Below are 964,615 nucleotides of genomic sequence, written 5' to 3' on the forward strand. Positions count from 1 at the left end.
ATGCGTTCTACTTCACCAGAGCCTAGAGCAGTTCCAGTCCAAGGTTTACAAAAAAGTTGCAAGTCACACAGCATCCAGTGATACCTAAAAAAAAGAAGTCCTACCATGCACCTAAAGAAAGAAAGCTTGCCTGCCGCCTTTTCCCTTCTATCCTCTTCCCCCTCTTTTTAGCATTATTATGTGAGCTTTTTAACGCCATCAGCTTCTAATGAGGTTAACTGCTACAGGAAATGTGGCAGACACACTTTTTGAAAAGTAAATTGTCTCCATCTCCATCCATTAAAAAAAATGTATAAGTAAAAAATAACAAACCAATCTAATTGCTTTACAAACAAGATCATGAAAAGGGCAATAAAGAATCAAACGGGAAGCTGGGTTCTCTGAGCTTGGCTACTGTGTTGAGTGTAGCTTTTAAGGAAACAGTTCTGAGCATGCTCAGAACATTGGCTCCTGGATTTATCAGAAAAGTAACCTGCTAATGTGGCTGGATTGCCATCCAGGAGGGAGGGGAGAACTGCACAACTAGGGCTAAGAGCTAGTAGCTCCATTAACGTACAGATATCTGAAGAAGTGTGCATGCACACAAAAGCTTATACCCAGAACAAACTTAGTTGGTCTCTAAGGTGCTACTGGACAATTTTTTAAAAAATTATTATTATTATTATTATTATTATTATTATTATTATTATTATTCAGATTTACTATCATGTTTTATTCCTGCTTGGTGATAAATGGATGGAGCCTCCTGGTCATAGCAATGCTTTTTTTGCTTTGAGAATCTGGGTGATGCAGTGAACATCAAAACAGCAGAAATAAGAGATGATTGGACCCCTTTCTGAGCTCGAAGCATGGGTACCCCCAACAAAAATTTAAAATTCGGTTTTGTAATTTGGAACTAATGTGATTTGATTGGATTGTTAATAAAAAAATATTTTTAAAAAAGAGAGAGAATCTGGGTGATGCAGAAAACTGATTGACCAGAGAACTGGAGATTCACAGAAGAGTGGCTTTGAGATTTTGATGGAAAGTCTCTTAAAAATTGTGATAATTTACATGGTAGGGCTAAGCCCTTGTTGCCCTAATAGACCTGCCTCCACTGACTTTAATCGAGGTAGGAGAAATGAAGAGTGGAAACCATATAAAATACTAGATTTTAGCAATGACAATTCATTATTTTTTAGTCATGTTTACAAGGTGTTCTCTCAGTTTACAACATACACTAAGCACTGGAGGGGGCAGCTTTATTGGGCCCAAATTCTGTACATGCTGTGAATACCTATAAATTGCCAGTGAGGTGGATAAGAAGGATGAAGTGCGAAAAGTGGCGAAGAATTTCAGAGCTGGAATCACGTGGAGGAACAATCACTAGAAGTTAGTCTTGCTTCACACCCACAGGCGAATTCTACAGAGCTGCACCTTGCTTACTACATATTTCATTTTTGTTCCACGTGTTTCATTTTTATCCAAGGAGCCTAGTGTCCTGTTATGTGGTTCCCTCTACGTAGATCCCAAAATAACCATTTGTGATTGGTTCCTTGAGAGCGTGTGAGATAGAACAAGCTTCATATCAGAGTAGGTATCTCAATCTGGATCTTCCTGCTCAGCCAGGCACTCTGATCATGGCATGAGATTGCCTTCCTGTTTACTCAAGGACCTGAATTTTGTGGGTCCATAATTCATCTCTTTATTCACTCTTCATGCTTAGTTGTGTGTCTTATTGGTTTGGTATGAAGAAAACATTGTGAAGGTGACCAGAGACAAACTAAAAATAAACGCCACAGTCTGAAGAACCTAAATACTATTGAACCTAAATGCCTGGGCTGTGTGTTTGTGTAACTGGTGATATTAGCCAATAACCCAGGCAGCAAGAATGGAAGTAAATGAGCCCCAGGAGCATATCGTCCTCAGCTGTAAAAAATTAACTTTGTTTGCAAGAGCAAATATCTCAAATGTGCTCCTGGAGTCACAATGCTGGATTGAAATATTAAATTACTTACTGGTTTTACTGCTTTCCGAACCAGTTTCTTTGTGTTCTAGCTAATACGTTTTGACTGGGTTGGTGGTAATCATAGAAGAGGCAAAATGAAATCTTGGCTATTGCTGATGTGGCAGTGATAAGGGAGTAGCTCTGTCCGAGGCAGTTGCACTATGGTGTCAAAATGTGTTGGTTTCCCCAGAGATTTCTGTGACCCTACTGACCTGTCAGCTTTTGCCACGTTTGCTTAAAAATGGCTTTCTGTGGAAGAACAGCAGGTGTGGGCTAACCCTTATCCCTCCCCCTCTTTTAAGCAGTGCTGATCCTTGCGTTACAGGGCACCTCCCATCTCCTGTGTGACTTCCAGCATGGCTGGTTTGAACGTCTCCATAGCCTTTTTCTTCTCCATTGTCGCCCTTTGTGAAGTGACCAGGAGGCTCTCCAAGAGAATTTTTCCACCTAAGCTGTACTCGTACTTTGCTAGCGAACTGGCCAGCTCATTCCAGCTGTGTGCTTGCTGCCTGGAGCTAAAGATGCTTGTGGAGATTGGTCCATGGGTTGGTGGCTTTGGCCCAGATGTGAGCTTCACACTCCTCTTCCTTCTCTTCTTGGTTCATGGCGCTTCTTTTGATGGAGCTTCTGCCAACCCTGCCGTCTCCCTCCAGGAATTTTTAGCTTTGGATTCTCCTTTTGTGGCCACAGTTTCCAAGCTGTTGGCCCAGTTTATGGGGATGATAGCAGCTGGTGCCTTGACCAAGCTATATTGGTCCAGGGAACTGACAGACTTCCACATGATTCAAAACATAATGGCCCAAGACTGCAGCTCATCGCTCAGAACATCTGTCTCCCATGGCATCTTTGTGGAAGCCACATGCTCATTTTTTTTCAACGTAGTGATTCTCAGGTTCCAATCCATTTCTCCCATGTACAGAGCCCCTGTCATTGCACTCACTGTTACTGCCTTGGCCTACACAGGTAAGGATTCAAATCTAGTCTCCTCCTCTTCCCAATGTTATATGTTTAGAAACTTAACCAAACAATTTAATCTGTGCTGTACTTTTGTATATAAATGGAATTGGCCATGCAGTAAATAAGGGTCATTTGCTTGTGTGACTTTTTAAAAAATGTATAATTTTATTTATAATTTTCATTTATATACATTTCAACAAAAGTTCAACAATAATTCTATCATTTCAAATCTCAACTTCCTCCTCTTTCTGCGGTTCCTTAAATTTATTTTCATCATTTCCTACATATTCCAAATTATCTTAACTTATTCTTTTATTAATCTGTTTTCATATATGCTTTTGAAACTGCAAGTTATTACAGTAATCCTGCCAATGTCTTAATCTGTTTACAATTTGTTAGTAAATTTTCAATAAACCATTTCCATTCCCTTATAAAAAGTTTGTTGTCTTGATTTCTTATTCTTCCCAAGTTTCTGTAGCCATTCTTCTTTCATCAGGACATCATTCCATTTTTGGGCAAATAACATTCTTGCAGTTGTCACTGCATACATAAATAAATTTCTATACTGTTTAGGTAGTTCTGCTCTTATAATATCCAAGAGAAAAGCTTCTGGTTTTTTAATTTTTTAAAAAAATCTTAACCACCTTTTTCAATTCGTTATATATCATTTCCCAGTAAGCCCCAACTACATATGAAAAAATGTGCCTTTGTCTTTACATTTCCAACACTTATTCAATTTTTATTTATACATTTTTGTCAATCTACTAGGTGTTAGATATAACATTTTCATGTAATTTTCTCTTAAACCATAGCTTGCTGTAAATTTTATATCCATAGTCCATAATCATTTCCATGCTTGCATTTCTATATTATGACCAATATTTATTGCCTAATGTCTCACTGAAGATTTCACTTGCTTGTCTTTTGTCTTCCATTCCAATGATATTACACATTTTAGACATCACTTTAACATTACAGTCTAATGGGTCTCTCTCCAATTGTAATAATTGTTGCCCAAACCCCTGTTTCATATCTTTATTAAATACTTCATTCAAATGATGGTATTGTATCCATGTTGTTAACATTTCTGATAGATCCTTAAACTCTTTTAATTTAAATCCTCCCTCCTCTCTTAATAAATTTCTGTAAGTTGCCCAACCTTCTATCATATTCTTCTTCACCGCTATGGCTTCCAATGGTGAAAGCCAGAGTGGTATTTTGGTCTCCAATAGATTTTGGTATTTATCTCATACCCTATAGAGATTTTTCCTAATTATATGGTTTGTAAGTCCTATAGGTACTTTCACTTTTTCATACCACAAATATGCGTGCCAACTAAAAATATTATCATGACTTTCCAAATCTAAAATGTGAGGATTCTTTAATATCAACCATTCCTACAACCAGTGCAGACAAGATCCTTCATAATATAATCTCATATCCAGCAGGGGAAAACCTCTCTTTCGCATCTCTCAATATTTCATTCTCTGTTTTTCCCATTGCCCGATATATTTAGAAATGTCTTTTACCATATGTTGAAACAATCTGTCTTGCCAGTCACCGGTATTGATTGAAACAAAAATAGCATTCTTGGTAACACATTCATTTTTATAGTTGACACTCTACCCAGCAATGCAAGTTTCATTCTATTTTTTTTAAAATAAAATATTTATTAAAGATTTTAAACAATACATCACCCAACACATAAAACACCATCACCAACATAGAAAAAAAAGTAAACACAAAACAAATAACATACAGCATAATTAATTTTCACTAAACCAAACTTCCATAACCTTCCTTTCGGACTTCCTCACATCTCCCTTTCCTGCGTTCCCATTTATAAAGTTATATTCAGCAGTGCTTCATCTTCTTTCAAATCTTATTTTGTAATTTTCAAATATTATGTCTCCAATTTTGAACTTTATTATCAAATATTTAGATATTTAAATTTGACATACTATTAATCGAAATTTCAACCTTGTTCTTATGGTTCGCTTATTTTCATACATCTTTCCACTAATTTACTAATGCCAGATTGTTTTCTATCCTGCATCATCTTAACATTCATACAATTTACAATGCTTTTGCAAGTAGTCCTTGAACTTTTTCCAGTCCTCTTCCACTGTCTCTTCTCCCAGGTCCCGGATTCTGCCAGTCATTTCTGCCAGTTCCATATAGTCTATCAGTTGCATCTGCCATTCTTCCAGCGTGGGCAAATCTTGTGTCTTCCAGTACTTTGCGATCAGTATTCTTGCTGCAGTTGTTGCATACATAAAGAAAGTTCTGTCCTTTTTTAACACCATTTGGCCGACAATGCCCAAAAGGAAAGCCTCTGGTTTCTTAAGGAAGGTATACTTAAATACCTTTTTTAATTCATTATATATCATTTCCCAGAAAGCCTTGACCTTTGGGCACGTCCACCAGAGGTGAAAGAATGTTCCTTCAGTTTCTTTACATTTCCAACACTTATTGTCTGGCAAGTGGTATATTTTTGCAAGCTTGACTGGGGTCATGTACCACCTATATATCATTTTCATAATATTTTCTTTCAAGGCATTACATGCCGTAAATTTAACACCAGTGGTCCACAATCATTCCCAGTCAGCAAACATAATGTTATAGCCAATGTCCTGCGCCCATTTTATCATAGCTGATTTAACCGTTTCGTCCTGTGTGTTCCATTTTAACAGCAAGTTATACATTTTTGAAAGTACCCTAGTTTTAGGTTCTAACAGTTCTGTTTCTAATTTCGATTTTTCCACCTGGAAGCCTGTTTTTTTATCCAAATTGAAAGCCTCCCTGATCTGAGCATAGTGTAGCCAATCTCGCACTTTGTCTTTTAGTTTCTCAAAGCTCTGCAGTCTCCAAGTATCTCCATCTTTTTCTAGTATTTCCCAATATTTCAGCCATTTGGCCTCCATATTGAGTCTTTTCTGAGCCTTAGCTTCCATTGGTGACAACCACCTTGGGGTCTTATTTTCTAGTAAATCTTTGTATTTTATCCAGACATTAAACACTGCCTTCCTGACAATATGGTTTCATTCTACCCCATATTTGTAGGTTTCTTTTAATATCCTCCCATATTTTCAAATAATTATTATGCCTAAGGGCAATATAAAGGGTTAGATCCTGGGAATAAGAAGCTAAGGTGGTGCTTGAAATTGACAGTGATAGAGGCCGCTAGAAATCACAGTTATAGGGGATCTGAAAAATGGGACCAGGAGGATTTGCTCTTTGATTCATTGATTCTCAAACGGCTCCTAACCGAAGAATGGGAGGCTGTAGCATCTCTTGCTGCTGAGGATAGATGTGTCACAGTGCCCATTCTACTCAAGGCTTCCTGAAGATACAACATGCCTGGTTTTACTGCTCTCTGCTTGTTCATCAAAGGTCTAGGTCCTTCTAGAACTAGAATTTCCTTTCCCTCCACCTTTCACTGGGTCTCTGTGAATGAATTCTGTGCTCAGAAGTAGAGGGCTTTCTATCTCTATTACTCAACCTTCTTCAGCGCCTGGTGGGAGGAGAGGCTGCCGCCGCCCAGCCCTACATAATGCACTGACTCTGAGGGGCAGACAGAGGGCAAGGACACCCTGGGTGGGAAGAAAGGGGGAGCAGAGCGCAAGGAGTCTTGATTTTTTTTTTTTTTTACGCTTTGTGTGTCCATGTCCAGTCTTGCCCCTTTCTATAATCTATTTATCAGTGTGCTTTTTAAAAATAAATCTACCAAAGAATAAAATAAAACCAGGATTAAGGGGTTTTCTCAGGACAGTGGAGGGTGTGTGTGCTGCCCTGTTGGTGGCACTTACCATTCTCCTGATAAGAAATGCTCTTGGGCAGGGGTGATACACAAAATGTGGGGTAGAAGAGGACAGGGAGTGAGAAATGTCCCTATGTTCATCTGAAGAATGTTAGAGGGTATGACTGTTGTCAGCTTCTGTACATGGAATTGGTGATGGGGTGCGGCAGGGGGGAACCATCTTATCCTTAAAGTAGTTTAAGGGTGCTGGGAATTGTAGCTCTGTGGGGGACGGACGGACTACAATTCCCAGGATTCTTTGGGGGATGTCATGTGCTTTCAGGTTGGGTTGAATGTGCCTTAAATGTCTGGTATGGATCTCCCCAGAGAGAGACAGCACTGACCCAGGGCATATTGCTTTCCTGAGTCGCTACCTAGCAGAGTTGCAACTCAGTACTTCAGATTAAATTCCCAGATTCTTCTGTTCTTGTTTCAAACTAAACACCTTTCATCAGGTCAGTTTAATAGATCTTATCATGCACATGTTGGTGTCTAAGCCAATTTGATTAGGTGGATTGAACTGTTTGCATTTCTCTTCCTGCAGCTGCACCTTTCACAGGAGCCTTTTTTAACCCTGCCCTGGCATTTGCTGTGACTTTTTCCTGTTCTGAGAACAGCTTACCAGAGTATATGCAAGTGTATTGGTTGGGGCCCACTGCAGGTAAGTCAGATTTCAAGACAGTGCAAGATACAACTATGGTTGCAGCTGTGACAAAATTTTGTAGTATGGATGAATAATGCCTAAAATAATGCCTTTGTGGCTTAGGGTCCTCATATCTACGGGACCGCTTCTCCTGGTATGCCCCACAGAGGACCTTAAGGTCCATGAATAACCATAGTTTAGAGGTCCCAGGCCCTAAGGAAGACAGACTATCCTCCACCAGGGCCAGGGCCTTTTTAGTGACGGCTCCGACCTGGTGGAATGCTCTGTCCCATGAGACTAGGGCCCTTCAGGATTTAACCTCCTTCCGTCGGGCCTGTAAGACAGAGCTATTCCGTCTGACCTTTAATTTGAATTCAGCCTGATCTTTTATTTCTCTTCTCTTCCCTCCCCCTCCCTTTTTATGAAGATCACCCGCTCTGAGACTCCACAGCTAATTCTCCTTTGGCCGCCTTGCTGGCCCAAGTAGGACCAATTTAGTTAGCCTGGGGATTATCTAATTGATTTTTGAATTTTATTGTTATTCATGCTTTTATACTGTATTTTATGCTGCTTTTATAATTAAGTGTTTTAAAGTGTTTAAAGGTCGGGGTATATAAAAAAAGTATTATTATTATTATTATTTATTAAAAGGTAAAGGGACCCCTGACCATTAGGTCCAGTCACGGACAACTCAGGTTGCAGCGCTCATCTCGCTTTACTGGCCGAGGGAGCCAGCGTTCAGCTTCCGGGTCATGTGGCCAGCATGACTAAGCCACTTCTGGCGAACTAGCTTTATTTTGATTTATTTGGTGTTATTCTAAGGCCCAGGTAGTTTATATCTGACTGTAATTTATCTCACTGAAACAAGTGGGTCCCAACCAGACTAGTGGGGGATCACTATAATTTTTTAAAAAAAGTTTTTGTAAATGGCTGCAGACATTTTGGGAGGTGGTCAAAGTAACAGGAGTAGAAAATTGAAAGAAGTTGGGAGATGCATCTCAAGCAGTCAGATCGGATGAGTTTGAACATTTCCAGGAAGCTAGCAATGCATCTGTTGAACTACACCCCCCTAATTCCTGGGAAAGAGAAGACAAACTCCATTAGTAGAAGGAATGAATGGATCTGAAGCCATTTGTGAATTTCTGACCCTGAACATGGGAATTTTTCAGCTGCTTTGGAAACATTAAATTAAGATGTTGTGTGTGTGTATATATATATATACAGGCTTGCACTTAACAAAAACTAGCAAGCAGTAAATGAAACAAAGTTGGTTTTGTTGCCATAAAAAAGTATTATGTTTATTTATTTAAGGAGGTGGAATGATAAAAAAATAATATTTGGTTTTTTAAAAAAGTTGGGGAGGAGTGGGGTGTGTTTGTGCCAGAGATGGGACACAGCTTTGAAAAGTTTGAAGACTACTGCTTTAAAACAAGTTAAAACATAGAAGCTACAATTAAAATCCTGCCTACCAGCTAAATTCTGACTTCCAAATGCCGAGAATGAAATTCTATATGTTATGAGGCAGCCACAGTCATGAACATGTAACAGAGCATGACCCAGAAATCTTCATCATTCTTCCCCAGCCTGCAGCCTCTGCTCTCTTCCCCTTATTTAGGGCTGACTAAACATAAACACTGATCACCATGATCACTGCAGATGGTGACAGCAGTCACGAAATTAAAAGATGCCTGCTTCTTGGGAGAAAAGCAATGACAAACCTAGACAGCATCTTAAAAAGCAGAGACATCACCTTGCCTACAAAGGTCCATATAGTTAAAGCTATGATATCCCCAGTAGTGATGTATGGAAGTGAGAACTGGACCATCAAGAAGGCTGATCGCCAAAGTATTGATGCTTTTGAATTATGGTGCTGGAGGAGACTCTTGAGAGTCCCATGGACTGCAAGAAGATCAAACCTATCTATTCTTAAGGAAATCAGCCCTGAGTGTTCACTGGAAGGACAGATCATGAAGCTGAGGCTCCAATACTTTGGCCATCTCATAAGAAGAGAAGGCTCCCTGGAAAAGACCCTGATGTTGGGAAAGATTGAGGGCACAAGGAGAAGGGGAGAGAAGGGGACAACAGAGAACGAGATGGTTGGACAGTGTTCTCGAAGCTACGACCATGAGTTTGACCAAGCTGCAGGAGGCAGTGGAAGACAGGAGTGCCTGGTGTGCTCTGGTCCGAAGAGTTGGACACGACTAAACTACTAAACAACAACAGCAACAAAACATAAACAGCATTGTTCTATTCTGCCTTGAAAGTCTTTGCAAGTTTATAGTTCTTATCTTAATTGCCAGCAATGTTGTCTTAGAAAGTCTTTGACAAAATCAACATACTGTTTTCTAAAACAAAAGCAAACTAATATAATGAAATAAAAAATGAATGGGGACAAAATGGCAGTTCAGAAAGATTTATTTCTCTTCTCTAATTCAAGATAAGATGTGTTTGATGCCCCATTAGGTTCTTCCAATCTGGAGCAAGCTTGCCTATAGTGAAGGTGCCCTTGTATGAAGGCCTCGGAGTCTTTTCACAAATAGTTGCAATCCCTGCAGGTTTTATAAGGTCATTCTAGCAATAAGCTGATCAGACTTTTTGTGCAGACTGATTAAGTCTTCCTTGTTCTTGACTCTCTTCCAGGAATGCTGGTAGCTCTGTTCGTGTATCGGGGGAACATCCCACGACTCTTTCAGACAAACCTGCTGTACAGTCAAAAGAACAAATACAGGATCCCCAAGGGAAAAGCAATTTCAGTGTCTGGTGCTGAACAAAGACAGCCAAAAACACAGAAGGCGACCAGCTGCTCAGGACCATCTGACAGAACAGAGTGAAAGAGATTGGCATTGGTGGGTGGCACTGGGGGTCCTTTCAGTCTTTGATTGTTATTATTTGGCATGAGGAAGAAGACCTTGAGCATCTCTCTGTGTTCCTGAGGTCGCTTGTAGTGCATTCTGGCTGGAAAGAGGGACAAAAAGTCATCTCTCATGTGCTGCCATATCACCAGTGTATTGCGTTGAGCTAGGCCCTTGCAAAGGTCTGTAGAAGTTAAGACCCTTAACATTCCATACATTCAGGTTGTCTTCTTAGTGCCCTGTTCGGGATATTTTTCATTCTGTAGCATTCTTATGAATGGGTGGGATAATGTAGTACCTTGTGGCCCCCTCCCACAGAAAGTTAGCTACAGTGGTGCCCCGCAAGACGAATGCCTCGCAAGGCGGAAAACACGCTAGACGAAAGAGTTTTCCGTTTTGGAGGTGCTTTGCAAAACGAATTTCCTATGGGCTTGCTTCGCAAGACGACAATGTCTTGCGAGTTCCTGCTGGTTCCCCCCTTTTTCTAAGCCGCTTATCAGCTGATCCGATCAGCAGATAAGCCGCTAAAAGCCGCTAATAGCGCTAATCCGCTAATCCGTCAATGGGCTTGCTTCGCAAGACAAAAAAACCGCTAGACGAAGAGAATCACAGAACGGATTCTTTTCGTCTTGCGAGGCACTACTGTATCTTCAGTGCTTTTTTCCTATGGGTACGCAGGGGTCCGCATACCCCAAAACATTTTATGAATCTTTGTACTTTTGTCCATTTACTGTATTTATTTCCCCCGATTTGAACTATTTCCTTGAGTCAAAATGAAAGTACCCCTAAGAAAAAAAGCACTGGCTATCTTTATGTTCTGTGATATGGGATTAAATAAGGGAGGAGCCTGTGGCCCTCTGTATGTTGTTGGACCCAAGCTCCCATCAGCCCCACCCAGTGTGGCAAAGTGGGAAAGGATGATGGGAGCTGTAGTCCAAGTTCCCCAGCCCCATTATATAATATGGTGGGATCTTTGGCATTCTTGAATGTACAGGCAACTCGCAACTCACATGCATTCAAGTCGCGAGGGACCGTACACATGTGTGACGTTTTTGGCGCTGAAAGCTGGTGGGGGCAGAATAGGGTCAGAATTGGGTAGTGTGGGGGCAAAATAGACCGGATCAGACCAGAAGGGACTTACATGCATCCCACTGACTCATATCGCGGCCTGGAACAGAACTCCTGCGTAAGTGAAGATTCCTCCTTATGTGTTAATAAGGGTTTGACACTTAAATCATATATTTGATTTCATATGAATCATATGATTTCATATGAGAGCTGCTGGAACTGAGTTCTGGTGAGTTCTGGCTGAAAAAAGCCCTGGGTATTTTTTGCACTTGTGTAATGCACTGGAAGTGTGCAACAGCTTTTTTGTGTGTGCAATTGCTTATTCATTAGATTTTTCACCTCCCCTTTACCATGAGCTCTCGGGGTATGTTACAGCAATTTAAAAACACAATCTTTAAATCAGTTTAAACAAACCACAGTCAAGAGAACTGAGTGCTCCCACCCCAAAATGTGCTAATAAGCTTCCAGCGGTGACAGCAGATGTACAGCAGCTGACTTACTGGCTAAAAAAAAGTATTTTTATTAAATTTCCAAAAAGAATCCACATAAAATACCAGTGCATATTACAAACTTTTTTCTTTCTTTTGTATTCCCAACTAATATTGACTTACTGACTTTTTATGGCAAAGGGAAATCCATATTCAATCTGGGCAGGGGGAAGAGGACAGGCATGGCGACATCACATAGACAACGCTGAAAGTTTGTGTCAATGAAGAGCCCCGATTCACAATCAACACTCCATCTGGAATTTGCTCCTTGCACCTGTGTTGCACCTTGAACTTACCCTGTATCCTTTTGCACCCTCACTTTCTCTACCCTTGAGTACATAAGGGATAATAAATACACAGTCATTCAATATATTCCTTGCATACCTCATAACAATGTGTTCTTATCAGCTGATCTGAATTAAGTCATTTGCAATGGGGAAAGCACATCTCTCTCTGTAAACAATGAGTAAGGTAAACAATTCGTTCAATTGCTTAAATGCCAACCGATTGCCCTCGTTACAAATTAGAAGTATGATCCAGCTAAATTAAGCACTAAGGCTGCAATCCTAACTCCACATACTCGTCTAGAAGCCCCACTGAATTCAATAGGGCTCATTTCTGCTTCTGATGAAGCATGGTTAAGATTGTTCTGTAAGACTACAATCCTACTTTGCATATTTTTGGGGGGGAGTAAGCCCTGACCGTCTATGGAAATCCATTCTTAACTCTGTCCTTGAAATCAGTTTGCCTTTGAAAAGTGTCCGTTTCCATGTTGTGTCTGCTTTATCTCTCCTCCCCCCCAAGAGACGTGATTGTGATAGTTTAAAAGGACTTTGTGGTAATATTGAAAGTATCAAATAGAACCAATACTCTAAAAGCAGATGGGGAAGTAGTCATCAGAGTAGAGTTGGCCACACATGATGAGAAATCCTTTAATGTACTGACCCACACAAAACTTAATTTCAAGTTGGTTGTCAGGATTTGGGGCTGGGGAGATATTATTTATATCTCTTAGAAATTCCTTCCCTATTGGCAGTTCTTGATGTTTGGTGATAAGCCAATTGCTAATAAAATAGATTTTTGTTCAGTTCAACTTAATGTGAATTAATTATTGCTTGGTTACTTCTAGCATTTTTATTTTGTATTTTTTTACATTTATATAGTGGTTTCCCAGAGTCAGCTTGCTGATTGATTGATTGATTGATTGATTGATTGCCCAGTTTTTTCTCAAAAGAGCTCAAGGTGGCTGACATGGTTCTCCCCCCCCATTTAACCCCCCAAACAACCCTTTGAGGTAGGTTACAGCGAGAAACAGTGATTGGCTCAAGACCACCTAATTGGGATTTGAACCCTTGTCTCCCAGGCCCTAGTCTAGTACTCTAACCACAACACCACACTGGCTCTTTAGAAGAGGGGAAGTTGTAGGGACTCTGGTATTACAGATGAAGGGTGGGAGGCAGCACAGGAATAGGTGGATTTTGATTCCCATGTGGATCAAAATACCGTTTTTAAAGGCCCTGGTAGTAGGTGACTTGTGCTAGACGTTATATTTTGCAGCTGACCATGCTTTAGTCCTGATGTCGACTATGATCAGAACCTTGTTCCTACGTGTCTCACAGATTTGTTCTCAAACTGCCCTGCGGTTGTATAGATTTGGCAAGTGAGCTGGGTTTCTGGGTGTCAAAGTTTTCTGGGGAAACTGTTTCCTATACAGGAGGCTACTATACTGAAGCTCAGGTGTCACTAGATGTTGGCACATCTGCCTTGTTGCCTTATCCAGCCCAGGCTTTATGTTATAGCCTAGTATTTTTGCTTTGCCATACTGCAGCGGGGCCAATGCTGGGTCTGCGATCTTCATAGGGGCGACGCTGCCACCTTCTTGAAGGCAAATCTTGGCCAGCTGTTCCCGCTTCTGCTGCAGCGCCCTCACTTCCTGCTGCATGCGCTCCCTGCCCATGTGCCTGTCTATCTTCTCCCAAAAGGTCCTGTTGAAATGCACATAGAGTTCCCAGTCCAACTTGTTCCAGCTTTTTATCTTCTCTACGGTGTCTTTGGAAAGGTGGGACTTTGTGCTCTTGTCTCTGCTGTTGAGAGGGAAGGAGACCACATCACCCAGGTCCCAGCACAAGGCCTCCTTCAGCAGCACCATGGATTCGTCAAAGTACTCTGAGATGAGGAGAAGGTCAAATTCGGCCTCAATGGCTCTCAGCATGAGCTGGACATTCTTTGCGGAGAAGTTCCCGTTGTGGTTATAGCCAAAATCGAACGTCATTAGGTTTTTGGCATACTGGCTATCACTGCTTGAGGCACTGTAAAACCTGGAGGTGTCATTGAGAAACTCCTCTAAGTTCTTGGCTTTGGCAAAGGCAGAGGACCCTTTGTAGTAGGCGAAGGATGATTCCATGAGATGAATGGGATTCCGGAGGATAGAAAAGTAAAAGCTTGTGTTTGGCATGACTCGAGCAACCTGGGATTGCAAACAGAGGAAACATTTTTAAAAAGATTAAAAATAATCCAAATCACGTTTTTCATTGAACTTTTGTCACAGCTCCTTGGTCCCTATATGCCAGGCTGCTTTAATGGTGGTGTATTGTGCAACTTATTATTAATCCTGACACAATAATAGCACATCAGTGGTGAATTTATTCTGCTTTACCTTGTTCTGTGAAGCTTCCCCAATGCTGCCACATGATTGCTGTTTGGAAGGGCTACGGTGCAAGAAAAGCAGTGCAAAAAAGTAAACCAGAATAGTTGTGGTATAAAAATGTGTTGGATTTCAGCAGGAGGTTGCAGGATAAGCACACTGGAAATGAAGCAGTGCGACCACTCTGACACTTTTGCAGGAACAAACAACAGAAGCCCCAGCCAGCATAGCAAATGGTCAGGGATTATGGGAGTTTTAGTCTTGTGGCATCTGGAGGGCACTACATTGTCTACTCCCATATCCCTCAAACCAGTGTCATTTTTCTAGAAAAAGAGGTGTTGGAACTCACCATGAATGCCTTCCTTGTTTTCTTATAAAGGCAATGGTGCCCACCTAAGAGGTGCCAGAACTGAGTTCCGGCGAGTTCCGGCTGGGGGTGGGGGAGCCTTGCCCTCAACTGTTCTGATAAAATGGGGACATCCTGTTTTTTCATGTGAGAGCATGGCAGCCATTTTGGGTGCCACAATCTCATGCAATCTTGCCCCCCCAATAGATGGGAGTGGGGCCCGTGGAGGGTATGTACTCCTGGTATTCAGCATATACAGTGGCACCTCAGGTTACATACGCTTCAGGTTACATACGCTTCAGGTTACAGACTCCCAGAAATATTACCTCGGGTTAAGAACTTTGCTTCAGAATGAGAACAGAAATCATGCTCCGGTGGCGCGGCAGCAGCAGGAGGCCCCATTAGCTAAAGTGGTGCTTCAGGTTAAGAACAGTTTCAGGTTAAGAACGGACCTCCGTAACGAATTAAATACTTAACCCGAAGTACCACTGTAATGGCAATACCCATACCCAGCTGACCTACTGATCCCTACAAGGGAAACAAAGACTACATTTGCCTGATTTAGCCATAACAAAAAACTGACTCCCCGCTACAATGTGAATAAGCTGCACTGAACATCAGGCTTGCATACTTCCCTTTCCCCTCTCTTTTGTACACCAGAAGAGGAAACCAAGGTTGTCTGTTCCCAGTTTTACACTAACCACATTTCCCCTTATGATACCCGAACTCAGAAACTGTCGTTTGATTCCCACAAATTAATTAAACAAACTGTTTTCTCAGATGCTGACTTGTGCTGACTAGCTAGTTAATAAACAAACAAACAAACAAACAAACAAACAAACAAACAAACAAACCACTCTCCAGGCTCAGACATTATAGGAACTTGACCTCATTTGTCATGTTTTATTTTGAAATCTTTAAGACAGTATTTTAGTTTCCTGTTAATGATGTTGCTTTGAATGTATACTTAATATTTGACTTTTTCCTGTAATATGTTTTTCTGGATTGTTTTATTTAATGTAGGCTGTAAACCACTTTGAGATTTTCCCGCTTAAAAATATAAAGTGGTATAGAAATGAAATGAACAATGAAAATAAAATAATAAACAGTACTGAAAACAGGATTGCATGTGACTGTTTCAATAGCATCATGAACACAAATAATCAAGAATGTGCAATAAAAGGCATGTCCAGAGTTCTTCTTGCTAGCAGTTTAAATGATAACAACTCCTTGCAAGATTGTTTGTGTTTCCAATTAAAAGTTGAAGTTTGCATTTGAGTGAGCTCAATGTGTTTTACAAGTTGAACCTAATGGTTGGCATCCATCTGTCTCGAGAGACAATGGAGTGTGCCTTTGGGGGTGAAGTCAAAGCGCTGTGTTAGCAACACCAAAGTGCTGGGGCGCAAGCTTGGGAAGTGTGATGGAGGTCCTGGGCTGCCCAGACAACAAGACCCTCACTCTTGGCCTCCCTGATGTGGTCCAAAAGAAATCAGAACAATTTGTTTGGCACCAGCTTGGCTGCAGGAGTTTCTGGAAGGAGGAATACATGGCGCCATTCTTCTTAGAGATGCCATTCCAGATTTGTATAGGGTTACTCCTTAGCCTTTTATTCTCCTGAAGATATCTCGCAAGACAGTGGAGATTTAGGACCAGAGTTTTCCTTCTCTTAGATGGGCTTGACAGGATGACAAGCCCCTTCAGCATGTGCGGAAACTGCCTTCCTGACCCTTTGAACCAACTATTGGTCTTGTCCGCTCAACCCACCAGAGCCTGCCTTCACATGCAGTCCCTAACTCACCAAGGGTTTGAGGCCCATCAACTATCTTTGACTGGTTTAGCTTGCCAGTCAAGGCCATTCCCAGGGTGTTGACAGCTTCTAGGAGCCACAGGTGAGAGCTGAGTGCAAGGTGGGGGACTAAAAGTTGACAAACTACCCGAAAAGGAACACAAAATTTCCCTTACCAGAGGTACTTCCCCTTCACCTAATACCCCATAAACTCCAGGTTGAACCTTTGCAGTCAGAACTACGATGTGTGGGTGTGATTTATGCATTTCAAACTCTCCTTGCAGCTGTGAATATCAGGGCTGTCATGATGAGCTTCTGCACTTCAAAATATGCCACTAGATCAGAGGTGTGTGTCATTTTGTTGTTGCTGTTGTGGAACAATTAGGATTTGGGAATCCTTGTCAACCTACTGCAAAGCACCCAGAGATTTTCCATTGCATCTTGATCTAGTTTCTGCTCACCCCTGCTTTAAGGAATTTGCCTCCTATCCTACAGATGCTTGCGTATTTCACCTTGTTGTTCCCTCCTGTAATCAGCATGGGACTCATCTTGTTACCTTATCACCAGTCTTTTCTAACAGAGACTGATGACCTTTATCACTTTACATTGCAATGATGGCATCCTGTTCAGTGTAGATTAAGGCTGGTCAAAGTTTCATAAATTGAAAGATGCATATTCTGCACCTAAGTGGCTCCACTCCTAGTCCTTCTTCTCACCCACTCATGACTTCCAGCATCTCTCCCTTGCCCCACTGAGCTTCCCTTCCCACTCCTTACCAAATCTGTTCTTGTCCACCTCTAGAAAGAACCAGTTTCCTACCCATAATTTTAGAGAGAAAAAGCTGCTCAGCTCTTACCTCTGGTTGAAAGAACCTCATATGATGACACATAATGTGGAACTGGGGGTCTTTTTGGGGAGAAAACCCCTGCACAGCTGCTGCCGTGAAATAATGAGGATAGAACAATTGAGTGGCACCATTGCTTGGCAAGGCAAAGGAAAGGTTGCGAGTATCGCCAAAGCGGAACAAGATGTTCATGACGGTGCTGCTGGCACTCTTGTGCACTTTGAGGAAAACAACGTGGGTCTTGGGCATGCATGTTGAATCTTGAGAGGGGCTGGAAGTGCTCCCTCCCTCCTTTGCTGTTCCAACTTTGGGAAGAATATTGTTTTCTGGTGGAGGTAGTTTCATGGTTGGTGGTTTTGCTGACGCCATCCCAACTGTTCTTCTGTCTCCTACAGCACTGAAGGCCTCTGATTGAGTCATTGTTGTGTGCTTCGGAAAGGGGTGTCTTTCTGGGTCTTTGACATGTGCTGTTTGATCCCCTGCAGAAATCCTTGTTGTGGGTTCTGCCACCTTGATCAGGGAACTTCCATCCTTTGTTGCAACAGCAGATGTCTGATCATCAGCAAAGTTCACCACTACTTGGTCGTCTCCGGGATTTTTTGGGGTGCTGTGTTTCCACCAGTCTCTCAGCCTGTTTGCTGTATGCTGAGCCTGCGCCCTCTCATCACCCTCCACAAATGGGTTTTGCCAGAACTCTTCTTCGCTGCCGAAGCTGGCAGCCAGCAGTTTGGTTTTGTTGAAGGCTGTGTTCAGTTTTGTGGCTAGCCTCTTTTTCTCTGCAGGGTTGGGCCTGGGCTCCCTCTTTGGTGCGGTGCTTTTCTGCATAAGTTGAGCATAAGTTGGGCTCCTTTGAACCTGGGTGGAATTCTCACTGGCTCTATTTTCTTCAAGGGAAAGCTGATTCTGTTTGAAATCGCATCTACAATTGCTATGGAAAAAACATCAGATCCTTCAGACGGGGTTGAAAATGACATCTCCTGCGCTCTGTGTCCACTTTCCAAAAACCACTTCCTATTGCTTGCTTTCCCTGGATCCCTTCCACTCCACCCAATTCACATGCATTTCCTTTCTGTATGGACCCTAATGTAACTACTGCAGGTAAGTGTTTCATTCTTTAAATCTAAAAATAAAATAGCATGGTTGTTACTGTATGTACACACAGTAACATTATAATTCTCCCCATATAGACAAAACCCTTTGGTCCCATCATCTGCCATACTTCTCTTGCATCACCCACCCCTATTATAAACAAATCTAGACAGCTTCTCCAGCATTCCTTGACATACAAATGTTTATGTCCACTGGCTATGAGCCAAGATACACAGGATGCTGCCCTCCCAATGCAAATAGCAGCCTGGGCGGGGGGGGGGGGGCATTAAGTCAGCACTATGGCAGCTGGATGGTGAGGTGGGAGAATAATAATAATATAATAATTTATTATTTATACCCCGCCCATCTGGCTGGGCCTCCCCAGCCACTCTGGGCGGCTTCCATAGAAACAAAAAATACAGTAAAATATCACACAATAAAAACTTCCCTGAACAGGGCTGCCTTAAGATGTCTTCTGAATGTCAGGTAGTTGTTTATCGCTTTGACATCTGCTGGAAGGGCGTTCCACAGGGCGGGCGCCACTACCGAGAAGGCCCTCTACCTGGTTCCCTGTAGCTTTGCTTCTCGCAATGAGGGAACTGCCAGAAGGCCCTCGGCGCTGGACCTCAGCGTCCGGGCAGAATGATGGGGGTAGAGGCGCTCCTTCAGGTATACTGGACCGAGGCCATTTAGGGCTTTAAAGGTCAGCACCAACACTTTGAATTGTGCTCGGAAACGTACTGGGAGCCAATGTAGGTCTTTCAAGACCGGTGTTATATGGTCTCGGCGGCCGCCCCCAGTCACCAGTCTAGCTGCCGCGTTCTGGATTAGTTGTAGTTTCCGAGTCACCTTCAAAGGTAGCCCCACATAGAGTGCATTGCAGTAGTCCAAGCGGGAGAGAACTAGAGCATCCACCACTCTGGCGAGACTGTCCGCGGGCAGATAGGGTCTCAGCCTGCGTACCAGATGGAGCTGGTAAACAGCTGCCCTGGACACAGATTTGACCTGTGCCTCCATGGACAGCTGCGAGTCCAAAATGACTCCCAGGCTGCGCACCTGGTCCTTCAGGGGCACAGTTACCCCATTCAGGACCAGGGAATCCTCCACACCTGCCCGCCTCCTGTCCCCCAAAAACAGTACTTCTGTCTTGTCAGGATTCAACCTCAAACTATCTTTTCCCATGGTCCTATCTATACCTGATGTCTCCCCCACCTCCACCATTCATGGCTGCTATTTTGTAAATGATCTGTGAAACTTGGTTATTTTCTTTTAAAGGAAGCACCCTATGTGCTTTGGGCTTGTGAGTTGCTGGGTGTGAAGGGGCTCAGTGTACAGGCAAAACAAGATTATGAGCAGCAACAAGGGTCTAAAGGACACCCAGCATTGCCACTGCAAGGGAGTCTTGGGACACTGGACTATGCTGCTGATGGCTGCCTTCCCTTCCCATTTGCTACCCACATCTGGGCATGATTTTGAATAATTGCTGGCATTTTCTGCTGAAATATTATTATTATTATTATTATTATTATTATTATTATTATTATTTATATGCCACCCTAAACCCAAAGGTCTCAGGGCGGTTCACAAAAAGGATCACAATATATAAAATAAAAATAAAAACAATAAGCCAATAATACTGCCCCCCAAAGAGCCACATTTTAAAAGGGTATAGGATGTTGATCAGGTCAACCAAAGGGAGGGTTTAAAAGGAATGTTTTTCACTGGTGCTTAAAGGTGTATAATGAAGGCGCTAGGCCAGGGGTCTGCAACCTTTAAGACAAAAAGAGCCACTTGGACCCGTTTCCGAAGAAAAAAAATATCTGGGAGCCGCAAAACTCGTCATTATAAAAATAACTTTTTTGTCACTTTTATTAATTATTTCTTTGTTTGACCCCTCAGAATTACTCCTCCTCATAGAAATGAACGTTAAATTAACAAGTTACCTTTTTGTGTGTGTGTGTTCTTCACTCCCCTTCAAAACAGTGACCAGCGTACATGCCCCTTACAATGTAGCGGGCGGGCAGGAAGGTGACATCGGGACGGTGCGTGACTAACGCACGCACCGCCCCCATGCGACGCCACAGCCAGTACAGTGCCCGCCACAGTGGGGAGTGTCGGGGCGCACAATGCACCTCCTCCCCTCGCTAGTATCCGCCCCGGAGCCGCAGCAAAGGTGTAAAAGAGCCACATGCGGCTCCGGAGCCGCGGGTTGCAGACCCCTGCGCTAGGCGAACTTCCCTGGGGAGAGCATTCCACAGACAGGGAGCCTCAGCAGAGAAGGCCTGTTTTTGTGTTGCCACCCTCCGGACCTCTCGAGGAGGAGGCACACGAAGAAGGGGCTCAGAAGATGATCTCAGGGTCCAGGTAGGTTCATATGGAAAGAGGCGGCCCTGAGCCGTTTCATAGAATCATAGAATCATAGAATCATAGAGTTGGAAGAGACCACAAGGGCCATCGAGTCCAACCCCCTGCCAAGCAGGAAACAAGGCTTTATAGTTTAAGGCTTTATAGGTCAGAACTTTGAACTGGGCCCATAAACTAATTGGTAGCCAGTGCAGCTGGACCAGGATTGGTGTAATATGCTCAAACTGTCTTGCTCTGGTGAGCAACCTGGCTGCTGAATTCTGCACCAGCTGAAGTTTCCGAGTCTGTTTGTCTTCAGAGGTAGCCCTATGTATAACCCATTGCAGTAATTCTGTGCAAACTCTTACGTTCAGTAGGGACTTTCCCCACCATACAACTGCAAAATCCATGGGCCCTCTAAATTAAGGCAATGCAATTTATTTACAACAATTCTTTTTACAGATGTCACCAATGCAATTTTCCCTGAACATTTAAATTTCTTCCTGGATATCAATTTTTGACAAAGGCGTCCTCCCTCTCTCATACACTACACTAATTTTGTATAATGACAGGTATTTTAATGTCTACATTTATTCTGATAAAAGTTCTTGCGGCAAGTGAAAGACTAACCAATTTATTATGGCATAACCTTTTAAATTTACAACAGGGTTGGGGGAGATTAAACCATTTACTCCTCTGCTGTGTTCCTGACAAAAAAGACACCTTTAGACTGAAGTTGCTCTCTTCACTGGAAGGGAGTTACCCAACCGGCACTGAAGGTGTCACCAATGAAACTGAGCTGGTAGCCGATCGAAGCAAGCAAGCATCAGTATCTGGGCAGCTCCATATCTGTGTTCCTGGAAAAATATATATACAGCCTTTGCTATCCTGCGCAGGGCCCACGGAGCCTACCTGATACACTGGAACCTCTCTGCGACTTGGAATAGGAGACAGAGGAGGAAGAGGAGCAAAAGGGCCACCCAGAGTCTTCCCAGCTGGCTGTTACATGAAAGTTTCCATTTCCTGCAGGGAAGGAAAAACATCAGCCAAATAATCTGGGCTTTTGATTTTTTTAAAAATTGCATTTTATGCAATGGGTACAAGTTTAAGTTAAGATGACAGGACTTAGAGCAAATGTCAAGCAGGCTTGGGTTGGGTTTCTTCTCATGCACTTTCTGTAAGCATAAGGTCACGCCCAGAGAAGGGAACCCCTGTTTACACACAGTCAAGGATGATGGATTTTTGTCCTCTGATAACAGCCCCAATTTGCATTAGCAAGAAAGTCCCAGGCCTTTCTAGTCCCCACCCGTATGTGTTTTGGGTTTTTCTACAGGCAGCAAGTTCCACCCACCAGAAAATTCTGTATTGGATGAAGTGGACTTTAGTCTACAAATGCTTATGTCATGATACATACGCCAGTCTTTAAGGTTGCCTTTCAGATGTTTCAAACTACAACTCCCATCAGCCCCTGCAGCCTTTAATAAGTTGCATAATTTTTCAGTTGTCTCCAATGCGAGTCCTACTCAGTGGACCCACTGAAGTTAATTTCAATGTGTCTACTCTGAGTAGCAGTTAGCTGAATAAAAAACTTTATTTTTAAGATTATAAATAGATAGATACAGATAGATATATACACGGGGTACAGTACAGCATAGTCCTGAATATTGTGTTGTTCTGTAGTGAAGATAAGACGTTTGTTGGAGGATGAAGATTTGTAGTTATACAAAACTGTGTCTCGTGCTTGGGGTGAACTGTTCAGCTGAACACACTTTTTGTGCTTGAATTGCATTTAAGTCGTTTCTTAAATGAAGCTCGTCCTGTACAACAAGGATTGTGTGCATTGGCTCTGAATCATCTGTAACTGAAATATTAGCACCCTGATCTCATATTTCAATAAGCAGTTTTGTTTGCCTGTTTAAATAAAGGTTAAGTGTGCATATTTCGATTTGCTTTTTGAAACAGAGTTGGGAAAGCATCTGAGAGAATGATAATAGCCTCAAGTTAGGTTTTCTGCCTGGGAAAGAATTGCTCCCAGGGTTGGCCCAAGACATGCTGCCTGGGGTAGCAAAACCATCAAACGAAAACAAAGAAGACAGCATGAGAGGTTGCGCTTCTGTGTCTTCCCAGGGCTCCTTTGCAGATTGCATGACTGTGGCAGAGCACATGATTAAACTAGGAATGGGCAAATATGTAAATTTGTCTCTCATTTTTCCAGGCTTAAATTCAATTCTCCACCTTTATACATCCATTGGCTTATTTTAAGTTGTCGTGAAAATGCATAATCATTCAGTGTAAATCTATCCTAATATACACATTTTTGTGTGCATTTTTGTCTCATATTTATATTTTGCAAAGCATTTTTTTGCGCAAGATCATGCATTTTTGTATGTTATTTTAACAGCTATATGCATAGCTATTATACACATATTGCCTGGCTGTAAAATTTGGAGAAGTGCAAATTTTGAATCACAGCTGTGGTTTGGACTGGAAACTGCAAATAATATAGTTTCACCTTTAAACCTGAACTGAATCAAATTTCTCCCTCAGCTCTAATTCCTACTGTATTTTCTATGCTCTGTGCTTTCATTGGAGGAAGGGCAAGATATAAGCATGGTAAGTAAATAAAAAAAATAAATATTGCCTCTCTTTCTCTTTTTCCATTTGAAGTTACTGTTGCCAGCAGGATCCAGCAAAAGCATGCTATGCCTTGTTGAAGCCCCATTGACATTTCCCCAAGACTGGACTCATCCTATCCTTTCCTAGATCCCATTGCCCTTTCCCATTGAGCTAATAGATGGGTCATGGTTTTTCCTGCTGTGGCCTTCTTCCCACTGGTGTTTCTACTCTCCTTCAGGCATATCCTGAGGGAAAGGCAGTAATGGAAACACTGTGTACCTCATGTTGTGGACTAGGTTTGTATGGAAGCATTTTTCTCACCTTGAGACTCAACCTTTCCCTTTGGAAACCTCTGGGCTTTTCATGCAGGCCATCCATCTTCTCTACATAGGACTTTGTGCATGAGGAGAATCTATGGACTCTTTCTGTTTGGCTGGATGTGCATTGTGTGTAAGCACTAGGTTGGGTCATTTTGCAGTCACCATAAGTGCCTGGTGTGCTTGAGAAATGTGTGTGTCTTGTTGGCTCACAGTGCCATGATTGGGGGTGGGTGGGTGGTAGTGAAGTTGCCAGGGATCTGGTGGGAAGATCTTGCCAGTACAGTGGTACCTTGGTTGTCAAATGGCTTGGCTCCCGAACGCTGCAAACACAGAAGTGAGTGTTCTGGTTTGCGAACATTTTTCGGAAGCCGGATGTCCGACGCAGCTTCCACGGCTTCCGATTGAGTGCAGGAACCTCCTGCAGCCAGTCGGAAGCCGCACCTTGGTTTTCGAACAGTTCCGGGAGTCGAACGGAATCCTGGAATGGATAAAGTTTGACAACCAAAGTACCACTGCATGGTTAACATAACTTTTGCTTCTACACCTATTGCTATGCTGTTGACTGTCCTGCGGCTGGGACGTAGCATTCAAGATATGCTATGTCAACTTTAGTTTCCCAGTGTACCAGGACTATATGACCTCATAGTGAACCATCTTTCTCTGCTGCTGTAGCAGCCTTCAGATTTCCAGATGTCCCCTTTAGTGAGCACTCATAATGATTTGGGGTCATTATGTTGCTGGGGCAATTATATGCAATCATGCCATTTGCATCTGCACAAGTTGTTGTGGCAGTCATACTGCTTGGTGTACAATATTTTTCTGTAAAAAAATAAATAAATCCTATAATCTTTCATATCACCAGTGTTCTGGGGTCTCCCCACTCCTGCTTTTGTTGTGCCATAGTGCCCCTCCTGACAGCAATGATGCCACAGCATTGAAGAAGCATCACAAAACAACTTAAAAAGTGCAATGATGTGCACACTGTCCACTGTAAATCCACTACTAATGCAGTACTCATATCTTGATAAAAAGTGTTGTGGGTGCCAGCACAAAATGGCTCCCATGGACAGCAAAGAGAGGGGGGGGGAGAGAGAGGGAGAGAGAGGTGATGGTATTCCTTATCAATGAGTACTGACTCTCTCACACAAAATTACTGGACATGTATACAGTGGTACCTCAAGTTACAGACGCTTCAGGTTACAGACTCCGCTAACCCAGAAATAGTACCTCAGTTTAAGAACTTTGCTTCAGGATGAGAACAGAAATCGTGCGGTGGTGGCGCGGCAGCAGTGGGAGGCCTCATTAGCTTAAGAGAGCCAGTGTGGTGTAGTGGTTAAGAGCGGTAGTCACGTAATCTGGGAAACCGGGTTTGTGTCTCCGCTCCTCCACATGCAGCTGCTGGGTGACCTTGGGCCAGTCGCACTTCTTTGAGGTCTCTCAGCCCCACTCACCTCACAGAGTGTTTGTTGTGGGGGGGGGGGAGGAAGGGAAAGGAGAATGTTAGCCGCTTTGAGACTCCTGAAGGGGAGTGAAAGGCGGGATATCAAATCCAAACTCTTCTTCTTCTTCTAAGTGGTACCTCAGGTTAAGAACAGTTTCAGGTTAAGAACAGACCTCCAGAACGAATTAAGTTCTTAACCCGAGGTACCATTGTATAGGATTGTGCTATAAATCACTAACCATTTTGTTAGAGAAGAGGAGAAATAGCTTGCTGAGCAACCACTATCTAGCTCAGGCATAGGCAGACTTGGCGCTCCAGATGTTTTGGGATTGCAACTCCCACCATCCCTGACCACTGGTCCTGTTAGCTAGGGATGATGGGAGTTGTAGTCCCAAAACATCTGGAGGGCTGAGTTTGCCTATGCCTGATCAAGCTCCTAGCTGTGGCCCCTCCCTCTCATAGAAGCCATCAGATGATCTTCTTAAAGAGCAGATGAAGCTTCTTCAACAACAGTTCGATGCTTATTGTTTCAATAATTTTATGTAAACCTGTGAGGTCTGTCTGAAAATCCGTGTACAAATACCTTAAACAGAACAGAATAAAAATAATAACTGACAGACAGGCTGAGGGAAGGATAAGTTGCAGAAATCAGGTGGAAACAGCAATAAGATCTCCTACTGTGCCCTTTAAAACTCTTTTTAATGAGAGAACCACTTCTTTTGTAGAAAACACCCTGCACCAGAGCTTTACAAACTGTGTGTCACAACATGTTAGTGTGTCGACTGCCGTGTGTATGTGTGTCAAATGAATGCTCTCTGCGCTCCTCCCAGGGTTGGAAAGGGGTTAGCTTAACCTCCGGTTTGCTAGTAAAACTGAATCACTGTGTCACCAACATGAAAAGTTTGGAAGGCTCTGCCCTACACCCCATTCTGGTTGTATGTTCTACTTGGTTGGTTGTGTGTTCTACTTTTCCTACCACTAGAATCTCAATGGCATGTTTTTAATTTTCAAATCATATGTGTGCATACACAGTATATTTTCATAGTTAACACACACTGATTCGTGTGAATGCATTTTGCTTAAAATGTGAAAGAAATGCTTTGTGGCATCCAGTCAGATCCAGCTCTTTTCTTCTTTGTAAGAATTCCATCAACTAGCTGGAACTTGGTAGTCCACCAGAAACCATAATCTATTTTTTCTGCCCACCTTGCATATTATTAATTAATTATTTAAAAAAACTTCTAAAGGAAAACCTAGAGCGTCTATGGGTCTGGTGATAAAAATGAGGTTTTCATCAATGAAACAGAGGGCATAAACCAAAAGGAAGATTCGCTGTGCTTGTAAAAAAATGTATCCAGAGAAATAGCTCTATCATCAACAGCCTATTGGGCCTTATTTGTTCACAGTCTTCCTAGACCTTGTCCCTTGTAGTGAGAAATCACTCTAAAATGTTTCCAGTTCAAATCACCCCCCCCCCATCTTTCTTATAGCTTGGGGCAGAGTTTCTCTCTACCACCAGTATGCGACACAACAGCACTTTGTGTCAGAGCCATATGGCTCAAGTTTACTCCTTCCCCATAGCTAGATTGTTTTTTTCAGCAATAAAATATTAAGATAAAGGCACTTACTTGATCCAGGTTCTTCTAAGTTTGCACATGGTTTAGTTTATGGAGCACAGAAACAGTACCTTCTTCACCAAAATCAACCCAGGTTGCTCTGAGATGGGCAAAAGTATAAAGCAAATATACTTTTCTTCTTAGAGACGTGTATATGGATAGTTCCGCCTACTTTGTCTGCAGGTAATATATGCAAAATTGGGTTGTTGTTTTTTTATTACGAGAAGGGCTTGCCTTCTGTTGGCACTAACCAGGAGCTGCCTGGAATTTGCCACATTATTAATAAAGCACTACTAATGGGGAATAATGCCTTTGCTAGTTCCCCTGGGGCACTATTATAGTTAGGAACCAGCAAACATCACATGATGAAATGAATGCGTACTCGCCCAGGTTTCTGCCAAGTTCTCCAACCAGCTCTGCATGTGATAACACAGCGTCATTCTTCATGCATATTTTTATAAGATCATTAAATTGAAATAGAATGTTCACGTCCTCCTAAGAAGTCCACGGATGTGATTTCAATATGCACAATATGCTTATGACCCCCAGTTTTAACTATCTGTGCCAAGTGAACCTACGCAGATCCTGATGTTTAGAAGCAATTGTGGATTAAGTGGGGATCAATAAGTTGAAATTGAACCCTGACAAGATAGCAGTCCTGTGGTTGGGTAGTTCTCAGGTCTGGGCATCAGGCAGATTGCCAGTTCTGAATGAGATTGCCATGGCATTGCCATTGTCTGGGGTTCCTCTAGACCAGGCATGCCCAAACTCAGCCCTCCAGATGTTTGGGACTACAATTCCCATCATCCCTGACCACTGGTCCTGTTAAGTAGGGATGATGGGAGTTGTAGTCCCAAAACATCTGGGGGGCCGAAATTTGGGGAAGCCTGCTCAAGACAGTTGTCTAGTTGAGTGTATGTATGGTTAAATTATATTTTACTTGTGAGCTTGTCTCTTGCAACAAAGAACAGGCTAAAAGTGTTTCAGATAAATAAGTAAAAAAGCACAGACCCTTATTATCCCACCTGGAGACTCTGTTCCCTAAAGCATCCATCCCCGACCTGGTTACCTCTACATGTTTTGAAGCATAGCTCCTAGAAGCCACAGCCAACCCAGTTGGGCTGACGAGGGTTGATGGGAGTTGTAGTTCAAATCATACACCAAAGTCACATGGTAGAAAGAGGAATGCCCGACATGTTCTATCAGTGTCAGCCCAATATTGGGTCATGTTCCATTTCTCTCTTTTTTTAGCCCTTGTTGTGTCTCATAGTGGCTTTGACTGTGACACTCGAGTGGAGGAAGCCAATGTGTGCATGAATCACACACCTGCTTTCATCCCTTTGGTTGTAATACTTGAAGCAGAAGCCCATGTCTGAGCATAAACACATCCCAAGTGATGTAGAAATTCCAGATGTGAGAACAGTTGACGCATTTTACAATGGCAGAAGGGCATGAGACATTCTATGAAAAGCATAGAAAATTGAGCAGACAATTTCCTTGTGCATCTACCACTTTAATACCTGAATTATGCTACTTTAACTATTTTGTGACTGCAGCACAAAAATATCAAGATCAGTAGAGGAACAAGCACAATGAAGTCCAACAAGTACAGTGTACATATTTGCAGGGAGGTAAACCATTTCCCACTTTTAACGGAAGACCAAATATAGCAAACTCTGCCTTTTATGACTGTGGTTATTTCAGAGGCAGCTGGCAAGCACAGCAGAGTAAAATGTTGGCTTACCCAAGGCAGCTGCTCAAATCCTATAGCTTTGGGTGCCAACCCAAAGCTTATTTATCATGATTCTCAGAGAAACAAAGGTGTGTATGAGAAAATTATACAGTCTGCATCATAAAGCTGGCTTGAGAAAAGCAAATACTCTGGAGCTCTAGGAAATAAACTATTCTGAAGAAACCAAGAGAGATTCCATGCTACCCATTAGCAGGTAATTGCCAGACTTTGTTCAGTCACTCTATATGGGACATCCACATGACAGTGGACACTGCTGGGCTGTTGCTATTTGCAGGTGGGATTCAATCACATAATGGCGGATTCAAGTTGCACAATTCAAGTTGATTTGGAGCTCTTGTACAACAAGTCTCTGCATCAGATATTTTTTTGCAGTAAGGAAAGTGACTGGAAAATGCCCTGGAAAGTGTGGGATAAAATTAGCTTGATGCAGCACCATCTAATCCCCCTGCAATCAAACCAGATTGAATGTTCAATAAATAGGTGACATAGTCTAACCTGCTTTCAAAACATTGTGCAAACAAATCAGGATGAATGGCCAAGAAACAGGTCATCTGGAAAGTGACCACCATAGTCTAAAATCTCATCATGTGGTTCTTCTGTCTTTTCTCTGACTGTAGAAAATCTGACTTTTTCAGAAGAATGAGTAGCACCATCTTCACAGGTGTAGATGCCTTTACCACTAGTCAGTGGCAGACCAACATTTTTTTGGAGCCCTGCAGCTTGAAATGTTATGGAGGCCCATCACAACCAGCTATGAGGTCTGAGTAGCCATTGCTATTTTCATCAGTTGGGTTGTCTACAACCTTTACAACATCTGTGCTGCTGACTCTCAATCAGTTTGAGTTGTGAGATGCAAATTGAGTCTACTAGACCAAAATATTTTAAGAAATGTGGGCAAAAGTCACTTCTGGTGCCCCTGCGGAATTAGGGGCCCTGAAGATAAGCTTCATTGGTTTCATAGTAGATCTGCCCCTGCCACTCGTCTTTCCTCCTTTTTAAAGGGTGGGGTTTCAATACGGACAGTGACCTAGCTAGACACTGAAGTGATTCCAAGCCCTACCTGGAGATGCTGGGACTAAACCAGAGACCTTCTGTATGCAAAGCAGATGCTCTACCACTGAGCTATGGCCCTCCCGGAATACTTGCTCAGATATTTACTGAGACCTTTTGTGGTCACCATAGGAGGTATTGGTGTGTGCATGAGTTAGTGACCTAACATGTCTGGCTGCAGGAGACTCTATAGCTGAGCATGCTGACTTGCCTTCTCTGTCTCCATGAACAGCCACCTGGAGATTCTTGCAATTCTTCAACCATTGTGTTTGTCAGCAGGTGCCATTAGTTTTCTCTCCTATGTTTCACTGAACCGCAACATAACAACCCTGCTGACATTTAATTTGAAGTTACAGTGAGCTAGATGTTTGGCACACTGAGCTGGAAGCCATCCTAAATCTTTTGACCTGCTGGGCATTCTTAACCTCCTGCAGACTTTATTAAAAGCGGCACACTTTGAGGAATGGAAGCGACTTAGGCCAGTGATGTTGTGATGAGCATGCCTTTAAGGAAAAGCTACATCCCAGGAAAAGGCCCTAGGCAGGCATGGCAAAACATGCTTTTCTGTTAACTCTAAAGTAAACCATACCAAGTTTGAGACCTGTATTTGCAAAGGATTACAGCTGACCTTGAAAGGCATCGTAATACTGTTAGGAGGTAAAGTATTTTGATGACTCAGGGAGTCGGCCTATTTTGAGATAGACAGTGCCACAGGGGAATATATAGATATAGAAATATTCCCATGCAGCCATTTTAAACCATTTTTGCATGTGCGTAAGCGGATGGCGCTGTGGGTAAAAGCCTCAGCGCCTAGGGCTTGCTGATCAAAAGGTCGGCAGTTCGAATCCCCGCGGCGGGGTGCGCTCCCGCTGCTCGGTCCCAGCGCCTGCCAACCTAGCAGTTCGAAAGCACCCCGGGTGTGGACTTCCGGGTTAGCGCCATCAGCAATGGCGGAGTTCCTCTGACTAAGAGGAACCCGCTCCGCGAAAATCGGGTCTTGCCGCGGTGGCGAAGGCGGAGACCCCTCAAAAATCCCAGGCGGAGGAAGCCTGGGAACGTTGGGTTTGGCTGACACCAAGAGTGCCTCCCCTACTCGCAGGGAATCCCTTTTTCGGGGATCCGAAGCGAAGTGGGGTGAGTGGCGCGGTGTTTTGAATCGACCACTACTTTTACGGAGTGAAGCCGCATAGCCATTGCCGGAGGGTGCTGACTTTTTCCTGTGGACATTTGGACTCTAAACAAGTACCCGTGAGTAGAACGGCAAATTGGACTACGAAACATTTTAATTTGGCACCAAAGCGGGAAGGTTCTAAACAGTAAGTCCACCTTCCGCTTTTGTAAATAGATTGAAGCAAAAATTTTGCAAGCTAAAGTCTGGAAAGTCATATATAAAGGACTAAATTTCTTTCAGTTAAAACCACCAAAACCCCTCTTGGAAGCAGGAGAAGAGGGGGGGAATCTTAGATTGTTTAAGCCTGCAGGAGAGAGAGTAAAGAAAGATAAATTTCCACCGTCTCAAACCTGGGAACGGGGTGTCAGAGACAGAAATTTTTGGGGAAGTTCATTGACTGTGAATGGAACGTCTTTTGACAGATGGTTAAAAAAGGGAAACATATTGATTCCAATGTTGCCTTTTGCATTCAAAAGAAACAAAATATTTGAAAAATGAAAGTAATTTTCTTTTCTTGGACCTGCTTTCAAAAGATGGATACAAATTGAAATTGTCTCCTCTAGAGGGAGCTTGTTAAACTGTTGCTGGAGTCGATCTGGAGAATTTCACAGCTGTGGAGATTAAGGATCGTGAGACCAGACTCTGACCTTGGATAAGAATGTGTTTAGAAGAAGTTTTGGTGCTTGCTTTTTGCAAGACAAGCGCTTTGTTGGAGCAGCTGCATGAGAAGATGGATTTGATGATTGTTGCAGTCAATAATTTTGGACAAACAGTGAATACTAATATAGAAACCATTCAGGAACCAACCCAGGAATCTGTTTTGACAGGGCAAGTGCAGAAGATAATGGAGGAGGTTGTTGTTGAACCTCAAGTAACACAAATGGAGAGACCCGATGCCCTGCAGGAGCATAAGCTGCTGTTTTTGAAGACTGAACCTAGAGAAAGTCAGATTTGGAGAGAGGGAGTATTGTTCGGTTTGGAGATGGGAAGTTGGTTGGATCCCCCTAGGCAGGGACGTTTTGGCTTTTGGGATTTGGTTTTGGGCCAGGGGGGGTCTGGAGTTGTGGGGGCTCTTAACTTTGGAGGGACTTTGAAATATGCTTTTAAATACTTTCTGGATTACAGTGCTGACTGTGGGGAATGGGCTGACCTGTCGAGGGGGGACGGAGACATTGTTGGGTTGGAGTCTCCCCGAGACCTACTCCTCAATGAGAAAGGAAAGAAATTAAGAAAAAGATCAACAAAAGACAAAGTAAAGTGCAGGTATAAACAAGAAGAAGATCTGCAGAAGGGACATGGAAAAGACTTAAGAGCCTCGGACACAAGATCACCAGGTTGATGGACTAATGGAATGGATAGAAAGGACTGACATAACCCGAGACCAGGAAGAAGAGACGTTGGATGAAGATTGGAAGAAAGTTTTTAAAAATTTATTTTGAGAATTAGTGTAAAATTAATGAGTGTTAGGAAAAATGTTGGAATGAAACTATTTGGCTTTAGTAGAAATGATATAAGGAGTTATGTATAAATAAGTATTAAGTTTTAAGTTTTAAGGCTTTTTATGGTAAGATAAGGTTAAAATAAATTAAGGTAAATTTAATGACAGAATATAGTGAAAGATGGAAAGGATTTGCTGAGTTAATTAATAGGTTAGACTGTTAAGATAAATTATACAACAAAAATTGAGAAAGATGGAAAGAATTTGCTGAAACAATTAATTAAACTAGAATACAAAAAGGGAAGTGTGAGGAGGTCGATGAAACAAGTAAATGAAAGATAAAGATATGGAATATTGGATGTGTGTTTTAATGTTATTGTTCTTTTTTGCTGTATTGTTGTATTGTTTTTTATGTTTTTCTTTTTATTTATTGTAATGTATGTCCTGTTAATTTTTTTGTTGTTTTCTTTTCTTCTTTTTTCTGTAATTTTTAAACTTCTAATAAATATCATTTAAAAAAATAAAAATGAAAGCACCCCCGGGTGCAAGTAGATAAATAGGGACCGCTTACTGGCGGGAAGGTAAACGGCATTTCCGTGTGCTGCACTGGCTCGCCAGATGCAGCTTTGTCACGCTGGCCACGTGACCCAGAAGTGTCTCCAGACAGCGCTGGCCCCCGGCCTCTTGAGTGAGATGGGCACACAACCCCAGAGTCTGTCAAGACTGGCCCGTACGGGCAGGGGTACCTTTACCTTTACCTTTAAGGGAACAGGACCAATTACTTGTGATAAATTCAAAATTCTACACACATGCACTCAAAATTATGCCAGTATTTGCCATTTTTCTGACAATAGCTTGTAATCAGAGGCAGATGAAATGAGGTCTCAACTGGGCACTTTCCCCCCAATTGCCAGTGCAGGGGGCCTAATCCAGATTGGGATCCTAGCATGAAGGGTAGGGAAGAGTTAACCCTTTGCCCCCTACTGTGGCTCTGCTGCCAGAGAAGTTGGAGACAATCTTGGACCAGAGGGACAGATGGTCTGGCTCATTATAAGGCAGATTTATGGGTTCCACTCAATAAAACATTAATCATACAAAAAAGGGAGGGAATGTACAGGTCTGTGGATTAGGAAGCTTTGACCTTCTCTCTGGGATGTCAGTTACTGCCACATATTTATTTAATGTCTTTGGATATCTTATCAGACCATTAAGAACAGCTAAATAAACAAAGCCATCAAGGTGAACCTTTGTCCTTGCTATATACTTTTCCAAAGAAACACAACAGGTTCCGAAGATTAAGTCTGGGGTTCTTTTAAGATAACAAGATAATCTTAGGCTTATTCCAAAGACAAAACTGTGATTCTACCTCACTGAAACTGAACACAGAGTGGGAGATGTTGGACACTTACCTTCCATGGTCTCTACCTTTTTTACGTGCTTGAAATACAATATTTTGTAGCTGGGGGAGGTGCTATATTCTGTGCATGTTTATTGGAAATAAGTCCCACTGTGTTCAATGGGGCCTACTCCCTAGGAAGAGGGTACAGAATTGCAGCTTTCATTGCTCTTGCAATTGTGATGTGGCTGTGTTGTATCATGGTCACACACCTATTGTCTAACAGTGGTGGAGTTGAATAACTGACAACCCCCTGCCCCATTTCATTTTTTTAAAAAGTGTTTTTATTTTCAATGTGTGTGCTTCAAATTCTGAACACTATTCCACACTGTTTCTCGAAAGCCGGAGAGCTCTCCTAACAATAAATTCAGCAAATGCCAGCAAATGTACTACCTTTGCTGCAGCAACAAACTGCCGTTTTGTGAACATTTATGTATTTTTCAACTGCTCATCTACCTTGATTTTTAAGAAAAGTGACAAATCATAATATTTCTGCTCCTTGCAGATATGCATTGGAAATCAGTGCAGTTGAAGCAATCGTACACTAACAGTTTAACAATCTGAAGAAGACCCAAGAGAAACCTACCAAGGCCTTTTCCAGATGGCCTGTTTATTGAGCATTCACCCTGATTTTGTTCACACAAAAGTTTCATGGAAGGTTATACAGCCAGCATCTACTGGGGGTATTAGAATTGTTTAGGGCAGTTTGATGTGAAAAAACCTATTCCCTCCCCCCTGTGCCCAGTGAATATTTACTTTTAAACAAAAATACATAATTAAAACTGATGTGAAAGAGATATGTGTATCATCTATTATATTACAGTATTAATCACATTGTTTTAATGCATGTATCATAATGCATGCATACAATCTCAACATAAAATAAATTCACCAAGAGCAACTTGGAATGAAATTTTGGCCTTCGATGTGGGAAGGTAGAACTGTGCAGAGGAGACAGACAGGGCCTTGTCCAACCCCCACAAAGCAAGCTTTTGCGTGTTCAGACCCAGAGATCTCCCCCCTAAATAAATTCACACTTGACGCAAATTTTAGTTTGGTTTTTGGCAGAATTTAGGCCACAACTTTATTGATTACAGAAAGTGAGTGGTTGCATAGGCTCTGGTTCGACTAGCTCCCTGCACTTGCAGGTAGCGCTAACCCAGAGTTCCAGCATAGGTCAGCTCTATGCTGTTAGGTTAGATCTTGGTGACGTAACCAACTACCTATCTCTGGAAACAGAGAGAGACCAAGATGGTAATATTTTAGTAGACCAGTCACAGAAAATGGCTGATGTGCTAACCAAACTGAACCTGATGGATGCTAACCCTGTAGACACACCAATGACAACAGATTATCATGCAGATGATACTGAAGAAGCATTTTCTGACACTACACTGTACAGAAGTGTGCTAGGCAAACTAAACTTCATTGCCAGATGTTCAAGACCTGACATTGCAGTTAGCACCAATTTGCTAAGCAGACACGTCAACAATCCTACTGTTAAGGATTGGAAAGCTCTGAAATGCATAGCACACTATTTGAAAGGCACTATGCACTACAGACTGAGATTTAACAATCAGAAGTCTGGCAGTCTTGAGATATTTGCTGATGTGAGTTTTGGAAGTGAGTTTTGGAGTTTTGTGGATCGTGAATGGTTGTTACAATTGTGTAAAGACATGAGAATTCCTGTAAAGTGTCCAATTCAAGTTTATCAGGATAAAAAAGCATGTTTGGCTTTGCTGACTTCTGAAGGTTGTAAGCAAAGCATGAAGCACTTGCAATTGAAGCTGCAACATGCTAAAGAATGTGTTCAGAAAGGACTCGTAACAGTGTCCTACATGCCAGGTAATGAAATTCCTGCTGATTTATTGTCCAAGGTTGTTCCAAGGGATCAACACTGTACCTATGTACAGAAACTGGGTTTGTACTGAGATTGTACTGACACACTGCCCAGTGGTGTTCACAGAAAGGGGGAGGATGTAAGGTTTCTGTTATGCCACTGTGCAGTTTTTGGAGTCACAAGACTCTATTGACATTCCAGACTGTTGGAAGTCTCACGGGAGACGGGAGAAGGATGTTGATGTTACTGGTTTCCTGTTTCTTTGTTCCTGTTGTTTTCTCTCTCACACAGAGAGCAGACGCATATTCTATTCTTTCCTGCATAGTTAGAAATAAACGTAGCAATGTAGCACATATTTCTGTCTCCTTCTGCTGTCCGGGTACTCTGCATAATGGGGAGTGTGCCTGAAGCCTCATTCAAAGGCTTAGGTCGTTAATCACTGTCGGAGGAGACTCTGAAGACATGACCGGAGGAAGAGCCATTTCAGCTCGGTCGTACGGCAGAGGCTTCGACAGGGTGAACACCTGGATGGGCGAAAAGTTGGGAACAGACTATGTCCGTCACCCAGATGTCCCCCTGGACTCAGGCACGGGCACAACCCCCTCTCAGGGTTTGACCAAACCATTTGAGTCCCTGGATTCCTTTAATGGAATACCCTTCACATAGGGATGGCGAGAGCGTTCCCCCATCCCTATCACCTAAACCAAAGCCTATCCACAACCTTACAAGTTGTGATGATTTGCTACATGGCAGGCGAAACCCAAGTGGCAACAGCCAATCAGCCGAGTGGGGAAAATTCCTGCCGTGCCCCTGCCCCAATGACAGACGACACACGACGGCATAGCAAGGTCAAGCGCACAAGCCCTAAAAGTAGGGAGAGGTGGGCGGGTGTTCCGAATGAACACACCGAAAGAGGAAGCTCTGGGTCACGTGCATAGGTCCCTCAATCCATTTGGAATGTGCCCCATTGGCCAGATTGAACCCAACATTGAGGGACCTACCAATCTTACCCACCCACAACACAGGGAATCGGTCTCCAGGTCTCACTGCAACACCTCCTCTTTTAGGGAGGACACGATATAGCAACAGTCCTGTGGGAATGAACACCCAAAGCTGGTTCTTGCTCTGGTGGGGCTAGTTGTTTTGTTCTTTGAGCATGTGGTTCTTGGTCTATCTGTTGTGCTTTATAAATGTTATTAGCCACTTCGGGGACCCTAGCTGAAATAGCAGAATATACGTTGATCTACTAAATATATAAAACACAGCCTTGTTGCTTGTGGTGCATTCATTCTGATTTGTTTACATGGATATGACATCACTTGATTTGGCTATGACCTCACACTTGCCAGTGCTTTTCCCCATCACTTTTCTTATCCCCAAAATGGGTCTTTCTTTCTTTCTTTCTTTCTTTCTTTCTTTCTTTCTTTCTTTCTTTCTTTCTTTCTTTCTTTCCTGTCAGAGTGCCAAATGCACTTCAACTGCACAGCCTAACTTTGTCTGTATATGATTGAATCATAACTGCAAAATAGTGACAGTGCAGAAGTAGCTGGGGACACATAAATAAAGTTGTTTAACAGTGCCATCTACTGAACCAAACTGCAGAACAGCCCTGCTAACCTTTCTCTTTTGGATGTCTATAGGAATAGTTTGATCCTGTTTACAGAGTCGCAGCCGTATTAGGTTTGTTCCAACAAAAACAACCAAGATCCTTAATGACACCTTTGAATCTAGCCCATTGATTATGGCATAAACTTTCATGGGCTCAAGTCCGTTTTATCAGAAGCATGTAGTGTAATTCTCAGTAGGAGATACACAATGTTTTTCTGATGCACAAGAGCTATAAACATTGAGGTAAGAGGGTAGGGATGGAGAAGAAATTTGATTCAGTTCACATTTTGTGAAACCAAATAAGTACCAAAATACAGGCATCCTTCAAAATCCAAAGATCTCTGAATTTCGCAGTGCAGTTGTCCAGCCAAGTAACCCAAGTAATGTGTACAGAAATGCATATATTTAGGTAAAGTGTGCATAAAACAAATATATCAGTGAAAACAACATACAAAATTAATTGTATTCTGGAAAATTGCACTGCAAAAAATGTGTATATTAGGCAAAATTGCATACAAACCTGGGTACATTAGTTGAAACGTGCATGAATACGCTGATGAATTTTCATGAGGTCGTGTTGTTTTTTTAATTGCAAACTGATGTGGAAATGTGGAGACCTGAACTTAAGATTGGAAAAAAAGAAACTAAGAGATACCAAAATCGACACCCATCCCTATAAGAGAGCAATAAAATGCAGAAAGTATAGATAGTGGGTGCTTTCAGAAAGTAATTATTTGGGGGTTAGATTCATATACTGGCAAATTCAGGTTGTACAATCAAAGTTGATTAGGTGCTCTTGTGCAACACAAACATGTTGCACATGTACACACCAAATCAGAATTTTTGTTGTAAGGAAAGTGATGGGAAACTGCACTGGAAAGTGTGGAATAACACTTGTTGATGCAACATTATATATGCTCCCTGCAAACAAATCTGGATAAATGCTCAATAAACAGGAGTTCCTGGAAGTGGCCAGTGATAGTTACATTATTAGCAGAAGTGATGTTCAAGATGGTTGATGGTTGTAACACAGGCATCCTGGCAAGGATGAGCTAATTAGCTGATATAGTGTGATTTCCCCTTTTGACTTTCCTTTTTAAAAAACAGATTGTTTTAAAAAATGAAAGTGGGACAGACACATAAAGAAAAAGACTTACGAAGTGGGACACTACACTTGGTATAGAATGATAAGTACTTCTTTCCTGGAAAGTAATCTGGATTCCTGGTAGGGGTGGAAAATAGGAAAGGAGCACTCATCAACAGACACCATTCTCTTTGGCCCATTTTGTGAGTGAGACTACTACTTCTCTTGCTTAACTATCAGTGATCCTCAGTCTTTTCACTTAAAAACCATTCGATATTGTGAAATATCAGGGCAGTGTAAAATGTTAAAACATAAAACATATTTTTTAAAAAACATAAATGGCATGATGGGGTGTGTATATGTGGGAGATGACAGGTAAATAATATTTTTTGCCAGCATGGCACATTATTCTTTTAGGATGCTTCAGCTTAAGTGGAACTAAATGTTCCACAGCTAACATGGGATCCCCAACTTCATATTTGCTTCCAAAATACAAAACAGGGACAAGTAAATAAATGGAAAGGGAGAGGAAGAATGTTTAACCCTTCTCATCTACTACATTTCTACTGCTATCCCTCCACCCAGCTGCTTTTCCCTGAGTGACTGTCAATCGCGTCTCATGCCCCTCTGAAGACTTTCCACTGGCAGGCAGAACCATTTTTATTTAGGCAGGTCTTTGGTTCTTAATCTGTCAGGGGTTGATTAGCTGCTTGTGCTTAAAATTGTGCCCCCTCAGAGTTTGTGCGGCCCCACAAACCTCTGTGTGTGACAGAGCTCCTCAGACATGTCTGCTCTAGTCACTAGTAGAGTCTGACAGTGGCTGCTTGCGGAAGCGCTTCCAGCAAAGAAGCTCCTTAACGGAAACGCGTCTCCTGGACTCACGACGTGACAGTTTCCGGCGAAGTATGGGTCTCCCTGCAGTTGCTTCTGACACCTCCCCGCTATTTTCGCTGGACGTGTCTCTCACCCCTTTCTCTCCCCTGCTGTTTCCTGCCTGGGCTGCTGCGTCTCTCTCAGCATTACTGAGATCCTCCTCCAGAGACCCCTCGCTCCCCCTACTGGTCCCTGCTTTGGCTGCTGACTCTCTCCCAGTCTCTGGGAGCCCTACCAACTCCCTTTCCCCTGATGTCAGTTCCCTGACATCCACCTCCCCTCCAGGGCCCCCTTCCCCCCCGCCCCTACTCTCTCCTCTGGGCGGTGAGGAGCTGAAACCCCGAAAAGAATCCTCTTCATCTTCAGACGTCTCAAACATTTCCCTCCATCGGTCTTCGTTCCGGCTCGCTGAATCCTCCTCCGCCTCAGAATCAGAGAACCCCTCCAACTCTTCTTCTTCGTCGGTGGTGGCGAAGTATTCCCTCCGGAACCTCGCCACTGGCTGAGGTTTACGAGGGAATCTCTGATGAAAAGTTTCTATCAAAACCTCGTCATCTACATCCTCTGCCCTGACCCAGGTGTTTTCCGACTCCGGCTCCCCTTCCCACATTACCAAATACTCTACTTGATCTCCCTTCCACCTGGAATCGAGAATCTCCGCTACATGGTAGCTGTGTTCTTTTTCCTCCATAGCTGGTCCCCTATTGACCCTCCCTTCTCTGTCCCCTTTATACGGTGACAGCAACGACCTGTGGAACACTGGGTGCAGCTTCATGTGGTTCGGTAACCGGAGTCTGAAAGCCACTGGGTTGACCTGCTGCGTGACTTCAAATGGGCCCAGCCTCTTGGGTCTTAACTTCTTACAACCTCCTTTGAATGGTAACCCTTGGGTGGACAGCCACACCTGGTCCCCCACCCTAATGCTTTCCCCTTCCCTTCTGGTTTTGTCTGCCTGCCTCTTATATTCCTCCTTCGCCCTGTTTAAATTAAGTTGGAGCTGGCGATGGATCGCTTCCATTTCTTCAACGAACTGTTCTGCGGCTGGAACGCTCCAGTTCTCCCCTTCCCCCCCTGGGAAGGCTCGGGGATGACACCCGTGATTAGCCAAAAAGGGGCTCATCCCCGTGGACACGTTCTCTGCATTGTTGTAGGCAAATTCTGCCAACGCCAGCTTCTCCACCCAATCATTCTCTCTGTCATTCACATAACACCTCAAATATTGCTGGAGGACACCATTAGCTCTTTCCGCCTGCCCGTTGGTTTCTGGATGACGGGCAGTTGAGAAATTCACCTCTACATGCAATAAGCTCATGAGCTTCCTCCAGAACCTGGAAGTAAATTGTTTCCCTCGGTCAGAAACCACCCTCAAGGGGGCGCCATGCAGCCTAAACACATTTTCCACAAACAATTTAGCGGTTTCTTCCGCTGTGACCGCATGTGAGCAGGCTATAAAGTGGGCCATCTTGGTTAACAGGTCTACCACAACCATGATGGCTGTTTTCCCTCTGGACCTGGGCAGATCAGTCATGAAATCTATTGCCACTGCCTCCCATGGCCTTTCCGGCGTGGGTAGTGGTTCTAATAAACCTGCCGGTGCCCGCCTCTCCCCCTTGGCTCGTTGGCATTGGTCACACCCTCTCACATACTCCCGCACATCTTCCCTGACCTTGGGCCACCAGAATTCCCTGGTAACCAGCCACATGGTTTTGTGTTGCCCAAAATGCCCTGCTGTGGGGCTATCGTGCAGTTGCTTGAGTACCTTTTCCCTCAATTCCCCTTCAGGTATATATAACGCTCCCTTGTAGTACAACGCCCCGTTTCTCTCCTCAAAACCCCCGGGTTTGTCTCCCTCCCTCCTGAGACCCCTGAGTTTGTCCTGGGCGTATTCATCCTGCACCGTTCCCTCTACCAGTTCCCTTTGCCCCACCAATGCCGCCCCACACACCCAGCGGTCCTCGGGAATGACATGGGTCTCTTCGGGTGCACCCTCCCCCTCCAAATATTCAGGTTTGCGTGAGAGAGCGTCCGCCCTAACGTTCTCTGGGCCTGGCACGTAACAAATCTCAAAGTTAAATTTGGAGAACTCCTGGGCCCATCTCAACTGCCGTTGGTTGAGCACTCGCGCAGTTCTCCAATACTCTAGATTCTTATGGTCCGTGCACACTTGAACCTTATGTTGTGCACCAATTAGCAGGTGCCTCCATCTCCGGAAGGCCTCATGAATCGCAAGAAGTTCCCGGTCGTACACCGTGTAGTTCCTCTCGGATTTGTTCAGCTTTCGCGAAAAGAAGGCACACGGTCGCCACTCTGACTCCTCCTTCCCCGGCTGCAGAAGAAGCACCGCCCCTATGGCTCTGTCAGAAGTGTCTGTTTCGACCCTCAGCTTTTTTTGTAAATCCACATGTAGAAGTTGTTCATCAGAGGCGAAGGCCCTTTTCAGTTCCTCAAACGCTCGCTCCGCCTCCCCCGTCCAAACAAACTTCTTTTTACTGCTGAGACAGTCCGTGATGGGCGCCGTCAGGTGGGCGAAGTTTCGGATGAACTTACGATAAAAGTTTCCAAACCCTAGGAACCTCTGCACATCCTTCTTGGTTTTGGGTGTTTTCCATTCCAGCACCGCTTGAACCTTGCCGGGGTCCATGGCCAACCCCTTGTCTGACAAGCGGTACCCCAGGAATTCCACCTCCTTGGTATGAAACTGACACTTCTCCAGTTTCACCCACAGCCTGTTGGCTTGCAGCCTGCTCAACACTTCTCTAACGTCTTTCACATGTTGCTCCTCATTCTCCGAATACACCAACACGTCATCTAAGAAGGCCACGCAATTCTTGTAGAGCAAAGGCCCCAGTACGTGGTTCATGAAGGCTTGAAAACACGCGGAGCCTGTTTGTAATCCAAAAGGCATAACGAGGTATTCAAATGCCCCCAAAGGGGTAAACATGGTGGTCTTCCATTCATCCCCTTTCCTTATACGTATCAGGTTGTACGCCCCCCTTAGGTCCAGCTTTGTAAAAATCTTTCCTTTCCGCACCCTGGTCAAAATATCATCAATCCTGGGCATAGGAAAGGCCGCCGGCTCTGTCACTGCATTTAACCGCCTGAAATCACATACAAGTCTCGGCTTGTCCGTGTTTTTTTTATCCACAAAAAACACTGGGCTACCCCCCGCTGCCTTGGACTCTCTGATGAAGCCTCTCTTCAGGTTCTTGTCAATGAACGCTCGCAACTCCTGCATTTCCCTGTCTGACATGGCATACAACTTGCCTACAGGAAGCTGTGCTCCAGGGAGTAAATTGATCTGGCAATCAAAGGGCCTATGCGGGGGTAGTTGGTCAGCTTCCTTCTCGCTGAACACGTCGCTGAGATCAGCATACTGTGGTGGCACCTTCCCCTTCCCCATTACTTCAGTCCCTGCCAGGGTGGCTTGGGCCCCTGCTGACCCCTTTTCCCCCCTGCAGTGTTCTAAGCAATGTGCTGAACCGAAGGAAACCACTCTTTGATGCCAGCCCACCAGCGGATCATGTAGGGCTAGCCAGCTCATTCCCAAAATAATGGGAGCGCCTCCCAAGGTGGCCACATTAAACGCTATCAGTTCTGTGTGCCTTGCCACCCTCATTATCATTGGGACGGTCTGCAAGCTGACTCCTCCTCCCAACAGTTCCCTGCCATCGATCGTGGTCACCTGCAGGGGGTTGCTTAAAGGGATAGTCTGTATCTGGTGTTCAGCAGCAAACTCCTTGCTCATAAAATTGCAGGAGCTGCCTGAGTCCAACAGCGCCTTTATTTTTAGGGGGTGTCCATTTTGCAGCTCTAGCGACACTTCAATCACTAGAGCAGGTCGAGGAGCTTCTGGCACGGGCACTTTTACTGCTCTTTGGCCTGGCTGCAGTGCCCTGACGGTGGCAACCAGGCGTTGGCTTTTACCTGCTCCGTTTCTCCCTGCTCTCCCCCCTCAACCGCTCCCACCATCCCTTGCCATTCCTTCCTCTGGGGGCAGACTCTGGCAAAGTGGCCTGGCTGTTGGCAAAGATAGCATTTCCGGGCTCCTTTTCCCTCCTTCTTCGCCCCCTCACTGGGCTTTGAAACTGCGCGCGCGCGGGCTGTTCCGATTTCCATCGGCTCTGCCGGCGGGAAAGCTGGCTCAGGAATGTCTGGAATGCGTAACTCCTTCCAACGTTCCCCTCTCCCTTCCCGCCTCTCCAAGGCTCTTGCCTCCTGGCGCGCTCCAATGGTCAGCGCAGATTTGGTCAGCTGATCCATAGACACCGCCCTGGGGCTCCGGGACAGCTCGTCTTTCACAGCCGAAGAAAGACCTTCTTCAAATAGCATCTGAATGGGGGCTGCCGATAAATCCCACCCCAATCTGTGAATCAGCATGGTAAATTCAGTCCAGTACTCACGGACAGCTCTGCTTCCCTGCTTGCAAGCCATTAGCTGTCTGCGCACCACCCCTTCCTCAATATCGCTGGAAAACATGATATCCATTGCACGAAAGAACTTCATAGTGTCCTTTAGGATATCATTGTGCGTTGCCATCAGGGGTCGAACCCAGTCCCGCGCCCCCTTCTCAAGATGCCCAATTACGAAAGCAACTCGCGATTCCTCATCAGGGAACTCATCAAACTGCACATTCAGGGCATATTGCATCTCTGTCCTAAAGGCATGGTAATCCTTGGGGTCCCCCCCAAACTTCTGCACCAATCCTGGTACCTTTCTGGGGAACTGAGTGGTTCTCCCCTTTTTGTCTGCATCCTGAGCCCTTCTCTCCTCGAGCCTCGCCGTCTGCAGCGCAAGTTGGACCTCCAGAGCTTGATACCTTTCTTCCAAGCTTGGACCAGCTCCAACCCCTGCCTCTCCGGTTCCGGCTGGGTCGCTCATGATGGCTTTCTCCTGCACAGGCAGCGTACAAAGACTGTCAGACTGCTGTCAGGGGTTGATTAGCTGCTTGTGCTTAAAATTGTGCCCCCTCAGAGTTTGTGCGGCCCCACAAACCTCTGTGTGTGACAGAGCTCCTCAGACATGTCTGCTCTAGTCACTAGTAGAGTCTGACAGTGGCTGCTTGCGGAAGCGCTTCCAGCAAAGAAGCTCCTTAACGGAAACGCGTCTCCTGGACTCACGACGTGACAGTTTCCGGCGAAGTATGGGTCTCCCTGCAGTTGCTTCTGACACCTCCCCGCTATTTTCGCTGGACGTGTCTCTCACCCCTTTCTCTCCCCTGCTGTTTCCTGCCTGGGCTGCTGCGTCTCTCTCAGCATTACTGAGATCCTCCTCCAGAGACCCCTCGCTCCCCCTACTGGTCCCTGCTTTGGCTGCTGACTCTCTCCCAGTCTCTGGGAGCCCTACCAACTCCCTTTCCCCTGATGTCAGTTCCCTGACATAATCTAATGTGCAAGTGTGTTGAAACTGGTTTTCGTTGTTGTTACTGCTTTTATTGATATTCTTCTGTGTTTTAATTCTGCCTTGTTCTTCTGTGTTTTAATTTTGTTTCATTGTATTTGTCTTAGCCACCTGAAGCACTATTTGGTGGAGAGGTGGGATAGAAACCTCAGAGAGAAGCAAATATGGTTGGGCATGTACAATGTTACACAGCATTCCTGCAGTGACAGGCAGAGGACTATAGCATCCAAACCAGATACAGTGGTACCTCGGGTTACAGACGCTTCAGGTTACAGACGCTTCAGGTTACAGACTCTGCTAACCCATAAATAGTACCTTGGGTTAAGAACTTTGCTTCAAGATGAGAACAGAAATCTCACGGCGGCTACGCAGCGGCAGTGGGAGGCCCCATTAGCTAAAGTGGTACTTCAGGTTAAGAACAGTTTCAGGTTAAGTACAGACCTCCAGAACGAATTAAGTTCTTAACTTGAGGTACCACTGTAATGTACATTTCTACTTGAATTTGTTTGCCTGTTTGATACATTTGCCAGGTCCCACCTAGGACAAAAAATGCCATGAAGCTCCAGGGATTGGCAGTGGGCCCCAACTAGAGCATGGGACTTGGCAGCAATGATGCCAGCCCTGGCCCCGGAACCACCTATGGTGAGAACACATGGGAGACTGAACTGGCTCTCATCTGATGTTTGCAAAGATGCTGTGGCTGTCTTTAAAGCATATTATTTCCTTCCAATAATTCTAGGCAATGTTGTTTCTTAAGGGTTGCTGTGAATTATAACTCTGAGAGGTGTAAACTACAGGGCTCAGAATTCCTTAAGATCAGGAATGTGCTTTGAGTCTGTTTTAAAGGTATGGTGTTGTGCATAGCCTGTGTCAGTCTAGCCTGTACTTCCTGATAAGTGAATCATGGGGTTGAGAGCTACTTCCCCATGCAACCCTAAAAGGTTATGTTATGCAATGTAAAATATTCTTCAAATTGTAGTGTTGGTGTGCCATATTACTAAATTTCCCAAATGTCCCCTCAAAGCTGTCCTGCTTCCTTCTATCATTAGCTCTCCAGAGTGTTGTTATTCACTTCTCTTGGTCCTAACAAAAAAGAAGTAATTCAGAGAGAAGTGTGTGCCATGCAAAAGTAACAGGAGGGACCAGAGAACAGCCAGTGCTGGCCATGACATGGAGGCCTGTAGGACAAGGGTTTTATTATTCAGCATGGTAACCCCAATTATTACAGCTAGTAACTAACAGGGAAACATTCTTGCCCAACCATCACCAGCCTATTTGGCCCACTGGTTCTCGTGAACAGTTGGAGCCCAAATGTATTGTTAGAAGTGCTGGGTGCCACCCCCACTCGTTGTCGAGCTGTAGCAAGGTTCCAGGGGGTTCCAGGGGGTTCCAGGCACTCACCCAGGATCTGTGTTCCTTCTTAGAATTGAAACACAGCAGAGACTGTCACAGATTTAAGAAACATAGTTTATTCATCTATTTACACCTTCAGTCTGCATGAGGGAGTCCAAATCTTACAGCAGGTAAAAGGTAAATCTTACAGCATGGCCATCTCAAGCAAGGCTTGTTTCCCATTGCACTGCAGCACTGGAGTCAAAGGCATCTCTCCCAAACCAGCCTTCAGCCAGCCTGCCCAAGGTGGATCCCAGTCCTTCCCCCCCTTCCTCTTCCCAGCACACCTTGCTCCAAAGACCCTCTTTTCCTGACACCTGACACCCAGTTACCAGGGCAACCTTCCAAATCCCCAGTCTCTGTTCACACATCAGGGCGGGGGGGGGGGAGGACAGTTTCCCTTGTATTTCCAATGGCCCTCAATGACCCTGTATTGTTTCTTAATGGCCCTAGCTAGCCCAGGAATTCCTCTGCAGCTTGTATTTGTGTGGACAGGCGGAGTCCCCAGATCCCGAGAGGTCCCCCCCGTCATGTGGAATAACGACTCAAGACAACGTGCTATGGGATTAAATTGGCCACAACTTTATTAAATTTCATATGTGGGTAGACCTTGGCTCAGGCATTGGGCGTTCTCCCTCCCCAGTCCCCAGCCGGGGACCTAGGGAGCATCAGGGTTATCCAATGTGTGTGTGTGGGGGGATGGGCCGGCTCTGGAGAACATATGTTCAAGCAGAGATAGCCGCCCCTGTTACGCCGCCGCCGCAGGGGAGAGCAATGACGACCTTTCAGCGTACAGTCAAAGCCTCCCTTCAGAAACCCCTTTAACGGGGAACCCTGGTATCGCCGCCGCAAAGAGGAAGATGGACTAAAGGATTCCGCCCAAGGCCTGATACCGCCAAAGTTGTGACGTTTTGCTACGGGAAAGGCAAAACCTGCCAATGCAGGGAAATTCCTTTCCGGCCCTTTAACAGCGACCTTAACATAGCAGCGCCCGCATACCTGTGAAGAAAAGTTAACCTGCAAAATAAGCCATTAACTGAGGGTGGGTGGGGTGGGAGAAGCTCTGGAGCCAAGTGAGGATTCCCAGGTAAGATCATCCCTCTATTGTGTGGGCAGGTAGTCCCTCCCCTACCTGGCCTGGTCTCCTTGGCAACGCTTCCCCCAGGTGGGATTGGACAACTGACTGAGGTAGGCGGAGACCTCCAGGTATCCCACCTGAGGGAAGGCAAAGCCAAGCCTATGCTGTTGGAGCCGCTCCAGATCTAGGGGCTGCGCGCGTCCACGCAAAGGGCGCCCCCCGTTTTAATCGGGGAGCGGTCATTCTCCCTTCACATTCCAAACAATCAAAATCATACCATTTATTAATTTATAGGGTTGGGGTGGGATCCCCCCAAATCTGTAACAGTAAGCTGTTCTCATTGGTGCCAACAACAGACACAGAAACGTAGAATGCTCAGGTAGTTTCCTTAATAGCTGCTTCAATCTCATTAGTGGTGTTTTCCCTCTGCTATAGAAATGCCACAATTCCTGAGCAGCTTTTTTTCATGAGTTCTTTTGACTCTGAATGGATGAAGCAAATGACTGGCCCTTTCTCAACAGTACTGAATGGGTTTTTCCACCTAGTGGTGGCTCTAGTCCACATCCGGCTCAAATCACAAACTGTGCTGGCAATATCAAAAGTCCTAAGGTCACTGGTGCCTGGATAGATTATCTCTCAGTTTTCTCTTGAGCATACAATTGTGCTGAATGGCTGGATTGCCAATCACCTGTCTTTACTGACCCTCCAGTGATTGCTTTCTCATGTTGATGATTCACTAAGGGATAAAAGCTAACAAAGGACTTCTCTGTGTAGGGAAGAGAAGAAGCAGAGAGATCTGGTTGCAAATTTGGAAAGAAAACAATGCCCACCATTACTACAGAATGTGTCTGTGAACAATAACTACAGAAACTTAAAATATTTCATATCAATATGATGCAATATTACCATCATTTTCATAAAACAATAACAATGGTCAGTGCAAGCAAAATAAGCTACTTTTTTTTTTTTTGGCTGCCTGTTGCTGCATACAGAGACATGCTTTTGGTGTTTGATCAAGGACTACACAAATAGCTGGGCCAAGGCTGGACCTTTAACTTCCTCTAAACAGCAGGTCAGCACTTCAGATGCAAACAGGATTAGGGTTCAAGGTGCATGCAATAGGAAAAAAGTCACAGAGCCTATCCAAGGAAGAGTCTAGTGAATTAGGGAATAGGGGCTGGAACTGAGAGAGAGAGAAAGGCCATTCTGTGGTTCGCCTCAGATGCCAATACAGTGGTACCTCGGGTTAAGTACTTAATTCGTTCCGGAGGTCCGTTCTTAACCTGAAACTGTTCTTAACCTGAAGCACCACTTTAGCTAATGGGGCCGCCTGCCGCCGCCGTGCCGCCATAGCCCAATTTCTGTTCTTATCCTGAAGCAAATTTCTTAACCTCAAGCACTATTCCTGGGTTAGCAGAGTGTGTAACCTGAAGCATATGTAACCTGAAGCATATGTGACCCGAGGTACCACTGTATGTTTTGGGCCAACCCTGTGCCAACTACACATCTGAGGGGAGGGCATTCCAAAGACTTGCTGTAGAACTATGGTAACTGCAGGCCAGGAACACCAGTCTAGTCAACACCTGTGACACAACAATTTGTGTCAACACTTGCAAGGCTACTCCTCTCTTGCTGTAAAGCCCTGCCACTCTGTGAAAAAATTATTTAGTGTTTGATTGATTTTTGGACATTGCGAATTCCCATCATTGCTGCACTAGTTCACCCACCTATATTGAATTCATTATTAAGACAGGGAAACAGCAACACAGCTGCCCTCCTGCAACAGCATTATCCCCGCCATCTGTAAAGTGGGAAGGGGACAGAATGCTGTGATCACTGGAAAGGGATTTATAACTGTATTGTACAAAGACCTAATGCTGCTAGGGCGTGGTTTCTCTAACTGACCAGAAGTGCCTTCAGATCCCAATTCTGAATTAGAAACGCAAACACATAAACTTAAAAAAAAATATTTATGCTACCTCTACACGTGCAGCAGTACTTTTCGTTATGTAATTTGTTGCAGGAAACTCCCCCCCCATCATTCAGTTTGTACAAACATGACACACACAAACACACACACGACATACGTGACGTTTCTGTGATAAATTCATAGTAAATCAACCGTACATCGGATTTACACTGGTCCACTTTTATTTTGCTCCATGAAGGAAGGACTATCAAAGGGGGATGGTTTGATACAGGATGGCCATAATCCCTTAAGCGTACCAACACGTACTCAGGAGCCCTACCCAGTTGGCATGACAACCTTGATGGTCCCAGACAGAAGACCATCAAAGTCACAAAGGACTTGCATATGGAAGTGGATTCAACACGGACTGGAACAAAGGACAATGATCAGATCTTCCCTCTGGGGGCAGGAAACTGCCAACTCCCCTTTGTCCTCTGGAAATGACTCATGGGGAGGGGGAAAGGAGGAACCAGCCAGGTGACAAGATACTCATGTTACCGCCACAACTCCTCCCTCAACCTCTCCTTTTTGTTGTGTGTCAATGATGTAGTCATGATGTAGTTGTGATGTAATTCTAGGGGTGTAGCTTGGGAGATTTGTAACTAATAAAAGTTGGGGTCTTCTTTTGTTCTGGGCTTCCATTTTGTTTCACCTGGTGGCAGGTGGGAGCCCTGTCGCAACAGTCTTCAATAAAGACCAAGCTTACTGGCTGCTGTTTTGCTCTGGTATTCCTGGCTGGTGTCCTTGTTTTTTGTCCAAGGGAGCCCTCGGATTTCTCCGTTAACAAATTGAAGAATGGGGCATCTGTGGCCCTCCAGATGTTGTTGGACTACATCTCCAGAATCTCTGGCTATTGGCAATGCTGGCTGAAGTTAGTGGGAGTTGAACAACACCTGGGGGGCCATAACTTCCCCGCCCCTGATACCATGTAAGAAGGGCTGCAACCCTGTCTATAATGACCTGGGGAAAACTGCCACTGAACTCAGCAAAACTCAGGGGTGCCAACTTGAATAAAATATTGTGGGGGCCCAGGTAAGCCCCGCCTCGCACACATACCATTTGAATGGGAATGCCTCTCAACTTTGTGGGGACCTGGCCCCCACTAATATTTTATTTTGTTGGGGTCGAAGCCCTCACAGCCCCTAGGAGTTGGCTCCGACGGTGGAACTTAATTCTGACTGAGACGTGTTGGATTGCAGTCTTACAGTAAGACTGCAATCCAATGCATGATTACCGAGGAGAAACATTGGGATGCAAGTCTGCATAGACATGCGTAGGGCTGCATTGTAAGTTACGGCCATCGGTCACAGCTGCTTAAACAATCCCTTCACTGAACCCTTTTGAAACACTCTGTCCAAGGTTGTGTGAAGATCGGCTGTTTGCTTAGTAAAGAGCCAGGTGTTTACATGTAAGGCAGTAGATTAGCTTTGTACTTTTGCTCCCCAGATGTGACATTGCAATTGGGCTTCAGCAATCTGGAGCCTGAATCAGCTAATTCACATAATTCTTTGCCTCCTCTGTTCATTATAGTAATCGGCGTTATTTAATTCCCAACTTCTACTTCTCTAGAGATGATCAGTTTCACCAGCATCTAATTCCTGCCAAGAACAAAATATTTTAGGCATTTAAAAAATCTGTCCATGCTCTCACAACTTTTTGTGTAACGTCTGAGACATGCATACGATGTCTTGCCCTTGTAAGTCTCCCTAGAAAGATTCATTGGGTGTGCATATGTGACTTTTTACTGGACTGGACAGATATATATTGAAAATTGCGGGTCCACAGTGAGTACAAGCTTTTGAGTTTTCCAGAGATGGCAAACAGAACGATGTGGGGAGGGTGAGGTTTCAGCTGATGTTTAAATTGTAGTGTGTGCATAAGGGCACAGTCTTAAGATGGAATGTGGTGCCGGGAGCAAGCAGAACAGGGGGAGGAGCTAGTATTCAAACAAGACCCTTTTGGGAGCTGGTTGGCCTAAGAAAGATTTTGCCCCAACATGGATTTTGTAATTATACATTTGCAGTCTCTGGTGTGTTGGGCGTCAAAAATGTCGAAATGAGTGGTCTGTTTGCAACATGGCAACAGATTCAATCAAAAGTATTGCAGCATTTGGGTAGCTGCAACTGCTGGAAGTTGCTAGAACAAGGTAAAGTCTTCCTGACCACTTCTTCCTCAGGGTTTGTGTGTTTTGAGTAAGACTGATGCTCACATTCCTCAGCAAGGATAAATACGGGAGCCATGTGACATTTGTGTACGACTGGCATGTAGGAAGGTGCTGTTCTTTAACAAGGAAATCTCATTTTGACCCCTTCTACACACCTTTGAGTTATTCACCCTGTCACTAGAATTAGAGTTAAGTGCAGGTTTTTCTGTCTTTGTATTTCCTAACAAACTTAAATACCACAAAAACCTGACGGCATTGTGGTGTTTGTTTGTTTTTTTAAAAAACCAACCGAGGGGAAATTGCAACAAAAATAAAATTGTAATCCTCTTCAGATGTTCTGTACTAGAGTTAATTAAACATGAAATGGTGGCACAATGATGTATCAGTTTTGATTCTCTCAGGTTCCCCCTTTTTACAATCTTAAATTCAGCTCTCCACATCTGCAGCAATTTTGTGTGTGTGTGTGTGTGTGTGTGTTCATGAAAATTCATCAGCATTTTGGTGTGACTTCTCCTAGGAAAAACATTTTTATATTCAGTTTTGACTAATGTACACATTTTTGCCTGCAATTATCCTTAATAATAATGCCTTTTGTGTGTTATTTTCACTAATGTCTTCATTTCCACGCACACTTTCCCTGAATATAAACATTTTTCGGTTGGAGAATTGCATTGCAAAATTCAGATAATTGCAATTTCGAAAGGTGGCTGTGTTTCAGCTTTCATTTTGTTTTGGAAAGTGCAGACTTGATAGATTTGGGTTTAAATGTGTACTAAATTAAATTATTTCTCCACCCCGTCACTTGCTCACCCCCCTTTGCCATTCCCCTTTGTGTGCACAGGAAGTTCCATGAGTACTGGCGACTTGAATAGTGTCAGGAACAGCAGAGCTATTGCATTTGCTCCCCCTGCCCACCTTGTGTGCTTATTTAACCCTAATATGGAGCATCTGAAGAGGGCTTCTGCATCGCTGAGGGGAAGGTGTACCTTCACTGCTCACTGCTTCTCTGCTCCAAATCGCACCCCCAAACTGTTTTTACACCTGTGAAAGTAAACATATATGTGGGGTGGGGAGTGGCTGCCCCCTTGCTTCTCTGTTCTAAATTGCCCACTAAGTCACCTTTTCTTATGTGGGGGTAAATAAGTTTGAAACCCCAAGGTAAGGAAAGTACCTAGGGATAGGGGAAGGAGGTAATTTGGGGCAGAAAACTGACAGGCATAGAAAGTGTTAAATACCCCCTCTCCTCTGCTACTTTTCATTGTTGGAAGTGACCTCCAAACAGCTTTCCTGTGTCTCCTTATTTTTTATTTTTTTAAGACTTTGGGTTTTCTTACATACAGTGTTTACTCAGACCTGTCATAATACCTGGAAGCTTTAAAAGTCTTTCTTTCTTTCTTTCTTTCTTTCTTTCTTTCTTTCTTTCTTTCTTTCTTTCTTTCTTTCTTTGACTTTTCAGGCCATATGACAAAGTTTGAGATCACTTGGCACAGTGAAAATCCAAAGCTGGAGAATGTTGGCAAGCTATCAAAGGCTTTACAAGAAGTCAGGCAATGTGGTGCCACAAGGCATCGTTATTTATTTATTTTTATAAAGCTACCCTAGGAAGAAGAGAACTGAAGGAATGGAGAACAATCTGCTGAATCATTGCAGCAGGAAGCTGGGGGGGGGGGCAGGGGAGCTGAAACATTATTAGTTTATGCTGAGAGATCTCGGTTTTGCTGTCCTCAAAATACCTGTTTAGGCATTCTCCATATAGATTATGATCTAGATGAAGTCCAAGTACTACTAACACATAGATCAACCTTCCCCAACCTGTTTGGGACTACAACTCCCATCAGCCTCAGCCAGTATAGCCAATGGTCAGAAATGTTGTAGCCCAACAGCTTGCGGAAGGCTAACATATAGCGATTACAGTGGTACCTCGGGTTACAGACACTTCAGGTTACAGACTCCGCTAACCCAGAAATAGTACCTCGGGTTAAGAACTTTGCTTCAGGATGAGAACAGAAATTGTGCGGCAGCAGTGGGATACCCCATTAGCTAAAGTGGTACCTCAGGTTAAGAACAGTTTCAGGTTAAGAATGGACCTCTGGAACGAATTAAGTTCTTAACCAGAGGTACCACTGTACCAGCCACAGATCCATTTTTATGGACAATTGTCAAGACCCAGCACATGAAATTTGCTTCCTAATTGGGTCTGGCCCAAGAAATTGTGTTCCCTGAGGCAGAGAAGCAGATGGTGCCCCCTCCCCAAGTCAAGGTGCAAAGATGAAGTAATTTTGCATTTGAGGCAGAAAATCCCACAAGCAACTATTCCCCTCTTTCACAGTAAAAATAGGGGGAGGGGGGGCGAGAGCTGACAATTTAGTGTCCTTTCATGACTTCCAAAATCAGCTCTCTGGTAGCCACATCATCCTACCTAACAGCAGGGCCAGCCTTGCCATAAGGGAAGCCTGCATGCCAAGCCATAATGCCACATCACAGGAGCTTTGAAAATAAGCTGGGTGTTTTAGCTTTTTGTTGTTGTTGTTTAGTCATGTCCGACTCTTCGTGACCCCATGGACCAGAGCACTCCAGGCACTCCGGTCTTCCACTGCCTCCCACAGTTTGGTCAAACTCATGTTTGTAGCTTCGAGAACACTGTCCAACCATCTCGTTCTCTGTCGTCCTCTTCTCCTTGTGCCCTCCATCTTTTCCAACATCAGGGTCTTTTCCAGGGAGTCTTCTCTTCTCATGAGGTGGCCAAAGTATTGGAGCCTCAGCTTCACGATCTGTCCTTCCAGTGAGCACTCAAGGCTGATTTCCTTAAGAATGGATAGGTTTGATCTTCTTGCAGTCCATGGGACTCTCAAGAGTCTCCTCCAGCACCATAATTCAAAAGCATCAATTCTTCGGCGATCAGCTTTCTTTATGGTCCAGCTCTCACTTCCATACATCACTACTGGGAAAACCATAGCTTTAACTACCCGGTATACAGACCTTTGTTGGCAAGGTGATGTCTCTGCTTTTTAAGATGCTGTCTAGGTTTGTCATTGCTTTTCTCCCAAGAGTTTTAGCTTTACACACATGAAAAGGGAACAGATGAGGTGGCTGTACTGAAAGGTAATAAAATAATAGAGTTAAACAATTGTTTAAAAGTAAGGTACTATAAGAAGAGAGAGCAGCAGGGGCTTTGAGCACTAACATGACCAGGTTAGCAGACCAGAGAGATGCACAGCTTATCTGGTCAAAGTCTTCCTCATTATGGCAAGATTTACTGTATTTCTATTTAACGTATACTAATTATAATTTAGCCGCTGCCTTGAGTGACATCTTTGGGAGAAGAAAAAGCTATGGAGTAACCCCTGTACAAATCTAGAATGGAGTCCTTAAGGTTGTTGGATGGCATTTTGTACGCCTCCTGCAGCCAAACTGGTGACGTATTGCTCTGCTTTCCTTTGGACCACATCAGCAAGGCCCGGAAGGGATTTTTGTCATCTGGGCAGCCCTGGACCTCCATGCATACTGCTCAGGCTTGTGCCCCCAAGAGGTCACTTTGGTGCTGCTAATACAGCAGTTTGATTTCACTCCCAAAGGTGCACTCTATAGTCTCTCAAGGCAGACAGATGCCAACAACAACAACTGGCCACCCTAGGGTCAAACCTCATATATGTGGGACTGTTCTCTTCACATGCTTTAGCAATCCTTCGGTTGGGGGCGGGCAGCAGCAGAAAGGAATCTACCTATCGTCTATCATCTATCTATCTATATCTATCTATCATCTATCTATCATCTATCTATCTATCTATCTATCTATCTATCTATCTATCTATCTATCATCTAACATCTATCTCTATCATCTATCTATCTATCTATCTATCTATCTATCTATCTATCTATCTAACTATCTATCTATCATCTATCTATCATCTATCTATCTATCATCTATCTATCATCTATATCATCTATCTATCTATCATCTATCTATGTCCTCTCTCTCTCTCTCTCTCTCTCTCTCTCTCTCTCTCTCTCGGTATAATATAGGGATACCAGTAGAATGCAGGAGAACAGAAGAGGATGCAGATTTGCTTAACATCTGCAAATATTAGAAATGCATTTAAAAATGATTGCTGTAATTTAAATAGAATTACATCTCTTCACGTGAGGAAGTTTGTAGTGTGATGACCTATGTGCCTGCTCTCTTTGCAGCCCATCTGTTAACTTCAAGACTCCTGCTTTGCCTTCTTACATTTATTTTTCTTTAAACCACACTTGGGTAGAACTGTCTGCACGAAGGCTTAGAGGTCTACCTGGGATTTCAAACAATGTCAATCGTTTGTGGGACATTTACCTCTGACACAGTTTAAAAGTCAACTGAACTCCACAAATCTCCAAAGCAGCAGGTCAGAATAAACCCGACCTCCTTAGTTCTCACTGTGTTGTATAACTTAGGATAGAAATGTGAAGATTTAAGATGTCATAGGTGTGGTGAATCTAGAACAAGGTGAGAAAAAGAGCAGGCAGATGGGAATAATATTCTGAGAACTCAGATTGTAATGTATGCAATGCCTTGTGCAGTTTAATTAAATCTGTTCAGACTAGTATTGCAGGCAGTGCTATTTTTCTAGAAAAGGAGGTGCCAGAACTCACCAGGAACACCTTCTTCATTCTCTTAGAATGGCAATGGTGCCCAACTGAGATTCCGACTCAACATCAGGAAGAACTCCCTGACAGTAATAGCTGTTCGACAGTGGAATGGACTCCCTTGGGAGGTGGTGGACTCTCCTTCCTTGGAGGTCTTTAAGCAGAGGTTGGGTGGCCACCTGCCATGTATGATCTAGTTGGGAGTCCTGCATTGCATGGGACTAGATGACCCTCGAGGTCCCTTCCAACTCTACAAGTCTATGATTCTATGACTCTAACCACCACAACTGGCTGTCTTTACCCTACTACTTTGGAAACACCTCCCATAGGTGGTGAGCCCACAGTGGTGAGCTGTGGGGTGCTGTCTTCTTTCCTCAATTCTCCTAACATCCACTGTGAACACTGGATTCCTTTAAGGCTATCCTGAGAGCTCCTCAGATCCATAGAATATTGAGTAAGCTTACGGCAGACTGCGGACTCTTGGTTCCAAATTCAGCAGAAACGCACAAGGCGCAGCAGTGTATTCTGGATCACATGCCAAGAGCCTCATTTTCTTTGCAATTAACAGATCAGTGGTGTAGAGAACCTTTCATCCTGCCAAGCATCCAGTGTTCTTTGTACAATACCATCCAATCATAGCAACTTATTTCAAAACAGAAAACAATCCCCTTTGGCATGTATAATATTTGGTGAGGTGTTCGAAGCAAGAATCCCTTCTTGTTATTTCCTTATTCTTACAACACAGCTTGTTTTCAACAGCAGGTCAAACCTTGCTGAGAATATAAAGGATTTCAACCCTTGGTGCTCTTCTTGCTTAAAGAAAAGATTATTATTTATTCAATCACCGGTGGCAATACAATGGCATTTTAGAGTAACGAATGTAAGTAAACATGTATGAGAGCTTGCTGCACCCGGAGGTGTTTTCGAGAGCATTTTTTCCTGCGGTCTTGCTAACCAGAACTGCTGTGGCTACTTTGGAAACAACATTTCTCAGTTTTGCACCAGTTCCTGTGGAGCAACATTTGATGCAAGGATCTTATGTCATGTCTGTAGTCATCAACTCCTAGAAGCCCCATGAAGGAAGAAGGGTAACAATGCAATCCATAACTAGATTTCTTCCAGAAACAGCATGGTGCCAAGCAATCTGGAACATGAATTATTTCTGACAGGGCTGGCCCTACCATTAGGCAACATGAGGCAACTGCCTCAGGCCCCCTGATTTTGGAAAGTGGGCAGCAGTAATGAGGTGTTGAAGAACTGAGCTGTGTGTGCAGCTCTCAGCTTTCCTATTGCCCTCAGGTGGAAGATACTGCCTATGTTGAAGTAAACTTCAAATGCCAGTCCAATTGGTTTGTGTGTCATCTTGCCCTTCATCTTGGGCAGCAAAATATCTTGGGCAGGCCTGATTTCTGACAACATAATATAGTGCACTATCATGAATGGTAGCATTGCAAAGCTTGAGCAGAACATTCAGAACATTGTGTAACCCACTAACAACCTTATAAGTGCGGGAGTGTTCAAGTTCAGTCTGTACTCTGACAGTGTGAGTTTCACCCATGGTTTCACTAGGCCAACCCTGAAAAATTAAAAGGGAAATAAAAATATATCAATCAAAGTTTAACATTTTAAGTAAGTTCAGTAGTTTTATATATAAATCACCAAAGCATGTAAATAATGGTGACAACTCTCAGGACCATTTAGGACTGATTACTAAGCCCATTCTCTGTATCAGAGATGACAAATGTCTTCAGCACCCTTAGGATGCCCAGAATAACAAAGAAACAGTCCTAACTGAAATGGCTCATAATCCTTGGGACTTGACATTGCCCTTTAAAGATAGCAGAGTTTTATTGATGCTCAAGCCCTGCAAATAGTCAAAAGCAGTCCAACAAAGGGTACTTATTCTAATTAATGCATGAAGGGGTTAATGCTATAGAGTAAGCTGTCCTGCCAGGCTTAGCTATGTCACTTCCCCTCACCTTGGGAGGAAATAGGTAAATCTATTGTATCTTGTCTACTTGAGAAACTCAGCATGTGAAAAGATTTGAGCTGGTTGCTCCAGCCACTCTTGAGTTCCTATATCAATAATCTAAGAACTTTTACTACTTTGCAACTAAGCTAAGTTATAATGTCATTACAACTTTTCTGACTGATGTATGGGAAAACACATGAACTAGAACTTTGAAGAGTTTGTAAGTAAACCAATTTTTAACTTACCAAACATGTGATCTTTTCCCTATGCACCAAAAAACCCTTACAATTTTACTTTGTGTTATGAGGTTCTTGATTTTTCTCATTCTTTCTAGAATTTGTTTCATGAATACTGTGTTTGCTTTGAAGGATGATGGATGTTATCCTTTATATCAGGTGTGTGGCATATTTGTCCCGCTGTATGTTGCTGAACTATAAGCCCCATCAGCCCCAGCAAACATGACCAATGGCCAGGGAGGATGGGAGATGTAGTTCAGCAACAAGTGGAGAGCCAAAGTTTCTCCATGCCTGCTTTATATAGTGCTCCTGCAATTATAGCTCCAGTCCTTATATTCATGTATTATTATTATTCTTTTGTTAGGCTTGGAAATATTTATGTTTTGTTATAATTAAGGAACATATGTATAATCATATTTAAAACAAACAAACAGATTCTCATTGACTTTTCTGGAGGAAGTTAAGATCTGTTGGCAGAGTTTCCTACTGGCATATTTCCCTTCGCAAAGCAGAACATTCTCTCTTGTTTCTGTTTATCCAGGCTTGTTATTCAAAGCATCAAGTGAAATAGCAGTGAAGGCACATACAACAAAAGCCTTCCTGCATTAATCTGACATGTAATTATTGTTTTTGGGTAGTTTTTTTGTTAATACCACCCTGGGGACATTAATGTTCTATAAACACCTGAAGCTTTTCTTTTCAATATTGAAAAATAACCAGTACTGGATGGTAAAAAGAAGTTCCACAGAGAGTTCCTGGTGCTATGCTAAATGCAGGTGTGGTGAAATTTAAAAACAATACACAAAATTGTTTCCCGTAAGTCAGGTTACACACCACCTCTCTGAGCCATGCAAGATTTCAGGGGTTCCAGGCGCTTACCCAGAGTTTGCGTTTCCTTTGGAAATGAGGCACACTGAAGACTGTGGCGTCTTTATGATATATGGTTTATTTACACATATGTGCAACCCGAGCCTACAATTGAGAGGTTCACATCATTAACACTCCAAAAGGTTTCTGCTTCTCAGTCTTGGATGCCAGCAGAAATCAGCCATGTCTCCCTGTCCCCCTGCTTTAGCCTTCTGCATTTTACAGACAGAAAAACCTTTGCCCCAGAACATGCCACAGTAACTGAAATCCTTAAGTATCTGAAGAAGTGTGCATGCACACGAAAGCTCATACCAAGAACTAACTTAGTTGGTCTTTAAGGTGCTACTGGAAGGATTTTTTTTTATTTTGAAATCCTTAAAAAACCCCTCTCCTTACAACCCTAGGCTTTATCCTGCTAGCTAACCCTGAGCTGAAGAAGGGGCCTCTCTCTCTCAGGTGAGATTCCTAATGGCCTATTACTTTCCTTTTGTTCTCCTTATTAGCTCACCCCAGGCAATCTCCTGAACACGGGAAGCCAGCCTGTATTGATTTTAACATGCTAGATCCGGTGTCTGGCACTTAGGAATTAGAAGGGGGTCCAGGAATTAGAAATGGGGTCCAGGCATCCCACAAACTCATAACAGTATTCACAGATTCAATTAGCTGGTAGATTTTGAAATCACCATAATAAAAATAGAATTAAATAATAAATGTAACAAAGGAAACAACTAGAACTAAATTACTGTGCTGGCGGGGGTTCAGCTTCTGCTAAGTCAAGTAACTTCAACCTTTACAGGTATTGTCAACCTTTTAACCCAAATATGCACGTGGGCCCCATTTCCTAAGCTTTTACAATATATTTGCATGATGGTCATGCTCCTATTGCCAGCCATGTTGGGTCAGGCTATGGTCCACTAGGGAGTTCTGACCCACCTGTTGAAGACCAGAGTGCTGAGTATATACCTATATTGCATGGATTCTGTCTTCAAGCAGGGACGCTCTTCAAATATGGATTTGGGCAAGTGTCCAATCTAAGCTCAGCTGTGTGAATAGAACTTTTAATCAACTCAGCAATGATTCCAGGCAAAGGGACTGCCCTCAGAGTCCCCCTTCAACATTCCTTACCCTTGAGCTTCCTCATTATAAGCATCCCCTGTGGTCTGACTATTCATCTATAAACGGTCTGGCTTCCTCGTTCCAAATTCTCACTAGCTTCATGAAGTTTAGCTCTCAAGGACCCTGGCATCGTGATGAAAGAAACTTTTGTAGATCTGAAGTGTGCTCAGTTGGTAAAACAGCTTATCCCTTTATAGATGCGAAACCACCTCCAACTCACAATAAAAAATGCAACAGATCTCTGAAGTGGAACTAACAAGCTCTCATTCTTCGCCAGGGCAAGTCTCCTTTCAAGCTTTCCCCCCTCAGTAACCCCTTTTCTTCCACACAATACCTACTATGAGTAAATGGCTTGGGGTTAACAACCTTTTCCTCCTTGGTGGAGTACTCTGTGCCTTTTAAAAGCTATTGCATAGGCAGAAATTCTAATCAGGTGTAACCTCCCCACCCCCAGCATCCCTGTGTTGAGAAAAAATAATATGTGCTGGATTTCTGCCTGTTGGGAAGTTACAGACATATGGTTTCTGTCAGGAGAAATGGTGTGAATCCCAGAGACATCACCTTGCCAACAAAGGTCCGTATAGTTACAGCTATGGTTTTCCCAGTAGTGATGTATGGAAGTGAGAGCTGGACCATAAAGAAGGCTGATCACCAAAGAATTGATGCTTTTGAATTATGGTGCTGGAGGAGACTCTTGAGAGTCCCATGGACTGCAAGAAGATCAAACCTATCCATTCTTAAGGAAATCAGCCCTGAGTGCTCACTGGAAGGACAGATTGTGAAGCTGAGGCTCCAATACTTTGGCCACCTCATGAGAAGAGAAGACTCCCTGGAAAAGACCCTGATGTTGGGAAAGATGGGGGGCACAAGGAGAAGGGGACGACAGAGGACGAGATGGTTGTACAGTGTTCTTGAAGCTACGAACATGAGTTTGACCAAGCTGTGGGAGGCAGTAGAAGACAGGAGTGCCTGGCGTGCTCTGGTCCATGGGGTCACGAAGAGTCGGACACGACTAAACGACTAAACAAAACTCTGGGACTGCCAATGTAGTACCTGTGGGTATAATGGTGACCCTGAGAACATCTGGATCTGTGCGGTGTTGGTGTCTGGGGCGGGGAAGCAAGGGGCATTTTGCTCACAGCATCAAAATGTCCTGGGCCACACCTGGGTTTTGCCATTTACTCATGTCTCATCGTGTCCCTCAGGCTCTACCCAGCAGATTAAATATGACCAGGCTCTTCTCCCACAAAGCACCATCAGGTCCTTCTCTTGTTCTAGGCTCTCCCCATGAGCTGGCAGGCACTGCCATTTAGCTCTTAGGCTCCAAACTCTGTCGCTCAGAATCGGAGCTTCTGTAGTCCTAGTGATCCTAACCCTGGGTAGCTGCAAGACGCATTGGCTCCCACCCACACCCAATATGGTATGGGGACAACCCTTCAAGGTCAGCCCCACTCCTATTACATCCAGTTGGGCATCTGTTCGTTCCATAGCCTCCAACATTTCTCTGATGAAACTAGGGATGTCCCATTCCATAATGATAATTTTACTGGGCAGCTTCCAACATATATAAATACATAATAAAACATTATTATTATTTTTAAAACTTCCCTATACAGGCTGGCCTTCAGATGTCTCGGGGATCAGCTAACTCCACATCCTCCAACCTTTCTCCAATGAAAATAGGGACATCCTAAGGCAGGCTTCCTCAACTTCGGCCCTCCAGATGTTTTTAGCCTACAACTCCCATGATCCCTAGGAGCAGGACCAGTCAGGGATGCTGGAAATTGTAGTCTCAAAACATCTGGAGGGTCGAGGTTGAGGAAGCTTGTCCTAAGGAAAAGTGGGACATTCCAGGATCAAATCAGAAACCGAGATGGCTTCTCTAAATAAAGGACGCCATTGGAAAATAGGGATACTAGTCTGTCACTCTAAGAACAGAACATTATCTCTGGCTCTGCTTTTTGACTCTGTCATTCATGAATGGTTTGTATAAAACATATTTTGTTGCATTGTGCAAAATATGAGCAAGCCAGGGCTGAACTGATACTAACCTTGCTGGTACCTTTCCTGGGAAAATCAGAGACTCACTATGCCAGGTTCCTATTGGAAGACCGGACAAATGCTAGAACATTAGCAGTGGCAAAGTTTTTATTGGTGGTTGCAAGAACAAATGAGCCCTATATTCTGAACAAAATGCTTGTTTAACCTGGAGGTAGACTGTATCAATTGTGTATTGCTTTTTACAGATCAAACTGATTTCTGAACATAGGAAGCTGCCTTATAGCAGTACTGTCACAATGACTGGCAGCAGCTCTTCAGGTTTTTAGACAGGGCTTTCTTCAAGCCCTACCTGAAAATGTCAGCGATTAGACTTCCGGGGTGGCGCCATCGGTAATGGCGGATTCCCTCTGACTCAGAGGGAACCGGCTCTATGGAAATCGGGTCTGTATCGCTACGGCGCAGCGGGGACCCTTCAAAAATCACAGGCAGGTGAAGCCTGTGACCGTGGGACTCGGCGGGCACCGTTTGCACCCCCCAATTGGCAAAGGAGCCCGGCAACGGGCTCCGGAGCGGAGCGGGGAAGTGGCGCGGTGCTGTGAGTCATCTGCTTCTTCCATGGAGCGAAGCCGCATAGCTGTTGCCGGAGAGCGCTGCCTTTTTCCTGGGACAATTTGGCATCTAAAACAATCACCCGTGAGTACTTAAACATTGAACAATTGGACTTCAAATAAGAACTGGTGATTAGAAAGGAATTGGACTTAAAAATGCACCTTAATTTGGTACTGAAACGGGAAGGTCTAAACAGGAAGTCAGCCTTCTGTTTCCTTGTAGTCAGAAGAAAGCAAAGATAACGTACACCAGAGCTTAGAAAATTACTTTTAAGGGATCGGTTTTCACCATTTAAAATCATTGAACCCCCCCTTTGGTAGCAGGGGAAGAAGGGGGATCTTTTTTTTTTTTTTTTTGGACTGTTTAAACCTGCAGAAGTGAGTTTAAAGTAAAGTAACTTTCCACCGTCCTGACCCTGGAGCGGGGTGTCAGAATTGACGTTTTGAAGCTCATTAACCAGAGACAAATGTTTTTGACAGATTGTTAAAAGAAGAGTAACATTGTGATTCCACCGTTTCCTTTCGCATTTTTAAGGAATAAATATTGACAAAATATCTTAAAGAAAGAAACTGTGTTGCTATTGTCCTTAAAAGAAAGAATAACCAGAAGTTCTCCCCCTAGAGGGGACCGTGAAACAGTAACCAATTCTAGGGAGCTTGCAGCTGTCAAGATTACAATCGTGGGAAAGGACTTGTGACCTTGCAGGACAATGTTTTCAGAAGCACTGTTGGGTGCTCTCTGTAAAATAAATGCCATATTGGATTAGTTAAGTCAGAAGACGGATTTGATGACTAATGTGGCCAGAACATTTGAACAGGTAGTGGGAAACTATATGGAACCCACCCAGGAACTTAAACAGGAGTGTGTCCTGATAGAGCAGATGAGAGAAGAGGATGTCACAGAATCTTGGACGCCAGAGATGGAGGGACTTTTGGCCCAGCAGGAAAATGAGCCTTTGGATGTGACAAATGAACTTGGAAAAAACCAGATTAGGAAAGACAAGTTTGGATTGATTTGGAAATGGGGGGTTGGACTGACCCCCCTATGCAGGGATGTTTGGACTTTCTGAGTCTGGCAATGGGCCGTCAGAGGTTTGGAGCTGTTGGGGCTTCCAATTTTGGAGGGAATTTGAAAAAATACCATATGGAGTCTAGTCTGGACTATGGGAAAGGGGCTGATTTGCTGAAAAGGGTCAAAAACACTACCAAGCTGGAGTTCCCACGAGTGAAAGGAAAATATGAAGAAGAGCTGCGGAAGGGACATGGAAGAGACTTGAAGGCCTCGGATATAAGATCACCAGGTTAATGTGCCAGACTAATGGGATAAAAAGGACTGACAATCCTGGGACCGGGGGGAGGGGACGCTGGAAGAAGATTGGATTGTTTTTATTTCTTTTTTTATCATTAGGAATGTTGTATAAAATTGATGAACATTGGGAAAATGCTGAAATGAAATTACTTGGCTCTTGTAAAAAATGTTTTAAATAATTAGGTAAAAAGGTAATGGTTATGAGAAATTGGTAAAAATAAGATTTAAGTTTTAAGTTTTAAGGTTTTTTTATAAAATAAGATGAAAATAGAGCAAGGTAATGCAATGACAGAATATTATGAATTATGGAAAGGATTTGCTGTGATAATTATTAATTAAGATACAAGAGATGGGAGGAGGAGGAGGTCATGGAAAGAAGGTAATGAAAGTGGAGAATTTGAAAATGTTGGTGTTATTTTTACTTTTACTTTTTCTGTTTTTGTCTGTTTTTGTCTTTTTGTCTTTTTTCTTTGTAATTTTTTTAAAAAATTCTTTTTTCAATAAATATCATTAAAAAAAATAAAAATGAAAATGTCAGCGATTAAACCTGGGACCTTCTGCGTGCAAGCCAGGTGTTCTACCTCTGAGCCATTGCCCTTCTGTTTGTGGTTTGTGAGTTTTATTAGCCACCATCTTCTTATTTTGAAATCCTGGATATTTTCTGCAGCTAGTTTACCCTTTAAAGGCAATGCCTTTGAGATATGCATTTAGATATGTGAGCCACATCTAGCCATCTTTTCTTTTGCTCTTTTTCTGGGAACATTTTTTTACAGGATACTTAAAATGCCTCCAAGCCTCTGTAACGCCAATTCTGCATATGTATAGATATGGTCTAGTCAGGGGTACAGGGCAGCAAAAAGCCATTTTATATAAATAACAATAACAATAACAACAACAACAACAATAATAATAATAATAATAATAATAATAATAATAATAATAATAATAAATTTATTATTTATACCCCGCCCATCTGGCTGGGTTTCCCCAGCCACCCTGGGCGGCTTCCAAAAGAATATTAAAATACTGTGATACATCAAACATTAAAAGCTTCCCTAAACAGGGCTGCCTTCAGATGTCTTCTAAAAGTCTGGTAGTTGTTCTTCTCTTTGACATCTGGTGGGAGGGCGTTCCACAGGGCGGGTGCCACTACCGAGAAGGCCCTCTGCCTGGTTCCCTGTAACTTGGCTTCTCTCAGCGAGGGAACCGCCAGAAGGCCCTCGGTGCTGAACCTCAGTGTCCGGGTAGAACGATGGGGGTGGAGACGCTCCTTCACGTATACTGGGCAGAGGCTGTTTAGGGCTTTAAAGGTCAGCACCAACACTTTGAATTGTGCTCGGAAACGTACTGGGAGCCAATGTAGGTCTTTCAAGACCGGTGTTATATGGTCTCGGCGGCCGCTCCCAGTCACCAGTCTGGCTGCTGCGTTCTGGATTAGTTGTAGTTTCCGGGTCACCTTCAAAGGTAGCCCCACGTAGAGTGCATTGCAGTAGTCCAAGCGGGAGATAACCAGAGCATGCACCACTCTGGCGAGACAGTCCGCAGGCAGATAGGGCCTCAGCCTGTGTACCAGATGGAGCTGGTACACAGCTGCCCTGGGCACGGATTTAACCTGTGCCTCCATGGACAGCTGTGAGTCCAAAATGACTCCCAGGCTGCGCACCTGGTCCTTCAGGGGCACAGTTACCCCATTCAGGACCAGGGAATCCTCCACACCTGCCCGCCCCCTGTCCCCCAGAAACAGTACTTCTGTCTTGTCAGGATTCAGTCTCAATCTGTTAGCCACCATCCATCCTCCAACCGCCTCCAGACACTCACACAGGACCGTCACCGCCTTCACTGGTTCTGATTTGAAAGAGAGGTAGAGCTGGGTATCATCCGCATACTGATGAACACCCAGCCCAGACCCCCTGATGATCCCTCCCAGCGGCTGCATGTAGATGTTGAAAAGCATGGGGGAGAGGACAGAACCCTGAGGCACCCCACAAGTGAGAGCCCAGGGGTCTGAACACTCATCCCCTACCACCACTTTCTGAACACGGCCCAGGAGAAAGGAGCGGAACCACTGTATGACAGTGCCCCCAGCTCCCAGCCCCTCAAGACGGTCCAGAAGGATGTTATGGTCGATGGTATCAAACGCCACTGAGAGATCCAGCAGAACTAGGAAACAGCTCTCACCTTTGTCCCTAGCCTGCCAGAGATCATCAACCAGTGCGACCAAGGCAGTTTCAGTCCTATGATGAGGCCTGAATCCCGACTGGAAGGGATCCAAATGGTCCGCTTCTTCCAGGTGTGCCTGGAGTTGTTCAGCAACCACTCGCTCAATCACCTTGCCCAAGAATGGAAGATTTGAGACTGGGCGATAGTTGGCCATCGTGGCCGCATCTAAAGATTTTAAAAACTGAATATACATCAATGTAGGTTTTCAGTTTACATTACAGACAAGGAAATTCAAAGGAAAGAAAGAGAAAGTTTTGTTTTGTTTTGTTTTTTAAAGGACAGTAGGTCAATGCATCAATCTTAAACCACAAAGACAAAGGGGGAAAGAGAGGTTTTAATGTCTGCCAGGAGGGCAAAGATTGAATTTTGATAACTACCTAATTCCCTACTGCTGTTGGCTATGCATCTTCTGCTGGGGGAGGAGGGAATCATCCAAAATTGTACTAGGATCCTAAGATAAACCATGAATGGAATATTTCCTATTCCCTCCTCTTAAATCAGCCCTCTCTGACCCATCCCATATTGTTCCTTCAATAGAGAGGCTTTTTGGGGAGTGTAGGTGGCTGCTTAAGGGATGGGGGGATGGGGACATTTCCTTTCTGGAAATCCGCCCCCTTCTTAAACCAATGTTATTCTAAAAACAAAAAACTAGTTATAACCTGTAATTATAGGTGAAATGGGATCAAGATCCGAATGGGCAGTTATCAGGATAAATGCCTTTGGACTTACATAACCTCTCTACTCACCCGCACTTCCTACAGGACCTTTTTGCTGCCACCAGTTGAAATTGTCTATTTAGCCCTTGCTGCCTTTCACCAAACAGCCTAAAATTTCACTGCGTCTCGTTTTCTCACTGTGAAAAAAACAAACTTTCAGGGCAGTGTAGAATTTGGTGCTTAGACATTGGTGGTGAATCAAAGGAGACGACAAGGTTTTATGAATTAATATTAAAAGTTTACTAAAAAAGATAAAATATGGCTCTTAGGAAAAAGGTTCAACATAGGAACAGTTACAAACATGCACAGCTTTCCTCCCACTTGGAGTAAAATAAAAAATAAACTATCCATCCTTGATCTGCCTCCCATGCCAGTTTATTCGGGGAAAGTATGTGCTGAGAGTGCAGCAAAACTTTCAAAGATGGGTTGAGAAAGAGAGAGCAAAAGGTGTTCACAGTTAAATTGCAGCGCTAGAAAATTCCACTACCAACTGAGATCACAGCAGTGCACTCCTGACATTCAAAAATCTTACTGTGGTCTTAATAATGTGGCAATGCTCGTTATGATCATCGCCACCCCGGGCAGGTGGGGAACAGGACTCCTGTATCTTTTTACAGGATGAACACAGATTTCTCAGCAGCAGTAGGGAAAACTTCATCAGTTGGATTTCTGCAAAACATGTGACTATTACTAACACAGGAGGTCTGCCAGATGAAGAGGTTGGCAGCCTACAACTCTCAGCAGGTTAAGCAACGTGGGCCTATAGCTGCCGGGAAGAGAAAGGAGTAGATATCTCAAGCAGACTGAGTGCCCTTTTTGCTTTCGTGGTTTGTAAATTGGGAAATATTTACATGCAAATATTGATTCAGTGGGCACCAGAGCTCCCCCCTGCTCTGGTTGCTTCAGCTCATCCTAATCACACAAGGGAACAAATGGAATTTTATTAACTTTACAGTGGGTGCCTAATATCACAAATGGGTCATTTAAATATTGCAACAGTGTTTGCCATGCGACTAGTGATTTGGCTTGGTGCTGCTTGTGTCAAAACCAGGAGTGGCTAGCGGGAAGGACTGGCCCTGCAGACCAGACCTTCCAGCACCAGCAACACTGCCATGTACCAGGACTGGGTGGGGTGGAGCAGGGTGGCAGTGAGGTCAGGATGGTGCAGCCACACCAGCAGAACCAAGCTGGTATTTGTGTTGGTGCATCCACACTGCCATGCCCCCATCCCAATAAGTATCAGAGAAGTCGATGCTGAGAAGCTAGGTTTGTAGCTTTGGCCCTCCCTGCTGCCTGCTCCTGATGAAAACTAATTTGACACCTGATACAAGTTCATTCTGAATGCTCTAGAACTGGGTGTAGGGTAGGAGACCTTGGGGAAAAAATCACATCTGGCAACCAATGCACCCCTTTGGTTTCAGATAGTACATGGGTAGATGAGTCTAAAGATCCCAAGACACAAATTTTCACAGCCCTTTAGCAGCTTATGGTGGTTTCCATGCACTCTGGTTTCCGTCACAGTGTTCCATTGCACCAGAAGCGGTTCAGTCTGTGGACAAACGCCAGCTCCATTGGCTTGAAATCGAGATGAGCACCGCAACCCCATAGTCGCCTTTGACTGGACTTAACCGTCCAGGGGTCCTTTGCCTTTTTTTTATTTACCAGAAGTAATGTTTGTAGTGTTAACTCTGGAAGTGTATACTAAATTCTGACCACACAAAGCCTCCTGGTGTACATATGTTATTAAGATATGAAGGCAACAGGTGTTTCACACTGTGGCTAACCAGGTGCCCATGGCTAGCCTACTAGCAGGACTTTAGGGCAATAGCTTGCTTACAGACTTTCTGAACCCTTGTTGGAATGATGCTGCTAGACTAGACTTTGGTCAGAGCCAACAGGGTTCTTCTTACGTTCTGTTTTACAACTGTTGGCTTCACTGATCATTGTGGATCTCTTCAGTGTTGTTCATATCAGCAATGAAAACTCTTAAGTTGCTTAGTCGTTTTTTTGTTGTTGTTGTTTTGTTATTATCCATGCTTGCACATGGACTTACATAAACTGTGGTCTATATTGGTAAACTATTAAACTTCGAGGTGAAGAAATATGCTGTTGGCCTTCTAACTTCTCCTTCTCTTATTTTGACATGGGGGTGTTCCTCTTTGGTTGTTGGTAAGAAAAGAAGTGAATTTCCAACTCTTCACAATTTCTGTTGCAGAATAAACACATGGTATGTATGCAGTCATAGTTCATCATATTAATGCAGACTGTGATTCATATCTTTAAAATCTGTAAGATTTCAAGTTATATCTGGTTTTTATATATCACTATACAGTGGTACCTCGGGTTAAGTACTTAATTTGTTCCGGAGGTCTGTACTTAACCTGAAACTGTTCTTAACCTGAAGCACCACTTTAGCTAATGGGGCCTCCTGCTGCTGCCGCGCCACCGGAGCACAATTTCTGTTCTCATCCTGAAGCAAAGTTCTTAACCTGAAGCACTATTTCTGGGTTAGCGGAGTCTGTAACCTGAAGCGTATGTAACCCGAGGTACCACTGTATAAAAAACCAGATTTATGCGTATGCACCCTTTTAGCATGGTGAAATCATAGAATCATAGAGTTGAAAGGGACCATGATGGTCATAGGTCAACCCCTTGCAATGCAGGAAGCTTTTGCCCAAAATGGGGCTCCAAGCCATAACCCTAATATTAAGAGTCTCCAGCTCTACTGACATTTGCTATGTCAGTTTGGCACATGGTGAAGCAGTTGTAGAAGTGCTCAATCCACATCCAGTCATTGTAAGTGAGGCTTCTTTATTCTTTAAGACAGGGGTTGTGGTGAAACCTGTCCATCCAGATGCTGCTATACTACAAACCCCATCACCCCTGAGTATTGGCTCTGCCAGCTGGGGCTGATGAAAGTGGGAGTTCAACAATATCTGGAGGACCACAGCCATTCCTGCTTTAGGAACTGCTTCCTCTCTCTCTCTCTCTCTCTCTCTCTCTCTCTCTCTCTCTGTGTGTGTGTGTGAGAGAGAGAGAGAGAGAGAGAGGGAGGGAGGGGGGGAGAGAGAGAGAAACTTTCCCAGTAAATCAAGTGGCAATGCTGAGTTTCTGGGCAAAAGTGACTTTTCTTTTACACGATAACATAATCATTGCTGTTGTGAGCACAGGGCGTGCAGTTGCCCATTGACTAGTTCTCATGCCTTCATTAGTCACCTTATTTCTATACTTCTTCTATTTTGTGTTTGGGGTAGAGCAATCCAATGAGAGTTGAGAGGGTGAAAAGTGGTACCAAAATGAAATAATAATAATAATACCATCTTACATATGTTGCTGATGGTGGAATGGATGCATGGTATGAAGGGAAAGGGGAAGGTTGATTGGCAGTTGTGGGTATAAATCTTAATACTAATACTAATAATAATAGCAGCTGGTGGCTAGGCCACATTAACTTTCTGTTAATGATCTGTGTCCCTGAGGCACTTGCTAATCAAGGCAGAAAGCAGACACAAACACAGATGAATTTTAAGCCATTCAGCTAGCTTCTCCTGCAGCATCTTGTAGCAGAAAGTCAGTTTTAAGCAACTAATGAGTGGGCCACAATGCAACAAAGCTTAAGAATCTCTGGGGAAGGGCCCTAGCACAGTGGGAGAACATCAGGTTTGCATGCAGAAGGTTCCAGGTTCAGTTCCCAGCACTTCCAGGTTGGGATGGGAGAAGCTCCTGACTGACAGCCTGGAGATGTGCTGTGAGTCAGTGTACACAGTAATGAGGTAGATGGACCAATGAGCTTCCTATGTTCCTAATTACTGACAACTAATTTTAGGGGATCAGTTGAGCATGCCTAGAATTACCACCCAAGGATCTGGTACTTGGGACCATCACACCAAAGGAAGTGCCCTTGAAATCTGTATTTCAAATAAATATATTCAGGAGTGAAGTGCAAAATTCACATAATCACCTGCTCTTTGTCCTTTTTACTGTGAGTGATGGTTCTGTCACTTGTTTGGGTGGATCAGGGTCCTTCCCTTTTTTTTTGACCAAACCAAGCCTTCCATTGTTGCTGAAGAGGAATGTCTCTCCACAACTACCTTATTCATCCAGTGTGTGATAAATATCTTGAATGCAAGGGTTATGGCATGGAATGCAACTCTTCAACATATTTCCCCCTTTTATTTGATCCACTCCTCCATCTTCAACTTTTTTTAAAAAAAATAACTTCATGAATCATGGGAATCACTCGGCTGACAAAAATAAAAGGAATTGCCAAAGCTATGCACATACCAAAACACCCTTATCTCCACTGAGAAAATAGTCCCCCTCCTCCTGGTAAAACTGGTACAGCTAACATGTTGCATGACGCATCTCACATTTGTACCTGATGATACGATCATATAAATAGTTTCTAAGCAGCTGTCATATTACACATAGCAGCTTCCTGTACCCATGGTGCATTATGGGTTCATTCTGGGAAGTCCCGGAGAGAGCCACATACCTTCCCTGTCGCGTGTTCCCCATCAACATCCTCCTTGGCCAATAGTCTGGTGGCAGCATTCTGAACCAGTTGAACTTCCTGAGCTGCCTCCAAAAACGGCCCAGGGTAGATCATGGCACAATGGCTCAAGTGATGGGCAACTAAGGTATGTGTAACTGTGGTCATACTCAATGTTTTAAAAAATGGGCACAGTTGGCATGCCAGCATGAACTGTGCAAAGGCTCTCCTGACCTGAGCACCACCAAAACCCGGGGCATTCACATTAATGAAGTGAATATACATGGTTTTATACTATTTCATATGTGGTTTTATATTATTTTACTTTGCCTTGAGCTTTAAATTTTTGTAATTGGTGTGGGTGTTTTACACACACACACACACACACACACACACACACACTGGTCATTGACCGTAATAAAACAATGGCGACTACTACATTCAGGACTCAATCCAGGAGTACACCCAAACTGTGAAACTGAATTATCAAAGGGAGTGTACCCTTATTCAAGGCAGGTTGAACTCTTATTCCCTAATCTGCCCATCTACTGACTAGGAACACTACTGGCTTGTCTGCGTTAAGTATTTTATTTATTTATTACATATATATATTCTAAGGAGCTCAAGGTGGTGTCCATGGTTCTCCTCCTCTGTGTTTCCTCCTCACAACAACCTGTGAGGTAGGTTAGGCTAAGAGATGGTGACGAGCCCAAGTGAGTTTCAGTTTGCTTGCCCCTTGCTAGCATCAGACCTGATTCAGTACTTGAGCATATTCCTTGGATTGAGATGGAAAGGAGAAAACAGAGTTGGGTGTCATTAGTATATTGAAGTCACTGAACCTCAAAACCCCAGGTGGCCTCACACAATGATTTCATGTGGGTGTTAAATAGCACGGGGGACATGCTGGAACTCAGAAGGGACAAAACTGATTTGGAATCATCAACATAGCACTCTTGGATGCAACAGTGCCTTTGAGGAGGACTTCCCTGACTCTCACAGTCTCTGAGCCACACTCATTGCCCCCTTTGTCATGAGATGGTGAGAGTAGTAACTCACCCACCGAAAGGTACATAGAGCTGAAGGAGGAAGTTGCACAAGTGATGCTCTTTCACACTTCCCCCTTCATCTCTTGGAACTGGACCACCTGAACTGAAAGAGGGTGAAAAGGTAGCAAGGGGGAAAGGGTGATCAGAACCACAGAACCTATAAAGCATTAAATGGCTCAGGACCCCAATACCTCAAGGACTGCCTCTTTTCGTATGAACTGACTCGGACCCTGCAATCGTCCGGAGGGTAGCAAAAAGAGAACAGGCCTTTTCTGTGGTGACTCCCCATTTGTGGAATGCTCTCCCCAGGCAGGATCACCTCTTGGTTTTAATTTATCTCTGTGTCTTTTGGGTTGCCTTGGGCAAGATAAAACAATTAACAAATGTAATTAATAATAATAATAATACTAAAGTAGCAAATTACCTAACCTGAACTAGGTGATGAGAAGTATCCAGGCTTCAGTAGTTTGTTCACATTTCATCTCCTCCATTTTATTATGTATCTCACCTTATTTAGTAAAGTGAGAGAAACTGTAAAACAGAACATGAATGAATGGAAATAAAAACAAGCTTGACTAAATAGGGAGTTTCTTTCTCAGATGCTTTCCAAAATTAAATCCTGGAACTACTTTTCATTCTCTATTGGTTATTAAGCAGTTCCTTAAAAGTCCTTAGTTTCAAACGGCTTTTTAAATCAGTAGCGGGTATATGATTTAGGTAACAATTTTATTCTGAAAGAAATCAATGGCAAAACACACATTAATGTCAAAGGAGTAGGGTTGTTACACAAATAGCCTAAATTCAGAGCCGCCTCAAACAGGCTGTTCTGTGGTTTGCCTTTGCGACAATGGTGGTGAAGGAACAGGCAAGGTGTTCCTGCCAGTTTGACTGTACTTCAGGTCCAGGAAGAATTAAAATGACATGGGGATTTCCCATGTGAAGTCTCAAGCCCTCTTGCTGTCCATATTAATCCCGTGCCAAAGTGACATTCTTCCTGCAAATGGAGGGAGGAGGGAGGAGCAGGAGCTATTGGGAAACAAGGACAGACAAACACAGTTGGGTCACTGCTTCTGCTAACACTGCAGAGTCCACTCTCTCTATAAAAAGGCAAGGCTGCTGAGTCAAAAGCCTCACAGACGCCGTGGGAGCAGTCTGTGATAGACACCTCTGCAACACCTCTCTCAAAGCCTCCAGGAAGAACACAACATGAAGCTTGCTCTCCAAGCTGCGCTGTTCACTGGGCTTCTGGGTAAGTGAATGCAGGCTTGCAGAAAGGGACAAGTCAAAGGCACTTCAAGGCTGCAAGGTGGAATTAGAGTCTGTGCTCAGACAATGGCAATCCTTTAAAAATCATGCCGCTTTAATTTCTGCCATTCCTTGCCTTTTAAGAAATAGGGTTGCAAGCCTTTCAAATATTTTCCTTATGGAAAACAGCAAAGTCCTAGTTTGGGATGGCAGAAAGTCTCACTGGTTTGCAGCAGTTCCTGCCTTTTGTTGAGGTCTCAGTCCAAGAGCCCTGCTGAGCTGAATGCTTCTGCTATCTTCTGTCATGCCCTCACCATATATTGAAAGCGCATGGCTTCCCCCAAAGAGTCCTGGGAACTGGAGTTTATTAAGGGTGCTGGGGGTTATAGCTGTGTGAAAGGCAGGGCTTTTTTCAGCTGGAACTCGTCAGAACTCAGTTCTGGCACCTCTCAGGTAGGCACCACTATCATTATAAGGAAACAAGGTGAGTTCATGGTGAGTTATGGCACCTCTTTTTCTATGAAAAATAGCACCGATTAAAGGTAAACTACATTCCCCACGATCTTGGGGGAGGGGGAAGCCATGTAATTTCAATGTCTAGTGTGGGTCTGAACTTTAAGTGATGAAGCTTCCATTTATGCACACACTGAACCGTCAACCAGAATATCTTTTTTAGAGATTGAAACAGGGCTTAACTATAAATATATAGTTATGTAATCTTAGGTACAGTGAACAGCAAGATAGGGTTTAAGGAGTAGTATTTGAGGTATGCAACTCTACCTTCTGGAAAGGGCACCAGTACCATTATTAATCCCACAATGGTGATGTGCTTTGACCAGGATAGGGGGGCAGAATTGCATAGTCGTCTGTGAAACGGTTCAGAAACCCACATCTGCAAAGTGTATGTAGGATAAAGGGCATTTGTTGGGGAGGTTTGGGGAGGACGGTATGGTGGTTAAATCTTCTTGTGCTTCCCCCTTTCCCCACTGTATTTCTTCCCAGCTGTTTTCCAGCTGCAGAAAGATAGATGTAGAAACAGCTTGAGGGAGATGTGGTCAGGGAAAGGGTTTAACACCCTCCTCCTGGCAGCTGATTCCCTCCTGCAAATCTCCCCAAACTGGGAGCCCCATGTTTGCATGCAATCTATGGTTTTGTAACCGCACCATTACATCTAAAGCACATCCAACACACATCTTCACCACAAAGAATCCTGGGAGCTGTGGTTTCTTTTTCACAAAGCTGCAATACCCAGCACCCTTAACAGACCACTGCTCCCAGAATTCTTGCCCAGGATTCTTGGGGATTGAACATGGGGTGCCTTGTGTGCAGAGCAAGTGCCCTACTGCTGAGCTATTGCCCTTCTTCTGGTTCCAGTTACAGATAGGTAGCCGTGTTGGTCTGCCATAGTAAAAAAAAAAAAATTCCTTCCAGTAGCACCTTAAAGACCAACTAAGTTAGTTCTTGGTATGAGCTTTCGTGTGCATGCACACTTCTTCAGATACACTGGAGGTATCTGAAGAAGTGTGCATGCACACGAAAGCTCATACCAAGAACTAACTTAGTTGGTCTTTAAGGTGCTACTGAAAGGAATTTTTTTATTTTGCCCTTCTTCTAATTAGGGCTAGACTCAAATCAACTGGAATTAAGCTACAATGAATAGGGCTGTGTTAATTGCATGAGTGCAATTAATGCGTCTGGTGTTGGGAGGAAGCAACAGTTAGGATTGGTATTGTGGGGATTAGGGATGGATGGGTGTGTTCTTTACCCATTCACCTCCCATTATGTGCTCCCAATGAACCTCTCTCCCCAGCACATTACTTTCAGTACATAAGGGAATCTTCCCCTGGTGTTTAATGTGTGTCCAGGTTTTGGTGGTAGCAGGATTTTATTCCTGAAGCACGAACATGTCTTGGGATGACTGCGTGCGAAAACACCCTACTAGAAAAGTTAACAAACAAACTTAAATTAGCACAGGGTCAAGCAAAGGAGGATGCCTTCACCCCGTGTGGTTCCCTTTTATCACATACGCAGCTTATAGCTTCTTGAGCATGTGTGGCTGAGAGTGTGAAAGCAATCTCTCCAGACTCTTTCGATCTAGAATGTGATAGCTCTGGCTTGACTTGTGACAGCACAGCTGGCATTCATCACAGACTGAATAAAAATCTCAGCTACCATGGACTGAAATAATTCATTGCCCTTAAGTACTGCAACATCAGACTAAACGAAGAGTGTTGCATTCCTCTAAACAGCTGAGTCTTTGTCTTGGGGCCAGTATGCGACTGCTCAGTGTAATGCAGTGCAAGACCTGGATTGAGACTCTTGTGTGTAGGTTAGGCCAACAGAGTTCTGATGGACAGAATCTGTAGAGATACACTGAAAAACATGCAGCTTTGAGAAAATCTCATTTACATGGACAATAAGGAAACACCAATTCAAGGATGTGTACCTTATATGTAGGCATCTTGGAGCAGTTCCAGATCTTCAAGATTCTGCCTTGATAGTCAAGGTTAGTTTAATACAGCCTTCCACAATGTGGTACCTAACAGATGATATCGGCTACAGCTCCCATTATCCCCGACCAGTGGCCATGTTGACTGGTCCTGATGAATATTGCAGTGCAAAATATCTGGTTGGGGAAGGTTGGTGAGCAAATCTTCCTACCCTGATCCTAATATTAGACAATGGCACAGATGGGAAGAAAATCCCATACATCTGGGGAGGTGGACTTCAGACAAGGCAGCATTATCATCGTTCATGGCCCATGATATCACAACACTCCCCCTCCTTCATTTTCTTCACAGCATCGTGTTTTGCAACGTCCGGGGTAAGATGGTGTACAACATCAGCGGCTGAGCAGAACAAGTGTCAAAGACTGCAGGAATGCTTAAGTACCTCCCAGCAACCTGCATCTTTCCCACAATTCAGCTGTGTGAAGAAGAGCAGTCCCCATGACTGCATCAGTGCCATTGCGGTAAGTGATTAGTGGAAGCTGGACCCAAACACTGGGGGACTTCCCTGAATTCGGTGTGCAAGACGAACCAAACTTTTGCTGGTGGGTCTGTCAACTCCGCAGAAAATGGTTTGTTTCAAAGATCCTAGTGCCCTGGTTAGGGTCAGAAGCAGGAGCTAGGAGCGGCCCATGAGACAGAACTGGGTGGACTAGGGACAGACCTTGGAAAGTTCTGTCTGATCACAGAAGTGGCTGGCAGAATCCCTGGGGTCATGGAACCTGGGAGGAATCAATGGTAAAACAGTCTTTGCCTGTATACTGCCTTTTCAGACTCCAGTATGGGTTATTTGCCAGAAAATGGTTTTAGTGGTTAAAACAGTAATCACCCAATCACTTTATTATGGGGCCATAGATCCAAACAGGTTAAAACAAAGTATTGTCCTGGCAGCAACCTAAAGCAAAATCCCAGGCAACTAGAACACTAAAGGAAGTCCTTTCTTGATCCCCTGGGCTAAATTATCAGTTTAAGATTGCTCTATACCTCCTTTCTGACTCTGGCACTGTGAAAAAAGAGAAGAGAGCTCAGTTAATTTTGGGATCCATCCGTCACTGAGTGGTACAATAGTCTTTCTAGCTCCTTTCATTCCTGTCACTTCTCCTTCCCATTTGTCTACTCTTATGTGTTTTCAGGCCTCCGAGGCAGATGCTGTCAGCCTGGATGGTGGTCTCATTTATGATGCAGGCTTGGCCCCGTATAACTTGAAGCCGGTTGTATCTGAAGTTTATGGCACAAGTACAGGAGGTAAATTTCAACAGGGCTGATTTTGAGAATTCTGTTGTGCTCTGTGTTGTGGTAAGGCCCAAGCTGAGATAAGGGTTCAGGTGTTGCTGCAATATGCTGCTTTGCTTAAAGCCCAGCCTGCTTAAAGCCCACTCCCAGAGGAGTAGTTAAGCCCCAGATCTTCCTGGGCCTACTGCAATGGAGTCCTCTGAGTTAGAGGTTAGAGACCCATCAGGTCCATCTGAGAGTGCTTCTGGAGTAGGCCTTACATGCCCATGGAGTATAGACCTGGAGCCAGTGGCTTCAAGTTACAAGAAAGGAGAATCTGACTAAACACCCGGAAGAACTTTCTGACAGTAAGAGCTGTTCAACAGTGGAACGGACTCCCTTGGTTTGTGGTGGATTCTCCCAGATCTTATTCCATCGCTCTAACCACTACACCACACTGACTCTCTAGTGCTAGGAGTGGAAGAACATGTCACTTTGGGTTTCTCCCAGTTTCTCATTTTTCCATTATTAAATTCAGCTCTCCACATTTCTGCATCAGATTAGATTTTTTTTTTTAAGTCCTCATGAAAGTTCATCAAGCTTCTTGACTGCATTTCTCCTAACAGACAGATTTTTGTACACAGTTTTGCTGAATTTGCAAGCCATATCCTGTAATAATACACTCTAGTGAGCTGTTCTTAAACTTAGTAGACAAGAGTCATTAGAGAAGGTCTCCATACTAGGAAAGAAGTAGGAAAGCTCTTCAGGAAGAACTTTCTGACAGTAAGAGCTGTTCAACAGTGGAACGGACTCCCTCGGATTGTGGTGGACTCTCCTTCCTTGAAGGTTTGTCAGCAGAGGTTGGATGGTCATCTGTCATGGATGCTTCAGTTGCGATTCCTGCATTGCAGGGGGTTGAACCCTTCCAACTCTACAATTCTATTATTCTTCATTGCCGCACAGGTCACAATATGCCCTCTCTCTTTCTCCCTGCCAGGAGAATCTGTTACCAGTTACTACGCTGTGGCCGTTGTGAAGAAAAATACCGTTCAGTCACTTTCTGAGCTCCGAGGGAAGAAATCTTGCCACACTGGCTTGGGCAGATCTGCAGGCTGGGTTATGCCAGTGGGGCGGCTGTTGAATCTTGGTCTTATAGAATGGGCTGGAGCAGAAACAGAACCTATAGAAAAAGGTAAGAAGCAGAGTGATGAAAGCCGCAAGATTGATGTGGATGGAGCGAGAACGGGCAGGAAGGTTCACCTGACCTTTGTTGAATAGATTACTTCCCAGCCACACAGAAGTCAGAGATTTCTTTCCACCCTCCATTCAGAGAAACAAGAGGTGTTATCATAGTTCAGAGGCACATTCTAGCCAAGGAAAAACACTCACAGGGTGCAGAGCAGGGCTGGTCAGGGTGGTGGTGGCCTGAAGAGTGTCCTGATAGAGAGGTTCCCCATTCCTGGTGCACACCCTCTGGGAATTTTGGCATTCTGCCCTTTACTAAAGTGGAATGGTGACCCAGCACATGTTTTACATATAGCCACTCTTCATAGGTACCAGGTATAAAATCCAGGGTCAATGCAACACATTTTATTTACCCAAGTGGCTGCAGAGCATGATCTGAGAAGTGTGTCCTGGTATCCTGTGTATGTGTGTGCTTGTGTGAATTTGTGTGTGTGTGTGTGCGCGTGCATAAGAGAGGATGGAGGAGGCTAACTCCTGTTTTGTTTAGGCCACACCCACCTTTTGTTTTGGCACATGGCCCCCAGAAGGCAAGCTGAGACAGAATGTGGTCCTTGACTGAAAGAAGTTTTCCCCGCCCTACCTTGCCGATATAACATTGCGGAAGCTTCTGGGATGTCTATCACAAGTTGTATGCCTCTGCAGTTGCTGAAACAGCATATGGTCTGAGATTTGTTTTCTGGGACATCACAGAACAGGGTTGGAGAACCTTTAGCCCTCCAGACGTGGCTGAACTACAACTTCCCTCAGCCCAAGCAAGCATGGCCTATGGTCAGGGATGATGGGAGTTTAGCAGCATCTGGAAGGCCCAAGGTTTATCACCCCTGTCACAGAAACTCCTTGGACTTTGTGTTCCACCTGCTTTCTGCCAAGAGGCGAGTGCTGTCCTTGACAATAATTGGCGTTCTAAGGCCATGACTGAGACGTTTGTGTGGCTGACCTATCCCTGATGCAAACTAATAGGTGAATGCTATTTAGAAGAAAGGACCTGCCAATGCCTTGCCTGTGTGGTCTTCTTTTACAGCTGTAGCCAAGTTTTTCTCAGGCTCCTGTGTCCCAGGTTGCAAAAATGAACCAAATCTGTGCCGCCTTTGTGCTGGAAAAGGTGATGAAAAATGCAGCCGGAACGACCCCTACGCTGGATATTCAGGGGCTTTCCAGTAAGTAACACACATTTTCCATTTGGTTTCTTTTTTTGGGGGGGGGGGGTATCATAGCCCTAGGAAATTCAGGTGCTTCATAACCAAAATAGGAAAAGGAGGAGTTTGTTCTGAAAGGCAGAACACAATTTTTGAACACTGGAAACATGCAACCTGAGAGCCTTTCTGGACAATCAAAGGACTGATGGTACACTCCCCATTTCCTTGAACAGCAAGAGATCCTAAGAGCATCGATACCTTCTTTTGGCAGAGATGGGGTGTTTTTGTAATATTTGGTTTATTTAGAATGATACAAGTAGAGCTAGACATGTTTCTATTGTACAGTGGATTCTCTACCCTGCATCAGATGAGAGGCTGTGTATACACAGGTGATGCCTTCAGCTTCCTGGAAACTCTGTTTTAAATGGTAGTTAGCAATTATGCCAGGGCTTCTTGTTCTTGTTGTTGTTACATGCTAGGCCCATGGAGGAGGGAGTGTTCTTCAGGACTATAGTACATGGGGATTTGAATTTTAACACTTTCTTCCCTAGCCATGATTTTGACAAAAATCAAAACCTCTGCAACATGTCTTTTAGGGTTAAAAACAAAACTTTAGCCAGATGTACACTCCAGTGCAGGAGAGGTGGAACTCTACAAAGGAATAAAAACAATCCACTCTCCTAACAGTGAAAAACAAACCAGAATGTTTCTGAAACAGCTAGACATTGCTGCGGGTGGGCTAGCTTAGCTGCCATTTTTTAATAATGAAGGAAAACAAAGTTTCACATAATGGTGCAAGCATGGACAGGAAATTATATCCAACAGATGTCAGGAACATTTTCAGAACATGTGACATTTATACTGTACTGCCATCACAATAGCAACATTGCTCTTCTGTGTGTTGATGCATCTGCAAATCATTGCAGAAGTGCAGAAAGAGATGAAGATTATTTATTTTTGCACAATAAATGCACAAACGACTGAGTGTGTGGAAGTCTCCCAGTAGTTTCTGTGGCACACAACTGTGTGGCAAGCATTAAAATGTCCTCAAAGTCTTGTATATTCTGGTTACCATGGGTAGCAAGAAACTGGTCTATATGGCAATGTAAAGTTCTACCATCAGGTTGTGGAAAAATGAATTTTTATTGTCAATTTCCAGTGAGATAGCCATTTCAATCTGTTCCAGAAAACATGATAAAAAAAACTTGTGGCACCCTAAGAACTGCAGACTCATTGTGACATAAGCTTTAGATGAGTACAATTCCAGATCATAAAGCCCACAAAAGCTTAAATCACAATACATTTGTTAGCCTTTAAAGTACTACCTGACTCTTTGTTGTTTATATTATGAGTTTTTGCTATGATTTCTGTTTTGGAACACTCAACTTGCAATGTCTGATTTCCTCTCTATTCCCTCACGATAAGTCTTTCCTTTCCGGAAGAAAGTTTTTCTGGAACTATCAAAGTCTCACCTTACCTATTCTTCCACACTCTTACTACTCATTTGCGCTTCAAGACCCCCAATCCACCCCTAGGAGAATAAAGACAAGGACACAGAATTTAGGTTAATGGGCAAAATTTAGGCCACAACTTTATTGGTTACAGAATGTGAGCGGTATTGGCTTAGGCATTGGCATCAACAGACTATATCTGACTCCTGCCCGCCTTGCAGGAAGTCTGGAAGGGTAAACCACCAGTAGGGGGAGTCCTGCCAATGAGGATTGACTCAAGCCCCCCCCCCCCGGGTTCCTGCTGGGGTCGTGGCATGGCCCCAGCCCCTCCACTGTCTTTGGGCAAGATCCACACCACCAGATTCCTTTAATAGAATACCCTTATGCATGGAGGGGCAGGTGATGACTGCACCTCTCCTCCTCCCCACATTGCTATTCCAATGCCTAACCACCAAACCTTACAAAGTTGTGATGATTGCTACGAGGTAGGCGAAAACCAAGTGGCTGGTGCCAATCTCCCAAGTGGAAAAAGTCCTACCAGGCCCCTCAACGGCGACCAACCGAAGTCCATAGCAAGGACAGCGACCCTACCTAAAAGAGGGTGGGAGGGCAAGAGATCCATGGTGCGAGGCTGAAAGAGGAGCTTCCAGAGTTTAAATTAGCACCGGCCACACCCCCACAGCGCCCTGATTGGCTGCCTGGCAAATGGCATGGCCGGGTCACCCTCAGTATGACACAGAACCCGCGCTACGCTGAGGCGGGTGGTGGCCCAAGCGCAACCCGGTCCCACTCAGAAGCGGAACCGATTTCCTGTGCTTGGTCATTCCTGAGACCACCCATGTTTTATCTGTGTATTATGATTTTTAAGTTATTTAGTTATGGACTGTATGACTTCTGTGTTCTGCTGGCGCTGAAGAAAATAAAGAATAGTAGTTTGTATGCTCAGGATCTGTAATTCCTTTCTGCTTCTTTGAACACGCAGAAGGTTGGTGTAAGGACCCAAAAATTCAGTTGTTCTAATATTTCTTCCTCTGCTTGTTCTTCTAGATGTCTGAAAGATGGAGCTGGAGATGTGGCCTTTGTGAAAGACGCAACTGTACTAGGTAAGGACAGAGGGCAAGTTTAGCCCTTCACATGTTGTTAGACTCCAGCTCCCATCAGGCCCCTGCCATCACTGCCTGAAGGTCAGGGATGCTGGGGACTGTGGTCCACAAAACCTGGAAGGCACCACACTACTGCCCCAAAGTTCCTAGTAGAGCTCAACCCTCTGTGCAGACGGAATTCACATCTTTGAGTCAGTTTGTGTTGAGTTCTATGGACTGAGTTGGTTTTATGAAGGCTGACGATATCTGCAGAAACGTGTATGGTTCAGCTTTTTCCACACTGTAGCAAGTGCCAAAAAATACACAACTTCATTTGTGAAAAGGTCATGCAATTAGGCTGTTCCAGCACCTGGTTGACTTCATTTATTATATCCTAAGATCAAACACCCTATATAGTACAGTAACCACTTGAGCATTCCTTGGAAGGAACATTGAAAGATCTGCCTTATGCTTAGCCAAACTACTGTTTCAGTGTTGTCTATACTGACTGCCGGTAGCTGTCCAGAGTTTCAGGAAGGATTCTGCCCCAGCCTTACTCAGAAATACTGGAGATTGAACCTGAAACCTTTTGCCTGCAAAACATGTACTCCGCCGTTGAACTACAATGCTTTCCTGCAGGAAATTGTAACCACTGTAAACCTGGATGGACTCTCAGTATATACAGGTGGAATCAGTATCATGTAATTGTGGAGTTTCACCTTCATTGTTTTTCATTATTAGACATCACAAAACTCTTAATCTCAGATTTGTGGGTTCAAGCCTCACGTTGAGCAAAAGATTCCTGCATTGCAGGGGGTTGGACTTGATGGCCCTTGTGGTCCCTTCCATCTCTACCATTCTATGAGTCTATGGGCTTCTCATTTCTCAGCTTTGGTATTCTAGCATTTCAGGGTGGAACCTATCACACATACCTGGCTTTAAATCTTGCTATCATTTTTCATAGCCCTCAGTGCAGAAGAAAGGAACCAGTATGAGCTGCTCTGTGATGATGGCAGTAGGAAGCCTATTGAAAAGTATAAGGAGTGTTCTCTGGCTAGAGTCCCTGCTCATGCTGTGGTAGCACGGAGTACTGACAGTCGAGCAGATGAGATCTGGACGGTCCTCTCCAAAGCAATGGTATGTATGTATGTATGTATGTATGTGTATGTATTTCATAAATTGTTTTCAATGACGTATCCCAAAGCAATTTACAATATAGTGGCCGCTTAAAAACAGCAACACACAGTTAAAACAACTGCACATAAGATTTGTAAGACCTATGGGGGACTTCCAAGCATGCAAGTTTGTAAATTAAGTAACACACACACACAGAGTGATATTGAATGCTACTCCTACTCTCTATAGACCCACTGAAATGAATGGACAGGACTAACTTTAGTTCATTAATTGCAGTGGGTTGGACTTAGTTGACTACAACCCATAATAATGGAAACATACACAAACAAGCCTGCTTTAGGACTTATGAAATGTTGAGGTCCTAGAAATCCAAAGTATATAGAGCAACTTGTCCCTGGCCCAGCTGCTTCAGGTCATGGTGGATGTGCTCCTGGAGACACCTAGTTTGGTTGTCCTAGGGGACTTTAACATCCATGCCGACACAACCTTACAAGGGGCCGCTCGGGACTTTGTGGAAAGCATGGCCTCCATGGGGCTGTCCCTGAATAGGTTTGGCCCAACTCATAGTCATGGACATGCCTTAGAGCTGATGTTTACCTCTATGGATGTGGGTGATCTGACAATAAAAGCGAAACAAAAGAAGTGCCATGGTCGGATCACTTCCTGGTGCAACTGGACTTTTCTGCGACCCATTCCCTCTGCAGGCAGGTAGGATCTATTCGGATGGTCTGCCCCCACCACTTAATGTATCCAAATGGTTTTCAGAGAGTGGTAGGGAATATTTTATCCCATGTTGATGGCCTTTCAGCTGATCCCCTGGTGGCCCGCTGGAATGCAGAGTTAACCAGGGCTATCGACTGTCTGGCTCTGAAGCGCCCTCTCTGATTGCATGGAGCCTGGACAGCCCTGTAGTTTCCCCTGGACCTGAGGGTGATAAAACAATCACTGAGAAGCTAGAGTGCAGGTGGCGGAAAACACATTCTGAATCAGACCAGACATAGGTTGGAGCTCAATGTCGAGCCTACCAAGTGGCAATAGCAACAGCGAAGAGGACTTTCTTTACTGCCTCTGTTGCATCTGCAGAAAACAGTAGTATGAGACTCTTTCAGGTGGTTCACAATTTAACAGAACCACCTGCACCATCGGGGCCTGGTAAGGACGCCAAAATGAAGTTTTTTGCAGATAAAGTCGCTCAGATTCAGAAAGAGGTAGACTCTAATGTGGGAGCAGGGCTGGAGCGGAAAAGTGCTAGAGTCCTGTCTAGTCAAGTTTCATGGGATCAATTCCAATCTGTTACCTCCGAGGATGTGGACAGGCTGCTTGGATGAGTGAAACCCACCACCTGTCTCCTTGATCCTTGCCCATCCTGGCTAATAAAAGCGAGCCGGGAAGGGCTGGGTAATGGGCTCTGTGGGGTGGTGAATGCTTCCCTCTGTGAGGGAGCTTTCCCAGACCCGCTGAAGGAGGCGGTTATTAAACCGCTTCTTAAAAGAACATCTTTGGACCTGGCCAATATGGCCAACTATCACCCAGTCTCAGATTTTCAATTCTTGGGCAAGGTGATTGAGCAGGTGGTTGCTGAACAACTCTAGACACGTCTGGAAGATGCGGACCATTTGAATCCCTTCCAGTCGGGATTCAGGCCTCACCATGGAACTGAAACTGCCTTGGTCGCACTGGTTGATGATTTCCAACGGGCTAGGGACAAAGATGAAACCTGTTTCCTAGTACTGCTGGATCTCTCAGCGGCCTTTGATACCATCAACTATGACATCCTTCTGGACTGTCTAAGAGGAGCTGGTAGCTGGGGGCACTGTTATACAGTGGTTCTGCTGCTTCCTCCTGGGTCATGTCCAGAAAGTGGTGTTGGGGGATGCGTGTTCAGACCGTCACTTGTGGGGTGCCTCAGGATTCCGTCCTTTCCTCCATGCTTTTTAACATCTATATGAAGCCGCTGGGAGAGATCATCAGGCGGTTTGGGCTGGGTGTTCATCAGTATTCGGATACCCAGCTCTACCTCTCTATCAAATCAGAACCAGTGAAGGAGGTGAAGGTCTTGTGTGAGTGTCTGGAGGCGGTTGGAGGATGGATGGCGGCTAACAGATTGAGGTTGAATCCTGACAAGACAGAAGTACTGTTTCTGGGGGACAGGGGGCAACCAGGTGTGGAGGACACCCTGCTTCTGAACGGGGTAACTGTGCTCCTGAAAGACCAGGTGCGCAGCCTGGGAGTCATTTTGGACTCACAGCTGTCCATGGAGGTGCAGGTCAATTCTGTGTCCAAGGCAGCTGTTTACCAGCTCCATCTGGTATGCAGGCTGAGATCCTACCTGCCCACAGACTGTCTTGCCAGAGTGGTGCATGCTCTAGTTATCTCCCGCTCGGATTACTGCAATGCACTCTGCATGGGGCTACCTTTGAAGATGGCCCGGAAACTACAACTAATCCAGAATGCGGCAGCTAGACTGGTGACTGGGAGTGGCTGCCAAGACCATATAACACCAGTCCTTATAGACCTACGTTGGCACCCAGTATGTTTCCGAGCACAATTCAAAGAATTGGTGCTGACCTTTAAAGCCCTAAATGGCCTTGGCCCAGTATACCTGAAGGAGCTTCTCCATCCCCATCGTTCAGCCCGGACACCGAGATCCAGCGCTGAGGGCCTTCTGGCAGTTCCCTCACTGCGAGAAGTGAGGTTACAAGGAACCAGGCAGAGGGTCTTCTCGGTAGTGGCGCCCACCCTGTGGAACGCCCTCCCATCAGATGTAAAGGAAATAAACAACTATCTGACTTTTAGAAGACATCTGAAGGCAGCCCTTTTTAGGGAAGTTTTTAATGTTTGAAGTTTTGTTCTGCTTTTAGGCCTCTGTTGGGAGCCACCCAGAGTGGCTGGGGTAAAAATATGGGGTGGGGTAGAAATAAAACAACAACAACAACAACAACAACACCTGTACTACACCTGGCTTGAGAGCAGTACATGTGAAAAGGATCTAGGAGTCTTGGTTGACCACAAACTTGACATGAGCCAACAGTGTGACGCGGCAGCTAAAAAAGCCAATGCAATTTTAGGCTGCATCAATAGGAGTATAGCATCTAGATCAAGGGAAGTAATAGTGCCACTGTATTCTGCTCTGGTCAGACGTCTTGGTTGACCACAAACTTGACATGAGCCAACAGTGTGACGCGGCAGCTAAAAAAGCCAATGCAATTCTGGGCTGCATCAATAGGAGTATAGCATCTAGATCAAGGGAAGTAATAGTGCCACTGTATTCTGCTCTGGTCAGACCACACCTGGAGTACTGTGTCCAGTTCTGGGCACCACAATTCAAGAAGGACACTGACAAACTGGAACGTGTCCAGAGGAGGGCAACCAAAATGGTCAAAGGCCTGGAAACGATGCCTTATGAGGAACGGCTAAGGGAGCTGGGCATGTTTAGCCTGGAGAAGAGGAGGTTAAGGGGTGATATGATAGCCATGTTCAAATATATAAAAGGATGTCACATAGAGGAGGGAGAAAGGTTGTTTTCTGCTGCTCCGGAGAAGCGGACACGGAGCAATGGATCCAAACTACAAGAAAGAAGATTCCACCTAAACATTAGGAAGAACTTCCTGACAGTAAGAGCTGTTCGACAGTGGAATTTGCTGCCAAGGAGTGTGGTGGAGTCTCCTACTTTGGAGGTCTTTAAGCAGAGGCTTGACAACCATATGTCAGGAGTGCTCTGATGGTGTTTCCTGCTTGGCAGGGGGTTGGACTCGATGGCCCTTGTGGTCTCTTCCAACTCTATGATTCTATGATTCTATGATTCTATGATTCTATGAACAACAACAACAACAACAACAACATTACAGTTCTGCATTTCTTCGTTGTTTCTTCATTAGACCCCCAAAAAGGAAGTGGAAGTCAGGTAGACTATGCAAGTCTAGCAGTTAAGTTGAGGGCAGGTGAACCAATGGAATGTTGAAGGTGTCCACTGGAAAATAAAAGGGATGGAGAGAGATGGAATTGACCTGCTTTTGGCGAGGTTGGCAGTGGTGAAGCATATACCATGAGTTTTCAAAACTCTTCTATGCGCTCCATCTGACTTCATGTTTTCTTCTTACCTTTTCTCACTCTTCAATGAATATTTATTCTGCTATCTTAGGAGCTGGCTTCCCAGAACCCACAGTCTGGATGCAAACTTTTTGGTTCTCCTGAAGGTCCTACCAAAGACCTTCTATTCAAGGATTCTGCTGTCAATCTTCTTCGTGTACCTGAGTTAATGGATTCTCAACTCTACCTGGGCTCCCAGTACTGTGGTGCTATTCGGGCCATCAGAAAAGGTATGCAGGAGATCAGCTGCCATGGACCATCAGTACACTGGTGGTACCCAACTCTATTTCTCTGTATCATCTGGAACCGGGAATGGCTGAGATGGCTCTAGACTGGTGTCTGGATGCAGTGGCAGGCTAGATTAGCTTAATAAACTGAGTCTGAATCCTGACAAGACAAAGGCTCTGTGGGTGAGTGGTTCTCAGATCTGTTGAGACATTGCCTTACCTGGATGGGATCAAATGCATTTTGGGGGGGTGGGGTGTTCCTGGATCCAGCTCTGTCACTGGAGGTTCAGGTCCCCACAGTAGGTAGAAGTGGTAAGAGGTATCTCTGCTGGTATTCTCTGCACTCCGGCACATGTAACAGCACTGGTGCCAGTTAGGGTTGGACTTTGGGGCAGCTGTCCAGAGCCCCTTGATGAAGTCACCAGCACTTCCCTCTACCAGCACTTAATTTGCAGCATGACGAGGCATCAGAACTCCTGGTTAATTGAGTTTCTCCTTTCTGATCCTTTAGACAGACCTTCCCCTGATACCGAAGGGAGGATCAGGTGGTGCGCAGTGGGCAAGGCTGAACAAACAAAGTGCGACTCATGGAGTGGAGTGAGCGGAGGCTCCATAGAGTGTGCTGTGGCAGAAACTCCTGATGACTGCATCATCAAGATCTTAGTAAGTGCTTCAAGCGGCACACCCCTTTCCCTTGTACCTTGCCACTGTCAGTCCTCACTTGGGTTTCATTGCTTCCCTCCAGTGTGGTTTTGCTTCTGAGGCTGTGTACACATCATGCATTTAAAGCATGTTTCCCCACATGCCCCAAGAATATTGGGAACTGTAGTTTTCTAAAAATTATTTATTAAATTTGTTAGTTGCTTTACAATAATTTGTTAGTTGCTTTACAAGCGACTTACAGCCAAATGAACGGACATACAATAAACCCCACATAGAGACATTAAAGCCAAGAGGAAAGAGAAATGCGTTAAAAACATCCCGCCCATGTCTAAAAGGCCACAGGTAGTTAAATATAAATGAGATAGATAAGAAAAATCTCTCATAAATTAAAATATCTTCATATGAAGCGGGAAGTCCCACCCATTTGTTCTATAGCAGGGGTTGGCAAGGTTTACCTCCAGTTCACTCCAGCGTGTGGGTTGGATTGTGTGCATGCGTGAGTGTGCACCCCCACCATTTCCGGCATCTGTGCAGACGCAATTTCCGGCACCACAGAAGTGAGTCCCCACACTGTGCCAGTTTAGTGCAGTGCACGGGGACTCACTGAGTGGGCGGCTCGGTTCGGGGGCAGCTCGGGGGCTGGTTAAAGACCCCTGTGGGCCGCTTGTGGCCCTTGGGCCTTAGGTTGCCGACCCCTGCTCTATAGCCCAGGGAAACCTCTTTGGTTATGCTGATCATTGTACTTAATTCACCAGCCAATGTCATTACCTTAATAAAGGAACCAGTTTGGCAAGATTGCTCTTACACATTCTACCTCCACAGATGAATCGGAAGGGACTCAGGGAATTATGCAGAATGACTCCTGCCCACTCAGAACACTATCTTATCTTTGACCTATGAATCTCAGGGATAGCCAATATAGTAAGCTCTGGGTGTTGTTGGACTACAACTCCCATGATCTCTTCCCATTTGCCATCCTGTCTGGGACTGATGGAGGTTGTAGTCTAGCATCTGGAGGGCATCTTATTGGGTACTGCACTATTCTATTTCCCCACCTCTGCTCCCAAGGAGCTGAAGTGTCATTTACTTCCTTCCCCTTCCTAAAGGGCTGTGAGAGTACTTTAAATGTTGGTGTGGACGATACCAACCGTGTGCATTCTGTGCTCAGACACATTGAAACGTTTGGAGGAAACTAGCTTCTGAGTCTTCCCCATTCTTTCTAGTCAGAGCTCACTAACCTGTGAGCAAGGCTGCAGCCAAAGAAGTTTTATATAGTGTTAATTTCACAATGTGTATTTATGTTCCAGCTTCCAGGCTCAGTGCCTGGAAGGCTGAGAGATTAATGTCAAGCTGCAAAATTTGAATTCGAATTACAAGATTTTAAACATGCTTCCTATTATGCAACATGGAGGTTGAAGTTTAGAAAGGTCAGCCAATCTGGTGATCTCTAGATGTTTTAGACTATAGCTACCAGTATCTCCAGCCAGCATAGCTGGTAGTCCAAAATATATGGAAAGTATCAGGTTGAGGAAGGCTTTCATGGCACATGCATAACTACATGCAGGGCTACTGTTTCGTGGCTTAAGCCTTTTACAGGCTTAACAATTTGACTGGGAAAGTGCAAGCATAACAAAAAGAAGAGGATTTTCTCTAATACTGGTTATGTCCAGATTGTTACATTTGTATATGGATCTCTTACACATTTGAGTAGATACCTGTACAGTCATACCTTGGTTTTCAAACGCTTTGGGAGTTGAATGTTTTGGCTCCCGAACAATTGAAAACCAGCAGAGATCGTTCCAGATTTCGAACGTTCTTTGGAACCTGAATGTCGGATGTGAATTCTGCAGCTTCTGATTGGCTGCAGGAACTAACTGCAGCCAATCAGAAGCTGCGCCTTAGTTTCCGAATGTTTTGAAAGTTGAACGGACTTCCGGAATGGATTCTGTTCGACTTCTGAGGTACCACTGTAAGTGCTCTTTGCGCAATAAAAGCACACCTTCATAATCCCTCTCCAAAGAAAGCAGGTACATTGCAATAAATAGCAATGACTGAATAATGCCCCTGAGGAACAAATTTGCTTCAAACCCAATGCATGTTTTCCGATGCCCCCTTTCATGCATTGATGATGTTGTCTTGGCTATATAAAATATTTCACATGTGGAGAATGTGTTTGCTATTAGCATATCTGATGTTCTTTGCAGAAAGATGAGGCTGACGCCATAAGCTTGGACGGAGGGTTTGTCTACACTGCCGGGATGTGCGGTTTGGTGCCAGTGATGGCTGAAGTTTACTGTAAGTATGGAAAATGGCAGTTTGACTCAATACAGCCCACACTATCACAAGCACACATATGGAAATAACTTCTGATACACCTTCATTGCAGTTCTGCAAGGGGCCCAATGGGGATTTTGACCCACAGGCTCAAGAAGCAGCTCAGTCATGCTAGCCACATGACCTAGAAGCTGTATGCCAGCTCCCTCGGCCAATAAAGCGAGATGAGCGCTGCAACCCCAGAGTTGGTCACGACTGGACCTAATGGCCAGGGGTCCCTTTACCTTTATGGGCAAGCATATTGCCACTTCAGATGAGAGCACATCACTGTGAAGGTGTGCCAAGCAATGCTCTGCCTGTGATTCACTTTTATTATAAGTTCTCAGGAAGCATCTGGTGTTTGTCCCTCAGGTCTGTGACCACAAATGGCTTTACTCCCATTGCTGTTATGGCATTGCAAAAACTGGGTGGGTTTGGGGCGGTATTAAATTAGCGTGTCCCATCAGGATTTCTGTTTGCACAACAGAGGTCCCCCTCATTTTCTTCCCCCCACTCACCACCACACATGAACCCTGCATCCTCCCCAGATTTGCCCCAAAGGTTTAAAGGGGGGAGGACAGGGGGAAGCAGAAATCCTTGCGCTGGCAGAATGACTTCATTAGTGCTACTTTGGATACAACTCTTTGTCTTGGAATATTGTGTCCAGAACCTCTTTCTCATTCTCTTTGTAGCTGACCCTGCCGCATGTGCCCATCCAGAAACAGAGACAACAGGTGGGTAACTCTGGGACATACAGCCATGGAGAGTAAACCTAGGATTTAAAGCTTTTGTTCATTTGTTAAATCTATATCTTACCCTTCCTCTCAAAAGAACCCAGGGCAGAAAACATGTGATTCAAAAAAACAACAACCCAACACCTAAAAACATGGATAAAACTTTCTGTGCAATGTTTGTTTGAGAGAGAGACAGAGGGAGAGGGTCTAATATTATACTTCCATTTCAAGCTGTATTTATATAAATATGATTGTATATTCATTCATATTTGTTAAAAAGTGGGTAGACATAGCAGACAACGCAGCAATTTCTCCAAAGCAGCTCTTTATTTGTAAGCTGGAACAGAACTGAACATTTAAAGCTGTATGGTGAATAGGGTCAATTAATATGCTTATGTGCCTTACTGAAACCAATAAGGGTATTGCTGTATATAATGGAACCCCTATGATTGTAACTAATGCCTTATCTCGGTGGGGAGGGGTGTTATGTATTGAAGTTCTCACCCTGGCCACCAAGAGTATTTATATAAATGTATTTGCCAGCTTTAAAACTCTTTCAAATCCATGAAGGGTGTAGGTAGAGACAGTGCCGATCGGAAGGTCGGCGGTTTGAATCTGTGCAATGGAGTGAGCTCCTGTTGCTGTGTCTCAACTTCTGCAAACCTAGCAGTTTGCAAGCATACCAGTGCAAGTAGATAAATAGGTACTGCTGTGGCCAGAAGGTTAATGGTGTTTCTGTGCACTCTGGCACTCATCACAGTGTTGTGCCAGAAGCGGTTTAGTCATGCTGGTCACATGACCCGGAAAGCTCTCTTGGCTTGAAGTGAGATGAGCGCCGTACCCCATAGTTACCATTGACTGGACCAGGTCCAGGGGTCCTTTACCTTTTTTTTACCTTATGTAGAGACAGCTCAAGCAGTGTCAAGGATGAGGGTCCTGCCCCCTGATGGTCAGATAGCTCAGAAGGGGAGGGGGAGCCAACAGAGGCAGGTGCCATCTCACCTCCTGAGAAGCCAGCCAAACCAGACCCACCCCTACCCCTGTCTCTTGGGAAAGAGTTTCCCCTGGTGGCTGAGCGGACCTGGCCAGGCTGGTGGTAGAGGGACAGTCAGAAGGTTGGACCACGTTGTTGCTGAAGACACATTGCTATCAATGCAGGCATGAGCAGAGCAGAGCCATTCTCTGCTCAGTCTTCTCACTTGGGACAGGAACCTCATTAGTGATGGAGCACACTCTGCTCCTTCATAAGTAGAGCAGGAGGGGTGCGTCAGTTGTGTTGGGACAATGTTTTAGCTCCTTTTTTTATTACATTTATAACCCACCTCTCTCCCAAGGAGTTCAAAACTCAGGACATAACAGTGAGCTTACACAATTCTCCTTCTTGTCATTTAATCACGTCTGGTCATGCATCCCGGACTCTGCCAGTGTACCCATTGAGCCTTGTAACCTGAACCCTGAGTGAAGCAGACATGCAGCTGATTTATTTAATAAAACTTTCAGGATTTCCTGAGCCGAGAGTCTGGGTTTTTCATCTGAAAGTGGAAGCCAGGACAGAGAACCCAGTTTTCAAACTGATCTATGAGCAAAGCATCCTTTTGACTTATGCCTATTTTCCAAATAAGGACACAACAATAGAGAGGTAGTCAAGACCCTACCCACTCATTCATTCAGCATGTGAGAGAATTGCAAGCTTTCATGGGCCAACTTGGCTCCCTCCCTCCATTAATTAGGGTCTCATTTGATTTGAGGTCTTATTTGAGATTTTTCTCCCCCTTTTCCTTTCCTGTCTCCAGTAAAGGGCTACACTGCTGTTGCTGTTGTCAAGAAAACTGATACTGGAATCAACTGGAAGACAATGAGAGGAAAGAAATCCTGCCATACTGGTGTTGATAGGACTGCTGGCTATAACATCCCCATGGGCTTGCTTTACCAGGAGAACATTGGAAACTTCAATATTAGTGAGTGACCTCATGTTCACTTATTTAACTACATTGCACATGACTCCCCTTCGGAGCCAAATGTGGTTAAGTGGGTATACAGCCTGTTTAAATATGTAAACAAGCCATCTCACCCTATACATTATATGTCAGAAACCTGTTGCTTCCTTTCCAAAGCCTGGGAAGCTTCTGCCCGGCTTAAGGAGGGAGGTGCGATGCTCACATGTGTGACATCACCCCCACCCCATAACCTTTGCAAGCTCACACTTCTGGCCCTAACTGTTCCCCTACGAAAAAATTCACTGCATGCCACTGTTTGGCGCTGCGGTTGTCCTTGTAAAAGGGCAGGGCTTTACATGGCAGAACACCCCAACCAGCAAGGTTGGAGGAGCTGGGAAGGACTAGGAGATAGACACTTCCACTCGCTCCAACCTCACTATTTCCTGCAGCACAGTTAGCCAGTGCTTTGCATTGTTCTGCCCAGCCCAGCACTTTCCTGCCTATTTTAAGTTGCAGTAAAATATAGCACTGTACGCGCAACACTGCTATAATACTATTTAATGAAAAAAGTTTCCCAACACTTACCACACTGCTGAAATGTGCGGGTGTGCACCTTGTGATATCTGGGCAGGATGGAGTGCTGAGAATCTGTCATTCCAGTCGCCTGCTTAAGAATGGCTGAGTACAAATGTATGGCACTGCCTTTTGGAGAATACCCTTGGATTGGCTGGCAATGTTTCGTTAGTCTATGGTGGTAATCCAGATGGCTGATAAACCATCACATGGGGGGGGGGGAAATATGTTGGATCATGACACAGTCATTTCTAGAGCTGACTCATTGAAATCGTGGTTGACTTAGGTCCTACCTTGATTTCAGTCAATCTACTCTAAATGACTACATTTGGATGCAACCAAAATATTTTTGGGATGGGTGGGATACTTTTAAAATAAGATAGCTAGCCTGCTAGCCAACAAGACTGAAATTTTAAGAAGATGGGGGGGGGATCCGCTTTCCTCTATTCTATTGGGCATTCCAAATAGCAATCCTTTTTTGTGTGCAAATATTTCACTGCAAATATGATATGTGGCCATCTTACAAGAACAGATACAGAAGAATTCCAAGTGACTATTCCATGTTCTCCTGTCAGGTACATTCTTCAGTGAAGGCTGTGCTCCAGGATCACCACCTAGCAGTCCACTCTGCAAGCTGTGCAAGGGCACTGGTACTGGAGGGGCACTTGCTGACAAACACAAGTGCAAAGCTAACAGCAACGAGATATACTTCGGCTACAGTGGTGCTTTCCGGTAGGTAACTTGGATATTAAAAACAAACTCTTATTCAGGAGATGATAGAGGAATGTACCCATGAGATTTTCAAAGAGAAATCTTAAACAACTGCAGCAACGGGCCATTCAGTATTTTGTCTCTATTAGTCCACCAGATGCCTCCTCAGGCCCAGTTTCCTCCTCCTGTTACTTATTATTATTATTATCATCAGTGCTTCCCCCCCTAAAAAAATGTTTAGGGGGACTCTCATTTAGACTCAAGAAAATCACCATTTTGTAGTTCAAATCAGGAAAAATAAATACAGTAAATGGACAAAAGTACAAAGATTCACAAAATGTTTAGGGGTGTGCGCCCCCCTGCGTCCACCCAGAAAAAAAGCACTGCTTATTATTGCTGTTGTTGTTTTTAAAGAACATTCTCATGAATTCCCAGGATTCAAAATCCTATGCAGGATATAAGCCTTGTTAATATTAATTTTAAAATTGGCAGGGCAAAGTTCTGCTTAGGGTCCCCCCTTTATCTCAGGTATGTGGAGCCTAGAAGCAATCACTTTGTGGGTACTGAATTGCAAACAACAAGATCACATATTCCATGTCAAAACCTGGATATTGAAAGCAAGTTTCAAACTAAGATATTTTGACTTCTGTCTCAAATGAAATCACTGCTCCACCTAGTGGGTGGAACAAATCAGCACAAATAACATTTCTCCCACTTCAAGTAAAACATATTAATCTGTACTTTTAACATGGCTATTAAATATACATCCAGGTAAATAGCAAAAAAAATCTGGTTGCCAACATATTGCCGTGATTTCAACATTACACTGAATTGGCCACAACTCTTTTCAGTTCACAGCATCTCATCAAATTACCGGTATCATCTGTGATTAATTGCGTCTTTCACTTCTCACTGCAAATTCTGAATCTATTTGAACATAACTGGAAATATTCAAATTCATTTCAGCTGTCTGGTTTGAAGGAATTGACAAATGCCACACCAACATTTTTCTTTTAATTGTATTTTCTAGGTGTTTGATTGAGGCAGGAGATGTAGCCTTTGTTAAACACACCACAGTCCAGGAGAACACAGAAGGTATGTGGAAGGTTCATGCCAGGCCTAAGCAGGATGCACAAGGAGCCCTACTCCTGTGGATTAACCTAACACAAATTTCACAAAGTGGCCACAGGTTTTATAGAGAAATGGTTGTCTATTTCCCCCATCACTACATGCCCATAAACGTCCCCTGCTCACAAGAGGGGTCCAAGCAGAATAGCATCTAAACAGCAAGTCAATTAGCAAGTCCATTGAAAAGAAGGGTAAATTCTGCATGAGTTACACTGAGGATGGCTAACTGCTGGCTCATGGAAATGTGAAATCTGAAGCAATTTAATTTGGCCCCTGATGGCTAAACTGTATTCAAATTGAAAGGAACAAAGTCCTCATTTGGATGTTAAATTTATATGTAATATTATGCTGAGCCAAAGTTCACTATGATTGTGAATCCTTACTGCTAGATGGAAACATCTTTTTTTTATCAGATTGCCAACCACTTCCAGAGTGGTAATGCCAGTGGTGGGTAATGCCAGACCTAACAGAAGGCAAAGCCAAAGTGTACAGTAGGTTATGTTCTAGCCAGGCAAAAGCACTTGATGGTGCAGAGAAGGGTAGGGCCTGTAAAGAGTCCCAAGGGCTAGACAGAGGTTGTTGGGAGAGGCGCACTTGTCTTTGGACTGGAAGTTCCATACCCTATTCAGTCATTGTCCTCCACCCAAGCACTCCACAAAAGAGAGAGTGTGGCTGTTCTTGTTGGCTCAGCCCCTGACAACTCATGGTCTGCCACCTTTGCATGATTGACAGCTGTGAATTTACATGATTGCCTGCAGAGGGAAGCTTTGCACATACTGTTGTATTATGTGGTGGCTTGCATGAGACTGGGGACCCTGCATGATCCGAGCTCCCAGTTACAAGGAAGCCTGCATATTGCAACAGCCAAGGGCAATGACAGCTGTTGGATGCTCTCCTCCTCCTCCTCCTTTTTACAAAATTCCTTTGCATACAATAAACTAAACTCTGCTTTTACAAGCTGTAAAGAAAAGGGGGGAAAGGAGCAGGTAAACTCAGTTGCTTTCACTTGTCACAATTCTCATGGAAGTTACATAAAAATATATCCCCTTAGGCTGTGCCACTGCTGAGCCATTCCTCTTAAAGAAGTAAGTTCCAATACTACATGAAGATACCAAAATATATAAAGGCTTCTTCCCCTGTGCAGCCATTTGCATCCACCTGTAGGTGTTGGTGGGGCATGTAACATCAGGGACAGGGTCACCTGGTGAGTGCTCACTTGACAGATCCCTGAATAGAACAATAAAAGCTTTATGATCTTTAACATGCTTTTTTCCTCCCAGGAGAAAACAAACCTGCTTGGGTAAGGAACAAAATGGCTACCGATTTTGAACTTCTGAAACCTAATGGCGATCGCTGTCCAGTTCAAGACTATGAAAGATGTGGCCTGGCCACAGTTCCTACTCATGGAGTAGTTGCAGCACCTGGGAAAGCAGAGACTGTCCGTCGTGTGTTACTTGACCAACAGGTGAGTTTTTTGTGTTTTTTTGTGTTTTTTTAAGGGGACTTCCCAGATCACAACTCACAATAAATCTGTTGGCTTGTGATAGCTTTTAAAAATAGTATGTAAATGAATCACACCACTTCTGCAGAGGTAGCCACAGTTGGACAAAATCTTTGTACAAATGACACCCAAAAGCAATCAAGGGAAGTGTAGAAACAGTTTAATCATTAAGGATTGCTCAGTAGGAAGAGAACAACTGTGAAACGTTTGACGCACCATTTGGATGGCATGTGATCACCACAACCTTTTACCAAAAAGTGGGTGATCAAAACTTTAACACGACAGCTAACTGAATCCTGCTTTTCTTCCTTAATTACAGGCTTCTTTTGGAAACAGTGGATCAAGAAAAGGGGATTTCCAAATGTTCCAATCTGAAACCAAAGATAGCTTGTTCAAAGATGGCACTCAGTGCTTAGTTAGCACAAAAGAAAAGACCGTCGCTGCTTATCTTGGCGAGCAATATCTGACTGCTATTGGTGGATTCAAGAAATTCGCACCTTCAGGTATCAATTATACACTGGGATGAATGACACCAGTCAGCTTCAGGCAAAAACTGGATTTCAGTTGCAGTCTAGACAGTACTCTCTTATAGTCGAAGAGGAAGCATTATATTTTTCCTCATCAAGGCTTTCCAGATGTTGTTGGAATACAAATCCCATCAGTCCCACCAACATGATCAATGGTCAGGGTTGCTGGGAGCTATGATCCAGCAACATCTGAGGGACCACAGGTTTCACGCCTCTGTTCTGCATCTTTTTTTTTAAAGCAGCCTTCCCTGATTTGGTGCCCTCCAGAAGGTTTGGACTATAGCTCCTATCATTTCTGACCATCAGTCATGCCGGCTGGGACACTTGAGAGCTGCAGTCCAAAACATCTGGATGGTACCAGGTTGGGGGAGTCTAGTTTAAAGGGCATTTTAAGCGAGTGGCAAAAAGTAAATATCAGTAAGGACCAATGCTACATGACCTTTTTAAAAGGCAGTTTCATAAACTATAAGTTGTCCCCCCCCCCACTTTTGGCTTGTGAATTTTTGTTGTGAATTTTTAAACGTGTGCTCCACTATATTCTATAACAATTTTGCAAAGCAGATCTACTATAAGAGGTGATGAGTTGCAATGTTTGGATCATTCTCAAAACTATTTAGATAGCTCCACCCTTTTTTTTTTTAAAAAAAAAAAAGGTTAGGTGACTAAGATCTAAAAACAAAGCAGTCTGGATTTTCCTGATAGGATCATCCATGAAGTATATCATATATAGAAAGTGAAGTGAATGGTTAGCAAAGTTGTGGCAAAGGAGGAATTGAGTATTGGCTAAAATGGAGAAAGTATGTAAAGGTACGTATGTGTGTGCGCACACATATGTGCTGAGAAGGCCTTTCAGAGCATGACATACATCTGGGGGACCATGGGTTTCTAGTCCCTGCTACAGAGAAACACCATTAAGAGCTCTGAACATGCTGTTTTCCTCACTGAGCCAATGCAACTCACCTTTTTCAAGTTCAGAGATGATTAGTGCATTCTTTCATCCTGTTGAGTTCTCAAAAGAATAAGAAAGCTATTTGAGGTAGGGATTTGTAGGAATGGAATTTGTTGCTGCTAATGTGCTACACAGAAACCGCAGGCCTAAGCTACATTGACGTCTGTCAAGCCACAAAATGGTAATGTCGGTTTTTCAGTCCTATAGAATCCTATAGAATCCTCCTATTCCCAATATTCTGGATAGGAAAACTGAATAAAATATGTTATTAGCTAGCTACACTGTTCATGCTCCCTTTCCTTCATTAGTCTGCACAAAACAGACCTTTGAGAGAGTCCATACCCATATTCAAAGCTCCTAAGTCTTAGACAAATTTCCATGAGAGTAAAATGGTTTCTAGGGCATTACGAAACATTGCCAGAGTTTGCCTGTTTTGGTGTGCTGATCTTAAACTTTCCTTTTTATTTCTCTTCTCTTCTTTCTGTTTTTATGTTACAGAACTCCTTAAGGTCTGCAACTTCCACCATCATGATGTCTAATGTGATGAAAAGCAGCTCCTTGCAATGAATGAGTAGCATTGGAAGCACCATTCTTTCTTGCCTTAACTTGGGGATCTGTCCAACTGTTTCTTTTCTCCTTAACATCACAACAAAGTGTGTTCAAGCTTCTCTTTGTATGGCTTTTTAACTCCTTGGTGTCAAGTGCAAATAAATAAATAAAAGTAACTCTCACAAGCTAATTCATCCTGTTGGCTATGATTACTGATTCCTTTAGGGCAGGGGTAGGGAACTTACAGCCTGCCAGTCACAACGTCCATTATTCAGATCTACCAGCTACGGTGGCTGCGGCTGAAGCATATTGGAGGGCCACACATTCTCCACCCCTAAGAACATAAGAAGACCCGCTGTAATAAATATAATTTTCCTCTTATATTCCATCAGGGAATTACTGTTGTTGATTCACTTTTAATTGGTTTGGGAGTTACTCCAGTTTGGTTTTGACTCAGGCCAATAAAGATTCAGCACTACACAGTGGCGTAGCGTGGGTTGTCAGCACCCGGGGCAAGGCAAGTAATTTGCGCCCCCTAACCCGTGGATTTGCGCCCCCTAACCCTAACCCCCAGATGTTGCGCCCGGTGCGGCTGGCCCTCCCTGCACCCCCCACGCTACGCCACTGGCACTACACCAGCATACAGGAATAGGTTCGTTTCTAGTTCGCATGGAACAGTTTATAGATGGTTTATATTACAACGCTGATTTGCAAAGTTGGAAGAAGCAAAGCAAAGAGTTCCTATTTGTCTTGTCTCTCAGAGTTACCTACCTCAACCCTGGGCCTGTTAATTCCTGCAAGAAAACAGTTCATGTACTCGAGCAATGCTTTGGGAGATGGGCTCCACAAAGCCAAGAGGATGCTGCTTGTGTGTGGAGTTTGTGCATCCAAAATAGAGCCCATACAGTACAGCTACCCCACTTGTTTACAAATCACCTGCTACCAAGCAATACACCTATACGGGTTACCAAGCCAAGGCAGATCATCCTTACACAAGCTCCAACTGTGTCACAAGGACTAAGCAAGATCTTAGTGTTTGGGGGAGGGGGAGGCTTGTAGGAATATAGGAAGCTGCCTTATCCCAGTACGACCATTTAATCTGGCTCAGTATTGTCTGGCCTGACTGGAAGTGGCTCTCCAGGGTTTCAGCCCTCACCTCTTAGGGCTCATCCATACTTCTGCCTGTGCCATGCCTAGAAAGCTGTTCTCTGCCTGACCCACACTTTCTGGGTATGGTTCCGAGCAGTTTTCTCCTTGCCCTGCTCCTTTCCGAGGGAAAACCTGCACTTTAGCAACAGACCAGAACAAATGTCAACTGGGAAATTTCTGTATTGCTGTTTGCTCTAATTGAGCGCTAAAGAACAGTTTCCCCCAGGGGAAAGAAGCAGGAGAAGAGGAAGTGTGCCTGGATAATATGCCTAACGTTTCTGTTGCTCTAAGGATCCTCCTGACACTTCCAGTGGCAAGTGGTGAACATATTTTCTCTAAGTTCAAACTTACAAACTTATATATGCTCAACAATGTCGCAAAAAGGGACGAGTTGGCTTCGCAACTATATCAACTGAACATGCCCAAGCATTAGCAGTTGACCTGAAGGAACTGGTGATAAAATTTGCAAAGGAAAAGGCATGCAAAGTGAGATTTTGATGTGCCTGAAATTGAAACTTTAAAGTCTTAAATTGCAACATCACTATTCACAAGATTATTCAAACTGATCTGTGTGCTAAAACATTTGAGAAAGATATACGTATTACTTATTATTGCAATTTAAGAAAAAATCAGCAGTTTTGAGTTCTGCGCTTTTCATTTTTTTCCTACAAGATATCTGTTTTTGAAAACAGAAGTTGGTGTTGGTGGGGATTTGCAAGTAGTTGGCCTTGCCTGAGGCACAAAATAGCCTGGAACCAGCACTGCCCTGAGGAAATATGTCCTGCACTTACTGAGATATTGAAGTCCAGCAGTTTCACACTGGAAATTTCACGCTCTTTTGGTTTTCAGTTGAATAACATTCACTTTCGGGTCAACAGCAAGGCGGCCTCCCCAAATACTTACCCTCTCTCGCCAGTTTCATTCCCTTTTTGCCATGGGTGTAGGAAGGACTTTTTTGGGTGGTGGCAGGCTTTCGGTTGGGGGGTGGGGTCAGAACCTCATATTTGTAGGTTTGGGGTGGGGGGGAGGCAACTGCAACCCCTTCACCCCCACTTGGCTATGTCCATGCTTTTTGCTGGCTTTACATCTGCCCACTGGGGATAAGTGGGTCCTGTTGTCTAGCCCCCCATAGCTCATGCTTACAATAACGCCGATGGCACTTAACCAGGACCGGATTTAGGTTTGATGAGGCCCTAAGCTACTGAAGGTAATGGGGCCCTTTCTATGTCCAGCTGTCCTTTTGAGGCATCTGATGAAGACCTGCATTTTTAAAATGAGCTTATAAATATATTTGTAAATGTTTGTATCTCTCATTCTCTCATACCAGGCATAAAGCAGCTGCCTGAATACTCTGGCAGCTGTTTATCTTCCTGTTTAAGGGCCCCTGTTTAAGCAAGTGCCTCAGGGTTGTAAAAGGAAATTACAGGCTAGGAGCAAAAGGTCACACTGACCATACAAATTACAGAATATAATCAAGCTGCAAAGACACAATTAAGAAGTTTTATTGTTTAACAGAAGACTCGAGCCACATCTTCATAAGGTTAAAAAGGGCAAAAGCTAATAGAAACAGCTGGCTAGGAAAAAGAGTTGTAAACTAAAAGGGCTGCTTTCAAAGATGTTTTACTGAGTCCTTCTCTTTGAAAAGGCCTTTCCTCCTAAAAATCTATCTATGTTATGTATGAAATATATTGGCTTAAATGTAATTATGTAAAGGATTTAGAAAGTAAGAAATGTTAGATTCTTATGTTAGATTCTTATTTCATAGATGGTGTGTGAGAAGGTGAACCCAAGATCTCTGTTTAAGATAAAATTAGAACAATTAGCCATCTGTTTTGCAATGAATAGGGCAATAGGGCAATAGGGCAAAGATAATCTGATAATTAAGGTGCCTGGTCGAGGTAAATGTAAGATATATGGCTACTTGTTTGCCATTTATAGATAGAAGGAAATATAGCTCTTTGTCTCCCATAAAAGGTAATAGGAAATGGGTGTATCTTTTATGATTGGTTCTAGCAAACAGCCAATAGGAATTTCAACCAGGCTGATTGGACAGAGACAGCCAAAGGAGGAGCAAGAGGGCTGGGCTGAGGGAATATAAGTGCTGGCCATCAGGGCTGGAAGGGCAGAGCATTGGTAACCATATACCACTGTATCTCTCGTTTATTTGTCTGATGAATAAATTATTATTTTAATTTCTCTATTGCTGCGTTGAATATTTCATTCCAGCTAAGCGTTAACCACAAGCAGGGTGCTACACTTTGTCAACAACCAATTGTCTCTGTATTTTGTGTTGAATATATGTGATGTGGTAATTTATGGACCTAATAGGTATCTAAAGTCATTTGCACGTGTTGCCATGCAACCGGTCCAGGCAGAGTGTAGGCACCCTGTATACAGAAATTAGCAAACCAGTGATATTTTAGGGAGCAGACTAGCAGGTGGGGCCCATTACATCACAGGAGCCTTCACAACACAAAACATTGTTGCTGTATGTAGGTCTTATTATATTTTTTATCTTATATTTTGGAAATGTACAGCCAGTCCCCCCCCTTTTAATTTTTTTGGGGGCCCCTAAGAGAGTGGGGCCCTAAGCTATAGATTGTTTAGCTTATACGTATATCCGGCACTGCGGCTTAACGTGCAACGATATCCTTTTGTGGGTCTAACGACCCGCCGCCTCCAACGCTCCCCTCTTCCCTTCGCCTGTAGGACGAGCCGTGTTAGTGTGCTCGCGCTGGGCGGGGGGGGGCGGCAACAAACTACAACTCCCATGAAGCACCTGGGCCACGGAAGCGCGCGTCCCAGCAGTCGCTGCGCGCGGTGGCCGGAAGGAGACGAGTCCCGGGAAGGACACGTCGCCGCCGCCGCAGCCGCGTCGCGCGTAGCTCCGTGGGAGGCGAAAGCAGTTCGAGATGGACGCGGTGGAGGTGACAGCCGCGCGCGAAGGGTCGCCTTCTCCTCAGGATGCTCCGCTGCCGCCCCAGGACTTGGCGAGGGCCCAGCTGCTCGTCTCGGTGGCCGTGGCCCTGCTCGTGCTCCTCGCCTCGTGTCTCCGTGAGTGCCGGCCTCCTTTCGGTGGCAGGGGAGGCGAGGGGGGAAGAGCTGCCTGCTCGCAGAGCCAGCCTCCCAGTCAGGCTCTGTGCCTTTAAGAGCCGCGTGGCAGGCAGGAGTTAGTCAGGTGTAGCTTTCCGCATCGCTGCAGCTCCACGCTGGGAAAAGGCGCCTGCTGAGGAGCTGCCTGTCCTGCAGTTCTTATTAAAGACACCGAGCCTCTTAGGGATCCGAGATCGTCTTCTTTCGTAGGAATTGCGCCTGCTCCGTAAGAAGACAGAATGCATTGGTTCTTCTTTCCAAGAACTGCAGTTCATTTGCATGTTATAGAACCAAATTTAAAAGTGTGGACTGGAGTTGTAACATTTAGTGTCACAGTTATTATTAGTTGGCATTTCTGCCGTGTATTAGTGTGTTCTAAAGGCTCTACGGGCATTGCGTTCCTGTAGGCCTTACAACAATCCCGTCAAGGAGGTTCATATTATTATTATTACCCTCATGTTGCTAAAGTGGGGCTGAAGATGTGTGAGACAGGTGGGCTGTGACTTGCATAAGCCCCCAGGGAGGGTTCATAGCAGAGGCAAGTTTCAAACTGGGGGTTGTTAGTGTGCCCTTTCTTGCCATGCCAGATAGAGGAGGAGGAGGTTGGGCAGGGGTGTGTGCGTGGCTTTTATAAAATTTTGTAAGTTCCCTCAGTGCTTATACTGGTTGGAAGTTTAATACAAATGTTTACAATAAGTAAGTTAGTTAAGCAGGGCAATTCAAACCCCAGCTGGGCACCAGCCTGGAGCTGGGACGGCAGTCAGGCCTGATGTCAATGAGTGACAGCTGTGGGGCCAGTAGGGGATCCAGTAGATCTCAAGCTACCTTATGGTAGGATGACTGAATTCTGTGGCAGCAGAGTGGCCCTGGTTTCACCCTCCACATAGAGGCCAGTAAGGCTGGGTAGAGAAATACCTCTGCAAAATCCAAGGCGCCTCAAGCCTGGTGCAATTGGGGGGGGGGGAATTGTAGTTGTAGTCCCTCTCCCCTTCAGCTCCCCTTCAGCTGGTCCCAACCAGGACACATGTGCTGTGATCATCTTTAATGTGCTATGCCTGAAATCACATCCTTTATAAATCAGACGATAATGAATTTGCCCATGTTTTCTGTCATGACAAATCAGGTGCACCTTTGCTATATTGTATACTACTAAGATTGTAGTGTAAACACAGTTACCAGACATTAGGACCCATTGAACATAGTGGGGCTTACTTTTGAGTAAAACTATACAAGTTGGGCAGCTACAAAGAAAGATGGTAGAAATAGATAAAAGCAAACTTTACTGTGAAGTGTAATGTTATTTGTGTGGATGTATAAATGTGTTTGGCTGTTCTGAGAAATGAATTTCCTGTATCGGATATAGTAGAAATGTATACATCATTATGACCCCGAAATGTTTGCATCCTTTTTGTACAAAACTTAAAGCAGCATTAAGACTTAATTGGAGGAGGCATGTATTAAATAGCTTGTTTTAATGGTAGAAAATTAAGTTGCCTTGGGTATAAGCCTAAATACACTCCTCTAAGTTTTATCCTTCTTTCTAGTGATTTGGATATTTGTGCGGACCAGAAAGAGCAGTCGGAGAGCAGTGCTTCTGGTGGGTCTGTGTGACTCAGGGAAAACTCTTCTGTTTGTTAGGGTATGTGAATTCCTGTTTCAGTTTCTTTTGGACAGTTTCTCAGACCTGTACATTGTTGTCATGTTCCCGTTCTTTTTAATAAAGGAGAACTCCTTAGGTTGTTCCCTCTTGTTTTCAAAGCTGTCTGAGATGTAAGGTATGAAAAAATTAAATGTTTTCTGATTAAGTTTTTTGGCACTTCATTTTGTAAGGTAAAGTAGAAGCATGGAGTACTAACTTACACTGTTAAATTAGTTGTTAATGTAGCTCAGTAAGGTAAAGGGACCCCTGACCATTAGGTCCAGTCGTGGACGACTCTGGGGTTGTGGCGCTCATCTCGCTTTACTGGGCGAGGGAGCCGGCGTTTGTCCGCAGACAGCTTCTGGGTCATGTGGCCAGCATGACTAAGCCGCTTCTGGCAAACCAGAGCAGTGCACCGAAATGCTGTTTGCCTTCCCGCCACAGCGGTACCTATTTATCTACTTGCACTTTGACGTGCTTTCAAACTGCTAGGTTGGCAGGAGCAGGGACCAAGCAACGGGAGCTCACCCCATCACGGGGATTCAAACTGCCAACCTTCTAATCGGTAAGCCCTAGGCTCAGTGGTTTAGACCACAGCGCCACTCGCGTCCCATAGCTCAGTAGTAGGCAGCATATATGAGATGCAGATATATTTGTAAAAAAATGTTTTGTCAAAGGTATCAGGGTATTTGTCAGGGTATCTACTGATATATTCTGTTTCAGATTAGTTTTGTTGGATTAAATGGTTAGATTAAGATTCAAGGGACTATTTTTAAAAAAATAAAAATGGCTCTTTCCAACTTTCTGCTGTGGTTTAAACTATAGTCAAATCATTTTAATTAGTCTGTGAATATTTCACTTTCTCTTTCTTTTATTTTTCTTAGCTATTAACAGGCAATTTCCGAAATACACAGACTTCTATAACTGATAGCTCTGCCTTGTACAGAGTAAATAATGACAAGGTAAGAAGATGTAATGTTTTGTGTTCTGTCATGTTCCTAGAAATTGCATATAAAGTAATCAGGGCACAATCTTAAGAGGATATAATGCAGCAACCTTTCTAAAGCTGAGTGGGTCTGTGCCTTGGTGGAAACGCTATGTATGCTGCCTTTAATTCAGTGATAGAAGGGAAGCAGATGTAAAACTAATTTCCGTCTTTCAATACTGGCAATTTGTGTCTAAAGCAGAAGAAGCCAGTATGGTGCCATCCATATGTTGTTAGACTGCAACTCTGGCCATACTTGCTGGGGTTAGTGTGAGTCGTAATCCAACAACATCTTGAATACAAAATTAAATAAATCGGTTTATAACATTTATGTGAAAGACTATAAATATTTATATGAAAATGGTGCATTAAATATTTGGAACAAATAGAGATTGATAATGATTTAAACACAAGTAAGAGCATATGGATCCAAGCAGAATACAGTAGACTGATTGTTACCCTCAGGCTAAAAGAATCATGTCTCCCTCATTAAATGTTCATCAAAATATTTACTGCTTCTCCTACAGAGAACAAATGTGACATTGATTGACCTTCCAGGCCACGAGAGCTTGCGTCTTCAGTTCTTGGATAGGTTCAAGGCTGCAGCTAGGTAAGTATTGGAGAAATGGATATTTGTGCATTCAGGTTGTAGCCAAAAAGAGCTTTGATAGTGGTGTGCTGTATGCATTTGCTGTAATTAAACCTGGGCACCTATGGGTTGGGGAAGAATACTTGAGTCGCTACGTCTCCACTGTTCTTCCACAATCTGTATTTAGATGCATAGTAGCTTTGGGGTCTGTTTTTCAAGTCTAGCTAGTCACACAGTCTGCAAGTGCTGGAGACTACTTGGGTGAACTGCTGAGAGTGTAACATCTGTGTGGTACCTCAGGTTAAGTACTTAATTCGTTCCGGAGGTCCGTTCTTAACCTGAAACTGTTCTTAACCTGAAGCACCACTTTAGCTAATGGGGCCACCTGCTGCCACCGCGCCGCCAGAGCACGATTTCTGTTCTCATTCTGAAGCAAAGTTCTTAACCCAAGGTACTTTTTCTGGGTTAGCGGAGTCTGTAACCTGAAGCGTATGTAACCTGAGGTACTACTGTATTCTCTTTCTGCTAAAGTTGGTGAGAATGTGTAGAAATAGAATTGGGTAGGTGACAAACAGCAAAAATAGAAACAAAATTTAGAAAGAAAATAGACGAACTGTGATGGGGCAAAGAGGGTAAAATAAAGAGGCAGCAAAGATGTGGGGCTACAGACGTGCGGTGAGTGAAGATTTATTGTGAAATGACTTTGATATCTTCTGTGGAAAACTATTCAGAGAGGCCTGCAATAGGGTAGAGAAATTGGTGCTTTCAGGAAATGGTGAAAGAATACACTGAATGAAAATTGTGCCTCAATTGTTTTCCCATGGATAATGTGCTAGTGTGGCCCTTGTGAGTTAGCAATAATGTAAAAGCAGCCCTTGAAGTAATTTTGAATCTTTCATCCCAGTACAGACAGTATCAAAGCTTGTGCTCAGAACAGAATTCCAGGGTTGCTTGCATGCAGTTAAACGTTCCATGGAGGCCATCTATTCACTGATGCTGCTAGCTGTAGAACTATGCCATACGAGACCATGCATAGCGTACTCTTTTTATTCCGCAGGGCAATTGTATTTGTTGTAGATAGTGTAGCATTCCAGCGGGAGATGAAAGATGTGGCTGAATTCCTGTACCAGCTCCTGATTGACAACGTAGTGCTGAAAAATGCACCTCCCCTGCTAATAGCCTGCAACAAGCAAGGTAGTGCATGTCTGTTTGGAATCAAAATCATGACTGTTGGTAGATTTTTACAGCGATTGGCATTTTCCCATGTCCTTTTTCTTGCCTAAGACATGGCGTATCTGTACATGTTTCTTTTATATGTCATCCAAATGAACCCATTGTACATTTCATTGGATAAATAACCAGGCTGCGCTATAAAAAAACCTCTACAGCCTGTAATCATCCAGCAGAGGGATCCTTTTACTTGCTGTTCCCAATCCCTGTTGTAATAGAATATAGCATTTATATTTGTTCAATTGATTGTGACTGTGATAGGAGGTGACCATTTCATAGTCTGTTTATGAAGCAGTCCTATAATTTTATTATTGGCCAGCCTGGCTGTGCCAGGACTTACAGCTTTCCATCTGGCAATAACCAGGAAGAGAGCCTTTGTGTTGGTGCCGATATTCTGGTATTGTCTCTTCCCCAAAATAAGCCATGGTACCAATGCTATCACGGTTTCAGCATAATCTGAAACCTTTTGATTTGCTTTGGCTTTCGCTGGTTCTTGCCTACTAAAATAACTGAACCATGGCATCAACTTGTAATTTTATGAATATGGGGTGTGACGGCTCTCAAATTAAGGAAAAAATATGGATTGTGAGAATGCATGATAGTTTTTACTGCCATGTGTTTTCTTGCTTAACCTCGCTTTCAGTGACTTTTTGCTGACAAGGACTTTAAAAAGGTAGTTCCATTCTTTTCCTTGGAGCCTTCAGTTGTCTCTCACTCTGTCAGTTTCCCTTTATATAACTGCCAATGAGGCCTTTGTACAATGCACTTAGGAATTCCCAGTAGCAAAAAACCAACAACAACAAAAAACCCTGTAGCAAAATTGCAGGCTCCTTTTGTGTGTGAAATATTCAGTGCCAAATAACCCAAGGTTTTCCTTCCTTCCTTAGATGTTACAATGGCAAAATCTTCCAAACTCATACAGCAGCAGCTGGAGAGAGAACTGTAAGTTGAAAGGGTTGGTTTGTCAAATCTCATTCATGTGTATGTTGTATTGTCCAGAATTCTTGACTGCATCTGACATGACATCTCATACTTGTTATCCCCATATGTTCCACAGTTAATTGTAAAAGGATGACAGGAAGGAACACAGAGCCAATAATTTGCCATGTGAAATGAAATGTATACTAAGGACAGTTCTGACCATAGTTTCCAAACTGTTCAGATGCCTGAAGTGGCGGGGAGGGGATTGCTAAATGTAGAAATAAGTTTAATCAAATCAATTCATGTGTATCACATATTTTTGAAATATTGCCATGATTCAGACATTTCACTAATAATTTTTAATCAGGTAACAGATTAATTGCTGCCAGTTCCTCTCCTGTGTCCAGCAGGTGGCAGTAATATAACTTGGGTTGGTCAGTTTTAAATGTGATCCTGAAAATACATTTTCATCTTTAATTGACTAGGATTCTGCCTCTTAAAAGGGTGTAGGGCATTACACTGAGGGGGGCGGGAAGAGTTCTCCCAGTCTCACAGGCCAGTTTCCCCCAATCCTGTTGTATCTCTCTACCTCTTTACCAATTCACTGCATATGGTTTGCATTTTAGAAACTGAATGGTATAAAAAATACAAACTATATTATCACATTATTCAGTGTGGTAAAATAGAGCACCCCCAGAAAGAAGAATGTTGTTGTTGCCAGTTTAAAGTGGATATCTCTAAATAAGTGGTTTGCACACAATTTTAGCCTTGGCTTTTGCAGTCTTTTTTGTTTTTCTAAAGTTATTCTCTTCTCCAACAGCAATACTTTACGAGTGACCCTCTCAGCTGCCCCAAGCACATTGGAAAGCACAGGCTCTGGATCTGCCCCCCAGCTTGGGAAGAAGGGCAAGGAGTTTGACTTCTCCCAACTGCCCATGAAAGTGGAATTTGTTGAATGCAGTGCCAGAGGAGGCAAGGGAGAGGAGGGTAGTGCTGATATTGAAGACCTGGAAAAATGGCTAGGAAAAATTGCCTGAACCTGGGAAGGTAGCAAAGGCAACCGCTGGGAAAATGGTATGAATTGGAATGAAGTCTAATGCGTTGCCAGGAACAGCCGGGATGGGGTGAAAGTAGCACATGGAACTGCAATAAGGGCAAATTCATTCTGTGTTCTGCTCTGTTGTGGGCCATCTCTGCTTACCCTGTAGCAACCCATTCATTGTTACAGAATGCTCTGCTGGGATAACAGGGATCCTTCAGCAAAGTGCAGCCCCCTTTGCACTTTCCGTTCTCACTCCCTGCTTCAGTTTTCCCTGCTTCATCTTAATCAGAGAGTCTTTAAACGAGGATTCTATCTTTGGATGAAAGTTGCAAGATACTGTGGAGTTATTTTGAACTATCATTCCAGGACTGTAATTTCTCCACTTCTGGGTTGCCTTCATATTCTCACCTGAAATACTTGTGAATACCCACCTGCCCATTCACACTTTTTTTTGCTTGTCCCCTTCATTACCTGGGAAACATTACAATATTCAGGAGTGAATGGAACCTGCTCTTATAGCATTGTTTGTGAAGCTATAGGTTGCTAGTTAGATGCATCAGCAGGGAGGACACTGTTTGCAATGCCTAGAATTGCTGTTCTCCTCCTAGGTTTGGGCATTGTGTTGTTTCTGCGAATAATTGTTACTGAATAATTGTTGCACAAAGCCAGAAAACTCAAGTAGCCGGGGAAAATATTTTGGGTTCTACTTCCAAATAGTTTTTTCTCAGTCAGGGAGGACTGAAATGTGATGTGCTACATTTTGCTTGATTGGTATTACAGTGTTCGAAATGTGTTTCTGATGAACTACTCCCTATTCTTTGGCTGATCTGGCTGAGTCTTTCCCTTCTTAGATCTGGCAATCACTAAAGTAACCTTCTGCATAAACTTCACACCAAGGGAGTGTTGAGTGTGTAGCTTTTCAGTTCTGGATATGTTATCCATGGGTGGACTGAAGCCTTCCCACAGTGCCCTAAGACCTGTCAGTATCTCAAGTATTGGGAAATATGTCTGACAAAAGAATTTTAACTATCCTGTGATATGTTGGGACAATTGTCAGAACTGCATAGCTGTGCTTGACTACTAAGCCAGGGATAGCGGTTCTAAATAATGTCCATGTGTAATAATGTGATTTGCTTTTTAACACATATTTTTTAAATAAAAGAAAGATGCTCAGGGTACCACGCCACAAACAGGGATGGGATGCCTGCATAAAATCTGAAAAGATTTTTACAGCTTATGAATTTTATATCCCAGCAGTGAACACTGTTGTTTCAATGGATATGTGTGTCTATAACTGTCTAAATCCCACCCAACTACTGCTTCTGGATGCTTGTTTACTATATTCCCGTAGACATATGCCTATTCCTGCAGTGAATTTGCTGTAAAAACACTTCCATACTGTTTGGAACAGCCCTAATGCTTTAAGTGCATCTTGTATGTTCATTGTTAGTGGCTCAGCCGTCATCATTGTGGATGGTATTGGAAATTGGTTTCATACTTGCGTGCAACTGAGTTTGGGACATTTGGACATGAAACAGCAGGATCCTGTCTGAAATCTAAGCTCTAGAATGGTGTTGGTATTGGGTTCTCTTGCTTTGACCCTTACAACCCTCTGCCAAGTCGATCCAGTAGTAAGAAATTCAGACCATGTACTGTGCTTGTCATGCCCATGGCTAAAGTTGCTGTCATGTATGTATTGGATTCAAGAGCTGCAAAGATGCAGGAATCCATCTCTTTTAAATTATTCTCTGCTGATACCTGTAAATAAAGATGTTTGACTAACTTTTGACTGGAATTTCTCTACTGCAGCTCTGGTATCCCTTGTCATTGTCATGAATATTTTCTTCAAAATAAGACAGTGAAGCAATGCATTTACACTGTTCTGGTTCACTGAAGTGAGTTCATTTTCAAACACAGGATTTTGTGTTTGTGACTCTTGTACAAAATGTTTATATGCTTAGAAGAAATCCTAATTCGTGTCTCAGTAACAATTTTTTTTACACGGACTATAACAGTAGCTGTGTTGACTTATAACAAAAATTCTGAAATTGATGTTAGGGCATTATCTGTCACAAAATAACTTCAGGCTAGAAGGTAAATAAAGCTGGCTGAGTCTGTGGGATGGGACTCATCCATTGTTTATATGGTGGTGTGGGGAGCATGATTGGATACAATCCAAAATAAGCTTATTGACTCATGGAGAGCTTTGTCCAAGGGTGAGAGAGACTATTAATTTCTTTTCCACATGCCACCAAAATACCACTACACAAAAGCCCATCCTCTCCTCTTTCTCCACAACACCAGCTAATCCCGCATCACCACTGAGGAACATTGCCATAACATGTTAATTCCTAGCTCTCTTTGGAAGAAGTCTAGCAGTGGAGAGGAATGCAAGAGTGTGGAGAAATAGCTCACGCACTGCCACCGCCCCAGGAATCAAAGGAAATTGTTATTGACTTGGAATACACCCATGGTTTGTTGAAAGTCCATATTGTTCAGCAGGTAAGTTGAAGGATTATAACAAGAAGAAAAAGAGGAATCTTAAGTTCTATGCAGAGTTCTATGCAGTTCTCCTTAGCTGTTTGCTGTATTTGGGAGCTTGTGACCAAGACTTATAAACAGACGTTTGTGAAGGAAGAGACTGCAGAGAGTGAGCTTGTGTTTTGAATTAAGGCTAGTTGCTTGTCTGAGCTGAGGCTTGCTTATGGGTTTGTATTTCTGTGGGTGTGCACATGGTCTAAGATGGAGCAGCTACTTCTGAGAGGAATCCAGGCTAAAGGAGGAAGTGAGTTGGGAGAAGGGGTTGGCAGCCACCAGCAGTTCTGCTTAGCTGTTTGCAATCTCTGGGAGCTTGTGACCTTGCGTTCGCAAGGGAGGTTAGCGGGAGAGTTTGAGGGGGAGGCCTGGAGTGCTCTCTCACAGTATATAGTGGTACCTCTGGTTACGAACTTAATTCGTACCGGAGGTCCATTCTTAACCTGAAACCGTTCTTAACCTGAGGTACCACTTTAGCTAATGGGGCCTCCCACTACCGCCATGCTGCTGCTGCGTGATTTCTGTTCTCCTCCTGGGGCAAAGTTCTTAACCCGAGGTACTACTTCTGGGTTAGCGGCGTCTGTAACCCGAGGTGTTTGTAACCCGAGGTACCACTGTATGTAGACTCAAGAGACATGGATGGCAAAGGAGCTGCGGTGGTTCTGCAACACCTGCGCCACATTTGTCTTCCTGCCTGAGAATATGTGGAACTACACCTGCAGCAAGTGCAAGCTGGTTGTCTTGCTGGAAGAGAAGGTACAGTAACTTGAGGCCTGCCTATCCACTACTATCTGCTGTTTGCCACACAGCTCCACGCAAGTTGATTATAAGGTGTGCAACATTAATGTCCCCATTCTGGCCTCACATGGGAAATGCATTTATTGAAACTGTTGAAGCAGATGCAGAAGAGAAGACAATTCTTAACCCAAACAGCCACTCCACCCCCACCCCCCCAATGGCTGGCCCCGTATATTTTGCTGTGTGAGGGGCCCGTCTCCTATGTTTAGAATCCAGTTGGACTAGTGGCTGAATATTAAACACTGGTGATAGAATAGCTTCTTTCACTGCACCTAAGGCAGCAGACATCTTGGCTGCAGTTTCCACCGACTTTAAAACTCGAGTTTTGTTGGTGAATTTCTACAAGTTTTTGTGCACAGGAAGCTGTTGTCGTGAGTTTCCAGTTCATCTTTATTGTAGCAGTTTATAATGCTTTGTAGCCTCTGGAGAAAACTCCAAGGATGGAACTGAAGAGATAAAAAACTCTGTTATTCACTGTGACATTCCTACACTTCATGCAATTTATTGTGCATGCTAAAATTCAGTGGTAAAGTCATAACTCTGCTCCCTGGGTTTTTTTTTTGGTTTGTGTGTGTGTGTTATAATACAGTATTTCTGCAGAATAATTTTTCATTTAAAATGGAAACAACAGATGTACGTACTTGTTGTACGTACACCCTCTTGTAATCAATGTGAAAAGTTAGTTCTGACTCCAGTGGGACTAGGGTGCAACCCCAAATAGCTAATATGTACCCATGTGACAGGATAAAGCCATATTCATAAACAGCTATAGAAGTAATTTGCTCAAGCGTGTGGAACAACTTTGTAAGATACAAAGGTGGTCATGCAGTTCTGATGAGGTCATTCAAAGTCCATCTGACATTGCAGATGGCTATTATCAACCTGTCAAGGTCTATAGTAAAATGTGTGGAGATCTTGCTGACATAATAGGAAGCCTGCTGTCTGATCTTCCATTGCCCATCATTGCTTAATAGTACAGCTTGCTGTTTGTGGCTGTTGGGCTAGGGCTCATTATATCATCTCCCCTTTTATGGAAAAAAGAACTTGATGCAATAGATTTTGACGAGATTCCTCAGGGGCCTCCCCTGCCACCAGCCCCATTTTGGCAACACTTGAATAATTCTTAGTGGCACTTTTTAAGATATCACACTCGCATTGTGTAAATGTTGTCTGTAAGCACTTTGGATCAGGGCCTGCTTGCTTATGGAACTCAGTAAATCATTATTATTATTTATTGAATTTATATACTGCCCTATACCCAGAGGTCACAGGGCGGTTCTACATATAATATAGATGGCACTGTACAAATGAGCACTTAACTTTTAAAATGTTATAGTGGCAAGATTATATGTTAACAACAACAGGAGAAGCCCAGTGCTATATAAAAATGTGTTATTGAAATTATCTCTCTTTTTTAAGCTGGATATGTTCATCCACTCATTTTGAAGATTTCTCTTTTTCTCCATAGCTGACCATGGTTTCTTTTGTACAACAACAAAATGACACGGTTTTGGAGATAACCTGTTTAACGGATGTGAAGCTTTTGGTGATGGCTTTGAGAAAAATGACCTGTTTGAACAGTAAGAAAATTTGTGCTGCTGAAAAACATTTTTTTTTTAAAAAAAATGGCACTAGTGCATGTAAGGGGAATGATCTAATGATTACTGTGACTTATGGTTGAGTTCAATTACAGCCCGGATTCCATTGGCAACTATTCCCTTGGGGCTGTGCCCCCTCCCTTTAGTCTTGGCTGTCTACAGCTAGTGCTTGTTCTCTGGATTGCCAATTAGTTCAGCGGAGGACCCTCCCCTGTGTGATCTTTGCAGATTGCTCACGAGACTGCTATAGTAGCTGTTCCTTGACAGCCCTTCATCCCAGCCAGCCTTTATTAGTTCTGCCTTCTGGTTTAATCTCTTCAATTAACTTGAGTGGGTGAGGGTGGAGAGGAGAGGAGGGAACGGAAGCTCCACTACACTTTTGAGAACTTCCCAGTGCTTCATCCATATGTGTAAATCACTCGGTGTAAACGCAACAATTTTCACACATGTTGGATTCTCACATGGAACTTATGTGGTTCCTACATAGCCCATAATGTGTGCTGCTCTCTGCAAGAAGCCAAAGTATCTGGGTGTACCCTCACACTGCAACTGATGATAAACTCTACTGGTTCATAAATTCTGCTTTATATCCTGTATGTATTTATCTTTTCCTAGCAGCGTGTGCCATTAGTTTGGCCTGCCTTCTGTTTAAAATGTAGTTTAGCAAGAATAACTAAATGCAAGAGATGAGGAATCTGTGTCCTTCTGGATGTTGTTGGATTACAGCTCCCGTCATCCCTGACCATTGGTTGTAAAGACTGGGGCAGATGCGAGTGATACATCAGCAATATCTGTAGGGCTGAAGGTCTGCCATCTGTGTTTTCTGATATTAGCACAACTGAAGCAGTTTGGGCAAACAGTACATAAAACACTGTGCTAATGGGGTTGCTTTGCACCCATACTCTGAGATAGTCTTTGGACCAAACATCTTGGGATGCTGTTCACGTAATTAGCTATTGCATATGGGAGATTTTTAAAGTAATTAACAGCTGTGTGTGGAGGGGGCAGTCAGGAATGACACCATGATATGAATTGGGGGAAAGAGAGAGTAGTATTTTCGTCATGTGTCCCACCAGGGCAAGGATTTCTGTTTGCACAGAGGGACTTTCCCTCCTCCTCCTTCCTTATGTACCCTCCTCAAATCTATTCTAGGGGGTTGGGGAAACTCCAGAACAGATTTAGGGACTATGCAGGGGTGGGGAGGAAGAGGGGGGAACAAAAAGCCAGGCAGGGAGGGGGAATAAAAACTAGATAAAGTTTGAAACTTTATCTGCAACTAGATAAAGGTGGTGTCAGGTGTGCCTCCCTAGGGAGATTGTTCCACAATGGGGATGCATAACTGAAAAGGTCCATTTTCTTGTTGCCACCCTCTGAACCTCTTGTTCAGGGGTCAGCAACCTTTTTCAGCGTCCCTCAGACCATGTGGTGGGCCGGACTATATTTTGAAAAAAAATATGAATGGATTCCTATGTCCCACAAATAACCCAGAGATGCATTTTAAATAAAAGGACACATTCTACTCATGTAAAAACACGCTGTTTCCCAGACTGTCCGTGGGCCGGATTGAGAAGGCGATTGGGCTGCATCCGGCCCCCGGGCCTTAGGTTGCCTACCCCTGCTCTTGTTTGCCAAGAAAGAATTCATTTCATGCAGTTCTCATGTTTTCTTGCTCGTCTTTTGGATATCTGCCAATTCCTCTTGCCAGTTTGATAGTGGTTCTTGCCTCATAGCCTTCTTTTGCATGATGGCAAGAACCCCAATATTCACCTGGAAAAATGCTTCTTGGATGTATGTTTAGCTTTCCCTTACACTGAACTTCCTGGGCATATGATACAATGCTAGACTTCTTAGCTGGCCAGATGTTCAAATGTATGATCAGGTACACAGAGTGTTCTCACTTCTTTTGTGCTGTGTTGTGTCCATGATAGTATTATTATTCATTTTATGGGTTGCCTAATAAAAATGCTCTTAGGCAACGGATACATTCTATCTCCTTCTCTTCCTGAATCCTATCCAAAAATAAACCTTTTAAAATTAGACATACAGGGTTCTGATGGATAGGATAAGCTCTGGATCTCTGCTCCTTGTGTTCACTTTTGAAAAGGAGAGCCTGAGTAAGCCCCTCTATCCAGCACAGAGTCTGTTGCTTTGAGAGAAAACAGTGGCGGGCATATTTGTAAATCTGACTAGCTGGAGCTTGCCCAAGACATTTTGGCACCTGGGGTGGACCCCAAAATGGCTTCTCCCTCCATGTCAGGGAAAGAAGGGGTAAGAGAAGATATACATCAGGAACAAGGGGGAAGAAAGATTGACATCGGGATCTGCTGCCCCAGTGGCTCATGCCGCCTAAAGCGGATTACCTCACCTGCCCCATGGGTGTGCCGGCTCTGTGGCTACCACTGAAACAGAAATAGGTTCTTGAGTTATACACTGTCTCAGTTCATCACGGAACAGCTCTTAGAGTCCCTGTTTTGGAGCAGAGAGTGCTGCTTATGGTCTCCCCATGGACATTGATTGGCTGCTGTGGGAACAGAATGTTGGTCTAGATGGGCCTTTCGTTTGATCCAGCAGTGCTATTCTTCCTTTCTTATGCATGAGGATCTATACAGAGCAGCCTTCCCAAACCTGGTGCTTGCCAGATACTTTAGACTAGAACCCTAGCCAGAGACTACGCTGGCTGTATTTTCTGAATCCCCACCCCGCCCCTAAGAATTGGTGATTGATTGGATTTCTGATTGTGCATACTGCTCCAAAAAGCCCGGAGAAGTATAATTGTTTGCATTAAGTGGAAGAAACTGTCAGTAAAAGACATATATGCTGGATTTCTGAAGGTCTTTTGCAAGAATAATGGAATTCTAAGCAGGAAATGATAATGAAGAGGAGCCAGCCATTAGTTATGTCATGAGAAATGTACGTGTGCCTGGGTAGGCCAGTGTAACTGCAGCGTGCAGGTGCTCCTTTAATGTTTCTTCCGAAACTTAGGAGAGATATAGGGAATGCTTACAGCAACTGGAGTTGCGATGACGTGCTTAGGTGGAATTTCCCCATGAAATACAGCCACTGAAAAATTCTAGCCACGAGACCATGTTTGAGAATAAGACAGTTTATTGTTAATTGGACTAACATGCTAAGTTCTGGTTTATTTTTGTTTCGTTTTTATACAGTTTTATGGAAAGTTGACGTGGCAGCCAATATCCTCCACCAAGCTACCGAGAAACTGAAAGACTCTGCCCTAAACTGCCTGCAGCCGCTCAAGAATGGGTATGATGTTTCAGTACAGAAAATGGAAGAAAGATGGAGAAAATGAAAAGGGACTTTTCAGGTGATAACCCACAAGTTTGGGCTTAAGAATGCTATGGAGGCTAAGCTGTTTGATCATTATCCAAGTTTGTCTCTGGGTAGAGTGTGTGCCTGTTCCTCCAGTGCCAGGTTTCATTTTAATTAGGTAGGGTAAGAAAATGGTACTCATATTCTAGAACATGACATTTATTTTCTTAATATACAGTGAGGGGCAATGGGTGAGGTCCTCATTGGTAGCCCATGTGGCACAAAAGAACAGAATGGCAATTCATGTGGGATCAGCATGTTGGGAGATGGGTGCCTTGTCTATCAGTGCCTGGAGGAGGGCAGAAGGCTTTAAAGGGTCTTTGGATATGCTTCAATATGGGAGCATATGTGTTAGAAGTTTAAACCTTCAGTTATGATAATGCATATAGTACTGCATTTTATTCTCTTTATACACAGTCCTCTCCTTCGTTTCCTACTTTTGAATGGCACCCTCTCTGGCTCTGAACAAAGCAAAACTGTTAGACTGGGGTCTTGTGTGGGGATTTTAGTTGGGGGCACTGCTGCTATTATTTGTGCATCTTTATTTTAGATCTTATTGTGATTTGTGTGGAAATTGTTCAGTTTGGTTGTGTACTTTTTGATGTTTTTATTTATTCTTGAGGATTACTTTTGTAATTTTTTTCATAGGCTGCCTTGAGCATGGTTTTTACTGTGGAAAGGAAGAGTACAAATAAATGTGTGTAAAATGGATTTTTTCAATTTTTCCCCATGTGTCCAGTTTAAAGTTCCCTCTTTGCATAGTGGGGAGCGCTGCTCAGACTGAAGGAATCATTTCCAAAAATGCATGTTAACTCTCAGTTATGCTGGTGCTGGAACCTGCTGCTTGCTCACCTGGAGCTAGTCTATTCAGCCAGTTGATCTGGCCTGGTGACGGTTAGGGAGTCAAAATGAAGCTAGTTACATCCTTGCAAGCCAAAACACAGAAAGCTCAATGTCTGCTTGATGAATTTGCCTGTCAAAAAAATGGAAATTTGTGATGAACAAACTTTAAACTTGGGTGTGGCGGTCTGTCTAGTTGTAGCCTTGCATGTGCTTGAAAGAGATTAAAATTGTACTAAAGTAGCTTGCTTGTTTGCATCCAATTTGTATTCTCTTCTGGTCAGCTGAGCTCTTGGAAATAAACCATACCAATTATCTCCAACAGAACTCAGTCTGTGGTATTGTATTGGCATTTGTTGAGGTTTGGGTTTCCCACCATTCACTGTTACTTAGAAGCTGTCTTTATGTTGCCTACAATGGTTTTTGCAAACCTTTGTAGGGCAGTATTTCCACAGTCCAGTTGTTTCCTTTTATTTTCTTTCCTCTTCATGTGAAACAGTCTGTCTACTCAGTTTCTTTTCACATGGTGTTAACAGTAAAAATCTCTATGCCTCCTGCCCCATCCCATCCTCTTCAATTTCAGCTTTAGTTTCCAGTGTAAGCTACTGGCATGCATGCAGAGCACATATCCTCAGACTACAGCAATCACCTACATGAGAAGTTAAAGCCATTGGATAAGGACGTTCAGATCCCTTCAGTTTGTGACTTCAGCCCAGGGTGCTCACAAATGTCTTTTGTGAGCCCTTTTGGTCCAAGGTATTTAGACTTCTGATCCTTTGTGAAATCATCAGCTTTCTCATCCGTGTGTTATTGTCACAAATGTTATGGCATACTACAGATAATCAAAACTTAGATTAAAAAAAAATGTTGGGTGGAGGCTTTTGGGGTATATGTATTTCAGACTTTGCCAATGCCAATAATATTTAAGATATATTGGATATGATTATCCTTTCTGAAGCTTAAGTTCATTGGAAACCAATAGTCTCAGTGAAGTCTCTGATTTTTCACTGATAATAGTAAGAGCTGCCTATGGTGGTTAGGAAGAGGGAAACTTGTGTTTCTATTTGCTTGCCTTTGACAAATGGATGCTGTCGTTTATTGTTCTGCTCACTGTTTTGTGCAAATGCTCATCCATTTGCAAGCCCCACTTTAAACACTGGATTTGTTTGCTTGGTAGAAGCAGTCGGCTATATTCCATTCAATTAAATCTAACACTTTCACATTTCTGGATCAGTATCTTGCTTTGGACCTGCTCGTGACCTTTTTCTAAGTGTAAGCCAGGCTTTGCCTCCTTTTGGTTACCAAATTCAAGATAATCATCTCACTTACCTTATATGCCTGACTTACTTAGCATTGATTTCCCCCCCAACACACTTTCAGTTCATCTAGTTTCACCCTTTGCAAAGTGCTCTCTTATGTTCTCATGAAGTACCCCTGCAGAAGGAACATCTGATGGAAGGCAATCTTTCAAATCAAATCTGCCCCTGAGGATTCCCACCCTCTTCCTCAAAATGTCACTTCAGGATCATTTCACATGATTTAACTGTGAAACGCACAAAGTCTCAACACTTTTCAAGCTCTTTGAGTGAGGCAGTGATGCGTTGAGGATGGCATTAGATGCAAATAGGTAGAATAATGCTTCTATGATGATTGAGGCAAAAAACAAAACCGAGAAGGCAGAAAGGATGATGGGAAAGGTAAGAAGGGAGAATTGAGGAGAAAACAGCAGGGAAGATAATATGTTAAAGGAGAATGGAGTTGGGAAAGAAGGAAAACTTGATCACTTGTTCTGGCTGCAGGCTACAGTTAGACAAACTAGAAGGGCACATGGGTGCTAGTGCTTCTCTATGGCTACTCATGAGCAAAAGAGACCTCCGAAGTGTGTGCTGGTAAGCATGTGAGGGGGTAGTGGTGGTGGTGGTTGTTTTGCAGCACAGGAATGGCACAAAAGTAGCACTATTCCACAGAGGAAAAGATAACACCATATTAATTCAGTTATCACATAGTGGTGATCACCGTGACATTTCCTGTAATGTAGGCTAAAATTTGAACTAGAAAACATCTTGGAACCTTTCACTGACTGAAATGACCATGAGTTAACATGAGACCTCATGACAGCCACTTTCTCTGAATATGACTACATGCGCTATCACACATTGATTGACAACATCTGGAGATACATCTCCGTGCATTTTTTTTCTAGCTTCACATGTATCTTGAGTTTAATTTATTGAAGACATGACAAATCACACTTTTCCCCGACAATAACAAAAACCTTCTAGACCCACACACTGCACCAACTGTAATTTTCCACAACTGTTGTTGGTTGCAAAGTTATAACAGTGGGAGAAACCAAGCATCTATATTGTGCATGGGTGTGTAGACATACACCTTCACACAGCTGTGTGTGCGTCAATGTATGTTTTATATCAATATAAAACATGCATACACATGTTACAAAAATTAAATACATTATCTATCGTATCTTTGTTGCCAAGGCAATCTTCTTTTCTACAGAGACAGGCTCTTTTGCTCTTTGTTCACTCATGCAGAAGTTATCACTCATAATAATGATCAACCACCATGAATAGTACAGTTGGCTAAAAGTGAGGTGACCCCCAAGGAATTACCTTTTGAAGTTACAGTAATTGACAGTTTCTGATTCAATCTTGGCCATCATTTTGAGTTGCTTCCTTAAAGAAATCTACTTGTAACAATAAGCTTAGAGGGAGCCTTTGGATAACTTTATTTTATTCTGCCATATTTCCCCCCTCCCCTCCCTTTTTGGCAAAACCATCTGAGTGTTTTCTTCTTCAATCCAATGTTAGCTACAAATCAGCAGCTATCATTGGCTGAGGTGGCCTTTTCAGGAAGTAAAGGCTACCGCTGGGCCCAACCATCCATATACACAGCAATGCCATTGGTTTCACATACACGCCATAGCATATGTGTGTGGTGGCTTATGCTAGCTAGTGTGATGTTTAAAAAGTTGACATACATAGGCTATGCGACACAAGTGAAGGTCTTAAAAACAAGTATCCCACCCACAGAAGTGCTAAAAAAGGAATGTCTCTCATGGTATAGTAAAATATAACATGTTGCATGATCGTAAGCTGTGCATGCGCAATAGATCCTTATGCATCTGGGAACTATGGAGGTGCACTGCCACTGTCATGAATAACATTTCTCTAGTTGTAGCTCTCTCTCCCACCTTTTCATGGCCATCTCGTCAGATGTTACATTGCACACCGGTGGTTGCATGCTTTGCTGGCCTCTCATTGGAGTGTGAATGGCACAGTTAGTGTTCAGTCAACTAATTGGGGGCTAGTTTACTTCAAGGATATGTCTACCATTTATGTCAAACACTGAAACTAGCCAGCCTGTATAATCTTGGGGTTTTCTCTGTAAGTTTACAAATATACAATTTAAAAAAAAGTACCCAAAAAAGGATATTAAGTCCCCATGGCTGAGAGTTGTATACACACAATTAAAGTGTCTTGTTTAAAATTCTGAATTGTTTTGGCATTTTTAATAAAGTACAATATATTACAACTAAACCAAAAAAAGAAAGAAAAGAAAATGGAACCAGTGGTTGAATCACATAGTCTGATCCTTGCCACCCACCCCTCCCTTTCCTAGAGAGACACAGAGAGAAAAGAAATCCTCCCCATTGAATAACTCAATTCATATTATTAGGAAGCTAACCAATAGGAAGCAACACAACAAGCGTGTGGTGTCAAATGGAGCTGACGAATCCTGCGCTTTGCATTAACAAGAGCACCCGCCTTCACTGGGTGGTGGTTCCTGTGGTTTGTCCAATTTAATGTCAATCACTGCAGAAAACGGTTAAGGAAGACAACAGGTTTATGCTACTGAGGAAAGTGCATCATTCCCAGAGTGTCAACAAGGTAACGCAACTTACCAAGGTGTCTTTACCAACAGCAGCAAGCAAGTCAGCTGGCAACATAAATGCCCGTCAAAGCTAGTTAAATTCCATATCATAACAAGATCTAAGTGCATGATATAGATAAAGGTAAAGGGACCCCTGACCATTAGGTCCAGTCGTGACCGACTCTGAGGTTGCGGTGCTCATCTTGCTTTATTGGCCAAGGGAGCTGGCGTACAGCTTCCGGGTCATGTGGCCAGCATGACTAGGCCGCTTGTACACAAATACCTGTAGAGAACCCAAGAGGATGGTACACAAATACCGTTTTCACATGTCATGTCCTCCTTGGCACCATCTAACACAGTAATTAAAATGGTCACCTGGAGTCACTTGGTTCCCACTCCAACATCTCTCCCCCCCCCACCAATGCCCTCAAAATCAGTTTGTGGGGGGTGCTTGTTGGTGGACCAACCAGAGCTGATCTTGAGGGTACATGGGGAGGAGAGGAAACAGAAACCCGGTTGCTCCAGCAGCAGAATGCCCTCCTAATGGAGTGTGGAATACAACCCCATTATTTCTTCCGACAAAGCTCTCACTTCAGGCAATTTTAAAAAATCACAGTAAGGAGGCGCTCCTGCAAGTGACCAAGTAATTTAGCAGGCAAATACCCAAGCCAAAAAATGTACTGCAATGTTTGTGCGACTGTGCGTTGTATAAACCTTCATGCTGTCTTGTCTGTCGCTTGACAAGCAACTTAAAGAATCGGGATGAATTCCCGCCTCTTGGAGCAGAGGCTTTAGTCCTGAGGACTCAGAGAGATGACATCACACCTCTGTCTTCCTTAACCAGCCACAGACTGGCTTCTCCCTCTGCACGCAGCAAGGGCCGAGCCCAGGCTGTGCTCCCTGCATGTGGCGCTGACATATGTAATCTATATCAAACTCAGCGCAGGCCCCCAGGGGAGATGACCTTTCCCAAGCACAAAAGGCAGCAATTAGGGGAGAAGAGCTGCTGTCAGTCACATCCAGACACTCTCTCTCTTCCGCCACAGTGGTTCGCAGGCGCCATGTCATTTCCCCTTTCCAGACAGGCACTCGCTGCTCCCGCTGCCGCATGTGCCCTCTGGGGCAATCAGGAGAGAAGGAAAGGCAAGGCTCAGCAGCTGGAAGAGGATCAGTTTCTACAACCAGCAAAATAAAGTAGCGCCAGCTTTTTCTTGGCCGAGATACTTCAGGTTGCAGGAGGTTGTATCTTTGAAGTATTTTTAAAAATATCTCTCTCCTGAATATATGAATGGCATGCAAATATGGATCAGGCCATTGGCCCCCCTACTCCAGCATCCTGTTTATGCAGTGGCCAACCAGATGCCTGTGGGATCTAAGTGCAACTGTTATTCAGAGGCATTCCTGCCTCCGCCTATGGAGGGACAGCACAGCTTCCATCATGGCTAGGAGCTTTGGCTATCCTTCTCCTCCATGCTCTAGGCATAAAATCTAGGCTGAACTCTTCCTCCCTGTTGTGGTTTATGGGAATGGAGGTTTTTTGTTATAAGTGTTCAGATATGAGAGTTTCTCCATTCCCTCCTCACCAAGAGTGAGACTGTTCGGTCCCTAACTGCAGCTTGTCTAAATTGGCCTGGAGAGAGGGAAAGGGCCATAGCTCAGTGGTAAGACCCCGGGTTCAATTCCTGCCATCTCCAGGTAGGAGTCTCTCCTGTTTGAAACACTGGAAAGACCCTACCAGGAAGCTGGGGAGACCAATGGTCTCAGTATAAAGCAGCTTCCCATGTTGATAAGACTACGGATATTCTCTAGTATTTGGCTGCATACGTCTTTCTGCTGTGATGTCTTGTGTTCTGCCGCTACCTGAATTTAGGGATACCTAAAGGAATACCTAAAGGGGGGGCGCGGTGGCGCTGTGGTCTAAACTACTGAGCCTAGGGCTTGCCGATCAGAAGGTCGGCGGTTCGAATCCCTGCGACGGGGTGAGCTCCCGTTGTTTGGTCCCTGCTCCTGCCCAGTTCGAAAGCACATCAAAGTGCAAGTACATAAATAGGTACCACTCTGGTGGGAAGGTAAACGGCTTTTCCGTGCGCTGCTCTGGTTCGCCAGAAGCGGCTTAGTCATGCTGGCCACATGACCCGGAAGCTGTCTGCGGAAAAATGCCGGCTCCCTCGGCCTATAGAGTGAGATGAGCGTGCAACCCCAGAGTCGTCCGTGACTGGACCTAATGGTCAGGGGTACCTTTACTTTTAAAGGGGGTATATAGGCAGTTTTGTGTTTAAATTATCTGTCATGTAAGCTGCATAGAGAACATTATGTTATGTGGGGCATACAAAAGAAGTAGATGAATAAATAATATTCAAGACTGTAGGCTGGGAGTGGGGGGATGCAAGGCACACGAGTTAGCTAAGGGGACAAGGAGGTACAGAAAACTTCCCACCTGTGAAATCTCGTTCACACAGGTTGCTCAAAAGTGTGTGGGGGAGGTAACTCATCATCCCATATCCTGAGGAAAAGAGCCTAGTGCAGAATGTGAAAGTAGCTCCTACATTTTTTTTGAAATCTACTTACCAGGTTTGTGTTATCACTGGAAATAAATAAAAAAATTGTAGAAAATGGTCAAGATTATGAAATTTACAAATTAGCGAGAACAATAAGCACACAAACATTGGTCTTGATTTGGGGCCCTTCAAAATGATTGATGGCCATTAACAAGGGGACCAGTGTGAGAACCAAGGAAGCGCAATTCACATCTACCAGCAAGTGGCAACAGATTAAATGAGAACCCAGGAGCAAGCACAGAGCAGTCTACTGGATGCAAAATAAGGCACTTTTTTTAAAAGCTCTTTTAAAATGAAGTTGATGTCATCACTCAGCCTCTGTTTCTGGGCCCTCATTGGGACTCTCATCAAGATCATTTCTAAATCACACTGTTAGCAGTGAAAAATGGCTATTCAGGGCAGAAGGGATAATTCTGCGGGCCTCCTGCATAACCTATGCAAGGGAACATCTGGGGACATGGCATGAGCTGTCATTGTTTGGCAAACATTCCCTGTGTAACCATTATTCTTTATTTCCTGCCAGCTTCAGAGGCAGAGGAAGCCATTACTGCTGTGTTTAATTTAGAAACCATGAACTTCTCTGTAATAAATAACACTTAATTGGACCACATTCATTAGTACTGCTCTATGCTGATGCTTTCCTTTTGTGTGCTCATTCCATAATTGGAGAATGGGGATTCTGGGTTTAGTTTAACAAGGCCATTTGTGTCTTGAAGAACTATCGCAACAGGAAGGAAATAGCTGGTGGGTTCTTGCATTTGACCTCGGACATTCTTCTAGGGCAAGGCTGAGAAGTCATTTAGACACAATGTGAAGTAGTGATGGGACATGGCTTGCATAATCCCAGCTTTTCCCAATAGGAAAAAAAAAACAAGCAAGGCAATCTGAACTATTTCCACCACTGATGAAGATTTTCTGAAAACATGCAACTGTCATTAGAGTGGACATTAAAGGGACAAGGAGCTAAGCATGCAGTTTTGATTCATGTACACATTTTTCTAAGTGACTTCTAATCTAATGCATGTCAGTATATTATTTTTATTAGTATATTCATTTTTGTGCACCTTTCCCCCTAATATATGCATTTTTTTGTAAAAATTTTTGGTTGGGGAAGTGCATTGGAAAATTCAGATAAGGGCAAAATTCGAAGGATGGCTGTGTTTTCTGGTTCTGACATTGTTTCGGAATTTGATAGATTTGGCTTCAAATGGGAACTGAACTAAACCTTCCCCCGAATCCCCTACCTGTAAGATTTTGAATGGGAATGGTTGCTTGAGGAACAACGATTGTTAATCAAGAAAGGATACTCCCTTCTTTGCTCTTCTCTTGGACACTCTCCATCCCTGGCAGAGCAGAGGCGACGCGTCGGAAGAGCTAAAGCAGCGTGCAGAGTGTACAGCAACAAAGGCAGGCAGAAGGATGGGCGAGGGAGCAAGAGAATAAATCATTAGTACTTTCTAGTTTACATCCAATATGCAACTGAAAAAAATAGTTACGGTATGTGTAACACGAGTTAAGTAAGCCCTAAGCTCTCATCCATTTATACATCTGCCCAGGAGAACCAGACCTGAAGCTACTCAGACTGGTTACTGTCAGTAGAAAGGGGAAGCTGTTCCCTTGTGCCTCTGAAAATAATGGTTGCTATGATGTATAATTCCAACTTCCAGCCATGTGAAACAGGTTGACTTGAAGACCAATTGCAGCCAAACCTTGGTTGTCGAACGTAATCCGTTCCGGAAGCCCGTTCAGCTTCCGAAATTTTAGAAAACTGAGGCGTGGCTTCCAATTGGTTGCAATAGCTTCCTGTACTCAAGCGGAACCCGCGTTGGATGTTTGGCTTCCGAAAAAGGTTCGAAAACCAGATCATACTACCAGGTTTTCAGTGTTTGGGAGCCAAAACGTTCCAAAACGGAGCCGTTCGAGAAACGAGGTTTAACAGTACCAATATGGGGGAAGGACCAGCCAGATTGGGGCTCGGTGTGAAGGGAGCCTTTTAACCCTTTGCTTCTGCCATGGTCCTGATTGGACTTGCCCCAACACTTGCTAGTCACATTGGGAAGGAAGCTCCTATTGTGCAGGAGGCAATTCTGATCATGACCACGGCAGAGGCAATAGGTTAAAGGCCTCCCTTCCTCCCCCATGCCACAGCCTCAGTTGGCTGGTCCCTCTCCCATATTCGTTATTCATTTATTTTTCCAGTCTGCTATGCAGGTCACATCTCGTTTGACCTTGAGGTGCAACTGGTTTGCAGCCGAAGTTCCTGGAGAGAAATCAAAGGAAAATGAACTCTGCACAGACTAACGGGCTGTAAATGCTCACCACAGTATTGTACAAGTATATTCTGCTGCCACCTAGGGCTTCTTGATACATGACATTTCTCCCTAAATCAGGGTAATCTAGCTTGCTAGCAACAATGATAAAACAGACACTTGTACCCCATTTGTGTGTGAAAAATGCATGTTTCATCCAATCTGCATGTGTCATGCAGGAGTCTGTAGCACACAAACTGAATCACGCTCTCCTCCTCACCCAGGAACAAAGGCACCTTACCTGTTTTACATTGTATCCTGTCTTCGCACTTGTCTCAATAAACATGACATTCAGTTCTTTAGCTCTCTGTTCCCCTTCTTCAATTGTTATCTGCCTAGGGTCAGACACACAGAAGAGGGGGAAATGGTAACTGTCTCAATGCAGCTGCAAAAGAGTAGGGAAATGGGTTGTGGCTCGAAAAGTGAAGTTGTAATAATGGCACCAAGCTGTGCCCTCATTCTTAACGATGCACAAGGGATTCAGAAAGGGTCAATAAAACAGGAGTTGTCACTCTAGGAGATCTGTTCCTATGGCAACAGTAGACAATGGAGCATCTCTACAGTATGTGGCTTATTGCCCTTTTGCAGGTTTCTTGTGTGTCTAAGAAGTTTAACCTTCTCTACCGGAAATTAATAGTCCTCCCCCTCTTCCTCATTATATGCATTTACCTCTTGTCAGCAAGGTCTGTTTTGTTGCCCACTAACATGATGATGACATCACTTCCTCTTTCTGTTCTGACATCATCAATCCATTTGGATGTCTGCTGGAAGGAGTTGAGATCTACAAGGGAGAACAAAAACAAGGAAGGTGGGTATAAGACAAAGACCAGTCCTCCAAAACGGGCGACAGATTCTGATACTTTTAAAATAAGCAAGACTTCTGACATGAAGGGATGCTGGAGAATTCCAGTGAAAACAGAAAAGGAAGCAGAAATTATTGCAGCTCACTTTTGTCTGTAGTCAGGAATGGGAATCATTCAAGCAAATACAATGACAATTTTTTGCATAATTGGGGGTTTTGTGTGTGGAAGTTTGCAAATGATATGTAATTAATTGGAGGTTCTTTTTAATGATGTTTTGACATTTCCTTTATGTTGAAATGTATGTAATTAACACCATTACACAACCTTTTCTCTTTCTCTTTAGGTTTATCCTTTCCTTATCTTTTCTTCCTTCTGACTTTGTTCTCTTATAGACTAAATCGCTGGTTTTCCCCAGCATATTATTAAAAAAATTAATTTGTAATGGGTATGTATTTTTGTATATCTTTGAATAAGTATCAATCAATCAATCAATAGTTACATAACTTATATTACATGTTAAATAGTGGACAGCAAGACAAATAATGTAGTATTTGGCAGAAACCAAACTGCAGCAGAATGGAACCAGCACTGTCAGGGCATCTACTGAAGAGAATCCTACCCAAAGATGGATCTGCATCCAAGCTTTTCCTGCCTGTTAATACCAGCTCCTGGCATCTCTGGCTACTGTAACTGTTAATGAAATTTTACTGTTGTTCTATTGCAGGAGTGGGGAACCTGTGGCCACCCAGATATTGCTGGGATCATCCCTCATAACTGGCCATGCTGGGAGGAGGTGACGTTCAACTGCATCTGCCGAGCCACAGCTTCCCCATCCCTGTTTTACTTATTGTTCTATTTCATTTTATGCTGTCGGCAGCTTTATTGTTCTGCAAATTGCTTTGGTGTTCCTGTGAAGTGAAAAGCAGCATACAAATAATAATTTAGATAAATAAAGAAGCCATGCCTCCTATCCACAGATGGCTCTCTGACTGTGCATCTCATTGGCAGCACTTTCAACTGATTCCCGCCCCCCCCCAGGCTCACAAACTGTGACGGGAGGCATCCACACACTGCTTTTTGCCTGCCCCTTCCTTGCATTTTGCCAGGAGAATCTGCTGCCAATTAGAGGCAGAGTTTAGTGTAGCTATAGCAACCGGAGCATAGGCAATCCATTAAACAGGAACATTTTAAATGAGCCACTCGGCTCCGACTCAGCCGCCTGCGTAGGTCTGACCCCTCTGCGACGGCTTCGGCTGCCTGAGCCAGCAGGGGCCACCAGAGGGAAGCAGATCCACTTTTCTGTCACTTTTCATTTCCTCTTACATTAATTGCAATAAGGAACATGGTAAGTCACAGCAAACAGCGAGAGGTGGCTGCAGAAAAGGTCAGAGTGTTCTTGTCAGAGTCGGGCTTCAGAAAGGCTTGAAATATTTTGCTCGGTGGCTCCTTTACCGAGGAGGCATTAGGTTCCTCAGAAGTGAGGATCTGAGTGCTGCGTGAGACCCAGTGTGGTCCAAGGGCCGGAGCACCAGCTAATGGCCATGTCTGATGGGAGTTGTGTTCCAAAACCTCTGGAAGGCACCTGGTTGGCTAAGGCTGGGTCAGTGCCTGATTACTGCTGCAAAGTCCTAGATTCAAATCCTCAGTCATGTAGTTTCCTGGTTGATCTCAGGACCATCACTTCCTCCCCACCTTGCCTAACTTACCCACCCCCCAGACAGCCCAATGAGGGCCAAGGGTGCGATCCAAGCCCCCCAATCCACTGTGCTAGGTTTGTGTGTGGATGCAGTAGGGCTAACCCTCCATTTGGAACAGTCCTGCCAGCACAAAGCTCCCTGTTCCACCTGCTGAAAAGTGTAGGGAGGTAGATGTGGTGCTGGAGGCCTGTCAGAATCCTATGGAAAGCCCCAAAAGAGCCATTTTGGGGGTACGGAGGAGCTGAGGCAACTCAGGATTGAGTGGGTTCTGAGCCAATCCTGCTGCTGTCACTTGACAGCCTCAGGGGTGATCTCGACCTGATTACCAGGCCAGCTCCAGGCTGGTTGCCCCCAAGCTACTGCATGCCCTCCACTTTTTATCCCAGCCAGGTAAGCAACAGGTTTGTGGATGTGGTGTGGTCTCGTCACTCTGCTATACCCCACTCAAGGCTCGGATTGCTCTGTCGGTGCTTAGAGGTCTTGGAATGCCGACAGGCTGTTGGGAAGGGGAAACAAAAAATCAGCAGGGAAGGGGGAATGGGATGAAGTCCATTTGGCATCCTGAACTATGGGCATACCACACTGCAACACTCTGCTGCGGGTCCCACTCATTTCAGCCTATTCATAAAATAACTGGTTTGGCAACCTGAGTTATTGTATACATAATAGGAGGTAGTATCTCTCCTTAAAAAACAACAACAACATCCTCATTTATTGGTAGGAACCAACATATAGAAAGTTAAGGTCTCATGCTTGGCATGGAAGCTCCCAGGAGCATTAGTCTGGCCACTGTTGGGCACAATCTGGTGGACTGAATGGTCTTTGTTCAAATCACTCTTTAAAAGGATGCTCCTAGAGGTCTTTGGATGGTCTTCAAACAAAGCCTAGCCCTTGCATCCTCCTACAGGTGTACATCTATCTATCTATCTATCTATCTGTCTGTCTGTCTGTCTGTCTGTCTGTCTGTCTGTCTGTCTGTCTGTCTATCTATCTATCTATCTATCTATCTATCTATCTATCTATCTATCTATTTATCTAGGTAAAAAGGTAAAGGACTCCTGGATGGTTAAGTCCAGTCAAAGGCGACTATGGGGTTGTGGTGCTCATTTCCCTTTCAGGCCGAGGGAGCCGGTGTTTATCTACAGACAGCTTTCCAGGTCATGTGGCTAGCATGACTAAACCGCTTCTGGTGCAACGGAACACCGTGACAGAAACCAGAGCGCATGGGAACACTGTTTACTTTCCTGCCACAGCAGTACCTATTTATTTACTTACACTGGCGGGCTTTCAAACTGCTAGGTTGGCGGGAGCTGGGACAGAGCAATGGGAGCTCACTCCATTGCGGGGATTCAAACTGCCAACCTTCTAATCGGCAAGCCCAAGAGGCTCAGTGTTTAGACCACAGCGCCACCTGCGTCCCTCTATCTATCTTGTTATCTAAAATAACTAACATTTAAGCAATCATAAGTTAACTAGGTTGCTTAGTATAACATGCATTTCATTTGGCGATTGTTTACAAGACAGAAGAACAGGTTTCTTCAGAATGGAAGGTTCTACCATGGTGCAGAGAGACAGTGTGTGTGTGTGTGTGTGTGTGTGTGTGTGTGTGAGAGAGAGAGAGAGAGAGAGAGAGTACAGTACAGGGTAGCAGTGGTCTATCCATTTGTTACATTTTACACTGAGCCTGTACACAAGCAGATGGTCCTTAGTGGATGATAGTGGACGATATTGAGCAGCAATGGGCAGATACAAGGTCTTCCCATGCTTGCCCCACAGTCCAGCGCCTCCAAACCTGTAACTCACTTGTGATGTCATAGACCACCACGGCTACTGTTGAGTCTCGAATGTAGCTGGGGATCAGGCTTCGGAATCTCTCCTGGCCGGCTGTGTCCCAGAGCTGCAACCGCACCTGCCGAGAGGGGATCGGGAAGAGCGGCAGAGAGACATACAGTTAGGAGAAGAAACAGCCATTAAACACAGGAAGTCGGAAGACTGAACGATGAACAGAGGGAGCATCCATTATCTGTTATGTCCCCTGAGAGTTGTCATTTTTAATAAACAGCAACAATTGATTGCTCTTCATTCTTTATTCTAGCTTTCTGGTTATACGAGGTGTGGAGAAATGACCGTGTATATGATGTACAGGCTAGCCCGTCCCAGGTGAGCATAAACCATGGTTGGTGAACTGGATCAAGCTGGTGGGCTGGATCCTGGCTTCCTCTCACTCCCAAACCCATGTCACTATGATATCAGAGGCAGCCTATAAACTAGTGGTGGCCTGCAAGCCTACTTAGTCCTGTAAGAGGTCCTAACCTGGCCCACAAGGCTTTTCCAACCCAAGCCACACCTGCATGTCCTCCACCTAGCATAACATATGACAACAGATTGGGGGGCAAGTAAAGGTAACACCTGGAAAAAAACAAACCTGGCAGGCCCTGCTTTGAACCTCTATGCACATTTGATGGACTGGGTGGGTACAGTCCCACAGACAGCACAGCTGTATTTGCACTGATATCCCTGCCATGTGCACTCAGTATACCTACGTACTTTGAGCACCTGAAAAAGGCTCTTTTGTAAAACATATCTGGGAGTCTCGTGAACAAAAGGAAGAGTGCAGTAAAAGGAGGCAAAAGGCCACTGAGATGTAGATCAAAGGGAAAATGGGAAAGAGTAACAACTATGGGGTGGTTTCATCAAATCTTTGGAGTAGGCCACACTAGTCTCACTAAGGGACACAACCCTGCTTCACTAATAAGGAAAAAACGACCAATGGCAGGTTGCATCCACTGCAAAAAAATGTGTATCTGAAGAAGTGTGCATGCACACGAAAGCTCATACCAAGAACTAACTTAGTTGGTCTTTAAGGTGCTACTGGAAGGAATTTTTTTATTTTGCAAAAAAATAGACCATGATCTCACTGACAGTAGAGCTAACAAGGGTTGCTGACTCCCAATTGTTTAAGAATGGTAATAACAAAAAAGATTTCTTCCTCTTTCAAAATTAAGCTGTTAGAATTCCTAATCTGAAGCCACTAAGCTGTAGACCCCCATCATGCATACGCGGGTCGTTCTAGTGTATGGCTCCTGGTGGGACACAGTGTGTGATTGGCTGCACCCCTTTGACCATTTTGCACTTGGCTCCAGTTGGCAGACCTCGAAAGTGGGTCCTGCCTACACTGCACGATTCCAGCCCATGGGCTACTCTGGAGTTTTGAAAAGTGTAGTCTAAATTTCATTCTACAATATCAGGTCTAAAGCTCAGCCACATGGGACACAGCTGAGTCCTATGCTTTCACCCTTTGTGGCCTTTCTGTTGAGGCTCCAACAAAGGATTGTAAGCTTGTGCTTCCATGGTATCATGGAAGGCTTCTGGAATCTGGAATGCTTTTGGAATCTTTCCGATGTGGAAAGGCCTTCAGCCACATGGGCTGGATTTTTGTGGGGCATCGGAGGCCACAAAATTTGCATTAACACCCATCAAATTCTCATTGACCTGAGAGGCTTTTGCAACGTTGTATACGCTCCTGTGCATTGAGAGCGAGATTGGATGGCCGATACTCAGGGAGCAAGCATACCATGTGACTAAAGCATCCTCGACTAAGAAAAACAGGTGTGCAAGAGACTAAGGTGCCTTTTGGACAAAGTTGGTTTGGTTGCTTGTAATCTACTCTGCAGTTCATTTGGCTTCAGTATTTTGCCTCAGTTCCAAATCACCACACAACTGATTTGGAATATCTTTTGGGGAAGAGATGATGTAAATGAAGAGATCCATTTCTATTTCTGCTGCTGGGTCAGAAACAAACCCATGGAAGGCCTAGGGAAATCTACCAGTGCGGCTTCATCTCCCCACCCCCCACGTCCCTAAATCACTCAGCCTGTGGCTTTCATTAGAGCAATTGGAAAGGCTTGGAAACAACCCATTAGGCCTGAGATGGATGTTGGAGAGTACATTAACACTGCAAGAGATAGTTAGCTGCTACTTATTAATGCAGCAGCTGCCGCTTCCCCCCCTCTCATTAGAGCCAACTCCCATCTGCACTGACATTGGGTTATCCTTGCACAAAGTCCCCCCCAAATCTATAAATCAAGACCTTTTTTGTTTTACAGTGGGCTCCCCCCCTTCCAATGCCATTTCCGAGAAAATAAGAGAAATGGCAAAATGCAGGCACTTAGGAAGGTCTTCCTAGCAGAGAGGATGATTGTCTGTCCTTGAAGAGACTGCTAGTCACAAGCTTCCTGGCTCAAAGGAGAGAAAGCAGGCCCACTGTGGCTGTATGTTCCTGGCTTATAAGGGAAACAGCACAAAATCACACCCTCTCTGCCTGGTGAGCTATGGCGGTCAGAGTAGACAATACAGGGATAGCTGGATAAATGCAGAAATCCCTGTTAAGTGGTGCAACCCTTTTCCTGTCTGGCCCATCTGAGGTAATAAGGTCTTCAATAAAGAGTGCGCCTGAAATTAGATCACCAGGCTCTGCCAAAGTGATGGAAGAAAACAAGTGTGAAAAAGTGTTCTCTGGAAATAGTAAGGTTGAAAACCTCCAGGACAGAGGCATGAGTGCAAATGAGGGGTGGGGCATCTTAGTTTCGCTGCTCAGAACTAGGATGGAGCTAATGTACAGGAACTCTTGCCTGCATGCTACTCTATGTCCCAGTGTGCTCAGTGCACACAATGTTAGCTACAATCCTGCATGTATGGTGCAATATTCTGTATGTATCCTGTCATTTCTCTGAAAATACTGCGTTTTGATTCATTTTCCCATTCCAAATTGAGAAAAAGCTGCATTTGAAGCTGGCAACACGTACAAAGCCGCAGTCATCAGTATGACAGCTTATCAGTGTAGCTTCAAGCCTCTGAACTCTGATTTAGCTGGGCTGGTGGCCGGGAATAAATTACCGTATTTTTCGCTCTATAAGATATACTTTTCCCCTCCTAAAAAGTAAGGGGAAATGTGTGTGCGTCTTATGGAGCGAATGCAGGTGGGAGGCTCTGCTCAGCGCTCCCTTTAAAGCCCCCAAGAGCCGCACACACGCTCCACATGCTCTTTAAAGGGAACGCGGCTCTTGGGGAAGCCTTCATCTGCTGTCCTGGCTTCTGGCTTAGCCACGCGCAGCTTCTCCTGGGCAGTGGGATGAAGGCTCCCGCTGCCCGGGAGAGGCTGTGCGTGGCTATCCCATAAGCCAGGACGGCAAGTGGGATCGCTGCGCAGCCTTCGTCCCGCTGCCCTGAAGAGGCTTTGCCCGGCTATCCCAGAAGTCAAAACAGCAAGAGGCTATCCCAGAAGCCAGATCCTTCTTACTGTTCTGGCTTCTGGGATTCAGAATTTTTTTTTCTTGTTTTCCTCCTCAAAAAACTAGGTGTGTCTTATGGTCTGGTGCGTCTTATAGAGCGAAAAATACGGTAAGGTATCGTGGCCAAAAATCCACGAGTCTTGTGGCCAGCTAATATATATAATATAAAACTGTTTTATATTAGTTCCAGCTCCTCTTCACACAATTGAGAGCATGTTATCTATAGAATATTATGACGGACAAGGACAAGCCCATGCAGAAATGTCTGATTCCAACTGTCCTTAAAACACTCGTGACATGATGCTCTGGGAAAGGTAAGGCAGCATGCAGATATGAAAGAGCAGAGGCAGATTACTCCCTTATCAGTTTGGGCAAATCAGAACATGGGTTTGGTTCAAAAAGTCCCCTCTGCGTTCGCCCATTACTTCTGTCTGAATACGTAGCTTGGGAATGTCAGCTCCTCAGCAACTCCTGGCACTTACTGTCCGGTCTTCTAAGTACATGGTTTTAGATAAGAAGTCAATTCCAATTGTAGCCTATATAAAAAAAGAGGAACGGCATAAGAATTAGTAGACAGTCTGGAAGAAAATATTTTTTTAAATTACACACCCTGACTGGGATCCACAGAACCACTTCAAGAGCTCTCAATGACTTGAGAGGAATTTGTCTACCTTTAAATGGTAGACCCCATCTTCATGCCATGGAACAGACTGCTTCAGAATGTCCCTTCAGTTTCAATTGCATTGCTGTGTTGCATGGGAAGTTGCCATTCCAAGAAATAGGGCCCCAAAGCTTGCATGGTGTTGGTAGTGCTAGCTGCACCATCTTTCAGATCCCATCTCACATGTGCTCAGTGACGTTCCCCTTGAAGTTGTTCTAGTGGACTGAGGGCTTATCCATGCTTCCTCTTCTCCAGCTGCTTTCCCCAATGGTAAACCACTTTTTTAGCACTCAATTGGAGCAAACAGCAATTCAGGTTTTCCTCCAGATTGCCATTTCTTCTGATCTTTTGCTAGAGAGCGGGTTTTCCTTCGGGAAGGAGTGGGACAAGGGGGAAACTGCTCTGAACCACGCTTTCTAGAGGCACTGCACAAGGAAAATGTGGGTGAGCCCTGATGGTGGCCTTCTCAGCTCCGTTGCACTGACCTTAAATACCACAACAGTCAGAGTGCACAACGTGTTTCTGTACAGCCTTACCACCATTTCTCTGCCATACAGAGTGCCATTCACAAACTTCCCCGTTTCCTAGGCTTCCGTCTTACTCAAATGTAATAAGCAATGGCACCAATATTTGAACATCCTTTTAAAATTTTTATTTTGCCACACTGACTGTTCACAGTTCTCCAAGAGTTGACAGAGAGCCAAATAGGCTTTCCCACCATAGATGTTTTTCGGTATTTTCTCTGTGTTTCCGTAGAACTGGAACTCTAGAACACTGGGATGTCATCCAGGAATGAATGCATAGGCTGAAACAGTGGTGGGGAAATCTGAGACCATCTGGATGTTCTTAGACACCAACTCCCATCCGCTCCAGCTAGGTCAGGGACTATGCCGGCTTGGAACCAGTTTACTTGAAGAATTGTCCTCCTCTAGATATACTCCCACTCAACCACTCCAGTGTACAGAACTGGTACTTTTACAAATGTCACATGACATTGGTTCTGCCCTTGTAAGGAATCAATCTTTTAGCACAGCAGCACTTACAGTCTGGAATTCCCTGCCTATTGGCATTAGTCAGACACCCTTGATGTCCTGTTTGTGGCACAGGCTCAAAACTTTTTTGGTTTTGTTTAGACAAGTCTTTCTAGATTAAGTTGGCATGTATTTTAATGTGTGAATTAATTTCACAGTGTAAATTTTCGGTGTATATAATTTTTATTAAATTTTCTGTTTTACAATTTAAAGTTGTTTTTTTTGGTAAAATATGCAGGGATTTATTATATGTAAAATGAACCATAGAAAGAGAAGAATGGAAGTCACTGATATCTTAAGGTTGTAAAAATGAGTACTTTAAATCAGTGTATATTTTCATACTACTGGTATTATTTATATTTTGACTTTTTAAGCTGACTTTTTAAAACCCTGACTTTAATAATTCTAAAGAATTCTAATGAATAATTCTAATTCTAACAAATGAATAAATAAAATAAAATAATAAAATAAAATAAAATAAAAATAACTCCCCTTACCTCTGAACTACAATATCATTAGTGGTGAAAGCAGTGCTGTTTTATTGAGAGATATGAGGGACCTCTGAACAGCCATGGCGATTAATGAATAGTGTTGCTGACACACTAAGGGATACTTTGCTCTAAAATGTACCCAGCATGGCAAATTGGGTGAAAAATCTCATTGTAGATTTGCATGGTATATAAATGGTAGCCCCTTTTTACTACCCAGGTTTACATTGGTTTCCAACCAAGGGCGGAAATTCCAGCAGGGCATATTACAGATGAGCTCTTGCGCCCCATGGCTGCAGAGCTGACCATTGTAATTAAAAGGAGCTGTCTCCAGAGCTCAGCCATTGAAACACTCACAGCTCTGGGAGTTTGGATTTCAAGTCACATCTGCTGCTGGCTTTAGTTGATTAATCAAACAGTATGTGCTGCAGTCTGCTAGGGGGCATCCTCTCCGGAGGGAACTGGCCAATATTTAAAAAGCAATGCAGCAGTGGCTCTATAGAGTCTATATAGTTAGCCCTGCGCACTGAGCCGAGCTCGGCTAAGTGCTTGGGAATGCGAAAATAAGAGAATCTATCCATCTTCTACTGTCAAAACCACACTCGGTTATGTGCTGCTGAGCGGTCCAATTCAGACATCTGGGAGCGCCTTCTCAATTACAAGTGTCACAGCAAAAAAAGCAAACAGATGGAATCCAAATTTCTGCACATCTACATATGTGCAGCAGCCACAGCATCCCACCTCGTTCCATCCCTGTCTTTTGTTGCTGTTGAAAAGCTACATTTTGGCACAGCAAATTAGAGAGGGAAAACAAAGGTGAAACCGCCAATTTCTACACAACTGAGAGTGGGGTGAAGGGAACAGCATAAGAGGTCAAGGCCAAAAGGGTTACATTCCTGCTTCTTAGACCTTCTGCCCACTGCTGCAAATCTATCCCAGGCAAATGGAGTTGCATTTCAAGGTGCTCAGTGCTTGCCTAGCTCGACTTCGACAAGCTTCCATGGCAACAGTTAGTCTGGTCAGCATGAATACTGGGTAGCTGCACATTCTCCCACCTAAATATTAATGCTTGTCTTATTTACATTCTAATAGAGGACAAAAACTTGACTTTGGTGCCTGATAATACGAGCGATGAGCAATGTGGCAGTTAGACCTTGATATATAAGAGGAGGGTCTAGATCGGTGTCTAGAGCGTCCATATTACCAGGGCTTGATAATATGGGTGCATTAGACACCAATCTAGATCTTCCCCTTATATAAACTGCCATGCTGTTCACCCAACTGCCCATTGAGAGATTGCCTCCTCAAGGGACTATCTCTGACAAGATGGCAACAGAAGGTTTGGGATATGGCTCTTTCTGAGCATCTACAACACAGAAGGCCAAGCAAAAAACCCCAATCATTTTGAGAAAGTACGGTCCCCATATATCAGCTGTGTAAACAGAAGTGATGTGAATGTAAGACTCTGGGCTTATTCACAAGAGGCTATCATGGATAGCTGAAGCCTTGGCGATGTAGTCACTGATTCAGTTATTCCACCCTGCCCTCACTCAATTTGTTTTCTTATATGTGACTGATATAAGCATAGTAACACTTTACAGGGTTTTGCTGGAATTTATCACTGCTATTTTACTATAAAATCAATAAAATATATCTCAAACCTTTAGTGAAAACCAAACAGAAAGAAGAGAGAAGGACAATGTGACAAGTGTATAAACAGCAGAAGGAAGATATCCTCCTTGAAACATAAGGAAGTCCCTAACGCAGCCTTCCTTAGGCTGATGCTTTACAAATATTTTACACTACAGTCCCCATCACCCAACTATTGCCCATGCTGGCTAGGGCTGAAAGGAGTTGTGATCCAAAACATCTGGAGGATGCTATACTGGGGAAGCTGCTCTAATCCCCCATTCTGAAGCCAGATCCTAACAGAGCCTTGGGAGATGCAGGAGAGTTGAAATCTAAAAATCTGTGGGGTGGACTGTACTGAATTTGGATTCTTGGGGATCCCAGCTTTACTTTTAATCAACCCATTTTCCCTGGGAATGCTCTGAGAGTGCTCAGATGATGGAGAAAATGCTCTCTGGTAGGAGCACAGAGGGCCTGTGATTCCGAAGAGCAAGGAAAGGGCTTCAGGGGTCCTTGTATTGATTTGTTTCACCGCTGTCTGAAGGGGGATTGAGTGGGATTTAAGAAAGAAAGATGTGTGGAAGCCAGGAAGCCAATTAAGCCCAGTATCCTGCACCATGCAACTCCCATCAGAAAAGCAAATAACCTTTTGAATTTCAAGACCCCTGAAGCTCAGTGGTAGCAGACACTTGAAAAAAGGCAAAGAGAAACACAACAAAAGGGCTGTGGAAGGCCAATGGGAGATTGATAGGAATGAAACTACCGTATTTTTTGCACCATAACACTCACTTTTTTCCTCCTAAAAAGTAAGGGGAAATGTCTGTGTGTGTTATGGAGGGAATGCCTACGGGTGGCATGCCTACGGATTTTCCTCCTCTAAAAACTACGTGCGTGTTATGGTCAGGTGCGTGTTATAGAGTGAAAAATACGGTAAATCATTCCTCTGCACTGCTGAAGTGGAAAGAGGATGGGAGGAAGAGAGGCTAGACAACGTTCACTCGCCATTACTTCAGTACAGTAGGTTAAAGGCAGCTGTGGGGAACAGGATTTGACTAGCAGATCATAACCTTCTCTACCACTTTAGGCCACTTTGACAGGTGGGCAGGGCTGCCTACTTGCCTGACGTCATTTTGACACCTGGTGGTAATTTCAAAGGGGTTTGCTATCAGTGCCAATCAGCTGATTGGTGCTGACAGCAAGCCTGGCTTTGTCTCTTTTCCTCTGCACACTGGTCTGCAGAGGAAAAGTGTCAGTTTGAAGGTGTATTTTAAATCCAAAACCATGCCTGCAAATGGATGACTTTAAAAGTGGTGAGCTATCAGTGCCAATCAGCTGACTGGCACTGACAACAAGTCCTGCTTGCCAAGGCACAATTGAGAGTGTATGTTGAGCTCCTGACTGCTCCTCTGAAATAGTGTCTTACCTGCCCCACACCTGACGTCACATATGTCATCAGATGTGGGGCAGGTGAGTGCAGGCCATAGGAGGGGTGTTCCCAGCTACCCCAACCTTTGCCCTTGGAAACCTTATGAGGAGAGGGACTGGGAGGGGTGTTTCTAGGACTAAGATGAAACTGTAAAGCTTCCTTATTATTTTTGCTATTGGATGCCGCATGTTGTTTAAGTAATCTTGTTATATTTGTAGTATTGAAATGTGGGTTTTTAATATATCATATTTTTGTTTTGCTGTGTTTTTATGAAATTGTTTTTGTAGTGCTTGTTTGAAATGCATCCCTGTTCCTTTGTTGTAAGCTGCTTTGAGCATTTTGTGGGTGGGGGGAGGAGAATGGCATACAAATAAAGTGAATGAATGAATTGGTTGGGTGAAATTTGGCCCGTGGGCTGGAGGTTCCCCACCTGACGGAAATACACGTCAGAAGAGCAAACATAGGGCTCTTTATATGAAAATATTCAAAATCTGAAACCAGAACGTCCAGGTTCTAATTAGTGTTGAAATTAGGCAATTCAGTATACATTTTTTTCATTTAGCATAAGTAATTCGCTTCTGCTAATCGGGGAGATGGGACATGGTTCAGCCACTGAGGGTCCACCCCATCTTGGCCTCTTTTGTCTTCAGGAGACTTCACCAGGCATCACCTGCACATGTTAAGATTATTTTTGCAATCTTAAAGGCTTAGCCTCCCCACCCCCTTTTAAAATGAAACTTTGGATTTCCCAGTTGCTGACTTGTAGTCCAAATACCAGCTCCGAGTCAGCTAGCAGGGAAGGAGCCGGCCAACGCACAGACATCTAGAGCTAATCTCAGCATCTCTCTGCAAAACTCAGAATTCAAAGGCACCAAATGAAGCATCTTGTCCAACTCCCTATCCCAGAACAAGGCATCCTGTCTCAAAAGCTTCCTCACTGTTGAAAAACATCCTGGAATTGGGGAAAGATTATGAGTCTTACTAACTTACAGTGCAGCCCTAACCAGGTCTATTCAGATGTGAGTCCTACTGAATTTAATGGGACCGATTCTCAGGTTAGTGGCGTTTAGACTGCAGCCTTAAGGAGCTAACACACAGTGAGATCCACTGTAACACAGTGGTTAAGGGCAAAGGCTATGAGCCAAAAAGCTTTTAGTGTCCATCTAGTGCATTTACTCATTTATATGCTCATATGCCAGGGCTCACATGTATGCCAGATGCTGGAGATGAACAGCAGGGAATGGCTATTGTCAACTGGCTCTGCATATGAGCATCCTAGAGGCATTTGTCTGGCCGCCATTGCTGGTACACACATGCTGCATTAGTCAGACTAGCACGACAATTCGTGTGTGAAATCCCTGCCAGATGAGATCAGCGTCAAAATGAGCCTAAGCTGGAACCGTTTGAAGACCCCGTTCAAGAGTTCTTTTTGCATTAACCTTCCTTAAGCAACAAGAACAGGCATTTTCAAACACAAGTCATCAAGCGACTCCTGCTTTGATTAGTTTGCGATGCAAAAATGTCAGGCCGATATTGGACAGGAAACTCACTCAACATTGCAAATGGCCCATCGCTGCTTTCCCTTCTATGTTTAAACGAGAATTAATATAATAATGCCTTGCCCTTCAAGGCCAAACCTTATCAAGATGTCTTACAAAATAGACATCCAATTGCAATGCTCAGATTTAAAACATGGGCAAAATATGGTCCACTGCAGGCATTCTGAATTAAATAGTAAATATGTGAGGGATGGTGGTGTGGAGATTCATGCACGAGTTTTTCTGCACTTCAGATATAAACTGCAATAGTCATTCCTTCTTCCCAATCAACACTGGGAACTGTAGTTTGTTGGGGTGGGCTAGGCCTCTCTAATGTAGAAAGCACTGGGTCTCCTGATTACCAGCATTGCTGGGAGGGATATGGGGAGTGTTATGTACTGGAGTTCTCACCCTAGGTCAGCAGGGGGATACTGTAGATAGTTATGCAAATAAGGGATCGAAAGTGACGTTAAGTGATTGGATAGTTTTAGAAAATTGTTACAGTTACGTTGTACTGGAGTTCTATATAAGCAGGCTGACTGAACCCTTCAGTTCAGTTCTGTACTGGCCTATGAATAAACAAGAGCTGTTTGAAGAATCGCTGTGTCGTCTGATATGTTCACCCACAGCTTAACAGGGAGGTTCCCAAATTTCAGTTTCCTAGTGAAAATAGCAACTAAAGGCAAGGCGGCAATGCAAAGAACCTGGGCAGGGACCTAAGGTCTGGGCACAGAGCAGACCCTCTCCGTTGAGCTGAGTGTGCAAATGAGAACCCAAGGTAGGTTGCTGCTTCTCTCTTTCCCTGGCCAGGAGATGGAAGGAGCAATAAATGAAAAGGTGGAGAAAGTTCTGAGGGGTTTTTTTAAAGTGAGGGGGAGGAAAGGCTTGCCTTTAGGAATTCGGGACTCTAAGTGACAAAGTGAGAAGCCGTGATGGATTAACGGTTTTGTGATGATGGTGGCATTTTCGGGGCACTTGGAGACTACATTATCAATATCTGAACTGGCCTGAGGCAGCCAAAAAAGAAATAACACATTTAATGGGGAGATTAGATATTTCAGGTTGTGTCTACTTTATTAGGCTTTAGGCATACCCCTTCCTTGGATCCTACATGCTTCCTCCTTTATGCCAACCACTTGCTAGCTTGACAGACGCCAAGCACACATAGCATGAAATAAAAACTCTTCCTCTCCAAATACACTGGGCATGGGAAATATACTTTTGCAAAGTTATTTGCTGGTCACCAGTAGCAACCAGGCAAGAAGGAGCTTTTGGAAAGGTGGAAGAGAATTCTTGAGTGCAGAGATATTTCTCTCCCCCCCCCCTTATTTTTTTGTAGGGCCCAAGGAGGCTATCGTGGAAATTGCAGCAGTCTTTAACGAGAGAATCCATCTCGTGTGCTCATGCAGTGCTGCTCCTGTGATGCATTTTAAATTGCTTGTCAAGAGGTGAATGGGGTGTTTGTTTACCTCACTAAATTGCAACACTGACTGAGTCAGGTGGCTCTTTAAGCCCAATGAAGGAGAGGAAATAATTGCTGAAGGCCAATCACCTTTTAGCCTGAATGAAACGTGTTCCTTTTCAAATCGTAAACCGTAAGAGCACTGCTGCAGGAATGGCATCCTTCTGGGAGGTGATGAATGTGCTCCCCAACCCAGAGATGAAGAAAAACAACACTCAGGGGGGAAATGGAAGTGAAGTGGGCAATTAAAGCAGCTTTCCCAGCTTCTCTGAGTGACTGTCCTCCCTTCTAAGTCAGTGACAGTGCCAGAAAAAAGAGAGAATTCTCTGTTAGAGATTCCTATTCTCTCATGTTAGAAATGTTAGAATATGGGACAGAAGCTGTAATATTATAACCAGGAAACCTAATGCAACAATCCCCTTGTCTGAATGCACCCTTAGTTTCCCATAATGCTCCTGGCTTAGTGCCACACTGGGATGTTGTAAGAAACTGAAAGGGTGGCAAGACCTAGTTGCCCAAATCTGCTTGGAGTGCAGCTGCTGCTGCTGCCGCCGCAACCAGGTAAGCCCACCATGAGCTACTGACAGAACAGGAGGCCCACTGCCCAGAGTCACCTCAGACCTGGAACCAGCACTGCCAGGAGCACAAGCAAGGATCAAAGAGGTCTTTCAGAACCCAAAAACTGCCCTTTGGTGCTACATAAGAAGTCTGAAGAAAACCTCACTTTCCACTGCAGCAAGAAAATTGCAAGAGCCCAATAGGTTAAAAAAAAAAAGCACTAACTTGGAAGCACAACAACATCTCCTGGCATGTAAAGCATTTACAGATCTGCAAGGATTGTAAATTCCTTGGTTCACACCCATGAAAAGGCCCTAAAATAAGGGTTGAAATAATGTGAGGCATAAAAATATAATAAACTGGTCATTCCAGGAACCTGTAGGAGCTGGCAGGATGAGGCACTCTACCAGGTAATTCTTAGTACCTCACCACACTGTAATTCCTAGAATTATTTGGCTGAGTGTATTGTATTGAAATTGGTACAAAGACTAATCTCAAATCTGCACTGTAAATAGGGCTGTCCCGAGGGATTGTGGTGAAGAGGTGGGCCTCAGCACCCTCACACTGCATGGGGTTCTGGTCACACCCCACATGTTGTGGTTTGTTTCATTAGCAGCCTTCAAAATATTGCCAGAAATTATTGCTGCAGTTCTTTATGCTAGCCTTGGTAGCAACATAGTCAACCAACTGCTTCACAATGTGTCCAAGGTCCCATTTTTTCCAATATGGGCTAACATTTTACTGCTCCACGGTTCAATAATGATTGGCACAATAGAATGTCAACCCACAATAAGTAAATTAGGATTCAGGTGCATAGTGGAAGCACCTGGTGAATCATTTAAGTTTTTTACACATGAAATTAATCTGCATTTCTTTCCGGGAGTCATACCCAGCAGAGTGCAAAAAGAAAGCATATTAACAGTTGCAAAACTGATACAGTAATGGATAACTGTTGAACAATGCATGAGCAGATCAAACATTCAGATTGATGGAAGAATTATTTGCCGGCAGCCAAGAAACATAATTTTGAATCACCCTGAGGAAAAGCAAAGCTTATTGCAGGCAGACCGAGGAGCTCAGATTCTCATCTATAGAGAGCAACGTGGGCACCTTTGCAGTTCCACACCCTAGAAGATGGCCGAGCAAGAAACCAGCCTTTTGTGTAACGTACAATAGCTTCGTGGGTTGCATCATCCATGGGGAGAGCTCACTTGTTCGGTGTGTATTTTCCTGTTCCAGTGAACAGATGCAGCCTGCAAGACAGATGTCGCTGTCCTTGCCATGGATAATCATCCCATTTGGGGACTCATCCTAGGAGAATGGCCTCTCCTTTGCAACAGGGAGCGTGATCTTTTTTTAAGAGTACGGTATTGTTTCCATTTGAACAAATACTGCCTTGGTCAGCAAACAGACCAATTCAAATGTTTTGCAAGTGTGTGGACTCAGTGGATGCATGAGTGACTGGGATCACTACTGCAGGTCACATCCCCAAGCAAATACATTTCTCAGAGGCTACCAGGGCTTTCTATCCTATGTCATATTGCTTTACAGTGTGTCAAGCACCAGAAAGGAGGTGCGGGGGGGGGGGGGAGCAGAAACAACCACCCTTCTCTCTCCATACAGTTTCTTGCTTCTGCTGTTATGCCGACACTGCCCATGCCAGCAACATAAGCAGGTTTTTAAAGAAAGGCAGGAGCTGAGGTCAGATTCAGATTAGCTCAGAAATGACTGAGTCCATTTCCTGACTTTTGGGAGAAATGGCTTGGCTTATTTCAGAGCTGAACCAACTGAAGCCATGGGGGGGGGGGCTATGTGCCTTTCTGGGGTTGTGGCAAGGTTAAACCAGAAGAGGAAAGCATAGGGAAGTTGAGGCTACATCTACGCTGATAGGTGCAGGTGATCAAAAGCTGAACAATGCTCAGATTTGAATTCTGCTACTCCTCTTCTGCTCATTTGTCAAAAAGAAAAAGAGGGGAGCATTATTATTATTTTGCAGCCTTGGTCATGTGACATGGCTATCCAAAACACTGGGAAACTTTTGTTTTTTACGATTACCATGCATCATGCAGTTGAGCGCCTCATAGGCGATGAAACTCACCTGGTATGTGTTGTCAAAGCTGTCATACATAAACCTTGTGATCAACGACGTCTTCCCAACTGGAGAGGGGCAGGGGAGGAAACACACAAAAGCCACAGAGATGCAATTAAAATAATGGACGCTGTGACCACCAATAATACAAGAGTCCTCATCCAAACACAGGATGGACATTCTTTGGGGCACTCAAGGCCCAGGTGGATGTGACAACAAAGAAGCAGAGATACAAAAAACTTCTACAAATAGCAATCTGATGGTGGCAGGGGACATAGGCAATTTGAACTGGCAACTGTGCTGCAGTTCACCCTTTGCCTTTTAGGTTTGCTTTTTCGTATTTTTTAAAACTTTTTGTTAAGTAGCCACGTGAATCTGTTGAAGGGTAGAGTACAAATTCCTTAAACTGACACAAAATTATTGATTCTTGTATTGCTTGGGTTTGGACTGGATGACCTTCGAGGTACCTTCTAACTTCACTCCATGTGCTGTTCATTCCGCCCTTCTAAAACCATATAAATGCATCCATGTGCTTCCTATCAAAGCAAAAAGCAGCAGGTTGGGGGGGTGTCATCAGGGAACGAGGTTCAGGGGGGAAGTGTTAGCTCCTTTCTCACATGGTCTATGATTCTATGAATCTGTCTTGAATTGTCCAATGTTCAGTTTCATCGAATGTCTACAAGTTATTGGCCACCTATACCAGGGTTGGGCAGAAGGTAGACTGCAATCTGCTACTAGATCTCTGGGTGTTTCGAAGCAGATCAGAAGGGACTTCTGATTTCCAGTTGAATAACTAGGGCAACAGAAACAACAACTCCCCCCCCCCTTTTAAATCAAACTGCAGAAATGAAGAAAGCTGGGAGTTAAGGCAGCAGTGAATTTGTGTGTAGAAAGACTATAAGCTCCATTCAAAACAAGCTCCTGGGCTCAGAATTATTTAATTCTGAATGTTTGTCTTTTCCACCTTTGGGTTGATTTAAAAACAAAGTAGATCTCACAAGCTGGAAATCTGCCCAGTGCTGACCCCCCTGGGAAGTGTGCATGCAAACCTGTTCTACGAAAGGCCACTGGGACATTACATGCAGAGCTTCAGGGGCCAGGCGTGGAAGTTATACATTTCTTACACAACATATGGTATTTTTGTATTTTTCAGGAGATGATGGATTGAAGCCAGGCAATTCAAGTAAGAAACCCAAACTATGAGAACTCTCTAGAACAGATGCCTCGAAGAGACTCACAGGACCTCCTCTTCTCTTGCCACACTTACATACCTAGGTATCTCCACAGAAAACACTTCTCAGTATACCCATCCAAAAACAAAAAACAAACAAAACCCCAGCTGATTTCCTGATTACAAAATGCACATTAAAAAGAGAAACATTTAAAGCAAACCTGGTTTAAGACCCATCCCCCTGCCCCGAGGGCACATTTGTTAATTAAGAAACTTTACAATGCCATTCATCGGGAGTCTTAATTAAGTATGCTAATTCCCTCCATGGTGTGCCTTCTGAAGAGATGGGATCCGTCTTTAGGTTTAATGAGCACCCTGGTGTTCAGCTCACACCAGAAGGAGTGTGAGGGTCTTTAGTATAATTTTCTCTCACCCCCACCCCTATCAGAATCCCAGCTGAAGGAAAGGGGTGGAGAGAGACCATATTTCCCCTCAGAGCTGCTCTCTGTGGCTCAAAGCCAACCAGCTTAACACCTTAGCATTCCTCCTACATCCACTGTAGGAGGTAATTTGCCTCTGAATACCAGTTGCTGGGAATTACAAGTGGGGAGAACGATTTTGCATTCAGGTCCTCCTTGTGGATTTGTGAGGCATCTGGTTGGCCAATGTGAGAATTGGATGCTGAACTAGACAGGCATTTGGCATAAGCCAACAGTAGAACATAACCATTGCGGGCTAGTAACTCATGCATTTCACCATGGAAAAGCTACCCCAACTTTGGAAGATACAGAAGACGTGCAAAAATAGGAAGCCAAAGTCTCTTTCCCTTCCTCACAATGCTGGAAGATACAATATCTACAGATACTCTCAGTACGCAGCATCACTTGTTGCTGGCATTCATCTGCCTTGGGAGACAATGGAGGGGTGAAGTCAAACTGCTGGAAGGTTGCAGCACCTGCTGTGGTTGTAGAGACCAATATGGGAGAGACATATTTTGTTGCAGTTGGGGCAGATGGAGGCATCTGGTTGTGCATCAACACACATTTAAAAAGGCACTAGTTATATAATTCATTTCTGATATTCAGGAAGAGAGTGTCCACACCGATGTAGCCAAAATGGCAGCACCAACACATGGGAAGGAGGTAGTGTTTCTTAGGCCTCTTCCACACCATACATTTAAAGCAGTATCATACCACTTTAAACAGTTGTGACTTCCCCCAAAGCATGTGTAGTGCAGATGGGGCCTTATAAATAACTACGAAAAGAACCTCCCCCTCCCAAAAAAATAGCCCATTGAGAACCGAGTGTGGTCACTGGACACAGAATGCTGACTGGCTGTTGTAGGGGGGCAAAAAACCAGGTTGGAGGGGGGCATGATGCTGTGGCTAGAGAAGGAGGAAGAGGCACAGATATGAAAAGGATTGAAAGAACCATCTCATTGGTTCTTGATAAGCCATTTCTCACTTCATGCTGAGAAGCTATTTTAAAATGTCACCAGGTATGGGAGCTGCCACAAAAACAGAGAAGTCCATGATTCTAATGTGTCTGGGTTGGGCACCAGTTTGTCCATCCTGCTCTCTAAAACCTCTAAAGGAAGAAGAAGAAGAAGAAGAAGAAGAAGAAGAAGAGGAGGAGGAGGAGGAGGAGGAGGAGGAGGAGGAGGAAGAATCCCTGCTTTGCAAGAAAAATTGCATTTGCCAACCTCTGGAAATAGCAAAATGCTGCCTGGGTATGTCTGGGGATGTCTGGAAACTCATAAACCCAAGCCCAAGAGCAATTTCTCTATACCAACCTTCCTGCTGCTCTCGTGGTACTCAGGAGACCAGCAGGAAAGATGGATTGAAGGATTGCAGATGTGAGTGAGCAGCATGCTTTCAATGGAGAAAAGGCAGGTCTCTTGAGGCTGGGGAGTGGAGAGAGAGGAACTGACAATCTCTTGCATTTTCATACAATGCACTAATAATGAGAGAGGGGGGAGACTCTGCATTAATCGACTACACCCCCAGTTAAAAACCCATTTGATCTGGAATGTTCCCCCCTCCCTCATTGTGCTAGATCAGCCTCCCCAAACCTGGTGGCCTCCAGATGCTTTTGACTACGACTCCCATCATCCCCAGCCAGTACAGGGGCTGATGGGAGCTGTAGTCTTTGGACTACATGTTTTGACATGTTGAGGGTGCTAGGTTGGAGAAGGCTGTGTTAGATCTTTAGTGCTCATAGTTGAAGGCAATCCAAAGTCATCTTAACCGAAAACATTCCCACTCTCTTTTAAACCCTCCTGTTGCCTTCTGGATGGCTTTGTAATCTGTAGGAAAACATGACTGTGAAGGGACCGTAACTTTGGAAGCCACTAAGCCCTTGCTCCTCATGCATTCTCATTTGAGACTGCTTATTGTGAAAGGAAGAAAAAAGATGAACCAAAGAGCCAATCCAAACCAAACTATGGATATTTATAGAGCAGCTCTAGCCAGTTCAGTAGAGGATAAGGGGCTGATGCAGGATCCTAATTGGCTGCTGAATTCTACAAGGCATTGCCTGATGCTTGCTCCCCAGAGATGCTCCAGAAATCCAGAGCTTCATGAAGCTGACAAACAACATCCTCTCTCTCTCTTTCTCTGTTGCTGACAGATTGCTGGGACAAATAATGCAGAAATTGAGGAGGGAGGGAGGAAACTGTATATTGAATGTGTTTCCCATTATTCAACAGCATGCCCATCCCAATGCATTTTTGCCTCACCTGTTCCATGTAACAGACTGGTAGTTTCATCTTATGTCCACATTGGTGACAAAATAATGTCCTTCACTAGCTAAAGGTAAAGGGACCCCTGACCATTAGGTCCAGTCGTGACCGACTCTGGGTTGCAGTGCTCATCTCGCTTTATTGGCCGAGGGAGCCAGAGTACAGCTTCCAGGTCATGTGGCCAGCATGACTAAGCTGCTTCTGGTGAACCAGAGCAGCACACGGAAACGCCGTTTACCTTCCCGCTAGAGTGGTACCTATTTATCTACTTGCACTTTGACGTGCTTTCGAACTGCTAGGTTGGCAGGAGCAGGGACTGAGCAACGGGAGCTCACCCCGTCACGGGGATTCGAACCGCCGACCTTCTGATCGGCAAGCCCTAGGCTCTATGGTTTAACCCACAGCACCACCCGTGTCCCATATGTCCTTCACTACTGCAGCCAAAAACAGCAGGCTAGCTGAGGAGCACAGAGCAGGCTGCATAGTACACTCGGCTGTTCTTACTCCTGACCCTCAGCACCTGCTGCCTGAGGCAGCCACTTCACTCAGCTAGTGGTAGGGTCAGCCCATTTTAACCACAATAACATACAACTACTGGTGTCAACAGTCAAACTCAAATTTCATGCTGGATCTATTTCAGCATCTAGACTCATGGAGGATTGATTATTTTGAACTTCTATACATCATGTATTCAGTACTTGCATGATTTCCACTTCTGGTTACTTCCACACTAGTATTTATTCTGGAATAGCCATGATTTGTTCATCCTCTTTTTTCTGAGCCATTATGATGACATAATAATCCAGTTGTTGTTTTCCTGCATTTCCCCTGTAGTTCTTCCATTTTCCCCAAGACTGCATACATACAGTTTTTGTCAGCAGCCATTGCACATGCAAGAACATAAATCATAACGAATGCAAATTAGTTTCTTTTGTAATTTGGTTTGCAAACTCAGTTCAGATCCCACAATAGCAATCCATATCAGCTAACTAACTGTGCATGCACTCCTTTTAGGGTAACTGCAGTTTGCCATGATGACCAAATTGAGCAGACTATGGTTAGTATTAACCAAGAATTGCCTTGAAATCACCATCTGAAACCATGCTTCAAAGTATGTCTGCAAGCCATGTTTCAGAGGCAATTCCATGTTAATGATCACCATGGTTTGCTTGATTCATGTAGACATCATAGTACATTTGACCCCAAATCATGGAAGAGAAAACTGGGATACAAAGGGAGGATGCAAGAAGCAGCAAGCATATGAGCCTAGTGTGTATTACAAATCCTCCAAACAAATTAGTGAATTGAACCAATATCTGGTTTACTTTAAATGTACACAAATGTGTCCTGTAATAAAACCGACAATAGTCTCAGCATCAAAACATAAGTATCTGATTATCTGGGTTCTTAGATAGTTGTGTTTTGCACTGTACATTCCTTTTTTCCAATTCTGTGTTTATATTTCCATTCTGCTGTGAAGGAGTTAGACCTTGAATGACTATTGTTAGTGCATTTGGGTTAATGGAAAGGTTCTGACAATGGAATATGTACAGAGCCGGCCCGCAGTAAACTAAGAGAAAGGCTATTAGGGTGGCTTGCTTCCCAGGATCAATATCATTGGAGTTTTGAGGCAGGTTTGGGCACATAGTATAGCTATAATGCATCCCCCCCCTCTATTCTGTGAGTATCCTGCTTGGTAGCTGATAGAGGTTTCCCTCTAAAAGGATGCTCTCAGCCACCTGTGAATTCCACCAAGCAGAACACACAAGCATGCTCCCCTGAAATTGTCCTCTGAAACAGAAACTACAGTAAAAGCAGCTACATGTTTTGGAAGACTTAATTCCTTTATTAATATTTGCTTTTATAAACTGCAGTAAAAAACACAGTAGTGGGATAGGAAAACTAAGCCTCCTAGGGCAAAATATACACCAGGAGGCTTAGTTTGGTCAGAATCGAGTATACACTTCCAGAGTTAAAGTACGGTACATTACTTGTGGTTACAAATGAGCCTCCACAGCCACTAGAGGGCTGTGAAAATTTGTGTCCTGGGGTTTTTAGACTCATCTACCCATGAACCATCTGAACCCAAAGGGGCATATTGTTTGCCAGTTGTGAAATATATTGGCATTATTTTCAGCTCTCCTACCCCCCAAGTTTTTAGAGAATCACCCATATTTTCTGAGACAAAAAGCCACAAAGAAGTTGCAAGCTGCTGGTGGTCAGACAGGGACAACTTGCAAACCTGAGGTTTTCCAACATACATTTTACATTCCTTCCTTCCTTCCTTCCTTCCTTCCTTCCTTCCTTCCTTCCTTCCTTCCTTCCTTCCATTTATTTATTTATTTATTTGTTCCCTTCTTTTCCTTCCAAAAGGAAGTCTAGAGAGGCTAAGATTATCATCCAAACATGACAATTTTAAAAAACCCCACACCATACAGGGGGAAACATCTGGCCATAAAGATGCTATAAATAAAGCTACAAACTTTTTATTCAGTCCTTAAGAAAACACCAGGTTAATATGTACAAAATTCTGTAAAAATGAACAATGGAATACTAAAATACAATCCATATTTCAGCTAAACACACACACACTCAAGCTGTCAATATAGACCATGCAAACATAATATTGAAGGAGACAAAGTCACCCAGCCTAGAGTCATCAGAAAGCAAGAGAAGAACTAAGAAGAATCAATGATACATTGATAGCATAGGATACAAAGAGTTTCCATACCCCAGAACCGTCTCATGCCTGCAGGTTAATATGCAGGCAGAAGAAAGGGAGGCAGCCTACATTACTCTCATGCAAAACTGAAAACTGGCATCCAGCAGGGGTTATTACTTCTATAGCCAGATTGGAGCATGCTGACAAGACTGCACATTTCCTCCAGGCTGGTGGGAAGGCACAACAGTCTCAGCCATGCAAGCAGGCTTCATGTTTCAAGCAGATCTATTTAAGAGTCAATAGCAGAATTTCATATATATATATATCACAATTACTGAGGGTCTTGGTGGACCACTTAATGATTCAACCCCAAATCCATTTTTAGAGGTTAGTTACTATCCTCAAAATATACACACACATATATATTACATATAAATAAGCTTAGAACTTCCACTCTCAGAGAAACTGAAATTAAATTTGCTTCTTCTTAATTTGAATGCAAAAACTCTGCTCCTCTGCAACTGCTAAGTTGGCGCACTGGACTCACGAGGAGGGAGATGTGTGTATGGCTGGCTGAAGTTTCACCTAGAGTTCTTTCATGCCCTGATTCTCAAGGGAACATCTGCTTCAGAATAAACCCACAGAAGGAATACCAGATTCATGTGTGTGTGCATCTGTCCATCCCATTCTGCACATATTGGCGAAACAACCTCTCCCAAACTATATAAAGTCCTGTGAGATGAGAGTTTTGCACAGGGTACCCATCTAGGGGCAATGGGCTTGTATGCAGGGTTTTTTTTTCCTACACTCCCATTTGCATATACAGGCTGGGATCAGCCTTCAGAGCAGGATCTGTGCATTGGACCCAGGAAAGAGATGACTATCCAGCCATGCTTAACACTCACATCCACATGCAGCTTTTCAAAGCACTGATGGGGGGGGGGGTGAGAACGCCACTCTGCTCACACATCGCCTGAGCAACTGAGCAGTTACTCAGCAAACATGAAGCAAGCAGGCTATTTGTATTCTGATCCCATGCGCCACCAGCATCCTGCTCAATGTTTCTGAAGGGAAATGCACTCCTTAGAAGATCTCTTCGAAAAACGCCTTGGGGGGGAATACGTTGAGCTTTAAGATGCAATTTCTGGAGCTCACGCAGAGATCTAACAAAGCAAAATGTGGAACGGGACATAGGAATGTCTTAAAAATAAATTAAGATGGATTTGCACTTAATGGTGCTTCCTCCACAGATCAGTGCAGTGGAAAGCAACACACTTGGTATGCCCTCCCGCCAACTGCTTCTGGTACCCCAGATCAATCTTAGACCCAGTGCTCCACACATCAGCCTGGGCAAGCGTCCACCTGCTCTCTCCCCTACAGGTCATGCTCTGACCCCAGTTACACAGAGATGCAAACAAGCCCCTCTTTACTAGATTGGCCCTTATTTCCCGAGGAACCAAACACTAACTGAACCATTTGGAATGCAGAGGGGGAGAGAGAGCAAAGAATTTTGTCTCAGAGTGTGGACGGAACATCCCAAAGTCAGTCAGAGTGCCTCAGGATGAGGAAAAATTATATGACTATAGAAAATTTAACTCAGAAGTGAGGAACCAGTGGTCTTACAGATGGCATTGGACTAAAACTCACACCAGCCCAACCCCACAGCCGCCACATCCTTTATTTAAGATATGTTGAGAAACATAGTGAAACAAAGCATTAGAAATACCGTACAATACAGAAAAGGTAAAAATCAGTTAAATTTATTAAATCCCTGCCGGGATTTAAAAAAAAATAATATTCAGTGGGTGCTGGAAGTTCAACAAAGGCTCTGCCCAACTAGAAGGGAGTTCCACAAAATAGGGGGCAACAATTTTATTTTATTTGTTTAAAATTTATGCATCACTTGATTTTGTTAAAAACCTCAAAGTAGTTTACAAAAGATAAAACAGTAAAATCAAGGGGGGGGGGAATACAACCCTACTTTAAAACATATAGAAGTTCACTCTGTGGTCCAAGGGCAGATTATAGCATTAAAACCAATAGTAAAACAACTTACAACCATAAAAATAAGGTGGGTTCTAAAAACATTTACCTCAAGTGTCAAAAACCAGGGTAAAGAGCCGCATCTTCAGCATTCTCCAAAAGCTTAGAATAATAGAATTGGAAGGGACCCTAAGTATCATCCAGCCCAAGCCCTAGTAATGCAGGAATATCCAGCTGTCCCATATGGGGATCAAACCAACGACCTTGATGCTATCAGCACCATGCTCTAACCAACTGAGCTATCCAGTGTATAATAAAGGCGCCAGACACACAATGCTGAATGCACAGCTCCTGCTGGATACAAGCCAGGCATCAGAGCCATGAGGGGACCACTAGCAGTGACTCCCCATGGAAGACCTCCGTGATCTGGCAGGGATATAAGGAACTAGATGGTCCTTGGGGCATCTGGCCCCCATGTTAATAAGGGCACTGTAAATTAATACAAGAACTTCAAAACTTGCCCAGTAGTGTCTGAGCACCCAGGGCAAGCTCTTGACCAGGCTCTTAGCTCCATCCATCAGTATCTAGCAACATGGATCCTTTATTGGCAACTTACAAGTTTTTCCAGGGAAATGCCCTTGTCAGGCCTATCCCAAACTGGCTCTTTCTACACAGGTAACCACCCGCTGGGGATCGTTGGCAGGTCACAGGCTTAGGCAGCGGCTCAGTGCTATAAGGCCAGTCATGTATTCAAGAGGGTGAGAAAGATTTAGTCTCAAAACAAGACTGTGGCCTCCTTCAGTCCTATTCTAGACCTGCTGTGTGGAGCACTCATTGAGGCCTGCACTTTTCTCACCAATGCTACAATGGCAGCTATTCATGGTCTGTCAGATCATGGAGAACCATCTTTCTATCTGCTTTGCTGGATTGTGCTCTCCAGGAGTCTTTGACCTGCTCCCACTACCACTGGTAGATACCACCACTACCCACATCCCCCTGCCATGCTCACAGAGGCCTTCATGCAACAGCTGCGGGATCCCAAGCAACTGCAACAAGGTACCAACATTCAGGATGCCAAGGACACAGTCATGTTGGGTGGAATTAACCATATCTTAATCTTCGTTATGAGGAGGCTGCCCTGTCCTGCTTTGGACTTTGTGCCCATTTATTTCAAAGAACTATTTTAGTAGCTCCTCAACCACCCCTCCCTTCCAGTGGAACAATCGTTGTGTTAGAAGTGTGGCCTCAGCATTTGTCAAGAGGTCTCCAGAGGGAAGCCAATGCTCTAGAAGAAACCCAGGGAGAATTACGGCCCTGCTGCTCTTGTTGGGAAGCCTATGAAGATGCTGAGCAGAGAGGGAAAACCATTTTTATCCATTAGGCAGGCAGTCCAGCCAGATCAATACTAGATCAAAGGTGTCTAGCAGAAGACGGTCCCTGCAATCTATCATGGTGCTCTCAGGCCCCTTCTACATTATCCAGGCAGCAGGAACCGACGGAGTGGGGGCCGACTAGAGGGAAAAGAGGTACTGTAGCTGCTTTGTAGTCTCTCTATAGACAACGATCTGCTTGCAAAAGGCTCCACATTATGAACAGAGAGCATCTCTTTGTGTTTCTGAACAGTACATAAACACGGCTGGCAGTAACATTCTGGTGGTGGCACTTTTAATTTAGTGGCACCTACAGAAAACAAACCCACATAGCACTCACACGATGGGCACGACCCAAGATGACGTTAGGCTAACTGCGGAGTGGATTCGCTTGAAAGGTTTTTCCAAATAGCTCCTCAGTTGTTTCGCATCCCATTTGCGGGCAATTGTATAACTTGAGCATGAGGCTTGCCCTGCTGGAATCTCGGATTCTGGGCCTCGCTAGTGCCGCTCAATGCCCTTGGCCAGTAAACTATTTTGCAAAGGAAGATAGCAGCATCTCACCTTCAGACACTGTGCTATTATTCCCCATAGCACTACCCATTTCATGCAACCTGGGGCCTTAGGTGCGTTTTAAAAAGATTAAGGCAATTACAGATAATGGATAGCTAAGCTTTCCTGGCAGGAGGAGCAAAGGAAGGATATATATCGAGCTCAGGAGAGGTCCCAGATTCAATTCCTGGTATCTCCAGGCAGGGCTGGGAAAGATGCCCAAACAAAACCCTAGAGAGCCCCATGGGCCCTCCAGTGGTTGCTGGTCCTCAGCTCCCATCATCTTGGACTACTGGTCATGTTGAGGCAAGATGGCATCCAACATTAATGTTATTTTGCAGTACTGCTGCTTCTTGCTAGCATGTGGGTGCAAGATATATTCCCCGACATGTAGTAATAATGCTACTTACTGAGCTTTTATTCTGGGGTTTTACAGACTTGTCTATGTTGGTGTTTTTGTTCTGTTTCTTAATTCATTGCATTGCACTTGCACTGTTGATTCCCATGGTGAGAATGGCTTAACATCCTTTCCCACACCTCGTATTTAGTTTTAACCTTGAGCAGGGCAGAAAGAATCCGTAGAACAAAATCTTATCCTTCATTATACTCTCAATGGTTGGACCATTTTTTTAACGTTACTAAACCTGCACCTGCATAGAGTACTTAATTTGAAAACCCAAATCTTCCCCTAAACCTTCACAGTTCACCAAATAAATTAGTATTCAAAACCACCTAGAGATGTTTGAATGATTAGCAGTATATAAATATTAGTAAATAACATACCTGTGATGGAATTCCATCTGTTGAACTAACTTAGGTTTTATTTTATTTTATTTTAGGGGGTGTGCTAAGTTCTGTTTTACTGAGGCCTCACCCCCTTTTAATGAATTTATGTTTTACTTTGTGTTTCTTTCCTTTATTTTGAGGTTTTAAGCCACCTAGAGAAATGTATGCTGTGGAATGCCATACAAAGGTCACTCCTCCTTAATAAGCCCTGAACTGCACAATTCTCAGCAGCTAGAGGTCACAAATGGAAAATGCTGCCAGTGCTGCAGAGGATGGTTAGTGTTCATTACTGTGAAGCAGTTTTTGACCATGCACTAAGCAGCCAACTGGGGTGCATCCTTTTCCCGGCAGCAAAAACAGAGTAAAGGAACGCTAAGTACACCACAGTTCTCCAGTACAACCCGACCCAAATCACATCCTTATTTGCAAGCACAGGGCAGAGATTTTTCAGTTAAGAATTTTGACGTTTAATATTTAAATAGTTGCGTGGAGGTGCACCTGCATCAACCTTTTAATAAAGGGGGGGGGGACAACACTAAGCGCACACAACTCTCTGGGCTGGTGCACATGCCAGGGTTTCTAAAAAGTGAAATTTCAGAGACAGTCTACTTCCTGCACTTTACAAGATGGACCCGCACCAAAGAGCTGCATGACCCAGAAAGAGGATGCAGTACATGTGGCTCCAGAACCTCCCCTTTTTAATTGCACCTCCAACTGGCATGTAAGAAAAGGCATGGCATTACCAATGAACGAGAAATAGTGGCGTATTCCATACACTGGGGCCCCTGAGCTGCAATTTCATTTATGGAAAATACTCCTCACCACCCAAAGGGTGCTGTATTAGGGTGGATGAAGTGAATATTGTTTTTATATAGCAGACAGATGAAGAATCTAAAGTTCTTTAGTTTCTTTACTTTATTTCTCTCTCTTTTTAAATACCTTTTCTATTTCTTTTTTCTTTTTCATCTCCCTCTTCCCCCTTCTCTCTCTGTTTTTGTCTTATTTAGATTAATATTTTAGCTTGGATAAAAATGGTATTTGATATTAAGCTTTGTGTTTCTCTCTATAAACCCTAATAAAAATTATTATTAAAAAATAAAATAAGATATGCCCCCCCCAGGGACTTCAGTGTGGATTGTAGATGGCAGCAGGTTACCTGTGCCTGTGTAAGTCTCACCTGAGCTGGGTGGCCAATGGTCTGGCTCCCTAAGGTCGATGTGAAAGAGAATCTGTTTCTTTGAACAACTAGAAATACAGAGACACAAGAACAAAGAGAGAAGAAATCCAAAGATGATACCCAGCAATTCCAGACTCCATATTTAAAGCTGAACTATGCCAAGAGAAGGAAGGGTTAAGTAATGTTATACAGTATGTATGACTGAATAGTGCTTTGAATGTGTCGCCTGCTGTGTCCTGTCGAAATGCCAACTGGCATTATAATCAGAGGTGTACCAGCATTCTAGAATAGGTCATTTAAGTCAGCTTCTCCAAATTAAAAGTTGATGCCACCAGCAGCTGCTGCTAGGAAAGATTGCCTACAAAAGAAGAAGCTTCTTCAACATTTAAATGCCACCCAGACACACTTCATTCTTCAGTGCGGGGAAAAATGAATGCCAACTGCATCCATCTCTGTCCCTACATTACCTATGGTGAATGAATGAGGGAAAGAAGACAAGAGACACTGAATGATTTAATAAGCCTGAAAAGGGTAAAACACTATAGGTGGGCCCTGTTTTGATATGCAATCAAGTAATCTGCCATCTGTTGTCTTAACTTTGCTTTAAAATCATCCTGATTCTGTGCTAAAAGAATCAACCCATCATTTCACTATATTATTATAAATAGAATGACATTCCCACTCTGCATTAATAATTGCCAAATCTAAAGCCAGCACATTTATGCCATAATCCCTATGGTCAAATTCTCTTTCACCTCTTCTGATTCCTTCAGGTATGGACACCTTCTGGACCAGTTCTATCTTGATGGCTCTTTCCAGAAGATGCAAGGTGACACTGAAAGACCTGCAAGATTCTATTTTGTTTCATCTACATGAAACTTCTGACATCATCTTGGAGACCAATAAGCTGATGAAACCAAACTTTCACCTTTTCATCAGATTCAGGTGAGGCTAGTAAGTTGCTCGATTGAGGTGTGTAGTCAATAATGAACTGATCAGCCAATAAAGCAGAAGCTCATGATGAAACCATTTTGGTGGATGCTTCATCTGACTTGAGAAAGTAAAATTCAGCTTCTTCTGTATAGAGTTGCATTCACCGAAAAGAATCAGGTTCACAGCTTAGGGGTGCTCTGAGAGTCAGCCTTACCCTTGGAGGCCCAAGTAATTTCTGTGGCAGAAAGCACCTTCCACCAGTTCAAGCTGGTGTGCCAACTGCAATCACACCTGGCCATGGTTACCCACACTCCAGTAACATCTCATTTAGACTGTTGTTACACAGTGTACATGGGGTTGCATTGAAACACTTGGAAACTTCTGTTTCGTTCCATACACAACAGAAAGGTCTAGCCGAATGGAACATACCCTGTTCCTGGCTTTGAAACAGGTCTGGCTCCAAGTTTGCTTCAAAGCACAAGATGGTGCTCATTTTAACCTTTAAATCAGTATGGGGGGCCTGTGGTCCACATAATTTTGCTGGACCACAACTCCAATTACCCCTGACCATTGGCCAAGGGGTCTGAATCTAATGGAAGCTGCAGGCCTATCATCAATCCAGAAGGCCATAGGTTCCCATCTCTGCCCTAAATTCTCTGCAAGCATTTCTACTGTGGTTACTGCATAGGATGTAGCTGTGCAAGTGTGATGGGCTCTTATTCGGAGTCACTCGCAGTGGAAATATGCATGAGACAGCAACTCATACCAGCTCAAGCCTCCTCTACTTTGTGATGGAGCTGTATTTTATTTCTTTATTATTTACTTATCGCTTACATTTATATCCCACCTTTTCCTCTAAATGTTTTAGAGGCAGAACCCTGCCACTCAATAGCAGGAACATTTATCCAGCGGTGGTGGTAGTGGTTGTTGTTGTTTTATTAAAAAGGTGGTGGGAGTTCAAACTAGCAAGGCCACTCTCTCCCCTTTGTCAGCAGTTCTGCCCTTAAAACTGCCCTTAGAACTAATCACAAAAAATATAGAGGAAATAGAGAGGTTGAAATAGAGGAAAGACAGGCTCAGCCGAGGCGAAAGGGACGGGAGGCAGCACCTAGAAATATTTGTGTAGGATGGGCGAGGCAAAGGGTTGAATCATAACCAGATGACTGAGAAAATGGCAGATGACATGAGATAACAAGGGGAGGGATGGGGGAACAAAGAGAAGACAGAGTGCACCAGAGACAGGCAAAAGGGGAAAGTAGTGCTGTCAAGCATCCTGATGTATAATTAAAAGCCATCCTGATCTCCCACTGAGTGGAAACTGCTTTTCCCCCTCCCATTAGCCATGCTTGGGCAGCTGGAGCCTACGTCATACTTAACGGGGGTCCCTGGGGAGGGGGGGGAGCATAGCGATAGTGACTACTGACAGCAGGACAGCCACCCAGACAAGGATTGGCAAGGGAGTGGCAGCCAGATGGTGCCACCGCCAAAGTCACACAGAATCAGTGATGTGGGGGGAGCTGGCATCCATACCTGAGGGGGGGTGAACCACAGAGTGCCATCAGTGGCTGCTCTCTTTGTGGCGGGTTGCAGCTAATAATTCTGAAGCCCATACACCACGCACAACGAACTGGGCACTTTTCCACATCGAGCCAGCTGGTGTGCAGCCTCTTCAGCGGCGCTTCCGCTCCAGCACAGTGGGAGAGACCATCCAATTCGCTTTGTGTTTGCCGTTGGCCTTTTTTCATTATTAAAAAAAAAGGAAAGGAGAAAAGAATGTGGTCCTGACAGCAGGTACGCAAATACAGAGTGCTGCTCTTCACAGTTGCCAGGCAACAGACGGCAAAGTGAGCACGGCAGCCTAAGGGGTCAGGCGGAGCGAGCAGAACTCTAGGTGATGAGCTTCAGGACACATCGTTGCTGCATGGACATAAACACCCAATTAATGTGGAAGCCAAGCCAATGCCTGCCCACTAAGGAGGACACCCTTCTGACCTCTGACTGTAGTTGTTCCTATATGCAAGAGCACCCCGGACTGGGGCTGTAAGCACACTTAACAGAGTGTAAAGGTAAAGAGACCCCTGACCATTGGGTCCAGTCATGGACAACTCTGGGGTTGCGGTGCTCATCTGGCTTTATTGACCGAGGGAGCTGGCGTACAGCTTCCGGGTCATGTGGCCAGCATGACTAAGCCGCTTCTGGCGAACCAGAGCAGCGCACAGAAACGCCGTTTACCTTCCTGCTGGAGTGGTACCCATTTATCTACTTGCACTTTGACGTGCTTTCAAACTGCTAGGTTGGCAGGAGCAGGGACCGAGCAATGGGAGCTCACCCCGTTGCGGGGATTCGAACCGCTGACCTTCTGATCAGCAAGCCCTAGGCTCTGTGGTTTAACCCACAGTGCCACCCGCATCCCTTTAACAGGGTGTTAGCCCCGTTAAAAACAATGGAACTGACTTCCAAGCAAACATGCACAGCATTAGGCTGCATGCACCCTGTGCATTTAAAGCACATGGCATCTCCCAAAGAATCCTGGGAACTGTGATTTACCCCTCACAGAGCTACAACGCGCAGCACACATGTCAAGTTACATTTCCCAGGATTCCTTGGGGGAGGGGAGTCATGTGCTTTAAATATCTGGTATGTGCACAGCCTGAGTCTGTCTCCCTCCCTGCCTCTTTCCTGAAACAGCTAAATACGGCTGTGACCCAAAGTACAAAAAGGTCACACTGAAGAGTTGCGAAATTATAACAATTCTTCAGAAATTCTGTTGGACGGTTTGCAAGTCATATGGATATAGCAGAAAGTGACAGGAGCAAGTATTTCATAATCCAGCATGAAACAAAGCTGAAGAACCCCCGATTTCTGTGGACTTGGATTGAATTCATGGATGTCCACGTTCTGTCATGAATTTAATTCTGTGTTCAGCTGTAGCCACTGCACTTAAATACATGACTTAAGCCATGTGATTAAACACAACTGGTTCACTTGCTGATTTAGGAGACAGATCCTTTCTACACCTACTGGCGTTTCATCGCATGAAATGGCAGGTGCCATTCTTCAGTACAATTCGTCAGTGAACGCAATGGGATCAAGGGGGTCAGGATGTAAACCATCATTGAGGGATATGGGTTAGATGCAATTCACTAAATGAGGTAAAGGTAAATGAACATAGAAGTCTTAAGACCAGACCAATAGCTTCTCTGGCCCAGTATTCTGCCTCCTGCAGGGAAAATGTGCATGAGATCGAAGCAGTGAAGGAGCAGAAACAGAAGGATTGACTTGCTGAATCAGTCCAATGGTCCATCTCACCCACCAACTGCAATCAAGTGGATGTCTCCAAGAAGATACAAGCAGTCTTTGAAGAAAACAAACCTCCCTGTCCCCAGCACCTCATATTCAGAGATAGGTGCCCAAATGGTGGAGAGTCCATTCAGACTACCATGGCTTATAACAAGGGTTGGAAACCTCAGGCCTGAGGGTCAAGTGCAGCCCTCTAGGCCTCTGTATCTGACCTCTGGGACTTTCCTAGGACACCCCCCCTCACTGGTGGTCCTCCACATCTTTTGCACTGTAATCATGTCTCTTCCTTGCCTGAAGAGGTACATGTGGATAGTGTTTGGTGGGGCTGGAACTGTACCCTACCGTGCAAAGAGAAGAGTCACATTCATTGCTCCACTAGCCATTGACATGCGGCCCTCGGAAGGTTCCCCAGTAAGGAATGTGGACCTTGGGCTGAAAAAGGTTGCCCACTCCTGGTTTATACCAATCAAAGAGGGTCCCCATGGATTTGCTTGATCCCTTTTCAAAGCTATCTAAGCCAGCAGCCGCCGCCACCACCTTGCAGCAAATAATTCCTGGTTCATCAAATGCTGCATGAAGAAATATACCCGATTAGTGATTCTGAACCTGTTTCCATTCAATGAAAGTGGATCACTCCAAGTTCTACTGTTTTGGGGGAAAACAAAACAAAAACCAAGTTCTCTCTGTTCGTTCTTTCTGCACCATTTGTTACATTTCCTCTCAAGTTTCATTCTGAAAAAGGAGAGGCAACAGGAAAGAGCCCTGTCCTTTTAAGCTCTTCTTTGTAGAGATCATCATTTTACTTGCAGTTTTTAAAACCTTCTCCAGCTCCGTTTCTCCTTTTTGAAATGGAGTCACAAGAACAGAACACAGCACTATAGATTTACAGGGAGACATAATATAGGTTTACAAGGGTATATAATAGCTACTGTTTTATTTTCAATTCCCCTTTCCCCCATGGATTTAGCATTGTAAATATACAATACAAATTGTAAAAAAAAATACAAACTAATCTGAAAGTATTCGCAAAAATAATGCTCTTTTCCTATAAAGGGAACCTGTTGTGTAAGTTAACAGTGAGAGAGAAAGAGAGAGAGACAGACAGACATATCATGGGGCAGGGGAATAAAAATACTCCAAATTGCTCCAATTCCAGCTCCTATTGATTATAGTAAAGCTGCTATGTATTTTATGAATGTTGTGTTTTGTGTTGCTTAATGTAAAGTGGGATGATGAAACAATTCTACATGCCCTTCTGCCATGATCTCATGCTCTTTAAGGAACATGGATAAGGCTGCATTCCAACCTCACTTACCTGAGGGTAAGCCCCATTGAAGCAAACAACTTACTTTCGAGTAGGCATGGGCTGCATTCACATGGTAGCTTACTCAATTTTCCCTGTTCATGTCCACATTATAGTTGAGCTTTCACACAATGTAAAAGCCACTTCTGGAACTATAGTGGAATGCAGCGCATCTTTAACACTGAGGATTTTGATCTGAGGCTGCAGAGTTTACACTCAAATCAAAGTGAAACTATTTCTGGGCATTACACACGCAACACACAATCCCCCAATATGAGCATTAAGCAGAGAAGGATCTAAAACATTTGTTTTGCCCCTTGGCAAAAAACTATAAATTACTGATTGACCTAAGTAAAAGAGAGATTGTTGTCAGATAAAAGTGGAGAAGAAAACTGGGATTTACTATCCCAGAGTCAATATGGTTTAAGATTTGGTGTTTTGTGAAAGATTCTTCATTAAGTTTATCAATAAGGGAAGTTCAGTGGAAACTGTTACCGCACTGGTATTTAACACCATGCCAGATTGAATAGAAAGTGTATGGAAACATGTTGTGCTGCTAAATGCACACACATTACACATGTTATGGGAATGTCAGCATACTTACAGATTTTGGGAGGGAACTGTGTGTCAAATATCAATGAGAGGGTGAACTCTGAGACTTTCCTCAGGGTTGATCTGGTTTAACTGGATTGAGGAAGATATTTGTGGAGAACAAAAGTCTTTAGTTAAGATCCCACTGATAACGGCTACAATAATTTGGGCTCGCAGATGGAAAAACCCAGAAGCTCCATCCATATGGGAATGGATACTTGAAGTGCTTAGAGTTGGCAGAAGGGACACTTTGACAGATTGATCCATTATGAGAAACGGAAGTACCAATAATGTAAAGTTTGCTGGAAGGTGGTTGTGTTTTGTAAACTATTCAAACATGAATTATGGAAATAGCAGACTGAAAGGGACTTTATTTCTGTAAATTGTGAATAAAAATGTTTTGAAAATAAAACCACTGTTGTTTGTTTACAAGATCTGGAAATAAATCAGTTTGTTTTACTTGTCCTAGCAATTCATTGGGAATTATATTTTCATATTTTGAGAGGGTTTTTAAACCTGCCCTTCAGTGCATACCGCATAAAAAATCCACCCATAAACTAAACATTGTGTTATATAAAAACACCATGTGAAAACCACATTATAACCTCTAAGGGGAACAGTAATAATCAAAGCACAGACATTAATCAACTGCAGACCGAAGTTAAAATGTCTGAAGAGCTCCACCCAAAAAACAACAAAAATGGTACCATTTCCTCATGTGTGGTGCCATAATAAAAAAGGCCCTGCCCCTGCTATCTGTGAATTTCTCGAATCTTACCAAGAGGCCAAAAAGCAAGGCCTCAATGGATGTATCCTGATCACCACATCAATAATTGATTCACAAGGTCAATATATCTTAAGGTGTTCGGATTCTCCCCTTACTATCTTGAAAGCCAGTGTGTTTAGAGTGTCAGACTAGGGCCCAGAAGACTGGGATTTAATACCCACTCAGCCATGAAGCTTACTGGGTGACCGTGAGCCAGTCTTCGCCTGGGTTGTTGCAAGGAGAAAACAGAGAAAAGGAAAAGCATGCACACCACCCTGAACTCCTTGGTAGAAAGGTGGGCTAAAAATGTAATAAAGCATCCATCTTGAGTTACTTTCAAATCATAGGTGCTGTTCCATACTGTGAAGGCATCTCACAGTTTACTCCAAGGAAATTAGAGAGGTATTGATTACTCTGATCATCATGGAGCAAATCAGAGGTGAGGGGCAAATTCACAATAATGGGAGTGGGTGGGTGTCTTTTCTTCACTTGGACTTATAAGATTATATCAACAAATTGAGTTTAAAGTAAGCTAACAGGACATTTTCTCTCCGCACTGGTAATCGCTAAAGAAAAAAAGTGAATGGCATTAGTGCCACAAGATGGTTTTGACAGCTTACAATTCCCAACTCCCCCCACACCCTGAGCACCTTCCCTGAAAATCATCATGGCATGCAATAAATATCCCAGGACACATTTGGATATTATTTTCCATACTGCAGTTCTAGTTCTAGTCACCTGAGTCACATTTGCTGAATTTGCAGTACAAGCTGTTCACCTCTAGCAGCTATGCTATGCCACATCACTGAACAATATTCCCATAGAAACGTGCTACAAGCAGACACTAGCAAGGCTATGCTTGCAATTGTCAGACATAGGTCTTTACCAGGTGCTCGAATGCAAATCTGTTTGTCAGTCTTGCTTCCTCCCCCAAATGCTTTCTGCCTTGTATAGCTAACTTAAAACACAATCCATACCTTTATGCAATTAAAGAGTACCATTTGTTGCCTCACCCCACAAGTTCCAGAACTGTTATGTCCAATGAGAAACTAAGCAAGTTTGTGGATCCGTGACGTCACAGGCATCAGCCAGTCAGCACCCAGTGCACACCCAGTTTCTCTGGGAAATTCAAAAGAACTGTTTCCCCCAGAACTCAACCCTAGAGAAAACCATACCACAGCATGTGAGTAATCCCCACAACTTAAGCAATATTTTGTTTGTATGCAGCCAGTGTTATAGGTAGCCAACTTCATAAAGAATAAAGGCCTTAAAGTCTTAATATGAATAAAATCTAAGAGCAGCCCTTCAGAATCAGCACTATACACACAAATTATCAAGCTGCAGGATATAATAATCAGCTGTGTAAAAGTTCAGCATAGAAATATATCTGGTGAGTCTACAATTTGGTGATTAAACTAAAGGTTTGAATTTTGACCTCACAGCAAGTAAGTACCACAAATTACCTTGATTTCCAATACTTCAGGGGCCAGTTTTCACCCTCTGGCATCCAGGGCTGCAGTAGCGATGCTTGCCCTGGATCTCCCACACCTGTACAAGCCACCTTTCAACTGTGTGTGGAAGGCTATTGTTATTGTTCATTATTATGGTATGCATTTTTGTGTTTTCATATTGTAAACCACCCTGTGATCTTCAGGTGAAGGGTGGTATAGAAACTGAAGTAATAAATTCCTGGAGCAGCACTACATTGGGCACCAAGACAAAGGCCAACTCCCAGGCTACTGTGGTGGCCAAATATGCCTGAGGCAGCGCATCTTTGTAAGAGGTGATACATGAGAGGCCACTTTACCTCAGACCGAAAGCTGCCTCAGCATGTTGAGTATAAAGCTAAAGTATATCTGCTGCACATACCTCTGAGAGAGGCAGGCTAGGAGTATTTTTGTCTGTGGGGTCAGACTTCCACCACCATCACTCCACAGGAGAGTCATCATCCCCAACAGCCATACAGTGCAAAAAAAAGCTTTTGGAATATATACAGCACAAGCATGTCCTATTGCCAGCCATTTCTGAAGGTTGGAACCCTTTCCCCTTTCATACTTCTTCCTTCCAGAAAAGACACAAACTTGCTAATAATCCATCTTCCTGCTTTGTTGCCTTTGTTATCAAGCCCTGCCAAGCATCCTGCTCTGGCACAACACACCAACACACACTAAAAATCACGTGTTTTTTTATAAGAAATGGTCCAAAACCTGAGATGTCACAACCATCACAACCCTAATAAATAGCTCTGTGCTGTGCATGCAAAGACTCAATTTTCAGAATCATTCCAAAAACCTGAGCCCCACTTCCCTTGCTAGGGCATATACATGGTTATATAAAAGTTTAGCATCTTACCCACCATTTTTATATTAATTCCTCTCTGAACAGTACATAGAACCAAGGAGTCACCTGCATGGAGGCGACTATAAATAAGATTGGGTGGGAGGAACTAAGAGTGTGAAATGAGGCTTGTTAGTGCTTTAATCAACCCTCACTTAATATTCCAATCAATAACAGTTCATTGCGAAGGTTCCCGATACTGGGAGGCACAGTCAACTCAAATAGCCTAGTTGCTTTGGTCAGTATTATCTAACGAGCTACAAACATTGTGCTACTTTCTACACATTGCTATACAGAGCAATCCTATACATGTCTATTCAAAAGTGGGCCTCACTGAGTTCAATGTGGGCAAGTGGGTGTAGGGCTACAGTCATAGCCATCTGGCAGTTAGCCAGTGGCCTGGATCAAACAGCAACAATTCCTTCTAGGTGAATAAGATGGTTTGTCAAATAACCACTAAAGAGCACTTGGTGATACTTGAACATGCAAGCATGCAGGCTGGTAATAAAAGAGATCACAGGCTATACATCTTGCTGTATAACTAAATGCAGCTTTGCAATGCTAAAGGTCTAGGGCAGGCATCCCCAAACTCGGCCCTCCAGCTGTTTTGGGACTACAATTCCCATCATCCCTGACCACTGGTCCTGTTAGCTAGGGGTGATGGGAGTTGTAGTCCCGAAACAGCTGGCGGGTTGAGTTTGGGGGTGCCTAGTCTAAGGCAATCTTCCCCAACTTGATACTCTCCAGGTGACTGGGCTATAATTCCCATTATCCCTGACAATTGTCCATGCTGGCCAGGACTGATAGAGGGCACCAGCTTGGGGAAAGCTGGTTGAAAACAAAACACAAACATGATTGCAAAAAATCAGCTCTGCAGGCTCATTCAGATCAGGGGAACAAGGAATCCACTTCGCTGTATGTGACTTAAACAAAAGGATGCTCAAAGTGAGCATTTCTAAGGGTATGTGCACACGCTTTGCACCACATCTATAGGGAAAGTGTGGAGTCTTTGTTCCTAGGTAGTGATGCATTTCACGCTATCTACTGGAGCAGGGGATAATGCCATACATCAGTAAAGAAGAACTTGTGGTCCTCCAGATATTACTGGACTACAACACTCATCACTGGCCATGCTGGCAGGGGCTGATGGGAACTGGAGTCCAACAACACAGGTCACCAGTTCTCCACCCCATCATACATTAACCTGCCTCGGAGACCTGGCCAGGAGAGACCCATCTCTTTGTGCCTGATTCTTGCATCAGTTAAGAAAGCCTCAGGATGTCCTGCCAATATGTGGGTCAGCAAGCACTTCCCCTTCTAGATGGCTGGCAGTGGGGGTGGTTCACAGATAACTGTGCAATTCAAACTGCATTCTGAATGCATTGCGTAAAAACCACGTTGCAGAGAAGAGAAGCCAAATGACCTTGGCACCAAACAGGCAGCAGCGTTTCAGACAATTGTGCTGGTTTTATATTATTGATCAAAAAAGAACTTTCAGCTGATCAATTTTTTCCATCTGTGATTATTTCCCTGCCTCCCACTCCCAGTTTCACAGCACCATTACCCGTCCTCAGGGCAAAAAAAGGCTAGAGCAATTGGCTTTGGCTTTCTCCTCCCTTATCTGTCTTCTCTGACTGTTGCATCTGCCTGTTGCATTGTGCTTTGAGCTTCATGTCTGCTGCATGTTTATGGGCTTCCAAAGATTAAGCTTGAGATGGAGGCCCCTGAATATATCTGTTACCTTGCTATGAAGACCTTCAATGCCATCCATAGGCATATGCTCCTGAGTGAAAGGAGGAACCACATAGATTGGAAGGATCAAGGGACTAACTATTTGGTTCCTCTAGAAAAGGAATGAGGGAAACACCAGGATTCCAACCCCTATCAGCCCAGCAGAGCCAATGGTCAGGACTGAAGAGAACTAAACTCCAGCAGCATCTGGGGGGACCACAGATTAGCCATCCCTGACCTAGAAAAATAGTCCATTTTTAAAAGAGAGTCTTTCCACCTTTATTGTTTTTTAAAAAAGAAATTTTGAACTAGCCGTTCTTCAGCACATTGCCTTCAAGAGGACATGGCAAGCAACTCAATGGGGTGGTTTTTACTGAGCTTGCTTCTGTGCTTTTTATCAGCAGCAGGAATCTAGCAGGCAAAGCTTATACTGACATAGAGATCAAGCTGCAGAGAAGGTTTCTTCACCTTCATACCAGCTGCTATTAATGGCACAAGGAGCAAGCCCAGAAAAAGGTATGGCAGCCTTACAAGGAATGTATTTGAAAGAAAGCCATCCTGCAATTGTCTGAATAGCTTAAATAGCTTCTTGAAGGAAAGGAATACTGTACTGTCCCATTCATATCTTCTTTGAAAGATGGGAGAGACAAGAGAAAACCAAACTAGGAATGGCTTAGTGATTTTTTTTTCTTCCATGAAGATAAACCAAGATGTTAAAATATGCATCTATTTAAATAAATCAGCATGAGTCAGCCTCTGCAAGTCTGGGGTCCTCCAGATTTTGTGACTACAGCTCCCATCAGCCTCAGCCAGCAAAGTGCTGGGAAATAAAATCCAAAACACTTGGAAGGACATAATATTGGCAGAAGGCCAGCACATGTGTAGAAGGAGTGATCCTTCTTAATTCTCAAGAGATGCCAGGGACATTAGCTTGATTTGGAAGAGTAGGAAGTAGTGTGGCCATTTCTGCACTACAAATATAAGCCAGTTTCAAGTCTACTTAAGTGCCTCATGACATAGTCATAGATTTGGGGGCTGCAAGGGGATTACAGCATTGTTTCAATGAGTTTAGGTAGGCATTTATTCCAAGGAAAAATGTTACAACAGCATATTCATTAGAGATATGCACTAATGGAAAGAGCTCCTGATGTGGACACCTAACAAAGACACACAAATAGGAAGCAATGGTTTAAAAGCATTTGATCAAGAAGATGACCATTAGTGTACTAAATTTCAAAAGGGAAAGGTTCAATGGGATGGAGCTAAGAATGAATCGGCCTACCACACCACTTGCCTGATTAAGCCTCTGACCATTGTGTTTACAGAGATGAGTGCCCTTCCTTTCTTGTAGTAGACACTACTTAGTTTCTTGAAAGAGTTGCAAGCTGTGGAACTCAAACTTCCTTGAAACCATGCCCTCGCAGGTAGAAAGTTAGCAGGTGCTGAAGAGGGTCCAGTGCTGAAGACTGCAAAACTGATAAAAATTTAATGGGGGAGGTGAAGAACTAAGTATTTTGAGGGCAGCTGCCTCAGATAGCAATTCAGGGGGGCCAAAGAACCACAGGTCAACACGAAAATGCCAAAGACATCTGAAGGGAGCTAAAGCTAGAAGTCTCACAGCCAAGATGGTGAACTGGGAATGCTTGGTTTTAGAGGATGGAATCAACATAGCAAGCATAACGGAAACATAGTGAAATGAAAAGAACCAGTAGGACATGGTTATCTCCAGATATAGAGTCTATAGATGGTGGAGCTCTGTATGCCAAAAGGGGCATATTCCTACACAGAGTCATTGTGGGTGGTGATACAGGACCCTGAAAGTAATTTAGTACTGGTATGTGCTTTCTTCCCCCTGATCAAAATGCTCAGGGAGATATTGAAATGGTATCAAGGAAGTATCCAAAAGAGGGAATGTTGTAGTTAAGGGTGACTTCAACTACCCTCACATAGATAGTTTACATATGTGTTCCAGTCATGAGAAAGAGATAACATTTCTAGAAACCCTAAATGATTGTGTCCTAGAACCACAGAACCAACCAGAGGGGAAATGACCCTGGACCAAATCTTGAGTGGCACCCAGGGCCTGATGTGAGATAATAAGAGTTATTGAGCCAGTTGGGAGCAGTGTCCATAGTGCTATTAAACTAAACATACATTCCAAGGAAATCCAACATGGTCACATTTGACTTCAGAACATGAAACATCCCCCAATGAGGGGACAGGTAAGGAAGCTGAAAGGCAAAGGCAAATTACTTCAAAATGTTTGGGAGTTGTTTAACACAGTTTTGGAAGCTCAGTTAGAGTGTATGCTGCAGATCAGGAAATATACCCTGTGTTAGGAACTGCGCGGCAAATAGTAGTGATTAGAGGGGAAGTCTAGGCCTAAGATAAAATAGAAACTGACAAGTCGCCAAGTCCGGATGGCACCTGAGAGTTCCCAAAGAGCTCAAAACTTCTAACAAAAAAAAGGAGGTGTCCTTCAATCAGTCTTCATACCCCCAAACTGGAAAGTACCCAATGTAACACCACTTTTCAAAAAGAGATCTGGGAGCCTCCTGGAAATTACAGGCCTATTAGCTTAATGTCTGTCCCAGGTAAAATGGAGAAAGTATAGAAGAACAAGCCTTGCTGAAGTACAGCAAGCATGGCTTCTGCAAGCGTAAGTCCTATCACAAGAACCTCTTAAAGTTCTTTTAGAGTGTCAACCAGCATATTGATAGAGGTGATCTAGTTGACATAGTTTACTTGGACTTTCTAAAAGCTTTTGACAAGATACGTCTCCAAATACTTCTGAGTGAGACTTCTATGAGGAAAAGGTTGCAATGTTTGGGACTTTTTGGTTTAGAGAAAAGGCAAGTATAAAAGGAGATGCGATAGAAGTTCTCTCTGCGCGCTGTATGGTGAAAGTGGATAGAAAAATGTTTTTCTCCTCTCATAATACTAGAACCCTTGGACATCCAATGAAGCTGAATGCTGGAAAATTCAAGACAGAGAAGAGAAAGCATTCCTTCACTCAGAGCATTGTTAAACTATGGAACTCACACCCACAGGAGGCACTGATAGCTACCAATCTGTATGGCTTTAGAAAAGGATTACACAAATTATTGGAAGAAGAGGCTATCAACAGCTACTCGCCACAATGGCTATGTTGTACCTCCACTGTGTGAGGCAGTATGCCTCTGAAAACCAGTTGCTAGGTATACCAGTTGCTACCACAGGTGAATGAGTGCTATGGTGCCCATGCACTGCTTGGGGGCTTCCCGCAGCCATCTGGGTGACTGGCCTAGTTCAGCAAGCTCATCATACATCTTAAAGCTTGCTCCCCAAACATAGGGTCATGTATGTGGCTACCCAGCAGCGGGAGAGGAGTTGGGGAGGCACATCAGGTTCATAGGCAATATGTCATTTGCCAGGAGGGCAAATAGTGGGAGGGGCCTTCTGATGCTCTTCCCAGAAGCACCTGACACTAGTCTACCCTATGGGAAGTGAGATGCCTGAACAGGTGGATCTTTGATGTGATGAAGAGCAGGGCTGTATACATTCAGAGGCACTCTAAGATTTCACACATTCCAGAGGTGAAATTCAGATTCTGAATTGGGCAAAGGGAGAGAGGAGGAGGAAAATGTTCATTGAGAACTGCTATATCCTTTTTTATTGTAAGCTATAATATTATTGTAAGAGACTTAAAGTCGAGTCCATGAAATGCCTAGGAAAGTAAAGCAAAACAGATCCCGGAGGCTGAGGTTTCAGCCCTGGGGCAGCTGCCCCTCTGATCCCCCTTGGGGTTGCAAATTGGACCAGGCAGATGGATACACATGCAGAAGGGGTTCTGGCCACTCACCTCCCATCTCAGCTAGCTGGGGACCTCTGGGCCAGTGAAGGGATGGGGGCCAGAAATGGAAAGCTGGGAGAGAGCATCTCCAGGTGGTGCTGGCTATTGGCTCTGCCTTCAGAGCCTGGGCAGGTATCTATCTAGCCACTGGGTTTTAATAGGGAGGGGGGAGGGGGGAGGGGAAGACTCAGTCTTGGCCAGCAGCAGGGTGTGTCCCGGGCCTCGCTTCTTTATTTGCGCAAATCCTTGGGGGGGGGGGGACAGAAAAAATACGCCTCGTTAGGAATTTGCCTGTTTGCACGGTGGGCAGGGAGAGAGAAGAGAGATGACATCTTCAGATAGCCCTGGGCTGTCTACTTCGACACCTCTCCCCCCCCATTCCCCATCTATTTTCTAAAGGTGGTGGTCCCCCCCCAGTAGAAAAAAGGGCACATTATCGTCTCCTTGTATCCCCAACAAGGGCGGGGGAGGAGACTCAGTTCTCCAAAAAGGCATCCACACCATGCGATCTAAAGCTGCTCCGCGTTATCATCCCAGCGCCACTTTGATCTTCCCGTTTTCTCCTCCTATACCGCAGGCAGCAATTCCTGGGCTAGAAGGCTCTCCTCGCCCACCCCACCTCTCCGTGGCCATCCTCTCCCTCCGCACCACCCAAGAGCGGCGTTCTCACCCACCCGGCCCCACAGATCAGACGGCAAAGCCGGAAAAGGATGGGGGGGGGAGGCGGGCGGGCGCCCAGCGACAGAAGCGCTCCCGCCGGCAGAAGTTGCCGCAATGCAAGAGGCCAGCGCGGGCACCTCGAGTCCATTGCGGAGCGCGGGGCGTCGCTCCGGAGGCTCCGCCGCCGCTTCCCCCTCGCGGCCGGGGGCTTCGCGAGAAGCACCTGCCGCAGCACCCGGCGCCGCCGCCCACACCCTTTGGCCAGGAAGGGCGCCGCGCCCGACGGCTCCCACTCACCGCTTTGCTCCCCGAGGAAGACCAGCTTGAATTTCCTCAGCGGGTTGCCGAAGTCTCCTCCCGCGGACATGGTGCCTGGCTCCGGGGAGAGGGCAGGGCGGAGGCGGGGGGCAAGCGGGCGCGGCTGCAGGCGGCTCCGTCGGCTCGGGGAGACCGGTCGCCTTGGCCCGTCTGGCAGGCTGCGATCTGGGCGCTCTGCAGAGAGGGAGCCGCCCGAGCGGGGCGCAGCCTGCGTCGGTGGCCGGGCAAGGGCGCGCGTCCACGGCGGAGAAGCAGCGCTGCTGCTGCTGCTGCTGCTGCTACTGGAGATGCCGGAGCCGGCTCTGCCCCTGTCGGCTCTCGCCCTGCCTCGCCTCTCCCGTCCGCGGCGGCGCCTGCGCTCTGCCCCTTTCCCGGCTACTCTGATGTCATGCTGGAGCAGCCAGCAAGCCAATGCGGTGCTGCAGGAGAGAGAGAGGGAGCGAGCGAGAGGCGCGGGTGGGGACGTACCAAGACGAGCTTGCTGGAGGGGCGGGCCCGTCTGGAGGGGGCGGGCCCGCGCCGTTGTGGGGGGGGGGGGAACCTGCTGCACCTCGCCCGTCGGGGCCCAGCACGCGACTACGTCCCCGCCGCTGCCTCACTCACAGCAGGTGTTTCGCCTCCCCGCCCCCTCCCACGCACTCCCCACCGGCACCTGCTGGGGCTGAGCAGGTGGGAAGGAAGCCACAAGTGTGTCTCTGCGGGGTGTGTGTGTGTGTGTGCAAGCATTTGGGCTGAGACGGATGATGAGATCATCCCCTTGCAATCCACGTCCATTAATCCGGAATTGCAACCTCCCGCTAGATTTGCTGCGCTTTGATTCCTACAAATCCTTCGCAGGGATTCCCACCGCTCTTAAGGGGGCTTTAGACGGCTGCCTTTCTTCAAAGGAAGGACCTTCGCTCAGGGGCGACTGAGCACCCGTTTTGCATGCAGATGATCCCTGCTTCAATCCCTGGCGTCTGCAGGCAGAGGTTGGGAATCCTGGAGAGCTGCTGCCAGTCAGAGCCACGCAAGGGTGCCCAACAGGGGGTCCTCCAGATGTTGCCCAAAATCCTATCAGCCAGTGGTGAGGAATGATGGGGCCAGTAGTTTGGCAAGGTCTGGAGGGCAGCTGGTGCAGATCAGGTACCGTCAAACTTTTCAGACCCAGCACCCACTTTCAACCCAAACATGCATTTCTTAATATTTTACTGTATATTAGCATGGTATATTGGCTCCTGCCAACCTAGCAGTTCGAAAGCATGTCAAAGTGCAAGTAGATAAATGGCGTTTCCGTGCACTGCTCTGGTTCACCAGAAGCAGTTTAGTCATGCTGGCCACATGACCCGGAAGCTGTACGCCGGCTCCCTCAGCCAATAAAGCGAGATGAGCACTGCAAGCCCAAAAGAAGAAGTGAAGAAGAGTTTGGATTTGATATCCGGCTTTATCACTACCCAAAGGAGTCTCAAAACGGCTCACATTCTCCTTTCCCTTCCTCCCCCACAACAAACACTCTATGAGGTGAGTGGGGCTGAGAGACTTCAGAGAAGTGTGACTAGGCCAAGGTCACCCAGCAACTGCATGTGGAGGAGCGGAGACGCGAACCCGGTTCCCCAGATTACGAGTCTACCGCTCTTAACCACTACACCACACTGGCTCTCCGCGACTGGACCTAATGGTCAGGGGTCCATTTACCTTTTCCTTTAGCATGGTAGGAGTGCTCCTGTTGTGACCCACCAGGGACCAGACCCACTACCCCATAGTCACCTTTCACTGGGCACCCTTTACCTTACCTTTACCTGACCCACCAGTTGAAGACCAAAAGATAATACTGATCTAGATAGACCAATGGTCTGGTTATTTATAAGGCCACTAAGTAATGTTTCTAACCATCTTCTGTGTTGACAGGGCAGGGTGGACAAAGAACTACTGTACATACTGCATTTTACCCCTTTGGTGTCTTCATTTCTGGGATGCCATCAGGGCCCAAGATCTACATCCTCATGGAAGGGGCAGAGAGATAGTGGGAGGACCTTGAATGAAAGACAGGAAAGTGGAGATCTCTCAGGGTGAGAGGCTGGAACTGCCCTAAGACCTCCAGGTATAGGGTGGTATATAAATTCAATAAAAAATAAAAAATAGGAAAGGGAAGCTGGGAGCTGGGAGGGAAGGAACTGTCATTTTTGGTGGGGGTGGAGTTATTGGACTCTCAATTCCAGCCAGCCAATGGTAGTCCAGCAACATCTGGAGAGCCACAGGTTCCCTGTCCCTGCCTAAAACTATCCTGGCAAACAAAAGGGCAAATGAGGTTCATATATAAGCAAAATGATGCTCATTGTGGTAAAACACTCCCAGCATATATTGGCAATATTTTGGGTTGTGTATAACTCGGTGAAGATGTCACATGTTGCAATGGTGACAAAGTCCATTTCTGTGTGAGGGATTATTAGGAAAGTGATTGAAAATAGGGTGGCCAGTATTGCAATGGGGACCCTGTGGTTCCACAGAGAAAACACTCTCAGTGCATAGTTGTCAGAGCTGCTTCCAGATCCCAGCTCACATAAGACCACGCTAGCCAGCGTTCTTTTTATACAAAGTCTTTATTGAATCACAGACTCCATTTCTGAACTGCAGCGTGCAGCTCTACGTCTTCTCAGCTAGACCGGCGAAGTCCCGTCTGAATCCCCGCCTCCTGAGCACCAGCTTAATACTCTAGCCTTGCTCCACCTCTTGCGCCTTTCCTTCCGTCTCTGGGTCCCTCTGCTCCTCCTGGTCTCCTCCCTCCTAGACTCATCTGAAGCTGAAGACCCCCCACTTCCTTCTGCCTCCTTGCGGCGGGCTTTGGGACCTGGCTCCCTCTCCGGGCTGCTTACTGCGCCAGCTTCCGCTGCATTTGAACTTGGCGCGCGCGCCCAACTCTCTACCTTCCTCTTGACCGTTGCCTCACTCCCTGAGGAGGGCGTGACTACTCCTGACTCATGCCCTCCCTGCTGCTGACCGCCTCCGGAACCCGATGCCTGGTTTCCTTCCTCCCCGCTGCGTTCAGCTAGGAGCGTGGGTCCCGACTTCCAGCTGCTGCTCTCTGAATCCCCTCTGCTCCCTTCCTCCTGGGGTGTCCCCCTGACTCCCCCCCGACTCTGCCCACTGGGGCCCCCTTTTGGGAGTCTTCCGACTCACTGGAAAGACTCGGAGATCTCGGGTCGTCGTCATCACTCATCTTTCCTTCGTATCCCTCCTCCTCGCTCTCTGTCTCCTCCCTTTCCTGCGTCTCTGCTCCTGAACCCCTGACAATAGTGAACTCGTGGAATACACTGCCACAAGATATGATGTTGGTCCCTGGCTTAGATGGCTTTAGAGGGGGACATATATATTTACACAAATGTACAACTGATGCGAAAAGAGGCTTCTAAGCAGTTTACAGAATATAAAAACCAGTTACACAACATTATTAAAATACTTAATTGAAAATGCGCCACAATTAAAATGCGCAATAAAATTGTACCATATAAACATCCACAATTAAAATACGTGGTTAAAAACAATCCCATTAAATCACAGCAAATAAAACAAGAGACTCTGTTCAAGAGATCAAGTGAATGCTTGCATGTGTTGAGCATCCTCCAGCCAAGGAAGGGTCTGATAGCAATTCTTTATTGTCAAATGCGCTTACTTACAGCAGCTCCTAAGGTATCGCAGACACATATGCTTCTAGCATCCAGGTCTAGGCAGCTGTTTCCAGGTCTGTGTCCTGTGAAGCAGTTGCAGCAACAGTGGGACCATGCTTCCCCCCCCCATCTTATGAACCCTCATCTGATGGGGTTTGCGCATGTAACCTGAGGCTCTTACACAGAAGCCATCGCTGCTCTTCCATCTTCAAGCGCCACCTGGTTCTAGGAGACAGGGCAATGGATGGTGGGGATTCACACCTCACCTGAACAGCCTCTTCTTCTGCGTCTGACACATTCTGCACCTCCACCTCTGGCTGCTCTGACCCGTCCTCTTTTCCTCTTTCTGGCTCCTGCTTCATGAGCAGCACCAAACCCCATACATTGCTCGTCTCCTCCCTGGCCCCTTGCTTCTGCCACACATTCACCACAAGGACAGCAGATCCCGGATTTAGATCTTTATTTTCCCCTTGTTCCTGGTGTCATTTCGTCACTCGCTCCTTCTTCCCTGGCAGGGAGTGGGGACACCATTTTGTGGTTCGCCTCAGGTGCCAAAATGTATTGGGCATCACTTTTTATACCCCCTGATCAGTTGGTTCTAATGTTTGTCGAAGAAGCACTCAGGAATGACCCTGCGAAGGAAGCAATGGCGTCGAGCTCTTGGAGAGTGCATTTTCATCAGTAAAAAGGGAAAGTGCTTTAATTCACTTTATTAGTGCTCTTAGCAGTCCCTGTCAAGGACAGAGGGCAGTATTATTATTCAGATGAGAATGTGAGGTTGCAGTATCGTGACTTTGCTTTTCGAAAGCCATCTACTATAGCAAAACTGGGACCTGGATGTTAATTCAGACCAGAACCTTCCTTCCAACCCTGAATGATCGACTTCTAATTTTAAAGGCTGATCTTTCCATCCTCCCACTTTGAAATATGATCTTCCGATTTTGGCTTTGTTCTTCATTGAAGTTTCCTAGATAGGAATAAATCTGGGAGGGGGCTGGAGGGGGTCATGCCTTACTGAACGAGAATATGCTTTGCATATAGATATTACCAGGTTTAGTTCCTGGCATCTCCATTTAAAAAGGGCCAGGTGTCAGGTGATGGGAATAAGACAGGCTGAAGACCCCAGATAACCGCTACATTGCCAGTACTGGGCTAGACAGTCTGATCTGCGCTAAGGAAGCCTCCAGTATTCCTTACTATCTCAACCATGCTGCCCATGAGCAAAGCTTGTAAAATCACAAAGCAGCATTTTATTGGGAAGCCAGTTCCTCTACAAACTAAATTACAGTATACTTTGCAGAACCCAGACTGCTAGATTCTGAGCTCCACACAAGACCTAAGTGCCTTTAATTTATTTATTTCGTAAAATGCATACACTGCTTGATTGCTGTTGTTGTTTTTTTAAAAGACCCCTCAAAGCAGGTCCCACTTGCAGTTTTAAAACTCACTAAAACCAGCACTCCAAAAGGACTATATCACCATAATTTAAAGTTAAAACAGCTTGTGAAGTCCTAAACAGTGCTCCCCCCCCCCCTAGAAAAATAGGTGATGGTTCTCACCATGCAATTGTTACGGTAAATGCCACACTTTTTAACAAAACAAACAAACAAAAAAAAAAGAATGAGGGGGTAGTACTGCATACCCTTGAGTAACCCCTGGAAAAAAGCACTAAATGATTTTTAGCTCACCAAATTGCCATGTCCCAAGTAACCAGGCCTGCCTCAAAGTAAAAGTACTTTTTAAAACCTCAAGTAGTTACCAAATAAGATCTAGGCCTATCTGACTGATGAATGAGCTGGTGTCTGCTTGCTAGATTTGTAATATTTAGCAGTACATGTTTAGCAAGCATATTAAGGTCTTGCCTGATCTGCCTGAAAACCCTGCATCTAAGAGATGCAGCAGCCCAGAATTGGCAAAAATTGATCTCCAGTCTTCAGCATCAGCCACTCTCACGTACCACTGCCATACCGGTCTGTTGTTATTGATCCTATGTGTTGTGGCACCCAGTCAGGCGAATGAAGTGCGGAAAATGCCTACCTGCTTTCCAGGAGAGCCCTATCCCTTAGTTGTAGCTATTGCAAAATAGGCCATTGTTTGGGGAGCTGATGGGAACACTGGTGTGGTCGGCTAAGGCTATTATCTTACCAAAAAAATCTTGTCTGACTAGCTTAGCAGCCTCTTCTTCTAGATTCTAACCTTCACTTGATACGGGATCACATTCCTGGAAGGGATCTAAGTGTATCATCCAGACAGACCCTCCTAAGCACATAACAAAATTTTGAATAGCTGTGGCTTTTCCTTTTCACTATAGCAATGATGGAAGAAGTTACAGTTGAGGGGCTTTTCCTTTCTATGCGAAGCCTCAAGGTAGCAGACTCTCCTCTCCACACCTAGACCTTGTATTTTCAGGGCATATCTGGGCTAGAAACTTTTATAGGCTATGTACAGTGCAACTGTCATGATTCCCCCAAATAAAGGATGGGGAACCTGTGGGCCTCTTGGTCAGGGGTAGCCAACCCAGTGGTCTTTAGGTGTTATTGGACTCCATCTCCCATCAGCCCCCAGCCAGCAGGGTCCATGGTCAATGTCATAGACTGGCTGGATGCAGAGGAGTGTTGGGAGGCACCAGCTGAGGAACTCCCAGGGGAAGAAGACTCATAGAGTCAGGGGATTGGTGGTGGGACAATGATGAGTGGTCAGAGGGAGAAGACGGGGAGGAAGAGGCATCGGAAGCTGGAGAGGTAACAGGGTGTAGTGAGCAGTGAGCGGCCATGACAAAGAGCAGTCCCAGAATCAGAGGCAGAAGTGGAGGCTCTTCTTCACTAGTCAGGCTGGTGAAGAAACCGGGGTGTCTCCCCTTCCTGCTGCGACTAGTTCCCCCCTCCCCTGGTCTCCCAAAACCAGAAGAGGTATGAAGAGGTAGGCGCAGAGACAGGCATGGCAATGGCATCTCAGATTTCTTGGGAAGGATCTGGGGGAAGAGAGCTAAGGGAAGGTGTGAATTTCAGTCCCCACAACTGCCTCATAGGAGCAAGATCTACCAGGACACGTTGCTGTGTTCACTGGGCCCAGCCTCCTGAGTCAACCTGGTTTCCTTGAATAGAGAGTTAATTTCACTGATGCCGTGTGATTGACTGCTGACCTCACACCCACTGCTGACAGTCAAGGATGATGGGAGCTGTAGTCTAGCATCATCTGGAGAGCCACAGGCTCCTCAGTCCTCCCTTAAGTTACAGCCTACATAATTTGGATTCATCACGGATCCTCCCAATAACAGGTTTGTGAAATTTGCTTTCCTAAAAGGCTTAGAAACCCAACCAGCCAGCCAGCCAAATGCACCTGGAAACAAATCACAGTTGGAAATGAGCTACTGGCTGATGCTCAGTTTCCTCTGCAATTTTATTCCTATTGCTCTGCTGCAAAAAAGCCCCCAAAACAACCCAAGCCATAATAATAGCGGGTGCTCATGGGGGAAAGAAACAGCTGGCAAAAATCATAAGGAGACGAGTAAATGCAAAGAAGGTTAAGTGAGTTGCTATGATTGACTGGTTATAAATATATGCCTAAAAAGCTCTTGTGACTTTGAGTAAGCAAAACTTTGCCTTTGGGATGTGAAGAAGGGCAGTGGCATCTGCTGGAGCTTGAAAGGAGAGGCCAATCAGTCATGGCCATGCATATAGGGCTGGAAGTTGCTCAAAGGTCATTCAATTCCAGGCTCTCCCATTCTAAGGATACAGAAAAGATTATCTGAGATGTTAACTGTGGTGTGAATTTCTATAGGCAGCTTGAAAATGGGTGGGATGGGTGGCTCTTGAACCCAGACCTCCAGCAGCCAGTCTTTGGCACCTTGTCTTCTAGGCTCTCATCAAATCAGCCAGAGGAGGCTCTGAGGATAAAGGGGGCCACTGACTGCATAGCCTAAACACTGTCACAAGAGCACAAGAAGAGCCCTATGGGATCAGGCCAAACCCCCAACTTGTCCAGTATCTTGTTCTCATCTGGAAAACAGATCCTATATGAGAAACCACAGGCAGGACCTGAGTCATTTCCCAGCAACTGGTATTCAGAGGCAGATTGCCTCCAGCAGGGGGACATAGCCATATCATGGCTAGTGCTCTTGACAGCATTGTCCTCTAGGAATTGGTTTATTCTTTCAAAGTTGTCCCAAGTTGGTGACCATTCACTACACCTTGTGGGAGCGAATTCCATGGATGAACTAGGTGCTTGTGTAAAGAAGTACCGGTACTTCCTTTTGTCTGTCCTCATTCCTTCAACCTCCAGTTTCATTGGATGTCACCAGATTCTAGAGTTATGAGGAAGGGAAAAGAAACCTCTCTCTGTCCACACCAACTGTCCCCTACACACACTAACTGTCTGGTCAATAGGAACATGCCAGCTTATAAAACTTTCTCATACAAGGGCACAAACAGGACAAAAAGTAAAGTTTATGAGTGAGGAGTCTGAACAACATTGGGACTGCAGGAGGTGGGCAGGGAGAGTTTAACTCTCTCTCGCCACCTCAGTCATGGTACCAATGGAGGCTTCCCTCATGCTGCAAATAGCAGCTTGGGGGGGGGATTTCATCAGAACCCCAGCCAGGGGTTGATGGGCCCTGAGCAATATGTCCACCACCCCTGACCTACCCACCAATGATGTGAAAATGGTGGCAGCCTGTCCCCAGCTTTGCTTGCTATGAAATGCGCCCTTAAGAAACAACAGGATAGATATTAATTGTGAACAGACAGATGGGTCGTTTTGCCAAAATGACTCTCAAACTACCCAGTAAAAGTATCCCCAGTAAACTACCAAGTAAAACTTTTTTGTGATGATTGTTAGAGAAATTGCAGAGAAGTGGCCGACTAAGGAGATACCTTCCCGGGCCATTAAGATGTTCTCCAGCAGTCACCTGTTGATTCTGTTCACCCTGTCCCGTTCACTCTCCAATCAATATTTGGATCGGATTTGAAGGAGGGGTTGAAGTCATGACTTGGAGCAAGTATTAGTGGGCAGTATTAGTCTAGAATGGACCAATGGGCTGACTCTGTACAAGGCAACTTCACATGCTCCCAACACCAATCCACAGCAATATATGCAAACTAGCCACTAGAGGGAGACAACTGCACTCTGCTGACCTGAATTATACAACTTCAGGCAAGGTCTTCTCACAGGTCCGTTTATTGCCCTGGGCGTCAGTCAAACCTTCATCAAAACAGAACCCAGGGTGGCTTAAGTATCAAGGCAGGGATACGTGATCTTGTTAAACTGAGTAGACTGAACTGCAGGCTTGCGGGAGAGAACAACAGGATGGTGGAAGCACAACTATCCCTCCTTTGAGGAAAACACGGTTTTCATACTAATTTGCCAGAGGAATTCAATGTACAAGAATGGAGAGAATACGCTGCTCTCTTTTTCCCCACCCTTTTGTTGTTAGGGATTGCAGCTGAGCTCATGTAAGAGCCATGCTGGCAGGGGCTGATGGGAATTGTAGTCTAAAACATCTGGAGGGGGCCAAATTGGCAAAGGCTGCTCTAAGTCAAAGTTCCCAGCCCACAAACACTGGTCTTTTCACCCAAACATTTTCTGTTTTACAAAAGGCATTAACAGTGCAGTATTACACAAGATAGAGGGACGCAGGTGGCGCTGTGGGTTAAACCACAGAGCCTAGGACTTGCCGATCAGAAGGTCGGCGGTTCGAATCCCCGCCACGGGGTGAGCTCCTGTTGCTCAGTCCCAGCTCCGGCCAACCTAGCAGTTCGAAAGCACATCAAAGTGCAAGTAGATAAATAGGTACCACTCTGGCGGGAAGGTAAACGGCGTTTCCGTGCGCTGCTCTGGTTCGCCAGAAGCGGCTTATGCTGGCCACATGACCCGGAAGCTGTATGCCGGCTCCCTTGGCCAAGAAAACAAGATGAGCGGCACAACCCCAGAGTCGGTCACGACTGGACCTAATGGTCAGGGGTCCCTTTACCTTTTACACAAGTTTACTCAGAAGTGTGTTCAGTGGGGCTGACTCCCATGTAAGCAGGGCTGGCCTGAGAACTTTTGGTGCCTGAGGAAAGGTATGTCACTGATACCTCCTCCCTCAGATCTGGGCCTGTGTCCTGGCAGGGAGGGAGGAGACCAGTGGCAACACAGCTCCCCGCCTTCCACTGCAATGCCTTGCATCTTCCAGTGCCTCTTGAACATTATCTCACAGGGTAGACCTGTGAGCTAAAAAGGTTATAGTGCCACCCAGTGGTACTTTGGTTTATAATGGCTAAATTTCAATATACCTAATCTACCATAAATCAGAGATGTTAAAGATGTTGGTTTGTTTGAGCCTTAAAAATGTAAACAAATTCTCCCCCCTTCCCCCTTTTTGGAGGGCAAAGTAATGAAACACAAGGTATTTTCATTTAAAAAATAAAGAAACTAAGGTACTTTCATCATCAGATATGATGCAATTTCCTGTATTTGAAACAAGCCAATCTGCTTTAGAGAGGATTCGCTGAATGGAAATTTTGATAAGCTCCATTCCATGTATCCCAAGATCAGACGTGGCATCACTATGGCAACGGAAAGGCCTGGAGGCAAGGAGAACGCTAGGAGTCTACTCCTTCAAACACATACACAAATAAATAGAGATCAATAAAAAGCGTGAGGAAATCAGGGGAAGTTGATTTTATTTAAAAATTCAATATATATATCACAACAACTAACTTTATACATTGAGTGGAATTTACGTCCACTCTACCTGTGTAACGGAGGAGAGGGGAGAAGAGAGAAGGCACAAAAGTGAGCTGGCCCAAGCAGAGTTATAATCCCCGCCCCTCCTCCTTGTTCCATACCTTGGCCAATCCTGGCATAACGTAACATGCTTGTTGGAGTCGTTCCATACAGGGAGCCGCTGGCAAACAAAAATGGTCGCTCCTCACCAACTTCAAATGCTATTTACACGGTTCTCTTAACTTCATCAGTTTTTGTGTGCCATTCCCATCCAAAGGACCTGCTTGCTTTTCCTCCAACCCATCTGACCTATCTCCTCAGAGGAATCCTCCACACGTGGAGCCTGTCACGGGGGCTGCAGAGTGCGTACTCTCAATCCCAAAGATGGCTTCCCTCGCTGTAATTTGCTGGCTGCCCCTTTTTCTTTCCGAGGCCTGGGGAGATTTTCAAGGCCGCTGCCTCTTGAAAAGGTTAGCCGGCTGCACTGGCTCTTTTTAACACTGATTAGGCGCTTGGTCACGAGAGTCCTGTTTGTTCTTCATTTGACAACATGTCCCTTTAAGCTGAGCTACCCACGGCAGATGCTGATAATGCAGAGTTCTAAAAGTCCAGCTGCTAATATGAAATGGTTCCCTTACAGTTTTATTTTTATTTTTTAAAAACATAAGGCACAAAGGCCGAGTATTGTTAGTAAATACAGGCACGGAACTAAATGGCCATTGAGATGGGTCTGGTTGCGGCGCTATACTAGGCCGGCGGCTTTGTCTTGCACGTTGTATTCCTTGTTCTTCGTCACCCTCCAGCCGATGACGGTTAAGAGAAGGATGCCAATGATTTTGTAACCCACTTGGAGGCCTAGGTATCTGTGCCAAAGAGAAAAGAGAAGCAGGACTTGAATGGAACAGACCTTGAGATGAAAGCAACCTTCTGTTTTAGAAAGGCACCCAGAAACAGACTGAGTCCTCAGGGACGCATGTGGAATGGTAATCGGGCCTTAGTAGTTAAGTACCCAGACTGCTAAGTTGGATTCTAGAAAACTTCAGACAAATTCACACATGCATGCAGTTGCATGAAAAGGAAGTTTCTGGCACTGGGTGTGTTCTCCTTTGTGGAGGGCAGGAGCGAGGTGGGGAGTTGCACACCTTTGCCCTTTAAGCACCAACAGCAGAGAATAGCTGACTGGGGCTGTCTAATGAAGCGCATTCAATCTTTGCTTTCTCTATGCTGAAGTCAAGTTCCCCATTTTGTGTGGGGGGGTGCCTTTTTAAAAATTACTTTTGCTTGGGCAGGTTTGCAGATGCCAGAGCCCTGCGGGAGCATGGCACCCATGATGAAAGCAGGAAGTCTGGGGATTGTGGAGAGAAATCCCTTCTCCTCCAGTTTAAATCTTGGAGCCAGACTTCCTAGCCTCAGAATAAAATAAAATTAAAGGGGGGGGGGAAGGTCACAACAGGAAGAGCTTCATTATTATTATTATAAATATTATTATTTTCAGCAAAGGCAGCTCTCCGATGCCACTGGATGTCAGTGGCGCGTATGTGCAAATCCTATTTTGTTGTTGGCAAACACCCATCTATCCAAGAGAAAGGCCTTTGCAACATTCCTCTGGGTGAAGGGGTCCTCTCTTAGGCACTGATATGGAGATTTCTCTTCTAAGGAAAGGGAATGACTGCAGGGTTCCTAGGGCGTAGGCTCAGGGGGAATTCCTGGTGCGCTAGTCTGGTCCGTAGACCTGAGTCATGTATGTCTTTCCAAAAGGATTTAATTTTTTTAAAGAAAAAACCAAGAACCACGTAGAGGATGCCAAGCTGTGTTCACGTATCGATGGCCTCAGGAGCTCAGATAATTGGGTCTCCCATGAAAACCATGCATTCCGTAATTCTCAGGTTCAGCAGGGAGTTTTTCTTTCTAAATCACAGCCTCAAGGCAGCATGATGCAGCTGCACACGCAGGTTAAGAGAGCAAGAATCGGAGCGCAGGGTGGAGAGGACGTGAAGATTCAGGCAGCAACCAAGCAAGCCTGACAAACAGCTGTCAGCAGGGATAACTGCAGCCATGGGCTCCAACATAAACAAAGCCACATTACAAGCAGGGAGCTGCCTTGCTGACCCTTCAGCCCTATTGATTCCTAAGGGTTAAAATAGACAGTGCTTCAGCTCGAGATCTATGCCCTAAGTGCAGGTGGCTTTCTGAACATGAGCTGTCAAGCATGGCAGGGGGTGGTGGAAGGATTTGGAAGAGGAGTCTAGCTTTGAGGGTGGAGGACTTGAACACCCTCGTGCCAGCAATTTGCATTAGGAAAAAAACTCCTAGCCAAAGCATATCTGTCTGCACTGGCAATTTGTGTAGGGTTGGGGACTGAACTTAATGGGCATAGATGCGGAGCTAACGTAACATGTAACTTGGCCCCAGTTTTGCATCTGCTCTGCTGGGAGTTGATTTTCCGCACATCAGGTTTTTTACACCTCCCGGGAGATAAACTATACAGGTGGGTTACCTGCTGCGGAGGAAGTTATTGTCGTAGTACGTGCAAGATCCGCTCTTGTTGCACTGTTTCCTCCACCAGATGCACGAGGAGTCGATGAGGAAGCCAAAGAGGGCAGGAGCTGGCAGCCAGGCTTCAAAAGAAAGAAAAAGGGTCCAATTGCAGGCAAAGCATCTCCCCACTGCATCTCTCACAGTTAGTAATTTTTATTATTATTATTATTATTATTATTATTATTATTATTATTATTTCTATACCACCCTTCATCTGAGGACCACCGTAGCGCGCGCGCACACACACACACACAGAGAGAGTTTATTATTTTTAAACACATTTTTATCAATTCTAAATAATAACAAACATCATATAAACTTAAACATTGAAAAGAAAATTTTAAATGCAACTGTAACCTTTTCCATACTTTTTATACAATCAATACAACATCGAAATGTGGGATTTCCAACTCCCTTTTCTTCCCTACCCTCTCCATGGTTCCATTATTTTCATGATTAATTCATGCATGTACAAATTAAATTTTCCATCTATTCGTATCTAATTCTATCTTTCGTTAAAATATTGCAAATGTTATTTAGAATCCTGCTGATGTATCAGCTTGTATACAATGCTTTGATATATATGCAGTAAATATTTCCCATTCATTCCCCCCCCCCCCAGTTTAAAAGGTCATAGATTGCCCCATTGAACACAGCAGGATTTACTTCTGACTGTACATATTTATTAGTCTTGCAGGTCCTGGCAGACACTCACCTAGCAATCTCATCAACAGGAACTGGACTCCAATGGCAAATGACTTTTCATCAGGATTCACCACCCTGAGTAGGATAAAGACACAGTATGTGAGATACTTTTGGCTCAAAAGTTAGTTGGTATTGCTCTGGGAGAAAGTTAAGAAGCCTGATGATGTTTTGTGGGTTCATGACACAATGCAGCAAGATTCAAAGCGGCCAGATCTTTCATACAGCAAAGCTGAAAATGTCCTGTCCACTTGCCATAAATTAGATCCTTGTCGTGTGGTGGCAGGTAAAACATTCTGAGGCCAGCTGAAGGCTAACCTTCCTTATTAAAACATATTCAAACAGCAATGTGGGACTGCAGATTTTATTCCACTTTAGTGATGTTACGGGCAATTGACTATTTTGTGCTTCCGGGACATTTATTCCTTAAAAAAAAATTTTTTTTATACATCACCCTATACCTGGAGGTCTCTGGGTGGTTCACAAACAAGACCACAACATATAATATCTTCTTTTTTTGTGTCTGTGAGTCACCATTTTATGATGAGAAAGTTGGGGAATATATGAGAACAAATAAATATAAAAGCCTGTGGATCCCCTAAATTACAGGCAAGTCTTGCAGAGGTTATCTTCTTGTGTAGTGAAATGTGCTCTGGTCCTATGTTAGAAATGGACGACTCTGTTAATTTCAGTTTTTAATTTTTCCAGTCTTGAATTTAATTCATCCAGTTTCCATGTGTCTGTGATATTATTTTTTTAATCACATGAAAATTCACCTACATTTCTCCTGATATTTGCATTTGCACACAATTTTGCCTAGCACAAGCATTTATTTATTTTTTGCAGCAAAAGAATGGACATTTGTGCATTATTTTCACAGTTACCTGCATTTTCATATGCATTCTTTAGGTGGCAAACTGCACTGCAAAATTCAAAGGTGTGGATTCTGAAGGAGAGCTGTCTTTTGGTTTGCATATTGATTCATTCACGATATGTGAATTGGAAGAGTTAATGTGAATTTCTCTCCGCATCCTCTGCCCTAATGTGCCTACTTACCTTAGCACCATCATGTAGAGAGGGTTGTGACACAGGCAGGCAACCAATGCAGCAAAGGAGATGAGGAAAATAACAGGCAGCAGCAAAGAAGCACAACGGATTGGGCAGGAACCAGTCTTTGCTGAGGACTGGCCATTGCTGGTTTTGATACAGGAGCAGTTTGTGTAGATCTGGTTGGAATAGCAGAGGAGAAAGTCAACTTCATTTCTGGGAATCCATTTTGTTCAGGGAGGGACCACAAGGTCCGGTGCTGGAGCAGAGGGTATTTGCAAGCAGAAGGCCACAGGTTTCAATTCCTGATGTCTCCAATTAAAAGGCTTGGGTAGCAGACAATGTGAAAACCATCTGCCTGGAAAACTGCTGTCAATCAGAGCAGCAATTTGGTCGTCAGGGGAGCGTGGGAATACACTTGTGGAAGGAAGGCAGTACTGCACTAATGTGACTGAGAATTCATACAGTGCTTTTAAAAATCAAATGTGCGATTTGAAAACTTGTGATCCAATCCCTTGAGAGCTTATGGCAGTTCTCAATACTTTGAATATGGGCACACAGGTAAATGAACAGATGAAAAAAAGTACACGTGCTAACATTTGATCCAAATTGGTTCAGCCTAGGTCGCAAGAACAGCAACAACCACAAACATCACGTAGAAAAGGTTGTGACACAGGCAGGTAAGCAATGCAGCAAATGAGACAAGGAACATAAGAGGCTTCCAATAGATGCTCATATTTTGGCTGTGTATGAGACATGCCAGTGATATACTGGTGATATTATTAAGAGGGCCCTTTAGGGTGATCTTAAGTATTGGGGTGGTACATCAGGCTTCCTCTCGAAGATGTAGGGCATGAGCCACTATAAGTCAAAACCTGGATTGTGTTTGGAAGACCATGTAATACCACAGCATCTTACTAGTGGAGCAATCAAATGAACCAGTGGTCCATTTACCCATTCTGTTATCAACTTTGAATGGCAGAAGCGCTTCAAATTCTCAGACACAGCTTTTCCCAAGATGCTGCTGTATTGGGGATGTCTGGAATTGAACCTGAGGAGCATGTGTTCTCCAACAGAGCTATGGATTCCCTGCTAAGTCACTATTTTCAACAGGTAGGCCAACTGGAGCCAATACTGAGTATAACTCAATGGCTCAGGAGCCCAAAGCTCTAGCATATGTTGAGCACTACAGTGGTACCTTGGTTTGCAACCGCTTTGGATTACAACCATTTTGGATTACAACCACATCAAACCTGGAAGTGTGTGTCCCTATTTTTTTTTTTTTTTTTGGATTACAACCCATTTTTGGGGGGATTACAACCAATTTCGGGGGGAGGCCCCACTGGCGAAAGCACGCCTTGGGTTACATACAACCTGTTTTGGTTTACAACTGGACCTTTGGAACGGATTATGGTTGTAAACCAAGGTAGTACTGTATTTAGATTTGAGGCCATTAAGATGAGTGGACATTCAGTACTCCAGATCCTCTTACCAGCCCCTGGAGTTTTCCATCGGTACTATTACATACCTTAACACGGGATGTGGAAGAATTACTGAATAAACCAGTACAACCAGCGTGGCAGGGAGAAAGGTACTCCACGCCATCATCTCCACAGACTGGGTGGAAGAGATAGTCTGAGCAGGAGCACATCCTGTTGCATTGAGCCTGTCCTGGGGAACTTGATGTCCTGCCAGAAAAAGAGAGGCAAAATAAAATGAAATTAAAGAAGATGGGTGAAAGATACTTTTTTAATGCATTGGGTGATTAACCTTTGTTTTCCAGTCTGTTATTGTTGAGTTCTTGCCACTTGGAAGTCTGGCCTCCTGCCTAGGACTTACCCACCCAAGATACGTCTAAGGTTTTTCAGTGAACTCGGTCGTAATTATTACTCACACGCACATGCAGACAAAACACTCACGTACCTGGGTGGGAAAACATTTGATGCCTGGAGGAATCAACCTGAGCTGAGTCTTACCAGTAAAAAGAAGGGGGGGGAACCCCACCATTGAACACCCAAAGCAGAACAAAGACGAAAAAAGCCAGTCAAAAGAAAACGAGAATGAAAACTGGAAACATTCTAGGTGCAAAGTACGATCCAAGGTCAGTATCACATGGGATGTGTGCAATATTGAGAGCTGCCATTTAGACAAACCTTGTCCACTTTGACCCCCATCAGCTCTCTGAGACCTCAATTAGAGAAATTCCATAGCCTTGGAAGCCCTGAGAGTCTTTTATATGGAAGGTGACCTGGAGTCAGTCTCTTTTAATGTGCCAATAACATTTTCTACCACTCAGCTTCCCCGCTCTCTGAAATACCATGGGGAATAGAAAGAACAGCAAGGAGGAAGAAATGATTCAGTGGCAATTGTTGGGGTTTATCAAAGGAAAGTGTGAAGGGGGAAATCTGAGCACCCATAATTTTAGAGTGGATGACTCAAAGTCAGGGATGGTGAATCTGTGTCCCTCCAGATGTTCCTGGACTCCAACTCCCATTGTCCCTAATCACTGGTCATGCTAGTTGGGGCTGATGGGAGTTGTGGTCCAACCATCTTTGGAGGGCCGCAGGTCCCCCACCCCTGCACTAAATTCTAATTCCCCACCCCCACCCCACGGTGCTTAATGGAAAGCAGAACGTGTTACCTGTCTGGATAAATTTCTGCTATCTTCTCTGTAGAGCAACCCATGAAGAACAGAGGGAGGCAGCAAAGTGTGGAGACGAGGAGCACACTGATGGCAAACCGTGGGATAGCTTTGAGGGAGAAAGCAAAACGCTTCATGACAAGGCCTCCAAACAGCATTCCTAGGGCAGCTGCAGGAAGGTTCACAGATCCTGCAAAAAAAGGGGAGGTGGAGAGGAAGCAACGGGAGACAGTGGTTCGTAACTGAAAGCAACTTAATTTTTTTAGCCAAAGCATGAAGTCAATCTTAAAGCTGGAATAGAACTGTACTCTATTTTGCATGGCGAGGCCAACACAGAGTCACTCTTACTGAGTCCTGGCCACTACCCTAGGGGCTGCTCTACATGCAATGGGATTCCTCCAAGGGAAGCACCCTCCTTGTGAGGGTCTGCATGAATCTTGCATGTAACACCTAGTTGCAATGACTTCGTGTTTGTAATTCAGAAAAAGTGTACTTGTTCTGGGTAACTCATCATCATCAAACCTTTTAGTGGCATCACATACAAACATCCATAGTAAACAGGGGCGCCGACTTATAAAAAATATTGGGGGGGTCCATACCGGGGTCCTGGGGGAGGGAGAACACGAGAAGCAGCGCGAACCTCTGAGAGAACGCGAGACCCCGCGCAGCTGCTGCTCCTGCCTGAGCTTTGGCGGCGGCGGCTGCTGCTGCTGCTGTTCGGTCAGCGGCTCCTTTGTTTTGCTTGCTGCCGCCCAGGCCCTGGGAGCCACAGAGCCAGCGCCGCCTGCGGAGGAATATCCAGCCCATTCAGAGACGCTGCTGCTTCTCTCTCTCTCTCTCTCTCTCTCTCTCTCTCTCTCTCGTTGTTCCGTTCGGATTCCCCCTCCCACCCGGCGGCTCCTCTGGCGCGTCCTGGCAGCAGCGGCGGCGGCGGCGGCAGCAGCTCCTCCTGCAAAACACTTTTCCCTCTCCCTCGGTGTGTTTGTATTTGCGTGTGCGTGCGCGCGGCGAGTGAGTGCACTTCCTGCCTCTCTCTCCCCGCCGTGCCATCTCCTCGGGACTCTCCAGTCCTTTTGATGTCGCTGCGGCCGCAGCGCTGGCCCGCCAGACTTTACACGAAGGTTTGCGCACTAATAATTTTCTTAAATTATGGGGGGGGCAGAGCCCCCCAAACAAATTTTTGAGGGGGCTCGGGCCCCCTCAGGCCCCATGGGGTCGGCGCCTATGATAGTAAATCAATACAGAATTACCACCTCCCCAATGTTGCAGAACATTTGTCAAATGAAAAGAGGCAAAACAGTCTAACATGACATATCTAGGTCTCCAGGGAGATCAGACACCTGCAATGTGTTTCTACGACAAAAAAACCAAATAAAGATATTTAGCCATAAACTTGGTGAGCTCCTGATCATTCCCCAGTAATAGAAAATGTATGACCTCCAACTCTGGTTTCCATTTGGGGATGCAGAGTTGATCTAGAAACTGCTGGCGGAGATCAGCATATAGTTTACATTTAAGAACCATATGAGTAAGAGTTTCCAGCAGGTGGTCTTCACATGGGCAAATTCTTTCTCCTTCCACCATTCCCAAGAACCTTCCCCAAAGGAGGTTTGATGGATTTGAATTAAACCTGGCCAGTAAAAATGCCCTTCTTTCTTGCGGGATATGCAGAAATCCAAGATAATTGTGATTAGTTTCATATGCCCAAGAAAGTTGAAAGTAAAGAGGGGAACATGTTTTCTCTGCTGCTACTGTTAGTTCCTGGTGTTCAATGTCCCACAACCTAGTTTTTATTATAGCCTTGGCAGATGGTGGGGGCACCGATCGCAAAAGTTCTGGGTAAATAAGGTCAGCCTCCACTCTAAGGAGATGGAGGACACCTCCTGCTTCCAGCACAGCTTTGTCCCATGTTACAGGCAAGATAGAAGGAGTATTTCCTTCTAGTTTCAGAATGCTTTTGTTGCGTTTTTGAATTATGTAACTGTTTGCCCATACTGCAGGGCCCTCAGCTTGTTTAGAAGGGTCCTAGTTTATCCTGCCTATCTCAAAGGGTCTATCCAAGCAGAGTTTGGCTTCATCACTTAACTGAGGAAGCTGTAAGTGTGTAGTATACAGATACAGAGAGAGAGAGAGAGAAGAAAAGGGAAGCACAGTGAGCTGATTCACAACCAGGATAGATGGAAATGCTTGACCGTCGCCCACACAAACACTGTCCAACTGCAGAAGGCCCCACAGCAACTTCCTTAATTAAATTATTTTTGACTCCATGACTCCAACACCCACAAACATTTAGAGCTCTGCCAAACCAAAGTCTGCCCTGACTCCTGAGTAATGTTCATTGCCTGGTGTGGTTAAAGGGCACCCATTCTTTCCATGAGTGGCCCAAGGACTAGAGAGGTAGCCAATGATTGCCTAGATGCCTTTGACTGCCTTACCCTGTCCTCCTCCAATCAGATTGGACTGCCAGCTGGTATGATACCAAGAAGGACTGGCCCCAAAGCCTTGAGGAACGTAACCTGGCTATAACTTTATTCTGAGAAGGTTTGGGCTGTAATAACTAAAAATCATGATTAGTTGAGAGGCATTGCCATTCCCTCACCAATGAGGAAGTTTGCATAAGAAGAGGTGGTGCCAAACTGTTTCTCTAGGAACTTGTTGAGGAAGGTGGAGAGGCCAGCAATGACTGAGGAGAAGCTGCACTGAGCCAAAACCAGGAACATGAAGAGTGGATTGAGGAGCAGCCTCAGGAAGCCTTGGGGAAACTCTGAAGGCAAAAACAGGGGAACATGTCAGTCATACAGAGGGCCTCACCAGTTGCATGAGCAACAGAGAGCATGCTTTAAAACAACAGCACTCTTACGATCTCATTTATTTAACACCTTTTTATCATGCTCTTCATTCCATTTAAAATGGTCGTGCTGGTTCAAAATTGGTTAGATGCAGCACAAAACACAACAATAAGCCTATAAGGGGAAAATAAAGAGATTCTTAAAACATACACATTTTAAAAATACATGGGTGTACAAAAGAGTTTCTGCCTACCACCAAAAGCACTGTGGTGTCGGGTGCCAGGTGAGTCTCTATAGCAGGGATAGAGAACCTGTGGCCTTCCAAATGTTGTTGGACCACACTAGCTGGGGCTGATGGGAGTTGTGGTCCACCAGCCACAGGCTCCCCATCCCTGCTTTGCAGGGAACAGCATTCAATAGACAGGATGTCAGTACCTAGGAGGCCCTTTCCTTTGTTGTCACATATCTTACCCTATCATAAATGTTAGTTACACCAAAAAGTCCCGTGGAATTCTATTCCCATTGGGCCAGACTATTAAGGCATGTCAAACCTGGCTTCTGTTTCTAAAGTCAGTGATGCCTTGGCTGTACTGATTTAGGTTCTTAACTGGCCTTCTGCTTAAGGGAAAGGTTACATATCAAAAACAGACTGCGGTGGGTTTACATTAACAAGATCTTTTGTAAAAAGAGAGTGCTATCAATGGCTACAAATCATTATGTCTATGGGCTGCATGCCTCTGAAATGCCAGTTGCTGGAAAACAACCTCATGTCCTGTTTAGGGGCTTCTCAGAGGCAGCTGGCTGGCCACTGCCAAACGGGAGGCTGGACTATATAGGGCCTGGGTTTGCTCCAGAAAGGTTCTTTGATTCTTCCTTCTTGTAATATGCAGCATGGTCATATGTAGCTAAACTGATGAGCTTTGCACAAAAGCAGCAGAGGCTGCAGCCAAGAAGCCTTTCAGGAGAACATCAAAATAACAAAATCATACACAGCTGCTAGCTAAGATAAGGAGACAGGTGTGGGTGCTAAGGAATCTTGCATTTCTAAACAGTTCCTTTTTTGCAGTGTAGCCTGAAAGCTGAAAGTTGGTAAGAAAAGCCTTTACTTTTGGTAAATTCTACCAGTGATCCTTCCTCTGCCTTGGCCTTCTCAATCTTCTTCAGGACGTCCACCTCATATTCCGCCTGCTGGGACAGAAGCAAAGAGAAGGGGTTTTTTGTGTGAACAGGAGGGTGATGGTTCGTTTTGTCCTCTGGAAACAAGGCCCTGAACATGCAGAGCAAGCATGAAACAGGATGCAGATCCTGGGAGCAGGCCCAGCAAAAGCAAAAGAGAAATTATTGTGGGGTGTGTGCATGTTCTTCTCCGAGCATAACAGCGACAGCAAAAAAGACTGAGGCAAGAAACAAACAAACAAACAAACAAAAAAAAGGCTGGCTCATCTGGAAAAAAACTGACCTTGCCCACAATACAAATGACATTCCACCTGCTTCCATACAGCTTTCTTTGATTTGGCTATTGGCAAGGCTGGAACCTTTACCCCCATTTTGAACACTGACTTGATGAATACGAAGTGAAGCTATGGCAGAACTTTTGCCTCTTGGTTTACAAAGTGATTGGAACACTTTAGGGCTCTTGAGCTACTTTTTGTACCATCACCCTCTGCTTGGGGTGCCTGCTATGTCCACCTTCAGAGAGGGACACTGAAAAAGCTCATCTGGTAGAGAGCATGAGACTCTTAATCTCAAGGTCAGGGGTTTGAGCCCCAGATTAACTGCTCTCCTGCTGCCATGAAGGGTAATAACAGAAAGGGGAAAGCACACACACACTATAAAAGCCTTCATATGAGATTAAGATGAGGATGTGTATTTCTCCCCTCTTACTGTATTTCAAAGTAAGGAAAGGAGTCAGAGCTATACTGAATATGCAAGACAAAGACTAACACTGGGATGCTTGATAGTATTTCCAACATCTTTGTTAATGGCTTTAAATATATATATGTATATATATACAAGGGGAGTATTTACATGCTGCCTTCCTTGCTATGGAATGGCACCCTTAAACAGAGTTTTTCCATTTCAACTTGTTGCTCATTCTTTAGACACAAGGCAGGCTAGAATAAGGTAATAAATAAGGCATATCCCCTGTGTTGGCAAGGCAGGCATTTAAGGTGTTATGCTTCTATCAACAGCAAGAGGCTCTGCCCAGTGGAATAATCCTACCCAGTGTGCAGATCCTACACTGGAAGTCATGCAGGCCAAACCCAGGACAGGCTTTTCTTCATAGTGATTATTGTAGCACCTAAAGAGCCCAAATTAATAAATCAGAAAACTGATGTACAGCAATAGGGGACGAGACAAGAGTTCTTGCTCAAGCAAGCTGCTACCTAAGAGGCAGGCAAATAGGAAAATGGTTTAAAATAGAAAAATACAGGCCCAATCCAGGACAGGCCTGCCTTCTTCATCTTCCCAGTGGGCCAAAGAGACTTCCCCTCTACAACAACAGAGGTTCCTCAGAGGAATGTTTCCCTTGCAAGGGTTCACCAATCACTTTGGAAAAGCCCTGCTGCCTCTTGGCTGTGCCCTCAACAGCTGTAGTTGGAAAGGGTTGCCCTTCTCTTCACCATCAGCAGAGACACTTACCCTCCCTTTGAGCATATACCGGGGGAAGAAGAAATAGGGAATGGACGTGAGCACCAAGCAGCCCGAGGCAATGAGGAGTCCCAGCCACCAGGCTCCAATCCAGCGCTGGTCTCCTGGGACCAACTGCACATCCTCTGAAAAGAGATGGAGAAATTAAAAAAGAGCTTTGTGAGTCCACTTCCTGGTACAGTGGTACGTTGGGTTAAGAACTTAATTCGTTCTGGAGGTCCGTTCTTAACCTGAAACTGTTCTTAACCTGAGGTACCAATTTAGCTAATGGGGCCTCCCACCGCTGCATGATTTCTGTTCTCATCCTGAAGCAAAGTTCTTAACCCAAGGTACTATTTCTGGGTTAGCGGAGTCTGTAACCCGAAGCGTCTGTAACCCGAGGTACCACTGTATTTAGGTGGTCTGCACTGCACTGTGTTCCCATGGAGTATGAAAGATAGCTCATTGACCCTTGCAGGAAGGGGAACCTGTGGCCCTCCAGATGCTGATGGACCCCAACTTCCAGCAGCCCCAGCCAGCATGGCCAATGGTCAGGGATGATGAGAGTTGTAGTCCAACAACATCCAAAGGGCCACAGGTTCTCCTCCCCTGACCTAGTGCCTCAATTAATAAAATAAAAATAAAAATAAAACAATAACAATAAAATAAAATAAAAAATAAAAAATAAATATAATAATATAATAATATAATAATATAATAATAATTTATACCCTGTCCATCTGGCCGGGCTTCCGCAGCCACTCCGGGAGGCTTCCAACAAAATATTAAAATACAGTAATGAATCAAACATTAAAAGCTTCCCTAAACAGGGCTGCCTTCAGATGTCTTCTAAAAGTCTGGTAGGTAATTAATATCATTCATGTTCTTTTAGATATCACTAATCCCCAAATATCTCCAGGACTGGGGGATCCATCTTCCCATGTGACCAATCACCTTCAAGGGCACATCCAATATTGCTCAGGATTCCTACAAAAAGCGGCAATGCAGCCTCACCAGAGCTGGGCTCCCTTGTTGTTGCTGTATTGAGTCTCTCAATACAGTACTGGAGCTTTTTATTTTTGGCTAGAGACATTTTTTTGTAGCTACTTAGATCTCAGTGCCTGACGCAACACTGATAATTCTGCCATTTCACTAAACTAGGATAAATGAGAGGTTTACCACCTAAGGAAGCTCTGCTCTAAAAACCAGTAGCTGTAAGTTCAGGAGTAGGGAACCCGTGGCCTTCCAGACGTTGCAGAACTACAACTCCTTTCATCCTTCCCCACATTTGCTGGGGCTGGTGGGAATTGTGGTTCAGCAACATCTGGGGGGGCCACACCTGCTACAGTTCGTGAAAACATGTCTCTTTAGCGAAGGCAGGGTATATTCTCCCTGATGATACAGTGGTACCTCAGGTTAAGTACTTAATTCGTTCCGGAGGTCCGTTCTTAACCTGAAACTGTTCTTAACCTGAAGCACCACTTTAGCTAATGGGGCCTTCTGCTGCCGCCGCGCCGCCTGGAGCACAATTTCTGTTCTCATCCTGAAGCAAAGTTCTTAACCAGAAGCACTATTTCTGGGTTGGCGGAGTCTGTAACCTGAAGCATATGTAACCTGAAGCATATGTAACCTGAAGTACCACTGTACTTCATTGGGAAAGTTGCTGCCACTTCAGATCACAATCCCTCTGAAGTTTGAGAAAGCACAAGCATTTGGTGAGGAACGCACAGTGGAAACCAAAGAGCATCCGTACTGCAGAAGGTGTTTCTTGGGAGGGAAGGCTTTAAGCAGGTGACAGCCAAGATATGGGGTTAGAGGAAGGAGCTGGCACATGCAATTCATTTGTGCGATTACAAAGTTAATTAGAGAAACCAACCCTCTTTCCTTTTAGACGCCTAATGCCTGCTGAAACTGTTTCCCCAGCAGTCTGTGCAGACAGGGGAGCTGGAAATGTTAGCTGCCCTCTTCCTGGAAACACTATCCTGTCCCATTGTTCCTAGGCTGGGCAGCGTTCTGCTGGCAGAGAGTCAGGCACTAGCACAGCCACTGACCCCCGTGGAGCAGCCATCTGAATGAGCCTGGCTTTTGGAGTCTACGCTCTCCAGGGACTCTGGAGAAGAGACGCCGAGTCATTTCACTCTGAGAGCGGACATCCTCCAGGCAGGAGGCCTTGCTCAAAGGAGCCCACGCTTCACTGGGGTTGGCATGGAAAGTGTCTCTCCACATTGTTAACGAGTGGGAAGGAATAAACAGCCATCTCCAGCCTTTTGCTCCTCAGCCCAGGCTTCCTGCCCTTCAGGATTAAAGCATGTGCAGGCAAAAAAAACGAGCCCACGCCCGGCAAAAACAATGGGTCAGCTTCCCTGGACGTGACCGGCCCACTCAAGACTGGGCGACATCATCAAGCGGTGGCCACAAAGGGGTAATTAAAGCTGCCTGTCTACATGCAAAAGAAACCCGCTGTCATTTCCGTCCTCTCTTCTCACTTATTTTCTTTATCTTCCACAAGGTATCATTCTGTTATCTCCAATTGCTTGGAAGCAATGCAGGATAATTCTTTAGCACAGAGACACGGATATAGGAAGAAAGCCTCTGTGACACGGTGGGTGGGTGCTGGAGAGAACAGGTAGAAATAGTGATCAACCCTAAGGCAGCAATCTTCTGAGTCCAGTGCTCTTTCAGACGTACAAAGCAAATTTGTGATGCAACAGCCCTAGACTGTCATCACCCTGCCCCACCCCCACCCCAATGACAGGCAATATATGTGAAGCAAGAAATAGCGCCATGGTGTAGATCGGGGGGGGGGGGGCATCAAAGATGGAGAGAATGGCCTGCCTGAAGCTATCTAGCCAGATTACCTGCATTCCAGATTACCTGCATACTCTGCCACAGAACAACAATAGTGCATGAAGCTCATTGCATGCAAGGAGATAAACCCATCCAGTTTCTATAGACAGTTCCACCTTCATGCATTATGGCATCACATATTCAGGATACTTCCCTGCCAACATGGTTATGTGATCTGTGCAAAGTGGATCTGAATCACTGCTGTGCATTGCACAGGTACTATCACCAACAAATGTCCCTGATTCAACAGCAGACACCGAATGTGATGTCTCCCTCGGGTGAGGAGCAAAGGAAGCTATTCTAGTGGATCTCCACACTGCAAATGATCGGCCATCAGATCTGGACATCCCTGCCCCATGACTGGGGTCCTCATACCAGCTGCCTGAGTTCCTGGCTGGCACTCACAGTCACACACACACAATTTTCCCCAGAGTCACAGGTGTACAGGAGATAGCAAGCCAGACAGGAACATCAGGGCCACTATATGGACAGCAGTATGTGAAGCTGCTCAGGAGGAAGGGGCAGCACATGGAAATACGCTGCTCAGATCAGCTCTACTGCTGAAGCAACAGCTCCCACCACAGCTCTAAGCGTTGGCTTTCCTGACCAGGTAAAGTGACAGCATTGCACACTGCATGCTCAGGTCACTTAATGGGGCAACGACTTTGGCAATTGAACCACTACTTTGTGGTGCTGGTTCTAACATTCTTCCAATAATACCTGAAAACCTTTTGCTGCTTTAGGACTTTTAATCTGCAGATAAGAATATGTGGTGATGTTGGTCTTTGGGTACGTAGGGGATATCAGAAAAATCTCTAACTGTATGTAGTCAGGTCATGTCTTTGCCTGTCACCTAGCAACACACCAAGAATCTGCCCTCAAACAAAACCGGGAACCAGTAGCGTGCTTTGTGTGGCCATGACTCAATTTCCATAATCAAGTGGCTCAGACGATGGACCTGTGAATGTGTACGAGTCCAATACCCCCCTCAGCAAGAACAGATACTCACTCAGGTCAACCCTCCCATAGTCCACAAATATCCGCAGTGCTGCAGAACCAAGCAAGTAACCGAAAGCCGGGCCAAACACTGCAATGGCAAATAGGATTGCTGAAAGAGAGAGAGAAGAGGATAAGCAAGTGTGCATGAGTGACATTGCATCCATGTTTCTGATGATGTTTTATTTCTTCCTAAAGCATGTTTTAAGCCACACAGTGTTTGTAGTAAATGAACAAGAAGATGAATGGTGTTGAAAACCAACCAGACAGTTAATACTATTTCTGCATTCCACACATCTTATTGAATGAAAAGCAGCTACTACTGTTCAGACAGGATCCTAGCAACGCTTGTGAAATAAAGACTATGGTAGCACATCCTTTTCAACAGCTTTCCCAACCTGCTTTGGCCCCAGCCAGCTGATGGGAGTTGTAGTTCAAAACATCTGGAAGGCAGCAGGTTGGGGGAGGCTGCATTGAAAATCATGTGGTGAAGAAACACAGAGACAAGCAAAGAAATGTTCTGAAATTTGCATAAAAACAGAAAGTATGCACTTAACCAATTTTTAAAAAATAATTTGCACAATGTTACTTTACTTTTGTGCAGAAATGCACAGAGACTAATTGTTTGATCCCATGTTAAGAACTCTAATTAATAACAATGATAACAATAATAAATTTTGTATTTATACGCCGCCCATCTGGCTGCGTTGCCCCAGCCACTCTGGGGCATATATACCTTTTTCAAACAGTGCAATCCTATATATAGCTACAGAAATGACCCCCTCCCTTGAGTTCAATGAGACTTACTCCCAGGCAAGTGTATTTAGCAGTCCTCCCTAACTTGGTGCTCTTCAGATGTTGCTGGACTACAGCTCCCATCAGCCTTGACCATTGGCTGTGGCTGATGGGAGTTGCAGTGCAAAACATTTGGATGGCGCTAGGTTGGGGAAGGCTGGTGCACAGGATTGCCATCAAAAACCTTGAGGGCAACCCACCAGAGAGATGAGTCACCCAAAGGGAATGTTCTGGAGCTATACTTTAGTGAGAAAGTACCGACAATGGGAAGGTTCAAAGCTTCCTGTTCCAACCACCAAAGTTTTAAAAGCATTTAGCAGAAGATACCAATGTTTTTATTATAGTTTCCTCCCAGTGTTCATTTGCAAAAATGAAAGCTTAGATTTTTCATTATTTTGCAGATGCTGCCATATTCTGCTGGTATGTGTTTTCTCTGGAAGTTGTATTCAAGCATGGTTGTTGTTGTTTTTTCCAAGATTCTGAGCACTATAGCCCAATAAAGACCAGAGGACAATATCTGTGGAAAGTTAGGCTACTTAGAATCATAGAACTGTAGTTGGAAGGGATCCAAATGGTCATTTAGTCCAACCTGCTTCATGCAAGAATCACAGCTAAAGAACCCATGACAGATGGCCATCCAATCTATGTTTAAAAACCTCCAATGAAGGAAGTCTCACGGAAGTCAATTACAGCCTAATCAGAATTGCTGCTAAAGTCCAAAAGGACAGTTCAAATACAATATTGATGTGCTGTGATAGCAGACCTTGTAGGGAAGGGTTGCCCTTGGATATAGGTCAACAAAACAGTGCAGTACTGATTATGTACCTTGGAGCAACAATGAGCTATTTTTTACTTTATTAACACAAAGCTCCATTAAAGCCAATTGAAGTCACCTGCCAGACAGCTAAAAATGTTATGCACTTGGGGTTGAGGAAAAACTGCCTCCAGAAAGGCTATCATTCTTTGAGGCGTGGGTAGTGAAGGAATATTTGACTCTGTCATTTCCAGAACTAATAAAGCTTTATCACCCCCTGTCTCCTGACTACAGGAGACAGGAGCTGCTGTTGTAGGAGGCACCGCAAATTAGTGGGATGGAGGATGCCTCTCGTAAGAATGCCCAAAGTTCAATCCTTGCAATATCCAGTTCAGAGATGACCAGGGGAGCTGGGCTAGATGGACCAATAGCCTGACACAATATACAGTAACTTCTTATGCTCACAGGACTGTTATTTATCAGCTGGTCATTCTGGAAGGAAAGGGCCACAGATAATCTGGGTGTTCCAGCTCTCAAACAATTTCCAGGAAGCACATTCATGTTACCAGTTGTCTGATAACATCAGGGACAGGGAGCCTGGAAGACAACTTCCAACATCCATGGTCATTAGCTATGCTAGCTGGGGCTGACAGGGCCTGGAGTCCAACAACATCTGGAGAGCCACAAATTCCCCATCTCTGGATTACACGCCAATTCACAAGGCAAATTTGTCCAAACAACAGCTAGCCCAGTGGCCCAAATTGTCGAGTGCTGATAGTGGTGATTTATTGCCTACCAATATGACTGAGGTCCATGGTTTCATTTCAACCATCTTTTATGGCTTGCTAATCATCACGCTTATTATGTCCCCCCCCCTTCTGCACCAGAAAGGAACATTATCTGCTAATTAGATTCTCTTTTCATATCTACAAAGACAGATGGGAAACTCGTTATCAGAAAACGCCCCTGGTATCTACAGTACTTGGTGCCTGCAAACCTCTATGACCCTTTCCCCTTTCCTGTAATAAGTACTCTTGCAATACCTTTGGACGGCCAACACCAACAAAGCCAATAAAAAAATAAAAATAAAATCATTTGCATTCTGGAACTGAGGGAAGCACTTTTTCCTTCACCTTGCATTTCAGACTTCTTCTTGGCCTAGTTTTACATAATAGCAGGAGGTGACTAGAAACATTTGAAATCCTGGTAGAGCCAGGTCTTGGGCTTCTCTCCACACCGGAGGATTAGATAAATTCAGGGAGGAGACAGCTATCAGTGGCTAGTTGGAGACAGCAATACTTCCGAATACCAGTTGCTGGAAACCACAAGAAGGGAGAGTGCTCTTCTCCTCAGGCCCATCTTCTGGGTTTCCCACAGGCATCTGGTTGGCCACTGTGAGAACAGGATAGTGGACGAGATGGGCCATTGGGCTGATCCTGCAAGCTATTATTTTGTTCTTATGGAGATATTCAGAATTCTATTGTGGGATGGGAGAGTTTCCTTTCAAAAAGCAACCATGAACACATTTTTACCTCAAAGAGTAGAATTCCGCTGCAAAATCTGAATGTTTTTTGGATTATTATTATTCATAATAATTGCATTGAGTGGATATTTAAACCCTGGTCTCCCAGGTCCTCTAACCACTCTACCACACTGGCTTCTCTGAGTTGCAGGCCCATCCTCTGCGGCAGTGGCAACAGGATACGGCATCAAACGTTAGAGTTGCAAGCACCAGTGGAGGGCTTTGTCCCCCTGCCTCTGGTGCTGGAAGCTGGCCCCACTCTTGGCAGAGGAGCAGGAACAGCCCAAACTGACTGCGCCAGCCTAGGACCTCTTCAGGACTGGGAAGCTGCTAGCGTCTTGGACAGCCCCCAACACTTGTTAGAGGGGCCTCTGACTCTGGGGGTGGGAGGGAAACGATAATGCTAGAAAGAAGCTGGAGGAACAAAGTGGAACAGAAACTAAAAAGGGGTAGAAAGCTGTGTTTGTCCCCCTGCAAATACACATAACATCCTACCATTTAAATCAGTGGTTTAAGATCTATGATAGGAAGGTGGTTGGGTGGTGGTGGTGGGAATTTCTCACTCCACGCCAAAAAAAAAAAAAAGTTACCAATTGAATCCAGCTCTGCCCTCTTTTGAAACTCACCAAAACATATCTGTCAACTTTTCCCTTTTCTTGCGAGGAATCCTATTCGGAATAAGGGAATTTCCCTTTAAAAAAAAGGGAAATGTTGACAGCTATGCACCAAAACCGCCTCACAGCACTGGCAGTATGACTCTGTGATCTCCTGCTACAGTTTCTGCCTATGCAGGTGAAGCTCCAGATTTCGAGGGAGTCTGAGCAGGTAGCACTCTTGACCCCCAGTGTTGACCGGCCTACCCCACTCCACTGCAGAGGTATCTACAGCCACGTGCCCCCCATAGTGTTGCTGCTGCAGCCACCAGCCTTGCCTTCCCCCTCGTGTGGGGTGACCGGGCGCTGCTGCTGGCTAAGCCCAACCAGGAGTGTGACAGAGAGGTCCTATTCTGTGGCAGTGCTGTAATGGGCTTGGAGCAAAAGCAGCCACTCTGCTCCCAAGCCCATTATAGTGCTGCTGCTGCAGTTGCTAAATAAGTCCACTCGCAAGCAGAGCTAGAGGAGGAGGTTTGGTGGCTGCTAGAATACAGTGGTGCCCCTTAAGACGAAAAACTTGCTAGACGAAAGGGTTTTTCGGTTTTGCGTTGCTTCACTAGACGAATTTCCCTATGGGCTTGCTTGGCAAGATGAAAACGTCTTGCGCTTTTTTCTTAAAGCCGCTTGAAGAGGCGCAGTTGCGACGGACCGTGCTTCGCAAGACGAAAAACATCGCAAGACGAAAAGACTCGCGGAACGAATTATTTTCGTCTTGCCAGGCACCACTGTACTGCTGTTAGAGGTGCACTAGGGTCAAGTGGGATCCAGGCAAGGTATTAGCCCCGGTGGGCAGGATCAGGGCGCATGAGCCCCAGCAAATGCCTGGCCATGTTGACTCTTAGTGCACTACTTCAGCTCACCTAGAAGAAGAAATCATTTTCGAAAACACTACAGTTTTCATGCACAGAAGGGCACCCCTAAATCACTCCAACACCATCACATTGAGAGGAGAAAGAAAAACTGGCACTCTCAACATAGCCATGTCAGTCACACAACTAAGGATGGCTTGTCAAGACCTTCCAACATAGTGATTTTCATTGCAGGACCGATGAGCTGCATCAGAAGCTGCTCTTCAGTGCGAGCAATGGAAAGACATTTCCTAAACAGCAGATTCCCCACTCCGCCTGCTGCAAAGACATGGATAGCAAGGCAATGTAAGCTGGATGGCAAGGTGCAACCCTGCTACAGTAGTACACCTTCCCAGGGAAAGGACTTACCTATATACAAGGGAGAGTTGTTTGGCTCAGCAAAGTCATCCACATAGGAGATCCCAAAAGGCTGGATGGGGACTGTCCCAATTCCTGCCAATAGCTGTGCAACTACCATTATTGCCCACATGGTGCTGTCCTCGGCCTGGACACTCACATTGGTGCTTGGACACACAAATTCGTTGTTGTTGCAGAGCTCAGTTCTGGCACTTCCGCTCTTGTTACCTGCATCTTGGAACAAAATGATGGGGGTGAGGAATTAATAGGAAAAACAAACAAACAAACAAACAAACAAACAAACAAACAAACAGTGTGGGAACTCCCAGGCCACTGTACCCAAGTCTGATCTTAAGTCTGGTGCTGGAAACATAATTTGTCATTGCAAAAGAAAAAGAAGCAGCAAAGCATCTCAGTTTGAGAATCACTTTGCAGGGATGTTGCCTGTGCAAGTTCACATGTTGCCTGCAGGTCTAGCTTAGGTCACACTCATGATTCACTGCAGGTGCCCTGGTACACAGCAAACAAATGGGTAGAAGGACAGATGGGGACAATCAAGATACCCCACCAGTTTCTAAGCACCTTTAGGGCCCAGATGACTAAAAGTGAACATGAACACAGGAAAAACCCTCCTGGATCAGACCAAAAGTCCATCATAGCCCAGCATCCTGTTGGCCAACAAACAGGACTGAGTGCAACAGCACCGTCCCTTCTTGTGATTCCCTGCAACTCATATTCAGTATATAGCCTAGGGGACATTAGATCCATGGCTGGCCTATAGACAGGTCCATGAACATGAATGCAAAGCACTTCCACATGCAGTTGGAGAGGGAGCTGATTTTCCTTTCTCGAACCCACCTTGGGGGGGGGGGACCTTTTGGGACAGCCGCTGGAAGGGGAAGGCTGAAAGACCTGTAGAACATCTGCTTTGATTGCCGAAGGTCTCAGCTTCAATCCCTGGCATCTTCAGGTAAGGCTGGGAGAGACAGCCTGCCTGAAACCCTGGAGAGCATCTGTCAGTCAGTATGTAGGTCAGGCATAGGCAAACTCGGCCCTCCAGATGTTTTGAAACTACAGTTCCCATCATCCCTGACCACTGGTCCTGCTAGCTAGGGATCATGGGAGTTGTAGTCCCAAAACATCTGGAGGGCTGAGTTTGCCTATGCCTGGTGTAGGTAATACTGTGGTAGATAGACCAAGGGTCTGATGTGCTATAAGGCAGCTTCCTATGTTCCTATGCAAAAGCTCATGCAGAGGCCCATGTGTGGTCCTTTGTACCTGGCCCACGTCTTTTGTATACAGTACCTTACAGTTTGTGGCAATAGCATTGGAACTCTTTTAAGTGAAATGCATCCTTAGGCTTCCTTAACAACCCCTCATTCCTGGATTCGGAAGACCTGCCAGAACTGTAAAACTTCCTCAATTTAATTAGCAGCTGTCATCACCTTTTTTTCTTTCAAGGTATTACCACAACACTGCTTACAGGGATAAGTTCAGAAAGAGCTTTGAACAAACCTATATCAGTGTGTTTTGTGGGGGGGGGGTTGGGGAGGAGAAAACATCAGAGGCCAACCGGAGAATTACTGAAGGAGGAATAAGGGTGGTTTGTCCAGGACTCCTATTTGCTTTCAAATTACAAATTAGCTTTCATGCTGAACAAGCTGTTCATAGGGGAGCAGGAAACCAATTCCAATCTATTAATCAGAGTACTTGAAGTGCCTTTTAGAGTGAAGAAAACAATGCTTAAATATCTGGAGGCATCTAGGAACCCACATCCAATGCAAAATTAAAACAAATGTTGTGTCCTTGCCACACATGTCAGTTCTCATACATCTTGTGCCTCGTTATTTGTTCGTTTTTACAACTGTTCCACTATTCCCGTCAAGCCAGAGCACTTAATGAGTGGCCCAGAAGACTTGTGGTACTTTGATCATATAAAAGAGCTGAAACAAAAATGTTGACCAGGTAATTTTGGGCTTTCAGCTAATGCAACATCACTTTCCACATACTGCTACACGCTACCACAAACATTCCTGTACACGTTCATCACAAAACCCTTATTACACAAGGCTGGAATGTATTTTCAGAACTCAGGGACCTTCTTAACTATCTTAGATTTACTTCCATAAATTCAATCGCCATGGGGGGCCTGTTAAACGTATCGCCTGCCAAAATAGAATTTTTCTAAGTGAAACTGGTTTAGGGTAAATGAGAAGAGAAATGCCAACTATACCAAGGTTTTGAGGTTTATTTGTTTACATAAATGCTCCCATCTTTGGTTCCTGCCACTTAATAAAGAAATGGTAAGCAAATCTAGGAGGACATAATGGAAAACAGAGAGCTTCATTATTTCCTGCCCTGGTACACACAACTGGCCTAAGTTATGCCTTTGGCTAAGTGTGTGGAGAGTAATATATTTCTGCGCATGGGGATATTAAAATGGTAAATGAGGGCTTCGGGTTCAGAACAAGAAACAAACCTTCTTACAAGAGGATGCCAGGGGCCTAGCCATAAAAATGAAGCCACCCCATTAGTTGTTGCAATACAAATTAATATACTGCTGTGAGTGTTTAAGATCTTGCATTTAATGACATTTAAGCACTTTACATTTAAATAAATGTGAACTATATTACTATGTGAATTCATGTTACTATTCCTCAGCAGTAGTGTAAGTAAGACTGTATTAGAGGTTAATGTGTTGAGAAGCAATAATGCCAATGGGTGGCATATTACAAATGTTCTGTCTTTAATCAGCTTGCCAGATGGAACAATCCCCCCTCCCATCTCTGCTGTTCAGGGGGTTCTCTCTCTCTCTCATGCACACACACACACACACACACACACACCAATTTGGGGGCACGCATGGGCAGGAGAGGGGGGAATACCCTGTTGTGCAGAGCTTCTGCTTACAGGGTTCTATAAATGTACTGCACAAGTTAGTACTGCACAAGTTAAGAGAACATTTGAAATAAAAAGTAGCAGCAAATAGCAGTTTTAAGTAATTTTTACCAAGAAAAGGACATGGGGGAAATGATTAAACCTTTCTCCCTAGGCCCATCGCACTGGGGCACCCACTGCTGCTTTTGTTTTTGTTAAGCGTGTGAACTCCCAATCACTGAATTAAAAAATGCATATAAAGTAATGGGTAGTTTGACCACCAGAAACCCTGTTCAACATTGCAACCCACTTCATTGTATAGGATTCCATGTTGTATAATGAAAGTTTACTTATTTAAGGATTCCACCCATTTTAAAAATAATAAAACTGTTGTTTCTTTAAGAAGGGTTAGATATAGTTTCTCCCCCTCTTGCCTGATTAAATTAATTTGACTCTGGATTAACCACTGATAAAAAGAGAAGTCATTCCATTGAAGGAGGAGGCCTTATCTTTGAAGATAAAATCAAGGCACTTCCTTCAGAGAACTTCCCATTCACAGATCTCAATGAGAGAGGAGCTACCCTACACTCTTCTGACAATTGTGGCAAACTGGGACATCTTCTAAACATCTCTCAAGATGTCTAGTCTTAGTGTGAAAAATCTAAACATCAGAAAATTCATCCTGTACACGTAGACCATTGTATCTTGCACACATAGACCAACTAACCTTTACTCAGAGTAGTCTCATTAAAATCAATGACCATGACTAACTTAGGTTCATTCATCCCAATGGGTGTACTTCAAGTAAAAATTAGTTGAATACAATGCAGTCTGGAGTATGTGTATTTTTTTTTTTAAGGTGAACCTTATCTATATAGCAAGAATGTTACCAATATGTTTGCAACAACGGATAACTTATTCCCTTTGACTACAATGAATTCATGTTGTCATTGGGATTGGTCTTTCCTTTGGCCATTTCTGCAGCAGCAGTCAGCCCACTGGAGATAACAGTGGTTGTGATTTTGGACTAAATTCCATGGAGAAACACTTGTGGAAAAATGTTAGGCCAGAAGTAAAAATCTGTGTAGATGCTACAGGACAGATCCATGTGCTAGATAGCAAACTCCTGCTGGATCCCACTCGCAAGATCTTTCCTGCAAAATCCACAATGATCTTCAGTTCCATGACGTATTCTGTTATGCTTTTTTCCCCATGGGCATAATTCCAACAGGAGAAGCTGTGGTGTAGGTTTTAGGGGAACTCGGATGCAATTCCTGAGCTTGCCAACTACTTTTGACGCCTTGATTTCCCCCCTTTTGGAAGGCAAGTGGGAACAATGTTTTTCAAGCTTACTTCCTGGCTATGCTACAGATAAATATAATGACAGCAGAACTAAGAGTTGTTATTACCTGATTATATTCTATGATTAGAAGGTATTGAAGGAGCCACATGTATGTGCCAACCTTCCTGGAGGAATTGTTCCCCCAACTTTCACACGTCTCTTTCTTTGCAGAGAAGATGGTGACAAGCCTGATTTGCAAACAAATGCCTGGCACCATATCAACTAATGCTGGCTGGTGCCAGCAGAAGCAACAAACCTGCCAGTGTCATTCATGGGCAGAGGGGATCATGGCTTTGCTACCTGGCATGAAAGGAAATTGGGTGGGGGGGAATGCAAGGAAGCAAAGCTGATCGCGTGATCATTGGTGTGAGCGCCACCCCTCACTTTCCCTGATACAGGATTCTGGCAGAGGCGAAAGCAAGCACAGAGCAGCTATGCTAAGCAATCCATCATCAGGTAGCAGCCCTGCACATTTTTGGTGGTGTCAGATAATAGTGACACTTTAAAAGAAGCAATTCGATGCAGAACAGCATCCACTGACACAAGACATGAACCAAAACATTCATTGCCTTGGGCTCCCTTGGCAATGATCTGGTTTGGCACACCCATGACAGGCAAGTCATTGCACAGAGACCGCAGCATGCCTCGGGGGATGTTGGAAGCCTGGATGGGTAAAAGCCAAGTGCCTCTAATGTGCAACATTTGCAGGCTTAATTTCCCAGGGAGAATAACATACCTACCTCACAGGATACTATGAGAACTAAGCTACCAAGGATTCTGAAGCAAAACTGCTGTCGCATAGACCTTGACTAAGGTCCCATCTGCACTATACACCCTGAAGAAACTACATTCCCCAGGATTCTTTGGGGGAAGCCATGACTGTTCCCAGCGGTATGATACTGCTTTAAATGTATCGTGCAGATAGGAGCCTATGTTTTATTAATTTATGTAAGCCACTATGAGGACACAGCAAACATAGTTTCACAAAGTCCCCAAGCCATCAGAGCAGAGAAGGGCTGAGGCATAAGAGATATTTGGAAATATACATACTGGTTTGTGCTGTGGTGTATTGATATGGGGCTGAGAGAAAATGTGGAAGAGTGAGAAGGAAGGCCCCCAGTGCCAACAGCAGGCCTCCCAGGCCAATTATCCTAGGCCGGTGTACTCGGCTGCCAAAGTAGCTCACAAAGATGATGAGGACAACATTCCCGATCTGTGGAGACATAAAAGTGCACAGATGAGAACATCAAAACAGACCTGAAAGAAGACACCAAGCAGACAAGGAGGCACCTCAGTGTCTCTGCTTTTACTTCTGAGTTTAGTTTATTCTGGGATGGCCCACCTCTGCTTTTTGTGTACGAGGTAGCCATTTTTCCCCTTAAGACAAACCAAGAGGCAGGCTTCATGGTATTCCCCAATGAGAAAAATGCTTACACGTAGAGTAGAGTAGGGTTTGGCAACATGACACCCACGAGTGCCAGTCTCAGTAAAAGAACTCAGTAAACATCCTTTCAACAATCCATAACACAAGAAAGACTGTTTGCTCTTTCTGCGTAGTTTCTGTTTGCATGGCTCAGCCTCTCCTACACTGAACATGTCCCCTTAAACATGCCCACGTTTCTGTTCTGAACAGGGACAAAAGTGTCCTGTCTGTGAGGGTGGCAGCGGCTGGTGAGTGCTGTTTATGGGATGGCTATTTGTGGGGGGTAGGCCCATGTAACTTTGCAATCCTATTTCTGCTCTTCCAGATGCCACAACCATTCTGCCATAGCCCTATGGCAGTCATTTGGTGTTGAATTATGCTTCCCCCCACCCCAAATCATGGTACTCCTTTGGCATTATTCCAGGCTCAAAATTTGGCACTCTCTCAAAGTTTCACTGGCCTAAAAAGGTTGCTGACCACTGGAATAGAGGCTGTAAAACATCTCCTACTTATCTTTTGTAGGACCAAAGTGTTGTGGCTGGGTGTAGCTTAAAACAGGCTACAGCAGCGCCAAGAAGAGAGCTCTCCGAACCCCTAGCTTGCTAGAAATGGGATGGGCAGTACAGAATTGGGAAAGAGTGGTTCAGCCATTTTTATCACCTAAGACCTTGCATTGCTGGTGAGGCCTCTTCAGGATACAGCAGTGTAAATAATCAGGATGATGAAAATATAGCAGACATAACTCACAAGTTATTGTGTACGAAGGGAGAGTGAATCTAAAACAGCTTTGTCATCTGTGCTAAACCAATAGCTCTTCAGCAGCATCCGCCACCCAAAATCAATTGAGGGCCGAAAGCAGAGGCAAACAAAAAAGAACAATATAGAAAAGGAACACAACTGTGGAGAAGGCAGAAAGAAATAGATGGTAGTTCAGAGTAAAGGATTAGAAGGGCTAAGGGCCAGTTCACATACAACAAGATTACTCAACATTTGATGGTCTAAAGATTAATGCAAATTATTCTATTGGAAGCACTGCATCTGAGACCATATGAAGCTCCTATCTGTGATCTGTTCTGGTTATTTGATCTGTGAAGGCTGATTCGCACGTGCAAGTCACTGCTTGATGCACTAGCAACCGAAAGTAAACATGCCTATGTTGAACACTCCCCTGGGTGAAAGCAATACCTATGATCATTTAAAGGAAAAAGCAGGGTAGCATGGTTCTTTTAAACACATGACACTTTCCAAATGTTAAGTGCCCACGATTCACTTGTTATGGTTGAAAACCAATAAAGCAGCAGGATAACCAACAAATGCAAATGTATTTCTGAGATTGTATTAAAAAAATTCTCTGGAGAGTTTAAATGAAGGAATTCATTTTATACATTAAACACTCGCACACAATGCGAGCTTAGATGTAAGTATGATCTCACCAGAGATATTTACAATAGGAAAAAAATCCACATACAGCATTCATTTCTATTATTTTTGAAATAAAAGAGATGCTAAAGGTACTTCTGCTCTGTGGAACACAAATGTTTAATTGGTATGTACCTAAATAGTGACGACCAATCAGATTATTGTGTAAATTTGGACTGTGGCAACATCTTCATTTTAAACATCTTCATGTACCAATAATGGCCCCAAACAAACATTATTGCTAAACAATCTAGCATTCTTTTGCGCCAATTTTTTTCCACATAATGCAGGCCAACACAGCTCAGTTGAAGATGCTGGCTTACACTAAAGTAAGGATCTGCGCTATGCATAGTTCAACACCCCCCAAATGCATTCTTGAATGGTCAGTACTGCGCAAGAATGTGGACATGTGATTCAAATCAGTCCTCTTGGTGTCTGTTAAAGGGTCTGGATTTTAAAATCTGTTTGGAAGTATGTGGATCTATGGGTTTGGCATGAGACAATTCCCTTGTTGTCTCAAAACATTTACATGTTGCATGAGATGTAATGGTTAGCCATAACGTGCGGGTTACATAAAGTTAGAATTGCACTGGCTTGGTCCAGACTTTCAGACTAATTTAACATTTGAAACTACAGTAATTGTGCCCAAGTTTCCTTTCTTATATGCTTACATGGGCTCCCCTCCCTGGTTTTGCGGCTTTTGGAACCAATCTAACAAATAAATGGGAAAAACTTTATAATCCCAGAGAGAGTCAGGAAGGGGAGCCCCATATAAAAGTATGAAAGTGCCTGGAAGCAAAAGCAAATGTATTCCGAATGGATGGGAAAGATAACTACTTGTGGGTTGGAATGGCCACAGATATATGACTGCCCAAGGAATCTACCACAAAGTGGACACCATGGAGGTTTCCCAACTACAAGACAACATCTTTTTTGCATAAAAGTACTGAAGAATTTCCTGTGTCCCCTGCTGTGAACGGAGCAATGTGTTTCAGGACCTGGTTAGAGCATTTCAGGGCACCAGAGTTTGTTCTGTTTAATGGCTCCTGCACATTCATGTCAAAGAAGGGGAGGGCTGTGGCTCAGTGGCAGAGAACATGCTTTTTGCAATTAGGAGTTCCCAGGTTCCATCCCCACCATCTCCAGTTGGGGCTGGGAGAGAACAGGGTCTGAAATCCTGGAAGGCCTCTGCCAATCAGTGTACACAATACTGAGCTAGACCAACCAATGCCAAGGCAGCTTTTTATTTTGTTTGTTTGTTTGTTTGTTTGTTTAGCTATTTATTACTATTAATTCTACCTTACTTTCAGGATAGAAATCCTTCTAAGGTGAAAGGTAAGAAACAATAGGTGGAATTCAGCATAGCCTTAAGGAGACCGTTCCATCAGCACAAACACTTCTGCTTGCCCTATGAAACAACCTCTCCTTTCCCTCATCCTACATACTGTTTGGGGGAAAGAAGATTTGGGGGAAACATGGGGGGGGATGGAGGGGAAACCTCATTGAGGTAGCAGCCCCTTGCAAATGGGTTGGTTGAATCTGACCCTATGCCTTTTTAAAAACGTCAACAAAAAATGTCAACATACAAAAAGTAATCAGGATCTTTCCCACAGGGGGAAAGGTACAGCCCTTGAACCTTTTAAAGTAACAATAATAATAATAATAATAATAATAATAATAATAATAATAATAAAAAATCAGCCTCAGTATTAGAGATCTCAATGTAAATCCTGGTCAATGATGCTGCCTACACTACTTGACAAAAGAAACGTTTAAAAATGTGATCTAGTTTCAGACACATATACCATGATATAATGGGGCATAATCAATATTTGCTCTTATTTTGCCCTCTGGTCAAGTTCTGTTACTCCTACTACGTAGGGAGAGGTCCATAAAGATGTTCATTGAAGTAGCTGCTTCTCTAGCTAGATAAAAAGAGTTGCAGAAGCAGTGATTTAGAGTCCTGAATAAAGTAGGAAATATGGATGGCCCAAGAGGTATAACACTGGGGACTGCAGGGCCAGCTCCAAGATATTTTGCTCCCTGACCTAAAAGGACAAGAAGGTGCATCCAACTAGACTGGCAGGTGAATCTTACCTCAACACCACCAGCAGGACGACTGTAACCTTCTCTGTACCTGAAGGCAGCAAGCTACCTTTAGCGGGGCAGGCCAGGCAGCTTAGAGGATTCGGGGGGGGGGGGTTTGCCACCTGAGAGCTGCCTCGTTCTGTCCGGTGGTTGGGCTTGCCCTGAATAACTGTTCAGTTTTGATTTTTGCATTCTGTCCATGTATCCCAGGGGCGTTCAAAGAGAAGTGGGTAGCAATTGACATGTTTATGGGCTTCCTCTCAAGTCTCTGGAAGTGGTTGATGCTGGAGGCAGCAACAGGGTGAGAACCACTGGGAGTGATTTTTCTAGAACAGCCCTCAGAGAAAGGAGTGGGAAACAAATCTAAACAGATGGACAGTCACGCTAACACAGCACAGTTTAACTGGTCTTATGTTCTCAGTTAAGTGTGAGGCTTTGGCAAACGCTTTCCCTCGCAGTGCTATGTGAACCAGCGCTGCTCACCCTGATGGCTAACTGCTGGGCCCTTGGATGTCGGTTCTGCTCCGCTTTCTGCTGGTGCCAGGCCCAGAGGCTCATGTTTCCTTCAGGCCCCATCCATTTTATATTTCTGCCCAAGTGCGGTTCGCGTGCTCTTCGCACGCTGACAGTACAAACTGTGCAAACACAGCAGAGCCCCCGCTAATTAACACACCTATTTTGTGTTTCCCCCCTAGAATTTGATAGCGTCGCTTGCCAGGCTCCAGGTGCTTTGCCAAATATCAAGCTTAAAAATCAAAGCTGTTCCTGATTGAGTCACTAGGGGCCAAGTTCCAACTTGAAAACTGCTCGAGCAGAGCCAGAACTATATTATAGCACCAGCCACTGCAAAACAGTACCACATGGAGAAATTCAAAGTCAAGGGCAGCCTACTGTTGCTGGGTAAGTAGATGGGAGACTGTATTGCAGTCACAGCTGCACTGGTATTAAGAACGCTTTGCTCTTCTTGGACAGGAATATCCGATGGACAAGAACTTTGGATCAGTCCAGACCTCCTGTTTACGTCCTGCTGTCTTTTCCTGCTTGGAGGCAGCAAAAGCAAGATGGTTCCCATTTTAACCTCTGGCTGTCAATGGCCCTTTGCAGGATTCTGCATTGCAGATGTGCCTCTGACATTTCTGATAGTTTTGGATCCCAGAGCACAAAAGTATCTAAAGCTTCTGCTCTCCTGATCTGTTTCAAAGGGAAGACTGCGCTGGAAGTGACAAAAAGATGCTGGGAGTCATTTCCCGCAGGACGATAATTTCCTGGTGTATTAAAAGCTGAGAAAATTTTACAATATTACAAGCTGAGAAAATTAAGCAGCCCCAAAGCTGCAGAGCTCAGAGCAGGCATCCCCAACCTTCAGCCCTCCAGATGTTTTGGACTACAATTCCCATCATCCCTGACCACTGGTCCTGCTAGCTAGGGATCATGGGAGTTGTAAGCCAAAACATCTGGAGGGCGGAAGGTTGGGGATGCCTGGTTTAGAGGTTAGGAAAGGGGAGAGGGCTCTAAACCTGCCAGCTAAAGTGCAATGCAGAGAATTCTGGGAAGCAGAGGCTGCAGAAAATGTTTCAGAAAGGGAATGGGGAAGAACTGGAGTTGGAGGGTCTCCTGGATTCGAAAGCAGGGCAAAAGAAGCAGAGCAAAACCGCAACCGAAGCAGCAAAAGCCGTTGCTGTTGGCTGGGTTCCATGAATGATGTTGACTCCATCCCCGGGGAAAGAGGGATTTCTCATGGGAAACACTGACATAATCTTAATTATGGGGGTACTACAAAGGTGCTGCTATAATAAAGGCTATCACCGTGTGTAAAGTTCTAGACATTAGTTTTGGATGGTGCAGGGGATGCTGTAATGGTCTGACTCACAGCTCCATAACAAATTGGGGGGTTTTCACCTTCTTTTAATATAGCATTAATTAACGTGTAATGCAGCATTACACACCAGATGCGGCACCACTTCTGAGGGCCTGGAAGAAAGCACATATCTATTAAACCCATGGGTGTAGCAGCACTCCACTGCACAGAAAGGTAGGTCAGGCTCTCCTCTTTCTCAGGGAAACAGTCAGAAAGCAGCAGGCCCCAAGGCCTCAAAATCATTCTTTTCCACTGCCCCCCCCACTTCCCAGGATTCTTGTTTCGGAAGGAATTGTCCTCACTAAGTGTCATTCCAAGGCAGCATCCAGTTTGCCTTCTTAAAAACCATCTCTCCCTCGTATAGCCTATTGTTATACGATAGGCTATAGGTGGGGGATGAGTGTTCAGACCCTTGGGCTCTCACTTGTGGGGTGCCTCAGGGTTCTGTCCTCTCCCCCATGCTTTTCAACATCTACATGCAGCCGCTGGGAGAGATCATCAGGGGGTTTGGGCTAGGTGTTCATCAGTATGTGGATGATACCCAGCTCTACCTCTCTTTCAAATCAGAACCAGTGAAGGCAGTGAAGGTCCTGTGTGAGTGTCTGGAGGCAGCTGGAGGATGGATGGTGGCTAACAGATTGAGGTTGAATCCTGACAAGACAGAAGTACTGTTTTGGGGGGACAGGAGATGGGAGGGTTTGGAGGACTCCCTGGTCCTGAATGGGGTAACTGTCCCCCTGAAGGACCAGGTGCACAGCCTGGGAGTCATTCTGGACTCACAGCTGTCCATGGAGGCGCAGGTCAATTCTGTGTCCAGGGCAGCTGTTTATCAGCTCATCTGGTATGCAGGCTGAGACCCTACCTGCCCGTAGACTGTCTCGCCAGAGCAGTGCATGCTCTAGTCATCTCTCACTTGGACTACTGCAATGCACTCTATGTGGGGCTACCTTTGAAGGTGACCCGGAAACTACCCAGTACGTTTCCGAGCACAATTCAAAGTGTTGGTGCTGACCTTTAAAGCCCTAAACGGCCTCGGTCCAGTATACCTGAAGGAGCGTCTCCACCCCCATCATTCTGCCCGGACGCTGAGGTCCAGCGCCGAGGGCCTTCTGGCGGTTCCCTCATTGCGAGAAGCAAAGCTACAGGGAACCAGGCAGAGGGCCTTCTCGGTAGTGGCGCCCGCCCTGTGGAACGCCCTTCCAGCAGATGTCAAAGCGATAAACAACTACCTGACATTCAGGAGACATCTTAAGGCAGCCCTGTTCAGGGAAGTTTTTAACGTGTGATATTTTATTGTATTTTTGGTTTTTATGGAAGCCGCCCAGAGTGGCTGGGGAGGCCCAGCCAGATGGGCGGGGTATAAATAATAAATTATTATTATTATTATTATTATTATTATTATTATTATTATTATTACAACTAATCCAGAATGCGGCAGCTAGACTGGTGACTGGGAGCTGCCACCGAGATGATATAACACCGGTCTTGAAAGACCTACACTGGCTTCCAGCACATTTCCAAGCACAATTCAAAGTGTTGGTGCTGACCTTTAAAGCCCTAAACGGCCTGGGTCCAGTATACCTGAAGGAGCGTCTCCACCTCCATCGTTCTGCCCGGACACTGAGGTCCAGCGCCAAGGGCCTTCTGGCAGTTCCCTCACTACGAGAAGCCAAGTTACAGGGAACCAGTCAGAGGGCCTTCTCAGTAGTGGCACCTGCCCTGTGGAACGCCCTCCCACCAGATGTCAAAGAGAAAAATAACTAGCAAACTTTTAGAAGACATCTGAAGGCAGCCCTGTTTAGGGAAGCTTTTAATGTTTAATAGGTTATTGTATTTTAGTGTTTTGTTGGAAGCCGCCCAGAGTGGCTGGGGAAACCCAGCCAGATGGGCGGGGTATAAATAATAAATTTATTATTATTATTATTATTATTATTATTATTATTATTATACACTCATGGCCTCAATGATGTAAGAAGCAGTAGAAGAAGGTCTTCTCGGTTATCTGGAGTGTGAACTATCGTCCTTCTATTACTTCATCAGCAATGACTGCATAACCACATAAGGTCAGGGAAACACAGGGAGTAATGAGCAGGATGACCAGTTCCACTAGCTTTATGTTGAACCGGCATGCCTCACACACTTACCTCATGCAGACTGGAGATAAAGCCAGAGGACAAACTGGAGAGGCCAAAGCGTTTCTCGATGGTTGTCAGGCTGCTCTTGAAGTAGGCACTGTAGAGGAGCTGGGCCAGCTGCAGAAGGCTATGGCAGGCAACAAACACCTGTTGGCAAAATGGTAACAGAATTAGGGTCATGGCAAAGTGAGGCCGCATAAATCACCAAGATCAGGGCTGAAGCATCCTCAGACTGGTGATCCTGGGGTGTGGTCAAGATATTGCCAGAGCGATAGTGTGCATATAAAACCACACTCACAACCCAAAATACAATTGACTCAATTATTTGAATGAAGCCTTCCCGGTTCACTCGGGTTGTTTTGCAACTTGTTCATGCAACGTTTTTTAGAATCCAGCGACTTCATTGCTAAGCTGAGTCTCCCACCCATGACACACGTCGGAAGCGCCGACACTGAGAAAAGATCCAAACATTGTGACAGGCATTATGAAGAGGACGGGGGAGTCTTTTGCTTTTGTAATTTAAAATGTGATTGATTGACAGGTTTACACAAGCAAATGAGCATTAGACAGAAAATGCATTGTGACTGCTGAAGGCACTGCCTTCTGACTGACAAGAGAGTACCCGTTCCAATTATTACTACTGCTTCACATAAGCATGATGTCTTCATTGCCTCTGTTTAGAGCATGAAATAGGTGCTTGTTAAAACAAACAAGAATGGGAATTTAGCAGTGGGGAGTACTGCTGTTTAGGGTTTCACCCATTTAATCTCATACACATATAATACATATATAATTCCCATATGTGCTTTTTTACAGGGGGTAATCAAGGGTCTGCAGTATCATCACCTCTTGCTGTTGTTGTTAAAAAGTGGGACACTTACTGTAACAACTTTATGGTGAGTACCGGCACCTATTTTCCTAGAAAAAAAGCACTTATTCCCATAGTTAAAACCATGCTCCAGCCAGCTTGCAACGAGAAAACCCAATTACAAGCATAACAAAAGTAGTTATAAGCAATAAATAAACATCTGAAAGTACACAACAAAAATTAAACAATTTCCCATCTCCACCTCCACATTGTGAAAGAAACAATATTGTTCAGAAAACAGGATAAAGACAGCATAATTTCAAATACTGTACTTCATGTCCCCTAGTTCTGGAGATAGGACAACCCCAGCAAGACTGACTGGCAGGCTCCAATGTCCTCCAACCCCACTTTTGGAATGCATGTGCCAACCAGTAATTTTACCAATAAAGGAACATGAGAAAGCAGGACAGGAAATGGAGGCAGGACGAAAGGAGGAACCTTATATTGCATTTCTGTAACAGACCAGGAAAGCAAATACATCATAATAGGCAGTTTAAAAAATGATTAGGTTTTTCCATATTTCTCTACTTTTTAAAATGTCGTGGAAAATAAAAATATGTATTTATTTAGTATTTACAACTTACAAGAGTTGCTCCATTGGACAGGTCTACTCAAAGGCAAGCCCCAGTGTTTCAATGGTGCTTATTCCCAAGCATGGAATTGCAGGTGGAAGTTGACATTGGCAAGGTTTCACACACATGATTCAGGCTGCTCAATCTGCAGTTGCACTCTTTCCATAGCATGGGATTTGTATACAGCAAGCCTGTCTAGGGTGACTCCCCCCAAAACCGCTGCCCCCCCCACCGCAACCTAGCTGTGCTTGTCACATAAAGGTGTGTTCTCAATACTGCCTTAAAGTGCAATGATGTTCCCCTCCCCATTTGTTTCATAGCTCCTCACCCCAGCAAGGCTTCCATTGTGTTTTCTGTTTTTGTACACACCAGGAGCAGGAGGGAACTGACAGGGCAGGGGTGTCTTTCCCCTATGCTAAGGTGTTTACCCCTTAAATGGCTAGGTTAGGTATGAACTTAAGACGCCAGTCAGTGGGAAGATGGCTTGAGCGAGAACACACCAGTCTTTAGTAGGTTACAACAAAGTACAGGATATATATGAATTTTGAATAACACCCCACAATCATAGATTACAGAGACAGCACTGGAAACGCAGCAAGTGTGCAGTAAATGGGAATGTGGACACAGCTTATGCCTTGGGCTTTGGGCTTTGCTTGGAGTCTCTGGCTTAAAGCCCAGGACACAAGGCAAAGCTCAGGAAGCCTGTGGCTGGGCAGCTTTAGGTCTTACATAATTGTAATGGACAAGCCTGCAAGTCTTTTTTTGGTTTTTGGTTTTTTTTAATGTAGCTCTGGAATCTTCCATAAGGAAAACCAACTGCAGGAGTATTTGAAGAGGGGGGAAATGTAAATGTTCTCCCTTAATTGAAAGCTGGCTGGTACTACTTAGGGAGAAAGGAATGTCTCCCAGGAGAGCAACATTTGTTATGCCTTTATTAACGGAAGCTTCTGCAGCTGTTTGATGAGAATACCAGACACTATGATTCGGTGACCTAGAAGATGTGTCCTGACTATTAGTTATTGAACACTGAAGGGGCAGTGTATCTAGAGACAAAAATACATTTTCATTATGTTTAAAAGGAAGTACACTAGGAAGTTATTCATTAATCAGTACAGAACACATTCAAGTCCAGAGGCCTTATGCATTTCAAGAAACCCCATTTTTTATACTAGCAAGTGACTTCGAAAGGCTCCCTTTATCCTCTCTAGGATTTGCTTGACTTAGTATTATATGTGGTACGGTTTAGGCCTACTCTCAGCCTGACTCTTTTAACACCTCCAGCTCATACAGTTAACATCCACTTTCTAGGAGTGGGCAGAATGCATCACATAAAACCATAGATTAAAAACCACCACATAAAACACACTCCAATCTTATGGCCTATTAACCTCCCCACTGTTTATCTTTGTAGAAGAGTCCCTAGTGAAAGGCAACCGTTTCCAAAAACTATTTTGCGTAATACAGAACAGGGTTTCCTGAGTCCATGTCTCTCTTCCAGCACACAGGTTGAAAATACTGTTTTGTATTGTACAGTGGTACCTCAGGTTACATACGCTTCAGGTTACATATGCTTCAGGTTACAGACTTCGCTAACCCAGAAATAGTGCTTCAGGTTAAGAACTTTGCTTCAGGATGAGAACAGAACTCGTGCTCTGGCGGTACGGCCGCAGCAGGAGGCCCCATTAGCTAAAGTGGTGCTTCAGATTAAGTACAGTTTCAGGTTAAGAATGGACCTCTGGAACGAATTAAGTACTTAACCTGAGGTACCACTGTATTAAATGGAACTTCATAGTACACGCTTTAAAAAAACACAGCATGACATTTGTTCATAGAATGACAGTAAAAAAAAACCAACCCCAACATAATCTCTCAAGCATTCTGGAAGCTGTTCCACTTTCATACAACCCTAAACCCAGCTACTATTCAGTAGTCATGAAGGAATTGGGAGAAGAGAGGAGAGATGAAGAGAAGGCAAACAGTACAGATTTATATGTCAAAACAAAAACTTGGATCAGATGCTATTAGATTCTGTGCTAGCATCACACCAGCTAAATGCTACAGTGTCTCATTTGGCACATGTGTGAAGCAGAAGGCAGACAAGCCTTTTCCAGCATGTAGGACCCAGGAGGTTAGCAGCACATTTCTGTGAATATCTGCTCAGAAGTAAGATGCATTAAGAGCAATGAGGCTTCCTCAACATTTAGTGGGTACAGGATTGCAGTCTTAAGTCCCAAGTGACAGAAAGGAAACTCTCCATATCCTGAGGCACAGTAGGCTACGCTAACAGTTTTGATCTATTTTTAGAGAACATTTTTAAATTGGAAGGAAAACTACTGTTTGCCACACCCCAAAAACACACAAGGAGAAGAAGAAACAGGCTCAGAAAGCACCTTCTCTAAGAGAATGGCCTGGTATGCTTGTCACTTTAAAGTTAAACCATAGTTAAATAAACTAAACTAGGGACGTGGGTGGCACTGTGATCTAAACCACAGAGCCTATGGCTTGCCAATCAGAAGGTTGGTGGTTCGAATCCCTGCGACGGGGTGAGCTCCCGTTGCTCGATCCCTGTTTCTGCCAACCTAGAAGTTCGAAAGTACATCAAAGTGCAAGTAGATAAATAGGTACCGCTCTGACGGGAAGGTAAATGGCATTTCTGTGTGCTGCTCTGGTTCGCCAGAAGCGGCTTAGTCATGCTGGCCACATGACCTGGAAGCTATCTGCGGACAAATGTCGGCTCCCTCGGCCTATAGAATGAGATGAGCGCCGCAATCCCAGAGTCGTTCGTGACTGGACCTAATGGTCAGGGTCCCTTTACCTTTATGGTTTAAATGCAAGTGTGCAGCATGCCAGTGCACACTGCTGAAATCATAGGCCCTTCCCTTCTACTCAACTCCTTCTGCTGCCATACTGCTGGAGACAAGTCATAGTCTTGCTTAGAGTTACAAGCCCTCTTTTTGTTTCAGAGACTATTTATTTATTTTATTCCTTAATCATCCCACAGTCTACATTCCCTAGGCCAGGCTTCCTCAACCTCGGCCCTCCAGATGTTTTTGGCCTACAACTCCCATAATCCCTAGCTAGCAGGACCAGTGGTCAGGGATGATGGGAATTGTGGTCTCAAAAACATCTAGAGGGCCAAGGTTGAGGAAGCCTGCTCTAGGAAAACTACAGTTTGCATACATTACAACACTAAATAAATAAAACTGCAAAAATCAGGCTTAAGAGTAAACAAAACGTATTACTCACATTGGGAGGGAACAACTTCCTAACAGGACAAAATGCAATGTAAGAACCATTTTTAAAAGTCCAACTTAGAGTTTCCTGTATTTGCCAAGGATGTTGGATGGAAAGGCTATGGATGGAAATCACCATGGCCACTGGCTGGGGATGATGGGAGCTGCAGGAAGGCAACAGGTTCTCCACTTCTGATCTATGCAAAGCACTTTGTCCCAGGACGTGGTCCGAGGGCACAACACACTAACATTGCTGAAGCTATGTGTCTAGATGTGTCTGTGTCTAGATGAAATGCTGCCTGTGAATTCAATGCACACTGATTGGGAATTCCACTGAAGAAAGAGAAGAGATAATAAATTCGAGCACACAGGAAAACTGTCCTGGAAATATTTACTCAGCTATCACTGTCATCCACTTGCTCAGGAACTGATGCTTTATAAGTTTTCTATCATTTTGCTGTTTTGCTTTTACTCTCTTGGTCTGATTTTTATCTGCTGATGTTTCAGCTATCATGCTTTTAAGGCTGTTTGCTGCCCATAACATTTTAAATAATTTTGTTATGTAGCAAACTGCTTGGTGTGTCCCCCACAACAGAAAAGTGAAATGAGAAGTGATGCATTTGATCTAACCTTAAGGAATGACACACAAATTACTTTTGAGAGGGATTGATGATGTGAAGACAGTGAAGATGACAAGCACATAAGACTGAAGAGAAAATTCTGGAGAAGGTGAAATCAAGAACAGGAGGACATAACAAGGAGTCCGAAAGTCAGGGAAGTAAGAACTGGAAAATGATGGACTAAAACAAGTAAGATGACCCATTTTGTAGGCCTTGTAGGGCTATATACATGAGCTCTGCTATCTTTCCTACTCCCCAAGGCAGCCCAACATGTTGACAGTTTCCTTTGTAGAAACTGACCGCCGTTTCCTCAAAGACATATTCTGCTGTTCCAGGCTAAGGCATTTCCAATGTACTTGGTTTTTCTCCATCAGCAACATAAACTGCAAAGCAACACTTGTGGCTTTCCTGAACTACACAGTAAGAACAAGTGATACTCCTGAAATGGATGCCAGAGATCACAGGAGCTGCCGCAGCTGGAAACTATAAGCTAACTAGCTCAGCCATAACGTTGGCTGGGCAAATGGATTATTCCTGCAAGGCTGCAACGTTACACATGAGCTCAGCCCAGAAAGCCTGGAAGATATCCATATTTTTTTTTTTTAAAAAATGCCACTACATCTGTAAAGATGGCACAGTGATCCTAAACTCCTCTTCATTGTTGAAAGTGATCTCCTGCAAGAGGGAGCCAGGCCATGTCTTCTGACTTCAGGCAAATTTCAGACAACATTCATCAGGCATTTTGTAAAAGAAGCCACACTTCATATGCATTTGTACTTACCTCAGCCACCTGTTAATCACCTTGATGTTTATTTTAAAGACAGATGAATGATCCTATCTACAGGCTGTTTGCATAAGCAGCTTATAAATCCCTCTTCTGAATGGCTTCACCTGCCCTGATTGTGTGATTATGACAGGCTGGTGCAGTACCGTGGTGCCCCGCAAGACGAATGCCGTGCAAGACGAAAAACTCACCAGACGAAAGGGTTTTTGGGTTTTGCGTTGCTTCGCTAGACGAATTTCCCTATGAGCTTGCTTGGCAAGATGAAAACGTCTTGCGCTTTTTTCTTAAAGCCGCTTGAAGAGGCGCAGTTGCGACGGACCGTGCTTCGCAAGACGAAAAACATCGCAAGACGAAAAGACTCGCGGAACGAATTCTTTTCATCTTGTGAGGCACCACTGTACATTAAACAGCGCCAAATCTTCTCTATGGCCATATTCACACCATACATTTAAAGCACTTTGATCCAGTTTGGAACAGTCATGGCTTCCCTCAAAGAATTCTGGGAGCTGTGGTTTGTTAAGGGTGCTGAGAGTTAGGAGGCCCGATATCCCCTCAGAGATGCCTCTCTCAGAGTAGTTTAACAACCAACCTCTGTTCACAGGGAACTCTGGGAATTGTAGCTCAGTGGGGAGAAGAGGGGCTTCCTAACAACCCTCAAGTACCTTTAGCAAGCAACAGCTCCCAGAATTCTTTGAGGGAAGCCATGTCTATTTAAAGTGGCATCAGGGAAATTTTTAGTGTTTGATGTCGTATTGTGTTTTTACTAATTTTTGTGCGGAGCCACCCAGAGTGGCTAGGGCAACCCAGTCAGATGGGTGGCATAGAAATAATAAATGAAGAAGAAGAAGAAGAAGAAGAAGAAGAAGAAGAAGAAGAAGAAGAAGAAGAAGAAGAAGATATGGTGTGAATGTGGCCTTACAGGGCAATGCAGATGCAGCAAACCTATTGAGAAGTGAGCCCCACTAAGATGACTGAGACTTATTCCCAAGCTAATGCAGGGATAGAAGCCCAAGAACTGCTTAGTAATAGGGCTATCTTCTATTTATTTATTTGATCACATTTTAATTTCAACCATCCTACAAAGATGCTCAGGGGCTCTTCCCTCCCTGCTGCATTTCATACTTGCAGCAAGCCTGAGTTATAAGAGGGAGACCGACCAACCCAACACTATTTGCAACTCAGTGAAGATTTGAACCTGGATCTGCCTAGTCCTAGTCTGACACTTTAACTGATGCACCAAAATAGTTTGCTCTTTTGCACTGGAACCAACCTCAAAGACCCCATGAGAACCCGGACTGCAAGTCTAACCTTTGAGGAGCATAGGTTGCCAATAATGAAAAGCAGAAAGGGAGCTGTCTTACTTTTTCTGTAACCTGCTGTCCTTTTCATATATTAAAAATAAACCAGCCTAGCAAAAGGCCAGGTGAAGTCATAGGTGACAGCAGATCTGAAAGAAGGCAAATCCCACTCTCTGTCCAGCTTTTCCCATCCTTGTCATTCTATATAAAGACAGCAAATCCCATTGGCTATCAGGATGGCATTAAAAGTCCCAGGAGGCTTCACATCAGAGAGAAGACATTGGTTATAGCAGCTTCTTGTTTCCTACCTGTCTGTCACATACGCCTCCTCAGTTACATGGAATAAAAAAAGATTAAGATCGTGGCAACAAAAGGAATCAAATTAATATAAAACATTGTCTTTTCATTCACAATTACCACAAAGAGAAAGAGAAAGGAGATCTGGATCCTGTCTATTTAGACTCGATAAAATATTATGACAACATGTAAAAATGGGAGCAGAGTCTATTTTCAGCAAACTGACAGCATGCAGTGTATACACAATAATGTAAAACTGGCTGTATTCTTTTGTCATAAAGGCTTCATCTGACAGCTTATGCAAGGTAATGGGAATCAGTCAACAAGTCTGTTTACCCTTAGACTGCATATAAATGTCTGTTATGAAATGTAAAGCTTGCGAAGGTCTGGCAGAAGACAGACAGCGCTATTGTGGCAACGTTGGCACAGAAAAGCCACGTCTCACACCTACGGTAACCACAGAACTGGTTAATGTTAAAGAAAACCAAGATAGGTCAGAATTGAGGGTATTGGTTCCCAGTGGAAGCAGAACTTCCTTTTCCTGTTCTGCAAGCAGAGAGTTTGAGAGTCAAGGAACATAGTGAATTGAGTCAAACTTGGTTCTCCTGACTCCAAAAGAGCAGTGCTGGTTGGAACAAGAGAGGATCTTCTAGCCAAGGCAGAGAAACTGGCAATGAGCAGGCTGCTTCCTTGGGGCGGCGGGGGGGGGGGGGAGAACAGTACAGTTAAGCCCAGTCTTGAGCTGCTTTTCTGTTGTCAAGAGTGGAACAAAGGGAGCTGAAGCGAAGGAGAACAGCCTCCCTTGGCATCTTTGTGCTAACAGATAAAAAGCACTTTTAGACATAACCCTCTAGAAATCTAGTCATAGGGAAATGGAGGGGGCAGGAAAGGGCAGGGCAAGGTACTGTATTTTTCGCTCTATAGGATGCACCAGACCATAGGAGGGGGAGAACAGGGGAAAAAAAATTCCCTTGTTCTCCCCCTCTAAAACAAGGTGCGTTCTGTGCGTTCAAGGTGTGTTCACTCCGAAGCCTCCCGCCGGGCTCTGGAGGCTTTGGGTTCCTTTTAACCTGCTCTTTGGGGCTGGGGGGGGAAGCGTTGCAGCCTTCCCCCCACCTTCGTACAGCCTTCGTAGCCTCCGCAGGGCAGCAGGATGAAGGCACCCCGCTGCCTTGCGGAGGCTTTGTGTAGCTAGCCCCAAGCTAGAACAGCAAGATGGAGCGCTGCACAGCGCTCCGTCTCCCTGTTCTGGCTTTGGGCTTAGCCGTGCAGCCTGCATTCACTCTATAGGACGCACACACATTTCCCCTTAATTTTTGGAGGGGAAAAAGTGCGTCCTATAGAGCGAAAAATACAGTAATGTCTGAATCTCATCGCCCTGAAAACATCATCATCATCACCACCACCATAATCAAAATGAGACCCAGAGGCAATTGCTCTTATCTGCACTATAATTTCTCCACCTTCAAAGTATGAAACAGCAGGAAGGGAATTGCTGACACACAACGAGTCCATATCTAGTAAGTGGTTGCATGAGTGACGAGTAGTCAGCAGCTCAAAGCATGTACTGACAGCCTTCAAGACATTTTAAACCAGGCAAACTCGGCCCTCCAGATGTGTTGGGACTACAACTCCCATCATTCCTGTCCTGTTAGCTAAGGATGATGGGAGTTGTAGTCCCAATACATCTGGAGGGCAGAGTTTGACTATGCCTGTTTTAAACACAATCAGTATTACAGAGGATTTAATTTTTTAAAGTGGCATTTACAGTAGAAAAACTTAAGAACCTTGCTAGATCGGACCAAACGTCCATCTAGTCCTGTTCCCAACATAGCCAGCTTCCCAAGAGCTCATGGTAGCCAATATGGATGGGGGGTGATCTCACTTTTATCTTCACAAGAATCCTGTGTAGTAGGCTCAGTTGAGAGACAATGGTTGGCCCACAGCCACATAGGCATGAAGATTTGAACTCTTTCAGGGCAGAGTCGAATCACGACTTCACACTGGCTATAGTGCACTTCACATTGGGTCGAATCTAACCTAAGTTAGTCCCACTGAGGTCCCACTTACATCAACGTGAAAAGTCCGTCATGACTTCAGTGTAGGTTCCACTGAAATAATGGGAACCAAATGCAACTAACTTGGGGTACAAGACTATATACACTTCCTTGGGGGTAAATCCCACAGAACTCAATGGAACTTACTTCTGAGTAGACATGTATAAGATGGGATCCAGATGTGCAATCTAATCCTATGTCACACAAATGATTTGCCTTTTGAAAACTCTCCAGTTAAAAAGGCCATAATTTTACTTTCAATGTTTAGTTGCTGCTTTCCCCCACTCAAATCTCCAAAGCAGCTAACAGAAAACATCATAAAAACTCAATGACAAAAGGCTATTTAAGAAATCAGCACAACAAAATAAGCAGCAGAAGTCAGCAAAACAATTTCTAAAACAGCCACAGGAACAGCGGCCAGTAAAACAAACAGATCAGCAGGGACAACAAATTCAGTTAAAAGCTTTGGAAAACAAAAAATGTCTTAAACTAGCACTGAGCAAGATAGTAACAAAGGTACCTACCAGAACTGACTGGGAAAGGCTTTCTGAAAACACACCTTTCTGGCCTTTCAGCTGCCTGTTGAAACGTTTCTGTCTAGCACATACATCTGAAACAATACACTTTCCTTTCCTTTTTATTTTTTACCCTGCTCCCACTTCCTCCCATTTCTCTGTTGCTTCCTCCGTGTTGAATTTTAGTTTGCAACCTCTTCGGGTCAGGTGGTGCTATATAAATAAAATAAAATCCACTTGAAATGAACATAGAATCCCACTACCTTTAGAAGGGTGGGGGAAAACTACCTAGACTTAACACCTAGGTAGGAATTAGGGGTGGAAGGAGAGATTAGATTCCATTCATGCTGAAAGGCAAACCTACTTAATTTGCACTTTCCAAAATGCACGAACAGAAACACAGCCAACCTTTGAAATTCGCTCTTATCTGAATTTTGCAATGCAGTTCTCCAGCCAAGGAATGTGTACAGCATGTAGCAGGGTAAAGTGTGCATAAAAATGCACATATTAGTGAAAATAAGATACAAAAATGCATTATATTAGGGGGAATTGCTTTGCAACAATGTGTACACTAGGCAAAAATGCATAGAAACATTTGTATATTAAGAGAAATTCACTGATGAATTTTCACGGGGACTTAAAAAACACACACCCAACAACCCCACACTGTACATGGAAATGGGGAGAACTGGACTTAAAAGTAGAAAAAAGTGAAACTTGGAGGAACTGACAAATTCCCTCATTCTTGGCAGGAAAAGCAAATCACAGACACTTGGGCTGTAAAAACTCAAGAGGTTTCAAAACTGCTGCAAGCTCTGTGAACCAATATAAGGCTATTTTGATCCAGAAAGATCCAGGTGTCTCTCTCAGTAGCTGTGAGATCATATTTAAATCAGAGAATCAAAGCGTTTGATGGGTGCAAGTGGTAGTTTCTTCTCAAATCACTTATAAGGGCAGAATTTGCCATGCATTAGCCCAGGCATTCCAAACTCGGCCCTCCAGATGTTTTGGGACTATAATCCCCATCATCCCTGACCACTGGTCCTGTTAGCTAGGGATGGTGGGAGCTGTAGTCCCAAAACAGCTGGAGGGCTGAGTTTGGGGGTGCCTGCATTAGCCCAAGCCCATAAATATCTAATTCCCAACTACCAGATACTACTGTGCCAGAAGGGGAAAAAAACAGGAACAAATAAGCAGCACTGAGAGAGAGTTGTTGGCTGCAAGCAAAGATTTAAGTAAACTAAGCCTAAATGACATACTGTCAACCACTATACCATGTCCAGTGTTTGCAAGGATGTGAGTGTCAGCAAAGGCAGGAGAGTCAGTTTTGTTACCATCTCTTACACATTGTATGTTATCTAACTAACAAATCACTGCCTGGTGTGGTTCATGTGATCATACTGTATCAGAGCACTGTCTTGGGGTCAATGGGGGATGCCCAGACACTTGAGAAAACTCTTCAAGCTGTTGTCACCTCATGGAAGGCAGTGATTTATAGCCTGGCTGGGGATGGTTATTATACAAAGAGATCAATTTGCTAAAAAGAAAGAGAGGAATTTCTATGAAGTCAACGTTTAGAAAAAGCACTGGCCTTTTAAGGAAATGTCTGTTAAAAGCTTCTCAACATCTTTATTACCATACAGTTTTTGCAGTGTCTGAAGAGATCTGATCTGAAAAGTCCCAAGACTCTGGATGATTAGGGTCAAGCAGCCTGCAGAAGGCCACTGCGAGAGAATTATTTGGGAGCAATTTTGCATTTCATTAGATGAACTATTGAAAATTCAACATTTGGACTTGAGTGCTAGAAACTGCACAAGCCAGGCTTGGTGGCATTCCACTTATGGCCAACTTCTCCAAAAACCATACTTAAGCTTTGGTGGGCCTTTAACGGAAGACAATTCCAGAAGAAAATAAATTGAGAAGGCTTCCTTGGGATCAGACAGAAGAGAGCTATTAGCTGCCCGCCATATTACAGAGACTCAATTGGCCTCCATTAGAAGTCAGGCCTTTGGTGCTGTTGGTGCCATGCTGTGGTGAACACTTCCCAGCAGAGATTCAGCAGCCATTCCTGCTTTTGACTTTCAGCCCTCTCTTGAAGGCCTTTTCACAAAAACAGGCGTTTGCTGTTGTTTTGACTGATCAGCCAGTCCCTTTAATTATTATTTTTATTGTTTTTAAATAGTGTTTTATGTCTTACTGTTTTGCATTACCCTGATATTTTATGATAAACCAGTACAGAAATATGGCTTGACAGAAAATTGGCACATGGGGCGTTCTCCTGCTTGCCTGGAGTTCCTTCTGCCTCCACCCTCCTCTCCTGTTTTCTTGCCACCACACCAGCAGAGACCCAGGAGCATGGCACTGAACAGCTGCCTTGATTACCAAACTGCTTTTCATCGGCCCCAATTTTGAAGACTGAAACTTTGCTGCTGCCTTATTCCCCCGTTATTTTAAAAGGTTCATTGTACAGGGCATTATTTGTTGCTGGTGTGCCAGTCAGGTTTCTTTGTGTCTCCCCTTCTTTGCTATGGCTAACCTGTTAACAACGAATTACTGTGTAATCTTTATATTCTAAAGAGCTGTAAGAATGTATTACAGTGGTACCTCTGGTTACGTACTTAATTTGTTCCGGAGGTCGGTTCTTAACCTGAAACTGAAGCACCACTTTAGCTAATGGGGCCTCCCGCTGCCGCCGCGTCGCCAGAGCATGATTTCTGTTCTCATCCTGAAGCAAAGTTCTTATTGGGAGATGATATACTATGAATTGAAAAAAAATGTTCAAAATGACATTTGTCAAAGAACCAGAAGCATTTTTGTTAAGGATTTTAGGACAAGACCTGCCAAGAAAAACAAAGAACTTATTTAAGTATGCTACAACAGCGGCAAGTGTCTTGTTAGCACAAGGATGAAAGAATGAGGAAATTCCCAACGAAAGAACAATGGCAAGAAAAACTGATCAGCTATGTGGAGTTGGCAAAGTTAACATATAAACTGCGTGAGAAGGAGAACCATGATTTCAAGGAAGAATGGGAACTATTTACAAACTACAGTGGTACCTCGGGTTAAGTACTTAATTTGTTCCAGAGGTCCGTTCTTAACCTGAAACTGTTCTTAACCTGAAGCACCACTTTAGCTAATGGGGCCTCCCGCTGCCGCCGCGCCGCCAGAGCATGATTTCTGTTCTCATACTGGAGCAAAGTTCTTAACCCGAGGTACTATTTCTGGGTTAGCGGAGTCTGTAACCTGAAGCGTATGTAACCTGAAGCAAATGTAACCTGAGGTACCACTGTATTCATTTCATCAAGAAGCTCAGCACTGCATGTATGGCTTTATTCCATTTAATCCCCACAACCTCCCTGTAAGGGAGATTAGGTTGAGAAGTTGATTTGGTCCAAAATATTTCCAGGAAGCTTCGATGTGGGGTGGGGATTTGAACCCAGGCCTCCCTGGGCAACGTCAATACACTATCTGCTCTGCTGAAGTGACTCAACTAATTCAGTGGTACCTCAGTTTTCAAGCGTCTCGGAAGCCAAAAGTTTTGGCTTTCGACGCCGAAAACCCGGAAGTAATTGCTTCCATTTTCGAACACGCCTCAGAAGTTGAATGGCTTCCACTGTGTGTTCAGTTTTCACCACTGAAATTCTCCCTTTGCGCCTCGGTTATCGAACATTTCAGAAGTCGAATGGTCTTCCAGAACCGATTATGTTTGACAACCGAGGTACCACTGTACTTAACATTTATACTGCACATTTCATGTGCTCAAAGGGTTTAATGAACAGATTAGTGAACTAATGTAGTCATGATCCTCATATTTCAGACTGGGGGCTAACAGAACAGGGGGTTGCCTACTTAGCAAGATGAGTGAATGGGGCACCCCCTGGTTTGCAGTTTATACTCTTCAGTCACTCTGCTATACCAGAATAAGTGTAAAAGGGACTAAAGAAAGAAACGAACCTCTTTATTGTTTCTGTTCCTTTTTAAAGACCTTCTCCTGAAAAATACAACCAGCTGTATGCTGTCCAAGTGTTGTTGGACTCCCATCCCATCCGTTTCATCCAGTATGATCAACAGTCAGGGATGATGGGAGTTGGAGTCCAACATCATCTGGTGGCCCACAGGTTGCCGACCCTGGTATACCTTAGCCTATGCATGTCTACATAGAAGAACGTACAAGGGGACTTGTAAGTGTGCATACGATTGCAGCTTTACTAAAAAAAGAGAGAGATTCCTTTATATGAGAGGTGGGGAACCTGTAGTTGGGAAGGGCCAAGACAGAGCGCCAGGCTGGGGGCTCAAATCCCAACTCAGTGGGTGACATTGGGCAAGTCACTGTTTCACACGGCCTGTGATTTGCCTCACAGGGTCTTTCTGCAGAAAAGAAAGGAGGAACGCGTTGACAATGTTCAGCTAGATGGACCAATGGTCGGACAACATAATGCAGCTTCCTTCACTCCTACAAAAATCCATGTAAACCACCCTAAGCTTCTTGGGTCAAGGGGAAAGATGGTATTAAAATACAATCAAGAAATACCTTAAAAGCTGCAGTTAACAGCAATCATCCTGATCACCTGAGTTAAGTTGGCTTCCCTGATCCTCCAAGACTACTATGGACAAAGCACCGTCAAAGGAATTCTCTCCCTCAGGTTTGTCACCTATTCATTAGGGCTTTTCCTCCTCAGCAAGCGCTGTTCCTACTGCTGTATCACTGCAATAAAGGCCCTGCTGGTTTAGTTACCCAACAATCCACCAGTTTGTTTGCAGACTCCGGATTCCTGGAGTGCGTGTGTGCACGCATGTTTCCATAGTTGGCTCTTTGTACTTGCGCTGTTACTCTGTGCTAGATAAGCGCAGGGAGTGGGGATTACCAGAGTTTCCTCTGTGTTTTCAAATCCCTTTTGTTTTTTCTCTTGACCTACGCACTTAGGCAACCTCCCTTCTCATACCGACACTCGAGGCCATGCCCTTGCCCACAGTATCAGGAGCTCCCGCTGCTTAATTTGCTCGTGCTAGTCTTATCTGTGGTGACCACTCCTTGGTGAGATTTCGGCATGGAGCCGAAACCTTACCCTCCCTCAGAAAAATGGGCCTGCCTGCTCTTGTTTCCCCTGAGTGGTCTGGCTCAGCAGGCAACAGCTGCCCTCTTTGGGCACTTGCGGGTCACTCCGTATGATTGGCAGTTGTCCATGTCCAGGCGCTGGCAAGAAGGCAAAATCCCACGAAACAGAACAGGACAATCTGTAGACGAGATGTTCAAAACACATTTCTCCCCTCTCCCCTGGAATGATCCTGGAAACTGTAATTTCTGAAGGTTGTTCCCTTCAGGTGGGGGAATGTGCTTTGAATGTGCCTTGAATATATGGTGTGTACACAGCCAGAGAGTGTGTGTGTTTGTGTCACCTAGCCATAAGTGGTTTATTTCATGCTTCTGCAAGAGCATCCTCTTTAATGTGCAACTGCCACCAAAAGGTGTGCTGGTCGAGAGAAGCAGCTACAATGGTACCTCGGTTTAAGTACTTAATTCGTTCCGGAGGTCCGTTCTTAACCTGAAACTGTTCTTAGCCTGAAGCACCACTTTAGCTAATGGGGCTTCCTGCTGCTGCCGTGCTGCCGGAGCACGATTTCTGTTCTCATCCTGAAGCAAAGTTCTTAATCCGAGGTACTATTTCTGGGTTAGCAGAGTCTGTAACCTGAAGCATATGTAACCTGAGGTACCACTGTATGCCCAACTCTAAATATGTTTACTCAAGTCCCGCCAAGCTCAACAGGATTTGTTCCCTAATAAGTGTGCATTGCTGTAATGAGGTCGTAATCATGTGCATAATTACTTGGAAGCAAGTCCTGTGGAACTCAGGGAGACTTACTTTTGAGTAAGCTTGCAAAGGCTGCACAACTTAGGCACACCTACCTGAGAGTAAGCCCCACTGAACTCAACAGGACTTCCTTCCCGACTTATTCTCTCCAGCTCGTCTCAGCAAGGCAAAAAGCAGGAAGGTCTCTTTGAAGAGAAAAGAACCAGCTCTCTCTCTCATTTACAGAGATCTCTCCTCCTCCAAACTACCCCCACTTTTGGTGCTGTAGCCAAGATAAACACACACTACATCCTGATTCAATCATGAAGTTATCAACACTCTGCTTTCCTACCAACATTACATGAACCAGGTAAAAAGGCAGCAAGGAAGCCTTGCAACATCAACTGCTGCACATTTGCTCTGAGCAAAGGCTGACATTTCTTAGACCTGGAAGGAATCCGGCTTCCAAGCCTCAGTAAAATGTGTACAATCCAAGGAATGACATCAGAAGCAACTCCACCAGTCAGGCACACAACACCTATGAATGGGTTCAAGGCCATTATTACTTCTCATCCTTACTTTAAATGCTTCAGCTGAAACCTTTTTGAGCTGAGGGTCAAGGAGCTTGCTAACCTTGCAAATAAATTAACAGAATGAACTAGTCTTCAGAGGGTTTTAATAGTGATCCTGTCTTCTACATACCCATGTTACACAAGCCACAAAGGAAGCAACTCTCTTCCCATTCACAGAAATGAGATTGCCCTATCATTGGGGTGCGGTGGGGGAGAATCTCATTCCCCATGGGTGACAAGAAAAATGGCTGCTTGCAAGCCTGACCCAACTGTGGAACAGTTACAATCAGTTCTGGCACTCCAATTACTGGATGCATTTTTTGAAATGAGTTAGCCAGCCAAGAGACTAGCTTCTTGCCTTTCAGTGTCTCATAAGAGGGGAGCAGGGGTGTTCTTTATGACCAGGCATGGAAATGGAGCTTATGCTTGTAAACAGTATCCTTCTAACAAGGGGACTGGTGGAGAAGGCATGATCTATCCCCCACTCTGTCAGTCTATCTTAGTATGAGGGAGCTTCCTATGAATTCTTGGTCATCGTTGAATTCCTGGCCACCATAGACTACAAAGCAAGTGATATTGCAAAGTCGGATTAAGCAAGACTTCCTGTTCTACTAAAAAAAGCAGTGACCCCCCTTCCCCCCTCACAGCACTCCACATGACCAGTGAATTTCTGGTCTTATTTCCCCCAAAGATTTGGGACACTCAGAAACCAGAGATCTACATACTTTTTGACTTCATCCTGTTGCATTTTGCTCCCTGACAAACCCACCCTCAACTGCGACCAGGGGTATAGTGTGGAGGGGGCCAGGACGTCGTAGCCCCGGGCACATGATTTTGAGGGGGCATGAACCAGGCACCCCCATGCAGGGATCCCTGTCCCACCCTGTGTGCCACTGGGGATTTCTGGGCCCTCGAACCCGGCCTGGCCCTGATTTGTATAGTGTATATAGGTCACCAAATTTACTTCTCCTTAGCAAACACATTTTAGATTTTCAGTGCAAAATATACACAGTTTTGGTTTAAGTATGAGCTTCTGTCTCTGCTGATACATATTGAACAAAGATGGGCAATGCCCAGATAGTAGCATCTATGACTGTTGGTGTGAATGGCTGCTTAACTGAATTTGTTGCAGACTGTATACTTTTTTGCATCCGAATGTGTGTATCACACACATGCACACCTACGTAATTGCCAATTGAGGGTAATGCTCCATACATCTGATGAAGTGGACTCTGCAGACCACAAAAGCTGATGCCACAAAAAATGTATTGATATTGAAGGTACGACATTGGTTTTGCTGCAAGAGACTTAACACAGATACCATTCCAGAAGCTGGACTAGGACTGATTTAGCCAGCAATCCTAATCATCCTCCGATCAAAACCTGCCTTTCCTGAACCTTTAAAACAAAAGAACAGCCAATGCATTTGTTTGAGATGGTCTCCCCTTTTTCCCATGCTAAAACAGAGATGAACTTCTAATCAGATCTGGCATTTCTGGTTGCTTAATTCTGAACTGAGGCTTTCCATTATTAGGTCAACAACAATCTTACAAAGTAAGAGCAAAAGCTTTCAGGTTTTCCAAAACTCTTCACCAGGCTAAATTAAAACAAAGCAAAGTGAAAGGAACTCGTGGAAGACACCATGAATTGCATCTGGTCAGAGTCTTATGGCAGAATGTGGGCAGAAGGAGGGGATGTTCAAATGAGGAGGTTGGCTCCCTCCTCCCACACTGGGCCACAAGACTCTGACCAGATGAAGACTCATGGCATGACCGCCAGCTCAGTTTCTCCCCTTTCCCTAAGCCACTTTCTTAGCCATCCAGCCTGATGGAAGAATATTTTTAAAACTCAAAAGCTTGCACGTTATTTCACATGATAAGTTTAATAAAGGGTATTGTCCTAAAATAGATTTTGGATATTTCATCACGGTCCAAAAAAGCTACCTTTACTTTTTTTTATTAACAATCCACTTCCTCAGCAACTCTTATTACTTTCAGCTGCCAATTCCCCAGAAGCTCCCAAATGTCTCCGTGCAGCTTCTTATCTATGAATTTGCCATGATGAGCAGATATCTAAGGACCACGATACTAGCGGTACCAGCTCCCTTCTCTTCCTCCTCCTCCATCACTAGCTGTGGCTAAACATCAGCAGTTAGGGGCCTCTGAGCTCCCACCTCAAGAGTCATGTGGAAGTGATTCAACCTCTCCCACAGCAGATGAAGGATAACCGGGATGGGGGGGGGGGAGAAATACTCAGCAGAGGCCTTTCTCTGAAAAGGCTGCTGTTTGTTATTTCTGGAGTAACTTTTGAGAAAGGCATTCTGTAAACACCGTGCCATAAAACAAATAGGAGCTCCATTATCTTGTGCCGACAGACCAGAGCTTGAGGGGTGTATTTAACAGAGAAATGCCTTGTACCGGAACCAGAGCAATGTTTAGCAGCTGCTGCTGGAGCTTATGAAAGTAACGCTGCTTGTTTAGTTTCTCTGGCACAGCCAACAACGTCTGCGCAGGTAGGGTCTTGGCACTGCCCCAGCTCTCGCCTGGGGAAGACAAAGCGAGGACTAAACCTCAGCTCCACACAGACATCATCCCGCCAGGGGCAGGGCTGCCTTGTTGTCATAACGGAGAGGAACATGGGACTGCCGCTCTCCATCCGCTTGGCTTGCAAGCAAACAGATTGCCAGGTGGAGAGAACCCATCCCAAGCAAACTTGCTGTGCCAATGGAACACAACAACAAAAGGTAGCAAAATCATCATTGTGCCAACACCAGCGTTCATTCTTACAATGGGAAACCAGGGAAAGCTTCAAACTTAGCATGCTGGCTAATGAATTTCTGCAGTGGTCCTGCTGCCAGACTAAACAGCATGTTTCCACATGTGCAGGCGTGCACACACACACAAAACTGTGGAGAAACACAGCTGCTGTGGGATTTGAAAGGTGACTATGACCCCATTCAGAAATGACAAGGTGAAGTTTCCAAAAATCGAGTGGGTGTAGAACAGGAGTAGGGAACCTCAAGCCGGGGGTGTGGGGAGGAGGCAGATGCAGCTTTCTAGGCCAAGCCTGGTTTCCCCAGGCTACACCTCCTCACCCGTCCAGCCTCTTGACTTCCCCAAGTGCCTTTGCCTGGCTGAAATGTGTCCTTTAACTGCTCGCCTGGCCTTTAACTGCTCCTTTAACTGCAGTCCTTTAACTGCTCGCATGGAGAGAAGTGTGTGGGGTGTATACATGGGTGACTATGCAGTCTGACTTCTGCTTGGCTGGAATGCAGCTTACTGTACTAAAGGTATGGATCACATCCACCCTTTGACCAGTTTTTGCCACTGGCATGCGACCCTCTGAGAGGTTCATCATGATGGAATGTGGTCCTCTTCAAAAAGGTTCCTGCACCCCACTTTCGTATAAAAGCCACGGGGATCAAGGTCCAGATGAACCAGCATGGTGAGCAAAAAGTTGGATTAGAAAAAGGGGGACTCGGGTTCAAATGCCCACTCATGGCCTATCGTTTTCTCGCAACACTCTCAGTCTGATCTAGCTCAAAGCCTTGCTCTGGGGACAAAATGGGGAGAGGAAAGAACTACGTATGAGATACTTGGGGGGAGGGCAAGATAAAAATGCAGCAACGATAAATGCAAAGGTAACAGATAAACCCACTGCAGCTGAAGGTATTGTGAAACAGCAAGTGACTGACTATTGGGCTCATGGCAAATATATGTTTATTTACAAACTTCTTGTCCGCTGGCTTGGTGCTACAAGCTTTGCTCAGGTTCTAAATCATTTTACAAAGACCACGGTGTTGTTCAGTCACAGGGTACAGAGTTAGCTCCAGAGGCCCTATGTAGAACATTTGAATCAGACACAAAGCAAACTCATTTGACCTGGTAGGGTAAGCAGTTTGGCATAGTGGTGGCCTGAGAGAGGACATTCTCCATGGCAGCCCCTAAGCTGTGGAATTCCCTTCCCCAGAGAGCTTCTCCTGACACCATCACTATGCAGCTTTCTGCAAAAGGCTGTGTCTTAGTGTAGAACCAGGTCATCAAGCGTGAGCTTCCATAGCCGCTGCCTGCCATGAACCATCATTGGGACGATTTGCAGCAACGGCAGCAGGTATGTTCTATACTTGTGACAATATTTTATCCTCTTGTTAATTATGCTGCTTTACATGTGCATTCTATATTTGACTTCCTTTAGTAACGTTTTCTTTTGAAGTGTTTAGGATAATTGCTTTTGTGTTAACTTTGCTACGTTAAATGTGCATTCTGTACTTGACCTCCTCTGTAATGTTTTATTTTGAAATCTTTTAAGATAATATTTTAGTTCCCTGTTAAACATGTTGCTTTGAATGTATACTTTTTATTTGACTTTGCAACATTTTATTCTGGATTGTTTAATTTGATGCTTTAATTTAGGCTAGAAACGGCTTTGAATATTTTCCCCTTAAAAAATGAAAGCTGTGAAATGAACAGTAATGGTAACAATAAAATGCTGAAAACACACCTCTTTACCCTGCCCTTTGACACTTGAGAAGTGTGTGTTCGGGACCCACCCTATTCCCATGACTGTAATTTATTGTAACTAGTTTTAATTCTTGTAAACTGCCCTGCAACTTGGCGTTGGTGAAGGACAGGCAATACATTTATTGATGTTATTAATATTAATATTAATGATTAAAGGTGCTTCTTCCTACAGAGTTATCCTAGGTAAGCGCACCAGAATGCTCACTTTGTAGGGCCTATCCCAACTCTGAGAATGGGGAGGGAGGAAAAAGGTCAAGCATGTTTGCTTTTGACCCAGAAAAATTCAAGGCAGGGAATATTTGTTCTCACTTGAGGGCTTTCCTCCCTGCACGCCCTGAGCCAGCCAAAGCACTTATAATCGGCTAGCCTGCCTCATGAAACCTCACATTTATTATGGGAACGCTGATAAAAACCCTTTCTGCAGTGCTATTGTCAAGATTGTAAACAGCACGGTTGCATAATGTTAGTGGCCAACATACAACTGCCTCCACCTCTTCACCAGCTCTGGAATGTGCAAGTGAGACTCATTGGAAAAATATGTCCCCGTTGCTGTGCCATTCAAGGAAGGAAATATAAGATTGTGCTTCTCTGGGCATCTGCAATGTATTTACACCCATGACCAGTTCCCTAGGATGACAAGTGTTTATTTATCTGTACCCAACTCTGTCCCTGGACAGGGAAGCTTACAGCAATTTAATCACTGTCCAAAGAGCTCTCAATCAAAACAGGTTTCTATCCCTCCACTCTCATTTGGGATTATGCTACTAATCCCGACAGCTTCCCTTGAAACTCTTTTTCCTCCCACCAGGACTTTTTTCTTTTCTTATTTGCATCCTTTATTCATACAAACTGGAAGTTTCCTCTTGAAACAGTTTCCCTTGTGGGAAAGTTTGCCCAGCTAAAGGTACTTTTTCTCTCTCCAGAGATCTCCTGCTCTGGTTGGACCTGTAAGGTCAAGATAGATGTTATAGATGCAAAGCTATGAGCACTCACTCGGATCAAGTCCCATCAATATAAATAAATAAATATATCATAATGATCATTTTATTGGTGCTTTCTGTTGATACATGCATGCATCTGGCTGCAGTGGTGCCAAACTACACGCTACATTACATGCATGGGTTGCACTTGTGCCATCAAAAAGAGCAGTCAAATGGTGGGGGAAAGATCCAGACAAGGGCCATGGTGGGGGGCAATATGGAAGCACTTAATCCTCCCCCTCCCTGTTTTGTGATCTATTTGCCAGGGGGGGGGGAGAGCTGCTAACTGCACCAGTACCAGTTTCCTTCCCCGTGTAAACAGCACCTGAGGGAGCAATTTTCACCAGGACCACAATGTGCAGGAGGGGGTTAACTCCCTCCTGCTCTCATAAGTGGTGCCATCAAGGCAGGACTTTGGGGCAAAAGACCAGGTCTCCATTCAGCAGAATAATCAGCAAGGCCCCCTAATGCAAAAGTAAGCCAAATAGTTGTTCTTGTTTAGTCGTTTAGTCATGTCCGACTCTTTGTGACCCCATGGACCAGAGCACATCGGGCACTCCTGTCTTCCACTGCCACCCGCAGCTTGGTCAAACTCATGTTAGTAGCTTCGACAACACTGTCCAACCAAAGCCAAATAGTACACATTCCCATCTAAAGAGAGAGTGTGTGCCCCCCCCAAAAAATAAGATCATCATGCCCAGAGCCTAGAATTCCCTATCCACAGCATGGTCCCAAATCAGATTGCCCCACAAAGCTCCCCCCACCCAGTTACAAAAAATACTCAAGTGCAAAACACGCATTCAACACAGCATGCCCCACAGCACTGTATCAAGACCTCCCTCTCGATAAAGCCACTGTGCTTCGCTTTTATTTCCTTTTCTCATTTCTGAACTTCCTTGGTGGCCACCGACTGCTAAGGAAGGGGATCAGATGCTATACTTCTTTCCCCAGCTGGTTAGCAGCTGCCCTGCTTCTCTTAGCAAGAGGAATATGCTGCTAAGCCAGACTGTCCTCTGCAAAGACAGCATCCTTCAATCTTCTGGATAGGCAACAGCATGCAATAACGACCGCTACTTAACGTATTTTTCGGTCCATAAGACGCACTTTTCCCCTCTTAAAATCTAAGTGGAAATGTCTGTGCATCTTATGCTGGGAATGTGTGACCCCTGGAGCTGGGGGGGGGGACCCGGGCTTCCCCCACCAGCCCCAACCTGCTCTTTGGGGATGGGGGTGAGGGAAAGCTGGGCTTCCGCCACCAGCCCCGTCAAGCTCCTGAGCAGCTCTGGGGTAGCCCGCAAAGCCTCCACAGGGCAGCGGGGAGCCTTCATCCCGCTGCCCTGGGGAGGCTTCGTGTGGCTATCCCTGGCTTTTGCGGGAGGTGGGGGCTCTCTCACTTCCCCCACCTCCTGCAAAAGCCCCCAAGAGCCGCATTATTTTTTTCTTGAATTCTCCCCCCAAAAAGTAGGTGACCTTATGGACAGGTGTGCCTTATGAAGTGAAAAATATGGTACTTCTGAGTGTCATTATTACTCATATATGAGGCACGGAAATGCACACATGTTCAAGAGACAAGGTTCATCCATTTACAGAGTATCATCTCTAATCAGGGGAGGGGAGAGGTAAAAGAGGGAGGATTAAAAGAGCAACAACAAGGAACATCAAGATTTCCAGACGGCAAAAGTAAGGATGGCTTCCACTCCAGAGGAGACGCAATTATTTACAGCACCATCCAAGACATGGTCTTTGAGTTAAAAATCAATTCCCACTGATTTCCAGGTTAACAAATCTGTGGATTGGGATGAAAGCACTCAGGTGCAGGTAAATAAAGCCAGACGTTTGTCAATGAGGAAGGGAGAGCACTATAAATGTTGGTTACAGGTACAATGGAGAATTTATTTGCCACTTTATGATCCCTATCCAGAGTGTGTTGCAACCGGAGCAATATATTCAGTGTTTGTTTAACTCAAAAATAATGGTCATTTAATTATTTAGCATTTAGTTCAAGTAAGTGTGCACAGGACTGCAAAATAATAGCCCAACCCTATGCAAGTTTATTCAGAGATATGTCCTACTGTGTTCAGCAAGGCTTACTATTCCCAAGTAAGTGTGCATTAAACTGCAGCCTTATTCCGCAGTCCTATCCATGTTCACCCATAAGTAATTCAGTGAGGCTTACACACAATCCAAACCTGGAGTTCAACCAGTGGAATTTAAATCAACATAATTTATGCTGGTTTAAGTCCAAAAAAGGGTGTGTGGCAGGGCTGGGACAGGGCAAGGAGAGGCTATTCCAAATCCCTTTCAATCCATCTCATGACCTGGCAAGTCAGCAGAACTTAGCTGGCAAAAAGGGAATTGCAGGTCAAATTCCTCCCAGAGTTTGGAATAGGGTAACTTAACACCGGTGCAATTTACATGGTTTTCCTATAGTCAGGGTTGCGCAGTACAATGCAAACGGTATTGCAGCCTCAACCGTGCAATCCTATGCAGGGCTGCTCAGGATTACATTCCACCTAGTTCAATGGGATTTACTCCCAGGTAAGTGGGCACAGGATTGCATCCAACTCTGGGAATTTAAATCTGAAACATATTGCTGTCAATGGAACCCACGACCACGAGATGAGCCCGGTCCAGTCTCTACCTAAATGCGCTCGGAGGTCGCTCTGAGTGCAAGCGCTTCCTTGGCACCGGGAGTCGGACTGACTGGCAGTACTCGTGCGCTACAGAAGCCGAACTCAAAAGAGAGCCCGAACATAAAAACACACACAGTTTCATTCAAAGTAATGAATGAGAAACAAGCCATTGCACCATCCCCCAAGCAGCAAAGCTGCACCGGGGGACCCCTTACCTTGATGTTACAGAAGGCGCTCGCGGAGCAGGTGTTCCCAATCCTGGGCGCTTTGCCGTTTTCCGGCGCCATCCCCATGGTCTGCTCGGCGCGATCTGGAGACTCCTCGGGAGACAAAGGGCGAGTTAGCCCGGAGCCTCAGCAGCCAGTCCCGCGTTGCCCGCGCTCCTGAACAGCCTCGCTCAGGTGCCTGCCTTCTTCGCAACCTCCCCGCGAGCCAGTACGGAAAGCTGCCCGGGCGAAAGAGCGCGGAGCGTGCCGTTTTTATAACTCTGCGGCGCACTCCGAAGCGATGATGAAACTTTCTTTCTCCTCCCTCTTTCCCTCTAGTGCGTAAAAGCAGGCGCTGGGAAATGCTCCACCGGGCACACGGCGCTTCCCGCCCGAAAAGCAGGTGGGAGCTTTTCGCTCTCCGAGGGGACGGGCAAAATCTCCCTCTCGATCCCCCCCCCAAGAGATCAACCCCGCAGGAAGTCAGACCCTCAGGAGGGAGCGCCGGCAAATCCCTTCCCTCCGAGTTCCTCGGCTCCAAAACCGCGCGCTCCGTGGGGAGACGTGGGGCTGCAGGCTCCGGCTTCTTCTCCGAGGTTTCCGTCGGGGCCTCTTGTGAAAGCGTCGTCGGTGGGGTGGTGGGCGAGGCCGCTCGCAGTCTTCCCGAGCACGGCATGCGCCCTCCACATGTGCGAGGTCAGGCTTCGACCTGCGGTCGGTTTGGCTCCAGCCCTTGGCTTTCCAAAGGCCCCTGGCCGGGGAGTGGCGCCCGTGGCACGGGGCGTTTGCGCAAAAGAATCGATCTCCCCCGGCTGTTTTACGCACGGCCGGCCTCGACGGAGAAGGGCCTAGCTGTGGCCTAGGCTGCTCGCTGCAGCTGGGGGCGAGGCGGGCCGCTGTCCCTGCAGACAACATGGCCCAAGCAGGCGAATCTAGCCGGTGGGGGCTTCTTTTCCACAGCTGCTTGGAAGCCCAGTCGCCCCGCAGTTACCTCGAGAGGCACTGACACAACGGAGGCGAGCGGCCTGGCATGTTCATCTCCGGGCGGCCAACGGGATTGAACCGACTCGATTAAATATTAACCTCCCCAACGTGGCTGAGGTGGCTCTGGGCCTCCTGATCTGTGTCTACAAGTATAGCAAAATGAAGTGGGGGGACTCTGCTATCTTAAATAAGCAAACGCTTGCAAGGAGAAAACTAGCAGATCAGGGAGAAGAGGGGCTAGGACCTTTTCCTTCTTGTATTAGTTTTCTACTGGCAGGGCATTGTGTGTGTTTGTATTTAGCTAAAAAAAAGGGGAAGCTTTCAATGACAGCATCCCTCGCCCCTAAGTAATATTTCCCACCTACAAGTTGAGGTCTCTTCCCTCCTCCTGTCTCATGGGGAGATCTGGATCAAGAAACCCCAGTTATATTCAGGCTGCTTCTTAGTAGAAAATGGTGACGCTTGGGAACCTTCTCCAGTGAGCCAGCTGATACGGACCCTTTGATTGCGGGTCCTTCCCCGTTCCACTGTAGTATGGAGTAGTTAAATAGAGACCAACAAAATGGCATTCCCATGAGTGCTCCCTAATGAAAGCTCATGCACCACAAAGTAATCTTTAAGGAGTCTTGGAGCTTTGTCTGCTACTCTTCAGTGCTTAATCTCAGCTTCTATACATCCATTTATATGGCATTAATTTTTCCATAGCTCAGGCAGCCTGCTGCCCCCTTTCCTCCTGCCCACAGTCTCTTAGTATCTTGGTTTTCTATCCCTCCATAGCCTCTGTAAGAACAACTTGTTCTCCAAGTCCTTTACCAAGAACTCAGTAAACCCCTGAAGACGGACAGCAAAAGGTGACATTTTCCCTACTCCCATTCCTCTGCCTCTCAAGTCAACCTGTAATGAAACGACCAACCTGCTACTTGCATCAACTACTACCTCATGCCCTACCTCCAGTAATGGGGAACAGTTATTCATCATCTCCATTGCAGCTTTTGGAATAGATCGAGACGTGTCCATCTTCTCTCCCTCTCGAGCAAAAGCTCATCTCATCATCCTTTCACTATACTTGAAACCCATTTTTATCTTGATCACCACCTGCAAGATCTCAGCCTTTTGATGTTCCTATTACGCCATGTCCCTAGAATGAAATATTAGCCACTCAAAGTTAAATGATAACTAGTTCTTAAAATAGGTTCCCACCCACCCCCAGTTCTTGCTTTTTTTAAGGTCTCTGGGTCAAGGAGATTTTTATGGCAGATGGATGAAAACATGGCCACAAAAAATGCCTTCTTAAGTGAAGCTACAAATGGAGTGCAAGACTCATGGGCAATGGCACATACTAGATGTTCCCCTTGACTTAGCACAAACAATTTCATAAAAGATGCAGTACAAACAGAGAAATCTTTTCCTCAGAACCCCAGCAGAATCTATGGAAGAATAAAGCACACCACTGGGCAGCTTTCCAAAATCACTTGCCATGTGTTTAACTTGCTTGGAATAAGCCCTTTCCTTTCTTATCCTTTTTACCCGAAATTCAGCATGAAATAACCTCAAACTTGAGTATCCTACACTGCCAAGTTCCAAGTACCATATTTTTCCATGTATAAGACAATGGTTTTTATTATTTAAAAATGTTAAAAATTGGGGGTTGTATTATACACGGATATTGCAGGGGGGATGGGCGACTGGTGGCAGCCGCAAGCAGGAGATTGTCAGTGGTGATTGGGTGGGTGATTGTTGGCTGTGGCAAGGCCTGCTGACGATTGGCTGCTACTACAGCAATTGGGTGGTGATTGGCGACTGCTGGCGGCAAGCAGGCAGACGATTGGTGGCTTTGGGGAGGCGTGCGATTGGCAGAAGTCGTCAGGCGGGTCAGCATTTGTCAGTAACCCCCCCCCCAAAAAAAGCTCAGCACCTCTGGGCAATCTCCCGTTTTCTTAATTTGGGGTCCCAGAAAATAGGGGTCATCTTATACACAGAAAAATACAGTAGTCCATGGAATCATTTCCCAACTATAAGCCATGGAACCTGCTGCACCCTTCCAGTATGGTTTGGAGCTGTCAACTTTTATGAGCCTGTGGGCACATATGCAAACCAGAGAATCTCATAGTCACCATGCAGACACTACAACCACACACAAATGTGTACACGCACATGGCACGCATGACAACTACATATGTATCAAAACCACACACATGTGCACATTAACTCTCCTTGCCAGAAATTAGTTTGTGGGGCAAAGGGTTTGCTTCCCCCCCCAACATGGGATTTGATAGAGATCTTCCTGGAGACTACAGACTAATTTCCAGGAAGATAAACCTTCACTGAAGAGCACACACAGCAATTAGGCTGGGGGGGGGGAGCCTGTTGGCGCCTGGCGCCCACAAGGTCCCATCCTGCCCCCCACGCTGAAATTTGGCTTCAGAATTTTTCAATGGAATTATTTTAAGCTTAACCTCAAAACAGAGAGCATTTTTGGCATGCCCTCCCACACTACAATTATGCTGGGGGAGGGGAACCCAATTCAATCCTAATTTCAGCTGGGGGTGGGCACACAGGTACAAAATAATGTCTCCGTGGGTGTTGACCCATAGATGAAAGCTAACTATTTGAGGCTTGCAAATTGGAAGCAAGGCAAGGTTGATATGAAAGAGATTGTACCTGGATGCTTATTTTCCTCTTTACCCCTTTTCATAAATGGCAAAACGTTATTACAAAATGTAAACAACCAAAGGAAACCTATAATAAATATAGTAAATGAAGAACCCAAGCTCAAAATCCCTGGATGTGTCATAGAAAAAAAATCCTGGGCCTTTTCTTCCCCTATTCACAAAGAGTTTCCCCAAACAAACCATACAGCCAATTGGGAGTCAGGACAGCAATAATTTCCTACTCAAATTTTCTTATATCTCCTGTATAAACCTCTCCCTCTAAAGAAAACCGACACATTGCCACTTAAATCAGTGACTTGTTGTCCTGCCTGCATTAATGGGAAATAATTATCCTACATCATTTCTGCATTGGCCATTGATGTACTTTTCTCTCTCTCCATCTAACAAAAGCCTGTTGTGTCCTTGGAAAAATTGCATGCATGTTTTATTCTTAAACACTTTCTTATCTTGGTTCCATCCTCCGGATTCTCTCCAGTTTATCAGTTCCCCTCAATTTCCAGCAATTAGGGATGAGGAAGATTCACTTTGCACCTAAAGGCAAACCTACCTAATTCACACTTTATGAAACACAAGAACTGAAACACAACAGTCTTTCAAAAGGTTTGTATGTAAATGCATCTAGTAGCGAAAGTTACATACATAAATGCATTGTATTTGGAAAAATTGCTTTGCAAAAATCCGTGTAAGGGAAAATTGCCCAAAAAATGTGTATATGGGGGAAATTTGCAAAAAAATGATCATGAATTTTCATCAGAACTACCCCACCCCCAAATCATAAATGGGAATCATGAAAATATAGAAAACTGAACTTAAGCTTGGGAAAAGGAGAGACTGAAATCGACACATTCTCTCATCCCCACTGACTATTTATAATTCCACATGTTATCTTCCAGCTGAACATATAACCCTCCAGTGGAAGCAAATCAGTTCCAAATTATACATTACAAAGCAGGCAGGTCCAGGAGTCTCAGGGTTCCTTTTAAAGTGAAAACCAGCTGGAACATAGAGGTGTGTGTATGCAATTGGAAGCAGAGGGTTTTCTGCTTTTCCCACCCAAGCACACAGACACCCATGCATTTTTACCTCGCACAGCAGGAGAAGCAGCTGGAGTACTGCTGTTGTGAGTTTAATCACAAAAAAGCAGTCAGGGAAAAGACTTAAGCAGCCCTCTGCTTCAATTTCAGCACTCCCAGCTTCAGCCTTCTATGGCTGCTTTTCATTAAATCATTTGTTTTAAAAGTCAGGATGCTGTTATATGCTTCTGCCATGTAACATCTGGTTTGGTCCACCAGAGTTTTCAAAAAAATAACCCAAGGAAAAATTATTTTAATGATTGTGATCATAGTAAACCTTTAAATACTGGGACTTCTTGGGCATTCCACATAGGCATAGGTTTGTAAGACTGCAATCCTAACCCCACTTGCTTGATTTCAGTGGGACTTACTTCTGAATAGGCATGGCAAGGATTGCAGTCTAGGGGCACTATTTTCCAGTGGGATTCAGTCGCATTCTGGCAAATTCAGGTTGCATGGTAAAAGCTGATATGGAGCTCTTGCAGCTGTTTCCCTAAAACAAACAAAAAACCTGGACTTTGTGAGGAAAGTGTCAGGATAAAACATTGGAAAGTGTGGGAAAACACTTGTCTAATGCAGCATCATTTAACCTCTCTACAAACAGGATTCAAGATGACTTCAGCAGGGTGGAGAAGTGGGCCCAAATTCACAAAATGAATTTCAATAGGGACAAATGTCAAGTTCTGTACTTAGGCAGGAAGAACCAGTTGCGCAAATATAAGATGGGGGACACCTGGCTTGCCAGTAGGACATGTGAAAAGGATCTAGGGGGTCTTAGTAGACCACAAGCTTAACACGAGTCAGTGGTGTGATGCACCAGCAAAAATAGCTAAGTCCAATTCTAGGCTGCATGAACAGAAATATAATGGCCAGATTAAGGGAAATCATAGTACTGCTCTATTCTGCCTCGGTCAGGCCCCACCTGGAGTCTTGTGTCCATTTCTGGGCACCATAGTTTAAGGATATTGACAAGCTGGAATGTGTGCAGAGGAGGGTGACTCAGATGATCAAGGGTCTAGAAACTAAGCCTTATGAGGAATGGTTGAGGGAGCTGAGTATGTTTAACCTGGAAAAGAGGAAACTGGGAGGAGATATGATAGCCATCTTCAAATATCTAAAGGGCTGTCACATGGAAAAGGGAACATACTTGTTTTATTCTGCACTGAAGGGTAGGAACAATGGATCCAAATTATAAGAAAGGTGATTCTGATCAAATGTTGGGAAGAATTTCTTAATGGTAAAAACTTCACATGGAACCAATTTACCTATGCGATGGCCTTGCCCCATATGTACCTACTCAATCACTTCCATCTGCGGAATTGGCACTTTTATAAGTGCCCCATAACACCTGCCCCACATCTGTAAGAACTCTATTTAGTGTGGCAGCACTGACACTTCGGAACTCTGTGCATTGATAACAGAGAGGTGCCTTTATTGTATTCTCTCCGACACCTGCCCAGATGTTTAGAAAGTTTGTGTGAGTTTTTTTCTACCGCGGTATATATATATATTTAACCTATACAGTGGTACCTCTGGCTAAGAACTTAATTCGTTCTGGAGGTCCATTCTTAACCTGAAACTGTTCTTAACCTGAGGTACTACTTTAGCTAATGGAGCCTCCTGCTGCCACCGCGCCGTTCTCATCCTGAGGTAAAGTTTTTAACCAAGATACTATTTCTGGGTTAGCGGAGTCTGAAATCTGAAGCATCTGTAACCTGAGGCACCACTGTATTCAATCAAACAGTATATAAATTTTATGAAATAAATCGCTGTTCAACTGTAAAAGGGACTACCTCAGAAGGTGGTAGACTCTCTTTCATTGGAGGTTTTTCAGCAGAGGTTAGATGGCCATCTGTCAGGGATTCTTTAGCTGCAATTCTTGTATCACAGGGGGTTGGACTAGATGACCCTTGGGATCCCTTCGAACTCTACAATTCTATGATTCTATTAACAGAACTTCTGGAAGTGACCTTAGATGGCATTTGGGGAGAGAGACCAGAGAGACAAGTGAACAGCAACCTCCCACCCACACCGTCTTTCACATACTTTAATGTCCAGCCTTGTTTCTGAATGCTTGAATAGTATAGCATTTAGCTTTGAAGTTGCCATTTACCCTTTGAAGGCTAAATAAGCCGCCTGTGGTTATTTCAACATAGGACACAGTGAGATACCAAAATGTGCCAAATAACAAACCTGAGGTGGAAACTGTGGGGCATATCCTTCCATCCTGTAATTTTTACCCTGGTTTCTGTGATCGTCCATTTAACCTCCTACTAACCTCCTTACATGCTAGGTCAATTAATTATTATGTGATGCATTTGTTTCTAGACAATAACCTACCTGTCGATTTCCACATCTTTTCAGCAGCAGGAAATAGGGTTAGAAAGCAGTCAAGAAAGCTGAAGTATTTCCCCATTTATTTCTGATTTTTTAGATACTGCATTTCAGGAAGGAGTTCAAAGCACTTTGTACAGGGATATTAAAACAGGGAGCACAAATGATTAAAGTAATAAAATGGCAAAAGCAAGTTATAAGGGGTGGGGAGCTTTTTGAAAGCTAAATCCTTCCTCCTTTTAGAGTCTCCACAATCTTCTGATTGACAGTTGCTGTGTCCTGGGAGCCACAAGAAGGGAGAGTCCTCATGAGCTCAGGCTCTGCTCGCTGTTTTCCCACAGGGAATAAGGTGGCCACTGCGAGATCAGGATGCTGGACTAGATGGGGCATTGGCCTGACCTAGCAGGGGTGCTCTTATGTTCTTACATTCTTGAGACGAAATAAAAAAATTCCTTCCAGTAGCACCTTAAAGACCAACTAAGTTAGTTCTTGGTATGAGCTTTCGTGTGCATGCACACATCTTCAGATACACTGAAACAGAAGTTGCCAGATCCTTCTATATAGTGAGAAGGTGGGGAGGGGTATTACTCAGAAGGGTGGTAGGGATGGGAGATTGGCAGAATCTCTGTTTCAGTGTATCTGAAGAAGTGTGCATGCACACGAAAGCTCATACCAAGAACTAACTTAGTTGGTCTTTAAGGTGCTACTGGAAGGAATTTTTTTATTTTGACTATAGCAGACCAACACGGCTACCTATCTGATTCTTGAGACGGTTCTTGAGTATCCCTGTGGGGGGCCTTTGGGAAATGGAGAAGCCACCTCAGCAGGAAGCGGGGTGTATTCGTTGCATGATCCTGTATGGACCAATGATCTGGCCTAGTGAAAGGCAGCTCCCCGTGTTCCTAATTCTGGCTAGAGAGCTATGTGTGTCATGGGCTCTGAGTTTTAAGCGACAGGCTACCTACACACCATACATTTGAAACACGTGTGAAGCACACAACTTTCCCCAGAGTATCCTGGGAACTAGTTTGGGAATTGTAGTGCTGGGGGGGAGGGGTAAACCACAGTTCCCAGGATTCTTTGTGAGGAGACATGTGCTTTAAACATATAGTGTGTACACAGCCTTTAGAAACAGAAAAAAGAAGTTCTTCCAACCAAATATTAAAAATATGATAAAACATCAAACATTAAAAACTGCCTTCAGATGTCTTCTAAAAGTCAGATAGTTGTTTATTTCCTGGACATCTGGTGGGAGGGTGTTCCACAGGGTGGATGCCACTATCGAGAAGGCCCTCTGCCTGGTTCCCTGTAACTTCGCTTCTCTCAGTGAGGGAACCAACCGCCAGAAGGCCCTTGGAGCTGGACTTCAGTGTCTGGGCAGAATGATGAGGGTGGAGACGCTCCTTCAGGTATACTGGGCTGAGGACTGTCAAAAGCAGTCCTGAAAAACGCTAGGGCCACAATTTTGTCGCCTGGGTTCTCCCTTTTCATCAACCACCTCCCATCCCATTCATACCCTCATCTACCTTCTGGTGAACTGAGCTTGCCTCCCAGTTTGTGCTGGCCAACATACACCCTGATAAGGATTTATTTTTTTATTGCCCACAGGAAGCAAAATACATTATAAATACCTTAGTGCAATAATAGGCATAAACCAGGCTGAATTTCCTGAAGTGCAACCAGTTCCACAGGGATACAGAGGGCATGCAGCCTGCTCCGATGCACGTCTATTTGAAAGTACAGTATGTCCCTTTAGGTCCAGGAATACTCCCTTGAAAGTATCCACAGGCTGGTAGAATAAAGTGTAGAGAGGAAACTTTCAGGGAGAAGCACCCTCCACTGCCAGCAAACTGCTTAAAGGTGGTCTGCCCTGTCAGCACACTTGGCATGAGAGCTCTTGAATAAATGTATCAGTACAAAATATTTGCTTGACCGCAGGACCTTTTAGCGATAGCTAAAGTAACAATAACTAGGAGTGTGCATATACCAAAGCACATACTATGGGAGTGATTACAGAATTCAGCTTTCTGAGCCTCATAGCATTTTATATGTATAAAGAGCAAGCTGCTAGCCCTCATGGCCATAGAAATAGGCTTGATGGTACGTGAGGAATGCCATGTGAAATGTCAGAAGCCAGAGGCATAGCTGAATAGACTGTAAGGCTCCTAGACCCGTGGCCTGCAAAACCTGTTCTTTATAAAGCACCATGTCAGGAAGTGGAGCTATATAAATATGAATTGATGCTGGTTCCAATGTTTATCAAGATTCCAGTATTTCTGTGGTTGTATACCAGTACTTCCTTGCCCATCTCCATGATTGGGAAAAGTAAAATGAATTATGGAAGTAAAAAAAGCAATACTTCATAGCAATACTTTTTAAATGTGACGGTCTCCAGTTTTTCTTTGAATCACAAGGAATTTGGGTTATCTTTACATCCATAGCTATAACTTTTGTGGAGAAGGGACCTAAGGCAATAAGTGGAAAGAAAGGCAGGCAGGGTAAATGGGTTGGTTTTTTGTCTTCCTGAATCTTCCAACATGGTCCAAGAAGAAACTTCAAGATGATAGGGTGGGAGGGCAAGGGGAAGAGAGGAAAGAATTACACTCATTCTTCACAAATTTCATATTTTTATTTGTGCCTTTATGTGGGGGTTTTTTTGGGGGGGGTGTATGGGTGTGGATACACACGCACACATATATACACAAACACACACCTCCCCATTTTCAAGCCTTAGCAGGTTAAGCTGTGTAGCCTGTGGGTTTAAATGCAACAGACTGCATTTAACTGAGTTTCAAGCTCCTTTTTTTATTCAGTTTCCTTAAGTTATGCAGGCATGTACCCAGCAGCAGAATAGAAAATTTATGATTATTGGTGCAATTACATTTTAGAGTGCCCCAGGGGCTGCTGCTTCTTGCCTTGTTAAACCAAATTCCTCCTAAGCTGGGGCTCTCTGTCTTGCCACAGGGCGACACTATCGGTGCTTCTGCATGTGCTGGTAGCACTCTGAACAGAAGGGGAAGCTCTCACAGCAATAAGCCGACAATGAAACAAAATCAAGGGATGTGCTCCCCTCTGATAGGAAATCCTGATTTTACTTGGACATCATTTAAAGGTAACAACATCACAGATAAAAATACAGAGAGCAAAAAAACAACCCACTTTGGATAGATTGGCATGCCTTATTTTTAGGTTGCCTGTAGCGAAAAGTTATTTAGGCCACTCGTGGAATAAAACTAGCAAGTGAAAAATATAACAATGCAAAAATACAGCAAGAGAAAACATCATTAGAACAAATAAGGTCTAAACCAGATAAAACGGGGGGCGGGATCTACAGAGCTAAAACCACACAGCATGACTGGGATAATCAATCAACATATTAAAAATCCTTGCCTGGCACCAAAAACGATAAAGTGGGCACCAGATAGAGTTTTTTGGGGTGGGCATTCCACCACCACCAAAAAGGGCCTTTCACTTGTGGCAATCCTGCTGCACCATCCTTGGGGTGGGCACTCAAAGAAGGGTTGGTGATGATCTCAGGGTCCGAGTAGGCATGTGTAGGGAAAGGTCCCAAGCCAGTGTGGTGTAGTGGTTAAGAGTGGTAGTCTCGTAATCTGGGGAACTGGGTTCGCGTCTCCGCTCCTCCACATGCAGCTGCTGGGTGACCTTGGGCTAGTCACGCTTCTCTGAAGTCTCTCAGCCCCACTCACCTCACAAAGTGTTTGTTGTGGGGGAGGAAGGGAAAGGAGAATGTGAGCCGCTTTGAGACTCCTTCGGGTAGTGATAAAGCGGGATATCAAATCCAAACTCTTCTTCTTCTTCTTCTTCCCAAGGTGTGAAGGGTCTCCAGCACTTTGAATTGGGTCTGGGAAGAGACTGGATGTCAGTAATCATGCCTAATGCTGATATTACCCCTGTCCAGGACACCGAAGGGATTGAATACTTTTCTTATAGCAGGGTGGAGTGCAGGAATTTGTTGCTGGAATGTGACACTTCAGACCACTTCTCATTAAGGACACCCTTAAGGTTAAGGGTGTTAAGATTTCAAGAAGTCTAGACTCCAGAAGGCCACTTGGAAGCAGTTTGCTCCATTATGAGGCACTATCTATTATTAAGAGGCAGTGTAGTGTTTAGTTCTACCTGGACACTGAGGTCCAGTGCCGAGGGCCTTCTGGCGGTTCCCTCACTGTGAGAAGCCAAGTTAAAGGGAACCAGGCAGAGGGCCTTCTCGGTAGTGGCACCCGCCCTGTGGAACACCCTCCCTCCAGATGTCAAAGAGAAGAACAACTACCAGAGTTTTAGAAGACATCTGAAGGCAGCCCTGTTCAGGGAAGCTTTTAATGTTTGATGGATTACTGTATTTTCATGTTTTGTTGGAAGCCACCCAGATGGGTGGGGGGCTGGGGAAGCCCAGCCAGATGGGTGGGGTATAAATAAATGATGATGATGATGATGATGATGATGATGATGTCAGAGAGGACCTGGGGGCCAGGGTTCAGATCCCCACTTGGCCATGAAGTTCCTTGGGTTACTGCCTCTCATCCTAACCTATCTCACAGGACTGCTGTGGGGATTAAATAAAGAGAGGGAGAACCATGTAAAGCACTTTGAGCTCCTTGGAGAAAAAGGTGGGATATACAGTGGAACCTCTAGTTACAAACTTAATTCATTCCGGAGGTCCGTTCTTAACCTGAAACTGTTCTTAACCAGAGGCATGCTTTTGCTAAAGGGGCCTCTTGCTGCTGCCACATCGCCGACACACAATTTCCATTCTCATCCTGGGTCAACTTGAGGTAACTCTTCCAGGTTAGCAGAGTTTGCAACCTGAAGTGTTTGTAACCTGAGGCGTTTGTAACTCGAGGTACCATTATATATGCAAATTTCCCCTTATCATAAGTCTGTTGGTCCTCGGAGACTGTCACCACTACCTTTTGGGCAACTTTGGAGGGGGATGATGAGTGAGTGAAATTATTATTTTCACAAATAAGAAGCCCATAATTCCAAAAGGAAGGAAAGCATAAGCATAGGAAAAATGTGATGTTTACTACTACTGACACAATGTGCAAAAAGAAAATGGAGATGAAATTGAATGTGGCAAGTAGTGCTGCTGGAGATGTGCCAACTATAGCTGCTTTTTGTCTGGCAGTGTGCTGAAAGGTAAATTCAGACATAGACTAATATTCTCCCAGAGGTTTGGACCCTGGAAATGGAAGGGCATAGCAAGCTAGACTCCCAGCCTCAGACTGGCCAGCAGGCTGAGCTCAACACCTCTCCAGAGAAGGTTATGCAAAAAAACATAGCCATAGTCAAGACAAATGAGTGTTTGTGTTCTGTAATACATTCTTCAATAAGCTACTAGTTATTTGATTTTTCTCTTTTTTATTCAAGTAGATGTGTGATTGTGATATCTCAACAATATCAAATGTGATTGCATATAGCTTTCTTTTTATCCCATTACCTAAGCAGGTATTATTTTTTATTAAGTTTATGAATAAAATATGTTGCATATAAATTATAGCAACATTTTAACAGTCGTTCATAAATAACTATCATAATGGCCGTTGAGTCTGTAATACCATATAGCATCCACTAGTAATCATCTCTAACTTTCAACAATATATAGAGAAAAATGTATTGCTGTATCTCATTTATATAGTTATTATTTCAATAAATTATGAAAACAGACTCTTTCTCAATACATCTATTTTCCTGACTTTTATAGTAGCTCCTTGAAAAGTTTTCAATTTCTTCTTCTTCTTCTTCTTTTAAAAAAGCCAAACCAATACCCCAAATCTTTCTGGTATATGTGAAGTTGTCAGAGGCTTGGCAGTATTACAAATGAATTACATGACCTCTAAATACATTGCTTTTTTTCTAGAAAAATAGGTGCCAGTCCTCACCATGAAGTTGTCACAGTAAATACCAAACTTTTTAACAATAACCAAAAGAGGTGCCGGTACCGCGTATCCTTGAGTATCCCCTGAAGAAGAAGAAAAGCGCTGTCTAAATCAATTGGTTCAATTCTGCCTTTTAGGTAACTTTGTTTAATCAAAGGTGAAATGTTCTGGAAGGCCTGCAAACACCATCTTGGTAGTCAAGATAACCCCAAAACTAATTGGATGTTGTTGCAAGAATGAGCTTATATATTATTATACTATTATACGTATTATACTCACTTGCTTTGATATATGCTAAATAATAATAATAATAATAATAATAATAATAATAATAATAATAATTTGTTATTTATACCCTGCCCATCTGGCTGAGTTTCCCCAGCGACTCCGGGCGGCTTCCAATCGAGTGTTAAAAACAATACAGCATTAAATATTAAAAACTTCCCTAAACAGGGCTGCCTTCAGATGTCTTTTAAAAATAAGATAGCTGCTTATTTCCTTGACATCTGATGGGAGGGCGTTCCACAGGGCTGGCGCCACTACCGAGAAGGCCCTCTGCCTGGTTCCCTGTAACTTCACCTCTTACACTGAGGGAACCGCCAGAAGGCCCTCGGTGCTGGATCTCAGTGTCCGGGCTGAACAATGGGGATGCCTATATGCTAATAGGCTTGCTTTGATGCTGGGCTTATCTGTGGACCCTGGGATGCTGGGCTCTTGGCCCAGAGAGGGGAGCTGACTAACTTTTGGATGGTTGCCACCTGTGGCCTAACCAGTCAGGTGAATTTATCACTTTGACATTTTTGACATCCTTTCTTTGGTATCTCTGCAGCAAACAACTGTGACGAGCCCTTCTTTGGGCTGGCGGATTGGGACAATAACCCAAAGGAATAATGGGTCCAAAGAGATGTAATATCCTGATATGTCCCGAATCTCATGTAAAACATTCTTCCAAGAAACAGGACTTATAATACACCCGAAATGTAAGCAATATGAATCATGACCTGACCACCCTGTGCCTCCACCAACCTTAAAAATACTTGTGGTCCCTGAAGAATAGGCTGAAGACTCCCAACACTCTGTTATTGCTATTCCTTCAGCTACTTCCCCCTTTGAGATGGTGGCTCATGTTCTCTATGCTTTGCAAACATTCTTTACCCAAAAGATTGTGTCACCTGGTGTGAGTCAACTGTTTGCAAGAAAAACAACAGCAGCAAGAAGTACCCAGAGTGGAACTTGGAATACAACTTAAGGCTATCCTTTACTTCATTATCCATCACTCACCTTATGAGTCATCAGCAAAAAAGGATGCGTCCAGGATGTTTCACCAATAGTTGGAAACTAGAGCAATACAGTGATGCTTCATGTTGATGTAATTATTCAGGGTGTTAAAGTGCATAGAAATCAGGATTGTAATCTGGAACATGAACAATTATTGGACACAATGTTGGGTTCAGCTTGCAAGTATCTTGATGTCTCCGTTTATAATATCTTATTATTATTTATACTGCAGCATCAGAGTGCAAGTGGACAAGTCCCTGCCCTGAGGAGTTTACAGTCTAATATTCACACATCACATAGGTATTCTGAGAGGCAGCGCAGCATAAAGGGCAGCAGGGAAGAAAGGGTGGAGTCATTTGAGGGAGCCTTGGGGCAGTGGGTGGTGGTGGAGCTGGTGGAGCAGACCTGTATGGAGATATAGGAGCTGAGGGATAAGGGGTGGAAATAACCCACATGAAGGATTTCTAAGGTAAAGGCAAGGAGCTTGTGCTGCACCTGGGAACATAGAAAGCCAATGAGAGAATTTAAAGAGAGAGGTTGCATGATTATAAGGGGGGAAAAGGTGAATGATTTTGGCAGCAGAGTGCAGAATAAGCATGAGGGATCAAGGTGGGACAACAAATGTCCAGTGAAGAGAAGGTTTTGGTTGTCTAGGTGAGTGTTTTTGCCAAGAGTACAGGGAGGAAAGGCCATATTTCTGCACTGCAATGTAAAAGCAGAAGTGGCAGGACTTGAATACAGACTGAATATGGGAAACAAAGGCAAGAGTGGGGTCTCAACATGGTAGCATCTCCATGTTGACAAAAGGGTGAACAGAAATCTTTTATCCCAGTGCTTAAAACAGACAGTGATGGAGCCAGGAAAGTTTCCCTGGGTAAAGCATTCCATAAATGGAATTGCCATCCTCCACACCTACAACAGAGGAGGCACCGGAGAAGGGCCTCTGTTGACAATACACTCGGAGCTGTCTGTGGTGCTGCAACTACTGACCTGTCTGGTCCCATGGACTCCTCTGCAGGACCAGAACAGGGCAGCTACCGTATTTTTCCGTGTATAAGATGCCCCCTATTTTGGGGGACTCCAAATTAAGAAAACACCCCTCAGCACAATCCATGTATAAGACAAGTCCCAATTTTAAACCTAATTTTTTGGTTTAAAAAAAGACCTGGTCTTATACACGGAAATATATGGTAATTTGGCGCGCAAACTGGGTAGAGTTGTTCTGACTCACCTTTGCCCACCAGGTTCTTGGTGCATTCCATCCCCCATCCCAGGAGACCCCTCCACCTTGGGGCAGCCACCTGGTGTTGGGCCATAGAGACATGCTGCTGGCATACTGCTCAACTTGCTGCCTCACAGTGTCCCTGGCTGAGATGGTTCCGACAGTTGTGTTGGAGGAGCCCAGTAAGTGCTCCTGGATGATGCCAATAGCCATGCTGAAGTCACCACTAGGACTTCATGGCAACCATGGATTTGTCTCAAATAGTCATTGGTGCAGCACACAGAGCAGGAAATACCCATATTTATTTATTTTTGTCCCAGATGATGATGGAGGCTCAAGTGGCCTTGGTCTCTTGGAGTGCTTTTTGCCAGCTTGGATTTGATATCCCGCTTTATCACTACCCTAAGGAGTCCCAAAGCGGCTAACAATCTCCTTTTCCCTTCCTCCCCCACAACAAACACTCTGTGAGGTGAGTGGGGCTGAGAGACTTCAGAGAAGTGTGACTGGCCCAAGGTCACCCAGCAGCTGCAGGTGGAGGAGCGGAGTTGCGAACCCAGTTCCCCAGATTACGAGACTACCGCTCGTAACCACTACACCACATTGGCTCTGGTGCAAGTTTTGGGTTGTTGCAATGCGCTGTTTGTGAGGCTGCCCATGCACTTGGTCCAGAAACTGCTGCTGGGACAGAATGCAGCGGCAACAGGTTGTGAATGGGGTTGCCATGCAGCAGCATATCCAATATATCACCTTAACCCCCTACCCCAATATAACCGTTCACTGTTGTTGTCGATGGGGGCCATGTGTGCCTGAAGCTCATTTTACGGCAGCTCAGATTAGCTCCTTCAGTGCAGGAGCATCTGCCTTGTGGACCACACAGGCCATTGAAGCTAGACAGATTGTACACACATTTCATGGTATGCGAAAACCATTTCCATGGGCATTCCTGGAAGGATGAGTTGACTCCAGATGGGCAGTGGTGAATTTCTCTTCAGGGGTTGTTTAAAAAGAATTTTTATACTTCTGAAAAACTTGGGTTTTACCCGCCAAGGCTGTTGATACCACCCTCATGTGTGTCAGCATGTGTGGTGCTGTTTTGATTACACAATCAACAGCCCTCTCAGCCCAATGATCAGAAATGGAGGGAATTATGAGGAACTGAAGGGGGAACTTATGAGTTGGATGTTTTCTCCAAAGTAGGTAAAAGGCCATAGAGCTGGCAGCAGTCTTTGACAGAGCTCCCCAGGAAGCTTTAATGATCAACAGATTCCCCCCTCTCTTCCGCTTTAATTTACACACACACACAGCTTTGTGTATCCATGCCTGCATGTATTTAAGGACCCAGGCTGTTATTGGCTGGTCCATCTGCTTTTAATCCATCACTGGACAACTGCTGGATTTTGGGCCACATTTCACTCCCTTCTCCCGACCTGACCTTCCCTCTAAAAGATTCTTGGCCTTCAGGCTTATGCAATGGGTACACCGTGTGTAGGCACACACAGGCGCAGGTTACAAGGCGTTAACAGCACCAGCCAGCACTGCTGCAGGAAAGAATAATATTTCTTGTTCCTGGAGCAAGAAAAGATACTGGTGTTTATTCTCTGGGAGGGAACCCTGGCCACAACAGCAGCAGCATTTTCACAGTATTCAGTACATGCTGTTTAGAGAGGCCACCAACTGGGTTTTGGAAACAATAATTGCAAATGCTGTTTTCATTAATATTTTTTTTTAAATTAATACCATTTCATTCAATGCATCCTTCCACTTCACTCTCGGCTTAGTGCTGGCACTGACTTTTCCGGTCATGGTCATTTTTCTGAATAAAGCCAGGCAGACATGATTTTTTAGGTTGTAAGTCAGCCAGCTGGGCCTATTTCCTGAGCCATAAGCAGTCCTTTCTGCTGCTACTAGTATTCAGAGACATACTACTCTACTCCTGAACATGGAAGGTGCAACTTACTAAAGAAATAATTTCGCCTGTAAAGCTTCAAATGGTCTACCATTGAATTATAGAGTTGGAAGGCACTCCTAATGTCATTTAGTCCAGCCCCCTGCAATGCAGAAATATGCAGGTGGCTTGTATGGGGATCGAATCCATGCTTTGGCTTTATCAAACCCACACTCTAACCAGCTGAGCTAACTGGCGTTGATCAGAATACACTGAGAACTGCCTTCTCCCATATGATCCTTCTTGTACACGTCATTTTCAGAAGCCCTCATATGCTTTTTTGATTCCTTAGAATCTTCAAGGTTCTTGTTGCGCAACCAGCACTTTTCTGAGGAATCATAAAAAGCAGAACTGACATGTGCCTCTGTGATTAACTCTGCATCACCTCACAGTGCGAATGCGCACAGAATAATGGAAGTGATCATCAAATGCAAATGACGTGACATTAGGCAGCCATAAGACTACTGCAATGTGCTCTACGTAGGGCTACCTTTGAAGGTGACCCGGAAACTACAACTAATCCAGAATGCAGCAGGTAGAGTGGTGACTGGGAGCGGCTGCCAAGACCACATAACACCGCTCCTGAAAGACCTAAATTGGCTCCCAGTACATTTCCGGGCACAATTAAAAGTGTTGGTGCTGACCTTTAGAGCCCTAAACGGCCTCAGCCCAGTATACTTGAAGGAGCATCTCCACCCCCACCATTCTGCCCGGATACTGAGGTCCAGCACCGAGGGCCACCTGGTGGTTCCCTCGCTGCGAGAAGCCAAGTTTCAGGGGACCAGGCAGAGGGCCTTCTTGGTAGTGGTGCCCACCCTGTGGAATGCCCTCCCATCAGATGTCAAAGAAATAAACAACTATCAGACTTTTAGAAGACATCTGAAGGCAGCCCTGTATAGGGAAGCTTTTAATATTTGATGAATTATTGTATTTTAATATTTTGCTGGAAGCCACCCAGAGTGGCTGGGGAAACCTAGCCGGATGGGCGTGTTGTTATTGTTGTTATACAGTCATCCACTGAGAAGTTTTCCTGCTCATGCTCCACTGAAATAAGTGTGAGATGTGCAAGAATTCACGTTCATTTCAGTGGCACTCACTCAGCAAAACTTTCCAGGAGATTGTGTGTCCTGAGGCGCTCATTCTTTATCTCTACCACAGGAAGCAAACTATAACAGATATCATGTGACAGATAATGTGTCACAGGAGGTCTCATGAGGGATCAGGGGTCTCAGGTGTCCTGTGACAAGAGGTTTTCTAAAGCAAACAGTTGCACTCTTTGAGTTTTAAAAATAAATATTTTGATAGGGTTCTTCCGCTCAGAGATAGTGCGTATGGGCAACATACGCATGTGCTGTGTGAAAGTTTGGAAGGCAGTTGTAAAATCTGTGATGTAGGAGTTTTTTAAGGCATCTTATTATTTGTGAATGAGGAGGAGATTAGAGGGAATGCATAGGCCTGTCTCTCTCTGTGTGTGTGTGTCTGTGGAGCATGTCAGCACCCCTGAGAGCAAGCCAATTTACTGCCCAAGTTGAAGGACAAGATGGTGGCCCTCTCATTCCATGTACAGAAGCTGAACAGACTGGTATTTGGATCTTATTTCAGCAGACCTAATGGCAGCAGAGTGGCTTAGAAAGCACAGGGCAGGCCATATGGAATACACAGATCAGCTCTCCAACATTTCACTGCCATTCCCCACATCATCTGCCATGTTAGGCCGCTTCACTTTGACTAATGGTAGAGCCAGTCCTGCCTGAAAGTCCCCTTTTCATGCTGGACCGGTTTACATGCAAATATTCAACACATCCCTTATTTTTAGTACAATATCCCCTGTTGGAAGACCAAAATGCACATCCTTCACAGAAACACAGAATGTGTATCAAGGTTTTGCTGGGAGAGAATACTGAAAATGTGCAAGAATTCTCAAAGATTATAGACAGGCTCCGAGATGACATTGTCAAGGTCCATTAGTACTCTTGGGTGCAGCTCAAACATAGCCCAAAAAAACCCTTAAAAATTTGTTTTTAACCTCTCTTGCAAACCTGAGTTGTTGGAGGATAGGGCTATGTCTGGGTTGGGGGTTTCCTTAAAAAAGTTCAACAACTTTTGGGGTTTCCTGGATTTTTATTAGAGGAGAATGGAGCTTTTTACAGATGACCTGCTTATTGTGCATTCATTCTGACCTTCTTGCATGAAGTTTGTAGGGAGGTCATACAATGTCTACTATTCACTGAACATTTTTTCTGATTTGTTTTGTGGGGAAGTTATACAATGCTGTGTCATGCATTTTTTACCCCACATTTCCAATGTATTTTTTCATCAGTTTCCTTGAAGTCATGTCCAATTTCTTTTTTTTAATTTTTTTTTAAATTTTCAATGCAAAATTACAACAAAAATTACAAACATTGAATCCAAAATAAAACAGTACTTTTCCTTGTTTGTACTGTTTCAATTTCATTTTTTTTATTGCACAAGAGCACCAAAACCACTTTAATTGCCCAACCTAAATTTGCCAGTATATGTTTAGGTAAAGGTAAAGGGACCCCTGACCATTAGGTCCAGTCATGGCTGACTCTGGGGTTGCGGCGCTCATCTCGCTTTATTGGCCGAGGGAGCCGGCGTACAGCTTCTGGGTCATGTGGCCAGCATGACTAAGCCGCTTCCGGCGAACCAGAGCAGCGCACAGAAACGCCGTTTACCTTCCCGCCGGAGGGGTACCTATTTATTGACTTGTATTTTGTGCTTTCGAACTGCTAGGTTGGCAGGAACAGGGACGGAGCAACGGGAGCTCATCCCATCGCGGGGATTCGAACCGCCGACCTTCTGATCGGCAAGCCCTAGGCTCTGTGGTTTAACCCACAGCGTAAATAGTGCCAATCTGGAAGCAGCTGGAATGTCAAGGGCTGGTCATACACAAACAAATGATCCATGCTGGTGACAACAGAGGTTTAAAACTGTTGGGAGTGAAATCTTAAACTGCATATACACCATGGCTTGTCTCCAAAATAGCATAAAGTCACCCACTCCATTAGTATAAGGATTTCTGCATGTGCAATAGAACTTCTCCTCTGCTCCACCCACGTGCCCTCTAAATCAGTTTTGGGTTTTGCTTTCTGGAGAATATTTGGCAAGGAGAAGAAATTGGCACGTATGGGGGTGGGAGTTCTGTTGTGCAAGTGCAAATACTTGTGCTAATGTAACAAAGGCATTGGGTACCACTCTGTACATTTAAACTATGCTCCTAAAGAAGCCTGATAAAGTAGTTTGTTAAGGATGCTGGGAATTGTAGCTCTGTGAGGAGTAAACTATAGTTTTTCCAAAGAATCATATGAAATGTGCTTTAAATATATGATGTGTGTCCGCTGCCTTAGAGGAGAGTACCTTTCTCTCCTTGCTTGCAAAACAAGTGGCCGGCCTCAGCCTTGCGCTTTCTTTTGGACTCTAAAGACTCAAGGGACAATATCACTTTCTCATTTCACTCTTTTCTTGAGTAAATATGCCCAGTTGGTTCAACATTTCTTCATAGGTTTAGCATTCCAAATACATCTTATCTAAAGCTTCTTATCTGAAAACCCTTCCTCTGAACCTTCATCAGTTTGTCAATGTCTTGTGTGAAGTGTGCAACATCCCAAACTGGGGGAAGTAGACCGGCTGAGGCCTGATTAGAGTACAGCAGAGCAATGACCTCTTCATGTGCTTTCCTCACAGTGTTCCTGGCTATTAGTGAGTCGGGAGATGGGGGCTTCCAGATGTGGACAATATAGAAGAACCTAATCACTGCTGTTCTGCTATAAGTTGGAAGTCGAATAGCGACTCTGCTTCCACTGAGGTGTGTATGGGACATCATCTACTAAAGATGGCATACTAGTCCTTTACTCCTGCCTCACCTCAAGAACTAGTTGCACAAATTGAGGCAAAAATAACTTGCCCTAACAGAACATAAGCAAAGTTGTCTTGAACTCCAAAAATACAACTTAATTTATTTACCTGCACTTGATAAATTCTCTTTCCTTCTTGTGAAGGCTCTGCATATGAAGGCTTAGTGGTGTGCAAAGGTCTGAGGCCTGCTAAGGAACACATAGTGGTTATAAAGGATTTGTTCCTTCAGTTTAAGCAGGAAATCTCAGGTGAATTGCATTAAACAGCAGATCATATTTGGGAGCAGATTAAGGCCATGATGCCTGGAAGAATACCTCTGATTACACTTAGCTCTACTTCTCCATAACATCTGAGCCAGGGGAGGCTGTTTGGGATAACCAGCCTCATACAACTAACATGCTTCAATCAAATTAATGCATGAAGGGGTTAATACCATAGAGTAAGCTGTCCTGCCGGGTTTAGCTAGGTCCACTTTCCGTCATCTTGGGAGGAAATGGGCAACCAAGCGTATTGTTGACCTTCAGTCTACCTGAGAATCTCAGTGTGTGAAGAGGTTTCAGCTGGTTGCTCCACCTCAACTGCAGGGCTCCCACAGTTCTTGAAATTCTTATACCAATAATTTAGGAATTTTCACTACTTTGTAACTAAGCTAAGATTTACTGCCTGTGCAACTTTTCTGAAGCACATGAATCTGATCTTTGGAGAGTTTGTAAGTAAACCATTTTTAATGTACCTAATATGTGGTCTTTTCCTATGCAGGGGCAAGGGGGGAGATGGAAACGTTGGAAATAATTTTTTTAATACAACGTTTTGGAACTCACTTAGAAGGGCATATTTTAAAGATCTAACAGTCTATATTTCCACATTTTACTTAGCTCCATAATTTGTGGCTTTAAATCTCTGCTAGGGTTCCCACACCAAAAAGTACTTGCCCCAAACTTGGATCTTGACATGCAGTAATGTTTCTCATATATATTTGAGAGTATGTTTGTAATCTATATTTCCTCTGGGAATAATGTAATGGTTTTTGTTTTTGTGTGTACTTAGGAAGTAATGAAGAATCTTTGGAAAATGCCTCTCCAAATGTGGTTTTCAGGGTGGTTAATCAGCATTGTTATTACAAAGTTACTGCAAAAGATTGCAGGAAATATTGACTCACCATTTCTAAGGGGTGACTTCTCCATTTCTATAGAAAAGTATAAGTTGAATGTAAGACCCCTTATTTATGTCTTATTTCCTGTTTCTGTTTATTTCATTGACTTCCTAGGCATTTCTCGTTTTGTTGGGAAATGGGTTAATTCATTGACAGCCCTTCTTCAAACCACCACTTGCTTTCCTTTCATTCCATAGACCTCAATTTCTGTAGAAAGCCGTCTATGGACTAAGGATTTCTAATTTCCCCTCTCATCCTGCTCAAGCCTCTTCTGTACAGCTTCCTCTTCCCCTTCTTCCTCTTCCTCCTCCTCCTTCCTCCTCTCACTTCAGGCCTGACACTGCAGTCCCTTTGAGGGATTGCTTGCCTTGAGTCAGCAGAGTCTGCCTATCTTCCTGTCCCTGCTGATCTGTTTTGCGAGTTATTTAATGCAAATGAGGAAACAGAGAATGACTAGCAAGCACAAACACAGGAAAGCAGCAGGAGACAAAACAAGTGCCTTATTTTCCTAGAAGTCCATACCGCCCAACTTTTTCAGACCCCAAACTGGGATGTGCCTCTTCTGAGATGTGCTCTCAGCTGAGTCATGTTACCCAGGGCTGGATTTAGGTTTAATTAGGCCCTAAGCTACTGAAGGGATGCTGGTGGCGCTGTGGGTAAAACCTCAGCGCCTAGGACTTGCCGATCGCATGGTCGGTGGTTCGAATCCCCGTGGCGGGGTGCACTCCCGTTGCTCGGTCCCAGCGCCTGCCAACCTAGCAGTTCGAAAGCACCCTCGGGTGCAAGTAGATAAATATGGACCGCTTACTAGCGGGAACATAAACGGCTGGCCACGTGACCCGGAAGTGTCTGCGGACAGCGCTGGCTCTAGAGTGAGATGAGCGCACAACCCTAGAGTCTGTCAAGACTGGCCTGTACGGGCAGGGGTACCTTTACCTTTTTAAGCTACTGAAGGTAATGGGGCCCTTTATACGTCCAGCTGTCCTTTGTCAACAACAAATTGTCGCTGTTTTTTGTGTTGAATATATGCTATATGGTAATTTATGGACCTAATAGGTATCTAAAGCCATTTGCACATAACAAAATATGTATTTTATCAAAGGAATTGTTGAACTGAAATACAATTGGAAATGTACATCCAGCTTTTTTTCACCTTTAATTTTTTTTGGGGCCCCCAAGAGAGTGGGGACCTAAGCTATAGTTTGTTTAGCTTATACGTAAATCCGGCACTGATGATACCCGTGCCCCCACCCAAGTGCTTTTTTCAGGGCAGGAGCATAGCACAAGATTGCAGTACCCAAAGTGGCTACTGTGTTCTCACATGAAGAAACAGGATGTCCCATTTTTTTCTGGGGCACTTGGCAGGTATGGAAGCCTCAATCCTGACAGCAGGGGCAGACTTTGGTAATATGGTGCCCTGAGCAAGGACCTAAGTATTTCTTATTTTCACACTGATTCCTTTTGGTACAGTTTACCCATATATTGGTATTTACCCATATATTGGTATTCCCCCCCCCCATAGTCCTCTAGACAATATTTTCCATCATATTTACATCAACCACCATTTTAAGGCTCCGATCCTCTGCAGACTATATTCAGCTGAAGTAATCGGGACTTATTTCTATTTTTTTTATAAGATATTTATTAAAGTTTCAGAAAAGATTACAAAAAGAAAAAGAAAAGAAAAGAAAGAAAAGAGAAAATACAAAATACAGAAAAGTAAAAACAGTTAAAAACAAATCAATCTTTCCATGTCTTGTCTTTCATTTACTTGTTTCCCTGACCTCCTCACACCTCCCTTTTTTGTATTCCAATTCAGTTAGTTAATTCAGCAAATCCTTTCCCTCTTTGTTTTTAATCTTAATCCTTTATCTTAATATATTATACCTTTAGATTCTCACCTGTTAACAATCCATTTTTAAATACTCCTTTGTAACATTGCTACTAAAACCACTTAGCTTTATTCCGACATCATTCTAACATTCATTAATTTTACAGTATTTCTGTAGATAGTCTTTAAATTTCTTCCAATCTTCTTCCACCGACTCTTCTCTCTGGTCTCGGATTCTGCCAGTCATTTCCGCATATATTGGTATCATCATCATCATCATTGGCTTTATTATTTTGTGCCCCCTCAGCTCAGTGCCCTGTGAATGGGAACCCCCCACAACGCCCTAAATCCGGCGCTGTTGATAGTCTTGGTCTGCTAGTACAGGTGCTAAGCAATAAATGTTCCAGAGACTCTTTGAGTGTTTCACAATCTCAAACAACGAAAGGAATAGCTGCCAAGTCCCACAAATAGAATCATCTTAGGATATCTACAGCCACCATCTCTGCTGTCGTGGAGCTGCAAAAGGTTCCAACCCAGATACATACTTTGGGCTAACCCAAAGTCCAAACAACCCAGGATTGTGGGGTTGTTGAGGTAGATTCAACAGTTGCTTGTCATATCAGGTCAGGAGACCTTTCCCTTCTGTTGGGAGCATAAATGTGAAACATAGATTTACTTGCCTATAATACGTTCACTTTTTAAAAATTAGATTCTAACACAACTGAGTGAAAGAGAAATCAACGGAATTCTGTGCCCTTAGTTTGATAATGTTCTGAAAAAGAAGTTCATAAACCCAGTAAAAGCACAGCAGTGTGCCATAACCATCTGCCTTACCTAGGCTTGGGAGCATCTCTAAAGGATTTTGCTCAGGAGAGGGCGTGCTGATGCAATGTGCCCTTAGCTTTTACCACAACAGGTGGTAGCTTTGTATGAGCATACATAAAATTCAGGACCTCCCAATGTCCGAGGATGGCATGGCGAGACTACGTACGGACTGCTGAAATACCCATAGAGATGGATGAATCTGTCAATTTCGGCTTTTCTCGTTTTCTCATTTTTCCGACCTTAATTTCAGTTCTCTACATTTCTGCAGAAATTAAAATTCTGCATAAAAAAATATTTATGAAAATTATTCAGCATTTTAAAGTGAATTTATCCTAATGGACACACTTTGCATGCAGTTTTGACTCATATATACATTTTTGCAGTATGTTGTGCATTTCACATTCCCGATGTACCAAACCTTCATGAAAAAAAATGACTGCTTTGGATGTGCGAGTTTGAATATGCACTTTCCCCCACCTGCACCCTGAACTGGTTCAACCCCAACAGTCTATGCCATGCAATTATTCTGAAGGTGTAGATCAGTTTTAAGGTATGCCCAATATTCTCTGGAATGGAGACTTGGCAAGAGGTGTTACTGTGCAGTAAATGATGATTCACCCATGTTATACCTGCCCTGAATTTCCTTGAGAGGCAGTCTGATTCTTACTCTAATCAGGCCTGCCCATTCCCCTAACTGGCGCCAAGAAGTCAATAAAACCATCCATCTTTATGTTTCCCTATCAAATAGCATGGGAAAACCTATGACTCAAGCCCAAGCTTTGCAAAATCTCATTTCCACTTCGACTTTTCCTGTCGTTTGACCCCTTGATCCCCCACCTTTTTCTTTTCCAAGGAGAGGCATGTTTGGGAAGATCTTCCCTAAATGTTGCTGCCTAAATGTGTCTTTCCTTTAATATTGTTCTCTTGACTGGAAAGACTAAGTAGCATCTCCATACCTCAGTGGAAACAGACACCAGTCACCAGCTTCCTGTAGCCGCAGCGTCCTCCCTGTTCCTCCAGAGAGCCATTATTAAGGAAGAAGAAAAACGTACTTCTTGCAGATATAGCTCGCTGGATTGGGAGCTGCTTGTAACATCTATGAAATGACTCGCTGCTTTTCTCCTTCCTGAAATAGCTTTATTTTTAAAATATCTAATAATAGCTGATTGCAATTCATTTAAATAAACACTACAAGGCACCAGTCGTATTCCCCGTTTTAGAAACAACTTTCCGTTGCTTCCACAAAAAAGTAAATCCACACAGTTAATCGGGGATAGCACAGAAAAACCAAGAAATATTCTGACTGATTCCCCATGGAGCCTCAATAAGGCACACAGTGACCACCTTTTCATAGCCAACACATCACAGAAAGCCATGTTGTCCTGGACTGATGACAGCAATCCAGAGATGTAGTGGGGGCAGCCCTACCAGAGATTAGATTTGCCAGATAACTGCTGAGTGGCAGAAATGTTTGCAGAGCTTCTCTGAGTTCAAATAGAAGTATAAGATGCATGTGGGACAGGAAATAGTGTGTGGCATGGAGAATTTTGGGACTATGTGTGTTAAAAATTGCTTGTGGGAGGTTGTGTCCTCGCAACCCTAGTGGAACAGCCTCCACTGCTTGAATGGCAAGCAACTTGTAAATGCAAATGAGCAAATACTTAGCTGTAGAAGAAGGATAAACAGAAATTTGAATCTGACTGAGGTGAAAGAGATTGTTTGGATGAGATGAAAAGACAATGCAAGGCAAGGCTTACAGGCTTGGAACTGGAGTGGCAGAGAAGGCAGCCAGAAGGACGCTTTTCTTCTTCTTAGGAAATCGGTCTAATAAGGATCAAATATTCTACATGGAAACAGCAAGTCAATCCATGGTAATAAATGTGAATGCTTGACCAGTAGCTAACAGATCTACAAAGGGGAAATCAAAGTGGTTCTAAATGCAGTAATATAACAAATAATGCAATACCTAGTTGGGGAAGAATAAAATTTTCCCAGTTTTACATGACCTACCATTTTTACAGGGATCCAGAAAGCTTGGAACTCAGCACTCATAGTATCTGCCCACTGAATTACATAATCATTGAGAATCTGGTTCAAGTTGACGTGATCAATGCTCTTCAGGGAATGTATTTATACATTTTTATTTAGAATATTGAACTATTTATCAGAAAACTCATGTGCCTATAAAATAGGACCTGAATTTTTAAAGCAGGGGTGCTAAGCTACGACCCTTCAGATGATGCTGTGCCATCCCCGACCATTGATGGTTCAGCAACATCTGGAGGGCCACAGCTTCCCCACATGTGTTCTAAAGCAGAGACCTGTGGTCCTCCAGATGTTGTTGGACTGTAGCTCCCATCATCCCTGACCATTGGCCATGCTGGCTGGGTCTGATGAGAGGTGGAGGTCAAGCACATTTGGACAGCCACCAGTCTCCACCGCTGTGCTAAAGAGAATACATTTGGGCCAATCCAAGCAAAGAGCAAACTGGCTGATCCAGTTGCTAAGGTGGGTGTCATTGCTGCTCATTGCTGCTGTGGATTTGGTGCCTTTCTAAGAGGCACTGTGGCACAGTCCAAATATTTCCCCCTAAGAATTCTGAAATATGATTGCGGCAGTTTGACGTATGCTTTTGTGTTTATAGAGGCAGAAGTACATGATTTTGTATGTGCTTATTTCCTCCCATTTAATTTGCACAATAGTTCCACAGTCAGGCAAAACCTGAAGGTTCTGAAAGATATATTAGAGGGCAGGGACCAGCAGATTGGAGTAGGGCATTTCAATTGTGGGGGCAGGGTTCTTCCTATTGTTGTTTTTGCTTTTTGTGAGCGTATTTGTAACATACCTCACATCATCTCTCTACCATGCAGCTGTCATGGCTGAAAAGAATAAGTTGGAGTTCTTGTTATTAAATATACCAAGAAAAAAGCACACCAAGAACTCAGGCCAATGTAAGTTTCAATAGTGGGAGTGGTCCCTACTCACAAGTCAAGTCAATAGTAACAAAAACTAATCCGTTCAAAAGTATGTATTCTGACAAGAAATACAAACTCAAGTAGAGATTACAAACTCTAACGGAGATTACAAACACAAACTCATAAAGATACGTATAACACAATAATTCGTTAGAAAGATTTTCTCTTTTTCACTCAACAATAATGTTGATCCTTATAATTTATCAGCTTGCAAATGGAGATTCAGTTTCAATCATAGAGCAGAAATCAGAAGTCAATTATGGATTAGAAGCCAGGACAGGGCCCTGTTTCGATGTATTCACAACATACAAATATATAAAATTACATTAATAATGTAATAAATATAACAAAAGGTTTAAAAACAACAGTGTACAATTCATTAAAAAGAGCCCAGCATCTGTCCTACTTTAACAAACAGACTCTTGTTTTCAAAAAGCCTGGTCAATGTCAGCACCAGCCTAAGGTGTAATTATATATTTTACACCCCAACATTAGTTTCACCTGTAGCGTTATCAGCACAGCTACGTCATGGGAAATGCAAAGCTCAAATATGGCAATCTTGCACAGACACCTCTTTCCAGTGCAGTAGAGCATGTTCTACCAGGTCCATAGTGGGAATTTATTACCTCCATACTTGATAGCACATGGCCAGTTGTAAACAGCATGTGGTGTTCCTTTTTGCTTTGTCCCAGAAATCCTCAAGACTGCATGGTTATTGTGTTTGCTTCGGCAGCACATATACTATACTAAAAGACTGTATGGTTTTCAAGCCCATTATTAGGGGATGATTAGCTGCTTGTGCTTAAAATGGTGCCCCTTCAGAGTTTGTGCGGCCCCACAAACCTCTGTGTGTGACAGAGCTCCTCAGACATGTCTGCTCTAGTCACTGTTAGAGTCCGACAGTGGCTGTTTGCGGAAACGCCTCCAACAAAGAAGTTCCTTAACGGAAACACGTCTCCTGGACTCACGACGTGACAGCTTCCGACGAAGCATGGGTCTCCCTGCAATTGCTTCTGACACCTCCCCACTATTTTCACTGGACGTGTCTCTCACCCCTTTCTCCCCCCTGCTTCCTGCCTGCGCTGCTGCATCTCTCTCAGTATCCCTGAGATCCTCCTCCAGAGACCCCGCGCTCCCCCTGCTGGTCCCTGCCTTGGCTGTTGAGTCTCTCCCAGTCTCTGGGAGCCCTATCACCTCCTTTCCCTCTGATGTCAGTTCCCTGACATCCACCTCCCCTCCAGGGCCCCCTTCCCCCCCGCCCCCTCCCTCTCCTCTGGGCGGTGAGGAGCTGAAACCCCGAAACGAATCCTCTTCATCTTCCGACGTCTCGAACATCTCCCTCCATCGGTCTTTGTTCCGACTCGCTGAATCCTCCTCCACCTCGGAATCAGAGAACCCCTCCAACTCCTCTTCTTCGTCTGTGGTGGCGAAGTATTCCCTCCGGAACCTCGCCACTGGCTGGGGTTTTCGAGGGAATCTCTGATGAAAAGTTTCAATTAGAACCTCGTCATCTACATCCTCTGCTCTGACCCAGGTGTTTTCCGACTCCGGTTCCCCTTCCCACATTACCAAATACTCTACTTGCTCTCCTTTCCACCTGGAATCTAGGATCTCCGCTGCATGGTAGCTGTGTTCTTTTTCCTCCATCGCTGGTCCCCTATTGACCCTCCCCTCTCTGTCCCCTATATACGGTGACAGCAACGATCTGTGGAACACTGGGTGCAACTTCATGTGGTTCGGTAACCGGAGTCTGAAAGCCACTGGGTTGACCTGTTGCGTGACTTCAAATGGGCCCAGTCTTTTGGGTCTTAACTTCTTACAACCTCCTTTAAATGGTAACCCTTGGGTGGACAGCCACACCTGGTCTCCCACCCTAAGGCTTTCCCCTTCCCTTCTGGTTTTGTCTGCCTGCCTCTTATATTCCTCCTTCGCCCGGTTTAAATTAAGTTGGAGTTGGCGATGGATCGCTTCCATTTCTTCAACGAACTGTTCTGCTGCTGGAACGCTCCAGTTCTCCCCCTCCCCCCCTGGGAAGGCTCGGGGATGACACCCGTGATTGGCCAAAAAAGGGCTCATTCCCGTGGACACGTTCTCTGCATTGTTGTAAGCAAATTCTGCCAACGCCAGCTTCTCCACCCAATCATTCTCTCTGTCATTAACATAACACCTCAAATATTGCTGGAGGACACCATTAGCTCTTTCCGCCTGCCCGTTGGTCTCTGGATGACGGGCAGTAGAGAAATTAACCTCTACATGCAGTAAGCTCATGAGCTTCCTCCAGAACCTGGAAGTAAATTGTTTCCCTCGGTCCGAAACCACCCTCAAGGGGGCGCCATGCAACCTAAACACATTTTCCACAAACCATTTGGCGGTTTCTTCTGCTGTGACCGCATGTGAGCAGGCTATAAAGTGTGCCATCTTGGTTAACAGATCTACCACCACCATAATGGCTGTTTTCCCTTTGGACCTGGGCAAATCAGTCATAAAATCTATTGCCACTGCCTCCCACGGTCTTTCCGGCGTGGGTAGTGGTTCTAATAAACCTGCCGGTGCCCGCCTCTCCCCCTTGGCTCGTTGGCAACGGTCACACCCTCTCACATATTCACGCACATCTTCCCTGACCTTGGGCCACCAGAATTCCCTGGTAACCAGCCACATGGTTTTGTGTTGCCCAAAATGCCCTGCTGTGGGGTTATCGTGCAGTTGCTTGAGTACCTTTTCCCTCAATTCCCCTTCAGGTATGTATAACGCTCCCTTGTAGTACAACGCCCCATTTCTCTCCTCAAAACCCCCGGGTTTGTCTCCCTCCCTCCTAAGACTCCTGAGTTTGTCCTGGGCGTATACATCCTGCCCCGTTCCCTCTACCAGTTCCCTTTGCCCCACCAATGCCGCCCCACACACCCAGCGGTCCTCGGGAATGACATGGGTCTCTTCGGGTACACCCTCTCCCTCCAAATATTCAGGTTTGCGTGAGAGAGCGTCCGCCCTAACGTTCTCCGGGCCTGGTACGTAACAAATCTCAAAGTTAAATTTGGAGAACTCCTGGGCCCATCTCAACTGCCGTTGGTTGAGCACTCGCGCAGTTCTCCAATACTCTAGATTCTTATGGTCCGTGCACACTTGCACCTTCTGTTGTGCACCAATTAGTAGGTGCCTCCATCTCCGGAAGGCCTCATAAATTGCAAGAAGTTCCCGGTCGTACACCGTGTAGTTCCTCTCAGACTTGTTCAGCTTCCGCGAAAAGAAGGCACACGGTCGCCACTCCGACCCCTCCTTCCCCGGCTGCAGAAGAAGCACCGCCCCTATGGCTCGGTCCGACGCGTCTGTTTCGACCCTCAGCTTTTTTTGTAAATCCACATGTAGAAGTTGTTCGCCAGAGGCGAAGGCCCTTTTCAGTTCCTCAAACGCTCGCTCCGCCTCCCCCGTCCAAACAAACTTCTTTTTGCTGCTGAGACAGTCCGTGATGGGCGCCGTCAGGTGGGCGAAGTTGCGGATGAACTTACGATAAAAGTTTCCAAACCCTAGGAACCTCTGCACATCCTTCTTGGTCTTGGGTGTTTTCCATTCCAGCACCGCTTGAACCTTGCCGGGGTCCATGGCCAACCCTTTGTCTGACAAGCGGTACCCCAGGAATTCCACCTCCTTGGTATGAAACTGACACTTCTCCAGTTTCACCCACAGTCGGTTGGCTTGCAGCCTGCTCAACACTTCTCTGACGTCTCTCACATGTTGCTCCTCATTCTCCGAATACACCAACACGTCATCTAAGAAGGCCACGCAATTCTTGTAGAGCAAAGGCCCCAGTACGTGGTTCATGAAAGCTTGAAAACACGCGGAGCCTGTTTGTAATCCAAAAGGCATAACTAAGTATTCAAATGCCCCCAAAGGGGTGAACATGGTGGTCTTCCATTCATCCCCTTTCCTTATACGTATCAGGTTGTACGCCCCCCTTAGGTCCAGCTTTGTAAAAATCTTTCCCTTCCGCACCCTGGTCAAAATATCATCAATCCTGGGCATGGGAAAAGCCGCCGGCTCTGTCACTGCATTTAAGGCCCGAAAGTCACATACCAGCCTCGGCTTGTCCGTGTTTTTTTTGTCCACAAAAAACACTGGGCTACCCCCCGCTGCCTTGGACTCTCTGATGAAGCCCCTCTTCAGGTTCTTGTCAATGAACGCTCGCAACTCCTGCATTTCCCTGTCTGACATGGCATACAACTTGCCTACAGGAAGCTGTGCTCCAGGGAGTAAATTGATCTGGCAATCAAAGGGTCTATGCGGAGGTAGTTGGTCAGCTTCCTTCTCGCTGAACACGTCGCTGAGATCAGCATACTGTGGTGGCACCTTCCCCTTCTCCACTACTTCAGTCCCTGCCAGGGTGGCTTGGGCCCCTGCTGACCCCTTTTCCCCCCTGCAGTGTTCTAAGCAATGTGCGGAACCGAAGGAAACCACTCTTTGATGCCAGCCCACCAGCGGATCATGTAGGGCTAGCCAGCTCATTCCCAAAATAATGGGAGCACCTCCCAAGGTGGCCACATTAAACGCTATCAGTTCTGTGTGCCTTGCCACCCTCATTATCATTGGGATGGTCTGCAAGCTGACTCCTCCTCCCAACAGTTCCCTGCCATCGATCGTGGTCACCTGCAGGGGGTTGCTTAAAGGGATAGTCTGTATCTGGTGTTCAGCAGCAAACTCCTTGCTCATAAAATTGCAGGAGCTGCCTGAGTCCAACAGTGCCTTTATTTTTAGGGGGTGTCCATTTTGCAGCTCTAGCGACACTTCAATCACTAGAGCCGGTCGAGGAGCTTCTGGTACTGGCACTTGGGGAAGGGGCACTTTCACTGCTCTTTGGCCTGGCTGCAGTGCCCTGATGGCAACCAGGCGTTGGCTTTTACCTGCTCCGTTTCTCCCTGCTCTTCCCCCTCAACAGTTCCCACCATCCCTTGCCATTCCTTCCTCTGGGGGCAGACTCTGGCAAAGTGGCCTGGCTGTTGGCAGAGATAGCATTTCCGGGCTCCCTTTCCCTCCTTCTTCGCCCCCTCACTGGGCTTTGAAACTGCGCGCGCGCGGGCTGTTCCGATTTCCATCGGCTCTGCCGGCGGGAAAGCTGGCTCAGGAATGTCTGGAATGCGTAACTCCTTCCAACGTTCCCCTCTCCCTTCCCGCCTCTCCAAGGCTCTTGCCTCCTGGCGCGCTCCAATGGTCAGCGCAGATTTGGTCAGCTGATCCATAGACACCGCCCTGGGGCTCCTGGCCAGCTCGTCTTTCACAGCTGAAGAAAGACCTTCTTCAAATAGCATCTGAATGGGTGCTGCCGATAAATCCCACCCCAATCTGTGAATCAGCATGGTAAATTCAGTCCAGTACTCACGGACAGATCTGCTTCCCTGCTTGCAAGCCATTAACTGTCTGCGCACCGCCCCTTCCTCAACGTCGCTGGAAAACATGATATCCATTGCACGAAAAAATTTCATAGTGTCCTTTAGGATATCGTTGTGCGTTGCCATCAGGGGTCGAACCCAGTCTCGCGCGCCCTTCTCAAGATGCCCAATTACAAAAGCAACTCGAGATTCCTCATCAGGGAACTCATCAAACTGGACATTCAGGGCATATTGCATTTCAGTCCTAAAGGCATGGTAATCCTTGGGGTCCCCCCCAAACTTCTGCACCAATCCTGGTACCTTTCTGGGGAACTGAGTGGTTCTCCCCTTCTTGTCTGCATCTTGAGCCCTCCTCTCCTCGAGCCTCGCCGTCTGCAGCGCCAGTTGGACCTCCAATGCTCGGCATCTTTCTTCCAAGCTTGGATCAGCTCCTCCCCCTGCTCCGGCTGGGTCGCTCATGATGCTTTCTCCTGCACAGGCAGCGTACAGAGACTGTCGGACTGCTATTAGGGGATGATTAGCTGCTTGTGCTTAAAATGGTGCCCCTTCAGAGTTTGTGCGGCCCCACAAACCTCTGTGTGTGACAGAGCTCCTCAGACATGTCTGCTCTAGTCACTGTTAGAGTCCGACAGTGGCTGTTTGCGGAAACGCCTCCAACAAAGAAGTTCCTTAACGGAAACACGTCTCCTGGACTCACGACGTGACAGCTTCCGACGAAGCATGGGTCTCCCTGCAATTGCTTCTGACACCTCCCCACTATTTTCACTGGACGTGTCTCTCACCCCTTTCTCCCCCCTGCTTCCTGCCTGCGCTGCTGCATCTCTCTCAGTATCCCTGAGATCCTCCTCCAGAGACCCCGCGCTCCCCCTGCTGGTCCCTGCCTTGGCTGTTGAGTCTCTCCCAGTCTCTGGGAGCCCTATCACCTCCTTTCCCTCTGATGTCAGTTCCCTGACACCCATGTTTGGTTTTCATTTTATTTACTCCATTATTACTTAGAATAAGGCCTGCTGAGATGCAATGGCCTCAAGTCACAGGAACATCCAGTTATCAAACAGGCAGGGTTAAGTCAACATTCCAGGAGAGTTCAACAATGGCAAGGCAAATAAAGGGCAGACCTCTGTTGCGTGCATCACACTGACCAAGAACAGAATTGGCCAAGAGAGCCAATGGAAGCATTAGGAAATGGGGTCTTTCAGATGTCCCCAGTCTTCACCACTGATGCTAAGCAGGGAACAGTCCACTTCTGCTGTTATCATCTCAGCTTGGCCTCCACTGAAATAGCATTTTTAAGGAACCAAGATAAAAGTGAATGACATTTAAATACAGAAACAAAGAACTTCCTGTTTTCAGTTGAGCATCCTAGAAGCCTTGACTCTACTATTCTGACACACCCATTACAGAGCACTGCAGCGCTAGATTTACCAGAGGTCCCAAATAAACCAGGATAAACTGTAGGTCATGTTGTAGGCCCATCTGAGTCCCATGGCTAGGAGTCTCCAAGGAGCATTTGCCTGAGAGCAGAATCCACATGTGAAGTCAGATAGTCCAGAGGTCAGGGAATCAAGATGATCACAGAGCCAAGGGTCCAGATGGAGAGCAGGAAGCAGCAAGGTAGGTCCTGGAAGCACAAGCATTGTTTCCAGCATCTGGCTGCTGCTGGAAGCTCTGCTTAAGAAGGCTGAAGCCAGCTAGTTCTCATCAATGCCTTCTCCTCTGTGTCCTTGCCAGCTGATCAGCTGCAGATGGGAGTCACTTCTGGGCCTTCTCCACCTTCAGCAGGTGAAGCTGACTCCTGGGCCATGACAGGTCATCTCCACATCCATTGAGCACAGTGAGCTCCGCTTTTGTGACTTAATGAAGGAAAATAATTAAGAATAAAAGAAGATGTCTCCTGAATGAAAACAAAGGGCCCTCTAGTACAATATTCTTTTCTCACAGATGCCTATGAGAAGCCTCCCAAACAGCATTAATATTAAGTGTGCCTTCAGCAGCAGGCCTTGGAATCTATTGGCATGTAGCAAATTGTTGATTAAAAGCAGACAGTACTCTAAAATTTTTACTATTGGCTATAGGAAACAGACGAGCAGCAGGTTAAAAACAAATACTTTAGCTCTTCTCTTTGCCAATGGAAGATATCAACATTGCTCAGTAAATGCCTCAGGGGCATACCTAGGGGTTGGTCAGGTTGGCCCCCGCTGCTCAGAGAAGTGCGTTGATTGCACCGTATTTTTCTTTCCCTCCTCAGCAATGAAAAACGATGTGTTTCTTGCTTGTCTGCATGGGCATTGTGTGTGTTCCTTTGGTATCTAGAAGGAAAGAAGCCTAAGAATGTTGCGGCAATGGGGGAATCCAGGATTGGGGTGGCTCTTCCTGGAATGTGGACGGCCCATCTGTCCATTGGCCCATCTGAAGGCAGATGGATGTGGAGCTGCACGGAGTGAACGTGGATCAAAGGGACTGGATGCACACTGTAGCATCACTGATGCCAGCCCAGTCCAAGACAACAGAAGCCAATCTGTGATGCAAACACACAAGCCTGGAAACTATCCCAGTACATTTGAGGGCATAAAAGAATAGAAAAGGCCTAGCTTGTTCACAATTATTTTTAGCCACCCGCTTCCACCCACTATGACTAAGGTCAAAAGGCTGTCGTCCCTCCTGGGAGCCTGGTGGTCTTTCTTTTATATACAGGGTGGGGGAAAGTATGAGATCAGTGGCTTTTCTCCTTTGTTTGGTTGTTTTGAAGCTATCGAGAAAAATCTACAAGGTTCCAAAGAAGTGGATGTGGTGGGATCATCTTACTGAAATCGCTAAATTAGTTCAAGCCCATTGAATAGAATTGTTTCGTAACTTGGTGTTTAATAAGTGCCAGAAAGCAAGAGTTGGACAGTGGGAAAAGGCAGCAAGATCTGATTTATTCAAATTATAAAAATTATATATTTTCTGCTATGGATGTGTACACATGTTCAGGGTACTTTTGGATATATCTACAGTGACACTTCACCTTGGATTGTCAGTACATGATGCGGCTTCTGTACTGTTAATATAAAAGGAAGAATTGTAGCAAGAGCAGTTTTCCCATGAGCACAAGAAATATGACAGGAGAAGAAGCTACATGTGCAAAAAGATTCCCTTCCAAGGGGATAGCCAAAGGGGGGGCAAGGGGGGCCACTGCCCCCCTAAATCAATAAAAATACATGGCTAACTGAGGTTCCGCCTTCCCCTAACAAAAATCCTGGCTATGCCCATGCTCCCTTCCATGTGATTATCAAAGACACAGGAGCCCTGTCCTGCACTGCACTGAATTTGGTAACCATACATCAGGGTTCAGCTGAAGGCTGCAGTCAGAGGGGAGCCATGAGTAATGCAACAGAGTTTTGAGCAGGCAAGCACACCAGAACATGCCACTGCCAGGAAGACCATTGCAGCCCAGATAAACTCTCACCCCAGACAGGAAGTCCTTTATTGCCCTTTCTGTCTAACAAGGCCCAGTGGCCAGCCTGGGGAAGGGCAGTGCGTAGGAACATAGGAAGCTGCCTTATAATGAGTCAGACCATTGGTCCCTCTAGTTCAGTATTATCTGCACTGACTGGCAGCTTTTCTGCAGAATTTCAGACACAAAAAGTTTTCTCCCAGCCCTACTTGACACCCTATGTATAAACTACTCTAAATTCATAGTATTAACAACACAGTTTATATCATTGTGAATATAGCTCCTTCATAAAGCAATTCTAGACTGACTGCGCTGGCTGCCAGTCAGTTTCCAGGCCCAATTCAAATGCTGGTGTTGACCAGCATTTGAAATTAACCCCACTCAATGGAGTAGAATGTGGTCTAAACCTCTCTTTAAGTCTGTATCAGCCAAAAGAAGGGAACTCACTCTGAAACTCACCTACAGGTGGTACGTAATGCCATGGAAACTGGTGCTGATACGCCCAGGAACCTCATGATGTTGGAGAAGCAGCACCTCCACAGGCACATACCTCCACATGTGGTGGGAATGCCCTAAAATCCAACCCTTCTGGATAGCAGTCCTATAAGAGATATGCAAAACAACTAAACAGGTATTAGAACTCATCCCAGAACTGGCCCTACTGAACATCTTCCAATATCATAATGACCACTCACATTATACAGAGCTTATAACCCACCTACTCTCAGCAGCCAGAAGCCTCAAAGCTAGACACTGGAGAGACCTGTCAGGAGTAAACATGGACCAGTGGTATCAAATTGTATGGGGAACGGCCTTACTAGAAAGCTAACAGATAAACTGAGACTGACCTGAGGACAAATAGAAGAGGACACCTTCACCCCAGTATGGCTCCCCTTTGTCACATATATAGCCCAACAAGACAGCAACAGGAATCCACTGGCAGCATACGATTCAATCTGGCTTACCTGACCCAACAAGGCCTCCCCCCCCCATCACAAATGCAAACAAACCCCACTGCAGCCAACCACAGACAACCAACCACACACTGCCCCCAATATCTCTCACCACCAAGGAAATGTGAAAAACAAATAGAAAGAGAACCTACCCAGTTGACGCTGACACAAAACCCCACATTTACACTATACAAAAGAATATAAGCCTCCCCCCTTTCCCCCCTCTTCTTCCCAAACCTTAAACTGTACTCAACACTAATGTATCACAACAAATATAATTGATTTGTAAGAAAGACTGTACAACCTGAAAAAAGGGACAAGACATGTCTTTTTGTAAACCAATAAAAACTTTAATTAAAAAATAAAAAAGTGATTGGGATTCTCTTATGTTTGGAAGCTCATTGATGAAAATGAATGGAAGCCAGTTGGATAAGCCAAGCTTGCCTTTTCTGATAAATTAGCAGATACCCTCGAGTGACAGTTCACAGCACTGCATACAGAATTAAGTGCACTTTTAAAATTAATGTATTGTGCAATAAAGTATAAAAATCATTCTGTGGCCTCAGGCAAGCACGCACCATGTTACTGATCTAGAGGAAACTTTTATCAAAAGGTAGATGCTGTAATGGGATAGTAAAGTTTGTTATTGTAGAGGTTTTTTTTTTCTTTTTTAACATGTGGACTTTCTGATCTTGCCAAGTTAAGAATCAAACAGGACCCTGAGGCTTTTCGTGCCATTGATATCAGCATCACAGGTGCTGCTGCTGCTTTTTCTCCTGCTCTTTATGCAGTAACCCGCCCATCAAGCTCCCAGATCTTCCTGGTCTTAAGGCATTTCCACAAGCAGGCTTGTGTGGAGGCTTGCCCACATTGCTCTGGAAAGCCCCCTGAGCCGTCAAACTGACGTCAAAAGCTGTCAAACAATGGAGATTAAAACTTGGCAGCTTAAACTCATCAAGGATTTGCCCTTGAAGGGTCTGGGGGTGTGGGGCTTCTTGCTTTCCAAGAAATGAGAACAGATACATTAGATGATGCAGGGCTGCTGTGGAGACCTGGGTTGGCAAATGTGTTGGAGGAAAAAGCAAAACATGACCCAACCTGATGGCCTTCATGGAGTGAAGAATTTCCCATCTGAAGTGTAGGTGGGCTCCCATGAAGCAAGACACAGTGATAACAGCAAGAACCTTTATTGAACTAATAGAACTGGACAACAGGGGCAAAGCAACTGCTTATATACCTTTCTGAAGACCTGGGCCACTCCCACTCTCAACATGATTGGCTGTCTAAACTCCCAAGCTGTGAATCATAATTCAGAGTTTAAGGGCCAATGGCAATAGCCCAAATCCTGAAATGTTCTGTGACTGGATATCATGTATTGAATCAGAACACAGGGGCTCAGAATCCTTAGTCCAGACTCAAGCTCAGGCAAACACAGACCACTGAATACATAACACCATTTATATTTGAAAATTCAAAAGGATTTTGATCCCATTCCTGAAATAAATACTCAGTCCTCTCTGGGACACTGCTGATTCTAGGATAAACACAAAGCCAATTAGCTCCTGTGTTTTTAAAATAGTTGCGTAAGTTTAGCATATGCTAAATGCATATTAACAGGTTGTTCTGTCTATAAGGGCATACCATACTTATTGCACACACACACACAGGGAGAGAGAAAGAGGAAAAGAGAGGGGGGGAGGGAGGGAGAGGGAGAATAAATTGTTGGCCCAAGGAAATATTTCATTGAGGGGAGATGATGCACCAGGCCAAGACGAGGAAGTTTACCCAACCTCTTCACTCCACTCCAGCTGTCCAGCTCTAGGGACAACTGTTCATCTCCTTTCTTCCCTTTAGGGCGCTTCCAGACCACCACCATTTTGTGGGTGGGATTCAATTGCATACTGGCAAATTTAGGTTGCACACTTGAACGGGATTTAATACTCTTGTGGAATAAAACCCACTTTTGAGGTGGTGGTGGGGAATCAGAGTTTTGTGAAAGGGAAATTCACTGGCAAGTGTGGGACATGAGTTGATTGACACAAACATAACAGAATAAATGCTCTGTAAGCAGCCAGCAATGTATAACCTAGCTGCAAACTTTGTGCTATTTTATTTATTTTTTAGCAAAATTTATGTACCTTTTGACCTCAAATAAAACCTCAAAGTGGTTTACATGCACAAAAAGACATTAAAACTGCCAATAAATGATTTAAATTAAAAGCATTCCAAATATTCGAAATTAAACATCTTTGGATGAGCTTGGATGGGCTTTGGATGATTTTAGCAGGTTCTGGAAACAATAGAGTGAAGCCTGACTGATGTCAACAGGCAGGGAGTTCCACAGTGTGGGTGCTGCCATGCTTAAAATATCAAAATGAATGGTCAATGAATGGATTACCTAGAAGCAGCACATGTCTCTAAGTTCCAGAGGCCTTCTGTCTGCATGGTTCACTTTGCTACCTGGATTTCCATGACACCAGAAGGTAACACACCTACACAGGCCTCTCTACGACTTTTTAAACAAGGAAGCTCTGCAGCTTGTCTCTGGTGTGCAGAGCCATCGCCTGCCTTCTCCCTGGGCTCATCTTAACTCCCAGCATGTCTGTACACACAGCCTCCAACTTACTGTGGTAGTGGGGAATGAATGATATATCTGGCATCTCTTGGTCACACTCCAGCTTGACCCAAAGGAGCAGTGGTAATACGTAAAGCAAAATGAGACTTGATGTCCACCTCTTGTTCAACTTGTCTCCCAGACCAGACCAGCAACTGTATCCATGAGGGCTGTTTTTCCCCTAAGCACAGACACCAAGCAGGGCTGTGAACTGAATCACTTGGGTTGGCTGATGCTTTCTTGCCTGACTTCACCCACCCTATTTTTTAAGCTTCAGAAGCTCATTTCGCAGTCACTGTTTACACAAAAAAACCCTCTCTTTGCCCAGCTTCCTGCTCCTCCATCGCTGACAGACTATTTTCTGATTCAAACCCCTGTTGATTTATCATTTGCTCTCAGACGGGCGCATTTCCTCAGTTTGCTACAATCTACCAATTCAAGTCCCCTCATAAATCTCTCATCTGCGTGCACACTTTTGTGTGCGCATATGCGTACGCGCACACAAATGAATCATGCAATGGAGGTGGAACTAATATCGAGGGCAGGGCGGGGAACACGAGGGATGTTTGCTAACTGGGTGGCCTCTCCGGGGAACAAGTGTGTACAGAAGGCTTTCTGATGCGCTCTTCAACATATTGGACATCTAAATAGATAGGAAAGGCTCTTTCAGGTAGCTTCAATGGAATACTGCAAGGCGGATTTCAAATGCGATAAATTATGTGGTTTACAATACAAAATTATACAATTTTATTATTATGTGCTGTATTTATAGTTGACTCTCTACTTATGGCCTGTTCACACTTTTGCTTGCCTCATGTTTTCTTCCTCTTGACCTGTAATTTCTAGTTACAGGTCTGAGAACTTTTTCTTTCGTCCTGCCACTTTCCTCGGGGAGGCCTGCTGTTTACCGCTGAATCAGAACAAATCTCAACCCGCAGAAAACTTGGTTTATTATGATTCAGCGGTAAACAGGAGGTTTTCCCAGGGGAAAGCGGCAGAGCAGATGAACCACCTCTAGAAAGCCTGCGACAAGCAGAGGAGTGGACGAGCCCTGAATGTTTCCTGACTTATATCACTCTTCCAGTGACTGCTTTTGTTTGCTCATGATTTGTTTATCCTGGTGCTTTTGTGTTTCTGCCAACTGCTTAATACCTTCCAGGGATCTGATCACAATGGTAAACTACTTATTGGTGTTTTGATACAATGAGCTATTCCAAGGCTCTGCCATGATTGCAAGAAGAGATTAGAATGTAATAGTTGACTTAATATCTATTTCTGCAAATTTGGGGCTGTGTACTTTATCATCACTCTAGAGCACATTTCTTGATGTAAAATGAAAGTAGGGGAGAGAGAATAAACTGATAATTTCCAGATGCCAGAAAGTTCTAAACCCAACAGTTCTAAACCATCCACAGACTATTTGTTGGACAATAAGAACACAAGAGCCCTGCTGGATCAGACCAAAGGCCCATCTTCTTTTCTTTTAATGAAAGTCAGCCTCTAGGAGACTTAAAATACACATTTTGTAAAGACTGAATTAATTAACTATCAAAACGTATGCTGGCATCTGTCTGTCTCAGGAGAAAATGGAGGAGTGTGCCTTGTGGGTGAAGTCAACCTATTAGACGGTTGCAGTGTCTGCTATGGTTGTGGAGACTGATACATGAGCAACATGTTTTGTTGCAGCTGGGGCAGATGAAGGTGACCATTAGTCAAAACATAACCAAAAAACCCCAACCTAACCTCTAAAAACCCCAATACAGTGGTACCTCTAGTTATGAACTTAATTCGTTCCAATGGTCCGTTCTTAATCTGAAACTGTTCTTAACTAGAGGCGTGCTTCTGCTAATGGGGCCTCTTGCTGCCACTGCGCTGCTGGCACACGATTTTCGTTCTCATCCACTCAATAGCCCTCTCTCACTAATCCCTAGTATCTGATATTCAAAGACATGCTGCCTCTGATCTTGGAGGCAATGTATAGCCATTGTGACCAACCACTTTGGGCAGACCAGGTCCATTCACACACAATTAAACTCTCTAGGCCAGGGCTCTAGTCAGTGAGGCAAATCTCCTCCTATTCTTCAATACAAGGTCTGACCTGCTACAATATAACGGTTGCCACAAAATAAGGAAATTTCACTACAGCTAATTCTTATCATGTGGTATGGTGGGGGAAAGGCAAAAGTACACCAGGAACCAAAGACAGAGTCATACCTTTTTTAATATCAGTATTACACAGTATGGTTGGACAGTGTTCCAGGCACTAACCAGACCTAAACCCCCTTAGCTTCAGCAAACTGTAGCTTCAGCAAACTGGCCACATCACATGCCCTCAGACCATACAGGAGACTTTCTAGAGCCTCTGTAAGACCATTAAGCCCAGAGTCTAAAACCCCCCACTGTATTGGTATATTAACATCAGCCAATGGGGTGGGGGTGGGAACTCGCCTGAATGGCAGCTGAAAGCTTTGCTGTTTGTAGCTGGTAATAATGGGCCTTCTTGAAAAGATACCACAGCACAGCCATGAGAAATGTCCTTCCCTGAGTTGGACCAGACGTTCTAGCCTGGCCATAGAAAAGATCAGCCCGATAAGCTTGTGCCCACAGCACAAGGCCAAAATAAGTGTTTTGCTTCCTGCTTTCCCAAGTGTCTCTGAAAAGAACTTGATATCAGGAGAAAGGGCTTTCTTTTCCTCCCCTTGGGGATGTTGCCTTCAGCCAACATGCCATGTACAGCAATGTTTTTTTTCCAAGAAGACAAGTGACCCTGTCTGTTATCGCAATGGGCAAACAAAGGAATTTTCGATCAACAATTAAATTGCAAGAGGCATTTTTTCTCTCTCCAGCAGCTATGGCTTTTCCTCAATGAGCACACAATAGTGAAACTGGTTCTGTTGACGTCTTTTAAATTGTAATCTCCCAAAGACCAGAACCTGCATAAAGAAGCCAAGAGTGACTAATCCCAGGCATTCTCAGCACCTGCCTTTGTCAGCACAGTCAAGCACAGTATTTTGCTGCCTGAGGTGAAGATGCAACTCCCCATTACATCCGGGAGACAACCAGACTGGCCCAACTCTCCAGGATTTGAACACCTCCCAGAATATAATTGAATAGCACCTGGAGGTGTGGAACAAGCACATCCTTCTCATGGTTTATAAAATTCCCAAATGTAACCATCTTGTCCCAGAGATCTACAGTGGTACCTCAGGTTACATACGCTTCAGGTTACATACGCTTCAGGTTACAGACTCCGCTAACCCATAAAGAGTGCTTCAGGTTAAGAACTTTGCTTCAGGATGAGAACAGAAATCATGCTCCGGTGGCATGGCGGCAGCAGGAGGCCCCATTAGCTAAAATGGTGCTTCAGGTTAAGAACAGTTTCAGGTTAAGAACGGACCTCCGGAACGAATTAAGTACTTAACCCGAGTTACCACTGTATTTGGTTTAAGCCTCTTTAAAACCTTTTGTTCCATAGATATGGGTTTATCCATAGCTTTGGGATAACCTGGATTCCAGCTTGATAGTTAATAATATCCTACAGATTAGTGGCGGAAACCTTATACAAGTTTCCTAAATTTATAACAAATTTATCAATAATGATGACAAGGTCAAAATGCCATATACCACCTTCATTCTTTATAATTCAGATTTTAGTATTGGCCTTCCTTTTTGTAAGGTTTAGACCCTTTGTGATCATGTTTTTTAAAAGTATTTTGTATATGAGATTCCCATCATAGTTTTATGGAGTTCCAGCCAGCTGAGTTCTGTCTTCTTTTTATCCATTCATTGCCTTATTTTGACAGTTCCAGTTGTTCCATACAGCACCATGAGGTGACTGATATCCTGCACTTCTTTTGTGTTCTTATGCACAAATCTGACGCAATGCTGAGGCACTCATCCATCCATGTTTCAGCAGATAGTAGGTCTTACAGAGAAGGAATTTGAATCTTATGACCTAAGAAGACTGATAGACATCAACAGTGTTTTGGGAAAACATATTTACTGATGTCAAGCCCAGCCCCAGCCAATTGCAAAACAGCCATATTCTCTTGATTTTGCATCAAATGACAGCCTGTCAAATCACACCTTATTCTTAACTTGATTCATTATCCCAGTGGTGTAGCAGCTTTGTAATATCTTGCTGGCCTCTTCTCTTTGCTCACCCCCAGCTGGTTGGCAGCTTGAAAAGCTTCCTGCTTTCTTGATTCTTGGCAGCTCCTGCTTTTCCTTTGCCATTACTTTTACAATCTCATTTTCGTCACAATCTTATCTCTAGCGCTACCAAAGACCCAACTGGAGCAAGCACAGTCCTGCAGGACCCTAGGAGTAAGCACCAGGTGGCAACTGCATTGTAACAAATGACATAAAGGCTGGCGTTCAGTTGTTGCACATTGTCGAAACACCTGCTTTCCAGAAAACGTTGCAGCTGTGATATGAGACATAACCGACTCAAAGCTCTTCTGTTTATAGTAGCTACCTGGATTTCAGGAGAAATGCCAGGTTCAGATTCCTCAATAATGTTCATCTTTTTTTCCAGGGCTGGAGGGAGAGGCACCACGTTGCATCACAAAGAGGATATGCAACCCCACTCACAGATCCCAAGGACGTCCAGCCTGTAACAGATGGGGAACTTTTACTCTCCCCACTCCCCAAGTTAGTCTAGGTAGGCCAATAGTGTAAGAGATTCTCAAGTCAGCTGCCGCCACATTTCCCTTCTATTCCCTCTAATCCCAAACTGCAGTAAACCCCAAGTGTGCAATGCAAATACTTGTGAGGGAAAGCACCTGGAGAAAGACAGTCAAGTTGTGTATCCAGAGCAGAGACCAGAAGAGAAATAACCGCTGGGAGGAGCACAGAGAGAAGGAACGCCATGGTGCATCTGCAGAAGCACGACTAGATGTCTTCACCTGCCCCAGCTTTAACAAAGCATGTCTCTTCCGCATCGGTCTCTACAGCCACAGCAGGCGCTGAAACTGCCCACAGCTTGATCTCACCCCCAAATGTGCACTCTTCCATTGTCTCCCGAGACAGATGGATGCCAAATGATTTATTCTTCACTGGAGCCCAAGGAAGCAGAAAGGAATAAATCATTATTTATGTCAAAAAATGGAATCCACCAAGGACTAGTATTGAGGCCTGTGCTTTTTAAATAATCTAGTTAGGGATGAGCAGTGAAATTCCCTATTAGCTGATGATGCCCATTCATTCAATGTTGTTCAAATGAAATGGAATTGTGGGAAGCTCCAAAATGAGCTCTCCAAACTGGGTGAAGGGCCAGAAAAATGACAAACGCAATTGAATGTAAACAAGAATTACGTGATGCATATTGGGATTAAAAAAAACCATCAGCTCCAGCTAGCTTGGCCAAGGGTCAGTGATGATGGGAGTTGCAGTCCAACAACTTTCCCTAGTCCTGCTGTAGCTTCTCAGCTTTCAGCTAGAAAAGGAGCCTGATTGACACCTCATCTCTTAAGCCTTTGTGCATGCTGTGTATTTTGCCTGCGACTGTACCAGACTTAGTTGCCCATTGGATGTGCACAAACAAGCCCAATGAGCACTAAGTTGAATGCTGGTTGCATATCCGATTGGCAGCCAACATACCCAGCCAATGCCAAAGACAAGTATGATCATAGTGTTAGAACCTATAACGTATCAAAAAGTTATTGTGGTGCCAAGTTATCCCAGGTCACATCATTCCTCTTTAAGCAAGTATATTTTGTTGCAGAATGATTTATTCCATTGACGTGCCAGCACAAACCACAGGTGCTTACCACACCACACCACAATGCTATTAAAGCAAGAGCTTTGGGTCAGTTCTAGCTACCAAAGCAACTGTTCCTGCAGTGTTGAAAAGCAAAATTTTTTTTCTTTTTCTTTGCACCGCTTGCAAAAATATTTACCTCTTAATATTATCTTTTCTTCCCCTGACTAACTTGGCCTCGTGATGTCATAATGAGACCAAAATCTGATTGGCTGAGGAGCATGAAAAGGTCACTTTGCTCAGTGTGTGATTCCAGGTTTTCTGGGTCATCTACATAAGCAGTTTGGAACTGTTTGGAAGCTACAGCTGCAGCAGCCCAGTCATACTGCATCTATCCCCCTGATCTGCAGTGTGTGCAGATACCTGTCCTAAGTATACTTCCCATCAATATCACGAGGCAACCTCATTCTAGTAGTGGTACCTCGGGTTATAGACGCTTCAGGTTACAGACTCCGCTAACCCAGAAATAGTACCTTGGGTTAAGAACTTTGCTTCAGGATAAGAACAGAAATTGTGTGGCCATGGCGCTGCGGCAGCAGGAGGCCCCATTAGCTAAAGTGGTACCTCAGGTTAAGAACAGTTTCAGGTTAAGAGCAGACCTCCAGAACAAATTAAGTTCTTAACCTGAGGTACCGCTGTATTCAGCTCACTTTCCCCACAGCAGACATTTTACAAACCACCTCCTATACACCTTACATCTCCCATCATAGGGAAGGTACTAGAACACTGATAGTTTGAGACACCATTTTCTGCATCTCTACAGAAGAAAACTCCTGTAGTGTACATGATGTTCCAAATGTAGCAATGGCCTTAAATATGTTCTACTGTGGAATTTGTCTTTTTGACTGGCAACACACAGGCGAGCTTTCCTCTGAGCTGTCCACAATCAAAAATTCTTTCCTTCTCTTTCTTTCTTCGCTGCCAGTTCAGGCGTCATCAGTGTACACATGGAGTTTGTTTTTTGACTGCTATCTGGACAGCATTCCATTAATTTATATTGAACTTGAGTTGCTATTTTGTTGCCCATGCATTCAGCCTGGACAGATGTTTTTGGAGGTCTTGGGTTTTCACCGTCCTGAATTTTTTTCCTTGCCAATTGTAAGCTTGATCACCACACAGAGTACACTTCTCATTCCTATAGGTGGATGCTCCTTGAGAGGGATCCAGTATTTAATTCCTTTCATGGTAAGAACTGCTTGCTTTGACCCCCCCCTATTGTTTAATCAGTTACGAATCCTAAACATGTCATATTTAATGTATTCTTCCTTAGTATAGCTAATAGTCACACAGTCCCTAAATGAGAACCAAAGACAGAGAGCAATGGCTTTTGAATATTCTGTAGACTAAAGCAATCAATCAGCTGCTACAAATGCTTCCTCTCCTTGAATAAGCTAAAATAATAGCCCTTTCTTTCAGTCAGGCCCTCTGCTATAACAATTTCCTGTGTTAATGCTGTCTAGGAGTAAATGGATTTATGGGGTAATTTATCATTGCAAGGAATGTTTCTTAATTTCAAAAAAGCCCACGTCTTAATTTCCACTTAAAAGAAGAGGACGGCGGGACCCTGATCCTCTTGATAAAAGTAGCAGCATTAGTTGCCACTGGCATCCTATCCTAAAAAAAGAGAAGGGGCAGTTAACCTCTCCTGTCTCTGAAATAGCTTCCAAGACACGAAAAAGCAAAAGAGAAAGAGAGAGAGGAGAGGAGAGGAGAGGAGAGGAGAGGAGAGGAGAGGAGAGGAGAGAAGAGAAGAGGCTTGTAAGACATCCTGTATGGGGCCAGGTAGAAGTCAACAAGGGGGGCGCTGTGGGTTAAACCACAGAGCCTAGGACTTGCTGATCAGAAAGTTGGCGGTTCGAATCCTTGCGACGGGGTGAGCTCCCGTTGTTTGGTCCCTGCTCCTGCCAACCTAGCAGTTCGAAAGCACGTCAAAGTGCAAGTAGATAAATAGGTACTGCTCCGGTGGGAAGGTAAACGGCGTTTCCTTGCGCTGCTCTGGTTCACCAGAAGCGGCTTAGTCATGCTGGCCACATGACCCGGAAGCTGAACGCTGGCTCCCTCGGCCAGTAAAGCAAGATGAGCGCCGCAACCCCAGAGTCGGCCACGACTGGACCTAATGGTCAGGGGTCCCTTTACCTTTACTAGAAGTCAACAAATGTTAGCCTAGCCTTCTGGACATGTCATTTTTCTACAATGAAGAGGTGTGTATTTATTGTACAACACAGGTGGGGCAGGGTGTGAAAGCCCATCTATGTTCCCATATCAACTGCCCCACAGGGAAAGTTCCGCACCTTCATGTTGAATAAGGTTTACAGGGGTCTTCTACCCATGTTTGCTTGATTATGGGTAGAACCTTCTACGTGGTCAAGGATCCAGGGTCCTCAACTTTACAGAGGAGCCCATTCATGTTCAGACCTTCCCCATGCAACACTGAGGTCAGGGACTGAGGGGATGTATGATGTCCCCAAGGAGGTTGGGGCAGGGCTTGCCCCTGCCACATGTTAAGCCTTTGCCTGTTGAGGCAAACACCTGAACACACCTAGTGATTGGGCTGTAGTCCCTGTTCACCTCAACCATGGTTTGCCCACTGGCAGCATGTGACCTTGCCAGTCTACAAAGTTTAAGTTGTGGTAAAAGTTTGGTCTGTTTTACTTTGAAGGGGGGAAAGGCAACGAATCTCGATGTATTTGGTAATGTTTTTTATTCCTGGGTCATGCACTCTTTGGGAAGTCAAACAGGCATTGCCAATGTGTCTCTTAGGAGCACAGACCTGTGTGAGAAGGGTCACAGCTTAGTGGTACAGCATCTGTTTTGCATGCAGATGACCCCAAACTCAATCCCTGGCATCTCCAGTTATGGCTTGGAAAGAATTTGCCTGAAACCCCAGAGAGTGTCTGCCAGCAAGTTTAGACAATAACTGAGCTACATAGACCATTGACTATGTACATAATGCAGCTTACCGTGTGTCTAATGCCATGTCACACCATTTATCCATCTGGTCCAGTCCATTTATCCATCTGGTCCAGTCTTGTCCACTCTGCCTCACTGTAGCTGAGGTTTCAGAACAAATGGACCGACCTTTTTAAGGGAACTTCCAGGAAGTAATTTGTTGCTGTTCCAGCCTGCCCCCCACAAACTGATGAAATACCACCAAAGTGCAAAACTTTACTGTTAAATCATGTCAACTTATTTGTAGAGCCTGATTATTCATAAGTGAGTTGGATTTTTCCAGCCCTTAGACTAGAGGCTGCATAATAGAGGCCCTCCGCAAAACTAGCCTAATAATGTCCTCTGTTTTTATTTCAATGTGGGGGAAAGCAGAGATAAGAACGGCTGCAGAAACGTTCAAGCAAGTCACCTTGGTTCATTAATGGCTACTAGTCATGATGGCTATATAGAATGCTATGGATTTTTGAGAGCCATGGGCATCACTGCCTCTGGTAACCTCTTCCCACCTTCCCTGGATCAGCCACCTGCCTGACAGATACGGGCAAAAAACTGGATCTAGAAGTATTGACCTGAGCTGAAAGGGGACATGGGAAAGTGTTGCTCTTTCAACTTCCTCCTTCAGCTCTATGGACTTCTCAAGGGAGAAGACAGTAACCATCCTCACCACCTCAGAACCAGAGGGGAGGTGAGTGGTGGGCAGCTCAATGGATCTGTAGGTGCCAGGGAAGACCTCAAAGGTGTTGTGATGCCCACAAGCACCATCTGGTATGCATGTGCCAAGGAATACCAATTGCTGGGGAGCAACTGCTAAAGGTTATGGTCTTCACATCCCGCTTTTTCTTTGTGGCATCTGGCTGACTAGCAGAAAGAACCTATTAGACTAGATGGGCTGTCAGGCAAACCCAGAATGTCCTTGCAAGAGGCAGGCTACCTGCCACTGGCTGATCAGCCTTGTGGTCATCTGGCTGCCTAGGTGGAGCTGGGTTAACTACACACACAAAACCCTTTCCCCATATTTGTCCCAATTCATGCTGTTTTTGCAAAACCCAGCGCTCTGGAGTTCTGAATCCGTTACTGCCAGTGCTGTGGCCTGTGAGTCATCTTTGGAGATAAGGACAACTTGTTTTTAACAGGCACTCCCTGATTTTTGCTTATTGGTAAGATTTGGAAGTAGCTGCTCATGAGAAATTGGCAGCAGGGAAAATTTAGTCAGGAAACGAGCAGAAAACTGTGTTTTGCTCAAAAGACTAAGAAAACAAAAAGACACACAAAACCATTCCAAATTGTGCTACGTCATGAGATGCAGAAACAAATCTTCAATACAGAATCAGAACTACGGTGGCCATGTGCCCGACTTTATGACGAGGCTGAGGCTGGCAATTTGTTCACCCGCTACAATGCAACCTACCTGCACAGTTCCACATCCGCACACGTTCTTACCATCTTGTGGGCATCTCAGTAGTACAATGACCACATATCTATCTATCTATCTATCTATCTATCTATCTATCTATCTATCTATCATGCACCACTGCTCATTTATATGTATAGATGAAATTTTCTATAATTTAAGTAGAAATGCATCAAACTATAGCGGAGACTACAAGTAGGTGACCTGTGAACCTACTAAAGGTACAATACAAACCCCCGGGAGCTGGAGGGAGCTCTGCCAACGTCTGCTGGTATGGAAATCTTAGTGGAAGTGCTACCAACAGAACAATTCTTAGAGAAGCAGGTTGCCTTTATACTGGGTAAAAAATAAGGTATATTATTGCATTTTCAACTCTGCAACAAATCATCCCATTAAGAGTACCAGACTATTCCCAACTCACTAAGAATTGATTGCAATCTAAACAAAATTCAGGTTGTGGAGAATTTGGATTGCTACTTATCGGTGTAGTATAATCAACACATTAGGCATTGCAGCCTTACTGAGCTGTACATGAATCTGAACACAAAAAAGATAGCCGTCAGGGGTTTTCTGAAAAGGTGTCAGTAAAAAGGGAATTTTAAATAGCCTAAATATGGGCATCTTAGATTAAGGGAGGAAGGGCTGGTGCCGTCTTTTACCCAAGGTCTGCCCCAGAGATAATGATGAGGCAGTAGCTGGAGTTAAGTGCCCATCCACATGGGACAAAAAAGTAGTTGTAGTTGGAATCAAAACCTTAGTTTAAGTGATACTTGGTTAACAGAAATCAGTATCTCCCATACATCATGGATCAACTGGCTCACATTTGGAGAGCCTATCTACTTGAGCAACAAACACACTCTCAAGCCACCTCTCATAAACTCTTAACCCACTTGGTAGCCCCTCCCAACAGCATTTGTCAATTATATGCCCAATGTTCCGGCACAGAATGCAGTTAAATATTTTTGCTATTTGACAGCTTAATTCAAAGCTAGTCTCACTTGACTTCACTTGTGATATTTCTTTTTTGCTCATCCTTCATATCAGACTTTTGGGATCTCATTTTTCTTTCAGCACCTTTCTGGATGTCTTATTAAAACCAGAATAAACTCTTCTATCATGTTCAGACTGTACCAGCCAATTTGCTTCAGGTATTAAAATCAAAGGCATAAATCAACAATGAGAGGAGTTTACCAATTACAGATTGGACTTCTCATTTAAGTTGACTGGATGCCATTGTGTGAACTGCCAGAAATGGATTGTGCAATTTTCACGTACATAATTCATTCTCAAGAAGCATTGCTGCCCTGGAGCTAGAACTAACCACGTAGGATGGAATTTTTCAGAAGTGCTTAATGTTGGCCTAGGTCCATTTCTATTAAAGGCAATAGAAAAATATGTTGACTAGAGCTTTAGATGAGCATTCATTACTCTGGAAAACCACAAATTGCAAATGCTCTCAGATGTATTAGGTTTCTAAAGCACAAACTCACTTAATACAGCTTCTGATCTGGATCCTTGTTCATAGTACATGAAGTAAACCATTATAGATCTATGTGCTCCATCTCTCTCCTCCTGTTCACTGAATTTTGTTCTACAACCCTGCTATACCACAACAAATGTACAAAATCAGAATATATTCCCTATTGCAATTACAAAGTATAGGACTCCTCGTCTTTCTGATTCAAGGGATAAAAAAAAAAAAAGACTGCTTCCTTCAAACGAAGGAAACTTTTGGGCCTAGGAGGTGAATTTGCCCCCTCCTGAAGGGACAGTCCCAGGTGATGATGCTGGGGACTTCTGTTCTGTTCTGTGGTTCTTTGGCGCATGCTGCATATCAGAAAAGAGGATTAAGAGATAAGATGTTGATCAGGCTCCTGTTCCAGTTGAAAGCCAATAAGAAGCTAGAGCAGGACTTGGGAATCTGTGGACCCTCCAGTTTTTGTTGGACAACAACTTCCATCACTCCAAAGTGCTTTGCTGCTGTGTGTAAGCGTAGTCCATAGGTATCCCAGGTTCTGTGCTATTAGCACTTGTCTGGTTGAAAGTTTGGAGTTTCCAAAGCAGGTGTTCTTGTCTCAACTCTGCTGCAATTTCAGTTGCCAGAGCGTCTTTCAATTTTCTGATGAGGTCTGAAATGACTGCTGAATTATTTTGCTGCTGTTCTTTGTTGTGTTGTATCAGTGTAAGATACCTCAGTTTGTTGTTGCTGCTGTATTGTAATATTAGAAAGTAAACCATCTTGTTGATGCAATATAGTTACGGGCTCATCCACAGGTCAAGGGACAGGTCCCTATGCACAAGTCCAGGAGGTTTTTCGTTTGCCCAGCTGCTTTGGCCAGGAAAACCACATTTACTGCTGAATTGTAACAAATGTCACTTGGGTTGTCTGCAGATTGACACTTGTTTTGATTCAGCAGTTAACAGTGAGTTTTCCTGGCAAAAGCAATGGACCAAATGAAAACAAAAAAGAACCCCAGACCTCTGCCTAGAAATCATGAGCCAAACAAAATAAAACACTGACCAAACCAAAGTGTGGATGAGCAGTGTCTTTTTTGATGGTGCTGTATTTTGCTGGCGTAATACTGGTCTTCAGCCAGTGGTGGCAGCAGACATTACTGTAGCACACTGCTTGACCCATAGGTGGCAGTACAGTGTTGATAATGCAGTCCCTGCGGCAGCAACAAGTTATTTAGATGCAATGTGTCCCTTTGGCTGGTGGTTGGAGGATAGGGTTGTAATACCCAAACTGCCTGAATTGGTAGCAGCCGACCACCAGGAGGAGGAGTGAGCAGTGTAAGAGAGTTTGTTTTCCCCAACGCCCGATATTGTGAGATGTCAGTTTGCGGTGCCCCTCCCTTTTTCTGTTTGCTTTCTCCAGGTATGTGTGGAAACAGTGCTGTGTCAAAATTATCACATTTGTTTTCCACTTAGTTTGAGGTTTCTCCAGCACCTATTTGCTGTATCTTCAACATGAATTGTTCATCCATCCCTTTGTGGCCATTCTAGCATGGGCACCACTAATACAGTCATACCTTGGAAGTAGAATGGAATCCGTTCCAGAGGTACATTCAATTTTCAAAATGTTTGGAACTCAAAGCGTGGCTTCTGATTGGCTGCAGGAAGCTCCTGCAGCCAATCGGAAGCCACGGAACCCCTGTCGTATGTTCGGCTTCCAAAAATAGTTTGCAAACTGGAACAGTCACTTCCGGGTTTGCAGCGCTCAGGGGAGCCAAAACGTTCGAGAACTAAGCTGTTCAAAAACCAAGGTACGACTGTATAGGAAATTTGAAGGAAAGGTTAACTGAAGATGATTCACCAAGTAAACACTCTGACGGTTAGACACTGGGGAAAAAGTAAATGTACATAAGATGAGGGTGGAACAGCAGGACAATAACAGATATATGCATGCCTCTGCTGGTCCTGCAAGCTTTTCTGTGCACAGTGGCACAGCCCAGACTGAACAGTTTGACCAGCCTCATTTGGGTAGCTGTTTCATGATAGCGATGATTTATCCATAACGTCTACAGTTTCAAAGTTTGTTCATCTGTGCCATGTGACTGCAAGCCTTTCAAACAAAAGGCAGAGCAGTTATTTATATATGAAAAAAATACTTGAGTCAGCAATCAGCATACGTTAACTCTGTAGGCATAATAAATCAGTACAGGATCAGAGAAATAACATTTCTCATTATCTGTGACGGCTTCTATGCTCAAGAGATGATCAAGTGGCTTTACAGCTATCCCCAGAATTTGCATCAAGTGCTGATTAATGCATAATCACATGGTAAGCTTGATACAACCGAACAGTATCAGGGATGAAGTTTCTCATTAACTCATAATATACAGATATTTTTACTCTTCAAATGCGGATTTACAAATATATTTATATATTTATATATTTAATTCCTTTTCAGGTCATAAAAAATCCTAAACACATAAACCAGTACCTTTTTAACAAGAAAATCTGCATTCTACAGTCCGAGGTGAAAGGCTCCTAATAGAGGGCTGCTTTGGCACTTCTCTGAAGGCCTCTAGCACTTTTCTTTTTTCCATAAAATTTATATACCGCTTGATTGCAGAAAAAAAACCTCTAAGCGGTTTTAGCCTTGCAACATGAGGCTCCATTTTACTCTTGAGGTAAACTGGAAACAGCATCGTAGAACTGTCTGTCACTTTTAAAAGGGGAATAATGCATCTTGGAGGTAAGCCCCCCCCCCAAAAAAACCATTGTTTAAGAATGGGATTAAAACATAATAAAAAGGCCACTTGTGGTTCCAACCATATTGTGCTGTCGTCTTTAAAAAAAAAGCAATGGATACTTTAAAAAAAAAGGCTATTCCAACTACAAACCTGAACACCAAAACCAGTCAAGTCATTTTAAATAGTTTAAGCTGCAGCACGAGTCTTTTTGGGGTGTGGGGGAAGGAGAAATTCTTTTTGCCACTTTAGATTTTTACACAAATGCCCCCATACATCAGTTCAAGCACCTGTGAAATTAAGTTTGCATCTTCTTTAACAGTGCCAAAAATTCATCCAATTCACATTCCAGTCTCTTATACTTACGTTTCAGGTTGGGAAATTAAAAATGTCTGATTTCCAATTATGTGACACGTAGAATAAAACCTAACCTTACAAAAAACGCCAGACTGCTTTATTAAGGCACAGTGATTTTGGAAGAAGGCAATCTTCTAGTTAATGTCTCTGCTTCACACATGGGCTCCCTGATCCCAGTGATCTGATCACAGTGTGAAAAATCCACTGAAATCAGTGAAGCCTACTTCCAAATAATGTGTTTTAGATAGACGTTATAGTGTATATAAATAGATGCAAACGCCACGTTTCACTGTTACATGGACACAGCGTCTCTTTCCAAGTAGAGCAGAGTGTGTATGCCTGGCATCAGACATAGGCTCCCAATGCTGCATGGAATTCGGTGAGGCACTGCACCAGCTGCTGAAATTTAGGTCTCTCCTCGGGGTCCAGTGCCCAGCAGCAAGCCATCACAGCAAATCTGGGCGATTAAAAAAAAAAAAAAAGCAAACAAAGGTAAGTTAGCTTGACACAAGTGGTAAGCCCTTTGGCCACAGGTTTAGTAACAGAGTAATAGTTCCTTATTTATATGCCACCCATCTGACTTGGGTTACCCGCAGCTTCCAACAAATTAACACACAGTAAGTAAAGGTATTTAAAAGTGTGATATTTTCATCCCCTGCCACACGCTTTAATGTGTGGTAAGTATTGGAGACCTTAGCAACGTGGAAAGCATTTCACATTTTCACCTGGGTGAAAATTAGAAATCTACGGCAGGTGACGTCCAGTGAAGATACTCCCCAACCTAATGTCTCATAGTTGGTTACCCTTTTAAAGAACACAGCTTATCTTCTCTGTTCTTTTCAGATTTCTTTTCTTTTCAGTATTTGAAGTTTTTGCAAGATATTTAACATCCACTTTAAATTTATGTGTTTTGTTAGAAACAACTTTATCAGCAGCTTATAGCAAACTAACTTTAGCACAGACTTAAAAATGACTGCTTACCTCTGGAATACAGTGGGCAGAAACTGAACCAGGATAGGAATCTAATGACTAAGTTTTGCTTCAGTGCATAACAGGCTCAAAATTTAAGCCTCAAGTGGTCAGATTAGTATAGTTTTTGAGGGTTACTAAGTAAGAAACTGTAATGATTTCTCAGAAGATTTAGTGCTATATATGTGCATGTATGCATGAACGGTTTTAGGAAATGTAAAATTACATGCAACTTCACAATCTTCCTTTTAAAAGCAGCCTCAACTCCTAACAGAGTAGTTCCAAGGAGTACGATAAAAAAGAACCTGAAACACCACTATCATCAGTATGAGTCAATTTAAGACTGAGATTAACTGCTTATGTCCCCAAAAGAAGGAACCATGAATTGTGACAAAGCACTTCAGCAATGAATGGAGGGATAGAACTTTATTCCATAGCAACAGAACAAGTGGAACAGGAACCACAGACTACTACAACGTCAGCCACAGTAATCTGTATCACACATATAAGAAACAGGACATATTCTCCACCTATTCAGTTGTTCCCCACATGGTCCTCACTGAGTCAAGAGTATTAGTTGCACTTTACTGCATGTATCTAATGTCATTCTTTTGATCACTTTTGAGGACTTCACTAATCACACCATATTTCCCAGTCTTCAAGACACAGAGGGATAGAAATGCCAACATACAGGCAACCTCCCATTTACGAGCATCCAATCGACGTGTTACCACGCACACACACATTGTGCCGAATCCTACTATACCCAAATGAAGTCCAATTAATGTAGAACGTATAATCCTTTCAAACACAGCAGTTCTTATTAGTTCGCACCGACTAATCATAGACATTATTTTCCACCTACATACACAATCTTAAGAATTATTATGCAACTCTAACAGTCACTTACAATTCATCAGGACAGTTGATTGGCTGAGCTATCCTGTATCCATCTTTTAGATAGGCTGCCATCTCAAAGGGGTCGATATCTACATATGGGGTTTGTCCCAAAGTCATCAGTTCCCATAAGGTTACTCCAAAAGACCACTGGAAAGAGTATCACATATAATAACTGGTTAGATTTTAGGAATGTTTCATATTTCTTTCAAACAAGTATCAGTTTCTTGCAAATAAGGGGCTCAGTCCATCTTTTATTTCAAATAAAGCTTGAAAACAAACAATTGTAAATTGCTGTGGCGAAAAATGGCTTATCAGACCTACTAACAGTTACCAGAGATATTTGTGCTACTGCTTTTACTCAGGTATGACTCCAAAATACAAAACATGTGTGCTGCATGTCTCAATATGAATTGCACATATTTTTAAAGGATTCAACACTTGTGTGTGTATTGTTTCCTATTTTCATGCCACTAAACTCCAGTGCTCATACCTAGAGTATGCCTACTGATTTCAATGGGTCTACCCTGGGTATGATCAACACTGGATATCACTCCCAGTTCTATTAGCCTCAAATTTCTTTTTCTATAATCTCCTCAACTTAACTTATTAAAACGAATACTAGGATATTCAGTGTGGGTTTGCTGTTTATCCAAGGGCTCCTTACCTAACAAGCAAGTTGTTCTGTAAGAAGATTTTTACAACTCTCATTGTTGTTTTAATTTTAAAATATACAGGAGGAATTCTACATCGTGCAATTGTTCAATCAAGGCAAGCATTTTGACTTGCAGGACAGAACGATTCCCACATCTCCTCTCCTCACTTGCTGTTCTGGGGTACTTCTGACCGACTCAGAGCCAATCTTGGGGGTTGTGGGGGGAGGAAGGAGGGAGGAAGTGCTGTAGCACAAGCCGAAGCCTGATGGCACTCAATAGTTGATTCCTGCCCTGTGTTTTTGTTCTCCTACCATATCTTAACTTACCACATCACTAGCGCCGGAAAACTCATTGTTAACCAAACTTTCAAGAGCCATCCACCGCACTGGCCTGTTTTCATTGTCTCCGAGGCAATGATAATCCATGGGAAATAGATCTCTGGACAGGGCATTGTCTGTAATCTTCACCTGAAGTGCATCATCAATGCTGTATATTAAAATACACACAGACAACCACTTAGATGGGTAAGTTAAGCTCTTTACAGTCATATTATGTCACGTTTGCAGCACTACCTAGGTGACACTCAGGAAATGACAATGCATTTTTAGACATACTCTAGCCTACTATGCCTAGTGCAAAAACAATTTGGAGTAAGACATGTATCAAGAACCTTGATGTCATTTTAAAGTATTTTTTTTTCTTTTTAAATAAAAACCTAACAAACTGCATATTGGTAGCGTGATACCTTCCTATTTCATTGCTCCATTTGTCGGTCAAAATATAGAATGACAGCATGTGCGGGAATGTAGCCTATTGCCAACTGTCAACTACTACAAATTCTTAACAAATGATGGACGGATGCCCAAAAGTGGTACTGCATAAAGGCAACTGTGAACCTTAGCTTTCCCTATTAAGACAAGGGGGGTAGCCCTAGTGGCCCAAATGCTAAAAATCAAAGTACCCCCTATCTACAATATCTCAAGCATAGTTTCTGTTTCTTGTCACATTATATTGAGAGAAAACATTTGGAACTGGCTTTTTATGGAATAATGGCAAGCAAAGACAACAATTCATTTGCATAAGCAACCTAAAACAACATGGTCATATTTTCCACAAATATGGTAGATGCTGGCTGATACCTACTAAGTTGTTCTAGTGCTGCGGTACCTCATACTTTGATTTCTGGTGCTCTCTTTATTATGCTGCACCTTAAACATAAAACTAGCTGTGCCAGACAGGTGCAGCTATCAGTTTGCAATGGGAAAGAGAGACTTGTACAGTGAATGGACAGAAGACCCATTAGAGGAGCATTTTACATTGCCCCCAACTGAGTGTCTTTAGCCCTTTACACTTCAGTACTTACACACAATTTCTAGCAGCCAGGTCTTTGTGAATGACCTCTCTTCGGGACAAGTAGCTCATTCCACAGGCAATCTGAATAGCCATATGTACAAGATCTTGTTGTGAAATTGCCTATAGAAATAGAGATTACAATTACAAACCTCCTTGAAATGAAAAGGTGGAGCTAATTTTTTAAAAAATAAATATGCTTGAATAAAAAATCCTAGCTTAGTCATTATTTGCTACCTGTCCAAAGTACAAGCTTTTCTTACTGTCAATTTTCACTGATAAAATGAAAACTGCTGGTGCTTGTCCCAAAACATCAGGGACACCATATCTAATTAGCTTTCACAGTGGCAAAAACCAGAGTTAACAAAATTTCTGCTGCATTTCCTGCTACCACTTCTGTGAGAAGGGAGAACAGAACCATTTGTGTGTTAGGTACAAGTCACTGTGATCTGCTCGGTTCTAGCTTTCACAAGGCACAGGAGTCTGATTATATGCACTGGGCTCATAATTCAGCATCCTGAGATACAGGAGTATGTAAACAAGCACATACTGTGAAGCTCTTCCTGCTAGATGACATCTACTGTGTCACAAGCCTCCTGTGATGGAATTAGTTTGTACAACAACATATGCTGGTGGCCCTCTGAAGAATAAGGTGGCCCCAGAAAACACAAATGTTGGCTTTCCCAATCTGGGAAGCAGAAGAGATTAAGACAATTTTGAGAAGCTGCCCTAGCAGGACTGGGAATATTAGGATTACACCTGCTGTTTCAGCCTTCCCCTTGTTGTTACACTACTTTCCTATGTTTGTATTTAAGAAGCAACATGTATTTAAGCAGAGAATGAAACATTAAAGCAAATTGTTTTTAAAATATTGTTAGCATGTCTGTTTCCTACGGCTCTACTGATGCTTTCACTGACCTGGTGTCCTCTGGGTGTTCTGGACTGCAACTCCCATGAGCCTTGCGCTGGGGTCGATGGGACTGCAGTCCAACACTTCGGGAGGACACCAGGTTGGCAAAGGCTGTTCTACTGAATGAGTTTTTCATACCTATGAATCCCTTGGAAATTCACCATGATCTCGACAGTTTGAATTTTAATTAAATCTAAATTGGTGACCAACCATCTTATATTCTAGATTAGCCACTTCTTACCTGAGGATTGTTAGCTTCTACCAGTTTGCACTGTCGCAAAAACAGCTTGAGATTTCCCCAGTTCATATAAGGCAACAGTACCATTGGTTTTTCTCCTTCCTCTATACAAACGTGAGTAATGGGAAGCAGATTTCTGAAAGAAATATAGTTCTGGTTGGTTCTGGTGGTGGTGGGGATTCCATTAGCTGTTCAACCAATAGTCCCACAATTGTACAGTGGACCCTAGGGTTACGTTACCTTCGGCTAATGTAACCTTTGGGTTGCGAACGCGGCAAACCCAGAAGTGTATACTTCTGGGTTTTGCCGCGCGGGCATGCGCAGAAGCACTCTATCACGCTGTGCACGTGCACAGAAGTGGTGCTTCTAGATGCAGACTTTTCAGGGTAAATACGGACCCTCAGAACAAATTAAGTTTGTGTCCAGAGGGTCCATTGTACTGCACAATTACCACCATGTATCCCATTTCCTTGATTTATAATTTAGGAAAATGTATACCCCCTTTTTTAAGTACAAACACTGCTCGCAATCATAGTCAAATAGCTTTTCACAATTGCATTATAGCCCAAATATGTTATCTGAGAATTCTTGAATGAAGCATATGCAAAGTACACTTCAATTCCAGTCACCTTCAAGTTTGCACTTTGCCCGACTGAAGATGGCTCACATGAAGACTAAAACTGAAGTCTAGTGAAGTGTTTTTGCAGAATAAGCAATAATTAATAACTGTTTTCAATAGACTGTTGTGAAACTAAACTTTAGGTGATAAGCCATCAAATTCCCAAATACAAATGAAAACAACTTTGCTTTCATTTTGAAGAGCGCTAACCTGTGATGAAGACCTCTGAGTTTACAGCTTTCTGTTAACATCATTGTCACTTGAACTTCTGAGGCCTGATCTAAAAAGGCAAAAGCTTGTTAGAACAAATTTGCATAGGCAAAAAAACAAACAAAAAAACAGCTAACAGACAGACACACATAAAATCCAAAATCCTCAAATAGCAAAATCACATACTAAGATATTAAACATTCTTGATGAACAAGATCCAGACCAAGTTAATTGCATTAAAAATCCTATTGAAATCAATGGGATTTAAGTTAGACTTTGTGAACTAGGTCCCACTATTTTCAACAGGACTTAAGCATGAGTCACATAGCTTAAGATGAAATTGACAAAATGTTGCAGTGTGGTGGGTAAAAAGGAAAAGGCTGTCACAGTCCCTTTTAAGAGATTGTGGGGAGAGATCACAGAGAGGAATATATGAAGCTGCCTTAGAACAACGATCCACCTAGTTCACAAACTCTTTGTTATGGCCAGTAGTACCTCTCCAAGGTCTTTCCCTCAGCCTTGATACCCCAAATCTTTTAAAGAGATGCCAGAATCTGGACTTGGGAACTTGCGTTCTGCCACGGTCTGTGGTCACTAAATCTTTATAATAAACTTAAGGCAGTGGCTTGCCTTCCTTGTCCTTCCACAAAACTTCTGAGGGGACTGAGATGAGGGGCCATGAGATAGAGCTTCATGTGAAAAAGGACCAGTGAATTCTGGCAATCAGCTGAACATTGAAAATAGTTCACTCATTTTTAGATGCTGGGACCTGTAACTTCCTCTCTCCTCGGGGCTATGAGCTTCACATTCCACACTAGACAAAAATTAGCTAGTGCTATGGTCCCTCTTTACTTACCATTCAGGCCTTTTTTCTTTCCTGTGTCCCCTTTTATCTCCCAAGCTGCAGAGCTAACCTACTAGACTATGGAGTAGTCTTCCCTCAACCATATATTTTCCCAAGGCTCAATGGAAGCCAGCTGTCTCCCAAATATGTACTAGCTCACCAAACCACCCCCTCTTTACTTCTTAGGGGGTCTCCATGTTTGGTTCAAAATACATACCTGAAATATACACACCCAATTCAATAAACTGAAGCCAGAGGCAGAAAAATTACTAGAACGCGACCTGTTGGAATTCTGCGATTGTGGAAGAGGTTTAGCCCCAACATTCATTTTTCAATACATCTAAGAAAGAACTGTTTTGCAGAAGCAGTGACTATCCTATAACCTGCCTAACGCTGAACAAAAGTCATGCTGAAAGCCTACCTTTTACTGTTTTTACAAACATCTGCTTTTCTTTAGTAGGGTCTTTTTCTTCTATTAGCATTCCATGGAAAATTCGACCAAATGTGCCTGAGGATGAGAGCAATGAACGAAGAAAATGAGGTCAACAGAAATTTGTATACACATTCAATAAATCAACAGTGAAGGGAAATCAAGGTTAGCAGTGGACTCTCCTCTTGTGAAACTTCACATCCATCCATGGCCTCTTTGTTCAGCATTTCATCAACCTTTTCATAGTTGGCACTTGAACCATTATTTGCCAATCTAATTTAGAGGAGTTCAAAGGGAGATTGCCAACATAAGCAATAGAAGTTTTAACATTTTCGTGAAACCCTCTTTTGCTAACATAGTGGATTAGTAAGCTTACCTGCAAAAATGTAGCTCATAGATTAGTAGAGAAACTGATCAAACCTTAAAAAATATGCTAGTTTACAAGACTGACCAGAAGATTAGGAAAAAATAAAATGAGGCCCTGTTTTCCCCACTTTAGTTTCATTAAGCAAGATTTCAGAGCAATAAGATATATCATCAGAAATGTTTTGAGATATATTTGCCCAATTCAATTTCCCCATAATATTCCCTATACCAAGGATAATTAAGCAGCAATGAAAATGGTATGCTTTTCAAAAACGGTATGGATAAAATCATTATGTACAAAACATAATCATACACATCTAACCTCTTAAAAATGGAATTGCACACTTATCAGACACATCAGTCTAGATTAGATATAATGGCCGAACCATTGTTAGACATCATTGTTAGAAACCTGCCCATTTTTTTTGTTGGTTATTTAAACAATCCACCCTACTTATAACTACCACCAGTCATTTGAGGTATCAACAATACACAGAAAAGGCCAAGAAAAATGAAAAGCATATCATGTGATTGATTGCATATTGACACATATGAGGAACTGTTTACTTGTACCTTCTTGAAGAACATCTTTTAATGTTATCCTCTCTCTGGAGATTGCTATGTCCTTTACTTTAGCCTTTGCCTCCATCAGCGTTACACTTTTAAGATCATTCTTCTCTATTCGTAAAGTAGGATAACCTGAGGAGCCAGCAGATCCAAACAATACCAATATAAATACCAAATGTAAATAGGAGTATTCATCATTATCTAGAGATAAAATTATGCTGCAAAAAAAAACATGCAGGAAAAGAAACCTATGGCCCTGGATAGTACCTTTAAATTATTTAATGTTTTGCCACAGGATGCAATAAGAATAATGATCTTCTGGTTAATTACTGAGTATCATACACATTACAAGATTGAAACAAACAAGAAAGCAAAGACATTGCCCTCTTCTGGGCTTTAGAAGACATTGCTAGATGCAAAGTGAATCCTGTGTTTATAATTTTTTAAAAATTGGTAAAGCATCTCAAAATTATTTTGGTTTCTAGTAAGAAATGTTCCAACGCCTTTCACAAGGACTTCTGTTTATGTAGACTGGGCGAAGCTTTATGCAGCTGGTCAATCTGGAACATTCATAGCAGCAAACTGAGAGGTCTCTTCAGCAGGAGGAAAGGTTACATAAACGAAATAAACTCTCCTGCCCCAATTCTTCCCAATGTCTCAAAGAGCTGCAGTTGCAGAGACTGATCCTTTACTTCCAAGAACCGTTTCTTGCTGGTATTCCATTCTAGTCTAATGGGCTCAGACGATCTAGACACTCATAGATATTACTGTTTTTTGAAACCTCCTTGAGGTTTTTTAGAATCAAACATTATCCTAATTGTATGAAATTGCTAGAGCATTGTCCTTTCAAACAGTTTCTGATCTAGCACATCTTAATGGTTACCTTGCTGCCCCATAATAGGGAAGTGTCAAAGAGAAACTACTAACAGCAGTGCAGTCTAACGAACTGTTGCCCCAAGAACAGTAGCACAGAATATTTGGCCCCACTGTCTGGGGATGATGGAGGCTATAGCCCAACACCATTTGGAGACCCAGAAACAGAACACAAGTGAAACAGTAACCTTCCCATCTGTGATTCCCTGCAATTGGCATTGCATACTGCCTCTAACAATAAAGTTAGAACACAGCCAAATCCACTGATAAGAAAATTACTTACACAAGCAGTGATGATGGATGCTATCATTCAACCCACTTTGGGACCATTTGTCGTATTGTGCTACATTCTGGGAACCTCTTGAAATTGTGGGGTGGGCACCCAGAGTGTAATGGGACAGGAAACATTTCTTTTCCCCCTACGCCTGAACCCACATCATTCAGGGGGATCCCCCAATCTTTTTGAAGGAATACGGGTTGGGGTAGCAAATTGTCCTTCATGAGCTTACTGAAGTTAACTTATTTTAGGATCCAAGTCAATTGATTCAACCAATTTAAAAGTATGGTGAAAATTAACAATTATGCATATACAGAGAAAAGTTTGAACACATGGCAACAGTGTCTGCTGCAGTCTCACAAAGCAGAAGGGCAAGGACATGTCAATAATCTGAGGCAGCACAGAAGAACACACAGAAAAAATGATTTGCAGGTCATCATCCTACCCGTACACATTAACTGTTTTTCCAGCAGTCTGAAAATAAGTGCAGGCTGAGATCTAGGAATGAAACACAGACTCCAGGCAGAGCTACATGCACTTGGCAAAAGCATGTCATCTCTGTGTTAGCTCCTTCAGGGGGATTGAACATTTATATAGGAGAATCAGGGAGGAACCTTTGAAGAAAGTCAGGGTTCTCTATGGGTTGAGAATCCAGTTTCTCATACAATGTGCAGTACAGTGGTGCCTCGCAAGACGAAATTAATTCGTTCCGCGAGTCTTTTCGTCTTGCGATGTTTTTCGTCTTGCGAAGCACGTCCGTCGCAACTGCGCCTCTTCAAGCGGCTTTAAGAAAAAAGTGAACAAACTTGCAAGACGTTTTCGTCATGCGAAGCAAGCCCATAGGGAAAATCGTCTAGCGAAGCAACACAAAAACCGAAAAACCCTTTCGTCTAGCGAGTTTTTCGTCTTGCGGGGCACCACTGTACTGTGATCTTATAGCCCAGAGAAACAAAGGTCACTAGGATGCCAACTCTAGACTTTTCACACATTTTCCTGCTAGTCAACATCAGTATGGTCTCTTAGATCACTATGACTAACACTCATACATAGAAAGTTGAGGTGTGTGGGTATCTGTAATTAGATTAACACTTACTAGTAATTGGTGTTGCATTGTTTGGAGTGTCAGCTCTCAGGTACTGTGTTGTTTGCGTTGAGGGCTGAGATAAGCCTTGAGAACTACTGCTGTCACTAATGCTGTTTTGGAAAAGAAAACACAATCATTTTCTAATTTTCAACCACTTAACTTTTGCTGAGGCTAAGACCCCACTTCAGTTGTGCAGCTAAAAAAGATTAATGAAACCAGACCTCTCCAAAACTCAACCTGAATGTAGCAAAAATGTCAAAAGCTTGTAATACTTTAAATGAATATCAGAACATGAAAAGGCAATCAAATAGCATTTTGATTAATAACGTTTTCAATCAAATCAACCGTAATTTAAGCAATTACAGTGGTGCCCCGCAAGACGAAATTAATTCGTTCCGCAATTTTTGCCATCTAACGAATTTTTCTTCTTGCGAAGCACGGTTTAAACGGCTTAACAAAGTCGCAAGACATTTTCGTCTTGCGAAGCAAGCGCATAGGGGAATTCGTCTTGCGAGGCAAATCGCGAATGAAAAAACCTTTCGTCTAGCGAGTTTTTTGTCTTGCGAGGCATTCGTCTTGCGGGGCACCACTGTACACCTTTAACTATTGCAAATCTTGCCGAAAAGGAAGACAAAATCTGTAGCGTAGTGGGGAAAGTCCAAACTTTTAAGTTCGCAGATTGAGTTCTGATGTGTTATAGGTTTCAAATACATTAGAGCAGATGTACGGGAAACTATACTGGGCCTAGCATTTTCCCAGAGTTTTGCTGGTGATATGTACAACGGAAGTCAGAATGTTCTTGTTTATGTCCCCAGCAGAGAAAAGGGGTTGGACTGTGCTTATATAGCACTTACGGGGGGAAGGGGGGGACACCTCTATTAAGTATTTGCGCCTAACTGTCTTTGTAAATTGACTATGACCACAATGAAGAAATGCATCCATTTTTAAAAAAGGAGTAATAGCCACACATTTTAAAACATATTTTCAAGTATTATTCAGTGATGTTAGAGGATCTCCCCACCCCAATAAATCACCCCTTGCTCCAAGAATCTTCACTTTCAGTCCAACTGTTAGGGATGTGCAGATTGTAGGTAAGGAAATGAAGCTTAAGAATATTATTTAAATGGAGAGAATCTAGGGGTGGGAGAATCCCAAGAACTATCCTTAACCAGTGTTATTTGGAACCTATTATGATTAATCTTAACTCTACAGCACAGAATATGCCAGTCCCTTAGAGCAGCCCCACTAGATTAGGCTCAACACCCATGTAGCTAGAAGACTGTTTTCACAGAGGCCAGCCGGATGGCTATGTGAAGTCCACAAACAGGAGGACATGAATGCAATAGTACTCTCCACTTGTGTTCCCCTGCAACTGGTATTCAATACTGCCTTTGAAACTTGAGGTAGTATTAAGCCAACATGGCTAGCAGCCTGATAACTTAGTAAGTCTTGTATTGCATTATCTGGGAGCACTGAAAAATAAGTTATATACTGCACTGACATTAAGTTCTCAATGTCAACTCTGCCAAAGCCTAGGAGCTACCTTTAGTGCATCAAGAAGTCCATATAACGTCTCAAACATGAAAACTGGAAAGAAAATTGAAGTCCACGTTTTTTCTTTACCTGTCTTCCAATTCTATTCTCTTCATACTGTGAAGATGCAAAACAGCTAGTATTATTGCTACCAGGAATATGACTGCACAGCAAACTCCTACACTGATATAAAACACACGCGTAGAAGTGGTGGGAGCTGCATTTACAGGATCAACTGAAATGGAAGAGCAAAGCATTACTGCAACAAAATGGATATAACATCTGCCAGCTTCAGCTAAGTTCACATACAAATGACTAAGTAACATGTTTATTTTTATTTTCCTATTATACTGCAGTATATAATTTAAGCTTATGGTGAAGGAAAAAAGTGACTTCCAAGATTAGTTTTAGAAGTCTAAATATAAAATATTGAAAACAGTCACTAAGAGATGCCTAGAAAAACTAAACATCATAGCCTTTAGATACAAAACCTCTACATTAAAGTCTTCTCTAAGCCTTGTTTTCCTTGAAGTACAAAAAGAGAAGACTGATGAGTACCAAGGACAGAGAGATGCCCTCCACTACAAAGAACTCAGCTAATTATGCTAATAACTCAACATGAAAAAATTATGAAATTGCTTCCACCAAAAGGCCAATGGAGTTTTTTGTAATATAATATCTTCACTAGCAAGTTGCCGTCTCTCTATTTACTGTTCACAGGAATTCAATTCATATACCAAAATATTCAGCCATGTAACATGCAAATTCAAAAATACATTACATAAAAAGGCTGATAGCAAAACTAATCTCTTACAGATCTGCTTGGTGGAGTACCTGGTTCACAACATGATAATCAATTAAAAAAAGCATGAAATACAAAAATGCGAAAGTACAAGCTGCTGGGGATTTATACTTTTTAATTTCCATTAATGAACAAAAAGTTTGTCTCTTAAAAAATCTGACCAATTTTCCTTATGTAACAGCAGAAGGGGAAGAAATGTGTTTGAATTATGTAGACTGATGATTTTAAAAGAAAATGACAAAGATCCTCAACCTCTCCTGTATGCTGCATACGAATAATGCTTTCAGGTATATTTCATTTAAAAATACGAAACACATTTACTTACAAATAGCTTTGCTGCTATTTTTGTCCAATACTGGTGGTTTTACTTCTAGCTCAGGTTCTAAAGACAAAAGGGATAAAAAGGGACATTTGATATCACTTTTCCTCTGAGTTTTACTTTTCATACCAAGACAATGAACAGAAGAACACTTTATTCCATCTTCTATCAATACTAGATCAAAAAAATGTCTATCAAGATCTGGCAAACCTAAGAATTCAATGTAGTTCACCTACTATAAGGAGGAAGTAACATACCACATAGTAACACCAACCACAAGATTTCAGTAGCATGGAGACTGGTCCTTTTACTTGCCTTGAAATAAAAAATAAATACAATGCTAACTGCCAATGGTTGACCCTTGTTTAAACATGTGCCCATTAAAGAACATAAGCTGAACTTTCAGATGTAAAACCCAACAACAGAATGGGGGTAGATTTAGCACATGGATACATTTGTATTTCATCCTTTGTGTTTCATGGGGACACAATATTTAACTTTCAAGCTTTCCTGTAATCACTGCCACTATTCATACCCATGAGTAGATGCTATCAAGAAGAAATTTATTTACTGTATTTCAAATCCACCGTGCGACCCACACTTTCTCAGGCCATGTAAATGTAGCCAATTATGTTAACCCTTCCCTAGGTTTCCACCTTTCTAGAGGTCTGAAGCATATTGGTTATAGGTAGCTTCTGTTTCCAGTCATGCGTCTTGGTTTAAATATTGATTTCCTGCATTCCCAATGCTAGTAATGATCCTTTCTGGTTAACAAAATATCCCTTTTACTGAGATACTGAAGCAAAGTTTTAATACTGGTAAGCAAAGCCCTAAAATCACCTGCTCCCCTTGAAGGCCAGACCCTGTACCAAGATTGCCTGGGCTTGATAAATTTACTGAGGTTTGGCTTGAAGTGCAGCAGGGAGAGCCTTCTTGGTGGTGGCAGAAATTCTTTTGTCCACATTTATTGGAAGCTCTTTTTGACACATTCTCTGCTCTAGTACACCCCTCACATCCCACACCTCACACTGCTCAAACAGGTCTGTCCAGTACTCTCAAAGCCAATCAAAACAGATCTGAAATGTCTGCTTCCAACTAGGCAAATTACAGCTCCCAACACTGGTGGCAGCTCCTACACACTTGCTTTCTCTGGTGTTGGGTGGGAAGGGAAAGAATAGAAAAAGGGTGGTGGTGGAGCGACTCTAGCTGTGTGCAATGCAAGTGAAAAAAATTACAAAGCTGTATTGCCCCTTTAATATGAACAGTGAATAAAAATGTCTTACTTTTGTAGCACATTTTCCTTCGTTTGAAATTTAAGACTGTGATATTTTTGGAAGCATTAACGGTCATGTTGAGCTGCATTAGTACCGTAACATCAGAGTCTAATCTGCCTGTGCAAGAGAGTTCCACCCGAAACACTGTAAATAGAAAAGCCACATATATACATGTTTTTAAATGATAAAATGAAAAACCACACACTTTAAATCAGCAGTGCAAAACTGCCTTAACTCCTGAATATTTTTAATTCCTTTGTTACAGCTTTCTTTTGTTACACGATTTCTTGATTCCTCCTTTCCTGTTCCTTAAGAAAGTTAAGAATAGCTCTGCTAGATGAGACCAAAGTCCTTTCTAGTCTAGTATCCTGGTTCCCACAGTGGCTAACCAGATGCCTGTGAGAGGCCACAAGCAGGACATGAGTGTAACAGCCTTCACTCACTCTTGCTTTCCAGTAGTTGCTATTCAGCCACTGCCACTAACATTAACACTGATATTGGAGACAGTATATAACCAGCAGAATTAGGAGCTATTGACAGTTGTATTTTCCATGAATTTGGCTTGAATTTAGACAAACCGCACTTCGGCTAAACAAACTATGGTTTATATTCAAATCATCCTTTTCTCTAATCCCTTCTTTTCAAATTAATTTTATTGTACAAAATAGTGATATACAGACCACCTTCAATATATGAATATGTAAATACCCCCCCAACACACAGGTATAACACATTGACTTTATAAACATTGTATTCATAAAACTAGGAATTTCAAAATTGGCACATGGACAATAACTTACCTATCCACATAAAACACTGAATTATTTTCAAAGATTAAGAAACCAAGATTTGAAACTTGACAATGGCTTATATAGGGTTTCAACTAACATACTCAAAGTGGACCCACTAAAATCAATGAAGTTACTTGAGTCTACTCATTTCAGTAGGTCAACTCCAAGTATAATTAGCTTATTTTTATTATATTTCCCCCCAAAACAGCTTAATACTTAAAATCTCTAAGCAAATCTCAAAAATACAGACTTGAAAACAAGTAAGAGAAATCTTGGAAAAACAGGGTCCAGTTTTACAAGTCAGGGAAAGCCTGATGTACGTTTTTCAACACATCTGAAAAAACTGATGGGATGGTGCTTCACATACAGTGGACCCTCAGGTTACATTACCTTTGGGTAATGTAACTTTCAGGTTGCGAACGCAGCAAACCCACTAGATGTGGACTTTTTGGGGTACGCACAGACCCCTGGAATTAATTAAGTTCATATCCAGAGGGTCCACTGTATTTCAGAAGGAAGGGCATTCCACGGTGCATGTGCAATGGGTGGAGGAAATGTCCATTTTGGGGTCACTGCCTTGTGATATTCTGTAGGGTTTGGTGCTACAAGTAAAATTTCTCCACGGAATCAAAGTGATCTTACAGTCCTATACATGGGTAGGCGGTCCATTAAGTAAACCTGGACCTGAGTTGTCCAGGGATTTATATTAATTTTATTAAAAACTTTACATTCCTTCTTCCAAGGATCATATGCTAATAGCAGACCTTCAGCACACCCTAGTAGCTAACTGGCAGCCAGGGCAATTCCCTCAGCATGTGAGTAATATCTGCACATTCAGGTACTTCACTCCACAACTGGGTCACAGTGCTCTGCACCAGCTGCAGTGTGCAGATCAATCCCACAAGAAAAACCACATGAAGCACTTTACAGTAGTTCAACCGTGAGGTTACCAACACATGAATCAAGTCAGTGAAGGTATCCCCATCAGCACATAGCATTACAGTTTGTGTAATGAAAGACTACTTACCTGATAAAGTACGAGGGACTTCTCCTTGTTCAGAAATATTTGCTTGTGGCATATCCATAGCCAATAGATTATCAACCTGAAATCCCAGTTTATATTCAATCTGTAATGATGTGCAGAAAAAGCCAAAAGAAAATATGCTCACTAAAAGGGTATGTATTTGCAGTGATTTCTACATGAGATAAATTAAGAACCAAATTATCAGAAGCATGTTGCTAAGTGTCCAACAAAAATGAACAAGGTAAATTCAGAGGATGAAATCAGACATTGCCTTAATCTACGTGCATCTCAACCAAGCAATTATTAGGGGGAAGGGTAGAATCTGGATCAAAACCAGAAAAAGGGATCTGTAAGCAGAACAGATACTAAACCATATCAAGATGTGGAGATGACCAATACAAAGTGACAGGCGGGAATCACTTTCTGCCAGAAAAACACATTTCCATTCACCCCCAGAGATCTACCTAAAGACCTAGTTTTCGATACTGCCAGAACAGTTAATATTTCAGCTTTATTAAGCTGGATGCCAAAATACCACTGTTTGAATTATATTTAAGTATTCAAACCAAAAGCCAGCTATCCTTTTAAATGTCAAACAACTTTTCTGACTCATGTGTGTACTGATAGCATTTAATACATGTTGTATGGTTTCCAATCCTGAACTCAAGGCAAAATTATGGTTTACAGATATCTGAATTGGGCAAACTATAGCTACTGAGAAACAGGGAGGGAGAGACTCTTATGTATTTAAAGATGAAGCAGCACACAAGCCTAAAGCTTATTCATGAAAACCAAACTGTGTTTAGGACAAGTCATTTGAATCAAGCCTATGAAATGAAGAGAAAAACCTTCTCACACACCATACTTCTAAAGTGCAATCCTAGTGTATGTCTAATAAGAAATAAATCCCACTGTGTTCAATGATACTTTCTCCCTGGTAAGTGTACACTGGGGTTTTATGGGTACAATGGAGTTTACTTCCAAATGGACAATATTTAAGAATGGGATGTTGATCATGGACACACGCGGCACATTCTGCACAAGTTCATGGACTTCTGCTTCCTTCCCCCAGCTCCATGCTTGAAGCTGAAGAGGGGGTGGACAGAATCCATGAAACTGCTCCAGGCAGCAAAGGGTCTCAAAACCCCACCACAACTGCTACAGACAAAGCTGCAGTGTGTTATACCAGCTGTAGCACACTTTACACATGTAGCTTCAGTCTTAGGTTACCCACCCTGGTTAAGCCCTCCGGTGCCACACAATAAATACTGTTGCTTACTTCATCTACATAAAATAATAGTTGGTGCTTACCTTGGCCTTGGAATGCCAACTGAAATGGAGGCTGTTTGTCTCACTTGGTACCAGCAGATTAAAGGACAGAGCGTAGTGATTGATAAGGTCATTTCTCACATAATAAAGTTCTGCATCAATACCTAAAACATGTTTAAAACAAAGAGGGGGATGGAAATGAAGTTAAAAGCTAAGCTACAGCCACAGGCAATTTAGTAAACAAGAAATAAAGATTACTTGTTTAAGAGGAAACTAACATTCAGTGCCAGTTAAGTCAGTTTGACCCAATTTACCTTCAACATTTAAAGGAATGTTTAAAATCAACTACAACCCCCACCCAAACACCTCCTTCTCTACTCCTTAATGGGGGAGGAAACAAGCCAGAGCCTGGCTTGTTGTGGAATGGGAGCACTCTGAGCAATAAGCCTAGAATAAACCTTTATTATAAACAGCATGCAAACCAGGCTTTGGAAATGATAAAATCTCAGGTAGAATAGATTCATGAGTCCTTAGCATCAATGGAAACTTTCCTGCTATTGTGTATAGATGGTGCAGTCTCCTCCAATCCCACATCAGTTCCAATTGGGACCACGGCAGGAGCAAAGGACTAAAGCATTCCTCTTCCCCACAGCTCTGATGAGGCTAAGGGGTGTGTGTCAATGTTTGGTTGTAGTAGTAGTAGTTGTTTTAAAAAGCTGCTATGAAATACGTAACTATGGGCTAAGTCATGTCTAGTATGGAAGGAGATAAGGAAAACACTACAAAAAGTTATGAATGTCCAAGGAAATGTGTACGCAGACTCTCTGATCAACTGCAGACAAAACAACAGAATAATAATTGAATAAATTATTTAACTGGCATAAAGAAAAAACTTTTCTGGAATCAACTAAACAAATCTACTTTAAAACTCTTCTGACTTGCAGACCCCATTAAGCAAGCTCATATATAGAAAGCTTAAGGCTCAAGGATCTAGTTTCTTGTTACTGGATCTTACCTAACTTAAAGCAAACCACATGACAAGGCCTGCTTTTTTTTTGCTTTAGATTTTAAGAGGAAACACTGTTTTGCACAGGCAAACCCTAAATCACATTAACATATATCTTTGTGCTCCACACTTGGACATAAACCAGAGAGAATAAATTAAATCAAGCATAGAACAAGAAGGTAGGCTTATGCCATACCACAGAAATACAAGGTCATTCTTTAAAGATTTTAACATAACACATTATGAAGCAGACAAGGAGAGGCAGGGATTTCATTCTTAGAATGAAGGATGCTGAGGAACCCTTGTATTCATTACAAAACTGGATCATGTCACTCTAGAAGCCTTAACAAAACCGTGGCTTTTTCAAGGGGCTCTTGCATAAAAGAGCTTTAAATCTTTGCAGTTTTAGAAAATACAAAAAGCTCTCCTCAATTAGCATGGGAAAGTGATTTTTGTTTATTTAAGAGGGGCTCTTGTGAGAACTCCCCTCTTGAGGAGCAAGACAGACAATAGGTGGGTTTCATTTTCTAAACGTTCAACGGAGTTTGAATTACTAGAAGCAATTCTAGTATTATCTTCATCTTTATTGCTTATGTTCCTTGTGTCTCCTGTAAATTAAAACAATTTCTACGTGCCAGTTTAACTTTCTTTTTAGAAAGTGGGTGGCTTTTTAAAAGTTAGGAATGCGTTATCAGAAATTTAAGCTATCATCCATAATCATTCAGATGGGACTTTTCTAAGAAAGCCTTTGTATGTAGACTTGGAAACATGCAATACAAGTTTTCCTCTTAACCAAGTATGCACAAAATCACATTCATTACATTAATCACCTTCCTTTGACTTACATATTCTGCTACAATTCACATCTTACCAACAACCATGCATAGCAAGAGCTAATATCCACTGAATGAGCTACAGGAACTGGCACGATCCTAACAGTTCACAATTCTATTCAGTCTCATGGAGCAGAAGATATTTCCAACTTCTATTTTGCAATCCAGTTCATGTGTGCATCTTATGGTATGAGAAGGTGGAAACTGCACAAATATGTCCCTTTCCTCTCTCACTTGATGCTGTGCAAGGCCAGCAGCCAACTGATTTCTCAGTTTTGTTTCCTTGGGGCTTACATCATCATGAAAATTTATGCTGCTCCCAACCAATTAATTTTGTTTGAGCTTCACCAAGTTTCGTAGTTGAGACATAAATGTAACAAGAGATTTGAGAACTTCTGGCACAAACTAAGAAGAAACACAACAAATATAAATTCTCATGGATACTACTGAATACACAAAACATAGGAACAAAAATCCTAATGTAGCTAAAATTCATGTCTTCAGTTGCCACAGTAGTGCCAAAGGGACCCTTCAGAATGTCTTTGTTTCTCTTCCCATCCACTACAATGCAATTCATGACTGAATAAATTTGTTTACTATGAGGTATTAGGGCAGGGTTGTTAGTTGTGCCCGCTGCAACAAATCACGCTAAATAGAAAACATTCTACATCATTTAGGCTGTGCACCATACATTTAAAGCAGATTTCTCATCTCCAAAGAATCTTGGGAGCTGTAGTTTCCCTTGAAGACAGTTGCAATTCTCAGCCCCCTTCACTACAGTTCCCAGGATTCTTTTTGGGGGGGGAGGGAGATTAAAGTTTGAATGTATGGTGTGTACACAGCCTTTCACAGCTAATTAAAGGAAGTTAAGGAAGAGATCCTGGATCTAAGAACTAGATAACTCTGACTAATTTCATGTTGCTTTTTGCATCTTTTAAAAACAGGCAAGCAGATATCAAATTGTCTTATATTATGCTGCCCCTATCTTTGCTCTTTTTTCGCACATCTAAGTTACATTGCCTATGGGTACGTTTGACCAAAATATTTACTGCATGTCAGATACGTAATGTCAATGAATCCAACATGGGGAATTGACTTCCATAAATCACTCCCCGCCCCCTGAAATCAAGAGACAGAGCACACACATGTACTTCACTTTTCCAAGCAATCCGAATAAAAGTCAAGGAGAATTAATCAGAACCATTAAAAACACAGAGCTGAAAGAGGAAGTGAGAAAGTGCACCTCTTACAACTTCCTTCTTCAGCTCTATGTACTTTTTCAAGAGAGAAAAGGGGGACAGTGAGGGGGGTAGGCTTAGAGGTTTCATGGGAATCAAGTGAACCTCAAGGACACCACTGTGCACACAAGCATCATGCTAGTTTTTGCTGGGCTATATAGCTAGAATTGTACAGACACAATCTATCTGAAGGCAAAGCATAACAAATTAGTTTCAAATTTTAAAATCCATTATTAATTACAAAGACAACCACTGGACATCTCATAATCATTCTTCAAATTTCAGTAATTATTAATCAGACTCAAGACAAGGCTTCTTCAACCTAGTGTCCTCCAGCTGTACTGGCTTCCAACTCCCATCAGCCCCATAAAGCATGGTCAGGGATGATGAGAACTGTAGTCCTAAAGATTAGAGGGAACCAGGTTGGGGAATACTACTCTAGGCACTTTAGTGGGTTGAACAAGGTCACCAAGAATACAAAGGGACCTAGAGACCTCTGCATCTACTACAGTCCTTCAGGAGTAGATTCCCACCCCTATAGTGTCATTCACAGGTCCAGAAGAAATATGAACCACTTACTGAAAATACACACTAGACACTGCATCCTGTAGGCACCATCACATAGAGTAACTGAGCACACAAAAGGTTTTAGAGCCTCCAGTCCCTTCTGGAGTCCTGACTTTAATATCCAATGACTGTGTCTGAGAATTCTGAAGTTTGGCACCGACTCTAAAAGCAATTGTCCACATTATATAAAACATACTCAGAAACAGCACACTGCACTAAAATTTATGAACCATGAAGGGGGAGAGAAATCACGACAGTGTAATAAACCATCAGCACTGAATTAGTAAAATGATATATTTTATTAGACTACTGAGTGTTCAGAAATATAGTAAACATTCATCCTTTCAAAATTCTTTAGGCATGAATATTCAGCCAAAGTACAATAAAGATCTAAAGTTCTTTCAGGTCCTGGTGTGTCATTGCTCATCCCATGACAACAAATACTGCCAAAGATTCATTCTGCTGCATCAACATACTTTTACATCTAGAGTTGGTAAGCATATTTCAAATTTGTGGGCATCAGAATGAAGTTCTGGCCAGCATTAATTTTCTTCATGCCCTAACAATTTGGCCTCTGGAATTTATCCAGGCACTGTAATCTGCACAAAATGATCTTTATCTAAGCTTGAGTTCCACTCTGCCTCGTGATCCCAGATGGATATAGGCTGCCTCATCAAGAGCAATGGGAACCGTGAAACACATCTGTATCATGCACAGCTCCTTTGTACAACTGGAAAACATATTTAGCCATTTTAGCATCTGTCTCTACCATCTCAGACTTAGATATTTAATAAGCTGGAGCATCCTCAAAGAAGATAGTCAACTTAACAAAGTAAGCTCCTTCCTCAAGGTTGTTTTTGCCTTCAGTAATTGTTACTGCGTAGTCATCTTTTCTCCCTGAGCACTATGTTAAAGGACAGTTTTCAGCTAAGAAATAATTGTTCTGCAATATATCACACAACTCCAGGCGGATATATTCAAGTAGGACCATACAACTGATGAGATGGTGACATACAAAAATCTTAAAAGATTAAGTATTCAAAAGATTTTAAAAACACCTTAGCCTTATACACTAAAAGCTGCAAGTCTTTCAATGTGCAGTATCTTCATATTTTGTTAAGAGAAGCACTTAATTCAAATTAATAGCCATATCTTCAGATCAAAATAGAACAATAAATATAGATAGTACGTACGTACGGTACTTTATTCAGCACTTTATTCAAACTTAATGGAAAATAAGACACCTAACAAGCATTGGCTCTCTTCACACATTAGAATGCTAAACCATTGTTTGGTGCTACACCAACAAATATTCTGTTTCCTCACACACCAATTCAATAAATTAGTCTCTCAACAACTGCAGCACCCTGAAATGCCTTTCCACTGGAGAGGCAAGAATGTGGTGCCCAGGTGACTGCCATGGGTTAAGAGAACAGCTGAAAATCAGGTTAAAACAGCTCAGTTGAGTGGACATTTGGATACAATTTATCAGGCAGTGATAAGAGATGTGAACATATGCTAGAGCTTTTCTGAGTTTCCCTCCCAGCTTTTGCTCCCCAAAATGCTTTTGAAAAGAGCATTTTATAAGCTGTTTGGGTATTCAGTAATGAAAGCTGCTGAAAGGGAAACTGCAAGTACTCCAGAAACAACTTTCAGTACCTGTGCATAAATCATTAGATACTGTAAAACTTTGCAGTACATTATTACCAGAAGACTCCCCAATACCATCTGAGCGGTAAGTTGCAATGTATCAACTAAGAGATAGGATGGCTTTGAAAATGTTAGGTGAAGAGAGGCTACGACAACTATAGCAATAATTATAAAGAAAACAGGCCTTTTCACTTTTTGTTTTATAATTTCTCTGTGATACGATATTCTCTGCACAAGTCCCCAGGAAAGCAGAGTTACAGCTGAAGTAAATAGCATAGATATGCAACAGAAACAGGCAACCGGTGATGTACAGGCAGAAGTACTACTGACATGCCTGGACCCCCCCCCCCCCAAAGCTATTTTTAGAACCTTAAAGGTTCTGGTTTTGTAATGATTTCTGTCATCCTTGTTCCGTAAATAAGTTTGAAAAAGTGAAGACAATTACATTACTAGGATTACAAAGGTGTGAGTAAAGGAGGTCTTGTAATAATCTTAGGGACCTACCAGAGAAAATAATGTCCTGCAACCATTGTTTGATAGCTTTAAAAGAGAGAAGTTATGAACATTTGAAGTTGCCACATCAGTCTAACTGGGAAGTCCTAAAGTGCCTTGTGTACACCTACACAAGACTGGAGTGGATTTACACCACTGGATAGCTCAGTTGGTCAGAGCATGGTGCTGATAATGCCACAGTCACAGGTTCAATTCGCACATGGGACAGCTGCAGATTCCTGCATGGCAAGAGGCTGGACTAGATCATTCTTTCAGTCATTTCTTACTCTATGATTCAATGAAGAATATTTTATCCATTCACAACTGTGAAAACTTTCCCACAAGACATTGTGTGTACCTAGTCCCAATCCGATGAGTCTGAGATATACACAACCCTATCAAGTAGAACTGCCAGGCAAACATATAGGAACACATTGTAACACCCCTGTTTCTGCAGTTACAGTGGTACCTCAGGTTAAGTACTTAATTCGTTCCAGAGGACTGTACCTAACCTGAAACTGTTCTTAACCTGAAGCACCACTTTAGCTAATGGGGCCTCCTGCTGCTGCTGCCACGCCGCCGGAGCACAATTTCTGTTCTCATCCTGAAACAAAGTTCTTAACCTGAAGCAATATTTCTGGGTTAGCGGAGTCTATAACCTGAAGTGTATGTAACCCGAGGTACCACTGTATACCCATCCTACAAAATTTAACATGAATCCATCTTCTGTCAGTTTCTTATTTAATCACGCTTAGCACCTTCCTCCACATAAGTGGTTCTTTTCTTCCATGACATCCTGGTCAAAACCTATTCTCAGCCCCCCTTGAAACTATAGAAAGCCTCTGTGACCTCAGACAAATTACCTAGTTTAAGGCAGCATCAGGAGAGCAAGCCAGCACATCTAAAGACAAGCATCTGGCTAAAAACCAAATGTTGTTAATAATATAAATTTCCAAGCTATGAAAATAGACTTGTACAGAGAACAGTTATACTGTAGCAAATTTATATACAAAATGTGAAAAATTGCTTCTTTCTTTGACAGAAGTTAAATCACCTACATCAAACTACCTTTATTTATTGGCAAATTTCAGTTTTGAAGATTGCTTACTTTAATTATCATTTCTCCCCATCCCAACATCTAGTTAACCAGAGACTCAAAAATATGCACTTGTCTAGTCACCTGTTTCAATGAGAAAACTAGACAGTTATATTTTAATTTTTGTAATGTAGAAGAGACAGAGGGAGGAACATGAATGTATACATGAACAAATGAGTTAATAATTATTATTTTGAGCTAGTAATGTTTGCAGACATATTTGCAGGACTACTTACTCCTGAGTAAAATATGTCTTTGTAAGAGTCTGTGAATATTCATTACTGCATGTACAAATCAACAGCTTCAGTAATAGGTATCTGGATATACAATGTGCCATTCAAATGTTTTCAAATTCATTTTTTGAAAATACATATTGGAATAAATTGATGTGCACATAAAATTTTATTTCTGTAACTTGTGTTTTAAACTGGGATTTCACAAATTTATTGTATTCCATTAACAAGGCTTAAGCAGGACTAGGGTGACAAAATGAAGGCCATCACTGACCCTTCCATCCAAAAACACATTTACGTAAGAATTTCAGTGTTGTTCACTTTGGGGTGTAGGCAAAATCTGCCATATTTTGGTACATTTCATAAAGCAGTCAATATGCCAGGACCAAGATAAACAAATTAACATAAGGTATAAAGTGTTTACCCAGTCAAGTCTTAAGGATTTAGCATCTCACAGCATGAACTTCTAGGGCACAGCTGCATAAAATAATTTATTGTGTATGCACTGTACAAGCAGTACCACAAACCAACCCCTGTAGCACGTAAAAGGGCTGGAGTCTGAACTGAGTGCGACCGTCCCTATTTGCAAAACACACCCACCCGCCAAGGAAAGTCTGCTGCTGCTGCTGCTGGCCTTGGTTCTAGGCTTCTCCCGCTCCCTCCTCCTTCACCATGAAGTGGTTGGGGTGGCTTTTTGGGTGGAGAATGTCAGCGCCTCACCCGGGCTCAGCGCGGATTTGGGAATTTGCACCGTGAAGCACATTTGAAGCCATTAGGTCCCCCCCCCTTCTCCCTCCCCCAGCCACGTATTTTGTTTCCACCCCGAAACCCAAACCCAGCCCCCTCTCATAAAGCCCTGGCAAGCAGGCGAGTCGCTGAGCGGCATTAGCAGAGCAAGGCCGTACAAGGAACGAAGGCAGGACCAGCCGGGGAGAGGCGGGGAAGCGGGTGCCTGGCCAGACGCCCCCCACCCGCCGCCGCACGGCCCTCTCGGGATCCCCCTCCCCTCCCGGAGGAAGCCGAGCCTGGACGGAGACACCGCGGGGCCCCTCCCCCCCCTCGCAGGCGGGCGCGCACGCGGAGAGGCAGCCGCCGCCCCTCACTCACCGATGAGGCGCCGCACCTCCTCCTGGCTCATGTAGACGCTCAGGCCGGGCCCGGGAAGGGGCGCCTCGTTGGACCCCCCCGGAGCCTCGGAGGCCGCCGCCGCCGACAGCAGGAGGAGGAGGAGGAAGGGGCGGAGGCGGCAGGGCAGCCTCGCCTCAGCCGCGCCGCAGCTTCCATCCCCCCGGCCACCCCGCACCATCGCTCGCTTCCCGGCTCCCTCGGCGGGGCGGGGAGGGAACCCGGCGCCCCTCCCCACCCGCGAGCCCCTCACACTCGGCGGCGGCCGCTCATGCTCCGGCCGCGGCGCGCGCCCGCGCTCTCAGGGCCGGGAGCCATGGAGCAGCCTCTTTTCTTTTCCCTACTCTCTCTCTCTCTTTTTCCCTCCGTGCGCGCGCGCGCCCCCCTTTTTCCGCCCGCCCCTCCGGCGGAGCCGAGTCAGGCGAACGAGCGAGGCCTATCCCCCCAGTCCAGTGCGCGTGCGCGCAGCGCCGGCGGACGCGGCAGCCCGCCTCTCTTTCCTCCCGCGCTTGCGCAAAAGGGGCAGGCAGGCGGGCTCCTGCGAGCTAGAGGTGGGGTTTGGGGTTTTTTTGCCCACCGCGCCCCCTCCCTTCTGTATACCGTGACGTCCCATTTAACTGAACGCTGAGATTCACCTCCCCGAGATGGGATCCTGTGCGCAATTTCCCCAGGAGTAAGTAAACGCATATTGGATCGTGCTGTTTACCTCTCTGGTAAGAGTGAGAGCAACTCAGCTGCAAAGCTGATTTTAAAAATCACTGCGAAGGAACCTGCTCTGTGTAGGAGCAGGGCCGCCTGCACAGTGTCATCGCCGATTTCTGACGTTGCGAAGGGTCGTTTTGCATATATATTAAGTGCTGGTTGAATTGTCACTGGCTGCGCTTTGGCATTTCATTGCTGTTAACTGGAGAATGACACTCCGTGCACCTAATGCAGTGAGTTCTGGTCCACCGAAAAATGTTATACCATGATAAAATGTTATACCATGATAAAATTGGTATCTGAAGAAGTGTGCATGCACACAAAAGCTCATACCAAGAACTAACTTAGTTGGTCTTTAAGGTGCTACTGGAAGGAATTTTTTTTATCATGATAAAATTCGTTAGTCTTTAAGGTGCCGCGGCAAGAGACTTGTTTTTGTTCTACACCGTTATGTATGACAGAACCAATGTTTGTATAAAACAACAACAAAAAGAAATAAATATGAAAAGAACAACATGTCTGCCAAATAAAATAAAGTGTCAGTAAACATAAACTGAGTTCTACTGTCATCATTCTCATTATTGGAGGTAGCCCCGCCATTTTGCTTTTGGGGGTGCTGGTGGCCTAGGGAGACTGGGATTTATTAATATAATGAATGGAAACCATGTAACATCACAATCATCCCATTTCGCTTTACCCTCAATGACTCGCCTTTGTTGGAGCCAATGTCCAGATAACGCTATGTCCCGAATTGGGTTGTATCATCCCACCTTTGTGGGCACAGAGGCCCCCCCCCCCGTGACTAGCTAGTTCCAGCCACACTGCAGCCAGTAGCATTATTACTAGCACTTCCAGCCAGGAAGAGTGCTAGAATCAGATCTAACTACAGCCGCAATCAACTCTCACATATATATGTGGCACCAGAAAATAAATAAATACATTCAACTCCTGCAGATAGAGCTGGAGAGTCCTAGTGGCTTGCAAGGAGATTGTCCCTGGAGCCCAAAGAGGGCATCAGTGAGGGCAGAGGAAACCCTGAAGAGACTGGAGGCACAGCGCGGCTTTGCTTAGGCTGCTCAGCCTCCTTGCCTAACAGCTGACGTGTGGGGTAGCACAGCAGCCGCAGCTTTCGGCCTCAGAGCTACAATTCTAGTTGTGGATATATTTGGATACAGTGTTTTTGGTCTGGATTGCAGACAGGGCATTTAAAGGGTGCTCCCGCATATACATGGGAGGACGCCTGGAGAGGTTTTGGCTGGTCATTTTGCCTAGTTCAAAAAACGCCTTCCAAAATTTTTGATGTTTCATTGCTAATTTTAAAAGGACTAAACTGCTGTTTAAAATAGTTTTTATTTTTGCCGTTTTTGCCTGCTGCCTCATCAGAGCATTTATTCCACAATATAAATGTTTTAGTGATAATAAAGTAAAATAAAGTATTGTGTTTTCAGCCACTGCCACACAGCACTGGTTGCATTTTCCTGAATCAGGCCCACTTTATGGTTGCAACAGCGAGTTAGCAGTGTATTAAAAGCTCATATTTGGTCAGGTTTCTACTGATCTAATTTATACAATCTACTTTCTCTTAGCAAATTGTCTTTAATGAGCTAGGTGGGCAAGGCAGCTTTCATCAGAGGACAGTCATGCTCCGAACACCTCGGCACAGAGGGTTATTTATTTATTTATTCAGTAAGCCTGTTTGTTCCCAGAATTTTTTCCAGGATGGACGTGGTGTAGAAAAACTCAAGCATTCAGGCAGTTAGTATTTCACACAGAGCAGATTCTGGAGAAAGCATTCTAGGAACATTAAGAACATTAATTGAGGGCTACAACTGTTACTGCAACTGAATTAAATAAGCAGATGCATGTGGTCTGAAGCTGGAAAAGAGCAGAGCATCTGCACATTATTACAGCCTGTGGTCGGGAGCCTACATACCATTCCTTTGTTTGCCTTATAAGGGGAGCGGTGTGTGGTGTAATGGTGCTAAGCATGAAAGGGCTTTTCCTCTGGGATTTTACATGTGGCCATTGCCTATGCGCCTATTTCTGTATGTGTCTGGAATGTTGGCCAGGCTGCAAGGTAGTCTGAATATAAATTCATCCTACATTTCTGAAGCATTTTCATGGTAAATAGATGACCAAAGCCATTGATTGTCCCGACTGCTAGCTGAGCATTACGTTTCCAATTACACATATGATTCTGTTTTATGTTTAGCAGACTAGAGCATAATTCAGTGGAAAAGATAAAATGTCTCTTTCTCCCCTGCTCCTTGTCCTCCTTCCTCAAAGGAAAAATGACAACATTGCAGACCAACAGTGCCCTCCGGCTTGCTTAGTTCTGCAGCTCAAAAATTTGACATGCTCAAAGGCAGGCATAGATTTACATGTCTCCTTTCCTCATATGATTGCTAAAAGGGCATTGCTATATCCAGGAGACAGTGAATGTGCTATACTTGTATCTTGTCCATCCTTCAAGGAGATCCGAGTTGCATTTTAGTTTCACAACAACCCTGTGAGGTAGACAGGCTTGCTATAGGTTCTCTTTTTCCAGAACACAGTGTTTTTCTCATGGGTATGTAAAATGAGAGTCATCATGGTGATCCATAGTTAAAGTAGAAGTCGGCAAATGTGTCCTCTTTTTTGCTCTTCAAAATATGGCAGCCCCAGAACTTCAGTGAACATTAGTGTCATGTCTTGGGCTATCTATCTATCATCTATCTATCTATCATCTATCTATCATCTATCTATCTATCTATCTATCTATCTATCATCTATCTATATCTATCAACTCTCTCTCTCTCTCTCTCTCTCTCTCTCTCTCTCTCTCTCTCTCCCTATACCTATACCATCTATCTATATCTATCTATCTATCTATCTATCTATCTATCTATCTATCTATCTATCTATCATCTATCTATCTATCTACCTATCTAAGCCAATGCACAAGTCACTGTATCTCAAGTCACTGGCTGTCAGTTGTCACTACTCATCTGTTTCATAATGCAGAAGAGTTGTTAAGCAGCTGTGCTAATAGTGGTGCATGTAGCACATTGGGAATTTGTGTGGAACTCCAGTGCCTGTAAGCAGAGTGGCAAGTATTTTTGCTGCCATGTAATGTGCCATGTAAAAAAGGAGGTAGAGGTGGGAAAGAAACCAGTATGTATGAGCAGTAGTCAACAAAATAGTTTCACTAGTGCAAACATTAGCACTAGCACTGTGGGATTCCCCACTCCTGCACACACACGACACCTGTGGTTCCCATCCGGTGGTCCACAAACCCCAGGGTGTCTGTGTAAACCCACCCGGGGGGTCCGTGGCACATACTCATCAACTGTCCAGGATATCCCATTCGGGGGGGGGGGCTGTGCTCTTGCATGGGTCATGTGGCTCACATGGGAGCATGGCCCGGAAAACACACGTCCCAGTTTTGCATTGCGACATGTTGAAGGGTATGGTGGCACCATTCACATAACAAAAACTACCACAGAGATATCAGTGTTTTCAAAAGAAGGGGTTCCATGGCCCGGCTTTTCAAAAAAAAAATGGGTTTGCAGTACTTAGCCCATGGGGAACCACTGCTCTGTTCCATTCCTACATCTGCTCCGGAGGTTTATGGGGAAACCCAGAACAGATTTAGGGGCCACACATGGAAAGCAGAGGGAGATATCATTTGATTGCACAGGGAGAATTCCTTGTGCTGACAGAACAATCCGCTCAACACTGCATTGAATACAAGCCTGTATGTCACAAGGCCTCACCTTGGCCGGAGTATTAATCCTGCTGACCATACATGGATGGTGGAAAGGAGACCAACACACTCCATTCAGATGTTACAAAGACATGGGTTTTGTTTTTCCGTTTCTTATTATTTGCTTTTTTAAGATGGGAACAAGAAAGTTGTGGAAAGCAGCTCCTCGGCTGTAACCCACATTACAGCTCTAATATGCTTAAAACAGAAATTGGCAAACCCAAGCTCTTGCATTACATTCAAAACAGTGAAAACATAAGGCTAACATGCTCTGTCTCATCAACAAACAGGCTCTCTCCTTAACAGTCATGTGTCCTGCCGCCACATCAAACAAGAAGGTGCGTGTGTCTTGTAATATTTGGTGTCAGCACATCCTGCCACAGGGGAAGTGGGGAGAGGCAGCAGGGAGGGGGAATTGCAATATTCATCCAACATCTGGGAAAATTTGTCTTGTGAAGCTGTGGCGGAAATGGCAATTTTCTCATTGTCTTGACACCCTGACCCAACAAGGGGGATCTGCATGCATTCCAGCTTCTGCAGGCAGGTTCGCTTTCTGGCTTCAGAGAACCGTACACATATAATAACATTTCCTCCACGTACTGGTACCAGAAGCAGTGGAGCGCAGTGAGGTAAGTTAGGGAAATGACTGGGTTTCGCTCCCATTCTCCATACACTATTTTTGGAGTTAAAAAATTAGCTGTCTCAGCCCCACTTTATAGCTGAACTAGCATATTTTTTAGTAATAAACTCAACACATGACTGGTTTGGTTCTGCAGGTCCCACCAGCTGTGATCTCCACCCATATGGCAATTTGTAGGTTTCAATACACTTTCTCATCCAGCCCATAATTTACATGTGGATGCACATCTTCAGCTGCTGTCTTGGGCCACTAGCCCTGCTTATCTTGGTGTATCGTGGGTGACTACCTGCAGACAAGGATCAGAGTGTTTCTCTATGTGTGTATATAATTAAAAGTATATCTTCAGTATATTATCAGTTAAATAATTTATTAATCAATTTTAAATGATATATTGAGTTGTTCCTGTCTTTAAAATAGGAAACAAACTTCCAGAGCTACTGTCCCACTCATTTCATGCCTGGCATTTTGCAGTTTGCATCCAACTGAAAATCATAACTGCACTGCCACCTGCTGTTTTAACAGGGGGTTAAAAATTTAAAGCACTACTATCACATACAGTGGTACCTCGGGTTAAGTACTTAATTCGTTCTGGGGGTCCGTTCCTAACCTGAAGTGCCACTTTAGCTAATGGGGCTTCCCACTGCCACGCTGCTGCCACACAATTTCTGTTCTCATCCTGAAGCAAAGTTCTTAACCCGAGGTACTATTTCTGGGTTAGCGGAGTCTGTAACCTGAAGTGTATGTAACCTGAAGCATATGTAACCTGAGGTACCACTGTACTTAGCAATTTTAAAATCATCATCATCATCATCATCATCATCATCATCATCTTTATTTATACCCCACCCATCCGGCTGGGTTTTCCCAGCCATTCTGGGCGGCTCCCAATATAATAATAATAATAATAATAATAATAATAATAATAATAATAATAATAATAATGAAGCGATAAAATATCAAACATTAAAAACTTCCCTAACAGGGCTGCCTTCAGATGTCTGAAGGTACCTATGATCTGCACCAAAAAGTTGTGGTGTAGAATTCTGCTCAGGATTCCAGCCATCTACTGTACATTTGCTTCCACAATACTCCCTTCCATTTCCTACCCCACAACAGACAACTAGCATTTATTTGACAGCCAGCTTCATTGGATTGTTTTCTTCCCTGTTACTTATTTGGAGATGTATTAATACTATTTTTTGTAGTTTTCATTTACCTTTCATATATATTTTGTACACACACACACACCAGCAACACCACCACCACTGGGAAACAAATAAGAGATTCATGCAGAGATCTTAGGCAGGCTTGTTTGGGTGGAAACAGTCCTTTAGCTATAGGAACACAGGAACCTGCCTTTTACTGAGTCAAACCACGGGTCCATTTAGCTAACTGTTGTCTACACTGACTGTTTGCGGTTCTCCAGATTTTCAGACAGGGTTCTCTCTCTCCCAGTGCAACCTGGAGACGCTGGGAATTGAACCTGGGAAGTTCTGCATGCAAGGGAGATGCTTTGCCACCAAGCCATAACCTGGGCCCAAGCCACTTAGTGCTTTGAGAGCCAGTGTGGTGTAGTGGTTAAGAGCGGTGGACTCGTAATCTGGGGAACCGGGTTTGAGTCTCCGCTCCTCCACATGCAGCTGCTGGGTGACCTTGGGCCAGTCATACTTCTTTGAAGTCTCTCAGCACCACTCACCTCACGGAGTGTTTGTTGTGGGGGAGGAAGGGAAAGGAGAATGTTAGCCGCTTTGAGACTCCTTAAAGGGAGTGAAAGGCGGGATATCAAATCCAAACTCTTCTTCTTCTTCTTCTTTACATGTAATAATCATCACCTTAATATATGCCTGGAAGTTAATCAAAAGCCAGCACAGCTATTGTAAAATATGTGTCGCATCACCTGCGCGATGCTCTGAAGTGGTACACTCACCAAAATCCTTATTGCCACAATGTGGACCAGATGAAGTTTCCCAGAGACTATTCATTTTTTAAAAAAAGATATTTATTAAAAGTTTAATAGTTACAAAAAGAAGAAGAAAACAGTAAAAAGTTCACAATACATCAAAAATAAAGAGAAAACAAACAAACAAAAAAACAAAAAACAAAACAACAAGAAAAGCAAAAACTTTCAAAAAACACATCCAATATCTCTATATCTCTACCTTTCATTTACTTGTATCATCGACCTCCTCATACCTCCCTTTTTTGTATTCTTGTTCAATTAGCTATTTCAGCAAATCCTTTCCATCTTTCTCAATTTTTGTTCTATAATTTATCTTAACACAATCTGACCTTAAATTTTACACTTTGGCCCATTAACAATCTATTTTTACTTAGTTCTTTATAACATTTCTGCTAAAACCATGTAACTTCATTCCAGCATCCTTCTAACATTCATTAATTTTCCAATATTTCTGTAAGCATACTTTGAATTTTTTCCAATCTTCTTCCACCAACTCTTCTCCCTGGTCTCGGATTCTGCCAGTCATTTCCGCCAATTCCATGTAGTCCATCAGCTTCATCTGCCATTCTTCCCGGGTGGGTAAATCTTGTGTCTTCCAGTGCTTTGCGATAAGTATTCTTGCTGCTGTTGTAGCATACATAAAAAAAGTTCTATCCTTCTTTGGCACCAATTGGCCGACCATGCCCAGGAGAAAGGCCTCTGGTTTCTTCAGGAAGGTATATTTAAATACCTTTTTCATTTCATTATAAATCATCTCCCAGAAGTTCTTAATCCTTGGGCATGTCCACCAAAGGTGAAAGAATGTACCTTCAGTCTCCTTACATTTCCAACATTTGTTGTCAGGCAAATGGTAGATTTTTGCAAGCTTGACTGGTGTCATGTACCACCTATAGATCATTTTCATTAGATTCTCTCTTAAGGCATTACATGCCGTAAACTTCATACCTGTGGTCCATAACTGTTCCCAGTCAGCCATCATAATGTTATGTCCAACATCTTGTGCCCATATGATCATAGCAGATTTCACCGTTTTATCCTGAGTATTCCATTTCAACAGCAAGTTTCCCAGAGACTATTCAAAGGAATCCCTATGTAGAGTAGGTTGCAGCAATTCAGTCCAGATATACGGTATGTAACCGGGGTGTGTGCCTCTATTGCCAGTCCTGATCTTCCTAAAAATGGGCTCAGCTGGTGGTTCAGCTTAAAGTGCCATGCTGCTAGCTAGCCCTCCAGAAACAAAGCTGTGTTCTCTTTGGTCACTTCTAAGTTGGGTCCAGAGACTTTGCTGGGAAAGGAGCTCTCTGCAGCATAAGCTGACATGAGATGGGAAAAGTAGGAGAGTGGAAAACATACACATGAAGAAATGTAATAATTGCAGGCCCAGACCATGCACTCCCTGCCCACTGCTCAGGTGAGCTACCAATAAAGGAAACAGCATAGTTGAATGGGATCAAACCAGGCCACAACTTTATTGACTACAGATAAAGTGGTTTGGCAAAGGCATTGGGGAAGCATTTATTTCCAGGTTGCCTACTGGATATGACATCAGGATCAACCCAGCAGCGGGGATTCCTATGACTTACATCAAATAGGGGGATCCCGGCAGGGATCACTGTCTCTAGGCCCAAGCCCCCCATCTGGGCAAACAGACAAAAACAACTCCATCATGAATCCCTTTAAAGGGAAACCCTATTTCTGGAGGGGAAGGCAAGGGTACAACACCCTCTCCAACCAAGGCTAAGGTTAAAGGTAAAGGGACCCCTGACCATTAGGTCTAGTCGTGGCCGACTCTGGGGTTGTGGCGCTCATCTTGCTTTATTGGCCGAGGGAGCCGGTGTACAGCTTCTGGGTCATATGGCCAGCATGACGAAGCCGCTTCTGGCGAACCAGAGCAGCGCATAGAAAAATGCCGTTTACCTTCCCGCCGGAGCGGTACCTATTTATCTACTTGCACTTTGACGTGCTTTCGAACTGCTAGGTTGGCAGGAGCAGGGACCGAACAACGGGAGCTCACCCTGTCGCTAATCCCCTGGTCTTGTGCTGAACTTGATCCAAAGAAGCCCGTCAATCTTGATCTGTTGAAGAAGAGCTGGGCATTGGGGGCTGGCGTGGGTGGTTTTAAATCCCCCTGGGAGCAGTCCTGAGGGAATCCTGATTGTTCCCTCAAGCCCATCCCTGGACAGCCCAGCCCTCTGCACCAGCCTGCCATTGGCCAATTTGGCAGGCTGGTGCAGAGCAGGATTTCAAGGCGGGAGCATGAGCCGAAGCCTGTGCTCCAGCAGGGATCAGATCCTGACCCCCGGCCCTGCAGCATTGGCAGGAGAGGAGGCGCTGTGGGTAAGTGGACTTCTCTTACAATGTAGCACATTAGTCTTCAGCTGCTAGGTATGGATCCACTACCAGGTTGCAGCGTGATCTGAGGTGGGTCACAACAACAGCACTGCCACTATATAAATATATTGTGAAAGAAAGAAAGAAAGAAAGAAAGAAAGAAAGAAAGAAAGAAAAGGTAAAGGGACCCCTGACCATTAGGTCCAGTTGTGGACAACTCTGGGGTTGCAGTGCTCATCTAGCTTTATTAGCCGAGGGAGCTGTTGTACAGCTTCCGGGTCATGTGGCCAGCATGACTAAGCCGCTTCTGGTGAACCAGAGCAGCGCACGGAAACGGCGTTTACCTTCCCGCTGGAGCGGTACCTATTTATCTGCTTGCACTTTGATGTGCTTTCGAACTGCTAGTTGGCAGGAGCAGGGACCGAGCATCGGGAGCTCACCCCATCGTGGGGATTCGAACCACCGACCTTCTGATTGGCTAGCCCTAGGCTCTGTGGTTTAACCCAGAGTGCTACCCCAAATTGGGTCCCCAAATGCATGTTAGAGATCAGACTACTGTGTGATATCATAATCTAAATTAAACCAAGCTCTGGGACCACTAGGTGTCAGTGTTCCCTAAGGCCCCAACACAACAAGAAAAAAACAAACCCTTATTAGACTAAGAATCCTATCTATAAGAAAGCTTGAGTTTTCAGGCAAATTCTCCATCTCCACATGCACTAATGTTATATATTTATAACATGGGTGTACAGAATAACATGACCCCCATTTTAAGAAGTGAGACTTCATTTCCTTATTTCTTTGGAAACACCAGAAGAAGCTTAATTTCTTTCATTCATGATCAGATGGCTGAGAGAATTCATTGCTGAAGAAGCTGCTGTAAATGACCTCTAGAAAAGCACCACCGCTTTCCATTAGTAAGAAAACATTATGGTTTCGTATGCATCAATGGTGTGCCTGCTGATTCACTGATAAGCAGCCCTGATCACTTCATCATTTTCTAAAGGATATGGGAGAACTAGGAAGAGCACCCAAAATTAATTCCTTCCATATGAGTGAAAAGCCAGCATGATCCAGTCTTTCTGTGTGATCAGTTTTTTTTTTTATTCTGTCAGTGTACATACTTTCCCTTTAGTTGCACATATTTTGAACAGTTCCTTCGAAGTACAGTATGTTGTATCTTGGTACAGTAATTCATTTATTGCCCTTGTAATTGTTGTGCTGAATATGGTCACAGGCACCTAGTGTGTTGTGAGTAATCCTGAGCCACACAATTTCTCTCTCCATACTTAAATCATTTTGTAAACCACTGTCTACTTTTATTTTCTATTTTCTATACTCTTTCTAGTGTCCAATCATCGGTTTTGAAGCTTCTCAGAATTTTGCAATGCAGTTCTCAGCTCAGAAAATGTATCAAAATGCATATAAAAATGCACATCTTTAGTTAAAATGCATACAACTGCACATTTTAGGGTGTATGCCAAGCTGTATGTTACAGAATAAAATGCATACAAAACCTAGAATATTTTGTGACAATAATATTTTTGTGCGTGCGTTTTAGATTGATGTGGAGATGGGATGGAACAGATTTATGCCTGAACACATGAGAAAAGGTCACATGCTGGAAACAAGCTGCTCTGTCCATCTCTTGCTCCTGCATAGCAAGAATAACAACCCCCCCTCAATCTATTAGACACATCATGCCAGCAACATTTGGGCAAGCTGCTTCAGATACTCTGTAACATTTGAAAGTGCAAGATTGCTCCTAAAGAAGGAACCCCTCTTGGAAAATGTGTTCTGCTGCAATAAATTTAATGGGCCACAATTTTGAGGACTAGTTTCTCCTCCTTGCATTCTTTTCAGTTTCTTCGTGTTCCTCCTGTTTGTTATGTGAAAACAGCTGCCAGCTTCAGGGGGAAGCAGATGGGCAATGAATGGCGTGATTCAAACAAATTGGTCACATTTATGCACAGTTCTGTACAGCATCAGAGTTTAAAACAAGAATCAAAAAAGTATCTTTCAGCAGTTGATTTTGCCTGGTTTTAGCCAACTTAGGTGCATTCCTGCTACTGTCAGAGATACTTTTTTTAGGTTGATATTTAATTAATGTATTATTTGCAGTGGAGACTGGTCCTCGCCAACCTTGGCTTGCCCTCAACCAGTCCTCATCTGGTTCCTGCTAAGTGGGTGAACCCTGACACCTCCTTCTCCCTGGTGTCAATTTTCCCCTTATAGAACTCAGCAGGGAGGAATATCAGAGATAGAATCAGTTGGCTCTGACTGTCTTTTGCTCTGGCTCCACCTACGATTGGCCTCCCTGCCTCTTATCCTAACAGTCCCAAGGGCACTGCCACCAAAAAGCTTTGGATGCTGTGTCAAGAAGGCAAGGTAAACATGAATCAATCCAAAGAAAAGGGAAGTGACTGTTTCTTCATATGGCTCATAAGTGACCTTTGAAACTCAGCTACAGGCCAAGGCACATTCCAATAGTATAATTAGGCTTCAGGAAGCATAAAGCCAGCTGCAAGGAATATCAGTGGTTAGGGGATCCATCCAATTACTGATGAATCCATGATCTTAGACCGGGGTGGACAGCCTGCGTGCTAATTTCATGTAGTCCACATCCTAATTTCATCTGGGTGGTAAGGAGGGGGGGGAAGGGGGTGGCAAGGAGAGAAAGGGGTGCCTGCCCATATTTGGCTTCAGCCCTGCCCATCATGTTCCCCATCCCTCTCTTAGACCATGGGAAGCTGGGTGTGATTAAAAAGGCAGGCATCCCAAAACAAACAGAACAATTGACCATTGTGGGAGAAAGGAGAACTTGGCTAGAAGGATTGGGAAGAAGTTTCTGATGGTAAGAGCAGAACAGACTCCCTCGGAAGGTGCTGGACTCTCCTTCATTGCAGGTTGTTACGCAGAGGTAGGGTGGCCATTTGTCAGGGATTTTTGGCTGTAATTCTTGCATTGCAGAGGATTGGACTAGATGACCTTTGGGATCCCTTCCAACTCTGCAGTTCTATGTTTTTTAAATCTGATGTGGGTGGGCTACTTTGTCCAGCAACATATGCCTCGCTTCTACCTGACTGTGATTTTCTTCCCTTCCATTGCTTTCTTGCTGTTTGGCACCATGATTCGCATGACCAATGTTTGATATACTGTACATTCTGAAAAAATTATGTGGCCAACAGACTGAGGATTTCAATATTTGGGGGAAACTTCCTTATGGCCTAAAATTGGGGTGGGGAGGGAGGGGGGAGGGGTTTGTGGAGGCGAGCATTCCAGCAATTCCCTCTGGATAGTATGTGTTGTAAACACAAAGTGCTCTATCACAGTTTTCAGCACAAAAACAACAATGACAATTTAATATATGTTTTGAAAACACCCTCCTGTGTTTTTAACTGGGAATCCTCTGTCCTGGGCAAAAGCAATGCTCCTGCATTCTCTCTGGAGAGGATCTTGGCATTTTTGAGAGCAACATCTTGAAGGAATGTGGCCTCTGGCATCAGAACAGGACCTGACATTCCAGCCTTGCATCCAAGAATGTGGACAGAGTGTTCGCTCCTAGATCCTGGCACACGAGTTCATTCACCTTCTCTGCACTGTGCTAGGAGATGGGAGGGATATTGCTGGATAGGGTGATGGGCTTGAACTGGAGAGACTGGAGGGGTGCTGTAGATTTTTAGGCGGAGATGCCTGTTTTTGTCCAGCTATGAGCGAGCACTGGTGATCTGCCAGATATTCAAATCCTTCCTCCATGTCTGGAACTCTTGAACATTTTTCCTAGTGTGGGTTACACACTGGTTGGGAAACTGCTTCCCAACCATCTAACTTGCTCCTATTTACAATTGCATAAAATCTCCCTTGTGTGGCAACGGCAATTGCTACGTGGAATGTAATGTTGGGAGGGAAAACTAAGGGCATTTTCAGTTCTTAAGTGATGGAAACTCAGAGTCTAGTTTATTTATCCATGTCTCTACGTACTTCCATTAAGCTCTCTAGGGAACAACTGGCAGGGTGCAGACCTTAGCGTGACTTCAGATGTATCCTGTTTTAGGATTTCATTCAAAAATGTAACCAGGCCATTTGGGGTAGCTGTATTGCGAAAGCGTTGAGAGAGGTTTCTTCAGAGATAGGCAAAGCCAACTTTTGGCTTAAATCCCTTCTTTCCTCCAGTGATCTTCTCATCTCGCTGCCACAGCACGCCTCTCATAAGCAGTCGTTTCTCATCATTACAGAGCCAACTACAAGTGTGAGATAATTATTCTACCCTTCACAACACACCCCTTGGGAATCAGCATATTATCTATTTATTTGTAAAACACTTTACCCATAACTTGAGTTGTGTCGGCATTACAGAATATTCTTGTTGAATTTGGTGCGATTTTGTTTTTACATTCCTTTCTGAACATTTGCATTCTTGTTGCCTGTTCCTTCCTGTGTTCTTTGTACATACTGCACATTTTCAGATGGTGAAATCAGCCCATAAGAATGACTTTTTGCTGGTTCAAATCAATGGTCTGTCCATCTATCTGGTTCAGCATGACATTTCCAGCAACAATTAGTTATCTGCACCTGGAAAATTCAACAACCAGGTCATGCTGGTGGTAGGCACCTCCTGTTGTTTCTCTCTGGAGCTGGTATGGAGAAGTCCTTGGAACATAAAGGTTCCATTTAGTTAACATGGCAAAGAGCTCTTGAAAGACTTAGCACTCAGAATTTCTTTTAGGATATATATCAGGGGTGTGAAATATTTTTCAGCCTTCCCAGTGGGCAGAGTCACGGATGTGGCTTCTATCTTTGTACACATTCTCTCCAGGTAAAAGCACTTGAAGATGGTACACAACAGGTGAGGAATGTGGCCTGGGGAGAAAAGTGTGGCCTAAGGACAATCCGAAGGCCTGGCTAGAGAGGCCTACATCTGGCCCACAGGCCTGAGTTTTCCCACCCCTGATATACCCCATGGGTGGCCGGCATGCGACACGAGTGCCAGAAGTATTAATGTCAGCAGTATTTATGGCATTTCCAGACAGGACCGGGAGAAACCTGGCTTTGGACCCTGCCAAGACATAAATGTGCAGGCTGCGCTAGTTGGTACCTTGCCAACTGTGCAGTGGCCTGCTCTGCAGCTCAGTAAACTAGAAGCAAAAATGGGTCCACACTCCAAAATGGGGCAGGGGTTGAATATGTACGGTCATGCACATGCATTATCCACTCGTGTTTTTCCATTTGACTTGTGGTATGCACTCTGAGGCCAGCATATAACTGAGAGCATGGCCAGCCTTCTGGTAAAAGTCAGGGGCCCTTGAAATGTTGTTGGCTTTCAACCGCCCATCATCCCTGACCATTGACCATGCTGGCTGGGGCTGATGGGAACGGGAATCTAGCAACATCTGGAGGGGGCCCAGGTTCCCCATCTTTGGGGTACAGAGTTGGCAAGAGGCCTTTGATCCTTTCTGGCGCTTTGAATACTCGACCTAGCCCAAATGACGGCCACCAATTTATTTATTTATTTAAACGTTTGCACCCACAGGTGATGAAACACACCAGCTCTGGACCTTAATGTCTGGAGGAGATTGACCATTTCCTTAGCATAAATCATACCCCCCGCCCACTTTATTATTCCTAGGCTTCTGCTATGATTCACTAATTCGGCTGAAAACAATGTGAAGCTGGATGCATGGGAAGGCCAAACAAATATGAATTAGAAATGATTTCAATTCCAAAGAAAGAAAGAAAGAAAGAAAGAAAGAAAGAAAGAAAGAAGGAAACCTCACATTTATTGCAGCCAGGCTGTGCTTGGAGAGCAAATTGCTTGGCTGCTTTCTGCATTTCTCAGGCTCAGCCCCAGCTGCAGATGACACACCCCATACTTCCCACAGGTTCCTCATTCCTCTCACCTGATCTGCTTTGTGAGGCAAAGGTTGACAGTTGATTGAGTTTCACAGGTTGGGTTTTTTTAATGTCATCTGAGTTGCCAACTTTTATTACTGGCTTCAGTCCTGTGCCTTTTAAGAAGAACTGTCTGTGCAGCCATTAGCAGATTATCATGCTTATCTCCACGCTTCCATCTCCTGATTCCTCCATGGTCAAACTGCTGTCGGAGGAGAAACCTGTGGCCTTTCAGGTGTCACTGAGCTGCCACACCCATCAACCCTAGCCAGCAGGGCCAGTGGCCAGGGATGATGGGAGTTGTAGTTCAACAGCTTCAGGAAGTCCAGAGGTTCCCCACTGCTGGTGCAGGGAAAACCTAGGCCATTTTTCTTGTAGCCAGTTGGCAATTCTACACAGTGCCGCTGGTATATGGAACACAATGGCGCCCATTTTCAAAGCGCAAAGAGGAGCTTGAAGTATGGTGCATTTGGGCACATCTATCATGCGGGCATAAATTGGTTTAGGATGATAGAAGATATGTATAAACTTGCAACACATGAACAAGTTGAGTATAAACATAGATTTGCCATGGACAAATTCAATGATATTTGGAAATTGTTTGCATTGTTACACTGTACAGTATTCGATATAGTTCAGGATGAGTATAATAACAATCTTGTAAGTGTGTGTGTGTGTGTGTGTGAGAGAGAGAGAGAGAGAGAGAGAGAGAGAGAGAGAGATATTCATTCTCTCGTTCCCTCTCACTCTCTCTGTGGAACGGTCTTGCTGCATGCAGATCTCTAACAGAGAATTGTCAGCATCCTCACCAAACTACAGTGGTACCTCGGGTTAAGAACTTAATTCGTTCTGGAGGTCCGTTCTTAATCTGAAACTGTTCTTAACCTGAGGTACCACTTTGGCTAATGCGGCCTCCCACTGCTGCCGCGCCGCTGGAGCACGATTTCTGTTCTCACCCTGAAGCACAGTTCATAACCTGAGGTACTATTTCTGGGTTAGCGGAGTCTGTAACCTGAAGCATATGTAACCCGAGGTACCACTGTACAATTCTCAGGATCTTTTTGCAGACTCAAAGGCAGTTAAACTGGTATAAATGGATACAAGTATAGGTGTTTAGATAAGCCCTTAGGTTCCTCCCTGCAAGAGATTAGAGAAGGCTGCAGAGGACTGGAGGTGCGATATTCTGCAAACTGATAAAGCACCCTTGGCTGCTTCCTTTAATATCAGGGGCCAGCAAACTTTTTCAGCAGGGGGCTGGTCCACTGTCCCTCAGACTTTGTGGGGAGCTGGACTATATTTTTGTGGGGGAAATGAACAAATTCCTATGCCCACAAAGAACTCAGAGATGCATTTTTTTTTAAAAAAGGACACATTCTACTCATGTAAAAACACACTGATTCCCGGACTGTCCGTGGGCTAGATTTAGAAGGCGATTGGGCCAGATCCGGCCCCTGGGTCTTAGTTTGCCAACCCGTGGTTTAGCTAGTATTGCCTGCTGCACTGGAGAAGACTAATACTACAAAAACAAGTGAAAATGTGATCAAAGCCGGTTTCAAATTTCCAAGGTGGTAGGCCAAAGTGCAAGGCTTCTTGCCCTCTCCTAAAGAGATCAGCTACCTGAAATCTGGTGAGATGGCAGGCTCTATTAAGTCAGTGTTTATATAAACAGCATCTGAAGCAGGCCTTAGTCACTATCAACGTGCACAGCACTTTCCAGTGTGGAAGAGGACAGGCTCCTGCTCCAAGGATCTTACAACCTTTTTTAAAAAGGGGGGGGGGAGCCACTACTGAAAAGGCTCTCCTTTTATTTGTCACCTTGAAACAAATCTCTGCAGGCTGCAGGGTAACCAGAAGGCAAACATTTGTGTTTTCACAAGACAGTGTACATTTATTCATATACTGTAATGGATTTATGTCCAGCCTTCTCCAAGGAACCCAGGGCGGCAAACAACAGATACACGGTATAAAAACAACAATGAAGCAAAAACATTGCAAAACAAATCCTCACTTGGCCATGAAGCTCACGGGACGTCAGCCAGTCACTGCCTCTTGGCCTAACCCACCTCACAGAGTTGTTGAGCAACTTGGAGAAAAAGGTGGAATATTAATGCAATAAATAAATTAAATAAATAGAGCCTCCTGGTGTAGCGAATGAGCATTAACGGGCCTCTTTTATGGGATTCCTGTTTCCATTGGCTTAGAGCTTTGATTTTCAAATGTATTATTTTTATTTTGGAAGCGTTTCTTCAAGAATGGGAGCAGGGAGCTGAAAGAAAAAGCTCGCCTGCTATTTTTCCAGTTTATTTCATTTTCTCAGAATTTCCTCTCTTGCTTTCTATTCCAACCCGCCCCCCCTTTCAGATTCAACATTTTTTGACAGCTGGAAAAAATAACATGTTTCCATTGCCATGGCAATGCACTTCTAAACCTTGGATGGGCTCTGAGGAATGCCAAGAGCTCCAGGCCATTCGGCAGCCTTTTGGGGAGAAGTTATTACAGTTTCCATAAAAGAACATACAGCTCTGTAAGCGGTTTTGGTGTCCACACTTCATCCATGCAGGTGGGCGGTTGTGCGCAGGGCCCTGACGGCAGCTTCAAAACCACATTATGGGATCATAAGACTGAGTGCCAAAAAGCGTGGCATGACTTCACGCTGGTTTTTATGCTAAAAGCAAAGACCGCATGTTAAGGCAATTAAAATGTGGGTGGGTATATTCTCCAGTGAGTGTCACTTTCCACTCTTGGCATATTACGTTTATTTTTATGTCCCCAACACCTAACAACCCTCCAGGGTTTTATTGTACTTTTCCACCACCCATGGTTTTGAGCACGGCCAGGAGGATTGTAATCGAAGCCATATTGATACAATGGGGGAGCTATTGGAACAAGTGGCATGTCATTTCTGTAGCTAGTACATCTCAGCACAGGTGCTGGTTTTAACTCGTGAATTCCTAAATGGCCAGGGCCCAGGATTCCGGACTTAGGGAGTGAGAGCTCCTAGGTGAACCGACCTACGTGAAGATCTGGGTCTTCAACCAAAGCCCTGCTTTACAACTCTGTGCCATCTGATGCAAGGGACGTCATGTGGGACAGAGCCTTCTTGGTGCTTACACCCAGCGTCTGGAATTCCCTTTCACAGAAAGTCCACTTGGCCTCTTCGCTTCTCGATTTTCACTGTACTGTCATTGTTATTTCCAGAGGGTGTTTAAGAGAATGGTCAATTGAGTATGATTTGATGGTGCTAACTCTCCATATGAAGATAGGAATCTCCCTTATATTGGAGCCAGATCATTGCTTTATCTAGTTTAGTACTGCCCACACTAACTGGTAGCAACCCTGCAGTGTTTCCTCAGCTCTACCTGGAGATGATAACAACAACAACAACAACAACAGTAAAGGTAAAGGTACCACTGACCGTTAGGTCTAGTTGTGGACGACTCTGGGGTTGAGAGCTCATCTCGCTCTATAAGCTGAGGGAGCTGGCGTTTGTCTGCAGACAGCTTCCGGGTCATGTAGCCAGTATGACTAAGCCGCTTCTGGTGAACCAGAGGAGTGCACGGAAATGCCATTTACCTTCCCGCCGGAGCAGTACCTATTTATCTACTTGCACTTGACGTGCTTTTGAAGTGCTAGGTGGGCAGAAGCTGGGACCGAACAATGGAAGCTCACCCCGTCATGGGGATTCGAACAGCCTGACTCCCTCCTTCAGCAATCTTCGCGGAGCTCTGGCCCAATGGTTGCCATTGGTTTGATTTGAATTAATTTTATAATGAATGATTTTAGAGTGTTATGTTGTGTTGTACTGTTGTACTGTTTTATTGTTGTTAGCCGCCCTGAGCCCGGCTTCGGCTGGGGAGGGAGGGATATAAATAACAATTTATTATTATTATTATTATTGACCTTCCGATCGGCAAGCCCTAGGCTTTGTGGTTTAGACCACAGTGCCACCCATGCCCCTAATAATAATAATAATAATAATAATAATAAGTTTATATCCCGCCCATCTGGGTGGCTCCCAATAGAATATTAAAAATATGATAAATATATCAAACATTAAAAACTTTCCTAAACAAGGCTGCCTTCAGATGTTTTCTAAAAGTCAAGTAGTTGTTTATTTCCTTGACAACTTATGGGAGTGCGTTCCACAGGGCAGATGCCACTACTGATAAGGCCCTCTGCATGGTTGCCTGTAACCTCACTTCTCGCAGTGACGGAACCGTCAGAAGGCCCTTGGCACTGGACCTCAGTGTCCAGGCTGAACGATTGGAGTGGAGACGCTCCTTCGGGTATTTGAACCTGCAACCTTCTGATCACTCTGTCTTGCTGCTGAGTTTTCCTTTTTGAGGATTGTGCTACTGTTTCATGTTATCGTTTAAATAATGTGATAGTCTAGTGTCTTGTTTTGTGTTTACATTGGGATGTGTTAGCTACCTTGGGTGACAGAAAGGAAGGATCTAAAATATTTCCACACATAAAACTGCCTCAGCTTCAGGAAATGAGACCCACACGTAAGGTCCAACTTTGGATGCCAACACCATCTAAAACAAGATGGCCAGAAAGAGCACTAACTCCCTCTTTATTTTGGCAGTTCCATTCATGGCTTTTCCTCCACAGCTGCAGTGGAGCATTTAGAAAACCAGTCAAGACTGTTTTCATCTTTGAAAGCTGGGAACCAGTTATCCCGTTCACTCCAGTTATTGCTTGTTTAATTCCCCTGCTGTTGTTAACTCTTTATACAATGAACACTTCAATTTCATTTTGTGTAAGTTTTACTACTATGGTGGTGTCTTCTTCATCATTTATATTCATGCCATCTTGATATCCCCAGAAGAGATCAAAGATGTAAAAATGAAAAAATAGTGATGTGTGTTTGGAAGCAAGTCCCCTTGCCTCCTGTGAAACTTACTTTTTTAGAATAAAAAATGCTAATGGGCAGAGGAATCCTATACAGTGGTACCTCGGAAGTTGAACGGAAGCTCCTGCAGCCAATTGAAAGCTGTGGAAGCCGCGCCAGATGTTCGGGTTCCAAAGAACATTCGCAAACTGGAACACTCACTTCCAGCTTTGTGGCGTTTGGGAGCCAAAACGTTCTACTTGCAAGGCGTTTGGGATCCAAGGTACGACAGTACTCACATTACAGTGTTCCTGGAGATATGCCACTGCCACACTGGTGAAATGGCCACAAAAATCTGGCGCATGTTCAACCCAAGATGGGAGGAGACAACACAGAACTGCCTGGCCCTAACGTTAGGCAGAGTGAGGCAACTGCCTCAGGTGGCAAAAGTTGGGGGAGTGGGAGCGGCAGCCCCAACTGCTTCTCCTGAGGCCTCCCGCCCCCCACTTAGAAGTCATTGCATAGAAGATATAGCCTGTGCTGCATCATCTAAGTTCATTTGCTGCCCTCTGAAGGGGCAATGGAAGAGACTGTTCTGCCACCAGTGCTGAAGGAAGGTTCATCTGCGAACCCACTCAGCTCCTGTGCATCAAATGCTGGGAGTGTTTGCCATTTTGCCCTTTGCCTTAGGTGACAAAATATTTTGGGCTAGCCCTGGGAAAACACCCCCACCCCAAGGTGTAAAATGATAGGAATGTCCACAGCATCCTTGGAAATGCCATCATTGCATGCCAGCCAGTCTGTTCCACACACTTAGGCAGACAACAAGCTCGTGAGACACACACCACTGCATCACAATAAACAAGATGACACCACAGTATTCCCCACCCTGTCGACCTTAGAGGCACAGTCCCCTACTGCATGTCCCCAGGCGTCCCATTCCCCACTCAGCAGTGCTACAAATCCTCCTCATGCTTCTCTCAGCCACTGTTTTGTGACCACGGAGCATAAAAGGGAGGAAGGAGAGGTCAGGGAACACAGTTCTCTCCCAGCTCCCTGGGCAGGACATCTGCAAACATAGCATACCGCCAACAGAGCTTAGTGTCTTTCTAAAAAAGAACACTACAGGAAAGATCACTGACCTGGCCACAGACAAAATGTCAATACCATACTTCAACTGTCCTGTTTTTGGGAATCTGGTGCCATCTCTAGACTTATGAGCATTATGTCTTGAACTAGATGAGCAGAAATCAGTGCAGGATAGGAAAAAATGATGTTGCATTTAAATTATATAACCACCTTTCTATTATAAATCAAATTTTAAATGCATTTCAAAAGGTTGGCTGTTGCTGTTTTTTTATTAAAAAAATAGAAATGTATTGGCCAGAACACAAAATACTCAAGATTGCTTGAAGGTTAGGAAATCTGGCTATTTGTTTATTGTAAAATCTTTCATTAATTTGAAAATACCTTTAAAAAACAGTTTGGGCTTCTAGCTGCAGATTTGTCCTTGCCATATTTTAGAGCAGGTTGGGCATCTGATCTAGTCTGCCTAGTGTGATGAAGTCTTAAAACTGGGTCACCCTGCCCTTGTAGATGGCAAGTCATTAACCCTTTAGAAGTATTCCTGATTCCATACACAGTGAAATGCATTCTCATCTTTTTCCAGGAATGAAACGCTCAGGAATACTATTAACTTTAAAATACAAGTCATGTTAGCTATGCACTGTTTCCATCTTTGTCAGACATCCAGTCTCCTAAATCTGCCCACAAAGAGTCATCTGTGTTCCCATTTGATTCCCCACCCATCCTTCTACCTTGTCTGCAACCAATATTTGATTTCTAAAACCAGAGGGGGTGAGGTTTGTAGGCCTGGAAATCACAGGTCCTGTTATGCGTGTACAGTATCTGATGCGAAGTGTGTGGTGAGTGGGATTGCTTTTGTGGTCACCATTCAGTGATAAGAGAAATGGTATGTTCCCAGGATTGAAAAGAGACTTAGTCAGATGAAGCTCTGCATGGAAACTTGTGAGGGGCAAAACTTCCAGAATCTTATTCAGTAGCACAGCAGCTTCTAGATATACATGTCCCCTATGTGGATATCTTATACCCAGTGGTGTAGCATGGAGGGGGCCACAGGGGCAGTTGACCCAGGCACAAAATTGTTTGGGGCACAAAAATTTAACACCCAGTGCTGTCTCAATACAACTGCACTCTTCTGTCGCTGGGCTCCGTTGAAAACAGCTTCTCCATGTGAACCAGGAAGTGACCTCTCCAGACAGCGGAACGATGCTTGTGATCTCTGTGGCTGTGATCTCTTGGGTGATGCAGACACCGTTAGGCAGTTGAATGTGCATGTATACTTTGTCCATTTCCCTGCCACCCACTCCTCCATGTGGCCCCGGGCACTGACAACCCATGCTACACCACTGCCCATACTGTTTTGGTGGTGGAGTGGAAAAGTTTATTAACACCTTACAGACACAATTCAGCAGAGATCAGCTGAACAGCATGAGCTCTGATCACCAACACACGATGCTGTAAAAGATCATGTACCCACTATACCTTTAAAACACATTGGAAGCATATTCTTTCCCTCAAAGAATTCTGGGCACTTTAGGTTACCCCTCACAGAGTTACAATTCCCAGCAAGCCTTAACAAACTACAGCATCCAGAATTCTTTGAGGGGGGAAATGTGCTTTAAAGTTATGGTGCATATAAAGCCCAAGATAGAAGTAAAAAGGAAAGAACTATAGACTGGGAAAAGAGCAAACCTAGCAATCTAACTCCCAAGTTTACTAAATTCATAGGTCAGGAAATGTTTCCAGCATCTTTTGCACCTGGCTGATTCAGGAACTTCGTAACATGTATTTTAACTTTTTAGGAGGTGTTTATTCTAATGATGTTGCCTACAGGAACATCAACCAGTCATATCGGAAAATACATTTTTGAGGCTTGTTGTTTTTGGGAAGAGCCTGGCTTCTTTGTGGGTGGGTGATTCTCTGAACCACCCCCTCAGAACGAGTCTCAGCATCTGTGGAAATACCCAAGAGCAGGTTCCTTTTCCTCCCAGACAAGGTGGGGCCACAAAAGCAGTCACTGCATATTGCTCAATGGACACCGAGCATTCAAAATATTCCAACCATTTTCCAGAGGTTAAGCAAACAAGGATTAAACCTGGGCCCAGCCTATGCCAGCACCAGCCTTTATTTAACAGAGGCAAAATAGCAGAGTATCCAGAGAATGTTCTCTTAACTGTGAGCAGAGCACAGAGCAGGCAAAAGATGGAGAGGAGATGAGGAGGGACAGCAAAAATATTGTTGAAGGACAGCTTCCCAGACCTGAGGGTGGTTGACAAATATATAGGAAAAGCAACCAGCCTCATCCTGTGCATTCCCATGAACATCTGGAAACATAAATTGTTGTTAACAAAAGGTACAGTTAGTCACATGTCTGCTAGTGGATGGGAACTGGAGTCCAACAGCTTCTGGAATAGTTGTATTATCAGCAGTCTCACAGCTGATTTAAACTAGTTGAGTCAAAGGTGACTGAGATGATTCAGAGACATTATTGAGGTGTCTCTCTCACTGCTTGTTTAGCATATGTGCCACACCATATATTCACTATATTAGCATAGCAAGCTAATAATAACCTTCCATTAAGAAAAACCCATTGGCATCTTTGCCTTTTCGTGGAATAGATGTTGCCACATACATTATAAAGATAAGCTCTGTTTCATTAATGAAATATGTGCAGAAGGCGAGAGGCTTTTAATTATGGATGTCTTCCCCCCACCCCACCCCACCAAGTCTCCTACATGTGGGCGGCAAAGGACAGAGGGTTGTTTTCAGAACATCTCTTGTGATGACTCTACCAAACTTTTCCATCCAGATGGAGACTTATGCACCAACATAGGCTTTTTAGACATGCACAAATAATTCGAAATTTCTAACCTGACCACAATGAGGTCCCAAAAGCATATACAGTGGTGCCTCAGGTTAAGTACTTAATTTGTTCCGGAGGTCCGTTCTTAACTTGAAACTGTTCTTAACCTGAAGCACCACTTTAGCTAATGGGGCCTCCTGCTGCCGCCGCGCCGCCGGAGCCCGATTTCTGTTCTTATCCTGAAGCAAAGTTCTTAACCTGAAGCACTATTTCTGGGTTAGCGGAGTCTTTAACCTGAAGCGTATGTAACCTGAAGCGTATGTAACCTGAGGTACCACTGTACCTTCAACTCAAACATCTGAAAATCCAGTTTAAAAAACCACTGGATGCTGATAGCTGATCTCCCAGAACTGATACCAAGTGTGTTTTCTTGGCAATTTGCTACAAAGCCATAGTCAAGACCAGGATATTCCTTGCAGACACAGCAACCCCAGACTCTTGTAAGCTACGTATATAAGGGAGGGACCTTTCTCATAGCCCTAAAAATAGGGTAAGAGACTCTCCACCTCAGCAAAGACCGACTAACAGCTTCCATCTGTGGGAAAGGCATGGTTAGGCCTGGAATGACTTGTATAGCAACTTGGCTCTGGGCAAAGAGGGGCTGACTAATTTTCTTTGTGTAACAAGTAGAGTTGGCACCTTCCCCCCATCCCGACGGAGATTTAACAGTTGCATCACAGACAGAAATCTAAAAAGTATTACTTTCCCATCACTGCAGCTCCAAGCCTGGAAAGGTTGTGCAAGTTGTATTTCTGACTTCTATACAGACAATAAAGGCACACTTTCTGTGGTGGAAAACAAAGGTGCAAAACGAACTACACCCATACTGTTCTATATTGTTGCATGCCACCCCAACCTCTGAGCGGTGAGAGACTCCAAGGGCTCCTCCAGGGTTTGTGTTTCCTTCGGAATGGCATGTAGCTGAGCCTGTGGTGTCGTTATATCACATACATTTTATTTATACATATATACAACCTGAGCCTAAATAAATCGGCCTGACATATATACACCAGCTTTAACCAGTCCCTCTGTGGAAGTGGACTTTTAAAGAAAGATAGATGAGCACAAACTGGGAGGAATCTAGTATTCCCTGCTGCCCTGCACAGATCTTTCCTGGCAAATCCTTCCTGGAACTTCAGTTCTGACTTAACTTTTCCACATGTACTTCTCTACTTGAGTATTTCCAAAACTGCTGGCTGTAGGCTGATCATATATGCAGCAGAGGCCCAAGGCTCTCTCTGTATCTTAGTAAAGGTAAAGGGACCCCTGACCATTAGGTCCAGTCGTGACCGACTCTGGGGTTGCTACGCTCATCTCGCTTTATTAGCCTAGGGAGCCAGCGTACAGCTTCTGGGTCCTGTGGCCAGCATGTCTAAGCCGCTTCTGACGAACCAGAGCAGCGCACAGAAACACCATTTACCTTCCCGCTGGAGCGGTAGCTATTTATCTACTTGAACTTTGACGTGCTTCTGAATTGCTAGGTTGGCAGGAGCAGGAACCGAGCAACGGAAGTTCACCTTGTCACAGGGATTCGAAGCACCAACCTTCTGATTGGCAAGTCCTAGGATCTGTGGTTTAACCCACAGCGCCACCCGCGTCCCTTCCTGTATCTTAGTACATAGTAGCAATTATTTAAAAGAGGGCATTTTGGGGCGCAAGCTGTTGACCCTGTTACTCTTTTGTGTCTGGTTGCTCCCCAAAAGCCAATACCTATCTTCAGGATATGCATACTTGACCTGGGTAAAATTACCCAGAGGAGCCGCCTGTATCTTTGAGAGATGCATAGGAGAGAAGATTCCTTTCCTCCAGATATGCGTCTCTTGTCACTCAAGCACTTTGCTTAGAAAAGCGGCACTACGTGAAATTCTCCCTGGTGCACAGCTCACACAGGCGCTCTGGGAGCTTGCCCCTGGCAATGAACCACCAGTGTGCACAAGCAGCAGGGTGGATCATGGGAGCACATGCTCTGGGAAGAGTATTCGCCAGTTCTGACTCATCACAGCTTGCATGCCGCATCTTGAATATACCTGCCCTTCATGCAGGGCTGGGAAGCAGTGTAAGCCTACACACAAAATGGACCAGGCTACATCAATGAAGTCTACACATTTCTCTGCTTGGGAGGGAAGCGGGTGCGTTCTAAATTCCATTCATACTAGGGTTGCCGGTTTTCCCTCCAGCCAGCATAGCTGCGCCTTGAACCCCAGCTTAATCCACAGACATTAGCAGGTGCTGTTGTTTTTCTTTAGAGAATCATAGAATTGTACAGTTGGAAGGGATCCCAAGGATCATCTACTCCAACCCCCTGCAATGCGTGAATCTCAGCTAAAGCACCCGTGACAGATGGCCATCCAACCTCTGCTTAAAAAACTCCAAGGAAGTAGCCTTTGAGTAAACTCTGTAAATAATATATATTAAGGAAAAAGACATAGAAATCGTAAATATTGTGCTATTAAATAACTAGACAAATTTATGCAATATGTTTATCAAAATGAAAATAATATGGAGGGGATGGGAAGTCAGGTGTTTTCGAAGAAAATTTATTGTTGGAAAATGTATGTATTTTTTGTGACTTTTGATGTTTTTGATAAATAACAATGATTATGTTTACGTTGTACAAATGCGATTACGAACAATAAAGCATTTTTAAAAACCTCCAAGGAAGGAGAGTCCACAATCTCCCAGGAAAAACCCACTCTCTGGGTTGGACACATAAAGCTGTTGTTAAAGACACATTAGCCATAGCTCATTTTCTTGCTCACTTGACAACTTTTACTGTTTTTTTTTTAAAGAACACCTAGCCTGTCTTATATGCCAGTCATACTACTGGGAGTTAGCATAGTTTTGCGGCTAAGGGACTGAACCTCTTTTCCAGTTTTGCCTCTGCTAGAAAAGCACTGGGAGGTTTTAGCCAAACGTTCTGCATTCTCTGCTTTCCCATCTGTGGTGTGCCACTTCTACAGGTTGGGGTGTTGGGAGCAGGGTCGGAAGAATAGGTAGCAACTCAGCTTCCAATGTGCCACAGCACAGACTGATCCATTTCTGTATGCACAAACAGTCAGACGGCAGTTTGCGATGCTCAGTACATCTTGCCATGCTAAAATGATGATGTGAATTGACCCCTGGTTGCTTGCAGAAGGAGCCTACAGCTGAACAACTCACAATAAATCATGAGTAGAGTCTGGGGGGGTCTCCCCCCAGCCCACTCCCCTGCTCAGGAATGCCTGCAAATAGCTTTCAAAAGTAGCCCACCATTATTTTTATTACATGTTAAGCTTATCTCATCAGTGGCTAGCATCTGCAAATATTTGCTGCACCAGCTAGTTCTAACTAGCTGCTGGATTAGACGGCATGGAATTGTTTCTTTTTTGTGTGTATTTATTTAGCACAAGCACATTTTGGCGTGAATACTTGCATACACATACCACTAGAGGTGGAATTTGAAATTCTAGAGACAATTGAATTCAAGGAGATACGGGAAACTGCTGCTCATTGTATTTCAGTACTATTTGCCCTGCCCTGTTAAGAAGGCATGTCTGCCTGGAGCCTGCAAACATGGCTTGGAGGTGCTTCATATACCGTACTCACTCGCTTTGCACATTGTCCAACCAGTTAGACCAGACGTGGCATCTCAGAAATGCTCGTCAGTGTCTGCTGCTGGCATACCAAGGTTAAACTGGGTGGACCGAGTCTCCCAAAAAAAGAGCAGGTTCCCCAGCAAAATTTAATCCAGCCACACTGACTCCAACACACATCGTCAAAAGCTTTTCTCATATGGGGAATAGGATGACACCACAGCAAGCATTTGAGGACTCTGGTTTTAATAGCGTATGAATAAGAACCGTTTCATGTAGGCCGATTCCATGCACACTCACTTAAGAGCAAGTCCCATTGAACCTAATGGGGCTTACATTTGGGGGAAAAAACTACGTGTGTATGATTTCACTGCAATGTGTCATTATGGGCATCCAGTGCACATAAATATGGGTGTTTGTTTAAGGGGTTGGAGAATGTTGGTGAAGTTATTAAGGTTCACTGTACTAATCTCATCAGAAACTAGAGCTGGTACTGGGGAAACCGGTAAGGTCCCTCCCCAACCCCCCCAATATTGTGTGTCTCCAGATTGTCCCTATTATTTTGTGAGAAGGATTCAAGCTCATACTCAAACTTTAGGCTTTTCGAGCACTCTGTGGCCCTAGCACAATAATATTACGCTTTTTAAAAAGATAAGTTTTTTGTGTGGTTAGGAAAGTGACCGGGAAATGCACTGGGAAGTGTGAGATGAAGGAACGGTCAACTGAAAGATGTGTAAACACCCAGCCAGCCAGCAAAACAGGATGAATCCTCATTGCAACCCTCAGTAGGTCCTCTCAATGAGTTTGGTGGAATTTATTTCCAAGTAGGTATGATTGTAGGAGGGCGGCCAACATTGCAGCCTCTACCAGAGCTGCTTCATATTACAGCTCTTCTGTACGGGAATCACCTGCTACCTGCATGCAGATTGTTGTACGATTATCCTTAATGTATATACATTTCTGCATGCCCACATACTTAGTGGTTATTGCATAAGATGGTCTACACATCTTTGCAGGGAGACATTCATTTCCACACAAAAAGAACTCTGGAATGTATAGCAAGCCCTTTAAGCAGTGGCATACAGTGGTACCTCAGGTTACATATGCTTCTGGTTACAGACTCCACTAACCCAGAAATATTATTTCGGGTTAAGAACTTTGCTTCAGGATGAGAACAGAAATCGTGCAGCGGCGGCACAGCAGCAGCAGGAGGTCCCATTAGCTAAAGTGGTGCTTCAGGTTAAGAACAGACCTCCAGAACAAATTGAGTTCTTAACCCGAGGTACCACTGTATCTTAAAGCAGCAGCAATGCTACGAATCTAACAGGGGAAATGGAGGAAGAAGGTTTCTCCCTTGCCTTACCCCAAGGTTGCGGAGGTGGTGGGAAAGAAAGATTGAAGGAGCCGGCTCCAAAACAGCTCGCTCTCATTCTCTCTGATTTCTTTTTTCTTTTTTTGGCCTTTTTAGAATTCTGGGAAGAGAGAAAATAGCCACAGTTATTCCAAGCATGTCAGGATAATAACAGGCTGTTTACTGTTTATACGCGAGGAATGTCAGGCGGGCAGTACAGTGCAAGCAAGGAGGAGGGGAGATTTGGCAGGCTTGTTCAGACATACAAGATCTTCTGCTTATTCAAGCAAATGGAGAGAGATGCGTAGATCCTGGCTTTGTTCTATCTGGGACGCACAGAGCACCAAACGCTCTTGATATTTAGGTCATATACATTCCTATATTCTGTGATTCAGCCCCATCGGATTTGGAAGCGACGTGATGACACGTCAGGCAAAGCGTTGCCAAACCCTCAGAGAAAAGGAGCCCGTTCATAAGTCTTTGTGAGGTGACGAACCTGTGGCTTGCAGCTGATCCTCTGTGCTTTTGTCCTCACGGCCCACTCTGACCTGGTGGCAGCTTACACACCTCTGCCATCTTGCTCCTTTCCCCGAGGTCAGATACCGTTTCTTCTTCACCATTTCCTGGTGAGCCATCACATCGTGACGGGTTCAAGGAATTTGTTTCCTTGCACGTCCTCATATTTCAAACGCTAGCCTAAAGAAGCCTGCTATCACCATTGTGTCAACAATTAACCTCAACGGCAAGTCCGCCTGGTGGTTGTGAAGAGGGAGGGATATATATCTAGATACTACTGTGTCTATATCTAGACACAACACTTTGTGTCTACGCACATGCCCTGATATTTATTCTATCGTGTTCTTACTATGGCTGCCTTTTAAAAATAATAATAAAATAAAATAAAATAAAATATTCTGGCACTCTGGTCTGAATACTTTTGAATATGCGCAGGAATCCCCTTTCCTCTGTAAAATAATCTAGCTTCTAATTTTTAAAAAATGGGTCTAAGCAGTGGGCAAAAGGCCTCTGAATGGTTTGGATTCATACTTGGACATGTTTAGAGTAGACCCGCTGAAACGAATGGGATTTAAGTTAGTCATAACTGAGTTAACTTGCACTTGTTGTAACTGATCTACTCCAAGCTTGGCTGAGTCTGGCTCCAATCCTATATGTGCAAAATGCCTCTTTCCTCTGATAGGAAGCCTTCCCCCTTTATATCAAACTAAGGACATAATACATCTGAGTCTATGCAATAGCAGAGTCTCTTCTGTAGCTTGCAAAAAAGGTCCCCTGCTTGTGTTAGCCAACATGTCCAGTGGTGGAGTTTCATGCTCCGGCACTGGGGGTGGGCGTGGGGCGAAGAGCAGGTGGGGGTGGGGTTGGCGTGCGTCCTGGGGGCGGGGTGCCCAGCACGGGCAGGGAGGCAGCTGCGATGGCAGCCTGCCGGGATCGTGCTGCAGGGGGCGGTGCGCTCCCCCTGCGCTCCTCTTCCTCCGCCAGTGCACATGTCCAAGGACAAGAGTGAGGAACCTGTGGTCCTCCAGGTGTGGTTGGACTCCCATCAGCCCCTGTCAGCATGGCCATTGGTTGAAGTCATGGGAATTGTAGTCCAACAGTCCAAGAGCTATATAGTCCCCAGCCCTGTCTAAATAAGAAGAATTTTCATATTTCTAATAAAATAAAAGTAGAATGAAACCGGTAATGAAGTGATATTAAAGTACAATAACATAGGTAATAAATATAGATTTAAAAAGGTAATGTAAAAAAAAAAGCTTCTGTACTTCTAATAAATATGTAAAAGAGGGAATTTTGGCAGGTGCAACTTGTGGTGCATGAATGGGAAAAGTTGCAGCTGCTAAGATTCCCTCTTATGTATTTCTACTAAAGACACAATTCACTTGCCCTGCCCTGCTCTTCTTTGCATCTGGGTTTCCACATGTTGTTGGACTACAGCTCCCATCATCCCTGACCACTGGCAATGCTGACCAGGAATGATGGGAATTGTAGTCCAACAGCATCTGGGAACCCCAGGTTGAGAAAGGCTGAGTGGGCATTTAGTGATGAAACTGCAATTGTGGGAGCTATCATCCATAAAGAGCCTTCAAAGACATTCAGGGGTGGATTTTGCGATGGAACTCCCTTGCGGCTGAACTATCTTAGAGTCACATTCAAATGGTAGCTTCCTATGTTCCCAGGTGGGAATTCAGTCAGAAAGTGTCCCCCCAAAAGGCAGGCACCTTTTCCTTTAAGATAATGAGAAACTGTGGAAAAGACTTTATTTGTTTTTCTAATGTTATCTTCTGAGGTCAGGAGAGTACATGATGAACCTACGTGCTGCTCAAACAGTGCAGCCTTGACCTGTAGTTGCATGTGGTCTACCCACTAAAATGCAAAATATGAAGCAGCACAATGGAGTGAGGACACTTGGTGTTTTCGCCCTGGTAAAACTAAGCAAGACTCACCCTAAGGCAAGGTGAGGTATCTGTCGTTAAAGGCAGCAGAGGGGGAGATAGGTCTGACCCAAGTGGATCAATCAGAAGTCCCATCAAAAGTACTGCCTTTTGGACAGTTTCCATTTCTTTCCATTATGTTTGTGTGGAAAGTGCACATCCTCTGGTGTAATGCGGCCATGGAGGGTAACGATTTGGGTACCAAAATATATTTGGTTGGCTCTGCAGACAAACAACAAAATATAGGGGTGATTGATGACCTTTCCAACTGTTCTCCAAGAAGCTCAAGGTGGAATACATGGTTCTTCTCCCATTTCATCCTCACAACTATCCTGTGAGGTAGGTTGAGGTAAGAGATATTGACTACCCAAGTCACCCTGTTAGCATCGTGGCTGAGTAAAGACTTGAACCTGGGACTCTCCAGTCCTAGTCCAACACCTTAAAGCTCACAGTGTCTGTAAAGCATAAGCATACCTATTTTAAAGCATAAAGCAATATGATTTTGATTTCATTTCATCTATTACATCAGTATCCTGCCTTTCCTCCTTCTGTCAAGGAACACAAGGCAGCATCCCAGGTCTTCTCAACCCAGCACTGACCTTTGACCTTCATTTCTCAAGAGTAGGATGAGTTCCTTGACTTAGGATAAGGTAATAGAAAGGATGGATGTACAAATGTCCCATCTCGGTATTCATTTGTCATAACCTACCAATCATTCCATTCTCTTGCAATTCTGCTTCTGTCCTATTGTGTGCTATCCATTTCATCACCACTGATGCGGAATTGCACTTTAAAACAACAACAACACCGTGAAGAATGCTGATTGCATTCGCTTCGAAGAATTATGTTTCTGGTCACTAAGCGAACAGGCAGACAGAGGGGATTTCTGCATCTGCAGCCACTTACAGCAGAATCCTCTGCCGTCACTAAAAGAGAATAAGATTCTGAATTTGGTCACCCTTTCTCCAGCTTGTAGCAAGTGATATGTGGAGGATTACATACGTCAGTCAAATTCACCACGTAGTCTTTTAATCTTGAAAGGTGCGATCTTTTTTTTTAAGTGGGCCTTAGGGGTCGCTCACAACTGGCCAACCTAGCAGTTTGAAAGCATGTCAAAGTGCAAGTAGATAAATAGGTACCGCTCCGGCAGGAAGGTAAACGGCGTTTCCGTGCGCTGCTCTGGTTCGCCAGAAGCGGCTTAGTCATGCTGGCCACATGACCCGGAAGCTGTACGCCGGCTCCCTCAGCCAATAAAGCGAGATGAGCGCCACAACCCCAGAGTCGGTCACGACTGGACCTGATGGTCAGGGGTCCCTTTACCTTTACCTTTAAGCAACACTGTCATTATAGAAAATTACATCCAAAAAGTGGGCAGTCATGGTTTGGGAGAGCTGCGGGGGACCATGAAGGAAGACCTCATGGCAAGAATAAAATGCCCCCTCTCCACCCTTCATTTCACATACAGAAAGCAGCTGGCCAGGCAGTTGAATCTCATGTCATCATTTCTGATAGGGCCTCGTATCCCATCACATCTGAGAGCAGCAGACTTATGTAAGGGACACAGAGCAGCCCATTTGACATTCGCAGTTCTGTCCTCCAACATCTCACCATCGGGAACAGCAGAAGGTAGGCAGAGGGACTGAGGGGGAAAGAGATACCTCCCTCCCTCCCCCTGGTTTCTACTGACAGAGCTATAAAATAATCACCAGGTGAATTATTTTTTATTTTATTTTGTAAATACCACACTGTTGTGTCACAACTAACGATGGCAGCCAGTTTTTTACAGCACATCGAGAGAGAAACGTGCCTCAGAAGCTCGGTGGAATTGTTTTTGCATTTCACAAATAACTAAACAGTGACTACCGAGGCTACAGATTTCATTGTCCCCGTGGGGATCCTGGCTCAGATAAGGGGGGGGGGGGAGAGAGAGGACAAGATTAAAAGTGATTCCAGTCTACCCGCCCCCGCTCCCTGCCTCAACTTTGTCTCCATACACATGCCCTAAACGTATGGAGAAATTTAATGGGTCGCTGTGTAAATCTTTTCTGCATTCTCTTCATACCGCTCTGTCTCCCAGTTCTTTGGGAGTTGAAACAATCAATCTGTGTAGCAGGCTGAACATTCCAAACCTTATATAACAGAGATAATGAACACTCATCTGTAGCACAGCAAGACTCTCATTCCAACAGGGATTTTGGAGTCATTGTATTACTGCTTCTTCCCTGGTCCTGCATGTCCTCTGATATACATCAATGGATGATAGAATCAAAGGGCTGAAAGAAACAGAGATCTTCAAGGCTTGTTCTCCCTGCCCTAAGCATAGATTCTCCACCCAGGGAAAATGCCGTAGACTAAGATGACTACCGGTGGGACTTCACTGAAGCCTGAAACAGCTACAAATGTGTTTATAGGACAATAAGGAGTCACACTGCACTCTCACATGCCGCCAAAATGCATTATTGGGGTTGCATTCCTGATTACAGAGCAATTCCTTTTCTAGAACTGTACCAAAAATGTGTTTTCCCCCACCAATCATTGGGTGGGTGGGAGCAAAATGAAACTTTCCTGGAAACCGTGGGGTGTGAAAGATAAATTTACCTAGAATTGTCAGGAGAGGGTTGTGTTACTTAACCTTAGGAAGTGGCCAATGAGTTTCTTTTTATTATTATTTCTTCCTTGACTTTGAAGAAAGGCCCCATGCCACTCACAGTGGTGCAAGGTGAACCTCAAGTTTCCCACCAGCCAATCTTTCTTAAGAGTGTAATGCCACATTATATTGCATCACTTTGAAGGCATTCTGGGAAGTGTGGCTGGTGGAAAGGGGCACAAAGCTCTCTCTCCACAGCTTTCCACACGCCACACTTCCTGGTGAGTCCCACGAAGGGCTCATCCATCTTGTACCTACATTAATTATCTTCTGTCCATATGATATTCCCCTCTAAATCACCACTTTCCCACACTTTCCCCTCCCTCAGTCTGGATTTTCTTATGCCCTCTCCCTTTCAGAGTATCCCCTTTATGAGAAAACCAGGACTGAGGGAGGGGAAAGTATAGGAAGGTAATAATTTGGAGAACATCATATGGGCAACCGAGAAGTAATAGAGGTACAGGACGTTTGCTATCCATGTTAAATGACTGTGTGGGTGAGCTCAGTGGTAAGTTAGCAACAACCTCCCCCCTCCCACAATATTTTTGAAAATATATTCCCTCATTCAAGAAAGCAGCAGAAAATTGTGCCCCCCCCAAAAAAAAAACCAGGGGGAGAATAAATGGGCAGGACTTTTTTAAGCCGGAACTTGGTGGAACTCAGTTCTAGCACCTCTTAGGTAGGTTCTGGCCCGTCTCAGGTGGGCGCCATTGCCAGGCTAAGAGAACCAAGTGAGTTCCAGCACCTCTTTTTATGGACATATAACACTGCTTATGGGAAACGGGGGTGGAGAATTTTGGCTACGCCTGGCATTTGAACTCCAAAAGACTTCCTTCCAAGCCTTTCCTGGGGAGCAACAGTAGAGGGAAGATGCCCCTAAGCTTCCTTTGCAGCTGGAATATCTTACACGTATATAATGGGTTGAGTCCCTCTTTACGCTGTAAGATTAATGGCTTCTTCCTTGCATGTCTACTTAGAAATGGAGCTTCAACACTCCACCCTTTGATACTCTGCTGGCCTTGGAAAGCCATAATCTGAGGCCTTGAAATTATGCTTGGAATTCAGTCAGTCAATGAAGCAATTGGGATGAGTGCATTTACAAGAATTTCAAAACCATCTGATAGGGCAAAATAAATAGAGATACTAGGGCAGGATCTCAACAAAGGCCAAGATCTCAGGGTGTTAACTAATGGGAGAAAAATGCTTCTGTATGTATCAAAGGCATCTTTCTTGTGGAAAGAAAGTCACAGCCTCTTGCCCAAGAAAGCAGATTTCCAAATAACTTGGCACAACTGCCTGTGTGTCTGTCTCTCTGTGTATGTGTTTGCATGTGGGTGCAGGGATTTGTGGGTGTGTCATTTGTCTGCGAGACGGTAGGAAAGTTTCTGAATCACCTTTATTTTCATCGTAGACCAGTTTGACAAAATCCCCACTGAACTCCCTGCCCTGGGCCAGAAAGGAAGCTCTCCAGACCCTCTTCTGTTTTCATGCACAAGGGGAAATGGGTGAACTGAATAAGCATATGAGTCCAGTCTGTGAAATAAACAGCTCATAGCTATGTGCATGGGGCATGGCAAGAAAGACTCATTCCTGCCAGCCTCGGCAACGTGTTGGTACATGTGGTATTGCACTCCAGTTGGAAAAGCCGATGGAGCACAGGGCAAAGGCAACTATTTCCCCCCCCCCGCATGTGTGGGAATAACAAGCACACATGACTTGATTAATATGCCACCAGTGTGTCAAGGCTGAGGCTGTGGGCAGTTGATCTAGAATACAATATTGGGACTGGTATGTGGGAGGAGTGAAAGTAACAGGCAAGATCTACTGGGAAATAAGGACAGGAAATTTAAATGTGGTGAGGCTAAGGCTACATACATACCATACATTCATTTAAAGCACATGATGTCCACCAAGGTATCTTGGGAGTTGCAGTCTACACACAGAGCTACAATTCCCAGCCTTAACCTTAACATACTGCAGTTCCCAGGATTCTGTGGGGAGAAGTAATATACTTCAAATGTGCTTTAAATGCCTGCTGTGTATGCAGCCTGAGGCTATGGATCTACAATATATCACAGATCTCCAGTCCATGATTGCCTCATTCAACCTTATGCTTTCACACCAGGGCCCAGGCTGATAGCGGCACTCCTACAATGCATCTTAGGGTTATCTGGGCCAGCCCTACCATTAGGCAAAGTGAGGTGACTGCCTCAGGTGGCAGGTTCTAGGAAGTAGCAGAAGTCTCTCCCAGCTGGTCCTCCGAAACTACTGTGTCCACATGGCCTATCCCAGGCCCTCTAATATGGCCTGCCACCTCAGATATGGTGCAGGACATTATCCCATCACCAGTGCTGACGTTAGATTCAACTAGCTGGCTTCTGAAAGTGGAACAAGGAACAGGCAAGATATTGTCTTTCACCTCTGACAGTAAAATATATTGGGCCAACATTTTGTGGTGATTTAATATGGATTTGCTGGGATAGACAGTATGGTTGAAGACAGCATGGTAGAATGGTGGTAGAAAACCACTGGAGCTCCAAGATTTTTGGACTGTAACTCCCATCGTCCCTGACTAATGGCTATGCTGGAAGGGGCTGATGCAAGTTGAAGTTCAACAACAACTGGAGGGCACCAGCTTCCTCACTTCAGCTGTAGCGCTTATAGTCCTTGCTCACCTCCTCTCCCGCAGGAATACTATCCATGCCTCCATAGTTCTCACCAACTGGATTCATCTGACTATTCCAACATAGTTTCCTTGCATTTTTTAAGCCTTCCCCTACAAATTCTGCTCTTCCTGTTCTGGATGAGGTTGCCCTCCTCACGAAAAAGCAGGTATACAGTCTGTTGGGTACTTGATCTTGTTCTGTTGCTGGAAGCTCAGTTGGCCTTGGTGGTCAACTGACCACCTGACATAACCTGATTCACCAACTGTGGCCATTCCTGCATTGTGATAGCTTAGCTAAGGTGATCATTGCTCTGGTAACTTTGCAGCTGGAGTACTGTAATGTGTTACAAGTGCGTCTGCCTTGACAATGTGTTAAATGTAAGTGTACTCAGAAGTGTCAATTAGTTCTGAGTTCAGCTACACGAATTCTGTCTGATGTGGGTAAAAGGTAAAGGTAAAGGTACCCCTGCCCGAACGGGCCAGTCTTGACAGACTCTGGGGTTTGTGCGCCCATCTCACATCTATTGGCCGGGGGCCAGCGCTGTCCGAAGACACTTCCGGGTCACGTGGCCAGCGTGACAACGCTGCTCTGGCGAGCCAGAGCCGCACACGGAACACCGTTTACCTTCCCGCTGGTAAGCGGTACCTATTTATCTACTTGCCCCCGGGGGTGCTTTCGAACTGCTAGGTGGGCAGGCGCTGGGACCGAGCAGCGGGAGCGCACCCCGCCGCGGGGATTCGAACTGCCGACCTTTCGATCGGCAAGCCCTAGGCGCTGAGGCTTTAGCCCACAGCGCCACCCGCGTCCCCTGATGTGGGTAGGTCAAGCCATATTACACCAAATCTTCAAGAATTACAGTTCTTCAAGAAATAAAGGGAGGAGTGCTCTTTCAGGTAGGCCTATGCAATAACATCAATGGAGGCAGTTCTTTGAGTGCCATCAATGCTGAAGTGCATTGTGCTTGCATGAAGGAGGGGGCCCATTCTCTGATGTCCCATTGGCTTTGGAATATGTTCCCTTGAGAGACTAGATTAGTGTTGGCCTCCTAATCTTCGCAGCAACAGGTTAAAACTTCCTTATTTACCCAAACATTTTAAGTGGGTTACATTTGTCTCTGATTTACCTTTGGGCTAGTCACCACTCTCTTTTAGGTTTTTTAAAAATAAATATTGTTTTGTTTTTGTTGTGCTTTGTGACTGTTGTGGTTGTATCCCGCCCTGCAACCGACTGGGATGAAAAGTGGTGTGAAAAACTCCAGTTCTGATAAGATCACTCATAGCCTATTTACCATCTCCCAGAGAGAGTTAAATGCTGTATATTCCAGCTTAGAGTTTGGCTTTTGGAAGGCTAACTCATCCCAGAGGCCCAAGCTTTCACTACGCCTGTGCCCCCACTTAATAAAGCTGCTCCTTAGCTGCATAACCTCCCCTGCCATCCTCAGAAAGCAAAGCTTCACCTTGGTCTTCATTACACACAAGCATCCAGCTCTTCCTCTTTGTGGCCTCTTTCTCCCCTTCCTACCTCCTCCGTATTGTTTTTATAGCAGCCACCAGGGCTTGGGTATACGACTCATGCCTGGCATCTTGCCCACAGCGGTTTCTGGAACAGCAACACGGGGGCCAAGCCTCCAGCCCTGCCCAATCCCTCGCAGGCACTTCAGGGGTGGGAGAATTAAAACATATAAATGAAATGCAACCATTTGTCTTAATCTCAGTGTTTGGACCAGTCTTTTCTGCAGTTCGAAAGCAAAAAATATATATCAATATTTTCATTTTCATTTAACCTACCTGAGTTGTAGACATTGGCTTTCCAGTAGGAGGTGGACTGGTGGTGCAAAGCATAACAGAGCCTGTTTTGGGTGGGGGCTACGACAAGAGAGGAGCTGGTGGGACGAAAGTAAATAAGCTGCCACTCCACGAGATGCAAGCTATGTCTGGAATGCAATAAAGCACTTTGCTGGCGACTGCCTTGAAATTTACAGCAAGGAGTGTACAATTTTTCCAGAAAGGCGCATGTCTTGGAGTGCACAGCAGGGCTGCTTATGGGACACTGCTGCTGTGTCCTCACAACATTTGATGTGATCTTCATCATTGTCATGGGCTGAGTCTCCTGGTGCAACATTCTCCTCTTTGCCTTGGCTGTGTACACACTCCTGTTTCCTTTGCATTCAGTGCACTCCCACTGCTAGTTTGGGAAGTGGCGCGTGCACATTGTTAGCCACAATCCGTACCTATCCTATCTCTATCCTGATGTTTCTTGTGGAATATTGCAAGTGTTTCCCTGCAAACCGGCTTCAATCCAAAATGAGGAAAGGAACAACCTAGCTGCATTTTAAGATGATGGTGTGTACAGCCTCTCTAGACTCCAGTGGGAGTAAGGAAAGTGCCTCAATATCCTGGGGTATCGAGTAGTATGGACTGGTGGCATTGTCCGTTTCAGGGTCAGGGCTAGTATCTCCCTGGAATATGTAAATAACAATGGAATTTCCCCAGTGACAAAGAGGAGGTTGTGGGTGACAGGAAAAGGCTCTGCCTGGGACCTTGGAGAGCCATTGACCATCAGTCAATAATGGATGAGATGGGCAAAGTGTTTGACCTGGAAGAAGGCAGCTCTTTCTGTTCTTTAGAAATTATCTATTGTCTGGACTCAAAATACATCACCATCTTTTTATCTGCCTCCCATAAAAAAGATTAATCCCAAAGAGACTTTTTGTTAGGAATGGGAAAGAAATTTGGTTTGGTGCACGTTCCCAATCTGTACTCCCTGAAGTAATATGCCAAGCAAAACACAGCTATCCTTCAAAATTCACACTTCTCTGAATTTTGTGGTGCGGTTCTCCAACAAAACGTTGTGTTTGCTAAAACGCGCCTATCGGGATGAAAATATGCATAATCGAATATAGAAATGTGGGTTGTTATGAGAAATGAACAATAAAATACAGATGAATTTTCATGAGGAAACGCATCACAGACCGATTCAGAAATGTGGCAAACTGACTTAAAGCTAGAAGAATGAGAAACTGAAATTGTAATGGCTTGGTCCCAATGCCCCACTGAAACTAAGCTGAAGTAAAGAAATGATGATTCTTTCATTCCCTGCTTATTCCTCTGTCTTTTTCCTCCCCTTCCTCTGTTGTTTCTCTTGCATCTGTTTTTAGATTGTGAGTTCACTGGCGTAGAGACTTCTCAACTCCATTCTTTGTAGAGCACCATGTCACTGCAACTTTCTGTTTGTTTGCTTAAAGGTGGTAGATTTCCAGGGAGTGCTGAGTATTTATTTATTTTCTGAAAAAGGGGTAGTAGACCACGTTTAAGAACCTCTGGACTAACAGAACTACCTACTTCACTGAATACAGCCCTTAGTGTCTGGTGATAGAGACAGGGCCTTCATGTGATTGCTCCGTATCTTTGAGATTTCCTTCCCAGAGTGGTTCAGCTGGAGCCATCTTTACACTTCTTGATGCCAAACAAAAAACATTCAATTTGCTCAGGACTTTGCTTGCAGATTTTTAGCTGAATAATTATTGCCTGTTGCAATTTGTTGTATATGCACTTGCTTTATTGAATTTAAACGTTTTGTCTGTAAGCCGCTCTGGGAGCCATGGCGGAAAATTCGCAGCTAACAACTGCTTTTTAAAGTATTGCGTCCATTGGATTATGAGCCTGCGGGAAAAGACTGTTTTATCCTTTAATTACTGCGCAGTGTTTAGAAAAAATTAGGTGCTTTGTACATAGGTGGTGATGGCAATGAGAACTACTCCAGCTGCCTGTTGCCCTGGGAATGAACAACTGAAGGGAGACACACTCTGACCACTGGCCAGGACATCAAGGGACCCTGGGAAGTTGCACCCCCTTCCATCAGCCAATAAAGATGCAGCTGCTCTCATGCTTGCTTTCCTCTTTCCTCTTTCCTCCCAACTCCTGTTTCCTTTTGTGTTGTGTCTATGAGGGCTATGATGATGTAATGAAATCAGACATATTTTCAAAATTAATATTTATATAATAACAATAATAATATTGTACTGCACTTTAGCATGTTATGGGAATGAATATTAACTAATACAATTACAGCTATCACTAGGAAACATATACAGTGGCACCTTGGTTCTCAAACACCTTGGTACTCAAACAACTTGGAACCCAAACACTGCAAACCTGGAAGTAAGTGTTCCGGTTTGCAAACTGTTTTCAGAAAATGAATGTGCTCCATTTTGAGTGTTACGCTTCCAATTTGAGTACCACACTTCCATTTTGAGTGCCACACTTCTGTTTTGAGTGTTACGCTGAGGCCTGTTTTTGCTATTTATTTTGCGTTTTTGTTTTTGCGGCTTTTCTGTTTTGTTTCTGTGACTGTGCAGAACCCAGTTCAGCTACTGATTGATTGATTGTGTGACTGCAGTACATTGCTTATTGCTTTCATTTTATGGATCAGTGGTCTCGTTAGATAGTAAAATTCATGTTAAATTCCTGTTTTAGGGGTTGTTTTTAAAAGTCTGGAACAGATTAATCCATTTTGCATTGCTTTCTGTGGGAAAGCTCGCCTTGGTTTTGGAACGGTTTGGTTTTGGAACAGACTTCTGGAATGGATTAAGTTTGAGAACCAAGGTATCACTGTACACAACTAATGAATAACTAATAAGCTGCTTTGGGGTCTGTCCTGGAGCCCTAGGGCTGACTGGGATTCCTCTTCCTCTCTGAGCTTGTTCAATAATGTTTCTGCCATGGGAGATGGTCTTCCTAGGCTGGCACATTTCTTAATGTCTGGGTGGTTATTTTTAACGCAGGTTTATGCAGGGAAACCAGGCATGCTCTTTAGAGAAAGCATCCATGTGTCCCAAGGCACATCTGCCTCATTCTTGGAAACAGGGTCAGATTCCTCGGCTCTCTGAAGGGTGATGGCCATCGCTTGAAATACATGTCTAGTTGCTATAAGCGGCTTCAAGATCATGTACACACAGACGACTTTCTATTTTCTACAAGATCATCTCCACTCCTTGACTCGGGGACATGTTTATAGCCCCTCCTTGTAGGGACATGTAATGGCACGTACCTCACTGATGGGGAAGCCCAGAGAGAAAAGGAATGGGTGGGTATCACACGGAAAGATTTGTTGGCAGATAAATTGACCTGGTTTTCTTGCTTGCCCCACTTTGAATCTTTATTATCACAGAGATGATGTTGTAATGAATCATAGATCTGAAAGAGATCCAGTGGTTTCATTAGTCTAAACCCCCACGTGCAGTGTACAGTAGCCAAGGGCATGGGTAGGCAAACTAAGGCCTGGGGGCCAGACCCAGCCCAACAGCCTTCTAAATTTGGCCCACGGATGGTCCAGGAATCAGCGTGTTTTTACATGAGTAGAATGTGTCCTTTTATTGAAAATGCATCTCTGGGTTATTTGTGGGGCAAAGGAATCCGTTCATTATTATTTTTTCAAAATATAGTCCAGCCCCCCACAAGGTCTGAGGGACAGTGGACCGGCCCCCTGCTGAGAAAGTTTGCTGACCCCTGGCCAAGGGTGTCAGCTGTGAGCCAGCATGTCCTCAGTTCAAGTCTTACCTTAGCTGTGAATTTCTTAGGCAGCCTGAGGCCGGAGGTGGGCAGATGTTAGAAAATGATCTATTAGTATCTCTCTGGGTGATTTGCAGCAGATCAAGAAAGTTTTCTGGCTCTCAATAACACTAGCAATAACAAAAAGGCTACTAAAATAGAGATAAATGGGAAAACCATTTGTGTGTAAAAGGACTGTGAGCTAAGTTCTGCTACCATAAACACCTTCTTGTGTTAAATGCCCTGTTACTTAATTCTAAGTCACTATTGTGCATTTTGGCCACCTAGTGATTTGCTCCTAATAAAGTGTTGAGCAACACTTGACTTTCCCCATAAGAATTAGTGGCAGCTGACAACTTACTCCTGGTCCAGTGCATACATATGGTTCAGGGGAACTAGTAAGGCTCCTGCTCTCCCAGCCTCAGTTGCTCATCCATAGAATGGGAACATTAGGAAAGCCATTTCCGGCCTGCCCAGGAGGTGGGGTTGCGGGCTTCACGCCCACCCCACGTGAGCGGGGGCTGGTTTCAGCCCCTGCGAGAACAGGGGAATCTCGGCCGGGTCTGCCCCCCCAGCCAGCCAATTGGCTGGCTGGGGGGGCCGTGGCCTGGGCTATTTAGGGCCAGCGCGGAGGGGGCTCGCCCTCTTTCCGCCGGCTAGCCCTCACGTTTTCCCACCCTCCCTCCCTCTAGGTAGGCTTTAGGCAGGTCTCTGACTTTGCTATGGACTTCGGTCTGTCGCCGCAAGGGGCATGGTAGGAATTTTTCCCCAATTGGCAATTTACAGCCATTTGGTTTTTTGCCTACCTCGTAGCAACTCGTCACAACTCTTCGGCATTGGCGGTAGGCATTGGTAAGAAGGGGTTAAGAGGATGTGTGAGGGGGGAGAAACACCATCACCTCCCCCCAGTGAGCGAAGGGTGGTCCGTTAAAGGACTCCGGGGGGCGTGGCCCTGTCCGAAGCCTATGGAGGTGTGGGCCAAAGGCACGCCCCAGAGCGGTGACCCGGGGGAGCTCCTAGTCGACGTGCCTCAGCAGGAGACTCCCCCGATATAGTGTTAACCTTTCCCCGTGTCTCCAGCAAATGGGCTGGAGCCAGATAGTCGATAGGACCAGTGCCTAAGCCAGTGTTTCCCAACCTTTTTTGGGCAAAGGCACACTTGTTTGATGAAAAAAATCTCGCGGCACACCACCATTACAGCCCCGTGACGTCAGCGCGCAGCGTCACGCCGGGAGGGACGCACGAAAGTGAAAGTTTTCAATTTTTCCCCCTCCCCCTTGCCGGGGAACCTCCAAGCTTTGGGGGTGGGGGGGGAGGAGGCAGCAAAGCGAGGGACTGAGGGACCCTAACCCTAACCCTAACCCTCACCGATCACCCGGGAAAGCATGCGAACGAGGAGCCCCCGTGTCCTGCTCCCGGCAGCGGACGGCACAAAGCGAGGAGGCCTGGACAAGGCAGCACGCTCCCCGCTCTCGCTGCATCGGGGCTTTTCTCCTCCAGGCCGCTTTCGAAGTCCCCTTCTCCGCTCCCAAGAGCCGGAGCCGCTGCTTCCAGGCCCTGTCCGAGCCCCGACTTGTGGCCTCACTTCGAGGAGCACCTGTTGCTGGGGACGGGGCTGCATCCCCCTCAGCCGCCGCCTCGCTTCCTTCCAGGAGACCCGACGGCTCCCCCTCTCCCGCTCGCCCTCCTGCGCCCGCAGCAGACCGAGACCTCCCCGCCCCCGCCCGGCTCGGCCCTACCTGGGTGCCTCCAAGCCCGGCCGGCTCCGCGTCGCGCTCCACGCCGGGCAGCAGCAGCGGGGGGGCGCGGCGGCCCGGCTGAGCGCGCCCCGGAGCTGCCGCACCGTCGCTCGCGAGTCCCTCTGAGAGCCCTCGGGACTGACTCCGGAGTCGCGAGGCGGCGCGTCGCCCAGGGAAGGGGCGGCTTCCCACAAGTCCTCCGGGAAGCAAACGCCCTCGCCCGCCTCCCTCCAGGCAACATCTCGCGGCACACCAGGCAACATCTCACGGCACACTTGTGTGCCGCGGAACACCGGTTGGGAAACACTGGCCTAAGCCAATGCCTCTCATTCCTGAATTCAATAAAGTTGTGGCCTAATTTGCCCAATTAACCTTAAATTATGGTGTCTTGTGTCTTTATTTACCCTGGTGGGGGGCGGGAACTCGCCACGCAATCAGGGTGAGGTTCTGGAATTTCCACCAAAGGGAAGATCACTTGGCCTCCTTTGTTTAATGACTTCTGGTCTCACAGTAAAAAGCTTCCTTTTCAGGAAGCTTTCAGGGTCAAGGGGCTTTAATTCTGCAGGAAACTGTTTAAATGGGTGGTGTTTTTTTTTAAGAGAAGTGTTCAGTGCTGCTTTAGATTTTGCCTTCTGCCTTTAGTTTTTCCATTTGTGTGATCACAAATAGATGGTTTTTATGGGTCTTTTGTTGTTGATGCATGTAAGCCATTTTAGACTCTTTTTTGAGGATGAGTAGGATCTATCTATCTATCTATCTATCTATCTATATATATATATTAACCAATTGGGTTACCCCCACTTTTTCTTCTTCTTCTTGTGTGGCTCCTGCACTTTGAATTGCCAGGAATTCAGCAAGTGAAACTGTTTCATCAGTGCATGGCAGCAAAAGCTTTGCCCACTGAATTCCTATTTGTCATGTGGTGGCGCAATGCACGAGACGAGCCCTGCCAGAGAGGTGGGGGAAGCGGCAACACCTTCTTTGACCCACTTCACAGGGTTGTTGCGCATAACAACATAATAAGGGCTGTCAATGCCTTTGCAAGTTACAAATGTTATATAACAATAAGTCATAGCTATGGGAGCCGGTTGCTTCTCGTAGGTTTTCCTCTTCGCACTAGGCGGTTGCTTGCAACACACCCTGGTTTGCAAGTTGAGAATAGAAAGCTTTCCCTCCCTTCGAGGAGAGTCTCTCTGCCATCATCATCGTGGATCCTGCCAGCTCTTCTGCTCCTGCTTTGAACTTCTGGAGGTTGGAACCTTACATTCCAAACTAAGCTTGGAATCAGCCATCAGTGAGATGGTGCTGATAAGAGCTTGCATTCGGAGAGATAAGGAACTTAGGAAGGCATGGGTGTGAATTCTGATTCACACAGTTAGGAAATCTTTGAATGATTCAGAAGAACTAATGAAGTTGGACTGGCGAGACCTTACTTACTTACTTATTTACCTACCTACCTACTTATTTAATATACTTCCGTATACCTGGAAGTTTCAGGGCAGTTCACAGAACAAAATCAGAATATAAAACCACAAAATAAAACCACCCTACATAATTGATCACAAGACGCAACACACACACATCATTTGAATGGCAATGCCCATCAACTTTGGGCTCCCCCAGCCCCCTCAGATTTTTTATAGGTGGGCAAAAGGACCTCGGCCCCTAGCAGTTGGCTCCTATGGTGGGTGGGTGGGTGTGAATGGGAGGGAGAGAGAGAGAAAGGGAGAGAAAGAAAGAAGACTTCAAGATGTTGCAAAGGTCTGGTTAACTTTCCAATGGAGTCTCTTGAGTCACCGTGATATGACTGCTTCATCATTCATTGAAGACTAGGGCGGCGTGGAGATCATTTGTGGTCAGTGATGCAAAGCACAGTGAAGCACCAACAAAATATGTGCTACACACTCAAACCTCCTTCCCATACCACTCTTTAGACTACAGGGTAGTGTTGTGCTGTGTACTTGTTGGCCCTGACCCAGCACGGACTGCACACGGGAAAAGGTGATTAACTATGTCGAGAATGTGGATGGGATTTTCTATCTCATTAAGAGCAATGCGGTGTAGCTGGACAGAACCTGCACTCAGATGCTTATTCACACTGCATAATACCCACAATTCCTCACCAGTGAGTGACACTTCCACAAGCAAGTCTGCCTTACCAGATCAAGGCACTTGCCTTTTTCAACTGTGTGAATGTTCTGAAGAATATGATTTATCACAGTTCCCTCTTTGCTTGACAATTCCTGCCAATTTTATTAAGGGGAACTACTAAAAATTAACCTGGACCTCCCTTACTAGCCTATGTTTGTCGAAGAGACCAGTTACGGGGTTGGCCCTACCATTAGGTAGAGTTAGACAACTGCTCCAGGTGACAGGTGCTTCAGTGGTGGCAGTGAGATGCTGAAGAAGAGAGCTGTGTATCCTACAGATCCTGCCATGCACCAAGTTAGCTGGCTATCCTCAGATGTGGTGGAGGAGGCTGTGTTATGATCAGTGTTGAAGTAATAGTCAGCTGCCTCTCTCATCAGTTTCTGCGTGTAGACTAGGCAGTGCCATTTTGGCCTATGCCCCAGCAGCTAAATGTCTTTGGCTGCCCATGACCAGTTACTTTTGAAAAACAGGAGTATATTGTCACAGGCTACATGCATCCAAACTTTCACATGTACATGGAAACAAGGAAGGAAATGTGAGCTGCTATTCTCCATAAACGTGATTTATGCATTTAGACTTATGAACATTTGTTGTTCTCTTTCTCTCTTTTTTTTTAACTACCAAAAAAAGATGGGTGACCCAGATTTCAGGATAGGAGGATCTGTTGCAACAGAGCTCAAGACTCTTGTATCTTTATCAGCTACATAGAAGAGTCAGGTGGCCATATCATATTGCAGTACCTGCCCAAATTCATCTCCCTAACCATTAGAGGCCGTTCCTCTATTATATATGATCACCCTTGGTGTTGGACCACTTATGATCATTTATTGGGCATTCCCAGAGCTACCAAGTAATCTAAAGATTCCAAAGGTCCATCTCTGAGGTAAGCAGGCTGTGGCCTAGCCAATATCTAGAGAATAAGCCACCTGAGACACCCAGGTAGTTTAAGGGGGAAAGGACAGGATACCAATGCAACAAACAGATAAACAATGTCCCCATTGCCTTTAAGAAATAGGCAAGGGCCTCCATCCCTTATTTTTATATCCAAAGGGCCAATCTTTTACACCAGGGAGGGGGAACCTGTGACCCTCTGGATGTTGTTGGACCCCAGCTGCCATCAGCCTCAGCCAGCATGGCCAATGGTGAGGGGTGATGAGAGTTGTAGTCCATCAACAATAGGGGAGCATAGGTTCCCCATCTCTGATGTAGATACTTATCTGGAAATAAATCCCATTGAACTCTAGAAGACTAACTTCTGAGTAGACATAGATAGTCTAGTGAAACCTAGACCTGAGCATCTTTAGTGATTATATACATTCAGAGAAACTGGCTTTTAGGACCTAGGATTAAAACATGGGCATGGGGAAGAATAGGACTTTATAACTGGTGGGAATGATCCAGCTGCCCACTCTGTCCTCCTTTCCTCTTCCAATGCATGATGCTTCTTGTGCAGGAGATTCTTGATAACTTCCTTTTCCGGTTGGCAGTCATCCTACAAGTGGAGAGCTGTACTCTCGGGAGGACTATGCAGTAGCATTTTTCCCAGAAGATGCACGACTTGGCAATACAATACATGTAAATGAAACCACAGGGTGACTCATGGCTTCTTCAGACCATTTCATATGAGACTCAGTAGTGAGAGGCTCAAATATGAATGAGTCTGTGCTTACTATACATGGATTAAAACTTGCAGAGCTGTTCAATGGCTGTTCCTGCTGTTACAGAAACAGTGGAGGAAGGCATTGTTTGTTTATTTCATGAAATTTATGCACTGGTTGATTGTAAACAAAAAACCCTCAAAGTGGGTCAAACATTGAAAACAACCATTAAACAATTAAAAACAACTATATAAAGCATTCCAAAAAAATTAAAATCCAATTAAAGACAGATTAAAACATATCTCAACTTTCTACATGCCTGGGTAGGCTTCCCTAAGCAAATTTTTTTTTTTATCAGGCACTCCCTTCCATTGGCTCCCAAGACAGACAGGTGTGTCAACCAATAAGCTTTCATGATTTGCCACCAGAGTCCTGGGAAATGGGATTTTCCAGGGGCCATGTGTGTTAACTGTGCTTTAAGGGTATGATGTGGATGTGAACACAAAGGGTATCTCATTTTTAACAGCAGAAGAGGTGCAGAAGAGGTGCGAAGGTGTCAGAAGCTTGGGGCTTTCAGCTGGCTTCATTTGCAAATGAGCCTCAACCTCTTACCTTAATCTGAATACCTCATCACTTAATGTTCTGCTTGACTGATGGCACATTGCTCATTTGCTTGAGCATCATGTGACAAATCTTTTATTTATTTTTTTAAAAAAGAAATACCGTAGATATTTCTACACACATATGCTTACATTCCATCTATATGTGGAGCGCAATCAGTTTTTAAAAAGCTTTGTATGGAGAGAGACCACTAACAGTCACAATCGGGTGTCGATCAGTGTTCACCTTGGTGAAAGCTGAATGCATCCATATCGCTTTGCTCGGGTCTTATAATAGCTAATCTTTTTTTATTATTACAATAAATAAGGTTGTCCAGCTTATCACTGTTTATTTCGGAGAAGGAAAGGGCAGAAAGATTGTTTAAGCATTGTTTTCCTCTCTTTAACAACCCTGTTGGCTCCTTACTTGAATTCTTCAGGTTAATCACAGCACATACCAGGGCCAAATGCATTGTTAATAGTTACAGATTAACCACCAAGGTCAGTGTCTGCAGGATACAAACTGCTATGGCAGAGCAGAAAATGTCAGTGGACCTTAACAGGACATTTTGGACGTGTACCCTTCCCTGCAGTGGAATGCAACTGTAAACTCTATGTCTGTTTGCGCCTATCGCTGAGGGCACAGCGGTTACTATCTCCACCAACTTGGTGGAATCCGCCTAACACACATATAGTGTTTCCACAGCCACACAGATTGTTCCCTTGTTATATTTATTTTGTTAACACTTAGGAGCCCAACCAGAAACTAGGCCCTCGGGACATAAAACGAAAAAGTAGTCGGTGTCTTAGCTGAATTCTAGCAAGGGCTGGCAACCTTTTCGGGCCTGTGGACACATTTGCCATGGGCACCCGTCACTATCTGTTTGCTGTGCACGTTTCGTAGCAAAAAATGGCAGCTGCGAGGCTGTGGCATAATCAAAGATGGCTGCTGCTTCTAAAAGAGCAGAAAAAGAGACAGGAACAAAAACTAGTGCGGGCATTGTCAGGGACTGGCTGGATGACAAGGAGTGGTGGGAGGCACCAGCCAGGGAATGCCCAAGGGAGATCCCGGAGGAGGAAGGCTCAGAGCTTGGGGATTGGTGGTGGGACACTGAGGAGAGGTCGGGGGAGCAGTTTGGGAGGAGGTGCTGGATACCGACGGGACAACAGGTTTAGTGAACAGGAGGAATCTGTGAGAGGGAGCAGTTCAGACTCCAAGGCTGAAGCAAAGGAGGAGGGTTAAGATATTGAATAATCTCTGAGGTCCCCTCTCCTGTTGCGACAAGCTCCCCTCCCCTCTGGTCTTCAAGAACGTGCAGGATCATGAGGAGAGCAGAACAGAAGCCAGAGGTGTGCAGACACAGTTTGAGACTGCTTGGGAGAAGAGGAGCCTTAGCAGGAGTGGAAGGAAGGGACCTCCAGTCCTGGCAACTATTCTATAGGAGCAAGACCTACTGGGAAGTGTTGCTTATTTATTATGCAATTTACGTGAATAAAGAGCTTCTTGCTGACCAGCATCTGATTCCAGCCCTGACAAACATGCACCTTCGTGAATGAAAGAAAGGCACTTACACCAGCCCCTGCCACACTCACTCTGAGAGTCTCCTCCACTGTTTGGATGGAAGGTGGGTGTCCAATCCCTGGAATTAAATGAAATGTGGGCATATTTAAGGGGCCATGTTCAATGTAGGGAAGGCCAAGCCAACACAAACAGGAGATGAGAAGGAAAAGCAAACCAGCTATTGTGTATCACATTTTTTGAAAAGGATATTTATCGAGACTTCACATGGGCCGTAGCAAGTACTAGTGGGCAGACTGGTACCTGCAGCTGCTGGTCTGGTAACTGGATACAGCAGACTATCAAGGCACAACAGATGGTACTGGACAGCATCAACATCCCAACTGCTCAGCCACCCAGCGTTTCCAGTGCTGTTAAAGTGCTGATGACATCCAGCGTATCTTATCTACACATATAATAAAATGTAAGAGTGTTGTCACGCTGCAGTTCACTTGGTGACAGATGGATGGTACTGCAAACTACAGCATGACGAGAGGTTGAGGATGGGTGACCGAGGTGGGAGACAGCCAAAAGAGGCTATGGCTCTGCTCTCCTGGCTCCTCTGCTTTCTAGGGGTCCCAGGATCCAGACCCTCAGGCTGAGTGGCTCTGCTGCTGGCCATCTTCCTCCTTGGTCAGCTTCGGGATCCACTGCTTCTGCTGCTGCCAATTCGGATGAAGAATTGGGCTTGCAGAAGGAGCAGTGCAAGGAGGATGAAGCTATGGCTTGGGATGAAGATTCAGTCTGGATAAGGCAGTGGCAGATTTACAGGCCAGCCAGCTGGCCACCACTTTTGGCTTCAGTCCTGAATTTCAATGGTACTACTGTCAGGAGGACTAACGCTGTGTGAAAAATGGACTCAACAATTTTTCACTTGCGTATTATAGTGTTTTTTATTTTCTTGTTTAAAATATCAAAATTACAAATGCAAAGTATAATTTGGTTATGATTTCCTATACATAGTTTGTTACTTTCTATAGTTTTTATTTTTAATGAATAATGATACGGAACGGGGGGGGGCAATGTCTTCTTCACTACAATATATTTGCTCAATTTCTCTAGGACTCCATCACCCCTCCCCTGTCCTCCATAATCTCTCAAGTAATACTGTCAAAATCCTGTTACAATGTATCCACTCTGTTTCTGCTTTTGCTCTCTAGTACAGAGTGGCTTAGAAATCACTGAAATCTTCAAAAATTGATATAAAATCAGCCGTGGTTCTGATCTGCTCGTTCTCGGTGCCATTCAACTCAGTTCCCCTTGGACTCCATGATGCTGTCCCTACTTCCATAATCCCCAAAGCGGCAGGTCACGTACGCAGGAACTTCTTAATCCTGTCAGATAGTTTTGCAAATCCTTCCTTCGGGCAATACTAGGTGACAGACGATGTATATTCCTGGCCCATTGTCTTGCCACCACCGGTACTCAATAAATGTGTATCTATGTATATTTCCCGCTCCGCATATCCCCCCTCCCTCATCCGAAAATGCTAATTAATGTAATCCCACCTTTTCATAATGTATTCATGACGTGTAAAGTATATTCATGATGTAACTTGTGAAACCCAACCTTCCCATAATGTATTCGTGACGTTTCATGCACTGTATTCTGGGACATGGAGGGAAATCTCAAAAGTTCATGCCACCCCTTTCTCGCTGTTCAATCTCGCCTTGAACCTGTTGCGCAATAAACTTGGATCTTCTGCAGTTTGCTCCTGCGTCCGGCTGAGCTCATTTTCTTCCGCAGGGACCCACGGACTTAGTCCGATGAGCTGGGTGGCAGAGTAACCCCGCACCCAGAATTTTTCCGTAACAGTTGGCGCCCAACGTGGGGCTTGTGGTTCTCCCAAGCTGCTGACTGGGGGCCCCGAAATCTTCAGCCGGCTCCGGGCCATTTTGCCTGGGAAGATCCTTTTGGACCCCCAGCCATCTTCTGGGCGGTAATCGAAAGCCCTAGGAGTTCAGCCGGGGAGCAAAGAGGGATCCAGCCGGCTTATTCATCGATCCCGGGATCATCATAGAAGACGCGTGAGTATAAGGAAAAAGGAAAATCCAGTGCACTGGTGGGAAGGGGGTGGAAGTCTCCTGGCAACTGAATTCTCTGCCCTCCTCTCTATCGCTCCTTCTTGCCTTTCTCTTGGTCCGGTTAGTGAGAGAGACCGTGGACCGCTGCTCAACCCGAAAGGGGGGTTCTGAGCTCTATCTCTTTTCCTTAAAATCTCCAGCCAGCCGCACCAATTGGGAGTCCGAAAGTAAGACGGTGAGACCCGGCTTGGAAAGACAGCCGACTTTCCGCAACGGGCATCCCAGTTGAAAGCAAGGGGTTGGAGCTCTCTTTCCGAACTTCCCGAGCGCCCTTACGGAGGGGGCAGGAAGGGGTCTGGCTTTCTATCCCAATCCCAGCCGCACTGGTCGGTGCCACGTAACCGTGCGTGAGCCCGCTTCCAAAAGCAAGGGGGATTTTCAGTTCGAAATTCTATCCAGGGACCACCCGATCTGGCACCGCATGGCGCGGGCGTCCAGTAGGGCCCCTTTTCCTGAGATGTGACGATAGGTAGGAGGTTGCCAGGAGGGATAGCCCATGAGGAATTGGGCAGGACCGGCAGAGTGGAAAGAGACCCCAGGTTATAGGAAATAAGGAAATAAGGAAATAGGAAATGGAACGCAAGGAACCGGATAGCTAGAGCTCTCTAAAACCCACTAAGGAAGTTGCCAGGCAACTAGAAGCCCCTTCTCCTCTTTACTATACGTCCCTGTACTAAGCGTACCAAACCCCTAGACATACCAATCCTAATCAACCCCTCTTTTTTCCCCTTCTCTATCCCAGACACCCCCCCCCCAAAAAAAGGAAAAAGCAAAAAAGCAACAACAGCAACGCATGCATCTATAAAGGGGTACCCAGTCAACCAAGCGTTGTGAGCCCTACCAGTCTGATTACCTGGTGGTGTGTTTGAAGAGGCAAGGAGGCTCATAAAACCATGTGGGACCTTCCTACTAATTTCACTTAATGAAGCCAAAGGTAGTGGCCCATCTCCTTGCAATAACCAACTAAAGGATGAGAATATATATGTTTACATGTTGTCTGTTATGTGTGTTGTCTGTGAATACATATATGAGAATATGTATGTTTACATGTTGTCCGTTATGTGTGTTGTCTGTTCCTTCTGTCTCTGGCAGACTGCCTTTCTTAAGTGTGCATGGTTTAAAATGCAAGCTTACTTCAAAATTTAAATCTAAGGAAACCATGCTGGACCTTAGCAGTCCTAAATAAGACAAAAAAATGAGAATGAAGTGTGCAAATATTTGTTATTTGAGAGGGGCTCCAAAAGAGAGTTTTCCTCCCAAGTGGTAAAACCTAATGTTTCTGCTGCAAAAGCCTAGTTGAGCCAACTGCTCTCAAGCTAAAATGCAGTGTATGTATTTCATTAAGCATATGCCTATGAAAGTATGGTGTTCCTTCTAATAAAATTATGTCAGTCCAGTTTTAACTTTGATTTGGTTATTGTGAGAGTTATTGTAAGGCTCCTGATATCAGTAGTCTCTATAAGACGTCCTGGCCTCTTTTCTTAGAAAATGCCCCCCCCCTTGTTTCATTCTGTCTCTTTCAGGGTTTTTCCCCCCTTCTCCTTCTTATTCTGTGCCAGGTAAATTTACTCCCGAGTAAGCTTCCTTTAAAGGAAACTGCAAGGGGGGGCATAGATTAGGCTTACTATTCCTCTGCAAGTTCAGGAAAATTGTCACTTTTGTCTTCCTTTTAAATCAAATCTATGGCTGTTTTAATTATTTGTGAGTGGTTATATCAATTGAACTAACTTTGCTTTATAAAAGATCCTCTCCCTATCCTAGGGAAAACTGCTCATTCAATCTTCCTTTATTTCTCTAGGAACTTGCATTCTTTAATCTAAGAAAGCAAACTCACTCAAACTATCTCAAGTTCTGCAAAAGGGTTCTGTGTAAAGTTATGTACTTTTATTTTCCTCTTCTTTAGTACATGATATGAGCATAGATGTTTCCTTTCCCAGCTGTAAATCTGTACTTAAATGTGTATGTCTCTTTGGTAGTACAAATCTTGCTATGAACCCTGTATTTTAGGGTTGGACTAGATGACCCCAGGTCCCTTTCAACTTTCCCAATTTGTGGCTGATGAGTTGAAATTCAGCCCAGGTTGGCTCTTTGTTTTTTTAAAAGGTGTGATGAGAGGTGAAAGCCATGATGTTTGAAGCAGAACTGGTGATATCAAGCATTTAAGTGATTACAGTGTTTATCATTTTGTCTATTATTTACAAAAATCAGACTTAAAAGTCTACTCAAAGTTTAAGCACATACAAATGGATAATCAAGTAGAATTAGCCTTGACCAATCCATTTGTCTGCAAATGGTAAGGCCGAAATGACTGAGAATGTTAAAAAAAAAAAAAAATTCCTATGAATTCTAACTCTCTGGCCATTTTTTACTCATAAATAAGAGAGCGGTTGATTGTTCCGCGAATGGCCAGAGGGATATTAGCCCTTTCCTGTACATAAAGGAAGCAGTCCCGTTTGCTTGGGCCGAAATCGCTAGCTTTGGTAAATACTTAAATTGCTGAGTTTCTCTTTTTTGTTTAAAATCAAACCCTGTTTTCAAAATCTACTCCTTACCCTTCCCTTCCCTTATTCAAATGTTAATTTAGCCAAAGGATGCAACATTTTCAATAGTACAAAAGGTTTGCTGAGACATGAACTCTGCACATGCACAGAGGCTAGATCAGCTAAAGAAGAGAGAGAGAGAGGACGGGGGGGGGGGGGGACTGTAAGGAGGGAGAGGAGGTTTCTTCCAAATGTAAAAGAAAAGTCAGAACCATTGAGGGAAATCACCCTTAATCTGTCTTTGCCCCAGGGGCTACTTAAGACAAAAGGCTACAAAAAACAAAAAACAAAAACTAGCCCATCAAAAGTCAAGAGCTTTCCAGGTTCCAAATCTTAACATGCCAAATTCTTTTCACAGGTAAATATCAAAGCATCCCCCCCCCTCAATGGGAATTTTAGGAACAGCATTTCCTGACAGGCTTCTCACATGAAATAATTTTCCCTTTTAACAGGATATGTGAACCCCGATAACAAAGTGTTTGTCCCTTTTTCCTCCCACAGCAACTTTCTTTCTGTTCTGTGAAACAAGTCTGAATCCCTGCTGTATTAGTGACCTCTATCTCTTTGTGCCTTTGACATTTTTTTTTAAGTTACAAATAATCTGTTTTCATTTATTTAATCAGTTTCTCCATGATGTCTATGAAGTTAATCGAAGCACAACCAAACATTGTTTGTGGAATGGTACTTGTTTACCTTTGGCCTGAGCATTTCTTACTAATTCTGTCATTTTGGCTAGTGCAAGGTACCTGCACAACTTTAAATTGCCATTCATTTTATTGGTATTAACTCATTTCCCAGTATTCCGCTATTAACATTACAGCTGATGTCACATCAAAAAACACTTTTATTTTCATTTGGGATGTTAGAATGCCAAAACAGATTACTTCAGGTTACTTATTAATTGTGTGTCTTAGCATTTATTTATTTTTGGTTCCTCATAGCTCATTTTTGTGTGTTTGTGTTTTACTTTGGGGGACAGGTTCATCACATGTTGAAAGTCAGTCTCATGAAGTTCTTTTATTGAATAGCACATGGTGAATTTTAAGTTTTCCTCATTGTTTTTCCATTTTTTTCAGTCCAGTAGTAATATGTGTGGTTTTGATAATATCTTTGTACTATTTAATAATAGTTATTTTCTGAATCTGATGTCTTTGTGTCAAGTCCATTTTCATCTAACTGGTAATCTAATTTTTTGCTTTCTTTTTATTTTTTAACCTTTGTATTTTTTACAGTTCTCTTTCTATACATGTGGAGTAATTTTTTATTTTATAATATGAAAAGAACAACAACAACAAAAATTAAGTGAAGGAAAGCAAACAAACTTTGCAGATAATAACAGTAATTATATGGAAATGTGATAATGAATAAATGTTTAATCCACTAAGATTTTATTATTTGCAACTTCCAACAGAAACCGAAGGACATCCTTTTCGCCTTTTGCCCCCTCCCTTTTCTAACTGTCTTTAAGCCCCAAAACCCTGCCCCTTACAGGATATCACTTCTACAGATGTGCAACGATGAAAAGCAGCAACAACCCCTCATGGCTAAGGGGAGGAGTTGAATTGCAAGGACATTTTTTCACTTGAACCTCAAGCCTCTGCTCCAAGATTCAAAAGATACATATGTAAAAGATCACAATGGTGTCAAGATATGCAACAGATATTTAATTATTTTGTTTTGTATTATGTGTTATTATGTAAGAATGTTGAAATGTGTCTGACAGTGTGATTTCCACAAAGGGGGGCAATTTATTGTGTGTAACTGTTTTTATGTTTAATGTCTTATTCCTTACACACCAGTGGAGAATTCTCGTGCATTTTATACTTTCTAATAGCTCACACTATTGTGTAGTCCAATGTTTAGATAACCACAATTCGTTGTCCCACCTGACACTATGCCAACCTTCCCTACCCATTTTAAAAATGTGCTAAAACTTGCTTTACCAAGGAGAAGCTTCTAAGAAACATGAAGGTGCATATGCTTTGGTTTAGCAGGAATGATCCCTTATAGAGTTAAATTGACTTATTTGGACAACTGCCCTTGTTAAGAATGGTTTTCTTTTAACAGATTGGTTTGAAGAGTTGAGAACCATGGGGCAAGATAAATTCAAATTGGACTCAGTTTGAATTGGGCACGTGTATCCAGGCTGCAATTAGCCTTTTGGTCCTTTAAGTGCAAGTGAGCAACCCCCATGCGTGCAAAACCACAGCCTATAATAGAATCCCATAGCTAAAGGCCAAGGCGAAGAAATCTCCCTCACGAGATGCCCAAACCTGTGCCAGCTATGGTGAATGCCAGGCAACATGGTTAAATGAAAGCCCCGAGGGGATTCAACAGACAGGATGTGTTGCTGTAGCACTATGTCAGTGTGAGACCACAGAAGAGCTAGCTTGACACCTGAGAAATACACAAAAATGGCGAAGGACAAAACACCAACTGCATTTTTCAGTCAATTAGACCTTCCTGCTAGGTGTAAAGCATAAAACACTATTGAGAATGCCACAAGTAATTTAGCAACAAAATACGAGAGGTGTTCTTTATATAATACCCTATATGCAGCTACCTGCACTGCTATACTTGCAAATGACCGTAAGAGGCATGGCTTGCAAGTCCCTTTCAGGTTTGCATAAAGCCACACATCCCATTCACCGAGATTTAGGGTGCGGAGAAAAGATTTGCAAGTTCTTACAGAACTTTAATGCAAATCTATCTCCGAATGGGGGACTGATACGGAACGGGGGGGGGGCAATGTCTTCTTCACTACAATATATTTGCTCAATTTCTCTAGGACTCCATCACCCCTCCCCTGTCCTCCATAATCTCTCAAGTAATACTGTCAAAATCCTGTTACAATGTATCCACTCTGTTTCTGCTTTTGCTCTCTAGTACAGAGTGGCTTAGAAATCACTGAAATCTTCAAAAATTGATATAAAATCAGCCGTGGTTCTGATCTGCTCGTTCTCGGTGCCATTCAACTCAGTTCCCCTTGGACTCCATGATGCTGTCCCTACTTCCATAATCCCCAAAGCGGCAGGTCACGTACGCAGGAACTTCTTAATCCTGTCAGATAGTTTTGCAAATCCTTCCTTCGGGCAATACTAGGTGACAGACGATGTATATTCCTGGCCCATTGTCTTGCCACCACCGGTACTCAATAAATGTGTATCTATGTATATTTCCCGCTCCGCATATCCCCCCTCCCTCATCCGAAAATGCTAATTAATGTAATCCCACCTTTTCATAATGTATTCATGACGTGTAAAGTATATTCATGATGTAACTTGTGAAACCCAACCTTCCCATAATGTATTCGTGACGTTTCATGCACTGTATTCTGGGACATGGAGGGAAATCTCAAAAGTTCATGCCACCCCTTTCTCGCTGTTCAATCTCGCCTTGAACCTGTTGCGCAATAAACTTGGATCTTCTGCAGTTTGCTCCTGCGTCCGGCTGAGCTCATTTTCTTCCGCAGGGACCCACGGACTTAGTCCGATGAGCTGGGTGGCAGAGTAACCCCGCACCCAGAATTTTTCCGTAACAATAAAGAGATTTACTTTCATTATATTTTGTATAAAATAGTTTATATTACAGTGTTACAAGAGGGAAGTATCACATGCTTGGGGGAACCTGGAGATTTGCAGAAGTACTAAACCACCAACCCAACCCAACCTTACAGGAATCCATCTCACAAAGGCTGCTCATCATCTTGCAAGTCTTCTTCACATTTTAGCTGTGCTCTCCCATCACCTAGTCCTGTGCAGATCTTGTCTGGCTGCTCATCTGCCTTTCGGCAGGAAGTGCTAAACAAATGAGTGCCAAGGAATTTTCCAGTGCTGTCTCTAAAAGCTTCCAGTGAGTAAGACTGCCCAACCAGGTTGTTCCACCAATTTCTCAGACAGGAAGCTTCTTCTCATGCCCAAGTCAAATCCATCTTTCCTGCGCTTCAGCTCATTGTTCTGAGATTTTTGTTACATTTCCTAAGTGGTGTTATAGGAAGGGACAGAGAACCTGCAAAGACCAAAGGCTATGGTCAAATCAGAGCTGAGGGACCCTTGACAGGGTGAAGTTTGGTAGGCTCAGTTCTTCATTAGCTCCACCTCATCTAGGGCAGGTTTAGCGCAACAGCAGTCAACAAAGAAATCATCATTTAAACTTTCCCACTACCCAAGCCAGGTACAGTGATGGTGTGCATAGGCGCCGACTCCATGGGGCCTGAGGGGGCCAGAGCCCCCTCAAAAATTCATTTGGGGGGCTCTGCCCCCCAATAATCTTGGGCGCCCCTCCAGCAGAGCACCACCGCTGCCCCTCCCCCAGCCCAAAATGCACAGGGTCGGGCTGCATGCCTCCTGCCCTCCCTCCCGAGCAAAAGCTCCACCCAATTTCCTTCGGAGCTGATTAATAGGCGCAGCACGCTCTCCCCTATTCGCTCACGAGGAGGCGGCGCCACTTTATTTGCATATTCATGAGTTTATTTATTATTCATGAGCTTTCCCGGGCCCCCCCAATATTTTTTATAAGTCGGTGCCCCTGATGGTGTGATATATAAATTTGAAGTCTTAATCCAGAATTTCATGGTTAATGAGCCAAGGGATTCCCTTCTCCCCAAACATTTAATTGAATATATTAATTCTGGCCCACTAACACCTACCCTAAAAAAAGTCAGTGAGAACAAGACCACGGTTCCAAAAGACCCACAAGCAGACTAGGGTGAGCAAGGGCCATTCTATAATTGTGGAGCTGCCAACAAGAATAACTTTTTATGCATGCCTGCAGTCTGAATATGTTGCATGAGTCATGTTACCAACATGCTCACAGTGCATTCCAAAGAGCAAATGTAGCAAGCTGATTAGCGTGTTGGACCTGGAGACATAAATCCTTGGTGACCTTGGGCCAGTCACCTTCTCTCAGCGATGCCTACATCACAGGGATGTTGTGAGGGGGGCGGGAAATGTGGAGGGGACGTATGCATAGATGCCACTGAGCTCCTTGGGCTAAAGAAGTAGGTTATGGAGTAAATCAAATCCTATACATGTCTATTCAGAAGCCCCATTAAGTTCAACGGAGCTTAATTCCAGGAAAGTGCATAGGCTTTCCATACACTTACCTGGAACTGAATTCCATTGAACACAGCACAGGCTTGCTTTAGAATAGAAATGTATATGATTAGGACTGCATTATGAACCACAGAGAGAGAAAGAGGAAGTACCGTAGCTTCTTAGGTAAATTCCACCCCCAAGCTGTTTATAGAGCTTTTATGAAGGAAGTTGTGGATTGCGCCCAGAAGACAACAGGGAAGCACGACAAGTGTTACAATGTGTGGATTTATTGCCCTTCCCCATCACAATGGCATAGAAAAGAAACAGTCTTGCAGTTTATTAGACAATATTTATTTATTATTAAAATATTGTTATACCAAGTGGAATGCTACAGCAATCTCGGTATAGGGCGGCATAATAAAACGGTCAGGTTTACGTTTAAATACTTAAGATAACTTAAAATGCACCCAAAATAAAGGGAAAAAAACACCCCTCACTGTCTTTGGCAGAAAAAAGTTCACAGCACAAAAATACTTAAAACAGGAATACCAATATTAATGCAAAATATATTAAGCTGTGTATCTTTCTCTCATAACTTTTTTGCTTTGTTTTTTTACTTTGTAAACAATGCACAATAACTGAACACCTTTTTACATACTTATATGAAGGGTGATTTCTTAATAAAAAAAATGCAGTTGTCCAGCAAATGCACACGTTTAGCAGAGACAAAGGTGTGTGAAGGCAGAATCAAGAAAGCACCAAGGTTTGGTGAATATTGCAACTGACTACTGCCAGAAGCCAGCTGTCAGTAGGCAGGGGAGTGTAAAAGGCTCCTGCGTGGTACTGCAGATTCTGGAGTGGTTCTAGAGAAATGATATACCAGTAATCAGTCCTTGCCCAGAACTATTTCTTAAAGGCACATTCGTGACACAAAGAATCTGCATATTCACTCGCATCATTCCCACAAATGCCCTTTTTCTCTTTTAGAAAACTACTACTAGCTGCTGGCCACATTCTCCACTTCATAAACACACAAGGCTCCAAGCACAAACCCCCACACACATACCGCACCATACTTCCCTCGCTCTCTTGAAATAGTTCCAATTCATTTCTAAATGATTTTCGCCTGCAAATCAGCATCGCTCAGATCAGCGAGAGGCCCAAACCATGATCCTGCTTTCAACCACATGGCATTCTCTGCTGATGGGAATGGCCCCAGTTTTATCCCCAAACTGGGGATCAGGGCCATTCATCCTAATACAGCTGTGCTGATCTATACCACATGGGATGCCTCTGCCTTAAAAAGAAGAAGACGACAACAGCTTGGAAACAACAATCCAGGAACAGAAGCACTTGGCTTGTGGCTGCTGTTCAAACAAAGAGCAGGGAAATTCCAGTCTGAAGCATCATGGGAAATTGCTTCAAAGGAAATGGAATCTGAAGGACTCTGAAGGCGGATATTTAACTCCGAACAAACAGGATATGAAATGGAGGAAAAGAAAAAGCAAACACTGAAGAAATTCTGAAAACAAAACAAGGAGTGGGGGGGGGGACTAGTTTAAGTGATGTGGAGCAAAGAGAGAGATCAAGCAGATCCACTGCAGATATCATAAAGGGGAACAGGAAGATCCAAACAGAGGGGCGGTGGCTGAAATGTTGATTACTATTTGGGCTTGTTCTTACATAAGTTATTTACAAAAATAAAGACAGAGATGGGACCCATCTCCTCTATTCCTCTTTCCCCAGTACCTGTGACAGGCCATGTGCTATCCCCCAGGCAATGGGAACACACTGCTAGCAATCCCCAGTATCGGCAGCAGTCTATCTGCCTGGGAGCTGAAAAGTGGGGGGAGTGGGGAGGGGAGAAGGTGCAAGGAATTAGTTCTAGCCACACCAAGCACCAGACAAACACTCTTTGCTTACAACAGCTTACACCTCAGGTCCAGGTACCTGCCAGGAGCCCAGTGATTCAGGAGTATCAACCCGTTTGGTGCCAAACCCCAGCATGGCCCCTCCCCCCCCCCGCTGCTACCCTACACTCTGTTGGGCCATATCCAGGCAGCACGAGAGTCCCACCTGGCTTCGGCGTTTGCCTTCCCATCTCTTGGGAACGCCAGTGGCTAAGAAAGTCATGGAGCAGTTGCTTCTGTGCAAGGCCTGGCCTCAGTTGATGGTGCTGCAGCTCCTCCTCCTCAGTCCACTGGTGGAAGGGAGAGACCTGTCAGGGCAACCGTGAAGGCTCACAACCCAAACAGGGAAGCATGCTGCTGCCACAGCTTTGTGCCTGAAAAATCAAAGGATCGGCGTGGGGTTTTCCTTCAAGTCCTTCTTGAAAAGTCTTTGCCCTACACGCCACACGCCATCCTAATCCGCTGAAGGCTTCCTTCGGTCCTTGCTCTCTTGGTTTGTTACCGTCCCCTGATAAGGCAGCAATCTGCTAAGGAGTGGCAAGATCTGGTCATGTGCTTGGAGGATTCCCACTCCCCAGTTCCTCAGATGAGAATCTCCACCATGTCCGACAAGTCCACGGCTTTAGCAGCTGGCAAAATCTCTGCGAGGAAAAAGAAATACAGCCCAGGTTATAATGCAAAGTGTTTTGCGGAAGAGTGCAAAGCTTTGCAAGGCAGCAGTGCAAACCATCAATGACGTTCAGTGTGTCTTCTACAGTTGAACCTTTTATCCTAATGACAGAAACTAAGGGGGTGAGGGAGGCTCAAGAGCCATCTATTGAAAAATAACTTGGCAAACAGGCAGCCCGCTCGGGGGAAAAACTCGATGGGCCAAGGCACTAAAACCTTCAGCCCTTGCCTCATGCTAATGAAACACATGGCACATTGACCTAACCATGGGCATCTGTCATTCATTCAACCCACATGTTGGAGGAGGCTGATCAAATCCAGCTCCCAGGATGAAGCTTAGGCATGCCTAGGCACCTTCTCTTTGTAGGTTCAAGGCAGGGGATAAATATCTTGGGTTTACAGCTCTGAGTGTGGAAAGAGCCCCCCCCAAACAGGTAGAGGCGAGTACCATCATCTCTGGAGGGTGGGATGGGTGGAGAGTAGGAGAAGAAAGACAATCAAGATTTCGCCTTCCTGTCTTGAATCCTCCTTCAGAACTTTTCCTCTCTGCGCCAAGCTATTTCAACAATGGGAAGTTGGGGACATCTGGGCTTTATTGTGGAAAAGGGTCTCTAAGAGACTACTAAGGAATTTAGGGAGCTTTAATCAATGCAGCCTTTCCGCATAAGCCTTTGTTTAATCTCCCCTCTCTCCCCCCTCCAAACACACTGCCCCCCCCACTTTCTGCTCCACCTGCTCCTAGAGGATAATCCTGTACCGCATTGCACGAAACTCATGATTAGTCACTATGGCAGGAATCTGGATCCTGGCATTTAGCCTGCTGAAAGCAGCTCTGTGTTCACCTCTTAGTTATGTGAACCTTGCCTGGCATCCCTGGTGGGGGGTGGGAAGGCAGTTCACAGGGTTTACTGCAAGCACAGCTATTAGCAGAGCCCATTAGGAGATTGGCAGGCACTAGGGTAGCCTCACAGCCGCACTCTGTAGGTTAGAGCAACCGCTGGCACTCACCTAGGGAATTTGCTGCACTGCCACTGCTGGCGCTGCTTTCAGGCTGGGGTTCATCACACTGAGTCCCCTCGGGTAAGCCTTCTGTCTGCGTACTCCCATCTTTGCTGCCGTGTTTGGCATGGAAGGCATGAGGGACACAAGCTGATGTGGTGGCTGCTTCTGCTGAGGCTTTGGGTGCTGGAGGAAGGAGAAAAGGAGCCCCATTTAGATGAGCAAACACAATAGAAGTGAGAAGAGGTTTGCGAAATTTGAGGAGCTTTCCAAGAACAAGCCCTTGTGTGTGGTTTTTGTTTTTTGTTTTTTGGAGGGGGGTCCTAGAACTGCATGCTAATACCCTCTTCTGCATTTCATCCAGAACATGAGCATCCACCAGTGTCCAAGCTTTGCTTCCTGAAACGGACTCCTAAGCAGCACAACAACAAGTGGGTGCTACAGAATGCTAGTTCCATATAAAATATAGCTACCATCAAGTGTTTCATGGGAAGCTTAACAGGAGCTAGTAGAAAAAGCACCCTTGTGTACATTCTAGATATAGACTCCCTCCCTCCCTTTGTCTAGCATCAAGCAAAGCCTCTATTACCTGGACTCCCTCGGGAACCACTTTCGCTGACAGAGGCACCTGGCCAATACTGGGTACCAGAAGCGGCAAAGATGGCAGGCACAGATTTGGCAGGCCGCAGGGAGCCCTGGTTAGCCTTGCTAGGGTCCTTGCGAGAGCGCTGCTGTAAGACTTTGATGACCGCATCCTTCTCGAGTATTTGCGCATGAAGTACTTTTAACCTGGGAAGTGAGAGGGGGGAAACAGAATGTGAGGGAAAAGGCAGGGTGACATCAGAATATGCAGGAAGCATTCTTTCTGAAGCATCTGAAGATGAACCCTGTGGGATCAGACCAAAGGAAGCCAATCTATTTCAGCATCCTAGTTCATCCAGAGGCCTATGGAAAATTCAGAAGCAGGACAGAACCCTGCTGTTGTATTTTGTGGTTCTTGTTTTTAATCTGCAAGCTGCCTTAAAAGACAGGGTATAAATATATATATGATAATAATTGTTTCCCCAGCAACTGACATTCTGAGGAATGCAGATTCTGAAAGTAGCATGCAGCCATTAGCTGCATGGATCAGACCAGAAGCCTTTCTAGGCCTTTGGACTCTAGTTCTCCTGCAGCTCAATGGAGATTTCCCTCCAACCCCTGTCTCTGTTTTTCCTGCTGTTAACTAGTTAAGGGACTTCTCAGAGGCACCAGGAGCACAAGCTTCCCTCTGGCAGGTTTTTGCAGGATGTAAGCAAAGAAGCCATTTTTTCAAGGCATGCAGTGTGCCAAGGGGACCAATCATTCCCTTTGTGTTGGGACCAGAGCAGTGGACGAGTAACCCTGTATGCCATCTCACACAGGACTAACCTGTTCTCCATCTCCTGATGTTTGTGGTTTGCCAGCAGCAGGTCCTCATCAAAGCTGCTGTTGGGCGAGTGGCGCGGAGAGTGGTTGATGATGGTGGTGTCCCGCTGTGCGGCCGCCGTGGCCGCGGCATCCATGGCAAACTGCCTCATGGTGCACTCTTCCAGGTACTTTTGCTCCCACTTGGTCATATCAGCCTCCAGGGCCAAGATCTTCTCTTCTCTTTCTCTCAGCTGCTCAGAGAGCACGTGGGGGTTCAGCTCGGGTGATGCTCCACTAGGGGCTCCCATCTGTCTCTAGATCATCAGTGAGGAAGAGAGGCCCAAGTGAGTCTGCATTCTGGGCTACTGTTGGAAACAGCCTATTAACACACCTACAATAATGTGCTTGGTGTTGGGAATGACCCAGAATCAACAGTGCAAACCCAAATGTGTCCACTCAGAAGTTACGTTCCATTCACACCACTGGGATTTATTTCCAGTGTATACAACCGTAACCCAAACAACTTTTGAGAATTTGGGCACTTTTAGTTTGAAAGCAATCCACATCTATTAATCGTATTATTTGTAATATTAATCTCTTCAGGATGCGGCTCCAAATTTGCCACCTGAGGCTTCAGGACCCCCAATGTTATTGGGTTGGAGATGCCATTGTTCTAGTATTTTATAAGCATTTCCTTTCAAGTTACAGAAAAGTGAAATTGATGGGCGCCTTTCAAGGGGAAGAAATAGGATTGCAACTCTTCAGAAATGACTAAATAGCCCCAGTTTGGAAGCACAGGGTTGCTCGGCCTCGTTGCTCGGCCTTCCTTCTCACCTGCTGAGCCCGCAGCATCTTCAGCTCCTGCTCCAACCGGGTGCGGAGACGCAGTTCCAGCTGCTCACGTTTTTCGCAGGCAGCTTGGAGGTGGCCCAGTGCCTGCTGCAGCCTCTCCACTTTCTCCACATACGCTCGTTTCTTCCTCAGCTCGTCCTCTGTTCTAGCGGCCCGAGCCTGGGCACTGCTCAGAGCCTGTTCCAGCAGCTCTGCCCTCCGGCGTTGGTCATCGTTCGCGCTGTGCAGCCGTGCCACCTCCTGCTCTAGCTTCTCCCTTTCCTGCTGGTGCTCATAATCTGGGAGGAAACATGAGGAAAAGGCAAGGTCGTTACAAGCAAACCATCATTTGGGGTGGGGGCAACACAGCCAAAAGCCAATCACACAGTATCAACCAATAACTTTTAGGCACCACAAAATAAAGCAGCCATTCAACAAGTCATGGGGAGACAAATAGGTGATGCCTCCATTCTTAGTAGCCATTGACCTTTAACTTGTTTAATTATTCCATGGGGGTGGGGGGGTTACATTGGACCTGTGCCCAGGAAGCTGACTGACACCATGGGGCGGGGGAGTGTACCAATTTGTGCCAAGATGCTCTCTCTTATACTATGGCTCCTAGGTATCAATGTCCTGATTTAGGTGTTCCCACACTGTTCGTTTTCCATGATATGATCATGATGGGGGCACCATGCACATTTCCCACAATGAACAAAAAGAAAAACCTGTGGGAACTTGGCACAGTCATCTGAAAAGCTTCAGTTATTGTTATAATTAACTGTATTTGTAGTCACTTTCCTCACAAAAGCGAATTGCACGGAAACCAATGTATATACATGCCTAAAATAAATACTACTTAAGTGTTTACAGTTTTATACCATGCGTGTCTGGACTGGCTACAGAGCTGCCTCCCTCATACCTTACCAGGAACCAGGAGGAACAGAGCTCTGGCAGTTCCTGCATCGGTTCTGGAGATCCCTTCCCCTCACTCTCATAACTCTGAGCAAGGGAACGTCTTCCCAGACCACAAGAAGTGGGGCTGATATAAAGCTGAATCGATACAAGCAAAGGACTGGGGCTTAGTCCATAATTTAGTTTCAACAATGAAGAGCCACTAGCAAAGTAGCCATTGGGGTATATCCCTTTTTACTGCAGCCCTAACAAACTTACGAGGGAGTAAGTTCTTTCTGAGTCATTGTGCACAGGGGATCTTGCTTAAGAATATCAGTTTTGCATTTACAAGGCCAGGAAGAAAGATCTGCTTCTGAGAGGGAGCAGGAGAAATCTTCAAGGACTGAAGGCATTTCCTTAAGTTGGGTATTGAAAACTTAAGAACAAGTACTATCCCCATCCCTTGGCAACTATCTCTCCTTTTTCAAAAAAATCAGAACAATAGCAGGAGAGAAGGAGAGAGAGGGGGAGAGAGAATGAACAAGTTGGGCCCAGGATTCTCAGCAGAGGGAGTGTAGCTTGTGTGCTGGAACAGCCGTAACAGCCACTGGAATGCAAAGAATCCAGGTCACACTGATGGCTGTGGTGATTAATGCCTCTAGTTTAAGTGCCAAGAACAGCTTAGCACTCTCTGGGGAATGGCAAAAAGCTTCCAAGAGAGGATACGCCTCCTCTTCAATCTTAAAGGAACCTTTACTTTTCCTCCCTTCCCAACCCATTCACAGGAAAGCATCAGGAATAAGGACCACAGTGTTAAAAAACAAACAAACCCAGCCCAACTAGGTTAGAGCTACAATCACAACAGCAGAAGCCTTCTGAAGAGACTTACTTTGGGCAATAAGTTTTGCCATAGTCCCTTGGTTCCCTTCTTGGTTTTCCTGTGCCCGGCTGGCCAGCTGCTTGTTTGCAGATTCCAACCTCTCTGTGGCAAAATGAAAGAAAATAAATAAATCAGGATTTAATTTATTTCATACAGAGGTTCGTGGAGTAATAGGAAGGAGTGGTATAACCTGTCAAGTGATGGCAGTCTACTACCAATATGTGGTCCTCCAGGTGTTGTTGGACTCCAACTCCTATTAGTCCCAGGAAACATAGCCAATGGTCAGGAAATATGGGAATTGTAGTCCAACAGCAATCTGAAAGGCCACAAGTTTTCCATTCCTGTTACAGACAGTAATGGCAGGGTTGCATGGCTACTAACAAGTATGCTTTGATGGAGTAGAAAATATTTGTTATATATATTTAAAGTAGAACCAGCAACACTTTGAGTTCAAAGCCTTGGGACACTCTTACCACATTTTTTGCTTTGTTGGGTTTCTTTATTATATCTTTCTTCTAGTGCCAGGGTATAGAAACTTAGGGGGAGATATCCAACCTTAATTATACTAAGAGCATGCCCACAGAAATATATTGTTAAGTAATGCAAGTCCATTTATTTCAGGAGGTCTATTCCCTAGCATGAATAATGTCTGATATTACCCAAGGTATTTAATTTTTTTTATCATGTGGCTTCCAGGGTCTGCCAAGCTAAACAATGCAGGTTGGAAAGTTTTCCAGACAATGGTTTGAAGGACTGGGTAAGCCATGGGCTTGCACGCTCCTCGGCTCTCATGTGCATAGCTTCCCTCTTTATTGTCAGCTCATAGCTAAACAGATTCCCATAGGCATACACACTACAAAATCACAACTGGAAGCCTACAATTTAACAGACAAGATAGAGAAGTCACAAGAGGAGGAGGAAATGCACAAGTCTGTAGCTCATTCACAATTATATGAATTGAGTCAGGGCCTCTGTTGAGCAGACATGCAATTCGACTGCCTGCCTAAGGAGTTTGCTTTAAAGCAGGAGTGGCTAAACTGCAACACTCCAGATATTGCCAGACTCTGAAGTTTTATCAGTCTCAGTCAGCATGGGCAATGGACAGGCATGATGGGAGTTGTAGTACAACACCTGAAGGTCCACAGATTCCCCCATCTCTATTTTAAAGGTATACAGGATTGGAAGCTGCAGTCATGCATGCATCTTTCTTATAACAAAAATCTCCTCTACACAGATATTGGGACCAAGTATACTAGGCCATCTCTGTCATCTTACCTTTCAGATCTCGGTTGAAGTCCTGCAACCGCCGCATCTCTCCATCCTTCTTGTTCCTCATCGCCTTCTCCAATGCCTCTCTCTTAGAAGATGCCTTCATTAGGTTTTCATAGTCTTCTGAAATTCGCTGAATCTCTGTTTCCAGCTAAAGAAGACAGCAAAGAGACTTTAGTTAAAATGAATAGTCTGTATGGGAAGATATATGAATGCCCCTTAGTGATAACTGCTCAAGATATGCACTTTGCACACTGAATGGGAATATAGGCAACCATCTCTTAGTATCTGGAACTTGGGTTCTGAATATGGATTTGAATTTTGTAGGCTGCTTTGATTCATGAAACAAATAGGCAGTACTGCTCAGGAAGGCAAAGCACAGGAAAAGCATGAAAAAATGGCAAGGAATGAATAAAATGTAAAATGCAATATACAGGGAGACGTTGCTTACTATGTACCTGTCCCAAGATGCTGTTTCTGAGCAAAACCTTGTCCTTTTGTTGCCAGATTGGTTGTTAATAATACTGATCCATTACAGCTGTATTTTGCATGTGTATGTATACAAGCATTTAATGGGAAAATATTTACTTTTTAAATGTTGAGACTTTTGAACTTGGGAGTAAATGGACACCCTCACTAAATACAAATTCCAGGATTTAATGAGACAACTCAAGGCCATTAAAATGGTTTCTAAGCAGTTTATAGTTTGTATGGGACACTTAATTTCATGTATGATACACACACACACACACACACACACACACACACACACACACTTGCCTTCTCACCCAGATACGCAACTAAAATACCAGCCCAAAAAGCTCTCAATGTTTCTGGATTCCATTCCAAGATAAATCAAACAAGCCAGTGCGCAACTCTGATTTCCTAAAATGCCTGTGCCCCATGCTCTGCTGCTTTGCTCAGCTATCTAGCATAAGCTGGGGCTTGAGCTCTCAGCAGTTAACAGGGCTTGGCGCTTATTTTGAAAACAAGCGATAAAATTGACCCTATCACCCTCCCTCTGTTTCTCCCAGAGAGGCTATCAGTGCTAGACAAATCCAAATGGTGCTTGTATATTCTGCACTCTTTCCTTTTCTCTTCCCTCACCCCTACCCCAGTACCAGCTGGCAGGGTCCTGACATCCAATTATGTGTTCCATTTTTACCCCTTTCCTTTGCAGGCTTGGCACATTCCCTCTGCATCCCCACCTCTGCAGCCCTGGCACGTGCCCCTTACAGTCCCCAAATAACTCGCTAGTTCAAAAGGGAGCAGTCTCACCCTTGGCTGAAGCTGGGACACAACAGGCCTCTCCTTGTGCGCCTTTGCACAAAAGGCTTTCTGTGACTCGCCTTAGTGCAGACCCCAACAGGGAGGGCTTGATAGGGAGAGGGCACAACTGCTAATAGAGGTGGTGAATGGACTCTTTTCTATGCACTCAACAACTGCTGCAGCTTAAGACCTGTTGTGTGCTGTGGTGCTTGTGCTCCACAGCTGCTTAATGGGGAGGGGGGTAATTAAACAAAATTAAGGGAGATGTATTTTCACGACAGCTGTTCTGGGGGACAAAAGACAAGAGTCAAAGGATTTCAGGAAATGCTCCTGAAGACAAGGCTGGGGTTGTGAGGCGTTTTCTAGGGAGCATCAGGACTGCTCCCAGCCACAATGGCTGGTTCATAATGGCCTGGATATACACTTTCACTACAGCATACCCTCCAACATTTCTCTGATGAAAATAGGGATGTTCCATTCCATAATAATTTCACTATTTATACCCCCAGCCACTCTTACTGGGTTGCCCAGCCACTCTGGCTGGCTTTCAACATATATAAAAACAACAAAACATTTTAAAGAACTTCCCTATGCAGAATTGCCTTCAGACAGCAATGCAAATAAGGACATCCTGCCATGCCCTCCAACATTTCTCCAATGAAAGTAGGGACGTCCTAAGGAAAAGCAGGACATTCCGGGCTCAAATCAGAAGCCGGAATGGCTTCTCTAAATCAGGGACATCCCTGGATAATAGGGACACTTGGAGGGTCTGCTACATCAAGGGGACCAGTTTGAGGCCCATACTCCCTTTTGGGAAACCTTTGAGAGCCACATGCCTTTGATGGCAGGACCAGAGTCAAAATTGGGCTAAGCAATGAATGTAAATTTAAGCTTTGTACAGTAGACTAGAAACACACCCATGGTTCTGTCATGCATCCATGCAAGCAAGTAAGCAGGATACATTATCAGAGTTCAGGAACATTCCAACCAAGCAAAAACACCTGGGTGTGTGTGTGTGTGTAGAGCAGGACTAGTAAAGAGTATAAACTGGCAGAGTTCCAAGGGCCACATTTGGCCCCCCGGCCTGATGGCCCACACTTATGGGCCAGAGCTTGTTGACATGACCACCTTCCTTAAAAACTGAGCCAGGTCTCTGCATCTAGTCCTAAAATCATACTGGGAGATACAAGCTAGCGCTATAGCCCTATTGGGGAGGAAAAACACTAAGGAAAAAAACCCAGCTTTAACATTCCTGGTTCTTTCAACACAGTATGCAAAGAAAGCAACTTTAGCTGTGAACCTTTCCTACAGTTTAAAAGCAACCCTCCTACCATAGCTCCCCTACAAAAACTGGTGCCCTCCAGACCTTCTTTGCTTCAATTTTGCATACTGAGTATGTATGTTGAGGATATAAAATTATTCCATTGGTTTTAGGCTTCAAAGAAATTACATTCATCTGTTTTAATTGTGAGCGAAAACCTATGTGCTTATGCTCTGTAATTTTATGTGATATATTGTCCCCTTTCCTATAGCTCCTGCTTGGATTTTTTAAATAAATAAAATATACAGCATCCTGAGTTGCTTCTTCTCTCTTTTTTCTGGTTTGCTACAGTTCCCAGCATCCTCAGCCAGCATGGCTGATGGTAATAGATGCGGCACCTCTGGGAGGAGCCATGGTGAGGAAGGCATGCTGGCAGTCTTGCTACCAGCTATGTCAACTTAGAAGAGAGGCAGTCAAGAAGTGGCTTTAAGGAATCCATTTCTTACGTTAAACAATGGATTTAACCTCTAGAACAGTGGCTGCAACTCTTTCTCAGTCACATTCCCTCATGGGCAACCTCCCAGAGGCTACAGGTCAGTGGTGAGTGGGGCCAGAGACAATAGTGGGTGGAGCAAATAACGCAATTCTTACCTTTGTATAGTGGGCTACATTCCACTCATACATGACCAGAGGCTTCCACAAACACCCCCATCCTCCTCTCCACCCTCCATCCAGACAAGCAAGCAGCAGCATCACCACTCAAGTGTACATTTCAGCTAAGCAAATACACCAGATGAGAGAGCACCACAGACCCGGTGAACGGTATTGGCCAGACAACACTAGGAAGACCAAGATGGTCGCATCAGACCCTGCCCCTTGGGCCGGACGTTCCTCACCCCAGCTCTTGCACCTTGAGGAGCAATTGTCAGGTGTGGAGTATCTTGCCTGGAATAGCTGCAACCCATAAGGGGGTCTGCATCTCTTGCAAGTGCTTTGGATCGAGTGAGCTCCTCAGAAAACGACAGCTACTATGCCTGCTCTTTTACCTTCTGTATGCAGCTGGCTTTTTCGCCGTAGTTTTCCACTTCCCTCCGCAGCATCTCGTTTTCCCTGCGGAGCTTCTCGTTCTCTCTCAGCAACGTCTCGTTGTCCATCAACACGGCTTTCATTTGGGACAAGTGGCTACTGGCAGAAGCAGCCTGGGCTGACATAAGAGCCTCCATCCCAGCAGGAGTGAGAGACCCCAGAGGACTATGGCACAGGGCAGCCTGTTGGTGGGGCAGGTAGGCTTGGGGCATCTGCGCCTGCATCACTCTATAAAGAAAGCAGAGGTGAACAAATTAAAGGCAAGCACTTTGGGCAAGAAGGCCTGAGCACTGATTTTTGCAGCAGTACTGTGCAAACCCTAGTTCCAAGCAGGTACCTGATGCACTCAAATGAACAGCCCAAAATACTAGGCCTCAAGGATACAGCAACTTGAACTTATTGCTTTAAAACCTAATGGTACAGGGACTTTTCACATTGACTTTTCACTAACAGTATAATCCTATACATGTTCAGTCAGCGAAAAATCCATGAGGCTTACTCCCAAGCTCAGCAATTCAACTAAATTCTTGCTAACACAATGGGATTTCCACCCGCCTTCCTGTGTGCACCCTGAACCACCATCCTGTCTGCACACTGGAGGAGAACTTTTTAATTCACAAGGAGAAATGTCACAATACCGCTACACTGAATACCACTCCAAGGGTCTGGGGAAGCAAGCCAGATTGTTTTAGACTCCTATCATATTCCTTCATAAATTACTCTTCCCACTCCCCCACCCAGGGTTATAGGAGGCACACCAGCGAATTATTATAGGCAGAAAAGATTCTTGAATACCTCCCAATTTATTTTTTGAGAAAGACACAGCCCCTATTTCATAAGACATGGAGTCTATGGCATCAGTCAGTGCCAACCACTGATTTTAAAAATGTAACTTTTCACTGGCCAAGTTTGACTGCGAAGGAAAGTGAGGGTCAATCAGAATAGTTAAGAGGAGGATAAGAACTGGGGTAAAGAGGAGTCCATGTTTAAAGCCATAATATTTTCGCAACCATTGCAACCTTACAAGCTACTCCTTCCCTGACCCCCTGTGTTTGTAGAGCAAACATGATCTCACTCATCATTTGGCATATGTTTAAAACACAGAGGAGTACAGAATTGTGTTGAAAGAAGCAGCCACTCACCACAAACTTTTACAGCTCCTGGCATTAAAGAAACCAGTATTTTGATTCACAATGGAATATATATTGCACAATCCATAAAGGAGAATGTGCCAGTTTGAAAAATTTGTATACATTAAGATTAATTTTTTATTCTGCAGATTTGATTGATAATTCTGTGGCAGCTAAGTTTACTACTGACGTTACTTGTACCTGTATGCTAAATGCATTTACTTAGGCTACAATACTAAACACGTTAGAGGAAAGCCCACTGAACAGAGTAAATATGCATAATATCATGTTGTCAGAGAAGTAAGCCAATTTATGTCAATGGGTGAGTGCCTATGGTTACTCAAAAGCAAGCCCCATTGAATCCAATAGGGCTTACCCAGATTAAGCTGCAGTCCTCTCCATAATTATTTTGAAGTATGGGGAGGACTGCAGCTTAATCTGGGTATGTTCAAATGGTCAATAAAAACAAATTTTGTGAACTTGTTTAAATGCTCGTTATCTAGGTGCAATAATCAAGTATGGCCTGAGAATATGAAACGGGCAATTTAGTAAATCTAGAAGAATCCATGATATGCACAAGCCTGACTTTTTTTTTTTAAAAAAAGAGGTTGCTCACAACTCAAACATCTGCAGAAGGACAGCTTGAAATTCTTAGAATTCAAATGGCCACTTTCCTGGTGCCTGAATGGGAAGGTGTTGTCCAAGAATATATGATTTCATCTGACTGAGGCTTAATCAGACATTCTTGTGAAGTGATCTTGGAGCAAGCAAGAATAAATGCACCTTCCTCTCAGCATGTAGCCACCACCCTCTCCTTTTGTTCCCCTGGAAAGAGTCTTATTTCCTGTCTCCAACATTATCTCTTCCTGTCAGCATTCACTACCATTTGCCTCACAGAAAGCAAGCCATGGTTCTGTTCCCAGTCCCCACCCCATGCTTCTATAAAGGGGCTGCTTTAGCCAGCAAGTCGCAAACTGTGGCAGGCAGCTGTGAAGCCAGCTATAAATGTCCTAAGACATCAGTAGAAATAGAATATTCCTGAGCAAGTAAGTCTTTCATACGACAACTTCAGAATGATGTACAATGCCAAAGATCAACCTTCAGCATACTCATATAGTATGGCAGTACAACTCACAATCTTGGAAGGGCAATGGCATGTTAATGAGATAGGATAAGTCCCCCAGTTTCTTTTTTTCTTCTTCTTCAGTTTTTTAATTGATTTTCCAAAATATTTTTTAAACACACAAACAGATAAACAAACATAAATCTCAGTCATATTTAAACCAAATTTAGTAACATTGTCAAGTGACTTCCTCATATCCCCCTGGTTGAATTTCAGTGTATATCATTTTAACGGTTTTCCAAAACTAGTCCCCCATTTTCAAGGTAGGGCAGACTTTGGTCACCTTGGTTCCACCTCTGAAAACACTCATCACTTACCACCCTCTAACCAGAAAAGGTTTTGCAAAGAATCACATGCAGTTTCTGCTAAGCAGAACATTGTTGCTCTCCTTTCCCACCTTGCTTACATGTGTCCTAGATTTAATCTTGCATATTCCATCTTCCTAAATATGAAGCTGTACACGGTACAGGAAGAAAAGCAACTCTTTGACTCCTCCCATCATTTTGTACATGACTTGACTGGCTAATGGTGAAGCCCTGACCCGCCCTATCCCAAAACAAAGCCATGTGAATTTTGAGCCTTTTCACTTAGTTGCTTCATAGCTGAGGCTAAAAGTCAATGAAGCAACCCTCTTCTCTTTTGTAGGGTGCTTCGTTCCTTCAAATATTTCTATAACCTGCAGCTTCTTTGCTTACCTGGGACAATGAGCATCTTTAGGCAAATGTCCATCTCTTTTTGCTTTGCTACCTTTCTATATTCACTAGTACCTCCTTCCAAAGTACAGTTTATAGGGTGGTATATAAATTCATTCAATCATTCAATCATTCAATCATTCAATCATTCAATCATTCAATCAATCAATCAATCAATCAATCAATCAATGAGAACCAAACATTCAAGCCCACAAAGGAAGGTGGTTTTCACAATTAAAGGTAAATATGGAAAAACAGCAGCACTGGAAGCTAGTTTATACCTCTCAAGCTGATCAGGTACACAAATTTTTGAGTCTGTTATCTCCCATCTACCACATCCCACTTCCATTCATTACATTTCAAAATCACTTCCATTCTTGGAAAAAAGGGAAGGTACTTTCCAACCAAAGGAACCGGAACAACCATGCAAAGCAAATTATCAGTTCTCCTCAAGCACCTTCCGAACACTTGCCAATCATGAATTACCAGCCTTGTATCAACTGCATGACTAACCCAGTCCACCACCTAAGTCTTTGTGGAATCATCCCATCTTTCACCAACATCTGAAACACATGAGGGTGTGTAAAGAGCAACAGTGTGATTGGTTACCTGATTTCAGGATGCTGAAATGCTGGGCCTTCTCTGAAGTGATGCCTGGGGTCTGGGAGGTAACCCCCTGGTGCCTCCTGCGAAGGGATGACATAGGGGTATTCTGGAGGAGGCCCTCGAGATTCTGGTGCCTCAGAGGGCTTCCCTCTAGGGACAGAGAGATGGTGGTGCCTAGAGAGCTGAGGGTAGCTGTGAGAGGAGCTCATGTGGTTCTGAGCTTTGGCTCCGTTCCTCTCAAGCGACATCTGCAGGAGCCGTTCACTGAGCGACCTCACATGCCCGTGCTTCAGCTCCTTCAGCGACTCATCCTGGTGTGGGCTGCTGGCGTCCGAGGTGTAGGCCCTGCGTTGCCCGCCTTCAGCGTGCGTCCCAAGCGCGGCAACCCCAACCTGCTGGCCTCGTTGCGAGGCGTAATACTGAGAGTGCGCTTTCGCCTCCTCGTAGGTGGGTAGCTCCTCTCCCTTGTGCTGAGGCTGGTAGAGGTGGTACATATTGTTCTCCAGGTAGAAGTGGTCGCCATGGTGTTCCTGGCCCTGTGGCTCCTGCCGTGTGGACTGCTGGACCATCTGGCTCTCCTCCTGGGTGAGACTCTCAAGGGAGGACCGTGGGCTGCCACCGCTTCCTCCTCCACGCAGGGCCTGCTGCTGTATTGCCAGGAGAGTGCGGTTCTCTGTGAGGTTGCCGTACCTCAGCTGCTCCTGGATGAGGCGGTGAAGGACAGTCCCAGAGGAATCCTCAGCTGTCCTCATTCTCAGCTAAACTGGCTGCCCAAAGCACTTTCCAAAGGTACAGAAGATACTATCCCCGGAATCTAACAGTGACGGCCCAGCCAAATGATCCTAAAAGTGAAGAAAACAAGAGTCAGTAGGGATAGAAAGCACTGCTTGGTTGAGTCTGCAGGAAGAAATCCTTCCAGTTTTCCATCTTGAGCTTTAAGGGACTAGGAACTGGTTTTTAAAAAGGTCACATGCCCCTCATGAAGGCCACCTAAGCTAACAAGGTTGTTGTGAGGATGAAATCACATATCTTTACATGTTTCTTGGAGAAAAGGTGGGATGCCAGCGTGGTAAACATTAACTAGTTGTGTTTGTTTTAATTGCTCATTTATATCTGTTGTGTGTCTTTCAGACTTCTTGGGGTAAACAACATAAATAAATGTGTCTCAAATAGGGCTTTCTTCCATCTGTTCTTGGGCTTGTAGCCCTGAACTCCTTTGTAGGATAGCAATCTATTGACGATCCCGTGCATCTCCATTCAGAAGAAAGTCTGGTTTCAATGGACTTTCTCCCAAGTAGGGATGCAGAGTATCACAGCTAAACTGTGGGGAATGAACAAAGTGATGTGCTCTTTTCAAATCTAGTTTTTCCTAACAACAGCCTTGTTAAGCTGGCCAGGAGCAAAGAAGCATGATTGACTCAGTAAACACCAGCCAACAAGTTACAATAGTAATCTAGAAGTTGCAGGCTGCATTGGTTCTATAACAGTTCTCAAGGTCATATTTCAGAATGGCAAAGAAGGTCAAGTATCATGTATAAGGTGTTCCCAGAAGGCTCATTCCCTATTTAGGCAAGTCTGTTACCTGTTTAACAATCATCCTATCATTAGCATTATCCTAAAAAGGGACCATCTACTAAACTGGCTGCAGAAAATCTTTCATCGGTGAGGAGTCACAAGTCACTCAACCAACACACAAATATTTTACCCAACGCCAGAATGAAAATCAGAGCATGAAAATGGTCTCTGGGTAAATTCCAGTTAAACATTTGTTTCCTTTAAATGAGAACAGAAACCTCACAAAGAAGGTATTGTCAGTGCTGCAGAGTGGCCAGTAGTTGCAGTTGCTACAGGGTGGCTCCACAGCTGGAAACCAACCCATGTCCTCTAATTTACCTTCTGATGCACAGAGACTGAAGGAAAGGCACTCTGCACATGACCAAAGGCATTAGTGTAAGCAATATTTTAAAACTGCATGGTGCCGATGGCTCAACTACCAGGGTCACAGAAAGGGCAAAGCCAATTCCAATGAAAGCATGCTCTAGTTTACCTTAGTAAGCTATTTGGGAAACAAGGTCCTGTAAGGGAAGTGGGGAGAGGGAAAACGAACAGGAGATGGCTAATTCTGTTCACCCACCCTTCCATCCTGTAATGCCATTCTGCAATGCTATATTAAGTCCTTGTACTGTAAAGAGTTGAGATTAATTGCATAGGTGAACCCTACTCCACGTTAATAACCAAATGGAGGAAAAAAGGGGGTATTAACAAGTAATTTTTGCAAATTAATTGAATTGCAAAATTTTAACAACCAGACATTATTGGGTATTTCTATAGCACATTGAATAGGACAAGCTGCTTCATGGTTTTTAACTGCACTCATTTTATGAGCTCCATAAGTATTTTTCAGGCAAGGGGGCTTAACGATGGGAATAAATATTTCTACTGCACTTTACAGTGTATAAAGTCTGAGACACCATTATCTTGATGCTAAATTCCAGAAAGGGTCAAGGATGCCAGAAGTACTTTTTTTTGCAGCAAATGTTAGCTTATTTCTTTTTAAGGAGAGTTCACCTTAAAAGGTGAACAATAAACGACGGAGCAATCCAGGCATGTCCATCGGAAGTTAAGACTCACCGAGCTCAATGGAGCTTAGTCCTAGGAATGGGCGCAAAGCTTTAAGCCTCAGGCTGCAATCCTATGCACGCTTTGCTAGGCTGCTCGTCTTTAAGTGCCACCAGCCTCTTTGAGTGCTTCCTTATCTTAACTATCTGCGACAAATTCTACGCTCTACTCCCGTGGAAAAAATGCAAAAAGTCTCCCTAAGCAGTGGCAGCCAAGGCCAGGATCCCGCCGCGCCCCCACCCGTCGCCGTCCTTCCAGCCCAAATGCATGTAATGGAGAGCGATCGCCCGAAGCGCACTCAGCAGATTGCCATCTGCGCAGTATTTCGAGTTTCCCCTGCCTCGCTGCCCGCTCTTTGTTTTCCAAATAGTTCTGCCCTGACATCATCGGGGTTTGGATTGCAATTAACATTCCTGCGAAGTGAGAGCGAGAGCTCCGGGCTCCGGGAGGCAGCGGCCAGCGGCAGGCCAGACAAAGCCAAGGCGGCCGCGCGCGAGAGGGATGCCCCTAGCAGCACCTGCCCGCCCAGCCCACGCGCGCCCCCCCCAGCCCCAAGCAGCAGCACCCTAGTCCCACCCACGCACCCACGTCTGGAAACGTTACCTGCCCGCGCACGAGAGAGAGAGATTCGGGCAAGGCGAACCGAGAATGAAGACAACCTAGGAAACGTGGGGGGAGATTTCCCCCCCCCCTCTTTTTGGTGGGGGGAGAGGACACCAGTAGGAGGCAAGGAGCTGAAGGGAGACGCACCTCCAGATCAAAATTCAGGTGGGAAAGCCAGAAAATTTGTCCAAGGCAAAGCAAACAGGGCAATCACTTTGGAGGTCTCCCCCCTCTCCGTTTTATAGCAAGAGTTCGGGTTTGGGATGGATCTCCCACCAGCGTGTCATCAGACAGTCGCCCCAGTGAGAGCCGACTCCAAATGCTGGGAAAGTTGGCCGCTGCTTGGCGGTCCCCAGCTATGCCGAAGGACATATGTCACACAGCCGTTCTCGGTGTGCCTCTCTCTCTCGCGCGCTCCCCTTGCTTGCAGTCGCTCCCGCGTGGCGCGGAACTTACCGGACCATCGCAGCCCCACAATGGCTTCGGGCTAAACTACGGGCTCGGTTCGGACCCGCTCTTAGCGACCGGCAGGAAGCGAGGGCTCAACCCCAGCAAATGTCCGGCTCCGCGGCTTGCGCGCTCCTCCTGGCTTCAGCGCCCGAGTGAGCCGAGGGGGTGCATGTAAAGCCCCGCGCAGCGCCTGCCTGCGTCCGCCCCTGCTGGAAGGAAGGCAAACTGAGCGCACAGCCTGCCTCCGCCAGCTGTAATGAGAGCCGGGGAGGCTGGGCCGCGCGAAGAGGCTGCTGCTGCTATGCCAGGAATGCGAGAGCGCCAGGCCCGCCTCCCCCCACTCCGCGATCAAAAGCTGCTCGCTGCGAAGAGAGGCTTGTCGAGGCGGCTCAGCAGCCAGTTCGCTCCCGCGGTTGCGATTAGCGCCAGAGCCCGGGAGGGGGCGCGACGCTGCGTCCCCACTAGTGTTGCAACCGAGTCGACGTGCGCGCCGCGGAATAATGGCCTGACGCCTCACTGTGCGCAGGAAGGAGGCCACGAATACGCTGGAAATGTTCATCACTATCTATTCTAAATTGGCCGAGGGGCACGCAGATATTAGGTCGGACTCCAGAGCGTAAAACTCGCGTAACTTCCCCAGTGCCTCCCATTGCTTAAGCCTCTCTCTCTCTCCCTCCCCCCCCCTCAACTCAGCTACGTTTTCTTCTAAAAGAGGGGCAGGGGGAGCTTGTTTTGTGAGGAGTCTCCAAAAATAAATTAGTTGCTCCTGGCCGTTTCTAATACATCTTCCAGAGAGCGGAGTTCCCCCGCAGCCAGATTATTTAAGACCATTACTGTACAGTTTAATAGAGGAAATATATTTTAAGCAATGTGCAGCAAGTTTTTAAAAATGCACCCATTACAAAAAGATGCAATGAAACCTTCAACACAAACTGCCAATAAAGTATCAGTACTGTAATTGAGTACTGATAGTAACCGCTTCTCATTGACCACACCACTCAGCCTCTTACCAGACCACAAACTCACCAACTATTGCATGAACAAAGCTGAACTGGTCCCCTGAACTGGCTGAGGGTAGAGTTTGCTTTTATGAGATTTGTCAGGCTGCCCACAGTTATGTCCTATTCAATCAATAAGCTGTTCTTCACACACCCAGTTCCCCAGCTTAGGGGGTTGAAAGAGGTGGATTTGCACAAATGCAAAAAGATAGGAAATATGACTCCTTCCACTCACAGTTCTTCTTCAACTTTCTACACTCACCTCTTCCAGCTGTTTTGGAGAGGATACCGAATTCTGGGGTTCCTGCTGTTTCCCTGTCCTTTGGCAAGGCTGCTTACTTTTCTGGGCAGACCTCAAGGTCTGACGGTAAGGCCTCAGGCTTACTACAGTTGTGCCCCATTCAGCAATCCATCAGCTGCTGAAAACATCCAATTCCAGACTTAGCAGAGAGGGAAGATACTCCATGCAAAAAGGTACCCACCAATGTAGGGCTTTGTGACTGCAACTTTTAGACTGCACTGAATCTCAAGTGTGCTGCTAAGGCTAGCAAGAATTGGCCCCGTTTCCCCTGTGGCTTGTGTACATTGTCAGGCATCCTGAATCAGCATATCTGACCCTTGAAAATACCTCTATCTGGATGTACCCCAACAGTAATGGCATCTCTAAGGGCGACTCTAGGAAGCGGATAAAGAAGGTTGTAAAGGAACAACGGAGCCAGCAGTGGGGGATTTGTGTAACCAGATTTGCCACACTTGCCCTTGCCTTAATATTTGCCTCTGATTTTGGTATAATTAAAACAAAGCGTGTAGATCTGAGTCTACCACCACATGATTGAGATAGCGGATTAATTTGTCTACCTGGATTCCTCCATAACCAGCAGCCTCTCCATTGACGCTGAGCTGGACAAGTGTATTAGCAAGGCAGCTACGGCATTGGCTTGCCTTTCCAAAAGGGAGAATGTGATGCTAATGTCCAGTACCAAGATGAAGGTCTACCAGGCTTGCGTGTTGTTTATGGTAGTGAGTCATGGGCAACTTACACCTACCAGGAGCAACATTTCAATGCCTTCCATATGCACTGCATCAGGAAGATTTTGAGCATCACATGGCAGGACAGATGTGCTCTCCCAAGCCCATATTCCCAGCATTTTCACACGCCTGTCTCAAATATGTCTATGCTGGCTGGGTCATTTCCACAGAATGGAAGATGGTGGACCATCTTGCTGTTTTTGGTCTCCAGCTGTCTTCAGACTACAATTCCCATTATCCCTGACCACTGGTCTTGCTAGCTAGGGATGATGGGAGTTGTGGTCCAAAAACAGTTGGAGACCCAAGGTTGGGAAACACCGCTCTACAGGGAGCTAGCTTCAGGCACCAGGTCCGTGTTACAAAGATGTCTGCAAAAGTGGCATGAATGCTGGCAACATTAACCCTGCTGTGTAGGAATCCCTTGTCGACAGCCACAGTGCCTGGGGACAATCAGACTGGTCACGTATCCACAACAGTGACCAGAGGAGGAATGACTGCCGGAAGGAACACAGAGAGAAGAAGCACTATGGCAGAGGTGGATTTAGGGGAGTGTGACTGGTTCAACCATACTGGACACTGAGCTGAGAAGGCACTGCAGAGGGCACTGCAACAATGATGAACAATGGAAGGCAAGAAGCGGCAGGGGGGAAAGTGATGAAGTTTGGCAGCGCACAAGGTGCTGCTGAAATCTTAAAGCCCAAAGTCGGCCACTGACCATGGTGCATCTGTAGCAGCACGACCGGATGCCTTCATGTGCCCCATCAGCAACAAAACATATCTCTCTTGTATTGGTCTCCACAGTCACAGCAGGTACTGTAAGCTTTCAACAGTTTGACTTTACCCTCCAAAAGGCACACTCCTCTTTTGTCTTCCCATGAAGCTACCCTATTATATTAGTCATTGTTCACTGCTCTCACAGTGCAGGAAGAAATCTAACTGGTCTGCTTGGAATTTTTTTGGGGGGTGCTTCTTGCTGGATTCCTGGGGTGCAGTCCCAGAATAGTTTTTCCCCCTCTTCATACCAGGGCATAAATCTCTCAAAGCATTTATTTTAATTTTTAAAATGTACGTTGCTTTTCAGCCTAAGCAGTTTGCAAAGCTGTGAAACGTTGCAAGGTGTCTTAAACCTTCAGATTGACTTGAGAGGAGGTGACATAATACCCAGAAGTGTGGGGGCACAGAATGATTTGCCCTCTCTGCTGAGTAGCTGCTGCCAGCCGCAAGGACACTGGGGGTCGTGGGACCAAAATTCCAGGCCACAAGTCACAAAATCATGCCAGACTTGAGCCTGCTGGCCCCATTTTATAAAGTGCTTCTTCTTCTTCTTCTTCTTCTTCTTCTTCTTCTTATTATTATTATTATTATTATTATTATTATTATTATTATTGAAACATTTCCCCCTCTGCCTTTCCATCCAGTAATGGGATGCTCAAGACAGCTACCATAAGAAGTGTGATTTCATAAATACAAAAACAAAAGCACTACAGTACTCTGTGTTTGTCCTGAAGATTGCATGCTAAGAAGGGGAGAGGTCTCAGCATCTTTCAGAAGGGGACCTAGCCCCTTTTCTGTTTAATCTCCCAACAAAGAAGAAAAAGTACAAGGGCTTATTATGTGTACTATATGGGGAAGAGTCCTTAGTCTACGTTTTCTGGGCAATTTGGTTGTGGATTCAGGGAGTTCATTCTTGGAAATTCTGTTCATGTATTTGTGTGCCTGTATGAGGCGAGTGCAGGCAGCTTGTTGTTAGAGGAGGGGTATTTATTGACTGGGGATAAGCATTCTGCCTGCCAGCTGCCTGTGGAAATAAATCTTATTTAATCAAAGCTGTGAGAGGATCTGTTGTCTTTAATGCCAAAGAAGGCTGATTAAAAAAGAAAGAACCTGCCTTTACCATCTGCTCCTCTCACTGCACACCCCACAATGAAGCTTCTCTTTCCCCCCATCTGCCCCCATTTGACAGGTGATGGCTGTTTGCAACTAACAAAAAGGCACAATATCCTTTGACTTGCAGGAACATTCCAGGGGGTGGCTTGGGAATTCCTCTCCCCTTTCCTGCTCTTCCCTCAAGATGGCAAGTTTCCAAATATTTCCTGCTTTACTCCGAGGACAGACAGCCAAGGAGATGGAATAGATTTTGATTTTGTGACTGAGGATTAGACTGAAGGCTGAAGACAACATTGGATTAGAATATAGGTGCAGAAGCTTTAGAAGAAACAGAAGGGCAGGCATAAAGGAGAAGATACTTTTGTTTATTACATGTTATCTCTGGCAGAACAGAGCCTCTAAGGAATTAGATCAACCCTAGAAAACAAAGCAGTAAAGTTTCCTAATATGTCACTGGTTGTTTTTTTCCTTGCACCCTGTGGGTGCAAATGATAAGTTGTGTGGCTGATCACTAGCCATGTTGGAAAAATATATCTGATTATTGCTCACAGCAGTCGTGGACCCACATTTCATGTGGTGAGCATTATGATAATGGATTTTTATGGAAGTGCTCTACTTTGATAAATAGAAAATACTTTGGCTTTGAGTGTTTGGCAGCAGAAACGCAGGCAACAGAAGCACAACCATGAGGAAAGTCATGAGGTGTAGGTGCGACAAATGAGGAACAGAAGTGCATTTATGGTACAATGAGCTGATTGTGCAGAAGAGCCCAAGGCACGAAGCTGGAAATATCCCTTTGAAAAGAAATATTTAACAAAGACATATAAACATACAATAAGTATATCTCCAGCCTAGTCCTAGTCATTGGAAACTTGGTTATTTTTAGTGTTACATAACTTCTGGGAAATGCTCAGACTTCAGCTTGCAGAACTGGGAAGGAGGCATAGAAAACACCTTTCTATATTTTCAGTATTCCGATTTAACCCATGGAGATCACTATTAAGTAAAAACACATCTATCTGGAAGTAAAGTTAACTGATTTTAACAAAACTTGATTGCTTGTAAATGTGTTTAGGATTACAATGTAAGAAAGGGATTAATCCATGGGTAGGGAAACTAAGGCCCGGGGGCCGGATCCGGCCAAATTGCCTTCTAAATCCAGCCTGCGGAAGGTCCGGGAATCAGCGTATTTATACATGAGTAGAATGTGTCCTTTTATTTAAAATGCATCTCTACGTTATTTGTGGGGCATAGGAGTTTGTTCACCCCCCAAAAAAAATATAGTCCAGCCCCCCACAAGGTCTGAGGGACAGTGGACTGGCCCCCCTGCTGAAAAAGTTTGCTGACCCCTTTACTTTCATCTTCAGTAATGGTGCACTGCCAATGTGTCTGTTCAATTTTCTGATGGGTCCATTCATTATATGGGGCTACTGACCTAAATGACAGGTTCATTAGGGTTATCATGTCATTGCTTGAAGATGATAATGTACAAAGGCACTAAAAAAAGGACATATTTTCTGTGCTTCACACAGAATATTCTCATCCAATAGGTACCACTCTGGCGGGAAGGTAAACGGCGTTTCCGTGCGCTGCTCTGGTTTCGCCAGAAGTGGCTTAGTCATGCTGGCCACATGACCTGGAAAAACTGTCTGCGGAAGTGGACAAATGCTTGCTCCCTTGGCCTGTAAAGCAAGATGAGCACCACAACCCCAGAGTCATTTGCAGCTGGACTTACCGTAACTGTCAGGGGTCCCTTTACCTTTACCTTTAGTAGAGAAATGGGGCAGGATGTGCATGTTTAATGGATGTAAAGTATTGGCACTATCTTCTGGCAAGATCCTGGGAATCCTGATTGGTCATGTACCACTTATGGCTTGGTAATGGTGATCCTTATAGGTGATCAAGAGATTGGTGTTCCACTTAAACATAAAACAACTTTGACTGACAGTCTCTTGGGACCTCAAGTACTAGCCACCCCAGTTTTGAAATTATGTCAACAGCACATTTTAAAATTAGGATTGCTATCTGCTCGTCATGCATAAATTACGTTAGGTTAATGTTTTCAACATACCAGAGAGCTCTTTAAAAGGATGAACAGGTTTGTTGTGACGTGAACTTATGTAATCAGTTACGGAATCATTTTTATTGTGGCATGTGCTTCAGTTAAATGACATGGGCTAAAGGAAGAGATGGCTGTGTAAATATATGGGCTGTAATCCAAGGGTGTTACCACGGATGGAAGTTAATATTTAAATTTCACATACTGCTGTGATGATGTCACAAACATCTGCATCATGAATATTCAGAATGATGCATTTTCTTGCTCCTACCAGTAACTTTGAGACTGAAAGATTATTCCCTAGTAGGAGAGTTCCAGTGATACATTTTCAGTAACACTGCTAAGTAGCAAATGGGACCTGCAACAAAATGAATGTTTATGAACATTTCTTTTTAAAAACAGAAATGGAGCAATAAGAAAGGGAAGAAAGGGGAAATCACAAAGGAGGCGTATACACAAGTAGTCAACAGTTGCAGGGTGAAGGCTGGCTAAAGCTCAGAATGAGCTCAGGCTTGCAAGAGAGGTTAAAAATAATAAAAAGGTGTCTTTGGCTATGTCTGAAGTAAGAGGAAGAACAAGCAAGTGGTAGGTTCTCTGTGAGAGAGGAGAAATGCTATTGTGTGACAGAGAGAAGGCAGAACTACTCAACACCTACTTCCAGAGGGAGAAACCATCTTCCCCCAACCCCTTTACAGCCAGTGTGGTGTAGGATGACCTTGGGCTAGACCAGGCTTCCTCAACCTCAGCCCTCCAGATGTTTTGGGCCTACGACTCCCATGATCCCTAGCTAGCAGGACCAGTGGTCAGGGATGCTGGGAATTGTAGTCTCAAAACATCTGGAGGGCCAAGCTTGAGGAAGCCTGGGCTAGACACTAGCTCTCAGCTTCACGTATTTCACAGACTTGTTGTGAGGATAAAGTAGGGGGATTCACGTATGCCAACCTGAGTTGCTTGCATGAACAGTGGGATAAAAATGTACTAAAGAATAATAGTTGTTTGCACATGGAATCAGTTCCAACACATCAGTGTACTGGAGCAGAGATTCTGTGCCCTCATATCTTATTTGTTTAAAGATGTTCCTCAGCTGCTCTTAATCATAGTCAATCCTAGAGTCTAATGCATAACACAAACATTCAGTTAAAGAACGTGAATGTGGTGTAGTGCTTAGACTCCTATTAGGACCTGGGAGGCCAGGGTCCAAATCCCCATTCAGCCAAAAAAGTCCACTGGGTGACCTTGGTTATACTATTTCTCAGCCTAACCTCCCTCTCGAGGTTGTTGTGGGGATAAAATGCGGAGATGGAGACATGTGCACGGAACCTTAAACTCCCTGGGATGGGATGAACGGAACCTTAAACTCCCTGGTGGGATGAACGTAGCAGCAGCAGCAGCAACAACAACAACCACCATCACACAACGATTCATAATAAAGAATATCAGCACTTAAAAACCAAAGAAAGTACTACCAAACTATTAAAAACTGTGGGGTGGGTTACACATCCTCCATCAAAAGATGTTATAATAAGTTGCATACATCTGGGCAAATAAATGATACAGCTCTTGACACCAAGTGTGCTTCCAGGTGATCTCTTCCACAGGTGATTAGGGCAACCATGAACTAACCCCTTTTAGCCACCGTCTTGTAGGAATAGCTATCTCCCTTCCTTCCTGTTGGGTCTCATGTCACCACACTTCCTCCATTTTCCTTTGATTTGCTTGGCCTTGGCCTTAGAAGAGGTTCACTGTGACAGAGTTTAAAACATGCATCACTGCATGGATCTAGCAAATCCATTGCACAAGGCCAACTTAGAATGAATGAAAAATTCTGGGAGCAGAGGGTGGGAAATATCTCCAGCTTGGCAGGGAATCATTCTCAGGTGGCTACAGCAAGCCTGAACGCTCCACTAAAACGACAGAAGTCACAGCCCAACACATCAAGAAGGTTGTAGGTTACTTTCCGGTTTGCTGATTAGGTAGTTTCAGGTTCTGTTTTGTTTTTGCATAATCACTGTGGCTAGAGCCAAGTCAAAGCCGCCTTGAAAATAAAGCACAGGACACAATAGAAATGAAACTAGAGTGCACTGCAGATGGTGGAAAGTGGAAAACTCATCTTTTGACCTTTGTGTGATGGATGAGTTTCCAATTCTCTCTGTCCACTTGGCCCTCCAGACCCAGAGGCAGCTGCAGATGTTTCAAAGACAATGTGCAATACTGATTTATAGGAGACAGCATGTTCCCTTATGTACTCCTGCCTCAGCACAATTATCTTTGAATAGTAAGAAGCCCGATTCACCTTCCAACTTTTCATTGTTCTTCATGGAAATGAGAGATGCCACTGAACAGATGCTATCTCTGGAACGCAACAGAAAAGTCTTAGTTGAAGGGCTTTGGAATAGGCTGATAAGCATCAACCACTGAGTGAGGCAAGCCTCTGCAATCTTAATTCACATTCTTGCTCATTTGTTGTTGCTCGTATTTGTTGTTGCTAAACATATTTAGCAGAAAAAGAGCAGATTTCATGTAGGCCTGGGATAAGCAACTTGGTACCCTCCGGGTGTTGTGAACTACAACTTTCACCAGTCCCAACCAGGATGGGCAATGGTCAGGGATGATGGGGGCTGCAGCCCACATCATCTGGAGCAGACATTCTCAACCATGGGTCCCCAGGTGTTGTTGGACTACAACTCCCATCATCCCTAACTAGCAGGACCTGTGGTTAGGGATGATGGAGGGTTGTAGTCCAATAACATCTGGGGACCCAAGGTTGAGAAAGGCTGATCTGGGGGGGGGGTACTATTTTGGCTACCCTGATGCTCCTACCTGTGCCTACAGTATGACATCAGGTGTGGTGTCAGTGGGTTCGAGGACTCATGGTCTGAGATCGGACCCCTATTAGGCTTAACTGGGCACACAGGCTGGAGATTCTCCACCAGTGGTCTAAAGGCATATGATGCAGCAACCTTGACAGTGCTAAGCAGGTGAGCACCTGGTCATTTCCTGGATGAGAGCCTAAAATATGCTGTTTCAAGTTCAATTGTGGGAAAATGTGGAGTACGATAGAAAGAAGCTTCTATCTGCATTCTAATCACACACTTTTTCTGAACACATTTATTGGCCTTATGCTTCAGTCTGCATTAAAGCCACTCTTCTTTGTAGGCTCTCTGCGGCATTCCCCACCGTGCCTCCTGCACAGGTGGGCAGGATTATTTGCTCCCAGCCCAGAACAATTCTGGTTGCTGCTTTGTCACATGCTTTTGAAAATGTGTTTTTCGCATGACCCCAGTTGGTGAGGAGTAAACTTTGTCCCTAGATGCGTGTGATGCTGTAGTTTTAGTGTCAACATCAAGGTCGTTTTTTATGTTTAAGTGTAGCCTTCATTTCATGTCAAAGCAAAATTATTTTTCTTAATAATGTGGGAGGGGCTCTAGGGAGAGAGACAGGCATCCCTTTGTATAAAGTCACACACACACTGCCTTCCTCCCCTCCCCCTCCCCTCCGCTGTTTACATTGACATGGTAATGTCTGGAATGCAGCTATTTCCTCTTCTGTTCCCAATACAATGCAAGGGGACAAAAGGCAGCAATTTGCTCACCTCAGGTCAAAGACTAACTCTCATGCCCTTCCCTGAACACCATGAGTCCCTGCTGTATATTCCTTCTCACTATCCCATTATCTCAGCAGGGGGGTGGAGAGAGCCATTCCTTCTCATCAGGAGACCTGCTCTAACATCAGTCCCTTTGGTATGAAAAAGCTTTTCTCTCACGCACCCCTTATGCCCTAATTTCCAACAGACCCTTCTGTTCAGACCCCTCTCTGCAGAGAGGTGGGTTGTTGGTAGGTAAGGAGAGCTTTCGAAACTGAAAAGCTGGCCCTGGGGTTTATTACACCATAACCCATGGGGAAAAACATCCCTCAGACTCCTAGTCTGATGAGAGGACCATACAGGATATTTTAGGGAAGCGTCCCTGAGTTTGGGAACCCACAAAACCTTCTCCCAGATTTGTCCTTGAAGTTGACCCTTCTCTTGGTGGATTTGGTAAAAACAAACAAACAACCATATTAAAAGCCCCCCACCAGTCCTTTCTAATTAATATGTCCTTTAGTTTATTCTTTTTGTAAGCCAGCATGAGAATATGGTTGAAGCATGCTATAAAAATACTTCTTTTAAAAAGTACTACAGCAACAGAAGGAACAAACCAAACAGAAAAACCTTCCAGATTCATATGTACACAAAGACTGGTTCAAATATGCAGTACACCAATGGTCCAAAATTTGATGTAGGTCAAATGTTTCACATACAGTATATCCCATACCAGCTATTTAAATGTGTGAATTTTCATCTACGTTGTTTTGGAGACTGTTCGAATTATCCAGTCCCCATCAAAAGCTGTTGTAAACTACAGTCACACTAAGACACCGCAGCAGTTTCCTTCACATGGCAAGTGGTTTCTGGATTCTACCTCAGCCCATGAATTTTCTTTGATTTTCATGTGACGTTTTCAGGGTAGCTTTCTTCTTCCTAGTAAAACCAACCTGAACCTGACTGAATCTAAAATGCATCTCTCAGACTAATCTTCCTCTAATCATTTCCCTCCACTCATTTCCCCTTGAGTATCTAGTTTCTAAAAGTATAAGCCTGAGAGCAGGGCTTATCTAGATCTTAATTTTGCTGAACTATATAAACATTACATTAAATGCGGGGCTGGGTCTTGCCCTTTTATTTTATCTTTAAATAGCTGCTGTACCTGCCCCCAATCAGGATTGGGGCTGCAATGTGTCTGGAGGGTTTTTTGTTTTTGTTCTTTTAAAATGCCTTATATCTTCACTGTGGTACCCCAATGAAAATCATCACACACAATCACCCTTGAGCTGTATTTGTGTGCAGAGGGGAACTGTCATCAGCACCAGTGGCAACTTCCCTTCCAGTGCAGATGGAGCTTTCAATGGGTGCAGGGGTAAAGGGTTTTAAAAAACCAACCCTCCACCAATGCAATGGCCCCAATCCTGCTTAAGCCCTCTTGTGAATGCTATTAAAGGGGCTGGGGGGGGGGATAAACATGAAAGCCATAATCTGCAGTTTGACTAATTCCTGGATATATTCTAGAAAGAACCACCACATGTAGATGAACACTCATTCATGCGAATATCTGCAGATGAAAGGCATATCTTGCAGAGGTAGCAAATAGGTTTCAAAGAGAAATAATAATAATAATAATAATAATAATAATAATAATAATAATAATAATAATAATTTAATATTTGTACCCTGCCTATCTGGCTGGCTTTCCCCAGCCACTCTGGGCGGCTTCCAACACAGATGAAAAATACATTAAAATGTCACACATTAAAAACTTCCCTAAACAGGGCTGACTTCAGATGTCTTCTAAATGTCAGGTAGTGGTTTATCTCTTTGACATCTGAGGGGAAGGACATCTAGGGGCACTACCTAGAAGGCCCTCTGCCTGGTTCCTTGTAGCTGGCAAGCTGGCAAATCTGCCTTAGGGTTATTTAACAATATTCTTCAACTATAAGCTGCATGGACAATTGCAATTGACTTTTTTTGCTTCAGAGGGTGTAGAGCCTGTGTGTGTGTGTGTGTGTGTGTGTGTGTGTGTACGTCTCACTCTGCTTCCTTTGCTCTAGAAGGTGTGACAGTGCTGTGTGGCTAAGCAGGTGAGTCTTTCTACAGTATTTTACAACCAAAGCACTATTAGAAGCACAGGAGCGCAGGAAGCTGCCATATACTGAGCCAGACTATTGGTCCATCTAGTTCACAGAATGGCAGTGACCCTCCAGGCTTTTAGGCAGAGGACATTTCCAGCCCCACCTGGAAATGGTGGGAATTTAACCTGGGGCATTCTGCATACAGACTGCAGAGCAGGGAAATAATGTGAATCTGTGCCTATGTGCCTAATACTCTGCCTAGGGAGGCTTGTCTGGTACCTTCATTCCATAACTTTTAGGTGCCAGACAAAAATGTTTCTATGTAACCAGGCCTTGCTGCAAAACTGTTGCCAAACTTTGGAACAGATTTGGAGTGAATGTTGGGTTTTGGAGTGATAGCTAAGACCCTCCTTTTGAGTATCAACTACTCAGTCTGTGGGGTGCTGTAAAATGTGTGGTTTCCACTGCAAAACATAGCAAAACCATTGCCATTTTGGCACTGGTTTGAAGTGACTTGGACACTGTTGCTTTTTGGGGGGGTTTGGTGCAGAACAACTGCAAAACATTCACACAGATTTGGAGAGGATCCAAATAGTTGGGGTTCATAGTTAATTATCTTGGCCGATTAAACAATCAATGGCCTTTTACATGTGTTTGTGGGAGAGCGGTTATTTGTTTCTGTTGTTTGTATTTTGTGTTCTTATTTTGTATTTTTATGTTGTGAACCACCCTGTGATCTTTGGATGAAGGGTGGTATACAAATTTAATTAACAACAACAACAACTGATGATCAGTCATAGGCTCTCCCACAAAATAAATCAGTGCACTCATGGTAACAATTCATCTTAGAAATGAAGAAAATCTCCTAGGAGATAATCCAAGGTGCTCCATTCTTTTTTTAAAAAAGAAAGTTCAATTTTCTGCAGTGCAAAAAGAGAGAGATAAGAACCTTAGAAGAAACAACAGACCCAGGGAAGTGTAGTGGTTAGAGTGTTGGACTAAGACCCAGAAGACAAGGGTTCAAATCTCCACTCAGCCGTGAAGCTCACTGGGTAAAAGCCAGTCACTGTATCTCAGCTTTACTTACCTCACAGGGTTGTTGTGGGGATAAAATGAAGAAGGGGAGAGCCACCTTGAACTCCATGGAGGAAATGTAGGGTATAAATGTAATAATAAATACAAATGGGGAAGACAATGCATTTAAGAGGAAGCTTTTTAAATGCCCAGTGAAAATGGACAGTGGCTCTTAGACTGTCTTGCTAACAATACAGTGTTACCTTGGGTTACAGGCGCTTCGGGTTATGGACGCTTCAGGTTACAGACTCCGCAACCCAGAAATAGTACCTTGGGTTAAGAACTTTGCTTCAGGATGAGAACAGAAATTGCGCAGCAGCGGCACAGCGGCAGCGTGAGGCCCCATTAGCTAAAGTGGTGCTTCAGGTTAAGAACAGTTTCAGGTTAAGAAAGGACCTCCGGAACGAATTAAGTTCTTAACCCGAGGTACCACTGTGTGGGAAAAGAAATCTATAGAGATCCCTGAGCACAATTCAAGTGAGGCAAAATGTCAGGGAGACCAAGGGCTTACAAAGTGCTAAGAGTCTGCACCGTAAGTGGAAACAATCTTGTAGTAGACATATAACAAGTAGGCGAGAATGATAAAATACCAGTAAATAATGGCTTGGGTTGTTTAATGGAGCTTCTGGTTTTTGTCAGACCAATTCTCAAGACTTTGGAACTGGAGGTGAAGAAAGGTCTCACACTAGGAAGCCATGCATTATCATCCAAAGCATCAAGCAGTGATTGTGGGACAAATCACAAGTCTGAGATCACCAATTCATTCATGTTATCTCCTGTGCCTTTTCTTGGCTTCTGAACTCAGCCTTCTGGCAAGAGTATTACTGTTAGCCACTTGGAGTAGGATTTTGTTACTTTAAAAACCTCTTCATGCTGATTCATTTCAGAAAAAACAATCAGCATTTCTGATTAGAGTTTGAGGTAGGTGGGGGGAATTCAAGAGTAGCTTTTGCTTATAAATGGAGGAACAATTTACTTCCAAATTGCTTGCAGCCCCAGCTGTTGCTGCCTTCTAGTCAGAACAATAAATAAAAGCTAGGTAAAAGGAATATGTTTTTAAGACTAACTACTAAATGGCTGGGGACGCGGGTGGCGCTGTGGGCTAAAGCCTCAGCGCCTAGGGCTTGCCGATCGAAAGGTCGGCGGTTCGAATCCCCGCGGCGGGGTGCGCTCCCGCTGCTCGGTCCCAGCGCCTGCCCACCTAGCAGTTCAAAAGCACCCCCGGGGGCAAGTAGATAAATAGGTACCGCTTACCAGCGGGAAGGTAAATGGCGTTCCGTGTGCTGCACTGGCTCGCCAGAGCAGCGTTGTCACGCTGGCCACGTGACCCGGAAGTGTCTTCGGACAGCGCTGGCCCCCGGCCAATAGATGTGAGATGGGCGCACAAACCCCAGAGTCTGTCAAGACTGGCCCGTTCGGGCAGGGGTACCTTTACCTTTACCTTTTACTAAATGGCTGGGACGCGGGTGGCGCTGTGGGTAAGACCTCAGCGCCTAGGGCTTTCCGATCGCATGGTCGGCGGTTCGAATCCCCGCGGCGGGGTGAGCTCCCGTCTTTCGGTCCCAGCTCCTGCCCACCTAGCAGTTCAAAAGCACCCCTAAGTGCAAGTAGATAAATAGGTACCGCTTTCTAGCGGGAAGGTAAACGGCGTTTCCGTGTGCTGCGCTGGTGCCGGCTCGCCAGAGCAGCTTCGTCACGCTGGCCACGTGACCTGGAAGTGTCTCCGGACAGCGCTGGCCCCCGGCCTCTTAAGTGAGACGGGCATACAACCCTAGAGTCGGACACGACTGGCCCGTACGGGCAGGGGTACCTTTACCTTTACTAAATGGCTGGCTTTAAATAATAGTAATGATACATAATAAAATTCAATCCTACTGTTGTCCTCTCTTACATAAAACCACCTGAATGAACAGAAACCTTCTTAAACACTCCTCAGATATGTACATCTATACACACATATGGTTCCCCCAGGTGCTCAAACTTGGTAGAAATATCTACCAAGTGAATCATCTAAAATATTTGGCAAGGAAAACATGAATCAGCAAACAACTGTGATCAACCTACAGATTTTTCTTGTTACTTTGAAAGCAATTGTCCCGCAAACCTTCCCCATGCTCCTTCCTAGTATGCCTGAAAGTGCAACCTAAGCACATACTTTGGATGACACATTTTGGCACATGCCAAAAGCACAGGCCTCTTGCTGCCACTGTGGCTCTTCTAGCAGTGTAACCAGAAGCATTTCTACATTTGAAGTAGAAACAGGCAGTTATCTGCCTCGACAGACAGAACCTGTCTATAGACAGCACCTACAGGGTTCATATGGCCCCTCCATGTGTTGAAAGAATGCATGGGGAGGTGGGTGCGCTGCCACCAATACACACAGAAGTCAGTCCTGCAGTCATCCCTGCATTCAGCTGGATTGTAAAGGGGCTCTGCTTACATGCTGATGTATTTACGGGACCGCCTCTCCTGGTATGCCCCGCAGAGGACCTTAAGGTCCATGAATAACCATAGTTTAGAGGTCCTGCACCCTAAGGAAGTCAGACTATCCTCCACCAGGGCCAGGGCCTTTTCAGTGATGGCTCTGACCTGGTGGAATGCTCTGTCCCATGAGACTAGGGCCCTTCAGGATTTAACCTCCTTCTGTCAGGCCTGTAAGACAGAGCTATTCTGCCTGGCCTTTAATTTGAATTCAGCCTGATCTTTTATTTCCCTTCTCTTCCCTCCCCCTCCCCTTTTATGAAGGTTACCCACTCTGAGACCCCACAGCTAATTCTCCCCTGGTCTCCTCACTGGCCCAAGTAGGACCAATTCAGCTAGCCCTGGGGATTATCTAATGCTTATTGGATGGATTTCCCCTAAATTGATTTCTGAACTTTGAATTTTATTTTTATTCATGTTTTTATACTGTATTTTATGCTGCTTTTACAATTAAGTGTTTTAAATTTGTTGTTAGCCACCCTGAGCCCGGTTTTTGAACCAGGAAGGGTGGGGTATAAATAATAATAATAATAATAATAATAATAATAATAATAATAATAATAATAATGTGGGCCACATTAACCACGAACCCCAAACCTTGGGCTCCAAACGGGTGCCAAGATTTTGCGGGAGGGTTTTTTGCAGCATTTTGCAGCGAAAACGCCACATTTTGCAGCGAAAATGCCACATTTTTCAGTGCCTGACAATCTGAGCAATTGATACATCAAACACAGGGCTTGTATTTAACGTAATATTAACTATGAACCCCCAAATCTAGGATTCTCTCCAAACCAATATTAAGTACAAACCCCGAGTTTGATGTATCAGTTGCTCAGTTCATGGGGTGCTGCAAATCACTCAAAACTTTGGCACAGGTTTGGAGAGCACCCCAATTTTAGAGGTTGTAGTTCATTTTCCTGCTGACGTGTATGAAGAGGGTCCCAGACTGGACCAAATTTCATGTTGCTGTTCTGGAGAACTGGCAGAACAAAAGAATGGATATATGGAGGGGGAGCACTCTCACCAGCATTGTCATACAATATAGTCTAACTTTGCATATATATTTGGGAGGGGTTGAATATTGATGTACAGGATGAAGAGTTAAGAAGTCTAGTCTGTTTCAGAGGAAAAACGTAAGTAGCATAGCGCATTACAGACTACAAGGACAGAACATCATTTCTGATTACCTGTCAAAGGCTCCCTTGCACAAAAACAATGCACATGTCCACAAGATGATCTTCTCCCACTTTAGTGATCTGGAAATGTTCTTCTGTAGGATAAAAAAAAACCCCAGAGCTCTAAAATGCCCACTTCAGAGTGTCTCTTAACAGAAAGAAGTACCTTATTTCTTGCATACTTCTGGAAACAATATATACAGTGGAACTTTGGGTTACATACGCTTCAGGTTACAGACTCCGCTAACCCAGAAATAGTACCTCGGGTTAAGAGCTTTGCTTCAGGTTTAGAACAGAAATTGTGCTCCGGCGGCACGGCAGCAGCAGGAGGCCCCATTAGCTAAAGTGGTGCTTCAGGTTAAGAACAGTTTCAGGTTAAGAATGGACCTCCGGAACGAATTAAGTTCTTAACCTGAGGTACCACTATACTGAAATTAACAGCATCTGAGCAAATACAGAAAATATGGTTCCGAGATAACCCAAAGGCTTGAAGCCTAATGATTTGCTGATTCTGCATAACAAGTAAGTTGCTACTGGACTGCTGTCACCAGAGCTGCATGTAAGACACCCCCCCCACACACAAATGATTTGAGAACACCCAAACACATTACTTGGAAGCTAGCTCCATCCATTTGCATTATTCCTACTTCACCACGGTTTCAGGACCAAGGTTTGAATTTTGGAAAGCTGCCTCCTTGTTTCTGAATGCCTGAGGATTGGCAAAATCACCATGTGGAGCACTCCCTAGGACAAACAAAAGCTCCTGTATTTTGTGAATAGCTTACAGCCTAACAAAAGATGCCAAGAAACTGCTCAGATTACTTCTCAGGGCATTAAAAAAACACAACAAAAAACCTCTGGGCACAGAGGAATGTAGCTGGCACTTGACCCTCCTGCTGTTTTCAAGGGCACTGACATCTGAATTTGAAATCAGCCTCTTCTTGTCTTTAAATTGTTTTCCCTGAGACACACATGGGCACAGAGCTGCCCAGACATATAGCTGCTGCCATCTGCAAGGACTCTGGAACAGCAGATGGCCAGAGGAATGACAGTGTGAGGCAGAGAGAAAGAAAGAAGGGACAGGTGCAGGCAAAATTGCTAATTAGATATGGAACATTAAGTTTCCATTCAGCACCTTAAACAAAAAATAAAATAAAACTACCCACAGAGCTCAAATAAACCAAATTCTCTGGGAGAGATTGTAGCTCCCCAAGAAGAAAGGAGAGTTTTTTTTCTTGGGCAGGGAATAATTTTTAAAACTGAGAAAAGAATTTTTTGGATTTACTCTGCATTTTGAGCTGCAGACAAAGGATTCAGGTAGACAGAAGCTTATGAATAGGAAAGACTGGCCCCAAAATGTCTTGAAAGACAGCAGTCCTCAAAATACAAAGTCCAAAATTCATAGGAACAACTAATTCTCATTCCAATTATCTCTTTTAAACATGTTCCATCCTCTCCCTGTCATTTTATTGCATATTCTAACTGTACATTTCGTTTTCTTTCTTTAAAAAAAAATCATTTAGAAATTCAAAGGTTTACAAATTTAATACACATTACATACTTTCTATTTAATATTCGTTTACCATTTGACTTCCCCTCCAGCCCTCCATGGTTTCCCCATATTCTCTAATATTGCTGCATATTATTACTCTGCCTTATTCTTTCTCAGATACATATTTTACTGCTGCTCTTCATTCAAATCCTACTTGCAATTTTGCATGTTTACAATAGCGCTTTAGATATTCTACAAATATCTTCCAATCCTCCTTAAAAGCTTCCTGTTCTTGATCTCTAATTTTCATAGCTACATTTGCCAATTTGACATATTCCGTCAATTTTAATTGCATCTCTTCTTTTGTAGGTACCACCTCCTCTCGCCATTTTTGCGCACATAGTACCTTTGCTGCCACTGTTGCATATAAAAATTAGTTAATCTGCCTTTTTGGAACATCTGCCCCAGTTATCCCTAAAATAAGTGCTTCTGGGGTGTGTTTTTTTTCGGAAGAGTCACTTTAAATATTTCCTTTACCTCATTATAGACCAGGCATAGGCAACCTTCGGCCCTCCAGATGTTTTGGACTACAATTCCCATCATCCCTGACCACTGGTCCTGTTAGCCAGGGATCATGGGAGTTGTAGGCCAAAACATCTAGAGGGCCGAAGGTTGCCTATGCCTGTTACAGACCATCACCCCAAAATCCTTAGCCACTCTACATGTCACCACATATGATAAAATGTACCTTCTACTTCTTTACATTTCTGATACCTGACTCAGATTTATACATTTTTGCTCATTTGCTTTGTGTCAGATGCCATCTATGAATCATTTTCATAAAATTTTCTTTCAGAGGATAACACGCTGGGAATTTCAGATTTGATTTCCACAATTTTCCCCACGACTCCATCTTGATATTATGTCCCACATCTCTAGCCCAGTGAATCAAAGCAGATTTAACCATTTCATCTTTGGTTTCCCATTCCAACAAAATCATATACATCCATGAGATTATTCCCCCCCCCCCATTTTCTGTTAACTCCTTTTCAAACTGAGAGCTTTGGTTAATAAAACCATGCTGCTTATCTTGTAATTCTGACTGCATGTTTCTGCCATTAACACAGAGAAAAACATGCTGAATTAACTATAGTAATATAGAGTCAGCAGTAGGATTCCTGCATCCTGCAGTGAAATTTTACACAAGTGTGTGTGTGTGTGTGTGTGTGTGTAACTGTGTGTAATCTAGTGAATTTTGAGTGGATGAAATGTAACTATGTAGCCTAATGTACAAAGCAGAGCTGGCTTGGGACGTTTTGCTGCTTGAGGTGAAACAGAAAATGGCTTACTGCCGCTAAAGCTGCCCCCATCAAAGTTGTCGCGGGAGAAAAAAGAAAGCTGGAGAGGAGTAGGCAGTGGCAACAGCGGAGGAGGAGGAGCAAGCAGTGGTGGTGGAAGAAGAAGAAGAGTTTGGATTTGATATCCCGCTTTATCACTACCCAAAGGAGTCTCAAAGCGGCTAACATTCTCCTTTCCCTTCCTCCCCCACAACAAACACTCTGTGAGGTGAGTGAGGCTGAGAGACTTCAGAGAAGTGTGACTAGCCCAAGGTCACCAGCAGCTGCATGTGGAGGAGCGGAGACGGGAACCCGGTTCACCAGATTACAAGTCTACCGCTCTTAACCACTACATCACACTGGCATGCTCCTCAGATCTGTCACCTCTCTCGTTGTCTCCCAATCTGCCACCTGAGGCAACTACCTCACAACAACACCTCCCCCCCCATTTATTAAATTTGTATATCGCCCTTCATCCAAATACCTCAGGGTGGTTTACAGCATAAAAAAATACAAATTAAAAACACAAAACACACAATAAAAGCAACAACATACCAAACCAATAAATGCCTCCCCTACCACATATGGCTACCACCCTGATACAAAGCCATATCCATTGCTCCACTCGCTGCTTTCTCTCTGGCCCCACTCTCCAATGGAGTGTGGCTCTTGGTCTGAAGGAGGTTATCCCATGCCTGACATATAGGATTCCTATGAAAGAGTAAACTCTTGGTTTGACTTGTGAATTCTGGTCTTTGCCCTTTCCAAATGCTTCAGTGCCCTTTGGGGTGCCATCTGTATTAAACTGTAAAATTATGGCATAATGAACAACAGCAGCAGCAGGCAGGCAACTTGTGTCCGCTCCCTTGCCCCACTCCCAACACCTAGGCATGCAAAGGCTGAGAAAATTACCGTAATTTTTGCACCATAACACTCACTTTTTTCCTCCTAGAAAGTAAGGGGAAATGTCTGTGCATGTTATGGAGGAAATGCCTACGGGTGGCATGCCTATGGATTTTCCTCCTCTAAAAACTACGTGCGTGTTGTGGTCGGGTGCGTGTTATAGAGCGAAAAATACGGTAGCTGTTTGAGGTCACAAGAGACCTTGAATACTATAGTTGCTGCTTCTCCCTCTGAATAAAAAGAACGTTTTGGGTTCTGAAAGCAACCACCTGTGGGGGAATGAGAGTTTCCTAGCTTCTAGCCATGTCTTCTTCACCTCGGCAAGCCAGCCTTGCATCTTCTTTCTGAATGAGTGAGAGAGTTTCATAAATGCAGTTGTTCTATTCTTGGCATACTATTTAATTCATGAACGCTCTTAACCATCTGTCACGTCGATCTCCTTCCTTTCACCTGCAGCCAGGCTAACATTCTTCTGTACCAGAATGAAAAGATTACTAATTCAGCTTTTCTAAGCAAGCGAGCACACAACCCCGTCATCCTAAAAAATGTCGTCATGGAAGCAAATTTGTCCCAAGTAAGAAATTTCTTGGTTGGACAGTGTTCTCGAAGCTACCAACATGAGTTTGACCAAACTGCAGAAGGCAATGGAAGACAGGAGTGCCTGGCGTGCTCTGGTCCATGAGTCACGAAGAGTCGGACACGACTGAACGACTAAACAACAACAAGAAATTTCTCTTCTCAGTGTAGAATGCTGTGCTGGGCCCAGGGGTTAACCCGAGCAACGCGGTCCAGGTCCGGTCCCGAATCCAAGGATTCCACAAGGAGTCAGTCCAACAGGGCCAAGGCAGGAAACCGGGCTAGGTCAGGCACAGGGTAACAGGCAGGTTCCAGCAAGCAGCAATGTTGCTCCCACAACCTGGGGCGGGGTCCAACAGCCTTTTATCTCTGATGGTGTAACGGCCGGTCCTGATCCCCTGGTGACTCACCTCCCTGTCTCACCCGAAGGCAAGCACTCCTGAGGTTACTCAGGTCTCTCCTTCTCTCAGACCTCTGCAGCTCGGGAGATGTCAGTGGGTTACTAGACCCAAAGGCCGCCTCATCCTCGCCTGACTCAACTGGTAGTGGAGCAGCTGCACGTGATTGCCCAGCAGAGGGCAATGAGGTGATTCCCGCATCTGGAGCCGGGGCAGACTCAGGCCCCAGACTTCGCTCAGCTGGTGCTTGTTGCAGCGGAACCTGTGCAGACTGGGGTTCTTCAGAATCAGGCCCCAGACTCGGTTCAGCTGCTGCCTGAGGCAGAGAATCTGGTGTGTACAAAGACTCCTCCTGTTCTGAGTCCGAGCCCAAGTCCCAGGCCATCACAAATGCCTACCAAATACAAGCATCTTCACTGCAGGCTCAGCACCATGCATAAATACCACCTTATATTGAAAACCTACATATCTGTATGCTTCCATTCAAAACACACCACAAAATCCATTATCTACAGCAGAAGTGGCTAACCCATAACCTGAAGGCTACATATGGCCCTCAGTATGTTTTTACTGCCCCCCAACCCTCCAAATTGGTAGAAATAAAGTAAAAGTATAAATAGTTTAAATATTTGTTTGATGAACCCATGGAATCCCCACTGTGCTCCTGATGCTAAAAGGTGTTTTTTTTTGGTTGCCTCCTCTCAGCTTCATTCATTAATTTTTTTTGGTTTTTTTTTTTTACTAATTGCTCTCATAGGTACCCCATTGTGATACCACAAGGTCCACTCACAATTTTTAAACTGACCTCTATCATGGCAAACATTTTTTGACCTCTTGGCGGCCATCTTCTTTTTGAGACTGCTACTCTTGACCTCCAAAATGTATCCTTTAAAAACTTTGTGTCAATGTGCCTCATGCCTGAGGACTGTTAGCCACCCCGGTCTATAGCGTGAATGTGTAGCAGGACAGGTTGTAGATTTTACACACACACTTTCTATCTATTCAGTTGGTTTCTGCTTTGTATTCCATGTCCTAGTGTTGAGTTTTGAATTCCTAGCACTTACACCTAGCTGTGGTGATACCAGAGCATATTTTGCCCAGAGCTCCAACATGGGTTCCACATTGCAGGCTCAGTTCCATCATTTACTTCTTTTTTAATATTTATTAATAATTTCAAAATTACAGGAAAAAAAGAAAAAAATTAAAAACAACACTACAATACATAGAAAAAAACAAGAAAAAAAGACATAAAAACCAATGCAACAATACAGCAAAAAGATAAAAAAGAAGGAAAAAAAGACACAAATCCCATATTACATATCTTTAACTTCCATTTGCTTGTTTCACTGACCTCCTCACACCTCCCTTTTTGTATTCTAGTTTGATTGATTATTTCAGCAAATTCTTTCCATCTTTCTCAATTTTTACTAAATAATTTATCTTGACAATTTAACCTATTAATTAACTCAACAAATCCTTTCCATCCTTTCCCCATATTCTGTTATTCAAATTACCTTAAGTTATTTAACCTTATCTTACCAAAAAATACTTTAGAGCTTAACACTTAATACTCGATTATACATAACTCCTGATATATTTTCTACTAGAGTCATATAGTTTCATTCCAACATTTTCCCTAATGTTCATTAATTTTAGGCTAATTCCCTAGAAAAAAATTTTCTTTATAAATTTTCTTCCAATCTTCATCCAACGTCTCTTCTTCCTGGTCTCGGGTCGTGTCAGTCCTTACTGTCCATTCCATCTAGTCCATCAGCCTGGTAATCTAATGTCCGAGGCCCTTAAGTCTCTTCCATGTCCCTTCTGCAGATCTTCTTCTTCTTGTTTATACTTGCACTTTTCCTTGTCTTTTGTTGGTCTCTTTCTTATTTTCTTTCCTTTCTCATTGGGGAGTAGGTCTCTTGGGGATTCCAACCCAAAATTATCTTCGTCTCCCTTCATCCAACCAGCCCATTCCCCAGAGTCCCACTCCCCACAATCATCAATGTAGTCCAAAAAATATTTAAAAACATATTTCGAGGTCTCTCCAAAGTTAAGAACCTCCTCAGCTCCAGACTCCCCCTGGCCGACTCCAACTTCAATCTTCAAAGACAGCGGCTTATACTCCTGTAGGGCCTCGGGTCTCTCCATTTGTATTATTTGAGGTGCAACCGCAACCTCCTCCATTATCTTCTGCACTTGCCCAATCAGTAAAGGTTCCTGAGTTGGTCCCTGAATAGTTTCTGTATCAATATTCCCTGTTTGTCCACAGTTATTAACCACAACAGTCATCAAATCCATTTTCTCATTCATCAAATCCATCTTCTCATGCATCTGTTCCAGCAAGGCACTTGTCTTGCATAAAGCAAGCACCAAAACTTCCTCCCAGCTCATATTTAGTCAAGGTCAAAAAGGACTGGTCCCACGATCTTAATCTGACAGCTGTAGAGTCCTCAAGTAGACGCAGCAACAATTTAGCAAGCTCCCTCTAGAGGAGACAATTTCTATTTGTATCCATTTTTTTTAAGGCAAGTCCAACAAAGGAAAATTACTTTCATTTTTCAGATATTTTGTTTCTTTAGATTGCAGAAGGCAACATTGGAATCAATTTATTTCTCTTCTTTAGCTATCTATCAAAGTATTCCATTCACAGTCAATGAACCTCTCCAAGAATTTCTGTCTCTGACACCCCGTTCCCAGGTTAGAGACGGTGGAAACTTATCTTTCTTCATTCTCTCCTGCAGGCGTTAGATAAAGTCCCCCCCCCTTTTCTCCTGCTTCCAAGGGGGTTTCAATAATTATAAATGAAGGAAATTTAAACTTTTTTAACGACTTTCCAGACTTTAGCTTACAAAGTTTTTGTTTCAGTCTATGTACAAAAAGCGGAAGGCGGACTTCCTGTTTTGAACCTTCCTGCTTCGGTGCCAAATTAAGATATTTCTTGATCCAATTTTCCGTTTCTACTCACGGGTACTTGTTTTAAATCCAGTTGTCCACAGGAAAAAGTCAGCGCTCTCCGGCAATGGCTGTGCGGCTTCACTTCGTGAAAGTAGCAATGAGTCCGCAGCACTGCGCTGCTCACCCCACTTCACTCCGGAGCCCCAAAATGGTGTCCTGCTGAACTCCACGTTTCCAGGCTTCCTCCGCCTGGGATTTCCAGCGGGTCCCCACCTTCGCCGCGGCAGGAAGACCCAGTTTCCACAGAGCCAGTTCCTCCGGTCGGAGGAACTCCGCCATTCGCCGATGGTGCTAACCCGGAAGTCCCCAGTCCCATCATTTACTTCTTTGCCTTCAAAGCAGAACCATCTGATTGTCTGACCATCTGCCTGGCTAGAAGAAGAATAGTGGTGTGTGTGTGTGTGTGTGTGTGTGTGTGTGTGTGTGTGTGTGGAGACTGGAATCCATGAGAAAATGTTTAATTAAAGCTGGTCCTAAGCTTCAATAATGTTAAAAGGAAGTAGAAGCAGTTGCTGCCCTTTATGGGTTTTTTTTTTAATAATGATTTCTCCCTCAGTTTTTAAAGTAACCAGATGTCAAACCATTTAAGGGATCAATTAGGACAGAAACCAAAGTGGATTGCAAAGCTTGCCTCTTATGAGCATCTTCTGTGACACACAGTATAACTATTTGAACTAGTTTTCCTTGTCATCTTTGTATCAGCATTACTCTGGCTAGACAAAAGGACAGAGATGAGATGAGTAGGTTAGCAAAACATTCAAGAACTGAATTCACCCTAATTTCTGAACCTTGTTTTCTTTTCACAGGTCTTCACCCAAAAAGTTTATCCTCCCCACATCCGAAGGCTTGTTTATTACATGAAATCATCACTTTGTGAAAAGTATCGGGTAAGCAAAAAGGAGACATTCAAAATTTGTAGTCCTGTTGGACAGCTTAAATAACTTCTTTGGTGGAAAGAATGTTCTGCTCCTGCTATGAAATGAACATCTTTAGTGGTTTAGCAACAATTTGGCTAGTAAACGTATCCAAAATATCAATACGATATTACCCTGTGTAAAAAAATACCACAAGCCAGTGAGATCACAAGGGGCTTTCAGAAGGAATTTTTATAGCAGACTCATGCCATGATTTAACTTTTTTCCTAGAAGCTTTGGCATGTCCTAGAAAACAGTCAAAAGCAGAAAAATATAAGAACTCTGATGACTGCATCTGGAGGAAATTTACATTCTGGTTCAGAGCTTACTTAAGCCAAAGCATTTGGATTTAAGCTGATGCACAGTCTAAGTCTATATCTGTTTACTCAGAATAGACATAGTTAGGATAGTGCTGTATGCACCACTTTGCTCAGGAAAATGTGGTAAGCACAAGTCTAAGCTTCAGTCTCAACATTTTGATTTATAACTCTGGTTCAGTCTGTGTAGAGACTGATAAAAGTAGTGCAAAATAAATCACAGGAAAATGCAGGAACAGTAACAATGGCAATTTGTTGTTGTTTAGTCCTTTAGTCGTGTCCGACTCTTCGTGACCCCATGGACCAGAGCACTCCTGTCTTCCACTGCCTCCCACAGTTTGGTCAAACGCATGCTGGTAGCTTCGAGAACACTGTCCAACCATCTTGTCCTCTTTTGTCCCCTTCTCCTTGTGCCCTCCAGGAGCACCATAACAGGCCAAATGAATCAGGTTTGACGTATATTCAGCATCTCCTCTGAATCATGTTCTGTAGTTTCTCTGACACTTGATTGCAGCCTTTACCCAGAACTCACAAAAGCAGATGTTTCTCTGAAGGTTTGTGTGAGAGAAGACAAAACATGGAAGGGCTTTCCTTTTTGTTCACGTATTTCTTGCAGCTTATTTTATCAGTGACCACAGTAAATAGCATCATGTTAGAAGGCTGATAATTCAAGGGCAGTGAGAATATGGACAGTGCCTGCAACATTCCTTTGAAGTGCGTGCATCAAGTCTCACAAAGAGGGGAAAAGAAAAGAAATTACACTCGTCTATTTGACTCCTTTTGTGTCTGCAAATGATGCATACGTACATACGTAATTTGATTTGCATGCCACATTCTCATAGTTCAGATCATGCTCAAAGAGGCTAACATGAAAAAAACACATAATTACAATGTAACAAAAGAAATATTTTACAAAAAATAAAACATAAAAAGATATACAACCAAAACGAACAATTTCTACATCAATAGAAAGCTGAGTCAATCAGGAACCCATACTCCCAGGCCATGTGGGAAAAGGCTTGTAGGTCTTCCAGGACTCACAGCCAAGATGGTCTCTGTCTCAAGATGATAGGCTAGGTGATTTAACTGTCCAGTATTCTATCTGGGAGTGCAAAGTAAGATGGAGTGGAAGAGGACTCCTTGAATTGTGGTTCTGCCGATTTTTGCAGTTTTGTTAAATATTCCACTGGTGGAACTTGAATAATCTCCCTAGGGAAGACAAGTCCATAGCCAAATGTCTTACTGCCAGGATGCTGTCTTTGCTTGTCATCATCTGGAAGCATTTGCACTCTATTCATAGCTGTAATGACACAAATCTAGCTCCCACCATAACAGCCTAAGGGCTAGTGAGCTATCCCCTATCCCACTAACTCTTGTCTGGAAAGCATTTGTAGACTCATAGACGGAAGAACTAGTAGAACTAATAGCAAAAATTCTTTCTGACCATTCCTCCAAGGAGGTCAAGGAAGGATACCTGAGTTAATATCATTTTATCCTCATGACAACCCTGGGAGGCACGCTAGGCTAAAAGCTTCAAAGCTCAGTCAAGCCAGGATTTTGAATCCTGGTCTTTCTCATCCAAACTGAACCTTCCATCCAGAACAACAAACTTCCGGCTTTGTTTTCTTTCTAACATCTACGCTGCACCATTTCTTCAAGTACAACTGAACTGCATCTGCATTATATGTGACTATCAGTGAAGACTCTGGTAACTACTATTACTGTAATCACATCTTGCAGGAGCCTTAGATTAGGGTCAGTTTTGGATTAGGGGAAACATCGCATGGATCCAAGCAGACATTGTTCTTTTTTTAAAAAAAATATTTATTTGATTTGATTAGACATTCATACAAACATTACTACACATACACATACACTTACAACCATAATAACATAATGACAACAAAAAATAACAAGGAAAAATAAAAGAAAAAAGGATAAAAAAAACCGAAAGAGAAAAGTTAAGGTAAGAAAGAAGTACATAAAATAGGTGGGTGATAATACAACTTTGTGACTTCCCTCCACCAGTGCTCGTCATTTTTTTAATCAAGTTCTTATTTACATTGCAAATCATGCGTCACTACATTATTTCTTTTAGTATACTATTATATTATATTATCAAGACAACTTTATGAACTTAGTCTAAACATATCAGCATGTTATCTTTAGAGCAGTGTTTCTCATGTACTCTTCAAACCATAACCATTGTGACCTTAATTTCTTATGTGTTTGATATCTTATTGCCGCAGTTAATTTTGCCAGTTCTATAAATTCTGTTAATTTATATAGCCAGTCCTCTTTTGTGGGCATATAATTTCCTTTCCAGTTCTTTGCAAGGAGTAACCTGGCTGCTGCAGTTGTATAAAAGAACATTTTTTCCCTGTCTTGTGGTATCTCATCTCCTACTATACTCAGTAAGAATGACTCAGGTTTCCCCCCTAAAGATATCATGAGCATCTTTTTTAGTTCATCATGGATGCAGCCCCAGAATTTAATTTATCAATCAAATTATTTTTGAAGCCCTGTCGTTTCTTTATCAGAGACTATCAAACAATATTTAACTCACTGAATCTTTTCACGGAAGCCAACTGCAAATTTCCATTTTCACATAAGCAATCTATGCAATGTACTCTAGTCTCGGAGAATGCCACTTTTGCAAAACCAAACCACTTACATAGCTGTAAGATGAGGCACAGGCCAACAGAGACAAGATCTTAATTGTTCCATGTGTAAAATTACTCTGTCTCTAAGCTCCCTGCCCCTTTTCACAAAAAAATGCAGCCACATTGGAATGAAGGCTTTGTGGGATACCTTAAGGTTCTCTCATACAATGAAGTGGTGTTATTCATGTCTCAGGGGATGGGCCCATAATCACAGAGGTCAGAAATGAAACTGTGGCTGGGATCTGGAAACTGAAAACCAGTTGACCTTCTGGTTCTTTCCAGTTTGATAGTTCTATGATTCTGTGGCCCTGCCCAGTCTCACTTTGGGGGACAGGCAGTCACCTGAATATGCATTACGGTACTTTTCCAATTTGACTGGACGAAGAATTAAAGGTTTAAAGTCATGGGCCAGGTGGAATCAGGATACACAAATCAGCACGTAATTTATTCACAACATAAAATATTATCTTTCGTGTCATATAACTTTAGTTACTTAGGTGCAAATATGTGATTCCTGTTAGGGGTGACCAAAGATATTTGTTTGCTTGAAGTGCAGCTGCAAGCATCTCCACTCCCAAGCAAAGAGACAGAGTACTGAAGGCCACACAAATTATTTTGTCTCCTGAGGCAGAAAATCTTGCAAGCATCTCTTCCACTCTTTGGCTGAAATAAATACAATAATAAGAAACGAAATAACACACCTAGATGCCTTGATCATTTTGTCTGGAGATTTCTTTTAGCAGAAACACACCCAGTAGCTCCATTAACCCAAAGGTCAGCTGAATCACAAGCCTATCTTTAGGTTTCCTCTCTACCATGGTTTTTATTTAAATTCCAGTAGTAGAAAGTTTCATGCGAATGGGAATTATGCAAAGATTGGTTTTATAACAGGAGGAAGAACATAGTGGGAGGCAATGAAGGCACACAGAAAGTTTAATAAATAAGGACACATCTATAAAGTATCAACGGGAGGAAGGGATAGCCAGTTGGTTAAAATGGAACAAAGCATGTCAGGATTTGGGTGGGCACTGGAACAATCTGATGTCTGCCTGAGAACCTGGAAAACTGTTATCAGTAGATAATATTGGGCTAGATTATCATTCCACCTTTTTTCCAAGGAGTTCGTGGACTCGCAAGAACCCAGAACTGTGTGGTAGGTGATATTGAGAGACAGCCACAGGTCACAGTTTATAACTTAACAGGGATGTGAATCCAGGTATCTCTTCTTAAAGTCCAGGACTTTACATTGTTCTGCTTCTGAAACAGTCTGATTGAGTACAAAGCAGCTTTATATGCTCAACTCAATAATTTCCTAGAGGGAACAAGCTTCATATCTTTGACACGGGTGGCCCTGTGGGTTAAAGGGCCTAGGGCTTGCTGATCAGAAGGTCAGCGGTTCAAATCCCCATGCCAGGGTGAGCTCCTGTTGCTTAGTCCCTGCTCCTGCCAATCTAGCAGTTCGAAAGCACGTAAAAGTGCAAGTAGATAAATAGGTACCACTCCGGCGGGAAGCTAAATGGTGTTTCCGTGCGCTGCTCTGGTTCGCCAGAAACGGCTTAGTCATGCTGGCCCCATGTACGCCAGCTCTCTCAGCCAATAAAACGAGATGAGCACCGCAAGCCAATGCAATTCTGGGCTGCATCAATAGGAGTATAGCATCTAGATCAAGGGAAGTAATAGTGCCACTGTATTCTGCTCTGGTCAGACCTCACCTGGAGTACTGTGTCCAGTTCTGGGCACCACAATTCAAGAAGGACACTGACAAACTGGAACATGTCCAGAGGAGGGCAACCAAAATGGTCAAAGGCCTGGAAACGATGCCTTATGAGGAACGGCTAAGGGAGCTGGGCATGTTTAGCCTGGAGAAGAGGAGGTTAAGGGGTGATATGATAGCCATGTTCAAATATATAAAAGGATGTCACATAGAGGAGGGAGAAAGGTTGTTTTCTGCTGCTCCAGAGAAGCGGACACGGAGCAATGGATCCAAACGACAAGAAAGAAGATTCCACCTAAACATTAGGAAGAACTTCCTGACAGTAAGAGCTGTTCGACAGTGGAATTTGCTGCCAAGGAGTGTGGTGGAGTCTCCTACTTTGGAGGTCTTTAAGCAGAGGCTTGACAACCATATGTCAGGAGTGCTCTGATGGTGTTTCCTGCTTGGCAGGGGGTTGGACTCGATGGCCCTTGTGGTCTCTTCCAACTCTATGATTCTATGATTCTATGGACCTAATGGTCAGGGGTCCCTTTACCTTTACCTAACAAGCTTCATATTTGAGACACAGACAGCTCACAATTTTAAGTTAACTGCTCAGCTCACCAGCTTAATAACCACTTTAGGTGTGAGACGATCTTTGAAATTAGCTTTAGGTTTGCTCCCAGGAAGGACTCTTCAAAAGGTTAATCTGTAGCTCCTTTATCTCGCTTTTGGATTACATTTCATCCTCTTTGGTAGATTTATTTTCTTCCTCCTTTTCCACTAAAATGGTATGGGGCAAATGGTGACCTGTGGGGCACATCTCCCAGACCTGAAACACAAAGGAGGAAGTTTCCTCCCCAGGAATCCAGCCAGTATATAGCTAAAGTACTGGGCCTTATCACATCCTGCAGCTGAGCACCAGTCATCTGATAAGAGCAAAGGCACCTGCAGGCAAGGAACTGGGCTGTGTGAAAAATCTCTGCTTTCACAGTTCATGCTTCTGAGATAAAGGGATTTTGCTAATTAAACTAGAGGGAAATAGTGTCCTTGATTATTTCTCAAGGGGGTATTGAAGATGTAGCCTTCAGCATTGTCTGTTCCTCTTTCCCTTCATCCCACAATGGGTCTCTATTTCTCTGAAATTGTAACACAAGGACATTCAACATACAGGAAATGCCCTTATTCAGGAATCTGTACAGTGATGGGTGATATGAGGCAGTAGCTCTACAGTCCTATCCCCCCCCCCCACATGCCTCCAATGAGAATGTTCTGTCTTGGAATCTGGGCATGGTGCTTTTTCCAATGTACCTCAGAGGAAGTGGATGGCTTCCCCAAATCTGTTTGTGAAGTCCTTTCTCAAGGCACCACTTCTCACGGAATGCTTTTGCTCCACTGAAAGACAAATTGTTCCTGTGCCAAATCCATAGGGTTGCAAAAATAACTCTGGCCTTCAAGGGGCAGATCCCATGGAAACTCAGCTTGTTGTTGTTGCTGGTGCACAGAACAAGCAAGCAAACAAACAAACAAAAACCCTGTTCTGTTTGTGGAGGGTACATCCCTCTAACCATGCTTTGCATGGAAAGTCCCGCTCCTTACTTTGTATTATTACAGGTATCAATCAAATTATTTATCAGAGACAAATGACAACCAGTCATTTATCAGAGACTATCAAGGAGAGATTCTTAATACAGGGGTGTAGGCTGAGCAGCTAGGTGGCTCAGATTTAAAGTTTTGCAAGAAAAGGCTGCATTTTCACATGTGGAAGATGCTCCAACCTTCTGATGATTTTGTTGCCTTTTTTATATAGCCGGAAGTGGAGGTCTTTGTAGGCAAGAGACAGAGAGGAAAGTAAGTAGCCCACACCACATGCAACTGTCCTATTTCTGCAGTAACAAGGAAAGTAGGAATTGTGTATCTCACCCGCATCAAAGACCTTGAGCCCCAGGAAAGTCAGAAAGAAATAGGAGAAGGAGAAAACCAAGTTGCACACACTTCTGCTTCCCCTGATTCACCCTGAGTGTAATGAATCCTAATTTGCAAATCAAAGCTAATTAGCTGTAGCTACGGAGTTGTATTAGCCCCTTGCTCAAACTGACATTTCTCTTGGCTGCTCTTCCACTTCCCCACCTTGGCTGACCTTAGGGCGTTTTCTTGCCCTGTGCTTGGCTCAGTTTTAACTTTTAATCCGCACCCTGTTACACATTAGGATGAGAAATGGGATAAAGAGCAGGCCCTAAATATAGCCGATAACGCACAGGCCTCTGCCCTTCTTAGAGTGTCTGCCCATTTGTTCGTGGTAGTAAAGACGGAGTTTGAGAAACAGGCATGTGTCGTGATATCTGGCGGCTGTTCTCACCACCTCGCTCCCTCTCAAACTCTGTCCTCTTAAAACTGAGGCAGGAACAATGAACTGGACTGGAGGGTGCCTCACAGTCCAGGAAGACAGGCCCTCTCAAGAAATATGCTACCTTGGAGGTATTTCCTGCTCCCTTCCATGACCTGCCATTCCAATCTATTTGTTTCATATCCTGCTTTTTACAAGGCAGACTCTGCATGCCACACAACAGAAGGAAACAAATACCCTTGTACAACTTACAGAATGGTAAGTGCACAACTCTTTGTAAGACTTCAGCCCAAGAGCTGCATCATATACAGTATTATACTTGGCCACTGATCAGCACATTTAACAGGACAATGCACGGGGCACTTAAAAGGCAAGGCCACATTCTCCCAGAGGGCTTCTTATTGGCCCTGATTGATCTCCTCTCTTGTTTTGGCTGTTATCATTAATGTTTGTATTTATAGCATGTAGCTGGTTTAATCCCCCCCCCAACGGCTTGTTTTATATGACACAATTCCACATGGGTTTCAAATATTTTTGCAACTAAAGAAATAATGGAGCACTATACCAGCTCACAAATGCCAATCTTTTATGTCACATCAATTCCCTCCTCCTGTACCACAAGATTAGAAATAATTATTGTAATATGAATAGAAATATAATAAACCATTTCACAGTGGGGCAAACTGTGGCCAAGTGACCTGTGTGCTTGCCTGCTCAGGTGCTAACTATTGATGGGCAACATCAAGGCTCCTACTCTCCCAAGTACAGCCTTCAGAGAGAGGATACATTCAAACAAAGAACTGTCCCTTGAAAAGTAGGACACATGACCAGCCTAATTCATATGAGTGATATCTAAAGCATAATGAAGCCAGAACCTCACTGGCTTTAATGAGCTTTCTCTATAGGTTGGTTGAGTGGTACAGTGGTACCTCGGGTTACATACGCTTCAGGTTACAGACTCCGCTAACCCAGAAATAGTACCTCGGGTTAAGAACTTTGCTTCAGGATGAGAACAGAAATCATGCGGCGGCGGTGTGACAGCAGCAGGAGGCCCCATTAGCTAAAGTGGTGCTTCAGGTTAAGAACGGTTTCAGGTTAAGAACGGACCTCCGGAACGAATTAAGTACGTAACCAGAGGTACCACTGTATAGCTATAAGCCCCTTTTGTCCCAGGGCAGCCCTCACACTTCACTTCATCTAGCTCTCTGCTGCAGATAGGATTTTTGCTTCATCATATTCTGTGACCATTAAACTTGTGTTTATACTGGTTTGGAAAGCCCATCCTACATTTGGAGTGATCTCAGCTTAGCGTGCTATGCAGCTTGAGGTTCACACACAAAAAAGCACGGAGCAAAAGCAGTAACACAAGGGCTTCTTCTCTCTGGTTGTGGGTAAGAATAAGACCTGCTTTGTATGCATAACATTCCGGAGCAGTAACCTGAATGCTAAAGATGCAGGGAATGTACCCAAAGAGGCTGTTTACTCCCTTTGGACATGGCCAGTCCATGTTTAGAAAATATTGACACACAAGAAATGAGCTGTGAAGACCCCAGAATACTACACTGAACAAAACAGAACAGCCACTCCTCTCTGTGTGTCGTTTTAATCAGATACTCATCTTTTTATTGTGGGAAAGGGCAACTTTGTGTGGCAAGCATCCAGCATTTTTGTATGCCTGCTAGGAGCAACTAGTTAAATAATTTTGCTTACTGAATCATTTGCCTTGCACTTGAGTGCCTATACTGCATACCATCAGCATTATGTCTTTTTGAGAAATTGGTGGAACTTGCTTTCTCTGACGATAATGGGTTACCTTTCCAAAGACAACAAGTTTCAATGCAATTTTTTGAAGAGCATGGGAAACCTGTAGCACCTTTGTAATTTACAGGTATACAGACTGAGTGGGTGGCATTAGGGCTGAGCCCTTTCCAGTAGATAGTCTCCTTTCACCTCTGTTTCAGTAATGCTTTGGAGCGGGATATTCAAACGGGTAAAAATATTCACTACATTGGCAGAGTGATTCCCACCCACATATTCTGGGCAATGGGTTGGCAGGTTTGGGCTCCACATGATGTATTGCAGCAGTGGGTGATGTATCCTTGGGGGCTGGATCTGCTAACCTTGTGGATCCTGCCACCTGAGGCTGTTGCCTCACCTTGCTGCATGAGCGGACCAGCTTTGGCTAGGCAGGGGCAAAACTCGGCTTTATTTCACCTGGATCAAAGACCCAGTTTGGCACCCTCCCATGCACATTTGTGTGTGTGTGTGTGTGTGCGTGCGCACACACACACACACACACACACACACACACACAGGCTGAGAGCCTCAGTGGTGCCCCTCATGAGGTTTCACCCGGGGCAAAAGCCCCAGCTAGCCCCCCCGCATAGCTACCACACTCGGCTAGGGGTGGTATCTCACCAAGTCATTCTTAGAGAAAGTCCACTGAAATCAATGCACTAACTTTGGATATCACCCAAGGCATGAAGTGTGCCATCACTATGCCTTGTTCACTCACATTTGTCAATATCCAGTTACTCTCCTCCCATGTTTTCCCAGTGTGTCTTCTAGTCCCCCCCCCCTTACCACAGGACTTCCAGCTTTTAAGAAGAATGGAGAAGTACAAAATCTCCCCAGGTTTAGATGCCCTACTGTTATTTTGCTATCTTTTAAAAAGAGGTGTGGTTTTGACACAGGTAGCGGCAAACAGCACACATTCTCTATAACTGTCCCAGTGAGCACCATTTAATATCCCTATTGATTTCCCAAATGGTCACTCAGTGAGCTAGACTTTCCTTCCACTTAAAGCAGCTACGTCACACTCACTGGCATGGGCATAACTTAATAGGATGTACATACAGAAAAGACAGATTATCCCCAACAGTGTGGAAAGTCAATTGCAATTCAGCTTGTAGCTCACAGTGGAAGAGAAATGATTTATTACCTCTACAAACTACTGCCTGGAAGCAGCTGCATTGTTCATAAACTACCAGACTATACAACAACCTATAAAGATGGGTCCCTCTTCCCCCACTTGGCGTGACGGAACAGCATTGTTGGAATCATTCATAATCCCTAGTTAAAAATCACACTTTTATGTTTTTCTAGATGATGAGAGAATTTCTCAAAACTCCCATTAAGTTTATGGCCCATACTAATCCATCCTGTCTTCACATTCTTCCTTTTGTGATGGTCAGAGGCAGATATGAGCACTTCTTGGAAGAACATGGAATGTGCCAACACAAAGCCATTGAGGGAGGTTCAAGCTGGGGCAGAGAATTTAAGGCACCAGAGCAGAGCTGTGCTTTTCTTAAAGTGTTTTTCTCAAAATAAGGCTGAAGAATAGAAGAAGGGGGGCAGTGAGTACATTTGGGATTTGTGTAGTGGCCAGTAGCTGCCTCTCTGTCACAATTTATTAAGAAACCCAATAGAACAAAAATTGCTCGTTGTACTTCCTTAGGTCCAACCAGAAGTGGAAGGTAGCAAGGATATGGCATGTATGTGAACCACTACTGCTTTCAATCTTTGACCTCGACTCCTGATCCAGATTCACAATTATGTCTGTTAGAAATAATTCACACCTTCACGTTCCTACCTCCCAGATTCTCCATCCACAGACAACATAGCTGTGTCACCCAGTTCTGAAGAGCAAAACCATCACTGATGAGGCAGAAATGGAAGGAGAGAGAAGTATCTGAAGCAGGCAATCTTGCCTAGTTCAGCCCATGGGGATGTTGCATTGAGACTGTGCTTGGATGAGGGAGGAGCTACCACCTAAAAAACTTGGATCATCTGGTTAGATCAGGGGTGTAATTTCGGCTGTGAGATTTTCCTGTGCCCATCCCTTTTTATCATGGGCAGTTTTGCATCTTCTCAGCTTTTTTCACATTGCCTGTCAGAAAGAACAATAGATGGGCAATAGAAAAGAAGGATCATGAGCAAGGCTCATAATTTTCAAGGGAGACGTACTGGCTCTCTTCCTACAGCAGTGGTTTTCAAACTGTGGTGCAGAATGCCCCTAAAAGCACCTGGAAGTAGGGAACAAAGGATCCTGAACCAGCTGAAGCCTTCCTGCCGTTACAACCAAGATCAGTTTTACACCCTCTAGAAGAGGATGATCATTGATTCATATCCTTCTTTCGTGGGTTTTAAGCAGAGAGGTTGGATGGCCATCTGTCATGGATGCATTGCAGAAAGTTGGACCAGATGACCCTCAAAATCCCTTCTATGATTCTATGCGGAAGGTCAACAACTCTCCCACCTACCTCAACATTCCAGCTGGATTTGGGAAGAACTACTGTTATATTCTAATTATATTTTCCCTGTTGGCATTTTCAGGAACACTAAGCAATACCTCGTTCTGCTCCTCTTTCTAACACAAGTGTTTGATTACTGCCCTAAGCAAAAATCTCACTGCACACAACAGCAGGTTGCACATGCATGGCAACATGCAAGGATCTGTGCATGCTCTGCTATGAAGCAGATGGCTGGAGGTGGGCTTGAGGGTCCCAGAAGGCAGAAGAAGTTCAGAACAGGGGCCCCAAGCTCAAGAATTTTTTTTTGAAAGACTGCTCTACAGCAACACTGTACAGACCAGTTCCACCCCCTCCACATTTCAGTTCCTATCTCATTTCCCCTTTCTCACTTTGTTCTTCCTTTGATCTCTTAACACCCTCTCAAATTGTAGCCTTCCAGCTAGTTAAAGAGCCTCCCTCCGATATTCCCTTTCCTGCTTCCTGCTCCCAACATCCCTACCTTTATTTCACAATGATCAATCACTTACACCTCACTGCTTCTTTCAGGAGTGCCCTCAAACAGCCAACAAATCCTGTGGGGGTGGGGAATACACCCCCTAATTTCACTTAGTCTCCAGCTATGTGGGATGGCAGCAGACCCATTTGTTTAAGTCCATGTCCATCTACCCCAATAATCTCTAAAGCAGCAGGCGAGGATGGGGTATGATTTCTTTCAGGAAGAAAAGGGTGAAATAAATGGTACCCAGTCCATACTTCCATGTGCTTCCCAAAAATCTCCCCCCCTGAACACTCACCCCTGGCTCATCTTTGGTTTCAGTGCTGTGCAGGGATGGTCTTTGAGCCAAGGCTGGGGGGGGGGGATGATTGAACTTGTCAGGATCCATGAAATACTAGGCTCCATGCAGTCAGTTTTTCAGGTCCCAGGAAGAACCAGCTGTTAGCCCAGTTGCCCCAGGGGAAATGGCAGTCTAGGGGAGCCAATGGTCACTTTCTGAAAACAGAACCTGAAGATCAGAAGAGCCAGAAGCAACTTCAGGCTGGCAGGCAGGTTCTGAAGGGGCAGGTGCTTAGCTTAGCAAAATCCGTTTCCCCCAGAAATGCAAGTTACTCTAAACTTTAGGGCTGGCATAGCAGAGCTTCTGCCAAACCCTGTAAGCCCTGTAGATAGAGGATCTCGAGTATACAACTGCACCCTACATCACATCAGGGGATTTGCAAGTGGAGAAAAGTTACAGGGAATGGTGAAAATCCCAAATATAATTTGGGGACCATTTCAATGGCATTGATCGTTTCAAAAGCAGAGGTTGGATGACAATCTGTCATGGATGCTTTAGTTGAGATTCCCGCACCACAGGGGGTTGGACTAGATGACCCTCGAGGTCACTTCCAACTCTGCAATTCTGTGATTCTTTGATTAGAGAAGTGTAGGTAGTAATCTAAGAAAAGGCAGGATTCAAGAAACAACGCAGATGAATTTGGAGCCACACTGACAAACATAAGCAAATCAGCTATGATAAAATTAGGATAGTAGTTTTTTGAAGTAGCTAGTACCAGCCTAGCAAACAGAAATTAAGCAGATGAAGCTCTTCCAATCACTCTTCCTGGCATGAGTAGAAAGTATCGCTTGCTTAGTCTTGGTTGCTGGACTATTGGCATTGTCTCAGACTGTACCCATGTTTTCCTTTTTCTATTCTGGTCCACTCCTCAAGATGTTGTAGGTACTGTATAATCCTCAGGTTGGTTCCATTCCAACAACAACATATTTAGGGTTGTGCAGGCGCAACATAACAGCCACAACCACAATCTATTGAGAAGATACATAGAAAAGCAATTACAGTGGTACTTCGGGTTAAATACTTAATTCGTTCCGGAGGTCCCTTCTTAACCTGAAACTGTTCTTAACCTGAAGCACCACTTTAGCTAATGGGGCCTCTTGCTGCAGCCGTGCGATTTCTGTTCTCATCCGGAGGTAAAGTTCTTAACCTAAGGTTCTATTTCTGGGTTAGCGGAGTCTGTAACCTGAAGCGTATGTAACCTGAAGCCTATGTAACCCGAGGTACCACTGTATACCAAAATGAATTATTGTGAAAAGGAGATTTTTTTTTGGTGGGGGGGTTGTCCTCACTCAGGTTGCCATATTACCAAACTCCTCCCCTGATTCTGATGTTAGTTTTAGAGCCTGGCTAGATATGATGATGATGATGATGATGATAGGTTCCTTTTAATGTGTCTGTCCTGTTCTTGTGTAACATGGCTGATGGGTAGGTCTTGCCTTAAAATGAAAAGAATCACATGAGAGTTTAGGTGCTACATCCTGTTTTGTGCATTATTTCCCTTCAATCTGCTACTCTAGACACTTTTCTTCTTTCCTGACTTAGCTGTGGTACTGGAGTCAGAAAGAAAGAAAAGGAGAAGGGGACAATTTAGTACCCTTTCCCACGCACTCCGTTTACTGCTAAAGTTATATATATATGCAAACCAACTTTGTATATTAATGGACTTGACATGTGAATGACAGTTTTGCCACATCTTCCCTTAGTTCCTTACTACTGATTATGAAGGGGGGCTTGGCCCATTAATATTTTTTTTTTTACTAGGTGAGTAGGAAGCTCTTGTTTTTACAGGCTTTTGTAAAACACACACACACAGTAGGAAATGCAAACATTCCAAACATACCAAAGGATCTGTGGGATTATCATTCTCCAAACAGCCCAGAGTAAAATATTTCCAGCATATGGAAGCACTATGGGGTGAGGAAAAGAATCAAGAATTTAACTGTCTTATTCATGAACTGCATGTGAAAAGTTACCTGAGGGGGGATGGAAATGACCTGATCTCTTTGATGTCCAAGGAACCGCTGATAGTGTCATATTAAGTCTCTGCATTTTTCTGGCTAATTTGATGGGAATTTGTATTGCCTCAGTTCCTTAATGACTCAATGGGTGGTCACTGTTGTGTAAGCCTAAGGCTCTTGTAAAGCCTATTGATGTCAGTGAAAACATAAATGTTTTTTGCATTAGGAGGTCATTCCAACTTTGCACAGATGGCTGAGCACTTGTGACTTACTGCATTCGCTGTCACCCTCTGGAGTGAAATCCTCGCTGGGGTGAGGCACTAGCACAAATAATTCTTCCCAAGACCTGTGCAAATGTAGACCAACAATATGGGTTATCATTTGCATTTAATACCTTCTTATTAGTCATTAGGATCGTCAGCTATTTTTCTTGCACAACTCCTGTGCCTTTAACAGCTACCTAAAATATAAACATTTAGCAGCTGAAACTTGCTCTCCACCCAACTATACTTCCATGTCCACCAAATGATTGATGCCATCAACTCTACCAGAAGCATTTTTTTAATTTTTTTATTAAAGATTTTCTTGGGTTACAAAAGTACGTGCATTGTCTCTATTTTCAGGTCATAGAGTCTTTTCTACAGATCAGTGACATTTGATGTGAGACAATATCGGCAGCATTTGTGATATAAGCAGAATGCTCCTAGAGTAGTTCTTTTCTTGGAGAAGAGAAATGTACCCTGCTGGCAGTTGAGAACCACCTGAGTGTTCAGGTAGGATTGGGGAAACTCACTATTAGAATAACCTATCCCTCAGAGTTGTTGTGACAATAAAATGAGGGGACACAACTTGTACAGTGTCCAGAGCTCTCTTGAAGAAAAGTAGAATTAAATTATAATAGAGGAAATGGATGAAAAGAAAGTAAATTACATTATTATTGCTGATATTATTGTTATTATTCCCTTACAAAAACACATATTCCCCCACCCCCAAGTGATATATACGTTCCTCAAATAGTAGGTAATTAGGGAAGTGGATAATGTTGTTCTATTTTAGAAGACTATTTGTGTGCCCAAGCAGATAAGTGGCTATGTACAATATACTAGCTTTTATACGTCTACTCAGTGGAGTTCAGTGGCAACTCCCAGATAAGTAGGTATAGCAGGGGTGGCTAATATGTGGCTCTCCAGATGTTCCTGGAATATAACTCCCATCGTTCCTGACCATTGGCCATGCTGTCTGGGTCTGGTGGGAGCTGGAATGCACCAACATCAGGAGGGAAACAGGTTATACAGTCTTAACAAGGAGGGGAATAGACAGAGTGACTCACCACCTAAGACCGTTTTAGGCAATAGGTGTCTCTGAAAAGTCATGCACACATCTATTGCAACAGTTAGATTTGGCCTCCCCCCTCCCCCTGCTGATCATGCATAAAGTTCTACCAAAACATGCAAAACTAGTTTGAACTGAGGTGGAATGTGGCGGCGGAGGGGATGTGGACTGTGGGCAATGATGGCTCTTCAGCATCTTCTTCTGTTACAATAGCCTCCCAACCTCTCATGGATTCATGTGTAGTCTATCTCTTTTCTCTGGGATTCCTGGTGGCTTGAGTATGTGTGCACCACACTTTTACCACTGCAGTTTTTGTATGAGTGATGGCACAACAAAGGGTTGTTTAACCACCAGTGATTGCTTAGCGGTCTTTGCTGTAAAGGTTTTCCATCTTTCCTAACCTGCTGGGTGGATAGCAACATTATTATAGTTTAGTCATGAAGTGGTGTTGGACTTGAATTGTCTCTGGAGGTGTAATTGGGAATTTCACGTTACTATTCTGTGCTTGTTTAGAAGAGACAATAAAGTTCTTGTCTAGCTTCCTGTAAGACATCTGCAGCCCCTATCCCAACATTTGTTTCCTTCTGCATATAAGATGTATGATGTCTGTACCAACCAACTTTTTGTCCCTCCTCTCCATGTCACTTAGGCACTTGCACACAACTTGGGCTAACATCACAACTATATTTCCATATGTAATCACCTCACATCATGAGTGTAAGTCTAATTTTATATGAACTATTTCCCTTTTGTCTCAGCTTATGCCACAGGCTTGCTTGTTTTTAAAGCACATTTTCAAGTTAAAATGAGATAAAAGATTTCCTTGGAGCATAAGGAGAGGCAAGATTTTGATTCTAAACAGGATTCTCACTTTAATCCACCCTTTAGGCTGGTTCTGAGATCACAAGAAGAAGAAAAATCCTCTCAGGGTACAGCAGTATCTGAGCTGGGCATTTGTGGAACAGCAAGAGTGAGAACCATCCATCCTTTTTCTGTGGCTTTAGGGTCCGCAGCATTAACTGATTTTCTTAATAGTGTGCCTGCCTCCTATGTGTCTGTTGCTTTTATTTGCCTTCATTTTAAAAAGAGAACTTTTCTAGTTCCAGTGAGGCCTGGCTGGCAATGCTGAAATTCCTTTGCCTCTGTTTGTTGCTCTCCTCGTGGCCAGTTTCCATGGTGACCCAGATTCCATGCAAGCTGGCGGAGAGCCTAGCAAAACCCCATACCTCAAGGTCTCCTTGGAAAAGAACACCCCCCCCCCCGCTTTCCAAAGAAAGCACAGGGAAGAGGGAAGAGAATAAACACATATCCTCGCCTTCCCTTCGAGCATGCATACACACTGTGTCATCTTTTTCAGTTTGTGTGCTGGGAGTGAGAGAGTATGTTGATTGTTATGTTTTAGGGCAACAAGTACCAACAGCTCACTCCTCCATTCCCTGGCATACGCTCCAAAATTACCACATCGCGCTAATATTTCAACATTAGCAAATACTCCAGATGGTCCACATTAAAATTCCAGTACTGTCTCATTTGCCGACAACAGCTTGCTCCTTAAATTATTTCCCGAAATGAGAACCATATCTAAGCATTTAGCAATGTTTGGTGCATATGTGTGTGAGAGAGCGAGCATTTGCACACACGCGCATGGGGTTGATGGAAATCAGCGACAAACGAGGAAAGGGAGGGAAAAAAGAGGCCGAACCTTTCCCTCTTTGTTGCTTGAAATGGGAGTTTTCCCTGTCTGTATAATGGGCAGGAATTAAAATGCCCAAGTGCCATCGATTTTTGTGGAAATTATACTAAACGACTAAACAACAAAACTTTTTGCAACCATTGTATTTGCAGGAGGTGAACAAGAGAAATATTAGCACAACTGGAATTCACAATTGCCCTGGAATTAATTTTGATGAAGGGTATAAAAATATTATAAATAAATGTTCCCCTTTGACCTGAACAAAGAAATTAGGGTCACAATATGACCCCTAGTTGTTGCCACCTTGAAGATTTATCCTTCCCCTTCTCCAGATTTTTGGCAAACTACTGTAAGAGCAAAGTGAAAGAGAACAAGGAAACACAATTAATATAATGCCAAATCATTGTTTGGCGCTATGTCTGAATGCATCCAGTGTTTTTATATAGACACATTTAGCAGGTTGTGTGAAAAAGGCCATCGCAGCTCCAAAAGTATTTACATTCTTATTAAGGCCTCATGTGCACAATCACAAAAGTGACAAGTATTATTACGTTTCTGAGGCTATTAACACCAAGACACAACCAGAGTTGCCCTTCTGTTTGCAGAAGGGGATGCAATTCACAGGAGGTTCCTGTTGGAGGAAGATTCATTTTGCCAATTCCCTCCAACTCCTTCCTGCAACATCTCCTACACCAGGGGTCTGCAACCTTTAAGACAAAAAGAGCCACTTGGACCCATTTCCGAAGGGAAAAAAAACTGGGAGCCGCAAAACTCGTCATTATAAAAATAACTTTTTTCTCACTTTTTTATTATTTCTTTGTTTGACCGCTCAGAATTACTCCTCCTCATAGAAATAAACGTTAAATTAACAAGTTACCTTTTTTGTGTGTGTATTCTTCACTCCCCTTCAAAACAGTGACCAGCGTACATGCCCCCTTTCAATGCTGTGACCAGCGTACATGCCACTTACAATGTAGCGGGTGGGCGGGTGGGAAGGTGACGTCGGGACGGTGCGTGACTAACGCATGCACCGTCCCCATGCGACGTCACAGCCAGTACAGCGCCCGCCACAGTGGGGAGTGTCGGGGCGCACAATGCGCCTCCTCCCCTCGCTAGTATCCACCCCGGAGCCGCGGCAAAGGTGTAAAAGAGCCACATGCGGCTCCGGAGCCGCGGGTTGCAGACCCCTGTCCTACACTATTCCAGAGAGATACCAGACCTCTGCAGATTTGCAAGAGAGTATAGAGATATGCAGGAGAAACAGGCCACATTGGGAAAGAGATACTGGTGAAAATAGGCTCCCAGCTCCCACCAGGAGTGCCCTGTGTGAAGTTCTGTTCTCCAGCGCACCATTTTTGCCTGCCTTTGTTGAAGAATATCACTATAACAAGTTTTATAAACAGGTTAAAGGAGCTCTCTGTTGATACACCAAAGTTTGATAGCCTCAGTGAGCTGGAGTGGCTTTGTTTCAACTTCTCTTTCTCTCTCTCTCACTCATGGTATGTCATAATCTATGGACCCAGAGCCAGAAAATGAAGGACAGAATCTATCTTAGGGCTACTGCACAAACAAAATGGCAGCAACTGTGTATGTCATCAAAAGTGCATGTACCAGGCAACTCCTGCTCTTTGGTACATGTACAGGTATGACTCAAACATGTGACATCTGTTTGCCCCTCACGCATTTTATACATTCTTTTGTTTACTGCTTGTAAAACATTTTGTGTATCTATTAACATGTAAAATGGTTCTGTCTCAGCTGTTGGGAGATGATCAACAAGAAGATGGAGAGAATTCACAAAGAAATACTTCCCTTCTCAACCTTGGCCCCAAGCCCAGTTGCAGCTGTAAGTTATTGCCTGACCCTACTGTACTTGAAAAAGAAAATGGAGAGAGAAGGCAGGAATATTCTCTCCAGTCATTATATACAAATACATTGAGAAGGTTTGAGGGGAACCAAAGCTAGTCTCATTAAACCAGGATAGCATGGTATCAAAAGGTGAGTTGAGAAATATATTATGTCAGAAGCAGACCTTCATTTATTAATTTATTGCACCAGGCCCCATATTATATAGGGACCTTTGCTAGTTATGCACAAAATTCTCACGTTTATATACTGTAATCAGACGGCTTTAGCCATAAATGGGCTCTTGCTTCCCAGTTCATAATTTGTTATATTTCTACCTTTATTCTTTAAATGTATGACTTCTTGCATAAGAAAAATAAATCTTTAATAACATTACTGTAGTGTGCAATTCTGAGGTGCAACATGCCAAAAAGTTGGTAAGTTTTATAATGCAGTGGCTTTTAATTTCAGTGTCAAATCACTGAGATTGCAATCCTTGTATATGAACAATGTTGTATATCCAGAATGTTAATTGCATGACATAACTAATTGGTCCTTTAGTTTAATAGATGCCAATTTACAAGCAATGTCTTGCATTCCAACAAACTCCCAACATTTTCATTCTCTGGTGTAGAAAGAGCTTGTTTGCCATTAGCAATGTTCTTAATTGTAATTAAACACCTGATTAATTAGTGCAGCTGAATTTTATTTTGCAATTCTTGCAACATATAGGTGTTAGGTAGATGGTGGTTCGGATTGCTGTGTTGTCATCACTGATGAAATATAGTTTCACAGTAAATGTCAGGAATTCAGTGAAAGTTGATAGCTACCCATAAAACCTAAGTTTTCAGAGACCAATGGGAAATGCCAGATAATTTTTTTACAATTGAGAATACACCTCAGTGACATTCAAGTCCCATTGGTCTGATCTCTCAAGGAAGACCCTCCCTCCCAAATCCCCTCAACTCACTTCAGTGAAGTCTGTGGAAAACCTACATCTGGCCTATTTTTCTTAAAGGCTTCAAACTGTTGTCCTTAACAGAAAAGGCTTCAAGAGGAACGTGCTTCCTTGCTCCACCTCCTGCATTGACACATTAAGTCCAACTTTAATCCAACCAATGCACATTAAAAATTTCCAGTATTATGTAAAGGGCAAAGTATGCTGCATACTTGGAAACCCAGAAGCCACAAATCCCGTGAGCTCCTTTAGGCATGTGGAAAGCTTGTATGTGCCCAGCAGGACTTTCAGCTATTTTCCTTAACAGCTCCTCCCCAGTGGCAACATTGCAAACTATTTTTAAAGTTCTTCAGCCCTAGAAAAAACAGCCTGTAAACTAAGCTGAGAGGCTGTTGTTGGGAAGAAAATATAAACGTTTTGCAGATGGTACTGAATTAGATTGCAGTTTTATGGATTGTGGTCTTATGTGCCAGGGCTTTGCACATTGCCTTGGGGGCTCTCTGTGAAACCAGGGTCCACATATTCCGCACTTTTCAGCGAAAGACATTTTTGTGCTGCTGGATCTTTTCACATCACCTGACTCTACAGGAGCTCATCACATAACTACTAATGTCTCCATAGGGTAGATGGAAACTAGTTATCCAAGTGCAGAACTACACATCACATATAAAGATGCACAATAAAACTCTGATGACAGCTTCTAATAAACAAGTGGACTTTCACTAAAAAGCAGAAAGATTTCTTGATCCTCCCATTTCCCCCTTGCAACTCCCCACCCCTTGTGTGTTCTTGCCAATGGGGGTCCAGATGAATATTTACCTTATAAACATGTCCTTAGAGGTTCTGAGGAAAATTTGGGGTGAGATGCAGTACAAAATCCGTCAAGCGCCTATTCTCCTTTCTTTTTCAGTTGCAAAACCTCTTCCTCTCAAAGCAGCAACCATCAGAATGTTATTATTATGCTTGTTGATTATGTAGCACCCCCAATCTGTCTTCTAAAAGAGCATTATGGAACATGAACTTAAAGAGTATTGATCTAGGAAGCCCCAATTCTTCATGAAACCCAGTTCAGAATGAATAGTAATTCACTGTAAGAGAAAACTACCACTTCAAGCACATAAAGAGTTCGTGCAATGTGATCAAATAAGCTGACCAAAGGCTCTTTCGCGACCTCTGCTGGATAGTAGAAGGAAGAGTTTAGCACTTGAACACCATAAGCAGCATTGCATTTTACAGGTGTATAGCACCTCCCTACTGAATTTTAAAATACTGCTCTGGTTGATCAGCACTTTGATCTGAACCAGGTAATAGGTTCAGTGGCATACCTTGGAGCCTCAAATTTCAGCGATGCCCTGTACGACGGCAAAATACAGCACCCCACCTTCCATTCAACATCATAGTTGTGGCGCCCCTGAGGCTCCACATCCAGTGTGACTGAATCAGTCACACTTCCCTAAATCTGCCACTGCCACCTAAACCCAAAGTTGCTTAACAATTAATAACTTTAGCTGCAGAGGGCATGGACCTGTCCTTGTAGGATTCACCAGTTCTTTTCCTGTTCAGCTTGAAGTACCTCCGTCATAAATCCAGCTTCTAAGATTAGTATGCATTGTGTTTTTTATTTACTCTGTCTCAAATTCTCATGCCACCTAAAATATTTATGTAGCAATTGGTAAAATATATTCAATTTTGTTGCTGCGATACTGTTGCACTCATTTGCTTTCAATAGAAGTTTCTCTCTGTCTTCAGGAAAACTTGCTTGTTGAATTATCCCTGAAAGCTAGCCTATTACAGTGGTGCCTCGCAAGACGAAATTAATCCGTTCCGCGAGTCCCTTCGTCTTGCGGTTTTTTCGTCTTGCGAAGCACGGCTATTAGCGGCTTAGCGGCTATTAACAGCTTAGCGTCTTTAAGAAAAAGGAAACAAACTCGCAAGAACTCGCAAGACGTTTCGTCGTGCGAAGCAAGCCCATAAGAAGGAGTTGCGGAACAACTCAAAAAACGGAAAACTCTTTCGTCTAGCGAGTTTTTCGTCTTGCGGGGCACCACTGTACAGTAAATATTTGGCTGCAGATTGGAGGAGTTGAGACCATGAGTAAGTATTAGAGACAACATGCTGCTTACCAGATCAGGATTCCTAGGACTATGGCCTTAAACTACCTTGTCTTTACCTCCCCACATACCCTTACATACAGACCAGAAGGAACAAAAATACGAAGTTTGAATCCTGCCATGGGGAATTATGGCAAAAACCACATTGGTCCATATTACCTGAAAAATTAGGTCTTAATCGTGGCAATTAAAATAACTCATGGTATGTGTGCCACTCAAAGGAAAGAAGAAAGCTAAAACAAATCTGTAGTTTTACAGTCTTAACTGGACTTTCTCCCTGTAGCAGTTTCTCTCTGTAGTCGTTTTATCCATCCCTCTCCCTCTGCCTTGTTCTTGTTGCAACTGACTCATACTGACTCTGCTGAAGTGAAATATACACACCTTTCCTTAAAAAGCTATAAGAGTGAAATTTACAAGACAGTTTTCCCCTCTGACCAGATGCTGCAGAACTCATTAGAGACCCACCGCATATCTCACAAAGTTCATTCAAAGAACAACCAGTTACTAACACATTTCTTTAATATAAATACATGTAATATAAATGTTAACAGGATTTCTATGGCATTGGGAAGAAGATCTGTAATAAAAATATACAAACTGCAAATCTTCTTTTACCTTCTTCAGAAATGGTTGTGTAAAATTCTTTTAATGCCTAATACTCAGAAGCAGTGTTTAGGACAGACTCATAGAGATCATAAAAGAAAGTTCAGATTGTTTGTCTCTTCTGCTTGATCTAAACATCCAATATGATATAGCGTTTCTGGTCTGGAGAGGTCATACAATCAGCTTGCAACCAAATACCAGAGATTAACATTAACCATACACAGTTTGGTTAATGTTTACTGCCACTGGGAACAGTTCCTTGGCTCATATCACAGACCCCAACAATGAAACATGATGTAAAAACAACAACCCTGACATGTTTTAAGGAATTATTAATTTACACACACTTATTGTGTGCAGCTTCTAAGGCTCTGATATATCTACAAAGACCTAATAATCAGTGACTCAGGATTGGAAGTTTTACAATTTTTTTTTTGCAAGTTAAAGCAGGTAGATGTGGATGAAGTGCTGGAAACATTTTAATTACTGCAAGAAGTATCACAGGCACACTAGTTTCCTGTTGGAGGAATATTTTCATGAAGGTACTGCAAAGCCAAGTCAGTCCATTTCATTTCTTGCTCTTTTACAGATTCTGTTGTGCCGCCATTGTCTTGTTCTGGTTCAGGAAGCTCATTCTGAGAACAGAAACATATTAAATTATTTAAAATGTTTTAAAAAGCAATAGCATCTAGAAATATTTGACACTGACAGATTAGGGACCAATAAATGTGACTGAAAGAAAAATGTATCTCACATATCTGTTTATGAAGTATGCCAGAAAAAATTGCAATTCCAGCTATGTCTATATTTTGGGAGAACATTCTGTATGTGTGTTTTCTGCCTGATGTCTGTGTGTGTATCCCCATTCCTGTTGACTCTCCTTGATCTCTCAGAAGCTTTCGCTACCATAAACCATGACATCCTCCCAGAGTAGTTTTGTGGGACAGGTTATTTGAGGCACCGTTATGGTGAGTCATCCCCTACTTGCACGTCCACTACCAGAGAGTGGCATTGGGGGACTTCTATGGCTTTTGCTCCATACTATCCTTTATACTGTTTAGCATCTACTGGTATATGAAGCTACTTGCAGAGGCCACTCAGGAATTTGGGGAATGGTGTCACCAGAAAGCTGATGACCACCAACCCTATCTCTCCTTACCACAGTGAAACTGTGCAAGCATTGAACCATTGCTCACAGGGAGTTATCGACTGGATAAGGGTCATTAAAGTGATCTGCAAAGGACTGTACTCTCCCTGAAGGAGCAGGTATATAGCTTGTGGGTACATTTGGAATAATATCTGTTGATAGAATCCCAAATGGCTTCAGTAGCTATTTCCAGCTCCAGTTGATATGCCAGCTTTGATTCTTACTGCCCCAAAAGAGGCTGGCCAAGTTATTCATGCATTGTTAAACTCCTGGTTTAACTATTGTATCATGCTCTGTGTAAGGCTAATCTTGAAGGAGGTCTGGAAGCTGCATCAAGTGCAGAATACAGCGGCAAGTGTGGTGAGGGGTGTGATGAAGAGATCTCGCATTACATCAATTCTGCATTGACTGCACTGGCTATCTGCTACCAGATTAAAAATATAGCTATTGACATTAAAATTCCTTAACTGCTTAGAACTCAGTAAGTATACTCAATAGATATGGTTAATTGTGCAGTGTCCTGAGATAATTTTCTCTGCGATGGCTCCCAGCACATAATGAAACTCCCTCCCCTGTCTTGGTCCCTCATGCTTTTGTGTTGGCAAGTGATGATTCAGCTCTTTACAACAGGCATTTGAGAGAGTCAAGAGCTGAAATTTACTAGGTGGGTGAACTATACATACAATGTAGTATCATTTTCCACTTCAGCTAAACATGCTAGAGCCAGTTTCTTGTACTGTGTGGTATCCTAATCCAACAAATGTGCACAGATACAGATAGCACAAAATGTGGCTCTGGAAAGTACAGTTTTAAATTGTTTTTAATACATTGCATTTTAATGCTGAAGCCCACTATGGTACTTTAAAACAAATAAACAACCAAGTACTTTTAATGAGGCAATTCTGACCTGTTTCAATATTGCTACAAAAGATGTGAAGGAAGCCAGGATCCCCCACAAAGCGTGCAAACCCAGCTACAAATTACATTTAACTATGCTTGCAGTGGGTAGTTACCCACATTAGCAATATGAGTCAAATATTGGGAACCGCGCCAGTGGCGTAGCGTGGGTTGTCAGCACCCGGGGCAAGGCAAGTAATTTGCGCCCCCTAACCTGTGGATTTGCGCCTCCTAACCCGTGGATTTGCGCCCCCTAATCCTAACCCCCAGATGTTGCGCCCGGTGCGGCCGGCCCCCCTGCACCCCCCACGCTACGCCACTGAACCGCGCTTGCCTCATACCATGCAGTTTTGCCCCTGGTTGCAAAAGGTTAATTCATTTATTATTATTATTATTATTTAAAGTAGGGCTGTGTGCATTTGGGCGTCACCCCCCTGATGAGGAGAAAGGAGGCACAGAGATCGGCCCCTTTCCCGAACCAGACTAGCACCATAAGGCAGATACTGCCCCCCCCTGGCCATGTGGTTAGAGGTCTGACCCAGGAAAACCAATTCAGGGCCAGGCTCTTGAGCGCCCACCCAACTCACCAGCGGTATTGCCACATCTTCGTAGGGCAACTTATCTTCCCTCCACGCGTCGTCGATCAAATCGAGGATCCGCCCGTCTCTCTGCACTTCGCTGTCCATCTTCGTGCAGATCGGGGAGAACCAGGGCTGCGTTATAAAGGAGGCGTCCACGTCACACACGGGCTTCGGACCCTGATCCTAAGCGTACCTGCGCTTTGCTTTCATTCGGAAAAAGGCAGGCGGCTTGGGACAACCGCCGTCGCAGCCGCTCCTGTCACCCACCAGCTTCTCACCTAAGAAGCGCCACTGTTTTCCGAACCTCGGAGGCAGAGGAAGTGACATCACAGGAAGCGGCTCCAGAAGCCGGAAACCCATAGAGATGGGGGAGAAAAAGAAGAGAGCGTCGCTAGTCTTACCCAAACAACGCGGGCGGGAGTCGCGAACCCGAGAGCGACTCCCAAGTTCTGAGGTGACCGGGGCGTGGGGGGCGTGGCTGAGTGGCTCGCGCGGGAGAAGAGAAGCTCGACACTCTGTTTCGCCGGCCGTTATCCCTGGCGCGGCGTTGGTTGGGCGGGCGCATTTCTCTTTCCCCGGGTGACGGGAGATTGGCGAGGCGTCCCTTCTTTCTCCTCTCCTCACCCGGGCGCGCGACGTCTCCTTGGCCTTTGGCGCTTCGCGGGCAGCAGAACCGCCTCTCCCTCGCGGCGCTATCCTCGGTTATTACGCGCGCCTGTGAGGTAACTTCGTAACGTGTGCACGCGACCCGCGCGCGAAACTGCCTCCTGGCTTCTACCCTCCGCCGGCTGGGAGCGCGGAGCTCTGGCCCTCGGTGGCGACTTGGGCGTGGAGATTCGTCTCCGAGGTCGGCCCTTAGAAAGCAGCGCCTTATAAAAGCGGCCAGGGGGAAACAACAGCGCCCTTTTACTTCCATGCTGTGAAAAGCTCCCTCTCTTCCTCTTCCTCGAGGGACAGGAGCCACTGTCAGTCGGAGGCGGCAAATTCCAGCTCAGTGGTGGCCAGAGGCCACTTGCTGCAAGCTACCCAGGGGGAAACGTTGGCGACCTTTTGCCTGCCCTGCTTGCAGCAATTCAGCCCGTGTTGTATAGCTTTTTGCAGCCCAGCTCTGTGTTGCACTTACTTGTTTGGAAGCAAAGTTCACTCCCAAGCAGCTTGTGCTTCTGATTTTACAGATACAGTACTTGTTTTAGCAAAGCCTTTCTTTGTTGTGCTTAACTCTGGATGTGTTTTTGAATTAACACTCCTTTGTTACCACCCGCCCCTTTCGCCTGAGGCCTTTTAACCGCTTGCAGCTGTAAACCTTGCAGCTTCAAAGTTTTTATCGTATTGCACCCACATCAGTTATTTGTCGAAGGCAGTGTATCCCAAACTTGGGTCTCCAGCTGGTGTTGAGTTACAACTCCCATGATCCCTAGCTGTTGGGACCAGTGGTCAGGGATGATGAGGGTTATAGTCCAAAAACAGCCAGCAAACCCAAGTTTGGGGAAACGCTGGTCTAAGGCTTTTTATACCACCTTTCACAGAAGTTTTTGGGATAGTCTTGCGATACAACCACCACCATGAAACGAGCAGTTAAAAGCAGCAGGAAAGTTAGGTTTGCTGAAAAGTGCAGTACTTTAAAATTTATTTAAAGCATGCATATTAGCCGTATAGCATACATATGTAGACATACATGGCCTACATGGGAAAAGGATACTCAACAGCCCATTCTTCAATATTTAGACATTGCATGGGTGTGTTAAGCATCTCATTGAAACAAACCTGGATAACATAACATCTGAGGCGACATTTTTTTCTTTTTTGTGTTACAATCAGGCTTAATTATTATTGCAATATAAAGTACTACTTAAGAGCTTCAAAAATAGAGACTTCAGCAACAGCCATATGTGTACATACCTAGAATTATGCCCAAATGAACAAAGTCAGACTGAATAAAAAAAAGAATAGGGAGGGGGGGTGACTTTGTAAGGAACAGCAAGATACTCAAGTTGGGTAGCACAAATCTACCGTATGTAGCTCAATAGCTATCTTGCATTTGTTTTAAAAAGATGCTGAGTTTCACAAGCAGTAATATGTTGCTTACATTTATAAATTTGCTTTTAAACACCTAGCTGTCACTCAGAAAACCTTGGAACAATACACATCTTTGTGAGAAACTTTACAAAACCTTTTATGTTTATAGCAGGGGTGGAGAATAAAATCTGGTGGCCCAGATGGGTGGGGGGACTGCCCATCTGTCAGTCACCTGGCATAATCATTGCCTGTCAGCCTGATCCTGTTTCCCACCCTTCTCCACACATTAAATTCAAACAATTTGATGTGGAGAAGTATGCCTTGCCTCTCCAGGTGTTGAACCTTCGCCAGTGTTTACCAGTCTCTAGAAGTGGCTCAACTTTCTTATCTGAGATCTTTGCATTTCCCTCATGTGTGCTCACAAGTTGACCTTTCCAACTTAAGCTTTCTGGGGGGAAATATTAAACGAGTGAGTTTTATTTTAAAAAATAATGTAAGTATGTTTTTTGGTATATTTTTAAATTGGGTTTTAGCCTACATTATTAAATCAGCCCTTGAGGCAGGCATACAGAGGATACACACATCAGAATCTTTCACCCTGGATCTTTTTTTCTCTAAAATGGCTTTCATCACTTTCAATAGTTCCACCAGAAGATAAACCCATTAGTACCTGGATGGCTAATATTTCGTAACTCTATTTTTGATGCTCTAAAAGAGAGCAGGGCACAAATACAGCAAAAAATTTGCAAACAAGCTTTTTATGTAGAAAGGCCCATATAATTGGTACTTTTGGCTTTATATCAATGTAATCTGCAACAATGTAACCCCTTTGTTTTCGGAAACAATCCACATACTTTACTAAAGCACTTGCAAAATTCAGATAGCAAGCGAGTAATAACTCTGGTTTGTTATCTTGCAATTTATCTTTCATTTATAAGGTGCTTAAGGTGCTTGATATGTGGCCTACAAATTTATTGAAGTGACAGCTATTCCCTGCATACTTAAAGTAAACTGTGTAAATCTTCACCTTTCCTTTTCTCAATTGTCAGACACATCTCACATTTTGCAGTCACCTAGAGACAGAGTGGACATGGTGATGAATTACTGTGGTATAACCTTTATTTTGCTTACTTTTTTAGCTGCCCTAAAGGATGTGATTTCAGGATGGAGGCATTGCTAGAAAGAATACAGGGCAGGTATGTGTATACTAGTACTAGTTATTAATGGCTTTATTCAGATGCATACATTACACAAATGCATAGATTACACTGAACCTGGATGATGGGTTTGCACATGTGCTTCACATGCCAGTTTCTTCTCAGTCCCAGATATGATAGTTACTTCCACAATAATTGCGTTCACAGCTCCTGTTTTGCTAGCATTATGTAAAAGAATTGTGCTCTTCTCTGGTGGGTATTACCATTTTGACAGAAAAATAGCAGCTACAGCTTCCAGAATGTGCTTATGAAGCTGCTCTTCCTGAAATCCTCTAGAACGGGGGGCCCAACCAGTCAACCGCGATCGACAGGTCGACCCCTGGGTGATCGTGGTTGATCGCAGGATCCTTGCCGCTCGCGTTGTTTAGAATCATGTCTCTGCCCCCCTCCCCCCTTGGTCTTTCGCTGCGTCACGTTTAGTAACAACTTTGGTCTCTCCCCCCCCCCAATGGTAGATCACTGCCAGTTTTCCCCCCTGGGAGTAGATTGCATCTCCTGGGAGCTGGACATCCCTGCTCTAGAACATATTTTCCTCTTTGATCTTGTTGTTTTCATTAAAGGGAGAGTGTATCTGTGTTTCTTCAGCTTTCTTACACAGAACTTGACACCCTAAGAATCTTGGTTTTTTATTATTGAACAAACATATTTTCCTTATGTGTCAGTCATGTCTTTGGAAGGGTCAGAAACTGCAAAGATGTAACCCATGTTTTTAGGAGATCAGGCTGTTGTCCAGCAATCCCTCACAAAGCATCGGTCCTATTTTTACCTTGCTTAATTATCATTCCCATTTACCCACAGCCACCTCAGTTGTCACTAAAATAACACAAGTCTTTGATAGCCCAATTCTTAAAAACAGATTAAATTGTGCAAATGGATGTGCAGATCTCCATGATTTCCATTACGTAACAAATACATTTAATATTTTTACTGCAGAGTAGTTTACAGACCTTTAACATAAACCTTGAAATTAATTAGCATATACTGGGAAATCTACTCGTAGTTAGGATGCAGTCTGTAAAATGAAAGATGTAAACATAGACATATTTGAAACAAAAAAAGCAGACCTATAGTGGTGAAACATGATTTAAAATACTCAGCACTTTCATAATGTATCAACAATGTGTGAAAACAAGTTGCCAAGTTCTAAATGTTGGTGCCGCTCCTGTTTTTAACATTTGATATTTTGGGGTTTGGGGGATGGCTAGGAGGGGCTTGCATATTTGTCTCTGTGTGTCCAATGCTACAGCACCCTGGAGCTTCCTTTCTTGGCCAAGCTGTTATTGGCCTCATTAAGGAAAAAGCAACTTCTTACACCCTAAGGTAAAACCCCCAATTCTGAGCATCACTGTGGCTTATTCTCTGGTCCCCTGGCACAACAAAGTGAAGTTTTAAAACCACAAAGTTAGTGTCTTTAGAATTTTTGCTTCTATAGAAAAGCTGCCAAGTTGCAAAAATATTTGGACATTCTTGGGGAAATGAGGCATTTCAAACTCCACTTAACACTTCCTTCTTGTTGTGCTTAGGATTTGGAGTGGACCACAAAGTCCAAGCCTGATAAATTCAAATTAGCTGAAGCCCTTCTGGTCACTTTCATTTTAAAAAAATAATATGACCCCTGCTGTTATGCAGCTTCCCAGCTTTTATCCTCATGAGTGTATTGTGGGCAATCATTGTATGCTCAAGTTACATTGCATTGCCCCTTTACATGCTCTCTGTTAGTGCTTTGGCTGGAGGAACCCATCCCTTAGTATGGCAATAAAAGGATCCAGGAGAAGAGAGGTCTTTGGAAGTATTACCATTGCCTGATTATTATGGTGCGTATGAGAGAGTGAGAGAAGCAAAGAAAGCTTTGCTTACCTGGTATCTCTCTCCGGTATTTGCTCCATGATTAAAGCAACCCTGCATGGTTTAACATGGAAAAACAGCATTCAAATAAGGGATGAGGATAATGTATTTATTTTTAATAGAAGTTTCCAGACTTCATGTGAAGCAGAACTACAGGAGCTGATGAAGCAGATAGACATAATGGTGGCTCATAAGAAAGCTGAATGGGAAACTCAAACCCGGGCACTAGAATCCTGCTTGGATGTGCGAGAGCAGGAACTGTCCTCTCTCAGGAATGCATTGGATGAGAAATGTAAAGAGGTACTTTTATAGCTTTGGTGCGATGTGTACTTGTCTATGCTTTCCTTTCTGAAATTTCACTGTAGGCTGTTTCACTGCATAAAGTTGTACCCCCTCTCATCTTTCCTATATCCTTTTATCAGTTTATGAATGCTGAATCAAAAATCCTGAAAGACTAGCATTACAACTTCAGCATAAAAAAGGAGTAAAATATTCCAATTCTAAAAAAATCTCGAGTAAATAAAATGTATTCACCTGGCTCCAAAGGTGACGTTGGGCTTGGCATCAGTAAATCCTCATTGAGGGAGAGAATTCCATAATGGCATCATCAGCCCAGGAAAGGCTATACAGTGGTGCCTCGCAAGACGAAAAGAATCCGTTCTGTGATTCTCTTCGTCTAGCGGTTTTTTCGTTTTGCGAAGCAAGCCCATTGGCGGATTAGCGCTATTAGCGGCTTTTAGCAGCTTATCTGCTGATCGGATCAGCTGATAAGCGGCTTAGAAAAAAGGGGGGGAAACCAGCAGGAACTCGCAAGACATTGTCGTCTTGCGAAGCAAGCCCATAGGAAATTCGTTTTGCGAAGCACCTCCAAAACGGAAAACTCTTTCGTCTAGCGACTTTTCCGTCTTGCGAGGCATTCGTCTTGCGGGGTACCACTGTATCCATGGCCACTACCTATCTCACTTGTGGGCTGGGGCAGGGGTGGGGAGACCTCACAGCAAGATCTTTGAGCTTAATGCTGAGGCAGATTCATGTTGAAGAAGATAATCCTTCAGGCACTCTGGTCCCAAGGTGTTTTGGGCTTTAAAAACTTTATACTGTGCTCAGAAACAGACTGATAGCCAGTGTTTTTCCAGAACTAATGATTAGCCTCAGTCAATATCTTTTCCACAAACTTTTGTATGAAGTAACATTTCTTCAGCCTTCAACGACAATCTTAAGTACAACTCATTACACAAGTCTAAAAGAGGCTACCAGAGTGTGAATAACTATAGCCACGTTATATGCACATGAAGCCCCGTAGCAATTGTGGGGCAGAGCAATATTTGACTGCATCACTTTCTTGAATGAAACTACTGAAGAACAGTAACCCAAATTCCCATTTGGGACAACTGAACCTGAAGGATCCCATGCTTGAGGTATCTAAAGCTGCTGAATATTCCAGGAGAGTTGGAAGGTTTGCCTTGTCCTTCTCCCAGGATAGGAACCAAGCCTTCTCATTTTGTTTAACATAATATATTATATTCCAGATATCGGTTTAAATTTTACTTTCCACTTTAGAATGTGACACGGCATCTTGGATTTGTTCTGCAGTTGTTTCATTGTTACTGTGTATAGCTGGCACAGACAGTGTGCATTCTTTTTCGAGTTCCTTATTGTGGCAGGCTATTAATCTCACTTCTGAATAGGCTAATTATAGGCTTATTAAAATGTAATGAAGGCCTCCCTTTGGGAGCACAAACAATTTCTAGGAGCAGCACAAGCTTGTTCTGACACTATTTCCAGACCTCACACTGTGTCTACCTTGGCTCAAGAGAGAAAGTATAACCTGTGTTCCATTTTCCAATCAATGTTAATGTGGGCAGATGTGCCACCTCCTCAGTTTTGCAGATTGTTGCTGCTTTGGGAGGGAAATGGAGTTGCTTTGCAGGTGTTCTTGCTCCTCTCTCCACCTTGGGAATTTAGAACATGCCAGGGGCAAAAGAGACACTTGCTCTATCCCATTTCACTGAGCAGCCAAATCAGTGGTCTTCTGTTTTCCTTGTTACACTTGGGTAGACTCAACCACTTATTTGTGGTGGAGAGATCATTGTAGCAAAGTTTGAGGAAAATAACGTGTAGAGAACCCTTCCTTAATTGTGCTGTACCGGATGATTTTCACAGTTTCTTCACTTTAGTGACTTTTTCCATTGTCCCATAAAAGTTGGAAAATAAAAGGAGAGGGTTTCTGCTGTTGGTCAAATGACATTTGGTGGCTTTCAGATTGAAAGGCTGTGTCAGCGACTAGAAGGGATGGAACAACTGAATCGTGATATGACTATGGAATATGAACAGCAGTTACGAAAAGTCCAGGAAGAGGTGAGCCTCCTCAAGTCCAGCTTTTATTTTATATTGTAGGTTACTGTATGATATTGCCATGTTTATAATCTTGTCATCTCATATATATATATATATATATATATATATATATATATATATATATATATATTATGATGCAGTTCACATGAAAGTGCAACAACAAGAACCTGAATCATGCATATGTCAATTCTTCCTAAAACCTTTTAACATCCCCTTTTTAACTTGTGGAATTTGCAGTGATTGCTGTTTTGCCTATTTAATGGATGCAAACATTCAGCAGTTATGTTATTGCAATGGGCATAAAAAGTGCAGTTTATTTTCTACATAATCACTGTGGGTTTTAACATGGATGTAAACATAAAAAGGTTTTGCTTCACGAAATGTTTGCAGTCTTTCCCTCTATGGCGTACTTTTATTTCCAGGAATTTAGAGAAAGTTTAATTTAAAGTAAGTACTTGATTGTTTTTAGTTCAACGAAGTCAAGCGGTATTAATAAGAGAACAGTTCACATACAGCTCAGTATGTCCACTCATTATTGGGAAAATGCCGATGGCATACATCAAGAATGGGGGAACCTGGAGCTCTCTAGCTGTTGCTGGAGTCCAAATCCCATCATCCTTGACCATTGGCAATGCTGATGGGAATTGGAATAACATCTTTGGGCCAATGTTTTCCTATCCACATCATATGTGTACCTTGATTTGTTCCTTGTTTTACTCCATTGGGAGATCTCAAATAGCTTTACTTCTCTACTATCTATAGAACACTCGTTAAGCCCGGCATTTTCAAATATCTAGTTCATTTATATCATGTAGACTTTTCACTTACATATATAAAAAATCTCATACCCTTCCATTCCTTTTCATAATCTGTGTTAGCCCTTTGGTTAGCTGACCCTTAAGAAAAACCACCTTATTAAATATCTTTAAGAGCTGAGTTTAATAAGCTATGTTAATTAACTTTAAAGCCTAGGCTCATTTTGGCATCTTTTCTTGCTAATAGATAAAAACATTTTGCCTTCTAAGCTCCACTTCTTTTTGCTGGTGGTAGTACAGTGGGCGCTCGGGTTGCGAACGTGATCCATGCGGGAGGCACGTTTGCAACCCGCAGCTCTGAGTCTGCACACGTGCAGGTTGCGATTCGGCATTTCTGCACATGCGCAAAGTGTGATTGAGTGCATGTGTGAGTGCTGAAACCCAGAAGTAACTCATTCCGGTACTTCCGGGTTTGGCGCGGTACGCAACTCAAAAACGTGCAACCTGAAGCATCTGTAACCCGAGGTATGACTGCATATTGTTCTAATGGCTGTTGAGCTGCCTTTGCAAAGTCAGTTGGTAGCTTCAATTTGTTTGGGTGTGTTGGGGGCACCTCAGCTCAGAGTATTAAGTTCAAATCTTGCTTTCCCTGTGCTAATGGTTCCTTCAAACCACAGTTGTGTGGGGTGGACTGCTTATATTAGAGCAGCTTCTCTGTGCATTATTCTCATGGGGAATTTGTGTCAGTTTTCTTCCTGGGGCCTTGTCCTGTATGTTTCCTTGCTGTTTTCAGTGAAGTTTACTTCAAGTAAGTGTGTATATGGTTGCAGCCAAAATCTGATTTAAAAAAAATATTCTGTAAGAAAATAAGGAACAAAGGGCTTGCTGTACCGCAGCTATTTCACTATAAGGAGTTGGGTGCTGTGACAGCTTTTCATGTTTGGCCTTCGCTTTTGTCCTCCTTTCTTCTTTCTTGTCAGCTGCTTGAAGTTAAATGCCATATGAGACTTGTAATGCATTAACCTTTTTCTCTGGAGAGTTGGTTCAAGTGCGGCCTACTGTAGGCCATAAATAAAATTAATTTTGTGCTGTTGCTTTAGCAATCTGAAGACATCTGTCTACATTTTTAGAAGTCTTTTCATTCCAGCATGAGTAATGGTGCTTGTTTAGGAGATTCCCCCATGGGGATAGTAAGGATTCTGCCAAGCAAGATTGAGGTGCAGTGGCAGATATTTGCAAAGGTTGGAAGCTGGACTGGCAGCAGTATGGGGGCAGTCAGGAGGGCTGAAGAGTGTTAGCAATTCAGTAAGTAGAGCAGAAGGCAGTCTATGTGTATACTAGCACTAGAGTGTGTAGTGTCACAATTTTTACTCCTAAGTGGTGCCCCCTTTTAAGGGTAGTGGTACTGCTATCTGGAATATCCACATTTGAATTATAAAATTACTGTAATGTTAAGCACTTGATCCACAACTAAAAATATCCCTCTCAATACATGCAGCGTTACTAAGAGACCGACTTGAGTGACTCTTAGTGCAGATCCAAGTCATCAGACCTGAGCATCCACATCTGCCGCCTGCCACGAACCACTGTTGGCATTATTGGCAGCACCAGCAGCAGATACGCTCTGTACTTATAATAATAATTTATTATCTTGCTAATTATGCTGTTTTAAATGAGCACCTTGTATTTGACTTCCTTTAATAATGTTTTCTTTTAATGTTTAAGATAATGTTGTTAACCTTGCGGCGTTAAATGTACATTCTGTAGTTTACCTCCTTCGTAATCCTTTATTTTGAAATCTTTAAGACAATATTTTAGTTTCCTGCTACTTATGTTGCTTTGAGTTTATACATTATATTTCAATTTCTTCAGTAATGTTTTATTCTGGATTGTTTGATTTGGTGTTTTAATGTCAGTTGTAAACTGCAAGATTTTTTTCTAAAAAATATAAATAGGTATGGAAATGAAAATAATAATAATAATAATAATAATAATAATAATAATAATAATAATAGTAGTAGTTTAATCTTTACTGCAAACTGTCTGTTCTCTTTACAGCATTTCCAGAGTTGTTCTAGACTGCCTTAAATCAAGATTCCTATTTTAAATGTATACTTTTTCTGAATAAGTATGCATGCCATGGATGCTATAACAGTTAAAACACTGATAGCTCATAGTTCCCTGCCAGTTCCCTCCCCACTTCTTTACAATTGCTTCATCATATTTTCTGATCTATCATAACTTCAGTCTACTTTCTGTTCTCTCTTTCCCCCTTCTTTATTTTCTGCTTTGCGGTCTTTTATTATTTTGTGAGTTGTTGGTTTGGAAGGAGTTAGAATAGGGATTTAATGGGAATATTTACTTTTGTGGGTTGTATTATTTTTATCCTTCCTCCATTTGTTGTAATAATGAAGTGTCCAAATAAAAAATAGAAAATCCATAATAAAAATGTATCCTACAAAGTTGCAATATTGCTTCAGAAAACCTGTGTTCCTCCACAGCACCAATCACAATGCTGTGAATTGCCTTGCTTTTCATACAGCTAGCTAGGCTGAAGAGAAGCTATGAGAAACTGCTGAAGAAACAACTGAAAGAAGCAAGGAAATTACCCTCCAGGAGCCAAGAGGAGGACCAATCTGAAGTAAGCATCCTGACTAAGAAGTTAGAGGTAAGTGGATAAAATGCAGTCCTGGTCCGGGTTTCATAAATTCAGAACTATGGAACTCAATGGGGCTTACTTCTGAGTAGATATGAATTGGCCTTTAGTTTCTTTTCTCTAGTGCTTTCTGAGCAAATATGTTTTCAGCTGTTTTTTATATACATTTGCATGGTCTCTTTGGAATCTGATGTACAAGCACTGGCGAGCACAATATTCATCAGATTTCTGAGAATGTGTGGAAGAATAAGTGCTTTATTTTTGTTCAGTATGCTTTCCCCATTTGGGGTTAAAGAGCACAACTGTACATTATACAGAAGCAAGAAACCAGCCTGAACCATGACAGGTTTGATAAAAATCAGTGATTTCCTTTGAACATATTATTTTTAAACTGATAATTTAAACATTTAAATTGGATTTATTTTAAAGTAAAAATCTGATTTGAAACAAAGCTGAAGACCCTTGGACTCAAGGAATTTGTTCCATGATTCTTTGGATTTTAGCTTTAGACTTGAAGCAAGCTATTTGCTTAGTGTCTTTGTATATGTACAGGGAGCTTCAAAAGTATGTTGATTAATTTTTCAATTATTCTCTTGCCCCTATAGAAGTAAAAAAAAAATATGCATCTGGACTGCATAACTAAATGCATTTGATTATACACAGGTATATTTAATTGCAAATTAAATATTTAAGGTATTAAATTAGATACTTAATTATTTAAGGAAGTGGGTCCCAATTAGCTAAGTACTGTAGACCTGTTTTTCAAAAGCCAAGTCAGGGGCCCCCTACTTTTGAAAATTTCGATATCTCTATGGTAGTTTTTGTTATGTGAATGGTGCCATGGACCCCCTGGGTGGGTCTGTGAACCCCCAATTGCGAACCACTGATTTAAGGTATATTTAATTGTTTGAAAAGAAATATGGCCTAATTGTTCAATCAGTTAGCAGTCACACTTTGGGTAGTGTATGTTGTACCCCCTGATTAGCTATGCAGACCAAGACAGTGTGGAGCATCTTGGCTGGTCTCAGGCGCTCTAACCTCCCTTTCTAGATTTGGACCTGAAAGGCCAAGGAAAAGTGTGAGTGCATGGAGGGCAAGGTGTAAGGAAGCACAATTTGTAACATTGCACAGCATTATTGCTGATCACAGGGCAATGCATGGGGCAATGTCTGCTGTTAAGGCGGCTTCAGATTTCTCAGTTTTGTGGATCTTGAGCCAATATGAGAGAGTCTTAATTCTGATCTTAAGCCAGCAGGTTATTTGATCAATGTATATGTAATAAGGTGCAAGAATATTTAGAAACGTTTTTGTATTTGCTACCTTATTACTGTAATATTCAGCAGAGGTGTGTTTGTGCGAGTATATGAGAGAAACAGGCACCTTATGTTGCATTTTATCCTTGGAATTGAACTTTGCCTATTTCCAGTATGTACAGGAATGTATCAATATAGTTCTATTGTTGGGGTCCAAGAAACTTTGCAGGGGGTCTTTGTAATTTGCATTCATGACACATACTGGTACATAATGCTTGTGCTTTCAATCACTGTGTATCTACCTCCCTCTCCCTCTCTCTCTCTCTCTCTCTCTCTCTGTATGCACATGCTTTTTTCAGATAGCCACATTCCAGAACTAAACCCATGCCACTGTGAGTTGAGCAGTGATGGAGTCAGAATGCTTCCTATGTCTCCCACTAGATACAGCCTTGAAAACACAAATGCTGCTTAGGGAGTTAATTATTTTAATTAAAAAATATTAAATTGGCACAGTTACAGATGTATACCATTGCCTTTATACATATGAAATCTCTGGTGTTCTGTATGAAAAGAGTGTGTGAGGATGAACCCTGAGGGCAATTAAGTAATCTCTGGTAATGGACAAGGAAAGTCCTTTTCCTGTTGTGGTTTTGAATGTGCAGGAATTAAATATACTTATGAAATGACAGAAAAATTGAGATTTCATCTGAGCTTGTACCATGGGATTTATTGCTTAATGCGAGAATTGCAATTTCTTGTGGAGTAAGTTTGTCCATCCCTACTAATTATGTCAAAAGCAGTATTTAATGTACTCATGCTACACAGCCTCATCCCACATAGTGCTTACACAAGAACAAATTTATCATTCAGGGGATGTGTAGCATTTTTACAGATAAAATATATTTTACCTGGAACATTTGGAAAATGTTATATATTTGCAGTAGCATAATAACTCGGAGGACTGTGTGACACAGGATATGATAGAATCAGTATTTTTTTTAATGTTCATTATTTAGAAACCCCTTGAGAGATAATGATGTGTTCTGATAAACTTAGTTGAATGTGTAATGACAGATCATTCAAAGACCTGGGGATGCCTTCTTCCTACTGTTGGCTGGAAGCATTTTGTAGGGTCTTCCTAGACCACCTTAATTTTCCTGTCACGATAAATTCAGTATTGTTTTTCAGATGCTGTATCTTTTTCTGGACCTATCATTATTGCCACAGTATACTCCATGCTTACAACCTATATGGTCTCTGTAGCATGGTCTCTGTGGCAGACACTTTGAAAAACAAAACTCTAAAGAACTCTCAGATTTATAAAGGCATTTGTCCAACATCTATACAAGCAATAACTGGCATAAAAAAATAATGGACTGGAAACCAAAATAAAATATTGTTCTTATGAATGGTTGTATTAGATTACAGTAAGACCCCAACAAACACAGTGTTACATTCTGGGGATCGCACCTAAAGCCAAAATTGTATATACAGTGGTACCTCTGGTTACGAACTTAATTCGTTCCGGAGGTCCATTCTTAAGCTGAAACTGTTCTTATCCTGAGGTGCACTTTCCCTAATGGGGTGTCCCACTGTGTGCGTGCCTCTGGCGTGCGATTTCAGTTTGCATCCTCGGGCAAAGTTCACAACCAGGAGCTGCTACTTCCAAATTAGCGGAGTTTGTAACCAGAGGTACCACTGCACTCAAAACACATTGGGTTCAGTGGTGGGTGGGATTTGCCAAAGTCTCCCCCCCACCCGTTGCCCACCCACCACTGAACCCAATGTGTTTTGAGTGCAGTGGTACCTCTGGTTACAAACTCCGCTAATTTGGAAGTAGCAGCTCCTGGTTGTGAACTTTGCCCAAGGATGCGAACTGAAATCGCACGCCAGAGGCACGCACACAGTGGGACAGTGTGGTGTAGTGGTTGAGAGCGGTAGACTCGTAATCTGGGGAACCGGGTTCGCGTCTCCGCTCCTCCACATGCAGCTGCTGGGTGACCTTGGGCCAGTCACACTTCTGTGAAGTCTCTCAGCCCCACTCACCTCACAGAGTGTTTGTTGTGGGGGAGGAAGGGAAAGGAGAATGTTAGCCGCTTTGAGACTCCTGAAGGGGAGTGAAAGGCGGGATATCAAATCCAAACTCCTCCTCCTCCTCCTCTTCTTCTTCTTCTTCTTCTTCTTCTTCTTCTTCTTTGTTTGTTTATTGCCAAGCACATAAAGCTGAATGTGTGTAGGTTATATGCATGTACGTTACAGGCTTACAGTACTTCATGAGGTTCTTGACTTGGTTAAGGATAGGGGCAAGATAGAAAATACTGGATTTGGGATAGTGGGTATTTTTCAACAACATCGATAGCGATTACCAATTGTCTTTACAGGAGTTCCGCCAGAAATCTCTAGATTGGGAGAAACAGCGCTTGCACTACCAGCAGCACGTGGCATCACTGGAAGCACAGCGGAAGGCTTTTTCTGAGCAGTCTGATCTCATTCAGGTAGAGTTAACGGATGAGGAGTTTGCCTTGGAAAGGACTTACTGGCAGACTTCAGAGCCTTAGCACAATTTAGGTTACCAGTGAAATGACAATGAAACTCCTGATGGAATAACCTTGTCCTGTTCAATATGTAGACAACGCCAGGAAATAATCTGAAAACTGTACAGTGGCTGGAAGGCAATTGCCTATCTTTGCTGTCAAGTGCCAGCTGGAGAAAGGCCATAAAATGATTCTGGTTGGGTAATTGCACAGTGTGAAAGAATTAAAATACGATGTTGTTCAAAACTGTATAGATGCCAGACAACATGCCACCAGGTGTATGCAACCTGTTTAAATAATGATTTTTAAAAATGGTGCATTTCCTATGTGGCAGGGTAACCAAGGTAGTGTTAATGCATAGCTGTGCTGTTTGTGTCTCTTGAAGCAAGCGTGCAGAGCCTCTGCTGTTTCTGAAAAATTAATCTGTTCTTTGAGTTAGTGCCGCTGTGGCTTAGTTTAACTGACCAGGTACCAGCTGTGAATAAACTTGGTCTGACACAAAACACTGGAGTTGTTGATAAGAAGCTCTTGCTGGGAGCTTTGCACTTAATGGACTCCACAGTTGCCACTGAGTGGAAGTTCTGCATGGCAGAAGTTGACAGTGACAGGATTAAGGCTGACACTGATAGTGGCTTTGTGAAAGATGCTCACAGATGTGCTTGGACAAAGTGTAAGCCTTTTGAAGACAAATACCTTGCTGTAGCTGTGCCTGTGTTTTTGATGGCTTAGTCTATTGAAAGCAGATTTGTTTGGGGCCTTAGCTAGAAGGTCATATCAGTGACAGGGCAGCAAAAAAACCCAGGTAGTAGGATTTTGATTCTCAAAGCAGTCAAAGGGCAGCATTCTGTGAAATAGTTGCAGATGCACACAAGGATTACCACCAGTGCAACAGGACTTCCTACTCTCTCTTGCCACCTGCGCCATTCCCACATCTGTTCTTGAGGGTCGAGGGAACTTCTAGAACAGATCTAGGGGATGCAGGCGGGAGGAGAGGGAAGAACATTCCATTGGCATAGGGGAAATCCTTGCACTGGCAGAACCCTAGTCTATATTTAATGTAACCCAAATAATTCTTAACTGCAGGTATGTTGACATTGATTTGGGAATAAGTTGTATTAAAATCCATGTGACATACACATGAGGGTGAATAAGATTGCCTCCTTGGATGCTGATGATGTGGGTTTTCCAGGGAAAAAAAAATTCATTTATTCATAGGCCACCTTTATCTTCCAAGGAGCTCAATAACATGTTAATTGTACATGTTATGTGAATATCAGAAAAGTTTTTCTGAAAGCCAAGCATAGTTGAGAACTGAAATACTTGATGAGAGAAAATAATTAAAGTTCACTTAGAGTGGTTTATTACATTCATAGAGATTCAGAGCTTTACTTGGAAATTATTTTGATAAGAATACTTGTAAATATTTTAAGAAGTGAAACTCAATTACATACACTTCCCTTACATTATTTAGATTTTAAAGTGGAAAAATGAAGGCACTGAAAAGCATTTTGTTAGTTTTAACATGCTTGAAAAGCTGTGTGCATAAATATTTTTAAGGGATTGTTGACTAAAATATAATTACAACTTCCATCTTATATTTCACTAGCTTTATATCCATTCCAGTTGACCAGTTTGATTTGTATTGTGAAACAATGCATTTCTAAAAGGACAAAAATACAATACTGGAAACTTTCACACCCTACATAAGTTGGTTGGATACCTTCAGTTTAAAAACAGTGCATGCCTAGGTTGCTTTAAAACTCTCAGTTTGAAAGCTTTCCTATTCAGTAGGGAAGCCATCCTGCACAAAAGGTTTTGTGTATGTATATCCCTTAACTTATATGTATGTCTTACGGGACACATCATGTCTGCAGATTCCAAACATATATGTTTGTCTTTATTCCCTTTATCAGTTATAGTGACCATCTAATAAGTGAAAAAGTGCTATATTTCTTGGGAAACTTTTGTTGCAGTTGGAGAAGTTGGACATGTAAAGCTCTTGTGGCTCTCTTCTTCCAGAAGTAGTGTCGTGATCACTGCTACAAGTGGACAAAAATAGAACCTAACCCTATGCCAGGAATGGGGAGCTTAACAGAACAGTGCTCTCTGTGTTACAGGCTCAACTGTCCAGCCGGAAGCAAATGTTTGAGTCTGTGGAGCTGGCGAGCCAATCTGAAATCCATCACTTAACTAGCAAGTTGGAAAGGGCCAATGACACTATCTGTGCCAAAGAACTGGAAGTGGAAAGGCTGAATATGAAAGTGGATGATTTAACTTCTAGCAATCAGAAAATTTTGGAGGAACATCAAAGAGTACTAGATGAGCTGAAAGTTTCCCGGAACTCACTGGAGGTCTGTGAGTGAATTGCTTGGAAGCAGGTTAATATGCAGCTTGTAATGGTAGTGGGCTGGCAAGTCACTAATTAAATAGGCTTCCTCCCAGCTTTATCCTGAGCCTAATTGAGAAGCAATGTCTGACAGGGAAGGGATTGTTCCAAGTTGTCCTCCTCTTTGGGTATATGCACAAGCACAATAGCGTGCTTATTCTAAAATCTTAATCCAATTTGTTGTATCTTTGCATCACTAATTTCCATCTTCTCCTCTGAAGGTTCTACATGAAGAAAAGATGGAACTTAGAGCCACTCTGCTCTCTCAGGAGGACTTCATTAACAACTTACAGATGCATAAAGAACAATTACAGAAGGAAGTGTCCAAACTAACTGAAACCTTGCAAAACAAAGAAGCTTTTGTCAGGTATGGTTCTTGGCATCAAAACATAAGGAAATTATGCCCTTTGCCTGAAACCTAGATATTCCTAGATGTCTAGGAAAAGTCTGTAGCACATGTGTTTTTCCAACCCAACTGAAGATAGATAGTGATTAGTATTCAGCATTTGCTAAAAACGTTATTTAAAAAAAGGAAAAAGAGGCAGGATTATATCAGTCTACAACATAGTTTAAGGTGGATTTTCTAAATGTTTCTTGAAAGAGAAAGAGAAAATAGATTTTATATTTTTAACTGATTGTCAATTAACTGTTGCCAGTTTGTGGAGGAGGATTGGAAAAAGTTCAAGGACTATTTGCAAAAGTTCTATAAATTATATGAACTATAAGAACTCGCACGTCTTGGAGAAAATAGCCCCAGCAATGAGAGTGGAGGACATTGAAATTAAACAATAAATTATGGAAAGGTCCAATGTTTAAATGGTTAAAAATGTTATTATATTGGCTTTTTAAAGTAAAGGGATAATAAGTAATTTAAACTAAAAGGTAAGATTTGAAGTAAAAAAGAAACGCATGAAACAAGGATATAATTTGCTGATATTTTTATTGTAAAGAATGCATTGTGGGGAGATGTGGGGAAGTCTGATGATTGACTGAAATGAGTTTTGAAATGGTTATTTCTTCTTTTTTCTTTCTTTTCTTTTTTATAATTGATGTTTTTCTGTGTAAATGATTGAAGATCTTTACCTGTAAAAAATGTAATAAAAATAATTTAAAAAAAAAAATTAACTGTTGCCAGTTTGAGAGGCTTTCAGTGAGGCATCAAAACATCCAGTGGAAGTTACCATAATCTACCTCTCCCTTTTGAGAACTGCTTCAGTAGGTTAACAAATACACTTGCTAAATTTAATTGTTTGTTCTTGTAATAGTAGAATAATGCCTCTGGTTATTTATTCTCTACACCACCAATCCTACTTCTCTGAATTAAAAATTGCCACTGTAGTAAATTCATGCATTTTGAATTACATTTTGTGAGGGTACACATGGACTGCTTTTAGGATTTTGTACTACCGTCCAGTGAAATATGTGAAATTTCAGCCAGACCAAATGCATTTATTGAATGTCTTATTATTTGTTCCTTTTATTTCAAGGATCCACAAATTTTGACTGGCCTTGATAAGCAAGGACACTTGTGTTTGACATAGACCCCATCTCACGTGGGGGATGGGGTCTTGTCTCTTGGCAACATACTGAACTTGAGGTAATTGGAGAACATTCAAAGCCTAGCACAAATGTGAGAATTAGCCTTCTCCCCTTCTCACATGGTATGGAAGGAGGCAAAGGCTTATCCCTGTTGCGTATCCTACTCACTAGGATGGAGTCAGTCACCAGATATTTGTCAGATCATCTCTGGGAAGCAGATATATGGACCTTTGCTTTATTGTATGACTTTAAAGTGTTTCAATTTCCCCCAAAAAAACCCTCTTGTTGGATGTTGGCTTTCAGAAGTTGAGCACTTTTCTTGGGCAGAAATTGTAAGGTGGATGATAATACTAGAATTGAGTCATACTTCCCATCCTCTTTCCTTACCGATTAACACCTGGAACAACATTTTAAACTGTAAGATCCTTGTGACTGATAGTTACGACCTACTGAGAGTCCCTAAATTACTGCTCCAAGCTTTAAAAAGGCAGTAGTAACTAACTGACCTGCTTTTCTTGTAACACTAAGCCAAACCATTGCTGAAAACAAATGTGTGGTCTCCTGGAAAAGAGTGTGGCTGCTTCATTTGTTCTTGAGTCCTCATGCAAGTTGAACCATGATTTGGGTTAGTGTATTGTCCAACCCAGGTTCTTGGTTTGCCTCCTTCAGACAAACCACAAGCTTTAACCAAGGTTTGTTCTTGAATTACAGCTTGTGGTTTGTTTTGAGGAGACAAACCATGAATCTTGATTTGGATGACACACTAAGCCAAACCATGGCCTATATCACAGCAGTAGCAGTAGCAGTACCAGTGGGGAAGCAAAGTTGCCACAATCTCCCTTCTAGTATGGTTTGGCTTAGCATTACATGTGAACTGGGCCATAGCTGTGCCTGGCCAGAGCTTAAGGTGAGTAACACGCAAGGGCTGCGCTGTTCCCTTTTTCATTTGCAACACTGATGGTGAACGTGATTATTTCTTCCATGATTATTTCATTGACGGTTAATGTAGAGTTGAGGTACTACTTTCTATTTTAATCATATATTTAGCACTTCAGAAACAAGCATCGCAATATTCAACTGTGTTGTGGGTTTGTTTGCACATCTAATAGAACTGGTGTGTCTGATTTAATTTGGATGTCAGAAGGCTACGGTCTTTAGGAACTCACATGTCTTCCTGTACAGGTCGCTGGAAGAGTGCCTGCAGAGCAGTGAAGGAGCCAATGGAATCTATCGTAGCAGGACAGAGTTGGACAACATACATTTGCACCTAGATCATCCTGAAATTATTCATCTTGAGGGCAGGTAGATGATCATTGCAGAAATTTCTCCACCTTTACAAAAGAGTTTGAATTTAGAAGATAAGTTCTGAATCTTTACTGTAGCAGAGGGCTCTAATGGTGGCTTAGAAATGTCTAAACTTTTTAGTAATTTATTTAGCATTATATGAATAGGACATCCTTACTTGGAGATGCCTGACTGTAATTTAAGACATTTTTATCTCATACAAAGGTCTAAGAATCATATATGCTTGCTTTGTTGTCGTTTAGTCGTGTCCGACTTTTATGCTTGCTAGGTGACTAAAATTACAACTTCTCATCAACTGTTGAATTGTTGAGTGAGCAACAAGCTACCAAGGAAAAGTTTCTGTAACTTGGATGTTGCTCAGTGGGATTTGTGCATCAGATTTTTTTGCGGGGGCTCAGATAATTACAAAATGGCTGCCACTCTCCTCTCTGTAGCGATTTGCTACAATAGTTTACAAAGTCTTTTGTGTTTTGTTGTGCTTGTACCATTTTGGAATATAGCCTGGGTTCTGCAAATGCAAACCATGCCCCGCCGAGTGAATTGCTAACTGAGAAATGCCAGGAGCTGCAGCTGACAGAAGAGCACCTCTGCCAGGCCAAGGCTGAGATAAAAAAGGTGAGGGTCTTTTGTGCAAATAAAAGATGTGCAGTGATATATCATTTTAAAATAGGTTTGGGCACTGTAGGAATCAATGTTGTTACTGAAAGCCCCATCACACCTAGTAAGCACCCTTGTTTTTAATGGTTGCTTTTGAGTTTTGTCTATGTATTAGATGTCATCTATGTATTAAGTTAAGAATTTACTCTGATGTGGCTTGATGTTCATTTTAGGGATTTTTTAGTCCATAGAGTGGAACAAACTATGCAACAATCAGCTTCTTCAGTTTCTGTGTCTTAAGTCCTGCCCACAATTTTGTTTAATAGCTCAACCTGGTCCAGTGGCTAGGTCAGTGAGTATTTCATATAGAATGGAAAGCAATTTTTTTTAGTGTTCAGTTGTGTTCAGCATTACTTTTGAAATGGTGCTTACAATTTGACTATTGGCACCTATCACCTTTTTTGATGACACAAAGTGGGTCCTTTACTCTTCTGGCCTCTGCATTTTGGTAATATTTTTAAAAATATTTGTCTTATTTGCACTTTTGTGTGCAGTAGAAGCTCAGGAACAGTCAGGGAGCATTGTTATAGTGTGAATAATTCAGTTTGCCAGTCCACTTGTGGGTAATTTGCTAGTTTATCTTTAATCCCTCGATTCAATGAAATACAACTGCCCTAAGAATGCAGAAGATCAATGTATACAGGCAGAACTATTACACTGTGCATTAGTACTGAATGAATTATGAAACAGTGCTGCTCACTAGGATTAAGTAGTGAGCAACTGGAGGATGTTGTGCTTCCAGAGAGCTTCGTATGCTGAGATTTCTGATAATCAGTGAAATGTTAACTGCAAATTTCATATATGTTTCTGTCTAGCTGAAGGAGCAGCTATTGCACAAAGAACATAGTCACAACAGCGAGTTAGAAGGAATGAAGCAGGAGGTTGCTCAGCTAACACGGGAGCTTCACCAGCGCGACATCACAATTGCCTCATCAAATAGTTGTACTTTAAACTTGGAGCAGCAACTAAAAATGGAGATTGAAAAAGCAGAACGGAAGGCAGTGGAGCACAGGGTAAATAGGCTGTTATCCCTCAAAATGTATAGCAATTAGAGCAGGGGGTTGCAAACCTTTATGGAGCAGTAGCCACATCTCGCATTTTGAAAGAGTGCTGTGGGCACCAGTCACAACATGCCATGGGAGGGGTGGCATAACAAAAAATTTGTGCAGTCATGGTGAAACTTTTTCTATAATTGTATTTCCATAAGCTAAGCCTTTTCTGCACAGCTGTTAAAGGCACAAATATTCTGGTTTTCCCCAATGCCAACCCCAACCCATAGCCTAAAGTGTCCCATTAAACACATGTATACCATTATACTATAAGTTGACTATGCAGTGAATTCTTAATGAGTCCCTGGTTTTTAGCTTCTCTGCAGGTAGGAGGCATGCCTAAGCCTCTTTCATAAAGTTTTCACATTTGCATTTGGCAGAGGAGTAGAGATTATTTAATATTAGAAAAAAATAATAATTTCTAGGGCATACCTAATCCCAGATGAACCCACTGCAGGAAAGATGTAGCTTGGTGTGGCGTTCATACAGAGCCCCCCGTTGACTTACTGACCTATACAAAACTACTTTATTCTTCCGCTGCCACCAATTTTGTGGAAAAAACCCAGGGTTCCCCGGTGAAGTATTGAGTCTCAGTCAGGTAAACAATGAAGATTAAAGTTTATTTCAAACACAAACAAGTTTTAAAATATATTCGAAACACTGTCGCTCTATTCCCTCTCAGTCTTGTCCCTGTCTATAACTCACTCTGACTCCTCTATCTCCCCCCCCCCAAAAAAAAACACACCAACCGAACTAACTGTCAAAACCTCTGGGCTGAGCCTCAAAATCAGGTAGGCTCCACCTCCAGGCTTTCTTATTGATAAACCTATTAACCCTTTCTCTCCCCCAATACAAACGTATCCCCAAAGAATGGGCAAACGCCACACTTGGTTACTAGGGAAAAAGAAAAGGCAAACTATGGAAAGTCTGAGGTCTCAAAAATAACACAGAAGCAGAGAGGCCACTAAAGGAGAGGAGGAAACAGCTGCTCTTTGGGACCCCAGGGATATCTGTTGCCTGGTGTCCAAACAACTCATTTATGAACTACAGCTCTCATGTATTCATTGGCAAAAACCACTACCAGCTGGGAGTAGCCAGGCTGGCTAATTTCACAGAAATTGCATAGAAAGCTGCCTGTACATTTTGATTTATAGCTTTCTAGGATGGCTAGAAACTTATTTTTTTAAAAAATGAAATATCAGAGTCTTGGGGCCCTGCCTGTGGGTTACTGATGAAGAAGGCTTTTGCAGGAATGATGGCATTCATGGGTGCCTGGTTGGTGAGCCCTGCATTAGAGGAAACCATCTGTTGTGGGATGACACTTTTTTGGTTGCACGTATGTTCCAGACCTTTAGCTGTATTGGCACTACATTTTCAGAGTTAGCTATGAGGGCTAGAAACTTGCTAAGATTAAGGTTACAATTCTCAGATTTGCACAAGTTTATGGGCTATATGGTTCCTCCATGTGAAATATACCGTAATTTTCGCTCTATAGCACGCAGATTTTTTCTACTAAAAAGTAAGGGGAAATGTCTGTGCGTGTTATTGAGTGAATGTGTGGTCCCTGGAGCTGACTCACCGGAGCGCAGGGGCAAAAATAGGCAAAAATCAGGCAAAAATAAGATCGGGCGGGCGGGCGGAGGGAAGGCGGAAGCTGCTGCTTTCCTGCATTCTGCCTTAGGGTCTTACTGCCCACCCGCTTCTGTTGCTGCATTTGCTCAAACTCAACAAAGAGCAGGGCATCCCCTGCCCTCCTGGCAAGCAGAGGGTTAAGGAAAGGATTGAGTCCGTCCTTCTAATTCTTTCCTAGTCACACTGCGCACAGGCTCCAGCCCACCACCTCCTCCTCTCCGTGCTCTAGGGACTCGCAGGCAGCCGAAAAACATGCAGGTGGGAGAGAGAGAGAGAGAGGGCTGGATTGGGGGGGGGGACTTTTGCCTTCCTTTCCTCCCCCCCCCGTTAAACCCCTCCCCTGCATTCTTAGCCAGCTGCTTCTCCGCACACCCCTCTTGTGCTCCTTGTCCCTTCTGCGTTTTTCCTTCCCTCCCCATTTAAAACGTGTTGACAAAGCACGGATCCACATGGATCCTCAGGATTTTTGCATTGGGTCACCCCAAATTCACCATCAGATCACATTACATGTCCATGGCTACAGTCTGTACCAAAAAAATCACGCACCCACTGTTGCCTGGGGCCACAATGGTGCAAAAACGTGGTTACAAAGCATGGATCCTCAGGATTTTTGCATTGGGTCACCCCAAATTCACCATCAGATCACATAGCATGTCCATGGCTACATCTTGCACCAAAAAAATCACGCACCCACTGTTGCCTAGGGTCGCAGTGGTGCAAAAACGTGGTTACAAAGCGTGGTTCCACATGGATCCTCAGGTTTTTTGCATTGGGCTACTCCAAACTCACTGTCAGATCACATGTCTGTGATCTGAACCACAAAAATCATACATCCACTGTTTCATTTAGAATATTTTTTTTCTTGTTTTCCTCCTCTAAAAACTACGTGCGTGTTATGGTCTGGTGCGTGTTATAGAGCGAAAAATACGGTACTAACGGGAAAAAATGGTAACTTCTCCCCATCCCCCACCCTGTCACTTCAGGCTGTTTTGTCGCAGTTGGAATCTCTTAAGCAAGACAATCACCAGCTCTCAGAAATTCTTCAGAAGGTAAGTGTCTGGTGTGATGGGATGTGCTATTTGAAGTGTTGTGCACTTGTAGTCTCTCTATAAAACACTTGGCTTTTGTGTGTGTTGCGCAGGCAAGTGCATCTTTCATATATTTATACAAAGCTTTGAAAGGTGATTTGATATTTTTATACTGAAGCTTGCAGGTTAAGTCACAGTGGGGTTTAAGTGAAATTGGTGAGTCTTACTTCTGACTAAACATCCTAATCGTTAGTATAGAAAGATGGACAGATTGAACTATGTATATTTTATTTTCTGGGCCCACTAGGTGTCAGTGCAATGTTAGTGAAGGAGAGTATAAAATGAAACATTGCAATAAAAGTTGGCATTCAAAGCCTGCTCACACAATGTTTTGATTGAACCCCTACACATAGTTATAGTAATTTGAAGCCCATCCACATTGTCACAGAAAAATTGTGCTGTCTCTTCTCAGTAATAAGAACACTGTTGCAGATGATTTCCCCTGATGAATGTTGCTGAACTGGTGGAACTTGTTTTCTGCACATGGCTGCAGCAGACAGAATTGTCTCATATTGGTAATTAAAGTGGGCATATCAGAGGGTGGTGTCTTCTTGTGCCCCTCCCCACCCCTCCCCATAATTTAAGCTCTCTGGAGAAAACAAGCATTTGAGAACAAAACATTGAAAATTGAATACTAGTGAAGATTTGTCTAGGGCATTTAATTTTAGTAGGTATTAAGAAAATACAATTTGGTTTGTGTTTATAATCAAGTGAGATAATTTGGCTGTTCAGACATTGCGCACACACACACAGTCTCTTCTGTACCTTGTGAGACAATGTGTGAGCCTCGGGTTTCCTTCCATCTATTTCCCCACTTCTGTCATTATGGGGAGAAGTGAACCAAATTGATCCTGTGTTAGTTTGAACATGGGATCTCCCTATACTTTGGAAAATCTCCTTGTCCAGGTGTTCATTTTTACAACAGATAGGGTGAGCAGGGCAGCAGCTCATGAGTCCAATAGCCCTCTGCATAGAGGGGTGGGAGTCATGTCCCTACAGCCTCCATGGTGTATGGGGGGGCGGGGCGGATTCTGAGTTTGATTTTGTTCTTCTGTCTACAAGTATACAGTGGTACCTCGGGTTACATATGCTTCAGGTTACACACTCCGCTAACCCAGAAATAGTGCTTCGGGTTAAGAACTTTGCTTCAGGATGAGAACAGAAATCGGTCTCCAGTGGTGCAGCAGCAAGAGGCCCCATTAGCTAAAGTGGTGCTTCAGGTTAAGAACAGTTTCAGGTTAAGAACGGACCTCTGGAACGAATTAAGTACTTAACCCGAGGTACCACTGTATTCATATTTTGAAATGAAATTAATCTAGATCACATGTTACAAAATGCATTTCAACATTTTGATGTGACAAGAAACAAATGGTAGGGAGCAGGTTTGATAATGTTCTATGTCTCCACTTGAAAATACAGAAGGAAATTTCACTTGAAAATCTTGAATGACATCTCAGGATTTGCAGATATGTTGCAGCTCTTACAAGCTGATTAGAATAGGGAAGTGAAGGAGATGGGGTAGAGGCTGACTCAGTTAAATAATCTTACTAAGGGAAATTACTGAGCTAAAAACTTGATATTTCAAAAATGTATATGTTTGCTCAGTGTTGCTCAGCTGACGTCAGTTATGCTCTGATCTGTGTGTGCATGTGTGGTTGGATTTCTTGGTAATAGGATCTTGGACTCGTGACTCTAAAGGGGTCAGTCCCAGCTGGTTATTTAAGCTTTTCTCTGCAGTTGGCAAATACACTAATCACACAGCGGTTTCAAATGAATGGAGTGTCAGGAGATTTTTTGTATATCCAGGTACAAGCAAGCAGTCCCACTGGCTTTGGTGTTAGTGGTGAGCTGTGCAGCTGGAACACATTTAATGTGACTGACATTTAAGTGATCACAAATTGGTCTTGAAGTTCACACCCAATTGAGATGAATGAGGGAAGCTTGTACCTATGTAGGTTTGATTAGTTTGGTCTTTCTAGATGTAGACTCATTCAGACAGCTGGTGATTGATTTACACTCTGAAGGGATTTTTTCCTAGTAGAAGACTTGGAAAATTTACTTCTTAAATTTGCAATACAAAATCAAACTTTCTAGGGAAAGCTGGGCTGGTGAACAAACACAGCAGCGCTGACTAAAGCACTTTTGTCACCTTAAGGGAAAAAGTGCCCCCCTGGCAGAATTCCAGGAAAGTTATACCAAAGCCCTAAATAAGGTGGAGTCTGAAAACCAGCGATTATTGAAAGAACTAGCAGAAACTAAAGCCAGCCTGGAAGCCTCATCCCGCAGGTCTCAGGGCAGATATGAGAATATCATGCAGCAGATGCAGCAGCAGATGACTGAGATAAAGAATGTGGAAAGCAGGTAAGATCTATGTGTTCAACAAGTTTTTCGCTTGTTCTGATGAATTGTTTACAATGGCTGAAATCCTAGTATAGCTTAACGACTATGGAGTTCTGCAGAAAGTCATTCTGCTGTTACACCTTGAAGTCTCTGTGCACTGCATGTGTTTCCCCCCTGGAACTGAAAACAGTTTGTTCCTAAACGTTCTTGCATAATATTTGCAGCTGAGAAGAGCTGGTCTGTATTGAGTGAATTATTTTTTTTAATAATCCATGTTCAGGAGACTGCAAGAGCTGCAGTGTAAGCATGAAGAAGAAATGAGAGTACTTCAGGATAAATTTGACAAGACTGTTCAGCACTATGAAGAAGAAATTCAAAAGGTGCAGCATTTGTCAACCAGAAGAGTTTTTAGTACAGCTGATGGACTGTCACCCCAGATCAGCAGGAGCAACTCTGTTGAATCCTTGTCCTGTGGTCCCCTTCTGAGATCAGATTCCTTGCCACATGGAAACAGTGAATTTACTTATATGTTCGGCAAGAATGAGAAAGAACTCCTGTCTTTGGTAAGCATGAAACGAAGTGCCACACCAAGTTATATGCAGAATCCGCGAGGGTTGAGTGTGGTGCCCTAATGTAAAACCACTACCACAAATGTTTGATGTGTGTGTTAGACTAGACAAATCTTATTTGAAAAAGTCTTCCAAATGCCATGAAACCTCTGTTCAAATGAAGACTGCGAGGATTCTGTAGTAGGACAGCAGGTGGCAGCAGCTTGTTGACAAGAGGCACAGAAAGGGGTGTCCCAAGTACAACTGAATTGTTCCTTGTCTCCATGCAGACCAAAGCGGATTCCACTGCCCCTCTTCTGTTGACTTGCTGCTTATCAAAGCCTGGGCTTAAGATTGGATGAAAACATGGGCGAACAGGGAGGGCTTGCTCATAGGTCCTGCTTCTCCATCATTTCTTCCCAATTCCCTGTGCTTTCTTTGCTAGTGGTCTGCATGCACGCACATGGCATGGTGAGATTGGCCAACGCTGCGCTAGCAGTGAGTTCGTTGCTGGCATGCTGCAATTCCTTTTATGGATAAGCAGCTCTTTTTCATGCCTACCTCTCTCCTAGGAAGGCTGTAAACAACATTCACACCAATACATTCAAAGTACTGCAAATCCACAGGCACAGCTTCCCCTAAAGAATTCTGGGAGCTATGGTTCCTTTACAGGTTTTCAGAGTGGTTTAACAGTCAACCCCCTTTCACAGGGAACTCTGGAAATTGTATGTCTGTGAAGGGACTAGAGGTTTCCTAACAAATCTCACTACCCTTAACAAACTACACCTCCCAGAATTATGGGGGATGTCATGTCTGTTTATAATGTTTTGAATGTGTGGTGTGATTGTGGCCTTAGACATTATAATGGTAGCTCTTGCAATGGAGAACCATGTGGAAGTGGACACACTGAAGTGGGTGGAATAGGATTTGGTGCCTGCAATGTCTAGTATTAAGAAAACTGAAACATTGATATTAAGTTGTTCCTATAATATGAGCTATTGATACACTCATGTGCATTGTAGGTCTTTAGTATAGTAGCTCCAGAAAAGGCAGCATATGTCCTCTTACACTTACACAGTTTCTATTGGTTGTGCATTTAGGGTTTAACTCAACTAAGGACTTCTGCTTGTGTATCAAGGCTTCCCCACCCACAATGACCCCAAAATTGCCTTGAGGCCCCAATGAGAAACCCCAGAACATGCGGAGGGAGGAGGGGTGGGGTTCATTCTGTCTGACAAGCTGAAATACTTGTGCAGACCAGAACGATTAGAAGTGTGTGACATTGAATGCCATCCTATAATTTTATTTTTGAAAGATGTGACTCCTTGACCATAGCTTGCTGAGGTATATTGAGAATCTTGAGGGGAGCATGAAAGGCTTACAGTTCAATCCTAGTCTTGTTTAATCAGAAGTCAGCCCCATTTCTGTGACTTGAAATCCTAAAAATATTTCAATTAACTTCAGTGTTTTAAAGGCAAATAATAATTACTAGAGTTTTCAGTCATGATTTCTAATGTACAACTTCATCACACCCAATCTAAGCTAAATAGATGAAAGCTTAGGTGTGGGTGTGTGCTCAAAAGCAAACTATATTGAAATAATTGAGATTAATCTCCAAGTTAACATCTTTGGATGATGGTGTAAGCCAAATACTATATAATCCAACATTTTCACATTTTTCAGGGTTAAATATATACCAACAGTGCTGAGATGATGCTTTGCTTAGGGGATTTCTGTCCATCGATGCAGTTAAATAAGTAAAATGTAGCAGTAGGCGAGAAATAATCTTCTGGTTGAGTCCTGTTCAACATATATGTTTTATTTTTAGAGCCCGTTGCCTACAACAAATATTGGTGCGATTGCTGTCAAGTTCTTGGAGGAGGAAGAAGAAAGATCTCAACATATCTTAGAACGCTTAGATGCACATATTGAGGAGTTGAAACAGGAGAGTGAAATGACAATACAGCAGTTCAAACACCAAAAGTGACATTGCTGCAAGACCCAAGGATTGGAAAGCTGGCTTAATATAAGATGCATCAAGAAGGGGACCAAGGGAGCCTTCAGCAGCTAGAAAGGGGCTTCTCTTCTTTTCCCTGGTTTTAGTGGTGGTGAAACCAAGGGAATGAAGTTTGTCTGGAGCAAAGCATTTTGTCTGGGGGCAGTAATTGCACTACTTTCTAGATGCCTTATTAAGTCCTGCTGCACAAGAGTGTGCAGTGACTTTCAGGAAGGAATGATGTAGCGCTTTTTTTGTAAAAGAAAATAAATCTATTTTATATGTATATATCCATGTGAATAAATCAAATGACAACTAACCCATCTTCTTCTTATATCATTACAACTCATGTTGCTGAACATTTTGGGAATTAGGTTACTTTTTGCTTCCAATTTTGCTTGATGTTTATTCCATGAAATATGTTATTCAAACAGTTTGAGAAACCAAGAAAAGGAGTTTTGCTTCCTTTTTAGTTTTCCTGTAGAGTTGGGGTTTCCTGTACTTTGTGTTGCTATCACTTGCATACCAAACACTACATAATGATGTGGCAGTGGTTCCATTGGGGGTCTGTTTTATTACTATTTATCTTTCATAGTTGAAGAGGACAAAATGCAGTGAAATAGATACTCCATGAAAAGAGAGGGTGTTTTGGTGGAAGATAAGTTGGTACAGAAGGTGAAGTTCAATGTAAGTAATAAACACCTATACATGAAATCCATTTTACTTAAACAACAGCTGCCTTATGAAGTACTAAGCAGCTGCTCACAGCCATAAGAGCAAATTTAGAAGGCTGGTCAATCTGCCAGACAGCTATTAAAAAGTTGTTTTAGCTTAAACAAGAAATGTGTATCTTTCAAAATGTGTCCTTGAGCAGAAACCAAGATCCCAAGCATTAGGCTTCCATTCCCACCCCAATTAATCCTTTCTGCCTATTGGCCCTTGATAATCCAATCTGAATTACTAAAATGAATTACTAGATTTAAAATATTTTCAGTGAAATATGAAAATGGTGGAGATATTCAGCCTTGCCCCCTGAATCCTTAGAATAATCCATGTGTTCATTTAAATTCTAAATCTCTTGCTTTTCCTTTTCAAAGGCTTCTGTTCATCTGCATGTAGTCTATACCTTTCATTTATTGTTTCTTCTATAGGTCAGAGAAGCCCCTGTATGTGACCAATATCTCCCCTTTTCAATAACATATATTTTTAGAGGTTTTAACTTGAATTTGCTCCCATAGACATGATGGTATTAATGCTAATTATTGTTTGCTGAATGGATGATCTTGAGAAAGTGGAGAACATCTGTATTTCTAGATGCAGAAAGGTTTGTTGCCAAGCTGAGGATGTTACTGCTGCTAGAAGGCTGGCCATAATTAACAACCTTCTAGATCTCGATTCAGGAGAATTCCTACTCTGCAAGAGCATCTTTTTGATGTTTGCCTCCATCATAAATGTAATAGTCTCTGTACATCACCAACCTCTTTCCAGTGTGCTAACTCCTATGTTTTGCTTGCTGTGTTTGATTTTTATGGCTTCATGTCATTCTTCGTAAACACCTCTCACAGCAGCTTGACACTGATAGACAATATGAAATCAAATGTGGCATGAAGACAGACTTTTTTAAAAAAAATATGTTGTTTTGTAGGAATGGTGAACAGTTCTTGTCAAAGCACACAGAGCAAATATTTTTTGTGAAAAAGTGGTTGGGTGGCTGCCCCAGCAAAGTGAGTATACTCATTTCTTGTGTAAGAGCCCTGGTGTTAACATTTTGAGTAGAGGGACTGAAAGCACAGGAAACAGCTGCTCGAGTCAAGAAACACATGCTACAGATTTACTCCTTGGAAGAAAGAAGTCAGACAGGGAGACCTTGTAATTTTGCCCTTCATACTGAGCAAAGGAACTTCTGTCATACATGAGGAACCTGACATGTACATTGGGATTTACTTTCCCTGCACATAGAGGTGACTTCTATGGGAGTGGCCAGCAAACTAAGTTTTGGATCCCTGAAAACGTGAATAGTTATGAATCCATTCCAGATGCATTTTCAGAGATGTTGTGATTTGTTTTTGTGAAACTTAAGAGTACAAAAATAATCACTTAGTCACAAATATGACAGCCTTTAAAATGGATTGCTACTGAATGAGAAGAACAAAAATTCTTCAAATTCTGTGACTTGAAGACGAAAATTTTCCCACTGTGAGTGTTGGTCAGGAGAGTTCAGCAACTGTGGCTTTCTATGATCTCCTGTTTGACAGTTTGCTCTTTGAACCAGGGAGAACTCTGACTGGCTTGCAGGTTCTGTAGTGCATAAGGCTATTGTATCATGTTTGACAGAGTTGGCGTCAAACCAGTGTTGATGTTTCCCCAAAGGCCATTCATTTCCTACTGTATGATGATCTTTAAGTTGACCTCCAGTAATGCAGAGGGTAGAAAATAAAGTGTAGCAATGGGTGCTCCAGATTGTGCAGTGCTGTGGAGGCAAACATTCCTTAGAGAACATTATCAGTGGAAAGAAAAGATGCTTCTTAAAAATTTGAAATGCATGGTGTACCTTGGGATATAAAATATGCCTTGTTGCAGCCATATTTTTTCCTACCTTGCTAAATCTTCAAGGATGTTGTGCATGCCGCCATCGAGTTCAATATAATTCCCTTTGTGACATTCATAATTGGGCAAAGACGAGAGCACCTTAACATTCTCTTGTAAAGATATCTAACATCTTAACATTGCTCAGTCCCTTCTAAAAACTGTGGGGCATCTCTATGTTGTATAGAGCAAAAGTAGTGTATTTGGTGAGGAGTATCTTTGGTGGCTCACCCCTCACCCCTCCATTCTGATTTAACACAAATTGCTTTAAATCAAAAACTAATTTGGGTGTATCAATTTTTTTTTCCTGGAGGCCTATCTGATCCGAAAGAGGTACAAAAATGTCCTGTGCCACTTGACTCGTGTTGCTTCATGTAACAGAGTTGGTTACTGTGTTTTTTTAATTCAGGGGAAACACTGGTTCATTCTTGGAAAGAGAGTTGTAATAACAGAGGTGCCAAGAACCTGAGACAGTGCTGTACTTTGGCAGGGCAAACTGTTAGTCCCAAAATGGACAGCAATCTGAGACGAGCAAATTGCACAAGGAGGTTGGTATTCCTGCTTGTTGATTCCCCGTGCATATAGAGTACAGAAAATGCTATAGAAAGGACTGATGAGTTAAGGGCAAAGAAAAAATTATATTAGGAGTTATGTGTAGTTTGTGGGCTACATCATCAAAAACTCTTGAGTGGGCTTAATATGTGTTGAGACTGTAAATATGCATGTTTTGGAGGTGGAGGAAGGTTGTTTATCCTGGAGGGTGATGACAAAGCTAGTGCAGACTTCTGAGGCACTTTTATCTGTGGCTGCAGGGTTTCCATGCATTCATCTATGCCTTGAGAATGTTGAACATCCCTTTGGAATAATCAGTTGGCCTTAACAGTTTTATAATTAATGAAGCTGGAGGGGAGTTTTTTCTTTGAACTGAGCCTTTTAATAACACCAAAGAGTTTCCTTTTTGCTTGCAAGGCTGAGCCAGATGTTCGCCTTCTACTTTACATTTTTAAAAAAAACAAAAACTGAGAATCAATGTGTATTATATTAGTAGGTTTAATTGGTAATCCTCAGTAAAAGAGTTCAGAGAAAGTTTAAGGATTATGCTTTGGCTGGTGTTCAGTATTATCTGCCTTCACATCAGATATAGAAGATTGCATCCAGCAGCTGAGCTTGCTTGTCCTTTAACTTCCTTAGAGGCAGCCCTGCACCAAATACCATTTTTTTGTGCTCTGTAAGATCTAGTTTATAGCCCAGAGCAGGGCCTTTTAGTATCGGAGTCCTGTGAAATTGTTTTCCCTAGGAGGCTTAACAGAGCCCTACAGCGTAAGCCTTCAGAAAGCAATGCAGGGCTTTCTCTTTTCCGAGAAATTTCTAATGATCCATTAGTGATGTGAAAGTGTAGAATAAAACAATGATAAGAGTGTTCAAAGTCTTTGTAATCCTCCTAGCTATGTTGGGTAGGCTGGTATTGTTTCCAAATATAGAAAAAGAGAAGGGTTTGTTAAAGTCACCTAATCAGTCTATGGCAGATGCAAGATTTCGATCAACTGCTTCCTGATTTACAGCACACAATCCCAGTTACTATATGCATTTTGGGGGTAGCCAACATGGTGCCTTCCAGACATCTGGGTTAAGAGACTTTTCTTCCTCCGTTTTTAGGATCTGTAGATGAAGCTGAATATGGCAGTAGGTTCAAGAGTGACAAAAGGAACCCTTCTCGAACTTACTTACCCAGGCCATATTATAATTTTGGGGTAGCAACAGACAGGGGTAGCAGCAATTGTCACTCATCAGTTGGCAGATGTTGTCTGTATGGCTGGCACAATCACGCTCCAACTCACCCCAAAGGAACTTTAATTCTTTGGATCCTCTAAAATAATATAGCTAACACAATGGCTGCATGTAATGTGATTGTACAATATTACAAAAATGACACAGGAGCCTATTGGAAAGTTATGAGTCATGAGAGTGCCAAAATGTTCCTCTCATGTTGTTAACTTTCCCTTTTACTTTATGATTTTTTTTTACTAAATGAGTGCTCCCCTCCTTTAGAGACCCTACAAAGCTCATCTTGCAATGTTCTTTTAATTATATATGTGGTCTGTCATGCTTGCACCACCTTGTGCTTCATCACTCTTCAGAGTGTCATTGACTATTGCATCCACAGTCTTTCCCTGGCTTCTTCCAGTGGGTACTAAAATTTAAATTGTGGTGGGTTGGAAGTTGTTTGAATAGGAGCGTAGCTATCTTCCCTTCTGCTTCCCCAAAGCTGAATAACGGGTTGGGTAGTATTAGCACCTTCATTCAAGCTGCTGTTGGGGAAGATGCAATTGGAACACATGCCACTTGACCATCTATATTAGTCCTTAAACTGTTGTCTATTGGTGCGAACCAAGTCACAGCAGGAAGAATTACTCATTTGACACAGGGGCTTGCTTCAAGTATATATATTCCTACAAAAACTGGTAAAACAAAACTTTTAAAGGCACATGGAAAAAAACGAATTGCTATTTTTTGGTCTAGGCAAGAAATTCATATGGTTCAATGAATATATGAAATTTGTAATAAAAAATTAATGTCACAGCACTGAAAAACCTCCAGGGCTATCCAGTCAGCTCCCTGAATTTTGATTAGATACAAGGATTTTTAAAAAAGCAAATTGCAGTCTATTGATCATATAGAAGATTAGACAGATTATAACTTGAGTTAAAATAAATTCATTTTCTGACTTAAACCGCAGATCTTTGCTGTTATACTAAACTATCCATGTTTGACCAAAAGGGTTCATGTGATTATATAGAAGCTAACTTTTATCTATGATACCTTTGTGTTTATGTTTCATTCTGTGCAGGTCATCAAGATTGTCTTTGGTTATCCCACTATGTCTCACACTTGGTGAATTGCTATTTCCTAGAATCAGCAGCACAATCTTTTTTTATTGATAGGTAGCAAATTAGTTAAGAATTAAATTGCCCTTTTGTTCACATACATGTTCCTTACCATGTCATTTAAAAAGCACCACAGCCCAATGAGATAAAAACTAGTATTTAATTGCTTTTAAGATCTGGTGTAAAAACTTGTTTTCGCAGTATCATTTATATTTGTAAGACAATGAAGTGCACACAAGAAAGCTTCCATTTGGATTATAATCTTGCACCAATATGTGTTTTGATGAGATTCCGCAGCCACTCTCACATTGATGCTCAAAAGTGTGTGGTCCTTCTCTCTTCCTGGCTCACAATGAGTTAGAGAATGCCCCTTTGTTGTCCATAACATATTTGTTGAATGTAAGCCATTCAGAAATCAGCAGTTGCATCCTAAAATGGAGGTGGACTAGGTAGGGAAATGTGCATAATGTACTAGGCCTGTAGCACAGGAATAATCTATAGTTGAAATTATGTATATGGGAAGTATGACTTTACAGTGGTAAAGAAACTACATTTCCTACAAATGCCACTCATTGTGTAATACCATTCAGGATGTTTTGATCAAGTTGTATTGTTTTGTTGGTTCTTCAGAGAGGGGTGAGCACTATTCCCCAATGTTAAGGGAGCCTTAAGGAATTACTCGAGAGCGGTATGAACTGTGATATATCAGATCTCGCTGCACATGTGGACAGATGATAAGAGTAGGAGTAGCCTCCTACTGTGGCTCTACTTCATATTTCAAGATGTGAGAGTAGAACTTGTGATTGGCATTTTCCAGCACCATCACATAGACCTCTGTGCAGCCTGATGTGCTGCAAGATCCCTCCCAGTAGCCATCCTTGCTTAAAGACAAGGGGCAGATTTTTTCACATTGAACAAATGCCTTGGCAATGCTATGAAGCTTGAGTTTAAACTTAACGTTGCGGTCAGCAGGGAGCAACCCAGCTAGCGGCTCCACTAGCTCATAACCCTCCACCCACTTGCTATAAGTCTGGGGGAACACTGGCCATTTCACCTTGGTGTTTGGGCAACAGATGAGGTAGTTGAAGACATAGTTATAATTTCCAGGATCAGACTTCTTTTTCGCAAAGATTTTAAAAGCAAAGTTCCCTGCATGAGGAAGATGGATCTTAAAGTCTACCTGGTTTCCTTGGCAAGCTTGCAAGATGTGCCGTCTTGTTGTATCCTCGCTGAGGCTTACATTGCCCGAATGCAAGGAAGCTAAAACACTCAAGTCCTTACTGAGGATGAAGCTGAGATCGTAGCGCCCGTCACTGGTATGAATGATTGGGCCTTTTTGCGAGGGCTTGAGGAATCCTTGTCTCTCTGAGAACCAGCTGGGCCCAACAGGTTGATGAAGTTCCTTTGGAAAGCAGACGTTCCTGTCTACAGAGCTACACTCTAATGTATATTCTATCACACATTTGTAGACTTCATCTGAGCTCTTGGATGGTTTGGCGTAGATCTGTAGCTTATGGGTCCCCGTCTTCTGTGGGTAGAGCTCCAGATTCATCCCATTCCTCTTCAGAGTCATCAAGCTATATTCCTTTGCCCCTTTTAGTTCAAACATGAACAGCATCGGCAAACGAGTCTCCACAGCTACTACTACTTTCCCATTTACTGTGACATGCAAATAAAGGAGGCTGGTTAGGATGTTTCTTACTATTTACTCAAAAATACAAATCAATCAAAAATAAAAAGCTGAAGAAAATGACCTGGAGAATGGAATTGCCTGCTGTACTGTCAATCATTTTGGCAGTGAAAGGGAGAATATTATGGTTGGCTGGTTAGAATTTGACAAGCGTCTGTCAAGTCCAAATTCAGAATAAATAACAAGAGGGTTAAGGGCGGGAAGCCTTCATTTTCGGGTACTTGTTTGCTTCTGTTTTATTACAAATGCAGTAGAATTGCTCATCATTCTTGGAAAAGATGAAAGCACCAATGTCTTTCAGTTACAGCTCAAGCTGCCTGCACTTTTGACTACAACCCCTTAGAAACTTGTCAGTTTCAGAGAAGTCTGAGAGAGTTCAAAAGACAGGATTTCAAAATGAAATTATTCCTTCCATGGTTAGGTTCTGAATGACACTATGGGGAGCTTCTGAAACTCAAGTGTACTAACTTGCACCCACATAAGGCTCTGAGCCTCAGCCCAGAATTTTTTTGAAACTTTCCCCTTCACTTCAGGCTGGAATATAAATATTCTTGGGGCAAAAGCAATCTGATGGGTAATAAATAGCACTTTGTATTTTACACCAATTGGTACCCCAAGGGTAATGGTGATTATGACCAAAAAAGGCTACAGAACTTTGAACCCCATGCTTTAGTCCCACAGAGCTAATCTTTTAAAAGTAACCCAGCAGCCTAAATCCTAACCTTTGCTACTTTTATCTTTTTTTTTTTATAGCCCCCTACCAAAAGCTGGAACTGTTCCTTATAATAAGATCGGCATGGGGCAATGACATGTATCACTGTACCTGTTTGAATAATTGGTGTTTCTGGGTGGGCTGCCAGCAATCCCATCATGTAAAAGTCACTCTTATATAACATGTTGCTCTCAAACTGTTTCAATGTCACAGCTGGTTTGAGGAGCTGCCAATTGCTGTTGTCTGGGAAATGATTATTAATAAATAGGGCGGGGTGGGTGAGGAAATAAAATTCGTTGTATCTGGAACAAGAAAGGAGAGGTCAATACAACACTGGCACCGGGTGCTCTTTTCTGCCTTGTGCTGAATCTTAACTACGGCTGCAGTTCTAGATAGGTTTATCAATGGGGGTTTCCTTTCAACTGTACATAAATTAGGACCGGAATGATGGTAGGAAACACAGCTGAGCTCTAGGAGGCAAAATGAAGAGATGAGATGTGTAGATTTGGGACTGGGCTGGACTGATTTGGCTGAGAATACAGTAGAACAGAGGGTGCAGTCAAATGAGGCTGCTTGTTATAGTGTAATTTATCAATGGCCCAGTTTGGTTATAATGCTCCTGGCTTAATAATGCATAGTTTATGCACTGATTTCCTCATATCGGTCCTGGTCTGTTTAAGGTTGAGTTGCTAGTTATGTTAGTGAGGAACTAGTGTTAGCATATTAACCAGGATCTTAAACCATAGTATGGTCCTGGATAGTTAAATGATATTAAATGATATGATAAATGTGTTTTTAATTTTTTAAAATTTTGCAAATACAATAAAAAAACATTGTCAGCTCATCTTAACAATACAGTGATGCCCCGCAAGACGGATGCCTCGCAAGACGAAAAACCCGCTAGACGAAAGGGTTTTCCGATGCGCTTCGCAAGACGAATTTCCCTATGGGCTTGCTTCGCAAGACGAAAACGTCTTGCGAGTCTTGCGATTTTTTTTCGCTTCCCCCCTTTTTCTAAGCCGCTAAGCCTTTAATAGCTGCTAAACCGCTAATAGCGCTAATCCGCTAATCCGCTAATAGGGTTGCTTCGCAAGACGAAAAAACCGCTAGACGAAGAGACTCGCGGAACGGATTATTTTCGTCTTGCGAGGCACCACTGTAAAAGCAATCCTACATGCACCCATGCAATCCATGTTTCCAAAAAAATTTCCAAATGAGATTTCATATATAACAGGGATGCTGTTTTAAAGATCAGAAAGGATGTGTGAAAGCCAAAAACTTGTTCCTAACTGAATAAACTATAGTTTGTTAAGGTAGGGAGGTTACATAAACTTCCTAAATTGCATAATTGAGTCATTCTGCTTCAGCAAGACATAGACAGGATTATGCAAAGCACCGAAATCTCCATCCTCCCCAGCTTCTTGGATTTCTCTATACAGTGGTACCTCGAGTTACAAATGCATCAGGTTACAAACGCTTCAGGTTACAAACTCCGCTAACCTGGAAGAATTACCTCAAGTTGAGAACTTTGCCCCAGGATGAGAACGGAAATTGTATGCCAGCAGCGCAGCGGCAGCAAGAGGCCCCATTAGTGAAAGCACGCCTCTAGTTAAGAACAGTTTCAGGTTAAGAACGGACCTCTGGAACAAATTAAGTTTGTAACTATAGGTACCACTGTATGTTCTCTGCATGCACTTTCAAGCCTAGGTTTGCAGGTTTAAGGGATAAAAACTTAATTTAAATTAAGGAAGGCTAGATGGGAGTTCTAAGAATGCTGAATTCTGTTCCCAAGCATGTGGGCAAATCAGGCATTTTGAAAGAGCAATAAGAAAAAATCTAGCCATTAGAGAGTGACATTTTCAAAAAAGTGGAATTTAACAACTTCAGTTAAGAAATAACTCTTTACACCCAGTGTAGTCCCTCTATGTTTAAGGGACAATGCCAAATGGAAACAGGATTCTCTTAGAATTAATTTTTAGCAGGAGCGACTGAAAATGCATTTTCAAAGTCAATGCTCGTCTTCAGTTGTGTTGTGCCAAAGAAGGTCTATAATAAGCTAATGTGGGGGTTTTCAGACTGGCTAGTAAACTTGGTTTGGCCTGTTGCTTGCCCCATGGTGTCTCTAGCCTTGGTGATCTGTGTTTCATTTCTAATTACTGTGGCCTTCTGATTACTACATGGGTTGTCCCAATACTAGGTCATCACATGGAGAAATATCAAATCCTTCACGTGGGTCATTTTCCAGACTACCAGTAACACTGGCTATCTGGACCAAGTGGATTTCTACCATTTGTTTCCAAGCCTTAATTTCCTTTTCATGGTTCTGACACCTTTCAGGAGTGTTTTGGTTTTAATAGTTAGTGGAAAGATTAACATTCGAAGAATGGGGACTTGTTTAGTTAGATTTCTATGCCTTTTTAATGCTTAGTTTATAACAACCCTGTTTAAGAGCTTGACATTTCTCATAGGTAGAAGCCTGAGGAGAACTTTTAGGGGCCAATTGGTGGGAGGGGAGAAAATATATACACCCTTATTTATTTTTTAAATGAGGCTTTGTCCCTTTCATGCTTTAGCCTTTGAGACACATAGCTTGGAATAGTGAAGTAAATGGTCACTATGGTTAAATGATAAGCCCTGCATCCTGATGATGCTTTTGCTCTTTCAAATCTGAAATTTGACACGGATTTCAATAAGTACAGTGGTACCTCAGGTTAAGTACTTAATTCGTTCCAGAGGTCTGTTCTTAACCTGAAACTGTTCTTAACTTGAAGCACCACTTTAGCTAATGGGGCCTCCCGCTGCCACTATGCCGCTGCCACACGATTTCTGTTCTCATCCTGAAGCAAAGTTCTTAACCCGAGGTACTATTTCTGGGTTAGCGGAGTCTGTAACCTGAAGCGTGTGTAACCCGAGGTACCACTGTAGTTATAAATGAAGCAAGCAAATAAAATAGTATATGTTGCAGAGCCCTTGAATGTGACCAAGGAAAGCTACCTGTTTTGCTTATCCCCACCCCTGTGCCCCAGAGCTATAGGGAGGAAGAAAGGACAATCATACCTGAAGGTAAATTTGCTGAAGCAGTCATCAATGGAGCCACTTCCCCAGGTGCTGTCCACCAAATGCCACTTTCCATCAAGGTAAACTGCATTCCAGGCATGGTCATACTCTCCTGTGAAAGTCTCCCCAGCCCTGTAGCCATGGCCTTTAGAATAACCAGATAAATTCATGCATTGCACTCCTGCAATACTGGGGAGAGAGAAAGGATAGAAAGGACTTAAAGAACAGGGTCTTGCTTCTAAGGGGCTGTCTTTATCATTCATATAAATGTTGGAAGTGTTATGATCTCTCCTGCTCACTGCAGATTAGAGTGAATCACACCTGAAATAATACTCTTTTCATGCATTACTAATATTTATGGGTGTTAAGTCAAAGGCTGTCTTTTGTTCTTCTGACATCTCTTGCTTCGAGCAAGTGTTACTATGGGAGGAGGCAGACTTTTAACTATTTGGCAGTTGATCCAAGTGCTGTGAAATTTTTATTACTTTTTTATTTTAAAACATAATAATGCTTGAATAAGTAAAGACTCCTGAAAACAGGCAGCCTCAGTTTATTTAAGATAAAGAAGGAAGCCCAAGAGTAGCCCAAGATGTGATTAAAGATGCAGGCGAGAAGAAAAAAGTAGTCTCACTGTTGTTTTCTGTGATGGAGCCCTGCTGCTATTTTGGGTAAACGCTCCCAGTCTCTGCAGGTCAAACAGGATAATCCTGCATTCTTAACGGCGAAATTAGCCTGCTAAGAACATAAAATGAGCCCTCCTTGATCAGGCTAAAGGCTCATCTAGCCTAGCATCCTGTTCTCAAAAGTGGCCAACCAGATACCAATGGGAAGCCCACAAACAAGACCTGAATTGCAACTGGCGTTCAGCAATGTAATGCTTCTGACAGCAGAGGTAGATTATAGCCTTCATGGTTAGTAGCTGCTGATAGGCCTGTCCTCTGTGAATGTGTCCAGTTCTCTTTTAACACCAGCCAAGTTGGCCATCATTCTCTTGTGGGAGCAAATGCCATCATTTAACTGCATTGTGTGAAGAAGTCCTTTATTTTGTCTGTCCTGAATCTTCCAACATTCAGCTTCTTTGAATGGCCCCAAGTTCTAGTATTATATGAGACAGAGAAAAACTCTATCCATTTTCTTCACAACGTGCAACTCTGTCGTGTCCCCACTCATCTTTTTCCCAACCTGAAAAGCTCCAAACATTGTAACCTTTCCCGATAGGTGAGTTGCTCCAGCCCCATGGTCATTCTGGCATCTCTTTCCTCCTCTTCATCCCCAAACCAGGCATAGGAGGATGTAGTCTAGGCTGGCTCTGCTTGTAAAGGTTCAGCCCCATAAAATCCAGCTGGCTGCTCCACCAGCAAAGCTGCAGCCCTGACTGGAGTCCTGCCTTGACCAGTTCTGAGGAACTCACACAAGTCTCATAGTACAATGTTTTAGTTTATACTTGCTACATCCAGGTTAGATGACTGTAGTGCTGTGTATGGGGTTGTTCTTGAATACAGCCTTAAAGCTTCAACTGATCCAGAATGTGGCAGTGAAGTTTCTGATAGGAATTGTCCAATCTCCAGCATCACTGGTTACCAGCTTGCTTCGCAGCTCAGTTTAAGCACTGCTTTGACCTATCATGGTTGGACCCAGAATATCTCCAAAATCACATCCATCCATCTCAGCCAGCATGGGACAGTCATTCTATTGCAGAAGCCCTTTTGGGGGTTTTATAACTGCTGTATGAAATGGCACATCAGTATCCAGAAAAGGGCCTTTTCAACTGTGGCACTCAGGATTTGGACCATTCTCCCGAGCAAAGCACATAATAGTTCTCTCACTGCCTGCAGGCAGTGACGATGATCTCATATGTGAACTTTTGTTGAAGTCTGCTTTTATCATGTGTCCTGCTGCTGTTTTACATTGCTGTGTTTGTTTTTGCTGAAATGTGTGGTGGTTTTAGCTGGTGTTTCATCTTTCTCTTGCTTTGTATTATGTCGGTAGTTTTGTAAGTTGCACTGCATATTCTGGTTTTAAAAAGGCAGCAAACAAGCCAGTCACGTAATAATTCTGGACAATCCTATAGAGATGGCCTAACCAGGTTCCTTCCTTTTACTGTTAACAACTCATCAATTAGGAGTGAGTGGCTAGAGAGAGCTGTGAAGAGCTCCCTTGACGCTTAACAAAGCCAGTAGCTTGAACAGAGTGATGGTAGATGAAATTAAATTTGTGGCAACATTGGATTGAATGAAACAATTGGAATTGATTGCAGACAGTGATACAATCCTTGCAGACAGTTCAGCGAAAGCATCTGCTCAGTGCATGGAGATGATTAAAAGCAAATAAGATGTTAGCCTGTGTTTCAAAGGGGAATAGAAGATAGCCCGGAAAACAGTGCAAATTACAATGGTGTTACGTGAATGGCATGACCTTCCCTTCAGTACTACTGCAGTAGACGGAGCTGGTCACTTCAATGTGAAGAAAAGTGGTTGAGAGAAAGAGAACAAAAATTTGAAAGGCTTTAGGGAAAGTGCATGAAGGGAGAGAGAGTTGTTTCAGCAAGGCATGTGGAGAAATGAGATAATTGCCAGTGATAAAGGGTACGGCTGGAGAGAAGGCAAGTCTATATAATCAATGAAAGGAGAAAATGGGTACTTGGTTGATGGTCGGGTTCTTCCTCATCATGTCTATAGCTGGGCCAGCACTAGAGGCAACAATGATTCCTGATTTAAACTGCTGAAATAGAAGCATTTCTGCATGTTGCTACTTCCCTCTGCCAGAATGGTGTTTTGTTCACCCAGTTAGTTCTGCCCTTAGTCAATTAACTTTGCTGTTTTGAGCTGTGGGGCTGCCAGCCCAGACAGCTGCCCAAGTCAGCAAGGCTTTGGAGTTTTGGACGGGCTCTTCCTTGATATGCCAAGCTGGCAATCCAGCATTGCTTTAAAAAACATTCTTGGTTAATTATATTATTTACATCAACAATGGAGATGGATGGTGTCTTGTCAACCTCATTTGTTTCCAAAGCCATTTTTGTGGTAATGATTAGGACTGCAAGGTAGGCTTTCCCCAGCGTTTATTATCCTCCATAAAAGTCGTTCATTTCCCAAATGCAGCCAGAGCTGTGGCAGGCTTGCCAAGCAAAGCAGCTGTTGGAGGTGAGACCCTGCTGCCACCAGAATCTTCAACTCCTGATCGAACATGGAGGTTACACTGTATGTGAGACCTGAACACCAGAACGCCTAACAGGGTGCCAAAAATCTCGGCATGAGAGGCGAATTCCATGGCCCGACATTGAATGCTCTTGCCCCTAAGCCTATTCAGTTAGAAATGTTATTCCCTCCATCCAGTGTCACTTAAATGTATAGCTTGAAGAAAATTGCCTACATAAATAGCAAGACGGTAATGAAAGGTTGAGAGTGCACCTTGTTGCCACATGAAAATTATCACCCTGATCATTACAACAGCAATTGTGCACCATTATTATGTTGTGCTGGTCTTGCTGCAACAACAAGCTAGCTAATCTTGTAATATCACAGCCACTGCTTGGAAGTACTCTAAAGGTTTCTGCTCTAGAATAGAAATGAAAGACAAATGTGTCAGCTTTTGCCTGCTCAGCAGGCACAAATGTAGCAAAGCTGCTCCTTTCTCTTTCACCCCAAGCATTAGGTTTTTGGCTGGAGGTACACTTGACAGAGCAATGACAAACCTAGACAGCATCTTAAAAAGCAGAGACATCACCTTGCCAACAAAGGTCCTTATAGTTAAAGCCATGGTTTTCCCAGTAGTGATGTATGGAAGTGACAGCTGGACCATAAAGAAATCTGATCGCCGAAGAATCGATGCTTTTGAATTATGGTGCTGGAGGAGACTCTTGAGAGTCCCGTGGACTGCAAGAAGATCAAACCTCTCCATTCTTAAGGAAATCAGCCCTGAGTGCTCACTGGAAGGACAGATCCTGAAGCTGAGGCTCCAATACTTTGGCCACCTGATGAGAAGAGAAGGCTCCCTGGAAAAGACCCTGATGTTGGGAAGGATTGAGGGCAGAAGGAGAAGGGGACAACAGAGGATGAGATGGTTGGACAGTGTTCTCAAAGCTACCAGCATGAGTTTGACCAAACTGCGGGAGGCAGTGGAAGACAGGAGTGGCTGGCGTGCTCTGGTCCATGGGGTAATGAAGAGTCGGACACGAGTAAACAAGTAAACAACAACAACACTTGACAGAGCAATGGTCTGGGGCAGAGAAGGGAATTTGGATTCAGTTTTCTCTTCAACAGTGTTTGCTATGGAAAAACAACAACAAAGGATGGCAGGATTCTCTGTTGATTTCAATGTCTTAAGAAAGGAAAACAAATGAGGTTGGATAATTTGCCTGAAGGCAGAAATTAGTACTGCTTCAGTCTAACAGGAAGGGGCTGCATGCTTTATTGAGGCACACTAGGCAATATTCAGGTTTGTGAATGGTGCAAAATACCCTATAGAGACAGCCTGCCTTAATGGCTTTTTGTGGTATTTCTGTACCCGTTTTGTACCCCTCAATGGGCTACTTATGGTCCCATTTTAGGATTTCATTGTGTGATCTCAGCCATAATGAATGCAATGATGTCTGCAGCAAGTAGTCAATGTAACATCACTGAGGGCTAGGAAAAGTCTTCCACTGGCCCCAGCCCACTCAGTGAGGCAGAATGGAGAGAGATGGGATACATCTCCATTGCCAAAGCAGCCACAATGCTTGTCATGCTGCTCTGGCAGGCTTTGTGTTCATCAAAACACGATGTAGCAAACCTAGCCTGACCCATGTGTAGTCGCCCACGATTAGCTGTTGCAGAATGGATAAAGATTGGAATCCACAGCACATTGGAAGACATGCAGTGAAGATGCACAGTATCTGCATTCAAGTATGCATGTAAATGCTGTTTTCCATAAGCATCCTTTTTACAATGGGATGAATATTTCGGTGAGTGCTTCAATATCCCACAATTGCTTAATTAGCTTCCAGCAGGGCTAGATCCTGACAAGGGAACATTTGGATGAGTTGATAATTATTATTGTTAAATGATATCTGGTAACACAACATTTCATCATGTTGATGTTTACTTTTTATGGACACCAGGGGCTTGGCTTGGAAGAGCTCTCAAAGCTGCAATTAAAAATATACATAATTCCTTCCATAAGCACCTGTTTTTTTTCTCAGTGGGTAGAGGATGTGTTGGAAGAAAACCTTGATTTATTCTCGATTCGATTAAGGTCTGGATGTAACAGAGTAGGTGGCATGGGAATCCAAGTCTTCAAGGAAGTTCTAACAACATCCTTTTATATATATATATATATATAAAAGCATTCTCACTAGCCTTAATTCATAAAACAAAGCTGGCAGGAAGGTTCTTGTGAAGGAATCAACTTGTATGTCTTGTAGCCATTCTTTTGTGAGCAGTCAGGTGGAAATTAATCACAGTACTTGCACAGCCAAATCCCATCCCTCTAACTCAGGGTGGGGAACTTCAGGCTGAAGACCAGATATGGCCCTCCAAGCCTCTCTAACTGGCCCTTGGGAATCTTCTCAGGCCATGCCCCTCACCAGCCTTGCTGTCCCCTTGAGAGGGAGGAAATGTCCTGTTGCATGAGTGCCACATACACAACTTAGATGAATCCTGCCCAGAGTCTTATTTGTTGCTCTGCCCTCTCACCACTGACTTGTGGCCCCTGGGAAGTCCCCCAGAAAGGAATGTGGCCCCTGGACTGAAAAGGTTTTTGCACCAGGGTGTTCCTGCGCTAGATGTATGGGGCAGTTTGCAGAGGATGTGGCCAAGTTCAGTATGGGACACACCACTCACCATTTCTTGCATGTGAGGAACTGCATGGGGGTAGTCTATATTCTTCAGTCCTAATGTTCTTTTAACCTTCAGATGCTCCAGAAAAAATCAGAGAGCCTCTTCAAACTAAATTATCCCCATGTACTCATCTGCCATTATGTTAATGCAATGCGAGCCTCAGCAGATGGTACAAAGTAAATTATGGGGGGGGGGGCGGAAAGCAAAATTGACCTTTCTAGGACTTGCTGCTGTTCAACAATATAGCTTCAAAACGGCACTTCAAATCCTAGTTGGTGTAAAGAGAGAGAGAACTGGTGCATAGGTAACAGAGCAAGGGAACATTTCTGATCTTCATGTACCTGCACATTTGTTCAAAGAGCCCAGCGTATCCCTCGCAAATGCTCTTTCCACTCTGGAGAACATCCTTGGGCTTGAAAGACTGCTGGTCTTTGTTAAAGAAGCCCACAATATCATATTCTGGGGAGCAAAGGTTGAAAGTTTAACCACAGGTGTAAAGTAATAGACAAAGTGAAACAAGGGTCATTCAGACCTGTGCTAAGTAACCAGGAAGTATTCACATACGTACAAACAGGTACAACAGATGTTTACTTAGGGTGGGATTCACCTAAGGAAGCCTGTCAGTGGAAGCCCTTGGTAATGTGCAACGGATACTGACACTCTGTTGTTAAAGAACAAGAACAAAACACCTTTCCCCATCCAAATTAGACTGCTGAAATGAAGAAACTACCAGGAAAAATGCATTACTGCATAAAGGGACTGTGAATTCAGTTAACTTCTGCTGCTGAAAACAAACTCCTAGCACTAAGTTCAGTGTGCTCAGAGTCACCCTGTTCTTTAATTGTAACTGGGATGTCTTTTGTGTCTGGCTCTGGTTGGTAGATACTGAGATTCTAACAGGGGTGGGAATCAAAGGAGGCCTGATCAGCCTGAAGTCTGCTTTGCCCCAGGGATAGATGCACCACCAAATCAATATTCCTGCTAGGCTCTCCCCAGTAGGACAGAAAGGGAAGAGAGGGCGGCTTTTTGCTTTTTTAGTACACCAGTCCATGGGTTGATGTTCTTTCCCTCCATGTGTTGGTGGGGTGTTAGTTGGAGAATGGGAAGGTTTCAGATCCAGCAGCTTTAAATCCCACAGTGACCTACCACTGGTGCACACCTTTCCAGTGCTTTCTCTCACTGGACCTCAGCTGGAAAGCCCCAGCGACAATTCTTCCTGCACTGCCTGGGAGGGGGTTTTCAAGGAAGGACCTCCCTCTCTGCCCAGAGACCATAGAATTGCATCCTAAGGGAGAAGAACTGTTCAACCCTTTCTCCTTTGGCCAGTTCCCATTCCAAATTGCTACTTTCCCCTCCTTGCAGGAGAAAAGCTGTAGGCACCAATACAAACCCAATTTAGTATGAATCAACTGTCGTTTGTTTCATAAATAGTACTAAGAGCCTTCTGGGGTGTCACAACACAATTTTCACAGCTGTGCCAGACTTGAATTGGGAAAGAATGGTCCAAGGGAAGACAATATTTTACATCTGTATTTTCTGGGAAGGGACAGCTCTCTGAAAGGTATATGAGTGAGAAGATTATTGACACAGAGCACTTTTTGCAGTGGTGGTAAAAACATTTCAAAGTTTCTTAATATTCAGATTTTCAAGGCCTGGTGCATTTTCTTGACATTCTCCCTCCCTCTATTACCAACACAATGTATAAACTGGGTTCTAGAACCACAGTGAAAGGCAAGCAACTGTTCAGCATTACACACAGGTTCCAGGAAATGATGGCATCCTCTGCTTACCTATATGATGGCATATCCATGTCCAAATGGCCCTAACCTTTTCCAGGTCGGTACGTGCTACGCGAAGCAAGGTTTTCACTAGCTCCTCCACAGTACTCTTGGCGGTTACCTGTATTATACGAAGAAAGTGGATAACTGGTGATTTCAAACTAGCTGTGAATGTTGGTTACCTTTTCTGCCTTCCTACAAAATTCAGAGGATCTCTCTTAGGGTCCACTACTTGGCAGAACCATTAACTTCATCAACAAAATCTCTGCTATGTGTCACAGAAAGAACATTAGCTTACAGGTGTGGGGAACCTGTGGCCCTTTGGAGGTTGCAGAACTACAGCTCGCGCCATCTCTGGTCATATGGCATGTTCAACAAACAGAGTTGTAGTTACAGATAGGTAGCCGTGTTGGTCTGCCATAGTCAAAATAAAAAAATTCCTTCCAGTAGCACCTTAAAGACCAACTAAGTTAGTTCTTGGTATGAGCTTTCGTGTGCATGCACACTTCTTCAGATACAGAGTTGTAGTTCAGCAATGTCTGGGTGGCCAGAGGTTCCCTACACCTGGGTTACAGTTTGGCTCAGGATGGAGCCATTTTCTGTTTGTTTGTTTAGAAGCCCTATCTATTAGTCAGTAGGTTGGCATAAGGCACTCAGAACAGGGTTTTCCTCAATTTCATCATGCTGTTCTTGGCAGCTGGCTGTGTTTTAAGAAGCAAGTCTTTTACAAGCTTCAAATATATTATTGGGTAGGGTTACTCTCTCCTATCCCGCGTATGCCCTTCAGATACGTTTAGACACTATTCTATAACTAGATTCTATTTAAACTGTTTCCTTTCACATGGTATGATGGTTGTCAGCCAGACCTGCTCAACCCTCAGGCCAATATGAGATTCTGTTACTGTACAATTTCCTTTGCCAGCCAATGAAAGTGTGTTGTATCTGTTCTAAAAGATCTGGAAGCCACATACTCAGCGGACACCTCATCCTGGGCTGATGCTGTCTTTGTGAGAAATATTTAGCAAGTTGTTTATGGAGTTGCCAGTAAAATTTTTGTCCAAAGTGAAATTGGAAGCAAATTTTGGAGCTTCTCCTGAAGTGAAACATCTGAGGGAAGCCAAACAACATTTTGATAAGACTTGTGGAGTTTCTCAGCAGCTTTTAAGGTTGCCCTCAGATTTTGCCTAAAGCAAAACATTTGGAAGTGCTTCCTCAGGGAAATATCACCTGAGGAATTACTAGGGAAAGGGATCATTACTCAGTAGTAGAGCTCTTACTTTGCAGGTCCAATGCCTCACATCTCCGGTTCAAAGGACCAGACTAGGGTCCTCCAGATGTTGTTGGACTGCACTTCCCATCACCCCTCATCATTGGCCACACACTCTTGGGGCTGATGGTGTCCACAACATCTGGAAAGCACAGGGCTGGGGAAGGGTGAGGCAGCAAGTAATTTGAAATGTCTCTTTCAAATGGAGAACTGCTTCCAGTCAGAACTGGCAATACTTGGTCTAAGGGAGCTTGGGATAAGGAGGGAAGAGTTCCAATCAGATGATTGCGGAAGGGTATTCTTAATGCAGAATCTGAAAGACACCTCAGAAATGCACAAATGAAATTCAAAGGACTATTTGTGTTTTGCCCACTATTCAAGTGGAAGAGGTTGTCTGAAGGAGTTGATATGAGCAATAGACTCTGCAATCATCAGACGTCAACAAATTGTATTATAACTTCTCAAAAATGTGATGATGATTGCAGAGTATTCTGCATAGATAACTCAGTCCATAACCCAGTTCCAAGGATCATGAATTTATGTTAAAGGCCAGTTCCTGTAATCTTTTTTTCCAAAGTGGTTATTATTGTTATTTAAAATATTTAAATTAACGCTCTGCTGACTGGTTTTTAATTCACCACACAATTGGCTTCTCAGCATATTTACCAGCAGGCATGTAGCTTTTTGCACACAGTGTTGTAAAAAATAATAATTGAACTGATATATCTGATCATTCAGACAACCAAATTCCACAAGCATTCCATTGTGTAATTACTAGAATATATGCAGTATATATTTGGTGCTGGAGTTTTAGAAATGATGGGAAGCAGAGTTTGAATTCATGATGTCATGACCTCCATTTATGTTTTTACCTTTGTTGCATATGCATCCAATTTCTCAAAGTCCTTTAGGTCAAAAGGTATGGATTTCAAGCATGACTTGTCCCATGGGTAAGCTAGGAGAAAAAACACATGTCATTGGTAATAATTATTCTGGAAAGGAAGAAACATTTCAGCTGGACAAACGCTCTAGCAAGCATAAACCAGATCTATACTAAAGTCGTTTTCACATGCAAGGTTTACAATAGTTTAAGTTTCCCTCCATTTATTATGTAAAAAGAAATAAAAGTCCACTAGCAACTGAAAAGGCTAATAAATATATAGTGGCATAAGCTTTCTTTGCCCAGAGCCTGTTTCATCAGATGCATGGAGCACTGAGCAGGTAAGTTTATACACGAACTAGGAATGAGGAAACTCCAGCCTATGCGCCAGTTGTGCTGTTGTAGGGGGTTCAATTTGGCCTGTGAGGCCATGTCTCCCAAACCACATCCACTTGTCAATCAATTGATATCCTGCTGGGCAGGAGGGCTGGGTTCGATCACACAATCCCAGGAGTCCTTGCGCCAACCATTGAGGCCTCTGGAGAGTTGGAGGTTTGGAGGGTGTTTGCAGGTTTTTTCAATGGTGTTCCCAATATATACAGTTTCACGTAAACACACAGTGCCTCAGAGCATAGCCCCCGTGTAAATGGGGAGTTGCGTGTATTGCATTGGCTTTGCGCACCTTTTCCCAATTTATAAACGTTAAGGCACAAAGGGGAGGCAAAAGGTTTCTTGATGAAGCGGGGACCAAAAGGCTAAGCAATGGAGGAGATTTGCATCAGCTGCAACACATGCAGAACACAGAAGATGAAATCAGATCTGATCAGCTTTGTAAAAACATTTTCCCTATGGAACTATGTGCATCCCTACCTACACAGGCTATTCCTTCATGTAAATAGCCTATGCCTGAAATCCTATGCACTATGTCCTGGGACTAAATCAATTTGAATAGGTATTCTGAGTAGACATGCATAGGATTGTGTTCATGATGGCTACTAGCTTAGGACAGTTTAAAATGGGATTATGCAAATTGATACAGGCTAGGTCTGCCAATGGCTGTTGGGCATCATGGTTCTATGGAACTTCTAGTCAGCTGCTCCATTAGGCAAAATTGGGCACTGCTGCACCAATCCCAGCCTGCCCTCAGCCAGCCCCACCTAACTGCCTTATTTACAGCCAGTCTAGGGGGTGGTACTGCCTGTCAGTTTCCTCTTCCTTTGTCTCTGTGTTGCTCTCCTGGAACTCAGCAAGGTGGAGGATGGAGACAAAACTAGAAAAAGCTGCCTCTGCCTCTCATTGGTTCTGCCTCCACCTGTAATGGGCTCTGGTTCTTGACCTCCCTGCTTTCTGCCCCATCAGCCACCACGGCCTCTTGGTAAATATGCAGAATGCCACTGAATGACAGGCCACAGTAGGAGAGGCTGATTGCCTCAATTCCCTGCTTCTGGTTGGGGCATCTGGTTGGGCCCAAATGTTCTGACAGATCTGCAGAGGATCAGATTTGTATATTGCCATTATGTTGACTGTTCATAGATGCACAGCCAACACAAGCCATCTATGCTGTGTTGTGTGAATCAGCTATACATCAGCTGATGCACTTAGGTGCTAAATAGTCTCTACTGCAAATTGGCAGCTTCACGGGCCCAGGAACAATGTCCAGGAGTAGTCTAACTGCATCACACCTCTCCTGATTTTAAAGCCAAGTAGCACACAACTCTCTTGCTCTCTCTCCATCCCTAACACACCTTTTCTGCTGTGTCTTACCTTTGGGGAATGGGCAGGCACAGCTGAAGGAAACCTCAGTGTCAGAAGCCTGTGTGTCTCACTATTCCTCAGGCTTGGTTCAACCTCATTTCCAGACTGTGATTAGTGATGGAGCAACCACAGGCAAGAGGGTGTGCGCTGTCACCTAATGTACCAAACAGCCATCTGTCTGTCTCAAACCAGCACTCAAGCACAAGGCATCTGTCTCTTTAACAGGCTTGTTTGTTTATCTGGCCTTTCGCTGAAGAGGGCTATTACACTGACCTAAAGAGAGCTAAAGCAGATTTACGCACTTAAAAGGTTCCTGCTCTATACAGCTCAGAAAATTACTTTTTTGCCATTTGGGAGCGGGTAGTTTCTTCAAATTGGTGATCAGTTTTAGTCTTTGTCAGGTTATAACTGAAAAGGCTCCCTACAGCTGCAGAATTCACAATAACTCTTACAGTCACACACTGTTACCATTAGCAGCCAGAATTGTGTACTAGGCCTCCAATATGCTGTGCAAACTGGAGCAAGGCAATATTTAAGCACAAATAACATTGGCAGGCACTGACTATACCAATTTCGAATGTTTAATTGGAGGCCTATCTTAAAAGCAGCATGCTCAGCTAAAACACTTGCCCATCAAACTTCCGAAAAGGGCTGTGCGTGATCAGGTTATGGTGATGCATACACCTTGCCATCAACCAAGTGAGGTTGCATCTCCACAAGGACTGGCTCCAGGCTGGAGGGGTTTCTGGTCAAAGTACCATCTAGTGGGCCCCCTCTTACACTGGTGGGCTTCCTCAGCTGCACTTGGCTGTGGTGGCGGTGGTGACAGAAACAGCACTCCAGGAGAGACCAGGCACTGCCATTTTATTTCACCATAATGCCCTAGAGCATTTCATGTAGCTGTTATGTGGGGGGAGGGGTTGGGGGGGGAGTAGGCTGAATGCCTGAACCCTTTCTAATTCTTGGAATAGCCAGGCCAGCTTCTTGGTGAGGTGTCAGCTTGGGTGATGGGCCATTAAACAGAACAAAGGAAAGGGCTTTGTGTGAGATAGCAAATGGGTGGGTACATAGAAGGCCAAAGGCAGAGTTGAAAGCCGAGAGTTGGGTGATGTGAGCTAAACACTAGAGTAAGGTTACATTCCCCGGGGATAGTCCCTGGATTTACAAACCAGTCCCCATACAAAATCAATTGAAGTTGAAAAGTGTCCCCAAATTCTTTGAAAAAAATCTAGTAACCTTACACTAGAGGCAAAGCAGAGAAAGATGTTGGGTTTCTGCAGGAATTAAAGGCTGTGGCTAATGGCGAAGCAAGGCCCTCTTGGGGTGTTAATGCTGTGAAGCCTCTCTAGCATAGGCTCAGGTTGCTTATATATGTGTATATAAACCACATATCATAAAGACACCACAGTCTCTGCTGTGCCTCATTCCAAAGGAAACACAAACCTTGGGTAAGCACCTAGACTCACACCACTTGGGGACTGGGGTGGCATGCAATGGAGTGTTCACTTCAGGGTGCTGTGGGACATTAAAATGGAGTCTCACAGGCCCAGATGCTCAAGGTGGAGGGTCCAACGCAGGCATAAGTGCTGGTGGACCCCGCTGGAACACTGGGGCAGTGCCCTAGGATGCCAGATGCTGATCTCCGCCATGGCTGCTGTGCTTTATACATTCACTCCCTAATAATCAGCTGTATTTGTAACTAAGAAATGCGGAGGTGTAATCTGAGAGCAGGATTTCCTTCTCAGCCAAATTGCCAATGCATTGATGGCATTTTCAAAAGCTTAGTAAGTTTAGCCTCCTGGAACTCATCGGCACCAGCATCCTTGCTTTGAGTCATCAGAGAGGACTCACCCCTGATCCATGCTGCATACACAGTTCTTTTAAAGCACATTACTTCCCCCAAAGAATCCAGGGGTTTGTTAAGGTTTCTGGGAGCTGTAGCTCTGGGAAAGATCAACTACGGTTCCCAGGGTCCTTTGGGGAAAGCCATGCGATTTAAATGTATGTTGTGTATGCAGCCTCAGGCATCTTTCTGGGGAGCTGTGGGTGGCAACAATGCTCTTGCTGCTGCTCATGGGGATTGCCATCTAAACAGATGGAAAGTGCTGTCAGGTCAGTTCCCAAACCGCTTCAAAGATAACAGAGCTGGCAGCACAGAAAAACTGCCCAGTGGTGAACATGTGGCAAGGAGACCACATGGGCAGCCTTGGGTGCTGAATGCAAACTTTGCTCTGAACTCCATTTGTTTGGTGTGTGCATTTTTTTTCCTTAAAAGGATGCTTCCCGTTTTGTATATTGTTGTTTCCTCTGTGAAATCTGTACTGTAGGAGTAGGAGCGATGGTATAATACAACTCTATAGTTACCATGCTGGTCTTTCAAACCCGGTGGACGGGGTCTGCGTTTTCTGTTCTCTGGAAAACATATGAAATTGTGAAAAGCATGTGAGATAGGTGAATGGATGTAAAATGAATTGAAGTAGAAAGACAAAAGAGAAGTGAGAAAGGAGAGTAGGCCTACAGAACAAGTACTTAATTAATTGACACTGATTTGTTCAAGAGGTCATCACACTAAAACCCCACATGGCATTTTCCTAGTCTCAGTGTGGTGCGGCAGCCATGAGCATATGATCACGTGAAAAGCATGCTGAAAGTGTTTCTTTTGCCATAAGTTGAGGACATATGTTGAACTCTCAACTATATGTGTTCCCATCATCTCTGGGATATCAGCTCACTAATATGCCCAAACCATTTTAAAGGGCTGAGTATAGTCTCATATGTGGAAGATTTTACTTATTTACTTCTCGCTCTCTTTCTCCCTCTCTACTACTAAATATAGTAAGAGGAAAGGTTGGGAAATTGGCCCTACAAAGATGGAACAATTCTCCAGTAATAAAAGTGCAAAAGTGACTGAAGCTTTTTGTATGAGAAAATAAACGAGTGTATTCTTTTCTGCCATTAGTAGAGTTGGGTTGGTGGAATCCAGATTGGAAGGGTATGGAATAGGTAGGTCAATTTTGGAAGAGTGATCATTTTGATCATGGCTATTTTATCTGACAGAGTGAAGATAATATGCTTCCATCTCCTCAGGTCATTGTTAATTTGTCGCCACAGGGTTTTGTAGTTGTGGAGGTAGTTTGTTGAGGTTTCTGGTTATTTGTACCTCTAAGTATCTGAATTTGGTACGGCAGATTTTTTCTTTGTGATGTTGGAAAATTCTTTTTGTTTATGAGGTGGGATGTTGAAACACATAGCCTTGGACTTGGCAAAGTTTACTTGTAAGCCCAACACCACTGCAAATGTGTTGAGTTCCTCAGTTAGGGTGATTGCTGTATTTGTGGGGTCTGGTGTCATGACCATCAGACCATCTGCGAAGGTAGGCCACTATTAATATCCCACATATCACAGTGGAGGAATTGTGGATAAGAGAAAATGTCTTTCCTAAGGCTACTTAGCGAGTCTGCAGAAGATTTGAAGACTCCCTCTTTCATAGCTCAGTTTCTTTACTGCAGCGCAACATGAGCTCCTGCATATAATTTAATATGAGATATTTTGCCTTTATCAAGGAACCAGTCAATTTATTTTTATTGTTGTGAGAACAAGGGAACAAAAAAAATTAAATGTGTAAGAATTGTGACAAAACAAAATATTGATTTTTAAAAGCGGCATACCTTTCCCAAAGGAGAGTTTTTTGAATAACTGTGGGGTAGAATTTCTAGCATGTACTTCTACTGTCACGTGGGTTCCTGAAACAAGCAAGAATTTTTGAAGCTGGTCAGTACTGGGAAACGTAATTCAGCATGTAAGCATCATGCCTTGCATCCAAGGCAGTGAGAGCCCAAGGATGAAAGTGTTAGGATAATCCTGCATTCCTGCTTCCTACTGTAACCCCAAAATGCTAGGAGCTGCAGTCATAGTGGGAATGGAAGTAGTTTTGGGTGATTCTCTCCTCCCACTACCACTCCCTGTGCCACATCCCAGGCCTTCAAGGGGCCTTCAAGGGGTTGCAGTGGGGAGAAGGACAGCCGGAAAACCCTCTTAAACAAGCAGATGTCCATTTGTGCAACACTTGTTACATTCCCATACGAAACAAAATGGCAGAAAAGGCCGTTTTTCCAAGTCACAACCAGGACAATCAGGAACTGAAAGGAATTCAGGAGTCAGGAGTGCTCTGGTGGTGTTTCCTGCTTGGCAGGGGGTTGGACTCGATGGCCCTTGTGGTCTATTCCAACTCTATGATTCTATGAATTGTTCCTTTGAAAGTGGGAGGATTGGTACACTAGAGAGTTTGCTGTCAGGAGCCGTCTGGTGCAGACAAGGCGGCTGGAGGAAGCTGTGTAGATTCAAAGTCCTTCCTCCAGTGCTTTGAATCCACATAACTTCCTCTGCAGAGGGGGCAACACTCTGTTTAGAAAGTTTATGAGCTGGCTCCCCACATAAATATGCTTCCTTTATGCTTGCTTTCAGTATAAGCTATTCAAGAGTTCAGATGTATAACTACCTCAAGCCAATTCTCATTTCTCAGCCTCTCTCAGAAGGGAACCATGAGGGACTTTCTTCAATCAAGACATATTTTGACAGTTGTATACCCCTCTGTGTTTGATATTTCCTCATCAAACAGAGAAATTTGACTGGGAGCCTCTGGGCACTTAACAGATGTTCTGTAGTTTCTTTGCAGACAATGAAGTCAAGTAATTGCCCTGTCAGTCCTTCATTCTTACTTCTTCCAGTTCTCTTTTAGTTTAGTAGAATCTTTTCTACTCTTTCTCCACAAGGTATGGCTTACAATTGGGCTTGCAATATATATATATATATGCAGGTTTTGGTGTCTTCGGGTGTCTTCCCGTGTAAGAGTCGGGGTGTCTGTGCGACGTTTCGACGAGGTCTCACTCGTCATCTTCAGGCTGGTGCTTTCGGCTTCTTGTTACTGGAACAGAGCAGAATCTGGTGTTTGAGTTCCTATAAATACTGTTGAGGGGTGTGGTGTATAGCCTCCAACGTTCTGGGCAGAGAGGAAGTTCCTAGATTAGTGTGCCTTTTCTTCTTTTGTTCCTTAATTACTTGAGGGATATCTTGAGAGATTACATGAGTGATATTCTGAATGCCACTGGGTGGGTCATTAAGTGTAGATTAGTTGCTAAAGCTTTCGTGTCTTGACCTCTTGAGCTTGTGAAGAGTTTTTCTGAGAAGATGGCTGTGCTGCATTTAGTTGTGCTCTGGCTTGGCTTCGTGTATAGGGGCGAGCTGTGGTTTTGTGCCTTGTGCCAGCCAGATCTGTTGCCTAACCAACACGTACTTCATCCACAATGGACAAAGATACAAACAGATAGAAGGAGCACCTATGGGATCACCCCTCTCACCGGTCATCGCAAATTTGTACATGGAACACTTTGAAACCAATGCTTTAGACAAGTCAGAACACAAACCCAAACTTTGGCTCAGATATGTTGACGACACCTTTGTAATTTGGCCACACGGGAAAGAAAAACTAGATAGCTTCCTCACACATCTCAACAGCCTACACCCCAAAATACAATTCACTATGGAAATAGAAGACAACAACCAACTCCCCTTTCTTGACGTCCTAATCTACAAAAAACCTGATGGCTCCCTAGGACACACTATCTACCGGAAAAAAACACACACCAACCGCTACTTACATGCACAATCACACCACCACCCTGCACAAATAAACTCCGTAGCCAAGACTCTCATCTCCAGAACCAAACGCCTGGCTGACAAAGACCACTTGACAACTGAGTTACAGAATCTCTCAAATGTGTTAATCGCCAATGGATACCAGAAAAACAGGGTTACGAAGCTAATCCAAAAAGAAACACCCCCCAAAAACCAAGACACAGAAGAAAACAATGGCATGGCCCTCCTTCCTTATATCAAGGGCACTACAGACAAAATTAGCAAAATCCTCCATAAACACAATATCAAAACAGCCTTCTGCACCAACCAAAAAATAGCCAATATCCTCAGAAACCCAAAAGACAAAATCCAGCTGGAAAACCAAGGGGTCTATGAAATACCCTGCAAAGTCTGCCCAGCCACGTACATTGGACAAACAAACAGACGAATAAATGCACGTATCGCAGAACACAAGAATGCCGTCAAAAAAGAAGAAAAAACTTCCTCTCTTTTCCAACACATGAAAGAAACAGGACACGAAATTAATTTTGCAGATTCCAAATTGCTCTTTAACATGGAACATCACCACAAGAGAATAATCATGGAAGCCATCGAGATAGAGAAACACCCTCACAACATGAACAAGCGTGACGACACGTCCCGCCTGCCAGACATCTGGAAATTAGCCCTCCCCACAAAAACCGACACCAGAACCAGAGGCACACAGAACGCCGTCACCAATCAACCACACCAGACCCAAACCCAGACCTTCTCCACAGACATATTACAGACTCCATCCAGTAGCCAAACTATAGTGGCACCTCCGGATGCTGCACCCCCCTGCAATCCCTACACAGATCTGGCTGGCACAAGGCACAAAACCACAGCTCGCCCCTATACACGAAGCCAAGCCAGAGCACAACTAAATGCAGCACAGCCATCTTCTCAGAAAAACTCTTCACAAGCTCAAGAGGTCAAGACACGAAAGCTTTAGCAACTAATCTACACTTAATGACCCACCCAGTGGCATTCAGAATATCACTCATGTAATCTCTCAAGATATCCCTCAAGTAATTAAGGAACAAAAGAAGAAAAGGCACACTAATCTAGGAACTTCCTCTCTGCCCAGAACGTTGGAGGCTATACACCACACCCCTCAACAGTATTTATAGGAACTCAAACACCAGATTCTGCTCTGTTCCAGTAACAAGAAGCCGAAAGCACCAGCCTGAAGATGACGAGTGAGACCTCGTCGAAACGTCGCACAGACACCCCGACTCTTACACGGGAAGACACCCGAAGACACCAAAACCTGCATTCCTGTACCCGTGAAAATCTACGAAAGCATATATATATATATATATATATATATATATATATATATATATATGGAGCAGATTTGTAGTAAAAAGTCGTGGGATGGGGGTAGCCTTTAAGAAGATCATAGGAAGCTGCCTAATGACAAGTCAAATCACTGGTCCATCTAGTGCAAGGGAATTTTGAGAAAATGCAGTGGACACCATCACAAAATGGCTGCCATGGGAAGCAGCCCATTCATAAAATGGCTGCTTTCGTGGGCATAGCTATAGGACATTTCTGAGGGACCTACTGGGGATTCCAGAAATTGAACCTGTAAACATTTCATGCAAAGATTGTGCTATATCATTTCATGATGGCCATTCTGTTTTAGAGGATTAGAAAACTATCTGTATAGCGTTCTTCCTCCAAGGGTAGGCTTGTCACAAAGCAGAAACCAGGACACCCTGAAAGTTGAGGTTTTTTTGTGTGTGTTTTTTTACAAAAACACCAAAAAACATGATTTTTTGACTTGCCTAAGATCCAGGACAATACGCCGCCTTTCTGACATCAATTCCGCTTTTGAAATCCTGGTAACGTCCAGGAAAATCCAGACATATGGCAGCCCTAACCTAGGGGCATCTGACAGACTACTTATGAAGACAGAATGCTAGATTATTGAAATATGTTTGTTTTTTCTTCATTTTATAATGCAAACATTTTAAAAAAATGAATGGAAGTTCTATAATTTTGGATCTTTAAGTATTTATTGTTACAATGAGAAATCATCAGGGAAAAAAGTAGTTTAAAATCCTTTTGAGATTGTATTACATACTCCTCTAGCAACTACATTTTGCCTCCTTCAGTAACACAACATATTTAGATTGATCAGGCATGCAGGATTTTTTTTTTTAAGTAGGCCTTCCCTCATCTTAATCCTGCTTTCAGAGATTAATTTCATTGAGTTTCTTCTTCTTCTTTTAACCTTCGTAATTTTGTAACATCTGGGGAGCTCATGGTGATTTTCCAAAATAGTATGCCATTTTTTGCTCTGTTCAGACGTCTTTAAATGCTCCACAGTTTTATGATATTCTAAGGTAAAAGCTTACTCCCAGTAACTTGCAGCACGGGGCAAAGGGCACTACCAGACAGTTCATTGGTTTATCACATACCTTGGGCAGAGCAGGAAGTAATGACTTGCTGCATCTGAGCTGCATGGCCTGGTGATGGAAGGAAAGCTTTAGTGACAAGAAAACAACCTATGAAACAGGGGCAAAGTGATAAGTCCATGCAAAAGCAGGGAAAGTGCAAGTTGGACTAGTGGCAGAAGATTGAAGAGTATCATTCTTAGCAGTTCCTGTTAAAAGTCCCAGCCAGCCAACCATACCCTCCTCCAGGACAGGTCATTCCATCTCCCCTCCCAAACACCAGTTGCCTGTTCTTCTCCAACTGAAATTGAACATCACCTCCTTATGTCCAAACCATGGTCTGAATAGAGCCAACATGGTACAAGTAAGATAACTGTGAAAGGTAGCCTTTGCCACACTTGGAGAGCCAGTGTGGTGTAGTGGTTAAGAGCGGTAGTCTCGTAATCTGGTGAACCGGGTTTGCGTCTCCGCTCCTCCACATGCAGCTGCTGGGTGACCTTGGGCCAGTCACACTTCTTTGAAGTCTCTCAGCCCCACTCACCTCACAGAGTGTTTGTTGTGGGGGAGGAAGGGAAAGGAGAATGTTAGCCGCTTTGAGACTCCTGAAGGGGAGTGAAAGGCGGGATATCAAATCCAAACTTTTCTTCTGTCATGGATGCTTTAGCTGAGATTCCTGCATTGCAGGGGGTTGGACTAAATGACCCTCGGAATCCCTTCCAACTCTATAATCCTATGATTCTAAAATTTGTGTAATAGTATATATGTAGACTCTGCTCTGACTTTTGATGAATGCAACTTGGCAGCAAGGATAATGGATTCAATCCCTACTCTGTGCATTCATAGAACTCTCTCTCTCATATATCTTAACAGGTCCATGGTTTTATATAATTTTAAGTTAAAATACTAGTCCCCTTCCCCCCTCCAAGCATGGAAGATAGACCAGTATACATCAATGGACACACTGAGTTGCATCCCTTTTCTTTCAAAGATCAGTATATTGGCAGTCCCCAGAGAGAAGCTGGAGCATTTCAGCAATGTGTTTGCCATTCTGGGTACCACGTATCTTATGGCTGGCATGGCTCAGACCCATGAAAGATGATGAGATATCACTGCAATGTGTGTGATGACGGCCCATGTGTTTGTTTTAATATGGCTCAATCTGCAATTGCATCATAGCATTCAGAAATACTGTAGGAGCACCGGCTGCTTCACGGTGTCAGACTTCATAAGTACAGTAATCTCGCTACACTGCCTGAAATTGATTTGTTGACACCTCCATGCTTGGTGCATGAAGATTTCTGGCAATACAACTGGAGATCTTCAGTGAATACCTATGAGTTGGTGGAAGCCGCTGTAAAGTCTTGTTAGATCCGGTTGTAAAGCTAAAGAGCCTATTTCCCTCTGATCTGAAAATTTCATGCCCAGATTCTTGGTAGTTCCTTTGCTAGGACTCCTGCTCTGGAGCAGCTTTTATAGAACGAGGAGCAGAATGACTCTGCCTCTTGTACTGTGGTTTGAGATTAGCAAAATGGAATTATCTCACAATGTTTCCCAAACTTGGTCTCCAGCTGCTTTTCAACTTCAGTTCCCATCATCCCTGACTACTGGTCTTGCTAGCTAGGAAGGATGGGAGTTGTAGTCCAAAAACAGCTGGAGAACCAGGATTGGAAAATACTGAAGAGTTATGCACACAGCCTAATATTTGGGTATCTTAATTCAGATTGCTAATATCTGTACTTGGCTGTTTCTGTAATTCGGGACTTTGGGAGCTCTCTCCCCCAGACTGCCTTCAGCACAGAAATCGCTAGCTCTGCAAATGCCGCCATGTTGCTATGGGCATCAGGACCGGCTCTACTATTAGGTTGAGTGAGGACAGATTTTGCAATGCCATTAAATGGCAGCAGATTGCCAGTTGTTTACAATATCTGAGCAGCCTCTGTGAGTGGTGACAGCATTTGGACCTTATATTTCAGGCAGCAAAATATACGGAGCTAATGATTAAACCTCCAAGAGACCCACCCCCAGCCTCTCTCAACATGGTATGGCTGCCTTCAATGGGTTTTAGAATACACTGATCTGGACTGCATTTCTCACATGGAAACTCAAAGGGTGAGAGAAAATGACATACCATGAAGCTCATTTCCTAGTTTGTTGTTTCCATTGCCATCTCCTCGAAAGCCTAAAAAACAACGAAACCAGTAAACTGTGTTATTTATTTATTTAACAAAAATTATGTGCTGTTGGATTGTAACAAAATCTTTAAGTGGCTTACAAGAAATATTAAAATTATCAATAAAGAAGTTAAGAACAATTAATTAAAACCTTTTTTAAAAAAAACAATTAAAATAAGCAGTGAACTAAAAATCGGTTAAAACATGCCAACATTTCCGTGCCTGGAAAACAAAAATGTTTTAAAGCAGGCACTGAAATGAATACAGAAAAGGCACCTACTGATGTCAATAGGCAGGGAGTTTCAATCAATGGAGTTAAGTTACCAAAGTCAATGGGTCTACTCTGAGCATGATTAACATCAGATATTGCTCATAACATTTTGGATTCATCCAACTAGCAAACTAACCAAACTGCTTAGAAACCCAAGCCTAAAAGCCACTAAGCTAGCATAATGAATTCACCATCCCCTAGAAGAGTATTTCATCATGGACAGCTACAATAACAGAGCACTCGTAGCCTTTGTGTATGTGATCTACTACTAGGACTGCTCTTAAGGCATACCTGCAAAAGCTCACTGTTCTTCCAAAGGTATGAATAGTTGGATGAAGTCAAAGACAAATTCTCAGCTGGGTTGTTGTTGTTTTTAAAAAGGCTGAGCTAAGGAAATTAGAATGGTTTCCCTTTATAAATTAATGTGCATATGTACGCTTATTTTTCATCTTTCACAGTGCAATCTTCTAGATGTCTCCTCTGAAGTCCCACTGGCTTCCATGGGATTTATTCCCAAGTAGCTGGGTACAGAGTTACAGTCTTATTGTCTTCCTGCAAATCCTGAGAAGCTGGAGGCACTGAAGTCCTGCTCAGCTCTCCCTTTGATCTCTGAGATTTCACTAAGAATTGAAAGCCTGCCCCTGGCACCATAAAGGTGTGATCACAGGATCATGACACAGCCTGTCTTGCAGAACTGGTGACAAAAGAGAAGCCAATGCTTTGGAGCGCTTGGAGATTTTGCCTAGAACTGTGTGGGGTTTTTTGGTGTGTGCACGCGTACAAAATTAGGCTGGATGCCCGAGTCCCTTCTAATTCTGGGATCCAGCAAGGGTTAAAATCTCATGGAGGATTCAGTTGTTGGAACAGCCAGGCTAGCTTCTTGGTAATGGCCCTAGGTATGGGTCTTTAGTATAAGAAAGGAACCTGCTCTGCGCATGAGGGCAAATTGGCTGGTAGTGGCTGGTAGTGAGAAAGTCAAAGGCCAGAGTGGAGAGAGTGGGCTGGGCTACAAGCAAGTAGATGCCTGAGAGTGATAGTCATGTCAAAGGTTGTGGCTATGGGAAAAGCAAGTCCTTCTGGGGTGTTAATGCTATGAGCCCTTTCATCATAGACTCAGTCTGTGTATATGTGTAAATAAACCATATGGCAAACAGACACCACAATATTCCCTGCCCCTCATTCCAAGGAAACCAAACCGTAGGTAAGCGATTTGAAGCCCTGGAATCTTACACTGCTCAGAGATTGTGCAACAATATATTCCTTTTCAAACTCTTTCTATGCTAGGGTGTGTGCATGCAGCTGTTAGTTTAAATTAAATGTACAACATTTTCCCAAAGGAAGGAATGAACAAATGGGCTGGCTAGAACAAAAACACTCCCACCCCTCTCCAAACCTCCCCAGGGTAACTTCTGAAATGTGTTGGCTCATTCTCAAGGCCAAAATCTCCTTCTGTGTTTGTTTCGTGACCATATCCCTGCTACTCTTCCTTGTTTGGAAACAAACATACAACCCTGAGTGCTTTGACTGATCCACCTCGCTGCAGCTGACCAGGGCACCACGGCGGAGTGATGAGTGAACAGCCTGCCTAAGGGAATTTGGAACGGCTTGATATTGCAGACAGACAGTTTTCGTTATAAGTAATGGCCACAACACATCAGGTTTATGAAACACGTAAACACCTAATGCATCAGCACAAATTGGGATGTTACATTTATATTTCTGCTCTGAACTTTGTCCTTGGATATCTCAATCTCTTCTGGCCATTGAAAATAGTGACATTATTCTGACATTGCACTCCGCAGGAACAACACAAAATGAATGCAACATTAACTATACCTAAGAATGAAAACGATGGCTTGCCTGCCTTTTGGAATGGTGTGTGTGTGTGTGTGTGTGTGTGTTGTTTTAGTTTTTCTTTTTATATTCGATTTCTATTTTGTGACTTTATACCATATGTATATTACTGAAAGACCAATACAAAATAAACAAATAATGGCGACAATCTAGCACAGACTTTCCATTTGCTTTAATATGTCATTGTTTTTCTTTAACACAACTCCTACATCTGCTCCGCTCACAAAGAAAGCAGGAGTTAAGAAATACAATTTAATGAGCAAGAGAGGTGGCTGGGTAGGGTGGGGGAAGCTGAATCTTCCTTGCATCCTCTGCTTACCCTGCTTGAGCTTCTCTCCTCAAGCCCTCTACTCATTCCAGCTACACATTAAGTTGATGCTCCATGGAGCTCCCAAAATAATCTTGCTCTTTTTTCCCTTAAAAACTATTGCAGGTCTCCCCTATTTTGAACGGAGACAAGATGCACAGCAGGGAGAAGGGGGAGGGGACAGGGAACCTAATATTTCCAACCTCCTTATTTATTTGATCATTTATAATCCACACTTTCACAAAAAATATCAAGAGAGTGTGCAACATAGGAGAATCAAATCAACAAAAGTATCCATAATAACATCAATGAAACATCAATAAATACTGATGGGTCAAAAATGAAACTTCCTATTGTAAAGGCCTGAACAAACAATACAATTTTCAAAAGACGTCTCAAAAAAAGGGAGGCATGATTCCTGCTGAACCTTTATTAGTGGGGAGGGCCACAGGGCAGGGTCTGCCACAAGATAAGCTTGGTCCTTGGTGAAGGCCAAATGAACTTCAGGGGTGTGGGCAATCAAGAGAAGTGCCCCGTCTCTGTGAAGTTCTCAGTGGTCAAGGTGGAATTTAAGGAATCAGTCACACACAACTCCCTTCCCCAGAGCTACTATCAGCGTGACAATGTGTTTGAAAGGCTGCCTGGCCTAAGTCCAGCTGAAAGGTAAAGATCCCCAAGAAGGGAGAGTAGAGGTCTTGATATTGTCCATCACCTGGACAGCAGATTGAGCAGGCACAAGGGCCACAGCCTTCCCAACAATTCTCTTCTCTCCTAAAAATTCCACAGTGATGCATCACCATTAAAATCTTGAGCATTTCATTTCCCAATAGGCTGCTCTTTGTTGTGGCAGTCTAGGATGTTCTGGGAATGTTGTGCATTGTACTCATGTTTACAGTATATGTAGGCATTGTACCTATGTGTACAGTATGTAGGCACTTTCGCTTCCCTAGCAACTGGGCTGCCTCAGGGTAGCTGAAGTTGTGCAAATTCTAGTGTTGTATGTCGCTTCTGAGTTTCTTGGAGAAAGGGACAAAATTAGTAGTAGTGGGCAAGATGGTGGTTCAAATTTTACCAATTTTTTACCTTAGTCATGAACTCACAAAGTGGCCTTAAGCAAGCCACTATTCACTCACTCTCCATTTGTAATAAAGGGACAATAACATTGATCTACCGTATTAGAGTGCTGAATGCTATACAGCACATTTCAGCATTAAATATGTGTGATGTATACAGTCATACCTCAGGATAAATACGCTTCAGGTTGAGCGTTTTTGGGTTGTGCTCCGCGGCGACCCAGAAGTAACAGAATGTGTTACTTCCGGGTTTCACCGCTTGTGCATGTGCAGACTGTCAAAATGACGTCATGCACATGCGCGGAAGTGGCAAAACCTGACCCGCACACGCACAGACGCACTATCGCATCTTACGTTCTGTTCGGGATGCGAACGGAGCTCCGGAACGGATCCCGTTCGCACCCTGAGGTACCACTGTCTTATCAATGGGTGATCTTGGACCAGTCTCACTCTTAGCCTAATCTACCTCGCAGTGTTGTAGTGAGGGAAGAAATATTGTGGGGAGAATGATATACACTGAGTAACAAATGAATTCCCCTCATACCCTAGCAACTGGAAATGCCTGTTCTTCCCAGTTGCAATATCCTATTATTATCATATTATATTACTACAGCTGCTCCTATTATTTTTCTGAGGTCACCGATTTCACTGGTTTCTGTACTGAGAAAGGAGAGTACTTAGGTCACCATTACAATTACGTCCCCTGCAAAAGGTGCATCAGGCTATATACTAAAGTTCCTTGTATTACACACATGCATGCTAGCACACACAGACACACACTGCAAGCATTTGTTCTCTTTGTTTATGATGGCAACAGACAGGAGATTGAATTACAGAATCACTGTCTGTTTCAGCAGCCCCCGTCACTGGTTCTGTCTGCAGACAGGGAACATTTTCTGAATGACAACTTTGGAAGTTTCTCACACTGTAAAACTTCTCACATCGAGAAGGGACAGTGTGAAGACATTGCCTTCACAGTAACTATGCACAATGCTGTGTTTATGCCCTATGTGCTGCTGCAGAGCTTTCTTCCCAGATGGAGATGCAACAGGAACAGTGTTTCCCGTTGTTGTTGTTGTTATTATATTATCTCATCCACCATCCAAAGTTCACAGGGTGGTTGACAACAATTTTCACGGAAAGGTTGGTAGGAGGGAGCTAAGCTGAAAGTTAGCAAAAGGAGCTCAGGCAAAGGGAATACCCATGTTTTGTTAAAACTTGTTTGTGGGAGTGCATGTGCAAAAATAGCTCCTTCCCTTTATTTTTACTTTCATCCTGCAAAGTTAAACCCTTGCCACCGGGTTTGTTTGCACTTCCCATCCTTGCAAGCTAACTAGCCGACACAGATTTCTTTACCTTCGCTTTGATGTGAAGCGTGGCTCTCCGTCTGTCTGTCCATCTGCAGCCTCTGCACCATCTTCCTCTTCTCGGGCTGGACTATCAAGAGCATTTCTAGAGCTACTGCACTGGGGTCTTTCTGAAACTCCATAGTCCCCATCAGAGCATTGCCTCTCCAGCCTTCCTCTTAGAAGTCCTAATGCTACTGCTGCCACGGCTGCCAAGTGCCCTGGGTATTTTCTACCCCTCACCCAAATTGCACACCCATACAGACATGCACGCAAAACACACGCACGACTTTTGGCTGACCCTGCCAAAGGCACTGTTTGTGGGTACCCGGCAGAAATCTACCCTAATGAGTAGGTTACAAGTCACCTTTGAAAGGAAATCCCAGCAGGGATCCATTTCCTAAACCTGAGGAAGGAGACACATTTTGGAGAGAGAGGGAGGGAGGGAGGGAGGGAGAGAGAGAGGGAGAGATAGAGATAGGGGTCTAGTTTCAGAACATGTTTTTTCGAACCCCCTCCCTTCTGGCTGCCCTTTCAGCATTAAGCCCTTGCTCACATGTAAATCCCGCTAACACCACTGTTGCTCTCGGAGAATTTGCTTTGTGAAGCCTGCATACCCCCTAAAAGGACTTCTGCTGGATTGCCAAACCCAATGTGGAAACTTAAAACGAGACTGCGGGGAGGGGGGGTCAATTATTTTAAAGCAGCAAAAAATAAAACAACAATAGGGATGCTTTTGGTGAATGGAAGTTTTTGATATCACATCCTGGGGTACTTGTTTCAGATAAAATGAGCAATCCCAATTATTTTCAGAAGCAACCTGGTTTCTAAAATATCGTATTAACAGCAGCGGCAGTAATAGCATTTGCCCATCAAAAACACCCATTCAGTTTCTCAAGCAATTCACTTTTTCTGCAGCAACTTGTGTGCTTTGCCATTCAGTTTCGTTACAACTGCAGGCAGAGAACATGGAAAGGTGGAAATGTCAACAATTTTTACCAGCTCCCAGTCCAGCAAATAGAAGCACTGGCAGTATGGTATAGCAATTATGAGCGACCTAGTTTAGCCGGCTGCCGTAATGGGGAGAGTGTGCTGGCATAAGAGTTCTTTCTAAATATATCCCGGACCTCCATCCTGTCACAGTCCGAGCTGGCAGCTGAGCAATGTTTGGCTCATCGTCTTGGGGGTGGCAGGGGTTGGGATGGGAACACCTGTGGGCTGGAGGACAGTGCAACACAGCTAGATAGTTTTTGAACTTCTGCAGCCCTCGTTCAATGTATGAATGCAAACCCATGAAACTGATGGCAAGCCATCCTGGGCTTAAATGCTACCACCCCATGGTCCTCAAGTGACAGTTGGTGCTTAAATCAGGTGCAATAATTGTTCACATGTATAATTTCTGTGTGTTTCTTGAAAGACTCCTGCAGGGCATAAAGGCAAGACTTTTTCAGGAATCTGCTCATCTCCCATTATGGTCCATCAGCAACTGATATGCTACCTTTAAAACAGGAGACTGTAGCCATCATGGCTGGCAGAAAAGAGGTTCTGTGAGAAAGAGTCAAAATCATAAAAGAATATGAAACCAATAAAAGCAGCTCCCTTTATGGAGATAAGACTGTTTTGTCCAATAGCGATATAGGGCTTATTCACACTTACCTTTCCTCCACAATGTTGTTGTTGTTGTTGTTGTTGTTGTTGTTGTTGTTGCTGCTGTTGTTGCTGCTGCTGCTGCTGCTGCTGTTTGCCCTAGAGCTTTAACTGTGAAAATCTGCTCTTTAGCGCTCAATCTGAGCAAATGTCAATTTGGGTTTTAAGCAGATTGTCATTTGCTTGGGTTGAGCTCTAAAGAGCAGGTTTTCGTGGAAAAGGTCTGGAGCAAAGCAAAGAAAGGACACTTGGACACAGAGCTGTAAAGTGTGGTCCATACCTGGAAAGTGTAGGGCAAAATATAAGAGTGGATAAGCCCACACACTCCATTTCTGATGTCAGTAGTCTACGTGGCTATTCAAAAATTGATTTTTGGATCTGAGGCAACAACTTTGCACTTACGAAGACTAGGCAGCCTTTTGTGAAAAACTGGACATGGTGACTTGCTAATTTGTAATTTAAATAGCTCTAGAACTCCATATTTTGTTCCCTAGGCCAATATAAAAAATTCATTAAGCTTTTCTGCAATTTCCCTGTCTTCCTTTAGCAATCCTCTCATTTGCTACCAAAGTGCTCAACTTTCTGCTCTCAACTTTTTAAAGGAAGTCTTTCCTTTTATAGCTTCCCTGATTCTGCTTCTTAACAGGGCTGGCATCCACTTCGACGGTATCTTTCCTAATTTGTGGTGGCATACATTCTGTCTGAGCTTCTATTATTATGTTTTAAAGAATCTCCAAGCATCCCAGAGAGATTTGATGCTCCTGGCTCTCCCATTTGACTTCCTTTCAACTAATCCCCTCATTGAAGTGGATCCACTTTCTTTCCTGCTTAGACCCAACATTGCTTCCCTTGATGGAATACTTGCTCTTAACATCTATTGACACCATTATTTTTGTAGGGATGGCAACTGGTATCCCAAGAGGGTACCAACTTACTTCCTCAAGGTGGTACTTCCTGCTTTCCTTTGTAGATGGAACAAATCAGAGAAACATGAGATTCCAGTAAAACTAAGAGTGTTGGCCAACTGTTGAAATATATACTCTATCTATTAATTTATATACCCTCTCTCTCTATATATATGTGTGTGTGTGTGTGTGTGTTGATTGTAATAGTTAATATAGTAAGCATATTATATGAACTGTTAAATATTCTATAATAATGTTGTTTATGAATTGGGGGAGTGGGCAGATTCCCCTGAAAGTCCTGCATACCAGATTCCCCCTCCCTCATAATTTCTAGAGTTAATAAATGTAGACAAATACTAAATGCTTGAAGTCTTCACCTGGGTACGAGGCAACTTAGCAGTGTACAAATCACAGAATCTTAGAGTTGGAAGGGGCCCAAGAATCACTGAGTCCAGCCCCCTGCAATGCAGAAATATCAGCCAAATCATCCATTACAGATGACCATCCAACCTCTGCTTAAGAAAAACTCATGAAACGAGAGTCCACCACCTCTGATGGTAGTTTGTTACACTGCCGAACAGCTCTTACCGTCAGAAAGTTTCTCTGAATGTTTAGTTGGAGTCCCCTTTCTTGTAAGTTGAAGCCATTGCCTCGAGTCCTACCCTCCAGAGCAGGAGAAATAAAGCATGCTCCCTCTTCCATGTAAATGGAATGCAGGCTGACTCAGTTTCTTGGCCTGGAATTGCTTAGAGAAAAGAACCATTGTATAGTACAAAGGAAGAAAATGGGCAATTGACCCAGTTACCCTGTGCTGGGCAACAGACGAGTGTGAGCCCTTCCTCATGAGGGGATGATGAGCAGAGACAAAGGTGAGGTTTAGCATTTCATTATCCGATGATGTAAGCTGGGAGCGGGGACGTTGCCAGAGTAATAGGGTGATATCAAAACAGGAAAAAATGTGTCCTTTTAAAACAGAGGAAGGAGGGAAGAACTCCATGTTCATTGGCTGGAAGAAGGGGGCTCTGAGAGAGTAGGGAGTATGGCTGCCTTCTGTTCTGGACCCAAGCTTGCTGAAGCTATGAAAGGAGCAACAAAGAGATACTCTTGGGGTGTAGTGTTCTGCACTCCCTCCACCAGAGGCAAATATGTGTAAACCAAATCTCTTAAAGATACTACAATCTCTACCATGTCTCATTCCAATGGCACACAAACCCTAGTTAAGCACCAAGACCTGCTTGGCTGAGATTGGGGTGCGTGGTAACAATACTGATGTTTATGTTTTGTATTAATAGTTTAAATGCAAACAAGCCAAACAACAACAACAACAACATCCTGGCCACATAATGTGCTTCACTGCATCCACACTTTGATTTTATGTTGGATTTCTCTCCCCCACACCTGACTGCATTATCCACTGATCAGGAAAATCTTAATTTGGGGTGGGGTGGGGGAGTGTGGCCTGCCACTTGGTTGACATCCATGTCATGTGGACAACGTGAAAGACAGGTACAAATGGGAAACATCAAATCCACTTTATACTCCAGAGTGTATTTGCTGGATTGATTTCCTTTCTAGATATGGGACAAATAAATGAACATCAGCAATTTCTGCTCCCATTTCTGTTGTCAGATTTCTCAAACATCCCTAATTAAGCTAGCTGTAGCAAGCCCACTCTCTGCCCCTCACAAGTTTCTCTGGGTGTGTCTTTCCCTCACTGACTTCACCATGTTTCAGGCTCATGGTTGGATTGAAGGACAATTAATTTCTCATTCTGTGGATAGATTTTCAGAGAGCTGAATTACATGCATATGCATGGATTGACCTCTCCATTAAGATACGTCATGCTCCAAAACTATGTTTTCTGTTTCATCTTTCGATCTTTTTGGGAGAGGTGCACAGAAGGTGCAGACAAATGAATCTGTCAATTTCAATTTCTCATTTTTCTAGCCTTGAGTTCAGACCTCTGTACTTCCACAGCAGTCTACAATCTTTTCTGAAAAGTCCTCTTGAAAATTCACCAGCATTTTAGTGTGAATGTCTGCCTCACATATTTTTTAATATGTTCACTCTCATATGCATTTTTATGCACATCTAGCCAGTCTATCTATCTGTTCGTACAGATTACTTGATTAGCAAACTGCATTGTAAAATTTGGAGAATGGTGAACTTTGAAGCTTAGCTGTGCTTCAGTTCACATATTGTTCCAGAAAGGACAAACTAGGTAAGATGGCTTTGAATACTAACTGAAACAAATTTCAGCCCCATCTTGCCTCACTGGCTGCATGCTGATATTGTCTTGACAAAATGAGGGAGGGAATGAAAACCATCTAACATATAGTTTGAGTTTTAACACAATCTTTAGCATATTTACTTGGAAATAGTAATTTCCAGCAAGTTTAATGGGACTTGCATTCCAGTAATTGCATTTAGGATTGGAGCTATGGGCCTCCACTGTCATGACAAATTAATCTGTATGTATTAGAAGTTGATTTGATACTGAATTCTACTCTTCTGGGGTTCAGACTGAAAATTTGCAGTCGAAGGGGGAGGAAGAGATTTTTTAAGTTGCTTGGGGGCTTGATGTGCCAAGTAATAAGTCCCAGGGAGATGGATTAGTGAGTAGGGGAAGCTATTAGGGCACATGATAAATAAATTTATCACATAGGTATCATATTTATATCTTGAGGTCTGTGGGTAAGAAGGAGGGAAACTAAATTATTTAAATTACAGAAGGAATGGAAGACAACTTTGTGGAACTACATGGAGCAGGAAAAAAGTCTAATTGAATAGGCCTTAATTGTCAAACAATCTCACATGATTTGTAACAGTATCATTCTGATGCATGGTGTGAGGAACTAGTGCAGAAAAGCAAGGTTGCTCATCAGTTATGAACCAGGATGTCTCTGGTTCAAATCTCTCATTGGGCTGGTTAGGATGTAACACTGAACAATGGTTTATTTAGCCAAAACTATGGTTGTTTTCTATGGATGAATGTCCTGTGTCCAAGTGCACTGGGAAGTAAGTCTTGATACTGCACACAGCCCTAAGGGCAACATTAGAGACTAGACAGACAGCCCAAATGGTCAAATACCAGTCCAGGTCTAATACAACCAGCACTACAACCTGGGGTCAGTCCTGAAGTCACAGTCCAATGGCATTCCCAAAGCAGCCAAGCCATAGTTCATCAATGGAGAAAGTTGAGCAGACACAGAGTCTCTGCCTTGCTTCCCTTTTATCCTTCCCAATATTGATTGCTGCTCCTGAGCAGCTGTGCCTCTCCACTTGATGAAGCATGTGATCCTTACCTGCTATGAGCTTACTCCAGCTGAGTGACCACCACCCTCTTCCCAGACCTAATGAGCCCCATGATCTCCACCTGGTCCACTAGTGAGCTGGGCTGTGTCCCCTTGCCTGCCTCAGTCTCTTAGAATGCCCTTCCTACTGTTCCTGCTGCCTCAGAGCCTGTTGTGTCTGTGGAGACGGGGGCCTCTCTGGTCCTGGTGATATACCCCCCTTCTCTGGCTCCCCTGAACTGTCAGCTCCCCCTGCAACATTCTCTGATGTCCTGTGAGTACCTCCTAAGTCCCCAACCTCCCCTCCCGCCTCTTCAGCTAGTCCCGGTGTGTACCAATTGTGGCTACACCCCTCACCATGATCTCTTCCCCCTTCCTCTGTGTCCTGCGAGTTCATGACAGTGAATCTGACCAGGTTCACTAGCTATGATTTGGGAACCTTAAACCACAATTTGAAGCTAGCTTGTGCCTCTCAGCTTGCTCTAATTGTAGTTTGTCATTACATCCAAATGTGGACATTGTATGTTCTTAGGCACACAACCGTCCCTCAGTCTTTCATCTGAAATGTGGGTACAGTGGTACCTTGGTTTAAGAATAGTCCAGTTTAAGAACAATTTGGTTTACAAACTGCAAAACCGGAAATAGTGTCTTGGTTTGAGATATTTACCTGAGTCTAAGAACGGAATCTGAATGGTGGAAGGGCACTGGTGGCAGGAGGCCTCATTAGGGAAAGCACACCTCGATTTAAGAATGGACTTCCAGAATGGATTAAGTTCGTAAACCGAGGTACCACTGTATACATTTTTTGACCTGTTTCCTAGGGCTGAGGTAAAGAATCTTGATGGGAAGCACTTTGAATATCCTGAAGCAATATATAAACATTAAGGATTTTAAAGAAATAGTGCCATGGGTTGGGGCACTGATAGGAGAATACTTGTATTCTCAGCTGCATTTTTCAAACGCAGCCAAGGCTTAATTCTAAGTCCACAGCGAGACACACCTTAAAAGAGCACAGCTAGTAAAACAGGTGAACACTCTCTGGGGCCCCGGTGTACATGCAAACTAAAATGTATTCGTGAAGGCAAAATATATCCCTGAACTACTGTAAAAAACAAAAGCAGGCCATTTGTTGAAAGCTAAAACCAGTAACAATACATGTGTTCATGCATTATCTTGTACCTGTGTACAAGCTGTCTATAGCTGTGTTCAGCTGGTGAGACTGTGTCTAGACATTTTTAAAAATAATTTTTTATTAAAGTTTTTTTGTGTTTCAAACCAAACAGATAAATAGGGTAAGGTACATCTATTGTCTCCAATTTCAATTCATAGTCTCTTCCACGGTTTGTTTACATACAGCGAGAGACACTTTTGGCATAGACATTTTGCAGTTGGAGGAAAAGGGGGTGGAAAGGGGGGTATTGTTCTTTCATACTATTGCCTGTTATTAGTATAAGGTTTTGTGTCAGGGTTTGTGTGGCTAGGTCCTAGATAGATAGATAGATAGATATAGATAATGTGAGGTGCTAAGGGGTCCCAGGCTTGGTTGGCTGCATTCAGTTGATTGCAGTGTTTCTTGTTTGTATGTGTGTTGAGGGTGGGGGTAGGTTGTTGGGTCAGGTTAACCATATTGATTTGTATGCAGTTGGGGTGATAGGTCATTGTCCCATTGTGCTGTGTATGGTATCTACACATGTTGATGTTTTACTCACCTGTTAACCAGTCCTGTGTCCTCTCCATATGGCTTTGACCATGTATAGTTTTCTAATGCCATGGCAGAAAATGCAGCAGGGCATTTTCTGTCTACCCAAAGCTATCTCTTATTTTCTCCTTTTAATTCAAACGTACTGAAGGAAAGGAGAAAGAGAACCCACATCTAATTACCCAGGAAGATCGTTTTTCATAACTTTGGGAATATCTATTATTGATAGTGTGGTAGGTTTTAACTACACAGCTTGTAGTGGGAGACGGCAAGGAGAATCTGGGCCAGAGATAGTTTGTTTCTCTTGGGGCTAGGATCACACTCTCATGTAGTTTGTAATGTTCTTCCCATCCCATTCCACCCCATCCCACTGCACTTATTGATTTCTTTCTTTCTCAATCATCAGCCAGTCAGCAGGAGGTACACAAAAGGTTGAGGAAGCTGAGAGAGAATTCCCTTACAAATCTTGTTCAACATACCTGCCCTGAATTCTCTGTGGCTCAGCTTGTGGTTTTATGAATATGAATGCTGCCCTATACAAGTTGGCTTCTCCAGTGTGTATCAGATTTAGTTCTCGGAAAAGAAACATTTCTCACCCTCCCACCACCCCTCAGTTACTAACCAGGAAGAAAAACAGAGATACGCTGATTCCTATATTTTGCGAGTGAGGAACCTGTGGCCCTGCAGGTGCTGTTGGACTTCAATGTGTAGCTCACAAGTTCCCTACTTCTGCTGTACTGCGTAAACAGCTCAACCTAATGTTGGAAAACTTTCATATGGGCATCCATATGTTACCTTCACAGTTTCATTTTGCTACCTGCGGTGAGTTTACCAGAATCCTCCCATTTCTTTGACCATACAGCTTGTCCTTTGCTCATCCTCATACTGAACAGTGAACAAATGGACTTCACCGGTGTGTACACATCACTGCTTCCACCGGCTCTGACACCTCTGGTGTTTGAAGCCAAGTACGCATGATGGTAGCTACATCCCATAGGTATCCTGTAGCTCAGGCATAGGCAAACTCTGCCCTCCAGATGTTTTGGGACTACAGCTCCCATCATCCCTGACCACTGGTCCTGTTAGCTAGGGATGATGGGAGTTGTAGTCCCAAAACATCTGGAGGGCCGAGTTTGCCTAGGCCTGCTGTAGCTTATTTAAGAAATGTGATGTGTTTCCCCTCCAACCAGCTTCCATCTGATACCCACAGAAAGTAAAGAAATGAAAGACACCAGTTCTGGACTGAACTACTAGCGTGGACCTGGCCAACAGTATGATATGACACTTGAGGCAACTTTCTAATTTGTCACAACTGGCCTTTCTTTTGCTAGGCATGTATTACAGCATGAGAAATGAAACGTTGCTCTAGAAACGTATCCTGTTCAATTTCACCTCTTGTCTGTTCACATCTTTGTGTATGCCTATCAACAAGCGCCAGTTGGTAGCATCTTCCTGTCCCCCCCCCAGGCCAATATCTATGTGTGCAGCAATTAGGAGGTACACTCTTGAACCCTTGTGAAGCAGTGATTTGTTTGGACCTTGGAAAATCAAGAGCAAAGCCAAAGCTTGTTCTAATTGAATCTGTTGCTGTGTTACCTAGAAATAGTAACAAAGATCCTTTGCCAGAACAGTTTTTACTTTGGGGCATTGCCACTTTAGGGCTTAACCACACTTACCTTTTGCCCCGCTTTTTCCAGGCACATGTCCATCCTTAAAAGCTCCATATCTGAGTGGTTTGTTATTGTTGTTTTTGCCCTGGAGCTTCCCCAATGAAAACCTGTTCTTTATCACTCAATTGGAGCAAACATCAATTCAGGTTTTCTGCATCACCACCAAGCCGGAGGTGGCAGGCTTCTGTTTACATAATGTAATCTATATTTATATTATATGTATATGCACTGTAAAGATGTTTTATGTTGCTGTTATTGGTTTTAGGCTATTCTAAAAATGATACTGGGTGTTTTTTAAATTGTACATCACTTAGATCTTTTAAATTTTTATCATGTTAAGCAGTTAATAAATGCTTTGAAATAAATAAATCTTCTGACTGGGGTCTAATGCAATCCATGAGTTTGTGCTAACATAGGACTGTTGTCAACTAACTTTTAATCAGAGTAGTCCCACTGAAATTAATGGCTAAGTTAACCATGACTGTTAATTTCAGTGGATCGGCTCTGAGTAAAATTTAGTTGAATACTGCCCATAGACCCTCAAATCTTTGAAGAGATGACTGGTCCTCCACATTCCTTGTTTCAAACCCTCTGATGACCTTCTACCACTTTGTGAAAACATTCATTTTGTAGCAGCCGTTTGGCTTCCCAAGCTGTTAATTTTAGCCCGCCTAATTTGTTAATGAAAATGTTTTTATGTGTTGAATCTGCTCTCCTTTCTGGTTGTGTATTTTATATTTTATTGTTGGTTTAAACCTGTTGATTAGATTGTAAGGAGGGATGAAAACAGCCTCCCCATATTCTTCATGCTATTTCTGAGCAGGGAACGGGAAAGGAGACATTTTGCCTGAATTTATTCAAAAGCTTTTAATGAGAAATTTTGACTCAACCCAAAATGTACGGCACCTTCAGCTTTCTATTTTATTTTAATGGAGACGTGTGTTGAAAATGCTTTTAATGAAATAATAACTGAAAAGAGGGGTGTTACCAGTAAAAAAGAATCAGATGCCCTCAGCTTGCCTGCATTCAGCACAACATGTCCCACTGTCATATGCATTCACACTCTTTCAGCCCAATTATGAACCATGCAAAAGCACAGATTTCGGATTATGTGCAGTTTTTAGGACCATGCAGTGGTACACATTAACAGAGCTACCCTAACTACCGAAAGCAGCCTAACATACCTTGTTAGGGTATGCGTGTGACAGACTGAATGTGTGAGCAGACAAATTTGTCACTCATAAGCTGCTTATGGATGTCAGGTCAACCTTGAAGCAAAGCAGTGATAGGTGCGTCGCGTTCCAGTGATAATGCCCATCAGTTTGTGGTTGTTTGGTTACTTCTTTTAACCATGAAGCACATAATCTGAATGCTCTGTGTTTATGGGATCAAAAGTGAAATACATGCCGTAAAACTCTGTAGATATACATCCCACCCATGATTACTGCAAGCTAGAAGGCCACATAATTTCCATAGATAGTATAGGTCAGTGTTTCCCAAACGTTTTTGGGCAACGGCACACCTGTTTACTGAAAAAAAATCTCGCGGCACACCACCATTAAAGCCCCGCCCCGTGACGTCAGCGCGCAGCGTCACGCCGGGAGGGACGCACAAAAGTGAAAGTTTTTTCCCTCGGCAGCTCCTCTCAGCTGCGCTCAATCCGCCTCGGAGCGCAGGAGCGATGCCTCTCTCTGGCTCTCCCTCCGCGCAGGCTGAGGGAGGGAGGGAGGGGCGCGTGTGACCCGTCTCTGCTGGGAGACCAAACCCAGCGAGGCAGAGTCGCGCGGAGGCGCCCAGGCAGCGCTGCCGGCTGCGAGGAGGAGCGCCAGGCAGCAGCAGGAGGCGCGACCTCTCCTCGCCGCCGCCGCCCCGCCTCTCGCCGCCCGACTCGCCCGCCTCCCTCCAGGTATCTCGCGGCACACCAGCCGATGTCTCACGGCACACTCGTGTGCCGCGGAACACCGGTTGGGAAACACTGGTATAGGTCATCACACTTCCATCACCACCCCATATCTTTTTGTTGCTATAGGCTTAAGTAATGGCAGGTCATTTGTCCCAAGGATAAACCATGCACTTTGTATTTTCATGCAGAAAAAGAGTGCCCAGTTCCTGGCGATTCTTCCAGGGAGCAATTTTCAGTACGATGCTCATTATGCACCCCCTCCTGTGGTGACGGACAGGCCAATCAAACCCTAAAGCACTTCTACAAGGCAGACAGTTCAAGTAAAATTGTCCTGTTAAGTCGGCAGGTCACCAATTAAATGTGCCAGGAAGGGAGTCTATTTCTCCCCTCTGTTTAAAGATGCTGTCTGAGTTAACTGGAGCTCGCCCGCTATGCTTCAACTGTACAAAGACTAGTCGAGGGCAGAGGAGTGTAACATGAGCTTGGAAGAGTCAATTAATGCAAGCTGTAACTCCCATCTTCTCACTGGCTGCATTTTCTCTCCTCGTTATGGATGCAAAGGCAGTTTCTAGCCAGCTCCCTTGACTTCCTGTTGAAGACTTCTGACATCCCTAAGATCTTTGCTGGCGTTTGCCTTCAGTCTCTTGGGCATCCACTGTGACTAGTCTGACTTTCCCAAGGCCTCGTCCACTTGTAGAAATGGATGGAATTTATGGGGAGGGTGTTTGTACATTTCAAAAAAAAAAAAAAAGGTTTGGATACATACCACTTGTGGAAGTCAAATGTTCTATATTTTTTTTTTTGGGGGGGGGGGAGCTGCTAGTGAGATGGTGTGATTAGTAGGAAGAGATAGCAAGAGGACACCACCACTGAAGAGGGCCCATGGGGAAGATGAGGCCCCATGAGCTTACTAGAGAGATATGCAAGGCTGGGCTGGAATCAGAGCATTTCTGCCTTCAGGACCTACAGGTGCATGAATGTGGACTGGCTAGGATAGGGATGGGAAACCTGTGGCCCTCTAGAATTTGTTGGACACCACTTCCCATTGGTACTAACCATTGGCCATGCTGGCCTGGGCTGATGGGAGTTGAAGCCCACCACTGGAAGGCCGCAGCCCACCACTGGAAGACCCATTCTTCCTACCACCTGTAACACTGCCTCACAGGTTGCCACTGTTCACTCCTCCTGTTAAACTTAGCATGATTACAACAGATGAAACCTTGACATTCTGTTTGCAGAACATGCTTTGTTACTGCTTGAAGAGCTGCACTATGCTTTGCTACTGAGCAGAAGGAAAACAAAAGTTCAGTGCCCAAAGGCATATTTATACTAAAGAGCTGATGATGCAGCTGGTGCTCTTAACTTTGCAAATTGTTTACATGGATTTTCCTGGTGTTTGTAAGTTCACTTAGGGACTGCTTGAAGTATGAGATGACAGAGTAATGCTATTAGAAACAGTCATTAATTCTAGCCAGCTTATTATACTTGCCCTGCTGAAGCTACAGAGCCTTTGGTCACTTACTGATGACTTTGTTATTGAGCATTTATTCTGATTAAGTTGCAGAAACTTTGTGGAGAGATTAGATAATGTTGACTGTTTATTCAGCCTTCATTCTGACTGGTTTGCAATGAAGTTATATAGTATCACAGAAAGCAATTGTTTTCCCACCATTTTCAGCATATTTTCACATTACTGTACCTTCCTTACTGCAAAATTAATGACTGGGAGTGGGGGACCAGGTTTGTTGCATAAGAGTGCCAAATCCACTTCATTTGTACAACATGAATTTGTCAGTGTGCAACTGAATTCCACCTGCAAAATAACAACATTCTGAAAGATGCATTTGTTCTGAGCAGAGAATGAAGAAAGTTCAACAAAATGGCCATAGGACTGAACCAGAGATCTTCTGCATGCAAAGCAAACACTCTTCCATTGCGTGATGGAAAAAAATAAGAGGAAAAAATTAGATGTTGAAGAAAAGTAAACTTAAGTAGAACATAAACCTTTTAGAAGACATCTGAAGGCAGCCCTGTTTAGGGAAGCTTTTAATTTCTGATGGACTATTGTATTTTAATATTTTGTTGGAAGCTGCCCAGAGTGGCTGGGGAAACCCAGCCAGATGGGCGGGGTATAAATTATTATTATTATTATATCTGAAAAAAACAAAGTAGAGAAATGGCAAAGGCAAAAAACCCCCCACAGCCAACAGAGTATAGCATATTAACCCCAGTTAACGATGGTCCTGCATGACCTTCGTCCTGAAACTTTAAGGAAATGCAGGGAACTCCATCCATTCACACTTCAGCTGCAAGAAGTAAACTTAAGGTACCAGTGAGGGTTTTCTTTTAAATTGATAGTTAACAGAGGCACCTTCAGCATGAAACATTAGAGAGTCAGTGAGGCTGCTGACAGTGTTAGAGGCGCAATTGCCAGAAGGCACTCTCAACACAGATATGCCCTCAGATGAGGGAGACGATGATGAAGATGACAGATTTTCTGAAGGAGGAAGGAAGCAAGTTCATAACCCAAACAAGCGAAAGAGGAAGAAAAATCTAAAACCAAGTACAGTACATCAATCATCCCCAAACACCACACACAGCTCTGTACTCCACATCAGCCAGATGCCTTTAAAGGACTCATTGAATACTCATAGGACATCACCACCCTATCAGATTATTTTGTGGGCAATAACAATTGGACAACTTCTACATGGATTTCCCCATTCTCCTCAAGGAAGATTACATATGAAACAATTTGTGGTTAAGACACTATCCGTTTCACAGTTGTATATAATATTTAAGTGTTAAAATGTAACTTAGTTGTAATCTTTCTCACGCAATAACAGGTGGAAAGTTTTTTTGAAATACGTGATGGAAGAGCAAGTCTGACTTTGTGACAGAAACATCCATGTTATTCTACCCCCAGGGCCAGAAACCTGGCTCATTTAGTTTGTTTTTTGCTGCACGACTCTGAGTTGAAGTTCAGGGAATGTCTAGCTATTCAGCAGACACCTTAATTCCTTTGATGTTTCATCAAGACTTTTTTTTTAAAGTTAGTTTAGGATACGTGGTACCTCGGGTTACATATGCTTCAGGTTACAGACTCCACTAACTCAGAAATAGTACCTTGGGTTAAGAACTTTGCTTCAGGATGAGAACAGAAATTGTGCTCCGGCAGCATGGCAGCAGCGGGAGGTCCCATTAGCTAAAGTGGTGCTTCAGGTTAAGAACAGTTTCAGGTTAAGAACAGACCTCCAGAACGAATTAAGTACTTAACCTGAGGTACCACTGTCTATAATTTGATGGTATGGAAACAAAGGAAGCTGGACAAACTAAAGAGTTTCTATAAGGACAGCAAACCATTGTAAGAGCCGAAACTCACATGACACCCCAATACATTGGCTGTTATGGAGAGAGTTGCCTTCTTTTCTAAGTAAGAGAGATATTCAAAAAAGGGTCCTTCAATAACTGACAACTTGGGAAAATAGCTTAATGTTGAAGAGGCTGGATAACAAGGCACAAGTCTTATATGAAATTTTGCTGGATATAGAATACAAGTACTGCTGATCTCTTAAGATCTTTGCGGGGAAAGAATTCTGGAAATGTGATAGAGGAGTCTCTATGAACAGCTGTGTGGGAGAAACCACTGTTTAAAACAATTTCCACACACATTAGGTGTCAAAACCTGAAACTGGTCCACTGCTAGTACTTGACTCCACAGAAATCTCACATTAACATCACATTGTATGGCCTTTGTTGGAGGTGCTATGGTGAAGTAAGAATATACATATGTGGTGGATGTGCCAAAAAGTACAGGCGTTTTAGATGTTTTCTTCCTGGGAAATACAAACTATAGTGAATAAAAAAATTAAAATGGCACCACATTGGCTCTTCTTAATCCATTTACGGATGCAAATATAACTTTGCAAAACAAGGATCCCATCTATCTCTTTTTAACTGCTTTGAAGGCAAGGATAGTAAGACCCTAGAAAATCCTTGAGGGACTGTACTTAGACATGTGGGATAATTAGACATGTGGCCTTATTAGAAAAACTAATGGAGAGATGCAGATTGGCAATTACACAAAAGAAATCAGACACATTTTATGCAGTTTGGTATTATTTTATGGTTTCTACAAATCAAGAACAAGCCTTGGATGATGCACATTTGTTACTGGTATATGAGAGTTATGACTGAAGCTCTGTTATCAAGAAAACAACACCAGTAAAGGAAGCAGAGAAATTATAAAGTTAGTAATCTGTTGTGAGGATCTGGATAATTTACCGTATTTTTCGCCCAATAAGACGCACTGGCCCATAAGACGCACCTAGTTTTCTGGGGGGGAAATAAAGGAAAAAAAAAATTATTCCCCCCCCAGGTGCGCTGCGCTAATCCCGAAGCTTGGGGCGTGCGGAGCTCAGCACGCCCCAAGCTTCTGGGTGCCGGCAAGCAGTCCGCTAGCCGTGGGAGAGCCGCGGGGCTCTCCCACGGCTAGCGGATCGCTGCGCTACACCAGAAGCTTGGGGCGTGCAGAGCTCAGCGTGCCCCAAGCTTCTGGGTGCTGGCAAGGTCTCCGCTAGCCCTGGGAGAGCTGGGTCTCCCACAGCTAGCGGAGAGCTTCCTGAAGCCTGAAGAGCGAGAGGGATTGGTGCGCACGGACCCCTCTCGCTCTCCAGGCTTCAGCGAAAGCCTGCATTCACCCCATAAGACGCACCCACATTTCCCCTTCATTTTTGAAGGGGGAAAAGTGTGTCTTATAGGGCGAAAAATACGGTACTAATATGATATACCTCAGAAGGATTCGAAAAAAACAAATGTTAAGCACCCCCAAATGAAACAAGAATAACTTGAAACCTTTAATTTTATCTGATTTCTTTGCCCCCACCTATACAGTGGTACCTTGGGTTACATACGCTTCAGGTTACATACACTTCAGGTTACGGACTCCGCTAACCCAGAAATAGTACCTCGGGTTAAGAACTTTGCTTCAGGATGAGAACAGAAATCGTGCTCCGGCAGCACGGCAGCAGTGGGAGGCCCCATTAGCTAAAGTGGTGCTTTAGGTTAAGAACAGTTTCAGGTTAAGAACAGACTTCTGGAACGAATTAAGTACTTAACCCGAGGTACCTCTGTATCTTAGACAACACACCAGAGGTTATTTTTTACAATTTACAATATAATACGTTGAGCTGAAAGGGAAAACTGATAGGATATACTTTATCATAGTTCTGGACTTTGGAATTATTAATCTCAGTTGTAAAATTTTGTTGGATTACTTTTTCTCAGTTTTTGTTGTAATCAGGACAATCTCATTATCACTATTTCTGTATGCAAAATCTGTAATTTTTGTGTTTAGGTTTGAAGAAATAAAGAACTCTAAAATTAAACATACAAAAGAAACGAAACAGACAAAGTCTAACTTCTTTGTAAACAAATGAATGTGAATGCTCAATAAATAGGTTTATCTGGATGAGCCCATAATTCAGGAATAGGTGAAAAAAAAGGTAAAGGCAAAGGACCCCTGGATGGTTAAGTCCACCAAAGGCGACTATGGGGTTACGATGCTCATCTCGCTTTCAGGCTGAGGGAGCCAGCGTTTGTCCACAGACAGTTTTCCGGGTCATATGGCCAGCATGACTAAACTGCTTCTGGTGCAATGGAACACTGTGACGGAAACCAGAGCACACGGAAATGCTGTTTACCTTCCCGCCACAGTGGTACCTATTTATCTACTTACACTGGTGTGCTTTCAAAACTGCTAGGTTGGCAGGAGCTGGGACAGAACAATGGGAGCTCACCCCATCACGGGGATTTGAACCACCGACCTTCTGATTGGCAAGCCCAAGAGGCTCAGTGGTTTTGACCACAGTGCCAGCTGCGTCCCTAATTCAGGAATAGTGAAAATGGGTAAAAAAAAAATCCAGAATGATCATTAAATGCATGCAGAATTCAGCCCAAACCCCCACCAAGCATGTGTGCATATCCTTCACTTACAGAAATGCATAAAACCCACGTGGGCTTGGGGAGACCCAGTACCATCTTCCTGATGTGGAAAATCTCTTCCATCCATCACACAACCTAGATCAGAATGCTGCATAACCTTTAGGAACTGTACCTGGCACACACTGTGTGGTGCCATGGTCACAGAGCACAGCATGGGCAGTAATTTAGTATGCACGCAGCAAGACACTTTGCACTCCCCAGGTGGCATTTTTGAAATCATGTGAGACTGGAGGATCATTGCTGACAGCTTCTCTCAGCCAAGTCATTATGACCATCTGCTCTCAGCTGCACCGAGCCAACGGCTTCTATAAAGAGAAGGCATGCCACAGGATGTCAGGGCTCTGGCAGTAACAGGATCCCTGGAACTTTACAGAGGAGCTGACTCTGTCTTTTCTAGCTATGAGTTTTGGATGTCTTATCTAAATTTCTAGATCGAAGCTTTCTATAGAGAAGAATTGCCCTACAAGGTAAGGAGCGAGCTTAAACCGAGGACTGGTTCAGTTTCCATATTGGGGCAACCAAAGAGGGTCTCTCAAGGCAGAAGCTCATCTTGATTCACACATAACATTTTAAAGCTGGCATCATGCATTAGGCCAATCCATGCTAGTGCCTCACACTTGGAGCTCTGCTATACCAAGGAGGCAAACTGGGACACTTTTGGTAGTGTATACATCTTTGAAAACAATTCTATAGAAAAGGGGGTCTGCTGCAGCAGGCTCCTTAATTCCCCATAGCTAAGGTATTGACAGCTCATGTTCCATCATCACATGTCCCAGCAGTGAAACTTTGGAACACTCATAATGCACTTATGCATAAAGATCGGAAAGTCATGGCATTTCTGCCATGGCAGATCTCGAAAGGAGTGTGTCTAGTTTGTCATATTGTTTGCAAGACTGCCTCTGTGTGGACATGCAGAGGAAAATAAAGTGGTATGCAGTTTGACAGCACCCTGGGGTTCCAAATCCCGCTCCCTGATCTTCGGGCATCTGCTTGTTGATTTTTTTCAGAAGCAGCTTGCATTCCCTTCTCTTCATCTCCCTTATCAGAGCAGAGAAGCCTGCTCATCTGCCACCTGCCATGCCTCACCAGTTCCCTTCCTCCTCCATTAAGAGGCCGTTTCTGACTTCCTTAGGCTTCTCTTATGACTTCTTCCTCTTTTCCTTGACACCCTTTGAGGCTTAAAAGCTATTAAGAGACTTCCAGGTTCCCTCTATCAGCCCCACCCAGAGAAGAAACACCCTGGTGCATCTATAGCAGAACAACTGGATGCCTGCATTTGATCCAGCTGCAACAAAACATGTGTCTCTTGTATCAGTCTTTACAGCCACAGCAGGCGATGTAACTCTCCAACGGTTTGACTTCACCTCCAAAGGCACACACTTCCATTGTCCCCTGAGATGGGCGCATGCCAACCATATGCTAAACACTGTCCTTACAAAAGGCAGAGTATGTTGGGAGGGAGGACCCATACAGACTCTTGGTTGGAATAACAGAATCACCACCAACGCTATGAATCATGGAATCATTTGGAAGGGACCCTGAAGATCATCCAATGTTGGAATAGGCAGCCATTTCCTATGGAGAAGCACAATATCCTCAGGTTTCAAATGATCACATGCAGAGACTTTAGTTGATGTGCTGGGATATAGGGTGAAGCCATTGTTGAGAAAATAGAGGCCACCCGCAACCGAGAAAGGAACATTTTAAAAATAAGATTAAAAGGTTAGGACCTTAGTGAGGCTGCCTTATATTGCATCAGACCAGGTATTGGCCCATTTGTTTCAGAACTGTCTACACTAACAGGAAGTAACTGTCCAGAGTTTCAGACAGGGAATATTTCCCAGACCTAGCTGAAGGTGTTGGGGATTGAACCAGGAAAAAGATAAGAGAAAAACAGATGATGAAGAGAGAAAACTTAATTAGAACATAAACAACAACAATAACAAAAAACACAGAAAAGATGGGCCATGGGAAGAAAGTAACGAAAAGAGCAAAAAAGATGAAAGAGGTACAATCAAAACAAGATCTCCTCCAGCATCCACCAAGGACCAAATCTTACCATCTCTTACAAGTGTGCAAGGAGAGTATTATGGGTAAGAGTATAAATACTATTTTAAAATGATATAAATCAGATAGTCATAATCATATTGTCTATCAGATACTCTAAACAGTATCTTCAAAAGAGAAAATGGAAACTGCATTCCTGAAAGGAATGGATGCAGAAATAGAGATCAAAAACAGGTTTATTAAAGACAGGGGTGGGGAGGAAGAATCCAGATGTATGATGAGTACTACAGAACACAGTTTGAGCGCAATATGCAGTTTTGTCTCCATAAATAAGCAGATGCAGTTCACAAACTGATAAACACTCAGTATCCAATGAAGTCATACCTCTTGAGTACATTTCTTGAAATCAATGGACTAGACTTTTTATGTCAGGTTAGATGGATACAACCCTGTGCGGAATTATACTGCACTTTTTCAAGGATCAGAATAAAGTTTGAATGCATGGAGCACAATAATGTAAACAAGCAAATAATATTTACAATTTTTAATACTTGCAAAGTTTATAAGAATCAGTAGAGGTTTAGAAGAAACTGTGTTTTTTTAAAAATGTATTTTTATTAAAGATTTTCTTGATTTGCAAAAGTATGTGCAATGTCTCTCTCGTCCCCCCCCATGTAACATTTTTACAAATCAGTTTCATTTGTTGAAACATTAAGAAGAAACTGTTTTTAGAAGAAACTGTTTTTAGAAGAAACTGTTTTTAGAAGAAACTGTTTTTAGAAGAAACTGTTTTTAAAAGGCTATGGAAAAAATTCAGATGTATACAAATAATAAAAAGGTAGCTAAAAATGGCAGTGCTCAGTTGTCTTAAAGCCTATTTTGTGTCAATATGACCTTGATATGCAAGAATATAGGCTGCACAATGAAAACTCTTTAGCAGTGGGAGAACAGCGCTACTCTCCTGCCAGGAATCCTACAGCAGTGCTCCCAAATAAATGTAGTGGGCTACTGTAGTGGCTGTAAGTGGATAGTTTTAGAGTCTTTTAATGGAAGAAATACGTTTCAGAAACTAAACAGCACAAAGCCGTTGCCATAGGAATGACAGTAACAGATACAAAAATTAGACTAGCCAAAGCCATAAAAACATATTTTGTAGTCGAAAACAAAACCTTGAGGCACGAAGAGTTTAGTTGTGGGAAACAGCTTATGGCTACACACACACACACACACACACAGAGAGAGAGAGAGAGAGAGAGAGAGAGAGAGGGAGGGGGAGAGAGATCTTGTTGCATTTTTTATCAAGCCACCCTGGTCAAAACAGATGGGAGGAAGAAGGGAAGGATGGTGCCAGCAAGAGGAATTAGAATAGGCAAAAATTCTGAAGAGGATTCCTTACAGCCCCCTAGTGGCCAAGACTAATAATTATGATGCTTTTTGTTGCACTGTGAATAATTTTAACATATCCTTTCAGGAAAAATAAATAAGTTAGAGAATAGTGTAACTAATTGGCCAATGCAGACAAACTTAATTTAAAGATAGAGTCTTACAACAACAAATTTATGTTCATTAATCTGAAACAGAGCATCTGAAAAACACACAACATAAATCCATTAAATACTGTTAATGAATATGTCATCAACCAAGTACAGAATCTCAGAGCAACAGCATCTGAACAATTTAGAGCACACTGGACCACAGGTCAATACCTGATTATCTGGATACAGCACAAGCATGGGGTTGAACCTGGCCATAGCTGACTAACAATCCAGAAGGGATTATTGGCCTTGACACACCCTCTCCATACATTCACTGTGGGTCCATCTCCAGCCCTCCAACTTTCCATGTTGTCTCTTTCCCCAACTTGATAGCAGTCATGAGCTTTTAACAGCTTCCCTATACACCGGCTGAAACTATGACTTTGCAACAAATGGGAACCTAAGGGTTGCCATAGACGTAAATACCTCTCTCTCTCTCTCCCCCTCTCTGTGTGTGTGTGTGTGTGCGCGCGCATGGGGAGGGAATAAGAGGGGATCAATAATTTCCCATAACAGTTAAACACATTAGCCAGTGACTAGAGATATAAACCTTGGTTGCAAAAATTGCAAAGTAAATAAATTCTCCAGTAAAAGCGTCATTGATCAATTTAGTATCTCATCTAAAAGGATGACAATCTATATTAATTGGTCATAGGCAAGTCACCAAGACTGCTGACCTCTGGACTGTAAGGAATACATTCAAGTGCGGCATGGCAGAGGAGTGATGGGAGAGTTTCTGCAGCATTTGCTTGTGCTGTGCCTACTGAAAGCTACTGCAATTAATCCTTTATCTTGGTAAACCCCTAATTAACTCCCATGCTTTTAGTTAAATGAAACAACACAGCAATCTGCCACCGGTGAACAATGAGATAATGCTGATGTCACCAGCCAATGTTTCAAGTAGTAATATCATACTTAGGATGCCCATTGTTTCTCCAAGCAATGAATTTGTTACTTGAGCAGTCAGTGACAATGTCACCCTCCCAAACACTGCTACTGATGTTCAAAGAAGGAATCCAGTACTACAAAGGAAAGGGGCAAAAGGATTCTTAATTGGGAGCCTGAGTCACAGGAAGTGACTTTCATAGGTTTTTGCAGCCCAGAAGGACTGTGGAAGAATCCTGAAAGAAACATCCTATGGCGAAACTGTGGCCCTCCAGATGTTGTGGGACAGCAAAACCCAACATCCCTGACCATTGGCTGCTTGGGGCTGGAGTAGAAGAACAGCAGAAGGGCCATGGCTTCCATATCCCTGGTCAAGAAGGAGTTTTACTGTAGGATCAAGGGGTGGAGGTGGGTAATAGGCCAGGGCCCTACGATTATGCCCCTTAAGGGAGCTTCTGGCAAGTCCTTTGCTCATGCCACCACTACCTCTATACAGTGGTACCTCGCAAGACGAATGCCTCGCAAGACAAAAAACTCGCTAGACGAAAGAGTTTTTTGTTTTTTGAGCTGCTTCGCAAGACGATTTTCCCTATGGGCTTGCTTCGCAAGATGGAAACATCTTGCAAGTTTGTTTCCTTTTTCTTAACACCGTTAATACAGTTGCGACTTGACTTCGAGGAGCAACTCATAGAACGCGGTGTGGTAGCCTTTTTTGAGGTTTTTGAAGACTTTGGTGATTTTTGAAGCTTTTCCAAAACGTTCCCGACACCGTGTTTCGCAAGACGAAAAAAATCGCAAGACGACAAAACTCGCGGAACGCATTAATTTCGTCTTGCGAGGCACCACTGTATATGGTATTCTTCCTGCCTTTTAACTTGTTAGAATTCCCAAGGGAGCTTCCAGTTCAAAAGCAATTAAAAAAAAGAAGAAGAAGAAAAATAAGCAATGCCTTACTCATCCTTGTAGGTGTTGAATTCTAGGTGTGTGAGAGTATCTATAGTAAGAGAGCCTTGGTCTAGATCTGGTTCCACCATTAACATAGGAATATCTTGCTGGATCAAGTGAGTTGCCCTGCAGTGCTGCAGGTGCCCCTGAGTCAAACTCTTTCAAGGTGGGCCCGTTTTCTGCAGGCCACTGCATAGAAATTTAAGAAATGATGATGGCACCACTGTTGGTGTGACTCGCTTCAGGTTGAGTCACAAACTAATAGATTCATAAGCTGCCAGCTGGGAATGAATGACAAAATGTGTAAGTCGTGGAATTGTAAAGTTGGAAGTAACCCCGAGGGTCATCTAGTCCAACCCCCTGCAATGCAGGAATATCAGCTCAAGCATCTATGACAAATGACCATCCAACCTCTGCTTAGAAACCTCCAAGGAAGGAGACACCAGAACCCTCCCAAAGGAGAACGTTCCACTGTTGAACAGCTCCTACTGCCAGAAAGTTCTTCCTGATGTTTAGTTGGAATCTCCTTGCTTGTAACTTGACTCCCAGGAAAGTAAGTGCTGCCCCCTGCCCCCCCAGCTATGACTCTGATGCACAAGATGGAATTCTCAGTTTCCTGTTTCTGTCAATTACTTTTAAAAAAATCCAGTAGCACCTTAGAGACCAACTAAGTTTGTTCTGGGTATAAGCTTTCGTGTGCACGCGCACTTCTTCAGATACCTTGTCAATTGTCAATTACGTGTCGTAAGCCTTTTGGGGCTGAGACTGAGTCCAAAGTAACATGGTTTTCGTCTTGATAGGATTCCATGGGCTCGGCACAAGTAGGTAGATTGTAAAATCTGTTGGAATTAGTCTAAAGCTCCAGCTTGCTTTGAGACATGTAATGTTTCAGACTAGCCAGCAACAGCGATTTCTTTCTATCCGTTTCAATGTGAGCTGCTGCTGCTGCTGACTTTCCCTTTGAAATGGACGCAGTATAGCCTGGAGATGCTGGAAAGTAGGCAGTATAGCCTGGAAATGGACGCAGTATAGCCTGGAGATGCTGGAAGTAGGTAGTATAGCCTGGAAATGGATGCAGTATAGCCTGGAGATCCCTTTGAAATGGACGCAGTATAGCTTGGAGATGCTTTGCAGAAGTAGTAGGATTTTCGAAGTGATTTTCCTCCAGTTGTGAGTCAGATTAGAAATTCGAAGTGATCTCATCTCACCCACTATACAGTAAGTGATGCCACTTCCAGAATGTCTGCTAGAGTTCCTCAGTCTTTTGTTCTGAAGACTGCAGCTCATTCCTTAGTGCCTGTTGCTAGTATGAAATGGAGAGTAATGCAGTGTTTTCTAAGGACCAGAGCATGGGGAGACTGCTTGAATATGGAAGCTTTTAAAAAACGTCTTGTAGCTTTTTTGAAAAGATGCTGGACTGTCTGCTGGTTTCCCCCATTTGGCTAAAGATAGGAGGATGTAATATTGGTCTGCCAGCCAGTTTTGGAATGTATCTGATCTTCGCTCTTAGGTTGCTGGAAGCACTGGCGTATAAAAAGGGAAAGTGCTAATGGAAGATGGCTTAAAAACAAGCCAATCTTTACGCTACAGCAAATTCGCATTCACTCCAGCACTGTAGAGGGAGGGAAAGTGAGCAAATCTGTTTTACTTGGTCAGGTTTCTTGAAAAGGCCTTGCTGATTTTTTTTTTACTCTCACTCATAACTCTTGTGTTCAAGTGGAAGAGGCAGACAGTGTAGCTGATACATACAGAATCAATGCAGCACCAAGTATTCAAGATGTTGGCTAAGATAATAAAGTCATTAGAGTACATAAGTATAAGAACATAAGAACTGCCTTGTTGGATCAAAGAAAAGTCCATGTAGTCCCGTATTTTGCTTCCAGCAGGGTATGTGTGTGAATGTGCAGAAAACTGGCTACAATTCTCTCAGTTTGGAAACTGAGGGGGAGAGAGAGATGTTTGAAGATGAATCTCCTGAAGTCTCTCAGACTCTGATGCAGGTTTAGCAGATCTGCCTGTCTTTAAGACTCTGCTTGAGTCCAGTTGGGTGTGCTTGAATATTTATAAACTAAACAATTATTTAAGAAGCACCATACTTCTACAGCAGTCTCTCATTCAAAGGAAACTAAACTGTGTAGTGCTTCTCACTGTTCAGGAGGGAGAGTGTAATTGTATACAGTGGTACCTCAGGTTACAGTCGCTTCAGGTTACAGACTCTGTTAACCCAGAAATAGTACCTCGGGTTGAGAACTTTACCTCAGGATGAGAACGGAAATCGTGTGCCAGCGGTGCGGCAGCAGCGGCAGCGGCAGGCCCCATTAGCTAAAGTGGTACCTCAGGTTAAGAACAGTTTCAGGTTAAGAACGGACCTCCAGAACAAATTAAGTTCTTAACCCTTAAGCTCCCCATGCCAGGAGTTATTTTGCATATTATTATTATTATTATTGCATCTAGCGTACTGAGCTGCAAAGCAGGCCGGATTGCAGCACTTAACAGGTAGACATAGTATGTTGACTTACACATCATCCTCATAAAAAAGGACACAGATATGCATTAACATTTGACAGATTCAGGTTGTTGTTGGACCCACTCCACTGATTCTTTCAGGGTGTAGGGCACCTTGCCAATATCCTCAGGCCACAACAATTTTAACTGATGCCATAGATTGTGATTGGATGGTACTGTGGGCACCTCCTCTAGAACTGTACCAAGATCCTTGTGCTTATCATTTGTGGGCAACATCAAGGCCTCTGCTCTCCCTTAAATTCATCTTTAAGATGAATAGAACTTCAGACAGAGGACTTATTAAAATAAAGGACTGTCCTCTGATAACCCTAGAAGACTGTTTTCTGTAACAAAGGACACTTGACCACAGACAGGCAGCAGTGTAAACTGGACCTTGTGCCCAAGTCAGGCCTGAAACCTCTCATGTACCTATCTAAGTGTGTTGCAAACTCCAGTTGCCCATTCCACTTATGGCACCTGTGCCTCAGGTTAGCTGCTCTTGTTTTATAGCTATAAAGTATGGAATATGCTGTGTGTGTGTGTGTGTGTACACACACACACACACACACACACACACAGCAAAAACTTCACAGAAGATTTAATTTCTCTCTGTGTGTGTGTGTGTGTGTGTGTGCGCGTGTGTAATACTGCAATATTCAAATATTGATGTGCCAGGGATACAATATGTGTCTACGGGGAATCCTCACTCCTTCCCAAAATACTACACTACTCTGTCATATCATCAGTCAGGGCCAAATGGGGGCATTGTTGCTCTTGCTGCATCTCTTCAAGGACTCTGAAACCTGGTTAAAATGGAAAAATAACCTTTATTAGTATTATAAAGAATATAGAAATAGCTTACTGCTCTCTAGCACTAAACATTGATACTTAATACCTGTGGAAAACAGTGAACAAAAATACTTACCTGCTTCTCTGTATGTCTTATAACTATGTGTGAGTTCAGGTTAAAACAGGTACAATTTAGCCTATGAGTAGTTCAACAAACTCTTCTGTTGAACATTGTACTTCTGTACGGCAGCCATATTGTCTCCAGTTCATTAGGTTTGAGAATACATTTCATCGTTCAAGGGCAGTGGAAACCTATTACTGATTGTCATGTCAAGCAGGTAGGATTAACAGAACTACTGTGGATAAAACAACACTACATCACCTCCCAGGATGCTGGGAATATGCTTTCATCCCTCAGTTAATAAAGATGTGGGGCTGTCAGAGGCTAAGGTATCATACTGAGCGATGTCAGAGCAACCTGATGAATTAAAGCAACAGCAAATTATCAGGCTCAAATCTTTCACACCTATACATTTTCAAGGTGCAGCAGAAAGAGATCTCATTAAAACCGGCAGTAAGGTTGATAAATGTTGCATCTCATCTTTGTTTCAAGAGGAGCTTGAAGCCAGGCCAGAATGGCTACAAAAGCATGTGGTTGGTTGGGATGCTGTTGGCTTCCATTAGTAGTTAGCAGAATTTGCTGTTCCTGGAAGTCTGACTCTACTACAGCAAGTACCAAGACAAGTTAGGCTTTTAAATAAATAAATAAATAAATAAATATTTAAGCACATGGTAGTATGCACAGGAGGGATGCGGGTGGCACTGTGGTCTAAACCACTGGGCCTCTTGGGCTTGCCGATCGGAAGGTCGGCGGTTCGAATCCCCGCAACGGGGTGAGCTCCTGTTGCTCGGTCCCAGCTCCTGCCAACCTAGCAGTTTGAAAGCACATCAAAGTGCAAGTAGATAAATAGGTACCGCTGCGGCGGGAAGGTAAATGGCATTTCCGTGCGCTGCTTTGGTTTCGCCAGAAGTGGCTTAGTCATGCTGACCACATGACCCGGAAAAGCTGTCTGCAGACAAATCCTGGCTCCCTCGGCCTGTAAAGTGAGATGAGCGCTGCAACCCCAGAGTCGTCTGCGACTGGACTTAACTGTCAGGGGTCTTTTACCTTTTACAGTATATACAGAACAACGCAACACACACTGGAATCCTCTGCTGGTTTAAGGATTATGGTGTCTAAAAGGAAAATTGGCTGAAGCAGTCAGAACACCAGAGATCTGTCTGCAAGTAAAAATTCATTTTTTTCCAAGAAGTAACAGCTCACCTTCATAACATAGTCAAGTTAGAAATTATTGATAAGTTACCAGCAAACCCCCAAAACCCCCACACCAGTATGGATTTGTTATATAGCTGTAGTTGAAAAAAACAAATTAGATGGAAAGGGACTGTTTTGTGTGGTTTAGATATAACTACGGACTTGAACAAGCTTACTCACAGAATGTTACTGAAGTGGTAACTATCCTCAAGAGCAAAGGGATTCTGAATATTAAATCTTTTATGTGTTTTAGAACGCAATGTTAGCAGAGACACAATCTTATTTAACATTCTTCTGGATATCGCCACACTGCACTGGCAACAGCTCACCCTACTATACATGGAGCAGCTGAAGATATTTGCACACTTATTCTGAGTGTCTGTGTGCCTGCGCAGAGACATGTTAGCATAGTAGCCATTATTTGATTATCAATAAGCAAATAATTTCAGGCATCAGCAAAATGCCTCAGAACAGATTGAAAGGCATTGCCTGATAAGGACTACCTACCCTCTAAGCTATATCAGGAATTCTCAGTGTGTAAAATTATGAGCCTCCAAAAGCAAGAATAAAACTGTTCTGGGGGAGGGGAATAATAATAATAATAATAATAATAATAATAATAATAATAATAATAATAATTTATACCCCGCCCATCGGGCTGGGTTCCACCAGCCACTCTGGGCATCTTCCAACAAAATATTAAAAATACAATAAAACATCAGACATTAAAAACTTCCCTAAACAGGGCTACCTTCAGATGTCTTCTAAAAGTCAGATAGTTGTTTATTTCCTTCACATCTGACGGGAGGACGTTCCACAGAGCGGGCGCCACTACCAAGAAGGCCCTCTGTCTGGTTCCCTGTAACTTCACTTCTTGCAGTGAGGGTACCACCAGAAGTCCCTCAAAGCTGGACCTCAGTGTCTGGGCAGAACGATGGGGCTGGAGACGCTCCTTCAGGTATACTGGGCAGAGGAAACATCCATTGTCTGGCATTTCATAATTTCTTATTTTTTATGGTAAATAGATAACAAGAAACGAAAGGAGAGAACATTGCTTGGACCTAGATTTTGGACAAACGTTTCTGAGGACTGCAGATTTGGTGTAGAAGACTGGGTACGCTATGAGCTTTAGTTTCACTGAAGTGCATGTGTGACCTCCCATAAGGTTGGCAACATTCCTGACACCATCTTACCAACTTTGGCCCGTAGGCATACCTCACGGAAGTGACCATGCCACTTTGTCCCTGGGATACTAACCCAGTTTGCTTCATCCCTTGCTACTCATTTAGGTTTCGGCACAGACAGATTTCTAGCGAGTCAAAAGGGTGGTTTAAAGTGACTTCTTAATTCTTCTCAGGCTTTGAGAAGGTCTTTAAACATAAAAGGTAGAGTCTTTCCCTTTGAAGTGGAGATGCCAGGGACTGAATCGGGACCCTTCTGTGTTCACAAAGCAAAGGACACAGAAAGGTGGTATTAGTATCATTTTAGATGTGCAAATTACAAGAGAGAGAGAGGATAAACACACAAAGGTACACATGGACATGAAATATGAAAGAGCACAGTAATTGTGTTTGCTGTGCAATTATCTTTCACCAACTGCTCCCTTAAGGTAAGTTCATGAGAGTTTAATGTCAAGCTTACTAATTATCACACCCATACCAGTGCTACATTTGTTGCATATTAAACTGAGGTAGACCAGAGCGTTAACATTTAAAAGGGTAGTACTAAGAAGGAGTTCCTTACGTCAGTGTGGCAGTAACATTTTAACATTTGTCTGCAACAATTTGGACAGTGTTACTTACCTCTTTCTGAGGTAACTGGAGATAAGTAGAGCAGCTCATTGCATGTCACGAAACACTGAATATGTGCAGTCGGCATGTACTGTTGCCTCAGAAATGTACACTTATGCTATCAGTGGCATATTGGAGGAGTGTGTGAGCATTACCTCTAGAGAAGTTGAGTAGTGCCCACAAACAGCTTGATCTACACTGTGGTTCTACGAAATATTGGGCTCTCCCACCATTTTACAAAACAATTCTTCACTTTTTTTTTTTAATGGACTTCACAAAAAATGCAGGCAACACAAAATGGGAAAAGACACGAGGCTTTTAAAGCTGCAGTCCTGAATACTGAGGGTTGTTTGGATGACAACACTAGAGACTTATTCTCATGGGCTCCAAGGGTTATATGGAGCAAACAATACACTTCTTCTTTTCAAAGTCATAGTTCTGCTTCATTGGTAAAAGAACATGCTTTTGCTTTCTGAAGTTCCAGGTTCAATCCCTTGCATTTGTAGTTTACCAACCCTGAAATTTAAGATGGTTTAAACAAGACCATAGAGACCAGCTGCTTACCAGGACCATGTGGGTTCATATAAGTCAGCTCTGTAAATATGTGTTATGCTTATATAGATTGGCATCTGCTCAGAGTCTCTGGGATTAAGTTAAAATTCCAGATAAGCAACTAAATAAATATATTTGCATGTGGGCACAATCCTATGGGTGGAGACCCTGGGAAGGAAGTATTCATATGGACAGCAGAGGGTGTTTTTATAAAGTTCTCTGGTCTCTTGATGACCTTCTGCAGTCTCACCTGCTGAGCTCATACCAATTCGTATTTGTATCTAAGTATGGGCAGCAGCACTGCAGTTAATGGTCTGTGATGAATATTCATAGCAAATCTTCTGCATGCATTGTTTGTGCAGCCTTATTTAAGCTACTTCATGCTTCTTAAAGGAAGTGGAGCAAAACAGCCTCTGGCAGACTTTGCCCTCATGGCACACATTATAAAATTCTGAGTGAGAGTTGACAGCATTGAGCATAAATTTAGCACCCGTAAATAAAAACAAGAAAGTAAAGAGAAGCTTTCACGGACTTTCCTCAAGATGGGACAGGTGTTTGTTTTCAAAGTATCTGAGCTAACAATTTACATAAGCGATGTGAAGGTTAACTTTTGACTACGTGAAGGTTAACTTTTGACTGTTATTTTAATAATACATTTAAATTAGAAAAGCAAAGACGCATTAAAATGAGGGGTAGAACTGAACGTCACATGTTTTCCATCGTTCCATCTGTGCAAACATTTCGGCTTGTCAGACGAAATGGACCCCCCCTTTCCTCTCTCTGCACACTTTTCTGGGGTTCTGTTGACACACAACACCCTAGCTAGTTTCAGGGAGCGAGGGGCACACAATGTTGGAGGAGCGGGGAAGCAATGTTGTGCAAGCGGAAGTCCTCGTGTACTGTAGTGATTGTTCATCTGGAGATTCTTTCACTCCCGATCAGCCCTTTTGCTTTGCTTCTATTTCAGCCTTAATGTTGGTAAAATGGGCCATTTTACAACTTCATACCTCCATTTAAATGCATTGAGATGCATAGGAAGGAAATAAGCTTTTCCTCACCTCTGGAACTGCAGTGAGACCACACTGTGGAAACACTAATATTGTCGCATTGCTTGGAAATCAGATTTGTGCTAATAAATAAGTAAACAGAATTCTTTTTTCGCTTTCTTCATGTTGACAGGAAAAAGGCCAGAGCAGCCTTAGAAAAACAAATACTATTGGCCAGTAAAGATATTTACACTCCCTGCTGCTGAAGTCAGACAAATGGCTCAGATTCATTCCAGATCCAGGTGCTGTATAGATAGATGAAATAATGAAATGATTATTTCATTTTATGGGTGAAATTTTCATTTTATGAAATAATACAGTGGTACCTCAGGTTAAGAACTTAATTGGTTCTGGAGGTCTGTTGTTAACCTGAAACTGTTCTTAACCTGAGGTACCACTTTAGCTAATGGGGCCTCCTGTTGCCACCGCGCCACCGCCACGCAATTTCTGTTCTCATCCTGAAGCAAAGTTCTTAACCTGAGGTACTATTTTTGGGTTAGTGGAGTCTGTAACCTGAAGCATATGTAACCTTAAGCTTCTGTAACCTGAGGTACCACTGCATATAAATGATATGTATAAATATATAAATAAATGAATATCATTCATTTCATGAATGATAGATAAAAGAATGAAATATAACAACAACAACAACAAGTTTTTTCAAAGTACCTGGGCTTTCTTGGAAAAATTAGAAATATTCTCCAAAGGTTACTCTGGTCAAAGTAAAGTGTGAACATAGTTTCGAGTGTGAATAATATGCATGCTCACCTTATTACACTATTATTATTGCTATTATTATTATTATTAATTACCTACCCTTCACCTTAAGGCCCCAGTGAGGGTTACAACAATTTATAATATGTTGGAAACTTACAATTAAGAATAAATGCAATGACATTAAAAGAAAAAGAAAAAGACTTCCTTGGGATGGTAGATAACTGTAGTGTTTCACCAACAGGTGGCCCCTGCAACTTTACATGTGTTCCAGCTGGAGAAGGGCTGAGCATGTGGTCAGAGGTGAGTCCCAAATGCCCTGACTGCCCTGGCAGAGCTGCCTGACTTGACTCTGGCACTGCCTCCTGTCAGTGAAGCCTTCCCCACCCCCCAGAGAAGCACCTGAGACAGTGTGCCAGCCATGTCAACTCCACCTCCATCACCAAGAAAAGTGGTAACAGCTATGCTCATGTGAGCATATTCATAGGAGCGCCCATTTGTTTGCCCAGTCCTGTGGATCGGGACGACAACCATGCAAATGACTGGATTTTGGAACAAAGCCTTTAACAACAACCTAGCCAAGGGTCCAAGTACTGTATCCATGTGTGGAAGCCAGGCAGCCAAGGGGAGTGACTGATGTTCATTAGCTGGCACTGAGGGGGCTGGGTTAGACTGTGTATTCTTGGAAGCCAGTTCAAAAGAAGAGGGCTCAAATGTCTGCTGGAGTCAAAAGACCCTCTGTAATTTAATTTCTGAGTGCAGCATATTTTCATGTTCTGATCAGATGTGACAGTTGTGGTCTGTCTAGGATGTGAACACAGGGCTGGAAAACCTTTAAGCTAAATACTTACGAGAGCTTAAGATCCCCTTTATTCTTTAAGGCTCTATAGTCTTTTGTTCCAGGCCAATGTTTAACAGAAGCAAGAGAAAAACAAAATGGATTTTGAGTCCTGTTGTGATAAAACTGTCTTTGGAAAACTACCCTGGGTATATACGAGTGAAGGGTGGTGTACAAATGCGTTCAATAAGTAAACAAGCAAACCACTGTCTGCATATATATTCATTTGCTATAAATATATTTTGAGAAATAGGGGGCTGATAGCACAATTTGGGGCTACGTGGTTTCCTTGAGCATCTTGCCTGCAAAATTGTGTGGGGCTTGCATTTTAATGTACATTTTCCATATGGAGTGAGAAAAAAGATCAGATCCTAAGAGCAGTGACCAGAGCAATGCGTAGATGAGGCAAACACGGTTTTAATGGAAGCCCCCATGGCTCCCTTGTGTCCTGTCACTGAATATGCCAATCATGTTTAATTGTCTCCAACTATGCTGTGGTTTTCTGTTAGACACAAGTATCCATTAGGGGATAGAATGAGACCACTCCATTAATTTCAATTGTGTCTGAGGCAACATTGAATGTGGGTCTCTAAAACCCAAGGCTAATGCATTGGCCTGTTACACCACTCTTCACTTCCTTGTTCCCAAGGTAGCCATTTATGTTTTATTTATGAAATTGTCTTAACTGACTTGATTTATGAAGGCAAATTTACCGATACAGTATCTGAAAAAGGAATGATACAGGACAGAAAAGTCAATAGCATATACTCAGGGTCTGTCCTGAGATACCTTATAATTGGCATCACGAAATCGATTTCCAAAGAGCAAAGCCAAGTTGTATTAGACCTGGCCCTAAGAATTATTTACAATCAATCTGAAATTCTGGAAAATTTCCCAGAACTTTTATACATCATATAACCCAGTATTCTTCATTCTATTTATAGAAACAACTTGATTGGCTTTCATATATTATTGCATTTATTAAAAGGCTGTTTGGTATTAACCCTGACTACAAAACCAATGTAGCTGCCTCCTACAATGTGAAAGGTGTGTTCTTGTGGAACATGTGGTTTGAGACAAATGCGGAATAGAAGTTGTAGTTTCACACAGCTCTGGGCAGTGTAATTTTCTATTGATTCTGAATGGAGCCTGCAAGAAAGTACACATAGCTGTTGCTAGCACATTGGTCCACCTAGTGGATCAGGACACACATGCGGGAAATGCCTTAGTCCTAGTTATAGGCGCTAACTCCTAGGAGCCCAGCTCTTGGGGGGGATTGGGGGGGGCATGTGCAATGATTTTTAATTGGTTAGGTCCCAGGCTTGTTCATGGGCCCAATAATAGAGAATACTACTAGCCAGACCCAGCCTTGCCTATCTAGAATATTTCCTTGACCACTGCTTGTACGACTGGCCATACCATTAGACAAAGTGATACAGCTGCACAGTGAGGAACGTGTACCTTGTGTGCATGCAGCCTGCCCTCTGGTGCATTGGAGGACACTGCCCTGTTGCCAATGCTGAATTAATATATTCAGCTGCCATTCTAATCCTCTTCTGTACATGGAATGCAGGGTGCGGAGTGGATCTTGTCCTTTGCTTCAGACAGCAAAATGTCTTGAACTGAACTTGACCCTATGCCATGACTTTTCAAAGCCGTATTTTTATTCTCTTGCTCCCACATATATGAGCATGAGAAAAAAGGATAGAGGCAGGCTCACCTCTTATTTCTGTAAAGAGGAAGAGGGAAGGGAACTTGAATTGATAACTATCCAATAAAGCCTCATAGGAGGATGAATTTGTCCCAGATCATGTGGCACCTGCTTTAGACTCAGGAGCAAGCTGGCTGTACCATCAGGTGGCAAATATGGTGAGGTGGGGAGCACCCTCTTTTTGTTATTCCTCCTCCTCTTTTCCTCTTTTCCTCTCTTAGGTTATAGAAACGCCAATATACACGTAAAATGAACTGACAGTCTTGTGCAAAAGCCAACACAGAGAGATTGAGCTGAGCTCCTCAGCATACAAGCCCAGCATTGCTCAGAACTGTAATGGTCAACGAGCCTAATTAAACCCAAGGGGAGAGTCACCATTAACTTCACTGGAATATGGATTTCACCCTCACCTTAGCAACACACAAATAAGATTAAATAGTCCTCAGCTATTGTCTGTCACTTTAATAGTCCTCAGCTATTGCCTTTAAAGGGACGTGGGTGGTGCTGTGGGTTAAACCACTGAGCCTAGGACTTGCCGATCAGAAGGTCAGCGGTTCGAATCCCCGCGATGGGGTGAGCTCCCATTGCTCGGTCCCTGCTCCTACAAACATAGCAGTTCAAAAGCACATCAAAGTGCAAGAAGATAAATAGGTACTGCTGCAGCGGGAAGGTAAATGGCGTTTCTGTGCACTGCTCTGGTTCGCCAGAAGCGGCTTAGTCATGCTGGCCACATGACCTGGAAGCTGTCTGCGGACAAACACCGGCTCCCTCGGCCAGTAAAGCAAGATGAGCGCCGCAACCCCAGAGTTGGTCACGACTGGACCTAATGGTCAGGGTTCCCTTTACCTTTACCTATTGCCTTTAAACGCCTCCAAGATCAAGCATTTTCTGGCGACCAATGCCATCTACTTTTATCATGTCAGTATTAATACAGTGAAAGTGTTGGGAACATACCATGCCAATGGTCAACTCCCTTATTGTGGCTCTATTTTTCCACTGCTCTTTTGAAGTCTTGGAACATTTTCCAAAATAAAATCAAAATAAAACTGACTACCATCCAGATGTCCTTGGAACAAATTCATATGACTTCACTAAGCATGCCAACAACATATTTACGTTCCATAATAGCAAAACTTACACATTTTAGAACTAAAGATTAAACCTTTTAAAAAAGCCAATTTTAATGACCCAATTAAATTCAAACACACCACCTTCTATCTCCTATATTAAACATTCAAATCTATTTTCTTCCCTTTAATCAACTTACACACTCAGCTCTGCTTTCAACATTCAAAATATATCAAACTCATCCATATTCTTTACTGGCTACAGTCGTAATGTAGCTACATGACATTTTCCATCAATTGTTATCAGTGCCGGTCACACATGTTTCCTACCTGAACCAGAGGCTCAGTTCTTTTCATGTACATCTTTTGTTTCCAAGGCATAAACTTGAACACCCTGCTAGATCCAGGTGAAAGAGGGCTCCTCCAGTTGACCTATTTATTGTGTGTTCATTCTGATTTGCTTGCACAAAGCTTATGCAAAGGTTGGACTGTGTCCAATCCAGCCTTGAGCAGCTGTTCTGATTTTTTTGTCCAGAGGTTACATGACAAAAAGCATTCATCCTGATTGGATTGTGGAGTGTTTTCGCATCCTGATTCCCTTTTAGGGACATGCTCCAGAATTTCAGAGCACTTGTATGTGGTGGCTGATCCAAAACTTTCCCCTCCATACATTTTCCTGAAATACCTGTTTTGGGAACATACCCAATGCAAAAGCAACAATGGAGAGAGATGTGTGTATGTGAGAGACAGTGGGTGGGGAGAAGGAGGGAGAGAGTGGAAGTAGAGCCAAATTTCTCTTGGGTGAAATTTGCTGTATATTAAAGAGATGTTGATTGATTGGAGCAGTTACTGTGATCAGTGACAGCACCACTGTTGGTTAATCAGAGCACCCTGCAGTCAGCACTGGGCAATATTGAAGGCATAAACGGGTGCATTTCACACCCTATCAACCTTTTTTAATTTCAGAAGCTTTGCAGAGAGTCTTCATATATTGTGCAAAGCTGGAACAACAGCCAGCTTTTGTAGCATGCACAAAACTAATGGGAACTCGAGTGGTGGTGCATCTAGCGTTCTGACTGAGATGGCATGCAGTCAGGCATTAGAAAGATAAAAACAGTAACATTTTATTGTTTTCTTGTACTAGTTGATGTGAGCATCGTTTATGCCTATCAGAGTTCACCAAACATGTCCAAAGCAGAGCTGCAGGGTGAAGCTCTTGCCTCAGGTGGTGGAAGTGCAAGAGGTGGCGTTCCACCTACCCACCCCTTCCCCCACCACATTGCCACTCATCTTCCTCACCAAGTTTGGCAAGAGCCCAGGGCATTCCTGTGCACCGGTTGCCACTTGGCTCAGCCCCCCAGGAAAGCTGATAGGTGACACTCTGAGTTCAGTGAGAGCCCAGGCATTCCTGTGTACCGTATGCCACTTGGCAACACTCTGAGGAGTGCCCTGGCTCCCGTCGAGCTTGGCAAGAGTTTGGGCACAGCAGCAGTGGCAGGAGGTGGCAATTTCCATTTCGCTTTAGGTGGCAAGTTGGGACGGGCAACCCTGGTTCAAAGATATGTGTTTACTAAGATTTGCCCCATCATGGCCAAAGATTTGTCTTTACTAGGGGTGCTTCCAGACTGTCACTATTTTTCAGTGGGATTCAATCACATACAAGCAATAAGGATAATGATAGGAAAATTCAGTGGAATGTATGAGATAAACACTTGCATTGAGTACGCATGCTCATTCAACTGCCTAATGGCAGCTGCGTCACCCAGGAGACCACAGACGCAGAGATAAGAAAGGAGAGGCGTTCTGTTGTCTGGAGAGGCCACTTCCTGGCTTGCATGGAGAAGCTGTTCTCAATGGAGCCATGTAATGGAAGTGTGTAGCTGTACTGAGGCAGCACCGGATATTGAAATTTTGCGCCCCTAACCATTTTGCATCCAGGGCAACTGCCCATGTGCCCCCCGTGCTATGACACTGGTGTAGTTATGTAGTTGCTTTCTCATTCTTTTAAGACTATCAACTAAGGTACTGTAATGTTATAGCAGGCCTATAGCAGGTCAGGTAACTCTCGACTGAAGCAACCGTACAGCTCTCACAAGAAGGTTCAGGTAGGCCTTGCCACTATAAACTCCAGCAGGTCAACTTTTGTTTTGACCCCTTGTTGAGATCTGTGGTGAGTCTGTGTATCACATGATCCTGAATGCCCAGCCTTCTTGACCCGCTTGAAACAGATCCATGTGTTTGGTCCTAGGCTCTTTCACCTTTGCAATCTGGTTTGCTGGCTTCCTTAACTGAAGTGCTTGAGTACGTTTGTCTGTGTTCAGGGGGTACAGTGGTACCTTGATTCTCGAACGGCTTGGCTCCCGAATAAATTTGCTCCCGAACGTTGCAAACCCGGAAGGAAGTGTTGCGGTTTGCGGACGTTTTTGGGAAGCCAAACATCTGACGCGGCTTCCACAGCTTCCGATTTAGTGCAGGAAGCTCCTGCAGCCGATTGGAAACCATACCTTGGTTTTGGAATGGTTCCAGGAGTCAAATGGACTCCCGAAATGGGTTAAGTTTGACAACCAAGGTACCACTGTATTCTGACCTTGATTTATGCAGAGCCCAAGCCACATGTGGATCCTCATCCTGTATCCAGTTCAGCCACAGGTCCTGAGCTTGAAATTCCCCACATTCTAGGCATCTTTATTCAGAATTAAGTCCCACTGAGTTCAGTGGGATTGCTTTCTTAGTAGATGTGCAGAGGGTTGCAGTTTTTGATTTAGAAACCACACCTGAACAGAGAGCCCAGCATACTGACTGTTTCAGTGCTTTTCTCATGCAAACAGATCTCCACTCTGGATTCTGCTAAGGTTCCCCACTGGTGCTCTCGGGTGACTTAATTAGGATGGGCGCCTACTCTGAGCAGTCTGTGCTGCTCAATATTCATTCTAATCATGCAAGAAGATTAAAGTGGAAAAATAGTCAGCCTGCCTCTCTCTCCCCACCCTCAATTTCACCCTGCAGTGAGAAAATACTTACAGAGAGTGGGGATGATACATCACAGAGGATGGGAACCAGGCAAGAAAAGCACCTTGCACTGAGGGTCTCATTAGTGCTATTAAAATGTAAGCTGCTGGAATACAGATGGGTTTAAACAAGTGCCACTGGCCTGTGCTTGTGGTTCTGTCTTTCTGAAATGGCTTTCTTGAAGCTACTCATGCTTCAGTTTGGATTTTGGGTTCCTAGTCTTTACTTTCTTTACTTATTCCATGACGAACTGTGGACCAGAGCCCTGGCATTAAAGGAACATAGTTAAAGGAGTATCTGTTGTACCAGCATTGCGGGTCAAGTAATAAGAACAGGTGATATTAAAAATAGGACAGTGCTTGGATGATGGTGTAATTCTAGCAACTAGATTTAGGAACAAGTGGTATCTATATATAACACGCCCCTATAGATGAAACCAAAATACACAACATGAATTGACCTTACCAAGATCCAACTTGTGCAGGTCTGAGTACTAGATTTTAAAAATCGCCCTGCATCATTACATCTTTCCTGATGCTATTAAATGCTGCTGTAATTTGCTATCTTATCCCATTAGAAATTTGTCTCGGATGAAGTGCCCCTAACAGGAAATACAAGCAAAGCACCATAATTTGCAGTAAACTCTGCTCACTCCACCAGGACTACCCCATACCCTTCATCTTCCATCTCAAGCATTTTTGCCCAAGAGAAACAGTGGAAAGCCAAATTAGAAGGTGCTCCAGTTCTGAATGTCAGAACACTCACTGCTCTTGCAACCCCTAACAAAACAAATTGGCAAGTTATTCTTGTGTAGTCATTGTGCAAAAAACACAACACCCCAAAACAAAACCTGTAGATATCTAGCATAGGTTTGAACACCCCAATACAACACCCTGAACCCTGAACATCCTCAATTGCCTCTCCTGATTCAGGTGGAACCAAGGGCAAAAGCTGGGTATTATTGCCTTGAAGCTGCTTACACTGTTCTGATGGGTGGCTTAGAGAAAGATAACATTCTTAGCACACCCTGTGAATTAATAGCTCTTTTGTGAAAAGTAGGTAAATTTCAAGTGGCTTCATGATAGAAATGCCCCCAGGTGCAACCTATTAAGGGCTGGTTTGACAAACGAAGAGAAATGCTTCTAATGGACATATATATTTATGGAAATTAGGGCTGCTTTGCACCTTACCTTCAAGGATGATTTCTTGGAACAATGGTTCCTGTTCCTGAGACATGTTGACTTGAAAAGCTGTGTGCAAAATGACTGTTAACTCGCATAGACAGATATTGTGTGTTATACTTTAAATGAATTTGATCTTTGTTGACTCTGAAAAGAGAAGGTGTAAGTGAAAATTGGTAGATATATTTGAAACGTGTGTAATGGTACTTAGTTTATTGCTCTTTTGTAACAGAAAAATCTTCAAGTAAAAAAATGCATTAAAAGAAACACTGTTAAGATTGTGTGCAGTAGAATATATGAACCGTTTTCTCAAAGAGCCTGTATGCAGATGATTCCTGAGCAGGCACCACTGGTCAAGAATTTCTCTTCCATATTATGCAGACGCCTTTGTTCCTGGACAATTGTAATTATTTTTATTGCTAAAGAAATTTCTTAAGTCTTTTGTGCAGCAACACATTTTTAACATGACTGGTATTGCCAGTACCTTATGTCTGGGGCTCATGAATATTTATCTGGGTGTGAATGCATAAGCTCAGGTTCAGCGAACACAGTATGATATGGTCTGTTTTGACTTTTCCAGAAAGAAAATCTGTCATTATGCTATTGTGATGCCTGTAGGATTGGGCCCTGTGTTGGTGTGCTAGTGTGCAGGAGACACATTTTTGCCCTTGGATGCAATCATCCATGTAATTATCTTAAGACTGAAAGGAAAAGGGCAAAATCACATTATCGTTATGATAGCATGGGCAAGGCCATTGATCAAGGTGACAATCAGAAATTAATCACAGAATGGAAGAAATGAAAGTAGCCCTCCTTTGAATGGAAGGGGAAGATTTAATTGAGTCAAAAGGTAGCAAATAGCTAGCATTCTTTTTATGGCATGAGTCACTTATAAAACCATCTGAAAGAAAGAAAGAAAAGGCACATTGGGCTCTTTAGATATTATTCTTAAAAATGCATCCTTTTTATAACAAGTAACTGAATGATAGGAAACAATGGCAGACTGAATAAAGTCAAATGCTTTACATCTGTCTAATAGGTAGTATCAACCAGTCTAAAAGATAGCATCATCATTGCCTGGCTGGAACATATGCCTCTTGCATGTCTGAATGGAGGATGAGAGTGTTTAGAGAACAGTAACAACAACAACTTATTACTTATATCCTACCCATCAGTCTGGGTAGCCCCAGGCAATCTGAGTCCGCCCCTTTTAGGGTCCATTTTGTCGAACGTCCACGGCAAACCCAGAAGTACCAGACAGGTTACTTCCAGGTTTGTCGCATGCGCAGAAGCGCTGAACCATGCTTTGTGCATGCGCAGAGCGGCGTTTTGTCGAGCATCCCTTTCGTCGAGTGTCTGGGGCTCCAGAACGGATTCCAGCTGCAAAAGGAGGTATGACTGTAATATAAAAACACAGTGAGACATCAAACATTAAAAACTTCCTTATACAGGGCTGCCTTCAGATGTCTTTGGAAAGTCGTGTAATTGTTAATTCTTTGACATCTGATGGGAGGGCATTTCATGGCCTATTGTACCCAAATATAAACCATTTCAACTTCTTTTTTTATTTATAAAAAAGATTTCTTTTGTGACCTACACCATAACATCCTAGGGAGGGTTGTGACAATATAATATGCTATAAAACATTTGAGAGCCAGTGTGGTGTAGTGGTTAAGAGCAGTAGTCTCGCAATCTGGGGAACCGGGTTCGCATCTCCGCTCCTCTACATGCAGCTGCTGGGTGACCTTGGGCCGGTCACACTTCTTTGAAGTCTCTCAGCCCCACTCACCTCACAGAGTGTTTGTTGTGGGAGAGGAAGGGAAAGGAGAATGTTAGCCGCTTTGAGATTCCTGAAGGGGAGTGAAAGGCGGGATATCAAATCCAAACTCTTCTTCTTCTAAAATGAGACAAAACAGTCACGATTCTAAAAACAAGCAAAACTGTTCCAACCGGAATGGGACAGTATAAACTGTGGGTCCTACAAAACAAAGTGAAGGGTAGAGATATGTCTTGTGCATCCTCTGAAAACTGTACAATGAAGATGCTAGATGCACCTGTATAAGTATGAGTTCCACAAAGGGATTTGTGGGGATAGAGGCAGACTGTTTGATATTTGGGGTTAAGCCATTTAGGGTTTTAAACACTAATGTGAACACCTAGAATTGGGCCCATAAGCAAAGTGACAACCATTGCAGCTGCGAGCTATAAATGGAACCCAAAGAAGTCGACCTTTCTGAATCTCCTTCAAGGGCAGCTCCGCCCACTTTTGCTTCTGGCTGCGCTGCCACTGGCATGTGGCCCTCAAAGTGCTGCCTGGAATTGAATGTGGCCCTCAGGATAAAGCTTCCCCACACCCCTGTGTTACATGACGAGAAACTCCCAGGGCAGATTCCAAAACTTCAAAAAGATACATTGGATTTTTCTTCTTAGTAGGGAAATTTCCATGCCGAAAACCATATTTTTAAAGGACTTTTGTTTCTGGAAATGAGGAGGACTGCTAGCTTTTTATTAAATCTCCATCTGTAGTACGCTTCTGTTGAGCTGTAGATTTCTTTCCTTTAGAAATCCTGGCTATGCACAACCAACACATTATTTAACTGCAAGTGTTTCTTTCACAACTTATTTCTAGCCCTTTCGAAACTTTTAATCTTCAGGTTGTTTTTTTTTTTTAATGTGAAGGAAAAGAAAGTTGAAGCCAGATTAGGAGAGAAAGCCATCTGTCTTCAGAGGAAGTAGGCTTTATATTTACATCTGCATTTGGTAATCCTTTATCTTCAAAGAGAACAAAAGATTCTTACCTTTATCAACAGGAAAAAAAGCAAAACCCAAGCACTCAGCGACATTGTCAGCTGCAAAGTGGTATGATAATCATGTGACCGTTGCATCCAATGGAAACTTTATTCATTACAGGGAAAATGTCACTGGTCGCTAATTATAGAGTGAGGCGGCAACATATACTTTGGTTCATATAGGACGTTATTGCTGTTTTGGTTGAGGGGATAAAACTTTTCTGAAGTAATAGTGGCCTGCAAACCAGACAGAATTATACCTTTTATATAAGTTTGTCCACTGATTAATATTTTTCTTAGGAAACTAACCATTCAACTAAACAAACCAACCAACCCCAACCCTTTATGTGCAGTGTACCTCAAGCTATTATTACTTGTTTCTACTGCTGTGGAGAAAAACACCTCACAGCCTAAATGTTGCCACTTTTCGAGACCTGGAAGATGTTCTCTGATTAAGGATGCGTCCAGATTGTTGAGTTCCAGAAACAGCAAGATTCTCTGAATGTGCTTATCATCGGGTTAGATCAGTAATAAATATGCCCAAGATGCTGGAAATGAGGGTAGCCAACTTTTCCTTCTTGTAGGGCTACTATGCCTTTAACAGTGACCTGATAAGGAGAAATTAGCAGGAGGAGCTTTTCCTGATATGGAGAATGGAAGTGATACGAAAAGGTTCGCCCACATTTCTGCATGCTACGTCACTGCTAAAGGCACAGGAGTCCTGCCAAAAATAAAAACAAATTGGTAATCCTTTTGGAAGATCTTCCATATTTTCCAGTGATACCAACTATTATAGCCTGAGTAGCTTTCTTGAAGATCTGGACCGCATAGTGATGGAGTGCTGGTGGAAAGAGATGGGGCACCAAAAGACAAAATAGATAGCGATTAAATTTTCAGGATGATGAGTTTCAACTTCCCCTCTAACTACAGGCTGCATGTCTTTGCTATCCAAATGTGTTTGACACATTAGCTTGTCAGCTTCACCTTTTTGCCTGCTTTCCGCCATCCAAAGCCAGGCAGCTACCGCAAGGGATTTGCGAAATTAATGCATATGTAGTACAGCAACAGAATTTTGCTGTATTGATTGGCACAAGGGAATTACACGAAGGTGCTTGCAGGAAACATGCAAATACTATGCTTCTAGGAACTGCCAGCTGTTTATCTATTGGTAATATTCCTTATATAAATCATGCCCTAACTTTCTTTCCCTCAGTGAGATCTACCACATGGAAGAAAATGAATGCCCATCATTTCAGTTCTACCCAGGCACCATGCAATAGGGCATTTATGGCCCCTTGTGCCCTTACTTTATCAGCACTTTTTAAGACAGTGTGTGTGCATTTTTATCGGTAAGAAATTTGTTGTTTAGTCGTTTAGTCGTGTCCGACTCTTCGTGACCCCATGGACCAGAGCACGCCAGGCACTCCTGTCTTCCACTGCCTCCCGCAGTTTGGTCAAACTCATGCTGGTAGCTTCGAGAACACTGTCCAACCATCTCATCCCCTGTCGTCCCCTTCTCTTTGTGCCCTCAATCTTTCCGAACATCAGGGTCTTTTCCAGGGAGTCTTCTCTTCTCATGAGGTAGCCAAAGTATTGGAGCCTCAGCTTCACGATCTGTCCTTCCAGTGAGCACTCAGGGCTGATTTCCTTAAGAATGGATAGGTTTGATCTTCTTGCAGTCCATGGGACTCTCGAGAGTCTCCTCCAGCACCATAATTCAAAAGCATCAATTCTTCAGCGATCAGCCTTCTTTATGGTCCAGCTCTCACTTCCATACATCACTACTGGGAAAACCATACCTTTAACTATACGGACCTTTGTCAGCAAGGTGATGTCTCTGCTTTTTAGGATGCTGTCTAGCATCCTAATCGGTAAGAAATAAAACCCGCCATTCACAAAACTGGAGAGCAACAGACCCTACAAGTGGACGAAGGGGGTGCAGTGGGTGCGGTCTGCCTCAGGTGTCATCCCTGAGGAGTGGGGGACATCGCCCCCCGCCCCCTGGGACGCTCACCCCGCCCCCGGTTGCTGGAGCTGCTAGCTCCACCTCTGCCTACAAGGGATTCCTGTCACATCACAGCTTCTACATTGGGGGTTCTCAAACATTGGGGGTTCCCAGAGAACTTTTCCCAAGAAGGAAGAAGATAGCAAATTTTGACAGGCTGTGTAACCAGCAATACCTTTTTATTGTCAGGCTAGGGAAAGGACATTAAAGAAAAATGCAGGAAGCAGGGCCACATGAAAATCACAGAATACTTTATAGCAGCTATAAAATTTTATTTCTATCATTTAAAAAACATGGGAGGGGTCTTGTAATGCACCAATAAGTCATTTTTATGTCATGTAAAGTGCAGTCCCGCTCTGGTACTCTGATAAACGTGGTGTGTGAACCCTTTATGTATGTATTTGTTTATTTATCACTTAATGCCAAAACAGGCTTCTAAGCAGTTTACAAGTATAAAAATGAATTACACAAGCACCCATAATTAAAATGCGCAATAAAGCATCTGTAGAAATATTCATAATTAAAATAATCAATAACACAACCCCATTAGAAAAACACAGCAGTTACGACAGGAGACTCAGATCAAGAAGTGGGACTCAGACCATGGGGTGGCTGTGGACACTTTTGGCTATGCATACCCCTTACATACAGCCCCCAACTATCTCTCCAGATCAAATTTCTGCAAATCCTTGATGTGCTGATTTTCCATTGATGGCCCAATGATCACTGTACGGCCATTGTCCTAACTGAACGTTATATCATATCTGTTCCTTTTTGTCCTGCCCCCCTCAGACCAAAAGGAAACCCACCCAGATGCTATTCTGGGCTACATTTCCCGCTGCTGGGGCCACCCCATTCACCTGGTTATGCTGAGGTGGAAAGTGACAGCATCCAATGGCTGGCTCCAGTTGATCAGAAGTTATTTATTAGCAGCTAAGACTTTAGCTAATCACCTGAATCAGTAAAATTCCCAAATCCATCACAGGACAACCAGTTTATTGGGCCACCCAATTTTTTTTAAAAAACAAACAAACGCATACATTAAATAAATGCCACGAAATAGTGAGCAAGCTTTTGGGTTCTCCATAACTCTTCGTCAGGCTATATATTTTTAAAAAGCAGATGGTGGGAAGATGGGGATGGGGAGGGAAAAACAGGCTGATGTTGAAGTCACACAGTCTGCATTTCATGCTGGTCTTACAATGGAGTGTAGTGGGAGGCAGCAGACAATTAGGTTAGGCTCTACGAGGTGCTTTGTAAGTTTCAGGTTGCGCTTGAATCAGTGAGGTAAAAAGTAAACTTCAGCTGTTAAAATTTCACAAGCCCTGAATTTTCAGGCCCTGGCTATTGTGAAACTGAGGTTGTTTCTCTTTATGTACTGTACTGGCTACCTGAGCCTTCTCATTAGCCCGAAAGACCAGTCTGTTGATACTCGTCAGGGTTAGAGCATTGAACTGGGTCTTTGTACCTGGCAGAAACGGGCAGATATATGAAATATGAAAATTTTAATCCCATTGCCTAGTATGACAGCTTTGGCTCAGCTGCAGTACTTTGTAGAGTTGTTCTTATCAATCAAATGGAGTGTTAATATGTGCTGACACGTCCAAAAAGACATTCAGAATGCTAATCTTCAGATCTCCTCTGCATTTGTGCTCAGATGCTCAACCGCACTGTTACAGAGGTAGAAAAAGAGAGAAGGGGGAGGGGAAAGGACTCACACTTCATCTTTATTTTCATTGTGAAAAGGGCAAAGGTATTCCATTATTGTTCTAAGTGAATTTCCCTTTACCAAGGGAATCGTTAGATTTCCCTCCACTCTAGATCCCACTCTTTCTCTTGGTTTAGTTGCCAAATTAACCTTTGTATCACCTGGTTTCCGTTCACACTGCTTTTCAATTTAAGCCCCAAATTGTTCAGGCACACAAGTAATTGTCCTCCTCTTCTTGCTCTCTTTTGCCAAGGTAAGTCATTTGATCTCCTCCAATAGCAATGTGTGAAGTTAGTCCTTGCTATTCCAAGTCCATATGTCACCCTGAGGCTTTTTCTGTCTGGAGTATCTTCAGCAATTAACAGCTTGTGGAACCACAATGCCTTCTTGGAAATTCATTTAAATTACTAGCACTAATTAGTATTAATATCACAATTTATCATCTGATATATTTTAAATATTGGCTTGTGGGAAATGACAGGCTAATTTAATAGAAAGCCAACTGTGTAAAGAAAGAATGCTGATATCGGGTGGCTATTCCCTTCCCAGCCCAGCAAAAATGGTGTTTTCATCAAATTTGAATGTACTATTCCAAAATTCCTTACTTGCCTAGGTCTTCATAGTCCTTCTCATATTGCTGATGTTGTCTTCATCCTAAAACAACAAAAGCTTAGCCTTTATTATTGCATTTTTAAAAAAGCCTTCCCTTCCTCCAAGGAGTTTAGGGTGGTATGTATGGCCCCTCTACATATTTTTATTATCAAAAGAATCCTGTGACGTAGATTAGGCTGAATGATAGACAACTGACTCATGGCCAGCCAGTGAGCTCCATGGTCCAGCAGTCAATCACCACACCCTACTGGCTTTCAACTATAAAAGGAAGAAAGCCTAAATTATCTTAAACTGTTGAAGAATGTGTAAATTGTCCAGGGTGAAAACCACCAAGCAGCTGAAAAAGAACACCCAGTAGATAACAGCTTCCGCTGATGCTGTTATTATTGATGAATGGCATGCATGCCCTCCCCCCACCCCCATCTCTCTCAGCAAACATAGTTACAACCAGCAGGGCAAAACTTCATGAATTGGAAGTATCTGAGCCAGAATTGTTTTCCTTAGAAGTGAGGCAAAAGCACCTCCCCAAACATTGGTTTGATACCTCTGGAACCACAAAATCATAGAGTTGGAATGGGCCCTAAGAGTCATCTAGTATAACCTTCTGCGGTGCAGGAATCACAGCTAAAGATTGGCAGATGGCCATCCTGTTAGAATTCCTGCTCCATGATTGCAGTCATGGGATTTTTGTCTATCACATGATGGTATATGTTTTGACTCCACAGAGTGGGAAGTGACAGAGACAGGATGTTTGTGTTACTGTGTTCCCTGAAGTGGGACTATTGTCCTTTGTTCTTTCTCTTTGCTGTCTGATGCTAGAGAGAGAGGGAGCCATGTTGCAGTGCTCCGTGTGTGTTTATATGTAAATAAAGTAGATTAGCCAAAATGCTGAGTTGCTGAGGTCTGTTACGTAAGTTGTGCAAACTCTGCGGATCCCTAAGTGTGCAGGTGTTGGTTGGCATCGGTCGCTGTGATGTTCGGGAGGAATAAAGCTTTTGAAGCTCCCGAACGATCGACCAGGAGGGAGGGAACATGCCAGTTGGGCATGTGTCTCTGCCAGGGTCCTACTCAAGTGTAGGCCGAGCTCCTGACACATCCAACCTCGGTTTAAAAACCTCCAATGAAGGAAAGTTCACCACCTTCTGAGGGGGGTCTGTTCCACTGTCACAAAGCTCTTACCGTCAGAAAGTTTCCCCCAATGTTTAGTCAGAATCTCCTTTCTTGTAGGCTGCATGAACACCATACATTTAAAGCACATTTCCCCATCCCAAAGAATCCTCAGAATTTTAGCTCTATGAAGTGTAAACTAGAGAACCCAACTTGAGCACCAACAATTGCCTTCATAGTCAGACTGAGACTTGCATCGTTTTGGTGATTTAACCCCTCAGCCCAGACCAAATCGACTCCTGAACACATGTAACCCCCCCCCTCTCTCTCTTGTATCCTTGCTTCTGCTATTCCTTCCCTCCTTCTCACTGTCTGAATTTAGATTGGAGCAAAGACTTTCCTTTGCCTTTGTGATCTTGTAAAACTCAATGTATTATTATTATTTATTGAATATATATACCACCCTATACCCGGAGATCTCAGGGCAGTTCACATAAAAAGATCACAGTATATAAAATCAAGATAAAAACAATAACCCAATAATAACCCTCCCCCCCAAAGAGCCACATTTTAAAAGGGTATGGGATGTTGATCAGGTCAACCAAAGGCCTGGTTAAAAAGGAACATTTTTGCCTAGCGCCCAAAGGTGTATAATGAAGGCGCCAGGCGAACTTCCCTAGGGAGAGAATTCCATAGATGGGGAGCCACTGCAGAGAAGGCCCATTCTAATCTTGCTACCCTCTAGACCTCTCAAGGAGGCGGCACACAAAGGAGGGCCTCAGAAGATGATCTCAGGGTCCAGGTAGGTTCATATGGAAAGAGACAGTTCTTGAGGTATTGTGGTCCTGAGCTGTTTAAGGCTTTATAGATCAAAACCAGCACTTTGAATTGTACACTGACAGCATTACATCAGTTGTAAGCATTGTGCTGTTGAGGACACTTCCTCAACTAGTTTCACAAAGTGACATTTTCCAGCCAAGAAAGGTACCATATCCCACTCCCATCTGGCTGTGAAGGAGGAAAGAATGACTGTATTTATCTTAGATATGTATTTATCAGTTTGGGAAGGGAGTGAACATGGGATTGTTCAACTCTGGACCTTAAGAATTCTGGATCAAGTCCAGTGGTTCTTCTGCTCCTATTTAAGAGGTGCTTGTGGCTGTTTGGAACAGAATGCCTGACGTTGAATACCCTCAAATGGTGTTGTTGTTGTTTAGTCGTCTTAGTCATGTTTGACTCTCTGTGACCCCATGAACCAGAGCATGTCTTGGAGACTCTCACTTCTCAAAGCTTCTCCTTTTTTTATGTCCATGGAGTTTTCTTGGCAAAATACTGGAGTGGTTTGCCAGTTCCTTCTCCAGGTGGATCACATTTAGTCTAAACTCTCAGCTATGACCTGTGCGTCTTGGGTGGCCCTGCATGGCATAGTTCATAGCTTCCTGGAGTTATTCAAACCCCTTTGCCACGACATGGCAATGATCCAGGAAGGGGTCAAATGGTGTAGAGGCGTGTAATTGCAGCCATAGACTATTTCTCAACCCTCCGTAAGTCCAGTTTGATATCTCCTGCTTTTTAAATTTTTTTTGGGGGGACAGCTGGTGCAGAACTAGGTTAGGTCTCTTACACAGAAAGTATCTCGCTAGCTGCAGTACAGAGGGCAGGCAAAGGCTAAGGAACTCACACTAATGTCACGAACTGTGTCATTATTGCCTGCAGATAATTAAAATGGATTTTCAGGAGCAAATGCTCCCTGCACTGTATGTTAACACTTCACATTTCCTTTCATCAAGCCTCCATATCTTAATCCTCTGGAAATGGCTTGGCATCACTTAAAACACCATCAGAGAGCAAAAGCAAAGCTATTAAGACAGAGCTGGTTTTGACATTAAACCACTGCTCGCTTAATATACTGACCTTTGTTTAGAGTCGCAAATGTATGAGTCATGTCTGCAGTCTTGCCCATGATACTAAAAATGAATGGAATTGCGGGGCCATTCATGGAAGAAATTTCTTATGTTTAAACATGCAATATATTGCTGAAGGACTTAAAGACCCGGGATGTTACAATAACATCCCCTATAACCAAGTGACAATGGCATTCAATAAAAATTATTTACAACCTGATAGAGGCAAATGACTGGTAGGAGCAGTTACCAAAGGCTTTTAGAGGCAGCCTGCACCTCTCCATGATAGTTCTGGACAAGCCTCCCTTTCACACACAGTTTATGAAATATAATGTAAAGGCCACTTTTCTGTACCCTCAGCAGAAAATGGGGAGAAAAGCCTGGGCTATGAACATTCACCCACCCACCCACCCACCCACCCACCCATCCATCCATCCATTCTTTGAAAGAGTTGGCATGATCAAGAGTCAAATTTAAATGTTAAAAGTTAGGAGGCAGATACCTTAAAATCACAGCTAGCTTAAAACTGTGATCCATAAAAGTATGAGGATTCATTTAATTCCCTTTCTCCGTTTTAGAACCTATAATCATATCATTCTGAAGGTTTGCTACATTTAACCAGTCGAATAGATAGCATTTTTGCTATATGTTATCTGTCAGGATGTGACCAGCCCTGGTGTAATTCTTGATTTCATGTAATCTTAGATGTGGCACATGCTAATTTGATACTTTTCAGAACATTCTCAAACTAGAGCACCAAGCAGCCTGATAAGCCTATCTAATATTAGACCAGTTACCAAGGAACAGCTTTTGAGACATCAGTGAATCTGCAGTTGAAGGAAGAGCTCCAGGAAGGGCCATCCACATCTCTTCTGCAATAAGAAGACAGATGTGTACAAGTGCTTGCTGTGGGATCATTTACTATCTAGCCTGCTCTTATTTGACAGGCAAAGCATCTTAATGTCTAGGTAAATCCATCTAGTTAAGCTACTGCAAATCTGCTTTGCATATTCACCTGCACCAGTCTAACCCTTACTTGTGTAGTAGCAAATGATTCGCTGATGAAAGATGGTGCGACTTAAGCATTAATGCCTCAGAATTGCATTGCATTTTCAGAGGCTGAGAAAACCTTTTCTGCAACTTTGGTTAGTTTTGAAGTGTGTATGTGTGTGTGTGCACTTTGAAGTTATGTGTTGGGAGCATCACAGAGGTCGTTGGACAGATACCATTAATTAACTTTTATTTTGTATTACACTGGTACCTTGGGTTACAGACGCCTCAGGTTACAGACACTTCAGGTTACAGACTCTGCTAACCCAGAAATAATACCTCGGGTTAAGAACTTTGCTTCAGGATAAGAACAGGAAACACACGCTGGCTGTGCGGCAGCAGTGGGAGGCCCCATTAGCTAAAGTGATACTTTAGGTTAAGAACAGTTTCAGGTTAAGAACGGACCTCTGGAAAGAATTAAGTTCTTAACCCAAGGTACCACTGTATTGTATGTAAATTTACTTTCTAGAATATCTTTTTTTTACACATGTACAACACATCATGATTTCTAACTGGTGTTAATGGAAGTCAATTGGCTCCACCTCTTCATTCTCCACCCCCATTAAGAATAGTAGAGAATTTAACATTTAAAGTGCTAAACCCAATCCCCCTGCTATCAATTTCCTATGTACAGCCTCTACTTACCCTGGGCTGTGTTCCTTTTTACAAAGTGCATTTTCCCCTAGGAAGACAAAAGTATTTCCACAGTGTTCCCACTAATCTCTGTCCATTTTGCCCTAGGGGGCAAATAGAAATCCAGGATGTATTTGATTCAGATAGGAAATAGGGTCTTCAAAGAAAGTGTTAACCCCTTCCTTCAATGGCACAGGCCCCCTGAAGCTGCATTTTACCTTTAAAAAAATAACCAGTTGGATACCTGATCATGGATCACCCACTCTATAGTTTGGCCCTGTCTGGATCTTAATCTAGATTTGCTTATTATCACAAATAGCACTACATCGTCAGACAATTCCCTGGATAGCACAGGAGCAACACTCAGTTCCCTTTCAGACCTTTTGAAGACTTTCCATTGTCTCCTGCTGCCTTGGTCCATGCTTGGCAACAGCACAGTATACAAAAGCCAGGTCACAGTGGCTGAATGTGCACCGTGATGTCACAAAGTCCTGCCACTTGGCAACCAGACCTAAAGCCAGAGTTTCTGAACAGCCAGATAGCCAGAGAGACCATCCATTGCCTAACCTTGGTATCTTAACTGACTGAGCTCCATTGCTAATACTCTAAAAGGCTCGTTTTTAAAGGGATGAATAATTACAGCTTCTTCAAATAAATTCCTACCGTATTTGAATTAAAAAAAGCTATTTATTTGATTTACAAGGAAACAGAGGAGACATCTGTAGCCATGAAGACTCAAGGACAGCCCAGACTTCAGAAGCTCACCTACTCAGCCACTTTTTCTACTAGCACCGTCTGTGAACAGTTTCCCTAGCAGATGAATTAAAAGCAGCCAACTTATTTGTTCATGCCAAGGACTGGAATTTGAATAAGAAGTCTGAAAGGTGAATCTTCCAAGTATGGCTTACATGTCGGGATGTTACCAAGTATGTGTGGTCTTTTGTTTTAATGAATAGCTTTATTCAGTTCTCGGTTCACTGTTTGTGTCTGAGAGACTGATGGGCATGTGTGGTCAGGAAATAGATTTCTCAGTAACATAGCTAACTCTGGATGTGCTACCGCAAGACGTTTGGTGGGACTGCCTCTCTATATGGCTTATTTTTGTATTTATATAGTATCATCAGTGTGGGTGGTGTTTCACAATGTACAAGAGGACAGGGCCCTGACCCAAGGAACTTGCAGTCTCTAACATTTGACACAGGAGAGATAACAGAGGACAGGAAGGAAAATAGAGGCAGGAAGAGTCAGGGGAAAAACATTCATTTATTTCAGTTACATGTGCCTGGGCTTAGTTACAGTAGGGGATGCCGACATAAAAAGCAGTGTGTAATGTATTGATCTTAGCTATCACATTCACCATAGCAAAGCAAGTTCAAGAGAAATCTAAATACCTGCTTGTTATTAATGACTAGGAGTTGCACCCCTGCTCACAAGCCCCCTGTCATTCCCTCCACATTTTAAAATTATTATTATTATTATTATTTCCATATTATTACAAATTGAACTGAATTACTTTAATTTAATACAATTTCTTAAAAACAGGTTTCCCGCTCCCATTGCTATCATATGTCCCAAGATATTCCCACATAGCTGCTTCCTTTCTTATTTAGTCTCCAGTTGACTTCCTTCACTTGCCATTAAGCCATTCTTCCAGCTGTCCGCCCTTTCACCTTACAAACAGCTACCTTGGTTTCATCTTATATGTATATAATCTATTTCATCTACATTTTTATTCCAGACCTGGCGTGTTGAAAGAGTTCAGTTATTTCTCTTGTTGTTCAGTTCTTTGCAGTGTTTTATCTGGGTGGCACAAGATCACATTCCATTCCATTCAGCTGTTATCAAACTAATATGTGAACCTTGGCCATAAATAACTCGCAGAGTGAACTTCCTAGACTTTAAATTCTAGACCATTAAATTCCCCTTTGCAATTCTTTCTCGGCACACAACACACAACAATTTCCCCCTCAGATTCAGCCTCTCTTCAACAACTGTCCAGCTGTGGGTCATTTCTCCCCCTCCCCACTACAATCCTCCAAGAACACACCCCATCTAGAGGTGGGTTGTAAAAAAAATCCATTCACCCTCGGTCAAGGGGGAGGGGCAAAGCAAAACTTTATTAAATTCCTTGTAGATCATAAATCAAAGGCCCACCCCTTTTTCGAAATATAAAACTGAGTAGGAACTACACATGTCTCTTTGTTATGTAGAGGAGGACAGGATAAAAAAGACGATTAGAAACCATAAGAAAGCGCAAAGCACTTTGTCTTCCCCTGTTATGTACTGAGTTGAATAGGATCCTGTTGTAGGGATTCACAGAAAACCATTCAAATACCTTCAGAAAACCAGTCCCAGTTCTTTCAGCAGCTGGTTGATTGAAGCCTATAATAATAATAATAATAATAATAATAATAATAATAATAATAATAATTTATTATTTGTACCCCGCCCATCTGGCTGGGTTTCCCCAGCCACTCTGGGCGGCTTCCACAGAAACCAAAAAACACTAAAATATCATACATTAAAAGCTTCCCTGAATAGGGCCGCCTTAAGATGTCTTCTGAATGTCAGGTAGTTGTCCATCACCTTGACATCCGATGGGAGGGCATTCCACAGGGCGGGCGCCACCACCGAAAAGGCCCTCTGCCTGGTTCCCTGTAGCTTCGCTTCTCGCAATGAGGGAACCGCCAGAAGGCCCTCGGCGCTGGACCTCAGTGTTCGGGCAGAACGATGGGGGTGGAGACGCTCCTTCAGGTATACTGGACCGAAGCCGTATAGGGCTTTAAAGGTCAACACCAGCACTTTGAATTGTGCTCGGAAACGTACTGGGAGCCAATGTAGGTCTTTCAAGACCGGTGTTATGTGGTCTCGGCGGCCGCCCCCAGTCACCAGTCTAGCTGCCGCATTCTGGATTAGCTGTAGTTTCCGAGTCACCTTCAAAGGTAGCCCCACGTAGAGCGCATTGCAGTAGTCCAAGCGGGAGATAACTAGAGCATGCACCACTCTGGCGAGACAGTCAGCGGGCAGGTAGGGTCTCAGCCTGCATACCATGATGTTTCAGGAGCACCTCTTTATTAATGTCAGTTATCCAGATTGAGGAGGAACCTGCTACAAATCAGGCTGGTAATGGAGGCTCGTCCATGGCAGGGGCACACTCCCAGATCGCTCCCATTCTGCCTTCCAAGTTGGCAGACACGGGATTGCATGGCACTGCGGGATGCAGTGAACTTCCCAAACCCCACTGGAAAGCATCAGAAAGATTTATGCCTCATTTCCTTCCTTCTCCCTGCCTGAACTTCTTTACAATCCCTGGATGGCTATGAAGAACCACCACCATTTACTCATGGGCTTGGCCGGAAACTGTCATTCCCTCCCCATTAACCCCTAGAGCTTCCCCTTCACACCCTATGCAACTACTAAAGTCTCTTTTCTTGACCTCTTGGTCGCCCCCCCCCCCCCGGCCATGGAAATCCAAGATTGTGGTGAGGCACTACAAATCCTCCAATGGGGGGCTGTGATCTGACGCAGATCCAGACTTCTGATGTGGCACTACAGATCCAATGGGGGCTGCATGATGACAGCCTTATATTTGTATGTACAGTGGTACCTCGGGTTAAAAACTTAACTCGTTCTGGAGGTCTGTTCTTAACCTGAAACTGTTCTTAACTTGAGGCACCACTTTAGCTAATGGGGCCTCCCGCTGCCACCACACCACCACTGCGCGATTTCTGTTCTCATCCTGAAGCAAAGTTCTTAACCCGTGGTACTATTTCTGGGTTAGCGGAGTCTGTAACCTGAAGCGTCTGTAACTCGAGGTACCGCTGTACATAGGAAGAAATGTCTTGACAAAATTGCATATGACAGCAAAGCAGACAAGTCAGGCATGTGCAAAGGGGCTCCACGTTTGCTGTTGCCGTTTAGGAAAAGCAATACTTCCCATAGGTGTGTTGCTGTATAAGAAGAAAGGAACACAAAGTGATTATGAGAAGTTTTGCTTTTTCCAGATGGTAATGGCAAATCACTGCACTGTTTGAGGCTGCAATCTTTTACACCTTTGAGCTCCTTGGGACTGACTTCTGAGTAGATATGCATAAGATTATGCTCTAAACTCTCATCGTATGCATACGTCTTTGAAAGCTTACCTTGCTGAACTCAGTGGGACTTACTCAAGTAAACAGGGATTAGATCAGGTTTTTAATTCAGTATACAATACAGTTGTACTTAACTGCAATATGATGATAATACTAACCAAACTGTCTAATGATCATTGAGATAAAGCATATGAAATATGTTGAACATTCAAAAACCACTATTTACACACTAGGGATTATTATTGCTGCTATTATTATTATTATTATTAGGATTCAACCTGATCAATTCACATTGGCTTTACCAAATTGCAAAATTGAGCTGTACATGAAGAACGCAACACAAAATAGTAGCTCAGTAGCTCTTCTAAGTTTTATTACCAAATTACACTGCTAATTCTTCCATAGTGTCTTAACAGCTGTTTAATTTCCTAGGGAAAGTGTGAAATCCTTCTCTGGTGACTGATTTAAAAGTCTCACTCATGTCATAGATGTTTGAAAAGCAGATTTGTTTGCTTATTTAACTGTAAACATTGGCATATGTCAGGGTTTATGTACAGTAAAAATGGAAATGTTTTCGGGATGCAATCCTATACAAAACATACTCCGCTCCTGGTGATTTCCCTAGTCTTTAAGGCTACCATTCGCTGCTCACTTACCTGGAAGTAAGTCCCTTTGAACTCAGTTTAGCTCACCTCTGAGTAGACACACAACAGATTGCACAGTTTGGCATTCTCACTTCTGCACTGGATCACACACAAGGTTTTCCTGAGGGCTTGTTCTCTTTTTCCAGGAACTGAACATTCTAGATGAAAATAACCACTCTGAGTTGCAAAATCACGCTCCCTTTTATGAAAGGACGGATTACAAAAAGATGAGAAGCAATCCACCGAGTTGGACAAAGGCCACTTAGGGGGCAGAACCAACCACCACCGCCCTGCATAGACCACCTCATGCAATCTGATTAGTGTGCCGTGATCTATTGCAGAAGGTGCATTCTAACTAAACAGCCGCAAATGATGGAGGCAAGTGACGCAAGCTTTGTGTGGCAAGGAAAGAGCTCCACACTAATGAGTGAAATGCTTACATTGGGGTTGGGGAACCATTTTGGCTCCATGGGTCAGAACCTTACCAGGATCTGCTCTGTAGACCCAATTTGACAAGTGAGTGGGGGGCCACCTACCTTTCAATCACATAGCATCATTATGATGGCGCATGATTGATATGATTGGCCATCCCTCCCATCAAAATTCATTGCGGGGGTTCCCAAGTGCCTGCTGCTGAGGGAGGCCAGAAAGTTGTCTCCATTGTAACAGGCTTCTTTCTCTCACTTCCTGCAGCAGTGGCAGCAGTGGTGAGAGGAAAACAAAGGGGAAACTGAGAATTGAAGCCCCCCCCCACTTGTCAGAGGTGCAAGTCCACCGCCCCTTGCTTATCCTTTCAACCAGTGACATCAGAGGTTGAAAGGAGGAATTCGGGAAAGAGCTTTGCAACCCTCCCCCTCCTTTGCACCTCTGACTGTCTCTGCATAAGGCAAATTCTGATTCCCGATAAAATCAGTATTTTGGAGTTTTTAAAGAGTATTAAAAATGCCTTCATTATTTAGGTGCCAGGCAAAAACATTCCTTTTTAACCAGGCCCTTGGTTTATCTGTTTGACATCATATACCCTTTTAAAACATGGCTCTTTTTTGGGGGGGGGTGTTATTGGGTTATTGCTCTTATTTTGATTTTATATATTGTGATCTTTTCTGTGAACTTCCCTGAGACCTCTGGGTATAGGGCAATATGTAAATTCAATTAGTCAATCAATCAATCAATCAATCAACCAATCAATATTAATTAAAAATATAAATTTTCATGTGCTAAAAGATCACTATGTTTAGCACCAAAAATACTCAGGACAAACATAGATGGAGGGCTTTAGACAGAACACAACCAAGAGAATGCTTCTTTAGTATATCTGGTTAAATATTTGTGAACATACAGTATATATTCCAATGTTTAGGTCCCTGCAAACTTCTATGAAAATTTTATGACTGGGAACAGTATATTATTATTTCTTGCCGCCGCACTTGGTGGCCCTTAGATGACAAGTACTGTATAGTGCAAATGATTGTTTTTATTATCTCGGTTGCTTTACTGCGGCCAGCAAGGGGCTATCATTATCGTGATTTGTAAGAACAAACAATATTTCTCGCAAAATAGGTGAGTCACTCATGGGCCATACCTGCAGTCCTATAATCACAAAAGAGCCATTTTCTTCTACTGCAGAAAGGAAAACCTGTGAAAATCATTGCTGTCGACTTTTGCTATAAAGTTTGGCTTCTCTCAAAATGATTTATTAAGTGAAAATTTGTGATAACCCAGTGACTCTTGAATCAGTACAAGGCTTTGATTCTGGCAGGCAGCTCAGCCCTTCGAAAAGGATGGGGGCATCACATATATGCACCCTCCAAGATGATAATACCCTGGCAGGACAAACCTGACATTCCACCATCTTCTCTTCATCTTCTTGATGAAGAAAACGTGAATGGAGCCAAAAACTCTTTCCCCCCTTGTCCATTTTTATTAACATTGCCAAGACTGAATCTTGGGGATTTAGCCTTGAATCAGGACGACTTGGCTACAGCACTCCAGAATCAGTTGTAGCAGCAAAGACACCAAAGCCCAAAGGACTACCATTTGTAACCACTGGAACTGAAGCCAGGAACACTCCACTCTGTGCATGTGATGAGCCACCAGAACTGCATTTTAGAGCATCTCTCTGTGTTCTTAGGCTTTGGATTGGCCTTGCTTACCCAGGCTGACTTTTGGACCCCTTGAGGCACAGAGAGTGAGAAAGGGCTTCTTCTTTGGGCTGAGATTGGACAATAATAATCTTCCTAGCTCCAGTGTGTTTCAATTTGCCCCTCAGCTCCGGCTCTGGTTCTTGGTCTCAACTTCCTAGCTTGTCTCCTGCCCCAGCTCTGACCTCCTGGTGCAATTCCTATTTTCCAACTTCTGGATGACTCCACCTTGACACCAGCAGGTTAAGCCCTGTGGCACATGGAGTTTCATGGACAAAAGGAGATTTACTTGTCTTTTTCTTCCAACTGTGTATGCTCTTGGTACTTGCCAAGTTTCCCCAGAAACTCAAGGCAGCATCAAAAACACCCTCCAATGCAGGGCCCCCCCCAGCTGGAACTCGCTGGAACTGAGTTCTGGAACCTCTGTGTGTTCCAGAACCTCTGAGTTCTGGAACCAGTGTGGTGTAGTGGTTAAGAGCGGTAGACTCGTAATCTGGGGAACCGGGTTCGCGTCTCCGCTCCTCCACATACAGCTGCTGGGTGACCTTGGGCTAGTCACACTTCTCTGAAGTCTCTCAGCCCCACTCACCTCACAGAGTGTTTGTTGTGGGGGAGGAAGGGAAAGGAGAATGTTAACCGCTTTGAGACTTCTTCGGGTAGTGATAAAGCGGGATATCAAATCCAAACTACTCTTCTTCTTCTTCTTCTTAGGTGGGAACAAGGGAGCATGGTGAGTTCTGGCACATCTTTTTCTAGAAGAATAGCACTGCTCCAATGGAATGTTGGGAGCAATTGTCAGAACAAAATGGAGAAATGGTGTGTGCGCACAAACGCTTGCACGTACCTAAAGAGACTCTTTCGATTGTACACAATATAGGTCCACGTTAGGAAATCTATGTGTCTTACAGTCTGTTGCAAAATGACACACAGCTTGTGGATCAGGCATGTCAGATTTATTATAAAATGCCCACTGTGACTAAATGGATCTTATGCTTATGCAGTTATTCATCCCTGTGCCGCTGTTTAGCTGTGGTGAAGCCATCTTTGACTGTACCTAAAAGCCTTTCCTTTGAAGCATATGTCAGCCAGGAGATAAGCTGTCAGACTGAAACAAGTTGTGGCATTAAGCAAGGAAATATGCTATATTAAGAAATAGGATAATCTGTGTTTTAATCTTGAATCTCTCTTGACCAAAGGGGAGCCATGATTTCTGTTCTGTATCGCTTGAAAGTATCTCTTTGTTCTCCCTGACCTGTTCCTGGCAGGCCAAATTGTGCCAGCTACAACTGCCGTTTGTTTGTGAAGGTCTTTTCCCTGATCAAAGCCCTCTGTTCTTACAGATAAAATGTCTGCTGAATTCCTTTCTTCTTCACCAGATGATGGTCCATCAAGCCTTAAGACTTGCGGGTTCATTTGCTGGTTGAGGACAGATAACCTCCTAAAGGGAGGGATGTCTCTTTCTTGCTACCTTATCTGAACTCCATTGTGGTGAATAGCTATGAATAGCTAATGCCATTTGGTACCCACATGGTCTCCAGGCAGGGAAATTGCTATGATATGTCCAAATTGCATGGGTAGGTTAAGGACATCTCTCTCAGGCTGTGATTACACATGCATCTTTGACCATCCCAGAATCTCCTCACTGCCTTCTTCTTTTCTTGCACATCATAGCTATTCAGAAGTTAGGTTTTCCTCTGATTTAAACCTTTTCATGCTCCTTCCAACCATTTATTATTTATTTACTTATCTATAAGGTTTCTTATTTTTCTTAACATTTTAAAAGAAATGGTCCCATGGTGGGCTAGAACAATATAATATACATTTATGAAAACCATTACAATTATTTTAAAAAGTCAAACCATTCCCAATGGAAGAGAACAGTAACAGCTAGTGCAAGTTATAGAACAGGTGCTGTTATTTATTTTATTTCTAAACGTTAACAACTTAAGTTCTCTTCAATGTAAGCCTTGGTTTTGTTAAATATATTGAACTCTACTTTGGATCTTGCCTAAATCTTGCCTAAAATCCTCAGCAAATCCTGTTGTTACATCTTAAATGACTACCTGAGTATAATTTTCAGGAGTGCAAGAGACCCATACCAAGACAGACATGTATAAAATTACACATTCTGGAGAAAGTGATGACTGCACTCCCTGCTTCCATAATATCCGAATCAGGAGTCCTCCAATAAAACTGAAGGTGGAAAGATTATTTGACAGATGAAGGGAAATACTTCATCACACAGCATATAGTTGAACTATGGGATTTGTTCCCAGAAGATGTCGGAATTTCCGTTCGACTGAGCCACTCCTCCGGTCGAGTCTTCCAGAATCTCCTCCGGCGATGATTAATGACCTAAGGCACGTTTTCATTACGCAGATTATACGAAGCAGCAGAAGGGTGAGAAATACGAGCTACATTGCTAAGAGTTTTATTTCTAACTACGAGGACAGAAAAGAATATACATCCTCTCTCTGTGAAAGCAGAGGCAACTGGAACAAAGGAACAGGAAACCAGTAATATCAACATCCGTCTCCCGTCTCCCATGAGGCTTCCAACAGTCTGGAATCTCTGGAATGTAAACAGAGTCTTGTGACTCCAAGCACTGCACAGTGGCACAAACAGAAACCTAACAGAGATGACCACCAACTCTGGTGACTTTGAAAGAGAATTGGACCAATTCGCAGAGGATAAGGCCACAAGTGCTGCTAGTCATGGCAGCTATGCTCTTTCTCCACTGCCAGAGGCTGTGGAGTCAGTGTAGCTTATGGTTGCTATAAAGTCCCACAAGGACTTCACTTTAGAGCAGGGTTTCCCAAACTTGGGTCTCCTGCTGTTTTTGGACTACAGCTCCCATCATCCCTAACTTGCAGGACCAGTGGTCAGGGATAATGGGAACTGTAGTCCAAAAACATCTGGAGACCCAAGTCTGGGCAACACTGCTTTTGAGGATTAAAGCAGAGATCCTTGTGGGACAGTAATGTGATCTTAGACCACCCATATTCAGCATATGGACTTACTGATTTTAAGTAACATCAGTATGCAGCAACAAACTTATCCAAGGACAGCTGCAGTATTGCACTGGGTATGTTCACAGCAATAGCTCATTTTGCAAATGCAAGTCTGAGAGAAATAGTGGGCCTGTTAGTATCTCTCCCCCCCCTCCTCTCTGTGTGCTAATCTTCAGGGCTGGCTCACTCGCACTTTCCAAAATCACATAAAGACAGAGATGTTCAAACATGTAATTTAACGATTTTTCAAAATTATTATTATTTCTCCTGATGGCGCAGAGGAAGGATTTCTCTTTCTCCAGCCGCCGTAGCACAAGTGCAATCAAAGAATGAAATAACCAGGTGTCCTTCCTGCCTGTCAGTATGCATAAGCAAATACCCCAGCTCTTCCTGGGCCAATGTTCAGAAATGGGTTCAGCAGAGCTTTCTGAGGACAAGCCTTCTGATGGTACTCAGACGGGATCCATGGGTGGCAAGATGGCTCCAGATTTTGAGCCATTTGTATGACAAGGGAAAGAAGTGTGGGCTTCAGATGCAACTCTGGGTTCCGCATTGGCCAGCCACTTTGATCCTGTGCCAGCCTCTTTGTTTGGGCACAAAACTGTTGATGCCCTTCTGCAAGACAAATGAAATCTTTTGATGCCAAACAGATGGTCCTTGCTCTGTGGCCACATGGTTTGGCCTGGAATGTGTTGCTTGGATTAGCTTCCCCTTCTGGGCACACGAGGGCAAAATAAACTGATGTCAAATGTTCTGGCAGTTGTAGACAACAGTAATGGCTTGCTAGGAAGCCCTCTGTATGGGGGCAGGGAGACCTAACATGTATGACAGTTGCTTCAGGTAAAGAAATCTGCTGAGGGTTCTGCTTTTGTTTCATGTTTAAATCTCTTTAAAATATATAGGAGCTACAAGTGAATACAGTGGTACCTAAGGTTACAAACACCTTGGGTTACAGATACTTCGGCTTACAGACTCCGCTAACCCAGAAGTAGTACCTTGGGTTAAGAACTTTACCTCAGGATGAGAACAGAAATAGCGCGGTGGCAGCGGGAGGCCCCATTAGCTAAAGTAGTACCTCAGGTTAAGAACGGACCTCTGGAACAAATTAAGTTCTTAACCAGAAGTACCACTGTATAAAACAGTGGACTACTTTTGCAAAGAGACCAGGTTCCACTGAACTGGCTCAATCAGACCTGTGTGTCTAAAAGGACATGATTTGAACTGGGCAATCAGACAAACGTTTTTCAGCACTTTAACTACAGTTACTATGATACACCCTGGGCAGAAGCACTGAGGGTCAGCTAGATTAGACAATGGCTAGTCTCCCCGAGCTGTCCTGTTCATCTCTAAGTCTGGTTGCCAAGTGGCAGGACTTTGTGACATCACCGTGAATATTCAGCCACTGTGACACGGCTTTTATATCTTGTGTTGATGTCATGCATGGCACAAGGATCTTCTTTGGGAAAACCTATATGCATAGGTGCAGGAAGACTAGGTAGGAGCCAAGCTCAGCTCAAGCTGAAAGTTTAGAGGCAGCAGGGGCAGTGGGGCAGTTGCAAGTGGAACTGAGATTTCCCTTCCTTTGCAATGTTCAAGTTCTGAACAATCTCAGTAACCTTGGTCTGACTGGTGGTGTATGCATGCAGGGGTGTAGCATGGGGGTGGGGGTGGGGTGCCAGGACAATTGCTCCAGGAGTGTGTGTGTGTGTGTGTGTGTGTGTACTGTTCACACTGGGACTGGTGTCGCTTCAGCAGTATCTGCATCGGCAAGAGCTGGGCTGGCACATGGCGGGCTCCATTCGCCCACTGTGCCCCATGCTCCAGTGTGTGTACCCCAGGTACCCTGGGTGCCATGAAAACATGCTCCACTGCTGCATGCATGCATGTACTTGCTTTGCTTGAAAAATAAAAATAACAAAGCTGTCGAGATAAGCAACTATGCAACCTTTAGAAGACATCTGAAGGGAGCTCTGTATAGGGATGTTTTTAATGTTTAATGTTTCATTATGTTTTTATATGTGCTGGAAGCCACCCAGAGTGGCTGGGGCAACCTAGTCAGATGGGCAGGGTACAAATAATAAAATTATTATTATTATTGAGAAATAGCAACCTTGGGGGTAGGGACCCTTTGGCCCTCCAGACATTGTTGAACTACAGCTCCCATTACCCTTGTTATGTTGGCTGTGGCTGATGGGATCCTGAGTCCAACAACATTTGGAGGGCCACAAAGGAAGGGTCCAGGAGGAACCTCAGATTACAAATGAACCCCCCAGAATGACAGGATGCAAGAGGCTGATAGAGACATGTTTCCTTCAGCAAAGTGCCTCATGCCAATAGGTTGTCTCCCAACCAGTGTGCTTTCAGCAGGCCTTCATTTACATGCACCCTTTTGTACATATTTGGAATCAGACTGTCACCTGTTGTCCTGACCCAAATTCTCGGCTTTTAACAGCAGCAGGTGCAGCTTGACTCAGCACAGTGGCAACGTGATGGGGGGAAAAAACCTTCTGAGTTTCTGCATATCATGCAGCTTGTAAACGCAAAGCCTATGGTGGAACGATAGCAACCAGCTGCCTGGTGAGTGCTTAACCTTTAGTAATACATCTGCCAATGGGATTGCCTATGTGTTTTTCAGGGATATATGCCTGTTCATCAGCATCTAGTTGGTCAACAGCCTTAGAGAAACTTCTTCCAGACGAGGTTCTGTATCACTAAGGATCTTGGATGCCTGTGGCGGGTGAACTAACTTCAAAACGTAATAAAAAACAAACTGCTTTCTTTGCACCATTTTCAGGCCACTGGCAGAAACTGTTAGTGCATCGCTTTATAAAATACCTCAAATGTCCCTCTTTATAGTCAGCTTAGGCCCAGCATCAACACCTAGCACCCCAGGGCAGCTACCAAGTCCACCGTGCTTCAACAAGGCCCATCATTGGGTAGTTGGGTCTGTGAGTCTCCATTTTAATTTCCCATAGTGCCTTGTAGTAACAATATGCTGGGCCTGGTCTGGAAGTTCTAGCTGATGGTAAATGCAGTGGCTACACCACTAACGGGGGCAGATGACTGGCAGCCAGTGACACCTGCACTGGCTCTCCATATGCCAAGAGACCAGGATCAAGGTTCTCATATTCATACTGGGGAACCCCCCTTATGTGGGATGTGCACCTTCTGGCACTCAATGCCTTTCTTAACAGAGGCTCCCATAGGAAAGGGCTTAGGAGCATCACTTTGTCAGTATAAATAACATTGTGTTCTGTCAGCATGTGAGGATTTAATTGCAATTCTAACCTGCCCAGCAGGCATGTAACTCATAGATAGGATCACACTGTTTTCCATTTGCACGGACAGATTGTATTTCTAAAGTTACTGTAAAAACAACAACTTTATGAGTCATATTACTTTCTTGAGAACTAACCTGTAGTTTTGCTTTGTTTGGAAATATGAATCTCGGCTGGATTGCAGCTGACCTCTTGCAATACTCACGTTGTCCTCTTTGTTGTTGTTTAATGTCCTAGCCTTGGCAAATGTGCCACAATTATCTTAATTGCAAGTTTGCACTTCAGAGTTCTCTGTTATAAAAAGATACACCTGGGACCAGAAATGACAGGTTGTTTGCCAACTGTGGCATGGACAATAGCTGATTGGTCTCTCTTTTTGTTTAGGACTTTTTCTTATGCACATGATACAAGATTTAGAGCAGCGAGGGAGCTGTGGTTCAGCAATGTTTGTAGGGCCAAAGGTTCTCCATCCGATCCACAGGACAAAATGTTAGGGGGGAACCTCATTAAATGGCTCCCAGTCCTGATCATCTCCAGCTGTTTGATGCTCTCCACATCGCTGCAGCATCCACCCACTCTAGAAAGCATTTCAAAGCATCATCCACCAGCTCTGCCCACAATGGCCCAAGCCAATCTTAGTTGCACATGCATTCTCAGCAGGAGTTTGTAGCTGCCTTCCAGTCACTGACCTGCTGCACTTTGCCATGTTTGCTAATACCAGTACACAGTACTTTTTTCTAAAAAAATATATGTTTAGGGGTACTCTCATTTTGACTCAAGAAAAGCACCATTTTGTAGTTCCAATCAGGAAAAATAAATACAGTAAATGGACAAAAGTACAAAGAACATGCATTACACTGGGAAAGGAAATAAAGCCGCTATTGGAGGTGGTAACAACGAAACTGACCAATCACCGTGCTAGATTCCAACTCCTACTTCACACATTAAATGCTTGCTTCCCGCTGAGACTCAGGAAACACCGTGACAGGAAATGAGGCCGCCATCGGAGGTAGCAACGGAACTGACGATCACTGTGCTATTCAATGGAACTGACGATTCACCGTGCTAGAGAAGAAACTAAAAAAATCAACATTTTAAGTTTCTTTTCCCGTTAGATTCACAAAATGTTTAGGGATATGTGTACCCCTGCATCCCCCCCAAAAAAGCACTGGCAGCAGGGCCAGATTTAGGTTTGATGAGGCCCTAAGCTACTGAAGGTAAAGGGGCCCTTTATATGTCCAGCTGTCCATTGTCAGCAACAAATTGTCACTGTTTTTTCTGTTGAATATATGCTATATGGTAATTTATGGACCTAATAGGTATCTAAGCCATTTGCACATAACAACATATGTATTTTATCAAAGGAATTGTTGAACTGAAATACAATTAAGAAGTAGTATAGTAATAGTGAAATACAATTAAGAAGTATATTAATAGTGAAATAATTATTAAGCTCTAACTGTTGCTGTATGCAGGTTTTATTTTATTTGTTTTTTGTCTTATATTTTGGATATGTACATTCAGGTTTTTTTCCTTTAATTTTTTTGGGGACCCCCAAGAGAGTGGGGCCCTAAGCTATAGCTTGTTTAGCTTATATGTAAATCCGGCATTAACTGGCAGTACAACCTGAGGCACCTGACAATAGCACCAGGCAGTTAGGAACATCTAGGTCTGCAGGACCAGTCCCCACCCCCCCGCCACCCCAGGGAGTCAATATTTTGCAGTAGGAATTTAAACACATGCTAGAAATCTAGGCGTGCACAAATAAAGTGTTCTGTCACCCTGGTGCAGCAAATGCATTTTAAGATATTGTACTTTGTGCAGTGTGACTGGGAAATGCATGGAAAAGTGTAGGATGTACAAATGATTTAAGGGGAAAACATATAAATACCCCATGAGCAAATCAGGATGAATGCACATTCTTATAAACTTCCCGCAAACAAATCAGAATGAATGCTCATTGTTAAACCTAGTTTAATGCGTAAGCTATGTGCAAGCAAATTGGGATAGAAGGTTATCTGGAGGGGCCTAAGGTCAAAATGAGACATCCTGGGAGGTGGCTAAGGTGAGGTGGAGAATGGAGGGCAAGTGAGGAGAGCTGCAGGGGCTGAAGTGTAGAAATGGAAAGCAAGCAGGAGGAAGGAGAGGGAGTGCAGTAGATGAAGGCTACTTTCCAGCAGGAGGAAAGCCACAGGTAGAGGCATCTTCTACCTGCTGCCCCCAAGCAGCTCCCTCAATAGCATAGCTCACCCAAATGAGTTCTTTCCCTTGAGAGTTGAGACAAGAAGCCAAGGAAGGTGATGTTAGAGGGCTGTTGGAATGGGAGTGGTGTTGAGGGATGAGTGATTGGACCCCTGTGTGCTCACTTGTGGGGTGCCTCAGGGCTGTGTCCTCTCCCCCATGCTTTTTAACATCTACAGTGCTACCTCAGGTTACATACGCTTCAGGTTACATACACTTCAGGTTACAGACTCCGCTAACCCAGAAATTGTGCTTCAGGTTAAGAACTTTGCTTCAGGATGAGAACAGAAATCGTGCTCCGGCAGCGTGGCAGCAGCAGGAAGCCCCATTAGATAAAGTGGTGCTTCAGGTTAAGAACAGTTTCAGGTTAAGAACGGACCTCCAGAAAGAATTAAGTACTTAACCCAAGGTACCACTGTATACGAAGCTGCTGAGAGTTTGGGTTAGGTGTTCACCAGTACAGTGGTACCTTGGGTTACAAACGCTTTAGGTAACAGATGCTTCAGGTTACAGACTCTGTTAACCCAGAAATAGTACCTCGGGTTGAGAACTTTGCCTCAGGATGAAAACGGAAATCGTGTGGCGCGGTGGCAGTGAGAGGCCCCATTAGCTAAAGTGGTAGCTCAGGTTAAGAACAGTTTCAGGTTAAGAACGGACCTCCAGAACAAATTAAGTTCTTAACCCGAGGTACCACTGCATGCAGATGATACCCAGCTCTACCTCTCATTTAATTGGTGGTTGGTGGTGGTTGGTGGTCAATGGATTGTGGTTGAATCCTGACAAGACATAAGTACTATTTCTGGGGGACGGGAAGGTATGGGGGAGTCCCTGGTCCAAAATGCGGCAACTGTGCTAAAAGACCAGGCATGCAGCCTTGGGGTCAGTCTGGAAGTGCATGGAAGTGTAGGTTAATTCTGTGTCCAGGGCAGCTGTCTGCCAGCTCCACCTGGTGCAATGGCTGAGACCCTACCTACCTGTGCACTGTCTCACCAGAGTGGTACATGTTCTGGTTAGCTCCCACTTGGACTATTGCAATGCGCTCTATGTGGGGCTACCTTTGAAGGTGACTCAGAAACTAGTCCAGAATGCAGCAGCTAGACTGGTAACTGGGAGTGGCCACTGGAACAATATAACACCGGTCCTAAAGGATTTTGTTGGGAGCTGCCCAGAGTGGTTGGGGCAACCCAGTCAGATGGACTCCATATAAATAATATAACAACAGCAGCAACAACAGCATCACCTATCTATTCTGCCCATTCCAGTGATGCAATTAGGGATACACAGAATCTGGAAGACATTTAAAGTTGTAGGCCTGCTTACTTATTTTGCAAACATGGAGATGCATGCACGCAAACACACACACATATACACTCTTCCTGAGATAGAGTGGAGGCAGGTGGGGGGGGGGAGGAGAGAGAGATTCCATTTGCATGAAGCTAAAATCCAACGAGGTGACTCTACATTGTGAGGGCACATCATTTAGAAGCCTTGGAGAGGTGAACTGAGCTCGGAGAGGGTGGGAGTCAGGCTCTTGCTGTTTGCTCCATTTTATTTATGCATTTTGATTGAACAGAAAGCATCTAATGTCTCTCTATCACCATAAAACACATGTAAAGACATAAAATATCACCACCCTGTACAGCAGTAGCTGATTTAGTGGCATCCTTTCCCTTCTTCTCTTAGGAGGGACATGGGAATCAAGGTACACAACACACATATTAATAAGGAGGCTTGGCTCAGCCTGTGATCTGTCACTCCCAATCTCCCATCTCCAGTCAGGCTGTCCTCTGAAAAGAGAGAGAAGGGGGGGGGACCCACTCAGATAGCTCCTCCATGTTTGCTCACTCCTAGAGCCAGGCTGTTTGTGTCTGGGATTGAATTACCTTTTTTGTATTAATGGCGATGGTGGCATCGATGAGAGTAAGTGATTTCTGAACATTTCACTTCTGCCATTGGAATGCAGGGCAGCTCTGACTTGAAGTGGTCAAAATGTAACAAAACACTTCAAGCACAACCTGTGCCACAACCCACCCGAAAAGTGCGCCAGCGATTAGAATCCTGTGTGGTGGGAGAAACAAAGCAAGATCCTTGACGGAGGCGGGAGGGATGACACTTCCAGATGACCTGTTTATTGAGCATTAAACATGATTTGTTTCTAGGGAGATTAGATGGACATTGACTATTTAACAAGCATTCATTTTGATTTGCTTGCAGGGGGGGTTAATGGTGCTTCTAGTGTTACACCACACTTTCCTATGCATTTTCCTTACTGCAAAAGTCTGATCTTTCGGGAAAGCAGGTTCATTGCGCAAGACCTCCCAATAAACTTTAAACGTTCAAACTTAATTTGTTGGTATGTTATTGAATCCCACCTGAAAAGAGTCTTTTCATCAAATATTCCAAAACATAACAAGAAAAACAATTCATTAACATTCAACAAATAAAAGCAGTATAAATTCTCAATGGCATTAGTACTAGTGATCTGCAGAGGCCCGAGTGAACAAATAAATTTTCAGGAGGGGGTGAAAACTCAGGTGGGAGAATATTCCACAAGCTAGGTGCCACAACAACAAAACAAAAACTCTGTGCTGTAGCTACTCAGTCTGCTTTGGAATCTGAGTAGAGCAGTTTTCCCTTCCATCCCTAGCCTGGCAGGAGTTTTGCTGACCCAGGCAAGCAAAAAGTGAGTTAAGCAAGGTTGCAAATTCTGGTTGGGAGAAGGGGCATGTGCACTGTGTTGTGCTTTTAGCCCTTTGCACTAAGCAGGAGTGCCAGCTTGGCCCTGTGAACATGGGTGCCCAGGGTAGTGGGTGCCATGCAGTCTGCATGGCCCTGGCATCAAAATTTGTGGGTGCCTGCCCCCTTCTTGGGGAATTTTGTGGGTGCTCGGGCACCCAGGGCCCCAGGGAGCCAGCACCTATGGCATTAAGTCTGGGTGTTTCTAAGTGTGCTTGGTTAAACACACTTAGAAATCTGCTGAAGTTTCTAGCTGCATCCAGCCAGACATGCTTAGGAACCCTCTACATACTTGCACATTCCTAGTGCAAATCTCCAGAGAGCAGCCTGTGCGTCTGGTGACGCTGACGCATGGCTTGCAGGTGTGCTTCTGCCCCTGCCTGTGTCCAAACACCTGAGCATGCCTTTTTGCTCAGCAACGAGTCATCCCCAGAGCTTCAGCCACTTTAGTCTGGAAATCAATTGTTGGGAGAAAAATGGGTAACAACATTTTGAATATCAAACAATCAAACTAGCTTTGTGGGTGGGGGCAACCCAGCCAGATGGGCGGGGTATAAATGATATTGAAATATACTCGGAGTCGAGAGTGGATTTCATGCTCTTTATTCAGCTCATAGTGGTGAGGAGGAATGGGAGTTCCCCCAGAATGTCTGCCTTATATACATTATTTACACAATGGGCCCCACGTGATTGGCTAATTCCGGGATTCTCCTGTAAGCCAATCAGGTTGCGGATTTCCTTCCACCTGCAGCTGGATTGGGTGGCTCCTGTGGACCAATCAGACTGCTGCATTCTGGATCCTATTGTTCTAGGACCAATCAGACTGCCGCCTTTTGGATCCTGTTCAACTCAGTACATAACAATAATAATAATAATAATAATAATAATAATAATAATAATAATAATAATGCATTGAGCCTTCTCAGTGGTTGCATCCTGTTTGTGATGTTCTTTCTCAAAAAGCACAGTTACCCATTCTTGCAAGAAGCAAAGACATTTTTATTTCCTCAGGCTTTAAAATGTATTTTTAAAGAAACACCATCAGATAGTATCCTTCTGGATATCATCTGATGGAAACCATGGGAGGGGCGCTGGCATACAGTTCCTGCTTGTGAAGACAGGATGGTGGACTAGTTAATCCAGCAGGGCTCTTCTCCAGTCCTCATGATTTGTGTCCTTCATGTCCTTTCCCCACTGAATGAATACACATATTTTTACAACTATTGTTTAGCGTAAGTGGGTCTATTTCTATTTGTACTGTAAATTGTCCTGTGATCCTTGGATGAAGGGTGGTATATAAATTCAACAAATCAATCAATCAATCAATCAATCAATAATTTCTGTAGAACTTTTTTAAAAAATGAAATCAACAAACGACAGCTATCCCTATAAACTGTATAGCTTGTTAAAAGCCAGAGATGTCATCTTGTGATCCTCAAAGGCAAAGTGCCTTGTGTCCTGTCCAAATGTAATTAAAATCATTAAAAAGAGAGAGAGAGAAAGAAAAGAGACTTTGGATCCCAAGGGTTATTAGTGGGATTAAGATGGTCCAGGGCCAAGCCTCATCAGCGACCGCAGCAGCAGGTTCAGGAAATCTCCGGCTCTGGAGACTAGGATTAGGCAAACCCTTCCGATTGTCTGGATATTAGTTAGCAGGCAAGTTCTGCTTTCATCATGTTGTTCATGTGTTCTGTTAGGTGGAATACATTCCTGCGATTTCCCGTTGATCGTAGGGACAAGAGGAATCTTTCAGAAAGGCGCAGGAGGCCGCGAGGAAGCGCGCTGCAAACAAAAGCCGAACGCTGCTGAAGATATTTAAATAGGTGGCTTCTCGTTATCTTAAAGGCAGGGGCTGCTTCTGCGTGCAGCGCCCCGAATTAATGCTGCATCAGTGGAAGCAGGAGCGCAGCGCTCCCGATCAGTCACTAGGGGCCGCTCTTCCCCTTCCTTCGGCGCTCTCTCTCTCTCTCCCTAGTCCCTCGCTCTCTTCCCTTAGCAAAAGTTTTTCTAAAACTAACAATACCAGCGGAAGGCAGCGCTCGCCGCTGATTGGCCGGGGGATTTTTGCAGGTTGGGTTCCTTGATTGGACAAGAGCTGCCGGGGGTGGGAAGAGTGTGGATGGTACGCGCGGGTGCGGGGGGGGGGGAGGCGGGGAAGCCTCTCTCTCTCTCCCCCCTCCCTCCTTGCAGCCTCAGTGGCTGATCCAGTTCTCACTGTACACTTTACTACGGCTTGCAATGTGACACTAAAATATACACTCCCTCGCTCTCTCACGCACACCTCACACACACACACACGCACGCACCCACCCAGACACTCGCACATACCTTCACACACACACATATACACAGACACGCATGCACGCACGCACACACGGACCCACGCGGGCGACGGGGCTATAATCCGGAGTGGAGATCGTTCTCTCTCTCTCTCTGTGTGTGTGAACGGATCTAGATCGGTCGCTGCATCTCCGCGTCTGGTTGAAGCGGAGCCCGCGGAGTAGCGGGAAGGGAACTAAGCGCGGCCGCCCGGCGAGGAGCTATTTCTCCGCGGGTGCGCCCGCATCATGGTTGGCGCGCCCATGCCATTGGATTTTGTCGTGCTGTTCTGCTTGGCATCTGCGATCGCAGCTGTGGAAGGTAAAGTCGACGGCGGCGGGAGAGAAAACTTTTGGCGCTGGCTGTCGGGGCTCCGTTGGGGGCGGCGGCGGCGGCTTCTCGGGACGCGCCCGCGGGGCTCTGCCTCGCCCAGGCACCTTCTCTGGGAGGAAGGCAGGGCGGAGGGCGAGGGGGACTCCGGGGGGACGAGCGGGCAGTGGAGGCTGGGAAGCGCCTGGCAGCCCTTCCTGACTCGCCAGCCGGAGGTTGCAATGCAGTTTGTGGGGCTGGCTGGCTGGCCGGGCTCTGGGGGGCTTCGCAAACCCCGGCCTTCCCTCCTGCCTCCGTGGCGCGCAGAGCGAAACCCTTGGCCGTCGAGCAGCCTGGCTCGGCCCCGGGAAGCGGGTGGCCCCCGAGGGCAGGTCGGGCTGCCGGAGCAAGGAAGGGTCCTCGCTACTCCCGCGAACGGGAGGTGCGCAAGCGTCTCGCTCTTGGGAGACGGTGCGCATCTTGCGCCTGTGCCTCGCCTCCTCGACGGGCGCTTCCCCACCCGATATTCGCGCGTGTGTGGCGAGGGGAATTGCAGAGGAGAACCGGGGCGGGCATGCCTTGCCAGTGGCTTTTGACGCGGAAGTAGCGCGGATGCTCCGCGCGCGTGCCTCTTTCGAGGTGTCGCTTAACGCGGGAGTCCGCTCCGGCAGATCGCAGTATATAACCGAGCTAGACAATCGCAGGAGCAAAGAGGTCATTTGAGAGCCGAGGACCCCGCGCTTCTCCACGGTGGCTGGGGCGTGTGTATGTGGTGTACAACCTGTCACAGCCCGCCTTCCCCCACCCCTTGAATGAATCAAGCCATAAAGCAAATCTTGGCTCCTGGAATCCGTTGTCTGCTGTCTATAGATCGTGGCTGTGAGTTTGTGTCACACTCTCATTCACACAAGGAACGAGCAAACCCTCTGTTTTGTAGAGCGAAGGGACACCCGCGAAAGAAACTTTCCCACTCCCACAAAGGAGGTGGGGGGGGAGTGGCTCAGGGATTTCACCAACCTGGGGAGGGGAGGAGGAATGGGGAGGACACCCTATGGTCTCCATCCTTTGGTGATGAGCAACTTGTGACCTTTTGCATCAAGCTGCTCCAATCTAGTTGGGGGCATCTTTATGAAGAGTCACTTCGGGGTCCACAGGACAGTACTAGGAGGAGGAGGAGGGTGTAGTGCTGTCAGTCATCCCCGCTAGGATGATGAATGACAAACGTGACCATTCAGAAGATGTTCAGCTGGTGCAATTAAATGGAACCATGAAACCGCTTTAGCTGCTGCCTGGATGCAACAGGGCAGTGCAACTTTGGAAACCTTGCGGTCGAAAATCCTTGCCTTCTTAAACCCCGGGAAGCCTGTTAGTCTTACGACGGGGACCATCTTCTATAAATAACACCGTGACTGTTTTCTTTTCTTAAAAAAACCTCCAAGTCTCCTCTTTTTTTGTTGAGGGCTGCAGGGATCCACCTTTTAATCCCCGCCTTATCCATGATGTAATTGAGGGATGAGATTAGCCGGGAGAAAAGCACTGGCGATCTTTTCCTTTCCTTTTCAAAAGACAAATTCCTTCTTGCACCGATCTTCTCCCAGCTGGTTGTCTTTGCAGGGGCTTTTTCTTTATTTCTTTCATTCTTTCTTTCAAAAAAAAAAATTGCTAGGTTCAGGGGAGGAGGCTGCTGCCTGCTGGAAGCAGTGTGTGTGTGTGTGTGTGTTGGGGGGGGGACGGGGGCTCTGGACCTTGCTCCCTTCTTTGCTGCTGGCAATTAGAAACTGGCAGGAATGGGGGCGATTTTAAGGAGACACAGCCCTTAAGGTTTAGTTTAGCAGCCCAGGCTTAGCTATTTGTATTGATTTTGCTTGCCAAGAACGCAAAGCAGGAACGCTAATGATGCTTTATTGCAACATGCGTATTCAACATTTGGAGAGAGAATAAAAACTCTACTGAAGGCAATGAGATAATAGCTGCTTAATTTGTGCTACTTCTCTCACTTTTTTATTACTGTTTTGAATTTAGTGGACTAGAGAGGGAGAGGGCGGGTGTGTGTGTGAGAAGGCATGGCTATGATGTGGCGTAGCTTCTTAAAGACAGAGCCTGGTTTACATGCCTGAAATTTCATTGGTATCATTTCATCTTTGACTTCTACAAGAGGTGGGAGAATGTTTTTGTGAGTAGGTAGGGTTTGATTTAAAAAACAACAACCAAAAAACAGCAGCAGCAGCAACACCCACAAAGGAGTTGCACAAAGGATCTGTTACATTTCATAAAAGAAACCATCCTTCGCATTTTGCCCTATGATCCTTTGAAACACTGTTTCTGTATCACTTTCCTCCCCATTGTTTACCTACCAAGTATCTTCTGGCTGTGTTGTTTTTGTTTTGTTTTTCCAAATTCACACTTCTGGCTGCATTTTCAAAAGGCATAGAGTGAATTCACGAATGGCAGGTATTTCTAAGAGAGTTCAAGACAGCCTCTTTAAAGTTGCAAATAAACAAATGCCTATGCATCCAGTAAATCAAGTTGCTGTTCTGGCGGTAAAACAACCCCCAGTACCCTTGTTCCATTGTGCTATTTTGCCACACGTAAAGCTGGCCACAGTCTGGTCGTTGCGTTGCTTGCATGCGTGAACAACCTCTGCTTCAGTACGAAATCATGAACGGGTGGTGGGTCATTTTCTTTTAACCCCCTCCCCCCTTTACTTTTTTTTTTGTTCTGGAAATCTCAGGAGTGCACAGCTCAGCTAACCCCAGGGCAAACAGCTTTGCTTACCTAGCTAATTCCTAGTAACCACAGTGAGGAATGGCTTAAATCCCAGCAAAGCAAAAAATGACAATGGCTGGGAGTGGCAGGGGCTGTGCTGCATGGTTTCACAATACCTGCACCGATACTTGGGATTTAGGTTGGTTTATGGATTATGGTATTGGCTGGAATGCTATTGTCAGCAGTGGGGGGGGGGAGATCCTAGACAATGGGTGAGTGCTAATATGCACAATGGCAAGACTGTGGCAGGAGAGTGTCTGTTAAAGTTTGTAGAAAACACAGGAGCGGGGGGAGAGAAGCGTGACACCAAATATTAAGTTTTCAAGCCAGACTTGTGATTTCAGGACTTGGTACATTCTGACTATTGAAATTAATGGGGAATTCTCCGGAGGCATTGTGAATATTTTCCTATTTCCTTTTGCATATGGGATGGGGACGTAGTTAGGGACGAGCAAATCCCCTCTAGCTGTTTTTTTTTCTTGCTCTCATTGTTAAAGATTTTGGTATTGCCAGTGCAGCGTTGAAGTGAAATGGGCCAGTTTTCCTTCAGCATGCGGTCTTTGGGGATAATGTACAAGTAGCTTAAAAGTCAAATTTTGTAAAAATGTAGAGATGATAGAACCACCAGCCCGTTTCACACATGCATATAAATTGCCTTGATTTCTCGACACTCATCTTCTGTACACTTCATGACTGGCAGCTGAATGTGTGAATGGACTCGAGTTGAAAATTGTTTCATTTACATATGTGTTGGGAGTGCCTTGTTGTGTCTGCATTTTGGAGCAGGGTTATAAACACTATTGGCCTAGTCCCAGGATGTTCGCTGCCAGTGGATACCACACTGATAGTTCTGAGCCCTAATGCTAAGAGGGCTTTTATTTCTAATGGTTGCTAACTTTATGTGGTGGCTAGAGGATGATATTCTAAACAGGGTGCCTCCTTGTTAAAGTTTCAAAGGATGATCTGGGATTTCATAATAGCAGCTCAACTGCAGGCTGGGTGCCACAGCCCAGAAGGCCCTGCCCCATGCACCCATCAGCTGTACCTCTCATACAAAGTATTTGCTTTCCTGGACGAAGAATGGGTGGGCAGATTCATGTGGGAAGATACTTTCCCAAGATATCCTGGCCTCCAACTGTTTAGGGCAGAGTTCGGGAACTTGTAACGCTCAAGATGTTGAGAGAGGACTGCAATGCCCATGATCTCTGATAATTGACCATTCTTGTTGGGGTTGATGGGAGCTGAAGTCCAACAGCATTTGGGAGTAGTCCACTGATTTCCCATCCATAGTTTAAAGCACTTTTAATTGCACTTAAAAAAACAAATAAAAAACCAGACCAGAAGCCAGTACAACTAACAAGTCCCATACTCCTGTGGAAACTTGAACTGTAGCAGAGTAACTGGGGCTCTTTTGATAAAATTTACCAAAGGATACACAGGAACAGTTTCTGAACTCACAGACCTGTTTTTTTGTATACTGGAAACTTAACTGGAAATTCCTGTTTGACATTTTTATTTCTATTTCCCCCCAGTTGCATATTGCCTATACAGCTTCGTTTTTTCTGTAACAGTACACTAACAGTATTTGATTTGATTGTGTAATATTTTCATTCTTGTAAACATTATAATTTAAAAAAGAAAATCTGAAAAAAATTCACAAAAAAAACTTTATAAAAAGGAAAGCTTTGCATTTAAAGTGACCAATAAGTTCTCTCTGTGGTGTTGGATCAGTGATGGCCCATTCTCACATGCAATCTACCCTTCTTTAAGTCATCAAATGATGAACATTCATGTATGAAGCCCATTGAAAGAACACTTATGGGAATGCTTTTACTAGGTATTTTAGTCCAGGCTTTGGGAACCTGTAGCCATCCAGATGTTGTTGGACTCACATCAGATGCAGCCAGAAATGAATTGCATCCAGTGTGTTATTAATAATAATAATAATAATAATAATAATAATAATAATAATAATTTATTATTTGTACCCCGCCCATCTGGCTGGGTTTCCCCAGCCACTCTGGGCGGCTTCCAACAAAGATGAAAGATACACTAAAATGTCACATATTAAAAACTTCCCTGAACAGGGCTGCCTTCAGATGTCTTCAGGTAGATGTTTATCGCTTTGACATCTGATGGGAGGGCGTTCCACAGGGCGGGTGCCACTACCGAGAAGGCCCTCTGCCTGGTTCCCTGTAACTTGGCTTCTCACAGCGAGGGAACCGCCAGAAGGCCCTCGGAGCCGGATCTCAGTGTCCGGGCAGAATGATGGGGAAGGAGACGCTCCTTCAGATATACTGGACCGAGGCCGTTTAGGGCTTTAAAGGTCAGCACCAACACTTTGAATTGTGCTCGGAAATGTACTGGGAGCCAATGTAGGTCTTTCAAGACCGGTGTTATATGGTCTTGGCGGCCGCTCCCAGTCACCAGTCTAGCTGCTGCATTCTGGATTAGTTGTAGTTTCTGGGTCACCTTCAAAGGTAGCCCCACGTAGAGCGCATCGCAGTAGTCCAAGCGGGAGATAACCAGAGCATGTACCACTCTGGCGAGACAGTCTGCAGGCAGATAGGGTCTCAGCCTACGTACCAGATGGAGCTGGTAAACAGCTGCCCTGGATACAGATTTGACCTGTGCCTCCATGGACAGCTGTGAGTCCAAAATGACTCCCAGGCTGCGCACCTGGTCCTTCAGGGGCACAGTTACTGCATTCAGGACCAGGGAGTTCTCCACACCTACCCGCCTCCTGTCCCCCAAAAACAGTACTTCTGTCTTGTCAGGATTCAACCTCAATCTGTTAGCCGCCATCCATCCTCCAACCGCTTCCAGACATTCACACAGGACCTTCACCGCCTTCACTGGTTCTGATTTAAAAGAGAGGTAGAGCTGGGTATCATCCGCATACTGATGAACACCCAGCCCAAACTTCCTGATGATCTCTCCCAGTGGCTGCATGTAAATGTTGAAAAGCATGGGGGAGAGGACAGAACCCTGAGGCACCCCACAAGTGAGAGCCCAGGGGTCTGAACACTCATCCCCCCCCACCACTTTCTGAACACGGTCCAGGAGGAAGGAGCGGAACCACTGTATGACAGTGCCCCCAGCTCCCAGCCCCTCAAGACAGTCCAGAAGGATGTTATGGTCGATGGTATCAAACGCCGCTGAGAGATCCAGCAGAACTAGGAAACAGCTCTCACCTTTGTCCCTAGCCCTCCGGAGATCATCAACCAGTGCGACCAAGGCAGTTTCAGTCCCATGATGAGGCCTGAATCCCAATTGGAAGGGATCCAAATGGTCCGCTTCTTCCAGGCGTGCCTGGAGTTGTTCAGCAACCACTCGCTCAATCACCTTGCCCAAGAATGGAAGATTTGAGACTGGGTGATAATTGGCCATTGTGGCCGCATCTAAATATGGTTTTTTAAGAAGCGGTTTAATAACCGCCTCTTTCAGCGGGACTGGGAAGGCTCCCTCACGGAGGGAAGCATTCACCACCCATCGAAGCCCATCGCCCAGTCCTTCCTGGCTAGCTTTTATAAGCCAGGATGGGCAAGGATCCAGGAGACAGGTGGTTGGCTTCACTCGTCCAAGCATCCTGTCCACATCCTCGGAGGTAACAGATTGGAATTGATCCCACACAACTTGACTAGACAGGACTCTAGCACTCTCCCGCCCTGGCCCTGCTCCCACGGTGGAGTCTACTTCTTCCCGAATCTGAGCGATTTTATCTGCAAAAAACTTTGCAAAATCATTGCAGGAGATCATGTGGCCCGTACTGGGCCCCGATGTCGCAGGTGGTTCCGCTAAATTGTGAACCACCTGAAAAAGTCTCCTGCTGCTGTTTTCTGCAGATGCAATAGAGGCGGCAAAGAAAGTCTTCGCCGTCGCTATCGCCACTTGGTATGCTCGATGTTGAGCTCTAACCTGTGTCCGGTCAGATTCGGAATGAGTTATCCGCCACCGGCGCTCTAGCCGTCTCAATGATTGTTTCATCACCCTCAGCTCTGGGGAAAACCACGGGGCTGTCCGGGCTCCATGCAATCAGAGAGGGCGCTTCGGAGCCAAACAATCAATAGCCCTGGTTAACTCCACATTCCAGCGGGCCACCAGGGAATCGGCTGAAAGGCCATCAACATGGGATAAAGCATCCCCTACCACTCTCTGGAAACCATTTGGATCCATTAAGTGGTGGGGGCGGACCATCCGAATCGGTCCCACCTCCCTGCAGAGGGGATGGGTCGCAGAGAAGTCCAGTTGCACCAGGAAGTGATCTGACCATGGCACTTCTTTCGTTTCACTTTTACTTAGTGTCAGATCACCAACATCCATAGAGGTAAACACAGGTCCAAGGCATGTCCGCGGCTATGGGTTGGGCCAGACTTATTCAGGGACAGCCCCATGGAGGCCATGCTTTCCACGAAGTCCCGAGCGACCCCTTGTAAGGTCGTGTCGGCATGGATGTTAAAATCCCCTAGGACAACCAAGCTAGGTGTCTCCAGGAGAACATCCACCACAACCTGAAGCAGCTCGGGCAGGGAATCCTTGGTGCAGCAGGGAGGTCGGTACACAAAAAGGAATCCTGTACTGCCCCTATTGCCCAACTTCCAGAACATGCACTCGGAAAACTGGGTCTTCCCAATAGGACGCCCGGTGCAAACTAATGACTTCCTAAAAATCACTGCAACCCCCCCTAAAAATCAATGCAACCCCCCCGCACATGACCTGGGGTGCTGTGCGTAAGAGAAACCTGGTGGACAAGCAGCGGCAAGGACAGGCCCATCTGCTTCATCCAACCAAGTCTCTGTCACACATGCCAGGTCAAGTCCTCCATCCATGATCAAGTCATGGATGGCAGTGGTCTTATGAATCATTGACCTGGCATTGCACAGCAACACTTTCAGGTCATGTGGGTATCCCTTGCTGATTCTAGTATCCATCCGGTCAGGACCAGACCAGGAGGCAGGGATAGTCCTCAGACAACGACTAAACCTGCCTCCTCTGTAATGACATGGTCTGGTCTTAGCATAACTCCTCCTCCGACCCATGATCACTGAGATTGGTTGTCCCAGTGCATCCCCCCCCCCGTGGAACATGCCCCAGCCATTTTGTTGGCTGGGACCTACTCCCCAGCAGCCCTGACCCCTCCCCTTAAGAACAAAATAACAACTTAAAAAACAAAAAACAACAACAAATAAAGCAATACAAACAAAAAACAATAAAAATTACAAAAACATAAAATTCCCAGGCCCAATAAACATCCATCCCATCCCCACAACTCCACATACAAAAAATTCAAAAGAAATTTTTAAAAACATTTTAAAAGCACTCTGCACCCCTCCAGCAGTAACAGCAACTGTCCTAGTGAGGCCCGTCAGGCCCTGCCCTGGTCCAGGTGGTAAGTGGCAGGAAGGAGCAGGGCCCCCAGACACTCACACAGGAGAGTCCTCCTGGGCAGCAGAGCACAGCAGTCCCTGTGAGGCTTCAGGCCCCGCCCCGGGCCAGGTAGATGGTAAGCGGCAAGAGCAGGGCCCTCAGACACTCACACAGGAGAGTCCTCCTGGGCAGCAGAGCGCAGCAGTCCTTGTGAGGCTTCAGGCCCCACCCTGGACCAGGTGGTAAGCGGCAAGAGCAGGGCCCTCAGACACTCACACAGGAGAATCCTCCTGGGCAGCAGAGCGCAGCAGTCCCTGTGAGGCTTCAGGCCCCGCCCTGGGCCAGGTGGTAAGTGGCAGGAAGGAGCAGGGCCCCCAGACACTCACACAGGAGAGTCCTCCTGGGCAGCAGAGTGCAGCAGTCCCTGTGAGGCTTCAGGCCCCGCCCCGGGCCAGGTAGGTGGTAAGCGGCAAGAGCAGGGCCCTCAGACAATCACACAGGAGAGTCCTCCTCCTTCTCCTTATGTTTAAAACATAAGCATAAAATAAGATACATTAAAATAGCAACACCTGCAGTTTATAAAAAATACACAAAGCTCTCCCCGGCAACAACCCAAATCGTGCCCAATGGCATCCTTCCAATTACTAAGAGGTTGGCAGGCACACCAGGTTCTGTGTGACATCACACAGTGTGAGGCGGCCCCATGGGGCCCTTTGCGCCCTCTGAAAGGCCCAGCGGGGCTTGTTGTAACCTTGGGAGGGCCCACTGGACGGCACCGCAGTTGCAGGAGGGCTGACAAGGCCTGTCTGGCGCCTGCCTCCTCAATCAATGGTGCATCTGTAGGTTGGCAAAAGCCTCTACTCAGTGGCGTAGCGTGGGGGGTGCAGAGGGGGCCAGCCGCACCGGGCGCAACATCTGGGGGTTAGGGTTAGGGGGCGCAAATCCACGGGTTAGGGGGCGCAAATCCATGGGTTAGGGGGCACAAATTACTTACCTTGCCCCGGGTGCTGACAACCCACGCTACGCCACTGCCTCTACTGTCTAGTGAGCCGGTTCCATTGCTGGTTACCTCCTCCTCAGAGGTAAAATGTATTTTTGTTGTTGGAAAGGGGAGGGCTAGTTAGTGGCAAAGGAGACTGGCTTGTGGCAGGAGCAAAGATGAATCCTATTTTGAGTCAGCTCTAAATCTGAAGAAATCTAGGCCCAACTCAAAATTGGGTGAGGATTTTCAAATGGAGCGTATGTGCCTGTACACACATAAATAATTTTATTTGTATTCCATCTTTCCACAGTTCAAACCATGCTCAAGGCAACTTTCCAACATGAAAAAAGACATAACTACAACATAACAAAAGAATAAATAAAACATTAAGAAATACAAAACTGAACTGAACAATTTCTACATAAATCACAACAAAATCTAAAGTAAAGGTACAAAATACCCACAGCAAACAACTCTGCCACCAACAAAAACCCCCAAACAACACCGCAGTACACAGTTTGTACTCTCACAATTACAATTATTCCCTCTTCACTTGCCTGCATTCATATAACTTTTTATACCCCAGTCGCTTTAACTGATTTGATAGGGTCAACCAATAAGTATATTTAAGTACATGTTACTTGGATGTATCATTTAGTAAAGGAAAAACAATGGCGTCAGGTCTTGAAATGGTATCCATTCCACTTCAAAAGCATGTCTAAAAACAAACACAAGGCAAGATGGAAAGTTGGTTGATGGATGACTGAGTTTATTTTTGGAAAATTGAGGCCCTTTGTAGCGGATGGTCTTATATCCTTGCACTCTCCTTCATAGGTCCCCTGCCATAAGCTAAAACCAGAGAACACAAGCAAGCAATGAGTTTTCCCTCCTTTGGGGAATAATGGGTTGGATTCAGAGAAATGCCTATGGAAGGGGGTTGGCAGAAGCCGTTTTCCCAATCCTCTCCTTGTCCAAGGAACCCTCTCCAAAGGCCTCTCCCATGGGTCGCACCATCTGCTGTTTGGCATGAGCTGAGGAATGAGGGCAGAGGAGGGAAGAGGGGATCCCCCCAGATCAGATGAAGGCACTTTCTGTGAGCTTCTGGAAATGGGATGGGAAAGCCAGCTTTGTCCAGCTCCTTTCTCTGTGGTCTTTTTCCTGGATCCAGTCCCATGGCAGATGAAGTGCCACCCTTTCTGGTGACCTGCATCCACTAGTCACCCCAGCTCACTTGTAGCTCTTTCCTCAACAGAAAGAGAAAGGAATTGTTTACATGCATGGTCTCAAGTGTCTTACATTCTCCATTTTCCTTGTGCAAGAACAAGGCAAGATGTGCTTCCCCTCCACTCCACATCCATGTATCTTGCTTCCCCTTCTGTGCTTCTTTGGGCTTGCAGTGAATGGGGCAAGGAGCAACATTGAAAGGGCCACGTTTTGTTGGCTAGGAGCCACTAGTTGCTGACCACTGTCATCAAACTATAACAGTGGAAGAGGCTTAGTGGTTTATCTCCAACCCACTGCCCAAAGGTTTCTCAGACATAAGGCAGATCCTGTGAGACATTTCTAGTTTCCTCTTGAAATCTTTCAACAAAGGAGATACCACAGCTGCCCTCGGTGTCTTGTTCTCTTATAAAGTAGTTGGAATCAGACTACACAAACGGAGCAAGGGCTTTGCACTTCACCGCCCAGATTTGCAGGGGCCTTTGGTTTTCAGATATTGTATGATGTTTGCAGAGAAGCCTCTTCACCCTTCTGTCAAGTGGTTTTGGAACTCATCAAGGCGGAGGGGGCAGATGGATGAATCTTCAGTGACATCTGGGCTGTTCCTTTATAGCCAGGAGAAATAGTGGAGCAGCTGAGCATGAGTGAAGTCGTCAAACTCGCTTGGCTGCCATTGATTTCGGATAGAATTAGGCTCACAAATGGTGCTTTTGTCGAGTTAAAGGCACTTAAGATTATAGGAGGGTTCTGTGTTCCTGTGAACATGATTGCAGTTATATTTCTTAAACTTTTGCACAGCCCCCCTGGATTAAAATAGGAATCACGTTTCATTTTTATGTCCCCCCCCCCTTCAAGGTACACATATATTTTCTTGATCAGCCTTTAGAAGAATTAGCAAGCGTATTTCTTGCAAGCATGTGATGATAGCCCTTTGAATGTTGTTCCTGGGGTATCCCACCTTGCCCTTGGTTTGGGTTCAGGAAGAGGGCAAGAAAGCACATCAAACAGGTGGCTGTTGGAGAATTCATTAAGTAGAAGGATAAATGCCCAATGCGGTTCAAAGGTATATCATCTTCAGAGGTGCACTAGCTTTCTGTGTTCTTCTGTGCCAGAAAAGGACTCTCATAAATTCCAGACAGATGAAACTGATATTCTTAGACAGAAACGACCCCTGTAGGCAATCCCATGCCCTCTTGTTCTCCAGGGCCTTTCTAAAGACTTGCAAATACAGGGCCAGTAGCTGCCTCCAGAAACTTAATCAGAGCCATTTGGTGCTGTCGTTTGACTCGCCTCTTGGCAATTGACTTGAGGTGTGATGCAGCATTACTCCCAGAGCATTGCAGGACAAATTAGAATGGCTCAGCCACTGACAGCAGGTAAACATGAGGGGCGAACATGTGGTCTGGTAAGCACCTGAGGTGGCAAGCAAGTGGTGGTGGGTAGGGAGGAAAGCCCACAAGGCATGGGCAAGATTTAGCTCAGGACACATGGTCAGAGGTTCTCCCTGAACTTGTATAAAAATGCAGAGGCTCTAGAAAAAAGCTATTGCAGTTGAACAGTGGCCTGTAAACCAGTTAAGCAACTTTTGATCAAGCTCATGCGTTGACCTGAAATGAGTTGAGGCCAAATCCCTGGTTTAGGGTTACGATTTGTAATTGGCTTTCTTGCTCTGTATCTTTTTATCAAGGGATTGTTTTTAACACGGTACTCAAGTCACAGTTCTTCTGATTGCAACTCAATGTTTTATGGCTTTTTCTTTACGGCACGTGCCACAGTTCATTTGTTTATGATCCAGAGTTATGTGGGAAAGGGAGGGGCTTCAAATGATTTCCAGAACCTTCTTTGTGCCTCCCTACACTGTCGAGTCCCTGTTAGGCTCTTGACAACTTTAATCATAACCTTCCGAAACTTGACAAAGAGGAACCTTATTATTTTTAGTCTATCGAGGAAATTACTTTGATAATAAAGCAATATCCTGGGAGAGATTTCCAATTGAAAGGGAGATTTTGGATGAAGTATGTCTGAGGTATGGTATAGCAATTTATTCCATCTGATTTGATTTGAAGCCAAATTGAGTGCCTCCCTCCAAGGTCCTATAAAGAAAACACCTTTTTATGACACTTATTTCATTCTTTTAAATCTTCCTAGACTCAGTTAGGACATTTTACTCAGTGAAGGATTTAGGGCTCTGTTTTAGAAAATCCTCTGCTTTACACATTCTTGTGTGTGCGCACACTAAATTCGATTTTGTGTGGTTCTCCACACAGGCAAAAGTGAATAACCAAAGTGTGAGCTGTCTTTTTCTCTTCAGCTTTACAGTGCCACTATAGTGGTGGGTCTGCCATTATTTAAATTCCACCTTGGACTGAGGGATTGTATGTTTGAATGCTGCCTTCCACCCTGGAAAACCTAGCAGGTACACAGAAAAACTAGCATATCAGAGAAAGGGATTTTTCAGTAGTCTTTTCTGTCCTTGGCTAGTTTACTATGTTCAGGAAGAGGGGTTTGCTTTGTCCCCTCCTCCATGGGGGAGCATTCAGTCATCCATTTCCCCACCTGTAATCTAATATGGTTCCGTCCAATAAAAGCCATATTATGATTCTGTATCACATGTCGATCGGCTCCTCCTTCTTTAAGAGCATTTTATATTAAATTATTGATTCTTGTTGTGCTCTCTGTGACACCGTGGAGAAAGTATTGATAGCGAGGCTCATTTATTTAGTACAGTCAAGATGAAATCATTTTCTATAGCAAAACAGTAGATGAATCTTCCACTAGAAGGCATGTCATCTAGTACTCCAAACCGTTCTTGTATCCTTTCCCCCCAGGATTCTACTTCTTTTTACAGGAGTGCCTGTTTGTGTAGCACTTGAGAAAGGCAACAATAGGCCAAACTGCACTTCCATTTTTATACCAAGAAGCGATTATCAGCATGTTGACTGATCTCGTGAGTGCTGGTCCCACTTGCTTCCAACACATTCTAATACTGGCGTGCCATATCGTGGGTGTCTGCAAGAATTTTTCCAAGAGGGGGAAAGAGTAAATACTCCAAATAAACATACACCATGCATACATTCATAGCAGTAGAGAACAGAGCTACCATTTCTGGTAGATCTGGTGACAGTTTGGAGGTGGGCCTGGGTAGATGTAGCATTTGAGAAATTAATATTCCAGGTCTACAGTATCCCTCCATTGTTTCTCAGTACCGTGGTACCTCGGGTTACATACGCTTCAGGTTACATATGCTTCAGGTTACACACTCTGCTAACCCAGAAATAGTGCTTCAGGTTAAGAACTTTGCTTCAGGATAAGAACAGAAATCGTGCTCCGGCGGTGCGACGGCAGCAGGAGGCCCCATTAGCTAAAGTGGTGCTTCAGGTTAAGAATAGTTTCAGGTTAAGAACGGACCTCCAGAACGAATTAAGTACTTAACCCGAGGTACCACTGTATGTAGACTTCATCTGTGGATGGACCTGGCAACTCAGAAAGGTTTTCTACCTACAGGTGAGTCCCCAGTTTATCCCCAGGCTTCCTTGATCTCCAGCTTTTAATTAATTGCACTCCAGTGAAGTTATATTCAACTTGACTGCCCCTGCGTTTTCCTAAATAACTCGACACCAAGATAAACAATATTGGACTACACTTCAGGGTTTAAACGACACAGCTCCACAGCACACTAAAAAAATGGGTATAATAACACCTGGGTTTCTGTGCAGGACTTGTGTAACCCACATTTTCTTGGCTACAGCAATGCCCCCCGCAGAATGGATATAATAATTATTGGCCTTATAGGTATTGCAATAGTAGAGGAGGCTTTTCTTTTAATGCTTACAAATTCAGGAGGGATGAAATGATATTTTAAAAATACAAAACAAATTCCTATCATGAACTCTGTTGCTACCTTTTGTTTATGGGCACTTTTTGCCAATGATAGCTGAACTAAAAGCATGTCTACTTGAATTGTTTACTATTAGGCAGCAATCATTATCCCACTAGGGGGAAATAAAAGGCTTTAAAACTGAACCAAGAAGTTTGTTCTGTGGACAATGGATGCATCTCCATAGCTTTTGCCAAATTTCTAATCTGCTCTCTTAAATGTCAACCACTAGCCTGATTCTATTCATTTACTAAAAAAGCACACTGAAAGAGAGGAACAAGCTAGTTTCTAACATAATGAATGAGCAGAATGGTACCTGTGTGTTTTGCCTTATATATCCAGTTCTGCATAATATTAGCATCTCTTAACTTACATGTGTAGATGCCAATTCTAAAAGCATGGGTTTATGCAACTTACTCAAAGTAGACCAGTTGAAATTAATAGACCTAAGGAAGTCATTCCTTCATTTCAGTGGGTGTGCTCTGAGTAGAAGGTAGCTGAATACAACACAATTTGCACAGAAGTGCAATACTTTTCAACACTGTAGGAAAGACTGGCCAGGTGACATGCGTCTGCTCAACCTCTCGCCTAGATGCTAATGTTGATGGACTACTTCAAGACCCCTGCTCTCCCTTCAAACAGAGGAATTCATTTAGAGAAGGGTCCTCTGTAAAGTACAACACAAGGCCACAATAGCTTAGGCCCAAATTGATCATGGTTGAAACTACTGAAATTTGCAAGAATATAAAAGGAGATGACTAACTCCTGAAATTCTCAACAATGCAAATACAGTGGTACCTTGGTTTTAGAACAACTTAGTTTATGAACAACTTGGAAATAGAACGCTGCAAACCCAGAAGTAGGTGTTCCGGTTTGTGAACTTTGCCTTGGAAGCAGAACATGTTCCGCTTCCTGTTGAGTGTGTTCTATTTATAAATTGAGTCCAATGCTGCTAATCAGAGGCTTTCTGTTGAGTCTGTCGGCTGTTGAGTCCCGAGCACCCACTCAACACAGAGGTGATATTTGGAGCTTTTGTTTTTGCTGTTTTTTGTGTTTTTGTTTGTGTGGCTTTTTCGTTTTTTTGACTGTGACTTGTTCTTCGTTTTATGGGACTTTGTGACTGTGGCTTGTGACTTTGTTTTTTGTGGCTGTGTGGAACCCAGTTCAGCTACTGACTGATTGATTGTGTGACTGCAGAAATGGATAAAAGCCCTCCATCCAAACAATGACTATCATCAGTGCATGTAAGAAAAAAGATTTTTTAAAATTTTTATCATCTACAATACTGCCTTATTTATTTTATAGTACATTACATTGATTATTCCTTTCATCTTATGGATCAGTGGTCTTGTTAGATAGTAAAATTCATGTTAAATTGCTGTTTTAGGGGTTGTTTTTAAAAGCCTGGAATGGATTAATCCATTTTGCATTACTTTCTATGGGAAAGCATGCCTTGGTTTTAGAACACTTTGGTTTTGGAACAGACTTCCAGGACTGATTAAGTTTGGGAACCAAGGTACAACTGTATGTGCATGCAATACTATACCCACTTACCAGGGAATCAATCCCATTTACATTACAGTGGGACTTCTGAGTAGAGGTGCACAGAATTGTGCTGTAAAAAATAGACCCTTATTTTTTTTAATTGTGTATGTCCACCCCATTGTTCACTTACTTGCCTCTCTCCTTATCAACATCTGATTGTATCCTCTGCCTTTTCTCTGTGTTAATATAGTGAGAATCAGCTGGAGTAGCTAAGCGTTCCTCAGTTTTGTTTACTTTTTTGTTCAAAAAACCAGCCAAGAGTCTGCACATTGCCAGGCCTCAGTGAATCAAAGCAGGTTGATGTAAAGCAATTGAGATGGCTTCCACCACAGTTTAATTATAGTCTCCCTTCCCTCTGCCTGAAACAAAGGGGAAAGAGCTATTTTAAAAAAAGCCCACTCTTCCAGATGCTGAGTACCTCCTGAAATGATAACACCCCCACTTCTTGCAAACTTCAGTAGGACTTGAATGTTTTCATTTCGCACATGTTTCTCAGCATGTAATCCCCAAGCCATCTAAGCACCAGCCAGAGGGTCTCCTTTCATTGTCGCACACAACTCTCAGCCCGAGCCCCTCTGTGTTTGACTTGCTAATATATATATATACTTGCACTTTGGAGCCAGTGGTGGGCAGTTCATTTATGGCCAGCCCCCAAGTTAGCAAGATACAAAGGGAGCTGCTTAGCACCGCTTAAATCCAAGGGGATATCATATTGCAAATTCTAGGTGATACATCCAGCGCTTGAGCAAATAGCACAGCTGGCATCTCGAACAATTCCCTATCTAAGAAAGCATCTGAATTGCTATTGTACATCAAGCCTGGGCTATTTATATTGTTTCCATTTCCAGCCTAACATCCTTGAGTATTTGAAGGGGGAGGGAGAATGCCAATTATGATGCATCCCTAGAATTTAGCTTGTGATTACATTTTATTTGGAGGGGTGGGGAGGAAAGGAAGACAGAAGAGGCAAGGTTATTTCACCGGGTACTCGTGTGTGCATGGCACAAAGATTCACTCAAATGTAATGGTGCTAGTCTGTGCTCTGGTATTGAAGAGGAGCAATGCCAAGGTGCTTTTCTAGGCTACAGATGACCCTGATGACTCATACTGTGCAGTGTTATGAAATGCTGTAAAGATTGAAAAAGGGTTTTTGTTCCGACATTCAGATAACAAGGCTCAGTTTGATGCAAGAATGACCTTGACGCAGCCATCCTTGAAACAGTGCAGTTAGTATTGCTATACATGACTGACATGGCAGGCTAATGCCAGCTTTGGTGCAGATATACCCCATTCAGGCTCCTTTACTTGGCATTGCCTGAGTGAGGGCATCATCATTCCGCCATACTTAATGCCATTGGTGATGTGGGTAGCCTTTGGATCCTCATGTTCTCTCCCCTGCCCAAAAGATGAACGCTTTAACTGAAATGCTGAGTTATTTTTAAGCCTCAAATGGTAGCTAATAGTTGGGGTGTTAAGTGTTCTTTAGTACATACAATGAAATTTTGCACTTGGATACATGTGAGGGCAGTGCTCTAAGTTCACATGACATGTAAGTGTATTTTGACAGAAGATGGACATAGTGCAGTTGGGTGAAAACAGCCAAAATGTAATAAGGAGTCAATAGCTCCAGCAGAATCCCAGAAAGTGGGATAAAGCTGTTTGTAATAAATGCATATGCGTTATAATAAGATCCAGTTTGTGTGGACCTTGTAGCCTTTTCATCTACTCTGTCCATCTGTTCCACCTCTACTTAGCTCTGCATAGGTAGGGTACTTGAATAGCTTGGTTGTGAATGTCCCAATATGGGAAGGATAGCTGGCTGTTTGTGTGAAGTGTGCAAAAGGCCTGGGTTGGTGGATGAATACGTGTCAGGGACTGGGCAGAGGAGGAATGGCAGAGGACCACCTCACCATTCTGGTCCTTCCAGAGAGGAAGAATACAGTATAGATTTACAAAAGGGGTTTGAGGGAGGCAGATGAGGGGGAAAGTTGTGAAATCATGGGAGAGCCAGAGCAGCAGCTGGCTGACACATTGTCATTAGAAAGCATCTCTCAGAACCCAACAAGCCTTAAAAGTAGGAGACCAAAGAGCTCAAACACAGAGGACATGTAGCAGTACCTGTAGAGGAGAGGATGAGAATAACAAATGAAGAAGTGGGAGAGACAGGGGGTGGAGATTCACTCAGGACAACGCCATTATCCAAGAGGCTGGGTTATATAGCATCTCTCTGTAAAGATTGAAATAAAAAAAGACTGTAAGGAACTTTTCATTGTCTTTATACTTTCCTGGGCAACTACCTGGGAGTTGTTGGCAGGACCTTGACAATACTGGTATTGTGGCAGATGAATCTGCAGGCTGAGTGTATCAGAAGGTTATAGTGTTAAGAGCATAGGAACATAAGAAGAGCTTGCTGGAGCATGCCAGTAGGCCATCTCAACCAGCATCCTGTTTTTGCAGTGGCCAACCCTGTGGGAAGTCCAAAAACAGAACCTGAGCACAACAACTCTCTTCCCTCTGGCAGCTGGTACTCAGAAGCATATTGCCTCCAACAGTGGAGGTAGAACATAGCCATGGTGGTTGGTAACCATACATAGCTGTATCTTTCATGAAGTTGCCTAACCCTCTTTTAAAGCCACCCAGGTTGGTGGCCATCACTACTTGAGATGGTTGGACAACCTGAATAATTACAAGCTCACAGTGTTCATCTTTCAGTGAAATAAACCTGAACAGGCTTGAAACAAATCCTGCCCATGGGCAAGCAGTCCTGTATCCTTTCAAATAAGAAGTTTCATTTCCCTATAGAATGCGACGTCTGTTTCTGATTGAGGCAAGACCCATCAGTCCACCAAAGGGGAATAAACTTAGGCGCCCTACCCTGCTTGCCAAGTAAACTTTGGTAGCTCCCAGCCATGACTGATTGCAACTTTCAGCACAAGCCAATTTTGCAAGAATACACATAATGAGAAATAGAAAGAAAAATTGGACAAGCATGAAAGGACCTAGCCTCTTTTTTTTATATTTATGAATTATTAAGGAGCACTGGATCGAGATTAACTTCCTTTGTTCAATATTTATTACTGTTTCATTCTCCTGGAAGTGGGAACACTGTGGGTTCTGATAGATAGGCCCTGCATTTGCATGATAGTTAATTCAAATATCATCCTATCCTTGGGTGAGAAGCTAATTTGTAATTTGTTTCCTGCTTGGCAGGGGGTTGGACTCGATGGCCCTTGTGGTCTCTTCCAACTCTATGATTCTATGATTCTAATTTCCTATAAAGTATTGCCACTTTATGAATGCAATGTGTAATGATACACTTGAGTCTTCCATGCTCCCCTCCGTTCCCCATGTTAAAAAAAAAAAAAACTTGAGAAAAATTCACGTTCTTTTTTCTTTTTCTTTTTCTACATTGGATCAATCTGGGAAGTGTCCACTTGCTCTACCTTTACATTTTAGTAAGAAAACTATGGGAAGCACATAGACCAATCCCCCCCACCTCCTATGTTGGAATGTTTCCACATCCCTGGAATATGTTTATTCAAGATGGGTGGATAACAGCAGCCTTATTTTTCTGGTTGTAAAAGCCATAATCTAGTAGGCGGTGGGATGTCTCTCTATTGTTCTGCAAACAATATTGTCTATGTTCAGCCAATGGCTGGAATTTAAGCTTGATAGCGGTTCTGATTGCAATCTTTTTGCTTAATGGATGCTTTTCCCCAACTGGTTAGCATCCTTCTGACAAAAGCAAAAAACTCAACATGTACGATGGCTTGAGTGTATGATAAATACTCCGCTTCTAGAACACCTGGGGCTCTGCTTACAATTTTCACTAACACTACCACAAAACTACTAGCTATGATTTTGTGCCTGGATCTAATGCTGATGTAGTAGAATCATAGAATCATAGAATCATAGAGTTGGAAGAGACCACAAGGGCCATCGAGTCCAACCCCCTGCCAAGCAGGAAACACCATCAGAGCACTCCTGACATATGGTTGTCAAGCCTCTGCTTAAAGACCTCCAAAGTAGGAGACTCCACCAGACTCCTTGGCAGCAAATTCCACTGTTGAACAGCTCTCACTGTCAGGAAGTTCTTCCTAATGTTTAGGTGGAATCTTCTTTCTTGTAGTTTGGATCCATTGCTCCGTGTCCGCTTCTCCGGAGCAGCAGAAAACAACCTTTCTCCCTCCTCTATATGACATCCTTTTATATATTTGAACATGGCTATCATATCACCCCTTAACCTCCTCTTCTCCAAGCTAAACATGCCCAGCTCCCTTAGCCGTTCCTCATAAGGCATCGTTTCCAGGCCTTTGACCATTTTGGTTGCCCTCCTCTGGACACGCTCCAGTTTGTCAGTGTGCTTCTTGAACTGTGGTGCCCAGAACTGGTCTGACCAGAGCAGAATACAGTGGCACTGTTACTTCCCTTGATCTAGATGCTATACTCCTATTGATGCAGCCCAGAATTGCATTGGCTTTTTTAGCTGCCGTGTCACACTGTTGGCTCATGTCAAGTTTGTGGTCAACCAAGACTCCTAGATCCTTTTCACATGTACTGCTCTCAAGCCAGATGTCACCCATCTTGTATTTGTGCCTCTCATTTTTTTTTGCCCAAGTTCAATACTTTACATTTCTCCCTGTTAAAGTTCATCTTGTTTGTTTTGGCCCAGTTCTCTAATCTGCCAAGGTCGTTTTGAAGTGTGATCCTGTCCTCTGGGGTGTTAGCCACCCCTCCCAGTTTGGTGTCATCTGCAAATTTGATCAGGATGCCCTTGAGTCCATCATCCAAGTCATTGATAAAGATGTTGAATAAGACCGGGCCCAAGACAGAACCCTGTGGCACCCCACTAGTTAGCACATTAGTTAGCACATTAATGCAGACTGCACCACACAGAAAGTGCTGTGATGGCAGCTGGGTCCATTCTGGCCTCCTGAGCTGGCTGAAGACATTTTGCCAACTGAGACATGCCATGCCACCAAACGGTGCCCTTTTGCTGCCTTCTCCTCACCCAATCCTGTGGTTCTTCCCCAATGGTGCAGCGCCATCTTACCCCATGATTCATTGTTCTGAAGAAGGAAAGTATGTTATACCATAGCATCTTTCCTCGGAGAAAGGCAATGTCGGGGTGAGATGGCCCCAAACTCATCTGTGGGTACATGGTCACATTAGTGTGGTAGCAAATATTGTTGAAAGTTTATTGGCAAACTGTTAAACAGTTTTGGCTGCTGCAGCAAAATGATGGCAGTATTCCTACAGCTCTCTAGAGTGGGGCCATCTTACCCCACAATGCTTCACTCTGTGGATGGAAGTGGCGACACAGAGAACTTCTCTGAGAGCCTTTTGACGTAGGACAAGACCTTAAGTCTTTTTTTAAAAATTGAATTATTATGCAAATACAAACGAAACAAAGAATACAAACATTTCAACTGAATACACAAAGAAAGAAAAAGAAAAAAAAGAAAAAAGAAAACAAAACGAAAAACAGAACAAATGAAAACAGTAAAAAACATAAGTATAATACAAGGTAACTATAATAGTCATACCAGAAGGTCACTTCTCTACCTGAATACTGACCCTTCTGGGGTGAATCTCTTTCTATTATACTTTTGGTTTTTGATTTTGACTTCCGTCGACCTCACAGTGGTTCACTTCCTATAACTAGTACCATTTCTCTGTGTTTCAGTATATTCCTTATCCTGGTATAAGGAGACATTTTCCCACTTACAGGTTTATTCTAAACACAACCAAACATTGGTTGTTGAACCTTGACTCAATAGGTAGGTATTTAGACAATCCCATTACTTCTGAACTATTTTATTTGACTTGTTCCTTAAGGCTTCAGTCAACCTAGTGAGTTCCAAGTACTTGCTCAATTTTTGTAGCCATTCTTCTTTATTTGGCTTAAGTCATCTTTAGATGAGGGACGTGGGTGGCGCTGTGGGTTAAACCACAGAGCCTAGGACTTGCCGATCAGAAGGTCGGCGGTTCGAATCCCCGTGACGGGGTGAGCTCCCGTTGCTCGGTCCCTGCTCCTGCCAACCTAGCAGTTCGAAAGCACGTCCAAGTGCAAGTAGATAAATAGGTACCACTCCAGCGGGAAGGTAAACGGCATTTCCGTGTGCTGCTCTGGTTCACCAGAAAAGGCTTAGTCATGCTGGCTACATGACCCGGAGGCTGTACGCCGGCTCCCTCGGCCAATAAAGCGAGATGAGCGCCACAACCCCAGAGTCGGTCATGACTGGACCTAATGGTCAGGGGTCCCTTTACCTTTTATCTTTAGAACCTAAAAATTACCACATCACTCATCTCTCCCCAAACATGGCACCCACAGCAGAATGTTAGCAAGACGGTTCAGTGTACATACTGTTTTACCACTTGGCTGATGCATGTGGGGGCAGTACCAGCATTTACCTCAGGGTGGGTACAGACCTACATCTTGGCAGTAGTTAGAATTCATGTTAAGTGAGAATACATCAAAGTGTATCTCATGGGAGTGGAGAATATAATGTTTGTGCACAAGCCCCTGGAAAGACCAACCGTCTTTTGAAAGAAAGAAAAATAAAAGGAGAAAAAGACTCACTCCACTGAGTTCACCATATTTTGGCATGCTGCTATCGGATGCTTGTGAAACGAGGTGTGGCGTCTGGCTGCTGCTGTGGTAGGTTACTGCTGAAGGTTTTCTGAAGTGCTTCTGAGACCTGTACCTCTTGGCTTCTCATGGCTCCGAAGGCCTGTTTTGCTGAAAGTAATATAATATTCATGGGAGTCTTGAGGCGAAATCTCTGTGCATCATAATGAAAACATGCCAGTTAGTGTCAATTTGCGCCTGCCAATAAAACACAAAGAGAAAAGCATCTGTTCAGCTGAAGAAAGGATTAATGATAAACAAAATTGTTATCCTTGCCTTGAATAATTGAACAAGAGGACCACTGAATATTTCATTTTGATAATATTTAGTTAGCAGGATCCTCAACCTTCTTTTCAAATGCAGGATCATCTGTACAGGGAATGGGGTATGGAGGTGGGGGAGAAAAACTCATGAAAGAAGATAATTTGTTATAGCCTACCACAGCTTTTTATTAATCAGTTGTTAGCTAAAATTGGTTAATGAGCTGAGCTCAATTAAGAAGCACAGACAGTGAAACTCGATGTGGCTAAATAATTATAGCTTTTGTCTACTAAGCCGGTAAACCCCAGGTGACCCAATTACTATGAGAATTCATGTGCTCTTGTCCTATTTTTAATAATTTGGATGAGAAAAAACTCTTTAGTTAAAAAGTATTGGAGTGGGTGGGTTTTTTTTAATAACAGAATATAGAGACCTGGATTTCCTCTTTGTCAGATCCCTATTTGGAGATTACCCCCTTCTTCTTCTTCTTCTTCTTCTTCTTCTTCTTCTTCTTCTTCTTCTTCTTCTTCTCTCCTTCTCCTCCTCCTCTCAAGCACTCAAGAGTCCTGGCACTAACTACTGGAAAAAATAATGTGGCAGGAACCACATACTATTTGGGTGAATTATGCTGGGAGATCAATTGTGGGTTTTGGCAGAAATACCAGATAAATATTTTATTTGGCTGCTTGTACAGGTTTCAGCCAACTCACCGAAGACACAGGGTAGCAGAAAGCATGTCTGCTAGTGAGAATGGCAGAGTACATGGTTTGTTTATGTAAGGTCTTAGATTCAGTCCCTACAACTGTCTGAAAAACCTTCAGGACCATGACTGGGGAAGAAGGTGCTGGTCCTACCATTAGACAGAGTGAGGAAGCCTCCACCTTAGGCTGCTGATTTTGGATGTTGTGAAAGGGCAGCAAATATTTATTTATTCGTTGTTTTGATACTTTTTACTCCTCCTTTTGTGGAATTTTCTGCCTCAAACACTAAATTAACATGGTCAGCCTTGGGTACTTTGCTTCTTCGCTAGATGAAGGTGGGGAATCACCATTTGCTGTTTCAGCTCAGGCAGCAAAATGTCTTGTGCAAGCCCTGACTATGGCCTTCAGGAGTGTCCTTCAATTTTTGCATGCTCCCTCCTTCCTCTTGCACTTCCCCTTGAATACTTCAATTCCCTCCCTGGGTCAGGCAATATATAATTTATTATGCTCAATTGAAATAAACCATGGTCTGTACAAATTGTAGTTTGTTTCCAAAACAAATATGTAAACTTAATTGTTTGGGTGGCAAACCATGAGTTGCCTGATTTCAGTGTAATGATAATTATGGTTTGTTCAAACCAGGGAAGGGAATGAGTTAAATCAGAGAAGAGGAGAAAATATTTGAGCTGGAGGCACATTCATGAAAAGAAAACCATGGGTTGGTTGTTAGGTGTAAACCTGAGCTCTTCAGAGCAGATAAGTCTTTGTTAAATGTGGGTTTCTGTATTTAAAACTCTGAATACATGTGCTTAAAATAACAAAAATTCTAAGGCTAACATGGGTTCCTTCCAGATGTTGTTGAATTCCAACTCTCATCAACCCCAGCCAGCTTTTGATTAATTGCCATTTGCTGTGCCATCCAGACTTGGAACTGTATTTAACATTAACTATGGTTAATTCAAACAAACCAGCTTCAGAAATCACAGATTGAAATAGGATGGTTTTAAACTAACCATAGTTAATGTTTCAGACTGGATGACATGGGAAGCCATGGTTAACCAAAATCAGAAGTGAGAGGTTCTGGACTCTTCTTTGCTACCATGCCACAGGAGGATAAGGTCACAAGGAGTGCACAAGTCTGAAGTTCTGCAATCCATTCCTGTTGGTGCAGCTCACACTAAACGATGGTTTAGCATCCCTACAAACAGGGAGGAGCATGTGAGCTTTCAAGCATTTTACACTTGAAGAAGAGCTCTGAGAAACTTGAAAGCCTGCATATTTGCCCTACCTGCCCTTATTTAATACATAGCATGTCCATCCTTATTTTGAATCCTCCTTGGAGGAGGAAGAACAATGGGGGAACCTTGGTACACTGCCAGCAAAAATCTGTATGAAGTTCTGCAGCCAGCTCCATTCCCGAGAACCAAAATAATTTTTCTTCAGTGAGCATTAAGTGTCATTCTTAATATGTGTGCTACTTTGAAGACAGGTGGAGAGCTAAAAAAAGTGTGAAGGGAGGGGATGAGGAACAGTTTCAGATAATGACAGTAATTTGTTTATCTTCTTTGACAATCATACCCCTAATAAGCAGGTGGCTTCCTTTCAAGGATTTTGCAGTGGTAGAGAAAAGAGAGAGTATTAAATTTATTTTGCTCCCCCACCTCCTCAATGCAAAACTGAATGCCGAATGGATAGGGAGTAACTCCTGCTTCAGTTGTCTGTTAACTAGCATCACACATACAGTGTTTAATATCTGAATTACATCTAGGTGTTATTTCTGACATTATGAAGTCAGGTAGACTGCAACATATAGCTAAAATGAGGGTGTTGGGAGTTTGGAAGTGAGGTCAGGGTTACTAGGCCACAACTGAGAAAAACTACTCTGACTTTCTTTCTTTTTTATAGTCCAGCAGCTGCAAAAGAGCACGCACTATTCCTCAAATAAGTGCTTTTCAGATGCGTCCTTGCATACCTAGTGACAGGAAAAACAATTTACTTTCCAGCTTTAAGTATGTGGCATTTAGGGGTCCATGGATACTTCTGGCTTCCTACCATGGGACATCCTTTCTGCTTTGCATCATGCGGTTCCTCATTTCCATTCATTCCTGTTCTCTCTAAACTTTTCACTGTGATTTTACAGAAGATTTTTCTTTACTGTTATGCCTCTCTCTGGGCTTGTTTTTGTGCTGCTGCATATTCCATCTTTTAGACAGTGGCTGGAGTGGAAGACAATATCCCAGGTCAGGATGTACCAGCCAGCTTGTAAAACGGCACGAGGCTTTTCCAGTTACAATCAAGTAGGGGCTTCAGCCCAATTTTCATAAATCTTTAGCACCACATTTCAAGGAACATTTACTTCTTGTTCTAGTTTTAGAGCCACATTGTGTTGTGAATGTTCATGGGTAATTCAAGACCCAGTAGCATATACTTGCTGATACTTGCAATCAAATTATTCATACATATTTTTCAGACAGAATCAAATTTATCATCTGGTTCCCCACTAAACCAAGCTTTTCATGAGCTCCTACAGAGATTTTTCTGTTACTTGAGATCATCCAACATGACTTGAGTCAAATCTTCTGACACATTCAGCAATTCTTTGTCTCTTATTTTGGTTCACATGGTAATCAGACGATAGGTGAAGAATGAGTCAAGATGTCAACTTAAAAGAACAGTACATATCGCTGCATATCCTTGCACATTTATGAACACAGGTGTGTCTTTGTGCACCAACTACAGGAGTGAAAAACTCTGAATAATTCCCATTGAAATTCCAAAGTTGCTTCAGCCTTTATCTAGGTGAATGTAGGGTGAGGACCGTCTAGTTATGCCATCATTTCTTTCTCTCTCTTGGCTTTAAAAAGAAAAGCAGTCTTTTAGGCTGCCATCAGTAGTAGAAGAGTAGTGGCAGCTCACATGGGGAGTCAGAGCCCAACCATTTCCCTTTCTGCTTTTTGTTTTCTGGAAAAAAAACCTCTGTCTGTGAGAGAGGAATGAGATTAATAATAATAATAATAATAATAATAATAATAATAATAATGTATTATTTGTACCCCACCCATCTGGCTGGATTTCCCCAGCCACTCTGGGCAGCTTCCAACAAAGATGAAAGATACACTAAAATGTCACATATTAAAAACTTCCCTGAACAGGGCTGCCTTCAGATGTCTTCTGAATGTCAGGTAGATGTTTATCGCTTTGACATCTGATGGGATGGCGTTCCACAGGGCGGGCGCCACTACCGAGAAGGCCCTCTGCCTGGTTCCCTGTAACTTGGCCTCTCGCAGTGAGGGAACCGCCAGAAGGCCCTCGGAGCTGGACCTCAGTGTCCGGGCAGAACGATGGGGGAGGAGATGCTCCTTCAGATATACTGGACCGAGGCCGTTTAGGGCTGAGTGGGAAAGCAGCTGGAGGGGGCAAATGGCAAGAAAGGAAAGGGTTAAGGCACTCCTCCTCCTCCTCCTTCTGATGGCAGCATCTAAGGATGCTTTCACGTTCAGAAAGAAACACAGAATTACATGTAACTGTTCTTTGGCCCTGACCTAACATATTCACAACATTATTCATGACATCAGGAGAATCTGAGTACAGAAGTCTTCCTTGTCTTGTCCTCATCATGTGCAGAAGACCACAGAAGAAGAGGAGTTTTGGGCGGGTGGGTGGGTGTGAGCCAGCTGTAGTCAGTCATTCCATCAAGGTAACAAATATGGCTGGAGTTTCAGCACATTGGACAGCTCCAAGCAGACAATTTGCTCCAACTAGGGGCTTATCCACACTTTCCTCCTCTTTCCAGGCCAGGCTTCCTCAACCTAGGCCCTCCAGATGTTTTGAGAATACAATTCCCATCATCCCTGACCACTGGTCCTGCTAGCTAGGGATTATAGGAGGTGTAGGCCAAAAACATCTGGAGGGCCAAGATTGAGGAAGCCTGTCCCTGATTTAAAGCTCTATGTCTGAGCACCAGCGTTAGAAACTGAGATATGAAGCCTAGGAGCTAAATGGCAGCTTAAACCTAGGTTATGGGCACCACAACGGAATGTCTAGGCACACTCTTTTTTAAGACTACAAAGCTGAAAATGAAAGAACTGCAGCTAAAATCTTACTTTCATTTTTCACATGCCCTCCCCCCTGCCCACCCCCCTAATAATCTTAAGAGGGTCTCTTCTCCAGTCTTCAGAGAGTAGCTGGCTGGAAGTGGGGAGGCAGAAAAAGGTCCTCCTTTCCTTCCACTCTGCAGTTTTATTCTGAAATCTTAGGCGCAGAACTGTGCCCAGAGCTCAGAAACTGCTTGCGCTAATGAAATGCCCTGTTGCAAAATGCACCTAGAACCTGGGATCTTTTGCATGCAAAGCAGATGCTCTACCACTGGGCTGTGCTCTACCTCTGAGTCCTTCTCAGGACAAATCAGATCTAGTAGAGCCTAATGTTTCTACTATGTGCTTCTGGTAGATATGAAGGCCTGGAAGATATATTCACGAGCAGCTTAGTTAAGTCCTCTGTTCTGGCCCTGCCTCCTAGTGTAATCTTGCATATACCATCGTCTTCCTTGGGTTCAGTTAGCCATGGGTTCATCTTGCATCACACCTGTGTGGGACAACAGGTGAGTACATGCTTATCACTCCGTGGCTACAACAAAAACACTTTACATGTACAGATCAGCCATCTCAGACCATGCTTGTATATCACTTTATAGAATTGCCAATGCATGATGCCTGTCAGCAGAAGCAGTTAAGAACATGAAAAGAGCCCCGCTGGATCAGGCCAAAGTTCAACTTCATCTTTCCCACAGAGTCCAGTTGGAGGCTTCTGGGATGCCTACAAGCAGGACCTGGAGGGCAATAGCTTTCCCATGCTGTTGTCTCCCAGCATATAGCCATAATGACTAGTAGCCAATGGTAGCCTTATCCTCCATGAATTCACATAATCCCAGCACTGCTCCATTGTTGAGCAAATGACTAATGCACATCTATATATGAAACCCACCAAAAAAGCTGCAAGCCTAATGACAGCGTCTTTAATTCTAAGTCACTGAGTGGCACACGTCTCAGCTATGCCTGTATTACAGTCTAGCTTAGATTCAGCTGGAATCCTGGAAGAGAAATGAAAGGAATTGCTGTGACTAAAATCTCCAGCCTTTCATAGGATCAGAAGCCAGGGACAGACTTCTTTGATTATTAGAGTCCTGCGCTTGGCCAAGCCCCTCTCTTGAAATGCTTAGCTGCAGGGACTAAAATGTCTCATTATCATTCTCACTAGGGTCCTGTTGATGCAAGGATAATTGCTTTTGTTCAGTAGACTAAAATCACCACAGAGGATTTGGACTGGTGAAAATTGCTCACCTCTTCATCCCTTAGCAAACAGAGAACTCAGTGGAAAAAATATATATAAATAGAATATTGCACCTGAGTGTTGAGGTTAGATATTTCTGAGGTGCTTGTTGGGCTTGGCATTCTTCCCTGCCCTTGTTCTTTCCTGTCACAACTACTTGTAGATTTACAGCCCTGATTTTGGCCCTTGCAGCTAAGCTCACTATCTCTAAATGACTTTTAGGTACAGCTCTTGAAAAGTCTGTGACCTGGTTTACTTACCAGATATGCATGGACACCCATCAGCATATGTTGCCTGACTAGCTTACAGAGCAATAAATTAAATATTGAGATGCGACATGATTAAATGCATCACTAAAAATAGTAAAATGCAGGCTTAAAAAACATTTCTCTTTAGCAGTAGGAAAATGAAGCCAGTTTGGAGCTCAAATTAAAAAATGCTTAAAAGGCTTGGGTGAAAAGATTTTCAGCTGGTGAAAAAAGAAAAGAAAAGGGAACATAGAGCTGCCACCAGGTGATATTATCTGAGGATGCTATTCCATTACTAGGGTGTCACTATGAAGAAGGCCTGACTCTATTTGGTGGGGGCATGTGGAGCAGGGTTTCTGAAGTAGATCTGAAGGTCTGCGTATATGGAATAAGGCAATCTTTAGGGTAACCTGATCCCAAGGTGTTATGGGCTTTAAAGGTTAAACTTGGAATTTTAAATTTGGCTTGGAAATGAACTGGGAGCCAGCGCAGCAACTATGATTGAAATGCTCAAGTCTCAGTAATCTTTCAACCCTGTTTTGGGTGAACTGTAGTTCCCAGATTGTTTTTACATACAATGTATTGAAAGAGTATAAACAGGAGCTGGCCCTAGCAGAATCTGCTTGGCATGTGCAATTAGATGAAGAATAACTCTTGGATCAGAATTGGTGAGGAAGGAGGGAGGATTTGTCTCTTGTAGGGCAGTGGGCCCTGCCTGATCACATAGGACAGATCATCACCACTCCCCTTGTCATGACAGCTATTGCTCATACAGATTTTCTGCTGCTGGAGCCACACATGGAAGCACTTGCATGAAAGCTAATGGAGTGCAAGGAACTTGGTGTATATTGATTTCTTAGCACACCTCTGAAACACCTCGGCAAGCGTTGCATAGAACCAACATCTTTCCATGCAGAGATAAATCATATGTCGGTATGATTATCATGTTTTAAAATAGCTTTCCCTGCTCACAGGGTTCAGAGCTACTTGTTACTGACACATCCCAGTGGCTTGCAGAAAACTACACCTGCCCTTAGCATTACTGTGTGGAGGCCACCACGCCGTGGCAGGAGCAAAGGTGCGAATGAACCTCATGGGTGACACATGTCACAACCATTTCCTCCAATTCTGAAAATGGAATACAAATTCTCATACATTATCACTGTACGTTGTGATAACTTGTATCTTTACAAGGTTTACTGCTAAGACTAGAATAACTTTATTATAGCAGAACAGTTCGTGATGTACCAGCATCTTTTCAAGTTGATGTAGCTAGTGTGTTTATGCTAGTGTGTTTATATTCTAAACTGAACTGAGTGGGAGAGGAGTTTTCTGAACAGAGAACTCTGCAGAAGGATGACTACTGGGAAGCAGGAAAACTGATGTTGTGCTGGAAGACTCTGATGGAGCTTTGCATAATGTGCTGGTCGAAGTGTAGTGTAGTATCAACATACAACAGATGGTTGGGCCCAAGTCTAGGAGGTTATGGGCCAACTGACTTCTACAGGTCCAACAGCCTTTAGCTAATTTCCACCTCTCCCTCCACCCCTAGCCTTGCAAGATGGTAAGGTCTTGCGAATGTGCTGGAACATTACCCTGCTACCCCCTCTGGCACATGGAAGCAATCCTACATCACCAGGGCCGTGGAGTCAGTGTTTGCTGTTGTCATCCTACTTTACAGCTGCCAGGGATAACTCAGCTGTCACTGTGGTAACAGAGCTGGCACCTTCCTCTCCACTGCTCTGTAGCATTAGCTGCTGCTTACCTTCCTGATTTTTGAGTGGTAGTCAGTCAGTCAGTCAGTCAGTCAGCCAGCCTGTCTCTGGGTGGGGGGGGGGGGAGAGAGAGAGAGAGAGAGAGAGAGAGAGAAGTGGAAGCTGAGGTAAACTGTACATTTCTAACCCAGGGGCCCACAAAAACCTGGATCCAGCCTGATTCTAAAGTATGAAGCAGCCCTGATGTGGAATGAGACCCAAGACACACCCACACCCAGAGCAATGAATCTTTATAAGACAAAACTTTCATTGATCCTTTCAGTTCATCTGGGCACTGTGGCAGCGCACCCTCCACTTCCAGCATCGGATTTCTTATTCTTGTAATGGAGGCACCCATCCCAGTGTCAGACTCCTTGACTGCCCTTGATTGTGACAGCCGGTTGCACATCTCACAGTGGGCCTCACATTTTGGGGTGCCTTGGGGGGCAATGAGATAATCTTTAAATGCACATTCGGAAGTTCAGGAGCGAGGTTTGCTAAAGTGAAGAGCACAGGGATACATTTCTGTAAAGAGCTTTCAAATGATAACTTGTTGGTGAAAATTGTTTGAGTGGTTCCGAAGCCTTTTAAGAAAGTGGGATATATACTTTTGCTAATGCAATCCAATCATTTTTGAGTTCATTCATGGTGTGTCAGCAATGCAGCGTATGTTTACCCTTCTTGGAAGGTCTGCCTGCCAAAGCGGTAGAGAGCCTTAGTGTTATAACAGTATGATAGTCTGGCAGTAGTGTGCTAGAAGGTCTTCTTAGGGCCAAATTACACATGAGCTTTGTACTTTGCCTTTCAATTGTCGGTTGCTTTATGTTTCATTTTTTAGTTTGTGCTGGGAAGAAGGGCTTGATCGGGATTGTCTCAAAGCCTGCAAATAGGAATGGGAGGAAAGTGGGTGCCATTGCGTGCCAAGGCACCTGAGCCACAAAGTTCTCAGGAGAACAATAAAACACACTGACATGGAGTATTTTAGGTTATGGGTTCAAATAGGCCACAACTTTAATTCTAAGTGTTGGTGTTGACCTTTAAAGCCCTAAATGGCCTCAGCCCAGTATACCTGAAGGAGTGTCTCCACCCCCATCGTTCTGCCTGGACGCTGAGGACCTTCTGGCTGTTCCCTCACTGCGAGAAGCAAAGCTACAGGGAACTAGGCAGAGGGCCTTCTCGGTAGTGGCCAGGCTATATCTTGACTCCTGCCCGTCTGCAGGGAGTCCTTGGAAGGACAAACCACCAATATGGTGCCCTATGACTTACATCTAATAGGGACACCCCAAGGGGTCCCCGTAGGGGCTGTGACATGGCCCTAGCCCACGTCCAGGCTTTAACCCTTACTGGGGAGGGGCAGGTGAGGCATGCGAGGCAGACGAGGCAACAATCTCCCCTCCCAACAAACAAAGGCTTATCCAATGCCTAAGCTCACAAAAGTTGTGACGATTGCTACTAGTTAGGCGAAAACCAAATGGCCAGTGCCAATTTGCCAAGTGGAAAAAATTCCTACCCGGCCCCAACAAGATGGCGACCAACAATTGCCATAGCAAGGTCATTTCAGAGCAAAGCATGAAAACCGGGTGGGTAGGGTGATTCGTTGAAGAGGCAAGAAGAGGGGACCGGCTGGCTGCACCACAATTAAATTACCCACAGCCACACACACCCTGCCAGCTGATTGGCTGGGGCTGTCCCCCAGCACAGATGACGCTACCGGCCTTGACACAGGGGGAGGCAGCATACCTCCACCCTTAAGCCAGAAAACTATTGAGGCCCGGCTGCCTGGCCACAGCGCCACCCACTGGATAAAAGGTGAGCAGACATCACAAGTAGCATGGGGAAGAGGATTCAGATCAAGGTTGTGCTGAAGGCAAAGGGTTTAATGTCCCTTCTTTCTACACCACAGTCCTGATCCAGCCAGGCCCACTCTATACCAGCTGTTTATTTAATTTAAAACCAGCAGTGCAGGAGCAAACAACATGACAAATGTCTTGCCTGGTTTGGTCCTTTGCTTGCTTTTGAAGCACGAATCTCCCATGCTATTATTTTAGTGAATGACACTTAAGAGGGTATCAAGGAGAAGCAGTGGAATGATATAGCCTTCCAGGCCCTCTTTCAAAGCTACTGCAATTCCCATTTCAAGGCAGGCAAAATGAAAATAAGCACACTGCAAAGAAAGTAAACAGGCACTGATTTCTTCCAGGTGCTGCTGCTTCATTATTTATTACTTCTGGAAAAAAGTGAGGGTAAATACAAGGCAATTTCAGTACAAAAGCCAAAAAATGGAACACGGTGGGGGGAATTAAAACACATTAGCATTCTGTTAGGAGTCCTAAAATGCAATAAATGGCTTCCATCTTTCTTGGAAATGGTCCAAGTTTGCCTGCATTTGTAAAAACCTTTATACAATAAGTCAGCTTCATCGTTTTGGCAACGTCCCATATCTTGTAAAGCCATTTATTAATTCCTTGTGTCTTATTGTTCTTCCAGTATTGTGCAGTTAAAATGTTTGCTGCTATCAGTAAATTTACTGTCAGTTCCTGTTGTTCCTTAGAAACAGCATTCTTAAGATAACCAAACAGTAGTATAATTGGATCCCTTGGCAAATTAATTCTCATTGTCCTGTTTAGAAAAAACAAGAACCTTTTTCCAAAAGTCAGCAAGAGCACTACGTCTGCCAAAAGTCCCATTCCCAGTCAATAATGTTGACATTCATTTCATGGATCTTCCAAGAGCAAAGGATTCAGGGAAACATATTTGAAAAAGAATTGCTTTCAGTTGTTTATTGAATTAATTGAGCTCCATATTTAATACCAGAGATTCTTAGCTAATTAATCATAGAATCATAGAATCATAGAATCATAGAGTTGGAAGAGACCACAAGGGCCATCGAGTCCAACCCCCTGCCAAGCAGGAAACACCAAGAGGAATCACCTGGATTCCTCTCCTTTTTAATCTTATGTGTAAGTGTACAGAGTGTACACATATAAGATTCACCAGAAAATACATGTGACAGGGTGGGTCTCCCAGCAAACATTGAGAAACATCTCTCTGTCTGCATATCTCCATATCTTATTTTATCCTTATTATCTTACATTATCCTTATTAAACCATGCAAAATACTTTCTATCTATTATCTAAGTTAAAGTTTTATTCAAACAAACAGGCATCAAGGGTGATTTCATTGAACTTAAGGCACCATTAATCACGAGGAAATTGAAATAATTATTGGAAAATGTACATTGCCTGTTCTTCATGTTGATCTATAATAGACAGTCCAGAGATTTCTTAACATCCCACTTTTATTTTCTTTCATTTTATCCCACTTAGGTACTTCAAATGGCCTTAAAGTGGGAGTCAGTTATGTTCTGAAGACCTTTAATGATGCACATATGGCCTTACTGTGAATGCGTGTTTCACATGCATATATGAAAATGATTGTCTTTTAAAATAAGCGATGGTGTCAAGGAAGAAAAGAGGAATCCCCATCCTTTATCACGAAGTAGTCTTTTGTAGCCCTGATAGCAGCAGAGCATGGTTCTGCATTTGAATTAATGTCTAGATTTGTGTCCTTGTGTGCATCTTTCACAATTTTGTAAACCAGCAGTCTCATATTAGCCATGGTTTGAGAATTCTAAGAAACCCAAAAAATCAGTGCCGTTTTGAAATGTTCATTCCGCCATCTTGATTCATACAACCGTATCCAAACATACATACAAAAAAACCTGCTCTCTGATCTCAGGAACCATCATGCAAAATCAGGTTACAGTATCTTAAGAGGTGTCCAGATGCATAGCCATGAAACAAACAGCTTACCAAAATACATAACAGATATTGCAGACTTGCATTCAAAGTCCCAACTACAGAAATAAGTGAAATGCAGGCAATCCTTTTTCAAGAACTGTCTAGTCCTCATTGCTAAAGTGAACATGTAAACATAAGAGGGGTTCTGCTAGATTGGACCACTGGTATATCCAGTCCAGCAATCCTTTTTTACATAGTGGTCAACCAGATGCTATAGAAAGTTCACAGTCAGACCGTGTGAGGAGTTTCTTAGGATGCTTTATAGTTTCAGGACTAATTGGAAAGGGTTTATTGCCCCCTTTCTTGCATAGGGGGCAGTCTGATTATATTGGATGGCAATGTCAGAATTATACCTTTAAAAAGTCTTGCTGCACCAGATTCAGACACTAATTCCCACAAGCACCTAGTCTCACCCTGCCAGTGTTGCTTCCTGAAGCAGGTTGCTTCACCTGCTGCATGGCAGTACCAGAGTCCTGTTGCATGGTCCATTCTGGACTTCTCTGACCTGGTGATATTGTTCAATTTCTCAAGCATATTGGTTGGATCAGTTCATGCTTTACTGCTAATTGTCTTGTCCTCAGCACCAGTTCAACAGTTGGGAACCTTCTACAGTTAATTTATAAGTTGAAAGTTTTGTAAACAGTGCTTTGCCTTTTCTGGGAATCTTGAGATGTTTGGATTTCTGCCCTTGGCTGCACATAGTTCTCCAGATGTTGTTGGACTACAACTCATCTCACCCCTGACTCTCGGCCATACTGGGTGGGCTGATGGCAATTGTAGTACATCTGGAGGGCCACAGGTTAGCCATCCTCGATTTAAGGAGTTTCTCCTTTGCATCCATGTGGACGTTAGGGAAGCAAGCCCTTTTGTATCTGTCCTTTTCATTCTCAAACTTGATTAAAACCATAACTGCCTTTGCAATGTACAAGTTCTTCTGTGCCTTGTAATTTATAAACTTCATTCAGAAAGCCCACTCAGCTCCTATGTTTTCAGCCTCTTCCCATCCATCTCAGAAGTACGCATCTCTCTGTTTTGCCCATTTCCTAAAGCCAGCACCTGTATTGTTTATCTTCTGGCTCCGGGTCCCTTTGACACTGAGATACAAGGCCTTTATTTAAAGGTTATTTCTTACTGATCTCAGTAGAGAACAATTGGCAGAAGACTAGGTGGAATTCTAGTTTGAAAAGATTGCTGGGCTCTCAAGACTTCTGTTTGCAAGGCTGTCAAGTACTGTTATGGACACAGTGTCCTAAGAACGGTGACACCTCTGCTCACCCCTGTCAAGTTTTACTCCCTTTGGTGTTCACAGTCATGCTTTGCTGTTTTGTTTCTTTAAAACCAGACCTGTGTGCAGATACCATTCTGTGTCCCACTGGGAAGCTACTGCAACAAGTCCAAAACCTGTCAGCAAACAAAGATCTGACTACCATAGAATTAAAACCAATAGCTGTATTTTCAACAGGTGTTTGCTTTCCTTAAAGGGCCACCGGATTTGCTGCATATCTGTTCAGAGGATCACATCCCAAAGTCTCAGAAAAGATGCCGCACAGAATAATACACTCTGTGCTTATGAACCATCGAGTACCTTTGCATAAAGAATTTATTGAGCCATTGGACAATGAGTGTAATTCCATTGCATTGGAAAGTAACAAAATATGCTAAAGAGCTTGAGGTAGAATCACCTTTTCATTTTTTTTTTATTGCTAGATTAATCTAAAACTAATACAGGCATCTCCCCCCCCCCACCCAGTATGGGAAACATTCTGGAATAGCAGTCTTGAGTAGTGAGATTAGCTAGCAAATGATGTTTTTGAAAGCAAGTTGCTCAAGGCTTCCATTCCCTATTATTTGCTCATTGCCTCAGTTGTATGGGCATACACATTTCACATTAGATTCCCACCAAAGGCTTTAACCATCTGTCATCTCATCTTGCCCCAGTTGGAGACCACTTGCCATATGGAAACTGTTCTGCATTTGTATTAACCATCTCATAGACTGAAGATTCTAGAAGGGGCAAATTAACACAGCATTATGGCTTCAGGGTCCACTAGCCAGCAGGGGCACCATCCAGCTTATATAATGTAATAAGTTACAGAGAAAGCTACCAGACTTCTTTAGTGAACTAATACAGTGGTTCCTTGGGTTACGAACTTAATTCGTTCCAGAGGTCTGTTCTTAACCTGAAACCGTTCTTAACATGAGGTACCACTTTAGCTAATGGGGCCCTCCTGCTGCCGCCGCGTAATTTTGGTTCTCATCCTGGGGCAAAGTTCTTAACCCAAGGTACTATTTCCGGGTTAGCAGAGTTTGTAACCTGAAGTGTTTGTAACCTGAGGTGTTTGTAACCCAAGGTACCACTGTAGTCCTTTTGTACTCTTTGCAGTAACAGTAAGTGCTTCCCAGGTAACATCAGGGCACTTGAAATGGAAACAAGATACACATTTCTCCACAGCTGGTCCTCCTCCTCCTGTACTACCCAGTGCTAAGCCAGGGTTTGACTCAGTGGTACCTCAGAACCTGGGCTCATAGTTTGCTTCACTCCAGGTAAACCTCAATTTGGAGTTGAGGTTTGCTCATGGCTTAGCACTTGTGGTTTGTTTGGAGTGGTCAATCCATGAGCCCAGATTTGAGTGTGAAACTTAGCCAGACCATGGCTTAGCTCCAGATAGCACAGCAGCAGAAGAAGAAGAGTTTGGATTTGATATCCCGCCTTTCACTCCCCTTCAGGAGTCTCAAAGCGGCTAACATTCTCCTTTCCCTTCCTCCCCCACAACAAACACTCTGTGAGGTGAGTGGGGCTGAGAGACTTCAAAGAAGTGTGACTGACCCAAGGTCACCCAGCAGCTGCATGTGGAGGAGCGGAGACACAAACCCGGTTTCCCAGATTATGTGACTACCGCTCTTAACCACTACACCACGCTGGCTCCCAGCAGAAGAAGAACCAGAGAGAAGTGGTGGTGGTGGTTGTTGTTACTTTATCTGCACACTTGCACATTCATGCTTAACTATAGTTTGGCTCATATTTTTAGTTTGGATGTGTATTTTATATTTTTATATTGGAATCTGTTTTTGAAAGCCATCTGTGGAGGTCTTCATCCTGAGAGGTGGCACATAAACTCTTAAATAAATATAAAATGATTAATGATAAGACAGTGGGTCATAATGTGGGAGAAGAAAGTCGTATTCATAATCAATCACTATGGAGTAACGTGTGTGTGTGTGTGTGTGTGTGTGTGTGTGTGCATGTGATGTGTGTATCCATCCCTCCCTCCCTCCATCCATCCATCCATCTTTGTTCTAAGGGGCAGTTGAAGATAAAATGAAGACAATTTTAGAAAGGCCCACCAAAATTTCTGATTTTTGCCCTCTTGTGTATGTTTCAGAACTCAGGATCCTGAGCAGCATGCAATATCTTTTAAAGAGCTCACCTTGAAATGTATCTTCAGTCTTGAAGGACCAGAAGAAGGGGTTTTTATTAAGTTAAGAGAGTCAGAAAATAATAATAAAACACGGTTTATGAAGTTGGCGAGAAATTTAGAAATGAGATGAAGTTTTATAGCTGATGAAATTGATACAAGTTGTAAATTTGAATTCCCGGATGAGTCTTTTTGATGTGGTCTTTATTACATGAAGTAACATTTTCCACAGTTAATAGCTCACCTCTGCACGCTGAACAGGGAGTTCTGCCTTTCAAAAAGGGCTGCTTTAAGAGTTCTATTAACCAAGCTTTTACCTTACTTTTAAAGGTTCTGTTGATTACTTTCATTGGGAAAACAGCCTCTTTTTGATTATTGACAAACATCTATTGCCTGCCTTATTTTGAGTGGAGGTTTTAGAAGTGCCATGTGATGTGAGCCAACACATTCCTAGTAGGTTTCAGATAATCCCTTTATTGGTGTTGTTCAATTTCTGCTGTTCACATTTAGGTCAAAATGGAGGATTAATATTTCCAAGGACTAAATATATTTTGCACATTGCCCTTCATAAAAAATATTCCCCATAGAACCTATTAAATGTTTCAACTGGAATATGCCTGCCTGAAAGAGCCACCTCCATAATAAAATACCAGGACTGGTTCTGTGAAACAACACCGAATTGTCAGTTTGCGGCAACAGAGTTTCCTTCCAGCAGCAGTTATATTGCAGGATAGTTTTGTGGGGAAAGAGCCAGCAGACCGGCAGCATTGTGGAATGTGTGGTTGTGGCAATAATGTGTGGTGGTGATTTCTCCCTTTCCCCCCATTGAACACATGGAGGAATTGCAAACTCAAATAATATAACCAACTTATTTATTTGTTTTTTTAAAAATAAATTCCTTGCTCAATTTAAAGGAGAAGCAGTTCATAACACACTCAGATTAGAATGAATGGTGAGGGGGAGAGACTCATTGCTTCCAATTTTAAAATAAAAAGTAAAAAGCAGTGCCATTCATTCTATATTGTTTATTCTATATATATATATATATATATATATATATATATATATATATATATATAATATTTTTTATTAGTTTTTTAACCTATCATTTTCAACAATAAGTAAACATACTTTTTTTTGACTTCCATCAGTCACATCTTAAAATTTTCCAATCTAATCACTTAATATACATTTCTTACTTTCACTATTGCATTTAAATCTCATAACTAATATCTCTAATCTTTCTCTAGTTTGCAATATTTCATATAGTTCTCCTTACAAAACTTCTTGTAATCCTACTAGCGTAGTTTGTTGATTACAGTTGCTCTTCAAATAGTTCGTATATTTCTTCCAATCTTCCGTGAATCTCTGGTCCCACAGGTTTCGTATCCTTCCTGTCATTATATCTAATTCTACATAGTCTATTAATTTTGTCTGCCATTCTTCTTTCATTGGAATTTCTTCTTGCTCATTCTATATTGTTTATTCCATGCACTATGAAGAAAATAAACAAATGTAAAGTCAGTTTCCATTGGTCTGCTTTACCTTATTCTAGCTAAATGTTGGGGTGACATCAGGTTTCAAAGTGCCCACAAGGACTGGGGGATGTCTAGATGTGTCCCACCAGCTTTATAAAAGCTCCATAGCACCACAAGTGTATGCAGCCACCTTGCCTCCTGTCTGCTCTGCCTTCACTTTGTCTGCCGACTTTGCTGTCCTACTCGCTGTGCAGCAAAGCTGGAACCTTCAAGGTGAAGTGACCTTGGGAGGTACAGCAGTTGCATATTTCATGGAAGCCATGGAGTTTTCAAAGAAGTAGGTAGCATCTCCAGGTTGAAATCTAGCAACCTTGCTTAAAAGCAGCTATGTTCAAACACAGAAGAGAGATGTGTAAGGTGGCTCCCGCCTCTTTATTTTATATCCATTTCATCAGTAACACCAAAGACTTAGGACTCTCCCTCTCTCTTTCTAGCCTGTTTCTCCTTTCACTAACACATAAAAGGCATTTTCAGGGCACAATGCAACCAAAAGGAAGCATTCCCTAGCATTGTTGATTTCAATAGGAAAGAGTTAAAAATTCCCCATTGAGATCTGAGATTTAAAAGTGCTTGATATTAGTTCCATAAGGCTGGAACCAAAGAAAGGATATACATACACCTGCGTGAAATAAAACATTGTGTGCAGCTGAAACTCTGCTTTGTTTTTCACTGGAGCTTTTCCTACTACTGAAGAAACAATCTGCTCTTCTGTTAAAAGTGGCTTGCCTCTTTGGCAATGCGAACTCCTGCTGCGAAAAGTGAAAACAAGACACTGGCTGTGCATGATGGCTCTCCCCTCCACATGCATACCTTTTCTTTTGACCACAGCCTTATTTATAAAGAACACTGTATGCAAAAGATAGGAGAAGCACAGAGAAGAACTGTGAGTGAAATTATTTCATGATGCTTCCATTTGTCTTGTCTGCATGACTACTTGTCATGATTGTTGAGAATAAAAAGTTGGCATGTTTTCAATCAATAAAATGTTTAAAAGCTAAAAAGTAAAAGTCTTTGGTTAAAAATCACTCACACAATGTCCAACAATAATAAGCCTTTATTTAGCTGTCCAAATGATTAACAGATTCATCATAAATTCCATCTGAAGATGATATACTGATTGTACCTATTCCCACAAATGCACTATTCCTTTGGTTCTTCTGGGGCATGTCGACGTGCTGTGAGTATATGTGTAAATATTTGGTTTCTAATGAATCTTTCAGAGAGTAGTATTGTTAGAAAATTGAAACCAGACAGCGGCTGTGTTTTTAGATGTTTCTTACAAGGCTGTATCTCTTTGTGCCGCCTTAAAGGTGACCTCAAAGGGAAATAAAATTGGATTTGTCCTTTTTTGTTTCTTTGTTTCTTTATGATGTGTATAAAAAAGGCCTGCTTGTTCTTTTTTATAATAGAAATGTACTGAAAGCCTGTACAGTGATTGGAAAGTTATTGCAAAATGCAGGCTCTACAGGTGCTGAGAAACTTGAGTACGGAACAGAATACAGAGTGGATGGGAGCGGTAGACGTCTTTAGTCCACACAGATTTTACCCATAAATGGAATTGGATGTTTTGTTTGCCATGGGGCTGCCATGGCAAAAACAGGTTCTGTGTGAAGTTCTCCATCTTCTCCATATGAGCCTTAGATATACTTTTCTGTGTGGTGTGTTGTGATGTAATGATACTGTGCATTTCCCAAGCTCTGCCGGTGGCAAACAATGACCGCTCCCCACATCAAATGGGGGTGCCTTTTGTGTGGTCGCGCCCCCCCCCCCCGGGATCCCAGTGCGACTCCTGGTAGTTTGGGCTGGCTTCATCCTCCCCAGGCTGGATACCTGGAGGTCTCCGCCTACCTCAGCCAATCGCCCAATCCTGCCTGGGGAGGTGTTGCCAGGGGATTGGCCAGGTAAGGGGAGGGACCGTCCTGCCCACACAACAGAAGGTGAATCTTACCTGCAAAGCCATAAACAATGACACAGATTATGTATGTGAAGACAAATGGACAAAGCTATGACATTGCCTTTATATCCCACCTGCCCTTTGAGGATCTCAAGGAGGCATATATGGTTGTCTGCCTCCCTGTGTTATCCTCACAACCACCCTGTGAGGTAGGGCAGCCTGAGCAAATGTGATTGGCCCATTGTCTTGAACTTCATGGCAGAGTGGGGTTTTCAGCTGTGGATTCCCAGGGTCCCAGGTGTGTCCATCCATGTACAGTGGTACCTCAGGTTAAGTACTTAATTTGTTCTGGAGGTCCGTACTTAACCTGAAACTGTTCTTAACCTGAAGCACCACTTTAGCTAATGGGGCCTCCCGCTGCTGCCGCGCCGCCAGAGCAAGATTTCTGTTCTCATCCTGAAGCAACGTTCTTAACCCGAGGTACTATTTCTGGGTTAGCGAAGTCTGTAACCTGAAGCGTCTGTAACCTGAGGTACCACTGTATACTTAAAAGTAAGCCATAGAATCATAGAGTTGGAAGGGACCCCAAGTCATCAAGTCCACGCCCTTGCACGTCCTACTGAGCTCAATGCTAAGCTAGTGCATATGGGATGGTAGCCTACCAAAATGTTGTGGGCGGGGGGGGGGGGAGAACTTGATACAGCATTCCTGTAATAGCAGCCCAGGGTTGAACATAATAGAGTATTCTGTTCAGTCATTCAATAAATGCATATGAGAGTGGGGTAGCAAGCTATCCTATCTATGCCCTATCTATGCATACTCATTGAACACTTGAGCATATCATTGGGCATACATCTGTATGCATAGGAACTCGGGAGCTAAATAATGGTGCTTGGCACATGGGTGGGGTAGAAATTGCCGGTGCAATATGATACCCCGCCTTGCATTCATTGAACAGACTTTGAATAATTGAATAGGCCTCTTATCTAGATCTGCTGTAAGTTGATTAAACTGTTAAACACTGAATTCTTAATATGGTCGCAAACCTTCACAAACTACTTAAAAATCTTTTTGTGAATTTATTTATGCTACCAGTTGTTTACTGTCACTAACTATTGAAAAGGGTTTTAAGAAATCACCTAGAAAACCAATGCTGAATCCTGTAGAAAACTGAAAACTTCATTCAGGTCCAGTGCCCAAAACTCTGTCGGGTGTGCAATGGCCAGGTAATTCCAGCTGGATCTCAATTCAGCATCTCAGAAAACATCCTGATTTGGAGGCTGTTTAGTTCGTCATGAGATCCACTCCAAGTTGGAAACTGAAGCCTTATGCATCCCATTCACTATTATGGATACATTAAAATGTCTATAACCTTTTCTCTTTTTGACAAAATTGGATAAAATTTGCAGTGGCAGTAGATCTTCTTGAGTGAATAAGCCTGCCAAATTCTAGGCAAACGGGTTCAACTTTTTTTGAGATTTTTTAAAACAGGAAAATCTATGGATTTTGTTTATTTTTGTCTGAATTGAATGATATTTTCAGGTATTGTAGTCTCTTCTCAGGGAATGAAAACCGACAATTTTCAGAATTATAGCTGCAGTAGTTTTCCTGCAGGGATGACCTTTACTGTTCTGGAGAGTTTAAAAAAAGAATTCACTGTTGTTTTGTGTTCAATTTGTATGAAAATACCATACATCACAGAACTTCTCTTTGATTAGAAACCTGCCAAATTTCAGAGTGATAGATGCAGCCGTTTTGTGCTAGGTGCTTTTTAAAAGTTGGTTTTGTGGGAGGGAGAGGGGGACTGGATTCCATCTTTATGGCTTTGGGTGCAATGATTTTAGTATGTAGATGGCATACACTGCAGAAGTGACCCTAGGAAAGTAACCTGCAGCGTTTCAGAAAGACAGATGAAGAGGCCAGAGAGTTAAGCTGAATGAAAACAACAACATAGAATCCTAGAATCTTAAAGTTGGAAGGGATCCAAGGGTCATCTAGTCCAACCCCCTGCAATGCAGGAATCTCAGTGGAAGCATCCAGGACAGATGGCCATCCAGCCTCCAAGGAAGGAGAGTCCACCACCTCTCGTGGGAGTCTGTTCCACTGCCGAACAGCTCTTACTGTCAGAAAGTTTTTTTCCTGAACAGTTTCCTGCTGATTAAATGCAAAGCTGGTTTAACAAGAAAGGATGCGTGAGGATGTGGAACTGCCAGAAGAACTTGGCTGTCTGGCATTTTCCAAGCAAGTACCACTAGCAAAGAGCACAGAGCAGTCATGAGCAAGGTGATACAGTGGAGCCCCACAAGACGAATGCCTCGCAAGACGGAAAACTCGCTAGACGAAAGAGTTTTCCGTTTTGGAGGTGCTTCGCAAAACGAATCTCCTATGGGCTTGCTTCGCAAGACGACAATGTCTTGCGAGTTCCTGCTGGTTTTTCCCCCCTTTCCCCCCTTTTTCTAAGCCGCTAAGCCGCTTATCAGCTGATCCGATCAGCAGATAAGCCGCTAAAAGCCGCTAATAGTGCTAATCCGCTAATCCGTCAATGGGCTTGCTTCGCAAGACGAAAAAACCGCTAGACAAGAGAATCACAGAACGGATTCTTTTTGTCTTGCGAGGCACCACTGTACATTGCTTCATCATTCCTCCCACAAAGTATTGTGACTGGAAAGCCCTGGGAAATCAATTCCCACTGATTAGAATTTAGTTTGCCAGAGGAGAGCTCTCGCTCTCCCCGCCATCACCAGTGTTTCTCTTATATGGCAAGGCTGGAGAGAAATGTTTCATTTTTTGCTGATGCACTCCCCCAAAACTGAATCTCCAAAGTGCCTTGAATTGCTTTGGCAATCCCTGCTACAGTTTGGGGCATTTTATGGAGATTCCACTCAGTTTGGGCAAGGCCTGAATCATTCTAAAACAGCCTGCTATGGATCAGAATTTGTGACTCATCTGAACCCCCACTAAATATATCTGTTACCATGCTCTCTGTTGTACAATGATTCAAGAGATGAATATATTGGAAACGTCATTTCGACGAAATACGACGAAATGGTGACCAATGAAGGAGGAAAGTGGAAAATAAAATCATATGACCAAGTTAAAGGGTTTACATACGATTGGCTGCACTATTTTCAGATCAATGAAATGTTTAAAAAACAGGTGAAGGAAAGGGGCTATGAGGAAAAAGAATCTAGATACCAAAAAGAGATAATAAACAATGAATATAAAAATCTGTCAAAAATGTATAAAATACTGCTGGAATGGAATACGAAGGACGAAGAAGTGAAATCAGTGATGGTTCAGTGGGCGAGGGACTTTGGGTATAGTATCCAACTGGAAGATTGGAATAGGTTATGGAAGGAGAATATAAAATTTACGGCGTGTACCTTATTGAAAGAAAACATGATGAAGATGCTTTACAGGTGGTATATGACACCAGTGAAGCTGGCAAAGATGTATAAGGTAGACAATAAATGTTGGAAGTGCGGACAAAAAGAAGGGACATTCTATCATCAATGGTGGGAATGCAAAAAAGTTAAAAGGTTTTGGGAGGAGGTTTACAACGAAATGAAAAAAATGTTGAGATACACCTTCGTTAAAAAACCAGAAATCTTCCTATTGGGTATGGTAAGAAAGGATATTGAAAGGAAAGATCGCAAACTTTTCCAGTATGCGGTAACGGCTGCTAGAATTGTGTTAGCTCAGAGATGGAAGCAGGAGGAAATCCCAACTGTGGAAGAGTGGAGAGAAAAACTGATAGAATATGCAGAACTTGACAGGTTAACAGGGAAAATTAGATATACCAAAGATCAAAAGTTTATTCAAGACTGGGAGAAATTTGTGGGTTATCTGGAAAATAACTGTGATGTAAATACAACGCTAGTGGGTTTTAAAGAGGCACTGTAAAGACCTAATAAGTATTGTCTATTAAAAAATAATGAAAGAAGGGAGGGAAAATGGCAATATGTAAGATTGGAATGTGTAAGAAAGGATAACTACGAATGATTGTCAGTAACGCTGAAGGAAGTCAAAAATTGGATAAGAATGTTGTAACATGGATAAAATGTATAATTGGTTGGAAACCAATAAAATTTTAAAATGCAAAAAAAAAAAAAAAAAAAAAAAGAATATATTGGAAACGTCTTAATAATACATAAAATCTTTATAAAATTTGCTGCGGAAGAACAGAGAGTTGCAGTCAACTAAGTTCTAGTCAGAGTAGACCCATAGAAAATAATGTGCCTAAATTGGCCATGCCCATTAATTTAAATAGGTCTGCTCTGAGTATATCTAATACTGAATATAACCCAGAAAATAAGGTTGTACAGTGGTACCTCGGGTTAAGTACTTAATTCATTCTGGAGGTCCGTTCTTAACCTGAAACTGTTGTTAACCTGAAGCACCACTTTAGCTAATGGGCCTCCTAGTGGTGCCGCACAGTTGGAGCACGGTTTCTGTTCTCATCCTGAAGCAAAGTTCTTAACCCGAGGTACTATTTCTGGGTTAGCGGAGTCTGTAACCTGAAGTGTATATAACCTGAAGCGTCTGTAACCCGAGGTACCACTGTATATTGTAGCAACTTGCACAGTCAATTGTAGCCACCTATGTATACTTTGTCAGATCCAGAATATGTTACTTTTACATACATTATTCAGCTGCAATATGGTTCTATTTTTGTTGTAATGTTTGAACAGAGTTTTTCTGACCTAAGTAGAACAATAAAATTTGACTGACTGAGTTTCTGGCCTAAAACTCTAAAGCTGGCTTCTGGGAATTTGAAATCTTTTTTCCATCTCTGCAATTGAATATTTTGGTGTTAGGAATTGGCAGTGAGCTCAGGATGGAGCTGGGGAAAGAGTTGACCCCAAAATATATGGGCTTCCTTGAATGAATCTAAGTTCTGACAAATTACAATCTTGGCTGTTGAAGGCAATACTTGGAACAAATCTCAAGGCTGCTAGCAATCATCTGTGAGAAGTCTTGGAAGATAAATGGAGTCCTAGTGGATTTGTGAAGGGCAAATGGTCCTTGTTCTCAAAACCGGGGAAGAGAAGGTCCCAGAAATTTATAAGCCCACTAGCTATCATTGCTGTCCCAGGAAATTATTTAAAATAATGATGAATATACTTCTAAACATTTTATGTTTCAGTTTTAGCTCTCTTCCTCTGCCCCACGCTGTGGCTCATGGCACAGGGCCAAAATAGCAAAGAGTAGACCACATGGATCTGACCTGAGTAGAAAGATGTTTCATATTTGTTATTAGTGGCATGCAGGCTGGTTCTGTGTATGTTTGCTCAAAAGTAAAGCCCCCCCCCCCCGTAAGAGTTGTGTGACTGGGTAAAGTGTACAGCAGGGCTGGGCGATGTTTGATTTTCAACATCATGATATATCATCAGCTTAACATCACGATATACCGATATATCACAAGATTTGAAGTAAGGATGTAACTATGTAGAGGCAAATGGGGTAGCGTCCTGGCAACTGCTACTATTTAGGGGTCTAAAACTGATACATTTTTATTTACTTTTAACATATTGTTATAACTGTTTAATAGTACAGGGCAACAGGGGCAGCACGGATCACGAGAAAAGTGATGACCAGCTTCACAGTCACCCCCACCCCCTATATCATGGTCTTTTTTTTTTACATAGCACACACATTGTGATTCATGATATATTACGATATCAAATATTATGAAACTGTTATCACGACATGGACTTCGAAGTGATTTGGGGTGATGTATCGATACAGTGCCCAGCCCTAGTGTGCAGGAAGGGGCTGTGGGGCCATGCTTGCAGCCCTGCCCTGATGGCATGCAGCTCCTCTCAGCCCCACCTTTGACATATTCACATGGATGTGTGAGGCATAGAGGCATTTGCATAGAGCAGTAGCAGTCCGCATTGCTCACCTGGCTTCCCAGCACCTGGTGCTGCTGCTGGCTACTGAGAGGGGTGAGGTGGTGGGAAGCTGAACATGTTTTAGCTGTAGTGATAGGAGCGTCAGATTGGCTGTGCAATGGCACCTGCACTATGCTGAGCTCCTGACCTGTCTCCCTCCTGATAGGTGGCAGTGATGTTTTTGGTGCAGGGAAACCAGGTGAGTGATGCTGCCCTGCCCTGCCCAATGACTACTGTCATGGAGGCTTCCCTGGGTACCAGAACCCAGGGAAGCCTCGACACACAGAGGTCTGTGCATGGATGATTCCCTGCCTCATGAATCCATATAAATGTGTTGAGAGTGGGGTTGGGAGAAGCCACAAGGATGGTGAGGCTGAGCTTATAGGTGTGGCCTTGTAGTCTCTACCCACACAATTTGCCCCTTCTCGTGAGTAACACAGGAAGGGGAAAATGACATTTTCTCTAAAGTACGTGTGCATGGTTCAATGGTGTATTATCACTAGTAAGTATGCATAAGTTTGCTCCTTTAGGGTGTTTTCACATTGAATTTTGGCTGCATACAGATGAACGTAGCTTCAGCAATGAACCCATTGCGAAAGTGTGCTTGCCACTAGACAAATGTTCAGCCTTACCTAGATTGAGCTCAGGGGAAAACCTGCCCTAGTTTTGGATTTGTACAATATTGATCGGCTGCCCTTTGTATTAATTATAAAGTTATCTCCCCACTTTTCATATCGGGGCTAAGTACAGAGTTACGTGGCTGACTTTTGTGGAAGTTGCAAAGGCAAATTACTTTCCTCTGCAGTTTCCGGTGCTCAACATTTACTTGTTTCATTTATAAATCGCTTCCCATGAAGCATCCCTGAAGGATTAGCAGTAAAAATAGCAGTAAAAATGGCAATAATAGGAACATATACAAAAACCATTTCAGACCTAATACAGGTACAGACTGGGGCAAGAATCCCTGTTTAAAAGTTTTGTTGAAGAAGGAAGGACTTCAACAGGCTTCAGAAAGAGATGGATCCTGCCTGATGTGCAATGGGAGGGAGATCCAAAGGGATCTTCTCCTGCAGAGAACAGTGATAAGTTGAGTATATTATGGTTGAGTCTATATTTTGGGCATCCTGGTCCCAAGCTGTGTAAGGGCTCTGGGCACCAGCACTAGAAGCCTGAACTTAGCTCGTTAGCTGTCAGTGCAATTCTCTCAGCAGTCTTGTAACATGGTGGTGATATTCTGCCCCAATGAGCAGTCAAGCTGTTGCAGTTTGCAGTAGCTGCAACTTCCAGGCCAACCTCAGAGGCAACGCCCCCCCCGGCCCCATAAATCATAAAATAGCATCAAGCCCCCTTTAAATATTTTTTTTTAAGCATCAGACAAACATTTGATTGGATTGAACGTGCCAGAAACTTGGAATTTTGTTAAAAAGCCATAACAAAAGTACCAATTTTGAACAACCTGTCTGTAAGCATGGCAATGCGGGTGAGGCAATTAGGGTTCAATCTGGTTAATTTACAGGTGTATATTTACAAGAGTGTATGTACGGGAAGGAGTTCTTATTCCAAATTCACTCCTGTTCATAGCTATGCACTGTTAAAGCAGTTTAAGACGTCTTACTGAAATGCAAGTGTAAAATGATTTTGACTGGACGGCTCTTTCAAATTACAGGCGCCTCTCTCTTGCTTTCTTTTCCACTTTAACAAGGATCAGACAACAACATCAATAGCACACAAGAGGCTAAAAGGTGATTTAAGCCTCCTTTGTGACAATGCTGCTACTTGAGAGGGGTGGCTGTGCTCAAATTTGCAAATACATGAACCTAGAAGGAACTGATTGATGTATTAATAAAAATAAAGAAGATTGGCTAAACTCTGTGCCCACAAAGTACCACCAAGGGGGCTATATTGGATTGCTATTTGACAGCAGTATGAGGCTATTGTGAGAAGGCATGTGGCATTCTGGCTTCTGTTAATAGATGCAATGTACTTAGTGCTAGTTAGGGCACGACTGGAATATTGCGACCAGAAATAAACACACACTGGAGAGGATTCCGGGAAGAACGACAGTGATTAAGAATTTGGGATGCATAATGTGCATGGAAGGGCTGAACGCTGGCGATGCGACACAAGTTCTTAGGTAGTCGCAAAGCTGAAAGAAAAGCAGCTGTTTTCTAGGACTAGAGATGTGAAAGGCCATGGATAGATGAATGAGATGAGAGTTTTTGTTTCTGTAGAGCAGATTTAGGCTAATAAGGGAAATATTTTTATATGCAAGAATAGCTGGAGAATGGAACATGGTACTCTGGGGAGCTGTGGAATCTCCTTTCTTTGATGGCTTCTTCTAGGAGATAGGATGAGCCCAGGGATATGTGTGTGTGTATCTGTCTAGGAAACCTCACATCTCAGAACAGCTAGACTGGGTAATTGGATTTTGAAGTGTTACAGTTTTGTTTTGTTTTACCAAGACTAGAGTAGAATGGTTCCCTTTGTAGAACAGAAGAAGACATCTGGCAAATGGGTGGCTGATGTATTTGCAGCGCTATGAAATCTGATGGTGATGAGGGCACCATGTTTCCCCTCCATTCGTTCTACCTTCTAGTTGCCTCCACTTGGTTTCCTGCACTTCAGGGCAGCCACATCACCCGGGCTCTTTCTCTGACTCTGAGTGATGATTCCATGAAAGCAATCTGTTTGCTCAGTGCTGATGAATGATTCACAGGGGCCATCCTGGTCTATGCTTCTTCCCTTCCCGCAGCTATAGCTAAAGAGCCACCACCTTCATTTAATGTGAGTAAGACCAATATACACCATCTGCTAGCACAGCCCAAGGAGGGGCAGAGCTGAATTTTGCCTCACTCTTAAATTGAAAACAAGACCACAATAATGTATTTTAATAAATGAAAATAAGTTCACCTCTTTGCATGCCATAAAGAGATGATAAGAAGTAATGAACTAACTGGACACGGGTGGCGCTGTGGGCTAAAGCCTCAGCGCCTAGGGCTTGCCGATCGAAAGGTCGGCGGTTCGAATCCCCGCGGCGGGGTGCGCTCCCGCTGCTCGGTCCCAGCGCCTGCCCACCTAGCAGTTCGAAAGCACCCCCGGGGGCAAGTAGATAAATAGGTACCGCTTACCAGCGGGAAGGTAAACGGCGTTCCGTGTGCGGCTCTGGCTCGCCAGAGCAGCGTTGTCACGCTGGCCACGTGACCCGGAAGTGTCTTCGGACAGCGCTGGCCCCCGGCCAATAGATGTGAGATGGGCGCACAAACCCCAGAGTCTGTCAAGACTGGCCCGTTCGGGCAGGGGTACCTTTACCTTTACCTTTTAATGAACTAACTAGCTTTCTTTCTGCCTACAATAGGCAATGCATGCAAATATGAAAGCTGTTCAGTCCCAATGCCTTGATTTCCTTGTTATTTTCCTGCATATTTGCCTAATGGCTTAGTGATCAGGAGTGTGTTCGTTTCAATGTGCAGGGCAGGTCAATAACTTGGATTAGCACAGTGACATTCGGGGGTGTGGTAAACACTTTCCTTCCTGTGCTATTTGTCTGATTTAAATTACAGATAGGTAGCCGTGTTGGTCTGCCATAGTCAAAATAAAAAAATTCCTTCCAGTAGCACCTTAAAGACCAACTAAGTTAGTTCTTGGTATGAGCTTTCGTGTGCATGCACACTTCTTCAGATACACTGAAACAGAAGTTGCCAGATCCTTCTGTAATATTACAGTCGTTAAGAGTCGTCAACAGGCTCATCTCAGCTATCTGCCAATCTCCCATTCCCACCACCCTTCTGAGTAATACCCCTCCCCACCTTCTCACTATATAGAAGGATCTGGCAACTTCTGTTTCAGTGTATCTGAAGAAGTGTGCATGCACACGAAAGCTCATACCAAGAACTAACTTAGTTGGTCTTTAAGGTGCTACTGGAAGGAATTTTTTTATTTTGTCTGATTTAAAGTGTTTCTTCAGCTAATACTAGCCATGGAGGGGGCAAACTTGGGGGCAGCAGAGGTACTCCAACCATGACTAATCAAATCTTTGGAAGGGGAGTGAATTAAATTAGGAGACCTGTGGAGTGAGGATTAGCTTCCTTTCCCCAGTAACATACCACTTATCCAGATTTGAGCTCATCCATTACTGCTTTTAATCAAAGAAGAAGACAGTAGGTTCATGATGTGATCTTAAACAGCGCACCTTGTTTGATCCTTATATTAAAATACATTTGGGGACATGGTGTGCTAAGCATGATGAAGCTCTTAAGTTATACATCCCAAAGCTCAGGCCAGCATCTATATCTCTAACAAATAATTTCTGAAAAGCAAGCAACTATGAGGTGTCCTTGTGCCTCCTTTCTGTTAATCTGCTGTCGGCCTACAACTGCCTCCTCTAACCTGGTGCCCTGCAGATGTTTTGGACTACAACTCCCATCATCCCCGGGTCACAGGGCCATGCTGGCTGCAGCTGATGGGATTTGTAGTTCAAAAATCTGAAGGGCACCAGGTTAGGTAAGGCCGGCCTAACTATTATTATTATTATTATTATTATTATTATTATTATTATTAATACCCTGCCCGTCTGACTGGGCTTCCCCAGCCACTCTGGGCAGCTTCCAACCAAATATAAAAATACATTAATACCTCAAACATTAAAAGCTTCCCTAAACAGGGCTGCCTTCAGATGTCTTCTAAAAGTTTGGTAGTTGTTTTTCTCTTTGACATCTGGTGGGAGGGCGTTCCACAGGGCGGGTGCCACCACCGAGAAGTCCCTCTGCCTGGTTCCCTGTAGCTTGGCTTCTCACAGCGAGGGAACCGCCAGAAGGCCCTCGGCGCTGGACCTCAGTGTCTGGCCTAGAATTACTTTTCTGTCCTTTGATAATTGAAGGCAAATGCAAGCATTTTTTCTTTCTCTGGGTGACATGCAATATATGGTTTGATTTACTGCAATGACTAATGGGAGACATGTACATTTATGTGTGTGACACCACATACCAAATTATACATGGTTTCTATGGGATTGTGTATGGTTTTTCCAGTTTATACCAGAATCTAGAAGGTTTCCTGTCGGCTACTCTGTGAAAGTATTGCCTGAGAAAGCAATGTAGTTCAGGAAAAGTGTGTTGTTTCCTGTTGCTACATCTATGGAACCCTATGTAAATTCATACAATGATTTCACTATGTTGGAAAATTACTTTAAAATGTGCAATCTGAAAAATAATAATAATTGTACTATTCATAAAATTCTAACATGAACACAGATATTCACCCGTGTAATTTTAATCTGGACATCGTAAGAAATGTTTCAGACGTTAAAATGTTGATATAATGCTGAAAAATTCATTATCTCTTATATTTCATCTTGAAAAGTAATAACCAATCTATTGTAACTGAATGTCAACTCTGAGAATATAGTGGTTGAGCATTTTTAATCACTCCTTTAAAAATGTATATGCAGTAACCTTGCACTCAAAACTGGGTTGTTTTTGCTGAAATATTTGTCTCAAAAGCAATCTTGCTCCTCTGTATTCTCCACAGTCTCATCCGATGCCATGGGCTACTCAGATCAAACTGAAAAAATTCCTTCCAGTAGCACCTTAAAGACCAACTAAGTTAGTTCTTGGTATGAGCTTTCGTGTGCATGCACACTTCTTCAGATACACTGTATGCATGCACACGAAAGCTCATACCAAGAACTAACTTAGTTGGTCTTTAAGGTGCTACTGGAAGGAATTTTTTTATTTTGACTATGGCAGACCAACACGGCTACCTATCTGTACTCAGATCAAACTGGTCACTTTTGAAAACAAAGTTGCTCTCATGTTTTATTTTCTCACCTTGGAAATAGTCCGAATTTATTTAAGAGGCACAAAAGGGGGAATGGAGATTGTCTGCAAGATTGAGTGTGTTTTTAGTAGTTGAAATTCAAAGCCATCTGGGTATTTATACAGCAAAATCTTCCGGATGAAGAATAGGCCAAGGTAGTCACATGGCGGGGGCCAACATGAAACAAAAGAATCCATTTATTATCCCGGCAGGAAATTTGTTCTTCTAGATGTTGTAGCTGCAGACATAATGATTTCATTTCCTTCAGTTTGCTCAGATTAATTGCCGGTGCTTGTGTGTGTGCGTGCGTGTGTGCGTACATGAGAGCTTGTGTTATTTCGAAGTATTTTCCACCCAGGTATACTTGCAAACCCTTAAAATGCCAATCTTGTAATGTCCTTGTACATAATCTGTGGTGCAGCCACACTTGTGTTAGTCTGTTGCAGCAAAATCAATGGTGTCTTGTGGCACCCGAAAGAGGAACAAATCAGGTAATGCCGTGAAGCTTCTGTCGATTGATGGGACTGTCATCCACAAAAACTTACGCCATAATAAATTTGTTAAGTCTCTCAGGTGCCGCAAGACTTTTTGTCAACTGGAACGCTGTGTCTGTTTCTGGTTGTTGCATCTGGAAAACGGTGCAGTACAGATGGAAAAGATGCAGAAAAGAAGAACCCTAAATGATTAAGGAACTGGAACAATTCTCCTGTGGGGAAAGATTTCAAAACTTGATGCTGTTTAGTTTAGCAGAAGACAAGTCAAGAGGTGTATAAAATTATGTACAAGGTGAAGGAAGTGGATGGAAAGCACAAGAACAACAGCAGCTCAGTGGAAGAACATTAGTTGTGCAAGTAGATAAATAGGTACCGCTCCAGTGGGAAGGTAAATGGCGTTTCCGTGTGCTGCTCTGGTTTGCCAGAAGTGGCTTAGTCATGCTGGCCACATGACCTGGAAGCTGTCTGCAGACAAATGCTGGCTCCCTTGGCCTATAGAGCGAGATGAGCACCGCAACCCCAGAGTTGTCCGCGACTGGACCTAATGGTCAGGGGTCCCATTACCTTTACCTTTAAACAAAAAAACATAGGTTCAATCACTGGTATTTCCAGATAGGGAAGACGCAGGGAACCTAACACACAGGGTCCAAGTGTGATTTTCCAGGTCTCATAGTTTGGCATTTGAATCTCCTCCTGGGCTGTTGTCTTTCTCACCTTCACTCACACTGCTTCATATCCCAAGTGCTTTTACCTGACTAGAATGTGTCCTTGAGCTATGGTAATACCTCTTGCTTGTCTGGCTGGAGAGCAGAGGGGTGTGTGGGTATAGAAAGAAGCCTACTTTGCAAAGATCAATTTCACCCACTTCTGCCTGTGGTCCCGTCAGCCACTGGCATGTGATAGAGACCATCCCGAACCAGGTGGACCAATTTTCTGACTTGTTGAAAGGCTTCCTTTGTTCCTGGAAAAGTTTTTCATCTTCCCTCAAAATATTCAAACTTAGGGTTCTTTAAGAAAGCTGAAAGACTGGTGATTCAGGACAAACAAAAAGAAGCACTTTCCCATAAACAAGACAATTAAATAATGGAATCTGCTTCCTCAAGATGTTCCTCCGGACTTAGATGGCTTTAGAAAGGGATTAGGGAAATTCATGCAGTCTCTCATTAGGGCAACTCTGTGTGGCCTAAGTCTGGAGCCCTGCATCCTGGCGGCCCCACCAAATGATACCAGAAAGGCAGCTGTAGCTCTGCACATTAGGAAGGGATGCGATCTGCTGGCAGCCCAGACTGCAGCCACTCACCCTTTTGAATCTAATCATTTCCCCAAAGTGAGAGTGGCAGTGAGCTCATCCAGTCAAGGAGCCAACAAGGGCGACAGAGCAGCAAGGGAAACAACAATATGGAGGCACCTTGCCTCTGCCCCTCTCAAGCCTGCCAGTGTCTCTGCAAGGAAGATAATGTTTTTGTTAGTGTAAGAGGCATCATGCCTCTGGGTACCAGCCAGGGAGGGAGAGGCTGTTGTCCTCAAATCCTGCTTGTGGGCCACTGTGGGAAATAAGACATTGGACTAGACAAATCCTTGGTCTGATCCAGCAGTGCTCTTCTTATCTTCTGATGGCGTATATGAAAGGCACAACATACCTAGGAAATTTTTGTGTGACTCACCTTTTGATTTTGGCTGCGATCTGATTTGGACTCATCTGATGCCTTTGAAAAAGGAAACTTGACTAAACATACATGCCTCCTGGAGAGTATCAAAACAGAGACAAAACAACACAAGAGAAACCACAGCTAGGTTTTTCCAAACAGCATCAGAGAACACTGCTGAAAATCTGGATCAGGAGAAATATAGTATAAGAGAATTCTGGGTGCTCTCTGCAGTGCATGGATTCCTATCAATGGTGGGAGCTGACTGGAAGATGCAAAGGATTGTTTGAATTGATCAGTTCCATGGGAATAACTGCTCTAAAGCCTGTAACTGGCCACTGACTTTAACCCATGCATAGCGGTTGCGGTGGTGTCTCACATACATCTGTCATGGTTTTGTCTAGCCTTAATAAATTTTCTGAATGCTTTTCTCATAATACAGGTTCTCAATAATGAAGCCTCTTGTGGTTTCTTTGAAATCTGTGGCTCTCCTGCTCTGTTCTGTAATAGCAAATCTCTCTAGTATAAGGTTGTTTCTCTATGTATGAATCACTGTGATCTGGTTGTGGTGGCTGGCAGCATCCCGGGCAATTAAGGAGGCAGAAGGAGTTAAAGTCTCACTAGACACACATCCTTTGCTCTTTCTCTGCTGAACCCAAAACCTTCCTGAAGCTACACTAACTTTTATAAATTATCCTTTGATATGAGTACATTTCCTCACTCACTCTTGAGGGGGAAAGAAGTGCAGTGATTTGGGACCACATAGTGTTGTTGCAGCCCTATATCCACAGGTTGGATAGGGCAGAGAAAAGGGTTTATTCATGTTGTGGCTGCCACTCTCCACTCCCCCCCACCAGGGACAACCCCACCTGGGTTTGGTTTATCCTGAAGGAGACAGCACTAGCATTCCTGCAAACTTGATTTAGTTACAAAAATAAGTGACGAACAGAAGTGGAGTTGAGCAATAGTCACATCTATCGTCAATAGATCCACTACCTCCCACATCGGATTTTCCAAAAGAGGCCATGCCACAAAATCATCCTACCCTTTAGCTAACTCTCTCAAACTTCAAAACTACTGTTTCAAAACTCCCTGCCCCCCACAAACCTTTCCTCTTTCCTTAGCTGCTGGGGGGGGGGAGTTAAATCACCTTCCCCAAACCCTGGTGGCTCTTCCATTCAAAACACTCAAGAGAGATCCCTCAGCTTTTTCCTATTGCTATTGGCATCTGTCTGTCTCGGAGGACAATGAAAGAGTGTGTCTACTGGGGATAAAGTTAAACTTTTGGAGTATTACAGCACCTGCTGTGGCTGTAGCAAATGATACAGGAGAGGCAGGATTGATTGCAGGCGGGGCAGATTAAGGCGCCCAGTTTTGCTGCTACAGGTGCTCCATGGTCCGTCCCCCCCGTGCTCCCATTGAAAATCAGCTAACCAACCTGAGCCATTAACAAGCTGAGCCTGACAAAGGATTGACTGTCTTTCTGCCTTAGCAATACGGTGCTGTAGATGCTCTAGTGTGGCATCTTCCTGAATTATGCTGGGATAGTAAACTGTGCTAATGTGTTAGCCAGATGTAATGATGCTGAAGACAGGCTACAATTGGAATGTAATGGATTGTTCTTGTGTATAATATTTATTTGTAGCTTTTGCTAGTGCTTTCGGTAATGGAGATTTTTCTTTTCAAGCACATTAAATACGATTAATTGAAAGAAATCCTGCTGGCAAGACTGGAGCATTTTTGCTTTTTAATTGAAATGATGATGTCTTTTCCACTCTTTTGTGGGTTTTTGTTGTTGTTGCAGCAGTAAGTGTATTATTTTCTGTCTTTCACTTCTATAGCCTTTTGATTTCTACCACATTCAAATCTAATAGCCTCCCCCCCCCCCAGAGTATCTCTTGTGATAGAAGGAGCAGTATTACAAGCATACAGTGATGCTTTGTGCACAAAAAATAATTTCCAGTTCAGAGGTACACTTTTTAAAAGCAAAATGTAGGAGCTGGTGATATTTTCTAGAAGCATTATCCAGTGCCATTTTTCTAGAAAAAGAGGTGCTGGAACTCACCATGAATACCTCCCTCATTCTCTTAGAATGGCCCACCTGAGAGGTGGCGGAACTGAGTTTCAGTGAGTTCCAGCTGAAAAAAGCCCTGTATTATACATTGTCTTGACCTCTGTCCCAATCCAAGAACTGGTTGCTAGTGAGCTGCCAATGGCTCATGGTTCTATCCAGCCTTTCCTCACTAGGTGGAGCTGCCACATTTCCAGATTAGGCTTCCAAGACTTTAGTGGAAAACCAGTGGCTCCTCATAACCAGACCCCATGCAAACACATGGATACTTTGGCAAATATCCAGTTGCTACGGCCTTGGCAGGACCCACAACAGCTGTTGCTGGGTCCATCCACACCACCCTTTTTTAATTTCCCCAGCAGAGACAAGAGTGTCAGGGCAATGCAGCTGAACTTACTCCTGTGGCCTAAGGCTGCAAGCCTATTCACACTTTTGTTTGTTGCTTAGTCATGTAGTCGTGTCCGATGACCCCATGGACCAGAACATGCCAGGCCCTCCTGTCTTTCACTGCCTCCCGCAGTTTGGTCAAACTCATGCTGGTAGCTTCGAGAACACGGTCCAACCATCTCGTTCTCTGTCGTCCCCTTCTCCTTGTGCCCTCCATCTTTCCCAACATCAGGGTCTTTTCCAGGGAGTCTTCTCTTCTCATGAGGTGGCCAAAGTATTGGAGCCTCAGCTTCAGGATCTGTCCTTCCAGTGAGCACTTAGGGCTGTTTTCCTTCAAAACGGATAGGTTTGATCTTCTTGCAGTCCATGGGACTCTCAAGAGTTTCCTCCAGCACCATAATTCAAAAGCATCAATTCTTCGGTGATCAAAATTCTTTATGGTCCAGCTCTCACTTAGCTAATGGCAAACACCCTGATGGAGTGGGTCTTATTTTATGGAAACTTGCAGCAGACTGAACAGTTTGTGTTCTGGCTGGGTAGTCTTTTGATCCTGCTAAGCCAGTGTCCCTCTTTACTTAGGAGTATCCTGCTGTGCAATCCTAACCATGTCCATTCACAAATTCTATTAAATGCAGTGGGCCTTATTCCCAGATATGTGGGGTGAGGTCTGTATCTTGTATTGAGCATCTTATGTACTTCTGCCACAGAAGTGGAGGAGGAAAAGACACAGAACAACCTTGCCAGCCTCAGCCCCCAGTGTCCATGGAGTACACGCCAATGATGCCCCCAGGCTAGCCTGGGATGAAGAAACCCATGTACAGCATCAGGGAAGGGCCCCCATGACATCACACCATCCTAACACATGCACAAAGCACCATCTGCCTGACACAAGGCATTGCTATGCTCGTCACTGAAGGAGCTACTGTGACCCAGGAATGCGGGACTATGAACCTCCAGGAATCCCTGCACCCCAATGTTTGAAGCCACACTCTCTCTCACACATTCTAACATGCATGTGCACATGCGCGCACGCACAATTCACAATTGTCCTTTTAACTGAAGAACACAAAGGGAAGGGAGAAGATGTCCTCTAGCACAGAACTCAAATAGCTTCCTTGCCAGGAGGCTTTTGTAGAGGCAGAGTTCAAGATCCACTGAAGGGCAAAGGAGCCCTTTGCCAGGCAAGAAAAAGGAAGGATCTAGGCCAGGCCACAACTGCACCTTCACAGGAGCAACCCTGTGATTAGAGCCAGCATGGTGTAGTGGTCAGAATACCAGACTAGGACCTGGGAGACCAGGGTTCAAACCTCCAGGGTTCAAACCTCACAATGCAGAGTGTAAAAAAAACAACACAATGTAGTGCCACATATTTAACAACTGCACCTTTCAGGAAACCTTGGAGTGAAATTTGCAAATATTAATGAAAATTTAGTGTCGTCCTTCTCATGCACCTACCCCCAAAAAGCATGTGCAAGACGTTGAAAGTCTCTGTTGACAGGTGATCCACGTTAGAACAGAAAATGTTGCTTCATAGGTGACTGTAATGTGGGTGACGGTCCTTTCAGTAGCCACAGGTTTATCTGAATCTTTACAGACTATCCTTGCTTGATAAATTTCTTGCAATGCATTTGCTCCGGTTTTTATAGAATAGCCTTCTTTCATCAGCCACAATTTCCTGGGGAAAGAGGGAAGCTTGCTTGCTCAAAATTCAAGTCATCCACAGAAACTACTGCAGCAATCATTTCTCCTCTACCATCATCACACACACCCCTGCACTATCATATGAATCTTTTCTCTCTCACATACTTTCACCAGGTATAGTCATTTTTTTCATCTTTATCAAGTCTAGCACATGTCATAATATCCATTTCCATTTGAAGGTAACGGGCAGATTGATATAGTTCTATGAAGTTGTGATGGCTACTTGTTGAAATGTAAAATATAGAGCAATCATGTGCTACTTCCTTTAGCTTCTCTCCTGCCCCCCAGCCTGATGTCGCATCTTACCACTTTTTCTTTTTTAATATGTGAGAGATGATTGATTCTTGTCTTTAGAATAAAAACAAAACAGTGCAAAGGCAGGAAGAACAGTAACTATGTTTACATCCCCTAAGGGTTTAGAGCCTCCCATTTGGTTGAACTGAATGTCTATAACAAATATCAGCCTCATGAAATTTCCATATAGTGCTCCATACTTAATCTGTATATAGGATTGATTTGGACAATCCCCTGGTCTGAAATATTCTAACTATGGCCTGTTCATGGACGAATATGTCAGCTTTGATTTATTTCTCTTTTTTCCCTTTCTGTTCCAATCTTTACTTCAGTTTGCCATATTTCTGCATCAGCCTGAACAAAATTAGTACAGCCGTACCTTGGAAGTCAAACGGAATCAGTTCTGGAAGTCCATTCGACTTCCAAAATGTTTGGAAACCAAAGCGCGGCTTCTGATTGGCTGCAGGAAGCTCCTGCAGCCAACTGGAAGCTGCGGAAGCCCCATTGGACGTATGGGTTCCAAAGAATGTTTGCAAACCAGAACACTCACTTCTGGGTTTGTGGCGTTCAGGAGCCAAAACATCTGAATACCAAGGTGTTCGGGATCCAAGATACGACTGTATGCCTTTCCATGTGCTTTTTTTCCTAATATACACTTTTGCACACAATATATGCACATCTGCAGTAATGCATTTATATGTTTTTGATAGAGTACAGCTAAGAAATATTTCAAATGAATAAATAAAGCAGTGTGGCCATAAATCCAGTCATTGGTGGTAGAACAGCAATCTGCACCATCTGGAGGGCACCAGGTTAATGAAAGCTAAAATAAGATATGCCCCATAAATTCTCATACTTTAACAGAAATCAACAATAGATTTCCTGTTTTTCTCTGTGGCTCATGAGGGCTAGAGTCCTCTTCATTATTTTATGCTAGTAAAGAGCATGTCACCCAGACAGGCCATTTTGGATAAGTTGGTTAGAGGAGAGACCCTTCCCCAGGTTAACCACGGCTCCTACCTTGGAGCATGGAAGGACAAGGGTAACTTGGAAGTGCAATGGCAATGCCATCAACCAACAAGGGAAGACTTCGCTTCTGTCATGGGCTGAGCAAATTCCCTCTGCTCAGCCCCACTCCTTTGCTTCAGAGGACAACACCAAGGAAGACCAAGACTGAGGGCAATTAAATGCCACTTGAATAATCCTGTTTTCATAGGAACTTTTTTGTTCCAGATACCAGACTTGGCTATCATTTTCATTGCAAGAAAATTCTGCAAGTTGCTTTGAGAGCCTTTCAGGGTTATAAAGAGGCATATAAGTATTCCAAGTAAGTAAATATATTTGGTTTCCTGTGCCTGGATTTTAGGAACGATAACCCTCTATTTTTGGCCCATATGTTATCTCTCTGTGCCAACTTTGAGAAGAGAATTAAATTTTTGGCCATGCAGAGTATTGACTGATACCTATAGCAGCCAAACATTGAATTGGCCTAGGACAATTACCCATTTTGCCAATTCCTGAAGACAAGAGAGTTTGTGTTAGCAGAGAAGACTTTTGGCAAAGCTGGGGATTGTTCTTCCTTGTCCTCTCCTAGCCACTGGTTAGAGCTTTATATTATGGACAAGAGCGTTGATCATATCAGAGAACTCAAATAAATTTCAAGGTAGTTAAACTCTAGAAAATGGATAGAATCATGGTTTATATGGCATGGTAACAATGAGTTACTTTCTATATTTATGGTGTAATATTCACAATATCTTTATTTCCTTCAAGTGCTGTCATAGGCAAATATATTGTTGTCATGTAGCAATAAAATGTCCTGTTTTTTGCAAAAGAAGGGGGAAAGAAAAATGGAATAGTATTTTGAAGCTAGCCTGTTCCTGTGTTTATTGGAGTAACTCAGATGACAGTGGATTTATCACAGTAGAAATTGGCCAGTGAGATTGTTGACTGCTTTCACAAATTACATTGAAACCAGTGTTTAATTTCCTGTGTTTGTAAATTGAATAATGCAAGTATTTCATTGGGGGATCACAGAGATCTGTTCTATGCTGATTCTGACTGGCTGCAGTTATCCAGAGGTTTCAGGCCAAGGTCTTTCTCAGCCCTACCTGGTGAAGCCAAAGACTGAATCTGGGACCTCCTGCATGAGAAACTTATCTACCACTAAGCTTCCTTAGGGTAGTTCAGACCAAAAGCCATCTACTCTACCATTCTGGGTATAATTGCTTAACATGGAAACGTATATGGCAGGGAGTTGTTGGCATCTGTCTGTCTCGGGAGACAGTGGAGGAGGGTACGGTACCTTTGTGGGGTGAAGTCAGACTGTTGCAAGTTGCAGCGCCTGCTGTGGCTGTAGAGACCGATATGGGAGAGACGTGTTTTGATGCAGGTGATGCAGATGAAGGCATCTGGTTGTGCTGCTGCAGATGCGCCAATGTTATTTCTTCTCTCTGCACTCCTCCTGAGTGATGAACCTTTTCCAGTCTGAGGGCCACAGTCCCTTGTGGACAACTTTCCAGGTAGCACATTCTAGTAGTGGGCACGGCCGGAGGCAAAAGTGCGTATGCCCCAATTAAAAACTGGCTGGAGAAACAAATGTGGCTCTTACCTTTGTAGATGCCGTCCCATCCATACAAATGTGAAGTTTCCAGGCACATCCCTCCTTCCAAATGAGAGGCATTGTCACAGTTCAATGGCACATGCTAGCCAGGTGAAATCATTAACAGAGGGTGCAGACAAAGACCAGTGAAGGGTGTGGTCTCCAGGAACTACTTACTCAAGGGCTAAGTAGAAAAGCCTGGAAAGTAGCATTTAGCCCCCATATTGGAGGTTCTCCATCCCTGGCATAAGGCTACCACTGGAAATGGTGCTCCGTCTGTAACTTGGGTTGTGACATTGAACGTTGAGTATGGCGCAGTGGGTGGTGAAATGTATGGTGTCATGATGTCACAACATGGTATTTTACAACACCATGTTACAGGATTGCTATTTATGGAACCCTTTACCTTATATCAGGCATGGCCAAACTTGGCCCTCCAGATGTTTTGGGACTACAGTTCCCATCATCCCTGACCACTGGTCCTGTTAGCTAAGGATGATGGGGGTTGTAGTCCTAAAACACCTGGAGGGCTAAGTTTGGCCATGCCTGCCTTATATAGTTCCACTCTTTGTCTCCAGGGGTGGACAGCACTCAAGAATGAAGGTGATGGCTGTCCCTTATGGTTAGTTTAGTCCCCAGGCTTCATTCCCTGAAGATGGGAAGCTACACTGATTCCATCTTCCAGTTTCTGTGTCTCATTAGCAACAAACAGTAGTAACTTAGAGAGTAATAAATAGTGCTGAAATTCTGTTAAGCAAATTTGGGTGATATTTGCATACTTCACAGATGACTGGTGATGACCAGTTTTGGGGGTGGGAATCTTGCTTGCGAATTGAAATTAGATTACAGTTTTTAATCCATAGTACTGCATGGGGTATACTTGTATCTGTGTGAAGAACTCCAACTCTTTCAAATGATTCTGTATTTTCTCCTTTCCCTGCTTATTATACTGTACATGGAATTACCACCTGCAACAACACCACCATTCTAGCTTCTCCCTTGTGTCAGGGCTTCCTTAAAACCTCCCTTAATCGTCCTCCCCTCCCCACCTTGCTACCTTCCTTTCCTCTGTTGTTTCCCGTATGTCAAATAATTAGATGGTAAACTTCTTGGGTCAGAGTCTGTCTTCTTGTTACTCTGTAAATGGCCAAGCCCATTGATGATGCAATCAATCAGTCTTTAATTTATATACCACTTAATGCTCAAATGGGTTTCTAAGTGGTTTAAAAGTCTAAAAACCAATTACAGAGCCAATAAAATGCCAGCAAAGGAGATGCAGTGAAAAAGTGTGGTAGAAAATGACAAGATCCAAGACATGGTTAAGAAAAATAAATGTGCCACCTAGTTTGCCGCACTAGCTTGTCTAAAAATAAGCAGTCTTCCATTTATAAGGCAGAAAAATGTTGACTACACAATTTAGCTCCTCCAAACCATCTCTAATTTGCTATAGACTGTAGAGACGGGCATGTCCAGAGGTCCATTAACAGTGGTAATTGGGCTTGTAGATTGCAATAGAACAAGAAGCTTTATGTCTAATGGAGTTCTTCTTGGTGTAGTGCAGGAAAGCTGCATGTAGAAGGAAAGGTTGCTCTCATGAAGTGAAATCTGAACCAACCAACAACTGCAAACTAAATAATGAACAGCCACGTTAATAAGTAAAATGTCAGAATTTCTTCCAGACTTCCCACTAACTTCACTGTGGGGGATTCCGCATAATTTGCCCTTGGCTGCATCTAGGTACAGATGGATGATGACTGCTGGTGGTTTTAGCTGGTCCAAGGCTTTTAGCACTTGGCTTTATGGGAAGCCTCTTGGAGAAAAGGTTGGAGGATGGAGAACAAACCCACTGCTACCCATCCCCCAAAGTCTACTGCTAGCAATTTCCATTACCATCCATGGAGGAGAGTGCTATCAAGAGCTACAAGTCATGATGGCTATGCTCTGCCTCCATATTTGGAAGCAGCAATACTTCTGAATACCATTTGCTGGAAACTGCAGAAGGAGAGTGTGCTCTTGTGCTCAAGTCCTGCTTGCGGTTTTCCTGCAGGCATCTGGTTGGTCCTGATGCTAGACTAGATGGGCCAGTGGTCTGATCCAGCAGGGTTCTTGTGTTCTTACGTTTGGTATAAGGGAGCAGCTACTGGAACATGGAGGCTATAAAGCCTCCGTACACATGCAGTAGATCATGTTCAGCCCTTTGGGTTCTGGCTGAGTGAATAAAAAAGTGCCTAGGCCAGCCTTCTCTAGTCTGCTGCCCTCAAGACTAACACTCCTGTTAAGCATCAAAAACATCTGGAGGGCATCCGACTGGGGAAGGTTGGTGTAGGCAGAATATTTGCAGTCTGGCCGTCTCATGGATTGTACCTGATCTACCTTCACTATGCTTTCAGATAAGAAACTGCACTGAACAATCACTTTACAAACAACCTTGTTGTCTTTTGAAGGTTATTGTTGTGTTTTGTTATTATTAGTGTTTTGTTAGGGCTTAAAAGCAGTATAAATTATTTTGTTCAAACAAACAAGCAAACATAGCGTCTCAGATGCCTGTGACTTTCAACCTGAGGGTCAACAATGTAAGAACATCACACTTTTGGGGGCCATGAGATGTTTCATCTGGCATTCCAGGAGTTGATAGTGTTCAGAAACGCCGTGATTCTCCAGTTGGTTATTTACACTTAAAGCTCATTCCTCTTAGTGGACTTTGAGCCGTTTCACACATTGCACATTTCAGTGTGTATTGCAGGAGACATGCTAATGGGGGGGGGGGGAGATGTGCATGCGACAGTCATTAGGAATCTGAGATTGTCCCTGCCTTCTTGTGGGATATGCACACGGTGGCAAAACTGTGAAATGCTACTGTGCAATGCTTGAAGTGACCCTTAAGGACAAGTGACTGGATGCAGAAAGATTTCAGCCTCAGGCAGTTTTGCATCCGCATCCACACAGGAAACTATTCTCACAAATAAAAGAACTAGCTTGGCTTCCATCCCAGTGTGCAGATGGTCTGCTCCATGCTTGCTCCTTTGGAGTCTTTTCCTAGCATAGGCTTGCACAGGCATCTAGGCTGGAGGCAGGGGTGTGCTTTGCAGGGAAAGGTGCCAAACATCATGTCCTGCCAGCTTTTTCTTACCAGTTCCCAAAAGATTATGGACAGGAAAGGTTGATAAGAAGCCAAAGCCATAAAGCCATGCATGTGAAACAAAGAGGGTTGACTGTGTGTGTGTGTGTGAGAGAGAGAGAGAGAGGGGGGGGGGAATGTACATTGCATGTTGCAGCAGGCAAATTCCTCATATGATGTGCACAACAGAGTTGCTTCTTCAAATCATTATGTGCAGGACTTTGCGACGTGTTTGGGCTGTACAGATAGTCCTCTTTTTCATCTTTCCATGTTGCGCTAGATTTCCAGTATAAAGTCCACATGGACACTACCGTGCCAGATCCTAGTTGCTGGGAATCTCAGGTGGTAATTGCACTGTTGCGCTCCTGTCCTGCTTGTAGCCTTCTCATAAGAATCTAGTCAGCCACTATGAGAACATGTTTCTCCAGTTGGTACCTGTAGTGGATTTGAAATTGTTTTTACATATGTAATGGTTTTTAATTGGTTTTATATGAAGTTGTCTTAACTGTTTTTCTATATGAAACTGTTTTATGTGTGTTTTTATTGTATTGTGAAATCCCTTCAAGATGCTTCACAGGAAGCAATTCATTAAAAGAGCAAAACAATAAAAACACAATGCTGGTCTTTGGTCTGATCCAGCAGGGCTCTTCTTATCCCAAACTGGTCTTGCATTCTCAAATAAACATGCCTCCTTTTTTGGTATTCAGATGAGCAAACCCCAGACTGCAAGCAGCAAAAATGGACAACTAAAATTTGGTCTTCTAAGACCAACATTCCCACACAGAGTTACCATAACCACTGAATTTTTGTTTGCCATGTATGTAAAGCAGAAGGGGAACCTTCCTCCTCAGCTGTTTTCCAACAGCCAGCAGCACCGCTCTAGAAACAGATCCTTTCGGTTTATGAGGACAGACAATGCTTCAAAACTCAAGAAAGTTCATGGAGGGAACATTTTCTGTGCACTCATCTGCTTTATAGCCCCTTGAACAAACCCCTCTGCAGTGTCAAGGTAGCCCCCGGAATAATGCAGAAGTTGACGGAAGGAAAATTTTCCACCCCTTCCTCTCCATGCACCCCACCCCCCAAAAATATCTGGAGGATTGGAGGGTTCTCCTAAACCACAAAGAACCCAGGGGCCAAATGTGGTCCTCCCAGCTGCATGCTCTGCCCCTTTGGGACTCTTCCCCAGGCCCTGCCCTCTCTGAGACCATGCCCTTCACTGGCCCTGCTTCACAACCCAAGAGTTTTTGCCTGGCTGGAATGTGCCGTTGAACCCTGATAGTGCTTCTTGCTTGCATGGATGGAGGTTATAGAGGGCTGTATGCATGTGTGCAGCAACCTACCCTACCGTGAAATTCACATTCATTGCTCTGCCCACTTTTGTCTCTGGCCCCATCCACCACTGGTGTGCGGCCCCTGGAAGGTTGCTCAGAAAAGCACGTGGCCCTCGGACTGCAAAAGGTTTCCTTCTCCTGTCCTAAACAATGTGGGATGGGCATGGAGGAGTCTTGGAGGACAGGGGATCCACCAAAATTTCATGGAAGTTCATGAAATTTCACTTAAGGAAGTTTATGGAAAAAAGTTCCCCCACCCCATGGCCACCCTACCCCCTCTCACGTTGTTCAGAAGGGCACCCTAACCCACCAGGGAGACCTTTCGGGCAGTGGTGAAGGGCAGCAGGCAGGAGGGGACAAGAAACATTCCCTCCTTTAGACAAGCCATTAAGTTCTACAATATTGTCTTTTGTTGAACTTTCAAATAGCTGTTCTGTTTTTATAATGTAGTGTGTTTCGCTATAGCTTCAGCTTGAGGTTTATAGCAGAAACATAATGATAGCCCAAGAGCAGCAATTGTGCAAACAAAAGACAGAAACAGTCAGTAAAAATTGATACTTCTCAGGGTCGCACTTTGACACGGGGAGCTCTGATTTCCCAGATGATGTAATACACAAAAACATTTGGATTCATGGAATAAGGCCATTAGCACTGTACTGGGGACCATGATCCTTCTGTCACAGGGTGAATCTCAGTTGCTTATATTTGTTCATTGTGGAGTGATTTGCAGGCGCCTGAAAACTATCTTGCAATCAAATAGTAGAAATCTGCTTAAACTGTTTTGGTGATACCGATAGCTGTCAACGATTGTGTTACCATCCCAGTGGATTTAGGAAGTACCAACTGTTGCTAATTTCTCTAAGAACAGGCTCTTTACGGCATCTGCATCATTATTTTGATTCACCCTTCTCTTGAATGTGAATCTGAGGCCACCAAAACATTTCAGAAGCTACTTACATCTTTGTTCTATCTGGCTTCATTAATTGTCTTGAATCTGGCTAATATAAAGTTTGCAGAACTAATAGCCAAATAGAGCTTCTGTGCAAACTTCTGGTTTTGTTACATACATACCATGAGAATCTGCCTCATACTGAAAGCAGCCCTAAGTTAGTAGGTGTTATTGTACACTCCTCCTTTCTCAAAGCTTTCCTCTTGTACACACATTATTTTGTGGTTTTGTGGTTGTGTTCTATGCAATATCTATCTGTGATCTTGGAGTCTGGGGAAGATAGTGGATTATAGCCATTGAAAAGACTCGTTGGTGAGGCAGTAATAGGATTTAGCCACAACAGATGTTAACCGCAAGCCATGCAAAGGCGTCACAGAAGTCGCTGGCCCTTTTTTCCTGGCAATGGTTGTGACAACCTCTTCCTTCAACATAAGAGATGACTAGGGCTGAACTGTGTCAAGGGCACACTTGCTATTTTCCTCACCTCAAGAGAAGTAGTAACCCGTACAGACTACAATTTTGGAGAGTCTCAAAATCAGTGACAATAAATTCTAGTCCATTGTTCTAGGCCATGTTCTCATACCTAGGTTCACTCTTTCTGCAGTGCTGCAATGAATACCCACTTTATTGGACATACATACATACAGTATGGGACCAAGAGCTTTCTTGCAGCAAAGATATTCTCCCTATCAGTTATATGTGGGCTGAATATAACGCTGCTGCCTATGGATGAGGAATATGGTTGATGTCACAAGGACTAGCTGGTTTGAACACCTTTTACTGATCATGAATTCATATTATAATTGTGTGTTAAGTATCCAGAGATGGTCCACAGCATTCTAAAGTTTCAATGTACAGCAGTGTTCCAAAGCAGGGCTCCTTTTAAAAGCTTCCTTAGCAGTGGTATCTCTTGCTGTGACTTCAAACACACCTTTATTTCCCCTTCATTGTCAATATACTTTGTTTAGTCTACAAGCATTTACAGTTCTTGGCAGATGCATTATTTACTCAATAAACCGGCTGTCCTATAAATACATACCTAAAGACTACTCAAATTGACAGTAAAATCTATAGGAAGTGAAGCTGCAGAACACAGTCCCAAGAGCCTTGGGCCATATTTCCTTTTTTAAAAGGATCAAATAAATAATGAACTCACTGCTCTAAAAGGTACCTTGTATCACTTTGTTGACACCCATAAAAGAGAAACACCATCCGTATAAATGAATTTATGGAAACACTCTCTCAGCCTTCTAATTTCCTGTTAGAAGAATCCACTCCCATTCTCACAGATAATACTGGAGTGTTTTCACCTGCTCATTTCAACCCCTAAAGAAAATATGGTGGCAATGTCTCCCTGTAGCTGCTGTTCAGGCTTTAGGATTATGCCTAAGTATAATTTCTCTGGGCCTGGTGCAGACTTGTAACATTGGCCCTTTTACTCATCTTGAAAGGTGAACCCAGTACCAATTTTTATGGCCCACCCCCAAACAAGCCTTGGTCCATTAGCTCCTTTATTTAAGCTTCTGTCTTCTTGCTTCATAGACATAGCAGTATGACAAGAAACAAACACATGATAGATATTATACACTGACCCTGGGATCTAGTGTCAGGTTTTCTAAGAACTCTGGAGCTCACAGATGTAACTCACATGCTTTCTGGGGCTTGGGAATCTCAGCAGTACTGGCTCCTCCTGTCCTTGGGATCTGTGTTCCTGATTTTGTGGCATTTGTCCCTCATGTCTTCTGCCACACCCTATGGGCTTTCTCTGGAATTCCTTGTAATAATCAAGGAATTCTGGGGGTTGTTATTCTTTAGGAAGCATGGCACATAGGGGAGCATATTTATCCCAGTGCCCTAGACTTACCTGTACAAGCACACTCTTAGGAACAAAGGAAGCTCCTTGTACTGAGTCAGACTATTGGTTCATCTAGTTGAGCATTGCCTGCACTGAGTGGCAGTGGTTCTCCAGATAGGAGACATTTCCTATCTGGTATTTTCCCTCTCTCCCTTCCTTCCTTCCTTCCTTCCTTCTGAGCACCTTACTATTCTAGCCTTATTCAGATATTATCCAGGTATAGAGCTTACGTTTGGAGAAGGAGGCAGCAGGATGCGTTGCTGGCACTGCCCCTGGAAATCCATGTGTTGACACAGATGTCTGCATGGTGTGCTTTTGCTCTGCAGACATCTACACTAACATCCTGCTGGATAGCTTAGTCAGTTACAGCATGGTTCTGATAATGCCAAGCTTGCAGGTTCAATCCCCGTACCGAGACCAGGGCCACATAGGGGCAGGGGCAGCAGTATGGCCCCTTTGCCCTCTTCTTCATGCACATGGAGAGCACATGAAAAGAACTCCAGCATGTTGGCTTCCTGTCCTAACATTGTTCTGAACGACTCCAACAAACCCCACAACATAGAAACAAGTTTGCGTAAACATCCTCGAGCGTGATCTCTAGTTCTGCCACAGTTTTCCCCTATATGGTAATGGATCCACAGCCTAATTCTCTTCCTCTCATCCAGGGTCACCAGGCCCAAGTAAACTGCCCTCCTTCCCCCCTCCCTCACCCGTGGTGAAGCTTGCAATCATTTGAATCCTGGAAATTCACAGGAGCTGATGGTCTGACACTTGTGAGGTGTGTGTGTGTGCATGGTGAGGTTAATGTAAAGGTGAATGTTGAAATTTAAACCAGGCTTTAATTTAAGCCTGTTAACTTGAATGTGCTTTATTTCACTGATGACAATGTGTGAATTATGTTGCAAGAACATAGCTCATATGTTGCACACACACACACATAATTCGCTGCAAGTCAGACCATATTTAAATAGTAGAGAAGCGCCTAATCATAACTCAAATCATATGCTGTAATTACATGTTCAAAAGATCAACATAATAAAAGGCTGCAATAAATAGAACTGCTTAAATTGTTGCGATGTTTTCCTATTGGTCCTCGGTCTACATCCTGTATCCCTCCCCAGGGCATGCAAATGCCTCTGCTTGCTGCAGCAGGGATATTTTGTTAAGTAACGGCAGATACAGGAGACCAGCCATGTAGATGAAATTTTATGAGCCCAGAGGTGTGTTTGTGGTGATGCAATTGCTTGAATGCTCCAGTCCTGCATAGGTGCATCTGGTTTGCCACTGGGCTCTGTGGTCTCGCTGGCAGTAGGTGTGGCATCGGAAGGTAGGGTATGCCCTTTGCCTCTGTCCCTGTCAAAATGATGTACAGTTGGCTTAGAAGAAGCAAGAGAAACATGGGGGTGGTAATGAGTAATGGCTAGCAGCTGCAGCAGATGGTGCCTGTTTCTGGCTGCTCATTAGGAGCTGTTGAGCAATAGGAGTGGAGGGTGCCGACTCTCTATGGCAGGCATCCCCAACCTGCAGCCCTCCAGATGTTTTGGCCTACAACTCCCATGATCCCTAGCTAACAGGACCAGTGGTCAGGGATTATGGGAATTGTAGTCCAAAACATCTGGAGGGCCGAAGGTTGGGGATGCCTGCTCTATGGCAAAGCCTGAATGCAGCTATCACCTCTTCTCTCGGTTGTGCAGTCAATATCTGAATGTGGGAGAACACGTTACTGTCAGCACAATGCTCACCTGTCCTTTTGACACTGCAACACCATCTGAAGTTCCTGCTTGTTCCACTGCATGCCTCCTTGCTCTTGGCCTGTAAGGAAGAATATGTCAGAGGTGTTTATGTGGCTAGCTGTACCAAGAGTTGGAGTAAAGTGCTTGGCTATCCTTTTGAATCGATGGTGTGGGTAATTTCGTTGTCCCCGAAGGGGGCAATGACAATAAAGATATTCTTATTCTTCTTATTCTTATTCTTACTTTGGAAGGTTGTGTCCAACAGGGTCTTACCCTTTTGAAATATCAGTTGCTGATAAGCACGGGAGGGGAGAATGCTCCTGTGGTCATGTTCTGCTCACTTGTTTCCCGCAGACATGTGGTTGGCCACCTATTAAATTTAATGGGCTTACTCCCAGGTAAGGAGAGTTAGGGTTCCAGCCTTAGTCAGTGTTCTCTGTCTTAGGGACACGGTTAGTCTCTGCTAAGTAAAAAGAGTAAATTACAAGAGGGGGGCAGGGGACGAGGAGACAATCTGTTGTTTGAAGATGCTGCCCCTATCTTCTTCCTCAGTAGTGAAGTGGTGGAGATGAATGGTGCTTCTTGGAGGCATGAAATCCCCCCTTCCCCCAATCCTTCTCCATTTCTTGTCTGTGTGGCATACTTTTGTTTTTGCCTCCCCAGCTTCTGGACTGGAGGTAAGGTTTCTGGTAGATGCTCGCATTTGGTGTCCTGGAATAGTAGCTGAACAATAAAACACAAGTGTCCTTCCTGCATCTGCTATTCTCTTTGGTTGTCCAAAGTCCTTCTGTTGTACAAAGCACTCTTTCACTAAAGCAGGGGTCAGCAAACTTTTTTAGCCATGGGCCGGTCCACTGTCCCCCAGACCTTGTGGGGGGCCGGACTGTATTTTGAAAAAAAAAATGAATGAATTCCTATGCCCCACAAATAACCCAGAGATGCATCTTAAATAAAAGAACACATTCTACTCATGCAAAAACACGCTGATCAGTGGCGTAGCGTGGGGGGTGCATGGGGGGCTGGCCGCACCGGGCGCAACATCTGGGGGTTAGGGTTAGGGGGTGCAAATCCACGGGTTAGGGGGCGCAAATTACTTGCCTTGCCCCGGGTGCTGACAACCCATGCTACGCCACTGACGCTGATTCCTGGACCGTCCGCGGGCTGGATTTAGAAGGCGATTGGGCTGGATCCGGCCCGCAGGCCTTAGTTTGCCTACCCATGCACTAAAGAGTGCTGTCCACACCAGAGAGGGGGTGTCTTCCCCTGATGTGCATTACCTGATTTGTTTCCACCCACCCATGAAGTCCTATTCAAGGAAGCTGTCATTTGTGCAGGTGCAATGGCTGTCTCCAATGTACACACCTCAGCTGAACCATGCCTTGCATTTTCAAATCGATTTTTTAGACGCAATTTATTAATTTTATAAAAACAAAAAGGAAAAGAACATCATAAAAAAAATTAAATCAAACTTCCCTCCACTCCCCCTCCTGGTTCCATTATTATATACTTACTCATGCACGTCCATAAAATATTATATTCTTAACTGTCCAATTTTAAAGCCTTATTCATGTTATAACAAGTGACCTTTAGAAGTTCAACTAATGTAAAAACCTATACACAAAGCTTGCAAAGTATGCATTAAACATTTTCCCATATATGTTTAAAAACGCAATGTCCTTTTATTTCTTGGGTTTCAAATTGTCTAATATGTCCTGCATGTTTCATTAATTTGTTTTTCTGATCTTCTTTGGCGGTAGCTTCTTCCTTCTGCAGGGATGGGCTGCTCTTCGCCTGGCATCCACTCTCAGATGCAGGAATAAATAAATCCATTAGGTCCTGTACCTTTCAAAATCATAGCTTCTGGGTTGTTGGGTTGTTTTTTTTTAAAAAAAACAAACATCATTTCCAACATTCTCTTCAAATCTTTATATGTTACCTCCCAGGCCTTCTTAATAACTTTACATTTCCACCACATATGGTAGCCTCTCATACATGCATTTTCAAATCAGATGGAAGCTGGTTTGAGGGAAAATGCATCAAGCAGGAGTATTTCTCAAGAAACTACAGGATACATATGGATTGTGGTTAACGTCATGTGTGCTCTCCCTCAAACACCAGGGATGGGACTCAACTGGATCTGGAGTAAATGGTAAAGTGCACACAGAACTGGACTCTACATGTCTCCTATTTTGCTTTCATCACCATATGATGGTAAGGAGACAGGCCTTAAGGCCCAGCAGAGATGATCAGACACTTTAACTCAACTATGGTGGTACCTTGGGTTAAGTACTTACGGTAATTCGTTCCGGAGGCCGTACTGAACCTGAAACTGTTCTTAACCTGAAGCACCACTTTAGCTAATGGGGCCTCCTGCTGCTGCCGCGCCACCGGAGCACGATTTCTGTTCTCATCCTGAAGCAAAGTTCTTAACCTGAAGCACTATTTCTGAGTTAGCGGAGTCTGTAACCTGAAGCGTATGTAACCCGAGGTACCACTGTAGTTAGTCCTATGAGCCTCCCTACCCTTTCCACATCCAAGCTCTTCCTTCTCCCGCTCATGATCGCATCATTACGCTACCATAACTTGAATTTATGCCAGGCTAGTGGATTTATTTGCAATCGTCCCTTCACACAGTTGGTGTAAGTTGAAGATAGGACCCCACCATAAATCAGAGGTGAGTGTTGGAATTGGGTAACGTGAGCCTGATGCCTTAATCTCTTGTTTTGCCTAAAAAATTTCCCTTGCTGTGTCACAGCGGCTACACTCTCCAGCAGTTTAAAAACAAATCCAGAAGCAGCTTTACATCTGCTTCTCAATAAAACTAGAGAACTGAAAGAAATATCTTTGCATCTCTAATGAAACCTGGGGAAGGCTCCCCCTTCCTATTTGAAGTTTTTATTTCGGGAAGGTTATGCCATATGGGTTTTTTTTTTTAAAAAAAGGAAAACATTAGATAGAATTACCAAGATCTGTTTCAGATAAATCACCCCTTTCCCTTGTTATTCTTATGGTGTTGATAAAGTACTGAGTTTCTTTGCTGATAAAACAGTGGTATGGTGGAGAAAATGGAATCAGTTGCATGCTGGTCTTTTAGTTTTAGAGAGAGATCTTTGTTTGGCTCAGTGGTTCAGTTAGCATACCATGTTAAACCATTTTAAAACCATGGTTTGTTGAACAAGCCATGCTTAAGCAAAAGGATGTTCTGCAGTTGATCGAAGTAACTATGGTTCTACCCTATTTTGTTCTAGCCCTCCGCTGCCTCTCCGCCCAACATCCCTTAAGAGTTGGTGGCACCCAAGTTTTGGCATTGCAGCAGTTTGTCACCATTTTCCTTTGCATTGGTTGGCTGCAAGAGTGAGGGTGTACCTGCAAGAGTCTAGGTGACCTTTGGCACCTGTCATCAAGCACCCGCTCTGTTCCACCAAGAAAGAAATGCCCCTACTTCTTTGCAGCTGGAGAAGTCTTTGAACCCTTTTCTTCCACTCCTGTGTTCTGCAACTGCACTTTTTATTTTTCTTTCTTCCATAAATTGATACCGTGAATTTATGCTTTGAGATGACTGAGCATCAACTATGTTGGAGCCACTCACATCTCCTACCCCTCCACTGCCATGGAATTTGATAGACTGCTTTTCCTAATGCACGCCTAAGTTGTTTCATCTGTTAGATGTAATTAATATCAGGAACACAACCTCATATTGAACCCCCCTCCCCATCTTAGCTCAACACTTGCTCTGCTAGTTGTTTTGTATTTTATTTCTTTGCCTTGCTGTCAAAGAGTAAAATTGCAGCTCTTGTTACCATTTCCTACTTGGAGAAAGTGCCTTTGTTTTGAAATAGGACTTCACCCTCCCCACCCTGCCCGTGACTTTACTCCACAACTCATATGAGCACCTCTTGATTTTTCCATTTCTCTGTGTTAAAATGCAACCCCTTTTCAGCTGCAGAACTTAGTCTGGTAAAATCCCAGCTGCTTCCATCTGTGCAACCCTACAGTGGTGTGAACATCCACCTGCCTGAACCCCTGACCCTAACAGCACAAATATAACACACTTAGAAGGTCTTTTTGCAATAACTTCACTTCACAATCACATAAGACAGATGCAGCAGATGCTGCATCAAATATAAGCAGAAGAGGAAGTGCTTGCGTGTTTTTCAGTTATCAGTGATGTCAGCTTTGGGGGAAAATGCCAGCAAGAGGAGTTGAGCATCGAGAGAGGCTTCTTTTTCTAGTTGCTCTTGCCTAATGGCTCTGTTGCTTGGTGCATAATTGCACTGGGGTGACTAAACAAACCACACTTAAACATTAGTTAAGGAAGTTCCCATGTTTGCCTGTAATGCTAAGACAACAACGACTCATGACTTATTTTTGCAAACCACAGTTGACAAACTATAGTCGAGACATCAGATGTAAAGCTAAGCCATGGCTTCTGAACAAAGGTTTGTTTAAACCATGGTTTAACGTGGCATGTGAACCAAAACAACAAATGTAGAAGGATGGTGATAAAAAATAAAAATGTACCTGGTGCAGTTTTCTGGAAGTTACTTTTTAAAGGTAGCATTTTATAAATGATTGTAGAAGGCATATGTAAGGCTGTTAGTATAGTAGACCCTTACCTTGTCCTATTGCTGCCATATGATAAAATGATAATTCTCTTAGTGGCATCTAATTTCACCTGTTGAAAAAATACTGCAGAATTTAACAGAAAATATAAATTTTCTTACAAAAGATAATCTTGCAAGCGTTAGTCAGCCTCTGCAAATTTGCTAGTTGGTTTTACATTAGCTGTGAGATGATGATACACAGTTTACTGATGCAGATAGAACTCTGCTGTGACTCAGTTGTGCATTAGCCATACATTAGTTGCATATTGATACACAACAGAGCCTTGGTCACTGCACCACAGTCAAATGCAAACATTGGTGCAGTTATGGTTTGTGCCTGAGTCTTCATACTGCCCAATTCAATGTTGGTATTGGATTTTGAGAAATATGTAGCATTGAGCAATACAGTTTATAACCCATGCTCTTTCTGCTTCTTACCTTAGAGTACAGATGGTGCTTAAGTTATAGTCCTGTCCTCTTTTTAAGCAGGATTGGTTTCAGGTTTGAAAGGGGCCCTTTGCAAGCTCCCAGTTGCCCTGTTCAGTTCCCACAACGCTCTTAAGCAACATGAGATTAAGGCATTATGGGAAATTTAAAATGGCTGGCAGTTACCTGACCCATCCACTCAGTGTGGGGAGACCAGGGTACCCAAGGATGTCAAGTGCTGATGCCAGGGTGGATTTGAAAGACCAGCATGTGTAGAAATAGGGGAAAGGATATGTATTTGTGTGCGAGAGAGTGTTATGTGACTCTTTGCAGGTTAGAAAGATGGTAACAATCACAATATTTTATTAGAGAAGCACTGGTCTGCTGTCTCAATTTGAACTCAGACTGGATTTGATATTGGAAGAATAGACTGGCATTTCCCCAATAAAATACTGTTTTTTTAACCCTTTACCCTCCTCTGCATGTACTTATCAACATTTGTATCCCTTTTCCTATTGGGATGCTGCAGAGGTATCTTCCTGCTGCTTTGCTCCTGCTTTGGATGCTGTTAGTTTTCTTTGTTCACAGCCTCATCCCTGCTCCTCGCTCTCCACCCCCCTCAATTAATCCCCTGTTCTGCAGGTTCTTATTTGTGCTCAGCAATCATGGAATGTCAGGGAGAGAGCATGCAAAGCTCATGTTTCATTACCCAGGCGTCAGGGAGAATTCCTTCACTTTGAACCGCTGCAGCCTCTTTCTTGCTCTCTTCTTTGTTCCTTTCAGACACAGGGTATGCCAACCTTCTCCCTCCCTCCCCGCCAGATTTTCGTTCTTTGTTTTTTCGCTTACTCTCAGTTTCGCTTTCTCTGCACAATGCCACATTTCTTCCTTTATTTGTTCAAGCAATCTGAGAAACAAAGCCAGAGAGCAAAGCAGCCTCCCTCTGTACACACAGAACCCAAAGAATCATATAACATTGGTGGCGATTGTGCAAGGGGGACAAAAAGGTCTTAGAATCATAGAATTGGAAGGGACTCCAAAGATCATCTAGTCCCCTGCAATGCAAGAATATGTAGCTGTCCCATACAGGGATTGAACTTGCAACCTTGGCATTATCGGCACCATGCTCTAACCAACTGAGCTATAGACCGCCCCCCTTTGCTTCCTATGTTCTTATGCTGGCAGCTTCCATGCAGTCGTAATAGGTAGGCGCAACAATACAGTCCAGATTTCAGGGTGCCACTAACAGGAAGCAGGAAGAGGTATGGAGCAGTAGTTCTTGATGACAATCTCTGCAATTGCTGATCTCTTTGACTTGGAGGAAAAACGCCTTTCCAATTCCAAATACAGGAATCAGTCAGACCTTGAGCATGAGCAAAACCCATCTGCTGAGATAGCCAGGGGAATTGTATTGGGAAAAACTCCATGTGACCTGTGCTCTGACTCTAGTTGTGGCAATGCAATGTTTGGGAAGCTATCCAAATTTGCCAGGCTGCTGACACCTGCTGATTCCTTCTGTTCATGACTCTTCTGCATATTGGAAGCTGTCTGAGACTGAGTCAGGCGGTTGGTCCATCTAGCTCAGTACTATCAACACTGACACTCAGCAGCTATCTAGGGTTTCAGGCAGTGGATGTTCCCAGCCCAGCCAGGAGATGCCAAGGATTGAACCTGGCACCTTCTCCATGGAAAACAGATGCTTCACCACTAAATTACTATTGTAAGCTTACGTGGGAGTTAAGTCCCACTGAACATGCTGAGATTCCTGGTGGTTAAAACATGCATACGGTTGAAGTGCACATGGAACTATAAACTGGGCAGAAGTAAAACAGGCAAGCTGTGCTAGTAGCATCCTTTATTGCACACCACTCTTTTCTTTAAAAAGAACCATATTAAATTGATATAGTTGTCCATCAATACATGCAAGTGAATCATGCAAGTGATCCTTGCCCATGAGATTTGGTGATGAGTTGCATACTAAGGTCATGGGGCAAGAAAAACTTCCACGTAGAAAGGAAATTCCACATAGAATTGTAGAGTTGGAAGGGACCCCAGGGGCTTGAACCCATGACCCTGGGATTAAGAGGCTCATGCTCTACCAAGCTGAGCTATTCAGAAGACATTTCCCTAGAATCCAGGGAGTTTTGAAATTTAGATACTGGAAACTGGTATGAATTTAACTTCTCTCACATTGTTTTGATCTGGTGCAGTCAAGTCCAATTTGTGTAGTCCAAATGAGAGCAACAATATTGTCATACTGGGTGGAATTGGCAGGCCGTTTTCTGCATGTGATAGCAGTCTTTCACGGTGTCTGATCAAGAGGATAGGAAAGCAGGTATGGTACCCACAGCCAGTATGATTTGGTAATGGGGTATGGAAACTCTGGGCCACAATCTGAAACCAAGCTGGTGGATTCTTGCCAAGCCATGCCCTCTCTCCCTGACCACACCACTAATCCTCCTTACTGTAACAATAGCTGATCAGACTGGCAAACTAGTCTGACCAATAGCCGATTAGACTGCTTTGCCAGTCCCCTTGGGGTTAGAGTGTCAAGCTGGGGACTCCTCCAGACTGCCAGTATTTTGTGGCAGTGATGCAATTACCTACCAGACCTTTACGTTTGCACATTTAAAGTGGAATAAAGTGTCCTGTCACCTGAGGGGGTATCATATCCTCTTTCTCAAAACGAGGAAGCCCCAGACTCCTTGCAAGTTTGGAAAGTGACAGAGAAATGCATGGAAAAGTATGGTCCAAATGAATGAATACAGTGGGACCTCGGGTTACATATGCTTCAGGTTACGTACGCTTCAGGTTACAGACTCCGCTAACCTAGAAATATTGCTTCAGGTTAAGAACTTTGCTTCAGGATGAGAACAGAAATTGTGCTCCGGCGGCGCAGCAGCAGCAGCAGCAGCAGCAGGAGGCCCCATTAGCTAAAGTGGTGCTTCAGGTTAAGAACAGTTTCAGGTTAAGTACGGACCTCCAGAACGAATTAAGTACTTAACCCGAGGTACAACTGTAATGGAAAGTTGTGTAACCACCTCACAAGCAAATCAGGACGAACTCTGTCTGCCATATAGCCACCCTAAAGGTAAAGGTACCCCTGGCCATAAGATCCAGTCATGGATGACGCTGGGGTTGCGGAGCTCATCTCGCTTTACTGGCCGAGGGAGCCAGAGTTTGTCCACAGGCAGCTTCTGGGTCATGTGGCCAGCATGACAAAGCCACTTCTGGCAGAGCAGCACACAGAAACGCTGTTTACCTTCCCGCTGGAGCGGTACCTATTTATCTACTTGCACTTTGACGTTCTTTCGAACTGCAAGGTGGACAGGAGTTGGGACCAAACAATGGGAGCTCACCCTGTCTCGGGGATTTGAACCGCCGACCTTCTGATTGGCAAGCCCTAGGCTCTGTGGTTTAGACCACAGCACCACCCTGCAACATATCAAAATGAAGCATCAGCTTTGTGCAAGCAAATCAGGAAGACTGCTCAGTAAATAGGTTGTATGAAATAGCCCTTGGGCCACAGAGAGGTGAGTTTAAATCCCTGTGATATTTGTTAGGTGACCTTGAGCCAGTCACACTTTTGCAGCTCAGTCTACCCAGCAGGGTTGTTGTGAGGATAAGATGGGAAGTGGGGTGGAGTAGAATGCCACCTTGAGCTCTTTGGAAAAGAGCAGGATTAAAATGTGCTAAGTTCATAAATGTGTGTTAAATGTGTATGCTTGGATTATACAGTGGTGCCCCGCAAGACGAAATTAATTCGTTCCGCAAGTTTTGTCGTCTAGCGAATTTTTCGTCTTGCGAATCACAAAATCCCATAGGAATGCATTGAAAATCAATTAATGCGTTCCTATGGTCAAAAAAAGTCCAAACAAAGCCAAATTTGGTACAACAACAGTTTATTAACTGCTCTTTAAAGTCACACATACTGTAAAGAGCAGTTCAAAAATTGAAGGGAAAATAAATTAACTTTATAAACAAAACATGTCTTTGTTTTTAGACAAAGGAAACAAAGTCGCGAGACGTTTTCGTCTTGCGAAGCAAGCCCATAGGTGAAATTCGTCTTGCGAGGCAAATCGAAAACGGAAAAACCTTTTGTCTAGCAAGTTTTTTGTCTTGCGAGGCATTCGTCTTGCGAGGTACCACTGTACAGTATATTTAAGGAGATCTTGGCTGTACAGGATGGGGCGGGTGGTTGGCATGAAAAGTAGAAGTGTGGAAGAAGCTTCCATGGGGTCTGGTGTCCCTTTTGTTGCTGCTGAGTCCGGCTGCATCTTGCAGAGCAGACAGTACCAAGTGCTATACAGTGGTACCTCGGGTTAAGTGCTTAATTCGTTCCGGAGGTCCGTTCTTAACCTGAAACTGTTCTTAACCTGAAGCACCACTTTAGCTAATAGGGCCTCCTGCCGCCGCCACACAATTTCTGTTCTCATCCTGAAGCAAAGTACTTAACCCGAGGTACTATTTCTGGGTTAGTGGAGTCTGTAACCTGAAGCGTATGTAACCCGAGGTACCACTGTACTTTGATGTCCTCATGTTACCAGGACAGTTCTGTTTTTTTTACTTCTCCTGCTTCTTTCCTCATTTGCACCCCTCTCTCACTCCATATGGTACAGAGAAAGGAAAGATGTTTGGAACACTTGCCAGCTTGCGGTGGTTGATAAAGTGAAAACTGTGCAGATAACAGGAGTAAGGGGGCCTCCTTGCATCTTGATGAAACCGCACGGCTCTTTTGCTTCCATTGTTTGTTTTGTTGCAGCATTTCCATTTCTCATTCCATTTCAAAGCTTTTTCTCCTATTTATTTTAACACATGCATATTGCTCATACTGGCTTTTTTTCCTGTTGGTATTCAGACAGGAGGAAGGATGTAGTCTTAACTCCTGTTTCAGGCCGAAACCTCACTAAGGAAACCATAGCTGATTAATTGTATGCATTTTAGTTGATTGATGAATTAATTAAATTAGCAAAAACTGCATTTGAATTTAAAAAGTTGCTATGAAGCAAGAGACTCTGTCTTTTTGTGTTTAGGTAATGCACAATAATATAATGGCAGGCATAATCTTGGAACTGGCTTTCCCACCTCTGTATGAGAAAGAAAGAGGAATGTCTGTGTTCACACACACACACACACACACACACACACACTCATATTCCATTTTTAATCAGGGCATATGTTTAGTTGAGAAAAAGTCATTTTAATTCACCAGTCTAACTGACCAATCAGTTAAACACTGCAGCCCAATTCATCTATCAATTACCTACTCCTGCAAGGCAATTCTTTGCATGCTTATTTGAAAGCAAGTCCCACTGTGTTCAATGCAATGCTCTTCTTTCTCGGGAGTGAGTCCCACTGAAATGAGTGGGACCAGCTTCTGAGTAAACATGCATAGGATCACATTGTTAAAAGCTTTTGCCACTTCCAAAGACTCATGTGTTAAATAAGCATTGAAGCGGCCAGTGTGGTTTAACTTAGTGATTATTAAATGTTTGCATTCTTAAACTCCTCTCTCCTTTCCCCCCCCCATTGTCATTGCTATAGTGATTTAGGAGATTATCATCTTTAGCGTAGAATCTCTATAATAGAAAAGGTTCATGTGTTTTGGCAACTGTTCAGAATCCCTTCCCTTCTTATTGAAAGTACTTTAGCTCTTAGCAGTTGCCGTTTCCTTGTCCATGCTGTTAACTCATCAACAATGATCTACACTTTGTTGTTTAGTCGTTTAGTCGTGTCTGACTCTTCATGACCCCATGGACCAGAGCACGCCAGGCACTCCTGTCTTCCACAATGATCTGCACTACTTCTGCACTACTTTAGCCATAATCAATGGGCAAAGGCCACCTAAGGGCAAAGGCCACTTCATGTGATACTTGCCCATGACATGCAGCACCTAATATGGCTGTACATCTATGATATGTGTGTGTTTGTCACACTGCACTTACATTTAAATTGTAATCATTTATGTATTTGCGTCTATACATACAAATTAGCATATGCAAACCTGCATCCTCGTTTCATCTTCATTTTTGGTGATGCGTAAGTGACCACCCTTTGTGTCCTTTCGGAAGCTCCCTGTAGGCTGTGCATCTGTAACCGCTGCATATTTTGAAACACGTGTTTGCAAGTAGAACATGTATTGTTAACATTTGTGAGATAGATACGTACTAAAAGGCTTTCTTGCTGGAAGTGTTTGAAGCACGGCAGCATTCAGACAGGATTTCTGTGGAGTAAGTGATTGTGGTCCTATGTATCAAAAAATCTGGAAAGCTTTAGGGGCCCTGCACTTGGACAACATCAAAAAGGCAGATGTTTCCCTGGGGCTAGGTTTTGGGAGGAGCCGTCATTGCGTTAGTAAAGGTCGGAGAGGGAACTGATCAGATAGGCTTTGTTGGCTGGAGTCTTAAGAAGTTATCTGGCTGGAGATGAAAATTTAACGAGGGCATTAGAATGTTTCTGCTGACAATAAATCCCTGAAACACCCGCCGTACTTTGTGCTTATATTGATCTTAAATATTGCACCTACAGTAAATGCTTCATGCTCTATTAACACCAACACTTGAGAGTCTTTTTGATCATTGTATTTACAAGTTTCAAGGGTCATATGGTACTGCTGATGAAATCACCAAATGCTGCTGCCCTGTCCTGAGAGGGAAACCAGCTGTGCGCTGCTTTGCACAGGGAGAGCTTGAGAACTATACCCAGGGAAGTGGTTGTTTTACATGCTGCCTACCGGCAGGCTGGGACATGCAGCGTTGAGATATGGTGCCTCCTGTAAATCCTGATAATCTTCATTTTTAGTTGCTAGCACTTATTTTGGGACTGTGTGGCTATAATAGAGAGAAGGAGTGAGAGGAGCAAGGGAAGAACCCAGATAAGTATATAATGCAGATTTTTAATAAAGAAGAAGCCTAAAGACAATTGCTGGCCTGCAAAAGTAGCTAAAGATAGAGAAGTGTGAAGAGGGTGCCTGGGAGGAAGAAAGGAAGCATAGAGAAGATTATTGAGGCAAGATCTGTGGACTGGACCAGGGTTCATGATGGTAGCATGAGTAGAACTGAGATGGGAAACCTGTGGACATGCAGATGTCCTGGAGGGCAACTCCCATAATTTCTGGACATGCTAGCTGGGGCTGATGGAGCCCAACCACATCTGATGGACCAAAGGTTCCCCATCCATAGAGAAAGGACGTGTGTGTGTGTGTGTGTGTGTGTGATTCTGTGCCTGCCAGCTTGGTATAGCTGTTTGCCATGCCTCACCCTCAGTCTGAGGAGCCTTTCCAGAAGAACTGAGTGGGGACTTTGTGGTCTAGTTATAAAAAAGTGGAGTGGTGGTTGACACAATGCCATCAGCCATGGGACTCCTTCTGGTGTGTGAAAGCTGTTGTGCTGCCTTTAGCACAATGCCCTTTTAATGGCGACATCTGCCAGGTGAGAGACTTTCTCCACCTTTCTCCTTCTTGGGTTCTTCTCCCTGAGGACTGCTAGGAGGGCAGTTGCCATAAGAATAAGGGTACCTTTTCTTGGCCCAGGAGAGGGAACCCTGATGAGAGAAGGGTCTCTTACTGTTGGGAGAGGGTGAGCTGTCTGAAGTTCCTTGTGGATTTCATGCAGTTTGCTTTGGGGCTAGATTTGGAATCCCAGTGTGTGGGGGTGGGTGGGTGGGTTTTTTCAGGACGAAGTGGGGGCTGTTGTTTGACATCTTTACTGGGCTTGTGTATCGCAATATAGTATGCATGGTTGGAGACTAGTGCTAAGGAGACTTCAGTTTCCTTAATTCTATATTTTCCTCTTTTGCTGCTAGTGTGATTTGAGCAAGCTATCTAATTGTTAGGTCGCTAAATATAACTGCTGAATGACTTGCTTAATGTAGGTTTAATCTTAATATTATTGGTAATGAATAATTTGTTAAGTGACTTATTGGTACATTTCATGCTCATTTAAACTTTTCATATGTCTTCTCTGAATTGCAATTGTTGTAGTATAGTTTTTATTTGTTATGGCTACTGTTCTCAGATTGCCTGTTCTGTGAACAGCTTTGAGAACACAGTATATAAACAAACAGATTATGACTATTATGGGTCTCCATGAATCCTAATTGATGCTACCCTGTGATTTGCATTCTATTCTTATGTAGATATTCTGGCTTCTGCGTCAGGTTATATAATCTTTATAGACACAGCCGCAGGAGGCAGTGATTGCCACTAATCTAGATGGCTTTTAACGAAGATTAGATGAATTCTTGGAGTAGAGGGCTATTGAAGACTGCTAGCCATGATGGCTATGCTCTGTCTCCACAGCTGGAGGCAGTTGTTGGCATCCGCCTGTCTTGGGAGACATTGGAGGAGTGCACCTTTGGGAGAGAAGTCACACCATTGGAAAGTTACAGTGCCTGCTGTGGCTGTAGAGATGGACATGGGAGAGACATGTTTTGTTGCAGCTGGAGCAGATGAAGGTGTCTGGTTGTGCTATTGCAAGATGCGCCATGGCAGCTCTCCTCTGTGTGCTCTTCCCAGTGGTCATTTCTCCTCTAGTCACTGGTATGGATGTATACCAGGCACTGTGGTCATCTGTAAAGGATTCCCAAATGGCAGGGTTGATGCTGACAGCCTTCAAATTACATTTGGTCTGCTGGGGGCCGGGGGCCTGAAGCCAGTTCGCTGTAGAGCACATCCTTGGGGATCCTGCCATTTTGCAGTCTGTGTACATGACCAAGCCAGCATAGTTGTTGATGAGACAGGAGTGCAATGTGGGCTTGGGAGAGCACATCCTTGTTTAAGACTCTTAAACTGCCATGTGATGTCCAAAATCTTCTTGACGTAGTGCATGTGGAAGGTATTGAGGCATTGCTACTGGCGGGTGTTAGTTGCCCATGACTCAATTCCACAAAGCAGTGTGCTCAGCACACAAGCCTAGTAGACTTTCATCTTAGTACTGGATGTTAGCATCACATTCTCCCTTCCCTTTTGGAGAGGTGAGCCATTGCCATGGCTGCCTTCCCCACCACACCCACTATTAACTGATTTTAGGAGAAGAAAGAAATGTCAGGAGAGCCAGTCATCATGTTCTCCCACATAATGTGTAGTTTGGCCCTGACTGATAAGAGGAGCTATATGGAACATACCACAGCATATGCACAGATGACTTTTGCAATAAAAAGTTGTGATTCAGAGTCTAGGGGCGAACATGTTTCAGGCTTTGATCTGTTGGAGTTACAAGAGCAGCCCTTCTGCTGCCTCCCTCGTAAATTTTTGCTCATATTTCACAACAGCAGTTTGAGCTTTCGAAAGGGGAATGATAACTACCAGTTGGCTCGTAAGCTCTTAAAAGTCATAGAGTGTGCTAATGTACCACAAAAATAAACTTCTCTGTGCAGAAGAGCCAGCTAAACAATTTTGCACCAAATAAATGAGATACAAAACCTTTTGTTAGAGTAGCCCGTTGTAGGTAATGATATTACTTTTTCATTTCTGTATTGTAGCCAGCCAACATTGCTCAAAGTTGACAATAAATAGAAATATCACCCAACTTTCATAAATGGTGTAGCTGGGTACCTGTGTATTTGTGGCAAACACTATTGTTACATACAGCTTAAGGAAGCTAACCTTGGATACAAATTAGCATGTTTGGGATGAAATCAATTTGTTTTGTAATAAGAATGTTGTAGGATTAACACTAGAGATGTAAGGAGGGAGCAATTTCTGTCGTGTTCAGTGTTTGTCACAACCAGTGCTGTTTCCATTCTTCTGTGGTTCAGCTTCAGCTAAAACCTGTGTGGTTAATCTTCATTTCCACTATTGCTGAAACTAATGGAGTTAATTATGCAGTCAATTTCAACATTTCAATGGAAGGCAAACATCAAAAACGATGCAGAATGCAATGCAATTATTTACATAATGTTTGCAGACTAAAAAAATAATAGTGAATACCACTCATACTCGCTTGCATGAATTCCATTCCTGACTCTGATGAGCATGCAAATTGTGGCAATTTCCACTCCAATTTCCATTTCTGATGGAATTCTCCAACATCCCTAATCTACATTATCTGTTTTGATTGATGCAACAGCTGGTTGCAGTCATGCCATGAGAGCAAGTTCTTACATCTGTAGTTTGTCTCTGCAGGACCACTTTGTCCCTTTTCTCTACACTACTGGCATTTTGTGTGCGTGTGTTTGGGGGAATACCTGTTTTTGAAGAAAGTGTGAAGCCTTCCTAGAGAAAATGGTGCAAGAAAATGAATCACGCTGAATTGCTAAGCAAACTGTGAAATGTCATGAAGTCTAGATAAATGTTTTGACGTTACCCTACTCCTCGCAGTCTTTTCTTTGCTGGCACGGGCCAAAAGAATGACGCTGATGAAGAGGGGGGGGGATAGAAAGAGGCTAATATGGCGCAATGATCAGAATGTTCTGTTTGGCCACAGAGACCCAGGTTCATATTCTTAAGGAGTCTGGCAGGTGGAGCCTTGTGAGAAGTATAGGAAAGTAAGCAGAAACTCTAAAAGGACCTTATGCATTGAGAATGCTTATTATGAACATTCAGAAGAACATGAAACTGCTCCTGATGCAAGGATGTGGAATCTGTGGCTCTCCAGATACTGTTACAACACTGACCATGATGGGACTTGTAGTCCAAAACATCTGAAGGCCACCAGGTTGGGAACAGCTACTTTAAATAAATAAATATCACAGTGTTCATGCCCAAGGCAGGACACTGTGCTGAGGAGAAGATTTGAAACCACTTTCAAACCACCCACATTTACCTATGGCAGTTTTCCCCAACCTCATGCTTTCCAGATATTTTGTAGTACCACTCCAGTCATTTCTGACCATTGCCCATGCAGCTGATGGGATCCAAAATACCTTGAGGACACTAGGTTAGCCTATAATGCTCCTCTACACTTCTCTGATCAGCTCAACCTCTCTATGTGAAGACATCTCAATCATTCATGCATTTGCTTCCAGCACCAGCAGGTCTAAAAATGCAGAGGAGACCTTTCTGATGAAAGAAGTCCCAGACTTCCCAATAAAGGTATAAAGGACTCGCTGCTCTTTCTCAGGCACTGAAATGGAAATTGGGGTATATTTGTCGTGGGCCAGGAGTCAGCTTCGCCTGCTAATCAGCAGCTTGAAGGGGGAGAAGGCGGAATGACTCCACTTGCAGTTGATCGGCCTTCAAGGATAGGAGGAGAAGGCGCTGATTAGAACTAGCTGGCTTCAGCCTTCTTAAAGATAGTTCTCAGCAGCAATCAGATGCTGGAAACAATCCCTGTGGTTTGTGACTCTACTTTGCTGCTTCTTGCTCTCCATCTGGACCCTTGATTCTGTGATCATCTGGATTTCCTGATCTCTGGACTGTCTTACTATGTGGATTACTGCCTGCCCGACCTTTGGAATATACTTCCGGTGTGGATTCTGCTCTCAGGCCAGTGTTCCTCAGAGACTCCTAGTCCCTGCTTGCTCAGCAATGGGACTCTGATGGGCCTATGACAATTTTACTATTTCTCCAGGCTCTTTGTGTTATTTAGAGGGAATGAACATACTGAAAAGTAATGGGTTGTTGCCATTGTTGTTTAAAGTGAAGCAGTGTTTGGCACTAAACCTTCTTTGTAAACAGGCAGTTGGCAAGGTTAGGACACCAGAGTTGCCTGCTATTTTGAGAGTGCATTTGAGCTTTAAGGGTGAGGGCCATCCTAGACATGATGCCAACTACACAGTCCACAGCTACATGAGTGGTTGGCAGCTTTTAAAAAGTTCTTTTGGTCTAGAATCAGAACCCTGGTGGGCATAGGAGGATTTTCACATTTTCCTCCCACCGCTGACTTGATTCTCAACAGACTCCTGTGACTTCCGTGCTAGAAAGAAGGCTTCCATTGGTTCAAATGGGATTCTTCCTTTTAATTCAGGAAACTAGTGTGGGCCCCTGGTCTGGACTTAAGTGCACAGTAGGGGGGAAAGTTAAAGCTCCTGATTTTGCTGCCAAAGTTCTGGATTGGGACATCTGTGCTTGTTTCACTAAAAAAATAAAAAAAAAATCATTCACAAAAATGTTAACTTTCTGAATGGTGTTACATCTAGTTTGGCCCTGAGTAGCAGACATGGAAAAATATTCCCAAGGAAGAAACATCATTTTTAAAGGACCTGCCTGAGTTTTCCCCTACATGATTTGAAAGTATTATAGTTGGTGTTTTCAAATATACAATCTTTTTGCTGGGATGAATAATGGGAAATCTTTTCTATTGATTGCATATTCTTAGCTATAGCTTTCACCATCTATCTAATGTGGCCTAAGAAGCATAAATAGCTCAGCGCATGTCTATAGTGAGCAATCTCTGTCGATATTTCTTTTACAGAACTCCTCTATCACATCCCTTCAGCTTTTTATCTTGAGGAAGATTATTATTTTAGCCCTAATTTAATGGAAAATGACCTTTTGTGCACTAGAAGCAGAAAGACCTGCTTATTTAGAACCTATTTAATATTTTAGCCCTTTTTGATAAATGCTCAGAGTAAAACATTACTGACTGCCTCAAGGTGGATTTCTGTACGACGATTTCAATGTAACCAGCACTAGAAGAGGCAGTAATTTGCTGTATTTTTCTCTCTAGGTAAGGGATGCTGTCCATTCATGAAAACAGAAAACACTGTTTAAGGTTTATTCTGTTTACCTGATGCTCCCTAACCTCAGAGCACATTTTATGTGATCTTTCATGCGATGTAAAAGCCACTTCAGGAAATAAAGTGGAATCTAGTGGAAGTCCAGCATTCATTTCTGTCTTCATTGTGTCCAGGAAAAAAATCTATTTGCAATCCCCTTAGCCCAGCAAATCTGTGGATGAAATTTGGGGCAGTATCCCTTGCAGTCATCTTGCAATGGAATCCACTTGTAGCTGAGCTCTAGCTAAAGGGGAACTTTGCAGATGGACTTTGACAGTAGTGAACCCCTTTAGATAAGTCTATGGCTGCCTACTTATATGGTGGTCATGTGATGGCCAAAGGCTGTCCTTTAATACCACTCCTAGTGCAGGTTCTAACAGGAACTTCTGTGAATGATTCGTATTTTTATTTAAAATTGAATTCTCCATTTCTTTGTTGTAGCTTTTTCTCAACCAAACTGTTCTTTCTCTTCCTTTTTTCTCCCAAGATGCATTGTTTCTCAATTTTCTTTCTTCTGTTCTCCTCCTGCTCTCTTATCTCCCACTCTTGCCAACACCTCTCTATGTAATTTGTTTGCAGGCTGGTTGTCTCTTTGATTTACTGTGTCTTTTCTCAATAGGATTATGATAAATGGATTGCTTGGCTCAGCGAGAACTAGACCAACACTATTTACTCAGGCTAGGTCAAGCCCATGCAAACAGACGAAAGGCACTCACTCTCTTCTTCCCCTTGCTCTCCATGCCTGCAATTTGCTCTCCTTTTCCTCCTGAGCACCCACTGTAAGGTATCACAGCTCCATAGCCACCACTACCTACAGAATGCTGGATGTCACACAGTGGACCTTTGGGAATATAACCCTATAAATGAGGCAGTGTGTATCTCCCTACAGAGAAAGGAAATTTTTTTTAAAAAAAGGTTCATAAGGAGTGCTATCAGCTGACACTGTATAAATCCATGGATTTTGCAGTTCTAAGTAAAGGTTAATCTTGGGAGTGAGCAGCTATGGGAGTGAGCAGCTATGTGGTAGGAGCAGCCTTGACTATGGATGGGGGTGGTGGAGGAATTCATTTGGTTTGTATTTTAATGTGAATCTACCAACTTTGCACTTCCAGGAACTGAAACACAGCTCTCCTGCAAAATTCTCACTTTTTCGAATTTTGTGGCGCATAGAAAATGTGTATATATATGAAAATAACACAAAAATGCATTCTGTTAGGTGGAAATTGCTTGCAAAAATGCATATGCTAGGCAAATTTGCATATAAAATGTATAGAAACCCAGGAATGGGGAAATCATGCCCCTTCCAGGTTTTACTGGACCGCAACTCCAGTCAGCCCCAATCAGCATAACCATTAGCCAGGGATGATGAAAACTGCCATCATATAACCCTTGGGGTTGGTGATGGGGACAAGTTCCCCACCCCTGGATTAACCTTTTTCTCCACCAATGTAACTAATCCTTCTTTAAAGCTAGTATCTGGTGACAATAAAGTCACATCTGATGGCTTTGAATTTCACAAGTTATTGCGCATTATGTGAAGATATTATTTTTTCTCTCTGTCCTGAGCCCACCGTTAATCAGGTTCATTAGATGTCCTTAAATCCAAGGATTATGAAAGGGTAAGAAGAACTACACCACTTTCTTTCCATCACTTGTAGCTTTATAAACCTCTTTCATGTCTGTTCCTTACTTGTTGTTTTCCTAACCTCCAAATGCCACCAGTAACTTGAGTGTTTTCTCAGAGGCAAGAAGCTCCATCCCTTGGATCACTTTTCTTTCTCTTTTGTGCACCTTTTCTCATCTCTTTCCCCCATCTATGTTCTGTGAGCTCACACATGGAATCAGGGCATACACAGCTCCTGCCTGCGCCTTAATGATACTACTACACGTATCCTCTCATCTTACTCTTTAGAAGGAAAAACCTGCAATAGATCCACTATAGCGACGAGGTGTTATGAGGGGTTTGATGTATTTATAAAGGCCAGTGAAAACACCTCATGATGGATTTATAGAGGTGTTTAAAGCTTTTCCAGTGCTTTGAACTTGTTTGGCTATTCTGGGGGATAATTCTTGATCATAGTGAATCTGATTGATGGGGCTTGCTCGTTATGTACTTGCCGCCTTGTTCTGCGGTAATTCTGGAGCAGCAAAATGCACCATTAAAGGCAAAGAGCCACGGGAATGATGGGCCATAATTAGTTGTTGCCATAATAGTTTTGATTGAATGTGTATAGATATTGTAAGCAGCTCTTTTGGGAACCAGTGCTCTTAGGGAACTGTTAAGCAGAGCGGTGCTTAGCAAATGAAAAAGGGGTCATCCTGCTCTTACCCAGCCTGCCTCTCCAGAGCCATAATTAAAATGTCTGGCAGTTATGGGAGAGCTGTGGAAGAATCATGTCAAAGTGTTCAAAACATGCTATTCTTTCGGAGAGAGGCCGGCTCATTCAGAATGCAAGAGAGCACAGCTGCGCTTGCTCTTCCTCCAAATTGGGAATGAGAAGTGGGGTGGGGGAACCCACTGTGCTTTCTGCTGGAAATAGTCTTTCTGCAGGTCCACATGGCATCCTTTTAAGGATGCCAGTGATTGGTCTACTGGGATGTATGCATGTTACATCTATTCATTTAGCAAAGTTAGAAAGCATAGAGCACTCTAAAGCAGTGTATATCATAAAACCGTAGATAAATCACAGCTGAAATACTTAAAACTATTTACGAAAGCAAATATACATGAAATAGCTAGCAACAAAAACCCAAAGAGAACCAATGGGATTTTTCAAAACAAACATGGGCAACTAAATTACATGTGTGGGTTGGCTTGCTGAAAAGTTTCATGGCACACTTTGTACTTCACCAAATCTGTTGGGGATCAGTCAGTAAACAGTCCAGTCTTGTCAGATTTTAAGGCTGGAATATTCTACATATTTCTTTAGCTAAGAAAAGGAAAAGCCCAAGTGAAATTGTGCTGATTCTTAACATAAAAGCTGTAAAGAACTAGATTTTATTTTGATCTATCTGCTTTTCCTATCGGTGGGTATGGTCTTTTTGGAGAAAAGAAGGTGTTTGTGTGTAGAATAAAATTGTTACGGTATGTTATATACGGTCCTTCAACATGGTAGAATTGGGGATAACATCTGGGAACTTGGGAAAGCTTGTTCTAGACTCTTTCCAGCTTGGTGTCACAACTGAAACTGTCTTGGCTACCCTGGTAAATGATCTCCACTGGGAGAATAATGGGAGAGTATGACCTGAATATTTTAGTAGCTTTTGATATAATCCGCCATGATACCCTTCCACTGGTTAATTTAGGGGTAGGAGGACACTTCTTTCCAGTGGCCTTGCCCCTATCTGGCTAGACTGTGGGCTTGGGACCCTACTGTTGGGCCCCATGGGAACTATTCTGGGGGGTAATGTAGGAGACTTGTCTTCTGTAGCATTCAACACCCACATGAAACTGCTAGATGTGATAGTACGGGGATCTATTATTAGGGTGTATTGATTTTACTGTAGGCCACCTTGTTGGAGAGGCCGACATTGAAAGGCACAATACAAATTGATTAGATATTGAATGATTGTAATAATAGTGTTCTAGCTCTCTGTAGACTTTTTTTAATTAAACAAACCTATATTAAAATTTTCAATAAATGAAGAGAGCAAAGTGTAAAAAGAGGCGTATTAGCTCTCAAAATCTATTCATAATTATTTCATTGAATAAGAAGCCAATTACATTGTGTAAACATTTTGGTTGGACTAATCTTCCTGTTGCTTGTAGGCATTATGTTCTGAAGTAAACCCACAGCTGATATATGTACACACACACATCCCTTAAGTCCTTGTACCCTATCATAGAACAGTAGCTTGTTATCTAAGTAGTTAAGTTAATGTTTTGTCGGTGCTTTTCGTTACAGTTCTTTAAAACTGAAATACTGTTAACAAAATCTCTGTGATAGTTGCTTCTGGATTATTATTTTTTAAAGTGTGGTCAGAATTTCTTTTTTAACAAATAAACTTTTAACTTTTTAAAACTGACAGTTAGATTTTACTAGGAGTGCAGTTCCCATCACCATGTTGATTACTTGTGGGGGGAGGATTAGGATGGCACAGGGTTACCTCTCCCCCTGCTTCTCATTGGTGGGGTGGGGGTTCCAGCTTTGCCAAAGTGGGTGAAAAGGAACATAGGAAGGAATGGCTCTCCTGCCAGCCGTAGATGGTGGAATGCCCTAAACTGGGGTTTTATAGGATGGCATGGATGCAAGTCATGGACCACTTTGAATCCAGAGCCTCAAAGATCCTATTTTCAGGTTATGCCTTGGATCACAAGTTCAAATCCATAATATTTTCTCTCTCTCTCTCTCTCGTTAGTTCAAAAGTGTGTGATATGCTTAAATTGTAACGGGCTGCTGAAATAAACACAGATTCTGAATTCCCTAACTTGATTATTCATTACCAGATCAATACTGCCCATAATTAATTAATATCAACCACATATAATTAATAATAATTAATAATTAATATCAACCACATTTTTAGCTGCAAACTCTTAAGTCCCACACACTTACGTTTTCCATGATTGCTCCTTAAATTTTTCTCAGAGGCCCATGGTTTCCTGCTTCATTTTTGCTCCTTAGACTCTGTTATCTGTCAGGTTTCCAGAGCAGCCGTGACACTGTCTTGTTCCATTATTCTCCCGTCTGCAAATATTGCCCATTCTTTCCCTGTAACTGTCAGACTCATTCACAATGAGGGAAACCTGAGATGGAGATGTGGGCTGCAATCCTATACCCAATTACCTGTGAGTAAGCCCCACTGAACTTGGTAGGATTTACGGCTAAGTAAGTCAGATATGCAGTCCTTGGAGTGGATCATAGCTGATTACCTCTATTTCATAGAGAATAACCCTCAATGCATATCCCAGCAAGATTGGAAAAGGAAGAGCTAAGATACAGCAGGATTTTCTTTAGCTGTTGTGCACTCACTTATGTATACCAACTGGCATTTGACTCTTCCTTGCTGTTCCTGCTAGCCTTCCTCTTTGGGGTGTGTGTTACACCTCTTTGCCCTCAGCGACCCTGGCATATTGATTGCAGTAACTGGAATTTTCACAAGGGCCCATCCAACTTCCGCAGAGCCATGTTTCAGAGGCAGCTACATATAGGAAGGCAGGCAGGCTGGTGAGAAGCTTTGCTCCTCTTGGGACTGAACTATTCCTTCCTCTCCCCGCCCCCCCCCCACAACACTCCGCTTCCCTCTCTCCCGAACTGATTTGTGTCTGGAACGTGAGAATAACATCACAGATGGATATTCTGCTCCTCAAAGAGTATGTTCGTGCATTTTAATTGCTGGCATCTTTACTTGTTACTGGTGTAATTGTGAGTAGACTTTGTTTTTGTATTGATAATTAGGGAGTAGAACAGATGGCGGAGGCTTAGTTTAAAGTAATGTGTCCATTAAAGAAAATCTACTGTATGCAGCTGAAGAGTCTTCACTCTAGCAGAACCTAACGGCATCTAACAATCCTCTTCTCCCTGGCGGAGTGGCGCAGGACTGGCAGAGGGTGGGATAGTTCTTCCCCACAAATGTGACGGGGCTGGATGTTTGGAATAAAGGGAGTGTGCCGGTTATCCCCCTGTATTTGCAGCAGGAGTCCAGAGCTCATGTGGCAGCTCACAGGCCAGCAGGCATCTGGAACGAGTTTCTTTAAAGGGATGGCTTTATGAGCCACATGTAGCAATGATGTGCTGCCTGGGATTGGGAAGCATGGAATCAAGCACAGAAAGCCGGGGGGGGGGGGCAAGTTTGCTACAATTCTTCTGAGCTCCCAAAGATATAAGCTATCTTTGCAGAGCTGCAAAACTTTAACTACAAAGTACTGACTTCTCTCCTCATCAAACCCTCTTCTCATGGCTGTGCTCCAGTTTATGGTGGATTTAAGATCTACCTCTCAGTATACTTCCTTATATGGAGTCTAGCTCATCCTTGGCCCCTTCAATTGTCTAAAACAAAGGCTGAGCAGGCAGCCAGCCCTTTAGCAAACTCTGCCAGCCAGTCCCCAGCCAATATACTCTGCTGCACCACACACAGAGACACATCACTTGGAAATCATAAATACCCAAGTATGGGGAAGAATTGCTAGGAAAGCTAAACAAACAGGAAGTCATGCTTTAGATCATGAGTCCAAAGTTTAGAAAGTTTTCTTTCTTTCTTTCTTTCTTTCTTTCTTTCTTTCTTTCTCTCTTTCTCTCTTTCTCTCTTTCTCTCTTTCTCTCTTTCTCTCTCTCTCTCTCTCTCTCTCTCTCCCTCCCTCCCTCCCTCCTTCCTATTTTTTTCCTACTTGATCCAGCAAGGATTAAAATCTAATGGAAGATCCCATTCTTGAATTAGTGAGGCAAGGGCCAGAATGGCCCCCAAGTATGGGACATTAGTATAAGAAAGGAAGTGGCTTTGTGCCACAGGTCAGGTGGGTGGGCCCCCTCCCTTACCTGATTGGTAGTGAAAAGGACAAAAACCAGAGTGTGTGAGAGAGCTGCGCTGGAAGCAGACTGCAGACAGAAGCCAGAGAGCCATGCTTGATTTCTGCTAGAATCCAAGGCTGTGACTGGGAAAAGCAAGACGGTCAGGGGTGTTAATGTTGTGCACCCCTCCATTGTAGGCTCAAGTTATAGGTATATGTGTAAATAAACCATATAGCATAATGACCCCACAGTCTTAGCTGTCCCTCATTCCAAGGAAACCAAATCCTGGGTAAGTATCTGGAACTCCTGGAGTCTCACACTGCTTGGAGATTAGGGTGGCATGCAACATTATTTTGTAGCACTTGAGGTGTAGCCATAAACATCCAGGGAAATTGCAAAGAGCCACGGGAACATAGAAAGCGGACTTCTACTGAGTAACACCATTGGCCCATCTAACTCAGTATTGCCTACCCTGACTGACAATGTCTCTTTTGGATTCCAGGTAGGAGCTTTCTCTAGCCCTACTTGGAGATGCCAGGGATTAAATCTAGGACTTTTGGCATCAAAAGCAGAATCCCTGCCCACTGATCTAGTGCTGTACCATTGAGCTCCAGCTGTTGGGATGCTAAGACAGCAGTCCCCCCCCCCAACCTTGTTCTCTGAGTATATCCTACATTGGCCGCCCTGGCAACTTATGGCTTAATAAAATTGTCAGGAATGAGAGGGTAAAAGCAGAAGGAAAGTCAGGCTTGTACAACATCTCCCTCCTATGGTTTACTCCTGATAAATTCTGAGTAAGTGCTTTGGCCTTCTGGGCTGCTTCGTTCAGCAGAATCTCTGAATTGTTTTTAGGACTTGGTAGTGGAGGAAGGGCAGAGACCACAATCAGCTTCTGTGACTAAAAGCTCCCAAAATCTTTCCTTCAAGAGACTCCCTTCAGAGCTGAAACGCGTATTGAAGACTCTCTGGAGCACCCAGCAGGAATGGCAAATGGGCACATAGCAGCAGGCACAGTGAAGGAACGGTGAACCTATTTTAGGAGGAAATATCACGTGAAACGTTTGATGGGAAAGACCTAACTCTGAAACGCTGGTGGTGTCATGCAAGGGCTTCACCTGGGTGTCTTGGGGACTCCCTTGGCAAGGATGATCAATGGGCCATCCTGTGGAAATCACTGTCTTTGGTTGTGGTCAGAATCACATGGGAGTACTTCTGAAGTTTCTGTCCTGTGCAGTCCAAATCTCCATGTATGCATTTACTCAGAAGTAAAGTCCTTGCTGTGTTCTGCTGGGCTTACTCCCAGCTAAGCATGCTTAGGATTGGAGCCTTAGTTTAGTGTTAAATATCTCCAACACGTTTAAAAGTGTTTTCTCGCATCATGTTAGCAGCGCCTTCGAACCCACTTATGCTATTTGTGTGAAAGTGTGAATACTGTTAATGTGAGAGAGAAGGCAATTTTTTTTTTTTACTTGTGCTCATAGTCTATCTTATGTAGGTTTTATGTTTTGCTGCTGATGTAGAAAATGGAAATGCCCTTGTGTGGCAAGCATATGGAGTTTCATCAATTAAAATGATAAACTGCAAGAAAATAGAAATAGCAAGGGTGTTGGGTTTTTTAATTCAACAAAGGAGATAGGAGAGTTCAATACTATTCCTTCTAACAGGTGGTTGAGAGGAGAAGAACTATCTGGAGGAGAAGAACCTGGCATGGATGTCAGTTTTAAAAAGTGAAAGTTGGGGAAGAATTGCCTGTTTTCAAGCCCCTAACAATTTAGTATCATGGGCTGGGGGGGGGGGAAGTTGGGAGGATGCAAATGATGACGTCAACCCCCCCTACTACTACTACCACTACTACTACTACTACTACTAATATTTTTTTATTTCTATCCCACCCATCAGGCTGGGTTTCCCCAGCCACTCTGGGCGGCTTCCAACAAAAGATTAAAAATACATTAAAACATCAGTCATTACAAACTTCTCTAAACAGGGCTGCTTTCAGATATCTTCTAAATATCATATAGTTGTTTATTTCTTTGACATCTGATGGGAAGGTGTTCCACAGGGCGGGCGCTACTACCGAGAAGGCCCATTCCTCCCTGCACTACATACAGATTTTTTTGGAGGAACCACATCCCTCCATTACTATACAGAGAATGATTGGCAGCCAGCCCTAAACCTGAGCCTTTTTGTACTCTGTATAGTGCAACAGGAGAAGGTCCTGGTGTGTGTCCTTCTTGCCTCCTCCCCATTCCTCAATATTAACGGCCCCCACAGGCCTGAGGACTTATCCTATTTCAGGATAGGTTAAACTTGGAGTAGGACTCCTCCTCCTAAGGCTATGAATCCATTGCAGGTCCCTACTCTCATTATGTCTAAGCAGTATTCTGCCAATTCTTTCAGAAACATGAGTTATGCAGTTTAAAGTATGTTTCTGGACATTCTGCAAGTTCTCCATTCTTCAGATTTGAGGACTTGTCACCAAAGAAGAGGAAATGCATCGTTAAAAACAGGAGTAATTTGCATAAAATTAGCATGAATTAATTAGTATGGGTGGAATTTTATTTTAAAATAATTACCATAATTTAAACAGAAACACAGTAATCTTATCATAGTGTGGAAGCCTATGATCCTGTGACCTGTTTACCTGCTTGTTCTGCTGTCCAGGTGTTCACTGTTGATAGCAGCTCTGATCAAACTTCCCTTTCTCACCCCCAAAACAGATGACTGTCCTCCTTCAATCAGGGCAGGTGGCCATTCACAGTTTGACACACGTGGTAGGAATAACTTTGTAGCCTGATGGGCTAATGCTTTCAAATAATCACTCTGCTTGGCTGGAATGGGTGGCGAATCCCTCAGAGTTTAGTCAGTTCCATCACTCAGACTTTTTGTTTCTTGGGATATAATTGTATTGTTTTTCCTCTTGGCTTCTGTTGCTTTTCTAGTCCGAACAGAAAAGCAATTTCTGGCACAGCTTCTGCATAGTCGGCATTTTACAGAATGGAGAGATCTGCTGAACTTTTGGTGGTGTAAGGATTTTAGTTCTCTCATGTTGGTGCTTGACATTTCCCTTTTCAAAGCAGCTTCCTCTGCACTGACTGACTCATGATTCCTCTGCAAAAGTGTATCACTCACTTGGCTGAACTTTTGATCTGCGTGAAACAAGCCAAACATATTGTCTTCCATCTTTGGGGGCCTTTAAACCTTGCTCCCTGGTCTCTGGTGGCATCTCTTGGAATGGTGCTGCTTTCTGGTTAGGTGTCCTAGTTGTTGGTGAATAAAGAAGGTCTACCTAGTGCGGGATCTCATTTGTCAAGTATGCCTGTTGGACTAGCACTACATTGTCTGTCCTGGGAAATGGTTCTAATGCCTTTGTTGGTGTATGCTGACGGCTAGTTTTCATGCTGGAAGTAAATTCTGGATGGTATGTACTGTACAGCAAAGTCGATAGCAACATAACTTTTGTTGGACCGAAAACAATACAGTGGTACCTCGGGTTAAGAACTTGATTCATTCTGTAGATCTGTTCTTAACCTGAAACTGTTCTTAACCTGAAGCACCACTTTAGCTAATGGGGCCTCCTGCTGCCGCTGCTCCGCTGCTGCACGATTTCTGTTCTCATCCTGAAGCAAAGTTCTTAACCTGAAGCACTATTTCTGGGTTAGCGGAGTCTGTAACCTGAAGCGTATGTAACCTGAAGCATATGTAACCTGAAGCGTATGTAACCCGAGGTACCACTGTATGTTAAAGAAAATCTTTAAAATGGCACCAGACATTGTGTGTGTATGACTTATTATTAATGACTTTGTCAGTTTTACTAGTTTATTTAAAAGAGGACTGGGGAACCTCTGACCTTCCAGATGTTACCAGACTAGACCTCTCATCAACCCTGACCATTGGCCACACTGGCTGGGCAGACTGAGCTGAAAGTTCAGCAGGCATCTGGAGGTTCACCAGTTCACCAGCCCTGACCTAAGATAGCCAGCTGGTGATCTGTTTTCCTTTTTGTGTGCAATTTTTATTCTATAATCATCATCATAAACTGCTTTGATACTTTTAAACAAAATCATGGTATACAATTTTTTAAAAAATACATACAATTTTTTTTAAAAAAAAATTCTTCCTTTTTAACTAAAAAATATTTCCATGGCAGCTCGCAAACTTTAAAAATCCAAATGCATGTTAAAACGATTAACAAAATAAAATGCCACAGCAAAACAGGAGCATGAACGAGTGGAGCATTTTGTCAAACGCAGAAGCTCCCCAAGGACCTCAGGAGAAACCCAGTCTGTGCTCAGCAACAGAGAACAATCAGGAAGAACTTCTCCAGGGAGGGAGTTACCCAGTTTGGGGCATATCCAGCAATAGCCATGAACACATTTCCTGTACTGGTGCCAGTCATGCTCCTGGGAACTAATGCCGTCATACAGAGGGTGGGGAGGGAGAAAAGAAACCCAACTTTATGTAAATTCTTGGCTAAATTATCTGCTGCTCTGTAAGAAAAAGATCCTGAAAGGGAATCTTTCAGGGGAGAGTCTGGCATTGCCACCCCATCAACAAACCAGAAAACGGTGTTAGGGTTTTTAATTAAAGAGTTAGGAACAGACTGTTTAGGAAATACATAAAATAGATTGGATGGAGAAAAGTTGGAAGGAAATTGGGGATGTGAGGGCAGGATGGAAAGACTGGCGGGGGGGGGGCGTGAAACATCTGACAACAACAAAGCAGATGAAAGAGCTGCTGGGAGTGAAAGAGGGAGGCATAGAAGGGGAATAGAGATGGCTCTGAAGCCTCTTGTCTGATTAATGATGCTCAGGCTGTGATCCATTGTAATCCTCTCATTAGCAAGCTGAGAAAAGTAATTTTACACTGGCCCCTGACCACCTTTCCCACTGCTTTTCTCCCCCACCAGTGATTGATTGTCCTCGCAGATTCTTTGTTGTCCACATGCACACGCGGCCAAGGTGGCACTTTAGGAGTTGACGCAGAACTTCGTCTCCCTCCTGGAACACTGCAAAGTTTTGGCTTGGCTAGCAGACCACTGTTTCTGAAACTCATGGATGTTTATAGCAGGAACTAGTGATGGAGAAACTTATTTATCTGTCGATGAAATTAGCCACCACTTAAATACAGGGCACATGAGGTTGCTTACAACAACTAGCATAAATCAATAATAAGTTTATTCGTTTAAATGACTTTTTAGACTGCCTTTTAGTGCCGGGCCCTCACTAGGCAATTCCTAGCAAAGAACACATGGTATACCATCAAAATTAGAACATGTTAAAATTCCATTTTTAAAAAGGTAAAGTACCACCAACAGAGCACCCATGTCTGTCTAAGATAGGGTGGGAAACAGAATGTGGCCAATGGGCCAGATTCTGATCTCTTCTACCCACTGCAGGCCATTTTGACAGGTGGGTGGGTGCACCCACCTGTCCATCACAATCCCATCAGGTGACCCAAAGTTAGAGAAAATCCTTTGTGGATGTAGCTCAAGATGCAACTGCACAAGTCTTCCTTTGCACTTATAGCAACCCAACTTTGGGCAAGGATTGTGAACTCTGTAGCATAGCCAGTCCCATTGGAGCTTGCTGTCAGCACTATTCAGCTGTCCCTATTAATCAGACATATGATGGTGGGTATGGGGCAGATGAGTACAGTTTGAGAGAAGAGGCCTTGAGGGTCAAATCTGGCACCTGAGCTGGGCCAGATGTGGCCTGTGTGCATTTCCTCACCTCTGGCCTAAAGTATTCTTATCCAATATGGTACCTTCCAGTTGTCTGGGGGTCCAACTCTCATCAGCTTCAGCTAGCATAGGCAGTGTTCAGGCATGGTGGAAATTGTAGTTCACAACCTCTGAAGAGAAACCGGTTGGGAAAGGCAGCTCAAAACAAATGTGCAAAAGTCTTCCTGGCCACAGCTACTGTCTGTCTATGGGCCAAACAAGGTCCAGAATTACCCCTGTGTACCTGGCTCCATTGAAAAAATGCAACTCCGTTTAGAACAGGTTGAGGATTCGGAAAAGAATTTGGAACCGTGAATCCTGAAATCTCAAGAGCAATGCCAAACACGCTTTATTCATTCTGAAATCCTCAGTTTTTCCCAAGCCACTTTTATGATTTGTGGGGCCTGCCGTTATTTCTGTGCAGAGGAACTCCTTGTCACTGGCTTCTTTACTTGGACTTCATAGGGGTGTGCGTGTGCATAAATGGAAGGAACTGTGAGCAGGAACAAATTGCCTGTAAGTTGGTTCTTAAAGGGCAATAAAGCTGTGGCAGTGAAATTATCATGGACATCTCGAAATTCCAATTAAACACACACACACACACACTTCGCTCCACATATCTGAAAGTAAAGGGCAGAGCTGTCTGAATTCAAGGATGTGGCTTACAGCACATCCAGAATCTTTCCCTTTAGAAATTAATCTCTGGTGAGTTCTGGCAGAGAGAGAGAGAGAGTTGCTAGCTCTTTTTACTGGCCGTGCTTCTATACCAACAGGAGCCTGCCATGAAGAAATCCTGCTTTTGAAACCCTCCCTGTCTTTTATCTCCACATGCCGAAAAAAGCTTCACCTCCTTAATTTCTTCATTTCGGACAGCTTTTATAGGTATGGGAGCAGGGCCAGTGAAAACTCTCTCTCTCTCTCTCTCTCTCTCTCTCTCTCTCTCTCTCTCTCTGTTTGTGCCTACTTTAAAAAAGAGAGTCAAAGAAAGGAGGCAAAAGAGACCATCTTTCTTCACAATGAAGTGCGTCACCAGGAGAGAAATTCTGAGCTTAACGCTCTACAGATGTTCTGTATGGAGCCTTGGAACAGAGGGCACTCTAATTGACTACAGGTGTGACCCGTGACCAGGTAACATCCTCCCCTGCCTTGGAGAGGCTTACCAGAGGTCAGGTTCTAATCCACTGTCTTCAGAAGCTTTTATCCAGCATAAATGAGTGGGGCTGAGGAGGCTGAGCAAACTATAGAGAAGAAGAAAAGGAGAAAACCCGCGCAGTAATAGAACCAAGCACTCATTTGTCATGTTAGAGCAAAGCTGTGTGACAAGCTGCGGCTGCTAACACTAATCCCCCTGTGTATTACAGTCATGCACTATAACACAGATAAGGAAGCTGAGCTGTGAAGGAGGCAACACCAACTTACCCCACCCCGGCTGCCCTGCTTCTCGTAGCAGGGGATGATTGGGGGGGGCATATTTGTTCAGCAGGAATATTTCCCCCCCTCTGTTGTTTGCCTGAACCGCACAAGTCAACAGTTTCAAAGATCGCCAGCCACTGCCAAGTCTGGAGTGCGCAAAAGGGTTGCTTGCAGAGGAAGCACCTTGCAGCCTGGCTGAAGTTTATCAAAAGTACATTCCTGTGTCAGTGTTAAGTCAGAAAAAGGTCCTCTGGGGAAGCAAGTCAGAAGCGTGCTGAGCCGCTGGACAGGAAGGGAAGGCAGAGGAGGGAAAATCCTTTTGACATCAACAATGGTTGTTGTTTTAAATAGAGCCTGGCCTATAATTGGTCACAGTCAATTGCCCTTGAAAAGAAATGGGGGGAGGGAAAAGATGGGTGAATAGTACAGATCTACTGTTGCAGCAAGATTACTGGCCCTTAGGCTGTGCTTGCACTAGCGAGTTTGTTATCCTCCTGTTCCTATGAACATTGTGCCATGGTCTATAGGTGCATCTGTGGTTCATATGTCTACAGAGCTGCAGGGAAATTACTTGTGTGTTATTAAATATGTTCGCTGTGTGAAGTGGTAAGTAGGCTTACTTGTTTATTGAGTTAGACACATTTGCAGGGAAAGTTATGACTTGAAATGGTTGAGTAGACTCTTCCCTGCCAGCTACAAGGAAGTCCACAGGAGGGGAAGCACAGGGGATCTGGTGCAGACTGCACCAGCTCTCAGGATGGAATCTGTGGAAAATGACTTGTGGTACATGCAAGAACATAGCTGATATGAACACACCTTCAGTGTTTGAAAAGATCATCATGGGTCATCCGTTGCAACTCAGAGCATGTCAAGTTAGGGGTTTCACACATTTATACAGTTCAGCCAATATCTGAAAACAAGATTATCACCTTGGGTTTGTTTTGCACCAAACCTGCACTGTCTGCACTGCAGATGTGAAAATATAACAGTTTGTGGCAAGAACCGCCTGTTCTATGTAGGGAAGGGAGGAGCAACAGGCGTGTACAGAACTGGTTGCCATTTTGTGCCCTTCTTCATTTTTTCTACAGTTTTGGTTGTGATTCAGGAGCTTTCAAAACTATTGATAGAACACAGGGCTGAAGGTAGGCCACCCAACATCTAATGCATTACTGGCAGGTTGTGGTGAAGTATTTTCTTGTAAATTTCCTCTTCAAGACTACTTGAGCCACTGCGGGTAATGACTGTGTTTATTCAGCGCTGCTGCAACTCAGTTTTGATATGTGCTCAGAAGATACACAGCATGAGCAGTTACACTCCCCTTTCCATTACTCATTTACTTCTTAATTTTTTTTTTTTGGGGGGGGGTCAACATTCCTGCTTGATATACACATTGAAAAGTCAGGATTCTCAATCAAAATCTGGACCAGGTAGCAACTCTCTATCTACCGATAATATGTGCAGTTAAGGGCTCAGGGCTTTCAACGTTTTGAGTCACTAGCTTGTATTGAAGTCAATAAGAATAGGCCTGGGTGAGCTTTGGGCTCATTCCCTCTCCTGTGGCATGACTGGGAGGAGGAAACTGAAAGCTATTCCTTCCATTTTTGATTAACCACAGTTTATTGTTACATATGAGGGATGTAGGTGGTGCTGTGGGTTAAACCGCAGAGCCTAGGGCTTGCCGATCAGAAGGTTGGCAGTTCGAATCCCCGTGACGGGGTGAGCTCTCGTTGCTTGGCCCCAGCTCCTGCCAACCTAACAGTTTGAAAGCACGTCAAAATGCAAGTAGATAAATAGGCACCGCTCCAGCAGGAAGGTAAACGGCGTTTCCGTGCACTGCTCTGGTTCGCCAGAAGCAGCTTAGTCATGCTGGCCACATCACCCGGAAGCTGTATGCCAGCTTCCTTAGCCAATAAAGTGAGATGAGCACCACAATCCCAGAGTCGTCCACGACTGGACCTAAAGCTTCTACCTCATTATGGCTTCTCTGGAGGAATAGTGGGAGAGCATGTGAGTTTGAGGCTCACACAGGCTCATTCCCATTTTGATAAACCACGGTTTAACATGCTGCCCAAATGCAGCCACATCTCCAGGGGATTACTGAAGGGGGAGAGTGGTGTTGTAAATCCCTTACTGACAAAACCCTGGTTACTTGAGTCTGAATAACTAATAGACTGTGAAGATGGTAATGCATTGAAGGAAGACACAAGGGTTTGCAGGGAGTTGGAGGGAGATAGCACACTGCTTAAAATGAAGTACACTTGGAAGGATGTGGATGATTTCACAAAGTTTAAAACTTTCTGCCTTGGGGTGAAAGGTGGTGATCTGAAACATTATAGCTTTCTAAGCTGTGAGGTGTAAAGCGAGGAAATGCACAGGAAGGACAAATAGGGAACTACTTGACCAGATGCTGATGACAATCGTAATTTCCTTTTTCTAACATTTGGTGGAATTGCAGTAGACAAGCAACTTAATCTGTTGAAAACAAATAAATAAAACCTGGAAGATTTTTCTCCCCATCTGTCTGTCTATGTTTTTGTTGTTGCTATTATTGTTACTCTTAAAAATGAGAGTCTGGGAAAATATCAACAATATTTGTTTTTCGTTAAATAAAAAACTACACCAAAAATCCTCCCTTAAAGAAATAAAATTTGACAACACATTCTAATAGTGTTGTTTGATATTGGTGCTTCTGATTTTTTGCCAGCATGGGCAACGCATATAACCAACAAATCAATATATCTAGCAGATGCCAATATAGACAATAGGGGGAAAAATATATTACAGATTTGGTCAGTCAGCCACCAGCTATTCATGGAAATGCCAATAATTGACTACATCCATCCTCTTCACTGCCGGGCAAAACAAAGCAATTTGGGAATAGAGCTGCTGTAACTGGCATATTTATAGCCTCTAGTCTGGCATTTTGAATTCATTATGCTAGTTACATTCCACTTTTTTTAAAAAAATTATGTAACATTCAAATGTTAGAGATGTGATAATGGAGATACGGGCTTAAGATAATAGGGAATCTGAGTCCTTTACTTGGACCACACTTTCAAAAGGGCTCCGGATACTGAAGCCTGGCAATTATTTTGGTGCCTAATTGACCAATCAACAGCCCTGTTAAACTGAAGTGTTAGAATTTAAGCTGATCCATTGATTTTATTTTTATTTTTTGCGGGGAAGGGGTTTACTTAGCATCTTACACCTATGTACTTCAGCTCTCTGCACCAAGGCTATACTTTATTTGGAGGTGTTAGCTAAAAGACCCAACAGGGTCAGTTCCTCCTTGCAATTCAGCCTTTTGTGTTTGAAGTGATGTAGAGAAAATGCAGCATGAACTCAGTCCCATAGAGGTGAAGCCCACAGTGACTGGCAACAATTTCCAGGCCATCCAGATTTTCAGTTGCATTTAAGCATATATAAAATGGGTGTCGATGGTCAAAATTCATTTGTCTTCTGGTTAGGTTCAGTCCCTCAATCAACTTTACTCTAGTTCCTTTAAATCAAGGTGTGGCAAAAGAGCAATTGGGTTGAAACTCAGTTAGTTGGACTCAGTTGCCACTGGAAGCAATGGGGCAAGTCGCTATGGCATGATCTAAAGCCTATTGATTTCATAGAATCACAGTGTTAGAGGGGGTCTTGTTGTTCCATCTGATCCAACCACTTGGTCCATGCAGGAAGTCCATAGCTAGAGCATCCTCAACAGGTGGCTGTCCATCCTTTTCTTGAAAACCTCCAGTGAGAGCCCATCACCTTCTTGGTGATTGATTCCATTGTTAAGTTGCTCTTACAGTACATAAATTTCTCTTAATTCTCAGCCACATCTACCCTCCTTTAGCTTAAGCCCATTCTGTAGGAACTAGGAGCAACTCATTTAGTCTGGATCTCACATCGTGCACAGTTTAACTTAAAAATAAAAGAAGCAGTAAGCTTTAAATAAATAAATAAATACAAAATCACCCCACATTATACTGCAGTCTTGTGTGCATTCTAGAAAGGCAAAAGATTGCTGCCAATCTGACCCTTTGAGGAATATTTTAGCTTCTCTCTCATCTGATGGCCTCATTCAGTGTACATTGGATGCTCGGGTTGCGAACGTGATCCGTGTGGGAAGCACGTTCGCAACTCGCATGCGCGGGTCATGATTCAGCGCTTCTGGGCATGTGCAAGTGCCGAAAACCGGAAGTAACCCATTCTGGTACTTCCACGTTCAGTGCAGTGCGCAACCCGAAATCGCGCAACCTGAAGCATCTGTAAACTGAGGTATGACTGTACTTGTTTCATCAGTGCAAAGATGTTTAGCTTCCTCTCCCTCTAAATCTGTTCTGAGTTCCCCCTCAACCCTCTGGCGCAGATTAGGGGAGGGGCATGGGGGCATGCACAGGGAGAGGAGGGGGAGTTCCATTGTGAACATGGAAATCATTGTGCTAACAGAACAAGTGCATTGGATTCTTTCCTGTATCTGTAAAGTCCTTGCTGGTGGGAGATGCCAACTTTATTTTAAAACCTAATAATCCTTAGCTAGTGTCTGGAGAGCATACTGGACCCTGAAAATAGAGAAATCTCTGAACTAAATGAATGTGCACATTTTGCATTGACTTCCACAGAGGTAGCTATTAGTTGTATCAAAACAAGAGTCTTGTAGCACCATAAAGGCCAATAAATTGATTATGCCAGATATTTTTGTGGAGTAGGGTCCACTTCATTAGATGCGCCTGATGAAGTGGACTCTAATCTGTGAAAGCACATACCATAAGAGCATTCTTTAAAGTGCTTAGAAACTCTCTGCTATTATGTAGCCAAACTCCTAAATTGCAGTAAGCGCCTAAACTTTCAGCAGTGATCATTTTCTATTGGTTTAGAACAGTGTTTCCCAAACTTTTTTGGGCAACGGCACACCTGTTTACTGAAAAAAATCTCGCGGCACACCACCATTACACCCCCGTGACGTCAGCGCGCAGCGTCACGCCGGGAGGGACGCACGAAAGTGAAAGTTTTTTCCCTCCCCCTTGCCGGGGAACCTCCAAGCTTTGGGGGTGGGAGGAGGCAGCAGAGCGAGGGACTGATTTGCTTAGTAATTCTTCTCTTTTTCTTTTTTGTGGACTTCAGAAACCCTAATGGATACTCGGACAGCCACAGCTGAACTTGGATGGACAGCAAACCCACCTTCAGGGGTAAGTGGATATTTGACATGTTCCTGTGTGTCCGCTGGTTGTTAGAAGGTCTGGTGGGGGTTGTTCTCTTTTTTTATTCACGTAGGTAATAATTTCATGTATATGTCGGCTTGAATGTGTTGTATAAAAACCCTTGATTAAAAAAGACTTAATTTCTCTTTTTTATGTTGACCCAAACAATGGCAAAATCAACAAGTTTTATTTTATGCAAACAATATTAGGTATCTTTTTTTTCAACAGGTGGACTGCTATAATGGGTGGAATGTTTTTTTTTCTTCCAGTAAATACACACACACAGAGAGAGCGAGAGCGAGAGAGAGAGAGTATATAAGCTTATGATTTGGGGCTGGTTCACAATTCTTTTAAAAAAAATATTTCAGAAGAAGCTGTGGCCTGTCAATAATATTTAAACATTCAAAGTGACATATATGATGGGAACTTGACTCATGCCTCAGTCATCAGGATGCTATTTTTTTCTTTGTTGAAAAAAGAATTTGGAATGAAAAGAAATCCCTCTTGCTCTTTGGATTCCCAGATAATAATCAGCAGCTCCCTTGGCAGGTCCTCTAGCTGCGTAGGGCTGCATGATGTGGCAATATGTGAGACACTCACTGCCTTGCCAGACTTGACTGTCATATGGTCCTATTTCCTTGAGAGTGGCTGTGTGTGGCAGGTGTGCAGCCCCCTTTTTTCAAGCCCACCCTCTGCACAGTGGAGGCAGATTGGGCACTGCCTGTGTTGTGCTTTCAGTCAACCCAACACAATGATATTTCACTGATGTGGGAAGTCAGTTATGTTAAGCTTTCCATTCTCTTCCCACCCCCCACCCCCGGCCACATCCCACAATGGGACTGTTTTTCCTACTCACACTCAGATATCAGCAGCCCCCATGGATCCCAGTTTCTGGTGGTGACACACTGTGTGCATTTGGGAAGCGGTGGGGCGGTGCAAACAGCTGCCTGGGAGCTGGTTTGAACTTTTTGCCAATTCCACCTTTTGCCTTTATGCTCCAGATCCTGTTATACAGCAGTGAGTCACCCCCTGCCTATGTATATAACCACGCAGGGAAATAACAGCTCAGCGGGGAACACTCTGTATGCTCTTTTGTAGCTTGCAGTGCAGCCTGGGTGCTGGGGGTGCTGGGGGGAATTCCTTCACACGTATTGCTGTGTGCAGGAGGAGGGAGATGCTGCTTTCAGGCTGGAGAGAGGAGCAGAGTGTGTACTAGGGCAGGGTCCCCACCTCTTGGAGGACCATTTGGGTGTCATGGGCACCACACAATACTCATTGTGAGACCCAGTGTGGTGTAGTGGTTAAGAGCGGTGGACCCGTAATCTGGTGAACTGGGTTTGCTTCCCTGCTCTTCCACATGCAGCTGCTGGGTGACCTTGGGCCAGTCACACTTCTCCGAAGTCTCTCAGCCCCACTCACCTCACAGAGTGTTTGTTGTGGGGGAGGAAGGGAAAAGAGAATGTTAGCCGCTTTGAGACTCCTTCGGGTAGTGATAAAGCGGGATATCAAATCCAAACTACTACTACTACTACTACTACTACTACTACTCCTCCTCCTCCTCCTCTTCTTCTTCTTCTTCTTTTTCTTCTTCTTCTTCTTCTTCTTCTTCTTCTTCTTCTTCTTCTTCTTCATTTCGCCAACGAAAATCTGGCCATGCCAAAAAGAACAGACAAACCACTTACACTCCCCTCCCCCCAAAAAACCAGACAAGAAAATAATCATGCAACTGCACCTCCAAACAGGCAGCCCTCTCAAACAATAAGTAAAATGAAATGAAATAAATTGAAAGGGGTAGGGGCCTTCGTAGGTGGCAGGGAGGGTTTCAGAGCCAAGTATTTGGGAGGCAGCTGACTAGGGGAAGATCTGGAATAGGGAGCCCATGCTTTTGATGGGAAATGCAGGATACCAAGACGGCCTGACAGTGGGACTGAATATCGTGTGTTTTCAAAGAAGATGGAAAGGGAAGGAAGTCTGGAGTGGGAAGTGAGTTTGGGGAACAGCAGCTTCCTAGTCCTGGCCGCAGTTCTATGCATACTTGGGAGTAAGCACCATTGAGCACAGTGAGCCAGCCATAGACTTGTGCTGCGTGTCTGCTGGAGAGTTTGTGCGCAAACGTAGGACTGTTTTGAAGGTGTATACTTGGTGTTACATGCAACTGCATATATCAAAAGCATGCTGCAGTGGTGTGGGGTGAGATGCTGCAGCAGGTTGTGTGCAGAGGAAAAGCTTTTTGTTGTCCAAGCCATTTTTAGCCCACCATCCCAGCTCCAAGCAGCGTGTGTGGTTCCCTGGTTTTATCCCATAGTATGAGTCCCGCCGTTGGTCTGGCAAGTCTAGATGGTATGTTCATGCATCTCGAGGATTCCTCTAAGTGGGCTTCCAGATGGGTGTTTATTTTGGGGTTGGTGCTGCTCATGCATGCAACCCTTTCACAGTGTCCACGTGACATCAGGACATCAAAAATGTCAGTCTTCATTCTTTCTCTCTCACCCCAATTTAATCTGGATTTCCCCTTTCCATGGAAAAGCTGACAAATGTTTAAAAACACAAACAAAACCCTCTTGCCAATGGCTCATTTGCGATATTAAGCCCCCTGTCTGCATCCACCCCTTAGACCCTCTGGTATTGTCAACCCGACAGACAGTCTGTAAACCAAATGTTCTTGTTTTTCCTAGGCCTTTGGTTCTGGGCAGTTTGCCTTGACTGATTGCTTGCTTTATCATGGTAGCTGTCCATGTGGAGAGGATTCATGCTCTTCTGTGGTTTGCCATGTGCCTTTGGCGCGATACATCAGTATTAGCTGCACAGTGTCAATCGGCTCAATATGTCAGTTTCAGCTTCGCAGGGACCTGTTGCCTTTCAGAAGGAATTGACTAAGACTTGTCCCTACCTCCCTGGCTGCTGCCACCCTCTAGGTGAACGGAGCATGTATATAAGTCAATGTTTAGCCCTCTCTCTTCCCTCCTTGTCTCTCTTGCACTCTACCTAAAGGATTATAATTAGGAAACATTAGCAGGCTCAAAGCAGCTTTCGTACCTGAACACCATTCATAATTGCACTCAGCAGTGCTCTTCTCTGGCTATTAATGTCACTTCTATGAAGTAATGAGGAACAAACCACCTTCAGGCACTTAAAACATCTTCTTTATACAATAGGTGCATTTGAAGAATGGGAGCATAAAATAACCCGACTCGCATTCCCCTGACAGTGAAAGTGATCAACAAAGACAGGGACAGGTGCATGAGAAAAAGATCAGTGAGAAAGATGGTCGCTGACTTAATAGGTAGGTTTAAACAGGTGATAGAGGGCTAGCTGCGGGGGGGGGGGGGAGAGAGAAGGCTGTGCTGGAGACAATTGTTTTGTCAGCAATGGAAAGATTGAGAGACAGAGAGTCGTGCCAAAGCAATGAAGATAAAAAGGACGCTTAACAAGAGGGAAATGAATCGTTCCTATTAATTGACCTTTGCAGATGTTTTCTTTTCTGTACATAATTTTATTGCACATCAAAGGATGTGGCTGATAGTTGCTGAAGCAATATCTCACTTTCCTGCAATATTTCATCCCTTTGGGCCACTTTGGGTGCGGTTCCTCTAAAAGGGGCCTTTGGAATCATTCTTGGGTGGAGAAGAAGAAGAAGAAGAAGAAGAGGAGGAGGAGGAGTTTGGACTTGATATCCCTCCTTTCACTCCCCTTAAGGAGTCTCAAAGCAGCTAACAATCTCCTTTTCCCTTCCTCCCCCACAACAAACACTCTGTGAGGTGAGTGAGGCTGAGAGACTTCAGAGAAGTGTGACTGGCCCAAGGTCACCCAGCAGCTGCATGTGGAGGAGCGGAGAAGCGAACCTGGTTCACCAGATTACGAGTCCGCTGCTCTTAACCACTACACCATGCTGGCGTAGATAATGCCAATCCAGCACTCTTTCCAGAGTGCCTGTGAATCTCCAATCTGACTGTCACCTCCCTCCCTTCCTTTCCTTCCTGGTAAGCAGCAGTGATGCCCTTGCTGCAGGCATATGCTGTAGCTCCAGCCCTTGGAGTAAACCACTTCTGCATAGTTATGCATTGCACGGGGAAGTGTCTAATTCTGCTGCTTGGTGAGCCATATTATACATCTGGCAGAGACCTATGTCTGAGAACCAGTCTCCATCAAACATCTAAAAAACAGTGTGTATGTTTCCTTGCACACACAGTGGTGGTGAGGGACATGAAGGAAGAAACTGTGGGCCTGGGTTGCTTTTCCCTTTCTCTGCCTCCCACATCTCCCTTGAAGCCATTTTCTCCTAATTGCCCCAGAAACGTGTCTGAGAATCTGCATTAGAAAGAATAAGCCAGAGAAGGCTGTGTGGTGGCAGGGGAAGAGAGTGGATCCGGCTTGGTGCATCTCTCCTGTGATTCCCAATCTCCCTCTTTGCATGTTTGGCAGAAACCCGGATTTGCTTTAAGCGAGCGTTCTGTCTCCTTGTATGCACCATGACTATGGAGAGGGAACATCACTTCCTTGCCTACTGCTTTGGGGAGGGGAAAAAATATTTGTGACATGAAACAGAACTTGTTGCTGCTATCTCAAAGAGAGAGAGAAATTGCCAGGAAAATGCGTAGTCAACGGGATGGCAATGAATGCAGACAAAAGACAGAGCAGGTGGATAGATAAATATGGTATCTAGCAACAAACATATGGATAGGCAGACCAATTCTGTACACAGTCAGAGGCTGCAGTGGAAGAGAAGAAAGGCAGAGCTAGAAGGCAGAACAGATAGGAAGGCAGATGGATGATACGAGGGGGAAAGGGGGCATGGGGGGGAGGCAGGTAGAGGAGAGGAAAAACAACAACAAAGAAAGCTAATTCAAAGAAGGGAAAATGGAATAGGGGGAAATTGAGTATGTATATGCTTCCCTTTCTCAGGTATTTCAGTTGAACGCATGGATATTAGCAGGGCTAGAATCAGCACCCGGCGTTGTTGGAAGTTGGGAGAGCTTCATGTCCTGGCAAGAGGCATATTCTCACAGCTTCTTCCTCCACTGCTATAGCTGCCTCCACTGCCTCTTTCTTTCCCACCTTTCCCAGCCACAGCCATTGCTAGATGTAAGGTGCCTATTTTATGATGCCCCTAAACCAACTTAGGGGTCAGAGCTGGCACATGTTGCTCCTATGCTGCTACACACTTTTGCTCTTGCATGTATAGACTGAATGCCTGAAGTGGACTTCAGCATCACATCAGAAATGACCCTGAGATCTCACTTTAAACTGGCTTTAATCCAAGTAAAGGTAAAGGTAAAGGGACCCTTGACTGTTAACTCTGGGGTTGTGGTGCTCATCTCGCTTTACTGGCCAAGGGAGCTGGCGTTTGTCCGCAGATAGTTTTTCTGGGTCATATGGCCAGCATGACTAAGCTGCTTCTGGTGAACCAGAGCAGCACACAGAAACGCCATTTACCTTCCCGCTGCAGCAGTACCTATTTATCTACTTGCGCTTTGATGTGCTTTCGAACTGCTAGGTTGGCAGGAGCAGGGACCGAGCAATGGGAGAAGAAGAAGAAGAAGAGTTTGGATTTGATATCCTGCTTTATCACTACCCGAAGGAGTCTCAAAGCAGCTAACATTCTCCTTTCCCTTCCTCCCCCACAACAAACACTCTGTGAGGTGAGTGGGGCTGAGAGACTTCAGAGAAGTGTGACTAGCCCAAGGTCACCCAGCAGTTGCATGTGGAGGAGCGGAGGCGTGAACCCAGTTCCCTAGATTACGAGTCTATTGCTCTTAACCACTACACCACACTGGGGAGCTCACCCCGTCGCGGGGATTTGAACCGCCAACCTTCTGATCGGCAAGCCCTAGGCTCTGTGGTTTAGACCACAGCACCACCCACGTCCCTTAATCCAAGTAGTTAACCTAAATTATTGTGCAGATAGGAGGGGGTGTTATGTTCATGGGCTTAAAAAGCTACCCCTAGGGATCAGTTATCGTAAATATTGTTTATTGTTGTTAATAAGACAGATTCTTCCATCATTTAGTCATGTTGCTGTGGACGGAAATAGTTAAGGTGGGGCCAAGCATCCTGAGGGGGTAATTGCATTTGAAATGGCCCTTAATTATCCAGGGAAAGAAGTCCAGCTATTCCTTACATGACGTTAATGATCATAAAAGGGTCTGGACTTCAGGTGGAATCTAATTGGTCAATAATAGCAAGGATATATCTCCCTAGGTAAGGACTGTAACCAGATTATGTGCAGCCATCAAAAGGGAAACAGAAACGGAAAAATAACTCATCTCTTACACTATTGTTAGCTAGATTCAGAGAGAGGGGTGGAGAGGGTCCCTGTTGAAAGAAGGGGGAAATACTGGGTTTTGTGGCTAGTCCACCAGGTTGATTGTGGAATGAAGAAAAGCAGCTTAATATGTTGAGACATGCATAACACTCCTGCTTTTGTGAGCCATCTCTTCTTCCTACCATTGTCAGAGTTCCACACCAAGCAAGGAGGTCTTCAGTTATGTGTAGTTCCCTGTCATATCTGAATCATATGCCTGATTTGGGCATGTGCCTTTCACCAAGGAAAAAACCAAATTAAGTTTTAAAAATAAAATACGGCATTCTTAGCTGCCTTGAAGCCAGCATTGCTGGAGAATTCTAAGAAACCACAAACCCAGTGCACTTTTCAAAGGTTTAGTCAGCCATCTTGATTCAACACGGCATTCAAACACAGATGAAAAGTCATTGATCTTAGGAAACATCATACAAAAATTGGTTAGTATATCTTAAGAAGTGCCCAAATGAATAGAAAACAGTAAATGCCCCCCCCAAATGTATAGTAAATATATTCTATAGGGGGGGGGGGAAGGAAAAAGGTGGCAAATATTAGAGCACAGAAGTAAGGTAAGAGCAGAGAAAAAGCAAATGCATATAAATTGAGTGTCTGAACATGAAACTTATAAAAGCTGGAAAATGAATAATATCCATTAATAATTTAATATCTGGCAAGCTGGATGTGTGTGCAGAAGCAGAGGAGTGCTCTGGGAAAAACACATTGCTTCAAAAATCAGGAAAGTTAATTATTTTATCGCTGGAAGGAGCATACAAAAATGTTGTTGAGAGTTCCATAGCACTTTAAGATATAACAGTTTTGTTATAAGCTTTCATGAACAAGAGTCTGCTGCATCAATACTAGTTTCAAGAAACCCAGATTAGGACTGACCACAGTTTAGGTTTCAGAAGATGGGCTAAACTGTGGTTAAACTAAAATGGGAGTGGAGGTTGCAGGAGGAGATGGAGAGAGTGCACAGATCTGGGGCTCTGCGGCTCTTTCTTCTAAAACTGAACACAAGGTAGCACAACCGCAGAATGCAGTCACTGACTAGGAGTTAGTACTCTTTTCTAACCATTCCTTTAACTTCTCAAGGTTTTTCTGCTGTCTCAAAAGTTCCCATTCTTTCCACCTTTTTGCCTCTGGATTTATTATTGTTTATTTCTTATACAATTGGTGTTTCCACACTATTTTTCCACACCATGGTTATGAAATATATTTATATGCCATCTATTTTGCCTCTAAGAAGGGTAGCAGTTATTAAAAGCAACATGAAAATCAGTACAATAAGAAATGAAAAACCGAATGAAAAAGCAACAACATTTGAAATAACTGCTTTTACTACAGAAGTACCTGCCAGTCAACACAGCCTCATGAGAATGACAACATTGCTACGAGGTACCTGAAGGATATAACCACCTGAAGGATGGCCAGGTCAGCACCATAAGAGTGTCTGTGATAAAGGTGCTGGCATAGGTGCCAACACAGAGAAGGCCTTGTTGCTTCTGAATGTAAGGACATCTCAATTAGAGCATCTGTAGCTGATCTTAGAGAGAGGAGAAGTCAGCCCTTCAGGAATTTTGGTCCCAAGCTGTTTAGGACTTTGTGTCAAAGCCAACACATTAAATTGTATTTCCTGGTAGAACCTTCCCCTCCCCAAGCCGTCCAACTCCCCAGAGCAGATTTGGGGATGAGCTATATGTGCACAGGGGGAGGAGAGGTGGGGGATTCCCATTGTGCTAGAGGGAATCTGCACTAGTGTTTGCTAGTGCAACAGGTTCACTGAATATGGCCCAGCATGGAAATCAGTGAAGATCTTTTAACTTAGGCAAGATATGTTCAGACCCGTCCCAGTTAACCAGGTGGCTGCTGTATTCCAAAACAAGTGACGTTTCTGAAAAGTTTTCAAAGGCAGCCCTGCATATATTGCATTGCATCAATCGAACTTAAGTGTTGTTAGGGCATGGAACACTGTGGCGAGGCTGCCTCTGTTTTCATGTGGCTTCTGTTGGCATACCAACCTAAGCTGATTAAAGGCACTTCATGCCTCTGATGCCAGCTGGACATTCAGAGTGAGATCCAGGTCTAATAGCACCTCCAAGCTGCATATCCATCCAGAACAGGTTGTTCACCATCTGCTTGGCCAATGGAAATGTCTAGAAATAGTACCTCCATCTTGTCTGAATTAATCTTCAGTTTATGAGGCCTTATCCAGCCAATTACTGACTCTAGGCAGCCATTTCCACTGCCTCTCCTAGAGCAAACAAATAAGAGAAATAGAGATTCATGTCATCAACATATTGATAGCCCTTTGCTACAAAGCTCACCATGACCTCTGACAGCAGTTTGATGGAGAAATTAAATAGCATGGGAGACTAACTGGAGCTCTGCACCCCACCCCACCGCCTAGCCCAGGCATGGCCAAACTTGGCCCTCCGGCTGTTTTGGGACTACAATTCCCATCATCTCTGACCACTGGTCCTGCTAGCTAGGGATGATGGGTGTTGTAGTCCCAAAACAGCTGGAGGGCCAGGTTTGACCATGCCTGTCCTAGCCCAATGGCATAAAAGGCATGATGCAGAACTAAACTCTATTCTTCCTTACAGCATGCCTTCTGGAACTTACCTGTCAGGTAAGAGGGGACTCGCTAGAGCATGATGGCTCCTATTCACACCCCAGAAGGTTACCATGATTAATGACACTGAAAACCACTGAGAGGACCTGGATAATCTGTGGGAGAGAAAGGTTTGGGGGAGAAAGATTCTTACTCTCTCATAACAGAGTTAAGCACAATTGCCCTAAGCACATTAAAACTTGGTTAGATTTACTTCTGCCCACATCCACCTTTAAACAAATGTTCCCCATGGAAATTCTTAGGCTAGAATAAATCACAGGCATTTAGCTTTGTAAATAAGTGGATATTATACTCAGTTTCCAGAAGTTACTGTAAACAAGTCTCCATTCATTGGTAGTAAATGAAGGTAAAAGATGTTCCAAATGACTTAAAAAGGAAAAGAACTTGGTTTTCTTACAAAAAGGATTGTGCAATCTTCAGTTAGCAAAGATGCAGGCTTTAACATCTCCCTTTTGGAGAGATTCGGTTCAGTTGCTTTTTCTTGCAGCTGGGAGCCATTAGCTACATGGCTTCTTCATTGCTTGTTCCTGTGTGAAAAAGAGAGGTGGTTGGGGAACAGAGGCTGCTGTGGGACTGCCAAGCCACACTCACTCTGGTAACTTGAGTTCAGGGCTCAGGTTAACCCTTTCATACACACAAGTGGGAGTCAGTAGCTGTATATTACAGTAGAATCAGCAAGGCCAAAGAACCCATTTATGTTTTACTATGTAGCTCATAACCTATTACAGAACTCCAGACTCTGCCTTATTCATAGTCAGAATATTTGCCCATCTAGCCTAGGACCAGCCCTATCATTAGGCAGAATGAAGTGGTTGCTAATTTTGTGTGCTCTGAAAGGGAAGCAAATGGTTAATTTATTAATATTGTATTGTTTATTCCCAAGGAGTGGCAATTGTGGGGCTTTCTCTTTCAGATGCCAAAATAACTTGGCCAGCCTTGGGTACTATGCACCTTGAGTTGAGGATAGGCACCACTTGCTCTTCTGTGTTAGGCAGCAAAATGTCTTGGTCAGCCCTGACGTAGCTCAGCATTATCCTGCTCTTCAGGTTATGAAGTGAAGGTCCTTCCCATCAAGGATTGAATCTGGGGTCTTCAGCACAGAAAACAATTCCTCTGCCATTTACCTATGGTCCCTTCCCAACCAGATTGATCATGGCAGCTGTTGTTCCAAAAACCACATTTGCTAAACGTCAGTATTTCAAATCTGCAGTGGCTTAATGTGGAGACATCAGTTGGTGATGTCAGCATGAAAATCCAATGAACACATTGCACCTATTTCCTTTCACCCAATCACCATCTGGCCTCAAAGAACATGGAATCCATGCTCAACTCACAAGGGTCCAAGGTAGAGAAGGGGAATCAGCCCAGAGGTGAATTTGTGACACATGGATGTACATTAAAACTCTGCCCGCTTTGCATGCTTGTACGCTTTACCTAAAGTGGCCACAGGGGCATGTTAAGAGCCCATTCCTGACTGCTTCATGCAACATTGGTGGCTATGAAAGCTGGACAGTCTGCAGTGCTTAATTCCCAGGCGGGACATGAAGGTGAATTTTGTGTAACACATTTGCAGCTGCACTGTGGCTGATGTGTCCCTGCTTTATGTTGTAATATATTACTGGTTTTGCTGTACTGAAGGATGATCATCATAGTTCTGATGACTATTCTGATTCAAGCAAACCTAATGCAGCCTGCAGAGACTATAATAGAAATTAACATCTGTGTCTTTAAGTGAAACACAGCAGCATCACCTAGCCTTGGGAAATAATTATTCTCTTAAAAGAATAATAAAAAGCCAGCCAGATCAGTGTAGCCATCTGCTAAAGGAGAAACTAGCTCCAAGGGGCTAGATTCTCATCTGGTGTAAATTAGTGGCAGCAGGATGGGCTTGGTGTGCTAATGGAGGATTATATCCTTGCATTTGAGAGAGATGATTGGCATAGGAGTTTTCTACATAACTGGTCTGTAGCGTTCTCGACTTGTTCAGTGGTGCACATGTTTATAATCCCCACTTGCTGTTTCATATGCCTGTATTTTTCACCTGCCATCTGTGGCTCTTTGGCCATGCTCTTCGTTCTAACCCTGTGAAGCAAACACAGGTTAATATTGGATCTTTAGATAGCATTTTAATGTGCACAGTGAATCCGCATCTTGCATGCTTTAGCAACCACCCGTAGGGATAGGCTTATCCCCATTTTACAAGATGGGGAACTGATACTGAGAAGATAGCAAGCAGCTAGCCCAATCCCTTCCCCAAGGAGCCCATCGCTGAGCAATGAATCCACAACTCCCATCTCCAACTACTCTCCGCGCCCCCCCAGGCCACATGGCTGAATAAGAGCTGAAAGGGAGGAGAATGAAATCTAATGCATGTCTCGTGCAGGGTCAATTGCAAATCACCAGAGACCTTTAGGGGTCTGCTGTTTATGGTGAGAGTTTGATGGGTATTTTTAGTGACAGGCTCAAGCTCAGCTCAGTATAGATATACACACCAAGGGAGAGTTGACCCAGATCACAATGTGTAAGGATTGCATTTGGGTAATCAAGACTGATGTGTGGTATTTTTCCTACATAGACCCTGTACACGTAGGGAAAAGTAACGGTTACCTGTTGTGCAGGATGTACACATGGTTTAAAGCTCTAAGGCACAGTCATTTCCCAGTGCATGCATGAGGAGCAAATCAGACTCTTGCAGTTTTCACACCTAACCTCATTGGGGGAAAATGTTATATGAATTGTACCTTTTGGGTCTGAAATGAGTCAAGATTGTATCTTACCTCAGATAGATACATGATGGAGAATCAAGGCTTTGAGTTACACAAATCTCTTGCTTAGGCAGACAAGTTCTGTCCTGCAAAATTCCCAATACATTTGTCACCTAAATGGTTTTGGATCCTAGTTGCCTTTTGTAAGAGTTAATGTTGATAATCTGTCATAAACACCATATATGACCAAATAAGGCATCCAGACCAGAATGAACAAGTATACATGCTAAGAGGCATTTCTCTCTCCCTTTCTTTTATTTGGGTGCCAAGATGTTGTTTGGATACCCACTGTTAGGGAGACACCCTCTAGTCTAGTCCGTCCCGTAGCTTGTTTTTATTCAATCTTTGAAGGACAGGACTGATAGGCAGCTTTTATTTGACGTCCTAGATAATGACATGTATGAACCTTTGGAATAATGACAGCTGAATAGTGTGCCTGATATTGCCATGGTTACCAGCCAAGCTTTCTCCCCCCTCTCTCCCCCCCCACCTTCTCCTTCTCCCCTTCTGACATTTTCTGTGTGTGTGTTATTGTTGAGTTCGCTTTTGGGATAGTGAAGGGGAGGGGAGCCAGGAGAAGAAACAGTCCATTATAGTCTTTTAAATCTCCCAGCTGGAAGTGTTTTAAATCTCAGCAGAGACAGGGAAAAACACTGTCTTAATCCCCAGCTCCCTGTGAATTATTTAAAGTGATCTTGTCGGAACAATGCATTTGTCACTGTTACAGTGTCAACAGTAGAGGCAGCTGTCCGAATGGCTCTGGGGTTTTGCCACAGGTAGGAGTTTGGGGTGGGGCATTTGCAGGCCTGGCAAAAGGCAAACATGGGATTGCTGAGGTCCACAGAACTGTAGAGACTGATCTTTTTTTTTTGCGGGGGGGGGATCTTTGTACCAATAACATGGTTGATTTTATACAGTTTGGCCTACCATTCTCTTCCGGAGACCCCTGGCTGTGCCTGCACCGGTGGCTGTGTTTAAAGTTCCACCCACACCATATATTTAAAGCACTCTTATACCATTTGGAACAGTCCTGGCTTCCCCCAGTGAATCCTGGGAAATGTAGTTTGTGAAGGGTGTTAGGAATGAGAGTTCTGAGAGCGTCCCAACAACTCTAAGCATGCTCAATGAACTACAGTTTCCAGGATTCTTTGGGAGAAGCCATTACTGTCAACGTGGTGCTTTAAATGTATGGTGTGAATGCGGCCGTAGTCAAGGGAAGAGCAGATAGGCGGGCAGAATAGTTAGGCATCTGGGGTGGACACCCAGTTCTGCACATCTTGGGTGTAATGTAATTCACCTCTGGATTTGCATTTAGTTATCCACTTTCATCATTGCAAAATTCAGGTTCTATTCAATCCTCAAACATGACTTCTCCTCCCACTCCAGCTATTATCACATATCATTCTCCCCCCTTCATCGCACCACTGAGTTCTTGAAGTGAACTGCCTGCATCTGATGTCTCATTTTTTTGTAACCTCTCTTTTCTTGATTCTTTTCAATTTGGATTCTGTCCTCTCCACTTTACTCGGGCAACTGTGCAAAAATTATTGACAATCTCCCAGTTGCTCAGCCTGAGGGGCTTTATTGTGGCCTCATTTGATATGACCGCACTTCCGACGTTAACACTTTTGTCCACTCTGACTTTTCCAGTCTTCATCAGGACTTTTTCAAATGAATGTTTCAGAGTTTGATCCTGTGCCCTTTCTGATATTCCGTGGAACATCTCAATAACAATTTTGACAGCAGGATGGAAAAAGTCCAGAGCTGTGCTGAAATGAATATATTTTCTTGAACTTACCATGAGTTCCCTTGGGGCCAAGCTTCACATTACCTTTAATCACACAGCCAGATGAGGGGGTATGAATAATAAAAATATTATTATTAAATTATTATTATCCATTGTCATTTTTGTTTCAAATAAAAAGCAGCCATAGGGCTGTGAGCCTCTTAATCTGGAGTGTACCTGTTTCCTGCTGAAGATCCACCTTGATTGCAGTTTGCTCCTGAAGTTGATGTTTATAGTAAAAACACTTTTTGGGGCAAATAGCAGGCCGGGGGGGGGGGACGACATGTTTGTTGGTGGGGCACAGGTACACAGCCTTCATCCAAATCATGGTTCTATAGCTGCTTTTCCATCTAAACAAAAGTGGTAGCATTTAACATGCTTTTAAAAAATGTTTTTGGTGTGGCTCTGAAGTACTTGTAGATAAATGAATTTATTTCAGAAAATCAGTTCCAGTGGAATTTGCAAAGAACGTTATCAAAATAATGAAGGGGCAAAAGACACAATAGGGGACAAATGGCAGGCTGGTGTGCATATCTCTGGGTAGGTGCACTAGCTTGCTACTTGAAATGCTAATCTGATGTTTCCTTGTGGTATTTATTCCTGATGCCATCAGTCTTCCACTTACAGTAGAATGCCAGGGGAGGGTATTTCATTCACTGGGTGGGTGTAGCGACCTGATCTGTTTTTTTGGGTCTGCTCTGTCCATTCTGATTTATTTTTTTATTTGAGTCTAAATCTGATACGTTAAATTCAAACCTCTATTTCACCCACATCTAGTATAATGCGGACTCTAAAAAACTGGCTATAACTTGTTCTCCCTTATCACATAAGTGGATGTAACTTGCAAGCAAAGGAGCCACCCCACCGTGGTTTGAACATGCCCAGATTCAGGCAGATCAGTGCTTTAGAGGGAACCCTTTGAGGGTTCATCACCATTGACATTTTTTTCTAGAAAAAGAGGTGCCGGAATTCACTACGAACACCTCCCTTGTTCTCTTATAATGGCAATGGTGCCTACCTGAGGGGTGCTGGAACTGAGTTCCAGTGCGTTTTGGCTGGAAAAAAGCCCTGTACCTATTTGAGTTTATTACATTCTGACAGCATTGAATACCAATTGTAGGCACGGTCACCCATTCTGAGGGGATGAATCCTTTCAAATTTCAGACTGATATGTACAGCAATTCTCCAGCAAGAGCAGACCTTACCATTTTGTACTATGCAAAAAAAAACTGTCCTTGTAAGCCTGCCACATCAAGTAGGGAGCATGTTGGCAGCAAATATGCAGGAGCTGGGATTTAGGGTAAAGAGAAGTGGTTTGCCATTTACTTCCCATCATCCTGGGGTCTAACGTGAGGGGAATTTTGTTTGGGGATATATATTACCAGGTATACATTATTTGAGCACAGATTTGCCTCCCCAAAAGACTCTTTAACCTGTGAGGGAGAAATACTCATGAATGCGTTCTCTCAACCCAGCCAACCCCCCCCCCCCCCAATAAATAATAACATGCTACAATTTAAAGGGTGGCCTGGAAAACTCTATCCAAGACTGACCTTACAGTGAAGCAGAGTGAGGCAATATCCTTAGGCAGCTGCTCTGAGGTGTCATGAATGACCAAGAAGTTAGCAAGTTATTGAATTTATTATTATTGTCTTTTACTCCCAGGAAGAAGGGCTTTTAAGATTTTGTGCCTCATGTGCCAAAGAAACTTGGGCAGCCTTGGTAATTATGTACCTTGACTTCTGTGGGAGCGGGAGCCCTTTACTTCTTCACCTCAGGAAGTAAAATATCACTATCTGGCCCTGTGCCAAATAGACAAATGACCTTCTGAGTTCAAATGCAATCTTTCTGTGTGCATCCAGATGAGGATGAGGATATACATTTGGAGCACGTTTACGTTTTATTTGCAGTAACGAGTTCTTTAGGGTGGATGAGAGAGGCAAAATTTATTTTATTTAAGTTTTTACAAACTGCTGTATCATAAAAAATATATCACAGTAGTTTACAACAATGTCAAAACATAAAAGCAGACAATAAAATAAAAAAAAATTAAAAGCAAGTTAAAGCAAAAAGAAATCAAAAACAAACAGCAAAAAGTAATTAAAAACAAACATGAAGGACCACGAAGGAACCCAAAGTTTGTCCTGGTTTTCCATTTTTCCTTGTTTAATTTGATCACTGAGCAATTTACAGAGGTAGATTAAGCCAGAAGGCATTGCCTGCCAAATAATCTTGGTGCCTGAGCAATAGGCATCTGAAACCCCTCCTAAACTCACTTTTAAAGCCACGGCAGCCAGTATAACTAAAAACCCAAGTTATTATCAAAGTCCTAAATTCAGACTATAAAACTATATTTGCTAGCATTTCATTATGATTTGAACAAAAACGACCCAGCTCTGTCACAAGCTATTCTTCAGTGGTGGCATTCCCAAATGATTGTCCTTTGGAAGCGTTTTATAACTTTCCTTGAAATGCTAATTGCACAGACATTTGCGTAGCACAAAAGTACCCAAAGTATAAACCAAGACCGTTTTTAGAATGAGATACCAAGGCACATCGTTTCTGTGCTTTAGTATTAGTATTCCCAAGGAAATGAATTAGTCTTTTAGCATGGCAGTGCCTTCATTCTTTTGCCATTTTTGCATTTAACTGTTACCACTCAAGCAGCTCCACTGAGGCTAGAGAGACTGAAATAATGTTTAATGTTAACATTTGCATAATTATTCTTTGGATGAGTCTCTTGTTTGAGAGCCTAGATTCCGTTGGTAGGTTGCTGGTGTTTCCTGTCCACTTGCCCTCATGATAATTGATTGGAGATAGCCTTGTTACAGTTATCTCCTCTCCTCAAAATAGTTATTTTAAGCTTTTGGAGCTGTTTCTGCTGCTTTTTCCATCGCATTGCCATACATCCAGGTTCCCCCCAACATTTTGCAATTTTACACCCAAAAACCAGGATGTGTCAGGAATTTTCCTGATATATGACAAGCCTATCCTGAGTAGACTATTCAGAAACTCAAGCTGGTACAGAATATGGCAGATAGATTAGTAACTAGGATACACAAGACTGATTATAGGGTCACAGTCATAGACCTATCTTAAGAGTACATTGACTGAATCATAGTCTGCCATTTTAAGGAGAAATTGGGAGGACATTTGGGTCTATAGCAAATACTAGGTTTTTCTACCTCACAGATTCGTTATGAGGACAAAATGAGAAGGCCAACTTCAGCTCCTTGGAGTAAACATGGGGTATTAATGTCATAACAAATAAGCAAATTGTCAAACTTTATGTTAGAATGCCAAAAAAGGGGAAGCCTTGCCATATATATATATATATATATATATATATATATATATGAATGAGAATTACACCCTCCTTTTATAGCCATAAACTGTGGCATAGGAAAAGCATCTTAGCACATGTCTAAACGTCTGGAAGGTTCTGTTCACAGGCCTCAACAGCTGCAATTTCCAGGCATTCTGGAGCTTGAGTGAATGTGGATAGACATGTTGAACCAAAAGGATTTTTTTTGTTGCTGCTGTTGTTAACTGTTGATTTTTCACCCAGGTAAAAAAATTCTATTGGCTTCAAGGGCTTTTCTGGGCACCACTCAGGATATTGGTTTTGGCTTTCAAGGTCCTGAATGAGCGGCTCAGGACCTGAGTGACAAAGGGACAGCTTTCTTCCATATGAATCTGCCTGAAGTCTAATAACTGCTTCAGGGGCCTTTCTCTGGGTGTCCCTGTAAGAAAAACACTGGGGCCTAATTTGAATAGTAGAATGTCTGGCATCTGATAGGCGGGGCTTTTGTGTTGTGCTCTGGAATCGGCCCTTCCCTTCATGTGTTAAGTTCAGTTAGAGAGACCAACTGTCATCCTTGCCTCACCATGTTGTTTTAGTGCCTCTTAGATAGTATGTTATTGTGTTACAGTTTTCTTTATTATTAAAGCTTTGTTTGACATATACGCGAGCTGCTTACTTTGCTGAAAGAAAAGAAACTGTGCTGAAGGATGGTGGAATATCCTAAATGGGGTGAGTGAGGGGATATTCCCAGTCTGACAGGAGAATTGATTTTTTAATCACCTCCACCCTCCACAACAGTGGCTGTGGTGAGGGCCTTTTCTGTGGTGGTGCCCAAGGTGACATTGTTGTAAGCCATGATCATATAGTGGTTAGTACTCTGAGTTGTGGCTGCAAGAACCTCGGTTTGAATCCGAGTCATGGCACCAAAAGGTTGTAAGCCAGAAAATGGCTTATCTCCTGAGTTTACGCCAATAAAACTCAGAAACACGAGGAGTTAGGAGTCCAACGTTGTTTATTGCAAAGCAATAGGTTACAGTTAGAGCATTCCACAAAACTGCAACCCCGCCCAGTGGTCCAGGCAGTGGTATTCATGAAATTTCAAACAAAGCATTTCAATTTCCACCAATCATATACATTGTTACCTCATTTAATACAAAACCACAATAAGCACTGGCAATTTCTGCTGATTAAGTTCTGATTCTTACTGTGTTCTGTTACATTGTGTTAGTGTACATGTTGGGAACCTGTGTTACGTGTAGCCATTTGACCATGTAGCAACTTATGCTCTAGCTTTGAACTGTATCTTTGTGATTCACATACATATTAGCTGTATTTCTGCCCCAATGAGGGGTGGCAACTTGCAAAATCATCAGTTTCATAAAGTAACAGGCTACCATAACTTATCTATTAGAAGCACACTCAAGGATTTACAGAGGTACACATTATCACATTTATTGTGGCCCTTGGGGCCACTGCCACAACTGTCAAGAGCAGCTGTCAAGAGCCCACTACTGCTGACATCCCTGAGTGTCTGCTGATTGCTGAGTGTCATGTGAGCATTAGAAATGCCCTGAATAATGTTATATAGTATGGCTTGGAGCATGTGGGCAGTTTCAGTGGCAGCCCTTTGCAACTGCCCCCCTCCTCATTCTCACCCCTGCAGCTGGCGGAAATAAACTGGAGAGGGAGCTAAGAGAGAGGGCTACCTGCCACCTGCTTCAATGGGGGAATCCCCCAATAACATCGGGGAAACAAAATGGGCCCCTCAAACCTGAAGACGATATTTGGGGGATAAACCGGTTAGGCCAGCCATCTGGTCTCTCCAGATGTTTTGCACTATGACACATGTTTTGTAATATCTGGACTGGGCACCGGGTTGGCAAAGACTAGGTTATTGACTATCTCCCTAGGGAAGAACTCAGGTGGCTCTAGCATTTTTATCACTTTAGACAACTGGTTAAGCCCTTTTTATTCTCCAAGAATTTAATGGGTGATCTGCGGCTGCTGTTCTTTTATTGTTTTGTTTTTCTGATTTTATTTGATCTTTAGACTGCTTCTCCTTTGGTGCTGCTGATTAAGTTATTTTTATTGCTCACCTGGCGCCTGCTCTGATGTCATTTCAGCACCAGGCAAAGTTCTTTTTTATTTTCCCAGACCTTTTAAAATGTGAAATTTTATTCCCTGAAGATGGTTTCTTCTTCTTCTTTTTTTTAAAAAAATAAATGCCGCTATTTTTATCGGCTGCTTTTAGTGTTTGAATCTGTTATTGCTTTTGTTTTTGTAGCCCACCATGGGAAAGGCGTTTTTTTTTTTTTTTTGAAGAGTGGGTTATAAAGGTTTAAAATAAAACAGAACAAAAATAAATGAAAATAAGTACAAATATTGATGTTTTTACTGTTTTACTAGATTTTTTTTTGAAGTGTGAATTAGCTGGGACACACTTAATAAACATCTTAATACTTTAAATAAATAGTGCAATTCATGCTACCGAATTTGAGAAGAAGTGCCAAGTTATCTGGATTCATAAGATAAATTATTTATTAGGGATGGATTATCAATATTTATTAGAGATAGATGATCAATGTCAGTGTCTGTATTAATCCCCATCCACTCTACATGTACAATGGTCAGCGTTCTTGTCAGTCTCACAGATACATTCAACTTGGCATGAAATATTTCTTCAGACAAATTACTAGCTATTTACGTAAGGCTACTGGATCAGATTTGATAACAGTTGTGGAACCTTTTTTCTCTGATGTAAAATGTACACTCTCAATTTATTGCTTGTACCAAGAACCCTCTAAAAACACTACAGCTAAAAGCAAATATTTATCTCTGGGCAAACCCCAGATCTTTGGTTTTGGTGGACCCTGTAGGAGGCTGGTAGTTGTGTGCATTATGTTGCTCTAGGTACTGGTCTGAAATAAAACATTCATCCAAAACCAACTCTGTGCATGTTCACTTTGACTGGGTGGGGCAGGAGGCAGCATTTTCTGCTCTGCCTCAGGCATCAAAACTTATTGGTCCAGCCCTGCAGGACAACTGCCTAGCCTTCTTTCTGTGTGGTTGGGAGGACAGTGTGAAATCCTCATGGAAGTGTTATTTCTATCATTATAATCTCCATCCTTATTTTATTTTAATGCCCCTTTATTGTAATTGTGTTCATTATATCTGATCTGCCACTTGGAAAACTGCAAGTCCCTTTACAAGCACATCATAGCTGTAAGGGAGGCTCTGGCAGATGCATAATGTTTTGAAGACCAGATTTTGATATTTAAAGAGCATGCCTTATGAGAGGTCAGTGATGAGCCAAGACAAATCAGGAATGGTGCTGGGCAGGCTGCAGCCTCATCAAGATCTGCCCATATATTTATACCACCTTGCATCCCCACCCCAGTGAATCATACCAAGGAAGTTAGGGAAATAGTATGGTGCCAAATCCTTATTCTTTCCCCAAGGCTGATATTCACACATTATTTGAATTATGGTCCCTAGGATTAAAAAAATACTTGCAATAGATTCTGGATGTGATAAGTTGTCAAATATGAAACAGAATAACAAATTTTATTTAGATAGGCCATTAGGAAAGTTCTGTGTTTAGACAGAAAATATAAAGTTTAAAAATCAAGTCTTTACAAAGTTTGAGGAGCATATATACCCGAGATTTGCAGAATAAATATGCAGAAAACAACCTCTTTACATAATACTGGAAAATAGTCAATAGTCAAAAACACTGTTTAAAAAAAAACATTAATCTAGGGAAGCACCTGAACATTACAAACCCATTATCTTAACTTCTATCCCAGTTAAATAGGGAAGAAGCATTATTAACTTTAGAGTCACTAAAGCATTCAGACTTTAAATTTTAAAAAGTGACTAAGGGAAGACATGGTGGAGGTTTATAACATAAATACTGGAAAGAACATGAACAGCAAAAACTTTTTCTCCTCCCATAATACTAGAACCCAGGGACTTGGATTGAAATTAATACTTCAGCAGGTAAATAAACACATATGCTCATACAAAATTGCTGCACAAAGGCTGGTTCCATTTTAGTGGTGTGCTTGTATTTCCTAAGAATGCAGTTCTGCAAGGTTTTCTGGGTCCTTTCTTTTGAGTGAATGGCAAACTGTCTATAAATAAGTTATTGCAGCGGGTAGGAAGAATGCCCTTATCAACAGATGCACTTTGCAGAGAATCCAGCATAACAGCTTGTGTATAAATGTACATGCTTTGAAACAATTTTATATTGTTGCGCATAGAGGCAGAGATAGTACCTTTTAATGGGATTGTTATCACCACCTAGGAAGGAAGTAAACGGTTGATTGGTGGCTGCATTACAGTTTTGCGAGCCTTTGCTGCTTCTCAGCACTTTATTCTGGAGCTGAAATTTAGTAGGGGAAATACTGTGTGGACTTTTTAAGTGCAGTAATAAGAACTTGAAAACTCCAAAAGCAACCTGAGGTTGCAGGCATGCGCGTTCCTCAGCATAGAATAATCTCCTTCCCCCTTGCCACCACATTAACTTCCGTTGATCTACATGACAGCCTAACATTTTACACCATACAGTTTTGCTTACATATGTAATACTCTCATCTCCATAAAAAAACATTAAAATCCTTCTGATAACGTTCTGCGACACAGCCATTAATTCATGCTTCAGTGGCACTGGAGCACCTTGGAATTATGCATCACATCCAGAGCAGCACTTAAAGGCTGCCATATGAATAATGCTGTTGCAAACAATCAGTCTGTAAACACGGAGCAATTTGGATGGCTTATAAATTGGGCTGCGATATTCTAATTCCATCACAGGCCCGGGCACACTTTCTTCCTGCCCTTTAATTGCCACAGTAGCCAACATTACGGTAATGCCCTTTCATTATTCCACCTGAAAATTGGCACAGTCCCTGTGTCAATTTTGATGGATGTTGCTGCTCAGAAAACTGAGAAGCGGAGAGCCCTGCCTGGAGCAAGTTTTCTCGTATTCATTTCCTATTCCCCAAACCACATGTGGACCACAGGTTCATCCGCTTTCCCACTTTCCTCATGTGGCTGCATAGATGACCTCTCCCTTCCCTTATTTATGAACATATGACACCCACTCAATATGGTCATTACTGGAGAAGTGTTGCAATAATACAGATGTGCTTTAGCATGTTAGCAGATGGAGACAAGTAGGTTAGAACGCTTGAATTTCGGGCATGGTGTTTAACAGGTTTGATTTTCACTATTCTGTTTGCAATGAGCTTGTTGTAGTTTAAAGTCCTTAAGGTACGCACTCCCCCCCCCCCAATAGCTATAACCTGAGTGAAGTGATTTTCCACCTTTTCTCCTTGTTGAACTGTGCTGGTTTGGATCACTTTATTCACCACTTCCAAATGGCAGACACATTAGTCTCTTGCAGCAAAAATAGCAAAGAGCTGTCTTGCAACACCTTAAAACAGGGATCTCCTTTAAAAAAAAAAAAGCATGAGAAATTTAAGAAACTGTTGTGGGCACCACAACGTATTAATTTCACAGAAGAGAAATGGATGATGCTCAGAACCCATACTAAACAGGCAAACTACCTGTTGTTGTTGTTTAGTTGTGTCCGACTCTTTGTGATCCCATGGACCAGAGCACGCCAGGCACTCCTGTCACCCACTGCCTCCCGCAGTTTGGTCAGGCTCATGTTTGTAGCTTCGAGAACACTGTCCAACCATCTCGTCCTCTGTCGTCCCCTTCTCCTTGTGCCCTCCATCTTTCCCAACATCAGGGTCTTTTCCAGGGAGTCTTCTCTTCTCATGAGGGGGCCAAAGTATTGGAGCCTCAGCTTCAGGAACTGTCCTTCCAGTGAGCACTCAGAGCTGATTTCCTTCAGAATGGATAGGTTTGATCTTCTTGCAGTCCATGGGACTCTCAAGAGTCTCCTCCAGCACCATAATTCAAAAGCATCAATTCTTCGGCTATCAGCCTTCTTTGATGGTCCAGCTCTCCCTTCCAGAACCCATACTAAACAGGCAAACTACCTACACTCCCCTAAAACAAATTGAAGACAAACTGAAAAAGCAGGCAACACCCCAACCCTATATAGGCAACCCTCAATGAGAAAATACCCCCCCCCCAATATAATTGGGGGGGGAGGGGAGGGAGAGGCAGGTTTGAGACCAGTAGCAAGGTGTCTAGGAGACTGAAATGTTATGTGGAGGAGGACTGAAATGTTAAATGAGGAGGGGGAGTATCATTTGTACCACCCTTGAGCACCTTGTGGAGGGGAAATGGGAAATTTCTGGCTATCTGCAATAAGTTCTCAGATTATTTGGGGGACAACATTGACTTCCCGAGGAAATTTCTTCTTCATCCTGTGGCCTTTGGCATAACAGGGTGCCAAAGCTTTCTTTTCTCTCCCACCCTCTCACTTTTTATCATCTGCAGCCATTGATCTTCAACTGGTGGGTTAGGATCCTAGTGGGTCACAGCCTGATCCAAGGTGGACCGTGACAGCACTACTACTACCACCTTGCAAATCTATGCTTAAAGAAAAGTGTTCCCAAATGCATGTTTGTGTTAAAAGTGGGTGCTGGGTCTGAAAAGGTTGAAGATAGTTGATATATACATGACGCCACTGGGGGAACACATCCAGTGGTTTGGGCTGCAGTGTCAGCAACATACCTGCAAATCCCGGAGAGGCTGTGGAATTTCTAAACAGGTGTCTAAAGGTAGTTTTGGGATGGATGGATGAAAGTGAGCAAACTGAAGCTTAAACTAGACAAGATGGAGTTGTTGTGGGTAGAGAAACTGGGTAATCTAGGTAGGGAGGTGCTGGATGGGCACACAGTCTCCTAAAGGAACTGCCTCCCAAGAAATTTATGGTTGCCACTGTCAGTTGTAGCATTTAATAAAGCTTAAAAACTCACCAGTTTCAGATGGCTGTAAGCTGATGTGTTTTAGCTGATGGTATGCTAGTGTTTTATTGTTTTACTGTGCTTGCTTTGGAAATGGTTTTATGCTATCTGAATTGTATTGCCATTTCTCTTTTTTATTTTGCAGTTTGATGTGGTTTGTATGACATGGTAAGCCAATCTATGACTTACTGGAACCACACAAATGTGTGGACTCTTGGAGAGCAGCTTGTAGCCACCTTGCTACTTTTTAAAATTCTTGTTCCATAATGAACTAAGTCGAGGTTTGGTTTAGTATTTTTTCCAAACCCGGGTTCATGATTCATAGCCAAGCCTTCACTACTATTTGTGATTAACGAGGAGAGAGCTTAACCACCAGCCTGGGTTGGGCTGGAACACTAAATGAAACTTTGGCTTAGCTCAGCGCTGCTTGTAAAGATACAAAGACCCCGCAAGCTTCTTTCTAGGAGCATACCCTTGTTCTAGTAAGCCATAATGTGCAAAGTCTGGATAAGCCAGTGCTATATTATATTATGCTGGAAATGCATACAGAGTTACACTATGTGTTATGTACTGAGTGAATAGCAGTCTGATTGGTCCTAGAACAATAGCGTCCAGAATGCAGCAGTCTGATTGGTCCTAGAACAATAGGGTCTAGAATGCAGCAGTCTGACTGGTCCACAGGAGCCACACAATCCAGCTCCAGGTGGAAGTGATATTTCATTCTTATTGCAATTTTATGGTTGTATTATTGCTCTTTGCTACCTTTAGTAGATATGCCTCAAAAGGGTGGCTTATAAATAACCAAATGCAATCTGTCATTCTCCCAGGGTATAGAATCCTGGCTATCTTGGATGTGGAGACTTTACATGTTTATTATTGCAGTTCCTTAAAACTCACTTTCCAGGATGCAGATCCCTTCCAGGTTGCCTCATGAGTGATATCCAAAGTCATCAGGATTCTTCTCACTGGGCAGCTGGTGGTAGATGGCCTGCAGAGACAGCCAACCTTGCCCCAGTGTCTTCTTTGCCTTTCTCCTTATTTATATGCCACCATCTTGCTGAAAAATGGCCTATACATCATTAGAGTTTTTCACTGCATATGATAATTCTATCCAATCTGGTCACCACACTTTGTTTAAAAATGTCCCTGTCCCATCTTTTGACAACAAGGTCACCAAGGCACAACACAGCTGCAAGTCCTCCAAGGCACATCACAATAATCTTAAAGAAAAGCACTACACACAAAAAAAATAATTCTATTATTAACAGATAAAAACGGAAGGAACAGTAAAACAACCTGTAACAGCAGGAGAAACCCCCCCCCTGCTAAAATAGAGGCAGATGAAATACCTGGTGGAGTAGGAATGTCTCCATTATTTGTCTGAAGGCCAGGAGGAAGGATCCAATCAGGCTTCCTGTGGGAGGGAGTTTCCCAACCTTGGCCTCTCTACTAAGAAGACACTGTATCATGTCCTGACCAGATGAGTAGTTGAAGGCGAAGGGACATGGAGTAGGACATCCAACAATGAACATCATGGGAGGGAAAATAGCCCTTCAAATATCCTGGTTCCAAACTGTTTAAGGCAGGCATCCCCAACCTGCGGCCCTCCAGATGTTTTGGCCTACAACTCCCATGATCCCCAGCTAACAGGACCAGTGGTCAGGGATGATGGGAATTGTAGTCCAAAACATCTGGAGGGCTGAGGTTGAGGAAGCCTGATTTAAGGCACTACAGTGGTACCTCAGTTTATGAACAGTCCTGTTTATGAACTATTCAGTTTACGAACTCTGCAAAACTGGAAGTGGTGTTCTGATTTGTGAACTTTACCTCAGTCTATGAACGGAAGCCAAACAGTGGAAGGGCACTGGCGGTGGGAGGCCTCATTAGGGAAAGTCCACCTCAGTTTAAGAACGGCTTTGGTTTAAGAACGGACTTCAGGAACGGATAAAGTTCGCAAACCGAGGTACCACTGTGTAGGTAATAACCAGTATGTTGAACTGGAAGCTAGTGCAACTTAGTAACATTGTAGTAATAATCTTGGCAAAGGTGACTCTCTGGCAGCACTCTGGCAGCTACACTTGCCGCTAGTGGAGCAGCCTGTCCTGCACTCCCTGCATCTGGCTGCCTCTGAAAGCTCCCTGCTTCCCATGGATGAGTTCTGTTTGCATACATTGGTACACAGAGAGATATTCTCCCAGAGGCTGGATAGCAGGGGGCTATAGCAGCCATGCATGTTGGCAGTAAGGGGTGGGATAAACCCATACACCCCCCTCACCTGTCCTTCTAATGTGGAGTGATGACCATCACCTCTTCTCTTACGTGGCTTTAGGATGCTACAGTGGTACCTCGGGTTACAGATGCTTCAGGTTACAGACTCCACTAACCCAGAATAATACCTCAGGTTAAGAACTTTGCTTCAGGATGAGAACAGAAATTGCACGGTGGTGGCGCGGCGGCAGTGGGAGGCCCCATTAGCTAAAGTGGTATCTCAGGTTAAGAACAGTTTCAGGTTAAAAACGGACCTCCAGAACAAATTAAGTTCTTAACCCGAGGTACCACTGTACTGTTATTTTTCTGATCTATGCTGCTGTTAATATTATGATTTAATTGCATTCAGATTCATTGATTGTTTTTATTGTTATTATTGTGAGCTGCCTTGGGAAGCTGAAAGGCAAGATATAACTGTTTCAGATCCATTAGTCAAATAATTAATGAAATGTCCCTGGTTCCAGAGCAGAATTTATTGGTTTTGATAGCCCACCTATAGGTTTAGGTCCTTTTATTGGTTTTGATAGCCCACCTACAGGTTTAGGTCCTTTCCTTTTATTTTATAACTTGAAAAGCATTATTGAGTCACCAACCTATTTTCAGTAATTTCAGTTAGACCAGCTTGTTAATTTAATTTAATTTAATTATAGCCCACATTTTTTTCTTTTTACACTAAACACCCTGATAGTTGCCAGCTCTATCCAAGATGAGCATTGCTCAGGAAACTGCCAAGCTTACCGAGGCCCTGCCAATTAGGGGTTAAAAGAGGTCAAACTATCAGAAGAGCAGAAACTGGTTGATTTTTATGATCTTTGTCACAGAACCTTAAGGGCATCAGATGATTCAGAGTTACATCAGCTTCAAGAAGCGGGTTAGCATATGAGTAAAAATCTAAATGTGTGTGTCACTTTGCTGGCCTCAAGCAGGGTGTGTGTGTGTGTGTGTGACTGGGCCAAGAACTCTTAGCTTATTGGCTTTCTTTCTGTTGGCTGATTCCATGCTCATGGAACAGACCCTAAAATTAGGGATGTCTCTCACGTTTTTCAGAACTGAAAGTAGAACACACAAATCCTCCAAGTCTTGTGTATCCCAGCTAGCTTGCAGTGATTAATGATCCCCCTGGTTTAAAGTGCCATCTCTGTCTTTCGTTCTCTCCATTCATTTTAATTGCCTGATTCCCCCCTCCCTCCCTTCTTATTTGTTCCACACAGTGGGAAGAAGTCAGTGGCTACGATGAGAACCTCAACACTATCCGGACTTACCAGGTGTGCAATGTCTTTGAGCCCAACCAGAACAACTGGCTCCTCACCACGTTCATCAACCGACGGGGTGCGCACCGCATCTACACAGAGATGCGCTTCACGGTGAGGGACTGCAGCAGCCTCCCAAATGTCCCTGGTTCCTGCAAGGAAACCTTCAACCTGTATTACTATGAGACAGACTCTGTCATCGCCACCAAGAAGTCAGCCTTCTGGACAGAGGCCCCTTACCTCAAGGTGGACACCATCGCTGCAGACGAGAGCTTCTCTCAGGTGGACTTTGGTGGCAGGTTGATGAAGGTGAACACAGAGGTGAGGAGCTTTGGTCCCCTCAATCGCAACGGCTTTTACCTGGCCTTTCAGGATTATGGCGCGTGCATGTCACTGCTGTCGGTGAGGGTCTTCTTTAAGAAATGCCCCAGCGTGGTGCAGAATTTTGCCATCTTCCCAGAGACGATGACAGGAGCAGAGAGCACCTCCCTAGTGATTGCACGGGGCACGTGCATCCCGAATGCCGAGGAGGTGGATGTGCCCATTAAGTTGTACTGCAATGGTGATGGGGAGTGGATGGTTCCCATTGGCCGCTGTACCTGCAAGGCTGGATATGAGCCCGAGAATAATGTGGCCTGCAAAGGTAAGGTGATGATTCGTTGAGATACTGTGTGATGATGGCCAGACAGAAATCCTTGATAGCCCAAGTGGCTGTTAAGGGGCTGGTTTGATAGCATCGTTTGCCCCCAGCAAATTGGAACAGCCAACCTGTATTAATGCCAGTGTGTTTGGGATTGCCTGGGAATTAAAGTTTTGCATTGCTTTGTCCACCTTGGACAGCTGTAGCTCTGAGGTGAGTCTTTTCAGTATCTGTAGCAGGGGTTGCTAAGACTGTCCTAAGTGGTACCTGCCTTAAACCGGGTCAGGCAGAAAATGTGACATCTTAATAAATGAGATAAGGACTGAGATGATGTATGTTGAGCAGTGACAGTGATTTACTTGTGATTCCTCTGTCCAATTGTGTTTTGCCTTAGCTTTATGCCACACAGTTGTTCAGAGTAGAAAATCCCACTTATATTTTATCCCAGTGCTGAAGCTCCTGAAATGACCATCAAATGAGCAGCTTCTTTGCTCATGGTTGAGCCATAGCATATAGGAAACTCATTTGTGAATGTCTAGTATCCTAGGTGTAAATTTGCAGTGTAATTTGCAAGTTGATAATACTTCACAGTAGTATTCACACCCTTTCTGTATCTCTTTGGTAAATGCTTTTTTTGGAGGGATCAATTTTATTGGCATCAGCATTTAACAATGAGCTTTTGGTGGAGCAAATGGGACTGCAGCAGAGGTCATGTCTGCAAATATCTGTGGTTTCATAAGGATCAAGTGTGGCCTTCACTGAGCTCAGCCCAGAGGAACCTTTACTTAGCTGAAATCTCTCAGTCAACATTTTGCCACGTATTTACTGGATAATACATCCCACAAAGTTGGATCCAGGGTGACCTATGTTAGGCTGACCTACTGATACTGTTGTGACAGGTGAACATGTCTGTTCTGTCAGGAAAGCTCTACCAGGAAGAGGAGCAGCAAATGCCACTGCCTGCTTGGCGCTCTGCCTGGTGAGCAGGCAGGTGGTAGCTATGATGGTGGTGGTGGTGGTGAAGAAGAAGAGCAGCAGGAGCAACTAGTGAAAATGGTGTTGAGACTGATGTAGAGGGATAATGGAGAGTATCTAGTGCAAGGAAGCTCAAAAACCTAGAGTTGACACTCTTTGGATGAATTCAAATGAAAGGCAGTGTGTTATTGTTCTAAATGGCATGGTCCTTGCCTCTGTGTATGAATTGAGCCTTGGGAGTTAGCTTCTCCAGGCTGAGAAATCTGAGGTGGGTAAGTTAGACATATAGAATATGGTGGAAATTATTTCCCGCTCTGTTTTCGACAATGGCGACGTGGGAGGTAAAGGTACTCTATACAGCTGCAGGGTATGGAGCACACACTAGGGAAATGCTAACATCTAGGGACCATGATGTGATCTGGCTTCTGTAAGTGCAAGGCCATATACGGGGATCTTTTATTGTGAAGTGACTGCTGTGTGTGGAAACAAGTATATGTCACAATGTCAAGGCTATAAGTGGCTGAGATTATGCAAATGGCAGTACATAGTTGGCTATGTGCCCGAGGCGGCACGTTCTGAATGCTGTGTCTCAGACAGAATGTTTGCAGTGTTTGTAGTGAAACCCTGAGGGAACTGCATGTAAATGTTTAGTAAATACTTCAAATAGAAAAAGGTGCATACTTTTTATAGAGAACATACTGTGCAAAAAGTTACTTGACCTTATTTCTCATTCACACTTTTAAATGCTCTCTAAAACAACATATTGCCAGCACAGTCTAATATTAGCAAATATATTGCTTTGCTTTCAGTATGCTTTCTAAAAGATAGCTGCTTGTGGAGTTTTTATAAGATGAAATTAGTATCTAAGGAAAATGGAAATTGAATCTAAGGGCCAAAACAGATGTGATGCAGTCGATTCATGATTGCATTTCCCAACTTTTTATTGTTAAACTTTAAAGCAGCCATAAGGGGATACCCAGTTTTTGTAGGAGCAGTGATAGTGAGGGAGTGTAGGTTGAAACATTTCCCTCTGCTGTTTTCTCCATTTAAATCCTCCCCCCACAATTTTGCTATTACCAAACTGAGAAAAATCCCAAACATGGTAGAGCTATCTGTATTTCCCCCCAGCAGGGCTGATGGCAGCTTTGGGGTGGGGTGGAAAAGCAATTCCGATTAAGAAATGACATGGAAGAAAGGCATGGCATGGGTGCCTTTGGGAGGAAGAGCAAGATATAAATCAGGGGTCAGCAACCTTTTTCAGCCATGGGCCGGTCCACCATCCCTCAGACCTTGTGGGGGGCCGGACTATATTTTGAAAAAAATATGAACAAATTCATATGCCCCACAAATAACCCAGAGATGCATTTTAAATAAAAGGACACATTCTACTCATGTAAAAACACGCTGATTCCTGGACTGTCCACGGACCGGATTGACAAGGTGATTGGGCCACATCCGGCCCCTGGGCCTTAGGTTGTCTATCCCTGATATAAATCACCATCTTGGATGCTGTTTGTGATCCCAGATCTGCTCACACAATGCTTTCTCAGGCATCCAGATTCAAAATGGTTGGTTCTGGCTGCTTGGAAGCCAAACAGAAACACCACATAAAAGCCAGCATACCACCACAAGTGTATCCAAAAATCCTCGTTTTCTGCAAAGCTGCCACCCTTCACTCATACCAACTGTGCTCACTGGAGAAGGTACTATTGGTACTCATATGAAAGATGTCTTGATTGGGGGTGGTGGCTAGGGCTACCTGAGGCCGGCTAAGTAAGCACACTAGGCTCTTACAAATAATAAGGTCACAACTCTACTATTAACAGACTTAAGATGAGTGAACTACTAAACAACTCACTCCTTTGGTCTTGAATTTTGCATGAATGACTAAGATTCAAGCTAGCTGAGCCAGAAGGAGAATTGTCCCCCTCCACAGAAGGAGAGGAGCTGACATTTAGAAAATGATAAAGTTTTTTCCCCTGCCTTCAAGTGATCTGGCACAAGATAACATCTCATCTGGTGGTGCCCTAGTGCCCCCACTCCCAGAAATACCTTGAGTTGAGTACCAGTACTACCTGAGCTCTATGCATAACTAAAGACCTGAGGCCCATAAAAGAATGGGAAGAAGTGAAAATCCCTACTGCCTGTGTGTGTGCGCGCATTCTGAAGCAAAGTTCTTAACCCGAGGTACTATTTCTGGGTTAGCGGAGTCTGTAACCTGAAGCGTATGTAACCCGAGGTACCACTGTACTGCGGAAGCACCAGTAGTGTTTATTTGGTTTAATAATGGAAGTGTAAGATCCCTAGCGAGAAAGGGTGCAGTGAAAGAAAGCAGTAAAAAAATTAATTATAGTTCTCCATATAGCCTATACAATGCAATAGAAACATAAAAAAACCTAGGAGATAATTGATGACCGTATCATATTCACCATCTAGTGGCATCATGAGCAGGTGCTGAAATAAATTGAAACCAAATTATAACATTACAAAGATTAAATATGAATAATGGAGCAGAGTAAAGCTTATGGAGTAGGAAAGGAGTGGAAGGATTTTGTGCTGTGGCAACAATGATGAGATACCTGCGGCCCTCTTGGTGCTGTTGGCCTTTGTGATGTTAACATATGAGAGAGTGCTGGAGGTGAAATAGTTAAACAGGTTACCCAATCAGGACCCAGGGGGTGGAGTCAGAGGGACTATAAAACCAGCTCTGGGAGGGGCAAAGGGGGAGTTCGTTAGAGAGTTCATTGGGAGTTGGGTGGTTGGTTGGGTTGGAGTGGGAGTGAATTGGGATAGAGTCTGTGATTAGGTTGAATTAGTGTAGCAAAATAAGCTGAGTCAGGAAGTTAGAAGCTAGGATGACAAGTAAATATCTGAGAGGTAGTTTAGTGAGTGAGAGCAGGTAGTGTAAGTTATAGGTCTGGATAGGCACCCCATGAATGTAATTGACCGATACCATTTATGAAACCATACACTTGTTAAACTGCAATAAATAAACAGAAGTTTATGTTCCAATTTAACCCTGACTGGACTCAGTATTGTCCCAGGTAGGGCCTGGGTGGTGGCAGCGAGAAATAAAGTGGTGGCACAGGGATCAATAGATGGTGAAATGTCTGGGGACCCTGTGTGATTGCCACAGCCTCCAACTCCCATTAATCCCAACCAGCATGGCCTCAGGTCAGGAATGATGGGGAATGCAGTTCAACAAGGTCTGGAGGGTCACAGGTATCCCACACCGGCTTTACAAGACATAACCTTTAAGCCAGGATTTCTAAAAACAGCATTGATTGGCATCCATAGGCCTACAATGGAGAGGTTGGATCATCCCTAAGTGCACCTTAGTACAGTGACTAAATGGCAGCTGTCAGTGCTTCTCTTTTGGTATTAATGGTGCACATTTAGAAGCATTTGCAGCATTCCTGGAAAGGGATTATATTTCTTCCCTTGGGGCACTCTTGGGCTGCACAGCTTCAAAGCATGCACTGGTCATGCAGTAATCCTTGCCTGCCATGATGACAGGTCAGGTGATAAGTGCATAGACAGTGGTGGTCAGATGCACCTTATAAAAATAGCCGTGGTCCTTTAATTGCTAACACCGACAAGCAGTAAGAGAGAATGGGAAATGCAATCTCTTTTATTGCACTGTTCAGGAGAAGAGAACTGGCACCCTAAATTGGAGGCCTCGGACGGGGTGTCTACCAGCAGCAGATGGTGACCAGGCTTCTGGCTGAGTTGGGAACTGAAAGTGGTAGACCAATCACTGGAATGGGGGTGTCAGCTGACGTAACAGTCTGCTGCCTTAGGGATCCTTGCCATTTTGCTCCTCAGATCCCCATTCAACACTCCTGTCATACTCTCCCCTCCCCATTCTATTGCATCAAACCTCCTAATTTAGCTGAAACTTATGATGGAGACAGCATTGCTAGTTTCTCCTTTCATGGAATAGCCTTTTTTATTCTGCTCATGGTGGCTTAGATTAGATTCCAGTACACATTTTAACGGTTTCCAGCTCATATCAAGATGGAAAGCCCAATTTTGAGTAGGAGACATAATGGCTGATAATATGAATTAATTCATCCCTTTAGATAGGCTACATACGGTAGGTATTTGTGAAGACAGTTGCAAATAGCTTACTGTGACCCAGCTCTGAATGCATTCTCCAAGATTGTCAGTTTACCTTGTTCCTGCCCTTCTTTGACTTCACGTACTTGGCATTACCTTGATTTTCTGTGCCCCATGAATCTATAGAGTTTGTAGAATGTATAAAACTATCACAATGGGATTGGAGTCCAAGGTTGGTGCAGGTGTTCATTGGCTGAGGATCTGCACCATAAGCAGAGGACCTATTGACAAGAGCCCACTGTCCTTATTGTAGTGAGGAGGTGGACTTGCTGAGGTGAGCGGGCATGGAGGATGCCCAGCAACTAATGCTGTCTCACAATATAGTGGAACAAGGCTCATTGTGAGGTAAGAGATGATGTAATGGCAAAGTGGTAAGATGAGTAATACAGCTTCTGAACTCTAGGACCTTTGCGATCATGACGACAGGAATAGTAATGGGATATGGGATGCATGCTTTGATAGCACCTGAGACACGCATGAACATGAACTCAAATGTCCTTCAAAGCACAACCAATCCAGGGTTGAGTATGTGGCTTGATCAATTTTGACACCCCTCCTCCAAAAGATTTCCCCTTCTTGCTTGGAAACTCATTGCCCCCTCAGGCTGGCCTTGATTGTTTGTCAGCACCAAGGTGCAGGGGCTGTTGTAAGGCAAAATCAAACTGCAGATTGCTTTCTTGAAGAAGGCCACGCAACAGCTGCCTTGTGAAGGCAGAACTCTCCGAAGTGATGTTTGTGATTTCTTGGCTTCAAAGGGCTGTGTGGGGCTGCGTTGGCTGGCTGGGCCTCTTTCATCTTTCTCATTATTTCCTGAGTGAAACGGCAGGAATCAGAACAAGCCTTGATTGGTTCTGATTTAAATGGAACTCCGGGAACGACACTCTGATTCTTTCTCTTAATTGGAACTTTTCTCTCTCTTGTTTTGGGCTTTGCCATGCGTGCTGTCAATTTGATACCGCCTGCTGGAATCCTCATAGGGTTTGGATTTATAAATATGGAAATTATGTAATTTCTCCTTTTATGTTACTGCTTTCTGAGTTTTTATTAACATTGCTCATTCCACCCCCCCCCCCTTTATGCCTAGTGGCTTTACTGAAACTTTCTGTTCTTTGAAATAACATTCCAGTTTGAAAGGTTCAGTCCAAAGTTGCTGGAAGGCAAGGCAATGAAAAAGTTGGGAGTGTTGGACATGGTGACACTACTGAAGGCAGCTTTCAAAATGTTAATAGTAATATAAAGTAAGAGAAAAAAAAGAAAGCAAGCAAGCCATCATGGGTCTGAGAATAACTGAATTCTATGCAAAGACTAATTTCAAAAAGTTGTAGTTATAGGGGAATCATCTTTTTCTTTCCTTAAAAAAAATGTGTTTCTAGATCTCACAATTACAGATATTGCTGCATAATACAATTGTCAAGTCTTCCAAGAGAATTATTTTTTAAAAAACATTTGGTTCTTATAATTTTTCGACCTGCTAAGTCTTTTTATACTGTACTTTGCAAAACTATAATACACAGAGTCACTGTTATTTATTTGAAAGATTTCTAGGCTGCCGTATAGGCCAATGTCATGAACGGATTCATGCCAGTGACATGAGAATGATCAGTTTCAGGTTTGAAATCCAATTCTGGGACTTTCAATAAACTGGAAGAAGTGGCTGCAATGTGCCTTAAATATTAATTTAATAACTATATGATGTTTTAATTACCTGATTTTCTTTCTGTCTGTCTCATATGGCTTTCTCCTTTCCAGTTAATAGCAGACCTCCTTGGCTTAAACTCGACAAACTATATCAAATTTTGAAGATTAAAATTTTGAAGATTTATTTGCTTTGCTCACAAGAGATGCTTTTTTTAAAACGTGTGTTTGATTGCAATATAATGTTCAGTCACTAGATGGCTCTATGTGCTCTGTGGAGTTAAATAGAGGGTGTGTCCTTTATAGACAAAGAAGCGAGAAACAGCTCAAGGTGTGTGGAAAGGCATTTTTTTGATTTGCAGGTAATACTGATGACAAAGACCCATACCTTGTACAATGAGCAGTTCAAGACTTGGCCAGAATCTCAATTTCTTTACTTTAACACAATAGCAGCAATATTCATTTCCATTTAGTAAAAGATGGAAGATGTTTTCCAGTACTGTACATTCGCTTATACCACCATTAGCCCAAAGAAGTATGAATCTTTGCATATACATGCATTTCCAAGATCTTTCAATCCCCAGGGAACAAGGGAAAGTGTGAAAAGTGTAATCTTCTTAAAGGATTTATTTGTGTTTTGCAAAGGGTGTAAAGCTGACAAAAGGGCCCATCCTCTGCCTTTCTTTCCATCTGCCTACACTTATCCCATGTCAGTCTCTACACAGCCTCAGCATGCTACTCACAGCGGTGCGATTACCCATTGCTGCATCTTTGAGCAAAACTAACGACATTTTCACCAGTTTTATCCAGGGCATAAGGTGGTTCCCATAGCAGGCCATAGCGAAAAGGGTTAAATTGTTCACTCTGGCCAAAATCACCTCTTTTATTATAAAACATGTATGACGTAATTTCTCAGAGCAGAGATTGTTTATGTGTGTTTGTGTGTGTGTGTTTTAAAACGCTTTGAAAATAAATAAAACAAAGTGTGTGTGTCCCCCGCAAATGTTTGTGAACAATTGTTTTCAAGGAGGTAGACCTGAAGCTCACTCTCTGTATATACAACCACATAGTGTTGCCATACACCTGGGATTTCTTGGACACATCTGGTTTTGGGAGACTAGCACCCGCATCCAGCAAGATTTTTGCATTTTGGTTTAAATGTCCGGGTTTGGGTTTTTTATTTTTTAAAATGTTTTTGGGTTGTTTTTTTTTTTTTAAAATTGTGAGGCATGCACATGCTCAGAATGCACTGTGTCCTGGAACAAGAAAGAGGCATCAGGTGGTCAGGAGTGCCTGCTGGGAGTTGCACTAGGTTTGGTGTTCCCGGCTGCTGCCAGGCCTTGCACTGTCTTCCTGGGGCTGCACTGGTCCCTGCAGTCACCTGGCCTTGCGTGGCCTTCTAGGGGCCACTCAGCCTCTCTTATTGTGAGCAGGAGGCCGTCGAAGCCAGCAGACGTAAGAGAGGGGAGGGGAAAGGGGGGGGAGCAAGCAGGTGAGGAAGGAAGAAGAAGAAGAGTTTGGATTTGATATCCCGCTTTATCACTACCTGAAGGAGTCTCAAAGTGGCTAACATTCTCCTTTGCCTTCCTCCCCCACAACAAACACTCTGTGAGGTGAGTGAGGCAGAGAGACTTCAGAGAAGTGTGACTAGCCCAAGGTCACCCAGCAGCTGTATGTGGAAGAGCGGGGAAGCGAACCCGGTTGACCAGATTATAAATCTATCCTCCTAACCACTACACCATACTGGAAGGGGAGGGTTAGTGGCAGGGAGGGGGTAAGTGAGGGAGATATGGGATGATGGGGGGTGTCTGGGTGGTGGTGATGGGGAGTGTCCAGGTTTTTGATCCCTGGAATGTGGCATCTCTAGCATGGCATACAGTCTATCGGTTCATCCAAACCTATTTTGCTTCCTGCCCCAGTTGACACAAATGGGGAGAGAAGAGCCTGCAATTACATATTTTACTCATTGAAGCAATGTTTCATTTCTCATCTGAAATCTTTTGACAGTGATGGCAAATTATAAATACCCGTGCCTTTTCCGGCGCCTTTGCAAAAATACAGAAAATATGAAGTGGCATTGGAGGTTGTGCTTACTGTTGGCAAGGCCATGGTCCTGTGTTCAGAGCTCTGTGTGATAACTGAATATTCTTTTCAGGCTTTCTTTTTCTTTTTTTGCTGAGAAGGAAGAAGCAACAGATATTATTGCTTGGTATGAATCAATTTGCAGCTGATAGTAATATTCATTTATTTCGGTAGTGCTCCCAGTGTGTGTGGCATTTTACAAGAGTATAAGAGGACAGGTCTGTGTTCCGAGGGACTTTCAGTTTAAAATTTGACAAGGGGAAACAACAGAAAAAGTGGATGGAAATGGAGGCTGGGGGTAAAAGGGACGCACTGTGTTTTTTTTCCAATTGCACTTTCTGAGACTCAACTATAAACTGGGTTACATTAGGGGAAGGCTGACTAAACTGTTTCTCTCCAGATGTTGCTGGACTGCAACGCACATCATCTCTATTTGCCATATTGGCTGGGTCAGAGCTGAAGCTCAGCATTAGGCAGCCACCCCTGCACTGTGGGGGTTCTTGTGCCTGTTAGAATTCCTGCTCCATGATTGCAGTCATGGGATTGTTGTCTTTCACATGACATGGTGAAATATACTCAGAGTCGCAAAGTGATTTCATGCTCTTTATTCAGCTCATAGTGGTGAGGAGGAATGAATGAAAGTCCCCTCACAGTATCTGCTTTATATACATTATTTGCACAATGGGCTGCACATAATTGGCTAATTCTGGAATTCTACTGTAAGCCAATCAGGTTGTGGATTCACTTCTATCTGGAGCAGGATTGGGTGGTTCCTGCCACCCAATCATACTGCTTCATTGTTCTAGGACCAATCAGACTGCTGCATTCTGAATCCTATTGTTCTAGGACCAATCAGACTGCTTCAGTTTGGATCCTATTCAACTCAGTACATAACACATGGTATGTTTTGACTCCACTGAGTGGGAAGTGACGGAGACAGAATGTTTGTGTTACTGTGTTCCCTGAAGTGGGACTATTGCCCTTTGTTTTGCCCCCCTCTTTGCTGTCTGATCCTAGAGAGAGAAGGAGCCATGTTGCAGTGCTCCGTTTATGTTTATATGTAAATAAAGTAGATTAGCCAAAATGCTGAGTTGCTGAGGTCTGTCACGCAAGTTGCGCAAACTCTGTGGATCTCTAAATGTGCCGGTGTCGGTTGGCATCGGTCGCTGTGATATTTGGGCTGAAGAAAGCTTTTGAAGCTCCCGAACGAAAGACCAGGAGGGAGAGAACATGCCAGTCGGGCATGTGTCTCTGCCAGGGTTCTACTCGAGTGTAGGCTGAACTCCTGACAGTGCCCAAGTCTTCATGGAAGAGATGGGTTTTAAGCAATATCAGGAATGGTGGCATCTCACAGTTATGCCTCCTTGTTCGAGAGCAATGAAAGCTGTGCCCCTGTGCCAAGGCTAGCAGTGTCCTTTTTTGGTGCCTGGGGCATGCTGGGTCAACAGAACCCACCGTGCCAGGCCAGCCTGCAGCACCAATGCCACCGGGCATGTGCATGCAAGGCACAGAGGGTTCACAGAGACTGTGCAAGAGCTCGGCCCTGGCCATTGGCCAAGTGTGGCTGTGCTGTGCCCCTGCCCCTCGTCCCCTTCCACATGCCATGGTCCAGGCCTTTTCCAAGGCCTTCTTAGTTACTGTCAGACTCCAACATAGACCATAGACACTAGAAGCGGCATGTGTGAAAAGGGTACAGATCAATGATGGTATGGTGACCATTGGAGACAGTCAGAGCACAAGAATGAAAATGCTTCAAAATGGCAGAAAGGGATTATTAGAGAACAGAAGTCAAGGTTGTGTTTAAAGTTCGCCCTCAGAAGTGCCCTTTAAGCATCTGCTCATATTGGCATACCAGGCTTTCTCCCGTGAGTTGTGCTTGTTGTTTAATTTTGCCAGGACCTGGAAGTGAATCCAGAAGACTCACAGTGGGGGCTATGGATCCTTATCCTGCTGGTAGGGACCACGGCAGGATTCAGCGGCGGCAGCAGATGGGTCACACCTTGGATAATTTTCCAGCCAAGAGCTTTTACAGATGAATGGATTGCATGAGCTGTGCCTAAAAGAAGCCTTTGCTTGTCCCTTTTACTGCAGAAGCAAGAACACACCAACGCTTTGTGAGCAAAGTCTGAAAAGGAGAGAGGGGGGAAACAAGCCATTTGTGTAATATCTTCCTGCCTTTGCAAAAAGCTCCGGTGTAATGATGTTATTTAGTGAGCAGATTTTGCTTTCTTTTGTTTTTCTTTTCACCTTGGTTTTGGATTCATGTGCACTAAAACAATGTTTAGCAAAGAGAAGAATAATTGATTTCTTGCAATATTGCACAAAGCTGCATTGCAAAAAGTAACTTAAGTATCATTTCATATGATACTTTACTGATCAGGAGCAAACTACTTTCCCCTCTGAGCAAATTCTGCTTAGTTGGCTCCCATGTGTGTCTCCAGGGCAGCCTAAGAATATGAATTTGCGACACTGGTCTGTGCTAAAACAGATTTTCCCCTCAGCATTAGCTTTTCCATTCCAGCTGGTGTATTTGAAGTATTGTAATGGGTTTTTGTCTTTCTTTTGAAATAATTGACATCGCCCACAATTTCATTGTGACCTCTCCAAATTCTGTTTAAAATGAGCAAACCCCAAATTTTCTAGATTGTTTTGGTTAGCAATAATGATATAAATGTCTATAGCAGTCTATTTGAAGAATCTTAACCTTGTGTCCCCACATGTTGTTGGACTATAACTCCCATCATTGCTAGCTAGCAAGACCAGTGGTCAGGGATGATGGGAGTTGTAGTCCAACAACTTCTGGGGACCCAAGGTTTAGAAAAGCTGGTCTAAAGGGTAAAAGCCAAAGCCTCTGAAAGCAGGAGACCAGTGAGGAAAGAATCCATGTACAGTGGTACCTTGGGTTAAGTACTTAATTTGTTCTGGAGGTCCGTACTTAACCTGAAATTGTTCTTAACCTAAAGCACCACTTCAGCTAATGGGGCCTCCTCCTGCTGCTGCGCTGCCAGAGCACGATTTCTGTTCTCATCCTGAAGCAAAGTTCTTAACCTGAAGCACTATTTCTGGGTTAGCGGAGTCTGTAACCTGAAGCGTATGTAACTTGAAGCGTATGTAACTTGAAGCGTATGTAACCTGAGGTACCACTGTATAGTATTTTAAGTACATTATTTTAAGATGCCCTAATATAGTTGGACATTTTGACTTGTTGGTTGCCCCGCAGTGACAGTATACAACACTTATAATGAACTGATATCTTTATTAAAGTCCTAGATGAACCAGTCTATTTGATTTTATGCTCACTGAGCTTGTTCCCCAGGTGAATGACCAGAAAAAGCACAATATCTTTAAAGTAGGTTTCCTGGTTTTCTACATTGGATCAACATGTGCTTTATTGCTTTGTTCTTTGGAATTTGTAGTTGTAGCTTCGGTTGCTGTAGTGCTGAGGTTGAGGTTCCATATTTGTTGGATGACATCTCTCATCATCCCTGTCCATTGGCCATTTGGGCTGTTGGGAATTGAAGTCCAACAACATCTGGAGACTCACAAATTGCCCACCTCTGCTATATAAAAAAAATATCGAAATATATATATTTCAACTGCATCAGACCAACATGGCTACCTACCTGAATTTTCCACCTCTGCTATAGTTCATGAAATGAATTTGTAGCTTCACATTTCATGGTGTTGTATGTGGGACATTTTTTAAATACAGGAAACATCTTGACATCTTGTGATTGATCTCAAGCCTGTACTTTGCATTTGCTGATGGAAACAGAATGAAGCATTTAATTTTGTTAAACATTAAAGTGCAATGAATTGGCAGCTGTGGATTTGCTACCTAAACAGAACAGTGTCTTCCTAGGAGGGAGGGGCATTAGAAGGGGCATTTATGCTTGTTCAAACTTGCTGAAATGAATTGCAGTTGCACAGAGAGCTATTTGAATATAAAAAGCGATGAATTTAATATATATATTTTTTTAAAAAAAGGCAGCAGAGGGCTAGGACCGAAAATAGCAAGCCTCATTTTTGTAACATATTGCCTGAAAGGCACAACATGATGCGGAGAGGAGGCACAAGAAATAGAACTGAATGAGAAGGCTAATCGTTCACTCTGAGAAAGAGTGGAGTGGAATGCCATGACATGCATTCCTAAGGCACATCCATTCACATCAACACATTGAACCCAGAGAACTGTGATTCACTTGTAGTGGCACATGACTTGCAGCACATGTGTGATGGTGCTGTGGGTTTCATTTTATGCCTGTTTTGTTGCTGGGTGCTGGTTGTTCGAGCTTTGCAAAAGATTGCATGTATTAATTTGGGGGGAGTGATAGGAAAGCCATCTCCATTGCTTTGGAGAGTAGAAAACAAAACGTTAGCTGCTTAATGTGAAGATGCATGTCCAGTCCATGCACTGTTCCTTAAATGAAGCAGAGAAAAGCATGAAGTGTGTGCACGGGGGACATTGGTAGCTCTTCTAGACTGTAGTAGCACTCTATGAATTTGGGTGACTTGGAAAGCCACGTTACATCCTAGCACCACGAAACCCTATCGTTAAGATCTTTGTGCAAGAGTCAGAGGCACACGTCTCTCCATAGCTGTCAACTTTCAGATTTGAAAATAAGGGATCAGCATCCTCACCTGTCCCGGGGACAGTCTACAGGATATCTAACAATCCAGGATAGCAATGGGAAGCAGCAGGAAATGGCGCTGGAATAAGGGGATTTCCCGCAAAAAAGGGAAGGTTGACAGCTATGCGTCTCTCTTGTGCTAGCATCTGTAAGCATTACTGTGGGCGATGTTGTGTTTCTTTAAACTGGTCAGGGTGCAAAATAAATCAATAGCGTGTTAAAATTACATCAGAAAGGATCAAATGAACATTACATTTTCTTTGTATATCATATGTATGTTCCAGATCCACGGTTTTCAGACAGAAAGTGGTGCACAAATTATTTCTTCATTGAATCAGTAGAACATGGCATTCTGTAAACTGAATGTCCATTTGAAACAGCTCATGTGAGTTTCAGTGAGAGTACAGGGCACGGTTACAAATTATGTTGATTTTGGCTCGCTTTGATACGAGGCAAATGGAACAGAGATTGCACAATTGATTTGTCACCAGAATTGTGTGGAATGCTTTTGGAGCTGCTCCTGTTTCCCAGCGAGGGCAGAATCCGCCTTGTGTTGTAAGTAGGCACGCTCGCTGCCTCCCTTATGCAAGTTCCCAAGAGATACACACCGCCTGACATCTGTTCAAAGCCATCGTCAACCTGAGCAGCTGAGATGAGCCACTTAATAAGCCTTGGGGAACTGTCACTAAAAATTCCCGGTAAAGGAAGGCTGAGAAAATAGGCCTAATTCCACTGCTGGGGGAAAAATAGGTCTCTGTGTTGTTTAGCTCCCTCTCCCCCTGTACCTCCCCCCAACCTAGAACAAAAGCAGCAGATATCATGGGGCTATTAGACCCAAGCGCTTCATGCTGACAGCCAAACTCAGGGGGCACTTAGGGAGCCATTAATACCAGCTTTTATCGGCACTTAGCTGCTCACTCAGAGCCCCAAAGTGAAAAGCAGAGGCAGAGGCTCACGATCTTCATCAAAGGTGTCTTCAGGTCCCAGGGAGATTAGCCATATGATTTGGGGTCAGAATGACCAAGGCCATTACCATGGTGGCACTGGAAAGAAAACTTGAATATTGTTGTAATTTCTCCTACTCTTTTTAATAAGTTGTGTTGCTATGGTGGGTGTTTTTAGCTTGTATTGTGCAAGCAATTCTGGTGAAACCCACTGTGGCGTTTGCCCATTCCTTGTGATTTTGTTTGTACAGGGGGATGGAAATGGTTAATGTAGATTGACCAATGAGAAAGCTCAGAGGCGGAGCCTGCTTGGTTTTGAGGCTCAGCCCTGGGGTTGGGAGATAGAGGAGTCAGAGTCAGACAGAGCCAGTAAGACGAACATAGTGGTTGTGACAGGTAGAGTGAGAGACAGGGATAGAACTGAGAGAGGAGAGTGTGACAATGTGAGATAGTGCCACATCTAGTTAAGGGCGCACATTTGAGAAACCGTTCTGAATATATTTAAAATTTGTTTGTTATTCAATAAACTTTAGTCTTCGTTGTTGACTTTACAACCTGACCGAGACTCAGTATTTCACCCGAAGAAACCTGGTTGGTGGCAACAGAAGAATAAAGCAGTGGCGTACAGGTCAATAGTCCGTGAAACGACCAGGTGCTCTGTACGAACGCCAAATCTGCCAAATGTGTGAGGGTTGTTGGGGTTTTCAGATGTGGGAATTTTGTTGGTGTTAATTCCTTTCCTCTTCTACACTTTTTCCAGCAAAAAATAATAATGCTTCATGGCTGCTGTTTTCCCTCGAAGGGGGGAAAATGCAGATGTTGAGATTCCCTTGCAACAGTAGGGAATCAGGAAATGCCAACTTCCCAGTATCTTTTATTTTAGTTATTCCATGCAATATGCATCACATGGTTCTACAGCCACAGCAACTAATTGGTACTATGTCCATCATTTTTTACACTGCAGTCCTCCCATGCACATGATACGCTTTAGCTCTGGGAGATGATACACTTTCCATGCATAAGGTGCTAGGTTCAATCTCCAGCAAATCCAGGAAGAGTTCAGTTATATAGACTGATGGGCTTGCATGGTATAAGGCAGCTCAGCAGTCACTGCCACTGTCTTCAGTGGGGTTTAATCTAATGCAAGTGTGCGTAGAGTATAAACTTTGCCAAATCTATTGTCCTGTGGATTGTAAAGTGTGATCCAGGCTTGAGCATCAAAGGATAGTTCAGGGCAACACTGGATAAATTTTCATTACATGAAGATATTGAATTAAACTGAAAACTGAGGCTCAGTTACTGACAAACTGAAAATGAGTAATGCAGTCCAGGCAGCCTATCACATACTGCTTATTGTGAAATAAAATGCATTTCGTTTTGCTCTGGAACCTGCTGTCATATTTGGGCTTTGGAGTTAATTTGCCTTTTGAAATCCATTGATAGGTTTGCCCTGGCTGAAACTTAATTTGCCTTTGAAAGGTTTTCTTTACAACATTTGCAGTGCACTGTTGTGCCACATCTGGGAAAACTCATTTCATGTAATCTGAGCAATGTACAGTGTCAGAACTGCTCTAATAGTCCAGTCCTTTCAAACCGCTTCAGCTATGTTGACATGGCAAGAGGTGTGCAGCTAAAACAGTGTTCTGTACCTGAGATGTGTGAGAGAGCTGGCTGAGTGTAAATCTGCCACTTTGCTAGCGCACCACTGGCCCAGATCTCAAACACTCGCTTCTTGGGAAAGTAGGTGTAGAGCACAGTATCTTCGCTGTCTTCCGTGCTTGTTTGAAAAATAACCTCCATTGTTTTTGAAGCTGTGCTGATGAAGGGATTAGTCAAGGAGACATTTACTTTCAAATCCAACCACCCAACCCCAGTCTCACTAGAAAGCCAGGTGACAAGCTGGAAGAAAGCCGGGTGGTAGGCCTCACCATATCAAGGAGCTTGTCCACATCCTCAGGAAAAAAACAAACTTAAAAGACATCTTTCATTGTATAGTGAGATGGGGCCCTATCCCATGTGCTGGACACTCCCCAGCCAAAGGAATGCACACGGCAGGTAGTTAATTCTTTATTTTCGAAAGCAATCACTTACAGTAGCTTCTATGGGACTCTGAGTACACTTTCACAAAAGTTCTAGTGTCTAGCCAGCCATTCCCGGTCTGTGACTTATAAAGCAGTTGCATCAACAGGAAGTCACACCCCCTTCATTGGCTTCTGTACTTTCCCCCAATGGGCTGCATACACACAGCCTGAGACAATGGCTGTGTGGCAGCCACTGCTGCTCTTCCTTCTTCAATCCTTTTCTGGTTCTAGGAGTCAGTGGGGCAGGAGATGGTGGGGATACACTCAGTCCTCCACTTGCCTGATCAGCCTGTCCCTCCACCTCCACCAAGTTCAGTGTTCTGCCCTCCATCCCTTGATAGCTCTGACCCTTCCCCTGGCCTTGGTTCCTGTCTCCCGGGGAATATCAGCCCCCATAAATTGCTAGCCGCCTTCCCAAGTCAGTATCCAGTGCCCATGCATCTGACACTCAAATGTCTGAGTCCGGCCAGTCCCTGACATCCCATCCAGCTCTGACATCAGTTAATAAATTCCAGTTTTATATGGAGAAGACCTCATTTGCACTGTGTTCTTACTTGTACAGCAATTGGTTTGCTACAGATAAGCATAGATTCATAGAATTGTAGAGTTGGAAGGAACCCCAGAGATCTGCTCTGAGCCCCTGCAATACAGGAACCTCAACTGAAGCATCCATGCCAGATGGCCATCCAACCTCTGCTTAAAAACTTCCAAGGATGGAGAGTCCACCACCTGACATGGGAGCCCGTTCCACTGTTTAACAGCTCTTACTGCCATAAAGTATACTACGGAGATGTGTGTATCTGAGCATTTGGATACATATACGGTGAACACAATGGTGTGTGTGATTGGTTGTAGTTTTCCGCCACTGCATGTTGAATGTTCAGGGATGTCTGCCTTTCTTTCACCTTTGGCTTCCTGACCACAGTGCGGCAGGCACAATTGCTTTCTTGCTTGCAGTTTCAAGTACAAAAAGAAAAGGCAGAGAGTGAGCGGATGATTTGGTGGGGCCTTCCCCTGCTTCTCCTTAGTTCTTGTTTGTAACACTGGTAAGGACTTTCAGAAGATAGATTTTGCTGCCCAGAACAGCTGGATGTTTAAATCAGCGGGGCCAATAAATTGAAATAAAAAAGGTGTGATGCTGATCTGGTCTGATTCCACTTGGAGAAAGCAGGTGATTCTGCTGTTTTCTCTGCTGCCTGTAGGCATATCCTAAAGCAGACATGTTCCAGTGGCTTTGTCTTTAATGTAAGAATAGGAGGAACACTATCTTTATTTCCAGAAGCTAGCCAAAGACATTTTGGTTGCAGTTCAATGCATTTGACTAGCTATAAATAACACATTTTTCTCCCCTTATATTTAGTTTTTATTTTGTAGGAACCTTAACCTCGTGATTTATGTGCAAGACCCCCTCTTCCTCCCCCAACAGGGTCTTTTATTTCTTCACTACAAATTCAAAACGGGAACATCAGGTGGTGGAATAATTGGCTGTTTTCAACAGTGTAGGGGTAGCAATAGCCTGGAACCAAAGTGGCATTTCTAAAGCTTACCCCCTACTTTCTGCACATCACAGGCTGCAGCACTGTTTAAGGCATGAGTGATTATCTTTGTATGTGTCATGAGAAGCCAGGCTGGTGGTATTTAGATAAAGGCTGGAATGGTATGCTGCTGGAAGCTCTATATGCAGCCAGGGATATATTGCATGCTGCCGCAGTGCTCAGCTTCTGTTGAGTGGCTAATTCTTTAGCATGCTGAAATCCATAGCACCGCATACATGGGTGCACATCTAAAGGAGCAGTTCTCGGGTCTTTGTGGCACTGCATATGGTGATGCCACACACCACACTGAAAAGCAGTTGGGGGCCTGCTTTATAATGGCTTACTATCCCATTCAGGTCGCCGTGAATCCACCAAAATTACAAGGGCTCTTGCTTTTCTAGCAGGTATGGACACTTTTAAAGCTTCCAGGGTTGAACAGTGAGTAACAACAACACCAAAGTGCTTTCGGGCCATCAGAATTGTCCACCGAATTGGAGCAGATGTCAATTGACTTTTCCACAGATTGTTGTTTGCTCTGATTCAGCAGCAAAGAGTAGATTTTCCTGGGGAAAGCAGTGAGGTAAATGGAAAACCAGTTGAATCTGTGCTGAGAAAGCATATGGGGTATTTGCAAACCTGAGACCTGTGCTTCCTAGGTGGAGGACAAGCAATGTGGATGAGCCTTCAGAAAAAGCCTTTTCTGGTCCCAGCTGGAGATTGAACCTAGGAACTTTTGCGTGCTAACCATGTGCTTTACATGGGGTGTGACCCATTCCCCTAAGTAGGTAGATAAAAAAAAAAGTTCTGACATGTACATTGGTCTGAGTGGTGTGGATCAGCTCAGCTGATACTGGAATTCTAAACAATCAAATTCCTCAAGCGTTGTTACCAAGATCTCGTGCAACAGGAACAGCAGTGAAGAAGATTCAAAAATGTTGTCCTTCTTTTGCTGAAAACTGGGGAACACTTCCTGGTGACATCAGGAAACTTTTGGAAGTTTGCTCTTGATAATGGGTTGCTGTGGTCTCTATGCAGGCACCAGGCAATAATTACAAGCTCCATCCATCACATTATTCTTAACTTTGCCATCCCACCCCGCAAAAGCAATCTCCTTTCTTTCCTTCCTATGTACAAATAAACTTTTTCTTCTGACTCAACAAGGGAATTTTCTTAACTATCAGCAGACACAATATAGGGAGCAGCATATTTAATCTTATATTTTCAACAACAACCAACAAAGTCATATTTGAACTCTTAACTTCAAGCTGAGTTTTCATTGTCCTGGCGGTTTCCCACCCACTTCTTTACAGCACTGGCTGTGGTGTACTTTATGTCCTCCTAGGTTTCCTGTTCAAGCTGCCTCTCTTTCTGCCTTTTTGCAATGTGACTCTTCTGTTCCACGCCTTGCCCCCTCCCCATCTCAGCCTTCCCTCCATGGCTTTGCTGTCTTTGTCTCCCCTTCTCATTTGTCTTTCTCTCTAGCCTGTCTCTGGTTCACTCCCAAGGCCAGATTCATGAAAGGGATAACGGGACAACATTTTCCGTTGCTAGAATGTTAATGACAGGGTGGCCGCATTCCTCGCCAATATCTCTTCCCCCCTCCCCCTGTTCTTGGGAAAGGTGCTGGTAATGATTGATTTCCTGCGTTTATAGCTCACGGGCAGATGGAACAATAGGACGGCTAATAGTTAAAGAGTGACTGTTTGAGTTTGTTTTAGTAAAGATGGACATTCTGTAATTGTCAAGGGAGTAATTTGTTATCGGTTGAAAGCGGAGAATTGTATCTTTGCTTCAGAGTGCCCAGTCTGAAACTCAAGGCTTCTTTCCCAAGTTTTCTTCTTTGTGCTTGCATTTTCCATCCTGTTTGATTTAGGTTTTTGGTATAAGTGCATCTGTGGTTCTGTGTCCAGTTTGAAAGCCTCTGGCCTCTTGTGAAGGGTGACTAATGGTTCAAAATTCTAGAACATATCTGAAGCATTCTGGAGGAATCAATCTAGCCAGAATTGGATAATATTCCCATCACCTTATTTGCAGCATGGAATTATGCCCATGCCAGCACACTTCTGTTACAGTTCACAGTGCTTTATGTTTTAGCATATTGTTCAATATTATCCTCATATATTTGTATGTTTCTTGTGCCTCCAGGATCCTGGCATATTGTGCTGTGTCTGAAAGTACATATTAAATTTCCCTTCCCTTAACAGTTGTGCTGCTCTTTGCAATTTGTAGGTGGGGAGCTTTAACCACCCACAATCAAAACATTGGTCTGCATGCTCTACTTTACCTGGAGATAGGTTGTAGATCCTTCCCCATTATTATTATTATTTATTTAAATTGCACAGGATTTGCACAGCGATCACCCATGCATAAATATACCTTTGTCATATATATGGGAATGATGGGCTGGTCACCTTAAATGCAGTCTTCAAGTAATTTCAAGCATTATTACACGTGAAGGTGTGAAAACCTGCTGGTAGGTTCATTTTTCAAAAATTGTACACTGCTTTGGAAGCCTGGCTAAAGAGCTGCTCAAAGAGTGGAGGAATTTTTGTGTTTTTTAAGGCCAAGTCAGGTCACCACCAATAGTGGTAAATAAATGAAATACCTTACTTGATCTTAGAATAGTTTGACGTCTAAGAGATGGCTATGACATGGTGTCATGTATTGATGTTATGGGGCTCAGGAGCTTTGAATTAGGGTTTGATGATTTGTTAGCAGCTAAATGAAGTGCCTTCTTCACTTTGAGAGTAGAGGTGTCGAGTACATGCCCAAATCCCTGATTTTCTGAATGTTAATTGGACAAGTTAAAGAAGGTTTTCCATCCTTTTACCAGAATATGTTATCTGGAATTGGTCAGCAGGTCCATTTACTCAAAAAATTGTTTTAATAGCCTCAAACTAATGACCCTGGATATAATTTTCCATGTGGATGTGCCTCCTATCATTTGAATTTGGGTATGCCATGATCCCATCTAGTTTTGCTTCATTGCTGTCTAGCTTCTCCATAAGGTCACTTTGGTAAGTGAGGCCAGGTGAAAGACCCATTCTGCGAATGCCCCAAATGCACTTATTAACACCCCCAGTTTCTCCCTGAGATGATAATTCAAAGTTTGTGTGTGGCGGGTGTATGATGACATCATGCAAGAAGCCTGGGCGAAATTCATTGGTTGCTCAACTGCTGCCATATTGATACTAAGGAGGTCAGCTACTCAGCAAGCGGCCACAAAGCATCTATGTAATAATGTTGACTTGCCATCTTAATTGTTGATTGAATCCATGACCAAATGAGTAGCAATGAAGCCAACCACTTGCTATTTAGTACGCATCATGAAACCTAGTTCTGAAATTTGTATCTGTGTTTCCAATCCAAAGCTGTTGCTGGTCTGATATAGAGGACATGCAATAACTGGCAGAGTTTAGGACCCATGAGGGACACAATCTTTGTCCAGAGAGCTATAGGTTGTTGTTATTTCTGTTTTTTAAAAAGAGTGGCCTGGGGCCCCTGCTTTATTGCTGGTGACCCACTTCTTCATCTAGGAAACAACCCCATTTCATTCTTCCCTTTCCATGCCTTCCCATCATAGCTTTTCATCTCCCACCCTTCTTTTTTTATTTTGATCTCTGAATAGTGCACAGCCCACCACGGTCTCTCTGCCATCTCAGCACTGTGATCTTTAGATAGACATTGTACATTATTTGCCAACAGGATGGCTCGGGTGCAAAGAGGAGCTTAAGAAGACACCATCTGCCTCTGTCTTTCACACACATTCTCTGCTCTCTCTTGTTTTGTTTTTGTGTCTCTCTGTGTGTGAACATCCATACAGAAAAGCAATTGCTAATTAGAGCGAGAGAAAGAGGGTGTGGAGAAGAAAAAGAGGGGATCTGGGAGCAATTCTGCCTCCATGCAAATCAATCAGTCTTTAAAGGCAGAGGGGAGAAGAACGGGGAGCAGGCTTTTCTTCAAAAGGAGTGGGAGTGGGTTATTTTGACAAAACAAGTGACAAAGGTCTTTCTGATGTGAAAAGATGGCTTTAAAAAACCCCTTTTCACCATAAAATGAGAGAAAGGGATAAAAGAAGGAGTGAAAAAGTGTTTCTTACAAACTCCCTCTGTTAAATTCTCTCAATGGGTCCATTCTGCAATTGTCTCTATTAAAAGGACTGTAAAGTGTATCATTTTCATGAATGCTTTGTGCGTACATGTTATGTGTGTGTGCATGATTCGTACCCCTCCCCCTAAAAAATCAATAAATCTGGCTGCAAACTTGAATACTGGAGGCTTTTCCTAACATTATTTGTAGTATATTATAGCGCTTCCAAGTGTCAGATCCACTAAGATACCAAGAGCAGCCTGAAATCCCAACAGAGGAAATTTGCTGAGCAGTTTCTCAAGAAATATTTCCTGGTGGTTTCTGCTCCCCATTTTCATCTTCACTGTCACACCCTATGTATCTGGTGCTGAGCCACCAATGTCCACAACACCTCCTTCTATTGCCACTGTCATTTCTGGAGCAGATAGCAGGGCTACCTAGTATCTTTTGCTTGGAATGGCACCAAAAAGCCTTTTTTTATTCTTCAATGCATGTTGTTGTTGTTTAGTTATTTAGTCGTGTCCGACTCTTCGTGACCCCATGGACCAGAGCACGCCAGGCACTTCTGTCTTCCACTGCCTCCCACAGTTTGGTCAAACTCATGCTGGTAGCTTCAAGAACACTATCCAACCATCTCGTCCTCTGTCGTCCCCTTCTCCTTGTGCCCCCCTCCATCTTTCCCAACATCAGGGTCTTTTCCAGGGAGTCTTCTCTTCTCATGAGGTGGCCAAAGTATTGGAGCCTCAGTTTCACGATCTGTCCTTCCAGTGAGCACTCAGGGCTGATTTCCTTAAGAATGGATAGATTTGATCTTCTTGCAGTCCATGGGACTCTCAAGAGTCTCCTCCAGCACCATAATTCAAAAGCATCAATTCTTAAGCAATCAGCCTTCATTATGGTCCAGCTCTCACTTCCATACATCACTACTGGGAAAACCATAGCTTTAACAATACGGACCTTTGTCGGCAAGGTGATGTCTCTGCTTTTTAAGATGCTGTCTTCAATGTATGCTTTGCTATTAATAGGGTTCAGCCTCATCGTGCTGTCTTGCAGTCTTGAATGGTATTTTGCATCATCATGCAATCTTGGAGTCGCCCTAGATCTATCATTTCATCTGGATCTCTACATTGCAGGTGTGTATTTTGCCAACTCTTAACGTCTCCACTTCAGAAACAGACCTCTGATGTGATGGGTAGAAGACTGAAATGCATTATATCTGTTTAGGACTTTCACTTTCAAAGCTGCCTATTGACCTCATTATTATTATTGTATGTACCACCCATCTTCACAGAGCACAGGACACTGCACAATATGATGAAGAGCAATACAGCAATAATAATTAAAAAACAATCAGTTATAGCAACTAAACTAATAGGAAAACAGCAGGGGATAACTCAAATAATAGCAGGGTATCAGCAGTAAGGCCCTAGTCAATATTATAATAGGGCTCAGTCATCAAGAGTACATTATAACAGGGCTCCAGCTACTGCTCCTCATTTCCTCTCAGGCTCAATATGATATTGGATTTAATTCACCAGTGTTTGGGCCCTGCACACCTTAAAGATTGCCTCTTCACCCTTGTATCAGTCTGAGAACACCTTTTTTCACCTAATAGGTTGGCTAAGAACACACCTCTTTCATGTATTCATATTTGGGCAGCATATAGAAGTTGAATTCAGATCATTGTTTAATCAGAAGGCTTTTAGCAATTGTGAATGGCACACGGGTTTCAACTCAACTTTGCCAGCTACTTGCCACCCCATTGCCAAATTGCAGTCTGTTTAATAAAGATACTATTGGGATAGTTCAGCATCATCACCTTGCATGATTTATGATGGACACAGTCACTTGATAAACAAAGAGCTACTTAATGGATTTGAGCAGTTTCTCCACATTTCTCAGTGTCTGCAGAGCGCCATCTGTCAGGGTTGTTTTAGTGGAGATTCCTCTATTGCAGAGGGTTGGACTAGATGACCCTTGGGGTCCTTCCAACACTATGATTCTCTGATATGAGTAGCCACTGTTAAAAATGTACATAATTCAGACATCACTGGATAGTACACTGTAATGGGAGGTATTAACATGGCATTTCTTATGGGCAACTTTTACTGGAACAAAGGAACTGCTTACATGACAACTAATCCTCTGCCCTCGCCATCTGCACTAGTAAGGTCCATGTTGAATCATAGAATCACAGAAATGTAGAGCTGGAAGGGACCCAAGGGTCATCTAGTCCAACTCCCTGCAATGCAGGAATCTCAGCCAAAGCATCCATGACAGATGGCCAATCAGCCTTTGCTTAAAAACCTCCAAGGAAGGAAAGTCCACAAGAGATAGCTAACATGAGATGGTGATGATACCTAATTGTCACATTATTGCTTTGCATGGTGGCCAGTGCTACACTATTTATTATTATTATTATTATTATTATTATTATTATTATTTAAAATAAAAAATGTTACTAAGAAAAGCTAAAATCTCCTGGTAGCGTTCTTTGATTTCTTCAAGGTGTTGCTTTTTTGATGCAATGTTTGCCCGTTTTCACCACTGGGTGGAACAGGCAACCCACTTTTCCTGGTGATCTCTCAAGCATCAATGAGATTTAGGTAGAAGATGACGTTGATGCACCATACTGTAGTTTAAAAAAACAACCCACACAGATGTAATTTTTCTTAAATGTTGGCCTTAATGAATACATCCATTAACACTTAAAACAATTTCACAAGACAAATGGCCAAGAATACCCAGTTACCATCTTCACTAATGAGTACAAGGAGTTTTAATAGGGGTCTTAATTGGACATTATAGCAGAAATGCTACACTGGTGATTTGAGGCCTTTTCCCACCCTGCTCCTAGAAGGCGTGGGACACACCTCAGCTGATTTAGTTCATAGGGCTACATACTGCTATCTTTATTAGTGTGGTAATAGAAGGAAGTTGTGCTCTCACTATCACTTACCTCTTGAGACCTGAGAACAGAAGGTGGGAAGAGAAAAAAGCTGGCTTTGTGTTAAAGCCATAAACTCTGTACTGATCTCAGTCTTCAGATCTGGTGTTTCCCTTCTTTTTCACACTAGAGAGATGAGGTCTCTGTCACTGCCCACCTATAATGTTGTTTCCTGTGATACCCGCCTACACTCACCATCCCCTAAGTGGAAGCAGAATTGTGGTATTTGAAATGTCTGGAGCTGCAATCAGGTATAGGTTCGACAAATCTCACTTCATTAAGCAACCATGTCTGTGACAGATCACAGCATATTATTATTATTATTATTATTATTATTATTATTATTATTACAACTGCCCTTCATTTAAAGATCAAAGGATGGTTGACTTCCATACATCACTACTGGGAAAACCATAGCTTTAACTATACGGACCTTTGTTGGCAAGGTGATGTCTCTGCTTTTTAAGATGCTTTTCGTTAGGATGTCCCTATTTTCATTGGAGAAATGTTGAGTTATCCAACCCTCGAGCCGTCTGAAGGCAATCCTGTATAGGGAAGGGCTTTTAATTTTTTTTTTAATGTTTTATTATGTTTTTATATAAGTTGGACGCTGCCCAGAGTGGCTGGGGCAACGCAGTAAGATGTGTGGGGTATAAATAATAAAGTTATCATTATGGAATGGGACGTCCCTATTTTCATTGGAGAAATGTTGGAGACGCACATATCAGACACGCCTAAAGCGGTCGCTGCCTGTACATTCAATATTCTATTGGCAATAGCACCTGTTCTATGATAACTTTGTGTGCATTTCATGCTGAACTGACACAGTATTGTTCACAGCATGCTGTTTGTCCTCAAACATCCTGAACAATTGGGATGTGTGCCTAATCTACTCCTCGTCATGTGGTCGCCACATCCCAGGAGCAGGCTGGAAGTGTTTCTGTAACTCCTGTAAGATCAAGGCATCCGTGTGGTGTGTGTTTTATGGGAGAAGGGATGCTCTTAGTTGCCCTCAATTTTAAGCTAAAACAGAAACAAACAATCTCAACTGAGCAATCTCTTTCATGTTACCAAGCTGAAAGGGGAATTCCACAAGGTGCCCAGTCCTAGATGTGAAAGAGTGTGTTTGAGCACAGGCAATGCTGTATCGTTGGCACCTTTGATCATCAATGTGTCTGTCTGCTCTGACGAAGTAAAATCAATGGCAAGACTTTGCCGAGCAAAATAGTCTTGTTTTTTATGTTGCTTTTGCAAAAAAAAAAAAAAAATGTCCCTGCAAGTCAAGCGAATGACCTGAAAGGTGGCTTCGCTGCTTTCCCTCCCCACTGGTGCTCTTCTCAACAGAGCAGGGTACATTGTGGGGGCTTTTTTCTGTTGTTTTAATGAGAACGTTTGAATGTCATATTGATTTCTAGCCTTAAAAAAAGCATGTATTGATTTTTTTTTGTGAGGGAACTTTTCACAAGCTTATTTAAAAATGGTGGGATAAAGCTGCTTCAAAATTGTTGACTGTTCTATTGAGTCAGCAGTAGATGGAAACTTTTTTGTGGTAGTTTAAATGGTTGGAGAAACTTTTGTGCCTGTTTTAAAATGCTGTTTGAACTGGGATTCATGTCTCTTGTCCGTGGTGCTAGGGATTTGTGTGCTGACATAAGCTAGTTGTTGATGGAGGTATCTAGCGGGTGGAAAAAGAACTCTGTAAGTCATTGTTGGCTCTTTGGGATCTATTAAAATGTAAAGAAATTTATCTCCTGAGCTGTTAGCCTCCATTTTCATGCTAAACAGGGCTATCCTATAGTTCCTACCATCCTTCACCACTGGTCACGCTGGCTGGGGCTGATGGGAGCAGGAGTCTAGCAACACCAGATAGCTATTCCTTTATGAACCTTAAAAATACAGCTCAAAAAGGTGGGAGTGTAAATTGTGATTATTAAGATGTGGCTTGTTTCAAACTAGGACATGAGAACCCAGAAAGTGATCCGTAAAGAGCCCTTAGATATTTTCAGACTTTATATTTCATTCCTGGCAAGGAAAGCAATTGATTTTGTGACAAGCCCGAAAAGGTGTTGGAGGGAGGCGGAAAGGGTGGGGCAGAAGAGAACAAAACTATAAATTTAATATCACTTTGTGGCGAATGGGCGAACTATGTACACTGACTCAGAAGTAAGCCCCACTTAGATCAGCCAAGATTGCTTCTTGGTAAGTGTGCAGAGGATTGTAGCCATTCAGAGCGACCCTTTGTATATCTTCTCAGATGCCAATTCCAGTAAGTTAAATGAGACTTAAAGGCATGTGGGCCTAGACCTTGCAGTCAAAGGACTAGACAAAATAACAGGCAGCTGGGCTTTCAGAGGTGATTATTGCTCTTGGCCCATGGCATTGTAAACTGTAGGGAAGGGTGGGGTTTTTTTTGGGTGCATCTGAAGAAGTGTGCATGCAAACGAAAAGCTCATACCAATAACAAATTTAGTTGTTCTCTAAGGTGCTACTGGAAGGTTGTTGTTTTTTTTGTAGGGAAGATGTTTGTTGTTAGCAGCTGTCTTAAGAGACAATGGAGTGTGTTTTGGGGGTGAATCAGAGCTTTCCAGGTTGATGAGTCCCATCGGCCCCTCACTTCCCTCTACTGCATGTGCTGTAACTGCCTTCTTGACCATGGGATCCACAACTGGTCACATCCACTCTATCTGCCAGAGCCTATCTTTGCATGCAGGTGAAGTCCCTAACTCACTGAAGGTTTGAGACCCATCGGCTACTCTACCTGGTTTAGCAGACCAAAGGGTTGACATAGAATTATGCAAACTTGTGAAATAGCCTAAAGCCTGGGGGTACAGTTAAGGGGAATAGGTTTTATCTATTGCTGATTCTAGTTAACATAGTGCTGCATGTCCTTACCTTCTGCAGAGGGGAATACTGTTAGACCTGCTAAATATTAGAGGTGTGCACGGCCCCCAGGGTTGGTCTCGTATCTGTATCTCTGCCTTTTTAATAATTCCAGTGTTTCTTAGTTGCTCTGTGCTTTCTTCACTTCAATCTGAAATTCACGTTCCAAGCTGCTCTGTATAAATTAAACTGTGTCTATATTCATTTAAGTCAAAATGGATGAAATTTACAGGCACAGGAGTCCTTGCCAACTTGCAAAATACAAGGCATGAGGCTTTTTGTGAGGGGTGGAAACAAGATTTTCATCCACAATCCTTTATGAGATGGGGTACTGGGGTAAGCGAGGGTTTGTCTCCAGTGCTTCTTACTTCAAATTGATTAAAAGGTAGCCAAGTAGTGAGTATTCTTGCCTATAGATGTATATATATATATTTAACCAGCTTTTCTCTGAGCTTTCCTTTCCAGTCCTTATTTCCTTTTCCAGTCCTTGTGCTTTCTAGAATGCTTCCTTTGGAGCTATGAAGAGCTCTGTTTGTTTTTGTTAAAGCAGAGCAACAAAGTTGTTGTTTTTAAGTTTACATGAAGCTTTTAACTTTTCAAGAAAAGAAAAGAAAAGAAAGAAAGAAAGAAAGAAAGAAAGAAAGAAAGAAAGAAAGAAAGAAAAGCTCTCTTCTGATCTATTTAAATGAAGAAGAAAAAAAGTCCAGTGTTCTTTACACTTCACAGGTGATGTTTTGGACAGCATCACTTTTTGCAAAATCCACACACCTTTATTCAATCCACCATAGAGGTGATGCACAACCCTATTAAACATCATTCCAATTTGACAAATGCTGTCAGTTGCAGTCACAGGTTTGTACATGTGGAGCTGCTGTATTTTGGTGCAGCATGTAAAGGGGCAACATACAGAACTTGGGGTGGGGGAAGTATTTTAGGTTTGATAACTGCACACCCCACCCCACCCTGAACTGTCACCAAGGATGTTGTGGTGCACCCTTGAATTGTAAGGAAAATGACCCTCATTTGGTGATAGAGTTATCTGCTTTGCATACAGATGGCCCCAGATTCAATCCTGGATGTCTCCAGCTAGGAATGAAAATGCCCCCTGTCTGAAACCACGGAGAGTCACTCAATACAGGAAGCTCTGAGCTAGATGGACCAGTGATCTGATTTGGTATCAGGCATCTTCCTATTTGCAGTGCAGCCACATTGGGCATCAGAAACTCTTGGATGATGCCTGATGAAGCCACTTGGAGCAGCCTCATTGCTCAGGGACACTAATCTCTCTCTCTGTGTATATATATATCTTATCCTCATAGCTTGAACCTTGGTTTGTTTGAGCCTTCTTGAGGAGGTAGGAGCAAGATGGGTCACCGAGTAAGGAGCTGAAACCTCAAACACAGGACTTAGTAACGACAGACAACTGCTCCTATTCTGTTGAGGCTTAAAGGCCATGCTCCAGTATTTATATCTGGCTTGTCTGGCCTTGCTATTTTTAATCTCCTTTTTAAGGTTAAATATGCTGCTGCATGGCTGTTTTCATTTCTTATTTATTGGTCTACTTGCTTGTACTGTTTGTTTGGTGCATTGTAAAAACTCTTTTGTAAGCTACTTTGGGAGTCCCTTGGGGGCTGGAGGGCAAGATACAGAATACCCCAACAAATAAACACAACATCACAGCTTGGGTTCTGGTCTTGTGCTCCCTGACACGAAGGTTTAGTGGACTACTTATATTTGTAACTTTTTTTTTAACCACCAAAGGAAGGTGAAGTGTAGCCAAAAGGTTGTTGGTTAGGTGGCTGCCAGACATTCTACAGCAAGGCTGTTCAAAGTGCTGGTTCATGGACAGGTGCTGGTCTGCAAGCCATCAGCTGTCATTCCCCAGCAAATCCACCGCAGCCTAGATTGGATGGAGCAGTTCAGGGACCAAATATAGTACCAGTCTCTAGCAAGCTGTGAGAGGGAGAGAATTGGTGCTCCATCACAGCAAACAGCTTGAGAAGCATTGGTCGACGGTGTTTCTGAAGGATCTATTCCATTACTCTAGTTAAGATTCATCCCTGTGTGGAATAGTAACCATCGCAGACTTACCCATCCAAGGGCAAAATATATCTCCCTGTGTTTCTCATCTGTATGTCTTACCTTGAAAAGTTCTGGCATCTGCTTTGCTATGACAGGGATTGGGGTGGGGTGGGGAATGTGACCCTACAGATATTGTTGGACTCCTATCAGGTAGCATGGCAAATGGTCATGAATTATGAAAACTGTAGTTGAGCAACATCTGGAAGGCTAGAGGTTCCCTGCTCCTGCCTAAATGTGCAACAAAATGGCAAATAGATTGCAAATGTAAAGTGATGCTCATTGATATAAAACATTCCAGCCACATATTGACAATTAATGTCGTTGTGGTGAATAACTAGATGAAAACATCATTTCAGTGGTTGGCAGTGGTGGAGAAAACAACTTCTAGGTGAGGGATTTTCAGGAAATCAGTTGAAAATACAATTACCAGTATTGTGGTCATGGATGATGGGAGTTGTAGTCCAACAACATCTGGAGGACCTCAGTGACCCCCATCTTTGGCTTCCTTGAACATTTCATTCTTCTTTCACCTTCCCTAGAACAATAATTAAATAAGCAACATGGGGGGGGGGAATTCCTGAGCCTTTTATTCAATACTCCATCTGAGGTGGGGAAACTTAATTTTCAGGGATAAGAGCATCAGGAAGGAGAAAGAAGATTTTCATCACCATCGTTTAATCATTTTATATGTATGCCATTTTCCATAGTTAAAAGTTTGCTCAAGGCGGCTTACAACATAAAAAGATTTACACAATTACAAACATAACAGGAGTACTCATCCACAGTAAATAAAACACAACAAAATACAAAACAAAATTGAACACTGTGAAGGACCCCTGAGAAAATGTCACCATAGACTCCTAGTTATTGACCATTTGGTAGAACAAGGAACTCAGCATTTTCTTTTTATTAATTAAGGAAATTCAAGTTGATTCCTCCTTCAGTCATAAAGTCTCCGTTATCATTGGCATACAAAGCACCAACATTTCCAGCTGCGTTTCAGCAGTGATGTGAATGGATGTGAGTTGATGCCTTATAATGGGCTCTGCCACAGCTGATAAAAATGCCAAGCAGAAGCACTGAGATGCTTATATTTTGATGCAGTCACAGTCCATAATTGGACCAGAAACGCATGTTCTATTAGCATTATTCCCATTATGCCATCTCTAATTGGGGGGGGGATAGACCTTTTGTATATTCTAAAGCAGCTGTCTAGTATCTTTCTGAATGAGGAAGGATTCCACATGGTGCATGTTAAGGGGCAATCTGCAGCTCCCATTCTAAAACATGTTTAAGGCTTCATTTTGGTTTTACAAATGATTTTTGAGCATTCAAGTAATGCATTTTGGTGGCAGCCTGAAGGCATTCAGATTTTATGGTCTTCCACTGGTATTTCAGAAGGACCCACCAGAAGTTAACCTGTATCTTGTAGATACCAAGCATCCTCTGTGACACTTCAAAGATAATTTGCTGTGATGCTGGTTTGGTTTCCTGTGGAGGATTGTGGAAAAACATTTGCATGTCATTCACTACTTTCTGAGTTCAAAACCAGCATTTATTCCTTCAGAGCTAAAAGGCATTAAGTCAGCACCTTCTCCATTACAGTGGTACCTCGGTTTACGAACTTAATCCATTCCAGAAGTCCGTTCTTAAACCAAAACAGTTCTTAAAATGAGGCCTCCTGCTGCCAGTGCCCTTCCACTATTTGGATTCTGTTCTTAGACCGAGGTAAAGTTCTCAAACCGGGACACTATTTCCGGTTTTGCAGAGTTTGTAAACTGAAACCGGACTGTTCGTAAACCGAGGTACCACTGTAAAATACTCTGCAAATTCTGTTGGACTACAACTCCCATAATCTCTGACCATTGGGCATGCTGGATGGGCAGATGAGAGTTGGACTCCAACAATATTTGGAGGACACCCAGTTGCAGGAGGCTATATTAAGGTTTACAATATAGTTATTGAGACTGCATGTTTCCCTGCCCTCTTCATCCTGTTCTTTACCCTCTTATGATATATATTCAACAGCCCCTTCTAAGGCTGTCACCACTGTCTGAGATAAGATTGGTCGCCTAATAATAGAGTTTTTCCAGTGGTGGGCCCTTGATTGTGGCATTGTCTCCTGATAGAAATAGGCGAGATCCTGCCATTTAAGAGGGGTGTGAAAACCATTCTGTTTCAACAGGCATTTGGGCTGCAGGGAATAACACTGCTTTAAATTCTGTTTCAATATGCTATTTATACTCATTTTCATCTATTGTTTTTAAATGGCTTTTGATACTGAGTTGGGGGTTGAGGCATCCTTTTATGATGACTTCACTCCTGCTTATGGAATCAGTTCATCAGCTCAGAGTATCCACAGGTTGCCATGGGGGACAATTTTGTCCCCAATGCTATTTACTATCTAAATTGAAGCTTCTAGGGGCAGTCATTAGGACACTTGGAGCAAAAAGTCACCTTTATGCTGATGATACCCAGCTCCATAATATCTGTACTAGGAGAAGCCTTGTGTTAAAAATTGGTACTAGGACAACAACAACAATACTAATACTAATACTAATACTAATACTAATACTAATACTAATACTAATATTTTTGGAGTGCAGCACCTATAAACCCAGGCAATTGGTTAAGCTGGCTGCAGATGATGGGAGTTGTTGTTCAACAGCATCTGGGGACCCGAGTTTGCTTTAGAGAACCTGGTCCTAACTGTTTACAGTTTTAAAGGTCAAAGGGATTGCAGTTCCTTCTTACCCCAAAGCTGTCTTTCTAACATGAATTGTAGATTGCCAAATAAACACCACCAGTCACTTCAAAGCATTTCTTGTGTATTTTAAATAGGATATGAAGAACCATGAAGGGGAAAACACCCCCCCCCCCAAGACATTAGCTTAAGGAATTCCACTATAACATGCCAGAAATAGTTAAGGTCTTTCTTCTCCAAAAGGCAAAATGTTTATCTTTGGCTCAAAACCTGAAGGCACTAAAACAAGGAGCCTGCTTATCTGGTGGGTATGTCCACAGTCCCCTTGAGAGTATATTCAAATAGATGATAATTAAACAAAGCGATGTTGACTAGGGTGTAACACAAAGTAAATAACAGAGCTGCATTGTGGAGCAGAGGACTTATCATTCCACTTGGAGCATGAGGACAGTGTTTGCAATGTGTAAATATCTATTCAAAGACAGGCTTGGTTATAATGCTTCTGGAGAAATGCATATTTTAGACATGACAAAGGCAGGTTTTAAAGCTGCCAGCTTCTTTCATTTAAGGATATTGTGACCATGGGGACAATGACACAGGGTGGCTTCAGTAACAAGTCATTGTTGATTGATTTCCTGCGTTGCAGATGTTGCGCAATGATCCACAATTTCTCTGTTCATCTGTTAATATCCCCTGCCCACCCCCCTACAATTTGAAGGACACAATTTTAAAAAATCAATTGCTCAATAAGTGTTCAGTTAATACTGCTGTATGGGTGGGTTTTGTTTTGTTTTTCTTACAGAGTACATTTCCAACAGTCTGTGGGAAAGGGAGATGGCAATTTAATGTGCCCAAGTACAGCAAATCAAGATAACGCGGCAGAGTGCTTCCCACAGTGGTGACAGGTTGCAACAGAATGTTTCTGCTTAAAATGCAACCTGCCAGGTCTTGCTGCAGCAGGGGAGTTCAATGTGATCTGATGGGGCCGGCTGCAAGGAGATGTCATGCTGCCATTTTATCTAAAAGGCTTGCCAGAATGCAATCTGATGGGCTTTGCTGCAGGGATATTTGTCATCATAAAGTAACCTGACGGAACAGCTTGTGGCATGGCTTAAATCTAGCGCAGTCAGTTAAAATTATTATGAAATAAAGTGCTAGTGGTGGGGTGACAAACATTGTGCCACATAATCTTGAGGGTGTGCAAAGTTCTGTCATAATGGCCAGGTTTTCCTGTTGCTATGGGGGGGGGACTGGATGGTTCTATAACCCCCGGATAGGGAGACACAACAGTTCAGCTTAGTGGAATAGGGCAATGAAACATCAAGCAGACAGCGGGAAGTGAAGAGAATGGCGCTAACACATGTGCTGCTGCCTTTGGAGGAGTGATTTGCAATGAAAACTAGGCAATGCTCTGTGGAAGGCATGGCTGCTGTGCCTTTAATGTCATTCGAAGGGAGAATATCAGCAGATTCAGCTTTGGCGATTGGAGTGCCACTGCGGAGGATCAAACCGCACCAGTCTGTATTCTTCCTGTTATACAGCAGGCACAAAGAATCTGGCCTTGGCCAATAGTGGCAAGTTCCCAAATGGTAAGTTGAATGAGAATTCCAGGAGCTCAGCTTGGGACCTGGGAGAAATTATATACAGACCTCAGTTTTGGGAGGCTCATTGCAAAATCCCCCACCGCCAAACAACCCTTCATGCCCGACACAAGTATATTCTCACCAGCAATTATTTTCTAGAGTTTTTGTTGCTTTTGGATAGAGAGGTTCAGGATGGTGGCAAAAGGGAAGTCCACTGCCTTTGACCTCTTCAAACATAAATTAGTGACACAATGGTGGCTGTGGGAGATGGTTTTGCTATTTGGCATATTCTTCTGGCCCTCTCTGAGAATGGCTGCCTTGCCCATTCTCTTGAAAGGGTGCCCGTCTGCCTGCTTGCTTTTCTTCCATTCCCCTTCCTGGGATACTGCCCAAATTCAGTTATCTACTGGCTCGGAGCCCCCGTTATTTACTGGGTCCTTTAATTGCTCCATCCTTCTTGTCTGTAGCACCAGCAGTGAAAGCTGAAGCTACAGCATGACTGTACAACTCTCCAACCTCACGGCCGACATTTACATTTCCTTTGCTGGGAGTTTCTTTAGAAAAGATGTAGTGGATCAGCCTGCTGTGTCTGAACCACTTGGCAAGGTGGTCTGTAAGCAAGAGATTCCCAGGGGCCCTTTACAACTTCTCTCCATGATTGTTGTACTCATGCTGTGCCTGTATCAAATGGGCACAGCCCACTGCTAGGTCCCACATCCTCAACTCGGTGGGGAACTTGTGCTATTCAAACATGCAATTGTACACACAGTATATAATAATGCTGCTTGTGGGGAGCCTGTGCTTTACTTGCATGTAAATGTAATTGTGATTTGTTGGAAATCACTTGATATGCAGTGCTTTGATCTTTCTCCCCTCTCCCCACTTCAATTACTAAAGGAGAAATCTGATTCTGAAATGGCTTTGAAAAATGTTTGCTTTGCATGTGCGTGGTTTTTGCTTTTGTTTTTAAAATTTCCCCTTTGTTATCATTTCTGGTTAGAAAGAGCAGCCAAATGCAGCACAACCAACTGCTGTGACAAAAATGCATAGGAAAAAAAATGGAATTGATTGTACATTATATTTTTGCATAGATAATAGGGGGGAGGGGGAGAGAGAGAGAGAGAGAGAGAGAGAAAGATGGTTGAGTGACACATGGCTTTCTTGATTTATTCTCCCTTAGGTTTCATATCCATCAGGGTAGTACCAGAGATAGTCAGGAAATAACCGCATCACCTTGGCCACCCTCCTTATACATCAGAAGTAGGCAACATAAGGTGTACGAGCCATATCCACCCACCTAGAGTGTTTCCACCAGCTGTTTAAGGTAAAGGGACCCCTGACCATTAGGCTCAGTCATGGGGGTTGCGGCGCTCATCTTGCTTTATTGGCTGAGGGAGCCGGCGTACAGCTTCCGGGTCATGTGGCCAGCATGACTAAGCCGCTTCTGGCAAACCAGAGCAGCGCATGGAAATGCCATTTACCTTCCCGCCAGAGCAGTACCTATTTATCTACTTGCACTTTGATGTGCTTTCGAACTGCTAGCAGGAGCTGGGACCGAGCAATGGGAAGCTCACCCCGTCGTGGGGATTCGAACTGCCGATCTTCTGATCGGCAAGCCCCAGGCTCAGTGGTTTAACCCACAGCGCCACCAGCTGTTTACTGTCCCTCATTCCCTAGAAGAACCAGTCTTCAGGTGAATGGCCACAGGCACCAGCACAGCACAGCAGTATGGGCAAGAGACAGCTGTATGCCTTTGTTTAGCAGACAGGGCCTGTTGGTTTTATGTTGTGTGTAACTGGCCTAAGCCCTTTCAAGATGTTCAAATAAGTAAATTACAACAACGGTGAAACTGAAAAACATGCAGTTAAATCAATGTAATCGTGTTGACTTCCATAAGGCTAAACTATCTTAACTTCAACTGTAGTGACTTAACGGCTTTGTGGGGTGAAGCTGTAAAGATTCCCAGTCATATTATTTTTATCTACTAGGGGCTGCCACCCCTGCTTGTTGTGCTTACCAACCTCACCTGTCCCTATGCCAACTGCACTTCCCTCTACCTTACCAAACCCTGTCACTTTATACCTCACCTACCCCTTGGCTATCCTCCCCCCATAGGTAAAGGGGGGGGAGTCCCTTCACAGAGCAGCTTGCTAAGTCGCAGTCTTCTGCAGCTCCACCCCCCCCCCCGGTAAATCTTGTTGCAGGAGTGTTTAAGAGATGGGGGAGGCACTTCACAGTCCTCACCTGATCTGCCTACCACCTATACTGCTTGCTGGCCAGTCCTCACACTGGAATTGCCTATTGGCAGCTATATGAACTGCAGCATGACGACAGCCGTACCTCTTTGTATGTATATAGGAAAATTTAATCAGTTCTTAGAGGGCAAGTGCCATAAGTCAATTATATTTCACAGCAAATTGTTGGTTCCAGAGTGGCCACTGCACATTAACTTCTCACAATCTCATATTTATTTTTATTTTAAGACATTTCTGTCTCACTTAATATTTCAAAAATCCCTTCAACAGTGTGGCTTTATCCTGTGAACAGCAGATGATCAACAAGAGAGGAGTTATTTTTGTTATGTTACTGCTAAGCAGAGTCAGTTTGCTTTCTAGTCCTTTTCAGATGAGAAATGGCTGGATATATTCAGGCTGGCATTTGTACACTGGACAGGCCTATTGCATTTTGGTGTCCCTGTTAAATATGAGAAAGACCATCCAATCTTTATGCTGTTCCCTGAATACCATCCTAAGATATGACAATAGAGACATTGTATATGAATAGGCAGGGAATCACATTAATGCAGAAAGAGCCATTCATAATATGTTAAGCAGGGAGAACAGATTTGTAATCCTTCTGTAAACTTGCTGATAAAAACACTCCTGTGACTCTATCCAGCTTAGAATACCCCCTATAAAACTGTTCATGAAACCTTGGTGTGCAATGGTCTGTCTATGCTATCTTTAAACATTATCAGAGGGACGCGGGTGGCGCTGTGGGCTAAAGCCTCAACGCCTAGGGCTTGCCGATCGAAAGGTCGGCGGTTCGAATCCCCGCGGCGGGGTGCGCTCCCGCTGCTCGGTCCCAGCGCCTGCCCACCTAGCAGTTCGAAAGCACCCCCGGGGGCAAGTAGATAAATAGGTACCGCTTACCAGCGGGAAGGTAAACGGCGTTCCGTGTGCGGCTCTGGCTCGCCAGAGCAGCGATGTCACGCTGGCCACGTGACCCGGAAGTGTCCCCGGACAGCGCTGGCCCCCGGCCAATAGATGTGAGATGGGCGCACAAACCCCACAGTCTGTCAAGACTGGCCCGTTCGGGCAGGGGTACCTTTACCTTTACCTTAAACATTATCAGAGGCAAGAAGATTTCTTCTTTTATGTTTTATTTGACCTGGTTTCAGATTTAATACCTCCATCTAGGGAAGACACCTGTATCTCGGATATCTTTTTGAAAGGAGTTTTTTTTAAAAAAGAAACTTCTGCTATTACCCAATTGCTCTACCAACTGGATGAGGAAGATCAGAATATAGATGGAAGGAAAGTGTAGCTTAAGTGCAAATGGGTGAGTTTAGCACCTTTGGCGAATTGTACACCTTAGTTGATCTAAAGATGCTGTGAATAATAGTTGATTGTATGAAACTGGACTGATCTGTCTGCCTCCTGAAATCTAAGGAGGTTCACGACACCTGAAGGAAATCTGGGCTAGAAGAGCGTGATGGGATTCCTGTTCAGTAGCTACTTTACCAGCAGGTCACTTTGAGGAAGGAGGAGGGGAAGCAGGGCCAAATTCCAACAAAGGCATCCTGTTGGTGAGCCCATCCACCTCTCTCCCTGTTCTGCTGCACAGTGCAAACAGATCAAGCTGATGTATAGATTGCTGATAGGCTATAAATATCTTGATAGACAACACAAGCTAAGCAAAAACAATCCATCTCTAAAAGGTTTCCTACAATTAAAGCTGGATACCACATAGCATGAACCTGCAGTTTTCCCCAGCCTTCCCTGAAATCATGTTGAATATGAATTAATTGCTTGTCTCATCAGGCCTTCTGAAATGCTTTGCCTATTACTCTTTTGCCCGTATGCTTATTTCTGTTTTAACAGTTGCAGGGTAAACACGCCTACTCCTTTCTCTCTCTCTCAATTTTTTTTGCAGAATATCTGGTAAAAATATTAGCAATTAGTAAGCGTTCTCTCAACATATTTGGCAGACATTTAGCCCTTACTTGGAATGCAAGGTATAATTTTGAATTTAGGTCTCTCTAGGAACACAATTATTTGCTGGCAGAATAACTTAGGAGTGCGGGTCCTGTGCATAATTCTAAAGACTTGGGGCACTGTTGGTGCTGTGTTCTTGCACAGTTCTCAATTCATTTCACTAAGACTTGCACTGAGTGAATCTGGGTCAAACTCATGACCATCCTCTGCTTGGTGTTGTCTGAAGGTACCAACTTGGAATAAAATGTTTTTTTTCGGGGGGGCAGGTAAGCCCCACCCCACATGATCGATCACATGATGCAGCACACACACACGCCATTTGAACGGCAGTGCTCATCAACTTGGGGGGCAGCCCCCTCAAATATTTTATTGGGGGCAAAGGACCTCAGTCCTAGGAGTTGGCTCCTATGACTCCTAAACACGCAGGGAGCAAGCCCCATTGAAAAGAGTGAGATTTGCTGCAAAATAAGTATGCATAATAGGATTGTGTTGCATAAGCCATGTTTGCCATTCTGTAGTAAAAGGGGAAAACAAATTTGGGATCTTGATATTACTGACCTTGTTATTATTGAAGACAAATCATTCAGGACTCAGCAGCCAATCACACGTTTTGACGGTTGCTAAGTGATGAGGGGACGTTGGGCTCACCCTGCCCCTCTGAAGCAATTTTGGGTCTTGCGGAGACATTGGACTCAGACACATCATGCCCTCTGGTCTGCAGCAGCAGGAGGCCCCATTAGCTAAAGTGGTGCTTCGGATTAAGAACAGTTTCAGGTTAAGAACGGACCTCCGGAACGAATTAAGTACTTAACCTGAGGTACCACTGTACTTTGGGTTCTGCCCCAGGACAGGAGCTGCTAAATCATATGCCTGCTCTTGCAAAGACAAGGAGTACAGTTTTCTGTGTGTTGAGCTGGAATGCTTAAGGGGTGGCCACACAGAGTGTGAATATACAGCTCAAATGTGAAAGGGAGACTGATGCGCATTGGTGCTGAGTGTCTTACATGCCATCTACTGTCCTGAAGGAGTAAAATAGGGAAAGAAGTCTCTCTCTTCTTAAAAAAGAAACCCCATAATAATTAAAGGTCAGAAAGCAACTAAGGAACTCTTCCTCTTTTGACTGCAGTGCCCACGATTAGTTGCACTGCAATAATGTTCAAAGAGCCATCTTCTACACTTAGAGGCAGAGGCTGCCTGCCAAGGAAATGCAATAAAAATATAATGAAATATAGGAAGAGCAGTATGAATAAACTCAATTAGATGTGGTAACTTAAGGGTCTCCCTGAATGAGGGAAATGACCCTATTCAAGGATCCTGTCGATAGAGTTGGATACATGCTCAGCATCTTTGAAGATCTATCTGCTTATTTCAAAGCCCAAAGATAAAATGAGCATAGCATCTTCCAAGCTCAATACAATTGAATAAAATCTCTCCTGCCCTGAAAATAAAGTTGAGAAATGGTAGTGGCTGTTAAATGCATCCTTTCCTTCTTTCACCAAAACCGAATCATTAAACTACAGTTTCCCCTTTTGGCGTTAGAACCATGGGATTGTAGAGTTGAAAGGGACCCTGAGGGTCATCTAGTCCAACCTCCTGCAATCTCAGTCCAAATTACTTTCTAATTACCTGATTTCCTTTTGCTATGAAACTTTTTCCTGGTTGCATTAGATAGGACCATGGTGGGTAGCCTTTCTCACCCGCTGGGCTAGATTGTTAGCCCCTCCACTCATTGTTGATGGAACTGTTGACCTGATATCACAGAGATGTCAGGTGACCCTTTATTATTATTATTATTATTATTTTTGCCCACGGGGGTATGCAGAAATCTTTCTCAAAGTGCTGTTTTGCACAGTGCTTTGAAATATCAGCTGATTGTCGGATTTTTAGAAGCCTTTTTCAAGATGCTAATTTGTGTCATCTCAGCCTTTACAGGCACTGACAAACCACTGGTCAGTGGCACCTTCCAGCACCCTTTTGGCTGAGCCTCGCTGTTACCTGCTATATACCTGATGTCAGGTTTGTGTGGCTTGGCCAAAATGGCCTCATGAACCAAATGAGGAGGCCCATTAGGCCCACAGGCTGGAAGTCCCACACCTCTAAGATTGGGCCTCCTCATGAGCGTAGGAAGCTGCTTTGGACCATGTCAGCCTATTCACCCATCTAGCCTAGTATTACCTACTTTGAGTGGCAGTTGCTCTCTCATGATTAGCACTGGTGCAATAGGATTTATGTCCCTTGTCCCCTGTGCATGTCCAGATCTGCTCCAGGGGGTTGGAGAAACCCCCAGAACAGTTTTAGGGATGCACAGGGGGAGGAGAGGAAGAGAACATTCCATTGTGCAATGTAATATCCTTGCGTTCTGCGAATATTCACCTTAGTGCTACATTGGCATGTTACAAGGGTTGAGTGGTACCTGCCTATTTCCCAGCCTGGAACAAGCAGCCACTGAAATAGGTATCTTTGGAACAGGCATAGGCAAACCTGGCTCTCCAGATGTTTTGGGACTACAACTCCCTGTTAGAATTCCTGCAGTCATGGGATTTTTGTCTATCACATGACGGTGTATGTTTTGACTCCACAGAGTGGGAAGTGACGGAGACAGGATGTTTGTGTTACTGTGTTCCGTGAAGTGGGACTATTGTCCTGTCTTCTTTTTCTCTTTGCTGTCTGATGCTAGAGAGAGAGGTAGCCATGTTGCAGTGCTCCGTGTGTGTTTATATGTAAATAAAGTAGATTAGCCAAAATGCTGAGTTCCTGAAGTCTGTTACACAAGCTGCAAAGACTCTGCGGATCCCTAAGTGTGCCGATGTCTGTTGGCATCGGTCGCTGTGATGTTCAGGCTGAAGAAAGCTTTTGAAGCTCCCGAACGATCAACCAGGAAGGAGAGAACATGCCGTTCGGGCATGTGTCTCTACCAGGGTCCTACTCGAGTGTAGGACGAGCTCCTGACACTCACCATCCCAGTGGTCAGGGATGATGGGAATTGTAGTCCCAAAACATTTGGAGGGCCGAGTTTGCCTATGCCTGCTCTAGAATGACATAAAAATATCATGGCTACAGATGCACAAAGGTATCTAAAACTGGTGTCCTGACATCAGTTCAAGAGACTGGCATCTCCATTTCTTCCTTGCATCTTAGCATCACACTCAGGGTCAATTAATCCTTTAAAAAATTATTGTCCAAGATGCTGTTCAGCTCTTTGTGTCATCAATGGAAGGTTTTGTCAGTAATCTACTTGGGACTGTCTACTTGGATATTTATTTTGGTTCATTGATTTAGTAACAAACTGGAAGTTTGATAATAGTTCCACAATCTTAAGTCTGCACAGAAACACACCTCTGCACATTTGAGAGGGTGTCCAGAACAGCCACACCTGCTGCTGTGTTAACTCTGTTGGTCTGGTCTGGTCTGGGCAGATGGATTGAAGGGCTGCTTGAGCTCAGCTCAGGCACTGTGTCTGTCTTTGGAGGATGTGCCCCTTACAGTGCAACCTTCTGGCTTGGCTCCTTTTCTCAATCTAGAGGGAGTTTCAGATGAAGCTTTCCAGTGACATAAATGCTAAAGGAGAAATTTCCTGCCTGCCTGATGTATCTTTCACATTATGATAATTATATATATATATAAGTTAGTAAGGTGGAGACATGGCCAACAGCTTAATGGGAAAAGGTCCCTGGGAGTGAACTTGCCTGGCACAGAAATGTCTTTCATCTGGCAAGAAACCTTGCTGCTGTTTGCTTAATGCACCATCAAGGTGACTCAATGCCAATCCCTGAAAGGGGAAGTTCGGCAGAGTGTGGTATGCCCTAATTTAAGACTAATTTAAGACTGTTAAATAACTCTGCCAATGTCCTTGTCCTCCCCCACAGCACATTGCTTTCCTGTTTAGATCCTCCATCTTCTGTACTCTGCCTCCCAATTTTGGTTTGAAATGGACACTGAAGTGAAGTTTCCGACTTCTGTGCAGCCTGGTTTTCAACAACTTCCCTAGTGACATCAACTTTGCTATCTGTTGATCAAGGGAGGATCAGAGTTCTGATACTAGCTCCAAAGATCTCCTTGACTTGGAAGACCTTTCTCATGGTGTAAATATTCCAACTCTGAAGAATGGAGCGTTTCTCCCATGGATGCTCCTAAGCAGGGACATTGTTTAGACAAGAAAATGCCCTATAATCATAGGTGGGTGTTCATTCTTAACTACTTCCATCACTCTTGGCCAGCAGCTTTCAAGCAAAGAAAGCTGCTGGTCCTCAGCAAAATTACTTCAAAGAGAATTAGTTTGTGGTGACCATGAGTTGGACAGAAGGTGGTTGCAGAAGCCTTCCAAGGCCCCCACCTTCCAAACCTGAATGATTGCATCTCACATCTCTTTCCATTTCTAAACCCAAGGAGCTGCATCCTTCCCACAAGACTGCCTTCATACAACATAACTGAAGTTTGCCAGCTCTCTGGCCCTCTGCTTTTAGCTTATTACCTCTTGCTTTGGAGCACTTACATAGGAAAGTGACTGGTCAGGTCATCATAAAGCTGAGCTAAAAACTTAGTTATGGTAAGTGTCCTAAAGGAGAGCAAAGTGCTTTTTCGCATGCTGGCCAGAGAGGGCTCTAAGCCAAGAATCCCTGAAAGAATGTTATTAACCTTGATAGAGGAGAATGAAGTGTGACAAATCCCAACCTCTGCAGAGGCAGACTTGAAACACTTTTCGCTTATAGTCCCTGATAATGGGGAAGAAATGGAGAGCTCTAAGATCATTCAGAGCAGGAAGGAATGGGAAGCAGATTCTGTGATTGGGTTGCTGGGAGACCAACGTAAATATATCGTCCATTTACCATGCTCTGCCAACCATTTCTACTAAGTAAGTAGTAGAGTTGAGTGCTGTTCAGACGATTCTGAAGATAGTGGCCCCTTGCTCCACAGCACGATGGTGGGTTGATGGCCTTAGCTGTAGCACTTGACATAAAGTAGTTGTGAAGAAGGAGTAGCCTCTAAGATTGCACAGAATGCCTTTCACTACATAACCACTGATGAAGAAATGGGTGGGTCAGTCCATTTCTGGTACATGCCAGTTTTGCCCATGTTCCTTCATAACTCCATCCTGTTGCAAGTCTACACCAATATGTGATTAGGATTTTCTAAAAAATGAACAAACCACAGAATTCACACTCTAAACCATTTTTTTTAAAAAAGGAAGTGTTTAGTGTCTTCTGCACATCAGCACTGCAGATATTGGAAGACTTTTTAATTTAAAGAAACATTCATGCTTAATAGGCAGTCATACTTACGATCGTAACTATTTTGTCACGGGTTAAGGAAAAATGCCACTCTGTTACTGGAGCAAGTTTACACATAAGCTTTATTTTTAAAGCTGAAAGAGGTGAAGCACGAGATACACAGAAAGTAGAGAAAAGAATGTGGAAGTTTCAGAAATTGCTTCTCTGTATTTCCAGGCTTTATTGGCACCTAGTGGTTCCTGAGATTAAGGCTGATAATAGCTTCTCCATGGGAATAACTGAAATCAATGGAAGTGGATGCCTGACAAGATCCATTTAACTGCTATGGGGAGAATAGGAAAGTGTTATTAAAAAAGGAACAAATTACACAAAATCTATATAAATGATGTTCATATGTAGAAATAACACACAGAGAGAATAAACTGCAGCCAGTTGTTTGAAATAAGGCATTATTTTATTCTAGGATTGTTGAAAATTAAATATATGCTCATACAGAAGATTTTAAGAGTTCGGTGTGTATCTCTAAAACAACAAAAATATTGTTTCCTTTTATGTTACGTTATAATTATTTTCCTTTATGGTTTGCTTCTCCAAAATTATTTGCAATGCATTAAAGTCATACATAGAACAATGACATATTTTTAAAAACTAAAACATTTGCATATATAAAAACAGTTTAAAACATTAGCAACAACGCATATATAAAATAATTCAAATTCAATGCAGGTAGCAGCTAGGATAAATCACCATTTGGAAGGCTTGTTGAAAGACAGATGTCTTCAACAGGTGTTGAAAGGACAATAAAGAAGGTTCCTGTCTGCTATATTATGTACACACAGAGAGGATGTTTAATGTTTAAAAACTGTAAAATACAAGCTGAAGAGATGTATGTTAAGGGGAAAGGGGAGGTGGAACATAGTCGTCATGGGAGGCTTATCCTCCATGAATTTGTCTAATCCTCTTTGAAAGTCATCCAAGTTGGTGGTCATCACTGTGGTCACATCTGCACCATGCATATAAAGTACATGGTTTCCCCCAAAGTATCCTGGGAACTGTAGTTTGTTAAGGGTGTTGGAAACTGAAGCTTTGTGTGGGCAAAATACAGTTCTCCAGGATTCTGTGGAGGAAGCCATGTGTTTTCAATTACATGGACTTCACATTTTTATCCCAGGATTTTTCACTCCTGCCGCTTACTGAATCAACATATTCACCATGACCCAGAATTGCTGATCTGCCACTGCCAGTTCATATGCCATTAGTGTATTTCCTGAAATTAGCATTTTGTGCCCCAGACAGACCAAAATCCATTTCCCTCCAAAATGGGTTGCTGTATACTTCCCATTTTGCTGCTCATCCACTCAGTTTGGAGAGATACTTTTGGAGCTCCTTGCAGTCCCTTTCTGTAGCATGTTACAAGGATTCAAGAACTAAACAAGTGATGTTAAAGCACAGTGAGGTCTTTTGACAAGAGTTGGAGAGTTAAGTAGAAATTGGGAGTGGTTTTTGTGAGTGTTTTGCACATCCCGCAAAGCAGCCCACATTTTGGCAATTCAAAGTGGGAACAAAGACTAGCTTTTGGCTATGTGCCACCCCCATCATAACATGATCCTTTATTGCTGGGATTGTGCTGTAAAGTAGAGTGAAACTATGGAGTAGAAGCAACACCAGACTAAGGGAATAATGGCTGCTGTGGGGGTCTGGAATGGGGAAATGGAAGGTAGAGCGTTTTGGGGAAACATCTTCACCTCTTTTGAAAATGCATTTTTTGTTTGCTTACTTGGCCCCTTAATGTTCTAGGGGGAAAATGAGCAAACCTTAAGCTTGGTTTGACTTTCTGAGAAAGCTGTTTTTACAGTGGTATCTTGGGTTAAGTACTTAATTTGTTCCGGAGGTCCGTTCTTAACCTGAAACTGTTCTTAACCTGAGGTACCACTTTAGTTAATGGGGCCTCCCGCTGCCACCTTGCCACTGCCGTGCAATTTCTGTTCTCATCCTGAAGCAAAGTTCTTAACCCGAGGTACTATTTCCGGGTTAGCGGAGTCTGTAACCTGAAGCGTCTGTAACCTGAAGCGTCTGTAACCCAAGGTACCACTGTATAGGTAAAGAATTCTGTCTGAATTCTGATGCACCTGATTTCTTCTTTAGAAACAATGAAATAATCATGCCATGCCTCCTTCAGCAATCTCTGGCAGTAAGGCAAGTGATGGAGATTCCCACAATGCTTCTGTTTATTTCAAGTGAAATTGGGCTGTTTTTAATGCATTTTGTTTTCTTGGAGATTTGAAAAAAAGGAAATAAATGCACAGTGAGCTCATCATTCTTAACCCCCAAAGGAAGGAATCTCCACTGCATTGAGAGCCACAGGATGTCTTTTTTGTACATGAACTCAATCCAAAACCACTAATGTCTGATGAGGAATACAGCTCAACAGCTCCCTCCTTTGCTTTCCCTTTCCCTTTGTAGCCTCTGTCTGTGCATAAGGCACAGGCTTGCCATGGCAATAATGAGAAACAGCAGCCTTTCTGGCACTGTGATGTTTCTTGACTTTTTCAGCCGACGTCCAGTTCCGCACAGGCATTTTCAATGTTGTGTCATCTGACCCTGCACACGTTTGCATGATTTGATGGTGAAAAAATGTCTGTGCCAAGCCAAATTAGAACTTCCAGCAGCAGTGGCAGCCTGTGATAAATGGGGTGTGCATGCAAGTGAATAAATTACAGCGCAATAATAGTCATTCTGCTGCTCTGATCACTCGATTAGCTCTACATCCCCCCCTTCCGCCCCCTCCTTAAAAAACCCTCACAAAGTTGTTCCATGTAATAACAATTATGGGTTTTTCCATTATTAATATTCATGGGGGAACGTTTCTTAATTATTTTTAAATTAATTACATATACGGGGCCTTGTGGGGAGGCTGAAAAATGTGGGAGAGTGATTATATCCCAGATGATTAGTTCCAGCCCCGGTGAATTAATCCTCTCTTTAAAATCTCCAGCGATGTGCTGGCAATAAAGCTGGATATTGCAGCCTGGTTGTTGGTGATCTAAAATGGAGAAAGAGGCAGTACCATTTCTAACATTGCTGTAGGCCATAAAACCTTTGCTGCCCAACCAAGTTCATGCTGTGGCCAGTGCCGTTGCACTGTTGAGGCGAGTCTTGCTTTATTGCCACTGTCAAACTCCCAAAGGCAGAACAAGGCAAGGCAAATTCTGGCAAGACCAGGAATATGCTTTCTAGTTGATGAAAGCAGGAGCAAGAATGAGAGCATCCATCATTTGGAAATCAGCATGGCAGGTGCCCCTTTTTGAGACTGAAACAGCCATAGCTCAAGCTGCTATCCATGAGAAGGCCATGGAGAACACTTGCCTAAGAATATGCTGTCTGACTGATTGTAATGGGCTGCTTACAGGGTTTGCAACCAATCAGCTAAGCATAGCTCAGTGCATTTCAGAGGAAAACATACATCTATACTAAGTAGGAACTTGACTTTAATGTTGGTGTCCTTAATCCTTCTTCCGTCCGTTTATTTCTGCGGTGGCAAATACTTTATTCTGTTGCAGCTCATTCAGTGATTCGCTGACCTGCTTCAGATATAAAACCCAACTATGGTGTGTTGTTATGTGGACAAAACTTGTGTCCACACCTCCATTCACAACATACTACTCCTACCACTGTTGCCAAAAGCTCTCTGCCGTTGCTGGAGAAGGATCCTCCGTAGGCGTACACATCAGACTCTTGGTGGGGGGATTAAGTAGAAGCATATTAGGAAATGGTGGGATAGAGCTGGAGAGTCCTTGTGACTCATGAGGAGACCCTCCCCAGAGTCTGAAGAGCAGGCTTCCTCAACCTCGGCCCTCCAGGTGTTTTGACACTACAATTCCCTTCATCCCTGACCACTGGTCCTGCTAGCTAGGGATCATGGGAGTTGTAAGCCAAAAACATCTGGAGGGCTGAGGTTGAGGAAACCTGCTGAAGAGGATATCAGTGAGGGTGGAGGAAGCCCTGAAGAGACCTGAGATGAAGCATTGCTTTGTTTATGCACAGGGTAGTATAGCAGTAGGAGCAGCAGCTGCTTTTCCGTGCATCCTCCAGCCTCCAGTCAGCCCAAGAACTTCAACTCTAGTTGAAGAGACTGTTGGAGAGAGGAAGAGATTGCTAGAGAGCAGGAGAAAACAGGCATTTGGAGTTTTTTTTAGAGGGTGCTTCCCACTTTACGTGATTTCACTTATGTGTGCAGGGGGCCGGAACGTCATTCCTGCGTAAGTGGGTGGATGATTGTAGTGGCTCAATAATGGCTACTGCCACCATCAGGTACACCCATGACTGGAGGGCCCACTGATGTAAAGGGTGGGAGCAGGGGACCTTCTGAAACTAGTCCTTCTTTGGATCATTATTCCCCTACAATAAATATGGCTGCTGCATATCTGCCATAGTCTCCAGGGGATTTGTATGAAGAGGCAGGGTTGAGCTTGAAGCTACGTAATTTTTCGTGTGAAAAGGTGCCTCTCATTTTCAGCACTTGTGAAGACATTCAACTTCGATTACAGTTTGCTTGGGCACTGGCTTTCTTCTGCACTATCCCTTGCCTCAGCTTGTAGGCACACACTGACGTTGAAATATAATAGCCTATGGCAAATCATTCGTTTTGTGGATGAGGTCATGATAGTACTTCAGACATGGAATCATAGATGGTCATAAATTAAATAACATGGGTTGCTGCAGTTTATCAGATTAAAGAGCAGGTTGGGCAAATATGGTCAATGAGATTAAAGGCAGAGGAGATGGGAAATGGTACAGAGAACCAACAACAGTCTCTCAGAGGAGTAAAATGGGGTCAAACAGCACCAAACAATGCAAATATTTAGGAAGTGGAGGTGTGTGTTTCTCCCAGTAAATTGTTAGGCTGCATTGCATGTGCTTTCCAAGTGAATGTCAAAAAAAAAGTAGTTAGGCAAACATGTAAAATCAAACCTTAGGGATGAATCTCTCATAAAAATGAATTTTGTTTTAAGTATTTGCTGGGAAAAAATAGCTCATATGGGGAGCCTTACTGGGCTTAAACTGCCAACAAAGGGTGCAATCAGAGTTTCAAGCTGAGGTTTCCTTTCCAGAACATTTGTCTCATATTGACCTTCAGACTGAGGAAGGTTTCCTTAGGGAATGGAATTACATGACCCAGCTCCTCTGTTAATGAGCTTTACTTTCTTGCATTACTCTCCTAGTTGACCCTCATTGTTTACTGCAGCATTGCATTACTATGCTGCGCTATCCTTTATGGCTTCAATGTTTTTTGGTTGTTTTTTTCCTTTTAAGAAAGTCCTGATATCAATGCATAGGTTTCCAATCTGCAATATTCTATTATTTTACTGTTGTCAGCAGATTTCATTAAAACACATTTCTGCTTGGGAAGAGAATTGATATATACAGAGAAAGCAATATGTTTTCCACTCCCTTCAATCTGTGCAATTTTGGTGGCAAATTTACAAGTGAAAAGATGCTCCCTTCCACCTGCCAGGGCAGCTAAGACTAGCTGGAGTCTGACAAGTATACTTTCTGCTCAGTACAGTTGTAAACCTAGGGTTAACAGATGTCTCTTATACGATCTTTCCCCCAGAGGCTTCTGTCCTTTATTCTAGAGCATCTAAACACCACCTAACATAATACACAGCTCTTAATGCTAAGTCAGCATAGAACAAATTCGTTATCTGTACAGTGGTACCTCAGGTTAAGAACTTAATTCGTTCTGGAGGTACATTCTTAACCTGAAACTGTTCTTAACCTGAAGCACCACTTTAGCTAATGGGGCCTCCTGCTGCTGCCGCACCGCCGGAGCACGATTTCTGTTCTCATCCTGTAGCAAAGTTCTTAACCTGAGGTACTATTTCTGGGTTAGCGGAGTCTGTAACCTGAAGCGTCTGTAACCCGAGGTAGCAGTGTAATTTTGGATGCCATAGCATCTAAAGGCCACCTCATAAGACACTGTCAACACAAGAAGGCCACCTGACATAGACTTTGCTTAGCCGATACTCTACATGCAACAAGGTATTTTGAGTCCCGGTGTGTGGTTTGTATGGTGGTCACATGTCGTACTTTATAGAGGGTAGTCATTTATTTGAAGGAGTCCTCTATTTGAAGGATGGCCCAGTTTGAAGATAAAGAACTCTCAGATGTGAAAGCAGGAGCCTTGAAGTTGCCCTTCAGCAGTGAGTTCCCGGAAAGCAGATTGAGCAGGCATGCAGGTCTTCCATGCAAGGGTGTGATGTATTGTATTTCTGCTTAAATTGTAGTAATTATTTCTGATTATGCATGCATGCATATAAATTAGTATATGCAAACTTTATGCAAATCTGAGCCCTCTTTTCTCCTCTTTTTTGATGGTGCATTTCCTATCTCTTTGGTGATGAACAAGTGACCACCCCAGGGAATTGTGACTAGGGCAGCTCTCATACAGATGCGTTCTGAAAATGATTTGTGAGTAATATCACTGAAGGAAGGGCCGCTGTCTCTCTTTGACTTGTGCATTTTCAGGGCCATTTTTTGTTATCCCTCAGTAAGTCCCTTTTATTCGTCTCCTGCCTACAGTTGGTGGTGTTACAGCTATGCTGCATGGGAACTATATGGCTAGCTCTGCATATGCAAAGTCTAGTGGTTAGCAGTTTAGTTGATGTGCAAAGCACGGAGAAAATCCAAGCTCCCTTGCCCTAGAGCTCAGCAGGGTCTGCAGTGCTGACAGGAGGAAAAGGGAGTCAAACCACACATTTTTCACCATAGTCAGCAGATCTGGACGAATCCATAGAGGCAGTCAAGGTGACGAGTACGACTCTTTTAGCTGTGCAGGCCATCATTTCCCAGACAGAATCCATACAATGTAATTGTGGCTTCCACTAAGCTGTTTTTAAATCCGTATGACTAGGGTTCCCTCTTCCTAGTCAAATCCTCCTCTATAAAGAGCTTCATCCCCACCTCCTCATTTAATACTTATATACTATGGTATTTCTATCTAAAACGTATAAAGAAGACCTTGCCCACAGGTTTACAGTCCAACTTTAAAACTCAAGACGAAAGGGGAGGGAATATGGAGGGAAGAGGAAAGCTTAACAGAGCAAAGTTAAAAGAAGAACAGGTGTAGCAAGGGAACAAGGAAATTGAAAATTATGCATTGTTTAACACACATTGAAATGAACACCCATTGAAATGAATTAGCATATGAATTTAATTGACATGTAGCAAAATGAATTAGCAAAAGGGGAGAGATCATTTTGGTGCAGGTACTCCAGATCTGCCAGCCTAACAGGAGATGCAGGTACATGTGCAGATTGTCAATAAGGGGAGAAGCCCAGAGATAATGAATTTCCAATTCTTGCAGCTGGGTAAAGGGGCTTAGATGGTCTGTCGTATACATCTGACTCAACTTTGGGGACATGAGACTTTTCCAACCATGGAATCTAAATCTGTGCATGTTCTTTCAATCTTAAGATGTTGTGGCTTAAAAAACAAAGAGAGAGAGAGACATCAGAATCTTGTGAATATCATTTTTAAAAAAAGATAAGAATATGTTTGGGAGTCAGACTTCTGTAAATTGTTTTCTAGTTTTCTGCCCAATGGGATTGTTTATTAAGCATCTGTCCATCTGGTAATCATGGAGGTTAGTACAACCTTTCTTTTTAGAATGAAAATAAAGATTTGTTTGCAATCGTATGATAAGCAAGAGCTAAGCTTTTAAAAATATTTTTAAACAAACAAACAAACAAACAACAACAATGCAACGATTCACAAAATAAGAGCACAACAACTGAACAAATGAGCATAATATTTCCAGGAGAATTGTCCTATGCTAAAATACTAGAATCAACGCAGTTTGGAAAATTTCAGGGAAGGGAGACTAAGAGGGCTGCAGGGCTTGATGTTGACACCTGCTATTGTCATAATAATGGAATGAGTTAGTTCATAATTGGTTAAGACTGATATAAAAATAAGGAAGGACTCCAGCTCCACAAGCAGTTGATTGTAATTCTGTGCTTACAGCCTGACATGCTGCCCAGATAATTATGCTTCTCAAGTAGAACATTACTAATCTCTAAACCTGATAATTATAAAAGAGACACCTGGTGGTCTCACTCCACTTCTCAGTAAAGATTTAGTAAAAGAGTGCAGTGATGGGATTCCATAACTCCAACGTTTTTTCTCTCTCAGTACATTAACTCTGGCACTCTTGAGTTGTCATTTTAACTCTGTGCTGTGGTAACGAGTCGAGCAACAATGTGTACAGTGGTACCTCGGGTTACAGACGCTTCAGGTTACAAACTCTGCTAACCCAGAAATAGTACCTCGGGTTAAGAATTTTGCCTCAGGATGAGAACAGAAATCGTGCACCAGTGGCGCGGCAGCAGCGGGAGGCCCCATTAGCTAAAGTGGTACCTCAGGTTAAGAACAGTTTCAGGTTAAGAATGGACCTCCAGAATGAATTAAGTTCTTATCCCAAGGTACCACTGTATTTTGTAATACAGCTGCCTTGAGTTCTACAATGCTGGGCGAACTTTCCTCAGCTCCATTTGGAATAGGCTCACTCTTTTAAAGCTCTCTCGGTTAAGATCCGGAAAAGCTAGTCTTCCCCCTGCTCCTCTGAGAATTCTCTCCATGCTTAAATCACTATGTGTACACTGTTGGCTGTATACATCTGCAGATCATTGCATTATACCCCCTGGGAATAGTCATTTGGTATCATCTGCATAGCACCTGCCTTACGATGCCAGCCATGATAGGGAGCTACTGGGGAATTCAGAAACACAACAAGCTCACCTAAGAATATGAGAGGGTTTTATACAGGGATGGAGAACAGCAGCCCAAAGTATTTGCAATAAGTGATCAAGAGAATCAGTCTATACAGGGAGTAGATACTCATCAACAAAAGGCTGATTGGTTGGGTGGGCTACTGACTAGTCACATAATTCATAAGAAGCAGGGAGTGTTTTATCAAGAGTAAAGGGGCTGACTTCAGTGTGTGCACTGCGCAGCAGGCGACTTTGGACTGGGTGTGCATAATCTCTCTCTCTCTCTCTCCTTTACCAAGCTGGAGAAGAACTTTTTGAGGAAATGGTGTTTTGATTTGTGAGAAAGCCAAGCATTACAAGCTGGGAAGTAGTATACCAAACCAGGTAGGTGCACATTGCTGTGCATCGCTATATGTTGTTGTGCTGTCCCAGTGATGCCTATGCCCTTCTTTGATGGTTGGGGGCAGCAGTGCTTCTGAATACCAGTGGCTGAAAGCCACAGGAGGGGAGAGTGCTTTTGCGCTTGGGTCTTGCTTGTGGGTTTCCCACAGGCATCCAGTTGGCCATCGTGACAACAGGGTGCTGGACTAGACGAACCACTGGCCTGATCCAATAGGCTCTTCTTGTGTTCTTGTTGTATTCTGCTGAAAAATGCAGAAATCGCTGGCAAATCTTCAAGGTTTTATGTGAGTTGGTGAGGTTGCATATCTCACTGGGGGCTTCAGCATGTGCAACAGCTTTTGATACCATTGCACATGATTCCACTGTTTGAGTGCTTGCATGCATTCAATACTGTTGATTTAGTTTTAGAAGTTGTTTATAAGGGAGGACAGTTTTTAACATAGCTTTGGCTTGGAGCTGAAAATGGTTCCTCTCCTCATCTGGTGCACCCGTTTACCATTCCTTTAATTCCAAGGAATATTGAGACTCTTCCGTACGGATGCTGATCCAGTGGTTGTATTGCTTCATGCATCATAGAGGGAGGGACTGTAACCTAATACTACTTTGACCAACACGTGCAAACTTGGGCAAGGATTTGTCTCCTGTTGGGCACAACAGATGGCTTCCAAGCTCTTTTGCTAAAGCCTATGTTATGAAGGGACTGTGGCTCAGTGTTACAGCACCTGTCATTTAAGAAGGTCTGAGGTTCAATCCCTGCCATTTCTGGGTAGAGCTGGTAGAGAACCCTGCCAGTATTCCTGGAGTGCTGCTGCCAGTCAGTGTAGACAATACTGAGCTAGGCCCAAAAGTCTGACTTCCTGTCTAATTAAGGCAACTTCCTCTGTTCCTGTCTCCAGAGATTCTAGAAGGAGATACTTTAGAGCATGCCTGTAGTGTTGTCCTGTGGAGACACCTGCACTTCAGATTTTGATCAGAAGTCATTTCCCCAGACTCTTTACTACTCCAGATGTTTCTCCTTTTATATTCTCCTATAGCTTCCATAGCTTTGGGGAAAACATTTCAAGGATAAGGAGACAGCTAAGCAACCTTACATTTGGATGTCAGATTGCAGAGGTGTCATTTCTACCTATCAGCCTTCAACTCTTCACCTGCACAAGTCCCAGATGCTTGTGCCTTAAAACAGCTGGAGCAAAATTGCCTGCTTGCTCTGTGGTTAACCCTTTGTTTCCTTTGATCTTCTCCACTACGCAAAAGAGAGAACTTTGACAGATTCATATGAATAGCATCCAAGGACTGCAGCTACAGCCAGGCACCTACCCAGTTAGCGATTAATAGACACAGTACACACAGAAATTCCGTACACGGATGCATAGGGTTGGTCAGTCCCAGCTCTGAGGTGAAGACATACAGATGGACTGATGGATGGCAGGAGGAGATGTAGATTGATTGGGAAGCGGCGTAATAGACCAGTGAGCGGAGACAGATTTATGGATAGCTTTTAAGTAGATAGATGAATCACGGCAGTTTGACAGAGATAGAGTCACAGAGCTCTTCAGTCCTCTCTAGAGTCTGCCCAAGTCACCATGCTAGACAAAGGAAAGGCCAGCCCCATGTTGCTCCTCTTCAGTCAGGCTTAGAGCCTGGGGGGGGGGGAGGGGGAGGAAAGGGGAGGAAAAGGAGTGAGAAAGGGAAGAGAGAGTGCAAGTGAGCCTCTTGCCAGAGAGCTCCATTGCAAGCTGAAGTAAGCCTGTAACTAAAAACAGGTTTGTGAACTGGCCTAGGATATGAAGGCAGAGAATGTACTATTTCCCCATGTTGGAGTATTATGCCAAGTTCACAAAGGGCTAATTTATGTACAGTTAACGTTATTTCCCCCTCACAAATGTTTTCATTAAAGTTTTTTAATTATGACAAGAAAGAAAGAGCGTGACATGTGGAGGAAAATAATGGCAGGACACAGAAATTACATGTAGCATAAAACCCAGCAGAGGACAAAACAGTTGCAATAATTTCCATGTAAGTAGGAATTTCCTGGAACTAAAGAATTCACATACAAACTTGCCAAACGAACAATAATATGAAGAGCTAGCATCATTGTTTCCCTTGCTTCCCAAACACTCATAGTTTAAAGGAAATATAGAGAGGATGTGTCTGTTGAACTGTACTTCGACAGAATCCACACCTTGGAATAAACAGGAAGGACCTTGTGACCATGGGCTTCTTCATCTGTAAATGAAATGTGATCCTGAGTGATCTTATGGATCTCTGTATGGGCATGTGGCCTTTCAGGAAGCTTGGTCCCAATTATGTTAGCAGCAAGACCTCAATAGCAGGGTTGCCATATTTCAAAAAGTAAAAACCACGGGGCCCTGAAAGTTGGTCTAGAGAACTTGAAGCCAGAACAGGCCTACTTTTCTCACCTTTGTTGGATGCACCATGTGTGGGGATAACAGATGAGGGTGTACATGGGATTGTGGCAGTCATTTTGAAAATGCTGACCCAGCAGGTTTACAGAGGCCTGGGTGATGGCTTAACATTCATTGCAGCCCCCTGCCCATGGTTTCCTTAACAACCTCACAATCCCATCAATTCACAAATGTTCCTTGCCTTCAGGGTCCACTGCATGGGACATTAAAGATCTGGCTCTGTGTAAAAGGTGTGAGTGAGCTTTTCCATTTGAGACTACCAAGGGAAATGCCAGATGCTAGCTAGTAAATTTTCCAGGACCACAAAAGAATAATAATGGTGAGGGAATGTTTCTTTCCCCCCACCTTGTCTGAAGGGGGAAAAGATTTGCTTGCTTTTAGCATAACTAAGGAGAACTCAGGAGAACAAAGGTGTGAGCCTCCACCTGACACACCATATTTCTGCTGAAGCAGCATATCTGCACATGCCAGTAGTGGGAGAGTGCTATTGTACTCATGTCCCGCTTGTGGACTTCCCATAGGCATTTGGCTTCACTTTGGGAAACAGGATATTGGACTAGATGGGCTCTTGGTTTAATCCAGCAGGATTCTTCATATGCCCTGGCCATTTGCTAAGGATGGCAGGCAAAAAGATGGTTGAAGAGAGAGGATCAGGAAAGACTAGAATAACAATTCAGAATAGTGGTATGAATATAAACAGACATTCTGTTCAAGTATTTGCTACAGAAATGAAGGAAGACTTGTATCTTTCTCTGTTCTTACAGAACAGAGAAAAAGTCAGGCGAGATGGCTCCTTTTTTGTTTATTTGTCACTTTGCCCTTAGCTGTGCCCATGTGCTGCTATTCTACATCAGGGATAACCATGGAAAAAATGGTGAGGGGCACGTTTAACTTTTTACTGGTTCCCGAGGGCTTCATCTCACATTAACAGCATTCTGTTTTTAACTTTGTGGCTTAACATGATGTGTGACCCAGACCTGCCTGTCCTGAGCTGCCCTACTGCCCTCAGGTGAGGTAGAGGATGTTGTCCCATCACCAATGATAAAATAAGATTGAGCTGCCAGTACACTCAGCTTCTGTACATGCCATCAGGGTGAACCATCTGGATAGATTTTCCTTAATAGGTACAGGTGAGCTGTGGCTAGAGATTGGCATCTCTGTCAATTTTGGTTTCTCTCACTTTCTCAGTTTTCCATAGTTAAGTTAAGTTCTCCACATTTCCACATCAGCCTGCGATTTTTTTTTTAAGTGCTCATGAGAATTCATCAGTACTAAAAGAGTTCTGGAACTGATTCAAGAATTTGGTCAGGTAGCAGGTTTTAAGTTGAACAAGACGAAAACTAAGGTTTTAGAGAAAAATCTAACTGAGATAGAGAGAGATAAGTTTCAGAAGGAGACAGGATTAACACTGGTTAAGAAAGTGAAATATTTAGGGGTTAATATGACCGCTAAGAATGTGAATTCATTTAAGGATAATTATGAAAAATGTTGGACTGAAGTGTTAGGTCGAATTGTTGTGATAAAAATGAATGTACTGCCAAGAATGCTGTTTCTGTTTGGACAAAATGGATTGTTTCAAGAAGTGGCAGAGAGATATCTCTAGATTTGTCTGGCAGGGCAAGAAGCCTCGTATAAAATTTAAGATATTAACTGATGCTAAAGAAAGAGGTGGATTTGCCCTGCCAGACCCTAAACTTTATTATGAATCAGCCGCATTTTGTTGGCTGAGAGAATGGATGCTTCTTGAAAATACTGACGTGTTGGATTTGGAAGGTTTTAACAATGTATTTGGTTGGCATGCATATCTGTGGTATGACAAGGTTAAAGCACATAAAGCGTTTAAAAACCATATTGTCAGGAAAGCACTGTTTAACGTCTGGATAAGATACAAAGATCTGTTAGAAAATAAAACCCCGAGATGGCTGTTACCAATGGAAGCAAAGGCTCAGAAAAAACTCAATATGGAGGCCAAATGGCCGAAGTATTGGGAAATTCTGGAGCAAGAGGGAGATAGACTAAAACTGCAGAGCTTTGAAAAATTAAAAAACAGAGTGCGAGACTGGCTCCATTATTATCAAATAATGGAGGCATATAATTTGGACAAAAAATTAGGCTTCCAGGTGGAAAAATCAAAATTGGAAACAGAATTGTTAGACCCCCAAAGTCAAGAATTTGTCAAGAATGTATAACTTGCTGTTGAAATGGAATACTCAGGATGAAACGGTGAAATCTGCTATGATCAAATGGGCACAAGATGTTGGACATAACATTATGATGGCTGACTGGGAACAGTTATGGACCACAGGTATGAAGTTTACGGCATGTAATGCCTTAAGAGAGAATCTAATGAAAATGATCTATAGGTGGTACATAACACCAGTCAAGCTTGCAAAAATCTACCATTTGCCTGACAACAAATGTTGCAAATGTAAGGGGACTGAAGGTACATTCTTTCACCTTTGGTGGACATGCCCAAGGATTAAGAACTTCTGGGAGATGATTTATAATGAAATGAAAAATGTATTTAAATATACCTTCCTGAAGAAACCAGAGGCCTTTCTCCTGGGCATGGTCGGCCAATTGGTGCCAAAGAAGGATAGAACTTTTTTATGTGTGCTACAACAGCAGCAAGAATACTTATCGCAAAGCACTGGAAAGCACAAGATTTACCCACCCGGGAAGAATGGCAGATGAAGCTGATGGACTACATGGAATTGGCGGAAATGACTGGCAGAATCCGAGACCAGGGAGAAGAGTTGGTGGAAAAAGATTGGAAAAAATTCAAAGTATATTTACAGAAATATTGTAAGATTAATGAATGTTAGAAGGATGCTGGAATGAAGTTACATGGTTTTAGCAGAGATGTTATAAAGAACTAAGTAAAAATAGATTGTTAATGGGCCAAAGTGTAAAATTTAAGGTCAGATTGTGTTAAGATAAATTATAGAACAAAAATTGAGAAAGATGGAAAGGATTTGCTGAAATAGCTAATTGAACAAGAAAGCCATTTCTGAGCTTGGGAGGAGAAGGGGTTGTGGGTTACCCCCTCCCACACACGCGGGGGCTGGCCTTTTGCCCCTGCGAGATCCAGGGAATCCCCGGGCACGCCTGCGACCCGGCCCGCCAATCGGCGGGCTGGGGAGGCGTGGCCTAGCCTACTTAAGGCCAGGCACGCCCGTGGACCGCCCTCTTTCCCCTTGTCAGCTGAGCGGTTTTCCCATCCCACCCACCCTTAGGCTTAGCTAGCTATGACCTTGCTATGGACTCCGGTTGGTCACCACAAGGGGCCTGGTAGGAATTTTTCCAATTTGGCGCACTGTCAGCCTTTTGGTTTTTTTGCCTACCTCGTAGCAAACGTCACAACTTCCGCGGTATTGGCGGTTAGGCATTGGCAGGGGTTTATTGTTATGCAAATGAATGGGGGGGGAAGGAAGCACCATCACCCTCCCCCAAGGAAAGGGTAGTCCGGTAGAGGACTCCGGGGGGCGTTGCCTTGTCCGAAACCTAGGGAGGTAAGGGCCTCCGGCACGCCCCCGAGTGGTGACACCCGTGGGATCCTAGTTGGCGTACTTCAACAGGACTCCCACGGCTTGTGGATAACCCTTCCCGGTCTCCATGCCGGGTAGTCGATAGGAGCCAATGCCTAAGGCCAATACCTTTCAATTCTGTAATCAATAAAGTTGTGCCCTTTTTATGCCCATTAACCTTAAATAATGTGTCCAGTGTCTTCATTTCACATGGGGGAGGGGACTTGCCACGCAATACAAAAAAGGGAGGTGTGAGGAGGTCGATGATACAAGTAAATGAAAGGTAGAGATATAGAGATATTGGATGTGTTTTTTTGAATGTTTTTGCTTTTCTTGTTGTTTTGTTGTATTGTTCTTTTGTTTTTTTCTCTTTATTTTTGATGTATTGTGAACTTTTTATTGTTTTCTTCTTCTTTTTCTGTAACTATTAAACTTTTAATAAATATCTTTTTTAAAAAAGAGAGAATTCATCAGCATTTTAGTGCAAATTTCTCACAATTTACACATTTTTGTATGCAGTTTTGCCTAATAAACATATTTTTGCAATGCAATGTTCCCCATTGTAAAGCATTTTTGGTGTGCTATTTTCACCAATAAAGGCATTTTATGCACACTTCATTGTATGCATTTTTGTACATATTACTTGGCTGGAGAACTGCAGTGCAAATTTTGGAGAAATGTGAATTCCAAAGGTTCGCTTTTAAATGGAAACTGAATCCAGTTCCCACCACCACCACCTTCCCGCTTTTCTAGTTGTGGCTCAGAGATGGTGGGAAGGTTGGTGAGAGCGTCGGTAAAAATCACAGTATTTTTAGTATCTCTACAGCTGCAGTGGACAATTTGACATGGAAATAGCTATTTGGGAGATCCAGAACTATGAGAAGAGATTAGACAAATACTTAACAATACTTCCAGGAGCAATGAAACACTTACTAAATAAATTGCATAAAATTCAAGAGAGAGATGTAAATCGGAGGCTACAAGATGATGTACTAAAGGGAGCAGGAGACACTGGTATTAAAAGTAATGATCTTTGTAGCAGGCAAAAAAGTCCAGTCTCTCTGAGTGCCAGGTCTCCCTCCCACTGTTGTCAATGGAATTTTGGATTTGCTCATTTTCTTTGTTTGAATGTGTTCAGCACATAGAAACTGTGGACTTCTCTCGAGTAAAGAACGTTGAAGCATATTGAGACATAAAATACAGAAAGTCTTATTTTCCGAATTTTCTACATCAGAAAATTATTTTAGCATGTTTCTAATTGTACCACACCTATGACATTATGACTCACCACTAGATGGGATCATGCTTCAGCAAAGGGATCATGATCCCATCATGCTGTGATGATCCCAATACTTTCTTCTCCTTTTCCTGTTTAAAAATGTGGCATTGCAGCCCCAGCCCTTATTACACATATATACTGGCATCTTTTGGCTGCTTCACTGTGTAAAATCCCCCTCCTCCCTTCCCCTGTGTACAAGCCTACCATATTTCCAGGCCACTTTGTGCATCAAATGATCTGGGGTGTTGTGAGCCCCTTGACTGCATCAGGATCTGACATAGCTTGGCAGCACCAGATGGAGGAGGAGGAGCAGCAGCTGGAAGCCTGACAACCAGGGGTGGAGGAGGAAGGCCCTCCCCTTGTGACTCTAGATGTCAGAGAAGGAGAAGCACAGTTGCCAACTCTCTCCTTTGTCCCTCTGGTGGAGCACACAGCCTCATCGAGAGAGAGGGAGGTCTGAACAGAAGGAGCCAGAGCTGAAGTCAGAGAGGCAGGGCAAGGGCCTTCATAGGTAAAGGTAAAGGTACCCCTGCCCGAACGGGCCAGTCTTGACAGACTCTGGGGTTTGTGCGCCCATCTCACATCTATAGGCCGGGGGCCAGCGCTGTCCGGAGACACTTCCGGGTCACGTGGCCAGCGTGACAAAGCTGCATCTGGCGAGCCAGCGCAGCACACGGAACGCCGTTTACCTTCCCGCTGGTAAGCGGTACCTATTTATCTACTTGCACCTGGGGGTGCTTTCGAACTGCTAGGTTGGCAGGCGCTGGGACCGAGCAGCGGGAGCGCACCCCGCCGCGGGGATTCGAACCGCCGACCTTTCGATCGGCAAGCCCTAGGCGCTGAGGCTTTAACCCACAGCGCCACCCGCGTCCTTCATAGGTGAGACCAAACCCATCTGTCTATGTGAAGTGAGTGTCTGTGTGTGCATGTGTATGCAGCAGAGTCATAGGTCAAGAGAGTCCTGTGAGTGAGCATGCCCCACATCATATTTAAAAGCTTGTCTGGAGGAGTCTGTCCACCATCAGGACATCTCCTTAGCTTCTGTTTCATTATGAAACTCTTGCCTTGCTTCTCTATCTTGGAACCTTGACTTCTGGAGCTTGTACTTGCTGTTGATGCTGAACTATTAATAGCCTGAATAAAGTCATCTTCCTTATTTACAAGTAAGAGTAGTAGCTGTTGTGTTTTGGGATGGGAGCCTGACAGGGACTGTGCTAGACTTCAGTGCACCACAGAGCCCTTCTGTCATTTTTCCCTATACAAAGTTGCTGCCAGTAAAAAGGGAGGTGGATCAAATGAGCTGGGTATCCGATTCTTCCTTGTATGGGCCTCTCCATTGCCTCAGCGTGCAGGACATTCACCAGATCTGTTAATGCTGACTCACTGCAGGCTGAGCATTTCCTCCACACTATATCGTACACACACCCTATTCAAAGGGTCATGGAATAGAAAGGCAGGGCAGAGCCAACAGCAGTATAGCTTTGTGTCTTGGTGGGACACTTGTGCACATCTGGCATAAGCTCTGGAACAGAAAGCATGAGTTCCAGCAGATGTCTGACCTCCCAGGCTTTTGCACTTACTGCATCTGCATAAAAAGGTGAAAATGGAACCTAGCAGCTGCAGTCCTAACCCTATACATGTTAAAATAAAAAAATTCCTTCAGTAGCACCTTAAAGACCAACTAAGTTAGTTCTTGGTATGAGCTTTCGTGTGTGTGCACACTTCTTCAGATACACACAAGTGTATCTGAAGAAGTGTGCATGCACACGAAAGCTCATACCAAGAACTAACTTAGTTGGTCTTTAAGGTGCTTCTGGAAGGAATTTTTTTATTTTGACTATGGCAGACCAACACGGCTACCTATCTGTAACCCTATACATGTTGCCGTTGTTTGGTTTCTCTTGACACATTTGTATTATGTGTGTGGGTTGGGTACATCTATGTGTATGAGTGAGCAGTCTCAAAGGGAAAAGACAGCAAGAGGTAAACATCAGAACTTCAGTCCTGCATCCAAATATACATATGCCGGCACCCATTAATTCCAGTGGAGCTTTATCTGAATGAAAGATGATGAGTGTATGAAGCTAGCTGCCTTCTACAGGACCAGACTAATGGCGCATGGGTATAGGTCTTGGGTATAGGTCTTTCATATCACCTGCTACCTGGTTTTTTTAACTGGAGACTGCAAGGGACTGAACCTGGGACCTTCTACCTACAAAATATATCTATACCATCCAATTATGACCCACCCCTTCCTAAGTCTTGGCATGTGGGGGGCATAGACTAATAGTCAGCATAGATATGAAACATGTCTGGAAGCATAAGAAATATGCACCAGTGTCTTCAGGTGCATCTTTTGAATGCGAAAAGGACACAGGACATGTCCCACATTTGCCTTCACCAGCCTGATGTGTTCAACTCTCATCACCCAACTAGAACTCATTTTTAAGTTCCCACCAGGGAGGCAGATTCTATGGGGGTGCCATTTTTCTGCTGCCAACTAACCTGTGTGTGTGTCAGTGAAAAAAGAAGGAAGAAAAGGTCTAGGCTCAAGCAGAGGATGCCATTTGGAGATTTCATTTCAGGTGCCAACTTGTCCAAGGCTACTTCTGGCTCCTTTCTGTGCTAGGCTGTGTGCCTTATTATGTAGAAAAGGAAAGCAGAAGCAGAATAGCTGAATGTCAAGAAAGAGAAAAAATGAAAGGCAAATGGGATGTAACATGGACAGGAAGGGCTGTGCATGTGATTAAGGAGCAGGGCTGTGGTGTCTCTTCATGGGATAATACATTCCACCTGCCTCTGCCTGTCCTGATGTTTCCCTTTGCTCATTTACCTTGCATTGAGTTCATAAAGGGAGATTAGGTGACCCTCATCCTTCATCAAAAGCTCATACCTCATTCCCCTTCCCTTCCCTGAATGCTGATCACTTTCATCATACTGGCCCTTCACAGCCACAGTGAGCTATTGCTCCACTCCCTCGGTCAATATTTACCCAGCAGTCATTGTGCACGAGCGAAGATGGAATCATGCCAGCCGGGTTTATCTGAGTGATGATTTTTTTACTGCGGTAATAGCACCACCAACTCTATTCCCTTCCATCTTGCCCCATTATTTCTGGTAACATCTCACCTCTTTGCCTTCTTCTTAAGTAATGGTTGTTGTTGTTTTGCATCCGCATCCATCACTGCATCCTCCTCTTTTTTCTCCATCTTTCTGCGTTTCCCGACATTTATTTACTCATCCTTTCCAGGGTATGATGCTGTGTAGATACATGAGGATAACTTTCTCCACATCAGTATCTCTCTTCCTTCCACTGTAAATAGCGTCACAACAATTCCCTCTGTGGTGCTGCTTCCCACACACTCACTTATGTAGGATACGTAACCCTTCCTGTAATCTGTTGCAAGAGATTGTAAGCAGCAGCCAGAAACATGGATGAGTTGAATGAAGACCTCATGCTTCTTGCTGCCTAAGAGATTCACCAACCACTTACTTCCCTGGAGTCTTTCCTTCTGTTTCTGAGTCTTTGCTGACAGCAGGGGGACCACAAGGTGCACGAAAAAACCCCCCAAACCTGAAATGAGACAGTTGTAGGCTAGTGCTGGGGAAATGAAGTATTTTAGGGGCTGTGATTGTGGCCTGTTCTTCATTTCCTTCAAGCCAAATAATGGGGAGGAAACTTTGTAAAGGAATCCTATTAGAGCCCCTTTACTAAAAGCTCAATAATATGGATCATATGGGCTCTCAATTCCAAAAAGGGGTTGGATCATAAAACAGTTATGTTCTATCATGTAGAGGTACAAAGGGTGTTTTGTAGGTATGCCGAACACACTGTGCATTTTGTTGTGAAAGTGGAGGGAGTAGGGGTGGATTTTGCAAATCAGTGACATCTGAAATAAACCCCTCACACTGCAAAAGAAATGCCAGCAGCATAAAGAGAGGAAACATCATTAAGCTGCCCAGGGATCCCATTTATGTATAAGAAAGCTGTTATTAGGGAGAATAGATCAGGTACACTCAATGCAAGACTTACCACTGAAAAAGTGGAAATGCAGCCTGCTGCTGCTGTGCCTTTTGCATCTTGGATTTTTTTTTAAATTTTTAGTGTTGTTCTTCATTTGGGGCTTGTCTGGCTGAACGTGAAAATACAGATCCCATGATTGATGTGTCTCTGATTGAGCCGGATGTGCATTACAGCCCAGGTATGATCTCAGTTTCATCCGACTGTCTTTTAGACTCTGCTGATTATACACAAACATATTGTACCTGGCACTTCAAACATGATCTACTTCAATGGCAACATCATCCTGAGCAGATAGGCGTGCACAAGTACAACAGCTCCAAAGTGCGAAGCCTTGCTAGACATCAAAACGACTGTTGTACTTGCTTTCCTTGACCTTCCAGGCCCTGCTGATTGACCATTACGGGACAGCCCCTCTGTAGAGATGGAGGAGAGCATTTCAACTACTGGTTCCTCTTTGTTCAGGATGGCAGATGTCTGGTGAATGCCTTTCCTTGCATATGTGCATTGAATCAAAGGTGGTGCTTATTCCCATTGCAATGGTTGTTGCCAGCAAAGAGCTGTGCATTGGGTCTCCAGAAGCAGGCAAAGAAAAGAATATTTTTTGAATGCTTCTTGCTTGCTTGAGAAGGAGGGTACTTCCACAGCAATTGGATCAATAAGACTTCCTACATGAATAAGATTCAATGTGTTTACAGGGTGCAGGTTAAACCCGTTCCCCCTTCTGCTGCACCATTTGCACAATCTTTTTGAAAAAGACATTTTAGAGATGCAGCTTGGTGGGTTTGCAAACATGCATCATGGGTTTTGTGGTCTTAATGTCTGCAGTGAGTGCTGCTCCTCCCACTGGCCACACTTCCTGGAACACCTTGGGAGTGATCATAGAACCATAGGATTGTAGAGTTGGCAAGGACTCTGAGGATCTGCCATGTTGTGTTGTACTGTGCTGACCCCAAGGCACTCTGAACTGTGGCTAGTGGGAAGTAGCATGTGGTTTTCTCCACAGCTTCCCACAGGTCGCACTTCCTGACAAGATCCAGTAAGGTAAGCAGTGACACCCCCCTCTCTTTGGTGGGGCATTTCAATAATGGGGAGGCAGCCATCAAGAATACATCTGTGCTCACCATTATGGTATTGACCTGGTGCATAGCATAACCAAAATAGGTTAGCATTTTGAAGATTATGAAGGAGATCCCATAAGAATTGTATACTTGGGTCCTTTTTTAAGATCGGTTTCTTATACCTAAATATAAAATGCATGTGTAAGTTATGAAGGACACATAAGTATATAAACATCTTTTTCCTTCTAAATTGCAAACAAGAAAATATTGTACTTCCACTTAAATATGTTTGGAAAAGAAAAGATACAACTTACATATGCATTCAACCTTCATAACTGATGCAACACTTGGGTATTTGGTGAATTGATTTATTCTTTTTGTTGGAACCTAAGAATATAATGTCTTGTTCAAAGTGGCCACTGTGCATGTTAGCACTTGAATGGCTTGTTGAAGAGCACATTAGAATAGCCCAAAGGTAATGGAAGAGGATTGCCAGATGGTTTAAAACTGTGCAAAACATCGACAGCTGCTTTACATTGAACCAGAACATTGGTTCATCTAGCTTGTCTACACCAGGGGTAGCTAACATTGTGTCTTCCAGATGTTGCTGGACTGTAGCTCCCATAATTTCTGACCATTGGATAAGCTGATGGGAGTTATAGCTCATCCAGAGGTGCACACCATGGGGGCTATTCCTGATCTGCATTTGCTGTCAGAAGTTCTCCAGAGTCCCATCATCTGCTACTTCTTTTTAATCTGGAGATGCCAGCAGTTAAATCTGGAACTTTTTGCAAAGCACATACAACAGACTTCCTCAAACTTGGCCCTCCAGATGTTTTGAGACTACAATTCCCATAATCCTTGACCACTGGTCCTGCTAGCTAGGGATCATGGGAGTTTTAGGTCAAAAACATCTGGAGGGCCGAGTTTGAGGAAGCCTGACATACAATAAGCTATGACTCTTCCTCAGATAGCTTGTACAGGCACCAAAGTATCATCTGACATGATGAGTTGAACTTGCACCCCTAGAACCAATGGACAAGCAAAAATGTGAAGAATTAATGTTCATTGTGTGCTGTTGCTTCCTTTTATGAAGGATAGGGTGTGCCCATTCACAGAATGATGTGCTGATGATCTGGTATAATTGGGACACACTATGATGCTGAGCTGGACTGATTAAGTATATATATTCAAGAATGAGAAGGTTAAGTGCCCTGAAATTTTCTCAGAGAACTTCATCACTTGTCCTTTGTTGATTCAGATTAATAAACTTGGTCAGTATTAGAACAGTTAGCAAAAGCAGATGGTAATCATTGCTGTTGCTAAGCAGCAGCCATTTATTAAGCTAGTAGACAGGCTGCAGAATTGCTCTAAATTATATAGCATTTAATCAATGAAGCTGGATGCCATAAAGAGCTGAACGCCTCCCTGTTTCTTAAAATACTGTGTATATATTCTGGTACCTGCTCCTTTATGGAACATAGCTAAATGTGCAATGTAATGATGACAGAACTCCAGACTTCAGCATCGTAGTTATTTCTGACTGAACTAGGTTAAAACTGCTTACTTAACCAACCCTGTTTTAGCAGGCTCAGTAAAGCTGCAGTCCTACAAATAACTTGTCCATTTTATTCTGCATTTAGTATAATTTGTGCTCATTGTGCTCTCAGGGCACAATCCCATTTTCAATACTGTTTGCACCTGCAAACATTTTGGGATGGTTACACAGCTTCATATCCTGTAACTCCCGTATCCTGCTGAAATCCCATAACTTTTTATATCACAAATGTTCTTCTTTCCTTTTTGTCCAGCAATAATGTGGCGGCATTGGGGAACCATAACGGAACACTAATAAGGTGGAATAAATCTACCACTAATGTACTATTATCGTGTTAAGAACATGCTACAAAATACACCCACAATAAAACACCACTCTGGAGGGTCCCTTATCCTACAGCAGTGTTCTTGAGCTGAATGAGAATAATATTCCAGCAAACATAGTTAGAGAAGCCCAGTGAATCCTTTGGTTGTTAATCTACTCATGTTCTGAGGCCTTATCTGTAGGTTTTGCTCACACAAGAAGCTTACAATACGCTTTTGAACCTCTCTTGAGCTATTTTGTGTCCTGTGTAGGGCTGAGAAGAAAATTTATTACTTTTAATCAAAAGGTTTGTTTTGAGGTTTGGATAGACCTGAATTATGTGACAATTGAAGTTGTTTCGCTATATTTTGCTCACCCTCTGTGAATGCAAATCATTACTCACGGCCTAAAGGGTTGGAGAAGACTTGGGAATGTGTTCAGTCCCTGACCCTTGTTCATAAGGACGAAAGATGTGCTGAACCTGCCTGTTCCTTTTCCATCTTCAGCAGATGTAACTGAGTGCCTCATTATTCTATCACATTTCAATTACTATAGTCATTTAAAATAACAACAACAACCCAAACTTGCTGAAGATGCATGTTTTGCTTTCAGGCATGTGGCTGGTTAATCCTTGCCCCTCATTTCAGATTTCTTGGAACTTTTTGTGATTGGTGTTCATTGAAGGCAATGCATTCTGTACATTCTCAGGGGTTCTAGAAACAGGGCTGAGGATTTTCCCTCTTGCTCTGTAGGCATTCCCCCTATGCTGAGCTCTTTTGGTCCGGCTGTCCCTTGATCCCAATTCCCCTATGCCCAGATCCATCTATGCTTGTTTTGAGCTTCAGTTAGTATTTGCAAGTGATAAGGTACCAGCAGAAACTCATTAAGTCCATCCTAGATCCAGTATGACAGGGACACGGGTGGCGCTGTGAGTTAAACCACAGAGCCTAGGACTTGCCAATCAGAAGGTTGGCGGTTCAAATTCCCCACGACGGGGTGAGATCCTGTTGCTCAGTCCCTGCTCCTGCCAACCTAGCAGTTCGAAAGCACATCAAAGTGCAAGTAGATAAATAGGTACCTCTCCAGTGGGAAGGTAAACGGCGTTTCCGTGTGCTTCTCGGGTTTGCCAGAAGAAGCTTAGTCATGCTGGCCACATGACCTGGAAGCTGTCTGCGGACAAACGCTGGCTCCCTCAGCCAGTAAAGCAAGATGAGTGGCACAACCCCAGAGTCATCCGCGACTGAACCTAATGGTCAGGGGTCCCTTTAGCTTTACCTAAATCCAGTATATCTTGCTGAGATTAAACAAGTGAAAGCTTTCCTGGCAAGGCAAGAGTAGTTATAGGGAAATTTTACTTACCGTATTCAGTAGCTAGCTTTCAAAGGCACAAATGGCACAGCAGAGGGAGGGCTTAATTGCTGAAAATAAACCCTGTCCCACCCTGGATTATTATTATTTTTTAATGGCTGGATTAGCTCCACCGTGCAACCTCATTGGAAGGGCAGGGAGTGAAGAAGAGAGTCTGGCAGGACTTAAAACAATGTAGCCAACATGTTTTCTCCAAAGGCTCATGTGCCTTTGAAAGGTGGGTTGGTTTGTGAGGCAAGAATTCAGCAATTGCTTTGAGCTGCAATATGTATTTCTGTCAATAATTATAATAATAAAGTTTGAACCATATTGGAAATAAATCAATAGTGCTTCCTTTTCTCTTCCTCCAGCCACAATAATTACAAATTATTTTCAGTTTAATGGCCAATGGGAATATGCATAACTTCCCTGGGGAATTTTGCTATTCATGTCAGAAGTCTCTTAGCTTACCAGTCTTGCTTTCTTCTGCATAATGCAAAATTTTATAGCAATGCTAAGAAGGACCAAGTTCAGAGAGACTCCCTTCTCAATCCCAGTTGGGCAAAAGCTTGGCCACCTCCCTTTAAATTAAGATGCTGTCCAATGCCCATCATCCCAGCCATCATGGTCAGTGGTCAAGGACAACTGGAATTGTAGTCCAGTAATATCTGGAAGACCACAGATTTCCCAGCCTTGCTTTATAGACTCTGTGTAAACTCTCACCCAGCCAATGTGTGATTGCCCAGCTCCTTGGAGCCTTTGAAGAAGACAAAAAAGAAAAAGAAAGAAAAGGGGGGGGGGGAGATTTTCAAGGGACTTGTTAAAAAGACATGGGAAACAGAGATGCTTTTAATGATAACAAAACTAAAATTGCATAGATAGCATTGGCTTTGTTCCAGCCTCTTGTTATGTGAACGTTTTTAATGCAGGCTAGAATGGGGAAAAGAAATCAATTGTGCATTGTAGCCAAAGTGGGCTACATTAATGTACAGAGCAATCTAAGCCAAAACTGAATGTCGCTCCATGTGCGAAAATCCTCTATGATGTTTGAAAATGGCTGCAAACATCTACTCCATCCATTATCGACAAGCTGCAGGCTTTTCAGCCACTAGATTGCCTCCCTGATGGAGACTGTTAGGTTTTTGGATACATGCATTGAAGAACAACCCAAACTGGCTCATTGAACACACACACACGCTCTTGCTCCTCGAGATTGTTCTTTTGATTATGGTTCCGATAGCTTTGATTAATAATCAGCATTTATATAGTGCTTTCAGTGTTCAAATTACTTCATATGCATTATCACTGCTACTCTTTCGATAGCTCTCTAAGTGAGACATATTGCAGATAGGAGACTAAGATAGTGGCTTTGCCTAATGCCACATAGCATGATGAGTCTTCTCTCTCTCTCTCTCTCTCTCTCTCTCTCTCTCTCTCTTTCTGCCTTACGCTATGTACATAGCTTGAAACTCAGTGAGGTAATTTATCCCCAGCCCTGTTTCAAGTCACATTCTTACGTTATTGTACACACCAGAGTGGAAGTTGGGATGTCTTAACCCTACATGCATTACCTGATTTGTTCCCTGTGCCAAACTCCAATTTAATGAAACTGTCACCTGCGCATGCGCTGCATCTGTGCATACACAATGGCTGTCTGAAATGTACGCGCTTTAGCTTAGATTTTCAAATCAGATGGAAAGGACATACAACAGAAATCTTTCTTTAAAAGCTACAGTACGCACACGGACTGACAAAACATTGCAAGCCTCCCATCACAGTCTTATTCCTGACATAGAACTTTTGAGTCTGAATGGAGAGAAAGTTACTTTCCTTGTGTACTACTGTTGGGCTCAAGTTAAGGCAGTCTGGTATTGGTTGGTTTAAGGCCTTTCTCTTTACCTCAGTCATTTCCTGTCTCTCCCCTCACCCCCTTCTTCTTTGATTAAATGCTTTACTTTCTGATCACTGTCTAACCTTTAGGAAAACACATGCAAACTAAAGACGCCGATGGATCTATGGTGCTATCTTACAGAGTATCTCCACTGTCTCTCATGAGTGCTGTGTGCCCTGTAATATAATGAAACCGATCAAGAGCAGTTCTCAATATTTTGTTCTGTGTTCCTCATGTTATTTCACCATTAAAGCTCTGCAGTTCTGAATGCTCCATCAAGGAGCATGGCTGCTGTCCATGCTTTTTTATTCAGGGGTCAAGACATTGCACTCCCTGAGGTGGACCTGCTGCCGCTTTCTAATCTTCCCGCCTGACCTGCTGACACAGCACATGCACTCCCAGAATTTCTGGGGCTGTCTCATCCTAAGGGGCCCTTCCTTGGAGAGATGCATTGTGGGAAAGATGGTGTTTCGCTGCCATGGTGGCAGATTTCATTTAATAAAGTTTACCAGAGGTTGTTCAACTTTAAGCAATATTTGTCCATTGCCCACAGAGTGTGCCTGGCATGCACAGAATTATTTAAGAGGCCAGGCTTGCCTCTGTGTGTTCCTGCTTGCCCCTTGCGAAGAGGGCCAAGATGAAGCTAAAACTTGAAGTGTTTCATTAAAGATAAAGGAGTGAATTCTTAAAAACTTCAATCCAGTTTTCCAGTCTGCATGAGATAGCCTCGTGGCACAGTTGCATGTTAGGACAAACAGCAGCAGCACTGAAAATCCAGTGTGAAAGAAGAAGAAGAAGAAGAAGAAGAAGAAGAAGAAGAGGAGGAGGAGGAGAAGGAGGAGGAGTTTGGATTTGATATCCCGCTTTATCACTACCCGAAGGAGTCTTAAAGCGGCTAACATTCTCCTTTCCCTTCCTCCCCCACAACAAACACTCTGTGAGGTGAATGGGGCTGAGAGACTTCAGAGAAGTGTGACTGGCCCAAGGTCACCCAGCAGCTGCGTGTGGGGGAGCAGAGATGTGAACCTGGTTCCCCAGATTATGAGTCCACCGCTCTCAACCACTACACCACACTGGCTACAGAGAGTGGGAGGGAAGCTGAGTAAACACTGGAATGCAGGCAGATGACAATGGCATGGGCCAGGATTCAGCCCACGAGTCCCATCAGTGGAATTCTTGTGCAAGGAGTTCCATTTCTGCAGTAATGATACCCCCTCCCTCTTGTGCCCCCTGGAATTGGTTCAGGGTGTGTGTGTCAGGAGACCCCATACAACAGTTTTTTTGGGGGAGCACTGTGGCGCAAGGAGAAGTCCTTGCTCAGATAGAACATTTGTCATAGCCTGATGCTGAATTCTGTCTATTGATTGGATCTTCTGTAAAAGGTGATTGGACAAAGGATGACAGTTCCAAAACAAGTGACTAGTATCAAAGCAGCCATGGGTTTATTGAGCAAGGTATCTCCATATAGAATCTAGGCTAGTAACTGCATGTGTATCAGTAAATGAATGAAGCACCACCACAGAGTTTCTTACATTTACTGAAACTCTGCACATATAAATATATATATACATGCAAATGAAGTCCTACGTTCTGCAGATGCTGAATGCTTTTATTGCCACCAAAGCCAACAAGAATGGTAGGTGCTCAGTACTGTGGCTGAGTCAGCACATAACTCTTGATTTAAAGCCTTTTATAGTCTTACAAATTATACTACAGCCCGCTTACACGTGTGCTATAGAAGCGTTATCATTAATAATTGAAATTGCTTTTGTCAAAATAAATGAACAATGTACTTTCCCCAGATAGAGTGCCTTAGAAATATGCAGACTGAGGGACTGCAGGGAGCTTGTAAACTGCACGAGGGTATTAATTCCATTGTCTATTTTGCCTTCCTCACACCCATGATTAAACTTTCCCTTCTGCTCCTCACAAAATTGAACAAATAAGTGTTTAACGCAGCATCTCGATGAAGGGGGCTAAAAAACAACGACATGCAGTTGGCTAAGCTTGCTGTGATACTAATGTAATGGGTGATGAAAGCCCTTGATATTATAATAATCATTTTGCATCTTTAAGCTCCCTGTCCTTTCCCATATTATCTGTGTTGTGAATTGCTCCCAATTATTAGAAGGGGAAACCATAATATAGCATGGCCATGGGGATGCTGGGATCCTACTTCTTTATTCCATTACACTTGCAAATGAGAACCTGAGCAACTACAGCTCCAATAATAACTAATAGCTGGGCTTTTTAGAAATGGTAACTGGCACATGCAATGGCTCTTGAGCTGCTGCTGGTATTTGCGGTGCAAGTACTTTGATGGTGTACACCAGGGTATTCCAAACTAGGGTCGCCAGCTGTTTTTGGACTACAACTCCCATCACCCCTAGCTAGAAGGGCCAGTGGTCAGGGATGATGGGAATTGTAGTCCAAAAACAGTGAGAGGCCCCAAGTTTGGGAAACTCTGGTGTACACCCTGTTAGGTGTTGAGGTGGGGGTATATCTATTGAATCTAAGGTGGGGCAGGGTGGAAGGTTTGAAATGTGGACTCTGAGATCCCAGACATTAAGTAGGCTTTTATCAGCCAACACAGCTGTCTTGTTCTTCTCTAAATGCCCCCCAAACAATGTCTTAAACTGCACATGCTTTGAAACAGAGGAAATGTAGAAAATCCTAGTAGGATGCTAACGCTTTATACATGAGCAAGCATTTATGGCATACCAAGCCGAGAAGGCAGTTTAATTCACTTGTAACTTGAGGCAGGTTTAAGCCTTCCCCCCCCCCCTCTAAAGGGGACAGACTGATTTAATTAACCCAGTATGTCACCTAGGGCAGGACCCCTTCTTCCTTTTTACATCTTTGATAAATATGTACCATGGCCTGTAGAAGGAGAAAGCCAGATGCTCTAAAGCTCATGTTTATCTTATGAGTTTCTCTGTATATATTTTCAAAATATGGGGGGGGGAATGCTATGAATGAGTACTGTTTGCAATTATATGTAGGAATTGTGTTTGGTTCCAAATTTACAAATAGCTTCTGGTAATAAAGCTTAACCTAAAATACCATGAATCACATCTTGCATAGATGTAGCACTAAGTTATGTGTTTCATATGGCAAGTTTTCCATGACATAAAAATAGAACATCACATATACTGTGTTTCTAAACTGCTGTAGGTCTCTGGTGGCAGCTGTCCAGGAGGACCACACATGGCAGCAGATCACTGAATGTCAGTTACCCAAATGTAATACTAGGCCTCTCCTTTTTTTGCCCTCTCACTGTTTGTATACTAAATTTACACCAGAAGTGGATTTGTATGGTGGGTAAATTACTAAAATTGAAATTGGCTGGTGGATTATTGTCAAGACCGCAGTTTCCCCTCTCTTTCTCTCACTCATGAACATGTACGCTGACATTGCACACATTCTTGTAGCTCATTCATAGTATTTCTGTCTGTCTCCAGCAGCAGCAGCGCCTTGATTTGGTCTTGTGCAGAGGAAATCTAACAGTGGCAGAGACCTGTAACATATATCCTTGTGCAAAGTGCATAGGCACTAGAAGGGTGAGAGAAAAATCTTCAAACAATTAACATGGAAAAATCTTTAACCACTGCACAAGATAGATGGGAAGGAAGGAAGGAAGGAAGGAAGGAATGCCTGGCCTTTATACCTATATGTTTTTATATTTGCACAAAGAGATATATATCAACATACCTCTGACATTGCCCCATTTGAGGGTGGGGGCTGTTATCCTCTCCCCTTAATTTGATGAAGCGCAACCTGCGCCTGCGCAGATGCGGCGCTGCAGGTTGTGAACACTGCAGTTTGCGAACGTGCTTCCTGCACAGATCATGTTCGCAACCAGAGCGTCCACTGTACTCTTTGATGCAGGTGATGGGTGCAATCCAGAGAAAATTTGATGTGGTTTCAGTAATTGTTATTTCCCCCTTAACAGTGTCTAGTCTAGCGCAGTACAACTTAGAGATGTGAATAGGTCTTAGATCTTGGAACCTGGGCGATGCTTGCTGTTAGAACAGTTTTGGAAGCTTACAAAAAATAACAACCCATTCCAAAAAGTTTAGGGTTCAATCCTTAGAAGGACAAACTTTCTCCTAAAGCTGATAGTGAATTAACAAAAATAACCACTGAATTGTCAGAGGAATTTTCATGTTATAATACATTTCCATGCCAGCTTTAGAAGACATTCCAGAGGGCCAAATTCCAATGCAATAATACTGGTTCCCTAATCCTAATAGGATTTGCTTAAAATGAAGCTCCATGGTGTATGCCTTGATTTCCCTCTCTGATCAAGTTTAAATGCCAAACATTACATCTCTTGCTGTTAGCCTGGAAAGATTGCTCGGAACAGAGGGATATTTCAGAGTTGCTTTCTTGGGCTTTTGGCACAGCTGCCCATTGCAACTGAAGCCTGACAAATCTTGCAGTCTCCATCCTGTTATCTCTGCTAGCGGTGTGTGGTGCTGTGGCTCCAGTCCTGATGGGCTTGGAGTAGGCAGGCAGTGGTTGGCTTGAAATGAAAGGGAATCAAATCATTAAAAGGTTGTTTTAAAAGAAATGTAATTGTGAGGAATCAGAGCAGTGCCTTCCTAGAGTTCCAATTAAATCCTAGCCAATCAGCACCCACAACTTGCTTCTTCTATTCTGTTGCAAAAATAATGAGAGAGATGAAAGCGACCCGGACGAGTGAAGTCTTTGCTGTGCTTTGAAGATGGGGAAAATGGCAAACATTGCCTGGGAGAGGTTCTACTTATGTGACAGCTGTTTCTGGCTCTTTAACACAGAATGAACTTTGTGGGAGGGTCTAGTTAGCTTGCTTCAAGGACTCCTCAAAATAAAGGCAGCCTCAGAAAATGAAGTCTAGTGCATCTTGACTTGCAAAGTTACATTTTTTAGAAAGAAAAAACCTGTTTGTGTGTGTGTGTAGTGATGAATAAGTTAGCAGGATTTGCTTGTGTGCAGGCTGTTCATCCCTAATTATGATGTTATCTTGAATAGCTCTGACTTTTGCTTTTGTTACTCCAGGTAGAGATTGCAATATGGTATGCACTTACCTAGAAGTCCTGAGGAACTTACTTCTGAGTAGACAAGCAGAGGATTCCATTGCAAGAGCATAAAAGAAAGGAGGGGGAACTAAGAGGGAAACCAGATGTGAGATTCTGTAAACTGTCTTTACAAGGTTTCTCTCTCACTCTTTGCGTGCACGTGTGAATGATGTCAATATGTTGGGGACAGAGAGTGGAAGAGAATCATATTTTTTGAGGCTATATTTAAACACAGATGCCGGGAAAGCAATAAGTCATTTTAAATTATTTCGTGTGAAAATGTCCATTTTCAGGATCAAAGGGTGATTTCTTAGTGACCCTTGAGGATATATCTGTGTTGGAACTTTAATATTGATTTAGGATTTAACTTCTGAAGTCTAGCAAATTCAACTGAGATCCCTTGTAGCAGGACTAGGGAAGGTCAGAGGTGGGGGAGGAGACTGCCTAGTAAAAAATAATTGAAGTGAAGACTACCGTTCAGTTTAGGAACTAACAGTTCAGTCACAACAGTTTACACTGTTCAACATACGTTTTTCCATAAGATAAATCTGCACCAATTAAAGTGAATTTGACTTCACAGTCACTTTCAGGCTTGTACAGTTTCCACACAACTTTCCCAAAATGATTGTCAGTCACCCGTAATTAATGGTCTTGCATTTTAGGTCCTCGTGACTTCTTAATTTATGAATTTGCTACTTACTGCTTAGTGCAAAATCTCACATTTGCTTGATTAAAGGTAGATTACTAGATATTAGAGGATGCATTCAACTGAATAAGAGTTTTGTAAATGGCTTTGTGAACTAAGTGACATATGCAAGCATACAGAAATGGATTAGAAGTGCATTCTTCTGAATAATTATGAGATTTAAATGGACTCAGTTAATAAAACACTGAAGAAAATATCAGTCAACAGCTCTCTTATTGACACAAATAGATTCTCTAATATTTCTGGGTATATATAAATTAATATACATTCATCAACTCTAAATTGTATCAATTATCCCTCAAATCCAGTGTAATTACAGTTAAGAAATTGATTACTTGCCAAGTGCTTCATAAAAGTGTGGGGTACATGTTGTACACCTATATTTTTCTGATGTCCCCCTTTGTGGCCGCTGCTAGTTCCCTTGCTTTTGGCTTCCAGATTTAGCAAGAGGAATGTCCAGAGGATTCTGGGTAACATAATATCCCTGTGAGAAAATTCCTATTCACGCCTATTGGGTGTATTTACTTCTCTTTGTACAGCCCAATCCTGTGAAATGTCTCTGTGCTGTGACAAAAAACTATGCCTGTTCTTAGAGTTGCAGTTCAAACCCTAGAGTAGCAGTTCATAGGATGGGGCTATAAGGTACATGCCATTTGCAGAGCAGGCTGGTTTTTGCAAATGCTCTCCATAGGGAAAGATCCATTTAGAGTAGCTGGAAACACATAAGGTGAATACTGATTAACAACCTTTTTCTGGTGGAAATTTTTAAATTTTAAGCTGCATGTCTTACAGCTCAGCCCTCCCCATTCATAATATTTGGATTCCACTAAATATATGTGAAAGCCCTAGTCATTCCTTAGAATAGATTCTAATTTTTCAATGCAACATGCGAGGAGCTTCGCTGGCATTCCGAAGCTTAGGGAACTGCAGCTGAAAATAATGAGACATTTGTTTTGATAAACAGATTAAAAGGGGGGATGGGGATAGCTTTTCAAAGTGAAGAAAAGCACTGAGGTTTATGGACTTTTATATGAAGATAGAAGTGCAAAGGGGCCCATCTCAGGCTGGCGAAGGATTAAATTTAAATCCTGAAAAAGAAAAGAGAAACAGCCCACAACAGCATGCTTTTATTCTGATGGGGAAATCAAATATTTACGGAGCTGGCTACCTAGGAAAGATCACAAGGGAGGCTGTTACTCTAATCAGGGCTATGGTTTTTCTGCAAGACAGATGGTTTTACCATAGCAATCTGGCTTCCCTCTAGTATTTTGTGTTCAGAAGGCCATCACTCATGCCCCACCACTGTGATTTACCTGCTTACAGTGCTGCAGTAAGTGACTGAGAGCATTACCTCAGCCCTCCAGCCTTTGAGCCACAATAACATTTGTCAGGCATGGGAGGCGGGCATGAGGGATGGAACCAGGAGGGCAGGGGGCACAATTTTCTTTCCTACGCAGCAGTACGCAGTGAGGGGGGGGGACGGGAAATAAAAAAGAATATTGTGCCTCAGAGCAATAGCTTCTCGTGTTCTCATAGAACACAATTTTCATTCCTGGACACCACCAGTTTTCGCAAAATGACTCATTGCATTTAATCAGAGAACAAGGAGAAACCAAATAGGTTGCCTGCAACGTAATGTAGGTAAGTGAAATGGCAGATCTGGACCTGGGAAATAAATAAAGTGGATGTGTCGGCAAAGGGAGGTGGCTAAATGGAGGAGAATGGAAGTGTCATGTCCCTAGCCTGGAGTAGCAATTCATGACTGGTTTATACATCCTGCAGGATGAGGCAGGGAGAGAAAAAAAGAATGAGGTTGTAGAAATCCGAGATGAGAGAATGTACTGCACTATGCCAGGCTGCAGTTAGGAGGTTCAGTTTTCAACACTCTTCTATGTGAACATTCCCAGAACATAGAAAAATAGCACATTAAGGAGCAAGCTCTCTTTGTTCTGTGCTAGGTTGTTACTTACAAAGGGTGTTTACTTTTGTTTTTTACATGGAGGACTACTGAGAAATGTGATCCTCCACGCCAACTGCAGCCTAAATTGATACATTCTGCCGTCTCAAAACTCTTCCCTCTCATTCACTTGAGAGCCAGAGTGGCATAGTGGTTGGTCTGGATTCTGCATTACAGAAGTGAACAGTTACAAACTTAACCATGGTCTAAGCCCTTGTCCACCCGTCGGTGAGCACTCATGGGGAAATGTGGAGTGATGTAATAAAATAAAATAAAATAAATCAAATTAACCTGTAACACATGGCATGATAAAAGTCTGTAATTTTATTAGGACAAGTTACTTGTTGTTTACTGTTGTAACAACTGTTTCCTCAAAATTTATCTTCCGTACCATGAAAATAAATACAAAAAGTATTTTTTTAAAAAAAAAGGGGGGGGAGAAACAGGGTTTGGAGCAATCCCTGCTGTGTGCCTTCATTCATGTTCCAGCACATTGAAGCAAGATATTGTCAACCTCTTGGAGCTGTCCAAGGTCTAAACATTCACATATCTGGCTAGGAGAGACTATGGCTTATTCCTCTGCAATGTGGTCTCACTGATTAGTATTGGTCAAACCACTATCCTGAAGCATTTTTTATCTGTGAAATGGGAATTTTATTCCTAAAGTGTCCGCACAATCTGCAGTAGTTGCTGAGAGGGCAATTAAAATGCATTGCATGTTAGATATACTAGAAGACTGATGAATAACATTTCTAAGTGCTCGTTCACAAAATGTTATTTCTTCAAGAGCCATCTGTCAGTTCCTTCCCTTTGACTCTGAGGCTGCCCAATCCTTGGTCACTGGCACCAAATTGTCATCAATGCCTGTTGCTGCTAATTAGGCATGCCTAGCTGGGTGGGGCTCTGGGTGATTGAAGGGTTGCTGCTTGGGGCAACATTTAGCTTTCAGATAAATATTTAGATTCTGTTTCTGCATTTCTCTCATCAGACTTAGTGTGAATTATTATCCCACTGTTGTGAACTTCTTTGAGCAAGGTTTATTGTGGAAGATAAACTGGATCATGATGGTGATATGTTTGGGCAGTGCCACTTCACATGGGGGATCGCTTAATTGGTTAACCCTCCATAGAAACAGATAAAAATAAAATCTCTTCAAATAGAAAATTATATGTCTCTTTGATATCTAGTTGTCTGTCTGAAGGATTATAGTATTGAAGAATATTCAGGTTTGTGAGCCCCCACCCATTTGCAATCTGAAATAATGCAGTCTAGAAACAGAGTTAGGGACGCGGGTGGCGCTGTGGGTAAAAGCCTCAGCGCCTAGGGCTTGCCGATCGAAAGGTCGGCGGTTCGAATCCCCGCGGCGGGGTGCGCTCCCGCTGCTCGGTCCCAGCGCCTGCCAACCTAGCAGTTCGAAAGCACCCCCGGGTGCAAGTAGATAAATAGGTACCGCTTACCAGTGGGAAGGTAAACAGCGTTCCGTGTGCTGCGCTGGCTCGCCAGATGCAGCTTTGTCACGCTGGCCACGTGACCCGGAAGTGTCTCCGGACAGCGCTGGCCCCCGGCCTCTTGAGTGAGATGGGCGCACAAACCCCAGAGTCTGTCAAGACTGGCCCGTTCGGGCAGGGGTACCTTTACCTTTACCTTTAGAAACAGAGTATCTACCCCAGTAAGAACTAAAAAGGTAAAGGTAAAGGACCCCTGACAGTTAAGTCCAGTCACGACTCTGGTGTTGCAGTGTTCATCTTGCTTTACTGACTGAGGGAGCCGACGTTTGTCCACAGACAGTTTTTCTGGGTCATGTGGCCAGCATAACTAAGCCGCGTCTGGCAAAACCAGAGTACCTATTTATCTACTTGCACTTTGACGTGCTTTCAAACTGCTAGGTTGGCAGGAGCTGGGACTGAGCAACAGGAGCTCACCCCATCATGGGGATTTGTTTTTTTTTTTATAATATTTTTTATTAGTTTTACAAAAGTTTTTATAACAGACAAACACAAAAAAGAAAACAAACAAACAAACAAGTATAATTTCATAATGTCATTTCATAAACTTCTTTCCTCGGACTTCCCCATACCTCCCCTTTCTGCATCCTCATGTCCAAATTTTATAGCAACTTATAAATGTTTTTTCCAACTCTAATTCATCATAGTCCTTTCTTATTCTAATCTTATATTACTGCAGCCCTTTCTCTCTATAGAATCTCGACATTCTAAGCTTCATCAAGTTTATAATAGTCCTTAAGATAAATCTTGAATTTCTTCCAATCTTCTTCCGCAGTCTCCTTTCCCTGGTCTCGAATTCTGCTCGTCATTTCCGCCAATGTCATATAGTCAATCACTTTCATCTGCCATTCTTCCACGGTGGGTAGATCTTGTGTCTTCCAATACTTTGCGATCAATATTCTTGCTGCTGTTGTTGCGTACATAAAGAATGTTCTATCCTTTTTTTGCACCAATTGGCCGACAATGCCCAAGAGAAAGGCCTCTGGTTTCTTAAGAAAGGTATATTTAAATACCTTTTTCATTTCATTATATATCATCTCCCAGAAGACCTTAATCTTCGGGCATGTCCACCAAAGATGATAAAAAGTACCTTCAGTTTCCTTACATTTCCAGCATTTATTGTCAGGCAAATGGTAAATTTTTGCTAGCTTAACTGGGGTCATGTACCACCTGTATACCATTTTCATCACATTTTCCTTTAAGGCACTACATGCCGTAAATTTAATTCCGGTGTTCCACAACCTTTCCCAGTCAGCAGACATAATATTATGACCAATGTCCTGTGCCCACTTAATCATAGCTGATTTAACTATTTCATCTTGTGTGTTCCATTTCAACAGCAAGTTATACATTCTTGACAAATTCTTAATATTGGGTTCTAGCAGTTCTGTCTCAAGTTTTGATTTTTCCACCTGGAAGCCAATTTTCCTGTCTTGTTTAAAAACCTCCATTATTTGATAATAGTGGAGCCAATCTTGTACTTTGGGTTTTAGTTTTTCATGGCTCTTTAATTTCAGTTTCTCTCCATCCTGTTCTAAAATCTCACAATACTTTGGCCATCCGACCTCCATATTAACTTTCTTATGGGCCTTCGCCTCTAAGGGTGACAACCATCTAGGGGTTTTGTTTTCCAACAGGTCTTTATATCTCATCCAAACATTGAACAACGCTTTCCTTACAATGTGATTTTTAAAGGCACTATGCACTTTGATTTTGTCGTACCATAAATATGCATGCCAACCGAATGCGTTATTGAAACCTTCTAAGTCCAAGATATCTGTATTCTCGAGGAGCATCCACTCTTTCAGCCAGCAGAATGCTGCTGCCTCATAGTACAATTTTAAGTCCGGCAGGGCAAATCCCCCTCTTTCTCTTGCATCTGTTAGTATTTTATATTTTATTCTGGGCTTTTTGCCCTGCCAGACAAATTTCGCAATATCTTTCTGCCACCTCTTGAAACAGTCCATCTTGTCAATAATCTGCAAAGTTTGAAACAAAAATAACATTCTAGGCAATACATTCATCTTAATTACTGCAATTCGGCCTAACATTGATAATCTCAAATTTGACCATATTTCTAAGTCTTTTTTAATTTCTAACCAACATTTTTCATAATTGTCCTTATATAAATTCAAATTTTTAGATGTTAAATTAACCCCTAGGTATTTCACCTTCTTAACCACCATCAAACCCGTCTCTTCTTGAAACTTATTCTTCTCCATATCTGTCAGGTTTTTCCCTAAGACTTTAGTTTTTTGTTTATTCAATTTAAATCCAGCTACCTGGCCAAATTGTTGAATTATCTCCAACACCTTTTTCGTGCTAGTGTATGGCTCTTGTAAAGTCAGAACTAAGTCATCTGCGAAAGCCCTTAACTTGTAATGTTTTGCTCCGACCTGTACACCTTTAACTTGCTGGTCCTCTCTAATCATATTCAGCAACACCTCCAGGACCGAAATAAAAAGCAATGGGGAAATTGGGCACCCCTGTCGTGTTCCTTTTTCTATCTTAAGTTCCTCAGTTATTACATTGTTTACAATCAACTTAGCTTTTTGTTCGGAATATATTGCACCTATACCATTCTCAAAACCTTGTCCTACCCCCATCCCATGAAGGTTCTTTTTCATAAAACTCCAAGAAATGTTGTCAAAGGCTTTCTCCGCATCCACAAATATCAAAACTGCTTTAGTATTTATATTCACCTCTAACTTTTCCAGAATGTCTATTATATTCCTAACATTGTCTGAGAGGTGTCTCTTTGGGAGAAAGCCTGCTTGGTCTCTATGAATCCTTTCCATCAATACTCTTTTGAATCTTTTTGCTAAAATGTCTGCAAAAATTTTGTAATCCACATTGAGTAACGAGATTGGGCGGTAGTTCTTCAATTGAGTCTTTTCAGTCTCTGTCTTTGGTATGAGTGAAATATATGCTTCTTTCCACGATTCAGGTGCCTTTTCCCCCTCTAAGATCTCATTACAGACATCCTTTAGCGGTTGTATCAACCATTCCTTTAACGATTTGTAATATCTGGAAGTCAGTCCATCTGGCCCTGGAGATTTGCCCAATTGCATGTCCTGAATGGCACCCTCTATCTCTTGTTCTGTTATTCTCTGGTTTAGATCCACCTTACTTTGAGGAGAGATTTTTTGTAATCCATGTTTATTAAGGAATTTATCTATATCTTCCTCATTTTGTAATCCTTGGGAATAAAGTTTTTTGAAATAACTCACAAAACAGTTTCTTATCTCATTTGGTTTAGATATGGTCCTTCCATCCACTTCCAAACTTGAAACTGTATTTAATTTCTGTCTTTTTTTGAGTTGCCATGCCAAAAGTTTGCCACATTTATCTGCCGACTCAAATGTCTTTTGTCTCATTTGCTTTATTTTCCACTCTATCTCTTGGTTCATCAATTCCATATATTGTGTTTGATACAATTTAATCTCCCTCAAAATCTCCTGGGACTTTGGTTTTGACCTTAATTTTTTCTCTCCTTCTTTTATCTTTTCCAAAATTTTTTCTCTTTTCTCCTTCTGCTTTCTCTTCTTTATTGAGTTTTGTTGAATCAAAAACCCTCGCATCACAGCTTTACTTGCGTCCCAGATCACTCTTCTTTCCACATCGCCCCTTAGATTGATTTCAAAATAGTCCTTTAAAGTTTTTTGGGCCTTCAAGTGGAACTCTCTATCTCGAAACAGGGTGTCATTCATTCTCCATCTAAACTGACCAGTTGTTGTAAGTTTCATTTCCATCTTCACGGCGTTATGGTCGGAGCAGGTTTTTGGGCAGATTTCTACCTTCTTAATCTTCGGAGCCATTCCACTAGTAATCCAGATTTGGTCGATTCTGGTCCAGGTCATCTTTGCTTGGGAGAAAAAGGTTCCCTCTCTTTCAAGAGGGTTCCTTGTTCTCCAAATGTCTATTAAGTCCATATTTTCAGTCATTTCAAAAAAAGTCTTCGGGAGTCTCCCTTCTTTAGTGAGTATCAGCCTTTGTGTCTTGTCCATGTTTGTAGAAACTACACCATTCATATCTCCCATAATTATCATGTTATATTCCAAATAGTCCATCAGGGTTTCATGAAGTTTTTTGAAGAATTCTGCTTTACCTTCATTTGGTGCATAAATCCCAATTATCAAAAATTTTTCTCCTTGTGCTTGAATCTCCACCGCTAAATATCTTCCTTCTTCATCTTTAAAAATCATTTTTGGGGCCCACTTCTCTTTTACATAAATCACAACTCCTCTTTTTTTCACTTTGTCTGACGAGATAAATTCTTGTCCCAATTTTTTATTCATAAGCAGTCTCCTGTGGGCTCTGGTTATGTGAGTTTCCTGTAAACAAATCACGTCCAGTTGTTCTCTGTACAAAATATGGAATACTTGTCGTCTCTTCAAAGGCATGTTCATCCCATTACAATTCCAGCTAATGAATTGCAGGGCCATCTTGTTATTTTTCTGGTATTCCTCCAACTGCTCCCAATTGTTGTTCCTCCTCTGTTGGTGGTGGAAGGTTCTGTCCAAATGAGAGGTTCAAGATATCTAATACACTCCTTTGCTCAGCAATTGGGTCTACAGTTCCTTTCTGTAGATCTTCTTGATTTTTATGCAGGAAGCTGTCTTTATCCTGTGTCGTCTTTATTTTCACCTTCTTCCCCCTATAATCAAAGGACAGTCCCTGTGGAAATTCCCACCTAAAACGAATGTTGTTCTTCTTGAGCAGGTAAACCAGGTCCTTATAAGAAGCTCTCAAGTCCAGAATATGTTTAGGGATATCTTTAAAGATCTGTATCGGTGAATTCCCAATTTGTAAGGCCTTTTCAAAATGCAGTCTTAATATTTTGTCTCTTTCCTCCTTCGATCTCAAGGTGATCAAGCAGTCTCTCGGTACCTTTCTATTCTGTCTTCTGCCCAGTCTGAATGCCGTTGTGATTTTGATTTCGTCTTCCTCTAAGTCTTCCCAAGCATCAGCAAACTCGTTCGTTAAAAAGTCCGTGAGGTTGTCTCCTTCGTCCTCTGGGATTGATCGTAATTTCAGATTCCTTTCTTTTCTTTGTAGTTCCCACAGTGCCAGAGTTGCATCGTGGTCATAGACCTTCCTGGCAATCGGTTCTAATTTTTCCTGAGTCTCTCCAGCAATAGTTCTGGCTTCCTCCGCAATTTGACGTGTGGCAGAGTTCTCTTGCGTAAGCTTATTTATAGATTCTGTATTCAAATCAAGTCTTGCTGTCAAATCTGTCAATTTCTGTGAGTTCTCTGTCAATTTCTTAGTGTTCTCTGCCGTTTGCTTTGTTAAATTCTCCAGGGATTGATTTATCTTAAGAAGGGCTTGCGATACTGCATCCATGGAGACTGCTGTACCTCTTTCTTGTCCTGTTGTCACTGTAGAAGTTATTCCTGAGATCGAGCCTCTTTTCTTGTGTTGCTGCAGCTGTTGTTGATATTGCCTTGTCTTGGCTCTCGTGCTTATCTCGTCTGCTGGGCCACTCATATCCCAAGGTCGTTTCCCACAAGAGCCTTCTCCTAAGAAAATTCCACTGTCCCAAAGCGTAGCAACTTTTAGTTTACCCTCTAGAGGGAGCAAATCAGAATGTCCGCAAACCGAAATAAAGAGTGTTAAAAAGCAAATTTATCAGGAGGCTTCTATGAGTATAATGCAACACTTTCCTAGTAAATAGAGTCCCAGCCTTCCCTGATATAATGTATCCACAAAGTCCCAAAACTTTGTAACAAATAAACAGTAAAGCTTCCACTTTGTTGCTTTCACAGGAATCTGAAGTCAGTTCAGTGTTCCTTTTGTTTTATGAGCAGTTCGTACCAGGTTGGAGGCTGCAGAAAGTTTCCTTTTCCTTTAAATTAGTCATGCAGCTTGTAAAGTCACTTTTTCCTCCCCTCTGCCCTGCAAGCTGGAGGGGATAGTCAAAGTCCAAATGTCGGATTCAAGCATTTAAAAACGATTTTCCCTTACGGATGCAGCTTAGTAACTTTCGTTGCTTTAATTATCATGCAGTCGGGGGAAGGCAGACTTCCTTAATTTTTGCCTTTCCCGTTTTCAGCCTAATTTCAGGTAGTTTTAATTCGAATAGAGGTTCAGTCTTACTCACGGGTCTTTTTTGTCCAGATTTTTCAGGAAGGGAATCGGCGCTCTCCACTAATGGCGACGCGGCTTCACTCTGCGGGCTGGGTAGCGATTCTCAGCACCGCGCTCCCCCGTTGTCGTTCCGGAGCCTTTAAAAAGGCTCTTTCTGCGGTAAAGAGGGGGCGCTTCGGGTGCCCACCGAATCTCCTTGTTCACAGGATCCGTTCCTGTGATTTTAGGGGTCCCCCGCTTGCCGAAGCGGGTCAGACCCGAACTCGCAGAGCCGTCCTCTCTCCGGAGCTCGGAGAGAGAGCAGCCATTAGCGCTGGCGCCGAACCGGAAGTCCCCCATCATGGGGATTTGAACTGCCGACCTTTTGATCAGCAAGCCCTAGGCTCAGTGGTTTAGACCACAGCGCCACCCGCGTCCCTCAGTAAGAACTAGGTCCTTGCTTTTCTTATCATACTCTTAATGTAGCCTGCTCATTCTGAGCTTCTAAATCTTTGTTGCTGCTGCTGACTGCTGGCCTTCACCCCATCCAATGAGTTTAAACAGAACAATACAGAGAAACTGGAAGAGCAGAGATCAAAGATGGCAGCCGCAGAGAAGAAGAAAAACCAAATACAAGAGCACAGTTGTATATAACAACCATAACAAGTGCTGAAAAGCACATGACTATAACAATATATTGATGCCGAGAAGAAGTTTACAATAAAGTAGACAAAGTATCATTACAGTTGCAAAGTGAACATTTCAGCAACGCTTACGAAGAACCACCAGAAAGGTAATTATTATTGTTTTGTGCTGTGCTGTGGTTCTCATCTGTCTGCTGCCTCCAGCCATATGCTAAGCCCAGTCTTACTGTGCTGCTGTAGCTGCTTAAAAAATAATAATCTGTGGAAGCTGGGCTGCTGCAGTTGGAGCAACACTATGCATACTGCGTGGCCAAGGGCCTCAGACATTCCTAGAGGAAGCTTTTTAAAGGACCAGCAATCATCCGACTCTAATAGTCCCAAAGAACAAAAGGGCTGGTGTTTAGTAGCATGTGTAGGGCCCACAGAAACAAAAATAACACATAAAAGTTTTAATTGCTTAGCTGAGGCTCATCTGATGTGAAGGGGAAATGTGCTTTTGTGGTAATAATAATAATAATAATAATAATAATAATAATAATAATAATAATAATAATAATAATAATTACCACTACCAAGAAGGCCGTCTGCCTGATTCTCTGTGACCTCAGGGAACCGCCAGAAGGCCCTTGGCGCTGAATCTCAGTGTCTGGGCTGAACAATGGGGGTGGAAACACTCCTTCAGGTATACAGGACCGAGGCCATTTAGGGCTTTAAAGGTCAGCACCAACACTTTGAATTGTGCTCGGAAACATACTGGGAGCCAGTGCACGTCTCTCAGGACCAGTGTTATATGGTCCCGACAGCCACTTCCAGTCACCAGTCTAGCTGCCGCATTCTGGATTAATTGCAGTTTCCAAGTCACCTTCAAAGGTAGCTGTGGCATTAGCCCTCCTAGGTGGGTCATAAGAAAAGGGTTAAATGAGTGTGAAATGATTGGCCAGTGGGAACCCAAGGGAAGGAGTTAAAGTTGGAGTTGTTGGGAAGTCAGTTGGGAGTTGGAGAAGGAAGAGGGAGGATAAGTCTGTGGGTTGGTCTAGTTTTGATATGAGAGAGTGAGAGAAACTGTTAGGAGGAGTCAGGTAGACAGTTGGAATAATCAGTTAGAAGTTATTAGGAAGGTATAGGCCGGTAAAGAAATGAAGATTAAGAAACTGACAAGAAAAATTATCTGAAACCATAAACTTGTTAATGCTTATAAAATAAACTTGCTTATTTGATTTAATGTTAACAACTGTCTGGACTCAGTGTGTACCCGAGAGAAACGGGTTGGTGGCAGCAGGGAAGCGATCACAGTGGTGGCACAGGGATCAATAGACCGTCAAACGTCCGGGGACCCTGTGTGATCGCCACAGTAGCCCCACAAAAAACGCATTGCAGTAGTCCAAGCGGGAGAGAACTAGAGCATCCACCACTCTGGCAAGACAGTCCGTGAGGAGGTAGGGTCTCAGCTTGCGTACCAGATGGAGCTGGTAGACAGCTGCCCTGGACCCAGAATTGACCTGCACCTCCATGGACAGCTGTGAGTCCAAAATGACTCCCAGGCTGCGCACCTGGTCCTTCAGGGGCACAGTTACCCCATTCAGGAGCAGGGAGTCCTTCACACCCGCCCCCTGTCCTCCAAGAACAGTACTTCTGTCTTGTCAGGATTCAGAAAGACAGTGCAAATGTGGGCCCTGTGGGGATATTAGACTTGTGAAAATTACAAAAGTGCTAGACAGGCTTTAAGGGCTCCATCACAGCAAGGAACCAGGGAAGGAGGCCTGGGAGATGGAGTATACAGGATTTCTAAAACAAGTGAAGTGCCCCCCACTCCCCAAATACGTTTCTGTTTTAAAAATGGAGAAGAAAAGATGCCACTGCATTCCTCCTGGAAAATGTTGTGTGTGTGTGTGTCATATTGAGTGTGTGTGTCATATTGAGACGAGAAGTGTCTTCTTTGTGAAGCTTCCCTGTGAGGCTAACAATGGAAGCTACAAAGTAAGATATCCTTTGAAAAATATGAAAGTCAGATGTTGTCGGGAGAGATCTAATCTCTGTTTACTTCCCTGGAATCACAGAGCCGGCTTGCTCTGTGAGAACTGCCCTGGAATCACACTTCGTTATTGGGTATCGCCTTTCAGCCTGGAATCCTTCCTAGTCAGCTGGTTGCTCAGGTGTCCGGGACTTGCCTTTCCTTGGTCAAATGAATTGCTTCAGATCTCGGGGGTCTCATATTTTATTAGAGTTGTTTGGAGTAACCCACAAATGTTTATGGGGCTCATAGTCTCTGAGAAAATCCCCAAAACATGGTTAAACTCTTGTGCGTGACATGCAAAGCAAATTTGAGCCTTCTCCTAGCCGCATGTGAAAGTTGTTAAAATGTAACCACATGTGGAAGAAAAACCCAATGGGCACCGTAGTCAGTGTAGGTTTTATATTCTCCTTATAGTCTAGTTCAAGGGAAAGCTGCTTTCAATCTTAGGCATGGATGGGTCGTTTACCCCTCGACTTTTCTGGTGGTGTACAAAGAGGATCAAATACAGCATTCTTAAATGCTGTGGAAGCTTCTAGTGGTGCATAAGATGTTCACAAGCAGGCCTCACCTCAAGTCCAAAGTATGAGACTACCACTCTGGGCTGCCTCCGCCCAGGGAGCAGCTTCTGATTAAAGCTAGGGTAGTCTGAACGATGTAACCTACCTTTTTAAAGTGTAAAGCATTTTTTCCTCCTCATGGATTACTTTAATATTGCTGATGCTTTTGGCAGACCACCTAATGATTTTTCCGCCTGCTGTAGCAATTGTAATGTGCTGTGCTTGATGCAATTTAATTGTTTATTCTATTTTCTTCTATTACAGTTCTCATTCTTTGGAATTCAAACTGTAATACAGTGAAGTACAGCGTGAACATTAAAAGAAATAAAATTAAAATTAAAAATCCATATGAATATTTAATGTGGACATGTCGCATACCACCTGAATGAAGCTTGGGCACCACTGTTTGAGAGTCCCAGGGATAAAATAATTTTCATCATGTTTGCAAGGTTAATAATAATAATAATAATAATAATAATAAAAATTTATATTCTGCCCATTTGACTGGGCTGCCTCATAAGAGGTTGACATCCATAAGAGCTCCTTGGAACATAGGAAGCGGCCATAGAAAAAGTCAGACCAGTAGTCTGTTTAGCTCAGCATTCAGTCAATAAATCCCTGGTCAACACATTGTTTCACTCAGCATTGTCTCCATTGACCGGCTCTCCAGAGTTTTAATGCAGGTACAGTATCTTTCCTCAGGCTATGTTGAGAAGCTAGAACCTTTTCTTGGTTCATGTTTTAATTTTGCTGAGGCAGGAGGCAGAGGAGATACTGCTGAGAGATACTGGTAGCCAACGTGGTGCCTTCTGTACATGGTTGGATCCCATCATTCCATGGTGTCTGGGGCTCATGGGACTTGTGGTCCAGCGGTATCTGGAGGGGCTACCCTTAGGCTTTCAAGCATTCAAAGTGCTTCAGATACATTAGAAAAGTAAGCCTTAAAACAATAATGTAAGGCTGGTCAGTATTATTGTATCTGTATTGCAGCGATACTGCTGAGGCTGTGAGATAATGGCTTGGCTAAGGCCGCCTGATGAATTCATGGTTAAAACAATGTGTTGACCCAGGATTTATTGACCAATAGTCACTTGTGCTAATGTGGCTGAGAGGAATTCTCCACTTGGCTTTGCTCTTTTAAAGCTAACTAGAAAGAGAGAGAGGAGGCAGTGTTAGACACTTTATCTTACGTTTGTTTCCATGTCTGGATATATGAAATTGTTGTTAAAAGGTGAGTTACCCCAAGAGTACATTTTACCTGCAAAGATTTCCCCTATGGCAGGATAGTAATTGCTATGCAAAGACCTCCTTGCACATTTTAACGACCTCTTGTATCTTAAGATTTATATAGGCCGCACAACGCTGAATCACCCTGACAAATATTTCAGTGGGGCTTGATTAGTTAAGGCTGGTGGCAACTTAAAGAGGACATATCACTGCTTATTAGTTGCAGCTGCAGCTGGCTTCCATTATAAATCTTAGCACTGGTAAGGAAGTTCCTAGAGAACCAAAATGGCTTTTCTCATTGGCTCCCCCCCCCACACACTTGCAGGTTATTGAAAACTTTGCCCTAGTACATTCAAATGAAGACTTGCACCTGTTGTGTCTTTTGTCATTCCTAACAAAAAATATTTTTGCAACTTCCCCTTTCCCCCTTTGCAGCTCTCATGAAGGGGCTCTGCAAGATGGGGCTCCGTGGAAATTTGCAGGGGAGAACTGGGCTCCTAGAAAGAGTTGTTTCTGGTCTAATACTACTTCCTCCCCTCAGTAAACCTGACAAAATGAATCAATTACGGTAAGGGTGAGGAACCTATGGCTTTTCAAAAGTTGTTGGGAGAAGTTGGGAGAGTTGCCCATTGATGACCCTGGGAATAAGGACAGGCAACGCTTGGGCCACAAGAGACATAGGAGCATAGCTGTCAACTTTTCCCTTTTCTTGCGAGGAATCCTATTTGGAATAAGGGAATTTCCCTTTAAAAATGGGTAACATTGACAGCTATGCATAGGAGCCACCCAGGGGAAGTTACAGATGAGGATGTGGGTCCCAGTAGTCATCCTGGCGCTCTGCGCTGTTCCCTCTCATATCACCCAGATGCTATGTGCCCACTTCACCACCATCTCCTCTACCAGTCTCACCTGCAGCCCCAGCTCCCCCTCCAGTGCCACCAGAGCCCATGCCTAGTTCAGCCTTCCAGGAGATGTCCACCACCCAGTATGATTATGAGTCAACACTGACTTCTTCTCTGTCACCTAAGTCATTGAGACACCAGCATCAGTGCAAACAGACAGCTCAGGTCTAGGCCACTATAAGAAGGCCTCATCTGCTTGCCCAGTCCAAAGGAACACCCCTCTTATTGTGCTCAAGCTGTGCCCACTCTATTCTTTTATAACGGATCAGTGTTCTAGCTCACTTAGCCATGCATATCACCTGTTGTGCCTTGGATCCTTGCTGTGTTTATGCACAGTGCAGATTTGAGCATTAATGCTCAAATTATAGCCTGCTCCATGAGGAAAGGTCTACCCATAAGGAAGGACCTATTTGCAGGTGAGTTCTTACTTGGAAATATACAGGTGGAGTGAGAATGGGGCAGGCAAAGTCAGCTGCCCAAAAAAGTTCAAAGGTGGGAGAGACCAGGGAGACAGAAGGGTTTGCCTGAGCTTCTCTTCACAGCAAGCCTCTTGGCAAGGAGGACACATATGGTGGTTGCTTTCTAGCCCCTTCCCTCTTTCTGTGGCTTGGGGCAACTGATTGGGAGCAGTCAGGATGGCAAGTCAAAGGGCTGCTCACTCCATTTAAAGTGATTTATTTCCATAGTAGTTCCTGCAAGGAGGGGAAATTCCACTGTTTCCCAGTGCTTATTGTTAAGTCTTACTGACAAGTGGAATGCATTCGGAAAATTTTGAATACATTGAGAGAATTAAAAGACTCCCTGATAACTCCTTTCTGAAATGTTGTCAGGGTGTCTAATGCATCTTTGTGTTCTTCTGACTTGCAAACAAAATCACATTACTCCACAGGATTTGAAACACAGATAGATTCTGACACTAATTCATGCAAGAGGTAGTTTTCAAGGGCAGACATGGTAAGATGTTTAAGAAATTGCCATTAGTTGAAAACAGGACACAATTTTCTATCATTGAGGCTGATGGAAGAGAAGGGGGAAGAGCACACAGCACAGTAGAGAATTTGCATAAACCCTCTCTAGTCAGGCATGGGCTGTGTTTCAGAAGTGGAAGGAAACACCCAAAGCTGGGGGAAGAGATCTGTCAAAAGGAATAGTGCATTCTTAGTGCAATAGTAGTAGCTTTTGTATACAGACAGTCATCTGTCTCTCTGAGAGCCAGTGTGGTGTAGTGGTTAAGAGCAGTGGACTCGTAATCTGATGAACTGGGTTCGCTTCCCTGCTCCTCCACATGCAGCTGCTGGGTGACCTTGGACTAGTCACACTTCTCTGAAGTCTCTCAGCCTCACTCACCTCACAGAGTGTTTGTTGTGGGGGAGGAAGGGAAAGGAGATCGTGAGCCGCTTTGAGACTCCTTAGGGTAGTGATAAAGCAGGATATCAAATCCAAACTCTTATTCTCAATTTGGTATAGCAGGATATGTCAGGCAAAGGCACTGCTCCAGCCCCCACAACATTCCCCATGAAGGGGCATGACACCCATATATTTTTTGCGCATAGACACCGCGGGGACGTGTGCGCCTGACATCAGCACGCCCAGCAGCCGAGTGTATGCTATTGCCAAGCGCACCCCCAACGGAGCCTGCCAAGCCCAGCCCGGCCAGACACACTGCCCAGACTTGACCCAGGAGTGGAGCTGAGGCTGAGTGTACATCAGCAGCCCAGTGCAGGAGAGGGGCGGCAACACTGCTGCCACTGCCTCTCCTCCACTCCACCTCCGAGTCAGACCTAACCCGAGAGCGGAGCTCTGGCTGCGTGCTGGAGCCAGGCTCCAATGAGGGAGCCTGTGTGGGAGCACCTAGCTGTGCCCCCTCTCAAAAATGCACCTTGGCTGTGGTGGGCATGCTGACGTCAGACATGCACTGTGGGCGTGCTGACGTCAGATGCGCACACGCACACAGCCCCCGGCCACCCAATGTCCCAGGGCCAAGCTGGCAGGCCTGATGTAAGGTGTGAGCAAAATTCCATATGACGCCCTTGAGGCCCATCTGTCTGAATTTTGGGATACATTCCAGGCACATCTCCCCAGCTGCACACTCTCCTCTGCCTCGGATCCTGACAGCCATGACTCCCTGGGAACTTTTTCCCCAACACAGCTTGATACTGCAAGTGAGTTGAGCTGTGAGAACCGGAAATGAAAAATGGAGAATGAGGAAGTGGTACTGCATGGTAGGGCTCAGTTATTCTCACCCATGTGCCCTGTTTGATGTTAAAAATAATAATCCAATAACCCCCTGTTTAATGGAGAAGATAAATAACCAAATACAGTTGCTGCTATCATGTCCCATTTGATCCTCAGTTGGCAAGAGCTTTCAAGGGTTGGAAATTCCATAGGTTGGATGCACATCAGTACAACAAACCAATGCAGAGATTTATGTCTTCAACGATAGCATTTTCATGAAAGCTTTCAAATGCCGCCGGCTAAGACGGTGTAAGCTGAACTCATGACATGGATGTCAATCCACGAAATTGACTGATAATTTGCTTTACTGAGTATACTGATTATCCTGAAAAGTGGACAAAGGCATCCAGATGAAGTTATGCAAATGACCGGGACAGCTGTCACTCTTAGGCCTCATTCAGACACAACACTGAAATATGGTTTAACATTGTGAGAACTAGCCATGACAAGCCATGGACTCAGACATACTCCTCCCCTCCTCCTTCACACTCAAAGGAAGAGGGACTAAGATCTCCACTAGGTCTGAATTTAGGAAATTGTGATTAGTTAACAAACTAAGATATGAAACCACTGCTGTGTCCTGGTTTGTTTGGACTAACCATAGCTTCTTGAGTTTGGATGTGACAGGAAAGTGCAGTTTATTAAAAACTAAATGCCTGTGCTTCCATTCTTTTCTTATGCATGGAGGAGGAGTGGTTTAGCATTAGTCATGGCTTCGCATTATGTCTGAGCCAGGCCTTACGGTATCTCCACAGGCCCGCAGTCTGGCCCAGATGCTCTTTTGCACTATAGAAACTAATTTGCTAATTTAAGCAAGCAAATTTATTTACATCCTGCTCCCTCCACTCCTTAAACACTATTTATAGAAACCAGTTGCACATATCTAAAAGTCTCTTTGCGTTTGTCAAAATGCTCCCCTTAAATTGCAAATGGATTGTTAGATGTGAGCAAGGTTGATTTGGTTTTCTGGTTACAGCGCAGTTTGTTTAGGGATTAAAGGATCCCCCGTCCCTCGCAAGTGATAATAGAAAATCTGTGCCCTTTGTTTGTGGTGAGAATATTTTCTACAAGTTAAGCATCAGAGAATCATTTGCATTATATGTTTTATCTCTCAAAAGGAGCATTCTCTTTGCCAAAGAATATGTGGTAATTGTACCCAGGGAAGATCTTTTCTCCTGTTTTCACTCAGCAGTTGTGTGATGTTTCTGGCCATTGTGCGTGTGCTATTGGTAACACTGCAGTTTCCATAGCATAAGTGATTATGTGACATACCATGTCAGCCTGCAGCTGTCCTTCATGCTCAAGCCATTTTGCTTGACACTGTTTAGACGGCTGCTTAACCTTTTCGGACATTGGGACTTTCTTTGGCTGTTTTAGCACATTCCACTTCCAGACTACACAGAGACACATTTCAGAGGTTGGGTAAAAGACAGTAATGTAAACATTTATTTTGGGTTTGGAAAGTATAGGTAAGGCAAGCCTATGTATGCATATACATACAATGGCAAGCCTATGTATGCATTTACATACATACATACATACATACATACATACATACATAATTACCTATGGAAGAGATGTATTTATGCACACATTTATTAAACAATTACACCCCAGCTTTCAATGCAAGATTCTCAACAACTCTTTAAAATATAACTGATAAAATAGCACACCACAGCACATAATAACAGTTAAGAGCAGCAGTAAAATCCCAGGAGCCATTGGCAGAACAATTGTAAATGTGTGGGTGGTGGTTAAGGATGGCCTATCATTTCCAAAGCCGTGATGACTGTCACTGGCTGGAGTGTGGAGCAGATTTTCATTTTCTTATCATAATGTAGGTTTTTGTTTTTGTTTAATTCTCTCATTGCTTTCAATAGGGAAGAGTTAAGCTCCAGGCTAGCACAATTGAAGGGCTTGATCATGGGGCCTTTTGGAGGGGTGGACAGAGCCTACTGACAGCAGAAATGCTGCTACCAGTAGTCCTTTGCCCACTAAGCTTTCTGGTGGTGTACCAGGGGCCACCAAGACAGAGGTGCCACCCACCAGATGTGATCCTCTCTGCCAGCAGAAGGGCACTTCCACCCCAAACTAATGCAGAGTAAGATTAGGATTGCTCTGTAAACCATTGGTAGTTCAGCAAAATAAAATGGTTTGGGTGCCTTGGTTTGGCATCAAACAAACACATTAAAGGGAGAGAAGTTTCACAGCTGAGGTGCCACTCTTGAGAGGGCCCTAGTTTTGATACCTCACAGCGTAAGGTGAGGTGGCCCGTGCAATAGGTCGAAAGGCTGTTTGTAGATAGCTTTATATATAGATATACAGGGCAAAACTAGATTGTACACACTGCACTGCACACCTTGAATAGAGAAGGGAAAAGGTATATCTCATAAGACAGGGAGGAAAGAGGGAAAGTGAAGGGCGGAGCTTGAGAAAGGAGTCGCAATAATAGAAAAGGCGATGGGTTTGGCTGAGTGCATATAGAACAGGAGTAGGGAGCCTCAGGTCCACTAGTAGGTAACCCCCTGGAAGGTGGCCCTCTGTCTGAAAAAGGTTTTCCATCCCCTGATATAGAATAAAACAGGTGCTCCCAATGATGGTGCTGGAAAGGCTTAGGTATTGAGTTTTGAAGGACAGGGAAATAAATTGGCATATAAGATAATGAGCAGGCTGTTCTAGACATAGGGAGTGTCAGAAAAGAGCTCCAAGAGAAATGGTAAGTACACATATGGGGGGGGGGAGGGGAGAATGCATGGGGAGAAGTAAAATGTGCTATCTGGAAGACCTGGGCATTCACATATAATAAAGGAAAGATTTCTCATTCCTTTGGGGTTCTTACTTTTCTTAGAGATGAAAATTGCCCTTAGATTTGGGGTCTGGCTGACATTCAGCACCCCATCATGTTATCGTGATCCCAACACTATGGATGAGGGAGAAGAGCGGTTGGCAGCTGTGGGAATAGGTTCATCAGCAAAGATGGAAGCAGCAGAAGTGTAGAAAAGGAGCCACCCTGGATGTGTAGTTTGAGTTCCACCAAGTGTGGAAGTCCTTTGAGTAGAGGGAACTGCCTCCCCAAAGATAACAGGATTGCAGCATCAGATTCCAGAGCAGACTAAGGAAGCAGCTATTGTGTTCAGAGGAGGCACATGGTGAAGGTGTGGGGAGAGACACACAGTTCTGGGACATTTTTTTTCAGGACAGGAGCAATGATGCCAGAGCACAACTAAATGCAGCACAGCCATCTTCTCAGAAAAACTCTTCACAAGCTCAAGAGGTCAAGACACGAAAGCTTTAGCAACTAATCTACACTTAATGACCCACCCAGTGGTATTCAGAATATCACTCATGAAATCACTCAAGATATCCCTCAAGTAATTAAGGAACAAAAGAAGAAAAGGCACACTAATCTAGGAACTTCCTCTCTGCCCAAAACGTTGGAGGCTATACACCACACCCCTCAACAGTATTTATAGGAACTCAAACACCAGATTCTGCTCTGTTCCAGTAACAAGAAGCCGAAAGCACCAGCCTGAAGATGACGAGTGAGACCTCGTCGAAACGTCGCCCAGACACCCCGACTCTTACACGGGAAGACACCCGAAGACACCAAAACCTGCATTCCTGTACCCGTGAAAATCTACGAAAGCAAATATATATATATATATATATATATATATATAGGGGACGCGGGTGGCGCTGTGGGCTAAAGCCTCAGCGCCTAGGGCTTGCCGATCGAAAGGTCGGCGGTTCGAATCCCCGCGGCGGGGTGCGCTCCCGCTGCTCGGTCCCAGCGCCTGCCAACCTAGCAGTTCGAAAGCACCCCCGGGGGCAAGTAGATAAATAGGTACCGCTTACCAGCGGGAAGGTAAACGGCGTTCCGTGTGCGGCTCTGGCTCGCCAGAGCAGCGTTGTCACGCTGGCCACGTGACCCGGAAGTGTCTCCGGACAGCGCTGGCCCCCGGCCAATAAATGTGAGATGGGCGCACAAACCCCAGAGTCTGGCAAGACTGGCCCGTCGGGCAGGGGTACCTTTACCTTTACCTTTATATATATATATATATATATGGCGTCCAAGTTTGTTTGCGACAAATTAGCATAGAGGAAGTCAGAGAATGGTGAAAATAATCAAATGAGGCAAACAACAAATATTTGTTTTGGTGAGGTGTTTTCTTCATGCTAGTAGTTTAATTGGTGACATTCCTTTGCAAAGTTTACATTTCCAATTAAAAGCTAAAGGTTCCAGTTCGGTTGGCTGAAGATGTTTTGTTAAAGCTTATTATTGTCTTCTAAGATGAACCCATGCAGTCAAAAATAAGCATCACTGAGTTCAGTTAGGTTTATTCCTACAGAATGATACAAAAGACTGCCACAAACAATAGGAAAAAGTGTTGTTCGGCCATTGGGCTAGTTAGAAACAGTCTTGTGGCTATATGGGGGCGCCATGAATTGAGCTTTTTCACTTCAAAAGTCACCACTACATCACAGTAAGAGACACTGAATGTGAACAAGGTGGTGGTGTGGGGGAGACAGATTGGGCTAAGTGAAGGCCAAGATCCATGTATTATGTCTACCTGTTGGCAGGAACTGGAACTCACTATGAGGTAGGAACTTTTCCTCTCTTCTAGAGAGCTGTTTGTCACTTGTCAGGTTTATGATTTTGCTGTGTTTCCTGCATAATTCTCTTCTCTGAGATTATTATATAAAAGGCTACTTATAAAGAAAGCCATTTATCACATTCCCAGGTCTGAAGGAATGGCACAAACAGAATGCCTAAGACACTTCCTGGAATTATGAAAATGAGGTTGCATTTTGCTCAAAACAGCCTTGCATTGTGAGTGGAGTGTAAGTGCCTCTCTGATACTACAGTGGTACCTCGGGTTACATACACTTCAGGTTACATACGCTTCAGGTTACAGACTCCACTAACCCAGAAATAGTACCTTGGGTTAAGAACTTTGCTTCAGGATGAGGACAGAAATCGTGCTCCGGCGGTGTGGCGGCAGCAGCAGGAGGCCCCATTAGCTAAAGTGGTGCTTCAGGTTAAGAACAGTTTCAGGTTAAGAACGGACCTCCGGAATGAATTAAGTACTTAACCTGAGGCACCACTGTACTTTAGGCCACAATTCACTCAGAATGGCCTCCTGCACAAGTCCCTTTGACACAAGTGGAAAGAGTGGTGTCTTCAGCAAAATAACTTCTAATTGACATAAGGGTGGAAGAATGTTCAGCCACAACTGAATTCTATACTGTCAGGCTTGGGTTACACTCTTGCATTTGAGGACACTGTGTTTTTACCCTTGTGTAGAATGAGATGGGGGGTGGAAAGAGGAGGATGCATCAGACAAGAGTCATATCGTATGGGACTATAATGAACCAGCCAGATAACTTTAATTCAGTCCCCAAAGGCAATGGCTGGAATTGTTACTAAATTCTGCTTCAGGTGCTATTTGAGGAAGGTATTTATTTATTGCATTTTACTACCTTGCTCTTCATTCAGAGTTGTTCTTAGTGGTTTACATGGTCCCCCATTTATTATCACAACAATTCTGTGAGGTTGGCTTAGGCTTTGAAATAATTACCCAAGAAGCTTTGGAGCTGATATTGAGCTGCCACTTTTCTGTTTTGGTGGCTGTAGCCACTAGACAGTAGCAGATGCTAAAATCCACAGACATTAGTACCTAGAGGCATCTGTGCAGGGAAAACCTGCATATTTTCTTTCCCCATTGTTTGCCTCATGTCAAATTTTAGATTGTAAGCTCCTTGGGGATTGTATCCGGTGAAACGTCATGTGCTATATAAATAATAATGTCAATTTTCTTACTGATTCTCTTTGCCATTATTGTCCCCAACCAGATCCCCAATATTATCGAGTCTATGCCTGGCCCCTCTTCCATCTCTTGCTTTTCCATGTACTGTAGTTTATATTATTTCTAGAGAGGAGCAGAACGCTTACATTCCGTATAATATTTTGCGCAGCAATTGGCAAGAGGTTTAGGTTGGAATAATATAATTCTTGTAGCTTTGCCCAATTTTCTTTTCTTCTCTTACGAGCACCTCCCTGACAGGTTTCACAGCACTCTCACATGGCCTGGTAACTGGCAGAAGGGCACTTTTCTTCATGAAAAGGAACAAACAACACCTAGGGAGTTTACCACCTTATGCCTTCCGATAGAACAGAAATATTACCTTTGGCATAATAGGAGCTGAATCTAAGGTCTTTGACAGCCTTCAGCAACAGCATCAAACAATTTAGGACAGGAAGTGAAAGATGATGTACTCAGCTGAAACTGTTGGGGGATGTAGGCAGACAGACTGTAATTATCGAAGAGAGATACTAATTTGTAATAATAACTAAGAGACACATTGCAGATTACAGAAATTTGCAAATTAGCAAGTTAAGTAGTAACAGAAAACCATGCACAGTGTAGTACAAAATGCACTTTGTTCCTTTATTTTGACAAGAATCATTCAGATTAATTGTCATTAAAATAAACAAGTGTGACCCATTAGCTGAGCTACCAAGTGGTCCATATGGCAGAGACGGGTGGCCCACTGTACCCGTGCTGTCCTTCCCCATCTTGTCTCTTCCTTCAGTGTTTGTCATCCAAATCTAGACTCCAGGCACCTCTCTCCCTTTCCCTCTCTTCCCCTAGCCAACTTAACTTCACATGTGTTTTGACTATTTTGAGTACTGTGCAAAGAAGAGAGAAGCATAGCTGGGTTGTTGTTTTTGCTTCTTAACAAACTAGCACACAAACTGCAGCATGTATGTGGACTTTGATTTTGAGAAACAAATCACAGGATTTCTTCTCATCATCTGCTCCCCTCTTCAGCCCCTGGAGAGTTTATTTGGTGTGTCAGTCAACACTCCTGAAGAAGGAATTGCCCCAAACTGGGTAGGCACCTTGAGCAAGCAGAAAGCAGCTCACATAAAGTGATTCTGCCCAATTTAGGATGGTCCATCTCCTGCTGGGCTCTGTACCTCAGATTGTGCTGCTTAGGAGGGCTTTCCAGCTTTTCAGAGTGGCTCTGCAGGGGCCTGCAAAGGGAGTAAAGGATGTGAAAGTCTTCTGCAAGTTTGCTTCCCATCAAGCCACTTTCAGAAGTTATTCCTCCGTGCATTCCATAGAGGAATAACTTTGGAAAGGATCTTCACCGTTCTCAGAATTCAAGCCTTTGTGTTGTGTTCAACTAACATTTGTTCAAGGTAGACCCATTAATTTCAGTGGGCCTACTCTAGAGCATTTATTTCAGTAACTTCATTATCTGTTCTTTACCCATTTCCTCATGAAAGTTAATAGTTGCAGACTTCCACCCCTGTGTTTTCCCCACATGCTCATTTCACCCCTATTGGACATCTTCAAGGGGCTTCTGTGGGTTTAGGTATAGGGGGGAAAGTTGGTTTAATTAGAAATAAGGAATATAGGTAATTCAATTACCCATGGATGTCCCTGCTTTTTGAGGTGAGAATGGTTTGTTTGGAACACAGTTTAACATCTGTTGGGAATTGGTGATGGGTAAGCAATTTAAAGGGTGCAAAGAGGTGGACTGAGCTGCTGGTCCCATCACCTCTTTGGAGAATCATGTGGAGTGTGATGCTAAGCATATTTGCTGAGAACTAATTCGTAATAAATTCAGTGGGGACTTTTTCTCTGATGAATATGCTGAGCAATGCATCTTAAGAAAAACAATGTTTCTTTTCAACGTCTATCATAATGACTTTTGGAATACTACATTTTGTATTTAGTAGAAAATACACAAAAGTGATATGTTGTCTGTGATAATATAATTGTTAAGATTGCATAGAAGGGACGAATAAGTCACCAGCATCTGCAGTTCACAAGTTACCACACTCCGTCTTTCTGAAACTGTAGCTACAGATGTTTAGGGTTTGAAAAGTGAAGGTTGGAGTGGTCTGACCAGTGACGAATTGATTGCTCTGAATATTCTCATTGACTGCTATAATCCTAGCCAGTTGGTGTAGCATTAGTTACATTGCACTGTTCCTTTCCTGCCATTAGAGTAGCAGCCAAAATAAATAAAATGTAATAGTCATAAAAGAAAGAATCCAGGGTGTGAAAGGAAAAGAGAATAAATGGTTTTGGCTGGTATTTGACTCTTGATTACTAACAAAAGATACAATGTAGGAAACTAATGGCAGTTTTATGCAAACTAGGTGCTTTGTTAAACCTCTTGCAGGTCCTTTCAGTGCTTTGCCAGAAAATAGCTGTGGTTAGCAACGTCTAGCAACCTGGAGCCTCTATAAAACAGTCATTGTTAGATTTTGTTGGCTGTATTTGGATGTAGCGGGAATGTGGAGAGAAGTAGACTAGTCACATCCTGTCTCAGTGGATACATGGTGGCAACCTGTCCTTTCGCTTATGTTGAAAGCAATATGTACACCGATGGCACATCATCATCATCATAATCCAGCCATTGGGTTGTTCCATATCAAGTGATACAACTTTTTTACCTCTTGTCATTCAGTTTTCTTAATATTTTGTACACTTGCTGAGTGATCAAAGCTAAGTTTAAATCTATCATGCAATAGCAAGCTATCACTCAGCTTTGGAACATGTTTTTAGTTTTGATGTATCTCAATTTTGAACTGAGCTTTTAATGTTTTTGTGTAGTCTGGCAAGGCCAAAATGGTCAACTTTTTGAAATTTCAAACCCTCATCATTCACAAATGAGATGAGATAAACAATTAAAATTTTAGATTTAAACTTGGTTTTGATCATTCAACAAGTGTACAAATTAAGAAAATTGGATGACACGAGGTAAAAAAAGTTGGATCACTTGATATGTAATGCCCCCATTGTTTAGTACAAACAGCTATAGCCGAGAGATAGATTTGGTGTGTGACCAACCCACCCCCCTTAAAAGAATATGATCTACACCAGAATGCAAGCAGTCATCATAACTCTTCATTCTATATGGCTTTCCCCCTTAACCTTCTGCTCAGCTTTGAAAACTGTTTATCCCTGGATAAGGAGGTGCCTGAACAGTCTCTCATCATGAAAGTGGTTCTGGGCTAATCAAGCAAAAAGGGCATCTAGATCACTTTTTATGACCTGCATATTGAGGGCACATGTGGCCAAAATAGTATTCAGGTGAAGGAAGGCTAATGGATGGGTCTGTTTTCAGAAACCTGGAAGAAATGCGTTTACCCAATAGCCAAGATTGTTATCTCGCTGTATAAATACTGAGACTGCTAAATCTAGCCCATTTCCCCCTTGTTAGAGCAATCTGGGACATGTTTTCTGACACCCACAAGTTCCATCTGAGCTGCTTTCTGCCGTCTGTTTCAATTATCTCATGGCGAGGCTACACAGAAGAGAGGGAGAGCAGGTCATAGACAAAATCTATCTATTTATTTATATTTTATTTAGGATATTTGATAGATCACTCTGCAGTCCCAAAAGGGACTCTGAGAGTGGTTCACAAGGGAGCCTTAAAATGCAGGAAAGTAAAACAACAAATAAAGATTTAAAGCAATACAAGCAGCAGCATTTACAAAATGAGAAGAGAGATTAAGAATAATCACAGAGATGAAAAAAGCCCCAGCTAATTAAAATGTCTTCACCTGGTACGGAAAAGGCATCAGGCACAGCTCCAGACAAGTGCCACAACTAGAGAGACCCTCTTCCCCATCATCATAAGGTTGTTCCAATTGAAAAGGCCTAGAGAGAATAACAGAGGAAGATACAACCCCAAACATACTTGTGGAGGAACAACCCCACTGGAATTCTTCCCTTCCCACACTTTTTAGCAAGATGTAGCTGGTTCTTAAATATCCTGCTATGAAAAATTTAAGAATGCAAGAATGCATTAAAATAAGGTATGCGAGAAGCTGGTAAACCACCTTAGAGCCCCACCAACACCATCAATGCCTTGTTTTAAACAACATTGTTGCAATGATTCTTTGGTCCAGTAAGTTATGTGGGTATGGATACAGTGGCTTAGCCTTACTCTAGTAAAAGAGGAGGAAAGAGCATTTTTGCAAATTTCCCTTTCTGCCTGATATTGTCCCCCATGCTCCCTTTCACCCTATTTTGTAGGGGGCCCCTCCAGTGGGAGCTGCAAGGGGGCAGATGAACCAGTAAAAAATAAAGTTTTCATCTCCTTCTATCTACTAAATGAAACACCCTTCTGTGAGCTCAGGGGCACCAAGTGGATCCACCCATCGTTGGGGGTTCTTTTTTTGTACACATCTCAGGACAGGTATTTTGTGTCCTTTTGCTATCTGAAGGAACTGGGAGAGCAAGAGACCTGTGTGTGTTTTGAATTAGAGGTTAAAGGACTTCAATAAAGATTAGATGGACCGCTATCTCCCAAGGAAATTGCATCAAAGTGGTTGCTCCAGCTTGCTCCTGTTAATTTCCTCCCCTTGGCTGTGAGGAGATGTCTCATATCCTGATGCAGCAGACAGGGGATAAGAGGCACTTTCCATTATCTCAATCACTGCACTGTTTATGAGACACTTAATATGTTTCTTTAAGAAGTAATGTGACTGTGGGGTGATGGATTCCATGTGGGTGAAGGAATGGGGGGTGCTAGAAAAAGCTGTTCTGATGGCTTTTACAATCACAAGGGGAGGGCTGTAGAAAACAAATTGCATTTTTGTGTGTGTGTTCTGCTCCTACCTTTTCCATTAGATAGCATCCTTTTGTGTTCTTACTATGTGTTAAGTACAACATCTTGAAACACGACGTTCTTTTGATTTTAAACAATGAAATGCAAACATTTTATTTGCATTGATTTCATATTTTTCTTATGTATTTAGAATTATTTTTGTTCACATCTTTTAAAGTTATATATTTGTACTGTGGGATGATTGTATTTATATAACTTAATCCTGCTAATAAATTCCCGCTGCCCAAATGTATCTTAAAAATAACCACCCCTTTAATTTCATCTCTTTTTATAGTAGCAGCTGGTGCTGGTGCTGGTGGTGGGAATGAAGTGCTTAAGAGTTTGTTTGGGGTGGCCAAAGATTGACAGGATTCAATGCTCCTCTTACCCTGAAATTACCACCACCACACACAAAGGAGGCCTCAACTATGCTAGCTGTGGATCTAGCAGGACATTACAAGCAGCAGTAGCTCCACCATGGAATATTGCCCAATACCCAATAGGATTACTCTGACCTTATAACTTTAGAAATTTTAATCGTCAAAATCTTCAGGCTGTCAAATAATAGCCCATCACATATAAACTATGGTTCTTATTTCATGGAATATAATCCCTCCTCCATTGCTAACAGTCCTCATTCCCTTTGCATCTATGCATGGTCCATAATTGCTGTGGTTCATCCTCAGAATTCTCCATCTTCACATGTGCTGACCAAAGAGGAAAACTGTTTGTGGCTATACTTTTTCAATGGACAGCTGGGGTCCTTGTGCAGATCCCACCAAGGTCCCTATCCCTATGCTTCCTTTTTAGGTCCAGTAAATCCACACAACGAAACACCCACTTTTCTAAGGAGGGGTTGATTTGTGCAGGGCTAGCAATGAATTCCCCAGGGAATTCAGTGTTAGTGTCACCATTCCAAGGTTCTACTCCTTTAATGTCAGCCTGCCATAATTTCCTGGCTCTCTGTATATGCTCTTTCTCCACTCTTGGGCTGTTCAGGACAAAAGTAAAATGAAGAAAAAGAAGCAAGCTGGCAAAATACAACGACTTAAAACATAACTATGCACTGGGAAACCTCTGGTTCAAGTCTGTAGGATGGACACACAGGGTGGTCTTAGGCAAGCAGTTGTATCAGTGACTCATCTCCCTGCTCCCTCTCCCAGACACATTATAGGGCAAGGATAATGCCTATTTTACAGTTGAATAAAGGACTCTCAGGTTCTCAAATTTTGCACGGTGCACCATATTGTGTTGGGGCAGAGAGAGGTGAATCCTTGGCCTCTAGGACAAATCCTCCATACCTAGCTATCAGCACCCAGCCTATGGGTAGTCAATGTTGTGCCGCCCTCGAGTGTTGTTGGACTCCAATGCCCATCAGCCCTATCCAGCATGGTCACTGGCTAAGGATGATGGAATTGTAGTCAATCAACATCTGAAGGCCACCATGTTGGCTTCCCTGACCCAGCATATTGATTACCTCCTGTAAGCTTCCTGCCTCACATTTTCTGCCTATAGACCATACCCTCCAGTAGCAGTTGAAGAGTGGGAATGAGGGAGAACTCAGCTGGCAACTTGGAGATGAAGTGGCTTTGTTTGGGTCTGTGCTTTGCTTGCAATACATGAAACAAACAAAGCCCCTGGGAAAAATGGGATTTTAAATAGGAAAACAGCCCGTGGGAAGTGGGTGAGATACCTCCCCCTCCCTCCAGCCATTCCTTTGCTCAAAATTCTCCAAAGTCTGCTTTTCATGTTTGTTGTTGTTAACATTTTATCAATGAGCTTTTCGTTTCATTAAAATAGACCATTCTGTGGGGACCTCTTCTCTCCTTCATTGCTGCTTACCCACAGTTTTAGTTGTCATTAAGTCCAATCTTAAATAGTAAACAGAAAACAATATAACACATACATAATGCATGTGTCTTGCGTCTGATTTTACCATGACTTTAATCAATATAATGATAAAATCAGATGCAGGAAACATGATACCTTCTTTAGCTGACCTACCCTTCTCCCCAACATTCAGGCAGTATTAGATACTACAAAGGGGTAATGAAAGGACAAAAAAGATTTTTTAAAAAGAATGGATGGATGAATCTATTAAATTGTGGAATACTAAATAATCTATATCATGACCATCTTACCCCTGCATATAGTCACATGAGAAATATTACTCTAATGACCTGGAGGGCACCATATGTTACTCCAGAAACTAATCCCATATGTCTTTGAATTTAACCATGATCTCCAGTCTTGCAAGGCCTAATCACTTTGAGGATCTCTGTTGTAGCCTCTTTGCTGCCCATTTCTTGTGGTGAGACATAGATTGCTTTTCACTTTTTTCATAGAAAAGCCTAGACTATGCTACATACAGTTTCTAGTTTGTTTTCCTGTCTCCCCTACCTTCCCAGCCCAAGAGTCCTTGCCTACTTAGAGCAACTCCTTCACCTTCCTCTGAACCAGCCCCTCCATTAGTATAGGCAAATATTATTCTCCCCAGCTGATAATGTTCACATGTGTGAGTGTCTATGATGAGTCTGAGACATAATGACTTGTGCACGACCACCCAGTGTTATCATGCATTGCTAACCCCTGCCCTGGAATGGGGGCTGCCCCTACTCAGTCTTCTTCCCCCCCCCCCCCTATGCTTGGCTCCATGGGTAAAACTAGAGCTGGGCAACTGAACTGAGGTGAGGGGAAGAGGGGGAGCACTTCCAATGATGAATCATTCCCACCCATTCTATAGATCCTTCTGCATAGTATTGGACTACATGCACACAGTTGCACATATGGGATTCCATGTGGAAGATGGGTAGCATTTGGGTTTGCAAAGTAAGTTTAGATGGGATAGATAGGGGCAGAGGTGGGAGGGGAAAAAAAGGTATGAAGAATACTTAATTGTTGAGATACTGTTCTCTGAAGTCCTCTAAGCAACTGTCAGGAGTGAATCAGCAGTAAATCACACTATGGAGATGACTCTTTATTAAAACATGTTATGCACAGGAGTGTCAGGTGTAATGAACACAGCAATTCATCTCCAATAGGTCTTGCCCCCATGAAGCAGCCGCTAAGACTGAAGGTCCCTGGCTTCCCACAACTGCCCAAAGTCCCCTCCTCACCAGGTGTTTCCTGAAGCAGAGGCTGATTCTGTGCATCACCAATTTCTCCTTCACTCTTTCATGCCTCTTCTGGTTCTGGGAGACAAGCAGGGAGGGGAGCTTGACACAGCAGGAGGGGAAGACACCTGTGACTCTTCACCAGCTTGACTCATCTCTGCTTCTTGGCCCCTTCTGACTCTTGATTCTGGACTTCTGTCTGCCACAGACTCTCCCAGCTCGCTAAGCCCTGTTAACTCTTCACCTTCCAACATCTCCTCTTCCCAGACTTCTCCCTCTTCTCCATGTGACCACTCATCGTTGTTCCACCTCCACACACCAGGCTCTGAGCCTTCTTCCCTTGGTTCCTCCCACCATTCATCTGTGTCCAACCAATCCATGAGAGCAACCAGTTGCATATTTCTGACTGACCATAGTTTCGGTGTGTGCTGCTGCTGGATTTGCAACCATTTCTATGATTTGTTGTTCATCCGATAACTGAGAGGTCAAAAGTGTGTTAAGAAACAGCTGAAGCCACCAGGCATAATTTCTTCCTCTGTGACCTAAGGGCTGTCTTAATTAGTATGACTTTTTGTTGCCACTCTTGAACCATTGGTCGTCTTGGAGTTCCACTGGCAAGGATTTGAAGAACAACCTATTGATAATAACTGGTTTTCCCTTTCCTCTTTCTCAGTTGCATTCTGTTAAAAGCACCAAGTTCATTGTTAAAGCAAACAGAAACTCCCCCTTCAGTTTGCATAATGCTTCAGTGCGTTTCTTTCTCTGTTCTTCTTACTAGCTCAGCGTGATCCCCCTTATTTTCTCTTCTACTGAGCTACACATGTAGTTAAAAATATAACCCTGGCATCTATCCTGGAGCACCCTTCATCCATTTTTCATTCACATAGGAACTGATTCATGGAAGACTAGAACTAACTCACCTTTGGGCTATACATCTTCTGTTATATGTTGGAGCAACGAGCAGGCTGTCAGTCCACTAATGTTTTGCATACAGGATCACAAGTCACGGAGAGCCAGTTGATTAATGAATCATCACACCAGCAAGGATAAAAACATTATTATTGCTCTAGTTGGAGAGGGCTTCCTATTTATGAATTAATTGCTAGCTTCTGGTTGAATAAGCTCTGAGGTGATGGCCTAGAAACACATTAGCACTGGGTATAGTTTGAGGGAGATAATCAAAAGACCCTTCAGATTGTTGTTGTTGTGAGTGTGCAGGCATTGTAAATGAAGTATGAACAAGTATTAAAAAGCAATCTCAAGTGAGTTCTTTGAAAATCTGTAGGCTGAATTTGAGCAGCATTCCTCCAGACAGTCTCTTGCTTCCTTTCTCTCCCCTCCCCACCACTCCATTCCTGAGTCTGTACCTACCTGTCATGACAAGGGGATGGGAAATCTCGTAATCTTAGTTGCTGTCACACGGCTTGGATATTTTGCCTGAAAAGGCATATTACCATTCAGTGATTATGCAAATCAGACACCCACAGCCAATCGGAGTGGAGAGAATTGTGTAAGTGAGAGTAAGCGGTATGATTTTCTGTCCTTAATGGTGCATCATCCATCATTATGATTAGATGAGACAATTCCATGTCAAGCTAATGCTTCTTAACTTTGTTTTTGCTTTATAAATTTATTTCAGCTTCTAAACTTCCCACCCTTATCCTGCTGCATCAACAGCTAGCTATTATGCAAAGATTTCACACTGGACTCATGTCAACAGCCCATTTTAGCTCACCCGTCTCATTAAGACAAATATCCTGGCGGCCTCTGCTCACTCTGTATCATTGAACATTAGCATCTTAGTGTTAGAAACAAACTTTTCTGAACATTAAATCCCAGTGGCTTTGTTAAATTTTTGCCTGCAAAAATCTTCTGTGCCAAAGCTGCCAATTAGACTGAAAAGAGCAATGGTGTTTATAGTGTGGTCAAGGACTCGTCTGCGAATATCAGTTGATATGCCAGGCTACTGGAATTGTGATGGTTGATAATACTTTGCAGAACTGACCAAATGTCATAGGATGAAACTCTGATGCAATGTGCTATTTAAATATATATTTCCATGTATTACATATCCTCTTGTTCTGATGGCTTAGGGCTGGTAGCAACAATCTTGCATAGGTATGGCAGCCTGAATTCAAGACATTTAATAGTGTGATCCTATGCATGTCTAACTGGGACGCGGGTGGTGCTGTGGGTAAAACCTCAGTGCCTAGGACTTGCCGATCGTATGGTCGGCAGTTCGAATCCCCGTGGTGGGGTGAGCTCCCGTCTTTTGGTCCCAGCTCCTGCCCACCTAGCAGTTCAAAAGCACCCCTAAGTGCAAGTAGATAAATAGGTACCACTTTATAGCGGGAAGGTAAACGGCGTTTCCGTGTGCTGCGCTGGTGCTGGCTCGCCAGAGCAGCTTCGTCACGCTGGCCACGTGACCCGGAAGTGTCTCTGGACAGCGCTGGCCCCCGGCCTCTTAAGTGAGATGGCTGCACAACCCTAGAGTTGGACACGACTGGCCCGTACGGGCAGGGGTACCTTTACCTTTACCTATGCATGTCTACTCAGAAATAAGCCCTGTGGCTTACTCCCTGTGGCTTATTCCCAGGTAAATGTGCATAGTTTTGCAGCCTAAAATTTAAAGAAAGATGTAACAAAGAGACATAGATTACTTTTATTTTTTTTTCATTTTTGTATCCCCCGCACCCCGATTTATCAGAGGGCATCGTGAATGATGGCTCATGCAAGACATCAGAACAGGAATAATGAATCATGATTTAGATTTTTTCCCCCTTGAAGAACAATTCTGCAAACCCTTATTAATTGGATCTCTTTTAAAACAAGTTATGTAGTTTGCAGAATACTTCAGTAATAAAAATAAATGGGAGTTGTGCTGGAGCAATACTTAAAGAATAACTCGTTTCAATATTATAAGTTTGGAAGAGTACTAAGAAGGCCATCCCTGCCCAAATTATTTTCGATGGCACATTACAGTGGTACTTAGGTAGTTGAACGGCTTGGCTCCTGAACAAATCGGCTCCCAAACACCGCAAACCCAGAAGTGAGTGTTCCAGTTTTTCGGAAGCTAAATGTCCAGCGCAGCTTCTATGGCTTCTGCTTGAGTGCAGGAACTTCCTGCAGCCAACTGGAAGCAGCGTCTTGGGTTCTGAATGGTTTCAGGAGTTGAATGGACTCCCAGAATGGATTAAGTTTGAGAGCCAAGGTACCACTGTATTATAGAAAGAGGCCCTTTAACATTAAAGAGAATCAGAGTCACTCCGCAGTAGACAGCAGACTTATATGTGGCTTTTTATCCATCTCTCTTCTGTGTGGGGGAGCTGCCTGCAGTGCCCTAAATCCCGAGCAGGCAGGGGTAGTTTGTCATCATGTGCTGCCATGAGCTAATTCAGACCACTGGTGAATTGCAGCAGGGCTGTACTCACTTGCACAGCCATCTTACATTGCCACATATTCCAAAGAGCTCTGCAGCTTGGTAGCCTTTATCTTTAAAGGAACCCCACAAACTCTGCAAAAAATAATCATTCATCCTTAGATGTTCTCTGGCTTTCTAGACCTTGGCTTTTGTTTAATAGATATATATTTACACCCCACCCAATAGAAAAAGTTCTCAGGACATTTGTCAAACCAGGACCCTTCTGTACAAGGATGTTAAATTCTTTGTTTCTATTGATGATGTTCATGTCATATTTTGGAAAATGTCTTGGGAACTGCAACAAAATTAGATTAATTCAGTTCCTGTCTGATACATGTATTTTGATGAGAATTTGACACCTTCTTGTTTCTTTCTCTGCCCTTGTTTATTCCAGCTTGCACAGCAGGGATGTTCAAAGCAAACCAGGGTGCCGGGACCTGCACACAGTGCCCCTCCAACAGCCGCTCCACGTCAGAGGCTGCCCACATCTGCACTTGTCGCAATGGTTACTACCGGGCTGACTTTGATCCATCAGAGGTTCCTTGTACCAGTAAGTAACAACATTTTCTACTGAAAACACATAGGCCTCAAAACTCACATGGATAATGTGTCCTATGAAGGTAGCTGATAACGATTTAGAGTGAGTATTCAGAGTTGCATCGGTGTGTCATGATACCCCAGTGGATCCATTGCCTCTCATGCTCTGTGGGCCTCGTGGACAATGTTCTGGAATTGTCTTGAAGTGATACGGCACTATCCCTTATGGCAGTATCCCTTTCTGTTGGCATGGAAATGTCTCAGCACTGTTAATCCCCAGTCTTCAGATCAGCACATGAACTCTTTATAGCACATACAAAGGCAAGCCTCATTCAGAACAATCATTTTTCAACATACTTCAGAAAGAAAAAAGAAAAAATCAGCAAAGTGAACGTACTGAGGCAAAACAGAACAAAAAATGAAACAAAACCCCACCAGCTAAGCCATTTACTGTAAGTATCATTAACCCAAAGGAAAGGATGTGAAAGCACAACCCTTAAGACAAATTATCCTACTCATAATTTAGGGCACAGATGGAAGACATTAACTCTTAATGCTGATGACAGCCAGAGATACATTTGTATGACAGAGGAGGAGTTGGAGACTTCGAGTCCTCTGTCTGACCACCACTAATGTGTGACACAAAACGGATCCCAGGACAGATTTATTTCCATATGTGGTTGCATTTTCACATGAATGCATCAGCAGCTGGGATATGGATACAATATAGTAGCTACAATAGTACAAAACCCAGCTCTGCTTGAATTCCAAGTTAAGAAGAATGAGGTCGTGACAATATACCTTCAGTATTTACATGCCAGGATCCTTGCCAGAAATATGGGGTGAAGTAATAGGATACAGGAAATGCATTATTCTGTGTTGGATTATGTGGGTTCACTGTGGGGGAAGGAGCTGATCCGTGGAAGATCCTGCCTTGGGAGAAAGGTTGGACTCTGTGATCTTCAGCCTCTTTCAGCCGTATAATTCTGTGGGGAGAAGTGAAGGTAAATAAGTAATTTGTGGTTTTTGTGAAAAAACAATTGGTTTGAGAGAAATAGGGCTACCCTGTGTGGCTCCAAGAAAAGAAGTTGGCTTTTATCCTTCTAACTTCCAGTGCAACTTGCCTGTATGGGAGGCCTGTGTTAGCATACTGCTTTCTGCAGTTATTCTTCTGTAGGTAACTATGCATGCATGCTTGTGAGATGTCTAATGTGTGTCTGGAATAAGAGATTAATTTTCATATTGTGCCTGATTCCTGGTAGCAGCGAGTGTAGTAGTAAATAAATCTGTTTTTATTGCCTCTTGTTATATAGCTGATTTACAGTATGTCTCACCAGAGGAGTACTGTATAAAAAAGTCAATTTGTTGATTTTTATTTCTACTCGTTAAGACTTAATTTTAAAATGTTCTAATTTGAGGTGCCAGCTGTTCTATTTCCAAGTTGTTACATGTCATAGGAGTAAATAAATTTCGTATTGTATATCTGTGGGTGCTGCTGTTCCCTGGTGTAACAGAAACATGCCTCTCCCTTTCCCGCACATTTCCTGCTAAGTTGAGCTTTAATGCATATTTATGATTGGTGCCACAATGTGAACAATTGCCATTTTAACTGTTGCACATTTCACAAGACAGTTACTAAGAAGCAGTATTTCAGTAGAAGCTATTTTGCACACTGTGTTAATGCTGACCTCAAGCCAGCCAGGGATCTGCTGCTCTCTTTTGCCAAAAGAGGACAAAGCTTTGTTGTAGGCTGCCTCTTCAATGTGGTTCCACCTTACTTTGATGCTGTGTATAGAGTAGTTCAGTATTGCTTCTTTGACAGAATCAGAGAAGCATTCACAAAGTTCAGGTGAGACTGTTCTGGCAGGGTTGATTCAAGGCCACACTTTCTCCTTTTTGCTATGGGTCCTCTTTGACTGGAGAAGGAAAACTTGCTCACCACCAGCCGAGGATCCATACCACAGTTGGCACTGTAGTCGCTCCCTGTGCAACAAAGACAGTTGAGTGCCAATCACCTGGTGACAAACAAGTCCCTCTGCTGCCAATGGCCTTTGATGTCTCCAGGACACTTACCATTTTGCATTTGCAGAGAAGAACATGTTCAAGAACATGTTCAGGCTGTGGTCTGAACATAGCAGCCTTTATCCGCCTTTGTTCATGCTGCCAATACCAAACTGGCCTATGCAGTTGTCAGGGAACTGACATCGGAGCTAGAGGCGGAGGGAAGGCTCTCAAATGATGCTGGAGAAGGGCCCAGCAGGGAGAGAGGCAGCTCCGCAGATGGGGAAGCAAATCAGCGCAACACCAGGGATATAGAGGGGCTGATGGGGGAATCGGCGAGAGGGCTCCAGGACTCTTCACCGGACACCAGCGGGGAGAGCACGGGTCCTCCGCTACCCACGTCCACCCTGCACAGAAGACTTCCGCGCAGAGAGAGTAGGAGGAGACTGGGTGTCAAACAACTTTTATGTTGGAAAAGATTTAAGAAACGCCCACTGACGGATTCTGCTAGCGACTGAGGCAGCCACGAAGTGAAGGGCTGTCCAGACTGAGCATTTTTAGCTCATGGTCAATGATAACTGTCTTCCATGAGTTATTGACCTGAAACAAGCCAGTGGGCAAGCCAGGACACATGGTCCTGACATTCCAGCCTGCTAGGCACAATAGGGTTTGTTTCTTTTCTTTGTTGCCTGGAACAGTGGTTCAGTATGCTTGTTGAGTGATACTCTGAGCTCCAAGCACCCATTGAAGCAGGTGGACAGTATTTTCTTAACACGGGATAGTAGCCGACCAGTGAGAAACATCAATCTCTCCCACTAAAGAAGGCAACCTGTAGCGCTTGTATCTTATGCTAGTGAGGTTGAGCTTATAACTTGTGAGTGCTGCTTCCTGTGTTGTTTTTGCTGCACTGGCAGCACCAAAGTGACCTCTTCAGTGTGCAAGCTAGGAGAATCCCGGGCTGCTCAGATGACAAGGCCCCCACAAAGGAAAGCAAAACAGTACATTTGGCTGAAAGAGTTGTTGGAAGGAGGCATACAAGGCGCCAACCAACAGTCTTAGGGACTCTGCTCCAGATTTGTGTCGGGTTTACTCCTTGGCCTCTCCTGAAGATGTCCTGCAAGGCAGTGGATAGAGATTATTCCTCAGCGTTTACTACTGAAGCCTTTCTCACCAATGAGTATAGCCACAAAGCAGTGGAGGTGTAAGATCAGTTTTCCTTCTCCTAGGTTAATGAGCCCAACCTGCCCCTTATTTTCCTCTACAGCGCATGCAGAAACCGCCTTCTTGACTCATGGACCCACTTGTGGTCTCATCCATTTGATCCACCAGAGTAATGCAAGTGATGCATTGATGCCTTAAAAGTTGCAGGGTTAAAATGTGCCTGAAAGCTTCAGTTTCTGATCTGGGAACCAATTCTGCTTATCTCAAGTGTGTGTGTGTGTGTGTGTGTGTGAGAGAGAGAGAGAGAGAGAGAGAGAGAGAGAGAGAGGTGGGGAGGGGTGAATGTTTGGAGTAGGCTTTGCTTACTGTGTAATGCTTTATGCCTGTGCTCTGATGCATTTTAAATGTAACTTCAAATGTTTCAGAGCTGAGACATGGGATTGAAAACAGATCCTGGGGCTGAGTCTTAACATGCTTCAAGGCCATGATTCCACTGGGTTAAATATGGTCAAATGCTTCTCCAAAGGGTTCCAGCAGTACTGTGAGATGGCTGCCCTCTTCCTCCCTGGCTGTGCTTTAACTGTAGTGCTGACATATGCTGGACAGCATTCCACCAGTAAATCAAGAGTTGACAAAGAACAGGAGATTGGGGGGTGGGGATGATGACAGTCTGCTGCAAGATCCCTCTGGTAAAATCAGATGTATTTGTTACTTTTTCTGTGGTTCCAGGCATGACTGCTGCAGACAAGATAGATAGTGTCAAGAACTCCACTATAAATCACCTTCCCCGCCCAGGGCTTTATAATTCCAGTAGTGAAATTTGCTTTGGGTTGTATTGATATGTAGTTGTTCCTTTTTGGTAGATAGTTTAAAGGGTTTAAGGGAGATGGATTTAGAAAGCATAGTGATTAAGCCCCCTCTTCCTTTCCTCCATTTACCAGGCATGAGTCCAATCCTGTGGACATTTCCCCATCTGTCTCATTTTTAACTGCCAGCCCCAAGGGATGGGCAAATGCCTCAGGCGGGGTGGGGGTGGGGGTGGGAGAGACAAACTTACAAACTGATGACTTAAGGCCAAAGTGAAGGCTGAAGGCAAGTAAAGTGATTCAGAAGCAGATGATGGGGAAGGCTTTTATGTGAGGCTCATGCGGCCATTTACAGAGAAATGAAAAAGGGAAAATGTATTCCCAAAAAGAGAGCGAAAGGAGACACAGATCTGCATTACTTTTGCATCTGCTTATTTATATGTATAGGTGCAATTTAAAAAAAACAACTAATGGCTTTAATTTAAATAGATGTACAATACATCTCAATGTAAAGAGGGGCATGATTCTTACCAAATTATCTATACTTAGAACCTCTGGGAAAATTCTATTCATGGTACCTCACCTCATCTTAGGGTGATGACCCCCAAACAGGCATTGTCTGCTGTTGCTCTTTTCTATGTAATGCCGTTCCCTTTGCCGTATGTGAAACAGCAACGACCAGTTACTTCGTGCATATTTTATAGCTCAGGATGGAAAACCTCTGACCTGAAGGTGAAACTTAGCTTGCCAGGCCACCCCATTGAGGTCACCAGGGGATGCCATGTTCACCCACCCTGCACCTGATGTCATATATGATGTCAGCTGTGTACAGCCAGTAAGAGCGAAGCTGCAAAAAACAACAACAACTAAAGCTGGGCTCCTGATTCTTCCTTTCCTGGAGCAAGGCACAACCCAAACCTCCAACCAGCTGGCAGGAGGTGGGAACACCCCTTACTCAAGAAGGGTTCTGATCTTTGGAACTGTCCCACAGAGCTCCTTTCCGGCTCCAACATGGGAGACTTGGAAAGCACTTTCTTTGTGATCTTCCCTGCTCTTCTCTTTTGTACCTCTGAGGTCATGGTGTGAATGAGAAATGCAGGGAGGATTGAAAAGCCGTTTCCCACACCTCCCCATTCCACATCCCATGTTGGGGTTTTGACAGTTGTCTGGGAAAACCTACCTGTCCATTGTGTCATGTGATAATGATGTCATGTGATTGACAAGTGGGTTGCCCCACCCCTTGTCAAAGTTGACCCATAGAGTGGTGTGCCAAAAGGTTCTCTATCTCTGGTATAGACATATCTTTTTACCCAGGTTTGTCTGACCCACAAGTTCAGTCCCTTATGAGACCCTCTTTTCACCAGCAGTCTCATTGGTACAGAATGCAGGCGGCCAGTTCCAGCTCCACAGGGTTCCCAGTTGGAGCCTGGCTGTACCTTACAACAGCATGAGCAGATTCCCTGTGAAAGATACATGGTTTGACTGCTTTTTATTAGGTGGGAAATCTCAGCTTACTGACCATTATCAGAGGTACAATATATCTACCCTCAGATTTTATACCCCAGGTTAAGTTAAGGAAGGCAATGGAGCTATAACGTCTATTGCTCAAAACGTCTGCCACTAACCCCTCAAACAAGCTGATAAAAGGTTCTGCTCTGTGATTGATGGCATCACTTTTAATAACTCTGTCTCAGATCGAATCTCTGAAACCAGGCAACAGAGGCAAGTGTTATGTACCATCAAGCTTTCAAGATGCAACCTGTAATGTTGCAGCAGAAAGTGATATGGCCCAGCCAGATTTCCACCCCCAGCCATTAACTAACCTGGCTATGATGTCACAAAGTCCTGGAGACAAGGAGAGTGGATATTGGGGGTGGGGGAGCTTAAAAGCAATTGAGGCAGAATATAATTTTATTTACTTACAATATTTATTAGTACAAGGCCAATGTATGCACCCTAAATGGTTTTGATGAGTTGGGTGGTTGGGGCAAAAGGGGCTTAAGAGCAAGTCATTATTAATCTGTGGGAAGGCAAAGTCTACCTACATACCCATATATATATATATATATTGGGTGGGGAGCTCAATTTTGAGAGGAGGTGGCAGAGGGTTTCAAGTTGCTTTCTATCCATTGCCTACAGAAATCAGGGCAAGTTTGTGGGGTGAAGGGAGCCTGACAGATTTTGGGCCACTAGGAGATGGGACTGGCTTAACACTTCCCTGGGCCTTCTTCCTAGTCAGGCTTCATCATCATCATCATCATGGATGTCAATCTCACCTCAGATGGACAAGGCGGCGTATAGAGGAGTGCTTTGGCAGGTAATCTCAAATAATGGATAAGGTGTGCATCTTCAGTTACTTGGGTTCCAAGCTGTTAAAGGTTTTAGCAGCACCTTGAATTGGACTCAGAACTGGACAGCTAACCAGTGTAGGTCTTTTAGAAGTGACAAGACAAGATGTGCCAGTGAGAATTGTGGCACCCTATTCTATCATGGATAATAGACGTTGCTACAAAGTGTGGCTTACTGAAGCAGCAATTTTAGGAAAGCAGCAGTAGAATCGCATTAAGGTTGAGAGGGAAGAATTGGAGATGGCAAGAAAAATGATGGAAGAAATAGAGAGCTTGGCTATATTTTGACAGAGCCTTCATGTTTGTTTATGTATTGATGAAATGTGAACTCATTGACCTAGGGTAAAACAATTAGAATGCAACTAGAATGGCCTTGCATTTTGTGTGTATCCCTATATATTGATGACCCACACAAGGGAACACTTTGAAGTGCAGCATCACTTCAGTATATCACATTCAGCACATCACATTTCCACTGTGTACACAGCAAAGTCTTTGCTGCTAGATGGCTCATGACAAATACTTTAACTGTGCTGACGGGAAAAAATTAAATGAAATGGAATTTTCGTTAAAGGATAGCATTTTTCTAGCAATTTTAACAAAATGCTTTCATCTGCAGTAACCATAGTAACAGATCAGAGAAGCTCTCTCTCAAAGTGCCTCTCTGAATGTAATTATGAAGAAAAGGAGGGAGGGAGAGGGGGAGAGAGAGAGAGAGAGAGAGAGAGAGAGAGAGAGAGGAAGCCGGTAGTTTGGAATGGGGACAGCAGCTGAAAACTCCTCAAGGGCTTGAGCAGAGGTAGGTTGTGACAGATTCAGCAGAACTTCCCTGGATTCATTTTCTGCTAAGTGGGGTGCTGAAATGCCAGCCTCTTAATGGTAACCCCTGATCAGTGTACTTCTCCACCACCATCCTGTCAGCACAGCACAGCAGTTCCAAGCACTTCCAAGTGCTAGTCCCAAAAGTAATGTAGAGGAACGCTTGGTAGATGGCTGGGGCCAGTTTGCATACCACTTTGCTAGTAAAGTCCCTTGCAGGATCTATGGCTGTGGCTGAGATATCTGTTTGGACTATTTGGATACATAAATTTCAGCTCGTCCAACCTGAGGATCAGTAAAAGATGCTTAGAGGATTGAAGCTAACTTCTTTCTAACTATATCCATATTAGTTCTTTTGCACCTGTTGGCAATACCTTCAATATGATTGACCGTAGTGTCTTTTGAGGACATCTGGCTGGTGTGGGTTTGGGAGACATGTTGCAGTGGCTCTGTATGGTTGGACTTTCCAAGAAGGTGGTCAGTCTTGACCCCCTTGTTATTTAATAACTACAAAACATTCATTGGAGAGGTCACCTGGGATTTTGTGTTCAGCTGTGATCAATATGTTGATGACACCCAACTCTTATCTTTCTTTTTCAACTGATGCTAAGGAGGCTATAGAGATCCTCAAGCATTGTTTGGGTACAGTGATGGAGTGTTGATGAAGAAGGGTAAAAGATGTGTGCAGATGTATCATATTCTGATTAGCTTGGACTCTGTGAGTTTGCACTTGCCATTTTCAATACGTATTTCTCATAACCTCCTACAAAAAATATTTTTCTCACCTGATAGTGGGTCAGCTTCATTTTCACCAAGTGTGGCTCTTTTAAGTTGCAATCCCAGCTTCCGCTTCTGCTTCATTACCTGCTTACACATTTCTCACAGTGCCTGCAATTCCACAGGCATGGAAGGACACCAGATGCAGGAGCAGAACAGAAAGAGTCTTCAAAAATGTATAGAAGAAAATCTTGATTGCTTTCTGAAAAAACTGAATCAGATTTGCTCTTGAGGAAAAGTGCAACACTCAAAATGCATTGGACAATAAATTGTTTTCTGTACATCTCTGAAGTCCCCTCCCCTTTTGTTATTGTTAAGTAGGGCCTCAATCCTACGGTGTCAATCTTACAAGATAATTTTTATTATCAGCTCCATCCTCCCTAACCATTTCCACCCTGCCAAAGTGATTTCTTTGCGAAATCATTCAGCTACTACTATTCCATAAATTACCGTATTTTTTGCACCATAACACTCACTTTTTTCCTCCTAGAAAGTAAGGGGAAATGTCTGTGCGTGTTATGGAGGGAATGCCTACGGGTGGCATGCCTACGGATTTTCCTCCTCTAAAAACTATGTGCGTGTTATGGTTGGGTGCGTGTTATAGAGCGAAAAATACAGTAGTTTTTGATTGGACAGATTAATGCAAAACCCCATTTTTATTTTGCGCATGCATTGCACTTGTTGTGCAGTGAATCATGAGGTCTGCAGTTTCTCATTTGTGCAAACAAGTCATTCACGTGAATGTCTTTTCACTCAGAGTCATAATATACTGCACAAGTGAACGGAGAAGGATGTAGCCAAAGCTACCATTCTCCTCACATCAGAAACTTCCACTCACACCACAGCTTTCCCTCTCCTCTCCTCTCCTCTCCTCTCCTCTCCTCTCCTCTCCTCTCCTCTCCTCTCCTCTCCTCTCCTCTCCAGCTACCCATGGACCCTCCCAAACTGCCCCAGAGAGTAGGGGACCCTCCAGAACAGATTTTTGGGGCACATAAAGAGAGGAGAAGGTGAAGTCCAACTGCATGAGTGGATGGATCAAAAGCATTCCCACAGAAGCAAATGCCACATTGGCAGGAAAAAGTGATATCACAGGATTCTGTGCAATTTCTGGGGGATGATTTTGTCCAAGTGAATCAAAATATTATAGGAATATCGGTGGTGTTGAGCTTTGAGTTTGAAAATAAATATGGATGTTGCAATAATGTGTAACGCTCATAGATGTAATCATGACAACCATGAAACTTCCTTGTCCAGGGCTTGCCCAAAGCATGAATTGTTAGAACTCCAACATTAAGTTCCAGTTTTTGTTATGAGAATTTTTGTGGCAAGTCTGCCCAAGTCTGAATTCAGTTTTCTGGTTTAGAAAATAGTAGCACTGATCAGACTGAATAATTACAGTGTTTGTTTAATAGAGCTTGGCCCATTATGCTGTTTGCTTTGCCTGCAGCATGGCCACAGTGTTGACTCATTTTATTTGTCATTCCTTACAGCCCAGAGAGTTTTCTCTGTGGCACAACTGCCTGATCAGCATTCCCCTGTTATATATGTGTGTCTTTGATTACTCTTTCCACACTGTATTTGTTCTTATTGAATCTCCATTAATTGATTCCAACCCCATTTCCTCAACGTATAAAAACAGAGTTGCACTTAATTCCCCCGCCCCTGCAAAGCCACCATTCTCCTTCTCAGAATGGTGCTGCCTGCAATTTTGATATACGTACTCTGAACTGTGGCGTCCAAGTTGCTAATAAATAATAACTGCATAAAGAGCAGACACAGAAGGAGACCCTTGTAGGACCCCACTAAATACCCATCCTTTCAGCCTGACATATTGAACCATTAATAACTGCTCTTTGCTTCTGACATTTTCTGCTAGTCTGTCTGTTTTTATATCATGTGTGCTTTTCTGAGCCCTAACTATATCTTTCAAGGAATTCTTAAAATAAAATACTGTGTTACCTCTGTTCTCCCACCCCCCAAATGTGAGTGTTCAATAGCATGTGGTTGTGTGTAGATTTCCAGATGTATAAACTTGTAGCTTGAATTCTCATTGCAACTTAGTGGTACTATCAACTCAGCTTCAATGAGGATGGGTTGATGTTGCAATGGAAGTAGACCAAATTTTTTCGGTTCACAAAATGTCAGGACCAAGATTTGGAAATGGGGGTGGAGGGAAGCAGTGCTTGGAAATGTCAGAAAATAAAGGCTGCCTTGTATTACTCTGCTAGATGGTTGGCGTGGGCAAAGAGTGGACGTTATACCAGCCGAGGCCCCGTTGTGAATTGCCTGCACCAAATCTTTCAATACCTGTCACTGATTTGCTCCTCATAGTCTTATAGCAGCTTCTCCCACGTTGAAATGAGGAACAGTGCATGGCAAATAAGGAACAAACAACCAGATACACCTTATTTGCAGGGATACAATTTGTGTTTCTGGTTTGTGTTGTCTGAGTGGAGCACTAGGCATTTATAAAGACTATAGAAGGAGACGTGGGTTTCACCCACTCACCGACCAACAGCCATTCCACAGCTCCATTTTCTTTATCCTTTTGTCCCGTTCTTACCAACTGATCCAGTGACAGATCTTGCTGCTGTTAGCCTTCTCACATTTTGGAGCATGCCACTGTTGGTCTTTTGGTATAGCTTCAGCTCCAGTATGTGACTGGGAGCAGAGTTGGGGAAGGAGAAAACTCTTGAACTCTAAGTACACACTCTCCTTTCTCTCTTTAGAAAGGGTATTGTGACTATTTTCTATCCAGTTTCTTGAATATTTGCTACCAGAGTAACTTATGTGGCTCATGAGCCTCATCCTGGCCAGCCCTGTGTGTATATATAAAGCAGGATTTATATGGGTGAAGTCAGCAATATTTGGGGACACAAGAGATCTCAGCTGGAAGCTGGTTGTCAGATGGACCATTAAAACAAATCAAGGACCTCATAGAGCTGAGAGGACTGTGCTGTGTGACTTGATAGCCTCTGGCAACTATGGCCAAGTCCAACAGCCCATAAACCTTTAGTGAACTGGTGGGACTCATAATACTAAGGAGGGAAAGTGTGACAGCTTTAAAAATAGAGCCACATGTAAGATTCATTTTACAGAGCAGGACAGCTGAGTGCTATAATTTTGTAGAAATACTGTGGAAGGGACAAAAGGCCATCTATCTTAACCCCAGCAGCAATTTAAATAATACAGACTAAAGCATAACCTAAGCAGAGAAGAGAAGATGAAGGTGTCTGAAGAGCAAACAAGAATTAACCAAGAAGGGATACAACTTTCCCACTACTCTGTCTACTCCACACATTAGCCCAACCAAGCAGGGAGAAACTTCCAAATGTATTAGTCTGGTATCTGAGCCAAAAAAGGGATCATTACTAAGTAATCTGACTGAAGGGATACTGTTCTACATTTAAAGTAATCAGGGAGGTTCTGTGGGAGCCCAACATGCCAATCGGAGGATTTGGGGGTGGAGGAGAGAGAGATTTAGTAAGGTTTATTGAATTCATGTATCATTTCCCACAACAAAGAGTCCTAAAGTGATTAACAAGTTCATGCCATGTTGTGGGGGAGATGTTCAAGATCATTAGGAGTGGGGTGGAGAGCCTTCTTGGTCTAAGGGTCCTCAACGAAAGCACCACAATGGAAAATCATGAGGCATGCATTCATCCAGCTCTGGTGAGTCTGAATTCACTAATCTCTACATCTCAGCAAAAGTATACATTGTACCATGATCAGGCATTTAGTTGCATAGCCTTTATCTGCAAATTGCTTTTTAACAGGTGTTCCTTCAGGGCCTCGCAACGTGATCTCTATTGTCAATGAAACGTCAATTATACTAGAATGGCACCCACCCCGGGAGACGGGAGGTCGTGATGATGTGACCTACAACATTGTCTGCAAGAAGTGTCGGTCGGACCGCCGTAGCTGCTCCCGCTGTGATGACAATGTGGAGTTTGTGCCAAGGCAGCTGGGCCTCACGGAAACCCGGGTCTTTATCAGCAACCTGTGGGCCCATACGCCATATACCTTCGAGATCCAGGCTGTCAATGGAGTTTCCAACAAAAGCCCATTCCCACCGCAGCATGTCTCTGTGAACATCACCACCAATCAAGCTGGTAAGTGCCACAACAGCAGCTCAGAAACCTCATGTCTGGTTTTCTTGATATGCTCAGAGAAGAAAATCTAGATTGCTTTCAGATACTGTATTTCCTCAAAGGAAGTACCAACTGTTGGAAGAATCCCATCTTCCCAAACAGCATGATACTGCAATTTGAGTGGTGGTGTCATGATTCATACAGTGGGAGCACTACCTCGAGGGAAGTTGTAATCTGGATCCACTTTTTAGCCGAGTAACGACTGTGCAGATGGTGCACTAAACCAGTGTTTCCCAACCGGGGGGCCATACAGCCCCATGGGGGGGATATTCCAAAGGGGCTGCAGGTGAAAAATCACATAAATGGGGGGGGGCACAGCATGAGGCTAGGGGGCCACAGAGGGAAGTGGCAGATGGATCTCCCTTGGGAGGTTTAGGACTCTCCTTCCTTGGAGGTTTGTAAGCAGAGGTTGGATGGCCATCTGTCATGGATGCTTTAGCTGAGTTTCCTACATTGCAGGGGGTTGCACTAGACCAGCGGTTCTCAACCTGTGGGTCCCCAGATGTTGTTGGACTACAACTCCCATCATCCCTGACCACTGGTCATGCTGGCTAGGAATGATGGGAGTTGTAGTCCAACAACATCTGGGGACCCACAGGTTGAGAAACACCACACTAGACAGATGACCTGTGGGGTCCCTTCCAGCTCCATGATTCTATGTTTTTCTGCTTCAACAATATTTCATTATGTTCCGATCATTTTATGAATTGTATTCTGTATAAATTAAAAAAATAGTAAACAAAACATGTTCTATTTACAAAGAAAAGAAAACATTTAAATAGCTACCTTTCTACTGGTAGGACGGGGACGACGACATAGGCGTAGCCAGTATTTTTGTTAGGGGGGCAGGCTTTTGCTGGGGGGACAGAGACTCAGATATGTATTGATTTGTTACTTATTGGGGGGCATCTGCCCCCTGCCCCCCTTGGCTATGCCTAGGGGGGGGGGGGCACAGGAAGGAAACAAGGTCAGAAGGAGACCACAGTTGGAAAATTTGGGAAACATTGCACTAAGCAACAACAGCAACGATACATAGAAAGGCGCTTAATTGTCTTTGGAGTTTATCTCTTTAGACATTAATCCCCCCCCCCTGCAGAGTCGTGTTTAGTTACCAGGAACAAATCCTAGAGAAAATTATTACTGAATGTGACCTGTATTGGAAGGAAAGGGGGGGCACAAATAGGGGAAGTGGAGTAGGTAGCCAGATGGTGGTGGATCTGTGAAGGGTGTGAGCACGTGTCCCTGTGTTCTCTATGTGAGGTTAAGAAGAAGGGTGGGGAAGGGACAGCAACCAGGTGGTGACCCTGGCCTAAAGCTTAATGAAGGGAAGAATTGACAGTAGAAGGCAACAATAGATGACAATCTGTTTGGTTTCGTTACAGAAAGGGAATGGTAATTTCTGCTTTGTATGAAACACGTAAAATGGAAAGTCTTTGTTAACTCCACCCCGCTGGGAGAGTTCACAACAGAAACCTGGCGTAAATATTTTAGCGTCACATCTCCGGGGAATAAGAACTCTGTCAGGTTGTCATGTTAGGTTTGTGCCTGGATGTCGTTTCTATCTCTAATCAAGTCCAATCCAACCGACTACTTGTATCTATACTCTTTTGTCTGATATGTCTGCTTGCTGCTCCTCTCTCCCTCCATTTTGACATGTGCCCACCTGCCCATCTGCTCTTCTGCCCATCTGTGGCTGCCTCTCCTTGGACAGCGAGGGGCCTCAAGGTGGCCTCGGCAAGAGCAGGTCAAACACTCCTTTGGTCTATTGTCTCAGCTTTGATTCCCCAGAGCTCCATTCAACTCTACTCAGCCCATCCTCCTCCTCCTGCAAATTTCTCTTGCTTTATTATTCTGTTAGGTGTTGTTTCCTATGCTCCTTTTTTGTCCTGCCTGTCAGTCACTCTATTCCCCATCTGTGTATCCACTCATCTCTCCTTTCCCATTTCTGCCAGAAAGCCATGATTATTAAGAGTTGATATATTTGCATTGTATTCAGACATGCTCTGTAATTATCCAACTGAAGCGCATTTGCTTTCAGTGCATTATGGATGCGAACAATATTTGAAAGACCACAAACATAAAATAAATATTTGGCAGTTAGATGCAAGGTGTTAGCATTCAGCACTTGTTTAAGCAGGTTGAAATGGGGTGCCAAGCACTAGAGGCATTTAAAGGGAGGTTAATGGGAATGCACAGGCAGAATAGATTGTGCAGATTTGGCACTGACTCAGTCATTGATGCTTAACAATTTAGTTTTGCTGGCCTCTCTATTTTTGTGCCGCCGCTGACCTAAAAATGCAATATATTTCTAACTGCAAGAGTTACTGCCTAAGCAGACAATAACGGGGAAAGTGTGTTATTATAGGCAGCTGTATCTCCATACACCAACTTTGAATGGGAGTGTGCATTCCGAATCTACATGGGGCTTTATTAAAATCACGCATGAAAGAGTGGGGGGGGGGAGCAGACTCCAAGTAATGACAAATGATGGAGAAATTTGCATACTCCAAGTTCACAAAAAATAGTATTTATGTCAATTCTCTTCTCTTTAATTAGTCTAATTAAGCATTTCTTAACAGAAACAAACTTGGATGCCTTTCTCAGGTTCATAAGAACTAATCAGTACCCTTTTCTTAACCATCTGTCTGCCCATTCACCCATACATCCATCTCCACACTACTTTTCTTTTCATCTCTCTGTAACAGCTATCTCCCCATCTGTCCATCTAGCCATCCAAATAACCCTCCACCCCAATGAGTTCCTATTTAATTTCTTGTATCTTTAAGGCTCCCTTTTGTTAATGTGCAGAGCCTGGGTGCCTCTTTACATGGTCCTGAGAACTTTTGTAAGGCTCGCAGTTTTGCCCACTTGCCTGCCTGAAAGATTATTGCTGTGGGAAATGTTGCTAACTGACCCTATTCCCAGAGCGTTTAAGGCTGCAAAATATAAATACGTACAGCACACTGAATTTCGTGTGTGAGCAAGTTGTAATTGCAGGTCTAGACTCATGGTGTGTGCTTTAGGTTGGCTGGCTCTTGCTATAGGTCTGCTTGCTTTGAAGACTGCTTTCTCTCATATCCAGCGGACATCCAAGTTAAGAAAGAATGTCTTTTTCCACTTCTTCAAAAATTTTGTAATACAGTGATACTTCAGGTTAAGAACGTAACTCGTTCTGGAGGTCCGTTCTTAACCTGAAACTGTTCTTAACCTGAGGTACCACTTTAGCTAATGGGGCCTCCCGCTGCCGCCGCGCTGCCGCCGTGCGATTTCTGTTCTCGTCCTGAAGCAAAATTCTTAACCTGAGGTACTATTTCTGGGTTAGCGGAGTCTGTAACCTGAAGCATCTGTAACCTGAAGCGGCTGCAACCCGAGGTACCACTGGATTGACTTGAGCCAGTAAACAATTGCTACATCTTCCTATTTCAGATAAGCCCAGTTTTGTTATTTTGCTGAAAGATTCCCCCACAACCACCACACACATTCGACTCATGGGGTAGAATTTTCCCCAAATGCTCAGTGCTTACCCAATTTTACCCTGGTGGCAGTTATTTGTATTTATTATAGAGCCACTTTTAAAGAACAAAAATCTACTTCATAGCCCATTGTTCCGCTAGCAAAAAGAGGGCAGGATTATTTCAGTTTTTAAGTTTCATCCATTTACTGGCACTTGCTGAACCCTCCTTCCCCAGTGCCACTGAGTCGTCAGTGGTGAGTTGGCTGGTTTGCATCATGCATAAGCTGATGGCAGGGGATGAAAGTGTCAAACATAACTGCTAACACATCACTTCACATAGTTATATGTACTCAAACTCACATAAAGGTAAAGGTAAAGGTACCCGTGCCCGAACGGGCCAGTCTTGACAGACTCTGGGGTTTGTGCGCCCATCTCACATCTATAGGCCGGGGGCCAGCGCTGTCCGCAGACACTTCCGGGTCACGTGGCCAGCGTGACAAGCTGCATCTGGCGAGCCAGCGCAGCACATGGAAACGCCGTTTACCTTCCCGCTGGTAAGCGGTACCTATTTATCTACTTGCACCCGGGGGTGCTTTCGAACTGCTTGGTTGGCAGGCGCTGGGACCGAGCGACGGGAGCGCACCCCGCCGCGGGGATTCGAACCGCCGACCTTTCGATCGGCAAGCCCTAGGCGCTGAGGCTTTTACCCACAGTGCCACCCACGTCCCCAAACTCACATACATGAATACAAAATCAAATAGTTCTGCTCATTCTATAAGCATCCCAACTACAGTATACGATGGCACTTAGAAGCTTCTCCTGTAATTTTTGGTGCTGCAAAAAAGTACTATTTCAGGCTCTGGAAAGGGCACAATCATCAAACATCTACAAGGAATAGTTACTATATGAAGTGTGGAGTAGAATAAGATGATCCTGGCATTTCTAGGATACATACACACACACAAATGTGTGGATGCAATTTATACTACTTTGCCTTTCATTGAGAAGAAAATCTGTCCTTATAGCTTGATGACATTAATTTATTGGCCAAGCTGACCACTTCAAAAGCTAGAATTTAAAATGCTATCCCTCCATGTATTGAATTGCCAAGTTGGCTGCTCACTTGTGAAAAAGACTCCTAACTCTTCTTTGACCATTTTCACATATTGCTGTTCTGAAGCACAAAACGTAGAGATGGAATTGACAAAAGAATCGTGCCTTAGCTAGACACACCTGTCCGTTCCCCTGAAGACCAGTCAACCACTATATAGTCACAAGATATCACTTCACCTGCTGGATGTGAGAAGGTTTAATTTCACATAGGGAAACTTTCAAAACAGGTTTGTAATAAGAGAAAGGAAGGCGCTTTCCCCATAAATAGCACAAGGTGCCAGTGTGCGTGTTAAATATCACAATATTAGCCCAAACCCCTGTGATAAAAATACCTCATTTGTTAAGGAAGGTGTCAGCAACATCGGATACCAAGTGTGTCCCATGCTGCAGTAGGGGTCCCCTCGCCAGTCTCTGGAGACTCCTTGTCCTGCAGCTGCAAACCCAGGAGCCAGTACTATCTGCTGTTAGAAAGTTTTTTATTTAAAAAAGAAAATTCAGAAAGATTATCGTTTCTCAAAGTGGCCAGTAACCTTTGTAAAAGTAAAATGGAGTCAAAACACACTAGTCATCTGGGGTTTGAGCACTATTCTGAGCCAGTCGTTCCCAGTGGAATTAGGAGGGGGCTAATCAGATGAGTGATCTTTCATAGGCCGTATAGTCATTTGTTTCATTTTTTTATTTCCCGCTACCTTCCTATCTCTATCCCATTTTGTTTACTTTGCTCATTTGGTAGTCAAAAGAATATAATCCTAGTGGGAAATGTCTAAACTGGTAATCTTTGTTTGTTTCCTGAGTTCTAAGTTTATCTTACTATTAAATATGTGGATCTCATTCTTCTTTACAGGAGATATTAATTATATTTTGCTGGTAACACCAGATGCCTGGGCTGATCTTTACATAAAATATTAAGGAGGTCTGGAAGCCTTCCAGGAGATGTTCAGGATAAAGACTTGCACGAGGGTCAATAAAGTTTGCTATATCCATTATGCCAACTTTGCTGAACTACAGAAATAAATCATAGAAAAAGTTCAGCTTGGCACACACACCATTTCAGGCTTTCCATGGGATCTGGCTGCCCCTGTGATAACAGGATGCTAGACTAGATAGGTGTACTGGTACTTGGTGTGATCCAGCAGACTTCTTAAATTTTTATGATCTCAACCTTGTTCTGGGAGCAAAGATAAACACACTGGTAGAGCTGTGCTGAAGGCATTTGCTGTGCTGAGGCCAAGGGTGAGTCTCAGTGAGGACTACAAGGCAGTCTGAACTCTGTGCCTTTGAATGCACCAAATCTGAGGTGTAGAATCAGACTGTTAAAGCTGGGAAGCCACTAAACAATTATTGTGTTTTTAAGAGATTTGCATTGTGAGTCACTTTGAGTTCATCTGGTGAGGGGAAAGTGGGATATAAGCTTTCAAAGTAAATAATAAAAGCATAATTGGTGTTTCTATCATTGATGAAATTGATATTTATTCAGGTGAAAACTAATCCAAGCATGATTCATTCTACATAAGATGCCCTTGCGTTTATGCAAACTGAGTTCTTTATAGAAATGTAGGGTAATTTATCAGAGCTTCCAAGAACATATGATCAGCTTCCAGTTTGCAAGATTCCTCACATGCACCCCAGTGCTAACAGGGTGAGAAATCTCTTTCTCAAGATTCCTCTTTTGAACTTCCGTCTGTGTGGTTTTGTAAAGACGTTTCCGCTTCAGATTAATTCTTTCCCTTTGTGCAATGATGCTGGGCAATCCATCTGAACAAGCAATGATGAGGAGGCCTCACTACTACCGCCCGCCCACCTGCACACCAATTTGATGCCGATCATCTTTGCAGCATTATCCATGTTAAACAGGCAGGAGCACCAGGGGGGGTTTGTGAATGTGGCAATTAACAAAACAGCAATCAAGCTAAGTGTTTAATTTCAGAAAATTATCATCTTCTCTGAGCGGATGTGGAGAGATAAAAAAATAAAAAACCCAGGATTAAATGTGCTGTGTAAACAAAGGCAATGCTGGACTGTCAACATCACCCACTGGAAAGAATAAGCAGCACCTCACTAAGTGAATTCCTGAACACTCACCCGAAGCAGGAAGCATAAAAATAAGAGCTGAGCACACACATCCACTCAAACCCTGTTCTGAAATGATTCGTCATTTTTCAGTCTTTTCCTCTCTTTCAATTTTGAGGAGGGGTGTTGGAGGTTTATTGGGGGGGTGGCGTGGATGTCTGTCAAAATAAATTGGAGTCTCTGCCTGCGGATGGCAGGCAAAGCCAAGCCAAATATAGCAAGGAAGACTAAGCATGTTGATGAACTAGAGAAAGATGCGAGAAAAAGGGAGATGCTACCACCAAAGAAGCCCCAAGGGGTCCTTGGTAGGAGATGGATTACATCACCAGCATCAAACAGGGATGAGAAAGAAATTTGGTTCACTTTGCACTTTAATGAAGTGAAATGCAGCTGCCCTTCCAACATCTGCACTTTTCCGAATTTTGGAACACAGTTCTCAAACAACAAAAAATGGGCGTGTTAGGGGAAAGTGTGCATTAGAGTGCTTATATTAGTGAAAAGAAAACACAAAAATGCATCATGTTGGGGAAAAGTGGCATACAAAAATGTTTATGTTGGGGGAAATTCACACCAAAATTCTGATAAATATTTGTGAGCACTTTTAATAATTTTAAAATAAAAAATTCACAAAGAGATGCAGAAATGTGGCAAGCTGTGCTTAAGATTGGAAATATATATATATATATATATATGAAACCCCCACTTTCAGGGGTGCAGCATTTGTACCCCCACATACAAGACAGTGGAGACAAGGATCAAGTTAGGTAGCTGGCAGAAAAGTGGGAAGAATGTTAAAACTGTTTCACCTCCTCTGAAATATTTTGGTAGCATTATTCTCCCCTAGCCCTCTGAAATCCATTTCCTCATTTGAGTGCCAGTTTAACCACACCAAAACAATTGATTTTTTGGGTGGGGAATCTGCCTTCAGGTGTTTCATTACAACCATAAGCTAATCTGAAGAATGTTTTCTGTGGTTTGCAATAGATTGTTTGTAATAGATTTGTAGGTGTCACATACTGGCAATTCCAATGTGATGTGTTGTGTGCAGATCAGCCTTCCACAAGCTGGTGTCCTTCAGATATTTTGGACTACAACATCATCCCCAGCTAATGGGAGATGTAGTCCAGCACAACTGGAAGGCACCAATGTGGGGCAGCTTGGTCTACACTCTGAAGTTAGATGTAACTTGATGTGACATGGGAGATCAGTGTTTAGGAGCTCCTTGCTGTTTTTAAGAAAGCCTTAAATACCAGCTGTGGGAGGATGATTAATAGTAATAAAAACATGTGTTGTTTCCTGCCTGTGGCTCCCCAAAGTGGCTTCTAAGCAATAAAAGACAAAACAAATTAAAATATACCAATGCTATTTGCAGTGTAATATTGTAATGTATGACATCATATTAATGCAATGTGCAACATCAGATTGCTGTGTAAATGAATGGCTGAGGCATTCACATCCTTGATCATTCAGAGGGATTGGCCATTCTCATGGCAACTGTTCTCCCACTCCAAGCTTGGGGAAAAGGTACAGATGCCATCAGATGCATTTATTACTACATGGAGAAATAGCAGGTTGAATGGTATTCCAACTGGGGAAATGACTCAGGGAGGAAGGGATAACTCTTACACTCACCCCACCCTGCTCTTTCCCCAATACCATGGTCTTGATCTGATTTCCACCCACCCCAATAGAGCTGGTTGGATTGTTTGTAAACCACCAGAGATCCCAGTCACAGATCTCTCATGTCCCATCCTTGGACCAAGGAGATCTGGGTTCAGTTGACCATGAAGCTCCCTGAATGTAATGAGAGTTTGAAAAGATAGTGCTTGACTGAGCTCATTTGCCTATGGAGCTGGCTCTCTTCTCTTTCGTCCCTCTGTTATCTCTGATTAAAAAGATTTTGCAACTTCTTCCAAAAGCTGTGAACAGAGATAAAAACATCTATGCTCCACCTCTCCATATGCTCAAGGCTGGTTTCAATAATTTTTTTAAAAAAATAGTTTTACAAAGCCTAACACATTTTGGCAACAGAGAAATCTAGACCATTAACACCCCCCCAGCAATTATGATGCCTCTATAAATACCACCAGCAGCTACCTCAAATATGAGGCAAAGTGTAACACCTGCCTTTCAGGAGTGAAGATTTCACATAAAGAGAAACTGGTCCTAAGATAGGAACATTTGTGATGCTATTGTTTCTAGTTTTAACAGAGTAGTAGTAGGAAAACAAAATTGACCATGTCACTCTTAAGAAGATTGCAAGTGGTGACAGAACAGATTCCCCTCAGCTTGATTCAGAATCAGGGCATAGTATTATAGGCCGTGTTTTGTGTTGCCTCTGAGCTCTGTACTCTTAATCACAGCTCAGTTCAAGCTATGACCAGAAAGGGGGAGGGGTACTTTAAGACTGAGGAGAGCTATGGGCAGGCCAGGGGAAGTTGCAAAGGGCACAGGAAAAAAGGACCTGTGCAATCCTCAAGCCTGGGATTTCTGTCCCAGGTCACATAATACATTATGTAAAGATGTTTCTGTGTTCTCACCTTAGCCTCTATTTCCTTGACCTTTTCAATTTGAGTCTAGTCCCAAAGCTTTCCTCCCAGAAGGCTTTGTGCTAAATGCAAGTTAGATGAATGGCAGCCACCAAGCCACATCATTTCATAGTTCAATAACATTGTTAATTTCAAGATGAAAATCAGTGAAAGGAATTTCTGAAGCCTTCTTTGAAGCCTTTTCCCCAGCTGCTTCTTCAAGCTTATTTTTTGACTCCAGAGGAACTCAGTTAAAGAAGGTTGCAGGGAGAAAAACAATAATGTCCCTTCTCGCTCACTGCTGCTCTGCCCACTCACTACCTGGTAGGACTTACCATTTTACAACTATTTGTATTCCTGATTTCATCCAGTCCAAGCCAGCATGGCCAATGGTCAGGGATGATGAGAACTATAGGGATGAAGGACCACAGGTTCTCCATCCTTGTTTAATTGTATATGCTCCAATCCCATACTGCTCTGGGTGTTTGCCCTGCATATTTGCAGAATCTGCATTCATTTGTATGAGTTGTAATCCAAACTTTACACTGCTGCCTGTAAAGATTTATGGAGTGGTGGGCCCCCTCCCGCATCTGTAGCCATTGGCCCAATGCTATTATACAACAGCTGTAAAATCAGCTTGGGATCCAGCAGATCCCAGGCCATCTCAGCCCCTCACAAGCCAACCTCTCTCTCTCTCTCTCTCTCTCTCTCTCTCTCTCTCTTATTATATTTATTGCAAAAAACATACTACACAAACAGACAAAAACAATACCACAATGACAACTAAATATTAATTGACTATATATCATCTAACATCACACACGTTTTTGACTTCTGATTTACCTCATTGTGCTTTCTAAATATTCTGAAGCCATACACACTTCCTGTTACATCTATTACATATCAAGAATTTTTTTTACGTTTATAATTTTCTTCAATATTCAAGATTCAATCTATACCTGTCAGGAGATTTGCCTTTTCACAATATTGTTTTAAATATTCTTTAAATATTACCCATTCTTTGCTCACTTTCTGATTTTAGTGTCCTCTTATTCTCCCAGTCATTTTCACAAGTTCCAGGTATTCTATCATCTTCACCTGCCAGTGAAGCTTTGTAGGAATTAAGTCACCTTTCCAATTGGAAATTATATCGGCCACCCTCACTCTCACCTGTATGTTTGGCAGGTGCAAGGGGGAGTGCTACATTGACTGGGTGAGAAGCACATCAGGGTGGCAGTGGGAGGCTGACTTAACTGGGATTAATGAAGGGAAAAGGGATGCTTCCACACAACCTAGCACACATCCCTCAATCCCAGAACGAGGGGGTTCGGCTTGCTCCGTAAGACACCTCTCCAGAGGTGGGATATTAAAACAGGATGTTTAGCACTGTTTTCATGCAATTAGGATTCACCAGCATCCAGGGACTTCTTTTGATCCTCAAGGAGGCTGCCTGCAAATTTTGTATTTAGATTCCATTTTGAGCACCTCATTCTATAGTACATTAGAGTTATCAGCATCATTGTTACTTATATAAAACATCGCTCTACGTTCTGGTGGAGAGGTGATTGACTGTCGGTAAGCAGCATTGTTCTGTGCACCATTAAATTAAGAGGCTGGCACCACTGCTCACCAGGGACTTAAGGGGCAGTGAGTTCCAGAGGCATGTATAGGGAAGAACATTTAGAAGACTCTGAGGATTAGTCTCTGCAGAGCCCTCACCACATGCATCAGTGGGCTTTAAAATGAGACACTTTGATGTCTCAGGAGGACCAGACAGGAAATTAACTTGTTTAATGAAGCGCAAGTTATATTGCCTTGGTTCTGTGTGGACTCCCATCCCCAGCAGGGATTCGAAAATAAATGCAGGAGGCAGATTCACGGATGACGTCAGTGATTCTCCAGGACTCTGACTCAGAGCAATGCGGACTCCCATCTGGCACATATGTTTCGAGAAGAGATTCCTACTTTGCCACCGTTCAGCTGGTTGTCAGCTTGAATCAGATAAAAGTATTTCTTTTGGAGGGGTGTTTTTTTTAGTTCACTCTTCATTTTTAGCTCACTCTTCATTGAAATCAACCCCCAGTATCCTATCTGTTTCTTTGTTAACAAATTGTGCTAAAAACAATTGTACCCTACAAAGAAATCACAGGCATGGCATCCCTTCCCTTCGGTTTCCCCCAGGACTCTTTGGGGAAGCCGTGACTGTTAAAGTGGTAGATGTGCTTTAACTGTATGGTGTGGATGTGACCTTTTGTCTCCTGAGATACGGGCAAAAGCAGGTCTGGGAAGACATGGCTGGGGTTACAGCGGAAAAGTGGTCAGTGAGCGGGGAAGGGTTATGTACAGGACACATACTTGTTTGCCATTTATCCTGCATGTATTTCCCCATCTCTCCTCCAGCACAGACATAGCACATAACTTCCAGGAAGCCCTCAAGTATGGCATGTAGGCAACAGCTTCTCCTTATTTGTGCCACAGAAACCTGTATTCAGAGATATACTGCCTCTGAACATGGAGACTATAATGACTAAGAAAGGTGGCTAGACCTCTCTGCTATACCTTTGTCTAATTCATCTAATTATCTGGGCGTGGGGGCACCACACAGAATAAGTTCATCAAGAGCTATTAGTCACAAGAGCTATATTGCCTCCAGTATCAGAGAAAGTAGGTTTCTGAATACTAGTTGCTGGGGAACATTGCACTTATGTCCTTCTTGTGGGCTTCCCAAGGGTATCTGGCTGCCTACTGAACAGACTAAATAGACCTTTGGTCTGAACCAACAAGACTCTTCTTATGCTACGTTCTTGTATCCTCTTGTAGCAAATTCTTTAAGCTAAGTATGAGTTGTGTGAAGAAGTACTTTGTTTTGTTTGCTCTGGTCCTATTGACAATCTGATATCAGTGGGCAGCTGGCGTCTAAAATTTTATTGGGATAAAAAAATCAGTCTATTCACTTTCTGCACACCATGCACAACCTCTATCACGATCCCCTTAGTTGTCATTTTTCTAAACTTAAAAATTCCCCAGATTCCTTTGGCCTTTTCTCACAGGGTTCTTTAACCCCTTGATCATTTTGCTTGCCTATTTTGCACCTTTTCTAGCTCTAGGATATATATTTTTGGAGATCAGATAGCATAACAGTGTTCTTGAGGAGGTTGCATTATACGTAAGTTTATAAAGAGGCATTGCAAGATTTGTTATTTTTATTTTCAATCAATTTCTTAGTGATTTCTTTACATAGAATTTGTCTTGCTGCTGTTTCACACTATTGATGCTTTCAGTGAGCTGTAAGAGATACCAAGAGGCAAGGCTAGTTCATAGCCCAATTGACACATGTTAGGTATTACTGATTTAAATGGCTACACTGTTCCCCACCAACTTCCTGCCTGGAAGTTTTATATAACCTTCCGCAGTAGAGTATTGCAAACTGGCTCTCATAATCAATTGGTGTGCAATGCGGAATTTGCCACGTAATGTCGCAGTCATATGATTGCTTCACCATCTGTCCCAACTCACAACTCAACTTATTTTTTACTACGCTCTAAGAATGTTACTGCACCACAGAGCAACAATTATTTTTATTATCGTGTAGGAGTACTAGTCGTGGTAGTAGTAGTTTAGGAATATTTTTAACCTGTCCCTCATTGACAAGCCATCCCATGGTGGGTGTATAATAAAACTATTTAAAAAGTAAAAGAGTGTCACCAAAATATCATAAAGGAAAGTCTGATAAAAACCAATAGCAACCATAGCAGCTATAAAACAGCAATAGTAACACAATTGGAAAAGAACACTGTATTCTTGCCCAGAAAATGCCTATGTGAATAGATGGGTTTTCTGTTGGTGATCGAAACTCATGAGAGTCAGCAGCAGCAGCCATACATCAAAGGACAGGGTGTTCCATAATGGGGGTGCCAAAATTGTGAAGTTCCTTTCCCAGGTAGTTGCACAGCAGATCATATTTGGGAGATATTGGTTGATATTGGGAGAGTGGGGCAGGAGCTGACTCTTCAAGTATTTCAGTTCCAAATTGTATGGGGCCTTACAATTCATCACAAACACCTTGAGTTTGGTTCGGCCACACATTGACAGCCAATGCCACTCTTTCAGCTGTTAAGTGGTGGTGCTGTTAGGTTGATCAACGCATTGCATTTTGTACGAGCTGCAACTTCCAGACTTGAAACAGGCTGAAATATTATGTCCCATGGTAAATTGGTCATACAACTGTCTCACCAAATACCAGACGGTGTGCACAGACCCATTCAAACCTTGCTCAACACACTATTTTGGGTTTTCTGAATTGGTCTTGAGTTGAGAGACAAAGAACAAGTGAAATAAAGCTGAACCACAATTATTATTTAGTAAGCTATGTAATGAGGAGATGGAGCCAAAACTGGGTTCTCAATTTTTGCCCCCCACAAATGGGCTGTCATTGCTCCTGCTTGTCAAGGGCAGGTCACATTGCAGATGACTGCAGGGACCCCACACTGCAGTCACCTTCCGTGCAATCCTTTCTTGACAATTGCTTTGCCAAGAGCAAAGGGTCCAGCCACACTATTCATAGTGCTGCATATTAGCTGCAACAGCCATTTTATAAATGGCAATATGCACCTCAAGACCGCTGTGCCATCTTGCTAGGGGTGGATTGTGTGTACAGAATATCCCCTTTAACTGACTGGCCTCTTGGCTACTTTTAAGCATGCAATCTGCCAAGCAATGCCCAGCAGAAACCCCCCTGTCTCTTTTCAGAAAAAAATGTGACCTCCCCCACACCTGCCCCCATTTCACTGTGAAGAAGAACCCTTCCAAAAATCCATTGCAGCCTTAGAAGTGCCTTTGCCATTGTTCATGTGATGGGGAGGCTAAGGAGAGCAAGTTGTGCTGGCTTCATAGTGAGTGAAAAATATTTTTCCGAATTTGCTTGTTCATTTGCAGATGGGCCTGTGTCGCTTGCCTTTGATAAAGAGTCCCGAGGAATTTTAAGTTCTAATTAAAAATAACTAGCCTTTTTAAATATTAAAACTTTATTATTTACCGACTGTTCCCATTTCATTCCTCTCGCTGCAATAATGTTCTTCAAACAGCAATTAAATATGAGGAAACTTTATCACCATGGCAAAGGGAAGGCAGTATTGCTTTGAAAGCAAGCTCCATTGTAAGCACGCTTGCTAAATGGAGGGGGTGGTGAGACTCTTGATGCATGCCTTCTCCAAGAGCATGGATTCTAAATCTTCCCCAACCGGGTGCCCTCCATATGTTTCACTCCCATCCACTCTGTACTTGCTAGGAGTCCTGGGATTTACAGTCCAAAACATCTTGAGGGCACCCGGTTGGGAACAGCTGTTCTAAATTAGGAAAGGCTAGTTCTTTCATGGAGAATAATCTGCACAGCCTGAGCTAAATTGGAAAGAAAGGTCTATTAGATCCTCCTTAACCCCACTGGGCTACGGGAAAAAGTCTGCTGCCATTTATCTTTAATTTGACTTCCTATGATGGGGAGGAAAGGGCTGTAAAGTAGTTATAGGAAAACGATACAAAAAGACTAAGTCTATACCCATCCCTGTTTTGTCAACACTAACATCACTTCTGAGGTTGCATTCTGAGATTTCCCCAGCTTCTTTTCAAGCAGCCTCTCCTCCTGCCTAATGAGTTTGCGAGAAGCGGGAATAGAGAGGGAAAATAAGAATTGTCAAGGGATCATCTAGTCCAATCCCTTGTAATGCAGCAAAATGTAGGACTTGAACTCCCAACCATGAGATTAAGAGTCTCATGCTCAACTCTTTTAAACTATTGTTTTGGCAAAGAAAGACTATATAGAGTATGGTAGAAATCCATGTGCTTTTGAGGATGGGGCTTGACTCTGTCACGTGTTTTGTAAATATATTATTGTTTGTGTTTAATTAGTCTGGCTTTTCTGAAAAAAGCAAACTGAGTGGCTCAGACATGTGGACTCTCAATAAAGAGGTGGTCCAATGTGAACAAAGCTTGATGGGGTCGGAATAACCAAATTCTGTGTGTAAATCTGTTTGAAATGGATTCCTCCTCTATCTCTAGTCAGAGTGGCTGGAGTAACTACTAGAAGTGGAAGTTAACTAGGGATGAGGGAGAAATCTACTCAATTTTCACTTCCCAAAACAATACACAAACTGAATGACAAGCATCATTTGAAATTTGCACTTTTCCAGATTTTGCACTGCCATTCACCAGTAAAAAATCTGTACAAAAATGCACACATTGGTGAAAGTAAAACACAGAAATGCATTATATTAGAGGGAAATGCTTTGAAGAAATGTGTATATTAGGAACGTTACATACCAAAAATGTTTATATTAGAATAAATTTGCATTAAAATGTTCATACAGTTCCATGAGGGCTTTAAAAAAAATAGCAGACTGAGGTGGAAATGTGGAGAAATAAATTTAAGATTGTAAAAATGAGAAGTTGAGGAAAAAACTGAAATTGGCAGATTCACTGATCCGCACAAGCAGAAATCTGAGAGGAGGAGGGTAAATTCCATGAGGCACTGAATGAAGAAGAATAAGCAAAGAGTCATGTGCATAAAGGCCATGAGGAAAGTTGGGGGCTGAGAAAAAGTTGGGGAAGGCAGTAAGGGGCAAGAGAAAAGATGGGGAAATATGACCTATGTCCATATCTTAGGAAGGTAAACTTAGGAATGGAGACTTGGAGTAGGCAGAGGTCCAAGTCTTGATTAAAGGGTCAGAGAGACATCAGGAATCAAAGGTAAAAGGGACCTGCTGGAAGAAAAGCAGAGGAACAGAAGCTGAAGGATCATAGATGAGGTGGAGGAATGGGACAACGAGAAATCCAAAAGCACAGCTTCTGAAAATAGGTGCAGTTCTTGTGAGAAAAGGAGGTCTCCCCTCTTTGCAGGTTGTGGATACATCCTAATGAGCAAGTGGCCTTGTGTATTGTGGGCAGGAATTTCACATATTGCTTTAAAATAGCCTTCTATGGAAATAGCCTTCTAAGGGTGCAACTTACCTTGCTCCTGATGAAACACCTCTGAAATATTATTCTTGTACAGCTTCCATTCAACTCATCGGAAGCATTTTTGGCCTCTTGAAGATAAAAACTAATGGTCATTCATTCATTAATTCATTTGGTGGTTTATTTGTATGCTGCTTTCCCACAAGATAGTGGACAGAGCAGCTGAACAACAAGAAACATAACAGGTCTGCGTAGTCAACATAGAATTCTACACACTAATTGTTCTAGTGCAGAAATGTATTTTTTCTTGTGTGTCGAAATACTCCATGTAATTGCATTGGACTGTATTATTATTTCATGTAATATTCATTCTCCTCCTTCACCCTCACTGCCCCTTCGACTTCACCCTGATCCCACCCTGATGTTTTATTTCTACCACCTCTTCAGAATGCTCTCATCCTCCTTCCCCTAGGTTAATTTTCACTTTTCTTGCACTTCCTGTTCCCTCCTTTCTCCGTAGCTCCCTCCACAGTTCCCATCATGCACCAGGTAAGTGCCAGCATGAGGAGCATCACACTGTCATGGCCTCAGCCGGAACAGCCCAATGGCATCATCCTGGACTATGAGATCCGTTACTATGAGAAGGTGAGCCGGATCTGCATCCCCGAGATTAGCAGCACTATGGGCGCAAGACCATCCACCGTAAGCCTGAATGTGTTTGAGGAAGGGGAGTTGGGATGGGCCATTATTGATTTCGGAGTCTGGTGTTGTTTTTTCATGTTGTGGTTGTGCAGTATTGGCTTGATTCAAAGCCTAGTTGAAGTCAATGGGGAGACACTCTGTGACAGCCGTGCGATTTTTGAAGTAGGCTCTTTCCTCAGTATTAATATTTCTGGAAAACCTATATCAGATTTGTAGACCAAACCTTCAACATTTGAGGTGGGCAAGATGGGGTTAGCTGTCCTTCATATTGACCTTCACCAGAATGAATTCCTATTACTTCTCTACATTCCAGCATTTTAATGCAAAACTACTTAATTTGCACTTTCTAAAACAACACACAAAGCAAAACTCAGCAATCCATTGGCATGCACACTTCTCCAAATTTTGTGATCCAGATCTCCAACCAAGAAATGTGTCCCAAAATGTGTATATTGGGGATAAATGTATATTAAAATGCATATTTAAAAGTAAAAAATATATATGACAAATCACTATTTCAGGCAGAAACGTGGAGAACGGAATTTCAGATGGGGGGGGGATGTATGAGAAACTTAAATAGACAGATTCACTTAGCCGCAATTGGTTCTAATCATATTGTCAATATAAACTCTTTCCGTACATACAACACTCCCACCTGTGGATATCTCCTTACGGGCTTTGTACCACCTGGCTGCAAAGAGTTCACAGGACACAGTTGCTTTAGTACATTATTTCACAGCTTACTAGGAACTTCTCCATGCCCAATCTTTACATTCTCACTATGGCTCCAGTCCTACCCACGTTAAATCAAATGTACCCCGCTTAGCTCAGCTTCTGTTGCCTGTTGCTTGCCTGAACCATAAGCAGCAGCAGAGAAGGAATTCCTGTCCCAAGCGTCACTAAACCGTTCAGCCCCACTGCTGCAGAAAATCTTGAAAATAATAGTTAACTGAAAGCAGGGACTCCCCGTTGATTTCTGCTTGCTTGCTGTGTACACTTGTTTCATTTCCTCATGTTATTGAAATATCATTGTTTCAAGTGACTAATAGCTTGCTAGGAGTGACAATCTGCACACTGAGCTAGACTTGGTGATGTATAGTGAGTGCTTTGCCAACTCTGTGCCACTCTCCTGTGCCTGTATTATCTTCCTGAAGTTCTCTGCCTCTCAAGCCCCTCATATCCCAGAGATGACTCTTGTTTTATTACCTTGTAAAAGTTGGATAGATGTAACCCAGCACAGATTGCTGCAGATTGGACTAAGAACCTGCTCTGCCCATGAGTCCCTGAGGTACAGTAAATGATATCAAATGCCAGATTGTCAGGAAGCACTTGTCAATTGCGGTGCTACTGTGCAGACCATGCATGGTATTGTTTATGAGTGCAGGTCTACCTGAAATGGGAGGTGGCGGCAGCTTTGGACCTCGACGAGTTCCCATGTTTATATTAGACCCACCTGCCTAAGTATCTGACTGCTCAGAGGGAAGTGAAGTAGTCTAGAAGAAAAAGGGAGACAGGGCAAATGAGTTTCATGATTTGGATTCAAAACTGAGGATATGCTATAGCTACATAGGGTCTTGATAATTGAGTGTCAAGCTGAACACAGGGTGGTCAGATGAAAAAGAGGACATGCAGCTGCACTTGTCGCATCAACTACACCTGCTGAAATTCCCTCTTCTAGACAACTATTAAAGTGCCAGAGACTTGTCCTCTTTTTCCATCTCACCACCCTAAGCAAATTGGAATTGGACACCAGGGAGTCCCAAATTCAAGCACTGGGCACTATGGTAGCCTTGGGCAACTTACTGATTTTCACCTTCAGTTTTCTATCTGTCAAATGAATATCTGGGAAGTGAAGTGTAAGAAATAGCATATGACAATCTCCAGGCCACGAAATTGGATAGAGTTGCATTCTTTCTTCAGGCCCCATTGTCACAGAGACAATGGATAGTGACGGCTCTCTGTGCCTGATGCGCACTTCACAGACCGACCCAGTGTGTGAGTACGTTGGAGTGGGCTGTTAAACTGGAATCTCATCTATACCATCCCACGCACACCACAGCAGAGCTGGGGCAAAAAAGCAGGGACTGGAAGGAGAATTTGATGAAATGCTAACACTGTGTTTTTGACTCACAAGTTTTCAGCAAGGCTTGATAAAAGCCTAACAGCCAAATCATATATTATAGTATCATATATTATATTATATTATAGGTCATGCCACCTCTTTTGAGAGAGGAAAAACATGGAGTCCAGCGATTTAATAGGAAGATATTTAGGATACAACAGTTGTGTTTGAATTCTGATATTCAATTTTTATTCCAAATCTCCTATTTTAGTTAATCATATATCAATAGGAGTCACAGACTTTCATTTGCACGTACATGTCAAATTGCTCAGAAATACAATGCTTGATGCAGTGTGTGCACTTCATAGTCTGTAAACGGTTGAGTTTGAGGAGGGATGTTCTGTGTTTGATTGTTGATGGTTGTTTTGCATGTACAAGTTACCACTTCATATTTATATTCCTGCAAGTGAGGAACATGCATGTGTAAATTCAGCTGCAATCGCTGCCCATTTGGGAGAGATGGTAGGCTAACTAAATTAAGAACTGTATAGTGGGTACTAAGAATGGAAAGCCTCTCCAACTTTTTGTACAATAAATATTACCCATATTTTTACCCAGCAAATCACCTTCACTCCAAGTTGCACGGTGAAAATGCATTCACTGTGCAGTATATTGTACCTTTCCCAAGAAGTGGGGAAATTGGTTACATCAGTAGCAAATGGTGTGGTGTTGCACTGCCATTTGCCTGGTCTCTGTCACATCACTGCTGTTTACTGGGAGGTAGCGAAGGGGAGGCAAGGTGGTACTTAAATTGGCACAGTAGAAATGCACCAGCACAGTCAATCTGGGGCTCCTGCCAGTGTGCTTGCATTGTGGCCACCTCCCTCCTCCAGCTCCCAAGAAGTAGCAGTGATGACACTGACCAGACGTCAAGTGAGTGGTGCTGCTCCACCACACTGTCCACTACTGGATTGCCCAGCTGTTGCAGGTACCTCTTTGCTACCTTTTGTGATAGAATCAGTGATCTGTGCTGTAACTCGCTCCCCTATAAGCCTTCACTATTTGGTGAGGTCTTTTTGTTTGCTTGCTTGCTTGCTTGCTTGTTTTAAACGTCTGTGAACCCTCTACACATACAGGTACAGTGGTACCTCGGGTTACGAACTTAATTCATTCCGGAGCTCCATTCTTAAACCAAAACCGTTCTTAACGTGAGGTGTGCTTTTGCTAATGGGGCTTTTTGCTGCCGCCACACCGCAGGGTTGCGATTTCCATTCTCATCCTGGGGCAAAGTTCACAACCTGAGGTACTACTTCCAGGTTAGCGGAGTTTGTAACCTGAAGTGTTTGTAACCCAAGGTACCACTGTATGTTCATTTCATCATTTTTGAATGGAGTGAATCTGCCTTTTTGATTACGTGTAAATGGTGCATCACACCATTGTTATTGAAAAGGGGTCAGTGGAAGTCAATATGTAGCTGTGATTACAAAACAGTCATCAACATCATCAACCCACTGCTTTCCATGCACCGGGCCTAACAGGAAGCTTGCCAAATGTCAGTGGTTGCACGTTGTTCCTTGGCCCTGTTGAGGGAGAAATACAAGGAAGATGTTTGATGTTGCCTTTTGTTGCCATCTTAACTTTAAGAAGCCGTTGGCACAAAAGTACACCTTGGAAATAAGATCCCCAAAATATAACTTTTACTCATATGTTTCTCTCTTCTATTTGCTGTTCCCTGAAGGACCACAATGAGTACAATTCCTCCATGGCGAAGAGCCAGACCAACACGGCACGGATTGATGGGCTGCGACCAGGGATGGTGTATGTGGTACAGGTTCGGGCTCGGACAGTGGCTGGCTATGGGAAATACAGTGGAAAAATGTGCTTCCAAACCTTAACGGATGGTAAGTGTAACAAAAAAAGGAGGGGGGGAGCAGAGAGGGAACTGAGAAAGGAACAGAGGGAAGGAGGTTGCACTCTGTCGAGCCTCTAAGCTATAATTGGATTAAATCAACTTGTCTCTCCAAACCCTTGCCTCCCAGTGGGGCAGTGTGGAGAGAGACTGGTGATTTAGAGAGATGTTTGATTAATTGCCAGCTGGAGGATTAATCTGACTGAAATCTCTTATCTCTGTTTTTACCCTGACCATGCAAGCGATTCCCCGCCCAACTGCATATGAATGGGTTTTCAGTGTTTGCATGCAAGCTAGGGAGGGATCAGATTGACCTCTGTTGGTCAGAGTAGTGGCCCAGTATTCTGTATCCAGCAGTGGGTAGTATTCTGCATAATATATGATTTATACATGAGTGTGGTGTGCTATCCCTCATTGTTCACACCCAACATGTAAATCTGTAGTTCTAGGAAATAAGCACCTATGGTGGTATAATAAAATTAGATTTTGTTTGAAGTTATAGGAAGTTGAGAAATAAACTGAATGTAAACATTCAGAGCCTGGCTGTATTTGCCAGTATCCTTTGATTGTATAACACTGCACCACCTTCCAAGGTCTAACTGCAACAGTCACAAGTTCATTTTTGAATTTCAGAAGAAACAGAGACAGGTCCGTGTACATTAGTTTAAGGTTTGTAGATTAAATCTGTTAACTTAAGCACAATAGCCCAACACTCTACCAACAAGCAGCCAATTAAAAGTGCATAAAAGAGAGTACAGTGGTACCTCGGGTTACATATGCTTCAGGTTACAGATGCTTCAGGTTACAGACTCCGCCAACCCAGAAATAGTACCTCAGGTTAAAAGCTTTTCTTCAGGATGAGAACAGAAATTGCGCAGCAGTGGTGCAGCGGCAGCAGGAGGCCCCATTAGCTAAAGTGGTGCTTCAGGTTAAGAACAGTTTCAGGTTAAGAATGGACCTCCGGAACAAATTAAGTACTTAACCCGAGGTACCACTGTATACATATGCACTCTTGAATTTACTCTGGTGGCCAGTCCTTCCTCTCGCTGCACTAGAGAATGTGTGGGACCTTCCTCCAAAAAGCAGGCCTAGAAAAAGTCCAGAGGAAATTGTGCATAATTGGAAGAACTCTGTGATAAAGATTAGCTCTCCAGCTGTAGGCAAAGTATCTTCCTTGGCACTCGCCACCACTGTGGAATCAGACCAGAGGCATCATCTTTCTCTACCACTGAGGGTTTTCTGTATATGTTGTGTCAAACATGGCCACTACTTTGACCCCAATAGCCTGCAAGAATTAGCATGCAGGGGTTTGAAAACTTAGACTTGCTTTCTCTAGAATGAGCAGTAAACAGATAAGCTCATGACCACAGCCTTGTGCAGGTATGGCACATAAACAGGAAATTAACCCAATCAGGAGGCATGGAGCAGGCCCCACCCCCAATGTGCCCATGTGTGCCAGCCCTTACCCCTCTGTTTCTGTGCTGAACAGGGAAGAACTGAAGAGGATTATCCACCTTGCAGTCATTTGAATGCAAATAGAACCCTACACACGATTAGGAACTGTGATAAAGTTCTATGGTCCTGTTTTCTATTATTACCATACTAAATAAGTATTAGTGTTCAAGATTTGTCTACAATTGACAGCCACTCTCAGTTCATCAGGATTAAAGCATCTCACATAGTTATTCACTAAGAATGGGTTGGTCATTGCATTTTTAAATTGTACATCCAAAGTACATACTAAAACTGTAATCTGTTAGGGAGACAAATTGGTTTGAAAGATATACACATTGACATGAAGGGTGTTGACATGTGTCACTGAACCAGCAATTCGCTGCTGTATATACACAGCTTAGACACACATGTGATTCCCATAGTGCGTCAAGCACAAAAATCTTGACTGTATCATAATTTCTATATCTGTAGAACTGGACAAGGTTCAGTTTTAAATGTGCACAATTAATTTTCTCAGAACCTAAAGATTGAAAAACCAACATGTTTGGTTAATTATATTTTGAAGAATTGTTCAAGTTCTAGCTCAAACCTCAGGGGAGACATATATACAGTATATGAGACTTTTTGATGATGCCTGGTTAGACAAATCTTACTTTGCTGGTAACAAAATATACTCTTTTCAGTAATATATTCTCAGCGTAGCTAAAGATCAGCAAGCAACCCCCCCCCCCATTCAGGTGGCTCCCTCCATGGAGCACTTTTAAGAGGTTCTTTAAAAGTCTAGCAAAGTCACTTTTGCTACAAATGCCTCCTTGTCTAGTGTCCAGAAGTTTTAATTGAGGAAGGGTATGGGGAGCACATACACACAGCACATAACTGATGGACATTTTAAAAAATGATTTTCTCCAATACTTACAATTAGGCAGACAAGGAGAATGCTGTGTCTGAAATAGAAGCAGTTAATTGAAATACAGCAAGAATGGATATTGTATGTTATTAAATAATAATTGATTGTTAAATGAGATTTTGCACAGGATTTAAGCATCAAGCAGGAGATAAAACAGGTTACCAGTAATTAGCTGCAAAACGAGAGGAAGAAAATTAAAAGGAAGTGTGAAATATTTCCATTTGTGTGAATTCATTCTAAGCTGATAGGATTTAGAGAGAGAATTATCAGAAGATGAACAATAATTTTAATAAAAATAAAAATGTTAATTGATGTGCAGGTCCATTGTGGTAAGGACTGAACAAATAAAGAGTTCTTCCTATCTGATCAACTTTTTGAGAAAGCCAGAAAGCACTGCAAAGGGTATCATTTCCCCGGATTAGGTCCTGGGTTGCAGGGCAAACATAAGCCAAAGTTTGCATGTTCTGATGTAATGGTAAACTGAGGTTTGCAAAACAACAACAACCAAAAAGTAATTAGGTTCTCTGAGTCTGCAAGGGAAGTATGGAGATGGAAGAAAAAATATAAGTGTCTAAGGCTCCTTCCAGGCTTTTTCTTGTAGTACAAAAAATGATTTGGTGTTCCATATGAACTGAGCCATTATTAAGTGCTTGTCTTCCATAGCCCTCAACACTCAACTTGCCAAACTGTAGAGTTCAGGATCTGAGAGCCCTTCTAACATAGAAATGGCAAAAGCTGGCCATTGTTACAATCCCTGTCATGCGTGGGATTCCAGGGGACTTGGCCTTCAACCAGGATCTGTGCTTCTTTGGATCATCTATGTAACCCATCCTGAATTCCTGGTAGAAATGGTGGCATACAAAGCTAGTAAATAAATAATAGAGATTCGCTATTAGCAGCAAAGGCTTGTATGAGCAGGCAAGAATGCTACAAATGTATTTTCTTTTCCAGATGACTACAAGTCAGAACTGAGAGAACAACTGCCATTGATTGCCGGGTCTGCAGCAGCAGGGGTCGTCTTTATTGTCTCCTTAGTGGCTATTTCAATTGTTTGCAGCAGGTACCATTTGCCACATTATAAATTTTGCTTTCATTCCAAGGCTGAATCTTCCTGAAGGAGATTGTGGAAACACACACATTTACTGCAGGGCAGCGCTGGATAATGGAATCAAGGAGCTAACAATTGATCTGTAATGGTTACATAAGAAGCGCGGTGTAGGTGCTAATGGATATTTGGTTTGCGTAGCTTAAGCACACCTTCTTTAAAGGGGCGAATGTTCTATTGCTAAGACATGCTTGCACAAAGGGCAGAATCTTGCGTGTATTCTCTTACGAAGGGTGCCAGATTTAAACAACAACACGAGCTACGTCAGTCTCTGCATTTAATGGCACTTTCCCCGAGAAAGCTCCTTTCCAAATGCCTGTTGCTTTCCATTACTGGTCCTGAGCTTGATGCACACAGGCATACCAAAATACACACTTCCTGAGGAGTTTCTGGTAGAAAACTCAATTTGTGGTTTGCAGGGCCAGCTCGTGACTATTAGGGAGGTTGCCTCTGGTGACAGATCCCGGGTGATGGGGACTGGCGATGAGATGTTGGAGGACAGTGCTGTGCCCCCAAAGCTGTCCTACTGCTCTCAGGTGCTGTGGGGACTGCTGCAGTGTCACCAATGTTGAAGTAAGATTCAACTGTCTATCTGGTCACGCACATGGAAAGGATGGGGTGCAATTTTGTCCCTCGCCTCAGGCAGCTCCAGTCCTTGAGCCAGACCTGATATGTTAATTCCATATTTGTCCACAAAGGTGCAGTGAATAAGGACAAACTGGTCTGTCTTTACAGCCTTGGGCACTGATTGAATGGCATCTTCTTTTTCATTTTCCTAGGAAGCGAGCTTACAGCAAAGAGGCAGTATACAGTGATAAGTTACAACACTACAGCACTGGTCGAGGTGAGTGGCGGGAGAAGCCAGGAAAGTTTGGACAACTCCATGTAACTGTTTTTCATTGGGGCAGGGTTGAGAAATGTCAATTAGATTTATTTGTTTCCTAAATTTATTCACCACCTTTTCATAATAAAATTCATCCCAAGGCAGTTTACTACCTTATATATCAAAATTCAACAAAAAAAATACATTTTTTAAAAAAATACCTACACTTTAAAGGTATCTTTAAGCATTGTGGTCTGACTTGGAAGTAAGATAAAGCTGAGAGTGAAAGACAAGTGGAAGGAATGGCAAGAGAGATGGACAGTACTGAGATAACTAAGGAGGGGAGCAGGGATCATTTCAAGGAATACATTGGCAGAGAACTTAAATCGAGAACAAGCGTTTTGCTGGAAGATGTTTAAGCTTGTATGAAAGTGGGGATTTTCTCAGGAGATACTCTGCAGAGCAAATTTTTAAAAAGGCAGCAAGGAAACAGGGAGAATGTAAGGCTTCAAAAAGCACTGGAGGAAATCCTCAGCCTTTGTGCCTCCTGGCTTTTGTTTAGTCAGATGTTGAAACAGGTTCTGCCATTATTTTTTACAAATGTGTGTTTTAGGAAAAATGAGAAGCTGAGATGTATGCAGCACTTGCTTGTCAGCCAGTTACTTGTAGTATGCGCTTGTCATCAGCCCTTTTACACATGAGTCCTAGGAGAGAGGCCTGCACACAGACCTCAGCTCAGCAGAAATGGGAGTTTGTCACAGATTACTGTAAAGAGCAACTGCCTTTTTGCTTGCTATAGTTAGATTGATGAGCAAAGGCAAGGTCTTGGAGGGAATCGATAAACAAACACTCCCTCCCCCCATTCTATAAAGTGCCTGGTTTTTCCAACTTCCTCCTTTTGAAATGCATAGATTGATTAGCCACAGTGAAATATAGGCATATGGCTTTTCATCAGCTGTTTAGTAAACAGATCATATCCAGATCCTTCCCAGAATGCAAACGGAGCTCTCCTGAAAGGCAGCAAATGAGCCCTTATAACTTGTATTAGGAAAGTTAATAGGATAATAAAATAGCAAGACAGCAATCTTGGCCAGTGAGTAATCACTGTCCATCAACACTTCTCCGCCCGCACCTACACATACTTTACGTGCTTGCTGTGCATGCAGAACCAGCTGCAAACAATTATATTCGACAGTTCCCAGGTGTTTCAGGGGAAATCTCCAACACAAATGCACACAGCTCTTTAGGGCTCTTCAGATTACAGCCAGCAGCAATACCTATGTAAACCACAGCCAAAGCAGGAAATGAGATATGGGGAAGAAAACCAAATTGGGAGCAGCTAAAATCCAATTTGCACTTTAGGAGAGAAGCCTCCCAGACTTTCTCTTTCTTTAAAAGGAAAATGTGAGCCTAAATTCTTGGGGAGAATGTACTCATTATAATTCAAATGGGCGGATCATGAACATGCAGCCATGGAATTAAAGATTAACGAAGAGCGTACTGCAAAAGGTGGAATTAAGGTTTCCTGCTAAATTTGTAGTTGCTCTTGTACTTCCTGACCTTCAGATGCTTTGTTGTATATCCCTGAGATTTTCTTAATTTTAACTTTTGGACAAAATGTCCCTGGATCACTTCTTATCCTTAAGGGAAGATAATTAAGCTGAAAACAGAGGCCAAGAGAGCTCAGTGCTGGAGCCTAATAGGTTTAAATAATTTTAAAGTGATTTAATGAGACCAATGTGAATATGGATGATGGGATCCTTTGCATAGAAAGTTTCTAAGCTTGGCAACAGTGAATCAGGATACAGTAACTATCCATATTTTTCTGCTAATGTGTAATACCCCTTAAGGAAACGTGTGATCAGAATACCTAAAATGTTTACTTCAGTACAAAATATATGTCAGTATACTAGACTATACTGAAGATTGTGAAAAACTGCCAAAAAAGCATAACTCAGAAACCAAAAGTATAAAGTTACACTATTATATCAACTTTCTAACTAACATGCTGGTAAATCTGAAATTGCAGAGCACAAATAGCATCTATCTGCCACAACTGATTTTATTTTTTTTACTAAGCAGTAAGGGACAATATATGTTATATAAATACCTATAGGAGGCTAATAAATCAATATACCTATAAATGTAAATATGAGAGTGTTTGGGAGTCTGACATCTTTGAGGGTCCCATTTATAGAACAGTGACCCTTAGAGCTGGTGGGGGAGAGATAATAGAGATGACCCAGCGCTTGAGCAGATTGCCCTTCCTGTCTTAGTGTTGTTTTTGCAATACAGGTAGAAACTTCCCTTTTTGATATAAAAATGCACACATCCCCATGGTTGCTGTTTGCTGTGTCTTTGTTCAGCAAGTTAGTTTTCTGTGTCATGACATTTGGATGGATTTTTACTTTCTGGGCTCTGCAGGAGCTTCTTCAGTATGACCTTCGTACCCCTGTAGCCAGCAAATCTTTGAGCAAACATATTTACCACTCCTCAAACGCCGCTGGACTGTTTGTATACATGGTACGCCTCTTCCCTACTGCCATGATACTCTTTTGTGGCATTTCTGCACTTTTTAATGCCCATTAGCTAAAGCCTTGTTCCCTGAGCCATTACAGTACTTCTCCCTATGCCCTTGGTCCTCTGATGTGTTCCCACTGCTGACATTTTCCCCAAAACAGCACTTTGTCTCTCTGTCTGACAGCATTTTTTTTTAATGGAAAGAATTATTTCGTATAAGGCAAAAGCAAACACACAGCCCAGTGGCAGGAACATTGTAAGGGCAGCCCATCAGGATAAATTTGAGACAGCTGGCATAAAGCAAGGCAAAAATATGTAGGTAAGGCAGCACATAAATTCTGGCCACCTCTGTGCAGAAATTTTAAACGTTATTAATAGGCAGCAGATCAACTCGTTCCTTCTGAGACAAAACAAAGGTTTCTGCAGGTATATTTTCCTGCATTGATCTGTAGGGTGCCATGCCTTGAATCAATCCTGCCAATGCATTTCCTTTATTTTCAAAGCTCGCCCGCCTCTTTTGGAAAAAGCTCCCACCTGGATGCCAAATCTGAGTAGCAGCTCATTGTTAAAAGTGCATATCCCAGGTGACCACTGATAGTGCCTTGAAGACTGCACACATTTCAGATTAAGTGCTTTTGGCAACCTCTGGGCAAGGCCTGCACTGCACAAAATAAAAGAATCTGTTCCTGGAATTTGAGTGTGGGTGGCGCTGTGGTCTAAACCACTGAGCCTCTTGGGCTTGCCAATCAGAAGGTCAGCATTTCAAATCCTCACAATGGGGTGAGCTCCCATTGCTTTGTCCCAGCTGCTGCCAACCTAGCAGTTCGAAAGTAGATAAATAGGTACTGCTGTGGTGGGAAGGTAAACAGCATTTCCATGCTCTCTGGTTTCCGTCATGGCATTCCATTGCACCAGAAGTGGTTTAGTCATGCTGGCCACATGACCCAGAAAGCTGTCTGTGGACAAACGCCGGCTCCCTCAGCCTGAAAGTGAGATGAGCACTTCAACCCCATAGTCTCCTTTGACTGGACTTAACCATCCAGGGGTCCTTTACCTTTTTACCTTTACCTAGCATGCTAGCCGGAGCCAGTGCAACAAGTCCCACTAGCACAATAGGGCTTCCCCCTTTTCCTCCCCATGTGCTCTCATGCCCTCCTACCAGCCCAAAGAGGGGTGAGAGAACACCCAGAATAGCATGCAGCAGGAGGAGATGGGAGATCTTGCCACCAGGCAAGTAAAAATGTTTGTGCTGATAGAGTGATCTCGTTAGCGCTGCTTGGAATTCCATCCATAAATTCTGAGTATAGGGATGGATGGATGGATGGGGAAAGCTTGTTGCCAAAGCTGTGGTGACTACTAATGAAAGCCATGTAAACAGGATACTCACCTACTTCCACACTGCTCAGTGGGAAGGTTAAGTGAGGAAGTAATGGCCAAGAGAGCCCAGAGAACCCAAGGTCTGGAGAATGGCTTGGGGTGGCTAGAGATCATTCTCACATGAATATGAAAATATGCACATAAGAGGTCATTGAAGGTTTCCTGAAAGAAGGCATTTTGCTAACGATAGCAGGCTAGATAATGGAGAAAGAGAGCAAATAAAACATTTTCTTTTAAAATCCCAGGTCTTGGAAGAATCCACGGGTCAGGACCATTTCTTTATGTTTGTAGTGGGGAGAACGTGTCCATCAGCAAAGGTAAAGGTAAAGGACTCCTGGACAGTTAAGTCCAGTCAAAAGCAACTATGGGGTTGCAGTGCTCATCTTGCTTTCAGGCCGAGGGAGCCGGCGTTTGTCCACAGGCAGCTTTCCGCGTCATGTGGCCAGCATGACTAAACTGCTTCTGGCACCATGGAATGCCAAGACGGAAACCAGAGTGCATGGAAAAGTCCCTCATTATCCCCGCAAAGCTCTAGTAAGAGCACTCCCTGCAGCCCCCTCTACTTGGCTGATGTAAATAAAAAAGGGTACAAGGTAACAAGCAACACTTTCAATTCTGTTTCGGCACACTGCAGAGCCAGTGCTATAGTCTATCACTGCAACAGTAAAACAGAAATCCTTACAGTGTATATCTTTTCCCCCAAATGAAACATCTAAGTTAGTCTGTCTTAATTAACTCTTCAAACCATTTTCTGAGTGTTGGAGTGCTGGCATTTAAATGACCTAGATGCAATAAGCAGCCAAACACAAATGAGGCAGCCTCAGTTGGCAAGCCAGTCTCTTCCATGTGCCTGCTTGCAGAGTATCAGTATCTTGTTCTACAAGTAAGAAGTTAAGAAAACAATAATTGCTTGCTGGAGCAGAGCAAGGTCCATCTAGTTCTGCATTCTGTTTTTAATAGAGACTGACCAGATGCTTCCCATGGTCACAAGCTAGACATGAAGACCTCCCTTGTTGTTATCATCAGACCTGGTATTTATATACATAGGTACATTACCTTTATATGTGGAGGTTCCATTTAGCTATTTTGGCTAAAGCTGTTGATAAAGCTCTCCTACATCTTAAAGGTAACTTCCAAAAGTTCATGATCCATTTTGTGTGCTGGCAAGAGCTGTGTGCCCATGCTAATACTGTGCATATAGCCTCATAGCCAGGCGATTCCACTGGATTCATGTTCTCAGTTCTTGTTTTGGTAAATATCCATGCAAGATGCAAAGTGTGTGTCCTTGAAAACCCTGAAACACAAAATTAGAGAGATGCATCTTTCACTAGCTTGCCATCTGCTGGTGGTGCAGAAAAAAATGCACAACTTTGAGATACAGGCATTCTCCCCAGCTGCATGCTTCAGTGAAACTAAAGTGGGGAGCACCTCTAAACACCCTTGAAACTCCGTCTGTGCCCTCTCACTTCAATCCGTACCAAAATACTGGATCCAAAAATATCCACAACTAGAATTGAAACTCTGGGGCCAGCAGAAGGCTGGAGGATGCATGGGAAAGCAGCTGCTGCGTGACCCTATACATCAGCTGTTAGATGGGGAGGCTGAAGAGCCTAAGCAGAGCCCTGCTGCACCTCTGGGCTCTATGGGGTTTCCTTCACCCTCACTGACATCCTCTTCAGAATCTGGAGAATGTCCCTTTGTGAGCCATGAGTACTCTGTACCTCTCTCCTGCCATTTCTGGGTTTGAATTGAACCAATTAATTATTTTCTGGTGCTGTGTGTGTATGCGGTCTCTTGAGTCTATTGCTTGTAAGTGGGGTGTGTGTGTGTGTGTGTGTGTGTGTACACGCCTGGCAGAAAAGTCCTCTTCTTTAGGCAGAACAGAGAGGTTGATAATTCTCAGCAAGAAAACCAAACAGCTCCTGTCAACTAGGAATATACACTGTTCTACTCGCCATCTTTGAGTAGACGAATCATAAAGATTTTATTGATAGCCCTATGGTTGGATTTGGTCTTTGTACTGAACTTTACACTTCCAAACATGTTGTTCCAAATATGTCAGATTGCCTTTATCCATAGTCTGGTTCCCAGATTTCCTCAGACTTCTTATGAGCACAGAGCAGTTTGTCAACAGCATGGATACCTTTCTCCTGGATGTTTAGAAGCCATTTTACACTGGCCGAGTGGGTAGCACTAAGTCCAAGGTCATTGCGTCCCCACCTTGATCCTTCTGCGTTATATGTTTGTTTTGCTTTTCTAATCTGTAAGCCAGCCTTGGTTATGATCTTGTAAATTCCTTTGTAATCCTGCTAGAGCATCAGCTGCACTTGTAAAAGGATTTATGGAACAGTAAAAATGTATGTGATGAAGCTGTAAAAAGATTTATGAACTGGGCAAAGCATGGATGACTTCATCGCAGGTTTTGCCATCAGTAATGGAAGGATAGAGTTTTGGCCCAGTGTGTGCCTAAGGCTGCCTTCCTGTAAGCTACAGCTTTTCCTTTGGCAGATTTAGTGCTTTACTACTAAGCTGTAAGTGAAAGAATTGTACTGCAAGGAAGAGAGATGAACTATTGTAAGGGTTTGGTATTTCACTAGGTGTTGTGTCCTATGCCACCTGTGCTGCTTCTACTAGATGTGGTGCACCATCCGGATGAGTAGCAACCAGCAGTTGGTGGGGAATGGACGTTCTGCCCTGTTCGTATGTGACTTGTGTCAGCCACTCTGAATTCTCAAGACTCATAGAAACTCTGGAGTCTGGAAATGCCACAACAGAATTCAAAGTTTGTGACTCCTCTGCAGTCCTGGGATATTCTAGACCTGGATCTTCATGTTTCATAGGGCTTACGGCTGCTACTTACGTTAAATATGTGGTAAACGAATAATGCTTGAATGGGATTGGATTAATTATATAGACATTAAAACTGCAGTCCTAAGCCGAGAAGAGGTGCAGAGTGTTTGCTCTCTGACTGATTGCCAAGCATAAAAAAGGTGAGGAGCAAATCCCAGGAGAGATGAGATGCTAGAACAAAAGTTAATAATAGGATGGAAAGAGAAAGGGGCAGGTGAGAGTAGGGAAGAGGAGAGTCACAGCAGTGGGGCTGGCCTTAGTGCCATTGCCCAGAATAAAAGAGGATTACTATTTTTCCAGTGAAAACAAGATAACTGTGCAATGCATTCCAAGGATTGCCTGCTGAGATCACCCAAGAGTATCTCTGGCAATCTTTTCAGGTGTTAAATATAGTGATTCATTTTGGTCAAAAGCATATGACAAATCTTAGGTTAGCCGCTTCTCTGAAAATAGTGTACAATACAAAGAGAGAGTTGAAGAAGAAATGGAAGGAAAATTTCCTGGAGAGCATCAGGTTGGCAAAGGGTGGTGTGATATAATACATGCCATGTTTAGCTCTGGTGACTTTCACTACTTGCGAAGCCCATTTTCACGTTCAGAAGACTGGGACTTTCAGCTTCAGCCTGCTGGGCCTCATAGCTGCAGCAACACCTTTTTGGATCCTGCAGGCCAGGTAATTTGACAGGTGAATGGCATAAAAGGCCCGAGAGGACTAAGCAGCAGTTTGGGAGATGGTAGAGCTCTCACTTCTCTTTACTAGTACTGTACCAGCCCGCAAACAAGAAATACATCGGTTGCCTTTGTAATGGGTGAAAGTCATCGTTTCCCCCCAGCGTTCAAGTTTGCAGTGTAATCTCAAAACAGCAACTTGACTAGCCTTTGTTAGATTCACGGGTTCCACAATTTAATGTTCACCAGATGGGAGGAAACGCCTCCACCAATGCGATTTGTGTTCCTGAGTGTGAGATCTCTCTTAAAATTTAATGAGTGAAATAATGAGGTTTCTACCAAAGTTAACTCCTGCCGGCAACCTCCCAAACTCCCTGCAGCAGACTACAAGTTCCCAGTCATGTCTGGTAGAGATTTGGCAGCCTGCTGCAAGGGGCCATGTGACGCTTTTTGAAAGCTAAAGCAAACCCCCAAGAATATTTATTATGGAGGCTGTATTTTATCATTAGGATGCTCACTCGTTTGTAATTGCTGCATTCTGTCATTTTAGTAGCAGCCACAAAACTATCAAAGGTATGTTGGGTAAATAAAAATGGCTTAAATTATGCATGAACAGCAGCATCGTAAACCTGCTGCCATCTTTCCCATAAAAACAGCAAACTAGTGTTCATTTGTAACTTCCCTCTAGCGGGTTGAATGTTCAGCCTGAACAAGAGAGGGCTTGCAAGGAGGCATTCAACACCAGGCTACAGAGGTGGTCAATCTGAATCAACTGGAAAGCTCCTAGAATGTCAAAAAGCTGAACAAATGACTTTCTGCACTCTCTTAGGTCCTTCATCTGTATACGCCTCCTCTTTCAGAAGGGACACCGTGATGATTTTCACTGTGATTGAATCCTCTTGATTTTTCTTTCCTTTCTTCTTTTTCATTTCTGAGACAACTTTTCCCAAAGCGATTTCCTTCTTTCTTCCATTTCTCCCCCTCCTCCTCCTCCTCTTCATTCATTTATTCTCTCAGCTTGCTGCTATTCTCTTTGATTTTTATCTTTATTTTTGCCCTGCATTCACTGCTATAGCACAGCCACCTGGTATAACCCTTCCAATCAGACCGACGCAGGAAAGGTGTCAGATTGATAAATATTGATCTCTACCTGCAGTTCTTTCCTTGACTCTCCTGCTAATGGATTTGGTACTGCTTCAATAAATAACAGTGTGCACCCACTTTCTGGGTGCAACCCATGGCCTGCTCCCAATCTGCCAGTTATAACTAATACGTTATACATTTCAAGGAGAAAAGATAATGCAGGGGAAGCGGAGAGAAATATAAGAGGAAGAATGAAACAAGAGAGCAAGTGAATAGGGGAGCTGATTGTACAGATAGGCAAGGAAGGAAGGTTTAGGGGGAGACGTGCTGTTGATCCCTTTCCCCGGAGATGAATATGATTTTTCTCTCTCTCTTCCGCTCTTCTCTAAAATGAGAAGGCTCCCCAGGAATGAAGATCTACATTGACCCTTTTACGTATGAGGACCCCAATGAAGCTGTTCGTGAGTTTGCCAAGGAAATTGATGTGTCTTTCGTGAAGATTGAAGAAGTCATTGGAGCAGGTGTGACTCATTTCCCATTGGGCAGGTTTCAGTGGCATCCCTCCCCCCTTTCCCCTTCCCTTCATTTACCTTCCTGCTTTCTTCCCTTCCCTCCTCTGTTGTGGATGCTCAGGCTTGTTCAGCTCAATTAACAGTGGACTGGCACTTTTCTCCTGGAAGCCTAACAGAATCTTCTTCTGTGATTTAAGAGACTGTGTTTAATTAATTGACTCACTTTAATACATTGTTGTGCTCCCTGGTTTAATTAACAATAAATAGGTAGGGCAATAGCTCCCTAGTTTATAGCATCTCTCTTATCTGCTACAGCAGGAATCTTACCTTTTTGGGGCCGTTAGCTAATTTCAGAAGGAAAAGCTTGCATACTTGCCATTAAAACACACACAATAACAACAACCTACCCTCTAGTTATTAAAAACCAGCCGTTTGTTTTAAACAACAGTGTGAACAAGAGCATTTAGGAGATTAGTTGTTATTTTGTGCAAATTGTTTGACTTGTTCCCTTTAAATCTTCATGGTAAGCTTACCCAGGACCGGCACAGTTTAACTACTGCCCCTGAGCACTTCTCAAACTCATCATACCAGAGACCCATTCCCAAAGACAGTGCTAACATTATGTGAATGTTGCTTCATCACTGTACAACTTCAAATGATCCAGGAAGTACAGTTCACCTAGAAGGAAGTTAGTTCCCCCACTGGAGGGAGCAGCATGTTCAGAACTTTAGTTAACAGTAGCCAAGTAAGGGGGGGAAAGAATCTTTGTGGTTGCAGTGGACCATAGGTAGGCATCTCAAAGCCCATCAAGTCCAACAGAAGGGGAAAGTATCGCAACCTGAAGTCAGCAAAGTATTGCATTTTGACTACACCATGAGAGGACTGGTCAACTACCATCCCCAAGGATTTCCAATGTCCCCTCACCCCAAATATACAGAGTAAGTGTGCATACTCAGAATCTTTCCACCATTATGAAATGGTGGAAATCCTGAGTATGCAGTCTTTCCTGAGAATATAAGAAGTGCTTGGGTGGAGCACATTGGCCAGCATTCTTTATAACAGGGATAGGGGAACCTGTAGGCCTCCAGACATGGTTGAACTACAAGTCTCATCACCCTTTATTATTGGCCAGGCTAGCTGTACTGATGGCAGTTGGAGTTCAACATCACCTGGAGAGCCACAGGCTCCTCAGCCCAGCTTTACACTACATGAACCATCAGAAAGTGGCCTGTAGTCCACCAATGGGCCAGAGTATACTTTTTGCCCATTCCTTTGCTCTGGGCATCTAGAGTCTGCCTCAGAAAAGTTTGTTTATTTGCTAGCATGTAATTTCCCAACTCCCATGTGTCAGAGCCCATCTGCTGCTATATCTCTTTGCTCTTTCTTTCTTTACAGCATCCTTATAACCAGTTGCTTATAATCTGCACCAAGCTATTGTTTGCATTCATTGCTATTTGCATTCAGCGCTTCAGTGTTGCTTCTTCTTCTGCTAAAGGTGCTTCCAGATGAAGCTGCTTCTGAGCATCAGATGTACAGCAAGTGGATTTTCATTCCGATCACTGTCTGTCCAAATGGACTAGAGGCAGTCTGGGTGGCACAACAATGGCAGTACCATCATAGCACCAAATGTTTGGAATAGGAAGTACCTCTTCTGGAGTTGGTACTGTGCCTATTTTATGAGCCATTGTCTGGAAGCATCCTTAATTTTCTCTTTTACTTTATCTCCCTCCCAACCACACTTTCTGTCCTTATACCGAACCTCCCACTCATTCCACAAAAGCCTTTCCCTCCCCATTTTATGAGACAAGATGGAAGACACTGGTAGCTCACAAGAGCCTTGGGGAGCAGCTCAAGCAGCAAGCCCTTTCCCTTTTACTCTGCTTCCACTGAAGTCCATTCTAAAAATTTCACCTGTCTGCTTCCACTGAAGTCCACTGTAAATAGTTTTCTGTCTGCTTTGGTGTAAAATTGGAATAAAAACAGTTTTGGGTCTCTTCTATCCTATTTGTTGCTTTTCTTCTTTTACTAATTGTGGCAGAGTTATGTTTGTCTTGCCTGTCTTGTGACTTGATCTTAAGTATACTTTCTTAAAAATAAGTCCAATGAATTCAGTAAGACTTAGCACATACACTTCACAGAGTAAGGCTGCAATATTATGCCTGTGCAACTGAAAGCTCCATGAACTCAGTAGGACGTGCTTCTGAGTATATACGTAGAGGATTGTACCATTAGTATGACAGCTTGGGAGAGACCTTGGATGTCATCTAGATCTCTGCTTTTTGCAGGATCTGCAGCATCCCTGGCAAAATTCAATTTCAGCATTGCAGACAGTGAAGAGGAGCCCACCACTTCCTGTTTCTCTTTCAAACAGTTCTTCCTGTTAGGAAGTTTCTCTTCAATGAAACGGATTACAACATAAAACATATTTCTACTGAATTAACTGATGGCCGATTAGTTGGAAGCACCATAGGAAGCTGCCTTGTACCAAGTCAAACTATTGGTCCATCTAGCTCAGTAATGTTTACATTGACTGGCAGCTGCTCTCCAGGGTTTCAGACAACCTGGAGCCATCAAAATGATATTGGGACTACAGTTCCTATCATCCATGACTGTTGGCCATGCTGGCTAGAGCTGATGGGAGCTGTAGTCCAGCAACATCTGGGGGGACCCGGCCTGCAGGAAGCTGGAACAGAGGCTTCTGGACCTTTCAGCATTGTGATGTCATACTGTTATGTCATGTGATAGGGCTAAAAGAAAAAAGCTCCCCGGCCCAAACCTCCCTCTTTGACAATAGTTAAAGGTACAAGAATTGTGCTGTGTGTTGCTTCTGCTCGCTTTATTACAGGGCTGGTATTTAGACGTGTTTTCCTGCCATTCACTTTTTGAAGAAATGTTTAGAATGCCTTGGGCAAGCACCTTGTCCTCAGCTTGGGTAGCTCTCATTCCCCCCCCCTTTAAAATAGCAGAACGAGCAAAGTCGATTGTAAACGGTACCTGTTCCATTACAGGGGAGTTTGGTGAAGTCTACAAAGGGCGCCTCAAACTGCCTGGCAAGAGAGAAATCTATGTGGCTATTAAGACATTAAAGGCTGGCTACTCTGAGAAGCAGCGGCGGGATTTCCTGAGTGAGGCCAGCATCATGGGTCAGTTTGATCATCCAAACATCATTCGGCTAGAGGGGGTGGTCACCAAAAGCCGCCCAGTGATGATTATTACAGAGTTTATGGAAAATGGTGCCCTGGATTCCTTTTTACGAGTAAGTATGACTTTCTTTCTTTTTGAAGTGATAATGAAATTGGATCGATTTAATGAGGCCAGCTCTTGTGGAGGTGTTCACTGTGCAATTCGGCCCTGCAAAAGCAGGAGCATGCCTTACCCTCCAAATTAAATCGTCCAAAACAACAATGACATCCTGGCCTTAATGTAATTATTGCTAAATCTGTTTGGAAGTTGCCCAAATGTTTACTGCATTTTGTAGCAACCCAGCTGATAAGTATTTTAAACAGATTTTATTGATTTTTCTATGTTTTTAGCACTTCTTGTTTTTATCTTGAGTTCTGTCAGGGAAAAGGGCAGGATATAAATAATCACCATCATCCTAGGACTGTTAAATTGTCTCCAACTCTTCTTCTGACACCAATGGGGAGCTTCTCCTGCTCTTGGACCAGCCTTGCCCATTCTGGTGCTCTCATGAAGTTTTGGACTCCAACTGCCATCAGCCCTAGCAAAATGGCCAATGGTCAGGGATGGTGGGAGCTGTAGTCCAATAAGATATAGAGTTGTAGTCCAATAAGATATAAGGTACGCGGGTGGTGCTGTGGATAAAAGCCTCAGCGCCTAGGGCTTGCCAATCGAAAGGTTGGCGGTTCGAATCCCTGCGGCGGGGTGCGCTCCCATTGCTCGGTCCCAGCACCTGCCAACCTAGCAGTTCGAAAGCACCCCCGAGTGCAAGTAGATAAATAGGGACCGCTTACTGGCGGGAAGGTAAACAGCATTTCCGTGTGCTGCGCTGGCTCGCCAGATGCAGCTTTGTCACGCTGGCCACGTGACCCGGAAGTGTCTCCGAACAGCGCTGGCCCCTGGCCTCTTAAGTGAGATGGGCGCACAACCCTAGAGTCTGTCAAGACTGGCCCGTATGGGCAGGGGTACCTTAAGCAATGGCTTTTTCCTTGAGAAGCCTTCATTGGTCCTTCCTTTTCTCAATTCTTTTCATTTCCTGCTCATATTTTCGTTGGCACTCCATCTCTTCCACTTACGCTTTCATTAGAATTAGTTTCCAATCTATTGCCTGTTCTTTCTCCTTCCTTCAGCTACTGCTTCTGAGATTTCTTATCATCTCTTGGGACCTCTTCTTTCACATTTCCCCAAAATTAGCCTCCCTATCTGGCCATATAGATCTCTGTTCCTTAGAGCCCGTATTGTAGGATACTATTCCCAGCCTGGATTCTTTGAATACAGAGAAATGCTAATTCTTTCATTTAACTTTCACTGATACAGCAAAATGATGGGCAGTTTACAGTCATCCAGTTGGTGGGGATGTTGCGAGGGATCGCAGCTGGTATGAAGTACCTTGCAGAAATGAATTATGTCCACCGGGACCTTGCAGCCAGAAATATCCTGGTCAACAGCAACCTGGTTTGCAAAGTATCTGACTTTGGCCTGTCACGTTACTTACAAGATGACACCTCAGACCCAACTTATACCAGCTCTTTGGTAAGTACCTGTTCACATATCATGTATGTAAGAACTCACGTGGAGGGAGATGTGCAGTTTCCATCAATTCACTTTTAGTCAGTGATACCAGCTGCAACTATGCATTGGCCCTCTTCTAATGATTTCCGTACAAAATGGTTTTAGTTGAATATCCATTCCAATATTTATTGCAGTCATAATTTGTTGTATGGTGATTATGAGGACCAAGGTCATATTGGAGACATATTTCAAGGGGGGCTTGGTCCCAAAGGAACTATATTTTGAACGGGAAATAGAGAGGAAGGGGGGAGAGAAAAAGTATCGGCCTAGGAACATGAGCAAACAGGTGATCATAGCAGATGGCAAGTTCAAGGGAACAGCAAAATAGTACTTGTCACTGACACTTGTGATAGGCTCAGCACAGCAGCCACTTTGCAGCCATTCAGTTTAATGAAAATTTTGAAGACACTGGATATATGCTTTTTCAGAAGCATACATTTTTGCCGAAACAATGCACAGCTTCCTCTATCACTTCTCAGATTGCCAGCAGCTCATTAAGTCCAGGTTATAATACTGAAGTGTATATTGACTCTCAGTGTATATTGTAAAAGCCATGATGTCACCTATTAAGTGGATGCAGGTATTTTACTGTGTGGTTCAGACAGTGAACCCTTGCTTTTTAATGAAGGGAGGAAATGCAGAATTCACAAGAAATTCAAAACACAGTTACAACAGTGCTGTGGGATTTTGGAGTTCTTGATTTAAGATATGTCTTAGAGTTAATTCTCCCAAGAAACGTTTGGTGGTTTTTCTTGGCAAGAGGCCATATTAGGTCACATTGTCTTGGCTGGCCTCAATATCGTTTGCAGTCTTAGCAGACCTTTCAGACTCCACAGTTGACTCAAATGGCTTCTTCTGCTGTCTTGCTGAGACTTGAAGGCAAAAGTGAGTGTTTTCAAGCAACACCAATATTGATGACCAGCATCTACTGATCCTTGGCAGCAGCCCTTAGTGTGCTTTATTTATTGTGTCAGAATTCCAGAAAACAAAGCTGGAAAGCGGCTATTACATTCTTATCCCTCCTTTTCTCCAAGAATCTCAAAGTGGCGCACTTGATTCTTTTCCTCCTATTTTCCTCCTCACAACAACCCTGTGAGGCATGTTAGGCTGAGAGACTGCGACTGGCCCAAGGTCCGTGGGCTATCTAATTGGCTTTAAGTCAGGATATCCTAAAGCACTGGTGATTGATGCCTGTCAAAACATTTTTGTTGCTTTGAACTGCTCAAAATTTCATAATTCTCTGAAAAGTTTGTTCCAGCACTGAATAGTATTTTCCCAAAATCATTCAACTTAAAATCTTTCTTCCTATGCCTCATACTTTTTAAGGCTAGGTATATCTTTCATAGTAGCTCAGTTTTAAAACTTCCACTTTATTAAACAGAACAGGACATGACATTTTCATAAGGTTTTTTGATGATGATGATGATGATGATGCAAACTGCTGAGGAAATGTAGGAAACTGATTTTAATATTGAAAAACTGAGAGAAACCAACATTGACAGATTCAGCCATTGCTGGCCTGCTCCACAATCCCCCAGTGGGCTTTGTGGCTAATTTGGGATTTGAACACAGGTATCCCCAATCTTAGTAGGGACATGGGTGGCGCTGTGGGTTAAACCACAGAGCCTAGGACTTGCTGATCAGAAGGTTGGTGGTTCGAATCCCCACAACAGGGTGAGCTCCTGTTTCTCGGTCCCAGCTGTGCGCTGCTCTGGTTCGCCACATGACCTGAAAGCTGTACGCCGGCTCCCTTGGCCTATAGAGCGATATGAGCGCCGCAACCCCAGAGTCGGTCACGACTGGACCTAAGGTTAGGGGTCCCTTTACCTTTACCTTTATCCCCAATCTTGGTCTAACCACTACAGCATATAAAAGATAAGGGCCACCTTAATAGATGCTGTAGAAAAACCTTTAATATGTGTTCCATTAATTTAGAGGGTGTAGCTAGGTGGGTACTGTCTGTTCCAGAATTCCCTTCTCAGCACATCAGATCTTTAACCAACATCCTGCCAAACAAGCAGCAAGACACTGGACTTTTGAAAGGTCCAGTGAAATGGGAAAGGTCCTTGCTTCAAGAAGTTTTGGGGACTTGACTGTGACATTTATACCTGACACTGGAGAGATTAGAACAGGATCACATGCATACCATGGCGGTGTTCACTTGCAGAGCGAATGCCAGCGACTGAGCCAGAAACAAGGAGCCAGCTGGTGTTAGTTGGTATGAATTTCACTGGATCCGAAAAGCCACTTTCCGGTGGTTGCAAATCAGTGGCATAGGTGCCCTTGCAGTCCTTGCAGCCAGGCCAATTTACACCAGCTGAGAATCCTTGAATCAGCCATCCATGGCTTAACTGGGAGTTCAGTTTCCTCCCCAGGCTGCACACTGCGGCCCATTTAAGTAAATCAATGTGAGTTTAAACTGCCCGACACTGCCTGCCTGGATTGAGCATGAAGTGGCCTCTCCCACCTCTGGAGAAAAAGCAGATTTTCTCATCTGTATTTTTATAGTTAATTTATGCCACAAATGGCCTTCCCAGCAGCTGGGAAATGATGCACTGCCTGCAATTACATCACAGCCTCCCACGGCAGGTTCATAGCTCTGCTCTGGGGAAAAGGTAGGCAAAAACAACCTTCAAGCAAATCTCTCCTCTTTTGGTTATTTAAATAGAGCTTTTATTACAACAACCAAATCTGTTTTGCCATCCATCTTTGAAAAGCAGCTGAAAACTAGAGCAAACAATTCCTCCCAGAGTCAGTGTCTTACTTTGTCTGTGTTTCTCTTCCTCCTCCCATTAGTTTTAATTATGGTATGAATCATTTACATGGAAACAAGATAATTGTTTTCTAACACTTCACATGCTCCGGCTGCTGCTTATTGCTCTCCTCACTCTTCCATTGTGACATGGCAGTCCTTACCCATCAAATAGGTCACAATGGTGTCTGCCTCCTGTTGGAGAGTAACTGGCTCAGATGAGAGGCACACTGCCACACATGGGATGAATGCAAGGTTTTAATCTTCACGCCCATTGAAAAGATGTTTTGAGTGGGAAGCTCTCTCCAATCTGATAAATTTATTAGGATTAGGAGAGCTGTCTCATCCTCCCTTTGTACAGGTGAGCTATTATCCCAGTTACCAGTCTTAGAGTAAGTGTAAGGCAACCAAATCCTCCATTTGATATGCTAGTGAAATTTGCCAGAGCTAGACTCAGAAACCAGCTTTGGGGGCTCAAGAAGCCTACCCTAGATGAAGTGTGGAAATGAATTTCCTCACAGCTTTCTCTCCCCTCCTTCCAATAAGTCCTGCCCCCACTCCATTGGTGTAGCAGCCAAGAGAGGGGTATATATTCCAACATACTGATGTGCTGATAGGGGTTGTAAAATGGGTGCCTGTATATAATTTTTACATGCGCCTTAGATTAGCTCAGAAAACTACCGGTAACTCTTTCCCCTGATTTTGTTTGTGTGTGTGTGTGTGTGTGTGTGGGAAAGATAAGATAATTAAAGAATCAATTCAAGACAATGAGTCAACTCAGCTAATGGGTTCTGGAGAGCTTACCCATCCCTTGTTCCTACCAATATTCCCAATATCAATAGCAACTTTTAACATGGTTGCTCTAACGCTTTAACATGCTCACTACTGCTGCTCATCCCTCCTAATAGTGCTGGGCATCTCTGATTCTCCCCTGGTGCCCAGTTATTCCTGCACTTTCTTTCCCAAGACCACGGTTTTACCACCTTCATTTCTTTGATGATCTAGATATTTGAAATACACACTCAACAAGATTCAAATGAGTATGAACAGCACCATCACCTTGAACTCACTTTGTCAACTTCTGCACTAGTATAGCTTAGATCAGGGAAACTGAAGTTGATTGAGCTGCATAAAATGCAAAGCGCTGGTGGGGATCTGCATTTAAACCAGGAGAGCGTGGTTCAAAAAAATCCCCTGCTGTGCACAGAATCCCCCCACTGTTGCTGTAGGAACCATTAAGACATCAAAAGCACGTTCTCCATCTTCTGATTTTAAATAGGCCCCTTCCCAACATTCTGACGGTAGGTATTTTTTGTAGCTATGCTGAGATGTGCTCACTCACAGAGGCATGTTTGCTGACATGCCCTGAAATATAATGAAAGGGAACCCACATTAGTTGCCTCCTAGAATTGGACAAATATAATTTCAAACTGAGCTGCCAAAGTATGTGTTGCTCCTCATCTGGTGTATTTGTGATAAGCTGTCATCTTTGCGCCAAGGGCAACTCCACTTCCTTGCCCTTCGCTTGCTATCTTTCTTAGGGGAAGAGGCCCGAAGCAAAGGAAGTTTGCCTGTGCCACAATAGAAAACTGCCAAGGGTAAGGAAGTGTCACTCAGGATAAAACCCTGAAGGCCATAGTTTCTACTTGATATGCAAAGAGGTGCAAAGAAACAGCTGTTGCTGTCAGCCTTTGACGTCTGCTTTTGGGACTAGTAAGTGTGAGAGCACCTACATATTCCCTGTAGGAAACATGCTGTCCTTTCCAAAACACTTGAATGTTCCTTGGCATTCATGGGAATGAGATTTTGTTACTTTAGTTAGTGTTTACATTTAAACATCACAGCTGGAATAAATGTCATAATGTTAATTTTCTTACCACAAACATCACATGCAGCAAATAACCTGTGCCTCCTTCTTCAAGGTGCATGTTCAGGAACAAGGTAAGTATATAAGCTAGGGCAGGGATGGGAACCACCTGTGGCTCTTCAGATATGTTTGGACTCCAACTCTCACCACCCCTGCGAGAACAACCAATAGGCAGGGATGATGGGAGTTGTAGTCTAGCAACATCTGAAAGGCCACAGATTTCCCATACCTAAGTTAAAGCCATGAACCTATACAGTGGTGCCTCGCAAGACGAAAAGAATCCGTTCTGTGATTCTCTTCATCTAGCGGTTAGCGGATTAGCGCTATTAGCACTATTAGCAGCTTTTAGCGGCTTATCGGATCAGCTGATAAGCGGCTTAGTGGCTTAGAAAAAGGGGGGGAGGAAAAAACCCCGCAGGAACTCGCAAGACATTTTCGTCTTGCGAAGCAAGCCCATAGGAGATTTGTTTTGCGAAGCACCTCCAAAACGGAAAACTCTTTCGTCTAGCGAGTTTTCCATCTTGCGAGGCATTCGTCTTGCAGGGCACCACTGTACTTCTTCTTGGATGCACAGACCTAAACCAGTTTGTTGTGATTCATGGAATCATGCGAATTACGGTTCTGAGAATGGAAAAACTACAATTTCTAGGGTCCAAGGTGTAAAATATGGGAAGCTGGTTCAAAAGCCAACTGTAATCTAGTCATTGTCCGTCTAGCTACTCTTTGGTGTATTCCTTTTGCTCTCTGAACCTGTCACTTTACCAAGGAGAATAATAACAATGTCTTTTGTAAAATCTACTGAGACCTCCTAAGGAAACCTAAATCATTCTCCTCCTCCTCATACATCATCAGCACTTGAATAGCTGGTTGGTCTGGAATAGTGTTGCACTCTGAAATTTTGTATTTTGTTATTTTACACTGATCTGTCAGGATTTGCAGCGAACCAAGGACATTGGCATTCACACTGAGCTTTCTTTTTTAAACTTCAATTGCTCTGGGGTTTTTTTTAAAAAAATGTGGACCATTAAGAGCAGGGGTAGCCAGCTTTATGTTATTGTCAAGCACCACTCTGTTCCCCAGACACTAGGAAGGTTGCATACAACTTGATGCTGGCCTGAGTTTAAAGGGAATGGTGAACCAGCACCCAGCTCAGATTGAACCCTAATGACGATTTATTGCCCCCTGCAATTGATTAAGAACCAGATCCAGGTGTTTCCTGAATTGACCCATGTTGAGCTAATCTGGTGCCCTGGGGCTGTACACCGTCATAGAAACTAACAAACTGCATTAGCCTTGAAAAATAAAATCAATTTACAAATCTTGGTGTTTTATTGTTTCTTAGAATCCCTGAGCAATGCCAGGTATACCCAGCTAGTCTACTATATATTTTGGGAAGTTGTTTCTCTGTTTATTATATGTTTGGACATATATGTTTGCTATATGTTTGGACACCTACATGTTTGTAACCAAATTTTGCATAATGATTTGTGAGATCAAGGAGCAGGTTTTCATCTATGAATGGATAGAACTTGAAGCCATTTTACATCAAGAAGGTGGAACCTTTCAAAACAGCACTGACTTTAACCACTGATTGCAAAACAGCACTGTTGTTGCTGTTGTTTCTTAGAATTCCCAAGCAATGCCAGGTGCAAGGCTCCTAGGAAGTAAGCTATAATTTTATAGTTCTAGTTACAGGTAGGTAGCTGTGTTGGTTTGCCGTAGTCGAAACAAAATTTAAAAAAAATCCTTCCTGTAGCACCTTAGAGACCAACTAAGTTTGTTATTGGTATGAGTTTTTGTGTGCATGCACACTTCTTCGAATACGTGTGCATACACACAAAAGCTCATACCAAGAACAAACTTAGTTGGTCTCTAAGGTGCTACTGGAAGGAATTTTTAAAATATAATTTTATAGTTATTGTTTGTTAGTTTCATCGCTTTAGGCTTAGGTCTACCAAGGTGGCACAAAACATAAAATTCAAATAACAACTGTAACTGGGGGGATCTGAAACACGCTAATACATATTAAAGAATTATGTCTAAAAGAGTTGTAGTAACAATATGTAAAACTGTCAGCAGAATAAAACATGACTAGTAGCCATCAATACTCACGTCCTCCATGAATTTGTATACTGGCCTTTAAAGGCACCTATAGTTAACACTTGTCTTTTCTTCTCCTTCAGGGTGGGAAGATCCCAGTGAGGTGGACAGCCCCAGAAGCCATCGCCTACCGCAAATTTACCTCTGCCAGCGATGTGTGGAGTTATGGGATTCTCATGTGGGAAGTGATGTCATTTGGGGAAAGACCCTATTGGGATATGTCCAACCAAGATGTGAGTTTTGTGAACCCCTCCCTTAGACCACAGAAGCCTTATTCTTTTGTTTTTCTCAAGGGTGGAAAGAATTTTTCACAACCACACTTCCAGCAAGAATTGCTTGATGGTTTTCCAGAGCTATGTCAACTGTCGTTCTTTCAGCAAAATCTTCTGTATGGAATATGTCTTAGTCTAGCTTTTCCTTTAAGGGGAAGTGCTCTCTTTCTGCATAGGGAGTGGCTTGGTTGGGACAATGGTATACTTGTACAATACTCTTTCTTTCCCATACACAGCAACATTATTTTTCTGCCTGATATCATTCCTGTCTACCTGGGCTCCATCCCCCCCCCCCTTGTAGGTTAGTGTAGCCCTGACGTAAATCAATATTGAAAGGAAGAAAGACATTTGAAGAGGGACATTGATAAACTTGAGCATGCCCAGAGGAGACCAGCCAGGACGAAGAGAGGTCTGGAGATTGTCCTATGATGCTGGTTTTAACCTTTAAAGCCCTATACGGCCTAGGACCCTCATACCTATGGGACCGCCTCTCCTGGTATGTCCCACGGAGGATCTTACAGTCTTCAAACAAAAACATCTTGGTGGTCCCGGGCCACAGGGAGGTTAGACTGGCCTCAACCAGAGCCAGGGCTTTTTCGGCTGTGGCCCCGATCTGGTGGAGTGCTCTGTCACAAGAGACTAGGGCCCTGCGGCACTTGACATCTTTCCGCAGGGCCTGCAAGACAGAGCTGTTCCACCAGGCCTGTGGCCAAGGCACAGTCTGACCCCCTCCTTTGGTAATCCTTACAGAACTCTAGCCCAATGGTTGCCATTAATTTGATTTTGAATTGATTTTAAAATGAATTAATTTTAGAATGCTGTGTTACTTTTATTGTTGTTAGCTGCTCTGAGCCCGGCTTCAGCTGGGGAGGGCGGGATATAAAAAAATTTTTTTTATTATTATTATTATGAGAGACAGTTGAAAGAGCCAGGTATATTTAGTCTAGAGAAGATTAAGGGGAGGCATGATCATTGTCTTCAAATAGCTGAAGCACATACATGCAGAACACGGCATAGGCTTGTTTTCTGTTGCTCTAGAGCAGGAATAGAAGCAATGGGTGGAGATTTTGGGAAAACCAATTTCAGCTAAACATTAGGAGAAAGTTCCTGAAGGTAAGAAATGTACAGCAGTGCAGCAGACTGCCATGGAAGGTGGGGAGTTCTCCGCTGGAGGTATTCAAGCAGAGTTTGGTTGCTGTAGTTTTAGTAGAGGAATGCTGTAGTTGCATCCAGCATTGAGCAGGGGTTGGACTAGAGGAACTCCAAGCTCCCTTCCAACACTCTTTGGAAAAGGTCCGTCTAATCTAGCATCCCATTCAAATGTCCATGATGCCCACCAGAAGAGCCCTCCCTCATTTTATGCTTCCAGCAGCTGTTACTCAGTGACTTGTGGCTTCTGAACATTGAGGTTCCATTTAGCTGGTGTGGTTAATAGCTCTTGAGAGAACCATCTCCTACAGTTTTCTCTCTCACAAAGCCACTTAAGCAGTGGCAGCCACCACATGTTGTGACAGTGAATTCTAGGTGTTAACTATGCTTGGGTAAGATAGTGCTTCCTTATATATATTCTGAATACCTTGTTCATTCTAAATCTCTTGTCAATCAGTATTAACCCCCTCCCTGGTTCTTATATTGTGAGAAAAAGCAAGAAACCACATATTACTGCATTCTTATACTGTAAACCACCCTGTGATCTTTGGATAAAGAGTGGTATATAAATTTTAATAGTAATAATAATAATTCTCTTCATACTATTCATGATAAATGTCTGTTGTGTTAATTGATCTTACCTCCCCAAAAGAGCATTTCCTAGCCCTAAGGCTGTTCAGCAAGCACTTTCTTTTTAAGATCGAACAATCTTGCCTTGCCTTGTTAGCTGTGCAGTGAACAACTGGCACATCCATTTCCCCTTCCACAGTGTGCTGTGTGCACGAAGAAGGATGTTTGTTAGCGGTGTCCACAACTATATATTACACCATTGTAGAAGTGCAGTATGGAAGATAAGTCTCTCCTTAATCACACAGCCACACTGAGCCATGCAGTGACACCTTTTGTATCTGAGCACTGGGGCTGCCTGTTTTATCTACTGGTGATTTTCAGGCGGAAATGTTGGGAGTCAGTTCCAGTGCTGATGCATGCTGGGCCCTCGAGAAAGGCTGGGAAATGCTAGCTGTGAGGTGCAAACTCCAGCTTGCCATTCCCTTCTTCTTATTTTCCCTTGAACCTGTGCTGCAAAGAAAGAGTTTCAGAGATGAAAGAAGCTGAGAAGGGGAGAGGAGCAGAGGAAGAGGAGCCAGTGTGGTGGTAATTGGACACTAGGAACCTGGCAGGCCTTTGAAAATGTTCAGAGGGTTTATGAGCCAGGCACAGAGACTTGATGAAGTCCTGCACTCCAGCATGATAGGCAGAGATAATGAGAGTGGCGGCTGCTAACAGGGAAGGGACTACCTTTGTCTTGAAGCATCAGAACTCAAATTAACCTCTCAATGCCCTGCTTCCTTCAGAGAGAGGAATGTTTCCTTTGCTTCTTGTGCAGAGGGCACACACCTCTTCCTTTACTCCATATTAGTGTTCTGAACACTGGCTGGGAAAAAGAGCTCAATTTCTAAAGGAAAACGAGGGTGGGGAACATACCTTAGCCCAGGAGGTATAGAGCAGGGCGGCTCCGGAGGAGAGGCAATGTTTTAGCTGGTTGAATCCAGTACTAAATTCACCACATTCCAACCACCCAACAGTTGAATCCATATAACAACAGAGATTCTTTTCTAAGCCTTGTTGCCATTCCTGCTGTGGCTGAGCTTCACTAGTGGAGCACTATGGGAGGACCTGTTGAGAGTAAATTAGTAAGATGAGCCAAATGAGCTTCTTCTAAGCAGCAAGGGCAGGTAAAGTGCTCCTCCTGTTATATATTTGAGTTTTTAGTTCACCCTGCTGGTAGTGGGTGGGAATATCCTTTTGTTTTATTGTTAGTGTGCTGCCAGAATTTTCTGTCACTGTTATGGGATGACTTGTTTTTTGTTCTTTGTACACCCACCCACCATATATTGTATGGAATGTTATTGTTTCAAAATAATTATCTATCTATCATCTATCTATCTATATCTATCTATCTATCTATCTATCTATCTATCTATCTATCTATCTATCTAATCAGTGTGTCTCTTGCCTACTGTTTAGGTAACAAGCAACATAAGTATTCTTATTCTTATTCTTATTCTTATTCTTATTCTTATTCTTATTATTGCCACTGGCTGACCTGTGTGAAGTTAAACACTAACTTAGGACCAAGCTAGACAGGAATCACATGATGGGTCCTTGGGTGCTTGTTTTTTTCTATGCTAAATAGCAGCCACCAAGGGATACCAATACAGATGGGAATGCTGGGGCTTAAACTTTTCCCCTCTGACACGATCCCAGTCTGGACTATATGCCTCATGACCAGTATTTGTATTCATACATACACACACTTTTGACTAGTGGGCATCCCACCTTGCTTCCTTTTGCTGCACCTTTTGGCTGCAAATAGAGCATTGGCATGGGGGACATGGAATGGGGACAGTTGCCCTTGACCTCGTGTATGGAGGCAGGCCACATCCACACTGATGAACAGTATACTCTAGGAGGTAGGGGAAAGGGCTCAAGTGAATATTCAGCCTCTCAGCCTTGCAAAGGCCCTGACTATGACCAACTGTAGAGGAAGAGGATTGCCAGCTTGAATTGAATTTGCAGGACTTGCAAGCAAGCAATACAGCAAGCAGACTTAACATGGACACTAGTACCAGAGCCTGCAATAAACCCAGATGCCAACTTTGCTGCCACACACACCCAGACAACACCATCACTGGACCCAACAACATCAAACACACCATCTCAGGCCTATTTAATTGCTCATCTTCTAGACCTGGTCTTATTAGAGATATTGGATTCCTGTCTCATTACATATGCTAATCATCTGCATACTATCCCTTGCTTTTTCCTGTAGGACTAATTGCAGTCGTTAACAGTTGTCAACAGGTTTACCATACCCATTGAGTCAATCACCCATCTCCTGCTACACTCCTGAGAAAAATTCCACCCTACCCTCCCACCATATATAAGGGTCTGGTGACTTCTGAAGAAGTGTGCATGCACACAAAGCTTATACCAAGAACAAACTTAGTTGGTCTCTAAGGTGCTACTGGACAATGATAGATAGATAGATAGATAGATAGATAGATAGATAGATGGACTGCATCAGGCCAACACGGCTACCTACCTGAATTTGCAGGTGCCGTCTAAAATGAATATGAAACCTCTTATTACTCGTCCTAATGAAAGGGTTTGGGCACACCCAGCAAGGGTCTAGGAGGTTTTTCCTTCAAGTTAAAATGTTATTTCCCCGCCCCCCCCCATACTTTGTTGCTGATTTTTGTTTTTGTTTTTACAAAAAAAACCACTGATGACCCTCCAAGTTGTTTTTCTTAATGTTCTTAATGTTTGTATTTATCTCTTTAACTTACCAATGCACTTTTATTTTTGTAGGTAATTAATGCAATTGAACAAGACTACCGGCTCCCTCCTCCCATGGACTGCCCAGCTGCCCTCCACCAGCTTATGTTAGATTGCTGGCAGAAAGACCGCAACACCCGGCCACGCTTTGCTGAAATAGTTAACACCCTAGACAAAATGATCCGTAATCCAGCAAGCCTCAAAACTGTGGCTACCATCACCGCTGTGTAAGTTTCCAGCTGCCTTGCTGCGTAGTGGCTGAGGCCCTGAAAGCCATATTTGGCATTGCAAGCAGAACTGCCAAGCAGCTTTTAAAAACAACAACAAGAAAAACCTAAAACTTAGTTGATTAATAATCTCTCTTAAATTTTAAAATGATTAATTAGTCAGTTTTATTTAAATACATTTGCATATTACCAAACACTTAATATATGGGTCTTTTAAAGCAGAGTGAGACAATTTGCCATTTTAATTAACAGAAACTACCACTTGTTGTTCTTGTTCGTTCTATAGTACAGTTACGTAACAAAACAAAACAGTAAATCGTCAAAATAAAATCAAGTGTGCTCTTAAGTGAGTCCTGCCAATAAAAGTTCCTGTCAATTAAAGCATTGAATCAGCTCAAGCTTTAGAATATAACCTATTGGTTTAAGGTTGTGATTCAAAGCCAAAGAGAAGCAGAGAGGCCTGCATTGTGTTTACTGACTCCTAAAGTACTATTTCTGATTCCCCTGCCCCCAACTTCCCAGAAGAAAAGAAGGTGCCAGGAATGGCCCGAGCCATGTGAGTGTGCAGGCTGTGGAAGAGGAAATTAAAGCCACTGCATTCCTCCCTAGTTCTTTTGCTGCATCGAGCTAAGCCTGGACAAACCATGAGCTGTAAACCATGGGACCATCCTTGGTGACAGCTCATAGTTAGTTTGGGGAGAGCTAAACTATGAACCCAGGTTTGGGTGACATGCTCAGCCAAGTCATGGCACTGCAACAAAATGACCAGAGAGGGGCAAAGTGGGTGGTATCTCTTCTCCAAGAACCTGTATGCTTCCATGGTCATGCTAAGCCATGGTTGGTTCAGTGTGGTGTGTAAACCAGACCACCATGTAGGAGCATCCAAGGACTCCATACCAAACACATTCCTCCTTGTCATCCCCACTCCCTCCAGATGAATCCTCAGTGGGGCAGGGAATGTCACTCTGGCTGCAGCCAATGCAGATGCCACAGATCCTCCAAGCCCAGGAAGTACAGCAACCAAATTAACTTTATACTGCCCAGAGCATCCAGAAACTCTATGTGGCCAATGGGACTGCCACCTTTCCATTGGAAGGTTATGGGTGGAGAAGCAGAGGTGTCCTCATTTGCATCAAACAGGCCATAGCCAGCACTGAAACACTTCTTGCACATCCAAAATTGGCCTATTGAGGATGCAGTTCTGACATAAGCTCCCTGGCATGCTAGTTTTGAATTTGCACGAAGAGGGCTTTGTTAAAAAAAGATAGAAAAAGTACAAGAGGGACCATTCAGACATTTGATCCTCATCCTTCCACCTGAAGTAGGGTCATCTGGTAGCAGCATCAGGTGAGCCTGGTATTCCTGTGTTTTGCCTCATGGAAATGTGGGAAGGTGTATCTGGCACCAATGAGTGAATGGGATGGAAGAGAAGGTTGAATGAAGGTTGGAATTTGTCCAGGCACAGGACCAGGTAGGTTAGTGAGAGGAGAATAAGCGGAACCTCAATTACATACCCAATTTTTGCTCATACTGCCTTTGTTTTTCTTATCATAGTTCATAGTTAATGATTATTCCGCCCTGACCTATTGTTTCGTTTCGTGATCTAGGCCTTCTCAGCCACTGTTGGACCGCTCCATCCCTGATTTCACTGCCTTTACCTCAGTAGAAGATTGGCTCAGCGCCATCAAAATGAACCAGTACAGAGACAGTTTTCTGACTGCTGGATTCACGTCCCTTCAATTAGTTGCCCAAATGACATCAGAGTAAGTGGTGCCTTCTCATTCTCACTTCAGTTTTTAGCACACAGTTTTAATGAGTGTTCTTACCTCAGTGATGAGAGAAGACGGAACCAGGGTTCAAGAGTTCACTGGGCAGATTCTGGATCAGAGTAGAACTTCAGCACTGGCAATGTGCTGACTTCCTGAAAACAGGCAATTTTTTTCCATTTTTTGTTTGGCCTTTGAAAATGAACCACTTCCTTTCTGACTTCATATGGTGTCTATTGCTGTGCTGTTTTCTTTTTTCCTGTTGTTGTTTGGCATATTTAAATTCTGTTATTTCATGGATATTTTATTGCTGCTGGGTATTATTTTAGTTTCTGAACTGCTTTTGAAATGAATGTGTGTGTGTGCGCGCACACACACACACATTTTAAGTAAGTAAATATATAAGGAAGGGAAGCAGGTCATAACTCGTAAGGCAAAATGTCTCCTCCCACAAGCTCTTTACCACTTTGCCTCCATTTCTCTTGGCCAGATTAATTTGCTCCCAGAATTCATTTGCACTCCAAAACCTCCACATGTCCCTTGTTCCCACGCTAACCATTAGCTTCATTCATCATCAAAGGCTCTTCAACCAGTAAGCTATACTCTCAAGTATTCACCCACTCGCTGCCATCTTCCCTGTAGCCCTCCAGCTAGAGGTCAAGACACAATGAATCCATAGGGTTGGGTGTCAGAGCATGTGATTAGGCAGTTAGCATCTTTGCAGAAAGGGAAAATATACTCCCTAATCCTTTTGTGCTCAAGTGTCCATTTGTTGTGGCTTTGAGAAAAGTAATATTTTTGGCTCATATACATATGCACATTCATCCCATGTCTTTCATCAGCACTGATTGCTGATCTTTGGTTACCAGCCTACAGTTTCCTGTACTGCAGTTTGAATTTGCCAGGCCATGTATCATGTCCACATAGCCAAAGGAGAGACTTGGGACAAAGGTCTCTACTGCACGAGTATGATCCTGTCTCTTGTCTTTTGCAGAGATCTTCTAAGAATAGGGGTGACCTTAGCTGGACACCAGAAGAAGATCCTGAACAGTGTCCAGTCTATGAGAGTACAGATGAGCCAGTCGCCAACTTCGATGGCATGATGCTTCGTGTCTTCTTACAACAATGGGGGAAAAGAGGGGAGGACAGAGGAGGGTTGGATGTGGGAGGGGAGGGTAAGCCGACAAGACAGTGAGATGTTTGCAGAGGTTGGATTATCGTCTGAGAACTTTTAGGAGCTGCAGGCGAAGAGGACACAGGACTTGTTTCAACATGGCAACTTCCGTTTCTCTCCAACAGAAGCACACTTACTGATGCCATGGGAAGCAGCATATAAATAAGTATAAATATGTACAAACCATATATTTAAAAAAAAGCAGTGAAGACAAACCAATGTGTGTTGGGAGGAAAAAAGACTCTAATCCCACCACCAGTGAGCAGTAGTCAAGGGGCCGGTGGGAAGAAGTGAGATGCAACCCAGAGCAACCATCTTCAGCAATCATGTTCCTTTTCTTCTCTTCTTACGTTCTCCTGATGGAGTCCTTCTCACCCACCCATTTCCCTGTTTTGCTCATAAACCCTGGGGAATTTTCTTCAACAGTCTCTACAGCTACCTACTAGAATATCAAGGCATTGTTCCACCAGTTACCAAAGGACTTCACTGACCACTGCATGGGGGATCCAGAACAATCCAGTTAATGTCTTCATATTGAAGAAGAGATGTACCTTCAATAGAAAACCTTGTTTTTTTCTTTTGCTTGCATTTTTTTGCAAAAAGGGAAAAAAATCCTCATGGAAAAGAAGAGAGAGAGAAGGTGTTCCCGCGAGTGTGCGTGTGTGCGTCTGTATGTTGTCAACTTAACTGAGGAGTCACTCACTGCTTGTCCATAGCAGGAAAACAACCAAGTGGGACTGACGGATGATAAATTCACCACCTCCGGGGAAACTGGAGATTCAGTGGGGGAACAGAAGTGGTATGTTTTGCTTTCTGTCTAGATCAACTGCGCATGGAACGTGTAATAGGAAATGGGGGGAGAAAAGGGAAAGCAAAGGATTTCATAGGAGGAAGAAAGCAGAAGAGTGGACTATGCAACAAGGGTTTCATGTAAAACTGTTACAGGATGCACAACTGTAGAGGCAACTGAACAGTAGAATCTAGCATCCCAGGGACCAACAGAGGAAGACTCGGGGATATTTAGTTTCCTTGTGTGGACATAAGAATTTTGATATATATTCACTTTGGTTTCATGCCATCAGAGGTAGGTTCATGTGCTGCGTCCATCTGTCTGTCCATCCATCCATCCCTCCCTTTCCTTTACTGCTTGTCTCTTATGTTTCTTTAATATTCTTTCATTTGGTCCTTTGCCCTCTATATATTATCATTCTGATAACTTAGCTCATTTAAAGTAGACAACAAATTAGCTATACCTCACAGTATATAGAAGGAACAGTAGCCCTTCTTTAATCAGAAGAGTTTATGCAAATGACCCTGAGATTAAGAGTCTTATGCTCTACCGACTGAGCTAGCCGGGCACTACAAGAGTTTATGCAAATGAATTGTCCCTTAACGAGGCTTTTAACTAGACTGTTATAATTGTACACTGTCACTTTTTAAGGGATGCAGCCAACTGTCAGCTTGCACTTCATTTTAAAAAAAATGGGTGCAATCAGCTATTTTTTTCTAAAGCAAACCTGGATATGCAGCTGGCTTTCAGAATTGGAAGAGACCTAATGGATTATCTAGGCCAACCCCTGCCCTAAACAGGATCTTATAAATATAAGCATCTTCCATTGATGTCTGTCTGGGGGAGGGGGAATGTTCTAAGTTCAAAGGAAAATAATTCCACTACTTCACTAGACAACTGGCAGGTGGGTACATTATCTACATCGTCAGTGCATTGAGTCATACATATGTATGGTGCCCCAGTATTATAAATTGTGATCCCATAGTATAATAAGGCTTCCTTCAGACACCACTTGTTTTATGTGATCTTTCACATAATATAAAGGCCACTTCTGAAAATATAGTGAAAAATTAGTGTTCATTTCCATGTTAATTACTTCTAGGGGGGAAAAGTGCTGTAATTTCCCTGCAGTTTTCATGGATCATGCCGACAAAGCTCACATTATGAAATTTGGGGCGGTATTCTGGCATACAGTTCTGTCTCACCATTTTCATGGGTGGATCATGGGGGAACAGAAGCCCTCATGTGCATAAAGGGTGGCAACATATCTGATGCCACCCGCTGGTGTGAATAAAAATTAGCACAATATGGTGGTATGTTCCATTATGTATATTCCATAGTGCAACAGGTGATCCAGTTTAAAAAGAAGCGCTAGCATTATAACCAGCTAAACTAATGCAATAAACCACATCTGAATGTACCCTAAGATGCACATATGCCATTGGTAGTAGTATCCATACCATCCATGTTTTCTTTTCTCTTAAAGGAGCTTTGCAGCTCTTCCACCAAAATTTTCTGCCATGACCGTAATTCTAGACAGCTCTGTGAGAGTGTGTACATGCATGTGCCTATTTCTGTATATTAATCACCAATGCATACAGGAGAAATGTGTGTTAAAAGTGCCACCTATTTAAATGGGAATTATTTTTCTGCAGGTAGGCAATGTTATTTTTAAAAGTGTTTGATAGCCCAGAATGTCTGAAAAGAGCTTCTCACCATCACAGAATTAAAGCTGAAAGGATATATTGATTTTCCTGGGCCAAATATGGAAGCATGTCATTTGCACCCATGCGCATTACACCTCTGTCATAATCCCATCTGTAGATTTGGGTGGGAGGGCAAGTGCATATGCAGCAAATGTAAGTGTAGTAGAATTATCCGTCATCATCACCTCCAGGCTAATCTTTCCGTATAATATCTTGCATCTCTTCTTATATCACGGCATCCCACAGCTTCTTTTGCAGCATCACAGACGTCGCATAAATCAGCCACTGTGTTTACAGCTACTCTGGCCTCACCGTGGGAGCTATAAAACTTATTTATTCTAAAGCAGAGTTGAGTAATATTATGAAGGTTACCCTAATTCCCCCCTCCTCAAGCTCATGTTTCAGCAGCAGTCCACTTGGCAGCCCCAACTCACGCCCGGTGGGTTTGTGCTCCCTTCCCTTGGTTCGTCAGGATCTGCCACAAATCAAAGCAAGATGTTGAGTGGAATAGATCTTTTGTTCAGTAATGTTTGCTTTAGGGATATTCTGGAGTTGATGGAGCTCCATATTTGGGGATGGGAAGGATTTCCCTCCACTCGCTTTGATTTGCTAATTTGAACATACTCAAATGCCTTGCAATGATTGTGACCATTTGGTCCATCTCACTCCTTACCTTCTAGTCAGGACCAGTGTGAGTTAAGTTAGCGGATGGCTTTAACATTTGAAAGAGAGATGGGTTAGGTGGCCTTTCTGACACTTTTCAGTGTTGTGACACTCTGAAAATGTGTAGCAAAGAGAGAAGGAAGGGTGATGGAGCACCAGCCAGTCTCTGACAAATTACCACAAAAAAGAGAGACCTGAAGGCTTCTTTATATCACTGCCATCTGATTATTAGGAAAGTTCCCTGCAGCCCGGGTTAGAAGGAGATGCTAACAAGATGCAAAAGAATGATGTTTTATCTTGCAGGGCCTCCCCAGACAGGCAGTGGAAAAAAGCCCCTTGTTTAACAACACAAGGGAGTGTTCTTAGCCCTGTCTGATAGCCAGTCATGAATCCCTTCTGGAGTATTCAGCGCAAAAATCTGTATTCAAGTATGTTGTCAAACCAAATACAACATGCATAGAAAAGGTGTATTCTGAATATTAATCCTCTAAACCAGTCCATTGATATTCATGCAAGGTGGGTTGAAGGAGCTTTTGTGCTCATTTCTTATGACTTTTGCTTTTATTAGGATAAATCCAAAGGTGTGAAAAGCACGACAATGATGACTCAAGCTATAAATACGCCGTTCTACCTATCTGGCAATATTGCTCCTAATTTAATGCGAGTTTGTCATATTCTTCCATGCCTCTGAAAGCTTGCTTGGCATCACTTGTGAAGTTTGTTAGCCTTGCACAGAGAGAACTGAACAGCTTGCTACCTGAGTTGTTATTTTTAGTAGCACCTGGTGGCCACAGGAAAATGCCTGTCTGTTTTGGCTCTTGGCTCATGATGAGCTGGTTGTGCACACTCTTGTCTATGCTGTGGACACTCTGTGGAATGCAGAGATGACCAGGAGGCTGACAAAGTGGGTGAGAATGCTCCATCAATGCAAGGATTTCTGCTTCTGCAATGGAAGGTTATCTCCATCTCCTGCTACTGTGCACCCTTAAATGGGTTCTAGGGGTTCCCTTGACCCTCTGGAGAAGATTTCCAAAGGTTGCATGGTGTGGGGAGGGAGGGCGGGTTGGAGAAGCCCATTCTGCAAGTGGAAACTCTTGAACTGACAGGACTGCTTAGTTGAATACTGTCCAAAATGCCCCATTCCGACAGTATTCTGCAGAGCTGAGGGCTAGGAAGCAAGTAGAGAAATGGCGAGAGAGTAACCAGCAGAAGGTTTGCAGATGATTTCTTTGAACACTACTCACATCTCATTATTGAGCCTACTCAGTGGCTGTGATGTCAGCAAAGAAAGTTCTTTTCTATTCCTATTGCCTTCTCATAGTACCATCCAGTGAAGCTTTTCCAGGTGGTTCAGGGACGTCTGCCATTTGGCTTTGATGGCCCTGTTCAGAGGCCAGCTGTGACATGTTTGCAAAGCACTTTAAGGATCATAATTGCTCATATCCTTGGTGACATGGATGTGAAAATGGAATCAGGTCTGTCTATGGAAGTGTCCACTTTTGAGGATGGAGACAGTTAAAATGCACTTGTATTTTACCCAGAAAAAGTGCATTGAAAAGTATATATTGGGGAAACACAAAAAAAAATGTATTCAATAATGCATATACTGTACAGTATAATAAGGCATACTATTTGGATGTGCACTTTTCATTTAATCTTTTGAAAGATCCATATACAAAATGGTATAGAATGGATGTATGATTGAGTGCCAGTGAAAATGAAATAGGATGGACTTAGGCTGCTCTGTCCATCCTTAGTCATGGCATTCTGCATTTGTTTGCTGCTCTGTGTGTCATCTGGAGAAAGACCATTGGAATTGATTTCTCAGTGCTCCCTTCCTGCACTGTAAAAACAGGGGTATCAGGACTGTTCTCCAGATGTTGTTGAACAACTCCCATCATCCTAGGCTAACATGGCCAAAGATTAGGGAAGATGGAATTTCTAATATAACAGCAACAAATGAAGTACAGTGGTACCTCGGGTTAAGTACTTAATTCGTTTCGGAGGTCCGTTCTTAACCTGAAACTGTTCTTAACCTGAAGCACCACATTAGCTAATGGGGCCTCCTGCTGCCGCCGCGCCGCCAGAGCATGATTTCTGTTCTCATCCTGAAGCAAAGTTCTTTACCCAAGGTAATATTTCTGGGTTAGCGGAGTCTGTAACCTGAAGCGTATGTAACCTGAAGCGTATGTAACCTGAGGTACCACTGTACACCACATTGACTTCCCCTGTCTACAAATAAACCATTAGTCTAATTTGCAGATACAGTACTTTTTCTCTTTAGTATTATTTATATTTGTCACCTATGGTCACCTCACCCACCACCCAGGTCATATTTTTGTATACCACCCTTTGATCATTTTCTGAGGTAACACCTAATCAGTAATCATTGCCATCTACATTTCTGAAAACTATGGAAATTTGCTCTCCATTTCAGGTCCTTGGACTTAGGAAGATATGGTCACTTTCCCTAGCTTCCTATTCTTCTTTCGTCTTTCTTGTTTGGGGAACCCTAGCATTACTTTCCACTCCCTGGTTTCCACACCCAAAGCTGTTCTTTTCTCGGTCTGCAGCTTTCTCCGCTCGCTGTTTATCAATTTATCTATTTGTCGATCTCACCTTTCTCTTTATTTCCTGTGACTGAGTGTGTCTTGTTCTCCCTTGTTCTCAGCCATGTCTTTAAATCTATGAAATGGTTTTCAATTGTCAGCTTCATCCCTACATTTCTATGGCAACGGCAAATTCCCGTCCTACTCCTCTCTCCCCACCCACCCCAGCCCGGCCCGGCCCTCCTCCCATGTAGTGGATAAGCTGTGAGAATGCTGACAAGCTGTTGAGCACCAGGTAATTTATCTCCTAAAGCAGACAGCTGTGGCAAAAGGAAGAAGGGAGAGCAGGGCAGAGAGGTTGGGAGGGAGGCAGCCAGGAGGGGGTTGCCCTGCCAAGATGGGGGCGGAAGGGAGGTCATGGAACAAAGGTTTGCAAAGGCTGGTGTTTGCAAACAAGGGAGAATGAGCAGGGAAAGGTGCTAAAATGCCCCTTACAGATATGGGCAGATGGTGCAATGTTTGCTAAATGGCTGTTTGCAATTCCACTGAGTGCTGCAGAGCCATAACCATAGCTCCGGGGTAGGAGCAACAGACCTGGCAGAGCTGTGGCACACTGGGGCACTGACCTGGGATGCATTAAGTGGCACTTGAGGCTGGAGCACCTGGTACCTTTGCCATTTAGCCACAAGCATGCACCTGAGTTGCAGGGTTTCTCCCTCATCCTGAGTGCCCACCCTCCCTCCCGGCAAATGCCTGGGCTGCTCTAGTGCGTTTTCTGCTTCCCTGTATTCCCCCCCCCCTTTGTGTTCTATGATCCAGAGAAGGCCAAGTGATGGGAGGGTTACAAAGGAGGGGGGAGGCTGCTTTGTGATAACAGTAATTCAAATGGGGATGACAGAGTGCATAGCTGGTAGCCAAGGGAAGTCAATCGCTTTCATATCGGAGATAATAAATACTGCAGGAAGGGAGAGAGGAGTCCATATGCATAGTATTATTATGCGCCTCTTTATAAATAAAGGAAATATATTTTATGCTCTTTAATGACCTTCAAATTAACAGCTCTTTGAAAGCACTTATGTATATTTAATTTGAAATGGTGCTGAAAGCCTGAGTGGGGATCGCAGCGGAAGCAGCAGGCAGCCAGTTTTTAAATAAGAGTAAACTCGGGCCATTATTTCTCAGCCTGTCAGCTTTCCCTGGATTTAATGTACCAATTTTTAAAAGAGAAAACCTTTTCTTTCCTCCTTTGTGCTTTAAAGCTCTCCAGGATCCTTCTTTGCAGGCTACAGCAGCAGCTTAGGACTGTATTTAATTGTTCCCCCCTTTCTTTTTCTGCTTTGTATCGCATCTCTTGAGTAACAGCTTTCACTGATGGGTCACTCTTAGGTATACAAAGGATTAGGCTCCCCAGTGACCTGGATAGTGTGTGCTAGTTTATGATTACTGATGTGTCATCGTGGGATTATTTCCTGCAGCATGTTGTGCAACTAGCCTGGTGCACGACATCCATGACCTACAAGTCATCAGGTACTTTGTCCTGTGGAGACTTGTGTTATTTATGCCCTTGCTGTAGACAGGAGGGAGGGATCCAATGCCTGATGCATACAGAAGCTTTCAATTATTGCCTTTGAACAGAAACACTCTGAATATGTATAGGCATTTCTTACCATACTCATCGAGCTGGGGTAGCCAAAGTGGTGGTCCAGATATTGTGGACTACAGTTCCCATTATCCTGAACCATTGGCCATGTTGTGTTGGCTGGAGCTGATGGAAATTGTTGTAGAGGGAACATATTGGCTGTCCCTATCATAGAACATTTCTTCTTGCAAGTAGAATCAGGAAGCTCCAGAATTTTGATCAGGGGTTGGGAACCTCTAGCCCATGGGCCTAATTTGGTCCACTAACCTCTTCAATTGGGCTGGGAGATCATTTTGGCCAAGTCACCTGCCTGACATCTGATGACACCAGGTGTGGGGCATATAAAGACCTGGATTAGCCTTAAGGGGTTTCCAGGTACTGCTGATCAGTTCTACATTCTAAAACTCTCCACAATTGGTCTTGTGGCATGCTTTCAAACCATGCAAGCTAAAAAAAAGAAGTCACCTGATGTCATTGTGATGTCAGGTGATTATCAGGTGAACGGGACCCCTCAGCTATCAGTTTGACCCATGGGGATGGGAGATATAACGATCTCACCCATTGGGTAGAGTAACCCATGAATGTAATTGTGGAGAGTGTTGATTTCTATATTATGCACACCTTCGCTTTTTTAATTCCCTTATGAAAGGACAATTTTCATTCATGGGTAGAGAATGAATGGGGTGAGAAATGGCTATTATAGTTTTTTTGTGGAATTTCTCTCCTAGTACAGATATTTTCATAATCTGTAAATTATCAGAACTTTTTTCTTCATACCATTGTTTCCATCAAACATCTGGGCTGAAATAAAGTAGTGGGATTTGAGGAAGGCTGGCATGAACAGTTTCCTATTTATGTTGAAATATAAACCAGAAGCCAAAGGTTGGTTTTTAATCAATGTGATCTTCAGATCTTACTTTACCAGCTCCCTTCCACCTTTTCCCCTCTGTTTGGACTGTCTCTTGAATTTTATTCCTTTCACAGATCTGCCCTTCTGGTCATATCCTCATTTCCTACCTTTTTTCAGACTCTTATATTTCTGTGTGTTTCCCCCGTCCACTGTATCTCTCCCCCTTGCCACCCTTGACCTTTTGCCTTCCCAGTTCCTGTTTCTTCTGTTCCTACTTCACTAGACCATCAAGTGAAACAAGAGCAGCCTAGCTATACTTACTAAGGGTTCAGCAGAGCAGAAGGCCTCACCGGAGGCAATTTGACTACAGTATTATCACTAAGTAAGTTCTACCAGGAACAGTTTGAGGGAAATAGCCTTCTCTTGGGGCTCCAAGAGCTGCAGGTGTAGATCTATATAGGCATATATATATCTGAGATCCAGCGCTCTTAAGAGCTGGTTGCAGATCAAAGACAAGCACATGCAGAATGATTGCTGTTTCCTATTCATTCCTTTGCATCCATTAAACATGTCCCAAAAATCTGTACAATGATGTCTTGAGTGCCATATCCTCCTTCCCCTTTTAAACCTGCTAACCTTGGTAGTGTTGCACCTATTTTCTCACTATGTGTGAACAATACATTGGTTATATATTTCAGTAGTTTCTTTCTGAGCAGAGTTGGGCAAGAAGTTAGAGAATTAGTTTTTTTTAAAATCCCATCAGAAGTATTGCTTTTATTTTTTATAATTGCAACTAGTTTTCTTCCAGGATCATGAGAACTTGGTCTGCAACAGACAAATGCACAACCCGACTGTTTCCTGTCGTCACAAGGTATAATCGGGCAGACTTCCCACTATTTGGAGGAATAATGTTTGCCATACAATGTGTTGGCAGAGAAACTGGAGGGTGTAGCTGATTCTGATGCTGTAGGAGTTTTCCAGCTGGCAGGGACAGGGAACACAGAGCATCATTTATGCATTATGGTTTTGGGTGAATTACTATGATTACTGCTGCTGATTTGCAACTGCAAGCTACACATTTGCAATTTGAGAAAGCAAGGTAGATTCTCCCTTTGATCTGTAAATGCTCCTAATAAGTTTTAACTACAATGTGTTCACTTGGAAAGCTGTCAAATCTTAGGGCTTCTTTTTAAAAATTCATCTTTCTAACTGTAGCGAATGAATCTTAATGTGAACCAGCTCCCTGCTCTGGGCCTATTTTTGTGTTTCGGTAGCAGGCAAATCAATTTGTAAAATGTAAAAGGCTTTACTTTTCTGATCATAGGTTAAATCACAACTCGTGCTGTGCAACTAGGCATTTTGCATCTGGTTCCCCTCTAAAGCTCTAAGTGAGCAAAAGAAGACGATCTACATAGATGTTCTTCATTTGCATGTCATAATCTGATTTGGGGGCTCTCTTTCACAAGAACTTGCCAAGATGGAAACTTTCCAGTAACAGCCTGGCAGCCTTCCAAATTATTTTGAACAGTGGATGAAAATTTACAGAAGACTCCCTAGACCTTGAAGCAGAAAATTTGTTGTCAAAAAAGTCATAAAAATAGTAAGAAAACTAGTCCCTGTACTCCTCTACTCCATATTTAATTGCTTGTTGTAAACAACAAGATTCTTTGTTGGGAGGTGGAGAGCCAGTGTGGTGTAGTGGTTAAGAGCGGTAGTCACGTAATCTGGGAAACCGGGTTCGCGTCTCTGCTCCTCCACATGCAGCTGCTGGGTGACCTTGGGCTAGTCACACTTCTCTGAAGTCTCTCAGCCCCACTCACCTCACAGAGTGTTTGTTGTGGGGGAGGAAGGGAAAGGAGAATGTTAGCCGCTTTGAGACTCCCAAGGGTAGTGATAAAGCGGGATATCAAATCCAAAATCATCTTCTTCTTCATCAAAAGAAAGAGGTGGAAAGGATATTCTTTCAATCTATGGTGCATGAATAACAAATCACCACAATTATACATTTTCAAGCTTTTCCTATCACCACTTCTCTCTTTTAGATCCTTTTCTTTCTCTCCTCCCACCGGGTGGTATTCGGCTATGGATTACTCATAGGATAGGAGATCCACTACAATCAATGAACATGACTAACTTTGGTTCTTCAATTTTTAGTAGACCTACTCTGAGTAAAACATAGTTGAATACCATCCAATATACTTTTAGCTGTTAAACCTAACCCTTATTCAGAATCACTCAAGATTAACCTCAAGTGGGCATATTTAGAACCTGCAAATGCTTATTTTGTAAACCACTTTGAGGTGGGTTTTTTTTTAAAAAAACAATCAGAGTATAAATTTTATGAAATAAATAAAATAACTGAAGAAGCTGAAGCTCTGGCAATTGCCTGTATAGGTGGGGATGTTTGCCCTTTTACAGAAAATAGGAGACACCCCCCCAAAAAAAATATATTGTGCTCTTGTTATTTCATTTCTATACCACAAACTCATATAAAAATATGTCTATGTGGTGTACAAAATCTCAGTTAGGACCAGACAACATAATAAGTGAAATCAAACAGATTACATTCAAGAAACAGAGACTTGAAAATGGGTCATCTGACAAGAAGATGACAAAAAGCTATAAATCATTTTCATAAGAAAGCTTTCATTATAAGGCTTAAGTCACATCTCTGTGACCCAACAGCAGACCAATATGGATGTTTGTATTAATTTACTGAGGGAGAGGGGGAAACGTGAAGGGAGAATTGTGAAGATGAAGATAGGGATGGTTAACACATGGGACACAGAAAAAACCATTGAATGTAGGTCTGAAGGAAGTACTGTATTTTTCCATGTATAAGACTAGGTTTTTCCCATAAAAAAATGTCAAAAATTGGGAGGCATCTTATACACAGATTCACCAACCCCCATTTTCTTAAATCGGGGTCCCCCAAAATAGGGGGCATCTTATACATGTAGGCGTCTTATAGATGAAAAAAATACAGTACATAAGACCTCGGGACAGTTTTTGAAGGAACAATCATTTGTCACTGTGCAATTGGCTGCATTTTACACTCATCATATGAGAGGCAGACCAGTTATGGCAGCTGAGAATTCTAATGGTGCCTTCTAGACCACGAGAACGTGAATAAACTGGAAGTGTTTGCTTGACATCAAGTTACATGAAAGCGAGGCACTGTTGGTGATAATTTTTTTCCTTATCACTATTCAGCTAGCAGAGAATGAGATAGTGAAAAGACAAAGGCCTGTTAGTCAGCAGTGTTTCCTGGTCTCTGAGCATGACACCAAGAATGATGTCATTCCAAGGTGTCCTTGACTGCTGATTGTCCAGAGGGTGTCCTTAGATCAGTGGTTGCCAACCCAGCGCCAGTGGGTGCCATGTGGCCATGAAGGCTTTCAAAGGTGCCCTTGGGCATGGGGCCTAGACTGTGACTTTCCTTTTTTCTAACACTTTGGAAAGAAACAGGTAGGTAGCCGTGTTGGTCTGCCGTAGTTGAAACAAAATTAAAGAATTCCTTCCACTAGCACCTTAGAGACCAACTAAGTTTGTTCTTGGTATGAGCTTTCATGTGCATGCACACATATCTGAAGAAGTGTGCATGCACACAAAAGCTCATACCAATAACAAACTTAGTTGGTCTCTAAGGTACTACTAGGGACACGGGTGGCGTTGTGGGTTAAACCACAGAGCCTAGGACTTGCTGATCAGAAGGTCAGCAGTTCGAATCCCCGGAACAGGGTGAGCTCCCGTTGCTCAGTCCCTGCTCCTGCCAACCTAGCAGTTCGAAAGCATGTCAAAGTGCAAGTAGATAAATAGGTACTGCTCCAGCTGAAGGTAAATGGTGTTTCCGTGCACTGCTCTGGTTCACCAGAAGTGGCTTAGTCATGCTGGCCACGTGACCCGGAAGCTGTATGCCGGCTCCCTTGGCCAATAAAGCAAGATGAGTGCGGCAACCCCAGAGCCAGTCACAACTGGACCTAATGGTCAGGAGTCCCTTTACCTTTACCTTTAAGGTACTACTGGAAGGATTTTTTTTTTATTTTGGAAAGAAAGTTATAGGGCAAGATGTACAGAGACCTTCTAAATGATTTCTGTGAATTAAAAGTAAGGCATGACCACCCTGTGTGTGTGTGTGTGTGTGTGTGTGTGTGTGTGTATTCATTCTGGTGCTGAAAAATGCTCCTTGCTGCTATTAGACAGCAACAGCACCAGTGTGTATGCAAAATCAATACTGTGTGATTCAGGACCAGCAAAGACGTCACTGACTTCCCATGGTAAGCCTAAGGTTGTCAGGGGTAGTTGTCTCTCTCTTTTAGTGTTATGCCACACACACCCCTTAGCAGCTATTGTGTGACTGGTGCTGCCCGCAATCCTGCAAATTTTGAGATGTGCTCTCTGGCCAAAAAGGCTGGGGAAGCCTGCCTCAGATACTCAATAGTCACACCCTGGCTGCTTCTCAGGTGGTGATTGCGACATGTAACCAGACTCCAGGTCCACATATGAGGAAGTTAAAAGTGCATTTGGAAATTATATAGCATATCCTTATCATCATTATTGCCCAAATAGTTCTTATCTCATACGTTTTTAAAGTCAGGTGTGATATTTGTAAAATACTGGGAAAATCCATTTTGAATACATAAGCATTTCCTCCCCATTTTAAGTTGAAATTTCAGTGTGACAAATAGAGACCCGGTGGCTAAATTTAATGGCAGAGCTACACCAAATGTCCAGTCTTCATCTTGTGCTCTTGCATATTATGCCAAATTACTCCTTCTATAACTTAAAAAAAATAATAATTTCCCCCTTACTTTTTATTTCTCCCACTGGTGTATTGTGTCTATTTTTTCCCTTTAGAACTATTTCCCTCTGCTAGTAATAGCACTGAAGTTACCAGAGCTGCACCATGATTGAATTTGTCCCTGTTTCTTTCTGATTATCCTCAGGGGTCTCATTAGGTAACCAAACCCTTGTTTTGAAGGTGGGGAGAAGGGATGAAAATTATGGTTAACATCACTGCAATTCTCCATGCTAATTAGCAATGAGTGGGACTGACAGCATGAAATATAGCCCATGCCAAGAACAGTGTTGCAGGAGGAGGATGCCTGGAGAGTTTCTTATCTAAAATGCAAATTGTGATTTCCAAAGACTATCAGGAAGATGAGTAATTGGTACAAGACACCACTAGCCCATCTTTAAATAAATAATAGTATTTTCAGATTTTTTTAAAAAAACAACAACAAACTTTTGCAATAACTTTTTAGGAAGGGGCATATAGAACTGAATTTGTGATTTGACCCCCCCCCCCGATTTCCCCATTCTTCCATTGAATAGATGCACTGGTTTAGTTTGAAGGGAGAAAAATATCCTGATGTTCAACATTAAAGGAAAGACCAGATGGTCACCATGACTTTCTTTCGAGCATACTCCAAATACAGTGGAACAAGTGGAGGCCAGTGGCTTTGTGTGATAGTGTGCTCTAGTAAACATCTCCCTTTTCTCCCATATGCTCTGAGTTTGGTTCCTGGCTAATAGCCTATAGCAAGGCCACCTGACTATTCTAGCTCACACTCCACGGTCTGGTTTGCATTAGCAAAACTGTTGTTTCTCAGGACAGTGTGTACATGTGGGATCTTGGAGAAACACTTATGGCCACTTTGTTTGTCATTGGGCCTGTTTGCTCCCATACTGCACTGAACTAAGTCAAGGTTTGACTTAGCATGTAGGTCCAAACAGGACTCATGGTTAAACTTCACACGTGGTGCTGTAGCTAAGAACAGACCACAGCAAATAATAAACTTTGACTACAACTCATGGTTAGTGAGGAGAGATGAAATATACTCAGAGGTGAGAGTGGATTTCATGCTCTTTATTCAGCTCATAGTGGTGAGGAGGAATGGGAGTTCCCCCAGAATGTCTGCTTTATATACATTATTTACATAATGGGCCCTATGTGATTGGCTAATTCTGGGATTCTCCTGTAGGCCAATCAGGTTGCAGATTCACTTCCACCTGGAGCTGGATTGGGTGGCTCCTGTGGACCAATCAGACTGCTGCATTCTGAATCCTATTGTTTTAGGACCAATCAGACTGCTGCATTTTGGATCCTATTCAACTCAGTACATAACAAGAGAGCTTAACTATGAATCCTGGTTCAGATGGCATGGTAGTCCAATCTTTGGCTATGCTCATCATGATTCAGTAAGAAGGACCAGGGAAATACCAAAGGACCTGCAAGCTCATTTCCAGGAGCCCATATGTCTTGTGTGGTTCAAGTAAACAATAGTTTGGCTTACCATATATGAACCAGGCCTATATGTGCAGAAGAACTGACTAGCTTGTTCTACCTAGGCCTTTCTTCAGTGTTATTGCCATGTCACAATACCACTTCTGATGCTCTGCTCTGCCATGTTTATCATCTCCATCCCATTTTCTAGATTTGTGATTATTCTCTGTCCCTGTCATGGGGTGACTCACAGGCCAAAATATGTGGTACTTCTGTTGAACTTCCAGTTAATGGGAAAGAGCTGTGGTAGTGATGAGACAGGTGATATGAACATATTATGAAAAATATAACAAGAATGTCTACTTCTTCCATTGATCTATTTGAGGGAGAAACATAAACAGACATGGCCTGTTTAGCTTGATAAAATGGAGACTGAGAGGAGATATGATAGCCATCTTCAAATATCTAAAGGGCTGCCACATGGAAGATGGAGTAAGCTTGTCCTCTCCTGCTCTGGCGGGTAGGACTTGAATGAATGGCTTTCAGTTACAATAAAGGGGATTCTGACTAAAACTCAGGAAATACTTTTTGACAGTAAGAGCTGTTTGACAGTGGAAGAGTCTCCCTCGGGAGGTGGTTGACTCCCTTTCATTGCAGGTTTTTAAGCAGAGGTTGAATGGTCACCTGTCATGAATGCTTTAGTTGAGATTCCTGCATTGCAGGGGATTGGTCTATATTACTCTTGTGGTCCCTTCCAACTCTACGATTTATGATTCTATTATCCTGTTTTCAATATACTGTGCTGAGGAGTATGTTCCTCCAAACATAACTAGACCACAGTTGCTGTCATTATTGTAGACTGTTGAGTAATCTGTGTGTTTTGTACCCTAAGCCTGGAGTTGCACTGTAGTATACAGATACTATTTAACAAGGGCTACACGGCTTGTCCCTCTCCATGTAGATGCTGTACTTTAAAAACACAAGTATCTTATTTGTGTAATGGTTGCATTTCTGATAGTGCTAGTTACTTTCCTCACATTTCCCAGTTTTTATCAAAGCAAGCATATAATGTCATTGTTAGGGCGAAAGTGAGTCCAGTAATTAGGAAGCAAGCATTGAATCTGTAGCAAATTAGAACACACACACACACACACACTGGGAAAAAGAGAGAGTAACAAGAATTATTTGCAAATTCCTTTCATCATATCTATGATCTATGGTTGATTACTGTTAAATCTCACAGACTCTCCAGATATTATGGAATCTAAAGTACTAGGAACTCATCAATTTTAGAGTGGCTGTTGACTTACTGAAAATTGCAGAGAAGTGGAGAACAAATCTGGTTACTGTATCCAGTCTTAAGATTCTCCATTTGTTGCTCCCTTCCTTAGTAATTCTGAGTCACATCAGAGTATATCTTATTCAACAAATAAAAAGGGAGGAACTGCAGGGCTGCCTAGTTTAGTTCATACAGAATGTTTCTTAAGAGTTTTATGACTTGTTTAGAGGAGAAAATAAAACCCAAGGTAAACATTCCTGGCAGTTCTTAAATAGTAGTGAGATGCAAATGTGTAGATTGTAAGGTAAAGTTTAGATTAAATTCCACGAAATGTCAAAGGGTTAAGAGAGCAGATTTTAACATGTCTCCAAAACCAAGCCTATGCTTCTCATTTGCAAGAAGAAAGTGATTTGCTGCAGAAAGTGGGGGAAATGACCTCTGCTCACCACTTTCTCCCAGCAATGTTCTTGACCTACATTTCCATCTGCACAGGGCATTCCCATTGGTGAGAAGGGAGGTTGTAGGAGAGAACTAGCAGGTGGGAAAGAGCTTGAGATTCCCTGCCATGGATTCATTTTTTATCAGCCTCAATTATGCCACAGTAAAAAACAGAAGAAGAGCCACATGCTCAAAATGTGAGGGCAAATGCAATAAGCATTTAAAAATCCTATTTGTCAAAGTTCTGTTTTCTTTTCAGAGGTTGGTGCATGAGATTTTTGTCATCTTGCAAGGTCCATTGTAACGAATTTTGTAGTTGAACCTCAGGGAGGTCTTAATTTGTGCCCTACCGTCAATATGCACTGAACATGCAGTAGGGTGAGTGGGATTGCAGAGGTCAGCGCCAAACTCTTCTCTTGCATTGGCTTTGAGTTCACAGAGCCTGTGCACAAACAGCCGGAATATGTGAAGTTTCACAGGTCCTCAGATTGCACAGAGAGCCAGTGTCTGTTTAGGCTTGGTGCATGAGGCATAATATTTGGATTGGGTGTGCAAGCAGGGCCTACTGCTACAATCCTGTTCCCTCCTCCTCAGTTCATTCCATGTAGTCTGAACGTGCAGGGATTGTGCAGCCTGCCTTTTCACAGGAAAGAGTCACAAAAGGATGAGGCCATCCAGAATAACCTCATCTCTATATTTGCTGTGCTGATTCTTTTATTCTTCGCCCTCTTGAACATGTTCCTCTTGGCACACATTCTTCTAGGAGGAATGAGTCAACTGCCTGCCAAGGGGAAGTTCAGCCTCTCCCAGAACTTTGAATTGTACTCTGCATCTGTCATGGCAAAAGCCAAGGGGAGTCTGTCCCCGCGTGGAGAGCTATGTTCCATACTGCAGTTTCCTTTGTGTCTTTGCTCTGTGTTCTCCCTCTCAAGTACTTCTGGAAATTAATGAGCTTTGTCTCATACACACCTGGTGGGGAGCAGTGTTAACAGTTGTTTTATATATATATAACTTTTAACCACATGATGGCCTCGCTTCATAGAATCAAAGCCCCATTTGAGTTAATTGTGGCTGCCAAATTATCCTCCCTGTGAAGTGTGAAACTGCACTCAGCTGACAATTGGGATTCCCTAGGGAGATGACATTGTTAGGGCAACTAACCAGGGAGTGCTTGTATGAACAATTAGAGGCAACAGTGGCTGCTCTGGCTTCTTCCTCTCCCCACCCTTTCATCTTGCCTACCCTATTCCAGGATTGCTCCATATTTGCAGGCATGTTTTCAATCTGTACAGCCGGCATTCCCCTCCTTTCCTTGTAATTTACTGTGGCACAGAAGCCACACTGACTCTACACTGGAGCCGGGTAACAACATCTGTGCACCATTCTGCAGCGCTGCTTCTGCCACATGAAGATTTGAAGCAGGGGGGTGCTGTTTGGCCTAGAGATTATATGATGTGTTAACAACATTTTGTACTTTTATTGGACCATTTAATCTCAAATAAATCTCAGTAGTGTAGTTTTATCACTGTTAGCTATATCATAGTCTCTTGTGGAACAGTCTTGTGGAGGCTGCAGGTCTGAGCTCAAGGATAGATTATTATGTCTGCTACTGCTATCAGCAAGGAATAGTCTTAGAAATGTGAGAATCTGTTCACATTGTATGTATAAAAATCACCTCTTTTACAGAGGCATGCAGAGGCAGATAGGAGCTGGCTCGGTTTCCACCTCACCCCTAATCCACCTCTCCCTGTGCCTCCTTCATCCTGTCCTTTCTTGCAACCTGCCCCTTCATTCTCCTGCCTTTCCACCATATAAATTATCGACCTCTTTCTGCTTTCTGACTTATTTCATGCTGCTTTTAAGTATGCCACAGGTTCCTCTGTCCTTAAAAGATAATAATAATGCATCAGCCCTCCCTTTCTGTCCATCTACCAACTAATTTCCCTTTTTCTCTTTGTCTCCAAACAGCTGGAACTTGTTGCTTACTTCCACTGCCTCAACTTCCTTTCCTCCTGCTCCTCTCCTGACCCCTACAATCTGGTTTCTGCACCCTCCTGAAACTCCCCTCTAACATCCTCTTCATGGCTATATCAGATATTTGTTCTTGGCCCTCTGCTGTTTTCCTTTGACACACCGGCCCTGAATGTCCTCATAAAATCCCATAGCTTTCAGTACTGCCTACATGCTGATGACAGCTGGCTACACCTCTCTGGTCCAGACCTGTCTCCCTCCTGTTCTGCCTCTCCAACTGCTTCATATTTCTACTTTGACATTTCATTGATTTCTAAACTTAGCATGTTTGAGGGTCTCATACTGCTATCTAAGCACTCCACCTCTCCTCATATCATTTTCTGTATCTATTAAAAATGTCACCACCTACCCTCCTCTTGTCCAGGAATGAAATTTTGGCTTTATCTTTCACTCCTTTCCCTTCTGTGCCTGCCATCGTACTGTTGCCAAGTCATGTTGATTTTCCCTTTACAATCTCCTCCCTTTGTATCCTTCATTGACTACTCTAGGTCAGCTCTCGCCTAGACAACTGCTGCTGTCTCCACTCTGGTCCACTCGTTGTCTTGCTTCAGTCCCCACCCCCTTCTGTCTAGAACTTTGCTACCAAAATCATTCATCTCCTTTATGGTTCTGCCCTCCTTAAATCCCTACACTGGTTTCTGGCCTTCTCCCAGATCAAGCACAAACTCCTTGTGCTTGTCTTCAAAGCCCTCTACACTCCAACTGCCCTTTCTTATCTCTCTGGTCGCATCATATCCTGTGGCAGCCCTGCCTGTGACCTTCACTCTTTAGTCATCTAAAGATCTTCTGCCCCCTCAAATGAATTTGCTTGCTCTTGATGCCTTTTAAGCTCAGGACTGTCTCCCAGAACATCTAAAGGATGCTGCCTCTCTTCCTGCCTTCAGATCTCTCCTCAAAACCAATCTTTTCAATTAAGCCACATTTGCCTGGTCCTCCCAAGGCACTGTCACTACTCCTAAGTACGGGTAACTGAAATAAACCCATATCCTTCCCTGTTTGCATGTGCCTATATGCAGTGCCCCCCCACCCCTATGTCAATTTTTAATTTGCAAGGTGTCTGGGGAGGGTAAGGATTTATCTTCTTATGCTTTGTAATGCACCATAGAGATTCATAGCAGTACATAAATAATGCAAAATCATCATCATCATTGATTCCCATTTTGCCCTAGGAGATACAATAGACCGGCTGTAATTTGAAATGCAGTTGGGGGAAATCTTCACTGGTATTACCAGAGGCAAAGGGCGGGGTAGAGTTCCTGAACACATACTTTTGATTTCTCCATGTAAGTGAATGGATGACATTCATTTCTATGGGGGAGAGTGCTGCACTTGGACACCGTTTCAGAGGAGGCAAAATCTGTATCCTGCCTTTGATGTTGGTGGGGTACAGTCTTAGAAGCAGGAGTGCAGTGAGGCACAGTTGGCTCAGTTCAGAGTACCCCAAGATATATAAAGATATATAAAGATGGATATCTTTTCCTGTGCACATGTATTTAGGAGTATGTCTCATTGAAAGCAATAGGATGTACTTTCCAGTTTAGACTGGGCTGTAAAACTCAGTTTCTGACACACGCGTGGCTCCATCTGGCATACCTTTCTGCAGACTCTACACCTATCCTCTGGTTACACTCCTGTCTTCCTTTCACCCTGCTTCTAAACTCTGGAAGTAAATCACACTGATTTCAGTTGAGATTTTATTCATGTTAAGCTTTGCCTGTTTAACCCTATCATACGCACTTATCTTTTTCCCTGTCGGGTAATTTCCACAAGCTTCCCTGTTCTGCATTTCTCTCTGACTGGTTTCTGCCCTCCCCCTTTCTCCTTTTCTCCCCCATGTGAATCCCAGATTAATAAATAAAAGTTTCATTACTACCTAGGTTTGCAAAAATGATTTGATTCCAAAAGATGATGAATTTTAAGAGAAGCAAAATGTCAGGCACAGCAGGGACATTTTTTAAGCTTCAGTAAGTTAGGTTGGTGGAACACAAGCCCCAGTATAATTGTGTTGGCAGCCCCTAGTTATCAGGAGCTAGGCAAGGGGACACAGCGGTCAATTGCTTTGCTTTTTAATGTGGCGGTTTTATGTTTCCAGTGTGCAATTGTATATTAAAAGTATCTTTGCCCCCCTGACGTGGCTAAATAATGGGATTTTGCTGCTGGGCTACACTTCTCTGTTACAGCATGGGTAACAGGCAACCCTTTGCTGCTCTTTTCAGGACTAACTACACAAGCGGATGATGCGTCATTTCTTTCTTTAAGAGACAACCTTAATCATCTGTACCGGAAACTCCTATGGAGAGCCACCTATTCCGCTTTTGTCCAGGACATTGGTCTATTTTTTCTCCCAGAAAGCTGCCTTATATTGAGTCTCACCTAGCTTAGTGTTATCTACATTGAGTGACAGTGGCTCTCCAGGGTATGAGATTGGAGAGAGGCACCAGGGATCAGTCCTGAGACCTTTTGCATGCAAAGTTTGAGCTCTACCACTGAGCTACAGCTCTTCACCTTATATGCAGGGCTTAAAAGAATGAAAAAAGCAGACGGCCTGGCACAAGTGGGTCAGGGCAAGGCTAACAGATAATTCAGCATTCAGTTCTCTGGTGCATACATCTGTATTATCTGTCTGGTGTTCCTGGAATAAGGATTATTCTTCACCCCTTTAATGCATAAGCAAGGAATATGTGGTGAATCAAGGTTCTCAAAATCCATGTAAATTGGTGTTTGCACTTCCTAAACCATTTTACAAATTATTGACTCTCAAGCCCCATCACAAACTTCAAATTGAGGAGAAGGTGGGCACCAAAGCAATGCAGAGCTTTTGGTAAAATGCAGGCCAATTTTGCGCCATTTCTGAGAGAATTACAAAGGGGGAAGGAGGCAACCTTGGACAGGGGTTATTACTGCTGCAACATTAAGCAAACCCTGTTTTATTAAAGTTATGGCTCATGCTGGCATTAGGGCAATAGAGGTGTCAATTCTCCTGTTATTAACTCTACTGCCTAGAGGCATAGATTTCAGCAAACATATCCAAGAGCTGGAGCTAATCTGTAGCAAAGAGTGGAGGCAAGGGGTAATTTCCTCTGCCTAGCATCAAACCAGAGGAGGGGCGGTCAAGGAAAACCACAGTATTTCCAAAGAGAAAAGGGAAAGGGGGGGGAAATATTGCCCCCCACACCTGATTTCCTACGAATGAAACATGAAAAGAAATCAATGTAGCTGAGGGCCAAGTATGTTATTGCTGTAATATTATTCACCCTTTACAGATTGCTTTAATAGAACAATCACAGAAAAGTCATGCAGGGAGGCTGAGGATGATATAGGGAGCTTTGTTGATTTTGTCCTCCTCCTGCCCCAAGTAAAAAAGTAAAGAACGGGGAGAGGGACTGGATCAGTGTGAAGAGATGCTGTCATTGAGAGCTTGATTCTCCTACACGAGCACAGAGCATTGGCTTAGCCCCAACTCTCAGTGCACTAGAAAACATTGTAGTTTATTTTTGGGCTGATGGGAAAGGTGTCAAGAAGACACATGGGCTAGAAACTCCAAAGCTGGGTTCAAGATACCAGTTTTAAAGGCATTTGGGTCAGGACTTCCTTTGACTCAGTGCTGATTTCTGGAAAAAGTTAGTAGGAAAGTTGTACATTCAAAATGAAAAGGTAGGCTAGAGTAGAGTAGGCAGAAGGCATAGATGGCAATATACAGACTCTGTGTGTGTGTATGTGTGTGCATTCATATTGTTCCAGTATATGCATGTAATATAATGGTGGTGAGTTTGGATGGCAGATCTTGCCAGCCAGTCAGGAATTCAGGGACAAGTGATAGGGTGCAGCAAGGGTGAGAAATTAAAAACACCGTGGAAAACAGGAGGGGAAGTTGAAATAAACACAATAACAAGTTTTTTATGTGTTGGAATGTATATGTGAATTTTTTGAAATTTATTAAAATATAATGAATGATAAAAAAGGGAAATCGGGGACAGGAGACCCTAGAGATGCTCTAAAGACATTGAAAACTGTTCTGAACTACCTTTTGGCAGTATTGCAGCATTTACAGAACCAATAAAATCATAGATCTCCTGGGAAGCTAGTTAGCTGGGGCAGGGCTTATGAAGGGAATCTCATGTGCCAGAAGAAATAATGATGGCATAAATTCTGATAGAGTTGTACCAGAACCCTCAAACACCTCTGCATAGTGGGGAGCTGCACTGGGTAGTAGTACTTAATGTAGTAGTTAGTTCCTAAGCAGTAGCAAGAAGCTTCTGCAACTATAATCCAATGGAAAGAACATATTATGGTGCCAGGACTCATTGCTAAAACTAGGGCTGTCACCTGAATAAATAAAGTCTAGCTGATTGAGCCTATATGTTTTCATCTGCATGAATCTGCACAGAACTGAAACAATGGGGGGGGGAATTGTCTTTAGGTGACACATTTATTATGGTAGACTTCCTCTTCGTAGGGGCATCATTCATTTCAGAGTGAGATAGAAGGGTGCTTATCGTCTCTTATGAGATGGTGCTTATCTGCATTTTTAGAAATGCATTAAATAAATAACTTCATTTTTAAAATTGCCATCGTCTTAGTCAATATAATATTTTGATTAATTATAGATGAAAATTTCCGTAATAGGTGAAAATTAATAGGTGACAACGAACAGATAGGACTCCTCTTTCCTCCTCCACCATCAATATGTCTGCCTTCACAATGCTATAAGAGTGTGCACAATTTAAAAACTAAAAAGCTAACCTTTTGTTGTTCTTCTTGTTCTCGTTTCTGCCCTGCTGTTGTTTAGGAACACTTTTATGCCACTGTTTGATGCCGGAAGGACATGGAAAGAGGCCAGCCCTGACAGCGAAGCTTACCACCGCAGACCTGTCCTTGTTTTCCGCTGGCAAGCTGGCCATGCCTTGCAGATGAGCTGTGACCTCCTGAGGGTGATGCCAAGCTCTCGTGTCAAGAACATGCTCCATCCCGATGAGCAGAGGAAGGAAGAGTCCTCCCGCAGTAGCATGCACTGTCCCAGCCAACAGAGCCCCCGCCGTGTACATAGCCAATGAGATGTCTGTAAAGGATTGCGCCTTCTTGTACATTTCCCTCGTTCCCTTTCAACTTGTTGATTGTGTCAAAATTGTCAGTTTGTAACAGTAACTTTCAAAAAAATATTGTACTAAAAACTGAAAATTGCACTCAATAAAAATTACGAAATAACCTTGATTTTGGAAAAAAAAAACTTTAGTAGCTGAGAGATTGAAGAATGCTATCTGAAGGGAAGGGGGGGCTGGTTTATGAGTATGGCATGTTGTGTATTAGCAGCAGAATCCAATCTGCATGAGTAGGAACATCAACATATTTGGGTGGCATTCAACTAAGTTCTGTGCATTGAAATTTAACAAACACAACTACATTAGGTTCATAAACTTCAATGTATCTACTGCAGGGCTGCAATATGTCCGGGTTTTCCCAGACCGTCAAAATGGTGTCCAAATGGGTAAAATGTCCTGGAAAACCTGGACGTATGACAACAAAGATTTTCACTTTGGGGGATATAGCAACCCTAATCTACTCGGAGTAAAACTTTGTTGAATGCAATCCTTTCATTCTAAGGGTTCTTTCTTGTGCAATATTGTTATATTTGGGTAAAGATACCAAAGTACAAACAACATTGCCTTACAAAGGGAGCCTGTGTGTTTCAAGAAATTAATTTCCATATATGAAAAAGTCATATGGCCTTTGCTTCCATCTACTTTAAGATTTGAAATTTGTGCACACTTTGTAATTGGCTTGGTACATATGTGATTTTGTACTTGAATCATATATCAGCCAAAAGTTTATTAGGTTATGAGATAATTGGCATAATATCCATTTGGCCCACACCCCTTTGAATGACTCACAGGGATGCTCAAGAGATAAAGGTAAAGGTACCCCTGCCCGAACGGGCCAGTCTTGACAGACTCTGGGGTTTGTGCGCCCATCTCACATCTATAGGCCGGGGGCCAGCGCTGTCCGGAGACACTTCCGGGTCACGTGGCCAGCGTGACAAAGCTGCATCTGGCGAGCCAGCGCAGCACACGGAACGCCGTTTACCTTCCCGCTGGTAAGCGGTACCTATTTATCTACTTGCACCCGGGGGTGCTTTCGAACTGCTAGGTTGGCAGGCGCTGGGACCGAGCAGTGGGAGCGCACCCCGCCGCGGGGATTCGAACTGCCGACCTTTCGATCGGCAAGCCCTAGGCGCTGAGGCTTTAACCCACAGCGCCACCCGCGTCCCAGCTCAAGAGATAGCTGATGCCAAATAGCTTTCTACTCCAAACTTGCTTTTTTTAAGGTGAGAAAGAAAGGAGCAGGGATGAAGTTGCAACATACTGGAACTGGAAGAAAAGTCAGAGTAGTTTTGATTGCTGCAATTTAGGTGCAACAGAGTAGATAAGAGGAATGTGGGTTGCTTACAATCCGATCCTATGCACATTAACCCAGAAATAATAAAACCCACTGATTTTCAGTGGGAACATTCTCTGAGGGCAAGTGTGCATAGGACTCTGTCTTTGCTTACTTAATTACAACTCAAATATGAACTTGCAGTAAATAAATGCTGAGTCACTTGTATCTGCTAAGGCTGATAAAGGGGATGTTTGAAACAAATTAAATATGGTTTTTTTTTTAAAAAAAGTGGGATTGTAGAAATTGGACAAGTAGGTCTGATTAACCACTGGATGTTTATTTGTTTGTTTTAAATGAGGAATCATCCATTTTTTGTTTCATTGGCCCAGTACACCTTAGTGTATCTTGAAAAACTGTTTAACAACTAGCAATTGCTAAAATCTAATCAAGTCTTCACAAGTCCTGTATTCCTTCTTAAGGTAGTTTCAAAGGGCATATATTGTGGCTTTAACATCATGCCATCTTTTTCGCTCCACTCTGTTTTGCCTGGGGGAAAGTTCTGGAGAACTCAAACCTTGCTCACTTTTATGACATTTTGGTTGGTCCTAATAAAGATGTCACCACACTGTGAAATTTGAGTTTTTTCCCCTATTGACCAACATGGCTATCTTTGAAGTATGAAACAAATAAGAAGTAGTTGGTCAACCCTTATTACTTGCCCTACTCCAGAACATAAACATCACATCTTTTTAAACTTTGTTCAAGGCCCACTACTGGGTAAAGTAGTTTTCCTAGAAGGCAGCTTTCATCAAGAGCTTGAGAGGGTTCCCCCATTCTTATACACAAGAGCCCACAAGTAGTCATTCCTCCATGCTTCCCTTTCACCCCTAGATTGGCAACTGGAGATTGCAAGGGCACCCATCAGGGAATCGATTTAGTTCAGGGACTGACATTTTATAATGCTGTTGTTTTCAAAGTCATTTATGAAACCTGATTGTCAGTTTAGACATATTTGTGTCCTGGGCTAATGTTTCATCAATGTGGAGTAACTCTAGGACTGGGAGGCTCAACTCTGACAGAGGAATAAAATGAGTGCTCTCTGTAGTGGAACTTCCTTAATTTACAGACGATATGGACAGTTTTGCAATGACCCCTAAAGGCTGGTTTTAAAAGTGGTTTGTGTCTTTTTCGCTACTACCCTTTCTTACTACTCATGATTATCCCCTGTTCTCATTTGTTCGGGTGGCAGGATGGACCTCCGAGATTTTCATTTTCAGGCTGTGAACACCCTGTATCTTTAAAGCACATTTGAAACACATTCTTTTCCTCAAAGAATTCTGGGCACCGAAGTTTGTTAAGAGCTGCTGGAAATTATAAATCTGAGAGGTAAATTACAGTTCCCAGAATTCACTGAGGGAAAGAATGTGTTCCAAATGTAATTTAAAGGTGTAGTGTGTACACAGCCTTAGGGTCATGTGGTAAAGTCAACTTAGAAGCTACTTGCAAAAAAGGAAAGGCTCCCAGTTTCTGTTGCCTCAGAAAGGCAGGGTGTGCTTGGGTTTCCAGAAAGATACCACAGAACTTCTAATAAGAAGTGGAACAGAAGAAAACCATGGCAAAGCTGCTAGAAAATATGAAGGAAGCCAAGGCAAAATTTCAAGACTCAAAAAGTTGGAAGGTATTTCAGAGGTAATCTAGTCTAACCACTCCTGATTCAAGAAACCCAGGACTACAGCATCCAACAAGGTGGTCGCCCATCCTCTGCTTAAAAACCTCTATGAAGAAAATATACAGATTCCAAGGCAGTCTGTTTCATGGTGAACTAGTTTGTGCTATCATAAATTTCTTTCCAAAGTTTAATCTTGAGCCTTTTCCTTGTAATTTGCACCAACTTCATCTTTGGGGGCATGAGTGGCATTCATTTTCATGTGTAGGGAACAAGATAAAGAACTGGACTCAGTGGAACCATTGGGATTGTGGTGAGGCTAGACATGTTTCTTGCCACTGGGTAACCCCAACCATTAAGAATCGAACCTGCACCTATTTACATAACTATCATAATGAATTCTCACTTTTTGTTGCACTGGAGTGAGGCAGAAGGCTTCATCCTAGCAGAAAGTACTTCCTTGACACCTGCAAGAGAAAAGAATATCTTCCTCCTACATGAAGTTAAGCAAAATAAAATAAAATCAAAGTGGGAAAACAGCTATCTGGGGTATAAAGGTTGGAGCTCACATATCATTTTAGCAGATATGTAATTCTGGCATACAATTTTAACATGCAATTTTAGTAAGTATAATAGTTTTGAAATTGCTGTTTTTATTTTATATTTTTAAATATTTGTATTTTTAAAGTTATATTTACATTTTATGTAACTTGTTTCAATGTTATCTTGTGTTGCTACTTTTAATGAATATTTTAGATTGTCTTTTGTAAAGCACTTAGCAGTCTTTAATTTGAGTAATATATGAATGTTGTTAACCTATATAAATAGTGCATTACTTTGTGCAAAAAAAGAGAAACAAACCCCACCTCAAACTCCCTGTATACTAGCTGCTGGGTAGCCAATGTGTGAAACAGATTGCAGGACTAGATGGGCCTTTGGCCTGATCCAGCTCCCTGCAACTAGATATGAAGGAGAAAGATCATACCTTTCGCCTTCTACCTGGCACAGTAGTTTTCTATGTATAGGAATCTTTTGTGCCTGTTCTGTTTGTGGGGACTCCATTACGTGAGCTCCAACCAGGAGTCTAAAATGGCATAACCCTGGTAGAAGCTTGGCCTCTCAGCAAGAGCTAGGCCTGAGCCAACTAATTGTGAGCAGGGTGAAGGATTTCCTGGCATTCAGTTTTTACTCTCAGTGCTTGTCACATCAGAAATGGCAAAGCCAATACAAAATACTTTACAATTTGTACTTAACATACCGCTTGTAATGTATTTCTTGGCAAAGGCCGCTTGGGAGGAGCTGTGGCTTTAGGAGCGCATGAAACATTTGCACATCAAATCCCCTGGCTTTGCTTTCTTAGTATTACTTTGAAATAACATCCCTCAATTGCTACGCCAGATTGGAGGTTACTCTTTACAAAACAGAGCATGCTATTTTGTATTGTTCATTTTCTTTGTGCGTTCTGACTTGCAGCGTTTTCTCGGGTGTCACTTCTACATATTGATTTGCAGAGACTTCCCATTCCTCCAGCCTTGCGATGGCATTTGCTTTTTCTGCAGGGTCTCAAAATGATACGGATTGTCACAACGGCATGATGTTGGTTGAAATCTCATTGAAAGCTAGACCATCAGACACTAACTGAGCAACAATGGAAATTCCAGAATTCTGGATGGCAGCAAAACACCCCCTAGAATATCTAAAAATGCACTGCATTCAAAAGAAAAAGAAGTAAGACAAGCTGAACACCTTAAATAGTGAGTGGGAAAGCAGAGAGAAAATAGCCAGAAGGGAGGGATGTAATCATGAGAGGAGTATGGGTGTTTGAAATGGGTGAGGCGTCAAGGGGCTTAGTGGGATAGTACAGATTTGGCTGGTGAAACAAAGCTCTACTTCTGCTTTACACAGGCAGGTGTGGCAGTGGATGTGCAGGAACATTGTACTGCCTCAGTTCGTTGGATGAGAGTCAACAAACTAAAGCTAAATTCAGAGAAGACTGTGGCACTATTGATGGGTAGTTCCCAAGACCGGATGCCTGGGAGGTTGCCTGCTTTTGATGGAGATACACTCTGTTATGAACTGGCAGAGGAGGAAGAGGATCCCGGCAAGGGGTGTGGCCAGGACTGGGACACACCGGGGCAAGCTGGGGATGGGGAAGGAGAGGCTGGTGTAGGAAGTTCAGGGTGACAGAGGATGACGAGGGGATGGGGGTCCGTGCACAGGAACCAGAGCAGCAGCACCCATCACCAGAGTGGCCCCCGTCTCCATGAACACGGTGGGCTCTGAGACATAGGGAGCAGTGAGAGAGGCACTCTATGAGACTCAGGTAGGCAAGGGCCCACAGCCCAGCTCCCTATCTGGCCAGATGGGGCTCGCTGGCTCTGGGAGGAGGTGTGTGATTTCTCAGCTGGGGCAGGCTTGGAGCAGGTGAGGGTCACAGGTCTTGTCAAGCCCAGATGCTGCAATCAGCATGCAAAATACAAAAGGGAAGCACCGTGCTGTGTCTGCTCACTTGCCCATGTTTGATGGACCTCAGCTTGGATGCACCAGGATCTCTGTGGGACTCTGCTTTGGACTGGACTTTGGGCATGTGGATTGACCCTGGACTGCGGACATACCGACTTACTGCCAGGTAGGCCAGGGGTTCAGGACACACTCCCTCTGAAGGAGGGAGTAGATAACTTGGGGGTACTCTTGATACTCCCTTATGAGTCCAAACACCACTTTCCATTATGGGCAAATAATAGGTCCTGCAACTCTGGCACCAGTTTATGGAAATGAGGGTTCATGGGAAAATGCCTGCTGAGGTTCCAATCTAGTGAAGGAACACCATGTGAAAAATAATGCTAATATCTTAAGAATAGTAATAGTAACTGAGGTGTGGTAATGATGAGGGGGACAGCCAGTGAGCGAAGTGAAGTGAGCAGGGGTGCAGATACATAGTTATTTAAATTTCTTCCGAAGATTATAGGTTCACAGCATAAAAATACAAAATGAGAACACAAAATACATAATAAAAACAACAACCAACCAATAACCCCTCTCCCACAAAGACATTTTAAAGGATGTAGACTGGTTAAATAGAAAAGTTTTCACCTGGCACCTAAAGATATATAATGAAGGTGTCATATGAGCCTCTCTGGGGAGAGCATTCCACAAATGGGGAGCCACCACAAAAATGTCCCATTCTTGTGTTGCCACCCTCCAGACCTCTTGTGGAGGAGACACACTAAGAAAGGCCTTAGATGATGATTACAGGGTCAGTTCATATGGGGAGAGGCAGTCCTTGAGGTATTGCAGTCCTGAGCCATTTAAGGCTTTATAACCATACAACCTGGTAGTTATTTTAAATTACCAGTCTATTCCAGCCCTTTGGCAACACTTTAGAAGAAGACTGTATGTTTTCTGGGTAGCTTGATTGATCAGTATATGAGCAATTGTAAAGAGCCTGGTGCAGTTCCGCTACCTTAAACACCGTGCAAACACATTTTTTACAGGGTGGCAATTGGCAACCTTGGGGTGTCTTCTGTTGAAAGAAAGCAGCTATATGGCTGAAATACATTGCTGAAATGCTGGAAGGAACATTCTATTTGATTTCTGTCTAACAACATAAAAGCTGGCTAGGATATTCCTGCACTAAGTCAAAAACAGATAGGGAATCGTAACGTTACCTGCTAGCTCTTGTAACCAGTACAACAATACCCTGTGCATCAGTACGGTACTGATGGTAGTATAAATATTGCAGTGACTGCTTTCAAAGCAAGCAGCCAGTAGTTACTATTATTCAGTAGTTACTGTATTCAGCTAGCTAAATATTCTGTGCCAAGGACATATGAAATAGTGACATCTCTACTCAAAAGCCCATATAAGTTACTAAATACGATTTCCATTAGTCACAGAGCAGGGCTTGTCCAGGGGCAGAGCTTGGGATCTCAAATGACAGCGACACCCTGTGTGATGCCTTTTGTGCTTCATTCCAAATCATAGCTGTGGTGCACCCTGCATTGGCCCCGAAGCTCCACACCCAAGTGCAACTGGTTCTGCTCCCCTAAATCTGCCTCTTTCTTATACGCCCCACATACACCTTACCCCTCCTAATGAGCAGCAGAAACAGAAATAGACTGTGTGAAATAGTAAAAGTAAAACAGAAAAAGGGAGAAAAAGGGAGACAGAATCGTGCAAATGATGGAAGCCTTGCAAAATTGCATAATTTATACAGGTTTCAGAATATAGCTTTTATCATATAATTTACCCTAGTGCAGAATTGTGATTACAGAAGGCACCCGGTCCTGCTTATAGCTAGATAACAACAGCTGTGTAAGTTGGTTTAGTTTGCCAGTTTGCAGCCTGCAAGGCATTTCCAACTAAGTTTCTGCTTAGCAGTAGGTTAATGGAGAGGGTAATCAGCTTGCATGTTTAAACATTGGAGAAACTAAACCAACATAATTTGAATCCTTCAGTGATGAGAAACTCCCAGAGTGCAAAAACTGTATACCCCAAAGAAGACCTTAATCACCTTGCTTTGATTCTTATTTTGTTTGTTGAGGGGTGGTTCAAAATCAGAAAAAAACCCCGTTAATGTCAGGGCGACACTTTCGGCAATGGACAGAGTCCAGTTCGTTTGGAGAACTAGAGGTTTTGAAAACCATCTGTAAGCTTTGAGGAAGCTTAGCTAGAATTGCCCATAATCCGTCCTGTACTCAGATGTTTGGCTCCAGTGCATTTGCCAAGCAGATCTACAGAAAAAAAGATGACAAAAAGAAGCAAAAAGATTCTGGGTGAGATAAAATATATAAAGTAACAGAGTAACAGAGAGAGAGAGTGAGAGTGCCCAGTAGGATCATTGGCTAGACTGTAATTAGAATTAGAACACTATGGCACAATGGTAAAGCTATGTGCCAATTTGCATAAAAGGGAAGCATCTGTCTGGATTATTTGAGGTGTTTGACTAGTAATTAAAAGGAGTTTCTTCCTTAAAGAAGGTGGCCTGTGTGTGTGTGTGTGTGTGTGTGTGTGTGTGTACCACAGCTGAGTTGAAACAACTTAAGATTTCCCATCACTCTTTGCCATAAGGATTGAATTGCTCTCAATTGCCCTCTGTGACATCATCACATTTCAAATCTAATTGCCTACAGACTCTTGTGACATCATCTTGCTCACCATATGACCCCTGAGAAGTACCTAAACCAGGATGGAAGAAGAAGTGGAACTGAGGGGAGAAAATTGTGCTAATAATAGGAACACCATAAAGGTAAAGGTAAAGGACCCCTGACAGTTAAGTCCAGTCGCTAATGACTCTGGGGTTGCGGTGCTCATCTTGCTTTACTGGCCGAGGGAGCCGCCATTTGTCCGCAGTTTTTCCGGGTCATGACTAAGTCACTTCTGGCAAACCAGAGCAGCACACGGAAATGCTGTTTACCTTCCCGCTGGAGCAGTACCTATTTATCTACTTGCACTTTGACGTGCTTTCAAACTGCTAGGTTGGCAGGAGCAGGGACCGAGCAATGAGAGCTCACCCCGTCACGGGGATTCGAACCGCCAACCTTCCAATCGGCAAGTCCTAGGCTCATTGGTTTAGACCACAGCGCCACCATAGGGTGCCTTATACTGATCCCAACTATTGTTCCTTCTAGCTCAGTGTCGTCTACATTGACCAGCAGCAACTCCCCAGGATTTCAGGCAGGGGAGATGCTGGGGTTGAACCTGGAACCTTCTTCATGCAAAGCAAATGCTCTACAACCGAGCTGTAACCCTTGGAGGAAACCCTGGAGTTATAGAGGAAACACATTAGCAGGTGAGCCATTGCATATGGTCTGCACATTTGGCACGTGTCCCTCCCTGCCTCACCCCCAGCCTTCTTTCATCAAACAAATTTTGCGAGATTTCTGGAGCTTCAAAAAAGGGACAAAACTCTTTGACAGAAATGACGGCAGGAGAAAAGGAATTGCTTCATGCTTATTTAATAAGGCGGCTCTTAACAACAAAGTCCGGTAAGGTAAAAAGAATGCACATCATCCCTAAAATAGCACAGTCCTTAAAATACAACAAAGCAACGACTCATAACAATTCACAAAATACCACTTTACCCATTGCAGCAGTAGCCACTCATCCATTTGCCTAATGGTGTCTCCTCCTCCTCCTCCAAGTACCCCAACATTATCTTGACTCATCTTCTGCCTGCTCTGACTGGCAGCTGCTTTCTAAAGCTTGGGCTGGGTTCACCCCTACGGCATGAAATACTGCTAGCTGGAAATGGCAGGGCTCGTGTGCTGTAACTACGTAACTGTAGACCTACCATTAAAAGCTATTGCCTGTCTTCAGCTTGGGTACTTGCTTGGTGTCTAACCAATTACTTGCCATTTGGAGTCTGCCAGACTAGGAAACACCCCTGGGAGCAGAGCTTCTGGATGTGATTGATCTGATGGATGAAGAACACTTTCTTCTATTCTGAGTTTTTTGGGTGTGTGTTTTTGTGTTGTTGTTTTTTTGACACACACACACACACACACACACACACTTCCTTATTGGAGTTGCTCGCTTCCACCATATGTAACCTAGGCAGAAGGCATTCTGGACAGTCTCCAGATGTTTTTGAGACAAAAGCCTTGGAATGTGGCTGCAGCGCCATCCCTGGAATCTGCATATTCCTCTGTGGAATTGTGCGTGGGCAGGCAGTTACACTGACTCCATTGTTGTGAACTGGTTTTCAATTACCATCTTAATGAAAGGATGCCCAGGTGACCCGCTGCTGTTTGACTGCCCCCCTAGTCAACAGCTGTTTTCGGAGTCTGGGGACCCAGGGGGCTTATTTGCTTGCCTCAGGTGGAACACCTTGATCCAATTACTTCCCCTCTCATCACAGAGCTGAAGCCTGGCACCACAATGGCTGATATTTGATCTGGGCTCCGAACGAATTCTCTGTATTATATGTGCCTCTTGGCATTAAACAGGATAAGCAAAAAAACAAAACAAAGCCCGCCAACAGCTTCGACATGAAAAGCATCTCCTCCTGACAGGATGTCTTCAGGCACTTTAGGGAAGATGGTACCGTAATGCACAATAATGTTACCTTAATAAGGGAAGCAAGACGACATGAGGAATATTCCTGCTTTCGTTCCAAAAATGAGAAATCTCAGTAATCTTGCTGCCTTTTCCATTAGCTTCATTACAGGAACTCTACTGGCTCAATAAATGTAGTGCGCAGCAGACAAGGACATCTGAAGATGTTTCTGTGATGGGCTTCATGTCTTCACTACCTCCTCTATGGAACTTCTTGTGCTGGTTTCAAGCGGTGGTCATCTTTTTCCTGATCTTGGTGGCAGAAATAGAAGCTGCCAAAGTCAAGGTCAACTCAAGAGCAAAGTGACCCTGACCCTGAGCATTTTTCTGTGCATGTGATAGCAAAACTGGATGCCTTCATCTAGCCCATCTGCAATAAAACATGTCTCTTCTGTATCAGTCTCTACAGCCACAGCAGGTGCTGTAACAAGGACATTTTTTTCAACCAGAACTCGCCAGAACTCAGTTCCAGCACCTCTCAGGTGGGCACCATTGCCATTCTAAGAGAACAAGGCAGGTGTTCTTGGTGAGTGCCACCACCTTTCCCCCCAGAAAAATAGCACTGCCTGTAACTCTGCAATGGTCTGACTTTACCCCCTAAGGCACACTCTTCCATTGCCTCCTGAGACAGATTGATGCCAGCAAGATAGCAACTGTGCTTAAATGGCACTATGTTAACTGTAATTCTTGAAGCCGTCCTCCCATAATCTTCTTAGATGTTGGTGGGGGTGGGGAGGGGTGGGAGAAGCTACCCAACTTAGTCTTGAAATGTGCTTAACAGTTAGCAGGGCTACTACTAGGACCCTTGGCCAGCCTTCGGGCGTAAGGCATTTTGCCGCCTGAAACAAAGGACAAGATGGCGCTCTCTCCTTGTTCCACATAGGGAAACTGACTGTATTAGCAGTTACTTCAACATGAAATATACAGGATTAAGTCCTCCAGAGCATCTGAAGTAGCAAGTCTGATTTGGAGGCAGGGGAGCAGGCTGTGAGGCAATAGTATGGGATAGTGGTGGTTCTGGGGTGAATGCGGGGAAAACAGCCAGGAAATGCTGTCGCCCCTCTTGCCAGTATCTGGCACCTAAGGTGCTTATCTCACCCTGCCTAATGGTAGGGTTGGTCCTCCCAGTATTAACTGCTGTTGTACAATGAAGGTGACTCTGTAAATAGTTTTCCAGTTGGATCCAGCACAGGAGGAGCATATCACAGGCCCATGGCATGGGCAACTTTCCTCATCTGTTCTGGAATTATTGGATGAAGTGAAGCAGGACTTCTTCATGCTAATCTTTCAGGGAAATTAGCAACATCATACAATCACATGGGGTTAGTAGCCGTTGCCCATTGCCTTTCACAGTCTTACAAAGGCTTATAAAGAGTGTCAAATGAGACAACCCAGCAGCAACAGCACTGGTCTTCAGTTAACACCATGCAGAAGTTTACATCAGGATGCATCTTCAATAAGTAGCTCTACTCAGTGATACATATTATGCTGGCTGTTTGCTGGAGGTGGTTATTTATTTATCTATCACATTTCTAGTCCACCTTTCTCCAGATGGGATACACAGGGAAGGTGTAGCGCAACAGAAAAGTAACTAGTTTGCAGGCAGAATGTTCCAGGTTCGACCCTTGGCATCTCCAGGCCCCCTTGGCATATGACATCACGCGACGCCAGGCTCCCTCAATGTGGGGGGCAAGTCGGTGCCCCTGCACGGATGCTACTGGTAATGACAATTGGCTAGTCATGACTTTGGCTCATTATTGCCAGGAAGCTGATTACTGGTTGCCATTCTGCACTGAGGAGCGAAGAGCAGCTTGCAAGGATCTGTGCTGCTCCCTCTTCCCCAAGAGCCCTTCAAGCAAATGAGAAATACGGAAATCCACATGAGACCTTTCCTGGAGACTGACTGACAGCCTTCTGATGCGAAGGGAGTAGGAGAAGGCCGCACAGGCCTACTGCACTTATACAACCATATTTTTAGAAGCAGCTTTTATTATTAGCGGCAAGCACGGGAGCCATCTTCATCCGATAATGAGAACCTTTGCAAGGAGTTTTCCTCCCACAGGGCCAACCCACTCTTTTGTCTGTTCCTCCCTCCTCTTGTGTCTTGTCATCGTGTAAGATTCTCAGCTCTTTGGGGGCACAAACTACCTTTATAGCTTCTATATAAAAGAGTACTTTACATGGCGCACTCTCCCCCTCCCCCGGTCTCTGTGTGTTTCTGTGTGTGTGATGCTAGAAAAATGGTGGAGAAATGAAAGTACAGATGAATGAGTAACAGGAAGACAATCAAACATCCCAAAAGCATATCAGGATGATTCAGGAGGGATGCTCAATGTATTACCTCCCTACAAATAAAGCAGAACGAGTGCTCACTAAAGCACTCTGACCTCTGCACAAGCTTTGCACAAACAAATCCAGATATGTGCTCAATAAATAGGCAATCTGACGGAGCCTTGAGTCACCCAAATAGTGCTTTCTGGTCTTCTGGCTCACATTTCCTGAGAAGTGTCATTATTAAAAAAGTGAAGTCCCTTTGGATAGCCATGACAAGCAGCAATTACTGCACTGCCAAAATAAAAAATGGGAGCTGTTTTGCAAACATTTTTTTTGCAGTCCTGCTATCACAAGAGAAGTAGGTGTGAAAACACATGAAAACATATCTTCCTTAATAGTCTTTTAATTATCTACTCAGGTGAACTATAATTTGAGGGAGGATATATTAAATCTAATCTTTTAATAACAGAACGGATAGTTAAGGATGTGATTCTGTGTAATGGAGTGATAGCAGGATGCAGTCGGATTGCAGCTGTGTGTTGAAAAACCTGACTAGGGATAACACCATGACTTTGGGGGAATCATTTCAGCTCCCTCCCTCTTTATACACACCTGCTCCTGGCCTGGTCTAGGTCACCTGAAATCTCCTTGCTTTAAGGGCCTTCAGTTGTGCACTTGGTGTCTACTGCTGCCATAGGGAATAATGGAGCAACCAAAATAAGCAGGGACTCATTGGTATATCACCTGCATCCATGCTCCTTGGCATTAGAGAAGGATACAAATACAAAGAAAGGAGAGGTCAAAGCAGTGAAAACCTGGGAAGGAAAAAGTAGATTTTCAAAGAGGAATTTAAAAATTAAAGTGGGGAGGGTGTCACATCCCTGAGAGACAACAGAAAGACAGATAACACAAGGGTCAGAAAGGATAGACAATGTGGTTATGGGATTAGAGGCCAATATTGGGAGATCTTTCCTAGGCATCAAGGAAGCAGTGGGCAGGTGCGTGGGGAGCAGAGAATACAGTGGTACCTCGGGTTAAGAACTTAATTCGTTCTGGAGGTCCGTTCTTAACCTGAAACTGTTCTTAACCTGAGGTACCACTTTAGCTAATGGGGCCTCCTGCTGCCGCTGTGCCGCCACCCGATTTCTGTTCTCATCCTGAAGCAAAGTTCTTAACCTGAGGTACTATTTCTGGGTTAGCAGAGTCTGTAACCTGAAGCGTCTGTAACCTGAAGCACCTGTAACCCGAGGTACCACTATATGGGACATAAGGCACTGATGCACATTTAAACAAAAAGAGACAGGGGTGGAGGGGGATAAATAGATCAGCCTGGAGTGGTCTCAACAATCATTGTGGCCATGCTGGTTTAAGGGACCACGGTAGACCGGCCTCTCCATCACTCTGGGACAATGAATGAGATTCCTCTCCCTCCTTGGCTGCCACATGACGACAGGAGTCTTGCAGCTTCTCCTCTTCCCCCACCATGATCAAAACCTGATACGGAAATGGGCTGGCTGTGAGTACCTTGCACAGTAGAAGCAGCAACAGATGATGTATGTATGTATGTATGTATGTGTGTTTGTAAGTGACTGTACAGGGTTCTTGCCTAGCTGCAACGTGATCTGTTACATCTGGCATGGCCATGGCAAAGTGGAGCTGAGTAAGGGTCTGCATATTTGCAGTTTCCAGGAGATGGAACAGGACCAGCACTGTTTCACTCACAGAGCCTTAACACCATGCCCCCATGCCCTTAGGATGTAGATATGAATGTGCCAGCAAACATACACTGTTGCTTACTTCTCAACCCCCACTACTACCTTGTCCCAGGCGGTCACAGTGGAGAGACAGCTGCTAGGCTTAGGAGACCAGGAAGAACATCTTCTGAGGCACCAACAGGCAAATCTCCATTGCCTAGGCACTTTCCCCCTTCCTTGGGAGTGAAAACAACAATGACCTACTTCAAAAATGGTTGTAACAACAAGGCTGTGAATCAGTCTTTGTGCTTTAAAAAGCTCCATGTACATTATAATTAATAAGGATACATTATCTCAGCTTATCCTACCTCACTCCTCCCTGCATTGGATGCTTTCAGCTACCACCCACTTCTTGCCAGTTATACTAATATCTGCTTGGCTTATGACTTTCCGCACTGCACTCTGTTTGAGAATGTCTTGCAGTGCTTTGGGGACATGACGTGAGACTTTTTCTCAGTACATAAAGGAAAATGCACAAGTCAAGTCAACCCCTGATCATCATTTAGGTTTCCGACTGTCTCCCTTCAGATCTTCTCTTTGTTTGGAATGAGTTTAATTTCCCTTAATGGTATTGTTTTAGATTCTTGTATTTTATTGTTATTGTTTCATTTTCTGAAAAATAATCCCTGGCCCTGGAGTTCCCTGGCTCAATTCTCCCAGTCTGCTTGGTGCAGGAATCCCCTTAGTCCTTGCATAGGCTAGCACTATAGGCAGCCTTAGTCCCTAAGCAGAATTCAGGGGATGAACTCACCCTTACCTTCCCATCAAAACACAATCCTGTTGCATTACAGTTTGTTTTGTACTCTGCTGCTTCGTTTGCGGGACGGGGATCACATTCCGTGTCTCATTCTGTAATGGTGTTGTGTGACATTCCGTTAAAAAGGCAAAGGACTCTAACTAGTAAAACAGTTTTGTGTGCCCATTATTCAGATCCACAGATTATATCTAAGTTATATGACACAAACCCTAACATTTGACCATAGAGGGAGAGCTGTTTCCTCTATGGTCCCCAAATGACACTTGTTAGGACAACATAAGTAGAATCATAGAATCATAGAATCATAGAATCATAGAGTTGGAAGAGACCACAAGGGCCAACGAGTCCAACCCCCTGCCAAGCAGGAAACACCATCAGAGCACTCCTGACATATGGTTGTCAAGCCTCTGCTTAAAGACCTCCAAAGGAGGAGACTCCACCACATTCCTAGGCAGCAAATTCCACTGTCGAACAGCTCTTACTGTCAGGAAGTTCTTCCTAATGTTTAGGTGGAATCTTCTTTCTTGTAGTTTGGATCCATTGCTCCGTGTCCGCTTCTCTGGAGCAGCAGAAAACAACCTTTCTCCCTCCTCTATGTGACATCCTTTTATATATTTGAACATGGCTATCATATCACCCCTTAACCTCCTCTTCTCCAGGCTAAACATCCCCAACTCCCTTAGCCGTTCCTCATAAGGCATTGTTTCCAGGCCTTTGACCTTTTTGGCTGCCCTCCTCTGGACACATTCCAGTTTGTCAGTGTCCTTCTTGAACTGTGGTGCCCAGAACTGGACACAGTACTCCAGGTGAGGTCTGACCAGAGCAGAATACAGTGGCACTATTACTTCCCTTGATCTAGATGCTATACTCCTATTGATGCAGCCCAGAATTGCATTGGCTTTTTTAGCTGCCGTGTCACACTGTTGGCTCATGTCAAGTTTGTGGTCAACCAAAGTAGCCCAGCCAGTACATGCCTGTTCTGTGGCATAGGAGAAATAGCAGTATTAGTAACTGAACCATAGTGTGCTTGACTTTTGATAATGGAATTCCAGTTGGGAAACATGGCCTAGAGCAGCTTTCACTAACCTGGTGTCCTCCAGATATTTTGGATGACAACTCCCATCTGCACCAGCTGTGCACTAGGTTGGTAAAGAATGGGCTAGAGTTTCCATATGGGGAGGGTTTATTTAATAAAGTCAATATTCTGTTGTTGGAATCCATATGAAAGCAAACTAGTGCCAACGTCATAAGCTCATGAATTTGAGTGGCAGCTCAATTTAGTAATATTTATTGATAGTAGTATAGAGGGTAGTAAATAACTGAGCACACCTTAATGTATTTATTGAATTATCCCACGATGGACCTCGACAAAACTTACTTTCTGGTCCTAGGCAACTTCCCATCCAAACATTTAACACACCCAACCTTTGCTTAGATTCAGTGAGGTAGCATCATTATGGGCCTGTGGACCATGTGCTGGGTTGCTAGACTGCACAAATAAAATAAGCTACTGGTTACTTTGGACTGTGTGAGAACTTCTACAAAAGCCAACACACTACAGAATGCATCTGGGATGAGAAGAGGGAGAAGGAAGAAGTGAAGGAAAGAAGGGTCTGTGTCGTTTCAAAGCACAAAAAGTAAACAGGATACAAATCATCCATAAATGGGGATATGTTACCAGACATTGTATTAATAGCAACACTAATAATGTGATTAGATAGTCATATACTTGAGTAAAGCAATTTGCAAGCTGAGGACTTGGAGCTACTTCAGGCCCAAGGAATCTAGCAGTCATGAGGCAGTGGGTGGTAAAAAGTCCAGTCTTTGTGTATGCACATAGAATGTGTGTGTGTTGCGTATGGTGACACAGAGCACTTAGCTGAACATCCTCTTGAGATTCCCCCTCTCATGCAGGATAAAGTTTTCCCCTCACAGCTCCTTCCTCATCATTTTTCCATCCTACCTTCTTTCTGCTACTCTGCAATCTCATTATTCAGCCAAATGGAGTTATAAAATATATGATGCTGTCAAAACAATGGCTCGGTGCTTCGGCGTGTTGTTGCTGGAAGCACATAATAGAAGAGGAGGTTGGCTGTCATTATCAGCCCATTGGAAGGATAATGTATTTACTTAACCAGGGCTATGCACATGGTAGAGAAATGGACATTTTTGGAAACTAGAACAGCCAACAGAGATAGCTAATTACAGGGATAGTTAGCGGCTACTAGAAATTGTTCTTAATGTTACATTCCAAAGAAATTCTGGCACTTGCAAAAGCCACACCCATGTTAAAGCCACACTTCATGTTATACTGTGACATCTACAAATATGTGGGGCATTCAGCTTTTAATGTTTAACAGACTATCGTATTTTAATATTTTGTTGAAAGCCACCCAGAGTGGCTGAGGAAACCCAGCCAGATGGGTGGGGTATTAACAACAACAACAACAACAACAACAACAACAACAACAACAATATTGCCAACATGATAAACTCTAATTAATGCATGAAGGGGTTAAGACCATAGAATAAGCTGTCCTGCCAGGCTTAGCTGGGTCACTCCCATCCCTTTGGGAGGAAGGCTTACCAAACTCTTTGTTCTCCTATTTCCATCATATGAACCCTACCAGTAAGGAGGTCTAAACTGGCTGCTCTAGGCTCAGACTGAGTGGCTTAAGCAAGCCATCTTTGTGTTTCTATACAAATATATTTTAGAAACATTTCCCATTTTAGAACCTAAGTTATACTGCCTGTCTTTTCTTGCTGCACATGGATCTGATGTTTGAAGAGTTTGTAAGTAAACATTTTTTAACTTACCAAATGTGTGGTCACTTTCTATGCTAATAGAAGTGGGGAACTTTATAGACAACTTAGAAGGTGATATTTAAAGGTTTATCCATCTATATTTCCATACTTTACATTGGTGCATATTTTGTGATTTTAAATCACTTCTGGGGTTCTGTCACCAAAGAGTACTTGTCCGAAACCTGGATCTTGGTATCCAGGGAAATCTCCTTTTTATTTTGCCATGTCTATTTTCCCCCCTTTCAACCAACACAATATGCCCCTCACTGAAAAATGAATAGGGAGAGCAGAGTCACATGTCTGAATTTCTCTGTGTGTGGTTGTGTATGTGAAGGTGAAAAAAAGGCTAATAAAAAGGCAGTGGTACATGTGGTGAGCTATTGGCCATCTTCGTGTTCTCAGCTGATGCGAGGATGCAGCTGTAATCCTAGAAATGCTGCTGGTTTACTGTGTGTGTCCTTCTCACTAACCTTTTCCATGTGATTCTATGCTCATGCATCCCTGTACACAATTGTGTAGTGAATAGTGGGAACTGCTTAAGATCATCTGGAAATAGTTCTCCCCCCTTTTTTATCAATTGTTAAGCTTCAAAGTAAAAAAAAATTAAAGCAAGTGACTTAATAGCAGGAGCTAAGATCACTGACAACCTTAAAAGCAGCTGCACTCACAAATGAAGAATTTTAAGAGCTGGATCCTTCACTTTCCCCTAAATCAGTGGTGGCCAAACTTGGCCCTCCAGCTGTTTTCAGACTACAATTCCCATCATCCCTGACCACTGGTCCTGTTAGCTAAGGATGATGGGGGTTGTAGTCCCGAAACAGATGGAGGGCCGAGTTTGGCCATGCCTGCCCTAAATGGTCAAAGGCACACAGGCTGAGTTGTGTGACCAGTGATGCATTACCCAAAATGAGGATTTGCATTACAAAAAAAGATAATAGCAATTTGCTAAAAGTTGCATACGGTCATTTATATTTATAGACGCAAATTTAGAAATAATTGCAACAATTTAAATAGAAACCAGTTATATTTCGCCATAGCAGGGAAGACACCAGGTGACTTGTGTGCCTGCTTAGGACAGTTAGGAGACTTCCCTTTGACAGCCCTTCAAAACGGAGGACTGTCCTCTGCAAAGTAGGGTGCATGGCCACCCTAGGCTACACATGGTCAAGGCTTTCATACCACACCCATGGGGCTTCAGTAGAAAAAGCCTTGCTCGTCTAACTATGATTCATGTTGGGACCTGCTGATCTGAACAAGCCCGGGGCAATCTAAATGGATTTGTAAGAAGAAGCCAAGCCCAAGGATGCCAGAATAAAATTAAGCAGCTGAAAAAAGTAAATAAAAATGGCCTCTGGTTGCATCATGGGGACAGCTGGGTAGACTCACCAGGGGTTTGGACTAGCTGACCCTTGGTGTCCCTTCCAAATCTAGGATTCTATGAATCTATGATTCTTGCTTTATGAGCAAGCGAAACAAGCTGCAGAACTCAGGCAGGGTTGCAAATGCTTTCCACATTAGGAAGCGGGGGGTCTATATCTGCAAATCTCTGGCAATAATGAAAGCCAAGTGCTGTGCAAACAGAAGAGTAAAATGTCAGATCAAGTCCTGACAAGTCTCTGCTGTAAATTGAATTATCGGCCATGCTCTTGTCTTGTACTGTTCTCATTCTCTCAAATGATAAACAGCATCCATCATATCATCATGTCTGGAAGCCAAACCAGGAACTCCTTTACATTGTGTAGCCAGCGAGAGAGAAAATGCATCTGTCTGCTTTTCTGCATTACTTCAACTCCCTCATGCCTGATACCTTCTTGTTTCATTGCACTGGGATCAATGCCTTAGGTCCCCAAATGGCTTATACCAACATTTGCCAACCTGGTGCCCTCCAACTCTTTTGGATTACAACTCCCAATGCCGGCTGGTGCTGATGGGTAGTTGTAATACAAAACCTCTGGAGAACATCAGGCGAAGGCTGGTTTATGGATTGAAGTTGAATCTTGACAAGACAGAAGTACTGTTTTGGGGGGACTGGGGGTGGGCTGGTGTGGAGGACTCCCTGGTCCTGAATAGGGTAACTGTGCCCCTGAAGGACCAGGTGCGCAGCCTGGGAGTCATTTTGGACTCACAGCTGTCCATGGAGGTGCAGGTTAATTCTGTATCCAGGGCAGCTGTCTACCAACTCCACCTGGTACGCAGGCTGAGACCCTACCTGCCCGCGGACTGTCTGGCCAGAGTGGTGCATGCTCTAGTTATCTCCCGCTTGGACTACTGCAATGTGCTCTACATGGGGCTACCTTTGAAGGTGACTCGGAAACTACAACTAATCCAGAATGCGGCAGCAAGACTGGTGACTGGGAGCGGCTGCCGAGGCCACGTAACACCGGTCTTGAAAGACCTACATTGGCTCCCAGTACGTTTCCGAGCACAATTCAAAGTGCTGGTGTTGACCTTTATAGCCCTAAACGGCCTCGGCCCAGTATACCTGAAGGAGCATCTCCACCCCCATCATTCTGCCTGGACATCTTAGGTCCAGCACCGAGGGCCTTCTGGTGGTTCCCTCATTGCGAGAAGCAAAGCTACAGGGAACCAGGCAGAGGGCCTTCTCAGTAGTGGCGCCCACCCTCTGGAACGCCCTCCCATCAGATGTCAAAGCGATAAATAACTACCTGACATTCAGAAGACATCTTAAGGCAGCCCTGTTCAGGGAAGTTTTTAATGTGTGATATTTTAGTGTATTTTTGGTTTCTATGGAAGCCGCCCAGAGTAGCTGGGGAAACGCAGCCAGATGGGCGGGGTACAAATAAATTATTATTATTATTATTATTATTATTATTATTATTATTATTATTATTATTACTATTATTATACTTTCACTATTCCACACATGAAGGACTTGCCACCAGCAAGGTCCTCACACCTCATCTTAGTCATATGGACTTGGTTTTCCTAGAACAGAATACCGGCTTTAAATTTGGTGGTGGTGGTGGTGTTGTGGTTGTCGTTTGCCAAATCACTCTCAGCATCTGAGCCATGTTTTGAGAATCATTTCATTCATTCTCCATTCCATTGAAACCTTACACCTTTTCTCTTAGAATTTATAGTCTGAGTGTCTGTGGTTGTTTTTCTTCTTGCAAGCTTTTGGATGGAATTGCGTCCAGTCCTGATCTACCTATCTCTCTGACTCTGATGCTGTTAAGCAAGTTGGGGAATCTGTGGCCCTCAATAGGTTGCTAAACGCTTATTCTTGCCATCCTTGACCACTAGTTATGTAGGCTGGGGTTGGTGGCCGCTAGAGTTCAACAGCATCCAAATCCCTGTTGCAAAGGCATGCACACTCTGGTCATTTGTTACATACACTGTCATTTCTGCAAGAACCATTTACCTGGATGCAAAGGCAGATTGTGAAGTGTCTGTTTCAAGGCTGTTTTATACAATGTAAAGAAGCCAGTTACTGTAAGAAAACAACCTGTTTCCCTTCACAAGGGTTGTCTCTATTCAGAAACCAAACCATGAAGCTCCAAATATGTCAAAACGAGGCAATGAAAAACAAACATTTTTCCCCTTTGTGGTCAATACACTACGCTTTGATTTTGATATCTGCTGAACTCTTGACCCAAAATGCTCACATTATGCACGTTTATGATGAATGTCAATGACCGTTCTGTTCTAATCGAATGTGAAGTTATGAAATGTTTGGGAGCAGAAGGACTGAATTTGGGAACTAATCTAATAGATTCCATTCAAATCCCTCCCTCTCACCCAGCATAGGCAGTGTAGCAGGCAGCTTTTTATTTGTGTATATTATTTGCAGCTGAGGTTTTCGTTGCCGTTGCAAACTGACAGCAGTCATGTTCGCCCTCCATATAACCTGGGGAGTTCAGACCTGGGCTTTTTTTGTTGTCGCTGTTAGCATAATTGCTCTTCCCACAGTGCCTGCTGCACAGTTTGTAAGCTCATTTCGAGTTCTGCTGTGGGGATTAGTGATAACACTCCCTATTGTACAGTGTGTCTTATTATTTAAAATCCGAAAGAGAACAAAGGCAGTTTGGTTCTTCTTCTGAACCTTGTGGATAGAATAATATTTCCCGAGAACAGTGTTGAAACACCCCCACCCCCAAATCCTGTCTATCTACTATTTGCTCTGTTTGGCCAATAAAGGGCAAAGCCAATGTTAAAGATGATGAATCATGATAATTTATGCTTTATTAAGTGTCTGCCCCTTAGAGAGTCCTGTGGCATTAAGGTGTTCCATGGGGGTAGTGAGATATCTTTCTATTTACATCCCTACATCTAGGATCTAGCTATATGGCGGAACAATTTGGTGTGGGAGGAATGTAGTCTGCTAGAATGTAACCCCAGCAGCATTCTATTTATATTACGTGAAGATTATTTAGCCAAGAAACAGCAGCAAATCAATCACATTTTTCATGCTACAGTATTTCACCATTCTGTCAAAGGGAACATCCTTTAGCTTTAAAGGATCATTTTGCCCTATATGTATCAAGTTTTGGTAAATCGTATGCATGCTTGCTTATTTATTTATTTAATTGATATACCACCCTTCATCCAAAGATCTCAGAGCTGTTTACAAGATAAAAATACAGGATAAAAGCCAAAGTGAATAGTTAAAACAAAAAAACAAAACAATAACTCCTCTTCCCACAAACACATTTAAAAGGTCCTAGAATATTAATCAACCTAGTTGAAGAGGAATGCTTTTGCCTGGTGTGTAAAGATGTATAATAAAGGCACCAAGCCAGCTTCCCTGGAGAGAGCACTTCACAAACAGGGAGCCACCACCACATATAAGGCCCGTCCTTGCATTGCCACCCTCCAGATCTCTCATGGAGACACACAAAGAAGGGCCTCAGATTATTGTTACAGGGTCCAGGTCAGTTCATATGGGGAGAGGCGGTCCTTGAGGCACAGTGGTACCTCGGATTACATACGCTTCAGGTTACAGACGCTTCAGGTTACAGACTCCGCTAACCCAGAAATAGTACCTCGGGTTAAGAACTTTGCTTCAGGGTGAGAACAGAAATTGTGCTCTGACGGCATGGCAGCAGCGGGCGGCCCCATTAGCTAAAGTGGTGCTTCAGGTTAAGAACAGTTTCAGGTTAAGAATGGACCTCCAGAACGAATTAAGTACTTAACCCGAGGTACCACTGTATTGTGTTCCTGAGCCATTTAAGGCTTTATAGGTCAAAACCAGGACTTTGAATTGGGCCTGGAAGCAAATTGGCAGCCAGTAGACTAGGCCAGGATCTGTGTAATATGCTCGCACCGCGTTGCCCCAGTGAGCAACCTGACTCCCAAACTCTGCATCAGCTGAACTTTCCAAACAGTCTTTAGAGGCAGCCCTACGTAAAATGATTTTTTAGCTAAATAATGTATATTCTGTTGAGTATAATGGTCTCTAAGCAGTTTAATGGTACTGTCACAAACGTTTTCATGGGAAAAGCTTTGGGAAATCAGACTTGCAAATCTTCAGTTTCATCCCACCGTCTCTTAGCTTCTGGAAATCGGGGTGAAGCTAAGTCTTCACCCCATCTCTGCCCAGCCCATTATATAGCCAAACCCTCTTACATTTCAGCTGGACAATTTGATGTCACATTCTTCACACCATGCCTGTCCTTTGTAACCAAATGACAGTGTGGTAAAGATCAGGGCTCCAAAGCTTCACCTTTGAGGGGGAAGCCTAGACACGGACAAAGCCAGAAGACTGGATGTTAAACAGCTGGTGCCTACTCTATATTCATAACCAAGATGGGGCAAAAGACTAGGATTGACATTTGAACTGCAACCTCTAGGCACTGACATTATGAGGTCACAAATTCCATTCATGAAAAAGACAACCTGTAGTAGGATGGCCTCAATTCTCCTGACCTCAAATCCCTTTTACCCTCTGTTGTTCTTCCACGCTCACACCCTACCAGGTTTGGTGCCTGATGTGCAAATAAGGCCAATAATGGTACTGTCACAAACGTTTTCATGGGAAAAGCTTTGGGAAATCAGACTTGCAAATCTTCAGTTAGACATGGTAGAAAGAGAAGAGGTAAGCCAAACCTCTCACTTGACCAAATATGCATTCAGCCAGATCCCAGAAATGCAAGGTTGGCAGGGTAAATCCATATTTAATCACGACTAGTTCATATTTCATTTGTTAACAACATGCGCTGGCAGATGGCGGCAGGAGTAGGATCAGCCCAAGGTATTCTATTGCCTGGGGCAAAATAGCAAGTGGTGTCTTGTCACATCAAGGCAGAGTAATAATAATAATAATAATAATAATAATAATAATAATAATAATAATAATAATAATTTATTATTTATACCCCGCCCATCTGGCTGGGCTTCCCCAGCCACTCTGGGTGGCTTCCAAAAAATATTAAAATACTGTGATACAGAATGACCAAGTCATTCTGGCACCCAAGGCAAAGAAAATATCCCACTAGTACCCACAGGTGCCACCTGCTGAAGAAGGGGGGGGGAGGTGTCAGGACATTGGAGGAGCTGGGGGTGGAGTTGAGTGCAGCAGCTGCACACAAGTAAACATTTTGGGTATTAAAGGGATGATTTTTCTCCACCTACCCCTTGTTCATTTTTTTACAGTGGTTCAGTTTCTGTCTACTGTCCAATCAGCAACTGCTTTTGTGCTCCCCCCCGAAAAGTGCTTCTTTCTTCTTGCTTATAGGATTGCAGTGACAGGGGATGTCATGGCCAACATGATGATAGCACAATGCCATCATGTAGCCTGAACCACATTTCCCGCCAGACCTGGAAGACATGGCCAATGGCTAGGGATGATGGGAGTTGTCATTCAACAACATCTGGAGTTTCCTGACATTTGATGCAGCCCATCAAGATGAGCTATGTTGTTTTGTTACAAAGGCAAATTCAGAATGAAGGTTGGGAGCACTCACTCTGAATTGTTGAACACATTCAACCCTGTTTCAAATTGTTGAAATGGGGATTGCTTTGTTGTTGTTGTTGTTGTTGTTGTTGTTGTTGTTGTTGTTACTATTATTACAGTTTGGGGAACCTTTGTGAAAAACAACCCATTTTAGCTCAGTATTCATTTCTTCTGCTACCTATATCAATTACAGTGGTACCTCGGGTTACATACGCTTCAGGTTACAGACTCCACTAACCCAGAAATAGTGCTTCAGGTTAAGAACTTTGCTTCAGGATGAGAACAGAAATCGTGCTCCGGCAGCACGGCAGCAGCAGGAGGCCCCATTAACTAAAGTGGTGCTTCAGGTTAAGAACAGTTTCAGGTTAAGTACGGACCTCCAGAACGAAATAAGTACTTAACCCGAGGTACCACTTATTTGTTTTAAAAGCCATGTGATTTTTTAAATCCTAATAAATTAAAATTGGCTGGAGCAAACACAAAACCCCAGTGGCAAAAACTGAAAAAATTGGAATCATTTTTGTCCCAGGTTTTTTTTTTTCCTTTCAAAAAGAACACCCTGGGTGGGATTCACGCAACGAGCCCTGTCAGTGGAAGCCATGAGCAAGGACTTCCACTAGTATCATGGGGCTTTTCCCCTTTCCTCCCCCAGCATGCTCCTGCACCACCGAAATTGGCTTTTTGAGGGGTTAGGAGAACTCTCAGGACAGTACATGGTGGAGCAGAAAGGGAATCATTTCATCTGGAAAGCAGAAATGCTTTCACAAATAGAGCAATTGGAAGAGTGCATAGCTGAAGTCTACCCCCTGTCTGGGCACTTAAAATCTACATCACTGAATCAGTTTTTGTTAGGAGCTTTTCCCCCCTCGCCTACTTACATTTGTGAGAGCAAACAACAAAACATTCTGCTTGTAAAATTAATTTTCCTTGTTTCCTTTTCGTCACAGGCACCTTTTGTACTGAAAATAGAGAGTGGCTGTAAATACATGAAATGTGGAGATGTTGTCTCCTACTGTGCAGGTGACTATGCCCTAGAAAGGATTGCATTGTAAGTTTACCTCTGTGTAAATCCTGCAGTGAAAAAGCACACCGGTGGCATAATTTTATCCTCAGAAGTCTGGGTGAGAGTTAATACATCAAGATAAGGATTTAAATATTTATTTGGAAATGCGCATTTAAATATATACATATATATGTTTAGAGAAAATAGACATCCAAATATGCATTCGAATACATATTAAATACATGTTTTGAGGCATTTTTTTAAAATGTAGATTAAGGCAGAAATTGAGGAGAACAGAATTATGGGAAGAAACATGTAAATGTTGCATAGTCTGGAAAGAGATAGATTTCTAGATGTAAATGTGTTATAGACTGGAGAGAGATATATTTGTCTATCCCTCCTCACCGCTCTCTTGCTTCTCATACTGAAACCTCATCCCACCGTCTCTTAGCTTCTGGAAATCAGGGTGAAGCTAAGTCTTCACCCCATCTCTGCCCAGCCCATTATATAGCCAAACCCTCTTACATTTCAGCTGGACAATTTGATGTCACATTCTTCACACCATGCCTGTCCTTTGTAACCAAATGACAGTGTGGTAAAGATCAGGGCTCCAAAGCTTCACCTTTGAGGGGGAAGCCTAGACACGGACAAAGCCAGAAGACTGGATGTTAAACAGCTGGTGCCTACTCTATATTCATAACCAAGATGGGGCAAAAGACTAGGATTGACATTTGAACTGCAACCTCTAGGCACTGACATTATGAGGTCACAAATTCCATTCATGAAAAAGACAACCTGTAGTAGGATGGCCTCAATTCTCCTGACCTCAAATCCCTTTTACCCTCTGTTGTTCTTCCACGCTCACACCCTACCAGGTTTGGTGCCTGATGTGCAAATAAGGCCAATACCAGACCAAGGATTTTCTTACAGTGTTAGACTACACTTTACAGTATTAGTCTACCCAAAGTGTAGTCTAACACTGCAGATCCTCCAAGTGTCCCTATTTTCCAGGGAAGTCTCTGATCCATAGAAGCCATCTCAGTTTCTGAATTGATCCTGGAATGTCCCACATTTCCTTAGGATGTCCCTATTTTCGCTGGAGAAATGTTGGAGGGTTTGGAGTTATCCAACCCCCAAGCAGTCTGAAGGTAATCCTGTACAGTGGTACCTCAGGTTAAGTACTTAATTCGTTCCGGAGGTCCGTTCTTAACCTGAAACTGTTCTTAACCTGAAGCACCACTTTAGATAATGGGGCCTCCCGCTGCCGCTGCGCAGCTGGAGCAAAATTTCTGTTCTCATCCTGAAGCAAAATTCTTAACCTGAGGTACTATTTCTGGGTTAGCGGAGTCTGTAACCTGAAGCATATGTAACCTGAGGTACCACTGTATAGGAAAGTAACCTGAAGCATATGTAACCTGAGGTACCACTGTATAGGAAAGTTTTTAAAATGTTTTATTCTGTTTTTATATGTGTTGGAAGCTGCCCAGAGTGGCTGGGGCAACCCAGTCAGAAGTGCGGAGTATAAATAGTAAAATTATCCTTATGGAATGGGACTTCCCTCTTTTCATCAGAAAAATGTTGGAGGGTATGATGCTATTAAAAAAACGACAATGGTGTGCTCACCAGCAAATGGTTTGGTTCCATCCTAGGTGCCACATGGATCTAGGCTGCTTCTGGAGAGAAAACTCAGTTCTGACCATCGTCTAAGGGAGACTTGAAAGTCCTCGTCTACTCTGTTCCCATTCAGGATTCTGAAGGGGGAGAGGAAAGGCGCTGTTATTATTCCTGCCATGGAGTCGTACCATCCCCAGAGCCTTCTGCTGAAGCAATATGCCCTCTTTATCACCCTCCCACATCCCTAATCTGTCTCAGCGGCATCATTCAACAGCCCTTCATCTCCACACCGGATTCTGGCCCCAGCGGGCGGCCGTTGTCCAATATGGCCTATGGAGCTCACCAGAGGCAATAATGGGCCTGTTATGCTTCATTAAAAGGGTCATTTGGCTTAAGCCTCATGCCTCCTCCCCCTGTTAATCCTGATATTGAAAGGGTCTCAAGCAAAGGAGGAGGAGCGAACGGGGCGGGGTGGGGGAGACCGAACTCTGAATACACAAAAGCTAGAGGAATGGCAAGCGGCAGTAACCTAGCAACAGTGTCTCAGGATTTGAATGTAATTATCCCTCCAACGTGATAAATACTCTGAAGGACTCCTTATGTGGAGATCATACTAAACAAGTCTTTGAAATTACCCTCATCAAATATTGATCGAGGGAGAGGTTTGGGGGGGGGGGAGAAAGGGAAAGGGAAAAGGAAGAAAAGGCCCAGCAAAATCCAGCAAGCCCATGGACTGTGGGTTAATGGGACAACACAGATTCATTAACATACAGCAATAGTACCAATAGTCTCAGCTGGCAACAAAAGGAACAGTCAAAAGCACAGCCATCAGGAAAGGCCGACGTATTGATTCTCCTTTTGTTTCATGTCCAGCATACAGAGCAGGAATCACGATAAACAGGATTTATCTTACCCAGCTGAACTGATGAAAGTTTAATTGTTGTGGAAGGTGAAAGGGTGTTCCCCAAAGGGAAGCATAAGTAGGGTAGAGGCTAGGATGGGAGTGCATCTTTACACATTAATAATCAGAAGGAATGCCTCCTTCTCACAGTGTGTGTGTGTACATTAGATATATCTCCTCAAATATCTGTTATAATCAAGGCACACCGGACTGGGAAAAGAGCTGATTTATTTGCTTGAGTGCGAGAGGAATGGATTTATTGCCCAGGGGTTAGCTTTTTGCGGCACTACACACCAGAGGTTACTGGGAATGGACTCCGTGGTACAAAACAACTTCACAAAGAACCCAGGTGACAAAGGAGCCAAGCAGTGGACGCCAGTCTTAGTCTGTGTATGCACCATACTTCTAAAGCACATTTAAAACAAGTGACTTCCCTTAAAGAATCCTGGGAACTGTAGTTTGTGAAGGGTGCTGACAACTGTTGTTCTGTGAGGCATAACCCACAATTCCCAGGATTCTTTGGGGAAAGTCATGTGCTTTAAGTGTACGGTGTGTGTGCAGCTTAACTCTGAAGAAATTAGGCACAATTTAATGAAACTTAGGGGCACAAGTTGCAGTCCTATACAGTGTAGTACATACACTCACCTAGGAATGTGAGCAATTGAACTCAACAGACTTTACTTTACTTTGAATAGAATAGGATTGCACTGTAAGTGTCTTACCACACTATTTTTTTTGGGGGGGGGAATTGTCCACCAGATGCCCTCAATAAATAATGCAATACCATAACATCAGGCCTTCGGAAATGATGTCAGGATGTGCCATGAACTTTTTTCAGTGTGTTTCTTTGGATACATTGGGAGGAGAGGAAGTAGGTTCATGGCAGGCCTGGCTCTGACCTACTTGTGTTTGCTGCAAGGTCTGAAGAGAGATGTGAAGCATGGCAAGCACTTCCACCCTTGCCATAGCTGTCTAGGGATGGGTGAGAAATTTGATTCAGTTTTGGAATTAAAGGTGAACTTACCTAATTCATTTTCTGAAATAATAAACTAACAGGAGCACAGTCATCTTTCAAAATCTGCACTTCCCTGAATTTTGCGATGCAATTTCCCCGCTAACTAATGTACACACATATGCATATACTAAAGCAGAGTGTGCATAAAGATATTAGTAAACATAGTAAATCTAGTAAACATAGCATACTAACAACTATATTGGGAAAAATTACCTCACAAAAATGTGTGGAAAGTGAGATCAATTAGCCAAAGTATGGAGGAGGTTCCACGAGCCTGTCCCAGAATGCACTGCAACTGAAAAGCCAAATTTAAGAAAGGAGTTTTTTTTAAGACTAAGTCTAATTAACCAAAGGCAAAATAATACTTTAAGAAAAGATACAAATGTTATGGATCTAGCTAAACAATGGACACATACTCTAAGATTTCAAGCGGAGAAACAGCAGGTTAAATCTGTTAACAGGTGCAGGTGAGTAACTAAGGAATAAAGGCCACACATTTGAGGTCTTTTCCACCCAGATGCTTGTGAGTAACAACTTGCCTGGCACAGCCAGTGGGTCAATTTGCACTTACATAGGAAAGCACTTTTAACAGGAAAGATGGGTGATTTGAGGTGCTGATTAGCACAAATTTTCCCCATCTTTATTGCAAATGTGACAGAAGAAAAGCAAAATGTTGTCAGCTCACATTAACAGTAGTAATAATAATAATCACAGGGTAACAAGAACATACACAGAAACTGCTCAGCTTTTCTGCTAGACAGCATCTCTCAACGGGCTGCTCAGCTTGTGGTTTCCCAAGTGGTGGGGTAGATGCTGTCTCCCCACTTAGAAGGAAAGAGAGAAGTTATGTATTTTAAAGAGACATATCCCCAGCAGGGTGGATCTGCATCACTAGAACCTACACACTTGCACAACTATATGCACGTACCGTACTGTGCATTTCAAACACTGACAAAGCAAGCATCACAATTGCATGAAGAGAGACCCACATTTATACATTTGGGGTGCTCATAGGCCCTCTTCAGACTAACAAGCTCACATGCATAGATGGGGCACAGGCAGTATACATTATCCCTACACTTCCATGTGTGCTTGCTACGTCATGTGACAATCAAGGAAGAATTGCTGGAGCTTATTTTTTAATAATGACCACAGAACTTAACAACCATGTAAATCATCTAGAACACTCTTCATCACGAAAGCTGTCCCCAAACAATGGACAAGGGCTAGAACAAGAACATAACTAGGAACTAGAATAGCATTTGTACTCCCCTCCCCCCAAAAAAAACTCCACCATTTGCTAGGCAACTGCCAATATAGATTCCATATAGGCAATCACTGGTCTCTAGGCCAGATGCTTGAGGGTCAAGCCAAGACTTCAGCCTGGGAATTTGCAAATCCAAGTTGATAGCCAATTACTTATAATGGTGTTGAGTTCTCCTGGAACAAAGTGAAGATAGTTATGCTCAAAGTTCTAGCAGTGATGTAATGCTGTGATTTGAAATGGTGACTTCACTCCCCTTGGATGAGTAAGAAGGAAATGTTAACTCAGATTAAGAGAATTAGACCTCAATTTGGGGAAGGCATTGTGAATGTTGGACTAAAGAACATACTGAATATTTAGACTGAGACCAGTGATCCCATATCCCTGGGTAAAATCCAGCTCTCTAGAAAATGAATCGGGATGATGACACTGAGCATGAAAAAAAGAGAAAAGGATAAACCTGGAACATTCAGAGGCTCTTACTGGTACTCGTTTTAAGAAGAAAAAGTTAAAATGTGCCCTAATTAATTTCCTTGCAATTTTGATACTGCCTCCTAATGCAGAGGCACAGAAATGGAACACTTCTGGAGCAAGGAGTAACCTATATTCCACCTCCTCCTGCTCTAAGGTGGCAGAATAAAAGAGCTCCTGCAGTAATCTTTTTCTAAGAGTTGCATTGTTAAAACCATCCTTAGGGAAATTCAAGCAGCATAATTGCTCTAGTCTGACTCTGTGTGCTAAGCTGCTTGAATTAAGTGGGTGTTTTGGAATCCTGAGCAAAGCCTTCTGGGAAGTGACCTTTGACCCCCACTGCTGCACTTCTCAACCTGCCGCTAATTAGGATGGAGAGAGTCCCCCCTTTGTTTTCAAATACTAGTTTACCTCCGTCTTAACTTTCTGCTGGGAGCTGACCATGGTGACTTGGTGCATAATGAACAGGGCAGAGCAGATGGCAACACACCAGCACGCCTCTGCCAGGAAACAAAACTTTCCGCGCTGCAATGCAAAGAGGCCAGGCTTTGAGCTGTTTGTTGAGCCTCAACACTGCAAAGCTATTCATTAGCCACACAGCTCATAGCCCTGGAGGTAATGTCTCGGAATGTGGCTTTGTTAAAATCTATCTCTCTATATAATTCCCCTCCTCATTCAGCAAACTTCTAAGCCCGTGGGAGGCCTAGGAAGGAAAGGGAGATGGAGAAGGAGAGAAGCTTCCAGGAGGAGAGACCTGCCTTACCTTAGGACCACTGGACAACTCTCAAAGCCTACTGGGCTGAGCTGGGTTTGAGTAATTTGGTATGAGGTCAAAGGAATAGATTTAGGTAGTTCTTTTTTCTGCTAAGTCAAAGGCCCTGAATAGATGATAAGCATAGTATGTAATTTTCTCCCCTGGGCTTTTCCTTTCTTAAAAAAGCACCAAGGCATGGTACCCACACCATAAATGATGCGGGATAGAGCGATCCTCTTCAGGATCCCAGCCAGTCAGCCATGCCATTTCCCTCTTCTGCTTCTCTTTCTGCCTCACCCCCCTCCTGCATCGGTCTACAAGTATTCCATAACTATTGATCATGCTCAGCCTTCACTAGGCTGCTTTCACTGCTAGAGGCTTCTTTCTTAATAATTTTTGAACATCTGAAAACCACAGGCTTCCCCCAGATCTGCTGATGCCTCCCTCTCATGTTTAAGTAATACCATTTTGACTGCATAAGGCTCCACACTTGGAGAATATTTGTTCGCAATTTGTGTATAGCAGGTTCAGCCAACACTGTTGTTGGACTACAAGTCCCATCATCCCTGACCCTTAACCATGTTGGCTGGAGGGGTGATGGGATTTGGTGTCCAAAACCTCTGGAGGATGCCAGGGTGGCTACCCTTTGTATATAGGATAACAGCCATGGAGTGTGTGTGTGTGTGGGGGGTGTTATGATATTGAAGCAATGCAGCCGCGAGCTACTGCTAGCTTGAAAGCAAAACATAATGGGAATGTTGGGACTGTTCCGTGGGCAACAGAGGGACAGTCAATTCACAGTGCAGAGGGCACCGGAATTAGCTCAGAGTGTAATATGAGCTGTACAGGAAGTACAGGAGGAGTTATTCTCTCGGCTGTTGGAGTTTGAAGAGAGCAGTCATGTTTTCTGTAACGCTGCAAAGACAGAAATAAAGGCATGTAAATACGTTTCTGTCTATCTCTTTCCCCTGCCTGGGGGGGGGGCCAGGAAAGAGTGGTGTGTTCTTCTCACGCTGAGAACGATCACCTATCGTGACCTCTGCCTGGATCTTGCCGGGAAAGCAGACAGGGAGGTCAACAGGAGACCAAGCCGGGTGCCTGGGAGAGTTGCCAGTTTCTCCTGATAAAGGCTTGATTTCCGACAGGGGGAGTGGGAACCAGACTGGGAATATTGCAGCTCATGGGGTGAGAGGTATTGACCTTTAGTCCTTCAGTGGTTCCCCACTGAAGAGCCCCAGCTGCTCCTTGTCTCCAGATTTGCTGCAACAGCACATTTGAAGGGCAAATAGCACATGGGACGAGGAATTGTGAATTAGAGAAACAGAAGGACAGTCCCAGTGTCTGCTAGTTCTTGAGGGAGAGGGGTCATGAGAGAAGCAATCATGTAGTAAATGTGCCCTCTTTTTGGGTGGGGTGGGGTGGGGTAGGTCTCATTCTGATCCAATATTGGTTGGAATGTGGAGGTGGGTCTTCCAAGTGTTGTAGGACTAGCTCCCCTCAGTCCCAGCCGACATGACCAATGGTCAGGGGTAAAGTTGCAGGCCAGAAACCTTGGTGGGGAGGGCACCCTGTTGGCTACCCCTGGACTAGAGAAACACGGAAAGCCCCAATATTAAAAAAAAACTTGAAAAACCTAAAGCAAGCTGCCTAAGGCATTTAAATTCACATCATTTTCTGTAAGAAAACAAAATCAAAATGAACCACCTGCTTATTTGTCACTATCCCAGTACTTTTGAATTTACCTGCTGGAATCATGAAAGCTGAGAGCAGATTTACTTCTAAACTGAACAGCTGTTTAATCTTCATGTACCATTTCCCTCATGTTTCCAAAAGTAAAAGGGATAGTGATTCCGCCCCCCCCCAGCAATATCACATAAAATAACCCACAATCCTGCTTGTGTGATATGGAGACCAGACCTGTTTCGGTGGTGTCACAGTAAACACTTACAGCAAACAGTTCCAGCATTCCTGTGTCCCTTCTGCTGAAAACCCTTTAATCAATTTGAGCACTGAGAAATTATGGTACACAAGATTAATGGGCACTGGGGACCAATCATACACATTGTAGCAGACACAACTCCAAAAGGCTGCAGCCTAATGCATTAATGTCATCAGAGCCCAGGAAATCCATCTTATAGGTGACAATGCCTCCAATATGGTCATCCCTATCCATCCCCTTAATCTTTTTTTCATGTGGAAAAGGCTGTGGGGGAAAGCATGGTCTCTGTGAGCCTTGCTGTGTTCCTGCGAGAGAGTATGGAGTGGATTCCCTTTTTGTGGGGAGGTAATTGATTCCCCTCAAAAAAGCATTATGATAGGCATGGCAGGCTGAATCTAGCCTTAAAAAACCACCAGACTGACATGCCAAACTCTCTCTGGTTCTCTGTAATTCCAAGCCCTGCTGACCCCTCCCTCTAGCCTAGTTCTAGACATAATGAAAAGGAGCTTTAGATGTACTTTCCAAAAGCCCAAAGGACACAAAATGTAACAGAACCTTGAAAAAAGATGCTTAGATCACAAGCTTAACAACCATACCATCTAGCACATGAGGGAGAGTGCAGTGAGAAATTCCAGAGAAATGCTTCTTTAAACTGATAACAGCCAGCTGTCAATGTTTATAAGAAAATGTATTTGGGGGAAAAGGTAAGGGAAGAGACAAAATAACATAGAGGTTTTCAGATAAAAAACAAAAAGTCAGTCAACCTAAACAAGTTACATTTTATGTGGTTGAGTAAAGTTTTGAGTTTCAGAGCATGTGTGGAATACTTTGCAGAAAATATTAGTCCCTTGCAGAGTACCTTTGGTCATCTGATTTGCATTCTTCCAAAAGAGAGATGGGACAGGGTTGATGCCCAATATTTACTGGAATTTGAGACAAGCTGAAATGGGCCTTCTTTTGGAGGCAGACAGCATAGCCACACAGTACTTTTATATCACATTCAACACATTCAAATATGGCTTCCAAAAATATTCATGGGAGCTGTCATTTGTTAAGGGTGCTAGAAATGGCAGCTCTGTGAGTGGGAAACTACAATTCCCAGGGTTGCTGGGGGTGGGGAGCCATGTTCTTTAAATGTGTGTTGAATGTGCTTTAAATGTATAGTGTGGATCTACCCTGCCTGTGTAGTTTGAGTCAATGGCAAGATAAGCTCCATCGCTGAGGTAAATGGCAAAGCCATGCAGTCAAGAATTTACTTAGAAGATGATTCCACTGTTTAAAAGGGTTGGGACTGACCAAGGAGCAAGCTAGTTCAGATGAGTGTTGTAAAGAGAAGAGAAAAAAGATAACACATTTGGAAAGTGGGTTGGATCTAAAATCAAGGATATTGATCTACACAGGCATTCAAACTAAACAGCATTATCAATCATTATTGGAATGTAGCCATTTGTCACAACCCAAGGAAAACTGGAAGATTCTTGTTTCAAGAATGGAAACTTATGAGATAATGTCTCTGGAAATCATGGCTTTTTCTAAGAAACTTCACAGACAACCACTTTCTTGGAGGCATGGAAACCGTAACCCAGATCAGATTACTTCTGTTTCTCTGGTCACAACTGGAGCTATACTAGCTGCAGTAAGGAATACGGTAAAAGTGCTTTTATGTCTATTAACTCAGAGAGCTTATCTCCTTAAAAAACAACAAAAAACAAGTTCTATTGATTTTCAGTGTATAAACACAATTACAAAGAGATCGCCCACCATCCCAACCTACCCCTACCCCTCCTCAGCACTGGTCAGCCTATTATGTTTTGCCAAATTCCAGTTTGTGTTCCTGGTGGATGATTCTCTCCTTTTTTTCAGGAGCAGCATAACTTAATAATAACTGTCTTTGGACATGGTGGAAAGGCAGGGAGAATATAAGGCGGATATACACACATGCACGCACACACACACACACACACACACACATGCCTTGCACCTACTGTTTCTGTGCAGGAGAAAATGTGAAGATTCCCATTTGGGTCTTACATGCAGGGAAGGAAGAGCAACTTCTATCCCCTGTTAATTCTGCATGGAGTGTAAGAGGCTGTCAATGACTACTAATATCTCCGGTGTTGAAGGAGATGTGCCCCTGAATACCAATTACAGGAGAACACAAGTGCAGAGAGTGATATTGTGCTCTTCTCCTGCGTATGGGCTTCCCAAAGGCATCTGGTTGGCTGCTGTGAAAACAAGGTACTGGTCTACATAAGCTCTTGATATGTTCCATCAGGGCTCATCTTATGCTCAAATAATAGATTTTTGTTCACCTTCCATCTTGCCATTGTGAGGGGGAAAGTCAGTGATCCATGACAATGGATCAGTGGCAGCAGTTTCACACAAATTCATGTTATCATAGAGCAGCCACACTAACCATGGGGCAAACCTAATGTGCTACCCTAACGCTGGAGCTTTGCATTTAAAAAGATAAGCATCTTCCATTCCTGTCAGCAATACGCCAGTCTTCCATAGCCTTTAATGGGCTTTTCAGAGGATAAAAATTCCAGACATTATTCTTTGTTCTGTATTATTCTGTATTATTATTCCCAATCAGTCCTGCACCAGCAACAGAATATCCCCATCCCTATGACTAGGGACTAGGGCCACTCAGAAGGGACCTCACTCAAACATGCATGCGTATAATGGTAGAGGCCTGTCTGGAAAGCGTAAAGCCCACTGCTGCTACACGGGAGATGGATTAAAGAAAAGGATATATACCGTATTTTTTGCACCATGACACTCACTTTTTTCCTCCTAAAAAGTAAGGGGAAATGTCTGTGTGTGTTATGGAGGGAATGGCTATGGGTGGCATGCCTACGGATTTTCCTCCTCTAAAAACTACGTGTGTGTTATGGTTGGGTGTTATAGAGCGAAAAATACGGTATATACAGTGGCGCCCCGCAAGACAAATGCCTCGCAAGACGAAAAACCCGCTAGACGAAAGGGTTTTCCCGTTTTTGCGTTGCTTCGCTAGACGAATTTCCCTATGGGCTTGCTTCGCAAGACGAAAAAGTCTTGTGAGTCTTGCCATTTTTTTCGCTTTCCCCCCCTTTTTCTAAGCCGCTAAGCTGCTAAGCCTTTAATAGCCGCTAAACCGCTAATAGCGCTAATCCGCTAAGCCGCTAATAGGGTTGCTTCGCAAGACGAAAAAACCGCTAGACGAAGAGACTTGCGGAACGGATTATTTTCGTCTTGCGAGGCACCACTGTATATTGGCTCCACTCTGTAACTTGACCAATTGTGGCTAGGAGCAGCTAGGAGCTAGATGGGGGGGGGATCTAAAAAAAGTGTAGACTTGCACATGTTGGCCAGCTTCCATTTTGACTCGAAATGTTTATTCTGGGCTTCTCAGAAGTATGGTACCAAGAAGCTCCGCCCGGCCG

General features: G+C 43.5%; 13 protein-coding genes and 9 long non-coding RNA genes across 52 annotated transcripts; 12 read left to right on the forward strand and 10 right to left on the reverse strand.

Moving 5' to 3' along the window:
• The first annotated feature begins 952 nt into the window (after nucleotides 1-952).
• On the forward strand, nucleotides 953-10,561 carry LOC309532038 (aquaporin-12-like). Its single transcript, XM_082221994.1, has 3 exons — nucleotides 953-2,950; nucleotides 7,288-7,404; nucleotides 10,027-10,561. The coding sequence occupies exons 1-3, from the start codon at nucleotides 2,344-2,346 to the stop codon at nucleotides 10,215-10,217; spliced, it is 915 nt and encodes a 304-aa protein (XP_082078120.1). The 5' UTR covers nucleotides 953-2,343; the 3' UTR covers nucleotides 10,218-10,561.
• LOC309532075 lies at nucleotides 6,045-7,405 on the reverse strand. The gene is made up of 2 exons (XR_014219585.1): nucleotides 7,294-7,405; nucleotides 6,045-7,164 (listed from the first exon to the last, which is right to left on the reverse strand). It is a non-coding gene; the product is annotated as an uncharacterized lncRNA (long non-coding RNA).
• A 1,241-nt stretch (nucleotides 10,562-11,802) lies between the features above and the next one.
• On the reverse strand, nucleotides 11,803-27,131 carry LOC309531936 (galactose-3-O-sulfotransferase 2-like). The gene is made up of 4 exons (XM_082221808.1): nucleotides 26,852-27,131; nucleotides 21,759-21,869; nucleotides 17,427-18,342; nucleotides 11,803-14,261 (listed from the first exon to the last, which is right to left on the reverse strand). The coding sequence occupies exons 1-4, from the start codon at nucleotides 26,878-26,880 to the stop codon at nucleotides 13,422-13,424; spliced, it is 1,896 nt and encodes a 631-aa protein (XP_082077934.1). The 5' UTR covers nucleotides 26,881-27,131; the 3' UTR covers nucleotides 11,803-13,421.
• LOC309532048 lies at nucleotides 19,128-135,945 on the forward strand. The gene is made up of 3 exons (XR_014219552.1): nucleotides 19,128-19,154; nucleotides 134,789-135,075; nucleotides 135,584-135,945. It is a non-coding gene; the product is annotated as an uncharacterized lncRNA (long non-coding RNA).
• TF (transferrin) lies at nucleotides 73,349-99,364 on the forward strand. The gene is made up of 17 exons (XM_082221793.1): nucleotides 73,349-73,507; nucleotides 76,305-76,474; nucleotides 77,144-77,255; nucleotides 78,220-78,414; nucleotides 79,489-79,624; nucleotides 82,102-82,157; nucleotides 83,101-83,273; nucleotides 87,415-87,592; nucleotides 88,101-88,252; nucleotides 90,457-90,547; nucleotides 91,258-91,299; nucleotides 93,093-93,257; nucleotides 94,385-94,541; nucleotides 95,551-95,615; nucleotides 96,929-97,113; nucleotides 97,469-97,652; nucleotides 99,124-99,364. The coding sequence occupies exons 1-17, from the start codon at nucleotides 73,465-73,467 to the stop codon at nucleotides 99,162-99,164; spliced, it is 2,145 nt and encodes a 714-aa protein (XP_082077919.1). The 5' UTR covers nucleotides 73,349-73,464; the 3' UTR covers nucleotides 99,165-99,364.
• Nucleotides 103,149-111,604, forward strand: SRPRB (SRP receptor subunit beta). Of its 2 annotated transcripts, XR_014219522.1 has the most exons (8): nucleotides 103,149-103,377; nucleotides 104,961-105,055; nucleotides 105,940-106,017; nucleotides 106,568-106,650; nucleotides 107,687-107,823; nucleotides 108,747-108,801; nucleotides 109,601-110,361; nucleotides 110,431-111,604. XR_014219522.1 is itself a non-coding variant. In XM_082221947.1 (7 exons), exons 1-7 carry the CDS (start codon nucleotides 103,236-103,238, stop codon nucleotides 109,815-109,817), a joined length of 807 nt encoding a protein of 268 aa, XP_082078073.1. In that variant the 5' UTR covers nucleotides 103,149-103,235; the 3' UTR covers nucleotides 109,818-111,604. The 2 variants fall into 2 exon arrangements, 1 of the variants encoding a protein (XP_082078073.1); XM_082221947.1 differs by having other exon boundaries at nucleotides 109,601-111,604.
• On the forward strand, nucleotides 111,774-120,142 carry LOC309532024 (uncharacterized protein). Of its 2 annotated transcripts, none has more exons than XM_082221975.1 (3): nucleotides 111,774-112,324; nucleotides 114,624-114,795; nucleotides 117,918-120,142. In XM_082221975.1, the coding sequence occupies exons 1-3, from the start codon at nucleotides 112,211-112,213 to the stop codon at nucleotides 118,058-118,060; spliced, it is 429 nt and encodes a 142-aa protein (XP_082078101.1). In that variant the 5' UTR covers nucleotides 111,774-112,210; the 3' UTR covers nucleotides 118,061-120,142. The 2 variants fall into 2 exon arrangements, with proteins under 2 accessions (XP_082078101.1, XP_082078102.1); XM_082221976.1 differs by lacking the exon at nucleotides 111,774-112,324 and adding an exon at nucleotides 112,982-113,113 and having other exon boundaries at nucleotides 114,624-114,735.
• RAB6B (RAB6B, member RAS oncogene family) lies at nucleotides 117,841-174,932 on the reverse strand. The gene is made up of 8 exons (XM_082221974.1): nucleotides 174,543-174,932; nucleotides 146,361-146,419; nucleotides 135,952-136,005; nucleotides 131,982-132,087; nucleotides 128,348-128,459; nucleotides 127,920-128,013; nucleotides 126,677-126,743; nucleotides 117,841-122,753 (listed from the first exon to the last, which is right to left on the reverse strand). Exons 1-8 carry the CDS (start codon nucleotides 174,610-174,612, stop codon nucleotides 122,689-122,691), a joined length of 627 nt encoding a protein of 208 aa, XP_082078100.1. The 5' UTR covers nucleotides 174,613-174,932; the 3' UTR covers nucleotides 117,841-122,688.
• Nucleotides 174,933-184,852: 9,920 nt separating this feature from the next.
• SLCO2A1 (solute carrier organic anion transporter family member 2A1) lies at nucleotides 184,853-244,655 on the reverse strand. 2 transcript variants are annotated; one of them, XM_082221806.1, is made up of 14 exons: nucleotides 244,128-244,655; nucleotides 219,184-219,321; nucleotides 211,302-211,464; nucleotides 206,045-206,266; nucleotides 201,117-201,215; nucleotides 197,273-197,406; nucleotides 195,736-195,817; nucleotides 194,440-194,604; nucleotides 191,841-192,030; nucleotides 190,728-190,887; nucleotides 189,209-189,378; nucleotides 188,166-188,230; nucleotides 187,410-187,530; nucleotides 184,853-185,775 (listed from the first exon to the last, which is right to left on the reverse strand). In XM_082221806.1, the coding sequence occupies exons 1-14, from the start codon at nucleotides 244,203-244,205 to the stop codon at nucleotides 185,655-185,657; spliced, it is 1,908 nt and encodes a 635-aa protein (XP_082077932.1). In that variant the 5' UTR covers nucleotides 244,206-244,655; the 3' UTR covers nucleotides 184,853-185,654. The 2 variants fall into 2 exon arrangements, with proteins under 2 accessions (XP_082077932.1, XP_082077933.1); XM_082221807.1 differs by having other exon boundaries at nucleotides 195,736-195,814; nucleotides 244,128-244,654.
• A 53,856-nt stretch (nucleotides 244,656-298,511) lies between these two features.
• Nucleotides 298,512-325,143, reverse strand: RYK (receptor like tyrosine kinase). 2 transcript variants are annotated; one of them, XM_082221814.1, is made up of 15 exons: nucleotides 324,757-325,143; nucleotides 316,577-316,698; nucleotides 315,269-315,368; nucleotides 313,460-313,594; nucleotides 312,183-312,239; nucleotides 311,146-311,290; nucleotides 309,532-309,632; nucleotides 307,295-307,420; nucleotides 306,347-306,433; nucleotides 305,082-305,151; nucleotides 304,256-304,388; nucleotides 303,118-303,227; nucleotides 302,081-302,240; nucleotides 301,112-301,248; nucleotides 298,512-299,689 (listed from the first exon to the last, which is right to left on the reverse strand). In XM_082221814.1, the coding sequence occupies exons 1-15, from the start codon at nucleotides 324,953-324,955 to the stop codon at nucleotides 299,578-299,580; spliced, it is 1,794 nt and encodes a 597-aa protein (XP_082077940.1). In that variant the 5' UTR covers nucleotides 324,956-325,143; the 3' UTR covers nucleotides 298,512-299,577. The 2 variants fall into 2 exon arrangements, with proteins under 2 accessions (XP_082077940.1, XP_082077939.1); XM_082221813.1 differs by having other exon boundaries at nucleotides 307,295-307,428; nucleotides 309,531-309,632.
• A 59,899-nt stretch (nucleotides 325,144-385,042) lies between these two features.
• AMOTL2 (angiomotin like 2) lies at nucleotides 385,043-404,303 on the reverse strand. 2 transcript variants are annotated; one of them, XM_082221788.1, is made up of 10 exons: nucleotides 404,045-404,303; nucleotides 400,370-401,208; nucleotides 396,776-397,043; nucleotides 393,206-393,350; nucleotides 391,940-392,032; nucleotides 390,163-390,458; nucleotides 389,350-389,642; nucleotides 388,529-388,728; nucleotides 387,949-388,125; nucleotides 385,043-386,912 (listed from the first exon to the last, which is right to left on the reverse strand). In XM_082221788.1, exons 2-10 carry the CDS (start codon nucleotides 401,116-401,118, stop codon nucleotides 386,854-386,856), a joined length of 2,280 nt encoding a protein of 759 aa, XP_082077914.1. In that variant the 5' UTR covers nucleotides 401,119-401,208; nucleotides 404,045-404,303; the 3' UTR covers nucleotides 385,043-386,853. The 2 variants fall into 2 exon arrangements, with proteins under 2 accessions (XP_082077914.1, XP_082077915.1); XM_082221789.1 differs by lacking the exon at nucleotides 404,045-404,303 and adding an exon at nucleotides 402,998-403,195.
• LOC309532071 lies at nucleotides 401,218-564,230 on the forward strand. Its single transcript, XR_014219581.1, has 3 exons — nucleotides 401,218-402,316; nucleotides 428,873-428,953; nucleotides 564,087-564,230. It is a non-coding gene; the product is annotated as an uncharacterized lncRNA (long non-coding RNA).
• On the reverse strand, nucleotides 451,488-454,512 carry ANAPC13 (anaphase promoting complex subunit 13). The gene is made up of 2 exons (XM_082221992.1): nucleotides 454,221-454,512; nucleotides 451,488-452,224 (listed from the first exon to the last, which is right to left on the reverse strand). Exons 1-2 carry the CDS (start codon nucleotides 454,317-454,319, stop codon nucleotides 452,099-452,101), a joined length of 225 nt encoding a protein of 74 aa, XP_082078118.1. The 5' UTR covers nucleotides 454,320-454,512; the 3' UTR covers nucleotides 451,488-452,098.
• Nucleotides 454,805-483,718, forward strand: CEP63 (centrosomal protein 63). 5 transcript variants are annotated; one of them, XM_082221797.1, is made up of 15 exons: nucleotides 454,805-454,936; nucleotides 457,370-457,426; nucleotides 459,415-459,592; nucleotides 461,555-461,650; nucleotides 464,948-465,073; nucleotides 468,696-468,809; nucleotides 470,966-471,199; nucleotides 471,456-471,601; nucleotides 473,956-474,075; nucleotides 474,579-474,693; nucleotides 475,551-475,748; nucleotides 478,400-478,465; nucleotides 480,660-480,865; nucleotides 481,125-481,407; nucleotides 483,221-483,718. In XM_082221797.1, the coding sequence occupies exons 2-15, from the start codon at nucleotides 457,395-457,397 to the stop codon at nucleotides 483,377-483,379; spliced, it is 2,073 nt and encodes a 690-aa protein (XP_082077923.1). In that variant the 5' UTR covers nucleotides 454,805-454,936; nucleotides 457,370-457,394; the 3' UTR covers nucleotides 483,380-483,718. The 5 variants fall into 5 exon arrangements, with proteins under 5 accessions (XP_082077923.1, XP_082077925.1, XP_082077924.1 ...); XM_082221799.1 differs by having other exon boundaries at nucleotides 459,418-459,592; XM_082221798.1 differs by having other exon boundaries at nucleotides 454,936-455,061.
• KY (kyphoscoliosis peptidase) lies at nucleotides 489,047-521,334 on the reverse strand. 2 transcript variants are annotated; one of them, XM_082221805.1, is made up of 11 exons: nucleotides 520,922-521,334; nucleotides 516,018-516,068; nucleotides 513,914-513,961; nucleotides 509,480-509,554; nucleotides 508,176-508,223; nucleotides 504,049-504,131; nucleotides 501,922-502,030; nucleotides 500,473-500,590; nucleotides 494,319-494,507; nucleotides 491,373-491,563; nucleotides 489,047-490,518 (listed from the first exon to the last, which is right to left on the reverse strand). In XM_082221805.1, exons 1-11 carry the CDS (start codon nucleotides 521,061-521,063, stop codon nucleotides 489,614-489,616), a joined length of 1,959 nt encoding a protein of 652 aa, XP_082077931.1. In that variant the 5' UTR covers nucleotides 521,064-521,334; the 3' UTR covers nucleotides 489,047-489,613. The 2 variants fall into 2 exon arrangements, with proteins under 2 accessions (XP_082077931.1, XP_082077930.1); XM_082221804.1 differs by having other exon boundaries at nucleotides 508,176-508,230; nucleotides 509,478-509,554.
• Nucleotides 564,231-566,005: 1,775 nt separating the features above from the next.
• Nucleotides 566,006-572,145, reverse strand: LOC309532049. Of its 2 annotated transcripts, XR_014219553.1 has the most exons (4): nucleotides 571,973-572,145; nucleotides 570,843-570,917; nucleotides 567,032-567,076; nucleotides 566,006-566,384 (listed from the first exon to the last, which is right to left on the reverse strand). It is a non-coding gene; the product is annotated as an uncharacterized lncRNA (long non-coding RNA). The 2 variants fall into 2 exon arrangements; XR_014219554.1 differs by lacking the exons at nucleotides 566,006-566,384; nucleotides 567,032-567,076 and having other exon boundaries at nucleotides 570,725-570,917.
• Nucleotides 572,146-572,259: 114 nt separating this feature from the next.
• On the forward strand, nucleotides 572,260-927,840 carry EPHB1 (EPH receptor B1). Of its 17 annotated transcripts, none has more exons than XM_082221749.1 (18): nucleotides 572,260-572,654; nucleotides 584,068-584,192; nucleotides 665,839-665,931; nucleotides 700,104-700,168; nucleotides 727,332-728,013; nucleotides 838,768-838,923; nucleotides 850,599-850,934; nucleotides 867,607-867,788; nucleotides 871,589-871,751; nucleotides 875,073-875,181; nucleotides 876,006-876,070; nucleotides 884,947-885,069; nucleotides 888,069-888,316; nucleotides 889,558-889,773; nucleotides 896,615-896,764; nucleotides 901,325-901,518; nucleotides 903,126-903,281; nucleotides 927,419-927,840. In XM_082221749.1, exons 3-18 carry the CDS (start codon nucleotides 665,898-665,900, stop codon nucleotides 927,681-927,683), a joined length of 3,144 nt encoding a protein of 1,047 aa, XP_082077875.1. In that variant the 5' UTR covers nucleotides 572,260-572,654; nucleotides 584,068-584,192; nucleotides 665,839-665,897; the 3' UTR covers nucleotides 927,684-927,840. The 17 variants fall into 17 exon arrangements, with proteins under 17 accessions (XP_082077875.1, XP_082077876.1, XP_082077880.1 ...); XM_082221750.1 differs by having other exon boundaries at nucleotides 572,260-572,612; XM_082221751.1 differs by lacking the exon at nucleotides 572,260-572,654 and adding an exon at nucleotides 582,971-583,110 and having other exon boundaries at nucleotides 584,071-584,192.
• On the forward strand, nucleotides 628,335-630,521 carry LOC309532078. Its single transcript, XR_014219588.1, has 2 exons — nucleotides 628,335-628,652; nucleotides 630,364-630,521. It is a non-coding gene; the product is annotated as an uncharacterized lncRNA (long non-coding RNA).
• Nucleotides 722,294-727,750, reverse strand: LOC309532045. 2 transcript variants are annotated; one of them, XR_014219546.1, is made up of 4 exons: nucleotides 727,611-727,750; nucleotides 727,383-727,522; nucleotides 724,750-724,909; nucleotides 722,294-722,419 (listed from the first exon to the last, which is right to left on the reverse strand). It is a non-coding gene; the product is annotated as an uncharacterized lncRNA (long non-coding RNA). The 2 variants fall into 2 exon arrangements; XR_014219547.1 differs by having other exon boundaries at nucleotides 724,750-724,921.
• On the forward strand, nucleotides 731,201-734,113 carry LOC309532057. Its single transcript, XR_014219563.1, has 2 exons — nucleotides 731,201-731,791; nucleotides 731,840-734,113. It is a non-coding gene; the product is annotated as an uncharacterized lncRNA (long non-coding RNA).
• On the forward strand, nucleotides 844,155-847,085 carry LOC309532064. 2 transcript variants are annotated; one of them, XR_014219573.1, is made up of 3 exons: nucleotides 844,155-844,408; nucleotides 845,846-846,025; nucleotides 846,948-847,085. It is a non-coding gene; the product is annotated as an uncharacterized lncRNA (long non-coding RNA). The 2 variants fall into 2 exon arrangements; XR_014219574.1 differs by lacking the exon at nucleotides 844,155-844,408 and adding an exon at nucleotides 845,025-845,217.
• Nucleotides 927,841-952,092: 24,252 nt separating the features above from the next.
• On the forward strand, nucleotides 952,093-955,241 carry LOC309533471. 2 transcript variants are annotated; one of them, XR_014220252.1, is made up of 3 exons: nucleotides 952,093-952,224; nucleotides 953,177-953,249; nucleotides 954,882-955,241. It is a non-coding gene; the product is annotated as an uncharacterized lncRNA (long non-coding RNA). The 2 variants fall into 2 exon arrangements; XR_014220253.1 differs by lacking the exons at nucleotides 952,093-952,224; nucleotides 953,177-953,249 and adding an exon at nucleotides 954,014-954,107.
• Nucleotides 955,242-964,615: the final 9,374 nt, after the last annotated feature.

This window comes from Podarcis vaucheri, assembly GCF_965113315.1.
Source record: "Podarcis vaucheri genome assembly, chromosome: 5".
Taxonomy (NCBI): domain Eukaryota; kingdom Metazoa; phylum Chordata; class Lepidosauria; order Squamata; family Lacertidae; genus Podarcis; species Podarcis vaucheri.

Excerpts from the sequence above, each read along its gene's own strand:
- LOC309532038 (XM_082221994.1), top strand. The coding sequence starts at position 2,344 with ATGGCTGGTTTGAACGTCTCCATAGCCTTTTTCTTCTCCATTGTCGCC. Across the intron at positions 2,951-7,287 it reads TACTGCCTTGGCCTACACAG|CTGCACCTTTCACAGGAGCC; the intron begins GTAAGGATTCAA and ends CTCTTCCTGCAG. Across the intron at positions 7,405-10,026 it reads TTGGTTGGGGCCCACTGCAG|GAATGCTGGTAGCTCTGTTC; the intron begins GTAAGTCAGATT and ends ACTCTCTTCCAG.
- LOC309531936 (XM_082221808.1), bottom strand. The coding sequence starts at position 26,880 with ATGTGCAAACTTAGAAGAACCTGGATCAA. Across the intron at positions 18,343-21,758 it reads GAGAGGTTCCAGTGTATCAG|CAATTGTAGATGCGATTTCA; the intron begins GTAGGCTCCGTG and ends TTTTTTCCATAG. Across the intron at positions 14,262-17,426 it reads TGAGGTTCTTTCAACCAGAG|GTTGCTCGAGTCATGCCAAA; the intron begins GTAAGAGCTGAG and ends TTGCAATCCCAG.
- TF (XM_082221793.1), top strand. The coding sequence starts at position 73,465 with ATGAAGCTTGCTCTCCAAGCTGCGCTGTTCACTGGGCTTCTGG. Across the intron at positions 79,625-82,101 it reads GGATATTCAGGGGCTTTCCA|ATGTCTGAAAGATGGAGCTG; the intron begins GTAAGTAACACA and ends TTGTTCTTCTAG. Across the intron at positions 97,114-97,468 it reads GTGTGTTACTTGACCAACAG|GCTTCTTTTGGAAACAGTGG; the intron begins GTGAGTTTTTTG and ends CCTTAATTACAG.
- SRPRB (XM_082221947.1), top strand. The coding sequence starts at position 103,236 with ATGGACGCGGTGGAGGTGACAGCCGCGCGCGAAGGGTCGCCTTCTCCT. Across the intron at positions 107,824-108,746 it reads AATAGCCTGCAACAAGCAAG|ATGTTACAATGGCAAAATCT; the intron begins GTAGTGCATGTC and ends TTCCTTCCTTAG. Across the intron at positions 108,802-109,600 it reads CAGCAGCTGGAGAGAGAACT|CAATACTTTACGAGTGACCC; the intron begins GTAAGTTGAAAG and ends CTTCTCCAACAG.
- LOC309532024 (XM_082221975.1), top strand. The coding sequence starts at position 112,211 with ATGCAAGAGTGTGGAGAAATAGCTCACGCACTGCCACCGCCCCAGGAA. Across the intron at positions 112,325-114,623 it reads AAGTCCATATTGTTCAGCAG|CTGACCATGGTTTCTTTTGT; the intron begins GTAAGTTGAAGG and ends TTTTCTCCATAG. Across the intron at positions 114,796-117,917 it reads AAAAAATGGCACTAGTGCAT|TTTTATGGAAAGTTGACGTG; the intron begins GTAAGGGGAATG and ends GTTTTTATACAG.
- RAB6B (XM_082221974.1), bottom strand. The coding sequence starts at position 174,612 with ATGTCCGCGGGAGGAGACTTCGGCAACCCGCTGAGGAAATTCAAGCTG. Across the intron at positions 126,744-127,919 it reads CAGGATACAATGTAAAACAG|CTCTTCCGACGCGTCGCCTC; the intron begins GTAAGGTGCCTT and ends ACGCTGCTTTAG. Across the intron at positions 122,754-126,676 it reads AGAGAAGAGCAAAGAAGGGA|TGATTGACATTAAATTGGAC; the intron begins GTATCCTTTCTT and ends CGTTTTCTGCAG.
- SLCO2A1 (XM_082221806.1), bottom strand. The coding sequence starts at position 244,205 with ATGGGGATGGCGCCGGAAAACGGCAAAGCGCCCAGGATTGGGAACACC. Across the intron at positions 197,407-201,116 it reads CTATGGGAGGGTTGACCTGA|AGGATGTGCAGTTGGTCCCA; the intron begins GTGAGTATCTGT and ends ATCTCTTTTCAG. Across the intron at positions 189,379-190,727 it reads CTTCCACATCCCGTGTTAAG|ATCTACACAAACTGCTCCTG; the intron begins GTATGTAATAGT and ends TATTCCAACCAG.
- RYK (XM_082221813.1), bottom strand. The coding sequence starts at position 324,955 with ATGGTGCGGGGTGGCCGGGGGGATGGAAGCTGCGGCGCGGCTGAGGCG. Across the intron at positions 309,633-311,145 it reads AGAATAGAATTGGAAGACAG|CATTAGTGACAGCAGTAGTT; the intron begins GTAAAGAAAAAA and ends TTTCCAAAACAG. Across the intron at positions 306,434-307,294 it reads AAAAGATGTTCTTCAAGAAG|GCACATTTGGTCGAATTTTC; the intron begins GTACAAGTAAAC and ends TCTCATCCTCAG.
- AMOTL2 (XM_082221788.1), bottom strand. The coding sequence starts at position 401,118 with ATGAGGACAGCTGAGGATTCCTCTGGGACTGTCCTTCACCGCCTCATC. Across the intron at positions 397,044-400,369 it reads TTTCAGCATCCTGAAATCAG|AGTGATGCAGGCGCAGATGC; the intron begins GTAACCAATCAC and ends CTTTCTTTATAG. Across the intron at positions 389,643-390,162 it reads AGATGCTGCGGGCTCAGCAG|AGACAGATGGGAGCCCCTAG; the intron begins GTGAGAAGGAAG and ends CTGATGATCTAG.
- ANAPC13 (XM_082221992.1), bottom strand. The coding sequence starts at position 454,319 with ATGGACAGCGAAGTGCAGAGAGACGGGCGGATCCTCGATTTGATCGAC. Across the intron at positions 452,225-454,220 it reads AAGATGTGGCAATACCGCTG|AATGAGCTTCCTGAACCAGA; the intron begins GTGAGTTGGGTG and ends TTCTGTTCTCAG.
- CEP63 (XM_082221797.1), top strand. The coding sequence starts at position 457,395 with ATGGAGGCATTGCTAGAAAGAATACAGGGCAG. Across the intron at positions 459,593-461,554 it reads TGGATGAGAAATGTAAAGAG|ATTGAAAGGCTGTGTCAGCG; the intron begins GTACTTTTATAG and ends GGTGGCTTTCAG. Across the intron at positions 468,810-470,965 it reads AGCAGTCTGATCTCATTCAG|GCTCAACTGTCCAGCCGGAA; the intron begins GTAGAGTTAACG and ends TCTGTGTTACAG.
- KY (XM_082221804.1), bottom strand. The coding sequence starts at position 521,063 with ATGGGGACTATGGAGTTTCAGAAAGACCCCAGTGCAGTAGCTCTAGAA. Across the intron at positions 494,508-500,472 it reads CTCTTTGAACAAATGTGCAG|TATTGCAGGAGTGCAATGCA; the intron begins GTACATGAAGAT and ends CTCTCTCCCCAG. Across the intron at positions 491,564-494,318 it reads TTCAGCAAATTTACCTTCAG|ATACAACGAATTTTATTTCC; the intron begins GTATGATTGTCC and ends TTCTTGTTCCAG.
- EPHB1 (XM_082221739.1), top strand. The coding sequence starts at position 592,438 with ATGGTTGGCGCGCCCATGCCATTGGATTTTGTCGTGCTGTTCTGCTTG. Across the intron at positions 700,169-727,331 it reads CAGCAAACCCACCTTCAGGG|TGGGAAGAAGTCAGTGGCTA; the intron begins GTAAGTGGATAT and ends TGTTCCACACAG. Across the intron at positions 896,765-901,324 it reads GGGATATGTCCAACCAAGAT|GTAATTAATGCAATTGAACA; the intron begins GTGAGTTTTGTG and ends TTATTTTTGTAG.